Raw genomic sequence first — 1,153,433 nt, forward strand, 5'->3', positions numbered from 1 at the left:
GAAGGTCATTGCTTTCCTTGGACAATTGGCATTCAAAATTTCATTCACTTTGAAACATGTTTGCAAATGTGAATGTATTTCCAAAAGCACTCAGAAGATGTGTTCTGTGGGCTAAGTTGACAGAAGTAATTTATCTTCCAAGTGATGACCTGTGTTGCTATCATCCTTTCAACAGAACAAGGATAGCATCTGTCTATTCTCAAATTCTACCATCCAGCCTTCATATTCAGCAGATCACTCTCTTTAATTCCCCAAAATTCTATGGTAAGGCCATCACAAGACACTTCTCTTTCTATCTGGCTGTTGTTAAGAGACTCTGGTGTACTGAACCATCCTGAACAACTGATAGAGATACATTACTTGCCATTTCACCATCAGCTTCCCAACAATTCAGAGTCCAATGATATAGGTACTTGCTTCCAGTTGTATATTAGTTTATTGCATGATGTGTTTTCCTCTAGTTTGCGGAAAACAAACAAGATTGGTAGTATTTTGTAGAATGGATCACTTAGTGTGCCAAAACGATACTGAGTTCCTTTTATCCATCCCACCATCTCCCTGATCTCATTCAAGCATCAATGTAAATGTGAGGAAGAGCCTCCTATTATCTAACCAGGCACATACAGTAAAAGCTTCCAAGGAAAGTGGTTTCAACAATTTCAGGTAAACAGCCACTCTAGCCTTCTACTGGACATTTCATTTCTTATCTCTCTCCTCTTGTGAAGATTTCAGATTTAATTCATCTCCTATTTATAGTTCCTTAGACATACTTTCGTTATTTAAGGTTTTTTTTAATCATATGCCTTCAGATTCTGATGAAGAGTCCTGGATGTAAAATATTAGTGGTTTATTTCTTCATAATTCAAAATTTAAATCAAATTTATTATCAAAATATGTGTGTGTCACCATATGCAACCCTGGAAAAACCACAACTGTGCAAATACAAAAGAGAAAATATATATTAATAATAAATAATTAAACAATAAATATTGAGAACATGAGGTGAAGAGTCCTTGAAAGGTTGTGGGAACAGATCAGTGGTGGCACAAGTGAGGTTGAATGAAATTATTCCCTCTGGTTCAAGACTCTGATGGTTAAGGGGTAATAACTGTTCCTAAACCTGCTGGTGTGAGTCCTGAGGCTCCTCTACCTTCTTGCTGATGGCAGAAATGAGAAGAGAGCATGGCTTGGATGGTGGGGGGGGGGTGGGGGTCGTTGATGATGGATGCTCCTTTCCTGCAACAACGCTCCATAGATTTGTGCTCAGTAGTGGGGAGGCCTTTACCCATGATGGACAAGGCAGCATTCACTACTTTTTGTAAGCTTCTCTGTGCATGGTCATTGGCGTTTCCATACCAAACCATAATGCAACCAGTCTATATACTTTCCGCCGCACATCTATAGAAGCTTGTCAAAGTATTAGATGACATTTCGAATCTTCGCAAGCTTCTGAGAAAGTAGAGGTGCTGCCGTGCTTTCTTTGTAATGGCACTTAGTTGCTGGACCCAGGTCAGAACCTCTAGAATGATAACACTGAGGAATTTAAGGTTGCTGACACTCTCCACCTCTGATCCCCCCGATGATGACTGGTTCATAGACCTCCTGCTTCCTCCTACTTAAGTCAATAATTAGCTCTTTGTTCTTGCTGACATTGAATGAGAGGCTGATGTTGTGGAACCACTCAGCCAGATTATCAATCTCTCTCCTATATGATGCTTCATCACCACCTTTGATATGGTGGTGTATGATACAACAATATGGTGTCATCAGCAAACCTAAATATGATATCGGAGCTATGTTTAGCCTCACAGTGATAAGGATAAAATGATTAGAGCTGGGGGATAAGCACACAGCCTTTTGGTACACCTGTGCTGATGGAGATCGTGGAGGAACTGTTTCCAATCCAACCTGACTGGGGTCTACAAGTGAGGGAATTGAGGATCCAGTGCACAAGGAGGTATTGAGCCCTAGGTCTTGAAGATAATTGATTAATTTTGAGGGGATGATAGTGTTGAATGTCGAGCAACCTGATACCTGATATATGCACCTTCACTGTCCAGATTTTCCAGAGTTATGTGAAGAGCCAATAAATGGCATCTGCTGTTGATCTGTTATGACAGTAGGAAAACTGAAGTGGATCTGAGTCTCTTCTCAGGCAGGAGTTGATATGTTTCATCACCAATCTCTCAAGCACTTCATCACAGTAGTTTGTGATGAAGCATACAGGAGGGAGATTGAAAATTTAGCTGAGAAGTGTAATAACAACAACCTCTCACTCAATGTCAGCAAGACTAAGGAACTGATTATAGACCAGGAGAGAGAAACCAGAGGTCCATCAGCCAGTAATCATTGAAAGATCAGAGGTGGAAAGGGTCAGCAGCTTTAAACTCCTGGGTCTAACTATCTCAGAGGATGGTGTCCTGGACCCACCACATAAGTATTATTGCAAAGAAAGCACAACAGTGCCTTTAATTCCTCAGGATTCTGCAGACTTTTGGTATGTCAAACTTCTATAGACGTGTGGTGGAAAGTGTGCTGATGGACTGGTATGAGGGGAAAATCCACAAAAGGTAGTGGATTCAGCTCAAATGCTCCCAACCTCTGAGCACATCTACATAAAACGTTGCCGTAGAAAAGCAGCATCCATCATCAAAGATCCTCACCACTCAGGTAATGCTCTTATCTCAGGTAGAAGGTACAGGTGTACAGGCAGCAACAAAGCTAAGACCCTCCCCACCCCCACCCACCGTGATCTGCAGTACAACACAAACTCATTGTTCTCCCAACAATTTGACATGCCACAAGCTCTCTCTTTCTCTCCCTAATAAAGGGAAAAAGAGGTGTCCCTTTCACAGTGAGAGGAGACACATAACAAAACAACTCGCTGATTTACAGTGTTAAAAATCTGTTGCACTGTGTTTTTTCCCCGAGTTCTGTGACCAGAGAATTGGCAACAATCTCTCACCCACCAACGAGAGGGGGAGAGACTCTCCGAGTACGGAGCCTCCAGCAGCTGATTCGCTGTTCCCAGTGTTCCAGTCTCTCCCGCGACACTTCAATTGACAGCACTGGCTTAATATCAGCCTGTCCAATAGGGCTGGGAAACTTCGGAACCCCACAGGTGCACTCATCTTCTAGGCCACGTCCTTGGGCTATGGAAAAGAGGCCGTTTATGAGAGCCACCACTGCAAAGAACCTAAGCCTGAATGTAACTCCAGGTCATGGTCTTCATCAGACCCCCACCCACAAACAAATGGAAATGGAGAGATATCAAAGATAGAAATAAAGCTGTTTTCATAGACAAACTTGAAGGAATTGCACTTAGTGCCGTCATGACTCCACCTCTGCCTACGTCTCTATGTTGCTGGATTTTACTTTGTAGAAGGTAATAAAATATATGCTCTGCCAAACTGTGGAGCATCCTCCAGTGATTCAAGTTGGTCTGGAATTACCACGTAGCACACGAGATGGCTTTCAGGAGAAAGAAACAGATGATTAGACCACACTGCCTGCCAGTGACAGCGATGCTTCTTTCCTGATAGGTTGAAACTCTTCAACGCATGCTTTGATGCACTGAATGATGTGGCAGGGAGAGCTCCACTCTGGATTTGCTGTCTGGGTTCACTGCTGTAGCCTTCAACTCTCCTGAAGCGGCCCACGTGGCAGTGGGGCTATTTACCCAGAGCTGGGGTCTGGGTCACAAGCACCAGGTGTGTCCATGCACTGGTGGCCCTGTGTGCTATCTGTGCAGGGGCCAGACCTCCTCCCCGCCCTCTGTGGTTCAGCCTGAGTTCGAAAGGAGTTCAGTTTCTGTGTGTCACCAGCAAGGAGGGTCTACATGAGGCTATGTACTGGCAGGGAGAGATTTACACATTCAGCTCTCCTCTTCAAAAAGCTGTTAACCAGCAATGGAAACTGAAACTGAGAGCGACCAGCACCACCCACCACACTACCACACTAGACACATCACAACAAACATTTTGACACTATGTGGACTTGTACATCCACAGAATATTTTTATAGTCCATTAAGATAATTTTATCTGCTATTTGTGATAAGTATACTGTATTTTGCACCTTGGTTCCAGAGGAGTGTTGCTTCAGTCATCTGTATACTGCCATACAGTCGAATGACAATAAGCTTGAACTTGAACTTGAGATGCTGGCTGACCTGCTAAGTTTCACCAACATTTACTGTATTCAACATGCTTCCAGAATCTTCAGTTTTGTTTTTGATTTTCAGATGCAATGGAGCTTTACGGAAGCCAACGTAACAACACTATAATGTATCGTCCTTGCTCTTGATGAGACTTTGCAGAGGGGCATTACAGTGACCCAGAACACTGTTTTGAGACTACTGAAATATAGTCATATAATTTCTAGTCCCCTCACTCGGAAACAAATCATATCCCATAAGGAACATAATGGAGTTGTAGGTAAAGCTCCAAACACAAATCTTCAAATCTATATTTTTCCTCATATTCCTTGGCATCTATTTTGCACAGATGCTTGTATTCATCCAGCTATGTAGGACCACCGTCTTAAAGATTAATCCGGGGGGGACGTCACGTGATGATGTAGGATCGAGACGTGGAAATCCAGCTCTCCCATAAAAAAACAGTAAAATAATGTTTAAGTGAAGAAAAGTTAGTAAATACTTTTTAAAAATTACTTATAAACTACTCAGGATTGTCTTAAGATATGCCTCCTAAACAGAAGCAGAAGAAAACTACTACTTTGAAGACAACACAAGTTGGAAAAGAATCCAGGCCGGCCGCCATGAAAGAGCCTCGGGCTCAAGTGCATTTTACCTCTGGCGATACAGAACAGGAAACTGCGGCAGCATCAACCGTTTCTGAAAAAAAAGAGCAACAAGAATTGCGCATGCGTGAAGGAAGGGGCATGCGGAAACACGAGCAACCCAAACTACAAATCCCAGCTATGATCGGAACTGAAAGTGAAAGTGAATATGAGGTGGAATCAGATTCTCTGGATAAATCAGACGAAGATGAAGAGACAAACAAAGAAGAGCAACAGGAAGAGGGTGGAGGTGATATTGGAGATATAAAAAAAATCTTTGGTGCAAATAATGCATAAATTAAAAGCAGTAAAAGTAATTAAAAATGATATCAACAATATGAAGATTATGTTTGATAAAATGATGAAAAGACAGGACAAAATGGACAAGAAAATTAAAAACTTGGAAGAAACAACCGGAGACACCATTGATAAAGTGAATAAAATGGAAGATAATATTTCTGCTGGACATCAGAAAGAAAACGATTGTTGGAAAATGTGGATGTACTTGAAAATTTTAACAGATGAAATAATATTAAGATTGTTGGACTTAAAGAAGGTATAGAGGGAGAGGATCCAATTTTTTTTTTCAGAAATGGATTCTGGAAATTTTGGAAATGGAAGAAGGAACCCAGTTAATTGAAATTGAAAGGGCTCACAGAGCCTTAAGACCAAGATCTCAAGTTGATCAAAACCCACGATCAATCTTGATAAAATGCTTAAGATATCAAGATAAAGAAAAGATCCTGAAGGCGACTGCCCAACGTGCCAGAAAGAGAAATGGGCCATTGATGATAGAAGGGAAAATAGTTCTTTTCTATCCTGATATAAGTTATGACCTTTTGAAGAGAAAGAAGGAATTTAACCCAGCGAAAAAAGTTTTATGGGAAAAAAGTTATAAATTTATACTGCACCACCCGGCAACCCTGATAATTTTTTTGGATGACGGAAAAAGAAGATTTTTTACTGATTATCAGGATGCGGAAGTATTTGCACAAGAACTCCCAAATATTCGCTAACCACAGCCAAAGATTTAAAAGTGAAATGGATTAAAGATGAAGACAGGGACAGTGAATGGAGTTGATGGATGTTTAAGGACAGAAGAAAATTTAAATATATTCTTAATTATATGATACAGGGGGAGAAAGGTAAAAATTTGAGAAATATTAATCAAGAGTAGTGATATTATTTTTTCCTTTCTTATATATACTTTTTTATGTTACGGGGGAGCTGGGGGAACTTCGGATCGATTGCTATGGGACTCACATGTGTAATCATGGTGATTGCCATGACCCGTACAACAGAGGGGGGGTAATGTTGTGTTTTTTTTAATTCACAACATTAGTAGGGGGGTATTTTGTTATTTTTTTCTTTATAATCTATTTTTCTTTTATCTTTCTTTCTTTGCCTGGACAATCGGGGGGTGGGGGGAGACACATAGCAACATGGAGAATTTTAAAAAGATTCCCCAAGGTGCTACAAAAGTTGAAAGGTTAGGCATTACTATAGATTGGAGTAACCCTGTTTAAAAATAATGACTAATTTACTGAATTTTTAAAGTTTTAATGTTAATGGGCTTAATGGACCGGTGAAAAGAAAAAGAATTTTAACATACATTAAGAAAATGAAAATAGATATAGCTTTTTTACAAGAAACACACTTAACAGGGATAGAACATCAGAAATTTAAGAGAGATTGGGTCGGAAATGTTATTGCAGCTTCATTTAATTCAAAGGCGAGGGGAGTTGCAATTTTGGTTAATAAAACTTTACCAATTAAAATACAAAATGTATTAATTGATTCTGCGGGGTGATATGTAATTATACATTGTCAAATTTTTTCAGAACTATGGACTCTTATGAATATTTATGCACCAAATGAAAATGATGTAAAATTTATACAAGAAGCCTTTTTGAATTTGGCTGACGCACATGACAAAATATTAATAGGTGGAGATTTTAATTTTTGTCTAGACCCAGTTTTAGATAGATCAACAAAGGTTGTTACAAAATCAAAAGTAGCAAAATTAACTTTATCATTGATGAAAGATTTAAATTTGATTGATATATGGAGAAGAATTAATCCAAAAGAAAGAGATTATTCATTTTATTCAAATAGACATAAAACTTATTCAAGGGTAGATTTTTTCCTATTATCAACGAATATTCAAGACAGATTGAAAAATATGGAATATAAAGCAAGAATATTGTCAGATCATTCCCCCTTGACAATGACAATGATAATGATGGATAAAGAGGAATCAATTTACAGATGGAGATTTAATTCAATATTATTAAAACATCAAGATTTTTGTGATTTCATGAAAAAGCAGATTCAGTTTTTTTTAGATATAAATTTACATTCAGTTGACGATAAATTTATAGTATGGGAAACAATGAAGGCATATTTGAGAGGCCAGATAATAAGTTACACTTTTAAAATTAAGAAGGAATATATGGTAGAAATAATTGGAAAAAGAGATTACAAAATTAGAAAAAGAATCTCAAAGATATATGACAGAAGAAAAACGAAGACAACTTGTTAACAAGAATTTACAATATAATACACTTCAGACATATCGAACAGAAAAAGCAATTATGAGAACTAAACAGAGATATTACAAACTAGGTGAAAGATCACACAAGATTCTTGCTTGGCAGTTAAAAACAGACCAGATTTCCAAAACGATAAATGCAATTAGAACAAGTGTAAATAAAATTACTTATAAACCTTTAGAAATTAATGAAACTTTTAAGATTTTTTATTCTGAACTGTATCAATCAGAATCACAAAATGATAATGTCGAGATAGAAAGGTTTTTATCACAAATAACTCTTCCAAAATTGAATTCAGAAGAACAGAAGGGATTAGATATGCCTTGTACATTAAAAGAGGTCGAAGAAGCTCTAGGATCACTTCACAGTAATAAATCCCCAGGAGAAGATGGTTTTCTGCCCAAATTTTATAAAAAGTTTAAAGATTTACGAATTCCTCCTTTTATGGAGTTAATATACCAAGCAGAAAGAACGCATAAACTTCCGGACTCTTTTTTGACAGCTATTTTAATAGTATTGCCAAAAAAAGATAGAGATCTTTTAAAACCAACATCATATAGACCTATTTCTTTGTTGAATACTGACTATAAATAATAGCAAAAATTTTATCTAATAGATTATCTAAATACTTACCAAAATTAATACATATGGATCAAGCAGGATTTATCAAAAATAGACAATCGGCAGATAATATAACTCGGTTACTTAGCATAATTCATTTGGCACAAAAGTGGGAGGAAATGAGTGTGGCAGTTGCCTTAGATGCAGAAAAAGCATTTGATAGATTGGAATGGGATTTTTTATTTAAGGTATTGGAAAAATATGGATTAGGAGTATCTTTTATAAAATGGATTAAAACCTTAAATACTAATCCCAAAGCTAAAGTAGTGACAAATGGTCAAATTTCAACATCATTTCGACAAGGTTGTCCATTATCACCTGCTTTATTTGTGTTGGCGATAGAACCATTAGCTGAATTAATTAGAATGGACCCAGATATTATGGGTTTCAGAGTTAACCAGGAAGAATATAAGATTAATTTATTTGCTGATGATGTTCTGCTTTATTTAACAAACCCATTGTATTCGCTGCGTAAATTATCTTCTGGATTAGAAGAATATGGGAAAATATCAGGCTACAAAATAAATTGGGATAAAAGTGAAATTCTAGCCCTTACTAAAGGAGATTATAGTCAATTTTGACTAATAACTCAATTTAGATGGCCGATAAATGGTATAAAATATTTAGGTATAAGAGTTGATAATGATATAAAGAATTTATATAAATTAAATTATTTACCATTATTGAAAAAAATTCAAGATGATCTTGATAAATGGATGATGTTACCAATAACATTAGTAGGCAGAGTAAATGCTGTAAAAATGAATATATTCCCTAGATTACAATATTTATTCCAAACACTTCCAATACAATTACCGCAGAAGTTTTTTCAAGAGTTAAATAAATGTGTAAGGAAGTTCCTTTGGAAAGGTAAGATGTCAAGAATATCGTTGGAAAAATTGACATGGAAATTTGACCTAGGAGGGTTACAACTTCCAAACTTTAAGAATTATTATAAAGCAAATCAACTTAGATTTATTGCATCTTTTTTTGATGAAGATAAACTGGCATAGATTAGAATAGAATTAAATAAAATAGGAGAAAATATACCAGAAAATTTTATATATAAGTGGGAATCTAAATGGATACGGGAAAAGAAAGAATCTCCTATATTAAAACATTTGATTGATTTATGGGATAAGATAAATATTGATGATGAGATAAAGAAATCTTTATTAGCAAAGAGACCTTTAATTCAAAATAAACTTATTCCTTTTACAATGGATAACCAACTTTTATACAATTGGTTTCAAAAAGGGATTAGATATATAGGAGATTGTTTTGAAGGAGGTATATTAATGTCATTTGATCAATTAAAGAATAAATACAAAATATCAAACAACACTCTTTTTTGTTATTTCCAATTAAGGGCTTATTTAAGATATAAATTGGGTCAAACAATGTTATTGCCGAAACCTAATGAAATAGAAACTTTAATTCAAAAAGGAAAAATTAAAAAATTTATTTCTTGTATGTATAGTTTGATTCAAAAACAGGCAATTAAACAAGGAATTCATAAGTCAAGACAAAAATGGGAAACTGATTTGAATATTAAAATTGAAGAAACAAGTTGGTCAAGACTATGTCTTGACAGTATGACAAATACAACAAATGTCCGGTTAAGATTAGTGCAATATAATTTTTTACATCAATTATATATTACACCACAAAAAATAAATTAATTAAACCCAAATTTATCTGATCAATGTTTCCAATGTAATCAAGAAATTGGTACTTTTTTACACTCTACTTGGTCTTGTTTTAAAATTCAACCGTTTTGGACAAATTTAAGAATTTTCTTGGAACAAATTATTGGAACACAACTTCCACATAATCCAACATTATTTTTACTAGGCGATATTGAAGGGATAAAACCGAAATCCAAACTGAATAAATATCAGAAAGAATTCATAAAAATTGCATTGGCAGTAGCCAAAAAGGCTATTGCAGTTACTTGGAAATCGGATTCATACTTAAGTATAGATCGTTGGAAGAATGAAAGTTTTAGCTGCATTCCACTTGAAAAAAATACTTATAATTTAAGAGATAAATATGAAATATTTCTGAAAATTTGGCGCCCTTATTTACAAAAGATAGGATTAAATATATAGGTGCTCCGAAGATAAAATTATTGGTTATCTGGGGAAAGAAATAAATATATATACTAAAGCTATTATGAACTCCATGGAGCATGTGGGGATCTTCCGATATCCAGGCATTCTTTCTTTCTTTCTTTTTTCTTCTCTCTTTTTTTTCTCTTTCTATAGGGATATGTTAGGGGGGAGGTGTTAAGGGGGGGGAAGGGTTGATAATTTTTTAAAATAATTTTTTTTCTTTCTGTAACCTATTTGAAAATTCAATTAAAAATTTTATAAAACAAAAAAAAAATTAATCCTTGTTCAAGAAAGTTCATGGTTTTGAACCTCCCTGATGAAGAGCAGATGATGTAGATATCACCATTGGTCAAGGCTAGCACTGTGACGTTCTCTGGATAGTTGGATAGAGCAGGTAGAACAAGACCATCTCATGTGAAGGCAACTACTTATGTTATGCCATCAGCCCCCTCCTTTGAGAATCTCAAGAACCCGAGTCAAGAGGGGGGTCAGCTGACCCAAAAGAGGAAGGGACGTGCTGAATAGACCCAGGGAAATGGGAGAGAGAGAGAGACCACGTTCTCCCAAGAAGCAGAATAAAGGTGACCTTGACTATTGTCTCATGGAGACCACATGAAAAGCCCTCGGGCAAAGTGGGCTGGTTGAGAGAGAGATCGCATCACCTGCAACCTGATTGACACCTGCGATCCCGTGAAGAAGTATAAAGGAGGGTCTGAGGGGGGGAACCCTCAGACGCACCCAGGAGACGAAGGAAGCACAATATCGATTCCCGTGGGAGCGGGAAGCCATTCTGAAGGAAGCCACTTGCGTTAGATTCCAACTTTTGAATCTGTGGCTAGAACCAACGAAAGACTGCTTTTAGCTAACAACGGGGAAGTCTGCTCCCCTGATTCCAAGGATTTGCTCTGCCAAGACGACGGGCAAGTGTTTATCTTTTCCAAATCATCTCTTTCTCTCTACAACGTGAAAACCCCAGCGGTTTCCAAAAGGGAAAAGCCTGCAAACTTCTGAGTGACTCTTTATATTTCAATTGGACTCTGTATTAACCCCTAGACAACTGTAGAGCTTATTTCTGATTGATTATGGTTACACCGGTGTTTTAGATTGAGTTTGACAATGTATATGATCTGAATGTTTTGTATTAACCATACGTTTGTGCCTTTTTCGAATAAAACGTTTGAAAATAGTAGCATCCGACTCAGCTGATCCATCTATCTTTGCTGGTAAGTTACCTGGTTACGGGGTTACGTAACAAGTGGGGTTCTCGTCCCGGGATTTGAAACCAAACAGGAGGGTCAGTGAATCGGGCTGTAAGTCCAAACTTAAATCTGGTTACGCAGGTAGCCAGACGGAAAACCAGCAAAGATGGATGTGGGTGAATTTATGAGAAACCCGACGGTAGAGGTGCTAGGGAAGGCTACAAAATCAGACTTGGTAAATTTGGCGCAGGCGTTAGACCTCACAGCGGTGAAGCCAGCAATGAAAAAGCAGGAAGTGCGAAGGGTCATACAACAGCATTACGTTGGGAAGAAAGTGTTTGCAGCTGAGGATTTGGAAAATATCCCCGAAAAGAGATTAGCGAGTGGGACAGATCAGGCAGAGTTGGAGAAAGCAAGGCTGGACCATGAGCTTAAAGTAAAGCAGCTTGAAGTAGAAGCAGCTGAAAAGGATGCAGAGAGAGCTGCGAGGGAAAAGGATGCAGAGAGAGAGCATGTGTTCAAACTAAAGGAATTAGAGATAGAACGGGATCATGAGCTCCAGCTAAAGCAGCTAGAAGCAGAAGAGAAAGAGAAACAAAGGAGCCATGAATTGGAGCTGAACAGGCGAAAGCAGGAGTGAAGAGCTCAAGGGGAAGAGAGAGAGGAAGGGTTTGATGTTAGTCGGGCGTTGAGGTTGGTCCCCCCGTTCGAGGAGACGGATGTTGATAGTTATTTCTTGATTTTTGAGAAGGTGGCAAGGAATCAAAAGTGGCCCAGAGAGCAGTGGGTGGCGTTGTTACAAAGTGTGTTACGAGGGAAAGCACAGCGGGTATATGCCGCGTTGCCCCCAGAAAGGGACGGGAATTATGATCAAGTAAAGGAGGCTATTCTCCGAGGTTACGAGTTAGTACCTGAGGCGTATAGACAGAGGTTCCGAAATTTAAGGAAAAGGTGGAATCAAACATATACCGAGCTAGCCCATGAGAAGGGTGCTCTTGGACTGTTGGTGCACCACTGACAAGGTGGCCGAGAACTATGGGCGTCTCAGGGAGTTAATTTTGATTGAGGAATTTAAAGGTTGCGTTCCGGAAGAGATCCGAATGTATTTAAATGAGAGGACGAATCAGTCCATCTCAGAGATGGCTAGGGTCGCAGATGAATATGCCCTAACCCACAAGACAAAGTTTTCCTCGCCAAAAAGTTACCCGAGAGACCGTCGGAATGGTAGGGAAAGCCCGCCGGCTGAGGCGGAGATCCCGCCAGGAGCTAGCAGCAAAAGTGAGGATAACAGACAGGAAACCTGGAGACCCTCTGGTTTAACCTGCTTTAATTGTGGGAAGGTGGGTCATATCGCATCAAACTGCTTTGCTCCGAGAAAGGAGCCAGAGAGGGAGAGAGCAGTGATCCCTATCGGGCGTGCAGTGGTAATCAGGAAATGGACAAGAGGGCCCCAGGTAGATGGAGTACCGGAGGGGCAGGAGACATTTAGTTCCGAAGGAACCGTGTCTTTGAGGGAAGGGGACCCCCCCATCCCCGTACGAATTTGGAGAGACACGGGGGCGGAACTATCGTTAATTAGCCGTAATGTGTTAAAATTCGGCCCTCGCACAGGCGAGGTAGCCCTGAGAGGTATCGGGAACCGGACCAAGGTCGTGCCTTTGCATAGGGTCTTTCTCGATTGCGAGTTGGTGTCGGAACCTGTGGAACTAGGAGTCCTGCTGGAGTTACCGGGGGAGGGCGTGGACCTCCTTTTGGGTAATGACCTCGCGGGTGGGAAGATGGGAACCACCCTGATAGTTGAGGCCCCACCCATGGAGTCCCCGAGCTATCGCGCATGCGCGGTCACTCGCGGCCTGTCGAGAAAAGCAGCTGAGAACCAGAGCAGTTTAAATCGCGCCAGTAGTGACTTGGCCAAGACGTTTTTACCGACCCTATACCACGAGGGTTCAGAGGGTGGTAAAACAGAAGGTAGTAAAGTAAAAGGGGGTAAGGGCGAGGAGATAGCCCCCCCCCCCCCTTAGTGAAGAGAAAGGTCCTAGAGGTAGGAAATAAAGATGAGAAATGGATGAAGCTGTTAAAACGTCCAGAGTTGGACGTGATTGATCTGTCTGGTTTGGCAGAATTGTTTGGAGAAGTTGAGAGTTCTAAAGGTGTTCTCGATAGTCCCGAGAGTGAAATGAGGGCAGTCTTAGAGGAGAAGGGTATCCTTGCTGTGGAGAAGTCAGCTGAAATGGCCGAGGAGGTTGTTTCAGCTCGCAGGGTTGCGCCTTCCCCAACGGGGGGCTGCCTAGAGAGTAACTGGAAGGATCGGGGGACGTTAGAATTTGAAAAAGGTACGGGTGTTGAAAGCCTGGAAGAGGCCAATGTCCCGATTGAGTGTGTCCAAGATGGGGATGCACGTGGTGCTGAACCTAGTCACGGAGCTCAAGGAAAAGGGGAATGTGTAGTTCCCAAATTGAATGAAGAAAATTTAAAGGCTGGACTGATATCAGAAGCAGCAACCAGGCTACAGAGACAATGGCTTGGTACCACAAAGCCTGTAAGTCAATTACAGGTTGAGTTGGAAGGTAAAGGGGCCCCACATGCTATTGTTATTCCAGAGTGTGGTGTGAAAAGGCAGAGTTTGAAATGCTGTCTGAACAAAGCGGGATCGCTTGCGGATCTTAAATTGGAAACTAATAGCATGATGGGTCCTGAAGAGAAAAATGACAAATTGCCTAAAATTAAGGAATTGGGTGGAAATCCGGAAGGTGGTCTAAGTTTGGAACACGCTGATAAAATAACTTCTATGAAAGGAGCGGGCGAAAGCCTATTTCGCCAGGGTGCCCAAGATCACCACGAGGGAATTAACCGGAAAAGAGGCGAGGGTTAATGGGGACGCGATTTTTAAATAGCAGAAGCCGGTTTTAAGGGATTTTGACAAAGTATGTGAATAATAAAGACAACACCCATGGAAGCTTGACTGTTAAGTTTGAAAGTAACATAAAAATTAGTATTTTGCATGAACCTTTGTAGATGTATGTAAGCTAAGATCACACCTCCTTAGTTATGTTGCTGAAGAAAGCAAATAAATAAGGTGGTTATTGAGCTGAAGTTTGATGCTACCAGGCGTTAGTATGGCACGTGAGGTTGAGGTATTAAAGAAAAGGGGCACTGTACTTGTTACCTGTTTAGATCCTGACTTGAATGTATGACAATAGTACTCTGTGAAGAGAAAAGCTTGTGTAGTATGTAGATTCAAAAACAAAACCCGGTACCAACCTGTTTTTAACCGTTGGTTAAAAACCCGTTATGGGGGGAGATGTTATGCCATCGGCCCCCTCCTTTGTGAGAATCTCAAGAACCCGAGTCAAGAGGGGGGTCAGCTGACCCAAAAGAGGAAGGGACGTGCTGAATAGACCCAGGGAAATGGGAGAGAGAGAGAAGCAGAATAAAGGTGACCTTGACTATTGTCTCATGGAGACCACGTGAAAAGCCCTCGGGCAAAGTGGGCTGGTTGAGAGAGAGATCGCATCACCTGCAACCTGATTGACACCTGCGATCCCGTGAAGAAGTATAAAGGAGGGTCTGAGGGGGGGAACCCTCAGACGCAGCCAGGAGACGAAGGAAGCACGATATCGATTCCCGTGGGAGCGGGAAGCCATTCTGAAGGAAGCCACTTGCGTTAGATTCCAACTTTTGAATCTGTGGCTAGAACCAACGAAAGACTGCTTTTAGCTAACAACGGGGAAGTCTGCTCCCCTGATTCCAAGGATTTGCTCTGCCAAGACGACGGGCAAGTGTTTATCTTTTCCAAATCATCTCTTTCTCTCTACAACATGAAAACCCCAGCGGTTCCCAAAAGGGAAAAGCCTGCAAACTTCTGAGTGACTCTTTATATTTCAATTGGACTCTGTATTAACCCCTAGACAACTGTAGAGCTTATTTCTGATTGATTATTATTACACCGGTGTTTTAGATTGAGTTTGACGATGTATATGATCTGAATGTTTTGTATTAACCATACGTTTGTGCCTTTTTCGAATAAAACGTTTGAAAATAGTAGCATCCGACTCAGCTGATCCATCTATCTTTGCTGGTAAGTTACCTGGTTACGGGGTTACGTAACACTTATCACATCCACCCAAAAATGGTATGCCAGTGGGTCTAGAAGGATTGCAACTTATCACCTTCAGAAAGTGATCTTAATTATAAAGCTGAATAAAACACAGTCACTAAAGGAAACCAGCAACAAGTACAATAACAGCCCTCATAACTATTATCAAAGCAGCAAAGAAAACTGCAGCAATGCATATTTCTTTAGTTAATAACATTCTCTTCTTCTTTAGGAGTACAGTCAATGAACTACCTATTATAATGGGATGTTCAAATTTCAACGCATTTAATGAGAAACAAAAACATTGTCATGCAGCACTCCTTTTGAAGGTAAAAGTTCCAAGACACTTCACAGAGGCACTGTAATAAAATATGACACTGAGCCATTGAAGGAGATTACCTCAGATGATACAAAATGTAGTCAAAGAGTTAAGTTTCAAGAGGGTAACTGTAGAGAGTTGGAGTGACTTAGTAGAATAGTGTTAACAGCACTGACGTCAGTGCTGGACTGATTAAAGGTGGGGATAGTCAGGACACCAGAGTTACAGGAACATCAGTACATGACAGAGTTGTGCAAATGGAGGAGATTACAGAGATGGGGTGTAGAAGACAATGAACAACACAAGACTGAGACATTGTTTAACTGGATTCCAGAGCAGGTCAGTGAACTAAGAGCTTGTGGTGTTAGCGGGGATGCAATTGGCTGTAGATTAAACATAACAGAAGGGTTCATGTTGCCCTTCAGTTTCTGGAGGGTGGAAGCTGTGAGAATGGCTAGCACTGTGTTGGAATATCCTAGTCTGGAGGTTATAAAGGTGGGGGTTTTGGCAGCAGCTGAACTGAAATAGGCATATGAAATGTAGCCAGGAAATCAGTCACAGAGTTTCAAGTTGTATTGATGGTAACACGTAGAAAATAAGTTTTTCATCAGTATTTTCAATGTCTGTGTCAGCAGAATGCTTATCTATTTATCCCAGGTGATACAAGGTTACCCAGAGAATCTAATAATAATCTAAGTTTCATTTCAGCATTCTGCATGATCTTAGTTACAGAGAATCATTTAGTCTAGAGGAGAGATGAGTGACCAGGCAAGATGGCAAAAGCCCTCTTTTTATGAGGCCCTAAAGGTTTGTTATACATTACCATACATTAGGCCCCACAATAACATGAATTTAGGCACCTTGATACTTCGATGATACACAATGAGGTTTGAAATATCGCACAGTATTGGTAGCTCGGGTTGGATATTCGGAATGAGGTTTCCAGTAAGGCTGGAAGTGGTTGTTCACTGTCTTTAGCATTCCTCTGCCAGAAACAATTATAAAACAATTAGAACACACAGAGAAGTTAACACTAATAATTCTTTCTTTTTGTATCCAAAATAAATTGATTTCCATTACTTCTTATTTCTAATTTGATAGTTAATTTGTTCGTGAATTTTCAGAGAAGAATTCAAATTTTCTGATTGAGAGAAACTGAAGAAACTAGGTAGGAATTAGCTCAGTCACTCAATAACTTGGATTTTTATGTAAAAATTAACAGAGAAGCCAATTCCCAGAACTTCAGTTCAACACAGATTTGGTGCAATTGATATTGCACATAAATATACAAAATATATTAAGGGGAATAGGCAGTTCAACTTCATTAGTTTTCTCTTCCATGGACCAGCAATTAATTTACTGCCCTTTGATGTCGTTAGTGATGTAGGTCACTCCAATGCTGTTTCATAAGAAGTCTCTAAAGTATCAAGATCTTTAATTAGAAGGATGACACAACAGTATTGTTGGGATGGCATGTGAAACACCTTGCTATATCAGTTTCTGCATGATGTTCTCTAATTATCTGTTACAAGTTCTTGAGCTACAGCCCTTTAACCTTGCATATGTGATCTCTGCAGTCAGCTTTTGAAGAAACTTTGCAACATACAAATAGCACTGTTGCTTCGCCAGTGATGCAAGGGATTCGGAAGAGTGCCCCCAGGGAGTTACTTAGACGCTGACAAGGAACAGTACTTGCAAGAAGTGCACTTTTTAACAGAGATCCATTCCAGAACTACAACTAAAGGTCCCTGTTTGACACTTCCTAGAGAGATCTCTGCAGGAATAATATCATTTAAGGGGTAGCATAGCAGTAAACACCACATGATTTATAGCTCGGGGCATCAGATTTCAAAGTTCAGTCCCAGCATCTCTGTAAGGAGTCTCTGTACATACTTCCAGCAGAATGCATGGGTTTTCTTTGGGTCCTCCCACAGTCCAAAGACAGAAACATAGAGATATAGAAAACCTACAGCACAATACAGGCCCTTCGGACCACAAAGCTGCGCCAAACATGACCTTACCTTAGAAAATACCTAGGGTTACCCATAGTCCTCTATTTTTCTAAGCTCCGTGTACCTATCCTGGAGTTTCTTAAAAGACCCTATTGTATTTGCCTCCACACCGTCGCAGGCAGCCCACTCACCACTCTGTACATAAAAAACTTACCGCTGACACCTCCTCTGTACCTACTTCCAAACACCTTAAAACTGTGCCCTCTCGTGCTAGCCATTTCTGCCCTGGGAAAAAGCCTCTGACTATCCACACGATCAATGCCTTTCATCATCTTATACACCTAGGTCAGGTCTCCTCTCATCCTCTATTGCTCCAAGGAGAAAAGGCCAAGTTCACACAACCTATTCTCATAAAACATGCTCCCCAATCCAGGCAACATCCTTGTAAATCTCCTCTGCACCTTTTCTATGGTTTTCACATCCTTCCTGTGGTGAGACCACCAGAACTGAGCACAGTACTCCAAGTGGGCTCTGAACAGGGTCTTATATTCTACTGCAGTTGTACAAGGCCTTGGTGAGAACACACCTAGAATATTGTGTGCAGTTTTGGTCCCCTAATCTGAGGAAAGACATTCTTGCCATAGAGGGAGTACAGAGAAGGTTCACCAGATTGATTTCTGGGATGGCAGGACTTTCATATGAAGAAAGACTGGATCGACTAGGCTTATACTCACTGGAATTTAGAAGATTGAGGGGGGATCTTATTGAAATGTATAAAATTCTAAAGGGATTGGACAGGCTAGATGCAGGAAGATTGTTTCCAATGTTGGGGAAGTCCAGAACGAGGGGTCACAGTTTAAGGATAATGGGGAAGCCTTTTAGGACCGAGATGAGGAAAAACTTCTTCACACAGAGAGTGGTGAATCTGTGGAATTCTCTGCCACAGGAAACAGTTGAAGCCGGTTCATTGACTATATTTAAGAGGAAGTTAGATATGGCCCTTGTGGCTAAAGGGATCAGGGGGTATGGAGACAAAGCAGGTACAGGGTTCTGAGTTGGATGATCAGCCATGATTCACGAAGAGTAGGGGTCCCAGAACAAATCCCTCAGGCATACCACTGGTGACCAAACTCCATGCAGAATATGACCTGTCTACAATCACCCTTTGCCTTCTGTGGGCAAGCCAGTTCTGGATCCATAAAGCAATGTCCCCTTGGATCCCATGCCTCCTTACTTTCTCAATAAGCCTTGAATGGGCTTATTGCTGAAATCTATATACACTACATCTACTGCTCTACCATCATCAATGTGTTCAGTCACATCCTCACAAAATTCAATCAGGCTAATAAGGCACAACCTGCCTTTCACAAAGCCATGCTGACTATTCCTAATCATATTATGCATCTCCAAATGTTCATAATTCCTGCCTCTCTGAATCTCCTCCATCAACTTACCAACCACTGAGGTAAGACTCACTGGTCTGTAATTTCCTGGGCTATCTCTACTCCCTTTCTTGAGTAAGGGAACAATATCCGCAACCCTCCAATCCTCTGGAACCTCTCCTGTTCCCATTGATGATGCAAAGTTCATCGCCAAAGGCTCAGCAATCTCCTCCCTCGCCTCCCACAGTAGCCTGGGGTACATCTCATCCAGTCCCAGTGACTTACCTAACTTGATGCTTTCCAAAAGCTCCAGCGCATCCTCTTCCTTAATATCTACATGCTCAAGTTTTTCAGTCGGCTGTAAGTCATCTCTACAATCACCAAGATCCTTTTCCGTAGTGAATACTGAAGCAAAGTATTCATTAAGTACCTCTGCTATCTCCTCCAGTTCCATACAAACTTTTCCACTGTCACACTTGATTGGTCCTATTCTCTCACGTCTTATCCTTTTGCTTTTCTTATACTTGTAGAATGCCTTCGGGGGTTTTCCTGAATCCTGTCCACCAAGGCCATCTCATGGCTCCTTCTGGCTCTCCTAATTTCATTCTTAAGCTCCTTCCTGCTAGCCATATAATGTTCTAGATCTCTATCATTACCTAGTTTTTTGAATCTTTTGTAAGCTCTTCTTTTCTTCTTCACTAGATTTATAACAGCCTTTGGACACTACAGTTCCTGCACCTTACCATCCTTTCCCTGTCTCATTGGAACGTACCTATGCAGAACTCCATGCAAATATCCCCTGAACATTTGCCACATTTCTTCCGTACGTTTCCCTGAGAACATCTGTTTCCAATTAATGCTTCCAAGTTCTTGTCTGATAGCCTCAAATTTCCCCTTAGTCCAATTAAACACTTTCCTAATTGTCTGCTCCTATCCCTCTCTGAAGCTATGGTAAAGGAGATAGAATTGTGATTGCTATCTCCAAAATGCTCTCCCACTGAGAGATCTTACACCTGACCAAGTTTATTTCCCAATACCAGATCAAATACAGCCTCTCCTCTTGGAGGCTTATCTCCATATTGTGTCAAGAAACCTTCCTGAACACACCTAACAAACTCCACCCCATCTAAACCCCTTGCTTTAGGGAGATACCAATCGATATCTGGGAAATTAAAATCTCCCACCACAACAACCCTGTTATTATTATACCTTTCCAGAATCTGTCTTCCTATCTGCACCTCAATGTCCCTGTTATTATTGGGTGGTGTATAAAAAACACCCAGTAGAGTTATTGACCTCTTCCTGTTTCTAACTTCCACCCGCAGAGAATCTTTAGGCAATCCCTTCTATGACATCCTTCTTTTCTGCAGCCATGACTCTATCTCTGATCAGCAGTGCCACACCCCACCTCTTTTGCCTCCCTCCCTGTCCTTTCTGAAACATCTAAAGCCTGGGACTCGAAGTAACCACTTCTGCCCCTGAGCCATCCAAGTCTCTGTAATGGCCACAACATCATATCTCCAAGTACTAATCCATGCTCTAAGCTCATCTGCTTTGAAATAGTACTCCTTGCATTAAAATAGACACATTTCAAACCATCGGTCTGAATGCGTCCCTTCTCTATCACTTGCCTATCCTCCCTTTTGCCTCCAGGCTCTCTCTATTTGTGAGCTAACTGCTTTTTCAGTTCGTCTCTTCTGTTCGGTTCCCAACCTCCAGCAATTCTAGTTTAAATTCTCCCCAGTAGCCTTTGCAAATCTCCCCACCAGGATATTGGTCCCCTTGGGATTCAAATGCAACCCGTTCTTTTTGTACAGGTCACACCTGCCCCATAAGAGGTCCCAATGATCCAGAAATCTGGATCCCTGCCCCCTGCTCCAATCCCTCAGCCACGGATTTAACCTCCACCTCATTCTATTCCTATTCTCACTGTCACGTGGCACAGGCAGTAATCCCAAGATTACTACCTTTGTGGTCCTGCTTCTCAACTTCCTTCCTAAATAACTGTAGTCTGTTTTCAGGACCTCCTCCCTTATCCTACCTATGTCGCTGGTACCAATATATACCATGACCTCTGGTTGTTCTCCTTCCCACTTCAGAATATTGTGGATAAGATCAAAAACATCCGGGACCCTGGCACCTGGAAGGCAAACTACCATCCGAGTTTCTTTCCTGTCTCCACAGAATCACCTGTCTGACCCCCTAACTATAGAGTCCCTTATCACTACTGCCATCCTCTTCCTTTCTCTACCCTTCTGAGCCACAAGACCAGACTCTGTGCCAGAGACGCGGCCACTGTTGCTTCCCCAGGTAGGCCGCTCCCCCCCCCAATAGTACTCAAGTAGGAGTATTTATTGTGAAGGGGACAGCCACAGGGGTACTCTCTAGTATCTGACTCTTGCCCTTCCATCTCCTGACTCTTACTCACTTATCTGTCTCCCCAGGCCCTGGAGTGACTACCTGCCTATAGCTCCTCCCTATCACCTCCTCACTCTCCCTGACCAGACGAAGGTCATCGAACTGCATCTCCAGTTACCTAACACGGTCCCTAAGGCGCTGCAGCTCGACACACCTGGCGCAGATGTGCTGATCCGGGAGGCTGTACTGGGTAAGTTATTTCACAAACAAGAGAAAATCTGCATATGCTGGAAATCCAAGCAACACACAGAAAATGCTGGCGGAACTCAGCGGGCCAGGCAGCATCTATAGGGAGAAGCGTTGTCGACATTTCAGTCCGAGACCCTTCGTCAGGACTAACCGAAAGGAAAGATAGTAAGAGATTTGAAAGTCTTGGGGGGAGGGGGAAATACGAAATGATAGGAGAAGACCGGAGGGGGTGGGATGAAGCTAAGAGCTGGAAGGGTGATTGCCAAAAGTGATACAGAGCTGGAGAAGGGAAAGGATCATGGGACGGGAGGCCTCGGGAGAAAGAAAGGAGGGGGGGGGAACACCAGAGGGAGATGGAGAACAGGCAAACAACTAAATATGTCAGGGATGGGGTAAGAAGGGGAGGAGGGGCATAACAGAAGTTAGAGAAGTCAATGTTCATGCCATCAGGTTGGAGGCTACCCAGCCGGTATATAAGGTGTTGTTCCTCCAACCTGAGTTTGGATTCATTTTGACAATCCAGACAATATGTCTGGATAGACATATCAGAATGGGAATGGGACGTGGAATTAAAATGTGTGGCCACTGGGAGATCCTGCTTTTTCTGGAGGACCGAGCATGGGTGTTCAGCAAAACAGTCTCTCAGTCTGCGTCGGGTCTCACAAATATATAAAAGGCCACACCGGGAGCACCGGATGCAGTATAGCACACCAGCCGACTCATAGGTGAAGTGTCGCCTCACCTGGAAGGACTGTCTGGGGCCCTGAATGGTGGTGCGGGAGGAAGTGTAAGGGCAGGTGTAGCACTTGTTCCTTTTACAAGGATAAGTGCCAGGAGGGAGATCGGTGGGAAGGAATGGGGGTGATGAGTGGACAAGGGAGTCGCGTAGGGAGCGATCCCTACGAAAAGCAGAAAGAGGGGGGAAGGGAAAAATGTGCTTGGTAGTGGGATCCCGTTGGAGGTGGTGGAAGTTACGGAGAAACGGAGAAACCACCATTTGCCTTGAAGTCCGGCACTGATGGCTCTACACCTCCAACCGGACTTTCTACCTTATACTTCCATCTCCCCTCCCTACACCTTCTTAGTCTGACTTGTCATCTTTTTTCTACAATCCTGATTGGTCTCAGCCCAAAACTTTGACTGTTTACTCTTTTCCATAGATGCTACCTGGCCTGCTGAGTTCCTCCAGCACTTTGTGTTTCTTGGCTAGGATAATTGGTCATTGTAAATTGACTTGTGATTAGGTCAGGGTTAACTGGGGGGAGTTGTCCCGGGTTGCTAGTGGTGAGGCTCAAAGGACCAGAAAGGCCTTTTCCAAGCTGTATCTCTAAATGAATTAATAAATTCTATGACTTGCAGTGAAGACACACATGTGTGACTATATTGGGATCACAGCACATCACATACCTCAGCAAGGACAAATAATGCAGTTCAATGAGTTTGCTTTGCCAAGTAAGGTGGAAATAAATCCAAAGGGTTTCTACAGTTATATATTAATAGCAAAAGGATAGTGAGGGATAAAATTGGTCCCTTAGAGAATCAGAGTGGACAGCTATGTGTGGAGCCAAAAGAGATGGGAGAGATTTTGGACAATTTCTTTTCTTCAGTATTCACTAAGGAGAAGGATATTAAATTGTGTAAGGTAAGGGAAACAAGTGGGTAGTTATAGAAACTATGATGATTAAAGAAGAAGTAGTACTGGCACTTTTAAAGAATATAAAAGTGGATAAGTCTCCAGGTCCTGACAGGATTTCCCTAGGACCTTGAGGGAAGTTAGTGTAGAAATAGCAGGGGCTCTGACAGAAATATTTCAAATGTCATTAGAAATGGGGATGGTGCTGGAGGATTGGCGTATTGCTCATGTGGTTCCATTGTTTAAAAAGGGGTTTAAGAGTAAACCTAGCAATTGTCAGCCTGTAAGTTTGATGTCAGTGGTGGGTAAATTAATGAAAAGTATTCTTAGAGATGGTATATATAATTACCTGGATAGACAGGGTCTGATTAGGAACAGTCAACATGGATTTGTGCGTGGAACGTCATGTTTGACAAATCTTATTGAATTTTTTGAAGAGGTTAATAGGAAAGTTGACGAGGGTAAAGCAGTGGATGTTGATAATATGGACTCCAGTAAGGCCATTGACAAGGTTCCACACGGAAGGTTAGTTAGGAAGGTTCAATCGTTAGGTATTAATATTGAAGTAGTAAAATGGATTCAACAGTGGCTGGATGGGAGATGCCAGAGAGTAGTGGGTAACTGTTTGTCAGGTTGCAGGCCGGTGACTAGTCATGTGCCTCAGGGATCTGTACTAGGTCCAATGTTGTTTGTCATATACATTAATGATCTGGATGATGGGGTGGTAAATTGGATTAGTAAGTATGCCGATGATACTAAGATAGGTGGTGTTGTGGATAATGAAGTAGGTTTTCAAAGCTTGCAGGGAGATTTAGGACAGTTAGAAGAGTGGGCTGAATGATGGCAGATGGAGTTTAATGCTGATAAGTGTGAGGTGCTACATTTTGGTAGGACTAAACAAAATAGGACATACACAGTAAATGGTAGGGCATTGAGGAATAGAGAGGGTACAGAGGAGATTTACCAGAATGTTTCCTGGATTTTCAGCACCTAAGTTACAGAGAAAGGTTGAACAAGTTAGGTCTTTATTCTTTGGAGCGTAGAAGATTGAGGGGGACTTGATAGAAGTATTTAAAATTATGAGGGGGATAGACAGAATTGATGTGGATAGTCTTTTTCCATTGAGAGTAGGGGGAGATTCAAACAAGAGGAGATGAGTTGAGAGTTTGGGGGTAACACGAGGGGGAGCTTCTGTACTCAGAGAGTGGTAGCTGTGTGGAACATGTGTTATGGGCTGAGTGCGGGTATGTGGGACTCGGTGGGAGTAAGCATTCAGCATGGACTAGAAGGGCCGAGCTGGCCTGTTTCCGTGCTGTAATTGTTATATGGTTATCTTGTAATTGTTGACTCTTTAAGTAGCACAGTCCTGGGGAAATGAGGATAGTAAACCCCGAATTGCTTAGATATTGGATCCATATTACATGAAGAACCTGCAAAATAAAATAATTTACAGCATGTTTTAAACAGTTTAGGGCCACTTCTGATGGAAAACCTGCCCATTGTCCTTTTAGGCTAATATTTCTGGTTAGTTAACCCTGGCATGCATGTCATTTTGTATGTCATCAACATACACAGGAGTTTCTCTAAAATCATTGTTTTCAAACTTGAGAGGGTGAGACATATGATGGAGACATAATCTGAGTGTTGCAGCACTTCGGACATCTGTTTAAATTCATTGATTCACTTTTTAGGATGTAGGCGTTACTGGAAAGGCCAGCATTTATTGTACATCCCACATTCCAGGGCCCAATTGGCCATTATTTTGCATAAATAAAAGATAAACTAACATTGCTATGGGCTTGGTATCGCAGAGAAGCCAGATCAGGTAAGGATACCAGATTTCGTCCTCCGACGGACATTACTAAACCACTTTCTTTTTTTTGGTTTTGTCAAATGTAACTGCTTTGAAGTGGTACTGCCCTGTGAATAGCACAACACATCGATGCATCAGGAAATGGTGAAATCCTTTTTCCAGACATTTTCCCCTGCTTATGAGAATGCTGCCGACTGGCACATTCTCGGCTGCAGGAGTATGTGCTGAGGGACACCCTGAAACTTGGTGCAGCCACCTCAAGGGCCCGGTGGGGAAGGACCACAGTCTAGAGTTCTTCTCCCGCAGGAGTTGAGGGGTAAGGGGAGCGGGGTGTATACCCCTCAACAAGTGTATGTAAATATGAAATAACAGAGTGCCACCTGGGTGGCAAAAGTGTGGAAATGTAAAGACCGTAATGGAAACATTTGTAAAGGACTGAGAGTCATTGAATGGTTTATTGTACATCATTTTATTTTTGAATAAAGTATATTTTGTTTTAAAAAAATTATATCAATATTCACTCCCACCATAGTCTAGCTATGACTTTAAGCATCTCTGTTGAAAATGTCTCCATCATCTCTCCCGTGTCAGAAAGATGAAAACCAAAGTTTGTACGCTTTCTGTAAAACTGAGGGTTTGCCACCCCTCATGATGTCAACAGCTTCACTCCTCCACAATAATGAAATGTTGCTAAAGCACAGCCATTCAAAAACCAGTGAACTAACAAATGAGGAGCAAATTAACCACCACTGCGTCAATGCATTGATGAAGCATGGACCATCAATAAATTAGTAAATTAGCAGGAAGTGTCTGCCAAAAGTAAAGTGAATTATTAAATTGAATGGTACAGTAGTCACATCATCAATGTCAACAAATTAATGAAGTAGTTGGCACCAATGAATTAATAAATTAATTGTCCAGCGAGTGTATCAACAAGTCAATGAAGCAACAAATCAATACATTAATAAAATAACAGGCACCAGTGAATTAATAATCTCTTTACATTGCCCGCAGTGACTTTCGCTGACTTCACTGCCATTTATTTTTATGCAAGTTTCAATATTTGCAATAAACTTCCCAGCCATAGTGGCAAGCTAAAAAAAAAAGCTAAAAGCTGCTAATATTTCATAGAACAAATAACATTTTAATTTTCTTAGAATTAGGCCATTCAGCCCATCGAGACTGCTCCACCATTCTCATGTTGCCTGGATTGGGGAGGTATGAGAATAGGTTGAGTGAACTCGGCCTTTACTCCTTGGAGCAACAGAGGATGAGAGGTGACCTGATAGAGGTGTTCAAGATAATGAGAGGCATTGATCATGTGGATAGTCCGAGGCTTTTTCCCAGGGCTGAAATGACTAGCATAAAAGGGCATAGTTTTAAGGTGCTTGGAAGTAGGTACAGAGGAGATGTCAGGGGTAAGTTTTTTTACACAGAGAGTGGTAAGTGCGTGGATTGGGCTGCCGCCGCCAGTGGTGGAGGCAGAAATGATAGGGTCTTCTAAGAGACTCCTGGATGGATACATGGAGCTAAGAAAAGTAGAGGGCTATGGGTAAGCTTAGGTAATTCTAAGGTAAGTACATGTTCTGCACAGCTTTGTGAGCTGAAGAGCCTGTATAGTGCTGCAGGTTTTCTATGTTTCTATTCCATCAAGATTAATTTATTATTCCCCTCTACCTCAAGCTCCTGTCTTCTCACTTTAACTTTGGACGCTCAGATTAATCAACCACGTCATTTACTGGGGCGGCTTTTTTTGAAAAGAAACGGTAGAAAGATAAATGGGTGATAGGATATGCTCAAATATTTGGGATAAAATATCATAGTGTGTCTCAGTGTCAAAATTGAAATTATGGATCACTTAGCTAAGAGAGGGAAATTATTTATATTCACATAAAACCTTTAATTTCTTCAACAGCACTTCACAACCAACAGATCACTATAGGACTGAAGCTTCTGTTGAGGTATAAAGAAAGGAGCAAGGTTTATGATAAAAGGAGGGGAAATTCATCTGCACTTGCAATAACGTGGCAGGCCAGAACATTAAAGGAGGAGCACTTTACTCACTTTGTATGGAAAGGTTGAAATTAAAATGAAACTGGATGAAAAGCATGAACAAAAGAAATTCAGCAGATGCTGGAGATCCAGACTCAGCAGGTCAGGCAGCATCTGTGGAAAGGAATAAAGAGCCAACATTTAGGGCTGACATCCTTTGGACCCGACGTTTCAGGCAGAGTTCTGAAAAAGTCGACTTTTTAATTCTTTTCCATAGATGCTGTCTAACCTGTAGTGTTCTTCCAGCATTTTGTGGATGAAAGGCAAGTTGACAATCATGATCTCATCCTATACAGGTCATGTGACCACAGGCTGGAAAAGCTTTACTTCCCTTGAGTTATGGATATTAAACCAAATCATCATGGAAACCATGAACTGCCATAAGGTCTTAATTGCCCTGGAATTATGAAGGGGTCCTTGTTTGTCAATACAGTCAACAGAGTTCGCACTCATTGAATTATTAAGGTGCAATCTGGAGTGGATGAAGAATGCCTGCACCCACATATAAGGAAATAGCATCCATTAACAACCTGGCTCTTTAGATATTAAATTTTGTCAATCCAGCACTCGGGCTATTTACAATCTCCCCAGTACTGCCAAAAGTATTCTAAATGAAAACATGAAATGTATTAAGAGAAGTCCTTTGACTAGTAGTATGCCTGAGGAATCACCTCTATCAATGATCGGAATAATCATATGGTAAACTGGGTCAGCATATTTGTGGATGACACCAAGATTGAGGGCATAATGGACAGCAAAGAAGGCTGCCCAAGCATGCAGCCGAATCTGGACTGGTTGGAACAATGGCAGAAGGAATTTAATGCAGACAAGTGTATTGCATTTTGGAAGGACGAAGCAGGGTAGGACCTACACAGTCAACGGTCAGGTACTGTGGAGTGCAGTAGAACAGAGTGATCTGGGAATATAGATCCACAATTCCTTGGAAATGGTACCATAGGTAGAAAGAGTCATAAAGAGAGCTTTTGGTACATTGGCCTTCATACAACAAAGTATCGAGTACAGGAGTTGGGATGCTATGTTGAAATTGTATAAGATATTGGTGAGACCTGATTTGGAGTATTATGAGCAGTTCTGGTCACCTACCTGCAGGAAAGATATCAATGAGATTGAATGGGTGCAAAGAATATTTACAAAGATGTTGTCAGGACTTCAGGACTTGAGGACCTGAATTATAGGGATAGGTTGAATAAGCTAGGATTTTATTCTCTGGAGTGTAGAAGAATCGAGGGATTTTATAGAGGGGTGTGTATATATATAAGAATATAAATGAAGTAAATGCAAGCAGGCTTTTTCCGCTGAGGATGTGTGAGACCAGAACTATAGATCATGGGAAGGGTGAGAGTGAGCAACAAGCTGCCTGTGGAAGTGTTGGATGCGGGTTTGATGTCAACATTTAAGAGAAATTTGGGTCAGTACATGGATGGGGGCATATGGAGAGTTATAGTGCAGGTTAAATGAATCTGGATAGAATATCAGGTCAGCATGGACTAGCTGAGCAGAAGGACCTGTTTCTGTGACTCGGTAAGATGCACCTTTCCTCATAGCTGTCCCTGGTTTAAAAGCAGTGCATGTTCGAAGTCAAAATGCTCACATTTGTAAAGCTCATTCTTAGATCCCTGCCCAAAGGAAATAGCCCTTAGTGTATCATAATACAACCAGTGCCCCAATAGTTATAGCAATATGTACTTGCTATTTATTCCTAGAGAAGGCAGAGGAACCTTCTGATTGTGGGAAATGCAAGAGAACATGTAAGAAAGAAATCAGGAGGGCTAAAGAAGGCCTGAGGTTTTTTTTTGCAAAGGGCACTTACAGCAGGAAGATGTCAGGAGGATGTTCTTTAGGGAGTGGGTGACCTCTTTGATTATCTGCACTACTGGACGTCCTGCTGTTCAATGGAACCCCACTTCCAGAAGTGAAAACAAAAGGCGCTTTCACTAACAGTCTTATTCCTCACTTACCAGATAATCATTCTGTGCGAAGAAGTGAACATTAGACGTCGCATCAATTATGTCTCAGCAGACACAGGATGCAAAGATTCCAGAGCCATATTCCCAACAGTGAGATTGTCTTTGGCTTTGGGAGCATGCAGAAATTTGTATGGTTTACTAATTGAGGTATGGTCTTCACTTCCATTGATTCATGCTGAACAAGGCACTTACTTCTTATTCCTGCATTGCAGATGTCTAGACGACTAAAATTAAAAGTTATTTCTTGGTGAATCATTTCTTCAGAACCTTGTGCATACTCCTCTGCTATTTCTGCAGTATTCTGCCACCCACTTCCAATCAGTATAGTTTGCACCCACCCTTACTGACACCAGCTAGAAGAGTGGGCTGGTGTGACCCACTAAAGGCCACATCCTAAGAATAGATCTGTGAGGAAAGGTGTGTATCTTATTTCCTTCAGAAATCTTCCTCCTGTTTTCCCACTCATGTGTAGTGTACATAGAACCACTACACATTTTCAGCAAAATTTCTTCTACTGTTTCTAGCAATTTACTGCAAGTTTGATTCAGAATTTGCTGAAACCATTGGGAGACTTGGCTTAAAGAACCTTGGTCTTTAAGAGACAATGAGATCCTTGTTAAGAAAAAAAAGTAAGTGCATAGCAGGTATAGTCAGGTAGGAAGAAACGAGATACTCATGAGGTATAAGAAATGCACAAGAACATGTAAGAAAGAAATCAGAAAGGCTAAAGAAGGCATGAGGTTACTCTAGCAGACAAGGTGAAGGAGAATCCCAAGGGATTCTACAAATATGTTAAGAGCAAAAGGATTACAAGGGACAATATTGGTCCTCTAGAACATCAGAAAAGTAATCTATTCATGGAACATTTGAGGGGCCCTATCAGAGATACTTAAATCATCCTTAGCAACAAGTGAAGTACCAGAGGACTGATGAATAGCTAATGCAGTTCTGCTCTTTAAGAAAGGCTCTAAAGTTAAACTAGGAAATTAATAGGCCGGTGAGCCTGACATCGGTAGTGGGAACGTTGCTGGGAGGTATTCTAAGGGACCGGATATATGAGTATTTAGATAGACATGGACTGATTAGGGATAGTCAACATGGCTTTGTGCATGGTAAGTCATGTCTAGTCAATCACTTAGAGTTTTCTGAGGGTTACCAGAAAAGTTGATGAAGACAAGACAGTGGATGTTGTCTACATGGATTTTAGCAAGGCATTGGACAAGCTCCCAAATGGGAGGTTGATCATGAAGTTTCAGTCACTTGGCATCCAAGATGAAGTAGTAAATTGGATTAGACATTGGCTTTGTGGGAGAAGCCAGAGAGTGGTAGTAGATGGTTGCCTCTTTGACTGGAGGCCTGTGACTAGGAACTGGTGTTGTCTGTTGTTGGTTGTCATCTATATCAATAATCTGGATCATACTGTGGTTAACTGGATCAGCAAATTTGTGGACAACACCCAGACTGGGTGTGTAGTGGCCAGCGAGGAAGACTACCAGAGCTTGGAGCAAGATCTAGAGCAGCTAGAAAAATGGGCTAAAAAATGGCAGATGGAATTTAATACAGACAAGTGCGAGGTGTTGCACCTCAGTAGAACCATACAGGGCAGGTCTTACACGGTGAACGGTGGGGTACAGAGGAGTGCAGCAGAACAAAGAGATCTTGGAATACATACCATAATTCATTGGCACAGGTAGAAAGGGTAGTAACGAAAGCTTTTAGCACATTGACCTTCATAAATCAAAGTGTTCAGTACAGGAAATGGGATGTTATTTTGAAGTTGTGTAAGATGTTGGTGAGGCCTAATTTGGAAAATTGTGTGCAGCTTTGGTCACCTAACTGCAGGAAAGATGTAAACAAGGTTGAAACAGTACAGAGAGAATTGATTCCTTGGAATATAAAAGATTGTGAGGAGATTTGACAGAAGTCGACAAAATTGTGAGGTGTATAGATAGGGTAAATGCAAGCAGGCTTTTTCCATGGAGGTTGGGTGAGACTACAACTAGACGTCATGGCTTAGGGGTGAAAGGTGAAAAGTTTAAAGGAAGCATGAGGGGAAACCTCTTCATACAGAAGGCCATTGGAGTGTGGAATGAGCTGTCAGCACAAGTGGCGCACACAAGCTCGATTTCAATGTTCAAGAGAAGTTTGGATAGGTACTTGGGTGGTAGGGATATGGAGTGCTGTTGACTGGGTACAGCTAATGGGAGTAAGCTGTTTAAATGGTTTGGCATAGGATAGACAGGCTGAAGGCCCTTATCGGTGCTGTAATTTTCAATGACTCTGTGACTTTGATCCCAGCTGAGTGAGTCCACCCAACATTCATTTTGCAGAGTTGTTGAACAATCGGCCCCTAAAAGAAAGGCTTCCCCCACCCCCTCAACAACAGAAAACTTGGGCCTTCAGTATTATTAAAACTGTTTTCTATTGCCAAGACAACAGAACCAGTTACAATTCAAAAGAGCAAGCCTGAATATTGCACCAGAAATGAATTCTGGCCATCACACAGCTGCTGGTGTGTTAGAAAAGCTATGACTCAGTAAATGGGCTTCCCCATACCAGTCATTCTATATTAACAACTGGCATTATCAGATATTATCAGAATAAGGTTTATTATAAAATGTGAAAAGTGTTGTTTTGTGGCAGCAGTACAGTGGAAAGACATAAAATTACTATACATTACAAATAAATAAATAGCGCTAAAAGAAGGAATAATGAGGGAACCATCATGGATTCACAGATTTTTCAAAAATCCAATGACAGAGGGGAAGAAACTCTTTTTGAATCACTGAGTGTGGGTTCAGGATCCTGTATATCCTCCCTGAATGTTGGATGTAACAAAAAATGGGCATGTCCCAGATGTTGAGGGTCTTCAATGATGAATGCCACCTTCTTAATGCACCAGCTCTTGAAGATTTTCTTTATTGATAGGTGCATTTTTTCTCTTTTCAATATCAGATTTTCAGGCACTTGGTAATTTTTCCAGTGCATAGTTATTCTGTGAACACCTGCCTACTGATGATTGACAGAACTGATCACCTTGCACAAAAAAGAGTGGCAAAGGTCTGTGACAATTCCATTGACAACACAGCAACATTATTAAGGTTCAGTGCAGAGTTAATACATGCCACTCTGTCACTGACAACAAGCTAAATTATGGATGGCATTCAGCTGGAGGCAAACCTCTCCCTTCAGTCCCATTGTATCATTCCTGCCTTTGTCACAAGGTCTGCAGTCATCCTTTTTCTTAACACTGCCAGATCTTTGGTAACTATTGGCAATAGCACTACAACCATAGCTTTTTGTGCAAATACTGAGTACACAGTTATTACTATTCAGATGCCTGACAATGTCAGAAGTCTGAGATAGGGAAATGCATGTTGGATCAAAGTTTTCAAAGATAGCAGGAGAAAAAGAAACAGCGCACTTCTCAAAGAAATTATCCTTTTTTATTTTAAGTTCTTCACAGTTGGATGATTCTTGTTTGAAAAAGTGCTCTTTCTGTGTTTTGTATTCTGTTTGCTGCAAGCATCAGAGATTTTACCTCACAGACATTAGTACCTGGCAACAGAAAGGAGGGGCAGCTGTAACATGACTTCTCAGCTCTTGCATTCAATTTCCTGACTGATGAAGGCAAGTGTGCCAAGGGACTGCTTCACCAGTCTTCCACCTGCAATGCAACTTCCAAGGAACTATGGATCAGCACCCCTTGGTCTCCCTGTTTTATAACAATTATTAAGTCCCTACCATTTATGGTGTGAAACTCATTTCCTTTTCACTGCAATTTTATTCCTCACTTTAAACTTATAACGTGCCTGGGAGGGGGGTCATTTACTCTTCCTGCTGATAATAATGGCACACATTCAGACTGGTTTAAATCTGCTTGACGCTGGCTTCCTTACTAACCAAACTGAGTGCTAATCATTTATAATGCAAAAAAAAAGTTAGGCTCACAATCTAAAATGTAATCGCTTTTTTGCAATTATGTTTATATCTGTTCCTTTTCATTCGAATGATCCTTTTCATAGATTTTAATATGTAGAAAGTGCCAACTCTTGCCATTAAGTCACTTCCATTGCCCTTTCCTGACCAAATGAAAATAGTTAATATTGCATTCTATTACTTTTTGTCACAGGGTTAAATAACAAAAAGAGGTTAGGAACAAAAAGAAAGTCATAAAGGAAATGAGTAAGTGGAAATAATTAAGCGAATCAGTAATCAGTAGAGTCCCAGCCATCCTAATGAAGGGGCATCAACCCAAAGTGCTAATTCTGCTTCTCTTAACAGATGCCTGCCTGACCTACTGAGTGTCTACAGCATTTCTTGCTTAACTTCCCTGGCAAGATCATATCTAACATATTAATGTTCATACCCTTCTTAAATAACATAGAAGAGAACATGGTTGATACAATAAAATACTAAGACATATACATTAATGGACCCGATGTTCAGAAATGCATTCAGTTGTAAAAATCAGGTCATTGAATCTATTGTCATGTTCATGAGTATGACGAGGTACAGGTACAATTAAAGAAAAAATCGCTTGCAGAAGCATCATAGGTGCAGAGAACACAGAATATAAATTATATTTACATTATACAAGATAGTGGCAAGAGTGACAACTATGAAACTCCGGGGAAAACAAGACCACAGTGCAAGAAAAACAAGGTCTCAAGTAGGAACAAGCTCATGGTAGTGTTCCATCATTAATAGGTTAGGGTTCTGCAAGTTGTTGCAGGAACTTGATGGTAGTAGGAAAGTAGCTATTTTTGAACATGGTGGTGTATGACTTAAGGCTTCCATACCTCCTGCCTGATGGTAGCAAATAAAGTGGTTGTGAAGCTGATGGTGTGGATGCTTGATGGCAGATCTGTACAAACCATCTGAATTACATCTGGAAACTGAAATGTCAGCTTGGGTTAGTAGCACAAACCACCACACTACCATGCCGCTATCAAGGATGCTACGACTCATGTACTCAGTATTATTTATTTAATTTATTTTTTGGTATTTGCACACTTTTCCTTCTTTGCACATTAATTGTTTGTCAGTCTTTGTGTGTAGTTTTTCACTGATTCGATTGCATTTCTGTTCTACTGTGAATGCCTACAAGAAAATGAATGTCTAGGTAGTATATGGTGGCAATGCGTACTTCAATAATAAATGTACTTTGAACTTTAAAGCACGTTCCACAATACACCCAATAATCTTCCAGCTGCTGGGAAATGTATGCTGATTGAACAAATGCTTCATCAATGAATGGGGTATGGGAGAATGCTCATTGGAGATTAGTTGGATCTGGACAGACTACTGAACAGTAGTACCCATAGATAGAAGATTATAACCAACTTCCATAATTACTGCCAGGTCCTCAATTGCAAGTGGTTGCAAGAAAGATTGTTGAAAGGACATGAATGCAGTCTATGAACGCCTTCGGTCTGAGGAAGTTTGCAAATCTTGCAAGTCCCCATACTTATTCATCTTGTTCCTGTGAGATGGAGAAAAATATGATCCTTGAGCATGATGCTTGAATTAGTTCCCTAAAGAAGTAAATTGTGAGACTATGTGCCAAATTTCTAAATGGGTTCAATTACACAAAAGTATACATGGTCCACTTGAGCCAATTTGTTATTCAATAACAGTGCTTCCTTTGCAATTGTGCAAACAAATTTCTTGTCTTTGTTTCTTGATGTGTGGTAAAGCTACAAGACCACAGTTCCTGACACTCCAAAACTATCAATGGCGATGGAGCTACTCTTTGAATTGCCACAATGCAAGTGTTGATGATGGTCCTACAGTGATGCAAGGTGAGAACTCCAAGTATGACCCAGTGCCTATATTGGAATGACAGCCTATATTCAAGGGAAATGACTTGCAGAGCTTTTGACATTGTATTCATAATAGTATAGCTCACAAACGAGGGAAGTAGTATTAATGTAGCATTAAGATCATCCAGATGGCTATGGAACAAGAGGTGCGACACGTTGACCAATGCTGCTGGAACACAAGCCAGGGCCAAGTCGCCTGAGCAAGAGTGTCTGATGTTGAAAGACTTGAAGCACCTGATGACCCCAGGTCACATCACTGATGATGGGTCCCAGACTTACTAGGAGGTATTGTATCTCAGTAGCATGCCAATGCATTTTGAGGAAATCTACTCGGATAGCCACAATTATTTGCTCGTGGATTGCTGAGCCTTGTTGCATGTGACATGTGGAAACTGTGGATTCCATACTTGCACTTCGTAAATGGCGGATATGATTTAAAAGTCAGAGCCACTGAGTGAGCCCAACATTTTAACAGCATTTTGAGCGCTATTTTGATACCACCAACTAGTTCAATTGCTGTAACATTTTTATAATATGTTTTCATTCATTTTAATATTTTTAATTCAACCACTGGATAAAATCACAAAATAATTAAATTAAAATTAATTCAATTAAAATCTCAAAACAATAATTTAAAAAGAACATGATATTCCTCATAGCAAAATGATAAACATGAAGCAATTTCTGGGTTAGTCCCTGAACATATTTGCAATCTATTTCAGTGTACCACAAGGGAGAAGGGTGTTCACTGGTACCATACCCAAAAATATCAAGTCAGCCCTCTGTTAATTAGAAGACCATAAGACATTGGAACAGAATTATGCCATTTGGTCCATCGAGTCTGCTCCACCATTTCCTCATGTCTGATCCAGTTTTACCTCTCAGTACCATTATCCTGTTCTTTACCCCACCCCACCCCTGCCCCGTATCCTTTCCTGCCATGACCAATCTGCCTTAAATATACATGAAAACCTGGCCTCCACAGCTACCTGTGGCAACAAATTCCACAGATTCACCACTCTCTTTGAACCCTCTTCAGTTTCAGCACATCCTCTCTCAAATGAGGGGGCCCAAAACTGCACACAATACTCCAAGTGAGGCCTCACCAGTGCTTTATAAAGTCTCGACATTATCCCCTTCTAAATAATTATGAAGGAAATTAGGTTTTGGCTCATGATTCTTCATTGTCACGGGCCTGGATTTTGTTGGGTGTAATGTTTGAGCATCTCTTGAAAAGGAAACCATCCTGTAACTTCTGGGCTGCACTTCACTCTTCAACGTACCTCAGGAGAAAAACATCTCATCTTGAGAGATTCTGCAGCATGTTTCCACTTACACGTGAATATCTGCCTTCAAATCACTTCTTAGATCCTGTGCCAGATCAGAGCTGCTATAGGATTAATCAGATAATTTTTTAAAGGGGAATTGTACAATGATAACACAAAAGTAAGAATACAAGTGCATCTTTGATACCTTCATTCTACCTCTACCCAGTCTACCTCTCAAAATTATAACTGATATTTTAAATCAATACTATTTTTGTATGCTTATCTCATATTCTTTAATATACAAAGATCCATTGATTGTTTTCTTTTGAATATAAACAATAATTCAGACTGCATACTCATCTTGAGAAGAGCATTCCAAATATTCACTTTTCTCTGGAGATGAGATTTCTTATTCCTGAATGACCAACCCTTATTTTGAATCTTGACCCAAGTTCCAAATGGTGGTGGCATCCGTTGGTCTCGAGAGACCATGGATCTGCGCCTGGAGTTTTCCAGGGCGCAGGCCTGGGCAGGGTTGTATGGGAGACCAGCAGTTGCCCAAGCTGCAGGCCTTCCCTTCTCCATGCCACCGATGTTGTCCAAGAGGAGGGCACTAGGACCCATGCAGCTTGGCACCAGTGACATCGCAGAGCAATGTGTTGTTAAGTGCCTTGCTCAAGGACACAAACACGCTGCCTCAGCTGAGGCTCGAACCAGTGACCTTCAGGTTACTAGTCTGATGCCTTGCCCACTAGGCCAAGCGCCAAGTTCCAGATATCATCAGTAATTCAACTACTGCTTGTAATGAAAAATAAAGTAAGATACATATTGTGGGTGTGCCAGAGGAGGTAAATTTGGGGGAACTAGAGACCAATTTAGGCAAGCAAAAGCACAACCACCATTCACTCCAAATACTGAACTTAAGTAATGACCAACCCAATAATACCAGCACCAAAGTTGTAACACATTTTCCTAATGCCATTCCTTTTGGAACGGGAACAAATTTAAGCAACATTCAATATTGCCCTGCCAACATAAATTAGAACATCTACAACCAAATTTATTTACATCAACAAGAATTTATACAAGGAGAAAACCACAATAATTCAACAATGAAGTGCAGAGAAAAACAGCTTCCCACTAGATGTTCTTATTTTTCTTTTGATTTTTTTTTATTATTTAGAGATACAGTATGGTAATAGGAAAATCTAACCTAACTTTTTTTCAAAATACACTTAACATACGAGATGAGCTGTCCTGTGTCCAGAACACAGATCAGGGATTTACAGTCTGAGGTCCACAGACCCCTTGCTCAATGGTATTGGACCAAGGCGTAGAAAAGGTTGGGAACCCCCGACGTAGATATAATCACAAGGAAGGTGGGCCTCCATCTTTATCTTTTTAGAAAGGCAATGCAAGTTTTTTTTTGCATTAAACATTGGTACTACACAAAGCATTCTTATCACATCTGGAAAAAGGAAACTCCAATTTCTAGGTAATACACTCCAAAACTAGTTTGAAACTGTTATGAATGTTTTGCCTTTCCTGAAATGTTATATTTAAAGCTTTAGTTATCTAAGCTTTAAATAATTTATAGATACTCTATTCAGTCATGAATTAAGGTATTATACTTCAAGCAGTAAACAAAGTCAGAACAAGAGCATGGCTCTTCATCTTCAGGAACTGCCTTTACACAACACCAATAAAATATATCCCATTGAAAGTTGTCCTAATCCAGAGTAGAGTAATATTGTGCCTCTTTTCTCCCAATGTGTATTGCACCTCCCCACATATTTGCAAGATTTTCCTTTGCCTTGACTTTTAAACCAGCGTAAAAATTCCCCCAAATGACATGAATAATAATGCAATGCCCAAAATTCATCACCAGCATCATTTCAACCTCACTGATCTCACCTCACCGTTTACTTTGGCAGCGAGCAGGTTAACCTTGTTTCAACACCAATCCTGAGAAACTGAAGATTGCTTCCTCTAATATGAAGGACTTTCTGGTGCAATTAGCTGACTATCTAGAGATCTTCATTTTGTTTTCTGATGCACTGCAGCTTAGCATTCAGAACCCAGACACAGAATTGATTCTGGATTGCATCCAGACCAATTTTCTAGTCAGTAGCAATCATAGTTGGCTCGCAGGCTTCACTGAAGCCATCAAAAAGCAACAATCCAGCTGTAGTTTCATGAAATCCTAACACTACATAATTCTACTCACAATCTATAAAATGTATTAAAATGCTCAGAAATGTACTGTGTTTCTTCATTCAGTTCAGAATCAGTCCAATTTCTAGAGTGATTTAGTTGAAATATTTCATGTTGCTGTTTATATCTACAATTCTATTTCCCTTGTTTGTGCAACTTGAAGAAATCACCCTGTGCACGTATCGTCAGTCATCAAGACATTTAAATTGACCCAAAATGTTATGATCTTTTATTGTTTCTACCCACATTAAAACCAGGTGTTAGGATAGGTTAAACTGAGAGAGCATGGCTCTTCACTTTCAGGAACTGCCTTTACACAACACCAATGAATGATGTCCCATTCAAAGTTGTCCTAATCCAGAACAGAGTAATAATGTGCCTCTTCTCTCAGTACCTTTTGTCCTAATGTGTAATTCACCTCCCAACCTATTGGCATGATTGTTCTTTCCCTTGACTCTTTTTCACCAGTGTAAAAATGCCCCCAAGTGATTCATGATTCATTCATGCAATGCCCAAAATTCATCACCAGCATCATTTTCAGCCTCACCGGTCTGAAACATTAGTCCTCTTATTTTTAAAGAAAATCAGATTTTATGAGACTTACTTCCCTGGAAACAATCATGTTTAAAGACTGAAATTTTTAAACTAGATTCATTATATATACTATTCTCTGTGATTTCCTGTAATGTTAGAGAAAGCCTCATCTGTGTGCTGGGAATGTTTTGCCAAGGTTAAGTTCTATCTGTTGCTGATCCTTACCATGTTTCACAGTTTGCCACTGACTGTTGTTTCAGGAAGGTCACCAAAGCACCATACTACAAGAAAGAAGACTTAATTTACTTTCATTTCAGCCCACAGGAGAAGACACCCTGAACACAGATCTGTTTTTCAGTTTTCTCCAAAGACCACACTTATATCAATCCTTGTAGAAACTTACTAGGGAGCCTCCGGAATTGCTTTAGTCTTGAAAGGTGGCCTCTGGGACCTTTTAGATGGAGAATATTTTTCATGATGCATTTCTCTTCAACAGTCTGATCGAATGGCCTGAAGTCCTACCATCCCAGTAACCACCCAACTCTTCCACCTTCAATTGCAGTATCCATTCATTAAGTAGCTGCACCTGCCCATCAATGTAGATTGTTGGTGGTGTTATGATAGATCATTTAACTGTCCAATTGAAAACAGCTCGGCAAAGGTAAATGTTGGCAGCTGCAAGAACCTGTAATAGATCAGGACTCCACACTGAAATTAATGGGGAATTCCAGCAGTGCTGCTCTGTAACCCTGGTGTCTGACTTGATTTACATGACATTGTTTTTATTACTGGTTTCCAACAATTACAGCTTCTATCTGATTTGCAAGCTAGTTAGCTGATATCTATATACAGTTTACTTAAAACTAGATAGGCCGGCACTACAAAGTTGGACCAAATTAGATTAGAGATTTTAATTAACGAGGCTCCCTAACAGGAAGTCAATTTAGGTCAACAAGCACATAGATGACTCGGAACTCACTGCAATTAAGAATATTGAAAACAAATATTTGAATGCAGTCAAATTTATGGAGGTGGAAGAAATAAATTTATAACTTTCACCGCCATCTTCATAGTTCCCTATGCCTTTCCATTTCTTTCTAACTCTGAATTCTCCAATATCTCTGCATTCCTTCAATATTGTCCACTTGCAATGCCATTTTCCCTTCTTTTCGTGTTCTGACCTATTTAACTCTTGATTTTAGCATCTGCTGTCCCAAGATCTTAAGGCACAAACTAACGGAGATGGGAGTAGACTCTCACATGGTGGATTGGATAGTGGACTACTTGACAGATAGACCTCAGTATGTGCGGTTGGGAGACTGTAGGTCTGACACGGTGGTCAGCAGCACAGGAGCGCCGCAGGGAACCGTACTCTCTCCGGTCCTGTTCACCCTGTACACATCAGACTTCCAATATAACTCGGAGTCCTGCCATGTGCAGAAGTTCGCTGATGACACGGCCATAGTGGGGTGTGTCAGGAATGGACAGGAGGAGGAGTATAGGAAACTGATACAGGACTTTGTGATATGGTGCAACTCAAACTACCTGCGTCTCAATATCACCAAGACCAAGGAGATGGTGGTGGACTTTAGGAGATCTAGGCCTCATAAGGAGCCAGTGATCATTAATGGAGAATGTGTGGAGCAGGTTAAGACCTACAAGTATCTGGGAGTACAGTTAGACGAGAAGCTAGACTGGACTGCCAACACAGATGCCTTGTGCAGGAAGGCACAGAGTCGACTGTACTTCCTTAGAAGGTTGGCGTCATTCAATGTCTGTAGTGAGATGCTGAAGATGTTCTATAGGTCAGTTGTGGAGAGCGCCCTCTTCTTTGTGGTGGCGTGTTGGGGAGGAAGCATTAAGAAGAGGGACGCCTCACGTCTTAATAAGCTGGTAAGGAAGGCGGGCTCTGTCGTGGGCAAAGTACTGGAGAGTTTAACATCGGTAGCTGAGCGAAGGGCGCTGAGTAGGCTACGGTCAATTATGGAAAACTCTGAACATCCTCTACATAGCACCATCCAGAGACAGAGAAGCAGTTTCAGCGACAGGTTACTATCGATGCAATGCTCCTCAGACAGGATGAAGAGGTCAATACTCCCCAATGCCATTAGGCTTTACAATTCAACCGCCAGGACTTAAGAACTTTTTAAAAGCTATTATTAATGCTTTTTGAGATAGTGATTTAGATGCATATCATATTTTTTACTGAGTTAAGTATTGTATGTAATTAGTTTTGCTACAACAAGTGTGTGGGACATTGGAAAAAAGTTGAATTTCCCCATGGGGATGAATAAAGTATCTATCTATCTATCTATCTATCTATCTTATTTCGCCTTTCAGTCTTACTCCTTTAAATGTTTCAGTTCCAAGATATTAAATTCAGGACCTCCTGAATCCTCTTTAAATATGCTTACAATATAACTACAATCTTGACTTTGCTTTTGGTCACCTACCTTCTGGGACACAGAATCAAAGTTTGGTTAATAATGCTCCCGTGAAGGACCTTCAAACATAAGATGCTGTACAAATGCTAGGTAACATAAGCAAAGAGCATGCTGCACTAGTTCAAGATGTGAAATCTTTCACACAACAAAAATGAAGTCCTTCTTTCTCTTGTAATGACTAGCTCTTGCTCCTGAACTACGCTTTGATAAAAGTGCAAGTTTGATATCTTAAGTCTAGATACCAAGTTCCATTGACTGCAGCAACTCCACTCAACAAAAGCAGCTTGTTCAGGAGTAAGAAGTTTGTAGATAATAAAAGAAAAGTATATGCAGTAAACAATGTGGACAATAGCAACAGACTTCAGGAAGACATTAACTAACTATTAACATCAGCAGCCAGATGACAATTGAGCATAATGCAAAGTGGCTTCGAGACACATTTTGGAAAGAAAACTGAAAAGGTAACTAAAGAATAAAATATTAAAAACAAGGGGAAGGAACAGATTGTTCATTTGCATAAATCATTAAAGGTGACATGACAAGTTGGGAAGATTGGTTAAAGCAATATAGGATGCTTTATTTTCCTACTTAAAAGTAGGTTAAGGACTTGTTCTCAAAGTATGGGCTAAATTATGCTCAATTTGGTCTGTGACTTGGACCCATCAGCAGGGCCCATTACCTCAGATCCCCATCGTTCCCCCCCATGTTCGCGCAGCACGGTGTGGATGTGAACATCAACTTACCCCAGGCCTCCCAGGTGAGGCCATGTATGGCAATGAAGCACATTGAGACCTCAGATAACACATCATGCATGTCCATTCCCCAGAACGCTCTCTCAGCCATTGATTAATCCAGTTCATATATAAAAAGCAATTAGATGAGAAATAATTTAAAAAACTGTGATAATGAATAATGATACCACAAATGTAGTAAAATGCAAGTAAATAAAGATATTAAAGCAAAATAAAGTAAATAAGCACAAAAAGCAAACAGGTTTTTCTCTGCCTAATCTGTCGGTCATAAAAACCAGCAGGTTATCATATTGAATGACAGTTGTGAGCCGACACTAGGTCTGATCTGTTCAGAATAACAGAGGTTGATTGCCTTGCAGGATATTGTCAGCCTGTCCATCCAGGCCTTATAAGAACAGTTTGGTCTTATTGTGACTAGTAGTTGGTGTTGGGTCTGCTACTTTTCACACTCTAGGTAAATGATCTGGAGGATGGAATCGATTGCTTTGTGGCCAAATGTCCAGATGATACAAAGGTAGGTGGGAGGCAGGGTGTGTTGGGGAAGGAAGTGGTAAGATGGAATACAGTGTAGGGAAGTGAATGATCGTGCACTTTGGTAGAAAAAATAAAGGTGTAGAGTTTTTCTAAATGGGGAGCAAATTAATAAATTGGCGGCGGTGCAAAAGGACTTGGGAGTCCTAGTACAGAATTTCCTGAAGGTCAAATGGTGGGTTGAGTTGGTGGAATGGAGGCAAATGCAAAGTTAGCATTCATTTCACAAGGACTAGAGTATCAAAGCAAGGATGTAATGCTCAGGCTTTATAGACCACATTTGGAGTAATACAAGCAGTTTTTGGCCCAGATCTAAGAAAGGATGTGCTGGCATTGAAGATAGTCCAAAGGAAGGTTACAAGAATGATCACGAGAATGAAGGGGTAATGTATGAGGAGCTTCTCAAGTCTGTAACTACGGAAGTTTACAAGAATAAGAGGGGATTTCATGAAACCTACTGAATATTGAAAGGTCTGGATTGAGTGTACATGGAGAGGCCATTTCTAATAGTGGGAGAGTCTAGGACAAGATGGCACAGCCACAAAATAAAAGAATGGTGTTGAGAAGGAATTTCTTTCGAAAGAAGGTGCTGAATCTGAGCAATTAATTGCTGCAGTTGGCTGTGGAGGCTAAATCATTGGGTATATTTAATACACAGTTTGATAGGTTCTTGATTGGTAAGGGCATCAAGGGTTATAGTGAGAAGACAAGAGGTTGAGGTGGAAAATAAAATATCCATGATTTAATGGCAGAGCAGAATTGATGAGCTAAATGGCCTAATTCTGTCTTAAAGGTGAGATCCATAGATCCAGAATTAGCTTGAAAGGATTGTGAACAACACAACAGATCTCACCCAGAACAACATTAACCAGGACTCATCTTAATTAAAGCGTTCAAGTTGTGATACCTTACTTTTGCAATGGCATCAGCGCCGGACGCCGGAGTGAAGGTTCCCAAGTTCGCATCCAAGTCGGGCCACCCCCCCAAGCATGCTTTCCATCCGTACCAGGTTGAGCGTCGAGCTAGCCACTCGGCCTTGGAAAAAAAGGGTCAAGTCACGAACATTCATATCGTAACCCGGTTAATCCAAAAGGAGACCAATCCTGACACCACGCGGCAGACAAGAATGGCTGACTGTCTGGTGCGACACGCTAAAAAAACAAAACTTTCACAAGGACTATGTTGGAGAGAGTGCAGAAAACCTACCAGAAAGGACAAGAGATAATACATCAGTGATTATGATTTAGAATTCATTGCCTGGAGAAATGTTAGACAAGGATCCTAGAGTACCATTCAGATGGGAATTGCATGAATACTTGATGCATAACTATCAGTGGATGGATCAGAAGAGCAGAATTACATGGATGGTAGGACTATAAAGATAGCCGGATGACCTTCTCTGCCACAACATTCTGCGATTCAATGATCATTCCATGTTTCTGACCTCTTTAAGTTTCAATTAGAGAATTACTCAAGCTTATCAAACATAAAATGTCCTCTGAGATTGAAGGTTTTGCCTGGCACCTATGTCCCTTAACACTGATGATCTCTGAATAATGCATTAATCCTCCAAAGTCACAGACCGGCGTATTGAGGTCCCTACAAGTAACCTGAGAGTAACTTGCATATAGTAATGGGCAAGGCAATGAAGCTAAATGTTTGTCTGATTTGAAGCTGGGTCACTAGCTTGAAAACAGTCAGACAGTTTCTACATAGACAGTGTTAAGAATGAAGGCCTGTGCTTTGAGGATAAGATTCACCTCACAATATAATTTACCTCCAACTTCCACCATCAATAAAGAGACATTTATCAGTAATTTCTTTACTTAATTCCCTGCTCTATTAGCATAACTTTTAAGGAGATAGGAGAAAGGAGTAGAATAAATACAGGGATACACAAGGAAGAAGTGTGATTAAACTCATAATATCAAGGTAAAGTTGAATGCCCAAGCCAAAAGTATCTGTATCACCTACTAATTTTTTTAATAATCCATTTGAGGAGAGTCATTGTATGAGGTTTCCTAAAGAGGTTTTTAAATTATCTTTGCCATCAATCATTGGAATTGATTTTAAATATAGAGCTCATTTTAAATAATTGACAGTGATAACCATAAAAGCAGCAAAGTTCAAGTGATTTCCATCCTCATTGCTTACCAAAGTGTCTTTCCTGAATATCCTGCAAATAACACTATAGTGAGTGGGTGATAACTGACACAATGAGAGTGCTTCCCACATCAGATGATGCTTGTTTGGAGGCTCCTTTAACACCAGATACCAGATACACAGGTAGGCGTCCTGCGGGGGCATGCCTTATTCTGATTGTTGAAATGGCACCTGCTTGTCCCATTGGATAACTGCCTGGTGTCTGGTTTCAAATATCCTGTGAAACACTCTGGTTCCGTCAGCTGCGTAAGTCTAGAGAAGACAATCTCCGGCCCCACCAAACGTGGGAGATTGAAGCGCAAGCCCCCCCCTCAAGAAACCCCTGTTTGTGTGGATACTGCGTGATTCATTACCCTGTTACAAATAAGTACCACAAAACAACGGACTAGACAACAACAGTTAGTAAAGAAAAAGCAAAAAAAGAAAAAGGCCCATTGTAATGGAAGTCTAATGTGCACAAGTTGGAGCTCACACTTCCCCCTTCGCCAATCCTCTTCGATCTCCCCGGGCTTCGTTGAATCACGACACCATTCCAGGTCATCTCCTATGATTTCTTCTCTCCAACGCTTTCTCTCTTCTCCCCCTAACAATAGCCCCAAGCCCAACTTTCGTGTCCCTCACCAGAGAAACCTTTGCTTACGCCGGCCATCCTAATTGAATGACACACAATTCTCCTCTCTCTTACCTTCAACATTAACCCAAACAAGCAGCTTACACAGAACAGCATAACAGAGGGAAAAAATGAACCATATGAACCAGGACATCACAGCTGGGTATATAAAATAGCATGTGGAAGGGGATTGCTCTCTTCTTCCTTTGTTCAAGGCAAGGATGCACATAATGATTGTGAAGGTATGCTTTGCATACACTTTTAACTAAGAATGTCTGTTGAACATACGCATGCTTATTGAGTATTTGGCTTTGTAGTATCTGTAACTTTGAGAACATGAATGTTTAGTCAGTTTTTTACTACTTGTAAATAAATGATTAATATACCTATTTGAAGTCAGTGTATTTCCTGTCTCACTAGCTAGACCCATGAAGCTGATTCAACTTTACAATAGGATCCTTCATTCCTCATATTTTTCATGCCCGGCTGACTAGCTTCAGCAATGAAGTGAACCCACTATATCACTCTATCCCCTAGCACTCCAGCTTGTGCATTCAATAAGCAAAGCAACAACAGAACGGTAGAAAATAATGAGGGCTTGTTAAGAGAGTTACTGTCAGTTCGAGGTGAATTACTGGGTGAAGTGCCTGATGGTTGTGTGTTGGGATCATCATTGGTTCTAAATTAAAGACTGACCTAGATTTGTAAATGTGTCAGATCTACTATGAAGTCACAATGATACAATAATTATGGAATTAGTTAGACTAAATATAGATGCGAATAGGAGAAAATAAGTTTTAATGCAGGAAATTATGGAATATTACACATGATACGGGGACGCAAACAATAAGCACTGAATATATAACAATAAATTAGTTAAATATGTAATACAGATTTACTGCTTACCTTTGTTTAAAGGAACAGACCTAACAGTGATATTGACAATGAAATCAACAAAGATAATCAAGTATTTCACTTGCATGCGAACAGTGGACAATAATTTTGAAGAAATAATGAATAAAAATTTCAAGAATGTTGTCGGATTTTGCTTTCAGTTCGAGGTCAACGCTGGACAAACTTTCAGCCCTGGGTTCAGCTCTTTGGTCTTGCATTCTGTTCTGGTTAGAATGCACCTTATTTGGAAAAGAGCAGAGACAGTGTGGCACTAGAGCAGAAATGAGTTACAGCTATTTTTTTCCCTAAGTCTGAAGAGCTGAGTTCTGAATTATAGGGTAAGTTATTTTTTGGAGATTGGAGTTTTTATATTAGCCTGAGGGTAAAACCAATCTCTAAATGGCTGTTCTGCTAAAGAAGCACAGCTGTTTGAACCTCAGAAACTAGCACACAATATTGATCCTAATTGCTGCTGACCATAATATGAACTTGCCAGAAACCTGCACGCTCAGCAACCAGATGCCAATTAGGTGCAAGTTTAATGGAACGGCATCTCTAAGCTCTTCAGTATCACCTACACTTAAAGAAAAATTATAGAAAGTTTGATACATAGCAACATTTTGCTGGATGATTCATTAACCGAGGGGACAGGGTAATACATTCTTAAAATAGGACAGGTGACATTAGGTCAGTGTATGTCAAGAGTGGAGGGATATTCTGCACTGCCATTGGGGAAGGTGAATGCCTCTCCCCGCAACCCCGTAAAGGATGCTGCTTTGTCTAGCCCACCGTCCTTCTTCCTTATCCAGACGGAAAATCATAAAGCAAGATCTCTTGACCAAACATTCTCTTTCTTCCTGATTCCAACACTTACAAGTTTAGGTGACCTCTTGGCATATTTCCTCATCATAGTGAAGTTAGGGAGAAGTATTCCAACAAGACTCCCGATGTATTCTTGACACAGTAACAATCAAATGGCTGTTGACACCAAAATGCCATGCAAATTATTTAGGAAGCAGAATCATTAGTTCATTGGGCTTCAGATGTTTCCAGCATTAGTTTTAACTCTGTAACCAAGAGGGTGCATTGCTTTATATGCAGGCTTAAGAAAAACGTATTTGCTTAATACCAATCTGGACCTCCATGGAGACATATAGGTGCCTAAAATATTCAGCAAGATAGTTTGTATTGACTTTTGAGTTTGCAAAGGAGATTTTTAAGAGGTGATCTTATGGGAGAGAGCTTTAATTTAGTTAAAGAGTCCAGAATAATCCTTAGATCATTCCCCGATCTCCCTGACCCAGTAGTTTCATCTTGTTTTACATATAAATCATTGTTCAGCCTAAACAGGAGATTTTTTGAGGAATGCAGTCCCCAAAATGCTGTTTCAGAACTTTGTACAATTTTATTTGGAAACAGCAAAGTGATAGCAAAGCGGTGCATTTAATCAGAAGTGTTTTCAGATCAGATTAAAAGCCTAAGCAGTTAAATTTTTAGCTGTATTTAGCTGTACATACTAGCTAAATACATGACGATTGTATGTCATGTGTGTACATAATAAAAAACTTCAGTTCCCAGTGTGCAATGTGTGTGGTCCACTGGAGGTGATGAGGGTGAACTGGGAGCGTACGCTTAAGTGTGGAGCTAGAAGTTATCATGATTAAAGTCTCCAGTTAATAAATGTACTAGCATTTGAAAACCCACACAAAGTTGTCTTTATCAAGAATTAATATATCTTAACATAAAGAGTGGTGGTGGAGGAGTAGACAGGAGTGAGACCTGTCTGGTGTCCTGGCTTAGACACTTCACAGATGCATTAAAACATTTGATGTTTATGGAGAATAAAAAATGAACTTTCATTTTTGCAATGCCTTTTCAAATCTCATCAAATTCCCCAAAATTTTGCAAACAAATTCTCTCAGAGATAGTTCCTGGTGTGATAGAGGGAAGCGCGGAACCTGAGGGTACAGAAACTCCTATTGATCTAGGTGGTAACGATCTCATAATCAGCACTTACTTCATGTTTGTTGAAGGATGAGCGTTAGCCATACATAGGGTGCAAACACCCTTCCTCTTTTAGTGGACAGTCAGGACCTCAGTTTAACACCTGATAGACTCGTAGACAGTCAGAAAGTACAGACAGTAAAAAGCCCTTGGTCCCATCTAGCCCATGCTGAAACATTTAAGCTGCCTACTCCCATTGACCTGCACCCAGACCGTAGTCCTCCACATCCCCGCCGTCCATGTAGCTATCCAAACTTCTCTTCAACAATGCAAGTGAGTTCACATGCATCACTTGCACTGGCACCTTGTTCCACGACCCTCTGAATGAAGATCTTTTTCCTCATGTTCCCCTTAATCTTTTCATCTTTAACCCTTAAACCATGACCTCTTGTTATAGACTCACCAAACCTCAGTGGAAAAAGCCTACATACCCTGTCTATTCTCTTCATAATTTTGTATACCTCCATCAAATCTCCCTTCAATCTCCTATGTTCCAAGGAATGAAGTCTTAAATTCTTCAGTCTTACCTTATAACTCAAGTCCTCCAGTCCTGGCAACATCCTTGTAAGTTTTCTCTGCACTCTTTCAAACCTATTTCCATTTTTCCTATTAGTCAGTGACCAAAACAGCACACAATACTCAAGTCTCACCAATGTCTTGTACTTCTTTAACATAACATTCCATCTCCTATACTCAATACATTGATCTATGAAGGTCAATGTGCCAAAAGTTCTCTTTACAACCCTATCTACCTGTACTGCCACTTCAAAGAATTATGGATCTGTATTCCAAGATCCCATTGTTCTACCGCACTCCCCGGTGCCCCACTGTTCACTGTGTAAGACCCTCCCTGGTTGGTCCTACCGAAGTGCAATACCTCACACCTGTATTCAATTCCATCTGCCATTTTTCAGCCCATTTTTCCAGCTGTTCCTGATCCCACACAAGCTCTGGTAATCTTCCTCGCTGTCCACTATGCCTCTCATCTTAGTGTCATCTGCAGATTTGCTGATCCTGTTAACCAAATCATCAGCCAGATCATTGATATTGATATAGATGACAAACAACAACAGACCCAGCGCTCCACTAGTCTGAGACATCCAGTCAGAAAGGCAACCATATACTACCGCTCTCTGGATTCCTCCACAATGCTAAAGTATAATCAAATTTACTGCCTCTTCTTGAATGCCGAACGACTGAACAGCTTTCACCAACCTCCCATGCACGACCTTGTCAAATAGCTTACAAAAGAAGATGTAGACAACATCTATTGCCTTGCCTTCATCAACTTTCCTAGTAACTTCCTTGAAAAACTTTATAAGCTTGGTTAGACATGACCTACCCACACACAAAGTCATGCTGTATCCCTAATCAGTCACTGTCTATCCAAATACTCATACATCTGGTCCCTTAGAATATCTTCAAACAATCTTCCCACTACTGATGTCAGGCTCACTGCTGTATAATTTCCTGCTTTCTTTTTAGAGCCTTTCTTAAGGAGCGGAACAAAATTAGCTATCCTCCAATCCTCCAGTACTTTACCTGTTGCTAAGTATGATATAAATATCTCTGCTAGAGCCCCTACAGTTTCTGCACTTGCCTCCCACAGGGTCCAAGACAGCATCTTAACAGGCCCTGGGGATCTATCTACCTTAATATGCCTCAAGATAGCAAACACCTTCTGCTCTGTAATCTGTAAAACATCCACTGCTGCTTTGCCTCACATCGATAGACTCTGTGTCTATCTCCAGAATAAATACAAGTGCAAGAAATCTATTTAACATCACCCCATTCTCTTTTGGCTCCATGCATAGATTACCATCCGGACCTTCCAGAGGACAATTTTTGTCACTCGCTATCCTTTTGCTCTTAACATATCTGTAGAGTCCCGTAAGATTCTTCTTCACCTGTTTGCTATGGGCAACTTCATGCCTTCTTTTAGCCCTCCTGATTTCTCCCTGGTGTTCTCTTGCATTTCTTATACTCCATAAGTACGTCATTTGTTCCTACTCACCTACAACTGCTATGCACCTCTTTTTTCTTAACTAACCCTCTATTTGTCTTGAAAACCAAGGTTCCCTAAATGTGTTATTCTGACAGGCACATATATGTTTTCTACTCTCAAAATTTCACCGTTGTAGGCCTCCAAATTATCAAGTACATCTTTGGAATGAATTAGCCTGTTGCCGTCCACAGTTGCCAGATCCTTTCTGATAGCACCAAAATTGGCCTTTCTCCAATTTAGAGTCTCAGCCCGTGGACCTGAACTATCTTCTTCCATGATCACAATGAAACTAATGGCATTATGATCACTAGATGCAACGTAATCCCCTACACAAACTCCTGTCACCTACATTGATCTGTGAGCTGTCCTAAAATGTTCACTCTTATACTGCAACCTGAACTCACTACCTACTGACTCAGAGCCATACTCCTGTTGATTCTGCGGTTTGATGTTTAATGTTATGTGTGTTACTTGTTGGCTTTTTTGTGTTTGCATGATTTGTTCATGCAAGGAAAACATGGGGGTTTTCTTTAAGTGGGTTCAATGGAGTTTCTTTGTGTAATGCCCTGGTTCACATCTTTACTGTTATGCTGGAGGTATTTCATCTAGGAGCTCTGTAAGAAATGCTGTTCTGCTTACAGCCTGTTTGGATTGTTAAGCAATTGCTGAAGATAAGCAATGATGTGGAACATGTGCCATAAAATTAGAAACATAGAATCATAGAAAACCTACAGCACAATACAGGGCCGTCGGCCTACAAAGCTGTGCCGAACATCTCCCTACCTTAGAACTACCTAGGCTTTACCCACAGCCCTCTATTTTTCAAAGCTCCATGTAACCATCCAGGAGTCTCTTAAAATACTCTATCATTTCCGCCTCCACTGCCGCTGCCGGCTGCCCATTACACGCACTCACCACTCTGTGTAAAAAATTTACTCCTGACATCTCCTCTGTACCTACTTCCACGCACCTTCAAACTGTGCCCTCTCATGTTAGCCATTTCAGCCTTGGGGAAAAGCCTCTGACTATCCATAGGATCAATGCCTCTCATTATCTTGTACACCTCTGTCAGGTTACCTCTCATCCTCCATCACTCCAAGGGGAAAAGGCCGAGTTCACTCAACCTATTCTCATAAGGCATGCTCCCCAATCCAGGAAATATCCTTGTAAATCTCCTCTACACCCTTTCTATGGTTTCCACATCCTTCCTATAGTGAAGCAACCAGAATTGAGCACAGTACTCCAAGTGGGGTCTGACCAGGGTCCTATATAGCTGTAACATTACCTCTCGGCTCTTAAACACAATCCCATGATTGATGAAGGCCAATGCACTGTATGCCTTCTTAACCACAGAGTCAACCTGCACAGCAGCTTTGAGTATCCTATGGACTCAGACCCCAAGATCCCACTGATCCTCCACTCTGCGAAGAGTCTTACCATTAATACTATATTCTGCCATCATATTTGACCTACCAAACTTAACCACCTCACACTTATTTGGGTTGAACTCCATCTGCCAGTTCTCAGCCCAGTTTTGCATCCTATTAATGTCCCGCTGTAACCTCTGACAGCCCTCCACACTATCCACAACACCCCCAACCTTTGTGTCATCAGCAAATTTACTAACCCATCCTTCCACTTCCTCATCCAGATCATTTATAAAAATCACAAAGAGTAGGGGTCCCAGAACAGATCCCTGAGGCGCACAACTGATCAACGGCCTCCATGCAGAATATGACCTGTCTACAACCACTCTTTGCCTATTCTGGATCCACAAAGCAATGTCCACAACCTCGATTAGGATTGTCCTGATTAGACTGGGATTAAATCAGGCAGTGCAGCTTGCAGGGCAAAGGAGCCTATTCTGCACTTTATCACTGAATAAATAAATGTGGTTAAGGTGGAGTGAGTAAACAGACCAAGGGTTTCCAGAGGGAAAAATGGAGGTGAAAACCAGGTCATCTTTACGCAAGAGAACAGCTTCAACAGAAATTAAAGATAGAATTGCTGTGAATGTACCAAAAGCAACATTTGTGGCAAAAAGGCAGAAGGCTTTTGAGAGAGCTTCACGATGAGGCATGAAATCTGTGCAACTCTTTGTCTTAAAGTAAATAATACTAAAGAAAAATTCTAAATTGTTATTTAAAATAAAATATTTAGTAAACCTAACAAGGTTTAACATTCACAGTAGTTTGCTGATTGGTGTCCTAGATGCAAATCTATAAAGAAGATCTCACCACTTTTGCTCCATCTGATGGCCGGTTTTTCACGGCCAGTAGCAGAACTCTGGATTGTCATATCCTTATTCAGCTCCATACACTGATGTTGCTGTGGAGTTGGCGTGAACTTCAGCTTCTCAAGGACTTGGACACTTAGCGGGAGGTTTTCTTGGTGAGGGACAATCAGTTTGGGCTTGGGCTTTTGTTTGAGAGGAGATGAAGAGGGAAGACGCTGGGGAGAACCTGTTGTAGCATACGATCGGTGGGAGACCCGATGGATTGAGATGGATTGTGAGCAACATTCAGAAGGTGGTGCGTGCCTTCACATTGACTGAGAGCCCAGTGCCTGAGTGACAAAGAAGTTCAAGATGAGCCCCAACTTGTGCATTTTTGACTGTTTAATTAAAATGAGCCTTTTTCTTTTTGTTATTTTTTACTAACCCTTCAGTTAAGATTCATAAATATAATTCCTTTAATTGTATGCAGTGTACTGTCTGTAATTTCGTGGCATTAATTTGTAACAGAGTAGCAAATGACACAACATTCACACAAACCGAGGTTTGGCGTGGGATCAAGCGTGCCGCAATCTTTAAAGTTTGGCAGGGCTGGATATTGTCTTTCCTAGACTTACGCAACCAAGGAAACTGGGGTATTTCATTTGTTTTGTGATTGCCTGCATGAAGAGGTATCTCAAGGTTGTATAATGTTGTCAGGGCACTGGAGCAGGGACCCAATCACAGTCCAAGTACTGTGTGCACTGTGATATTTACAGAGTAGCAAATCCAGAGGGATGATAAAGTTGGCATCAATGTTCAAGTTGATATCAAAAATTCCAGAGAAATCTGAAAACCAGAATCAGGAAACAGACAGAGTCAATATTCAGACGGGCAGAGTACAGATACAAATGCTGGAAAGGCTCAGGAAAACTCACTGGCACAATCTGGCAACAAACAAGTGAAAACACAGGACTGAAATACACTGAGCAACAAACAGAGAGGCAGATGATAGGTGGAGAACAATGAGACACAAGCGGCAGCAAAATAGGTAATGATGAGAAACAGGTGAGAGGCGGAGTACTCAGTGATACAGGGGCCGGAGTAGAGCAGGAGCAGGGACAGGAGCACATGGGGCATGAAAACAAACAAGAGCACATGGCAACACAAAACCACAGACTGACGGCTAGGGGAAAAACACACAAAAAGACAAGAGTTCAACTGGAGGTACTGACAAATGTATGCACACTTCAATAATAAATGTACTTTGAAATTTGAACTGTTATTTGCATGTATGTTTGTTTTGTAGGAACCGAAGTTATTATGTAAGTACTCTAATTAGTTGCTTCGGTTCCCCTGATAGGATCCGCCAAACTTTAACAGCAAGAATATCAAGAGCCGCTGGCATTTGGTTAAGCTGCCATCTGCACACAGTCTAATTTTGAAATACAGTATATTGCTCTTTTTAAAACAATGGTGCATCTCTATCTTGAAACTTCCTAGCCGATCACTCAGTGGGGACAGTTTCACCTGTTGTTGTTGTTGTTGTTGTTCACCAACATCTACTCAAAGATAAATAGGGTCGACCAGTATATGGAATGAGCTGCCAGAGGAAATGGTTGAAATCGGTATGTAAACAACATTTAAAGGAAAAATGGGCAGGTAGATGTATAGGAAATGTTTGGAGGGATATGGGCCAAACACAGCCATATAGATCTAGCTCAGATGGGAGTCTTCATTGGGATGGACAAGTTGGATCAAAGTCCCGTTCCTGTGCTGTATGGCTCCATGACTCTATAAGTCTACAACAGCATTTGGTGACGTGCAGGACAAACAGTGTACAATCACAATTCCTTTGTTAATGTTGGGGAGTCTAATGCCACATTGTTTTAATACATGATGATATTTAAATGTATTTAACTGTATCATCCAGTTCAGAGTGGATGGGTTTGGACGACGTTATTGTTGCTGTTTTTTTCTGTTGGGAGGGGGTGGGAGATTTTGGGGTCTGTGAGTTTTGTTTCATTTCTTCCTCATGCCAGGGGGTGGGGGGTGGAGTTGACAGCTTTTTTTTTTCATCAATATCCATGGTCTTTCTGTATTTCATGGGTACCTGGAGATGACAAATACCAGAGTTGTATTGTACACGCATACTTTCACAATAAAATGAACCTTTGAACCTTTAAAATGCTCACGCACTGCTACTGTGAAGTCAGATAAAATAATGAATATGATTGGAATCTCAAAACTCTGCATCTTTTATCAATTTGTGTTAGATGAACATGAAATAAAATATTACAGACCAAATCAGAAGGCAGCTAGTATAAGACTGCATTATAATAGAGTTGAGAAAATCATTAAAGGATGATAAGTGTTCAACTTCATCAGCACCCTTAATTTAGAAGTTGACATTTTCCAGCTCAAGGGACCATTCAAAATGTTTTACCATCACAAGAATAAAAAGAGCTATGTAGCCTTTTCACATCTTCCAGCACTAGACCCATAGCCTTCTGGTTACAGCTCTTCACATATCCCAATCCTGTTTAAATGTGATAAAGATTCTACCTCTAAGATACATTTAGGCAATGAGTTTAAGGCCCTTACCTACCTCTGGGGAAAAAAAATGTTTTCCTTTAATCCCTCTAATCCTTCTTTCTATTTTTAACTCTATGCTGTCTGTTTTTTTCTGTCCGATGCAAGGATAATTTGAGTTTTCCTTACTTCCTCAGTCTAGGCCCCTTCTAATTTTATAATTCATTTTAAAGTCAGCTTTCAACTCTTTCTGTTCCAAAGAAAACAACATGGGCAACAATCTCATAGGTTTCCTCTCTATCCTTTATATTTGATTGCATCTTTTTGCAACACAATCTCCTAAACTGTGGTCAAACTGAGCGTACAGCCCAACTTCCTTTGTCAACATCTTTGAAAAAGATTCCAAGGTCACTTTGAATCTCTGCACCAATCTACCCTTCGTTATTTATTGTATATTCATTTCTTTTTAACCTTTCCCTAATGCTTTATTTCAGATTGAAGGCCATTTACAATATTCCTGTACAACTCACTTTCCATACATTCCTGATGTTTATAGCTTTTTTGATTTTTCTCAACAGCCAGCTTTCGTGATATCTGTCAATGTCTTTGTCATGGTCTTTGTATTTCTATCTAATTTAGATATATATAGCCGAAAGCAACTAACTAAAATTTAAACTATGTTGAACCCTTGTAATTGCAAAATTGCCTCCTGCCACTGAGCAAATCTTGGATATGTTTGCCATTGTATCTCCACTATAACATCAGCTTTGTTCCTTTTTTATGAAGACAACTATAAACTATTCATTCAGATCTTTCTGCATATTTTCTGTTTCCATGAACTTCTTCGTCCCTAAGAGGACTTACACTTGGTTATCCTTTTACATTTCATGTAATAAAAATATTTTCGGGTTTTCTTTAATTCTTTTGCCAGTATTCTTTCATTTCCTATGTTTACTTTAATTCTATTTTCATTCTTTTGGCTTCTCACTGTATTATGCATGTGTCTCTCACATTACTTTCCTTTTTTGGTTTATCCTACCTTCTTTGTCACAAAGGCAGTTTAAGAATTAGCAATCCAACACTTTCTCTACCCTGAACTCCTTAAGTCTTCTTCTTGCTCCGATTTACTTACAAATCATTGTGTCAAATCCAGTATTTATTTGTTTAGTAAAACCATTTAAATAATATTTTTATTAATAGGATATGGGTGAAATTTTACTCTTCCCTAGCAGAGTGGTAATAGCCCAATCATCGTTCAACTTTTGACTTTAGAGTCATATTGTCATAGACCTTAGGCCCATCTAGTACCGGTGCTGAACTACTTACTTGCCTAGTCCCATCGACCTGAAGCAGGACCAGAGCCCTCCATACACCCATCCCATCCTTGTACCCATCCAAACTTTTCTTAAATGTTGAAATCAAACACGCATCCAGCGCTTCTGCTGGCAGCTTCTTGCACATTCTCACTGCCCTCTGAGTGAAGATATTCTCACTGTCCTCATGCTCCCCTTAAACATTTCACCCTTCAACATTAACCCTTGACCTCTAGTCCCAGTCTCACCCAAGGTCAGTAGGAAAAGCCTTTTTGTATTTATCCTATCTATACCCTTCATAATTTGGTATACCTTTATCAAATCTCCCCTCATTCTTCCATACTCCAGGGAAAAATTCCAAACCTATTCAACATTTCCCTAAACCTCAAATCTTCAACTCCTGGCAACATTCTTGTAAATATTCTCTGTATTCTTTCAATTTAATTGACTTCTTTCCTGTAGGTAGGTATCCAAAACTGCACACAATGCTACAAATTAGGCCTCACCAATGTCTTGCAAAACTTCAACATAACATCCCAAATATTGTACTCAATACTTTGATTTATGAAGGCCAATGTGTCAAATGCTTTCCTTGGGGCCTTATCTACCTGTGATGCTACTTTCAAGGAATTATGGATCTGCATTCCCTGATCCTTGATCCCTTTGTTCTACTGGTCTCCTAAGTGCCCTACCACTTACTGTGTAAGTCCTACCCTGGTTTGTCCTCCCAACGTTTAGCACCTTATACTTGTCTGCATTAAGTTCCAGCTGTCATCTTCCAGTTCATGTTCCTTTTGTCCAGATCCCACTGTGAGCTTTGATCATCTTCCTCGCTGTCCATACAATCACAGTCTTGGCGTCATCCACAAATTAGCTGATCCAGTTTACCACATTATTATCTGAATCACTGATGTCACGCAACAACAGACCCAGTACTGATCCCTGCAGCACTCCACTAGTCACCAGCTTCCAGTCAGAGAAACAGCCATTTGCTACCTTTCTCTGGCTTCTCCCGTAAAGCCAGTGTCTATTCCAGTTTACTGCTGCAACTTGCATGCCAAGTGACTGAACCTTCTTGACCAACATCCCACGTAGGACCTTTTCAAAGGTATTGCTAAAGTCCATGTTGTCTGCCTTGTCTTCATCAACTTTCCTGGTAATTTCCTTGAAAAGCACTGTAAGATGTCGAACACGTACAAAGTCATGTTGACTATCCCTTATCAGTCCCTGTCTAATCAAATACTGTATCTGGTCCTTTACAATACCTTCCAATAAATTACGCACTACCTGATGTTAGGCTCACCAGCCTATAATTTCCTTGCTTGTTCTTAGACTATTTCTTAAACAACAGAACAACATTAGCTTTCCTCCAATCCTCCAGCACGTCACCCATAGCTGTTCTAAATGTCTTTGCTAGAGCTCCTTCCAATTTATGCTCTACCCTCTCAATGGGTCCAAGGGAATACCTTGGCAAGCCCTGGGGAAATATCCATCCTAATTGGCCTCAAGACAGCAAACACATTTCCCTCTGTAATCTGTATACAGTCCATACTGCTGCTTTGCCTTGCTTCTATTGACTCTGTGGCCATCTCTCGAGTAAATACAGATGCAAAGACTCCATTTAATATCTCCCATCACTTTCAGCTCCAAGCATAGATGACTACTCTGATCTTCTAGAGGAGAATTTTTGCCCCTTGCTATCCTTTTGCTCTTATTATATATGTAGAAGCCTTTGGGATTCTCCTTCATCCTGTCTGCTGCTGCACACTCATGCCTTCTTTCAGCCCTCTTGAATACATTCTAAGTTTCTCTTGCATTTCTTATACTCCTCACATATCTCACTTGCTCCTTCCTGCCTACACCTGCTATGCACCTCCCTCTTTTCCTTAACCAGGGCCTCAATATCGCTCGAAAACCAAGATTCCCTAAATCTTTCATCCTTCCCTATTATTCTTATCCTTACTTCTCCAAACTCTCAAGAAAAATTTATCCTGGGATGAGTTGATTTTCTGTTCCTTACTTTGGATGAGTCAGATCCCCATTCCCAATCCCCAAAATATTTGCTTGGTCCACCTTTTACATTCTTTTAGTTATTTTGTTCCTGGGATATACTGTCTGCCGAGTCCACTTCACTGTTTGTGTTTTTAAACAGCTGGGATTAAAATACATAATGAAACATTAGAGTATAGTTTCAAATGTTAATTTGCCTCAAAATCTAAAGCAACAATTTACTGTCTGTAAATGAATCATTGCCTGTACAATTGTTCCTACTCAATGAACATTTCCATTAGCAGGATGCTTATTAATTGCCATGTACTGTATACTGTTGTTAATTTATTTTCTGCAGTGATAGATAGGTGGATTTATGACATTGTTAAAAGAGTTTTTTTCTCAGATCATTGGTATTGTCTTTCAACTCAGTCTATTTTTCAATGAGGATCTACCTACAATGGAGCTACCATTCTCTCAAAGGAACATTTGCCTCTGTCACCAAAACAAAACAATTAAAACTGGAGTCTCTGCAGATGCTGGTAATCCAGATCATCACACAAAATACTGAAGAAACTGAACAGGCCAGGCAGCATTTATGGAGAGGATTAAGCAGTCAAAGTTTCGAGCAGAGACCCTTCATCAGTTCTGGAAAGGAAGGGGGAAGAAGCCAGAATAAGAAGGTGGGGGAGGGGTTAATTACAAATTGGTGGGTGATAATTGAAACCAATGGAGGGGGAAGGCGAGTGGGTGGGTGGGAGGTGAGAAGGTGAAAAAGGTGAACAAGGAACTCTACGGGTGCTGGAGATCCAGGACAATACACAAATTGCTGGTCAGGCACACAATGATTCTTTTTTAGTCTGCAGATATCTGTCTCTTTTACAGAAATGCAGTCGGTTAGCTGCAGCATTTCAGTTCAGTTTCCCTGGTGTGATTGTGGATTGTTCCATAAACCTCATGCCTGAATATTTAATTTTTTAAAAGTTCCCATTTCAACCAATGACATGCTATGTTCACCATCCTTGTTCGTCCTATTTCTGGTGATTGTAGTTTACAGTATTTTAAAGGGTTTTAAATAAAAGTGTACCTGTGGGCATCTGTGTTTAGATACGCTGTGATCCTGCTGGGTTCATGTGGTGTGGTTCCTTTGTAATGATGACACTTACTGGATTGCACAGTCTGAGGAAGAAGTTGAAGACACAACATGTGCATAGATAAATGAAGTGTTCTGCTTTGTAATAAGTGACTATCCTTGATGTATTTATTTTAATATTATGCCTTAATGTACTTCTGAACGTATTGCACGAATAGCACCATGCTCAGGATCCACCTAGTGCTTAAAAGATGGAGATTTCACCATGGAGAGTTCTCCTGCTTTTCAAACTGGATATTCTGCATTGACATGGAAAGGAAAATTATTCTTCAGTTAGACTTTTCACTGGAAGAGAGCATCTCTGCTGCTCAGCACCTTTCCAATTCACCTTCTAGCTAAATTTCATGGAGAAATTGTTTGGATTCTCCAACAGATCTTCCACACATCTGGGCAGCAATCTTCCTATGAGCACTGGAGAATTGCACAAAGTTAAATAAAGTATTTCAGCAAATAACTCAAGTGGTTTGCATGAAATTAAAATACTGTCATAATATATAAATGTCCATCATGATGCTCAAGAGTATCATGATTGAATATATCTTGTTTTAATCTCAGTTTATCCATTTACATCCTTTATATTCGAGTTTACCCCTACTTTCAATGTTTTTCTTTCCCCTGATACTTTCTAAATTGCATTCATCTGTAGTTTATTCCTAGTCTCCTGAAGGAAGTGCACCTGAAGTATTAACTCCTCCTTACTGCCCCCAGATACTGGCTGACCTGAGGGTTTCTAACACTTTTGGAGTTTGTGACAAGATATTCTATACTTTTTTTTCTTTCAGGATAATAATTCCTATGTATTTCATCTACCTAGTACCCTTTCTCTTTGTTTGTGTTTCCTCTGACCCTTCTCCCATTTTCAGTTATAAAAACATGTTTATCTCCAAATTCTTCTTTTCTGATGAAGACACCCAAACTGAAATGTTAAAAATCCTTCTTAAAGCACTGGGAAACACACTAGAACTGTGGACTAGAGCTCAGCTGAGCCTTTCCTCCATGAAATCTACACTTCTAGCTGCCTCGGTAACCCAACCTACATCAAAGACCTCACCCACCCCAGGCACTCTCTATTCTGCCCCTTCCTATTACATAAAAGGTAGAAAATCCTCAAAACATTTCCCTCCAAGCTTAAGGACAGGTTGTATGCGCTACTTGTAAACTGTTCCCTAATACATTAAAATGGACTCTTGACCTCCACCTTGTCATGGCTTCCACCTTGTTGTTTATCTTACACTGCACTTTTGCTGTCACTATTAAACTTCTGTTGTTGTTTTCCCTTGCGCTACCTGAATGCACTGTTGTAACAAAATGATCTGTATGAATGGCATCCAAAACAATTTTTTCACTGTACCTCAGTACATGTGACAATAACAACCCAATGTACTAATTTACTAATTCTATTTCTCTTTCCATTGATGCTGACAGACATCCGGTACTGTATAGTATCAGCGTTTTCTGTTTATTAATGAACATTGTCTGTCCTTTTACAACTTTGACACTGGGTGGACACAAATGAAGGGGAAAATTTTGAATCTGTGCAAAACAATAACATCTCTCCCAATTTCATTGTATTGGTTTTGAAGAGGTGAACAGCTAGAGTCAAACACGGGCATGAAAAACATTTATATGTTAAGGTTCAGTGATGTAATCAGATGTAATTAAATAATTTTATGTTGAGATGCGCAGGTGGTAAAAGTGAACAGCAGGAACAATTAAGCCTGAGGAGATCTTGGTTATTGATTATTCTCAAACAATAAGTTTAATCCCCTATCCTGTCTTACTAATTCTCGTAATGCGCAACTACCTATGTCACTAGCAGCATTCATTTCATTTAGGATGCTGGAGAAACTCAGCAGGTCGGGCAGCATCCATGGAAATGAATAAACAGTTGGCTTTTCGGGCTGAGGTCCTGCAGACTTTCTTGTATTTACCGTCCATTTTATGCCCTCTTTTCAATCCCACTTCTATTGCTCTGTTCTGTGTGCCATATTGACTCCCACTCTTGCCCCTAACTTCTTTGCTCCTTTTCCCATTTAATTTCTGGTTTCGCCGAGTCTAAAGTAAATGCTTAAATTAAGCCTGGAGATGATGTAAGGTAGGCTCCTCCCTCTGATCCACGTAACACTCTGATTAAAATCATGGCTGAAGTTACTGGCAGGAACATAATATATTGGTGACTCCTGATGTACCACCAATGGCAATGGAACACATCACCCACTTGTGTAGCAACTGTAGACAGGGCATGTAGAATTTTGTCCAATTATGTGCAGTCATCGAAGACACAACATTGAACAATATTGAATATTGGTTGTTAGAACAGGACAACATTGGAAAGTCAATAATCTTGACTTTCAGCAATCCTTTAGATAACAAGTTTGAATAAAACTGTAACTGATTTTTAAAAATATTTTAATTAGACCATACTTTACAGCAAATCTACTTGATGAGATGACATTAAGGTTATTTTGATTAACGCAATAGTACATCTGCCAGCATTGTTGAGTTACCATGGCAACAATGTTAACCCTACAATGAAATGTATGACATTCTAATGAGTAATTAATTGAGATATGTGTGTGATTATAAAGACATAGTGCAACATACCCCAAAAGGCTTACTAATGAGAAGTTTTTGAGCAAACCTTCTGTTGTCTCATTCAACAAAATAGGCTTCAAACCATTTTTTCTAATGCGGAATATGTTGAGAAAAATCAATGAAATGCTTTCTTTCTGATTTAATGGTGCAATCCAAAGTCCAAGTTTTAATATCTTCATCATTATATGCAAGATCCAAGGACCCAAAATGCAAGTTTTGTCAGGCATGTGTTTCCAGTGAGGAACTTTAACTCTAGCTATCCTGAATCAATATCAATGACATCATCGCCTTACCACCAACCAGGTGTGATTTGAAATTCCCATGTGTAGGAGGGCTTATACTAGAAGCAGAGAGTCACATAGCAGCCTGCTAATGCACTATTATTCAACCTGAAACACTAGGTGACTTAACATACAGTTGGGGTTTCAAATGTAACGTGCTGTAATGTTTCATGCTAATATAATGTTTTCTCTGTAGCGCAGTGTTTTGGGTTCTGACTAGAAATGACGAATACTTTGGAATGTACACTGGCCAGTGAGGGGACGTGTTTATCTTGTGTGCTCGTGTGAAGGTTTCGTGGTCTTTTGTTGGGCGAAAGATGGAGAGAGAAGATGCCAGAACAGAAAGGTCATAGTCTTCAGGACAGAGTGGGCTTGGAATGGGGTCATGAGCGGACACCCAAGGGGAAAATTGATGGAGAATGAACAGACGGGAAAACAGTGAGCTCCATTGTCATGCATTAGACTGTTTCAAGAGAATGGACTCCTTTTCTTTTTTGTTTCTTTACTAACCTATAGTCAAATTAGGAATTATAAAGCTCAATCATTTAATTGCATATTGCATACTGTTTGTTATTTCCCGGTACTGATTTGTAACAGGGGACACATTGTGCAACATCCACCCAAACAAGTTTGGGTGGGCCAGAGGCTGTCTTCCCCTAAATTAGGCCACTAGCTGAACCTGAGGGTTACACAGATATACTCAATCATCCTTCCAAAATAAACAAGCTCATTTGTCACAATCAGTCAGGTTGTCAGGTGGGATTTTCACTGATCCTGTAGGATCTTAAACACCACCACTCGCTTCTCAAACCCAGTGAAACTGCTAAAACAGTGTAGAAGTTTTAACCCAAAACATCAACCATTCCTTTTCTCTTCAGCTGATGTTTGACCCATTGAGTTCCTCCAGCAGTTTGCTTTTCCTCTCCAGATTCTGGCATCTGCAGACTCCTGTGAATCTGCAAAAAGGTCCATATTTGGCTCATTTTTCCATTAAAGTTTCTGTTGAAAATACCAATTGAATCTTTTCCTTTTATCTTTTCCTGTGCTCCGTTCAAGATCATTGCAAGAGCTGAAAATTTTTCAGAGAGCAACCAGAAAGCTTGACTTCACCTAACTCTGAACAGTTAATTTTAACCGTTCCACTTCAGAATGTGAGAGAAGAAATAAGGCCCTCAAATGTCCGTCTTTTACTAGAGGGTTGTGGGTATTGTGTCTAATGTGATTGCAGCAGATGTCTTATGGGATGATTTCATACTTGGTGAGGTAGGGAAGGGGAAATTTTGTCATGTTTCACTCTCACTCTCACTCCTGGTCTGGCATTAAAGCTTTAATTCTGTGTTGTCCTGCATTTCCAACCCTAGGCAGACCCTAGGACAGTATTGTTCTGCACAAGGAACATTGAATATGGAGAGACGCTGAAATCTCATAGGGATTGCAAAGTGATTCATGACATCAACTGTCTAATCAAATTTCACGACTGGTGTCATTTTATCTGGGAATGTTCCCAAATATGATTTATGCCACATTAAATCGATTGCCAATTGTAAAGTGCTGAGACAATAGTGTTATGCGATCCAATTTTTAGAATGTTAAAACAACTCCAAAATATAATGCAATAATTGAGGATATATTTGGATTTTATATCCTACTCTTAAATTGCACTATTCTCCCTTAAGGAATTAAAGTACCCACACTCATCCTTTGAATGTCTGCAAAACAGCAACTACCTCATGTCTAGTGGAATATTTATGGGAGATTCCCAGTGAGCTGATGGCACACAATAATAAAAAAATGTGCTGATTAGATCTCGCCTCATTTTATTGAGATGTTCCACCAAATGTTCTGGAGTGCCATTATATCCAACATTTTTTTTCTATTAGCAGTATAGAGCAATGCTCTGCTAATTACATTGCAAGCTGCACCTAAATGATAGAAGAGTTAGTGGTCCACCTAGTAGATGGTTAAATTGACTTTATACCAGGCATTCAGCATCTGCTGTGAAATTCTAATGACATGATATTGCATTAATGTTATTTATCCTTGTCACGCCAGACATGTTAAAGGCTGCTTCTGCTGAACTTGACAGGGTTATGCTGTCTAATATACTGAAGTAGAAATCAAACCTCATTACAACTGTCCTTGCTTAAGTATAAAGGCCATCTCGGTGTCTAACGTCTGAAACAAAAATTTCCATCGCTCTAAAGGATCTTTGAGAATGACTGCCAGGTTCAGGCTATTTCCCAGAATTTGGAGTCTGAACACAGACAAGAGAAAATCTGCAGATGCTGGAAATCCGAGCAACACACACAAAGTGCTGGAGGAACTCAACAGGCCTGGCAGCATCTATGGAAAAGAGTACAGTCAACGTTTTGAGACGAGACCCTTGGGAGACTGAAGCAGGCTTTGGATTCCTTACATATGTTAATAACGGGCCTAATAAAGTCTGCAGCAGAAACAGATGAAGGTAATTGTTAATTGGTATATTGTCGCCACATCCACTACACTGTGGTATAATGAAAAACTTAGCTTTGCATGTCATCCTTACAGATCACTTTATAACATCAAGACATTGAGGTAGTACAAATGAAATACAATAGCAGCATATGGAGTTTCAAGTACAGACAAAGGTGGACAAAAAAGTGCAAGCCCATGACAAGGTAAATTGTGAGGTCAAGAGTCCATCTAATTGGACAAGATATCCACTTAACAGTTCTTTTTTAATAGAGGGATAGTATTTCTCCTTGAGCCTCATGGTATGTAATTTTGACTTTTGTATCTTCTGCCCAGTGGAAGAAGGGAGAAGATGAGGGAGTGCCTGGAAATAACCAATAGGTGCTGAATCAGCCATTTAAATTTTAGACATTTGTATCTACTGCTTGATGGTACAGAGGAGAAGGTAAGCGAAATCACAAGCAAGCTCTGAATCTGTCATCTAAATTCTAGCACACTACTTAACTTGGTCAGAGTGCAAAAGGCAGATGAGTTTTATTTTACGGAGCTCTTCCAGTCACCAGGAAAAAAATTACTTTAGTGATGCACAATATAGAGTGTCCAGTTATATGAAGCAAGTTATGCATCTCCTTTTATTGTGGGAGATAGAAAGAAATAAAGCCACTTCTCTGCAGATCCTGTATGGAACCTAACAAGTTGCAAAAATATCAAGTGTGGCATAGTGTTCCACATTACTACCCAGGACCGCCAGAGTAGTAATCTGTAGATTGCAGTCTGTGCCATGCGCCAAGTGAGGGAGAAGATAAGAGCATGAGGCAAATAGACGCGGGGCTCAGAAACTGGTAGATGGGGCAGGGGTTCGGATTTCTGGATCATTGGGATCTCTTCTGGGGAAGGTATGACCTGTACAAAAGAGGCGGGTTACACGTGAACCTGAGAGAGACCAGTGTCCCTGTAGGCAAGCTTGCTGGAGCTGCTTGGGAAGGATTGAATTAATTTGGCCGGGGGATGGAAACTGGACCGACAGGGTTGAGGATGGGGCAGTTTGTTTGCAAACAGAGGCAGTGTGTAGTGAGACTGCTGGCAAAGACAGGCCGATGATAGGTCAAAATTATAGTCAATAGGATGAATTGCAATGTAAAACGGGGCAAAATCAAAAATGGAGATGAATACAGGACTGGAGACATCGCATCTGAATGCACGCAGTACACGAAATAAGATAGATGTACTTGTAGCACAGTTAGAGATTGGTACGTATGGTGTTGTTGGCATCACTGAATCATGGCTGAAAGAAGATTATAGCTGGGAGTTTAACATCCAATGATACACATTGTATCAAAAAGACAGGGATGGGGTGACTCTTGGTAAAAAATTAAATGAAATCCATAGAAAAAGATGACATAGGATCAGAAGTTGCAGAATCTCTGTGGGTAGAGCTAAGAAACTGCAAGGGTTATAACCTGATGGGAGTTCTATACAGGCCTCTGAACAGTAGCAAAGATGTGTTCTACAAATTACAATGGGAGATAGAAAATGCATGTCAAAAGAGCAATGTTATGATAGTCATGGGGGATTTCAATATGCAGGTAGACTGGGAACATTAGGCTGGTGCTGGATCCCAAGAGAGGGAGTTCATAAAATGACTACAAGATGGTTTTTAGAGTAGTTCATGGTTGAGCCCACTAGGGGAGCAGCTATTCTGGATTGGTTGTTGTGTAGTGATTATAATATGACAGCATTCACCCTGCAATTTGAGAGGGAGAAGCTGAAGTCAGATGTATCAGTATTACAGTGGTGTAAGGGGAATTACAGAGGCATGAGAAAGGAGCTCACCAATGTTAATGAAGAGCACACTAGCAGGGATGATAGCAGAGCGGCAATGACTAGAGTTTCTGGGAGCACTTTGAAAGGTGCAGGATAGATACATCCAAAGAAGAAGTATTCTTAAGGCAGGATGACACAACCGTGGCTGACAAGGGATAACAAAGCCAACATAAAAGCAATAGAGAAGGGATATAATAGAGCAAAATTTTATGAGAAATTAGAGGATTGGGAAGCCTTTTGAAAACTACAGAAGGCAATTTAAAAAGTCAGAAAGAAGAAAACAGTAACATGCAAAGGTAAGCTAGCCAATAATATTTAAGAGGACACCAGAAGTTTCTTCAGATATATAAAGAATAAAAGGCATGAATAGATATCAGACAGCTGTAAAATGATGCTAGAGAGGTAGTATGGGGGCAAGGAAACGGCAGATGAACTGAATAAGTATTTTGCATCAGTCTTCACTGTGGAAGACACAAACAGTATGCCTGCAGTTCGAGAGTGTCAGGGGGCAGAAGTGAGTGAAGTTGCCATTACTAAGGAGAAAGTGCTTGGGTAGATAATCCCCTGTACTAGATGGTCTATAACACAGGGTAATAAAAGTTTGTGGAGGCATTAGTAATAATTTTTCAAATGTCAATAGATTCTGGCATGGTTCTGGAGGACTGGAAAATTGCAAATATCACTCCATTCTTCAAGAATGAGAAAGACAGAAGAAAGGAAATTGTAGGCCAGTTAGTCTGACCACAGTGGTTGGGAAGATGTTGGAGTCAAATGTTAAAGATTTGGTTTCGAGGTACTTGGAGGCACATGATAATATGGGCTGAAATCAGCATGGTTTCCTTAAGGGAAAATTTTGTCTGGCAAATCTGCTGGAATTCTATAAAGAAATAACAAGGAAATGGGGGAGGTTGTGTTCTTGGATTTTCAGCAGGCATTTGACATGGTGCCATACATGAGGCATGGTATTACAGGAAATATACTAGCATGGATAGAGCAGTGCATTTATATTCGAGTGAAATGAAATGAAAGCTAACATTGCATTTGCCTTCCTCACCACCGACTCAACCTGAAAGTGAACCTTCAGGGAATCCTGCACGAGGAATCAGCACGAGGGCTGATTGGCAGGAGGCAAACAGTGGGAATAAAGGGAACATTTTCTGGTTGGCTGCCAGTGTCTAGTGGTGTTCCACAGGGGTCAGTGCTGCAACTGCATCTTTTTATGTTTTCAGACAATGATTTGGATGATAGAATTTGTGGCTTTATGGTCAAGTTTGAGGACAATCCAAAAATAGATGGAGGGGCAGGTGCAATTGAGGAAGCAGAGAGGCTACAGAAGGACTAATACCAATTTGGAGAATGGCCAAACAACTGGCATATGGTTTAGAGTGTTGGGAAATGTACAGACATCCAAATAAAAGTGTAGACTATTTTCTAAAAGGAGAGAACATTTAAAAATCTGAGGTGCAAAGGGACTTTGGAGTCCTCGTGCAGGATTCCCTGAATGTTGATTTTCAGGTTGAGTCAGTGGTGAGGAAGGCAAATGCAATGTTAGCTTTCATTTCAAGAGAACTAGAATATAAAAGGAAAGATGAAGTGTTGGGGCTTTATAAGGCACTGCGAGACCTCACTAAGAGTATTGTGATCAGTTTTGGGCCCTTTATCTAAGAAAGGATGTGCTGACTATGGAGAAGGTTCAAAGGAGGTTCACAAAAATGATTCTAGGATTGAAAGGCTTATCATATGAGTAGCGTTTGTTGGTTCTGGGCCTGTATTTAGTGTAATTCAGAAGAATGAAAGGGGAATCTCTGTGAAACCTGTCAAATGTTGAAAGACCTCGATGGAGTGAGGTAGAGTGGATGTTTCCTATGGTAGAGGAGTCTAGGACCAGAGGGCATAGCCTCAGAATAGGGGAATGCCCATTTAGAACGTAGATGAGGAGGAATTTCTTTTGCCAGAGAGTGATGAATCTGGAATTCCTTGTCAAATGTGGCTCTGGAGGGCAAGTCATTGGGCATACTGAAGGCAGAGGTTGATAGATTATTGATTAGTCAGGGCATGAAGGGTGACGAGGAGAAGGCTGAGAGGAAAATGGATCAGCCATTATGAAATGGCAGAACAGACTTGATGGGCCAAATGGCTTAATTCTGTTCCTATGTGTTATGGTCTTATATTAAAGAAGAACATTTAAGGTTTTAAATTCAAGAAGATACTACTACATACAATGAAATGTTAATTTAAATACATTTTAAAATCATTGCTTTCTCTTGTTTAAAGCAATGATCAACATACCAGAATTATTTAAAGCTATAAGAAGGGGAAAGAGGTCAAGTGGACACAAACAGTTAAATGGGGTTGAGCCATCCAGAACAAGGTTTCATAAGTGGAAAATTAAATGAAGGCTTTTGAAAAGAAAAACCATCAGGAAGACATTGCCTTTGAGTCAGTGGTTGATAGGGACACTGAAAGATCTCAAGGTTTCTTTGGAGAGGTAGACTGAAAACAGGTTCAAGGGAAGAAGATGACTAAAGTTGACGGGAACTATTTTCCACTCAATAAGTGATGTATCTAGTAGGACTGAGTGGACTAGTTAATTTGCATAATCACCATATGTTTCTATGTTCAAGCTTGAGGTAAAGCTAGATATGTTTTTGGTAAGCGATGGAAGCAGTTTCTGAACGGAGAAGAACAACAGAGGTAGAAATATTAGTTAACAACTTCCTAATATCCATCAATCAATACTGCAAACTTTAACTATCCTTTTCCAATAAGCACAGCAGGCAGATCTCCACTAAAGTGTTATAGCATTAAAAGTATAACTTAATGAACCATTCTAATGTCATTTAAAAAATAAACTTGACATGATGACTAGAATTAATTTAGTTTACATGAAGTACTCACTTTGATCATCAACTTGACTACAAGCAGTCCTCCATCCATCTTTGGTTATCTCGATCATTAAACAACTAACATTAAGATCTACAATATAAATTCATCTAAAATCTGAGTTAAACCTGAGATCAAAGTAACCTCAAATGATTCATTGGCTCATTTTACACTTGATCAAGAATAATTGCAATCATTATTTGACAAAAACAATGTTCAGGGAGAACAAGAAAAGGCCCAAACTTTAGATTACACAAGATCTGAAGTGCTTAAATAATTCTTCTGAAAAATGCAGAAAGCCCTAATCTGTAGTTTTATAAATGTTGAATGACTGCTCCAAAACAATCCAAACATCAGGCAGTGAGGCTAGAGGGATCACTATTCCAGAAGTCTAGATAGAAGTTCCAGCACAATGAGTTCAAATCACATAAAGGAAATTAAATTTTTGAGAAGTATAAATCTAGTTAAAGCAAAGTGACAAGTTACTAAATTATCTAAGACCCTTGTAAAATGTTAATATTCCATGTGTGTGCTATTCAATCGAGTCCACAGATTCCTAACTGGTCTCTAAAAAGACCTGGTTAGCCACTTAATTCAGGGACAATTGAGAATAAGAAATAGCAATTAACACTAGCAATGTTAACACATTCATATTCTGAGAATGAGTAAATAAAACGATACAGAGAGTAACATAACTTATTTAGACAAAATGAGGATGATTGATTAATTCCACTGTCAATTGATCCTTATAACTATATTGCTGTAAGTGTTTAAAGCTGAATGTACATGGATAATTGAACTATCTTCCATGCACTACAAAATTATCCCCATCCTTTTCAAGGTTGTTGTAGTTCCTGGCATAATTTCTCTAAATAAGTTGTTTTCTGAGTAAACTAAATTAATTTGCTGTGGAATTGACTGCTTCAAAGTTCAAGGTTCAAAGTAAATTTATTATCAAAATGCATATATGTCACTTTATACTACTCAGAGATTTGTTTTCTTCAGGGCATTTACAGTGGATACAAAGAAACACAATAGAATCAGTGAAAAGCCACACACAATATAAAAAGGACAAGCAAGCAATGAGCAAAAAACAACAGAATGTGTAAATACGAAAGAAAAGGATATACTGATAAATAAATGAGCAATAAATACTGAGAACATGAGTCACAGAATCCTTAAGAGTGAGTCCACAGAATGTGGAATCAGTTCAGTGTTGAGGAGTGTGGAATAATCCCCACAAGTTCATGAGCCTTATCGTTAGGGACTCATATACTTACGTGCAATATGCTATCTGTTTTACCCCGCCCCCCCCCCCCCATGCCACATGTCAGCTGTGACACAACAACGTCAACACTCTTTAAAATAATGATTATTGGCGGAGCAGACTTGATGGGCCAAATTGCCTAATTCTACTCCTATTTCTTATGGTCTTGTGGGCTTATAGTTATAACATATCTACACACATACTTTTTTTAATAAACTTCATTCACAGAAAATATACAGCACGTCAGTGGTAGTTTAGAGATAGAACATAGAACATTACAGCACAGTGCAGGTCCTTTGCCCACTCTGTTGTGCCAAACTTTTAACCTACTCTAAGATGAATCTAACCCTTCCTGCCTATGTAGACCTCCATTTTTCTATTATTACAGATATTACAGGGGAGGACATGAAAGATGGAGATCGGAGAACAATTTTCAGACATTACAGATTGTAATATTTAGGACTTAATTTAACTATTGACCTTGACATATCCTTTTTCTCTTTATTGTTTTACATTGTATGACAAACAGACAACATAATTTGGTTTTACTAGCAGCATTCTCACACCAGAAATTTACTTCAATAGACATCAGTGATTCAAGGAGCAGGTAGAAAGAAATTCAACCCTCCCATCCTCCCAATGGTGTTTCAAAGCTGGTGACCAAAACAGCTTATAGTCTCTGATTGTACACATTTAAAAGGACTTCTAACAAAAGTGAACAATAAAAGATGTATGGATGGATTGATTTTACGACCAACAGACTCACTTTTAATGACTCTTTAAACTCAGGCTGTCAGTAGGTCATTTTGTCTTTCTTTACACGTTGGTGGATTGTCAATATTTGTTTGTTTAAAGATAGTTTTTCACAAAATCTATTTTATTTTTACCTGCAGGAAAGTGAAATTTCAAGGTAGTATGTGGTTATGTATACAATACATACTTCAATAAGGTTACTTTGAATTTTGAACTTTGACTCTGTGAACATCTGGTGAGTAGCCAACATTGTTAAAGTGAAGTCCCAAGATGAATATGCATCTATATACTTTTATGTATACATGGGACTGCTACATTGTCTCCAAGGCCAGAATTTAACTCCTGTGCCTAGTTATCCATAATACCATAAGGCATACTGCACGAGCAGAATTTCACGAACAGTCATTCAGCCATCACATCTGCTCCATCATGGCTGATTTATTATTTCTCTCTACCCCATTCTCCTGCTTCTCACTGGAACCTTTAATGTTCCTTCTGATTAGGAACCTATCAACCTCCACTTTAAATACATCCAATGACTTGCCTTCTACAGCAGTGAGGGGAAATAAATTGTACAGATTCACCACCCTTTGCCTAAAAATTCTTTCTCATCTCTGTTCTAATGGGATGTCCATCTATTCAGAGGCTGTACACTCTGGTCCTAGACACCCCCACTAGAGAAGACATTCTGTCCAAGTACACTCTATCTAGTCATTTCAATACTTGATAAGTTTCAATAAGATCACCTGCCTATGGTGTTTCTTCTTGAAGATGTGGCAGAAGTTCTTTAAAAATGGTAGTATTGAATATTACAGCAGATACTTTCTTTGAAAAGTCAGTGACAAGGTTATTATAATAAAACATGTTAAAATGTTCTAGAATTTAATTTCAGTTTATAAAATGTATCATTTGTATTGCTGTCATACAAATGTGATGGGTAAAACTCAAGTCAGAAATAATGCCAACTCATACAGACATTTTATTGTAAATTGGCTAACAGCTTTCAACCTTTAAGGTAAATTTCTATTGAGAACTGACCTTACCAGTTGACAATGATGTCAACACACCATCAAAACATTTCTTCTGAAAAGAACTGCAGATACAGTGTAGGAAACAGCAAAATATGTTAAGCATCCATCATAGCTTCCATCCAGTATAAGTGATTGAAGAGGTCACCACAGGAAAGCAAAATGAAAAACATCATCAGGACATGTTGGGTTATGAAAGTGATTTAAGAGAATGTTTTGTTTAGAAGACTGTTAGATATAAATCTATTTGGCAAGGCACATTGAAAATGACACTGACGGGATACTGTTGGAAGCCACTGTAGATTTAAAGTCATGATGTTCTCATGCTGATTGTGGAAAGAAATATGCAGTTTTCTGGCACCTCTATCTCTTGTACATTCCAGCCCCAACTCATTTTCACTACAGGCATAACCTAACTCTTTCGAGCTTTACCACCACCCTAAATTTCATCTCTTCCCCATTCCATGGATGTATTTTCAAAACCTCTCATTTTGATTCAGCTCCTGATCATCATTCTCACTTTTCTCTATAGGAAAAGGATTCTGTTCCTTCTATTATTTTTAATCTTCTCCTTTTCCCTTTGAAAACAGGGCAGGAGATCGGTTATATCAAAGGACTTACCGGTATTTAAATGGAAGATGTTGTTTTGCTGTCTAACCCTATCACTGTCTAATTAATGTTCTGTTTTATTTTTGCAGATGCAGTTATGAGCTCACGGCTGATTTCACCTGGGCTGAGCAAAAATAAGTGCCAAAAAAAATTCAGAGCCATTCATCTATCAGCAAATCTTGCTGCAAGTGTCTGTCCCAAATACTCCAATAATATGGTAGAAGGTCGGAGGAAAGGTTCAACAAGGGCTGCAAAATACCAAGGGAGAAGGAAATGAGAAGCATTGGCAAGAGATCTAAATCCCAGGATGTTAACCTCACAAGGAAAACTGCCCAAGACAATACAATGTTCCAATCCCGATTACTGCCGTCAGTATTCAGAGCTGCAGATGCAGAGATAACCATTGCATGCCGAGCAAAGGCTACTGGAACATATATTGCTCTGTAGGAGATCAATGGGTAGCACTCTGCAAACCCTGTGCGGTTAATGTTTCTCTTCTTCAAAACCAAATTCTGTGAAACTTGGGAACTGGATGTGCTCATTACAGTCATCTTATGCTGCATACTGGTACTGTGCCAGCTAATAGACAGGAAAGAAATTGCTTTAATGAATGCTGAAACTTACTTTTTTTTAAAAAAAGTGCATTTTGCAAAAATAACAGTAACAGTATTTGAACAGCAATATATCAGAAGCTGCAGGCAATACTGAAAACACTCAGTTCAGCTATTATCAAGACAATATTGATCTCCAGATTACATTAGAGTAAATCTGGGCAATGTGCAGAAGGAAAAAAATCATATTTGTTTCAAGTGAAAGGCAAATTTGTTGTGTCTGAGACTCAAACACAGAGGAAAAAAATAAGATGTTCAATGTGAATTTAGTCTGAAACAGATAGGGCTATGTTTTAGATATTATGAGGAGATTGCAGATGCTGATATGTTGTCAATTTGCTGTTCTCATGCAAACATAGCATGATTCTACCTGGTAAACTTTAGGCAAAACATTAAAGCATCCAATTTTTCATTAGTTAGGGGTAAACAAGTTAAAGAGATTCAACGTCTATCAGTGTGCAATGCTAGCTTCATGCCAACATGGCCAGATCTCAAAGATGCAGTTGACATTACACATTCAACTCACTTGCAGAATTCAGTTTTTAACAAGACTACATCACCCACTTGACCTCTACTATCCCACCAACCTATGGTATTAAACAAAAACTCATAAATTACTCACAGGTCAGTTGGTGATTGTATTATGGAGCACTGGCTAGAGAAAGCTTTAGACTTATTGTAGTCTAGGACTGTCAGTTTTCAATAATCTACATGAATTGATGTTGTAGTGGGACCGTACTTCCTTTTGCACTTTCAAAATAATGCTCCCAGACATGGTGTTTACATGAACGCAGGAAAAGCCATGTGGCAAAATATGTAGAATGAGGGCAGGCCTTGCTGGAAAATCTGCCAGAAGAATATGGGGAAAAGTAGAGGATGTGAATTGTGTAAGCTTCGACAGGAGGTTCTATACAGAGAGAATATTTATGGAACATTTCTCTGACTTCAACATATATACACACACGCCCACGCATCAACAAATCACCATCACATAAACCCTTGCCTCCCATGAGCCCATTCTAAGATACCTTTGCAATGTTGATCTCTTGGTTTCAATGTGGTTAATGGAAGACCACCAATGCGCAGTAGATGAGCCTGCAGGTGGCCTCAGAGTATTACCGTGAACAGAGCTAACTGAGAATTCTGGCTCTGGTCACTTTAAACCGCCATGAAATACACAACTCCAAGCTGATTGCTGATTGGCAGCAGTAAGGACAATTGTCCAAGTCAGTCACAAATGATGATATCCTTTGAGTCAACAACCTTGAACACTGACATCCAAAACCACAGTGGCAGTAATCTGAGCCTGCATGATCATAGAAGACATTGGTCCAAGGCTTGCAATGCAGAAACTTGATATTCTACTCAGCTGATAGATACTCTATGTCTTCTGATAGGGCTGCAGTGTAAGTTAAGACGTCAGCCATCAGACTGCGCATTATACCTAACTCTGCAAATGTTGAAATAGAATTGGCAATCACTTTTTTCTTGAAAAGGATGGGTTTCAAGTTCTGTGCAAATTAGCATGTGAGGTTGGAGCTGGACCCTTGCGTGTTTATTGACATGGCATGCATAGTTTTGGGCAAGCATACCTAATTGCCAGGCATTTAATTGAGCATATATTTTAGATTTCATAACTGATGACTAAATATGGACAGAAAATGCCTCTTAAGTTGTAAACAAACGAGGAAGAGAACAAAAATGTCATTCTGGATACTTCTGTCTTATCGATTCTCGTTGCAGAATCACTGAGCCTCTGCTAAGACTGAAATTGACTATCAGATTGAATAGCACAATGGTTACGTGGCAAATCAAAACAGAAGGTGCTGGTAATGCTCGGCAACTCAGGCAGCATCTGCACAAAGTAATTGTTTCATGGCATATTATTACCAGAGCAACACACACACACTCAATGCTGGAGGAGCTCAGCAGGTCAGTCTGAATCCATAGAAATGAATAAACAGTTGGCATTTCAGGCTGAGACCCTCCTTCAGGATTGAGAAGGAAGGGGGAGGGTGACAGAGTAAAAAGGAGGGGTAAGGGGAAAGAGATTACGTGGGAGGTGGTAGGTAAAGCCAGGTGGGTAGGAAAGGTAAAGGGCTGGAGAAAAAGGAATCTGATAGGAGAGGACAGTGGACCATAGAAGAAAGGGAAGGAGCAGGGAACCAAGCAGGAAGTGATAGGCAGCTGAGAAGAGGTAAAAGATCAGAGTAGGTAAGAGGGGAGGGTAGATTTTTACCGAAAGGAGAATTCGATATTCGTACCATCAAGTTAGATGCTACCCAAACGGAACACAAGGTGTTGTTCCTCCACTCTGAGGGTGGCCTTGGCACAGACGGAGACTATGGACCGATATGTCAGCTGGAGATGGCCAATCTTTCAGACCTTACTGGATGCAAGGAAGGTGAAGAACTGGCCAGAGACTTAATTTTCCTGCTTTTGGTGGGACACATTAAACAAATGCCTGTATAATTTATAGATGTGCAAAGGCTAATAATGATTATTAGAGTGAGGCCTTGGTCCCTGGTGCCCTTGCCCTTCATAGGAACAGTAGGCATGATTTAAGAGCTGCATGCTTGCACCAAATGCAGCTTTTAATCAGAAGGAATAGATTTGAATAGGCCTTCAGCTTCAGTGCTTTCAACATTGTCGCTGTTCTTTGTGCCTGCGCGCACATGAATGTTAGGTCCAGATCATGCAAGATAAAGATTGCTGGTGGCTGAACGTTTGACATACAGTGCATTAAGTAGTGCTGTGAAGCTGGCGGTACTCTTGTTGAGGGATATCAGTTGACTAAACCTGATTTACTTTGATGATTTTTCCAGTCACTTGGTGCATGCAATTGAAGTCACTGTACTTCGTTTGCCATTGAAGGCATTCTGTCTCTTGAGCTAAATATCTTCCTCTATAATGTCTCTTTGGAGATCATCCCTGCCTTCTGCAGACAGGAATTCTGGTTTCCACTGGTAAGTCTGAAAATCTGAATGGCCACTTTGGCCAACGTTCAGTCATGGCTTCCAGAAAGATCTCAGAAACCTTACAAAAATCATGACCTCTGGAATTTCTACTTAAATTTCCAGCTCACATCTATGAGATGCATGTGAATATTAATCAGAAGCGGAGAGTTTGGACTGGTGTCATTCACTCCTAAAATTGACCTGTTATGATAGGCTAAGGCAATAATCAGCATGATCAACAGTGGGCATTTGCTGAAATCGTAATAATGAATACTATTTCTGTATGCAGCCTGCATCCTAACAAATGCTCATAGGTTAACCACACATTATGCTCCCAGTGCCCTCTTTCAAGCACTATACAATTTATCCCCCATAAAGTGCCAGAGCCCTGAACTAGCAAATCACTCAGAGTCCACAAATTGAAACAAGACAAAGAGACAATTGAACCACAGCTGTTGCTGTAAGAAATAGAGAAATTCCCATTAAATCTGAAAGCAATTTTCCACTGTAGCATCTCTGTGCTAATGCAAAGTATACTGAGCATCTGTTTACTTAGCAATATAAAAATTTAACCTGCATGTATTATTAGCAAAATTCTTGTTAGACATGTTAGCTAATTCCCATGGTTTTGAATATGTTAATATTATTTGAATGACATGAGCTGAAGCAAAAATTTAATTTCATTACCCACTAAACTGCTAATGAGTGTTTCAGGTTTTTAACAAGTTAGCTTATTTCAGCAACCATTTCAGCCTTTCACGACTGGGACAGCTGTCAATATTTTTTTAAAACTGCTTATCCAGAAATGGTTATTTCTTCCTTTGTTTATTTTTTATCCTCCTTCTCTGCCTCCTGACTAGGATAAGCTGCGGAAGGTTTCCGCTGATAGCATTCCGACATTGTGTGGTTACAAGAGCTAACAGCTTGATTGCATTGGCAGCAATGTTGTAAGCTGTCTTGGCCCACATTCTACCATCTCCAAATCCTTCCTCCTTTGAAACCTATCTCACTGAAATGATCTTGATAGCCCCTCACTCAGCTGGCACAGCTTTCATATGAAGCATCCCCCAACTGCTTCCTGAATTAAAGAAAAATGTTGAATAAACTCTTAACCAAAAAAATCTGTAAAAACTTGATTCTGCATACCCTATGTTAATGACTATGAGCAGTTGTCAAAGGAGATGAGGCTGAGTGCAGGTTAATCATGAATGTATTGAATGGCAGGGCAGATTCAAAGTACTGAATAACCAACTGCTACGTTAATGTTTATGCATTCTTATATTCCACAGCTTCTAAATGTGTGCTGCTGTCTTCATATGAAAAGTGGCAGAGAATAACTATATCGCAACTTAGCCTGGCGCCAATGGATCAGTTGTGTTTTTTGCAGTACTATCCTGATTGAATTAAAGAAATTCATATGGACAATTGAGACTGAGACCTATGTAGTTCATCAAATTGGTGTGCTGTAGCTGTCATCCAGTGACCGTCCATCATTAATTCCACTATTCTATTAGCATATTGTAAGTGATTTCAAATATTGGAGAGTCCTTGTATGAAAGAACTTCCATGGTTTCTCTTGATCCTGCAATTGACTTCTGCTTCAGTTCTCCATTCCATTATGAACAGCTATGCTGCTGTTCATCTACCAGCCATACTGTTATGGAGTCATACAACCCAAAGGTAAATCTTTTAGCCTCCTCTTCCATCAAAGGGTGTTAGCCAGTAAGCTAGTCCCATCTCTCCATATTTGGCCCAATGTCCTCTAAACCTCTCCTATCCATGCACTTTTACAGATTTTTTTTTAACATTTGCTAATGAGGCCCCACAGCCAACCAGCTGAGCCCCATCTGGCAACTCATTCCAAATACAAAGCCTCCTTTGTGCAAACAATCTGCCCCGATATCCCTTTTAAATTGCTTGCCTCTGTTCCTGAACAATTGAACAAATGCCCTCTTGCTTTTAGCACTTCCTTTCAGTGCCGTCACCCTGTCTACGCCCACCATAATCTTAGGTACTCCTATCAGGTCAGCCCTCAACCTCCTACATTCCAGAATAAAGCCCTAGTCATGTAACCTGTCTTTGTAACTCAGGTTCTCAAGTGGAGGCAACATCACTTAATAATGTCGTTCCTACAACAAGGTGACAAAAACTGTACACAACACTCCAAGAACAGCCTCACCGACATTTTATATAACTGCAACATTACTTCCCAGCTCTTATAATTAATACCATAACTGATGAATGCCAGTGTGCCAAATGCCTTCTTCACCGCTCAGTTACCACTTTCAGCAAACTATCCGCTTGCACCCTTGTTGCCCTCTGTTTCGTAACTCTGCTTAGGACTCTATCATTCACTGTAAAAGTCCTACTTAATGTAATCTCAAAAATGCAATACAACACATTTATATGGATTGAGAGGCATTTTCCAATACTTAGCCCACATGCCCAGTTGATCAAGATCTGCCTGTAATATTTCATAACCTCCTACACTTTCTAAAACGCCGCCTATTTTAGTATCACCTGCAAACTTGCTAATCGTGCCTTGTACGTTCAAATGTATTTACTTATTTATGTCACAATACATCTGAAATAAGCTATATTGTTGTCAGCCCCAAAGTAGACTTGATCCTGTCATTTATTTACCAGATACTTTTGCCATTCAGAATCAGAATCAGGCTTAATATCACTGGCATATGGCATAAAATGTGTTGTTTTACTGCAGCAGTTCAGAGCAATACATATAAAAGCTATAACTTACAATAAGGAATAATTTTTAAAGAAAGTTCAAAAAAGAGAACAAAATAGACTATTCAGAAATCTGATGGTGGAGAGAGAGACGCTGTACTGTCTTCAGGCTCCTGTGCCTCCTCCCTGATGGTACAAATAAGAAGAGGGTATTTCCCAGATAGTGAGGGCTTTCAATGATGGATGCCAGCTTCTCGAGGTGCTACCTTTCAAAGATGTCCTCGATGCATGTGCCCATGTTGAAACTGTCTGGGTACAAATCTCTGCAGCTTTATTCAATCGTGTGCTGCAGCCCCTCGATATCAGCTCTCCAACATACTGCTGTAGAAATTCACAAGAGACTTTGGTGACATACCAAATCTCCTCAAACTCCTAATGAAGAACAGCTGCTGACATGCTTTCCTCATGATTCCATCAATATGTTGGGCCCTGGATAGATCCTCTGTGTATTAAACTCTTTCCATACATATTCTCAGCTGCTGACCTCTCTGCCCTCCACTAAAAAACTTCCTTTTTCACTGTCCTTTTGCATTACATCTACTAATTTCATACCTACTTCTTGCCAGTTGTCCTCAAGGATTTCTGTGAAAGTTACTGTAAGTTTAAATTACTATTGACATGTTGATGCAATTTTCCAAGAAGGTATTTGATTTCAACAATCCTAAATAATATTTTCGATTCATACATGAATCAACAAAGCAGATGTGATCAAAATATCATGGAAAACAAAATCTTAACTTTGAAAATTAGACTTATTTCTCTTAAGTCAAAAGCTTCAGGAAAATTTATTATTGCCAACTCAAAATAACTGGCACCTCGTTTGATTTTTTTTTCTTCTTTTGAGTTTAATAAAGAGGGCAGCCGAAGCTCAAAAGTCTTTTCTCAAGTGTATAACCTTCAAACCATCTGTTTACAGGTAAGTCTGGAGCCTCTGTCTTTTTGTGCTCTATGCTCCTCATGCTTCAATGATTCCTGCTAATTTCTGTCCATCATTGGAAGCTGGTTGTTAACAGAAGTTCTTTCAAGGGAAGGCAAGACTGTTGTGAAAATTTAAGAGGTGGATTTCCCCAAGGTTCAACAGAATTAAATTTGGAAGAAAGGAGTCAAAGTTGATATCTGCAGTTTTAAAGAAGAGTTAGCCCTCATATTCAAATCCAGAACTTAATTTAATGGGCTCAGCTGAGATAAATTGGACTTGATGGAGGCATATTTTTAATCATGCAAAAAAATCTCAAAATCATGTCAATGCAATTTTAATTAAAGTCATAAGAAACTATGCTGATTCAAATTTCTGAGAGGTTACTCAGAAAAAAATGTATTTACATAATTTATTCCAATCTTTAGATAGACCACACAATGAAAACCTTAAGGAAATTACCATGAACCATTGCCCTAGTGCACTTACTAATGCACTCTGAGCTTAGTGATTTTTAAATATGTTTAAAATTATTTATTCGACTCCAAAGTTTCTCAATGTTATACTTTATCCTCGGTTTATCTATCTTCTTGCAAAAAATATGAACATTTTATTTTCTAATGATTACATAGTGTCTGTTTATCTAGCATACAAGACTCACCCTGTGTCAGTGGACTTAAGGCAATACAGGGGGAATGCTATAGTAGTTAAAGTGACATATTTCAAACCCATTTGCCTGTTAGGCATAATTGATTCTGTCATCTTTCTTGGCATAGAGAATTGTCCTGAAATTTTATTATATGAAATAGTAGCACAATAGGTATGTAATGGATAAATGATCTAGAGGCTTTTATTAATGATGTGCTGATAGACGTTCTGGTGTTCCCATAGCAACTAGAACACTGATATTCAATTCACTAAATAGTTCTAGAAGAGAATGTTAGCATCACTAAAGAGCACCATGAAGCTGGTGAATTTCCATAAAGTCATACAGCACAAGAACAGCCCCTGTCCACCATGTGCTTGCAAGCTATCCAGCACTCACTTACTAACCCATTTACCAGCACACAATCGATCCATCATCTTCAATGACCCAAGTAGATATTTTATAAATGTTGTGAGAGTGTCTGTTTCTCCCAAGTCCTCAGCAGTACACTTCAGATAAAACAACCCATTGGATGAAAATAAAGTTCTTCAGATCTCCTCTAAACACTACCTTTAACCTACATCATCTGGATCTATATATCTCCATTATGGGGATAAGCTTCTCACCATCCATCCATGTTTAAGTTTGTGTACCTCTGTCAGGTTTCGCATTTAGCTTCCTCCCCTGCAAGTCCAACTTAAAGTTCAAGTTTCATTTTCATTCAACCGTACTCATGTATATGGCTAAATGAAACATCATTCCTCCAGGACCAAGGTTCAAAACATACTATCCAGTCTCTCCTCATAACAAATGTTCCATCCCAGGTTACATCCAAGTAAACTTTCTCTGCACCTTAGTGCAATCCCGCTCTTCCTATGGTGTGGTAACCAGAAATGCATATAATATTCCAGCTGTGACCTGACCAAAGTCATATAAGTTTCTATGATCCCCTCCATGCGCTTAAATTCTATACTCCAGTTGATGAAGGCAAGCATCCTGCGTGTCTTCTTCACCACCTCTATACCAATACTACCACCATTGTGACCAATAGATTTGTAGACAAAGGTCTGTCTGATTCTCAGTACTCTCTTGATTCCACCACTCATGCTGTACATCCCACCCTTAAGAGCCTTCTCAAAGTGCACCACCTCAGACTTACCATGGTTGGATTCTGACTGCCAGTTATCTCCCTAAAATGCCAACTGATTAAAGTCATCTTGTAACCTAGGACAAACTTCATTAATACCACTAATATTTGTGTCATCACACATCCTAGTCATATCTGATTCATTAGTGTGTATGACAAACATGAAAAGATTCTAGCATGAATCACCACTGGTCACAGGCTTCCAATCACAAAATCAATCCTCCACCCATGACCCTCTGTCTCATATTCCCAGCCAATTTGCCTTGGATCTCATGAATTGTAATGTTCACTGATGCTCTTCAGGAGTGGAAAACTGCTATCCAAACTTACAATGTGTTTGACTCTTAATTATTCACTGAACTAGGTAAACTATTTTACCAAGCCTCTCTTAATCATTCAAGAAGACCCATTGCTATTGTTTTCTCAAGGGTATTTAGGAATAAACATTTGCCAGTGAAGCCCATCCCTCATGAATGAATAATAAAATTCCCCAACTAAAATAAAAACCTAAACCACATCTGAAGGATCACCAATGATTTGTCCTTGTTGCAGGAACCGAAAAGGATACCTTACATCTAATTTTAATACTGACCCTGTGTGATACTTTGGGACACCCATGTGTATGGCATAAATGCAAATTTTTTCTGAGTATCTTCACCAAATCCATGTAATTTTCAAATCACTTTAATTCAAGTTGTTATTAACATTGCTTTTGAGATTGTTTGCATGATAAGAAAGATGGTATTGCAAATCTAAAGATCTTCTGATTTTATGATCCCATCCAAACACTGAAAGACTGAAATTATTCTATGAATTAGAGCTAAGAAGGGATCAAGTTAAATTAATGAATAATAATTTGATACATTACAGACAATTAACATATTTTGTTTGTCCTCTAAACAAAGCATGTAAATGCACTTTAGTGCACATGCTAAATAAGGAGAGTTGGAAAATTGCTCCTATCAAATATTCAGCCTGACATTATATTACCGTGGCCTACGCTGATGTTCTACAAAATGAGGCTAGAGATCCAGCATTAAGAACTTGGTGGATCTTATTTTGCTTTGTTGGCTTGTTGGATGAAGAAGAGAGGAAAAGAGGCAAAACCTAAATTACATCTGGCGGATCACCATGATCTGCAGGAACCAGAAAGGATACATTTTGCAGAAAGTTTGAACTAAAGTGGAGTATATTTGCTTGAATTTAATTGGATGATTTGTGATATAACTGAGCTGCTAAAATGATGCAGAATGTTAAATTCAAAGAAACATTGATTTTGCAGTTTAATAAATAATCCTGTCATCCAAGTAAATCTCTATTGGTGAATCAAGGCATAGAAGACCAGATATGAAAACTGAGCTCAAAAGATCAGGAGTAAAATTAGATCATGCATTTTCAGATGAAAGATTATGAAAATCTAGAACCATTATTCCAAATGGATATAATCTTCGAACAACTGGAGTTTTCAAGACTGAGATCAATGATTTTTTGTTAAATAAATGCTCCAAGAGTTAAGGGCAATAAATGAAATTGAGGTATGAATCAATATTAAACACAAGAGATCGTGCAGCTGCTGGAAGTCCGGAGTAACATACACAAAATGCTAGAGGAACTCAGCAAGTCAGACAGCATCTATGGAAATGATTAAGGAGTCAACGTTTCAAGCTGAGACCCATCATTATGACTGAAAGAAAGGGGAATGAAGCCAGAATAAGAAGGTGGAGAGAGAGGCGGAATACAAACTAGAAGGTGATAGGTGAAGCCATGTTAGGGAAAAGGTGGGTGGGTAGGGGAGGGGGGGATGAAGTGAGATGATGGGAGGTTATAGATGGAAAAGGTGGACTGAAGATCCTAGAAATCCAGAGCAACACACAAAATGTTGGAGAACTCAGCAGGTTAAGTACACAATAATTTTTATGTGGGTAGAGTGAGGGAGTAAAATGATAATCTGGAAGGTATTACGTGGAAAAGATAAAGGGCTGAAGATATAGGAATCTGTTAGGATGGCAGAGGGGACCATGAGAGAAAAAGAAGGAGGAGAGATACCAGCGGGAAGTGATAGGCAAGTAAAAAGAAGAGAAGAGGTGAGAGGGGAGGCAGAATGGGGAATGGAAAAAGAGGGAGGGGAAGAGAGGTTAAATTACTGGAAATTAAAGAGATCAGTGTTCATGCCATTAGGTCGGAGGCTATCCAGACCAAATATGAGGTGTTTCTCCTCCAACCTGAGAAAGTCCTCATCTTGGCAGTAGAGGAGGCTCTGGAACAACATGTCAGAATGGAAATGGGGTTAGACATCAAATGGTTGGCCACTGAGAGATCCTGTTTGTCATGGACAGAGCCTGACAAAGCTGTCCCTCTGTCTACAGTACATCAGGTCTCAGCAACATAGAGGAGGACGCACTGAGGGCACTAGGTACAGTAGGTGACCACAATAGATTCACAAATGAAGAGTTGCCTCACCTGGAAGGACTGTTTTGGGCCTGAATATTGGTGAGGATGGAAGTGAATGGTCAGGTGTAGCATTTCTTCCACTTGCAGGGGTAAGTGCCAGGAGGGAATTAGTGGGGAAGATGAATGGACAAGAGAATCATGGAGGGAACCATCCCTGAGGAAAGTGGAGAGTGAGCAGCAGATAAAAGTGTGTTTGATGGTAGGATCCTTTTGAAAATGGTGGAGGAAGGGAAACCGCATTCTTCAAAGAAGGAAAACACCTCCGATGTTCTGGAAAGGAAAGCCTCATCCTGGGAACAGGTGCAGAAGACACAGAGGTTCTGAGAAAAAGGAAAAAGTTTAGTCGAGATAGTTCTGAAAGTCAGTAGGTTTATAAAGTATATCAATATTCATTCTTTCTCCAGAGATAAAAACTGTGAGATCAAGAAAGGGAAGAGACGTGTCATAAATGTACTAGGTGAACTTAAGGGCAGGGTGGAAGTTGGAAGATTCGGTATGTCATCCAAAACTTTGACAAAATGTTATAGCTGTCCAGTGGAAAGGATATTGACTGGTTGCATTACAGCCGGGTATGTCAACACCAATACCCTAGAATGGAAAAGCCTACAAAAATTAGTGGATGCAGCCCAGTCCATCAGGGGTTGAGCCCTCCTCACCATTGATCATATCTACATAGAGCTCTATCACAGGAAAGAAGCATCCATCATCAAGGATGCCCGCCATCCAGACCATGCTCTCTTCTCAGTGCTGCCATTCATAAAGGAGGTGCAGGAGCCTCAGGACCCACACCCACAGGTTAAGGAGCAGTTATTACCCGTCAACTATCAGGCTCCTGAACCAGAGGGGAAAATTTCACTCAAACTTAACTCACCCCATCACTGAACTGTTCCCACAACCTATGTACTCACTTTCAGGGACTCTCCATTTGATGTACTTTTTATTTATTTCCTATTTATTTATTATTATTATTATTATTATTATTATTATTATTATTCCTCTTTTTTCTTTCTTCTTGTGTTTGCACATTGTCTGTCCTTCCTGTTGGGTGCAGGTCTTCCATAAATTCTATTATGTTTCTTGTATTTAATGTGTATGCCTTCAAAAATTAATCTCATGGTTGTATATAGTGATGTATTATGTACATTAATAATAAATTACTTTGAACTTAGAACTTTCAACTTTGAAGTTAATGAAATTGATGAGTTCAGCGTAAAGCAGCACCAATGCGGATGTCAGGAAGGGGAAAAGGATGTTAAAAGGATGTTGGGGAAAAGCACCAAAGCGGATGTTAGGAAAAGGGGAAGTACAACGAGATCTAGATGTTCTTGTACATCAGTCAATGAAAGCAAGCATGCAGGTACAGCAGGCAGTGAAGTAAGCTAATGGCATGCTGGCCTTTATAACAAGAGGAATTGAGTATAGGAGTAAAGAGGTCCTTCTGCAGCTGTACAGGGCCCTGGTGAGACCACACCTGGAATATTGTGTGCAGTTTTGGTCTCCAAATTTGAGGAAGGACATTCTTGCTATTGAGGGAGTGCAGCGTAGGTTCACAAGGTTAATCCCCGGAATGGCGGGACTGTCATATGTTGAAAGATTGGAGTAATTTGGCTTGTATACACTGGAATTTAGAAGGATGAGAGGGGATCTGATTGTAACATATAAGATTATTAAGTTATTGGACACACTGGAGGCAGGAAGCATGTTCCCGCTGATGGGTGAGCCCAGAACTAGAGGCCACAGTTTAAGAATAAGGGGTAGGCTATTTAGAACAGAGATGAGGAAAAACTTTTTCACCCAGAGAGTGGTGGATATATGGAATGCTCTGCCCCAGAAGGCAGTGGAGGCCAAGTCTCTGGATGCATTCAAGAGAGAGTTAGATAGAGCTCATAGATAACGGGGTCAAGGGATATGGGGAGAGGGCAGGAACAGGGTAATGATTGTGTATGATCAGCCATGATCACAGTGAATGGTGGTGCTGGCTAGAAGGGCCGAATGGCCTACTCCTGCACCTTCTGTCTATTGTCTATTGTCAATGCTGTGCAGAAAGAGTTGGGGTGCATTTTCAGTGAAGGCTTGGAACATGGAGTCATAGGGTCATTGAACACTACAGCACAGAGACATGCCCTATGGCCCATCTAGTCCATGCCATAACACTCTGTAGCACTCCCATCCATGTACCTAACCAAATTTCTCTTGAGCTTTGAAATTGAATTTGCATCCAATACTTCCGCTGGCAGCTCATACCAGTCTCACCACTCTCTGAATGAAGAAGATCCCGCTCATGTTAAAACATTTCACCCTTCACCTTTAACCCTTGCCCTGTAGTTCTAGTCTCACCCAACTTCAGTGGAAAAAGCCTGCTTACTTTTACCCTATCTGCACCTCTCATAATTTTGTATTCTTCTGTCAAATATCCCCCCATTCTCCTACACTCCAGGAATTAAAGTCCAAACATATTCAATCTTTCTCTATAACTCATATCCTCAAGTCACAGCAACATCCTCATAACATGGACGTTTCCACATAGCCTACAAAAAGGCAGGCATTGCTGGGATCCATGGGTGTGGCCGTGGCTACCCCCTGAGTTTGGAGCAGCCAGAAGAGAAAAGTTTGATCGTCAGGACCAAATTCACCTGACAGAGGAGTGTAGTGGTGGACGTGAACTGGTTAGGTTTGTTACAAATTAATCTTAATAGCAGTACAACTTAACTTTTGTGTATAATCGTGGAGTTTTGAAGGTTCAGAGGACCTGCAAGAGTTAAAAACTACTGAGTATTTTGCCAGAACTGCTGTTCTGCAAATTGGACTGCTCTTGGATTGTTTGCTTGACTTTTGGCAGGTGTTGGCTGACATACAATCAAAAGTCACCTGTTTTATCTTTTCTAAAATCTAATCACTACTGTTAGCACATGGGAAAAATTGAGTCTTAAAGGCAATTGTAGCTTTATCTCTCACATCTCACAGATGTAGTCATGCTTACTAATTCTTATCCTTTGTAGAAATATAAGCAAAGAACATTCTATTTTAATAGTTTTCAAATTTAGCTGTGCTAGATTAAAGTTTAATATTATGATTGCTAGTGTGTCATTTTATTGTGTTTGTTTTATTTGTTCTTTGATATAATGAGAAAATGAGTATGTTGTATTTAGTATTTATTTATAGCTAAAACTCTGCTGCCTTCAAGCCCATAGGAGGCATCATTTTTAATACTGTAAATTAAAACTTCAGCAAGACTTTTTTTCCTTAGGCATTTCCTCAATATAAAGGATAACTTTGTCCTCACTCAAATTCAGTGAATTCTGAGATGACTTATGAGGAAACTGTGAGAAAGCAGACCTGATGGACAGAAGAGACAGTGGCTGCCTGGTGGAGCAGATAGATAGCTTGTGAGGTGATACACTCCCTCCATCATTTATGTAGTGTGTCTGTTGCTCCTCATGTATAATTTGAGGTTTCAATACCAAGTGCTCCTTCTCTTCGTGGACATGGTAAACTGTTACTCAAGTGGTATTAGTATTAAAAGGGAACATAGCCCCCTGGTTAAATTACTAGATTTGTAATCCAGAAATCTGGATGAAGAAACCAAAAGACACAGCTATAGATCCTATTATGAAGCTGTAGAATTTAAACTCAGTTAATTATATAATTGATGCAGAACAGAAAGCATTATCCTTGGTAAACTGTTGTAAAAATCTGGTTCTTTATTACCTTGTCTGATCCATATTTTCTAGACCACAGCAATATGGTTGATTTACAACTAGCCTGGTAGGCCATTTATTAAGTCATAGTGGCATTCAGCATGTAAACAGGACATTTGCTCCACCATGTTCACATCAATCAATGGATACATATCCATGTTAATTCTATTTTCCAGTACTTTGTCCATAGTCTCCAATGCCCAGGTGATTTAGTTCTCTTAAAAATTGTCAGCAATTCTGCTTTCAAAGGTTTCAAAGGTGCATTTAGTGTCAGAGAAATGTATACATCCTGAAATTCTTTTTCTTTGCAACCATCCAGAAAAACAGAGGAGTGCCCAAAGAATGAATGACAGTTAAATGTTAGAACCTCAAAGCCCCCCCACCAAGCTCTCCCCTCCCATGTGAAAGCAGCAGCTTAGCAATGATCTCCCCTCCCTCACCAGCAAAAAAGAGCATCAGCACCCCCCCCCCCCACTGAGCACTCAAGCGTCAATAGCAAAGCATCAATAAAGACACAGACTTGCAGTACTCCAAAGACTATTTGTTCACCTGGTAATTCGACATACCACAGTGTGTGTGTCTCTCTCTCTCTCTCTCTCTCTCTCTCTCTCTCTCTCTCTCTCTCTCTCTCTCCCTCTCCCTCTCCCTCTCCCTCTCCCTCTCCCTCTCTCTCTCTCTCTCTCTCTCTCTCTCTCTCTCTCTCTCTCTCTCTCTCTCTCTCTCTCTCTCTCCCTCCCTCTCTCCCTCTCTCCCTCTCTCCCTCTCTCCCTAACAAGGGAAAAAGAGGTGGCCCCATTTCACAGCATAACAAACAACTTGCTGATTTATGATGTATAAAGCTAGTTGCATCACTTTTTTCCAAGCTGTGTGCCCGAAGAACTCAGCCCTCTGGGGACACAGGCAGCAGCCAGCTTGCTGTTTTCGATCTTCCGACTCCCACAACACACCAATTTCCTGTGGAGGCACCAACCTCAAGTCTTCCCGCCTCCACAGCCATGAAATCCTGGAACCCCGAAGGCGTGCCAGACTTCTAGGCCACGTCCTTGGTACGTCAAATAGCAGCCAATTGTGAGACCCTGAACGCGGGTCCATTCTCGCAAAGAACCAAAGTCAGCGTGTAACTCCAGGTCAGGGTCTTCAAAAGAATCCTGAAAGGGAAAAATAGAGATATTAAAGATAGAAATGGAACTGTTTCCAAAGATGCTGGCAAAGGAGTTGTTGTTAGGCGCCATCATTTCCTAAGCTTTCACCATTCTTTCCAGCATTGCATTCTAGGTACTCATCACTCTCTAGGTAAAAAAAAATGCCCTCTCAAATACTCTCCTACTCCTTATCGTAAATCTATGTCTTCTAGTTATATTCACCTCTGACAAGGGGAAAGGAATCCTGCACTCTACCATATCTATACTCACCATGAATTTAGGTAGCTCATTCATGTCCATTCTTGACTTCCTCAGCTCCAAGGGAAACAGGAATACACTCTCCAATATATCCACAGCTTGGTGAGTCTCATTGCCTTCTCTCCAGCATTGACACATCCTTGGATGCAAACTGCTATGATGAAAAAGAACTGAAGGGCTTCAAGATGGCAGCTCACCACCACCTTCTTAAGGAGATCTAAGGATGGATAATAAATGCAGAATTTGTCAGAAATGCTCAGCTCCAGATAAATAAATACATGAAACAAAGTCTCACTACACTTAACTTTTTTAAAAACTAGCACTTACTAACACTGAATTAGTTTCAAGCTATTGAATGAGTAGTTGAACAAAGAGGTTATCAATCCATTGTATTTGCTTCAATGATATAACCTTTAACTTCAAAAAGTACTTACAATACCTCAGCGTCACTGATTAGTAATATGTGATGTGTCTAACTGAAGGAAATGTACATCATTTATGTCCTCTGAACAATATCTGAATGACTGAGCAATACCTGACTGACACTATCCATATGAACAAACCAGGTCATTTATCTCTTTTTTTGGCCACACACTCCTTTTGGCAAGGTTGGTAAGCTTCACAGGGATCTTTCAGGGATGGTTCACCAGATGGCTTTTTTCAGCATGTACAACAAAATCTGTGTTGTGAAACCATTTGGGGAGGATAATAGGCCTCTTCAAAGGCTGTGATGTTGGCAACATGCAGGACACCCACTGACGCTTCAAGCTCCTGAGCAATGTTCAATGCTGTCGAACAAAATAATGAGACAAAGCTCAGTCAAATTTTCAATAGCCTGTCAACACCACCAAGTGACAATGCTAGATAAATAGTCAGTTTTAATGGATATTACATATCTTACAATTTTTAGAGTAGAAACAAGTTCTGAAGGCACAAGGCCATAAAAACAGAAAATATGAACTGGAGAAAGCCATAGATTCCATGTCCTGCTCTTCAGATAACTCTTCCATGGACAACCCCAAGCCAGGCTGCAAAAGGAGGAGGGTTGAGCATGCAGCTAGCAAACCCATTGCATAAAACTCCATTGAAACTCAACAGAAGCTCAGAAGACCTTATCCACAAGAGGGGAAGGATCTTCAATGGGCTACACCTTGAAAGACTGAAAGACTGGCTCAGTACGGAGGACTGGAGAGCTGCCATGGGTGCACTTTGCTTCTGTAAGGGTGATGGACTTAAGAAGCTCTTCAAATAAGAACAAGGCTCCCAAAGTCAAACAGTATGGAAACAGGTCCTTCAGCTACTGAGTTGATGCAGCCACCTAGCACCCTTTTTTTTGTTAATCCCATTTTACTCTGCTCATATTCCCATCAGCACATCACCAATTATATCATTTACCTACATACTTAGAGCAATTTACAGTAGACGTCTACCAACCCACAGGTCTATGGGATTTGGAAGGAAAGCAGAGCACCTTTTGGAAGGCCAGATGGTCACAGAGAGAATGGTAGTGTATGAGGTCAAGACTGAACATGGGCTGTTCGAGCTGTGAAGTGGGAATTCCCTCAGCCATACCACTCTGCCATCTTGACCTAATACCTCAAGTACACTTTCCAGGGCAATATCTCCATATCCCTGCATTCTTTGATTTTCTTGGTGTTCAAAAGTCTACCTATCTTTGCACTGAATATCCAAATATAGTCAACCATTGTACATCAATATCCACACAAGATACAGTAACTACAAGTATTCATGACTCTGTGTTTTACGCTTGCCAAGCCAAAATGTTCAATTTCTTATCCCATGATTTTGTCTAAATCTAAATTCTCCAACTTAAAATAAACATCAATATCTCTTTGTCTAGCTTTTACTCTCTCAGACATTGTTCAGCCACTCAAATCTTTGCAAATGAAGCCACTTACTTCTGAGAAAAAGGCATGATAGTTGATATATTAATTGACTACTGTTGGCTGCTCCTAATATTGGTTGTAGCAGGAAAATCTGGGGGATCTTGAATTTTTGCAAGAGCAAAAATTATGACTAGCATAGATCTGTGAAACCAGGTGCTTGACAGTGGGTGCCAATGTGGTAGGTCAAAGGGTTTTATTTTCTGTTCTGTGAGCTTCCATAACTCTAAGTTCTTCCATTGATTAGATGGGAACATTTCAGGTGAATAATCAGCAGATCCCTGTTGTTGTGGAATGACTTCATGTTCACTAGTAGGTATTCACAAATTCAGAGTCAGATACCTCAGGACACTGACAACTGCAAAACAAAATAATCTACCTTGGCTATTTGCAAAACACTAAGCAGGGCACATGACCTGTCAAGATCAATTGTTGCTTCAAGAGAAGTGGGACCAGAGGAATGAGGTTAATTTCAAGGCTAACAATTCTGCATTCAGCATTTAATGGCACAGACATTCAGTTGCACAGCTGCAGATGAAAATTCCCAAGATGTGGAGTGATCTCCAATGCTCTAATGACTATTTCAGTTCACACTACAAACTCAACACAGACACATACCAGTCATTTCCCAGTACAAGTCATATTTGTGCATTTCACAATAACTCAATCACAACATTTTTGTAATTTCAGAAATATAGTTTATTCAGATAGATATACAGGTTTATACTAAAAAATTCAATACTTTTATGACACAGTATGATTTGCTTTATATTTATTATGCCACCAAATCAAAAATGCAGTCTTACCAAAGGCCAATGTCACTCACATTCCCTTTTCAAACAAAACACCCATAAAATGTTTGAGAAGTTGTTACATAGGACTTAGTCCCTTTGTGTCCATTGGTGCCAGGATCTGAGATTGTGATTTCTTCCCACAGAACCACTGTAATGACTGTACTGAGTCTCAGAGAGTCTCTCAGCACCTCCTCTTTTTGGATTATACCAGATGGCACTACTTACTTAAATGCATCTCATTTTACAGGAAGGTCAACAGGTTTCAAATCAAAGTGGGTCTCTCCTGAGTTGATAATCTTCCAGAAGTCAGAGAGTTCTTGGCTGTGCAATCACTTGGGATGAACTTTGATAAGAACCATTGCATTTATTTACAGGCATTCTTGGCAAACATTCAGTCCACAAAGAAAAGGACAATTGTCTCATCAATATGGTAGACATCTCAAAGACAGTATGTATTGGGAATTTTACTTTGATAATCAGGAAGGATCTGGCAAGGGGAGTACCCTCACTACCAGCCAAGCAAGGTCTCATTGCTTGTCAGTTAACATTGGTAATGAGGCTACTAGAGAACCCAACCCTTACCCTCAATTCTATCGTTCACTCGAAGAGACTATAAGACATTCCATGCTGAACACTGCTGATGGACTTGTCATCAAAGGTTTCCTCTGCAGAAACTTTTCTACAAAGGGCTGGTAGTGCAGCAAGGTCTAACAGAATGGAGCCTTGCACACCAACAAGATTAGGCCCATCTTCAGAATACACGGGTCAGGTAAAACCTCAGCATCAGATTTAATATCACTGGCATATGTCATGAAATTTGTTAACTTAATGGCAACAGTACAATCCACGACAAATATATTAAAAAATATGAATTACAGTAATTAAATATATTTGTGTATTAAATAATTAAATTAAAGATAGTAGTGCAAAAACAGCAATAATAAAAGTAAGGTAGTGTTCATGGGTTCAATGGCTGTTTAGAAATTGAATGGCAGAGGGGAAGAAGCTGGTCCTTAATTGCAGAATGTGTGCCTTCAGGCTTCTGTACCTCCTTCTTTATGGTAATAATGAGAAGAGGGCATGTCCTGGGTGATGGACACTTGTGCAGACTTTAGGTCTACGATACCCATCAGGGCAAGGACTACATGGGGAATTTTCCCCTCTTTTGTGGAAACTTCTGTATCATAGCCTGTTGGATGCACTCAATATGGGTTCCAAGATCAAAGTGAAGATGATTTGAGTGACTATCCTGGTGCAGGACCAGGTATGAGCCACACATACACCACATACAGTACATCAATACTGAGATCACCCTAAAATACATGACCAGATCCTTGCCCATCATCCAGAGGGCACGCTGCTCCTATATTCCCAGATTTTATTTCCGCTTACTGCTTCATTCAAGCCAATTGTTGCCACATGTTCCAGCTCTTTGGAACCCAAATTCCAGCCCCTTCTCAGGGTCAGACATAATGGTAAAGAGAATAGATTGATTGGGTTAGTTGCCAATGATTGTGCTCTCATTTTTCTGCAGTTAATTCTGGTGCCTGCTATCAAAGTATGATACAACTTATGCAACTGCCTGTTTTTGGAACATTATTGTTGCAGCCAGCTTCCAGCAAGAGCACATTTAACGTATGGTCAACCAACTCTAACTAAATATTGACTACGATTTCTAGCCCTTGAGCCAGGAACTCAGTAAAGAACATTTAAAACAGACTATGAAAGGAAATACTGCAGAAGCTATTCATCCAAGCACGCAAGAGCACAGGAAAATAACAGCAAACCAGTAGGCCCCTCAAGACTCAAATGTATGATCATGACTGAGGCTGACTAACAACCCAACCAATTCCTTGTTCTTTGAAATATGTACTAATTTTCATTTTAAAAGTATTTAATGATCTGGCCTTCACAATCCTCTGGAGAGGAGAATTCCACAAAATCACAACCATCTGACAGAAGGAAGTTCTATGCATCTGTTTTAAATGGTCAGCCCTTAAGTTTCCTCGTTTGTGACTGTTCTACTGGTATAAGGATCTTAGTATTTTACTGATGAAGCCCCCTTAGGACCTGATATGTTTGAATAAAGTCACCCCTCATGCTTCTAAATACAACCCACATTATGTAGCCTTTCTTGATAGGACGACCCTATCAATCCAGGAATAAGCCATGATGAACACAAGCAGACAGGAATAGAATCTATTGTGGCCTCTCTGAACCTCTGAGTTGTAGTTAGCACTAAGGTGTATAGGTCAACACTTGGTAGACGTTCCTGGGAGCAGGAATAAATCATAGAATCTATATTTTCTGTAAATCTGGATTTGTCCCAACAGCCTTTGAAAGTGGTAAACAGCGGATCCATCAGTGGAACAGAATCCACTCAGCAATCTGTCAGAATATTGATAAACTCAGAGTTTCAACAAGACGGGTAACTAGGCCGACAGGAAGGTTAGAGATAAATGAGTATTTGAAAGGGATTTTAGACTGGTCAAATCTATTGGAACTTTTTAAGCATATAGATGAGGGCTTGTGGAGAGGGAATTGGACTTTCAAAAGCTTTTGAAAAGAAGTTATACACTCAAGATATTTAAACAAAGTGGGATTCAGGGATATGTACAGGCATAAATGAGCATCGGTTAACTGATATAAAATAATGAGTAGAATTAATATGTCATTTTTACTTTGGGGTGCTGAAGCCCTAGTAATTTCTGTACCAATGATCTGAACGAGCAGATAAAGCAATATGTCTACATTTGCAGGAGATACAAAGATGGGTGGCAGAGTGAGCTGTGACAGGGACGTAAGAAAGGTGCAAACCAAGAGAGGTTTGGTGAATGGCAAAGGTCGTAACAAGTGGAATAAAGTGTGGAAAATTATGAAGCATTCACTTTGATAGAAAAAGCAGAAAATCGAAGTATTGTAGCGACCCACTTCCCAGCACACTCGAACCGGCTCACAAAGTGGCGTGCGCCGGCATTGAGGCCGGTCCCAAAGAGGGCACCAAGCCTGCTTCACCAGCAAGGGGAAAAGCCCGCGCACGGGACGGGACTGTGAATACATGCCCCCTACAGCATTCCCGCCCGGGGAGGGCGGGATCAGGAAGGCTTTAAAGCGAGGCCACGAAGTTTGAATAAACCTCTTTCGCAACTGCAGCTCACTGACTACGTGTCGTTATTTCAGTGCTGCGTGTAGCGCACCCCTACAATTGGTGACCCCAATGGCCCAAACGATAGTTGGACCGAAGATGAATGACGCTGCATCTGTTCATGCGGTTTCGTTGAAACTGCCAAGCTTCTGGACGCTGCGACCTCACCGATGGTTCCAGCAAGCAGAAGCCCAATTCCACATTCGACAGATAACCTCGGATGCCACACGTTACTACTACGTGGTGAGCTCCCTCGACCAGGAGACAGCCGCCCAGGTTGAGGAGTTCATACAGTCGCCCCCGGAGGACTGCAAATACACGGAATTCAAAGCCCTGCTCATAAGGGCTTTGGCACTCCCAAGGCGCGAGCGAGCTGCCCGCTTACTGAACCTGGATGGTTTGGGTGACAGGACACTGTCGGCTTTGATGAATGAGATGCTGTCCCTGGCCGAAGGACACAAGCCCTGCCTCATGTTTGAGCAGGCGTTCCTGGAGCAGCTGCCCGAGGACATACGCCTGCTGCTGTCCGACGCGGATTTCAGTGACCCCCGGAAGGTGGCAGCCCGGGCGGACTTGCTGTGTAATGCCAAGAATGAGAGTGGGGCGTCCGTCGCACAGATCACCAGGCCACGCTCCCTGCAGCAGACCAGACCAGGCCCGGCTGCAGAGCCCACTAACCCCAGAGGCAGGGGTGAGGAGACCAACGAACAATGGTGCTTCTACCACCAGCGGTGGGGCACAGAAGCCTGCCGCTGTAGCCCGCCCTGCAAGTTCCCGGGAAACGCCAGGGCCAGCCGCCGCTGATGGCTACAGTGGCTGGCCATCAGGATAGCCTCCTGTATGTCTGGGACAAGCAGTCGGGACGCTGCTTTTTGGTCAACACCGGAGCTGAGATCAGCATCTTACCTCCGACGAGTTACGACACGCGCAGCAGAGAACCGGGTCCCACCCTGAGGGCCGCGAACGGCAGCACAGTAAGGACCTACGGCACCCGTACGGTTCGGCTCCAGCCGGTTCACATGGGACTTCACACAGGCCGCCGTAGCCCAGCCGCTTCTGGGTGCGGATTTTTTGCGAGCTCACAACCTACTGGTCAACCTGAAAGGAAGAGACTGGTCTACGCCGAGACCTTTCAGACGTTCTCCCTGGGAGAAGCCCAGTTGCCAGCCCCTCACCTCGGCTCCATCACGCTGTCCGACAACGACTTCACCAGAGTCCTGGCGGATTTTCCATCGGTTCTGGCGCCGCAGTTCACGGCAGCCATGCCCAGACACAGCGTACAGCACCACATCCTGACACAAGGACCACCCCTCCACGCCCGTGCTCGAAGGGTTCCCTCGGACAAGCTCCGACTGGCGAAGGAGGAGTTCAAGAGGATGGAGGAATTGGGGGTCATACAGCAGTCCGACAGCCCATGGGCCTCCCCCTGCACATGGTGCCCAAAGCAACAGGGGGCTGGAGACCATGCGGCGACTACCGCAGGCTGAACGAGGCTACAACACCGGACCGCTACCCTGTGCTGCACATTCAGGACATTGCAGCAAACCTGCACGGCGCACGGATCTTCTCCAAGGTAGACCTCATCAGGGGATGCCATCAAATCCCGATGCATCTGGACGACATCCCCAAAACGGCACTCATCACAACGTTCAGCCTTTTCGAGTTCCTCCGCATGCCGTTCAGCCGCAAGAATGCCACACAGACATTTCAGCGGTTAATGGACGCGGTGGGACGCGACCTGGACTTCGCTTTCATCTATTTGGATGACATCCTCATAGCCAGCAGTAGTCGTCAGGAGCATCTGTCCCACCTCCGTCAACTCCGACTGAGTGAATACGGTCTAACAATCAACCCGGCCAAATGCCAGTTTGGGCTCGACACCATCGACTTCCTGGGCCACTGGGTTACTAAAGACGGGGCATCCCCTCTGCCCGCCAAGGTAGACGCAGTCCGCCATTTCCCACGACCCAACACAATCAAAGGCCTTCAGGAATTCGTGGGTATGGTAAATTTCTACCACCGCTTCCTCCCTTCAGCAGCCTGAATCATGCTGCCTGTTCGCCCTGATGTCGGGTCCGGGCAAGGACATTACCTGGGACGAGGAGTCTGCCGCCACTTTCATTAAAACCAAAGAAGCCTTGGCAAACGCCGTGATGCTAGTACACCCCAGAACAGACATCCCTACCGCCCTCACAGTGGACACATCTAACTCGGCAGTCGGTGGAGTGCTGGAACAACTCATCGAGAGTCGCTAGCAACCCCTGGCGTTTTTCAGCAAACACCTATGACCACCTGAGCTCAAATACGGTCCTTTCAACCGGGAACTGTTGGCGCTATACCTGGCAATCTGGCATTTCAGGTACTTCTTAGAAGGTAGGCCCTTCACCGCGTTCAGGGACCACAAACCGCTTACCTTTGCGTTCACGAATGTATCCGACCCCTGGTCATCCCGCCAGCAGCGACATCTGTCCTACATCTCCGAATACACGACAGATGTCCGGCATGTCTCGGGAAAGGACAATGTCGTGGCGGACGCCCTCTCCCGCCCTAACATCCAAGCCCTGTCCCAGGGGGGTAGACTATGAAGCGCTGCTGGAGGCGCAGCAGGCAGACGAGGAGATCCCTAGTTACAGAACCGCAGTCTCTGGTTTGCAGCTCCAGGACCTCCCCGTAGGCCCAGGTGAGAGGACCCTACTCTGTGACGTCACCACTGGCCAATCCCGCCCCGTCGTTCCGGCAGCCTGGCGGCGACGTGTTTTCAACTCCATTCATAACTTAGCGCATCCCTCCATCAGGACAACCATCCGGATGGTGGCCAATAGGTTCGTTAGGCACGGACTCTGCAAGCAGGTCAGTGAATGGACCAGAACGTGCATGCACTGCCAAACAGCCAAGGTGCAGTGGCACACCAAAGCTCTGCCACAGCAGATCCACCCTACCACCGGCGTTTCGACCACATTCATGTGGATATCGTGGGCCCCCTGCCAGTGTCGCGAGGAGCGCGGCACCTCCTGACTATCGTGGACCGGTTCACAAGATGGCCAGAGGCGTTCCTGCTCACTGACACCACCTCCGAATCTTGCGCCCGAGCACTGATTGCAACCTGGGTATCTCGCTTTGGTGTACCGGCCCACATTACCTCCAACAGAGGCGCCCAGTTCACCTCCAGCCTGTGGTCAGCTATGGCCAGCCTTTTGGGGACACAGCTGCACCACACAACTGCCTACCACCCACAATTGAACAGACTAGTGGAGCGTTTCCACCATCACCTGAAGTCGGCTCTCATGGCCCGCCTCAAAGGGCCTAACTGGGTGGACGAGCTTCCCTGGGTCCTGCTCGGAATCCGCACGGCGCCCAAAGAGGATCTGCACGCCTCGTCTGCCGACTTGGTGTACAGCGCACCCCTGGTCATCCCAGGAGAGTTCATACCAGCCCCAAGGGGGCAAGAGGAAGAACCGGCAGCAGTCCTGGGCAGACTACACGAGAGGCTCTGTAACCTGGCCCCCATACCCACTTCGCAGCACGGACAGAACCCGACCTGCGTACCCAAAGACCTGCAAAACTGTAAGTTCGTTTTTGTACGACGGGGAGGACATCAGGCACCGCTACAGCAGCCCTACGAGGGGCCGTTTACGGTGATCAGAAACAACAGGTCCACATTCGTGCTGGACATTGGGGGGAAAGAGGAGGTTTTCATAGTGGACCTGAACCGACTCAAACCGGCCCATGTGGGCTTGGCGCAGCCGGTCGAGATTCAGGCACCGCGGCACAGAGGCAGACCTCCCAAACAGAGTCCGACCCAGAATGAAGACATTGGGGGGTGTATCGCCGGTTCTGGGAGGGGGTTATGTGGCGACCCACTTCCCAGCGCACTCAAACCGGCTCACAAATAGGCGCGCGCCGGCATTGAGGCCGGTCCCAAAGAGGGCGCCAAGCCTGCTTCACCAGCAAGGGGAAAAGCCCGCGCACAGGACGGGACTGTGAATACGCGCCCCCTACAGTATTCCTGCCCAGGGAGGGCGGGAACAGGAAGGCTTTAAAGCGAGGCCGCGAAGTTTGAATAAACCTCTTTCGCAACTGCAGCTCACTGACTACGTGTCGTTATTTCAGCGCTGCGTGTAGCACACCGCTACAGTATCTTTTTTTTAATGGTGAGTGTTTGAAAGGCGTTGGTGCTGGCAATTATTAAGGGAAATACAGTGTAGTTCATCACTGAAAAGAGCTTAGAATACAAAGTTAATGGCAGCTAACTGTGATTATATAGTGCTATGAAGCTTTTAAGTCTACTCCGGGGATTCAAAACTAAGGACTCAATTTGGTTTGGAATGCTGTTATTCACTTCCATTGCCTGCACGATTTGTGTTTTTTTTCTCTTTTTCTGCACATTGGGTGTTGGTCTTTTTTTAAAGTGTGTTATTTTGGGTTTCTTGCTGTTTGCCTGTAAGCAGACAAATCTCAAGGTTGTATAATTTATACATTCCTTGATAATAAATGTATGCATATCTCGAATCTTTGGTTTTCTTTGAATCTATACTGTTTTCACTCCAGTATTATTGTGGGCAGCTCTAGTCTTACAGCCTAAAAAATATACACTTGTGATAGAGGAAGTACAACAAGGCTTTGCTAGATTGATTCCTGGGAGGGAAGGGTTACCCTCTTGATGCACCATCAATAACTCACTCTGAGACGTAAAGGCGAGATATCGGCTTTTATTGACTGGAAGAAGGAACAAGCAGTGAGTGACCACTATACTACATCCTGGAGACAGAGAGGCTGGGCTCAGGCCTCAATCGCCTTTATACCGGGGTCTGTGGGAGGAGCCACAGGAGCAGTCATCAGGAGGCGTGTCCAGACAGGTATATGTAGTTCACCACATTCACCCCCCCCCCCTTTGTTTTAAAAAGAGTCCCCATGTGGCGAAGTTTCTTACAAGTATATTTACAGGTTAAGTCTATCAGGTGGACGAATCTGTCGCTGTGATCTACGTAGCACCGGCTGTGATTGCACAGGTGCCGGAGGTGGTGATTGCACAGGTGCCGGTGGTGGTGATTGCACAGATGCCGGTGGTGGTGATTGCACAGGTGCCGGTGGTGATTGCACAGGTGCCGGTGGTGGTGATTGCACAGGTGCCGGTGGTGGTGATTGCACAGGAGACGGAGGTGGTGATTGCACAGGTGCTGGTGGTGGTAATTGCACAGATGCCGGTGGTGATTGCACAGGTGCCGGTGGTGGTGATTGCACAGGTGCCGGAGGTGGTGATTGCACAGGTGCCGGTGGTGGTGATTGCACAGGAGACGGAGGTGGTGATTGCACAGGTGCCGGTGGTGGTGATTGCACAGGTGCCGGTGGTGGTGATTGCACAGGTGCCGGTGGTGATTGCACAGGTGCCGGAGGTGGTGATTGCACAGGTGCTGGTGGTGGTAATTGCACAGATGCCGGTGGTGATTGCACAGATGCCGGTGGTGATTGCACAGGTGCCGGTGGTGGTGATTGCACAGGTGCCGGTGGTGGTGATTGCACAGGAGACGGAGGTGGTGATTGCACAGGTGCTGGTGGTGGTAATTGCACAGATGCCGGTGGTGATTGCACAGGTGCCGGTGGTGGTGATTGCACAGGTGCCGGAGGTGGTGATTGCACAGGTGCCGGTGGTGGTGATTGCACAGGAGACGGAGGTGGTGATTGCACAGGTGCCGGTGGTGGTGATTGCACAGGTGCCGGTGGTGGTGATTGCACAGGAGACGGAGGTGGTGATTGCACAGGTGCCGGTGGTGATTGCACAGGTGCCGGAGGTGGTGATTGCACAGATGCCGGTGGTAATTGCACAGATGCCGGTGGTGGTGATTGCACAGGAGACGGAGGTGGTGATTGCACAGGTGCCGGTGGTGATTGCACAGATGCCGGTGGTGGTGATTACACAGGAGCCGGTGGTGCTTGCACCGGAGACGGTGGTTGTGCTGGTTCCGGCCTAACTGGAGGTGTCAGCCCACTAGGCGTCAGTGATCCCTCACGCGTGTGCAAGGCGCCTGGAATATACGCGTACGAGACTCCTGGTATATGAGTGTCGTGAGGGGTCAGTGTAGGGCTTGGTGTGCACGGTGTCACCTCGGGTATAGGGTTCTTAGTTACCGTGGAGTGTTCGGGGTAGTGGTCTGCTGCTCCTGCGGGCGCCAGGTCGCGGACGGAGACCGTGTCCTCCCGCCCATCAGGAAAGACCACGTAGGCATACTGGGGGTTCGCATGTAGAAGGTGAACCCTCTCAACCAGCGGGGAGTATTTTTCCGGATTTTTCCTCACATGTTTCCGGAGCAGCACTGGCCCTGGGGACGTCAGCCAAACTGGTAGGGTGGTCCCAGTGACAGACTTCCTGGGAAAAGAGAATAGGCGTTCGTGAGGGGTGGCATTGGTGGACGTACATAACAGGGAGCGGAAAGAGTGGAGTGCCTCAGGGAGGACCTCCTGCCATCGAGAAACCGGCCACCCTTCTGACTTAAGGGCTAAAAGTGTGGCCTTCCACACTGTGGCATTCTCCCTCTCCACCTGTCCATTCCCCCGGGGATTGTAAATCGTGGTCTGACTAGTAGCAATGCCCCTAGCTAGCAGGTACCGGCGCAGCTCGTTACTCATAAAGGAGGACCCTCTATCACTGTGGATATAGCAGGGATATCCGAACAGAGTGAAGAGCTGGCGCAGGGCTTTTATGACGGACGTGGTAGTGGTGTCGGGGCAGGGAATGGCAAAGGGGAACTGCGAGTATTTGTCGATAATATTGAGACAATAGACATTGTGGTCGGTGGAGGGAAGGGGGCCCTTAAAGTCAACACTCAGTCACTCAAAAGGGTGGGTGGCCTTGACAAGTTGCGTCGTTTCAGGACATAGAAGTGCAGTTTGCACTCAGTGCAGATTTGGCAGTCACTGGTCATCATCCTAATGTCCTCCAGGGAGTACGGCAGGTTCCGGGCTTTCACGAAATGGTAAAATCAGGTGACCCCCGGATGGCAAAGATGTGCATGAAGGGCGTATAGCTGGTCAAGCTCTGCGCTAGCACACGTTCCCCGGGATAGGGCATCAGGGGGCTCATTGAGTCTGCCAGGCCGGTACAGGATGTCAAAGTTGTAGGTGGAGAGTTCTATTCTCCACCGCAAAATTTTATCATTTTTGATTTTGCCCCGTTGTTGGTTGCTGAACATGAACGCAACCGAGCGCTGGTCGGTCAGCAAGCTGAACCTTTTGCCGGCTAGATAGTGCCTCCAGTGCCTAATAGCTTCCACTATGGCCTGGGCTTCTTTCTCCACCGCGGAGTGCCGAATTTCAGAGCCTTGAAGGGTATGAGAAAAGAATGCTACTGGCCTGCCTTCCTGATTGAGGGTAGCGGCAAGCGCGAAATCGGAGGCGTCACTCTCTACTTGGAAGGGAATGGTCTCGTCCACCACATGCATCGTTGCTTTGGCAATGTCCCCTTTAATGCAGCTGAAGGCCGCGCAGGCCTCAGCAGAGAGGGGAAAAGTGGTAGACTTGACCAGGGGGCGGGCCTTGTCTGCGTAATGGGGGACCCACACTGACACTCGCACACTGACCGAATTCCTGTCACAAAGGCGTCTCGTACCAGGAGCTCCGCATGCTGTTCCGCCGTGAGCATTTTGCAGTCACAAGCTCGGACGAGCGTCTGTAGAGCTCGGAGAAATTGGGCGCACGATTCTGCAGGCCGCTGTCGTCGGGTAGCTAAACGATGTCTTGCGTAGACGGTGTTCACCAGCCGCAGGTACTGTCTTTTGGGGGCATCCAGTGCCCCTTCGTAGGTCGGCAGGTCTCTGATAAATGAATAAACTTTCGGGGTGACTCCCGAGAGGAGAATTCGGTGCATAACAACGGGTTCAGTTGCACTAACCTCCTTCAAGTATGATTGGAAGCATGCAAGCCAGAGTTCAAAGGCAAGAGCTGCTTCAGGGTCTTGGGGGTCCAAATCCAATCTTTCCGGACGTAAAACGGTTTCCATGTTTTAAAACTTCCAGTCAATAAAATTGATGCACCATCAATAACTCACTCTGAGACGTAAAGGCGAGATATCGGCTTTTATTGTCTGGAAGAAGGAACAAGCAGTGAGTGACCACCATACTACATCCTGGAGACTGAGAGGCCGGGCTCAGACCTCCATCACCTTTATACCGGGGTCTGTGGGAGGAGCCACAGGAGCAGTCATCAGGGGGCGTGTCCAGACAGGTATATGTAGTTCACCACGCCTCTGATGAAAGATTCAACAGTTTGGGCCTCCACTCTCTTGTACTTAGATGAATGAAATGAGGAGTGTTGCAAAATTCTACCAGGTCTGAACAGAATAGATGTGCTGATGTTTTCCTCTGCTCTTGTCCTCTGGAATCAGGGGATGTATAATTAAGTGTAATCAGGACGGAAGTGAGAGTTTTTGTCTCTATCCATGAAGACAATTGATGATCAATCATTAAGCATATTCAGCACAGAAATTGGATATTTAGAGAATAGGAATGGCACAGGAAAGTGGAGTTGGCAGAAATAATATCCTGGATTTTTTTACAAATGGTGAAAGAGGTATTATGTACCAACTGCAACTCATGTTTTTATTGCTTAATTTTTGAAAGCTTAGTTTTTATCTCTGAAAATGGATGACTTCCCAATTGGTGTTGGAGGCATGGTGAAAGGGAAAGAAAATGGAATTACAAAAGAACAAAACCATTCAGCACCTGATGATTTAACTCATGTGGATGGTATTATGGACTGGAAATCTCTGTGGCTGATATTCAGTGCGTAAGTGCTAAAGGGGCTTGTAGAACATTCATTTTAAATGGGTTAATGTCTCCATTAAAATAGTGGTGGCATAGATTTGAAATGAACACATTAGCCACATACAAAAATATTACTCACAGTCAGTTCTAATAGCTATTGACTGAGCTCTTGAAGATATGGGTAAATCTCATGAAAAAGTTCACCAACTACAGTATGTTTTTGCATTTTACAAGGTTTAGATAATTTTTCCCACATTTTTCATCTACTCTTATGACTGAAGAGGTCTTTCAGTTCATAGCTTTTGTGATAGCGGTCAGAGCAGCCCCCTTAATCCATTCCCCATCGTTTTCTTGTAATTTATTCTCTCTTATGCACCCAGCAATTCAATACACCTCCTGTGAGATGTGGGATTACAGGGCACCTAACAGTTACCTTGATGAAGGAAGTGCACCCAACTTCAGCTCCTGACTAACGAAGTAAAGGAACTGGAGCTGGAGCTGGAGCTGGATGTACTCAGGATCAACCATGAGAGAGAATGTAAACCTCACAGATGAGACATTTACTGAGGGTGGTCACACCCATTTCAGGCTTCATATGGTAGATGGGTGACCACCAGGAGAAGTAAGGGGAGTAAGTAGTCAGTGCAAGGTTTCCTTTCGGAAACAATCCCCTTTGGATATTGCCGGGGGCACGGGAGTTGACCTATTAAGACACAGTGGCAGCAGCCAGGCTCAGCAGGAAATGGTAAAGTCAGGCAGACTGATAGAGATAGGAGACTCGACAGTTATGGGGATAGACAGCAGATTCTATTGCGGGAAACAGAAGCCAAGATGATGCGTTGCTTCCTAGGACATCCCAGAGCGGCTGCTGAAGATTCTCAAGAGGGAGGCTGAGCAGCCAGAGGCTGTGGGGCACATTGGCAGCAATGCTGGACTTGTAAATAGAAAGGGGAAAGAGATCCGGTGCAGTGATTATCAGGAGTTAGGGAAGCGGCAGAAGAGCAGGACCTCCAAGGTAGTGGTCTCTGGATTACTCTCAGTGTCATGTGCTAGTCAAGGCAGGAATAGGATGAATGTGTGGCTGAGGAAGTGGTGCAGGGAGCAGGGTTTCAAATTTCCGGATCATTGGGATCTCTTCTTGAGAAGGTATGACCTGGATAAAAAGGATGGGTTACCCCTGAATTCAAGGGGGAGCAATATCCTTGTTTGCAGGTTTACTAGAGTTGTTGGGGAATGTTTAAGCTAAATGGCACGGGGATCAGAAATGAAGTAAGAGAGATGAGGATAGGTAATTGGTGTACAAGTAGATCTGCCAATATCTTTGTGGGCAGGCGGTGAGATTGTGAGGAAGAACAGGCAGATGATAGGGTAAAATTGCAGTCAGTGGAATGAATTGGTGCAACATGGGGCAAAATCAAAGGGTAATGAATACAGGACTAAAGGTGTTATACTTGAATGCATGCAGTATATGGAATGAAGTAGATGATCTTGCAGCACATTTAGAGATGAGCAAGTACGACATTGTAGGCATCACTGAGTCATTGCTGAAGATCATAGTTGAGAACTTAACATCCAAGGATAGACCTTGTATTGAAAGTTCAGGCAGGTAGGCAGAGGCGGATGGGGTGGCTCTGTTGGTAAAAAAATAAAATCAAATCCTTAGCAAGAGGTGACATAGGATCAGAGGATGTAGAATCCTTGTGCGTAGAATTTTAAAACTGCAAGGTTAAAAAAAACCCTGATGGGAATTACATAAATGCTCCCGAACAGTAGCAAGGATGTGGGATATAAATGTCAATGGGAAATAGAAAAGACATGTAAAAATGACAATGTTATGATACTCATGGAGGATTCCGATGTTCAGGTAAATTGGGAAAATCAGGTTGGCGCTGGATCCCAAGAAAGGGAATTTGGAGAATGCCTGAAAGATGGCTTTTTAGTGCATCTTGTGGTTTACACCACCAGGGGAAGGGCACTTATGGATTGGGTGTTGTGTAATGAACCAAATTTGATTAGGGAACTTAAGGTAAAGTAATCCTTAGGAAGCTGGAGACTTCAGCAGATCGGGCAGCATCAATGGAGGGGAATACCGTAGATTCCAGACTACAGAGCGCACCTGATTAAAAGCCGCTGGCTCTAATTTTAGAAAGAAAATCTATTTTTTACTTGTACAGGCCGCACCGGATTTTAGGCCGTACCGGATTTTCGGCCGCAGGTGTCCCACGTTGTAATATGAGATATTTACACAGAAAGATATTACACGTGAGGATTTTTTAACTTTTAATTAAATCCATATGGTAACATAAACAAATACATATTGCAAATGCTTTTTTTCGAACCGTGCCTGTAACGCGGCTACTTTTAAATATACATTGCGTATACTTTTTTACTGAACAACATTCCAATATCTCCTAACGACTGGTAAAAAATATATATACTGCAGCCTACCAGGAAAAGTTATTGATCGCCTTTAACTTAAAAGCAGCGTTCGCTCAGATCCAATGCCGCTCGTGTAATGCCGCTCGCCCCCCTCCTTCCCGTTTATCACAAACTGGCATTTTTCCCACAAGACGCGGCGAAACCGGGTGTGACGTCATAGCATCCCGCGATGTAGTACAGAAAACAAATATAGTTAAAACACTTCTAACTTTAACTAGAAAATGAATTACTAAGCGAAAATATTATAAACTAAATAACTGCCATAAAGGCAGCACAATGCTTTTCTTCGAGTGTTTTCCATGTTGATGAGGGTGAGTACAAATGACTGATTTACAATAATTTAATTGTGAAAGTGCGCTTGATTTATCGTACAATTTCATTGGAGCTCTGTGAACTACTCATCAATTTTATTGGTCTACTGTTACGAGGCAAAATGTTTTTGGCGGCATGAAAGAAATCATGCATTAGCCGCACCGTAGTAAAGGCCGCAGAGTTCAAAGCTGTTCAAAATGTGGGAAAAAGTAGCGGCTTATAATCCGACATCTACGGTAAATAGTCAACATTTCAGGGCATAACTCTTCATTGGATCCTTTATTAACTGTTTATTCCCCTCCACATAGATTCTGCCTGACCTGCTAGGTTCCTTTAGAAGAATGCTGCCAGGACTCAAGGGCCTGAGTTACAGGCAAAAGGTTATGCAGACCTAGATTTCATCCATAGGCATGTAGGAAACTTAGCTTGGCTAAGGTCATCTTATCTCTGTAAGGTAACCTTACAGAGTTGTATAAAATCATGTGGGCCGTAGATAGAATGAATACACAATCATTTCCCTGGGAAAGGGGACCAAAACCAAGAACGCATAGATTTGTGAGAGGGGAAATGTTTATAAGGGACCTGAGGTGCAACTTCTTCAACTAGAGAGTGGTGTAGGTATGGGATAAGCTGCCTGAGAAAGTAGTTGAGGCAGGTACAATAACAACAACTAAAAGATATTTGGATAGGTACATGGATAGAGAAAGCTTGTCTCTTTAAGGTATGAGCCAAATGCAGGCAAATGGGATCAACTTAGATTGACACCTTGGTCAGTATGAATTAGTTGGGCCAAAGCGTATGTTTCCATGTTGTATTATTCTATGACTCTAAATCTTTGATAGATAGATAGATAGATAGATACTTTATTCATCTTATTGCTCTCTCATCTTAAACCTATTCCCTTTCCCTGGGGAAAAAAAAAGCCTGGAATTAATGCTGGTTATATGTGTTAATACTAAAGGCTGATAGACTATTGATACTTTGGTAGGAATAGGTGTTTATTTTAAAAGGCAGCGATTTGAGGACAGGCCAGTTTCAGTTTGAGTTGTCCCAGTAACTTGCTTTTCTTCTTTTCCTCCTTCTTAGGCAATGACTTCAGACTGATTTCAAATTAAAGTTTATTTATCATATGTATACGGAAATACAGAGTGGAATGTGTCATCTGCATTAACAGCCAATACACATAAGATTGTGCTGGGGCTAGCCCGCAAATATCACCACACATTTCAGTACAAATGTAGCATGTCCAAAATGCTCAACAGAACCACACAGAACACAACAAGCAACAAAGTAATAACAGCAAACTGTTCCTTGTCCTCCACTGAAGCACACAGACAGTCCTCCAACTCCAGTACAAACCTCCGAGCCTCCAGTCTCCGGGCTTTGGACATCGGGCTTTGACTTCAGGACATCTGATTGACATTTGGGCTTCACTCTTTAGTATCAACCTCTGGAGCGGCCGATAATGGGACCCCGAAATCAAGGCACAAACTTCAGGCATGCAGACTCACTGGCCCTCATTCCTTTTCGTACCTTGCACAGACATCCGATCCCAGGACCCACGGATGTCCTCCATCATAAAATAAGTTAATGATAGTTGGGATACACAACTTGCTGTGCAAGAACAACCACCTGAGTTTCAATGAGGACAAGATAAAAGAGATGACTGTGGACTTCAGGAAGTCACAGGGGGACCACTCTCCATTGCATTTCAATGGCTCTTCCATGGAGAAAGTGAAGAGCGCGAAGTTCTTTGCTGTGCTCTCACCTGGGTCCACAGTAGTTCCCATTAGTCAAGACCCAGGAGCAATACTGCCTTGCAACAAGACTTGAACTGCCAGACTGGGTAGGGTATTCATTATGGTTGGGCAGTAGCTGCTCAGTAAATTTGATAGAGGTCTCAGCATCAAGACAGGAGGATGCAAGGTACTCAGACAGAAAGTAAGCTATTCTTTCTCAAGCTTGCAATAGTGCAGAAGGACACACAGTTGGGCCAGACTAGGAGTGGGGTGAAGGATTAAGCTGTCAGGGAAAAGCGAGGCCTAGATCACTCCTGCAGACTGAATGCAGATACTCCACAAAGAAGTCACCCAATCTGTGTTCAGTTCTTTCAATGAAAAGCAGACCACATTGAGGACATTAAATGTGCTACATTTCACTGCAAGAAGTACATGGGAATTTCTCGGAAGCTGTGTATTGGAGCCTGTTATTGTTCAACTGCTCACACCCTGATACATCAGAAAGGTACCTGGTGAAAAGATTAAGCAGGAGGATTCCTGCACTGGAAAGTGCTTAATACTAATATAGAAACTACACAGACCCAAGTTAGGCTTTTCAGAAGGTGAGATTTTGTATGATACATATTATGAAAAATTTTGGCCAAGGTCCATAATGTACAGCTGGTGACTGTTGGACATGATATTTGCGCAAGAAGACAAATTTACTGAGCAACTACAAAGAAAACATAGATGACAAGGTCCAGAAAACCACCTCCTGCCCAACCATAGTGTGGTGAACTACATATACCTGTCTGGACACCCCCCCCCCCCCCCCCCCCGCTGACTGCTCCTGTGGCTCCTCCCACAGACCCCTGTATAAAGGCGATTGGAGGCACTGCTCCTCCCTCAGTCTCCGAGATGTTGTGTGGTGGTCGCTTGCTGCTGACGGTGCTTTCTTCCAGCCAATAAAAGCCTACCTTAACTCATGTCTCCGAGAGTTATTGATGGTGCATCACATAGTAAACATCCTAACTGGATGCATTTCTCTGTACCTCGGTACATGGGACAATCATATTCCAATTCCATTTCCAATGAGGAGCAAGACATTGCTTCCAATGACCAGTTGAGCCCACTTCTGATCCCATGCTAACAATATTAAAGGAATGGACAGCAATATTATTACTACTAGGAAAACAAAAATGTGACTCCTCTTAACACAGGAGGAGGAATCTTACCATCCAGAGAAGAAATGCCCAATTATGCTGCTTCACTCACTGATCTTCCCTCCCATGGTTTACCATCGTTACACCTCCTGATTCTCTTATTACACTCACCCCAAACCTGACCCTCAACAGCCCGATAGCCCAACTTTTCAATCAATCCCCAACTGAGGTTCTGGTTCCCTGACATCCCGATCTCCTGAACAGCTCCTTTGATTCTGAACACTCTGGAAGCTTCAATTTCCCCATTTCAAACTCCGAGCCTGGCCTTAATTCCCATTCACCGCTGACTAATGCCCCAACTGCCCAATCCAAATCCCAAATGGATAATTGACCAGAAACCCAGCAATAATCATTGAGTGAAGCTCTAACTTATCCATCCTTCTCTTTCCCACTATCCCTCAAATTTGGGCTGAATCTGGCATAATTTTGCATGGTTCCTACAAGGAATTATATCAGGTCTGTTCCCTAAATCCCTTTGAATTTTGCTGTGGTGCCTCACTAAGCAAAGTAGATGGAGCAAGTAATATTGTTAAACTCTTGCACACAACAGCTTCTCGATTTGCCTTTCCCAGCACCAATGAATCTTCAGATCGATTTTTTCAGAAGTATTGATCCTTAAGCAAATTTAGCAACAAAATTAATATTTTTATGAACAATTTCCAAGTTGAAGCAAGTTTGTAAGAATTTGCCTCTGGTGAGTAGTTTGAAATATATAATTTGGACTGTACAGTTTCAGAAATATAAATGAATAATTCTTCTTACTCCGAGTTTAACATGTACGTTTTACAAATATGTCTATTTCTAGTATTGCTGTGATATACCTACATTGCTCTGAGAAGACTGATGTTATGATATTTCTGTATGCAACAATATTTGAAAGCCAGTCTCTCACAATAACAATCATTTAGGATGTTTAAAGTACAAGTATGTCACTTCTTCAAAAAATATTTCCCTTCCACTATAGGCTGTCAAGTTTTTAAACTTGGCTTGAAGGCACTGTAGGGTAGGCCACCTGTTTTATGTTGAGGTTTTAATCAGAGGTCACAGATGCTCTTTGGAAAGCATTTCACACTTGGAGTGTAAACAAATTTCGCAAAACACTAGCTTTGAACTTAAAATGCAGTGGTTATGCTTTATAAGTTAATGTTGGAGAATTCACCAATAGTTTCTGATTAACAATTGCCAAATATGAAAAGAGCTGCCTCTGACAGAATCTGAAACTTGGAAAATCTCTTAATCATGTCTCCTTTTTGAAAATGAAAAGATATTTTCTCAAAGCAAGTCTGTGGAGAGTCATTTAGCTGTTCCCACATCCAGACACCTTCAGATGTCTGAACACAGGATCAAACCCTCAAAACAGATTAAAAACATCAGTATGAACAGAGAGAAACTTCCTATTAAAAATCTAGACTGTGCTATTAAGTCATAACCAGCCTGTATTACAAAAATGTGAACATTAATAGCATACATCTTTAGAGCTACCTGCAGCAAATGTAACAGGATCAACGTCTGGATCTCCCAGGTTGGTCATCAGAGATATAACAACACAAGTTATGATTGGTACGTTGCTAAATATGGCATGTGAGTGTTTTACTACAGAATATGTAGATACCACTACAGATATTGAGAGTAATGAACTGCCTTTCAGTAAAGTGACCATTTCACATGTAATTTTGACTCATACATATTTGACAACTTTCATTTGGATGTGCACCTTTAGAACAGTGAAATTTCAAAGAGACTTCACAAGAATGATATTGAAATGCAAGTCAAGTAACTGGACAATGAGAGGAATCTACTGCCATCCAGTGAGATCCTTGAGCTGCCAATCACCAGCTTATAGAGGACACTCTTTCTTCTCAAAGTACACTGCAGATGCTCTGGTCAGATCAAGACGTACAAGCAAGCTGGATGAACTCAGCAGGTCGGGCAGCATCCGTTGAAAGGAGCAGTCAACGTTTTGGGTCGAGACCCTTCGTCAGGACTAAAGGGGGGTGGCAGGGGCCCTATAAAGAAGGTGGGGGAGGGTGGAAGACCAATCAGAGGAAAGATCACTCTTTCTTCTTGCTGGGCACAGCCTTCTGCTGGAAGTCCAGCTCCTGGACTTGTAGAAAGGTCTAGTGACATAGTTGAGGTCCACCACACCAGAACAGCTTGCACAACCATATACCACTTTTTCCCAGGTTGGTCGGCTGTCATTTAGACAATCCCTTTGGCATTCAAAAACATTCAAAGGCGCTAGTTACAAATAAAATTACTAAGAATGTTTTAAAAAATAACAAAATACTGAAAAAAACACTCACCAGGCTTAAAAATAATTACATAAATTAAAATAGCTGAATTAAATCAAGTAAAGTATCATGCTTGAACAGCTGTTTCTCTCCATTAATTTCACTTGAGCTGTTGTACTTAAGCCAAGTTAGACCTCATGTGGTTTCCCCAGATGATATACTAAATAGCCGAGGATTGCAAAGTGTTCCAGTTAAGGTGTCTTGGAGAAATATTTTAGATCATAGACCAGTACAGTACAAGAAGTGGCCCTATAGCCCACAGTGATTGTGCCAAACTAATCTGTCTGCACATGATCTACGCTCAGTGGCAACTTCATTAGGAGCCTCCTGTTCCTAACGTAGTGGTTACTGAGTGTCTGCCTGTGGTCTTCAGCTGTGGCAGCCCATCCACATCAAGGTTCAACATGTTCTACGTTCAGAGATGCTCTTCAGCACTGTTGTAACACATGGTTATTTGGATTACTGCCGCCTTCCTTTCAGCCTGAATCAGTCTGGACATTCTCCTCTGACCTCTCTCGTGTGGCACAGTAGCATAGTGGTTACCACAATGCTTTACAGTACCAGTGACCCGGGTTCAATACCCGCCACTGCCTGTAAGGAGTTTGTATGTTCTCCTCGTGACTGCGGGATTTCCCTAAGGGTGTTCCAGTTTCCTCCCACATTCCAAAGTGGTAAGTTAATTGGTTATTGTAAATTGTCCTGTGATTAGGGATCGGGGAATCGCAGGGCAGCGTGACTCAAAAGGCCAGAAGAACCTACTCCCTGCTGTATAACAGTAAATAAATAAACAGAACTGCCATTCATTGTATTTTTTTTATTTTTCATGCTATTCTCTGTAAACTCTGGAGACTGATGTTCTTGAAACTCACAGGAGATCAGCAGCTTCTGAGATACTCAATCCATCCCAACAATCATTCCATGGCCAAAATCACTGAGATCTCATTTCTTCCCAGTTCTGATGTTGGAACTGAACCTCCTGAAGCACCATGCGCATCTGCATGCTTTCATGCGCTGAGTTGCTGCCACATGATTGGATAATTATACAATAGACAATAGGTGCAGGAGTAGGCCATTTGGCCCTTCGAGACAGCACTGCCATTCACTGTGATCATGACTGATCATCCACAATCAGTACCCCGTTCCTGCCTTCTCCCCATATCCCTTGACTCAGTTATCTTTAAGAGCTCTATCTAACCCTCTATTGAAAGCATCCAGAGAATTGGCCTCCACTGCCTTCTCAGGCAGAGCAGTCCATAGATCCACAACTCTCTGGGTGAATAAGTTTTCCCTCAACTCCATTCTAAATGGCCTACCCCTTATTCTTAAAATGTGGCCTCTGGTTCTGGACTCCCCCAACATCGGGAACATGTTTCCTGCCTCTAGCGTGTCCAATCCCTTAATAATCTTATACGTTTCAATCAGATCCCGTCTTATCCTTCTAAATTCTGGTGTATACAAGCCCAGTCGCTCCAATCTTTCAATATATGACAGTTCTGCCATCCCGGGAACTAACCTCGTGAACCTACACTGCACTCCCTCAATAGCAAGAATGTCCTTCCTCAAATTTGGAGACCAAAACTGCACACAATACTCCAGGTGTGGTCTCACCAGGGCCCTGTACAACTGCAGAAAGACCTCTTGGCTCCTATATTCAACTCCCTTTGTTATGAAGGCCAACATGCCATTAGCTTTCTTCACTGTCTGCTGTACCTGCATGCTTACTTTCAGTGAGTGATGAACAAGGACACCTAGATCTCGTTGTACATCCCCTTTTCCTAACTTGACACTATTCAGATAGTAACCTGCCTTCCTGTTCTTGCCACCAAAGTGGATAACCTCACATTTATCCACATTAAACTGCATCTGCCATGCATCTGCCCACTCACCCAACCTGTCCAAGTCACCCTGCATTCTCATAACATCTTCCTCACATTTCGTACTGCCACCCAGCTTTGTGTCTTCTGCAAATTTGCTAATATTACTTTAATCCCTTCATCTAAATCATTAATGAATATTGTAAATAGCTGCAGTCCCTGCACCAAGCCTTGTGGTACCCCACTAGTCACTGCCTGCCATTCTGAAAGGGACCCATTAATCCCTACTCTTTGTTTCTTGTCTGCCAACCAATTTTCTATCCTTGTCAGTACCCTACCCCCAATACTATGTGCTCTAATTTTGCCCACTAATCTCCTATGTGGGACCTTATCAAAGGCTTTCTGAAAGTTCAGGTACACTACATCCACTGGCTCTCCCTTGTCCATTTTCCTAGTTATATCCTCAAAAAATTCCAGAAGATTAATCAATCATGATTTCCCCTTCATAAATCAATGCTGAATCCTATTACTGCTATCCAAATGTGCCGCTATTTCATCTTTTATAATTGACTCCAGCATCTTCCCCACCACTGATGTCAGGCTAACTGGTCCATAATTCCCTGTTTTCTCTCTCCCTCCTTTCTTCAAAAGTGGAATAACATTAGCTACCCTCCAATCCACAGGAACTGATCCTGAATCTATAGAACATTGGAAAATGATTATCAATGCATCCACAATTTCCAGCGCCACATCCTTAAGTATCCTGGGATGCAGACCATCATGCCCTGGGGATTTATCAGCCTTCAGTCCCATCAGTCTACCCAACACCATTTTCTGCCTTATGTGAATTTCCTTCAGTTCCTCCATTACCCTAGGTCCTCAGGCCTCTATTACATCTGGGAGATTGTGTCTTCCCTAGTGAAGACAGAATCAAAGTACCTGTTCAATTCATCTGCCATTTCCTTGTTCCCCATAATAAATTCACTCATTTCTGTCTTCAAGAGCCCAACTTTGGTCTTAACTAATTTTTTCTTCTTCACATACCTAAAGGAGCTTTTACTATCCTCCTTTATGTTCTTGGCTAGCTTACATTCATACCTCATCTTTTCTCCCCGTATTGCCTTTTTAGTTATCTTCTGTTTCTCTTTAAAAATTGCCCAGTCCTCTGGCTTCCCGCTCATCTTTGCTATGTTATAATTCTTCTGTTTTATTTTTATACTATCCTTGCCTTCCCTTGTCCGCCACAGTTGCCCCTTACTCTCCTTAGAATCTTCCTTCCTCTTTGGAATGAACTGATCCTGCACCTTCAGTATTATTCCCAGAAATACTTGTCATTGTTGTTCCACTGTCATCCCTGCTAGGGTATCTTTCCAGTCAACTTTGGCCATCTTCTCCCTCATGGCTACATAGTCCCCTTTGTTCAACTGTAATATTGACACTTCCGATTTTCCCTTCTCCCTCTCAAATTGTAGATTAAAACTCATCATATTATGGTCACTACCTCCTAATGGCTCCTTTACCTCGAGTTCCCTTATCAAATCTGGTTCATTACACAGCAATAAATCCAGAATTGCCTTCTCCCTAGTAGGCTCCAGTACAATCTGCTCTAAGAATCCATCTTGGAAGCACTCCACAAACTCCCTTTCTTGGGGTCCAGTACCAACCTGATTTTCCCAGTCTACCTGCATGTTGAAATCCCCCATAACAACCGTAGCATTATCTTTGCGACATGTCAATTTTAACTGTTGACTCAACTTGCACCCTATATCCAGGCTACTGTTTGGGAGCCTGTAGGTAACTCCCATTAGGGACTTTTTGCCCTTACAATTTCTCAGTTTTATCCATACTGGCTCTACATCTCCTGATTCTATGTCACCCTTGCAGGGGACTGAATTTCATTTCCAACCAACAGAGTCACCCCACCCCCTCTGCCCACCTGTCTGTCCTTTCGATAGGACATATACCCTTGAATATTCATTTCCCAGCCCTGGTCCTCTTGCAGCCATGTCTCTGTTATTCCTACAACATCATACTTGCCAATTTCCAACTGAGCCTCAAGCTCATCCACTTTATTTCTTATACTTTGTGCACTCATATATAATATTTTTAATCCATTACTCCCCTCGACTTTCATATCAATTCCTGTTGCACTTGGCCATACTCTCCAATCCCTTCCTGAGCTTTCTGCCCCATTAATTCTGTTGTCTTTCTTAACTTTTCTTATTCTCTCTTTCCCTTTAACTCCACCCTTATATTTCCAGTTCGTCTCCTCCCCTAGATATTTGCATTAAAGAGCAGGTGTACAGGTAGCCATTGAGTGTCTAGCCCTCCATACCTGCATATTCCTGCGACTGCCTAAATGAATCTTATATTGTGTCTACATCCTACACCACCCCCTGCCAGCTCATTCCAGGCATTTCCCACACTATGTGAAACCTAACCATACACCTCTTTTAAACTTCCACACTTTTATCGAATAGTAAAGATATGAGAGATACAAGGGAGGTAGATGCTTAGATCGGGACCAAAAAAAGAATGCTGGAGTAAGTCAGTGGGCCAAGGACATCTGTGGAGGCAAAGATCTAGATGACACTAACTCCTCTTTACATTCTCGGTCCTAATGCAGTACCTCAGCCCGAAACTTTGACTCGTCCTTTGCTTCCACAGTGGCTGTCTGACCTACTGATTTTCTCTAGCAGTTTGCATTTTAAAGCTATAAGGTCTTAAAATAATCTTAAATTTCATCATTGTTTCCAGATTCAGATTCAAGATCATTTAGTGATAACTTACACATCGAAACATACAGTGAAATGCATTACTTGCCCTAATACAAACACAACCTAAGGATGTGTTGGGGTCAACCCACAAGTGCAGGAACAGAGCATACCCACGTTGTTCAGGAGAATAACACAAACAACAATACAACAACAGCAAAACAATCCCTTTTCTCTCCCCCCCACCCACTCACACACACGCAGACAGGCTTCCAACCTCGGGACAGACCACCCTCAGAGCCCTTGACCCCAGACTCTTGGACATTGGGCCCAAACTCATAATTGCAAGCTTGCAGATATAAGGTCTCAGCTTCCGGACTCTCTGACTTCAGGTATTGACCCCAGGAATTGCCCATAATGGACTTTGAACTCCAGACCACAAACTCTGGATTCTTCCTTCTGACATCTCCTGACTCTTTATTCCCACAGAAATATCTCCAATACAGCATCCTCCAATTCTCTATCCTTGATCTCTACTCTTCCATCCAAACATAAGCCTTGGCTTATTGGTGCCCTAAGCTAACTCAACACTATTACTCCTTTTTCAACCCCTAACACTGAATTTGGACTTTATTTAATATTTCCTTGCCCTTCCTTGACCATTTAACAATTTCTCTGGAAATTGACTCTCCTTTAGTGTATTTGTGTGCTTGTTCCACTGCGGCTTCTTTGACCCCATGTCCATGTCTTCTATTTCTCTGTTTTCCACATCAAAGTCATATATTCACTGTTATTTTTTGTCGTACAGGCTTCACTTGTTCCTCTTTCTCAAGTTCACTTGTTCATTTCTCTTTCTTGTGAGATCATCAGACTGCACCATGACTTGTCACCACGAATGCCAATAGTAATTGGCTTCATTGCCTGATGTTTATTGAATAGCGCAGTGATGCTCTTACCATTCTGATGCTATCTGTCTGAAAGTTTCAATACAAATGTAATCGCAAGAACTCTCTATAAAATGCTTGACAGGGGGAACCAAGGAAGAAGGCATTACTACTGAACCTTTATTCACATTGGTTGAATTTTAAATGTGGCCCTGAGACGTCATTACCTCTGTTTCAATTTGAGTTTCCTGAACCCCAGGAATCCACGCTAGGCCAACTGTATTCAGATGTCATTTGAAATCTATTGAAATGCACCTCATTAGTTTGTGATAATGATCATTGCATGAGATAATTAACAAGCCATATCTGGTGAGCTGGCTACATGCAGTCAGCCAAATGTGCCTTGTTAACCCTGATAAAGGGCAAGTTTTTGGCAGCTATTCACATTCCAATCAAGCCTCAGGCCTCACCTTTAGTGGGGAAGAAGCATTAAAATCCTCCCAATTACTTAAAATTTCAGGGACATACAAGAAAACAGCGACAATTTTCATACAAAAGGTATTGAAATTTGGTATTCTCCCCACAATGGTAATGGTTATGGAAGTAATTAAGCTGATGTAGCTGATATCAGCAGATTCTTTTGACAGGATTTAACTGAATGTTTCAGCAGACTTTGTGGGCCTGAATGGCCCAGTCCTGTATCCAATGATTCTTCCTAAAATCAGGCTTGACAGAAGGGATATCCAACTGTCATTCACACGTTAGATTAATTAGTTAAATCTGTGATAACTGCTTTCCTGTGGTACAACTACAGCAAAAAATTTTTTTTGGAAAATGGGTACTGACTGCAAAAGGATTAACTCAAGTCTCTTGCAGAAGATAGTGTCAGTGATCTCCCTGATAGAGTGATACGGAGAAATTGTGAGACTATTTATATTTCTGCAGGGGACTTCAAACCGAAGGGATTTCTGGTGCTGCCATCTGCCCGTAGCTTGCCTGCAGCATGCAGCCATTGACAGTGACTTCCTCTTCAATACAGTGCAACACCCTGAGGCACTCTTCCTCTTTTAAGAGCACAAGGGAAAAGTGATCGTGAAACATGCTTTGTGGATAGGACTTTCTGTTGCTGGGGCATTGTACACACACACCTCCCTGGCCAGTGAGTTTCATACTTTAGGGTCTTCTACTATTTCCCCTACTTCAATATACTCAAATGAGCCATTTACATTACTGCATCTAGGGCTCGAGCAAAAATTGCCTGTCAGCAGAACAACTGACAGTTTCAACTCTAGTTCAGTCTCTAGTAAACCTGATGGCCATTTGAGGAGATCCTTTAATGGAACAGGTGAGAAACTAGGTAGATTTTACTGCTAAATGCAAGGTTTCCCCAGTATAAGTAATTAAATACGTTTACCGCTGAAAACGGCCAACTTGACTGGGATGGTGTTAAATAAAAATTGCAGGAGGATTTATGTTACCAATTCCCTCGTCTGTACCCTTCTGGTCTTCCCACAATACACATGTTATTATCCTATCTAACTTGCCAGGCATTGCATGTCATGCCATAAATGAGTGCTCTTGATTCACATTGCAGTCTGGTGGCACATGCTCACCCAGAGTGCAAAGGGAACACAACAGAAGGTACAAGTCTAGTATTTTATGCTCCTGAATGTTTCCAGAACTGTAAAGTGTACATTAGACATAGAACAGTACAGCGCTGTAAAGGCTCTTCAGCTTGTGATGTTGTGCTAACCCTTTAACCAACTCCAAGATCACTCTCATGCTTCCCTCCTGCAGAGCCCTCCATTTCTCTTTCATTCATATGCCTAAGAGTCTCTTAAATATCTCTAATGTATTTGGCTCTACCGCCACCCCTGGCAGAATGTCCCATGCACCCACCACATCTCCCTTATACATTCCTCCAATCACCCTAAAATTAGGCCCTCTCGTATTAGCCATTTCCACCCTGGGAGAAATGTACTGGCTGTCCACTTTATCAATGCCTCTTATCATCTTATACACTCTATTAAAAGCGAAAAAATTTGGATAGCTTCGGAGAATTCAAATAAATAAGAAAGTTGCTCTGTCAGTACATGCAAAGTTGCTGTAGTTGCATACAAGGACTTCTGGTTATCTTTAGTGTGATCATAATAATTAATGCATCATTACACAATGTTTTAAGATATTAAATTCATGTTCAAAGTTTTCTAAATAGGTTTGAAATGTCTAGATAACTTTCTCTTAGTCCAGATCTGTTGTATAACATTATGTTTCCTCTTTGATCTGTAACATTAGAATGTGGCCCAGTGATAAACTTCACAGCAGGAAATAGGAACCTGGGAGAAGGCTGTTCAGCTCCTCATGTTTCATTCATTATTCAAGTCTTGCTTCAAAGCCAAGTCAAATCATTTTGTTCTGACAGCAGTGGATATCCCAACACAGGTAAACACAGAACGTTTTAAAAAGGAGTTGAAGGCAAATATTGTTAATGACAAATGCAAAAATATAAAATAGAAAAGGCTGGAAATTATCATCAGGCGAGCATTCATTAACTAGATAGATAGATAGATAGATAGATAGATACTTTATTCATCCCCATGGGGAAATTCAACATTTTTTCCAATGTCCCATACACTTGTTGTAGCAAAAACTCATTACATACAATACTTAACTCAGTAATAATATGATATGCATCTAAATCACTAACTCAAAAAGCATTAATAATAGCTTTAAAAAAGTTCTTAAGTCCTGGCAGTTGAATTGTAAAGCCTAATGGCATTGGGGAGTATTAACCTCTTCATCCTGTCTGAGGAGCATTGCTGTTTATAAATGATAGCTATTAATCATTTTTGAAAAGGCTACTCTAACTCATATGTTTTGGTCATGTGTAAGCTTAAATAATTTTTGGAGGGATGTGTTTGGAATATTATCTAAAGTTTTAGATGTAGATGTTCATCCCAATTCACTTACAGCAATTTTTGGGATTATTCCAGAGGAAGCAAGCAAAGTGTCTGCTTCCTCTCAACGTGTGATAGGCCTTTTCAGCTTTACTGGCTAGGAGAGCTATCTTGCTACACTGGAAAGACTCTAACCCACCTACTGTTTTTTATTGGCTCTCCTCCATTATGTCATGTCTAAGCTTGGAGAAAATTAGAAGCCAGACATTTAATACATCTTTTAACTTTGAACAAGTCTGGTGACCCTTTATTCAATATTTTCACGTGATTTAATTTTATTTTTTATTTACTTATTTTTCTTTATTCTCTTTAGGGAAAAGCCTTATCCGTGAAGGTTCAGAGATAACTGGAAGGATTTTTTTTCTCTCTTTCTCTTTTTTCTAATTTTATCCTCAAATGGACTGCCCAATCATTCTTTTCCTTTTTTTTTGTTTTAGTTTAGTTAGTGGGGTTATTTTTCCTTTTATCAAATAAAATTTCCAATCTTTTTTTTATGATTGTTATGAGGAGTTGTAGTTTTTTCGACTATATTGTATATATAACAGCGTAACCTTTTACCTATCTGATTTTGACAATATATACTTTCTGGGGTTTTTTTATTGCTATTTATATGTCTTTTGTATATTTTTGTTTGCTAAACTTCTCCTCTGATTTGTGTATTCTTTATTGGAAAATCAATAAAAAGATTGAAAAATGGAAATTATCATCAGTGCATGCAGTATCTGTCTTGGAGACTTGCGTGACTCAGTGACTTGGAGAGCTATGTTGGCTGGAGTCGAGGTTTTATACTTTGGCTCTTGGTAGGATCACCCATGCCAAACAAGTCAAAGGGCAGAGGCCAAACTAAGAGTGGTTCACTGGTCCTCCAGGTGCAGGGGTTCAGCTCAGGATTAACAACCCTGACTGCTCAAACAAAATTGGTATGGAAGCAACAGTAAAGAATCCTCCTACGTCCGAGGAAATCCAGCTATTGACACAACGAAGAAAGCCCTGAACACCACCAAAAATGGAGGACCTGCATTGCTGCCCTAAATGCCAGCAGCGTAATGGGCAGTAAGTACGAAGCATTTGTAGAGAGAGAAAAGGTTAAATGTTGAAAGTAAATTTATTATCGAAGTACATACACTCAGTGACCATTTTATTAGGTACCTCCTTTCCCTTCCCTATCAGTTTGAACCAGTCTGGCCTCTGACCTCTCTCATAGACGAGGTGTTTTCATCTAGAGAACTGCTGTTCACTGGATTTTTTTAAATTCTGTTTGTTGTTTGAACCATTCTCTGTAAAATCTAGAAACTGTCATGCGTGAAACTGTTCTGAGATGCTCAAACAACCTTGTCTGGCACCAACAAACATTCCACAGTCAAAGTCACTTAGATCACATTTCTTCCCCGTTCCGATGTTTGGTCTGAACAGCAACTGAATCGCTAGACCATGTCTGCGTGCTTTTATGCCTTGAGTTGCGGCCACATGATTGGCTGATTAGATATTTGTATTAATAGGTATACCTAATAAAGGAGCAAGAGAGTTTATATGTGACCATATACTACCCTGAGATTCATTTTCTTGCAGCCATTTACAGGAATATAAAGAAATATAACAGAATTTAAGAAAAAAGGACCGACAACCAACATGCAAACCAGGACAAATTGTGCAAATAATTTTAAAAGAAGTAAAAAAAAATATTTGGGGGCCCTTGAACATGAGTCTATAGGTTGTGGAGGCAATTCAGCATTGAGGTGAATGAAGTTAGCCAGCATGCTTGGTCAACAGCCTGGTAGCTGATGTGTAATAACAGTTCATGAAACTAGTGGTGTGGGACCTAAGGTCCTGTATATCCTGCTCAATGATTGTAGCTAGATGAGAGCATGGTTTGGATGATGGGGTCTTTGATTATGAAGGCTGCATACTTGTGCAGAGTTCCTTGCAAATGTGCTCAATGATGACGAGGGATTTGCCTGTGATGGACTGGGCTGTATCAATCATTTTTGCAGGCTTTCCTGTTCCTGGGCAAAGTTGTTTCAAAACCAGGATGCAACTAGTCATGATACTCTCTGCCGTGCAGCTATAGAAGTTTGTCATGTTCGACAACGTGCCAAATTCACACAAACCTCTAAGAAAGCAGAGGTGCTGCCGCGCCTTCATTGTGCTGACATTTATGTGCTGGTCCCAGGTCATATTCTTTGATAGGGTACGGTCATGGCAGGGAATTTAAAGTTACTGATCTTCTCCACTTCCGATCCCCTGATGATGACTGGCTCATGGACCTACGGCTTCTTCTTCCTTCAGTCAATAATCAGCAATTTGGTTTTCCTGATTTCAAGTGAGAGATTGTTGCTTTGGCACCATTCAACTAGATTTCCAAACCATGTTTAGCTTGAAATATTAACAGGATTAATGATTCAAACTGAAGGCCCTTTATCAGAGAGAAAAGTTAGTTTCAAGTTGCAGAGAGGATGCAGATGCTTATCTCTGATATTCCAGTGTTTTTAGAGTTGTATGGGGAGAGAGAGGGGAAGGGGAGGAGGGGGCCGGGGGAGGAAAGGGAGGGGAGGGTGAGGGAGGACAGAGGAGGGAGGAGAGGGAGCAGGAGAGATGGAGAGAGAGAGAATGAACACGTGAGTATCAAGAGAGAGTAAGTAAAAGTGACTTTCTTCCTTTCACTAAGTCCTGTTTTTCTTCCCCAGTGCCAAATTTTCTCCCAGTGGTATGTTTCTAGTGGAATGTTGTACCCAAATTGGCATCACAAGTTTGTAACCATGTGACTGAAAAAGTCAAAAAGACAAACAGCACTGAAACCACTCACCAAGTCTGTTCTGATCATTAAACTCCCATATAAATCCCATGTGCCCATTAGCTCGCTAACATTCCCCTAACTCACCAGCCCTCTAGCACAAATTACAATGGCCAGTTAGTCCACAAACTACATGCTTTGGGATTCGGGAGGGAACATAAAGAGGAAACCAGACTGATCGTCTGATTATGCAACCTTCACCCAAAAGCACCAGCGATCAGACTTGAGCTAGGGCTGCTGGGTCACTGTGGCCCATTACACACCCAGAAGGGCTTGGTTCAGTTTCTCTCCTCGCATATTGCATACTGACAACTGTCAATCAATTTTAGAGTTTGCTTTTACACTTCAGTCATGCAGTGCTTAAAAAAAAACCATAGGTTAGGCAGTTTTAGACATGGTAAGGAAGACCTTGAGTAGAAATAAAGAGATCAAAGTTCAAAGTAAATTTTATTATCAAAGTAAATAAATGTGACCATAGACAGTAAAATGAATCTCAGGGTTGATAATAAATTTTACTTTGAACTTTGTATGTCTATTCAATGTCTTCTTTATGCTATCCGTTCTCAGCTCTATTTATATACTAGTTCTAATTGGCAATATGAGCTTCACCACTTTTCCCAAATTCCAAAAGTGCATAGATTGGACACCGCTAAGTACCATGCAACGTTAGTTATAAAAATCATCTTTGAATAAATGTTGTTGCTATATAATGCTGCCATTGGTTTAGTAAATCGTTTGTGTTTCAGCATCATGATTTGTCAAGGTGCCTTTGTTACCACAAGCTAAACAGTGGCTTCCATAGAGTTTCAAAATCATCGCAAATATCAGATTAAAAACCATTGACAGGAGTTGGCCTCTTGTATTTTCATGACTTAACTCTATAGATTTTCATTTAGTGTCACATTGAAAGGGATATTGTGATCAGCAGTATAAATTTCCACTTAGCTCTGGCTCTGACTTTGGTTATGTGATTAGGTCAGAACGTAAACCTGATCTAAGTCATGACCTCAAAACTAACTTTCTTGCTCCCAGTTGATGTGGAAAATGTCAATGCTGGTATTTGAGGATAAGACCAGACAGGAATAGTAGTGTGTGTAGAATATGTGAATGGTGGGGGTAGTGAGGAAAGGAGCAGGGGTAGTCGGTAAATGTAGTTATGTTAGCACACAAAAAATCCTAAGTTTAGGTAGAGTTAATTTCAGTGATTTTTTGTGCACACCTTTGAATTTACGTTATATTTTCAAGCTTCCTAAGCATTAGCTTGGTTAAATCAAAGAGTCAAAGAGTCAACAATATGGAAACAGGCCCTTTGGCCCAACTGAACCATGCCAGCCAGGTTGCCTCTTTTAATAGCGTTTGGCTCATATGCCAGATGCAACACATTTTCAGCTCCATTTTGAAAGGAACATTGCCAATCCACTATTCAAAGAAACGTGGAGTAGATGTCTAGCAAATAAAACAAAGAAAATGGAGCTAAACAAGTTACAGCTCCCTGTGGGTTTAGATATTCCTCAGTAAGTATGATCCCATAATCTCTCAGAGCCTTCAATGATATGACGCAGTGAGACATTTAGATGCAACAGCAGAGATTACCACTCGATGTGCGGTCTCCTGATCTTGGACTCAGTGCCACACATAGTTTAATGACTTCATCAAGATCAGTAAAGGTGAGTGTAGTGATAGATACACTGATATTACTCTAAAGTGTCAAAAGGAAATTCCAACACCACTCTATAAACCATGGCAATTTACAGGCAAGCCTGTCCCAATTTTTTATGCACTTCTTCACATCCTCATCTATCGAACAGAAGACTTCCTTTCAATGTCATTCCTCACCCGCATAATCATCACCTATAAAGCTGTTCAAAATCTTCCAGTGCTCTAAACTATATACTCAGTGGCTGCTTTACCGTATACATCTGTACATGTGCTCATTAATGCAAATATTTAATTGGACAATCATGTGGCAGCACCTCAATGCATAAAAGCATACAGACATGGTCAAGAGGTTCAGTTATTGCTCATCATCAACATGGAGAAGAAATGTTATCTAAGTGACCTTGACCATAGAATGTTTGTTGGTGCCATACAGGGTGGCTGACTTCCTGGGATATTCACACACATCAGTCTCCAGAGTTTACAGAGAATGGTGTGAAAAACAAAAACAAACATTGTGTATTATGTTTTGAAACTCCAGAACCTAACCAAAAGAAAAAACAAGGGAGTCAGGGATGCATGCCTACTTAGTTTCTCTTAGTGAGATGCTAACATATGATGTAGTGGTGTAATGACATATGCCATTCACATACTTCTTACATATAACCAATAATGCATTATGTAAACAAAGAATGCTTGGTCAAACAATATATTTGCAATATTACTGAAATATTAAGTACATAACACTCCTTCCTGCTTAGCTATAATCTTCAAACAAGTTGCAGTGTCTCAGCCAATCACAACCCCACAATGCTGGCCCTCCTGTTTTTTACCACACTCAAGACCAATGTGGCTTGTTGATTGTTATATTTCACTGTTAGTTATTATATAAGTTATTAGCTGTATATCTGCAGGCTCATTTTGTATAATGTCTGAAACAGCTGAGCCAGTGTCCAATTCAAATATTATTAATGTATGCCATACGGCTGGTCTCTTGTTAATTTTCACATTGTAAATCTCAAGGCTACTCAGTCCTGTGTCATTCTCATCATTACAATATTTTTTCACCAACAGCAGACAGATTAGTGCCTTTTTCAAAACTGCACCTTGACTTTTTACTTTTTTCACTTCCCTTGGCAATCCATTTATTTTAGTCTGCCCATCATGCTGTATGTATGTGTCCTACTTTGTTGCATTTCCTGCAAGTTTTGCCTTCAAACCTGCATTGGTCTGGTGTATGTGAACCCCTGCCACAATGGTAACACACCTTGTTCAGTCAGGCAGGTTTCTGTTTAGATGGTATAGTTTGTTCATGTTCACTTTCATTCCTGACTGCAACTCAGTTGCGTTTCTGTCTGCTGTTGACATTGATACCACGATTTCACCTGCTCTCCTAAATGTGAGTTGTACTTCAGTTAGGAGCTGTTTTTGAATGCTTTCTTGTAAGATTCCACAAATCAAATGATCTCACAGTTCATCATTAAGTCCATCACTGAACTGACAATGCTTGGAAAACTTCTTCAACTCAATCACGTTATCTGAAATGAACTCCCCTTCTTTTTGATTCAGCTAATGAAACCTAGTGTTCTGCAATCTATAATGGTTTCAGTTCTAAATGTTTCTACATTACTCTCAGATATCAGCAAAGCTCATTTCGGCTGGTTTGGTAGGAGCAGTTGAACTTATCAGGAAACTGTATGTCTTTCCACCTATTACGCTCATTAACACCAACACTCACTTTTCAATAGCTATTTCATTTGCTTCAGAATACTGCTCAATTTGTTCAATATATATTATCATGTTATCTGTTGTACAATCGAACGTGATTATCTGTCCGATTAGCCAGCCGTTTGCTTTGGTTTAAAATTTAATATTATTATCACTTGGTATTCACTGTAAATGAACCTATGAATTTCGTCTGTCTCCTGCTCGTGATCAGCTCTCCCTCTTCTGAAGAAAAGCACATTTTTAACTCAAAAGTCTCACTGCACTTGAACAGATTAAGTAAATATATGTCACCATATACAACCCTGAGATTCAATTTCTTGCAGACATTTCAATAATTCTATAATAGAATCCTTGTAAGACTGCACCAACTTTGGTGTTCAATCAGTGTACAGTGTGTGTGCTTTCTTCATAATTGCAGGTCTAGGACAGGTCCTCCAAAATAATGACACAATGAAATTTAAAGTTGCTGACACTCTCCATCTCTGATCCTAGGAGGTTGTTGTTATAGCACCACTCAGCCAGATTTTCAATCTCTCTCCTATATGCTAATCATGAAATATGGTCCTATATGAGGTGTTCATCTCGGGTTTGCGCTAAAACTTCCTTGCCACCACTTATGTTTTGTAACTCCATAAATGAATCAAAAGAAAAATATGGGAGCCAAGGATGCATGTCTACTTTGTTTCTCTTTCGTGAGGCACACAGATGTGACATGGTGATGTAATAATGTATGCCATTCACCTACTTCTTACATTATGCATCTTATAAACAATATTTAATCAAACAATATACTGACAAAATTACTCAAATACTACTGAAATATTAAATATACAACACAGTGAGCAGCAGATCTATGGGCAAAAATGCTTTGCTAATGACAGAGATCAGGGAAGAATGGCCAGACAGATTCAAACTGACAGGAAGGTGGCAGTGACTCTAAAAAGGTTGAGTTATAACAGTAGTGTGCAGAACAACATCTCTGAATGCTACAACATTGTGGGCCAAAGGGCCTGTACTGTGCTGTACTATTCTATCTTCTATGTTCAAAGCATTGAATATTGAAGTGGATGGGCTATGGTAACAAAGGACCAGATACGTACACTCAGTGGAATTGGAGGTACCTATTAAACTGGCCACTGAATGTAAATCTCTTATTTCCTTCCTCAAGGAACAGGGACTACAGATCACAAGAAAAGGAGCCAAAAAGTTTCTCAGCAATAGGTAATACTTTACAGAGCTGCAGAGGAAAGACCCTGTGGATAATCTGGATAATCAGAATATCTAATGTATGGTTAAAGGAGACACGGAGGTAAGAGGTTCTGATCTACCAAGTTACAGACTTCAATACCATCCCACCACATTGCATTTAGCACTCTTTCATCTTGATATGAAGTTAGCAGTGAGTGAACTATGATCATGACTTGCTATTGTAGTTCTAAATGATGTGTTTAATCTCACACAAGGCCTTCATTTCTCCTGCAGGTTGTACTGAAGGACACCTCCCAGAAGGGGCTTCTCTTTCTGAAGAGACACCATTGGTGGCCACATCAGTTAGAATGTTAATTAGAAGATATATTTATTAGCCCTAACAGTGAGGGTTCCAATACAATATGCACAGTTGCAGGTTGGTAGGTATGATGTTGTAGGCATCATAATATAGAACTTCATAGCTGAGAGCTTAATGTCCAAGGATATACATTGTATCAAAAGGACAGGCAGGAAGGCAGAGGGGGCAGCATCGCCCTGATGGTAAAAAATGAAATCAAGTCATTAGAAGGAAGGTATTGAATTATTATGGATAGAGCTAAGGAACTGCGAGGGAAAAAATACCCTGATGAGAGTTGTAAACGGACTCCCAAACAAAAGTAACAACGTGGTCTACAAGTTAGAATGGAAGGCTGCTTAACAAGCTGCAAACCCATGGTATTACAGGAAAGATTCTAGCATGGATAAAGCAGTGGCTGACTGGCAGGAGGCAAAGAGTGGGAATAAAGGGAGCCTTTTCTGGTTGGCTGCCGGTGACTAGCGATGTTCAACAGGGGTCTGTGTCGGAACCAATTCTTTTTATGATACATGTCAATGATTTAGATGAAGGAATTGATGGCTTTGTTGCAATGTTTGCAGAGGGTATGAAGGTAGGTGGAGGAGCGGGTAGTTTTGAAGATGTAGAGAGGCTATAGAAGGACTTAGATTTGGAGAATGTGCAATGAAATGGCAGATGGAAGTGTATGGTCATGCACTTTGGTAGAAGAAATGAAAGGGTTGACTGTTTTCTACATGGAGAGAAAATACAAAAATTTGGGTCACAAAGGGACAAGGGAGTCGTGCAGAATTCCATAAAGTTTAATTGGCAGGTTGAGTCTGTGGTGAGGAAGACAAATGCAATGTTTCCATTCATTTCAAGAGGATTAGAATATAAAAGCAAAGATGTAGTGCTACGACTTTACACTGGTGAGGCCTCACTTGGAGTATTGTGAGTAACTTTGGGCCCTTTATCTTAGAAAGAATGTGCTGAAACTGGAGAGGGTTCAAAGGAGGTCCACAAAAATGATTCCAGGATTGAATAGCTTGTCATATGAAGAGCATTTGATGGCTCTGGGCCTGTATTCTATAGAATTCTGAAGAATGGGGGGGTCCTCATTGAAACCTATTGAGTGGTGAAAGGCCTTGATAGAGTGGATGTGGAGAGGATGTCTCCTGAGGTGGGAGAATCTAAGACCAGAGGACACAGCCTCAGAATAGAAGGGCATCCTTCTTGAACAGAGATGAGAAGGAATTTCTTTAATCAGAGTGGTGAATCTGTGAAATTCTTTGCCAAAGCAACTGTAGAGGCCAAGTCATTTTGTATATTTAAGGCAGCGGCTGATAGATTCTTGATTGGTCAGGGCTTGAAGAGATACAGGGAGAAGGCAGAAGATTGGGGCTGAGAGGAAAATTGGATCAGTCATGATGAAATGGTGGAGAAGACTCGATGGGCCAAATGGCCGAATTCTACTCGTATATCTTATGGTCTTATGGTTTAAGTTTAACCCCTGCCCATGCAAACTAATACTGACTGTTTCAACGTTTATGCTACTTTCTCATCTGCATCATTTTGGCATCTTGCCATTGCTCATCCCTTACAGAAGGACACTAGTGTTGTGAGTGGTTACATTTAAAATTAGGTTGTATATCTCAAAGACAAGGTTTATCACAGAGATAGTCAAGTATGGCATAATAAGGAAACATGGCTCACATGATTCTGCATAGGAACATACAAAACAGGAGCAGGAACATAGGACTCCTTAAGATGATTTCACAATTTAGAAGATCGTGGCTGATCTGATCTTAGCCTCATTTACTCATAACCAATGATAACATCCTTCAAGAGGACCACAACCTTGTCATGGTTTGGAGGCTTGCTTGCTTCAATGCCCCAACGACCTATGTTGGCCAGAGTCAGGGTTTTATGCCTTGGCTCTTGGTAGGGTCACCCATACTTGTTACGTACCTGTGACACGTGACAGTGGTACCCTTGTCACGTGACTGGGGTTGAAGTTATCCTGGACTTGAGGTAATGGTCTTGTGATGGTGGAGTGACGTCATTTTCCCGCCAGTAGAGGTCATGTGACAGGTTTTTTTTACAGGGTATAAAAGGAAGACCCCACCCTGTCAGGTGGGGCAGTTCGTGGCTGGATTTGCCAAGCTGACTTCATGCCACTGCGTGATTTAATGTGATGACGCAGTTTAGTTGAAAAATGAAGTTTTATCTAATGCCTAAAGTTTAAAAGGTCATTGCCAGCAGTTTCTTTACAATACTGCTAGTGGAGAGTGAATATCGGAGTTCGGAAGTTAAAGATCGAGGAGAATCGATTTTCGACGGTGGATTGGGTTCGACCTTGTGTGATCCTCATTCGGAAGGATTTCGTTGACTGTTCTCGTGTTAATCTCTGCTGGGATAGCAGGAGATTGAGGACAGAGTGTGGAAGAAGAGGTCAGTGCCTTTAAACCGTTACGTTTCATAAAATTCGTCGTGGGAAGAGTTCGACGCCGGGGATCGAAGGAAAACTACGTGGAAGAGAATTTGAATCGCCTTAAAAAGTCTCTCCTTTTAAATGGACTGTGAGCATTTCGAACTTTCGGCATACCGCTTTAAACAACTGTTTTTGCAATATCGCTTTAAGAACTGTTTTTGCTGCATCGCTTTAAGAACTGTGAAGCTGCCGCACAGCAGCTGTTTTCTGGTTACGTTAGTGTTTGTTTACTTTTGGGGGGTTTGTTTTCAGTGTTTAATAAACGTGTTATTTGTTATAAAAACCCTTGCCTAACTCACATATATTTATTGTTGCCTGAATACATAACATAAATATGGGGGCTGCGTCTGGATTGGATCGTTTGAGTTTAAATGCTTGTTAACTTTTGAGTCAGTGTTTTGGAAATGGGGATTACTCGATTCTTTTGTTTGATTGGCTTGTGAGTGGTATTCGGCAACGATGAATATTGATGAGTTTCTGGCTTCGCCCGACGCGGATTTGTTAACGAAGGCGAAAAAGACTGAGGTGTCTGAGATAGCTAGTAGATTGCAACTTAAAGGTATTTTGACGACTACATCAAAAGCTGTTATACAGAGAAAAATCGTGTCACACTATGTGGATTCAGGTGTTTTTGATGATTCGGTTTTAGAATCGTTTCCAATAGGTAATCTGGAGATGCAGTTGCAAATCGAACAAATGATGTTAGAGCAGTGTAAATTAGAGGCTGAACAAAAACAGAGAGAGTTTGAATATGCAATGGAGAAATTAAGGTCTGGGAATCAGTCTTCTGGTTCTAGAAAGCTGTTTGTTGCTAGTCAAGAAATTAAATTGGTCCCTCCATTTAGTGAAACAGAAGTGGAAAGATATTTTCAACATTTTGAAACTATTGCTCGGATGTCAGAGTGGCCGAGAGATAAATGGTCAGTGTTGTTACAGAGTGTAATTAAAGGTAAAGCACAACAAGTTTACACAGCTTTAACTGCTGCGCAAGCACTTGATTATGATATTGTGAAAACGAATATTCTCAAAGCGTACGAATTAGTCCCAGAAGCATATAGAGAAAGATTCAGGAGTTTGAAAAAGTCTGTGGAAAAGACTTATGTTGAATTTGCCTATGATAAAGCTATGTGTTTTGAGAGCTGGGTTTCTTCTAAAAATGTAAATGGGGACTATGATACATTGAAAGAGCTGATTTTGATGGAGGAATTTAAAAGAAGCATTCCTGTTGAAGTAAGGACCTACTTAAATGAGAGGGATACTGATAAATTGCAGGACTGTGCTAGATTAGCTGTTGAGTATGTTTTAATCCATAAGAATAAATTTCCTCAGGGCAGAATTTTTAAGAGGAAAAATAACATGGAGACTCAAGGTAAATCAGAAATTAAATCAGAGGTTAATGAGAAAGGTAAGGAGAAAGGAAAACCTGTGAAGGAAAGACAGTTTGGTCTTATTTGTGACTATTGTAAGAAATTTGGCCATGTAATAGCTAACTGTTTCAAATTGAAAAAGAAAGAGAAGGAAGCAGTTCCAGATGCTTGGGTGCAACATGCTGAAGCACCTGTAAAGTTACAGGGTTTGGTAAACACAAAGCCTCATTTGTTAGAGTCTGACCAAGTTAGAAAGGGATATGATCATTTTATAACTGAAGGGTTTGTATCCTTGAAAGAAGGATCTACTCTGGTGCCAATAAAAATCCTTAGGGATACTGGAGCTTCTCAATCACTGATGGTAGACAGTGTGTTGAAGTTTAATGAAGAGAGTGATACTGGTGAGGTAAATTACGTAAGAGGTGTTGGGAGTGATTTTATGCCTGTACATTTACATAAAGTAAATTTAAAGTCAGGGTTAGTTACAGGATTTGTTAAAGTAGGATTACAGCATAGCTTACCTGTGAAGGGTATTTCTTTATTGTTAGGTAATGACTTGGCAGGTGGACAAGTTTTTCCTGAAGTGCATTTGACAATGGAGTCAGAGGAGCCAGAGATGAATTCTAACACAGATTTTTCCTGTGTTGTGACTAGAGCTATGGCTAAAAAAATTGATGTGCAGAATGAGGTTGTTACTCATGACTGTTCAACTCAGGATTCGAGTTTTGAGGATGTGTCAGAGACTTTCTTACCTTCGTTGTTTGAACAAGATGCTGGGAGTATGTCTGACTATGAAGATTTATCTCTGTCTCGGAAGGAGATGATAGCAGAGCAGAATAGAGATCCTGAGATTATAAAATTAAGGGAACAAGCTTTACTCGGTAGTGAAATTGAGAAGGTGTCAGTAGGATATTACTTGGAAAAAGGAGTGTTGATGAGGAAGTGGAGGTCGCCTACAATTCCTGCAAGTGAGGAATGGAATGTTGTTTACCAGGTAGTTGTTCCTAAAGTTTATCGAAATGAGATTTCGACTTTAGCTCATAGTGTGCCTTTAGGTGGACATCAAGGGGTAAGGAAAACTGTGGACAAGATTTTAAAACATTTTTACTGGCCTGGTCTAAGAAAAGATGTGGCGATGTTTTGTAAGACGTGCCATACTTGTCAAATTGTGGGTAAACCAAATCAGGTTACACCAGTAGCTCCATTACAACCTATTCCAGCATTTGGTGAACCATTTTCTAAAGTTATTGTAGATTGTGTTGGTCCATTACCAAAGACAAAAACTGGTTATCAGTATTTGTTGACTATCATGTGTACTTCGTCTAGGTTTCCAGAGGCAGTACCACTTAGGAATATAAAAGCTAAAACTGTGACAAAAGCTCTTATAAAATTCTTTACTTATTTTGGATTACCTAAGGAAATACAAACTGATCAAGGCAGTAATTTTATGGCTGGATTGTTTCAACAGATAGTTTATAAATTGGGAGCTAAGCAAATCACTTCGTCTGCATACCATCCAGAGTCGCAAGGTGTCTTGGAGAGGTTTCATTCTACCCTCAAGAATATGATTAGGACATATTGTGTGGAAAATGAAAGTGACTGGAATGAGGGTATAAACTTACTTTTATTTGCAGTAAGGGAATCGGTACAGGAATTTTTAGGTTTCAGTCCATTTGAACTTGTGTTTGGGCATAGAGTTAGAGGACCTTTAGCTTTATTGAAAGAACAGTGGATTAGTAAGGAAGTGCACACTAATTTGTTGGACTATGTTTTGAAATTTAAGGACAGGTTACATAAAGCTTGTAGCTTAGCCAAGGAAAATTTAAAGTTGGCTCAGGAGAAAATGAAAACTTGGTATGATAAAGAAGCTAGGATGAGGATGTTTAAGCCTGGAGATAAGGTGTTGGTTCTTTTTCCAGTGCAGACAAATCCTTTACAAGCTAGATTTCATGGTCCTTATGAAATTGTGTCTAAAATCAATTATGTGGATTACGTAATAAAAACTCCAGATCGTAGAAGGTCAACACAACTTTGCCATATAAATATGATTAAACCATATTTTGAGAAACAATCTGATACTGTGACTGTTGTGGTTAGTGAGAATGAGTTTGATTTAACTGGGAACATCATAGATGATTCATCTGACTTCCATTCCAAATCCAACATTGTTTCTGTTAGGTTACCAAATTCAACCATTCTGGACAATATTGATGAGAAATTAGCACATTTACAGCTAGAGCAGAAACAACAGATGAAGGAATTAATTTTTAAATATAAGGATTTGTTTCCAGATGTTCCGAGAAGAACTACTATAGCTTCACATGATGTAGATGTTGGAGATGCCAAACCTATCAAACAACATCCATATAGGATGAACATGGAAAAATGTGAACTTGCTGAGAAAGAAATTGAATACATGTTAGAGAATGATATTATTAGACATTCTAACTCGAATTGGAGTTCGCCATGTGTTATGGTGCCAAAACCAGATGGTAGTATTAGGTTTTGTACGGACTATAGGAAGGTGAATGCTGTAACGAAAACAGATGCATATCCAATTCCTAGAGTAGATGATTGTGTAGATAAAGTTGGAAAAGCAAAGTTCCTTACAAAGATTGATTTATTGAAAGGGTGATGGTGTGTTCCATTAACGGACAGAGGTAGAGAGATTTATGCATTTGTAACTCCATCTGGGTTATATGAGTATAATGTTCTTCCATTTGGGATGAAGAATGCCCCAGGTACTTTCCAGAGGATGATTAACTCTGTGATTCAGGGATTGAAAGATACTGATGCTTATATTGATGATTTAGTGACAGGAAATGATACTTGGGAAGCACATTATTGCAGTGGAGAAATTGTTTGAAAGGCTTTCAAAAGCTAACTTAACTATTAATTTAGCTAAGCGTGAATTTGGACATGCTACTGTGACTTACCTTGGTTATGTTGTGGGTCAAGGTAAGGTAGCTCCTGTTCAGGCAAAAGTTCGGGCAATTTTAGAGATTCCCACTCCAATGGGGAAAAAAAACTCTTAGAAGATTCTTGGGAATGGTAGGATATTATCGAAAATTTTGTAAGAATTTTGCTAATGTTGCCCTTCCATTAACTAACCTTTTGCAGAAGAATGTGAAGTTTGTGTGGACAGTGCTTTGTCAAGAAGCATTTGAAAAATTGAAAACAATGATATGTCAACAACCTGTGCTTAAAGCACCTGACTTTGAAAAACCTTTTTCATTAGCGGTAGATGCTAGTGATGAGGCTGCGGGAGCAGTTTAATGCAAAGGAATGAGGGTGATGAGGTTGATCATCCAATAGCTTACTTTTCTAAGAAATTTAAGAAGCATCAAAGAAACTATTCGATAATAGAGAAAGAATTGTTATCTCTTGTTTTAGCTTTAGAATATTTTGAGGTATATGTTGGTACAACTCAGAAACCACTTATTGTTTACACTGATCATAATCCGTTAGTTTTTCTGAGTAAGATGAAAAACAAAAACAGAAGATTATTAAATTGGAGTTTGATGTTACAAGAGTACAATATTGTGATAACTCATGTTAAAGGTAAAGATAATGTGGTTGCTGATTGTCTATCTCGATGTTGAATGTGTACAATGTAATTTTTTTTAATGGAGTGGTTATTTTTCTGATTGTAACACTCCTACTGTATTGTATGTTGTAAGATGTTATATGATGGTATTGTATATGGGGTATGTTATATAATTTATATGTTTGTTTTTCTTGTAAGTAATTGTTAAAATTTTTGTTCTTGTCAGACCAAAAATGTTTTTTTTGGAGGGAGGTGTTACGTACCCGTGACACGTGACAGTGGTACCCTTGTCACGTGACTGGGGTTGAAGTTATATTGGACTTGAGGTAATGGTCTTGTGATGGTGGAGTGACGTCATTTTCCCTCCAGTAGAGGTCATGTGACAGGTTTTTTTTACAGGGTATAAAAGGAAGACCCCACCCTGTCAGGTGGGACAGTTCGTGGCTGGATTTGCCAAGCTGACTTCATGCCACTGCGTGATTTAATGTGATGACGCAGTTTAGTTGAAAAATGAAGTTTTATCTAATGCCTAAAGTTTAAAAGGTCATTGCCAGCAGTTTCTTTACAATACTGCTAGTGGAGAGTGAATATCGGAGTTCGGAAGTTAAAGATCGAGGAGAATCGATTTTCGACGGTGGATTGGGTTCGACCTTGTGTGATCCTCATTCGGAAGGATTTCGTTGACTGTTCTCATGTTAATCTCTGCTGGGATAGCAGGAGATTGAGGACAGAGTGTGGAAGAAGAGGTCAGTGCCTTTAAACCGTTACGTTTCATAAAATTCGTCGTGGGAAGAGTTCGACGCCGGGGATCGAAGGAAAACTACGTGGAAGAGAATTTGAATCGCCTTAAAAAGTCTCTCCTTTTAAATGGACTGTGAGCATTTCGAACTTTCGGCATACCGCTTTAAACAACTGTTTTTGCAATATCGCTTTAAGAACTGTTTTTGCTGCAACGCTTTAAGAACTGTGAAGCTGCCGCACAGCAGCTGTTTTCTGGTTACGTTAGTGTTTGTTTACTTTTGGGGGGTTTGTTCAGTGTTTAATAAACGTGTTATTTGTTATAAAAACCCTTGCCTAACTCACATATATTTATTGTTGCCTGAATACGTAACATACTAAACAGGTCGAAGGGTAGAGGCCAGACTAAGCATGGTCCATTGTTCCTCCAAGTTTGGGAATCCAGCTCAGAGCTAACAGCACTGACTGGTAAAACAAAATTGTTATGGAAACAGCAATGAAGAATCCTTCTACACTTGAGCTTGATGGTCTTCTGTAGTCTCCACACAGGACTTGCATGACTGACAGCAGTGAAAATCGAAAAGAAGAAAACCAAGACATGATGAAGGAAGCCATGAACACCACCAGAAATGGAGGGCTTTCATTGCTGCCCTAAATTCCAGTGATGTAACAAGCAGTAAACAAATATGATAACATAACAATCTTCTCTCAGTTATGGCTTTAGATACTTTTAATGGATTCAACTTCCACAGCTCTCAACAATACAGTATTCCAAAGATTGGCATTCATTAGAGAAAATAAATTCCTCTTCATTTCCATCTTGAATATAAAACCTCTTGTACTATAACCATAACTTCTAGTAAGTACAAGGCTCCTCGAAGATAATTCTCACCAAGTATCATGCTGTGTCAATAAAATCACCCCTTTCTTTCTGAACTGAGTAGAGGCTCAACTTGCTCAACCTATCTTCACAGAACTATTCCTTCCAGTGACCATTATCACCCAGAGTAGAATTTCCCACCTTAAATAAGGAGATGCAGTGCAGAGAAATAAAGGGCTGGTTTCAGTAATATCCTGAAACTATAATGATGTTCAGACGAACTGACCCAGGTGCAGTGTAAACTCAGGGCTTGATAGTAGAAATTAATGATGAAGAGTTATTCAGAGAATGACACAGGGAATAATAAAACTAAGAGTGTATTTACTTGGGGCTTGAGCACGCAGAACTTGAACCCAGGTCACAGTGATGAGCGCTCAAATAACCTCAAATAGAACATAAAACATAGGTAACCCCTGTGGGTCGAAATCAAAACCTAATCAGTTTAAGAACGAGAAGCGTAAGGAAAAAGTATTTGCATAATAAGCATCATGTAAAACAGTGACAACTTGTGTTTAAAATAAAAAGTAAATAAAAATAGTCACTCAATAACTCAAACAAACTCAAATAAATGGTGTTCAGGTGCACCAGGACCTGCTTATACCTGGTGCCCCTCGCTGGTCCGAAGGGTTCATGACAAAAAAGGTGCAGCAACTTTTCCCTATTTTTGTTCTCCATCCCTTTTGCAACAAAGGCCAAACCAAACTTTCCATTTGCCTACCCGTGCTATTTTGTAAGGTTCACCAATGAGGACTAGAAATCCTCTGTATAGCATTCTGTTAGCGCCTTCTTTTCTTTGTCCCACCCACTTGCCATATCTTTGCCCACCTCCATTTGTATCATTATATGCACGACAAAATGCATAGCCCTTTTCTCTTCGTCATCAATATAAATTGTAAGTAGCTATGGCTCCAGGCTAGTAACAGCTTGTCAAGTTGAAAATGGCTCATTTATCCAGACAGTCTGTTTTCAATTAGTTAATCCTATAGCTTGCTAATATATTACTCCAAATGCCATTTCCTTTTCCAGTAACTTTTTATGTACCACCTTATCAAATTTTGTGAAAAAATTTTTGTGAAAAGAAAATCCAGCATTAACTGTTCCCCTTTATCCATTCTGCTTATTTCACTCATAGAAATTGATTCAAAAATAGTTTTCATTTCTTAAAACCATTGTTTTCACTTTAAAGTATGGCACTTTTCTAATTGTCTTGCTCCTCTCTTGATAATGATAGATAAACGGCAAGTTAGTTTAACATCGACCTCAATACTTCCTTGAAATAAGGTTTGGAATTTTTGGCTTACCAATCCACTGAGACACTTAGAAAATCCAGGCAACTTTGAAAGATTATGATGAAAATATCCATCTGTAAATATGTTAGATCCAACATTGGGAACTAACATTGTAATTAGGAAGCAGTGAATCTCTCGATGACGACATGAAGTGTAGGACTGCACTTAAGAGAGAAGTTAGAAGGGAAAAAGAAAATATGAAAAGGATCTGGCAAGCTAGGTGAGGCAAGATACTAAGGAATTCTACAGTTCTGAAGATCCTGTCACTATACATTCTGTGGCCAATTTATTAGGTCCATCTGTACACCTGCTTGTTAATGCAAATACAGTATCTAATCAGCCAATTATGTGGCAGCATCTCAAAGTGATAAAGCATGCAGACATTGATAGAGGTTCACTCAAATATCAGAATGGGGAAGAAATACAGTCTAAGTGACTTTAACTGTGAAATGATTGTTGGTGCCAGATGGGGTGGTTTGGGTATCTAAGGAACGCTAGATCACCTGGGATTTTCACTCACACAGTCTTTAGAGCTTACATAGAATGGAAAGAAAAGCAATGAACATCCCATGGGCCAAAGTTCTGTGGGTAAAAATGTCTTGTTAGTTAATAAGAGAAGTCAGAGGAGAATGGCTAGACCAGTTCAATTTACAGGAAGGTGACAGCAACTCCAATAACTACACATTGTGACAATGATGTGCAGAGGAGCATATCTGAACATCCAACATATCGAACTTTGAAATGGAGGTGCAACCGCAGCAGAAGATCATGAATATACACTCAGTAGCCACTATATTAGTTAGAGCAAGTACCTAATAAAGTGGCCTTTGAATGTACAGTTATATCCACTATCACTACAGCCATTAATTTTGCGACCCTAAAGTGCGTTCCATCTGGTTCAGGCACTGTATCGCTGGGACTGTTGATTTCAGGCATTGGTGAAGGGAAGAGGTAGATATTCTCTATCTACAATGGCATTGAGTTTTTCTGGGCAAGTCATTCAGAGATTATCGAAGTAGATAGCCACAGAGACCTGTGTGCTCCCTCACAGAAAATTTCAAAAAGAATTATCGACATTATGTCCAATGTGAACAATCTCAATGAATGCTTCTTCATGTGCTGTGGTAATCTCGGGTTTCTCTCACCAGTGAATGTTATCCCCATCACTCAGGTACCAACTATCTCCATGGATTAGATCTCATCGTAACCTCACCCTCAAGCCTAGCACTGCTACAAGTATCATATCTGACAATTTGGATATACTGACCACCATTCAACCTTATGCTCACTGCCCCAAGTTAGTCTGCACCATTGCTTTGGGCTCTTTTTTGGACCAACATTTATTTCAATGCAGTGTAATGCAGAACACACACCACAGCATTCTGGATATGATAGCAGGTGCTTAGTAAAAGACAACTGAATTGAATTGAATTGAATTAACATTATTACTTACATCCTTCATATACATGAGGTGTAAAAATCTTTACATTACGTCTCCATCTAAATGTGCAATATGCAATTTATAGTAATTCATAATAAATAGTATGTACAACAGGACAGTCAATATAATGTAGAAATACAGTTCTGTCAGCATGAATTAAACAGTCTGATGGTCTGGTGGAAGAAGCTGTCCCGGAGCCTGTTGGTCCTGGCTTTTATGCTGTGGTACCGTATCCCAGATAGCAGGAGCTGGAACAGTTTGTGGTTGGGGTGACTCGGGTCTCCAAAGACTCTTTGGGCCCTTTTTACACACCTGTCTTTGTAAATATCCTGAATCGTGGGAAATTCACATCTACAGATGTGTTGGGTTGCCGGCACCACTCTCTGCAGAGTCCTGCAATTGAGGGAAGTACAGTTCCTATACCAGGCAGTGATGCAGTCAGTCAGGGTGCTCTCAGTTGTGCCCCTGTACAAAGTTCTTAGGATATGAGGGGCCACATCAAACTTTTTCGACCATCTGAAGTGAAAGAGGTGCTGTTGGGCCTTTTTCACCACACGGCCAGCACGTGCAGACCACTTGAGATACTCGGTGATGTTTATGCCGAGGAACTTAAATCTGTTCACCCTCTCAAACCCAGATCCTATGATGTCAATAGAGGTTAGCCTGTCTCCATTTGTCCTGTTAGTGGCTGTTGGTCAATTGAGCTTATAATTTGTTTATCAGATACTTTGGCCACTCAGAACCTGAATCAGAATCAGGTTTAATATCACTGGCATGTGACATGAATTATATTGTTCTGCAGCAGCAGTACATTGCAATACCTAATACAAGTTCAAAGTTCAAATTAAGTTTATTACCAAAATCCATATATGTCACCATATATAACCGTGCGATTCATTTTCTTTTGGGAATACTCAATAAATCCATAATAGAACAATAATCATAATAGAATCAATGAAAGACAGTGCCAACTGGGCAATCAACGAGACTGCAAAAGACAACAAACTGTGTAAATGCAAAAAGAAAGAAATAATAATAATAAATAAGCAATGAATGACTATTATTAATAATTAATTTAGTATTAATAATAGCTATAAATGACAATTGATATGGATATATATATAATTAAATAAGTTATAATGGGGAGAAGGCAGGGGAGTGGGGATGACTGGAAGAATTGGATCAGCCAATGATTTAATGGTGGAGCAGACTCGATGGGCTGAATGGCCTTCTTCTGCTCCTATATCTTATGGTCTTATGGTCTTAAGTAGTGCAAAAAGGGAACAAAAAGAAGAAAAAAAGAGTGAAGTAGCATATATGGGTTCACTGTCCATTCAGTAAGCTGATTGCAGTGGGGAAAAGGATGTTACTAGACATTTATTGCCTGTCTTCAGGCTGCTGCACCTCCTCCTTGATGGTAACAATGAGAAGAGAGCAAGTCCTGGGTGATGGCGGTCCTTAGTAATGGAAGCTACCTCTTTGAGGCATCACCTTTGGAAAATGTTCTCTATGCTTTGGCTGGTGGCTGAGTTTGCAATTTTCTGCAGCTTTTTCTGATCCTGGAAAGCGCCCCTTCCATACCAGTTAGAATTTTCTCTGTGGTACATCTGTAGAAATTTGCAAGAGTAATTGGTGACCTATCAAGTGTCCTCAAACTCCTGATGAAATATAATTGCTGTTGTATCTTCTTTGTAATTGCATCAATATATTGGACCCTGGAGAGATCTTCAGAAATTCAGACACCAAGTAACTTGAAATTGCTCACACTTTCTACTGCTGATCCCTCAATGAGGACTGGTGTATGTTCCCTCAAGTTCCCCTTCCTGAAGTCCACGATCAATTTTTTGGTCTTACTGGCATTGTGTGCAAGGTTGTTGTTGCAATACCTCTCAACCAGCGGATATATCTCACTCCTGTAAGCCTCCTCGTCACCATCTGATATTCTGCCAACAGTAGTTGTGTCAGCAGCAAATTTATAGATGTCACTTGAGCTGTGCATAGCCACACTGTCTTGGGTGTAGAGAAAGCAGAGCAGAGGTCTAAGAATACATCCCTAAGGAGAGCCAGTGTTGATTGTCAGTGAGGAGATCGTATTTCCAACCTCCACTTACAGTGCACTCTCATATTTTATTGGTTAGGTTCCTTACAGCAGCAAGCAGGCAGCATTATGTGGGCATCCCTGGACTCTAAGCAGTCAGCCATTTGGGTGCAAAGAAATCCGGGTGGAGGGACTGCCATAGGAAGAAAACATCAAGATAGTATTGGGAATATTCTGCATGTCTGTGTGAAGATCTCTTTGCGGTTGCAGAACAACTGCACACTTGAGCTTTCTACAGTCCTTTCCAGGTACAAAGCACATCAGGATATAAATGCAGACATTGAGACTTCACATGAAGTCACAGCCAGAATTTAGAAAAATTTGAAAACTTAAATCTAATAACGTGAAGTCATCATGTAAAGAGATTGTTATTGAACAAGCAGCCAGATTTTGAAACAAATGATGCAGGTTCATGAGTTCAAATCCCCTCCAGTGCTATAATATGCTTACTTCGGTTTCCCCACAAGCCACAATAAGTGCAAGTCCCGATCCTCGGTTAATATCATTTTTAGTAATCCACTTACACATTCTATGTTATTCTGCCTCTCCTGAGGGAGCTACTTCCATACAGCATGACCATTCAGACTAAATAGAGACATTTTAGGTAGGCTCAGTGGGGGTTGGTGTTATGGGGAGGAGTTGAATGTTCCCAGTCCTCAATCACTTTAATTTCCTGTTCTGCTTACTCCCAAACCCATGTGCATCCAAGAGTTAAAATTCAATAGATGTGTCTAACTGCAGATTGAGATGAACATCCCCTGCCAACAAAATTAGTTTTGGTCCCCTTACTTGGTACTCACCTATTAATTGCACAACAATGTATGAGAGGCTGAATATTTATCTTGCTTTTCACTTAGTCTTCTGCTCAATAAATGCTGACATGCATTGCTCATTAATTAATTCTTTTTTCTCATTCAACTATTCTGCATGAGAGGAGACGGTTCGAGAATTTGTGCAGTGGATCGTTTCCTGATATTACAATAGCAACTAACCTTCTAAAGGACTTCATGGGCAATAAAGAGCTCTTTAATGTCCTGAGGTCTTAAAATGTGATATAATGCATGCACTTTTACTTTTCCAGACTTATGATATGCACCACCTTACTACTCAGAATGGAGTATTTTTAAGCCAACATGTCATATTTCAAAAAATAACTGCAATTAGTTTGGTGCTGCATAAAAAAATGCATTGTAAAGACATTTTGCTTGTTTCAGTCATTCTGTAAATCATGATTAAAAACAACCGATGTGCAAATTCGCTCTATTAAAGATTACTCAGCTTGGGTATTAACTATCCAGTCTACAAATAAACCAAGACTTGATTGGGCTCAGTAGACGTGCTTACTGTGTCATTCTGAGTTAGATATTTGTAAGGTCAATGTTAATTGTTAAGGTAATTGATCTCAACTAAGGTAATAATACTACACTGTCCCTCTCTCAGAGTAAGGAAAGGGAATCACTGGGTTACGCTTTTAGCATTTAATGTCAGCCAGTGGCAGCTCCTCATGAACAATTTCATATAACAGGGAGGACTTGTGAAGAATCTCAATCACAAGGTTCAAAGTGTCAGGAAAACTCCTGGATTTATAGCTGGACAAATTGCTGGTGCTTGAGTGCTTGCATTCAGCTTTTTAAAGAGAATGGGCTGCAGAGGCAGTGAACCCATTCTCTGATTTTTTTAAATATGCTAGCTTTTGTGAGGGCACTAGAAGTCTGGAATGCTGCCAATGTAACTCCCTTCGAAAAAAAGAATTAAAGTGGGAGAAACAGACCAGTTAGCTGAGCATCTATTATTAGCAAAATGCTAGAGTCAATAATCAAAGAGGAAAAACTCAAGATTTTTGATTAAACCTATTTATGAAAGGCAAATCATGTTTGACAAATTTGCTTGAATTATTTGAGGACGTGACAGGGAGAGTTGATAAAGAAAAACCTGTAGATGTAGTTATATCATCATTGTATTGCGTGGCATGGAAACAGCCGTTCAGCCCAGCTTGTCCACACCAACCAGTTGGCACCCTTCTGTATTAATCCCATCTCCCAGCACTTCTTCATAGCTCTTTCTGTCAAAGCAATTCAAGTCCATTACTTTACTTTACTTTATTGTCACCAAACAATTGATACTAGAGCGTCCAATCATCACAGCGATATTTGATTCTGCGCTTCGCGCTCCCTGAAGTACAAATCAAAATAAATACAATAAAAATTTAAATATATATCATAGTTAGAAAATAGAAAAGGGAAAGTAAGGTAGTGTAAGTCAGGTCCAGATATTTGGAAGGTACAGCTCAGATCCGGGTCAAGATCTGTTCAGCAGTCTTATCACAGTTGGAAAGAAGCTGTTCCCAAATCTGGCCGTACGAATCTTCATGCTCCTGAACCTTCTCCCGGAGGGAAGAGGGACAAAAAGTGTGTTGGCTGGGTGGGTCGTGTCCTTGATTATCCTGGCAGCACTGCTCCGACAGCATACAGTGTGAAGTGAAGATTGGTTTGTGTGATGTGTTGGGCTATGTTCACGATCTTCTGCAGCTTCTTCCAGTCTTGGACAGGACAACTTCCATACCAGGTTGTGGTGCACCCCAGAAGAATGCTTTCTACAATGCACCTATAAAAATTAGTGAGGGTTTTAGGGGACAGGCCTCAAGATCTATATCCCACTTACATGGTAAAAGTTTCCTGCAGTCTAGTAAGTTTATATACATTGTAAGTTTATATATGTCAAACATGCCCCTCTTAACATCCTCTGCTCCAAGGAGAACAAACCTAGCTTTTCCAATCTCTCCTTATACCTGAACTGTTCCATTCCTGGCAAGAGCCTGGTGAAGCTCCTCTGTTCCTTCTCCAGCATTATTGCATTCTTCTTATATTTTGGTTACCAGAACTGCACGTAGTACTCCAGTTTGGATTTGCCTAAGATTTTATGAAATTGAAACCTAATTTCTCAGCTTCTTTATTCAATGCCCTGACTCATGAAAGCTTATTTCCCATATGCTTTCCTAACCATATCATCCACCTGTACTACCTCTTTCAAGGAACTATGAACTTGTAATCCGAGGTCCCTCTGTTCCTTAAAGACTCCCTAAGCACCTTGCCTTCATGGTATGCATCCTATCTTCACTGGTACCCCAAGAATTCCTCACTTCATATTTGTCTCAGTTAAGCTCCACCTGCCACTTTTAGCCTGTTTCACCAACACATCGCTATCTCTCTGCAGGATAAGACTATTCTGGCAATCTTAATGCCTTCCACAAAAGTACAGATCATGCCTCCCACGTCCACATCAGAGTTATTCAACTATATGATAAACAAGATGGGTCCCAGCCCCAATTCTTTTTGGAGACAAATAGTGATAGGCATCCCCTCATATAAAAAAAAACAACTCTCTACTACCACCATCTGCCTCCTCTTGCCAAGCCAAGTTTGGATCAAGTTTGCCAACTTGCTCTGGATCCCATGAGCCCTAACCTTTCAAACCAGTCACCCATGCGTGACCTTGTCAAAGATTCTACTAAACTCCATGTAAATCATATCTACTGCCCAGCTCTCATTGATACACTTCATTAACATTTCAAAGGATTCAATCAAAGAGGGGTACTTATATTTCCAGAAGGCATTAGATAAGCTGCTACAGAAGAAGCTGATGTGTAAATTATGATCTCAAGGTATTGGCAAAAGAGTGCTAGAATAGACTGATAACTGGCTGTCTAATAAAAAACAAAAAAAATAGATAGGCCCTTTCAGGCAATAACTGAACCAGGGGTCAGTGTTTGACTCTTGATTCTTTAAAATTTACTTCAAAGACAGTGAGGAGAGGAAAAAAATGCAAGGTTTGCAAGCATGGCAGAGAGATGAAAGTATGTTGAAGCGCATGTTTTGTTGAGGATATTGTGTTTGTTCAATGGAATATTGATAGATTGAACAAAAAAAGTTTGAAACTGAAGTTTAATGTGGGGAAGTGTGAGATTATGCACATTGTAAGAGGAATCAAAAACCAGATTATTATCTAACTTAAAAGAGACTGCAAATGACTGAAATTCAGAGTGCGTTCTAGTGCATGAATCAAGGTTAGCTAGCAGATCCAACAAAAGAAATAGCCTTCATTGCGAATCATTTAAGAAAAATGAAGTTTTGTTACAGTTGTGTGACTTCCGGCAAGATGGCGACTGTTTAGCTGTTCCGAACTTTTGCTCCGTCATTTTCCCTACCTTTGCACTATAGGTCTCCTTCTTAAACCTTAGTTAGGTATTTTATTAGGTTTCTCTTACTTGCCTGCGAACACATCTATCTTATAATGTCTAACAAAAGTACTAAATCCAGGAAAAAAGAAATCTCTACGTCTTTGCCGGCTGACATTCTCACTGCTTTGGAACAGCATCGACAAGATATTTTAAAGGAATTTAGAACTTCTTTCAACCAGCTGGATGTCAAATTGGATCGGATCAACGCGAGAGTGGATGAACATGCCGAACATTTATCTTGCATCGACTCAACTTCTGAAGATCTAAAACGCCTGGAGCAGCAGATTTGTAAGCTTTTTTCCAAAATGGTGGATCTTGAAAACCGTAGCAGACATTGCAATCTATGAATTCTTGGTTTGCCAGAGGCCACCGAACAGGGCTCTCCTGTGAAATTTTTTTCCGATTTTCTCTGTGAGATTTTTGGGAAAGAATTTCTTCCGACTCCACCTGAGCTTGAAAGAGCACACAGGATCTACGTTCCCCGTGCAACTCTGGGTTCCTGCCCATGGCTGGTAATTTTGTGCTTTCATCAATACCAGGTGAAAAACCGTTTGATTATGGAGGTACGCTGCAGAGGTACTTCTGCGTTTCAAAATACAGTCATTCGTTTTGTGGAGGATTTTGCCCCCCAGGTTCTGAAGATGCGCGCTGAGTTTAAAGGTGTAATGAAAGTGCTTTTTGATCGTGGTTTTAGACCCTCTCTTCGCAATCCAGCTGACCTGCGAATTACGCTTACTACTGGAGAATATAAGTGGTTTAAATCAGTGAAGGATGCTGAGGCATTTGTTGGAAGTCTTCCGGCTATCCCGTCTCCTCAGGAACCCGGTCTGACCTTCTAAAATGGTGGATAAGTACCTCTCGTAGTAAAGCTATTTTTTTTCCTGACTCAGTCTGTACTTGAATAATTCAGACATTACCTATTGAGACTCTAAGGGCTGTAGACAATCTCTCCCTGGACTTGGTGCGTTTTTTCTAAATAGATAATCCGAGTTTAATGTTTCCCTGCGGACATTTAGTTTGTACTTGTGTAATCTATTGTATTTTTGTATAACTTTATCTATAGAGATCTACAATTGACTTTAACTTGTTTTGGAGGTTGGGAGTTTCTATTGAAGGCCTCCCTGTTGGTTGATTCATAGTTTAAGTTTTGCTTTTTTTTTCTGTAAATGATTGATAAGTACTCTTTTCGAATCTATAATTTTCCTCTTTTCTCCCTCCCCTTTTTTTTTCTTTTAACCTTCTATAATTTTTCGCGGGTAAGTTAGTTTTGGTTTTCTTTTGATTTTCTTTGTATAAGTCTCACACTTCTGCTGAAGCTGTTCCTATTTGTTATGTTTTCTAGTGCATAAACTAGTTACCATTTGCTATAGTATTTATACGGAACTGTTGTTAACGACACAGAACTGGAAGTCATACTTGGGTTAATTTTTTTGGTAGAGCTAGCTGCTTTTTTTGGTAGCCGTCTAGTTTTGGGTTGGGAGAATGGGGTGGGTTCTCCAGTTCCAACACCACTCACTGTTTCCTTTGCTTTCCTCTGTTACTCAGGACATGTTTCTGTTTTGATTCTATGAATCTATGTTTACATTTTTGCTCCCAGACTGTTATTGTACTGCTTGACTTTTTATATGCCTGCTGCCTTCTACGCACTAACAATTGATAATGGTTAATACACTTAAATTTGTGAGCTGGAATGTAAAGGGATTGAATCACCCTGTTAAAAGAAGGAAGGTCTTCTCACATATTAAACAACTCAAAGCGGGCATTGCTTTCCTTCAAGAAACTCATATTCGTTGTTCTGATAACTCTCGGCTTTTGTCAAAGTGGGCAGGTCAGCATTTTCATTCATCCTTTGCTGCCAAAGCTAGGGGGGGGTCTCCATCCTTATTAACTCAAATATTCCTTTTGAACTCCATAATAAGATATCTGATACAAATGGCCATTTTGTTATTGTTTCTGGTAAATTATATAATACTAAAGTTGTACTAGCAAACCTGTATGCCCCCAATTTTGATTATGTTAATTTTTTTGAATGTTTTTTCTCCTCACTACCAGATTTAAACTCATACTCTCTTATACTGGGTGGTGATTTCAATTGTTGGTTAGAACCTAGTTTGGATCGATCGTCCTCTGTTACTAGACCACCTACTAAATCTGCCTCAGCTATTCAATCGTTTCTCTCTAATTATAGTATCTCTGATATATGGCATTTCCTTCATCCTACTGAGAGAGATTATTCTTTTTTTTCACATGTTCACCATACCTTTACTAGAATTGACTACTTCTTACTCGACAATCAACTCATTCCATTTGTCTATTCTTGTGATTATCAGAGTATACTAATTTCTGACCATGCCCCAATTACTCTGTCCTTAAATTTTCCTGGCCTTCCTCAGAGGAATAAACACTGGCGGTTTGACTCGACTTTACTATCGGATGATGATTTTCTAAAATTTATCAAGGATCAGATAACCTTTTATTTTAACACCAATACATCACCTGAAGTGTCATCCCAGATTGTCTGGGATGCCATGAAAGCATATCTGAGGGGTCAAATAATCTCCTATACAGCAAATCTTAATAGAAAGTCCTGAGCAGATCGATTAGACCTCATTAATCAGATTAAAGAATTGGATCAACTGTATGCTCAAACTAAGAATCCTGAATTATACAAGAAACGTGTAGAACTTCAAACTAAATTTAATCTTCTGTCCACTCAACCTGTCGAACGCCAACTTCTTGAAAGTAAGAGTCATTTTTATATTCATGGTGACAAATCTGGTAAATTTCTAGCCAATCAGCTGAGGCGTTCCAAAGCCAAACAACATATTACAAAGATCCGGAAGGAGAATGGAGACCTTACATTGGATCACTTAGAAATCAATGACGCATTTAAAAATTTCTATTCTCGACTTTATTCCTCTGAATCTTTGAATGACAATATCTCTATCGATCATTTTTTAAATAATCTGAATATTCCTTCGCTTTCATCTGATTTTAAAGCCAAACTTAATGCGCCTGTATCATCAGAAGAAATATCTTCTGCAATTTCTGCATTGTCCTCAGGGAAATCTCCTAGACCTGATGGGTTCCCCGTAGAATTTTATAAATCATTCTCTTCACTTCTCTCTCCTCAGTTACTTTCAGTATTATCTGACTTGTTTAACTACGGCAAATTGCCACCCTCTTTTAATGAGGCTTCTATTATTCTTTTATTAAAAAAGGGTAAAGACCCAACAGAGTGTTCCTCGTATAGGCTGATTTCATTGCTTAATGTTGATGTTAAAATCTTGGCCAAAGTTTTGGCTTATAGATTAGAAACTGTTATTCCTTCTATTATTTCTGATGATCAAACTGGTTTTATTAAAAACCGTCTTCCTTTTTTTAACATTCAGTGTTTATTTAACATTTTATATTCACCTCCAACTGGGATTCCTGAATGTGTTATTTCCCTTGATACGGAGAAAGCATTTGATCGTATAGAGTGGAACTACCTTTTTGCAGTTTTAGAAAAATTTGACTTTGGTCAAAGTTTTATCTCTTGTATCAAATTGCTGTATTTGTGTCCTACTGCCTCTGTTTTAACTAATTCTCAGAAATCCCAGTTATTTAACCTCAAACATGGCACCCGTCAGGGATGCCCTTTAAGTCCCTTTCTCTTTGATTTGGCTATAGAACCTTTGGCGATAGCTTTTCGAAATTGTCCTGAACTGACCGGGATTTGGAGAGGGGGTGTTGAGCATAAAGTTTCTCTTTATGCTGATGACTTATTACTTTTTCTTTCAAATCCATCTACATCCTTACCTCCAATGTTTTCACTTCTTGACCAGTTTAGCCAGTTCTCTGGATATAAACTTAATTTACATAAGAGCGAACTTTTCCCAATTAATAAAGAAGCACAAGAATTAACATTTCGTGATCTCCCTTTTAAAGTAGTCCACAATCAATTTACTTATCTTGGGATTACAATCACAAGGAAGTTTAAAGATCTCTTTCGTGAAAATTTTGCCAATCTTTCATATACTATAAAACAGAGTCTGCTACAATGGTCACCTCTATCTATGTCTTTGGTAGGTCGTATTAATGTTGTTAAAATGTATGTTCTCCCTAAACTTTTATATTTATTTCAATCAATCCCAATTTTTATTCCTAAATCTTTTTTTGATTCCTTAGACTCTATTATTTTGTCATATCTGTGGAAGAATAAGCGCTCTAGAATTAACAAAGTTTATCTCCAAAAATCTAAAAAAGAGAGTGGCATGGCTTTACCTAACTTTCGTTTATATTATTGGGCAGCCAATATACGTTGTGCTACCTTTTGGTCTTTTTCCCATGGCCAACCCAAGTGCCCTAATTGAGTGGCAATGGAGTTGAGCTCCACTAAAGAACTATCTATCTCTGCACTTCTCGGCTCTGTACTCCCTAGTAGTTTGTCCAGATTAATAGTTAATCCTCTTGTCAGACACACTTTGCATTTATGGGCTCAGTTTAGGAAATTTTATGGTTTCCATGGTTTTTCCTTTTCTAACCCTATCTTACATAATCACCTTTTTTTACCTACTACGTATGACTCAGCCTTCTATGATTGGTATAGGAAGGGCATTAGACATTTTGAAGATCTTTTTATTGATAATCGCTTCGCCTCTTTTCAACAGCTCTCTGCTAAGTTCAATCTGCCTAATGCTCATTTTTTTAGATATCTCCAAATTAGACTTCCTAACTTCCCTGAAATGCCTGAGAAAAATGTTATGGACTTATTTCTTTCTATTAATCCACTAGGTAAAGATTTAATATCATTTATTCGTGATAAATTAGCAGCCCTACGACGTGCCCCTGTGGATAAAATTAAAATGGCATGGGAGCATGATTTAAATACCTCTTTATCCGATGAGACTTGGGACTCAATTCTCAAATCGGTTAATTCAACCTCTCTTTGTGCTCGCCATTGCCTTTTACAGTTTAAGATTGTTCATAGAGCCCATATGTCTAAATCTAAATTATCTCGATTTTACCCTAACATCAGTACGCTTTGTGATAAATGCAAAAGGGGTGAGGCCTCTCTCATTCATATGTACTAGTTTTGTCCTAGCTTGGAGAAATTTTGGAAAGATGTCTTCATAACGTTATCGTATATTCTGAATCACCACCTAGAACCTAACCCTTTAATTGCTTTGTTCGGTTTCTGGGGTGAGACAGATTTACGTCTGAGTTCGACTAAGTGTCGAATATTATCTTTTGCCTCTCTCCTGGCTAGACATTTAATCCTCCTTAGATGGAGAGATGTTGCCCCGCCCACACATGCTCAATGGCTTAATGATATTATGGCCTGCTTAGACCTTGAAAAAATTCACTATTCAGTCCTTAATTTGGATTTAAAGTTCCATAAGGTCTGGGGACCTTTTATTGAGTACTTTCATAACCTTCCTCTTAACTAGGGTTTTTTTTCGGTCCCTTGCTTTCAGCTCCTTTTTTTTTGTAGTAGGCATTAATATCTTCTGTTGCTAAGTGTATTTACAGTTTTGGGGGTTTGATTGTCCTGATTTATATTCTCTATATTGTGTTGTGGTTGGTCTGGAGCTTTTTTTTGTTGCGGGGCTTGGGGAGGATACTAATATTACATGTCTTCAATTTGGGTGCTTTCTCAATTATCTTTCTTTGTATCATATTATTATTGTATGTTTATTTTTGCACTGTATCAATGTTCTTCATTTTGATCCGGGGTTTTTTTTATCTGTAGCTATGTAGAAAATGTATAAAAAAACTAATTTAAAAAAAAACAGTTGTGTACAGGGTGTTAGGTATGACACACCTGAAAGTTTAGTACTATGGTCAATCCAAAAGAGATTCAGCAGTCTAATTCCTGGAATGATCTATTGAGAGATGCTACATAGTTTAGGTCTTTATTCCTTGGAGTTTAGAAGAATAAGATTGACCTCTTTCAAACATAGATGGTCATAAGGTGGACTTAGCAGGGCAGACATTGAGATACTTTCAGCAGTGGAAGAATCACAAACAAGGAGACAAATCTAGAACATAAGGGCCCAGTCTTTTACAATGAGAAATGCATAGAACTTTCTTCTCCTAGAGAGCAATGATTCTCTAGAATTCTCTGCACAGAGGGTGCTGGCAACCAAAGTATTAGGTATTTAAAATGAAACAGATAAATATTTGAAAGATCTATGAAAATCTGATACAGTAAAGGAATTGAGTCTAGCATAGGTCATATTGAGTGGTGTGTCAGGCTTGAGGACTGCTGGTGGAATATTCCTGCTCCTTTTTACTTGTGTTGTCCTGATCGTGTTTTTGTCTGAGAATGTTGAAGGACAACTCTAACAGCTGATCAGCCCACTACTCTTACTACTACCAAGGTAAAACAGTTTTCTATCACACAGATGGAGTTTGGCCACATCAAATGCAATGAAGTACAAGACAATGACTTTAACAGTTGACAGTTGAGATACATTTTTGCAGCATATTGACGTATTTGTTGACTTTGCATTTTGTATGTTTTGTATGTAAGAAAAATTCACCCAGGCTTGCGCCCTGGAAACTTTCCAAGGTGCAAATCCATGGTCTATCGAGACTAACGGAGGCCTACACACACACACGCGCGCGCGCACACACACACACACACACACACACACACACACACACACTATTTTGTACGTAAGTTTTGTGAGAATTAAGAAAGTCACAGGACAGAAGTGAATGAGAAGTGGTTCGCTGTAGTATTGGGAGGAATACATAATCTGCTGGATAATCTGTCTCCTGCGTGTGGATACATTATAATGTGGCAGAATTCAACAATGTAAATCAACAAGTTTTTTTTTGTCTTGTTAATCTCCTCTCTCTCTATGTGACACTTCTCTGCCCCTTTATTAGGGATAGGGGGAGCCTGTGGTATGTCGAATTGACAGGTGAACAATCAGTCTTTGCTGCACTGCAGATCGTGGTTTTTATTGGGGGCTTTGCTATTGCTTGCTTGGTGGGTGGAGGGTGCTGAAGTAAGTGGGGGAAAGTGAGAGTCGATGTTTGGCTGCTGCTTCTGCATGAGAGAGGAGGGGAGCAGGGAATGCTTTTATGTCACCATTCTTTGGGGTACCCTTCTGTTTTTGTCGACGTCGGCGAAGAACATGAATTGTATATTGTATACTTTCTCTGAAATTAAATTGAACTACTGAAATAGTGGGTTAGGTGTACAGTGGATTATGTATCATGTGGGTTAAATCCTCAGTGAGGTCAGACAAGGAATGGGAATACCTTGAGTTGAGTGCACCAGGAATTCAGTACACTGTGATCTGGGTGATCAAGTAGTGGTTCAGGTACACAGTAAGTTGAGCTTACAATAGTCAGGTTTACTAATCAACGGCAACATTTCAATCAGATAGGTGCTTCTCTGGAATTTTCTGTTCTGTGTTGAGAAACTCATTTGACATTGCTTTCTGGAGCATTGTGTTCTGATGACTTCATTTTATTTCCTAAATCGCCCTTGAGTCTTCCAGCTACTTTTAATGATCACCGGTATCACAGAAAAGCGGAAAACACATGCAGCAGAATTCAGTTCTTCACTTCAGCTGGCAATTTGTCTTAGATTTATTTTTTTCCTATCTTGTGGAGAATTAGAGGAAAATCAATTAATAAAGAATTCCGAAGCTTCATGGGAGCAAGAAACAACATAGACAATGCACCACTGTTTAATAATTTAGTTTAATAAAAAAACTTTCCAGGTATTTAAAAGGAGGCTGTTTCAGAAATATAACAGCTGCAGTGCAGTTATTTCACACAATGTTCAGTTGAAATATTCCTCTTATCTTTCCATTACTTCCTAATAGTTCCACTGATTTCAAAGCTGCATTCTGTGAATATGCACATTTATCTCCTCTTCCCTTTCATTTACTTCTCTTGCAATTTTAGTTCAGGCATTCAGACCTCTTTAATACTGCTGTTAGCCACAATTGAAGGAGGTGGTGTAGTTGCATTAGCAACCTAGCCTTTAATTATCCTGTAATTTAACTTAAAATATTTTGTAGTAAGAATGTTTAGAACAACACATATTGCTGGACTATACTTTTATCTCCTGTATGTTATCTCTCTTCAGTGAATTTGGTGAGTTCAGGGAGGTTTGGAGTGGAGTGTGCCAACTGCAGGCAGAGAAGCCAGGGAACAGGGGTCGAGCCCATGATTGACTCCATTACTCACCGATCTCGCCAATTAAAGTAGACAGCAAGATGGAAATCCTCAAGGACAAGAACGGAAGGCGAGAGGGTGTTCAGCCCTGCCTGCCTATGTTCGATGGGTCTCTCTTTCTCCCACTCGCACACTGTTGCTGGGGGAAAGTGCCAGGGCCTGACTGGTCTCCCTCTCACTTGCTGTTCCTAGAGGAAGGTGCCAGAGTCTCGGCAAGTCATCCCTGATGCAGCTTGTGGATTGGACTCTGAAGTTTACGTTGTGATGTCTTTCCAGTGTCTGGTTGCATTGTTTATTCTTGCTGTTTTGTGGGGTTTTAATCAGCGTGGACTGGCTCTGCGGCCTGCAGTCAATGAACAACACTGCGCTAATTTGAACTGAACTGAACTAAACCTTATAAACATTCCCAGACTGTTTCAATAGTTCAGTGGTTTATAATCTGTGCTTTTTGCTTGTTTTACTTTTGCCGTTTGCATGACTTGTTCTTTTTTTTCCACGTTGGGTGTTTGAAGTTTTCTTTGAATGAGATCCATGGTGCTTCTTTGTTTCATGGCTGTCTGCAGGCAGATGAATCTCAGGGTTGTATACTGCATACATGTGAGGCCTCCGTCAGTCAGGGTCGACCATAGAACTTGTGTCCCAGCTGTCCAGATACGCAAGCCTGTGCAGTACAATATGGTGAACAAGCTGTTACCCATGTCTCCCTCACCATGTATTTGATGAACCCAAAGGAACGACAGAGACCGATACAGTTTGGTACCAGCAGCATTGCAGGAGTTGCCAGTCAGCATTGAACGTAATGTAGGACTGCCTAGGGACTCCAGCTCCGGACTGTTCCCTGGGGGTTTACTCTCGAAGCTTTCCCCGTGAGTGGGTATAGTCATGAGGGAGTGAAGGTTTCAGATCAGAGTTATCCTTCTACTAGATGAGCTCACAACCACGGCTGATGAGCCCCATCTACCCGAAGTGACTGGTTTTAAGGTCCAGTAGCCCACTTTTATCCCTTCTCCTGTCAGTAGAAATGGTTCCACCAGGCTTGTTAGCTAAGCCACACGTGAAGGCCAGGAGCTGGACTTCGTTATCAGAGGCTATTTGAGGCACACGCCATTGGGAGCCTTTAATAGGTAGTGGGAGTTTATCCCCATTACCACCCCAGCTGCAACAACCTTAGGGAACCACGACATACATACTTTGATGATAAAGTACTTTGAATCTTTGATTCTGTTGTGGAACAGATGCTCCAATTGAACCAAAGCAGATGCAATGAATAACAGCCACACAACAAAAGGTTAACTTTGCTTCACCTTGTAGCTGTCTTTGGTAATCAACAATGTGAGTGGTTGGAGTGCATATACTATTAAGGCAAAAATTTCCATCTTTCTATAGGATCTGTTGTCCTTTAAGGGAAAAGGAGATGCTTCTTGAACTGCTCCTGTGCATGCCGTTAAACAACTGTTGTGATTATGCACTCAGTGACCACTTTATAGTTAGAGCAGCACACCTGCTTGTTAATGCAAGTATCTAATCAGCCTCAGTGTATAAAAACATAGAGATGTAGTTAAGAGGTTCAGTTGCTGTTCAGACCAGACATTAGCTAGGGGAAAGAACTGTGATCTCAGTGACATTGCCTGTGGAATGATTGGAGTGGTTTGAGTACCTCAGAGTCTACTGATCTCCTGGCTTTTTCACACACAACTGCCTCTAGAGTTTACAGAGAACGGTGCGAAAACTGAAAACATCCAGTGAGTGGCCGTTCTGCGGGCAAAAGCCCCCTGTTAATGACAGAGGCCAGAGGAGAATGGCCAGGCTGTTTCAAGCTGACAGGAAGACGACAGTGACTCAAAAAAAATCCTGAATTACAACAGTGGTGAGCATCTCTGAATTCACAACACGTCAAGCCTTGAAGAGGATGGGCTACAGTAGCAGAAAACCATGAACGTAGAGAAATACACTCAGTGTCCTCTTTGTTAGATATTTCCTGTGCTTTATAAAGTGGACACTGAGTATACTTTTGTGTTACAGTTTGCTACCACCAAATAACTTACTAGACTGTTCTAGAGATCAATTAATCGCACGGCAGGTACACAGAGCTACAGAAAGGCCAGAATGGATTAGAAAACTCTCTTCAGAACCCTTAAGCACTATTTCTACAGTCAAAGATGCGTTCAATAATTAATCAGATACAACTGCAGATCTGTTTACATTTAGCATTGCTCCAGGAAGGCTAATCGTATTTTGAAGGATGCCTGCCTCCCTGGCCATCTCCTTTCCTCTCTTCTACCTTAGAAGATACAGGAGACTGAATCCACAGATAAACAGACACAATAGCAGATTCTTCCCCATTCCTATTCCGAACTCCTGTTCTAATCCCTCTTTAACATCCCTTCCCAGCGATGCCACCACATTCTTGGACTCATAATTCCACCTCCCTTTGTTGTCCTGTCCCTGTCACATTTTCATTCCTCTTGGCACTACTATCTTCGCATCAGTATTTTATTTGATGCTTATCGTTTTATTTATTGGTGTATTTATTTAGTGCCATAAATACTGTAGACACATGAGCAAGTATTTCATTGTATCCTGGTGAAAATAGACTAAACTGAATTTCAATTTGAATCTGAATCTTATTCCAGGATTTCGCAGACATGAGAAAATTCTTGGCTGCAGAGGACTGTCTTGACGACCAGAAGCAGCGCAGAGATATTGCTTTGTGCACCCTGTACTGATAAGTATTCAGTATGTACTGATATTTGTGCTGCTCCTTTACCAGCCAGCGGCAACAATCCAAAGCAACAAGAAAGGACAGAGTTTATCCTGCTCATGTTGTGAGGCACATTTCGATGACCTGAGGTCGCTTGGTATTTTCAAGAACCTTGACAGCCTGACACTGCACAACCCGTCCACATCAGCATTGTGTTCAGTTCTGGTTGCCTCGTTATGGAAAGGACGTGGAAGCTTTAGAGATGGTGCAGAGATTTACCAGGCTGCTGCCTGGATTAGAGGACATGTGTTAGGAAGACAGGATGAGTGAGCTAGAGCCTCTCTCTTTCGATGCAAGACAACTTGATAGAGGTGTACAAGATGTTAAAAGGCATGGATATAGTTGATAGACAGCATCTTTTTCTCAGAACAGCAAAGGTTAAAAAGAGAAGGTGTAGTCTTAAGGTGTTTGGAGGAAAACATAGGTGGCAGGTCAGAGGTAGAACTTTGTTGTTATAGTTTGATACCACTGAATAATTTACTAGGACCAATTAACCACACTGCAAGTACACAGATCCACAGAAAGGCCAGAATAGATAAGAAAACTCTCTTCAGAACCCTTAAGCACTATTTCTACCTGTCAATAATTTGTTCAATATTTAATCAGACACAACTGCAGAACTGTCTACATTTGCATACAATAAATGTTTCAGAAAGGCTAATAGTATTAGAGGTGGTAGTTAAGGTATATACACTTGGGACACTCCTAGACACAAGGATAAAGAAAAATGGAGGGTTATGTGGGAGGGAAGGATTGATCTTGGAGTACTTTATGAAGTTGGTAGAACATGATGGGCCAAAGGACCTGTACAATGCTGTACTGTTCGACGTTCTCTTCAGTTCCCCTTCCTTTTGATCTTCAGTACAATTTTTTTAACCCATATTCTGGGGATTTTTTAAATTACCTATTTCTTTTCATCCACAGCTAGAGTCTCTTCCCAGTTAGTTTACCCTCAATAGCAAATGACCTATGTTTCTGGCTTTCGCAGGGTCAAACTGATTACTGTGCAATGTCTACAAAACTAGACAGCTCCTTTAATAAATGTTGGCTGCAGGAAACCTATTCATGTGTTGCCTAGATAGCATCACTTTGTGCTTGGCTGAATGAGTACAAGAAGAATAGACAAAAAACAGTACTCTGCTCAGCCTGGGGAATCTTCTGACTTAACACTACTTGATTCTATGATGACTTTTTTTTTCCCAGTGAAATTTTCTTAGGGCATCATCATAAAACTCTGCCTGATAAAAGTTATAGTTGGACTGTATTGCTTACGCTTGTATAGCCTCGCATGGTAAGTAATAGTGGAACTTGAAAATTGTCTGAATGGTGCACATAAGCAGTAGGCAATAGATTGAGAGAAAATGCATTCTTCCTAGCATCGGTTCCCTTTGCAATTAGGGTAAAAGCTGCCATAATAGTGACCTAGAGATCTACAGAAAACAAGTTTTCATACAATGGTGGCGGTAACAGAAAAAGCATAATTTTGTCAGAAAACTCAGAGCCTGTGGCGATCCACTTTCTGCGCAGGCGAACTGGCTCACAAATAGCCAGCGCGCGGGGGGAGACTTTGGTAATGCACCGCTGATGTCATTTCCGCCCGGAGAGGGCGGGCGCTAGGGATTAAATGCCAGCACCGCGAAGTTTGAATAAACCAGTTTCCAAACGACTTACCAACTGCGTGTCGTTATTTCAGCGCTGTGTGTAGCACATCGCTACAAGCCAATAAAAGATACTGCAAGCAAAATTAAACTGGAATTTTCTCCTATATTGTGCAAATGTCCAAAATTTATAAGGAACTAAGTTGCATTTATAAAGTTTCCACCATATCCTCTTGACATCTCATACCACCACACTTATGATAAGTATTTGCAATAGTTTGGTAGAACAATCCTACCTCTAGTTTGTGCACCAAAAGCTTCCACTGAGATATGCAGTGTAGGATCAGGAGAGGAGAGCTCTCTCTTGCTCCGCAAGCTCACACAGAGTAATTGACAAAGGGGAGTTCCTGAAGGTGATAGCAGGGATAATGATGCCAAATCAGCCAATTAAATATTATCCGTTTGATGAGCTTTACTCCCAGCTTGCAAAGTGAGGTTCCGAAAAATGGGCTTTTAGAATAAGTTATCTGGCCAATAGATCACAGAAAACTAAATGAATTATAATAATCTAATTTTATCTGCTATTCTGTATCATATTTCTGATGTAATTCTTCTTCAAAAAGTTCCAAGTAAATAACTAACAAAGTACATATATGTTACCATATACTGCTTTGAGATTCATTTTCTTGCAGGCACTTACAGGGGGGGGAAAGTACAACAGAATTTTACATAGCCAACTATACATAAACTGACAAACACCAGTGTGCAAAAGAAGACAAACTGTGCAAATAAAAATAATAGGAACATGAGTTGTAAAGAGTACTTGAAAGTGATTCTTTAGATGATAAAATCATTTCTGAGTAGCAGTGATATTTTTACCCATGCGGAAGACTAATGGTTGTGAAGTAATAACTGTTCCTAGAGCTGGTGGTGAGGGTCCTAGCTTTCCTATGTCAGCATCCCATGTAAGGACACTGAAGGGTGGAGAGGTCTTCACTTGTGATGGAGTAGACTGTATCTACTGCTTTGTTCCTGGACCAACCAAAACAACTGAGCATGCAGCTACAATGATTTACAACTGCTAGTCACAGATTAAGGCCCAGGAACTAAAAAGAGTCCCTTTCCATATCGTGGCTTTGAAATGAAAAGGATGGTCAGCATCTGCAAAAGTACCAAGCTACGTTGGGGTCATAAAGAGAGCTTTTGGTTCATTGGCCTTTATAAATCAGAGTATTGAGTATAAGATTCGGAATGTACGAATTATGAATTTGGAGTACTGTGTGCGGTTTTGGTCACCAAATTACAGGAAGGGTAAGGTTGAAAGAGTGCAGAGAAGGTTTACAAGGATGTTGCCGGGACTTGAGAAACTGAATTACAGAGGAAGGTTGGATAGGTTAGGACTTTATTCCCTGGAGCGTATAAGAATGAGGGGAGATTTGATAGAGGTGTATAAAATTATGATGGGTATAGATAGAGTGAATGCAAGCAGGCTTTTTCCACTGAGGCTAGAGGAGAAAAAAACCAGAGGACATGGGTTAAGGGCGAAAAGGGAAAAGTTTAAAGGGAACATCGGGGGGGGGCTTCTTCACACAGAGAGTGGTTGGAGTGTGGAATGAGCTGCCAGATGAAGTGTTAAATGCAGGCTCACTTTTAACATTTAAGAAAAGCTTGGACAGGTACATGGATGAGAGGCATATGGAGGGATATGGGCCAGGTGCAGGTGTCGTGGTTTATCATGCCCCACAAACGACCAAGAGACGCAGAAGATTCTTCAAGAAGTGTTAAACTTTAATTTGCAAATCAAAGCTGAGACAGTCAGTGAGCTAGTCGCTGAATGCCCGCTGATCCTTGTACATAGCATTTTTTATAGCAATCTTCTAGCCTAGTTGTATTAGCATACCCAATCAGTCTACAGTTGCATATCACCAATACATTAGCTCTTCACTTGCCACTATCGTTTCTACCCATTAACTTAATCATGTTCTAATCTACTTTTTAGATCACGTGTTACCTCATCCCTGGCCACAGTTATCTCTTAGCTAGCCTCTCATTAACATACTATCGCATGTTTCATCCTTCTGTCTGCCACCATTATCTTCTTATTTGGCTACATTCCAAAGTCACTATATTTGGCTACATTCTGAATTCACTAATAACTCAATAGTACACAGGTTACATTCTAGCTAATAAGTACACAAGTTGCATTCTGGCTAATAAGCCAATAGTTACATAGTAAATACTGTAGAAAATACAATGTCTGCGTAGTAAATGCTTAGTAAGCAGTGTTTCATAGCAAATGATACATTTTTGTTTTCCAATACAGGTCAGTGGGACTAGGCAGAAAAATGGTTTGGCACAGCCAAGAAGGGCCAAAAGGCCTGTTTCTGTGCTGTAATGTTCTATGGTTCTATTAAAAGACAGCTAATTAAGCTGCTGAACATCCTTGAAGGTACAAAGCTTGTATTAAAATGTGGAATGTTCCTACAGTGTAGAATTGCTTCTTGACCACAGAGGTCATTTTTGATACTTGGAGCTCCAATTAGGAGGAAGGTTTTTTAAATCTGAAATTGCAAAGGCAGAGAAGTCACACAAACTCAGAATTATTAAGCCTCTACTCATTGCTACTTTACATATGAGTAGCTAGTGGTTCTGTTGTGCTTTGTTGTTTCAATAACCTGAATAACCTAGGCAGTAATCATGGTCTTTCCTCTAATCTGGGATTATCCTCACTAAGAATCCTTTTGGAAGACTGGGAAGGCATCCACATTTTCTAGAAAAGAAGGGAGCATTCTAAATTTTTCATCAGAAGGCCCATGTTGACGGAAAAAAAATGCCAGGTTTAGATAAATTAAACCCAAGAAGGCCGTAAATGACCACTCCTAATCCAGCAGAACTCTTAATTGAATGCTGACCCCAGTGGTGAGACACGGGTAACAAAGAAAAGAGTAATATTTCCCTGACATTGATACACTGGAACATTTGTCAGTAAGATATCAACAAACAATTGCATCTGTACTTTCTGGCCTATCAATGATTAACATGTCCTAACTGAAGTGTGCAACGGTGCTTATCAAATGATATGGGCAACTGAACTCTACTTTTCTGAAATCTAGCTGAGCTGTTTCGTTGTTATGACAGCTGAGAGCAATCTATCAAATCAGAAAATCATGAAGAATGCATTATGGTAACCGAACAACACATCTCCATAATAATCAGCTATCTGAGTTCTTTATTCATTCAGACCAACCCATTCAGCCCGTGATTGCTGCTGCTAAAATCCATTTTGAGTATTCATGTGTGATGAAAAGAAAAGGTGCCTGCAATAGCCAATCAGCAAATTCAGACAGTAAAGGTAGAACTGTGACTTATTCCAGACGTGTCAATGCCACTAATTCCACTATTACACATTTTATTGTACCTGTTGGAAACCGTTTCGTTGATTGATCACCGAGTCAGTGAATTGCACATTCTGTACTGATTACGTTGGTTTTACTGGGGCCAGCACAAGCAGAACCCTGTGAGAAATGAGTCTACTTATCCCAGTCAGCATAGAGGGATATTTACTAAAATGCAGAATTGGATATTGGATGGGAGGAGAGCGAGCTTAGTCACGTCACCTGAGAGTGACTGACAACAGAATCCCCAAAACACCCAAGTGGATAGCTCTGGAAAATGGACGGTATCGTTTGCCATGCATGTTTAGTCCTCAGTGTTAATCCAGGGGAGGATATTGTTTTTAATTTACCAACATTATTGTAAGATTCAGTGAGTGCAATCTGTTGCTATAATGTTCAGTACATTTTGAGAAAGTGCGATATCAATCAAAAGACTTTTTCCAATTATCCAACTGGTGATTATTGCCAGAAACGACTGGTTAGAAATACTCTACTGTTTTAGGAAGCGTGCTGAAACCTTGTCCGAGGACTTGAATGACTAATGGGGAGAAAAGGACAGATATCCTCCATGAACAGAAACAATGGCAATAGAAGGAGATCAAATTCCAGTCACAACTGCAGTCAGTGCAGCTTTAAGGATATTACTGCATTGCAATGCAAGAACTTGTTTAGTTAATTCTTGAACATGGCCATACCTCAAAATCTGTAAAGACTTCATCAGATCTCATCTCTGAACATCTGTGCCAACAGCACCATACACAAATTCACAGCTTATCTAGCAATAAAGACAATTTCCGTTCTACCCATGATGTCTCCCATTTGCCTGCATTAGGTCATCCCTCAACTCTATTCCTATCCAAGCACTTGTCCAAATGTCATTTAAATATGGTAATTATGAATGTCCTCTAACATTTCCTCTTGCAATCTATTCAATAAATCACTACCCTCTGTGTGAAAAATATTCCCCTCACATTTTGTTTGAGTTACTCTCTTCTCACATTAACCCTATGTGCTCTAGTTTTAGATTCCCTTACCATTGGAGCCAAAAAAGAGACTCTAACTGTCCACCATATCCATGCCCTAATAAACTTGTAAGCCCCCATAGGGTCCCCCGTCATTAATCAGATCACCTACATTCTGAAGTAAGTTATTTATAAAGCAAACAACAGAAGTCCCAACTCTGATCAGTGTGTTACACCACTAATTGCAGACTTTCAGTCAGAAAAACAGCTTTCCACCACTCTCCTCTGGTCCTATCACCAAGCCTATTTATTTGCACAAGATTACATCCAGGCTGAGAGCTGCCAGCCACTCAACTATGGAAGGCATATCACAAAGTTATTTTCAATGTAGTTATTAACATAACGAATCTTTATCGGGAACAGCAAACCCCAAGGGGACAAGGCATCGGGGTTCTAGAGGTAAGAGTGTGTTCATGATTAGTGTCACCACAGCAGAGACCACAGCTAATGGCAGTGGAGGAATCATGTATTTCCGCTCAAAGTTCAAAGTAAAATTTATTATCAGAGTACATACATGTCACCACATACAACCCCAATATTTTTTTTCTGTAGGCATACTTTGCAAATCTACAGACTAGTAACTGTAAACAGAAACTGTAAACTGTAAACATCAGGAACTATAAACTGTACATAAACTGTACAAATGCAGATAATAAGCAAATAGCAATAAATAATGAGTATGAAATAACAAGATAAAAGAGCCCTTAAATGAGTGTAGTTTTCCCTTTTTGTTCAGAAGCCTGATGGCTGAGGGGTAATAACTGTTCTTGAACCTGGTGGTGCGTGTCCTGAGGCACTTGTGCCTTCTACCTGATGGCAACATGGCCTGGGTGGTGACGATCTTTGATGGGATGGATGCTGATTTTCTACAGCACCGTTTCATGTAGATATGCTCAGTGGGTTGGAGGGTACTGGGCTGAATCCATTATATTTGTAGGATTTTCTGCTCAAAGGCATTTGTGTTTCTATATCAGGCCAGTCGGTACACTTTCCACCATACATCTATAAGTTTTCCAAGGTTTTTGATGACACAGTAGAGTAGAGGCACTGTATGCTTTCTGTACAATTATATTTATATTTATATGATGGGTCCAGGACATGTCCTCTGATATAGGGACACCCAGGATTTTAAAGTTACCGACTCTCTCCACCTCTGATCCTCCGATGTGGCTCATGGACCACTGCTTTCCCTCTCCTGAAGTCTACAATCAATTATTTGGCCTCATTGACATTGTGTAAGAGTTTGTTGTTATTTCCACGCTCAGCCAAGCTTTCTATCTCCCTTCTGTATCCTGTTTCATCTCCTCCTTTGATACAGCCCACAACAGTGGTGTGATCAGCAAACTTGTGTATGGTGCTGGAGCCACGCAGTCATAGATGTAAAGCGAGTCGAGCAGGGGGCTAAGGAAATATCCTAGTGGTGCTTCTGCTCTGATGGAGATTGTGCAGGAGATATTTCTGCCAATCAAAACTGATTGGAATCTGCAAGTGAGGAAATCAAGGATCCATTTGCACAGATGGGTATTGAAGCCCAGGTATTGGAGTTTACTGATTAGTATCATACACTATACATGGTCATCACTGGCAATGCCAGCATTTATTACCTATCCTTAATTGCCTTTGAATTGTAGAGATACCAAAGAAGCAATCACATTAAAGAAGTCCATGTCCCTTATGCTCATATCTAATCTGCCATTTCATATCTCATTTCCAACAGACTCCTAATCAGAAGCTTCAGATTGCATAAGTATCCTTGTGCTTTTGTTTTTTTTCCCCCTTTTAATCAATAATTTTGGCCTGTTCCAGGAAATTAATTATGCTGGTTACCATCTGTCTGGACACAATAGAAAATCTCATTTCAAGATGCCAATGCTCTCTGCAATCCATCACTTGTACACTTGCACAGTTTCCGTATGTTTAGGTATGATGAGGAAAAGTTTACTTAAAGTAACCCATCCACCAACATTAAAAGTCAATTCATGCTTTAGTTGTCTACAATAGCTGCACCATGACAACACCTCCCAAATCCTCAACCACTGAGAATAAGAGTAACTAAAACATGTAAATACCACCATTTGCAGGTTCCTGTCCAGGTCATATGCTAACTTGCATTGGCAAAATGTCAATATTCATTCACTGTTGTTCAGTCTAATTTCTAGAAATTCCTACCTTTCAATATTCTAGGAGTATCCTCCCCAGAAGGACTGAAGTGTTTCCTCTTCAAATGAATATATTCTACAAGAAATAAAAGAAATATGAGATTTTTTGCACATCATTAAGGACTTTCCCCAACCATTTTTATACTGCTTTTCCTTTGAAGTATTTTTCCCCTGCTGTGAAGCCTGATTCATTGTTACGTGTTTCACTCTGTCCTAGCAAAAGGCATTGTGACTAAGACCCTGAAGGAGGAATATCCCTCCCCCATCAAGCAGGCCAACAAAAAACAGAAAGAGCCTGAAATGGTCCCCCAAAGCAGAACAAATTATTGTCTCTGGGAATAGGAGTCTGACTCCGAACAGTGAACACTGCTGATAATAATCACGGACAGTTAAAGCCCTGCTCCTTCTACTAATGAATCAACCTATATCCGGAGAATTGATGACACCCGTAAGACTGAGATAACTTGTTTTTTATTCTTTCTTACTTCTCTTCTAACATTTGTATATCTGTGCACTTGTAATGTTACTGTAACACTGTAATTTCCTTCGGGATCCGTATGGGCTGGCCGGATTCCAGGTTCATATGGAACTCTGGCCAGCCCACCTACTTGCCATTCTTTAAGTCCTTTAAGTCCTAGGAATCAAATGAGATTTTCACTTCACGGGATTGTTTTGAGGTAAAGCAGTCAATGATTATGGTGATTTAGAGTTCAGTGGAGTTGAGATGAAGATCAGCCACGATATAAATTGAATGATGAGGTGGCAAGGGGTGTCAACTTCTATTCCTGTTTTTATTTTGGTATTCCTTGTGTCATTGAATGTCATTCTCCAGCATTTTTCATGTGTGTTTTTTGGATTTCCAACATCTGCAGAATGTCGTGTATGAAATATATGACAGTGTTATGATGATATGCGTTGATACTTCATCGTGAATAATTATATTAACATGGTGAATAGTTCTGAGTTAAACAGATGCACGAGGTCAAGAGGAAGAGAGGGCCAATGGATATAAACTGTACTTTGAAAATCTGTTGATGGAAGTAATAGTAAGTGCCTGAAATAACACCTTAGATGAAATGAAGGAAGAAATATTTACTTATACCTTGCTGCTCACAAGCTCACCAAACATTTTTGACAGCATTTCAGATGCAGAACATAGTGGCCACTCAGAGAATTCGAAAGGTCACCTTGTAAGGTCCACGTTAAACACTCGACATCCTGAACCACCAACCAGAGCATTCATGACTTTTCAAAGATATAACCCTTGACTGCACCACGGAATACCTTTAAGCCATGGTGCAAAACAAAAAGATTCTTGCAATGAGAGCTCAGAAACCAATAGGGCTGTCTCTTTAAGACATTGCAGATTTTAAGTAGAGTATCAGCATATAGTTCCTCTTGCTTCAACAGACAAGCAACAAACATATTTTTCACTTATTCTTAGTTCACTTCCTTTATGCAAATACGGCTAACCCTGCAACTAAACAGAAGATCTGTGTGGTATAAACCCAGTGTCCCTCTGATAAATAGATCCTTCACGCATCACCACTTCTGGTCAAGATTGCGTCCATTCAGAAAATCTTGCATCTCGTGCATAAATCGCAGACGTCCACACAAAAGATGTAAGCACAGATGGCATTTGCACCTCAGTGAACAGACTGCTTCTTTGAGATGAGAGAGCTATTGATGAATACAAAACCACATTTTAATCTTTCTCAGCAAAGGCTTCAAACAAGGAATTTCTGTTCCTTTCTAAACGGGTTCATTAAGATTTCGGCAAACCCATCCTCACTACGAGAGGAATGCATTCCTTAGACATGTAACAAATGTGCATGTAGGTAAACAATATGCACAATATATATTCTATACAAATAATTCATAGATGCTGCATGGAAATTGGTAGACAAAGCAGCCATGTGATCCAGTGGCAATTCAGGAAGAAATTAAACAGCTGTTCTTGGTTCTCAGTGTTACAGGGAATGCTCTGTATCTGCTGCAGCTTCCCTCACTCTGACTGAACAGTCTGAAGGGCTAAGGGAACAAAGGCAAACTGGCCTTTTCTAGAAGGGGAAGATTTGGAATATTACCCATGACAACGTTACAGGATTTGTAATTAACATTTAATATTGTTTTGTGTGATTCGGCTATTAAAAAGGATGTAGATCCAGCTTGCCTATTACTATTACGCAGTTAACTCTTAGCTTATCGCAGAGGGTAGAGTCACTTGTCTAGCATTCTGAAGGGGAGCCATATTCAGGAGGAAGAAGGATAGAGAACCAGCATTAATATTCGTAGCTCTATGTCTAGTCTGCTTTCCCTTCATTCTTGATCAGCTGGGAATGGGGTTTCAAGGGCAAGGGTCAGGGGCTGGTGAAGAAAAAATTAAGAATAAGCAATTATCAGTTTTGACTTTCCAACTGCACTGAATGATGAGTCTGTGAATTGAATAGCTGATGTTACATTTGTACTTCAGTCTATAAATTGACTGAGGTAACATAACTTGGGTAATTTTGATCTCAGAGAAGTTTCCACTTTTGAAGCAAATTGCATAGATGGCTCCTTCAGAAGAATTAATGCAGGTTTTAAAGGGTTCAAAGGGTGCATTTAATGTCAGAGAAATGTATGCAATATACATACTGAAATGCTTTTTCTTCACAAGTAAGGAGTGGACACTAACTTCAGTAATCGTAGAAATTCTGAATCATGATATAACGCACAGAGTCCATAATAATACATGGCATCTTTGTGGGATGGAGCATTGCATAGATATATGGCAGCTATTCAGTGGATGAAGATCCTCCATACCTTACATAGCTCATCCACAGTCAGCTGTCCACTTCAACAAATGGAGAGAATTAACATTAGGTGACACTTACCCAGAAAATCATGAAATCCTGACCTAGACACAGCACACTTCATTCATAATCATTGAAATTACATAATCAGACTTTTCAATACATCCATTACCATGATTGATGAGATATTTGGCTGGAAAGTTGCATGGGATGAGTATTGTGATCATTCAAGTCGAGTCTGATATTCTCTAAAAGGGTTGTCCAACAATGGGTCTTCTGGTGGCTACAGAGGCTGATCCGAGATCCACATATTTCTGCAGGGCTTCCAGACTTCACAATCCTGCCCCTTTCACTACTTGCTGATCACCACGGGACCTAATCCGGGATATTCGTGTGGATTCCCTGATGGAGATTGCCTGTGTGTGACTTTGTTTAATGTTGGGTAGGCTGGCTATGTAATGGGCAGCTATTACATAGTCCTTAACAGATTGGGGTCAGCATGGAGTGGCATGGAGTGTAAGACAACTGTGGACCCTTCCCTGCTGCAGCCTTCCTCTACCTTCACTATCATTGTGATGTGTCATCATCTTCCACCATCTCCCTGGCTGAGGTCTTGGTTGGATCTTTCTTTGTCTGGAACCTCTCCCTTGGCCTTACCGCCATGGGTGACCCTATCCAGAGCTAAGCAACACTTGGCTAAGCTCCAGGCAGCTTTGCTCTCAGCACCTCAGGAACTCATAAACCTCTCCACCATGACAAGATGACGATGCTCGGGGAAGATTGTTATGGAATGAAAACATGCTGCCGAACATAGTCTCCACATTTTTGTATATGGGAATGCTTCTGTCAGGCAGAAATATTTTTATTGATTCCTTTCTCTATTCCTGTTTATTTAACTTATTAATTCTGAACTGCATCATTTTGATTTATTAGTCAACAGTAGCTGCACTAATTCAGTGTTCTGAAAGCTGGCATCACAGCACTTGTATACCAGTCAGCTGTTTCTGACCTGTAACATGATACCTATCACCTTAAACCCTTCATAGAACACAAAAAAAATCCCTTTAATTACTGTAATAAAAGCGTTATCACATTCTGAATGTCTTATCAGTTCACAATCAATTAAATTGTTAAACTCTTGGCATATCCCTTTATCTTCAAGGAAGATGCTTGCTGTTAAATCAGAATTCCATTTGTTAATGATGTACTCATTAATCATTCACATACATTAAAAGACAGCGTTAAGACAGGAAATTTCCAAAGGGGTATCTTTTCAATGTCATCTCTTGGAAGACTTCAACTCTGATGTGAACATCTTCCTCTATACAATGGCAGTGGGTTTGCTTTTTACCTTCCACACCTCATTCCCCCAACTCTAGGCTCTCTGTTGGTAAGAATGAGTCCTTTAAGGCATACAGTGAATCCTCTCCTTTCTGCAAGAACACACACACCTGCATTAGAATAGCAAGTAGACAATCAAGCAAGAATAGTAATGAGTTCCATGTAAAGAGCTCAAATGCTTGAAGGAGGTAAAAGATGTGCTCAAACTGCTTTGAAGATTGGTGCGGATTGCACATTCAACCCCAATCAATACAAATCTTTCTTCGTATTTCAATATCGTAGAATTCACAGGGTTTTTCTACTGGAACCTGCAGTGAACTGTAAAACCGAGAGGCAAGGTGACCTCAGAGGGGAAAACGGTTAATGGAATATGCAGAATCTACAAAATATGCTGATTCTATTAAATATGCAAAGTCTATTAAATGCACAATAAAATAATAAATAGATTCCACAAATAAAGTAAAAAATCACTGTGCTCATGAGCTTAAAGACAGTAACAAAGCATACTATTAAAAATCAGCTCACTAAATGGACATTGCCTGGTGAGTCATTGGTGAGTAAATACAACTAAACTCCATCTTCAACTGTTTAAATGTTGATTCTCTCCATGAGGTACCGGCATTTTAAAGCTCTTGAAAGATAAGAGCAATTAGTGTGGCATTTTTCTAATTACCATATTTATTCTGCATGTACGAAGTTATTTTCAATTTACTTTTTAAGAACTGTGATCAGTGATAGAGCACAGAACAGAGAAATGTACGGTACAAGAATTGGCCCTTCAGCCCAAAATATGTGTCCCAACCATGATGCCAAATCAAACTAATCCCAACTCCTTGCTCATGAGCCACATCCCTTCATTCCGTCTGCCTAAATGCTTCTTAGACATCGTTATCATATCTACTTCCATCACTTCCCTTGGCAGCATGTTCCAGGCATCCTCCATACTCTTGTGTAAAACACTTGCTTCACACAACTTCTTTGAACCTTTCCCTTACTTTATAGCTACAGTACGTAACCTTTATTTGCATTTCTACCTGGGAAAAAGATTCTATCTATCTTCTCTGTGGCTCTGATAACTATTTAAACTTCTATCTGGTCTCTCATCAGCCACCAAAGCTCCAGAGAAAAAATCCAAGTTTGTCCAACCCGCCCTTATAGTTAATACTCTCCGTCCTGGTCCATCTCTTCTGCACCCTCCACAAAGCTTCCACATCCTTCCTGTAATGCAGCAACCAGAAATGCACACGATATTCCAATGTGGTCTAAACAAAATTTAATACAGCTGCATCACAGCATCCCAACTTGAAAACTCAATGAAGGCAAGCATGCCATATGCCTTCTTTACCACCCTGTCAACCTGTGTTTCATTTCTATTTTATCTACACAACTCAGGCTGTGGCAGCAATAAGGACTGATACAGCAGCCTGAGACTGGGGATAGCATTGCTTCCAAAACAGGGATTGACTACCTAGCTAGCAAGAGGTAGTAATAATGCATGAAGTTGTGAGGAATAACTAAAAGGGAAATTTGAGTATCTAGTGCTACTTCTTGTATAAAGCCTGACATGACAGTCTCATGAAAGCCACCCATTGTGATAGTGGAGCTTGGTGGTTCCAGGAAGTAAAAGCCAACTAAGGGATATTGAACCCACATTCTTTGTACCTTATACAAAGTTATGGACAGTGCGCTATGGGCATAATTATTCAGCATTGCAAAATTGATCAGAATTCAGGCCATTGACAGAATTCCAGCTGGGACTTGGGGTTATACTGTATTTGCTCGTGTGCTGGATTGGTGAGCAGTCTGGAGGAGTAGAAAGGGAATTGATGCCAAAGTTTTCAAATATGATGTGTGGAGGCTGTGATTTCAAAGCCTGGGATTGCCAATATAAAATTACCTGCCAGATGCCAACAGTTATATTTGGAAAGCACACTATCAGAATGAAAAATAAATCTTTAAACATTTTATTTCCTTCCAGCTGGCTCAGGGAGATGTCTCTTCGATATGAGCCCAGAAGGCTGTTACTTAAAGGTTTGCTTTGGACAGGTGAGTTTATTTCTTACGCAGCCGTTTGTGTGAAATGGTCAGGGGACCGAGCAATGTTGGAGCTGTCAGTCTTCAGAAGAGATATCAAATCTGCCAAATCCCTGTGAACACTAAAGACCTGTGAGCACAAATATCAGAGCAAACACTGAAAATAAGTCATTTCCTTTTTCATCAGTGAGCATATCCATGGTTTGTAGCTAAAGCAAATCAACTAAAACAAAATATGAACATAACATGGAGGAGAGAAGCATATCTGTAGAGTTTTGGTGCATTTCTAGTGAGGGTTTAACATCCACATAAATAGTATGCTCTCAGCAATTCTGTTTGCCAATCAGTGCACAAATTATGTTGAGGTTATAATGGTGTATTGCAGCAGGAATTAGTACTTTGCATCTATGACCCATTGTGTAGGTGTGGTACCTGTACTAAGTGCTTCTAGTAGAGTTAGTGTTCAGATTTAATGGCCTCCTTTCATTTTGTAAAAAGTCTCTGAAGAATTTTGATGGAATTTTAAACTTCACTCTTTGATGATGTTGCCACATGTGGAAAAAATCACCATCAATCCAAACAGTGGTCCAAGTGTAGACAATATTCCATGTCTGGAAAATGATACTTGAAGCTCAATATGGATGAGGTACGTTTAGCCACTTCAATATAATTATTGTCAAGATTATTGCAAAACAAAATCAAACCCAGCTTGTAACTCTCAAAGATCAGCACCCATTTTTGGTTTAGCCACAAAGTCCTGTTGAAGCAAAGAATCCTCACGGTGAACATTGAGCAAATGACTAAAATATCAAATTCCAGAATGTTTTAATTAAAGCTTAGAAATCATCCTGATCCATTAGAGCAAAGCTAGAACTCTCCAAAGCAACTATCTCTGCAGATGTGTTTTATGAACAACCACATTAGATCCTTGTGCAACAAAGATGGTATCACAAATTGCTGATGTTTGAACATTAAGTTTCCATCAATGTACCAAAGTGTTCAAAGAAAGTAAAGAAGGATAATTCAAAGTAATTATGAAGTTCCCTCAGCCATCCTTGCCAAATAACTACTCAAAGTTGCTTTTGAAGTAGATCACCAGCGAACACCATTCACAACATGTCTCCACCCAGAAGTGCTTCACAACATTCAACTTTTACAAGATCATTTGTAAAATTATGTAAAGTTATTAATTTCTGGCAGGTACACTTTGCTTAGACTACTGGTGTCATCTCTTCCCTTTTTATACAAAGTTTTCAAAGAAAAGCATGGCACAGTAGCATTGTGATTTATCACAACGCTTTGCAGGACTGGCAAGCCAGGTTCAATTCCCACTGCTGCCTGTAAGGAGTTTGTACGTTCTGCCTGTGACCACATGGGTTTCCTCCGGGTGCTCTGGTTTCCTCCCACAGTCCAAAGACCTACCAGTTGGTAGGTTAATTGATCATTGTTAATTATCCCGTGATTAGGATAAAATTAAATCGGGGGATTGCTGGGTAGTGTGGCTCAAAGGGCTGGAAAAGCCTATTCCTTGCTGTATCTCAATAAATAAGTAAATCTCAATCACATTCTCTAAATGTGTGGTTTCAGGATGAATGATCAATTTCAATATTCACTACATCCTGGCCATAAATGAAAATTCAAACCTATCACAGACAAAATCAATTGGAAGAAACACCTTATCAATTGTGCGTACCTTTTTTTGTTAACATTTATAATTAGATTCAGCTGACTATCTGTTATACAGCACTGTTGCTCAAAATCCACATTGAGAAGCAATACATTGTAAATCTCATTACATCAAGATGCATCACATTGCCTTTTCTGCATACAATATTTACGAAGTAATGTTTTCTTGCTTCACGACTCCTTGTGATTCTCCCCTAGAACCATTCTGTATCTTTTATGTTACATGGATTCATCGTGTCAAATAATTGTGAGAGAAACATACTCGCATATAGAGGAAGTTCCATTAAACCAGACCCATCCCATTTCTGTGATTGCCATCTCTAAAACTGCTTTAACTTCAAATGCACTTACAGAAACTTCTGGCCAACAGAATATGTCTAAATGGAATTAGTGTATGATTACTGTACATAGGTGATTATTTTCAACATGGAGTCAATGGGCCAAAGGATTTGTTTCTATTTGGTCTGACTCTGTGACATAAAGGTTTTACTTCATCGTTATTATGTACCACTCAATGTATCACTGAACAATGTACAACATAATCAAATGTATTTTATTGTCCATTTTTTCTAACCACCTTTTATTCCCTGAAATCTTGCAACCATCTCCTGTGTTTTTTTTAACTGAAAATTTATGGCATAGAGCTGATCATGAAGAACACACATATACTTCCTTTATTACTAAGCAGAAGGGGCATAATAAGTGGTTCAATATAAGCTGTTCATTTAACAGAGTACCAAAATCCATTTCAGATGTAAAAATTTACCATGTAAGCAATTTTCTATATTGTCTATCACCAGCAAAGGATAATGCTCTCTTTTCATACCTTTATTCACATATTCACAATGACCCTTTCTCCTTTGATACTGTAACAATGGAACTGATCCAGTTTATGTTATTATCAGAGCCAGATTATCTTGTCTAAACAGAGCATATAGTGTTTTCTTTAGTTTATCCCTTAGAATCTTCACAGGCACCTGAAAAGGGGCATTTTGCATTGAGTCAAGTCTTCGGCTAAACCTGTTTCATTACATCATCCAAATCTACTAATAAACAGTGGTAACCTCTGCATTAAGCAGTTCTTCATTACCAATCAATAGTTATTTATTGCATGCATTGTGACTGCGGATCTTCAATAAAATATTATATAATAATTATTATATAATAAACCATGATAAGCTTGCCTTTTGCCCAGTATAAGTCTTACAGTTTTGCTTATAGATCAATTTATATTCCTTGTACTGAACTAAACATGTAGCTTCCTTCTAATAGAAAAGCAGGTGTAAACTGTAAAGGCACATTTACGTGACACAACTTCTGTAAATTTAAAAACTTTGGTTGCTGATGTGATAAATGAGACAGTATTACCTTACATTGGGTTCTCATGTCTATTACAAATTTCTATAATTGCTTGACTCTAATATAAATGGTGTTCCTCATTATTCAAACCAAAAGCACTCCCCTTATGGACAACTAAAAGTGCTGCTCCTGTTTTCTCCATTTGCTCAGTTTGTCTGTTTATGTGCAAGTGAATCAATTCCAAAGCATTACTTTGCAAAATGATTTCACTTTTGCACACTTGATACAATTCTTTTTATATCAGAACCGGAACAAAATGCTTTCTTGTGGATCTTGTGTTTCTTTTCATCGTTCCAAAATTCTGTGTCCTTTCTTTCATCTTAGCTTTATTTATCTCAGCCCTAGAGATCTCTATGGGCTTGCATACTGTACTCATAGTCTGTGTTGTTGACTTATTGATGACTTGATGTTTATCCTCCATTCTTTTTGCTACATGACAAATCTCATTTGTTTCCTCTAAGGTCAGTTAGTTTCCCAAAGCAATCTTTCAAACATACTCAAGCCTCCAGTTCAAAACACACATCTGTCCCTTTGTAGTCTTTCTCATTTGAAACACACAACCTTTGACCAGTATTTGAAATGTTATTTTATATTCATCATATGACTCAGCTGCCTCCTGCCTTCTGTTAAATTAATACCTCATGAGTGGAAAAGACAATTTTTTTATTCATTGGCAATGCTGAGAAAATTTCTTGAGTATGGTAACAACTTGCACTTATCCTCTTCTTCAGCTCAGCCTAAGTGGAGTAAAGTTTACTTGCCACAAAGGTGGTTAGAATTTTGCTACCTGAAGGTAATCAGCTTCCAGCTTTGTTTGCACAGTATAGCAGCAGTATGCTGAAACTTTCCGCAACAATATTTCGGGTATCTCTTTCTTTATATTTAACCATGGCCTACTCTCCCCATAGCTGAATGGGCTCTTCAAACCATCTATTCCATATCTTGCACTTTTGTTCTCCTATCCTTTCCTCACACCCAGAGCAAAGATTGAGTTCTCCTTGACCTCACCTTCCACCTCACTAAACTCCAAATTCAATAAGTCGTCCACTGGAATTTCTGCCAACTTCAACGAGATGTCACCACCACTCACTTTTCGGCATTCCAAAGGGACTGCATTATTCCCTGTCTCCATAATTCATTTTTCCATCTTTACCATAACCTTCTGATGACTGCTTCCTTTTCCATTATCCAGGGATCCAAAAGATGAAGTAGAAAGAGCATATAGTTCTTTCAAATTAGTGTATCACATCCATTCTAACACTATGGTATGCTCTAAATTGGAGAAACCAGATGAAGGTTGGGTGACAGTTCTGCAGACCATCCCAGTTTAAACCTGAAAGGACAACCTTACATTTGAATTGCCTATCACCCAGTCCTCCGTTCCACTCCCTGGGATCTGATACTGTGTCTTTGGCCTCCTACTTTGTTCCAATGAAGTATTCTCCAAAAAAAGTCTCGTGTTCTGACTAGTCAAATTTCAGCCCTCTGGAGGGCTGCAGTCGGCCTAGTTCAGGTAACCAGCCTTTCTAGTTTGTATTAGATCTGAAGTTATCAACTTACAATGTTAACTGCTTTTCTCTCGCCATAGATGCTGTGGTTGTTGGATACTTCCAGCAACTATAGTATTCTGTATTTTCACACCCAGCAATTTTATTTTTGTTTTCATCCTCCATTGTCCTTCTACAAATGTTCCCCCGTACAAATGTTTGCCTTAATGTAATAGATTCTTTGGGACATACAACTTCCAACGTAAATCTGTTTTTCTCTCTAACAAATTACACATTACTCTCAGGGGAATACATTGCACCAAATTTCCCACAGTGCATTTTGTCCAACTTTTTCAATTCATGAAAATGCATTTAACTAATGCAGCCTGACATAAATGAATGAATTGCTCTTTTAAAAAAAAATCTCCTCCAACTGATCATGTGCAATTTGTAAATCTTCCCCATCCTCTTTCCCTTTGTTTTTGTCACACACTACCTCTTCCCTATTACTTAAAACATGCCTGTTTTATAATTTATCAATCTTGCATCCACTGAAACATTCACTCTTTATCTCTCTTCACAGATGCTACCTAGTCTGGTGAGTATTTCCAGTGTTTTTTTTTACTGTTTTTATTTTGAATTTGAGTGTCTACTCTCTGCTGTGTGGCTGAGGCTGGAGTGTTGGGTAGTGGATGTTAGTGAGAACTGACTTCACGTGAGTGCCTATAAGAGCTTCCATGAACGAGATAAATGCTTTGCTCAACAGAAAGTACTACCCTTTATTAAATATAAGGATGTTCATCAATCACAGGATCATAGCAGAAGTATAGGCCATTTAGCACATTACATATTTTTCACTATGCCATGATAAGATGGCTAAGCAGTAATTTATCTCTATCCAACAATTCCCTGATAACCTGGCCTACAAAAGAATCTTTGCAGTCTGCAGAAAGAGGCACTTTTCCTATTCAAGACTGGGAAAAACTGAATAATTCCTCTGCAAGTTAAGCCTCAAGTGGAGAAGTATCTGTTTAATCAGCTAGAATTACCAAGAATATCCCTTTCCTTAGTTTAGACCAGGGGTCCCCAACTTGGGGTTAAGGAATCCTTGCTTAATGGTATTGGTCCACGGCACAAAAGAAGTTTGGAAGTCCCTGGTTCAGATTAATTGGAATAAACTTGATGCTCTACTTCTTCAATGGTGCTCAGAAATTTGTGACACATTGCTGAGATAGATAGATAGATAGATAGATACTTTATTCATCCCCATGGGGAAATTCAACATTTTTTCCAATGTCCCATACACTTGTTGTAGCAAAAACTCATTACATACAATACTTAACTCAGTAATAATATGATATGCATCTAAATTACTAACTCAAAAAGCATTAATAATAGCTTTAAAAAAAGTTCTTAAGTCCTGGCAGTTGAATTGTAAAGCCTAATGGCATTGGGGAGTATTGACCTCTTCATCCTGTCTGAGGAGCATTGCATCGACAGTAACCTGTCGCTGAAACTGCTTCTCTGTCTCTGGATGGTGCTATGTAGAGGATGTTCAGGGTTTTCCATAATTGACCGTAGCCTACTCAGCGCCCTTCGCTCAGCTACCGATGTTAAACTCTCCAGCACTTTGCCCACGACAGAGCCCGCCTTCCTTATCAGCTTATTAAGACGTGAGGCGTCCTTCTTCTTAATGCTTCCTCCCCAACACGCCACCACAAAGAAGAGGGCGCTCTCAACAACTGACCTATAGAACATCTTCAGCATCTCACTGCAGACATTGAATGACGCCAACCTTCTAAGGAAGTACAGTCGACTCTGTGCCTTCCTGCACAAGGCATCTGTGTTGGCAGTCCAGTCTAGCTTCTCGTCCAACTGTACTCCCAGATACTTGTAGGTCTTAACCTGCTCCACACATTCTCCATTAATGATCACTGGCTCCATATGAGGCCTAGATCTCCCTCCTAGATCAACCCTTCTGATCACATTCCCATAAATACTTCTGTTTCACTTTATGAACAGAAGTTGTACTTACATGTCTTCACTCGGTGTATTTTTTTATATCTTATTTTAATTGGGAGAATTTGTTTGATCCCAGAAATTGGATACAGTTATGCTAGCTTTTTCACATTCAACACATTAAAGAAACTGAATTCAAACCAGAGGGATAGTATCAGTTGATAACTTCTGGGTGAAATCATGACAGTCATGAATCAGGACAAGTGGATCCCAGTCATGGTCCATGTCAGCATGTTTGATTTTGATTTTCAATGGTCATGTACACATCTAATATTGCCTGTATTTGAATAATGCAAATATCTGTCCATACAGATATAAACTAGAGTTTAAAATTTACCAGAATATTATCTAAAAAAGTTTCATTATTATCAGGAACACTATATGATGTTCTTTGCTTTCCTCACTGGATCATCAGAGATAGTATTGAAGATTCCTGGCCAAACCTTTCAACTTTTGCTGCTCACCTCTGCATCAGGGAAGTCATTGCAGAATCTCTCCTCTCAGTGGAATCAATTCACCGACATTATTCATTATTCTGAGGACAGCTTGCAGTTTGACCACCTGGATTTGCCAAAATAAACTCAATTTTTATTTCAACAAATAATTGCAACTCAAATTTGGGCTGAAGAGCCCATATTCTGCTGTCATGCTCTATCTTCTACAGTTATTTTCTTGGGTTGACCCTGAAATAATGAGTATTAATCATGGAATAATTCCTTGGTAGCGATTGCCAAGTTTTCTGGAAACGTATCTGAAAGTAGAGCAGTGGATGTAGTGTACATGGATTTCATTAAGGCAGTTGATAAGCTTCCCCATGAAAGGCTTATTCAGAAAGTAAGAAGCGATAGGATCCAAGGAGGCCTTGCTTTGTGGATCCAGATTTGGCTTGCTCGCAAGAAACAATGGTGGTTGTAAATGGTTCATATTCTGCATAGAGGTCGGTGACCAGTGGTGTTCCACAGGAATCTGTTCTGGGACCCCTCCTCGTTTGTGATTTTTATAAACGATCAGAATGAGTGTGGGTTAGCAACTTTGCTGATGACACAAAGGTTGGGGGTGTTCTGGGTAGTCTGCGGGGTTGCCAGAGGTTAGAGCGGGTCATTGATAGGATGCAGAACTGGGCTGAGGAGTGGCAGATGGAGTTCAACACAGATAAGTGTGAAGTTGTTCATTTTGCTAGGTCAAATTCGAAGACAGAACATAGCATAATGGTGAGACAATTGCAGTGTGGAGGATCAATGAAATCTTGGAGTCCTTATCCATAGGATACTCAAAGCTGCTGCGCAGGTGGACAATGTCGTGAAGAAGGCATATCATGTGTTGGCATTCATCAACCATTGGGTCGAGTTCAAAAACCATGAGGTAATGTTACAGCTATATAAGACCTTGGTCAGACCCCACTTGGAGTATTGTGTTCAGTTCTGGTAACCTCACTACAGGAAGGATGTCAATACTCTCGAGGAGTGCAGAAGAGACTTACAAAGATGCTGTTTGGATTGGAGAGCTATGCCTTATGAGAACAGGTTGAGTGAACTTGGTCATTTCTCCTTGGAGTGACGGAGGATGAAAGGTGACCTCATATAGATGTGTAAGATGATGAGAGGCATTGATCATTTGGATAGCTAGAGACTTTTTCTCGGGGCTGAGATAGCTAACGAGGGGGGATAATTTTAAGGTGCTGGAAGAAGCCGCAGTGGTGATGTCAGAGGTAAGTTTTTCACACAGAGAGTGGTGGGTGTGTGGAATGCACTGCCAGTGACAGTGATGGAGTGATATAGTATAGGGTCTTTTAAGAGACTCTTAGATATAGTGCATGGAGCATAGAAAAATAGAGGTCTATGCGGTAGAGTAATTCTAGGCAGTTTCTAGAGTAGGTTACATGGTCAGCACAACATTGTGGTTCATAGGGCCTGTAATGTGCTTTAGATTTCTGATTTCAATTTGGCTGTCTACACTGCCGGACATTTTCAGAGTCTGGCACTGCATGGCAGGAGTAACATACAAAAATACTACAGGAACTTGGCAATAAGGCAGCATCTATAGAGAGAAATAAATAGTTGAGGTGGCAGGCTGAGACCCTTCAGGTCAGAGTCATGATGAAGGATTTCTAACATCTGCAGAATCTCTTGTGCGCATAATTTATAAATCTATCCTGGAGGATAAAGGGTTAATCGACAGTTCCATGTCTCACAACAGCTCTTCTCACCACAGAAGCCGAGCTCCAATACAATAAGAGCCACATGAGTAGTGGAATTGTAAAGGAGTGCACCATAGTTTCTTTACTTACATTAGCTTGTGGTTCCTGCACCAAGGGACAGCAGGGCCTCAGCAACCTCAGGCAACAGCTGGTGCTGGATGACTGGCTGCATGAGCACCTGGAAGGAAAACAAAAGTACGCAGCAGGTCAGGCAGCATTTGCGATGAGAGAAGCACAGCCGACAACCTTTCCTCAGAACCTTCGATCATCATGAAGACTTTCTCCACTTCTCGATTTAGTCTCAGATACACAGCATCTGCAGCAATTTGCTTTTGTGTGCAGATTCCAAGACCGAGAGCCCATGGCAGAACCCAAAGACCAGAAGAAGGGAGAGAAACAGGAGAACTTCAACGAATTGTAGAGTGGTGTTCTAGCTGAACACCAACATCCCCAGTTAGGGGATGATAGTGTCAATTTGGGCTATAAGGGACTCCCTCACAGGCAGATGATGCTTATTAGCCTGCAATATCATGGTCTCCGATGCAAATCAAACCACACATGTATCACACTCAAATTGTTAAAACCACAATGAGGTGAGAACAACCTGACAATGGTGAAAATACCCTCACATTCAACTTTATATATCAATATTGATGAATACTATCCACCAATTAATGAAATCCTACTCAAATTACTTACACGGATTGCTGTGTTTCTTTATTTGCTAATGAGTTGTGCTTTGTTTAAGCAGACGTGACCTCTGCCAAAAATAATATTTATTAAGAGCAACTCTACTCTGATGATCCAAACATAGGTTGGGATCCTGAATCATTTAGGTTACAACTCAGTATTAATTATGTCCAGTCAACAATGTAGTTACCTGTAAGTCAGTAGAAAGCAATGCAAATCATGATATATTGGTGAGATTTTCATGCTGTGGGCAGGGAGATTAATTTAGGGGCTCAATTTTCAAGCCAGTGAAGTCTAACCCCATTCAGAAAAGGGAACTCCTTCCTGAGATGTTGTTAAAGTTGTTTTAAGTCATTTCAATGTACACGGGGGGTAAAACTATAAAGTATCAGCAGTGAAGGAATTACATTTCCCTCAGTTCTCACCAACTGGATGTGATCAATATAAGTTCTTGCACAAAGCAATCACTTTTCAGTAATGTTCTCCCATCTATTACAAACTTCTAATCCTCTATGTTAAGGGTGATCCTAGAGAAAGGGCAACGTTGAGATGTTTCATCCCATCTTGAAATTTGCCCGTATTTCTTGCTCTCTCACAAATTCCCTACAATAGGAGCGAACTGAAATGTGTTGAATATTTGCCTGGAAGGATTCCATCTGAAAATCCTTTCAGGATCCAAGACAGTTCTGATGTGTTGCATCTGAGTTTCAGGAACATTTGCTACCCCAAAATGGACCTGAAAGGGGGGAAGAACGGGAGAGCTCAGGTGGAGCTGAAGGACTGAAGGCCAAGTGGACCGTGTAGAGTGAAGCATGAGCAGGAATGGATAGGATGAAAGAGCCGTTATATATGTAATGCATAACTGTAATCAGCCTTGGGATTTGGAAGTGGACTACAAAATGTAAATGGGCACAAGGGGATGAAGCACATCAAGTTGGATGAAGTGCCAATGTGCCAAGAAGAGAGTGAAGTGAGAGTGAGCAACCTAAAGACGAAGAGGTAGTGGGTGGCAGGAGGAAGCACAGAAGTCGCAGGATAATCCAGAGTGCAAACCCAGCAGGGTGAAACATAAACGGACCTGAAAGAACGAGGGCAGGATAGCACCAAATCAGACATGAAAGTGAGAAGGCAGGCCAAGGGGAGAGTTACTGGACTTTAAAGAAGTATGAAGGGATTGATGGCCTTGCAGACCGTGTAGAGTGAAGGAAGACCAGGGATGAGCAGAACAAAGGGGCAACTAACACAGGAACTGAAATCGGACTGGGCAACGTGAAGTGGTGTATGGTGACCAGACAACGCACCAGGCTGGGTAAAGTATCAAGGGTCTGAGAAGGCAGAACGCAACGTGTGGGAACCATGTGTTGGCACCAGAGGTGGTGGCCAGCAGGGAGAAGTGGAGAGGCACCAGGGTGATCCAGAGTGTGTCTGGCAAACTGTGCGTGGACCCAGCAGTGTGGAATTCAAACGGAGCTGAAAGGAAAAGAACCGATCTGAGCTCAAACTGATGTGAAAGGGAGAGGGTGTGATGGACTTCAAGCTAAAGGGGAACTTGAAAGGGAGAGAGCAGGAACGTGCTCAAGCAGGCTCTGAAGGAAGGTGCTAGGGCGGAGATCAAGAGGATATGAAAGACAGAGGGCATAGTGGAGTTCAAGCAAAGCTGAAAGGGTGAGAGCAGCATGGAATTCAAGCAGACCGAGTAGGGTGAACCAGGATCAAGAGTGAACAGTGCAAAGGGGGCAACCAGCCAAGGAATACTCAATGATAATGAGCTGCAAGGACTGAGATGGTGTGAACTTCCTCTTTCTAGCTGATATTTCCATACCGGAAGAAAGGCTCTGATACTCTCCCCATAATTCTATGCATTTCATCAGCCTCTGAACATTCAGAGAAAAACAATTAAAATTTTCACCAAGCTCTCCTTGTATCCATCAAGTCCTGATGTGGGTTTCGACCCAAAATGTTGACAATTTCTTCCTCCCCACTAGCAGAATTCCTAAAGAAGGTTATTATTATCTTTGTTGCTAATACACTTTAATCTAGGCACCCTTTTCTGCACCTTCTCCAAAGCCTCCAAATCTTTCCTATAATGCAGTGACCAGAACAGCACACAATACTCCAAGTGTGGCTAAACAAAGATTTTGTTGGAGTGTTTCACATTTGGACCACTCTTTACATGAACAGTGGGGAATGAGGAATTGCTCTGTTAGCCAGCATAGACTTAATGGGCAAAACAGTCCACTTTTTACATCATAAAAAATATGGAGCAGTCTCCCAGTGGTACCACAAATACGAGGACATCTGCAGATGCTGGCAATCCAAAGCAACACACACAAAATGCTGGAGGAACTCTGTGGGGTGGTGGGGTGGTAGGTGAAGACAAGAAGAATCCGATCCCTGGTGTGGCAGCGGAGGGATGGGGTGAGAGCAGATGTGCGCGACACGTCACCTGCTGGTCTGTTGGGGTCACCTACTGTGCCTGGCGCTCTTGGTGTGGCCTCCTCTATATCGACGAGACCACTTCACCGAGCACCTTCACCTTAACTCCATCTGCCACAAAACGTGCATCTCTCAGTGGCACCCGTTTCAATTCTACTTCCCACTCCCATTCCAACATGACAATCCATGGCCTCCTCTACTGACATGATGAGGCCACACTCAAGTTGGAGGAGCAACAGCTTATTTTCTGTCTGGGTAGCCTCCAACCTGATGGCATTAATATAAGTTTCTTGAACTTTCGGTAAGTGACCCTCCTCTCTTTCACCATTCCCCATTCCTGTTTCCCTCTCTCACCTTATCTCTATACCTGCCCATCACTTCCCTCTGGTGTTCCTCCTGCTTCTCTTTCTTCCATAGTCTTCTGTCCTCTCCTATCAGATTGCCCCTTCTCCAGCCCATATTCTTTTCACCAATCAACTTCCAGCACTTTATTTACCCCTCCCCCTATTTCAACCACCACTTTGTACTTCTTCCTCCCCTCCCTCCACCTCCTTATTCTAACTTCTCCTTTTCCTTTGTAGTCCTGAGGAAGAGTCCCGGCCTTGAATGTCAACAGTTTACTCTTTTCCATTGATACTGCCTGGCCTACCGAGATCCTCTTGCATTTTGTGTGTGTTGCTCGTAGTACCAGGTGGCTTAAACCTAATTTATTGTTATGTCCTTTGACACATATTTTCATATCATTAGAACATTCTTCCATCTAGCTTCCCTTTTAATTCCATTCAAAGATTGTAAAACCCTTAATTAAATTTCTCTGTATTTCAGGTTGCTGGTCAATATGCGTCCTTTCAAAATTATTGATATTTTCTATAAGTCGCACACTGTAGGCCAATACCTGATATTACTAAGCAGCAGGAAATTTAAAAAAACACGTTCGATTGATTTAGTTATAAGAGAACTTGAGAAAAATCAGCTACCAACAGTAAAGGAAATTTTCTTACGTAACACCAGGAACAAAGGATTTTTGACATGAGAAGAGAATCCAAAGGACAGGGGTTTATTTACCTTTGTGGAGACTTACTGAGGTGTTGAAAATCAGAACATTTTTGACAGGATGTAAAAGGAGAAATTAATTCCACTGACAAGCAGAAGACAAATATTAAGATTAATTGGCAAAAAAGAAATGAGTAGATATTTAGTTTCATCTATTGAGCTATTATGATCAGCAAAACACTCCTTGGTGCTGGAAGAGAACTAAGTAATAATGTTAAAAGTGGTGTAGTTATTAATTTACAGAGAAAATGGCCACCTTATCAATGCTGTCTGAACAAGCAGCGACAAGTCAAGTAGTATTTTCAAAATGTTGCCAGCTTGTATGATGAATCCACAGCAGATTTTGTTATCATATTAATAGACTTGTTTGCCCCATTATGCATCTTAAATAGATTCAGTTGAAATTATACTTAATAATTTGGCACTCACCCTGTGTTGCTCTTTTTTCATGGGAGAAACCTACAATTTCCAGCAGTAGATATGTGTGGCCAATGATCACAAAGAAGCCAGAATGGAAATTCCAGTAGAGATTTTATTGTGATATTCTGATGTTAATTGTCCCATTGCAAGAAATTTATCTGCCTGGGATAATGTATCCTCACTGGCACAACAGTTTCGGTTTTTTAGTCTTGCCTGAGTTATGCAGATGTTTATTTTTCAATTAACATAATTTACCAATGTTAATTTGTATAATTCACAAATACATTAGGACTATTAGAAAATAATTACAATTTTCTAATTTGACAAAGGAAAGATTGATTTTCTCAGAGAGTTTCTATTTTAATTAAACCAATTTGCATAAATTATGTTTCATTCCTATCATCTCAAAGTGTTATGTCCACGATACCATAACAATGCACCCCCAGATTTCAAATTAAAGTATAGTTTAGGGTATCTGTAAATATATTGTTCTATTACCCTCTTGTGTAGAAGATTTTTAAAAATATATAAATGCACCTCCTACAGAGACTGTGAAAGAAGCAGTCAAATTTGTGCGTCACACCCAGGGATCTCAAATCGTGCACTGGAGGTTCTTTCACATGAGGAACTCCTGAAGTAAGCCAAACCCTATCCTTTTTAAGTATGACTGAAGATCTGTAGATTAGAATATAGACAGTGACTTTGTTCAATAGATCCACCAAAATTTAAGACTTCTGTTTGAAAGGGAAGGTTCAATTAATTTTCCTAGTAAAGGCAATACACAACTTTTATGCAAAATCCTATTAATCCTATTTGATAACTGGGATACTTACCCTGGAGGTTGCATATCAATAGCAGGCCAAGCTCCATAACTCAAAGGGAGCATACCTATTTATATATTAGAAATAATTAGGAATGCTGTAGTGTTCACTCTCTTTGATTTGTACCGATGGAATCTGCATTTGGAATTTCAGAAAATTCCGTAAAAGCTGGTTTTAACAATTTAATTATACTGTTCATTTTTACATTAAATTATTACATGTATAATCTTTAATGACTCGGGGAAAAAAGCACTGAAAAATTCTAAAAGTTTGCATAATTTTGGCACAGTTAATGTATTATGTAAATCTAGTACTAATTATCAGACTTTAACATCATTACTCTTAATTACAGTATGGTGCAAAAGTCTTAGGCACATATATATAGTTCAGAAGCCTAAGATGTTTGCACTGTACTACATATTATGTCTTTCCAGTTACCAAGTAACACTTAATACTAATACAGTGCTAAGTACTCTTATTTCTGTTTACCAACCACCTTCCTGTTTTAACCAATACACAGTACTGTGAAAAAGGCTTAGACACCCTGGCTATATACTGTCTATGTGCCTTAGACTTTTTCACAGTACTGTACCTGTGATTAATAAATAAATCTGATCATTAATTTTAGCCTTTACTGTCATGGCGTAGCAGGTACATACATCTGTTCATTAGTTTTTTCTCTCAGAGTCACAGTGTAGCAGGAACTAAAATTTGCTACCTTTCCAAGTCAGCAGAATAATACAGGTATGAGACGAACTGGTCTGACTTCCCAGGAGTACTCCTACGTTGAAAGGATCATTGTTATTACGTTCACATCATGCCCATGGGAAAGATTCCAGCTGATTGTTCAACTTGAGCAACTTTTTCTTTGTAGTGCTGGATGAGAGCCTGAAATGTAATAAAAGGACCCTGGGGCATACAGAAAAGATTTATAAGGTCAGCTGGATCCTCTTTAGGACGATGACATAAAGGGTGACATGAGAGAATTGTGGATTTGTGAAAGATTACTATGATATCTATTAGATGGAATACTAGATTTTCCAATTCTGCAACTGAGTACATCTGACTTCTTGGAGTAATAAATGAGCAGGGAATGAAATAGATCATTAAAAGATAAATATTTAAATACGTTAAAGTCCCCTGAACCAAGTTTAATGTATTTCAGAATATGCAAATAAGCATACATAGGAATTGTGATAGTGTTAGAGAAACACTTTATAACCGGTGGCAAAAGGATATCAAAATAAGCATAGGTCAGAGTTTGAATTATTCAGATTTTGAAGTGACTGTATGACATCCAAGTAAAAAAGCAATGTTCTGTAATAATGGGAACATTTTTTGATAAAGTATGTAAAGTATGTAATCCAGCATGAATTTATGAGGTACCAATGACAAAAGCCTTTTCTTTGCAGAAGAATGATCAGTGTGTAAGCTACTGTAAATCACATCCATACTTATATATACAGTCAGACGCCATTTTATTAGGTTTCTCCTGTACCTAACGTGACCACTGAGTGCATGTTCATGGTCTTCTGCTGTAGCCCATTCATTTCATCGTTCAATGTGTTGTGCATTCAGAGGTGCTCTTTTGCACACCACATGGTTATTTGAGTTACTGTTGCCTTCCTCTCAACTAAAACCAGTCTGGTCTGGCTATTCTCCTCTGACCTCTCTCATTAACAGGGTGTTTTCACTCACAGAATTGCTGCTCACTGGACATTTTTTTTTTGTTTTCACACGACTCTCTGAAAACCCTAGAGACGATTGTCTGCGAAAACCCCAGGAGATTAACACTTTCTGGGATACCCAAACCTCTAGCACTAACACGCATTCCGCAATCAAGGTCAATTAGATACATTTCTTCCCCGTTCTGATGATTGGTCCAGACAACACCTGAACCTCTTGACCATGTCTATATGGTTTTATGCATTGAATTGCAGCCACATGATTGGCTGATCAGATTTTTGCATTAATGAGCAGGTGCAAGGGCGTACCTAATAAAGCGGCCACTGAGTGTATATGAGTATAAAGCAGATGTTCAATGATTAAAGAGAGCAAAACTGATTTACCTAAAGACAGCATTGTGTTGTTGTATGAATTGTAAATTGTTCATAATGTTTAGAAAGGCAAAGAAACTGATCTATTCTTATTGGAGGCAACATACACTGGATTTCCTCAAGGCTTAGTTATTGCTTCTGGCTTTAGGGTTGATGCTCACCCTTCACTTGAGATGGTTTGTTGGTGAATAATGACAGCATAGCAAATAATGTACCAGGTGCAGCGAACTTTGAGGGCTGTAGTCCATGACATGGCATATCTCTGCATTCAAGTGAAACTATATTGTCAAGATCACAAATGATTATTTGCATTAGACTTGTGGGTTTCAGTGACTTGCTGTGTATATACCATACATAGACTGAGCTGTTCAGAATCCAAGTAGATGTGGGTTCTATTTCTAACTACTCCTTTCCAATAAAATGCTACAGCCAAAATATTATTTTTATTGTTTATGTGGTATATTTACCCAGGCTAAAATAATGGACGATGTACTACAATGTGGAATGAAGCTTTTCAGCCCACTGAGCCCATGCTAGAAGTAACAGTCAGCGCCAACTGCTGTACGATTGTGGAGGTATGTTATTCCGTTGATGGAGTATCTGCACTGTTCTCCTTGGTCTATTGTGCAACTTAGTTTTTTAGAATCAAAATCAGGTTTAATATCTCTGGCATATATCATGAAATTTGTTAATTTGGAGGCAGCAGTACAAAGCAATGCATGTTAATATAGAAAAAAAAGTAAATCAATTACAATAAGTATAAACAGTATATGTATATTAAATAGTTAAATTAATGATAGTTTAAAAAGTGAAATAATAAAAACATTGAAGCAGTGTTCATGGGTTCAATGTCCATTCAGGAATTGGATGGCGGAAGGCTTCTTTCCTGAATCGCTGAATGTGTGCCTTCAGGCTGCTGTACCTCCTACCTGATGGTAACAGTGTGAAAAGCTGAAGTCCTGGATGATGGGGGTCCTTAATAATGGATGCAGCCTTTCTGAGGCACCGCTCCTTGAAGACGTCTTGGATGCTACAGAGAGTAGTACCCATCATGGAGCTGACTAGTTTTACAACTTCCTGTAGCTTCTTTCGATCCTGTGCAGTAGCCCCACACCCATACCTGACAGTAATGTAGCCTGTCAGAATGCTCTCCACAGTACATCAGTAGAAGTTTTCGAGTGAGTTAGGTGAAAAACCCAAATCCTCTCAAACTCCTAATGAAATATAGCATTTCCCTCTGCAGTCACCAGCCAAGGTACTAGATCAAATCTCATCCCTGGTCAGTGCTACAAATGCAGCTGTATTTTTGAGGCTGTGCCCAGCTCTTGCTGTCAACAATTGCATTTAATGCCATTGAAAGGAAATGAAATTCCAGACAAAAAAATTCTGTGAATTATATCAGTATTTAACTGCAAAAAATTTAGTTAATATCTAGGTTAAATTCATGGAAAATAAGTGAGGAAATATTAATTTCTAAGACCATGAAGACTGTCCAGAAAAACATTTCTGTTCTACAAAATGTGAATATTAGGTCATGTAATTAATCATCCCAACTTTAAAGCAGATAATGTCAAGACAAAAATATCGGATAATAATCTGATTCAGGAAAGAGGTGCTGGTGAATCATTTTCAGTTTCGTGCAGGGCCTTTAAAGGAAATAAGTATTCTGGAATGGGATTAATGGACAAAAAGGCATAACCACATTAAACTAATACCACTATGTGGGAAGAGAAGTAGGATAGCATTCCGAGGATCACCACATAAATTTTTCAAAATTGAGGGAAAACATATTAATATCTGGAAATATGATTCATAAATATAATTATTTATATTAAACATTCAATTTAAATTATCTTTTAAAGGGAACTTTTACTCATGGTAAATACCTCTTTATATGTGTAAAAGATATTCGTAAAAAATTTTATTACTTTCTTGAGGTTACTCAGTTTCTCAGCACTAACTCGCTGAAAATAGTTAGATAACAAGCCATCATCAGCTGCCGACAACATTCTTGACCACGGGTAAGTGTTATTGCAGTGGGATCAATAAAGAGGTCTGGGAAATATGCCAGCCCCAATAGCTGACAGCTAAAACCAACAGCTTGTTAGAATTGAACTCTTCACGCCTGTCCTTTCCCAGCTGAGGAAAGCTGACATGACTTCTTTTTGGATTTACCCAACTATGGGCTTCAGAGAGAAGGTGCTGCAAATACTCTTACAATGCAAGAGAATTTTTTCCCAACAATGACGCAGCTCCTAAACAGTAACTGCTCTACACTTGAATTTAAAGCTAGTTGAACTATTCAGGAAAAACAACTGAGTAATTTTAGGTTGACCGATCATTAGAGTGGACATTTGGAGGACTGTATCTTTCAACTGAGCATGGATAAAAGGAAAAGCTAATTGAACCGACCACTCTTACTAACTCTTACATTGTTATTTTTGAAAGGAATATCCAAAGGGGCCAGCAGAACATTGTAAGTGAGGCTACAAGTTGGCAGACAAATAGATATCAGCAAAAGTAACTTTGATCGGGCTCAGTGGAATCCCACTTGATTTGTTCTGCTTGCTTCCTGACCATCTACTGAAGAGCTCAGAGCAATACACATAAAATACTTCTCAAAGTTCAATCTTACGTCCCTATTGCAAGAGGTGGAGATGGTTAAAGCCAGCCAACAGGGCTCAAGCTGTACAGCCCAATTCTCCGTACAGTGGATTACAGAAACAATGATGAACTCCAACCATACCATTGATTTTGTGAGAAGAGGCTACTCCTGGTCCATCCTCAAGAAACTGGCTCAGAACAGAGGATGATGGCGACAGGTAGTCATCAGTGGCCTATGCCCCACTGGGAGTTAAGGGCCCAAGATGAAGAAGAACACACACAAAATGGCTGGAAGAGCTGGGCAAGTCAGGCAGCTTCTATAGAGGGCAATAAACAGTCAACATTTCAGGCCAAGTCCCTTCATCAGGACTTAGCCCAAAACATAGATGGTTTATTCCCCTCTGTAGATGCTGCTTGACCTACTGAGTTCCCCAGGCATTTTGTGTGTGCTGCTCAAGATTTCCAGCATCTGCAAAATCTCTTGTGCTAGAAAATGCATTTGTAACTTTGTTAGAATGAGCAAAATATTTTGAGGTAGCAGAAGAAAAGGGTTCCTAAAAGATAGAGGGAAATTATATTTGAAACATAAATCAATCATAGGAACACAAAATGTTACAGTATAAAGAGAGATCAATTGGACCATCAGGTCTGTGCTGGCTCTGTAATCCAATCCATGGTCCTCTCAGAATCGATGTGGAAATTCATTGCCTTCAGATGCTTATCCATCTCCCCTTCTAACATTAGAATGAAACCTGCCACTACCCCTTCTAATACATTGTGGATGCTAACCAATTACGTTGCAAAAAATTTAATCCTCAAATCAGTTTTACTTCTTTCTTTGACACTGCATTCTTTATCTCTCTGGCAATGGGAACAATTTTCTTTCCAGTAACTTTGCTCATACCCTATATGATTTTAAGTACCACAATCAGATCTCCTTTGTTCCGAGAAGAACAAAACAGTTTCACCACGTGTCTCAAGTCCCTCACCCTCTCTGAAACCTTTGATCTTCCTAAATTGCAACACAATCCTCCAATGGTACTCAACCAAGTTTTTTATAAAGATATATCAAAATTTATTTGTTCTTGTACTTCCGTGATAAAGTCAGGGATCCCATTTGTACTTTAACTACTTTCTCAGACTGACTCATCCCTTTCAAAGAACAATGCCCAGATCTTTGTGTTCTTGTAGCTTTTTTAGAATTTTACTCTCTAATTTATATTCCCTTGAGCTTAGAAAGGTAGTAAGTATATATGATGCCACAATCAGTAGCACTTCAGTATATCAGTCAGAACAGAAATAGCTTGGGTTCATAGAGCTAAAGTATCATTAAAACTTTCGTCACATGTCAGAGGGCATAAAATGCTCAGAAGTTCAACGTAGAGTATGTGTTCAGAGAAATAGTATTATATCAACATGGTACTGGAAAAATATACCTTTAGTAGGTTATCCTAAGTTGGTCTTGCTTGATTCAGAAGATATTAAATCAAGCTTTGTCAAAAACATCCAACATGCAAGTATTCTTTTTTTAATTTAATTCTACATTAACTCAGATAGTGTTTACTTGATCAATAAAGATGCCAGCTGATTTTGGTATAACCAGATCAATCAATGTGATGCTGTTAAGAATATTCAGAAGAAATATTTGGTATCTTTGGAATCATTTTTCATTTTTAGGGATCACTTCCTATCTTCTAAAATGGAATCAAATGATTCACTCTTGCTTTGCAAACAGAAACTCATACTTTAGAATCTGTTTATGAAATGTCTCTTAAAAATAAAGATTGATTTTACCTCATTTCACAAATGGCTGAACTTTCTGCATGAGTGCCAGATGTTGCAGGAATTGTGCAGTGTGCTAATTAGAGACACAGAGTCATACATCGTAGAAACAAGCCCTTCAGTCCAACCCATCCTTGTCAACCAGGATGCCAATCTCCCCTAATCCCATTGTCCTGCATTCAACTCCCAGCCCTCTATTCATTTCCTGTGCAAGTATCTTCCCTTATGCTTTTTCAAGTGCTGCGATTATACCTGCCTTTACCACCTCCTCTGTCAATTACTTTTCTTTGGAGTGTTGAAGGCTGAGGGGAGACCTTATAGAGATTTATAAAATAATGAGAAGCACAGATAAAGAAGATAGTCAGAGTCTTTGAGCTGGGGTTGGAAATGTACTGGAGGACTTAGCTTTAAGATGAGAGAGGGAAATTTAAAAAAAAGAAATGTGCAGATTAAGTTTCTTTAGTACAGGGAACGATAAGTGCCTGGAACATGTCTGTGAGTACAAGCAGACATAATAGTGGCATTTAAGAGGCACTTAGAGGGGCACACGAACATGAGTGTCATGACAGCATTGCGGTTAGCATAATATTTTACAGCACCAGCTATTAAAAGATCAGGGTTTAATTCTCACTGCTGTCCACAAGCAGTTTGTACTTTCTGCCTGCAACCATTTAGGTTTCCTCTGGATGTTCTGGTTGTGGGCTTACTTGCTTGCTAAGTCATAGGCAAGCTACGTTGATGCCATAACCATGGTGACATTTGCAGACTGTCCCAAGCACATCCTCAGGCAGTGGCGGTCTTTGATGCAAACAATGTGCTTTCACTGTATGTTTCGATGTTTCAATACACATGTGACAATTAAAGCTAATTTAATTTTAGGAGATGAAGGGACAATGCCAATACTCCAAATGGGCTATGAAATGAGTTTTCTTTTACCAAACCCCTAGGCTTTAACAAGGCTAGCACACTGACATATTACAAGGAATAGAAGGGAAATTTGTCCCATTTGAACATGCTGACTGAATTAAATTCTATGAGATGCAACCATCATTCTGCTGAACAGCCCTACGAACATGGCAACAGACACCTCACCCAACTTTTCCACCCAACTGTTACAGCCAATCTCTGCATATCTCTATCTATGGTATGAAGATATGAATAGCTGCCATGGGGAATTTGACACAAAAATGAGACTGTTTTGAAGTTAAATGTAACAGGGCACCTTCCATCAGTTGAATATACAGTTTTGGGAATTCCAGTACATGACACTGTTTTTCAGATATAATAATGTAACAGGAAATAATTCTTGTTAAATGTATACCCTGTATAATCTCAGTATAAAAATGTACAACCTGTTTGATCAGCAGGTAGTTTAGTTTTGTGTTGAAGTAGTTCCATCTTTCTTTGTAGTGCAGTAATCCCAGTGTCTGGGGAACATCTTGAAGGCTTTATCTGCAATTTTCTTTCATGTTTTATTGATATTTTACTTTCCAACTTGTGATTAATTCCTCATACGGCTCCAATGTACTTCTTCAAACTGCCGCAGTGGTTGTTAAATTCTTCTCTGAACTCCACTGAACACAATCAAAAGCTTCGATTTACAGATTTCTTCCTCTTTCTGAAAGCCAAGAACTAACTTTGAACTTACTATGGGTATAAGCTTGCGTGATATAACCCATTACGCTGCTCTCGACTGATGCAAGGACAAAGTGGTTCTTCAACAATTCCTTACTTATCAAAATATTTTTAGAGCTAATACCTCTGACTTTAATTGTGCCTTTCAGCTTATCTCATCACTTTGTTTCTCAAGAAGTCAGTCTGGGTTGGCTGCAGCTTTGTTGATGTTAAAGAATGTTTAGCACTTCAAAAATAGGACCATAGATTCAAATCCATTATGTATAAAGTGTTGAAGTGTGATAGTCAGGAAAAGTGGAATGAAATATTCAATTCTGATTGTTTGTAGCCTACAATCTTTATGGACAGATACACATTTTCTATATCCTACAACCAACCTTTCTCTCTACCCCCTGATAAGAAAGCCTCTCACACATACTGTGTTCCCATATACGTGCGTATAAGGGCATCCTGAGTTGCACCCACCTCCTATATACAATGAACACTAATCAATTTAAATCTCAGGCAAACTATTGACCTGCAAAGAGATGATCCAGAAATTCATTCTCTGATGATCAGGCCTAAGTAATCAGTGCATTCATTCTGTTTCCAATACATGCTTACAATTAGCAGAATGGCAAGAAGATGGCGAATGAAATACAATGTTGGAAAATGCAAGGTCATGCACTTTGGTAGTAGAAATAAATGTGCGCACTATTTTCTAAACAGGGAGAAAATCCAAAAATCTGAGATGCAGAGGAACTCGGGAGTCCTTGTGCAGAACACTCTGAAGGTTAACTTGCAGGTTGAGTCAATGGTGAGGAAGGCAAATGCCAAGTTAGCATTCATTTCAAGAGGTCTAGAATACAAGAACAAGGATGTGATGCTGAGGCTTTATAAGGCACTGGTGAGGCCTCACCTTAAGTATTGTGAACAGTTTTGGGCTCTTTATCTTAGAAAAGATGTGCTGCTATTGGAGAGGATCCAGAGGAGGTTCACAAGGATGATTCCAGGAATGAAAAGGTTTTCATACAAGGAACGTTTGATGGCTCTGGGTCTGTACTCGCTGGAATTCAGAAGGATGGGCGGGGGGATCTCATTAAAACCTTTTGAATGTTGAAGGTCCTAGTCAGAGTAGATGTGGAAAGGACGTTTTCTGTGGTGGGAGAGTCTAGGATAAGAGGGGACAGTCTCAGGATAGAAGGGCACCCTTTCATAACAGTTGCAGAGAAATTTATTTAGCCAAAGGGTGGTAAATTTATGAAATTTAGTGGCACATGCAGTTGTGAAGGCCAGGTCATTGGGTGTATTTAAGGCAAAGATTGATAGGTTCTTGATTAGATATGGCATTAAAGGTTACAGGAAGAAGGCCAGGAACTGGGGTTGAGGAGGAGATAGTAAAAAAAGATCAGTCATAATTGAATGGCAGAGCATACTGGATGGGCCAGATGGCCTAATTCTGCTCCTATGTCTTATGGTCTATGGTCTTAAAATGGGACCAAATGTTAGAAGCAGAATTCAACACTTAGGCACAACCAAGTCATGCGTATTGTGTTCCAAATGAAAGGATCAATTTCATCACAGTGTGTGAGATTTTTGTTCCAGCATTGCCATGCAAAATGTCTCAGAAATATTCAACATCAGGAGAACTGTTAATACACTGCAATAACAGAACAGATGATTCAAGATGCTGGCCAATGGGTCCATGGGCAACAGAAAGCAATCTGGAGTGTTTGCGTCACCATGGTGGTACTTCTGATCTGCAACAGCTAGTTAAAGAAAAAAAATAAAAGGTAGAAGCTGGAATAAGCCACCTGGCCTCTCAAACTTGCCATCTGCTTATTATGAATATAGCTGATCTTCCACAGGTTTCATTTCCTCTTCTGTGCTGATTCCTTTTAGCCCTAGCTCCAAAGGAATTGCAGAGTTTAAGTACAGGAACTCAGCGGGTCAAACAGCACCGACGGAGGGAAGTAGGCACTTGACATTTCTGATCAAGACCCTTCATCTGGACTGACCCCTCATCTCCACTTGGAACAGCTCTCTGTTTCACTCCAGGTATACTGCCTGACTCACTAAGTTCCTCCAGCTCTTTTTATGTTGCTGTAGATTCCACCATCAGCAGTTTCTTGTGTCTCCAAAGCTTAGGGCTATGTCAGCTGAAGGAACAGCATTAAGGGAGATGGAGGTTACAGAGAGCAGGAGGATGGAGACACTAAATCAGACACTTGATCAAAATGATTCAAAATTGTTTAATGTCATTTTCAGCGCAGAGGGGTAAAGGTGAACAAAATAATTGTTACTCTGGGTACAAAAAAAAGCACAATAAGATCAAGAGCACAATAATAAAATGCACAATAAATATAAATACAGAAGGTAGCTTATATACATAGATAGATTATATGTCTGTAGCAGCAAAACTTATCCAAATTGACCCAGAATCACTACAAAACAACTGCCACCAGGCTGCACCCCAGACAGAGCTGATATACTTGCCCATGACTCCAGTGATTGCTCGAAAGAGTTGAGTTCCCTATTTTGATCCTTTATTAGAAATTAGTAAACATACAATGAAGCATTATTGAGCATTATCTCTGTGGTCAGCAAACATATGGCCTCCTCGGTCCCAAGCAAGCAACTGCCATGAAGTAAGCATGAATGTTTAACCTACCCCCTTTGCTTTTACCACAACCCCACTGGTGAGCCGGATTACCATAATACATATGTAGCACTGAATAGACGGCTCCGACAACGTACATGGAGTGACACGAGACCCATGAGTGCCTTTACTTAAGGGACTAACAGGAAATGGTGAAGTAGTGGTGGGAGGGTGTTGTGGAGGAGAGGGATGAAGTGTTTTGAGAGGCTGGTGATGAAACTATCAACTCCTGCCTAAAAAGCAACTTGGATCCACTCCTATTTGCCAACCAGAGCAACAGGTCCAGAGCAGATGACATCTCAGTGACTCGTCACTCAACCTTGGAACATCTGGACAGCAAAGTTGCATACATCGCTAAGCTCTTTATCGACTGTAGCTCGGCATTCATCAGAATCATCTGCTCAAAACTAATCAATAAGCTTCAAGACCTTGACATCAATATCTCCTTATGTAACTGGATTCTCGATTTCCTCATTTGAAGATGGGACAAGGTTGAAATCTGTTCAGTTTAGTTATAAACAATTGTTCAAATAATTTTTAAGAAGAGTTAAAATAATTTATTTAATATGTTGAGAAAAGAAAAGGGCTATTACTTGAAAAACATGCAAATATGTTCAGTTGAAAATTCTGGCAATCTGTGCAAGGTATTCTCTTATACTATTGAGCGCTGAATCTGCCATCAACTTGTAAGGGCTTGCATTCAATCTCCAGCATGCGATAGATTGCTCATGCCTGCCAGAATGCCAGGGGAGGGGCAGTACACCTGTACTCATTCACCATAAAGTGAGCAATGTACGAATATTACAGCGTTTATGTTTCAATTGTCTCCCCTTTTCAGGTAGGGAAGGAAATGCAGAAAATCCTTGGAATTTTAAGCGAATTGGCACATTCATGTTCTCAAAAAAAAACATTTTTTTTTGCTGAAGTTTTGTATAATTCACTTAATTATCAGTTTGTTTGAAACCATGGGAAAAAAGACTGTTTTCACCCATGAGGCTTGTAACATTGAAGAATTAAAGCTGCGTGGAGACAGTGCCATTAGCACGCAATGTAACTGTATGGATGCATAGTATCCCTGATAACAGAAGATGATGGTTTATTGGTGTACAGTATGTTTATATTTTGTGTTACATTTTTGATCACATAAAATTAAAGTGATATATTCCCATGGAATAACAGAAATGATAGCTAAACGAAAGGCTTGAATGTTAAATGAGTAACAGTATAAGTAGGAAAAGATTTGAACTTGATTTAACTCACATCTCTCATTATCTATTGTTATACAGTTAACAGGATGTACTGTAACTTAAGTTGATTTACCATAAAGTGACCGATGCATGAAGATTACAGTATTTATGCTTATATTGTCTCCCCTTTTCAGGGGTGCTATATAGACACCAGTCAGTTTGGATTGGCAACAACATCTCCACGATCTCCATCAGCACAGGTATACCACAGGGCTGTGTGCTTAGATCCCTGCTCTACTCACTTTACACCCTATGACTGTGTGGCTAAGCACAACTCCAATGCCATATTCAAGTTTGCTGACAAAACCACAGTCGTAGGCTGTGACGAATCAGCATAAAGAAGGGAGATTGAATATCTGGCTGAGTGGTGCCGTAACAACAATTTCTCATTCAATGTCAGCAAGAACAAGGAGCTGGTTATTGAATTCAGGAGAAGGAGACGAGAGGTCCATAAGCCAATCCTTATCAGAGGATCAGAGTTGGTGAGGGTCGGCAACTTTAAATTCCTCACTGTTATTATTTTGGAGGACCTGTCCTGGGCCAATATGTATGTGCAGATACAAAGAAAGCAATGCCTCTACTTCCTTACGAGTTTGAGAACATCTGGAATGACATCTGACCCTTTGACAAACATCTATAGATATGCAGTGGAGAGTATATTGACTGGCTGCATCACAGCCTGGTATGGAAGCACCAATGCCCTTGAATGGACAATCCTACAAGTAGTGGATATGACCCAGTCCTTCAAGGGTAAAGCCCTCCCCACCATTGAGCACATCTATACAAAGTGTTGTCACAGGAAAGCAGCATCCATCATCACCAGGACGTGCTCTCTTCTCCTGCTACCATCAGGAGGAAAGTATAGTAACCTAAGGGGAATAACTTCATTTGCCCCATCATCGAAATGTTCCCACGACCAATGCACTCATTTTCAAGGACTCTTCATCTCATGTTTTTGATACTTGTTGCTTATTTATTTATTAGTATTATTTCTTTCATCTTGCGTTTGCAGCTTGTTGTCTTTTGCACATTGTTGAATGCTTATGTCGATGCCTTTCATAGATTCTGTTATAGTTGTTGATCTATTGTGGACTTATTGAGTATGCTCATAAGGAAATTAATCTCAGGGTTGTATATGGTGACATATACTAATATACCTTGAACGTTGAACTTTGGTAGACGGAAGGTGGAGGTAGTACGTGGGGCTGAGTGTCCAATGCGGCAGCAATGGAGTTTTTGATACGTGCCATTGCCAGGTGTTCAAGGCACGCCATGATAACTGGCGGAAGTCATTTAGTTCTGATCATGCAGAGTCCTTTGGTACAGGGATGATGGTGGGTTATTTGAAGCATGTGGGGACAGCAGCCTGGATGAGTGAAGCTTTGAAGAGGTCCGTGAAGATGTCAGTGAGCTGGTGTGTACAAATTCCTGAATACTCAGCTTGAGATGTTGCCTGGTCTGGCTGCCTTATGGAGGTTGACGCTGTGCTGAGACCATCTCGTGTCTGCTGCTGTTACACTGACTGCTCACTTGGGAGAGGGGTAGCTTTCATGGCCAGCATTGTGTTGCATGCCTCGAAATGTGCACTGAAGTTGCTTAGAACATCAGGAAGAGAGGCATCATTGGTATAGTTGACACTGTTTCTCTTTGCATAGTTAATAATGCCCTTGATGCACAACCAAATACACATAGGCTGTCTTTGTCCTTTTCAAAGGTTTCAAAGGTTTCTCATATCAGAGAAATGTATACAATATGCATCCTGAAATTCTTTTTCTTCGCAACTATTCACAAAAACAGAGGAGTGCCCCAAAGAATGATTGACAGTTAAATGTTAGAACCTTAATGCCCCCCAACTCCCCCCATGCGTAAGCAAAGCAATGATTCCCCTTCCCCCACCAGCAAAAAAAAGCATCGACACCTACCATTGAGTACTCAAGCTTGCAGTAAAGCATCAATAAAGACACAGACTTGTAGTACCCCAAAGACTACTCGCTCACCCAGTATTCAACATACCACAGGCTCTCTCTCTCTCTCTCCCTTATAAGGGGAAAAGTGGTATTCCCATTTCACAGCGAGAGGGGAGACATAACAAACAACTCACTGATTTATGGTGTTTAAAGTCCATCGTGTCGTTTTTTCCGAGCTCTGTGCCCAAAGAACTCGGGTCTCTGGGCACACAGCCAGAGATCTTCCATCTCCCACAACACACCAATTTTCTGTAGAGGCACCAACCTCGAGTCCACCCACCTCCAGAGTCATAAAACCCCGAAAGTCCGAAGGTGAGCTAATCTTCTGGGCCGCATCCTCGGTTTATTGAGTAACAGCCGGTCGTGAGACCCCGAGAGCAGGTCCCATTCCCCCAAAGAACCAAAGTCAGTGTGTAGCTCCAGGACAGGGTCTTCAAAAGAACCCTGAAAGGGAAAAATAGAGACATTAAAGATAGAAATAGAGCTGCTTCCGAAGCAAAGGAGTTGCCTTTAGGCAACATTGTCTCTCTAAGCTCCACCCACTTTTGATGCCTGAGATGATGTTTCTGCTGGTTACTGCAATGTCACAGGTTTTTAGTAAGGAATGCCCCTCTGCATTCAGCCAGGGTTTCTGTTTGGGCGATGAGATGACAGTTCTTGAGGTGCCCATGTCGTCTACACACTTAGTGATGAAGCCGGTGACAGATGAGACATATTCCTCTAGGTCTGTGTCCTCTCTGTTTGTGGTGGCCTCCTTGAACGTCTGCCAGTTGTTCCATTCAAAGCAGTCTGGAAGCATGGAGATTGCCTCTTTGGGCCTTACCGGGATTCTCACCTTGACTAGTTTCTCCATTTTCAACAGCAGTCAGTACGGAGATGTGGTTAGGGATGCCAAGATGAGAACGTGGCATGGATTTGTAAGTATCACATCTGTTTGTATAAACATTATCCAATCTGTTTGTTCCCCTAAAAGCCATGGTGATGTGTTGGTGGAATTTGGGTATAATATACCGCCGCTTATCATGATTGAAGTCTTCTGTAATTACGAAAAGACCATCAAGTAAATTGGGCATTTACAATTTTACTTGAATGCACATTACTTCAAAGAGGAAAGTAACATGAGTGCAAATTACATAATTACACTGAGATAGCTAGCTGGATCAAAATAAATGATGTTGGCCATTGTTTCTGTTGCATGATTTCATGCCTGAGCTAAAGCAAGTCATGTTGGGTTGATCAGCAGGTATCAAAATCACGCTGACCAGAATCCAGATGGCTAGAACTGCAGATCCTTGGCTACTTATTTGTCAGTAGAGGTCAACTAACAGACAAAAATACTGTGAGCCCAGCAGTACAGCAGCTTGGATAATGGAAGTTCGCCTTTCCAGAATTGATGAATGGCAACCAAAGATTTTTAGATTCAGATGAAAAATTATGATATAAAAATATGAAATTTATGTGAGAAAATATAACTACATAAATGCAAAATGGGAAAGGAACAGCATTTTTTCAGTTTTTTTCCTATTTTTTTACAGAAAGTCATAGTCTCCTTAAAACAACCTCTCCATAACAGCGATTATTGCGATTTCATAATGTGCCGATGTCTATTGAATTAGAATCATATTAATGCCTCTATATTTTAAAGTAGAAAGGTCAATGGCCAATTTCCACAATTTTAGTGTTACGTACCCCGTAACTGGGTCACTTACCAGCAAAGATAGAGAGGTCCGTTGAAGTCTGATGGTACTATTTTTAAAAGTTTTTATTTATAAAGGGGCACAAAAGTAAGGTTAATACAAACATTCAGATAATATACGTCGTCAATACTCAATCTAAAGCGCGGGTATAGTAATAATCATCAATAAGAAGTAGCTCTATCGTTTTGCCTAGGGGTAAAAATATTGTCCGATGGAAATATAAAAGTCTCTCAAGTTCATGCAGGCTTTACCCTTTTGGGACCGCTGGGTTTTTCCTTGTTGGAGAGAGAGAGAGAGAGAGAGAGAGAGAGGTTTTGTGAGAAAAGAAACTTGCCCAGTCTTTTAGGACGCAAAACCGTTGAATCGGGAACGTTGGTTCCCCGTTGTTAGTTCGAAGTCCTTTTCAGTGTTATCAGTCACCCGCTCCCCAGGCCAGGGGAACAGCACACACGTGGCTTCCGAATAGCTTCCCGTTATCACGGAAGCGATGAGTGATGGTGTCTCCTTCTGGTGCGTCGCTAGGGGACTGCCCCCTGCAGCCCTCTTTTATCTTGACTTGCAGGGTTGTAGATGTCAATCAGGGTGGGGTGATGCAATCTCCAGCCCACATTGCCCGAGGGTGTGCACGTAGCCCAGTCCCCAATCCACAAAGGTGTCTCCAAGAAACAATGGCCAATGTCGCGTTATTTTGCATCTCCGGGGGGAACGAGGCATCCAGCACATCGCTCTCCCATTTCCTGGGTCTACTGACCCCCCCCCTCCACTAGGGCTCTTGTGATTCTCACAAAGGAGGGGGCTGCGGTCATAACATTAGTATCAGAGAAATGTTAAGTATGTTGGAAGTGGTTACTGTGGAATTTGATAACATGTGGTGATAACTGCATACCTATTGCATTGTGTGTGTTTATAATGTGAGAATGTCAAAAATCAGCAATTTATAGTACACAATTATCCCCTTGGGACTCCTATACGTAACAGTGGCATGAAAGTTCTGTAGGTTCTGGTGAGCACAAGAGCACCTGGATTCTCAGATCTTCAAATCTCCCCCGTCATTCACGACTGATGTGCCCCTGGCCTCACATCTTCTTCAGTGCCAGTTCCACAGAGCCCTGAATTCCCTCAGCTTTCCCAATTTTATCCACCTCCTCTTTAAATGCTCCTAATAACCTTGCCTCCACAACCATCTGAGTAAGAGAGGTCCAGAGGCTCACCACACTCTGTAAGAAGAAGTTCCTGTGCATCTCAATTTTAATTGATCACCTTCTTTTGGAGAATTAAAAAGACAACTGGACGCTCAGGATCATCAATGTGATTTGAACACTGTGTAAGTAAGCCAGTCATCCAATCTACCGTTTATATTTTTAAGTATTGTTAATTATTTGGATCTACTTCAAATGTTTTTAAATGTTTCTAATTATCAGGTCCATTTGCAAAGAAGAAGAGCTGGGAGCAGCTTGCAATGTCTGGAGGCTTGGTCACTACCAGAGACCTGACCTGCCTATGGTTTGGCCACATCATTGAGTCCTCATGCTCACTGGAGACACACAGCCGCAGGAGGAGTTTGCATTTCTGGGGCTAATGCAGGGAAATGGAGGGGTACAATAGCCAGAGGCAGCAGGTCAGATCACATGCAATATAAAGCATAAAGATCAAATCAATCGGAAATTTCACATTTTGAACTATGTGGCTATTCAGGTAAAAAATAACACTGTCTTGAAATATGAAGTAAGCTTAATCTGTAGCCATGATGAATAATTTATTGGTGACATTGCTATGAACTCACATGTGGTTTAGTCAGAGGAATATTTATTGTTCGGTTACATTGCATGCTTTTCCAGGCAAGCAGTGCAGAATTGATGCTACACTGGCGATCCTCTGCTTTTCTAGGAAGAAGGGTCTTTGCTGATGAGGTGGAATCCAAAACAAGGGATCTACGCCCAATAATGGTGGCAGAATTCACATGGACTCTGGAGTACACCTGTATACCTGTTTGTTAATGCAAATATCTAATCAGCCAATGACGTGGAAGCAACACAATATATAAAAGCATGCAGACATGGTCAAGAGGTCCAGCTGTTGTTCATGCCAAACATCAGAATGAGGAAGAAAGTGACTTTGACTGTGAGATGATTGTTAGTGCCAGAACAGGTGGTTTGAGTATCTCAGAGACTCCTGATCTCCTGGGATTTTCATGTGCAACAGTCTCTCAAGCAATGGTTCCCAACCTGGGATACGCAGCCCCCTCAGTTAATGGTAGAGGTCCATGGCATGAACACCTGCTCTTGAGTATACAGAGAACAATGCATAAAGCATAAAACATCCAGTGAGCAGCAGTACAGTGTGAATAAACACCTCGTTAATGAGAGAGGTCAGAGGAGAATGGCCAGACTGGTTCAAGCTGACAGGAAGGTGACAGTGACTCAAATAACCACACATTACAACAGTGGTGTGCAGGAGCATCTCTGAATGCCCAACATGTCGAACCTTGAAGTGGATGGGCTACAGCAGCAGAGGACCACGAACATACACTCAGTGTTCACTTACTGTATCTCTGAAAGCTATCCTTCTGCTAATTTTTAAATTCTATTTCATACTTCTTGTTTTCTTACAACATGGAAGGAGACCAATCAGCCCTACGCCGGCTCCCCAATCAATGTCACCAATGCTATTCCCCCATTGTCATGGATTGTTTTGTGTTTGATAATTAAAGATAGCTTTCAAACTTCAATTCACAGGTAAGTTCAGCAGGACAACGTGACCATCTCCTGATTTCAGCAAGGCTACTTAGAGATGTTCTACTAGAAGAACATGTGAGGAATATATACTGGATCAGCCTTAAAGAGAGCAGACCAGATGGATGCATATCATTATGAAGAAAATGCCTTACCATATGCATTCCAACACCACCAGAAAATTAAACAAATACAAAAAATTCTGAAAATACTGAGCAGGTCAAACCGCATCTGTACAAAGAGAAGCAGAGTTGTCATTTCTGGTTGGAGTCCTTCCATCAGAATTTAAAAGGAGACGAACAAAACTTTTAAAGCTGTGGGGTGGATAAGGGAGGGACACCATTAATACGGTAAAACTAGGTTAGTCGCGAAGTTAAGCTTATTTACAATAGGTTTGTTACCTGGTATTGTAATATTCAGACATAAACTCACCATAGCAGTGTCAGTGTCTCCCTCTAGAATTAAAGACTTCTTAATTATATTGTAAGGAGTTATGTTCATGATTAGCACAGCCCATTCATCAGCGAATAGCAACAATAATCTAGAAGCAAAGGCATTGACCTGAAATGGCAATGTAATTTTTGTCATCACTGATGCTGTCTGAGATTTTCAGCAACTACTTTTACTTAACGTAGAAATTTATTTCATGGTCATTTTAAGAACAATTAAAAGATTGAATTAATGGATAAATCAGGAGTCAAATACAATGCTATTCACTTATCTACACTAAATTATTGTTTCTGGGACAAAATGAGAATGGTAGTTCAACTGGGTCAAAGGAAGGGACCAAAATCTTGCAGAATTTTTGCTTTTCTGGATGAGGGTAAGGGGTCTAATTAAAATGCATTGTAGCATATCTAGGAGCATCCCCTACACCATTCCAGGAATTCCATGCAACCTCCTATCCTGAATGCCCCAAAGTATGACTTAGCATGACTTATGAAGACAGCTAGGGAATAGTTACCTCAGAATGAGGCCCAGTGATGACAGGGTTTATCATGCTTTAAATTCTAATCAAACTGGGACATTCACATCACAATATCTTCTAGACTTATGAAAGCAAAAATCTCTTGGCACCTCCACAAATGGAAAGCACCCGTACTAAACCCTAAGATGGCCCTGACCCAGCAGGCTGCACTTTGTCACCTTTTTACACCTGCCTTAGAAAATTGAGAGAAGGCTAATTGCTATGGTACTGACCCAGTAATCGCAGAAAATGCTTGTTTGAAATCCAACCACATCAACCTAGGGAAATTAAGTTCAATCAATCTTATAATTTATGGACTGAGATCAGAATTTATAACCATGAAAAGTTTGTAATTAAAACCCAGCTGATTCATCAATGCCCTTCAGGGACTGAAGCTTGAAATTTTTCTGTATTTGCCTTCAACACTCTTTCGGTCCCAGACAGTAAAAGATATCAAAATTCCAGAAAAGAAATGTGAAATACAAGTAATACAGCCCCTTTTTTTGATAATAGAATGATGCTACTACATGAATGAATGCAGGGCCTTGTATCAAGTATGGTCACCAGGCATTCTCCACAAAGATACTGAGCAATTAATTCTCCATTGATCTCTTGACAACTACGCTAACACCGATTATTGGAGTTTTACCGTGGTTCTATTTGACAAGAGTCTCTCTGAAATATTAACATGCATTGGATCCTTTTCCTGAGCTACTGTCTGGATGAATGGAAGTACCTATTGCTCCAGACTCCAGCATCCACAGTCTCCAGCATTTCTATCCGATGAATAGCTAAAGTATAATTACTCTAATTGTAATTGCCTCCTGGAAAAGTCTACAAGAACTCTGCTGATTTTATCTGTGTGCTTTGTGGCAGCAACTCAAAGCTTTTACCTTCCAGCAAATACAAACAATCTGATAATAATGTGTGTCAAACCTTTTGGTGAGAAACTCTCGTTTGGTGAGTATGTTCAAGTGCTAACTTTGAGTGGCACCCCTTATACTCCACCATATCGTAAGCAATGAAGCAAAAAGTGTAAACAATCTTCCAATATTTGCAAGTGCTTAGGGCTGACAACTGAAGATGGTGTTCTCCCTGTCCGTCCTCTAAATGATCTTAAATAAGCCAACTGGAGGAAAAGTTTGAACTTTTTGCACATCGCCACTTTTGATTATGGAAGATGAATGTTGTAAGCATTGGAGTCATTTGCAGCTCCTTTGTCTCTAAATGGTAAAAGAAATGGGAAGAACTTCCACTTAAACAGCATTGCTCATATCTCGGGAGCTAACAGTCTAAATGTAATTATTATAACGCGAGGTGAGAAATACTGCAGCCAATTTTAACACAGCTAAACCATGAGGTAATGTCTGGAATCAACTGTTGATGAGCAAATGATATCTAGTGTGCTGACTGCCTGTAGGTTTCCTTTGTTCTTTTTAGTTCTAGGAAAGAATGTGCAGACCAGATCAATTCCAGAACCCAATCAACATCTTCAAAGCAAGTGTTCGAGGGTTCAGTTAAAATGGCAGAGGAATTCAGGGTCTTTTCTTTTCTTTGGTAGTCCTGACGAAGGGTCTCAACCTGAAACGCCGACTGTACTTCTTCCTGTAGATGCTGCCTGACCTGCTGCGTTCCACCAGCATTTTGTGTGTGTTGCTTTTCTTTTCTTCTTAAGCCCGTCGCCCTTACTGGGGCATAGCCAGCAACATATCCTTCTTCTTTGAGGGATAGAGTATTTGGAGATTCTGTTGACACTTCTGTAGCTCTGTGTTTTTTACGGGATGGGGGTGCTAGGTTGCCTGACCTTCTTCCTTTCACAGCCAGGCTTGGGTCTGTGCAATGGCAGAGACAGGATCTGGGACTTTTTAACAGTGACAGAAAATTAGATTGTAAACAGGATTAACAACATTGGACTTGAGATGGGTAAGGAAGTAGAGGGAGGGTGTGAAGAATGGAGAAAGATACTGAATTGACAATTATAAATATAAAATCAATGAACACTTTATGCTAAAATAAAGACAATATCAAAACCAAAGACTTTAAGAGGAAGAAAAGAGACTGGGGGTGAGGGGGGTGGTGAATGGAAAAGAGGTGGTCAGGGATGTTTAAGGAGTTGCAGAAGAAAGGAGCTCAGTAAGCAACCCAGGAACCATTAATGAATCAACTGGTTCAAGTGGATTCTCTGAAGCATTCTAGATCATCCACTCAAGCTCTCTTCTTCTCTTTCTTCCTTGCTTCTTAAAAACAACTTTGTCTCAATCCTCAGGGGATAATTCTAAATATGCTATATAGTAGTTGGCTTTCCATTCAACTCACTGTGCAAAACAAATTTCAGGGTCTAGTAGCCAGTTCCATTACATGTGTTTAGCAATACTGACTAGGATGAATTTCTAGGTCTTTTTTGAGCAAGCTTTCCGGTCAACTGCTGTGTTACCACTCCTGGCGGTATAGTATCAAGTTTTCATAGATAATAATTATTGGGATATTTACCCCATTAAAGGTAACTTCCTGTTGTTCTCAGGGTAGGAAGAAATATTCATCATGACATCACAGTGATGACCAAAAAATGTTGACTTTTTGCTGCTTCTTTTATTTTTATCTCCTTTAACAAATGGATTGAGATGGAAAAAACACAATAGAGTTCCTCTTCATCTGATTTGATTTGTATGCTTATGAGATCTTCTTGCACAAATTGTCCTTAATGTACCTTGAAGGATCAATATTCAGGTTGTGCATACACTTGTCAGCATTTTCATGAAACCAATGATCTGTGCACTGTCAACTTTTCTGAGTTCTTCACTCTGTGTCTCAAATTACTTTAGTCAAAATGTTCTTTATCATTCATTCTGTATTATCAACTCCAGAAATAACTTGAGCTCAGCATTTTGTTTTATCTGCATTGAAAGATAAATTACCCAGCATCTTTATTGCAACTTTGAAGCAAAAGGGACCAACTCCTGTTCCTAGATGTTTGCTCATATGTTAAATGAAACAATATATGAGCAGCATTTCAGCACTGAAAAATGACAGTCCCATCAGGCTTCGCACCCCAACTTGATTCCCAGGATGTGGATGTTGTAATAGTAATCTAAAAATAGCTCTTCAAAACTGAAAATGCAGATAAATTGTTTGCAATAATATTTCCTCTTCCATATCAATGATCCCGGTTAAGTACATCTCCTCCTATAGTAAATGTCTCCCTTACGTAATAATAATAATAATAATAGTGCTGAATTAAAAGAGGAAATTGAAAGACTATGGAACACGAACACGAAATCAATTGTCCCAATATTAATATCTTCAACTGGTATCCAAAGTCACTGCACAGTAGCATTAAACAATTAGGCCTACACAGCAATATTTATGTAAATTTCCAGAAAGCCACAATACTAAATACCAGTAGAATAGTCCAGAAGTTCCTAGCCATTGAGAAACGAGTGTGCTTGGCTATGCCCGTACCTCAAGTTTTACCAGCTAGAGCTGAGAAAAAAATAAAAATGGTAATAATAGGAAGTAAATCTGCCAAACAGAGCTCAATAGTAAAAATATAACAACGGTAATCAACACTATTGCTAAATGCATATTAACATATTCTTTTGGCATAATATCTTGGTCTGAAACTTATCTGGCAAATTAACAAAGAAAAAAAAGTACTGAAATGACAAATTTTAGAAAACTTCGTGTACACTTGAACGGACTTAGATTAATACTACCTGGGACAGAAGGAGGAAGAGGAATAAGACATAAATAATTTACACAATAGCCAGATAAAACTTGTAAGGATATATTTTCATCAATGAAAACAGGTCACGGCATTTCACGTGAGCAAATGCAATTCTGATAAGAAGTACATACCACTTAGCTTAAATGAAAGCATGACCCAGAAAAATGAAGAAATTATCACTATAGAAGAAAAAGTTAACCAATGGAAGAGCATGACTCTCCATGGAAGCCATCCCCATGATCTGGACAGACTAGGAAATGTTGTTGGAGAACTCTTCCCAGAAACAGACGAGTTCCTTGTGGCAACACAGGATCAGGTAGTTATCAAAAATGCATAATAAAAGACCAACAAATTGAAGACAATAAATGCACAATATACCAAGATAAACCAGAAGCAATCCGACTTATTACAAGAAGTGCAGCACTTTAACTCAATCTGATTACTTACACAGAAATAATCAAGAGCCAAAAACGCACCAAGATCTTGCTTTAAAATACAAGCTCATGAAAGAAACCATACCTTACTATAAATACAAACCCCATTTCCAGAAAAGTTGGGATATTTTGCAATATATCAACAAATGCAATAAAAAAAATCTGTGATATGTTAATTCACGTGAACCCTTATTTAACTGACAAAAGTACGAAGAAAAGATTTTCAATAGTTTTACTGACCAACTTAATTGTATTTTGTAAATATACACAGATTTAGAATTTGATGGCTGCAACACACTCAACAAAAGTTGGGACAGAGGCATGTTTACCATTGTGTTACATCACCTTTCCTTTTAATAACACTTTTTAATTGTTTTGGAGCTGAGGATACTAATTGTAGTAGATTTGCAATTGGAAATTTTGTCCATTCTTGCTTGATATAAGACTTCAGCTGCTCAACAGTCCGTGGTCTCCATTGTCTGATTCTCCTCTTCATGATGCGCCATACATTTTCAATTGGAGATAGATCTGGACTGGCAGCAGGTCAGTCAAGCACATGCACTCTGTGTCTACAAAGCCATGCTGTTGTAGCCCGTGCAGAATGTAGTCTGGCATTGTCCTGCTGAAATAAGCATGGACGTCCCGGGAAGAGACGTCGCCTTGATGGCAACATATGTCTCTCTAAAATCCTAATATACGCCTCAGAGTCAATGGTACCTTCACATACATGCAACTCACCCATGCCGTGGGCACTGATGCACCCCCATACCATCACAGATGCTGGCTTTTGCACCTTTCGCTGATAACAATCAGGATGGTCGTTTTCATCTTTGGCACGGAGGACTCGACGCCTGTTTTTTCCGAAAACTAGCTGAAATGTGGACTCATCTGACCACAGCACATGGTTCCACAGTCTTTCGGTCCATCTGAGATGAGCTCGGGCTCAGAGAACTCACCGGCGTTTCTGCATAGAGTTGATGTATGTCTTCCTCCTTGTGTAATACAGTTTCAAGTTGCATTTCTGGATGCAGCAACGGACTGTGTTAAGTGACAATGGTTTTCTAAAGTACTGCTGAGCCCAGGTGGCTATAATTGTCATAGTAGCATGACGGTTTCTTAGGCAGTGCTGCCTGAGGGCTCAAAGATCATGCGTATTCAACAGTGGTTTCCGACCTTGCCCTTTACGCACTGAGATGTCTCTGAATTCTCTGAATCTTTTCACAATATTATGTACTGTAGATGTTGAAAGACCTAAATTCTCTGCAATCTTGCATTGTGAAATGTTCCTTTTGAACTGACTAACAATTCTCTCACGAATTTTAGCACAAAGGGGTGAGCCATGACCCATCCTTGCTTGCAAAGACTGAGCCTTTGATGGACGCTACTTTTATACCCAGTCATGATACCTCACCTGCTACCAATTAGCCTGCTTAATGTGGAGTCTTCCAAACCGGTGCTACTTGAATACTCTGTGCACTTTTCAATCTTATTTTAACTCTGTCCCAACTTTTGTTGAGTGTGTTGCAGCCATCAAATTCTAAATTTGTGTATATTTACAAAATACAATTAAGTTGGTCAGTAAAACTATTGAAAATCTTTCCTTTGTACTTTTGTCAGTTAAATAAAGGTTCACGTGAATTAACATATCACAGATTTTTGTTTTTATTGCATTTTGGAAAATATCCCAACTTTTCTGGAAATGGGGTTTGTACAAGCCTGATCCAGTTTTAGAATTAAACTCCTACAAATTATATTACGGCATATCCATTATTACGGATAGGACAATCCATAATAACTATTTGGATATAATATTACAGGATAAACAAGCAAGAACAGCTTACTTTATAGACATAGCCATTCCAAACACACATAACATACAGAAATCAATAAGCAAAAAACATCAGAAATATGCTGAATTAAAGAAAGGAAATGGAACATGAACAGGGTATATATTGTCCTGTTAGTAATACCTACAACTGGTATCATCTCAAAGTCACAACAAAATAGCATTAAACAATTAGGCTAGATAGAAGTATTTATGTGAATCTCCAGAAAGACACGATACTAAACACCACTAGAATAGTCCGAAAGTTCCTAGCCATCGAGAAATGAGCATGCTTGGCTATGCCTGTACTTCAGCTTTTATCAATCTGAGCTGAGAAAATCTAAAGTAATAATAACTGATTTATAGAGCACTTCATATATAAATGATGTACTTTGAAATGCTTTACAATGGGATAAGTACAAACATGAAAATAAAAGACATAATTATGTTAGTTAAAAGCGAAGTTAAATCAATGTCTTCTTCTCCCTTGCTTGCTTGTTTTGCCTTTGATTTCTCCCCCCTCCCTTGTATTTCATCCACCACTGGTACTTATTCTTGCCCTGTACTTTTTCACTCTCCACCATGGCTCTCCTAACTTCCTAGTATTCCCATTCTATATCCCTATCCCCCACCATCATTCCCCATTTCCCAGCATTTCTGCACGTCTATTATTTTTCAACCCAGTATTTCTCCTTCATGAAATTTTCACCTGCTCCTTTACTTCTCCCCACCTTTCCACAGCCCTTTCCCTTGTTGTTATGTACACATGGAGCAAGAACTACAATGAAGTAGTATGATGAAATATTTTTACTGAGTCACGTTAGTAATGGAACACTTTGGGCAATGTGCACTTGCCACATTCTCACAATCAATCTGGTATGGTACACGTGTATTTTCTTTCTGCACGATATTCTCCCACTCAATACTTCTGAGCTCATTTAATATTGCTTCCTTCTAAGTAAGGACACACTACAGCTGCAAGTCAGTCAGGGACATCGACTGTATTGGGTGTTCCAAGTGCGGCCTCCCCTACATTGGTGAAACCCAACGTGGATTGGGAGACAACTTTGTCAAGAACCTCCAATCCATCTGCAAAGTGGGTGAGGCAGAATTACTCAGTAGCCATATATTTTGATTCCAATCCCTATTCCCATTCCAACATGTCTGTCCATGGCTTCTTCTAATTCCACAATGAGATCAAACTCAAGTTGGAGGAGCAACATCTCATATTCTGTTTGGTGGCCTCCAAGCTGAAAGCATGAATATTGAGTTCTCCAACTTTCAGTAATTAATCCCTCTCCCCCTTCTCTCCTTTTCCATTCCCTATTCCATCTTCCCTCTTAGCCCTTCTCTTCTACTCACCTGCCTATCACTTCCCTCAGATGCCCCTATTCCTTCTCTTTCTCCCACGGTCCATTCTCTTCTCCTTCTTCGGCCCTTTACCTTGTTCAACTCCCAGTGACTTACTTTGTCCCCATTCCCCCTTCCAATTCCATCTTGTAGTCTTTCCCTTTCCCCCTACCTTCTTATTCTTTCCCCTTGCTTTCCAGTCCCATTGAAGGATCCCAGCCCAAAACATTGACCAGTTTTTTTTCCATGGATTCTGCCTGAACTGCTGAGCCTCTGCTTCCTTCAGATCAACTGATGTTCAAAAATAACAGCTTGCTGCACAAGCTTTTCAGAGGCATATTTTACTGCATTTAATCTTTCAGTCTGTATAGAAATGCATTTTAATATTTGGTACCCTAAAACAAAATAGATTGCAAAAACATAAGCAATGTTTACTACCCCAATGTTTAGAGTTTCTTAAGTATTCAAGTATACAAACTCCTCTCAGGCATCCGGCCAAGTACAGTTATCAATTATGACTAATATTTCGATGACAAACTCTGCCCTCTTCTTCAGGGATGATGCCTGAACATGTCTAGTCCAGTGGTATCCGTCTAAATACCACTGGGCTAGACATACCCAGGCATCATTCCTGCAAAAGGTGGCAGAGTTTGTCATTGAAACATCAGTTATAGTTGATAACTGTACCCAGCTGGAAACCCGAGAAGAGTTTATTCCTCATACACGCCAGGAAATCACTGGATCCTTTTTCACTATTCAAATTAATATTCATGTGGGGATCATTAAGCTCATCAATAACTTTTGCACAAGTTGGATGTATTTCCATTTCTGTGAAAGGCTTTCTAATGAAGTGCCATTGATATAGTTAGTGAAATGTCTCTCTTCGTCACTCCCATGAGATGAGCTCTAGCGTAATCAAATTGCACATAATTGAGTTTCTTTTTGCACATAAACCAGTGTGTGGTAATTCAGATCAAGATGAACCTGTCAAACAAGGGCAAATAGCATTGTGTAAATGGAGATGCACAGCAGGTCCACATAGATTAGCATTTCTAGTTTCTGTTTCTTCTTCATATAATTACATGGGATTTACTACCTTCTGTGTATAGAATTAACATGTCTTCAAATAAGAAAAAATACAAGCACTGGTAGCTATAGAGTTCAATTTTATTAATGGTGCTTTCCTCTTACACTTATTTTTAGGATGCCTTTCCTCAGCTCCTGGTGGAGAGACTTTCATATGAACGAATGCCTACACCTATTTCCCCAAAATCTACAAAATGCAAGTATTTTATCTTTAACACCACTCAGTATATACAGACCATTCTATTCCTGCATCATCTCCCGTCATTCCAGATCCCAGGCTTCATCCTCCACCAATACTTCTATTTCCATCCCATACCACCAATACCTCTCCCATCTCCCTGACACAAAGATTGGTGGCATTGTGAATGAAGCCCAAGTCAGCCAAAGGATGCAGTTGCAGAGGTGGGCAGAGAGATGACTGATGGAGTTTAGTATGGGCAAATGTGAGGTAGTGCATTTTGGGAGAGAAAATGTAAAGGGAAAGCACACAGTTAATGGCAGGCCCCTTAACAGAGCTGATGTACACAGAGATCTTGCGGTCCAAGTCCTTAGCTTCCTGAAAGTGGCCACAAAAGTCGATAGAGTAATTTTAAGAAGTGTAATATATGCTTGCGTTGATTAGTTGAGGCATTGAGTTCAAGAGTCAGGAAGTTATGTTGCATCTTTATAACATTCTGGTTAAGCTATTTCTGGAGTTCTGGTCATCACATTATCAGAAGGATGTGGAGACTGTAGAGAGAAGAGGTTTATGGGATGTGGGCATCGCCAACTACACCAGCATTTATTGTCCATCCCTAATTGCCCTTCTGAAGGTGAGCTATAAGAAAAGGTTGATTCTGTAGAGCTGCAAAGGCTGAGGAGAGGTTGGTAGGAGAGGTTTATAAAATTATGAGAGGCATAGATAAGACTAGACAGCCAATATATTTTTAGAAATATCTAATTCTGGAGGGCATGTGTTTGAGGTGAGAGGCAGATGGAGATTCAAAGGAGATGTGTGGCTTGTTTGTTATACAGAGTGATGGGTGCCTGGAATGCACAGCCAGGAGTGGTGGTGAAGGCAAATACCATAGAGGCATTTAAGAGGCTCTTTATTAGGCACGTGAATATGCATAAAATGGAAAGATATGATCTCTGCGCAGACTTTAGAAACTAGGTGTCATTTATTTAATTAGTTTGGCATAACATCATGCGCCAATTGTCCTGTTCCTGCGCTGTACGTTTCTATGCTGGTTGAACATGTTCAATGTTCCAGCAACTATCTTCATTCTTTTGCTATAGAAGTAGTTGAAAGCAGCCTTGCTGTTTCATCATAGATATTAACCCTCACTTCTAAAGTGTTGCCACTGTAAGGTATCACATCACTGCAAGAACTAGTTTCATATTTTAATGCAGGGAAAGTCAAATATAAGTTTGACTATTTGCTCTTGGTGCTGAAATGAATTACTGTACTTTAACATGTTGCTGAACAGTAGGAAACAGTAAGAGAGACAGATTCTGTTGTGTCCTCCACCCTTGTTCCAAGCAGACATACATTTACACTCAGATATGGTAGCTGCTCAAGTAGCAATTCTGGCTGATAGTGATGTGGGACTCAGCAACTGCAATGCAGGTCAAGAGGAACTGATTCAATTATTTTGGTGGAAATGGTTGATGCCTGGTACAAGTGATGTAAATGTTATTTGCTGGTTATATTACCAGAACTCGATATTGTTCAAGGTTTTCTCAATGAGTGTTTAATTTTTAAAGGAACTAAATGGAACTGTTGGATCCCGAATCTTTTATAATTCAAAGGTTCTTCAGAAGTCAAGAATGAATCATAAAACTTGCTGCTTGCAGCCATTTTATTAACGTTAAACAGAGCAAAGCAGAAGACCTGTCGAGAGAACAAAGAACAAGAGAAGGACGGACTAAAATGTAGTCCTGGTTTTCTCATGCCAGACTAGAGATAACAGAAATTCCAGTGATGACAGTTAAACAATAAAATAGCCGGATTCAAGTTATGTGATGCCTGCTACTGAAAATAAGAAGTTTGAAGAATACAGAGGTATCATAATTACTGAAAAATTAACTGAACTAGTTCATGAACTTTGTTCATATAAGCAAGCATAAAAAAGTTAAACTACAAGAAAAATACAAGAAAAAAATATAATTCTACATCCCAATCCAACAGAACCAAGCATTTGCTATCACTGGCAAACAATACCAGTTCTGAACAAATCTAACAAGAGGGGATTAAATGGCAAAGTATAAAAAGCAAGAGCAATAATTGTCTTTAGATTAGCTTAGCTTTATTTGTCCCACGCTCATGAAAACATACAGTAGGAAACAGTAAGAGAGACAGATTCTATTGTGTCCTCCACCCTTGTTCCAAGCAGACATACATTTACACTCAGATATGGTAGCTGCTCAAGTAGCAATTCTGGTTGATAGTGATGTGGGACTCAGCAACTGCAATGCGGGTCAAGAGGAACTGATTCAATTATTTTGGTGGAAATGGTTGATGCCTGGTACAAGTGATGTAAACATCATTTGCATCAACAACCAACACAGTCTGAATATGCATGGGGACAGCATGAAAGTGTCACCATGCTTCCAGTGCTAACGTAGCATGACCACAAATTACTGCCCCTAACCCATAGACTTTGGGAGGAAACTGAAGCACCTGGAGATAACCCACATAGTCACAGGGAGAGTGTATAAGCTCATTACAGATTGTGGCAGGAATTGAACCTTGTTCACTGATTGCAGGCGCTGCAAAATCTTACACTAACCACTACACTGAAGTGATAATACTTTTATCACTGTCCAAAATAGAAGAAAGCCCATTGATGAAGTAGATGCAGGTGGTTGATCACAGGCCCTGAGGAATTCCTGCACTGATGCTGGAGCTACAATAATTGGTTTTCAATGCTGCATCTATTTTCCTTCTGTGCTGCTTATGATTCCAGCTACATTATTGTACTTTGTTATTACCCTTCTTTTGTAACTCAAAATTATCATCTGTTTAGTCCTTCCAATGTTTCAGATATTGCTCAGCTTTGAGCCATTAAGAAATCACTAATACATCGATATGGTACCATATATAAAATGTTTTGAAGCATTTCTTTCCCTAAATTAAGTCAGGAATGTAGTGATAACAGCTGTTTAAATAATATTCATTTAGATGCTTCTTGTAAGATTGTTTCTGACGAAAATAAAATTTCCACTGCTGAGTGATGAGGGGAAGCTGTGGTTTTCTTAACAGACCATGCACTATGTTTCTGAGCTGTTACCATTTTGTCACCAGCTACTTTCTAACTGTGCACTCTAATTCTGTTCTGTTACATCACTTACAAATTAGCTCTCAGTGTCGTGAAATCCTCTCAGAATCTCTCCCAAGACTCTGACCCCGATTTTAAATTGTTGCACTCCTCACATCAACTGCTGAGAAAACTTGTGTTGCAGTTGTTGGCTTGACTTTGCCATGTCCTTTTTATTCCATTGTGTTTTGTAGGCTTTGCCCTTGAACCAGTCTGTTTATAGCCTCACTTCTCCAGTTTACATTCATTATTAAGTAATCTGTAATCTACTTAAAACCTTTACACTTTGGAAGTCAAAAGACTGGACAGCTCAAATGTTGCTCAGAAGCAGACAAGAATACCAAAGTATTGAATGTAATCAAACTAATAGGATTTAGACAGTAATTGTCACTGATTCTGTTTTTATTTTCCCATTTAATCTCTTCTTATTAGTTTTATTTCTTTGTCGTTGCAGTTCCTTCCAGTTGTGTTTGCATTCCTATCATTTTTCAGTCCTAAATATAAATCTTTATCTGCAGGTTACTTGAGATGTTCCTGGAAAAGGTTCAAGTCCCAGAGCATCACATCATTTACAGGCTTGGTAATTCAAATTGGCCATGTGAGCAAACCACTGACTGTGCCAAAGGTCAACAAGTAGCAAGATATCTTTGTCAAGGAAAGTTAGGCAAGTTCTTTTTACATGGGTCACAGATAACATTAACCACGTGGAGTCAACACTTTGTCCCATGTCTTGTTAAGATAAAGATTTGAATTTATATAGTACCTTTTCATGATGTTAGGATATACCAAAGCACTTCAGAGCATGTTAAGCACGTTGTAACATACCCACTTTGCAGAAAACGTAACCGATTAACTGTCCACAATGTCCCAAAGACTGGAATATGATAATAGACTAGCAATCAGTTTTGGATGCATACATTAAAGCTGACAGCAGCTTTATTTATAAGTGTTTAGTATCTGAACATTATGTAATTACAGATCAGGAAGAATTTCAAAGAACAAATGATATGATGAGTAACAGAAGGCTGATAAAGGGGATCTGGACAATGTTGTCTGCATGGTTTATCAAAAGGTATTGATAAAGTCACAAATTGAAGACTATTGGCAAAACTGAGTTTCATAGAATTAACAGCAAAAAATTGACTTAAAGGTAGAAAGCAGAATGCTTTTGATTTTCAAGAAATCAGCCAATTGATGTTCAAAGTAGAAGTTGGGAAATGGGAAGACAAGAGAGAGAAGGACACTAGTGGGAAGTCTATATCATAGCGTGCGGGATCTGCCAAGATCCATTGAGCTCGATGTAGACATTGCCCCACAAATGCTGTCAAAATAAGAGTTTTTGAAAGGCAATAAATGTTTAAGAAGATGACAGGTATCTCAACTGTGCCATGCTCTCTTGGAAAATAGTTAAAGGATACAGCCTGTTCCATTTCTGTTCATTTTTTTTGTGTGGGAAAGTGGGGGAGATTTGGGGGTTGATAATTGTGCTGCCATTCTTTTTCTTTCTTGGTTTCATGGCTATCCGGGGATGAAGAATTTCAGAGATGTTTACCTTGATAATAAATGAACCTTTGAACCTTTGATCCTTGGAGCACAAATGCATTATGTCACCTGCTCTTGTCATGATGCCTTCATCCTTCAGGCTTATGCTATTTGCACAAGCTCTCTATTGTATCTGCTGATTAATCAAATATAGAATACTGGCTGAAAGTCCTCATGATTGTCCTGCTGGTTTCTCCTTACTGGATGTAACTTTGCCGACTGATTAATGTAATATGCAGAACTCTGGAGCAGTCAAGTGTAGGAAATTGCAAAGTGGAAACATGATTATTCAAAACAACAGGTCCTTCCACACTTAATCTGTATCAATCCCAAAACAAACAAAATCGACATGAAAAATTGCTGCAGCTCCTCCAGAGGAAAGAGATTGTTTAGAATACACTGGATTTCCCATAATGTTATTGCAAATTCCCTGTGTAGCAAAGTATGACAATGCCTCTTAGCAATTTACTGGACCAGAAAACTCTACTGGCTAGCTGGAGTTTCTATATTGTTAGCTAAAAGTAGGGTCCGTGGACACTCACACCTGTAAAATGAAGAATAGAAATTGAGAAAGTGGTATAGGTCAGATGTTTATAATTACTATTTCTCACTCAAATACTGAAGTCACTATTGAATCTAGAGACCTTAACATGGATGCAATTTACACCTGGCCCCTCAATCTTACACCAACTAGGGCTGGTGCATTTGTTGAGCCCACAATTATTTGAATGAAGTATCACCCTTCATTTGAATTATGCTTTTTTTTTTGTTTATTTCACTATATACTTTTGTTTTAATTACTTAACCACAGTTTGACCTGCCTTTAAATTAAAGGTATTTTTAAAAACTTTTTTAAAACTATATTTTCAGCTCTTTCCGAAGTCCTTTGTTCATCAGGCAGAATGTATCTATCATGACTCTGAAATGTCTCTAATAATCATGATAATCATGTACATGATGTGAAGTTCTGATAGTTCAACCCATCAGAATGCTACTGAGACAAATTGTCATCCCTTGTGTATCAGAGTGAACAAGACATTGACGCTACAGTCACCGAAGGCTATGATAATCCGAGAATAACGCAGAGGGCAGCTATGAGGCTTCCAGCATACTGTCTCAATGTACACTACTTCATAACTCTCCACAAATCATATCCCTTCCTTAAGATTAAGGAGCCAGAGCATAGTTAAGGCAGATCTGAATAGAATAAGACAGTGGGCTACACTGACCTCAACAGTGAGAAATCCAGCCTAATAAATTAGCTGAAATTATTGACCACCCAACTTTGTGGCACAGATGTAGCAAATTCTTATTTGTTAGTGATAAAGACTCTAGAGGCTCTATAATTTGGGTTATAGATATACAGCTCAAAATTAACAATGCTACAGAATATGAGAATCGTTATATAAGAAATGAAGATTTCTGCACAATGTAAAGGCTTCAGCATCCTGATTAAGGCCCATAGCATCAGGATAGGCATAGATATCCAAAATTAATTTTACCAAGCATGATTTGAGGGAAAGTGATTTTAAGTGTAAGGGGGCTAAATGCAGTGGGACATTTGATTTTAAAAAGTAAAGACTCCTTTTTGATGTTGGATGTGTGAGAAAGGGAACACTGAGTCAGGTTTGAATAAGAAGAAAATGCAAATCAGAGCAAAGAAACTATTGGTGAGATATTTACAGAAGATTATAAAACATAAGGTGATAGGCCAACAGTTGATAGGCCATCATTTGAGATGATGTCAAATACACAAAAGGTTTCAGGTAAGAGTTCAATCAGGGAACTGGAGAACATGAGGACATAAACTGGAATTTGTGTTGATGCCAGATGAAAATAGCTGCTTGTTTTACTCCATATTTACTTCTTTTCCATTGAAGTCACAGCATGGATCAGAGGGGCAGCAGATTGGAGTGACACCAGAGTGATGGAAAAATGTGGCTTTGATGGACTGGTTTTGAATTTAAAGTTCAGTTATAGCTGAAAGAGCACTTACGTCTTTACAGATTTCCAGTGTATGGCAAGGTGACCTTAGGTACAGAAACAAGGCACAAAAGTTGCAATTATGTAGACCAATAGTCCCTTGAAAACCTTCCATTGAAAATCAGCAGCACCAAGTTTCTCTACTATTCAAGAGAAATATACAGTCAATTTGCATATTTAACGAATAAGCAAATTGCAATCAAAAAGTTACATATTCACAGATACCTTTTCCGTTTCAAAAAACAAAGGAAAGAATAGGTACAGACTTTTTAAGAAATCATACTAATACCTAATGTAAAATCAACAATGACATGACCTCAGCTGTTAATGCACCTTGTCATAAACTTAGAAACTATCGGTTGTTACAATAGATGAAGACTCCAATATCCACCTAGTTTGTGCCGAACCAATTCAGCTGCTTACTCCCATCAATCTGCACGGTGAGCAGAGAGCTCCATACCCCTTCCATCAATATACCTATCCAAACTTTTCTTAAACATTGAAATCAAGCTCGCATCCACCACTTGCACTGGTAGCTCCTTCCACACTTTCACCACCCTCTGGGTGAAGAGGTTTCCCCACATGTTCGCCTTATGCTTTTCACCTTTCACCCTTAACCTGCCCTTTCACCTTCACACTCACCTCCATTCAGGGCCCCAAACACTCTCTGCAGGTTAGTCAACACTTCAGCTGCAAATCATCTGGGGTCATCTATATTGTCTGGTGCTCCCAGTGCGGCCTCCTCTACATTGGAGACATCCATCATAAATTGAGGGACCATTTTGTCAAGCATCTCTGCACCATCCGCCACAAGTAGGATTTCCTTGTGGCCAAACATTTTATTTCCTATTCCCATTCCCGCTCCATCATGTCGATCCATGGAGTCTCCACTTGTGCCCAGATGAGGCCACCCTCAGAGTGGAGGAGCATCACCTTATATTCCATTTGGATACCCCCAAACCTGATGGAATGAATATCAATTTCTCTTTCCAATGAATAAATGTTACCCCTCCCCCCCCTCTACTCCCCTCTTTGACCTTTCACTTCTACTCACCTGCCATTTACTTCCCTTTCTCCCATTGTCCACTTTTGTCACATATCAGATTATTTATTCTCCAGTCCTTGGTCTTTCTCAACCACCTGGCTTCACCTATCACTTTCCATCTAGCCTCTTTCTCCTCCCCCACCTTTTTATTCCGATATCTTCCTCCTTCCTTCTCAGACCTGATGAAGGGACTCGACCCGAAATGTGAACTGTTTACTCTTTACCATAGATGCTGCCTGATCTGCTGAGTTTCTCCAGCATCTTGTGTGTTGCTTCTATCCCACCTAGTCCTTTCACAATACGGGAGTCCCAGACAATACACAGAAAGTTGCAATCACCTGCTGTGACAACTTTATGTTTCTTGAAGCAGTCTGTGATCTCTCTACAAATTTGTTCCTCTAGATCCTGAAGACTGATGGGTGGTCTGCAATATAGCCCCATTAATGAGGTGATGCCTTTCTCATTCCTCAGTTACACCGATAAAGCCTCACTAGATCATTTCTCCAGTTTGAGCACTGCTGTGACATTTTCACTGACTAGTAATACCCTCCCTCCTCCTTTAATCCCTCCCATCCTGTCACGTCTAAAGCAAAGGATCTCCAGAATATTGAGCTGCAACCAAGTACTAACAAAGCTACCGTCATTATTCCATGTGTTGATCCATGCCCTGAGCTCATCTGCCCTTCCTACAGTACTTCTTGCATTGAAATATATACAGTTCAGGACATTAGTTACACCATGCTCAAGGTTCAAACTAAATTTTATTATCAAAGTGCATATATGTCACCATATTCAACGCATTTTTCTGTGGGCCCTGAGCTCATCTGCCTTTCCTACAATAGATACATCTTGCATTGAAATATACACAGCTCAGGGCATTAGTTGCACTGTGCTTAATCTTTTGATCAACACACACAAAATGCTGGTGGAACGCAACAGGCCAGGCAGCATCTATAGGAGGAAGTACAGTCGACATTTCGGGCCTACTCCTGACGAAGGGACTCGACCTGAAACATCGACTGTACTTCTCCCTATAGATGCTGCCTGGCTGGCTGCATTCCACCAGCATTTTGTGTGTGTTGCTTGAATTTCCAGCATCTGCAGATTTCCTCATGTTTAATCTTTTGATCCCAACTTTGTCTGAGGTCTTAACAACATCTTTCTCCACAACCTTTCCACTGTCTGTTCTGGCACTTTAGTTCCCACCCCCTGCATCTCTCGTTTAAATATGTTAAATTATTTAGTATTCAAGAGGATAAAAATAATTACCGGTACAAACATTTGTAAATACGTTTAAAGCGAATTGATGTTATTTGAGACCAGAAGATGTAAATAACACTATTTCACCTCATGTAGCTATTCAGTTCTATTGAATAGATTTTCTGCTCTTGTAGTAGGTCAGACCCAGTATGATTTTAAGAAGCAGATGTTTTACTGTAATTGCAGCAGAATTACAGGAAGTTTGCCCTCTGGAGTTTACCTACTGAGGAACTTAACCTTGATACGCTGAAGAACTGCCAGCAAATTTTGGTGATTATTCTCATAAAGTCCCAAGCCAGCATTGCCTTCCACCTTGAACAAGATATACACTCAGTGGCCATTGTATAAGGTGCGCTTGCTCATCAAGGCAAATATCTAATTAGCCAATCATGAGGCAACAACTCAATGCATAAAAGCATGCAGACATGGTCAAGAGGTTCAGTTGCTGTTCATACAAATGATCAAACTGGGGATAAAATCTGGGTCAAGTCTATTACCCTCGCTGTGTGTATGGACACAACCATGCAGCGAGCTAAACAACTTCTCAAAAGTCACCCAAGATGGAAGTTTTCTTTCAGTGATTAAGATGAGTTTATTTTTCTTTAAGAAACTGCGGAGAGTTAAGAAAAAAATGTATTAAATACAATACAGAATCATCACACAAACAAATATACAAATACTGTTGATTATTCTCACAGGTTTTAATTAAGGTAGGACACATACACAACATTCCATAACTATACAGTGTGATTAAGAGTAAACATGTACTGCAAAGATAAGCATAGTACTTTCTTCAAGAAATATCTACTAAATGTTTACCAAAAACTTACGACTCACAGATCTTGCTGTTTCAAGGGCAAATAAAGAATGAATGGAAATTGTGTGCTTCAAGTGAGAATAAAATCTAACTCATGTAGGAAATGTATGAAAAAACAGCTTACATATAGGAAGTGATGCTCATATAAAATGAACAATAAGTACTTCTAGAGGCCAGAACACCATGAGACTTTGACTGTGGAATGACTTGGTGCCAGACAGGATGGTTTGAGTATCTCAGAAACTGTTGATCTCCTGGGATTTTCATGCACAACAGGATTTATGGCAAATGGTGCAAAAAACAAAAACAAAAATCCAGTGAATGGCTGTTCAGTTGGCGAAAATTCCTCGCTAATGAGAGAGGTCGGAGGAGAATGGCCAAACTGGTTCATGCTGACAGGATGGTGACAGTAAATCCAATAGCCATGTGTTACAACGGTGGTGTGCAGAAGAGCATCTCTAAATGCACAGCGCATCAAACATTGAAATGGAGTAGTTGCAGCAGCAGAAGACTCTCAGCAGCCACTTTATTAGGGACAGGAGATATCTAATAAAGTGGTCATTGAGTGTAAGTTCAAATAAATTCAGTGTGTCCTGTGGTTAACTGAGCACTTAATTTTGTCAGCCATCCTGGTGTAATCTATTCTTTTGCTTAGGTGGGACCAGTTAGTAGATATCTTAAAGGAAGCTTTTTACAAGGTATTCAAGATACATTCCTCAAATGAGAGTAGCAGTTAAAGATCAATTGATGAAAGAATTACATGCTCATGCCAACACATTTTCAAAGGAAAACTTTGTTCCATGGTAAATAGTTCAATGAGCTCCTGGAGAAGCCTTACACTTCTCTAGAAACCCTTCAAAATGATCAATGAACCAGTAAGACTGTCAAATATTCACTTTGTGTATTAATATATACTTTCTGTTGTGCTATTTACTGGACAGATTGCCTTCAAAACCATAGATATCTGGCTTTATTTTTCCATATCATCTGTGTTTTTTACAACCATTCTAAATTATTCAAAACCAGTATAAGGCATGCTGTCAGATGTGTACTTCCAAGTTAAAAATCTAAAACTAATGTCATGTGGTTAATACATGGAGATTCATTTTCACTCTCAGTGCTCCAATACAATGAATAATCTATATGGATTTTTTTTCCCTCTGGTAGTAGTGACTCCTTTTGTTCTGTTTCATTCTGTTAAGTCCAATTATTTCTTTACGCAATTATCCTCTTTCATCATTCTCCAAACTTCTAACATGATTTAAGCTATAATATTAAATTGCAATCATAACGCAGTTATCTTCTTTTCAACTGAGAAATACATGAGGAGGAATCTAAATAGGATAAAAAAAACAGTTTTCCTATCTGATGTTGGAATACTTTTGTAGTCTGAATGATTGTATTTTAAACAGTCACCTCAAATTTTGAAATAATTATTTTGAATGAGGTAAATTTTTGCCCTGAATGCATTCCAGTTGAGAACATCTTTCAAGAATTCAGATGCTTAACTCCCTCAAGTACCACCTATTATTAAAATCCAAAAAACTAGCTTCATGCCTCCCCCGAGAAAAGGAAATATCTTCTCAATAAGTAAGCTACAAAATGCAGCTAAGCAATAGCAAAAAAGTCATGTGGCACATTACAACGTTTTATAGAGCAATTAACCATAACTTCCTCCTCCGCTACATAAACAATAAACAAACACTTCACTTGTGATACTAAATCAAAACTGGCAACTCATTATTTTAAGATAAGCACTCCATTTGTATTGTAATGCAGTGATAGAAGTGAGAGAGGATTGTACCTTGGCATGGACGTAGAGCTGACAATCATTTCCCACTTGTCTCCTGCAGGGTAACTAATCCACCAGATTTTAAGTTATCCAATTCCAGGCCATGGCAATAAGACCAATGTAGTGTGGAGGGTTGGCAGTTTGGGGATTAGTAGTGGGGGGGGCAGAGTACATTTCCATCCATAGACAACTCTGTATACTGAGAATAGGCTGAAAACAGTAGTCACCATTCAGATACATTGCTCAGATTTTATCAAGACACCAATCCAATTGGCACAAGACCTTCAACCTGCATTTGAGCATCAATACTGGCACCTTAATGTAGAAGTGATGCTCATACACTTCCAATGGCTGGCACATCAAATTGGAGAGACCCATCAAGGAGCATATTTATTTACTGCTTGATCTGCAAGATGTTTTACTTAACTAAATTGCTAAAATACATCTGACTAAAGCCTTTCTATACTTATTAAAGCTTTTCGGGCATGCCCAGCTGTTGTTTAACATGAACATATATTTCCTTCAAGTTTTGCTACAGCTGTTTTTCAGCCAACAGCTGGATTTGCATTTATATTTATCACATATTCCAGAGTGAATTTGGGACAAAGTCTGGAAATATTCTCTTTAAGCCTACTGGCTCAAAAGTATTTCAACTCCTTGAATCTCCATTCATCATCAATCAATCCATTTCCCCTATATTCTTTACCAAACTTGGCCCAAATGATAACTACATTAATGGCAACAGGGTCACTCCTTCTATCTCAAATACCTATTTCCTTTGTTGGGTAGAACAGGCAAGCACACAACCTTCTTCATGTAGGTTCACTAGAATTCCAGATAAATGGAGCAAGAGTCTTGTACTCAGACTATTTTACATAGAGGCTAACATACCATATGCCTTCCTGCTTGCTTTCAATTGGGCCTTAAGTAAGATTTAAGATTCAAGTTCAATTATCACATGTACATCAAAATATACAGTGAAATGCATCATTTGTGTTAACAACCAACATAGTGCAGAACAACATAGAACACAACAAGCAACAAAACAACAGAAAAAACAAGCCCCGTTCCTCCCTCCCACCCATGCATGTGCATAGTCCTTTAACCTCAGGACAGACCTCGAGCCACCAGCAGATTCAGACTTGCAGACTGGGCTTTTGCTGGGCTTTGACTTCCCCAGCAAACTAGCAAAGCTTTGCAAAGTCAGAGTTCTGATTCTAGACTTCCGATTCAAGCCTCAGTCCACAGTCCTTGGCATTAATCTGAGGTCAGCACGACAACCAAGCGCGAGGCCTTGAACTCTGCACTTGCTGATGATGGGGCCCTGAACACCAGGCCTCGAACTCCAGTCTTGCTGGTTCATGAATCCAGTTGTAATTATTCTAGGACATTTTGAAGTCTCATTTCAGATCTGGTGAGAAATCAGGCAATGGCCTTCAGTAGAGCACAGATGGAGGCCACAGAGGGATATCAAGTTTTTTAACACAGAGACTGAAGACTACAAAGAACACCCTGCCAGAGGTGATCATAAAAGCAGCTACTTTGAGGGCATTTAAGATACCCTTAGATAGGCACATGGATGATGTAAAAAAAATGGTGAGTTATGTAAGAGGGAAGGGTTAGATTGATGTTAGAGTAAGTTAAAAGATCTGCACAACATCATAGGTCAAAGGGCCTGCACTTTGCTCTAATGTCCTATGTTTGATGCTCTACATTCTAAATCACTTCTGCGAAAATGAAAAGATGCATTCAAAGTTACAGTGCAGGATTCATCAAACAATGGCACTGCTTCTATCTGCCCTGCCTCTATGGAGACACAATGTCTATAACCAGACCTCCCTGCCCACTGGTACTAGGCACAAGCTTAGATCACCTCATGGACAGAACAGGGACTCCACACCAGATGCTGCTATAGAAAAGCAGAGCTTTCATAACACAGCAACAGCAGTACTGCAAATGGTTTTAATACTTAAGGAATGTTAAGCCTCTCTTAAATGGTGCAGGAAGTATTCATTATATTGACTCCTGGGATGAAGGTGTTGCTTCTTGAGGAAGGATGGAGCAGAACGAGCTCATGCACTCTCAAGTTTAGAAGCACGAGAGGTGATCCCATTGAAACGTGTAAAGTTCTGAGAGGCCTTGACAAAGGATATGCCGTGAGCTTTTACCCCTGTTGGGACACTGGAACAGGCCACCTGTTTATACTAAGCAATCAGTCACTTAAAACTAAAGAGAGGAGGATTTTTTCTCTCTCTGAGAATCGTGAATCTTTTAAAAGTCATAAAGTCATTATGTACAATCAAGCTGAGGCAAATTTTCGAACTTTGGGGAGCTCAATGGCGGTGAGGAGTAGTCAGGAAAATGAAGCTGAGGCCTAAGATCAGGCCTGTAAATAAAATATAATGCTGAGATATATCAAGCTCTACATTTTGAAAGGAAGAATTAGAAGAGACAATATAAACTAGAGATTACAATTCTAAAATATACATAACAGAAAGGTATAGGCATATAATTCATTGAAAGTGGCTGGACAGTTTGAAAAAGTAGATGAAGTAGCATATGGGATATTTCTAAATAGAGGCACAGAGTGAAAGAACAAGGAAGTCATGACAAATATATTTCTGTCAGGTCATTTTAGGGACCACTTGGGCTACACTTGCCCCTGTTGCTGATGTTTAGTGTCTTCTGCTCTTTCGGCTGTGGCTCCTGGACTGGGAGTGAATCACTTATTCATCTTCTGTCGTGGAAAGAACTCTTATTGTCTGCATGCTCTGTAATATCAACAGCTTTCCCAACAAAGCATTTCTGACCAATTTTAAATCATTTTTTAAAAAGAAAATGTTTTGATAAAATGTAAATAGAGTAAATTAAATTTAAGATGTTGGAAATAAAAAGAAATGTCTGAAAGTATGACAAGAATTCTTTAAGAAATTGTTATTATGAGTTAACGGTGGTGTAGGTTTCCAAAGACGTACACTTTGCTGCAATGTGAGTTTACACCAGTTCATTTTGGTAATGTAGCCTAGTGGCAGAGCGCTTGTTTCAGGTGCTTGTTTCTCATTTGCAATTCACTGGTTTATTCCTTTGGTGTAAATCTGGCCAAGAGGGTATGACTATCTTATGATATTTGGACACAGGAGTAATGTTTCCAGCAATGGACAAAAGACCAAAACAAATGAGGTTATTGTTACAAGACTATAACATAGTCAATAAGTCATCTTTTAGGGAGGTCCCAACACTTTTACCTGGAGGACAACAGGAATGGGGAACTCACATGCACTGGGAGCAGCTGGGGCAAGTGTTACTATTATACCTGATGGGATGCAGGGAAGGGATAAGAGGGAGAATGAGATAGAAGACTATATCCAGAGTCAAGAATCAAGGATCAATTATCAACTTTACTCAACATATACATTTATGTATATTAGGAATTTGCTGTGGTGCATTGGTCAGTGTGCAACGTGCATCAAGAAAAAAATTCAACAACAAACAAGCAATTATTTCATAGTTGAGGAAAAATGAGCAGGAATGGGAGGAGTTTCAAGAGGAGAATAAATTCCAGTAGTATCTATTTGGCTTGTTTCTTCTCTTTTACATACTTACCCAGTTATTTGTTGTTTAATATTATCTTTATAATGCAAACTGGCAGTGCTATAATGTATTTCCATTGATATGTTTTTCAAACTCATCTCCTGAGCCAAGATCTCACAAGCAGCAACCATAGTAAGATACAGGTTTCCATTGCTTACTGCATTCCGAGTTAGAGCTTTAGCTGTGCTTTAAACAATAACTCAGATGTTGGATTCTCCATAACTTTACACATCACTACGTGAATCTGTGGAACCACTGATGCTGTAAGGAAAATAAGCACAGGATAAGTGACTGGCAGGGTGAAGCAAGGCTGGTCCTCAAATGAGCAGTCCTACTGTCATCGTACACCACAAGATTGAAGACTGAACAGTACGTGGGCCACAACAAAATCCCAAGATTGAATTACTCCCTTAAAAAATTCACTGCAAGCTGCTTGTTATTCATTATAATAGATGTAGTGAATAATTTAAACCATGTGTGTTTGCAATTTTTCCTGCAGTTGTGTAGCAACCAAATTCTATGGAGTATAGAAAATATAATTTACATATGAAGCAAGAACTTGGCAATGCTGAATCAGATACCGAACTCAAGGATATGTTACTGGATAGCTATCGGTAGGATTGATAGTATTCCCCAACAATGAATAGATCTTTTAATATGTGTTTATTTATGACTCTGATATCTGACAGTGATTGCAGGGCAATATTTTCAACAAGATAGAATTTTATCAGATCTCTTAAATTAAGTAATTTCTTTTATCCAACACTAATGAATCATCTATCAAAGTCTTTCACCTGGCAATTTTCTCCATTCCAAATCCTTTTGTTCGTGTTTGTAATGAAAGCTGTCGATATAAGTTTGTCACATTGTGTTTATACTTTTCTCCCAGTGGTGGAAATGCAGCAGCAACTGCAGCAGCACTAACAATATTTACAACCGAAATCCAGCAAAATGCAACTCATCAGAAATAGACACAGAAGTTTGTAATGGAACTGAAAGAATATATATGAGAGGAAATAACATTATTCATGAAGGGAATGAATGCACCCAAGTGTTAGATCCAAACACGTCCCACTCTTAACTCAGCTTACCTGAGCATTGCATTAGATCTGGACTCCCTGAGTGGAATATGTTAACAACCCTCTTTATTTCGCTTAATCACATTTTAAATCAAGCTTTATTAAGTTACTTGATTTTGTAAATACATCCGTGTATCCATGTATTAGAGCCAAGACAAGATTTCTACATTCAATTGTTTTTTTTTCACTTGCATCTGCATGAATTCAAACGGTCATAGTTGTTCTCTAAAATTGAGATTGCATCAAACAGAAAAGTTTGAAGCAAATGTGAGCACTTAGTGGAAAGTAAATGCATCTGTATAGTTAAAATCTATCTGTCATCAAGAGGACAGAAAGCGAGCAGGTCGTGGGTTATGTGTCTCCATGGGAACCAAAATTAACTGGTTAGCAGCATTCAAATAAATGTGATAAGGAACAAAGGATAAGTGGATCAAGGCAGGAAAAGAGAACCTGTCAAATGTAATGTTAACTACCATGGATAACCTGTAATAATAGGGCAGAAATGAGTTTGTTCTCAGTTGTAATATCTTCTTCCAATAACAGACCCAAGCTGCTAAAATTATGTAAGTGCTAAGAGGGCATAATCTAAACAAGCAGAGGCTTGGTGCATACAGAGCATCTCAATATGAAGTTGGATGCAAGTCTTGTGCATATTTGTGTGTGTTTTTCTGTAAACATACATATGCTTTCATCAATACTCAAGCAATTGTTTTTGTCAAAATGTTTTTTTTGGGACAACGGGTTATTGCACCTTTGAGCATGTGCAAGAAGGGTGAGAGAGAGTGTGCTCCTATATTGGCACACTAAAAAACAAATACAAACTTCCAATAGAGCTCACTCATATACTGATCATAAGCAGCTGGCCATTGTCGATTTTCCTTTATCCAGGCCAAGGCTAACATGTTTTAAATAATGTGTGAACTTAATTCAATAACAACAGTCCTTGGGATTCAGCTGTCCATCCATATACACTACCTGAAGGTGAGCCAGAGGTACTACAGCAAAATAAATGTAGGAATCACTAGATTCCTTACAGTTTCTTATTTTGTTTCAACACAGCTTGAATTTTTGTTCAGATCGTAGCCTGCTCAATGGAAATACTTCAGGGCCAAGCTGCAATTTTAGAAGATTTTCTCTCCAGTATGAATACAAACATTCAACATGTAGAAATCACTTTGCTTTTGGCAAGGATTTGCATTAAAAAAAGACATAATGGTCATGGGTAATTCATGTTGCCTGTCAAAATGATTCGTACTTTTACCTGATTAAATTGGCACCTCTTTCATTTTTGAGAAGCCAAACCAATGGCAAGAGAAAAATCAATGCATTAAATATTCCATTCTACTCGGGATAATTCCATTTTGAACACCAGTTACTTTTCTTATCTCATGCTTTCTTTCATTCAAAAAGCAAAGAAAGGAAGCATTATCCTGAAGACTCAATTACTGTGGGTTTAACCACTTATTGCTATTCAAATGATGGAATTAGCTTCCACTGACGCATATGACCAACCTGTCTCTGGTGTCTTTTAATCATGATGGTACTCTTCCTTTCTGCCCTATGTAAATAGGTTTCGATTTGAGATTGTGCTGGGCTAAAAGATATGGAAGATATTTCTAAAGCAGTTTCTAGGAAATGTAAACAGTTTGGGCTATCATCTTCTGTCATTCTCAGCGTTCTGCACTGCAGGCAACTGTTAAAAGCTCTGATAAATCTTGACCTTGCTTTAAATATTGTACTTGGATGATTCCCAAACTCTATTTCAACTCCTGAAGACATTCACAGCTCTGATTCTGTTCTGGATGAACAGAATCAGCTTAGTTGATGGTGCTGCCAAGGTACATATTGCTTCTGTTCTGGTGAGAAGGCCATCTGCACTGGTTCTTGTAAGGCAGCATTAAAGATTATGACATTTATTTGGTTTGATTAATTCCAGTGTGATCAGACTGAGGAAGAACTATTTTGTTTCTAAGTACTTCTTTGTTAACAGTTTTGTTCTTTTTGATATTGGTTGCTACTATATTTTACTGCCCTTGGCTTTGAGCATAATTCCTTCACATTGCATCATATGCAACTCATAATCAAAAGTAAAGAAACTGTATCATCAAGGTCTTGTAGCTTTGCTGCCAGAAGACAGCAACAACCAAAGAATAAATGCTGGAGATAACACAGTGATCTGATTGTGCCTCAAACACGGCAGAACAATTGATGAATGCATTCCTCCTATGGTACATCCACTTGTTTATAAAAGTTATTATGCAGTAGGGGTTTGAACTAATTTCCATCTGATTCCCACAGGCTTTGCAAATGCAAAAGACTCCAATTCTTATTTAAATGTACTGTTGCATAACATAAATATTTTAAATTATGATCGTCAATGTCACACCCTCACTGTGAAGTGCAGGAAGCGGGAAGGTGTTTCCCAATTAAATCATATCTTGCAGTCTTTGGCAATTTGATGGATGTCAAAGAGAAGAAAAGAGCTAATGGTGGTTATGAGGCATTCACATTAAGCCTCCCACAGATTTAAGCTGACTCAGTGAACAATGACTAAAATTTAGTACTGCCTTTGTATCTTATTCGACTGGCACAGATAATATTGAAACACAATTGCCATCCCACCCACATTTAGGGGTTTACCTTTACCTTTAATGCAGTAATCTAAACCAACCCCGGACTATAAATTATGGAATACTAGAAGCGTTCAGTAGCAGAAATTCCATTTAAGCAACTTCATAAATGCTGACTCAGAGTAATGACCACCTACTTCCAACCACACATCTTTTCATTGCAGAGAAGTGCAAGTTTTTTCCAAAAACTGTCCCAGCAGGGCAAACAAATGAATAATTCTGATATTTTAGATAGTTAGACATATATGGAAACTATAGAACAAACTCAGGTCCATTGTTTGTTTATTTTTATTTTAAGTATTTTCTTTTAAATTAACTCCCCTTCAACAGTCTAACTTTGATATAATGCCCAAATTCCCAGTGTTCAGAAATAAGCCAGGCAGTGAGTTCAGCAGGTCCCTTTAAACCCTCCCAAACCCAACTTACTCCTCACACAAGGCCTTCTGTTTAATTATGTTATTGAAAGGGGGGGGTATCATACAGTCAGGATGATAGGATCTCTATCATAAAAATAATTAAGAAGGATTAAAGCTAGGAACAAAGTATGAGAGAGCATGGGGGAGGAAAATGTTAACATTAAGCAAAAAGCATATTTGTATATTATTGGAATTATTATTAAAGACAGTGGGAGTGGACTGTCAATTGAGAGGAAATCAAAAATGTTGCTGAATTTTATTGGGTTTGTACACAAAAGAAAGACTTTGGAGAGTGGTATATGCTGAAATGGTTGATAGAGAGAATTCAGTAAAAATTATTAAATTAAAAACAATATTTAAATAAATTAGTTATGATAAAAGGAAATAATGCACCAATGATTGCTAAGAAATATTTTGGGGCACTAAGGAAGATGAGTGAGGAAATTGTTAAGACTTATACATATAATTATGGTCCTGATTTCAATATGGTCAGGTTGTCTAAGGGAGCAAATGACTCCAGGCATTCAAGAAGGTATTTCAGGTTGATGAGGCTGTAAAAATAAAAAAAGAAATTCTAATCGAATTCCAGGTTTTATCTCAATTGGTAATGAAGGTTAAAACCATGAAGTGATGATGAGCCTCTATGAATCTTTAATGAGACCTGATGTGATTGCTGCGAACAGCACTGGGTTCCACAAAATAGGAAAGACATCGGAATTTAATAAAGCACAAATTCACAAGCATGATATTATACTGTACTCATACAGAAAATATCTTGATAAGTCATGTTGTTTGCTATATTACTAAAAGTTCAGACACTAATAATCGTAACATTTTTGGTAATTAGAAGATGGAAAGAATAGAAATATGCAGATAGAAATAGACTAGTTTCAACTGCTGAGAGGCTCATATGAGGAGGTTTTGATACAAAATTAAATTCAAGAAATTTAAGCAGAAGAAACTGAAGGGGATAATTTCAGTGAAGCTGTGAAATTCATTTCCATGGAGGAGGCAAAAGCTAAAACAGCATTTAAAAGTGGAGCAACACACACAAAACGCTGACGGAACGCAGCAGGCCAGGCAGCATCTATAGGAAGAAGTACCGTCGACGTTTCGGGCCGACACCCTTCATCAGGACTAACTGAAAGAAAAGATAATGAGAGATTTGAAAGTGGGAGGGGGAGGGGGAGATCTGAAATAATAGGAGAAGACCAGAGGGGGAGGGATGAAGCTGAGAGCTGGAAAGGTGATAGGCAAAAGGGATACAGAGCTGGAGAAGGGAAAGGATCATGGGACAGGGGGCCTAGGGAGAAAGAAAGGGGAAGGGGAGCACCAGAGGGAGATGGAAAGCAGGCAAGGAGTGATTGTGAGAGGGACAGAGAAAAAAAAGAGAGAGAAATAAAGAGAAAAAAAGGGGGAAGATAAATAAATCAATCAATCAATCAATCTAACTATCGATAAATAAATGGGCAAACAAACGAACAGCCAGAGAAACAAACAAATAAATAAGGGATGGGGTAAGAAGGGGAGGAGGGGCATTAACGGAATATAACACCTTATATTCTGTCTGGGTAGCCTCCAACCTGATGACATGAACATTGATTTCTCTGACTTCCGTTAATGCCCCTCCTCCCCTTCTTGCCCCATCCCTTATTTGTTTATTTATTTATTTACTTACTTATTATTTTTTCCCTTTTTTTCTCTTTTTTCGCTCTCTCTTTTTCTCTCTCTGCCCCTCTCACAATCACTCCTTGCCTGTTCTCCATCTCGCTCTGGTTCTCCCCTCCCCCTTTCTTTCTCCCTAGGCCTCCCGTCCCATGATCCTCTCCCTTCTCCAGCTCGGTATCCCTTTTGCCTATCACCTTTCCAGCTCATAGCTTCATCCCTCCCCCTCCTGTCTTCTCCTATCATTTTGGATCAACTCCCCCCTTGCACTTCCAAATCTCTTACTATCTCTTCTTTCAATTAGTCCTGATGAAGGGTCTCGGCCCGAAACGTCGACAGTGCTTCTCCCTATAGATGCTGCCTGGCCTGCTGTGTTCCACCAGCATTTTGTGTGTGTTGCTTGAATTTCCAGCATCTGCAGATTTCCTCGTGTTTGCATCTAAAAGTGGATTTATGTGATGGATGGAAGAATGGAGATACAGAGAATAAGATGGGTATGTGTGATGAGAATGAGAGAAAAATACAAAGGATCTGGAGGAGCTCAGAAAGTATTGCAATGATGGTGTGGCTGGTACTGCAGAGTGAGGCCTGGAGCTGAGGGAGAGTAGGTGAGCGGGTTAGCAAGTGGCTGCACGTAGCAGTGAGGGTCGCACATAGAATAGAGAGGGAGAAGCAGTCCATCACACATAAATACCTGAGGTCCTAGCTGAGGCCAAACTGGAAATGGAGCTGGAAGACACGTAGCACAAGAACGAGTGCCCAGGAAGGATCGTGAGTGTGGGTAAGCTCATGGCCGACATCCATTTTAGTGCAATGTGATCAAGGAGGTCATAGTGTTGCTAAACTGTAGTGATTTGCATTTTTCAAGTTGCTTCAAGAACCGAATGGCTGAAGGACTAAATGACTATCACCCAGCAATGCTTACACTCACAGAGTTTTAAGAGGCTGGTGTTGAAGCGTATCAGATCCTGCCTGAATGGCGACTTGGATCCATTCCGAAGCAACAGGGTCTACAGCAGATGCTATCTCGTTAGCTCCCCACACAACCCTGCAACATCTGGACAGGAAAGATACATGCATCAGGATGCTCTTCATTGGCCACACCAGGAGCACCGGATACCGTAGGTGACTCCAACAGTCTTGCAGGTAAAGTGTCAGCTCACCTTGAGGGACTGCTTAGGACCCTGAATGGTGCCTGTGAGTCTGTTGGGGTCATCTACTGTATCCAGTGTGGCCTCCTGCGTATGACTGACACCCAGCGTAGATTGGGAGACCGCTTCACCGAGCACCTATTCTCTATCTGCCATTAAAAGCGGGATCTCCCAGTGGCCACCTATTTTAGTTCCACTTCCCATTTCCATTCTGACAAGTCAGTCTATGGCCTTCTCTACTGTCACGATGAGGCCACACTCAGTTTGGAACAGCAACACTTTGTATTCCATGTGGGTAGCCTCCAACCTAATGGCACGAACATCGACTTCTCGAACTTCCAGTAATGCCCCCCTACTTCACCATTCCCCATTCCCTTTTAACACTGACTCCTCATCTTTTTTTCTCCAGTCCTGACAAAGGGTCTGGGCCCGAAACGTCAACACTACTTTTTTCCACAGATGCTACCTGGCCTGCATGTCTTGCTCGGATTTCCAGCATCTGCAAATTTTCTCTTGTTTGTGATTTGATTACTGCACTGCGAAGTCGTTTCCAGGGATTCCTACCCTGAAGAAGTTTAAATCTTCCCTTCGACGGGAGTTCACTGAAACTCTCTCTCTCACCGCTCTCCTGCTCTGATCCCTGCTGTTCTCCAACTCTTTGACCATGTGCTTACCCAGACCCGCTTCTACAGCCTTGTATCGCCTGGCGTTTCTCTCTCAGCTCCCCCACCTTTCAAATCTACTCCTCAGCATTTTACTCCAGTCCTTCCGAGGGGTTTCAGCCCGAAACATCGACTGTTCTTTTTCCATGGATGCCTCTCGGCCTGCTAAGTTCCTCCAGCATTTTGCATGGCTTATCTCGCTCTGATCAGCTGATTCACCAGAACCTCGAATTCATTCGATAACATGGACAAATTTGAACTTGACGTTTGCGCTGTGCTTAACTGCCAAACTGCGGAGCTGGAGTTTAGATTCAAGATTCAAGATTCAAAAATTTTATTGTCATTCTAACCGTACATCAGCTCTGCAGGGCAGAATGAGACAGCGTTTCCCAGGGGCAGTGCAATCATAACATAACAAATGCAACACTAAATAATAAACACAACAATAAACAGTAAAACACAAGAGCCACATGTCAGTTAAAATCAAGTTATAAGTGTCCAGTGCAAGTTAAAAGTGTCCAAAGCAGAGTCAGGTAGAGCAGCTATTTAGCAGTCTGACTGCCTGTGGGAGGAAGCTGTTTAGTAGCCTTGTGGTTTTAGTTTTGATGCTCCTGTAACGTTTACCTGATGGCAGAAGAACAAACAGTTTATGGAGAGGGTGTGAGGGGTCTTTAATGATGTACCTTCTGGAGGCATCGACTCTGAAAGGTCTTGGTCAGAAGGTAGGGAGACCCCAATAACCTTCTCTGCTCCCCCAACCACCCTCTGCAAGGCTTTTTTGTCGGCAGCACTGCAGCTGGAATACCAGGTTGTGATGCAAAAGGTCAGCATACTCTCAACCATGCCTCTTGATGCACCATCAATAACTCACTCTGAGACGTAGGAAGCGAGGTATCGGCTTTTATTGACTGGAAGAATGAACAACACTACATCCTGGGGAATGAGGCTGGGCAACAGGCCTCAATCGCCTTTATACAGGGGTCTGTGGGAGGAGCCACAGAAGCAGTCAGCAGGGGTCTGTGGGAGGAGCCACAGGAGCAGTCAGCAGGGGGTCTGTGGGAGGAGCCACAGGAGCAGTCAGCAGGGGTCTGTGGGGAGAGCCACAGGAGCAGTCAGCAGGGGTCTGTGGGAGGAGCCACAGGAGCAGTCAGCGGGGGGTATGTGGGAGGAGCCACAGGAGCAGTCAGCAGGGGTCTGTGGGAGGAGTCACAGGAGCAGTCAGCAGGGGTCAGTGGGAGGAGTCACAGGAGCAGTCAGCAGGGGTCTGTGGGAGGAGTCACAGGAGCAGTCAGCGGGGGTCTGCGGGAGGAGCCACAGGAGCAGTCAGCAGGGGGTCTGTGGGAGGAGCCACAGGAGCAGTCCAGACAGGTATATCTAGTTCACCACACCTCTGTAGAATGTAGTTCAGATGGTAGTGGGGAGTGATGCTTGTTTAAGTTTCCTCAGAAAGTGCAATCTCTGCTGGGCCCGTTTCACAATCCCAGTGGTGCTCCTGGACCAGGTGAGATTGTCTGAGATCTGCACCCCAAGGAACTTGATGTTTTCCACTCTCTCCACTGTGGAGCCGCTGATGTTGAGGGGTGTGTGCTCAGGCTGAGACCGTCTGAAATCGATGATCATATCCTTGGTTTTGGTGACATTAAGCATCAAGTTGTCAATGCACCAGCTCTCAAGGTGTTTAACCTCCTCCCTGTATATTGTTTCATCATGTTTGCTGATGAGCCCCACCACTGTGGTATCATCAGCAAATTTAATGATCAGGTTCTCCTTGAATCTGGCTGCACAGTCATGTGTTAGCAGTGTAAACAGCAATGAGCTAAGCACATAGCCTTGTGGGGATCCAGCGCTCAGTGTGATGGAGTCAGAGATGTTCCTGCCAACACGGACTGACTGTGGTCTCTCTGTCAAGAAATCCAGAATCCAGTGACACATGGCAGTGTTAAGGCCCAGCAGCGACAGTTTCTCCACTAGACTCTGCGGGATGTTGGTATTGAACGCTGAACAGAAATCAATGTACAGGATTCTGGCATTAGTGTCTTTATTGTCCAAGTGAGAGAGAACTCTGTGCAGTGTGGTGGAGATTGCGTCCTCCATAGAGCGGTTGGGACGATAAGCAAACTGTAGAGGATCCAGCGATGAGGGGAGGCTGGCTGTGATATGAGGCTTGACAAGCCGTTCAAAACATTTCATCACTATGGGCATCAGAGCAACGGGACGGTAATCATTCAGACGGGCTACAACTGATTTCTTTGCTACAGGGATGGTTGTGGAGGTTTTGAAGCATCTGGGGACAATGGCTTGTCTAAGGGAGATGTTGAAAATGTCTGTCAGGACATCTGCTAACACATCAGCACATTCCTTGAGCACACATCCAGGGATGCTGTCGGAACCTCCCGCTTTTCGTGGGTTGACCCTGGCAAGGGTCCTCCGTGTTTGCTCTGAATCAATGATTGGAGCTGGCTGGTCAGATGTTAAGAAGGGACTGGCTCTCCCCCTTGCTGTAGTGTTTGATGCCTCGAAGCGTGCAAAGAAATTGTTGAGCCTGTCTGGAAGAGAGGTATCGATCGCTGTCATCTGTTTTCTGCCTGATCTTGTAGTCTGTCAGAGCTTGAATTCCCTGCCACATCTGTCTGGGTCACCTGTGTCACAGAAGTGTCCATGTATTTTGCCCGCATAGGCCCTTTTCACTTTCCTGATCCCTAGTGAAAGCATGCAGCCTTGAGGTGCATCTGTCTTAAAGGCCAGCAAGAGGGAGTAAATTTCAAATAATTTTATTCATAATGAAAGGACAAAATGCATGGTGTATTCATCTTATAAGCCTGGATGTTCATTGTCCTGTATATGGAATCCCAATCAGAGAATATTTTGAAGCTATTATGAATTACCGGTTTGATACTATGAATACTGCATCCAACTGCTGAGTATGTTTGTTGACTGGCATCATTGTGGCATATATTGCTTCTGCAAATAATTAGTGTTAACTTTGCAGTTTAAATGTAATATTTGTCAATAGCATTGTCCTGTTTGAACAGATTCTGATGCACTGTTAGTTGCCTCAACACCAGAACATTGAGCTTCAGATAATCACAATATACTTTTACTGCCAATTGCTAGTCCAAAAAAAAACAAATCATTTTTCAAAAGCTGGCCCATCACTATTAAAGAATCATACTCTGTAAAACATTGCTCTCTATACAGCAAGAACAATTGTTTATTAATAAAAAAATGTGGAATTTTAATGGAAACACAAAATGCTGGCAGAACTCAGCAGGCCAGACAGCATCTATGGGAGGAGGTAGTTGGCCTGCTGAGTTCTGCCAGCATTTTATGTTTTTATTTATTTCCAGCATCTGCAGATTCACTCGTGTTGCCTTGGAATTTTAATGGAAAAGTTTAGACAAAATAGCATTTATTATAGCTTCTTATCTCCATTTTCAAATTATATCAGACTCCTGGCACTACAGGAAAAATGTTCATTCCACTGTCTAATATTTTCAAGCCATAAAAGTTTTGTTTTATTTTGTTGCAACATTTTTAAGGTCACATTTTTCACACATCTCTGATTTCCCTTTGAATAAGTGTGCTTCTGCATTACCAGTCTATGCGTCTGCTCTTAAACCCTTGCGTGTGCTGTGAAATAAAGTAAATTAATGGCTCATACAATGGGTTGCCTCACCTTGTTTGCCGGTAGATTGATGAAGGAATAAAGTCAAAGTCAAGTGTATTGTCATGCACAAGCGCAGATGCAATGAAAAATTTACTTGGTAGCAACATCACTGGCACATAGCATCAGATAAGCAACATTCACAAGAATGCTATAAATTAAATATAAATTATACACACTTTTACAAGGAAGAACACAAATAGAACAAAAGAAAAACAAATTCCATTTTAGTACCAAGTGATTAAAGTGATCATATTATTATAAACTGCAGTGAATATTGTTGCACCAGATGGTTCAAGAACCTAATTGTTGAAAAGAAATTGATGTTCTTGAACCTGGTGGTATTGGACTTCAGGCTACTGTACCTCTGGCTTGATGGTAGCTGTAAGGAGATGGCATGCTCCAGATGCAAAAGACATGAGTATCCACTTCAGATCTGTTCCACCCTGGGTATTGTTATTGCTTGTGTAGCTACAAGCAACGTCATCAAAAACCTGAGCAAACTTCTATAGATGTGTGGTGGAAAGTGTGCTGAGCGGCTGCAATACAGCCTGGTATGGGAACACCCCTGCCTTTGAGCAGAAAATCCTACAGAAATTAGTAGATCACAGGTAAAACTCTCCCAACTATTGAGCACACTTACATGAAACATTGCCATAGAAAAGAGGCAAACATCATCAAATATCCTCACCAGCCAGGTCATGCTCTGTTCTCAATTCCACCATCAGGTAGAAGGTACATGTGCCTCAGGACTCGCACTACCAGGTTCAAGGACAGCCATTACCCCTCAAACATCAGGCTCTTGAACAAAAGGAGATAATCACACTTATTTAAGGACTTGTATTTTGTTATTTCATGCTTGTTATTTGTTGCTGTTTTATTTATGTCTAAACTTGCACAGTTGATGTCGATTATTTACGGTTACTGTTCTATAGATTTGCTAATTATGCCCGCAGAAAAAAGAATCACAGGGTTGTATGTGGTGACACGTATATACTCTGATAATAAATTTTACTTTGAGGTTTGAACCTTTGAACTTTGTACAAGGCAATGTAAGTAAAATCAGACAAACTTAAATTATCCTTAAAGGAGATGCTGTCAATGAGCTTGGGAACCTAAATATGATTCCTCTTTGTACTGGAGTGGTTACAATTACCATACCAAGAAACCACCACAATTACACCGTAACTCTACATACAATTCATTGCAACATTATTAATGGTATGAAAATGCAGTGGATTCCAGTTAATTGGGATACATCGGGACTGGTACATTTTGGCCCAATTAAGCAACTGCCCCAATTGGCTGATATTTCATGGAAACTGTCAAAAACATATAAAAAGGATAATCTACTGTTTAACTGAGTAACAAGTTATGTACTTAAGTGAAATACAGGAACAAATTACCGTAGATTCCGGATTTTAAGCCGCTACTTTTTTCCCACATTTTGAACAGCTTTGAACTTTGCGGCCTATAATCCAGAGCGGCTAATACAAGGTTTTTTTTCATGCCGCCTCGTAAACATTTTGCCTCATAACAGTAGACCAATAAAATTGATGAGTAGTTCACAGAGGTCCAATGAAATTGTACGATAAATCAAGCGCACTTTCACAATTAAATTATTGTAAATCAGTCATTTGTACTCACCCTCATCAACATGGAAAACACTCGAAGCATTGTGCTGCCTTATGGCAGTTACTTAGTTTATAATATTTTCGCTTAGTAATTCATTTTCTAGTTAAAGTTAGAAGAGTTTTAACTATATTTGTTTTCTGTACTACATCGCGGGATGCTATGACGTCACACCCGGTTTCGCGGTGTCTTGTGGGAAAATGCCGGTTTGCGATGAAACGGGACGGAGGGAGGGAGCGCATTACGCGAGCGGCTTTGGATCTGAGCGAACGCTGCTTTTAAGTTAAAGGTGATCAATAACTTTTCCTGGTAGGCTGCAATATATATATTTTTTACCAGTCGTTAGGAGATATTGGAATGTTGTTCAGTAAAGAAGTATACGCAACGTATATTTAAAAGTAGCCGCGTACGGGCACGGTTCGAAAAAAAGCATTTGCAATATGTATTTGTTTTTGTTACCATATGGATTTAATTAAAAGTTAAAAAAATCCTCACGTGTAATATCTTTCTGTGTAAATATCTCATATTACAACGTGGGACACCTGCGGCCGAAAATCCGGTGCGGCCTAAAATCCGGTGCGGCCTTTACAATTAAAAAATTGATTTTATTTCTAAAATTAGAGCCAGCGGCTTTTAATCAGGTGCGCTCTGTAGTCCGGAATCTACGGTAGAACACCACTATATTACTACACTACTTTACAAATGTTCCAAATAGTTATCGATGGAGGAATTCATTCAGTGCCTGCTGCTATGGTCTTTTCATTGTCTGTAAATGAACAAAATTTTTTTGGCTAATGTCAAATCTTTTCAGGGCATATTGGCAAGGATCAGAATTTTTGTTTAAGTCAAAATAAAAAAGCAAAATTATCAAAAATCACTGCCTTTTGAATCAGCGTCAGTCATCCCAGATGGATAACATAGCACAGGCACACACAACTGATGCTATTTAAAAACAGTTCTCTCTAAGCACAGTGTGGTGTCTAGCAGGCACACAACTCACACTAGCTAAAAACTGTTCAGCAACTGTTTCCAGTCCCAATTAAGTGGCATGATGTCCCAAATAAAGGGAATCTCAGCCACTTTCTCAAATTGTTCTTGCTCTTTAAGAGTTGTCCCCAAACAAGCGCCTGCTCCAATTAACCAAAGGCCAAATTAAATGGAATGCACTTAAATGTGTTCATTTTGAAACTAATACCTTAAAACATAGATAGGATGGAAATCTGAACTAAAATCACAAACTGCACCGTACTTGTCAGGTTTGGTAGCAACGATAGGCAGAGATACCAATATAACATTTTAAGTTAATGATCTTTCACTGGGGCGAGAAAAGGTTAGAAACCAAACATTATTCACATGAAAAATTTTTTAAACGACAGTGTGATTCTCCCACTGCTCTACTCACTTTACACTTATGACTGTGAGGCTAAGCACAGCTCCAATGCCATATTTAGGTTTGCTGATAGCATCACTGTTGTTGGACGAATCACAGGTCATGACAAATCAGCATATAGGAGAGGGATTGAAATTTTGGCTGAGTGGTGCCACAACAACAACCTCTTACTCAATGTCGGCAAGACCAAGGAGATGATTATTGAATTCAGAAGGAGGAAACTGGAGGTCAATGAGACAGTTCTCATTGGGGATTCAGAGGTGGAGAGGGTCAGCAACTTTAAATTCTTCAGTGTTATCATTTCAGAGGATCTGTCCTGGATCCAACTCATGTGCAATTACAAAGAAAGCACGGCAGAGCCTCTGCTTCCTTAGAAGTTTGCAAATATTCGGCATGGCATCTAAAACTTCGGCAGACTTCTGTAGACATGCGGTGGAGAGTGTAGTGACTGGTTGCATCAAGGTCTGGTAAGGAATCACCAAAGCTTTTGAATGAAAAATCCAGTTCAGGAACAGTTATTACCCCTCAAATATCAGACGTTTGAACCAAACTTCATTCAACTTCACTCACCCCATCATTGAACCATTCCCACAACCTATGAACTCACTTTCAAGGACTCTTCATCTCTCAATATTTATTGCTTTTTTTTCTCTTTTGGCTGTCCTTTTGGGCGTGGTCTTTCATTGATTCTGTTATGACCGTTGAATTTACTGTGTATGCCCGCAGGAAAACAAATCTCAGGGCTGTATATGTAATTTGATAATAAGTTTATTTTGACTACGCAGGGGAGTTAGAGGGGTTGAGAGAATCAAAGGAAATGTCTGTGACAGGGTGGAGTCAAGAGAGATTGACTAGCACAGAGCTACAGTAGGATGGGGAAGGTTGGTTATCCACACTAGATTCATCCAGGGGATTGTAACTAAAAGATGAAAAAGATCAGTATAAGAGATGAAAAACACAGAGGTCAGAGAGAAAAATGAAGAATTAAAGTGGGAAATGCTGGAAACTGAAGGTCATCTTTGGAGACTTAACAAAGGTGTTCTCTAAAGTGGAGACACAGTCAATACAAATACTAAAATCAGAAGCAGAAAACGAAATGCTTCAGGATCTGGGGATTCATGCTGGGTGTTAACCTACAAGTTTGACCATCCCTTTGCCTACACTAATGCTGACTGGCCTGCTGAGTTCCTCCAGCAGCTTGTTTTTCGTACTGTGAAGTGATCATCGGAAATGGGCTTGTTTTTTCCAATTCACAGGTGAGTACATAGTGAGTACTGAATGGAGGACACTAAAAATGGAACAAGGCTGGAAGGAGTATTTGGGTCCACAGATGGTGGAGAAAGAAAATGGTTAAAAGGCAGGAACTGCATATCCATATCCTTTTTAAACCACAGGAAGGGGGAGTGGCGGGTAATGGAGGGACCAGAGTGAACCACTGAATCACAGAAATAATGGCCCTTTCAGAATTGTGAAAGAAAAGAAGGGCTGATGTGACAAATTGAACGCGAGGATTAGAGCGGTGAAAGATTAGCCAAGGAGAACCAAATCCTTGATTGAGGTGGAAAAGAACAGAAATGGGAGTAACAAATCAATGCCACTAATAGTAGATGGGATGGCAAGGTTAAGAAAAGATACAGTACATCATTGAAGCTGCTTCAATAATGAGGCATTCCACAACAGCACTGAGAAATCCACCATATTTATAACAGTGATTTCTTATCACATTATGGTCTACAATGAGTTGGAGAAACCAAATTCAGAATGGCCAAACTCTACGTAGAACATCTCTGTTCAGTCCACTTGCCTGTCATTTTACTTGTCCATCTGATTGTCACTGGAACCTTTTTGCCATTGGGACCTTACGCTGTTTCAACAAAGCCCAACGTTAGCCTGAGGAACAACATCTCATCTTCTGACAAGACATATAGTACTCAGGTCTCCAGACTAATTGACAACTGCAAATAATTAGCCTTTTAAGCCTTCATCAGTTCTGGCAAATTCTGATGAAAGGTCATCAAACTATAATGTGAACTGTCTTTTCCTCTTTTCACAGATTTATCAAGCATTGCCAACCTTCTCCATTTGTCAATTCCAAAGTTTTACAGTGTTTTCTAACTCAAGCCCTCCATTTCCTTTTTACACCTTCATCAAGATGAGCTGTGATTATCCTCCTTCTCTCAGCAAGCACTGTCAATCTGACTCTCCACTTCTCACTGTTTTCTCACCCTTCCAATTTCTCTCCAAATTAAAAATGGTTTGATTTCTAATTTTACCAAGTTTTGATGAAGGATCTTCAACCTCAAATGTTAACTCAGCTCTTCTTTCCGTAGGTGCTACCTGACCTGCTAAGTATTTCTGGCATTTTCTATTTTTTATTACTGTTGATTTTGAAAAAAAAAACCTTTGCAGAAGTTTTTTATTCTCTCTCTCTGCCAAACACCAGCATTATTCTCAGAAGAATATGGTTTGATTTGTTTTATAGAATTTAATTGATTAAAATCAAATGGAAAAAATGTCATGAGGTTAAAATAATAGTTCTGAATAATTACTGTCTTTAAAGTGATTGGATCGGATTATCAAACTGAATAAGTATCAAACTAAGGTAATTAAAAAGCATTGACATGCCTTTTGGTTAATTAAACTGGTTTTAGAAAAGAACTATTTTAAGGAAATGTGCAAATTTTAACCAAATTTTTGTTTTAAGGTAATTCAGGTGATCAATTAGAAGGTGCATAATTTAACAAATGTTAATTTAATTCTTCAAATGAATTGTTCTGTATTTAATTAAATCATGAATAGAAAATATATTGTATGCTTCATCCTAAACTGTTAATATTCATAAAATCATGTCTTTGAAACTGAATTAGAAGTATCTGGACTGAGTAAGTTTAGATGATTTGGCCTTTGAAATGCTAAGCTATATCCATTACAATAATTAAAATATGCAGAGAATATTGATGAATCACTGATTCACCTACTCACATTCCGACAGGTCTGTAATCATAATAAAATAATTAGTGACAGCTAAGCCATGTTCAGGGTTCCCTTTTCAATCTTATGTTTCTGCTTCTTGTCTTTATTTTCGGCATAGTTAAGGTAGCTTTCTGTGAAGCACCAAATCAGAAATGAACAGTGGTGACACACTAAGTCGTTGTTTAAACCTGCCTAGCGAAGCAGGATATGTCCACTGTAACGGACAAATCTGATAGCAATGCGTGGAATAAATAACGGTAAGATTTAGCATTGAAATTAGCAACACACTCCTCCTTTCTAGGATGCAACCTCATACACATTATCAATGCTGTCAGTGCTTAATCAGTCAATTGACGTGATTTATAAATGTTGAAAGATGTATAACTGGATGACGATTGCTGAAAAGAGATCTTATTTGTATTGTACCTAACACATTTAGAGTTAGTTTCAAGTCAATGCAATCCAGAGTCTGGCTGAGTGATTCAATGTCCAGATGCAAAAAATGGACATCTCTTGCTCAGTTGATTGGGGTTTAATCAGTTAGTAGCTAAACATTGCAACCATGCTGCAAACCCCAACTTCTTCTTCTAAGCATGCATGGTGTCGATCCAGTCTGGTATACGTGTGTGTGTGTGTGTGTGTGTGGTCTTGACTTGCTTTTTTGCATAAAATAATTGCTGGACGCCAAGCTAATTACTCTATTCCATGGCTTGCTGAGTTTGTTTCTTATTTCAACGGAACCACCATAATCTTTCAATCCCACCAAATTTTTCTTATGTAATTCTTATTAATAACCTAATGTGTGGAAAAGAAATTGATCCAATTATGGCTGCCACGCATTAATATTCTGAATTTTCATAATTCAGTAATTCAATGTATTCCAGATCATATTAGAAAGGTATTTAGTTTTCAGAAATGCAATTACAAAGTAAGTAAATTACAGAAAGTGAATTCTAGCAGAGTTTAGATTCGACAATATGTGCATCAAATGGTGAAGAGTTTCTCTGTTGAGGACTCATCACTCTCGCAGTTTAATGGAAAGATTTGTTTCATTGTAACCGCATTTCCAGTTCAGATTTTGTAATGGCTTCCATTTAAATTTCACTTACGACATCAAAATCATTCAAAACGTTCACCGAGTTATTGCAAAGGTAAATGTCACAGATCTTGGAAAACTGAAATAGAAACTGTAAATGCTGTATGTGTTCCCAACATCCAGAAAGAAAGAAACAAGTTTTAACATGCAGAGAAAGGGGGAAATGAAGGAGAATATAAAAGGATGAATTGGTAAATTGGTTTATTATTATCAAGTCTACCAAGGTACAGTGAAAAATTGAATTGCATACCATCCATACAGGTCAATACATTACAACAGTGCCATAACGTAGTTCAAGGAAAAAATAACAGTAGAGTGCAGAATATAGTGTTACAATTACAGAGAACATACAGTGCAGGTAGGCAATAAGATACAAGGTCAGAACAAGGTAAATTATGAGGTCAAGCGCCCATCTTATCGTACTACGAAACTGTTCAATAATCTCATAACAGCTGGATAGAAGCTGTCCTTGAGCCTGATGGTGTGTAATTTCAGACTTCTGTATCTTCTGCTTTTTGGGAGAGGAAGACGGGAGATTGTCTGGGATTGTTGAAGTCTTTGATTATGTTGGTGCGTTATCACAGCAATTAGGTGCAAACAGAGTCCATAAAGAGGAGGCTGGTTTCCATGATGTGCTGAGCTGTGTCCACAACTTACTACAGTTTCCTGCAGTCACGAGCACAGCAGTTGTCTTACCAAGCCATGATACATCTGAATAGAATGCGTTCGATGGTGCTCCAACAAATATTGCCGAGTCTCACAGCAGACTTGCCAAATTTCTTCCACCTCCTGAGAAAGTAGAGGCACTGCTGAGCTCTCTCAACTGTGGCAAATACAGATTGGACCAGGACGGGCTTCTGGTGAAGTTCATTCAAAGGAACATGACTCAGTTGTCTCAACCTCAGCACATTTGATGTAAATAGGAGAGTTAAATCATTAACCAGCTCTTTTGCTTTGCTGATATTGAGGGAAAGATTGTTGCCCCGACACCAAGGCCTCTATTCCCTTTCTGTATTCTGATATCATTATTTGAGATACAACCCACTATAATAGTGATGCTGTCTGGAGCTATGCTCCTGGTAGGGTCACCCATGGCAGTAAGGTCGAGGGTGAGGTCCCTGACAAAGAACAATCCAACCAAGACCTCAACGGTGGAACAGGTGGACAAAGTTACTTGGAACTCAACGGCTGTGAAGGCTGCAACAAATCCATCAGCTCCAAGCGTTGTGGTTTCCATGCCATTGGAATCAATTGGTTGATTTGTGAAGTATCGTGTGCTTCTTGGAGTGCAACATCAAGTACACATTAAACAAATACATGCACAGGCGTCTTTGCTCTGTGGAAACGGAACAAAGACCATCATCCTCGACTTCGAGGGATAGCCACGACGATGACAACTATAATAGTATCATCTGCTAACTGGTAGACTGAGATGAAGCAGAAACAGAGGCCATAATTGTAAGTGTATAGGGAGTAGAGCAGGGGACTGGGTATGCACCAGTATTGAGTATAATCATGGCAGAGTTACTCCTGCCTGACCTCACTGCTTGTGGTCTGTTGGCTAGGAGGTCAGCGATCCCGTTGCAAAGGGAGGCATTGAGTCCAAGATCTGTAACAAAGTTGAATGCAGGGAAAATTAAGCAACAAGCAGCATAACGTCATCAGGTGAAAGAAGGTAGCAATGGGGTTAGTGAAGAAACAAAAGCCAGATTGAAAAGTGTAAATTAAAATAGCTAAATCAATGGGTAGATTTGCCACCCTGATGCCAGAGCTTAAGCCAAAGCTTTCCCTGATACCTCTGTGATGCTGCCCCAGTGTGATGCCCACTGACCAAATGCTATTTTAGGGTCATGCTGACCATTACCCTCATGCACACTATTCCTATTTTATTCTCCAAACATTCACATCAATTCTCCCGAGATTCTGCCACTCACCTTGAAACTAGGGGCAATTTACAACTGCCTACCAATTGGCATGACTATGATATGTGGGAAACTCCTGCAGTCATGAGGAGAATATGCAAGGTCCGCACAGAAACAGCAGAGGTCACAATTAAATCCGGGTTGCTGTGCCTAATTAACTCTGTCACTCTGCTCAGTGAGAGACAAACAGAACTGGACGACTCAGGCTTGAAGTGTTGTTTGGTTCCTGGCGTCACTGGTGCCGCAATGGCATGCTGAAAATGTCTACCATTGCACAAGGGACCTTAACATTTGTTTAACGATGTTGTCAAGCATAACCCACGTCATGCAATGATGACGTCACTGTGCCTGACCACATTCTGATGATGCAATACTTAGGACAAGCAACACTATTAGAAATGCAGCTTTTGATAATCGAATCTTTATTCGATACTTCAGACAGATGAGAGAAATTCTAAAGAACTCTCTCATTCATTACCTCCCACCATCAGCTCATTATGATTGGTAAACGTGCTGCCTACAAGGACGTTGCAACAACTGCCAAGACTTTTACCACAACAACACCTTACCTCACAAACTCTGCTATCTAAAGGAATAGGGAAAGCAGGTGACACAAAGGTGCAACCATTCTGAAATTCTCCTTTCAGTCACGCGCCATGCTTCTGTATCATCTCACAAAGAGAGAATCTGCAGATGCTGGAAGTCCAAGCAACACACACAAAATGCTGGAGGCCAGGCAGCATCAAAGGGATAAAGTATAGTTGACATTTCAGGCCTGCCGAAGGGTCTCTGCCCGAATCGTCGACTGTACTATTTTGGCATAGACGCTGCCCTGTCTGCTGAGTTCCTGCAGCAGTTAGTGTGTGCTGCTGTATCATCTCTTCATTATTGCTAAGTCAGAATAATGACATAGTGGGAATACATTTACCACTCAGGATTTCAAAGTTGGCAATCTTGGGGAAATTGATGGGAACTTGGGGAGAATAACACTTGAAAGATTTCAGATCATTCAGGCTCATGAAGGCAAGGCAACTCACAAGTATTTGTTTGCCAAATACTATGTTTCCATATCCCACAATGAGCAAAACTTAACATACTTTGACAGAGCAAGAATAAAGAACTTAAAGAGGTAAAACCAGTTGAAGAAGTCAAGTCACTTTTTATTGTCATTTCGACCATAACTGCTGGTACAGTACACAGTAAAAACAAGACAATGTTTTTCAGGACCATGGTGCTACATGAAACAGTACAAAAACTACACTGAACTACGTAAAAGCAACACAGAAAAACACTACACTAGACTACAGACCTACCCAGGACTGCATAAAGTGCACAAAACAGTGCAGGCAATACAATAAATAATAAACAAGACAATAGGCACAGTGAATGGCAGTAGGTTGGTGTCAGTCCAGGCTCTGGGTATCGATGAGTCTAACGAAAACAGCAGAAGAATTCTTATGAAGAAAGGAAGCAAAAGCATCTACAAATAGAGGACGTGTAATCTGAAGAAGTCGCTAAACAGATCTGAAAGGGATTAAAGAATTAATTCCATATATAGTTATTTAGCCTTTAGTACATTCACAGAACAACCTAAGTCGTGTGTACATGAACAAGGTGTGGAAATAATCAGGCTTTCTCCCTCTTCCTTCAGTTGCTGCAAATCGTGATGAGATTTTTTTTTTAAAATGTCATATTGAGCTGACTATTTCTATCTGAAACTGGGAGAAATGATACTGTATCAACATAAATAGAAAATGGTTTGGGATTATGTTCAAAAATAGCAGACTGAAAATCTTTGATAGTATGTCGGCATGTTGCCTGAAGAATTTCAAATCCTTAGAACAGCCTTTAAAATCCTGAGAAAGGCGGCTTTGCATCTTTCTGCTGAAAAACAGAAAATAGAGAAACAAAAAAGAGAGGAGATTTAAATTAACAAAGTCTATACTTTTTATTGTTTTTCATTACATTGTTCATTAAAATAAATACAGTGAATTCCAGTTAATTGGGCCATCAGTTCACTGGTGTAGCCACTTATTTGGGACAACTCTTAAAGAACAAAAATTAATTGAAAAAATAGCCAAGAGTCTCTTTGTTTATTAAGGACACTATGCTGCTTTATTGGAACAGGAGATCGTTGCTGAAGTTTGTAACTAGCGTCAGTGGTGTGGAAGTGTGTGGCACTACACCACAGTTTTTAAATAGCGTCAGTTATATGTGTTTGTGTTCAAAAAACAGTGAGTTTTGTCATTAATAGTTGGCAAGAAATAACCAACTGAGATCTGCTTTGCACACTGCGGTTTCAAGCATTCAGGCCTGGAGATGCCTGAAGCAGCCAGAATGAAAGTGAAATGAGTTTGCTACTTCAACAAGTTAGAAACTACAATGAAATTCAATGTATCAGCAATAATCTTGAATATTACAATCAAAATGAAGATTTGGAGGATGCAATTGTCAAAAACATGTTACGAAGGCAGTCCATTATCAGCACTAGGGTGTCATTTATGGTCAATCAAAAGAACACAGCAGTATACACTGGATGAATTCCTCTGTTGATAACTATTAAGAACTACAGTTTTATAGTACTATAGTAGTATTGTTAATATTCTAATTTGTTCTGTATTTCATTTAAATACATCATTTGTTATTCAGATAAATGGTACTTTACCTCTTTTATACATTTTTATCTATTTCCATGAAACATTTGGCTACTAATTAGGCCAAAATATACTGGTCCCAATGTGTCCCAATTTTCCAGAATCCACAGTATCGTAACTATAGTGAAGCAAATTTCTAGGTTATTCAATAGAAAATGTGCTGTAATATGTTATGCCATCCTGTAACAGATTTGCATTAATTCTATTGATATGTACATCACTGATATGGCCAGCATTAGTTACCAGCTCAAAGTGATCACAGAAACCAGTGGTAGAGCTTGGCCAGACATGATAAGTGCCATTACTTTCATTCAATTTAAGAGTTGCTAAGGTATATTGGACAGACAAGTAAGTATCAACCATATTGGCACAGGACTGTGGTTACATATAATCAGATAAAATAAGCATGGTAGATCCTTATTCTCTAAAGGACATTATTGAATTTTTTGGATCTCTAACACAACATTTACTGAAGGACTCTAATCAAAAACTAACAATTGATTTTTAGATTATGCTTAAACCAGATGTCAACTTGTGTTTAAACTGCAATTATGGAACTTAAACTCACATTTTGTGGATTATTAGTGTAAGGCTCCAAAACACTAACTTAGCCATTTAACCAAAATAGCATTGAAGCCAAATTAGTCAGTAAAATAGAAGGGAAGTCTGCTATAAAATGTACATATGTATCAAAAGCATAATGGCTTAAAATCTCTTCTGTTGATCTGAGAGTACATGCAAGGAGCCTTCACAACTCCTTCACCATGTATCATTCTTGTGGTGCCTTTATCTTTTGTTTGCCATCACAGAGCGAAAGCTGACTGATCCAGGAATGGGCTAGCCTCTATCAACCTGTCTCTACTACCAATTCATGCACAAAATCCACACCCTGACAATGAGGCATTCAGTCACATGAAATATAACTGACAACACCATCAGTAAACTCAATCTACCTCTGTGACACCAAGACTATTGTGTATTTGATATTTCAATAATATTTGAGTAATCTTATATATATATATATATAGGTTGATTAAACATTTTGTTCGTTTAAATAATTAATGATTAAATTATTTAATAAATAATAAATAATTAAATAATCAATGAGTGAATTAATTAATTAAAATTGCACACTTGGAGTACCGTGTGCAGTTTTGGGCTCCTTATTTAAGAAAGGATGTGCTGACATTGGAGAGGGTTCAGAGAAGATTCACTAGAATGATTCTGGGAATAAGAGGGTTAACATATGAGGAACGTTTGACCACTCTTGGACTGTACTCCTTGGAGTTTAGAAAAATGAGGGGGGAACCTCATAGAAACATTTTGAATGTTGAAAGACATGGACAGAGTGAATGTGGCAAAGTTGTTTCCCATGGTGGGGGAGTCTACTACAAGAGGGCATGACTTGAGGATTGAAGGGCACCCATTCAGAACAGAAATGCGAAAAAAAAATTTTAGCCAGAGGGTAGTGAATCTGTGGAATTTATTGCCACGGGCGGCAGTGGAGGTCAAGTCATTGGGTGTATTTAAGGCAGAGATTGATAGGTATCTGAGTAGCCAGGGCATCAAAGGTTATGGCAAGAAGGCGGGGGAGTGGGACTAAATGGGAGAATGGATCAGTTCATGATAAAAAGACGGAGCAGACTCAATGGACCAAACGGCCAACTTCTGCTCCTTTGTCTTATGGTCTTAATTACAGGTTACATGTAAAATGCATTAATTGTACACATCATCACTCTACTGCATGATACGTGCATCTTGTCTAAAGTAAACTCGAACGACATCCATATGACTTCAGACTCCCGTGAGTTTCTTTGAACTAGTTTAATGTTTTGAAGTTACAAAACTTAACATTGGCAACAAGGTATTTTTAATGTGAGCCCAACATGGCCACTGATCTGTCAGAGTGCAGCAAGATGTTCGAAATTAAGAAACACTGTGAGCAACGGTGAAGCAGAACAGCACGTGGAGAGATGGTTGTGTTTAAAACAAAAGCAGCCTAGCACGTGCAGGCACGTTCTTCAGAACGGAAGACTTGTAAAAGGCTATAAATAGAAGAATTAATGGGTTCATAAAGAGTGAGTACTGGGTGATAATAATCATTAGAAAAAAATCAGAAATGGTTGGCTACATCATAAAGATTGATGAGTTTGATCACACAACAGGTAATTGAGTAATTGGATCAGGTAGTTGGGGGCTAAACAAAAATCAGCAGAATAAACTAGAAGGGCTGAAGGGCCTGTTTCTGAGTTGTAGTGCTCTACAACTCTTTGACTCTGTGCCAAAATCATGAAATTGAGGAAGGATAAGGTATTCTCCCTGCACCACTCTTTACACACTGTGATTCCGACACATACTTTCCAGTGTGACCTAATGTAGCCCATTTAATCTCTACAATTACAAGTGATGGTTATTTAGGTTCTGTATAATCCTTGAGGCAGTTCCCAAATATATTCATATTTGAAAAAAATATATTTTTTTCCAAAATTGGCACAATAGATTGAGCAAAATAGAAGCAAATGACTCATTTGTTTATTGTTAGGAGGTAGGAAGGACTAGCAGCTTTTACGTTAACCATTATTGTTTTCATCCTCACATTTATTAATATTGTATTCACTGGAGAACACTTGGCATTGCAGAGTCTGCTAGTTGCTATTTACCTCTGGTTAGAAGGTGGCCTCAGTTTAACACTTGTCTGGTTTCGTTAAATTGCTTGTGTATTCCACTGAGTTGTCTCACAGCCACAAATGTTATACAGGGATTAGTCAGAACTGGTAGAACCTCTGTGTCTTCAACGCTTAGCCTATTATAGACTTCTAGCTACACATTATTTATAATATGGTGACACTACACATCTAATAATAAAAAAGCAACAACATGATCTTTGAGTCCTTGAGTCTGCTAAACACAAACAAGTAACAGCGGGGTTGCTTGTTTAGAACAACCATTTTTGCCGACTTTCTACAGTTTAACTAGTTACTGCATGGGCTTCAGCTGTGAAGTGCGGTACAGGCATTTTACTTATTATATATTTTAAAAAACAAACAAGGTTTGCAGAGACCTGAACTTAATGCAAATTAAAGGTACCCTGGTACCAGCCTGTGCAGAACCTCAGCCATGGAGAAGCAATATCCTCTATGTAAAAACAATGAAATGTGATGCTCATTTGCAAAACCATTCTGTTGACAAATATTTTCTTCTGCAGAGGTTTATTGCCAAAGAAAGTAGGGTTTGTGGAATGTTGATTCCACAACATTCCACAGGGAATGTGGAAAGTAGGGATTGTTGAAGGCGGAGGTCTAGCTGTGTAAGAAAAGGCTCTGAGATCCACCAAAAAAAATAAGTTAGACAAGAATTGGATGGCATGGACTGATTTTCAACTGCTGCAGCAAATCAGCTATAAGTAACGAAGTTTGAATACAAGAAGGATGTAAAATGTTAAGAGCATTACTATTCACATCATGCTGGAGAAGGAGCATGTTACAGTGGAAGGGAAAAACTGCATACTTATATTAAATGAAAAAAGCTAATTAAATGTAGTTGGTGTTATTCTGTTTAGAGTTACTCTGTTTCTCTATTTTCTAAACATCCTTCTCAGTGAGAATCAAAACAGATCCACTGTGTGTGTTTTTTTTTTAACAGAGGAGCTCTTTTCTTTCCAACCATCAGCAGAATTATTCCAGTTCTTTGGAACTTCAGTTCCTGAAGTTAGAACACAATTGATAGTCATACACAAAACACGGAGGCTGTGTAGGAGAAGTTGCTGAATTAATTGAAGTATGATGTGGTTATCTTATGAAGAAAAATTATGCAGATTACACCTACACTCTCTGGAGTTTAAAAGAAAATGAAATGATTTTTATTTTATTTTGGGAGGTGATTTGCAAAGCATTCTTGCAGAACTCGTACATACTCTTTATAAAAACCTCTAGCAGACTCTATAAGTTTCCGAACATGTATACTTTATTGCAAACTTCTAGAAACCAATTTTGTGTGCTTTCATCTCACTCAGATGATGCCATTACACCAGACTCATTAATGACATATTCACAAACAAATATACCTTACTGCTTTCCTTCTATAAAGAGGTGATTTCCATATTTACAGCAATATAGGTTCAGTATATTAACTTGTTTTTAGTAACGCTTGGACTTTTTTATCTACATGTTGGCCTGTATCATTGTCAGTGCTTCTCGATCTGAAGAACATGTAACACCCAACCCAATTCATTGTTGACCTACATCACTTCTTCAGTGATTCTACTTGGTCCTACTTCCACTTCTGGAATAAATCTCTCATCATACTTCAGCACGATACTCTGATATATTCTGCTGTAATCATTCAGTCAGCAAAGAATTTTCTGACTTTTCCTCCACTGAACAAGAGATTATCAACGGTGCAGGTTTTGCTTTCTGACTCATTTCTCACTTCTATGCTCTGTACTCATTCATCAGACTCAAGACTCTTCCTTTCTCATGTGGTTTTAACTGTTTTTCATTCTCTCTTCCTGATGATTTGTTGGGATTGATCTAATGATTTTGCTTTCACTTCGGTTTCTGTCTCTCCTCTCTTTCCTCCAAGCTGTACTGAAGTTAACTTGAGCCTGTTCGATCAACAGCTCTGCTGACCCTACTATCAAGTTCAAGAACAGCTGCTTCCTTTTAACTATCCAGCACAACCCTATTCCCTACTGTTTATCAATGCTGTAATCACGTTGATGACAATGCAGGAAAATAGACTTCGCTTTGTATTTATGCTAATTGGATCCTTTGTTATAAAAGTTGAGGTAAATGTATGTCTTTCTTGTGAAAGCTGCTTATATGATGCCATGTGTCTGTGATGCAGCAGCAAGTTTTTCATTGCACAAGTGCACACACGACAATAAACTTGATTTTGACTTTGAAATAAATCATTTGTAGAATGTGGTGTTGTGTGGTTTGTGAATAAGAGATCAGCTAAATGACGGCTCATGATTTGACTTAACTTTGGAAAACTTGTTCCTTCAAGGAGCAAGAAACAAAATAATACTCAACTGGAAAAAACTCATCAGGTCTGGCAGTGTCTGTGGAGGTAAAGGGATGGTTAATGTTTTAGGTTGAGACCCCGCATCAAGATTTCTACTACTCTATTGTTCTATCCATCCTGTTGCTTCAAAACTTCCGCATCCAATCATACGCAGCTTTTGATGGCTCATAGAGGCAGGGTGAGTCACTCCCCTGACATTTTGTCTCCCTAATGGAACAGACCTGCAGTGAATGACTGCCATTGTGTGAATAACACCATTATACTTGCATCGTGTTGATCTTGTTTCAGAAACAGAGCTTTTAGTGGTGCCTGCTTAATGTGATGGACAAATTTCTTACTATCATTTAAATAGGGATTGCAGTTTCATAAGATCAAAGTTCAAAATAAATTGTATTATCAAAGTACATGTATGTTACCATATACTGTACAACCCTAGGATTCATATTCTTGTGGGTATATTCAGTAGATCTACAGAGTAGTAACTATAACAGGATTAATGAAATATCAGTCAAAATGCAGAAAGAAACTATGAAAATGCAAATATAAATAAATAGCAATAAATAACAAGAACATAAGATAATGAAATAAAGAGTCCTTGAAAGTGAGATCATTGGTTGTGGGAGCATTTCAATGACGGGGTAAGTGAAGTTGAATGAAGTTATCCCCTTTTGTTTATGAGCCTGCTGGTTGAGGGGTAGTAACTGTTCTTGAACCTGACGGTGCAAGTCCTGAGGCTCTTGTTCCTTCTGTCAGGGTGGGGATCCCTGAAGATGGATGCTACTTTCTTACCACAACATTTCACGTAAATTTGCTCAATGGTCGGGAGGGCTTTACCCGTGATGGGCCGGCTGAATCCATTGTTTTCTGTACAAGTTTCCATTCAAAGGCATTGGTGTTTCCATACCAGGCTGTGTTGCAGCCATGTGGTGAACTACATATACCTGTCTGGACACGCCCCCCCGCTGACTGCTCCTGTGGCTCCTCCCACAGACCCCGGTATAAAGGCGATTGGAGGCACTGCTCCTCCCTCAGTCTCCAGGATGTTGTAGGGTGGTCTCTTGCTGCTGACTGCTCTCTTCCAGCAAATAAAAGCCTATATCTCGCCTCCCGTCTCCGAGAGTTATTGATGGTGCATCAAGCCAGTCAATATATTCTCCACTGTACACCTATAGAAGTTTGTCCAAGTTTTAGATGTCATGCTGATTATCCACAAACTTCTAAGAAAGTAGAGGCGTTTCCATGCTTTCTTCATAGTCGTACTTACATACTGAGCCCAGGACATGACCTCCCAAATAGTAGGACCAGGTATTTAAAGCTGCCCTCCCTCTCCACCTCTGGTCCTCTATGAGGACTCACTCATGGACCTCTGGTTTCCCTCTCCTTGGCCTTGCTGACGTTGAGTGAGAGGTTGTTGTTATGACACCACTCAGCCAGATTTTCAATCGTTCTCCCGTATGCTGATTCATCACCACCTTTGATACGACCCACGACTTAGCCACAGAGTCATAAGTGTAAAGTGAGTAGAGCAGGGGGCTAGGCACATAGCCCTGTGATGCACCTGCTAAGATAAGCCAAATCTTAACACATTGGATTAAACCGATTTTTCATTAAAGCTGCAAACAAATCTATCCTCCTGCAAAGTTATCCGGATATTGACATTCTTCAAATTTGCAATGCTTGGTAAGTTCTTTCATGCAACCATACAGTAACCGATTGTGCGTCCAATTCTTTGACAACTTGTTCTAACAGACTAATTTCCTATTTCTTCAAATGGCACATATTAAAATAATCTTCCAATTTCTGCACTTAGATGCTCTGAACCCTTCAAAGTACAGTAAAGCTCCAGTGCAACAAATGCAACTGAACGTGTCCTTGTCACAATTTCTCCTGTGTGCTGTGTGTGACAGTTTTGTACCTTGGCTCTGGAGAAACACTGTTTCATTTAGCTGTATACATGTGTAACCCTCAGTTTCGGCCAGCAGCTTTAGTCTAGGGGAAGACAGTCTCCAACTGCCTGATGTGTTTCCCTGTTACAAATCAGTACCACGAACTATCAGATGCAATTAAATGATTGAGCTTTATAATTTTTAATTTGACTATAGGGTTAGCAAAGAAAACAAAAGGAAAAGGGCCCATTTTAATGAAACAGTCTACTGTGCACGTTGGAGCTCACGGTTTTCCCATCCGTTCATTCTCCATCGATTTCCCCTGGGTGTCGTTGACTCCCGACCCATTCCAAGTCCACTCTGTCCTGCAGTCTATGACCTCTCCGTTTCGGCATCTTCTCTCTCCATCTTCCACCGAACAAAAGACCGTGAATACCTCGCTCTCTGGCGCACAAGAAAGAAAAACATTGCCCTCATTGAAAGGCACACATTCCAAAGCCCCCGTTATCTCTGGTCATAACCCAAACACTGCAGCTACAGAGAAACCATTACATTAGCAGTGAAACCTTTTCCAGGACATTACCAAATTTAGTCATGCCCTCATGACTTTGAGATAATTTGCCAACCCTTCCTGCAAAACACCAAGTCCAACCCAGGTGTAAAAGGCAGTGAGATGGACCCCCCAAGCAGTAGGGGCCACACTCTGTTCCCCCGGTGCTACATAGGCCAGCATATCTGGTGCTCTCCTGATTCTCTGAGACTTCTTCACCCCCTCATCTACCTCTTTATGTTCCGACACTACTGGGGATACTTTTGGTTGACCTGGCGAGGCCTTCCCCGACCTATCACTTGTGCCCTCCTGAAACTCAGACTCCTCAGTCCCTTGGCCAAGCCCCACTTCATCCCTTGCAGGGTCCCGCTGAACCCCCAGCTGTCCACAGATAACCCCCGCCCCGATTTCACCTGACTCCACAGGAGAAGGGCTGGGAATCTCTTCTTCAATCAGTGGGGAGTTAGCAAAAGGCAGCATATGCCACACCCCCATTTCCTCATCCTCCAAGTCAGTATCCCATTCAGGGCCGGGGGCTGGTCTAATCTCTCCTGCTGTTGGTCCTCCAGTCGCTCCGTGTCACTTCAGAGTCCTCTTACTAGGTGTAGGCTCCAGGCCGGGCTCTGGGTCAACCTACACCTCTTGTCCCAGAGGCAGAGGGTGGTTCCGATGGAGAATCTTGACAGGCCCATTCCAATCCTCTGGTTTCACCTGGAAAACTGGTACATTTGGCATCTAACTCTCCACTACACAGGGTGTAGCCGCCCAGCTGTCAGCTAGCTTATGCTTCCCAGGTAGCCCCAAATTCCTTATGAGGACTCAGTCTCCCGGCATGAGTTGGGAGCATCTCACCTTTTGATCATATCTCCTCTTATTTCCTTGATTTTGCTTGGTAGCCAAGACCTCAGCTAATTCATAAGCCTTTTTCAGCTCCCTTTTCATATCAGACTATACTTCAGATAAGTCTTCGGTGGTAGGTCGATGGGCAACCTCGCCTCATGCCCAAATATCAGATAATATGGTGGGTGCCTGGTAGCTTCATTTTGTGTACAGTTGTAACTGTGAACCAGATGTCCAATATGTTGACTTCACCTGCTCTTCTTGCTGATCTCCAAGGTTTCAAGCATGTCTAGCAAGGTCCAATTAAACCTCTCGGGCTGAGGATCACCCTGTGAGTGACAAAGAGTAGTCCTCGACTTCTCGACTCTGAGCATGCTCAGTAACTCATGGATGAGCCTGCTCTGAAAATCCTGTCCCTGATCACTATGTATCCACCTGTGTAAATGAAATACTTCTCCCATAACATTTTGGCCACAGTGGATGCCCTCTAGTCCTTGGTAGGGAACACTTACGCGTATCTAGAGCAGTGATCCGTGATGACTAAGATGTTCGCCATGTTGCTGACAGCTGGTTCTATTGGCAGGAAATCCATACACACCAGGTCCGGAGGGCCTGCACTCTGCAAGTGGGACAAGGGAGCTGCCCGCGTAGGCAGTGTCATCCTCCGTATGCATCAAATGCACGACTTGCAGTATTCTTCAACCTCCGGTTTCATTTGGGACCAGTAAAACCGATCTCTCAGCAATCCATAGGGCTTTTCAACCCCCAAATTTCCAGAATCATCATGAAGTGACTTCAACACAGTCCTCCGATACTTCTCAGGCAGAACCAGCTGGGAACGCTGAGGTCGGTCCGAAGGGTGACATGACCCAGTATAGGATCTGCTTCCTCAACTCCAGTCTGGGCCACTCCCTCAGTAAGGGAGGCACTACAGCACGTTTCACATTCTCCACTTGAGCCAGGTCTCCCCTTTAGACCACTGACCAAATGGTACTGATCCCCGGGCCATCTCACTGAGCAGCAGCCACTTCCCCAGGATTCAATTCCACTAATTGGTTTTTCTTCAGAGCGGTCAGGTTACAGTAAACTTGTGGAATAGTGTCATCAGAAGCTCCCAATTGATCTACCACTCGATCCCGCCCTTGTTTTCCATCTGCCTTCACCGCAATAGCAAACTGGGACATAGCTTTCACCCCTGGGGCAGGAATGCTCTCCACTCTTCATCCCAGTTTAGCCCTTTGTGCGCACGTTGGGACAAAGCATCAGCATCAATGTCCCTACTTCTCGGCCAGTACTTCAGGCTGAAATCGTAGGCAGACAACGCCGTCAATCACCGATGGCCTGTGGCATCCAATTTCACCAAGGTCAGGATATAAGTTAGGGGATTGGATTCCGTCCTCACCTTAAACTTGGCACCATAAAGGCAGTCGCTCAGCTTATCGACCACAGCCCATTTCAACGCCAGAAAATTCAACTTGTGCATGGGATAGCTTTTCTCAGAGGGTGACAAACTCCGACTGACAAACACAACGGGTCTCAACCCAGTGCCCTGATCCTGATACAGGACACCCCTAAGCCCTCTCTGCTGGCATCTGTATGCAGTACATACAGCAATCATGGGTCTACAAAAGCCAGCACAGGCACCTGGGTCGGCAGCTGCTTCAGCTACTGAAAGGCCTCTTCACATTTCACATCCCACCTTGGTCCAAAAGGCTCCAAAGAGCTAAGGTACTCTTTACCTTCCTCTCCTTTTGTCCTCCTCCATTTCTTTCCCAAGAGAGGGTAACCGCGCACAAGTGGATTTAAAGGGTGACTCACTTTCACGTAGCCCTTCATGGACCTCTGATAGTAACCACAAAACCCAAGGAACAAGTGCAAAGTGCTCACAGTCTGGGCCTCTATCTTAGCCAGATCTGTGGCTACTCCATCCCATGAGACTATGTGCCCAACATAGCTGACAGGCGTCTTGCAGAACTAAACTGGCACTTGTCCAGAGAAATTTTTAACCCTTCAGCTTTCAAGTGGCCCAGCACCTTCAGTAGCCTCTCTTCATGCTCTTCCAAGCTGGACCCAAACAGTACGAGGTCATCCAGATACACCAATACCTCAAGCAAGTTCATATCCCCCACCATATTCCAGCATGACACACTGGAAGGTTGCAGAGGCTTCCAATCGGCCTTGGGGTATCCTTTCGAACTGGAAGAATCCCAGTGGACATATAAATGCCATACTCTCTTTGTCAGCCTCTCTCATGGGGATCTGGTAATATCCACTCCTCAAGCCCAGCACACTGAACCACTTTGCACTGCTCAGACAGGCCAGTGTGTCTTTGTTTCTTGGGACAGTATGCCTGTTCAGAGTCCTATAGTCCACACACATCCAACCTTCACATTCTTCTTTCTAGCCACTACTATTGGGGACACATAGGGGCTTTGGCACTCTGTGATAACCCCAGCTTCCTTCAACTTACACAAATGCTGCTGAACATCTTCCACCTCTACAGGGGCCAGTCGCCACGACCTCTTTCTGAACGGGGTGTCCTCAGCAACCCGGATAGTGTGATGAGTGCTCTTGGAAAAACCCACATCAAACTCGACAGTGGAAAAAACACATTCCAGCTTCAAGATCTTCTCTACCAACCTCCTCTTCCAAGCTGCTGGCACTGGGGAGTCCCCAAAGTTGAATGACTCAGTGGCCAACTTTTCCCCTTTTTCTAATAGCTTCTCCTCAGCTTGTCTCACAGGGACACTAGACATTACCATCACCAGGAAAAGATACACCCAGGGCATCTCCCGCTTGAAGGTGACCTCCCTCTTCATAGTGCTCCTGACAATCACTGCCATCCTGTTCGCTTGTACAACCGAGGGCTTCTGCAGTTCAGGCCTCACCAGTACCCCAGCAGGTAATCTCAATTCCTTCTCATGGTCTTCCAGAGCATCCAACGAGAGGGCCTCACCCTCGGGCAAGCCAGGAAATTTGGGGTTTCCCCTCCTTCACACTCCCACCTGAAGTGTCCCTCTTCACCACAGTTATAGCAAACAATAGCGGTCGCTCCCATTCTCACATGACACCGGCTGTTAGCAGCCCTCTGCATAGCCCGTCCCCTTAGAGAATCCACCTCCCTATCAACTCCATCGTATCGGGGGATCACACCCACTGCCATTTTATCAAACCTCCGTCCCGCAATTGTAACTTTTCCAACAGCTTTAACAGTACTTAACAGGCAAATCAACAATTCATCTGGAGTATGAATATCTACCCCATTCAACATGCACACATTACTTGCCAGTAACCCGGCAGATGCACACCACCACTCCACCCCAACAGCATCCATACCAGCACAGACTTAAACACACAACCCACTGGTTCAATGCTCAGGGCGATCACACAGCATCCAACGAAATCAATCCCGGAACAATACCCCCACAATTGTGACCCTCAGGTTCAGCCGGCAGCGTTAGTCTAGGGGAAGACAGTCTCTGGCTCCACCAAACTTGTGAAACCTTGTTTGTTTGTGTGGATGCTACGTGATGTGTTTCCTTGTTAGACGAAATCAGTACCACGAACTATCAGATGCAATTAAATGACTGAGCTTTATAATTCGTAATTTGACTATAGGGTTAGCAAAGAAAACAAAAAGAAAAAGGGCCCCTTTTAATGAAACAGTCTACTGTGCACGTTGGAGCTCACGGTTTTACTGTCCGTTCGTTCTCCATCGATTTCCCCGGGTGTCGTCAGCTCCCGGCCCCATTCCAAGTCCACTGTGTCCTGTAGTCTATGACCTCTCCATTCCAGCATCTTCTCTCTCCATCTTCCACTGAATGAAAGGACCGTGAATACCTTGCTCCCGGGCACACAAGAAAGAAAAACATTCCCCTCATTGGATGGCGCACATTCCAAAGCCCCTGTTATACATAGTCATAACCCAAACACTGCTCCTACAGTGAAACCTTTCACAGGGTGTTACACATGTGTATAGTTTAATGACAATTAATCTTGACATTGTAGCGGTGTGCTACACGCAACGCTAAAATAACGACACGGAGTCGGTAAACTGCAGTTAAAGAAGATTTTATTCGAACTTCGCGGCCTCACTTTAAAGCCTCCCTGATCCCGCCCTCCCCGGACGCGGATGCTGTAGGGGGCACGTATTCACAGTCCCGCGCAGGCTTTTCCCCTTGTTGGTGAAGCAGACCTGGTGCCCTTTTGGGACTGGCCTTTATGCCGGCGCGCTGGCTATTTGTGAGCCGGTTCGAGTGCGCTAGGAAGTGAGTCACCACATAACCCCCTCCCCCCCAGAACCGGCGATACACCCTCCAATGTCCACAGTCTGGGCCGGACCCTGTTTGGGAGGTCGGCCCCTGCGCCGCGGTGCCGGGAACTCGACCGGTTGCACCACGTCCACATGGGCCGGTTTGAGTCGGTCCACCGTGAAAACCTCCTCTCTCCCCCCAACGTCCAGCACGAACATGGACCCGTTGTTCCTGATCACCATAAACGGCCTCTCGTAGGGCCGTTGCAGCGGTGGCCAATGCCCGCCCTTCCATACAAACACAAACTTACAGTTCTGCAGGTCTTTGGGTACACAGGTCGGGTTCTGCCCATGCTGCGAAGTGGGTATGGGGGCCAGGTTGCCGAGCCTCTTGCGTAGTCTGCCCAGGACTGCTGCGGGTTCTTCGTCGTGCCCCCTTGGGGCTGGTATGAACTCCCCGGGGACGACCAGGGGTGCGCCGTACACCAACTCGGCCGATGAGGTATGCAGATCGTCTTTGGGCGCCGTGCGGATGCCGAGTAGGACCCAGGGAAGCTCGTCCACCCAGTTAGCTCCTCGCAGGCGGGCCATGAGTGCCGACTTTAGGTGACGGTGGAAACACTCCACTAGTTCGTTCGACTCTGGGTGGTAGGCAGTGGTGTGGTGTAGCTGTGTCTCCAACAGGCTGGCCATAGCTGACCACAGGCTGGAGGTGAACTGGGCGCCTCTGTCGGAGGTAATGTGGGCCGGTACACCAAAGCGGGACACCCAGGTGGTGATCAGTGCCCGGGCGCAAAATTCGGAGGTGGTGTCAGTGAGCGGGATCGCCTCTGGCCATCTGGTGAACCAGTCCACGATAGTGAGGAGGTGCCGCGCTCCGCGTGACACTGGCAGGGGGCCCACGATATCCACATGAATGTGGTTGAAACGCCAGTGGGTGGGGTGGAACTGCTGCGGCAGAGCTTTGGTGTGCCGCTGCACCTTGGCCGTCTGGCAGTGCATGCACGTTTTGGCCCATTCACTGACCTGCTTGCGGAGTCTGTGCCAAACGAACCTGTTGGCTACCATCCGGACGGTTGTCCTGATGGAGGGGTGCGCTAAGTTATGAATGGAGTCGAAAACGCGTCGCCGCCAGTTTGCCGGGACAACGGGACGGGGTTGGCTGGTGGTGACGTCATAGAGTAGGGTCCTCTCACCTGGGCCTACGGGGAGGTCCTGGAGCTGCAAACCAGAGACTGCGGTTCTGTAACTAGGGATCTCCTCATCTGCCTGCTGCGCCTCTGCCAGCGCCTCAAAGTCTACCCCTTGGGAAAGGGCATGAATGTTAGGGCGAGAGAGCGCGTCCGCCACGACATTGTCCTTACCCGAGACGTACCGGACGTCCATCGTGTATTCAGAGATGTAGGACAGATGGCGCTGCTGGCGGGACAACCAGGGATCGGACACCTTCGTGAACGTAAAGGTAAGCGGCTTGTGGTCCGTGAACGCGGTGAAGGGCCTACCTTCTAAGAAGTACCTGAAATGCCGGATTGCCAGGTATAGCGTCAACAGTTCCCAGTCGAAAGCACTGTATTTAAGCTCGGGTGGTCGCAGGTGTTTGCTGAAAAACACCAGGGGTTGCCAGCGACCCACGATGAGTTGCTCCAGTACCCCACTGACTGCCGTGTTGGATGCGTCCACTGTGAGGACAGTAGGGACGTCCATTCAGGGGTGCACTAGCATCGCAGCGTTTGCCAAGGCTTCTTTCATTTTAAGGAAAGCGGCGGCGGACTCCTCGTCCCAGGTAATGTCCTTGCCCGGACCTGACATCAGGGCGAACAGGGGGCGCATGATTCGGGCAGCTGAAGGGAGGAAGCGGTGGTAGAAATTTACCATACCCACAAATTCCTGAAGGCCTTTCATTGTGGTGAGTCGGGGAAAATGGCGGACTGCGTCTACCTTAGCGGGCAGAGGGGTTACCCCGTCTTTAGTAATCCTGTGGCCCAGGACGTCAATGGTGTCGAGCCCGAACTGGCATTTGGCCGGGTTGATTGTTAGACCGTATTCACTCATTCGGGCGTAGAGTTGACGGAGGTGGGACAGATGCTCCTGACGACTGCTGCTTGCTATGAGGATGTCGTCCAAATAGATGAAAGCGAAGTCCAGGTCGCGTCCCACCGCGTCTATAAACCGCTGGAACGTCTGTGCGGCATTCTTCAGGCCAAACGGCATGCGGAGGAACTCGAAAAGGCCGAACGGGGTGATGAGTGCCGTTTTGGGGACGTCGTCTGGATGCATCGGGATTTGATGGTATCCCTGGACGAGGTCTACCTTGGAGAAGATCCGTGCGCCTTCCAGGTTTGCTGCAAAATCCTGAATGTGCGGCACAGGGTAGCGGTCCGGTGTGGTAGCCTCGTTCAGCCTGCGGTAGTCGCCGCATGGTCTCCAGCCCCCGGCTGCTTTGGGCACCATGTCCAGGGGGGAGGCCCATGGGCTGTCGGACCTCCGTATGATCCCCAATTCCTCCATCCTCTTGAACTCCTCCTTCGCCAGTCGGAGCTTGTCCGGGGGAAGTCTTCGAGCACGGGCGTGGAGGGGTGGTCCCTGGGTCGCGATGTGGTGCTGTACGCTGTGTCGGAGCATGGCTGCTGTGAACTGCGGTGCCAGAACCGATGGGAAATCCGCCAGGACCCTGGTGAAGTCGTTGTCGGACAGCGTGATGGAGTCGAAGTGAGGGGCTGGCAACTGGGCTGCACCCAGGGAGAACGTCTGAAAGGTCTCGGTGTGGACCAGTCTCTTCCTGGGCAGGTCGACCAGTAGGCTGTGAGCCCGCAAAAAATCCGCACCCAGAAGCGGTTGGGCTACGGCGGCCAGTGTGAAGTCCCACATGAACCAGCTGGAGCCGAACTGTAGCTGCACCGTACGGGTGCCGTAGGTCCTTACTGTGCTGCCGTTCACGGCCCTCAGGGTGGGACCCGGTGCCCTGTTGCGGGTGTCGTAACTCGTCGGAGGTGTCGACCAAAAAACGGCGACCCGACCACTTGTTCTACACATACAGGAGGCTATCCCGATGGCCAGCCGCCGTAGCCATCAGTGGCGGCTGGCCCTGGTGTTTCCCAGGAACTTGCAGGGCAGGCTACAGCGGCGGGCTTCTGCGCCCCACCGCTGGTGGTAGAAGCACCATTGTTCGTTGGGCTCCCCACCCCTGCCTCTGGGGTTAGCGGGCTCTGTGGCCGAGCCGGGTCTGGTTTGCTGCTGGGAGCGTGGCCTGGTGATCTGTGCGACGGACGCCCCACTCTCCTTCTTGGCGTTCCACAGCAAGTCCACCCAGGCTGCCACCTTCCGGGGGTCGCTGAAATCCGCGTCGGACAGCAGCAGGCGTATGTCCTCAGGCAGCTGCTCCAGGAATGCCTGCTCAAACATGAGGCAGGGCTTGTGTCCACTGGCCAGAGACAACATTTCATTCATTAAAGCCGATGGAGGTCTGTCCCCCAAACCATCCAGGTGCAGTAAACGGGCAGCCCGCTCACGCCGTGAGAGTCCGAAACTCCTTATGAGTAGGGCTTTGAAGTCCGTGTATTTGCTGTCCTCCGGGGGCGACTGTATGAACTCCTCAACCTGGGCGGCTGTCTCCTGGTCGAGGGAGCTCACCACGTAGTAGTAACGTGTGTCCTCTGAGGTTATCTGCTGAATGTGGAATTGGGCTTCTGCTTGCTGGAACCATAGGTGAGGTCGCAGCGTCCAGAAGCTTGGCAGTTTTAACGAAACTGCATGAACAGATGCGGCGTCGTTCATCTCCGGTCCAAATATCGTTTGGACCGTCGGGGTCACCAATTGTAGCGGTGTGCTACACGCAGCGCTAAAATAACGACACGTAGTCGGTAAACTGCAGTTAAAGAAGATTTAATTTGAACTTCGCGGCCTCGCTTTAAAGCCTCCCTGATCCCGCCCTCCCCGGGCACGGATGCTGTAAGGGGCACATACTCACAAACCCCCGCAGGCTTTTCCCTTTGTTGGTGAAGCAGACCTGGCCTTTGTGCTGGCGCGCTGGCTATTTGTGAGCCGGTTCGAGTGCGCTAGGAAGTGGGTCGCCACAACATTAACTTAAAATGAGAGCGACAGTCTGAAATGTCAACTATTTATTTCCCTCCATAGATGCTGTCTGACTTACTGAGTTCCTCCAGCATCTTGTGAGAGTTGCTCAAGACTTTCAGCCTTTGCAGAATATCTTGTGTCACAGTAGAACTACAATAACCTACAATACAATTGTTCAGAAATCACACTGATTCTGCACTGCGTTCCTTTAACGTACCAGGACGCTGATTTTTTTCCGTTCCCTGTGACCAACTGCTGCCAGTACTCAAATGTTTTCTCAAGCATACCAGGCCCTGGATTCCATGCTCCCTGTAATGTACTGAGGCCCCAATTTGCACTGTCCCATTAAACTCATTAGTGTCCTAATTCACTTGGTCCTATTAAACACAGCAGGGAGCAAGTTCCCAAGCTCCCTCAAAGCTTACCTCTTTCTGTTTACTGAGCTCCCTTTAAACTTACCAGATTCACAAGAACATTTAATATAGTACACTACTATGTAACATCGAAAAAAGCATTAAAATTATGACAGAGTATTAATTGGAATAATATTCCATAGTCGGTAAAATCTGCCTGTCTGGCATCATCAACACCCCAAGTGTGCTGGATTGAGAGAATTTGCTGTAACAAATCACCAGTGTGGTTCAGAAATAATTGATCTTTGTATTGTCTCCTAGTCATATTCAGCTCCTGAATATTTTCAATGTGATCTTCATTTCTATAATATTAATAATGATAAAAAAATCAATTCACTCCAACTGAGAAGGGAAGAGTTGATTTGCTCAGCCTTTCACTCTAAACACGAGCTTAATATTTTATCTTTTCTTTTCCCGTTCCCTGCCCAAACAATGAAATTATAGCACTCAAGACTCTTCTTCACATATTCAATTGTTCAGAGTTTTTAATTCTTGTGTTATTGGATTTCCTTGTCACCAGTTATAATGTGCCAGGGAAATGAAGCAGTCTTGTGGGTTGAGTGAGTACTACATAAAGTAACTTGTAAGAGTCACCGGGAGCTGCAGAACATGGAGTCAGCTTCATTGTGTACTTGCCATAATTAAAATTCACATGTAAGATAAGGTTATTACATCACAGATGCATTTATTTTGCATTTATGCTTCTTTTGGGGGTGAGAGAAGTCATCGACAAGGTTAGCATTTATTGTTCATCCTTACTTTCCATATGAGGTTAGTGGAGAGAGAACTTTTCACATCACTGTTGACCTTCTAATGAAGATATTCCAACAGAAGAATGCTGGTAAGGAGTTCCAGATTTTTGATCAAGTGACAATGATACATTTCCAAGTCAGGTTGTTAAAGATCTGGAAGGGAGCCAGCTATTGTTGGAAGTCTCACACAAACTGGTATTGGGGTGAGGGCTGGGGTTCACTGCTGCACAGGATCTAAATAAGCTGGAGAGAGTTGGAAACTTCGTCAGCTCCATCGTGGGCACTAGCCTCCAGAGTATTCAGGAAATCGTCAAGGAGCAATGCCTCAAAAAGGCAACATCCATCTTTAAGGACCCCCATCACCCAGGACATGCCTTGTTCTCATTGCTACCATCAGGAAGGAGGTACAGGAACTTGAAGGCACACACTCAGTGATTCAGGAACAGCTTCTTCCCCTCTGCCACCTGATTTCTGAATATACGTTGAACCCATGAGTACCACCTCACTACTTTTTTTAAATTTCTGTTTTTGCACCACTTATTTAATTTCACTATTTAATATTGATACACTTACTGTAATTCACATTTTTTCCTATTATCATGTATTGCATTGGACTGCTGCCATAAACACAACACACTTCACGACAAATGCTGGTGATATTAAACCTGATTCTGATTCTATATCCTTCTTGTGCAAGTGATCATAATCTGGTAGGTGCTGTCAAAATACTGTTGTCTGCTTAGAACTGCAGTGCATTTTACACCTGGTACATACTGACTGCTGTCACTATGTACTGGCGGTGAGAGGAATGAATGATTAAGGTGTGGATGAGGATCCAGTTAAATAGATCAAGCTTCCTGTGAGTTTCTAGAGCTGAGTGAGTGGATAATATTCCATGACTTTCCTAATTTGTAGATGGTTGAAAGGCTTGGACATGTCAGGCTATGAATCGCCCACTATAGGATATGTAATACCTGGTCTGCACGTAGCCATTGTATGTATCTGGCTAATCCAGTTACAATAATTCTGGTCAGTGTTGACCCCCCCCCCCCCCCCCCCCGCCAGCTTCGAGGTGTCAGTGAGGTATTATTATTCCATGGCAGTGCTACTTACTGATTTTAAAGGGTAGCTGGTCAAGTTTTCTCTTGTTAGACATGCTATTTTTGTGGCCCAAATTTTACCTTCCACTTAGCAATCTCAGTGTTGCCTAATCTTTGCTATGCTTCATTTACCCAGAAGTTATCAATGAAATTGTTATTTGTGCTATCATCATCAAGTTTCCACATTTCTGACCATATCAAGGAAGGATAAGGCAAGATGAAGATGGTTAATTCCAAAACTTTGTCCTCAGGAACTGCTGACTTGGTGCCTGGGACTGAAATAGTTAGTCTCCACCAACTAAACCATCTTCCACTGTATGAGAAATAACTCCAGTCATTGGGGTGCTTTCAATTTGATACACAATAACTTTGGTTTTACCAGGGCTACTTGATGCTGCAAATATTCCCATTATGTATTGTACAGGCATTCTCATATCAGCTCCGGAATTCAGTCTTGGTTAGTGCTTGTACCAAGATAGTGATGAGATCCAGAGATGGGTAATCATGCTGAAACCTAACCTGGACACCGGTCAGTCGGTTATTAGAGATTGCACTGATAACTGCTTCTATTACTTTGTTGATGATAAACAGTAAACTGCTTGTATTGCAATCATCTGGATTTGATCTTTATGTGAACAAGATGCAGGTGGGCAATTTTGCACAATATGTTCATGCCAATGATGTACATAGTTCAATGGAATAACTTTGGCCAGAAACAAGTGCTGGAGTTCAGTCTGTCAGTACAATTGTTTTCTGTATCCAGTACCCTCTTGACATCAAGTTGGATGAATTGGATTGATTCCAAACCAGCTTTTGGATTGATGGGAATCTTATGTGAAAAAAAAACTTTTATTTCTTACTTTCCCAGTTCTGATGAAAGGTTTTTGATCTGAAACGTTATATCTTTTTCTCTTACTACACATCATATCTGACAGGCTGAGTGTTTCCAAGGTTTCTCTTAGAGCAACATTGTACTTCTGTCATGAACCAATAAGGGTGATGAAACTTGCAGTTTTGTATTGAGTGTGCTGGGTTTAAGGTCTTGCCTTAGCTAATGGTTAAGTTCCTCAGCCTTGAAATTCCACTGGGATCTATTTTACTGCGGTAAACGGAAAGGAGTTTTCGCAGCCCCAAATTCGGAATGGAGGCTCTCATCTCAGATCAAGAGGACTGAATTATTTTAATGAATTGGGTTGTAGATCTTGCCAGCAAGAAGGCATTTGCCTCCACCAGAATGCGGATGAAATGGAAGAGATGTAGCTTACCCTATCACTGACTAAAGCCCTGAAGAAATTAGAAGTAGAAGTCTTCATGCAGGGTCTTGAGCTGAGGGAACATTTCCGCTTGCTACTGGAATGAGACCCTTTCTCTGGGGAGCCATTTCTCTCTCGGAGAGCGTGTTCTTGGTTGTTCATATGTACAACTATTTGGGTGAGGCAAAATAGCACCCAAGAGCCCCCTAGTGGCTGAAAGCACAATGCCATTGATGACGATATGCTTCTGGAGGAAATAGAGAAAGAATCCATGATAGAAAGAGGAAATACTGAGCAAACGTATAACAGTGCCAAGCAAATGTTTCCTAGTACTATACGATTATTTCTAACCCAGAAGTTAGATGGTCACCCTTGCTCACAAAAGTCTGACAAGTTCCACATTGTCCGTGTTAATTATTTTATATATATGTCTGAAATAGCAAATAGTAAAAAAATACTGGTGACATCTTCTAAGCCCTGCCTGGTATCTTGAATTATGCTTAAGAGAACTACCTGTAAAGCATTTGACAGCTCAGTGTTTCTGGATTAAAATGTTTGCAGGATTCAAATTCGACTGGATGATGGCTCCCTGGTTAGCAATCCAGAAAACTGTAATATTTCTACACTTGCTTTCACATTCGGTTTCAGAAGTGTACGATTCTAGCCCTCACCACTTAACTTCAAAATATACTCCAGAGAATTGGTTGTTTTCTGAAATTTAGATGCAAGCAGTAAACTTCTGTGTTACCACAACAAAATACTATCTTATGGCCTATGTTATGATTAAGACCAATCCTTCAGACTCTTTCCTTATTCTCATCCTCCTCTATCATTACTACAGCTCTGTAATAGAATAAAACATGTTTATCCTGCCTGATTCCTCCAAGCAATAGAAAGGGAACAATGGCACATTAAGGTAATATAAGAAAATCAAAGAATACACTCGCAGATGCTGCAAATCTGAAATAAAAACAGAAAGTACTGGAAACACTTGGCAGGTCAGGCAACATCTGTGGAAGAAGAAACCGAGTTATTGTTTCAAATGAGAGATGCTTCCACAGATTACAATATAAGAATGAAACAGAAAACACTGGAATTACCATGCAGTTGAAGCTGTTACCATTGGGAATTAAACAGAGATTATGCAACAGACCATGACAGAATACCAGAAACCTGCTTGTTGTTTCATGTTTTTTTCTTTCCCTTTACAGTTTACAGCTCATTGTAAAACAAAGCTCACGTGATTTTCTTTTTCTCATTGTTAGTGCTCCAGTGGAGGTAGAGTACCCACAGGCCACAGCTCAACCAGAAATTGGTTCTATCGACGTCAGTGCAAATTTGCCCACGTTCTATGAATTTTATCTGCCATGCCATTCATTCAATTGATTTCTATGGAATGTAAGTTTGTAGGTTTAGTTGTAAAGATTTCTAATTGTTTTTTTTAGTAGAGTATTTTTTTGAAAAGGCTTCTTTGTCAATAATAAACATTTTGAATAAAGTAATGCATCTTAATGGACCACTTATCAAATGTCAGCACCACTCTTCCTCTAAGCTGCATGGGTGCACAGCCACACAGAGGCTGAAATGCTCCCGTGCACATTGCCTTTAGTGCCGCGCTGCTGGCATTTTCTTTTATACAACGTTAATATAATTTTGAAGTTATGCTGATAGAATTTTTAATCTATGTTGTGTGGCGGCAATTTCTCAATGAGAAATAAAGCATCTGTCTAAGCAACATTACGTTGCACACAGAGAAGGCCTGGAATTAGACAATGTGCGGAAAAATGTATCAATTATGCAGGATATAGAAACACTGCAATGAACAGTGAATACAATGTTCAGCAGGTAGTCAGTTAAAAATGGAAAGCTAGAAGAATTAAATAATATCACAGAATGTGATGTTGTCTCATTTAGACCACTGAACAAAGTCTTCTTCTTCTTCTTCGGTTGTCCATTGGAATCCGATGACGATGTCCACTCCTTTAATGGTGAGATCTTTGATGACTATACAGTCCTATCCTGGACCCACAAGCTCTATTGCAGGTGGGATATGTATATGTGGTAGTGGTGGTAGTGGTGGCAACCATGGCTGCGTTTCTCCTGGCTCTCTTCTGCTGTCTTCTGGTTGTTCTTTCCATCTCCAGAATACGAATCCCATCCCTGTTGCCAAGTGTTACGGTCAGCAGCAACATCCTCCAGGTCCTCAGGTCTGATCTTGCATTTCCTTAAAGCATTCTTCATCTGATCCTTATAGCGCTTCTTCGACCCTCGAGCTGAGCGTCGGCCATGATGTAGCTGGCCGTATAACACTCTGCGAGGTAGCTGACATGGCTGTCAAGACATTTTGCCGTTACTGCTTTAATGAGGAATTACAAAGTTTTGATCCAGTATTACAAAGAGCAAGTTAATGAACGTAATGATCCAATCAGTAACTACAGCCTGAAGATTGTGACAAATCCACAGCATCGAGTAGCATTAACTGTTGTTAACGATGTTTTAGACGATCAGACATCTCTTTATAAATTCCTGCAGAAAAATGGTTTGAATACAATTGAAATACTGCAGTATGCAAAAGCAAAAATTAACAAGTTGTGGTCACAATATCTTGGCGATACCATTTATTGGAGTGACAAAATGAAATTTCGGCTTACAACCATAGATTCTGATGGCAATACTGCACCTATTATTTAATTCATTCAACGTGGGTATACTTATAAACACAAGACATCCACCATTGATCCTGCCCTCACTCACATCTCCTCCATCTCCTGGACATCCACACTCAACCTTCTTCTCCCGCCTTGACAGTGATAGAGTTCCTCTTGTCCTTACTTACCACCCCATGAGCCTCCACATTCAACCCATCATCATCTGGGACTTCCACCATCTCCAAAGGGATCCTACCACCAAACACATCTTTATCTCCCCCCTGACACAATCCCAGCTTTCAGCAGGAATCACTCCCTCTGTGATTCCCCTGACCATTCTTCGCTCCCCACTAATTTCCCTCCCAACACTTAATCCCACACACAGCCATAGTGCTACATCTGCCCATTCACCTCCTCTGCTCCTCCACTCAAGGTTCCAAACTGTCCTGGTGAGGCAATACTCCAGCTGCGAATCTGCTGGGTAATCTACTGTATCCAGTGCTCCCAATGTGGCCTCCTCTACATTGGTGAGACCCATCGTAAATTGGGGGACTGCCTTGCCAAGCATCTCTGTTCCATCCACCAGAAGTGGAACTTCCCAATGGCCCAATATTTTAATTCCTGGTCCCGTTTCCATTCCAACATGTCGGTCCATGGCCTCTTCTACTGCTACGACAAGGCCGCACTCAAGGTGGAGGAGCAACACTTTATATTCCATCTGGTTAGCCTCCAACCTGATGGCATGAATATCGAATTTCTCTTATTGGTTAAAAAAATTATTTCCTCCTCCCCTTTTCTTCAATTCTCCATTCAAGCCTCTGACCACTTGTCACCTGCCTATTACCTCCCCCTGGTACCCCTCCTCCTTCCCTTTCTCCTATTATCCACTCTCCTCTCCTATCAGACTCTTTCATCTCCAGCACTAGACCATTCCCACCCACCTGGCTTCACTTATCACCTTCTAGCTACCTTCCTTTTCCTCCCCCAACTTCCCAGCTTTTTATTCTCCCCTTTCTTTCCAGTACTGAAGAAGAGACTTGGCCTGAAACGTTGACTGTTTGCTCATTTCCATTGATGCTGCCTGACTTGCTAAGTTCCTCCAGAATTTTGTATATATAATCACTTGAATTCTGGTTTAAGATGGCATACTGCAAGTGAGCAACAGCTTGCTGGCATTTTTCAAAGCAAGAAATATGAATAAATTATTAATAACATTTTTATGTGGAACATTGTGGTAAACCATTACTGCACACAATGAGAGAGCAAGGAAATGGGAGGTTGATCTGAGGGTCAAAATGCAAGGGTGCAAGATGGAGTCAGAGCATGTTTGCTTTAATGTTTGCACAATTTGTTGCTTTATCTCTCTTTGCGCATTGGGTGTTGGTCTTTTTTCTAATTGGGTTCTCTTGGGTATTTTGTTTTGTGGCTGCCTGTAAGCAGACAAATCTCAAGGTTGTATAATTTATACATAGTTTGATAAAAAATGTACTTTGAACTTTGATAATAGATTTCCTGACAATGAGTTTAAAAAATGACAAGCTTTTGACCCTGTCGTTATTGCAAATACAACTAATTTTGAATTTGATAAAGAAAATGGCACAGCTGACAAATAAATTCTCTACTACTATTACGAACTATGATGAAAGCATTGCCTCAAAAATAGCACAGCGATACTGTGATTCCAAATTTGTCATTGGTGAGAAAGTTAAGACTGCTTCAATTAAGATTTTCACTGACACGTTGAATTACGTGCTTAGAAACAAAGAATTTGAAGAAATGTCATTTCTTGTTGGCATCGTTGGAACATTTCAAGCTGCTAATGCTGACTGAGAACATGGATTCAGTCTTATGAATTCAATCAAATTCAAATCCAGAAACAGACTAGAAGTGGAACATTTGGATGATCAAATGAGGATTAAGATGTATCTTTCATCTGGATGCAAAATTATTCTGGACAGTGTCTACAGAGAATGGATTTGTAATAAAGAGAGATGAGAAAAGGTTTACAAAACGTGGAAGATTTTGTTTGTTATACTCTATTTCATTATACCTTTCAATTAATAATCAAAATCAAAAACATGTGATTTTTTAAAATCACATGTTCTAAATATTCATAGCATGCATATTACAAAAATAAAATATTTAAAGTGCTGTACAGTTTTCAGGCCATGCAAATATTCCCTGCTCAATATTCCACGAAGCTGTAAAAAAATTTAGAGAATGTTGCCCACTGACATGAAATTTGAGACCACACATTTTTTGCAGTATATTTTTAATTGGATTTTAGCACTCTTAATTGCATTAAAAACAACATTAAATTTACATATTTTATGACTGAAGTATGTGGGGAAAGTTTATATGTAATATCAGAACTGACGAGTTTGGGATTTTTTTTCAAATAGTAATCTTGGAAGCAAAGTAAAAACATAATTAGATTGCGACAGCTCATTATTTTTCTTTGAAAAATTCTCCCCTTTTAGTATTGTGAAAAGTAGTTGAAGAATTGGACTCCAAGACAATGAATCCTCATTGATTTTGATGCTGTTTATGAAGACTGTTTCCTTCCAACAGAGAGGTAGTTGAAATTACAAGAGAATGGATGAAGTCAGCCTTGGTTCAATTGACCTGGTTTGGTTATCTTTTGCTTCTACTGCACCACTTTTGGAGACATCACCACTATTCTCATGCAAAGTAAATGCAAAGCATTCTTCCAAAGATAAAGTAGGAAGCAACTCTGAACAAACTGAACATTATTTCACATCACCTGCCAGTGATAATAAGCCTGATTCTGATTCTGATTATTTTCAAATTACTGCCCCACTGAAGGCACAAAAGCTCTATCTCTTTAAAGTTCATCTATCATCAGTCACAGTACAAAAAATTATTATTGTGTCACTTTTTATTTTACATCATATATGAAGATTTATGATCAGAGAGGACATATTGAGTCATAGAGTCATAGAATAGTACGGTACAGAAACAGGCCCTTCAGCCCTTCTAGTCCATGCCGAACCATTTAAACTGCCTAATCCCATCGACCTGCACTGCCGGGACCATAGCCCTACCATCCATGTACCTCTCCAAACTTCTATTAATCATTGAAATTGAACTCACATGCACCACTTGTGCTGGCAGCTCATTCCATACTCTCATGACCCTCTGAGTGGAGAACTTTCCCTTCATGTTCCCTTTAAACTTTTCACCTTTTCCCCTTAACCCATGACCTCTGGTTGTCGTCCCACCCAACTCAGTGGAAAAATTTGAGGGTTAAATCATCCTATAGCCTTCTAGTAGCTACCTCTATAACAGGTAGCACTGAGAACCAATTCTTGACAGAAGCTGTACCCCTTTCTCCATCCTCTTGTCAATCCATCAGGGTTATCCACTGTGACGCTCCTGTTTTTGTTGACCTCTAAAACCCAGCTTAATTTTTCTGCCTTCCTATTGGTAGATCCACAACAACATTCTAGACAAGGCCAACAACCTAAGTCAATACAGCTGGATCTGTAGGAAAGCTGGGAGGCACTTTCGTACTTTGGGAAGTCTTCCTAGTGCAGAGAGTGTTTGTCATATACAGCAGTGAAATGAAATTTCTTGTTTGCGTGAAGCTCACAAAGTAAACCATATACATGTTCATAATGAATACAACAATGAGAACAAAACAGCAGGATGGTGCAAACCGGAAATAGAGCCAGTTGATACTTTTTTTAAAATGAAACAATAGTTGCAAAGATCAGGAGATTGAAGATTGAAGAAACTCTGCTGCCCTTCTTTGAATAGTGCCATGGGATCTTTTAAATCCATCTTTTATGTTTAAAGCCTCAGCTAACCTCCCCTAGAATGCACTTTCTAATTAATGAAGTAGTGACCTTAATAAAGTCCACAAATCCAAGAGGGAGACTTCAACCCAAAGCATAAGGAGTAATAGCAATTGAGCCAAGATGAAAGTAAAAGAATCAAGAGTTATCATTGCTTTGTGCACACTTATGCTTATTAACAGGCAGTACCTATGTTATAAATCGATTCAGACTCCAGTCATTTAGCAGCTTCCACTCCACAATGCCAGCTCCCTGACAGTACCTTATGATGCTATAAAAAGTTTAAATCTTCTGTTCTGTAGATCGTGCCGTAACTTAAGAAGAGAACAATGTTCCTCAACTGTCATCTAAACTATTCTTGATGCCCAAAGGTGAGATGCTGCTGAGAACCTATATAAAGGAGCTCGCATTGGCTCAGTGGCAGTGTGGGGAGAAAAGCAATGTGACTTCAGTTGCATGGATTTCAATAAGCATATTGAATGTGCTAATCCTTTCAATAATAGGTACGTGACATTGTGACAACCAAATGCTGCAACATTATGAGTAATTGTGTGTCAGTTTTTTTCCACTTACTTCTTATCCTTTGTTGTGGCTGTTACTTGTGGTTTAGCTTGAATAGGTAACCAACATTTTCCATATTGCTAATTAAAGGCAAACACCAGGGTCCCATATCAACTCATGTAAGGCATTGTTTGTAAGAAAAAAAACTGAAAGTAAAAGATTAGATGAGCACAAGAAGCACAAGTTTGTTGGCAACAGCCAAAATAACTTGCATTTACATTCCATCATTAAAATATCCAAGCACTTCAGAGAAGATTTATCAGACAAAATTTTGACTCAAGCCACACAAAATAACATCAAAGCATGTGATCTGAAATGTTATCAGGCTGCTAGCTCTTAAGGAGCCATTTAAAATCAGAGAGGTTTAGCAATGAATAAACTGGAGGATGATACACTGATTGGAGTGTGTGAGCCCTCACTGGGATTTGAACAAAGGGATGAAAAATTAAAATTCTCAAAATTGAGAAGTTGTTCAAAATTCAAGGAAAATCACAAGTTGGCATAAGATCTCATGACTTTCAGAAGAACATATTATCTGCACTTAAAGTGGTTCTGACCCAGCAAATGTGGTATGCATCAATGTCAATTTTAAAAATATATTCGTATTTGACAGTGATACAGCAAAGTAATAAGAATACAATATCATATAGTTCAATGTTGTTGTAAAGACAAATATTTAATGTATCAAAGTTATCAAGTTATTTTATACATTAAAATAACCTTGAAAATTTCCACTCAGTTTCACAACAGTAAATTCACTTTTCTGAGTCACTTGGTTGCTAGTTCAAGTCCCACTCCAGTGTGTGAGCATAAAATCTAGGTAGATATTTTGTGTAATGATCCACTGTCAGGGGAGATGTTCTTCAGATGAGATATTAAACTAAGGTGTCAACTCCCTGTTCAGGTCGTCATAAAAGATGGTATGATGTTATTCAAAGAAAAACTACATAGTTCTTCTGCAGTCAGTACTTATCTATAAAAAGCATCACCAACAGCGATTATCTGATCATTCATCCTATTTTAATTGTGGAATCTTACTCTACATAAATCAGTGTTGTATTTGTTTATAATAGCTATGAATCAAGAGTAATTTATTTGCGGTAAGTGTTTTGAGAGATCCAGAGGATAGAAGAAAGTATTACCTAGAAAAAGATTTCTGCAGTGCCACATTTGGTGCATTACACAATTCAATGTCAATTATATAAAAAATAAATTTAATGGAACATCTGGCACGAAGCAAATTTTTAATTTGGAAATACATTTCTAACTAAATATATATTGCCTGCAATCGGTGACTATAATGTAGATCAATTCTTAGAACTTTGTTCTAATGCCTTTGCAAAAATACAAAAGACATTCACAACAATGATAATGATAAAAAGTCCTTGTGTAACATTGTTGCATTTGAAGTAATAGCTGGAACAAAGTACAGCTTGAGCTTTCAGAAAATAGTCATAGAAGATGTATCTGTGAAGGCCAGTGCCTCACTTTCACTGCTCTGGTCAAACACCAAAGACATTGAAAAGGCAACTGTATTTGTGGCAAAGTTTTGAATTCCACATGTAAGGGAAAATATTACAGCATGGTGAGTCAAAAGTTGTGATGACTCAGAAGCAGCGTTGTGAAAAAATGCCAAAGTGAAAGGAATGTAAAATGTTTTTCACTGTGACAGTATCAGTACAAATGTAGTTGAAGTCATATTATTAGGCAACCAGGTTAACTGAGTTGATCTAAGTTGAACAACATGCATTTCCATGTTACTCAGTGAGTCCTAATTTTAATCTCCATAATGCTTACTGACAACTAATATTTCAACCATGAAACTGAATGTAGAGTGAATCCCTATAAAGTGAATACTATAATCACTATGAATACAGACATTGCTTTTATCTCATACCCATAACACTCTCCATTAATTAGGTAGACATATCACTAGGGAAATATTGCATAAATATATGTGCATTCTTTGATCAGTCTGCTTTAACATTGCAAATCGTATTGAATGAGTTGTAAGGTCAAAAACAAGGAAAAGAATCTGAAAAGAAGTAAAATAGAAATACTGAATAGGTATTGATATGAGCTGAGAAATTATAAATGCCACGAGGGCAAGGAAACTAAGTGGCAGAAGAGAAAATGAGGCTTTTTGAGACAGACTGCAGACAGTGGAGAGAAATAAACCCTGCGGAAACTCATAGTTCCCAGAAAAAAAAGGTACTAAGAAAGAACTGTACAGAAGTGAAAAATGATACCAGTGGAGATAAGAAACTTCGGGACAATGTCACTGTAAAGGAGACAGGCTGAAAAATATCAGATAATAAAAAAAGAGGAAATCTGAAAAACAATGAGGAAGCAAGGCTATTGGAGCAATGATGGGGAAAGGGTCTCCTTATCCAGGAATTTATTCATATCTGTCAATTACCAGGGTGCCCTGTGATGAGGGATTGTTCTGCAATGGCAGAGGGAGCTATAGTGCCATCTACTTTGGCTAAGAATGAAAACACTATGGGCATGAAATATTTCCTTCCTGATCATCTTACTTGCATTTCATTTTTGGAAGTTTGTGGTAACAACATCGATGGAAATGTAATTGACATCAGAATGAAGCCAAGTAGAATCAGTTAAAATACAGATCTCTTAAAAAAATAAGTTAACCTACAATAGGCATCTTCTTGAGCAAGGAATAAAAACGGGTCTGTTCCTAGAGTATTATAAGCCATGCAACTGGCCAATAATCTTAGATAATGCTGCAGACAGGTCTTCTCTTCACAGGCAGTTCCTTGGGATCGAGTACAATTTGTTTCCAGTTCGGGGTTTTGGATTGTGAGTTTTCCAGTGAGGTCAAAGTGGGAACTGCAAGGATTTCCACAAATGTATCGCTGTTTCTGAAAGGGAAGCCGTGATGCAGCAGAACATGTACGAGATGGGACACACGGCACGCGGGACACCCCCTGAAACTCTGAGCGTCTTGTACACGAGTTTGACCTGCTGCTAACAGGAATGGTATCTGAAGGTCGAGAAACTTCATCTGTGAAGTAACCGATGGGGCAGAGGACTGGGAGTCTATCAAACTGATATCCACCAGATGATTCAGTTTGCATTACTCGAACGGCGTTTAGTTGCTGTTCGCTATCAAAATTCCAACCAATCTAATGGAAGCCTCTTTCTAGAATGCCTTGTTACTAATTCCTGACGACAAAAAAAAATAAAATTTACTTATGCTTACACAGTCCGACAAAATGCCGCCTTTCTTTTTTATTCCATATATAAGCCATGCAAGATACAAGATATACAGAGGTGCGATTGGTACAAGCTGATCGAAGAATCACCTCATAGCAGAAGTGATGAACACTCCCCCCTCCCACCCCCAGTGTATGGGTTTGATCCTGTTGCTGTTCAAGCCACCGAATCCCTATTTGAAAATGGGGTTTCGGTGTGTTCCACGTTTCTGTTGGCACTCAATTTCCTTATTTGATTATTTTTTCCACATTTCATCACCTTAAATGGGTGTGCACAACACGGGGTCGAGTAAAAGAATATAGTATCCACGTGTTAGATTACTTAATATTCCAGTCAAATTGCAGCGACATAATAATAAATAACGAATCAAATAAGTGCCAATCGATGGATTAAAAAGCCACTTCATTCGATGTTCATAGTCTATGTATTAAGTTTGTTATGCTCCCACCTGCATCCAGTGTTAAATTAAGCCCTTCCACTGAGGTAACTTCACAAAATAGAACTGGATTAAGATAAAGAAAGTGTTAATCGTGAGCCCGCTCAGCGCGGAGTTGTTTAGGACAGAAGCTTTACAAATTGCAGTGCTAAAACATAGACATGGACCGCATTCAACCTCCGCCCCAGTGCAAGCCATCCGCTCTGCGGCGATAACCAGCGGTAAACGCTGCATTAGTTACACCGCTGGGAGAAAAGTACTTCGAATACAACGCAGTAACACTGGCAGTTTGCATTTTGCGCCTGAATTGGATTGCGACCTTTTGTTAATAACACTTGTGTCGCGATGCATATAACGGTTCTCGTTCGGTCCGCCTTGTGCTCAAAAGTGGGTGAATGTGTTGTTTTGCATAACGCAGACTACCCGGTTCTAACCATTCAGAGCAGGGACCGAGAGCCCCTGGAAGTTGCAGCGTGTAAGGTTGATTGGTCTGATGGGCGGATGTTTCCTGGGGCTGCTTACAGAATGTGATGAGGGTGAAGACGCAGTGTGGAGAAGTGACTGACGCACTGGAGACAGGTACCCGAGAACAAGCAGTAGCTCTCGCATTATTCTCCACCAGCGACTCTCACTCTGGAGCTGGGCTTTGGGTTAACCAGCCGCAATATTGCTCACCTCCAGAAACACGGATCACCCATAAACGCGCGCGCACACACAAACACACACGCACACAAACACACACGCACACAGAGAGAGAGAGAGAGAGAGCGAGTCAGCCACACTGAGAGCGGAATGCAGCAAATATCGCAGTGGCTGCCGAGAAGAAATACTGGCTCGCCTTTATAAATTGCCGGGACTGCAAGATTCTTCGCTTCTAATGTGTGTTTGGGATGATGGGCTCCTTTCCTCTTTCTCTTGGTTGCCTTTTTGTCTTCTGCGCTCAACTGGGGATTTCATCCCAAGGTAAGTCTGCCACTGTTTTAAATAAGATTTCGACGTTCCCGTGATTGAAATTACAACGAGAGAGATTAGAATGGAGAGTGGCGTGGGGGGGGGGGGGGGGGGAAGAACTATTAGCTGATTAATTATTTGTATTTACGGGTCGAGGCTTGAAGCGTGGAATTCGTCAGAAAACGCCCTGAGGAGTTGGGAGCGGGAGAGTACGATAACGTTTTGTGCTGTTACTTGAGGATAGAGTCGGTTGGGTAGTTATTTGGATAGAGCGAAGAGTCTGTTAGGTAGAGACTTGCCGATAGATACACGGACTATCTCGCACATCCACTGTCTGCAGCGGCAGCTTGAGGTTAAACGACAATTAACGTTATGCAAAACAATCAAGGCACGTTTGGGTGTTTCATATGCCTTTTACTTATTCAAAGCATTTCGTTCGACTGTAAATTCAGCGGAAATGATGAATTGAAGGCAGATAGGAGAGGGATTAAACGTAAACCAGGAAAAGGGAAGAAGTGGAACCGAGAGGATGGGGGGGGGGGGGGTAGAGTTGAGATGCTGGAATGGGGGAGCGAGTTGGAGAGATAAAGGAAGATAATAAATGAGACAGTGAATGAAAGGTTAAATAGAAAGTAAACAAAAATCGAGGGACTTAAATGATGAACCGCTGGAGAAAAGATATTGAGGACGAATAAATAATCTCCCGTCACTTACTTCAAGTTCCCGCGTAAGAAGGTGGCATTATTTCAGGATGCCGAATCTCATTGATATGCAATAGAATGTATTATTATTAATAATCTTTATTATTAATAATGTATGAATGGTGGAAACCGATGGAGAATGCGGACTGATTTAATAACTGAAGCAACACAGGGTCTTAAAAAACAACAGCGGGTCCAGCTGTTGCGCGCCAGAGCGCTGCGTGTGGAGAGAATAGAATCAGGGAGCTTTCTGTGTTGATAATGTTTCCAGTAAATGTTTGAGGCGGAGAGTCGCGCTTCAGCCCGTGTTAGGGTAAAAAAAAAAATATGTAAACGCTTGTTGATTTCAGCGCAATTCACTGAGTTCCCCGGAAGTGTAACAGCTAGAGAAGGCGACAATGTGGAAATGGCTTGTGCGTTCAGAGGCAGCGGCTCACCGTCCTATTATCTGGAGATCCAGTGGTGGTTCATTCGAGTTCCCTTGGAGCCGGAATACAGCCCAGAAAACAGCCAAATCCAGGTACGGATTAATCGACAGCTCAAAGGGACCGCTGTACTATCGATTATGTAGGGAGGTGCTATCGATTCCATCCGTCGCACCCACGCATCCTTGTACACATACATACCCATAAGCACAGGCACATACAGGCAGTCTATTGCACCATCCCTCAAACTAGTGTACACCCGCTTCCTCTCAAACTAGCACACACCTTCACGCATTCAATCATTTCCATGACACATTCTCACTCTCTCATCGGCAAGCATTTCATTAGACACATCACAGACCCCTGCATTCTCACTCTCTCATCGGCAAGCATTTCATTAGACACATCACAGACCCCTGCATTTTGACTTACCTCCCCCACCCACACCAACACACGACGACACACAAGCATTATCTCTCTCGTACATTACACATCCACATCACACACAATTCACTCAATGCCCTGCCTCATCCACATACACAAACCAGCCCCTTAATTACAATTAGGTGGCCTCACAAAGACATCCATGTACTCCATTATAATCAGCTCACCTGTTAGACACCATCATTGGGTCATTACACATCATTATGTGCCCTCACTCCCACATCCTCTTGCACATTTCAGGATAAGCCCATGACATACAGCCTCAATACATTTTCACTCAGTCTTTCATAACCCCCATATACACACTTCCTCACAGGCCTCCACATACTCTATTATATATCCAACATACTCTGTTTGAATATCCCCTCACACCCCCATGCTCTTGTACATGGGCATTCCAGCATTCCTGTGTATTCTGCTGTACACACTCTCCCTTACACATACTAACACCCCTTCACACTTGATCCATATCCTCTCACGCTATTACACAGGTCCACAAACATTGTCACAGTCTCACACATACCACAATATATCCCAGATACATGCTCACATACCCCTCTAGTACACTCTCACACACCTCACCTATTTGTGCTGCCACGTACCTACGGAAACTACCATAAGCAATCACACCCAGAAATCAACTCTTTACATGCTCTCACTCACACACACCCTCATACACACTGACACTTCCATTCTCTGATAAACACACTCTCTCGTGTATTCTCAGTGTTCCATGTCTCAGCTCTGCACAATTCCAATTCCAATTTCTCTGCACACTCACACCCCTTCATGCATTCCCATCCAACACCAGTTCCCTCGCACTCCCCCTCACAGCCTCAGGAATGCTCCCCGTCATTCATTTTCTTACATCTGCACACACCTTGACACATGTTCACACATAAACCTTATAAGACGTAAGGTAAAGATTTTTACTCATGTCAAGGATGTAAGAAATAAAGTCAATCCAATTCAATATTCTCAGTCTTTTTACACAATTCTTTGCACCCATTCACACACATTCATGAAGCTTCCCTCTTTTGCACACTTTCCCACATCCTTACGTGCCCTTATTCTGCTTTATAAAATTGTGTATACCTCACTCATGCCCTGTACAGCCCCTCACCCTCATGTTCACTCTCTACTTTGTCCTCCCTACTCTCATCATCATAAAACACCCTCGTTCTCTGCCCACACTCTCATACACATCCTCACGTCCCCTCCTTCACCTTCTCATTCTTTCATACACTGTGACACTCACATACTCTCTCACAGAAAGCCTCGCACATCCTCACATAACTACATAGTCTCTTACATCCTCAAACCCTCACACACTCACTCACACTCCTACACACCTTCTCTCACACATTACCCCTTACAACCCTTAATACATCCTCGCACATTCTCTCATACATCCTCATATTCATGAACTTCCTCATGATTTCATATGTCACGCACAGAAACTTCCTCACACTCACACACCCTCTCTTTTCACACTCACACCCTCTCTTTTCACACTCACACATCTTCTCTCCATCTCACTCACACACCCTCTCTCCTTCACACTCACCTTCTCTCCCTCACACTCACACACCCTCTCTTTTCACAATCACACACCCTATCTCCCTCACACTCACACACCCTCTCTCCCTCACACTCACACACCCTCTCTTTTCACACTCACACACCCTCTCTCCCTCACACTCACACACCCTCTCTCCCTCACACTCACACACCCTCTCTCCTTCACACTCACACACCTCTTTTCAGTCACACACCCTCTCTCCCTCACACTCACACACCCTCTCTCCTTCACACTCACACACCTTCTCTTTTCAGTCACACACCCTCTCTCCTTCACACTCACACACCCTCTCTCCCTCACACACCCTCTCTTTTCACACTCACACACCCTCTCTCCCTCACACACCCTCTCTTTTCACACTCACACACCCTCTCTCCTTCACACTCACACACCCTCTCTCCCTCACACACCCTCTCTTTTCACACTCACACACCCTCTCTCCTTCACACTCACACACACTATCTCCCTTACAGTCACACACCCTCTCTCCTTCACACTCACACACACTATCTCCCTTACAGTCACACACCCTCTCTCCCTCACACTCACACACCCTCTCTTTTCACACTCACACACCCTCCCTCCTTCACACTCACAAACCCTATCTCCCTCACACTCACACACCCTCTCTCCCTCACACTCACACACCCTCTATTTTCACACTCGCACACCCTCTCTTCACACTCACACACCCTCTCCTTCACATTCACACACCTTTTCACACTCACACACCCTCTATTTTCACACTCACACACCCTCCCTCCTTCACACTCACAAACCCTATCCTTCACATTCACACACCTCTTTTCACACACACACCCTCTCTTTGCACACTCACACATCTTCTCTCCATCTCACTCACACGCCCTCTCTCCCTCACATTAACTTTCTCTCACTCACACTCCCTCACTCTATTACACTCACACACTCTCTCACTCACACACTCCCTCACATTCATTCTCTCACAATACCTCACTCCCTCACACTCACACAGTACCTCTCCTCACGCACACATGCACTATTCTTCACATTCAGTTTCTCTTACTCACACTTGCTCTCTCCCTCACACTCACAAATCCACAGTCCTTCACATTTACACACCCTCTCCCTTACACACACTCATTCTCTCCCTCACACACTCCCTCTCACTCATACACCCACTCTCTCTCTCACTCACACATCCCTCCCTCTTCACACTCACACTCTCCCTCACACTCACACGCCATCACATACATCCTCATTCTTCCTCATACTCTCTCACTTTCTCACACACATAAAGCCTCAGTCACTCACTCCTTCACACATCCTCACACTCTCTCATGCATCCTCAGACTCACACACCTCCACACTACTTCACATTTTAATACTTCATTATCAGAAAGGTGCTCATGTAATAAACATATGCAGATGCTGATATTCCCTCATATCTTCCTTTCTTCCTCCTTGACACGCTCCATCACTCTCTTCCTCATTTACCCTGTCACTCACACATTCCTTTATACATCCTCAGACTCACCTCATAGGATCCCTCATGCCTCCTCATACTCTTTTCATAACCCTCACACACCATTGCATTCCATCATCTATCTCCTTACACTGCGTTTCACCAATTGCATTGTTCCTTCACAGAATTTTCCTGCTTCTATTATTTTACCATTTTTCGCCCAATACTTCGATGAATTGACCGATTTATTTAATGCTGCGCAATGATTCCGTGGAGTTAGCTGGATTTGGAGAGCATTTATGTACTCAGCGCCGTCTCCTCTCCGTCATCCTTCGATGCAAATCAAACGCTCTGCAGTAAGGCGAGCGCTTGGAGGAAGGCACAGGCAGAATGAAAACATGCTTGGGTATAGATCAGAACTTGTAGCCTACACTCCGTGGTTGGTTGATGTTTTTCGATTAGACTCTTTAAATGATGAATGTAACAAAAACCCTGAGATGTAATGAGAGTAACACTGTAATTTACACGGTTTATGCGCGCTGCGCTGTTTACTTTGAGAATCTAATGGTTAATAACTGGGGATTGCTTTCATTCACTGGGTACAAACTGGACCCCATGTTTGTATTTTGGCACCTCGTTTCCAACTTGGAGATCTTGTCCGTTTCACCAACCTGTTCGAGATGGTAAATGGTGACTTTAATTAAAGGGGCATGCGATAGGCAAGAGATGGGATCCATACCAGGGGATTAGGATCAATATCCGCGAAATTATGAAATGCGGGTAGCAATGGCACATGTAAGGGGAAGAGGCGAATCCATCCCATGATTTGTATGAGGTGCAGACGATTTAAGGGGTGCTTGCAACATACGGCGCAAACTCCGACACAGGCTGGGAATACTGACACCGCTCGCATCTCATTATTTCAAAAGTGAAGGAAGCGCAGTACTTGGTCAGGGCTGGACGTTTATTACTCCATGAGTAATGGAGAAACAGCTCTAAATATTTATACACAGAAACTTCCCAAGCAGTTCGCAGGAATACGTCAGCCATCATATATGGATGTACTCCCCCCTGGGTACTTTATGGTACTTTAATTATGCCCAATATAATGTCGGAATAGTAAACAAGAGTTAGAATAATAAAAATAAACATAGTGGTTCAGTCACAGCCACGGAGATTTTCTACTGTGTGTATCGGGCGTCGAATCTCAAGTGAAAATCTCTAGTTTGTCGCTATCCTCGACATTGATAGTTTGATCTGGGTGATGCCTTTATCTCATGATGTGTTCCAACCGTTTTCTCTTTCACGCAGTTGGACACTTTGCCGCAAAGCGAAATGATCAACGACGAGACGAAAATAAGTGTGAGTAAAGGCCTCGATAAAGGGAGAGGCGGGGCAGTCGCGCTCTGTTAAAGCAGAGGTGTAAGGGTGTGGCTGGGGATTTAGTGAATTTCCTGCGTCCGTTCCGCTTCCGTCACAATCAATTTCTGAGGTACATTCAACTGTAGGGGACAATTTGGGAATGAACTGTGCTTCATTTTCTCGGAGGTGTTTAGAAAAGCAGGAGGCAGAGTGCAAAACAACGCCTTCTAGGGGAAACATGGGTAGATACAGGGTACTTGCAGAACTGATCACACTGCTTTTTTGTGAGCGTTTCAACACGACTCGACAAAACTAAGTGAAGCTGGCATTTTTATGAAAACAAAGAAATTTAGTAAGAGGCATAAATTTAAGCTCGAGTCGTTCTTTTAATGTACTGTATTTGGAACAATGGTTAATGTTTCTAATTGACAGTCTCATTCACTGATGGAAAATTCATTAACGCATTGTACAATGAAACATACTACATAGAGATTTACTATAAATTCCCATTCCAACCATTTTCTTAATTATTATTTAGTCGGCGGCATTGTGTCCTTGAATCCAATCTGAATCTCAAGATAGCCAGTGGCCAGAGTACCCCAAACGGGAGTTATTAACAAGTTCGAAAAGATTCCACACTACCCCCTTCCTTTCATGTTTTGTGCCTTTACTCAGTTTGATCTAACACATGTCATCTGACATCAGGACTAATGCGCGACCGTTCCCACTGTTCAATGCGAGTGCTGCCATCTTGTTTGTAGTTCCCCCAGCAGAGGCCTCATTGGCTCTACTCTTCCCAGCATTGACTCACGCACCTCCAACACCTTAAACTCTTCCCGATGAAGCCGTAGATGAATTCGTGCCTTCAACACTTCGGAAGGGGTGATGCGGCCTGACAGTTGGAAAAGCCTTGATCATTTGTTCGCGGTGTGCTTCCACAGAGCTCGACATGCTGGGGGGTGGGGGTGGAATAGTTTCTGCAGGGAGCGCCAGCACTTTGAAGAAATCCGCCTATGCCAATGCTCTTGTGGGTCTTTGATGATGTTACTTTGGTGTCGCGGGGATACTGAAGATGGATGGTAGTGCGATGAAAACACTGGTCTGGTGATAATGGTCCATTTATCTGGTATTTATCTCATCCCTCCTCCTCCTCCTACCCCCACTTTTGTAGACAGTGAAAGTGATGGGCAGTGACATCTCCCATAAACTTCAGATCTCCAAAGTGCGGAAGGATGACGAAGGGCTCTACGAGTGCCGGGTGACCGACGCCAACAATGGAGAGCTACACGAGTACAAGGCTCGGGGCCGACTCTACGTGAACACGAGCTATGCCCGGGCCCTACAGGCTCTCGAACCTCCGCCGTTGTCCCTGCACGACGGCAAAGGTTTGCGTAGTCCCCCGGCTGCGGCAGGCCTTCCCAGCGAGCGTCCGGGCCGCCGTTCCCAGAGCAGCAGAGACACGAATGAAGGGCAGGCGGGCGCAACGTCAAGGCCGGCAGCCACAAACCTCAGGCAGAGCGCCACATCCACATCAGGTAGGCAAGGCACGGCCTTCGACAGCAGCAGGCAGGGCTCGCTTTCTCGACCGGCTTCTGTCCTCGCTGATGTAAAAAACATGAAATTTTATTGCTTACTTGCCCGCCTATCAGCGAGTTGATGGTTACATCACGTATTCATTATTAACTGCAGAAGCATCGTCACTCCATATAGGGGGCCCTTTATAAGAGTTACAGGCCATTCCAAAGTGCATCCTGGCCAATCATTGCTTTAGATATCAGTCATTGGCAATGCATCAGTTAAATCTGTGCTTAGCAATAACCAGAAGAGGCCCTATGTTGTGAATGGCCTGTTATTTCAATTGTTGTTATTGTTAACGCAGTTCAAGGGAAAGATGTTGGTCAGTCTGTATTTGATTCCTGGAGGGTATGTAAGCCGAAAATGGTGCCGTGCGATGGTTACTGTGCCCACACAGTGACATTGCAGCGGCCAGAATCTAGGAAAGTATGCAGGAAATATTCTTTGAAATGGTTTTTGGTATAAGGGATCTAGTTGCAAAGCTAGACCAGAAAGATCGGGTTGTGCTCATTAGAACAATAGATAAGAAGCGGTTTATAACATCATAATAGACGGAGGAGGTTTCTTCCATTAGTGGATGGTTCAAGGACTGGGAGTAAATGATTTTATATCATGAAGGGGAAATAGACGGATTTGTTTTACGGTGGATCGCTATGATCTGGAATTCACTGTCTGAAGGTATGATGGAAGTGGAGCTTTCAAATGGGGAAGGGGTTGGGGAGAGCAGGAGGAAGAGACCCATTGGATTGCCCTACAATGGGGCGACTTGGAAGTGATGAGCTAAAAGGCCCCCTTCTATGTCACGTTTATTAATAAGAAATATATGCAATGTGCATACGATTCTTTTAAGTATGCTTTTGCAAAAAACATTCTGCTCAAAGTGAACGGCAATGCCAGCACCGGCCACAGGAGCCAACTGTGGCCAAGCGTGCGCAGGGTTCTAAGGAAAATCTGTGGGTTCCATTGAGATTTTGTACGCAATGAGGTCTATTTGTAAGTGCATGCCGTTATTTGGGATTATTTAAAGTATATTGTAAACAGAATAGAGGACCACATGATGCCAGCCCTGTCGGCTCGTGGACTGGGTCACGTGAGCTGCAGTGCTGGGAGGATCTTTGCCTTAACGGGTCACTGAGAGACGAAGTAGGTAAACGTATTGAAGATACCGATCACATCTAGTACTTCGGCATTATTATGTATTTGAACTATCTCCTTTTAATGTGAAGGTTCGATATTCAACTTCTTCCGTCTATGTGTATTATATATTTGGGCGACTTGTGTAAACGTAATACTGATCAGCCGGAATGTTTCTATTCCTCTGTAGTATCGTTATAGCATATCTGTAGCACTGGGTTTTTTTTTTGTATATTGTTACATGCGCTTGGCTAATGTACAAGGAATAGCTTCACAAAGCAGAAAAGAACTGATAAATCGGATTGAGACCCCTAAGGCAAAGTGTTAGCACAGGCTGATTTTTAAATTGCAGCCTTCTGCAATGAGTCCGGGTATTGTTAATGCACAAAGTACACTGTGTTCATTCTGTTTTCTTCTTTCATTAATTAGAGGTTGCTTCTGAGAATCATGCGCCCTTAAGACCATTTGCTGCCCCTTTCCTTTAATCAGGTTCGGGCGAAATGTCATGTTGTTATTTGGAAAACATGGCCAGCCGAGCGATGGGCATTGACAGAAAATGCCAGCGTTAATTTGAAATACATGTGTTGAATGTATAAGCGTTTCTAAGAAATATCGGAAACAAAATCTTCCAGGATGAGCGAATATTTTAACTTCTTCCGCAGGGACGACGATCGTAGCTGCAAGCGATGGACTAGGTGTCCTGCTTCTATTTTGTGGCTTTGTGAAGGATGCTTTGCTATAGTCTTAGTGCTGACTTTTCCACTATCACTTTCTCTTAAAGCAAAGAGCGAATGGATGGTAAAAATCCACGGACTGGACTGCACAATCGACTTTAAACCCTTCTGCACCTAATGCACTGTCATTCTCTAGAAACGAGAGCCCCCTAGAGAAGAGCAAAGCAGAGAAATAAAGCACCACACGACGGCATTGCTCAGGAGATTTACAGCAAATGGATTTGATAGCGATAATGAACAACGCATGGGGCAATCCGTGTGCAAGATTTCAAGTGTAGGGGCGTCCCCTGACGCAATTACGCACTGGGAGAACTCCGGTACAATTAAATCTATCAACTAACGAATCGCCACGGTGCGAGGCAACTCAACGTACGTTCAAGGTTTTAACTGCACCCTCCATCTTATTCGACCTTCGATGATTTAAGAAGTCTTTAATCCATCCTAAGTTTTCACTGTAAATGTGTGCAGGATTCTCATCGCAATAGAGACACCTTCTGGACAGTGCGACCACGCTCAGCATCTGGATATCGCATTCCCTTCCTGTACTAGTTTGATATAACTATCCATTGGAATCTCCTGTATGTGCAGAAGCGACCTAACGCAGATAATTTGCTGCTTCTCAGTGTGCTGTCATTACTATCCTTCCCCACAGAGGGCCCGAAGCTCTCCTTGTCATTCCGATGCAGTTGTAACGCCAGTAGTACTTTATTTTTACAACTGGTTAAATCTAATTTTAATAATGCGACACTGTGTGATCCGTTATTTTTTCACTTCTATTAACATAATCAATCAGAGCTCTGGACAATCTCCCGTTACCGAAATGCAAGTTGTGTATCTAAAACAATTTTCGTACGGTCTGTGAGTGAACGACACACAAACAGAAGCTTATGGTATATTGTGAGTGTTTTATTTTTTAAAAAATGAAAATGAGAAAATAATTGAGAATTATAAATCGCGTTGACGTTGACTGGGTTATGTTTAATTTCTCTGTAATAAAATGTCATCTTTGTGTAACCCGCCCTCGCCTAATCCCAACACGGTGAAAATTAGACTGCAGAGATGCCAACCGAATATATTATGTAGAGACTAAATCACTTGAAATTAAACAAAAAATCAAGGACGATGTTCTATTATTTTTCATTTCATTTGTCTTTGTTTCCATTCGCAAAGAGAAACTCCTGGTGGGTTTAAACATCAAAATTAAACGTGCAAGTTTTAAGTCCCGTCCCCAGTCGCCTGTGTTAATATGATCACCTCACCGTTTTTTTTACGTTGTGGAAGAGGTTATGATGAAGTTGGCGACGGATCATAGGTGTCTCAAAGTAATTTGTTTCTCAACCGTGTACCGTTTAGGGAATATCTTCAATGCAGCTAGGAATTCTCAAAACGGGAGCCGAGCGACATACAAAAGGTGAGGATTGAATGAGTGAGTCACAGCAACGTGTATACGGTTTCTGGCCTAAAGGGTGTCTGTCTGCATTGTGGGCGGTTGCTGAGGGAATGCTGCACTGTCAGGGGTAGTATCACCATTCGGAAGAGACTTAAATCAAGGCCTCTTTCGCAGGCGGAGTTAAAAGATACAAATGAACAATTTCAGAAGAGTTAACGGAATGCTCCTAGATGAATATAACTAAAACAGATTTTCCGATTATTAATACTTTATCTGCCGGGATTTCACTGTGCATAAATTGGGCCCCTTCTTTAAGGAACAACATTGACGGTCCACCCTAAAATTTTAACTGCCTACAAAGTAGGTGAGGATTGAAGGTCCCTTTATATATGGAAGCATTATTCTTAAGACAGCCCAAAACAACACAAATGGATGTTACTAAATTGGGATGGTTCTTTGAAGAATTATCCGATGGCCCCTCTATCTTTCAAGATAAAATATGTGGTCACCCAATTTGAAATCAAATCAGCACTATCTTTATGAAAGTGAAAATGGCAGATTGTTTTCTTCATGTGATAATTAACCTGATGCTAGCAAACAGATACTCACTGTATCTTGTATGGTACAGTTATCTGAAGCTCTCAGAAAACTTCATGAAGACAGCACTCCATTAATTGGTTTGATCTCTGACTTTTGGGTATGAATAATCAATTTAAGCAGATGAGTGATTTTTCAGAAGTGCTGAAAAATCAAGATGGTCTACAGTCAGCCGTTTTCCAGAACCTTTGAGTAATGTCTGCAGCTGGAATTGGTTCAACATTTCCAAAAGTACAAGAAAAAGATAAAGCAGCAGGGTAACAAGGTAATGCACTAAATGAAATGCATCTGCTTGAAAATATACAAGATCTGAATGCAATGCTGATAGCAGAGCTGATATTTCCAATCGCCCAGCTCATTGCACAATTGAAGTTTGTTTCTGTCCTCATTTATTCTGTATTCCTCTAATGCCGATGGAATGGAGTTGTGTTAAGCTTAAGAGGGATAAACTTCTCACCACTCACCCAAGAATTCTCATGAGCCTGTCACATCAAACAAAAGAGCCAGAGCTTTATCCATTTTGCAATTGGTCCCACCATTTGTATGGTTTCAGGGGAAAAAAAACATTCTTAATATGTTTTAGATATTTTAAGCAGAAGTCATTCAAGCCATTTGGACAAGCTCTCAGTCAATATTTTGAATTATGATGTCACCTGTGGTTCATCTGGTAATAATAATACTGATACAGTTGTTAACTTCCACTATTAAAACTTCTGGGCAGAGCTTTGGTCTGATGCTCTGGGGACTGTTTGAAGTCCTCTCCTTGGATATTGAGGTTTAATCTACCCTTGCAAATGGATGCAAAAGAACCTTTGAGTATTTTGAAAGGTATGTTGAGTTTTCCCTCATGTTCCACTCAAAATGATTGATTAAAATGTAGATTTGGCTGTTGTTAAAGTTTCTGCAAGCATCCTGTGAAGAAATGTGCAGTTGTGTGTTTTATACTGATGACAACACTCCAAAACCACTTCTTTGTTTGCATTTGAAATGCAAATGTGAATGCTGAATATCTCAAATTAAAACTGAAAATAGAACATGTTATGTTTTTATTTAATTGATCTGGGAAAATCTGAAAGGGATGTGGAAGTCACTCCCTGACAATGTTTTTTCATATGCTTCAATATACTTTTACACTGCAAGTTTAATCTTATGAAACATTGCTTGACAACATTCCAGACCTTGGTTGAAATGAAATGAAATGAACTGGTTGAAAAGCTAAATGTGAAACCTAGAATATGAAGTATGATGATCCATTAACCCTGAAGAAATCATAAACTTTATCACATGTTCTCTTATCCCACAGCTTTATCACGCTTTTTCTTCTAAGCAGGTATCCAGTTCCCTTTTGAAAGATGCTATTGATATGAATGTCACCAATATTACAGCAGTGCACTTAATGCACATTTTCTAAACATTAGCAATTTTGAAATAAAAAATGCAGCTGGGATTCAGTGGTAGTTATTAGCATATCTAAGACTAACAGGTGTTTCTAAAATGGTATTTGAAGAAAATCATTTAATACAAAGAAAACGATGTATTTCCCATTTTAATACACTCGACGTAATTCACTTCAAAATCTTAGAATGGCCCTTTGTTTCTTAAAATTTATTATATGGTTTGCGATTCACTTCAGAAACTTTTAAGATTATAGTTGATCGATATTCCTCTTTCCGACAAATCAGGTTCGCCTTTCCATTAGATCGGTGTTGATATGTACCATATACTTGACATAACTATGAGATTGCAAGTAATAAAAAACTACCATTTTCAGTCTTTTTAAATTTTCTGTTGATCGGGCTCTCACTTCAAAAGTTCAAATAGTATTTACTGGATTCCACCACTAGAGGGAATATTGTCCCTGTCTCCGTATAATCCTTACCAAATATCTGTACGTAAGAGATTTAAGCATTTCAACAGGATGATCGCTTAATCGACAGAAATTAATGCGTGCATCGACTATTTGGTCCCAGTCTGCCACTTAATAAGACCATTGCCGACCTTTTACTACAGCAGCACTTCCCTGCACTAACATCATTCAAAGTTCAAAGTAAATTTATTAGCGAAGTACTAAATGTCACCATATTCCACCTTGAGATTCATTTTCATAAAGGCATTCACAGTAAAACTGAGAAATACAGTATAATGAATGGAAAACTACAAAGGCTGACACCAACACACACAACGTACTGGAGGAACTCAGTAGTCCAGGCAGCATTTATGGAAAAGGGTACAGTCGACGTTTCGGGCCGAAACCCTTCTCCAGTCCTGCTGAATGGTCTCGGCCCAGAACGTCGACTGTACTCTTTTCCATAGATGCTGATTGACCTGCTGAGTTGCTCCAGCATTTTGTGTGCTTAGTACACTTGGATTTACAGCATCTGCATATTTTCTCTTGCTTGAAGACTGACAAGCAATGTTCAGAAGAAGACAAGCTTTGCAAGTCAAAAAAAAGAGTTGTTGAGACTTTGAAAATGAGTCCATAGTTTATGGAATCAGTTCGGAGTTGGGGTGAGTGAAGTTATTCGTTGATTCCCTTTATATCCGAGAACCGACTTATTGCAGTGTTGAATATACTGAGAGATTGAGCCTTAACATTTCACTTGGGTACAAAACTCTAATGTTTATCACCCACTGGGTGAGGAAATTGAACGGCCAACCAATTACACTGAAATGCTGAAAACTCCGGATGAACGGCCTGGCCTGAAACGCCGACTCTGTTCCTTTCCATTAATGCTGCCTGACCTGCTGAGTTCCACTAGCATCTGAAAATGTCTTGTGCATTTGAGATAGTAACCCTGGTTCTTGCCGTTGCACCCAATAAAACAACCACCCATTTCAAAATGGTTAACTGAGCTCACTGTTCATTCTTCTAAACTCCAGAAGTGTAGGAGAGATCTCAATCTTTCCACCCAGCACAAATCACCAATCTGCTGAACCTTTATTGCAAGTATATTCTTCATTAGATGGAATGGCCTAACCTACACGTAGATCACGAGTCTTCATCGTTTTCCTGTATAATTGCGGCAAAACGTTTTAACTGCATGCTAACTTACAGTGATTCACTTGCAAGGCCACACAGGTCCCTTCATCAAAACTTTTAATCTCTTACCATTTAAGACTGAATTGGCTTTTCAAATTTTCCTACCGAAGTGTTCTTTGTGCTTTTGTTTTCTCGTCCAGCCATGTAGCTCTCTACTAAAATGTCTCCGTAAATACGAAATTCTTTCCATTCCTCGTTCTCGCTGGAACTATTATTCGCACTCTTCCTCGGGAAGTTTATTATCTCTTCCTGAAGATTATAGTTCAGTTTCTCTCCCATTTCCTCAGTTTTCTCCTGCCGCTATAATTTCACCTGTCTTTGTCCACAAGGAATCCACGTTAACTTTCCCAAACCTTTTACTTTTTGCCTATCTACAGAAGGTTTTACGGTCTTTTTGTGTCTCCTGTCCCCATTTTTTAACCCTTCGGTAAACATCATGCTGGCGAACACACTGCGCCATCTTACACTCTTCGTGTGTGGTGGGAAGACGTGACGCAATACTTAAGTTGCAATTTAAAAGTGCTGTTGGAAACATCGGCAAATTTGTGCTTATCTGCCCGTTGAAGACTTTAGCATTTCTGATTATTTCAGTTCTGCTGCCCCAATAGCCCTTTATAGGTTTACGTACAATGTTACAGCTGCTCTCCTCCCCCTTCTTCCTTATTTCTGACCGTTTAACTAGTCTTCCTTCAGAAGTGACGACGGCTATCTGTTAACTCTGTCCTTAGGGTCAATGCCCAAACCTGAATGCAATCCTTCAAATCCGACCAAGCAGCTGAAAATAACATCCTCCCATTTATTCTCAAAAATAAAAGTTCATCATATTGTCGATTAAAACTTACTGGAACTACGGTGTTCCATTAAAAAATCTCACAGGCACAGTATCATGTATGTTTTTTTTAGATGGATTCTAAAATGAATGTTGTGCGTTTAAGTAAACACGCGGACACCTCATACTCAGGAAGACTGCTTATTTGGAATTTATCATGAATTAATAATCATGCGAGTATCCACTGGGTGAAAGGCATCGGCGGCAGGATGGAGAGACCTCGTGTTATCGGTACAACTCAACGAGTCCTGATTTCATGAATTACTACATTGTTGCGTTCGCTGACAATAACCCCGCACTGAACACTATAAACAAATGTATGTAGGTGATTGTACATACAAAAGGTGAGCTTAAGGTGTTTTAAAACAAATCAGCATAAGTAAAGCATCACCCCATTAGAGATCATGGTTGTATTACGTTCAGTGTAAAACTGGACGTACTATCGGTTGCAATTGGAAACAGAATATCGACATTGAAGAAGAAAAGGATCGAGGTTACGGGATGTCTATGCTAGTCTTACAATATACACCCAGTGGCCACTTTATTAGGTACACCTATACACCTGCTCGTTAATGCAAATATCTGATCGGCCAATCATATGGCAGCAACTCAACGCATAAGAGCATGCAGACGTGTTAGAGGTTCAGACCAAACATCAGAACGGGATGGAAATGTGATCTAAGTGAGTGAGTGTGGAATGTTTATTGGTGCCGGACGGGGTGGTTGGTCCCTCCATTGCCCAGAGTTTACAAAGAATGGTGCGAAAAACAACGGAAAAGGGCATCCTCTGAGCTACAGAGAGGGCAGAGGACAATGGCGGGACTGGTTCAGGAAGACGACTGTAACTCAGATAACCACGAGTTACAACCGCTGTGCGCAGAAGAGCATCCGTGAACGCACGGCACTTCGAATGCCGAAGTGAATGGACTGCAGCGGCAAAATACCCCAACAAACACGCAGTGGCCACTGCATGAGGGCAAGTAGCTAATAAAAAGTATGTCCCATCTATTCCAATGGTGAAAGGAAAGACGCAGTTAATACTTCGCTATTTATTCCTGTGATGTGAACATAAAATTGGCACATATGCCTTTGAACGAGTCCGCTAATATCTGTTATATATTCAGATCATTAAGACAGTTTCAGAGATCATCTCGAATAACTCGTAAAATATCGTCAGTCCTTTCGCATTTACTACCAAATTCTCCATATTACTTTCCGATTTTGCACGTGCTTGGTGACATATTGAGTCTATAGTGTCAATGGATGGCTTTCACAAAATTATGACCCTACGAGGACTATGAATTTCTATCAATGGCACTTGCCGTATGTAAGGGAGTGAACATGTCATTTAAATGGCGCCTATTAAATCGTGTCAAACTCAGCAAGTCGTTTCCATTAACTTACTGAAACATGTATTCGGAACTGAATAACGTGCACAAAAGAGTCGTGTATATGTATGCCTGGGGGAGGGGGAGGCCTGATTTTCAAATTGCTAATGGTTGGCGACACGTGGCAAATTTTGCCCGCAGATTTTAATTAGTGTGTATCAGTGATCACTGAGCCTCTCTCTCTATCTCTCCGCTCTTTGCCAGCAAAATCCCAGGCAAAAAAAAAACAAGAGATATCCCAAACACGAGGAGATCTGCAGATGCTGGAAATTCAAGCAACACACACACACAAAATGCTGGTGGAACACAGCAGGCCAGGCAGCATCGATAGGGAGAAGCGCTGTCGACGTTTCGGGCCGAGACCCTTCGTCAGGACTGACTGAAAGAAAAGATTGTAAGATATTTGAAAGTAGGATACTATCTTTTCTTTCAGTTAGTCCCGACGAAGGGTCTCGGCCCGAAATGTTGATAGTGCTTCTTCCTATAGATGCTGCCTGGCCTGCTGCGTTCCTCCAGCATTTTGTGTGTGTAGCAAGAGATATCTATCTGTCCGGCAGCGCTCACCCAAAATGTGATTATCTGATTGACGAATCATGTCCAGACGGTTCATGTTCGAGACCCAGAGCTATGTATGATCTTAGTTGACATTTTGTGATTTTTTAAAAAAGTATTTTCCCGTAAGAATTCAATGGGAGATTCGGACGTCTATTCCAAACGGCAGGCATACGCAGTGTCTCGCACACGCACACCTAACACGACGCTATAAGGACCCACGATTGTCTGGCTTTTTGCTTTTCCAACGTGGCTTCTCAGAGCAGGGTTACCAGGAGATATTGTGTTGTCTATTACTTTATTTATAGGTTACCCATCCCTATTTTGAATTCCAGCCAATGCCTTTTAATTGGAAACCTGTAACAAGTAGTGAGGTAAAACTGGGTTATTTTAACCCTCCCCACCTACCATATATGGTACAGTACTCTTGGACTTACTTCCCCATTCAGAAAGTTGGTGGGATCTTGCTGGTATTTACAACTACTCCATCCTCCCAAATCTCATAGGGTCTTATCTCAAGTATGCAGAGCAGACGCTGATTGTGACTTTGTCAGTTTTTTTTTGCACTAAGCAGAAGAGAATGAAGACCATCGGAGAGCCAAAGAGGCAGGTACTTCACAATCAGAATCAAGTTAATATCATTGGCATATGTTGTAAAATGCATTAACTTTGTGACAGCAGTTCAATACATGATAAATATAGAAAAAAAGTGAATTACAGTAATTATATATATATATGGATCTTAAATAGTTAAGTTAAAATAAGTAGTGCAAAAATAGAAATACGAAAAATAGTGAGGTAGTGTTCACTGTTTTAATGTCCATTCAGAAGTCGGATGACAGGGGTGTTGGTGTAGCTGTTCCTGAATCACTCGGCGAGTGTGTGCCTTCATGCTCCTGTACCACCTCCTTGATGGTAGCAAAGAGAAGAGGGCACGTCCTGGGTGATGGAGGTCCTTAATGATGGGCACTGCCTTCGTGAGACACCGCTCCTTGAAGATGTCTTAGATCTTGCAGAAGCTAGTATCCATGATGGAGCTGGCTAATTCTACAACTTTCTGCAACTTACTTCGATCCAGTGCAATAGCCCTCCCCCCATACCAGATGGTGATGCAGCCTGACAGAATGCTCTCCGTAATCCATCTGTAGAAGTTTTTGAGTGTTATTGGTGACAAATCAAATCTCCTTAAACTCCTAATGAAGTACAGCAACCGTCTTGCCTTCTTTATAGCTGAATCAATATGTTGTGACCACATTAGGTTCTCAGAGATATTGACAACCAGAAACTTGAAAATACTCATTCTCTCCATTTCCAATCTCTCTATCAGAATTGGTTAGTGTTCCATTCAGAAACAAGAGAAAATCTGCAGATGTTGGAAATCCAAGCAACACACATCAAAATGCTGAAGGAACTTAGCAGGCCAGGCATCGTCTATGGAAAAGAGAAACAGTCTAAGTTTCAGTTTGAGATGCTCCATTAGGACTAGAGAAAAAAGAGGACGACTTCTCTGAATTCTCAATTTTTTTCTCCAGTCCTGATTAAGGGTCCTGGCCCAAAACATCGACTGTGTACTCTTATCCATAGATGCTGTTTGGCCTGTTGAGTTCTTCCAGCATTTTGTGTGTGTTCCTTGGGTAGTGTTCCCCCGTTTTACCCTTCCTGAATTTCACAATTGACTCTTTGGTCTTACTGACATTGGCTGCAAGGTTGTTGTTATGACATCAGTCAACTAGCTGTGTATCTTGCTCCTGTACACCCTCTCGGCACTGTCTGAGGTTCTGCCAACAATAGTTGTATCATCAGCAAATTTATAGGTGGCATTTGAGCAATGCCTAGCTATGCAGTCATGTATGTAGATAGAGCAGAGCAGTGGGCTAAGCACACATCCCTGTGATGTACTTGTGTTGATCGTCAGTGAGGTGGAGATGTTATTTTCAATCTGCACTGATTGTAGTCTTCCAATTAGGAAGTCAAGGATCCCATTGCAGAAGGAGGTACAGAAGCCCAGGCTCTGTAGCTTTTCTTTTTTTTTATATTTTTTATTAATTTTTTAAGAAAATTGTATACAATGATAGAATAATAGAGTAATGAAAATTAATATTAGCCCTCCCCCTCCCCTTAACCCTTCCTCCCTTACATCCCTGTCTAAAAAAAAAGAAAAAAGAAAAAAAAAGAAAGAAAGAAAGAAGGAAGAAAGAAGGATTGCCTGGATATCGGAGGATCTCCACATGCTCCATGGAGTTCAACATAACTTTAGTATATATCTTTATTTTTTCCCCAAATAACTAATAATTTTATCTTCAAAGGACCTATATATTTAATCCTATCTTTTGTAGATAGGGGTACCAAATTTTGAAAAAATATATCATATTCATTTCTTAAATTATAAGTAATTTTTTCAAGTGGAATGCAGCTATATATTTCATTATTCCAATGGTCCATAGTTAAGTATGAATCTGATTTCCAAGTAACTGCAATAGCTTTTTTGGCTACTGCCAATGCAATTTTTATAAATTTTTTTCAGATATTTATTCAATTTAGGTTTCGGTATTATCCCTTCAATATCGCCTAATAAGAGTAATGTTGGGTTATGTGGAAGTTGTATTCCAATAATTTGTTCCAGTAAAAGTCTTAGATTTATCCAAAAAGGTTGAATTTTAAAACAAGACCAAGTAGAGTGTAAAAAAGTACCAATTTCTTGATTACGTCAAAAACATTGGTCAAATAAATTTGGGTTTAATCTATTTATTTTTTGTGGTGTAATATATAATTGATGTAAAAATTGTATTGTACTAATCTAAGTCGGACATTTATTGTATTTGTCATACTGTCAAGGCATAGTCTTGACCAACTTGTTTCATCAATTTTAATATTCAAATCAGTTTCCCATTTTTGTCTTGACTTATGAATTCCTTATTTAATTGTCTGTTTTTGAATCAAATTATATATACAAGAAGTAAATTTTTTAATTTTTCCTTTTTGAATTAAAATTTCTATTTCATTAGGCTTCGGCATTAACATTGTTTGACCCAGTTTATCTCTTAAATAAGCCCTTAATTGAAAGTAACAGAAAAGAGTGTTGTTTGATATTTTATATTTATTCTTTAGTTGATCAAACGACATCAATATACCTCCTTCAAAACAGTCACCTATATATCTAATCCCTTTTTGAAACCAGATATATAAAAGTTGGTTATCCATTGTAAAAGGAATGAGTCTATTTTGAATTAGGGTTCTCTTTGCTAATAAAGATTTCTTTATCTCATCATCAACATTTATCTTATTCCATAAATTAATCAAATGTTTTAATATAAGAGATTCTTTCTTTTCCCATATCCATTTGGATTCCCATTTATATATTAAATCTTCTGGTATAGTTTCTCCCATCTTATCTAACTCTATTCTAATCCATGCGGGTTTATCTTCACCAAAAAAAGATGCAATAAATCTAAGTTGATTTGCTTTATAATAATTCTTAAAATTTGAGAGTTGTAACCCTCCTAGGTCAAATTTACATGTCAATTTTTCCAACGATATTCTTGACATCTTACCTTTCCAAAGAAACTTCCTCACACATTTATTCAACTCTTGAAAAAACTTCTGCGGCAGTTGTATTGGTAATGTTTGGAATAAATATTGTAATCTAGGAAATATATTCATTTTTACAGCATTAACTCTACCTACTAATGTTATTGGTAACATCATCCATTTATCAAGATCCTCTTGAATTTTTTTCAATAATGGCAAATAATTTAATTTATATAAATTCTTTATATCGTTATCGACTCTTATACCTAAATATTTCATACCATTTATTGGCCATCTAAATTGAGTTACTAATCGACATTGACTATACTCTCCTTTAGTAAGGGGTAAAATTTCACTTTTATCCCAGTTTACTTTATACCCTGATATTTTCCCATATTCTTCCAATCTAAAAGATAGTTTATGCAACGAATGCAATGGGTTCGTTAGATAAATCAGAACATCATCAGCAAATAAATTAATCTCATATTCCTCCTGGTTAACTCTGAAGCCCATAATATCTGAATCGGTTCTAATTAATTCAGCTAATGGTTCTATCGCCAATACAAATAAGGCAGGTGATAATGGACAGCCTTGTCTAGTTGACCTTGTTAACTGGAATGATGTTGAAATTTGACCATTTGTCACTACTTTAGCTTTAGGACTAGTATTTAAGGTTTTAATCCAGTTTATAAAAGATTTCCCTAACCCATATTTTTCCAATACCTTAAATAAAAAGTCCCATTCCAATCTATCAAATGCTTTTTCTGCATCCAAAGCAACTGCCACACTCATTTCCTCCTTCTTTTGTGCCAAATGAATTATGCTAAGTAACCGAGTTACATTATCTGCCAATTGTCTATTTTTAATAAAGCTTGTTTGATCCATATGTATTAATTTTGGTAAATATTTAGATAATCTATTAGATAAAATTTTTGCTATTATTTTATAATCCGTATTCAACAAAGAGATAGGCCTATATGATGTTGGTTTTAAAGGATCTCTATCTTTTTTTGGCAATACTATTAAGATTGCTGTCGAAAAAGATTGTGGAAGTTTATGTGTTCTTTCTGCTTGATATATTAACTCCATAAAGGGAGGGATTAATAAATCTTTAAATTTTTTATAAAATTCAGGCGGAAGACCATCTTCTCCTGGAGATTTATTACTCTGGAGTGATCCTAGAGCTTCTTCAACCTCTTTTAATGTAAAGGACATATCTAATCCTTTCTGTTCTTCTGAATTCAATTCTGCAAGAGTTATTTGTGATTAAAAAAAATTCTATCTCAGCAACCTCATTTTGTGATTCCGATTGATATAATTCAGAATAAAAAATTTTAAAGGTTTCATTAATTTCTAAAGGTTTATAAGTAATTTTATATGCATTTGTTCTAATTGTATTTATTGTTTTGGAAGCCTGTTCTGTTTTCAACTGCCAAGCAAGAATCTTGTGTGATCTTTCACCTAATTCATAATATCTCTGTTTAGTTCTCATAATTGCTTTTTCTGTTTGGTATGTCTGGAGCGTATTATATTGTAACTTCTTATTGACAAGTTGTCTTCGTTTTTCTTCTGTCATATATCTTTGAGATTCTTTTTCTAATTTTGTACTCTCTTTTTCTAATTGATCTATTTCTACCATATATTCCTTCTTAATTTTAGAAGTATAACTTATTATCTGGCCCCTCAAATATGCTTTCATCGCTTCCCATAATATAAATTTATCTTCAATTGAATGTAAGTTTGTACCCAAAAAAAAATTGGATCTGTTTTTCCATAAAATCACAAAAATCTTGATGTATTAATAAAATTGAATTAAATCTCCATCTGTAAATCAATTCCTCCTTATCCATCATTATCATTGTCATTATCAAGAGGGAATGATCTGACAGTATTCTTGCTTTATATTCCACACTTTTCACTCTATCCTGAATATTCATTGATAATAGGAAAAAATCAATCCTTGAATAAGTTTTATGTCTATTTGAATAAAATGAATAATCTCTTTCTCTTGAATTAATTCTTCTCCATATATCAAATTTAATTCTTTCATCAATGATAAAGTTAGTTTTATTACTTTTGGTTTTGTAACAACCTTAGGTGACCTATCTAGAACTGGGTCTAGACAAAAGTTAAAGTCTCCACCTATTAATATTTTATCATGTGCGTTGGCCAAATTCAAAAAAGCTTCTTGTATGAATTTTACATCATTTTCATTTGGTGCATAAATATTCATAAGAGTCCATAATTCCAAAAAGATTTGACAATGTATAATCACATATCTCCCTGCAGAATCAATTAGTATATTTTGTATTTTAATTGGTAAGGTTTTATTAACCAAAATTGCAACTCTCCTCGCCTTTGAATTAAATGAAGCTGCAATAACACTTCCTACCCAATTAATTTCTGATGTTCTATCTCTGTTAAATGTGTTTCCTGCAAAAAAGCTATATCTACTTTCATTTTCTTAATATATGTTAAAACTCTTTTTCTTTTCTCCGGTCCATTAAGCCCATTAACATTAAAACTTAAAAAATTGAGTAAATTATTCATTTCATAATACCTTGGGGAATCTCTTTAAAATTCTCCATGCTGCTATGTGTCTCCCCCCCAATCATCCAGGCAAAAAAAGAAAAATAGAAGAACGATAGCTAGTAAAGAAAAAGATAACAAAATACCCCCTACCTATGTTGTGAATGAATAGAAACACAACATTACCCCCCTCCATTTTATGGGTCATGGCAATTGCCATGATTACTCACGTGAATCCCGCAGCAATCGATCAGAAGCTCCTCCAGCTCCCCCGTAACAAAAAAAAGATAGATATAAGTGAAGGAAAAAAATTAATGTCTCTACCCCCAATTAATATTCCTCAATTTTTTTTATCTTTCTCCCCTTCTATCATATACTTAAAGTATATTTGTGTATTCTTCTACTCTTAAATATACATCAAATCCGATCCCTATCTCAGTCTTCATCTTTAATCCATTTCACTTCCATAATTCTTTACTGCGTCTCACGAATATTAGGAAGTTCTTGTACAAACTCCACCGCTTGCCGATGCTCAGTAAAAAATCTCCTTTCTTCGTCATCCAAAAAGATTATCAGTGTTGCTGGGTAGCTCAGTATAAATTTATAACCCTTTTCCCATAAGATTTTTTTCACTGGGTTAAATTCCTTCCTCCTCTTCAAAAGGTCATAACTTATATCAGGATAGAAAAGAACTCTTTCCCCTTCTATCATCAATGGCCCATTTCTCTTTCTGGCACCTTGAGCAGCTGCCTTCAAGATCTTTTCTTTATCTTGATATCTTAAGCATTTTATCAAGATTGATCATAGATTTTGATCTTGTTGGGGCTTTGGTCTTAAAGCTCTTTGAGCCCTTTCGATTTCAATTAACTAACTTCCCTCTTCCATTTCCAAGATTTCCGGGATCCATTTTTGAAAGAATTTTATTGGATCTTCTCCTTCTATACCTTCTTTAAGACCTATAATCTTAATATTGTTTCATCTGCTAAAATTTTCAAGCACATCTACTTTTTCCAACAACCGTTTTCTTTCTGATGTCCAGGCAAGGATATTATCTTCCATCTTGTCCACTCTTTCAGTGGTGTCTCCCGTTTTTTCTTCCAACTTTTTAACTTTCTTATCCGTTTTCTTTTGTTTTTCCACCACCTTATCAAGCGTAATCTTCATATTTTTAATATCTGTTTTTATTACTTTTAATGCTTTTAATTCATGCATTATTTGTATCAGGGCTTTTCTTATGTCTCCAGAAAGTTTTCCCACTTTAATTTCTTCCTGTTCTTCTTCTCCTTCATCAATTTCCTCATCTGTGTTTTCCAGTTTGATTCTACTTCCAGTTCACTTTCACTTTCAGTCGCAGCTGGAACTTGTAGTTTTGTTTGCACCTGTTTGCACATAACTGTTTCTTCATGCATGTGCAGTTCCTGCTGTTTCTTCGTAGAGACTGTTGATGCTGCCACAGTTTCCTGTTCTACATCGCTGGAGGCGACATGTACTTCGCCAGGAAGAGATCCAACTTGAGTACGAGATTTCATCATAATAGTCGGGCCTCTTTCATTGCCGACTTGCGCTGTCTTCAAAGCAGTAGTTCTCTTCTGTTTCTGTTTAGGAGACAGATCTAAAGATAGTCCTGAGTTGATTATAAGTAGTTTTTAGAAAATATTTATTAACTCTTCTTCACTTAAACTTTATTTTACTAGTTTTTACGGGAGAGCTGGATTTCCATGCCTCGTTCCTACGTCATCACGTGACGTCCCCCCAGGTTCTGTAGCTTTTCAATCAGAACTGTAGGGATGATGGTGTTAAACACTGAGCTATAGTCAATAAACAACATCCTAATATATCACAACATCATTCATGCTTCTTCTCCTCCAAATGTTACAAGGAGAGTTTGGGCCTCGTCTGCTGCTGATATCAACCCTGAGCCGTCATCCATTCTCATGGTGCAGAGCAGCCCATTTCCAAATTGAGCCTTATGTTCATTCACGGGGCCATTAGGTTAATACAAACATTCAAATACAGTAAATCACATGTATAGTTTTGTACATATTTAGGAGGATGGCTGTCAGACACCAGAGCCCAAACTGCCATTCTTTTACATCTTGGAAGGTGTGCATTTCAATTTCATTTATCCATCTTGGTTTCCTAATCCAAAAGAGAGAGAAACAAGAACTTCACATGCATATGCTCATACCCCTCTTATACTTACATGCATCCAGTGGCACAGTCGCTGTGGCAGGGTTCAGTAATTCAAATACTGGACTGGTCACCTAGAGACAAATGAAGTTTGCACTTCCCCACTGCAGCAGCTGTGATATTTAAATTCAATTAATGAAATAAATAACTAAAAAGCTCTTTTCAATAAAGTTGATAATGAAGCTGCCGGACTGTCATAAAGCCCATCCGGTTCACTAATGCTCTTTAGAGAAGCAAATTCACTCAGAAATAATACAATAAAACTCTCCATTCAAAGGCAATTAGAAATGCAAAATATAAGCTGGCTTTGACAATAGCAACCAAAACTTATGTAATTATAAAAACAATCAATAACATAAATACTGCACACATGTATGCACCACACATGTCACATGATGCGTGTGAACAGATGAAGTGCTCAACATCTCAAGAATTATGCAAAAAAATCCATGTACTGCTCTAATCCCTCCCCATGACCATTTGTTCCACACCCTCATGGCAAAGGAGCAGAATTTGGCCATTTGGTCCATTGAGTCTGCACTACCATTCAGTCATAGCAGATTTATAATCCCTCTCGACCCCATTGTCCTGGCTTCTCCCGGGAGCAGTTACAGACCCCGCCCCCCCCCCCACAGTAAATATGCTCTCAACTACTCATTGGATGCACATTTGCTCTGAGGAGCTATCAGTTTTGCCATCAGATATTTCAACTAATATCTGAACTAGTGTTTTGAAGCTAATTCTTTCATGAGTGACTCAATATGATGGTCATGAATAAGTTTGTAGCTCTTCCTTGTCTCTCTCTCTCTCTCATGTGTTCAAATGTGCTTTAACTAAAATAAACTTGTCCTTGTGGACATAGAATGACACACAAAATAATTTAATGTCACCTGTTCATTTATTTTCAAAGAGATATGAAACAGATTTGTGCCTTTCAAAAATGAATAGGATGATATTGAGAATAATTGTAACAGTAGGAACAAAAGCATAGAGGAATACTACATTCCACACAATGTTTTTGAATGGATGCAAGCAGATTAAAATCTAGCATCTATTAGTTTTATAAATTAAACCATGAATTTGAAGCATCTGTAAAGAGACAATTCTTTTCAACTTTTCTAACCTCAAAAAAATGTTAATCATAAACTTAAAAACTTCTATAGCAACACATAAAATGCTGGAGGAACTCAGCAGGTCAGGCAGCATCAATGGAAATGAATAAACAGTTGACATTTTGGGCTGAGACCGGTCTTGAGGACTGAAAATGAAGGGGGAATTTGCCAGAATAAAGAGATGGGGGGGTGGGGAAGGTGGAGAGCTAGAAGCTGATACGTGAAGCCAGTGGGTAGTGAAGCTAAGGGCTCAAGAGATAGGAATTTGATAGGAGAGGAGAGTGGACCATAGGAGAAAGGGAAGGAGGAGAGGAACCGAGGGAGCCGATAGGCAAGTGAGTAGGGGTAAGAGGTCAGAGTGGGGAATAGAAGAAGTGGGGGGGGGGTTAGTAAACATTTTTTTTACCAGAAGGAGAAATCAATATTGATGCCAGCAGACTGGAGTCTAACCAGACAAAATACAAGGTGCTACTCTTCCATCCCGAGTGAAGCCTCATCTTGGCACAAGAGGAGGCCATGGAACTACATGTCAGAATGGGAATGGGAATGAGATTTGAAATGTTTGGCCAGCGGGAAGTTCTGCTTTCAGTGGATGGAGCGGAAGTGCTCGACAACTTACAGCATGTCTTACTGATGTAGTGAAGGCAGATTGGCAGGTGAAGTGTTCCCTCACCTGGAAAGACTGTTTGCGGCCCTAAATAAAGGTAAGGGAGAAGGTGAGTGGGCAGGTGCAGCATTTCTGTCGCTTGCCGGAAGGGTAGTTACTGGAGAGGGATGAGTGTACAAGGGAATCATGGGGGCAATGACCCCTGCAAAGAGGGGGGTGTGGGGGAGAGAAAGATATTTTGGTGGTTGGATCTCTTTGAAGATGGCGGTTGTGGGGGATGATGTGTTGGATGTAGAGGCTTATGAGCTGGTAGGTAAGGATAAGAGGAATTCTATCACTGTTAAGACAGTGAGAAGGTAGGGTGAGCATGGATGTTTGGAAAATGAAGAAGATGTGGATAAGGGCAGCATCAAGAGTGGAGGAAGGGAAACCCTGTTCCTTGAAAAGGAAGACATTTCTGATGTCCTGGAAAGGAAACCCACATCCTGGGAACATGCGGCTGAGATGAAGGAACTGAGAAAATGTGATAGCAATTTTTACAGGAGATGTTGGGAAGAGGTATAGAAAACATAACTGCCGGAATCAGTGGGTTTATAAAATATGTCTGTTAACATTTTGTCTCCATAGATGGAGACAGAGTGATTGAGAGAGTGGACGGTGGTGTCAGAGATGGTCCAAGTGAACTTAAGGGCAGGGTGGAAGTTAGAGGCAAACTTGATGAAATTGTTGAGCTTACCATGGGTGCATGAAGCAGCACCAATGCAGTTATCAATGTAGCTGAAGTAGAGTTAGGGAGCATTACCATGGAAGACTTGGAACATATACTCTTCGATGGAGTCAACAAAGAGGTAGGCCTAGCTGGAGCCCATGCAGATGCCAATGGCTACCACTTGAATCTGGCGAAAGTGGGAGGAGTGGAACGAAAAATTGTTGAGGGTGAGAACCAATTCTGCCAGACAGAGGAAGGTGGTTTTGTAACAGAATTGGTTAGTTATTTTATTGAGAAAGAAGCAGGGAGCTTTAAGGCCTTCTTGATGGGAATAGAACTTTAAAGGGACTGGAACTGCATAGTGAAAATGAGGTGCTCATTGCCAGGGAATTGAACGTTACTGAGGAGATTGAGAGCATGAGAAGTCTCGTGGATGTAGTTGGGAAGGGACTGAACTGAGGAGGATTGAATGGAGCTAACGTATGAGAACACAAGTTCGGTGGGGCAGGAGCAGTCAGAGACAATATGCCTACACACTTCTATTCACTTCTATTCTTTTCACTTATTCTACTCCCTTCTAAACACTTCTATTTCTTTTTCTGAAGAAGGCCTTCATCTTGACCTGCTCAAGATGTCATGCACCACTGTGAATTTAAAATAAGTTGAAAGCAGAGAGAGGTAAATGTTATCCATTAAAATAATTTACAGGCCAAGCATTTTCTTGAATTGACTGCTGTAATTTTACAGAAATGGTTTTCAGTTTCCAAGGTATGCTTTTTAATGCAAATTATTTCAAATATGCCAAAGGCCTTGTGTCTTACTCATTACCATTCCTGATGTTGCAATAAGCCAATTACAGAGTAGCCTAATCACTTTAATGGCATCCGTTAAAGTAAATACACCAGTGATCTTTTGTTGCATTAGTACCAGTTGTTTGGAGCTTCAGAATATATCTCTCCCACATGTTGATTTTACCTTATACCAGTAGGCACGTTTGAATGAAGTGAAGTGAATTGTTGAGTACCAGGTATGATGGATGAGGCTAATGTAAAATGCTGAAAAATGGTGACAAAAAGAAGACAGCATGTATTGAGTAAATATAAACTCCTGAAAACAGATGATGGTTGCTTGGTTCAAGAGTGAGGGGTTCATGAGCGAGATATGAACGTATTGTCTGTGACTGAGATGAATGAACTGTTCGGAGTAATCGGTCAACATTTTAGACCTGTCAGGAAGGAATGGCTTCATTAAAGACCTATCTTCCTTTTTGAGGTTACTGTGTTCATTTTTATTCATAATTCTTCAGGTAATGGGGTAGCCAACACCTGTGTGCAGGGACACTAGACAACAATCAAGATCACTAAAATGAAGCATATAACTAACTCATATTTCTTGACAGTGGGCCATTCACTCACTGCCCAATTTCCCCTAATCTTGCCTACATCTTCAAGACTAAACCTAAGTAGTGCAAGTCACATGTGTGGATGGCTGCAGCACTGACAACGTTCAGGAGTGGACTCATTAGGGACAAAGCAATCCAATTAGCCTTATCAATAAACCTCACTTCATTCCACCCAATTCAAACACACCATCACTACAGTGTGAATTGGTATAAAATGTAGTGCCACCTTGCAGCCAGTCCACTTTCAAGACCACAATGACAGCAGGTAAAGGGGTACATTCAATTCCAATTCCCCCGACAAGTCACACACTATCTGGCTTGGTAATATATCGTTGTTTGTACTTTATTCTTAGTTTGAAATTTGTGTATTTTCAGTCTTCCAGAGCAGGAGGCATGTCTTTATCATATAGCCTGGAGAAACTCTGAACAACTATAGATGGGAATAAATTGCCAGATCACATGAATGAAAATAAAATAGACAAAAGATCCTGATAGCAGCATATTATATCAATCTGTGTGATTTGGCTTTATGGAGCATTACTGGCTAAGATATGAGAAGTCCCTGATCTCTGAGTTGCCCAGACCAAATGTAGCAAGAGGATATATAACAATCTTTTCTTGATGCAATATTATCAAATAAATCCCACCCTATGAACATCTGAGGGGGTGAAAGGGTTAACTGTATCAGCCACTTAAATACTGTGGCTATCAAAGTCCGTGATTAAGTATTCTGTGACAAGCGCCTTTTAACTTCCCAAAGCCTTTCCATCAAATACGAGATACAAGATACAATGGAATACTCTTCAATTCCAACCAGATGAATGTAGCTTTAACAATGCTCAGGAAGTTTGACACTATAAAAGGACAAAGCAGTCCATTTGATGTTATCAATGACTGTGCTACTGAAGACATTTATTTAGTACAACACCCGCAGAGCAGTACCTGCAAACATGCAATACTTGGCACAGTTCAGGGATAAAATAACTGTTTGAAAACAATCAGATGGGATGTTGAATAGGTTCAGTGGACAGGGTGGGTTTCATAACCTTTACTTGTTCCATCATTTCTTTGATCCACCATTGTATCATGTACATTCTATGTGTATTTCTGCAATTTGATCAAAGGTAAGATAAAACTGTTGAAGGAGTTCCATACTTTGCTTTCCTGCACATGCTGGCTACAAACAATGAGGATTAAAGAAGAACGTATTTGACTGTCTAATCCAAAAGGTTAACTGCCAGTGGCCTTTCAATAGATGTTGCAGAGAGAGTGAGAGAGAGAGATAAAACACATCAAATGCTAGTGCTGAGAGATTATACCAGAAAGCTCTACTGTTTTGTTAATTTAGAGCCTGTGAGATCCCCAAGGGAATCATCTTGTGCATCATCTTTACTAACATAATGGTGTATTTTGGTGTAATTGCTCTGCTGTAGTATAGCAACACTGTAATCTCTGGGTATAGAATGTGTAACAACCTGAGAAAGGTTTCCCTGCTAACGTAATGGTTTCTCTGTAGCGCAGTGTTTGGGTTATGGTTAGAGATAACGGGGGCTTTGAAATGTGCGTTGGACAATGGGGGGAGATGTTTTTCTTTCCTGTGTGCTCCAGCAAAGGTTTCATGGTCTTTTGTTTGACAGAAGATGGAGAGAGACGATGCCAGAACAGGGAAGACTGCAGGACGGAGTGGACTTGGAACGGGGTCGGGAGTAGACGCCTGCGGGAAAATCACTGGAGAACGAACAGACGGGAAAACAATGAGCTCCAGTGTTGTGCATTAGACTGTTTCATGAGAAATTTCTTTTTTGTTTTCTTTACTAACCCTATCGTTAAATTAAGAATTATAAAGTTCAATCATTTAATTGCATATTGTGTACTGTTTGTTATTTTGTGGTACTGATTTGCAACAGGGGAACACATCCAGCAGCATCCACCCAACAAGATTTCCCAAGTTTGGCCGGGCCGGGGGCTGTCTTCCCCTGGATTAAGCTGCTAGCCGAACCTAGGGTTACAAATGTTTCATAGGAAGACATTTTCATAACATCTGGCCTGCTGATATTTCCTGTGTCTTAGTAAAACTGATTACAGATATAAAATTTCAGATGAACATTTAGGTACAAGAAATTAAAATGATGAAATGCAGTGTTATTTGATGGAATGTTCAGAGGACAATTCGAAAAATGTGGTCATAGATTAACAACTCTCTCACTGGGTGAACTCTCTTTTGTGGCAGGTATTAATGAGCAAAATCAAGTAATACATGCTGTTTGACTATATTCATACCATTTGCATGTCAGTCGTACAGGTCTTACTGCAGCACGGTTCTGTGTGAATGGGGCACAACATACACATGTCACACCTACACTCATTCAACATTGCTGCATTATTATTCTTGGCTCTCTGTGGAATGCAATGGGTGAAGGCTAACCACGACCCCGAGGAAATTTCTAAGGGCCTGGAGTGATCCGCAGCTTCACAGTTCCTAGCCGCTTCATTCAAGTTTCACAAACTTCAAGCATTCCTGTTAATTGAGCCATCTGTTTAATGGGTCAGCTGCTTAGTTGGGACAACTCTTAAAGGACAAAAACTAACTGAGGAAATAGCCAGGATTCCCTTTGTTTATTTGGGACAGGAGACCGTCGCCGAACAGTTTCTAACTAACATCAGTCACATGCACTTGCGCAACTGTTAGACACTACATCATGCTTTGAGTATACCATTTTTAAATACAGGTGGCCTCCCTCCCCTTTACAAAGGTAGAGCGTTCCTATGAAACCTTTCTTAAGCCGAAATGGCGTAAAGCAAAGAACCATTAATTTATATGGGGAAAATTTTCGTAAAAGCAAAAATCCTCTTTGTAATGCGAAAGCAGGTTACTAATGTAGGTCTTTTTTAAAAGTGAAGTGGCGTAAAGTGAACATTCATTAAGCGGGGGACACCTGTAGTATTAATTGTGTGTGTGCCTTGGTTTAAAAAGCAGTGATTTTTGTCATTGATAACTAATAAGAAATAAGCAGTAAAACAATTCAGAACTGTTTTGCTCCCTGCATTTTCAGGCTTTGTGATGCCAGAAACAGCTGGGAGTGAAAATGAGACCACTTTGCTGCTTCAACAAGTTAGGAACTATGAAGAATTTGAAGGTATTTACAACTGTCTTGAATGTTATAATGAAAATGAAGAGTTGGAGAATACAATCATGGAAAGCATTGTCTGAAGGCTGTCCATTATCTACAGAAACTGTCTGCTCTGATTTAGTTCATTTACAGTCAATCAAAAGAACATGGCAGACTGCACTGAAATGAATTCCCTACTGATAACTATTAGGAGCTAATACACAAATTTATAGTACAGTAGTAGTATTGGAGTGTTCACATTTGTTCTGTATTTCATTTAAATACATAATTTGTTATTTATACTTTTTTTTTATACCTTTTTAACGATTTCCATGAAACTTCAGCTAATTGGTGCAGCCACTTATTGGGGCCAAAACGTACTGGTCCTGTTGTGTCTGGAATCTCCTGTATTGATTTCAACATTTTCAGCAAAAGAAAATTTTAGTGTACTGGAGTTTATTATACAAGTCAAAATTAGCTCAAATTTAGCATGCCTTTTCTAGTTTGACACCAGATCTGACAAAGTTTTATGGGATTTAAAGAGCAGGGTTAGAGATAACTGGACAATCTGTGACAGAGTAGTGGTAAAAGATGGATAAACTGAAGATACTGGAAATGTGAAACAAAACAAAGCAGAATGTGCTGGAATACACAACAATTCAGTCAGCATCAATAGAAATAGAGAAAGAATTAATGTTTCGGATGTGACCCTTTATCAAGGGAATGAAAGAAAAAAGATGATGGGTTAGTCTTGGTTTCATAGAAGAGATTGTTTTCTTGTATCCTAAATCCTGAAGTATAAGTATTAATAAAGTGGCCTCCCAAACTGGAAAGATACTAGCTTCAATCACAAGCAAAAGAAAATTGCAAATGTAGGAAATGCAAGCAACACACACAAACTCAGCAGGCCAGGCAGCATCTATGGATAAGAGTACAGTCAATGTTTCGGGCAAAGAAGCATATCGGGACTGGAGAAGAAAACGATGAGGAGTCTGAGTTAGAAGGTGGGGGAAGGGGAGGAAGAAACACAAGGTGATAGGTAAAACCAGGAAGGGGCAGAGAGGTGAAGTAAGGAGCTGGGAAGTTGATTGGTGAGAGAAATACAGGGCTGAGAATGGGGAATCAGATAGGCAAGGACAGAAGGCCATGGAAGAAAGAAGAGGGGAGGTGATGGAGATAAAGTGAGAGGGAAAAGGGCTGGGGAATGGTGAGTGGGGGGGGGGGGGGGGGGGCAGGCGCTACCAGAAGTTTAAGAAATTGATGTTCATGTCATTAGGTTGGAGCCTACCCAGACAGAATGTAAGGTGTTGCTCCTTCAACCTGAGTGTGGCCTCATCATGATAGTAGGTGAGGCTATAGACTGACATGTCAGAATGAGAATGGGAAGTGGAATTAAAGGGTGACCAGTGGGAGATCCCACTTTTTCTGGCAGACAGAGCATAGGTACTCGGTGAAGCGGTCTCCTATTCTACATCGAGTCTCACCAATATACAGGAGGCCACACCAGGAGCACAGGACACAGGATATGACCCTAACAGACTCACAGGTGAAGTGTCACCTCACCTGGAAGGACTGTTTAGGGCCCTGAATGGTTGTGAGGGAGGAGGTGTAGGGGCAGGTGAAGCACTTGTTCCACTTGCAAGGATAAGTGCCAGGAGGGAGATCAGTGGGGAGGGACGAATGGGCAAGGGAGTCACATAGGGAACAAGCCCTGGGGAATGCAGAAATTGGGGGGCAGGGGAAGAAGGAAAATATTTGCTTGGTGATGGGATCCCGTTGGTCATGGCAGAAGTTGCAGAGAATTAAGTGCTGGTCACAAAGGCTGGTGGAGTGGTAGGACAAGAGGAATCATATCCCTGGTGGGGTGGAGGGAGGATGGGGTGAGAGCAGATGTGGTTGAGGTCAGCATAGGTAGAGGAGGAAGGGAAGCCCCTTTCTTTGAAGGAGGACATCTCTTTCATTCTGGAATGAAAAGCCTCATCCTGAGAGCAGACATGGCGGAGACAGAAGAATTCAGAGAAGGGGATGACATTTTTACAAGTAACAGGGTTGGACATTCCTACTCTTGACTCTTGTCTGAGGTAGATTGAGATAGCTACTGACCTTAGATTGCACCTTACCGATACTCCAGCCATTTGAAGACATTCTTTGTTAAGAGTTAGTTGCCCAAAGAAAGTCAAGGTAGATCATCTTGAAAGCTTTTCAATAGACAATAGGTGCAGGAGTAGGCCATTTGGCCCTTCGAGCCAGCACCGCCATTCAATGTGATCATGGCTGATCATCCACAATCAGTACCCCACTATCTATAAGAGCTGTATCTAACTCTCTCTTGAAAGCATCCAGAGAATTGACCTCCACTGCCTTCTAGGGCAGAGCATTCCACATATCCACCACTTTCTGGGTGAAAAGGTTTTTCTGCATCTCTGTTCTAAATGGCCTACCCCTTATTCTTAAACTGTGGCCTCTGGTTCTGGACTCCCCCAACATCGGGAACATGTTTCCTGCCTCTAGCATGTCCAATCCCTTAATAATCTTATATGTTTCAATCAGATCCCCACTCATCCTTCTAAATTCCAGTGTGTACAAGCCCAGTCGCTCCAATCTTTCAATATATGACAGTTCCGCCATCCCGGGAACTAACCTCGTGAACCTACACTGCACTCCCTCAATAGCAAGAATGTCCTTCCTCAAATTTGGAGACCAAAACTGCACACAATACTCCAGGTGTGGTCTCACCAGGACCCTGTACAACTGCAGAAGGACCTCTTTGGTCCATACTCAACTCCCCTTGTTATGAAGGCCAACATGCCATTAGCTTTCTTCACTGCCTGCTGTACCTGCATGCCTACTTTCAGTGACTGATGTACAAGAACACCTAGATCTCGTTGTACTTCCCCTTTTCCTAACTTGACACCATTCAGATAGTAATCTGCCTTCCTGTTCTTGCCACCAAAGTGGATAACCTCATATTTATCCGCATTAAACTGCATCTTCCATGCATCTGCCCACTCACCCAACCTGTCCAAGTCACCCTGCATTCTCCTGACATCCTTCTCATATTTCACACTGCCACCCAGCTTTGTGTCATCTACAAATTTGCTAATGTTACTTTTAATCTCTTCATCTAAATCATTAATGTATATTACAAATAGCTGCGATCCCAGCACTGAGCCTTGCGGTACCCCACCGGCAAGGGAGGCATAACAAATGCAAAATGAATATGGAAGAGGAAGAAAAAGATGTTCGTTCATGAGAACATTTTCAGGAAGAGGAGGAAACTACTCTTCAACAACAGCATATTTTTCTTAAGAGGTCACGAATATGTGATTGGAAATTTGTTGCCCGTGATTTAATACGAATAAGATTTGAAACAAGGATGACTGATTATTACTGAGCAAGTCCCTGTACAAACATGTACTTAAGAGTTGAATGATTGATATTATTGTTAAAGGAATTCCAATAAATTGAAATAGCCTGTAAATAAGAACATGTGCTTAAAGAAAACAGTGCCCAGGAGATGACTCCAATCGTTCTTCATCGTGTTTGCCCTTTAGATAATTGGATAAAAGGAATGCTTCACTCACCATTAGAATATATTTGTTAAAAGGCCTTCATTCTGTAATGTTTTGCAAATGGTTTGATTAATTACATGCATTTTACCATGGAGTTATAATTCCTAACTAAATTTACCCCTCACTTGCTACTAATCAGTAATACCATGGTCCTGATTTTACACTGAAAATTGCAGACATTATTTGAGCTTTTCAACACTGTCATCTTGTGGCTACTGTAAGTAACCACACCCAGGTAATCTGTAAAGTGATGGATGTCAGAAGGATTCTTACAGCCAATTTTATATTTGCTTCCCTTGCTTGGTTGGTTCTGTCAATTCTTCAGGGAGAAGTCAGGATATGTTTCAAATATGAACTGGCTTGCAACTGAAGGAACATTGCTGGCTTGCACTGTGCTCTCCAGATTCTGGTTGTTAAGTAAACACAGCAATCTGCCTCTCAGGAAGAAAGTTGGATCACACATGGCCCTTGGATCACATGCTGAGGTGACCCTGGAATAGTTTAATACCACAGGTAATTCAGTTTTATAGGTGCCTTTGCTTTCTTATTTAGAGGCTTATTTGAATGTTTGAATCTAAATGTTGTGATTGGTTATTAACCTTTTTTACTGAATAATACCAAGAATTACTAATGTCAGCCTCTTAAAATGTACACGATGATAAAGTTATAGAAATGTTCTTGCTGGAATTTTCCCATAATGACCTTGCCTGCAATCTCACCAAACTTGACCCACCATCAAAACTCACCCAATCAAAGAATTTATCATGATTCTGATTGTCAATTACAACCATTGTAATCACATTTTTAGAAGTAACAGGAAATAAAACATTAATCTAAAATGGCAACAATTATTTCTCTCACTTTCTCTCTCTACAGTCTATCACCTGATCCATCATGCTTTTCCTGCACTTGGGTGTTTTTCTTTAGATACAAAATTAGTTCTTTAAAAATTCTATTGTGATACCTATCATATTTTTTTAAAGCTTAGGTTTTCTTCAAATGCATTTTCACAGTATATAGGTAGATCACATTAAAAACTGAAAAGTTTTCTCAATTGCAGGGTCTTAAGCATGCTGTGCTTGATGTGCATGAATGATAGTTAAATGAGTTGATATTTAAATTTATATCCTGGTGGGCTTTGGCACATTCCTCAGTATACCTTAAGTGTTTAAGATAATTTACGCTCATTTTAAGCTTGAGGATGTTTTAATGAGGTGAGGGATACTCAGGCATAAATTTTCATCTACTTTGAAGTCATTATCCACAAATTCTGTGCCCTAGTCATCATCTCCATTTCTTTTGACCAAACATGTCTGAAAGTGATGTTATTCTCAATCCAAGTTGAGTTTCAGATGAAATTCTTAATCAAGATTACGTTTCTTCTATCTCCTTATGATTGTTTGATCGCACTCCAGCTTCAGCTCATTTGCTGCCAAGACCTTCAAATGTGCCTTTAGATTTAGACTACACTATTCTAAAGCAATCCTGGACAGGTTATAAGTTTCAGGACATCCATAAATGAGTTATTTGTGTCCTAAATGCTCCACGTGACTTTTACCTATAACCTCTGTGTTAGGTTAAGAAATACTTTTTTTTTCCAAATTATTTTGTAGCATAGAATTTGTCTAGCTCTGCAGAATCTTCCATCCCTGTTAACATTTGTGTCTTTGGTTTTTGAGGGTGCTAAGCTCTGAAGTTCCCTTCTAAAACTCTCAGATTCACTTTATTCCTTTCCAGTCTCTCCTTGAAATTGACCTCAGTTTTTCATCAACTGCCTCAATGCAAAAGACTATAAGACCGTAAGATATAGGAGAGAAGTAGGCCATTCGGCCCATCAAGTCTGCTCCACCATTTCATCATGGCTGCTTTAATTTTCCTCTCAGTCCCAATCTACTGCCTTACCCACCCCACTGTTTCCCTTCATGTCCAGAACAACCTCTGCCTTAAATATACATAATGACTTGGCCTCTACAGCTGCCTGTGGCAATGAATTCCACAGATACACCACTCTCTGGCTAAAGAAATTCCTCCTCATCTCCCTTCCAAAAGGATTCCCCTCTATTCTTAGGCTATGTCCTCTGGTCTTAGATTCTCCCACCACAGGAAACATCCTCTCCACATCCACTCTATCAAGGACTTTCACCATTTGATAGGTTTCAATGAGGTTATCGCTCATTCTTTTGCATTCTAGTGAATACAGGCCCAGAGCCATCAAACTCTCTTCATATGAAACATTTTCATGAACCTCCTTTGAACCCTCTCCAGTTTCAGCACATCCTCTCAAGATAAAGGCCCCAAAACTGCTCACAATACTCCAAGTGAGGCCTCACTAGTGCTTTTATAAAGTCTCAACATTACATACTTGTTTTTATATTCTGGTCCTCTTGAAATGAATGTTAACATTATATTTGCTTTCCTCATCACAGACTCAACCTGCAAATTAACCTTTAGTGAAATTCTGCACAAGGATTCCCAAGTCCCTTGGCACATCCATTTTTTGTATTTTGTCTCCATTTAGAAAATAGTCAGCCTTTCGTTTCTTCTACCAAAGTGCGTGACCATACACTTTCCGACACTGTATGCCATCTGCCACTCTTTTACCCATTCTCCTAAACTGTCTAAGTCCTTCTGTAGCCTCACTACTTCCTCAAAACTACCTGCTCCTCCACCATTCTTCATAACGTCTGCAAACTTTGAAATAATGCAATCAGTTCCATCATCCAATTTAGACCCCTGTGGAACATCACTAGTCACCAGCAGCCAACCAAAAAAGGTTCCCTTTATTCCCACTCTTTGCCTTCTGCCATTCGGTGACTGTTTTATCTATGCTAGAATCTTCCCTGTAATATCTTGTTCTGTGTTAACACTGTAATTAATGCTTTAATTATGAAGTCACTGATAACGATTTGCATCATTTGAGGAACTTAATAATCACGTTTAACAGGGCATCCACAATCGCCACAAGGCATATTATTGTGTTGAACATTGGACTCCATCTGCTGAGGAACCTCCCAACATATTAATCCTGATGCTCTGTGATACTAATATCAAGATTCAAGATCAATTTATCACACAGTGAAATGCGTTGTTGGTGTTAACAACCAGCACACCCAGACGTGTGCAAGTGCCGCCACATGTTCCTGCACTAACATAGTATGCCTGGCAGAACAACACAGAGCACAACGAGCACAAACAAGAGCTGGAAAAGCAAAGCCCACGTTCCTCCCTCCCACCCACGCACACACACAGCCCTTTAACTCAGAGACAAGCCTTCAGCCCCTGCCTCTGGCAGACACTGGCTCGGGCCTGCAGTTGTGAGCCTTCAATTTCCCCAGTAGACGCGCAGAGATTCAGAGTCTCGGCTCTGAGCAGTGGGCCTTGAATTCCAGACTTCTGATTTGTCCTTCCTTCAGACAAAAATGATAAATCTTATAATAGTAAGTACGACCATGGAGCAGTTATCCAAGATGACTTAGTTATTAGTTCATCTTGACAATTCATTTTAATGATTGCCTGTTTTAATTAATGCCTTTCAAAACTGCAGCTCACCAGATCTTATGCAGATGAGCCACTACTTTCTGTTGTATTTACATTTACATGAACTGCATATACCGAGCAAGCCATTGGAAAAGTAACAGAATCATTTAAGACTTTACAAATCTACTTTAAATTCCCTGCGGTTTTGATCCATTAACAATTCAGGAAGAGTAGCCTGTTTTACTGGGTACATGTTTTTTAATCCTATCTGGTGTTGTGCTTGCTGAGATGTTAGATAGTAGAGATTTTACATCACCATATAGACAACACGGTCAAGTATATGTTTTCTACGTGTCTTCATCAGCAGATGGTAATGCCTCTTTGATACTATTCAGTTTGAGTATCAAGAGATTTCTGTTTTAGAGCCTAAATCCTGAAATAACCAGCAGGAACCTGGAGGCACTTAATTCTGATTCACATTAATAATGAAGGCAAGGTGCCAGGGTGAGTGATCATTTAGTCTGTCAGATTACAATGTTCTATTCTAACTGTTAATTCAACAGCAAAAGCATCTTGGATACTCAGCAATGTGTAAAGCCTATCAGAGCCTTCAGGGATGCACACTATGAGGGGTTTTGGGGCAGTCCGTATGCCACGTTCTTGCCCAGATCTGGAGCACACAGTCCATGCAGTTCCTGACCTTGTCCTGCACATAAGCCACTCACTCATATGATGGAATTGCCATCCCACAAGGCACAGAGGAAAGAAGCTGATCTCTGCTCTTTCCCTGCAGAGAAACTTTTACCTTCGAATCCAATTTGTTCCTCTGGATTGAGGTAAGCATGACTGTTACTACTGCTTACAACCTGAAAAAAATATAATCAATAGCTTCAGATTCAGCTGTAACATCCAGGAGTGCAGATTAAGCAGACGCAGGGGAATCTAGAGCAATACACAGATGCAGGGAGAGCTCAGCAGGTCAGCAGCAGCTGTGAAGGGATATGGACTAGAAGAAGGGTCTCAACCCAAATCTCACCTGTTCATTACACTTCCTCGATGCTGTCTGACCTGCTGAGTTCCCCTGCTATTTGTATGTTGGTGCAGTTTATGGGTAAACTTTTATTTATTAGCACAAGAGATTCTGCAGAATTTTGGAGGACTAGAGCAACAAACACAAAATGCTGGAGGAACTCAGCAGGTCAGGCAGCATCTGGGGACATCAATAAATAATTGACATGTTGGGCCGAGACCCTTTTTCAGGACTGGAAAGGAAGGAAGATGCCAGAATAAAAAGGTGGGAAGAAGGGAAGGAGGACTAGCTAGAAGATAATAGGTGAAGCCAGGTGGGTGGGAAAGGTAACGAGCTGGAGAAGAAGGAATCTGACTGGAGAGGAGAGAGGACCAGGAGAGAAAGGGAAGAAAGAATGGCATCAGGGGGAGATGACAGGCAGATGAGGAGAAGAGGTAACAGGCCACAGTAGGGAATAGAAAAAGAGGGAAGGGGAAGAAAAAAGAAATACTGGAAGAAAGAATCAATGTTCATGCCATCAGGTTGGAGGCTATACAGACAGAATATAAGGTGTTGCTCCTCCAAACTGAGAATGGCCTCATCATGGCAAAAGAGACCATGGGCCGACATGCTGGAATAGGGATAGGAATTTTAAAAATTGGCCACCAGGGAATTTTGCTTTTGGCAGATGGATCAGATGTAGTCAACAAAGCGGTCCCCCAGTTTATGTCAGATCTCACCAGTGTAGAGGAGGCCACATCAGGAACACCGGATACAATAGACAACTCCAAGAGATTCGCAGGTGAAGCGTTGCCTCAGCTGGAAAGACTGTTTGAGGCCATAAATAAAGATAAGGAAGGAGATGAGTGGGCAGATGTAGCATTTAGACCATAAAAGATAAAGGCAGAATTAGGCCATTTGGTTTGATGAGTCTGTTCCACCATGTTGTCATGACTGATCCAATTTCTGTCACTTACAGGGATCGGTGCCAAGAGGGAGATTAGTGGTGAGGGACGCATGGACAAAGGGATCACAGAGAGAGAAATCCCTGCAGAAAGTGGAGAGTGGGGGAGGAGGCAAAGATATGTTTGGTGTTAAGATCCCGTTGAATATGATGGAAATTGCCAAGAATGGTGTGTTGGATGCAGAGGCTCATAGGGTGGCAGGTAACTCTATTCCTGTTAAGGCAGCGGGAAGATGGGGTAAGTGCAAATGTCCAGGATGTGGTGAGGGCAGTATCAATGGTGGAGGAAGGGAAACCCCCATTCTTTGAGAAGGAAGATGTGTCTGATGTTCTGGAAAGGAAAGTTTGGTCCTGGGAACAGATGTGGTGGAGACAAATGAACTGAGAAAAGGGAATAGCATTTTTTACAGGAAATCGGGTGGGAAGAGGCATTCTCAAGATAGACATGGGAACTGGTAGACTTATAAAAGAGATTTGTAGACCGCTTGTCTACAGAGGTGGAGACAGAGAGATTGAGAGAATAGAGTGAGGTGTTAGAAATGGACAAAGTGAATTTAAGGGCAAGATGGAAGTTGGAGACAATGTTCATGAAATTGATGAGCTCAGGATGGGTGCATGAAGCAGCACCAATGCAGCTGTCAATGTAACAGAGTAACAGTTGGGGAGCATTACCAGAAAAGGCTTGGAACATGGACTGTTCCATGTAGCCAAGAAATGGCAGGGATAGTAGGTGCCTATGAGTTTGGAGAACATGAAGGAATCAAAGGAGAAATTGTTGAGGGTGAGAACCAGTTCTGCCAGGTGGAGGAGTCTGGTGGTGGAGGTGAACTGGTTGGGTCTTTTGTTAAGAAGCAGAGAGCTTTAATGCCTTCTTATTGGGGGATAGAAGTGTATAGGGACTGGACATCCATGATGAAAATAAAGTGCTCAGCGCCAGAGAATTGAAAGCTTTCGAGAAGATCGAGTCTTTTATTTACTGTCGCTATAAACTTTCTATTTCCTCAATTTTTGCATCTTGCATAACCATCCCTGTAATGCCTAAGCACTGTATTGTGTCCTTCAACATTTCTACCTTACTATCTCTCTCTACTCCTATAGTGCTCATAAAAATGTAAGTCCTTGTCGCAAGTTTTGATAAACTAAGTACCTCTATAAAATAACAAATTTTTCCAACACTCCTGTGAAATACTTTGAGATTTTTCTGTGTGTTAAATGTGCTATGTACATGAAAATTGTGGCTGTTATAGTAAATGAGCAATAAATTTGCATCAACCTGTAACCATGAAATGAGTGGATCTTCAATGCATTACAAACATATTGCTAATTATTAATCCAATGACACCACCATAATAAGCAATTTATATTATATTAAACTACACATATGGAATTTTAATTTTATAACTGTAAGACATGTGCTATTAATAGTTATAATGGCTGTCCTAACATATTTTATTCTGGATTATAGGAATAGAAGGTTGATTAAAAATTAGCCACAGTCTAATGCATTAACACATTCACTTGATCATTCAAATAACACTAATAGCTATTTGATTTGTCTGTGGATTTTAGCATTGCTGATGATAGGAGCAGAATTAAGATGTTTGTAGTTATATTTACACTTCAATGCCCAATTCATCTGTAGTCTGAAACCTCTGATTTTCAGCAACACGGGTTTATTTCTAGGTGACTGAGATATTCATTTCCTTAGTTCTGGTCTTCATTTGTCATTTTTTCAATGAGTCATGTCAGATATGATTGGTGGTTTGGATTTGATATTTCTTAGAAGCTGTGAGCAGCAGACTATCAGGACTGGGATGGTAGGCCACTTCCACAATCAGTCAGATTGGATGGTTTCACAGAGAGCTATTGGCTAACTACAGTACCCATGTCAGAATCTTTGCACTGTAACACAGGATCAGAGACAAGCCGGCAGTCAGTTGTTCTAATATCTAATCTTGCTTTCCACTGATTCCACCAGTAAAGTACAAACACTTACAGTCACAAGCAGTTAATAATTTTATATCAAGATGTTTGACCCAAGTTGTTTGAATTCATTCATGAAAATATTAAGAGCAGTTAAATGGTTTGTCTGTTTCTTTTATTTTAATTTCTTTTAATGCTTCAGCTAATTTCTGGTGTAAGGTTTTCTTTAAGTGAAGGTATTCAGTTTTAATCTCATAAATAATTTAAACCCTTTTAATATTATTTACATTGATTTGTAATGTTCTTAAACGTTTAAGGTTAATCAGAAATAATTACAAATAGTGCAAGTGCCGGCGACTGTGGCAATGGACTTGAGGAGGTGGATGCTGTCAAAAGATCATCAAGGTACTGGGAAGGAGGGTCTTATGATCCATTGCCTCAGGTGTAGTTGTTGCTCAAGGCCCACTGTATTCCAGGCATCCAGGACCATACAAGAAAAGGCATAAGGAAAGAATATTTTGGAAGGATAGGTCAAGCACGGGCCAGTTCGATTTCAGACAGCAACAAGCTGCATCTGTACACCAGTAAGGAATGACTTGCAATATACCTTTCTAGAATCTCAGCTCACCCAAAGGTGCTTTTACATCCATTCGTATACTTTTGAAATATTATCACTGTCACAGAGTAGGGCATGCGGAGTACTCCCCCATAAATGTCAATGAACCAACTATTGAATACCGAGTTGTTATTTTTGAATATCAGCCAAGTCACTGGGAGAAAATATCTCTATATCTCGGAAATGGTGTCTTTTATATCCATCTAATAGAGTAAATGGCGCCTTGTTTAATATGTCATCTGAGTGAAAGTATCTCCATCATTGTAGAGTACTCCCCACAGAGCCTTGAAAAATAGCCTGTATTTTTTGGTCTCTTTAAAACCTGGGAGTGGGAATTGAACCAACAAATTTGACTCCGTGCCAAGAGTGCTGCCAACTGTGTTGTTTCTGAGACAGAAAGTAATTGTAATGGAAGCACCAAATATGAACTAAATGCAATAAAATGTGATACTCTGCCGAGAGAGAAAATGTCACAACAGGTAACTCGAGAGGTAGATTTTAAAGGTCTCCTTAAAGGGGGAGAGAGAGGCTGAAAGGCAAAAAGGTTTAAAGTAAGATTGACAGAACATGAGATATTAGCAGCCAAATACACTGCCACTCATGTTGACGCAAATGAACAGGGATGATGTGAGAGCCAGACTTAGAGAAGAAGATTGGTTCTGAAGGTCTAGGAGATAATTTGAAGGATGAAGGGGTGGGGACACAAGTCTGTAAGACCGTAAGATATAGAAGCAGAAGAAGGCCATTTGGCCCATTGAGACTGCTCCACCATTCAATCATGGGCTGATCCAATTATTCCAGTCTTCCCCACTCCCCTGCCTTCTCCCCATGCCCTTTCATGAACTGGCTAATCAAGAACCTATCTATCTCTGCCTTAAATGCACCCAATGACTTGGCCTCCACAGCTGCTCGTGGCAACAAATTCCACAGATTTACCACCCTCTGATTAAAGTAAGTTCCCTGCATCTCTGTTCTAAATGGACGTCCTTCAATCCTGAAGTCATTCCCTCGTGTCCTGGACACCCCTACCATGGGAAATAACTTTGCCATATCTAATCTGTTCAGGCCTGTAGAGAAATTTGAAGAAAAAGATGAGAATTTTAAATTGCTGGTGTTGTTGAGCCAGGAGGCCATGCAGGTGTGCAGGCCTAGGGGCTGTGGATGAGAAGGACTTAGAAAACGGTAAACCGAATTGATCCATACAAACCAGAGAGGTGCTTCAGATGAACAAAGCAAACTAATCTCAGCTGGATTGATGAGATCTAGTCTCCAGTTCTCATCACTAACCAGTACAAGTGATCGCCATTATCATTGGCGAGATGTAACTTTGATCTTGTCAAACAGTCATAGAGAGATATAACATGGGAGCAGGTCCTTTGGCTCAGCACTCACCTCAATCATCAAGCAGCTATTTTTACATTAATCTTACCATAGCCCATTTATCCTGACCACATTTCATTTAACTCCCCCCAGATTCTACCACTAATTGACAAGCCAGGAACAATTCACATTGGCCAAGTGGCCTTCAAATCCACACAATGTTTTGATACGGGAGTGGGCAGAGCACCCAAAGAATACTCAAGCGGTTTCAGGGAGAACTTGGAACGTTTACACACAGAACAGTGGGGATGAGGGTTGACCTGCGAGTCAGAAGCTCTATAATACACTGCTGTGTCATCAACGAAAGCAAGCCTGCTCTGCATCTTAATTTTCTTTTGGAAGAGTGAAATATAGATGCACAAAAGAATAATAAATTATAAGGTAGCGGATCCCAAAAGAATGGAATAAACAGTCTCGGTATTAGAACTTGTTTGGCCTTCGGCTGTAGGTCCCTGTTAAAACTGCCTGTTCAGCAGCACCACCATCTGTGAAGTATTTACCGAGAGGCTTGGAAACTTGTCAATCTCAGGGACAGGGGAATAATTAAAATCTTTCCCCAGAATAATATTAGTATCAGTGCAGAATCCTACAATAAACAAGCTAGGTTGTAACATGCATAAATATTTGGATCCACAACACTTTCTGCAGCTGAGTAAACTTTAATTAAGACATGACAATGATATCCTGATTGAAGAAAGAATACATTTAACAATGGAAAAGAAGATGCAAAAGTATTTTTTCCTTTGGAGGCCCAAACCTCTAACAATAATCTCAGTTTTAATAACCATCACTTCAATAGCTTAAATATGCTGTACTCCACGGACCCAACTCAGTTAATCTGATGCATCACAGATCATGCAAGGCTCCTCAAAGTTTGGTTCACATCTCCTGGAAATACTCATTTCTGACAAAGAAGAGCTTGAAGGTATGCAAATCCCTAGAATGTGTCATATCACTGAATTGCTGGGAAGTGGTCACCTCTAATGAGGTAGCATCAGTGTTACAATCTGATCTTTTGAGTTTTCTCTCTCTGTGCCACTTGATCTACTGAGTATTTCCAGCATTCTTCATTTGGTTTCAGTTTCTGCAATAGTTCTGACCTGCAGTTCACATCTTTAATGCACGTTCTTTCATTCTCTGACTTCCATCTGTGATCTATTAACCAGTTGGCTGTGTGAACAATGGATAAGCACGTCACCCATGGTCTCAACACATCAAAGAATTTTTTATTGTCCTATGTATCCCACTGCATCCTCTCCACAATTTAAGACTATGCTGTTTTCTCATTTTCCAAGTGCCATTGAAAACTCCACTCTCTGATATTCTAACTCTGCTTTTCCTTCCACAGATGCTTCCTGACCCGATGAATATTTCTATAACTTTCTGTTTTTATTTTAGATTTCTGTTTTTTTCCATTTCAATTCACCAGGGAAAGTACCTACTAACTGCACTCATTTGAAGACCTGTGAAGAGGTTATACAAATTACATTTGCTTTTGGCTAAAGGACATCATTAGGCACATGTTAAAAGCATTATTTTGTATTTTACCAAGAAGCTGACTACTATACATCAGTCAACAACTGGTGTTATGTAGAATTTTAAAGTAATTTTCATTTATTTAATATGGGGTTAGCCACAGCTGATGGACAAGGCAATCTAATTAAAATGCTTGTTTTTATGCCATAAACTACTTACACAGTGATGAATAAAGCTGCTCTAAAATGTTATTTGGTAATGCATTCAAGATTTATTTTTGAAGCAAAAAGAATTTAAAATATGCCTTGATCTAGTTTAGGGCAGGATTTACAGTTGGTGGTTTGCTAATAAGTTTAATTGATAGTCCATAAAACTTTACCCTGAACTGGTGCAGATTGGGTGACAAATGCAACAAGTTCATTAAGTACATCAAAGGTGGAAAGTTTACATGTTTTGTATAAAGTGACCTCTTGACTGTTCAGAAAGGAGTTCAAGTACAATAAGTAAATGCAGGAATATTCTATCGGGCCCCAAAATCACGTATGATCATGGCTGATGTGATTTTCATTGCAACTCCACTTCGCTGCCAATTCCTTATTGCTCTTTATTTCCCTATAGTTTCAAAATCTTTCCATCTCAACCTTGAATTCATTAATTGTTCAGACTCCACAACTCTCTGAGGGAACCCACTTATTCTGAAACCATGCCCCATTGGGGCAAACATCTTCTCAGGTTCTTCCAGCGTAACACATTCTTAGAATCTTTAACAGTTCATTAAGTTCACCCAATCTTCTAAACTCCAATGCCTAGTGGCTCAAGCTGTTCAACCTTTCCTTATAAGGCATCAACATACTTCCTCATCTCTCAACTGCCTCAACAGATCTATTTGTTAAACTCCTGGGTTATGACCAGTTTTTCTAGAGAAGGCTTGGAGGAGTGTGAGTGTGTAAGTAAGGAGTGTGTTTATTGATTGCACTCCAGCACATTATCACCTCCCTCTCTTGCAGCGCCAATGTTTGGCAGCTGAGACAGGTAGTCTGCAGCAACATTTTCCTTCCCTGCTTTAAGATGGACACAGAATTTAAAGAGTTGGAGCTCCAGGTACCACCGTGTCATTCTGGCATTACGGTTCTTCATTGTTTGAATCCATGTCAATGCTGTGTGGTCTGTGTAAAGGTCAAAATTCCTGCCAGAGGCAGTCAAGGACCCACTTAATGGCTAGACACTTCATTTTGCTGGTGGAATGTTTGGTTTCCTGGGGGCGGGGGGTAGTTTTCAGCTCAAGTAGAGAATAGATTGCTCTTCTCCAGGTTCTCCTTGGGCTAGCACTGCTCCAATGCCTACTCCTGCGGTACCACCTGGACAAGGAACCATTTGTCAACCTATGGGTTCTGAAGCTCAGGTGAAGAACACATTTAGGGCTTGAAAAGCATTTTCACACTCACTTCTCCACTTGACTGGGTTACTTTCAAGTTTCGCAGTAAGATGAATCAAAGGTGCAGGTGATTTGGGGAATGAACTTGCGATACCACCCCGCCAGACCCAGGAAGGACTTCACTCCCTGCTTAGTGTTTGGTTGAGGACTGTTTCCACTTTATCCACTTGTGCTCAAACCTCTCCATGTCCTAGCTGATGGCCAAGGTATCTGGATGCCCCTTTTGCCCACTCACATTTTTGTAGATTGAGGTTGAGACCGGCAGCATGAATATTCCTGAGGACCCTGAGCAGATTCCAGATGCCCTGACCACATCTGGCTGTAGACAACCCCATCATCTGCATTCCTTGCAGCCTTGTAACACCTGGTCCATCTGCTGCTGGAAGGTCGTTGGGAAACCATGAAGACCAAAGGGCATCACGGTAATTTGAAACAGACCCAGGGGTGTGTGAAAGGTAGTGAGGGGTTTTGATTGGTCATCCAGTGGAACCTGCCTTTACGAAGGTCCAGTTTAGTAATGTAGTTTGCCCATTGAATCCTTTCACAGCAGCGACCTCAATGCTGGGCATAGGATAAGCATCAAAAAAGGAAGTGTCATTCAGCTTCTGGAAATCAATGCTTACCCTCAGAGCTGTCCTTGGAGACAATAATGATAGGACTGTTCCACTCACCATTTGAAGACTGAATGTCTCTCAGCTTCAGTATGTTCCGAATCTCATCCGTTGGACAATCACATCGGTGCTCTGTGGCAGTGTTGGTATATTGAACACTGGTCAGGTCTGTTCCTGATGGAATGTTTTATGACCTTTGTCAGTCCTGGTCTCTGATGGAACCTGCTCGTTTCTCCCACACTCCAATTCTGCAGAATTACTCTGAGAGTCCCTTGGAGTGTTAGAGTCTCTGTTCTTTCAGAATGATGGCCGTGATGGTGCCCGTTGTGAGCACTGAGGTACTGCAGGCCAAGTCAGGCCACAGCAAATCCATCTGCTGGCTCGTTCTCTGGTGTCTGGAGGCAGAACCTGCAGCAGCTACTCCAGAACAATGGCCTCACCAATCTCCTCCTTGGACTTCTGTTTCTGGTTGATCCCTTGGGCAATGGTACATTTCAGTTGGTGACTACATTTCAGTGGTAGAGCGCTGGAGCAGAAACATTGGTGATATGTTTCTGCCAAGATAACAAATTTCGCCAGCAGCACCTTCTTCAGGTCAAGGTAATTGTTGGACCTCTCTTCATCCATTACAAGGTAGGCTTCGAGAGCTTTACCCATCAGTAGTGGTACTAGCTGGCAGGCCCACTCCTCCTCTGGCCATTGCCATATCCAGGCCATCCTCTCGAACCTGAGGAGATAGTTCACAATACCATCATCTTGTTGATAAGAAGGCATCTTGGGACCCTTCCTGAGGCTTTGGAGTTCCTTTCTTAAAGCAACATCTCCCCTCTGCTGGGCAGAGGAAAAGTCTCTGAACAAATTTTCTGAGGGGGTTCGGAGGTGGTGGCACTTGAAGGCCCTTCTGTTTCAGGCCTGAAGTTTGAGCCCTGCAATGAAGTTCTTCCTTCTCTGAGTTCTCCACCATTTCCACCCAGACATCTGCTTCATTTTCACCTCAGGGGATTTTCTGACTTGGGACCACAATCCAACCCACTCTTCTCCCTGTTGAACACAGCCCTTTGCAACTGGCCATGCCACTGCTGCCACCATATGTTAGATACGAGGGTTATGATCAAAGAAAAAAAATGGCTGGAGTCGCTTAGCACTATAGTGCAAGAGTGTTTCTTAGGTGTGTCAAAAATCAAACTTTAAAAAAATTAGCGAAAATAGTGAAGAGAAAATTGCTAATACATCTGTCAGAAAATACTCCATACACTTTTGTCCAGGCAATCCCAATATCTCTCTCCTACTGAGAGCAATGAGCCCTGCTTATTAGGCACCAGGACATGCCACCTTTAATTATCCACAAAGTTAACTTAAGACTACACATGAATTAGAACATGATGCACTCCATAACGTAGTTACAATCATATTCTGAGATGGATGCCAGAGAAGGCACCATAAAGCCAACCCAAGTGCATCAGCTATGAGAATACACCAGGGAAAGCATTGAAGAGCACAGACTCAACACAACAGCAGAATGGAAAAGGGTGCGCGCGCATGTGTGTGTGTGTGCGCATGGGCGTGTGTTCTCCGACACAATACTCCCCCGTCAATCACTCTGTTCAGTGCTCCAGGTGCCTCTCACCAGCACCCTGTCCCTTTGTACAATGCTCTACTGCTTTTAAACTGCACCTCCTTTGAAATAAAGCTCAGCATTGCATCTCCCATCACAATGGCATTACTGATCTAAATTCCCACTTCCTCTGCTTCATGTATGAAGCTATCCTCAGCATCGCTCTCCTATAATCAATATTCTGCCTTTTCATTTTTCTCACGTTGATCCTTCAGTGAAAGCCAGAAGTATCTAACTGAAAGCAAATGTAAATATGCATAGATTCCACAGCAAACACCGACTAATGTAAAAATGAGAGTTTACATTTATATATTCCCAAAGTATTTAAAGCAAAGAAATTAGAATATGTCCTTTAAACTACACTTTCTTTGTCTATTTCTTCTTAGGATGTGAAGGCCCACCCCATCCTGCTCGAGGAACATTTACAGTGAATCACTCACAATGGAGCACAAAACACCAGTAATCCAGTCCAGATAAACTTAAGGAGAAACAACAAGACTGCAGATGCAGGAATTTGAAGCATTACGCCAAGTGCTGGAGGAACTCACTGGTCAGGAAGCATCTGTAAAGAGAAATGGGCAGTCATTTTCTTCAGTTCAAGACATTTCATCTGGACTGGTGACTGATCCAGATGAAGGGTCTCAACCTGAAATGCCAGCTGTCCATTTACCTCCATAGATGCTACCTGATCTGTTGAGTTCCTGCAGTGCTTTGTGTATTGCAGATAAGTTTATTTACATAGAAAACCTACAGCACAATACAGGCCCTTCGGCCCACAATGCTGTGCCGAACATGTACTTACTTTAGAAATGATCTTGGGTTACCCATAAGCCCTCTATTTTTCTAAGCTCCATGTACCTATCCAGGAGTCTCTTAAAAGACCCTATTGTCCGGTAAGATGGCGATTGCTTAGCTGCTCCGAACTTTTGTTCCGTTACTGTCGCTACCTTTGCACTAAATGTCTCCATTTTATAAAGCTTAGTTAGGAATTATTTCGGTATCTCTTACTTGCCTGTGAATATATCTAACCTACAATGTCTAGCAAGAGTTCTAAATCCGGGAGAAAAGAAACTATGACCTCGTCGGACGTGACGATGGAGGCGCTTGAAAATCTCCGAGATGAAATCTTAAAGGAAATTAAAACCGCTTTCAAACAGTTAGAAGAGAAACTGGATCGGATCAACGATAAAGTGGACAAACATGCTGAACACTTATCTTGCATCGATTCGACTTCTGAAGCTTTAGAAAGTCGGGTTCGATACTTGGAGACTCTCTGTTCCAGCTTAGAGGAAAAATCTAATAAACTTCTTTCCAAAATGGTGGATCTTGAAAATCGCAGCAGACGCTGCAACATCAGAATTCTGGGATTACCAGAGGCAACTGAGAAGGGGTCAACCGTGAAGTTTTTCACCGAGTTTCTCTGTGAGATATTCGGGAAGGATCTGCTTCCGAAGCCGCCCGAGCTCGAACGGGCACACAGAGTTTACGTTCCCCCTGGAATTCTGGGCTCCCGCCCGCAACCAGTAATCTTGTGTTTCCATCAATACCAGGTAAAACACAGTCTGATTGTGGAGGCACGTCGCAGAGGCTCTTTTTCTTTCCAGGATACAACCATTCGCTTTGTGGAAGATTTTGCACCCCAGACCTTAAAGATGCGCACTGAGTATAAAGGCGTAATGAAAGTGCTTTTTGATCGTGGTTTCAAACCTTCCTTTCGTAATCTTGCTGACCTAAGAATCAAGTTTAATACCGGGGAATTCAAGTGGTTCAAATCAGCGAGGGAAGCTGAAGCGTTTGTGGCAAGTCTTCCGGCTATCCAGTCATCTTCGGAATCTGATCGGACCTCCTAAAATGGTGGATAAGTACTCCTCGTAGTAAAATTACTTTCTCTGGACTCGGAATTCACTTGAATCACTCAGACATTATTCACTGAAACTCTAAAGGCTGTTGACAATCTCTCCCGGGTTTTGGTGTGTGTGTAATCTATTTTTACCTCTGTATAACTTTACCTACAGAGTTCTACAACTAATTCTAACTTGTTTTGGAGGTTTGAAGTCTTTAGTGAAGGCCTCCCTGTTTGTTGGTTCACAGTTCAACTGCTGATTTATTTTTCCTCTGTTTTAAATATTTATTTATTTTATCTTTTTCTTTTCTTCACCCCCTTTTTTTTCCATTCTCTGAATTTTTTTTTCTCCCTTCTCGGTAAACGGTTGATAAATACTTGTCTTGAATTTATAATTTTCCCCTTCCTCTTTTTTTCTTTTTCCTTCTTACCTTTTTTTTTCCCCCTTCTCTTACTTTATTCTTCTATAATATTTCGCGGGTAGGTTAGTTTTGGTTTTCTTCCGATTTTCTCTGTATTAAGTTGTATATCTCGGCAGAAGGTGTTCTAATCTGTAGTTACGTTTTCTAGTGCATAAACTAGTTACTGTTTGTTATAGCATTTATACGGAACTGCTGTCAATGACACAGATCTGGAAGTTGTATTTGGGTTAATTTTTTTGGTAGAGCTAGCTACTTGTTTTGGTAGCCATCTAGTTCTGGGTTGTGTGGGTGGGGTGGGTTTTCCAGTTCCAACATTTCTTTATTGTTTAGGACATGTTTATATTTTGACCTTACGAATCTATGTTTACATCTCTGCTCCCAGATTGCTATTGTACCGCTTGATTTTTTATATGCCTGCTGCCTTTTATGCATTAGTAATTGATAATGGCTAGTGCACTTAAATTTGTGAGCTGGAATGTAAAGGGACTGAACCACCCTGTTAAAAGGAGGAAGGTATTCTCACATATTAAACAACTCAAAGCTGACATTGCTTTCCTCCAAGAAACTCATATTCGTTGTTTTGATAACTCCCGGCTTCTGTCCAAGTGGGCGGGTCAGCATTTTCATTCATCCTTTGCCGCTAAAGCTAGGGGAGTCTCCATTCTTATTAACTCAAATATTCCTTTTGAACTCCATAATAAAATATCGGACACAAATGGCCGTTTTATTATTGTTTCTGGTAAACTATATAACACTAAAGTTGCACTAGCAAACCTCTATGCCCCCAACTTTGATGATGTTAACTTTTTTGAACGGTTTTTTTCCTCACTACCAGACTTAAACTCATACTCTCTTATATTGGGTGGTGACTTTAACTGTTGGTTGGATCCTAAACTGGACCGATCGTCCTCTGTTACCAGATCACCTACCAAATCTGCCTTAGCTATTCAGTCGTTTCTCTCTAATTTTGGTATCTCTGATATATGGCGTTTCCTCCATCCTACGGAGAGAGATTATTCCTTTTTCTCACATGTTCACCATACCTTCACTAGAATTGACTATTTCCTACTCGATAACCAACTTATCCCATTTGCCCACACTTGTGACTATCAGAGTATACTGATTTCTGACCATGCCCCAATTACCCTCTCTCTGAACTTTCCCGGTCTCCCTCAGAGGAACAAACACTGGCGGTTCGATTCAACTTTATTATTGGATGATGATTTCGTAAAATTTATTAAAGACCAGATAACCTTCTATTTTAACACTAATACATCACCTGAAGTGCCATCCCAGATTGTCTGGGATGCCATGAAAGCATATTTGAGGGGTCAAATAATCTCTTACACAGCAAATCTCAATAGAAGATCCCGTGCAGATCGAGCAGACCTCATTAACCAGATCAAAGATGTGGATCAATTTTATGCCCAAACTAAGAACCCTGAATTATACAAGAAGCGCGTTGAACTCCAAACTAAATTTAACCTTCTGTCCACTCAACCTGTCGAACACCAACTTCTCGAAAGCAAGAGCCGCTTTTACATTCATGCTGAGGCGTTCTAAAGCCAAACAACATATTACAAAGATCCGGAAGGAGAACGGAGACTTTACATTACTTTAAATTAATGACGCATTTAAAAAATTTTATTCTCGGCTTTATTCCTCTGAATCCCTGAATGACAATATCTCTGTGGATCAATTTTTACAGAATCTGAATATCCCCTCACTTTCATCTGATTTCAAAGCCAAACTTAATGCACCTATATCACTAGAAGAAATATCTTCTGCAATTTCTGCACTGTCCTCAGGGAAATCTCCTGGACCTGATGGGTTCCCTGTGGAATTTTATAAATCATTCTCCTCACTTCTTTCTCCTCAGTTACTTTCAGTATTATCTGACTCGTTTAACTACGGCAAATTGCCACCCTCTTTCAATGAGGCATCTATTATTCTTCTTTTAAAAAAGGGCAAAGACCCAACAGAGTGTTCCTCGTACAGGCCGATCTCTCTGCTCAATGTTGATGTAAAGATCTTAGCTAAAGTGTTGGCTCATAGATTAGAAACCGTTATTCCCTCCATTATCTCTGATGACCAAACAGGCTTTATTAAAAACCGTCTCCTTTTTTTAACATTCGGCGTCTATTTAATATTTTATACTCAGTTCCAACTGGGACTCCTGAATGTGTTATCTCCCTTGATGCGGAGAAAGCATTTGATCGTATAGAGTGGAACTACCTTTTTGCAGTCTTAGAAAAATTTGACCTCGGCCAAAGTTTCATCTCTTGGATCCAATTGCTGTACCTGTGTCCTACTGCTTCTGTTCTAACTAACTTTCAGAAGTCCCAAGTATTCAATCTCAAACATGGCACCCGTCAGGGATGCCCCTTAAGTCCCTTTCTCTTTGATTTGGCTATAGAACCTCTGGCGATAGCATTTCGAAAATGTCCTGAACTGACCGGGATTTGGAGAGGGGGTGTTGAGCATAAAGTCTCTCTCTATGCTGATGACTTACTACTCTTTCTCTCATATCCGTCTACATCCTTACCTCTAATGTTTTCACTTCTTGACCAGTTTAGCCAGATCTCTGGCTATAAACTCAAATTACATAAGAGTGAACTTTTCCCAATTAATAAAGAAGCACAAGAACTAATATTTCGTGATCTCCCTTTTAAAGTAGTCCATAATCAATTTACTTATCTTGGAATTACAGTCACAAGGAAGTTTAAAGATCTCTTTCGTGAAAACTTTGTAAATCTTTCATATGCTACAAAACAGAATCTGGTACAATGGTCACCTCTATCTATGTCCTTGGTAGGTCGTATCAATGTTGTCAAAATGTATGTTCTCCCCAAATTTTTATACTTATTTCAATCTATCCCAATTTTTATTCCTAAATCTTTTTTTGATTCCTTAGACTCTATTATTTTGTCATATCTGTGGCAGAATAAGCGCTCTAGAATTAATAAAATCCACCTCCAAAAATTTAAAAAAGAGGGTGGCATGGCTTTACCTAACTTTCGCTTATATTACTGGGCAGCTAATATACGTTGTGCTGCCTTCTGGTCTTTCTTCCACGGTCAACCTGAGTGCCCTAACTGGGTGGCAATGGAGTTGAGCTCCACTAAAGAATTATCTATATCTGCACTTCTTGGCTCTGCACTCCCTAGCAGTCTGCCCAGATCAATAGCTAATCCTCTGGTTAGACACACTTTGCGTATATGGGCTCAGTTCAGGAAATGCTATGGTTTCCAGGGGTTTTCCATTTCTAGCCCTGTCGCACATAATCACCTTTTTTTACCTACCACGTTCGATTCAGCATTCCATGTTTGGTACAGGAAGGGCATTAGACATTTTGAAGATCTCTTCATTGATAACCGCTTCACTTCTTTTCAACAGCTCTCTGTTAAGTTCAACCTGCCTAACGCTCACTTTTTCAGATATCTCCAAATCCGACACTTTACTGCTCCTTTAATTCCTAACTTTCCTGAAATGCCTGCGAAAAATGCTATGGACCTATTTCTCTCCATTAATCCACTAGGTAAAGGTTTAATTTCAATTATCCAAGATAAACTAGCAGCCTTACGACGGGCCCCTGTGGATAAAATTAAAATGGCCTGGGAGCAGGATTTAAATATCTCCTTATCCGAGGAGAGCTGGGACTCAGTTCTCAAATCGGTTAACTCAAGCTCCCTTTGTGCTCGCCATTGTCTCTTACAGTTTAAGATTGTTCATAGAGCCCATATGTCTAAATCTAAACTATCTTGATTCTACCCTGGCATTAGTCCGCTCTGTGATAAATGCAAGAGGGGCGTGGCCTCTCTCATCCATATGTACTGGTTCTGTCCTAGCTTGGAGAAATTCTGGAAAGATGTCTTCACTACGCTATCGGGTATTCTGAATCAGCACCTAGAACCTAACCCCTTAATTGCTCTGTTCGGTTTTTGGGGCGAGACAGATTTATGTCTGGGTCCGACCAAATGCCGAATACTATCCTTTGCCTCTCTCCTGGCGAGACGCTTGATCCTCCTTAGATGGAGAGATGTTGCCCCGCCCACTCATGCGCAATGGCTTAACGACATTATGGCCTGCTTGGACCTCGAAAAAATTCATTATTCAGTTCTCAATTCGGATCTAAAGTTCCATAAGGTCTGGGGACCTTTTATCGAGTACTTTCATAACCTTCCTCTTGACTAGGGTTTTTTTTTCTTTTCGGTCCCTTGCTTTCAGCTCCCTTTTTTTTTCTGGTAGTAGGCATTATTATCCTCTGTTGCTAAGTGTATTCACAGTCTGGGAGTTTGACTGTCCGGACTTATACTCTCTATATTGTGTGGTGGTTGGTCTGGAATTGTTTTTTTTCTTGTGTTGTGGGGTTTGGGGAGGACACTAAGCTCACTTGTCTTTCATTTAGGTGCTTTTTTGTTAAATTCTCTTCATTTGTAGCATATTGTTATTGTATGCTTAACCTTGCTCTGTATTAATGCTCCTCTTTGGGATTTGGGGTTTTTAATTTTGTAAAATGTTTTGAAAAACTAATAAAAAAAATTTTTTTTAAAAAGACCCTATTGTTTCCACCTTCACCACCGTGGCCGGCAGCCCATTCCACGCAATCAGCAGTCTCTGTGTAAAAAACTTACCCCTAACATCCCCTCTGTACCTACTTCCAAGCACTTTAAAACTGTGTCCTCTCATGTTAGCCATTCCAACCCTGGGAAAAAGCCTCTGACTATCCACACGATCAATGCCTCTCATCATCTTATACACCTCTACATCACTCCAAGGACAAAAGGCCAAGTTCACTCAACCTATTCTCATAAGGCGTGCTCGCCAATCCAGGCAACATCCTTGTAAATCTTAAAAATTAATGAGCTGCTTGTGGGAGAGCTTATTCTATGGAACAGGAAATTTACTTACTGTATTTGGAAGACTTGGAGTGAGTTTGGCTCTTCTTGCTGAATCAAAGGATAAGGGAGAGACAGACTGCTGGTTTGTTCCAGTTCTCATGGTTGATGTATATCATGTTATGCAATAGGCAGCACCCTTCTGCATATACAATGTTAAGAAGGCTGCTTACTCAAGGAGAGCTGAGTTCATATCTTCCTCTTTGTGCACGAGGTATCCAGTATTGTAGACACATGGATTTGCCCAAGGGGCTAGTTGGCTGAAGGTGCAAGAAATAACGAACAGTGCAACTCCAGCCACACAAAAACACAGAACAGTTTAGAAACTCCTACATGTTCAAATAGCTTTTTAAATACAGGTGTATAATATATATGTATGTCCAGCAGGCTAGTAACATACATTCAGCAATGATTGGTGATGCACTTGATGATCACACAAGTATTGTAGAAAAGGCGGATGAGCATAGGGTATGAGTCAACACCTATGAATTATGATGTTGTAGCCATTAGTGAGACTTTGTTGCAAGAGGGGCAGGACTGGCAGCTCAATGTTCCAGAGTTCCATTGTTTTAGACGTGACAGAGCGGGAGGGATTAAAGGAGAAGCGGTGACATTACTGGTCAGGGAAAATCTGATGGGGGAATATCTTAAATTCTTTGCAACCCTATTTGCTCAGATGATGGACACAGAGCCTATAGACGTGAGGCAAAGTGGCATCAACTTCATGGACCCTATACAGATTAGAGGAGGTATTTGCTACCCTGAGGCAAATCAGCATGGATAAATCCCAAACCAAAAGCCGTGGATGAACCAGGAGGTACATTGTTTGCTGAGGGCTAGATCTGTGACATTTAAGTCCGGTAATCCACGTCTGTACAAAAAGAACAGGTATGACTTGTGGAGGCCAATTTCAAGGGTGAACAGACAATTCTGAGCAAGGTTGAAGGCAATATCAGATGCACGACAACTCTGGCAGGGTTTGCAAGACATTACTTCCAACAAAGCAAAAACCTATGGCATGAACAACAGCAATGCTTCACTACCAGATGTTCTCAATTCCCGCTCTGAAAGGGAGATTGTAGCTACAGCTGTGAAGATCCCTGATGCACCTGGTGACCCAGTGATCTCTATCTTGAAGGCCGATGTTAGACTGTCTATAAGGAGGATGAACCCTTGCAAGGCTGCAGGCCAAAATGGAGTACCTGCTAAGGCTCTGAAAACTAGTGCCAACAAACTGGACGAGAGTATTAAGTGACAATTTTTAACCTCTCACTGATATAGTCGGAAGTTCCCACCTGCTTCAAAATGGCAACAATTACACCAGTGCCTAAGAAGAATGATATGAGCTACCTTATTGACTATCACACAGTACTTACATCTACAGTGATGAAATGCTTTGAGAGGTTGTTCTTGGTGAGAATGGTCCTGCCTCAGCAAGGACTTGGACCCACTGCAATTTGCCTATTGCCACAATAGGTCTACGGCAGATACAGTCTCAATAGTTCTTCACATGGTCTTAGATCACCTGGCCCTATGTCAGGATGCTATTTGTTGACTATAGCTCAGTGTTTAACACTATTGTTCCCACAATCCTGATTGATAAATTACAGAACCTGGGCCTCTGTACCTCCCTCTGCAAATGGATCCTTGACTTCCTAACCAGAAGACAACAATCTGTGCAGATTGGTGATAACATCTCCTCCTCGCTGATTATCAACACTGGCACATCTCAGGGATGTGTGCTTAGTGACTGCTCTACTGCCCCCATACCCATGAATAGGTGGCTGTGTATAGCTCAAATAACATCTATAAATTTGCTGATGATACAACCATTGTTGGAAGAATATCAGATGGAGATGAAGTACTGAGTACGAGAGATGGGATGTTATGTTGAAGTTATGTAAGACATTGGTGAGGCCTAATTTGGAGTACTGTGTGCAGTTTTGGTCACTACCTACAAGAAAGATGTCAACAAGGTTGAAAGAGTACAAAGAAAGTGTACAAGGATGTTGCTGGGCCTGGAGGACATGAGTTATAAGAAAATATTGAATAAGTCAGGACTGCATTCGTTATAATGTAAAAGATTGAGAGGAGATTTAATAGAGGTATTGAAAATTATGAGAGGAATAGGTAGGGAAAATGCAAGCAGGCTTTTTCCACTGAGGTTATATAAGACAACAACCTGAGGTAATGGGTTAAGGGTGAAAGGTGAGAAGTTTAAGGGGAACACGAGGGGAAACTTCTTCACTCAGAGGGTTGTGAGAGTGTGGAATGAGCTGCCAGCACAAGTGGTGCACGTGAGCTCAATTTCAACATTTAAAAGAAGTTTGGATAGGTGTATAGATGGTAGAGGTATGGAGGGCTGTGGTCCCAATGCAGGTTGATGGAAGTTTAAATGCGTTTTGGCATGGACTAGATGGGCCAAAGGGCCTGTTTCTATGCTGTACTTCTGCATGACTCTGTCAGTGGCTATTTGCTGACTCTGCTCTCCAGGTGGGCTACATAAAACAAGTGCCATTTTCTAACGGCCGTGAAACTATGCAAAGCCGTCATCCAAACTTCTGATACATTCACCTATAAGGAAAGCACTCTCACATCAAACCTAACAATCTAGTGTCTGGGACATGGACATGAAGCACTCAGAGACCACAAGAGACCAACGGTGCACAAACTGCCATGTCTAACCCCAACATTTATAGGTTAGCAACACTGTCACAATGTGCAGCTACTCTTTTTATCGTACAGTATGTGTCATTAGTTTTATCATGTGTAACAATGGTGTGCAGTAGCCTGTGCACAGCTCACAAAGAATAATTTGTATGGTAGTTTTTTTTAAAAGCACATTATATTTAATAATGGTGTATCTCTTCACACTGGAGTTATTTACATAATATGGGAACTGCTGTCTGACTATTTGATCGACTGAATGTCACCGAAAGCCTGAAAACTGAATTGTCTCCTTTAATAAGCTTCCACAACTTATCTTCAAGCTTCTTTTGTCATCGTCCCTCTGTGGATCACTTACAGTGCCTATGAAAAGTATTCATCTCCCCCCCCCCCCCACTTGAAAGTTCATGTATTATTGTTTTACAACATTGAATCAGAATGGATTTAATTTGGCTTTTTTTTGACACTGATCAACAGAAAAAGATTCCTTTGAGTGAAACTGAAAGCAGACTTCTGCAAAGTGATCTAAATTAATTACAAATATAAAACACAAACTAATTGATTGTATAAGTATTCACCCTCTTTAATATGACACACCAATCATCACTGGTGCTGCTGAATGGTTTTAGAAATCACATAATTAGCTAAATGGAGACTTGTATTTGGAGACCTGTGTGTAGTCAAGGTGTTCCAATTGATTGTAGTAAAAATACACCTGTATCTGGAAGGCCTAACTGCTGGTGAGTCCGTATCCTGGCAAAAACTACACCATGAAGACAAAAGAACACTCCAAGTGTCGTGGTTTTTCGTGCCTTACAAATGACCAGGAGATGCAGAAGATTCTTCAAGAAGGGTTAAACTTTAATTTGCATATCAAAGCTGAGACAGTCATTGAACTAGTCGCTGATTGCCCACCGATCCTCGGACACAGCAGCTTTTAAAGCAATCTCCTGGACCAGTTGCTATAGTTGCGTATCACACGTACTATCTTGTCCCTATTGTTTCTACCTATTGACTTATTCATGTTCTAGTCTACATCTCTTAGCTACCTCTCATTAACACACCATTGTCTCCTACATTCTTAAGATTTCACATAGTTTTGGTTACACAGCAAATAATACAAGTTTTATACTCCATAATATTTTATACTCCAATATATCCCCCCTTTGAGACCCAGAGGGTCTCACACAGAGAAAGAAGACTAAGAGTCTGCGCACAAAAGCCCCAATAAACTCAAGCACTTATTCCCAAATCTCGGGTTACACTATAATTTTCTGCGTCAAGACCTCAAAGTATTCTCTCCCTGTTACCCTGGGCCGCTGAGCCAAAAACCTGTCCCTTTGTACCTGAGACAGGGAAAAAGACTCATCAGCCCTTACAATCTACTCCCACACTGTCGTTTTGCTCCTGTTCATCCTGCAGGTGTTGTAGGCTGTAACGATACATTTTCGGTGTTTCTTTCTCCACTAAGCTTGCTTCAGTAATTGCCACGAGCATTGGAAATTGTTTGGTTGCAGCACGTACTACAAGAGATTTGAGACAAGGAAGAAAACAGCACAGCACAAGCGCACAGCTCAACAATATAATACTGACAGTTATTGCTATTTTAGTCAGCCATGCTCCCCATCCTCCGAGTCTACTTTCTAACCAGTCAAATAACTGATGTCCGAACCCTGCATTCTGTTTGACCTCCGTCCGCAGATTCTTTAACTTATTCATTGCTCTGGTGAAAGACCCTTCTGGGCTATTCGGTATGAAAGTGCAGCATTGTTCTCCAAACATTACACACACACACCCTTTTTCTGCCAAAAGCCAATCCAGTACCTGTCTGTTTTGCCACGCCACCCTGCTAGTTGCATCCAGCTGTTGCCTTAAGGCCTCCAGTGCATCCTCGGTGTAGTTGATGAACCTCTGTTGATTGTAGTATATATAGTTTATCCATTCAACATTTTTGCTTACCCCTATCACAGGTATGATAGCTTCCCAGCCTGCAGCAATCTCATTTCGTGCCTTGAATTCGTTAGGTATACCTCTTGGCTGCCCTATACTGTCAATCCGGATCGTCAGATCCGGGTCATATTTTCTCTTCCGCCATAGCAGAGTCTGCTGCTCAGGGAAGTTAGCATTGGACTGTACTTCAGGGGACATTATAACTTCCAGAAGCAGCATGACACGCGTACATGTTCCTGCCCACCCGAGGGGGAGCATAGATCTCAGACCTCCTTCCTGCCCACACAGCCACCAAGTGTCTGCTAATGGGATAGTCTGAGACTCCATTGCACCCTCAGGAGGAGGGGAACCTGTCAAGTGTCTTTTACCTGGGGTTACATCCCACGTCTGAGTGCAGTTGCCTCGGAAATGGCCAACCGGGTGAGTGCCCACCCGCATGAAACATTCATAATTCAGATGGTCCTGCATTATAAGCTGTTGCAGTGTAGGTGTCTGGCTTCTTTTATTTATAGCCCAGGGTCTGCTGTAATTACAGTGATAGGCAAGCTTGTTTTGGTCAAACTGCGAGGACGCCTGATATAGCATACACCAATATGGGCACATTGGTGCATTGTTCGTACAGTTGTGATAACAGGAATCTGTTTTAACGCAAACCCTCATGAAACAAGCCCTACCCGGACCTGGACACTGTCGTTCGCATTGTTCCCTGTGCTCTCTCTGCCACCGCGTGCAAGTGGAGGAGTTATAAGGCATGGGAACTACATGCTGAGTGGGGCTTTCCCTTGAGCACGGGTAACAATTCTGTCTCTTCATCATTCCTGCCGTGTAAGTTGCCCATTGATACCACTGATTAGTACATGTCTGTAACCATGGCGAGGAGGTAAGTGTTGTGCTCCTCTTACTTCTTTTCTGCAGGTTACCAGTCCCATTCCATATCTGCCCCACTAATGGTACCCAAGTCTGCACTACTAGAGTATGTGGGTGCTTTGTCCCCGGGGGCACAACTGGTCATTCCCAGCTCATCCCCATTATCTGGAGAAGCCCTATTATCCACCACCACATCCTGAGGGTCTTGAGGCCCATCCTCAGAATCAAAAATTTCCCTTACCAATTGATCAAACTCCTGTGGTGCAGTGACAGCTTCTTGTTCCCCCTGTCTGTCTCCTGCTAATTGCTCTTCCGCATCACTTACCTCGGACACTTCACCTGATCGCCCTTGCAGGACTGCCCTCGTGCAATGGTTCAGGTGGTACCAGGTGGAGCGTCCTTCTACCTGAACTGCGGTGGGTGATGCCTTAGTCACCATAAAGGGTCCCTCCCTTCTTGGCTCATTCCATTTAACTTGTAAAGCTGCCCCTTGCTTTCCAATTATCACAGCCTCCCCTTCCAGGTGCTGCTGGGTACATGCCTCCAGGTGCCATCTCTCCTCTAACTCCCTGTTCTGAGTCTCGTCAAAAATCACTGTACAATGTAGCTCAGATTTGGGCATTACAGCCCTAGGTAATATAGCCTGCACGCCCTTTTTCCATTTTTCCCAGGTTTCCTGAATCTGGTCTGCGATGTCTCCTATCCAAAAGACATTAGCCTTCTTGTCTTCTTGCACTATCAATTGAGCCCCTGCTCTTTTCACACTCAGCCCATTTCTGGTGCATTCTAATTTTAATTCCAGTTTCAACAAGGCATCTCTGCCTAACAAATTAATCGAAGTTCCTCTAAATACTAGCACCGGCAAAACAATTTCTTTATTTCCCATTCTCAACCGCACTGGAGCCGTGCACTGTGTCAACTGTGTTTTCCCCGAGAACCCTACCATCTTAATAAACTTTCCTGACATGGAAAGGTGAAGGGCATTCTGTGGTTGTACACAAGTGTACGTGGCTCCAGTATCTATCATCATTGGTGTCAGTTGCCCTTCTAACATAACCTGAACAATGGGTTCCTCATCTGCCTCCCTTGTTATCATTGGGTAATGTCCCTTCCCACTCGCGTTCTCGGGGCACCCCTAATACCTTGCATAGGGGTTCACAGGTCCGCTTGGGCCTGTGGGGGCTGGTCCTTGGCTAAACTTTAGTTCCCTTCTTATCGGTTCCTGCTGGTGTGTGACAGGCCATAGTATAAACGGACAATCTCTTCTCATGTGACCTGGCTGATTACGTTCCCAGCACAATCTCTCTACCTCTCTTTCCCACTGTCTTCTCACTGGTCTCCTTTGCCCATAGCTCCTCTGTCCCCCTCCTTGGGACTTCCAGTCCTGTCTGGGCTGTTTGAATTTAGTTTGTTCCTGATAGAACATTTGTGGGGATGCTCCCTCAAAGTTACGGTAATTATTGGCATGGGGTTTTCCAGCCCTTGTCTTACAGTATGATCGGCCCCTCCATATAGCAGTGCTTAGTCCAGTTCGATGGCTGTACTCGAAACCGGTGGTTGTTGGCAGCATCTTTTTATTTTTCTCTTTTTCCTTCTTTTTGAGTTCTTTGAGCTGCATTTGTATTAACTTTCTTTGCACCTCTTCCTGCTGCTCAGCCAACCTTTGTTTGTCTTTCCGGTATTTCTCAACGGCATGGACTACATGGTCTCTAAATTCTTGTGGGATCTTTGACGTTAGCCCAACCACCTCCTCCAGTTTGGATTTTACTTGTGGCGGCATTGCATCCAAAATGCTATGTCGGAATAGTGAGGTCATAAATAAGCTATTCTCCACCTCTTGCTCAGTTTCCAGTCTCCACCTTTTCAACTGGTTTTCAACGTAGGCTGCTGGGTTTTCAGTGTCTCCCAGTGGATCCCCCTTTAAGGCTTTGGGGTCCACTTTGGGTGGATAAAGCTTCCTGAGGGCCTGCCATACCCTCTGCCTCACTCTGTCAAACCCATCTCCATCAGTACTTGGGTCGTTCGAGTTTACTTTGCCAGCCATTTCCATTAGTTCGTTAAATTTGGAGGTTCCCATCAACCTTATCAACAGTGCCTTCAAATCTCCCATAGCCAATAATCGTCCCGCTGTTTCTTCCTCAAAGGCTCTAATCCATTTCTCTGCTCCTTCATGTAGATTGGGCAGAGTGTTTTTCAGCCCTTCTAGGTCCTGGGATCCCCAAGGGATATACTGCACTTGTCCTGATCCTTTAACTAACAACGGCATCATTCTTCCTCCTCCTTCCCACCTGCCCTGGCTTTCCTCCTCACCTGACTCCCCATCTGTCTCTGGGTATATCTTTACTGCCTCCCACACAAATGTCTCCGGGGTTCTGCTCTTCCCTCGGTCTCCCTGTGGAGTCCTTCCTTTCTGTCTTGATTCAATACCTGGTTGGCCCCTTGAATATTTTTCGCATCTATCCTGGCAATCCCCTTTTTGTACCTTACCTGACTCTCTCTCTACTTCCGCAAGCCGCTCCCCTACTGCCTCCTTCTGTCCTTCTAGGCTTCTGCCCCCTACCTCTTCCCCATAAATTCTCGCATCCTCTCTCTCTCCACTTAACTCTTGCTCCTCCAATGAGTCACCTTCTCTAGTCTGTTTATTTCTTTGGTACAATCGATACTCCTCATATTCCTTTTCCTCTCTCAAGTATTTCATCCGTTCAATCTGTTCTTGCATTTCTCTCTGTACCTGTTCTATCTTTATCCTTTCTGCCTGTATCTCCTTCCATATCGCCGCTTTTTCCTTCTCATATTGTTTTTTCTCCTCCTCATTATCCCAAACCTGTACTTCTCCCTGCATGTTCACTGTTCCCGTCAGCAGGGGACACTGCTTAGGGGTTCCTTCCTCATTATAGGGAGGGAGTTTTTCTGTTTCTTTCGCATCCGGGTACGGAGCTGAAGCCAGCTTCTCACTGTACCTCCCTCTCTCTCTAACAGGCTGTTTCTCCAGCACCTTAGTGTCTTCCTCACTTGTAATCAATATTCTACCTGTCCTCCTCAGCCTTTCTCCCTCTGTTCTGAAGAGTTTTAGCACTTCCATTTCTCATTCTCTTTTTTGCTCTCTTAGATTTATCTTTTGATTTGTACTTTTTAATTAGTCCCTCCATTTCTTCGCACAAACTTACATCAAATGTTCCTTCTATTGGCCACTTTGGGACCAGGTTTTTGGTTCTTTTTTCCCATTTTTCTGAAGTTTTTGTGATCTCATTTTGAAAAAATGGGAATTTTTTGCTCAGAATCTCTACTGCTGTTCCTTTACCTGTCATGTTATTCTCTCTTGTTAAGGTATTTCAGAGATTCACAGTTTGTTTACTGGATAATATTATTTACTCTAATTCTACACCTATTCTAACACCTCGCCTGAGCAGACCCTTCTCTCTTAAGGCGGTAACCACGAGGACTTTCTACTCTAATTCTATTCTACTTTCCCTGCCCGTTCAGCCCTTCGTTTCATACGAAGCGGTACTCACAGGGATTTACCAACACCACGTGGACTTTTTCTTAATGTATTAACTTATTTGTACTTACCCTCACTGCAGTGTTCTTGAGCAATCCTCTGAGCCTCCTCCATTAACCCCCAATTCTGCCAGATTCTTTGGACCGGAGAGACCCTTTGGCAGCGGTTCCACACTTCTGAGACTCCAAGACCTCCTCAAAGCCAACAGAATTCTTAGTCCATATTGTCGCAAAAAGCGCTTTCCTTTTGTTTGGGTGCACCCTTAATTCTGTTAGCCTTGTGGGGGTCCCTAGAGGACCAGGAAGCGTTCCCAATCTGCCGTTTCCCTTCCGCGGGTCTCTATCCGATCCTGTTCGTGACGCCAATTATGTCGTGGTTTTTCGTGCCTTACAAATGACCAGGAGACGCAGAAGATTCTTCAAGAAGGGTTAAACTTTAATTTGCAAATCAAAGCTGAGACAGTCATTGAACTAGTCGCTGATTGCCCACCGATCCTCGGACACAGCAGCTTTTAAAGCAATCTCCTGGACCAGTTGCTATAGTTGCATATCACACGTACTATCTTGTCCCTATTGTTTCTACCTATTGACTTATTCATGTTCTAGTCTACATCTCTTAGCTACCTCTCATTAACACACCATTGTCTCCTACATTCTTAAGATTTCACATAGTTTTGGTTACACAGCAAATAATACAAGTTTTATACTCCATAATATTTTATACTCCAATACAAGCAACTCTGCATGGAAAAGCACAACTCAGGATGGACACAAGAAAATTTCCAAGTCACTGACATCTCTTGGAGTACAGTTAAGTCAAATATCAAGAAATGGAAAGAATATGGCACAGCTGTAAATCTACCTAGAGCAGGCTGTCCTCAAAATCTGAGTGACCATGTAAGAAGGTGACTCATGAGGGAGGCCACCAAGAGACCTATGACAACTCTGATGGAGTTACAAGCTTCTGTAACTGAGATGGAAGAGACTGTGCATACAACAACTGTTGCCCGGATGCTTTACCGGTCACACCTTTATGGGAGAGTGGCAAAGAGAAAGCCACTGTTGAAAAAAAACTCACATGAAATCTCAGCTGTAGTTTGCCAGAAGGCATGTGGGAGACTCTGAATTCAGCTGGAAGAAGGTTCTATAGATGGATGAAACCAAAATTCAGCTTTTTGGCCATCAGACTAAATTTTATGTTTGGCATGAGCCAAACACTGCACATCATCAAAAACACACCATCCCTGCCGTGAAGCATGGTGGTGACTGTATCATGTTGTGGCGATGCTTCGCTGCAACAGGTCCTGGAAGGATTGTGAAGGTCGCGGGTAAATTGAATGCAGCAAAATACAGCGAACTCCTGGAGGAAAACCTGACGCAGTCTGCAAGAGAATTGCGGCTTGGGAGAAAATTTGTTTTCCAGCAAGAGAATGACCCCTAGAATAAAGCCAAAGCTACTCAGGAATGGCTTAAAAACAACAAAGTTCATATCCTGAAGTGGCCAAGTCAGACTCCAGACATCAATCTGATTGAGAATTTGTGGCTGGACTTGAAAAGTGTTCATTCACGATCCCCATACAATCTGACAGAGCTTGAGCAGTTTTGTAAAGAAGAATAGAGAAAAATTAATGTGAAAAGTTGGTAGAGACCTAACCACCCAGACTCAAGGCTGCCAAAGAATCATCTACTAAATACTAACTTGAAGGGGGTGAGTAATTGTGCAATCAATTATTTTGTTTTGTTTTTATTTGTAATTAATTTAGATCACTTTGCAGAGATCTGTTTTCACTTTGACATAAAAGACTTTTTCCTGTTGATCAGTGTCAAAAAAAAAGCCAAATTAAATCCACTGTGATTCAATGTTGTAAAACAATAAAACATGAAAACTTCCAATGGGGTAAATAATTTTTATAGGCACTGTCTGTTCTTCAAAGTATTGATGCATTTCTTGCCACTTTTCCCACATTTGTCTTTATGCTTATTTTCCAATCCTTCAATCTCTCTCATGGAATCAATCCTTCTTCCACTTACACACATATACGTTTGGATACACTCGCTCATCCATAGTTTTCCATGTATATGCACACTGCACACCTGTGTATATTTCAAAGTTCAAAATAAATTTATTATCAAAGTACATAAGTGTCACCATATACTACCCTGAGATTTGTTTTCTTGCTGGCATTCACAGTAGATGCAAAGAAACACGATAGAATCTGTGGAAAAAGTGCAAACAAAGATGGACGAACAACCAATGTGCAAAAGGTTACAAATTGTGCAAATACAAAATAATAAGTAATAAATAATGTTGAGTACAGGAGAAAGTAAGTTGTGGAATCTGTTCAGTGTTGGGGTGCATGAAGTTATCCACTCTGGTTCAGGAACCTGATGGATGAGGGCTAATAATTGTTCCTGAACCAGGTGGTGTGGAATCTAAGGCTCCTGCTCCTCCCTCCTGATGGCAGCAGTGAGAAAGGAGTCTGGCCTGGAGGGTATGGTCCCTGATGATGTTTGTACATGTGCTCAGTGAAAAGGAGGAGCTGAAACACAAGTCTCCTTTAAGGTGGATGAAACAGGAAATGATTGAACGACACAGAAATTCTCTTTGAAAAATTATTTAAACTCAAAAAGAAACTGTCAACATTAAGAACAAAGACATTATTTTATGAGGTCTCTATGTACCTTCAACTCCCAATTGAAATAAATGTATTGAAGTCACAAATCTAAATCAAATAAAATATCAAGGTCATTTTCAATCATTCCTGTTGATAGAAAGTAATGAGAAAGAAAATCAGCTTCCTCCTGAATTAAAGCAAAACAAAGAATCTTACCCTATTCAGAGGGAACATGGAACGGAATGATTGAAAGGGTTGTTCAGGAGGAAATCGGTAGAGGGACATTGTATACTTAATCAAAAGCAACATGTAACTTGCATTTAAAAAGCAACTTTAACATTTTTAGGATGCCACAAAGCAGGTTACAACCAGTGGACTACTTTTGAAGTGCAGTTTGCTGCAGAAATTAAGGAAGTACAAGCCAACATGTGCACAGAATGATCCCACCAAACAAAATAAATGGTCAGATGCTGTGTCTTGTTGGTGTTAATGGAAAGACAGACAATGACAAGAACTTCAGGAGGGATGTTAATCAACTTTTCTAATATCTTCCCACTGAGAGCTGACAGTTTGTCTCCCCAGCTGAAAGACATTACCTCTGATACAATTCTGCGTTGATGTATATGGATTACATGCTCATGCACAAGATTCTTACTGAGAATAAGAATTAAAAAATACCAGGGATACAAGACTATGAGTGGGGCCACCCAGGCCTTCATCTCTGTCCCAATACGATCATGGCTGATCTGCCTCAGGCATCAAACTCCGCAGAGCTCCCATTTTAACAAAATTATCCATCGACCTGAGAGGCCCATAAACAAGACAAGGATACAGACTACATGCAAGTAAATAGAATCAGTTTAAATTGGCATTGTGGTTAGCAGAGTTATCTTGGTCTGAAGAACTTGTTCCTGTGCAGTATTGTTTTCTGGTCCATGATCCACCTCTTTCAAAATTGCTCCAATGATCCATTCTTCACAGTCTGCCAGGGTGAGAACCCCAGAGAACCATCACAACATGCCCAAAGTGCTGGAGAAACTCGGCAGGCCAGACAGCATCTATGGAGGGGAATAAACAGTGGATGTTTCAACTGGAGGCAATTCGTCAGAAATTGATGAAGGCTCCACTCCGGATGATGGGTCTTGGTCTGAAACATCAAATGTTTATTCCTCTCCATAGATGCTGCCCGATCTGCTGAGTTCCACCGTCATTGCACGTGTGTTGTTCTGGATGTTCAGCGGCTGCAGAATCTCTTGTGTCCAGAGACTCATCGCCCTCTGCAAGTAGTAATTCTAATGTCTCAGATGTCCGCTCGTATTCTAACATCTTCCCCTCATTCTAACCTCTCCCTCAAGTGGGAATGCCTCAGCAGCTAACTGCCAATGCCCACTTGTGATCCTGTGTGTTTCCATATGTTCCTAAGAGGCGTAAGACAGCTTAGGTACTCCGTGTCATAGCGTTCTGAAAATCAACAAACATTTAAATGTAAAACCAGATCAAGTCTAGTGCCTGCACACAAACTGTAGTTGTTTAGAATGTAGGTCTTGACAACTAATTATAAGCCAAGAGTGATGTATCAGTGCACAATTCATTATATTTGTTATCAAGGGAAAAAAAAGCATGAATTAAGCTATTGAAACACGTTTTCCTTACTCACCTCCAAAGGCAGTGGCTTTCACAAATCACAGCTCAATTTATAAAAACAATTTTCCAGTAGTAGTGAGTCAGGAGAACCTATGAGCTTGGGATTTACTGATGTGTAAAGCCAGGGGTTTCTGTGCTTCATGTATAATACCAGAGCACAGGAAGGCATTAGGCTCTCATTCCAGGGGTCTGGTGTGATTCTCCATCGACCACTAGATGGAGCAGTAATGGCAACAACAGAGCATTCATATCGCAAAGCCCTATGATCAGAATTAGAATCAAAGTCAGGTTATTATCACTGTTCTATGTGATTTAATTTATTTTTGTGGCACAAGTACTCCACAAAGACATAAGATTACTATAAATTACAAAATAAATAAATAGTGAAAAGAAAATGAAATAATCAGGCAGTATTCATGGGGTTCATAGAATGCAGAACTCAGGTGACAAAGGGAAAAGGCTGTTCCTGAATCATGGAACGTGGTTCTTCAGGCTCCCAAACCTTTTCCCTGATGGCAGTAATCAGAAGACAGCTTGTCCCAGATGGTGAGAATCCAATGAATGTGAATTTGGTATCACATTGGTGTGGCATGGCTGTCACACAGAGCTGCAAAGCCATTTCAGTCTATTCTCCCAGTTAAAAGAGCTAAGTGCAGGAATGATGCAGGAACCAGGTTAAATACAGGGGAAAGAGAAAAGGACACAATAGAGGAGCTCAATATCAATTAGCCTGATGATGTTCCAGCATTGTTGCAGAAAACAACATTTTGAATAATGACAAGACTGTTAACCGAGAAACATTTATGTTGTCAGAGGACAGAGAAAGTTCATGTGCTTAGTGCCTCCTCTGACAACGAGCACAGACAGTTATTGCTTGGGTTTACAGGAAAATTCTGATTAAGGACAAAATATTAGAAATCTGTAACCAAGAGTATCCCCTATATGCTTAATTGAAAAAGAAAATAATGGCTTCAGCAAAAACAATAATTATGGATATAACAAATTTATTTTCTAGGTTGCATGGTATTTAGTTACTTAACTGAACAAAAATCTTTAAGCACATTAAAGGCAGAAGGTTATCAGGGAAATAAAGAATTAGGGACATTTTATTGTGAAGAGCTAAAGGATGTCCAATATGAAATGAATACTGATCATCTGTATTCACTAAGACTAAGGATATTGTTGGAAAATTCAGGGAAGGGGGTGCAAGAAAGTAACATTGAAAAAGAGGTGGTATTAGATGCCTTAGAGTTGATGATTTCCCGGGAGGAGAAGGGAGGGAGGAGGGAGGGGAGGGAGGGGGAAATAATGGATTTTCAGAATTATCAGTGAGAAACTTCTCCACTTAGCAGAATGATCAAAAATTAGAAGGCTTGGGGTAAAGGGAAAGAGGTTTAAGGAGGATCTGGAGAATGGTGTGGGGGTTATGTTTGCAAGTGTAGTCAGTGTGTTGGGAATCTGCTAACTACTGGATTCAATTGGAATGCACATTACAGCATTCAAGAAACCCCGCAGAACAGGAGGATTGAATATTTATATTTGTTACTTGCACATTAGAAACAAATTTTACTGCACATTTGCTAGATGCCATTTTGGTGCTTTCTGAAACTAATCAGTAAAACCACAGAGTGAACAGAGCACTGGGGGCAGATGATGTAAGCTCGTGGTCTCTGTCCACAGTAAGTTTGTGAAAGGCTTTCTCCACATGAATTGTGTTAATTATTTTCTTTGTAAATATCATAGAAAGTTTTGAGAGGGACTGGTGCTGAGGTAGCTCAGTACCTGCAGTTTTTGACCCATCTACAACCTGCAGTTAGCAGGTTTTGGCCAAGAAGTAATTCTTTTCATGCAGCAGTTCTGCCTGACAATGGCAGAGTAACATGACAGGGTGCTCAGGAACAGCAGTGACCTGCTGTTGACCCACCTACAGCTATACAAGATGGAGGGTTCGTCAGGGATGAGGCAACACCCTGTGTCCAATAGAATTGGATATATCCATGCAGAGATGGTTCAGGATGTCACATTGGCTGGTGGCAAGCCAGAGCAACATTTTAAGTAAGATTTGTTGGCCGTTGCCTGTGACTATCAAAGTGACTTCAGCTTCTTCAGCATTGATTGTGGATTCTGCTAGAGACATCTCCACAGTTCCACTGCACAAAAAAATACGGGGCAGCTTACAGATACTTCATTTGCAAGAACTGCCTCAGACATCAACCTTCCCCACACATGACACTGTACCTGAATGAGACAGTGTTTAAATTTGCGGTGCTTCTTGAATTTCCATGGGTGCACCCCAAGGATTTTGTAAATATGAAGATGCTCCCATTTTAATAGTCTGCAATTCTCCAGCTGTGGACCAAATATCCAGCTGTTGTTACGATTTCTTCAGCCTACACCTCTACACACGCTGATCTAGCCAATCCTCTTGACAGACTTGTGAAAGTCTACTTGTTGAAAATTATGCTCAGAAAGAATACTAACCAAGAACCAAAGCCATTGAGCCACTCAGAATCCTGTAGAACTTGCCACTGAGGCATTGCAAATGTATTTTGGGTTATAGACAATAGACAATAGACAGTAGGTGCAGGAGTAGGCCATTCGGCCCTTCTAGCCAGCACCGGCATTCACTGTGATCATGGCTGATCATACACAATCAGTACCCCATTCCTGCCTTCTCCCCATATCCCTTGACCCTGCTATCTATAAGAGCTCTATCTAACTCTCTCTTGAATGTATCCAGAGACTTGGCCTCCACTGCCTTCTGGGGCAGAGCATTCCATATATCCACCACTCTCTGGGTGAAAACGTTTTTCCTCATCTCTGTTCTAAATGGCCTACCCCTTATTCTTAAACTGTGGCCTCTAGTTCTGGACTCACCCATCAGCGGGAACATGCTTCCTGCCTCCAGTGTGTCCAATCCCCTAATAATCTTATATGTTTCAATCAACTGTTCTGATGTTGATTGAAATGTTCCTCAACTGTTCTGGAGGAGTGCATCAAAATGCATCTGGCAGGGTATCAGGCAGGTTAGGTGGTTATTATGTTGTACATTCTACAGCACAGCACATCGTTGAGGATTAATACAAACAAAGAGCAAGAGAAAGATGCTGTGGGTTAAAGGACCGACACATATTGTGTCACTTTTCTGATCAATGTGAGGCTCCTCATTTCATCCCACTAACATACGCCAACCCTGCAACACGTGGTTTGTCCACTTGCTGTTGCTCAGAGCAATCCCCCGTTCCACACAAGTTAAAATGACATTTATCATTCAAAAGTATTACTGTACTACTGCTGCAAAGACAACTAATTTCATGACATATACCAGGGATATCAAAACCTGATTCTGATTCAAGGTTAATACAGGTTTCAGACAACAAACAGAGTGCTAAGCATGAGAGCTTTCACATTACAATGTCAGAATATTTCTGTCTTATTGAAAATAAATGGTTAAATTTTGTATATGGATTGTTCTATAGTCACCACACAGTACTGAGTGGCTGATCATAATGTTCACTCAAATATTTAAGAGTGCTTCTCTGATGCAAACTAGCAAAATTATAACGACATTATAGATTGTTTAACTGGCCACTGTCGCTGTTCATTCCTTAATGGTTGGATTCCACATTCCATGTTTTGCTTTCATATATGTTTGGAAACCCCATTGCTTTATGCCTTCAGCAGCTTTGGACTTCAGTTTAATGATTTTCTCCTGTAATATCTTCCTTTTTCTTTCCTCCTTTAAGATAATTCTTAAAGCCAGCCACTTAGAAAATGATTTTAGTTACATCGGTCTCCGTCGGTGGTTTGGTAGTAAATTTTGTTTTAAGATATTTCTTAGGATATTGCACTACGTTAAGTGGTCACCATATAAATGTGCTTAAGAGATACACACCCTTTCCTTCAAATAATTACTGACCTGTTCCTAAATATTGATATAGTCTATGCTTCAGACATTAATTCTATTTGATGCTTTCTATTTTATCACAATGGTTCTTGTGATAAATATTTCATTTTGCCTTTGACCTAAATGTAAACTTGTAATTGTGTTTCCTCATTGTGCATATTTAAAGGGACTGATTTAGTTTCATTTCCTTTTAGATTTGCTTCCATTATTTTTGTGATTTTTTTGTGTATTACTGTTATTATGTTTCATTAATTCACAGGAAATAGGTGTTTCTAGCAAGGCCAATTAATTTGCCCGTCCTAAGTTGTACTTACAAAGATGGTGAACTACAGTAATTCGTGACATGAAAATGTTTGAACATAAAATTCTCGGGACTTGACTGGTGATCTGGAAGACCAGTGATGCATGCCCAACTTTGGATTATCTACAAATTCAAGGGGAACTCAGAGGTGGTGATGTTCCCATGCACCTGCAACCCTTTAGGTGGTAACAGTAACAATGTTTGCAAGGTGCTGCTGATAAACCTTTTGTTTTATATGCTGTTGCATTGCAAGCTGTAGATAACGAAACCCACAGCCTTGTGCACTAACGCTGTAGAGTAGGTTGCTTGGGGCATTGTATAGGATGTAAATCTTGCAGATATGTATTAGATTTTTGAATGTTACAACCTCAGCTATCTAGGTGAAAGATGTTCTAACACTTGCTCCCCTTGTGCATTAAAATAGTCAGGTAGTGTGTTACCTAATATATAATAAACACAAAGTACATGTTTGTACATGTTGACCTAATATATAATACCCTGCTCGATCAGTCACATCATTTGTGTGGTTCTTTCAATAATTTCTGGTCGAGGCATATTGCCTAAATGTTGATAGTGGCAAATTAAGTGCCATTGAATGCTAAGGGGAATTGATTAGACTCTATCTTAATGGAAGTACTTTTTTTCCTGTTGTTTGTGTTTTGAGTTTTGTTGGTGCGATTATCAGCCCAGGTATGGGCATTCTGTCAGTCTTAGTGAATGAGAGTATAAATTCTTTCATTATGTGAGGAACCATAAACAAAACTGAGTATTAGTAAATAGCCCCATTGCTGACCTTGAGATTGGAGGGAAGATTGTTGATATAAGGAAGATGCAGTTATAAGAAAGCCCTCTTACACTAAGATGAAAGGCATCCAAAGACCACAATCTCATTCTTTTAATCCTTCCATGACTTCAACCAGCGATGGTCAAAGCAGATTTCAGTTTGGTAACAAAGGCTATGATGAGATTTACAAAATGTGAATTAAGCAGTGGGGAGCTGGTTATTGGTGATTAAATGGTGTTTGACAATCCTATCAACACCTTCTTCCATTAATTATCAGAAGGGAAAGTAGAGCACAATGAGCTATGCTGAATGTTTCTTGACTGGACATATCTTGGGAAATTATCATTGATTAGATGCTTGCATTGTGGTCAGACAGGAGCAGTATGGCTGGAAGATTAGTTAGTATTGAAGCACAGATCTTAAACACTACAAGCAGGATCTTGTGATGACCTGCACATTTGCTGTGCCCCCTAATTTAGCCAATACCTGATACCTACTGGAGTAACTCGAACTGAGTGATAGCTGCACTATGATCAGGACATGACCAAGCAGGCTGCATCACCATCTGGTATTGAAGGAGGGGGTGGGTGCAGCTACAGCACAGGATCAAAATAAGCTGCAAGAGTTGCAAACCCAGTCAGCTCCATCATGGGCACAAGCCTCTGTAGTAACCAGAACATCTTCAAGGAGCAATGCCTTGAAGAAGCGGCATCCATCATTAAGGACCCCCGTTATCCAGGACATGCCTTGTTCTCATTGCTACCATCAGGAAGGAGGTAAAGAAGCTTGTAGGCACACACTGAGTGAATCAGGAGCAGACACTTCCCCTCTGCCATCCAATTTCCAAATAGGCATAAACACATAAACACTAACTCACTGCTTTTTTTTGTACTACTCATTTAATTTAACTATATATAAATATAACATATTTCAATGTACTGTGGCCACAAAAATAACAAATTTCATGGCATATGCTAATGGTATTAAACCTGATTCTAATTCTGATCCATTTTGCAGTTTACAACTTTAAACACAGTTATATTTTATTTTCTGCTGATTGTTACTAAATCTATAGACATCTTCAATGAAGACTTACATCAGCCAGGAAATTCCATATAGTAGCAGAGGTAGACCATTCAGCCCCTTGTTTCTATTCTACAATTTAATAAGATCCTGGCTCATCTTTTAACTCAGTGTCACTTCCTTACTCTACCCCACATGCACATTTCCATAGATATCTAAAAATTGGTCATCCTCTGCCTTGAATATAGTTGGGGAAAGAGCCTTCAATAATTCACCACTGTTAGGTGAAGAACTTTAATCCAAGTCTGCAGGGGATTTACATGGATTTTTGTAATCTTTTCCATTTTACATATCCATTAAAGCATGCCTGTTCATTCATAATCTCACTACCCTGTCCCTCTTGACTGACAAGTCCTGCGATATCTACTCAAAGGGGAGTGATACCATTTGCAACAATATGTCCAGGTCTGCATCACTGTGACTAAACCTAGGATTCCAGCTCATCAATTCTGAGCCAAGATACACCACAGAAGATGAAGTTTCTATCCACTCCATATTCTGCAGATGCAAAACATCAATTATACTATGCTTGTATTAATTAATTTATTTGTTTAAATGCATCGTTACATCTTTGCTCCTATTTTACTGGAGTAACTTCTGACCTAAGATCACACTTTATGGGCAGAGGAACATAGCTTACAACTAGAGAATTGCTCGTTATCTACTTTCAACTACCAAGGTTTTAAAGTTGAAATTAATTTTAGAATTCAGTTAAGGTTGACTTAATCAATTGGAAGACTGTAGAAATTTAAAGTTAACCCCTTTTTCCTGCCCTCTTTGTTACAAGAGAGTTGTGTACTTCTGCATGAATGAAAGCACTTCATGAAAGTTGATACCTTCATGCACTGTTTGCCACTTTTATTATGGCTTTACAGGTCATGTATTTGATGTTTGCAACTGCAGACCTTCCACTAGAATGATCTTCCAGCATTTAGTATTTCAATTTTAGTAAAAGCTTAATTCCTTATAAGGATGAAATAAATTACTTATTGTATATAGCTTGACTATTCCATGTAAACAGGGACATATATTTTTTAAGTATCAACTTGTGTTGGACAAGGATAAATAATATTTGAATTGGTCATGGATAAAGAATATTTGAATTATTTATTTTAATTCATTTTTTGCTTTCAGTTTTTCCATAAATGTTTCATCCACCAGCTGCATATAAACTTGATTTTGGCAGTGTAATGTGTGGTCTGTTTATTGAAGAGAGCAGTATGCCTATCTGCTTAATGTAACTCTTGTTCCATGCTCCTGATTATACTCTTCAGCACCGTATAAACCACAATTCATAACCATGATTTTCTTTGTATTGTAAACCTCCACTGTGCAGGTTTACAATATAAGAGAATCCTGGAATCATATGACAGAAAAGGGAGTCATTTGGTGCACTGTGTCTCGAGCAACACTTTAAAAGCGTTAGTTAATTAATCCCCTTCCCCTGCCTGGTTTGACACATTTCTTCTTTTCAAGTTTATATCCAATGTTCTGTTAAGGTTACTGCAGATTGCTTCCCTCACTTTTTCAGACAGTATATACAAGATCATAGCAATTCACCACTAATAAGAAGTCTCCTTATATGTAACATGGACTTTGTACCCATTATCTCTAGTCTGAGCTGTAGTTTAAAATCCTCCTGCCAGTGGAACTAGTTTCTCTAAGCTACCTTATATATGCAATTTGAACTGTTTGTGTAAATCTTCCCTCAAAATGCTCAGCTCTGTGGGGGATAATGCCAGCTTCTCCAGTCTTTCTACATAGCAGTTAGCATAATGTTATTACAGTGCCTGTGGCCCAGGTTCAATTCCTGCCGCTGTTTTAAGGAGTTTGTACGATCTCCCTGTAACTGCGTATCTCCTGGGACCTCCTGGTATCTCGTGGTTTCCACCCACATTCCAAAGACGTACAGGTTAGTAGGTCAATTGGTCACATGGGTGTCATAAGGCAGCGCAGGTTTGTTGCACCAGTTGGGCCTGTTACCATGCTGTATCTCTAAATAAATAAATGAAATAAAGTGGACTTTCATTTTTGGTACTATTTCAAATAAATATCCCCTGGAGCCTATCTGGAGTACTACAAGTGGTCCAGCAGGTAATGCTGCCACCTCAAAGTTGCAGTAACCCCGGCTGGACGCTGACCTCAAGTCGACGCCGTGGGGAGCGTGTGCATATTCTCTGCATGACCTCGGTGTTCTCTGACTCGTCACTCGGTGGGCACAGGACCGTACTTCACAACCAGAAATGCCTCCTTATTGATTTTAAACTACCAAATCTTTAAGAGTAAGTTAGGTAATGGCTGCTGTGAATCACCCCTGGCATGGTCGTATGTTAGGAAATTGACGGAAATGTGTAAAGGGATTAGATACAGAACATTAAGTGGGTGATTCAGATTGATGGGATTGCCCTGACATGCAACATAGATTCAGTAGGCCAAGTGGCTTCCTTCTATCTTACAAGGAAATAAAATACAGTAATGATTTATCTTGGTATCATTCCTAATGTTATGCCTCCTTCAAGATCAACCATATTAGCTTATGGGGAAGAAAGCACACCAGCTTCTCTACATCATCAGAAGGTTAAGGAAATTTGGCATGTATCTGCTGACTCTCACCAATGTTTGTAGATGCACCTTATCCAGAGGCATCACAGCTTGTATGGCAACTATTCTGCACCAAGGCTTAAGAAATTTCAGAGACTTTTAGACATGGCTCTGTACATCACAAAAACCTGTCTCCTGCCACCAGACTGTGGCCTTCCAAACAGCGCCGACTCAGTTACCAACTGTCGCTTTCCCGTGGCCTCTGTGGAGAGTAACCGCTGACCTCCTCCACATTTGTCTCGATGCTTCAATTGTCCTTGGCACTTCAAAATGGAGTCAATCTCTGGTCTTCTGCTTGAGGCAGCTCATGCTGACGGTCCCCCCCGGGGACAGCAGAGTGGTAGATCATCCAATCGAACTTCGTACCACACATCAGAGGCTCCGACAGTTTCCGAAATGCAATCCAGACAAAAAGAATCAGAATTAATATCATCAGCATATGTTGTGAAATTTATTAACTGAATGGCAGCAGTACAATGCAATACACGATAATATAGAAAGGAAATTAGTAAATCAATTACAGTATATACATGTGTATTGAATAGATTACAGTAGTGCAAAAACAGAAATAATAAAAATGAGGTTCGTGGATTCAATGTCCATTTAGAAATCAATGCAGAGGAGAAAAAGCTGTTCCTGTATCCCTGAGTGTGTGTCTTAAAGCTCCTGTACCTCCTTCCTGATGGTAACAATGAGAAGAGGTCATGTCCTGGGTGACGGGGTTCCTTTATAATGGACGCCTCCTTTCTGAGGTACCGCTCCATGAAGATGTCTTGGATACCATGGAGGCTAGTACCTAGGATGGAGCTGACTAATTTTACAACTTTCTGTAGCTTCTTTTGATCCTGTGCAGTGGTTCCCCACCTCCCCATACCAGACAGTGATGCAGCCTGTCAGCATGCTCTCTGCAGTACAGCTGCAGAAGTTTTTGAGTGTCTTAGGTGGCAAACCCAACCTCCTCAAACTCTTAATGAAATATAGCCACTGTCTTGCCTTCTATATAACTGCATCGATATATTGGGTGCACGTTAGATCCTCAGAGATCTTGACACACAGGAACCTGAAATTGCTCACTCTCTCCACTTCAGATCCCTCTATGAGGATTGGTTTGTGTTCCCTCGTCCTACCCTTTCTGAAGTCCACAATCAGCTCTTTCGTCATACTAACTTTAAGCGCAAGGAACAAGCAGATGGCGTAGAAAAAGTGAACTAATTTAAGAGATTGCCTACCTGGAAGATGTTGCCCAAGAAATCATTGTTCACCGGCGCCAAATTGACCCTCAGACTCAGACTCACTCCACACTTCTTGAAAAAGCAAACAGCATAATCAAAGACTCCTCCCACCCCAGACATTCTCTCTTCTTCCCTTCCATCGGGCTGAAGATACAAATTCTTGAAAACACGCATCACCAGGCACAGGGACAGCTTCCATCTTGCCGTTATAACACTATTGAATGGATGGCTTGTACGTTAAGAATGACCTCTTGACCTTATATTTACCTTGTCATGGCCCTTGTACCATTTTCTACAAGCACTGCACCTTCTCTGTAACTGTAAAGCTATATTCTGCATTGCTTTTCCTTTGTAGTACCTCAATGTACTTGTTTTAAAATCATCTGTATAGATGGCTTGTGAATCTAAATTTTTCCATTTTATCTTGCTGCAAGTGACAATAATAAACCAATTCCAATTAGTTACATAAATCCCAAGATCTGTAATGCTTATAATTAAGGCATGTAGATCCTCTTCCAGTTCTCGTTACTGAAATGAAGTGCTTGACATGCTTCTGCACTTAAATCTGATCTGGATTAACGATGGCATTTTAACAATCTGAAGACTCCTGCCTTTTCTGATTACTGTTTATTAAACTTTTTAACGTTGCATCACTTGCAGACATAAATAATAATCCCATTCCCAAGTCCAGGTCAAAAGTCTGCAGATATGAATATTAGCCTGACCTATCATAATGCTCAACCTGACTGCAGAGGTTTAATGCAGGTAACCTGATGAAAATATGCAGAACAAAATTTAGGTACACTTCTGTATCTCCACTGTGAAATTAATGGAATTATTTTAAAAATAGCCACCAACTTACAAGGAGCAAAGCTGTGAAAATTTCCAGGCATGATATAGAAATTGCTGTTACACAATTATTTACAGTTCCATCCAAATCAACATTAGCATATCTGAAGAAATCCAAAATCAGAAAAGAAAATAAAGTAAGAAAAAGCAAAAAGTGCCCTCACCTGGTGAAACAATCATCAGCTTCAATAAATATATTAATGGGGGAGTTTCAACATGTGTACCCTCTGAATTCAACACATGCACTCCATAAGATGTACATTAGCAACTCTCCAGTAAGCTCTACCTCCTACGCTCATGAAAAAGGCAAAAGGAGTATTGTTGTAGAAATAATATAATCACTGGGTTTTGCTGAAATGGCAAATTGTTTGGTGAAAATCCTGAGACTCCCTCATATCCAAGTGGCAATGTTGCCATTTAAGGAAGTTAAAGAGTTCCCATCACTTCTTAAGGAAAACGTAAGTTACTATTGTAAACACAAGAGATCCTGCAGCAACACACACAAAACGCAGGAGGAACTCAGCAGATCATGCAGTGTCTATGGAAATCAATGTACTGTCAATTTTTCAGGTCAAGACTTTTCATCTGAACTGGAAAGGAAAGGGGAAGATGCAAGAATAAGGAGGAGGGGGAGGGGAAGGAAGAGCAACTAGAAGGTGAGAGGTGAAGCTACATGGGTGGGGGAGGGGAGATGAAGTTGGGAGGTGGTAAGTGGAAAAGGCAACGTGCTTGAGAAGAAGAAATAGGAGAGGAGACTATATCATGGGAGAAAGAGAACGAGGAGGGACACCAGGAAGAGGTGATAGGCAGGTCAGTAGAAGAGGTAAGAGGCTAGAGTTGCAAAAATGAAGAAGAGGGAAAGGAGAGGGGAGAAAAAATTACCAAAAGGAGAAATCAATGTTCATGCCATCAGGTCGGAGGCTAACTAGACGGAATATGAGGTGTTGCTCCTCCAACCTGAGAGTGACCTCATTGTGGCAAAAGAGGAGACCACAGACTGACATGTTGGAATGGGATAGGGATAGGAACTGACATGGTTAGCCATGGAAATTCTGCTTTTTGCAGATGGAGCGGAGGGTGTATCCAGAAATACCGGCCACGTGACAGACGCACTGCCACCTGGCTGGTCGGTGGACACACCACATGCCAATCAACATTTGGTCCCTCCCAACTAATCAATGCACACCTACATTACTGGTCACCTTAATTGGATTATCGCACACAGCCCCATGCTATAAAAGGTGAAACGTGCCTGGCTTGCTCTCTCTTACAGAGCACCTCATTGAAGGTAAGTGCATTGATTTATGTTTGGGAAGGTTTATTGTTGGTCCTGGTAAGGGAGCCGTGGCTATCCAAGGTCAAGGGGGACAGCTGTCATAGTGTTTTTCCCTTGTTCTTTGTCTGTGTAACCATACCCTGTCCCTATACCTCTTTCTGTGTATTGTACAGCTGACCCGACCTTCCCCACACGTGTTAACCCTAAACATTTTTTGTTAGAATATTGTAGTTGCTTGTGTTGACCCGACTTCCCCTTGTAAATAAATTCCTTATTATTAAAACTGTGTGTGTCCAGGCCTCTACTGTTAAGACTCAAAGAACCAGTTATTTTCCATCACGACAGAGGGGCTCGACAAAGTGGTATCCCAATCTATGTCAGGTCTCTCATAGGTGACTGCATTGGGAGCGCCAGATAAGCTCAACAGATATGCAGATGAAGTGTTACCTCACCTGGAAAGACTGTTTAGGGTCTTGAATGGAGGTGACAGAGGAGGTGAATGGGCAGGTGTAGCACTTCTTTCACTTGCAGGGCTAAGTGCCAGGAGGGAGATCAGTGGGGAGTGACGAATACACAAGGGGACTATGGAGGAAGCAATCCCTGCGTTAAGTGGTGAGGGGGGGAGGGAATAAAGATGTGCTTTGTGGTGAGACCACATTGAAGATGGTGGAAGTTACAGACAATGACATATTGGATGTGAAGGCTCATGAGGTGACAGTTGAGGACAAAAGAAACTCTTCCTGTTAAAGAAATGCAAAGATGAGGTGAGTGCTGACATCTGGGAAATGTAGGAAATGCGGATGGTGGGAGGAAGAGAAACCCTGTTCTTTGATGGAGTATATCTCCGATATTCTGGAGAGGAAAGCCTCAACTTCTGCAACTCCTCTACATTGGTGAGACCTGATGTATTTTGGGGGACCACATGTTCAAGCACCTCGGCTCCACCTGCAAAACATGAAGCTTCCTGGTAGTCAAACACTTTCATTCCTATCCCCCTTCTGACATGTCAGTCCATGGCCTCCTCTCCTGTCATGATGAAGCCACTCTCAGGTTGGAGGAGCACCACTTCAAATTCCATTGAAGTAGCCTCCAACCTGCTGGCGTAAGCATTGATTTCTCCAACCTCTGCTCCCTTCTCCTTCCCTCTTCTTCATTTTCCCATTCTAACCTCATCTCTTCTCCTCACCTACCTATTACCTCCCCCTCCACCTTCTCTTTCTTCCATGATCCACTCTCCTCTCCTATCAGATTCCTTCTTCTCCACCCCTTTGCCTTTTTCACTTTACTCCTCACAGTTTCTTACTTTATCCCCCCTCCCCTACCCATCTGGCTTCTCCTATCACCTTATAGATTCTCCTCCTCCTCCTCCTACCCATCTCTTATTCTGGAATTTTTCTCCCTCCCTTTCCAATTCTGTTGAAGTTGTTTCAACCCAAAACGTCAACTATTTATTCACTTCCATAGATACGGCCTGACCTGCCGAGTCCCTCCAGTGTATTGAATCACTGTTGCAGCTAATTTAATTTAATCATTCAAAAACAAAAAAGACATCTTGTATTCTTAAGTTCTGGTTTTTACAAAGTTAAGTCTTTTACTAAAATAAATTAACTACAGCATTATACATTTTGTTATCTGAAGACTGAAATGTTCTAGATTATTGAATGTGCATTGGATGCTGCTGATGTTATTTAATTACAGGGTAAGTAATTGGAATTTTCACTGTAAATTAACATCACCAGAATTACATCAATTTCTTTATTTCATTTTCTCTTTTTAACCAAAGTCATTAGGTCCAGCAAACGTGCTCAGGACAAAGGCATTCATTTTCAAAATATAGAACGGTAGAGCACAGCACAGACTCTTCTTTACAGGCAAAAACGCCTGAAAGGATACAGATTGTTTCAGCAAGTACCTGATAACTGAGTTCCATCCTGCCAACGATTGATTTTAGCCTCTGTTGGTGTTTGCAGCAGGTGGGGACTGGATGATAGTGTTTTAATATCTTTTACACACTTTAAAGTCAGCCTGGAGAAATGACATTAAGGTTTTGTTTATTTCCTAATTCTGCACCCCAACATTAAAGTCTTGATTTTTGAAACAAGAACAGGGCTGTGAAATCATATTTGTTGTATTAGCAGACAATTAGATTTGGTTTATGAGGGAAGCGTGGAACATTGGGGCAGGGTTTAGTTTATTGGGAGATAAAGACAGTGGCACTAGTTTTGATTTATGGGTGAGAGAAGATGTGGGATTAATTTTGATTGATGAGGTGAAAGGGATGGCAGGATTGGTTTCAATTTAGGGGGAGAGGAGCAGTGGGTTTGAGTTGGGTTTATGAGGCGAGAACATAGCAGTCAGATTAGTTCCAGGTTAGGTGGAGAAAATGGTGAATAGTAGTTTTATTTTAAGGAGAAAAGACAGGACTGATAGTGAGCTGTAGAGGAAAGTGGAGCATTGGCGTTAATTGTTGAACATTAAGTGACTAAGGGAGAGATCAGGTGTATGACGTAAACTATCTAGCTATTTCTGGTCTCTAATTGTTTGGTAGTAGCAAATATGAAGTGAGAAAGAGTGGCATTCCCCACACCTGAATATCTTTAGGTTTCCTACACATGAAGAAATATAATTATAACTATGTGACATTTCTGTAATCTGGCTTAGCAATAAAGAGTCAATATTAGATTTTCAGCTCTGTATTAACAATTTTGAGAGCATTTCATCATCTGCAAATGAATTCAATCCTCTGATTTATGGAAGACATCTATTTTTCCATAATCTGCATTTATTGCCATGTCTCCCATAGTAGCATGAATGATCCTTTCTGCATAGCATTAGCCCCAGACTCGCATGCAAATCCCACAGCACAATGTCTGTCAGTGTAAGTGTAAAATACTGAAAGAAAAGTTATTATATAGGCAGTTAAATGAAAATATAATTTAAATTCACATGAACATTTAAGGCAAAAGTATAGTCACCCCATTAATTATATGATACAAGAAGAATTATCATATAAAGCCCAGGGAACTGATAAAGAGATGAATTTATTTTTCCCCTCAATAATTGTCTACATTGTTACGAATATCATAGTGTGTTCAGTCAGTGAGAATGTGCTCTACTGACCTCCAATTTATAGCAGCAATTCTCTTTTTCTGCATCTTCTTTGAATCAAATCAAGTTAAATAAGCAGATGAGGAAATCTGAATAAATAAACATGAAAGTGAGCTTATAATATAAAGGTGTTTGTGGAGGTGCCAAGAAGCCTCAACTATTTTCCATTCAATATTGATGGAAACACCTTGCTTTGAACTTGAGAACAAAAGAACTTTTTGATCTGGGCTGCGTGGAAATCACCCTCTGAGGTGTTAAAAGAATATTTTTAAAATTCCTTATTTGCAGAAGAGGGTGTGGGAGTTTTGAAGCTTGAACATAGACATTGGAGGTGACTAAACAGATTATCTCTGACAAAACTGAATGAAAAATTAACTGCAGGAAACACTTTTACATTTAATAGGAAACTTTACAATTACGTGCCATATTTCATTAGTTCATAATTACAAAACTCTTTACACCCAATTAAATCTTTTGGAACCAGTGGCAAATTACTGCCAATGTGTAAAGAAATACAGCACCCAGGTTGTAATCAGTGAATTGAAAAAAACAGGCGGGGATTGAATAAAGGATAAGCATTAGCATGAAGAACAGATAAATCATCTCTCCCAGTCCCTAATAGTTCTCAAAATCATGTTTTTTTTTATCTCCACCTGAGAGTTCAAATGGAACTTTGTTTTAGCATTCCATCTGAAAAAACTCCACATCTTACAATGTTGTCTTCCCTCAGGACCTGCCAGTTTTGATTATGTCTTCAAGTCTTCGGAGTGGGATTTGAACACCAATTTTCTGACTCGCCTCTAAGGCTGATACAACCACACAGCCAACCTTAATCTATAAGTAAAACTGGAAAGTAGCCAAATGGCAATGTGACAATATCCCGTTCTGATCCTGTTGGAGCTCACCATGGTTAATTGGACTAATAGAACATAGAACAGTATAACACCAGAACAGGCCTTTCAGTCTATATCACTGTGCCAGACTACCGGTAATTAAACGGATAATTAAAACAGTGAAGATCCAAACTACTCCTGTCTGTCCCCACAAATCCATATCCCTCCATTCTCTGCATATTCATGTGCCTGTCTAAGAGGCTCTTAGCCACCTTTATTTATATTTCCCTCCACTGTTAGCCTTAGCAAAAAAGAACACATCCTAGGCAACCACCACACTGTGTCTAAAACTTGTTCAGTGCATCTCCTTTGTACTTAACATCTCGCACCTTACATGCATACCATCGAATTTTGGTATAAGATACCAACTGTCTCTCTATCAATGGCCCCTATAAACTTTTAACAGGTCTCCCTTCAGCCTTCACCATTCCAGAGAAAGATATTCTTCCTCTCTAGAAATAAGGAATTAGAAATCTGGATGCACAGAACAATTTTTAGAACAAACTTTCTGCAACCCACATATTTCGAAGTAGAATGACATTGCAACTGTTTTCACATTGAATCACTCTTCAATAAATTTAGTGGAGTTCACACTCACAGATACCCATGTATTAGTGCCACAGTTCCCATGTCAGCTGTGCACATGATGATGCTGTTTACTCTGCAACTTGGAGTACACTAATCCAAGCAGCATCCTTCATTAGAACTCTTGGAACGTCTGTGTTTCTGCTGTGAGGCCGCCCCCTGCATCAACACTATTTAAAGGGGCCTCCAAGACCGTTATGTACTTTACCCAATTAACATTTTCCTTTTAACAGAACACTTTCTCCTCACTCTCCCAAGCACATAGCTCAGCCCCTCATCACCCCTCTCAGTTCCTAGGGAATCTTCCTGACTCTGGTTTAGTCTCTTAGACACTGATCTTGAACTTCCCTAATCCTGTCCTGGTCTCTAACCAGGTCCCACCAAGCTTCAATCACTGACGACTCGGACCCAGTCCTGCAAAGTTCCCAAACACATGCACCCTTCTCCTCAGATCTCCACCCACTTTCCCTCTCTGCCCCAGAGCTGTAATCTCTGGCCATTTTCAATGCTGAGATAATCCCACCAGTGCAAGAATCTGAAATGAAGGGACACAGTTACAAGATTAGGTGGGGCAACAGTTTAAATTTGAAGTGTACAGGAAATTCTTGCAGAGAGCAGCAAATCTCAAATTTTATACTGCAAATGGTTTTGGAGGCTAGATCAGTAGAAATATTAAAAGGGGAAGCAGACAAGGTTTTGAAAGATCAGGGAGTTGAAACTAAGGAGGAAATGAAGTCTGGGATGATCAGCTGAGAACATATTGAATAATAGGGTAAGCTTGAGGAGTCAAGTAGCCTATTCATTTTCTTATGTTTACCCCACCTAACCTCTACTAGTACTTCAATTATCTGACTCATCTGATTCTAACACCCCCAAACACCCACACCAACCTCAACTCCGTTCTGGATCTCCTGTATCCTGCTGCAATGCATGAAGGAAGTTATAACAAGCAAACAGAAACTGGGCCTCTGGCAATACTGAACTCTTCTCCAATAGGCTCAGAAGGAAAGTAGTCATTGTCCAGCTAAGTAATCTTCGTGGCACTTTTAAAGATGTAGTTTTTAAGTACGGAGTGCTGAAGTCAGATTCTGTGGCCGTGAAGCAAAAGAAGTTAAACTCAATGGAGCATGCAGTAAGGGAACTTAGGACTATGAAAAAGATATATTTGTGCAGAATAACAGATGGAGTGACAGTACAAGGATAAAAAAATACACAGGAGAAAACTGAAGGTGAAACAAGTACTGCAAATCAATCTTAACATGATAGTAAAAACGTCAAAAGAATTGTTGAGAGAAGGATCAGACTCTTAAAGTCTTCTAAGCCAATTATTTCAGCTTGAACCAAGCAAAATTCACAGAATATGAGCCCAAGCTGGAGCAGCAGGTGAACAAGTAAATTTGGGAAACCTGGAATGAAACTGACAGAAGGAAGTGGAACTTCTCACCAGATGACCTCGGGCTCAAATAATAATATCAAGGACAAGAAGTCAAGCAGATGTTTGCCCTGTCACTGTGCAGATTCGTAGGTTGAGTATAATCAAAAAAAAGAATACAATAGGATGGAACTGAATAGGGTAAAATATATTAGAATATATATTTTAGATAATATTAGATATACAAATAGATAATATTAATGAATGGTGTAATGCAAGATCTGTGACTTCAAGAACCTTGGGCAAAAGTACTGAAAGCACTCTTGGGAGACAGATTGATTACATTGTACCCTCAGTTCTAATTAAGCTGCCAAACATAGGCTTCTGTACCTCCCTCTGCAACTGCATCCTTGACATGATCAGGAGACAACAATCAGTGCAGATTGGAAATAATATCTCCATCTTGCTGACAAATACTGGCACACTTCCAAGTTTGTGCACTTAGCCCACTGCTCTACTCCCTCAACACCCTCCACTGTGCAGCTAGGAGTAGCTCGGACGCCATCTATAAATTTGCTGATCACACAACTATTGTTGGCAGGATTTCTGATGGTGATGAGGTGGCATAAAGGAATGAGATAGATCAGCTTGGTTGAGTTGTGTTGCAACAACTACCTTGCACTCAGTGTCAGTAAGACCAAGGATTTGATTGTGAATTTCAAGAAGGGGACATCGAGGGAGCACACAACAGTTCTCATTGAGGGATCTACAGTGGAAAGGGTGTGCAATTTTAAGTTCCTGGGGTCTCTGAAGGTCTATCCTATGTCCAACATGTTGATGTAATGATAAAGAAGGCATGACAGCATATATATTTGTATTTAATATATATTCAATTTGTACTTCAGGGAGCGCAAAGCGCAGAAACAAATACCACTGTGATGATTGTACGCTCTCGTATCAATTGTTTGGTGACAATAAAGTATTTGCATTTGTATTTCATTAGGAGTTTGAGGACACTTGGTATGTCACCAAAGACACTTGCAAATTTCTACAGATGGAGCATCCTCACTGATTGCATCGCTATCTTGTACGGGAGGGGGACACCGCACAGGATTGGAAAAAGCTGCAGAAAGCTGAGTACTCAGCCACTTCCATCGTGGACACTCACTGTCATCCTGTTCACCTGTACAAACGAGGGCTTCTGCAGTTTGGGCCTCATAGTACCCCAGCAGGTAGGCCTAACTCCTGTTCGTGGTCTTCTGGAGCATCCACCAAGAGGGCCCTTGACCCCAGGCATTCCAGGAAATTTGGGGTTTCCCATTACTCTGGCTACTTTCCCAGGCCATAGCATGACTTGTTTTGACTGGGTGAACCACAGTCCCTTGTCTAAGCTCATCTCCAACCCAGTGTGGCCAGGCACTTCCTCAAAGGCTACTAGGAACAAAGGATGAATGGACAATGTTCTCAGAAAGTTCCCTCCCATCTTCTTGCAGGTTCCCACAATAGGAGTGTTCATCCACACAAGTGAAGCTTCATCCTTCTCGACCAGGTCTGGACAAACGGGCACTAATGTATCAAGGACCTCAGCTACTCCCACATCTGTCTCCAAAAACTCCAGCTTCAATGATAAGTAACCATTGTACGGGTAGTCACCCCTACTAAGACCCCAGATCTTACCACACTGAGTGGCGTCAATGGTAAATGTGTCAAATACTGGTGGTAAATCGAGTGGTACAGGAGAGTAACCTGAGAACCAGTGTCAAGCACCACTCTAGCATAAATACCCTCAATCCATAGTGATACACTGGAATTTGGCCCCACTAAGCCTTCAGGAAAAGGGTATTTTGCTTTAGGGTGTTCCTTGATATATTGCTGGGAACATGTTCCCCCCACAAGATACCAGGCCACTCCCTCACTGGGTCATCCACTTAGGTACCTGGAGGCTCACTCTAAGGGTTTTTCCATCCTTCATGCTCCCACCTGACGTGTCCTTCTTCACCACAGTAATATCAGACAATACCAGTTGCTCCCCTTCTCGCAGGACCCCATTCACTTGCACCCCTCTTCTTAGGCTGCCCCTCGGGGGGGGGGGGGTGTCTGACTCTCTCTCGGCTTTGTGCAGCGTGGCCACTCCTGACAATAACAACCCAAACACTGCCCCAAGCTCCTTTACCACTCCCCACAATGGGTTATCAGTGGTCACCTCAGCCAGGGGGACCACTACCAAGGGCTATGCCCTGCTGACAGAGGTTTCCTGCACCTCTATCACATTCTTCTCCTCTCTTACTTCCCTGATCAGCTTAATAAACAGGGGAGGGGGACTTGTCTCATGAGACAATCGAAGACCCCAAAAAATCAGGTCCAGTACCTGGGCACCTTTTCCCACTTGGTCCATTTTTAACCGATTCACCTCAGCTGTTTGAATGGCTTCCCTACGCCGCAAGAAACTCAGTTGGCTCTCTAGCTGGAAAATGTAGGTGGAAAGTCTCTTCCCCTTCTCCTGAAATATGTTCTGAAACCCCACCATAAGCTCCATTCCCATCATGCCAAACAAATTTTCTAGCGTTTGCATGTAGCCTGCAGAGGTAGCAAAGGGATTCTGTATCTTTATGGATCTCACTACGTCAGCAGCCAGCCCCGTCAAACTTCCAACTAATTGTTGCCTTTTTTCATCATCAGAGCACTGCCACAAATCCAGCAACTGAGAGGTCTGCTCTGCCCAAGTCTTCTACTCCTCTTCCCCTTTAAGGGTGGGCTTCATTCCTGAGAACAGGCTGAGCTGACAATAGCTGGGACTTTGAACCTGGGCATTTTGCCATGTATTTACCAGGGAGGCAAGGACCACTGCCAACTCAGAATGCTCACCCCTTGCTCAAAGTCTCATTAAACCTTCTACATCAGACCACTCCCCTTGCTCTGCAGAAACAAAACCAACTTGTCTTTAAAGTCTCCGTCCCCCAGTAATGGGAAACTCTGCTTCCAATTCCAGAAAGTATGTACAGCCCATTCCCCCTCTCCCAGAGCCCCAATAGTACCAGGCAGTTCCACTGCCATTACATCAGTGCTAGTGTGAACCAGAACAAAGTCTTCACCCACCATTTTATCAAACCTCGGCTCCACAATCGTAAATGCCCCGATAGCTTTAACAGTACTTAAAGTTTGAATTAACAATTCACCAGGAATACGAATGTCTACTCCACTCAATACACATGCATTCATTACCAGTAACCCTGTGGATTCGCAAAGCCACTCAACCCCTGCAGCAGCCATAACCACGTGTTGTGATCACTTTAACAGACAATGGTTTAGCACAGATGGTTTAACACACAACCCACTGGATCAATGCTCAGGGCGATCACACAGCATCCAATGAAATCGATCCCAGATGACACCCCCACAATGAAGCACGCTGGTTTCTTTGGCTGCGCAAGTCGAGGGAAGACAACTTCAGGCCATGCCAAACTCGTGAGATTGAGGCACGCACGGTCCCACCCCAAACCCTGGTTTGTGTGGAGGCTGTGTCACTTGCTACCCTGTTACAAATTAATGCACAAAATAACAGACAGTACACTGCATGCAGTCAAGGAATTATATTTATGAATTTTAACTAAAGGGTCAGTAAAGAATAACAAAAATTGTCAAATGTGTACATGTTGGAGCTTATCTTGAACTTCTCTGTCACTCACGCACTGAGCCCTCGGTTAACGTGAAAGCACACACCACCTTCTGAACGTCACTGAGAATCCATCTCAAACAAACAGATCTCCCACCAGATTGTATGCTATGACCGGTTCTCCCCAGTATCTCCTCTTGAACAAAAACCCCAAGCCCAACCTTAGTGTCCCTCACCAGAGAAACCTCCCCTTAATCTGACCATCTTAATTGGTTCTCATCTCTTATCTTCAACAAAGACCCAAATAACACAATCAAGCACGAAAGCAGAACTGACTGCTCTTGCAGAACTGCCAAATGAAATCCATACAGCATAACAGTAAAAATATGAGCCAGGGCATTATGTATATACTATATATGTAGAACATGAATAATTGGGTAGCACCTCATGGCTTTTTAAAGGATTACCTGATTTAATGAATTTGCAATTAAGGTTTCATGATGAGCAGCAGGGAACATTTATAAAAGCTAAATGAGGTAATTATCCTAGACAATTATTATTAGCTGCTTAATTCAAGTATAGCTGTACAGGATTAGGTGTAAGGCATACTCTGCAAGAACAGATTTGATATATGTGATGGTAAGTTAAAGAACATTGAATCATTTGAATTTTTAACTAAATGGTTGGTAATATTTAGCTCTTAATGCAAAGCTCACAAGTTTGAATTTTTCTATTATTGTTCAGCTTCTTGTTTGTTCCCATCAGTAATATTTGTTCCAAGAGGTTAAGATAGTTCTGGATGGTAATGAATTAATTTGGATACTGTGCCAATTAGAAAGGCTAAAAGTTGAATAACTTGAATAGTGTGTGAATCCTAACTGGTTGGACAAAATCTGCTAAAGGGGAAGAGAATGGTGAGTTAGAAACAGTTTTTTTCCATTCTTATTAAGTTGGTACAATTTCTAATACAACTAATTTCTGTAGCTGACTTAGAATAGTTAGAATTTGGATGAGGAATGGGTGAGGGAGGTAGATAATTTCCTCCCATTGATAGAGCACTCTGGGGGAAATTACATTTGAGTAAACCTCACCTGTCCTTATTAGGGCAAAGTAATTTAGTCTCATAGACTTGGGTGGGGATGTTCACCTGTGAATCTTGTTTCTAAATGTTATTCAAAATGTTAAGTTATGGCTGCTACTGATACTGAGATTGGACTTGGTTTTACTACCTAATCCCCTTCTAAATCACATGTCTTCCTGATTTAGAAAGTTGTGGTCCCGCCAGGATGATTGAGACAAAATCTTGAGACTTCCTACCTTCACTACACTGACTAGGGTAACTTGCCCACTGTTACTTGAGCATTAAGAATGGGTGATCAATATTGGTCAGTAACACCATAAAAAGTGTTTAAAAATTGACAGTGGTTTTAATTACTAGGAATTTTAAGTTCTGACCAAAATGATGTCATCAAATTATATTGTATATTCCCAGCAAGAGGAAGTTCCTTGGACAAACCACATGGAGGTTGCAAAAATAACTGATTAGCTAATAAATGCGAGAATGTTGCCTATGTTGAGTTTTGGTTAGGCATTTCACAAGGGCCTTCATGGCTGGTCATTCAGAAGATTGCAATGCATGGGATCTGTGGCGGCTTTGTGATCTGCTTTTGGAACTGGCATGCCTATAGAAGACAGGGTCGTGTTCCATGGGCCTTATTCTGGCTGGAGCTCAGCAGGAATCTGTACTGGGATCCCTGGTGTTTGTGATGTATACAAATAACCTGGATGACTGGGTTAGTAAGTTCACAGACGACACAAAGACTGATGGCATTGTGGATAGTGTGGACAATTGCTGATGTCATTCAGTAGCAGATATGGGTGTAGAAATGGCAGAGGACATTTACTTCACGCAAGAGTGAGGTATAGCACTTGGGAGCTCAAATGTAAAGGGATAGTACAATACTAATGGCAGGGCTTTTAATAGCATTGATATGCAGAGGGAACTTGAGGTTCTAGTCCATAGTTGAAAGTGGTTTCACAAGTTGATAGTGGTAAAAGCATACAGGTTATTGGCTGAGGCATGAAGTTCAAGAGTCAGGAGTTTATCTTGCAGGTTTATGAAACTCTAGTTGGTCTGCATTTGGAGTGTTGTGTTCAATTCTGGTTGCCCCATTACAGGAAGGGTGTGCAGGCTTTAGACAGCATGCACAAAAGGTTCACCAGGATGCTGCCTGAATTACAGGGCATGTGTTATTAGGAGAAGCTAGATAACCTGGGGTTGTTTTCTCTGGAGCTCTGAAGTCTGAGGAGTGACCGATAGTGATTTATAAAGGTCTGAGAAGCATACAGTAGACATCCAACACCTTTTTTCAGGGTTGAAATCTCTACTTCCAAAGGGCATGCATTTAAGCTGAGAGGCTGGAAGTTCAAAGATGATGTATAGGCCAAGTATTTTTACACAATGGTGAGTGACTGAAGTTCTCTGCAAAATAGTGGAGGCAAATGCAATGGATGTGTTTAAGGTATTTTCAATAATCACATGTAAAAAATAGAAGGATATTGGTATTATTTATCCAGAAGGAATGAATGAATTAAACATTTAATTACTAGCTTTAATTGAGATAACGTTGTGGGTTGAAGGGCCTGTTCCTATTTTGTACTGTTCAGTGTCACCTTTCCTGGGATACTGTCGCCTTTTGTAGGTGTCAAGCACTTTTGGGGCGAACCCACTGGGTCAGAGAGAGAACCCAGTGATCTTTGCAGCGATCCCAAAACCAGGATGAAACCTGAAACTGAGACAGCAACACTGACTAGCTGCTCCACCATCTTGTCCTGCAGCGACTGAGATGTAGCAGTTATTGGCAGAAGTCAGCATGGTTTCTGTAAAGGGCAATCTTGCCTGGCAAATCTTTTGGAGTTCTTCAAGGAAGCAATAAGCAGGGTGGACAAAGGAGAGGACATGGATGTCATTTATTTGGATTTTCAGAAGGCATTAGATAAGGTGCCACACATGAGGCTGCTTAACAAGATAAAATCCCATGGTATTAAAGGAAAGAAACTGGCATGGATAGTGGAATGGCTGACAGGCAGGAGGCAGTGAATGAATAAAAAGTGTCTAGCTGCCAGCCACTAGTGGCATTCCTCAGGGGTCAGTATTGGGACTGCTGCTTTTCACATTGTTTGTCAGTCATTTAGATAATGGAATTGATGGCTTTGTGGCAAAGTTTGCAGATGATAGACAGGTGGAGGGTTGGTAGTGCTGAGGAAGCAATGTAATTGCAGCAGGACTTGGACAAATTGGAAGAATGGGCAAAAAAGTGGCAGTGTTGGGAAATGTATGATGCATTTTCGTAAAAGGAACAATAGTGCAGGCTATTATCTAAAAAGGGAGAATGTTCAATCATCAGAGGTGCAGAGGGACTTGGGAGTCCTTGTGCAAGATGCCCAGAAGGTTAATTTACAGGTTGACTCTCAGGTTAAAAAAGGCAAATGCAATGTTGGCATTTATTTCAAGGGGAATAGAATGTAAAAGGAAGGAGATAATGCTGAGGCAGTAGAAGACACCAGTCAGGCTGCACTTGGAGTAATGTCAACAGTTTTGGATCCCTTATCTCAAAGCATGTGTCTCCATTGGAGAGAGTCCAGAGGAGGTTCACGGGGATGATTTTGGGAACAAAGGGGTTAACCTGTGAGGAACATTTGGCAGCTTTGGGCCTGTACTCACTAGAATTTAGAAGAATGTAGAGGGATCTCACTGAACTCTACCAAATGTTGAAAGGGTGGATAGGGTGGATGTGGAGAGGATGTTTCCTATCGTGGAGGTATCCAGAACTAGAGGGCACAGCCTCAAAATTGAGCAGCGACCCTTTAAAATAGAGGTGAGGAGGATTTTTTTTTTAGCCAGAGTAGTGAATCTGTGGAATCCTCTGCCCAGACTGTGGTGGAGGCCAGGACCGTGGGTATACTTAAGGTGGAAGTTGATCATTTCCTGATCGGTCAGGGCATCAAAGGATACGGTGAGAAGGCAGGTGTATGGGTTGAGTGGGATCTGGGTTCAGCCATGAAGAAATGGTGGAGCAGACTCGATGGGCTAAATGGCCTAATTCTGCTCCATGTCTGATGGTCTAAGGTGAGGAGTTGAGATTGATTCTGCGCTGTTTCAGCAAAGGCTCAGTGGATATTATGTGAAATGATTGTGATGGATTAAGTTGATACCATGCATTAGTGAATGCAATAAACCTGCTTATGTTCTGTTGGGAAAAGTCTGGATGTTACAATGACTTTAACCATTTGCTACTAAAATGTCTTTTTCTGAGGTATAATTTGTTTATTGTTATAGGTATAAATAACAAAAAATAGCTTTCAGAAGCAAAGCAGTTTATTACACAAGTCAACATAAACTTGAGTTCATTGTAAATCTAATTACATTATAAACAATCTATTGATTAACGAAATTGGCAATTCTACCTGAAGCGGTGAAGATTACAGAGGGATAAATAGAATTGGCATTTCTGACTGGGGAGTGATCAACCAAGAGTCCTGTCAGAGATTGCCAATATACTTCAGCATGACCATTAATTTTGCAGGAAAAGAATGATGATCTTTGTTCCTCTATTGAATAACTAGATTTTTGCATAGTGGGAGATAGTGACCTCTACTGACATTACTCTTGACTGCAAGTCGATCCTCAACATTCCATGCCCTTGTATTTGAGAGGACTGACTCTCCTGTAATCTCCTTTGAGATTTGGCAACTTGATCTAATGTTTACTATTTAAAGGTCTCCTGGGCTAGTATTACTACTGAAACAGACCGTCTGGGGTTGAATTTAAACTGAAAGCCTCACACTTCACAATTGGCTTCCTGACAGTTTCATTATCTAAATTAAATGCAATAACAACAAATGGTTTAAACGGTACAATTAATATAAAAAAATTATTCTGAAGTTGCATTATCACTTATGGCACAGTATTGTAGTGTTCTATTAATCTAAATTTGAATCCTAATCAACGGGAAATTGAATTTTCTTCAAGTTAAACATCTAGACAATGGAGCTCTCTCTGTAGTAATAAGAAAACAACTAACAACATCTGATTCCACAATGTCCTCTTTGCATGCCAGTCCAGTGACTCCTGTCCCACAACATAACTGAGTCTTGCCCAGCTCTCTGAAGTGGCCTGGTCTACTGTTTATTGAATCAAACCTGACTGAAGAGTTGACCTGTTTTCCAAGGCACGCAACTGATCTTACTGAAAGCGCACTTCAGACCTTTATTTGACTGGCAGCAAGGAAGTAAAAATTTGTTGTTATGCAGGTTGATACATTCAGCCAATGGAAACTGCTATATTTCTTATTCAAATATGGAGATACAAACATTATGTCAACTTTGTGGAGTAAGCTTCCCACTGGGTATTTTAGTGCTCCATTCCAAATGTTTACAGTGCATTTCCAATCAATTAGTGTGCAAGTAACAATTCATTGATATGTAGCTTGAAATTAGTTGAACTTCTAAATAATGATGGCAGAAGAAGGAAAAAAATCATCTTTAAGTGGTAGATGGTTACAGAGTAGCCAAGATACTTTTGTATTCAAACCATTGAACCTCTTTCTCTAGTTTATCGTTAAACAGCTATCTGTAGTACTGTGACCTGCAAATGCAGGCAATGTTGGAAGTCTTTGCAGACAGCGACCATAGTAAAAAAATCTAGGCCTTGGACAAGAGATCCACAGGTTCTACGACATCAACAAACTGAACAACTTTTACACTAGCAAATCACAAGAATTTAAACCAAATCACTTTGGTATATCTGACATGTTGTAAGATGCATTTGTAGAACCTATCATCAAGGCAGTTGATAATTTTTGACTGCCTCTCACAAGCTGCTAATTTTTTTCCCAAGATATGGAAACTTGGGCTTTGATATGAGCATTCCTGGCTCAAATAATTTAATTACATCTGCAGATCAAAATTTATATTCTTAATAGATAATGCTAGTTGATGTTAACTTAGCGTGCTAAGTGAAAAACCATGAGGGCTCTTAAGGAATGAGTCTTGTAATGTCCAAATTACCTGCTGGTTGGTATCAACATAACCTGATGATGCATATGACATGATATATTCATACTGGCTCCAGCTATCTACTAAACTGAAACTACATAGACATTTATCAGAGATTGAGGTTTGAAGAAGTGCAGTGACCCTGCAGAATGCTAAAGGACAATTGAAATGACTTGGGTCGAACACATATGTTATTAGCAGCATCTTGGCAATTTTTGTGCAAAAGCAGCAATAAATCCAATCTGAACTATCCTCTTTTTCTCAGGAAAATCCAGGCTATAGACAGAAATCCAACTGTGATGGCAAGAAAAATATATTTCATACTAAGACCTAGAGCACACTATCAGAAGATAATAGTTGATGTATAAAGTTTCTCTTTAAGTGGATTTAGACCTTGTATTTGGAGAATTTGCGAGGATATGGACAAATCAGATGTGAAAGATTGAGTAAACTACAGATCTTGAGCATGAAGGACTGAATTGCCTCTGAACTGCAAATTTCTGATTTTGCAAGTAACTCACTTGAGATGGTTGTAAATTTGATATCAAAATAATTGCATATATCTTTGTCAATTCTGCCTCCAGTATTCACAATATTTTAAAAGCTACATGCCTTGATGTGAACAGTTTTGGTCACTGTCTTGCAAGGAAGAGACATGAGTTGCAGATGGGATAGGGATTACTAATTGTGGTATTTTAATGAACTAGTGACTATTTTTCACTAAGCACAGCACTTTTAGGACTTTACGTCCTGGGCGAGATCACTTTGGATGCATCTGCTACCAATTTTGCCCCCAGTTATTTCCACCTGTTAAGTACAGAGGGACTGATACCCTGTTTGAGTTTTCTCACAGTGATACGATGTTGAAGAGTCTTTGACTGCCTTAATATATTGCTTCTAAAAACATTTGAACTGTCCCTGTAGAATTAATTTGACCATTGAAATCTTAAACAGAGTAGGAATTAATGCCATTATAATATGTCAGCCTTTCTACATTAACTGGGTAGTCACCACAATTCAAATGAATGAGGTGGTTCTAATGCTGGACCCTCTGATCAGAAGATCAATGTTCTGATACTGCACTTGGTGGTGAGTCCAGCAACAAGTCAGAAAACAGATGCACTATTGTTTCAGTGGGCAGAATCAGAAGGCAAATAGCTGATGGTGCTCAATGAACAAGCCTGCTAGTGTGACCCAACACAACTTTGAATGTATGTTTTAACTAAATGAGGCCAAAGATGTCTACACTATTTTTTCTGCTCTATTTAGCCATAACTCAGTAGTTCACTTTTATTTTTGTTGGTTTATATAAGCAATGCAGTGACCTCCCCCCCTCCCCCCCCCCCCCAAACAAATCTAGATTTGAGCTTTTATTTTGAAGCAATTGTAAATAAACTGTGAATAAATTGTAGCAATTTAGTTAGGAGAACTGCAGTACTAAAATTTATAATTTTTGCAAAAGCTCTTCCATTATGCAGTATCTAGTCACATCCTATTAAGGAATTTATCATCCATGTAACTAAGATAATATTTCTCCTTTCAATCAGCTATTGTACATTGACTGAAGTTGTGATGTCTATGCATACCAGGCCATAGCAACCTGGCCATGTATTTCTTGCTTTTTCCTCAACCCCATCATTTAACATGCTTCATTGTTTTAGATGTTAGGATCACTAAATTGTTCACTTCTGTTCATCCTGTTTCTTTATTTTGAGCATCGTTATCAAGACATACTACTTCTGGGAAGCCCACCTTTGCTTTCAATTTTGTCTTCCCATTGGTGTATTCCTTTTTGACAACTAGGTGTTCTGGTCCCTGTGCTTTCAATGATCCATTCCACTTGGGTGTCTATCATTCCCAGCAATTAACCAAACATTGGTAAATTTGGTGTGGTAACAGCAAATTAAAAATTCAGTGAAAGTGTGTTGAACAAAGTAATTTTTAAAAATTGAGCATTTCAGTTTCAAATATGTTGGAAAAGAGCAGTGTGTGTGGTTAATCTCACAAACAGGCTCAAAGTGAAGCATTTTGCAACTCTTTTCACCAGATTCTGCTTGACTCACTGAGTTCTTCCACCTTTTAGATTTTGTGTTCCAATGCACAGCAACTTGAATGATTTATACCTGAAGAAAGAAAATGTTAAAGCTTGCTTCAAGGGTATCGCTATTGATATCCTCCCGAAATATCAACATTTCCTAGTCACTGTTTACCAGAACTGAAATTTGTTATTGTACTTAGGGTTTTGACACCAAAAAACATTTCATAAGTCTTTTCAAAACTTTTCCCTGAAGGATCAGATCAGGAGTATAATTAACTCAATTTCTGGGTAATCTGCCAGAATTGTTTTCACTCTGGCTTTGAGAGTTAACCATATAACAATTACAGCACGGAAACAGGCCATCTCGGCCCTTCTAGTCCGTGCCAAACGCTTACTCTCACCTAATCCCACCGACCTGCACTCAGCCCATAACCCTCCATTCCTTTCCTGTCCATATACCTATCCAATTTTACTTTAAATTACAATATCGAACCTGCCTCTACCACTTCTATTGGAAGCTTGTTCCATACAGCTACCACTCTGAGTAAAGAAGTTCCCCCTCATGTTACCCTTAAACGTTTGCCCCCAACTCTCAACTCATGTCCTTTTGTTTGAATCTCCCCTACTCTCAATGGAAAAAGCCTATCCATGTCAACTCTATCTATCCCCCTCATAATTTTAAATACCTCTATCAAGTCCCCCCTCAACCTTCTACGCTCCAAAGAATAAAGACCTAACTTGTTCAACCTTTCTCTGTAACATTTTAAAATTTTCCTTCTCCACACTGAGATCACACACTAAATATTCCCAGGAGTCAGTGGGCATGTTGTATTTCTTCATGGGGCTTTGAGCCTATCTTGGAATCATTTCCTCTATCTGCCTGTTGATGTTTCTCTTGGAATAGAGTCACTATTTTGAGAGTCTAGCATCAGATATGCTGACAAAATAGTCTGTGAGCAGTGCAGCTGACCTGAAGTAAGCAGTGCCTTTGAACTCTGGATGTTTGATCCGTGTGTGGTCTTGGTTAACTGAGTGCAGCGCCAATGACACCTGAGCTCAAATCTACCTGGACAAAGGCGAGCAGCACAACTAATCAAGCTGGAAGAACATGCTTCAGTAAGAGATCAGCATCATCTTCAGAATAGACAATCAGCTGAAATGTGGTCACCAATTCCAATTCTTCAATTTTTTGACCATCTAATACAATCCAGGGTAACATTTTGTGCTGGTTACTTATCCTTCTAACAATTTTGATCTAATGTATTTTTTTTTTACTGAGACCCATTGGACAACAACTTAAACCAGACACATGACATTTTCTAATTGATGCTTTGTTTCAGCAAATGCAGTTAAGACTCAGAATAAAATGTTTCTTAAGATTGAGGTGCCACACTCCTGCCCCAATTCAATTGTGGGGTAGAAGAGTATTGGCAAAGCTAACTATTTACCCTGATTGCTCTCAAAATGGCAGGGAAGAGTGCAGAGTGGAGATGATGAGCAGTCACTTCTAAACAGTTACAATCTGTGTTTAAAGTTAATCAACAATAATTGTTGGCTATGGAGCTCTTGGATCCTAAAGTAGTGAAAAGGGCTCCCAGTACTTAAGCTGGTAAAGAGTGAGTGTGTGTCCACATGTAAGTGATGGTATGCTATTTTTTTTAAATGTGTATAATCAAGAGATTTTGAATTCATTCCCCAGAGCTTCATATCTGGATGGCTGGCAATGGTTATGCCAAAAAATAGGATAAGAGACAAAATCAGAGGGAAGTGCCAAGCAAAACATAGCTGGTGGAAATAAATGGGAAGGACTCCAGCCATGGAAAGAAATGAACAAGAATATTGTAAACATTTGAGGGTAAATTGAAAACCAAATTCAATTGGAACTCAGAAATGTATCTAGTGTACTATCTCTTAAAGGATGTCAACAGTATTGCCTCTAAGCCTATTTTTGCAGTGGGGTCTATACAAAACTTTAGACTTAAAAGAACAATAGACAATAGGTGCAGAAGTAGACCATTCGGCCCTTTGAGCCTGCACCGCCATTTTGTGATCATGGCTGATCAATTACTATCAATACCCGGTTCCTGCCTTGTTCCCATATCCCTTGATTCCCCTATCCATAAGATACTTATCTAGCTCCTTCTTGAAAGCATCCAGAGAATTGGTCTCCACTACCTTCCGAGGCAGTGCATTCCAGACCCCCACAACTCTCTGGGAGAAGAAGTTTTTCCTTAACTCTGTCCTAAATGACCTACCCCTTATTCTCAAACCATGCCCTCTGGTACTGGACTCTCCCAGCATCTGGAACATATTTCCTGCCTCTATCTTGTCCAATCCCTTAATAATCTTATGTTTCAATTAGATCCCCTCTCAATCTCCTTAATTCCAGCGTGTACAAGCCCAGTCTCTCTAACCTCTCTGCGTAAGACAGTCCAGACATCCCAGGAATTAACCTCGTGAATCTACGCTGCACTTCCTCTACAGCCAGGATGTCTTTCCTTAACCCTGGAGACCAAAACTGTACACAATACTCCAGGTGTGGTCTCACCAGGGCTCTGTACAAATGCAAGAGGATTTCCTTGCTCTTGTACTCAATTCTCTTTGTAATAAAGGCCAACATTCCATTAGCCTTCTTCACTGCCTGCTGCACTTGCTCATTCACCTTCAGTGACTGATGAACAAGGACTCCGAGATCTCTTTGTATTTCTCCCTTACCCAACTCTACACCGTTCAGATAATAATCTGCCTTCCTGTTCTTACTCCCAAAGTGGATAACCTCACACTTATTCACATTAAACGCCATCTGCCAAGTATCTGCCCACTCACCCAGCCTATCCAAGTCACCCTGAATTCTCCTAACATCCTCATCACATGTCACACTGCCACCCAGCTTAGTATCATCAGCAAATTTGCTGATGTTATTTTATATACCTTCATCCAAATTGTTAACGTAAATGGTAAACAGCTGTGGTCCCAATACCGAGCCCTGTGGCACCCCACTAGTCACCACCTGCCATTCCGAGAAACACCCATTCACCGCTACCCTTTGCTTTCTATCTGCCAACCAGTTTTCTATCCATGTCAATGCCTTCCCCCTGATGCCCTGAGCTTTGATTTTACCCACCAATCTTCTATGTGGGACCTTATCAAATGCCTTCTGAAAATCGAGGTACGCTACATCCACCGGATCTCCCCCATCTAACTTCCTGGTTACATCCTCGAAAAACTCCAATAGATTAGTCAAGCATGATTTACCCTTGGTAAATCCATGCTGGCTCGGCCCAATCCTATCACTGCTATCTAGATATGCCACTATTTCATCCTTAATAATGGACTCTAGCATCTTTCCCACCACTGATGTCAGGCTGACAGGTCGATAGTTCTCTGTTTTCTCCCTCCCTCCTTTCTTAAAAAGTGGGATAACAGTAGCCATTCTCCAATCCTCAGGGACTGATCCTGAATCTAAGGAACATTGGAAAATGATTACCAATGCATCCACAATTTCCAGGGCCACCTCCTTTAGTACCCTAGGGTGCAGACCATCTGGACCTGGGGATTTGTCAGCCTTCAGTCCCATCAGTCTTCTCATCACCGTTTCCTTCCGAATGTCAATCTGTTTCATTTCGTCTGTTACCCTATGTCCTTGGCCCATCCATACATCTGGGAGATCGCTTGTGTCTTCCTTAGTGAAAACAGATCTAAAGTACTCATTAAATTCTTCTGCCATTTCTCTGTTTCCCATAACAATTTCACCCAATTCATTCTTCAAGGGCCCAACGTACAGAGTATTCACGGTAGATGTGCTGCTCCACTCCCACGTGTACTTTGGGCTCAGGGGTCTGACTAGGTATCCAGAATCAGTGTTATTATCACTCGTATGTCCTGAGATTTGTTACTTTGTGACAGTGATACTGAGCAAGTCACAAAAAAAACTTAAGTTACAATAAAAATAGAATAAGTAAATAGCGCAAAATGAATAATGAAGTCGTGTTCATGGGCTATTCAGAAATCTGATGGCAGAAGGGAAGTTGTTATTCCTAAAATGTCAAGTGTGTGTCATCAGGCTCATGTACCACCTTTTTGATGGTAGTAATGAAAAGAAGACATTTCCAGGATGGGGTTCCACAGTAGCAAAGCAGTTAGCATGACACGATTTGAGCTCAGTGTGTTGGAGTTCAGTTCCAGCGTCCTCTGAGAAGTTTGTATGTTCTTCCTGTGTGCACATAGGTTTCCTCCAGATTCCTCCCACAGTTTGGTGAATTGGTTACTGTAAATTATCCTGTGATTAGGCTCGGGTTAAAAAGGTGGGTTGCTGGGTGGCACATCTGTCTTGTGCTGTCTCTCCAAATAAATGAAATAAGTTAATAAAATATAGAGTGTCCTTAAGGATGTCAATTATTGAGACATGGTCTTTTGAAGATGAACTTGCTAGTAGGGGAGCCCTGTGCCCTTAATGAATCTGGCTCAGTCTACAATCCTCTGAAACCTCTTTCCAGCTCGTGCATTGGAGCCTCCATACCAGATGGTGATGCAACCAGTCAATGTTCTCCACAGTATATCTGCAGAAATGTTCTCGAGTCTTTGACATACAAAATGTCCTCAAACTCTTAATGAAAGATGGCCACTGGCAAGCCGCCTTCCCAGGATAGATCCTCCTGGATGTTGATGCAGAGGAATTGGGCAGCACAGTGACATGGTGGTTAGCACGGTGCTTTACAGTACAGGAGACCCAGGTTCAATTCCTGCCACTGCCCATAAGGAGTTTGTATGACTGCATTTGTTGCCTCCAGATGCTCCGGTTTTCTCCCACAGTCTGGTTGGTCATTGTAAGTTGGAGTAGGACTGAATGACACTTGACGACTAGGTGTCCAGGTCGGCTGGAGTAGGACTGAGACAGAACTACCAAGTCTGTGCACCATGATGACTTAAATCATGAAGCAAACACTGCTGACTCGACCTGCTGTCCGATCTGAGGTGGAAGGTGAAGCCTTGGGCTGGAGTACTGTGTGGTGGTGACGATTGTGTCTTTGTGTAGCAGAATACTCAGCAGTCCTTTATTTCACTCTGGTACTGCAATCTTGCTCTGAGGTCTTCGGTTCTATTTTCCAGAGACTTGAGGTGAAAGCTGGAGAGGTGAGTTAGTTATGATTTGTATGGCTGTGGTAGTGATTCTGAGTGGTGCAGGAGTTGAGGAGCAGCAGAGATTACGGGGGGGGGGGTGAAGGGAGATGAGAAACAGTCTCTCAGAACCCTCATTGAAGATTAAAGAGAGGATGAAGGCTTCCTCGGGATGGGCAAACCTCAAAGATGTTACAGTGGACCAGCAAAACGGAGACAGGAGATTCAGCAACTGCTGGAAATCTTGAGCAACACCCACACAACGTGCCAAAAACAGTCCTTCGTGGTGAGGCAGTATTTCACCTGCCAGTCTGTTGGGGTCATTTATTGCATCCAGGACTCCTGGAATGGCCTCCCCTGTGACGATGGAAGCTGACACACATTGGTGGATTGTTTCATCGATCACCTTCACTCTGCTGCAATAGCCAGGATTTCCCAGTGGCTTCCCATTCACATTCCTACATGCATGTCCACAGACTCCTCCACTACGTCACTGATGCCAAGCACAGGTTGGAGAAGTAATACCTCATACTCCATCTGAGTAGTTTACAATCTGAAGGCATGAACATTAATTTCTTTGACTTCTGGTAACTGCTCCCTTCTTTTCTCCCTCTCCCCTTTTCTGTTTTCTCTCATTCTGGTGGCCCTCTTGTTCCTTCCCTTCACATCCCCACCCTTATTCCAAGGATGACTGTCTTCTGATTGGTTTCAACCTCCTCCAGCCTTTTCCCTCTTCCACCTATCATTCCAGCTTCTCAATCATACACCCTCTCTTCTCTCCTTCCCCCCCCCCCCCTTCAACTGGATAGCTTTCTCTTGCCAGCTTGTACTCTTCTTCCCCTCCCACCACAACCTTATTTTTGCTTCTGCCCCTTTCTTTCCAGTCCTGATGAAGGGGCTTGGCCAGAAACATCGACTGTTGATTATCCTCGTTTGATGCAGCCTGACCTGTTGAGTACCTCCGGCATTTTATGAACATTGAACATCTGGAATTAATAATCCAGTGTTGGGATTGGGTAAGGTTTTGATTCTTGATAACCACACCATGTATCTACTTTGTTGTAGAAAAACAATATCCAGGAAACTTGTCCTTTCTAGTGGAAATAAATCTACTGCTAAGATATTAATTTAGTGGTTTGACTGCCAGCTTCAAGCCTTAGAGTTAATTTGGACAGTCCAGCACTGATCCTTGCCAACACACAAATTAGAAACCTGGAAAACCTACAGTACAATACAGGCCCTTCGGACCACAATGTTGTGCTGAACATGTCCTTCCTTTAGGGTTACCCATAGCCCTCTATTTTTCGAAGCTCTATGTACCAATCCAGGAGTCTTTTAAAAGACCCTATCGTATCTGCCTCCACCACCGTTGCCAGCAGCCCATTCCACTCTCACTCACCACTCTCTATGCAAAAAGGAAACAACAACTTACCCCTGACATCTCTTCTGCACCTACTTCCAAGCACCTTAAAACTGTGTCCTCTCAAGTTAGCCATTTAAGCCCTGGGGAAAAAGCCTCTGACTATCCACATGATCAATACCTCTCATCTTATACACATCTGTCAGGTTACCTTTCATCCTCCGTTGCTCCAAGGAGAAAAGGCCGAGTTCACTCAACCTATTCTCATAAGGCATGCTCGCCAATCCAGGCAACATCCTTGTAAATCTCCTCTGCACCCTTTCTATGGCTTCTACATCCTTCCTGTAATGAGGTGATCAGAACTGAGCACAGTACTCCAAGTGAGGTCTGACCAGGGTCCTATATAGCTGCAACGTTACCTCTCAGCTCCTAAACTCAATCCCATGGTTGATGAAGGCCAATGCACTGTTTACATTAACCACAGAGTCAATCTGCATAGCAGCTTTGAGTGTCCTATAGACTCGGACCCCAAGATCCCTCTGATCCTCCACACTGCCACAAGTCTTACCATTAATACTATATTCTGTTATCATACTTGACCTACCAAAATGAGCCACCTCACACTTATCTGGGTAGAACTCCATCTGCCACTTCTCAACCCAGTTTTGCATCCTATTAATGTCCTGTTGTAACCTCTGACAGCCCTCCACACTATCCACAACATCCTGAACCTTTGTGTCATCATCAAATTTACTAACCCATCCCTCCACTTACTCATCCAGGTCATTTATAAAAATCATGAAGAGAAAGGGTTCCAGAACAGATCCCTGAGGCACACCACTGGTCACTGACCTCCATGCACAATATGACCCGTCTACAACCACTCTTTGCCTTCTGTGAGCAAGCCAATTCTTGATCCACAAAGCAAGGTCTCCTTGGATCCCATGCCTCTGTATTTTCTCAATAGGCTTTGCATGGGGTACCTTGTCAAATGCCATGCTGAAATCTATATACACTACAGCTACTGCTCAACCTTCATCAATGTGTTTAGTCACATCCTTGAAAAATCAATCAGGATTGTAAGGCATGATCTGCCTTTCACAAAGCCATGCTGACTATTCCTAATCATATTATGCCTCTCCAAAATGTTCATAAATACTGCCTCTCAGGATCTTTTCCATTAATTTACCAACCACTGATGTAAGACTCACTGGTCTATAATTTCCTGGGCAATCTCTACTCCCTTTCGTGAATTATGGAACAAAATCCACAACCTCCCAATCCTCCAGGACTTCTCCCATCCCCACTGATGTTGCAAAGATCATTGCCAGAGGCTCAGCAATCTCCTCCCTCACCTCCCACACTAGCCTGGAGTACATCTCGTCCAGTCCTGGTGACTTATCCAACTGGATGCTTTCCAAAAGCTCCAACACATCCTCTTTCTTAATATCTATATGCTCAAGCTCTTCAGTCCACTGTAAGTCATCCCTTCAATTGCCAAGATCCTTTTCCGTAGTGAATACTGAAGCAAAGTATTCATTAAGTACCTCTCCTATCTCCTCTGGTTCCATACACACTTTTCCACTGTCACACTTGATTGGTCCTATTCTCTCATGTCTTTTCCTCTTGCTCTTCACAAGGTTGTAGAAAGCCTTGGGGTTTTCTTTAATCTTGTCTGCCAAGGCCTTCTCATGGCTCCTTCTGGCTCTCCTAATTTCATTCTTAAGCTCCTTCCTGCTAGCCTTATAATCTTCTAGATCTCTATCAATATCTAGTTTTTTTTTTTAACCTTTCGTAAGCTCTTCTTGACTAAATTTACAACAGCCTTTGTACATCCTTTCTGTCTCATTGGAGCATACCTACGCAGAACTTGACACAAATATCCCCTCAACATTTGCTACATTTCTGCCGTACATTTCCCTGAGAACATCTGTTCCCAATTTATGCTTCCAAGTTCCTGCCTGATAGTCTCATATTTCCAATTAAAGGCTTTCCTAGCTTATCTGTTCCTATCCCTCTCCAATGCTATGGTAAAGAAGATAAATTGTGATCATGCACAGCTAAAGCAAATGAGTGAGTTAGAACTGGAGACTACAAGGGTCAGCTAAATGTAGAAGTTTCCAAATTGAGGTGTTCCACCCTATCATATTTTGTTTATAATTCATCAGTCTTGCATTTGGGCAGCTTTTCACCACACTTATTTGGTCAATCTCTTGAGGAAACACATTTATTTTCCCAAACTCTGAGGTAGAACACTAGGTGAAAGGAAAAATGGTTAAATTTCTGAAAGAGAAGACGATAAATTCATTATGTATGTGATTAGCTATCTTATTTCAATGGAAGACCCTTCCATGGGACACTTTCACAAAATGTGACAGGGAAGTAACTTCCATAACTTGAAAAAGTGAGTAGCTCCTGCAGCTGATACCAGAGGAAGCATTAAATCAAGTTGCATTCTGATCAAGAAGTTCAGTACATTGCAGGAGAAATAAGTGATAAGTAGTAACTTGAAGGAGATTTAAGTTTGGTTATAGTGGTTTTCTTTCACATTTATCCTACTGCAGCTGTGGTGCAAATTTAAAATGTGCTCTCTTCCAGGCAGTAATGTTGTTTAAAATAAGACATGCTGATAATATCTGTAGAAAGAGTAATGGTAAAATGGTCAGAAATGGGAAATGTTGGGGTCAGGGGAAGGTTTTAAGTTGCAGAGAAGTTAGGGGAAGATGGACGGAAAAATGAATGATTTCTCCTTTAAAGTATTGACCAAAACTAGCTCCACAAGAGAGACACAGCAATTAAGGTATTGACCTGCTGAGTTCCTCCAACATTTTGTATGTGTTACTCTGGATTTTCAGCATCTGCAGAATCTCTTGTGTCCCACAGGTACATTCCCTTTGTTCTTTATTTCCCACTGATGCACCATCAATAACTCTCCAAGACGTGAGACGAGATATTGGCTTTTATTGACTGGAAGAAAGAACAAGCAGTAATTGACCACCATACTACATCCTGGAGACTGAGGGCAGGGCTCAGGCCTCAATCGCCCTTGTACCGGGGTCTGTGGGAGGAGCCACAGGAGCAGTCAGCAGGGGGGCATGTCCAGACAGGTATATGTAGTTCACCACACCCCACTCTGCAACTATTAGTAATATCTGCAAACACTAGCACATTTCACACACCTGCCACCTAATTACCCCTTCTGTACTGCTCAGTAAGGCAATGGGACAGATGTTGGTAGTATTTCTTACCTTGGGGTTTAATAACTTTCAGGATCAACTTTCACCTTGATCATGTGATCAGACATGCTATTTTCTGCCAGATTCCATCCTTTCATAGCAGCTGTACACCACACCTTACTTGGAACTAAGGGGAGTAACGTGAACTTCTGGAACCCAAGTGTTGACCCTGAAATGGCCAACTTTCGAAGGTTTTCCAGGACAGTGTCTCCAAGTTGAGCCATGTAGATCACTGGGAAATTTAAAGCAGGCTATACAAAGCCGTCATTGTGAAATGATGTAGATGCAATAAATAAAAACTAGCCAATTCCCTTTGGGGAAAGTAGCTGGCTATGTTAACAAAAATAGGACTGAGGGTCAAATAAATGTGAAGTTGTGATGGACTTGTTTGTGTATTAATGGGATGAATCTGCTTGTCAGATAGACAACGGTCAGATGGAAGGAGTAATTGGCTCCTATATGTGCTGAGAGAATTCAGTAAATCTGCGTTCAAAATTGAGTTGATCAAAGCAAAGGAGGGGAGCAATATTCTAGGGGAAAGGGAAAGATTAAACGAAAGAAATTCTACTTCCACCAGGTGGAGCAAGCGATATAATCGCTGGTCGCTTTCTTTTGCCTTGCATTTCTGCTCAGTTACTGAGCTTCGGTAGTTTGAAGAATGCAAGAACAGTCATGCTCCCTTTCCTTCGTCCAACCTCGACAGTTTCCTATATTGGGATCTATTGGCACTCCATTGTTAACGGTCGCCCACACTTACTCGAAGTGTGCTTATTGAAAGAATGTATTTGCAGCGTTAAAAATCTGATTTCCTAGTGCTCGTAACGTAGTGGAAACTAATAAATTCAAAACGCATATGAAACTTTAAAGATTTAACTTGAATAGCAATCACATTGGAACTAATTTATTAGTCCAATTGCACCTGTTGATTTGCAGACACCAACCCTCACAATGATACGGTGCTGAATCGAAACCTTGAATGGGGCTTTTTGGCAGAATTAAATATTTATTTTTAAAAACCCGATTGGCGAAGCAGCAGCGACGAAAAACGTAGCAACAGTAAGTGGGGATCGAGACACACATGCTTGTTTATTGCATCGCTCCCGAGCACGGTTGGTGACCTCTCCTCGGCTGTGGCCTCCTGAGCTCGCCGAGTTTAACAGCTGGGGGGCGCTGAGTGGCCGGTGCTTATCGCTCGGCCTGGAGGTGCGGAAGCCGCTCGCTGTCTGCTCTCCTGCGGAGAAGGGCTGATGGATGGATTGATGGAAGGAAGGAGGGGGAGCTCTTCACCCTTCTCTCTCCAGACTTTGGATTAGCTGAGTTACGAGCGGCAGGAGCCGGTGCCCGTACTGCAAAAAGCCCTTGCTGGGCTAGCTGGCTGGCTCGGAAACAGATTCATTTCTCTATCCCTTTCTCTCTGTCTCTGTTTATGGACAGGCCATGGCCACCTTGCTCTGCAGAGTCCAGTTCCTCGATGACACCGATCCGTTCAACAGCACCAACTTTCCAGAGCCCACCCGCCCCCCGCTCTACACTTTCCGGCAGGACATTTCTCTTATCAATCAGATCGCGGGAGTGCACCGACTGTTGCAGGCTCCGCACAAGGTGAGACATCGGAGGGGGCAGGCTCCCGGTGGGGGGAAAGCTGGCGGCGGCGGCGGCCCTTGTCTGGTGGTCGGGGGTGACTCGGCTGTGCTGGTGGAGTGTGGTATCGATTAGCAGTGTAGCTGATAACTTGGTGGGCTGGATCACTGCACAGTCGGTTGCCCGGCACTGAGAAAACTAATGTGGGGACCTTATCGGAATGTGCATTATGTTTTGTATTTATGAATGCACTGTACACCGTTTACTCTTTGAACTTCACGCGAGCAATTGCATTGCATTCTCTTGTACACAATAAACTATTGTAGGGAGGTTGTCCATGGGAGCGGAGCTGATGCGTGTGTGTGGTGTGTGAATTAAATTCTGTGATGGGATGTCAATGATTGTCTTCCCTCCCCCCACTCCCCTAACCACTGGTGCTATTGACTCGGGCTTTGCGGGAGACCTTCAGTGAACGGCCGGTAGTGCTGATGGCTCCCCGTCGAAGTCCGGGGAGGTGGTTTTAGACTGCGGGGTTGATGCAGAGCTCCGAGCGGGGACCACCGCAGTGCGGATTGGGTCTGCGGTGCTGAGCTCGACTGACCCGCCGACTCAAAGCGACACTGAGCTCCTCGGGGCTGGTTGGCGGCAGTGGGCACCAAGGTGCCTCTGAGGTCGGTTCATTTCCCATCAGAAAGACTCGTTCCCTTCCCATCCAGCTCTCCAGTTCTTTGGCAATGCCAGCGACAGGTTCCAATTGCCTTCTGTATTCCTGAGTACCTAATCTCCCTCCTCTGACCCTTGCTTTAACACCCGCCGCATCCGGATCACCTCTTGTAACGTCAAGCTAATAAAACCTGCACCTATTCTGGGTGAATGCCGCTCCTGATCTTTCACTCGCGAAGGCGGCGGAGGGTGGGGGGCGTCTTGTAACGAGTTTGGAGGGCTGCCCCTTCCCCGATTCCTGAACCCTTGACACAGGGGAGTGTTCAGTTTCCCTTTGCAGTTAAGCACTTTGCCAGTCCTTTTCACTCTGCCTAATGTTTGATCGGAAGGATGTGCATGCACTATTAAGTACTTGAGTAACTGTGGCTCAGCGGCTGCTCCAAGCACCACCTGTACAAATCCAGTCTCTCGTGTCGGCACCTGTCCCTGAGACCGGAGCCTCGTTCTCAATCCAGAATTTAAAGCTTATTTTCTGTCGGAAACACGAAAGAGGGCTGGATTTATTAAATTGCACACGGCATTTATTTTGCAGACCGGCCAAAAACTGCTAGTTAACGCTGGCGCTGTCATTTGTGTGAGCGCAAACGCATTTGTCGTTGCTTTTTGGATCGGCTTGTGCATAATCATGTTTGGCACTGATATGTCGCCAAGTAGAGCAGTGACTCGCCCCGGTCAAGAAAGCTTAGGATTCTTGGTGTGAGGTGGCAGATTTTCAGATACAGGGCTCTTCAGCAGGCTTCCCAGGCAGGAGAGACATTTCAAAGTAAATTTATTATCAAAGTGCATGTGTCACCATATGTCCGAGGTCCATTTTCTTGCGGGCATTCACAATAAGTACAGGAAACGCAACATAATGAAATCCTGCAGCCAGCAGGATGGACAACCAACCAATGAGCAGAAGATTCAAACTGCAAATTCAAAAACAAAAAAAGAGAATAAATATCCAGAACAAGTGATGAAGAGTCCTTGAAAGTGAGGCTACAAGTTGTGGGAGCAGTTCTGTGTTGTGGTGACTGAAGTTGCCCCCTCTGGTTCAAGAGCCTGATAGTTGTGGGGTAATAACTATTCATGAACTTGATGGTGTGGGTCCTGAGGCTGCCGTATCTCCTTCCTGGTGGCAAAGTGAGAAGAGAGCATGGCCTGGATGGTGGCAGTCCTTGATGATGGGTGCTGCTTTTAGTGTGAGGTCGCTCCATATGAATATGTCTCAGTGATAAAGTGGGAATCAATCAGCTTTGTCTTACTAGCCTGTGAAACCAATGTTTTTTGAATATTGAAATATTCAAATATTAGGAAGTTGGACGAGAATTTTATTAAAAGTGGGGAAGTCAGCTGGTGGGTCACTTAAATGCTTGCAGTTTAGCCAATTACTAGTTCATAGTGGGATTACTTTTCAGAGTTTCCAGCCTTTTGGTAGGATTTGGGTGACAGAATGGTTTCGAGCTGTGTGCACAATTAGCTTGTGTTAGGAATAGTGGTGTTAAAACAGGCACTTGAGTTTCCACCAGGTGCTGCATGCTCCAAATGAAGAAAATAATGCCTGTTGTCAGTGCTGATTCACGGCTAAAGCAAGTGGAATAAATATTTTTAAAAGGCTTTTGCTTTTTGTCACGCTGAATGAATTGTGAAGTTCAGGTTTTCCACTTTGTATGCTGATGGCAGTCTTGTATTAAACTCTTTTCACCTGATATTGATGAACATTTATAGCAAACTGTTTTCCAGATTCAAAATGGAAATAGATTATATATACTTTACCATGGTAATAAGCATACTCTTAGTCTTGTTGTACAGGGCTAGACAGGTGCCCTTTTAACATTGGATGCAGTCCAATCTGTTCACTTGTATGAGGAGCTATCTTTATCCTTGTACGTCATTCAGATTATGAAGGTTCAGCCCTAGGTTAACAGCAATGTGTAATAGTAGGTATCATTCAATTATCATAATGACGTTCTGCTCCCTTCCTTTGTTCCTCTTATTCATTGATCCACCACAAAACAAACCTGAAATAACAGCAGAGAATGTTGGAAATAATTTGCAATTAAGACAGATGAAACAGCATGTAAGAAGGAAATTGAAACTCTGGCTGAGTGGTGACATAACGTCTTGCTCGGTGTCAGCAAGACTAAGGAGTCAATTATTGACTTCTGGATGAGGAGACCAGACGTCCATGAGCCAGTCCTCATTGGGGGATCAGAGATGGAGACCGTCAGCAGCATTAAATTCCTTGGTATTATTTTGGAGGACCTATTCTGGGCCCAACACGCAAGGACAATTACAAAGAAAGCACCACCTCTCTTAGGAGTTTGCGACAATTCAGCATGACATCTAAAACTGTGACCAACTTCTATAGATGTGTAGTGGAGGCTATCTTGAGTGGCTGCATCACAAACTGGTATGGAAACATCAATGCCTTGAACAGAAAATCCTATAAAGAATAGTGAATAAAACCCTGTCCACTATTGAGCACATCTACATGAAGTGCTGTCATATAAAAGCAAGATCCATCATCAGAGACCCCCACCATCCAGGCCATGCACTCTTCTTGCTCCTGCTATCAGGAAAAAGGTACAGGAGCCTCAGGACTCACACCATCAGCTTCAAGAACAGTTACTACCCCTCAACCATAGGGCTCTTGATCAAAAGAGGGTAACTTAACGGCTTCACTTGGCCCATCACTGAAATGTTCTCACACCCAATGGACTCACTTTCAAACACTCTTCATCTCATGTTCTCTATTTGTTGCTTTATTTATTATGATTTCTTTTCATATTTGCACAGTTTGTTGTCTTCAGCACTCTAAACAACCAACTTGGGCAGACTTTCATTTATTTTTTTATTGGTTATTATTCTGTAGATTTATTGCGTATGCCCACAAAAAATGAATCCCAGTGTTGTATATAGTGACATGTATGTACTTTGATAAATTTATTTTGAATTTACTTCGCTCTCTGGTGAGAAACAGTTAATATTTTGGGTCAATAGCCTATCATCAGAAATGTTGTTATTCCTCCTTGTATCTCCATTATTTTGACCTATACTACTTTTCCACTACCTTGAAGAATCTTGCAGCGTTTTTTAATAATATTATTTAAATGTAATTAACATTCATGAGAGATCTAATTACAAGCTCCTAACCATATGAAAGGTATTACACAATGTGCATTGAAGTTTTGTGACATCATTGTTGCTTGGCTTTGGAAAGAATGAGTGTTGTGACATTTAAGAGTTGGGCCAAGATCCTTGATCTTGCTGTCCAACACCATCTTGGGAGCATCATGACTGCTTAGTGCTAGACATCACAATTGGCGACTGTCTGTACCACCAGGGTCAGACAATAAATGCAGTTTTGGCAGCAAAATTAAAGTATTTTCGGCTGTTTCCTTTTAGTTAAAGCAAATATTGACCTATGTCAACATTAATATTTTAACCTTCCTCCCAGTAATTTCTGAATGACCACAACTGAAAGCTTTAAAGTCTTTAATGTCTGCTTTGAAATATTTATATGATAGTTACATGAATCCTGCACCTTTTCCCTTTCTCTGCGCCTAGCACAGCCACTCCTATTCCCAGTCTCAATAGCTCCCACAATTGTTGCTAATATTCCTTACTATTGGTAAAACTGACATTAATGTTGTAATGCACTGATCTTCACCTTTTTGACTGTAGATTTTTAAGTAATTATACTTGTATATTTTTATTTGAGTCAGCTCAAATGATTGTTAGTTTGTTATAAGATGAGAAAAGTGTATTGTAGCAAAGCATTTGATGCTAGACTCTTTGGGTCCAAAGGATAAGTTTGATTTTCGATGACTGGAGTTTGAATGTTCTCCCTGTGACGGTGTGGGTTTCCACCTAGGTGGTCTGATTTCCTTCCATATCTGAAAGATGAGTTTGTGGATTAATTGGCCACTGTAAATTAGCCCTTGGTGCGGTTAAGTTCCTAAAGTATCAAAAGGATATGTGAATGGCAGCAAATTGGAGAGGTACTGGAAAATGAGGAGAGGGGATCTAAGATTGATCTGCTAGGGGCTGGCCTGGCCCTAATTAGTCAATATGTTTTGCATAAATAAGCAGGTTCTGTGGAGGTAGGACTATCCCAAATAGATTTGCCAAAAATCCTTAAAATGAAAGACTTGATATCTTTTTAAGGTTTACAGACCTCTGATTTCCTGAATCTGTAATCTGTCTAGAATATCCAGCCCACATATTCCTTTATGGTCCTAACCCTAGTGAATAAAAGCAAAGAAAACAGGCAGTCCACATCTTAATTTTTTTCCTACAAGAGTCATTGGATAAAAAATTTAGTAAAGAAGTTCCACCTGCCACCTCCCCTTAATCCTAACTCTGTTCTAAGGAAATTAGCGTCCAACTCCCTTCACTCCTTCTCCCCCCCCAAAACAAAACAATAAATGCTCCAGAAATGTAGCACAAGGCAGCGATCAAGTCAGATGTTTTTCTTCTGTTAAGCATTTGAGTCACTGTGAGCTCTGTTTTTATTTGAGTTGCTTTTAATGTCATTGCTGACTTTTGAATTTGGTTTATAGATGCCATAGAGCCAGATGTAATTGTGAAATAATAATAAAAAGTTTGCAATCTTGTGGTCCAAAACTGGTGGTGGAATAGTTGGAATTTTAGGCTTTGGTATTGCTGATGTGAGTCTCGTGACCTACTAACTAGAAACTGTGATTTTTGCCAAGTGACAGAATATGATGACACAACATTTATCCTGCTCTACCTATAGGCTGAGTTCACTCTCATTGAAAAGCTTTCAATAGTAAAGGCTGTCTGTTAACTCACCTTCAGCTTATCAGTCTGGCAAGCAATGCTTAACCATCTGGTCTAAGTGAGATAATTGATAACTGTAGAGTCTTTATTAGTCAAAGGCAGAGATGTATCTTGTTGAAGAGGGTTAAGGGAATGGGGAAGAAAAGACTTGGGCAAATTAGTTTTTTGGTGACTAAAACTTTACTTCAGAAAGCTGAAGAAAGAAAGGTCATGAAGACTGAAAGGCAGAATGACTGTATGCCTAGATTTCTGAAATCTGGATGCCTTTACAGAATGAAGGAGATTTGAGGGAAATTGGTGCTGTCTTTATCTTGAGGATCTAAATGAGGACATTGTTTTAAAGTCGACGTGCATTTTAAATTTGAGACATGGGAAAATTGAGAAATGTGGATAATGAGCAAGAGCATGATAGATTTTGAGTTTTGCATCATATTCAAAAATCTGCGACTCTGACTGTTGGTATCATTCAGTGCATTGATAGAGTGCCTCCTGTGTATTGACATGGGCATCTGTTAAGAATCTGGTTTTCAATTCAATGCATTGCTGTTTGCTGTATGACATATTTGTAGGCTTTAAGAGCTATTCATTTAATGAAGTATTACTCAAAAATAACTTCATCCAGATCTCTATCTATTTAGTTTGACTTAGATTTCTGTGTCAAAATACTACATTGCAGATGTTTCAGTGATTGTAATCAGGCTCTTCAAAAAAAATCTTGCATTTCCATTTTTGACTTTGTTACTGTTGGGTCACATGATTTTCATCATCTCTCCTTTCATTAATGAGAGTTAATGGTGGAGCAGACTGAAGAGGCTTTGCTGTCTGTTCTTGGTGACTTGTGTTGCATGGTTCAGTGCTCAGAGACAGACTGGGTATCAATGCAGGTTGTGCAACATGGAAGGAACTTCATTGAATTCAAATACATCCTAGTCACCATGTCCACACAAGACATGAGAATGGCTGTCTTGTACGGGCATGGTGACAGGTGGATTTTGATGCACTGAAGCTCCTAATATGTTGGGACAAATGTAATTGGTACAAACATTTTGAGCTTAACACCATCGTTTGTCCAAGCAATATGTGGAAACTGCCTATGTTGTCTCTTACTGATGGGTTGGAGATGAGTATTGTATTGGTAGTTGAACATGGATGAGGATAATGGATGCAGGATGAAAAGCAGGGAGTGGGGTTTCTTGGCTTTAGCTGAAATCTATAGGGAACGACAAATGAATTTTGAAGTATTTAATGTCACTTGTGATGATGCAATTGTATGAAATGTACTTAGCAACATGCCCTCCTTTAAAAACATTTACAAAAACTATGAATTACAATAGTTCTAGAAGGAGGAAAGCCATCTTGCATTATGGAAGGAATTGGGTTTGGGGAAAGGTGGTGGAATCTTGTAAGTGGAGTCTTTGTAATAGGATTCCTTCTGTAGTGAGGAGGAGGTTCTTTTCAAACTTTTCCTTTGTTCTGTGAAGCAGCTTAAGATACTTGAGTCAAAGAAGTTGCTTGAAAAGGGAGCAAGAAAGACAGTTGTTTGGATAAGAAGATCTGAAAGAGAATGACTTGAGAGATTAATGGTACATGTTTTCGTACACTTTTGTTGCATTTTTACAATTTGTTGGTAATTAAAGCATTGCACTTTATATTCTGTCCTTGCACTGCAGAACATACCTTCAATAGCACAACTGCGATTGATAAGTCAAGATCTGGAATCTAATACCTGCTATGATTGAATTTGATTACATTTTTAATGGGCTTTCCTTTTCAAATGACCCTGCTCCATTTTTTTTCTTCATTTATGTACTTCCTCCACTAAAGCTTATGTAGTCTTTCTTACCAAGAGCCGCAATGTTGGGTGGTAACGGTTTAACGGTTCATTTAGGGGCTGCGGTAAGAGGATATATTTTATTTTAATTCTGTGACAGCCTTGCACCCATTTTAGTAAGCTTTAATAAGATGTCACTAAAGGGGCAGTAATTTCTGGAGATTTTTAAAGAGACATTTACCAGTGAGGTTCTCATGGAGCCTGTAGATAATCAGATTGTGACTGATTCCTGGCAATAACTTGCACCAATAATGGGACTTCTGTCGATTCTTGTAATAGTGTTTTTGAATGTCTTTGTGCAATCCTTTTTACTCTTCCAGTCTCTCCGGCCTTGCACATACCCTATGATTTTTCTGACACTTTTTCTCTATTTTCTCCTTGTTTTGTTTTTTTCTGTCTTGTGTTCAGTCATTGTGTCTGCACTTTGTCCATAGAAGCACTTCTGGTTCAGTCTGGCTTCTTCCTTGAGGACTGCTGAAGATTTGGCTTGGCATCGCTCCAATCCATAACTGAAATCCTTGTTGACATGGTTCAGTGTCATTGTCACTTGGAAGGTCTAAGATTTCCCTGCAGATATTCTGCTGTTCTTCCTGCTGTCATGCCAATCTCTGTCAGAAGCTGTTGCAGTATGTTGAAGTCTGGTAGAAACCTAGTAAAAGTTTGGACAGCAGTTCTGTGGCATTCATGGGATTTCTAGCCTTGTCAATAGATTTATCTTTCTGAAGTGGTAGGTTACTTTCTCTCCATCCTCTAACTTAAATTAATTACTTGGTGAAGTTCTGGCACTGCAAGTAGCTTAGTCTGCAAAATTGCTAAAAATTGCTGACCTTCTTTAAATAGGTCTGTCTTACATGGGACCCAATCCAACTTTGGTAATGTCATAGGCTGCTGCTTTTTCAGGATGCAAACCCTTTTAATGAGGTTGTTGGGCTTTGTTTGCTATCATTAGAACCTTGCTTCTTTTGGTTCCTGCATAGAGTAACAAGTTTCTCTGCTTTTCGGCCTTTTGTATTAGAAGCTTAATCACTTTATTTTTGACTCTGTGATTTTTTTTTGGCTCAACTCCTTTCTGAATCATCGGTATATAGTACTAGTTTAGGTTTGCAGTAAACTAGTTTGAAGTCTACCTTAAAGCTTAGGTGGGCATTTAATTATTTGAACATTTTTTTACTGAAATATGCATGTGTTGAGACAGTATTCGGAAATGCTCACATTAATTGCACAGTAAATGCCGCTTCCATCTGCGCAAAGTCATCAAGGCAGCGAAACGACGATACAGGGACAAGATCCAGACACAACTCTCCACAAACAACACATGCAGCTTATGACGAGGCCTGCGCACCGTCGCAGACTTCAAAACCTAGAGCAACGGTGCTACCAACGTCGCTGCTTCTCTCCCATATCTTTTTTACGCTTGTTTCGATATTGCTAACTCTGAGTCCCCAAGGAGAGCTGCCAAAATGACCTGCACCTTGGTAACCTCTGATGCTGAAGTACACAGGTGTTTCCAACAAGGCTACAGGACCGGGCAGCATCCCAGGGTGGGTACTCAGGATGTGTGCAACTGGCAGGTGTGTTTATGGGCATTTTTAATCGCTCCCTCTCCCGGTGTAGAGTGCCCTCCTGTTTCAAAATGTCCATCATTGTCCCTGTACCTAAAAAGACCAAGGTAACATGTCTGAACAACTGGTGTCCTGTTGCACTCACTTCAGTACTAAGCAAATGCTTTGAGAGGTTGGTCGGGGATTACATGGCAGGTGGTAAGAGTGGTTTCCCTCACCTCTACCCCTTTGACCCTCAACACAGGTGCCCCTCAGGGCTGTGTACAGAGCCCCCTCCTTCACTCACTGTATACCCTTAACTGTGTTGCGACCCACAGCTCCAATCTGCTAATTAAATTTGCTGACGATACTACATTGATTGGTCTAGTCTCAAATAAATGCGAGGCAGCCTACAGAGAAGAAATCATCAACCTGTCAGTGGTGTCAAGAAAACAACCTCTCCCTCAATGTTGCAAAAACAAGCAGCTGGTTGTGGACTACAGGAGGAATGGAGACAGGCTAACCCCTATTGACATCAGTCGATCTGGGGATGAAAGGGTGAACAGTTTTAAGTTCCTTGGCATAAACATCACCGAGGATCTCACATGATCTGTACATTACGGCTGTGTGGTGGAAAAAGGAACAATAGCACCTCTTTCACCCCAGACAGTTGAAGAAGTTTGGTATGGGCCCCCAAATCCTAAGGACTTTATACAGGGGCACAATTGAGAGCATCCTGACTGGCTGCATCATCGCTATTTATGGGAACTGTACTTCTCTCAATTGCAGAATTCCACAGAGAGCGGTGCAGACAAACCAGCACATCTGTAGATGTGAACTTCCCACTATTCAGGACATTTACAGAGACGGATGTGTAAAAAGAGGCTGAAGGATCATTAGGGACCCAAGTCACCCCAACCACAATCTGTTCCAGCTACTACCATCTGGTAAATGGAACCACAGCAAAAAAGCCAGGACCAACAGGCTCCATGACAGCTTCTTCCACCAGGCCATCAGACTGATTAATTCACACTTGTACAATTGCCTCTCTATGTTATATTGACTGACCTGTTGTTCATACTGTTTATTGCAAATGGTTATAAATTGCACACTTAGAGATGTAACGTAAAGATTTTTACTTGTGCAATATGTAAGTAATAAAGTCAATTCGATAATTATATTCTTACAATTTACTTTAATATTTAAGGAACATTTTAATCAAATTGGCCATATTTTATTGGCTGTGATAGTTAAAAGCATGACTTTTGTTCAGCATGAGAAACGACATCTTAAATCTGTCTGGGAGATTTTTGAATCGAGTCATTATCTCGTGATGGTCAATATGCCTTTACGTACATGATTTCGTAGGTTTTCACAAATAAGATGTCAATTAAACTAAACACAAAAAATGCGGTAGCAACTTCATGTAATAAGTCATCCTATCAAACCATCCTCTTTAAGGGATCCCAAACTTAATGTCGGTGGCTGCGAATTATGTACGTTTCCACCAATTACCTTCAAATTCCACTCCCAGTAGGAGTTGCCAACATTTGGTGTTGCTTTTGCCACGCCAACTGGCATAATTGATTTTTATTCCATCTTGTAATCTAAAACACTGCAGCAATAGACACTTTCAGGAGTTGAAATGGATTCTGATCCCCAAAACATCAGCGGCAGGCTGCGTTTTCTGGCACTTTTTTAGTGTTGAACTTGCTGGAATAATGTGGGCTTGGTATCAGAACTCCAGATCTGTTACTGCTGTTTGTCCACGCACCCCTTTTAAGTGACTTTTTTCATTCTGGTCAAAATTTGGTTGGAATTTACTGTTCTGTTTAAACCCCACAAATATCCACACCAACATCCTGCAACTCTTCAGGAAAGTTTTAAAATTACTCTTGAGTTAGGTTTTGTCAGTGGAACTACATAATCACCAGTGGTTCAGACTGACTTTTTTTTTAAAGTTCCCTGTTTTGAATTTGATTTCTGCAGTCTTTGAAGACCCTGCATCAATGCATCTAATTATATGTATAACGTAGTGTTGAAATCTTGCCTAATTAGCATAATTTCTATATGCTGTCATAGCTTTGTATTGAATATGTTCCCTTTTGAAGAATACTCCCTTCCATTCCATACTTCTGTTTTATCATAACTACCAAAGTTTCTGACATGACTGGTTTGGGTTTGTTCCAAATTCTGTCCCAGAGTTTAATAATTATATGGCTTGTATTTGATGGTCAGCTTTGACTGCTCTTCTGTACTTGATTAAGATTTTTTATATGTCAATTTGAAGTGTCTAATTGTGCAGTTTCATCTGCCACTGGCAGCATCTGATCATTCAAATGTCTTTTGGCAGCATCGCTTTTTCATTCCATTCTTGTCATCGGCATATTATTCCATGAGCACACATTTAGTGTGTGGGAAGGCAAGTAACTTGGGGAAAATAGCTGGTTTATCCCAGTAGGTTCTTGTGCATCATTGAGTATGTAAGCAGTACATGATCCAATGTGTCTTTCAGTGAAACTATTATTTGCATTTACTACACATTTTTGGCAAGTTTGATCCCAGTGGATTAATGAACTTTCTTTTTAAATCTTGGATCTTGTCACACTTTTTCCCATTTGATCCACACCCTTTTATAGCTTCAAGAATTTTTGGAATCAGATAATCTGAGAATATTGCTATTATTGCTAATATAAGCTGTGGCTCAAATTTTCGGTCATTGCACCCCAAGTATATGACCCTTTTCCTTTCAAAATTATTTGTGTTCCAAAACTCTGTATCTCTAAGCCCTGGATCTTTACTGGTCAATTGCTCTTTTTCTATTACACTTTGTTCTAGTCATTCAGCTGTCCACTTTCCTTTTATAAAGTTTGGTGTACTTTTTCTTCACAATTACAATGGATTATGGTTAATTCGGACCAGTGTATTTTGTCCCAATTATGTGGTTGTCTCAAATAGCTGAATTTTCATGGAGCTATTTAAAAGGTATTTTTTAAAAAAAAGACAAACTACCCTTTAACAATAGAGTTACAGTTTGTGTATTTAAATAAAGCTGACAACAAATTAGAACACTAGCAATACTTTGTACATAACCAACTATGTATGAGTGCTTTTCATCTGCTGTGCCCTTTTGATAGACTAACTGAACAAGATCAGCACAGACCGTGCAAATAATTGTTGGCCTTCATACGATGTTTTGGATGATTCCATCTTCCAAATCTTCATTTTATTTGTAACATTCACGATAATTGATACCTTCAGATTCTTCATGGTTCCTAATGTAGTGAAATCATTTCAGAATCAGGTTTGTGTCGTGAAATTTGTCATTTCCTCTCCCTGCCATTTCTGGCATCTCCAAGCCTGAATGCTTCAAACAGTAGCGAGCAAAACTTTTCTGAATTGTCTGCTTATTTCTCGCCAACTATCAGTGACGAAAGTCACTGCTCTTTGAACTCGAGCACGTGTTAACTGACGCTAGTTTAAAAACTGATTGCTCTAAGCACGGTGTAGTGTCTAATAGCCACACAGGTGTACATGACTGACACTAGTTCGAAATTTCGGCAGCAGGCTCCTGCCCCTATTAAGTGGCAGATTGTCCCAGATAAGCAAAAGGAGTCAGTTATTTTCTAGGTTTTTGATCTTTAAGAGTTGTCCCAAATAAATGGCTGCCCTGATTAACTGGAATCCTTTGTAAATGGTTTGTAATTTTAATGAGTTCGGATGACAAATGTAGGCAGCTGTTGATCCCAGGGGATTATGGGTTTGCGCCTCTGGTGGACTGTGTCCTCTCCAGGGCTTAGCCTGGGTGGGAAGATTTGAAGAACCGGCTGTTGCCCATGCAGCGGGTTCCCGCTCTCCACGTCACTGATGTAGTCCGGGGAAGGCCAAGCACCGATACAGCTTGACGCCAGTGTTGTCACAGAGGTTGCCAGAGTGAAGTTGTAAACAAAATCAAACTGCCTGAGGGGCCCCGGCTCCGGATTTCTTCCTCGGCGTTTACTCCAGAAGCCTTTCCCATGGGTGGGTTTGGCCGCAAGGCAGTGGAGTTTCAAAATCACTTTTCCTTCTCCAAGGCTGACGAGCCCAACCTGCCCGAATGGCAATTAGAGGTGCAGTGGAATGGAAAAGCAAAATAATTCGAAGTCCAAGTAAATTCATTATCAAAGTACAGATGTCACCATATACTCTCTTGAGATTAATTTTTTCCAGGCATTTACAGGAAAAAATAATAGAATTTATGAAAAGCTATGCATAGTGACTGACTAACAACCAATGTTCAAAAAAAGATACCATGCAAATAATAAACATGTAAATAAATAATACTGCGAACATGAGTTATAGTCCTTAAAAGTGAATCTATACGTGTTAGAGTCAGTTCACTGTTGAGGTGAGTGAAGTTATCCAGGCTGGGCCAAGAGCCTGATGGTTGTAGGATAATAACTGTTGCTGTACCTGGTGGTGTGGGACCCAAGGCTCCTGTACTTCCTTCATTAAATTGTAACACTGGAAAACAAACTCGAGAGGAAGGAAAAGATGAAAACCCAGTTCCAGTTAACTAATTTGTGATTGCAGTTTTAGCCCTAACCTGTTCTGTTTATGCATTGGCACAAAATCCAAGGGCCATATACACATCATATAAAATGGAATTAGTCTCTGTGTGTGGTGAATCGAGATTCAGTGAAGATGAAAGAGCTGGTAATGATTGGAGATTTAGTGGTGGATTCATGCAGTAAGTTATAGAACTTGATAGCTCTATACTGAATAAGCCTGTCTGTCAAAAGCATCCATTTGTGTGACCTCTTGGATTCATGCAAGAGATGTGTGTATGGTTAACAAACTAGCATTCTAGTTGGGAAGTATGAATTCAAGCAACGTTGAATGCATTTGTAACATTTGTATTTACTCTGCTAAGGCCTGCCCTTCATTTCAACACGTCTGGGTAAGAGAATTCAAATATTTTTAAATTGTGAAATGCGATAACAGTAGCAGGATGTTTCTAATAATGGTGGTTAGGAATTGACTCTAGCAGCCTTAGATTTTATATATATAAAAAAGAAATACTCAGATTTGGAGTTGTAATCAAAAGAAGTCTTGGATTCTAAGCTGTGGAATTTGCTCCCAGTGTGAATCGTTAAGCAATGTTTCCTGCCGTTATTTGATTTTTAACAACACCCCCCCCCCCCCAATCCAAATCAAGCCTCAGCCAAGACAATGGGGTCAACAGTACGGTGGCTCGAGCTCAGATGTTGGGTATCTAGAGAAACAGTAGCAGGACTAAAATATGGCAGATACTGGAAACTTGAAATAAAAGCAGAACATTTGGGAAGTGGTCTAGTGGAGAAAGAAAACTAAATTTATCTGCATTTTTCTGACAATAGATGAATGTAACTTGTGCTAAGTACAAGATCCGGCCCACAAATGGAACTTGGTCTGACCTCTCCCAGATTAAGTTTTGTAGTTTCAACATTTTTAATACAAGATTTTAGCTTTTTTTTCTATATTTAGCACATCTAGTCGTACAGTGGAGTATGTATTCTACTGGTACTATCAGTATCGTTTTGTTTAAAAAACTGGTTTTTGCTACACACTTCATGTATCCGTTTATATCTTGTGTATTCTGAATCTAGTGTGGTAATGTGGAGTCAGTGACCAAAATGAGGGAAGAATGAGGTGTTGCATGTTAAATACAGTTAAACTGTTTGCATATCTTTGCTAATGCTCAGTTGCCAGCCCTCTTAAAAATTTATTCCTGTAGGATACTGGCATTTTTGTTTGTCAGCTACCATTTAGCACTGCCTCAAGTCATTAAGATCTCCAGTTCACAAGTACTAAATCCTCAAATGAGACCTTGCAATTTAATAACTAGTCAGTCTTGACTAAGATTAAGCAATGGAAAAAGAAACATGCAAGTGTTGAGGATTCCTAATATCTGTACAAGCCCAGTCTTACATGATTCCAGTTTTAAGAAAGGTGTGGATGTAATGAGTCTGAAAAGTAGGAATATGCCTCCTAGAATTAAGTATGAAAGCAACTGAAGAAAGCAAAGTGTTGCAAAGGAAGCTGTGAATGCAAATTAAAGGACTTCTAGTTTCCAAAGGTATTACTTTCAATAGCTGCAATATTTCTTAAATTGGACATGGCTGCCTAAGCTAGCAGCAGCGCAGATGCAGTGAGTAGAATTGTTCCCTCCCAGCTCAGTTGGCCTGTGCTCATCCCTGACCTTTTGTTTGCAAGTAGTATGAATATTCTTCCTCTTAATGTATGAGTTTCTCCTTGGTGCCCTGGTTTCCTGCATCACCCCAACAACATGAGGGACAGTAGATAAATTGGTCATAGTGAATTGCTACTTGTTGTACATGAGTGATAGGATCTGGTAGGAGTTGTGAGTGTGGGGAAAATAAATTGGAATTGGTATAAATGCGGGTTTGTGGTTGATGTGAGCCAAAGGGCTTGTTTGTGTGCTGTATTCCACTATAGTGCATATTGGACTCAGCTTTGGCTTTGGTACTATACAAGCATACTCTCCAGGAGGGTATTAGAACTGAGAGTGACAGCTGCTTGGTAAAGATTAGACTTCTAAGAGGATAAATTTGAGATTTGATAGAAGTCATTACAAGCTAAATGTGATGTGAAAGTTCCCACTGGTGGGAGAATCCAAAACTGCTGACCAGAAATGCAAGGCAGGAAGTTGACTGGGTTGTTCAAGTGTCTCACAATCATCGAGTTCAAGTCGTATTGTCATTCAACCATACACATGTATACAGCTAGGCGAAGCGACATTCCTCTGCGACCAAGGGTGAAGAACACTGCGTTTCTGTGTTTGTGTGTGTGTACGTGTACATCACATCCTGCACATAAAATGTTAATGCCATATTAATACAGTAGGTAATAAAAAATATTCTGTAAATGTGCAAGTTAACAATATCATATACATGTGTCACCCCTCCTACAAAGGTAGAGTGTTCCTATGAAACCTTTCTTGAGCCGAAATGGTGTAAAGCGCAAAGCCATTAATTTATATGGGAAAAATGTTCATAAAAGCAAAAATCCTCTTTGTAATGTGAAAATAGGTTACTAATATAGGTCTTTTGTAAAAGCGAAGTGGCGTAAACCGGGGGACACCTGTGCTGTATATGACATAGTTAAATATACAACAGTATGAAGCTGCTGGCTCCATCATAAGTAAGGTGTACTGGGTGGTAGCATGGTGTTCAGAAGTCTCTGGGAGAGGAAGCTGTTAGCCAGCCCAACAGTATTTGTGCTGTACTGCAGTGCCTTCTATCTGGCTAGGTCAGAGAGATTGTGGGATGGATGAGTGGGGTCCTTGACACTGCTGAGGAATCTTCACATGTAGTGCTTCTGGTATATGTTCAGAATTGGGGGGGGTGGGAGGTGGGAGGGAGACACTGAAGACTCTCAGCAGTTCTCTCAATTCATTGCAGGGTCTTGTCAGATGCCTTGAAATTCCCATACCGGGCATTGTTAAGGCTGGTCAGGATGTACAATGGTGCTCTGCTAGAATGGGGAATATATGACAAAATAATACAAATATCTGGGACATATGACATAGGGAAGTTTTGACAGCCACACAAAATTGAAACGTTAAAATTAATGGAAGAGGAGACTGGAAGCTGGTTGGTCAGAAAGGTCTGTTTGCTGTTTATTGGAAGATCGATTTCTGGATTTGCACTATATGAGAGAAAGCTGAATTGAATTATAGGAATTTATGCAATTTCCTAAAACATTTTCTTGCAATTCACAAAATAAATGTCCACACATTTACCACTTGAACCTACTGTATGGTGTCATATATCATTAGGAATCTGTTCACAAACTAAAGAAAGTTGATGTCCTTGCAACACACACAAAATGCTGGAGAAACTCAGCAGGCCAGGCAACATCTATGGAAAAGAGTACAGTACAGGGCCGAGACCCTGTTAGATCCGGTGCACAGTTTGTTTTTATATTACGAAGTCTCAGAGGATTAGAATTTTGACAGTCTTGATATTTGTTTCAGCAACTTATAAAGTTTCTGCTGAACATTCTCAGTACTGTCCCTGGTGATGTGCAAATCAGAATTTAAAAACTTATTTGCGTGTGTTTGATCAACTGGATCAGAACATGCTATGTTTCAACCAAGATTTTGGACAATTCCCTTGCATCTAATGTGTGCATATGACATTTTTAAAAACATGGGTGCTTTGTAAAGGTACCATGAATGAAGATACTTTTTTAAAGTAAAAATTGCATGCTTCCAAATGAAGGGAACTTCCAATATTGCATTTCCTAACTGGTCCAAGAATAATTTATTATGATATGTAGCCTCTTCACTTAGTTCCTTTTTAAGTGTAATATCAACAGATAAATGTCTGGGAATACCACTTATTGCTGTATATCATCTTCCTAGAATTAGTTTTAAGTGGTTTTGAACTCTAGATTATTTAAATTCCCGGTGGCAGAGGTAGTGATGGAATAGAGGGGGAAAGAGTTTTTTTTTTAATTTTGTGACAGTTGCTGCTGTGGTCATTTTTTAAAAGTGGAAGTATGAAGTTCTGTACATCAGCAATTTCTCACTTAAGGTTTGCTGTAATATAGACTAATGTTGCACTGAGTAACCTGGTATGGGAGAATGTCACTTGATCTAATCTACTGCAAGAATCTCTCATATATCCTCTCCTTTTCGAGTCTTGAGCTTGCAGAATGTCCCCTCTTTCCTCACTCTTGAATCAGTGGGTGACTGCACCCAGCAGGTTTTTTTTTGTCTGTCCTCATCTTGCATTGTACCTGATCAGTTATCAGCTGCACATGTCTCAGAATGGGTCTGTGGTATTATCTTGTTTTGATATTATCTTGTTATTATATATTATTTTTGATATTATCTTGTTGAGCACTTTGCGCTACGTCTTCTTTCTCCGAATCCAAATATTGAGAATTGTTTAATGAGTTACTACCCTTTGGTCCACGGTGCTGTATCCTCCTTGCATCCTTTTTTGATATTCACACTGCCTATTCTCCAAGCTTATTTTGCTAACTGCCCGGATTTACTCTAGTCTTGAGTTGTTGCTAACAGCGTTATGGTTCCTCGTGCTTGTCACTGACCTAGCCCCATAGCCATTTAAAAATACCGGTAATATATATTCTTGTTTGTTGGCTTGTACTCGGTTATGATTATAATTGATAAAAGCTGGCCTTGAAGAATTGTTGTCTCGTGAACAATTGGTAAATGTGTCTTAGCTAAAAGTACACCCTGCCACAATCATTCAGTGCAGCATTATGGCTTGGATGAAGAAAGTTAAATTCTTGCTCTCACTGGGAAAGCAAAAATCAAATCAACACCAGCAGTTCAAGGTGAATTGCTGATTGGGATCAGTCACAGTGATTTCAAATGTACAATAGTCTTTCTTTCTCCCCCCACCCCCAACACATGCATTTCTTTTTTGATTTGCAAGTCCAACATAAGAGTTTAGTTGTGAAAAACAAATTCCTAAAGTTTCCTCTTGAGGGGTTCTCCAGAATTAATTTTTCAATGTGTAAGAGAAATGTGGAGGTGGGAGGAATTTAATTTGGGGAGGTTCCACATACATATGCTGACCTAAACTCTCTAGAAGGTTGACTTCTCTCTTCTGATTGGGTTGTGCTCAGTATTGGCCAGGCCATGGTTTTAGACGGTCAAGTCTAATCGGAGCCAGGGATCTTTTAGTTTTCAAGCCAAAACCAGATTAGAGCCAAAAAAAATGGTGAGTCACAATGTAAACTGAGAACTGTGGGATCAGATTTGGTGTGTTCAAGGCAGACGGACATGCACTCTTATGAACTAAAAACAAGAAACCAGCTAGAGTTATTGTCTGCTAGATCTGCTAATTTCCTTGATTTTTAACATTAGGAGTCCTCTCCAAGAGGGAACTGGTCTTGTTTTAATCTTTACCCCAAATGGAATAGAAATTATCACTGGTTGAGCCAGCTGAAGTTTTTAAAAACTGGACATTCAGTGAGTAACAATGTGCAGATACTGTTATTTTGTATTGCTGTGGGATTACCTAATTTAATTCTGTACACTTCAAAATTAGAATAAGCCATGTTCAGGATACAGTATCATGCATGATTTTTCCATTTTACGCTCTGGAGATGGAATTAAGCTTGTTAAATTATTGTCATGTTTGTATGTTATACTTTTCTCACTGCAGCACAGTAACTATAAAGTATTAAAAATGGGAATAACTAGTGCAAAAGGCCATTTGATCAGGACTTGTTGCCATAAGCTTTCCCATTATTCACTTAAACAATTGACATGGCACCTATTAAGGCAAGGCTTGTATCCATTATTGTTCAGTAAATATGCACAACACCTATGCACTTTAACAGCCAAAATATTCCTTCATAGTTCTCAATGTTAATTTGCAGTTGATAGTTTGAACAGGAGTTGTGCACAGTTGGAACTTTGATTTTTAATTTTCATTTCATCTCCCCCCCCCCCCACCTTGTATTTTAGCTTCTGATTTATAATAGCACACGTACTCCCAACAATCTTCCACTCACATTCCCAACAATGATAACATATCATACAGTATTTGCTAATAATAGGACTGTAAATCTCACTGACCTGAAAATACTGATCTCTTCCTTGAGAATAAAACTCTTAGCATAATTTCAGGGCTGTTAATGTGAAGGGCCAACTCTTAAGCTACATTCTTTGTTGAAATTGGTTTCCTCCTCCTCCAGCCTCCTGATGCAACTCCTCATTTTGGTCCATTTCAATCAAGGTGGACAGTTGCTTTTTGCTTCATAGTCTCTGACTGTTTGGGGTTGCACACTGCTGTACTGGGGAAGCAGTTGTACTAGGAAAGAAATTTCCTTTTTAAATCCCCTCCCACCCCTCCCCAAACTAAGCAGAGTGGCCACGAGGATTTGTTTGAATTGCAGGTGGTATGACCTCCACCATGGACTAATCCTGGCTTCGGCAAAAAAAAAGGGGCAGTGGGCATGGAGCTGACAACCCTATCCTTTAAAATAAACAAATAGAGTCATAGAAGCTCCAACGACCTTGTGCCTGGGAGAGGAAGGATGTTAGGATGATGGGCTACACCATATATGTCAAACTCAAGGCCCGCGGGCCAAATCCGGCCCGCGGTGGAATTATCTTTGGCCCACGAGATAATATCTAATTACTATTAAAGCTGGCCCCAGTAATCGAAGCGCCTATGGCGTATGATATGGCTAATGCTGAGTTTATTCAGGTACCAGGTTTTCAGGGTTTTTAGTGTTTATTCTGCAGTCTTGCTCGGCAGTCTTCTTCATAAGAAACGGAATTTGTAAAGTGAAACACTTTGTAGTTATAGCAGAGACTGAGACACATGAGAGCAGGCTGAAAAAACGGAGGCAACGAAAGCTGCGTTCGCACGCGTCCGACTGATCCGGCCCGCATGAAGCTGCATTTTGCTCAATCCGGCCCGTGACCTAAAATGAGTTTGACACCCCTGGGCTACACCTAGGGACACCTGGAAAGACTGGCCCCGGACAGAAGGGTTATGGGCTGAAGAAGGTGATTCATAGATTGAACTTGGAGAGATATTCCTGGCAACCTGGATGTAGCCATTGAATGTCTCTCAGTCCATTTGTATAAAGTATACCTTTCGCAGAGACTTGTCATTCTTTGCCCACTATCTCCCCCCCCCCCCACCAAACTGACCAGACAGTACACACACTGACTCCCTACTCAACCCCCATTCTAACCCTGTATCCCTGGGGCTTCCATTTCATTCTTTTGCCACAGAAAGCAGAAGCTGTTAATGTGTTGCTTATGTTATCGCATAACCTTTTGAGAGGTGTCTGCAGAAACTGTCAGAGCATAAACGCTGACAACTGCAAGAATTCCACACTGAAGCAATCTGTTTTGGACACTGTCAATCCATTGTTCAATGTTACTAATCAAAGTTGGGTACTACTTATGGGTGCTTGTGACTGTTGCCTTTCTTTGATACATTACCGCAATGATTAATGCTCAGAAGTCCTTTAGTGGCTTATAGGAGTGTGCTTTAGGTTTTCTTGAAACTCTGAAATATGTTGCAGAAGTAAGCATTTGACTTTTAGCAACAGCTGGCTCTTGGGTTAAATATTTCCTTTTATTGGGCAGGAAACAACAGACTTTCTGCTTAAATCTTATTTCAAATGGGGAGATATTTTACGTTGTAAGTTATAAAATCTTTCTCAGGGGTGTTGTCTGACGTTTATGACCTGTTGCGGATGAGGACTGGATTCTTGAACAGGTGTACCCCACATGGCGGTGTGCTGGACAATGATGTTGCATTTACCATTCCAGCTTTGATCCAAAAATACATGGCAAATCCCTGTACATGAGACTAGGCTATTGACATACCGTTCAGTCCTTGCAGGTGAACAGCTGTTTGTGGGTATAGGCTTTATCATTGCTGTAGCAAGAATTGGAGAGGAGCAGATTGAATGCTATATAGGATTAAGGTTTATACATGTGCATGATGTTCTGGTTGCAGTTTGTGGAAAGTAATTCATTATGCTTTGTTAAATCCTGTACACTTTTTTAAAGAAAACACTAACCAATGCTGGTCATGGCAGCCATTTTTGAGAGCAGGTAAATCTCATTTGCTTTCAGTACAACCTGTGTGGATTTTTCAATCCCTCTGAAAAGTTCAAGGACTACTGGGATTGATATTGAATCCTGTCCTGTCCATTTAAACGTTTTATATCAAAAATAAACTGAAGCATATGCATCCAAACCAAAGGAGCAGAAATTCTGTCCACTCATTTGTTTGGGTCTTTTGTTATGCAACATAAACTTCCAAAAACCTCTAGTTGAAGGCATGGAAAAGGGCTTCTAAAATTTGTTTAACTATTCAAAGTAAAGGTTATGGAAAATCAGTACTATGCGGAGATTAAAGTGTACTGTACAAGTTATTTCTGTGTTACCTCTGATATCTGGGCACATCATAGAACAGAAACCAGGGATCTGCTACAGGTGAGCATTAGACAGTCCACAATAAATATCCTAAGCAATTCCTTTCGGTCTGCCTGTATTTAAACCATGTGTTGGAGGAGTATGGCCTGAGGGGAGAAATAGCTGAGGTTAAGTAGTATTTCCATCTTTTGCAGCTAATCTCATAATCCTGCTCAGTGTTCACCTCATGGTGCGAAGGCCATTTGAGTGCTGATGCACTCATTGACCTGAAATGCTAAGTGTTTTCTTGCAGGTGCTGCCGGATTTGAGTAATGCCATCTTCTGTCCTCACTTTGGATTTTCAGGATCAGCAATTTTTTTTCTTTTGTTTTTAACTTTGCTTTATGGCTGTGGACTTCAACATATGAAATGGGCAATGCAACCTTTTACCATCACAAAAGCAAAAGATGCTGCAGATGCTAGAATTCTTCAGCAGCAAACACATTGCAGGAGGAATTCAGCAAGTCAGGCAATATCAGTGGAGGGGAATAAACGGTTGATATTTTGTGCTGAGATTCTTCAACATGGCAGCACCGTATCATATGTAGTAGTTGGTGCAAGGCTGTTATAGGACCAGCAACACAGTTCAGTTCTGCTGCTGTCTGTAAGGAGTTTGTACATTCCCGCCGTAATCAAAATCAGGTTTATTATCACCAGTATGTAACGTGAAATTAGTTAACTTAGCAGTACAATGCAGTACATAACCTAGCAGAGAGAGGGAAAAAATAATAATAATAAATAAAATAAAACATAAATAAACAAGTAAATCAATTACATATATTGAATGAATAGATTTTTTAAAATATGCAAAACAAAACACTTGTATTTTTTTTAAAGTGAGTTAGTGTCCAAAAGACTTCGATGTCCATTTAGGAATCGGATGGTGGAGGGGAAGACACCGTTCCTGAATCACTGAGTGTGTGCCTTCAGGCTTTTGTGCCTCCTACCTGATGGTAACAGTGAGAAAAGGGCATGCCCTGGGTACTGGAGATCATTAATAATGGACACTGCCTTTCTGAGACACTCTGCTCCCTGAAGATGTCCTGGGTACTTTGTAGGCTAGTGCCCAAGATGGAGCCGACTAGATTTACAACCTTCTGCAGCAGCTTTTAGTCCTGTGCAGTAGCCCCTCCATACCGGAGAGTGATGCAGCCTGTCAGAATGCTCTTCACGGTACAGCTATAGAAGTTTTTGAGTATATTTGTTGACATGCCAAATCTCTTCAAACTCCCAATAAAGTACAGCTGCTGTCTTGCCTTCTTTATAACTACATCGATGTGTTGGGACCAGTTTAGATCCTCGGAGATCTTGACACCCAAGAACTTGGAGCTGCTCACTCTCACCACATGAGTTTTCTCCAGGTACTCCTGATTTCCTCTCGAATTCTAAAGACCTATTGGTTAGCAGGCTAATTCATCATGTGGTTGTAATTGGGCAGCACAGATTCTTTAGGTTGGAAGGGTCTATTGCTGTGCTGTATCTCTAAACCACAACTGGAAAGGAAGGGGGAAGAAGCCAGAATAAAAAAGGGGAGGGGAAGGAGTATAAGCTGGCAGGTGGTAGGTGAACTCGGATGAGGGGGGAAGGTGAGTGAAAGAGGGGGTATGAAGTAAAAAGCTGGCAGATGATAGGTGGAAGAGGTTAACGGGCTGAAAACAAAGGTATCTGATATGAGAGCACAGTGAACCAGGGAAGAAGGGGAAGTGGGAGGTGCACCAGAAGGTGGTAGGTAGTTGAGGAGAGGAGAGTGTGTGAGAGGGTAATCAGAGTGGAGGATGGGAGGGGGAAAGAGAGAAGGGTGGAGAAAGAACTTACTGGAATTTTAAAAAATTGGTGTTCGTGCCATGGGATTGGGGCTACCAAGACAGAATGGGGCTTTGCCAACCAGAGAAGGGGCTTCATTGTTACAGAGGAAGCCAAGGACTGAAAAGTCAAAATGGGAAGTTGAAGTGAAATGGGTGGGTACCAAGAAATCTTGCCTTCTGTGGTGGATGGAACAACCATGTTTGACAAAATGGTCCCCTGATCTATGTTGTCACTGCAATGCAGGAGGCCACACCAGATACAGTAGATGGCCTTGTCAGATTTGCTGGTGAAGTGGCAGGATCCTATTGTAGACGGCAGAAATTATTCAGAATGATGTGTTGGATGTGGAAGCTCATAGGGTGGTAGTAAAGCCGAGGGGAACCCTTGCACGAGGATGGGCTGAGAGCAGATGTATGGGGAAGATGCAGGTATGGACTGCAGCAATGGTGGTGGAAGGGGAACATGGTACTTTGCAACGGTTTCCGTATCAGTGTATGCACAAGGAGTTTTGGAGCTGTATTAAGTACCCTATATAAAGCAGAAACTACAATTCTAGATATAATTTTGAAATTGCTGTATAGATCATGGATTAAGGTGAAATTCAGTGTAATGGGATACAGTTGCAATTTGAGTCACTTTTTTGATTATATTATGGTTATTGGATTTATTGACTATGCATGCAAGACAAACGAATTTCAGGTTTGTATCTGGTGACAGAAGTGTACTTTGATAATAAACTTACTTTGAACTTTGAGGGGATTCCATCCAGCAAAGCAAACTTTCCTATGTAAGCTGTTGCTTGATTCCTTGGGGAAGTAAGCAGCAATTGTACAGCATCACTTTTCTAAGCCTGGTCTTTAAATCTTAATAGCTGGAAATGAATTGAGATAATCCAGTATTATGTGGCACCAAGTTAACTCTATGAAACATTTATTTATGCATTTTACTGCTTAACTGTATCTGCCATCAAAATGCATTCTAGTTTATTTGTGAGAGAACGTTCCAAAAAAAAAATCTGACCCAACCCCCAAAGGGCTATGCTGATGTTGCTATCCAGTTTTTGTGCCATAGGCATCACTGATTAGTTGACTTCAGTTCTTGTGTCTGTAGTCCAGGAGGAATTCAAGGTAAATAAATTCACGTACAAGGTAATTATTGGGGATAGGACAATTCCATTCAGTTGCTTTTGTCTGGTCTATTGAGAATGATGTACTTGGTCCTTCTTTGTCTTGGCTTTTGCTTAACAAAGCAGATAAATGAAGTTTGAATGAAATTAGATTACAAGCATCAGCAGTTTTTGTTTCTTGTGTACACCCTCCCCATTAACCCATTACTCTGAGCCAGGGGCTCCCAATGCAAGGTCCACGGACCCCTTGTTCAATGCTGTTGGTGCACGGCACAAAGATTGGGAGCCCCTACTCTTTGCTGCTCCCTGCAATGGCACAGTTCGAATTTTAAAGTTCTGCTGCCCTTTCTCGACTTTGAATCGAGAGTTAGTTTCTGTTTCTCATTTGGCTTAAGATGCTGCAGTTAAATTGGTTCTTGATCTCCCCTACTCATGTGATATCTGGTTTCAGCGACTGTTTTAGCATTTTAACACTGGCATCATTCCAAATGAATTAATGCTGTCTGTTTTTCAGGATAGTTATCTTTCTTGAGGTGTTACAATTGAAACCAGAGTTCTGGAGTACTATAATAGAATTGGCATTCCTTTGTAATCTATCCTTATGCCTTCACTATTGATTTGGGAGATATTAACCTGGCCAGTCTGGGGGGAAAAAAAATCACTAAACAGTTAGATCAGAGGTAACAACACACTGGGCTATTACTACACCACCATCAAGAATTTTTACTGTGCTATTCCACGCCCTCACTTCAGGAAGTCTGATCACCTGGCTGTACTTCTACTCCCTGAGTATAGGCAGAGATTGAAGGCTGCAGCACCAGCAGTGAGGACCAAGAAGGTATGGACAAAGGATGGACAGGAGCGCCGATAGAATTGCTTTGAATCAGTGGACTGCACTGTATTTAGGAATTCATCTTCGAAGCTGGATGAGTATGCTGCAGTTGTTAGCAACTTCATTAAAACCTGTGTGGATGAGTGTGTGCCTACAAAGACTTGCTGTACGCTCTCAAACCAAAAGCTGTGGATGAACCAGGAGGTATGTCGTCTGCTGAAGGCTAGATCTGTGGCATTCAAGTCTGGCAACCCAGGCCTGTATCAGAAAACCAGGTATGATTTGCAGAGGGCTATTTCAAGGGCGAAGAGACAATTTTGAATAAGGTTGGAGGCAACATCAGATGCACAACTCTGGCAGGGTTTGCAAGACATTACTTCCTACAAAGCAAAACCCAATAGCATGAACGGCAGTGATACTACACTACCAGGTGAGCTCAACACCTTCTATGCCCACTTTGAAAGGGAGAATAGGACTACAGCTGTGAAGATCCCTGCTGCACCTGATAATCCTGTGATCTCTGTCTCAGAGACCAATGTTAGGCTGTCTTTAAAGAGAGTGAACCCTCACAAGGCAGAATGTCTTGATGCAGTACCTGGTAAGGCTCTGAAAACCTGTGCCAACCAACTGGCAGAAGTATTCAAGGATATTTTCAACCTCTCACTGCTACAGGCAGGTTCCCACTTGCTTCAAAAGACATCAATTATATCAGTGCCTAAGAAGAATAATGTGAGCTGCCATAATGACTATAGCTCAGTAGCACTCGCATTGACAGTGATGAAATGCTTTGAGAGGTTGGACATGATTAGAATGAACTCCTACCTCAGCAGCTGGACCCATTGCAATTTGCCTGTTGCCACAATAGGTCAATGGCAAATGCAATCTCAATGGCTCTTCACACAGTCTTAGACCACCTGGACAACACAAACACTTGCGTCAGGATGCTGTTCCTAGAATATAGCTCATCATTTAATACCATCATTCTTCCAATCCTGATTTGAGAAGTTGCAGAACCTGGGCCTCTGTACCTCCCTCCGCAATTGGATCCTGGACTTACTAACTGGAAGACTGCAATCTGTGTTGATTGATGATAACATCTCCTTGCAGACGATCAACACTGGTGCGCCTCAGGGATGTGTGCTAAGCCGACTACACTGCTCTCTATGTAGCCATGACTAGTCATTGTGAGGCTAGTCATTGCTCAAATACCAACTATAAATTTGCTGACGATATAACCATTGGTGGTGACGAGAGGGTGGTACAGGAGTGAGATATGCCAACTAGTGAAGTGGTGTTGCAGCAACAACCTGGCACTCAACGTCAGTAAGACGAAAGAGCTGATTGTGGACTTCAGGAAGGGTAAGATGAAGAAACACATACCAATCCTCATAGAGGGACAAGAAGTGGAGAGAGTGAGCAGTTTCTAGTTCTTGGGTGTCAAGATCTCTGAGGATCTAACCTGGTCCCAACATATCAATGCAGTTTAAAAAGAAGGCAATACAGCAGCTATACTTCATTAGGAGTTTGAGGAGATTTGGTATGTCAACAATTACACTCAAAAACTTATATAGCTGTACTATGGAGAGCGTTCTGACAGGCTACATCACTGTCTGGTATGGGGACGCTACTGCACAGGACCAAAAAGAAATGCAGAGGATTGTAAATTTAGTCGCCTACATCTTGGATACTAGACTACAAAGCACCCAAGACATCTTCAAGGAGCGGTGTTTCAGAAAGGCAGCGTCCATTATTAAGGACCTCCAGCACCCAGGGCATGCCCTTTTCTCACTGTTGCCATCAGGTAGGAGGTACAGAAGCCTGAATGCACACACTCAGTGATTCAGAAACAGCTTCTTCCACTCTGCTATCTGATTCCTAAATGGACATTGAACCCTTGGATACTACCTCACTTTTTAAAATATATAGTATTTCTGTATTTTGCACAATTTTTAATCTAGTCAATATATGTATACTGTCACTGATTAGTTTTTATTATTATTTTATGTTGTTTTTTTTCTTCTATATTATGCATTGCATTGTACTGCTGCTGCTAAGTTAACAAATTTCACGTCACATGCCGGTGGTGATAATTTTGATTCTGATTCCTGAGAAGGGAGTCCTATTCCATTATGACTTCAAAAGCATTTGTACAAAATAATTTATAGTTGGTTTTTGAGATCCCACTCGAATTCTCTGCCTCTGCATTTGCTAACTTCCTATCATTTTTAAAAAATGCCTGTTTATTTGATCTGTAATGGAAGTCTTTGCATTTCCTCCACCATTGATGTCTGCCACCATTTCTCACCATCCAGTTTGTCAATGTCTCATTGCTCTTATCTACTTCCTCAATCACACAACTTGTTTTCAATAAGCTTCAATATTTGGCTATCTACTAAGACGGAATTGGTAATATAAATAATAATTTATTACTAGTGATCTTCCCCCCCCCCCCCCCCACCTCTAAACTCCAATGTGTGAGGTTATTTTCTTTAAGGCTTTTTGGCAGCTGAAGTCCATTGTTAAATTGCACCAATATGAAACTATACATTTACCTAGCGTACATGCTGTCTATTTATTTAGTCATGCATTTATCTAGTGGCAACTAAGAAAAAGTCATTAAGAAGGTAAAGATAAAATATGAAAGTAAGCAAGCCAGTAATATTATAGAGAATACCAAAAGTTTCTTCAGTTAGGTAAAGTGTAAGCAAGGTGAGAGTGGATATCAGATCACTGGAAAACTATTGTGGAGAGGTAGTAATGGCAAACAAACTGAATAAGTATTTTTCATCACTCACAGTATGGAGGAAGTACAACGTGTCAAGGGATCCTGAAGTGTGTGAAGTTACCATAACTAGAGAGAAGGTTCCTGGGGAAAATGAAAGGTCTGAAGGTGGATAAGTTACCTGGGCCAGATGGTGTATGCACCGGAGTTCTGAAAGAGAAGGCTGAAGGGATCGTGGAGGCATTAGTAATGATCTTTCAAGAATCACTAGATTCTAGAATGGCTCCGGAAGACTGGAACATTGCAAATGTCTCTCAAAGAAGGGAGAGGGGCAGAAGAAAGGAAATTATAGGCCAGTTAGTCTGACCTCAGTAGTTGGGAAGCTGTTGGAGTTGATCATTAAGGATGAGGTCTCAGGGTACTTGGCGGCACAGGATAAAATAGGCCGTAGTCAGCATGGTTTCCTCAAGGGAAAATCTTGCCGGATAAATCTGTTGGAATTCTTTGAAGAACTAACATGCAGGATAGACAAAAGAGAATCAGTTGATGTGTACTTAGATTTTAAAAAGGTGTTTGATAAGGCACCACACATGAGACTGCTTAAAAAGCTATGAACGCATGGTATAACAGAAAAGATTCTAGCATGGATAAAGCAGTGGCTGATTGGCAGGTGGCAAAAAGAGGGAATAAAGGGTGCTTTTTCTGCTTGGCAGCCTGTGATTAGTGGTGTTCCACAGGGAACATTGTTGGGACAGCTTTTTATGTTGTATATCAATAATTTGGATGTTGGAATTGATGGCTCTTTGGCCAAGTTTGCAGATGATAAGAAAGTTGGAGGTGCAGGTAGTTTTGAGGAAGTAGAGAGGCTACAGAAGGACTTAAACAGCTTTGGAGAATGGGCAAAGAAATGGGAGATGGAATATGGTGTTGGGAAGTGTATGGTCATGCACTTGGATAGAAGAAATTGAAGGGTTGACTTTTCTAAGTAGAGAGAAAATACAAAAGAAACGGAGGCACAAAGGGTCAATCCTTGTAAAGGATTCTCTAGAACTTGCAGGTTGAGTCTGTGAGGAAGGAAAATGGGATGTTAGCATTAATTTCAAGAGGACTGGAATATTAAAAGCAAGGATGTAACATTGAGACTTTACGAAGCTCTGGTGATGCCTCACTTGGGGTATTGAATACAGTTTGGACCCCTTATCTTAGAAAGAATGTGCTGAAACTGGGGAGGGTCAAAGGAGTTTCACAGAAATGATCCCAGGAATGAATGGCTTGTCATATGATGAGCTCTGGGCCTGGGTTCACTAGAATGTAGAAGAATGAGGGGTGACCTCATTGAAACATTTTGAATGGTGTAAGGCCTTGATAGAGTGGATGTGGTGAGTATGTTTCCTATTGTATGACAGTCTAAGACCAGGCAGGTGTCCTTTTAGAATGGAGATGAGGAGGAATTTCTTCAGCTAGAGTGTGGTGAATCTCGAATTCTTTGCCACAGGCAGCTGTGGAGGCCCAGTCTTTATGTATATTTAAGGCAGAGGTTGATAGATTCTCTATTGGTCACAGCATGAAGGGATGTGGGGTGGTGGATGTCTGGAGATTGAGGGTGAGAGGAAAATAGGGTCAGCCATGATAAAATGGCAGAGCAGTCTTGATGGGTCAAATGGCCTATATTTTGTAATCTTATGCTGAACCCAATGTGGGCAAGGGTTTTGGGGAATTTGAAGTATTTGGATATGGTTTTTTTAAAAAACCCCGCAAATTTGGATGGTGGTGTTGGGAAAGATAGTTCGTTAGCTGGTTAAGCAAAAAAATCCAGAGGTGTCTACATCCGAGTTGGGTGTACCAGAGAAACTTCATCCTTATAATTATGGAAGCCCAAGTAATATTCAGTAAACAAATGTTAAGACATTTAAACTCTTGAGGATTTTCAGAGGTGCCAATACTGCCTAATCTTTTGTAACCTTAAGTGGATTCATTTCTATTTGCTAACTAGTCACAATATCAAGCTGAATTAACCTCCAGATGAGAGAAAAGAGTTTGACTTTTCTAATTATTGTGATCTAGGTTTGCGACTCTTGAGTGCCTCCAATCTGTCCAGACACAGCATCCAAATAAGTCTGATAAAAGTCTGATATAGTAGTGATGTGGAAGAAATGCTAATTGAAGTTTGACTCTCCTGAAGAAGGATGGGAGTGCTGAATTTTCCATACCAACCGAATATGAGAACAATAATTGGGTAAGGTGGGGAAGCATGCAATTGGACACCAACCTCTTTCCACTAAGAGGTTCTGAACAATATCAGGAGATGCATTGGAGTAGGATTTCTGGTTTTGTTTTGGCTGGAAATGCTGTGTCGTATAAAGGAACCGGGAGCAGGAACAGATGGTGCAAATTTCAGTGAGAATCTTTACCTTCAAGTGGAATTTAGTTTCAGATGGGCACTTTCAACATTTGATTCCAACTCTTGAAGCCACTGAAATTTTCAAGCTACCCAAGTGTATCAATCATATTATAAACTTTAAAAAAAAAACACTCCTTGGGAATGTCAGAGATCAGTCTGGAGTTGATTTGTGCTTTCTAAGTATAGCTAGCGGAAAAATAACTTTGCAAAATCAACTAATTGAATTGAAATCACTACTAGTTTTGGCCATTTGAGATTATTTACAAGATTATTCAATCCAAAATATAACATCAAGCTTGAGAAGCATTCTTTTATATTTTTTAAAAATTGCCTTCTTGTTTTTATAGGACTGCAACCTTCTATTTAAATTCTGAATGTGTCTGATGTACGTTCTGGAGTTCAAGCATTGCTTATGTAATAAAGTTAGTGATTTATGCATAAATCTGGACTAAGAGTGTTTGATTTAATAATATTTTGTTTGCTCTCATTGGGCAGATGAGGTAGATAGGAGAAAGAAAAATACAAAACATGAAGTTTCATAAAACTGGCTAAAAGAAGAGGTTTTATTTCTAATATTTCCACTATTTAATAAAGAATGAAACTGTTGGAAAATGTTCATGTTCTTCAATGGGTACTGTAAGTTTGGAAATATAATGAAATATGCAGATTTTTCTGCCTCAGGCTTCACGTGTGGCTGCCACGCAATACAGACGACCCTAGAAGATGAATGTTGCCATCTGGCCTGAAACACCAACTCTTTATTCCTTTTTATAGATGATGCCTGACTTGCTGAGCTCCTCTGGCATTTTGTTCCTTTACCATCCTGTTTTTAATAACGTGAAAGTAATTTTGAACTCATTTGTTCTTGTTCAAATGAAATTGCAGATGTTATTACAGTGTAAAGTTAGGTGAAAGTAACCCGAATATGGACACAGATATTTTATCACAGGGCTTTGCATATTTTTGTCGGCTTTCAATGAGTGATACTTCATTTAGTTATTAACATCATTGGATATGTTACAAATTGAATAACACTTGTTTCTGAAGAGATAATTGATTGATCATAAAATGAGGCACAGAATATACTTTGTGAGCAGCTTGCAATAAATTATCTTTATTTGAATAGATAATTGAAAAAGTAATTTAACAATGTCAGATTTGACATTTTAGGTGTTTATACAGGATGTTTGGTAGCTGCCATTTGACTGTAAAGGAAGCGTGTGTATTTTTTTGGTTTTGCAGGAAAATCCTGTAAAAGATGCATCTTCATCTAGAATATAGAGTTTAGCATTTCTACTTGCAAATGTTGTTTGGACTCTGAATGATCCGTGTCAAAACTGCTCTATTAGTGGAACAGGTCAAAAGCTTTAAGTTCCTCGGGGTGAATATCACAAATGACCTGACTTGGTCTAACCAAGCAGAGTCCACTGCCAAGAAGCCCCACCAGCGCCTTTACTTCCTGAGAAATCTGAAGAAATTTGGCCTGTCCCCTAAAACCCTCACTAATTTTTATAGGTGCACCGTAGAAAGCATTCTTCTAGGGTGCATCACAACCTGGTATGGAAGTTGTCCTGTCCAAGACCAGAAGAAGCTGCAGAAGATCATGAACCTAGCCCAGCACATCACACAAACCAATCTTCCATCCTTGGACTCACTTTACACCACACGCTGTCAGGATAATCAAGGACACGACCCACCCAGCCAACACACTTTTTGTCCCACTTCCCTCTGGGAGAAGGTTCAGGAGCATGAAGATATGTACGGCCAGATTTGGGAACAGCTTCTTTCCAACTGCGATAAGACTGCTGAACAGATCCTGACCCGGATCTGGGCCGTACCTTCCGAATATCCGGACCTGACTTGCACTACCGTACTTTCCCTTTTCTATTTTCTAATTATGATTTATAATTTAATTTTTTATTATATTTGATTTGTACTTCAGGGAGCGCGAAGCGCAGAAACAAATATCGCTGTGATGATTGTACGCTCTAGTATCAATTGTTTGGTGACAATAAAGTATTTGTATTTGTATTCCACATTGCTAGACATATACCCACAGACAGATTCCATGGGCCTAGGGGACGCTCCTCAATCCAGCCTTGAGACTTGCTTTCTCTTGCCATCCGCCTCGTATAGATGCGATGAGTATCTTGTGATAAATTGCAGTTTGTTGCACCTTCCTCTCATTTTTGCTTTCCATGTTAGGAGAGTGTTCCAAACCTCTGGAGTTAATGACCAGACCCATGTGGCTACAGTCCATAAACCCTGTTATTTACAGAAATAGTTTTAAGAGCCTCAGCAGGAACCTTCTTTTAGACATTGTACAGTGTTTATTATTTTTCCTTCACATTGCTTATTTCTATCCCAGCACTAATTCCGAAGGACTCTGTCTTTCAATCTCCACAACCTAAACAGCATTGCTTTCCTACTTCTTGAAATTGCCGTGTGTCCTCTGCGGAAGTTGTGTTCAGAGTACTGTTGCTCTGCTCACATCTCTGGACTACTGGGGCTTCCATAGTTTTACACGCACCACTATATGCCCAAAATGACTGCAATGAAATTTTGCTGAAACCGCTGTACAAGGTGCTATTGCATTTGTAACTGCCACCCTTGACTTTTTAATCTTGATTTATTTCTTATTCAACTACAGTTACATTTTTCTTCTCTCATTCTTGTCCCTTAATTCAGCCATTGTTTTGAAATCCTTAATGGTGAGATATATGGACTGTTTTGTGAGCATTCTTTAGAAACTTTGAGCATGTGACTTGCATTTCCAAGTTCACCTCCTGCCCTCTTGAACTTCAAATTTCTTAATTTAGTATTCCATTGTAAACGCAGACACGACTCTGCTTTGTGGTGTCGAGCTTTGGTGCTCCAGGCTAAAACTAAGCTTCCTTTCTCCTGTTATTATAGTATCACAGTTGCTTAATTTAACCAAGGATTTTGTTTCACTGTTGCAGTTTGACCAACATCTGAGGGAATTCATCCTTTAGTAATGTTGTTTGGTCAATTTTCTTTTATTCTTGACTGTGTTCAAGAGAATGTGATGTAATGTTTACTGTTCTATGTAATCAAAGTGAAACGATGACATAATTTACTTCTGAAGCAATTAAGTGAATTCTTGATTTCAGACTAATTGGTTGTCTTCCTCATTTGAAAGAAATTGATCTGAAATAGTTACAGAACCTCTTTCCTTTTTTTCTTCTCCCCACATTCTACTGTAAATCCTTGACAACTGCACTTTGCCTGAAGGTTAACATTAGTTTTTATATTTTAAAAAAAAGTATGAGCAAATAAATCAGTTGTGTACAGAGTATTACTGTTGGATTAGAAAATATGGGATTAAGGAATGTTCTGTCAAGCTAAAGATTGCCTTTGTTTGTCACATGTACATTGAAACATTAAAACAGAGTGAAATGTAAAATGTAGGTTTTCACAGATAAAACAAAGTGAGGCATTTTATGTTTAATGAAACCCATAACAGATTTTATTGAACTCCAAAACCTAAACAAAAATGAGCGGTAAAAGTGTTTACGTAGCAATGTCATCACATCAGAGCAGCCTCTTGAAGCAAAATTGCAAATCAAAGTCAGTGTTGTGAATTATGTGTGTTTCTCCAATTACGTTACCCTACACTGTTGCTTTCCTGTCAGCTTGAATCAGTCTGGCCATTTTCCTCTGACCTTTTAGCAAGGCTTTTTTGCCCACAGAACTGAAACTTAATGGTTTTCTTTTTTAAGAACTATTCTCAGTAAACTCTAGAGACTGATCTGGGTGAAAATCCCAGGAGATCAGCAGTTTCTGAGATACTCAAACCACCCCATCTGGCACCAACAATCATTCCACAGTCAGTCACTTAGATCACATTTCTTCTCCAGTCTGAGCAAATGAACCTCGACATGTCTGCATGCTTTTGTGCGTTGAGTTGCTGCTAAGTAATTGGCTGGCTAGATATTTGCATTAACGAGCAAGTATACAGCTATCTCATAAACTGGTCACCTAGTGTAGAGTGGATATTGGCAAGTCCCTTTTCAAGCTGCTGGGAGGATGTTTGGGCTAATTCCCACACACTGTTCTAATAATTGATAAATTAACTTTTTTTTAATTTATTGCAGCTTGATGACTGTGCTCTGCAGTTATCTCACAATGGTACCTACCTGGATCTGGAGTCTAACTTGGCAGAACAGAAAGATGAATTGGAAGGATTCCTGGAGGATCCTGGGTAAGGAAATAGATTTTCCTTTTGTCTGATAATAAGGCCATTTGAAAGATGCTGAGAGTTTTAATGAGACTTTAAAACTTGAATGCAATGTGATGTACTCTATTAACACTTCACTTACCTATTTATGTAGCGATCTTGAACACTGTGAGAAGGCTAATTTAAATATGGAAATTTAACTGCCTGTAAGCTTTCTTTAAACTAAAAGAATTTGGGCCTATTTGTCAAAAACAGTAACAGTAAAGATGACAGAGATGTATTCAGTGAATTTCTGCAGTCAAAATATGTGGGTTTGTCGTTCTAATTACACAAATTATTCATGATTGCAAACTGCCCTGTTTTTAATTAATTTCATTTGAGTTCTACCAAGATTTTTTTTTAGGTGCGCTTTCCTTTGTTGAGTGAACTTGGCATGCAGTTGTTTTTACTTGATTGCATAAGCAATTTGTTTCTTGTAAGAGCGAGGCTGCCTTTTATACAAGAGTAATTTTTTAGTGTTTCATTGTAATGGTGGCATACTCTATTGTTTGTGCTTAGGTTCTTGAATAAATGTTTGTGCATGAACACTTTCCAAAAATTGATGATTTGATTCTTGACCATAATGTAGATCCCATCCTCTAAATACTTCCAAACATAACTTAATCAAAATTTAAAAAAAGCTTCCAGTATCTCACCTTCTAATCGATGTATGCCTTGCCCAAGTATCTAATCTGCTCAAAATGGTTCTGTTCTTCCTGCCCTTGCTCTCCTACTCTTTTTTTTACCATCTTGTCTTAACTGAGTATTGCTTCCACTTCAGCTTAAGCATGTGTTTTTAGTTTATGAAAGCAATTGATCTGCTTCATGTTTACAAAGTGTACCTGGGTGTCTTCCCTTTTGGGCATCTGTTCAAAATCTATTTTTTTCATTGCTATTTATGTTGATGGTTAAAAGACCTTGAATATAAAATTATATTTGTCACTGCATCATGCCAAGTCAAAATATGTGAATAAACTCTTGTGTGTCTGAAAAATAATTTATTGCCTTCATTCAATCTTTTCAGCCCAGAAATGAATAAGATTTAATTTAATACAGTACTGCAGAATCTGAGTGTGGAAACCTCTCGTGTTAATGTTTCCACTGTAAGATGTGTATGTCTTAAACCTGCTAATGATTGAATGATAGAAAACTTGTGATACAATTAAGTCCATTCAGTCTATCCTGCGTCTCTCAAGAAAGGCTGTATAAGTCAGTAGCTTTTCAAGTTTTGCTTAATATTGGGATCTTTGGGGAATTGTCAAATTATTAGAGGTAGACCAGAATAAAGTTAAATCAAGCTCTATTGTTTCTCTGCTCAGAGATTCCCAGGTGGCAGATGCACAGTTGTGGAGTGATAAACATCTTAAACGTTTTTCCATCTTTGATACCACACTGAGTGTTCCTGTCAGGCTGACTTTAATTGTGGATTTTCACGTTCTCACAAGTTGTATCGTTAGTTAATAGGATTATATGAGGAAGTAGTCATCTTCTGCCTAGTTATTTCCTTAAATAATGGAGACGGACTTGGTATCAGCATCTTTTTTTGACTCTATTGACTTCATAATGCTGCTAATTGCTACACTTAGCCCTAGTGATAGGATGAAAATTATCTCTCGGGAGGCAAGCCAGACGTGATCAGTGCTGTCAGATGCTTTGGAATTGTCAACTTTCATGGAATAAGCCAACTTTGCACCCCTCTGGCTGGGGAATAAGTGGGAAAAGCCTAAAAAGAGATTGGGAATTGTGCAGCATATAATTGTAGCTAGCTCTTTGAGTCCTATGTTTTATGGGCTTAACCTAACAACCTAAGAAAAAATATCTTGGACATGATTATGTACAGTAATTTTATGCCCTAAAATTATTGGCCCTTCCAAGGGCTTCCTGAGTTCCACTTGCCATCTGTTATTCTGCTCAGGTTTTCCCCCCCACTCTTTATGCTTGAAGCTGTGCCAGGAGCTTTGCCAAGTTAAGTGACCAGGGGGAGGATTTGCAATAAAGCCCATTGAGTCCTCCGTTCACGATACTTCCTGTCAAGGTCACTGGGCAGTGAGATTTATTTATCATTTGTACCTATTCACTATTCCACATATGATCTGGTGCAGAGACAAATTTGGCTTAATGGTGTTAGCTCCTCCTGAGAGAATGGTGAAATTGGCCATGAGGATTTGAGGTAGTTACAAATGACTATTGATTTTTTTGTTCCTCAAGAATGTTGGATTACCCTCTTTTGTTCCAGTCTCCTAATGTTTTAAAGATGGTCTGCCATCTGGATCCACAGGAACGGGATGGAGTCTAAAATTAGCTGCAGGTATTGAATTTATAAGGTTCCCAAATTTATGAGGCAGTGAATCTTTTTCCAATTAACTTTTTAAGACCACGAGAGCAAGAGATCCATGGTATACAGTAAAATTTGGTGTAGATTATTTAAGGGCACTAGGCATGAAGTAGCTCGGTGTTGTGTTACTCCAGAAGCCTGTTGGCAGTGTGCCCACTCCCTGCACCACCTCCTGTGGGAATATGTAAAATGGAAACATGTAACTTTGAAATTGTTGGTTAAATGCTTTTTCAATCAACTTTTTTTAAAAATCTAGGAAGTTGTAATTCAGGTGTGAGTTTGTACCGACTTCCTTGTTGTAATATTTTATAGTTGATGAGGGAGCCCAGTGACATTGCAAATTACAGAAATCTCAGCTTTCACCCTTTTAATGAAAACTATTGCTTTGACCCATATACCTTTTATTTTAATAACTCCTCTACCTCTATTCAGTATTACCTTTGTACAGGGTGCACTACAAAGACCAAGTTAACAAGAAGGCAAGGTACTTGCATCTGAGTTTTGGGAATCTGGGAAGTGGATTAGTTACAGTCCTATTGGTGATCCAGCTTTTCTACCCTGCTGTACGGGCTGAAGCTTGCTCTCTGCCAAGTCCAGTTAATAGTTGTCTAGGAATGGAAATGCTTTGGGGTTTTCCACAAAACCGAACCCTTTCCAATGACCACATTTCATCCAGTTGTATATGTTTCACAGAAGAAATTTGCATACAACATCTAGGCGTAGAAGTAAGCTCTGTGGCTCTTTTAGCCACTGGCATAGACCTAATGGTCTGAAAAGCCCTTGCTGTTCACAAGGATGCATGACTTGAGTATGTTCCAGAGTTGAAGCTCCAAAACTTCAACTACAGATAACTGACCTATTTAAATTTTAAAAATGTATTTGAAGTCGTGTTGAAATATTGCACTTTTACAGTTTGGGCGATTTTTTTTTTTGTTGAAGGACGTTGGACATGCAGTGCTCTGTGGGTTCTGGTTTTCATTCTGTTTTGTGAAGGCACTAACTGCTGAGTATGTTAATATGATGCGGAATACACTTCAGATCAGATAATGGTAACAGCACCTTGCATCTGCAGTGCCAACCTATGGAAAGTTGTTTTGAAAATGCAACATCATCACAAGGTTTTAATTCTTTCATTATTTGTGTTCAACATATCTGATCTTGTGTGTGTGTGTGTGTTTTAAACATCCTGTTGCATTTCAGATTAATTGAATTTAAATTTTTTTTAAAAAAAGCAACTTTCTGCTTTTGTTTTTGTCTATAAGTTTGACCTGGAATGATTGTTGAGATAATAAGAAGAGTATCCAAATGGCTGCCTATTCATAAATAGTGTTGAAAGCAGTAATTAACAACTGACTGCACAATTAACTTTTGTTCCCTTCCAACTGAGAGGTATTGGAGGAGATGACTTTTTACTAGAAGGATGGATTGAGATTTAAAGATCATAGCCGAGATAAAGTCCTTTTGATTAGGTGGGCAGTTACCACGTAAAATCTTTGCCTTCTATTCAAGTGCATTTTTTTTGTACATGTCCATCATCACTAAATACACTCAGTGGCCGTTTTATTGTGTGCACCTGTACACCTTGCTAAAGCAAATATCTAATCAGCCAATCGTGTTGCACCAACTCAATGCATATAAAACATCAGATCATGGTCAAGAGGTTCAGTTGTTCAGGCCAAACATCAGAATGGAGAAGAAATGTTATCTAAATGACTTTGACTGTGGAAGGATAATTGTTGAGTATCTCAGCAAAGCCGCTTGATCTCTTGGGATTTTCATGCACAAGAGTCTCTATAGTTTAGAGAATGCTTCAGAAAAGCAGAGAGCAGCAGTTTCGTGGATGGAAACACCTTGTTAATGAGCGAGGTCATTGTTTCAAAGGTACATTTAATGTCAGAGAAATGTATACAATATACATCCTGAAATGCTTTTTCTTCACAAACATCCATGAAAATAGAGGAGTGCCCCCAAAGAATGAAGGACAGCTAAGTTAGAACCCTCAAGTCCCCTTTCTGCGCGTAAGCGGCAGCAAACAATCCCCCCTCGCCCCCCATCCACCAGCAAATGAAAAGCATCGGAACCCAGCACTGAGCACTCGAGTGTGAGCAAGGCAACAGCAAAGACACGGACTTGCAGTACTCCAAGGACTACATTGTTCACCCGGCATTTGATGTACCACAGGCTCTCTCTCTAATAAAGGAGAAAGAGGTGCCTCTGTTTCACAGCAAGGGTGGAGACATAACAAAGAGCTTGCTGGTTAAAAGTCCATTGCGTCACCTTTTCTGAGTTCTGCGCCTAAAGATCTCGGGTCTTAGGCCGAGCCCTTGGCTTGTTGAACGACGGCCAGTTGTGAAACCCCAAGAGCGGGTCCCATTCCTGCAAAGAACTGTAGTCAGCATGTAACTCCAGTTCAGGATCTTCAGAAGAACCCTGAAAGGGAAAAATCGAGATATTAAAAATAGAGCTGTTTCCAAAGATGCAAGCAAAGGAATTGCTGTTAGGTGACATTAACGCTCTTAAGCTCCTCCTCCGAACCAGCTGGTCCTAGTGTCTACTAGAAAAGTAGTCTTCTGATCATATGTGCCCATTCTGTTCTCCAGTGTGACATAAGGGCTTAGTGTGACATAGCGCATATTCAGATGGGAATTCTATCTATTCTCTTCATGCCATTTGAACATCTTTGAGAGCAGTGGGGGTAGGGGAAGAACTGACTAATATTTAAGACAATTAAAAGTCAACTCTTCTTTTACCAAATTATTCATATGGAAATGTTTAACCTGTAAATGATTGTCTCAACTCCAGCTGTCTGCCAGACCTCTCACTGATAGTCTCTATTTAGTAGTTTCTATTAAACAAAGGCGAAACACAGCACTTGTTGGCTGAAAACCCTTTTCTAAAGTAGAAGAGTAGGAAAGTGTGTAAGATTAATTGTGTGCCCCTTTTATATATAGCACAGGAAAACTCCCATTGTGGTCTCTCCCATGCAGAGAAAATATTAAAACAAAATGTGTTGGAGCTGTGATAGGAGCGAAAGTTAAGGTGACTGATTAATTGTCTGAGCTAACTGATGAAAGAATTCGCTGAAATCTGTGCAATGTGGGTACTGGGGATGAGTAACACTTTTTGATGTGAAATCATTTATGTTGATATTTCGCTGTAGATGTTTGATTGCTGGTGGATAGTTAGCTGTGGTAAAGATTGGATCTTAAATGATTGCTTCAAGCTGGCACTTTTGTGCTTTGAAGCCGTTAAGGTGGGAGTTGATATTTGACAGGCTTTATTTGGGCAGAGGTGAGTAAAAATGTAAAGAGTGGGAGTAGATGCTGTGGATCTTGATCTCTTCAAGAATCATGACATATGTGGAGCACTTAGAAATATGTCCCTAGATTGCTTTATCTTTAATTAACACTTTATCGTTGATGAGACCAATAGTAGTATTACTGGTGGTGCTGATGTTGTAACTCTGAATTCTGTCATGGAATAAAGCTATTCTTGAAGCTATCCCTAAAGTTTCTCTCCGCTTGTATCTTGAGACAACACCTGCACACTCGCTATCAGCACAAGGCTGTGTGCGTGGCCCTCTACTCACTTTATACTTATGACTGAGGCTAAGTACAGCGCCAATGCCATATTCAGGTTTGCTGATGACACCACTGGTGTTGGCTGAATCAAAGGTGATGATGATTCGTTATGCAGGATGGGGATGAAAATTTGGTTGAACGTTGCCACCACAACCTCTCTCTCTCTCTGTGTCAGCGAAACAAAAGTGCTGATCATTAACTGCTGGAAGAGGAAAAATGGAGGTCTGAGAGTCAGTCCTCACCAGCGGATTGGAGGAGGAGAGGGTCAATTAATTTAAATTTTTTTGTGCTGTTATTTCAGAAGATCTGCCCTGAGACCAGCCAGTAACTACCATTAAAGAAGGCATGGCAGAACCTCTACTTAAAATTTTCACAGATTCAGCATGTCATTTTAAACTTCTATAGATGCTCAGTGGAGAATACCCTGACTGGTTGCATTATGGCCTGGTATGGAAACAGCACAGTCCATCGGAGGTCAAGCCTTTCCCAGTATTGAACACATTTGCACCAGCTACCACAAGAAAGCAGCATCCATCATCAAGGACCCCCACTGTCGAGGCCATTCTCTCTTCTCATTGCTGCCATTGAGAAGGAGAGACAGGAGCTTTGGTTCCCACACCACCAGGTTCAGGAAGTTATTACCCTTTAACCATCAGGCTCCTGAACCAGAGTGAATAATTTAATTCAACTCTATACTGAACTGATTCCACAAGCTCTGGGACTCACAGTCAAGGACTCCACAACTCGTGTTCTCAGTATTGATGTATTATTATTTGTTTTTGTTTCCTTTTACACGTTGGTTGTTGGTCAGTCTTTGTGTGTAGTTTTCTTTTCCCATTGATTCTATTGTATTTGTGTTCTAAGGTGAATGCCCCAAAGAAAACGAATCTCAGGGTAGCAGAATAAAGTGACATATATGTATCTTGATAATAAATTTATTTTGAACTTTGAGACGTGGGTGGCTATCCTCCAGTTTTGAGTACACTGAAACTCTTAACAGTGGTAGGGACAAAAATTAATAAGAGAATAACTGAAGCAGACTAATTCCCATTTGTTAACCTACACCGTCCAGTCACTCCTGATCAATAGACCAGCACGTGAATTCTTGACACTGAGTGACACAGCGGAAATGTGGTTGCCCTTCTGTCTCCTTTACAGCCATCTGCCAGGATTTCAAAATACTTCTAAACTCTGCAAGATGCTCATTTCAAGCAGGTACATCAATTAGTTATGCGTACTTCACTTTAGGAAGCTGTATGTTTTAAATGTATTGGAGTCCATAATGTGCTCGTGCAGACTCGCCAACTCTTTCTGTGCTACATTGATGTCTGCATCAGTGCTGCTTTATGCACCCCTCGCCCACCACCCCTTAAGCCTCAACATCCAACAAGCTTTTTTCCGCAATCTCTGCCACCTTCAACGGAATCCCACAGGGAGACACATTCTGCTTTCCACAGGAATCACTCCCTCAGAGATTCCCTTGTCTACTCATCTCTCCTCACTAATCTCCCTTCTGGCATGTAATCCCTGCAAGAGGCAGATATACTATAACTGTCCATCCACCTCTATCCAGGGCCTTAAACAGTCCTTCCAGCAGAAGCAAAACTTCACAAGTGAATCTGTTGCGGTTATCTACTGTATCTGGTGTTTCTGATGCAGTTTGCTCTGTGTTGGTGAGACCTGGCGTAAATTGCTGGACTGTTTTGTCGACCGTCTCCGCTCCATTTGCAAAAATCATAATCTCCTAGTGGCCAACATTTTAATTCCTGTCCCCATTCCCATTACGATATGTCAGTCCATGGCCGCCTCTTCTGCCACAATGAGGACACTCTCAGCTTGGAGGAACACCACCTTGTGTTCCATCCAAACAGACAGACAGACATACTTCATTGATCCCGAGGGAAATTGGGTTTCGTTACAGCCGCACCAACCAAGAATAGTGAAGAAATACAGCAATATAAAACCATAAATAATTAAATAATAATAAGTTAATCATGCCAAGTGGAAATAAGTCCAGGACCAGCCTATTGGCTCAGGGTGTCTGACACTGCGAGGGAGGAGTTGTAAAGTTCGATGGCCACAGGTAGGAATGACTTCCTATGACGCTCAGTGTTACATCTCAGTGGAATGAGTCTCTGACTGAATGTACTCCTGTGCCTAACCAGTACATTATGGAGTGGATGGGAGTCATTGTCCAAGATGGCATGGAACTTGGACAGCATCCTCTTTTCAGACACCACTGTCAGAGAGTCTGTCAGAGATGGCCTTCAACCTGATGGCAGGAACATCGATTTTTGCTTCCTGTAACTTTTTTTCCCCTCCCACTTCCATCTTCTATTCCCTATTCTGGCCTTCCACCTCTTCTCTTCACACGCCTATCACCTCCCCAGAGCCCCTCCTCCCTCTCTCTCCTATGGTCCATTCTCTTCTCCTTACTTATTCTCCAGCTATTTGTTTTCCACCTATCACCTTCCAGTTTATTACTTAAACCCCACCTACTTGGCTTCACCTATCACCTTCTAGCTCGTCCTCCTTCCCCTCCAGCACCTTTTTATTCTGGCATCTTTCCCCTTTGAAGTCCTGAGGAATGATCTTGGTTTGAGATGTTAACTCTTTATTCATTCCGTAGATGCTGTCTGGCCTCCAGTGTTCCTCCAGTGTTTTACTTGTGTTCCTTCTGAAATTTTTTAAACACTTTATTTCACTGAGCTGCTGTCCTGAAAAAACAAGGATTCATCCAGTGTATGTTTTAGCTTAATTCCTAACACACAGCTCTTTAGCCTTCATGCGTATCTTTCACAGTCATTTGTGTGTGGTACCATTCCACTGTCTGTCCTTGTGTGGAATGTGGATTGGAAGTGATAGGTAACAGAGAAGTGTTAGGAAATTGTTGATTTTGCATATTCAATTTGCATATTGATTGTATCTTGCTGCCAGCAATCTGATTAAATCTTCTGTTTTTGAGTATTTGGGTATTTTAAAGTGATTTTTTGCAAATTAAGTGAAAATTAGTCAAAAAGGACAAACTAGCAGAGAGCCATCTAATGATTATTTAAAAATATTCATGACAATTTCTTTTATTCAGTGTTTATGTCAGAACCTGATGCTTGAAACTGTGCATATTAACTATGATAGTTCACTATCCATTGTAAATTATTATCTCCCATCAATAGTGTTAGTTCTGTTACATGTGGCAGGAAGGGAACAGTGTCAACTTCAAGGTTCAAGAGTAGTACTGGTGATCTTTAAATGATTTATTAAGTAATGTTTTAAAGCTCTTGGTCATTTAGAACATCCAAGTGTGCATTGACTTTATTTTCTTATGGCAAGAGCTTGAAAATGTTGGTCTGGAGGCAATGAAGCATAGAGAAAAGGGGGCAGTGGTAGAGAACATGAGATCTAAGAACTATGTAACATCGTTGTTTCAAGATCTCCAATCATTTGAAAGGGGAGACAATCCATTGACTGTACAGACAAAGGGCGGATGAACACCCACAAGTAAAATGCATCTTCTGGCCAGTCGCATATCCAGTTTTTGCCGAAGCTGGAATAGGATCTTCAATTCATATATCCAGGTCCCTAATAAGCTTTTGGTTCTGTTATTCTGTGGTTTGCATTGCATTTGGAAGATGAGTTCCTTTCTAGTTCATGAGAAATAGGATCTATTTTCTTAAGGACTGGTTGGGTTACTTTTTCTTTTGCTCTCTGGAATTGGTGTTAAAGGGTATGAATGCTCAAGTTTATTTTTGTTTTCATGCCAGACATAAGCTGCTGTCTGTCAGTGCCTCTAAGAGCTGATTAGTTAAGCATTTTCAGTAATCTCCTATTAACGTGTGGGATACATACATTGGCTGCACTGGAATTCATCCCTGCGTTGTTGAAGAGGGAGGGCAAGGGTCATTGCCATGGTGAAGACCACCAGATGGAACTGCTGGCAAACAAGGAAATGCCTGTGTTCCTTGTTTGCTTTTTAACCCTGTGCAACATCCTAATCTTGTGGTGCTACCGGGCACTTATGAAATGAAAGCATCATTTATTCCGCAATGCTTGTGATTTATTAACTTTGGGAAGAGCAGCAAAATGGGAGAATTAAACTTTTTTTTTGGCGTGCTAGTGACTGTAAGTACAGAGAGATTTGGAGGTGTAAATGGATAAAAAGCCAAATCTTTATGCACTGATGGGAATTCAGAGAACGCTGGCCCTTTGTATTCTAGCTGCCTTTTGGGGACTATGTGGAATAATGGAGTTTCACTACAATTGTTAGACTTGGACTTGCACTGCGTTGTTGGTCTCTATACCAAAGTTGGAACATAATTATCTTTAAAATCCATTTTTTTTAACCATTTCCTTGTGGTAAAACTTCAAATCAAAGCATGCTGGGTGTTCCATTAATCAACAATTTCGTCATGAATGCTGTGCTTTGTGGTCCAGTTTTTACCTATTTGATTTGTGGGATGAGGGTAGAATGACTTGATGGACTGTAGACTTTGTAATTGAAGAATGAGGTGACCTGCAAATTGACAAATTTTCTGCAGTTTTTCATAACCTGCAATTGTATTAAGGAAGATTCCCTCTGTTCTGCGTAACTAGAGTTTGTTGAATTTACCATATTACTACAATCCTTGTGGCTCACACACGAAGTAATCTTGCTGAATCTGCTGTATAAACCACCGGGAAATGAACATCTCGTGGCTGTTTTGCCAGGTATCAGCATCTCCACATCAACACTCCCTCTGAGGCAAAACAGAACAGGTGTCATTTAGCAATCGAAGATCAGATTTCTATTGGGGTAGACTGGAGGTGTTACAGAACTACTCAAACAGTACTGAGTGTAGAAAAAACCTTTCCTGTTAAAGGTTATACATCATTGCTGGAAGCCATTTAACACCTGACTTCATATATATTACTAACACTACTTCATTAACTGACAACTGACTTCAGCAAAGGTCAAAAATGTATTGGTTCCTGAATGATCCCAATAGTTTATTTAACAGTGGCGTTGATTTGATAATTACAAGGATATTGTTTGAGTCCATTTGAAAATCTTCATTTGTTGTAATCAGGAAAGTTTTTTATCCCCCAGGCTTTTCATGGGGTCCTTAAGAAATGCTGTAGTCTGTTTCTCAGCATGTGGTTGCTACTTGAAGTAGAAACAAAGAAAAATCTATCTTTGAGAGTAGTAGTATCAAAGATGAAGCTGTGGAGAACCCCAAGAAGTTGGGTACTTTTGTGTTAGTGAAATGTGGTGATGCATTATTTCCAAGAAATAATAAACGTGAGGAAGTATTCAGATGCTGGAAATTCAAAGCAACATACACAGAATGTTAGAGGAACTCACCAGGTCAGGCAGCATCCATGGAAGTGAATAGACAGTCAACATTTCAGCCCTTCATCAGGACTGGCATACTGCCAGGGAACATTTCCATGAAATGTTGATTTTTATTTTGATATTGTGGAAATAATGTGAAACCACAGTGAATCAGGGTGTTCAGATGAACGTTTGAGAAAACAAATGCAATACAGAAAGAATATATTGAAACAAATGCTTGTTCAGACCCAAGTCTGTGTTCTTTGCAGATTTTGGACATAATGTTGTAGGGAGGATATTAAGGCAATGACTTGTACATTGCAAATGCTCTTGAATGTAAATAGGAAGTAATGAAAAGAGCCCCAGTTGAAACATGGGTGATAATGTGATAATTGAATAAAACAGGCAAAATTGTAGTGATGGGATTAAGATGAACAATGTTTGATTAATTGAAGATCAAGAACAAGAGAAACAAGTTCAAATAGAGGAACATATCAGATCTAAAGGGTTCTAACATACTGCGAAGTTTGGACAGTAACTTTGATTTCAGTTTATGTTGAGCATTGATGGGAAACCAGTTTATACAAAGACTGCTACTTTGTGTTAATATGTCCTGCTATTATATTTCTTTAGCTGTAGAAAATATTGTTTTCATCTCTCTAGTTTGGGTTAGTTGTAGTGAATAGTGTTCTTGAATATCTTGCTGGATTGCTAGAATACAAAACCTTCCTTGTGTTATAGAAGTGCATTCAGTGCTGTGCCACAAGAAATAATCTTTAATTCTAATTAGCCTATGTACTTGTCAGGATTTTAAAAACTAACCTTAACAGCTGGCCCTCCACAGGCAAATGTTTGTGCCTGTATTTGTGGTCCAATTTATAACTGTAAAAGGATGTGGTAACAATAGAAAGAATGCAGAGATTTGACAGGTTGTTAGCGAGAATGAAGGGATGTAGCTGTAAGACTGGATACTGTGGATTTATTCTTGATAAAATGCAGGAGGCGTGGGGGGTTAATTTATCAAAGTTTATAACATTGAGGGATATGGTTAAAATGGTCTGAAACTTGCACCCAGAGCAGGGTAGTCCAGAACTAGAAGGAACAGATTTAAAATAGGAGAGGAGGTATTTGTAGATTGTTTTTCCATATAGAGGCTGGTGCCAGAAGAGCTGACGGAGGCAGACACAATTAGAATCAGAATCAGATTTAATATCACTGGCATAAGTTGTGAAATTCGTTGGTATGTAGCAGTAGTACATAATAAAAGCTGTAAATTACAGTATGAGATATATATATTTAGAAAATTAAATTAGTACTGCAAAAAAAAAGGGGGGAAGTAGTGAGTTAGTGTTCATGGGTTCAACGTTCATTCAGAAATCTGATTTCAGAGGGAAGAAGCTATTCCTAAATAGTGTGTGTGTGTGTGTGTGTGTGTGTGTGTGTGTGTGTGTGTGTGTGTGTGTGTGTGTGTGTGTGTGTGTGTGTGTGTGTGTGTGTGTGTGTGTGTGTGTGTGTGTGTGTGTGTGTGTGTGTGTGTGTGTGTGTGTGTGTGTGTGTGTGTGTGTGTGTGTGTGTGTGTGTGTGTGTGTCTCTCTCTCTCTCTCTGACTCTGACTGTCTTCAGGCTCCTGTACCATCTCCCTGTTAGAAGAGGTCATGTCCTGGGTGACGGGGGTCCTCGATGATGGATTATTTTTTTGTTGCGACATTGCTTTTTGAAGATGCCCTGGACAGGATGCTGGGAAGGCGAGTGCCCATGATGGAGCTGACTGAGTTCACAACTTTCTGCAGCTTATTTTCATCCTATGTCATGTTTTCCCTCTGCCGCCTCCCCCATACCAGACGGTGGTGCAGCCAGTTAGAATGCTCGCCATGGTACATCTGCAGAAAGTTGCGAATGTCTTTGGTATAATAAACTTCTCTTGAAATATAGCCTCTACCGTGCCGTCCTTGTAACTGCATCAATGTGTTGGGCCCAGGATGAATCCTCAGAGATGTTGACACCTAAGAACTTGAAATTGCTCAGCTTTTACACTTCTGATGCTCAATGATGACTGGTGTGTGTTCCCTTATCTTGCCCTCTCTGAAGTCCACAATCAATTCTTTGGTCTTACTGACGTTCAGTGCAAGGTTGTTGCTGCAACACCACTCGACCAGCTGATCTATCTTGCTCCTGTACACCTTCTGGTTACCGACTGAAATTCTACCAATGGTAGTTATGCCGTCAGCAATTTTATAAGTGGTATTTGAGCTGTACTTAGCCACACAGTCATGGGTGTAGAGATGATATTGTTTAAAAGATATTAGGACAAGCAGATGGCTAGGAAAAGAGGGGAAAGGCGCAGGCCAGATGCAAGCAAATGGGATGAGAGTACAGTCGGCCCTCCTTATCCACGAGGGATTGGTTCCGGGACCCCTCGCAGGTACCAAAAAACACGGATGCTCAAGTCCCTTATTTAACCTGTCTCAGTGCGGTGGTCTTTAGGACCCAGCGGAGCTCTGAATCTGCAGTGTTTCTGTTCACGAAAATAATCAGGATTGAAAATAAAGTGGAAATAATAAAGCGATCGGAAAGAGGTGAAACGCCATCTGTCATTGGAAAAGTGTTAGGCTGCAGTGGGTCAATGATCGGAATAATTTTAAAGGATAAAGTGAGAAAGGCCCTGCCCCAATGTAAGCTACAATTATTACTAAGCAACGCAGTAATTTAATTACTGAAATACATACATTTCTTAAGTGTTTTATATGCATAGAAAGATAAAATATATACTATGTACTAAGACAAACGTTTGACTAACTGACGCTAAATAATGCCAGATGTACCTCTTCGGACTTACTTAGTAAGAGTACTTCCGTTTTTTTAATCCCGATCCACGATAACCTACGCACATCCTCCCGTGTACTTTAAATCATCTCTAGATTACTTATAATACCTAATACAATGTAAATGCTATGTAAATAGTTGTTATACTGCAATGTTTAGGGAATAATGACAAGAAAAAAAGTCTATACATGCTCGAACAAGTGCTAGAAGAGCACTTCTGGGTTTTCTCGATTGGCAGTTGGTTGGAATTCGTGCAAGCGGAACTCGCGGATGAGGAGGGTGGACTGTAAGTGAACATCCTAGCCTGCCTGGAGGAGGTGGGCTTCCAGTTCTAAAATACTACTTTACACTGTGACCCCTTTTAATGTAAATGTTTAGTGTAAGCTAGTGCCCAATGCGCCAATAATAAGAACAGAGAATAAGTGGGTACTCTCTCCCTTGTTCACCGTTTTCCTCAAGGCTTAAGCTGTGGTGGGGTGCAAATAACCAGTGAACAATATACAGTGCTTAACTGTTCTTAAAACAGATTTGCATGGCTATGCCATGTTGCCATTCGAGGACTGGTGCTAGTAAGTCATTTCTTTACTGTCTGCCATCCCTCTCTTTTGTGTGCAAGAGAGATATTGGCAAGGAGTAACAAAATCTTGGCCTGAGGTTGTACAACTGCAGAGACATTAGTAGTTAATCTACACTAGTGGTCGCCAACCTGTCGATCTTTGTGTCTTTCCCAGTAGATCCCGAAAAAAAAAGAAGAAGAAGAAGAAAAATAAATACACAAATACTGTTGAGAGATTGTTTCCGGGTTGTGGGGTTTTAGTTCCATTCTTTCTGCCCAGTGCGCATGCGTGTAGCTCCCCCACCACGCACTACAGTGTACTTCAGTGGTCCCCAACCACCGGGCCGTGAGGAAACGATATGAGTCAGCTGCACGTTTCCTCATTCTCTGTCACACCCACTGTTGAACTTGAATACACGCGAGGTCATCAGTCGCCTAAAAGCAGTGCCTAGCACCAGAGATCACTGGTTGGCCTCGGGTAACCGACCACCTCAGGCAGCCGGCAAGAAGTGCCATTGCTACTGGCCTGGAGTGCGGACAGATGGGCACCGCCTCTGAACCTGTTTAGCACACCGAATGTTTGTGGGGAACCTGGTGCTAAAATATTCGCTGACGACCTAATTTGGGCTCAGGGTTTCGTAAGTATCAGAGCAGTTACCTCGCTTATCTTTCAGTTATCTACTGAAACAAACTTTTGTCAGCCGACAGATGCTACAAGGAGGAGCAGGTGCGTGCCCTGTCAGACTCCTGGCTCAGTTGATCACTCTCTCTGGACTGTAACCACCACGGCCCCAGCACGGGGACCTCAGGCCCTGACCTTGGCCTCTCTCCCCACCCACGACCAACCGCACCTGGCCAAGGCGTCTGGTGGCGGGCGGGCGGGAGGCTGGAGTTTGGGCCCGGAGGTTGTCTAATGAGGCAATGAAGCCCTCAGAACTGCTTCGGCACCCTGAGTCCAAGCACCCTGCACTTAAAGACAAACCCGTTGAGTTTTTTCAGCAGAAAAAACATGAGCAAGTGGGACAGCAGCTAAATGCCAAGAGCTGCAAAAACTAAATTGCGGAATAGACTGGACATAAGGAACCTGCTTCGAGTATCACTGTATTCCCATCGTGTTTAACACCCCCCCCCCCACCCCAAGTGTCGGCCGGTCCGGAAGAATATAGTCAATATTAAACTGGTCCGCAGGTACCCCTGGTGTTCATACATTATTTCTACTTCTGGGTTGCAGGGTTTTATTTCCGGTCTTTTCTGCCCTAGTGCACATGCGTGTAACTAGTCGTTCTGGGGTCAATCTTGCCTTTCACTGAGGCCGAGGTAGGGGATCTTGGACTTAAAGAGTTTAGTGACCACTAATCTACACACTTCAGGTGACTGAGCTGTACTTGAGATGATAGAGCAGAACTAATGGGTAAACTATACTAGCTGACAAAGGCGGTGGGGGGGGGGGGGGTGTTAAAATGTCCTGAAGACTGATGGTCCTATAGTGTGGAATTGGGAAGAATAGTACAGAAACTAATTTGTGTAGCCCTCCAAGAGGTGGATTTTAGGGTAAATGTGTCCGTGGCGCATGGATACAAGAAAAAGGTAGTGCCATGTCTTTTAAGTTGAGGGATTGGGTATAAATGTAGTTTAATTCCACAATTACCAGTGTTTCCCTATCTCTTGAAGATGTGGAGAAAAGGATATGATTGAGTGCAAATCTGAACATGACAAGTAGTTTTATTTGCTATTAAAGTACGTATTTGACACCTTTTTGCTTGTACTCTATCCTTTCTCAACTCCTTTGTTCCTTGAAACCATCCATGTAAAAGTTGCACTTGGATGCCATTTTCCTTTTACATTTTTGTGTAAAGTTGTTGCCATAGCAAAAGCTTTAGTTAATAGCAAAGTTGTGTAAACATTCTTAGCTCCCTTTTGCAATGATAGATGATATGTAATACTGCCTAGTGTACAAGGAATACTGTGCAAATCTGGGATCCAAGTGTAATTATAGGCTTGGTAGTAAAAACAGAAGCACATTGTTCCTTCACAGGTGAAATTGAGAAGTATAGATAGCTGGAAATGATTGTAGACCAGGGAGGTGATTGAGAGGTTTTGAGATAAACTACTGGAGTGGAACCAATTTACCTCTGAACTCTTGAGATCGGATTACACCCATCGATCTTTAGGCTCCGCACTTGATCCAGTCACTGCTAGCCAGTTACTTGCAGCTGCAGTATATACCACTCCATGGCCCTCCAGCCTGCTAAATTTTGCAGGACTGACCCCAAGGCCTAGTTGGTGTTGATCAGATGTGGGCAGGTGTTTGTATAACTGACTCTGTGCTTGCATACACTGATGATACACTGATGACAGCGACTTATTTCAAAGGAGATTTGACATGGAAACCATTGGTAGCATTTCTCACTTGTGCAGTTTCTTGGATGGGGGTTGGCCTTTTAACCACGTCCCAAAAAAGAACTGAGAAGCATCACCTTGTTTTCCATTTTAATCATGTTTGAGGAAGGAGTGTAAATAAGTTTAATCAAGAAATTTAATATATCTTCTGGACTATTTTATTTTTCATCTGTTTGCTCAAAGCATCAGCCTGAAAAGGTAATGTTACTTCAGGCAAACAATTACATGAACAATGTTAAGTAATTTCACCTACCATAACCCTCAGCTCACAAGTCTCAACCGGAGAGAGGTCAGAGTTTCACCCGGCTCAACCAGTTGTGCCAAAATCTTGGCTGACATGTATCTTTTGAAGGCTTGGAAGATTCTTTTTGTCAATAGTAGAGCAGGTATGACTATTTCTCCATAGATCACAAGATGGTCAGGTCAGTAATCAGTGGATCACTCAGCCAATTTAGTGAAGCAGGACATGGAGTCAATTCATCTGTCATTATGACCACTGTTTTAAGATATGAACATTCAAGCCACTGTGTTTAATGTGTTTGCACTCTAGCAGGTAAATGAACTTAATTCCATCCTTGAGTTCTTGTGCACAGATGAGCCAAATTATTATTCAGGGAGATGTGTGTACCTGCCGCTCTCTGTTTCTGTCTCTCTGTCCCCTCCTCTCCTTCTCTCTGCCCCTGTCTGTCTGTTGCCCTCCACCCTCCAGTCTCTGTCTCTTTGCCCTCCCAAAAACAGTGAGTTAGGGTTCATGGACCATTTGGAAATCTGATGGCAAAGGGGCAGAAGCTGTTCCTCAAACATTGAGTATGTGCCTTCAGGCTGCTCCTTGGTGGTAATAATGAGAAGAGGGCATGCCCTGGATGGACAGGGTCCTAAATGATGGTGCCTGAATGGTGAGGATCCTTGGTGATAGATGCCTTTTAAAGATGTCCTCTGGTGTAGAGGCTGGTGACTTTGAAGCTAGCTAAATCTACACCCCTCTGCAGCTTTTACTGCTATCATCACACGTTTTTTGTTTGTTCTGGGCCTAAATAGCAGGTTATTTATGACTATATTTTTACCATTGCCTGTAATTTACTTTTCCAGCTATTTTCATCCTAATTATTTTTTTATTTGCAGGAGGGGAAAGAAACACAGCATGATCCTGCGTACACAGCTCTCGGTTAGAGTCCATGCCTGTATTGGTAAGTCAGTCCTTTTGTTTTGGTAATGTGAGTGGATTTCTGTCGAGAACGTTATCACTTCAGTCAGTCTCCATTCACTGGTCAGTGGAATGCATCATGTGGAGTTGATTTTGGTCTAATATTGGTGAACTTTTACTGGTACGTATAGCCATCATTCTGATTGTGTATTTAAGAGGAAATTCACTATTTGTGTGGGTGTTCTAGTCAAAGGACAGATACAGTGCATGAATAACTATTTGGGGGTAAATTTTCTACTTGTTATTAACTGAATGCTTGCCTCACATGGCACAAAGTCTTCTGATCTATAACATTGAGAATAAGCAATATTGTCAAGGTTAGTCTGTTATTAGTGCTGAGGGCATTGAGCGAATGCAGTAATATGCCCAGATCTGGTGACACGTTAAAATGCTGTTATCAGTACTGTCAATCTCATCACTGTATCCTTCTGTTTTGAGGTTGGTCACTTTCTCTGCTCATTTGAGTTGACTGCTCCACCAGCCATGTAGAACCAACTGTAGGACTTTTGGCAATGTTTTTGATGTACTATTGACTTCAAGAACTTTGTTTTGAAATGTTTGCATGAAATAGTGTAAATGGGAATATGTTAATGCAGCTGCAGTTCTGCTTTACCTTCTAGACTTTGGAGCAGGTACCTTTAATATTAGTTTTGATATCAGATGTAATTAATGGATAGAAAAATAATGTTAAAGGAAATGCCAAGTGAGAAAAGATTGTAAGACCATAATCTCTCCAGAAGAAAGTTGAATGAGAACCTCCTTGATTGTATATATGGAAATATATGATAAAATTTAGGGGAATTCGACATGCTGTAAGATCTGTAGAAACAAACATTGGATCAAGTTTAGAGTAAAGATTGGTGCTAGTTCAATTAAGTGATTTCTGCTGTAGTTTCATGAGAGATTGAGTGTTGGATGACTTATCAATTTTGGGGGAGGGGTGTTGTTTCTTATAGTAAGTAGATGATGTCTGTATTTGATGCTGGAAAGTGTAACTGACAGTTCGTCTTGGAATGGGGGAAAATTGTAAGTGGAAGGAAAGAAAACTTCAAGATGTAGCATGGTGTATTTTATAGGACTATGATAGCAATTGTGAGAGTATAAAATGTTCATTTACCGTCCCCACAGCTCGTATTTGGTGCTGACTCTACAAGGGAGTAATTGGCCTTGCTGCTTAGCCTTGATCCTGGGTTATTTTTTGCTTCAATGAAGATAACCAGCTACGCGTGGCTCCAGGCTATTTCTGAGCTTTCATTTTTATATTGCAGATACGTGACTTGATTATTTCATTTTATATTTTTCTCTCTACAGTACACTGCCTAGAAATTTAAATTTTTTAAGTTAAACGTTTTAACAGTTTGACTTTTTGAGAAATAATTCCCGGTGCATATTTGCAGAGCGCCAGCTCGGTATTTACTTGAGTGCATAAACCTGCAAATCTTTGTAGCTTATTAATGCATTGAGACTATATTTAAAACACAGGTGTAATTTAAGTAATGTACATTTTGGGAATTTGCAGAAATGAACTTGAAATACTGTGCCTTTGAGAGAAAGGTGCCTCATTCTGTAAAGCAGAAATTTTGTTTGAATTTCATGCACTCATTGGGAATTTCTCTATTTTGTGCCTTGCCAAAGGGAAACCTCCTGATGCAACTCATTATCATGTTGGAAAATTTCAGAGGAGTTATACCTATAAATTTTTGTTCAAGGTCTCTGTTTTGGCTTAAAAATGTTTAACAATTGGGTGAACTGAAGACAAATTTGAATTGCAAAGTTATAAATAATGCGTTCTTTTACAGACTTGCTGATGGAACAGAATTTTGCATCAGTGAGCTTGATTAACATCTATCCAGGTTTTTAAGTTTCAATTCCCTGATTTATTTTTTTTTATTACTTTTCCATTTATAATATATGCATTCAACTTTGTAATGCAAGAAACCTTGAGTTGTGAGAAACTGCAACTGACTGGGGTGTGGAGTTTGGGACCAGGTAACTAATAACTCCAGTTCCTTGATTTGGACAAATTAGAGGTGACATCTAACAGGCATCAGTGCAAAGAGCCGCCAAATCCTGATGTACAATGTTGATAGATTGTTTTGGGGATGGTTAACTGCTTCAGGTCTTTTTAACAAAATAAGTGATAGTGGTTGAAGAAGTTGCATTCTCATTTGAAAGTCATAGATATTGTTTGAGCAAATGCCTTTTATGAATTACCCTTTCTAGCCTACTTATAGTGATAAGCAAAGCATTAGATGAATTTTGTATAACAAAATATCCTAATATTTGACAAATAAACACTTTTCTTAGGCTTCCAGTCCAGCACAGGTATTAATTTTAACTGATGATGACAAACTGTACCACTTTCATCATGAAGATGGCAGAGTTTGTCATTGAAACATTAGTTAAAATTGATACCTGTGTCTGGCTTGGAAGCCCAAGAAGAACTTATTCATCATATACACCAGATCTTTTTCCATCCTAATATTTGATTAGGAAGTCAGAAATAATATTGTGCTAAATTTGCACGTTTCCCTTTTTCTCCTCAATTCTTTAGATTATTATTTGTTTAATTCCAGAGTCAAAAAGTTAAAAGAATAACCTGCTCTCTAGTGTCATCTTCTAATGCTCAACACAAGTGCTGTTATAAACAGCTGCCCTTTCACTCTCAATGCAATCAGGTTTAATAACAGTTTATGAAAGGGAATTACAGGTTTCCACCAGAACAGGCACCAGCATGTCACTGTACCTAAACACAGGAATTATAAAGATTGCCTTACAGTTGGTGTCACTTTTTCTTGTACTCCCAGGCTGTAATTTCTAATTCTGCCAATCAGACTTTTCATATTGTAATATCAGCAGAGCTGTGTGCAGTTGCCCTGAGCAATTTGCACCTATTAGAAAATACTAATCTGATGGAATAAGGAGTTGTTTAGGCAGATGAGCATTTCGCTGTTCTTCCTCTAAATGAAGGAAATAATAATGTAAAACAAAATTGTCATTGTTTTTTATGATAGAAGTGAAAGAACTATTGAAGGATTATTATGGATTTTAATATGACTGAATTCTCCATCTAACAGCCGGCTGTTACATGGCCTGTCACAGAGGCATTAGAAATAGGTGAAACTCGTCAATATTTAGTAGCTAAGGATAAGCATTCAACGGACAAAACCTTGTGTTGATGTCTGGGCATTGAAGAAGTAGTAAAGGTTAATCCTGAATATTTTCTCAAGTCTGATCAGGATTGTGGTTTAGGAGGTCTAGAGAAGATTGTTCTTCAGAAATATCTTCACTGGATTTATCCAGTGCAGTGGGTTGGTAAGACGACTGGAGAACAGTGAAATTATAATAGAAAATTTAGACTTCGCTGGAAGGATAAGTTTCATATCTCTGTAGAGAAAGTGAGAGGGAGATGCAGTCACTCAGAAAAGGTAAGTAAATGATATTCAAGAGATAAATATTCCCTCCAAGTTGCAGGTGTCATAAAATATATTCGGCTTGAGTTGAGTTACAGATGGTAAGTGGTTCTCACTATAACTGACTTTTGTGTTCCTTGGTTTGGTGTGTCCATTAGAGTTCTAGCCAGCAGAATGTCTTGGATGCCAGGTGAAATGATACCGAAATTCCTGCCAAATTTCCAGATGAGCGTCTCATTGTGAAAAATCTTTTTATTCATTGTGAAAATTCAAGCAATATTTTTATAGTCAAATAATATTTAAATTATCAGCATTAGACAGGACATACCCAAGAGAGTCTCAAACCGAGTAACTAATTTAATGAATTTAATTAGAAATCAAGCAACACTAGATGCTGAAGGAACTCAGCATGTCAAGCATCATTCTTGGAGCGAACTGGACAGCCAATATTTCAGGTTGTGAACCTTCATTTGGACTTTAATTTTGTGTGTTGTTCTAGATTGCAGCATCTGCTTTCTTGTGCATCTCCCCCCAACATGAAGTTAAGATCTTGTAGTGTGTGACTTTAAAGGATTGCTGTTCATTTGGAATGCAAGTGGTGTGGAAACATTTGCATTCCAACATATCAATTAGCAGAATGAAATGATGTTGGAAATCTGAGTTTGTTTTGAAATGCAGTTCTAAGCCCAAGATAATTATTTGGAACCTTGTGTAATTGTGATTCCTTCTGTCAGACATTGCCCTTCCAAATATCTATATGAGTCCACAGTACTGCTCACAGGGTGCTTACCTGCAAATTTTAATAAAATATAAAATGCAAGCAACTAGCTATGAGTTATTTAAGGTAATCTTTTAATGTGTAAGACTATTTTGAGTTTTTCAAAATGCTTGATTTTATGAAATCTGATCTTTTATCGTAACTATTTAACAAAAATAGTTTAAACCAAATTATCTTTTCACTTTTTGGCTGTATGATTGGCATGCAGCTAGTCTTTCATTAAACCTAAGGCAAGGAAAATGGAATCACATCTCAGCTAACACTGTGACTTGCTCAATTCTTGAGTTATAAGCTGTCAGTAAGTACTGGCAAAAATTGAATATAGTCATCACAAAGTCATCACAGTGGCAGGTCTGTGGAACGATGGGAAGGGCTGTCACCACTAGAGCCCTTTCCAGTTCAAGAGTCACAAAATCTCCTGTGATAAGAATTTGGGATGACCTTTTTAAACCAGGAGTTTAAAATTAGGATCTTGGTCCCACATTAAACTCTAGCTCTATTAAGAAGAACCTGAATGCACTGTATTTCTCAGTTGTTGATGGTGTTGGACTGAAGGGTTTAAATCGAGTCACGAGCAATACTTTACACATTGTGCATCAGAAATAATGAATTTTGAATGGAAAATCGCTTTAGTGTTCAAGTGGGAGCATGTGGATGTGGTTAGCGTTCTAGTTCAACAACATCTGACTTAAAATTTTTTTGCAAGTACCTGGAGGATTTGAGGATGACGGCTGCTGCTTTTAAGCCTATGCTGGTAAAATGCGAGGGGGCACCATGGAGTATTGTTCAGCTTCTGATGTCTGGCAAAAATGATTGGTTAGAAAGACATTGTATGATCAAAACCCTTCCTGTTTTCACTTCACACAACATCAATATCAACTCTCTTAAATGCAATCCATTGTTCTTCAATGGCCTTTGCCTGTAGGGCTCCTTTGAAGAGCCAGATGCAAACCTACACCTCCTGGAAGAATTAGGTATTAGAGATCAGAAAGGTGACTGTTTAACATGCAGTAAATGACTTAACAGAAATGGCAGAGGTTGGGCCATTGGGGAGGGATAATGGCAACCAGCATTGCCCTATTTGAGATTTTTGAAATTGCTCTGATTGCTTGAAATAGCCCACTGTGAAGCATTGCTGCAGGAAGCTGGTGAGAGATGATGTGCCTCACTTGTGTTGTAGCAGCTGCTTATGTCCAAGGAATTGTAAATCCTTTTGTTCTTTTTACAAAACAAAGCTTATAAAAACAGATGTGGCAGATTTGATTTATTGATCATGAAGTGGTCAAGCTGCCCATAGGAAGAGAAGGCCGATAACACTGTGTGTCTGTCTGTCTCTGTGTCTCCCTCAAGGTTTTTCAGCACCAAATTGGATTTTCTTTCCCTCTTGGGACCAGTAGCAATGTACTGTAAGTGTGGTTCTCCGCACTGCATGTGTTTATTTGTCCTTGGCTTTTTTGAGTAATTTTAATCTGTTTGTGACTAGTGCTGGTGGGAGTTCACTGTCTATCATTTGTTTTTTCAATCTTTTGTTTATGGTTTTGTGTAGACATAGACAGATTAGCATTAGCTACAATCAAAGTAATTAATCATAATGGATGAAAAATTGGGAGATGTGGAGGGAGGTGGGAACTGGCATTCTGTTAAATTCACAACATGTCTTGGGGATTTGGGTAACCTTCCCCTACTGATCAGTGTGCCATAGCAAAAGTCTACGGATTAGAGTATTTTGGCAAAGAAAGCAACATGGAACATGTATATTTTTGGGGGTAATGAATGTGATACAGAAATTGGAAAATGCACAAAGAGGACTGTAGAGCTAGTTTGTGATAGGAAGGTTGATATATTAGTGTTTATTTTAAAATTTGCATGAAGTCCTGTGGAATCTAAAGTAAAATTCAATGTATTTGAAGAATTATTTTCATTTGAGGAGAGAGGGTTTATTGAAGAAGATAATAAACCATAAATTTCTTGTGTAAAAACCATCAGGCTCTGGCATTATAACTCTAAGTTAAACACCTTGCCAAGCTTTTCTGCTCAGTTGTACAATCTACTCAGAGAAACAGACACAGATTGACCAGCACACAGATTATGTCCGTTCCAACCAGGGACTCAACTCATTGGGGAGTAAAGAACACCTAGCCTATTCGTGAAATGGGCTGCAGAACAGGAGGAAGTAATGGAGGGGATTGTCTACCGAGTCTCTGTGGGTGGAAGTTAGAAACAGGAAGGGGTCAATAACTCTACTGAGTGTTTATTTTATGACCACCCAGTAGTAACAGAGACATTGAGGAGCAGATAGGGAGACAGATTCTGGAAAGGTATAATACTAACAGGCCTGTCGTAGTGGGAGATTTTAATTTCCCAAATATTGATTGGCATCTCCCTAGAGCGGAGGGTTTAGATGGGGTGAAGTTTGTTAGGTGTGTTCAGGAAGGTTACTTGACACAATATGTAGATAAGCCTACAAGAGGGGAGGCTGTACTATGGAAAAGGATCTTCGCGATTGTAGAGATGACTGGCAGTGGATTGAAAAGCTTGAGCATATAGGCATTAAGAAAGAGGATGTGCTGGAGATCTTGGAAAGCATCAAGTTGGATAAGTCTCTGGGACCAGACGAGATGTACCCCAGTCTACTGTGGAAGGTGAGGGAGGAGAATGCTGAGCCTCTGGCAATGATCTTTACACCATCAATGGACACGGGAGATGATCCAGAGGATTGGAGGGTTGCAGTTGTTTTTTCCTTATTCAAGAAAGGGAGTAGAAATAGCCCAGGAAATTATAGACCAGTGAGTCTTATTTCAATGGTTGGTAAATTGATGGAAAAGATCTTGAGAGGCAGGATATAGGAACATTTGGAGAGGCATAATATGATTAGGAATAGTCAGCATGGCTTTTACAAAAGCAGGTTGTGTCTTACGAGCCTGATTAAATTTTTTAAGGATGTGACTAAACATATTGATGAATGTAGAGCAGTAGATGCAGTGTATATGGATTTCAGCAAGGCATTTGATAAGGTACCTCATGCAAGGCTTATTGAGAAAGTAAGGAGGCATGGGATCTGAGGGGACCTTGCTTTGTGGATCCAGAACTGGCTTGCCCACAGAAGGCAAAGAGTGGTTGTAGACGGGTCATATTCTGCATGGAGATCGGTGACCAGTGGTGTACCTCAGGAATCTGTTCTGGGACCGCTTCCCTTCGTGATTTTTATAAATGACGTGGATGAGGAAGTGGAGGGATGGGTTAATAAATTTGCTTATGACACAAAGGTTGGGGGTGTTGTGGATAGTGTGGAGGGCTGTCAGAGGTTACAGCAGGACATTGTTAGGATGCAAAGCTGGGCTGAGAAGTGGCAGATGGAGTTCAACCCCGATAAGGGGAAGTGGTTCATTTTTGGGAGGTCAAATATGATGGCAGGATATAATATTAATGGTAAGACTCTTGGCAGTGTGGAGGATCAGAGGGATTTTGGGGTCTGAGTCCATTGGACACTCAAAACTGTTATGCAGGTTGACTATGTGGTTAGGAAGGCATACAGTGCATTGGCTGTCATCAGCTGTGAGACTGAGTTTAGGAGCCGAGAGGTAATATTACAGCTATCTAGGACCCTGGTCAGACCCCACGGAGTACTGTGCTCAGTTTTAGTCACTTCACTACAGGAAGGATGTGGAAACTATAGAAAGGCTGCAGAGGAGATTTACAAGGATGTTGCCTGGATTGGCGAGCATGCCTTATGAGAATAGGTTGAGTGAACTTTGCCTTTTCTCCTTGGAGTGACAGAGGTTGAGAGGTGACCTGACAGAGGTGTATAAGATGAGAGGCATTGATTGTGTGGATAGTCAGAGGCTTTTTCCCAGGACTGAAATGGCTAACTTGAGAGGGCACAGTTTTAAGGTGCTTGGAAGTAGGTACAGAGGAGATATCAGGGGTAAATATATTTTTATGCAGAGAGTGGTGAGTACATGGAATGGGCTGCCAGTGACAGTGGTGGAGGCGGATACTATAGGGTCTTTTAAGTGACTCTTGGGATAGGTACATGGAGCTTAGAAAAATAGAGGGCCATGGGTAACCCTAGGTAATTTCTAAAGCAAGTACATGTTCGGAACAGCATTGTGGGCCGAAGGGCCTGTATTGTATTGTGCTGTAGGTTTTCTATGTTCTATTTTCTATTCATGTCCTTGTGACGTCTCAGCTGGTGCCCTGATTAAACTAGGATATAAAGACCTGCTGTTGAAGAATGATCTTGCATGGCAGTAGTGGTTTTGATTGTTTAATTCAGTAATTCAGCCAGGGGCTCTGCACCATTCAAGATTAGAGGAATGACTGGCATAATATTTCCTTTTCAGCCTGGTATCTGGGTCGCTGTATCCAATTTTTGTTGTAAGCTTTGAGGAATTATTGTGGTGATGATATTTTTCAAATATTATATATTCACCTGATAAACAAGTTTGCAGAAAAAATAAATTTATCTGCATTTGCATCAGGAAATTTATTGAAAGATGAAAAATTGTTGTATGCATTTAATTATTGTGGGCCTGATTCAAGGATTGGATTATCTTTTGAAGGGTTCTGAAGTTTTTTTTAAAAAGAAGCATGTGTTGGTCCATGCTGAACTTACAACCCCAAACCCTTGCTTCAAGTGTAGTCTCATCACTAGATTTCCATCATTGACTGGCTCCAAGCTTTGAATTCTTGCCTTAATGTTTACTTTAAATGGACAGCAATTGCTACTTTTGAAAGCATGACCTTTACAATTGATGTAGTTTGCAATAAACAAAGTTTGTGATCAACAATGAATACCCCCAAAGAATATCCAGATAGTGTTTATATCATTTCCAATTTATTTGGTTTAAAATATTGAAGTGTCATAATTCAAAATTGTTTGAATAAGTAACCAAACCAATGATCAAGAAAATTTATTCACTGTAAGCCTATTTATAAATTTATTCACTATAAATCTCCCCTGCAACGAATGTGAATCTTGGATTTCATTCATTCTGTTTATGCATTTGCACACACGCACGTCAAAATGCATTGGCTTGATGCGTAAGCTCTCAGGAACAAACACAGTGGTAATAAAAATATGTATATCTAGACTAAAAATATCATAGTTGACTATGATTTTCAATGGTGTTTAAAGCTAGGTCTATGTGTAAATTTGATTTTGCTGTTGAAGGAAGTAATTTTGCTTGGCTGCCTACCTCCTGGAGCACATCGTTACTTACAGCATGTTTCTGGCTGCAGACTTTGACTCTCAGATTCTCCCAATGTAAAATAAATTCACAAATGGCAGAGGTATGGAATAAAATATTGCAAGCACTCATCAAGCCGCACCCTGTCTATGAAAAGAAATTGCATTAGCATTTCAGATCAAAGAGCAGTTAGTGTAACACTACTACAGCTCCAGCTGTAAGACAGGGGTTCGATTCCAGCCACTGTCTGTCAGGAGTTTGTATGTTCTGTGGCTGAGTGGATCTCCTCCAGGTGCTCTGGTTTCCTCCCACATTCCAAAGATGTATGTGTTGGGTTAGTGAGTTGTCCGCATGCTATTTTGGTGCTGGAAGCATAGTGGCACTTGCAGGCTGCCCAGAACAATTCTTGGCGATTTGATGTAATACAAAGGATGAATTTCACTGTATGTTTCAATGTACTCATGACAAATAAAGCTAATCTATAACTTTATTTTCTTAACACTTTGAAGTATAGTCTGAGGTAGTGTTTGGGCTTTTCAGGTCAGTTTAAGAACCAGATGGCACCAGGAAAAATGATGTCATTGAACTTTGAAGTGTGGAGCGTGGGACTACCGTATCTCCTGCCTGATTGCCGAAATGAGAACAAGATATGGACTGAATCATGGATGATAGATACCACCTTCGTGAGACATCAGTTCTTTTGTCCTCTGGTGGGAAGAGCTATAGCTGTGGTTGAACGAATGGAGTCCACCACTCTCCACAGCTTGTTTTCCTACACATTGGGGTTTGGATGCTAGGCCACAATATAACCAGTCTATGTCTGTCGAAGTTTGTTAGTGTTTGACTTGCCGAATCTCCTTACACTTTAAGAAAGTAGAGTTACTGGCATTATTTTAAGATTTTTAAAAATTTATTGCATCAGCAATCATTGATTAATATCTTGTGTTTTTAATTTGCAAAGTGATGTGTTTAGGTAGCTGGCTACCAAAACACACATACACTGAATGTAACAATATTTTTGATCTTTTAAGATAGTTTTGTTAAATTTAGTTACCTTTACTTTCAAATTTTGTTTCTAAAATGCTGATGTTATTAGTTGCCCTAATAATATCTAGAAATTCATTGGTGCTGCTTATGGAGTTGGGATAGCATTGTTTTAAATAGGCTACAAATTTGGTTATAAGCTCCCTGAGTCGAAATTCAGTAGTTCTAAAGCATTGATCTGATAGTAGTAAAGGACTTGTGCTACATCTTAAAAGACATGCTTTTTGTTTCTGGCTCAAGTTGAAGTGTAAGTAACAAAGTATTTTTTCTGGGTAAACTTCCTGTTCCCCTGGATTTCCTCCTGCTTAGTTCATCCCAAAGAGAGGGTTATAACTCATTGTAATGTAAGATAATGGAGCACCTCTAATCAGATGAGAATTCTCAGTAAGATGACAACCAGCTGTCATCAAACTTTGACTGGGGATATATTTGCCTGTACTCTTGATGAGACTCCTAAACCTTATACATATCGTGTGGCAGGCTGATCTCGAGGCTGAAATTGGAGCAAAGCAGCAAGTGAATCAATTCACTTCTGTCTCTCAAAAGCTTGATTAAAGAGTTTCAAGGCAGATCCATACTTTAGAAATTTACCAATGTTGTTAAATTTTCAGAGCTGGAAACCTGGGCCTGTTGTGAAAGACAGCTACTGTAGGGAGAAGGCTTGAAACTGCAGGATTCGGCTTAACAAAGAAAATAGCAAGTTTTATTATGGTTTCAAGTATGGTGCGGTATGGCTTTACCTTCCCCCAGGGAATTAACTGTAGTGTTGAGTATTTCCATATGAACCCTCTTGTTTTAATAATGTGCTGGCAGCCCAGTTTTTGAAGTTGAAGCTCATATGGTTTCAAAGAATAACAGATAGGAATGGCTTGGAGGAAAGATGCTGGTTTATGTTTCCGCAAACTGCATTGGTTATATTTGCTCCAATTACTTGAGAGAGTCTGATTTTTAAGTTGTATTATTGCAATCAATAAACCTATAATACTGAGACCAAACTACCTGCCATATCAACAGACGATTGCTAAACACCATGTATATTCTGAAGAATTATTTATTCATTGAGCTTACAACCCATTAAAACTGATGTGATGCCATTTGAAAATCTTAGGAATTGCTTTCTTCCGTTTTGAAGTGATCTTTTGCACTTTTGACCTTTTCATCACTCTTTCCTCTTTGTGTGTTGGCTACTTCAGAACTTGTGCATCCTAGTTCGCTTTTCAGGAGACTCTAATGCAGCTAGTCTTATCAGATATTTGATGAAAAGCAACTCGTATCACGTCTAAATGTAAGAAAATGTTCTTCTTCCTTCCCCCCGTAGGCTTGTCTTGCTTCCACTTCAATGTATTTGTTTTTCATTTTACCTAATTTTTGCAAAAGCAACTTCGATATTCTTTCCAATATTTTCCAAAGGGAAAAATGTCCCTGAATTCCTTGTGGAATTCTTGGTGCTGAACTTATTTCTGACAAACAGAAAAAGAAAGCTAGAATTTCAGGTCATTTATATTTTATTAACATTAGAGCCTAGCATGTTCGTGAACATTGAAAACAAGAATATGTGGATGTTAGAATCTGGAGCAATAATAGAATGTTGGAAGAACTCAGTCGGTCAAGCTGCATCTGTAGAGACAGGAGGTGTGAACTTATGTTTTGGATTGAGATCCTGCATCAGAATGGAGGATAGAGGAAAGATTTGAAGGATAAGGGGTTGAAATAGAGAATGGTCATGGGTGGAACCAGTAGGTATGGGATGTGAACCTGGATGAGTATGCTACAGTTGTTAGTGACTTAATTAAAACCTGTGTGGATGAGTGTGTGCCTACAAAGACTTGATGACTATTCCCAAACCAAAAGCCGTGGATGAACCAGGAGGTATGTCGTCTGCTGAAGGCTAGATCTGTGACATTCAAGACTGGCAACCCAGGTGTATACCAGAAAACTAGGTATGACTTGTGGAGGGCTATTTCAAGTGTGAAGAGACAATTTCGAATGAGTTTGGAGGTGACATCAGATGTACGATAACTCTGGCAGGGTTTGCAAGACATTAGTTCCTACAAAACGAAACCCAGTAACATGAATGGCAGTGATGCTTCACTACCAGATGAATTCAATGCCTCCTCTGCCTGCTTTGAAAGGGAGAATAGAATCTCAGATGGAGACAAGAAGGCGTATAGGAGCGAGATATACCAACTAGTGGAGTGGTGGCGCAGCAACGACCTGGCATTCAACGTCGGTAAGATAAAAGGACTGGTTGTGGACTTAAGGAAGGGTAAGACAAAGGAACAGATACCAATCCTCAGAGGGATCAGAAGTGGAGAGAGTGAGCAGTTTCAAGTTCCTGGGTGTTAAGATCTCTGAGGACCAAACATGGTCCCACCCTGTCAATGCAGCTATAATGGGAGGAGGTAATAATGACGTTTCGGGCCAAAACCCTTCATCAGGAGTGAAGTAACATGGGATGGTCGAGGGGGGGATAAGAAGTGGGGGGAGGGATGAAGTTGAGAGCTGGGAAGCGATAGGCTGAAGGGAAATGGGCTGGGGGAAGGTGGAGAATTATGGGAAATAAAAGAGAAAGAAAGGTAGGGCTGGGGGTGATTATAGTGAGGGGGAAGAACCAGACTAAAATTATAGATAGGGATGGGGTAATGGGGGGGCAGGGGTATCAATGGAGGTCTGTGAGTTGAATGTTCATGCCCGCAGGTAGGAGGCTACCTAGGCAGGAGATAAGGTATTCCTCCATCAGCCTGCGTGTGGCCTCATCTTGATGGTAGACGAGGTCATGGACAGACATATCGGAGTGGGAGTGGTCTGTGGAATTGAAGTGTGTGGCCACTGGGAGATCCTGCCACTGTGATACCCCTGTCCCCCCTCCCCTTACCAAATCCCTATCTATAATTTTAGTCTGGTTCTCTTTCTCTTTTTCCTCCCTCACTGTAATCTCCCCCCAGCCCTACCTTTCTTTCTCTTTTATTTCCCATAATTCTCCACCTTCCCCCTAGTCCATTTCCCTTCAGCCTATCACTTCCCAGCTCTCTACTTCATCCCTCCCCCCACTTCTTATCCCCCCTCGACCATCCCATGTTACTTCACTCCTGATGAAGGGTTTTGGCCCGAAACGTCGTCACTACCTCCTCCCATAGATGCTGTCTGGCCTGCTGAGTTCTGCCAGTATTTTGTGTTTTTATTTATTTCCAGCATCTGCAGATTCACTCGTGTATACTTAATTAGGAGTTTGAAAAGATTTGGTATGTCAACAAATACTTAAAAACTTCTATAGATGTACCATGGAGATCATTCTGGCAGACTGTGTCACTGTCTGGTATGGAGGGGCTACTGCACAGGACTGAAAGAAGCTGCAGAAGGTTGTAAATCTAGTCGGCTCCATCTTGTGTACGAGCCTACAAAGTACTCAGGACATCTTCAAGGAACGGTGTGTCAGAAAGGCAGCGTCCATTATTAAGGACCCCCAGTAACCAGGGCAAGCCCTTTTCTCACTGTTACCATCAGGTAGGAGGTACAGAAGCCTGAAGGCACACACTCAGTGATTCAGGAACAGCTCCTCCCCCTCCGCCATCCAGTTCTCAAATGGATTTTGAACCCTTGGACGCTACTTCACTGTTTAAAATGTATACATTATTTCTGTTTTTGCATGATTTTTAATCTATTCAATATACAGATATTGTAATTAATTTATTTATTTTTTCTATATTATGTATTGCATTGAACTACTGCTGCTGCTAAGTTAACAAATTTCCTGCCACGTGCCAGTGATAACATATCTGATTCTGAGGTGAACAAAGGTATAAAGAAACCGGGTGGAAAAGTAAGGCTGCATGGGAGGAAACATCACTGAAATTGGAAGATCCAGCGTCATACAAGTTATCCAAGCAGAATACAAGATGTTGTTCTTCCTATTTGCATTTGGTCTCTAGCAATGAAGAATCTTGAGAATTTGTGTTGGAGCAGAGAGGTGTGTTCAGTGGAATTGAATAATGGCAGTTACTGATGCAGTGTAAGTGATCTGCAAAATGATTGCCTAATCTATGCTTGCTATCATTGTAGAGGGGGCCATATCTCGAGCAGGTGAATATCTGCCTCACCTCGAAGACCTGTTTAGGTCCCTGGATGGTGGTGAGAGAGGAGGTGAAGGATAGCTTCCTATAGTTGCAAGGGATGGGAAGGAATCAGGAAGTCACAAACTGAAGCGTCTCTGTGTTAAGTAGAATGGCGGGGTGTAAGGAGGGGACGATATGACTGGTAAAGTAGATGCAGAGGAGGACATTTTTAAAATTAAATAGAATAATTAATTTGTTTGGAAAGATGATTGTGTTCTCCCTTCAGTACTTTGTTTTGATCTGTCAGATAAAAACTTCCAGAATTATCAATTGATGGCAAATTTATAAACTGTCCATCAAAAATAAAAAGGTTTGTATTCATATCACCCTTTTCATGATCCCAACTTCCATCTTAAAGTGGTTGTCATCTCCAAGAAATGTTGCAATATTGGGTCCTGGCTCCTCTACAATCCAATATGAATATGCAGTAAATGGAGAAAATGCAATCAAACTCTTTTCATATGGGATCTGTCAAGGTAATCAGGAAATGATTTTGTGGAATGTTAAAACAATAAAATGATTCTTGTACTATAAAGAATATCAATCATTATAATTGCCTGCTTTATTTGTGCCATGAAAATTTTATTTCTTCAATGATACTTTTGAGAATGGAATTTACAGCATTTTAAATCTAATTTCAATGCTAAGATCTTGTAACGATCGATAAATAGTGACTCAGCCTCCAGATAGTCTAGACAAAGGAGTGTTGTCACTGATCTTCAATGTGCATGTTATTCTTTTCTCAGAAATAGATGGATTCTGCACTTGGAACAATCTTTGTTACTAAATGATCACCCTTCTATGGCTGCAGGTACTCTCAGTGGAAGGAACTTACCATAAAAATGTTTTAACTGAGCTTCTGGTGCTCTAATAGCTGCAGCTTTATGATATTTTCCAGATTATGAATAACAGGAGCTTCACATTTTATTTCCTCCTTTTCATCTCTATCTTTTTTCCCTCTTCTCCCACCAACCCCCACAATTTTCCCCCAATGGAGTACTAGCATGTACTCGACGATTTTGATTCTCTGTGGAAGATATAGCAACTTTCAGAATGCTGCTAAATCAGATAAGTTATTTATCCTAACTTTTCAAGACTGAGTTTCAATGTATGTCAGTATTGGATTCCATGGCGAACCTCCAAGTTTTTGCTGTATTAGCAATTGGTTTGTAATCAATACCAAGGTAGTAATGTTGTTTGGAATATTGATCTCTGATGCTGTTATCAAAATGACTTGTACAACATTGCAAATGCCCTTGCAATGAATATCACGGGAGAACATTGGATCATAAAGTTGTTAACAATACTAAAATACTAATCCAGCCTAATTAACACCTACTTGGCATTTGGTACCACTGGAGTCGGTATGTTCCACTTCTGCAATGGTCTGTGCTCCTATCATTGATGATATGATAGCCAGATTTTTGTTTTTTTACATGAACTTATGGCCGCAGACTAAATTACGTTTCTGCTTTTTCAATACCTTATTATTTAGTGTTTTGATTGTAAGATGTGGCTCATTCTGCTTGGCAACTTCATGCATATCCCATTGGTCCAGTTTCGCTACACGGTCTTTTCCATCTGGAATTATTTAAAAGATTTTTGCACTGATATGGTAAGTCAAATAAAGGTTCCGCGATGAGGGAAAATTAGTACCTGCTGCAAATTGCCCTATCTCAGGTCGTCTTCTATTGCAGGTTCGTGTGGGGAATTTCAACCACGTGGGGTGTCCTGATTTAATTTTTGGAGCTGGTGGGGCTAAAAAGGTCTTTTGAACGGAGCCATTTTTGGGTTGGGACCTTCCAGAGCAGCTTGCTTGGTTGATTCTCTCCTCTAGCACTGGGTACTAATCGACCAAACACGCTGCAGTTGTTTCATACTGGTATGCTCAGCTGACTTGAGTGTGAATTCATTTCAGAGATCGGAGTGCTTTCTTTAACATATTTTCCTTTTTATCAGGTGCTATGATTTTGATATGAACTTGCACATGATACCTAGCTTTCTGCACAAAAGTGTTTTAGTTACAAAGATTACATTTGGTTTGTGCCTAGGCATGTTGCATTGTTGGTGAAATTCAAAATGCTGTCCTTCTGGAAAAAAAAATTTTTTTGCAAAAACTCATTTGGTTAGGTTGGATTATATAGAGAGCGAATTGGAGCAGCAGACGTGTTTGTATCGTAAACGTAAGAGATCCTACAGATGCTGAAAATCCAGAGCGATACACACAAAATGCTGGAGAAACTCAGCAGATTAGGCAGCGTACATGGAAATGAACAAGCTGTTAACGTATCAGGCGGAAATTCATTATCAGAATTGGAAAGGAAGAGGGAATTATGCCAGAGTAAGAAGGTGAGTGGACGGAAGGAGGACAAGCTGGAAGGTGATGGTAAAGCCAGTTGGGTGGGGGAGGGAAGAAGATGTAAGAAGTAAACTTCCTTAGGTAGGCATACCTCGAAGAGACCTCACAGTGGAGCAGCAAATCATAAATACACCTATCTTCCACCTATCACCTCCCCAGCATCTTTCTTCATACCACCTCCCTCACTCATCTGGCTTCACCAGTCGCCTTCCAACTTGTCCTCCTTCCTCTTCCCCCCCTCCACCTTTCATTTCTTACTCTGGCATTTTTCTCCTTCCTTTCCTGTCCTGATGAAGGTTCTTGGCCTGAAATGTCAACTGTTTATTCACTTATGCCTGAACTGCTAAATTCCCCCAGCTTTTTGCATTAACAAATTCAAACTTAAATTAATCTTTGATATCTGGTGCTTGCCTGCAGTATTGTCTTTTATGAGGTGTATGATAATTAAATGGAAGAGTTCACTTTGGCTTGTCCCTATCAAGAAAAGTGCTAGCCATTGCTTTGAACTTCTGTTCAGCAGCTTTGCCAAAATTTGAAAATCTTTGGCCAATAAGTCCAGGATGCAAATTTTCTGTCTTCTGACGTCATTGCTGCAATTCAACTTCTTATCTTTGGCCTTGAATAAATCAGCTATTGTTCTACCTTTCAAGAAAGGGAAGCCCATATGATTTGTTGTAATATAGGGAATTTTTTTAGTTTTGCTTTTATTAGTTTGGATGTGATAATTTTGGAAGGGGTCTATCTGAGCACAAGAGTTTTAACTAGTTTCAATGCCAAGTGTGTGTGTTTCACAGATAATATTTTAAAGTTGATTTTGTTTTGGTTGTTCTTCAGGCGAGATAAAGTAGTAATGTACTTGTACATTGGAGTGTGAGAAGGATGCTCAACCACCTGTTTGTTTGCAGATTTGTCATATATGACATTTAAATGATAGAGTACTATAACCATAGAAACAGGCCCATTGACTGATTTAGTCCATTGTGACCTGTTTTTCTACTTGGTTCTATTGACCCACACTCTGACCATAGTCATCCATGCTCCTCTCATCAATGTACCTATCCAAGCTTCTCTTAAATGTGGCGGTTGAACCTGCATCCACCACTTCCACTAGCAGCTTGGCCCACCTTCTGAGTGAAGAAGCTCCCCCTCAGGAAAAAGCTGGAATTCTTTTGATTTGCTAACCTGTGAATTAATGATAAGTTCTACATTTGATTAGAGAACAGCCTTGTGGGGGAAGGAAAAAAAATTGCAATGTCTTTTGCAATCTTTGGCTCTTTTAAGTGCTTGCAATCAGCATTTGGTTTTGAGAAAATTATAACAGGGAGGTGGCTGTCAGTCTGCATTTAGTTCTGTTTAACTGACCTGAGATGAACTATTGGCCAGTATAATTCCCTTCCCTCTTGATTTCTTTTTTTCTTGCTTTAGCTCTTGTGTTTTGAAACAATATATGTTGATTTACAAGTTATCGCATCAATTGAAACGTGTACAATACCTCATAAATTTCCTCCTCAGTAAGCTGTTAAACTGCTGGTGGCAAACATGGGCTGGTGAATTATTTCTGCTCATTGTAGTGGAATATAGCTGGTGTTGTCCAGTACTTGATATTTAATTAAATGAAGCATGATAAAGGCAAAACATTTGCAACATCAATGATTCACATCAGGCCTAGAGTGAGCAGGTGAATAACATATCTGTTATTGCCAATAACATCATCTTCCAATTGCCTACTAATTACAGTGAAAGTTGGGGAAATGGTCTTAATTATTTGAGGTCAGAGCAGATACAATGGTATGCTCAAATTTGTAACATGAATAGGCACAACAGAATGAAGTTAGGTCCCTCTGAATATTGGATTAAATTTAATAGGATTTGGAGTTGTTGATAAAGAGAATTTTGTTTGTTCCTAAACTAAATTTACAACCTGAATACAAGACTGCTTCAGATTCTAGCATCTGCAACAAAGAGTCTGCTGGAGGAATTTGGTGGGTTGAACAGGTCCTGCTTGGCTTCCTGAGTTCCTCCATCAGGTTTTGTTACTGTAAATTTAATTTTTTTTACCAGATGAATCAAACTACATGAAAATAATATAATGGAAACTAGGGTGAATATGATGGGGTTAAGTGGGAGAAGTGGTTCAATTTTAATTGATGATCTAGATCACTTTTAACATCGTAAACCAGCGAGTTGTTTTTGTCTCCCTTCTCCCTGTGAAACGGATACACCTCTTTCTCCCTTATTAGGAAGAGAGAGAGCCTGTGGTGTATTGAGTACCGGGTGAACGAGTAGTCTTTGGGGTCCTGCGAGTCTGTGTTTTTGCTGATGCTTTGTTGCATGCTTGGTGGTGGGTGCCGTTGCATTTTTTTTTGCTGGTGGGAGGAGGGATTGTTGCTTTGCTGATGCTTGCATGTAGGAGGGGGGAGCGGGAAGGGCTTCAGTGTTCTGACATTTAACTATCATTCATTCTTTAGGGGCACTCCTCTGTTTTCATGGATGGTTGGTTGTGAAGAAAAAGCATTTCAGGATGTATATTGTATACATTTCTCTGACATTAAACGTATCTTTGAAACCTTTGAATTCCTGCATGTTCCAACCTACCATGCACGTGCCTGCATGGACTAATTATAGGATGGGTGATACTGTGTGAAGCAAAGTCGTACAGCTTTTTAAAACCAAGAAACAAAATGCCATGAAGATGAAGACAAAGATTAGTATCGGCAAGTAAACTTGTCTCCACCCCATCCCATCACTTCCAACATCCACCCATGCCAAGAGAAACACCCATGTGGCTGAAAGTGTATCTTGTGGTGCAATCATCTTGATTCGGCTACAGGGGGTCACAACTTCCTGGGTTGTGTGCTGAGAACTGTAAGAACTTGCAGCATATAAATAGCAGGGGATATGTTGCAACTAACAATGTCACTTTCAGTATATGGTGGAATTTGAGAATGTTTCAGGGTGAAACTTTCACTTCAAGTCCTTGCTCTTTGTGTCACTTAGTTAACCCACAGAATGGTTTTTGTGTAAAGTAGTGTGGGGAGCTGTTTGAGTTGCAAAAATGGGGTGGGGGTGGTTAATTGTGAAAGAAATAATATTAATATCCCACAGCTTTTTATCCAAGCAACTCCATGGTGCTGGATAGAAATATCGTGGAGGGGTTTCTAAATGTCATCAAAGGTGCTTCTAAATAACTGCTTAAGGACCAATGCTTCACGGTAAAAGCAAAAACTCCAAAAAAAAATCATGCTAGATGGTTGAAATTAGGCTTAAACCTATGCTGAAGAGCATTGTACTCATCCTCTGTGTCATTGTAAAGTCGGTGTGACTTCTGACTTAGAATTTTTGTTTGCCCCAATTCTGTTTTAATGGCATAAATAACATAATTTTTGTTCCACCAAATGGCATAAGCAATCACGCAGCATTCAAAATTCATCTTCAGTGAGATTTTCAGCCTCATTGATCTGAAAAATGACAGCTCATACTTGCACTCAGAGCAGCTAAGTTTTTCACATTTTCCCTGAAAACTGCTACTTAAAGGATAGCCTGAATTATGCCCTTATTCATGTGCCCTCCTATAATCCTGAATGCCATGTGTGCCAGAATATTTTTCCATGGAAGTCTGGATCACATTCTCCCTTAAGACGATTATGTGTCTGATTCCATTGTTTTCCACACTTTGTGATGTTCTCATTGCTGTATTAGAGAGGTATTCCAGGTGACCCTCACACAGAAAGGATGGAAACATTTGGTGACTTCCTGCTAGAAACATACGACTGCAGTCGAAGATCTCTGGGTTCAAAGGGTACATCTTGATCGGGACCAGTTCTTCACCATCTTATCCAGGTTCCTCAGATCTTTGGAGAGTGCTCTCAATCCCCTGACATTGTTTGCTCTATCCAGTTATTCAGAGAAACACTCCCTTTGAGGCAAAGGTGGGAAAGCTAGAATACTGGGAGTAATGTTTAATTACATATAATAACAGTTCTGGCTATCATCTGGAATTTTCAATTCTTAAATGAAATTGTAAAAGGAATTAGACACTTAGTACAAGCAGTCTGTTCTGATGTTTATTAATATTTCAGAGTTTATCTGAAAGCCAACTCTGTTTTCATCTTGCATTCCCCAAGTCAATTTTGAAATGATCTTAAGTGAATATGAGGACTGCCAAGTGTTTGCTTTTTTCACAAATTTAAGGGTCCAATATTACATTAACCTATTGAAGTTTGAGCTGAGTTATTGCAGTGGTTTCAAGTCTCGTTGAAAACTTCCTATTAAGGTAACTAACCTCTTTGTTTTAAGGCTGGGTGTTTTGAGAACCCTGATGACTTGGCAGGTCACTAGCTGAAGGGGAGAGGGGAAAACACAGGAGGTTATGTAATCTGATTTTTAATGTAGAATTTGCAAGTATTGGCCAGTTTAGGAGTGGAGGTGCTGAGTTGTATGGGCTGTGAATCAGCCCAATTCCAGTTTGAGGATGTTATTTTTTTTACACATACTCTTATATTTGAGATTAAACTGATGGGAGCTCAATTAGATTTATGTGATGTCATAGTGCTCAGAAACTCCAATTTGATAGTTTCTAGAGTTCCCGAGCACTGGGACAACACACAAGTCCAATCTAGAATGCATAGCATGCGTGTGTACATGTTGACCATTTAGTGGTATTGATTTCTTTTCGGAGTGGGGCGAGTATGTGGAAGACTGAAGGCTATGTACCACTGTTGCTCATTCATCCCCTTTGCATCCCCACCTGGTGAAATCTTCCACCAGGCTTGTTGCAAAATAGCAGCCTGAATGGGAGCGACTGACACTTTGCACGGTAACCCAACAAAGATGACTGCTGGTTTTGAGAGGACTTGACTGCGTTTTGTCCTGAACTTCATGATCAGTAATTGGTCTCTTTAATGTTGTAGGCTCTCACTCTTTGGAACATATTCAGTGCAGATACTAAATAAAAGGGGCAAAAAACATTGTGGGAAGAAATGATGAGGCGTCAGTGCATCACCTAACCCCATTTATGGTCATTTTGTTTAGCTGTTGCTCAGCAGCATGGTCTACTACTTTATTTTATTTGAGACAATTTCAATTTATCCAGTGAGAAAACAATTTATAGTGTTATTATTTTCTATATGAGTGTTATTTTTTATTAACATGATTTTTTTTTAAAAAAAAGTAGAATCAAGTTGATAGCTTGATGATGTGATTGTGCAAAAGTCTAGCTGGTGCTGAGGTTGCCGCTGAGCTCAGTAACATTGTTCATGGTGGAGTGCAAGAGTTCGGCATATTCAGAGACATTGTTTAAAGCTGGTTGTCAGGAGATAACGTTGAAAGTGTCTACAAGTTATCAAGGAAAACTGCTCCATGAAGTCTGAAGAATGTCAGGACAATGCACAGTAGACTTTGATGTGTTGGGAATGAAGGAACACTTTTTCAGACATCATCCAAAACCCACCCAAAGAGTTGATCCCGTTATAACTTTAGTTCAAGTTTAAACCACACATGTATGTGTATATAAAGTGATAAATGGTATTTTTTAAAAAAATAAACACTCTAGATGACTGTCTGGAGTCACTGAGATCAACTCAAGCTGGCTACTAGGTTTGAGGTTTGACTCACTTACAGACCTGTCATGAAAAGAAAGCTGGATTTATAATGGGTCGTCAAATGAATGGTAAGATTAGTCAATGTTAGTTTGACTGCATATCAGCCTTGTGGTTCATTACAGTGACAGTAAGTGATGCAGAAACAAGACAAGGCAATTCTAACCCAGAACAAAGAGGAATGAATGTGGATTTCAGTCCTTGAGTCCGTTGTTCCATCCAGTTAGCTAACATCAATCTCCAGCTTGATTCGATTCATACCTTTGCTTCTAATTCCTCAATACTGTTACATCAAAATCTGAATGATCCTGATAGGGGTGAATGATGGCAAGCTTTGAGTCAGTGAGTGAGTGTGTGTGTTTCTAAGTCTTACTGCCATTCCACTTGACTAGAACCTTTTAAGTTCTAACAAATACCTGGCTGGAAATGATATGAGTGGAAAAGATTCTACAAATGGTTTAAAATTAATTTTCAAAGCATTATATTTACATTGGGCAAATTAATCAAACTATAATGGAGGTTAACCACACCTTGGCTGCTGCTTTTAAAATGTTGATCAACAAAAAGAACTCTTTGGTGACTGTATGAAAATTGAGGAAATATACTGAATGCCTCATAATTGATATTTCTGAGATTAACCAGATGAATTATGTGCAAATGGATCAGCTTTCCAATTTGAAGTAGCAACAGTAGAAGGTGACAGGGAATGTGATGTTGACCTTTAAAATGCAAGCCCAGAAATAAGTACTAAGCTATTTATTTAGCGTGAAGTGCAAGAGACCTATTTGTCAAACTTGATAGGATATTTTTGCTGTGGTGAAGCTTTGACTTGTACATTTATATCACAAAAAGGTTTTTTATAAATAGATTAATGGGTGACTTTTTTTGAAAACTAGCTTGACCACATGGTCTAAATAATTGAGCACGCACTTTTTTAAGGCTATGGTATCCTTCAAGTTCTGGGTTTGTTGTAGGCTGCTGTTATATCTCATTAAGTCAGGTTGTCAGTGGAAGCCATTTGGAATGTGACATTTGCTGGGTTGCCCAGTGCCTTATCTTGTTGGAAGGCAAACTAACTGAGTGAGGGTTCTTTGACAAAAAGGTGCAATCAGAAAGATAGGGATTTCAAGTCACAAAGCTCAAATTTACTTAAAAGACTGTTTTATTAATTTCTATCTGTGCAATTAGCTCGAGCACCTAGTGGCTTTGAACTTTCAAGGGTTTCTCAATATTCTCTACACAAACCTTCTCAACATTCTTCCAACTGTTAGAACCACCATCGGCTAAGCCCAGGAATAATGACGTTATGGCTCTGAGTATCTTCTTTCTGTAAAATGGCAGTGTGACCTGCAGTATGAATTTGAAAGTTAAATTTGATTAACATAAAGCAAATCCATTATGGGGTTTATTTTGTTAAAAGAGCAGCAGTGTGCTGCAGAAGTTTCTGTTGCTGTCTCTCAGCTACAGAAACCTGACCAGGTGCTGACTGTAACAATTTTCCACATGCCCCCTATTGTCCAGGTAAGTTTCTGTAGGGTGCTTGGTCAGTACAAGTCCCCCCCCCCCCCTCAAAGTGCTTTATCAATATGGGAGCATATGAGAAAGAATAAGTTGGAAGTAAGAGGGGAATGATATTGCTGTGCTGGGATTAAGGATGGTCCTGTGAGACAGAATGGCCTTGTGTCTTTTTAGGAAGTTACTGGAGGAAAATACTGACTTACAAATAGATTTCACCTTCAGTTAATGAAACCGGCGTACTTGTCCAGTTTTCTTAGTCAAGGTTTGGTTCATAGAGGCATCTGTTAGAAAAATGCATTTTTGTTATTTGTCATTGGTAACTGTTGGATTTTCACCAAATGTGATCGGAAAAAAATTAATCAGAATGTGACTCGTGAAGGCTGAAGTACTATTCTACAAGTCTACAACAGCCAAGTTATGATTTTTGTAGCTGGTGCACAATTTTTATTTAAGATTGTGTTGGAATCACTTTAATCTCCATGATTTCCCTTTTTGTTCCTATTAACCTTTATAGCTTTTAAAAATGCATGATCCTATACAGCTTAATGTTTAAATCACTGCTATGTATTTTAATGAGAACTTTTGAATTGTATTCATTAGATAAAAAGGATTTTGTATGTTTGATAGATTCACACGCTTTGAAATTACATTGTTTTTCAGGGATGGAGGGTTTTGTGAGTTGGACTTGTGACACTCCCAAGAGTTGTCAACCAATCAGTTTAAAGATCAGTTGCAGAATAGCTCATTCCTATTGAATGTGCAGCCCTATTGTTTGTGCCACTGATGGGCTCCATAGCAACAACAGTAATCACTAGAGGTTAGCATGTTGTTCTTCACATATGCTAATACCAGAATTCCAGCACAGAGCAAACATACTTCTCTGAAATGTCTCAAAAATTGCCTCTTCCCAGCTCCCTCCACTCCCTCCCCACCACACTCTTCAAGTCAACTGAACAAATTGAATTGTGGGACAACCTAGTAGTACTGATCTCAACTTGTTCATGGAGTGAGTTCAATTTTGTCCTTCAGCTCAGAATGAATAGGCACATCTCGAAACTGGTCTGTTTTAGTGAAGGTGACTTAAGAACGAAGCTTTTTTGTTGTGGGTCAGGACTCTGAACACCATGACAACGTGCGGGTCACTGTTCCTTCAAGTTGTATATTAATGACCTCAGTATATAGGATGTGATTTCAAAGTTTGTAAACATTGTGGTACAGCAGTCAATATTTCTGCCTTGCAAGGAGCTGTGTATGACCTCTGTGCTCAGTTAACATATTCTTCCCATTACTGTGAGTGTTTCTACCCTGTGCTTTAGGGTCCTGCTACAACCTACAGATTTGTTGGTGGGTGTAATGTTGATTTGTAAATTACCCCTTAGTCTCTGTTAGAGGGAGAAGAATAAAAGGGGAATTGAAAAACATGTGAATAAGATTCAGGTTTATGGGGAAAGGGGGTGGGGGGTAGAAGGCAATGAAAAAGAGGGAATTTTTCTGTTGGGAGCTGATGTGGACCAGATGAGGAAATGGCTGCCTGTGTATTATAAATGGTAAATAACTTGTGTTGGATTGAGACTGGGTATTTTGAAGGACAGATGATTAAGGCAGAGACAGTGTACATTAGAGAGAATTATGAAGTAATCCATCTTGGTGGGAGGGTTGAGGAAAGGTATTGTAATTCACTGATACACTTTTAATAGGTGTACAGGAAATGAACTGGGCTTGCATATACACATGAAGATGGCTGGAAGTTGAGAGAGCCAAGGAATGCAACTAATTTGGTACCCCTTTTATGGAGCAGGCATGATTGCCTTCTGTAATGATCTTTTCCGATCGTCATCCCAAGAGATGTCAAACACTGACTGCTCACCTGAGCAGTAATGCAGAGTCTTGCCACTTGTACCATTTATGGTTATTCTGGGTTGTGCCTTAATTGGGATTTGCCACCGGCCATTCAGCTACAAAGGTGCTGTTAACATGTACAGGGCAACTACTTCTAGTAATCCAGTGATCTCTTAGCATCTTGCTAAAACCAGTTACTTCCAGCTATTAATCTGGGGTACACAACGTTACACCCATTTAACTGGTTTTAGCATCTCAGAAATGACTGATTATAATTGCTTGATGACTCCACTTTCTAAACACCTCCTGTAGTTCTTAGCTGTTTCCACTGTTAATTGAGGCCTCTGTCAGCTGTTGGCTAAATATAGATGATCTGTCTGTCTCCATTTAAATAAATCACTTGAGTTTTTTAAATTTTAATTTAGCATCATGAATTCCTTATTACTAAACTAACATTAGGGATCATAAATATTTATCATCCCCAATGTCTACAGTTTCATATGTTCCCAGTAATTTGATGTGACATTTAAATATGCATGCATCAGCAGTAAAACAGAAGGTCTGGTTTACAGTCCTATTCCATGTGAGTACAGTCCAGTATTTGGTGGGTGCAAGGGGTGAGTGTTGTGGCAGATGTAATAGAACAGGAGCTCCCAACTTTCTTTATGTCATGGACCAATCCCATGAAGGAAGGGAATCCCTACAGTAGACCTACCTGAGGCTCTTTAAGTAAATTAAAATATGTGGAGAGATATGGACAATGTGCAGCCAGAAGAGATGAAGTTCAAAATTGATTTTATTTTCAGAGTACATACATGTCACCACATACAACCCTGAGATTCTCTTTCCTGTGGACATGCTCAGCAAATCTACGGAATATTAACCGTAAACAGGATCAATGAAAGACCAAGAGCATAGAAGACAACAAACTGTTGAAATGAAACTATAAATAAAGTAGCAATATACAGCAAGAACATGAAATAAAATAAAGTCCTCAAATGAGATTATTGCAGAACATTTTAATGGATGAGTGTAATTATTCTCTTTTGTTCAAGAACCTGATGGTTGAGGGGGTAGTAACTGTTCTTGAACCTGGTGGTGAGTTCTGAGGTACTTGTACCTTCTCCCTGATGGCAGCAGTGAGAAAAGAGCATGACCAGGGTAGTGAGGGTCTTTGATAGATGCAACTTTCCTACGACACTGTTTCATGTAGATGTGCTGAATGGTTGGGAGGGCTTTGCCTGTTACTCACTGGGCCGGATCCACTACCTTTTATAGGATTTTCTGTTCAAAAGGCATTGGTGTTCCCATACCAGGCTGTAACTCAGTCAGTTGATACACTTTCCACTACACATCTTCTGAAGTTTGTCAAGGCTTTTGATGTCATGCTGAATCTTCATAACCTTCCAAGGAAGTAGAGATGCTGTTGTGCTTTCTTTACAATTATGTTTATATGATAGATTAGTTTAATTAGACATCTTATAGTTTACTTCAGCAGGACATTTTGGGCCGAAGGGTCTGTTCTGTTCTAAAACTGGGGGTCATTCCTGCTGTTGTTGTCAGTACTTGACTGGTATCAATTGAATGTACTGTCTGTTGGATCTTGATAATTTTGCTATGAGTAAGTTAGCTGCTGTGATTCCAACATGATTAGTAAAGACACTTTAAATGTCCTTCAGTGGCTGTGCATTGCCTTATTCTACAAGGGCCATTAAAATACGTTCATTTTCTGTGCATCATCTTACTAGCGTGATGATGACATTTCGTTAGTGTTTGTTGTGAATGACTGCACCGTTAAGCCTTACATTCACAGTGAGCCAAACCAATTTTAAACCATTGAAGGGAGTGGGGGAACAGGAAATTTTGTTTTTAAATAGGAAAAAAAAACTCCAATGAGCAACATCAAGTGAATTCTACACATTCTACAAAATCCAAGTTATGGATTTGTCAATATATCATGTTTCCTTTTAAATTCCCATTAATTTATTTGTTTTATAAACAGCTAAACCTGGTTTTCAACTCTGCCTGGGAATGAGGATCAATCTTGGAATAATGCCCAAGATGAATGACCCCCTTCCCCTGAACAAAGACCTGTTGTGCAGCAGTACTGATCAATAGCTGACAGGAACCCTCCATCCATCCACGTTTTGTTTTTGCCTGTCCTCTCCCAGCTGGTATGGAGCCCACTTTATTCTGTGTACAGTTCTCTTCTGACCCTGGATCTGACCAGTGAAACCTGTAGGAAACTGGGCTGCTTTTCTTTCATAGAAATAAGGGCAGAGGTGTGAGGGAAGATGTGCTGTTCTTCCACTAGTCCCATGTGTGGAATGATATTTGTGCTTTGCATATATTGTGCTCTTCTATTGTGAGGGAAGAACTCCTTGAAGCTCCTATAAAAATGAAATTTTAATTTGGCTTTCCACTTGAAATGATCAATTTGCCTTCATTTTCTTCTGCTTATTTGCCTTGTTACCCAGTGCATTTGTCACTGAGCAAGGTCAAATCCCTTGAACTGGTATAATTTAAAGTATGAAAAAAATACCTTGCAGCTTTATTCCAAAATTGGCTCTAATTGGTTAATTATGTGACTCTGGCTGGTTAATGTATACTTACCTTGTCTGAAAAAAATGGTATGAATGAATTCAGTGAATGACCCCTAATAAACTCCACAAAGCATGTTGGGAGAACAGAATTGGAGCAATTAGTGGCAGCTTTTTGGAGCTGTTTTGGTGTGGGGGAGGAGACAGCAGATGGCATTAACTGGAGAGGGAGTCTCATTAAGTACATTGGCATTAGTAAACATACAAGAGGATTAGCTTAATTGTTTGGAACTGCAGCAGCTTGTATGAACAGTATAAACCAGACCAATATTTAGAATTTATTTTTAAACTCCTCAATTGTTGATCTTAAAGAGGATTAATTAAAATAACTTTTTGGCTTGGTTTTGCAGAAATGTAATGGCTTGGCCGTTACTGGGATTAACTGTCCCTCCTGTAAGGAGGCTATGCAAAGCCCATGGATAATGTAGGAATCTGTGAAGATTAATTCAGTTCCACTGAATTCCTCCGGTGTGATAGAATGTGAAAGCGTGTGTTGATCCCGATACTCCATTGTTACCCACCCGTGGTTCTCTTGGAGTTTCGGTGGGTGTTGGAAACTGGCAATGGTAATTGTTACCATGTTGATAGCACTCAAAACCCACTAGTTAAAACATGCTCTAAAATCTAGATTTATTTATTTGTGGAGAACACACACAGCACGTGAACCTTCTATTGCTGACAATCCTAACAGAAGAGTAAGCTGCTGAAGGAACTCAGCAGGTCAGGCAGCATCAGAGGAGAGAAATGAAACAGTTAATGTTTTGAGTTGAGACCCTTCATCTGGGCTGATGGAATTGAGAGGAAACGGCCAGTATAAAGAGCTGAAAAGGAATATTGCAGCAATAGGTGGATCCAGGTCAACCACTGTACAGGGGTGGGGGGAATTGAAATTTCCTGGCAAGGGAGAACACCTTGGATGTTCCGGAGTGGAAGGCTTCATTTTGATAAAGGATGTGTTGGAGACACAAACTGGGAGAAATGGATGGCGTCCTTACAAGAGATAGGATTGCGGTGGTGTAATCTAGATTCGTAATGGTCACACTGAGTAGTAGTTCCAAGAGGGTGGGCTGGAGCGATGTGGATGAGCTGGCTTGGTGGTTTTGAACATTGTTATGACAACATTCCATTACCAGGATTGTGAAGCTTGGCTCTTAAATGGGCAGTGGGCGCGGGATAGGAATTTGGAAAGGGTTTAGGTAGAGTACCTTGGACACAGTTTTTTTTTAGTGCAGCCGTTGGTGGACAAAAGAGGGAAGAAGTTTGGCCTGGGACTCAGCAGAGAAGCCCGGCATCTGTGAAAGAGAGTACGGGAGGTTGCACTGATAAATTAGGCAGAGTGCAAAGATTAGTCAAGTCTCTGGCTGTGAATGAGACGGAGGAAGTTATTTTGTTCTGGTAAGGAGTTGGGAATGAGTTTGGGACAGTGGAGGAGCTTGAGAAGCCATAACAAATAGATAGATGGAAGAGGGATCCCAAGGTTGAAGTTGGAAGTACAGTTCAGGAGATGAGATTAGTGGGAGTATTCCATGAAGAATTGGATCTCATACTCCAAGGTCTTAAAGAAGAGGTGACAAGCAAATGGATCAGAACTTTTGTTAAGTCTGTCACTGCTATATACAGTATTGAATAAAAGGATGTGTAATCAGAATCAGGTTTATTATCACCGGCATGTGACGTGAAATTTGTTCATTTAGCAGCAGCAGTTTAATACAATACATAATCTAGCAGAGAGAGAGGAAAAGTTGATGAATAAAATAAAACATACTAATAAACAAGTAAATCAATTACGTATATTGAATAGATTTTCTAAAATGTGCAAAAACATAAATACTGTATTTTTTTTGAAGTGAGGTAGTGTGCAAAGCTTCAATGTCCACTTAGGAATCGGATGGCAGAGGAGAAGCTGTTTCTGAATCACTGAATGTGTGCCTTCAGGCTTCTGTACCTCCTACCCGAGGGTAACAGTGAGAAAAAGGCACGCCCTGGGTGCTGGAGGACCTTAATAATGGACGCTGCCTTTATGAGACACCGCTCCCTAAAGATGTCCTGGGTACTTAGGCTAGTGCCCAAGATGGAGCTGACTAGATTTGCAATCTTCTGCAGCTTCTTTCAGTCCTGTGCAGTAGCCCCTCCATACCAGACAGTGATGCAGCCTGTCAGAATGTTCTCCACGGTGCAACTATAGAAGTTCTTGAGTGTATTTGTTGACACGCCAAATCTCTTTAAACTCCCAATAAAGTATAGCTGCTGTCTTGCATTATTTATAATTACATTAATACGCTGGGACCAGGTTAGATCTCCAGAGATCTTGATACCAAGGAACTTGAAGCTGCTCACTCTCTCCATTTAATGAAGCATATATTATATACTGAAAGCCCCGGAAGTATATAATATATGGTTCATTAACATACACTTAATGCATGGGCAGATTGCTAGTAATATTTTAATTTTTGTGCACAACATGCCACATTCTTGAAAAATTATTCCAAAAGTTTTTCTGGAATTTTGTGACAATTTTTTAAACATATGGACCACAATTAGAAATGTGTGTTTTAAGAGATGGTTTTTGGACTCGTGCAGTGAGGTCTCTGGTCCTGAACCAAGCCACTAATGGCAAGTTGTGGAATAATTCCACTGCTCCTTCCCTTTCTCTTCTATTCAGTTTTTCTGGAGTAGTTTGTATATCTCCTGTCAGTGGCACAAATCCCAAACTTGTCTTGTGGGATATGCTGCTCTTTTGCCACGCTGCAACATCTCGTAGCTCACATCAGTCACTTTGCCTGTACTTGGTCATGGAAGATAGATCTCTGGTCATTTTACTACATTGATGAAATAGAATTGTAAAGCAAATGTGCATAACAAGAAGCAAGCAGATCTGTTCTTTTGACATTAGGTAATCACAGTGAAGGACCTCCTGCAATAACACGCACAAACTCACTCCATTGGTCTTCAGTCTTCCTGTCAGAGAACAAAGAGAAATGTCTTTTAAATTCACCTAAAAGTTCCAAATGGTCTGGTGCAAATGTTCTGAGGTAGCAAACTATCAGCTGCAGAACTATTTCTGTCAAGTCTAACATTCCAACAAGAAGTGAGTGGGAGTTGCTCAGCAACTTGAAAAATGACCATTAATAAATAATCCTGAACATACTTGTACTTTGTGCTGATATACGTACTGAAATTAAAGTGAGATGATGGCTGTAGAATGGCTGTTTGTACATCACAAAATCTTCAGATCTGAGCTGGTCGAGAGAGGGGTTGTGGGAGGCTGTGGAAAGGAGATAGTAGGGTGCAAAGTATAAGCTTGAAGAAGTAAAACCATTAAGGGTCAAACCTGACACATTATCTAATGGTGTGGTCAATTATCCAGTTGTGTACAAACCCCATGGTTTTGTCTGCCTTCCTTTTCTTTTTGTCTGGCTCAAACCTAACAGCTTTTATATAACCCTGGCAGTAGTCAGATAGAACTGGGTCTCAAATTCCCAGTAAGGGATACATCTATTTGGAAGAGCAGTTGTGATTAAGATAAAAGTAAAGCTCCTGACTGAAAATGTTCAGTTGCTTTAGGGTTGAAATTGGTGTTGGTACTATAATAAGATTAAATATTGTGGGATTCTTCAATATTTTTCAGTTTGACTGAACTCCACTTTTTAAGCCGGGTCTCTTTTAAAAGTTGCCTATTTGAACTATGAAAATGTAAACATATAAAAATAACACGTTACATTAAGGGAAGTACAAATAGTTGCAAACAAAAATATTTTGAAGACCTCACCAGTAATGAGGAATCCTTTCAGCGCTGATCATGATAAAGAACTTGGATTTTGGATAAGGATTGATAGGAAATACTCTGGTACTGAAGAACCAAGCATCCCATCGTTCTGCAATGCAATAAAATTGGATACAGTATTGGGAGATAGAGGAGGGGTTGGCACAGTATTTGGTGGAATGGACTTTATGACAGGCAAATGAACAATTAGATATCAATTCAGTGCTATGGTTTGAAAGCAAATGTTATGTTATGTTTTGTAACTTCAGAAATTGGAAGAAAAACACATGAGCCGGGGGAGATGAGCATGAGGTTAGTTTCTTCTTTAGTGAGTCATTCACACAGTGTGGTGGAGTAATAACGTATACCATTCACGTACTTCTATTTTAGCTATAAACTCCAATCTAGTATAGAATGCATCTTAACTATATACCAGAATATTATATAATACAATTGCTATCCAGACAGCCACAGCATAGTAAACTTTAAATTTTCCCATCAGGCCTAAAGATTTAATGACCGTGGAGGTTGGCAAAACACTATTGGCTTTGGGGCCTGTATTGTGCTGTACTCTGTTATGGAACTGCAGATGCTAGAATCTGGGGGGAAAATACAGAAATACTGGAAGAATTTGAGTCAAGCAACATTTGTGAAAGGGAAATCAGTCAGTATTTTGGGTCAGTGTCTCTTCCTCAGAACGAGCTAAAGCAAGGCACATTTCTAAAAATCTTTATGTTGATTGATTAAGATAAATTGGGTCATGATGAGCATGAATACTGAGACATTTAGTAAAATGACACAGTAAAATACATTTGAAAGTTCCAGAAGGGATCTAAACATAATTGGTGTACTTTTCCATGCTTAAGTGTCTGAGTTCTTCCAGCGTTTCTGGTTTTCATTCATGCTATGAAGATATTGTTGATATGGATGTGGATAGTGATGCTCATTCCCAGGATCATGCGCCAAAAGGCATCACATAGTGCCCCATAACTGCATCATGAATCATACAACTGTTTTTAAAAATGACATTTGAGCTGCATTTGGCTTTAGAGTGTCGAGAGAGGAGAGCAATGGGCTAGACCTCTCCTTGAGGTGTATTTGTGTTGATTACCAGTGAGGAGGAGATGTTATTATACATCTGTACTGGCTGTGATCTCCCAATCAGGAAGTCGAGGATCTATCTGGTTGTAGAGAGAGGTACAAAATCACAAATTTTTAAGCTTTGTTATTATTACTGAGGGATTGCTGATATTGATCACCAAGCTGTAATCGATAGATGGTAGCTTAATGAATGTCTTCAGTTGTCTAGCTGCTTTCCGCTGGAATCTTTTTTGTTATTTGCACCTAAGAATTGGGAGAAACTGTTATTCTTAAAGCATAACTGCATTAAAAACAAGATGGGAGAGCAGTCATAAAATTTTCCTTATTTACAGTACATATTTGTCAGTGCATCTGTCCCATCCAGAAGTTTCTGAAAGTGGAGGCTCCATTCAGACTGAGATTGGAAATCAGTCAAACTGAATATCTGAAATAAAGTCATTTCTCCTCCCCCCTCCCAAACCACCATTTGGAAGTTTTTAAACCAAGTCTTTTTTTCATGATTCTGATATTTTATAAGTGGCTTGTCTATGTTGTTTATTCCCTGTCAGCCTTATAGTTGGAGGAAAATACCTTGAGTCACATTTTACCAGTGGAATACCTCCACATTACTGATGGGTCAGGAATTCCATAATTTTGACATCGAGGCAGAAGGTTCATCTGAATGATGTTGGTATCTTCATGACGGACCTCTGTGCACTTGCTATCCCTTGGTAGGAAAATTCATATGTTTGTAGCAGAGTAGCAAGGAAGTATTGGCAAGTGCCGGCCATTTATACTATTGATGTGTAGTTTTCTATTTGAAGCATTAACAATACAAAATTCTTTCGGGTATTACAGAGTCAGCGCATGTAAGGTATTTCCCCAGCTGTGTTGGCTAGAACTAGGGGGTTGCACGAAAAAAAAATTAAATGGTTGACCAACCAGGACAGGAAAAAGTAATAAATCTTTGGAATTCTCTGTCCCAGAGAACTGCAGAAACTAAGCTACTGAGTATATTCAAGATAGAGCAAAATAATTCTCAGATTATACTTTTAAAGTCAATAGATCATGGGATTAGTGTAGGGGCATGGCAGTGAGGTAAAAGATCTTTAAGTGGTTGGGTGGTTTCTGCTAATTTTCTGTACTGTTTCAAGTTGTACCTAATGGACCAACTCTATCATAGAACTGAGCAAGCAGTATGTATCTTTTATTGGACAATCTCTCAATAAGTAAACTGGATAATTGAAGGTAGAGTATATTGTATGTTCTATAAAGAATTCAACAAACCAGTGTCCAAAGTTCCTTGGCAGTTCTCAGCCTGACTTTGCAGACCTCTGCTGACTTTGTATGTACAAAGTAGTCCGGTTGAGCAGAGCAGTGCATTCTTGACTGTTGTTACACTATTTTCCTTCGAATGCACCTAGCAACCATCAGATTATCTAATCAGAATGTAGTAACTGTTATTTGGGTGGCACAGTGTCATAGTGGTTAGCACAAAGCCTTACCGTACAGGTTACCCAGGTTCAGTTCCTGCCGCCGTCTTAAGGAGTTTGTATGTTCTCCCCGTGACCGCGTGGATTACCTCCAGGTGCTTCGGTTTCTTCCCACAGTCCAAAGATGTATTGGTTGGTAGATTAATTGGTTATTGTAAATTGACCCGTAATTAGGTTCAAATTAAATCGGGGTTGCTGGGCGATGTGGCTCAAGAGACCAGAGGGGTCTATTTTGCACTGTATCCTCAATAAATCTACGTAAGTGTAGTCTACAAGATCCTGCAACAACAATTAGACAATGACTTAAACATAAGATTCAGCATATGCTGGAAATCCGGAGTAACACAAACAAAATACAGAAGAACTGAGCAGGTTGGGCAACGCTAATGGAGAGGAATAAACAGTTGACATTTCAGGCCAAGACCCTTCATCAGGACTGACTAAATAATGATTTGAAATGTTTGTGGGTTAAATGTTCAGAATGCACGTTTCCCTACTGTATTTTTTTGAGGTAGTGTTAGGGGATCTTTTGTCCGGTTGAGAAAGCAGATTGGGCCTCTGTTTAACATCATAACTGCAGGACCCCATCCATGCAGAACTGCCTTTTCATCACTTTTGAATGCCAGCCTAGATTTTGTGTGTAAGTGTCTCTGGTAGAACTTGAAAGCATTCTTTTCGTGCTTTTTGTTTCCAAGGTGACTGTGCATCAGAAATTGTTAAATGGAACAAGGAAAGAAGATTCATTCACAGAAATGTAGGAGAAACTTCATTTATGTAATACAGAAGTCTATAAAGGGAGTTTTGGACATTTCATCTAGGTACTATCATAATTATGTGAAACCTTTCCTGTATCTTTACTGTGGTTATGATTTACATTGATTTATTTGTACTGGTCCAATTAAAAATCAATTTAAATTGACCTTGATTGAGTTTTGAAATTTAATGATATGGACTAAAGAAGAAAGTGTTTAAGTTGTTGAAGTTTTAATTTAATTTCACAATTTGCAGAGGGAATGCTTTTATCTCTGTCTAGCATGTAATAAATCAGTATCTGCTTGTGCGGGGCATAACAAAAATGTGCATTGTTTTTGAATTGTTGTATAATTTTGCATTCTATCTTGACTCTGTGAACTTAATATGGGTGTTCCTGTTGGGTTTGAATACAGTTGCTATATAACCATAATGAGTGACCATAATTGCAGTGTAAGCTGGATACTTAATTAGAAAAAGATGGAAGAATTTGTTCTGTCCTTCATAATTTAACACATAAAAGAGCCCTTTAAGTTTAAATTTAGCATTCAGTCTGTTCAATTGGTATTGAGGGAAGGGTTTTTATTTTCATCGAGTGTGATGAAAGGGATCGGGTTTTTAATCTAACAATTCTGTCTGCCGTACTAGAACTGTGGAGAATGGTATACCTTTGCCCAAACAGCAAAGCCACTTGTGATACAGACAATGTCACCTGATCGGATTCATTTTATCCAACTGATATATTTAGTCCATGGGTTCTGCCTCACTTGAAAGTTTTCAGATTTACGCAACCTGATTTGATGTTTTTGTTACCAAAGTTTGGTGCTGTTGCTCAAATCTTCCTGGCTTGATGTTTGGAGCTGCCCTTCTGTAAGACATATTATGGTCAAGATGAACCTCATGAGGTTCACATAAAGCAAGTATTTGACTAGCAATAAAGAATAAAGATTATGCTTCAAATCTACACAATTTGTTTTATTCTTATAAATTAGGATAATCACTGACATGGAATTCAAGATGGGAGGGGGAATCCACTATGAGAATGAAGTTGCCATGCTTGCCCTGCTGGCTTCTCCTTCTCTAGCCCACCCATCCTCCCTAGGAAGAGCTGCTATGGTACAGCAGTGTTTCATCTTTCTGCCAAAACTCCGCTCAGTTGAAGTTCAAAATTGCGGTTGGCCGAGTGCATTGAAAGGTCATTATTCATGTCTGCTGCCACCTGGGCACATGTGGACTTCATTAACATAATGAATAATAACTGTGCATTCGCAAACCCTTATACCAGTCGAACACGAGCAGACCTTTGTGCACTTTCCCACATTACAACGGTGACTACACTTCGACAATAGCCCATTGCCTGTGGAGTCCTTTGGGATATCCGGAGCTAGTGATGGGTGCTAAATAAATCTTTCTTCCTTTCCCCTTTCTTTAAAGGACTGTAGTTTGAGAAAAGGATTAAGAATGAGTTGATTGTGGAATTGGTTATTTTAGCTGGTGCTGGGTTTTCTCTTTGCTCATGGATCCATCATGGCTGCCATGACCAATGCATTAATTTGCTATTGTTTCAAGCACACCACTAAATGGAGTAGCCAGCTTTAACCCCTCAGCTGACAGCTTTGGCTGCAGTTTGTGCGTTTTGAGTTTCTTTCATGAGAGGAGCCTTCTATTCCTCTGTACTTGATCAAGTAGAAAATGACTTCATTTTCTCCAGATCTGATGTCTCAGCAGAATGCACCGCCTTCCAGAATCTACCTTGTCAACAGAAGGGCCTTTCAGCCAGTTGGTCACTCCAGTGAATAGGTTAACAGACGCGGTGGGTGGTAACAATGTCCCATTTTCATTTTCAAAGGAGAGTGTTGAACTAATTCATAAAGATTGCCAGATATGATGTTTTAATGGAATTAAATCAGTATTTTATAGTCACATGATTCTGCCTGTATTCCAAATGCAGTCTTTCTTGCTTGTGAACGTTTGCTCCCTGTTTCAGGCAAGGTAAGTAAAACAGAGGAGATGCCACTTTAGCACTTGCAGGCTTCATTGTAAAGAATGGATCTAGTGTTATTTTAAGGTTGGGAAAATATTCTGGTTTCCCCCCCCCCCCCCCCCAGACTTGAATTAAAATTTATACATAAACAGGACATGCCTACTGATATCAATGCTTTCTCTAAACGCTGCCTTCTCAATTTTTTAACTGGAGGACCATGCAAATCCCGAGGATTTTGTTTCAGGATAAAAGCTGTGACGCTGGCAACCAAATGTAGGTTGAATCATTAACTGTGATTCGCAGGTGGCAGTTCAGCCCAGAGTTTATACTGCCAGCAGAAATTTATGTCAATGCCCATTCTGCACTTTTTCTGCCTCATGCCACCAATTTTTCCTGGTCTTTCTCCAGTTGTTCTGATAATGTACCTGTACTAGGGATAATTAACCCACCAGCAGTCACAGGGAATGTACAGTTTGCTAAGTGAGGATCAAAACTGGGTCACTGAAACGGAGATGGCAGTGCCACCTACTCTGCCTATGGCCTGCCTGCTTTAAGCCGCATGGATTCCAGCATAACTGGAGCACTTGAATTTCACTTGTCTACATTTTAAACAACGTGCTCCCTTCCTATCGAAGCCATGTTATTTGAATGCTTCGGTGTTGGCACTCCTAACTTCTGGATCATCCAGATTTGTTTGTTGCTGATGACCAATGACATTAATTTGGACACTGCTGGCCATCTCAAGCCCCTCCATTATGGTCCTATTATAGTTCTGGACATTTACATAAATCTCAAATGAGGTTTTATTTGCACATAGGTGTGGTTGATGTTCTTGTTGCTATTTGCTCAATTTGTTATTTTGCACGTATAGGGTTTAATGTTCTTGTTGCTGTTTGCGTGATTTGTTATTTTTGCATGTGGGTGTTGATGTTCTTTCTGGTTCCACTATTTTTTTTTTGCTCAGGGTGGGAGGTTGATGGTTTTTCTTTGAATTGGTTTTTGTTTTGTGGCTGTCTGTGAAGAAGATGAATCTTAGAGTTGTATACTGCATTCATACTTTGATAATAAATGTACTTTGAATCCCTTGAAATCATTTACTCTGCCAGTAGTTGTGAACAAGAATAGCGACTCTCCTTTTATCTGCTGAAAAGTGAAAATTAAGGGTTTTCTTGTGCATAATAGAACTTGCACAAACTGTTACATTCATCACTTCTTTCTAATCAACCTTCCAAGACTGTCTCACATTCTCCAAGCTTTAAAGGTACAGGTCAGAGGTACAGCAGGAAGAAACCCAAGCGTTTTTAAAAAAAAACACCTTAGAAAAGCACTTGCTGAAGGTGAATATTTATCAAGAATTTGCAGGTATGTGACCAGTCAGAGATAAAGTGCCATCATTGAAATCTTGAATCTATCCATCTGGAGTTAGTTTGGTAATGAATTGGGTGAACAAGTACATGTACTCAGAGCCATGGGTACGTATTTCATCCCTTCCCTTCTGTCAGTCTCCGCTTACATATAAAATTTAGCCTGAAAGTGAACAATGGGATCAGATCCATTGATGTATTGTATTTTCTGATAAGACTTTTAATTATTGATACGATTTTTACTGTTTGCTTGTTGTAATGGATTTGGGGGAATATTGTGAAGAAGAGAGAAAAGAGACTCTGTTAAAAGAATGTTTAAAATAAAATAATATGGGCTGCCGTAGCTGTTCAGGTGATCATGTTAAAGAGAACACATTCTGACAATCACTTGAAGTGCTTGAGACCATTTTCATTCATGCAAAATAGTTGAAAAAGCACCTTCTCTCTCTGTGACTTGCTTTTTGAGAGCATGTGACATTGTTGTCATTGTCTCTACTGAATATTGCATATTCAATGTGGACAAGTTCTTACAGTAATGTACAAAGCTTCAATAACATAGGATAGCTATTAAACCAAGTAGTTACTGACTCACATGAAGTATGACAGATGACCACAAACTATTGTACAATAGGGAAGTGGAGAAGGTGGGAGTATTCAGTGGAAAAAAATTGGACCTTGGCAGTTCAGAGCATGACCACACTTGGTAGAGGGCAGAAGTTTTGGCTAGGTTGTGGTTTTTACTAGTCTGCTTTTAATCTTGCTCAGGTTTAAAAAAAAATCTTCAGCTTTCTGTACCCAACACCTTAACTAATTTTTAATATAAATAGTAACAGCTGTGGAATATATTAAATTGACCCAGCAAAATGTGTTGATAAGTTTTTTTGGGCTAAATGTTGATTTAGAATTGGATGCAACTTGATGTAGTGTAGGGAAGGAGTTGGTTTACAGTACTGATTATTAACATAAAATTAGTCAAATGTTTCATAACTTCTCAGGAAGATCTTTCTCCTTGCGGATTAAATGTGAATTGCTGGCTTTCAGGTTCTAATTTAAAATGTCACTCTGTATTTGAGTTTATATTTAATTTCTTCTTCCTTTGTTCCGATTGTAGAGGTGTAACTGCACACCTTGGTATTAACTCTCAGTAAAATGCACAGGGCCTAAGGCACAAACATACCAGAGCATGAACAATTAAACAATATATATTTTGTTTCCTGTCAATGATATTTGATCCCTCCTACAGGAAGTGTTAATATTGCAGATGAATGCCTGTACCTACTGATTACCTATTTCCTCCTCTTCGCTAATCGTTTGGAAGGTCTGAGTTCACAGTTTGAAAGCCTGTGATTCAGAAGGCTTACTATATTTTTGCATTCCACGTTGGTCAAGGTGATTTTCATGAAGGGGTTGAAAGAGTCTTTTCGCAGTATATTATTAAAACAATGAAAGTAAAAACCGGTTCATTTTCCATGTATTAAATCATGGTAATATACCGTAAAGCCTGTTTTGCTTTTAAACAGGGTTGGAGGATGCTGTTTGATTACTTTGTTAGAACTCAATGAGTCTGATTTTCCTTCGACAGCATATTTCTTGCCTGTTTTTAAGGGCCAATTGATATTAGACTTTTGTATGACCTTGCATGGAATCAAGATGTTCAAAGGCAAAATGGTGATCTATTTTCTGTATTTAAATGATACATTGAACACATTTCAGCCATATAGGTATGTATATTCGGGCTGTGCATGTTCAAATTTAAGTTCACAGTAAGTTAGCATTGAAATAAAATTGTCCAGTATAGTGCCTGATGACACTAATGCTTTATTTTTTCACTTGAGTGTGGTAAAAGGAAATTTACCGTGAATAATGCAAAGAGGTATTGAGGGATATTGTAGGGTTTTGAGTAAAATTGAGGTGAGACGGCTAACTTGGGAACTTGATTGTTGAATGTTCAATGTCTAATGTTTGTATGATTTAAATTCTAGTGCACTTGAGGCCAGATCATGGTTATGTTTTGTAAGGATGGAGGACATTATGGATAGAGAGAAAAGATGCCATTGAGGGAACGGAAAACAAAGTTGACACTTATAATATGAAGCTGTTGCTTAATCAGGGTCCAGTTTGGATCAGTGCACATCAGCTACAATGGGTTTGAATCAAGACAAGCCCGAGGCAGCCTACCAAGGATATTTATGTCCTGACGAAGGGTCTCAGCCCGAAACGGCGACAGCGCTTCTCCCTATAGATGCTGCCTGGCCTGCTGCATTCCACCAGCATTTTGTGTGTGTTGCAAGGATATTTAAATACAGGTACCAGAAATCGGTATGTACTAAAATGTCATCTAGACCAGCATTATGGTTATTTCAATACTGTCATACAAAATATATACATGTTTAAAGGTACCTGTTCATGAAGTATGCTGATCTTAAATTTGTATTGATTTAAAATTTTAAAACTGAATCTTGAGTAAGGTTCAATGTACAAAAGAAAAATCAAATCAAAACTAGTGGCCATCATCTGGAATGCATTACCAAAAGTAGTAATGGGAGGAAATTAGAATTCAAAGCTAGGTAAATATCAGAGATGAAAGGATTTGAAAGACTAACCAGGGATTGCTTTTGTACAGAGCCAGAGAAGACTTGATGGCCTCATTGCCTGATGTAATGTAGCACTGCTGTGGCCATTGCAGATTTGTGGGTATTTTGAGCATGATGGCGATGGTTTAAATTCTATACTTATTATATTTACAATCTTCTGCAAAGTATGTCATCAGACTAGATGAAGTCAAGAAGAATGTAGTTGAAAAACAAAAATCTCAATTTTTTTCCTGTCCTTTGAGGCAGGTCTCTTGTTTTCCACAGCCTTTTTGACTGACAACTCTTTGATTGTATTTAAATGTAAAGTAAGGATTGAAGTTCTAAAGCTGGTGTAAAAGGAATTGTCATCAGAGTCACGGCAGGCTGTGGGAAAAAGGATCAGCTTTGTATCACTATGCAGCTGAAAGTGGGAGTCACATCAAAATCTAACCTAGCAGGACCAAAGATACCCAGCTCAGAGAAGCAAGGTTACATCGAATGCTGAACTTTGACATGCTGGGTTTTACATTTCCCCAGGCACAAAATTTTAAAAAAACAAGTTTTTTTCACCTGGAGTAGTGAACCTTGTGGGTTTTTGTTTCTTTCAGCTGTGTCCCCCTTTTCTATTGTGTCCTGAAGACGTCATATCTTGCTTCATACCAATAAATCCTGCCACTGTGATTTGAGATTTTTCACTCTTTTGAAGACTTGTCACATCTAGTTGAAAATGTCATGATATAAAACATCACTTTGAAAATGTTGTTCACTATCCTTCTGTGTTGGATCTGCTGAACTGAGAAGTATGAGTCAAGATGTGAAAGATCCACACTTCCATCAGATCACTTGCGGCAGTGCACAAGATATTTTTCATCTCTTTAGACACAAACAATTTGGAAGGGTCGTCATCCTTTGTATGCTCTATAAATCCTGAAGGCAATGAACACCATGTTTAAATTAATTTAATTCCTAGCATTTTGTATGGCATAGTAAGACAGCAAAATAAAAACATGAATCCATGTTGGAAATCTGAAATAAAAATAAATAATATTCAATGAGTTGGACAGCATCTGAGAAGGAGGAAATATTAACACTTAAGTTTAATGACCCCTCTTCAGAACTGGATACTCCAGCAATGAGTTTTAAGATCCAGACAAAGGAACAAGATGGAGAGAAAGAGTAAAAGGATTACTCTGGATGGGATGGATTGCAAATGGGTTAAAGGTCAATAAGTATTGTAAAACTAAAATAAGAGTGTAAAATGGGTCAAGTAAAGAAACAAAAGGTGGGGCAAGAGGAGATGTCAATAGGAGCAGCAGAAATTGTTGGATTTTGCAAATCAGGAAGGTAATAATGTGACAAGGTATTTTCCCAGTTAATATTGAGCTTTATTGAAACAGATGTCGGAATTTGAAAGATGCAGTGGTTAAAGTGAGATGGAGAATTGAAATGTCCCCTTCAAATAAAATTTTGTACACATGCCATAAGTGTTGCTGTTCAAATTATTTGCTGATGGAACACATTGTGATATGAGTACTAGTGATTGTAAATACAATTTTCCTCCTGTAATCCATAGCTTCTGAGAAACTTAAAAATCCTTTAGTTTTTCTGTAGTTTTTCCTGATATGCCATCTTTAAGATGTGAACCATAATTCTAAATCCCTCTGTTCCTCGGTAATACTAAACTTTTATTTTAAGCCATTACCTTACAATTTTACTATTCTTTTGTAATATCAATTATGCTTCAAAAGATTTACCGGTAACTGCATTGCAGAATCATGCAAACTTCACTATATTCTTGAAGCCTATGTGGTACTTTGCAAAGTGATCTTACTAGGCAATATAGGCTCCTGCTACAAATATTTTTTATCTACCTCAGGAGTTCTGGGTGAATTCATACTCTTGATCATCATATTTTTATATTAATGACTTTATTCTTACATATACACATATCAAAGCTGGACAATAACTATCTTGAACATATTTTACTATACAGCTAGAAATCTGTGCACACAACACTGCCCTCTTCCATCTCTTATCCCAGTGCTACAATAAAATTATTAGTTGCTTGGGTCTGGCAAGTTTATGCTGCTTTTGGAATCCCTTCTTTTATATTTCCTCTTGAACATCTTTGACATGCCCTCTCACCCAAGTGGGATAACAGTTGAAATATCACTGTCTGGTATGGTGGGGGGAGGTGGTGTTGGGCAGGATACTGTACCAGATTGAAATAAATTGCAGAAACTTGTAAAATTAATTAGGTCCATCATGGGTACTAGCCTCCGTAGTACCCCAGACACCTTCAAGGAGTGGTGCCTTAGGAAAGGGGCTTCCATCATTAAAGATCCCCACCACCCAGGACATGCCCCTTCCTCATTGTTGCCATCAGGAAGGAGGTACAGAAGCCTGAAGGCACACACTTAGCGATTCAGGAACAGCTTCTTCCCCTCTGCCATCCAATTTCTAAATGAAATTTGAACCCATGAATACTACTTCATACTTCTTTTTGCACTAGTTATTTTAACTATTTAATAAACTCTATATATATATATATATATAAAACATACACATACACTTTAATTCAGGTTTTCCTCTATTTATCTTGTTTTGCATTGTACTGTATTGTATTGTATTACTCTGTGGCCTCCTCCTTGCAGTGGTGTCGGGGAGAAGGTCTAATGATGACAGAGAGCAGTCTACTATTGTGTCACCTTCACCGGGTACCATAATTAGTGATTACTACAGCATTAACAAATGTGTTTAAGTAAATGTAACAGCAGATGGTTGCTTAGTAATTTGAATTGCTCGATTCTGCCATCTCCGATTTTTTTTTAGAAAAGTCAGCACCATAAGGAAAGTAGTCATAGACTGAAAATAGGCAAAATATTGGTCAATCTATTGCACTTAATTTGGGTCCAGGGATTCCCAACCTAGAGACCCCCCCCCCCCAATCCAGGTTAATGGTAGAGGTGCATGACATAAACAAATATTGGGAACCCCTGATTTAGGCCCAAATTCAGAGTTTAAAGCTTGCATGCCATTTTATGAGAGGTGCATGTGAATTAAAGAAGTGGCTTTCAATCAGGATGACTTTTATTTTCATAATTTTAAAATATCTTAATTAAAAGGACATGGCAGCCACAAGAAATTCATTTTCTCACTCAAGAGGTTTTGAATACAGCTCCTATACATGAATTAGGGTTAAAACACAATTGTTGCACATTGATGGGTTTTTGTCAGTTGTAAAAGGTTACCAACCTGAAATATTAACTATTTCTTTCTTAACAGGTGCTGTTTAATCTGCTGATTATTTCCAGCATTTTCTGTTTCAAATTTCCAGCAATTGCAGTATTTGGTTTCACATTATTATGGGTGGTTAATGCATGTGGTCACAGGAATAGGAGCAAGCCATTGATTCTTTGAGCCTTTCTATCATTGAATTAGATCACAGCCAGCTTACTTCAGTGTTGCTAATTAAACACTTAGACATTCTGTTTGGGTTGCAAGTATCCTTGTATTAGTTCTTCTGAAAAATTCTGGAGCATTTGAGCAGAAAATAGAATTGGGGGAGGAAGGGTGACTCCATTTTCTTGACAACTTTTTTAAAAATAGGAAATATTCTTGCCATTTTCTTTTCCAACTAGCCTACCTGGTCATCCTCCCACTGACTGAAACAATTTTCTTTGTTCTTAATATCATTGGGCAATTCTGCTCTACCTCTCTTAGGTAGTCTTTCTTGACCTTGTGTAAATCTTAGGTTATCCAAAATTCTGTCCATTTCCTGACTAGGCTAATCCCATTTATCCATTGCTCCATTGTTCACTGACAGACATAGGCTCCTGGCTTAGTAAGAGTTTGTTTTGTTTACCCAAATTCTTTGTCTCTTTTTTTCTCTCTGTGGCCCTGCCCCTACAATCTTGCATGCTACCATTTTGGTATTTGGCACATCCTTGATTTTATTTTCATCATTTCACCATTGGTGGCCTTGCCTTTCCAAACAGCTAGCACCTGTGTTTGGATTCCTTGCCTAAGTAAGTCTTCCTCTGGTCATTAAAATCTACCAGGCCTTAGTTGTGCGGCATGAAGTTGGCTTCGTGGAACAGTGTATGTTCCAAGCCTAAACTACATCTTCCTACGCTACATTAATGACTGCATTGGTGTTGCTTCCTGCATCCATGCTGAGCTCGTTGACTTTGACCAACTTTGCTTCCAACATCCACCCTCAAATTGACTTGATCCATTTCTGACACCTCACTCTCCTTTCTCTATCTCTCTGCCTCTATCATTGGAGTCAGTCTATCTACTGATACCTTTCATAAACCCATTGATTCTCACATCTACCTGATCTACTCTATACCGCTTTCCACCCTGTCAATTGTAGATATGCCATTCCCTTTTCTCAGTTCCTCTGTCTCAGCCGCATCTGCTCTCAGGACGGGGCTATTCATTCCAGAACTACTGAGATGTTCTCCTTCAAAGAAAAGGGCTTCCCTTCCTCCATCAATGCTGCCTTCACCCACATCACTTCCATTTTGCGCAAATCTACCCTCACGTGATTGTTCTGTTGCCACACCGGGATAGGGTTCACCTTGGCCTCACCTTCCATCCCATTAGCCTCCATGTCCAGCACATAATTCTCTGTAATTTCAACGGGATCCCACCACCAGGCACATCTTTCCCTCCCACCCTCTTCCCACTGTCTGCTTTCTGCAGGGATAGCTCCCTACAGACTACTTACTGGTATTTGCCCTTGCAAGTGCCACACCTGCAACTACTCCTTGTCCCTTATTACCAGTCAGAACCCCAAACAGTCCTTCCAGGTGAAGTGATGAGTCTGTTGGGGTCATGTACAGTATCTGGTGCTTCCGGTGTGTCCTCCTGTATACCACTGTAGATTGGAGTCCATTTCACCAAGCACCTAGGCTCCATTCGCCAGAAAAAGCAGGATCTCCTGGTGGCCGCCCAGTTCAATTCTGCTTCTTATTCTCATTCTGACATGTCAGTCCATGGCCTCCTGTGCTGGCGCAATGAGACCACACTCGGGTTGGAGGAGCAATACCTTGTCTGGGTAAACACCAACTTGATGGCGTGAACATTGATTTCTCAAATTTCCCGTAATTCCACCCCCCCTTCCCTATTCCTGTTTCCTTCTCTCACCTTCTCTCCCTACCTGACCATCACCTTCCTCTGGTGCTCCTCTTCCTTCCCTTTCTTCCATGGCCTTCTGTCCTCTCCTATCCGATTTCCCCTTCTCCAGCCCTTTATCCCTTTCCCCAATTGACTTCCCAGCTCTTTATTTCACCCCTTTCCCTCTCCTGGTTTTGCCTATCATCTGCCATCTTGTACTACTTCTTCCCCTCCAACCAACTTCTTACTGACTTCTCACCTGTCATTCCAGTCCTGAGGAAGGGTCTCAGCCTGAAATGTTGACTGTTTACTCTTTTCCATAGATGCTGCCTGGCCTGCTGAGTTTGTCTGCATTTTTCTGTGTGTGTATTGCCTAATATTTTATAGTCCTGCAAAGCTAGCTGATACTTTCAAAACAAAAGTTCTGACAAACTGCACATTTCTTTATAGGAAAAAGATGTTTTTCTTTGGTTACTGGGGCTGTGGTTAAATTGCTGCAGCTTCTAACATGCCTATTCCCAATTTAGTTTTAGCAATCTTATCATCCAGCTCAGTTATACCAGGCATGACTCCAAAGAGCTGTTATCTTTCAGAAGTGTTGACTTGACAGGAACATATGTGCTTGCATTTTATTCTTAGATTGACACTGTCAGTTGCATTGGCGATGCTTGAAAAGTCAGTATACCTCAGCACTCTCTGGAAAGTGGCTGACTTGTTCCATCAGGCACAGCTAAATAGGGAGACAGTTGTCATCTCTAAGTGGAAGCTATAGGGTCAACAGATTTCAAATTCTTTGGGAGCTTTTGACCTGGGACAGAGATCTGAAGTACATCTATGGGAAGCTCATATTTTTCTGGCTGTAAAAGGCAATTGTTGTTTTGGAGTGATTTTGGAACCTTCTAATTGCCCTCTCCCCTCCCCCACATTCAGAGTTCAAATATTATCTTTTCCATGCTGAAAGTACTTCTTCCTATAGATGCTGCCTGGCCTGCTGCGTTCCACCAGCATTTTTTGTGTGTGTTGCTTGAAAGTCCTCTAGCTTTGTTTTTAGTTTCACAGCGACAAGCTGCATTCTAGTCTTAATCAAAGTTGCCATTGATGATACAGGGTTTGTTGTCCACCATGGGAGATCCACATGTCTGCGCTTTTGACGTAAATTGGTGGATAAAAATCGAGAGGATCTCCAAACAAATTTCCTCACACCAGCCCCTATCGGCCACCTCCCCGCTTTGTTATTGCATTGATTTCATTCCAGTGTAATAGTGACACTAGTCAGACTGGCTATCATAAACTGATTTTCGTGGAGCAATGGACCTAAAATTACAGTGCTCAAAATCTGGAGTGCCATGTAATAAAAGTGGATTTTTAAAACTTCCAGCCATTCTTTCATTGCAAATTGGAACAACTCATCAAGAATCAGCCCAACAAATCTACAAAAGGCAACTAATTTAATTCCCGTTTCCTGCTTGTTTACAATTCCTGTTACTATTATTTCAAGGATTGACCCAATTCAGACCCTGGTTTAACGAAGTTTGTGACTTAGAATCTCACAATCTAATTACCCTTTAAAGAGAACAATTTGAAAAAAAAATTGAGAAAGGAAAACATAGCAACTCTTCTTTGGACTGTAGCAAGTTTAAAGGCCAGTGCTCCCTTGACATGGATAACTTTGTATAGGTACTATGAACTTACATCCCAGGAATGCATGTGACCATGAGATGCACTTCAAAGAACAATGATGGTGAAGCAGCCCTACTTTACAAAGAAAACACTTGATTATTTATAACACTGGTCTATCACCAGAACAAACTATTTCTTTGTAATGGAAAATTGCTGACCCAGTCTGCATTCATAGGTTTGTTGGTTAATGCAGTTAAAACTGAAACAGTCTGTTCGGTTCAAAATCCAAACAGCAAAATCAGGGACTTCATTGACCTGGCCATAGAGTTGTGCCTGCAAGTGGGTGCTGGAATTGGCACTGATGGATGTTTGACAGCTTATACCATCAGCTCTTTTGCATTCGTGTCCACGTATGGTCTTGCAAAGTCCAGAAGCTGCTTAGTCACTGTTTGAATTATTGTAACAAGTTTTGAACCAGTCCTTACAATATCAACTTTGTGAAGTCACTTGGAAGAGCCATTCCTTTTTTATGTGGGAATGGAAAATAAAATCTTGTCAGTCAGCCGAAGAACTATTGAAGCACCTACTTTGCAAACACTGCAGTACCAATGTTTTTGGTAGGCAGTTTGGTTCTTGAGAGATCTGAGAAGCCTACGTATTTCACAAAAATAATTCCTATTTTTCATCCTGTCAAAATGTGGCTTTTATAACTTTAGGATCATGTTTCTTTGTCATAAAGCATTTCAATAGATTGGGTCAGGAACAGAGGGAAGGTATTCTAGTTAGTAGAAAAATGAAGTACAGTATGAAAGATGGCTACAGTAATTCAGTCTTGGAATAGATTTAGTTGCTATAAATTATTTTGTTCTGAGGATTATACTGTATGTATATTTACAGTATGCAAACTTTTGAACATCTTGCAGATGAATGTTAAGCTAGTGGTCATGAAAAGTAGACATCAAAATCTGCTGACTAGTATAACTCCTCCCTGCTTTATCCAGCATCAGATGTACAGCAGAGAATTTTCTTTTGGTCCACTGTGTTACTCCGACCATATGCCGACGCATTTGCCTGCATTAATTTCATATCGCTGTATGCCTTCCTCATTCAGGTACCTGTCCAAATGCCAATTAATGGTTGTAACTGTTCTGGGCCTTCACCTCTGGCAGCTCATTCCAGATTCTGATTACTGTGTGGAGAAATTTAACACACCTATCAGAATCAGAATCCCCTTCAAACTTCCTCCCTCTCCCCTTTTACCCTGTGCATTCTAATTTTAGGCACCCCTACTGCTTGAAACAGACTCTGGCCATCTACCTTCCCTCTGCCTCGCATAATTTTTTCCTCTCAACCTACCTTATTTCAGGATAAACAGTTTATTCAGTCTGTCCTGATGACTCTAGCCCTCTAATCCACACAACATCTTTGAGAATCTTTCCTGCACCCAATCAATTAATCTATGCATATAAGCTATCTTATGTGATAGTACTTATTGTGTTTACTGTTATTATTATTATTGTTGCATTCCTCATCCTACTGATTTTTTTGTGCATGCTCCAATGGGTCCAGAGTATCAATCATTTTGTTCTTCTTTACACTTGTATACTGAAAATGACATTCAGCAATTTGAATCTTAGTTGCATTAGTCCTTTTAGTGTGATGACCAGAACTGCAACCAACACTCCGAGCACAGCTAACCAACATTCTGTACAACTGTAACATGGCATTCTATATCTTGTGCTTCCTCAGACAATGAAGACAAGCATGTCATAAGTGCCTTCTTTGTCAGTCTGTCTACTGGTTTTGGCATAATAAACGAACAATGTGTTTGTACCCATAGGTCTTTCTGTTCAACAACACTTTCCAGAGCCCTACTGCGTTGCTGGTTTAACTTCCCAGAATGCATCACTCCACACTTGGCTGAGATGAGTCCCATCTGCCATTTCCTTACCCACTTTCCCAAATGATCTGCTGTATATCCTGTTGTAATCTCAGACAAGCTTCTTTACTGCTCACTATACACCAATTTAGGTGCCATATATAAGCTTGCTCACGTAATTTCTACATTTTCATCCAAGCCATTAATATACTGTATATATGCTGAGTATCTTATGACCCAGCACCAATGCCTATGGCATACCACTGTTCATAGGCATCCAGTCGGTGGGGGGGGGGGAGAAAACCCTCCAGTACCACCCTCAGCTGCCTCCCACCAACCAATTCTGTATCTAGTTTGCTAAACTCACCCTAGACCACATGTGTTTTAACAGTCCAAACCAGCCTACCATGAGAGACCTTCCAAGTCCTTGCTTAGCTCCACATAGGCAACATCTACCACCCTGCCTCATCAATCCTCTTGGTCACCTTTTTTAACAAGAAACAATCAAATTTGTGGTGCATGATTTCCCATGCACAAACCAATGTTGACTCTACCCAATTATTCCTTGCATTTCCAAATTCAAATAAATTCTGTTCCTCAAAATCCCTTACGGAAACATTCCTACCGTTGAGTTAAGATTGACCAGCCTGCAGTTCACTGTTTTACCCTGCTTCATGACATCAGACATCTTTCAGTCTTCTATTACCTCACTTGCTCCAATGGAGATACAAAACCCTCTACCAAGGTTCCTGCAATTTCTTTGATTCATTTCTGTAACATAGTAGAACACACACAGTTAAGCCCTGGGGATCCATCCACATTTGTTTCAAGTGCTCCAACACCACCTCCTTTGTAATGTCGTTCTGCTTTAGGATATTACTTTTCCCTCCCATCAACTCATTAACTTCCCTGTCCTTCGCCATGCAGATGTGATTTTTTTTTCTGCAACTTGTGTCACTGTATGTAACCATACAAACACTGTACACTTGAGTACAGTGCAATGACTTATTGGTTACACCCAGTGCCCATTGTGTTTTTATTCCCTTAATATTTAACCAGGAAACTTGATTTGCGTTGCTAAGTGGTTGCATTCCTGGGGAGCTTTGATGGATATGGAGGGTGATTTATTGACTGGCAGTGTAGTTGCCTAGCACTAAAGGCAACTCATTGTTCTGAGATACCTTTTGTGACCTTGAATGAGGGTCTTCTGATGGTTTAAATACACACTGCACATACTATATGGAAACTTAAAATTGATTAGTTTTTTTAAAAAGCTGCAAATTTCTAAGAATAAGGAAGACGATGACACGGGTAGTCGGGGCAGGAAAACATCAGTTTTGATGGTTATCTTCAGAATTCTGTACTGTAGTGGGAGCTGGGGGAAAAACCCTGTCAGAGATGTTGGGACCTGTAGCAGAGTGTATTTTTGGTATGTTGTGCCTGTGTTTTGTAAGGGCAGACTGCTGTTCAACTGGGAAGCATTATGAAACTGTTATCCTGCAATGGACATGGGTAGTTTGAAAGTTTATACCAGGAACTGAAGTGGGTACAGTGATAAGGTTGCTGGATTAGTAATCAAGAGTTCTGGGCCGTGGATTTGGAGGCATCATTTCAAACACCACCGTGGCAAATGAGGAACTTTAAATTTGTGTAACAAAATAAACTTGTAATGAAAACAAAACTGGTTTTCATTAAAATCCACCTGGTTCACCAGGTGTTCTTCTGGGAGGGCTATGTGTTGCTCTTAGATGGTCTGGTTTATAGATGACTCCAGTTCTACATCTCTGCTTGACACTGAACTCCCTCCGCAGTCTGGGGGGCAATTGGGGTTGGAGCAAAAAGCACTTAATCTACTCAACAATGTCCATATCTATGAATTACTTTAAAAACTGAGAAACAGATGGCTATGCTTCAACTTCTGATAGCGTAGATTTTAATAATATATATCATTAGCGGCATGTTTTGCCTTGAAGAAGTTTCAGTGTGGTGGAGGCAAATATGATAGAGGCATTTGGATAGACACATGAATATCACATTACTTCCACTCAGGAAATGGAGGGGTATGGACATCGTGAAAGCAGAAGCGATTAATTTAGTTCGGATTTAATTACTAAGGCACAACATCATGGACCGAAGGGCCTGTTTCTGTGCTGTACTGTTCTGTCCTTAAAGTACTGGTACCTGTTTGGGTTCTCAACTGGTACGGCTGCCCTTCATGAATTGAAGTTCATTGTCAGTAGCAGTTTGGGGGAGAAAAATCCTGCGATCATTTATGGTTAAGGATTTAGTACCTGATTTCATTTTGGCTGCATGTTCTACAATGAAGGTGCTTGCAAATACCATACTCCCTTCACTTTGGAAACCTGTGCTGGACCCAACCCCACTTGCAATTGAGTGTCACAACACAGCTTGTGCGCGACTCTGGATAGCAGAAACAGGAGCTGTAATCTTGATTTCTTGACCATGAGCCACCAATTCCCAGTCATACATGTGTATTTTAACTTCCACGTTCAGGCCTGCCAGTTTTTATTCCTTTTTTTTTGGTCATTCTTAAGAAGAAAAAGCTTGACTATTAGGGAACCAATACTAGAGGGTTGTTTCCCACAGTGTAAGTTTGTGAAAGCTCTATTACATGTTACCAGCACCACGACAGCTGTATTCAGACAACTCCACTGCTTGCACATTGACTAATTAAAGCAGGCGAGAGAGAATTGACTTGGGCTTTGATAATATTGAGAAGCTTTGAATTGAATTTACTGGCAGTTGACAGTTATTTGTATATAAAATGCAGCAATTTTCAAGAGTCATTGCTTTTGAGCAAAAAGAGGCATCCCCCATCTCTACCCATTAGCACTCTGTATATAAATGATATTTGCCCATTCATGCATCTTTTTGGGGGGGGGATAGGTTAGATGATATTAACTCACTTTTTCGTCCCACCTTCAATATTGTAGGAATGTAGAACAGCGAGATTCTAGGAATGCGAGTTGGATTTGAGGATACAAAGGTAAACATGGCGTACCTGTGACCTAATCCTTTAATGCTTCCCAAGTAGTTAATAAATCTGTTAATCAGTATAAATGTCAAAATCTGTTAATGCGGTGGTCAGCAATTGTGAGGAATGAACATTTGAAATCATACAAGTGAAAGGCAGAAAGAGAACACATTCAGATCTCGGTGGAGCCAGTAGCGTTTGAGAATATGTCATCAGTTCGAAAACAAATCAGAAATCGTTGTAAATGGACAATGTAACTTGAGTTTTTGTGAGAGAGTATGGTCCATAATCAAATCAAGGTGATGAGGTGCCTTTTGAAGTGAACACTATGATGATGATTTGGATGATTTGCCAAAGACCCAAAACAGTTGCTTGAGATATACAGTCGCCCCTCCTTATCCGCGAGGGTTTGGTTCCAGGCCCCCCCCCCCCCCCGTGGATACCAAAAATCAAGGATGCTCAAGTCCTTTATATAAAATAGCATAGTATTTGCATATAACCTATGCACATCCTCCTGTATACATTAAATAATCTCTAGATTACTTATAATATCTAATACAATGTAAATGCTATGTAAATATTTATACTGTAATGTTTAGGGAATATTGACAAGAACAAAAACTGTACACGTTCCTCTCGCTCGCAATACAAGCAGATGAGATGAGAGGTGAACAATGATCAAACAACGAGTAAAACTTTTAATCATCTCTAGCTTACAGAATTTAAAACACCTAATACAATGGAAATGCTGCGTAGATAATTGTTACACTGTCTTGCTTAGGGAATATTGAAAAGAAAAAAACTACTGTACATGTTCCTCTTGCTCACAACACAAGCAGTGAATGAACAAGGTGAACAATGATCAAACAATGAGTAAAACTTGTAATACCTGCATAGTAGTTGCTACATTGTCTTGTTTAGGGAATACAAGGATGCTTTGGAGGAGACTCAATAATACTAAAGTCAGGAACGAACAAGATGCAAGATGAATAATGCTCGAACAACAAGGACTGGAAGAGCATTTCCAGGTTTTCTCGATTTGCGGTTGTTTGAATTTGCGCATGCGGAACTCGCGGATAAGAGGGCCGACTGTATTAAATAATATAAGGTGGAAGTAAAGAACTGAATGTAATTGTTTTGAATGAGCAGCCTGCTTACAACTTGCAGTGATACACTGTAACAGACGATTTGTAGAATCCCACTGTCTCAGTCTTACTGTCACAATAAGCTCTACCATCTCTAAAGTTCTTGGTTTTTATTTCAAAGTCAAGATTAGTTTATTGAGCACATGCAACATTGCCAAATCCCAAATATCTGAGGAAGTATTTTAGCTTATTTTAGATTCTCACTAAAGCTGATTAATTTGAGGCAATATACCTTCGATACGTGATTAGGACTATATCCGCAGTACGTCATTCTATGCTGTCCGTCATTTTCTGTCACCCACCCTGAATTTCCCAGAAAACCTGGAACTTTGCTGTGAAAAGGAGGCGATTTGACCCCTTTCAGTCTGAATTGGTTCTGTGTAAGGAATCTATCGAATCCCAATCTCCACCCCCCCCCCCCCCCCTTCATTTCACTAAATCTCTTCTGCGTGCTCACTGAAGCTTTTTGCAACTTAAGTCTGGCGCTCAGAACAGGGCACAATACTTGCATTGTGACTAATTTAGTGTTTTAATATAGATTTGTCAATTTCTTTGCTCTTGCATTCTGTTCTTTTTGTAAAACCCGGGATCTTACTTTGTTTTTAACAGTGTCTCGCCTTGGTGCTTTTAATGACTTTTGTTTGTGTATTTCCCCTGGATCTGTGTTCTTGTACCCAGCCAAATCAAAATGAATGTTCAACAATGCAAATAATCCACCTGCCCCTTTGAGCTCTGTTTGCCACATCTGTGACCAAGTGTGTGAGTCTCTCATGTGGCCCCCCTGCCATCTCAGGAGCCCACTGAATTGGAGTCATCCTCGAGGGATTGCCTAAGAGAAGATAAAGCCACAGTAGTGTAGCAGTTAGCACAGTGCTATTACTACTCAGGGTGTTGGAGTTTGGAGTCATTACCAGCATACTCCATAAGGAGTTTGTATGTCCTCCCCATGGAATGTGTGGGTTTTCTTTGGGTGCTCCTGTTTCTTTCCACAGTCCAAAGACGTACTGGTCAGTTGGTTAATGTCATTGTAAATTGTCCAGTAAAGACTAGGGTTAAATCGGGGGTGGCATGGCTCAAAGGACCAGAAGAGCCTATTATGCACTAAATCTCTAGATAAAATTAAATCAGTAAAACAAGTGAGGAGGTGAAAAAATAGCTAAAGGATTTGTAATTGAGGTCCACTTTGGGAACCTCCACAACTGAATGGGCTACTCCCTCTTTCTATTGATACAAAGAAGAGTCATGTTGCCAGGTTCGGTGGAAATGTACATCCATTTTAAAAGTGTTACCAAACAGGGAAAAATCAGGGGCATGAAATGAGCAAAATTCTCTTTAATTTTCCTTTGGACTCCGATGATGTAGTTAAGAACAACTTTAGGTGGCTCAAGGCTTCTTGAGTCACAAGATTCAAAGTTAGGCCTGATAAAATTGACAATGCTGCTTCAAATCTTGGCAGCCTTCTGTGGGAAAGTCTGTACAAGTGGTAATGTGATAGCAACCAACTCACTGACTCCAGATAATTGTCGGTGTAAGCTTTCTGAAGGTGGCAAGTATGACAGAGTGAAATCTCCACTGAGCTTGCAACATAAACTGCATACACAGAGGATGTCAGCTGTGGACCAACTGAGCTATCCAGCACTAGTGGCTATTCTAAGCTACACAACTGACTGTACACTTTTAAATGTGCATCAGCCTCTATTTACACCACACCCTGACCTTGCAATGATTAAGAATGTGTGAGTGAAATATAATAGTTGCCAAAAATCCAACAGTTTTTCCTTATTGTTGACTGTTGAGGAATCCAAGTGAGCTGTAGGTGATTGGTTTTTTGAACTTCTAGAAACCCAGATGAATTAGCTGGTGTTGCATAGTTGTGGTGCAGTGGGGAACTTCAGAAAAAGCAACATGATAGTGCCCTAATAATCAATTTTTAGTGATGTCGAGTTATAAATAGGTTAGGGCACCAATAATAAATCTCTGCTTTGAAATTGTGCTGGGTTGTTTTTGTTTTAATTTAAAAATGGCATCTACTGAGTGGAGATGGGGCACCTGGTTAAACACATCAGTGGTTGGTGTCTCCAGTGGCACATCATTCTCAATAGTGTAGCAGGTTCTTCTTTTTCATGTGCCTTGCGCGTTACCCACTTGGGCGATCATGGCTCTCCACATCGAATGATCCCTCGCAGCGTCAATGATATCTCGCACGTTCAGGTTTGTTAGTTTTTTTCACAGAGTCCATATATTTTCTTCTTTGCCTTCCTCTTCCATGTTTTCCAGGCATACGTCCTTGTAATGTAAGGCATTCTATTTCTCCCTTTCTGATGACGTGGCCCAGTAAATTAAGTTTCCTCTCATTTAATGTACTTATTAAAGATCTTTTTGTATGGGCACAAAAAGCAGGTTACTTGCCTGTATTTTTGTACGTGAACACCTCAAGCCATACCCAAGTCCAGATTCTTATGACTCGGAGAGAAATTCCACCCTTGAGCCCTTGTATTGGAAAAGAAGCACACAAGCTACTGAACTTGATAATGAGATATGTGGAGAAAGGGGTAAGATAATTTTCTGATACTGAAAATTTCCCAGTGAGGTGGGAGATGCCGGTGTGTTTTACACTGACATTCCTGTGGAGCCAGGAGTGTTTTATTTGCAGCCCACATTTCTTCACCCACCTTCCATTCTTAATTGCCATTCACAACATGACCCAGTCTTTCAAATCTGCCTTGGTTCTCCCAAGCCTCAATCACAACTCTTCCCTTTGGTCTGATGATGGGTTTGTCCTTCCACTTGAAAACATGAGAAGTATCTTCGATGCTTCTGAAGTCCTGTCACCAAGTCCCATAGGGCATCTGTGTCATTATTGGTTGGTATTTGTGTGCATCACCAATATTATGTTCTAAGGATGTTTATTTACGACTGTTTCTCATTTGGTCAGAAGGTTCTGGACTTGGGTCTCACTCGATGGGCAAAAACATTGGCCAGTAATCCCAAGCAGTATTGAACTGTTCGAGATGTTAATGCTAATCTCCTTGCCATGGAATAATTTGTAAAATTTGAAAACCCTGCCATGATTTGGACAAATCAGGAGGCATTATTATTAGACATCATGACCTATATGCATCTTTTACCAACATCACTAAACATCAGATCATTATCACATTGCTGCTGTTTGTGGAAGATTGCTATATTTAGATTCGTTGTCATATTACAGTAGTGAGTATATTTTCAAAACTACTTAAGTGGCTACAGGGTGCCTTGGAAGTTTCCTAAAAGGGATACAAAAGGCATTACATAAAATCAACTCTCTCATTGTTAATTATCTGTTGGATAGATGGCAAAATCTGTTCAATTGTGGTCAGGGTCCATGGCAGAATTTCTTGAAGTTGACTGTCCTGGACACTCTGTATGGGAGCATATTGTTGCGAATGATGCTCTGCCCGTGGCTTAATTCTGTTTGCAAATTTAGTTCTCTACAAAATGCTATGGAGAATGTGCAGATAGTCAAATGAAGGAATATGGGAGGACTCTTGTGTGATTCAAACCCAGAACAACAGACTACTGGAATATTTAATGAACCAACTTTGATGTACTACTTTGCAATCTAATTTTTTAAAGATGTGCTTAGTTCTTTTCTTTTGAAACATTTATCAAATGATAGAGATTCCACCTGATTGCAATCAGTATAGAACATAAATGTGTTGATGCATTGCTACAATTAACCTGCATAGCTTGATCTCGAATGTTACAGTGCTGCTGCATTTTGAGGTTGAGAGCAAGGCACTAGTGTTGAAAGGGAGGGGGAGGGGAAACTTGATTTAAAGTGAATGAATGGTCACCAAATACTGGTTGACTTGAGATAATGACAATTAGGTATTTTAAAGATGAGAATTGGTCAGACCATTAGTTACGCTTTGATTTGAGATGCAGTGGCTAAAAGTTTTGAATGGTGCTTACATGAACAGCACTGCAATTTTTTGGTAAAGATTACTTCCAATTACCGTATTGAAGAAGAATCTGCTGAATCTTTGTGGGCTGCGCATAAGCTCAGTCTGGCAAAGAGGTGAGTGAGTATTCAGGACATTATTCACTTAGACTGCATCAACCTACCTTGTAGTGTCAGGACTGAGAACAGAATGGGATTTTACACAATGTTTCACATCTTTGAATTCCGCGTTTAATATTCACTACATTTTTTTTGTGTGGTGCATATGGAATCTTCACTGGAATCAGCTTCAAAAGAATGTCAGACAAGCTCATTATCATTAGCCACGGATATCTTGCAAGCTTTTAGGACAAGTTTTATTTGTAGTATTTGAAATTTATAAAAATAGAAGTCTGTTAAGTATGAATTTTAAGCATTGCTTGAGCATCAGGCTAGATATTCATATTCTTTGTAGCACTTGGATAGATTTCTGAAACTTCTATTTGTAATTAGCCAGTTGACCACACTTGTTAATCATGGCGCATTATATCCAAGTTTGTAAAAAGGGGTTGCCTCACCTTGATAAACAGCTTGAGCTGGTTTTACTCGGCTATTTAATATTTAAATTGGTCAACATGAGGACAGACTAAACTTGCCAATTGTACTAAATCCTCAGCCGCAATTTGAAGAGCTACTGTTTATGGAAAAAAAACATTTGCTGTACTTATTGAGGAAAGGTTAGAAATGGGCCCCTTATTTTCATTACAATGGCATCACGGTGCATTGGTGTGATGCAGTCATTGCATTCCATTTGTTCATGTGAAAAATGTTAGCTGATGCCTTTATCCTTCAGTGCAGAAAGAGTTTGTCATTTTTTTAGTCCAGTGTGTGGTTTTCACAAGTTTTGTTCCCTTTTCAGGAAATGATAGCAAAAGTAAAACATTTGTGTTCTGCGTGTATTATTTCTTGGTATGTGTGTATCTATCTTCCCTCAAAATGCTGCTTCCTCATGTTCAAGATACTGCTTTTAGTCTGCAAAAGCGAGAGCTTTTTTTTTATCTCCTGAATGTCACAGTGGGAGAACATACCCTGTCGCCTATGTTTAGGCCACGGTTGATGAGGACTCTTATGAAGTTTTCACACAGTATTGTCTGAACTCCATATAATGCAAAATGTAAATTCTTCACTATTTATTCTAAGTTTCTGAATTCCTGGAAGTCCTTAGGAAAGTTACTGTTTTATTTTCTCTCTCTCTCATTTCACCTCTGTCATCCTTGGTGATTCTGGCATGAAATAACTGAATAAAGCAGTTCTCTAAACTTCTGTTTGATCTCTGGTAACTATTACTCATGGATTTTTTTTTCCTCCATGCTCTGACGGATGAAAGTTATTCCAAATTAATTATTGACAGGCTTTTGGTTTTAATTGTCTGCAGATTTTATAATGACAGCTACATATTTTTCAGGTTTTTTTCCAGAGTATCAAGGCAAGCTGGTTGGTCTGGGCTCCTGATCAAATACAATGTCAAATTTTGTATGGCAGTCTTTCTAAAAGGAAAGAGCTGCTTAATGGAGTTCATGATCTAATTCAGAGGCTTGTCGGCACTATGCTGTGGTTTTCCTCTCTTCCTGAAGCCAGGACTGTGGGTTGAGATATAGTGACACAAGCCCTCACACTTTGGTTGAATGTTAATGTATAGTGATGAAAGTTGAGTTGCAATTCAGTAATGTGGAGGGGGGCAGAAAGTGGTGGTTCTAGTCTGCTTGCTGGTTGTGGGAATGGATTGATCTGAGCTTGATGTCATCCTTGCAGACCAATGCATGCACTTGCCATCTTCTCTGCTGAAGATGGGGGAGGGCATGTGGTGAGTGTTAGCAGAACCTAGTTAGAAATCCCAGAGCTGGTGTAAATTTTAAAGGTCCTCTGATGTTCTTTGATTGTTCCTGGAAGTTCTCCTTTTTTTTTGATTCCTCTGAAGTATGAAGAACTGGTTTGGCTGTCAGTAATGTGGTGGAATCTTGAAGTATATTTCATGAAGAGATTAAGGAGAATTGGTATGTCAGAGACGCTCGTAAGTTTGTACTAATGTATCGTGGAGAGCATTCTAACTGGTTGCATTGCTGTCTAGTATGTAGGGGGATGACACTGGCTTGAAAATAGCTACAGAAAAATGTAATCTCGGCCAGTTCTGTCATTGGCACTAGCCTCCCCAGCATCCAGGACATCTTCAAAAGACAATGCCTCAAAAGGTGGCGTCCATTACCAAGAACATGCTCTCTACTTACTGCTGCCATCAAGGGGGAAGGTGCAAGAGTCTGAAGGCACATGTTCAACATTTCAGGAACAGCATCTTGCCCTCCACCATCAGATTTCTGAATGGACAATAAACCATGAATACGACTTCATTTTTCCTCCCTCTCTTCTTGCACTACTAGTTTATTTTTTTATATTTACTTTTGTAATTTATAGTTTTAATTGTATATTGCAATATACTGCTGCCACAAAACAACGTATTTTATGACGTGTGCTGGTGATATTAAACCTGATTCTGATTTTGAAGTTCTAAACTTTGCCAAATCACTTGCAACTTGTAAGTTTAGGACTTTTGGTACGTTGCAAATCAAGTTCCATATAGCTGTGTAGGTAGGAGGGAAAACTGTGGCACTGAAAGTGTCTAACTGGCATGTGTCTTCTTCCAGTAAACAATTACAAAGGGACTAGATCTCCCATATGATATCTCATTGCTCAGAAAACTTGAGCCCTCATTCTGATACATTTTTAATGTGATGAATGTTTCTAGCTTTGCTGTTTTTATTTGGCAATGCCTTCAATTGTTAGCTGAAAATATGTTTCAAATTTCCTCCAATCTTTTTACCAGTTATAGTCAAAGAAATTACATCACAGAAACAGGCCATTTGGCCCATCAAGTCCATGCTGAGCTATTTAAATTGCCTATTTCCATTGGCCTGCACCTGGATCATAGCCCTCCATAATCCTACCATCCATGTGCCTTTCCAAACATCTCTTAAACATTGAAATCGAGCTCACATGCCCCACTTACACTGGAAATTAATTCCGCTGTCTCACAACCCAATGAGTAAAGAAGTTTCCCTTCATGTTCCCCTTAAGCATTTTACCTTTTGCCTTTAACCCATGACCTCTGGTTGTAGTGCCACCTAATCTCAGTCGGAAAAGCCTGCTTGCATTTACCCTATCTGTACCCTTCATAATTTTGTATACCTTAATCAAATCTCCCCATTATTCTACATTCCAAGGTATAAAGTCTTAACCTATTCAATCTTATAGCTCGGGTCCTCTAGTCCTGGCAATGTTCTCGTAAATTTTCTCTGCATCCTTTCAACCTTATTCACATCTTTCCTGTAGGCAGATGACCAATCTGCACACAATACTCAAATTAGGCCTCACCGATGTCCTAGACATCTTCAACCTAACATCGCATCCTCCTGTACTCAGTACTTTGATTTATGAAGGCCAGTGTGCCAAAAGGTTTCTTTAAGACCCTATCTACCTGTGCCACCACTTACAATGAATTATGGACTTGTATTTCCAGATCCCCTTGTTTTCCTGCACTCCTCAGTGCTGTACCTTCACTCTGTAAAACCTACCCTGGTTGGTCACTCTCGTCTGCATTAAATTCCATCTGCTCTTCCAAATCCTGCTGTAAGCTCTGATTGTCTTCCTTGCTGTCCACTGCACCCCAATCTTGGTGCCATCTGTTAACTTGCTGATCCAGTTAACCATATTGTCATCCAGATCATTAATATAGATGACAAACAGCAATGGAACCAGCACCGATCCATGTGACACTGCACTTTTAACAGGTCTCCAGTAGGAGAGGAACCCTCTAATACCAATTTCAGGATTCTCTCACAAAGCAATACTCTAATCCAATTTACTACCTCATCTTGAATACTGAGCCAATGAAGCTTGTTCACCAACCTCCTATGCAGGACCCTGTCCAATTCCTTAAGACAATAAGACATGGGAGCAGAATTGAGCCATTCAGCCCATCGAGTTTGCCCTGCTGCTCCCTAATGGCTGATACGGATCTCACTCAACCCCATGCACCTGCCTTCCAATAACTTCCCCACTACTGATATCAGGTTCACCAGCTGAAAGTTTCCCGGTTTGTTTTTAAAGCGTTTCATAAACAACAGAATAACATTAGCTATCCTCCAATCCTCCAGTACCTCATTCTGTCCTGTAGTCATTGATCGTACTGCTGAGAAACGTAATTTTTTTGACTTGGCCTTTGTTGGATATTCAGTTTTTGTTCATGACTTTTCAGGTAGTACTTCTGACTGCTCTGCAGAGTCCGTTGCTGGAACTGTTCAAGGTCACAGGAGGAAATAACATTAGACTTCACGGCCGTGCCCTCAGTGTTTGAGTAGCTTGCTGATGCTATTAAGCCCTCAACAAGAGTAGCAGGAATTCAAGAACAGGACTAATGGTGTAGGCATATTTGTGATAAAAAATCAGTAGTTTTGCAGGAATGGGAAGACACAATTAGCAAGGAAAGGGCAGGATTCTTTTTTGGAATATAGGGGGTTCTCCGAAGATTATTCCGTTAAAGGTATGCTTGATAGTTTAACATTTTTCACAATATTCTCCTATTTGTGACTTTTGATATCCATTACCGACTCTTCCAAAGTTGAATAGTCATTCTAAAAAGAATAAAGGCTTTCCGGATTCCTTGAGAAGAGAGCCTTCAGGATTCCTCAGGCAAATGAAAACTGAAGGAATCCCTTTTCTGAAGGTCAGTTTCTATAGCGACTTATGTCATTTGAAATCAATCCACTGTCAATCCAATCTGCACAGTCTTTAATTCTCACTTTTATCTAACTTTAAGTGCTGTGTTCAAGTTGAACTCCGTGTTCTGTTATTACCTGAGGCAGTGGGGTCCCACGAGGGTGTTGGCCAAATGCCGCAGGCAGCCTGATCAAGCTGCTCCACTGTATATCGGAAAAGACGTGCACTGGAGTGTGTTACAAGGCAGCAACATATGGTGAGGGTTGAAATTCTGTCAAATAGCAAGAACAAAATTCAATGCTGCTACTTCAAAGACATGTAATATCCTACACACAGCATTTCTGAAGTGTAGACTTTGCTAAAAGTTAAGAAACCAAGGGAAGATGTGTGATGTTGTGCAGTGCCTATTTAAAGTTGTCTTTACTCTTGTGTAATTTTAATTTTATACTATAGTTGCATAATATAGGCTTTCCCTGAAAAGAAGCAGATCAGGACAAAATGATAGTGTGATAGTGCCAACTCTGGCAAATGCACATCCTCAGACTAATAGATTCACATTGGTAGTTTTCATTTGTATATATTGCATCATGTAGGATTGATTAGTTAAAGTTTGGTTTTGAATAAAGGCTTGCTCTTGTATTGTACAATTCATAGTGAAGATGGCCTATAAATTGCATAAATGTTACATGTCAACCGACCCATACATAACACGAAGCATCCTTTGTATGGAATTAGAAAATAACATATTTTAATCATAATTAGATCATGATTGTTAAAACAGCTGTAAGCTGTTCTCAATTGAATCTTTGGATTGGCAATAAACCTGTTTTACAGTGGATCATGTATCCCATAATTAACCAATTTTACTCCACACTTTACATTTGTTTTTGGAGTCTGCTGATGTGTCAGTGTGCTTATTTTGACTTTGGATAGTTCTGGTGTACTGCATCACCTTTGCTAATAAGTTTTAATTTAATATTTCAGGTGAACGGAGTAGTCCCCTCCCCGACATGTTTTTCTGAATAATATTTAGGATATGGCAACTTTCGGTCATTTTTGACTTGGATCATTGTTGTTCCACAGTAGTAGGCACCTCATCTTCCTTCTACTTTTACTGTGCATGTCCTCTTGAGGTATCTGGTTTTGCTGACAGCAGACAATGAAGGTTCACTGTTTCACACTGGTAAACTTGTACTACCCTACTTGTATTCTATTGGGAGCCACCTCTGGCAACAATTGATTTGCACTACTGTATTTTTAATACATTGTTCCTTTACCTCGTTCTTATGGGATAAACTGACTAGCTTTCACTCTTTAAAAACCTTCTTTGATCCTTTAAAACCCAGGGGGCCTGTGTGGGGACTACAGACATTTCTACACAGGTGGGTAGTTGGTGAAATAGTGCCCTGTTTTGCAGGGCTTTCGTGAGCATCGTCTCAAGATTCTCAATACCATCCTAAATGCTGCTCCTCAATTTCAAGAACTCATGGGTCTGAGATGAGCAGGAATCAGCAGGGATGTTTTGCTCTTCAAAGAAGCTTGGAGCACAATCTTGAAACCTTTTCTCTTTTGGTTACCTCTTCCCATGGCAGGAGTTGGAATATAGTGCAGGCATGTGAGTGACGTAGCCTGCCCAATATTGTTGGATGAGCGTTACCTGGGTTTAATGTTGAAGATGGGAGTGACATTGACCTTAGTTCGCTTACCCTACCAGTGAATTTGGAGGCATTTGTAGAGAAGGTGTGCATGGTATATTTCTGATGCCTTGAGTTTCCTTCTGTGGGTCATCCAGATCTTGGGACAGGTTTCCTCCGCTATCCGAAAGTAGAGCGTTCCTCTGAAACCGTTTGGAAGCTGAAATGGCGTGAAATGAAGAAGCAATTACCATTAATTTATATGGGAAAAATTTTTGAGCGTTCCCATACCAAAATAACCTACCAAATCAAACCAAATAACACATAAAAGCTTAAATAAGACAAATATATAGTAAAAGCAGGAATAATATGATAACTATACAGTTTATATAAAGTAGAAATATTGTATGTATGGTGTAGTTTCACTTATCAAAATCAGGAAGACAGCGAGCCAAAATTGATTTGGGAGGAAAAAATCAGCGCATACACGCATGTGCACGTACACGCATACGCACGTACACTCATGCGCACACAATTGCCCACACAAGGCTTCACTGTCATGGTAGTCTTCCTTGGAATAAACACACATATAAAGCGGGCATCTTTTTTCGTAAAAGCGAAAATCCTCTTTGGTTAGTGAAATCAGGTACTAATGTAGGTCTTTCATAACAGCAGGCTGTTGTAAAGTGAATGTTCGAAAAACGGGGTCACCTTTATTGTAAAAGGAGCGCAGGGATCACTGCTGCTCAAGTATAACAAGTTCTGTACCAGGACTAAGGCCTTCATTTCAAGCACTTTCTCAAATAACCAAAGGCAGTGGTAACATGTTTAAAATGTTGAATTTTATCTCCAATATCTGCTTTGCTGAGAGGTGGCTCCCAAGCTATGGGAAGTGATCCAAGTTTTCGGGGTGTCACTGTGAACCTTATTGTAGGAGGTAATGTAGTGTAAGAGAGTAGGCTAACAAAAACTTCTGGTTTACTGCTGGTGTTGAGCCAGATTTGGTCAATGCATGATGGACATTGGCATGTCATGATGATCTTCTACTAATTGAAAACAGTTAAAACTTTTTGGACTTCTATTGCAAATATAGAATTTCAATCACATGAAGCCTGAAGCATTGCATTTTCATCAGTGGCCCTATTTACTATCAATTTGCAGACAATCTGTTGTTGAATAATCTGTCATCCAATTTTTCTGACATCTTTGGTGGCTAAGCCTTTGCCCATATTACTATACCATGAAACCCCAGCTGGTATAGTAATATGGGCAAAGTCTTAGCCACCAAAGATGTTGACCTAGGCTGTAGGATTTAACAGAACTAGTTTACAAACTATTCTATTTGCAAGAATCTAGTATTTGTCTGAAATTAGATATCAGGAAATCCAAGATGGCGGTGCAACGCAGCTTGCAGCGGCCACTCCGGAGCTGATTATCTGTTATTTGTGAAGCGGGGTGCTGTGCGCAATCATAATCGATTGAAAACGGACATGGGAGCACGGAGGAACATCGGGAAATCTCCAGGAAGACCTTCTTCGTTGCTGCTGCTGCTGCTGTGAGGTCCAGGACTCTGCTGGGAACAACAGGCCCCCAGTCCTCGGGGTTGCGTTGCTGATGGCTGTTGGCGGGGCCAGCTTAATACGCTCGGCAGAGGATGGTGCTTGGAGAAGCTGTGCCGGAGGGGATGGTCGTCGGCTCGGTGGTTCAACGGACTCGGAGTCCGCTGCGGTCAGGTTTTTCGGTGCTTTCGGTGTGTGCTGCGTCTGCAAGGCTGGGTTCGACAGAGCTTTTGTTGTGTGCTGCATCTGCGAGGCTGAGTCGGGCGGTGCCGTGGAAGTCCATAGTGGGGGTATTCCCTTCCGCCGGTGTGGGATGGCGAGTCTGTCGGGACACTGGGGACTTGTGGAAACTGTGTGGTGATTTCTTTTGAACTTACAGATCTTTAACATCTTTGGACTATTTTTACTGTGCCCATAGTCTGTTTTTTTAAATCAATTATGGCTATTGTTTGCACTGTTGTAACTATATGTTGTAACTATGTGGTTTTGTGCAGGTCTTGTAGCTTTAGTTTTTGGTCTTGTTTGTCTGGTGGATTTGGAGCTCCTTTCCAGGGAACGCGCTAAGACGGTAGCGTGATATTAATACGCAGCAGCCTCTCCAGACTCTGGATTGGGGATTGCCAAACGTTATGTGGATTTTCTAGTGTAGTCTGTTTTGTCATATGCTTTTGTGATATCATTCTGGAGGAACATTGTCTCATTTTTTTAACTGCATTGCATTTGTGGTTTCTAAATGACAATAACCTGAATCTGAATCTGAAATGGCCTGCTTTTAAATGCTGAGGCCATTTGTGTTGTTGTGTTACTTTAAAATCAGGTAACTAAATTAACTTGACATTTGGGGTTTATGATTGGAAAAATGGCTACTTAAATTATTTTTCAGAAACTACTTTAGAATATTTGCCGTATCTGTTAAAAAAAAAGATGAACAATGCAAATACTTTGTTGCATGCAATCTAGAATACTTTAATTGAACAAATTGTGCATCTTCCACAGCAGATTCCACAATAAACATGAAGAATCATGCTACCATAAACTGATCACAGTTGCTGGGATATTCCAGCAGTTAGTTTTAAGTACATATAAGTTTTTGTGCTCTTCATAGATTGCAGAAGTGAGTGGCCTCCATATCTTGCAATTTCTTTTGCATTCAATATAGCTTATTTTTGTGAAGATCATTTTAAGATTCCCATAGATTGTGTTCCTCAGTTTACTTATTTTCCAAAGTTCTGGATGAATTGTAGATGTTTTTGATGAAAATGACCTTGGAGACAATCGAGATATTCCTGTCCTGCTTATTCATTAAAACGACTTTTTAAATTTTGTGCTTGAGGAGAGCTCTCTCAACTTTGCAAATTATTCAGAAGGTACTAAACAAACATCTGTTTGTTCCCACCCCCCACATCCCCATCCCTCTACAACGAAGAAAAAGTTGTATTGAAATATTCACTTCAGCCCCCTTAAGTTAATGTTTATGGGACCTCCTTTGACCTTTATTTAGCCTATTTTGTTAACATATGGTTGTCTAATGTATTTCCCTAGCTTTCCATCAAATTTATCCTCGCTGTTTCTCTCAGCTAGCCCTTGTGATTATGTGTCTCTTATGCTAACCATACTAAATTAAGATTTTTCCTTGGATCCTACATTGTGCCAGATTGTGCTTATTGGTAACTGATGGTTGATAACTGCTGATCAGTTGCAAATGAATGTCAGAATGTTCCAGCTTCCCTTCTCTGTGTATGGCAACACACAAGTGCTGAGATGTATCTAACTTCCATCTGTGATCGGCAGTTTGCCACCAAACAATGGATCTGGGTCACTTTGACCAAAGAGACTGAAACTGATTTGTATATGGCTCCTCAGCTTTGAATGGTGCCTTTAATTTGAATGGGCCTGCTGGTTTATTTTTTTAAAAAAAGTAGTTGTTTCTTCTAATGATTTTAATTGCAAGTTAGTATTAAATTTTAGCTTTTATTTTTAATGTTGTTTTACAATATTTTATTGTCTCCCTATGTCTGATCCTTGGTATTTAGAGGCATGTGCTGTTAGATGGTCATTGCTGTGTTCTGGAGTAGGGATGAGAGTCCTGTTGACCATTGCTTGCAGCAACCTGGGACTTCCTCTGCCTATTGGAATGGTCATTGATTACATATTTGTGATGTTGGAACCTCTGGCCAAGTAAGAACATGACCACAGAGTGAGCGGAGGGGTTGTATTGCTCCTACAGGAAGATGGACTTTTGACTTAACAATCTGGCCTGCTCCTTTACTGTCTGCCTGCACTACACTGCATTTCCATTAACTGCAGAGTTATTCTGCATTTTGTTATTGTTCTCCCAGGTGCTATCTTAGTGCACTATTGTAATAAAATTATTTAGGTAAATAGCATACAGTACAAACTGAAGTGTTTTCACTGTACCTCAGTGTATACTAGGCCAATTTATCTTGCATACCCATCATTCCTGTCTTGCCAGCCACCTTCATTAGGGATGCTACAGCCAAAATGTCTTTGGGACGTTGAGCAAAACTAGGGCACTCAGGAGAAATCCACACAGTCAAGAAAGAGTAGATACGCTTCACATAAGCAGTATTTGCGTCAGGAGTGAACCACTGATTTGTTGTCACGGGTGAGCCTCTGATGAGTGCCAAACAGCTGTTTTTTCTCTCTGGTAAGTAAACTCTCTTGGCCTGAAAGTCAACCTCAGAAGTCAATGTGCCCTTCTGAGTGCTTCTGTCCCTTGCTCTGGACACATATTGCAATGCAGTGTCTGTGTGGCGCAACAAACGTGTAATGACCATCCGACATAGGTTTAATTTCTGTTGGTTTTCCAGTACCATTCCTCTAACTTGGTGCATTTTGTATATTTGTGTTGTGACTTGAAACGAGTGTGTCAGCAGTTTATTTATTTTGTTTATTGAGATACGTCTTTCTGTCCTTTTGAGCCACTCTGCCCAGCAACCCCTCAATTTAATCCTGTCCTAATCACAGGACAATTCACAATGACCCATTAACCTACCATCTGATCGTCTTTGAACTGCGGGAGGGAACTCCCGGAGTACCTGGAGGAACTCATGTGGTTACAGCGAGAGTATAGAAACTCGTGCAGGCAGTGGCGGGACTTGAACCTGGGTCACCTGTACTGCAAAGTGTTGCGTTAACCACTACACTACCGTGCTGCCCTGAGTTCTGTGTGTCACCAGCCAGTTTAATTTTGTGTTTGCAGGTTCTAAGCCTTGGGCTTTGCAATCATTCTGTTTTAACCAGGCTTTGACCTGAAGCTTGTCACCTTTCGTTATATTGATAGAGTATCTTGTATATTGAACATTGAATGTAATTATCTATCAATTGTTTAATGCCTAAATAAGACTTTTGACAGTACAGGCCTCATTTTCATTTTCAACATATATAATCACAGCATGCCTGACTTAAATACTTAAAGTAATGGCACTCACTGTGAAATGCCAGGCGTATATTGTCATCACTGTTAATCTTCTCCCTATCACTGTAACAATTTGTGACCTCTATGGCAGTAGCAGAACAAAGCAAAACTCTTATTACTTTTTGCTTTCTTTCCCTGTACAAACTTGAAAAGAGATGTGTACCAGTCTTTTTAAGGAAGCTGGACAAATTGCAGTCTTGCAATATTCAATGCACAGTATGTATAGACATTTATATATGGTGTTGAGCATTTGTTATTGGTGCTTTATTGTGAATCAATCCATCTATCAAACGTAAAGCAGAGCTGTTCACATCATCTCCATGATATTGCCATGAAGAAATACCATTAGAATGTTTTTGCCTTTACTGCGAAGACATGTGAAGTAAATGAGGTGCCTCCCAAGTGGCTGGTACTACAGTATTGAAGCTAGATGATGAACTGGTGATGGTATCGCTGGCGAAATGTGAAAATGTTTACCACTTGGGCAGCTGCCTCGTAGAGTAACTTGTTCGTAAGTCCTTTGTTCCACTTGTGCAGTTCACTGATGCACAGAATCAGTCAAGAACTCTTCCTGACCTGTCTGCAGGGCCTCAATGTCTCTCTTGCCTCTCTGTAACCAACAAATGCTTCCGGCTCCCGGGGTGGCCCAAGGCAGTTGTGATTGTATAATTATGAATATTTCATGATACAGTAATTAAAAGTCTTGAGATAAAATTAAGAGAATGGGAGTTAAATTCCCTCCATGGTCCTTCAAAACAAAACACTGACAATCAATTGTCATTAGAGTGAATCAGCTGAGGAAAGAACCCCATTGCTTTATTCCAACATGCAAAAGCGCTGTGATGTGATCTATCAAGCGACTCAAAGCAGCAATACAAGACAATCATCGTTGCCTTTCTCATCAGGATGCGCAATTTAATGGGCTTGCCAACAATACCATCACCTATCAGTTGAATTACTGTATTTTGTATTTGCTGATTCAAAATAATGCTTGCTAAATTTTTATCCCATTTTGGTTTCTTTGCTGTTGACTGTTATTTAAGTGTTTGAAGACTCTGATCGCTGAACTAAAGCTATACAGCAACCTTAAATGCACACCAGAGAACTAGAGTATCTGATATGCATTTTGGCAATGTTTTGTTGGTGTGATTGTACTGGTTTTAGCTTTGGCTTCCCATAGTCCAAAGGCCTACCATTTGGTAGGTTGGTTGGTCATTGTAAATTGTCCCGTGATTAGGCTAGGTAGGGTTAAATCAGAGTTGCTGGGCGGCCTGGCTCGAAGGGCAGGAAAGGCCTATTCAGCACGGTATCTAAATAAATACATAATGACTTTGAAGAGAGGTCATTTGTCGTTTTGCGTCCTTGTCAGTCCCAGGGAAGCAATTCCATTTGCCCCATTACCCCCCCCCCCCCAGCCCCTTATCTTCCTGTAGCTCTATAAATTCTTCCCTGCATATGTTTCAAAAGTTCAAAAAATATTCCAAGTAAATTTATTACATTATGTCACGATAGTTTTTCTTTTGATTCTTTTATACTAACCCACACTAGGGATAATTTACAGTGCCTGGCATGTCTTTGATCTGTGGGAGGAAACTAGGCACCGGGAGGAGACCCACGTGATCAGACAACATCTAAAATCAGGACAAACCCAGGTCACTGGACTTTGAGCCAAATGCACCAACTGCTGTACCCGCACTTTTATATGAGGAGGTATTTATTCTGTGAACTGGCTGCTTAGCTTCCAACGTACAGCCGAGTAAGCTCAAGAAATGATAGTTCAATGGACCTATAGCTAGTATTTCAGTATTTAAAGTACTATACTGAATTTTGTTTAAGATTACTGGGATCTAAAGATATGAAGTTGATTCTACTGGGATAACCTGTGAGCCATTGGTCAACAGTATGGCTGGGTCTAATATTAGAAACTGCACTCAGAATGAGTAAACGTATCACGTATCTTGCTCCTCTGGACTATCAGAGAATACTCATTTAATTTTGTTTCAGTTTGGTCTACTGGGAGTAACTCTGGCATGAGATAAACTTCATGTTTATAAAGTTTGTCTGCTTTACAAAATTGGCATGTGTAACATTGGGGCGTGAAGGTTTCCCTCCATTAATTGCAAGGCATTCTTTAGAGCTGCCGGTGGTGAAAACACGACTTTAAATTTCTAGGACCTGGCTATCAATGGGCAGCAGCACATGGAATTAAAATCATCTTTGAAAGACAGGTGCTCACAGAATAATTCCACCGTGTCTCCTGATACTGCCAGCTTATTTGTTCTATTTCCTGTTTGTAGTTTTTATAGTTCCAATGCATTTTGCACACAGTCTTAACAGTTAACTTCCAAAAATATATAAAAACATCGTAGCTGAAATGAGAATGAAATGTCACGTTCCTGAGGTTGCTAAAGCAATTTGACAAATGCCAAATTAATTATCGTTAATTGTTTTTTAATCCAGTAGTTCTGCACTTCTGTTATAATGGGGTTATTTGTACACTTCAAAATAATTGCTGCTGTGTTCTAGAGGGAATCTGGCTTTAAAGCCAGGCTTGTCACAGTGCTGCAATTCGAATCCAGCCTTGACTAAGAATTCCAGATCGTATCAGTCAAACAGTTATAATTCTCCCATTAACTACAAGTTTTTTTTTATTGGAAGTTTTTGGGCAGTCACGTGATTTCAGTTCTGTTTCTGCTTTTTAAAATTGTTGAATAAAATTCCAGGGCTAACCTGTGTAGGTTGAGCAGAGGAAGTCCAGACACCATTAGACTTGCCTTGCTGACACTTGGATTGCAAACTCCTCTCTGGCTTGCTCTGATTGAGCAGAAAAGAACCTCCAGCCTCTTTATTGTGGGTTGTAAAGCAAGATCGTCTGAGCAAGTATGAAGAAAATAAATATTCATAAAGACTTGGATGTGTAAAGAGCAGTACAAGAAACGGACAGTTATCAGATTGATTTTGAATTGAATTGACTTTATTACTTACATCCTTCATATACATGAGTGAATTTCTTTACGTTATGTCTCCATCTAAATGCATAATGTGCAAATTATAGTAATTTATAATAGTATGTACAACAGGACAGTCAATATAACATAGAAATGCAGTTGCGTCAGCATGAGTTAATCAGTCTGATGGCCTGGTGGAAGAAGCTGTACTGGAGCTGTTGGTTCTGGCTTTTCCGCTGCGGTACCGTTTCCCAGATGGTAGCAGCTGGAACAGATTGTGGTTGGGGTGACTCGGGGCCCTTTTTACACACCTGTCTTTGTAAATGTCATGAATAGTGGGAAGTTCACATCTACAGATGTGCTGAACTGTCCGTACCACTCTCTGCAGAGTCCTGCGATTGAGGGAAGTACAGTTCCCATAACAGGCAGTGATGCAGCCAATCAGGATGCTCTCAACCGTGCCCCTATTGAAAGTTCTTAGTAATTGGGGGACCATACCAAACTTCTTCCACCGTCTGAGGTGAAAGATGCACTGTTTTCTTCACCACGTAGCCGGTATGTACAGACCATGTGAGATCCTCGGTGATGTTTATGCCAAGGAATTTAAATGTGTTCACCCTCTCAACTCCAGATCCATTGATGTCAATAGGGTCTAGCCTGTCTGCATTCCTCCTTCAGTCCACAGCCAGCTGCTTTGTTTTTGTGACATTGAGGGAGAGGTTGTTTTCTTGACACCACTTTGAGCGATCATTAAGTTTTCAAGGACAATATTGGGAGTTGTGCAGATTAAGAAGATCTGTTGTGATCTAGAGGGCACCCTTTAAATCTGGAGTGTGTGCAGATGCACTAGTGGCTCTGAAGAGACTTTCATCCACATACTTATTTCTTCTGTTTAATGTAGACCTTATCAGGGGATGGTGACGCTGTTCCTGGTGAGACCATGAGTGAAGCTGATTCAAGTTTTCTTATTTTCCCAGTAAAGGGAAAAACCATAGAGCAAATTAAATATTCTTCCAAATTATATTCCCCTCATGCAAGCTGAGGCTAGAATATTCCCTAACTGTAGGGTGGAAGCAGCGCTGTGAAATCCTCTTGAAGTATGTTCCATCTTGCCTGTGCACTGCTGAGATTTTCTAACCTGAACCCCATTGATGCAAGTATGCTTTGTGTGGTCTCAAGTTCTATGTTCTGATTTATGAAAGGAGGAAGTAGGAATGTTGACTCTTTCCATCAAGGTGAATACCAGTTGGTTGCACCATCTTGGACCCAAGTGAGAAAGCCAGTGCCAGGACTCATAACGTTTGGGGAGAGAAATCACGGAGCTCCAAGGGCAAAAGAATCACGCGTCCTTAAACTCCCACTGACCTATCCAAGGTTAGTTAAAAATCTACTGATGATAAGGGTGAAGATTATGGACTTTTGATCTACAGCTCTCTTCAATCTCCTTCCATTTTTTAAAAAAGTGAAATTCTGTCAGATGACAAGTGTTTGCCAACCATCCCACCAGAGAATCCTCTGGACTGACTCAGGAGTCGAACTCTGATATTTAGCCTCCGTCACCTGACTGGAGATAAATCTACTGAACCCACTGAGAAGGGGATATCTTTTTAAAAATGCCAGTTTTAAGCCTGTAACATTAAAAGCAGGAAAGACACTTGATAAAGTCTCATAACCCTGGAATATCATAGGACTATTCACAAATAAATTAGTATTTCTGAAGTTTAATGGTTATTAGTTTAAAATGATCTGATAACAAATCTGCAATAAAGTAGGATGATAGTTTACCAAAAATAAAGTATCTGTGAAAGCTTTTGATTCTTTTTGCAAAAATAATTTAAGTGGGTTGATGTGTTGGCTGTAAAGACCCTAAAGTTAGGCAATCTCCCTGCATATAAAGTATTACTTTGGCCATGAAGAACATTGGAACCAGTGGAAAAGCAAGTTATAAATAAAAGTCCTAATTTTTAACATTTTAATTACCTTTATGACGAGGCAAATTACACTTGAAGGAACAGTGTTAATTTTGAAATGCTTTTTGCTACTATATTTGTTTTAGAGTTTTATAATCAAAATCCACAGTCAGTTTTATTTAAAAAGTGAAACTACTTAACTATCCTGAAATGTTGGGCAAGGTTATTCATTCTATAGTTACATTTTGTTGAGATTTCATGAATATCTACCAAGAAAAGAATTGTAAACAAAAGCTTCATTTCATTTTAACATGTACATTTGTTCTGTTGAATATGGGTTTGTATGGATTTTATATAGAATAGTTATAATAAACTCTGTGCTCCTTTATGGGATAATTTGACCAGTTTGGAAGGAAGGATATGAATTAGTGGCATCAGAAGAGGACATTTCAGAAAAAAGTGCCATTCTATTCAACCACAAATTGAAGACAAGACCCATTTCAAATCATTAGTAGGAAAACTGCTGGAATGCTCCTTTTCCTTTTAAATGATCAGAACGTGAAACAATACACACAAGGCATCTTTAAAAATTCCCGGGCATGGTAGCAGGGAATACACCAGCTTCATGGATATATATGTCTGAATAGAGTTGCAGTTTCTAAACACTGCAGCCAACATATGTATGAAATGAGTAATAAAGAACCAAAGCAGTGGTGCTGCTGATGGGCAGAGTTCAAGTAGATGTAATGGATGAGTACTTGTGCGGCGAATAATGATGGGTACTGAACTCTTGAGCTGAATGTTTTTATTGTCTGTGCTGCATACTTTTTGAGCATTGTGCTCAATTGTGAGAGTAATCTCTCTGCTGAATTATTTTAAATATTGGTTTAATTTGGTTGTAAAGACTGTTTTCAATTAGTTTGTAGTCTTGTATAGGCAGCTGATCTGCCGATAACTACAAAGGGTACTTGATCCTTTGAAAGGATTGTTCCTTGTCCCTTGCTGCAGTGACCAGGGGCAATCTTCACATCTTGAATTTTAAATCTGCTCTTATTTTGACCTTTCCAGAAAGAGAAAAACAAATGGTGGGAAACTTTAAGTATAGGTTTTGAACCTTGAGTTGCGGAGGTATGAGAATATTTTTGTTCACTTAAAATAAAATGGTACCAAGTATCAGTGAATGCAAGAATGAACCTTTGAAGCATCAGTGGAACTTGCTGCCATCTAGTAAGCCATTTGACAAAGCTCCTGCTATTTCCATGCATGTTTGGCTCTAACTAACATCATTCTTCATTTCCAACTACAACCAGCCCAAACTCAGTTTCTTCCTTTCCATATTTGCACTATCTTCTGCCATGATACCATTAACTTCGAGAGGATTAATGCTGTAGGTCAATAGCTTGTCCTAGTTTAAGGCTGATTTATACTTGACATGAGTTACTTTTTTGGGGAGGTTCACATCACCCTACAGCATAGGGTACGCGGTACCTATGGCGTAGATGTGACGCACAAGTATAAATCAGCCTTTAGTCTTGCCACAATGGTGGAACATGTGCCTCCCATTTATATGGCTATGGATTCAAATCCCTTTTGGAGGACTTGTGTACATGATATAGTCTTCATCTAAATTCACTCTGAACTATATCTAGCATGCTTTGAAAGGCTAAGACATTTTCTATCTTCTGGATGAATGGAGGAACTGCTTTAGGGGGCAGGAGTGAGGGTAGAGGTGAGAAAGGAAGCTGGTATTTCCTTGCTTATCTGCAAATTGCAACTGCTCAGAATCAGGTTTATCATCACTAACATATATCATGAAGCGTGTTTTGTGGCAGCGCTGTTGTCTACACATGCACATTGCGCTCTCTCACACTGCAACATGAATGCACCAGTTAAAGCTATCTCCCACATATGTTGTTTTATTGAATTGAAATGTAGTTGTTTAATCCAACCTGTGATAGATGTCATTCTGATGTTGCTTCATTGACCCATATGTTTTGGTCTTGTCCTTGTTTACAAAACTATTGGAAAGAGATTTTTAATATTATTTCAAGAGTTTTAAATATTAATTTCCAACCACATCCTTTTACCGCAATTTTTGGTCTACCAATGATAGATAATAAGTGTTTATCCGCTTCATCCCAATGAATGATTGCATTTGTTACATTAATGGCTAGAAGATCTATTTTACTGAATTGGAAAGAAATTAACCCTCCAACTATATTTCAGTGGTTTTCTCAAACTATTTCCTGTTTGAGTTTAGAAAAAATTAGAAGTGTGGTTTTTGATTCTTCAGTTAAATTTGAGGAAACTTGGAGACCATTTATTCGTCATTTTCATATGAATTAAATGGTCTGATCCTAAACCTTATTGTTACTATCCTGAATTGTGTGGATGGAGGTTCGGAGTCATCGGCACTACTGTATGTATTTAACATTATGCAATTGCCCATGTTGGTTAGTTTTTTTTTATTAGTTTTTTTAAAAATTCTTTTAGTTTTTTTTGGGGGGGGGTTTCTCCTTTTCCTCTTTTTCTTAATTCCTTTACATTAATACTATGAGTTTGGGAGACTTTATATATTGATTAATACATATCTGATTGTTAATTAATCTATTAATTGTGTACTCTCAAATGTTTTGTACTGATATTTTACTTATGTTTTTCTTAAAATTAATAAAAAGATTTGAAAAGAAAGAAATGTAGTTGTGTACAGTCACAACAAATTGGCAATGAGTACCAACCTGAACTATCAAAAAATATCATTAACTGCACCAACGGTTGCAGGATGAAGCAGCAAGAGTTAAACAGCATGAGAACACCAAAGGACCCATCAGTAACAGTGAAAGATGCACTGAATTTAAAGTGAAAATAATATGGCGATAGCTTTAGTTGGAAAAGTTGATGAATTTGATAGTGCTAATGAAGCCCAGGAGTCATGTATTGAGAGGGTTGAACTATACTGCAACGTGAACAATCTGGGGAAAACACCCTTCCCCCACTTACTGGGTGCAAGGACACACCGTCTCTTACCAACTAAACCCTGCAAAGCCAGCAAGATGGTTGATGAAATTGTTACAATTTTACAAGATCACATGACCCCCAAACTGCTGTTAATAGCTGAGAGATTTAGATTTTACAAAGGAGCCAGTCAAAGGACATGTTTCTGAATACATTGCAGGACTGTGCAAACTTTCTCAGTACTATAACTTTAGAGATGGATTTTCTGCTGCGGTAAGGGACAAGTTTGTATGTGGCATGCATAATTAAAGCACTCAAAAGAGGCTACTGTCGGAAAGAGACCTGACCTCCGAATGGGGATTGACCATTGCAATATCATTAAAGGCTGCAGCAAAGGATGCAGCAGAACTATAGAAAAAGAGGTTAGAATGTGAAATACACAAAATGTCCCTGAATGGTGCAAAAAGCCAAAAGATGTCATCGATGTGGCAAATCCTTCCATGATGCAAATGACTGTTGGTTCAAAGAAAATGTCTGCAGAAGGTGTCACAGAAAAGGTCACATAGACAGAGTGTGTAAAGCAGACAAACAGCACAACCGAGTGAGGAGTCTTAAACACAAAACTGAGCAAATACATAAAGTTACCAAATGTAAAACAGAATCAGACAACATAGAGTCTGACAAAGGCAAACTTGTCATGCCTGCATAGTATAACTGAAGCAGATTGCAATATAATATGGATCACAATAGATGTGTCTGGTGTAAAACTGAAAATGGATCTGGATGCAGGGTCAGGTTTGTCCATGATTTCTTTCAGAGGTTGATGACAACAGATTGTTTTCTAAGATGCCATTAGAGAAGATCTCAGTGATGCTGCAGAGTTACACAGGTGAAAAAGTGTCTCCCAAAGGCAAACAAAGTAAATGTTGACGTATGGAGGCCAAACACAAGAGCTTTATGTATTGAAAAGTGGAGGACCAGCTTTTTTCAGTCATGAATAGTTGAGAAGAATCTAACTAGACTGGCACTCAATCAAAGTTCAAATCCAAAGAAAAATGGCATCAGCGATGTCAAGTCAGCTGCTCACTACCCAGCAACGAATGGTTCGCTGAAAGGTTTATCCAAACCTTCAAGAAGTCCATTAAAATGATCAACAGGGAGGATATTTCTCTACAGCAAAAAACTTCCTTTTAGTGTACCGGAACTCTGTTCATGTGATAACAAATCAAACACCTGCAATGCTGTTCATGAAGAGGAATTTGAGATTTTGCATAGACCTCCTAAAACCAGATCTATGGATCTGAAGTTCAGCCGTTTGCCAAGTGAAGCAGCAAGGAGCTTTGAAATTGGATAGGGTGTCTTAGCACATTATTACTGAGAAGGCGAGCGGACACCCTGCAGGCTAGCTACAAGAACTGGACCACTGATGTACACAGTGTATGTTGGAGATCAGTCATGGAGGCATCATGTGGACCAGACACTGGATGGTCAACTGAAGAACTTACCTGCATTGACTGCATCCAAAAAGACGGACACATCACAGTCAACAGATTTACTTCTGAGTGATGATCATGTCACTGACAGCAGTGCAAAACCAGAAGCTGAGAACGTTGTCTTAAACAAGACACCTACCAAACTGGATGCCACTCCACAGGTCCAGAGGTGCTACGAGAATGTTATCATTGGCAAGACACTTGCCAAACCTGATGCTACTCATGAGGTCCAGAGGCACTATCTTGAAAGAAGCAGAGTGTCACCCAAAAGACTGAACCTTTAGAACTCTGAAGGTATTGTGGACTGTTATTGTGAAAGCGTATTTATTTGGAATATGGGTTTATGAAAGGGACACTGAATGCTTTGTACATGTACAGTTTTATGCTGCATTAATTTAATCTAAAGGGGGAGGAAGTGTAATGTATGGATCTATTTATTTTAGAGCAACGACCCCTTCTCCCCCACCCACTTAACACTAAGTATTAACCTGTTCCCTCTCCCTCTCCCCGACCCCACCACCACCATGCACAGACACAACTGTTATAATGGTAAGGGTGATGGTTGGGTGGGAGCACCTGTTAGCAAGTCGGCAGCTGAGGGATTACAGGCACATCTTAAGAAATGAATTATTTAATGTTAGCATTTGGTCCCTTGTGCCTCAAAACCGATTACAATGATCACATAATCACCTTGTCTCTTGCTAACCCACCATTCTCATAGACTTAGCTTGAAGTGTGCTATAGCTGTTGAAAAGCAATGTGACGCATCTGTATTTGGCATAGCTTGAGAAATCTGGACTGAAGAAATTGCAAGGCCTGCACATTGTTGCCATTTACTGCTGTAGTCGTATTAGCTAATACGATTCCCATACTCTAATCACACAGTGATGCAATTGATACCAGTTAGGGTATGGCATTCAAAGGGGTTAAGTTCAGAATCTGTTCTTTTGAAAGGTCTTGACTCCATTTCTCTCGCCTAAGGCTCAACTGAGATATTGTTGCCCCATGTTATGTACTTTCAGGCCGACTCAGATTTTTCCTGAGTTGAGGCAAAACTCAGTGCTTGAGGTCAGACTTAAACAACAGGTGATTGACTGTGGTGGGTAATCCATAAAGAAAATGGAAGCAGACCAAACAAAAAAGAAATACAGACATCCCACCTCTCCTGCATATTGATAGCGGCTCCCTGACACCTGCAAATTATATGCAATATCCCGGAAATTGATTTTTTCTGAGAGGAAGAGGAAGAGCGAGAGGGAGCATCCTGACTGGTCTCTCTTCGTGTTAAGTAGACTTATCAGTTTTCTCTGTGAGTGGGCTTTACAGACAACCTCAAAAATAATGACAGTGTTGCTCGCTGCACTGTTTGCAACATTCATTCATTAGCATAGCTAACGTTATTTAAACTAGCTGGCTAGCTGCTAAGGAGCTACTCTATTGATACCCTACGTGATGAGGCCAGACTCCCTGTAGACTTGCTTAAAGTTGTAATAGAATTTAAAAAAAGACCTCATGATATAATACAAGTACATATTTTAATGTCACATTTTCTGCATATACCCAACTTGGTTTACAGATCAGACAAAATCACTAAACAAAGTATTACATACACACTTGGAGGTCGACCAGGGACGGGGGGCACGGGATATGGGGTTGCTGGGGGCGGGGGTGCTACCTCCCTGAAATGAGTTTCTGCAGGGTGGGATGTCCGGTATAGTGTGGAGTATCTGAAATATGGTTTTATGCCAACACCAAGCAACCAACCACAGCTACTGTATCTGACATATGAAAGTTTTTTTTCAAATGAGGCAATGAAACCCTCCAGACTCCTTGAACATTTGAGGAGAATAAATCCTGATAAAGCAAGAATTTGTCTTACTTTCAGTCACTTTGTAAAATGTTTTCAGAAACGAAAACACTTCAAAACATGTTTGCCAGCACTTCACAATGAAACAGTGATGGTTTGTTTGCTTTCTATAACATCTCATTGCTATTTACTAAATTTGGAAAGCCCCATGCAATTAGAGAAGAACTTGTTCTGCCAGCAGTAAGAAAGGCTCTGAGTGCAGTTTTGCATAAGTCACCAGACCATATAATTAAAGTGATTCTTCTAAGAGTCAACTCTATTCAAAGATGAATAAATGAAATGTATGAGAATGTGGAAGACACATTGTGCAACATACTTAGGATAACAAAATTTGCTCTGCATTTGGGTGAGTTATCTTTGTCAGGCAATGAATCTTTGCTTCTCAGTTACGTTTGCGTCATAAAAGATGAAAGCATGGTTCCAATATTGTTATTTGCAAGGGGCCTAGAGACAGATATGAAGGGGGAGTCAATATTTTGGGTTATTGAGTAATTTTTCAATGAAAAGGACATTCTGCTCACCAGCTTGTGCAACAGATAGGGCGCCATTATTGACAGGATGCAATTGTGGGGTTGTTACTTATTGAAAAGCTGTACCTAACGTATTTATCATTCACTGTCTAATTCACAGACAGCATCTTGTTGCAAAAAAAAAGTGATCAGCTGCACAAATCGTTACTGACATCTCAGCGATAAATGCTCTCCGTTCTTGACTATTTTGAGAGCTTTGTATTGAGAGTGATGAACAACTTGAGCGCTTGCTGTTGGCTCTCAAAATGAAACTGCCTGAAATGTATTTATACGTTTTTTTAAACTGATAAAATTTGCAGACTCAAATACTTCATTCAGTAATCAACTCAAGAATATTAGGCAGGGCATTGATTATTTGTCAGAATTATTCACAGATTTTAATGAAATTGATCTTCAATTGCAAGAAAATAATGACTCTTATCAAAGTCAAATCAGTCGTCTCCACATTTCTGTCCAAATTAACCCTGAATAAGTGCAACATTGACCATGGTGAGCTTTTTCAATTTCTGACCCTCCGAGTTGGAAGAGGAAGAAAGAATACCAGATGATCTTCAAGTATACTGTGCCCACCTGGATGAGCTGCATAAAGAATTCAGAGGGACTTCAGGATCTATTCTTGATCCAAGTTCCAGATTGGGTAATAAATTCATTCCTGAACACTCGTAATGAGGAATTAACAGCAAGGATAATGGAAGAACTGATCTTGCTACAAAATTACTTTGTGCTGAAGCCGAAGTTCAAAAAATCATATGACGACTTTTGGTTGCAGAAAGAAATCTCTGACTGCTATCCTGCACTGTGGTGGTGGGGGGGGGGGGTGGGGGGGTGAGGTCAAGAAGTTCTTTATTGCCTTTCCAACATCATTTTACTGTAGCATGGTTTCAGTGCATACGCTCAACTTCTTTCAAAGCAATGAAACAGATGGCAGATTACTGAATGCGAAGATCTGAGACTTCTGAGTGACACTCAGCCTGTTGTTCAGGAGCTGGTATCATTGAACCATCTCGTTGAAAGGTGGAAAAAACTATAGTGAACTACTAATGTATGCTCTAAATTTATAATGGAAATTGTTTTCAGAAACCTAGAAAACCTACAGCGCAATACAGAAATTACCTAGGGTTACCCATAGCCCTAGTTTTTAGTGTAATTATTTGTAGCTTTAAATAGATTTAATAATTTTTGCAATTATTTTTCACTGCTTTGAATCTGCAGTTCTTAATTTCTTTCGCTGTGCATTATTAATCAAACTTCTTTATAGTATTTATGTAAAGTCTAAAAGAGAGACGGGTGTACAGAGAATGTTCTGGGAGCCAAGAGGCCAGTGACCCAAAAATGTTTGGGAATCACTGGATTAGAGGGACTTGGATTAAATGCAGACAAACTGGACAAGTTTTGTGGGCACCATGGTCAACATGGATGCATTGGGTTGTAGGGCCTACTTCTGTGCCGGATTACTCTATGACTCCGTGTGCTGGTGCCGTGCATCTTGACTAAGTGACTGCACTATCGGAGTTTTTAATGAAGATGGCCCCTCAGTGAGGTAGCAGAATGTGGACATTTTCAGCAAAGGAATGGAATACATTCTGTTCCATGACGTTTGTTCATCTCTCGCTGAACTGAAGCTGTGGCCTACAACTAATGGGCACCTGGACATGTTTCAGTGTTGATTGGCTTTGTGGCTGTGGGCTCACTTTCATGAACTTCAGTTCTGAATGTTATTTGCTTACTTTTATTGTTTGCCTGGTATTTTTTTTCTGTACATTTGGTTTTTGATTCTTTTTTTAAAGTAAGCTGAATTGGGTTTGTTTGTTTTGTGGCTGCCTGTTAGGAGATGAATCTCAAGGTTGCATCTAGTACACATACTTCGATAATGAATGTACTTTGAACTTTAAGCGTTAGAAATCTTTTGTTCTGTGCCATAGTTGTGACACCTGGAGCTACTTGAATCATGTGCCTGATTTTGGAACCCTGGACCTGTGTTCTAGTTCCTGTCATTTAATTGTTTACTCATTTAGTAGTCTTTTACAATAACTTAGCAGTTGTTTCCACAGCAGATAAGCAACTGGTGTCAACAGTGCTGTCTCAGTAACATTGGAGGCATTGTGTCCACTGCAAGCCTCACACCTGATGCACCACAGCAACTGGACGGCTGAATTTATAGCTGACTTTGAGTGTATTGTTGGATAGTTGAATGACTTGTACTTCATTAAAATATTGATTGATTCTTGTGTTGTCCAGGTTGTAAACTTAATGATGCAAGGTGGGCTCAATGAGGAAGGAAAAGCATTGTTTCACTGTAATCATTCACATTTTGAAGCATTCTGACTGATTTCAAGGGGCTCTTGTACATTAGAACAAAAATTCTTATCCAGGCAACAATGTGCATCGCTGGTTGCAATGTCTTGCCTCTCATTGGACCATGTAAATATGTGATAAATTGATTTGGGCAGGAAAGTGTTGAAAAGTGGGGAGATAAATCTGTGCCTACCATTGTGCTTTTCCGGCATGCATGGTCAAACTTCCTGCCAGTGCCATAGTTAATCTGTGAGGTCAAATCTCAACTCTCTAAAAACATCATGCATAAATCCTGTGATGTAATTGTTTTATTATAATTCAAATCTCCCCGTGAATTAAATGAAGTGCCTACATGCTGCAATCAGTCATGTTCAGTAATGTACAAGGCCAATGCTTTATCTCTGTCTCATGTGGAATTTCCCCATCTTGACAGCACAATATATAGCTTCTGTTCCCGCTTTGCAATTTACAGATGTCCTCACATGTCAGATCAACTTCCGGCTCTTCCCCATCCCAAACTATTTCCGGTGTTTTAACCCCTCCCGCTCCCCTCATTCTTCCTTGCAGTCACATTGATCTCTCCCTCCCATGTCCTGCCTCCTGGTACATTGTTCTTCCTTCAGGGCTGAGATGAGGAATTCTCCAAGATGTGCACTCTTTGTGCAATAGCTCAGAGAGGAAAATATAACCATATAAATGCTGATTACCCGGAACTGCCGCAGGTGAATAATTGCACTACACTAGCATCAAAACTGGCATTTGAAATATTAACACTATTCTTTTCCAAATGATGAAAAATCAAATTATTATTTTGGCCATTGTTCTTTTTCCCTTTTTCTCTCCTGTAATCAAATCCCCTGCAGCTGTGCCAGCTTTGGAAAACAATCAATTGATGACATTTCTAGATTTGCCATCAATTGGCATCAATGTTAAGTGGCCTGGAATATTAGAGATATTTGGTGTCTCAATGACCTTTGCATTAAACCGGCATTTCAGACACGTGCGATTTAATATAACAGCATAAGCAGGAATGAGCTTGTTGTTATGGAGGCTCAGACATGTCTTCCAGTCTGGATACACTTAAGGGCAGAAGCTGCTCTCCATATTTTAATGCCAGGATTCGATTATCTGGCTGCAAAAGTGTTCTGGTTCTAATTCCAAACATATACGCACTGCAGACACTAGCAGGATTTTAACTAGTTCTGGGGACTTTGAACTTCCTGTGGTTATGCTGGCATACAGTCTAGGTTTTAGCCACATTTTGGTCTGTGAGAATCTTATTTCAGATTTAATAAGCAAAGGTCAAGATTATAGGGAATTTAACTGAAAATTGGGAGTAAAGTTAATTTGATGAAATTTACATTCTGGTCCTTCCATTTAAATCCGGGAGTACTGCCCTGCTGCATGTTCTGATGTAAATGATCTTATTGCTTCATAGTTTTCTGAACTAATTACATGCAGAAATTGAATTAAATCCTGACCTCTATATCCTGGTAATAATGGCACTGACCAGCACCAGTTGTGGCATTTTAATATGTTTAATCTGTTCCTAATGTGGAAACTTGTTTGTCCTCATCCTATTACTGCCTGACTTGTATAAAGAAAATCTCTTCCATTAGCATGGGGGATAATTTATTGATCATCCCCCGTGTTGTTTCTATCTTGTCTAATATTTTAGACCATAGATATATCAGCAGAATTAGGCCATCCATCCCACTGGTCTGCTCTGACCCCAAAACAACATACTTAATAATGGACTGCAGCATCTTCCCAACCACTGAAGTCAGGCTAACTACCATATAATTTCCTTTCTTCTGCCTCTCTCCCTTCTTTAAAAGTGAAGTGATGTTTGCAATTTCCCAGTCCTCCAGAACCATTCCAGAAGTTAGTGATTACTACTGGTCATTACTACTGAGCTACCTCTTTCAGAATGGGGTATAGGCCATTTAGTATCTACATTCAGGCCTTTCAGCTTCCCAAACTGCTGCTCCTTAGTGATAGCAACTACACTAATAGCCCCTTGACACTATTGAATTTCTGATATAATGCCAGCGTCTTCCACAGTGAAGACATAGGCAAAACATTAAGTTTGTCCACTATATCTTTGTCCCACTTTACTGTCTCTTCAGTGTCATTTTACAGTGTATGTATATTGAATATATTAAAAACATGCAAAAATCAGAATCTAATGGCAGAGGGGAAGAAGCTGTTCCTGAATCGCTGAGTGTGTGCCTTCAGGCTTCTGTACCTCCTACCTGATGGCAACAGTGAGAAAAGGGCATGCCCTGGGTGCTGGAGGTCCTTAATAATGGACACTGCTTTTCTGAGACACTGCTCCATGAAGATGTCCTGTGTACTTTGTAGGCTAGTACCCAAGATGAAGCCGACTAAATTTACAATCCTCTGCAGTAGCGTCCCCATTCCAAACAGTGATGCAGCCTGTGATGCAACAGTGATGCTCTCCACAGTACAGCTATAGAAGTTTTTGAGTGTAATCGTTTACATGCCAAATCTCTTCAAATGCCTAATCAAGTATAGTCATTGTCTTGCCGCCTTTATAACTGCATTGATGTGTTGGTATCAGGTTAGGTCCTCAGAGATCTTGATAGCCAGGAACTTGAAACTGCTTACTCCCTGCATTTCTGAGCTCTCTGATAATTGGTATGTGTTTCTTCGTCTCACCCCTCTGGAAGCACACAGTCAGCTCTTAAATCTTACTGACGTTGAGTGCCAGGTTGTTGCTGCGACACCACTCCACTAGTTGGCATATCTCACTCCTGTACGCCCTCTCATAACTACCTGAGACTCTACCAACAATGGTTGTATCATCAGCAAATTTACAGATGGTATTTGAGCTATGCCCAGCCACACAGTCATGTGTATATAGAGAGTAGAGCAGTGGGCTAAGGACACACCCCTGAGGTGCACCAGTGTTGATTGTTAGTGAGGAGGAGATATTATCACCAATCCACACAGATTGTGGTCTTGCAGTTAGGAAGTCAAGGATCCAAGTGCAGAGGGGAGGTACAGAGGCCCAGGTTCTGAACTTAATCAGGATTGTGGGAATGATGGTTTTAAATGCTGAGTTATAGTCGATGAACAACATCCTGACGTAGGTGTTTGTGTTGTCCAGGTGATCTAAGGCCGTGTGAAGAGCCATTGAGATTGCATCTGTCATTGACCTATTGTGGCACCAGGCAAATTGCAATGGGTCCAGGTCCTTGCTGAGGCAGGAGTTCAGTCTAGTCATGACCAACCTCTCAAAGCATTTCATCACTGTCGATGTGAGTGCTACCGGGCGATAGTCATTAAAGTAGCTCACATTATTCTTCTTAGGCACTGGCATAATTTTTGCCTTTTTGAAGCAAGTGGGAACTTCTGCCCATAGCAGTGAAAGATTGAAAATGTCCTTGAATACTCCCACCAGTTGGTTGGCACAAGTCTTCAGAGCCTTACCAGGTACTCCGTCGGGACCTTCTACTCATCCCATTGACTGCAATTTTGCCCTCTCATCTGCCTGTCCTTCCTCGCGGTCTCACTACAAACTACATCTACTTGCCCATCAACTACCCCATCTTCATCCCAATCACTCCAGTTCCCATCCCGCTTCCAAATTAGTGTAAATCCTCCCCAACAGCTCTAGCAAACTAGCTCAAGTGGGTATTGGCCCCCTCAGGTTCAGGTGTAGCCCGTCCTTTTATACAGGTCCTAACTTCCCCAGAAGAGATCCTAATGATCCAGAAATCTGAACCCCGACCTGTCCAGCAGATCCTTGCCCACTTGTTCATCAGTACTATCATTTTATTTCTGCCCTGACTAGCATGTGGTACTGGGAGTAACTCAGATTTCTACCTTAGAGGTTCTGCTTTTCAGTGTCATCCCTAACTCTCTATACTTATTGTGCAGGACCTCTTTCCTCTTTTCCACCTATTTCATAGGTGCCAACGTGAACCACGACCTCTGGCTGCTCATCCTCACTCTGAAAAATATTCTGCAGCTGCTCTGAGACGTCCTTGACCCTGCCACCTGGGATGCAACATGTTGTCCTGACGTTTTTTTTTTCATTGCCACAGAATCTCCTGTTGCCCCCCCCCCCCCCCCCCCAACTCGTGAGTCTCCTATCACTATCGCGCTAACTTTACCATTTCCTGCTGAGCCTCACAGTTGGCCACATTAACTGACCTGGCTGCTGTTACGGTGCTCTGACAGGACATCCTCCCCCCCGTCACCCCGGCAGTTTCCAAATGGGTTTACTTATTGCTGAGGGAATGGCCAGAGGGGAACGGACTGACTGCTTACTCCCTTTATTTCTCCTGGTCATCACCCATTGACTATCTGAAGCCTGCATTCGGAGTGTGATTGTTATGCTTTTTAACTTCAAAACATTAAACTAATTCAAAGGAAGACACAGGAGTCTGAAATGTGAGTCTAATTTCATGTTTACTTTAAGCGATGTGTGCATGTATCATGTGGTAGCGTGATGTGTGCAATTCACGCATTTATCTATATGACCCGTAATGAATTATTTGAATGAACAAGAATGCTTAATAACTACACAATTACTCAAATATTATTGAATTACTAAATACACCACAGTGATCAACCTCAGTAAAAGTTTCATCTGAGGTTTTCAGTCTCTAGGATGGCCCTAAGAATGTCCAGCTCCAGTTCCTTGACCTTGTCGGTCAGGAGCTGAAGATGGGTACATTTCCCACAGATGTTGTCATGGAGGGAGACCACTGGGTACCCTACAATCCAACATTTTAGAGGAGGAGTACTCCACTGCCGTAACTACAATCCTGCCTACCCTTGTTATCCCTTCAGCTCTACGTTCTTAAACTTAAGTTCTACAGTCAACTAAATGACTCTAAGTGACTCGGCATCCTTAGCCTCCGCCGGCTTTCACCAAACCCTGACCCACTGTAAAACTGGCCCACTTACACAATGGCCACTCCTCTTACAGCTCCTTTTTGTTTACTCAAATAAGACTCACTCCCAATGAGACTTGCAGTTTTTTTCAAATAGCTTCTGGCATGAAAGATGTTGCTCTCTCACTCGCTACTTCAGACAATGAATCATCCTGACAAGATTTGCTGCTTTCAAATGACTCCCACCCTGCAAGGTGTTGCTCTCTCACTTGCTATTTCAAACAATTAGATCTATTTCTTTCCTTTACTCCTGTTAGCTTTATCTCCTTGGCAAAATACCAACACTGGCTGGGCATCAGTCTAGAGCTATTGCCATGTGACCTTTTAATTTAAGCTTCCAGACAAATGGCTTTTATTTTCAACTCCTTTTTATCTCCAGCTAATGTACAAAACCGTCGAAAGAAAATATGATAAGTAAACTTGTTACTTATTTTAAAATGCTCTTCAGAGTGTCCAAAAGAGATTCCTGGAAAATGGAGAGTGTGGATAACGAGATTGGAAGTATTGGCTGCTATGTCTCATCAAGGTCTTCATTTAGCAATTAACTTTAAGCAGCGGTTGTAAGATTATTCAAACCATCCTGAGCATGCACATCTTTCAGGCATCATTTTCCAGTGACAGTTTAGCATGATGTACACGGGAACTCAGGCATATGGTCAAGTTAAGAACATTTATTGGAAATTGATCCCTAACCTTTTTTTTGTTGAAATGTTTGAGAGATGTGCATCAACAAAGTCCTCTGAATGTTTCTTTTTCAGTTTATTGTTAATATTTGTTCCATTGTTCATCCAAGTTCAATGTGGAGCCTGCCTGAACTTGTCACAGCCCGGCAGACAGTCAGAAGGCGGATAATATGGACGCAGTGCGCAGCTGTTGTCTGCTACTGGTGTTAAACTGGGAAAATAGCAGAAAGGGGGAAGTTGTAACATGTAACCATTTCCCCCCATAGCTTGTTAGGTTAGTTTGGTAGACTTTGTGTTGTGATCATGTGGAACTTTGTGGCAGCCACAGAAGAAGCTCGTAAATCACCACTGTAGAGTGACAGTGATAGCAACTTCTGGAGTACGTTCACTGCATTTTAGTAACAACCCTGAACTTGCTCTGGGTGTTTCTCTTCTCTTCCCCGCTGGGTGTGCTGTCCAGCAGCCTTCTACAAAATAATCTTCATAAATCAGTGACCTGTCAAGATTTTGAGGTATTTCCCATTTTCCCTCACTGAAGTCACCTAAAAATGCTTTGCATTGTTGCTGGAAGTAAATGTCACTTTCAGTGACATAAATCAGTATTAACTGTTTGACAGCATCTCTGGCCCTAAAAGAATTATTTTCCATCTGAGGATTGAAATTCCTTTGGAGTTTTCTTTTGTTTGAATAGTTTACTCTTGTGCTTCTATCTTGCATAGTCCATATTTTTGTTCTCATGTACAGTTTTGTTCATGATGTTACTGGTGTTGAGAAACAACGTGGAGTATAAAATGTCCAGGATAACCCGGTTTTATCTTTACTCTTCAATTTTTACTGTTACTCTTTAAAGCACTGCCTGATTTAGTGCTTTAAAATTGTCACTGCTCTGGAAACCATTTAGTTTCTATCAGACTTGGCGGAAAGCTGTGGATACCCAGGCTTGCACATGTGCACTTCCTTTTTTTAAAAGAAAAAGTTTAAGCCTTTGGCTCCAGATTTTCCTTAAATCTTTCTCTTGATTGGAACAGATGATCCAGGCTTGCTCGCTCTTTGCCCTGAGAGTCTGTCTGCATTAATACACAGCTGGTGGAAGTGGATCTCCGTGCTATCACACAATAGCACAATGTGAGAAGAGTGATTCTCCTCAGAATGTGCAAGTGTCTTTGAAATGCTTCCAGACAAAAAGGGGAATGCTTCTTCTTTACACACACAAAAAGCACTCTGATCCCATCTAAAGTCCTGCTGAGGCTGTGAGTAAATTTCATCCATTCACACTTGTTGCTTTGGGCACAGCAGTCTTGGCATGGCTCGTCAAAAGTTCCTGATGTGACTTGTCAAATATTTCTGGTTTCTTTGCATTGTATTTGGAATGCTGTTTCTGATCAGGACAAGCCTTTCTTTAAAGCAAGAGTTTGTAAACCCCCCCGTTTATAGGGAAGTATCCAACATCTAGTAGATTAGCTGTATTCTTCAAGAATTTGCCTTTTTTAAAATGAGAGAGTTCAACATATTACCTGAATGTTGGAATTGAATTATGTATGCTATGTTCTTAAGCCATTTCATTAATTCATAAAAATCTTAAATAAAACAAGCGCATTGGCACAAAATTGCTGGAGTGGAGCAGATTTTGCTTGCTAATGCCAAAATAGTTTTTGTCAGCCTTCTGAAATTACTTGGCATTATGCTGGGAATCACCTCTTGGAACTTGCACGAGTGTAGAATTGGCACTAGAACCGAGACCCCATTAAGTTCACGGGGGATTCTCAGGTTTCAGATTGGGAGGCAAAGAACCAGGCAAGTTACTATAATACAAGCTGTATTGAAAAGTTTAAGTGTTAATTAAATTTTAGTTCAATTTTATGTTAAGATCCCTCAATGTATTTATAGCTGGCAATGCTAGAGTGGACTTTGCCATCTGTTGAAACCTTGGTTTCTTTTATTTCCTATCACACAGGAGGCAATTTGCACCATGCCAATATTAATTTTCAGAGCATATCCATCAATATCATTTTCCCACATTGTTCTCTCTTATCTGCCCATCAACTCCCTACTGATTCCTCTGTCATCTATTAGGAACATTTTGCTGTGGCCGTTTAAGCTACCAGCTGAACGTTTGGATGTGGGCGGGGGGAGGAATCAGAGCATCTGGAGGAATCCTGCACCATCACAGAAGGAAGTGCAAACTCCACACAGTCAGGACCCTGGTCATTGGAGCAATGCAGCAGCAGAATTTTGCCATGGTTCTGTTCTGGGGTGTTTCAAACTAGGCTCTCATTGTTGCTGTGCTGGAGACCCTGTCATCATCGTCTTCGTGCTGCTGGAAGCTTGGCTGGTTAAGGGCAGCAGCACCACCACTAAATACACCTCACCTGGCGTTGGTTTATGCACATACAATCTTTTTTTAATCTGTATTACTGTTTCTTGTATATTGTGTTCATAGGATTGCTTTTATTATTTATTGAGTTTGTGTATTGTGTTTTTATGCTTATTTTAATGCTGTAATAGATGCGGAGTAACAATCATTTCATTCTCCTTTACAATTGCGTGCTGAAGAATGACAATAAACAATCTTGAACCTGCATCCAGGAAATCTGAGCCAGCAGGTTAGAATCAGGATTCAGTTTATAATCACCGTCTTAAATACAGTAATGTGGAATTTGCTGTTTGTGGCAGCAGTACAGTGCTAAGACATAAAACTACTATAAATTGCAAAATAGATTGTGCAAAGAAAAGGTAGAGTTCATGAACCATTTGGAAATCTGATGATGGATAGAAGTTGTTCTTGTATCCTTTATATCTAATAATGGTACATATTTTATACGTTGTAGCAGTGTTGGAGAACTTACTGTTATAATGTGAGTAAAGTCCCCAGAGAGAGACTGAAGCTGGTGGATACAAAGTGTTTTATTCAACAAAAAGAGAGACTCTTGGACAAAGAGATCTGTTTGTCCCAATATTACATGACATTTTATATGCTAAAGATCAAAGGCTGGACAATTCCATAGTTAAAATAAATACACAATGCTTCCTTTGATTTGCATCTAATTTTAATACATCTTCCTTAGCACCTGCTCTCCAGACACCCAAAATGAACGTTAATCAGCATGGTCTGCTTTTCAATTAACTGCTGTCCATAGCTCCAGGAAATTATTATCCAGAACTGCATTTTAAATTTAACCTGCAATCCACATTCAGGTCTAAACATTGGTTGCTGAAGATAATATTTTACTATATAACCTTTATCTTATAATACAAGTATCCCCTAAAACCACCTATCTGAATTTTATCTTTTGAAGCCTTGAGTTTCTCTTAAAGTCTTTCAGTGGATCAGACAGATTCGGTGCAGACAGAAGCAGTTAATATCTCAGTGGAAAAGCCTTTCTTCATAAAGATTCTCCATTTCTTCCTCCACAAATGCTGTCTGACATGCTGAATATTTCTATCATTTTATTTAAAATTTCCATCGCTTTTGCATTTTAGTTTTGAGATATAGCATTGGTTACATTATCGTACAACACATTTTAAGTGATGTTCTGACATTATTGACAGTCTGGCCACTAATGCCATCTGTGATTTTCCAGTTAATAGACAGTGAAATGGCTATTAATTTTTAAAGTGCCTTAAATATTCTGGAAATCATCATCACTATTGTAGCTGATCATTCGAGAAATGAATGAGTAGCTAGTGATGGAGGCAAAACCAAGGGGACCAATCCATTTGAAGAATTTTGTTGCTCTTGGTAATAACTCCTCAGATCTCTTTTACTAACTAAAAGGTCAGATAAATCTCAGTGAAATGTTGAATTCTAATGACGATCAGTGTTCCATGCTGCAGCATCTGAATTGGGGCTTCATTGGGGAATGTTCAGACTCCAGGGTGCAATTGTTCCTGCTTGGGCAAAGCTGGCATGCCAGTAGGTTTTCCCATGAGTTGGTTATTCACTCATTAGCTGGTGTCGTCTATCTCTTAGTGGAAGTAGATCAGCAATTAGTTTTTGTTGGAAAATTGAGAGAAAGGAAGCTAGAATTTTATGGAAAGCTAAACATTAGAAATAAGATGCAAAAGCTTGTGTGTTTTCAAATTTTAAACCTTGTGGATGAAGTCGTATTTCTCAGTACAGCCCGAGCCCAGTATTTATGACTGGCAGCCCCAGGGAAGGATGATTCTTATGGTTCAGCCATGGTTTTCACTTGCAGACTCTTGTTGCACTTGGATATCTGTCGAAGCCTGAAAATCAGCATCGAATACTGTATTTAGTTGGCAACCAGTACACAAAAGCCAAAGCCACATTTTGGAAGGCAGTAACTTTGAAAGAATTAGCTATGAATCAGAAATGAAAGGTGCAGAACTGTGGCCAGACAGCCTCAGATTTTTTTTCCTCTCTGAAGCTACATGTACCAATTGCAAGATTTATGCTGTTTTTGTCTAGCTAGAGAGCAAGCTGTTACAAGGACCATCACCATTTAAGATCAGATGGTGATAATTTAAAAAAGAAACACTTGTACTATGAAAAGTTGAAATTTGTAACATTTATAGCAGAAGAATTTTAAATAAAATTCTATTCAACTTTCGTTTTATTAAAGTATTTCGGAAGAAACACCCAGGAAAGTGGAGGAATCTAGCTAGTCAAATGCACAGTAGTAGGGTAGAGTTCCTTTGATTGTCCTGAAGTATCAGTCGCATGGTATTGTGTATAAATGCAAGGAGCAAATATTTATTAGTTGTATGGTAAAAGGAAAATGTTGGAAACATTGGTAGCTTTAATAGCTTAACCTTTAAGAGAAAATAATCTTTTCGGCATTAAATCTACTTTAATATATTGATACACAATTTTAATTCTGCTTTTGTGTGTAAATAGAACCTGGAATGCTGAGTGTTCATGACATTTTAATCTTCAATGGGCAAACCATTTGGGACAGAGTAGAAGGAATTTTATTATTCCACACCTATTTAGAGCCTGAATGAGCCTACTACTTCCTTCCTGTTAGCCCATTGCTGCCCTAAAAGCCAGCGGTGTAATGAATGTCCTCCATCTCTGCTTCCTTCATCGTGTCTGTAGCTTCCTCTTGGTTTTCACCACCGTTAGCCATGCAAGCCCTGGGTGGAGACTCAAGAATACCATTGCATTAAGATGTGAAAGAAATCTTCATTGCTATTTCCGTAACAATTTTGTTTTACCAGTCAGGGTTGTTAGCACTATGCTGAACCCCTGAACCTGGTGGATCAGCGAACAGTATTAGTCTGGCCTCTACCTTTTGACCTGTTTTGCATGGGTGACCCGACTGAGAGCCAAAGCATAAAGCCCTGACTCCAGCCAACATAGCTCTCCGGGTCATTGAGACACGCCAGCCTCCAAAACCTACGACAAGGTTGTGGTGTTGAATGAGGCCAAGGCGGCATTTATTGCTCTTGAATGGTTTGTCACTGTCTTGATCTGCTTCAGGTTTAAAGGGACCGCCACAAAATTGGGTAAAGTGTTCTAGGACTTTGATTTGGTAACAAATCTCTTGGGAGTTGAGTATCATTCAGGAGGAGTCAAGTTCTTTGTAACTTCAATATAATTCTAAATAACTTGGATGTCATTTTAAATTTGGTCATTGTGTTTTGAGTAATTGAATTGCCAGTATGCAAATTTGCATTAAATGGAGTAGCACTGTAATATCATTTTCCTCAGCAATGACAATAAAGCCTCTAATGAGCTAACTAAATGTTATAAATAGAATTGGTGTTTAATTTTTAGCAGCAAAGAGTAGATAAAAAGAAATATGCAATTTATTACATCTAAATGTATATTCTGTAATGTATGGGATGCTTTTGGATTAAATCAAGCTGATTATTTAATGAGGGGAAATTATGCAAATAGCATAATATGCAGCTCCCTATTGGAAAGTTTAGAAAGATTAGCTGGAACTTTTAAGAGTTTTGAAACACTTGTTCTTACTAGGGATATGCTGTGCGAACATGGATTGACTTATGTTAAAGGTAAAAGCGCAAAGAGTGAGTTGTGCACTGATGATACGAATGTAGGTACAGCTGTGGAACCATCCCAAAAGCAAGCCAATTGTTTCTTAAAACAAAATCAGTCGTTTGCAACATTTAGAAAAAGAAATTATTACAATGGAAAATGCTATATATAATCACATTCATTAAAATCATTAATACAAATTTCCAAAGCGATAACTATAATTAAAAGCCAATTAATGCCTTGTCTGTGATCCTGTCCAGCATTGACATGATATTTACATAAAATCTGCATGCTAGAGGGAGAATTGCAATTAGCTTGTGAAAGCCAAATTGTATTTAGTTAATTAATTAGCTGAATTATTAATGATGATGCCCATCTCCTGCAAATACAAGTTCCTCTCCTGCAATACAGCTTCCTCAACATGAAGCTTCACTCCTTCAGTCTGGTAAAAGAGTTAAGTCTCTCAGGTGTTGCAATCGCCACTCTAGCTGGAAGGTAATGATGACAGGGATTGATTCACTGGTGATTCATTGTCTGGAATTCACTGGAGTGCGTAGCCACTTGTATTTGCTCATTCCTTGTCTGCTTGAAACAGATCCCCCAGCAGTAATCAAGCCACCTGTGGCATGGTCAGAGTGGACCTTTGTTTAGGGCAGTACATGATGCAGCTGTTAGTACAACCAGGGTTCAGTTCCCAATATTATCTGTAAGGAGTTTGTACATTCTCCCCACGACCATGTAGGTGTCTTCTGGGTGCTCCAGTTTCCTCCTACATTCCAAAGATGTACAGGTTAGTAGGTTAATTGATAGTATGGGATTAATTGAGTGGTGTGAGCTTATTGGATTGGAGGGGCCTGTTACTATGATATACCTCTAAATAAATAAATGGCATCAGGGCATGAGAGATCTGTCCAAAGGATTGCTTTAGCAACTGGGTTAAGTCATGTCCCCATAATAGCAGTATCATAATGTGACATACTTCCAGTCTTCCATGAAATGCCTTGTATGTAGACCTCCAGAATGAAGACTTGTTAAAATTCTGTTCTGTTCTGAAATTTCCTCAACAACATTTATACTTAATTTACAAGAGGGGAGGAACTCCTCTATAAATTATTTCCCCTCTGGTCTGAATAAAAAGACCAAAGTGATTCAAATCATTGAAGCTCCTCGTTAAGGATTGGCTAAATGAACCTGAACTGAAACCATTAGCTGATGGTAGCATCAGCAATGCATTTATAACTCATTTCCGTGATATTAGGCTATTGTTTACTGTGCATGATCTGAATAGCTTGCTTGAGGTCAGTTGAGTCTTAACTGTGTTGTTGTAGATCTAGATTCACAAGCGATGCATCCAGGCTGAGGTCAGCAAATTTTCTTCTCAAATTAGTATTGATTATCCAGCTTGGATTTTACAGCAATGTGGTGGTTTTATGGTCGCTACAAACTGACACATCTTTAATTCCAGATTTATTTACTTCGCTGGTTTCCCTGGGTGCGGTTTGACCTGCTGTCTCTGGATTAAGAGCCCATTAGCAATTATCCTTATGTTATTTTCCCTTGCAGCATATCTAAAGCATAAACTGTGGTGATATTAAGCTTGAATATCGTTGGTGCAATAAGTCCAGTTTTAGTGTGGGAAAGTATTTCTGTTGGTGAAGAACTCAGTGCATCTCATGAATGCCCAAGTGGGACAAAAAAAAACTGATTCCGTCCTAGCATCAGGGCTGATTGGGGCGTTTCTGCTGAATAGAAGAGGCACTGAAGAATTCCCACAGGGTAGTGCAGCAGCATTGTGAAAGAATAATTTCACAAATTAGCCCTGCACTGCACCTATATCTCATTACAGGAAGCTGGATATCCAAGGATAATGACCCCATCAGACAAAACTCTTTAAAGCAATTGTTTTCCTCGCACAAAAGCTCTCTTATAATACTTTAAATGTGAAGTCTGATTTGTAGCATCAAGTGCTTGGAATTCATTCAGGGATGCTTTTACTGTGCGTTTAAACTGATCACTTGAAACTAAGGGAGGGTGGGGAAAGTGTAGGCTTGAGGTAAAAAAGAACATTGTGGGTTTAAAAGAAAACTGCTATATAGAATTTCTGGCTCAAAATGAATTTAAACAGATTTCTTGCAAGAATACAATTTGATTTTTCTTTTCTCTCCACTGTCAGCTTTTAATTTGTCAGAGGCAATGCTGAGAATATGATCAGTCATGTGCCTGGTTTGTCAGGGAATGTCGGTGCTTTGCTTTAGCTGCTGGTGGTCTAAGTTTGAATCAGTTGTCCCATACAACGTGGCGATATCAACTGGTGTCCTTCAGATTTCAGTTCTTGCTCAGACTTTGACGTATATCTCCTCTCTCCATCCCACCCACTAATGCTATACACCTTTTGCTTCCTATCAAATGTCAAAATACTAATTAACAAACCTGCACCAGAATCACTCAGTTCTTCACCTATTCACATCAACTCAAAATTTCAGTTTAACTGAGAATCCCAGTCCTCTCCCTCCCTCCCTTCCCAAATTCCCACTCTCTCCTTCCCTAACATTCTGCACTCCACTGTTCCCTACCTCCACTTTTCACCTCCTGCCCTCCCCCTATAAAATTTTCCATCTTAGTTTCCTTAGAGAAGCGGCAAACACGTGCTCTTTTTCTGGTATCAAGCTGTGTTCAGATCTGGTGATTTATGCATTCAGCAGTAAACAATGCAAAGCTTAGTACTGCAGGTTAGTGTAGTGTAACAACATAAAATAGATTTATTCCAATTTTTAAAGCAGTGCATAAAATTGGAGAAAATGGAAGAATTTTATAAATATTGAAGTAAAGAGTAGGGCTTGTTGAGGACCAGGTAAAGTAACTTGTGTGTGAAGAGGGAGGGTGTGGGTAAATTTCTTAATAATAACTCTTCAGATTTTGCAAATTGGGGGTAATTTTGATACACAGGTTATAAGGAATACCGGGTTACATAAGAATTGATCTATTAAGCAGTTTCAAATCTATGAAAGAGTTAAATTGTCAGTCGCTAATTAAATAATTCCTAGCTGATGACTGAATTTAAATTTTTCATCAAATATTAAGGAAATTGTATTTCAGATATAACCTGCATGGATTAACAAGGTTTTTTGAATAGTTTCCATATGGTAGGTTTATCAAGACAATAAATACCCTTTGGATCCAAGGGATGTTAACAAATTGGATCAGTAAAAGGAATCAAAGAATTGATAGATGATTTTATAACTGGTTTTTAGAGGTTGGTACATGGCTATTTTTTGTATATTAATGGTTTAAATATAAAACTGAGGTTTGATAAACAACTGAAGGTTGTATAAAAATGGGCTACGTGGTTGATAGCAAGGAGAAATATAGAAGTCCCAACTAGGGAGTGTGATAACTAGTGTCCTATTAGGAAATGAGACCGGTGACAGAACTTTGCATCTAGTAATAATAAGACCATTAGTCTCGAGGTGATTATGGAAAAGGATAGCCATGGTCCTTGGGTTAAGATTCTAAGTTGGAGAAAGAACTATTTTGATGGTTTCAAAAATGATTGGCAAGTTTGAATTGGAACAGATTGTTTTCTGGCAAAGGTGTACTTGGTAATCAGGAGGCCTTCAAAAGTAAAATTTTGAGAGTGCAGAGTTTGTATGTTCCTGTCAAAGTGTAAGGCAAGGGTAACAGGTTTTGGCTACTTTGGTTTTTGAGAGATAGTGAAACCCTGGTTAAAACAAATGAAGATGCCTAGCAGATACAGGCAGGCGGGAACAAATGAGGTACTTGAATATAAGAAATGCAAGAGAAGACAAGATGGAAATCAGGAGTGCTGTAGGAAGAGGTTGCTCCAGCAGACAAGTGAAGGAGAATCCTAAGGCCTTCTACAGATATATTAAGAGCAAGAGGATAGCAAGGGACAAAATTGGTCCACTGGAATTTCAGAGCGGTCATCTATGTGCCAAAAAAGATGAGGGAGATTTTAAGGAACACACACAAAATGCTGGTGGAGCGCAGCAGGCCAGGCAGAATCTGTAGGAAGAAGTACTGTCGACGTTTCGGGTCGAGACCCTTCGTCAGGACTAACTGAAAGAAAAGATAGTAAGAGATTTGAAAGGGGGAGGGGGAAATCTGAGATGATTGGAGAAGACAAGAGGGGAAGGGGTGAAGCTAAGAGCTGGAAAGGTGATTGGCAAAAGGGATACAGAGCTGGAGAAGGGAAAGGATCATGGGATGGGAGGCCTAGGGAGGGAGCACCAGACGGAGATGGAGAGCAGGCAAAGGAGTGATTGTGAGAGGAACAGAGAGGAAAAAAAAGAGGATAAATAAATAAATGAATGAGTAAATAAATAAGGGATGGAGTAAGAAGGGGAGGAGGGGCATTAATGGAATATAACACCTTGTATTCCGTCTGGGTAGCCTCCAACCTGATAACGAACATTGATTTCTCTAACTTCCATTAATGTTCCTCTTCCCCTTCTTACCCCATCCCTTATTTATTATTTTATCTTTTCTCTGTTCTTAAATTTTAACAAGATTTAAAATTTAATCTTAAATTTTAAGATTTAATTTAAGTCGAATTTTAAATCAGTTTTTTTGCATTTGTATTATTTACGTAGGAGACAGACATATTCTGCAGATGCGAGGCAATGCGGCAGTTAGATCATGAACCCTATACAGATTGCGGAGGAGGAGATGTTTGCTGTCTTGAGGCAAATTAGGGTGGATAAATCCCCAGGACCTGATGGTGTGTTCCCATGGACCATGTGGGAGGCTAGTGCAGAAATTGAAGGGGCCCTAGTTGTTATACAATAGCAGCAGAGGGAATGGAAATTTGAAGTGGTAGATGAGATGTCAGTCAAATGCCCTGCCTTGTGCTGGATGATGTGAAGCTTGTTGCCCTCAGATCCCATTGAATCTGTCTCTTACCTTAAAAATAGCCAATAATTTTAGACTCCCATATCCTTGGTGGGGGGGGGGGGGCGCGGGTGGAACTGTGATTTAAAACTTCATCTCTGCCTCTCTTAATTTGATTAACAACTTCTCTAAAGACACCCACTCTGCTTCCTTCATTCCAGGGAAAATCAGTTCTAGTCTATCCAATCTCTCCTTGTAAACTTGAGCCCATCATTGTTCATTGTCAGTTCCATTATGTTCCTGAATGCCTTGCCAATAGAGAGGGTTTGGAGTTTAAGTGATGAATGATTATTGCACTAATCAATCCAATAAAGAATTTAGGAGGAATTTATTTGCCTGGAGAGTTGCTCATTTGTGTCACCACTGAGTAGAGAAGTGACAACATGTAATATTATCTTCAAAAGGGAAATCAAGATCAATGCACAAGAGGCTGAAAATCCAGTATCCTGGATTTCGTGAGAGAGTTAATTATGAGAGAGCAAAACCTAAAAACAGATCATGGACTGTGGACTCCACAGTGTGCTGAATCTAATCTATTTTCTTCATCACTGCTGCCATCAGAATTATTTTATACCCAATTATACCATGTCTGATGTGCTGTAATGATGCCAAATTTTAATGAAGCATAAACATTGTCATGACACATGTAGCAGTTTCTGTGGAGTCAATTCTAAGTGGAAATAATTCATGGGTTTTGAAGTGCTTTGATGTTAGGAGAAAAAACTGCAATGTAAATCATTTTGTCTTCATCTTGACATTTTCATATTTCATGCTATTCTCCCTCTATCCTGGTTTCTAGGAGGCCTTGAAAGACTTTATTGAGTTGCTTTGAGTATTCTCTGCAAAACTTAATTAACCCAATCAGATGTGTTATGGACACTCTTGGTTGTCTACTGAATTAAAAGAACACATAACTGGAATGAAATCTTGTGCATAGAATTGGAACAATATATTTATAGTATTTTTGTACTCATCAAAAACTCCATTATGCATCCAAGTGTTTTTTTGTTTCTAAGCAACTGAATATTGACTGGACAAGAATTTCAGAACTCAATCTGAATATTTTCTGCTACGATTGGTGCCAACAGATTTCAAGTCTTTTGTTACTTTCATAGGTGTTATTGAGATGTACAGCACAGAAACAGATCCTTCAGCCCAACATATTGATGCTGAACTTTCTACTTAACTGAACCAATCGTGTTTACCTACATTTGGTCCATAGTATGCCATGCTTTGATTCAAGTGCTTGTTTAGATACTTCATGGAGTACCTGGCTCCAGCAGCTTCTCAGTGTGTTCCACATTATAGCTCCTGCCCTGCTCCAGTTAAAATATACAGACTGGATTCTTGAATCAAATGCCTACCTCCCCCCCACACGGAATAAAGGGCCAATGTGAATCTGTTGTTCTACTTCCCCTGAAAAGACATTTGTAGTAGGTGTGAGTTTGTCATTTATTAGTAGGTGTAGGTGATGGATTTGGCCCAGTAGTCGCTTATGGCTCATTACAATCACTTGCTGTGGACCAAGGCATGACTGCCAGTTCATATAATAATTGTAATAGTGTCATGGTATATATAGATGTAGATCAGACTTGGTGGAGCAATGTTTTCCCTCTGTTTTTAGGCTGCAATAGATAGTCACAGAAGAACAACTTCTTCTGGTAGGCAATTAAGAAGAAGGAAATATAATCCCAAGTAACAAATTAAAGCACATTTTTTCATACTGGCTGCGACAGAAATTTAGAATTATTTTCCTCTGAAGGGGTGTGGATACTAAAACATTTACGACTGTAGATGTAAGTTAGATACACTTGTGAATATGAAGCAGATAGGGCTAGCAAATGAAGAGGGTGCAGAAGACACATAAACCAGCTGGTGAGGATACTGAGCTGAATAACCTTTCATTCCTACATTTCTCAACATTTTGATTTTTATCATGATAAAAACACTTTTTTAACAGGGATAATATCTACCTGGTTTGTCATCCAAAGGATAAAATGAGTAATCAAGTTGCTTGCTTGTCACAACACACACAAAATGCTGGAGGGACTCAGCAGGCCAGGCAGCAGTTATGGTAAAGAGGATAATTGATGTTTCAGGCTGAGATCCTTCATCAGGACTGCTGAGTCCTGATGACTGATTGGGTCTTAGCCCGAAACATCAAATGTACTCTTTTCCATAGATGCTGCCTGACCTGCTGTCTTCCTGCAGCATTTTGTGTGTGTGGTGCTTGGATTTCCAGCATCTGCAGATCTCCTCTTTATTGCTTGGTTGTCATTTTGCGCTTAGTCTAATCTAGCTTGGAGTATGTAACAGTGCTCTAGCGCCTTTGCGTTTAACGTGATGAAGAGCAGATTAACCTGTAAAGATAAAAGGTATAGGGCTTGTTTAGTCACATAAAACATATTGGCTGAATACATTTACTGCCAAGGTATTTGTTGGCTGCATTCATTGCCATGGTATCCTTTTGGCTGTGGTAAGCCCTGGGATATTCATTGGCAGCGTTCAGAGCTAGACAACCCTTCTGGCTTTATCTAATGACTGGCTGGGAAATTTTCCAGTCTGATATTCAAATTCCAATCCACTGCACTACTGAAACTTCAGCGTCAAAGTTATCAGCTCCACATACTGTCACAAAATGCCTGCTGTCATGAGTATGTATTGAAGTTAATTCTTACTATAGTCTTGTCTCCAATCACTTGGAATTTATGATATGATGCCAAAGTTTTTTTTCCAGTTGAGTTATTAACTCTCAATTATATGCAATGCAAATAATTATAGTTCAAGAACTATTTCAATTCATAACTTTATGTTGATTATTATATACTTGAGTTATACTTCATTGACCAACACTTAAGTATTTCATTAGTAATTTTTAATGAGCTAATTGTAGAAGTCCGTTTCTAGAGAATTTAAGTTCAAAATGGAGATTGCAAAAAGAGTTTGGTACTCTTATTAAATAGAGCAAAGATCAGATGGTGATAGGAAAAGTTGAAGAAGAGTTTCATCTCACAAACAAGAGAAAATCTGCAGATGCTAGAAATCCAAGCAACACACAAAATGCCAGAGGATCTCAGTAGGCCATGCAGCATCTATGGGGAAAAAAGTACGGTCAACGTTTCGGGCTGACTCCCTTGTCCATTCGTCCCTCCCCACTGATCTCCCTCCTGGCACTCAGCCTTGCAAGCAGAACAAGTGCTACACTTGCCCCTACACCTACTCCCTCGCTACCATTTCAGGGCCCCAAGCAGTCCTTCCAGGTGAGGCAACACTTCCCCTGTGAGTCTGTTGTGGTCATATCCTGTGTTTAGGGCTGGCCGTTTGGCCTTTTGTATATCGGTGAGACCCGACATAGATTCGGAGACCGCTTCAGCAAGCATCTATGCACCATCTGCCAGAACAAGTGGGATCTCCCAGTGGCCACCCATTTTAATTCCATTTCCCTTTTCCATTCCGGTATGTCCATCCATGGACTACTCCACTGTCAGAATAAGGCCACACTTAGGTTGGAGGAAAAACACCTTGTATCCATTTGGGTAGCCTCCGATCTGATGGCATGACATCGATTTCTCCAACTTCCAGTAATGCCTCCCCCCACCACCACTTCACCATTTCCCGACCCCTTGCCTCTCTCTCCTTGCCACTCATCACCTCTCTCTAGTGCTCCTCGGCCCCCTCCCCCTTGTTTTCCTTCCATGGCCTTCTGTCTCTTTCGCCAATCAACTTTCTAGCTCCCTACTTCATCCCTTCCCGTCCAAGTTTCACCTATTGCCTGGCATTTCTCTCTTCCCTCCCCCCACCTTTCAAACCTACTGCTCAGCTTTGTTTCTCCAATCCCGCTGAAGGGTTTCGGCCTGAAATGACGACTGTACTTTTTTCCATAGATGCTGCCTGGCCTGCTGAGTTCCTCCAGCATTTTGGGTTGAAGAGTTCCATCTTCAACTTTTCCTATCAATGAAGGTTATAATGCATAAAGGAAAATACTGTTAAAAATTTGCAAATTCGTAAACATGCTCTGATAAACACTTAAATTTGATTTCAAATTTAAGATGATGAGAAGTCATAGCATTGACTAAGATCAGTAGATTAAATGTCACACCGCCAATTGTGTTTTAATCAAGACTGATCATAGAAAGCTTTTCAATTCAGTACTAAGGTTTGTAGAAAAGTAAAAGACATGGGTGTCTCACCATTACACATTCTTCTTGCTGTTTTTAAAAAAAGTGTAACTGATACTTAACTGAACAGCTTCTCCAATTATGATAATCTAATTTTATATGTAAATGGACATATTTTTGTATACAGGTTTCCCCTGCTATCGAAGGTGGAGCATTCCTATGAAACGGTTCGTAAGCTCAATGTTGTAAAAGTGAAGAAGCAATTACCGTTTATTTATATGGGAAAAATTTGTGAGCATTCCCAAACCCAAAAAATAACCTCCCAAATCATGCCAAATAATACATAAAACCTAAAATAACGGTAACATATAGTAAAAGCAGGAACGATATGATAAATACACAGCCTATATAAAGTAGAAATTCTTTTCTGCAATCATTGCAGCACTGTCTAACGTAGCGAAAATCTCATGCAAGCACTCTCAGAAGCACTCTCTCCAGTAATCTTAAAGCTATGGAGTTGCCAAATCAAACCAAATAACAAGTCATACCAAATAACACAAAAATACACAGCCTATATAAAGTAGAAATAATATTACAGTATAGTTTCACTTACCGGAATCAGGAAGACAGCGAGCACACTGATGATGGTGTGTTAGGCTGAGTCGTCGGAGGTTGGGGTGCTTGGCAAATTTTTCCAATAAATTGCAGTTTCATCACAGTTAAACACTTGCTTAGATGAATAAACACCTTCTGTAATTATTTTCTTCAGTTCTATTGGAAACTTTTTGGCAGCTTCAGTATCAGCTGAAGCACTCTCTCTAGTAAACTTTAAGCTATGAAACTGCCCTCTCCTCAGAAACCGATTACTTTTAAATTCCACTTTTGCAACACTTTCACCATTGTCCAGTGCTTTCTGTTTCAGCTTATTAAAAAGACTGACTAATTTCTCCATAAGTATAAGATAACTTAACAGAACACCATGCTTTGTACACCCATCAATCCACTCAAGTAATAGACTTTCCATTTTATCCATTATTGGATGCCAGCTAAGAGAGACCACTTTGCCATGAGGAGAACCTACAGTAACATCGGCAGCTTTCAAGATTCTTTCTCTCTGCGTATAAATAGTGCGAATGGTTCAACGCACAGACAATGTCCTTAGTTTGTTCACCACGATTGAAAAACTTAATTATGTCTAATTTTACACTAAGTGTAACACCCTTACGAGCTCTTTTAGGCTTTTCTGATACCTTAGAACTCATCTTGCTAACAGACGCACAAAATAAATTGAGATAAAGCACAAACACGAGGAAATCTGCAGATGCTGGAAGTACTAGCAACACGCACAAAATGCTGGTGGAACGCAGCAGGTCAGGCAGCATCTATAGGAAGAAGCACTGTCGACGTTTCGGGCTGAGACCCTCCGTCAGCATAGATGCTCACAGGCACATGTTTAAGCAATGGTAGTTAGAATGCAGTTCCGGGGGAGGAGTTTGGCTGCTCGGTGTGCGCTGCCCTTTTTCGTAACAGTGAAAACACCTTCTGTTAGCAAAAACAGGTAACTAATGTACGTCTTTCGTAACGGCGAGGTGTTGTAAAGTGAACATTCAAAAAACGGGGGTCACCTGTAATAGTATTTAGCAACTTAACAATTTTTAAAGCATACTTTGAATACAAAGCATAATGTGTTTTGGTTTTCCAGCTAAATATGCTGGCTAACATACCATTGTTAGTAGTTTAAAATGCAATGATCTGGTGGCAGTGCAAGGTGTAAGGCTCACTGAACAATTCACTCAAAATAAAGTCTATTTAAAGAGTAGAATCTCACTGTCGTTTAAGATAAATCACAGTCAAGAGATAGTTGAATTCATTTGGCACTCCTACATTCAGTTGATTCTATAAGACAGTGCATTGGTATTTAGAACGTGAGTTACTAAAACAGTAGCAATGAACTACTGTAGAACTTACTGAGTGATGTGGTAGATTGGGGATGTTTATCACCTATTCCCACTCTTATTTTAATAACAGGTGTTTTATATCTGTCTGCATTCCGTTTATGAATTATAATTCAAAGGGTTAATATTGACTAATTAACTTGCCGTTCTAATTGGCGACGACCTTAACGCACAGGGGCCAATCCTATGTGAACGCTCAGATAGCTGATTTTCTATTTTGGTTTTCCTTGGATCTGAGATTGGCAGGATGATATTGATTCTTGCACCCGGTTACTTCACAGATCAAAATGGGGGTTACCAACAAGATTAAAGATAAATTTCAGTGGTAGTGATATTAAAAGATTTTCATGAGCTAATGAGTATATTGTGGCAACATTTAATAATTTTTAGAGATTTATTACATTGCTGAGTTTACGAGCTGGATTTAGATTTTTTCCCCCCATGTACTAGTGTGAACTCTTAACTTACCAGTTTAGCACTATAGCTGTTAGAAGCAACTGGAAAAGGTATGTCGTTAAGGGGACCACCTGGGTGGCTAAATAATAGCTTCCGGCAACTACACATATTTAATAAAAAAGTTATCCTTGGACACATGCAATGATTACAAAAAACAGTAGATTCTAAAAGTCAACACAGTGGTTTAATAGTAGTGCAGGTGCAAAAAAATGCCTAATTATTGGGCTTTGTGTACAAAATGATTATATTGCTAAGGTCAAAATCATAGGCTTGGACTAATGATTTGCAGACCACCCAAAGGTGGAGGTAATATTAACAAAATCTGCAATGAAAAGCTGCTGTCATTAATGGAGACTTTAAATTGTGAACCCAAACTGCTCACTAGTGTCCTTCAGGGAAGGAAATTTGGGCCTACAACAATGTGGCTTTGGTTGCTTTGAGGCTAGGAAGTTGAGAGGCAATTGAGGATGCCAAATCTGATATGTACCATGACTGATCATAACCACCAAACCAACTGAATAAATACAAATCTTTTTTCCATAAAACTGAGAGTACTAGGGCAAAGTTCAGCATGGGTTCCTTTGGAGGAAGCAAATCACTATTTGTTCTGTAGTACTTTGTCTCCTTGTCTTTTGAGCCAATTGTGACATACATTTCCACTGGCTCCAACTGTAATTAAGCTAGAATTTTATTGTGCTGTACAATTATCAAAATGCCAATTTATTGTGCTGTGCAATTATCAAAATGCCAATTATGAACGAATTACCAGTTGTATCAACGCTTTTCAAATATGTGAATGTGGAGAGCATGCAGGAAGTTGGCAAAATTGCCATCAGATCTAAGTTGTCTAGTGTTATATTTACTTTCATAACTCTGTTAGCTGGGAGAGATTAGTTGGTTTTAAGACTGAATTGGTTCCAATTCTCTAATGTTGAGCAGGAAAATGAACTTTGGGAACTTCTATCTGGCCAGCTTCGATAAATCTCATCTTGTGGCTTATTGGACCATGTTTGCCACAGCTCTTCTGATATTTTAGATTGTATCTGATTTACAAAGGTTTCCTTGTTCTAAACTGGCTACCCTTCATGGCTTCACAATATTGCCCCTCTACGTATGAATGCCTTAGTCCTGAATCTCCCACAAAGATCAGGAATGGTTAAAGTTTTGTTTTGAAGGCAAGGACATTTGGTACATCTGGAATTTATTAAATTGTAATTAGTTGGATTTTTTTCTCCTTTATTTGTGATTACTATTGCTGCCACTAGAAATCCAAATATCTACTTAAGTTGATATTTTTTTTTAACATATTTTGTATCACATACGTTTTTCTTTCAGGATGTAGTCTTAAAACCTATAGGTTTTTATAATACCTAAATTTGCTTGAGGACATCTAATAGAATATACTTGCTATTAACATGTCAAAGTAATTTTGGAAGTGTTGATTGCTGGCCGTACACTGTATTGATAAGAAATCATGAAAACCATCAAACGCTTTGAGTGTTAAACTGGTGTTCAATGTCATTAATAATTTGTCTCTTAATAAAATTGCCATGGCAACCTGCAGTGGTTTCTAAAATTGGAACGCTAATGGAGTAGAGGTTGTCCAGCGAGAATCTGCTGCTACTATATCCTACCTGACATTGAGTTTCACTGCTTTCAGTAGAATTAAATATCAGCTAAAGATTCTCAGGAGATACTACTTTAAAGCAATCCAGTACAACACTACTCAAATTGTATTTCCTGATGTTGTTCAATATGTTAAAGGCAGGAAGCATTGCAGTTCATTGCAAGTGGGAAGACTTGGGAGTATGTGAGGGAGAATGAGGATTTGAATAGGCATAACGGCTTAGAGCACAGAAACAGGCCAGTCAGCCCAACTCATCCTTTCGAACAAAGTCAGAATCAGAATCAAAATCAGGTTTACTATCACTGGCAAATGTCATGAACTTTGTTTGGTGGAGCAATGCAGTGCAATTCATTTTAAAATCACTGAACTACTATTGTCTCTGTGTCGCTCTGTCTGTTGTGCCCATGATGGGCCTGGCTGAGTTCTGCAGCTTTTTCCCATCCTGTGCAGTGGCAGCTCCATACAGGACAGTGATGCAACCAGTGAAAATGTTCTCCCTAGTATATCTATATATCTATAGAAGTTTGCTAGAGTCTTTAGTGGCATACCAAATTGCCTCAAACTTTGAATGAAATGTAGCTCCGGTGTGCTGTCTTTGTAATTCCATCAATATATTGGAGCCAGGATAGCTCTTCAGAGCTGTTGACACCCAGGAACTTGAAACTGCTCACCCTTTCCACTGCTGATCGCTCTATGAAGACTTGTGTATTCTCTTGACTTCCCCACAATTCTGAAGTCCACAATCAACTCTTTGGTCTTACTGACATTGATTGCAAGGTTGTTGCTGCAACACAACTCAACCAGCTGATCTATCTCACTCCTGCACGCCTCCTTGTCACCATCTGAAATTCTGCCAACAATAGACGTGTCATTGGCAATTTTATGGATGGAATTTCAGCTCTGCTTAGCTACACAGCTGTGGGTGTAGAGAGAGTGGAGCAGTGGGCTAAGCACGCGATCTTGAGGTTGCTTGTCAGTGAAGAGATGTTATTTCCAATCCACACCTGACTGTAATTTGCCTCTGATCCATATTTTTCTGAATCTTTCCTAACCATGGATTTCTCTCTTAATTGTTATAATTGTACTTGCCTCAATGACAAAAAATGAATAAACATTCAAAGTTTGAAGTAAACTTATTATCAATCTACATATATGTCATGATTCACTATCCTGAAATTGATTTTCTTGCAGGCATTCACAGTAAATACAAAGAAACTCAATAGAATCAGTGAAAAACTGCACAGGAAATGGACAATCAATTCTCAGAGTCAGAATCAAGTTTATTATCACTGCCATGTGATGTGAAATTTGTTAACTTAGCAGCAGCGGTTCAATGCAATATATAATCTAGTGTAGAAAATAATAAATATAATAATAAACAAACAATAAAAATAAACAAGTAAATCAATTACATATTTTTTTAAAAAAAGCAATAACACTGTATTTTTTAAAAAGAAGTGAGGTAGTGTCCAAGGGTTCAATGTCCATTTAGGAATCGGATGGCAGAGAGGAAGACGCTGTTCCTGAATCGCTGAGTGTGTGGCTTCAGGCTTTTGTACCTCCTACCTGATGGTAACAGTGAGAAAAGGGCATGCCCTGGGTGCTGGAGGTCATTAATAATGGACACTGCCTTTCTGAGACACTGCTCCATGAAGATGTCCTGGGTACTTTGTAGGCTAGTGCCCAAGATGACTAGATTTACAACGTTCTGCAGCAGCTTTCAGTCCTGTGCAGTAGCCCCTCCATATCAGACAGTGATGCAGCCTGTCAGAATGCTCTTCATGGTACAGCTATAGAAGTTTTTGAGTGTAATTGTTGACATGCCAAATCTCTTCAAACTCCTAATAAAGTATAGCTGCTGCCTTGCCTCTTTTATAACTACACCGATATGTTGGGACCAGGTTAGATCCTCAGAGATCTTGGCACCCAGGAACTACTGCTCACTCTCTCCACTTCTAATCCCTCTGAGGATTGGTACGTGTTCCTTCGTCTTACCCTTCCTGAAATCCACCAGCAGCTCTTTTGTCTTACTGACGTTGAGTGCCAGGTTGTTGCTACAGCACCACTCCACTAGTTGGCATATCTCACTCCTGTATGCCCTCTTGCCGCCACCTGCGATTCTACCAACAATGGGTGTATCGTTAGCAAATTTGTAGATGGTATTTGAGCTATGCCTAGCCACACATTCATGTGTATATAGAGAGCAGAGCAGTGGTCTAAGCACACACTTCTGAAGTGAGCCAGTGTTGATCATCAGCGAGGAGGATATGTTATCACCAGTCCGCACAGATTGTGGCCTTCCAGTTAGGAAGTCGAGGATCCAATTGCAGAGAGAGGTACAGAGGCTGAGGTTCTGCAACTTCTTAGTCAGGATTGTGGGAATGATATTAAATGCTGAGCTATAGTTGATGAATAGTATCTTGACGTAGGTGTTTGTGTTGTCCAGGTGGTCTAAAGTCATGTGGAGAGCCATTGAGACTGTGTCTGCCAATGACCTGTTGTGGCGATAGACAAATTGCTATTGGTCCAGGTCCTTGCTGAGGCAGGAGTTCAGTCTAGTCATGACCAACCTCTCAAAGCATTTCATGTTGATGTGAGTGCTACCGGGCAATAGTCATTAAGGCAGCCCACATTATTCAATTGTGCAAAGACAACAAATAGTGCAAAAGCAAAAAGAAAAGAAAAACAAAGTAATAACAATAAATAAGCAATAAGTATTGAGAACATGAGTTGAAGTGTCCGGGAAAGTGAGTCCAGATGTTACGGGAACAGTTCAGTATTGGGGTGAGTGAAGTTAGCATGTCTGGTTCAAGAGCCTGATGGTTGAGGGGTATTACCTGTTCCTGAATCTGATGGTGTGGGTCCTGAAGCTCCTGCATCTCCTCCTTGATGGCAGCAGTGAGAAGAGAGCATGACCTAGATGTCCTTGATGAATGCCGCTTTCCTGCAGAGCACTCCTTGTAGATGTGCTCTCAGTATTGGATACTGAGATTTAATTTGAGCCTTCCATTTAACTTGGATAATCATGTTCAGCCAAAATATTGATTTGAGACTGGTGGATGTTTGAGCTGCTTAATTATTACCCAAATGTTTTATTTCACCTTTCTCTGTTGGTCTTAAGCCCCTTGTTCCCTATCGGAAGGCTGGGTAGAACTTGCGTAGCACTTGACTGGGAACATTTGTGATGAAGATGGCCATTACAAGATTAAGATTTTTTTTAAAAAAAGACTGTAGTTCTAAAGATTATGTTGGTGCATAAGAAAATCATTGCACAAGCAGGAAGTTAGTTACTGAAGTCTATTGGCTGTGAGGATGAGAAGTCAAGTCTCATCTCAGGCATGGAATGTTGCCTCTGGAGTCGTTTGGTGTCCCTCAACAAATAGTGGACACTGCTGCCTTTTGAGAATCTTGCAGAAAATAGCCTCGATGATTTCATTAATCTTGCAGCGTCCTACTACATTCTTCAGGTGTTGAATCATTTCTCAGGCATGAGTTTAATCAAGCAATTTAATCAAACTTTGAAGTCATCTGCCTTGTCAGAAGCAAGGGATAATTTAGGCTTGTAATGCTCCAGTGATTTACTAATTCAGCCACAAAATGTTCTCACATCTTAAGTTTGTCCAAGTGCAGTTGGATTAAAGACGGATCACAGTATTTGCTTTTGGAAGGATACAAGATGGCTTTGTGTTTTCCATCATATTATTTTTTTTTCAGCACCATGGTTTTAATTTTGCTTTCTGCTAATACCCAGGTTAAATATATTGTTGAAAGGTGATGGGTGGAATAAGTAAGATTGCAAAATGCATGAAAAAAATGTGTATGTATTGGGAAGCATTTTAACTATTTGATACTCCTTTAATTAACTTTTGAATATAATGCAAAGGTGAACAGTGGGAGCTGTAAGCTTTGCAGTAATGGAGTGGATGGCTGAAGATTCGGTCCATATGTAGAACGTGAACTCGAGGCAATGATATACATACTTGCATGCGTGATTCATTCTGGTCACATCATAACTGTAATCTGTACCTCAAGCAGTAAAAAATTAGGAATCGTCAGTCTATGTAATGCATGAACACATTTCTCTTGATCTCCTAATCTCTATGAACAATGCCAGGCCGGGTCTTCTGACAAAAGTGTTTGAGTGGTCAGTCTCAAACATGAAGTCTTCCTGTGAGTGTGTTTGTTTCTGAAACAAATCATTGATAGCACATTGGTTGTTACAGAACAACAAATATGTCAATGGAACCTGAGCACATCCCTGGAGATCCATTAGTAATTTGTGAGAATTCATTATCGGTCAAAGGTGGTCCATGGCCTGGGACTGCTGCATGTTATAGTGCAGTTAATTATTTCCTAGATTATGCATCACTTAAACTCTGCAGTGATTTGGCATTTACAAAACCCATTCAGCCAGGGAATAGGATATCATCTTGTGGGTTGGTTGCTTAGTTACACTTGTCATGACTTATCCAATAACAAAGTTAATTCTGATTTATTAGAGATGATTATGGAATTTGCAAATACAATTTAGAAATCAGTTCCTAATTGCCTTTAGGATTTACTTTGTCACAAAGAAATGCATTTTGAACCACTTTAAAGTATGCAAAAACCTCTTAAACAGTATCATAATGCAGTTTAGCAAACTGAGTATGATCCAACTGAACAAGATAATGAGGCTATGTACTGTTAATGCACCACCCACCAGGCACATAGCTCTTGGTGCAGATGTTGACTTGGCTTCAGCCTTTTTAAAGTACAGGGGACTCCAGTTAATCGGGGCACATTGGACCAGTTCATTTTGGCCCAATTAAGCGGATGCTAAAATTAGGCAAGGTTTCATGGAAATAGTTTTTTAAAAAATGTATTGAAGGACAAATAAGCTATGTATTTAAATGAAATACAGAACAAATTGAAACACCACCAATAGTACTACATTACTATAAAACTGTATAGCTCCTAAGAGTTATCGACAGAGGAATTTATCCAGTATGTGTAATGAACAAAATCAGCACAGACACTCAGTGGAGATAATGGACTGCATTTACATAATGTTATTGTCCAAGTCTGTATTTTCATTGTAACATTGAAAATGATTGCTGATGCCTTGAAATACCTTATAGTTCCTAACTTGAAGTAGTGAAATCATTTAGTTTTCACCCCCATCTTTTTCTGGCATCACTCAGCTAGATGCTTGAAACAGCAGTGAACAAAACAGATTGGAATTGTCTCGCTGCTTATTTCTTGCCAATAATCAGTGACAAAGGTCACTGGTTTTTGAATACAAATTCACATAACTGATGCTTTTTAAAAGCTGTTTGCTCTAAGCACGGTGTAGCATCTAACAGCCACACAAGTGCGAGCAACTAACAGCAACAGTCTCCTGTTCCAATTAAGCGGCATAATGTCCCAAGTAAACAAAGGGAATCCTGGAATTTTCTGGATTAGTTTTTGTTCTTTAAGCATTGTCCCAAATAAGTGACTGCCCCAATTAACCAGAGTCCACTGTATTTGAGTATTAATTTGTGTGAGGTCTTCACTTAGTAAAAGAATCAATGTCTGTTCCTAAGTGTACCAATAATCAAGTGGTAATAGTCTTAAGTGCATAATGGATATGTCAAAGTTATGGTAAATTTTGGTATTAAGTACATATATGCAGCAAAGTCAATAGCTAAAAGATGGATGCCATAAAGATTAGTGAATTACATATGATTTCTATCTTTCATACAATGATCTGCTAGAAGCAGTTTATAACTTTGTATAGGAATTTAATCATGTTTGGAAGCACCCAAGAGTGTGTATTAGTGTTGGAATGCATCGTCACTGTTGCATATGCTGTGAATATGAATCGGTCAATTTGGTGATGCTTTGTAGCTTTATATTTGGAAGTTTTCACCAGAACAAAGCAGACATCTGGCCGTGCTGGACCTGAGCACTGGGTAGATTCAGTGCTCTCCAAGGATTTCCTCATAGCTGCCATTAACAATATGGACCAGCTTTATGGAGGACTAAATTGCTCCAGTGAGCATACTTACAAGGAGCACTGCTGTAAAAAAAAAAAAGCAAGCAGCATCCATCAGCCAGGACCCCCACCATCCAGACCATGCTCTCTTCTCACGTCTACCATCAGGCAAATAATACAAGAGACATGGGTCCCATATCATCAAGTTCAAGAACAGTTATTACCCTACAACTATCAGGCTTGTGAACCAGCATGGATAACTTCTCTCACCTCAACTCTAAACTAATTCCACAAGCTACAGACTCACTTTCAAGGTCTCCACACCTCATTTTCTTAGTATTAATTTTTTTTTGCACAGTTTGTCATCTTTTGCACATTGGTTGTTTGTCAGTCTTTGTTGATGTATAGTTTTCATTTTATTTTCCTGTAATTGTCGGCAAGAAAAGGAATCCCAAGACAGTAAACACACGTACATACTTTGACAATAAATTTAGTTTGACTTTGATGTATCTACAAATGTGACCATCCATGTTCCTTATACAAACTGAGAGTTTTATTACTACTCTCATTCAATCTGAAAAGTTGTTGTCTGACTCTCTGGCAACTTGGATTTGTGGCCTTAAACACATTCTCTGGTTTGTCTTGTTCTGATTACTTTTCGCTCGGTGTCATATCACAATTTTTTTTTTCAGTTCAAGTAATTGTGTACAAAGAGCTGGTGTTTCTGCAATGTGTTCAGTGACTTGCCCGTCTAGACTTTGTCAGTACGATAGATTCTGGTTGATTGCTCTAGCCATACATTTGGGTCACTTCTTAAAGAACAGAAACTAATTGAGGAAGTAGCCAAGATTTCTTTCATTTATTTGGGACACTAAAACTCTCGTGCTCTGTTTGTCTGTTTGTGACCTCCAGTTAGCGCAAGCGGTGCAGTACAGTGGCACTGTTTTTGGCTAAATAGACTTAAAATGTGCTAACGTACAGAATGCAGGCAAAGTTCAGGGTTATATATTCGTATAAAATTGCTCACTCACCAAAATCAACAGCCCTGCTTTCACCCGAGAGCCGATGTCAGCCATGATGGAAGCCGCGACGTGTCACCACAACACATGACCACAGCCAGCCTCAGGAGTGACACCAACCGGGGAAAAAGGGCAAGGCAGCTCTGTTTCGAGCAGTCACATTCTGCTCATCACCGTCAGCACGTGCAGGATTGGGACAGATCTAACTGCCACCCATCAATAAGAGATCATTAAATCTTATTGTAATGACGTACTTCGAAACACCCATCCAACCCTTTGCTGCAGTCAAAGGACAGCAGTGACTATATCACGTCCATTTAGGAGAGCGGCAACCACATCATCAAGAAAAATTAGCATCCTGGAGGCCTTGGTGTTACTGCTTCGTATATTCTATCCAGCATTAGGGTAAAAAAAAGGTCAGCTTAATTATGCTGTGTGGAAAGAGAAGGGGGACATTATGGTCAAGAGATGACGCCAAATGTCATCAGGAAGCAGCAAGGAGAGGGAGAGAACAAGAATTGGATGAGGCCAGGTCAGCATGACTCCAGATTCAAAGAGTCATGACAAAAGAAGATGAGAGAAGAAGAGACGGGGGATGAAAGGGCTGCACTTCTCCAGAATGACAAAAACAGTTACAGGAGGAGGAGAGAGGAAGAGACAAAGGAGCTGACAAATGCATGTCTCCAAGATCAGTGACAAAGAATAAACAGCAGAAGAGATGAACAGACGGCGGATGAAAAGGCTGCACGTCTCCAGAATGACAACAAGAGACACAAGGGTGGCTGATCAACTAGAAATGTTGCCATCAAAAATGTCCTTCGTTAAATGAGGAGGAGCTATATTTGCCTTGCTACGCATCGTTCTTCTTTAAGAAACTGAGGTTTTCTTCTTCAATTTCCAAAGCACAGTGATTACCAATAGCATTCAGGAAGATTTAATGTTCACATCTGGTCACATCAGACTGCACTACCCTTCTCTCAAAGTGTGCCCCAACGGGTCACCCCGTTGTCTAGTGTCATTTAATTGGAACAAGAGACTGTTGCTGAACAGGTTCTAACTAGCATTAGTCATGTGTACTTGTGTGGCTGTTAGACACTATGCCATGCTTGGAATGAACAATTTTTAAATACCGTCAGTTGCATATACTTATGTTATTTATTCATTTGGGCAGACTGATGGCAAATTAAAAAGCAGTGATTTTTTTTGACACTAGTATTAGAATTCATTCTGTATTTCATTTACATACATAATTTGTTACTCCGTAAAATGTACTTTGTCTTTTTTAAACTATTTTCATGTAACTTTGACTATTTGGGACAGCTGTTTAACTGGGTCAAAATATACTGGCCTTGATGTATCCAAATTAACAGAATTTTACTGAATTCCCTTGCACTGGCCACTTGTTATAGCACTGAACCACCAGTTTTGAAAGGCTGGTACTATAGTATTATGACTGGTTACATCCTGAGCATTTTTCTTGAGTGTTTGTTCAATATGGTAGCACCTCAGTCTGTCCTATCACCAATGCTCCTGTTTCTTTGTTAGAAAATAGTTTAACACTTAGCACTATACACAAATTTTGGGGTGCCATACTTCCAGCAAATCATATGACCGTACCAGATAGAAATAATGAAATAATACATTCGGGCAATACAGTAAATTTTACTGCCTGGAAACTCCAACAACCTGCATTCAATCTTGATGTTCAAGGCAGTATAGGAAATATGTTTTCTCCAGTCATCTGGTTTCCTCTCACATTTCAAAGATGTGGATAATCACAATGTAGGTTAATCAGTCATTAAAATTTGCCCATACTGATTAGGCTAGTGGCAGAATTTGTATGTACTTGCTGGTAGTGTAGGAAGAATAAAATGAGATTGATAGGGTAAATGGTTTCTTGATTGGACGTTGTGGATGGTGGAGCCTGTTCCCGTGCTTTATGACTGTGTACTGTATGAATTCTGTAATGCACTGATTATCTAAATCTGTTAGCTCCTTACATGAATGATCAACATTATTTCCTTGGTTATTTCCTGCTGGATGTCATGATAACATAAACTGCAAATAAATGTGTGGGGTAAATTCTTCGTTTATTATTGCTGAACTGATGAAGTGATAATCTATTCCAGAAGTTGTTCAGTCTTTCATCTCCATAAATCATACTGTCATGCTAACCTTTTGATATGTCAGTTTAAATTATTGGTTTGAAATATGACTTTACTGGGCCAAGTTTTAATCTATGCCTAGTTGGATGAAATGCCAAGGAAAAATCGTTCATTGTTTAACCTATAAGCATTATGTTTGTTTCTCTCTGGCACACAGTCAGGTGTAGGAATATTTAGTGCTGAATGAAAAGACAAGGCAGACTATTGTTACTGTGTGTCAGTGTTAGCTGAGCACTGAAGGCACTTCTTGGTAAACATGTTATGTTGCTGGGTTTTTTTCACCCATTTTCTTTGAAGCATGCCGGTGTTGGCAGAGATGAGTATGTAATCACCAAGCATTCTCAACACCGCATCAAATTTGCCAGACCCTGTACCTGATGGTCACATTGGTTAATCAGGTGATTAGGGGTGCTTTTAAAGGAAGAGTTAAAGGAAGAGTTAGTGTTCTGCAATTGAAGGTGATGGAGGTAGCATAACTTTGTCTAGTTTCTCCTGTGAACCATTTCTTGAACATTTTGGTTACAAACCAAACAAGAACTGAAAGGTTAATTAATACCCATGGAGATTAGTGAAGTTTTAAGGATAAGTGATCATACAGTACTTTAAGTTACAATTGAATCTGATTTGATTACAATCCAAAACCAGTGGCTTAAATTTAGACAGAATATGAGGTGCTAGATGCCCATGACAGTTTTGGGAAACTACATTAAGAAGAAAGAGCAGTAAGCAAGTAATAGGTTACATTTAAATAATTAACACATTTCACAACAAATGGGTAACAGCTGGCCATTCGAAAATGTGATATTCAAAATAATAGCACATTTAAAATGTGACTAGAATGGAAAATAAAGTTGAATTTCTAGGATTGGCAAAATCCCATAATTCATGGAAGTTGGTTAAGACATTAAGGACAGCAATGTACACAGAGATATTTTAAAAAATATGCTGTATTTTCTGTGGACAGGTAAAAATAAAAGGATAGGCAAACATTCAGGCCATTCCTTTGCAAACAAATCCAAAGTCTCTGTTTAAATTTTCATCAGTTTCCTCATACCTCATTGAGTGCAATTTCTGCTGCCTCTTTCTGCAGAGGAAGAAACAACATAATTCCTAGAAATAGTGAAGAGCAGCAAATTGGGAAGAGAGCTGAAGGAAATTAAAAACTATGGAGAAAATATTAGGACTAACAGTTGATGTATTCTAAGAACATGAAAACAAACTGTTGGAAGGACTCAGCAAGTCGGGCATCACCCAAGAGTGCAAATGGATAGTGGTGTTTTGAGTTGAGACCCTGATTGAGGGTTTAGTGGATAGTGAGGAGATCATCAAGATTATAGCGGGTTCTGCACCAGCTGGAAAAATGAGCTGAAAATGGCTGATGGAATTTAATGCAGACAAGTGAACTGTTGCAATTTGGGAAGGTAAACCAAGGTAGGACTTGCATAGTGAGTGGCAGGGCACTGAGGAATGAGGGGGAACAGAGGGATCTGGGAATACAGATCCATAATTCCTTGAAAGTGGTATCAGAGGTAGATAGGGTCATAAAGAAAACTTCTGGCATATTGGCCAGAAGCTATTCTATAAAACTTGGTGAGGCCTAATCTTGTCACCTACCTCAGGGAAGATGTAAATAAGATTGAAAGAGCACAGAGAAAATTTACAAGGATGTGGCCGTGATGTGAGGATTTGAGTAATGGGGAAAGGTTGAATAGTTGGGACATTATTCCCAAGAACATAGAAGACTGAGGGGAAATTTGTTAGAGGTATACAAAATTATGAGGGGTATGGATGGGGTAAATGCAAGCAGGCTTTTTCCATTGAGGTTGGGTGAGTTACAACTGGTCGTCATGGGTTAAGGGTGAAAGGTGGAATGTTTAAGGGAACATGAGGGAAGTTTTACTCAGAGTGCTGAGAGTGTGGAATGAGCTGACAGAAATTTGGATAGATACATGGATGACAGTGGTTCAGGTGCAGGTCAGTAGGAGTGGGCAGATTAATGGTTTAGCACAGACTGGATGGGCTGAAGGTACTGTGTTCTATGACTCTATCCAAGAGAATGTGAAGGCTGAGTTAATAACTGAGTGAGACAAATCAATCAAATTTGAATATTAAATGAACTGAGAAAAATGGTGATATGAAAATGTTAAGATAAAAGATCAGTCATTTTCTTTTTAAATAGCAGAGCACCTATGAGAGGCCAAGTGGTTCATTACCTATATATATATATTCTCTTGCCATTCTCATAGATTTAAATAACCAAATTCAGTGTAGACAAGTTCAAACATATTACTTAGTGCAAAACACACTAGGAAGCTAAGAGATCACCCAAAATTATTTGGCTTAACATGAAGCACCCAGCTCTGTCATGATTATAATGGTATACCATCAAGAAATTTCCAAGGACTGTGTAAGCACTTATGTAAAATAGCTCATTTTTTTAAACCTTTGATATCTTGGCTTGTGTATGATGCTCAAAATTGTTAAATTGTGGAACTATCAAGAAGGTATTAACATGAATATATTTTGGATTTTTAACAGTGAGATAAAATCTAAAATATGGGGTTTCTTTTCATGGTGCTCAGGATTTGCATCAATCTTCCCTAAGTCTGATAAATCCATGGCTTTATATTGGGCCAGGTGCTCCTGCGTATCTGTTTACATTGCACAAAGATGGTATGAAAACAAGGATCTCAGAGCATTTGTGCTTCTATTCATCTGACATGCTAGTGATGGTACTGAGCAGAATTTGTGAAATCCTGCATCCATTTCCCTTCTTCCTCTATTTAACCATGATAGTGAAAATAACCGTTGTGTGCAACTGTTAAAATTTTGAAGTCTGCCTTGAAAGTATTATCCTCTCCTAATATTAAGAACCAAGTCTAAAGATTTTGGAGGTAAGCCAGATGGCAGTTCTCCATGTTAATAATTTTGTCTGAGAGCATTTGGCTTGCTGAGAATAACTTTTTCAAAGGCAAGTTGAAACATATTGAAACTAAACTGCCCTCCTGGATTATGGCAGGTTACTGAGTCAAAGAGCCTTTGGAGTAAAACCGGGCAGTACCCAATAGTGAGAAGTGAGGCAAAACTCAGACCCAGTCAGGTACATGCATTTGATACCCTTGTACTCCAATAAGGCCTCACAAGGGCTAAAGTCTTCAAGAAGGTTTTCAAGACTTTTTTCAGTTTGTAGAGTGAAACGCTGAAGCAATGTTTATGGCTGTCTTGAGTTTTTTAATTGACGTTGTTCCACTGACTTTTCTTTCCCAAGTAACAATGTATTAAGTGATTCATACGATGCATGAATTATATTGTATTACTGCATTTGGAAGTGATCATTTGGCTAAGTTATTCAATGACAGTAATTATTTTTCACTAACAGTACATCTAATCATATGTACTCATCATTTCTTGTTCAGTACTTCAGCCAAGTCTTTTAAATTTTACCACATCTTCATCACAGTGCAATTTTTTTTTGACACAGTAACTGGGCTGCTTCCTAAACCATGTCATTCAGTGCATTCAGTACACTAACTGGAATGCATTTTCCCTGACCTTATGACCTCAGATTTTCTTCAAAGTTCCATGGTCTTTGATCTTCATCAATGTTCTGGCTGTAGGAAAATATCAATTAATGTAGTACTCACTTTCATAGTCGTGTGGAGTAAAATTGGTACTTGAGTCTGTCCCACCATCTGATACATACAATTAGTGAGAAAGCAGCTACAATGCATTGCACAAATGTTCAGTACTACCACCTGGGAGTAAGTCTTTAAGCCATTCTGCTACATTGGAATGCTGCTTTACTGATTTTCTCTCTTGTAATGGCCATCACAAAATTCAGATTTGTGTTGAAACATTCTTATGTTATTCATCTGCCATGTCAAATCAGGTTTCTGTAATCATGAAAGCATTCCACCATAAATATGACTGCCCCCTTCTACTCCTCGCCTGCTCTCCTCCCCAGGCTACCCAAGAACCAAACTGTATCCCAGCATTTGGCCTGAAAAACATGATGTACTTTCTCACCATCAGCATTCAAGCACTGACCTACCGACGGACAACATGATCTGTACTCTTGAGCATTTGTGAAGAGGTGCATTTACGCCAATGGCACAACCCACCTAGAGGACCATAATCCAGCACACCAGTAATCGAGAAGAGGCCAAATAGTTTGTTGGTTTCAGTTTGAGTGAATTTGGTTTGTTAATTCTCCAACTCTCAAATGCAGTTGGAATGAGCTTCAGGAAGATCACAGTGACCAAGAGCCAGAAATTCAAGATATTTGTGCCAATACCGAAATTGTCCAACTGCCATTTTTGAATTCTTGCAGAATATTTGCACTCATGATAAGTGGGTGGAAAAGGCTGCTCATGTAAATTTACTGAGTGGTCACATTTTCATCAGTAACACTTGTGGCATTTCTAAATTCATTTCTGTTACTCGTGCAAACTAATCTTTAGAAGTTAGTTGTGCTGGGTTAGTATTGGTGGAATCATTGAGTTGCTGACTTCCTTGTCATTGTTAGGAGTGTTATTCCTTTTGCTCTGCAGTGCCCAGACATGTTTCTGTTATGCCCAGGGACATGTTTGTGAGATAAAAATAAGAACCGACTTTGTTGCTTCCTTTTCTTTATAAAGCAATATTTTTTTCTATGTTTACCTTCTGTGATCTGCTTGATGTTTTTATGGGTAGGTCAAATGCTTGCTTATCCAGCTTTTTCTCTGGCAGAAAATTTGCTTAAATAGAATCCACTTGGCAGTTTATCTATTCAACTTTTAGCAAACATTTCAGAATTTCAAACACTGCTGTTAATACTGCAATTGTCTTCAAACTACAAAATGCCTGTATTCTTAATGGTGACTGTTCCCATTGTATACTTAGCACAGTACCCGTTGCATACTTAACTGAAAATTAGAATGCATTGCATAAAAGAAGCATTTATCCTCACTGAATTTTTGTGATGTTTATAATTCAGTGTTTTTAAAAGTTATTGCAAAGTCTTGGGTGGTTTTTCTGGTGTTGCAAGACAATTCATTGTTTGTTTGACTCCATGACGCCACCCCCCCCCCCCCCCGAGATGTTGTGCTGGAGAGATTACTTCTTCGTATGAACATGATGATTTTAGAGCCGTTTGTTATCTAACTTTATACCCTATCTTGTGTTACCTACTGACTTAAGAGACAGGACCATTTCTACATAATTGCACAAAATAAATGCAAAAGTTCATAGACAGCTTGATGCTGTTTTAGAATATTTCCCCCCATATGCCAGCAGGCCCTTTTATATCCTAGTGCATGTTAATATGAAACACTCTTGTCATGGTGCCATAGCATAGGTGTTTCGTGATGCTAATGGTTAGTGTTATCAGTGGTAAAATTCAAGGCTACATATATTCTCAAAAGAAATACTCAGGACTTTATGTAGTCTTTAGTACTTAATCCTTTAATTTGCCCTGTAAAGGTATACTTCTGAATTACCAATGAAACAACGCATGTTGTTTTTGCATCCCTCAGAATATAGGGTTAATACTTGTGATCAATGCAAGCAATATTCAGCTAGAGCAGAAGAGTTCATAATTTGTCTTGGACAGTCACTGAGCGCATATCATTTAAGCCCTGTACCATTTTGGAGCAAACCATACATAAGAGCAACCCTATAACCATAATTATAATTAAAGTTAAATATATATAAATATAAGTTTGTAACTAAATGTTTTCTGAAACACAAAGATGAATTGACATTTGAAATTCAGTCATTGGCATTGGAGTTATTTTTCCTGTACATTGAACACAGTGACATGTGAGGGACAGGAATGGCCGTTCAACTTTTCTGATTTTTTAAAATTATATAGACATGATGGGGGTTGTTCAAAATGAGATGGACGGGTTACTCTACATATAAGAGAAAATATCACAGCAGTACTCAAGGGAGGACACACTGGAGGGCTCATTAACAGGGACTGTTTGAGTGGAGCTCAGAAATAAGAAAGGTGAAATTACACTGATGGGTTTTGTGTTGCAGACCAATAACCCCCACCCCCAAACTCCCTGTAGCCACTGAGTTGCAGAAGAACAGATATGTAGACAGATGCTGGAAAGGAGCAGAAGCAACTGAAGTTTTGTAGTGGGTGGGATGGGACTTGAACTTCCCCAATATTGACTGAAACTTCCCTGAGTTTAGGTGGGGTGGGGATTTTTTTTTCAGTGCATCCAAAAAAGGTTCTTGAAGCAGCATACAGAGAGTCCAGCTGAAGGAAAAAATACTGAGTTAGTGAAATGAGCAGGACTGGGTGACAAATATGCCAGTGGGTGGAAAAAGATAAGGAACAGCGATTACAGTTCAATTGAGATAGTTATGGATGTAGATAAAATTGGGTTTTGGGGGAAGGTACTAAATTGAGGAATGGCAAATTGCAATGGGATAAGACAGGAGCTAAAGGACATTGACTGGGAGTAGCTGCTGTCAGACAAGTCCATGTCTGACGTGTGGGAATGTTTAAAAAAAGGCCAGCTGATCAGAGTTCAGGATCAGCATCTTCCAGTAAAGATGTGGACAAGGATGGCAAGGTAAGGGAACCTTCAATGACCTGTGAGGTCCTAAATTTAGTCAGGAAAGTGAAAGGAAGTGTGCGTAAGTTTTAGGATGCTGAAATCAGACTGGGTCCTTGCCTTTGTGCTCAGATCAAGTGACTGAGCTACTACATGAGTATATATCAAGGAGAGGACTTTGGAGGATAGTGAAGTAAGAGTGTGGCATGCCGACGTGCTGGAATGTTTTTAAGATTGAGGTGGAGGAAGTGCTGGGTTTTCTGAAATACATTAACGTGAATAGGTCCCCTGGACCTGATGGCATATATACCAAAATATTGAAAGTGAGGAAATTACTTTGGCTTTGACATAGATCCTTGTGTGCTCACTAGAAACGGGTGAGGTCCTAGCAAGCTGGAGAGCACCAAGTGTTATGCTGTTGTTCACAAAGGGAAATGGGGATAATCCTGGTAATTATAGGGCGATGAGTCTTATAAGGGATATGCTGTATGTGCATTTGTGAGGACATGACCTGCTTAGAGAGAGACTGTATGGCTTTGTGCATGGCAGGTCATGCCTTAAAAACCTGACTGAGTTTTTATTTAGGAGGTGATAAATGCGCTTGATGAGGGTAAGACAGTGGACGTTATCTACACAGACTTTAATAAGATATTTGATAAGGTTCCCCATAGTAGATTGATTCATACTAGATATGTATTTGATTGGATCCAAAGTTAATTTGCAAGCTTGGATTCACAACTGGCTTGCCTGTGGAAGATGGAGAATAGGCCATTATTTTGGTTGGAGATCTGTGACCCGTGCTGATCTGCAAGGATCGATGCTGGGTCCTCTGCTGTTTGTTATATATCGCCAATGATTTGGATGAAAATGTAGATAAGTGGACTTGAAAATGTCTGGGTGATCTCAAGATTTGTAGAGTTGTGATCAATGTGGAGGACTAGCAAAGGATGCAGCAGGATATAGGTTAGTTATGGATATGGGCAGAGAAGTGGCAGATGGAGTTCAATCAGAGAAAGTGTGATGTATGGCTGAGGCACCATCAATAACTCTTGGAGACGGGAGGCGAACGATAGGCTTTTATTAGCAGCAAAACGGAGCACAGCATCTCGGAGACTGAGGGGGTGCAGTGCCTCCAATTGCCTTTATACAGGGGTCTGTGGGAGGAGCCACAGGAGCAGTCAGCAGAGGGGCGTGTCCAGACAGGTATACATAGTTTACCACAATGGCACTTTGGGAGGTTAAATGAAAGGGGAAAGTATGCAGTTAATTTTGGGCCCCTTAGTAGCATGGAATTACAGAGAGATCTTGGGATTCACTAAAAGTAGCTATGCCATTAGATAAGGTAGTAAACAAAGTAGGGCAAGAGAGTGCCTGGGCATAATACTTCCACAGTTGACGTCTTCTGGATAGACCACGAAACCATATATTTCACTTTTATGTCTTTTACATTTATTTTTATCTTGAATGTGATTCTGGAATAGTTGAGGACTGTGATTTGCAATTTGGAGATCATTTGGGTGTATCAGTGTTCTGCAGCCTCTGAGAGGATTCTGGGAGATGAGCAGTGTGTGCGATCCTTGTGGCAAGAAGGTTGCAGGATGAGGCGCGAGGCAAGGTCAACATTTCACTGAATAAAGCTTCCATTGTTGGTCGATTAAAGCGACAAGGGAGATTTAAAACATTGAGGTGAATGCAGAAGGTGAGCGCTGACTGCCTGCCAACTGATCGCTGGTGGGATCGCACCTTCTGCCAGAGAGGGGAGACTGCCTTTTGATTGCTTTTGATTCACTCTGCTATCAGAATGGGGAGAGGCTACCACTGTGTCTGGAGAATGTTTTCTGCGTTTTGGTTATGAACTTGTACAATGGAGTCATACTCAGTCTTATAGTTTTTAATTTTCTGTGTTTTCTTGTGAGTGGAGGAGGGGAATTCGGGGGTTGATGATCGCGCTGCCATTCTTTTGTTTCTTGATTTTGTGGCTAACTGGAGAAGAATTTCAGAGTTGTATACTGTGATAATAAATGATCAAAGTAAAGGGCCTCACAACAAGAGAAAATCTGAGTAATATACACAAAATGCTGGAGGAACTTAGCAGGCCAGGTTGTACGTAGAATATCGCGTGCAGTATCTGGCTGCCCCATTATAGGAATGATGTGGAGAGAATGCAAAAGAAGTCTGAAGGGATGCTTCCTGAATTAGAGGGTATGAGCAATAAGGAAAGATTGGACCAACCTGGGTGGCTCTCCCTCGAACATTGGAGGCCGAACGGAGACCAGATGGAGGATTTAAACATTATGAGGAACATGTGTAGGGTAGGCAGTCAGAGTGTTTTCCCCAGGGTTGAAATTTCAGGTACCAGAGGACATGCTTTTAAGGTTGGGAGAGAAGTTTAAAGGCAATATGAAGAGCAAGTTTTATTTTTTACACAGAGAATGGTAGATGCCTGCAATAGGTTACTGGTGGCAGTAGTGGAAGCAGATAGTTTGGTGGAATTTGAGGTTTGGGTAAACACACGAATGTGAAGGGAATGTCTTGATGATGGTCTAAAATGGGGACTATTTATTCTCCTCCGTAGATGCTACTTGACTTACTGAGTTCCTCCAACATTTTGTGTATGTGGTTCATAATTCCCAGCATCTGCAGCATCTCTTGTGTGAACATGAAGGGAATGGAAGGTTGCGGATGATACACAGGAGAAGTAGGCATTTCATATAAACTAACTTCGAGAGCCCCATATCATGTGCCAAAAGCCCTCTACATTGCTGTACTGATCTATGTCCTGTTGGATTATTTTCTGCAAAGGATTTTGCTTGGTTGAACTTAGTTGGCAATGAGCTAAAGACAACATCACCAAGTACTTTAAAATATGCAAGCTTTTTTATGATCCAAAGATGACAACTATTTCACTGTTCAATCCTTTTTCTAAAGCAGGCCAGGCACATGTCTTTGCAGTGGGCAGAAAAGATTCTGTTTCCATTCCCGATCTTTGAAATTGACTACTACCAAAAAATGTGCTGTGTAGGGCATCTAGACTGAGTCTCCGTATTATATTATTGAAGTGTGAATGTCTGATGATCTGAATTTCCAGTTAGTGGGAGAGTAAGTTGTAGAAGGAAGAGTGACTAAAATGGAACAAGTATTTCCATTCTCCCTTACAAAGCTGTGCATGAAGTGGTTATGTCAAGATCTCCTGAGGGTTCCCATAATGAGATGGAAATTCTTTGCACAACATGCTTGGGGAAGCACCATTACTGAAATTACTCAAGATGGGAAATATGTAGATATTTTGATAATAAGGGAATCGACTAATTTGGCATTGATGCAAGAAAGTGGTGCTGTAGTTATTGTGCACCAAACTGAATGATTTATAATTTCACACATGTATCATGAGATTCTCTCTGCTAAATAACTGCTCCCAGGTTGCCTTTCACCTGCAATTCATAAGTATCAAAGATGCTTATAAGGATTATCAGACAAATATCAGAATGTAGACATGGAAACTGAACACAAAACAAATCCATTCCTTTCATTTTTCTTCCCCAAATGAGAATGGAAGCAGGTCTAGACCATTTAGCCCCTTGTAGCTGCCTCCCATTCAATCAGATATTTAACTTCAGCAACACCTTCCCATGAAAAATCAGTATCTCTTGATTCACTAATGTCTACAAATTTCCCAGAATGGGTAATCCCAGGTGCCACTAAACCTTGTGCAGAAGTTCTCCACTCTTAAGGTGAAATTTCATTTGCCTTGTGAAATACTGTAAGAGTTTTATGTCACTACTTTTGGAAAAAAAGGAAGAATACAAGTTAAGTCCGTTGAATTATCTCATCACGTGGGGAAAACGAGCCTTCTGTGAATCAATCTCGTGAACTTGAATTGTATTCCCATAGTTCCCAAGTTGGGAAACATGACGTGCACCCAGTAATCAAGGTGTAGTTTCACCAGGCCCACATGTTTCCAATAAGGTATCTTTATCCTTGTATCAAAATCCTCTTGCAATTAAAGATAGCGTATCTTCCGAATTATTGCAGTTCTTGCAGATTAGCTGTCAGTACATGATCACCCAAGAGATTCCAGTACCTTCTGAGTAAAGTTCATGTTCATCTTTACATGTATACCCAGAATATAGATGTCAGGAAAATGAGCACTTCCCACAGCTGTCTATTACAATACAAAGTTGACAAATTTTAGTTGGCATTAATAATCGGTCACCATTTTGAAGCAAAACCATTTTTACTTGACATCACATTTACCATATTTTAGTCCATTTGACACATTACTTGAGCTTCAGGGGATTGCTGACCTCACAACACAAACTGCCCACCACTAAGTAATTTATGAAGAAACTTGGAATTTATTACAAGAGGGCTCCTTATCCAAAGCTGTGATTAATTATGAAAGGATGTGGCCACAGCACTGTTCCCTTTGCCACCACACTAGCTACAGCGTCAGCAACTGTTTACTGTTTTGTTCCTTAATTAGACATTTTTTAATCTCTGTAATTACTCTGTTTTCTCCCAGGGCCATCACCATTGCCACCCCAGCAGTTCAACTCAGTGGCTTTTATATTCTCCTTTCTTTAACCTTCTCCCATCAGTTCATGCCAGAACTTGTCATGAACCTGCACAGCTCATGCTGATTTAACAAACTGGAACTATCCACCAGGCTTTGCGGAAGGTTTTAGATGTGGACTTGTTTCCAGCTGTGGACCTTTTTGACACGTGTTTTATTCTGGCACTGAACCATAGTCAAATCTGGTATGTTTCACATACTGACAATAAAGCGATTCTGATTCCGATTTTGCTCCCATTTTCCCACTGCTTTTGCTTGACCTATTCTGCTTTTAATTTCCAAGATTTTAGCGTCTGCTGAATTTCATTATGTCATGCTAATTCTGAAGCATAAAATATTAATGTGTCTGTCTGACTTTGTCTCAGTATTTTGTTCTGGTTGCCTTCTGGATGTTTCTGCATCTTGGATTCATCAAGGGAAAGGACTTTCTTATCTCTTAAAATTGAGCATCAAACATCAGACTTAACAGGGGTCAATGAGACTGTGCTGACTTTCCTGTCTGATTCCAAGCACTGTCTGTTCACCTGACTTTTAGTCTCCCCTTCCTGTAAACTACTTTGCGAATTGGGACCAATTTAAATCATTCAGCAAATGTTGTTATGATTCAGCTTGTTTATCTGAAGTTAGTTGCTCCGGATTTCAGTACCTCCGGTGTCTCTTGTCTAACGTCTGGGTCAGAGTAATTTTCTTTGATGTTTTCTGTTACTGTTCCAGCATCATTACTGACCGTTAGTGGAACAGCTTGGCATTTTTTCCAAAAAGATAAATTGCTGGGCTATTGCTCATCCCAAGCAAAGCTGATGAGATATAGTTTCCACAGTTTTGGTTTGGAAACCCTTGCATGAACTATTATTAGGTTATTCCGCAGGGAAGATCAATGGCAGTTCCGCGTAATGTGGCAAATCGTTTGTGGGATCTGCAGACTGTGCTGGAGGTAGGGCAGCTTGACAGGGTGGATGGGTTGGTTGAATGGACCTGTTGTACAGCTTTTTGTTACGGGTCCTCACTTCACACCAATTATGGAGATCGGAGGGGATCAGAGCCATTCTGGATGCTCGTTTTCTATTTTCAGCAGTCAAGGCATATTGCGACCAGTTTTGGGCTGCCATCGGAGAGGGTCCAGAGGAGATTTGCAAAAATATTCCCAGGAATTAAAGGGTTATTGTATCAGGAGCGTTTGATGACTGGGCCTGTACGGACAGGAGTTTAAAAGAATGAGGAAGGATCTCAATGAAACCTACAGAAAATTAGAAGACCTCAATCGAGTGGATGTGGTGAGGATGTTTCCAGTAACGGAATTGTCTAGGACCAGAGGGCATAGCCTCAGAATAAAAGATGTCCCTTTAGAAGAAAGATGAGAAATTTCTTTAGCCAGAGGGCGGTGAATTTGTGGAATACATTGCCACAGATGGCCGTGGAGGCTAGGTCAATTGTATATTTAATGTTGTGAAATTAACTGTAATAAAATAATAATTTGCACATGACTGATCTAAATTGCTGTGGCTATTATTCCTAATGAGTCTACCTATTTAATACGCGACTTGATTTAAATATAGTGAAGTATTTTCTGTCCTAAAAATCAACCAATGGCATCTTATTATGGAGTGTGATCTTTAAGGAATTGCCACAATATCTGACCTGTAACAGGACCAAGAGTGAAGGACAGTCAAGATTATTTGTGGATCCAAAAAATGTTAAAAATGAATTGTTTTACTTCCTATTAATTGGAATACAAAAAATGTTTAAAGCATTGTATGATCTTGTTGTTTTTCTGTTATAGTTTTTCATCAGATGCAGTACTGTTGCAGTAAGCACAATGTAGCTAATAAATGCAATAGTGCAGTTTAGACAGTAGGAAGAAAAATTTACACTTTGTTCTTTAGGTCAGTTTTTGAATTCCATAATAAGTACAATATTTTGGGGCCAATATAGTGTTGTACTGGGGGAATTTGGGAAGATGCATGATCTCAGCGCAAGCCAGAAGCTCTGAGAATTCCGGTTATGGATGGAGAAAGAAGATTCTTGGAACAGTGCCAAATTTACTCCTGTGCTGATAAATCGAATTTTAAAAAAAATCTCATTTGAATTTGCATGATTGGTTCCAACTGATTATCCTGCCTGGCATAAGTTATTAAAATGTAACACATGTGCTTAATCAAAGATGTACACTGACATGTATGTGGAGGAACCTTAAAAAAAATCATTAGGCAAGTTAAGTTGTATACACTGAAACAGTGGCTGCTGGACCTTGATCAGGCTGAGTGTACTGAGATTAATTTGAAGTAAGTAGTTATATACTGTATTTGTTTTCAATCTCCGTATAAATGGGAAGATTTTAGAAATTCTTTTGTGCACCCTTTCTTACTCCAAATATTCACTCATTAAAATGACCTTGTTTGAGACTTCCAAACAAATTCCAGATTTCAACAATAGCTTTAAAAGAGTTGACGTATTAGATATTGGATGAGTTGATTGCAATTTTTAGATTCCTCTCCAGAGGGGAAAAGACAGACATTAAGAGAAAGGTTAAGGTTGATAGTTATGGCAAAAATATTTTGAACTTGGGGAGTGAGAGTGAATGACTGATATGCAATGAACCTTTAAATCATTGATAGTGGGTCTGATTCTAGAAATTGTCTTCAATGCTAGCTTTTCTTCCTTTTTGAATCCATGAAAAGAAATTCAGTATAAAACAATGAAAACAAAATACTCAACATGGTTTGCTATTTTAAGGATTGAGTGTGTTGCATGCAAGGTAACACTGGCAGAGAGAAGTAACTGTCCTGTCTAATTTTCCCAATAATGTCTGACTTTTAGCCAAGATGGGAACTTGCAGCATTTATTGCCAGCTGGCTGGAGTGTCATGGCAATGAGCAGCCTTTGTCAAATCAGATCTGTATATATTTTTAAAAACTTGCTTCCTGGAACACTTACCCCAGTAACAGAACACTGATTAAGAGAAAATGTGCCGTGAGCTGGCACCGAAAGTTTAAACCTTATAAGTACAGAACTGAACACTATCTGTTACTCTAATCCAGAGCAAAGTCTGCTGCAAATCTGACTGACTGTAGAGAAAATGTGAACAAAAGCTTTACTCCTTTTAAGCATCAAGCCCTCTGACCTAAGCTAGCTGTGAATTGCATGGAACAGGGCTGCCTATTCTAGGTATTGTGCCTTTCCAGTATTCCTATTCTCTTGAAGGATTTCAAAGCAAATTGTCTGTGTGCAATTCATGCAAAAGTTAACTGGGAAAATAAGGTATTTGGAGTAAAAGGAACAAAATTATTTTCATATTTTGAACTTCATATATCAAAGTTCAACATTTATTCGTGATTGTATACTTTATACAATCTTGAGATTTGCCTCAAAACAAAGAAACCCAGCAGAACCCAGAAGACCATCAAACACCCAATGTGTAAATGAGGGGGAAAAAAAACAAATCATACACACAGTTAAGCAAATAGTATTCAGAACTGAAGTTTACAAAAGTGAGTCCGTCCACAGACACAAGACCAGGCATCACTGTAGCCAATTCAAGAGCAGGACACACAGTTTAACACAGAGCTGAATAAACGTTGTGGAGCAGTGAGCTGAACTGGCAAGTACCTTGCCTCTGACTCCTACCCCCTGACCTTTTCAATCTGGCCCAGCACTGAAATCGTCCAATCCTTGCTCACAGACCTAGGCCCAGGCTCCGCCTTGATTCTTCCTTGCCCCGGTGTTGCCACGTTGAACACCCTCAATTCCACTGCCTAGATTCAGCTCACCACGCTGTAACCATACTGCACCTTTGAGTCTTCAGTTCACAACATGAAAATACCCGGTACAACACGCTGGAGGAACTCAGCAGGTCAGGTGGCATCCGTGGAAATGCGCAGTCAGCATTTCGGGCCAAGACCTTTAGTCTGTCCTGACGAAGGGTCTCAGCCCGAAACATTGACTGCTCGTTTCCACAGATGCTGCCTGACCTGCTGCATTCCTCCAGCCTGTTGTACGTGTTGCTTTGACCCCAGCATCTGCAGACTACTTTGTGTTAATGAAAATAACAGATTATCGGGTTCAAAAGCTCATTTCCGAATGGTCATTTACCAGAAAAAAGTATTATTAATAAGATATTTAAAGGATTTTTGTCTCCAATTAGACGCTGAGCTTCACAATTGGGAAAGCTATTCACCCTATTGAACCTGTGTTAACTTTTCAGTGTAACCTTACCCATTCCATTCCCTCAGTTATTTCCCAGTAACACATCTCGCGTAAACCCATCAACTTCTCTCTTTCCTTCATAGACCCTCCCTGCCAACCTTACTGTAATTCCTATGATCAGGCTAATTTACAGTAGGTAATTTGTAGTGGCCAATTAACCTATCAATCAACACTTTTCACATGTGAGAGGTAACTAGAACACCGAGGAAATATGTGAAGACCAGGGCAAAACTTGGAAGCCCTAACAGGTAACACCCAAGGTTAGATTTGAATCCCTGTCCAGATAGCTATTTTGCTACCAAAGCACTCAAATTAATGACAGTAATCACTCAGTTTAAATTGAAAACGAGAATCTAGGCCAGTAATGCTTTCCCCAATTAAATGCATGCCAAGAACACTTGAGGAAGAGGCGTCAGAGCAATTATCATTTTCATTGTGAGATCATTACACATACAAACAGACCTTTGTGTTTCAAGTCTGACTAGCAAATAAATTCAACCAGAAACTTGTGCTACAGCATTCCAATTGTGTTATTTGGTAGAGGGGCACATAGACACAGACATGAATACAAATACACCCAGATACACTCAGTTGTATCAATGGAAGGTCATTGGAGAACATGGTTGATTTTAATTTTCTTTACCACAGGAGAAGACGTCTATTGTGATGTCCCCACCATGATTCCATTTGAGTTCAACTTACTTGGCAAAGTCCAGAAATCCAAACTGATTAACACTACAATGCATAATTGTAAAAACAAATCCAGTTATCAAAAGAATTAGAGCTCCTTCTTCCTTTCTATTTATTTTTAAACATATTGTATTTGAACTTAAATTGTATGCAGGAAATAATGGTCTAATTATTTAATGAAATGTCTCTGCATTAGTCAATGAATGGGAAGAAATGTGAGATAGCCATCTCAGAAAATAATCAGTTAAAAGAACAGAAGAAACTACTGCAGCCCCCAATTTCCTAATGTTTTTGTCAATACTGTTTTGAGGGAGTCCTGAAATTAGAGCTACCCAACTTGGAAATAGGCCCTTTGGCTCAGATCGTCCATGCTGACCAAATCCCATTTGCCTGCACCAAACATTCTGCCAGAGGAACTCAGTGAGTATAACAGCATTGGAGGATGGGGGAGGAAAAGTGGAAGGAATTGTTAATGACAAAATTGTTGACAATTCTTTTTCCTCACAGATGCTGCTCAACCTACAAGTTCCTCCAGTAGATTGTTGGTCAGGATTCAACAATTGCAGTCTCATGTGTGTCCATTTCCCTTTGTTTAGCCCATATCTCTCTAAACCAGGGGTTGTCATAATAAAAGGTCAAACATTCCTGTTCTAAACCTTTCTTATCCATATATATCTGTCTAAAATATTCCAAAAATCCATTTAAATATCGTAATTGTGCATGCATCTACCACTTCCTCTGGCAACTGTGTGGAAAAGGTTCTTCCTCAAATTCTGTTTAAATCTTCCCCTCTCACCTTAAATCTGTTCCCTCTGGTTTGTGCTTCCATACCCTGGGGAAAACACTATAACCACTGAACTATGCCTCTCATGATTTTGTATGTAAGGTCAGCATTCGCTTTCCGACACTTGGTGGGAGGGGGTAATGGGTCCCAGCTTATTCAGTCTGTCCTTCTAACTCAAGCCATCTGGTCACCGTAACAATGTTGTGAATCATTCCTGCGCCCTTACCAGCTCGAGGATATCCTTCCTATAGTGAGGCAGTTGGAACTGTGCACAGTACTCCAAGTATGGCCTTGCCATTGACCTAATTGAGGATGAATTTGGCTTCTACAATACAATGTTTTCTCTCCTGCCTTGAGCAGTGACACCATGGTTATTTCTGTTTGAAATGTGTAAATGCAATACCATCTGTAAAACTGTCAGGATATTGATTGAGGACACTGTCCTTAAATAGTAATTGTGGGCTAATAGTTCAGCTGGATTATGTCCAAAAATACTGTAGACAACAGAAAATATTATAGATACTCTACAAGTCAGTAATCAACTGTGAAGAGAAAAATAATGCTTCAGATCAGGTAGTTGATCTTTTATCAGCAGTGGGGTAAGTTAGAAACAAGTGCATCGCAAGAAGCGAGAAGTGGAGAGAACAATAGAAAAGGTCTGGAGAGAATGAAGGCGGAAGAAACCATGGTGCTAGTAAAAGGATTTGGCGAAGTCTAATGAGTAACAAAAGGCATTATCTGTGAAAGGAGCAAAAGATGAAAATCTGAAATCATTAGTGAAAAGTAAAAACTCAAATGCAGTGCAAAGCTGGAAAGTAAGGATGTGATGTGCTAAAATATATGAATTTGTATTCCTTTAGTTTACATTCAGAAGTCACTGTTAGGGTAGAACAGGGTTAAAATCATCTGTTCCAAAAATTACCAGTGTCACATTGAATCACATTCAAGGGCATTCTGAGCAAATTCAAGCTAACAGAGTTCATTCTGATAGACTTAACAGGAGCATGAGCTGCTGCACACCAGTATACAGAGTTATATTTAATATTTGAAAAGGTTGGGCAAAATTTAAGAGAAGGCAGTTTAATGCTGTTAATAAGGAATTACATCCATAGTTTAAAAAAAAAAGGTCTTGGCGCAGCCTGTTGGGAGTAGAGTAAGAATTCATTTGGGTGAAGCCATGTAGCAATGAGCAAAAATATTAATGAGAGCTATTCATAGACCTTTAGAAGGCAGAGTAATTATTGGAGATGCCTAACTGGGAGTGCGGTAAATGTGAGGATTGTAGACAGGAATAATCAGATTGGTACCAGCAGCATGAAGGATGAATCTCAATAAGTACAGAACAGATTTCTAGGTTAATATGTTGAGAAATGACTGGGAAAGATGTTATTTTAAGGCAGTAATAAGGGATTTACATTAATAAACTTGTAAAAATGGCCCAATAAAATAGTGACCATAATGATAAAATTTTACCTGAATCTTCAAACTAATATCGATCAGACTAATGTCAAGGCTCATACAAAATAATATAATTGCCATGAATCAACATGATTTCCCTTTCAGAAATTCATGTTTGATCGATCTGTTGGAATTCTTTGACAGAATATCTAAGAGACCAGATAACAGAAATGAATAGACATGTTATACTCTTATTTTCTGAAGGCATTTAATAGGCTCTTCACAGGGAATAAAATTGGAATACATGGAAATGGATTTGGAGTTTAAGTGCATGGTTGATGACATGACACCATTCAACCAGCTGATCTGCCTCACTCATGTACTAAGAGAATGTAAGTAGCAACAGGAATGAATGCAATAAGACTTGAAAGAGAATGGTGGAGGGGGACATGATAGATCAAAATGAAAGTTGAGTTTATTGTTATATTCACAGGTACATGTATGCCCAGGTGTTATGAAAGACTTAAAGCAGTATCATAACATCATATAATTGGCATTCACAAGAAAAACATAAATTATACACAATTTTTATAAGAAAGAGCACAAGTACAACAAAAATATCTATTTAGTGCAAATTGGTTACAAGTGTTGCTAAACTCTAGTGATTCTGGTTTTGCCAGTTGATTCAAGAACCAAATGGTTGAAGGGAAGTTGTTCTTGAACCTGGTGGCTTGGCACTTGAGCCGTCTGTAGCTCCTATCCAATGGCAACTGTAAAAAGATGGTGAAATATTCGATGAGGATTGTTGCCTTCCTGAGGCAGTGCATCCCGCAGATACCACAGATGGTGGGAAGGAATGTGCCAAAGGTATTAGCCAAAGTTCACTGCTCTCTGCAATTGTTTGAATTCCTTTGTATCATGGCCTGGTACTGCTACTTGGGTGCAATCAGTCAACATTCGTACAACAGTACATCAGTCGGATTGTGTTTGAGTGTTCAGTGACAATCTGAATCTCCTAAGAAAGTAAATATGCCATCATGCTTTCCTTATTACATCTATGTACTGGACCTAGGACAGGTCAACTGATGTGTTAACCCCCAAGAATATAAACATACTGACTCGCTCCCTCACCAATCCTTCAAAGTCCCCTCTCCAGTCCCTGAAGTCAACAATCAACTCTTTAGTTTTGCTGAAGCTGACTGACAGGTTTTTGCTGTGGTACCACTGAAACAGGTGTTTTAACTTGCTCATGAATCACTCAACAGTAGTGTCATCAGCAAATTTGAAGGTGGCATTAGAGTTGAGTTTAGTTACATGGTCACCTTTTTATAGAGAGTGGAGCAAGGAGCTAAGCACACAACATTAAGGTACTCAGCTTGGTACACAGTCCAGACCAGATGCCTTTCATGGATTCGCCCTCTGCCACAGACAGAAATTATAGATGCATCTGGAGTTGTGGGGGCTCATGTAGCTGTGCCATAACTCTATTAAAAATGCATAAAAAGCATTGAGCTCATCTAGGAGTGAAGGGTCATTTTCACTTACACTACCTGATCTCGCCTTGTAGGAAGTTGTATTGTACAAGCCCTGCCTCAGGTATTGAGCATCCATCTGTGATTCCAGTTTGGTCTGAAATTACCTCCTTGTGCTAACAATTGCCTCTTAACGATTCTTCTTTGTGGGATCCCACCTTGAATATTGTGTGCAGTTTTCTTGTCTAAAGAAGAACACATTGCTTACAAAGGAGTGCATTGAAGGTTCGTCAGACCTGTTTCAGAGAAGCTAGGTTTGTCTTATTAGGAGCAATTGCGTAAGCTGAGCCCTCTACCTGCTATGCTTGAAGAGTGACAACACAAAATACTTGGATATCTTTTGCAGGGTAGAGATTTTGAGAGATTTTTCTATTGTCTATGGAGTATAGAATAGTAAGTGTGCATGGCTGTTAATAAGAATAACCTCTAATTGTCCAGGAGCTATGCTTGTCTGGCTCTACCAATGTCCTAAGGGTGCCAGGTTATTATAGATGATTTTGATGTATTGCTGAAGATTGGATGAGACCTACTCATGCAGACCCAATGTGTAACTGGGTCATTCAATCCAGGATGCAATGTTTAAATTTATGTTTGGTCTGAGCTAGCTGATCTTTGGCTATGCAGGGGCTAGAACATTGCGTTTCTGGTGAGGAATACTGCCATTGCATCCCATTCAATTATTATTTAGTCGTGGATGCAAACAAATGGTAGGTGGAACAGAGGTTTGCATTGGTTGCACATTTTTACTGATTAAATGTCATTGTGCTCTTGAGTGTTAATAAGCAATGACAACAACTTGGAGAAATTCAGGAAAAGAATGGAGTTCATGAAGTGGGAACTCCAAAAGGTGTGTCCACTGACCTATTTGACTTGAAAAATGTAGTAAATTTTTGGGTTCAAAGAAAGTGAAATTGTGTAATCCTAATAGAATTAAAGCCATTTAATATATAAAATAAATTGTTTTAAAGTGTAAACGTTCTTCCATGAATAAATCTAGCAATCTATAATAAGCAAGAGCTCACAATTTGTAATGAGATGAGTGATTGTATTGGTTATGGGTGAAATATTGCCTTGAATACTCTGCACTAACTCGTGGTTGATTATATGGGACTCATTTCGTATTCCATGGAGGGCTGGGATTCATATATCCCTTTTGAGTTGTAGCTTTGTCTGGATGATGTGCTTGCAGGTAACAAGGTGTTGTGGATCCTGTTGCTATTTATCAAATGGCAGTTCTTGGGTTCAGTAGCCATGGCCCATACTGGCACAGAGTGAGCAGGGTTATTCCTTTGGATCTTGATCTCCAGAGTTATGATGGCAAAGGGTGAAAGGGAAAGTGATTCAGAGCTTCTCTGCAAACGCATGCAGGTTCACGTTTGCTGTCACAGTAAGCCGTGATTTGCACTGAGGTAACATGACAAGCAATACTTTCTAGATGCTCCAGATCCTCAGCAATGTTAGACTGCTAAGATGCATTCCTTTGTTCCATTTCTTTTGCTTTTTAGTCTTGTACTTCATCCAAACAAATCATCTTGTGTTTTTGTGTTGGAAGTAGAGCTTATTTACTTACTTGGATACTGAATGCAGTTCCTTTGAAGTGGAGTGCAATCCTTTTGAACACTTTGCAACACAGATGTGGCTTCAACTGTACTGGCTGCAGATTTGAGGAGCATTTACTTTTTTAAAACAGCATATCACATTTTATGTTGGGCTCAGCATTCTGGTTTCCACAGACAAACTGCTGGCTAGGAAAAATTCCATTGTGCAGAGCGTTGCCAATGCTCAACACATACCTGGCTCCAAGTCTACTTAGAGAAATGCTTAATATTCATTAAATCTAAGGTTTTGAGTGGTGGGGTGAAGGGAAGGCGGCTTAGGAGGTGGATGGGAGTGTGTGTATGTGTGTGTTCATCATCCTTGGACAAATATGATCTTAAATATTTTTGGCAGTGAAGTTAAAATAACAGTGGCCTTGCCAATGGTTTTGTATTACAGTACCTAGGTGGGTTTTTAAGTTAAAAGTGCTATCCTTCTCTTTGCCTTTTAATTTTGGCCGCATTTAGTGTGCCAGTTTACCCCTTGATGACCATACTGCCATTAGGTGATGATCTGTGAGTAAGGTCTAAGTTTCAGCCATAGATTCTGAGTGAGTCTGATCACCCTACTGCTTACTATTGAGTGGTCAACCATTACAATTATACTGCATGTGAATTATTTGTAAATAGATAGTAACTGTCACCTAGCTATCTGTGAACCCTGTTCAATAAGTTGTTACTGTGTTTGTACCTCAATGTTCATAATGACTTGGAGTCTGAGAGCTGCAAGTAAAGGTCTCTGACAAAGTAAATGAATAATTGAAATACTTTGTGATTCAGCTTAGCGTGAAATATGTCTCTTGGAAGGTTTTACAGTGCAAAATTTTAACTAAAGTATTCATAATTGATACTTTGTGGGCTATAGGTCATACTGAATAAGGAAGGAGGTAAATGCTTTAAGAATTTCTTTATAAACTGGTTTTGGTAAAGTCCATGCTCCGTTAATGAGGTGTATTCCAGAATCAGCAGTGAAACAATATAACTTTGTATTGTTTTCAATCAGCTTGGCTAATGTTTATGTTGGAGTTGATATTTGATATTGCCCAAATGAAATTTTGGAAATATTGGCTTGTCTCCTACCACTTTTCTACTTCTGTGCCCAATGCAGTTGCCACCCACGCTGTTTAATTGCTCAGAAATGTCTACAGCAGATGAAGAATGTAATGTAATTGCAACATTGATCTGAGCAGGCTATCACTAATTAAATAAAGGAATCCAGGTTTTCCAATGCAGTAGTTTTAAGTACCGTAGATGCTTTACAGTCCCACTTCATGACTGGCCAGTTTCAGGAGTTGAATAGACAAGTGATGCTTAATTGGTCTGAAGTTACTAGGTAAGAAGAGCTGAGCAAATTGTAAAGCAGGCTGATTCCTTAGATCTAGCATTTTAAAGATAGCTATGAAGAACAGTGAAATTTCTTCCCTTTTGAAATCCTATAGGCTCATAGTTACAGATTTTGATGCCAATTTTAATGGCTGGGCATGGTGTGTGTTTCCTTTGGAAGAAGCCTCTTGGGTTTCTAGCTTGGGCCGCAGCCATCAGTGGATCTCCTGGCTTGCTGGTTGTGCTGCTGCCCCCTCCAACCCCTCTTATTCCCCCATTTCAAAGGGTTAGAAAAACTGGTGCAGGGAGAAGGGTTATGTGGTGGTTTAGTTAAGCCAGTATCAATGTTTTTGCTTACATTAAGTGTGAGTTTGTAAGCACAAGAGATTTAGTTTTGCTAGTAAGCTCTGGGGAAACATTAATATTACATTTTAAAATTCTCTGTTATTGAATATTTGAATATCAAATATATTTGCAGATATTGAGTGATTATAACAGATTTGACAGCTGGTGATCAGGAACCACTGGCTGTTAGAGTTGTTCTGAGTTGCACTCTCAGTGCAGGCAGAGAGACCTTTCTGCCTGATGTTGAACTGAGCCGTAGCCAAGTGCTTGACGTTTGGTCCAGATAAGTGTATACCAGAGCCAGGCAGTCAGTGAATGTTGGAGAAAATAAAAGATTTGCCCAATGTGTAGACATCCTGAGTATTAAATTATTACAGAGCTTTAAATTTTGCTATTACACATGTTGTGTCATTGGTGATTAAGATTTGGGATAATAGGTGCAGTGATACATTTTGTGAGTGCAGTGCTTTAGCTCAAGGATTTTGCCTTTGCAATCTATACAAATATTACATACGAATTCAGAGTTATACAGAACGGAGTGGCCAACGGCCCATCTCATCCAAGCCTATGTTTGACACATGTCCCTCTGAAGCTTTCCTGTTCATGTACCTGTCCTATTGTCTTTTATATGCTGTAAATGTGTCTGCCTCTTTCTTGTAGCTTCCATACACCTGGCACTCTCTGTGTGGGAAAACTTTTGAATCTTCCCCTTCTCACCTTAAACCTATCTCCTTTGAAAGACTCACTATTTACCCTCTCTATACCCCTCATAATTTTCTAAACCTCGATGGTCATCACCCATGGAAAACAGACCCAGCCTCTAGAAAAGGACAAGAGAAAATTCTCAGAATTGCTGTTCACTTTCTGAGTACTGATCAGCAGGAGACAAATTGCAGTAAGTGATTTGTGCTTCTGTTTGAAATTGATTGCGAGAAGATTACAAGATGTCACAACGCTGAGCAGGCTTCTGGTGTCTTAGGCATCATGCATACTCTTCCTTCAGAGACTGTTAAAACCCTTTTTTTTCTCAGCACAGAACTTCTGGTAGCAGTGTTATAAAGTGTAAGCAGAGAAGGAAAAGTGTACAAGTTTTGGAGAACCAAATAGAGATTAATTTGCAACCTTTCCTGGTGTAAAATGACTTGTATATCAATAAAATAGTTTTAGTGATGTTAGTCATAAAATATGTACATGAAATCAGATTGAAGTAGCAGACGGGGATGATTTTTAACTGGTTTGATGTGAAAAGCTTGGCACATATTGAGGGAAAATGTTGGCAAGTTTGTGGAATAGTTACAAACAAGAAAAAAATCTGCAGATGCTGGAAATCCAAGCAACACACACAAAATGCTAGAGGAAATCAGCAGGCTAGTCAGCATTTAAGGAAAAGACTCAGCCCAAAACGTCAAATGTACTCTTTTCCGTAGATGCTGCCTGGCGTGCTGAGTTCCTCCAGCATTTTGTGTTGTGGAATAGTTGAGTGTGAGCTCATTTTTAAGTGAATAGAAATGTAAGTTTTTTTTGTTCTCAGTTGAATAGATGTTAAATGTATGGATTATCAGAGTCCCAAAAGTTCAGAAAAATAATTATCTGATAAATTGAACTACTGATTCATAAAGACCAATTTTAAAAATTAGGTCATGAAGTACAAAAGTGAAGTTATGAAATAATTGCTCATAATTTAAGTGGGGTGTGCATTTTTCAGAAGCCTCTTGTAGAAAGTCCGTTCTTGTCACACAGCACCCAGCATCAATCCACTTGGATGAAACTTAAGGAGAGATGCTAGAATTATTTGGAGAGTCTTCAAATACTTTATTTCACTGAAGCCAAGAATGCTTAAGACCCTTTATTTTCAAATCTAGATAAATATTTGAAGCCTGGGAAGATATAAAATGGTGTCAGCACACACTGAGGGGGGATTGTTTCAGGTGATGAACAAAAGGACACACAGCTTCCATCTACTGCAAATGTCTATTCCCATGACATTTAACTAAAAGAATAATAGAGAAGGCAAGGAAAAATGGACCAAGAACTGTAATCTCAATTTTTCTACACTGATGGTTAAGTAATGGTACTGCTGGCATTCAAGTGCTGATATTTTACAAAAATACTTCTAATGTATGCAGATCCTGTTTTGATAACACCTGGATCTTTATACTTGTTGTAAACTCCTTTTCTCAAAGGATTTGTATCTACTGAGAAATCCTGACAGTTGATTAGCTCTGGCTGCAAATGCCTGCAGTCTGCAGTAAATCAACGTGAGAACTCTACATAAAACAGCAGAAGTGACCGTCAAACATTGTTAGTATTCAAGGCTGGGATGCTGCTATGTAATCTAGCTTGAATTATGTGGATTGGCTAAGTACTTTTGAGGGAAAAAAAGAGCCCTAAATCAGGATTTGTTAGATTTTTCCAACAAGTGGATATAAGAATGTTGTAAATGTAGTCATGTGATAACAGAGGTACAAGGGCCAAAGAAAGGTGGAAATGAAAAAGGTAACTTTTGTGATTCTATATTCACTTGATAATTTTGGAATATAGAATAATACTAGTCTCTTGGACAATGTTTAAAAGGGGGAGTTTCAAGTTGCCATTTTTTCTCAACTGATTACTTGGGTGGTATGTAGTAATTAACTCTCTATCTCAAAGTTTTAATAGTTCGTTATCTCACCATTTTTTGATTAAAACAGTAAAAATGCCTGATTATACCATCCCAGTAAACCATTATTGGAGAACAGACGCGTATGAGGGTGTGGAGAGGAGCTGGAGAAGAGAGAGGTTTACTAGTGGAATGGTGGCATTTGTATCTGCCCACAAAACTAAGCATGGCTTCAGAATGCATTGATCTTCAGGGTGTGTATTTGCAATCTGTTCCCATTGGTGGTGCTACAAGAGTTTGTTTAATTTGATTATTTTGGGTGCAGGGGCACTAAGTGGTTCATCTTTGAGAAGATTTAAAATACTAATTTGTACAGGGATTACTATACACAAACAGAATTGGCAACCAGTTTTGTCTGTTGTATTTTTAGCTCTCCAAAATTGCATTTGTCAAGTGGTGGAACAGAGACTGATCAAAAGTTTTTTTTGTTTGATAGTTCCAAATTGAGCTTCAGAAATAAAACTCCACCTGGTTATTGCTTTTAAGCACATAAAGGGATTTAAATAAAGTTCAAATTTATTATCATCCGACTGTACATATAAACAAACAATTGAAATTTCCAGACCATGGTGCATACAGAAAACTTGTATCACACACAACACATAAAACAAAATATTACCACAAAGAGTTAATAAAATGTAATTCAAAGTACGTATAGTGTGTAGAGCAGGTAAGCAGCTGGCTGCCCCAGCAATAAGACCTCAGTGGTGGCAGGGTATTCATTAGTCTCTCAGACTATGGGAAGGAGCTGTTTTCCAGTATGATAGCTCTAGTCCTGATGCTCAGTTACCTCTTTCCTGATGGTGGTGGGCCAAAAAGATTGTGGGATGAGTGGTAGGGATCCGCAACAATGTTTTGGACCCTTTGTGGACAACATTCTTGGTAAATGTCGCAAATAATGGCGGGGAGACCCCAGTCATCCCCTCCAGTTTTACTACCCTCTTTAGAGTCTTGCAGTCTGATGCCTTGTAGCTTCTGTACCATTTGATGATGCAGCCAGACAGGGCACTCTCAATGATCCTCTTGTAGAAAGTTGTTATAATAGGGACAGGGAGCCTTTCCTGTCAGTCTGATCGAAGTATAGGTGCTGTTTTGCTTTCTTTACTGATGAGGTATTGTGAGTCCAGGTTAGATTTTGTGCATGCCAAGGAACTTTGTGCTCTTCATTCCCAGCATGACAGAGCAATTGATGTGCAACAGAGGGTGGTTAAATTGTGCCTTCCTGAGGTCTGCAATCACTCTTTTGTCATCTTGTCCACATTGAGACTCGGGTTGTTGGTCTTACACCATGTGACCTCCTGTCTGTAAGCCAACAAATCGTTGCTGATGAGGCCAATCACTGCTATAAAATCAGTGAACTTGATGCTGGGGTTTGATGTGGATCTGCAGTGTAGTCATGAGATGGCACAGGGTGAACAGCTGTGGGCTGGCACACAGTCCTGGGGGTTTGTGGGGGACAATAGTGCTCTGCATGATGGAGCTTAAGATGTTGTTGCCAACTAGGGATGACTAAGATCTTTTCATCAAGAACTCGAAGATCCAGTTACAGAGAGGGGTGTTGTGTCCCATTATGGGCAGTTTGCCCACCAGCCACTGAGGGACAATGTGTTGGCAAAGTGGCCAAATGAAGTTAATGAACAACAACTTGGTGTACAAAGTGTCATTTTCTAAGTGGGTCAGGAAGAAACGAGGGCCCTCACCCTTGCATCTGTCTCTCCCTCTTGCCCCCCTTTGCCGTCACATCTGTCACTCTGGCCCCCTCTGCTTCCCTTGCCCTCACATCTGTCTTTCCCTCTCCCTCCTTTGCCCTCGCATCTCCCTTTCTCCCTCTCCTTCCTCTCACCCACCCTCCTATCTCTCTCCCTTTCTTCCTGCTACTATCTTTGTCGATATGGCCATGCTGAGAATGACGGGGGAAAAAAATTTAGTTGCCATCTTTGTTTCCTGTTTTACAAAGAAAGACCCAGTCAACACAGGAAAATGAAAGTGCTGGCTTACTTCCACAGCTGTTCTACAGCATGTTTACCTTGTAATTTCTCTAATGACCAACTCACCTTTCCCATAATTCAGTCCTCCCTCCCTAGGTCTCCTAATGCTCCCTTTCCTTGCCTTCAACTCTGTCTCAGTGGATTTTTCACCCTCTTCTGTCCCTCTGTCCCGAGAATTGCAGAAGATTTGCTGCTGATTTGGGGGGGGGGGGGGGAGGAAGAAAGATTTTTTGATTATACACGTATATTGTAGGCTATTGTCAGCTGGTTCTAATGTATTCAAAAATTTGTCGAGCTATTGGAAAAGTTCTGAACAGAAGTCAAGTAATTTAAACTTGCACGTCTGCTAAAGGCTTTATGCACAAAGGCGTACAGGGAATCAGCTGTAATTGACCCATTAATCTTGGCCTGCAAAGGAAGTATCAGTATTACAGTGCTGAGGTCCTCTTTTGGTGCTTTTCTCTGTGGTCCTTTTGATTAGCATTGCTGCACGTTCCTTTCCACTTACTTTGGATTTTGCTGAGCAAAGAACATGTCTGGTTGTGTAAAGCAGGTTTCAGAGATTATCTTTGAAAAAGACTAATCAAAATTCAGTAATGTCCATCATTAGTTCCTTTAATTGATCTTGTGATTTGCACTTAAAAGCAAATCATGAAATTTGGGTATTCTTGCTAAAGAAGTAATTGTAGTTTAATCCTGTTAAAACCCAAGAAGTGCATTTCACCCACATTACCTCTGTAAGATGAACAATCCTGTTGGCAGTTGTATACTGATCCATTTGCGGGATAGAAGAAAGGGAAGAATAACCAATACCTGGGTTACCTGGTTATGCCTTCCTTACCTCCTGCACCCCCTCCCCCACCTTACTGAGTTTAGAAAGGATTCATCATGACCAGCAACAGTACTGGAGTCACAGATCAAGAAATCTGTTGATGACCTTTGTCAATTCACAGCAACCACCATCTTTATCATAAAAAACGTTTTTAGACACTGATTTGTAATCTACATAAATGGTATCTTGAAAGTATGTTTAAATGTTGCCCATATCCCTATTTTTTGTATGCTGTTATTCTGTAATAAATTGTGAAATATGTAAGTTTTCCAAGTCACAATCTTCTTATTCAGATTATCTTATGCAAGAAATATAACAGTAGGATACATCATGACAGAAGTTGCCTTTGTCACTTTCCCAGCAGATGGACTTCAACTCTTCAAGGAACTGCAAATATTACTTCTTGTGTATTATTTATATCAAAACAGTCATTAATAATTTGTTTTCCAAGTTTGTGAATCACAAGCTTGGGAAAATCTGATCTATTAGAATGAAAACAAACTAAGAGGAGGTAGTAGTAACTTTTCCCAGCGTAAGAACTTGTGGATGTATCTGTTGCCAAGAACCTTGGTTTTGATTTGTCTTTACCTAAGTATGATAATAGTTGACTGGATTATATTCTGTAATCATACCTCAAATTCAAACCTCAATAGCAACCAAAAGAATACTGGGAAAACTTAGCAGGTCAAATAGTGTCTGTAACAAGAGAAATAAAGTTAATATCACAGGTCATACGTCTCAGCAGAACTGGTTTAGTGACAAAACGTGTTATTTTTAAACTGTAGAGAAAATGCAATAAGAATAGATATTATTTGTATATTTATCTCAGAAAAGATCAAATGTCAAAATTTTATAATCAGAGTACATACAGGTCACCACCTACAACCCTGAGCTTATTTTAACTGTAAACAGGATCAGTGAACAACAAACTGCAAATGCAGAAATAAGTAAATAGCAATAAATAATGAGAGCAGGAAATAACAAACTAAAGAGTCCTTGAAGTAAGATCATTGGTTGTGGGAACACCAGAAATATAATGCACATAGTCATCCTCTTTTCAAGAGCCTGGTGGTTGAAGAGTAGTAACTGTTCTTGAACCTGGTGGTGAGAATCCTGAGGCACTTGTACCTTTACCTGATGGCAGCAGCAGGAAAAGGGCATGGCCTGGCTGGTGAGGAGCTTTGGATGCTGCTTTTCTGCAGCAATGTTTTATGTAGATGTGCTCAATGGTTGGAAGGGCTTTACCCATGATGAACTGGGCCAACTCCACTACCTTTTGTATAATTTTCTGCTCAAAGGCATTGGTGTTCCCATACCAGGCCATAATGCAGCCAGTTAATACACTTTCCACCACATATCTATAGATGTTTGTCAAGGTTTTTGACGTTCTGAATCTCCATAGACCCTGAAAGAAGTAGAGGGGTTGTCGTACTTGCTTTGCAATTACATTTATATGATTGATCCAGGACAGGTCCACTGAGATGGTGGCACCCAGGAATTTAAAGTTACTGACCCTTTTCACCTCTGATCCTCTGATGAGTACACCTCATGGACCTCTGGTTTCCCTCTCCTGAAGTCTACAATCAGTTCCTTGGTCTTGCTGACAATGAGTGAGAGGCTGTTGTTATGACACCACTCGGTCATATCTTCAATCTCCCTCTTCTCAGCTGATTCATCACCACTCTTGACATGGTCCACAACAGTGGTGTCATCAGTGAATTGGAATATGTGTTGGAGCTCTGCTTAGCCTCACAATCATAGGTGTAAAGCAAATAGAACAGGGGTCGAATGCACACGTCCGTGTGGTGCATTTGTGCAGATGGAGATTGTGAAGGAAATGTTTTGCCAATCTGAACTGACTGGGCTTTGCAAGTAAGGAAATTGAGGATCCAATTGCAAAAGTGGGTATTGAGACCCAGACTTAGAGTTTACTGACTAGTTTTGAGGGGATGATTGTATTAAATGCTGAGCTGCAATCAATAAAGAGCATACAGATGTATGCATCTTTCTGTCCAGATGTTACGGGGTTGTGTGACGAGCCAATGAGATGGCATCTGCTGTGAGCCTTTTGCTTTGGTGGTCAAATTGGAATGGATCCAAGTCACCACTCAGACAGATTCTGATATGTTTCAACACTAACCTCTGAAACCACTTCTTCACTGTGGATGTAAGTGCATCTGGGTGAGGGTCATTGAGGCTCTTCCAGGGCACCAGTGTGATTGAGGCCTGCTTGAAGCGGGTGTGTATCACACATTACCAAAGCGAAAGGTTAAAGATATCAGTGAACACACCAGCCAGTTGATCACCAAAGGTCTTTAGCACATGGCCAGATCCCCTGTCCAGACCGGATGCTTTCCTTGGGTCCACCCTCCTGAAGGCAGCCTGCACGTCGGCTTCAGATACTGAGATAAAGGATCATTGGGAGATGTGGGGGTTCACAATAAATCGTTAATATTCTGATGATCAAAACAAGCATAGAAGGCATTGAGCTTGTCTGGAAGCAAATCTCTGATGTCACCCAAGTCACTAGGTTTAATTTCGTGGGAGGTTTTAGCATTCAGACCCTCCCATGAGCATCCCTCATTGATTCCACACAAGTCTGGAATCACCTGTGAGATGGCTTTCTGGAGATCATACTTGCACCTTTTGTAGCATTCTTGATCTCCAGATTTCAGTGCATCTGATTTGACCTGCAACAAATTCTGGATTTCATGGTTCATCCAGAGTTTCTGATTGGAGTAAACACTGAATGATTTTGTGGGGGCACACTCATATACCAATGTTTTAATAAACCCGTTACAACCCTGGTGTAGTCATTCAGATGAAAACAAGGTTGTTGTGGTATTTTTGGAAAATTATCTGGTTGTTGCGATTACTGTGGAACGTGATGGGAGAAAGTGAAGGCTTGTGAAATTTGGGTCAGAGTTGTTGCAAAGAACTGTAAACAGGAGTGGTATTCCTGAAGAGAAAGAGAAGGTCAACTCAAGAATTTTCAATTTGCAAACGTGGCAGTTGCTTAACTTTTGATGGTCGTGAATCAAGGCAGTTCTTTATCTAACCACATGGACTTTCCAGTGGAATGGAGTTAGTGGTATTTTTTCCTCTAATATCTGATGTTCTAATCAAAATCTAACTGATCTGAAATCAAATAAATAGTGAATAAAATAGATTCTCTGGCACTCCTGCCCTGACTTACCACTGCAATACATTTGCATAATTCCTTTTGGCAATCAGTAATCAGCCTGAGAGACTCACCCTAGGAATACATTACCTGCCACTTTCTTTCCCCCTGCATACAGGTATACGAGATATTCTGAGTTATGGTCACTAAGCACAAACTTTACAGATTTTTGTTTTTGCATAATAACTAGTAAGCAGGAGCATGCCAACAGAGCTAAAGTTAGCAAATCTCAAGAGTTCAAATTTGATTAAAATTGTTTGCGAATATTGACTCCCACTTCCTAACAAGTTGTGCATTGTACTGTCATCTATCATAAATAACACCTTGGTTATATTCTGAATACTACTTCTGATTCATTTCCTTGTAGGAATTTTGTCACTTCCTTCAGACTTGCCAAGTTGCACTGGGCACTTGATGTTGCCTAGTTCTGCACACAACTAAGTAGAGTTGTTTAACATTGGTTTAGCAAAACTGATAGAAACCTAAATGTACTAGACTAAATCATGACTGGTGACCCCTGGCGGAGTATTTCAAACTAATATCAGTGCAATGGTAGAGATGAGAAAAAATAACTTGGATGTTTAAGTAATTTTTATGAATTTTCTGTAGAGAGAGATGATAATGCGTGTTTGGCTAGGAGGATCTGAGAATCTGTAACTCTTTCATGGGAGGGATGAGCAAGGGGTAGAGGAATGGGGTGCATGATATTTTTGTACTTTAGCCTTGGAACTGTGAGCAGTCTTGGTAATAGTTTACTTTCAAGACATGAGACCTTGGTTTTCGAATGGGCATCCACCATAGCTGTTCGTTTCTGTCACTTGGACCTGAGGAAGTGAAAGTGAGAACTTTGCATATGAAGGGAAGCAGCAAGGCAGGATTGAAAAATAGTTGCTCTAAGAAGCAGATTAAGGTAAGAATGTGGTTGAGTGGATCATTAGCTGCTGAAACTTTAAAGCAAATAAGGTCAGTGAGTTACAATTTTAAAAATTCGGAAGTACATGGAGGAAGGATTAGCCAACAATAAAATAAATACATTTAGAATAAGGAAGATGATGCAGAAAAAGTGGAATGCAAGAATGGGATTGGGTTGTGAATTGTGAAATGGGAGTAGTCAATATTAACAGTGTTTTGTAGCTGGTTGCCCAAACAATGGCAGCAAGTTCATTGTGATCAGGTACAGTAGTGTGGAAACCTCTTTGTGGCTTGGCCTTAGTTTAACTTCTCTGGGATCAATATCAAATGAAAGATTAAAAAAAATGTGAATGCCTTGTTTGTTATTGTTGTGTGCATACTGATTGTTGAGTTTATGTTAGACAGCATTATCTTCAATATATTTCAGTAGTTGAAGCTATGCACTGCTTAATAGGTTTCTTTATTAAGCTTCTCCCACACTAATTCTTTGCTAAATCTGTGGGTAATTATTAAAACAAGCAATTCATTTTTTTGATTGCAGAATTGGTCATGCGTAGGTGTGGGTTTAACACCCAATAGTGAAGACTGTGTGTTGTAACATTATTTCAAATAATGGAAGAGCAAATGATTTGCTACTGTGAAACCACTCCTGCGATTGAGTGATAGCTATAACATTTGTATAAACAGTGGTCTTTAAGGTGTGTCTGTATTCCCAATACACCACCTATTAATCCTCCTTGCTTTGCATTTACAGAATCTATCATTGGCACTCCATCCAATCAATTTTGGAAGGAAACCTGTGTAATCATACCCTTGACGTGCAAAGAAATATGGCGCAGGATAGTAATGTTTTCTGTCTCTAGTATTTGGCCTGTTTCCTGTTGCATTGGTTCATGTATGCTGCTGCTATTTTCCTTTGGAATATTGGTCATAAAATTTAATGCCTGCATTGCTGTCCCTGATGAAGTGGTAGTACAGCTTCCTTTTAAACTATAAGTTAGCTTGGGCTTGAGTGCTTCTGCAGCCGAGCACAGCAGTGAATCATTGGTGTAATGTCATGCGTACAATTTATTCTAAATAACATAACCTAAAGTCGTAAAAATAGAAATAGGCTTTGAGCTTGTTTCTTATCTGTCTCTGACAGTCCACTCATGATAACTTCAAGGACATTCAGTTCTGTGATTTGAAACTCAGCACAGACTTGACTATTTTAAAAACTCTTTGTTCACCCACTGCTCCTTGGAATCATATAAACAGCATCATTTTTATTATATGACATTTGACACTGCCAGTAATTTCAGGAGAGCAAAGCTTGTGTGGGTTTAAGCTTTAAACTCAACATTCCTGACAAAATATAATTACTAGTGGTAAGTTATTGATTAAACATACAAATCTATATTCCTCTGGAATTTTTTTCATTGTGGAATTCGCGGGCAGCTGATGCTGAGTGTTGGAGGAACCAAGGTTATTGAACTCGTGTAACATTGCAGACATACTTTGCATTTGTGGATGTCCGTATCCATTATACTTATGCGACTGAGCACAATAGTTATACCAATTCTAAAAGCAAACATGCACCATATATAAAGTATTGCCAGCACTCCTAATTCTTTGTAGTGCTTGCATTAATGTGCCAACAAGTGTGATTATGAATCATTGTGTAATCATTATTTTTAAAATAAAATCAGTTTTATCTGTAAAAGGTAGTGTTTCCCAACACTTTTGAATGAAAGGTCCTCTGATTCATTCTTAGCAAAATATGTCCACCCGTGCCCCTGGTAGAAGCCGATGGCATCACAGAGCCGTTTTTTAAAAGAATTCGAAGCTGAATCAGCTCTAGGCAAGAACAGCAAATTTGCTGTATACTTCTATTTCACTTTCTAAAAAATTACGAACTCTGTAAATTGCTTCATTTCATGAATACCTAACAGAATTCCCACCCCAACACATCCCTTTATCTCATCATCACCCCACCCATGCAGAGAGGCCTGTAGGTGAAAAGGGTATCATTATTGAGGTGATGGTAATTCTTGAGAAATATTGGTTGTCTTGCTGGAATGAAATGGCTTGCATTGTTTTAGTCTTTCAATTTTAACCTTTGTATGAAGTTAAATTCAGTCATAAAGTTTGTATTTTGCAAGAAAATTAGACTTTATAAATGCTATACAATTTTATAATTTTTGGTCAGTATGTGCCATGTCTTATGTTGCTGATCATGGTCTTTCAATGATCGCGATTATTCTTGGCAAATTTTTCTACAATAGTGGTTTGCCATTGCTGCCTTCTAGGCAGTGTCTTTACAAGGCAGGTGACCCCAGCCATCATCAATACTCTTTAGAGATTATCTGCCTGACTTCAGTGCTTGTATAACCTGGACTTGTGATATGCACCAGCTGCTCATACGACCATCCACCACCTGCACCCATGGCTTCACGTGACCCTGCTCAGGTGAGGGTGGAGCTAAGCAGGTGCTACACCTTGCCCAAGGGTGAACTGCAGGCCAGTAGAGGGAAGGAGCGCCTTACACCTCCTTTGGTAGAGACGTATCGCCAATTCGCCACCCCAGATGTTACCATACACAAGGTTAATATGCTGTCTGCTGTTACATAATGTTATTTCATTTTATTCTTGTATTCTTTTAAAATAAATTAATTAATGCTGCAGTTGAATAATAAAAAAAGGTTCAGAGGTTTTGTTTAATTGTCAGGCCGTGCATGTACGATACAACTCTGATGTTTGTCTACTCTAGTTACCCATTAAATACAGAAAGACCATGGATAATGATAAAAGAAAAGACATCAACTCTGCCCCAACCAGCATGAAAAAGAAAAGAAACAAAACTCACTGACCCTCAAAACCCCATTGTCCACAGAAAAAACATCCACAATAAAAATGAATGACCCCCCCCCACCTATAACTACCTGCAACCCCTTCACTCATAGAAAAGAACAGTGACAGTAGCACCAAAACCACAACCACCACCCTTACACACAAAAAAATTAACAGGTCATCCACCGGCCAATCGTCCATAGGAAAGAAAACACCGAAAACTGAAGGAATCCGATATAAAGTACAGTCCTATAATCACATAAACATCCGAATATGGGAAACACCTTTCATCTGCATTTGAGGAGCACAGCCACACATACTCAGTCCGTTCATAAAGAGTGACGGTAAAGAGTAATAGAGAAAGGAATGCTCTAAAGAAACATTGATTATTTGCCTGGTAGACTTTTTCAATGCAATTTCTAAGGGTAAGTACCTTGCCTGGATATTTAAATAATCAGTTACAACATCACAAATATTTTTAGAAGTAAATATAAACCATCAGATGTTTGTTGCAAAAACCAAACTGATCATATGAGTGGCAGTTTAATTTTATTTTGTTCCATCTAAACAATCAACAACCGTTTGATTACTGAAAAGAAGCTGAATTCCTGTAATTTAGAGTCTGAAAGGCTGCGAAGATGTAAAATGTTTTTTTTCCCTGTACTGAATGGCTCATTGCTGAGGGAGAGGATGTTTATCTTCTTGAAAGTAAGCGGGGGTTCCCAAACTGGGATCCGCGGAAGCCTTAGTGGTATTGATCCTCAGCATAAAGGGTGGGGAACCCCTGATGTAGATGGCAATGCCTCCTCTGTGGCACTGAATGTTCATGTGGAAGGCTGCTACTTTCATTAAGTGAGAGAGCCAACAGATCTATGATGACAAAAATGAAATAGAAATCCACACTGGCCAATGCAGAAGGCTTAAGGTTACTCTTCAGGTTGTAGCTGTTCTGAGTACAAGCGAGATATTTTGGACCTCAGTTGAAGGATTGGGGCGAGAGGTTTCATTGGGAGTTCATGTTAGACTTTGGCAGTTTGAAATTTGGGGGCAGGAAATGGGGGCGATGGTCATCAGAGTGCTGAAAGGGGGTGTCTGTACCTGAGGACTGGAAACATTCTTTTGACAAACAAAATTAAAGTGGACCTCCAGGCAACAGACCCAAAATGATGGAGGAACTCAGCAGGCCAGGCAGCATCTATGGGAAAATGTACAGTTGACATTTTGGGCTGAGACCTATCTTCCTGCTGCCTTAACAGAGAGAGTTCCTTTTGTCCTTACATACTACCCCATGAGTCTCCACATGCAACACGCCTTTCTCTACAACTTCCACCATCTTCAACGGGACCCGATACCAAACACACATTTACTAACCCCTCCCGCCCCCACCCCCCCACCTCCATCTTCTGTAGTGATTTCTCCCTCCATGATTTCCTTGTCCATTTGCTCCTCTCCACTATTCTCCTTATTGGCTTTTATCCCTGCATGTGGCAGATGTCCTTCTCCTGCCCATTCACCTCCTCTCTCACCTCTATTCAGGACCCTAAACAGTCATCCAGGTGAGGCAGAATCTGTTGGGGCTATCTTCTGTATCCAGTGCTTCGAGTGTGGCCTCCTCTGAATTGGTTGGACTCGATACTGATTGGGTGACCTCTTTGTTATGCAACTCAGCTCTATCCACAAAATGCAAAGCTTCCCAGTGGCCAACCATTTTTATTTCCGCCCGTTACTATTCTGAAATGTCGGTCCATGGGCTTCTGCGTGATGAGGCCATGCTCCGGTTGGAGGAGCAACACCTCGTATTCAGCCTAGGTAGCCTCCGCCTGTTTCCTCCTGCCTCTTCTCCTGTAATCCACTCTCCTCTCCTATCAGATGAATTCTTCTCCAGCTGCTCACCTTTGCCACATGTCACCTCCCAGCTTCTTATTTCATATCTCTTTCCCACCCACCTTACTTTACCTATCACCTTCTCGGTTGTCCTGCTTTCCTCCCCCCCCCCCCCCCCCCCAAAACACCTTATTCTTGCTCCTTCCCCTTTCATTTCTGGCCTTTTTGAAGCGTATCTGCCAGAAACATTGACTGTTTATTCATTTTCATAGATGCTGTCTGACCTGCTGAGTTCCTCCAGCATTTTGTGTATTTCACTTTGGATTTCCAGCATCTGCAGGATCTCTTGTGTTTATCCTGTCCAGTAACCCGGGTTGAACTAACCAGCAGAATTTTCATTTCTGAGCCTTGCAGGACAGGTTCCAAACCCATATTCATTCCATCACATTCGTCATCTAGATAAATCTGTGTAACTTTTGTCTCTACAATTGCTGAATCTTCTATCACTGCCTTTTTATAAGCTACAGATTTTAACTGTTTAGCCAGCCTTGCATTCTTCAATCTCTGGTCTTTAGTGTACTGAAATTGTTCTCATTTCCACCTCTGCTCTGCAAACAGTTTATTCTGGTTTTTGCTTGCAGTTTATGCCAAGTTTACCCAATACCATCAGTTTAAAATTCTCTCATTGCAATCCTCTTTGTTCCTTTCACTTTATTTTTGCCCATTATGTGAAAGTGTCTAACTGTTTAAGATTTGCATTCCCTACTTTCTTCCTAAGCTCCTCTACCTATCTATTAGTGCCTTTGTGCTTATTGCTATCTGTAGGTTGATCTTTCCAAGGATTTTTCCAATATTTGCCAAATTATGCATTTAAGATGACTAGAACATTGTTAGATAAAAGTCTTTTTCTTGATTTTGATTGTTTTTAATGTGATGATAAAGAGAAGATTATACCCGATTGGTCTTGACGTGTTGGCACAAATGAAAACCATTGAAGTTTCTGGATTAGGCACCAATCATCAATTGATCTACACTGGGAGGTATCGTTTGTAGGCTTTGACTCAGGATAGAATTCTCTACACTCTGATACAGGAATCGCTCAATGACATTAATGAATAACTGCCAAGAAGTTGAAGTGTCTCACCATAAATCTGTTCCTTTACTTTTCTTTTAATGTGGAGTACTTCTGAGAAATTATTGGTATTTATAACTAAGCTAGATCAGAATGAAACATAAGAAAGAAAGGGATAGTGATGGTCCTTGTGTATGTCAAAGTGCCTAATTTGCTGAAGGATGAAGGATGCATCCATTGTAGTGTTTTTCTACTCTTCAAAGTCAGTGTATCATGTTAATATAGGCTGGACTGCTGTTAAGTGTTGTGTTAATGTTTAACTGGCCTCAGTCACAGCATGGGGTAGGTCAAGTAATAGTAAATAGTTCTGGTATTTTATATGATTCAGTACTTAAGGTTGGTTTTGTTGACCACATTCTTTTTAAAGTGGACAAAAATAACTCTGAGGTGGCAGAGGTATCGTGAGAGCAGTAGAAATACGGGCAGGAATAGGCTATCCTAACTTTTGAAATGTCTAAGCTTGAGATTCTGTAGATGCTGGAAATTTGATCTCTGTTATTGTTTCATCACTAATTATGACTGAAGTCAGTTTGATTGACACTTTGCCTCTACTTTCCTGCTTGTCACCTTTCATTTCTTGTCTTTTTTTTCTAAAGAGAAAACTGCTTTAAATGGGGCCAACACAGCAACCACCATTCGGAAGTAGAAATTTCTTTAACAAAAAAAAACAATTATTCTTCTCATTGCTGTCTCAAATAGACATCCATTTGGTGTATTCTCCCGTTTCAGAATGAATTACCTGGGGAAATGTCATCATTAACACATACCTGTACACTGTTATGGCTCCTCGGGAACTTGTGCTCAGCCAAGGTTATCACTCATTTTTCTAAACTTGGATAAGTATAGGGCCAGTCTTCATCATGCAAGCAACACATAGAAAATGCTGGGGGAGCTCAGCAAGCCAAGCAGCATCTGTGAAAAAGAGTAAACGGTCATGGGCTGAGACCCTTCATCAGGACTTGTTAGACAAACCCTTTATCTCAAAAATCAATCTAGCAGAACTTCTCTGCACTCTCTCCAAGATGAGGGCTTGGTACTCTGTACCCTTTCAGGAGTAACAGGTGAAATTTCTTGTTGACTTGGTTGTGGTTAGTAGCAGCACTGTTGGGCTTTGAAGAAAGACGACAGATTTAATTTCCTAAATCAGCTAGCACATAATGCTCACAATGGCTAATTGTTGCCCTGAGTGGATGACCTTGGCATCTGTTGGAACTGTCAGAGGAAGAGAGGGAGAAGATAATGAGGAATAAAACTGCAGAGGGCACATTGTCATTATATGCGTTCAAAATCATGAGGTGATCACTGCCTTCAGTGTTTTAATTTTGTTTCATATTTAAGTTGTGGCATTTAAAGGTTCAATAGAGAGACAACTAATGATTTTGTACTTTTTATGAATGTTAATGCTTTGTCTTTGGTTAAATATATTAATATTTATCTAGGTACACCTTGTACTCTTTGCTGTTCAAAGCAATCACATTTGTCATCTGGGTTAATTTTATTATTGATGTGAAGCCAAAGTGTATTTTCCTCGGGCGTAAGCATTATTTATGGATTTGTTTTCTTTCCAAGTAAGTGGATCAACAAAGAAGCAGGTCTTTTGAAGTGAGTATTAAGATTTATTATCAGTTCTTTATTTTCATCTCTATCAGAAAGATTTAATTTCTACCCATACCACCCCTTCCCCTTGAGAGTCAAAGCCATTCCTTTCAATGGACAACTCTCCCACTTCCCCACACCCAGAGATCCCAGGTGGGTGTGGATCTGTTCACAAGTGGAATGGTGTGTTTTGGACTATTTTTTCTCACCTGGAAAATCTAGCCTATTCATTTGTCGCTGTTGTTTAAATCATGAAATGCTTATCCTACATCCATGTGGGAGTAGCTTCACCAAGTGGACAGCCACAGTTTAATTAGGATGTATAATAAATACTAGCCTTGCCAAAGATTCTGAAAAACATAAACAAAAAAAAATGAAATTTCTGCCACGAATGGTTTGCCATCTACTCTTTCAACACGTTGTCACTCATCATTAGCTACAAGGCAGGAATGTACGATTTTCACTTGTCTAAATGAATATAGTTGCACCAGAGTTGAAGAGGCTTGGCACGATGAAGACAAATCATTTTGCACGATTGGCAACCCAACAGAGCAGGTTTCTTTCCCACTGGCCTTCAGAGCTTGTGTTCTGCACTGAATGTAGGGGGCACTCTAGCAGCTCCGCAGGCCTCCTTTGATAGGACCTCCCAACCAGCTTTTGTACTCATGAGGCACAGAGCTCATCATTCCCTTCAGCTGCACCATATCCTAACTTGAAGATATGATATTATTCCTTTGAACGGGGTCCGACTCTTGAAAAGCTCTGTCTAATCATAAGATGCTAAATTGGTTTATTGTTCTCACATATACAGAGATACAGTGAAAAACTTTGTTTTGCATGCCATCTGTACAGATTATTTCATCACATCAATGCATAGAACTGTACGAGGGAAAGGCAGTAACAGAAATCAGAGATTGTGTTACTGTCACAGAGAAAGTTCAGTGCAGCACAGGGTCAGCTTCATAAATAGAACGGACTGTTTCAAAAAGGAGGAGCACTGTTACCTTTTCAACAATAGATGCTAGCCTTGCAGGGGCTGTAACAACATCCATCCCCTCCTCCCAAATGTTCTGACGCTGAGATCAGCACAATGCACAGGAAATTCTTCTGATGTTCAGTTTATGTTTATGACTGGTCGGCTGTAGAACAAAGCAAGGTAATGTGGAATCATTCACTCCAGCTACATGGGAATTAATGATAGTGATGAGTCACCTGTCAGTGATATCACCTGAGGGATTAGAAAGGAGAAATTAATATGGGGAGGGAGCTCCAGAGTGAATTACTTTTGTGCCCCACCATAGACTAACTCATGCATTCTAGGTGATATAGAGGTGCCTTGGATGAGGTATGCTTATTAACTATTGAGCAATCTTCCTATTTACTTCAAGATAAATATAATGCCCCCCCACCCCCACCCCCATTTAGATTAGATGAGAATGACTTTTAGTCTGACTCTAAGTCCTGCTGAAGGGTCTCGGCCCGAAATGTCAACTGCACTATTTTCCATAGGTGCTCACTGGTCTGCTGAGTTCCTCCAGCATTTTGTGTGTGTTGCCTGGATTTTCAGCATCTGCACATTTGCTCTTGCCTACCAACTAATCTGTTGAATTTCAAGGCAAAGTGATTTGTCATGTTAATTCTAGAGATGAGAGAGCTTAAACAAATTTGAGGCTAGTGGGAGATTCTCAAATGATAGGATGAACTTCAGGCTGGGGCACCAACCGTGATCATATTAAACAGCAGGACAAACTGAGGGAGCGTTTGGCCTTCTACTGCTGCTTTCTTCTATTCTTGCGTGTGGTGAGAAATGAATCAAGGCCTGGATGGTACCAATAGGACAAGCAGGCATTTATACTGTTGCCTGGTCCAAAGTGATACCATGAAATCTGTAGCACTTTGTCACCACATCCAGTGTACATGCTTGGACGGTGATTAACCAAGCATGCTCTGTTCGTTCTATTACATCTTGGACTAGAGAAATCAGTGTATCAGACTTTTTCTTTCTCTCTTTCTTAGTTGCTCTGTAACTTCACAGTGGCATTTGCATCTTCAAATGTCTATCCAGCAGGTTGGAATTTCCATTGTTTTATCTTTTCTCATTTCTCCTATAAGGCTGTGTTGAAGGTTTAGCCCCTTTGAACAAATCCTTGTTCACTTTACGAAACAATTCTTTGAAAATCCTGAAGTTGCAGACGCTGATGAACTGAAATAAAAACTTGGCTTTGGAAATAGGCAGCATACGTGGAGAAAAACAGCTTTGCCATGTCCCTATAATTGTTTTCAAAATGTTCCTCTGTGGTAAAGGCACTGCTTTATTGCAATTTTTACTGCATCACTTGGTCTTAAGTTAATGATTATTGTAAGCACGTCTAAAATGAAGGGAAATAATGTAAGAGAAATACAGGAGTCATGAGATGAGGGAGTGCAGTGGAATGAATATTATTGTACAGTGCCTTCACTACCAAAAGTCATTTACAAGTAATAAAATTCTTTTTGAGTGTCGTTGCAGTGTGTGTGTGGGGGGGGGGGGGGCGCTAATTTGTGTACAACAAGATCCCAAATGCAATAATGTGACATGGATTGTTGAGTGGGTGTTTATTGATCAAGGTTAGAATTTTGGCCAGGGCAATTCTGTTTTGCAAAAACAGTGTCATGGGATTTCCTGATTTTGTGAGAGCAGGCTGTGCCTGAGTTTATATGACCACACTTGCACATTGCTCAGTACCCTTCCCCTTGAGAAGGGGTATTGGTCCATCGTTCTTTAAATCCTTTTAATTAAGTATACTGGAATGAAATGGAGGTGGCGTTGATTGGTGGGGGGGGGGGGTGATGAGATGATCAGTATTAACACTAATTACCTGGTTAACTGCTCATTCAGTCATACTTCTCAACTGGTTTTACAAGCTAAGTATGATTGGACATGGACAAGGGATGCTGATCTTGCTAGAGGTTTATATTTGAATAAAAAAGAAGTCTATTGTATCGGAGTTAAGTCAGATGCGTCAAAGATTAATTTCCTGCATGATAACTTTATATTCAGATTCACTTATTTTTCACACGTACGTATATGCATGTATTTCATACGCATGTCATTTACATTAACAACCAACACACCCTAAGGATGTGTTGAGGGGTGCAGCCCACAACTGTTGCTACATATTCTATGCCAACATTGCATGCCCGCAATGCTTGGCAGAGCAACAAAGAATGAAACAAAATGAAACACAACAACCAACAAAAGTTGGAGCATGGATCAGTACAGGGAACTATGATATTATGGCCATAACACATACTTGGTTCAGAGATAGAATGGGATGCTTAATGTTCCAAGATTTAATGGTTTAGAAAAGATAGAAGTCAAAGTTGGTTAAATGGTTGGGATGAAGTGTAGTGCTATTAATGAAGGACAGTTTTACAGCTACACTCAGAGGGGTCATGATGCAGGGCTCTTCCACTGAAATGTTTAAGCACTCTGAAGGGATTATACTACAGATTCTCCAATAGCTACCAGGCCGGTGAGGAATTGATATAAAAAAGGTGTAAAAACAACAGGACTGGTGCACTGGGTGACTTCAACTTCCTTAATATAGACTGGGACCTCCTTAGTGCAAGAGGTTTAGACCAGGCAGAATTGCTTGAGTGCACAGAGGACAATTTGTCAATCAACATGTTAGATAGTTCAACAAGACTGAGACACTGTTACAGTTTCTATTTCCTTCACTCTCCCAAGAGTAGATTGACTTGGTTGCATGTGTGGCTGTTTGCTCCAAGTCTTTTGCTTTGCCCTGTTACATAGCAGTGCCACAAATGCCACCTGTTTCATGAATGACAGGTCTGTCCATAGCAGTGCCACAAATGCCATATCTTTAGACTGGGAAGTAAACGGCAGTATGGTTAATTTGCTGAACAAATTTAATATTGAATTAGAGCTCATGCATGTCGTGATATTCTGGTCAGTCTTGTACCCAGCAGTAACAGGGTGGTTTCATTCATGTCAAGTGAGGTACAGAGTTTCATAACCCTCCTCTTTAAACCTCAAACTGTTTCTTTCCCCCCTTCCCCTCCATCATGAGCAGCTACACCTAAATTCTGAGTTCTTATCCCATCAAGTGTTTTGTGTGAGCTTCAGGAATGTGTACAGCACTCTGGGTAATTGTGTTTCATTGCGGTAATTTGATATGTTTACTGTGTCATGAACGTCTTGTATTGACGATAATAGAAATCACATTCAACAAATATTTTGAGTAGCTTAATAAGAACACTGATTTTAGGCATAGGATAACATTGCTTAGGTAGTAGCTTGTCCTTTTAATTCTTTTATCTTTGTTTATATTCTGATGAACATCACTTCTGAAAAGTCTTGAAAACGTGTTGCGGTAAATTCAAATTTTCTCATGGAAAGTTTCCTTGAGTATTAATTTCAAGGTTAAATACTTTAATAAAACTCTCAGAACTTTTGAAAGGTTGGCTTAGTTAAGGCAACCAAATCTGAGGTATTACAATTTATTTTGAGCTTTGAACTGGCTTCCTTTGGATGATGAATTCCTCCAGTGTTTTTAGCTTTCTGAGCACCAAGGATTATCAGGTGTCAGTTACAATCGCTCATCATTGACAGGAGTAATGGGTTTCCTGGCGTTGGATCAGAAAGGCTGTCCACTTAATAGTGACATGTTTTAACAGTTGCCTCAGTTTTTAAAGTTGTCTCGGTTTGCGGTTTAAATATCGCCAAACTTGAGAATCTGACTTTTAGCGTGGTGCACAAATAGGCAATCAAGTAAAGGTGAAAACTCAATCTTTTTCTAGCCACTTTTCTCCCCATTGCAATTCTCATCGCACATTGCTGGGATGCATCTATTTTATGTCAACAGGCATGCGTTGTGTTCACAAGCGTTATTTTCTCTATGCTTAGAATTCCTTATACATAACAGCTGTTAACGTTGATCATTCTCATGAAGGTAGTCAAATTGAAGTGTTGATACTAAGTAACATGTATTAGATTAAGTACTAAAATTTGGATTTGGTAAAGAGGAAGAAATGATCGTCTTGTGTCATCTGTAATTTTTCTTTTTAAGTAGTTTTAAACAACACTAGAACAGCACAGTGGTGCCATCGTACAACACTGAGTGCACTCCCAATCTCTGGTGGTGTCTGTGCAGAGCTTGCGTGTTCTCTGTCTTAATGCAATGATTTTCTCCCACATTCTTAAGATGTGTTATTTGGTAGATTGATTGCTCACTGTAAATTACTCCCAAGTAATACAATCTGAGAAGAGTTGATGCAAAAGGTGGAGGAATAAAGTGGGTTAGTATTAAAGTATTAGTGTAAATAGCTGTTGATGGTCAGTGTGAAACAGTGGTCTATAAAGCTTGTTTCTATGTATCTCTCCTTGTTCATGAGCCATATCCATCCAGTTTTTCCCCCAATGTTTGTGGAAGGCACAGCAAGTGTTACTTCTAAGAAAGTGAAAATTAGTCAGAATCTACTGTCAAGTTTAAGTATTTAGTCAGTGTTCCAAATATAAGCAGCCACCGGCTACAGATTGGATTCCCACAACAGGGGAGAATTAAGGTTTTCAACTCTCATGGTGCTGAAGCTACTTCCAGCTTGTGTGCTGACTGAGATCAGTCGAAGTGCTGTGCAGAAGGAAGCTACTCGGGTTGCATCTTTAACTGACTCCAGTTTCATTGTTTTGAAGGCCACGGATGTTTTCCCTCAAGTGCTCTTTATATATTTTTTTCAATCAGTAATATCTATTCCTTATGATGATGAAGCTTTAGATAATATATGTTATCAAATAGTCTGCATACTTGTGGTGACTCTCAAAGCAGAGAGACACAAGAAAATGTGGTTTGTTTTGCAATAGTGAAATTTTTTCACCTTTGATATACTGTGATGGTATTGACTCTGCAGTCAGCATCTGACAAGATGAGAGTTGATCCTGGTAACTTTGTAGGTATTTTTCAGTGAAGAAATCTTAAGAAATGTGACCACTATGATTCCTAATTGCTGACTGCTTCTTCTGAAAACACGACTGACCATTGACCTCAGTAAGCAGGGTGATTACAAAACTGATCTTCATAGTGAAAGTATATAAAAGCAGCCAGTGTTTACACTGCATCTTGTACCAAGATGAAGTTCTTTCCCAGATGATCAATTGCTTGAATGCAGCAATAGGATTACCTTTTCTGTATCTTTCATTGTCTCAGCAATTTGTGCTGTTTATATTGCAGCTTTGATTACTTTGCATTCTAATATAGTCTAATTCTCCTAAGTTATGTAATTGGTACTATGAATTCACTCAATATTCATACTTCTGCATTCTTGAAAAAAAATTATTGACTAAATACAATGGGTTGAGTTACAAGTCTGAAACTGAGTAAAAACATTTTGTTTTAAGAAACTTGTGAATTCCTCATCACCCCAGGTATATTGATGTTTGAGCACATTCTGTTCCTCATATAATTATTAGCAAAGAGAACTATTTTTCTTCCTTTTCAAGAAGTGTGACTCAGTACCAAATAGGTAAACAGAGGCAGATGTTGCTCATCTCAGGATTACTCTTTTACCTACCTTCCCTACTCCACCCACAATGATTCTGGCTGACATGATGATAGGAGAATCAAAACTGGACTTTCTAGCTGAAATATCACTAAATTGCAATTTTATCTCTGCACCTTGAAGATTCTCAACTTTAAAACCTTGTCTTCGTATGCTGTTATTTCATATGAAGAGTTCTCATCTTCCATGGATTTGTTACCGTTGTCTATGGGTGCTCCTGTCAATAGCCTATATATATTATAATTTGAGCTGACAGGATAAGCATAACAGTAGCTGTACTGTACGTCTCCCTATCTGACTATGCTGGTAGAACTGACAAAGTAATTTCAAAGTCCATATCAGGTTCAGCAGTACCTGTGTGGAGTAACCAGCTTAACTGAATTTAAGCAAATGGATTTATTTCAGATTCAGATTCATTTATCACATGTATATCGAAACATAGGGCGAAATGTGTCATTTGCACTAATAACCAACATACCCAAGGATGTACTGGGGTCAGCGCCCAAGTGCCTCTTGCATATTTCAGGTGAAATTCAGGCTCTTTGATAGAAATGCCTTTCTTCATGCATTTGGGATGGTCCCTCGATGTAGACAGATGGGATCCACGGCAAATTGGAGGCAAAATTGACTTGGTCATAGATGGCAGAAGCGGTAGAGGAGCACTTTTTTTTCTGACTGGGTATCTTTGGCCATCTGTATCAGTGCTGGCACCCCATTGTTGTTAGTATATATTATGGATGAAAATGTAGAATGGCTGATTAGTAAGTCTGCAGATGACATGAAAATTTTTTTGGAGTTGTGGATAGTGAGGATAAAGCAGGATATAGATCATTTTGAAATTTCGGCATAGAAATGACTAGTGGAATTTAATTTGGATAAGTACAAGACATTGGATTTTGGGAAGTCAAGGGCAAGAGGAAAGTGCACAGTAAAAGACAGGACCCTGAAGAGTAATGATGTATGGACAGATCTTGGGATGCAAGTCTATGGCTATCTGAAAGTTGCAACATGTGGATAGGGTAGGGTGGGTCACTGAGTATTAAAGTTAGTAAGTCATGTGGCATCTGTATAAAAATGTGATTCAACCACATCTGAGATATTATATGCATTTCTGGTTGGATGTGGAAAGCACAGGAGACTATCACTGGTATGTTGCCTGGGTTGAAGAGCATTTGTTATAAGGAAAGATGGGACAAACTTGGATTGTTTTCTCTGGAATGCAGGAGGCTGAGGGATGACCTGCTAGACATGTATAAAATTATGAGAGATGGGTAGATGGTCTTTTCACAGGGTGGAAATGTCAAATACAAGAGGGCATAGGTTTATAGGAATATTTAAAGGAGATTAACACAGTGAGTTTTTCTTTAAACACACAGGCATGTGCCTGAAACATGTTGCCAGGTGAGGTAGTAGAAGTAGATAGCAATATTTAAGAGGTAATTAGATAGACACATACCAAGGCAGGAAATAGAGGGATATAGACTACATGTACGCAGTTAGGATTAGTTTAATTTGACATCATGGTCAGGAAAGACATCAAGGGGATGAAGGGCCTATTCCTGTGCTTGATTTGCTCTGTTTCTATGTTTTTTGCAATTTTAGTAATCTGTTGAATTCAGTACTCACAGTAAGCAGCTGTGCTTATATTGGAAGGAAGCCCTTGTGAGATTGAACACCTGTAGTTTGTAGAGTGCTAGAGGGGCTTATACATCAGCTTGTGCTTATCCTAAAATTTGAGTCATGCCTTATTTTGCCTTGCAAAGTTTTGCAAGCTGGTTGAGAGGGATATCCCCGAAAGTGTTACATCGATTTTCCAAACTGTTAACTATGTCAGTGTGTTTTTTTTCCAAGTGAGATATTGTTAGGCTGAAAAGATTTTGCAATCTCTTAGTCCTAATTCAAAAGTCCACAAGCCATGTCCTCCATTATAATGTATTTTTGCTAAGAGCACCTATCATGGAGAGTTTGTTTTATTCTGCCCAGAAGCTCGGATGTATAAGCACTTGAGATTGCATGAGTCCATCGACAAAATTTGGAGCTGCTCTGAGAAGGTCAATTGAATTCTCACCTATGTCTGTTTTAGTATTTCTGTTCAAGTTATCTATCTTTGTTTAAATTAGTTCAAATCCGGTCAATTGATTTATTCTGGGTGCACTTGATTTTTGAGCAGCTGTCAGTCAAAGTGAGCGATTGGCCTGCTTGTTCAACTGCGGCAATCTAAATTTAACACAATTTCAGTTAAAATTACCTTGAATTCCTGCATCTTGAAGCTGTGTCCCAACCACCTTACAAAGTAATGCTGCAGTTCTCAAATCTCCAGGTGAAGTTTATATTGAGTTTGTGCTAAACAGTGAAAGTCTGGGCATTGTTTCAAGTGCAATTTTAAGTATTTATGTTTTGGAATATTTCACCCAGTTCTGTCTTGCCAGACAATATTTTTGCATAACCAGTTGGAGACTGAATAAGTATTCTGAATTAGCTTTTTATTCCCGATGCAGTTTGCTGTCTATGGTTGCCTTTTTAATTCAGTTCTGGAATAAGTCTTGTAATTACTTTTGACCCATGGGCACGAATTGAAGTTGTTGAAATCTGCCCCTTTTTCACACATCAGCTAGTTCCAAAGCTATCTTGCTTCTGTGGTTCCCATGAGGGCTCTGTGGTTCAGTAATCTTGCTTTGAGGTGTAACTGATCTTGTGAAAGTCACAACAGTGTTGCTGCACTCCAGAACACTGACACATTGAGTCGATGGAAAAACATCGTTCATGTGTGATGTGGGCATCAGTAATTGTCTCTCCCAGATGCAAACAGGGAAGTGATCAGAAAACCTCTTCCCTTAAGCTTGCTGCCAGTGTCCCCTGTCAATGAGTCTGAGGAAAAGTTGTGCAGTCACAATTGTCTTTGACACTGGGATAATACACTCTCCAAAAAGAAAAAAATAAATGAAGGATAAAACAACATGGCTTAGAGGTTGTCAATGTCACTGGGAATTATTATGATCGTGTGGGTATGAAGATGATTCCCAACAAAATCCTATAAATGAATCTCAGATTAATCCAGACAAAAAGTGAAAAATACTTCCAATTTTCCTTTAGTTGTGAGTTGTAAAATTTGTTTTATTTATTTACCTAAGCAGCAGTCAGTCAATTCATCAGTCAGTGTTATCAGATAGGAATCTGGCTTTCTAATAAAGAAGCAGTATGTTACATCAGTAATACACAGAGTGGATTTTTTCATCTTTTAAGGGTATGATATTTTAAGGTATTTGAGGTGAGCTGTTGTGATTCAAGTTTAGGGCATCAATTTTCTCACTTCCCTTGAATGTTTTGTTAGCTTTCCCTGAATCTGCATCGTTCCAGTCCATTACCAATTAAATATTATCTGTTACGAATGTGCCACAACTCTGAGGGGCCGAAGGGTACAAAATAGCCCCCTCCTTTTCGAGAATCGCAAGATCGCTATTAATTCGGGTCTGGGACCCAGGAAATGAGAGAGAGACATCCAGAATACACAGGTTTTGGAATGTGTGTCCTGGCTCCAGAAAGGCGGAACCAATGATAACGGCCATTGTCTCTTGGAGACAGAATCGTGTATTGAGTACTGTACTATTCATTGAAGCCCTCAGGGAATGACCAGAGTGGGCTGGTTGAGGGATTGCATCATCCCAACCTGATTGACATCTGAGACCCCGTGAGTAAGGATAAAAGAGGGTCTGGGGAACAACCCCTTCAGACGCACCAGGAGAAACGTATGAGACCGGTGGGGGCTTGTGTGTGTCCATCCTTGCCTGGATGACAAGTCTTCCACGGAACGGCCTCGCTAAAGGACGAATACGAATCAAGATCGGATAAAGGAAAGCTGGCAAGTTCTAAAAAAAACTGTCTCTCTCTCCGACCAAAAAGCTGCAGCCTGAATGAACTGAGTGACTTTTATATTTCCATCGGACAATACATTATCCCCTAGACAACGATAGAGCTTATTTCTTATTGATTATTATTATACCCGCACTTGTAGAGTTAGTATTGACAATGTATATTATCTGTATGTTTGCATTGATATTATTTTTGTGTATTTTTACCAATAAATACTGTTAAAAATAGTACCATCAGACTTCAATGGACCTCTCTATCTTTGCTGGTAAGTGACCCAGTTACGGGGTTCGTAACATATCAATGAGTATTCCTCACGGGGCAATTAAGTTAGATTAACTACTTTAATAGGATAGGAAATGAAAATACCAGTATTGCATCATGTCTTGCCTGTTGAGCTAACAGTGCTTCATATTCTCATTTTTATTTTAGATGTACGACATCTGAACTGTTTTACAGAAAGGTGTGGAGAAGTAGTAAGGTGTAAAAAAAAAAGAATTTTTTTTCTGTTCCTTCAGGATTTCTGGCCATGCATGCCAAACATATGGTGCCTGGATTTCTAACTAGTCAAAGCCTGCTATTTGCAAATTTTTGTTGTCGTATCAAATTCTTAGAGTAGGGTTAAGTTTTTGATTCTTTTTGTCCATCAATTTCTGTTTTAAATATTTAAGCCAGCGCTTTAAGAAGCACAATGGCAGTCAGAAATTCTACTTAATACTGTTATAAAGTGAATTTGCAAATGTTAAGTAGATGTGGAAATATTTCATAATTTATCAAATCACAGCCAGATTTTCCATGATATGTAGATTTCTTTGTACACGCAACTTCTCCTTGCTACAGACGATTACTTACAGAGTATTGGAATCTTTTGAAACATTGAAATATTTCTAGCAAAGTCTGCAGTTTGCAAATTTCAGATTGGGAAATGTGTGTTCTGTGAAGTATGTTTCAGAAAGCTCGGGTGACAATGGAATTCTTGGACTTAAGGATGTGGAGTTTTTGAGCTAATAATCTTTGTTGCTTTGAGATTTGTTCTTCAGTGCTTTACGGGTGGCAGTCCATAGACATGAATCTTCTAATTAGTGTTGAGATATTCTATCTGTTGCTTTAGTAATTGTAGAGCTGCTGACTATTCACAGCAGTTGACAGATTTGTGGTTAACAGACATTTAGCCATGATATTGGCTCTGAGCCAAATCATTGCACAAGAATATAATCATGAAGTTGTCTGGGAATTTTGTAAACATTTTGGTTCCACACTTGCACTTCCCAGAATTTTGTTGTGCATAATGTTATTTAAAATATGTTGTTGGTCATATATAATTGAAGATTCATCACAGAATGGGCCAAGTGTTTGAGTTACAAGTGGTTGCTCATCGTTGCTTCTCACGTTTTGGGCATATTTGTTCCCTATCATTACAGGACTGAAGAAGTAGAAGCAAGATTAGAACAAATGGCTTCTGTAGACTGTTTCAATGAGTAAGATCACAATGGATCTTGCATCTCCACGTTTTAGCTTGATCCCCATCTTCCGATTTCCAGTTTGAGCAAAAGTCAGAACTTCAGTGCCCAAGGATAACAGGTTTTCTGATGAAGAAAGTTCCAAAAACTTGCAGATGTCTGCCAAAATAAGTTTTGCCTGTATTCTAAATATCTGATCAGAGACAATGCACCAGGTCCAGACCACACAGCTGAAGGAATGATCTAATGGCATCTATCATGTCAATCTTTGAATGTCTGAATAAGGTAATTCTTCTCAACTCCAGTAAGGACCAGTCACTATATTGTCATACATTCTCAATTTCTGATGTAAAATATGCAGCTATAGTACAGAAAAACATTGTTCAACTAATTCTATTCTCTGTGCTTCAGAAACCTTAACTTGCATGTTTGTAGATCAATCCCACATTTATCAAGAAGGGTTATATAAGGGTTCACACCATGTTGCCTTCAGTTCTGTGAAACGCCATTTGAGTACTGACTGCTGCCACCTCATACACTAACTTCAGGCACCATCTTCCCTCATTTGTTGGTATTATCTGCATTTACCTCAGTAGACATAATCCATAAAATCAGAATGAAAACAAATCATCCCCAATCACAACACAACTCTGAAAGGATGAATCTGTTCTATAATTATTTAAAGTCAACTTCATCTAATGCATAGGAGGAGGCATTGCAATTTTAAGGTGAAAATATGTTCTTGGGTAATGAGCAAGTCACTGGCCCTTTTCATACGAGGCATTTTTCCTTAACCAGTGTACACTCAGTGACCACTTTATTAAGTAAACCTATACACCTCATTAATGCAAATATCTAATCAGCCAATCATGTGGCAACAACTCAAAGCATAAAAGCATGCAGACATGGTCGAGAGGTTTGGTTGTTTTTCCAACCAAGCAATGGAATGGGGAAGAAATGTGTTCTATGTAACTTTGACCATGGAATGATGTTGATACCAGTTGGTAGTTTGAGTATCTCAGAAATTACTGATCTGAGATTTTCACACACAATGATCTCTGGAGTTTACAGAGAATGGTGCAGAAAACAAAAACCGTCAAGTAAGCGGGAGTTCTGTAGGTGAAAATGCCTTGTTAATAAGAGATTTCAAAGGAGAATAGCCCGACCGGTTCAAGCTGACAGGAAGATGGCAGCAACTCAAATAAGCACGCGTGACAACAGTTGTGCGCAGAAGAGCATCTCTGAGCACCCCGGTTGAACCTTGAAGTGGATGTGCTACAGAATGGGTTTGTGAAAAATGCCCTCCCCTGCTCCCAGAAATTCAAATGTTACAGCTCAGATATTCTGGAGAATGCAAAATACCTGGTGGTTTGTCCACACCTGATCTGCCTTGAGTGTAATGGCCACTGATACACCTTCAACTGATAGACAAACCCTTGGCAGGAGTTAAAATTTAAAAAGAAAAGAGATGTGTTGGAAAAGAGAAAACCCTAAAGAGTTTCTAACATTTTTTTATGAAAATGTTACAGGATTATGAGCATCATTTCTGTTACATCAACAAAACTCGTGTCATATGGGCTGCTTCCATCCTTCGTGCCAAAGTTACTGAACTGTTCCAGGTGATCTGGCTGCCCGCCTTCCTGGCAATATGGTATTAGAATAGAGGTCCCATGGATTTCAGACCTAATCCTCTGATCTAAGTCATACCTTTTCTTTACATTTAATGCATTTTTAGACTGCTGATGTGCAATTCATAGATTATTCAACCACATAACTAGGAGATGAAGTGTTATTTCAACTTGAATGGTGTGCGAGTTGAACTTTTCCAGCTGCTAGCCTATCAATAGATACTTTGCAGTAAATAAATAATCAGTGTGACAAGTTATGGCATTGCTTGCTCCTCTTAAAGGATGAAGGTAGATGTTTTGAATTTTGGTGAACAGAATATCCAGGGCAGTCAATGTGTTAGACTTGCTCATACAATTCCCTCATGTGATCACTGCATACCATGCTGCATGTTAAATAAAATTCACAGCTCATGTTTAAAATATCCTAGAATTTGATGACCCCTTTGTCACATATATAATGAAAATATTGTCAGAGCAAAAGTTGTCAATTGCCACCGGTGGTTGAGGATGAAGACCATTTCAACAAGATGTTGCTCACTCTGTTCGTGAAATGTGGAATGTGTCCATGACGGGGGATCTGTCAGGCTGGGCCCTTGTATTTTTTTAAAATTAATCAAGCACTGCATCAACTGACAAGTACTTGCACAATATCTGCAGGGAATTTCCGGAGGTGCAGTGATATATATTCTCAAGAGATCATTTGTGTGTGTGTCTGTAAGTGTGCAGCCATGGTTTAAAGACCGTTATTGTGAAAACCATTCTCTGACGAAAGCAGTTAACATTTAGAAGCTGGAGATTCTTTCATCTTCTTGTTTCAACTTATTTGTGGTTGCATTGTTGGATACTCAGATCATAGAATCTTGGTGTACGAAAGGAAACCACTGGGGTCATTGAGGATGCACTATCATCGAGTTCCAATCTAGTTGCTTTTCCCCGAAAGTCCTGTCTCACAATTTTGTTCTTACTGTGTGGTGCATTTTACTTAAGGTATTGCTGAGATTGCTTCTGTATCCCTTTCAGGAAATGAATTTCACATTATCATAACTTGATGCAGTTAAAGAAAATCCACATTTTCAAATTGAATCTCTTTGTAAAATCACATCTTATTGACTTCTTTGCAAACAGTTTTTCAAGATCTATTAAATCAAAATGCCTTGATTTTAATCCATTTGTAATATCTTCATTCTGAAGTGAACAATCCCTTTTTTTGTTTAATCAACCAATTTTTACTTCAGTTAGTGGTTTCAATATAGAAAACATAGAAAACCTGCAGCACGATACAGGCCCTTCGGCCCACAATGCTGTGCTGAACATGTACTTGCTTTAGAAATTATCTCAGGTTACCCATGGCCCTCAATTTTTCTAAGCTCCATGTACCTATCCAGGAGTCTCTTAAAAGACTCTATTGTTTCTGCCTTCACCACCGTCGCCGGCAGCCATTCCACACACTCACCACTCTGTGTAAAAAAAAACGCAACAACTTATCAGTGGCATCTCCTTTATACCTACTTCCAGGTACCTTAAAACTGTGCCCTCTCATGCTAGCCATTTCAGCCCTGGGGAAAAAGCCTCTGACTATCCACACAATCAAAGCCTCTCATCATCTTATACACCTCTATCAGGTCACCTCTCATCCTCTGCCACTCCAAGGAGAAAAGGCCAAGTTCACTCAACCTATTCTCATAAAGCTTGCTCCCAAATCCAGGCAACATCCTTGTAAATCTCCTCTGCATCCTTTCTATTGTTTCCACATCCTTCCTGTTGTGAGGTGACCAGAACTGAGCACAGTACTCCAAGTGTGGTCTGACCAGGGTCCTAGATAGCTGTAACATTACCTTCCGGCTCTTGAACTCAGTCCCATGGTTGATGATGGCCAATGAACTGTATGCCTTTTTAAACACAGAGTCAAACTGCACAACAGCTTTGAGTGTCCTATGGACTCGAACCCCAAGATCCCACTGATCCTCCCCACTGCCAAGAGTCTTACCATTAATACTATATTCTGCCATCATATTTGACCTACCAAAATGAACCACCTCACACTTATCTGGGTTTAACTCCATCTAGCACTTCTCAGCCCAGTTTTGTATCCTATCAATATCCCGCTGTAACCTCTGACAGCCATCGACAATACCCCCAACCTTGGTGTCATCAGAAAATTTACTAAGCCATCCCTCCACTTCCTCATCCAGGTCATTTATAGACATCACAATGAGAACGTGTCCCAGATCAGATCTCTGAGGCACACCACTGGTGACCGACCTCCATGCAGAATATGACCCGTCTCTGACCACTCTTCGCCTTCTGTGGGCAAGCCAGTTCTGGATCCGCAAAGCAATGTCCCCTTGGATCCCATGCCTCCTTACTTTCTCAATAAGCCTTGCATGGGGTACCCTATCAAATACCTTGTTGAAATCCATATTTTATCTACTGCTCTACTTTCACCAACATGTTTCTTCACATCCTCAAAAAATTCAGTCAGGCTCGTAAGGAACGGCCTTACGATATGTAACTTTGTAGGCTTTCATTTGTGATTTGAATACAGGTAGAGGTGGTTAGTATTTGGCTTTGCCAGCAACAGCTGTGGCGATTTTTTTTTTTCTCTCTGCCCAATATATCTTGCATAATTGAACCAGGTTTGGTTAAAATGGTAACAAATAAGCATGTTTGGATGAGAAATTATGAAATACCTAACTACCAATGAATTAAAAATATAGTTACTGATTTTCACAAATTTTTGTTACGGATGACACAATGTTAAGATCTTTGCATTCTGCTAGTGAGGATGTCTGGAACTGCAGAATTTACTGTGCCAATTGCCATTTCTGAATGTAGTTCGAATGTAGTAGGGGAAGAGCTAAAGAATACAGTAGATTATGATTAATTGGACCATTGGTTAATTGGGGCAGCCACTTATTTGGGACAGCTCTTAAAGAACAAAAAGTGCACGAGAAAATAGCTGAAATTCCTTTGTTTATTTGCATCACTGTTGCTTAATGGGACAGGAGACTGACAGTTTCTAACTAGCATCAGTTGTTTGATCTTGTGTGGTTGATAGACACTACACCATGCTTAAAGTGAACTGATTTTAAATAGCATCACTTGCATGTGCTTGTGTTGTTATCCATTTGGGCTGACAGACAGCTGACAGAAGCAGCGATTTTTGATAATTTTGTTTTTTATTTTGTCTTTGAAAATTTTCAGACTTTTGCCAAGATGCCATGAAAAGATCTGAAAAGATTACACTATGTGTCTGTGTTGATTTTGTTCATTTACAATCAAACAAATACATCAGTGCACATTGGATGAATTCCTTCATCAGTAAATACAGGTTTCCCCTGCTATCCGAAAGTAGAGCATTCCTATGAAACCTTTTGAAAGCTGAAATGGCGTAAAGCGAAGAAGCAATTACCATTAATTTATATGGAAAAAATTTTTGAGTGTTCCCAGACCCAAAAAATAACCTACCAAATAACACACAAAACCTAACATAACACTAACATATAGTAAAAGTAGGAATGATATGATAAATACACAGACTATAGAAAGTAGAAATAATGTATGGACAGTGTATTTACACTTATCAGAATCGATTTGTAGGAAAAAATCAGCACGTACACACATGCGCACACAGCTGCCCAAGCAAAGCTTCACGGTCATGGTAGTCTTCCTCAGTGTAAACACAAGTTTAAAGCGGATGCCTTTTTTGGTAAAAGCGAAAATCCTTTTCAGATTTCTTTTGGTTAGCAAAAACAGGTACTAATATAAGTCTTTTGTAAAAGCGAAGTAGCGTAAAGCGAACTTTCGTAAAGTGGGAGACACCTGTATTGCAAACAAATACAGTTTTATGGTACTATAGTAGTATTGGTGGTGTTAATTGGTCCGGATATTTCAGTTAAATGCATTATTTGTTATATAATTAAATGGCAATTTGTCTTTTATATACCTTTTAAACTATTTCCATTAAACTTCAGCTATTTGGGACAGCCACTCAGTTGGGCCAAAATGTACAGGTCGATGTATGCTGATTAACTGGAACCACTGTAGAACAGTGCAGAACGAGAACAGGCCAGTCAGTCCACAGTGTTGTGCTGAACCAGCTGAAAAGTAAACCAACCCCCCCCCCAAAAAAAAACTAATCCCTCTTACATACCTACACCCTACTGAAAGTTGGAGGAAATTCAGATGCAATGAACTAAGATGTATCTGTAGGTGTCAGTTATGTTTTCTCATTTCCTATCACTCTTTTTCCAATAACACTCTTGTACACTAAATTTTGCTGTATTATATGCCCCCTCTTTTTCTTTTATGTTGTCCTTGACTTCCCTTGTCAGCCATGATTGCCTCATCGTCCCTTTGGAATGCTTCACTTTTGGAACGTGTCTTTCCTGTGACCCCAGAAATACTGGCCATTGCTGTTTTTCTGTCATTCCTGCCAGTGTCCCCTTCCAATCAACTTTTGCCAGATCCTCTCTCATGCCTCTGTAATTCCCTTTACTCCACTATAATACTGATGCATTCAATTTTAGCTTCTCCCTCTCAAATTGCAGAGCGAATTTTAATCATATGATCATTGTCTCCTAATGGTTCCTGTACCTTAAGCTCTTTAATCAAATCTGGTTCATTCCACCACCCAATCCAGAATTGCTGTTCGCGTAGTGGACTCAACCACAAATTGCTCTAAAAAGCCATCTCATAGGCATTCTACAAATTCCCTCTCGGAATCCAGCACCAACATGATTTTCCCAATCTACCTGTATACTGTATTGAAATCCCCCGTGATTATCACAATGTTGTCCTTTTTACAGTACTGTTGACAATCTATAGTTATTTATTGATGAATATTCATTTTGAGAGCCACGATCTTGCTCCATCACCCTTGATCTTTTAGCAGAATAGGAATACTTGTTAGCCAACTCTCAAAGCACAACCCAGAGCAGTTTTGCCAAGCTGCCAACAGGCATTTAATTTGGAACTGTTATTTTCTACTTGGCAGACTGTATCATTTGCGTCAGCAAGTGAAACAAAATCTCCTTGCCAGACACTTGTTTGCAGACTGAAGACCACTTGTCCAGATTTATTTAGAGGCATGAAAGGCAGAATCCTGGTCTAGGTGTAATCCGCTGCAATATTGAAACTTGTACAAACTAAAATTGATAAATTAAACTCTAAACTGTTCATTGTGATAGCTCTATCAATGGACAATTGAAGGGAGACAATACATTGCACAGAAATGTTGGAGACAAATGAAGCAAAATGTTTGAATAATAAAGGCTCAAATAATACAAAATTTGATTACCGTATTTACTGGAGAGAGGAATGAGTAAATACTAGTCCTGTGAATGATTACATGACAAGAAACAAGACTCTGTTAATAGCATGTTTAGACTGCTAATGGTTTATTTTAAATGTCACTTATGCGATGCATATAAGATACAGATATTTTGAGAAGCTCCCACTCAGAAGTAGAATCTACCAAAAATACAGTATGTAGTTCCCTCTGGGTTAACTTTTCCCAGCCATAATACTAGAGCCATGCTAACAGTATAAATTGGTGGTTGTATGCATTCCCTCCTTTGAGTAGGATTGTTGAGAAGTGGCTTTGCTGAGCCCAAACCCGCATCGGTGTCCCCGGTACGGAAACAGATAGCCCCTTAACCACTTGATAAACAGGAGAAATTCTGCAGATGCTGGAGTTGCAAGGCAACACATGCAAAATGCTGCAGGAAGTCTGTAGGTCAGGCAGCGTCTATGGAAATGAATAAACCCTTGCCTTTTCACGCTGAGACCCTCCTCCAGCATTTTGTGTTTAACCACTTGAGTTCAGATTAATAAGTAATCACACACATTTAACCAGGATTTAAATGTGGTTTAACCAGGATTTAGCTGTACACGTTGTGTGTACAATAGTGAGTGGTAAATAAGTGAACAGTTGTAAGTTTGAATGAATGACATGCATCCAGTAAGATATTCTCTCTATTTTGTGCTTATAGAGGCTGGGTAACAGATGTAGTTTCTTTTGCTCTTCCAATATAACAGAACATAGTGAGGCATTTAAAGTCATCCCTGGACAATGAGCTGGTTCAGTTTGTCCTTAAGATGTTCTTAAGTTGCTCTTTGTCTGCAAGTCAAAAAATTACTCTATGTAGTAACCATCCCTCCACAGTATAGTAATGGTTAGTATCCAAAGTACGTAAACTGAAAAGAGCAATTACTAAAATTGGAGAGAGAGGATACAGTTCCTATGTATGTAGGAATGAATGCATATAAATCATTGGACTCTGCAGAATCAGGTTTTATTACTGACATGGCATGAAATTTGTTACTGTATTTTGCAGCAGAAGTACAATACAAGACATAAAAATTACTATACAGTGCAGTAAATCATGCAAAAAATAATATACTATTCATGGACCATTTAGGAAGCTGTTCCTAAAACTTTGAGTGTGGGTCTTCAAGCTCCTGTGCCACCTTCCTGACAGTAGTAACAAGAAGAGGGCATGTACCAGATAGTAAGGATTTTTAATGATGGATGTCATCTTATAACCATATAACAATCACAGCACGGAAACAGGCCATTCCGGCCCTCCTAGTCCGTGCCGAACTCTTAATCTCACCTAGTCCCACCTACCCGCACTCAGCCCATAACCCTCCACTCCTTTCCTGTCCATATACCTATCCAATTTTACCTTAAATGACACAACTGAACTGGCCTCTACTACTTCTACAGGAAGCTCATTCCACACAGCTATCACTCTCTGAGTAAAGAAATACCCCCTTGTGTTTCCCTTAAACTTTTGCCCCCTATCTCTCAAATCATGTCCTCTCGTTTGAATCTCCCCTACTCTCAATGGAAACAGCCTATTCACGTCAACTCTATCTATCCCTCTCAACATTTTAAATTCCTCGATCAAATCCCCCCTCAACCTTCTACGCTCCAATGAATAGAGACCTAACTTGTTCAACCTTTCTCTATAACTTAAGTGCTGAAACCCAGGTAACATCCTAGTAAATCGTCTCTGCACTCTCTCTAATTTATTGATATCTTTCCTATAATTCGGTGACCAGAACTGTACACAATATTCCAAATTTGGCCTTACCAATGCCTTGTACAATTTTAACATTACATCCCAACTTCTGTACTCAATGCTCTGATTTATAAAGGCCAGCGTTCCAAAAGCCTTCTTCACCACCCTATCTACATGAGACTCCACCTTCAGGGAACTATGCACTGTTATTCCTAGATTTCTCTGTTCCACTGCATCCCTCAATGCCCTACCATTTACCCTGTATGTTCTATTTGGATTATTCCTGCCAAAATGTAGAACCTCACACTTCTCAGCAATCTTCTGTCTCAAGATTTCTAAATATAGGAGTATTATGGCATTTGAGTCATATGTAGAGGTATCTATATGTTTGCCATCCATATCCCAGGAATGACATGTACATTTCTGTTACCCATGCAATGGGGAGCGAAGTTTGTACTCAGATGTGTTTATTAACCCATGAAGTAAGAGTGGGTCATTTAATGCAATTTGCTCTTGCTGGGAGATGCTGGGCCATTATATTTGCTACAGTGGTGTGTGTGGGGTGGACTGTTCAATCGTGCTTGTTTTTGTTTTACTTATGAAGGGGCTCAGTAAGATATTCTATTTATTTCACCTTGTACAAGTGTATTGGGAAGGGTATGGTTCATTGAGATATTTCCTTTCTCCGATACCTGTTGGAACAATGAGACCTTTTCCTAATTTACCCATTAGCCCAGCATACCTTAAAACCCTAACATTTCCTTTTCAAAGCTTTAGGGCTTTCCAAGTTCATTTTGTAACTGTCAATCCAATGTTTCTCATTGTTTGCCCTCTGAATAAACTTCCAATACAAGTGCCCCAGGTGATAAAAGGATACTCTTAACATAAATGAGTACCATGACTATTTTGTTAATTGAATACAAGCTGTATGGACTGAAAGAGGAGAATTTTCTATAAGGGGGAACATTCTCATCATTCATGAAGCCGTATGGGCAAATCTATAAATTTCTTTTAAGTGAACCCAATTCTTTATTTAAAAACTCTGATTGCATGATGTGTTCAAACGGCTTGCAGCCCAAATTACCATGTCATGCATCACATCACGTCTCATTTCTACACTGAAAATAACCTTTCTCCTCTCCCAATTGTTTAATCAGGTGCAGGTAACATTAAGATTGCAGTAATTCAAATTCCAGCAGAAAAAGTTATAGAAACCTACCTTTAAACAATGGTCTACAAAACCCTGACTTTGGCAATTTTTAATAGCTGTTGGAGGAGAGTGTATTAAAATAGATGCCAAAGGAAAATGAAATATTTCATTTTGACGCCAGCAATTTAGTGTTCAAATTGTGTAGAGAATCAACTTCTCTGTTCTTCAATTAAAGCATTATATGGTAGTCAGTATATTGGCAGTTTCCCAGTTGCAGGGGGTGCCTGTGAGAAGATGGGGAAAGACGAGCAGAGGCAAGCCCTGAACATTCAGCCGAGACAAAATGTGTAACCTACGTTTATGGCTGGAAATGCACACTCTTCCCCCATAGCATGAAGGATTGAGAAAATCCAATCATTCCCTACCCCCTCAGAGCAGCTAAATTCATATTCTTATGCATGCTTCTGTACCCTTTGTAGCTTCTTATACTTTGAGTAATATTTTACTTTGGGTCTGAGTTTGGAAGAAGATGAGTGAAATCTTCAAGGTAACTTTCATGTTGTTGCCCTGTAGCTCAAGACTTGGTGGGCTTTCAGCCCATCAGGGTTCAGTTAAAAAGTACAATCCTATAGGGAATAACAGATTATGCTTTGGCCTCTGTATGGACTATGTAAGAATTTTGGTAGTTTAATCTTGAAGCTAATTTTCTGTTAATACGATGTGTGGTTTCTAACTTTATCTAGATTTTTAAAAATTGCAGGAAGATGCCTTGAATTTTTCAGAAATGTTTACAGTCTCGAGACTTTACTGATTGAACACTTAATAGTCAGTGAAGCCTTTTTTTGAGTCTAGGCCCTGTTTTAATAAGTTACATTGCCCCAGGGTTCTCTGAAAACTCATGGCCTTGAGTTTTAAGTCATTAATTTGCTAGCTAATGTGCTATGACCTTAGGCATTTATCCAGATAGGGGAATTTCTGTAAAGATTCCCAACAGAATCCCGGGGATGGTTTCCAAGATTTTTCTAAGCACATTTCATCAATCGTAAAGCGCAAGATGAGGAAAAACATTACTCCATCTCAGCACATTTTGCCTTGTGAATGAAAACTTGGAACCACTCAGCCAGAATAAATGTTTGAAAATAATTTGTAGTACCTGTTTCCATAATATAATTAACTCCCTTGTGAGGTATTTTAATAATTCAAAGTAAATTTGTTGTAGTAGTTGACCATATTTGCTGCAAGCTTTATTTTAAAACTAGTTTGTTGTATTAGGATCCAGCTGATCATGGTACAGGCAAGATTCCACTGCATGAAATTACAACAAATCATTATCTTGTTTAGAAGTAATTCAGCAATTGCTTCTAATTAAAGGTAGATTTAAAAAAACTTTCTTAACTTCACATTTTTCATAAGTGATTTTCAAAACCATATGTGCTTACTAAGATGACAATAATGCATAAAGTGAATATTTTCTGTAGTTGAACTTTGTAAAGTCCAATAGAATTAGCCGGTATGTAATTTGAATAATCAATTTGAAATCCTTGTCATTGGAAGCAACACATTGGTGAAAAAATCCCTAGCCTGAAAATTTTTTTTTAAAATCAAAGGCATTATTTCCTGTTTCAAGCAAATTTAATTGTCGATTCAGGAGCAAGGCAGTCAACTACATGTTAAATGAATGGGACCATCTCAATAATCCTGATTAAGATGGATTTGTAATACTGATTTCATTGTAGAATTCTGTATACAAGTGTGAATACCCATTATCTGATGTGCTTTGGACCAGAAGTGTTTCAGATTTTGGATATCTTTGCACTTTGGAATATATATTCTGATAATTAGAGATTGACATAATTTCTGACTCTGAATTCAAATTATGTGACCAGTGAGCAGTCTTACACTTGTTCATCACACATAAGTACTGATGTTAGATTTTCATCTTGGCAAACTCATCAATTAAATTCTCTGCTGTTGAATGTGGCTTACATGATCATAATGCAGCATTGTCAACAGTTGAGCCAAGTCTGTTCTTAGACATATGATCCACCTGCTCCAACCCCAACAGAAAATTCTCTTACAGCATTGTGTTGGTGAGAAATGCCATTGACAGGGGCAGGTACAGTACTTGCCTTATCAGCTTGAACCAGGAGGTGGCCTTTGATGCAATATCACTCACGTGATGGAATATTTGCCAAAGCAAGCTTCTGGGAGTTTATCAGCAACTGGATACAGCTGCTCTCCACCAATACCAATTGAGGAAACAGAAATCTTCCCCATCAAATCTTGATTGAGGCAAGTTGCCCACTCTTTTCTGTCTTATTTGTGAAACTTTTGCCACGTCCAGCAGAAGGAACACAGACAATAAAAAGAAAGTGTGCAAGGAGCCGGCTGTATTCGAACCTGGGACCACTCACCATGAAGTCCAGTGCCAGTGCAATTACACCACCAGCCAGCAATCTGTTCTAAATGGATGTGCCTGTATTCTGAGGCTGTGCCTTGTGTTTGTAGACTCCACCACAAAAGGAAACATTCTCTTCACATTCATTCTATCTCTACTTTTTAATAATCAAGGTTTCAATCAGATCCCCCTTCATACTTCTAAACTCCAGCGACCCAGAACCATCAAATTCTCCTCATAGGTTGACCCTTTAGTTCCTGGGATCATTCGCATAAACCTCCTCTGGACCCCCTCCAATGCCAGCACATCTTTTCTTAAATAAGTGACCCAAAACTGCTCACGATACTCCCAAGGGTGGGCTGACAAGTGCCTTTTAAAGCTTCAGCTTTACATCCTTGCCTTTATATTCTAGACCTCTCAAGATGAATGTTAACATTGCATTTGCCTTCCGTACCACTGACTCACATTGTAAAGGGCAGTGGAAGATTATCCTTTTCAAGCCCTTTTAGTGATTTCATTGATTTTTCACAGGATATAGAATATAGAAATGAGCCATTTACCCTGACCAGTCCAACACTGTTTATGCCCTACTTCTGGTGATGTGCAATCTTCCTAATCCAACTTTCAGCTTGCCTTTTTTTCCCTTCCAGACGCAGCACTATAACAGCTTCCTCTGTATAGTTTATTTCAATGGTTCTAGTTTTGGCAAACCCCATATTTTCATGATGAGAACAGGGAAAAGAAATTTGGCTATTCTTCTGTACTGGGGACAGTTGCCCTATCAAATGCTATATTCTGGATGTGCATAAATCCAGATGGCATCACCTGATTCCATTACACTGAACTCTGCAGAAGATTGCTAGCTCCATACAGCTGTCCCTTCACTAAACATGGGTTCAAGGCGTTTCTTCTGAATTCCTGAAATTAATATCAATTGTGAATCTAAATGTGCAGTTTTTATTGTTTTCCTTGAAACAATAAACACTTTGGGTCAACAGTATTCTGAATTGGCATAAAATGAGACATTTCTCTGTCTGTAACCTTGCTGTACCAGTTTGCCATATGTGATCAGAATATTGTTAACCACCACACATTTAGAACCATGGATATTCTATTTGGCAGACATTTCAGATTTTTGTTTATTTGCATATAATTTTTTCAGTTCCTTCAGTCTCCTCATGCCTGAAGGCTTAGCTCTTTTGCCGTGTAGTTTCACAGTATTGTTATTTCATTTAATGAAGGATTTGCCAACAGCACAACATTCTTCAGTTGTCTGTCCAAATGGAAATTATTACATTGCCTCCAGTTTCAATCCTGCTACCATGCTGGCGAACTATTTTGAGTCAGCCTACAAACAATCTGTGGAGCTGCCCATTTCAGTTTCACTTGCTTCATGCTGTGTTCTAACTCTAATTCAGTCATCTGAAATTGTACTTGTTAATGTGAGCTAGCGTCTTTTCCTTTTTCTGAAACCTTTGTCTACCTAAAGGTCATTTTAGCTATTTCCACAGCGATGGTCCATGTCATATAAAGTCCAAGCTTACTGTCATGCAGCCATATACATGTACACCACCAAACGAAGCAACGGTCCTCAGGACCAAGGTGCACAACACAATACATGTATTTCAAGTCAAGTCAAGTCAACTTTTATTGTCATTTCGACCATAACTGCTGGTACAGTGCATAGTAAAAATGGAACAACATTTTTCAGGACCATGGTGTTACATGACACAGTACAAAAAACTAGACTGAACTACATAATAAAAAAAAACAACACAGAGAAAGCTACACTAGACTACAGACCTACACTGGACTGCATAAAGTGCACAAAAACAGTGCAGGCATTACAATAAATAATAAACAGGGCAGTAGGGCAAGGTGTCAGTCCAGGCTTCAGGTGTTGAGGAGTCTGATAGCTTGGGTGAAGAAACTGTTACATAGACTGGCCGTGAGAGCCCGAATGCTTCGGAGCCTTTTCCCAGACGGCAGGAGGGAGAAGAGATTGTATGAGGCGTGCATGGGATCCTTCATAATGCTGTTTCCTTTGTGGATGCAGCGTGTAGTGTAAATGTCCTTGATGACAGGAAGAGAGGCCCTGATGATCTTCTCAACTGACCTCACTATCCACTGCAGGGCCTTGCGATCCGAGATGGTGCAATTTCGGAACCAGGCAGTGATGCAATATATAAACTATATTGCCACAAACAAGTTAACACATAATAAAAATTATTCTAGAAGACTGACATTTAATATGTGCATTTAGGACTTAAATTAAAAGTAAAAAGTATAAGGCTACTGATGCTTCATAGAGATGAGACCTGGTGGTAGCAGGGAGTTCAGTAGTCTGATCAGAAATAAAACAAATAATCTTCATGAATAGAATATCCATAGTTCTAAAGGACTGGATATCAGGTGGTGCATAAGTTTGTGAAATATGACTTCAGTTCTGTCAGTGGTTTGGGGTGGGATTTGGTGGCAGAGGTGGACTTACAAAAGGGAGCCCAATAAATAAAAGTTAATAAACACTTAGTGTTACAGTACAGTCTTACTAAAGGCTAATTTAAGCCAATGAAATCTTAGACCAATTTCCCTAACAGCAAGAGTGATGTTATTTGACATTCACCTATTGCAGAAGCGGTGGTTTGTGTGTGTGTGTGTACTGTCATTGAGTTAGACAGTATGGCAAGCAGACCTTGCTTCAAACTTGACCTTGCAAACAAAAGAGTTGTGACTCATATCAATAAGTGTAAATTGTACTTCCAAACTGCTTCCAAAAAGAATAGTTTTTTATATCTGCATTTTGGAAAAAGTTAATTTTCAACTGTAAAGTGGTAGGTGCTTGAATTTCCCGACCTTGGTGTCTATTATAGTATTTCCACAACAAGATCTAAAATCTCAATAAAATTCTAAGTCTTTATCCTCCAGAGCAGATTATTTTATTGTTGATTTATAGTTCTAGAAATAGGAATGACAGCATTTTAGAATGCGGCTACATTTAGCAAAACGCAACTCATTGATCAATTTTATTTCGTTTTGGGGATTGCTTTGGATTTATTGCCGTCTCTAATTTCTCTTGAGGAGATGGTGATGCACTACCACCTTGAATTGTTGTACTTTTGTGCAGGAACATGTGCTGTCTTATTGCTTGGGGATCTCCAGGATATAGACCCGGAGAAAATGCTTCCAAGTCAGAATGGCTATGTAACTTGAAGGGAAACCTGCAGGGGCGTCGTGTTACCAAGCACGTGCTAACTACCTTATGCTTGCTGGTAGAGACCAAGGGGCCAAGAAACACTTAGAGTAGCCTAATAAGCAACTAATGAACTTTGATATTCCTTTGTCACACCTTTTACTGTGGATAAGCCAAGGCTCAAAGATGTGATAGATCTCTGGCAAGTGTTGCAGAAATTGCGTTCTGTTGATCCGTTTAAGACGAAGCTCAGGAGATGTGCGGTGTTGGTAAAAATAAAGTAAAAATATCCCAAAAAGCCCTACTTTATAAAGGAGTTTGTGAAGCAGGAAATTTTAGCCAGGGGAATGTCGAGTGTGTTCCCCACTATTGTAATTGTCAGGTATATTTCTCCCTCCATTTCCTATTATAATATCCCAGCTTTTAAGTCTGGGCTGAAGAAGGATAAATGGAGCACAACATTGTGGGCCGAAGGGCCTGTATTGTGCTGTAGGCTTTCTATGTTTCTAATTAGATAATGTTATCAAAATTACTACATTTCTCTCCTTCATATGGTACTTGTAAAAAAAAAGGTATTGTGTATGGATTTGCCTGAAACTTTTATCTGGTGAATAAAACCAGTGACAATACAGAATTGATAACAACAAACAATATTTGTCTTGACTCATGATGAAGTATAGGTATGATTAAATTTTGACCACGTTGCTCAGTTAGGTGTTTCATAATTGCTTTGGATTGAGAAATGCTTTGGCAATATTACCACCCAATGAAATCTAAGCATAATTTAGGAGAAATGTTTGAGACATATTTTCTTTATTCTTAACATCAATTTTCTGTTCACCTCCAAGTTGCAGTCGTTAGGCCGAACCTCAATGCCAAATTCCAGGAAAAAAGCCCAATTGATTGACATACACAATTCAAAAAGAAACCTGAAGGAAAGTTAGCAGCCATGAATAAGGTGAAGAGAAATTGCCTCACTGCCAGCAAATGTGGTGTTTCGATTCCTCAATGGCAATTGCATTGCAGCAAAACATAGTTTTTACTTCTGCCTCTCTAACAGAAAGTACGTTCAAGAATTTAATTTTCCATGACTGAGTAGTCATGAAATTCTAGGACATCTGGCAGAATTGGATAGTCTTGAATCAGAATGTATTAAATCTGTGTTCAAAGCATGTGTGATGACTGTTGGCTATGTTGTTTTGTAAAAGATCAGTATTTGACCCCTCACCCTGCATCAAAGCTTCAACCTTTTGCTTCAGAGGTGTAACTTATTGTGTCATTTCACCCTCACTGCTGTTGGGAAGGTGAATATCTTGACCACAATAGCATTTTAGCAAAATACTTTTCAGGGTGCAGTGTTGCAAGAGTGCTTATTCAAACAAAATTATTATTTTTTGTTTAATGCTGTATCCTTGGATAGGGAAGGAGCAGCGAGATGTGTTTTCAGAATTATGTCAGCTTCCTAGCAGCAACAAGGAACTTCAGCACTCTTTAAAGAAGTTGGTTCTTGATGGTCAGACAGTTAAATGGTTAACCTGATTAAATTTTAATTTGAATAATTGCCTCTTAGATGATGCTTCTTAGCAAAATTTACGATTGCTTTTTTAATTTTGTCCATTTGCTTAACTGCAGTAATTTAAAGCACAAATGTGGTTTGTTGCATTTCTGACAGAAACTCTATCTGCAGTGCTCTCAAATATATTTTTATCAGTGTTAATAGATTATGATGGCTGCTTTCAACCAGTCTGCTTGTTTGAAACCTCTAATCCTGTGTGCATAGTACTTCTCATCCGGATTATTTCCAGCAAGCTTGGAATAAAGCTCCTTCAAAAGATGGTTTTAACAACGTAAGGGGCTGCCTCACCCTGCTCCACAAATAACAAAGCCATCTCGACACAGGTATAAATTTAAGGCAAAAGAATATGTCATGGGCTGAAATTTGAATATAGAATTTTATATCATTTAATTATATTGAGGATCCTTAAGTGATAAAAGGAAGGTTTTGACAAGTTTCCATTTATTTTGTTGGATATCTTAAATTAGAGATGGATCTCTTTCTTCACAAGTTTCAGTTTAAAGACATGGTATATTGTGAAAATTTGTGCAGTTCAAGTGCCATGCAATGCCCATTTCCCACCTTTTTGTCTACCTGAAAATTTGTGGGTCTGTTAGTGCACCAAGGTGTCCACAGACCAATGCTATACGTCACTGGTGATGCTGCATCTGGAGTACTGTGTGCAGTTCTGGTCTCCTTGAAGAAGGATATACTGACTTTGGAGGTGATGCAGAGGAGGTTCACCAGGTTAATTCCAGAGATGAGGGGGTTAGACTATGAGGAGACATTGAGTCGCCTGTTACTTGCTGGAATTAAGAACGATGAGAGGAGATCTTATAGAAACATATGATTATGAAAGGGATAGATGAGATAGAGACAGGAAAGTTGCTTCTACTGGTATGTGAGACTAGAACTAGGGGGAACATAGCCTCAAGATTCAGGGGAGTAAATTTAGGATGGAGATGAGGAGAAACTGCTTTTCCCAAGGAATCTAGAATTCTTTGCCCAATGAGCCAGTGGAGGCTACCTCAGTAAATATATTTAAGACAAGGTTGGATAGATTTTTGCATAGGAGGGGAATTGAGGGTTATGGGGAAAAGCTAGGTAAGTGGAGATGAGTCCACGGTTAGATCAGCCACAATCTTGTTGAATGGCGGAGCAGGCTTGATGGGCCAGATGGCCTACTCCTGCTCCTGCTTCTTATGTGCTGAGGGACATACTGGAGCTTAGTGCAGTGACTACAAGGACTCAGTGAAGAAGGACCTCTGTGTAGAGTTATGCCACTGGAAAGAGAGGCTGGGTTAGGTGATGAGGCCACTCAGTTACTATAGTAGTGTACCATCCCAGGAGACCACAGGACTGTTTACTCTTGCATTATTTATCTTATGAGTTAAGTTACGTAACTTCCTTGATATTCAGCTGCATTTAGGAGATCACATTTAACCAGAAATTGAACTGAGCCAGTTACACAAGTTAGAATGCTGTTGTCCAGAAATATTTTCCATTCTGTTTATTTTTAAGTAAGTCTAGCAAGGTTCCTTCTGTTCTGAGAACAAAAGTCCCTGCAGGGTTTTAAGAGCAACACAGTTGAAACTGGCTGATAGATTTTTTCATTAAGTTATCTCAATGCTATGTGTTTAAGCAATAACTCAGTGCTTTGCTTTTTTGAAGTAGCAGTCTTATTTTCTCATTCTTGCAACACTTATTATAGCAAGCAAATCCATCTGTGCCAATGTATCATTTAATGAATGCTTCCATGAATCAAGACCTGACTTGAAATATAAGTATTATAATAAAATAAAGCAACATAATTTTCAGTCTTGCACTCTTCCTGTCTTCTGATAAGACCACCTACTTTATGAATAAACTCTTCTCAGGCTTCCAGCCAGGTACAGGTATTGATTTTAACCAATGTTGCGATGACAACTTGCCATCTTCATCAGGGATGATGTCTGGGTATGCCTAGTAGAGTGGTATCTATACCCCGGTCATCTGTTCCTCCATATATAAATACCACCGGACTCGACATGCCTAGGTATCATCCCTGATGAAGATGGCAGAGTTTCTCATTGAGATATCACATAAAATTGATATCTGTACCCCACTGGAAGAGAGAAGAGTTTATTCATCATATACAACAGGTAAAAAGGAAAGCACTAGATTTTCCATCTGCTTTATGTTCAAGTAAAACCCCTATACTTGAACTATACAACATTTAAATGGTTCTTTTGGAAAGATTTTGTTTTCACAGTGAAGGTGAATGTTCCTCCTGTTACTCCTTTGACGCCATTTTGCCTATAATCCAGTTTTCTATAAAGGATGGTACAATATTTGAAATGAAAATTCAATATTTTCGTGTGTGTCAGTGAGTAGTGGCATATACTCCATTAGTTTAGAGTCTCATGATAAAACATTTATTTGTCTTTTTTTTTTACAGTAAATAGCAAAGATGGCTTTTGGGCTGAACCACAAGCCTGATAACCCCTCCATGTGTTCAGCTTTGTCTGACTTTATTCAAAGCCAGAGGACAAGCATGGTGTAACCCTATTTATGTTTGGGCAATTGCATTGGAAACATAATTAACTGTAGATAAAATTACTTTTGATTTGTTTAAAGAGAAATAAGTGGAGGTGGAATTCCATTTATTAATTTGGAGTTTTGAGACACAGTAGATCTGCTAACACATATTCATGTTCTGTAACACAAAACTTTATGATGCTAGTTATTGACCTGACATTCTTGTGCGAAGACTAAATTTTCTACCAGATGTTTGTGGTCTTGTTTCATTTTGACTGTTGTTCCTTATTTGATTGCAATTGCTTTAAAGGTTTCCATCTGCATCAGGTGCAGTTAATGTGGAAAGTGCTGCAAAAAGATCTAATTGCAAAAAGGAAGCATTAATGTTACCTCGAGGCTTTATTTTACTTGCCAACTGGCAACAACTGAGAAAAATATATTAACCATTTGAATAACAACCTGCATATTGCTGGTTCTTGTCTTATCATTAATGGAGAAGGTTTCTGAGGTTCTATTCCTGAAGGCAACACGCCACTTTCAGCTAATAGGCAGCACATCATTCCTGCAAATGTGACATAATTAGAAGTTACACAGGGGAATTTAATGTAATGATGCAATGTAGTCCTGCACACCAGATCCATGTGTTTCATTCAAGGAAGCTAATAATTTGATGCATCTGACTCCTTTAAAAAAAAATGACCCTGGGCATAGAAATTGGGACATGTGAAGGAGAGGTTTGATCAAGTATAATTTAAAACACCATCCAAGCTTGATTAGACAATGACTCCTAGCCAGTAGCCTTAAACTCTATTACTTTTTAAACTTATGTCATAAGTATACATTATTTGTTAATTTATTTGTAGTAATATTACTTTGGTATGTCTCACCATCTCTTCACTCAACCCTGGAATATCTGGCCAGCAAAGATGCATACATTAGGGTGATCTTTATTGACCACGGATGAGCATTTAATGCCATCGTCCCCTCAAAACTAATCAATCAGCTCCAAAATCTTGACCTCAATACCTCCTTGGGCAATTGGATCTTTGATCTCCTCACTTACAGACCCCAGTAAAATTGGATTGGCAACAATATCTCCTCCATAATTGCCATTAGCATAGGGGCACCACACGGCTGTAAGCCTAAAACCCCTGCTCTGTATTTCTGACTGTCTGGCTACAGTGCATCACATATTCTCTTAGATTTGATGATGTTGAATACAATATGGATTCTACACCATATTCAACACCATATTCAAGTTTGTTAACAAAACCAATGCCTTAGGCTGTATCAAAGGTGGCGATGAATCAGCATTTACAATAGAGATAGAAAATCTGGCTGAGTGGTGCTATAACAACAACCTCTTACTCAATGTTAGCAAGACCAAAGAGCAGATTATTGACTTCAGGCGAAGAAAGCCAGAGGTCCATAAGCTAGTTCTCATCAGAGGCGAAGAGGGTCAGTAAATTTATGTTCCTAGGTGTTATTATTTTGTAGGCCCAGTCCTGGGCCCAGCAAGCAAGTGCAATTACAAAGAAAGCACAGCAGTGACTGTACTCCCTTAGGAGTGCGGAGATTTGGAATGACATCTAAAACTTGGACAAACCTCTATAGGTGTGTAGTGGAGATGATATTGAGTGGCTGCATCACATCCTGGAATGGAAACACCAACACCCTTGATGTAAAATGCTGCAAAAAGTCGTGGATGTGGCCCAGTCCACCGTGGGTAAAGCCCTCCCAACCACTGAGCACATCTACATGAAATGCTGTTGCAGGAAAACAGCATCCTTCATCAGGGACCCCCACCACTCAGGACATGCTCTCTTCTCATTGCTTCTATCAGGAATAAATTACAGGTACCTCAGTACTTGCACAACCAGGTTCAGGAACAGTTACTACCCATCGACCATCATGCACACGAATCAAAGGGGATAAGTTCACTAAACTTCACTCATGCTATCATTGAAATTTCCCATAACCAATGGGCTCGTTCTTAATGGCTCTTTCTCTGACATTTATTGTTAATTTTTTTTTATTTCTTTTTGTTGTCTGCAGTCTGAACACCTAAGTTGAGTAGTCTTTCAGTGACTCTGTTATGGTTATTATTCTCCAGATTTATTGAGTATGCCTAAAGAAAATGAATCTCTAGGATGGATATGGTGACACATATGTACTTTGATAATAACTTTGAACTTTGCTATGTGTGAGTTATATGTACAGTGTTGTGCACCTTGGTCAGGAGGAATGTTGTTAGGTTTTAAGTGATGAACCTACTGTCTGGGACCTAGAGCTACTTGGCTTCTACAAAGTGAAAGTGGAATCACAAATAGATAGGGTCACAAAAAAAAAGCTTCTGGCGCATTGGCCTTCAGAAATGAAAATACTGAAGACAGAAGGTGAAATGTTATTTTGAAGTTGTATAAGGTGTTGGTGAGGCCTAATTTAGAATATTGTATTTAGTTCTGGTCACCCATCCACAGTAACGTTAGCAGTAAGATTGAAAGATTACAGATAAAATTTACGAGGCTGTTGCCAGGACTTGAGAACCTGAGTTATAGGGAAGAGTTTAATAGGTTTGTACTTTATTCCCCAGACTATAGGAGAAAGATGGGATATTTGATGGAGGTATACAAAATTATGAGGGGTACAGATGGGTAAAATGCAAGCAGGCTTTTTTCAGTGAGGTTGAGTGAGACTACAACTAGAGTTCATGGGTTAAGAATGACAATAGACAATAGGTGCAGAAGTAGGCCATTCGGCCCTTCGAGTCTGCACCACCATTCTGAGATCATGGCTGATCATCTACTATCAATACCCGGTTCCTGCCTTGTCCCCCTATCCCTTGATTCCCCTATCCATAAGATACCATATCTTATATATGTACATATCTGTACTGTATCTTATGTATCTTACTATACTGTACATATCTTATGTATCTTATGGATGAATGGTGAGCAGTTTAAGGGGAACATGAGGGGGAATTCCTTCACTCAGTGTGGTAAGTGTGTGGAGCGAGCTCCAGTGGAAGTGGTGAATTCGGGTTTGATTTCAAGATTTAAGAGAAATTTGGATAGGTACTTGGATGTGAAGTCTATGGTCTGGGTAGGTCAATGACAGATTAATAATTTGGCATGGACTAGATGTGCCAAAGGGCTTTTTCCCTGTGTTGTAATGTTCTATAACTTTATGGCACTTTTTAAATGTGCTGAGCTCAAATTTCATATATTTTAAATTATGCACCTACTGAATTTCAACCCTCGTGTGCTTCCTCCTATCCCCAGCCTAGACGTATGTAAGTTAAAATTCACTTCAAGGTGTGTGAATAAAAAAGAGACAGACAGGGATGTGATTACTCTGGCTGTGAGGTGTTCAGTGTCATGAGGTGCGCTATGGAAGTTACAGATAGGTTAAGGTCAGTTTACAGTACTTCATAATCCTGCTTTCAAAAAGATGTAAACTGTAACCGTTTCCAAAATCTGCATATATTTCCAAGACCATTACAGTGAAATGAATGGATTGTGTTAATTCAGTACCCCATGAAAGGACATTGCATTGGGACAGATTTGATATTTCTAATTCTAGATGTCTGCTATTTTTAGTGGATAATACAGTGAATTCAAAGTTCTTCATGTAATTGTAGAGCAATGCTACATTTACAATCCTGGTTATAAACAGATCTTGAGGTCTGTGGTTCTAAATGTTTCCCAGAATGTCACATTTTTGTAAATTTTGAAGTTTCTTCTTTTGATTGTTGAAAACCTAAGATTAAGACCTCACTTTCCTGACCATTCAACGTTTATGTAGACTATGTCGATTGAAATCTATTGTCAGCATCATTGTAGACTCTCACTGTTAAAGCTTTTCATTGTTGGTGTCACTGCTGAATACTTGCATGCATTAAAACAGGCTGGTTACACTTCAAAAATAGATAATTTGTTTAAAGTCTTTAAAAGTTCCACAAGAAATGCTGGTGTTGCTTGTATATTAACGCATACACTAGGCATTTTTTATGAAGGTGCTGAAGTTGCATCTGATTTAGAGCAACTAAGTGCTCCTCAAATATGATTCTTTGGAACGGTCTTGTTTCTGTTTACTTTCTGTGATCTGTGTATTCATCATTCCTAATTATCCTTTAAGATGATGTTTGCTTATTCTGCCATATTTCTTTTAATTCTTTATGAGAAGAGTGCATTGCAAACTTCAGTACACTGTGGGTTTGTAATTCATGCCAGATTCATTGCAACCTGTCATTTTAGTTGGCCCTGATTTTACTGCCTCTCAGGGTTCAGTGGAGTTCAGTGGAGTAGCGTGCAAAAGAATTACCAGAAGATCGTAATGCCACGATGAGGCCACGCTCAGGTTGGAGGAGCAACACCTTGTATTCTGTCCGGGTAGCCTCCAACCTGATGACATGAACATTGATTTCTCAAACTTCCAGTAATGCCTGCCCCCCCCCCCCTCACTGTTCCCTATTCCCATTTCCCTCCCTCAACTTATCCCCTTACCTGCCCATCACTTCCCTCTGGTGCTCCTCCCCCTTCCCTTTCTTTCATGGCCTTCTGTCCTCTTTATCAGATTCCCCCTTTTCCAGCCCTTTATCTCTTTCACCAATGGCCTTTCTGACTCTTTGCCTCACCCTCTCCCAGTTTCTCCTATCACCTACTACCTTGTACTTCTTCCTCCTTCCCACATTCTTGCTCTGACTTCTCATCTCTTTTTTCCAGTCCTGTTGAAGGGTCTTGTCCGGAAACGTCAATTGTTTACTCTTTTCCATTGATCGTTACCTATTTTGTTTGTATGGAAAGGTCTCAATAAGCTGGAATGTTTTTAGAGAGTCAGACATCAAGTTCTGTGGTCCCCCTTGTGCATGTGCAGCTTGTAGTTTCTCAGTGCTATAATGGGCTGTAGATGACTGGTTGCTAGCTGTAGTATGATCTTTTGGTAAAATCCAGTCATAACTTTTCTGCTTGAAAGGAGGTCCGTCTTTGGTGGTCCAGTGGCAGAATATACATTCATCATTATGTCATAGATCAGCTGATATTTTTTAATTTTGGAGGGTTTGGGGCTTGTGACAGTTTCCCTCCGGTGTAAATATAAGTATCTGTTCACATTTTTTTCAGCTTAACAGTGAAACTAACTCTAGAAAAGATTTTCAACAATGAGGTCATCTGCCTCATCTTATGAAGTAAATAATGGGGTGCCAGACAGGACTGGGTTCAATTGAAAGTTACAACTGCTTGCTTCAATTAGCATCAGTGGCTTTTATGACTTGGAGTCTCGCGACGCTAATACGATTACTACAAGATTGCAAATACCTTTAGGCAGTGCATTTAATGTTACAGAATCTAAGGTAACTTGAGACGAGGTTTTTACAGTGAGTACATCACATTAACTGCCTGAAATCAGATTTAATTCAACAGTAAATTACATAATTTTACATGGAGGCTAAAACAAGTGATTTAGGATCCTTTATTTAAAGAAAATATGACCAACTCATTTTCACTGAGGGGTAACAAAAGTCTGTCAGACTAAATTGGGGGATTCTTTCCCAAATTATCTCTAAATAGAAGCAGTTGATTTTGTGGAGACATATTATGACATTAATGGAGGAAATCGCATTTCTTTTTGGAAATTTGGCTTTCTTCCCTTGAACAGAACTATGTTTGGAAAGAATTGCTATGTGGTTAGTTATTTGAAGCATTTCCATTTATTTAGTTAAAAATGAAAACAGATCCTGTTGCAAACTCAGCTAATCAGTTAGCCTCTAAGGAGAGAGGGTGCTAACCTTTCAGGTCAGTGATCTTTCACTAAAAGTGGGATGTTTCTCTCTCTGCAAAGGCTGTCTCACCCACTGACAAATTCCACCATTTTCAAATTTCTAGCATCTTCAGTATTTAACTTTTGCCACAGCAACTTCATAATATGAAGTGGCCGAGGCCTTGTAAAAAGGCATAGAGTGACTCCTGTTGTGCGTAGGTGCATCTTAGCTTGTGTTCTCTTGGATTTTTATGTGCATTTTCCAATTAAACATTTAAGGCTTTCAACGTCAGATGAAGTATTTTTGGCTTCTCTTTGTTGAGGCTAATTATAGTATTGTGTTTATGGACTAAGATCAGTGGAAGGAAAAAATGCCTCACATGTGTGATAGATTTATAAAACAAATGACAGCTGACAAATTCCAAAGATAAGGGATATTAGCTTTCAGTTAGTATGTAGCCATCTAGCCAGGCACAGACTAAGACAAATATTTTTGTGTAAGAGGACGGCAGTATTCTGTGCCAAGCTTTGTGTTGATGCCTCAGTGAGGTATGCAGTCTTTGAGGACCATGCATCTGGGAAAATGTCCATCAGTTAAACTCAACTGTTCTGCCCTTCGGTTTGTCACCGCAACTCACTTTCTTAGCCTATGTTATTAATCTTCTTGTTTACTTTCCAGTAATAAAAGAAATTGCTTCTCTTTCCTGTTTTGCAGAAAAACTCTACAATTCGTGTGGCCGGGAACTCAGAAGAGCCCTTTTTTCTCTCAAGCAGATATTCCAGGTTAGTGCTGATTGACACCTCACTAAGACGCATATAGTACAGTTTTATACTAATTGATGTCGTGCTCAAAGGCAGAGTGGACGGGCTAGTTCTGACAAATCCCGCCGAGGCAGATAATCCAGTTTGGTACTGATCAGTAACTCGGAGCTGACGTTGATGTGCAGTCATGTCTTGTAATGCCTGAGAAGTTCAGAAATGTTGTCAATTTGATGATGACATTTAGTGTTTTATGTGAACTATTACAGGCAGCTCAAAAGAGCATGGGGGTGAATAAACAACTGCAGGCCAAATAAGGAGAACTGCCTTCATAGGTGGGTTTTTCCCTCAAGAATGAACTAACTTGGTATCTTGGCCACTGTTCTGTGGAATATGGAATCATACGGTTCACTATAATGTAAAATTATCATGTTTTGATGATGAATGCATATATTCAGACATGTAAGCAATGGATTAAAGCCACAAATGAACAAATCCAACCCCTGGCATCTATGAGATGGTTATCATCTGACCAGAAGACCACAAGTATGTTGTGCGCTAAAAGACACGTGTCAAAAGAATACCAACTAATACATCATTATGTCTTGCCTCTTGCTTTATATCGGAATAACACCTGATGTGACGAAATCAATGTTGGAGGTCTCAAGGGGTCCCCACTGGACCTTAAAAAGACAGTTTTTAGTGGCTAAGAAGCCACCAAACATTGAGAGCTATAATTGCTTACAGCTTCTAGAATCCTCCACTGTTGGCACCTGTGAACAGGTTTTTTCCTTATTTTTTTACCAAAATAAAAATATCAGAATTCATCTGATTAAAATGACCGAGATGCAAGAGCTAATGAGCATCTACTTAAATATCCCATGGATGAAAAGATCTATGCCTCAATGGATAAGAAACTTGAATGCTGAGTTCCAGTGGTAAAATCTTGACCAAAAAACAGATAGGTGAAAAAAAAATGCAGATACAGACATGTGCTCACATTCACAGATTTTTCGTATCACCCAAACCATGTGTGGACATCACCAGGATCCTAGAATGGCAGTAAACCTCTCAAGGATAAAAAGGACTGGCAGAGGCCCCTGTAAGGAGCATTTTAAAGAGCTCATCAATTGTGACTGCTTCCTTCCTGTGAGCACACTTGAGCCTATCCCATGGCAAGCAGTTGCATTCAGCCTTAACATTTCCTTGGATTAATAAAGATAAAAAGTTCACCAGCCAACTGAAAAATATGAAGGGCTCAGAGGCAGATTGTTTCCCTACTATAAATTTAGAAACTTAGTGGAGGGGAATTTCAGAAATTTGTCTCCTGCACGGGACAAAAGGAAAGAGGACAATATGCCAGGCGACTTTAAAAATGCTATATTTTTAAAATAATTTTCTAGGATTCAAGTTAAGAGATCGTAATGTAAGAAATACAGAAGGATCTCCCTGCTGCCTGCAATAGGAAAGTCATCACATTGGTTGTCCTCAACTGCTTCCTCCCAGTGTCTGAAGGACTCTTTCCCCAAATCATGACATGATCCCATCCATCCCGAGGCACAATGATTATGACGTTCATGTTGGTCACTGTATAAAGTTGTTGACTCAATTGAGAGGAACTCTGGACCGCCCACCCTCTATTTAGCTGCTTCCAAAAGTTCAAATCGTTTTACTCTAATGTGACGGTACACAACTCATATTCTTGAGGAACAGATTTAGTACAGACCCGTTCTCAGTGCAGAGTTATGTCAAGCAAGCTGCATTATCATCCTAATATTTTCCTCAGTCATTCTTACCATAGTCACACACCTCCCTTTCAACAAGTTTTCTGCTGGAGTGGAGCTAATTTAAATCGGAAACATTTAAACTTGCATAACCCGTTGCTAGTGTGGAGATCACCTGAATGTTAGCCATTGAGATCATGATTGTGCAAGTTTAGAAACTTGTGGGTTCATCTATTGAAGTGTTAAAGAAAATGGTCCTGGAAAAAAAAGTTTATTCTCTGAGAATGAACTTCCGTAACAAAATCCTGAAATGCATGTTTGTTTTCCTCTCCCTCGTGTCATTGAAAGCAGATATCATTGTTGAAATTCATAACTTCATTCAGTATGTCAGCTCAGCCCTTGGTTGTTTGAGGAAAAATATTTTAATGTCATTACCTCAAATGCAGCATAAAACTCATGGTCTGTATGCTGCAAGAAGAGATTGTCTAGTGGGCAGAAAAATGAATTTATGTCCCCAAAGCCAGCTGAATAAAATGTAATGTCCCTGCCAGTTCATGGGAAATCCTAGCCACCAACTGTTCAAAATGGAAATGGGGATTTTGGAATGGCATTGAGAACCTCTAGTTTCTTTACCAGAACAAATGGGGGAAGAGAACAGTATGTCCCAAACAGCTAGTCTGCTTTCCTCATTGCAGTCCCCTGACCTCACCTGCAAGTCCTGCAATGGTCTCACCAGTCTCATCTGTCCACACTACACTGGAGAAGAAGCGGACTGACTAAGAAAGGAAAGTAATCTAGGTTAGTCATCAACAACACACACAAAATGCTGGTGGAACACAGCAGGCCAGGCTGCATCTATAGGGAGAAGCGCTGTCGACGTTTCGGGCCGAGACCCTTCGTCAGGACTAAACTACTTTCAAATCTCTTACTATCTTTCCTTTTGGTTAGTCCTGACAAAGGGTCTCGGCCCGAAACGTCGACAGCGCTTCCCTCTATAGATGCTGCCTGGCCTGCTGTGTTCCACCAGCATTTTGTGTGTGTTGTTGTTTGAATTTCCAGCATCTGCAGATTTCCTTGTGTTTGCCCCTTAGGTTAGTCATCATTTGTGTTTTGCAATAGTGTGTTGTGTATCTGAGATATCCTGTCCTTACTGACCTGTTTAGGATGAGCTGATCTCAATCTGGGCAGTAATCTGACTCTATTGTAATCTCTAGATTAACGAAAGCTAAAAAGTCAAGTTTACTGTTCCTTATTGACATGAGATTCTGCATGTGCTAGAAATTTACTGCAGCACACACAAACTGCTGGAGTAACTCAGCAGGTCAGGCAGCATCTATGGAGGGAAATAACAGTTGGTATTTCAGGCTGAGAGCCTTCATCTGGACTGGAAAGAATGGGAGGTGATCCAGTGCAAGAAGCTGGTGGGGGGAGGAGGACTACAAGCTGGCAGGTAAAGGGTGAGATCAGGTGAGGGGAAGTTGGGCGGATAGGGGAGGGGAGATGATATGAGAAGTTGGTAGGTGACAGATGAAAGAAGTAAAGATCAGAAGAAGGTATCGGAGAGGAGAGGACAGTGGACCGTGGAATAAATGGAGATAAATAGGGACTGGAGGGAGATTGAGGGTTGTTAAGGAATAGAGAAGGTGTGAGAGGGCCACCAGTATGGGGGAATACATAGAGGGAGAGGGGAGTTGTTACGAGAAGCTGGAGAAGTCGATGTGCAGGCCCTTCAGGTTGGAGATTACCCACACAGACCAGGCATGTGGGAAATCGAATTGAAATGAGTGGCCACTCAGAGATCCTGGCTGTTGCAGCAGACAACGCAAAGATGCTTGACGATGCCGTCACTCAGTCTGCATTGGGTCTTACTAATGTCGAGGAGGCCAAACTCAGAGCGTCTAATACAGTAAATGATTCTCAGATAGTGTCACCTCTCCTGGAAGAACCATTTAAAGCCTTGAAAGCTGGTGAGGGTGGAGATGTAGGGTCTGGTGTACTTGTCACAGTGATGGGGATGAAATGCCAAGAGGGAGACTTGTGGGGAGAGAAGTGGATAAGGGAAGCATGAAGAGTGATCTGTGGGAAGTTGGTGGAGTAGTGGTCACGAGGGGAAGATGTGCCTGGTTATAGTATCCTGTAGATGATGGTGGAAGTTGTGCTGAATGATGTGCTGGATATTGAGTCTCATGAGGTGGCAGGTGAGGACAAGGGGAGGTAGGAGGGCATGTGGGAATGGGTCAGTGTGAAGATGCAGGCGAGGGTAGCATTGATAATCGTGAAGAGGAAACCATTTTTTTCTGAATAAAGAGACCATCTCAGATGTCCTTGAATGAAAAGCCTCATTCTGATAACAGATTCAGCAGAGGTAGAAGAAGTGAGAGAAGGAATAGCATTTTTGCAAGTGACAGGGTGGGAAGAGATATAGTCAAGACAACTGTCAGTGGGTTTGTGAAATATATCCATAGATAATTTGCTTTTGGAGATGGAGTCAGATCAAGAAAGAGGTATCTGAGATGGACCAAGTAAATTTGAGGGCTGGCTGAAAATTGGGTGCAGAATCGACGAAATTGATGAGCTCAACATTGGTGAAGGAAACAGCATCAATGCAGTTGTCGATGTAGCAGCGAAAGAGTTAGGTAGCATTACCGGAGAGGCTTGAAACAGAGACTGTTCCAAACAGCCGATTGAAAGGTAGGTACAGCTGGGGCCCATGCAAGCGACCATGACCATAAATCTGGTTTGCAGAAAGTCAGAGAAGCCACTCAAAAATGTGCACAAACTTATGGTGGATGAGAGTAGGTTTGGGTTAAATTGAAAAACAAAGGACTTAGCAGGTTAGACAGCAACTGAGGAGAGACAATAATGTCTCAGATTGATGACTTTTCATCACTGCTGCTATAATTAAGTCATCAGCCTGAAATGTTTACTTTTACTACCATAGAACCCCGAGTATTTCCAGCATTTGTGACCTTCAGTCTAAGTTGTGCTGTTTTCTGTGTTGAATATTGTATTGCTGCTCAATATTTATGGTTTCAGGTGGCTCCTTAGAAGAAACACTGAAAAATTATTGGTGACTAGTTCTGTTCCCCAGAGAAGATTGGTACTTTCAGAACAGGAGGGAATTTATTTGGAGGAAGACCTACATTGCACCTGCAATGTAGATAAGATATCAAAATGTGACTAACAGAAAAATTTGTTTCTAATTTATTTCTGGGACCAGTAATGACAGCCGCATGGCTGTGAAAGAAAAGTTGGTTCTTAAAATGAAGGTAGTTAATATCCAGGAAGTATCAGTGTCATGTAATTAGTGGTTGAGTGAGACTTGTGATTAACTAGTAAAGGAGCCTGTACAGACAAATGAGAGATGATCTTGAAAGAAAAGCTATTATACTAGAGGATCAGTGTTTGATTTCTGCTCCAAACCAGGGGAGTTTACCTGCTAATTTAGAATGTGTTGACTTTTCCCCAGTAAATACTGTATTTAATGGATGCTGGCAATCGTGTGGTATGCTATGCAGTGAGATACTTTTCAAAGCCTTTTTTATGAGTTTTATTATCAGGAAGGGAGTTCGTGATCTATGATGTACAGCTTGGCATCTCTCACAGACATAAGATTATGATACTTAGAGATTAGAAAGTCCAGTCAGCCTATCACACTTTATTCTCTTCTTTCTTACCCCATCAACTATAGTAATTGGAATATAATGCTATGTTTGTTGAAGAACCTCATCTGCAATAGGCCATTTATGGCCTATTTTATCATTCAGTATGGCTTTTACTTTCCCTCAGCATTGCACTTTGTGGTGTACTCACACCTTGATTCCCTTAATTTAAAAAAAATGTTAATTGCTAGCATCAGTTCATTTGTTTTTGCATTACAGAATTGTTAAAGTATCTTGAATAACCTTTTACTGCCTGTGCTGCAAACCTGCTGACACGTATTTGTGTCAGTGGAATATTCCTGGCATAAATATTTAATAGTGTCTTCATTCAGGTATTGCCTATAGGAGCTTTAAATTATACAAATTTTCCTTGGCCCTTTGAATGGGCTTCACTCACTTAATAGTGATAAATTATTTGAGCAGCTATCCTCTATTCTTATTCATGTAATTTCCTAGTGTATTTTTCCTTTGCATCCAACAATAACAAAAGAAACCAAGATGAAGATTACAGGAACCTGAATTTTCTTTGTAGAATTTAAATTATAATGCAGGTTTTCAGATAATGAAGGCAATTGTAGTTGTAAGTAGTACAATGAACTGTTAACCCAGCAGAGCTCAGAATAAAGAACAAGCAGGAATTATTGCCTGATATCTCAAAATTCTGGCATTCAGCTGCTGTTGAGTTATTTATATGGAAGGGATACTTTCTGTAATATCTTATTTGATGACAGTTTGTTACATTAAAGCTGTTCCAAGTCTGGTTTTCAAAATGAGTCATGTTCTAGGTTGAATGCCCTCAGACTAATTCTACTTGTCTTACCCATTTAGACGTAATGAGTAGTCGGGCACAACTCCTTGTATACATCCCATCAATTTTGCACAGACCCACATACTGCAGAGTGCTTTGTTAGTCTGTAAAAGCTGTTCCATTTTCAAATTCAGTAGTCCCCACAGCCACCTTGTCACTCATTTCCTCATTTCTCTGTGATTATCATAATGACGGTGGACATGAAACTGAGATAAAAGTCTTTGTTGGTGTTCCCAGAAACAGCAGAAGGAAGAAGGATCTTGGATTGGGTTGCAGGTCTAGTGCAAAGATAATAAGAATAATGTTCTTAAGCTGGACTAGGACCTGGAACAAAGAATGTGCAGGAGACCGGTTATGCACTTGGACTAAATATGATGCCTTTTGTAGGAGGATATGTGGAGAGTTTTGACAATATTAAATGAATATTTCTTTATTTGAAGAACAATATTAATAAAAGTTGAATTTGAAGTAGAAGAAAAATCAAGTTAAAGAGGCCCAAAAGAGGAAAGAGAAAAATATTGCTGCAATCGAATGAAACATAATATTTGGAAAAGAAATGATGGTCAGGATTGATTTTGTTTGTAAATCAGTCTCTGAAGAATAGAGAAGACAAGGCATTGATTGTCAATGAAAGGATACTATCCAGCATATGTGATGGTGACATGACCTGAGACAGGACTAGAAAATTAATATTTTGGTTTATGTATTTTAAGTAGTGATATGAAATGAAAAAAAAGCTTATAGTTTGGAGGGAATATGGATAGTAGTGCATGTGGAGTCCATGTTTGAGAGAAGTGATGTTAGGTTAAAACAGCAATTTCTGTCAAACAATGGAGTGCAAAGATGGCCTGATGAGGTTACTGCTAGAGACAATTAATGTCCCCGAGGGAAGGGATTGATGCATTTGTGACAGTCACAGGTCTAGAGTGGATTTACAGCTGTAACAAACAGGGCAAAGAAACATAAACAAATATTCCCAAGACTGACTGAGTAGAAGTAATTAATTGGCTCAAAGGAGATTTTGTTTGAAAGGATCAAGGCTGTTTGCTTCATCTCCATCAACAAGGAATGAAAGAACACTAGGTAGACAATGCATGCATATGGCATGAAGTCACTGTAGAAAATAGGATGATTGAGGTCTAAACATGAAAAAAAAGTATGGGAGTGCATTATTTTAATCATATTTCACATTTGCAATGGATGTGAAAGTACAGGCCTGATTTTATGAAGGATAAATTTAGCTTTGGCAGGATGACTTGATGTAGCTTGCATTTTGATATGGAATAGACGTAAATTTTAAAGTTAAGAATCATATCATTGGATCTTTTGACAATGTAGGATTGAGGTGCTCTAGTAAACTTGAAGGCAACTGAAAATGGGATGGGAGTGGAGGCGGGGAGGGAGAGTTCTTCTGGCCGGAGCTTTTCCAGAACAAAGGCAGCTGGTTTGCGGATGTTGGAGAACAATCATTTCATGATGGGACAGCTGCTTCATCAATGGATGGTGGATGGTCACTGAAGATTGCACAATATTTGAAACTTCTTGGAAATCGAATCTCATAAATTGATGAAATTGAATCTACAGAAGAACAGTTTGAAATATAAGTTCTAAGCTCAGAACATTTTGATCCATTCAAGTCCACAAAAGAATAATAGTGAACAGAAAGCCTGCAAATTTCCAATGTCCCAAAGTACATTTGTACATGTTGATCTCTAACAGGAAAAACTATTCCAGGTGTAATATATATATACCTCAGCCCAAGATTTTCATTCAAAGGTTTAAGGTGTGCTTGATAGACCTCAGTAGATTTTTTTTTAAGTTAAAAGTTTAAAGTAAATTTTGTTATTGAAGTACATACACTGTATGTCACCTTATACACCCATGAGATTTATTTTCTTGAGGGTATTCACAGTAAATACAAAGAAACCATAAATCAAATAAAAACATCATATAATGAAATGGACAACCAATATGAAAAATAAAATAATTTATCTAGAAAAATGAACAAACAAATATTGAGAACATAAGATGTATAGTCCTTGAAAGTGAATCTGTTAGCTGTGGGAACTTTTCAATGATGGGGTGAGTGAAGTTGTTCCATCTGGTTCAAGAGCCTCATGGTTGAGGGTTAATAACTGTTCCTGAACATGGTGATGCAAGTCAAGATACTTCTGTAGCTCCTTCCTGATGGCAGCACTGAGAAGCGAACTTGCCCTGGATGGTGGGGGTCCTTGATGATGGATGCTGCTTTCCTGCTGTAGCTTCTTAAAAAAAAAAGGGGGTTTATTAGCTTATCAAACTTTTTGTTTAAAACCAAAACAGTTAAGTTGCTTAAGGCAAGCCTTAACTGGATTAATCTGATGTTAAAATGAATGGTACCTATGTGTACATGAGTGTTTCTTCCATAATCAATAACATTACTGTTGATGTCAAAGACCAGCATTGAATAACATGCTTAGTGGCAGCCAAGCTTTACAACCTCCATGTTCCTGTATCCCAGTCCAACAATGCTTATTTAAAGGAAAAAAATTTAAAGGATGTGGGATTCACAGGCTGAGCCAGCATTTAGTTACCCTTCCCCAGATGCCCTTGGAAAAAGTGGTAATGAGCATACCCTTTCAAATGCTCTCATACTTTGGGTGTCAGTATACCCATTCTGCTGTTAAGGTAAAACTTCCCGGATTTTGATCCAGCAACAGTGGAGGATCAGCAATATATTCCTACATCAGGGTAGTGTGTGGCTTGGAGGGTAACTACCAAGTGGTGGTGTTCTGATGCTTTTGCTGTCCTTGCACTCTAGCTTAGGGGTTCTGTGGTGAACTAGATATACCTGTCTGACTGCTCCTGTGGCTCCTCCCAAGACCCTGCTGACTGCCCCTGTGGCTCCTCCCACAGACCCCTGTATAAAGGCGACTGTGGCCTGCTGCTCTCCCTCATTTTCCCAGGATGTAGTTGTCCTTCAGTCAATAAAAGCCGATATCTCACTTCCTAAGTCTCGGCGTGAGTTATTGATGGTGCATCAGGTTCCCAACCTGCCATCCACACAACTATTATTAATGATATCGGTCCAGTGTATTAATAAAAATGTTGGGAGTCTAGCTGGTAGAGGTGTGGTTTTGGAAGGTGTTGTCTAAGGAGACTTGGTGAGACTGCATGTGTAATGTACTGTATAATCTAGAGGTCAGACATCTTGAAATGTACCAGCATCGTAGTGCATAGCCAGCATCACACCGACTTTCATGCAGATGTTCCATACACTTGCAGAAAATTGAGGATATCATCAAGAGATGGTGTCTCCAGCACCTTTATTTATGACTCTTGCCATCTGAGATGTACCCTCTTCTTGGTACTACCATCACGGAAGAGGTAAAGGAGCCTGAAGACTTGGACTGAACATTTTAGAACCAGCTTCTTCCTTTCTCCATGAGATTATGGATGGTCCATGATCCTTTGAGCATTAGCTTGTTATTCCTCTATGCATTATTTTATTTAGTTTTGTAATTTTTAGTAAAGTTAATGTTTTGCATGTACTGCTGCTGCAAAACAACAAAATTCACAGCGTATCTAAATACTGTGTGATGCCATCTTCAGTCTAGTTATGTAATTACTATAATATCCAGAAAGGAAAACTGGCCTAATTTAACCACACACAATAACAGGATTTGAGTTATTTATTGTTCAGTCAAATTAACTGGTCAAGAGTTGGCTGGATTTACTTCATACAACTATGCATTGAGTTTGCAACTGTTGAACAATTCATTCCCCTTGAATTTTTTGTTTCAAGCCCGACCCACAGAATGGCATGTTATAAGTTCCCTGGAAGCGCAGGGCACCCTTGTCCAGACAAGTTGGGCCAAGAGCTGAATGAAAGATAAGCCAATGCTGTGATAAAGATAAAATGTATTTTCCTTTTGTTGGATGGAATTGAAATTAGTAACAGAGATTATCAATGATTTGTATGATGTAAACATGTTTCATGTGATGTTGCCAACAAATATTCTGAGAGTTTCTCACAAAGCTATGAAACAGGAGCAATATATTATTAGTAAAACTAAATCATTCAGGTCAGATTTGAGTAATATTAACATGCAATTTTTATGTAGCACCATTGCCAAACATACTTCAGAGGTGTTGGGAAAGCAAACACAGAGTTGAGAGGTTTTGGGATGAAGATGGACTGAGTTACATGAAGGATCTTCGAGGAAGATTCTGCAGAAATGCTGGAGGAACTCAGCAGTTCAGGGTGCATCCATGGAGGAGAATTAATAGTTAGCATTTCAGGCTGGGACCCTTTATCACAACTAGAATTCCTCACCCCGTCCTTTCCCTGCTGATCTAAGAATGTAAGTGGAGAAGAGCTGTGAATACAGTAGAAATTTATATGTTCATTGTTTTGGTGGTCGATGGAGGTGGAGGGGAATAATAATGTACATCTATTCATGACAATTTCACTGAAATACAAACATGGATTTTTGTAGCTTTTGGCAACTTGAAGTTTGCTACAGTATGTATATTGCTAGAGTGCAGCTTCACACAAGCAGGCAGACAGACAGCAGACAGACACAGTCATGCAGGCAGATGCAGACGGGCACAGACATGCAGACACAGACTAGACAGAACTTGGTATTAGGCATTTCATGGGCAACAGAATTTTGGATACTGGTAAATTTGCACTCATTGTATTTGAGGAAGGTCAGTTAGACAGGGATGTGGTGCAATAGTAAACTTGAGGACAAAGGCAAGGGTGAAATTTTCAGCGACACGTGAGGTAATAGAATAGGGAGAGTATGTTGGAATTGGGTAAGTAAATGGGTGATTGATGGCCAGTGCAGGCTTGATGGGCCAGTGGTACCATGTGTCGAATTGCAAATCATCTGTTACTCAAAATAAATTATTTATGTGTCATGATAGGTTCCCTCATTTTGCATTGAACTTTTCTGTGCTTTTGGTAATGAAATGGGTAGCATAGTGACACAGCAGTCATTGTTGCTGCTTCATTCACAGCTCCCAGAACCCAGACTCTGTTGTGGTTATTCTATCAGCTGCTTCATTTCCCTGTCACGTCCCAAAGAAATTCTGGTTGGATAATTGACCATTGTAAAGTACCCCTTGCCGCAAGTGGCAAAAGAAGCAAAGGGGAGTGGAAAGGCATATGAGTGACAATATATGTGTTTCTGAAGAAGGGGAATGGAATTAAAGGGATTCCTCTGCTCACACCGAGTATGGTCCTGATGAGCTTATTGGCCTTCTGCTTTGTTGTAATGAGCAAACATTAAATAATTGAAGTTAGCTTGCTGTGGTCTCAGTTCCATGTGGCAGATGGGCTTAAATAGCAGATGTTACTGCCCTCTGAAAACTTGTTTTGTAACTGCAGGAGACCAGGTCCAGTTTTTACCCTCAACTGCATTTAATCCTTTAAACCAAAGGTCTATGAGCCAGTCCTTATTGGAGGACCAGAGGTGGAAATGGTCAGCAACTTGATATTTCAGATGACCTGTCCTGGACCCGGAATGTAATTGTGAAGAAAGAACAACAGCATCTCTACTTTGGAGTCTCCAGAGATTTGGCGTGACATCAAAAGCTCTTGAGAAATGTCCATAGATGTGTGTATTGACTGACTGCATCACAGCTTGGTATGGAAACGCAGATGCCTTTGAATGGAAAATCTGACAAAAGGTGGTAAATTCAAGCCAGTACATCGTGGGTAAAGCCCTCCCAACCATTGAGCACATCTCCATGAAATGCTATCATAGGCAAGCAGCATCCATCGTCAGAGATCCCCACCACCCAGACCATGTACTTTTCTTGCTGCCACCATCAGGTAGAAGGTTCAAGTGCCGCAGGACTCATACCACCAGGCTTAAGAACAGGTACTACCCCTCATCTATCAGGCTGTTGAACAAAAGGGGATAATTACAATCACTTGCCCATCCATTGAGAAGTGCCCACAACCAATAATCTGATTTTAAGGACTCTTTATCTTGTTATTTCATGTTCTCATTACTTATTGCTATTAAATTGTACTTGCATTTGCTCAGTTTGGTTGTCTTCTGCATTCTACTTGATCTTTCATTGATTCATATTTACTATTCTGAGTATGCCTGCAGAAAAGTGAATTTCAGGGATGTATGTGGTGACATATATGTACTCTTGATAATTAATATATTTTGAACCTATTTGGATTATGTAGCCATGTCAAGAATATTATTGGGACCTGTAGCATCCATGAAAATATACTCCGTTCCACTTCATTCCATCAGTCGAGTGAGTGCTGGGATCCATCCATCCATCAAATCAGTATTTATTTATGGAATAAAACCTGGAAATGATTGGCAATGTTAATGGGCAAATGCTCAGAGCCTCTATTGCTAATAAGCCAATGTAAAACCATATTATTTTTCTCACCAGGGATTAATCAATAATTCTAGGCTTGGTTTAAAAAAGATCTTAAGGGAGTTTGATTAATCCAAACAAGTCCGGCAGATGTTTAAAAGCTTAAAATCAGATTTAAAGAGCTGATTTTTTTCAATGCTCAAAGGGACCAATACAGTCAAAGGTCAAAGGAGACAATAAACTATCTGCCTTTCCACAACTTGAGATGACACAGGTTTGGAGAAGTTTGATGTCATTACCTGTTTTAACTATCTGGCGACGGCATTTCCAGCTGGGTTTTTAAGTTATCCCCAAGTGAAAATTGACATTGACATCTATCAGTTTTATTTACCTGCAGTATTCTCCCCTTTATTATTCAAAAAGAATCCAACCACCAGCACAGGGACATTCAATAAGCATCAAATTGATTGTACTAATGACTTTTCTTAACCTATATAACTGTCTCTCTAAATAAGGTTCTAAATTCTTCTAAGTTTCAGATAAATTTTGCAAAAGTTTTTTTGAAATATTAAAGAAAAACTCAGTAAAGAAACTGAGAGGATGCAAAATTATTTTAATACACTTTTTCATGGAAACGGTTAACTTTAGTCAGTTTGTCTTTTGCACATTGGTTGTTTGCCACTCTTTGTTTATGTATGGCTTTTAATAAATTCTGATGAATTTGTTTCTTTTCCTATAAATGCTTGCAAGAAAATGAATTTTAATGTGGTACATGGTAATGTATGCTTTGATAGTAAATATGACTTTGAGATTTCAAAAGGTTGAATGGGATGATTCAGCTTAGGAATTGGGCAGCAGGATTTTGGACGTGTCTAACTTTTTTGTCAATTGGAAGGTGAGATGTTGAGCAGGAAAGCATAGGGATGATCAAGTCTGGGTAAAATTGCAGGTGAGCAGAATTTGGGTTGGGGGGATGGAAATAGCTTGCAGATTTTGGTGATGGAGTGGATGATTGGTGAAAGGGACACCTTTGGTTCAGGTGGGATGGTGAGGTTATGAGCAGTTTGGATCAATCTCAGCCATCAGTGGTTGGGGAATAAATTTTGTGATAGAAATCGAAGATAATTTTGTGCCTCTTAAAAATGTAGCTAGAGCACATTTATTTTTCTACTTATATTTATTTAGTTCTGGTAGTTGTACAAGCTGTGTCAGAATCAGTGACAGTGAGGTGTTTGAGGGAGTGAGCAATTCAAGCAGGTTTATTAATGCCGTTTTGTTCATAACTAATGACAGGCAATAACTGATGCCTTCGCCAGCAAAGACCAGCTTAAGATTTGATATTTGATGTTGAACTAAAATGTGTCCCTATTCCAGATGGAGAATAGCTTTTGGTGGTAGTGCAGTTTTCTTTTTGACTACCTGGAATCTTTGAAACTACAAGCAATTATTTTCATAGTTTAGGTGAGGCCAGTGCTACATAATTTTTTTTAACGTAACTACTGGGAGCAAATAAAATATGAGTGAATTCCTGGAGATCCCCAGAACAGAAAGATTAATGTTTCGGCATGTTGGGAGTTCTGTCAGTTTTTTCTCCCCCTAGATGCATCCAAAAAGAAATGAAAATCAGTGCATCTCACTTATTTGTCATGTGGTTTATGATACAGTGGTTGAGTAGATAGTTTATAATCCCTCGAAGATGTATTTCCTTCTGAAAGTTTATTCTAAACCAAATTGAAGAAGGCAGTAAACATGAGATTACAGTATGCATATGCTGGAAATCTAGACCAAAATACTAGAGGCACTCAGCAGGACAGGCATGAATTATGGAGGAAATTATGTAGTCAATGTTCAGGGCAGAAACTCTTCATCAGGACTCTTTCCTATTGAAGAAAGTTGTGTGCATTTGTCCATGAACATTGATGATGATAATTTTCCAGTGCAACTGCATTCTCCCTTAGTTAATCAATTCTTTGAATCGGAGAACTTGCATTTGAACTAAAATGTTAAATGGACTATAGTATTTAGGATTAAAGACAGAAATGGTATTTATTTATGTCAAGCTATTAATTACTTAACACAAAGATGTACAAGTATTATCAGGAAGGTGGTTCTTAGCTGGATCCCATTAACCTTTAAGGGATATTGCATAAGGACTCCTAAGTCCCTTTGCACCTCTGATTTTTAAATATTATGCCCATTTGGAAAATGGTCTATGCTTTTGTTCCTTCTTCCAAAGTGCACCATCATATGCTTCCCGACTCCGTATTCCATCTGCCTCTTTGCCAATTCTTCCTATCTGTCTGCCTTTCTACAGCCTCCCTGTTTCCTCAACACTACCTGCCCTCCTACTTATCTTCAAGTAAACAGCAAATTAATTTGGAAGTCTTATGACGTGTACACATTTTGTGATTTTGAAGGGCAATGCCTTGATCTGAGAGGGAAAAGAAGCATGCATTGAGTTTGTCTCTGGCCTGCTTGTCCAGCTGCCTCAAGGTACATGGCTGAGCCTACATCAGTTGCCCATCTATATGGTTTATCTAACATGAGCAATACAAGAGTCTTTTCTTTATTACTTTATTGTCCCCAAACTATTGATACTAGAGCGTACAATCATCACAGCGATATTTGATTCTGTGTCGTGCTCCTCGGAGTACAAATCAATAGTAAATATAATAAAAGTTTAAATTATAAATCATAAATTAAAATAAATAAAAAATAGAAAAGGGAAAGTAAGGTTAGGTAGTGCAAAAAAAAACGAGAGACAGGTCCGGATATTTGGAAGGTACGGCCCAGGTCCGGGTCAGGATCCATTTAGCAGTCTTACCACAGTTGGAAAGAAGCTGTTCCCAAATCCGGCTGAATCTTGCTAATGAAGTAAAAAAAAAAAATCCAAAAAAAATTAAAATTAGCTTCCTAAGTTGGTGCAATTTGTCATTGATATCTTACTATTTCTAATGTCCAGGAATGAATTAGATATTCATACACTTGTTAACATGAGCCTATGCGCAGTTTAAAACTGGGTCAATACTTTCCTAGAATATAATGTTATGATAATTTCAAAATCAAAATTACAAGGATGTATTTTGTAACAGTTTTATTGCTCAATTATTCAGGAATATTATGGCACAGGTGATCAAATGGAGTTTGAGCTGAGTTGTTAAGCAGAACTGAGTGTTACCACACTTGGAAAAACTCAAGTGAATAAAAGCTTATTAAGGTGTATCAGTTCAGTCTGAGAATAGGATTGAATGTTGAAAACCTGCATTGCTTACATTCTGGACCCTTTTGAGTTGGTTGCTAGTTGATATTTTAGTAATCCTTTGGCATAAAATTGCCACTCTAATCAATTCCGGGCAAGCTAAAAAAAAATTTTGCAGTGAGGTACGAGTTAAGAACATCCATATTTAGAGTGGTGTTTTTTTATTCTCCACCACCTGGAATGTGATGGATGGTTTATGTGATGTAAATGTAGTAAGTGTGTAATATTCCAGCTGATATTCCATGCCATAGTACTGAAAAGACCAGAAAGATATCTCCAAGAGAAGAAAATGCAGGGCATCAGATTAAAAAAGAAAGGAATAGGAAAGTTTCCCAAATATGAGAAGAATAATATGGAATGTGAATGGTTATTTCTAGAATTGGAATGCTATTTTCACCTGGCAGCAGGACACAATTGCCTTGGATGCTCCTTTAATGGGAAAGTGTTGGAATTGGAGTTAATTCATCATCAAGGAACCCCACCATGCTCTCTTCTCATTGCTGACACCAAGAGCCTTGGGTCCTGTATCAGCAGGATCAGGAGCAGTTACTACCCCTCAGCCATCAGGCTCTTGGATCAGAGTGGATAACGTCAGCCCCCCCCCCCAACACTGAACTGATTCCACAACCTATGGACTCACTTTCAAGAACGCTACTACTCGCATACCCAATATTTCTTATCCATTTAATAATTATAAGTTATTATTATTCCCTCTTTTTTGTATTTGCACAATTTATTGCCTTTTGTGCATGGGTTGTTTATCTGTCTTTGCTGTGTGCATTTTTTAAAATCATTGATTGTGTTTCTTTGTATTTACTGTGAATGCCTGCAAGAAAACACCTCGGGGTAGTATATAATGAAATGTATGTACTTTCATCAGAAGTTTACTTTGAAATTTAATCGGGAAATAATCAGCACTAATTACTACTCATTACAAATTCAATCATTTACACCTGAATTTAGGTACACATGCCTCTTATGCCCAAAATAGCTGTTTTCTTTTTAATCTCTAAATTTGATTCTTTGCTTTTGGTATTTTCTTGAAAGTGCATACATATTAGATTGGATGTAGACCAGTGAAATTTCACATTATAAGTTACTTGTTTCAGTGAGGTAGAAAACTTTTCCCCTAGTTGCTATGGCAAAATATATTTGATGCTTCTACAGTCCCATGTTTGGATGCTTAGAGTCAATATAGATGAGGGAAAAATTTTTCACACTGAGCTTCCTTGGGCTGACATTCTTGTACACAGATCTTCACCTTCTTCCCCCAACATAGACAGTGTGACAGAAAAAGTAATGAGTTCTTATCATCTAATTTAAAAGCTGAGTGAGTTTAAAATACGACTGAGAAACTATGTCTAAAACAAGTGTCTAAGGAATATATATTGTGGCAATATAGGGAGAAATTCTCTTTGGTTCTGCTAGAGAAAGTAGTTTCATTATTTAGCAGAAGGAAAAAAATACAATTATTTCTGATTGTGTTTACGCAAATAATATGTTTATCATTTTTAATCTTGTTGTTTCCTAATTCCATTAGGACGACAAAGATTTGGTTCATGAGTTTGTCGTTGCTGAGGGTCTGACATGTTTGATAAAAGTTGGAGCAGAAGCAGATCAGAACTACCAGAATTACATACTGAGAGGTAAGCATAGCAATGCAATGTATTCCCACTGTCTCTCTAAAGGAAATACACAGTTTATTTCTAAGTATATCCTATGTTGGAAATATTGCAGCTTCACTGAGTGGTAAGTTATCACTCTGGCCCGATAGTTTTGGCAAGAGACCTTTGTCATTGGGTTTCACACACCGTGAAAGAGCTATACTCGTGAGCTCTGCTACTGTAATCTCTCTTTACCTCTTAGAATGTCTTGCAGGAAAAACATTTCAGCATCTGCTGATATCATTTTAAATATTTTAACCACATCTTCATCTTTGTTTATAAGGGAAAAAATGTCAAATTTGGTAAAAAGGTTCCATAACATGATTTCAATATCAACCTTTGAAGCTATTGTAGTAGTTTGATCATCCACACTATAATATTGAGATCCAATTAATGGCACAGTTAGGAAATGTGAAGCAATCCCCTACATTAAGTTGCCTTCTACCTGTCTTATTATTAATTCCCAGGGGCTGTTGCCTCTTCCATTGAAGTTTCAACAGTACAAATAATAATCATTTGGTTCCACTGTGAGGTTTATAAAACAGAGTCATAACATACTCAGACACTGCAGGTGGTGTCAACTGAAGTTATCTTACATAGGTCTCATCTTTTTTGATCATTCCCCTCTTTGCTTTCTCTCTATCACACTATCTCGCATGCGCACACAAAATAGAAGTAATCAAGTAATGAGTTCTTGTTGACTTTGATTTTTAAAAAAATGACTGATTTTTAAACGCAGAAAAGATACCTTTCCAAATAAACAAGTTATTTAGTTCAAATGAAAATGTTGGAGATACACAGCAAGTTAGGCAGCATTTCTAGAAAGTGAAATATTAACATTTCAGATGAAAGAACCTTTATCATAGAGCCATAGGGCACTACAGCACAGAAACAGGCTTTCAGCCCTGGGAGAGAGCACATTAGTTTTAATTTGCATTAAAAACATATATCATTGGATTTATAACAATGTTTTGTTCAGCATTTCAGTACTCAGGATGGCAATGAGTTTGTCTGGAGAGGATATCTCTGGTTCTGATGTTACTGTGAACTGTGTGTGCTTGAACTACTTCTGAGCATCATCAGAAATACAACTGTGTAGCTATTTATACGCTCGAGATCGGTTCTTTTTTTTTTTGGACGGGATAATAGTTTGGGACTCCTCATGAAAGGTCTCGGACCGAAATGTTGATTGTTTATTTCCCTCCATAGGTGCTGAGTTCCTCCATTTTTTTGTTTCCCTTTGTTGTCTTGTATAGGTTTGAGCAGATCAGCAGAATAACATCTGCTTTCTGAGTTCTAGATTTTCTTGTATAAACATCTCCATGGAGTAGAAATTTTGGTCAACTCAGCATAAAAAAAAGCAAGCTTGTGTTTTAGTGAAATCTTCTCCTTAATTTAAGTTCCATCCATCTTTGGTGTCTTTTAGAAAATGAGCCAGGTTGTTTACAGCCCTGGCTTCATGTTGGGAGCTCAAATTTTGAGCACCAAGACAATCTTGTCTTCACTTTTGTGCGACATCATATGACACTCCTCCTGCTTCAGTGTATCTGATAAAGTAACCATTCTTGTGCCTTTGTTACCTTTAGGGTTGACATTCCACTCCTGCTGACATTCCTAGTTCTATTCCATTTAAGCTTGAAGTCATCCAAATGTGGTCAGCTTCTGTTCTAGCTATCATCATCCATTTCACATCTCAGTCTGATATTTCGTGGCTCCCTGTGCCTAAATTTTAAAATTACTAACTTACCACTATTCTCCCATTAATGGTGCAAGCTGTTCCTTGTTAGTTGATTCTTCCCTCCAAACAAATGCTTACAATTTGGAGACAAGTTTTGGAAGCATTCAGTACATTTTTATCCAACTGTTGAATGATCTCAGAGAAGCTTATAACTGTGTCATTGTTGCATACTTATATTTTCTTATCCACCTGTTACAGCTAAGAGATGCATGCAATCTTTCAATATTGTTAATGAAAGAATATTTAATATCACAATTCTCCCTGAGAATTCCAATCAACAAAAAGTTATTTTAAATAGATGTTTTAGTCACACCTTAATTGGAGTTGACATTTTATCTCAAATCATATGCCATCTACCCCACAGCATTCATCATTATGCCACCTAGGCATTCAATTAATTTGTAATTCTAGCTAGTTTTCATCATAGCAGAAATGTTCTAAGACTTCCTGCTGCTGTGAGGAGTTTGCACATTCTCCCTGTGACCGTGTGGGTTTCCTCGCACAGCCCAGAGACTATCGGTTGGTGGGTTAATTGGTCATTGGAAATTCGCTCATGATTTAGGTTAGGGTTAGAACAGGGGTTGCGGGGCAGTGAGTCCGCAAGGGCCTACTCTATGTTTTATCTCAATAAATTTTAAAAAACACTTCAAAGAAGTGTCCTTAAATTCCAGACATAGTGGAGAGATAGTAACTTTACAACTACGACTTCCTTGGAGATCAGCTGCTGTTTTATCAGAGTCTATTGATTTCACATCACTTAATATTCAGGTTTTATATTTCATGCACCTCTGATTATGTTTAGCTATGGTTTTATGGCATCAGCAACAGGAATGTCAGAAATGGCGAGGATGCTGTGTTTGCCAGAGTACTGCTTTGGATCAGACATCCTTATCAAACATCTGATTATACGATGGCATGTCGAACGTTAAACGTGCTGGTGCTGTGGAAAAGTGTGACAGCTTGCTGCTATGTGGGTTCTAGGTCATGGTTTATGTATCACTGATTACAGTTATGTAGGCCAGCATCTGGTATGATCGGGAAGAAAAAAAACCTAATCCGTTCATCTCGAAATGCCAAAAGAATTTATGTAAAGTTGCAGGTGAAATAGCAAGCAGTAATCAGTCTCCATGGCAACTTGCAGTGTGTCCTGTAAACTGGGTCAGGCTTTGAGTGCATAGGGAGGAAGATCTTCATTAGGTCAGATGTCCATTATTATTAACTTATGATTAAAGATGTTGTTTATAATTCTTTGAGTACAATTTCTGAAGAGAATTAGAATTGGCAAAAATGGGAGTCTCAAACGTACAGTTCATCAGAATGGCAGAAGGAAGGAAGTGAGACTGCTTTGGAAAGTAAGGCTTTAGAAAACTGTTAATGGAGTGATTTGCCATGGGGTTATTCAAGGTTTCTTGTTTTTAAAGTTAAATATAATAAAATAACAGTCAGTTTTATTGTATGTAATTCAACATACATAAAGTGCTGGAGGAACTCAACAGATGAGGCCGTATCTATGGAAATGAGTAAACTATCTGTGCTTTGGGCTGAGACCCTTCAGGACTCTTAACGACAAGTCATTATTGTATGTAATGATTTGTATTGTGACAATTATTAAATTAAGCTGAGTTGGTGAGTATTTGATTATTACAAAATCTGCCATCAAAATTTACTTGTGAAATAAGTTCATTACTCCTACAACAGTCTTGCATGGTTGCAGAACCTATCACTTGATAATCTTTCTTTCTACAAGTACCATTCCCTCTGGCTAACAATCATAGAAAAAGAAAGATCCTGATAAACGTTGCCTCTCATTTTAGTACCAGTGTCTGAATAGTTTTCCACTTTTTGAACTACTTAATAAGATATTATAAGCAATGGCAAAATGGAGGTCTCCTAATCGTAGTTTAATATGTATAATCTTTGGTTTTTTTGTTTATTTTAAAAAATATTCCCCAAAAAGATTAAGTCATTGGGGAATTTGGAATGTGTTCTTCAGTCAGCTTGCAGCACTGAGAATACACTTCAAAATAGAACAGCCAGATCAGTGAAACTCGAACAGGCAAACGGAGCAGCAAGAAATATCAACAGGTGGTCAGGCAGACAGAACCATTGAGCTATCTCTGGCCCACAGGTCATAATTTGAACAGCTAGATTAATATAACTGCAGTTATTTATAGTTTGATCACTAATCAAGCAAGCCTTTATTTATTCATTTCCATTCTGTCTCCATCTCAAAGCAACATAGGAATCCCTTTTAGGTCCTACCTTGTCCGTATGTCACGGCTGTGTGCTGTCTCCTGTGTGTGACTTGTGTCCCGGAGATGACGAAGCATGGAGAGAATAGTGACTCTTTATTCAAGGCCACATTGTGATGAACTAGCAGTAATGCATCAGTGGCTATCTGCTGTGGCGCTGGGCACTTTGCTTGGAGTCAGCATGTGGTAGCTGATTAGAGACTCTTTACCTATCACATCTGTGTGAGAGGCACTACTACTACTCCTACTCCCCCTCCCCCTCCCTCCCTCCTCCAGCGTCGGGCACAATGACGGACTCTCCACTCCTCCCTCTCCCTCATCAGTGTGTTCAGTTCATCTACATTAGCCGCGCTGCTTTCTTCTGGGAGAGTGTTGACCATAGTCTTGGGAGGGCGCCCAGGGTTCATCCTCCCGTGCTTGGGCTCCCATGTGATGACTAGGCTGGCAGGTAGCTCAGGGTGGCGTAGACAATGCCCTGCTAGTTGCAGTCTTCTCACCTCGATTTTAGTAGCAAGCATCGGTAGGTTGTCAAACAGCTTGATGTTCGTCATGTGCTGTTGCCAACTCACGTCAAGAGCCATCCGGAGCATTCGTGTATAGCAACCATCTAATGACTTTCTCATGGTTTTGCTGAGTGTCCACATCTCGCATCCGTACGTGAGAATGGACTCTATGACTGCTATGAAGATCCTCTTTTTGAGCGTTCTGGTCAGGTTCGATCTCCAGGTTTCCTTCATGTCATTCATAGCTCTCCACACCAGCGCCTTGTGAGAGGCAGCTCTGAGCATAAACCCTTTTCCCTGCATGTTCTCTACAATTCCTGACATCTCACTGTCGTTATCTTCGTGGGGCTACTTTTAAAAATAATGCAATTGAGAGGTTGGCCATGGAGCTGGCACTCACCTGTTGAACAGTGGCAGCTGGTTTTGGACCCAATCTTAAAGAAAATTTCAGCAGTGATGGGGCACATCTGATAAAGTCAGCCTCTAGCAAAACATGTTCGGTCTTGAATCAAAAAGCCATGTCTGTGTAGCAATGTTTAATAGTTATAAGTACATGGAAACTAAAGTGGATATTTAGCTGAGGCAACACACACAAAATACTGGAAGAACTCAGCAGGCCAGACTGCATCTATGAAAAAGAGTGAACCGTTGACATTCAGGCCGAGACCCTTCATCGGCACTGGAAAGGAAGGGGGAAGGAGTCAGGCTCAGAAGGTGGGGGGAGTGGAGGATAAAGTACAAGGTGGCAGGTGAAACGGGGAGGGGGTGAGGTAAAGAGCTGGAAAGTTGGTGAAAGAGATAAAAGGCTGGAGAAGGGGAAATCTGATCAGAGAGGACAGAAGGCATGGAGGAAGGGAAGCGGAGGAGCTCCAGAAGGAGGTGATGGGCAGGAAAGAAGAGAAAATGAGAAAAGGAAAGAGGAATGGTGAAGGGGAGGGTGCAATTACTGGAAGTTTGACAAATTTATGTCCTGATGAAGGATGTCAGCCTGAAATGTTGGCTGTTTACTCTTTTCCATAGATGCCGCCTGCCTTGCTAAGAACATTTTGTGTGTTGCTTTGGATTTCCAGCATCTGCAGATTTTCTTGCATTTGTGGCATACATACCTGTTTTTTGTCCCATTGATAGGATGTTTTCAATTTATGTATATGGTTTATATACTATTACAGAATGTTAGGCAAGGGACAACAATATCTCCAAAGAATTGTCGACCAATGCAGATAACAATTTCTGATGCAGCATTTCTTTTAGAAGATTTCTGGCAAAATGAGTTACTGGCATTCCAGTTGCTGGGTACTGCCGTATCAGCAGGTTTTAATATTTGCTCATGTACGTCTTGGACATCACCTGTGTGTGTTCCATTACTAGAATTATATTTACTCTTCCCATCCTTGTACCTCTCCCATCACGGACCCAATTTTATTTTCTTAAACTCCCAACATCCCTACTCCCACAAAAAGGGTAATGATCTTCAGCACCCATATCAAGTTTACAGTCTAAATCTAGCCCCATTAGATTCACTGAACCTGGTCCCTGTATTCTTGAACAATGGCAGTGGGCTTTGGACCCAAACATTTTCCCCCCACCTGGTATGCAGCACACAAAGAGATGATGTCTATAGCACTTAAATAGTTAATTGCACAAAATATTTGCTTTTCCTGCTCTTCCAACTCTCAGTCCTTGAAACCACCTACCAAAGTTACAGACTCTAGTGAGGCATTGTGCCATAACGTGTTAATGGACATGAAAGTCAATAGATGCCTTGGCTGTTACTGAAACTTGGAGTGACAAGTCCCTGACCAATGTAATCATTGCCACAAGCAAGAGTAAACCTTCAGTACACCCATGTGAGCTACCCAGCAATTTCTATACCTTGCTGCTTAGGGAGTAAGGGCTTAGAAACCATTACCGGTATATTCTTTTATACAGCCAATTACATCCTTTGCAGAAAAAAATCCATTTAGTAAGATAATCTAGCAGTGCTGAATTTATCATTAATAAATGGTAAATAAAATCATGAATACTGCTATAGAGTCCTTTGGATTCAATTTACTAGGCGAGAAGCATTTACATTCGGTTTTTAGAATTATTTTGTGATATCGCTTCATGCTTGTTAGTTTTTACAATACTGTTTATGGTTTTAAAAAAGAATTAGTTATTCTGATGTTTCACTGAGAAAATACATCATTAGCTTTGAATTGGGCCTGAGGAAAGTGAGGTCCACATTAATCACCGGTCTGGGCAAAGGTAACTCCTGTCAGCTGGGTTCCAGTAGGGATAACTATAGTCCTGGAAGAAGGCAGAAAAACAGTGGATTTTGGAGATCTAAAATGGAAAAATAAGGCTTTGAATGCTCAGTAGACCAGGCAACATCTGAGGGAAGAGAAACACTTAATGGTTTGTGTCAAAAACTATTCATTAGAACTTTTAATTTCAAAATTAACCCCATTTCAAATAAAAAGTGTACACAGGACAAAACAGTGCAAAACAACTTGTACATTTGTAGTCAACATATTGAGATATAAACTACTTGTAAAGAGAAAAACAGCAAAGTCACAGTGCCACTTTGTGGCCCCTGAGGTGATTCACCCTTTATATTGTTCAGGGTGCTTCAGTAGCAAACTCTACCCCTCCATGTGCGGTAATGAAAGGACCCAAGATATGATCCTCCACAGCATCTTAGCATTTTATAACTGCGTCTGGGAAAGGAAAGGGAAGTATTTGCCTGGTCTCCTGGTCTTAATCACCCCCAGTCAGTGACTCTGGCCGGTAAATGTAATTACTTGGGAAAGATTGTGCAGGCAAGGTGAAGCGAATCGCAAAACACTAGCGGTTAAATTTTGTGATATTCATCGTTTGCTCTTTGTAGCCTGGTGCTCAACAAGAATGGGTATCTTTTGGGGAAGATTAGAGGATTGAATAGATAAGTTCTTTATGACATTTTGGGCTTCCAACAGGAAGAGAGGGATTACTATAAGAAACAGTTCAAGCAGTTGTACTTTAAGACAGGCATTTTAAGGGGGTTCTGGGCCTTTTAAAAGGCACAAAGAAACAAATGGATTCAGAAGGTCTTCAGAATAATACAGTGGACGAGAAGATGTGCAGGCCTTTGGAACCACCAGTTAAACTTGTGCTTAGAGCACCAGACATTTCCCTAAAGCTTCAGGCTGTGGTAGACTTTTATTTTGCTGCTGCTTTGTATTAATTGAAGGCGATCTATGGTTAATAATTTTGTAGAACTATCACTTTAGATCTAGAAATAACTGGAAAGGTTATGGTTCGGAGCATATCTCATGAGAGCCCAGAGGTATTTGCCTTGTAAAGATGTGAATTTTAGGAAATTAAAACAACCTTGTGTAACACTGGTTTATTTGCCTTTGGATTCTAAGTGTCGCTCATCTCCAGTAGACAGTGTCTGCTAGCTGTGGTTATTTTCTCAAAGGAGTGAAATTGAGCTACATATACCAGACTAGCCATAACAAATAGACTGCTGCCTTTCCTGAGCAAGGCATCACCCGAGTGTAAGGGTGGCAAGTTGTTAACATTTGGGTTAATAAGATCTAGTTTCTTAATCAGATGTTTCGAGTACCTTTTAAACAAATACTGATCAGTGAAGTTGGTCAGGTCTTGTGCTCTAAGAGAGTGACTGAATGCTAATGTTGCCTGTCGGCCAGAGTTTGTCTCATTATTGTAGTGCTTTAATTCTTGTGAATGTTTATTTTGTTGCAGCACTAGGTTAATGTATATTTAAGAAACTTATAAGTTATTAAGGCAAAGTTTAGTGGGCTTATTTGTTTAACTGGTTTGGCTGGGTTAGGGATTTATTTAACAGAGCTTGCATTAAGGAAATCAAAGCCATGACCTATAATATTTCCTTTTGATCAAAGGTTCTCACAAATTTTATCCTGCAACACTTTTTCCCATTTTGTGCATGAATTTTCAGATTTGACCCAGAACTGTTTAAATGATTGTTTACAACAACAAACTTCAGCCTGCTTTGTCTCATTATCCATTTGAAATGCAAGGAAAGGAAGCCTCCAGAAACAACTGGGTGATGTGTGTGTGTGTGTGTGTGTGTGTGTGTGTGTGTGTGTGTGTGTGTGTGTGTGTGTGTGTGTGTGTGTGTGTGTGTGTGTGTGTGTGTGTGTGTGTGTGTGTGTGTGTGTGTGTGTGTGTGTGTGTGTTGCTTTGGATGGGAGTGGTGGATATTGACATTTTAACTATGTTGTATAAGTGGGCATCCCCCCATCCCCCATGCTTCCAAATCCCTCAGATGTTGCATCCATGTTTTTTGACATGTTCAGCCCCCAGCACTCCTTGCCCAAAAGGGGTAAGGGAAAATCAGTATTCACTTCTGCCCTGAGGTCAGTATGATTACTGCATCAATCGATGAGTTTATTGCTCATAGTCAACAAGCACTAGTGTGTCAGTCTCACAAGTACTAGATCAATTACCAGTAAGTTGATAAGTAGAATAGATGAGCTAATTGTAGGATTAGAAACATAAAAAACCTACAGCACAATACAGGCCCTATGGTCCACAAAGTTGTGCCAAACATGTCCCTACCTTGGAAAATACTAGGCTTCCCCATAGCCCTCTTATTTTTCTAAGCTCCATGTACCTATCTAAAAGACCCTATCGTATTTGCCTCCACCACCATTGCCGATTAGGAAAAATTGAATTGACTTTATTACTTAATGTATTTCATATACATGAGGAATAAAAATCTTTACATTGCATCTGTCTAATTGTGCAATGTGCAATTTATAGTTATTTATGATAAATAGTATGTACAACAGGGCAGTCAATATAACATAGAAATACAATTGTGTCAGCATGAATTAATCAGTCTGATGGCCTGGTGGAAGCAGTTGTCCTAGAGCCTGTTGGTCCTGGCTTTTATCCTGTGGTACCGTTTCCCAGATGGTAACAGCTGGAACAAGGATTGCAGTGAAATAGAAACCAGGGCATAAGAAAGTAAATATAACTGCTATCAATAATGTCATAACTGATTTTGTGCCTTGTCCAATCTCCTGATTGATAGCTTTTTCTCATAATCTCCTTTACATCCAAAACTTCTATTCAGCTGTCTCTTGACTCCACATGGTGACTGAAGCATCCCCTGTGGCAGAGATTTTGAAATTAAGTTGTCCTAAGTACACAGCTCTTTCATCCCAAGGAAAAGTCTCCAACTCTGGACTTCCCACTAAGTGGAAACAGGTTGTCAACATCTACTCTGCTGGAGTCATTAATCGGTACAGAAGAAATTTGGGACGTTTGAGGTGTGATATTGTGATCTGTAGGTTGACAAGTGGAATGACTGAGCTAATAAAATGGAGGACCATAAAATACAGGAAAATGTAAAGAAGCTGACAGGTTAGGGTGATAAAAGGCCAGCAGCATTGAACAAAGATAAGCCACTGAATAAAGTGATAGCTTGAAGTGCTTATTTTGGTAGTAGGCAATCAGTGGGCACATAGTCCTTGGAAGGTAAGTAACTAAGTGGAATAGGGTGAAATATGATCTGCAAATATTAATCCAAAAATTACTGCAGCATAGCAATCTGACAAGGCTAAGAAAGTGCTGTGCTTCACTGCAAAATGCAAATGCAGGTTTTATTGCTGACTTTGGTTGTGATGGCCCTGGAAGCTATGTGAACTTCTGGACTCTATGTTACATAGGGTACTGAAGCATTGAGGGTGTGCAGAAAAATTTTCCCAAAACTGGGAAAATCAAGCCATCAAGAAAGGTTTAAGAAAACTTAAAGATATTTTCCGGAAAAGGAATTGCTAAATGATTAGAAATAAAAAGAAGTTCATTTTATATTATTGTGAAATGTTGAACAGAATATGGAGAAACATTTGTCACTTGAGAGTGATTCTTGGAAGAGGAGTAGATATGATTGTCAGCTGGACATGAGTTTGGAGCGTCTCTTTACTAAAAGCTCTCGAGAAGTTGTAATTTGCTCCCACACCAATTGACTTAAGATTATAGCATTCATGCTTTCAGAGGAAGGTTGCTATTTGGATGACCAAGAGGTAAGTGTTGGCCAATGGAAAATGAGAGAAGAACCAATTGAAATGGGAGGATCTTTAACACAAATGCCTTGTTAATGTGCAGGTACATCCTACCCAGTTTGATGTCCCAAAGCCAGCTCATTTTCGCACCAACAGCCCAGTAAAGATGAATAAATATGGATATAAACAGTGGTCAGATTATGTAGTAGTTCTTTCCTGGGCCCATAACAGAGATCTGAAGGTTGGTCCTTTTATCTTCCAGTGATACCAGCTAACACAACACATATTGGGGATAAAAAATTTCTGGTCACTGTTAAACGTGTAACTTTCAGATTGAGCAGATACTTAAGGTTTGTTGGTAAGGTCCGGATGTGCTTTTGAAAGCTGCAGAATGGAGTGTGAGGAAACGGAGAGAGAATATGTTACATTCTAGACACTTAGAACTTTGCATGGATTTGGAAGGCTGAGCAAGAAGATAAAGCAAAAGAAGTAAAATGGTTCAGTGGAAAAAAATCTTCAGTTATAATAATAATCGGAATGATAGTGAAGTTATCTTGAATACAGTTCAGCTGAAATGTTGTTTTAGTCAGTTAGCATGAAAAAGTGGTGTGCCTGCATGTTAACCTGCTTGGGGAAACTAAATCTTGGCATCAATATAATGGTTGCACGATGAAAGTATTACTGCAGCTCGTTTGTGGAATGGAGAGTATAATTTTCATCCGATATTCCTCAAAGATTTATTTACATTTGTTGGAGATGCCATTGACTCTGGATAAACATGTACATGATTCCTTTGAATAAAGAATTCAGAAGTATCAAGGGATTTCTTATTCACTCACATCATTTTGTATTCCTGATCCAAATACAAATGATTCCTGAACTATTTGACTTTTTCATCTGTCACATTTTTGTTGTACATCTAAGTGTTTACTATCACGCATTTCGGTGACATAGTTCATAGTAAATAAGTATTTAGGCATTGAACTTTCCTGGGTCGGTGACTGATTTGATGATTGAAACTAAGTATTTTTTTGGACTCTGCTTTGGGTGATTGAGAAAAGATGCAGCGTACTAGAGGGCTGTCAGTTAGAGTTGATTTAGCTTCTCATGAGATAAATCATTTCTACGGGAAAGTAAAATTACAGCTGGTAGAAGGAGAGTTTCTGCCAATAGAGTCTCCAGATGTATATTAAGTCTGTTTAGCATCTTTAGATCCAGCCAAAGATTGATTGTCAACTCATTGAAGTGGGTTTAAATTGCTGCTTGTACCAAGTAGAATAAATGCTTATTGTTTCAATTCTATGAAATCTTATTTTGCCTGGACATGGGCAAATGTTTGGCTGATCGTAGTTAAAAGGAAAATCAATTTTCAGAGCTGTTATTTTTGTTGCCTGTTTTGTGATTATCATTTCATCTGTCAGTTTTATGTTGGAGCAATCCATTTGCCTGTTGTAGTTTTTCTTGCATAGTTAAAGAAATTAGACATATATGTTTCGCAGTTTAGAAGAATGAGGAATAATCTTACTGAAAAATGTACGATCCTTGAGGGACATAAGGATAGATGTCAAAATTTTTCAGCAAGTTGGATGCACTCAAACAAGGGGACATAGTGACAAGATTAGGGAGTGGTCATTTAAAATTAAGGTTGTAGAAATTTTGTTGCAGACCAGCTGAATCTCTGGAATCCTCTTTCATGAAGGGTTGTGTATGTTCAATTATTGGTGATATTTAAAAAGGAAGTTGTGTTTTTTTAAAGACACAGTAATTGAGAATACAGCATATGTTCTGAGAAGGGTAGTATGAACTTGTACTCATAGAGTCATACAGCACAAAAAATAGGCCTTGTCCATGCTATGTTCATGCCAGTCATTCATCTATGCTAATCCTATTAACTAGCCTTTCCATGTCCTGACATCGCAAGTGCTCATCCAGATTCATTTAAAATCTGACAGTACCTGCCTTCTGTACCGTGTCAGCTTGTGTATTCCTGATTCCAACAAACCCCTGGGTGAAAATATAATTCTTCAGCTAGAAGCCCTAACAGTTGTTAGAAGTCTTTGTCCTCTAGTTTGTAATACCTCTGTTATGGGTGGGGGGGGGGGGGGAGAGAGTGGGGACATTTCGCACTATTTACCCTGTCGATGCCCTTCATTTTGTGTACCTTTAATCATGTCTCCTCTCAGCTTCCTCCGTTCCAAAGACTGACAAACAACTAACGTGCATAAGACCTGCCCATGAAATGTCACTGTATCACCTTCTCCATCTTGAAATGTTCATACTTCAAAAGGTCTTAGTGTATTCTTATTACCAACAGTAGAGGGTGCTTACATTAATTATTCTTCATCTATTTCTCTGATATTCTAAGGAGCTGCATTTCATTGGTGCTGCAGAAATTTCTTCAGAGTATCTTCTCTGTAACCATTGTATACAGTACTCTTTCCCTTCTATCATCTACCTTGCCATTTTTTTTTGAAGGAATAATGTTGCTTAATTGCTGAATACATTCTTCAGTTACTGAATGCAATATAAATAACAGTCTTTGGTAGAATTAATAGTTCTTCCAATGGATTTATATGAAATGTTTGCTTTGTCCATTTACCTCCCTCTCCCCGTCCCCCTCACTCCTTCCCCTGTATAGATGCTACCTGACCTAAGTATTTTCAGCACATTGGATTTTATTAAGTCTTTCAAAGGTTCTGAATTATGTGATAAATCAGTAACCCTGATCAAACATAGCTCACTGCAGCGTTCTGTCTTATGCCCATCCCTTCCCAATTCTGATGAGGGGTCTAAGCCTCAAACATCGACCCCATGCCATGGATGCTATCTGGCTTACTGCATTTCCGCCAGGATTTTCTGTGTGTTGCTCAAGATTTCTAGCATTTAAAAAATCCCTTGTGTTATCACTGAAATATTGAAGCCTTTCTCTTTTAAACATGATGAAGTCTGCAGATGCTAGAAATCCAAAGCAACGCGCAAAAAATGATGGAGGAACTCAGCAGGTCAGGCAGCATCTATAAACAGTCCATGTTTCAGGCCGAGGCCCTTCTTCAGGACTGAGAAAGAAGGGAGATGATGCCAGAAAAAAAAGGTGAACGGAGGGGAAGGAGACTAACTGGAAGGTGATAGGTGAAGCCAGGTGAGTGGGAAAGGTCAAGGGCCAGAGAAGAAAGAATCTGATAGGAGTAGAGTGTGGACCTGAGGAGAAAGAAAATGAGGAGGGGTTCTGGGGGGAAATAATAGATAGGTGAGAAGAGGTAAAAGGTAGAATGGGGAATAGGGAAAGGGAGGATTTTTTTTTTAGAATACGTACACAATGCTGGAAGAACTCAGCAGGTCAGGCAGCATCCGTGAGAAAAGAGTAGCCAACGTTTCGGGCCGAGACCCTTCATCAGGAATGGGGGGGAAGAGAGGGCCAAAGCCCAGTAATAGAGATAGGGGAGGGGGTAGGGCCTAGAGGCGCCAGGTGGAAAACCAATCAGAGGAAAGATAAAGGGGGGAGGGGATAAGCATGAAAGAACTGTAGAGATGAAGAAGCAGAAAGTTGAAAGGGGAGAGAGGCAGAGAGGGACCTGGGGGAGAGGGAGGGAATGACCGGAAATTGGAGAATTCAATGTTGATACCACCAGGCTGGAGGCTACCCAGACGGTAGATGAGGTGTTGTTCCTCCAACCTGAGTTTGGCCTCATCATGGCAGTAGAGGAGGCCATGTATGGACATATCTAGATGGGAATGAGAGGCAGAGTTGAAGTGGGTGGCAACCGGGAGGTCCTGTCTATTGTGACGGACGGAGGAGCGTAGGTGCTCGATGAAGCGGTCCCCCAATCTGCGTCGGGTCTCGCCGATGTAGAGGAGGCCACACCGGGAGCACTGGATGCAATAGACGACTCCAGCAGACTCTCAGGTGAAGTGTTGCCTCACCTGGAAGGACTGTCTGGGGCCCGGAATGGTGGTAAGGGGGGAGGTGTGGGGACAGGTGTAGCATTTGCGCTTACAGGGATAAGTGCCAGGTGAGAGTTCTGTGGGGAGGGATGTGTGGACCAGGTAGTCGTGGAGGGAACGATCCCTGCAAAAAGCTGAGAGGGGTAGGGAGGGAAAGATGTGCTTGGTGGTGGGGTCCTGTTGAAGGTGGCAGAAGTTGCGGAGGATAATATGCTGGATCCGGAGTCTGGTGGGGTGGTAGGTGAGGACAAGAGGAACCCTGTCCCTATTGTGGTGGCAGGAGGATGGGTTAAGGGCTGAAGTGCGGGAAGTGGAGGAGATGCGAGTGAGGATATCTTTGATGACGCCAGAAGGGAAACCACGATCCTGAAAGAAAGAGGACATTTGAGAAGTCCTGGTACGGAAAGCCTCATCCTGGGTTTTTTTTTAACTGGAAGGTGAATTCATGCCATCAGGTCAGAAGTTACCCAGACAGAATATAAAGTGATGCTCCTCCACCCTGAAGGTGGCCTGGCATTTGCACAAGAGGACCAACATGTCAGAATGGGAAATGGAATTAAAATGTTTGGCCACCAGGCCGTTCTGGAGCAGATGCACTGGACAAAGCAGCCCTCCAATTAACAACGTGTCTCATCAATGTAGGGGAGGCTGCAGTAGGGGCACTGGACCTAGTTGATGACCCCAGCAGTTTTGCAGGTGAAGTGTTGCCCCACATGGAAAGACTGTTAGGGGGACTGATTGGAGGTGTGTTGGCAGGTGTAGCATTTGGGCAATTGCCACTGAGTAATCTTCTTTGATGTGTAGCATTCTTTCTGCATCACTCATCAGCTTATTCCTGGAAGGCGAGTTTTTGGAAATAACTTGCTGTGGCATTTCATCACTGAGGTTTTACCTTTTTGATAGTAATAAGGCTTAAATGTTCATTGCAGCTTTTGTGCTGGATTTGGTAAACAATGCTGAGTGGGATCCCTCTGAACCATTGTTCCCTGAAATTCAGCGTGGAACTGGAGGTCCTCCCATCTACCAACCTTGTGCTCTATTGCAGCATTTTTAGTCATTTAGGATTGACAAAGGATGGGGATTGGAGAAATTTTTGGAGTGATGATGAGAGCTAATGGAGAAGATTTACTAACTCGGGGACTCAGAGTACGCAGTGCTGCTGCATTTTCCAATATATTGTCAACAACTGCAATTCTGCATTTCAAACTTTCACCTTGAGGAGTTGCAAATCATTTTAATATGGTTGAATGTTAGGGACTTCATAACAACTGTGCAGGGTCAATTCCTTTCATTGGGAATATAACTCTAGGAACATCTTGCTAATTTATGAACTGACTTCTTTCACTGCATGCACCTGCAATAACCTCAGCCAGGCAAACATTCCACATTAATAAAGCAAAGCTGAACGTGCTATTCTAACTGTTACTGTCCTATGGAAGACTGTCTTCAGGTTGCCCTGACAGGGTGGGGGGGGGGGGGGGAGGAGGATAATGACAGAACTACACACTCAGAATCTTCTGACATCAAGAGGAATGAAGCCCTTTGTTGGAATAGCACCAAAGAACCAAGCATTTACCTGTTGACTTTTCTCTTATGAATACCATTTGTCCTGCTGTGCACTTCAAATAATTTTAAAGCCTAAGCTCGTGAAGCTGGAAGTTACTGTCAAGGATTAATATCGGGTGAATGCTAATTCTGGTCTTATTGCATTTTTGTGAGTGCTTTGTTAACAGGCCTGCATTCCAGCCCCTCTTTCTTTTTTTAAATTCCCCACCGCTGGAAGTTTTAGTCGTGTCCATCAGAATTCTCAGAAGTCCTTGTTGCCTAATGATCTAAAAAATAAGTCATAACATGTAATGATATCTCTATCAGGAAGTCTCAATCTGTTTGGAACTTTAAATTTGTTCAGCTACAGTTTGATAGTATCTAACCTCTGAGACCAGGTGTACTACTTTAACATCTGTAACTACAGGTATCTGATTGGGCGCAGCCTGCTGTCATATACTCAACAGATCAGCCTGGTTGATGCATATAACTCGACCCGAGAAGGAATATTTATCAGAAAAGGATATCTGTCAAATGTATGACAGATCTTTAAAAATTTTGTAGGTGAGATATACATACATGAATATATAAATGCAATTTGATCAGTTATAAATTCACAGGATCTTAGTATTTTCCCCTGTAGAACACGTCACTATTAGCTGTACTAAATAACTCTGAAGTCTCAACTTTAGGTACCAATAATTTATTTGGCTCACTCATCCAAATAGATTTCATATCATCCTGTCTTACATCATGTTCTGCGTTTGTTGTTTCAACAAAGTTATCACCTAAACTGTGAATGGATCATTTTACATATTATAAATGCCAAATACTTAGATAAAACTTAACACAGGATTACAGTATATGTTCTTATTAATCTCAATAGTGATTACAATTATACAAAGTTCTTGGTATATTACTCAGTACCACAGACAATAGTGTCCAACATCACGCCTCTGCTTTCAAATTGTCTTGCTTCTTGACCGTCACTTTTGGCCATTCCTCATAACAGCTGCCCATTGTGCAGGTACAATATCGTTCTGTTTCTCTGCATCTTCAGGGCTTTCAGTAGTGCCCTGAAAGTTTTCACTTTTTGTTTCACCCTGACTCTGCTGTACTGAGCTGACATTAGCAAGTCCATACCAGCTATAGTATCTGTCCTCAGTCCTTCAGATGTTTTGAACCACTCTGATACAGTCCTTTCAAGGTATCCAATTTGGGAATTCTGTGAGGGCAAATAGCTTGTAGGCATTGAGCTCTTTTCCAAAGCCTGTGTGGATTTTCTGTTGTTTCTCCCAGCCTCTGATGACGTTGCTTCACCACAGCCACTCTTATGGAATTTATCACTTCTCATTTTGGATATGGCTCCCTTGGCTTGAAATCCTGTGAACTATCTCACTTCAACAATTTTGTATAATTGTAATTACTGTTGGTGTTAAGTTTTTTAGAATACATAATATGATACATTCTCAGTTAATATTTTAAGAGTACAGACTTTTTCTCTGCACTGTTTGCCTTCAAAGTTTATAAATAGTCCCATTGTTCAGTGACATCTCCAACTTTGACTACTTATTTTGGGCCATCTTTCACTAGCTCCACGCTCCAAACTTCTTTCCTTCTGCTACACCTCACCCCGATTACCATGTAAACACAGTTTGTAACTTTACTTTCAACATCTGCTTCTCTTTCTTGCATTGGCTTCTACAGGTGCCTCTGTAATGAACACTTTCATTACAAGCACTGGTGGCCTGGAGGCAGTCTGTCCTGGTGTTGGAGGCCTGGTCTCTGTCGATGTGAGGGGGAGGGTGGGAAAATGGCTTGTTTTGCTGTTGTTTTGTTTTGTTGTTCTGCTGAACATTGTGGGCATGCTGTGTTGGTGCTGGAATGTGTTGTGACTTATGGGTTGGTCCCAGCATATCTTTGCGTGTGTGGACTATTCATTCAGACAACACATGTTTCTATGCGTACGTGATAAATAATTCTAAATCTGAACAATTTCAGTCTTGCATTTGTTTGCTATGGTGATGCAAGAGATGCAGAGAAGTAAACATGTCCAGCCTATGCTATCAAACTCCTAAACAACCAGCACTGCAAATCGATGTTACTTGAATAATACCATGAAACAGGACATAACCCTTTTCTCATAGCTGCCATCAGGGAGGAGATGAATGAACCTGAAGACCCATTTAACATGTTAGGAACAACTTTTTCCCCTCTACCATCAGATTTCTGAATGGTCCATAAATATTACATTGATATTCTTCTTTTGCACTTTTATACTTTATTGTAACTTATAATAATTTGTTATGCCTACACTGTAGTACTGCCCCAAAGCAACACATTTCATGACTAATGTAAGTGACAGTAAACCTGATTCTAATTCTGACTGCATTTAATCTCATGGAAAGTATATTCTTACATTCATTTAATCTGTCTTCCGCTCTGGTCCTTCTGAAATAACCCCCTCCATCCTGAAACGTGACTTCTCCACTATAGTGTGTGGAGTTCCAAACCGTGTTTTCGTTGTCCTGCATGTCTGCTCTCATCTGCCACTAACATCCCCACCAACCCAACGCTGGTATAGAATAAAGCTAGAGTTGACTTGGTACTCACCTTCCATCCCTCCAGAATTTGCTTTCAAAATATTATATTTAACTGTTTCTAGCAGTTCCAATATGATCACATCATCAATTACATCCTCCCCTTGGATCACCTGGACATAGTAACTACCTATACCAGGATGCTGTTTATTGACTATAGCTTAACATTTAACACAGCCATTCCTATAGTTCTGATCAAAAAGATCCAAAACCTGGGCCTCTGTACCTCGCTCTGCAACTGCATTCTCAACACCTTAACTGATAGACCACAATCTGTGCAGATCAGAAACAGCGTCTCCACCTCACTGACAATCAACACTGGCACACCTCAGGTATATATGCTTAGCCCACTGCTCTACTCTCTACAACCATGACTTTGTGACTAGGTGTAGCTCAAATGCCATCTATAAATTTGCTGGTGATACAACCCTCCTTCAGATGGTGACGAGGGCGTACAGGAGTGAGATGTATCAGCTGGTTGAGTGGTGTCATACCAACAACCTTGGACCCAGTGTCAGTAAGACCAAAGAACTGATTGTGGATTTTAGAAATGGTGAGATGAGGGAATACACACCAATCTCATAGAGGGATCAGAAGTAGAGAAAGTGAGTTATTTCAAGTTCCTGGGTGTCGATATATCTGAGGATCAAACCAGGATCCAACATATCGATGCAGTTATATTTCATTAGGAGCTTGAGAAGATTTGGTATCTCAACAAAAACACTCAAAAATTCTACATATATACCGTGAGAGCATTCTAACTGGCTGCATCACCATCTGGTATCAGGGGGTGGAGGAGCTACTGTATAGGATTGAAGTAAGCTGCAGAGAGTTGTAAACTTACACAGCTCCATCATGAGCACTAGCCTCCATAGTATCCAGGACATCGTCGAGGATCAATGCCTCAAGAAGGTGGTGTCCATCATTAAGGACCCCAAACTCCCAGGTCATGTCTTGTTCTCATTGCTACCATCAGGAAGGAGGTAGGGAAGTGTGAAGGAAGGACCGCACTCAATGATTCAGGAGCAGCTTCTTCACTTCTGCCATCCAATTCCTGAATGGACATTGAACCCATGAACACTACCTCATTACTTTTTAAAAAATTTCTGTTTTTGCTATACCTATTTAATTTAATCTTTTTATGTGTGTGTGCGCGCGCAGACGCGTACACACTGTAATTCAGCCTTCTCTCTATTATGCATTGCATTGTACTGCTGACGCAAGGTCAACCAATTTCATGACATCTGCAGGTGATTCGGATTCCTCATATTTGAGAAGCAGAAATAAAATTCTGTCACCAACATTTTGTCTGTAACATAATTCGGATTACTTTTTCTTGAACACAAGTTAAAGAAAATATTCTTAACAGCACTGTGTTCAAGAAAATATACCAGTTTATTAAACTTTGAACAATGTTTAATTTCCAGTTTCACTGTATCTTCTGAAGAGCTGCTTGATTAATGTTGCAAGTTGTATGCTGTTATTGGGACAGAATTGCCCTTCCAATTGCCCAAGTGACAGAATTGTCACTTTCTTTTGCCATTCAAGGCTTTGCCATTCCAGACAATCAGTTGGGCAACAGTGTTGGATGAAAGTGCTTTACCTCTGCATAGTATGGGTGATTTGTATGGGGAGTATGGATCACAAAATCAAGGCAAGGCAGTAAGAAGTTGTCTCAACTTACCCAGTACTGATGATAACGAGGTTGTTTGATGTGAGGCAGTGGACAGTTAAGCAACTTGTGATCAAATGCACTCATGCATGACCTGGTCAATAATTTTAATCCTCTTGCACAGCTTGGGCAGATTACTGGTACTTTTGATAAAATAGTCAATAAAACCATTTAGGTATTCCAGTGTGCACAAATATGCCTTTCAAAATCACTGAAAGGATCTGTATTTCTTTTCATTGACTGGTTCTTTTGAAGACTGACCTGGCTGATATCTGTGCTGTGCTCCCGTTACAAATTGCAGGCTGATTGCTTGACTGAGAGCTGAGAATGCCATTCTGGTGGATTAAAGTACTGAGATACTAGAATGTTATTCAGCACAAAGCTTAGGTGTTTAGTTATGGCCAAGGTTCCCTTTTAACATCTGTCTGATTGTAACTGGACTAGCACCTCAGGTATGAACAAGTTCTCTAAGGATAAACAAGGAAAGGTTGGAAAGTATGATCCTCTGGTATTCCTGGTTTTATTTTATGGTTTGTAAACTATTTGTTCTCACCATTGAGATGGGATTAGGTGTGAAAGTGATCTGTGAATTCACGACACAAAGGGGAGGATGTATTATGCCTGTATAATGCCTTTAATCAACAATTTTTTCACAAATTCCAGAAAATGTCACATTTTTAAGGGGGAAGTATGGTGCGGCCTTACTGTTCCTCCTGTAAAGTTTGTAGGTTTCATACAAAAACACAATGCTGAAATAATTATTTTGCTACTTTTCTCTCATGGAGTGCAAATCAATCTGGATGCCATTTACCACTGATAATGAAGTTTTGGTAACTGCATTGAAGTTGCTGAGGTCTAAGGTGCTTAAACTTGGCAGGGAATCATTTTTTAACTTTTCCTTTTTACAAAGGAATTGTTACTACGCCTGGGTTGCCACTGTTTTGTCAAATTATATTTAGTTCGTATTGAGTAGCGTTTGTACTTGTGCCCTGTGGGGCTCTAACTTGAAATGCTAATAATTCTTCCCCTGCTCCCTGCCCCATCCCAAACCCCCAATGCTGCTTGACCTGCACAGTGAGGAATTCCTTCTGCCCTTGTGAAGATTTTTTACATTTACTCTTGTGCCTTTTGCCACCTGTCATGAACCACTGGAAACAAGGTGCTTCGTCTCTCCTGCTCTGGTTTGGTAATGTGTTACAGTGCTTTGTTATTTGCAGTTTATTAAGTTTTTCATTGAACTTTCCCTTTTCAGACAGCACCCTGGTGAGTCTTTTTCACACACTCTCACAATCTACGATGTATCGACGTAGTAGTGAGTTGAATTGTTTAAATGTTGTATGTAGGGAGTTCAGTTCAGCATTCAACACCACTGTCCCACAGACTTCGGTGAACAAACTCCTCCTCTTCAGTCTGAATACACCACTGCGCAACTTGGATTTCAGATTGAACGGACTTCGGATAGTTAAGATGTACAACAGCTCTTCCCTCTCCTGCTGTACACTCTGCCCACACACAACTGCACGGCCAAACAGCCGGGTCATCACGTTGTCAAGTTTGGCGATGACACAACAGAGCTGGGGCTCATCACCAACAATGATGAGATGGCCCAGTGAGAGGAGGTGGAAGAGCGTGAGGTCTGGTGACAGACAAATAACTTCTTCCTCCATGTCAACAAGACAAAGGAGATGGTTATCGGCAAAAGAAGAAATTGCAGCACTGGAACCCTTCTTTACAGCGAAGCCACAGCAGTGGATACTGAAGAGTTTCAAACTCCCTGGGAGTGCACTTTCCACCATTAATGCTCAGCGGTTGCAGTGTATGCCATCTGCAATATATGTGCAGAGTAGTCTGGCAGCTCCTCACAAGCCGACAACCTCTACCTCCAGGATGGACTGTGGTATCTTTTACATGAGAGTACCTTCCATGTTACACACATTCCTAACTTGGCCATCTTGCTAGCTCTAAGTCCTTGTACACTCTATCCAAATCTGTTGTCAAAGAGAGTACCAGAACATGGCTGCTAAAGGAAATAAATGTTGGCCTTAGGATCGTGCAAAACCTATCTTGGCCATGATTTTTCTACTTTTTCATTTTTAACATATTCTCAAATCTCCCCCCCCCCCCCCCCGAAAGATAATACTAAAACAGCTTTTACCTATTGTGAACAATTCTTTCCCGACTCTGAGTTTGCAACCACTTCTGGGTTAAGCTCCAACTGAAGAGACCTGGCATTTTTAACAGTATTTGGAAAGTGTTGATGTCAGAATATTCCTACTCTTTGGCGCTAAATTTGCTTTTTGAAAAGGATATACAAGATTGCAAGATGTAAGGATACTGGGTGTGGCCTGGTGTCCAAATCAGGATCATTCTGTCAACAAGCACACAAAAACCGATTCATTTTTAGGATATTGATCTGCTACTTGCCATTAAAGATTGAAAATGTGTTTGGCCTTTAGACACAGAAGTTTTTCAGATGCTGGAAGTCCATAGCAACACACATGGAATGCTGGAGGAATTCAGCAGGTCATGCAGCATACATGGAAATAAATCAACAGTCGACATTTTGGGCTGAGACTTTCCTTCTGGACGGGAAAGGAATGGCGAGCATGCCAGAATAAAAATGAGGGGAGAGGGGAAGGTTATAAGTGATGCAAAAGGTCAAAGTTAAAGGGCTGAAGAGGAAGGAATCTGATTGGAAAGGAGACTAGGCCATGGGAGAAAGGGAAGAAGGAAGGCCTGTATGGGGAGAGCAGGTGAGAAGAGGTAAGAGGCAAGAGTGGGGATTAGAAGAAGAGGGGGAAAGACATTCTGGAAGAGGAAATCTATGTTCATTCTATCTTGTTGGAGGCTATCCAGATCAAATATGAGGTATTGCTTCTGCACCCTGAGAGTGGCTCAAGAGGAGACCACAGGCCAATATGTCAGGACAGCAATGGGATAAAGTGGTTGGCCACCGGGAGATTCCACTTTTGGAGGATGGAGTGGAGGTGCACAATGAAGTGATCCCCCAATTTACAGTAGGTCTCACCAGTATTGGGAGCACCAGATTTGATGGATGACCCTGAAAGCTTCACAGATGAAGTGCTTCCACACTTGGAAGGACAGTTTGGGGCCCTGAATGGAGGAGTGGGGGGAGGTGAGTGAGCAGGTGGCGCACTTTGGCCACTCGCAGGGGTAAGTGCCAGGAGGGAGGCTAGTACAGAGAGACAAATGGGCAAAGGGAATCACGGAGGGATTTTTTGTGGAAAGCGGAGTGGGAGGGAAGTAAAGATGTTTGGTGGTGGGGTCCCTTTGGAGGTGACGAAAGATGCGGAGAGTGATGTGTTGGATGCAAAGGCTCATGGGGTGATAGGTTAGGACAAGAAGAACTCTATCCCTATTAAGGTGATGGGAATATGGGGTGAGTGCAGAAGTTGGGGAGATGGAGGCAATTCAGGTGAAGGCAGCATCAGTGTGGAGAAAGGGAAGCACTGTCCCTTGCAGAATGACATCGCTGATGTCCTGGAAAGAAAAGCCTCATCCTGGGAACAAATTCAGCAGAGATGAAGGAAATGAGAAAAGGGAATAGCATCTTTACAGGAGTAATGCTGTTGTGATGGGCTATATTCATGGGTACAGTATTCATGTGTGGTTGAATGACAGTTAAACTTGAACTTTGAGACAGGTGTGAAAAGGTATAGTTAAGGTATCTGTGGGAATCGGCAGGTCTTTAGAAGCAGGTTAATAATACATTGAAGAAAATACATGCTGCACTGAATTTGAACACTGTGTGCCGCCCAAATGTTACTTGCACTGATGTCCATTGTTATACTACAAGTATTTTTTTTAAGATTCTAAAGTGGGTAGTTGGAGAATTATCAAGTTTCCTTGCCTGCAATTGTAAATTATTTTTTTGAGTTTTTCCATTACCTATTTCTGCTCTGAACGTTTTCCGTTGATGGATTAATAATTGCTGCAAATTTGTGATTGTTCGGAATTCCTGGCTGTATATTAATGCGAGGGGCTCAGTTACCTGTTAACCATTTTGCCCATGAGTCAGGCTTTTTAACTTATCTCTCCAAGATTAAGTAAACAGCACTTCATTTGCTTAAGTGGGCATGCATGGCTTTGTTTTTCCATATCTCAAACACTTCTGATATTTGTTCAGTATTGATAATTCTGTACGTGGGGTGGTGGGCTGTGAAGTGGGGGTGGGATGGACTGATTTTCCAGACTTGTTTTTTTTGTGTGTGAGTGAGAAGCGTTATCTGTGTGTTCTATGCAATTGCCAGAAGCTGGCAGAAATTACTGTACATTCCGTATCAAAGGCAGATTCTGAAATTTTCTGTCTCTTTGAGATGAAGTTGCCTGCTCACAATTGTTTGCCATTAAATTCTTTCACTTAACTCAGCAGTTCACACTAAATATTAATATTAAAGTAATTCCCAGTTACTATCCCAACTCAACACAGCATATCCAAGTTCTAATAGACTAGTGCTAAAGTGGGGTGATGAGTCATTCAACTCTATTGTAATAGGCATGCATGGGCAAGGAAAATTAGCTTTTTGCATCAGCACAGTACATTACAAACATGACGATTGTAAATTAACATAAATTGCATACATGTGTGTGCACAAAATCTAAACTAATCATAGGAAGTTCAAGTTCTACAAATAAAATGGAAATATACTTTGAGGTAGTGTTGAAGTTTTTCAGGTCAGCATGGTACTGTTGTGGGTAGATGCCAATTAAAGAGCATCCCATACAGGACAGGGAAGCTTCATAAACTAAGAAAATATCTCTGTGGAGTTCACATATTGGAGTGTTGCTGTTCAACTACTCTGATTCAGGGGCATTATACACTGGTCCATTGCAAAAGAAAAGCACTTTTATCATCATTGTTACATTGCATTTTTCCTCGCTGCTCCTCCTCAACTTCCACATGTGCGAAACATATTTTGGACATGCGTTTCTTCTACTTCATTTTTCTCTGAAGCCAAGTTCAAATAAATAATAGGCATGAGTGGGTTTCATTTAAATCATTAAGTTGTCTCATTCAATAGTGATGAGTACATAGGGCGGCACAGTGGCCTAGTGGTTAGCACAATGCTTTACAATACAGGAGACGCAGGTTCAATTCCTGCTGCTGCCTGTGAGGAGTTTGTATGTTCTCCCCGTGACCACATGGGTTTCCCCCCGGATGGTCCGGTTTCCTCCCAGGGTTGAAGGAGCTATCGGTTGGTAGTCTAGTTGGTCATTGTAACGGCTTTGACAGCCATGATTAAATCAAGGGTTTGTTGGGCAGTGTGTCTCGAAAGACTAGAAGGGATTACTCCACACTGTATCTCAATAAATAAATAAGATGCCAATTATAGTCAATTTCACTTTATCGACCAGATTGGTACAGCCTTTCTCCTGTGATGAGGTGAAAATAATGAATTATCTCATCCTACTTGTGAGATCCCTTTAGGCAGTGGCTTAGTTAATGTTTTATAATTTCTAGGCATGACTTTCCTGCATTTGTTCCATACCTTGTCCAGTTAAGGCAAGTATCACAAACACCTTAATTATCTTTTTGACATATTCTTGCTAACTTTATGGAACTGTAGACAAACATTCTAAAGTCTCTTTGTTATTCTTCATTTTTTTTCTCAGTGCTGTGTAATTTCTGTATTGTTTGCTCTCGCCAAGTGCTTTGTTTCACAGTTCTCAGCATCCAGCTGTCTAGCAGGTATCCCCCGAAACACTCTTCTGTTTCATAATCAATTAGTTGGATATATCTTGTGAAATTTTGGAAAAGACAAGAAGAGTTATGTCCACCGTCCAGAGACAAAATCAAAAAGTAAATTGTTAGCTCACTGTAATGATTTACAGGAACTTGTGCTTAAATGGCTAATAGATTCCTTGCTGTGGCGTGGTGACTGTGATTTAAAAGTACTTGATTACAGAGCATTTTGGGGTATTTAAAGATGATTATGAATAATTCTTTACATAGCTTTACACAGCATAAATCAGATTATTTGCTTAATTATTTTTATGAGAAATACTGAACACTGGATCAGAGACAAAACACAAAACAAAGAAAAAAAATCACAATCAAGAGAAAATCTGCAGATGCTGGAAGTCTGAGCAATACACAAAATGCTGGAGGAACTCAGCAGGCCAGGCAGCATCAATGGAAAAAAGTACAGTCAACGCATCGGCCTTATACTCTTCAGCAGGACTGGAGGAAAAAAGTTGAGGAACAGATTTGAAAGGTGGGGGGAGGGGAGATAGAAACACTAGGCGATAGGTGAAACTTAGAGGGGGAGGGATGAAGCAAAGAGCTAGAAAGTTGATTAGTGAAAGAGACAGAAGGCCATGGAAGAAAGAAAAAAGGATGGGTGGGGGAGGAGCACCAGAGGGAGGCAATGGATGGACAAAGAGATAATGTGAGAGAGGGAAAAGGGATGGGAAATGGTGAAAGGGGAGGTGGAGGCATTACTGGAAGTTTGAGAAATCTAAGTTGGAGGCTACCCAAATGGAATATAAGGTGTTGTTCATCCTATTTAAGTGTGGCCTTATCACGACAATGAAGGAGGCCATGGATGCACATATGAGAATGGGAAGTGGAATTAAAATGGGTGGCCACTGGAAGATCCCGCTTCTTCTGACGGACGGAGAGTAGGTGCTCAGCGAAGTGGTATCCTATTCTATGTCGAGTCTCACTGATGTACAGGAGGCCCGACATCTCCTCCTTCATTACCATTCAGGGCCCCAAACTGTCCTTCCAGGTGAGTCGACACTTCACCTGCGAGTCTGTTCGGTGCTCCCGGTGTAGCCTCCTATATATCGGTATGCATGTTATAGAACACAATTTGTCTTCAGACACCATTGAGTAATAAACCAACCTGCTAAAAATAATGTGCTTGTAATTTATAACAGATTATCCCTTTTGAAGAATAGCCACTGGCTTCGAAAGTTGAATTTTTTTAAATAAAAGTTTTTACAAGCAAGAAACACGAGCATAAAATATCTAATAAGAATTAATATACACAAAGTATGTCTGATAATTTTGACTTATTTTTAAAGCCTAAAAGACATTTGACATTCTACTTCAGCTAGTTTTAATTTACATGTGCTGATCAAAAGCAGTGTTCTGACAGTGCTATGTTAAAGTATGAACATGTGTTGAGGCAGTAGTAGAGTTATCTGAGGTGAGCCCCGACTCTACTTCAAAGTTCTTAACAGTGCTGCTTAAGAACAAGTGAAAAGTGAAGAAAAATAATTCTTACTTTCTTTTACTTTACTTGGCCTTTACTATCCCTTAATGTCCTTCAGTCTGGTGATGATCAGTGGGCAAGGACATCTGGAGATAAATAGGTAGATTCCAAATTTTGTTTTTGTTGTAAATTGAAGAAATAACATTGAATGTTAAAACTTTCTTAGTAATGTAGAAAGTATTGAAGACTGGGAGTGATTCCAGGACAACTATCTGATTTGGACAACCTAAAGTTATGGGAGAGTTTTTCAAATGGTTTATGAGACCACCTAATTTCTCCCATTGCAACTTTGATCTCAAACAGAGTGGCATTTAATCCTTTCTGAATCTCTTTTGTTAGTTAATGCATTGATTTTCATTAATGCATTCAAATATTGCCGAATGCGACGGAGATCATCAACCTGATGATTAACTTGGTTTCCTTTTCCACAAACATTGCCTCGTTTGCTGAGTATTTTCCAAATGTTCTATCTTTTATTTTAAACTTTGCTTATTGGTTATTGTAGGTTATAGTTTTATGTTCAACATTTAATTGTTAATTATTATCATGTTTAAAGGGAGTTTCATTGGACTGTTTTGCTGATCTCTTATTGAGCCAATGGTAGATTGGAATAAATGGGAGTAGATCTGGATGACTAGAGAGGAAGGTGTAAAGTCATGAGAATGTAGGCAGAAGCCCAGTCAATTTTTACCATTAGACTTTGGGCAACAGTTCATCATTGTGTCTTTAGTACAAGTGCTAACTATTCAAGGGATTGGAGGTTGGCTTGGGATAGATGTTTGCTAAGGCAAGTTCCTGGTCAGTATTGTCTTGGCAGCTGTCTTTGGAGACCGCGTTGAGCCAAGGCCTTGTGATTTGTAGGGAGGAATCTTCAGGAGGGTTAAATCCTATCACTCACTGTACTGAAGTTTCTGTGGATTGGGTGATCTTTAATGTCTATCATGGTAAGGTCTACTTCACGTGCTCTACACATCTGCTGAACGTATCTGTGCACAATGCTCTGCAATGTCCGGGAGGCTCCAAATGACAATAATGGTGCCCAGGTGCTCATTGTGCTCATTGGCACCTTTACACAGTTTGTCTATGCTTTAAAATTGTTGATATGTGCATTCAAGCTATGATAGTGGATGGCAATTGGGAGGGTGTTGCCTAAAATATATCTTGTGGTTAAGCTGCAGACTTCAAGAAGGATGGAACATCTCAAGTTCTTAATCACTTTTCAAAATTGTGCACAAGCTTCCCCCCCCCCCCCAGCTTACTTCTAAAGCTGCAAATGTTCATTCAACAGTTTAAAATGTCTTTTTTAAAATTAATATTTGCAAGAAAGAGTATACAACACTTGCAAGTTCTCAGGCTCAGAATTAATATTTGACCTAAAAGGGTGTTCGTAGAAGAGAATTACAAGTTTCTTCCACACTGTTTGGAACAGTTCATAACTTCACTCTGGAAAGGTGTCTCTCAAATTGTTGGACAATGCCCATTAATCTTAAACTCAAGGCCTGCAAGATTGGGGCAGCACAGTAACGCAGTGGCTAATGTCATGCTCCCACTTTCCAAAGATGTATTGGTTTATCTACCCCCCCCCCACCACCACATTACCTACTCTAGCTTTCTCCCCCCTTCTCTTTTAGTCCTGATGAAAAGTCTCAGCCTAAAACATCGACTCTTTATTCCATTCAGTAGGTGCTGCTTGATCTGCTGAGTTCCTCAACTATGTTTTGTATGTTGATTTGGATTTCCAGAGTCTGCAGAATTTCTTATGTCTAAGGCGCATGGATTAGTAGGTTAATTGGTCGCATGGGTGTAATTGATCCGTGTGGGCTTGTTAGGCTGAAAAGGCCTGTTACCTCTAAATGAAAATTAAATTAGTGGTCTAGTAATTCTGTTGTGCTGCATGTTTATATCAAAATGTACATCAAATCATTGAAACACAGTGAAATAGGCCATTTGAGTCAATGACCATTACCGTTTGAAGATGTGCTGGAGCAGCAATCATCATCTATGTTTCAGATGCTAATATAGCATGCCCACTTCTTACTTCAGCCTTATGTCTTTCAAATGTAGAAAGAAGCCATAGGACGGAGAAACCCACAAGGTCACAGGGTGAACGTATAGGCATTACAATGGCGTTGTTTGAACCGTGATTGCAGGCGCTGTAAAGTCTGAAACAAACTGCTATAGTACTATACCTAGTCACTGAAATTCAGTTGTTTAATATACATTACACAGCTTAATGTCAGTGATTAAAATTTAATTAAATAAATTAATGTGGCGGCAGGGCAGCATCATGGTTCACACAATGCTTTACAATTCCAGCGACCCAGGTACAATTCCTGCTGCTGCGTGTAAGGAGTTTGTACATTCTCCCCATGACTGCATGGGTTTCCTCCGGGTGCTCCAGTTTCTTCCCACACAGACTGGTTGGCAAGGTATTTGGTCGTTGTAAATTATCCCATAACTAGGCTAGGGTTAAATCTGGGGATTGCTGAGCAGAGAGACTCTAAGGGCTGGAAAGGCCTATTCCACACTGTACCACAATAAATAAATAAATAAATCATGAGGAATGCCATGTGGATTACAAGGTTCATGGTTGACATTTGGGATCCCTGTGCACTTGAATGACAAATATACCACTAAAATAATTTCCCACTCGGGATCAATAAAGTTATTATTATTATTATTACTATTATTATATCCAGCCATCCATGTAGATTCAGAGATATTTCATGATGTGCTTCTCATGGCTAGATATCACATTGATGGTTAATGCATAGACTAAAAAGGTTTATTGGTTGGGCACGAAATGTACTTTGGTTGCACTAGTAAGATTATTTTGCATAGTGCCTGAGGATATGGGAACAAAACTGGCAAAAGATACAAATATGTACTTGAGGTTTGATGAATTTAAGAAACTTTGGAATTGGAGGAATTTGTATCTCTGAGTTATTGTGTTAAATAAATTACTTTGCTTGAAGTGGTTTGTCTTGAAGCCTTTTAGAAGGCTGAAATCTGCCAATGATTGTTTCCCTGGTTTCCTTCAATAATGGAATACATACTGTACTTTAACCCATTTGTTATCTTCAGCTCATAGCTGTCATGGGTTCTGACAAGACAACAGCTGAAAGATGACAATTGTTTGCCAGGCATACAGATGTACTAATCACTGTAGATTTAATATTTAGATTAAAGATACAAGGCCCGTTCATACTGGGAGGATTTGTATAAACAAAGAAATGAAGCCTTAATATGACCAACCACCGAGGCACATTCTGTATATATTCATCATTATTTTATGAGCTGTCAACGTTTCTTAGTGGGGCCTGGTAGTTCTCACACAGTTTCTATAGCGATGCTATTGAGAGCAGGGCCTGAAAAGTATAAACGTACACCAAAGTCTTAACCTATGATGCACATTTCTTATCTAATTTGAGCAAGAAAAGATGTGGAATAGAAGGGACAGAACTGTGAAGATGTATAACTAAATCTTGTTTCCTTCAGAGCAACTCTGAATTTGCCTGGAGAATGAGCATCTATTGTCAATACTGCACAAGTGTGGAGGATAGTTTGAAAGGCAGTATACCAGTAAATAACAACTGCTTTTTATCATCAAGCTTTGTATAATTATCAAATTATTTCTTTGTTACAGCCACGAGTGCCATAGGTGGTCAATGAAAAGTGTACCATGTGGAAATGTGAATTTAACTGATAGATACTTGTGCATGAATGGTGTTGAATAGAAAGATATTTAAGAAGAGGGGAACTTTAATGACAGAAAATGTGTGAACTTGTGCCGAAGGGGAACATAATGATGAAGTAGATGCTAAGTATATGACAAGGTGATAAACTGAAAATGGGGAAGGGAATGTTTGAAATTAATGCCACACTGAAATGATTAGAATCAAACATTTACCCATAAAGGATTGACATAAACACCCATTGAATTTGGCAGAAACTACTTGAACTAATAAAACGCTATTTAATTAAACACCTTTATTTATTTTAATCACTCCAATGTGACTATAATTTGCACATGGTTCGGTGAACAGGAGTGAATTTAAAGATGCCTCTCGTTGGGCCTAAAACCAATTTCTAATGTGTATTAGAAAATTATATCAACCGTTTGAATTATTTTATGTGGTTTTATTTCAGACTTTTTTTCCCAGTGTTCTGTAGCACACGACAAAATTAAATTATCAAGCCTTCATTCCCAAGTGCTCATACTCTGAAGTTTATGGTCAACTGAAGATTTCTGTTAAGGATCATTGGATATGCCTAAACCGATCGCCACATTTTCTCCTGTAGCAATTTGGATCTTGGCTATAGGAAATAAAATTTCCTTGTCTAAAACTAGTCCTTGAAACAGAAAAGGTCATTGTTTTTTCCAGTTTTCCTCACTTATTCCATTGAAGTTTCTGATATGCTTCCTAAACACTGTGTTCCTCAAGGTTAATAAGGAAATTATAAGATCAAAGTTGATTCTTAACCTTATTACAGCAAACAACTTTCTAATTCTAACTTTATAAAGCTGTTTCCAGGAAATTGTTTTTGCAGATCTTTCTCCACAACTTGTCGTGGCTCTGTCTATTTTTATGATTATCACAAAACAAATTAGCGTGCCTTGATCGCAATTTAAAGATACACCTACACGAAGGCTGTTTTTTAACAGAACTAGATCTCTCTTTGCCTGACTGCAGTGAATGCAAGGAGAGAATGAAGGGGCAACACTGTATTTTTATGCCTTTTTGTCAGAAGTTCCTTACCAACAATCACTGTTCTTCACCTAAGGGAGATAAACTTTGCCACTTTCATGACTGCACTAGTTACCTTTTACTCTCTTCACTCTATCTCTTCCCACATGCCAACAACCTTTTACTATACTTCTTCCAAAAAAGGGAACTTTAAAAAAAATCAGGGTGAAGGTAATGTATTTCTTCCGGGTAAAAACAACCTATTAGCCCATCTTTGTCAATTGCTTTTCACACTTTACCTTGCCTTCACCTCCAACCAGTACCCATAGTTACAAGGTAATCAAGATGTATTGTTGGAAAGAAGTAGAAATAATGTTGTGAGGAATTTCCCCTCCCCCATGATAAAGTGCATCATCTGGATGCTAGATCTGCAGCTCACTTTGGAGGCTGCTTGATTTCACACAACTCTTAAAGCTAGGTTCAGAAACTCAACTGCACCAACAAGCACTTGGTGGCCTTCAGTTTAGTTCAATTCTTAGAATAAACTATAATTCCGCTGCTGCCTAATGAACCGAGGCTATTGACTTCATCTTTTGCAGCAAAGCCCATGGGCCGTAGTTGAAATATTTATGGTCTGTATAAGAGTGGTTAGAACCATAGATCAATCAAACAAGGACAAAGGACTTCTGTATGTTAAACTGATATGTTTGTGAGGCCTGTGCAATCTTAATACTTCTTAACGCTATTTGTTAATTATTATTGGAAGATATATCATAATACTGGTCTAAATTGCATGGGATTACTGACTTTATGAGAATCAATAGTGCTTGTTTTGTTTAAATAGTTGATTTTAAAAGAGCTGTTTCTCCCCAGTATGATTTCCCTAGAGTTTTAAATAAGTGTGATGCATTTTGTTTCTGCAGCCCTTGGCCAGATTATGCTCTATGTGGATGGAATGAATGGGGTGATAGGCCACAACGAGAGTATCCAATGGCTGTACACACTCATTGGCTCAAAGGTAAGAAATGAAACCGAGAAATATAAATATCAGAAATCTACCAACATTACTGTGCACTTGCGCCCAAACTACCACTCTGAACGTAGCATCTTTTGCAGGATACCTGGATATCAGCTTGCCACAGTGTATTAGTTCCACCTGTGGTAAGGGAACATGTTATTTGCTGAAGAAGATTTTTATGTAGTGTCAGCAATCTTAACTGGTTCTTCTGGATGGAAAGCATTGAATTATAAAACTGCAGGGATAATCATGCACATCCAGCTGCGGTATAAGCAATACCTAAGAATAGCCATCTTAACCTTCCCTCTCTGAGGAACTGCTTTGGTGTGGATGTTGCCTTACAGCTTCCATTTGATGCAGCCAGATTTGACTGAAGATTGTATAATCAAAGGCTCTTGTGTATTAGGGCCTGGGGTCAAATCTAGCAAGACAGTGGCTTTTAAATAGAATAAGATTTATTGTGGGATAAAAAGCTTTGGCCAGACCACAATCGTAGGATCAACAAGCAGGCACATAAACCAGAAAAAAATAGATAACATTAATGCAAGTTTCAACTGTTGAACGCCTCCAGACCTGTGACAGTGTGTGAAAGATTTTCTTCCCTTAAACCCAGAAATCATCTGTGAGAACTTACTCTTCACAAGATGTTGCTTCTTGTTTCCTCCTTTGATATTTAGACATTGAGCATGGATATTTCTCTGTGATGGTGCTAATTCTGGTAATTTTCTAAAGAAGCTCTCCCACATAAATAAATACCGGAATACTGTGGTTAAAAATGGGATCAAACGACCATATCTATTGTGGTTAAAGATCCAGAAGTCTTCAGCCAATATGATACTTTCTCAGAACAGTGAACAGTTGGGTCTTTTATAGTTGAAACTGAGGTGATTTCAGAAAGTGTTTAAGACCATGCTGATGTTTACTGAACTTAAATTCCAGGAGATGTGGGTGTGTGAGTTGGTACCTTGTGTTTATACTGGAAAATCCAGTTCCCTTTCCCCAACTCCAAACAAGAACTAAATCAACCAATCTGCCATTAGGATAAGTGAAAGCTGTCTTAACTAAGTAAATGGTGGTCTGCAGAAATCTGTGCAAGGTAAGTACCAGTATAAAATCACAAGTTAGATTACTTGTATTGAACAGCATTAAAAGTCAACTTGCATCTCTCATTCAGTGGTAGTATTACAATGACAGGATACCTGGATATCAGCTGCCAGATTGCACAGCAGACAACTTGGAGTATTTGTTTAGTACATGTTTACCGCCAGGAACAGATCAACAAAAATACTAAATTGACAGTGTAAATGTTGAGTGTGTGTTCAAGGTACACAACAAGTTTGACAAAATTAAGACAGCAGTATTCAGTTATAAGCTTGGCACCCAGGGAAGGATATGCCTTGAAGGAAGTGCTGATAGAGCAGGATGAATGTGTAGCTTAAATCTGACCTATATGGACAGATTGTATCAACTTGGTCTGCATTTCCTAGTGTTTAGAAGATTAAGAGGTGACAGAAACATTAGGTAATACAAAAATAAGCCCTTTGGACTATTACATCTATACAGGTGTCCCCCGCTTTACGAATGTTCGTTTTATGCAACTTCGGCTTTACAAAAGAATGACATTAGTAACCTGTTTTCACATTACACAGAGGATTTTCTCTTTTACCAAAAAATTTCCCATATAAATTAATGGTTCTTTGCTTTACACCATTTCGGCTTAAGAAAGGTTTCACAGGAACGCTCTACCTTTGTAAAGGGGGCGACGACGACACCTGTACTGCCTGTTAAGTACACATCTATATCAATTCTATCTTTGAGCACTTCAAGAGCCTTCTCCATTTTGATCTTAGAGGCAGTAAAATGTTTTTTTTTTAAAAAAAAGGTTGGTTGGATTCATGAGAGAGGCTGCAATTTAGTCACACAGTAGAAAGAACCAGATATGAGGTTTCAGCAGCAGCATCATTATGTGCCTTGTCATATGGGCGATCATGGTCTTTGACCATGTGTGTTCTTGGAAAACTTTTGTACAGAAGTGGTTTGCCATTGCCGCCTTCTGGGCAGTGTCTTTACAAGATGGATTACTCCAGCTGGTATCAATTCTCTTCAGTGATTGTCTGCCTGGCATCAGTGGTCAAGTAAACAGGACTGGTGTTATGCACCAGCTGCTCATACAACTATCCACCACCTGCTCCCATGGCTTTACATGACCTTGATTGTGTGGCTAATCAGGTATTACACTTTGCCCAAGGATAACCTACAGGCTAGCAGATGGGAAGGAACGCCTTACACCTCCTTTGTTAGAGACATATCTCACTCTGCCACCCAGTACAAGGTTTAGGAAGCTGAACTCAATGAGGGTCCTTCAGAAATATAAAGGAAAAGGGAAAAATAAACAGGGATTTGGGAGGGCTAAATAGGATGAAAGGAAAACCAAAAGGATAACTAGAGAGAAGATAGGACTACTTCAGGACTAAGGAGGCAAGATACGGACAATATACTAAATAAGTACTATTGGTATTCACCAAGGAGAAGGGCACTGATGACAGCAAGGTCAGGCAGTGGTTAGTTGATACTTTAAGGTACATTGATAATCAAGCTGAAGGAGGTCTTGGATAAGTCCCCAGAGCCTGATAGGATCGATCTCAGGTTATTGAGTGAGATGAGAGGAGATTTCTGGAGCCTTGAAACAGATTTAATTTTTTTAATCACATATAATTTTACAATTAATGTTTCAGCAATGGAGAAATTGTCAACTATCATTGGGCCTCATCTACACCCAAATATGCCATTTTTAATGTGAAACAAATAGGTACAGCAACTTGGGCTGTTCAACTCAGGTTCAGATTTATTCATCACATGTACAAGGAGAATGTTCAGCAGAACAACACAGAACACAAAAAGCAACACAACAATAGCAAAATAAAAACACGAGAAATTCAGCAGATGCTGAAAATCCAGAGTGCTGCACGCACGCACGCAATGCTGGAGGAACTCAGCAAGTCAAGCAGCATCCATGAAAAACACTCTTATGTTTTGGCCCAAAACCCTTCTTCAGGACTGGAAAGGAAAGGGGAAGAATAAGAAGGTGGGGGGGGGGGGGGGGGGGGAGGAGGAGGAGTACAAACTGGAAGGTGAAAGGTGAAGCCAGCTGAGTGGAAGATATCATTAGTTCTGTGTTTGGTTCACAAGATCTTCAGTTTTCTTCTACCCCTCCTCCATCTGTGACCAGTAAAAGAAAGGAAAGCAATACCTTGCATCTCTTCTCTCACCATCATTCAGGGCCCCAAACAGGCAACATTCACCTGTTCAACCTAGTTTACCAAAAATGTAAATAGCCTGATTGGTAAGTTTGCAGAGAGCACAAGGAATGGCACAATTTAATCTGGATGTATAATGTGTTACTTTTTGGGAGGTCAAATATAAGATGAAAGTATGGGGTAATGGTGCGTGGCCTAGTGGGCAAGGCATCTGACTAGTAACCTAAAGGTCACTGGTTCGAGCCTCAGCTGAGGCAGCGTGTATGTGTCCTTGAGCAAGGCACTTAACAACACATTGCTGTGTGACGACACCGGTGCCAAGCTGCATGGGTCCTAGTGCCCTTCCCTTGGACAACATCGGTGGCGTGGAGAGGGGAAGGCCTGCAGCTTGGGCAACTGCCGGTCTCCCATACAACCCTGCCCAGGCCTGCGCCCTGGAAACTGCAGGCGCAGATCCATGGTCTCTCGAGACCGACGGATGCCACCAATGGGGTAACGGGCAGGAACTTTGGGAACAGTAACATACAGAGAGATCTTTTGGGGTGCAAATCCATAGCACCACTAAAGTTGCAACACAAGTGTAGAGGGTGTTTAAATAAAGGTGTTTGGTATGTTTGTCTTCAGTTGTTCAGACAATGAGTTTTAAATTCAGGAAGTAATTTTGCAGCTGGACAATACTTCAGTTAGATCATATTTGGAATATTGGGTATAGCTTCAGTTACCACTGTTACGAAAACCCCGTAACCAGGTAACTTACCAGCAAAGATAGATGGATCAGCTGAGTCGGATGCTACTATTTTCAAACGTTTTATTCAACAAGGGCACAAACGTATGGTTAATACAAAACATTCAGATCATATACATCGTCAAAACTCAATCTAAAACACCGGTGTAATAATAATCATTCAAAACACAAGCTCGATCGTCGTCTAGGGGTAATGTAGATTTTATATCGTTCGCTGGATATCTAAAAGTCTTTTAGATCACGGCAGTTTCACTTAGTTGCCGGCGGAAGTGTCGCGTTGGTGCACTTTTGTTAGAAAGACAGAGAACATGAAGCATTTACCCGACAGGTTTTCCAACCTGTAGGAGGTAGTCGGAAGTCTCGTTGGGGGAATGGACTCTCATCTGTGGCTTCCCCTGTAGCTAGGCCGTCTTCCGAGGTGAAGTCGCCAATCACAGGCAAGGGAAGGACGCACACGAACCCCACCACCGGCTGTAGCTATTAAAACGCTGTCGCAGGATTTCTAGCGTTTCTCCTTCGTGTGTTTCCTTGGTGCATCTGGGTGCGTCTGAGGGTCCTCCCCTCAGACACTCCTTTATACTTCTTCACGGGATCGCAGGTGTCAATCAAGTTGCAGGTATTGCGATCTCTCTCTCAACCAGCCCACTTTGCCCGAGGGCTTTTCACGTGGTCTCCATGAGACAATAGTCAAAGTCACCTTTATTCTGCTTCTTGGGAGAACGTGGTCTTCCGCACGTCTCTCTCTCTTGGGTCAGTTGACCCCCCTTAACTAGAGTTCTTGCGATTTTCACAAAGGAGGGGGCCAACGGCATAACACCACATTGCCAGAAAATGTGGAGAGCTTGGTGAGGGTGCAAAAGAAGTTCACCAGGATGTTATCTAGATCCAAGGGTACTTGACAAACTTGCATTTTTTTTTCTCTGGAGTTTCAAATGCTGAAGGGATATTTAATAGATAGATGTATATAAGTTCATGAGGGGCGCAGATAGGGTAGATAGATCATCCTTGTTCTCAGAGAGCAATTATCAATTATGAGGGACCATAGCTTTAAGTTGAAAGTGAGAAAGTTGAAAGGATGTTTGAGGCAAGTTTTTATCCACGGCGAATGGTGGTTGCTCTGAATATTTTAGCAGAAATTGTGCAAGCAGATATGATAGCAAAGTTTAAGAGATACTCAGACAGAGGATTGACTGATATGGACCACTTAAGGCAGATGTACAGTGTAGATTGGCATTGTTGTCAACATAGACATTGTAGACTGAAAGGCACGTTCATGTGCTGCTCTGCTCTATATTCTCAGGCTGTCTACTTTGAGAGTATTCTAGTTGTGTGTATTTTAGGACTGAGAGCTTGATCTGTTAGAATGGATCAGTAATTATTATCATTGAATGGCAAACACACTCATGGAGCTCAATGGGCTACCCTTATTCAGTATGAATTTCATACACTATGAAGATCTGTGAAAGAATTTACAGCTTGGTGTTTATTAACAAGTATATATATTTAATATAATAGACATTAAATTCCCGACAAAGCTTTGAAATTAAAAGCTTGTCCAGGCTTAAAAAGGCATTTAACAAACAGGATAAATTTAGAAAATATTGAAAGATAGTTTAAGCAAAATAACTGCAATGATACAGACAGGAGATAATCTAGAAAGAAGCTTATACGATCCCTGGTATTTTCTGATATTACAAAACATGTCCTTACATCACCAAATTAAATTGGAAAGGGACATTTATGGTAAGGGGAAAAGAAAAGGCTGTTCACATTTAGGAGGTCGGGCAACAGATTAATGAAGCATTCATTTGTGCTGTGTACAAATAAGCCTCTATTTTATGATATTTTTTCAGCATTGGTAAAATTAAAAAAAAATACTTTTTGCTGATGTCATTGCCTAAGGTGATCACTTTTCCCATGATCTGAATCGTTTTGGTGGTAGAACTAATCAAAAAGGGATGTAGAACCTTAAAGGCACAAGCTTGACTGCTGGAAAGTGTAGAGTAATTAAAGGACAAGTAAAACATTGGAGTCTCTCTTACAGACACAACATCAGTTCATCTCCAGTTCTTGCATTCTTAATCCCTGCTTCCCTCAGTAAATTAAATGTCTGAAATGTTTCATTTCAGACATTTACTTTGCTGATGTGCTGTATCTGATAAGCAGTTGGCAGAACTGAGCTCTCACTAACACACCAATTTTAATCAATAATGATATGGTTAGTGAATTTTCTGAAATAATAGCTTCAAGTTGACTTGCATAGATAGATAGAATGAATGTGACTGGATATCAATCTAACATTGCTTTGAACCAAATTCTGCTCTGGCCAGCTGTATTGCATGTCGCCCAGAAAGGAAAATAATGGCATTGCTTGCTCTGCCAATTAAACTTCACTTTAACAGGTCATGGCATCTACTTGACAGCGCAAGTGCCTTATTAATGAGGAGATTTGTGTTCCAGCAGTGTCCCTCAGCTTTATTAGTACTGAATGGGGATATTTGAAACAGGATTCTCATTCCAAGGGTTAGTAAATAATTTCTTTCTGCCTAGTTCTTTACTTTTTAACTAGAATCTTTCTTTCCCTTCCTGGATTTTGTTCTGAATCTACTCTTCCAAATGGCAGTAGCAATGGAGTATTCAGTTTCTTGGGGCTATTCCACTATTCTGCTTCGTGTTTTCATACAGAGGGTCACCTTGGCAATCAGAATCAGTTATGAAGGCCCTCACGCACACAGAAGTCCCGAACCTCTTGAAAAATTTGTGTCATCATTCTGACTAGTGCTTGGAAGATAGATACCTAATATTGAATTGAATTGACTTTATTATTTACATCCTTCACATACATGAGTAAAAATCTTAACAGTAATTTGTGAAAAATAGTAAGTACAACAGGACAGTCAATACAGTTGTGCCAGCATGAATTAATCAGTCTGATGGCCTAGTGGAAGAAGCTGTCCTGGATCCTGTTGGTCCTAGCTTTTATGCTGCGGTACCGTTTCCCAGATGGTAGCAGCTGGAATGACTGGGTTCCCTTGGGCCCTTCTTACAGACCTGTCTCTGTAAATGTCCTGAATAGTGGGAAGATCATATCTGCAGATGTGCTGAGCTGTTTGCTCCACTCTCTGCAGAGTCCTACGATTGAGGGAGGTACAGTTCCCATACCAGGCAGTGATGCAGCCATTCAGGATGCTCTCAATTGTGGAAAGTCCTTAGGATTTGGGGACCCATACCAAATTTCTTCAACTGTCTGAGGTGAAAGAGGTGCTGTTGTGCTTTTTTTCACCACACAACTGGTATGTACAGACCACGTGAGATCCTCGGTGATGTGTAAGCCAAGGAACTTAGTCTGTCCGCATTCCTCCTGTAGTCAACAACCAGAGAATAGAACCAATCAAGTGTGAATGGAACTGGAGTAGATAGCAGAGGTACTTAATGAGTACTCTGCTTCAGTATTCACTATAGAAAAGGATCTTCGCAATTGTAGTGATGACTTGCAGCAGACTGAAAAGCTTGAGCACGTAGATATCAAGGAAGAGGATGTGCTGGAGCTTTTGGAAAGCAAGTTGGATCAGTCACCGGGACCAGAAGGGATGTATCCCAGGCTACTGTGGGAAGCGAGGGAGGAGATTGCTGAGCTTCTGGCAAAGATCTTTGCATCATCAGTGAGGACAGGAGAGGTTCCAGAGGATTGGAGGGTTGCGGATGTTGTTCCCTCATTCAAGAAAGGGAGTAGAGATAGTCCAGGAAATTATAGGCCAGTGAGTCTTAAATCAGTGGTCGGTAAGTTGATGGAGAAGATCCTGAGAGGCAGGACTAATGAACATTTGGAGAGGCATAATATTATTAGGAATAGTCAGCATGGCTTTGTCAAAGGCAGGTCATGCCTTACAAGACTGATTGAATTTTTTGAGGGTGTGACTAAACAGATTGATGAAGATAGAGCTGTAGATGTAGTGTATATAGATTTCAGCAAGGCATTTGATAAGGTACCCCATGCAAGGCTTATTGAAAAAGTAAGGAGGCATGGGATCCAAGGAGACATTGCTTTATGGATCCAGAACTGGCTTGCCCACAGAAGGCAAAGATTGGTTGTAGACAGATCATATTCTGCGTGGAGGTGGCCAATGGTGTGCCTCAGGGATCTGTGAGACCCCTTCTCTCTTTTTTAAATAAATGACCAGGATGAGGAAGTGGACAGATGGGTTAGTAAATTTGCTGATGACATAAAGTTTGGGAGAGTTGTGGATAGTGTGGAGAGCAATCAGAGGTTACAGTGGGACATTGATAAGGTACAAAACTGGGCTGAGAAGTGGCTAATGGAGTTCAACTCCGATAAGTGTGAGGTGGTTCATTTTGGTAGATCAAATATGATGGGGTAATATAGTATTAATGGTAAGACTCTTGGCAGTGTGGAGGATCAGAGGGATCTTGGGGTCCGAGTCCGTAGGGCACTCAAAGCTGCTACACAGGTTAACTCTGTGGTTCAGAAAGCATAGGGTGCATTGGCCTTCATCAACCATGGGATTGAGTTTAAGAGCCAAGAGGTAATGTTGCAGCTATATAGGACCCTAGTCAGACCCCACTTGGGGTCAGTTCTGCTCGTCTCACTACAGGAAGGATGTGGAAGCCATAGAAAGGGTGCAGAGGAGATTTACAAGGATGTTGCCTGGATTGGGGAGCATGCCTTATAAGAGTAGGTTGAGTTACCGTCCAATATCAAATCATTTAATTATCTGGAACACCTTAGTCAAGTCATTTTGTTCCATATATTATGATATAGTATATTTCTTTCAATGTACAATGCCCAGATCTGAACGCAGCACCAAATGAGTTCTAATCAAAGAGTTATGGAAATGATGATCATAGTTTTCATTTCTTCCAGGAATTTTATCTTTTATCGGGGCAGAATTTGTCTGCTCGAGCTTTCAACTCAACTCTAGGCCAAGTAACAAAGGGAAGCCATAAATGATCTGATTCAAGTTGAGTGGCTTGGGAGAGAAGGATATGGTTGGTAACTAGATATCAAAGTTTATTCAAGACTTAATTTATGTTATATAGATGTACATAAAACAGTATTATATGTGCACATTCGACCATCCTAGTTAATACATTCTGGGCAAGTGTTTGGCAGGATATGGTATATATTTTACTTGTGTTACTTATAGCCTTATTTCTCTGCTGGAATGCTGTAGTTTTATGTAAAGTAAAATCCCTTGAGGTGGTGAAAATGTCAAATTGTTAGCAATCTGAATGATAAATCATTTCCCCAAATAGTGGAGTGCTGTAACTCCATGGTGTTATACTAATGGTACATAGGATGTGCAGTTACCCTTACTGTTTCCTAACAGTGGGGGAATTTCACTGCTCACTATACATCATTGCATTCTGTTTTATGTACATTTATATAACATAAATTAATCCCGGAACAAACTGTTTTGGTAGAAAGAGCTGAGCAGTAAATTTCTTCACTTGGTTCAATCGAAAAAAGAGTGATTAATTTAGTCAGGTTATTTACACTTTCCTTTAAAGAAAGATTAAAAAATAACATGTAAATCAGTTGCATGCCCTTTGTTTGAGTGGAAAGTTAATAATGGAAAACTATTATACTCTTAGTTCAAGCTTACCTATTGTAAGTAATGCTGTAACACAGTCTATTCTGCACACTTTGTAAATATGCCAAGCTCCTGCCTCCAGATCCACTGACTTCTGTTCAATAACAGCTACAGTTTCACTCTTGGCAAAGGTGCAACAGTACAAACTAAACTTTTCTTAAATTCAGAAATATCTCTGATTCTCTTTGCCCAGTTTTCTGAAATTGCAATAATGCTACAGATTTGTGAAACTAGAGCTTGGTAAATTAGTGTTTCATTGTTCTTCTGTGACTTTCCTGTTTAGTGTAGACATGGACTTTGTTTTTCCATTTCATCTGCAGTCATATATTGCACAAGTTGGAACCAGTTTACACAGATACTATGCATGAAGTCCAACTAGGTTGAAACACCAAAATGTGAACTGAAGTAATTTCAATCTGTGCAGATGAGAAATAACATTTTACCTTGCTGACAATCAACACTGGCACACCTCAGGGATGTGTGCTTGGCCCACTGCTCTACTCTCTAAGCCCATGACTGTGTGGCTCAGCACAGCTCAAATGCCATCTATAAATTTACTGATGACACAACTACTGTTGGTAGAACTTCAGATGATGATGAGGGGTGCAGCTGGATCAGATAGTTGAGTGGTGTTACAGCACCAACCTTGCACTCAACATCGGTAAGACCAAAGAACTGATTGTGGACTTAAGAAAGGGTAGAGCGAGGGGACACACACCAGTCCTCATAGTAGGATCAGAAGTGGAAAGAGTGAGCAATTTCAAGTTCCTGAGTGTCAGTACCTCTGAGGATCTATTCTGAGCCCAACATATTGATGCAGCTATAAAGAGGGCATGACATTTGCTCCATTTCTCTGAGTTTGAGGAGATTTTGTATGATACCAAATAGATGTACCATGGAGAGCATTCTAACTGGCTGCATCACCACCTGGTATTGTGGGAGCAGGGGAGCTACTGCACAGGATTGAAGTAAGCTGCAGAAAGCTGTAAACTTAGTCAGCCCCATCATGGGCATTACTCTCCATAGCATTCAGGACATCTTCAGAGAGTGAAGCCTCGAAAAGGCAGCATCCATCATTAAAGATCCCTATCACCCTGTTCTCATTGGTACCACCAAGGAGGTGGTACAGGAGCCTGAAGGCGTGCACATAGTGATTCAGGAACAGTTACTTCCCTCTGTCATCTGATTTCTGAATGGACTTTGAGCACATGAACACTACCTCACTATTTAAAAAAAGGGCACTAATTTAATATATATTAAACTATGTTCCTTAATTATATATAATTTTTCCCAGCCATGATGTTGTGCATCTTCGTGGGGAATATGCAGTTGGTGGTGCTCCAGTGTTTTCCTGCTTTTGCATTCCTTAGTGATCAAGGCATAATTTTGGTAGGTGCTATTAGAGTCCCAGCGAATAAATTCAGTACCTTCTGTAGCTACTCTTCGACTGTGGTGGAATGAATAAGCATTTGCCAAAATGGGAGACAGGATGACCCCTTTTGTCAATATTCTGCATTTAAAACCCCAAGAAAGATGGATAAATCCCCAGGGCCTGGCCTAGCGTATTCTCAGTGCTTGCGGGAAGTGAGAAGAAATTGTAGAGGCCCTTGCAATAATTTCATCTCTGGGCACAGGTGAAGTTCTGGAGAACTCGAAAGAGGCTAATGTGGTATCATTGTTCAAAAAGGATAGCAAAAATAAGCCAGAGGTCTACAGGCCAGTGAGTCTTGTATTGCTGTAGGGCATCTGAGGGGCAGGATCAGCCACCATTTGGAGAGTTGGGTTCTCATCCAGGGTCGTCATGAGAAATCATGCCAGACAAGTCTCCTGGAGGTCTTTGAGAAGATAGCTAAGAGGATAGATGAGGATAGGGCAGTGGATGTTATCCATTTTGCCTTTAGCAAGACCTTTGACAAGACCCTTCATGGCAATCTACTCTGAAAGGTTTGAGTGCATGAGATCCAGGAGAGATAGCAGATTGGATTGATAATTAGCTCAGTGGTAGAAAGAGGAGAGAGTTGATTGAGGATTGTTTCTCAGACTGGAGACTTGTGACTATTGGTGTGCTGGGATCTTGTTTGTAATTTACTTTTTTTTAAAAACAACAATTTGACTGTATAAGGCGTGGTTAGTAAATTTGCTGATGATGCTAAAATAGATGGTGTTGTAGATAGTGCAGAAGTTTATGAAAAATAGTAGGGGGATTCTGATCAACTGGGCATGTGGGCAGAGGATTGGCAAATGGTTACCAGTTTTTGAATATGATGTATGGAAAATCAAACGAGGGTAGGACTTGTACTGTCAATAATGGGACCCTGGGGAGAACTATGGAACAGACCAATCTAAGGATGCAAGTGCATTGTTTGCTGAAAGTAATGTCACAGGTAGATAGAGTGGTGAGAAAGATGCTTGTCACATTTCAGGGTAATGAGTAAAGGAGTCAGGATGTTATGTTGCACTTGTATAAGACATGGTTGAAGCTGCACTTGGAGAATTGTGTACAGATTTAGTCACCCCCATTAGAGGAAAGACATTATTAAACTAGAAACCTTACAGAAAAGATTTGTCAGTTTGTTCCCTGAATTACAAGAAGAGGTTGCATAAACTTGGACATTATTCCCTGGAACACAGAAGATTGAGGGGTGATCTGATAGAGGTTTATAAGATTATTAGGAGCATAGACTATGTAGTCTTTATCCCAGGTAGGGGGTGATGCTAAAAACAAGATGGCATAGGTTTACGATCAGAAGCAAGAGATTTAAAAAGGACATTGGGGGCAACTTCATGAAAAGGGTGGTGCGTATTTGGAATGACAACAATGGTTAAGACTGTCACATTATTAACATTTAAATGATATTTTGATAAATATTTGAACAAGGGAGGTGTATTGGGCAACTGTAGGCGTATTGGACTAGCTCGCTATGCAACAGTCATTTGATTTTGATTTATTATTGTCACATGGACCGAGATACAGTGAAAAGTTTACCATGCATACTGTTAATACAGACCAAATCATTGCATAGTGCATTGAGGTAGAATAAGGTAAAACAGTAATAATGCAGAATAAAGTGTACAACCTACTGGAAAAAGTGCAGTATAGGATAATGATAAAGTGCAAGATTATATTGAGGTGGCTGGTGATGCATTGTTGGACAGTCAGCATGAACCTTTTGGGCTGAAGGGCCTGTGTTCTGTACTATATGATTCTAATTTGATCTTGTTTTTACACATGCCAGCCTTTGTTTTGAGCTGACTGCCTGCAGTTAGTCAGTCATCGTGCAGCAAATTACCTGAGAAACTTAAAATGCTTTTCAGCAACCGCTCAGCGGCCAGAGCTTAGACAGCCCTCCTCCTGCACTCAGTAAACCGGAGACCTTTGTGGAGGAGGAGTCATTCTTAAGTTAGTCTGCACAGCTTCAGTGACAAGTATCTGTCAGTATGCCTTTTACATCGCTGCTGTTTGTTTTCTAATGGGATTAGTAACTGCGATTAAAATACACAGAGTCAATATAAGTTTGGCCAAAAACTATAAAGTAGAAAGACCAAGGTCCCTGTATTTCCATGTCTATAATCTTTTGCTAACTGTAAAACTTTCTCCTCTGAGACCTCAACCTGTGTTTGGTTCCCAAAAGGCAGCACTTTTAGGGGAAAGTAATCCATTTTCAAAGTACTGTTGACTAATCTCCAAAGACTGAGTGGAATGTCAGGATGAGGTTGATACAACAAGGTTGATTAAAGATTTATATCGCACATATTGTTTTAATTTCAATTTCTTAGCCCCTGTCTGAGTCTAGCACTACAGGGATAAGTATGGAGCCTGCCCTTCTGACCTCTTGTACTCGCAGGCTCCAGGTTCACATCTTGCTGGAAGCTGTTGCACAACATCATTGAAGTGAAAGCTGGAGATCAAGCAAAAAGCTGAAATCTGTTAATGGTGTTGAATCCGTGGAGGTGCATCTTATAATTAAACCAAAGAATGGCAACTAATCAGTTTAATCCACATCATTTAATGTCCCTGAAAGTCAGAGGAAAATATGGGAATAGGTTTATGCAATGTACTTTTCTTTTTATCCAACATTTAATGCATTGTAAACACCATATCAAATGTATGTTTAAGATTGATTTGAATTTTTAAAATGCCCATTAAATAATTTTGTATAATGACATAAATAGCAAAGACTTAGTATTTTGGAGCTTCTTTCTGCCCTAAGCTACATGGCCACCGAGAAATCTTCATGTGTAGAGTGGCTCTATATACTGCATTTATACAGTTTAAAATCAGCTCAGAGTTTGATTTGAATGGGGAAAATTATCAGGTTACTTTGGTACTCTGTAGTCTTTTGTAAAAAGGTTGCATAACCACAGAGAGGATTGCAGAATCTAGGTTTAAGAAGTTCAAATGCATCTTCTGTACGCCATGATGACGACTTGTGCGTTTAAAATCTAACACTGCAATTGACAAGCAGAAAACATTTGGGAAAACAGTCATAAAAACAGTAATTGAAAGTGGTTGGAAATGAATTAAAATGCTTTAACATGGGGGAGGAGTCACGGTCTGGTACTTTTAGAATTTGCTTAAGAAATCTTGCAAGATTTAGGTAATCTCCGCCTGTGTAATGAAATAAGAATATTTGGAGAAACTGGTGCTTAAATTCCCAAATAATATTACAATTAGAGGACTCAGTTTGAGCTAATTTTTAATAAACATTTGAATGAGAAATTCTTGACACCTGTATTCTCAGGATCTGTTGAGGTATTATATGATGGGGACAAAGGTACTGAGACGCATTTGATTTGCATGTGCAGGAGGCCCAAGGCAGTAGAAGTATTAAAATAACCTTAAATCTCCAGGAGCTGTAAAAGACTTTAACTCTGCATTCCCCATCATTGTGTAGCATGACATTCTTGGAGAGGGTGATACTGAGCAGATTTTGGTTGAGGTGTGCAGGGTTGTGCAATGTAATAAAGTGATGGATGGCAAGATGGTGGCTTCATGGAAAAGTCAATGGAGAAGGCTGGGAAGGTAGCCAGAAAGTGGATGATATAGGAAGGACGAGTACATAACTGGAAGAGAGAATGTGAGGAAATCTGTTGTGAGCATTAAAAAACAATAATGGGGAAGTCGGAGGCTCTGTGTCTGCTGGAGCTCCATGACAGTCTGTTCTGGGGTTGAAGCACTGTTTTTGTGTGTTTGCGTCAGTGTGTTGGAGGGTGGAAATTGGCTGGTTTTGCTGCTGTTGTTGTTTGCGTTGTTCTGCTAAGCGTTGTGGACATGCTGCATTGATGCTAGAACGTGTGGCGACAATTCTGGCTGTCCCCAGCACATGGTAAGGGTGTGTTGGTTGTTAATGCAAATGATACACTCCACTGTGTGTTTTGATATATACGTGATAAATAAGTGAATCTGAATCTGATTTTATTTGGCCTCAAGAGCATCAAAGTTGAGTTGATCACTACAGATGAGAAGGTTAAAGAAAAGGGTGATCATCAGTATCTGGTGATTCCCAGTCAGTGGCTTTAATGACAATGGACCCTCCCCCCAAAAGCAGATGTCTACTCTCAGCTTAGGACTTTTTCCAGTATCGATGACCACAGTTTTTATGAATTTCACCTGGACTTTCAAAATTTTGAGCAAAGGACATCAATAGTAAGTTATATATCCCAAGACCTCTGTGCGTGTGCATGAAGGACTGATACTAATTTCCAGAAACTTTCTACAAACACATAGCGAATCTGCCCATTTAAATTATTGTGGTAGAAAATAAAGTTCACTCAACATATTTTAATGTTATTTTGCACAAGAAAATGTCTAGCCCAAAGTCATGCCTGGTAACATTTGCTAAAAGTTTTATTTCTTTTTATTACATTGCCTTGGGGTTTATAAACAAGCTCCACAGAAATCTCAAATATAGTGTAGATAATCTATATTTTACTTTCTTGACAATAGTTTTTTGGCGCCTCTCTCAGATTAACATGTTACTGGCAACACTGATGTGTATAGGGAAAGAATTTTATAAAAGTACTTTTAATACTTTGGTATTTCAATTGGTCTTTAAAGCCCATCCTTTCCACCACCACATTTTGTAAACACTGGGCTCCTTTGGTTTCTTATCAGAATCAGGTTTATTATCACTGACATTTGTTATTAAATTTTGTTGATTTGTGGCAGCTATGCAGTGCAATATATGCAAATTATTCTAATTTAAAAGGAGAAACATAAAAAATAAGTCATGTAAAATGAGAGCAAAAGAGTGAGGTAGTGTCCGTGAACTGTTCAGAAATCTAACAGCAGAGGAGTAGACACTGCCCCTAAAATGAATCTGTGTCTTCAGGCTCTTGTATCTCCTCCATGATGTCATTTATTTCTCAGTTTGAGTGACAATATATAATATCTCTCTGGTTTCCTAATTCCTGCCTAATAGTCAGCTTGGAAACATTGGAATCACTTGCTCTTGACCTTGACTACCTTATGTTGGTGATCATATTCACAGAGCTTAGTATTCCTTTATCCCTTCAAGGAAGGATGCTCCTACTACCTAGATCATATTTATGGATCATCCCTTAATTTAGTGGATTGTTGGGTCATTCCAGGATCAGTTTTAAGCTAGATACAAACCCATACCAGATAAGTGTTGCAGATCTCCATCAATGCAGAATGTCACCAAATTCAATGTCAACAGTTTGATTGATTACATCACAGGAATTACAAAGATCAGCATTTTAAATTTCAGAATGGTTTCATTACTTGAATTATGGCCCCTCAATTGAAAGTGTTGGGATTTGTGCCCCGTCTCCTAATCAATGGGTGTCCAACGACTTGATCCCAGCTACTTTGGCCACTCTATGCATTCAAAAGTAGAGGGATTACAGCTCAGAAGCACAACCTTCAAAGCTTCCCTCCACCCCCAAGTCCGCACCAGCCGTCAAGCATCCATTCACACTAATCCTACATTAATCTCATTTTTATATCCTCCCTCCGTTCTTAGCAATACCTCCAGAATCTAACAATTACTTCAGGACAATTTATGTGATCAACTAACCTATCAGTCTGCCTGTCTTTGATGTGGGAGAGTACACAAGCTCCATGCAGACAGTACCCAAGGTCAGGATAGAACTCTACACAGACAGCACACAAAGGTCAGCATTATTAAAGGTGATGATCTCATCAATTAGCATATATGCTTTTGTTTTCCCATGTCCCAACCAGCAATACAAAGCTTGAAAGTTTGCCTTGGCAAGACTTCAACCTGCCCATAGGCTGTCCTTGAGTAAAGGGCAGACTAAAATATGTTGCATGTCTGCCGCTCAACTCCTGGATTTTGTTCCATTGTTCTCGTTAGCTATGTCAGCTCATGACATATTTATACCAGGGCTGATTGGGGTCATCTTGGTGATTCATTTCTAGTCTGCTCCCACAGAACTTGTTCACTCACTATAATGCCCACATTGACCCCTCTGTAGAGGTTTGAGAATTGTATCCATTCTCACCTCCTCACAGCTGGTTGTTATAATGAAAACATTAAAGAGAGCATTGTTCTGCAGCAGCTAGGCCATTGGCGGGGATAGCTGGTTCCTCAGCTGTCTACTGCCCTTTATATGTCTGATGATCAAGGGCACCAGTGTTGTTCTACAGCTGCTATTCAGCACTGAGTTGATGTTGTTTGTGTGGGCAGAACATTCCCATGCCAGGGAGACATGCCCAGCACCGGAGGAATATGGAGAGGATTGAACTGTGGGTGGACGAGCTCCAGCACTCAAATTTTGAAACTTTCAGATGATTATTCAAATCCTGTCTTTTCATCTAATCTTCCCCAAGATTTTTATTAAGATTATTGAAGTCCTGTTTCTATTTTATAGAGAAATGGATGCCATTCTTGTTGTTTAGCTTTCGATTCACACCATGATTTTGCAGATGGATGAGGTTTAAAAAGTGACATGTTTAAATTTTAAATATATAAAATTCTGCAGATGCTGGAAATTTAGAGTAACCACACAAAATACTGGAGGAACTCACTAGGTCAGGCAGCATCTACAGAGAGGAATAAACAGTCGACATTTTGAGCCGAAACACTCCTTCAATACTCTTGAAGGGTCTGAGCCCAACATATCGTCTGTAAATTCCTCCCCATTTTGAAGTTTAACCAGATGCAGTTAAAACCCTGGGGTCCACTGTTTCAGAGATCCTGATAATATTGACACCTGACTCAAGTATTACTCCAGAATATGAACTAGGTGGATGTAAGCAGGGTGTGTAGCCAGAGCTCACGGTTGGGATCAGGAACACCAGTAGGTCTCTGGCTAGAGCTGCAGTCCAGAGTGTGGCTTTACAGGGCAATTGATTTTACAAGTGTAACATTGAAAAAAGGTGAAATGAAATACTTGTGTGGTTGCATACAGTAGTCCAGCACAATTTAAGTTCTAAGCATGTCGGATTATCAGGGTTTTACTGTAATGAGCTTCACTAGTACAATTGTTCAGTAGTGCTTGATCTGGACAAGTTCCTCTGCTTAAACTGTTCTTAACATTAATAAGCTATTATGTGTTCAGATGTAAATGTTGTAGATAGGTCCCCTTATACCACCTTGCTGTAGACAAAGATGCTGCATAGATTTTTTTTCCACCTTCTGGGTTCAACACAAAAATAGCTACCTTCCCCAAGAGGAATGTCCTATTGAGAGTAGATTTTAATGAATATGCACTCCACAGCTGGGAGGTACACAGATGTCTGAAAATGTCAGTGCAGAGGATAGCAAGTCCTGCTCCATTACTCATCCATAAAGTAGAGAGAAGGGGGATCCTGCAGGGCCCATGACCTTTAAACATGAATTGGCAGCCTAGTGACACAGGAACTGGAAATCAGAGCAAATAGTATTGATTTGTAAAAGCTGCCCTCTAGTCTTTTAACTTAGATGTTCCTTTTACTGCTAGAGTCAATCATCTGGAACAGTAATTCCATTTCTGACAAGCCCGCAACCCCCCCCCCCCCAATCCTTACCCACCCAAATAGCAGATTTTTGTACATAAATAGGATTTATATACAGTGGCAGCCCTAAGGAGAAAATATCTAAGATGCTATGGTCATCTAGTTCACACTCTTCCTTGTAGCAACCAGTGCTGTGAGTACTTTTATTCATTTAACAATCATTTTGACCTCTGCAATCGATCTGATTGCCTCAGACTTCAATAAGGAAATGACACCTGATTGTTCAGCCAGTAAACATTAATATTTCAGGTTTATTACTGCCTTCAAATGTTCAGAACCAGCTAATAGAAAAAAAACTGTGACACTGCACATTGCCCCTGTCAAATAATAGATGGAAAGTAGCACACAGGAGTTGCGATAGCACAGAAAGGAATTTAATGCCAAGTTGTTAAACAAAATTGGCTTGTGAAAGAATAATTTAAAATCCATTCTTAACAGCAACTTCCTCTTCCACTTGCCTGTTTCTAGTTATCTCTGCCCTCTACTGATTTTTAATTCGGCAGATAACACCATCATTTATTGCCCATGCTAACTGGCGCAAGGACAGGTTCCATCTTGTTATTGTAAAACTTTCGAATGGTCCCCTCGTGTGATAAGATGGGTTCTTAACCTCACTATCATCTTGGGACACATCGTGCAGCAGCCACTCAAATGAGATTTCTTAAGTTTTGCCGAGCCAGGGGCTGTCATCCCCTAGATTAAGCCACTAGCCGAACAGAAGGTTACAATAGGGAGTTTTATTATTTAAAATAGCAAAAACTGAAACACAGCAAAATCATTTGAAAACAGTGATCTGTGACTCGGGGGAAACTTGTCTTCCCGTGAGCCTGCCGCCCTTTCCCACCTTGGTGGTGGAAGTCAGATGTGTCAGGAAGGCTTTGAAAAAGTTTTGGCAGGTTGCTGCAATGCATTTTTAGCTAGTGAATGCTAGAGCCTCAGTTCATTGCAGGTGAAGGGGGGGGGGGGGGTAACCTGTAAAACTGGAGGCACTGGTGCCTGTCAAGTGGTCTGACTTGTGTGGTGTTAAACCTCACTGTGATAATTGGAGTAAATGTTATTATCCTCTCCACCTGAATCTTTAAGATGGTGATTCCAATGTTCTTTCAGTTCATCTCCCCTCTCAGCACCGAGATCCGTAGCACTCTTCAGCACTCTCCACATAGCTGTATTTTTCCCACGTTCCAAAACCACTCCTCACATTAACCTTGTACTTCCCCTTCCTTATCTTCCTCTGTACATTTTCCACTATCGCATCTGCTGATGTTGCTCTGTTACTCTGTTAAAGTTGAACTAATCAGATATGAAAGATGCTGTGGTGATACCCTGTGTCACGTTGGTTCTGGCCTGTTGCTATGGCACTGTCTCCAAGCTCAGGCCTGTAAGGTGACAAAGGGCAGTGGCTCTGCGTGCCTTAGTATGCAGCTCAGAGTGTTCCAAGTCCTGTGTCGTCATTACATTGGAATTCCATCTGACTGAAATAAAGTGCACCTGGAGGCTTTATTCTGCTACTGATTATGGATAAAATGTCATGCCTGGTCTTTAATCAGATATTTACGGAGAATTCCTTCCTTTGAACTTGTGGTTTAAGGGCTGTATGTTTTGACTAGTCTGCTGCTCATAACGCTGTTAGCTTGCTCGGTCAGTTATGCACTAGATGGGGTCCAGTATGTAAATCCTGGTGAGCTTTCTTCTGTTAATGGTCTAAAATGGAGACCTGTATGCCATACCAAAGAGTCTGGGGAAGCAAAGCAAAAGTACACATTGAAAGTGTTTATCCATCTAATCAGCAAAGAAGTTTCAGCAATTAAATGGACAACTGCTAAGAAGGACTAAAATAATGCACCTTCTTAGATTGCTGTGCTTGAACTGCATGTAACTGGAAGGAGAAATTTTAATGCTACTCACAAAAAGCCAATGATGAACTTGTACTCTGCAATGAAAAATACATTAAAAATGTGCAAATGCTGGAAATCCGAAATAAGAACAGAAAATGATAGGAAAGCACAGATCAGATAGCATGTGATGTAAGATAAGTAAATATTTCATTTTTACAAGCTTTCTACGAAAGTTTCCCCAGCATTTCTTGTTTCTGTTTATCCTGCACTGCATGCACTCGATTAGAAATTAGTTTGTTGTTGCTATGTCAATAACTGCCTTCAAAATTAAATTAGATAAGTACATAAAGGATCAGGAAAAAATTTGCAGAGTTATGAGAAAAGAGTTGATAAATTCTTTTTATTAAAAGAAAAGATTGGAGTAAATTTTATTACTCCCAATTGATCACACAAAGAGCTAGCAACAACTCAATAGGTTAAATAGGCTTCTGATTAGGTAGTGATAAATGATTACTTATGTACAAGGGCAGACTTCTGCAAAATATGCTAAAATGGAATGTGTGCTTCACTAAGCTTAGAGGACTCCCTGCTACTGATGCTGAACACATCAAAAGAATTTTTATTTCAGGGAAATGTAGCATGAACAGACGATTTTAATTTCTGCAATACCCTGTATATAAATATTTCTGCAGATGATACCTTAAATGACCCGGACTGTAACTTCCTAATTATAAACCCCATGCCCTTCATTTTCTATGGAGTTTTTAAATAGATTGTAAAATTTTGAATAGTGTCTGCATTCTTGATAGGTCTTTAAATTCCTGTACATTCTGTACAGAGGTTGCTGGATTCTTGGATTCTAAGGCTAATGAGGTTTGGACAAGGTGGTTTATACTGGGAAGTGACTGTGAGTTGGAAGATCAATCCTGAGCTATTTTGGGTCTCATGAATATCTTTGATTGTCATCTTACTGTCTTAGTGCTGCATTTATTTGAGGCAGTTGTTAAGATTTATTTGAGCTTATAAATTGCAATGAAACAAATAGAGTACTGTAAAATCCAGATTGCTATAGTATATTGAATGCGTGTGCAAATGAAAGGAGCTTCAAGTCAAATGACTTCAATCCGTTTCCAAGGGAATAGGACCCTAATCAAGCAGCAGCGTGACATATTCAGCAAGTGAATGGGGTTCCCAATATATTCAAGTAGTTGAGCAAATTTGCAAACGTTTGGGTTCAACACTTAGAATTATTGAGCGGAATTAGGCCAGTCAGCCCAACTATGCTATCTAATATTTTGTGAGAGTCATCTTCAACACTCCTTCCAATAATTCTGGCAGTTTAGCTCCCTTATCTTTTCCTTGTGATATGTTTATCTTGCTTCTGCTTTAATGCATCAAAGCCATTTCCCCTCAAGTATTCAGAGCTCAACTCTTTATACAGTAGTTCACTTTGGTTCAGTTAGCTCTCAAAGAGATCAGCAAGAGTCATCCCAACAGGAATGTCTGTTTTCCTCTCCCACTCACCTTCACCTCACCACTACACATTAACCAGCAGTTTGTCTGGAACTAACTATCAGAATGAATTGATACAGTTTGCCAGTGCAGTCTCTGTCATCCTGTCGAGAGCAGATTGTGGAGGGGGCAGTGCAATCTGCTACAGATCAAAAACAACTGGTTCAACAATATTTTGCAGGATTTTTTTTCCATGTGCTTGTTTTTTTTTGATGGATGTGCATTTCAGGAATGTGGCCCAGTATGGAGAATATGCCTGCAGGTGCCATCTGGCATGTGGACCTGTTGCCATTCTCGGAGAGATTGCTGTTCATGCTTAGGCTACTTCTCCACAGCTCTACCAAGCACCATCAGTAGACGACTTTTCCACGTCTTCAGACATGTATCAAGAAGGCTGAACTGTATTGTAAAGCGAACAACATGGAGGAGCAAAAGAAAGCCCCTTCTCTTCTTAGCTTAATGGGTTCAAGAACGTATAGTCTCTTACGCAACTTAGTAATCCCTGCAATGTCAGCAAGAAAGACATTTGATGAAATTGTTAAAATTTTACAAAATCAGTTGTGCTCTAAATCATTGATAATAGCTGAGAGATATAGATTTTACAAAAGGAACCAGTCAAAAGATGAAAACCTTTCTGAATACAGTGCAGAACTCTGCAAACTTTCCCAGTAGTGTGAATATAGAGGTGGTCTTCTGATGCATTAAAGAACAGGCTTGTATATGGCATGCATCGTCAAAGCACTCAAAAGACGCTACTGTCTGAAAGAGACCTGACCTTAGAATGGGCATTGAACATTGTAATATTGTTAGAGACTGTAGCAAAGGACACAGCAGAACCACAGAAAATGAGATTAGAATGTGAAATGCACAAAATCACAAAATGTCCCTGAATGGTGCAAAAAGCCATAGATGTCATCAATATGGCAAATCCTCCTATGATGCAAATAACTGTTGGTTCAAAGAAAATCTCTGCAGAAAGTGTCACAGTCAAGGTTACAGAGAGAGAATGGGCAAGGCACACAAAAAGCACATCTGAGTGAAAAGTCCTAAAGACAAAAACTAAACAAATGCATGAAGTTACCAAATGTAAAACAGAATCAGACAACGCAGAGTCTGACAAAGGTGAGCTGTCATGCCTAGAACAGCGTAATATAACTGAGGCGGATACAAAATCATTGGGATGTTTCCGGTGTAAAGCTGAAAATAGTGCTGGATACATCATTCATTATTCCAGAGGATAACTACAACAGACTGTTTTCTAAGGTGCCATTAGAGAAGACCTCATTGATGCTGAAGACTTACACAAGTGAGAAAGTGTCTCCCAAAGGCAAACTGAAAGTAAATGTGACATGGAGGCCAAGCACAACAGTTAGAGCTTTACACCTTGAAAAGTAGAGGGCCAGGACTTTTCAGACGTGGATGGTTGAGAAAAATCCAGCTAGACTGGCATTCAATCAAAGCTCTCAGTGTGACATTAACAGGCAACAGCAGCTCAAATGGCAGCAATAACCAGAGACTGGGGCAGCTGCTTAATGCTAATGAGATGTATGTGAAGAGTATGGATAAACAAATTGAATACCTGACCAAAAACTGTTCGGGATGTCATAAAGTTAAAAATGCACCCCCATAGGCAGCATACACCCGTGGGAGTGACCGTCATCACCATGGCAAAGAGTACATATTGACTTTGCTGGGCCATTCATGGACTCCATGTTTCTGATTGCTGTGGATGCTCATTCGAAGTGGCTTGCGGTTATACCAATAAAGTCAACCACCTCAGCAAAGATTGTCTCTGCCCTGAGGACGATCTTCACCAGAAATGGCTAACCCAAACAAATTGTGAGTGACAACAGGCGACAATACACATCAGAAGAAATCCGACTGTTGATGAAGAAAACTGGCATCAGACATCTCTAGTCAACTCCACACCACCCAGCAATGAATGAAGGCTTATCCAAACCTTCAAGAAATCCATTAAATGATAGACAAAGGAGGACATTTCTCTACAGCACAAGGTGGACAACTTCCTTGTTGTGTATTGGACCTCTGTTCATGTGACGACAAATCAGACACCTGCAATGCTGTTCATGAACAGGAATCCGAGATCTCACATTGACCTTCTGAAGCTAGATCTATGCAGGGAAGTGTGGAACTAATAGTTCAGCCGGTTGCCAAGTGAAGCAGCAGGAGCTTTGAGTTGAACAGGAAGTCATAGCGCATGTTTACCAAGAAGTGGACACCTGGTAAGAATTGGACCATATACACAGTGGGTGTTGAAGATCAAACATGGAGATGTCATGTAGACCAGATACTGAAAAACACACCTGAGTCAATTGCATCCAACAGGACGGACACATGAAGCTCACCAGACTAGCCTCTCAGTGATGATCATGTTACTGACAGCAATGTGACAGTGGAAACTGAGACCAAGATACCTACCAAACCCGATGCTACTCTACAGGTCCAGAGGCACAACAAGAGCATTATCATTGATAAGACATCTGCCAAACCTAATGCACTCTACAGGTCCAGAGAAGCTATCCTGAACGAAATAGAGCGCCACCCTAAAGACTGAACCTTTAGAACTGTGAAGTTAGTTATGGAGTGATACTGAGAAAGCATGTTTATTTGGAATATGGATTTTTGAAAGGGAAATTGAATGTTTTGTACATAAACAGTTTTATGGTGCATTAATCTAAAGGGGGAGAAAGTGCAATGTATGGATCCATTTCTTTTAGAGTAATGACCCCGCCCCCCCAGCACTACATATTAATCTGTTGTCCACGCATGTGCTGCTGTTTCTCTCTCTCGTTGCAATGTGAGTGCACCAGTTAAAGCCATCTCCCACATGTGTGTTTTTATTTAATTGACATGTAGTTGTTCACAGACACAACAAGTATTTGGAACAAGCTGCCTGAGGAGGTGGTTGAATCAGATACAATAGCATCCTTGGATAGGTGCACGCAGGGGTGGGGTCAGATGGCTGTGGGCCAATCACAGGAAATTGGAGCTAGGTAGGTGGGCACCATTACTGGCATGGACTTGTCGAGCCTGGTATCATGTATTGTTGCTATGTTCCTCTCTGACTCTATAATAATGCTCAACTGAGTGTATTTTCTGTGTTACTTGTGCAAAAACTCAATTTAGAACTTGTTCTTAAACACTTCTTCCATCCTACCAAATTTTTAGCATACTGTGGATCAGTTGGTCAAATTCTCATCTTTGCTAAAAGCTGATGAATTTAGTGACTTAACTACAAAATCAAGACTGTCAGTCTAGACACAATAAGGAGGGAGTAATGAAGCTTTCATTTCAGACATTAAACAGCAGCCTCTGGTTCTTCCTCTGGCCTGGAAAGATACTGAAACTTGCAATTTTGAATGAGAAAGTTCCCAAAGTATCTCAAAAACTTAAAACACAGAAAGAGCTCAGTTTCTGTCTTTGCTAACACCACTAAAATTGTAGTTATCTTCACGGGCTTGTGCAAGCTCGTGTGTCTATTGGTGTATGCCTGCATCTCACAAGTATTAATTCATAGTACCCAACAGACTTTCTGATATTGTGAGCTTGTCAAATGCCCTCAAGAAAAGCAGGTGATTTTTCTTGTTACAGATGCATGTTCATTCCAGTGCTTGATTTTTATAGGCAAGCAGTTTTTTCCCTTGTTACTGCTAAGATTCCAGTGAGGATATTTGTTGTTAATCATCTTGCCACACTTCATTACTGCTGTTGCTGAGCAAGTAATGTTTTTCTTGATCATAATTTCAAATGTGGCAACCTAACCAGAGGACATCTATATGCAGATTATCAAGCAGGGTTCAGTCTCCTGAATATCTTTGATTACCATTTCACCATTGTTATGGTGCAGTTATTTAAGGTAGGTCTTAAGATATGTATAAGCTCTTAACTTTTAATACAAGAATCAGGTGATTGTAAATCCAGGTTAGTATGTATCATTCCAACATAGAGGTGCACATCATGTTTGTTTCAACCATATTGAGTGTTGCATCTCTGTCATTGTTACTGAACCTGTTGAGTTGGAGCAGTGGCATTTGGACCTTTACACTTCTGGAACCAAGACCATGAAGGCTCATCTGTCTGCTTGTTGCAAGTTCAATCCATTTCCAAGAAAGTGTGACTCTAATCTGTCACCGGAATATACAACAAGTGAATAGTGTTCCCAATGTTTCAGGCGTTCATGGTTGCGAGTGATTAAGTGAAGACAGTTGGGCAAATGCTTAGAAGTTTTGGTTGAAAACGTAGAATTTATTGCACAGAAGTGGGCTATTTGGCCCAACTGATGTATACTATCCAATACTGCATATGACTCGTCTTCGATGTACCTTTAAATAATTCTGCTAGATTGACTCTGTTGTCTCTATTCCCTTGTTCATCTGGTTTCTGCTCAAATGCATCAGTGCTGTTCCTGCTTAGATATTCAAAAAGCTTAGCTCCATATAGTTTGGTTTGATCCAGTTTGCTCCCACCTCATCAATGCGCATTAACCGGCTAGTAATTTTGACATTAACTTTGTGATTTGGGAAAAAATGTGATGTGCTGCTTACAGTCAAGTTATTTAATTATGATATATCAGTTCATTGCCACTACCATGATACTGTCCTTGACAGCACAACATGCAGAAAGCTTTACCTCTTTGACATTATCTAAAACAGCTTATGTAAATCTGGAAAATATTCCGCTTTTCCAGATCTCAGTGCTTTGCAACTGCCTTACAAAGATTATGGATCAATTTCCACCATTGGGACCGCTACCTATCTGGCCAAGCAATTAAGTTTATCCCTTGGGCGTACACTGATGTTAGGATAGGGGATTTGACAAAGGGTTCACTATTTGTTTTTAGCTTAATCTATTCCAATTCTTTGGTCTTCATGTTGAAGTTAACTCCTGACAAGTGAGGGACTGAGAAGTTTGTTCTCATAACACAAGGGTTTAAAAATAAAGTGTTATACAATTGACAGTACATTTAACCCAATGCACAGCATGATTTCCAGGCCTCCTAGGTTCCAGAGAGACTCCTGACTTTGATATTTTAATTTGTCATAGAGATATAATCCCATTGTGAAGCTCAATCCTGTTAAAGAAAGCAATATGCACTTCTGGCTCTTCATTTTGATTTTTCAGTCCTCCTGATCTAAAAATCAACTCTTGATATTTGCAGAACATTCAGTTTTTGACAGTGCCATAGTACCTAGAACCATGCTGTTTTAAAGGACTGGTCGGATTCAAACTGCCTGCTTTGCCAGGATGCTCCACAACGTTCTGCATCCTCTCTGCTCACACTTGGCACAGAGACTTCGCTGCATCCTCAGTAATGTTTCTGCACTCCAGACCTACCATCAATGAATAGTTGTCTGCACCTAACTCTCCTCTTGCAAGCTGACCTGGAAATGTGGTATACTCATCAAGAGGCATTCTAGACAGGCACAGGAAATGAGTGGAAAAGAGCCAGGAAGGACTCGTTACCCAAGAGCTCATCCACCCAGAAATATCACAGGGAGCCACCCTTAAATGTAAACCTCGTGGAAGAACTTTACATCCGTCACAATAGTCATCCCTGAGACCGTGAGCTCCATACACCTCAAGCAAAAGCTCAGATATGCCCGAGACTAAGTTCACAAAAGAAGTCAGTGACCCTCTCTCTGAACTGCCAAGCTTCAGCAGCGTTCCAGGCGTCTAGCGTTGATTTATGCCAGACCTCACAGTTTGCTGTTCCATTAGGGAGTTTATATAAGCTCTGCACTCAAGGAATCAAAACTTCATAAACTTTTTCTTCATCCCATATGATCAAGCAACTTAGGGTTGAGGATTTGCCAGCACTGCAGGCTTGCCCAGAGTACAGTCTCTCACAGACAACACACACTCAGGCTCTGGTGCAATACACCAGAGTCTCCAAGGTACTTTTACGCAGGTTATGTCTCTATGTCATGTTGTCTTGTCCACCAGTGTCTCTACATTCATTCCATTGAATCTTGGAGTACACACTCCCCTCCCAGCTCCACTGCAGGCATTCTTAACATTCTCATCTGTACAGGTATTATGGTGCCCCTTTTAAAAGTTTGCCAGATTGCAGCTGTTTGCTAATTGTCAGCAGCCCTGCGATATTGAAGCACTTTACACTATACAAAATTTAAACTGAAATTATACTATAGCACTGGGTAACACCATTTAGTAAAGACTGTCTTTGAAGATCACAATACTATTAACACAGTTTCCAAACTACTTGAATGCATAGCAGAGTGCTAGTTTATGGTTTGGGATGTGGCCTTCATTAATGCATGACTTCATCTCATCAGACTAGTCAACATGTAAAAGGATCAGATGTTACTGAGTAGTGTTCAATTTTGGTAGGAAGGATAAGAGAGGCATATAAATTAGGGGTGCTGATGCAAAAGGGACAAATAAATCCATGTGGTTACATTGAGGTCATAGGGCAAATTGAGAAAATTGATGAGCTGCTGAAGATGATTTATAAGGGGAAAAGTAGTAGATGTTGATTATATGGACTTAAGTAAAGCATTTGATAAGGTCCCTCATAAGGCTGGTCTGGATGGTTAAGGCATTTTGAATCCATGGTCAATTGGTAAACTGGATCCAAAATTTGCTTTCCCATAGAGGACAGAGAACTGGAATTCCCTCACCAGTTCTCTTCGTGGACCAGTGCTAGATCCCCAGTCGTTTGTAATATGTTAGTCATCTGGATGAAAATGTAAATAGTCTTATTATTTAGTTTGCAGATGTAACAAAGATTGGTGGAATTGTCGGTAGTAAGGAAAGTGTTTAAAGGATTCAGCAGGGTATAGATCAATTGGAAATTTGGACAGAGAAATGGCAGATAGTGTTTTATACAGATAAGTGTGAAGAAATATATTTTGGAAGGTCAAAAATAAGAGGAAAGTAAATGGCAGAACTCTTAGGAACTTTAATATACAGAAGAATCTTGGGGCACCAATTCATAGCTCCCTGAAAATTGCAATGCAAGTGGTTAGTGTGGTAAATCACTTTCTTGTCTTCATTTGATTATAAAAGTTGAGAAATCACACTACAGCTGTATAAAACTTTGTTTATTTCTGGTTGCCACACTACAGGAAGGATGTGGAGAGTTTGGAAAGGCATCAGAAAAGGTTCACTGGGATATTGAATTGATTAAGGAATGCCTTAACTGAGGAAAGGTTGACCAAACTTGGATTGTTTTCTCTCAAGTATCAGAGGAGGAGGGGTGACCTGATAGAAACATTGAAAAATTATGGGATGGAGGAAGTAGTTGTCTTCCTTCTGAATGGAAATGTTAAATTCAAGAGGCATACAGTGGCATGCAAATGTTTGGGCACCCCTGGTCAAAATTTCTGTTACTGTGAATAGTTAAGTGAGTAGAAGATGAACTGATCTCCAAAAGCCATTCTTTTCAACATTTTAAGCAAGATTAGTGTATTATTTTTGTTTTGTACAATTTGAGTGGGGGGAAAGAAAGGAAAGGAGCACCATGCAAAAGTTTGGGCAACCCAAGAGATTTGAGCTCTCAAATAACTTTTACCAAGGTCTCAGACCTTAATTAGCTTGTTAGGGCTATGGTTTGTTCATGGTCATTGTTAGGAAAGGCCAGGTGATGCAAATTTCAAAGCTTATAAATACCCTGACTCCTTAAACCTTGTCCCAACAATCAGCAGCCATGGGTTCCTCTAAGCAACTGCCTAGCAATCTGAAAATTAAAATAAATGGTGCCCACAAAGCAGGAGAAGGCTATAAGAAGATAGCAAAGCGTTTTCAGGTAGCCGTTTCCGCAGTTTGTAATTATGAAATGGCAGTTAACAGGAACGGTGGAGGTCAAGTTGAGGTCTGGAAGACCAAGAAAACTTCCCAAGAGAACGGCTCGTAGGATTGCTAGAAAGGCAAATCAAAACCCCCATTTGACTGCAAAAGACCTTCAAGAAGATTTAGCAGACTCTGGAGTGGTGGTGCACTGTTCTACTGTACAGCGACACTTGCACAAATATGACCTTCATGGAAGAGTCATCAGAAGAAAACCTTTCCTGCATCCTTACCACAAAATTCAGCGTCAGAAGTTTACAAAGGAACATCTGAACAAGCCAGATGCACTTTGGAAGCAAGTCCTGTGGACGGATGAAGTTAAAATAGAACATTTTGGTCGCAATGAGCAAAGGTATGTTTAGAGAAAAAAGGGTGCAGAATTTCATGAAAAGAACACCTCTCCAACTGTTAAGCACGGGGATGGATCGATGATGCTTTGGGCTTGTGTTGCAGCCAGTGGCACGGGGAACATTTCACTGGTAGAGGGAAGAATGAATTCAATTAAATACCAGCAAATTCTGGAAGCAAACATCACATCGTCTGTTTAAAAAAAAAGCTGAAGATGAAAAGAGGATGGCTTCTACAACAGGATAATGATTCTAAACACACCTCAAAATCCACAATGGACTACCTCAAGAGGCGCAAGCTGAAGGTTTTGCCATGGCCCTCTCAGTCCCCCGACCTAAACATCATCGAAAATCTGTGGATAGACCTCAAAAGGGCAGTGTATGCAAGAGAGCCCAAGACTCTCACAGAACTAGAAGCCTTTTGCAAGGAAGAATGGGTGAAAATCCCCCAAACAAGAATTAAAAGACTCTTAGCTGGATACAGAAAGTGTTTACAAGCTGTGATACTTGCCAAAAGGGGTGTTACTAAGTACTGACCATGCAGGGTGCCCAAACCTTGGCTTCAGGCCCTTTTCCTTTTTTGTTATTTTGAAACTGTAAAAGATGGAAATAAAAAAAGTAATCTTGCCTAAAATATTAAAGAAATGTGTCATCTTTAACTTTTGGAAATCAGGTCCTCTTCTACTCACTTAGCTATTCACAGTAACAGAAATTTTGACCAGGGCTGCCCAAGCACTGTAGGTTTAAACTGAGAGAAGAGCTGCTTAGGAGAGATTTGGGAGGCCCAATGCATCTGTAGATGTGAACTTCCCACTGTTCAGGACATTTACAAAGGCATGTGTGTAAAAAGGTTCAGAAGAATCATTGGGGACCCGAGTCATCCCAACCACAAACTGTTCCAGCTGCTACCATCCGGGAAACGGTACTGCAGCATAAAAACTAGTACAATAGGCTCCAGGACAGCTTCTTCCACCAGGCCATCAGACTGATTGATTCATGCTGACACAACTGTCTTTGTTATATTGACTGTGTTATATATTTCTATGTTATATTGATTGTCTTGTTGTACGTACTATTTATTATAAATTGCACTTTGCACATTTAGACAGAAATGTAACGTAAAGATCTCATGTATATGAAGGTTGTAAGTAACAAAGTCAATTCAATTTTCCATTGAGGGTGTTGTTCTATAGAATGAAGTGCCAGAGGAAGTAGTAGAGGCAGATGCAGATACAATGTTTAAAAGACATTTGGATAGGTACTTCGCTAAGAATAGCGTAGAGGGTTCCAGGTCTAATGCAGATGGATGGAATTAGCGTAGATGGGCATAACATTTGGCTGAAGGCCCTTATTCTCTGCTGCAAAGCTCTCTTACAATGACTCTATATCTTTATTTCCAAAAACGCACAAGATACTAGGCACTGGAATAGATGTAAAGACTTTAGAGAGATAAGCCAAGCAGAGAGACCTAGGTATTTCTGTGCACAAATGGAAAAAAAGAAATTGGCAAACATGCTACAAATGGTGAAGAAATCAAAAGGCACATTTGGTCTTTATTGCAAGCGGTATGGAGCTTAGAAATTTGGAATTATTTTTATAATTGTGCAGGATATTGATGAGAGCAGATGTGGAGAACTATGCAGTTTTGGTCACCTCCTTTAAGAAAGAATGTGCAGACATTAAAGACGGTCCAAATGGTATTCACTAGGCTAATTTCTGAGATTAAAGGTTTGTCCACTCATATCTGGCAGCCAGATAAATTAAATATGTGTCCTTTGAAATTTAAAAGTATGTGGGGTGATCTAATTCGAATACAAAGTACCCTAAGAGGGTAAGGAGATGGTTGATGTTAAGATATTTCCAAAGGCTAGTGAATCTCAAACGAGGAGACACAGTTACAAGCCTAGGGGTGATAATTTAAAACTGATGTGCTGAAGAACTTCTTTTCACAGAGGGCAATGAATATCTGGAATTCTTTAGCTTTGAGGTTTGTGAAAGCTAGTTCATTACAGCCATTTTAAAAAGATATGAATAGTTCTTCAAAAGTCAAGAAACTGAGGGCTGCAGAGAATTGGTATAGAAGAGGAAGTGAGACCTGGGGCAGAACTGCGATGAATGGTGGGGTAAGCTTGAGATGCCTGGTGACCAACTCCAACTCCGTTTTTTTTTGCGTTATGATGTTCTATAGAGAGAGTAGAAGAGATTATTAGAACATTTCTGGGTATTCACAACTTGTGTGGATAGGTTGGAGAATCTAAGGTTGCCTGCTTGCTTCAATAAAAGTTGATAGAGCATCCAGTAATGATATTTTTTAAAAAGCTTATGAACCTGGAAAGAGTATAGACTGTTTCCACAAAGACATGAAATGAGCATGATTGATACTATATATGCGCAGAAGTGACATGAAGAAAGTTTTGGCCAAGCAGGTAGTAACTACCTGGCATACAGTTCGAGGAGGAGCTGTGGAGGAAGATTTAAATTGGCATAAAACAGGGAGCTGAAGAAATGCTTGAAAGACAAAAAAGGAAGAGCAATGGAGATAGGTTGAGAAAATAAGGTGAGTTGAATATTCTCTTACAGAGAAGAATCAGGGCCTTCACCTACTGATTCCCATTATGTGCTAATTTTTAATCATATCGGGATGTCCGTGGGAGTGATGTGGTGGACCTATTTGGATGAATGTGGGCCTTTGAGAATATACCATACATACTCAAACCAAAAGCCGTGGATGAACCTGGATTCCTGGTCTGCTGAGGGCTAGACTTGTGGTTCAGAACTATACAAGAAGTCCAGTTACAAGCTGTGGAAGGCTATTTTAAAAGTGAAAAAAACAATTCCAGTTGAAGTTAGAGACTGAGTCGGATGCACGTCAGCTCTGGCAGGGTTTGCAAACCATTATGTCCAACAGGGCAAAACCTAATATCATTAATGGCTGTGTAACTTCACTCCCAGGAGAGCTCATCGTCTTTTATGCATGCTTTGAAAGGGAGATTAAAACTACACCTGTGCAAATCCCCGCAGCATATGGTGATCCTGTACTCTTTGTCCTGGAGGCCCATGTCAGGACATCTTTTAAGAGGGTGAACCCTTGCAAGGCATCAGCTCCTGATGGTGTACCTAGTAGGGCACTGAAAATGTGTGCCAAGCAACAGGTGGGCATGTTGAAGAAGATGCTCAGTCTCTCACTGCTGCAGTCAGAGGTTCCCAGCTGCTTCTAAAAGCCAACAATCATGCTAGTGCCCAAGGTGAGCTGCCTCAAGGACTGTCATCCAGTTGCACTTGTATCTACTATGATGTAAGTGCTTTGAGAAGTTGGTCATAGCCAGAATAAACTTCTGGCTAAGCAAGTACCTTCAGCTGCTGCAATTTGCATTTCACCACAATGGATCGTCAGAGGATGCAGGCTCACTGGCTCTCTAATCGGCCTTGGATCACCTGGATAATACCTACTTCAGCTGCTGTTTATTTATAACAGCTCAGAGTTCAACACAATCATACCCTCAGTTCTAATCAATGAACTCTGGCACCTGGGCCTCTGTACCTCCCTCTGCAGCTGGATCCCTGACTTCCTTACCAAAAGGCCACAGTCAATGTGGCTAGGAAATAACATCGTCTCCTCATTGACAATAAACACTGGTGCACCTCAAGAACGTGGGCTTATCCTACTGCTTTACTCCCTCTGCACTGACGACAGTGTGGTTAGGCACAGCTCAGACAGTGTCTATGAATTTGCTGATGACACAGCTATTGTTGATGGAATTTCAGATAGTGACGAGGAGGTGTGTAGAGTGAGATAGATCAGCAGGTTAAGTAGTGTTGCAATGATCTTTCACTCAATGTTATTAAGATCAAGAAATTGTGGACCTCAGTAAGGGGAAGTCAGGGAAAACACACCAGTCCTCATTGAGGGATCAGCAGCGAAAAGGGTGAGCAGTTTCCAGTTCCTGGGTATTAACATCTCTGAGGATCTATCCTGGGCCCAACATATTAATAGAATTACAAAGAAGGCGTGACTGGTGTGAGTTTGAGGAGATTTGCTATGCCACCAAAGATTCACAAATGTCTACAGATGTACTGTAAAGAACATTCAAGCTGGTTACATCAATGTCTGATATGGGTTACGCTCAGAAAAACCAGCAGGAAGTTACGAACTCAGCCACGTTCATCATGGGCACTAATCTCCCCAGTGTCAGGACACCTTCAAAAGGCGATGCCTCAAAAAGGCGGCATCCGTCATTAAGCACCTCATAGGACATGCCATCTACCATCAAGGAGGGGACAGAGGAGCCTGAAGTCACATAGTCTATTTTCCTAAACAGCTTCCCCCCCCCTCCACAATCAGACTTATGAATAAACAATGCACTCATGTATGTGACCTCACTATTTTTTTCTATCTTTTTACACTACCTTCAAAATTATTTTTGGATATTTCTTACTGAAATTCATTGGTTTTTTTTTTTACTATTATGTATTGTAGTGTTCTGCAGCCACAAAACAACAGAATTCATGACCTATGCCAGTGATATTAAACCTAATTCTGGCTTCGGTGCTATGCAGAATAACGAAGTGATATGCTGTCCCCAACAATTACTTGAAAGTGTATGGCACAATTATTTAATTGGATGCCTTTAGATCAAGGAGGAAAACTAAAAGTTGGGTGATACCCTCCCCTCTCCCCTAATTTCCTTAACGCAGCTCCCAGAAGCACTGGGCATATCAGGTAACATCTGCCACAAGACCAGAAGAGGTAGCATTTCATGTATGAGCAAGAATAGACTTCTGTGTCTTGAGAGAAATGGTTCGGGGAGGCTTGGAAATTGGACCTGTCTCGCTATCTTGATGATTCTTGCTTTTGTATTCCGTGAACTCACTCCAACAATACATGCAATTCTATTGCTGTTTCATTCATTGACAGTACTTAGCAGTGTTCCACAGTTACGGTAAAGGCTTAGAATAAGATTGCTTCCGTGCAAAGCATTTTCCCCTTCAGAATGCTCTTTGAGCTTTATTTAGTAACCAGCTGCTGCTATGTGGCATACTAGAAATGTACATGGGTGTAGACACCAAGGCAGAAATCCAGTTATGAATGATATTCTTGGATTAAAAAAAATTAACTAAGGAAATCATTCATCGGAAATTGTTTCCAGAAACACTTTGTAGTGGTTCCTGTGGTGCCTTGGGGATGGAGTATTGAGTCATGTTATACAGCGTTTTTAATGAGCTTCTAAACAGTAGTCTAGCTTGGTATGTTGTCCATAATGCCATCTTAATTTTCCACCAAGAAGCACATGTTTGGCATTCAGTTTATTAAATGGAGAAGTACTTATGTTCCAGCTAGTTCACACACTGAATGCTAGTAAGTGACCATCTGATTTCACATTCCTGAGGAATATGTATTTGTTACACACTAGTGATCTCAAGTACGCAAATCTTCATCTTAATTGTCTGAGTTTAGTGCAGAGAGTTTAGTTCTGAACGCTAATATATGCCAAGAAAATTCTTCCCTGAAGGTATAAGGAAAGGCTGGATAAATTTGGGTTGTTTTCCCTTGAGTGTTAGAGACTGAGGGGAGATCTGAAAGAGGGTTTTAAAATGATGAGAGTCATAGGTGAACAGACAGTCACAATCTTTTCCCCAGCGTGGGAACATCAAATAGCAGAAGACATGCTTTTAAGGTTGGAGCGGAGATGTTTAAAGACAACGTGAGAGACAAGATTTTTTCTACCATTCAGCATATGCCAAATGGTAGGTGCCTGGAATAGATTATCAGTTGTGGTGGAATCAGGTAGTTTGGTGGAGTTTAAGAAGTTTATAGATAGACACATGAGTATGAATGGAATGCAGAAGTATGGATGATACAGCAAAACAGGACATTTAGTATAAGTTGACATCATGTTTGGTACAAGATCATAGGCCAGTTTGCCTGTCCAGTGCTGTAGTGTTCTATGTTCTATATAACAATGAACTGACCAGCATTTGTTTTGGATATAGAATACAGAACAATGATTCTTCTAGAGATAAATGTAGTATTACCATAATTCATAGAGACCTAGAGCATGGAAACAGGTCCTTCATCCCACCGAGTCTGCACTAAGCATCAAACACAAATGATCATACTTTCTTACCCTGGTTCTTTAAAATGTCTTGATAATAGTTAATGCTGAAGCTGCTTCTCACCTGATCTGTCTCAGCTCATCTCTGCAGTCTTTTGTCTTACATCTCCCTAAAGTCTGTTTTGATAATTCTAAACCCTACTCTCTTTCACACCTCCACCCTGATTCTAAGGGCCCTGACACAAAAAGTTGATTGATTTTTTTTCTTTCCATGGGTACTGTCTGACGAGCCGAGTTCTTTCACTATTTGCTTTTGTTTCAGATTCCACCATTGTTGTTTTATCGGTTTATCCATGCTTATACTTAAACTGCATTAATTCTATTTTTGTTTTGTTTTTCCCAAATTTTAATCAACTCCCCTATGCACTAAGGATAATTTATAGTGGCCAATTAAACTATCAATTCATACATCTTTGGGACTTGGGAGGAAATTAGAGCAGCTGGAGGATCACAGAGAACATGCAAACTTCACATAGATGGCAACCAAGTTCAAAGATGAACTTGTGTCTTTGGCACCATCTACCAGAAGCCTTTCTCGATATGCCACCCAAGGGTGAACTTCCAATCAAAAATTCAACTTTTTAGAAAGAAGTTAGACTGTTGCACTTTCTTCTTCTGGATCAAGAGTACATCTTAGATTTATTGCAGAAATAATTGGAAGTGTCATTGTGGTTTGAAATGTTACCTTTGTTTCTTACATTGCAGCTAATGATACAACTAATGAGTCATGGGAGGTAGAAAATAATCTTAGTCATGAAACTACCGGTAGTCTTTTTGTTTTGAGAATTAAAATGGAGAATTATTGCAATGAAGGAAAGGTTGAATAAGAAGGAGAAATGAAACGGAAATAAATACAAGATATATGCATAATGAGTACTTGGCAATGTCTCGTTATAGAAGGAGGTATTTCAGAAATAGTGTCAAATGTATATGGAGAAAGAGGTGGCACTTCAAAGATCAGATGAAATTAAACGACTGAAGTAACCAGGTCCAGCTGGCGTTCATTAGCGATTTCAGGATGAACTATAGTGAAAATCACATGGCTTCAGCTGCAGTGCGTCCAATCCTTTGATAAGGAAATAATGCCAGATAAGAGGAAAATTACAAATGTTGAAATTCTTTTAGTGAATAAGAGCATAGCTAAGCATGATGATCCCAAACACATCTGCCCAGTATCTGTAGCTTGTTTTCTGCAACTGTTAAAGGAAAATCATATTGGAATAATTTAATGTTCATTGCAGGAGAGTTAGGATTGATGATGAGCACAACTGATGTGCATCAGAGCATTTAATAAAATGCCATGTAATAGATTATTAGCAAAAAAAAGAGGTTGGAGGAAAGGTGGAAAAATCCAACCAAATTTGGTTAAGAGTTAAGGTTTTAAACCTGCCTCCACTATCATCCACTTGACTCTACCCTGTCCTTCCTTTACTTGGCATCATCTGCCTGAAATCTTACTACTGCTCTTTGGCCCACCGATTATCTAATGGCTCCTATCTCACCACTCCCCCTCCACTCTCAGTGCTGATGCAATGTTTCGACCTGAACAATTCTCTCCTTGTATATGCTTGACCAACTGATTCCTTGAATAGAGCATTTGTTGCTCCATATTCCAGTATGGTTTATTTTCCTTGAGCTTTGAAGTTCAATAATTTGGAGTAAAAGTTTGGCTGTTTGCTGGAAAAATCCTACATGAATTCAGCTTAAATGGTCTCAATCTGCCGCTCATAATTTTGCTATAGTCATCGAACACCAACATGAATGGATGTCTATGGATAAAAACAGAGAGTGGTCTAATATTTCTGTTCTTGACTAGAGAGGGTTTGACATTGAATGTCTGCAGTGAAAGCAGTTTAAGTTTCCATTACTGATATACCTCACCAGTGAGTTAAGTCAAAACATAATACTGTACTGGACTGGAATGGGTCAAATGGAATGGAATCTCAGTTTATATATGCATCCTGAGATAAATTGATATTCTTTGTCTTAGAAGTGGTTTCTAAGCATGACTGACACCTCAATCATCAACCCAGTGCACACCCACTTTAATGCCAGAATTGGATTTAAAGGATCTCTTGTAAAACATATTTATCTTTTTTTAAAAAAAAAGTTTCTGCTGAAATTATGATTAATTCGATTTGGAAAATCTTTCATATTGTGCTGTAATAACCAGCTTCCTCTTGGTGGTCCCATGCTGTTCTGGTTTTATCGTTTTCCCACAGGGTCCTAAATGTCATTCATGCAGCAGAGCTCTTTCTTTTTAAAAAAAAGTGTGGAAAGCTGTAACAACTCGTGCAGAACAGACAATACACATGTCTCGCAGCTTAGCTCGACACTGTGTGTCCACGTAACCTTCTACTGCTTCCTTCCTTGGGTCCCTTAGCTCCTCACTTCCAGACACCGTAACAGTGGGAATGGGTTGGTGTGAAGTGTCTCTGCCTTGTGATTCAGCTGGGACATGGAGTTAATAACACTTCCCACACTAACCAATAAATCTACACACTTTACTGCTCTCCTCTGTAGAGAGGAATAAATGTTGTGGGTGACCTGATGTTTCAAGAGCAAAAAAAAATGGAAAATGTGTCATGAGAGAGTATTGTACGTTAATCACTGATAATCCATGCAATTTAATGCAGTTTCAAAATAGTGGTATAATAATTGCTCACCTCAAGTAAAATGCAGGTTAAAAAAGTGAAGAATTTGAATAAGATCCTCCACCAGTCAAATCCAGAAGGTGACATTTTTTCAAAGCCCCACTTAATATGAGACTCACACACTATTTTGACACTGACTGCCCATCCCCCAAGTACCACCAACCCCCACTTAATCTTTTAATATTTCATATCGGACGCTGATGGAGTGGGCATCTAATGGGAGAGTAAATGAGGCTTCAAAGAAATGAAATTTATGCTTCCTGTAGAATAAGTTTTGGCTGCCATAGTTCTGTGGTACAAAAGTCCCGCTGTTGCCTGGTGATTTCTGGAGCCTAAGACACTCCAACATCGCCATTGAACTTTCTCACAGTGTAATTAAAACAAAAATTAACTTTTAATTTTTAGTTGCTTGATAACCTTCCTGAAATGATCTTCCTCCCAGGCTATATATCACTAAACTATATGCATGTGCCTCCTGAGCTGATGAAAACAGGAGTCTTTTTGAAGTTAATTTTAAACAGTTTGGTGGGGAGATGGAAGTGAGGAACTCTTTACTTTACATTGGTGATTTAAGCTAATGTTCCAACATGTGCAGCTTCAAGAGTTCCAAGAAAAAATACCTTTCTTCAAAGGGAAAAGAAATTAGCATTAGCACTCTTTTTTTTTGGTAAGAGGTTGCATTGCCATTTGACAGAACCAGCCAAAATACAAGGCAGGAATGTTGCTGAGATTGCCAATGTTCTGTGGATGGCACAGTGAAGAGCAGCCCAATGTTGGCATGATTTTGACACTGGGTAGTAGCCAAATACAATGAAAGTTCTATTCTCTCCTGAACATTGGCCAGGGTTTTAGACGAGCGTGGGCAGGTGTGTTGTGCTGACGGTCAAAAAACTTGGAGAAATGGATATTCTTCAATATATCCTGCAACGTATGGGTGCAGGGCTCATTTAAACTTTTAGCTTGGTTCCTTCTTTTGTTTTTTTCCTGACTCTGTTAAAACCCAAGGTTGGCAGGTTCAAGAGGTGCTTGACCATTGTTCCAGACTTTGAGCATTTTAATTACTGGTACCATCCCAAGCAGCCCAATTTTGACAGTGAAACTTTTAGACAGAAACAATAACAGGTGACATGGAAACTTTAAGGACCATTTGATGACTTGCCTCTTATCTTGGTGAGTACAAAGCGACAAGAAAATACTGATGCACATTTTGTAGAATCTCTGCTTTCAGATGAGGTTCAACAAAAAATTATTTCTGTTCCAAGCAGCTTCGCAGCTCCACTTGCAAGCATCAATAAACTTGTAACTGAATTGCGCAGAAAGTAGAGCTTGGCTGAAAGTGGGCATTCCATATGGAATAAAACCAATTTTGTGGTGTTTACTTGTCACTGGACTAAAACTGCTCAGCATCAGTTCCAGAGCTTTTACGCCTTATTTTGTATTCACAAAGCAGCTTGCGATATTAATCTGACATTAATAAAATCTCTGGTTTCACATTCCACATTATCATATGCATTAAATATTTCCCATTCTTAAATTCAAACCAGACAAAACCTGTGCATGCTGGGGTAACTGTCCCAAATGTTTGCAAATCCTTTGGGCCAATTCAACTTGACTCGTCTTGTTCCAAATTAACCCTAAGGGAACAAGACAGAAGAACAGTCCCCTTGTTTTGCTGGTTATGGTCAGCCCTGGTTAACTTTTTAGAATAAAAGGGACTAGCTAGACATATTTTCTGCATTTGTTACACGGCCCAAGGCTCATTAGACAGAGTATGTTCAATGCTATCCTGTGGGCTGTCTTTAAGAGAAGGTTATGTTAATTGTAGGAAGCAAATCCACGATTAGCCCTTGCTGCAATGTTCTAACTGATTGCTCAGTGAGATTTATTTTGATGGTTGTATTTCTGGGTGACCTGCATGTCTCGATGACAGTATATCCGTGTAATACATCTGATGCTGTAGACTGCCAAGGGCTATCTCTTGTGTTGACCCAGGTGTTTTCAAGCAGTGAGGTGGGGGATTGATTGGAGGTGGGGAGAATTCACGCATAGCAGATTAGAAAATTCAGAATGAAAGCATGTCTTGTTCATATATCATTGCTAGCGGCATGACACAGTGCTGGAGGGCTGCAGCCTTTTGGCCTTAATATATGTTACACAAAACATGTGTGATCGTTATCCGAGACGTGAAAGATTTTGCTCAGCTACTTGAACCTTGACATGCACAATTCATATCTTGACTTTTTTTTTAAAATCTTCACTCTGTTGCTTTGTGCTTAACTAATCCCAGAACTTTCATATTTACTGGCATTTATCAGTCCATGGGAGTACTGAATCAATGTGGTATCTATTGTGGAGCAACACTTAATTTCTTCTTGCACTTTAAGAACTATTAAATTGAGTGTTTTCCCCTGTGCTGGTGGCAGAGACTCTACCAGCTGATGCAGAGGATTTATATTGTAAGAGTGATGTGTGGACTCCGTGATAGCAACGGCCAAAATCTGAAGGAGTTGGTGGCATCAGCCATATTCAGTTCTGTCTTCATCTAATCTATTTAAAAAAAGGAGAATTATGAAAACAAGCTGGTAACCCACAATCCCGTGATAAACAGATTCAATTTTTGTTGGCTATCCTGCTAACACAGTACAGATCATTTAATAATAAACATAAGAAATTCTATGGATGCTGGAAAGCCACAGTAACACACACAAAATGCTGGAGGAGCTCAGCCTGTCAGGCAGCATCAATGGAAGGGAATAAAGTGTTGACATTTTGGTCTTCATCAGGACTGGAAAGAAAGGAGGAAGAAGCCAGAGTAAGAAGGTGGGTGGAGGGATAGGAGTACAAGTTTGGAAGGTGATAGGTGAAGCCAGGTGAGGGGGAAGATAGGTGTTTGGAGGAGGAGTTTGAAGTGAGAAGCTAGGAGGTGATAGGTGTAAAAGTGCTGAAGAACGAGGCACCTGATAGGAGAGGAGAATGGACCACGGTAAAAAGGAAGGGAAGAGGGGCTGAGAAAGTGGTGATAGGTGAAAAGTGATGGGGTAAAATGGGATTCAAAATAGGGATTGGAAAAAAAAGAGATGGGGAGGTGGGAGAAATAAATAGAAGTTAGAGACTTTGATGTTCATGCCATCAGGAAGGAGCTGCCCAGAGAGAATATGAGATATTGCTCCTCAAACCTCAGAGTGACCTCATTGTGGCAGTAGAGAGGTTGTGGATGGATATATTGGAATGGGAATGGGGATTGGAATTGAAATGGTGCTTGTGCAGACAGAGTGAAGGTGCTGTTTATAAAGTTTGGGAAATCTTTATAGATTTACCAAACATTATCGATACTCCGATCAAGCCATTCCCGAGGCTAAAGATGGATAAAAATCACCACGGGATTTCTCCTTGCTCACTGGTAATTATGTTTGCTCTTTTCAGAGGCATCATTTTCAAGAACAAAGCTCCCAAAATGACCCCTGTGAATTCAGGTTCTAAATTGAATTAGCCAGCCACAGGAACGCCTGGATATTATCCCCAATAAAAACAAGAATTGGCATAAACTCGCTGACCACTTTATTAAGTACACTTGCTCATTAATGCAAATATCCAATCATCTGTTCATGTGGCAGCAACCCAATGTATAAAAGCATGCAGACGTGTTCAAGGAGTTCAGCTGCTGATCAGACCAAACATCAGAATGGGGGAAAAATGTGATCTAAGTGACTTTGACCATGGAATAATAGGTGCCAGATGAGGTGATTTGAGTATCTCAGAAACTGCCGATCATCTGGGATTTTCATGCACAGCAATCTCTAGAATTTATAGAGAATGCTGTGATAAACAAAACATCCAACTAGTGGCAATTCTGTAGGCAAAAAAAAAAGCCTTTTTAATGTGAGAGTTCAGAGGAGAATGGACAGACTAGTTCAAGGAGGGCAACAGTAATTCAGATAACCATGTGTTACAAGTGCATCCCTGAATGCACTACATGTCGATTGCTGAAGTGACTGGGTAGAACAGTAATTTACACTCTGTGGCCACTTTATTTGGTGCAAGAGATGCCTGTTAAAGTGGCAATTGAGTGTATATTAAACACTTGTGGCATGACTTGAAAGACTTTACCCCTTTGTAAAAGAGGGCGAAGCAAGATTGAATGTTTGCTTCAGATTATCTTGCAACTATTCAGTCCAACTAGTTTAGTTTTAATTTACAAAGCACGCAGTTTTATTTAATAAACTTACAAATTGATGCACAAAGCGTGAAACTTCTTTATGGAAATTTTGTTTCAAATTGACCTATGTGTTTGTGAGCTATGCTTAGGTATATTATATGGGTTTAGTGCTGTCTGTCCAGGGGAGAAGTCTGTTGGTGTACTCCATGTAGTAGTTCCTTGGGGCCTCAGTCAAATCCCCCCCACCCTTTCCAATATTGTTCTGACAATTCTTGCTGTAAACTTACTGTAAGCTTGAGATCAGTTCAAACTTACATATAACAAACTGAATGAAACCAACATTTCTTTTAAAAATGCCACTTCATTCATACTGGAAGCAGTAATTATCGTCAATGTATAAAGCTAGACTATTTTCATTATTAACCCTAGAATCTAAATAGCAAAGCCTTGACTTTTGTAAGCAAAGGTAAAGAAATATGGAAACAGAACAAGTAAGAAACTGAACTATTGAACTCTGTTACATATATTTATATTTTAGTTACATGCATCATTTCAGTTGAGACCAACAAAATTCTGACTTCACAATGAGCAGAATCAGCTTGAAAATATTAAAGCTCCCTTTGAAACCTATACTTGCACATTATAAACTTGACCTGGCACACATTTCTTTCTTTCACACTTTATAAAGTAATTCTGGCTCAGATTCAGCCCATTCCAAACATTATGCATTCAGGTTGGCTCATACTCAGTCCACTGTGGATCCATGTGAGGAGGGGGAGACCAGAAAAGTTAGATCCAAGATGGGGCAAGGCAGGCCAATCATTGTGGATTCATTGATGTGGAAAGGAGAGCACAGCCACTGTGGTGTCAGGGTGGAGTGTGAGAGAGGGGCAGCCCTATCTGTGGGGGACAGGAGATGGGGGAAAAATTACTGCAGCCAAACAGTTGATGTACTTTAATTAAGCAAATTATTTAATAGGGGGACAGTAATCTGTGAGGAGGATATAGCAGTTTGTTGAGAGCTATTGAGGGATGAAATGAATGGGCTAACGATGTATGGAGGACAACATGGCAAGATAGGAAATAGTTCACTTTGGAAGGAAAAATTATAAGAAAAAATAGATTATTACTTAAATGGAGAAAATTTGAAAAATGAATTTGGGTTCTTCATCTATGAAACACAGAAACCTAGCATGCTATTCAACTGTTTCTTTTTTTCAAAAGACTGGAGTATAAAAGTAGGGAGGGAGAGCCTAATTGTTGTTGAACCCTGGTGTCCATTGAGCCACAGGGCGAGTGGTGGAGGGAGGAAATGGCACTTACTAGCAGGGAGGTTATGCGAGAAACTCAAATACCCCTTGAAACAAACATCGTACTGTTCTTAATAACGAGGGTGCTGATAGGGTGCTAACTATTGCTCTGTATCAGTTTCTTTTTGATTTTCCTCTGTTTATAAGCCCATGAATGCTCATTTTTAGTTTTATTTATTGAACTACGCTACCTCAGATATAATGACCTGAGAGCAAAGGGACATGCCTACCTTTTCACTCCCTGATGCTGTGCTGAAAGATGCACTTTGAAGTAAGAGCTCACTGAGCTTTAGCCCAGTCTTTTCTCAAAATAATACTCCTGCATTATTTATTTTATGCTTCAAATTTTATTGTCTTGCTCTTTGGTTTCTTAGTTCCAGGGAGCACAGGCCACAATCAGTTATAATGTCCTTCCTCTCTGCAACATCAAACTTAGTAAAGCAGCTCATTTTGTTGACCTACTCCTTTTCACTCCTTCACACTCTTAATGACCAGCATGTGCACACACATTTGTAATTAAAATAACGTGTGAGGAAAAGGATATTAAGACAGGAGGTGAACAACATGGGAAGGATCAAAGAATTCCACACTCACTCTACAAGTCTATATTACTCGGACACAATTCTGTATAGGTGATTGCCATCTGCTGTTGCAAGGGACTCATCACAGTCAATGAGCTGAAGATCTCGTACTGTTAAAATAATGCAAGTCACTGATTTCAGAGCCTGTATTTTCAGTAACTCGGGCACATTTTGCATTATGTGTGGCATAAAGAAACGCATTCTTATATCCTTTTGTGGCTTCATTTACCCTGTTGAACACAAATACAGTGCAGTTAGATTTACTAGGCCTGTGTCAACTAGGCCCATTTAACATTCAGTTGACGATGTCTCCAAGGAAACTTGATGGTAAGAATGTGTGTAACTCCAGTTACTTCACTAGTTTTGATTACTTGGGGTAATACAGACACAGTTGCACCTCATAGCTTTGTTTCCCCTCTCGATGAGATCAGTGGGATAAAAGAATGTTTGTCTTTCCTACAAGTGCCATTCTTTTTTTAAAATCTCCTGTCAGCAAGTAACTCCTGATGAATGGGGAGCACATTTTCCAAGCCCGTTAACGTGTGCACTGGGCTTGTCATTGTTGAACAATTCTCCAGTTGAGGTATGCAGTTTGCATTCTTGCATGCACCATTATTTATACTTTGAGTAAATATAGTGCTTCCCTGTCCTTTATCAGTATGGGCAGTGAATAGTGGTAAAGATGTGGAGCTTGATGAAAATGGAATGGAGGTCAACAAAGAAACCTTTTTTGAGCTGAAAGTTGTACTGGGGCCTTGCGTGTTTATCAACAAGATCCAACTTTGCCTCTAGCTAGTGACAATTTTTTTTAAAAAACTCTTACAGCAGAGATTGTGACAATCCTTGACAAAATACCTTGGCAGTGGGAGCTGAGGAACTTGACCCTCCTAATGTCATGTGATTTTTATTAGATACACTGCCATAATTTGTGTTGAACTGCGCTGAGAGCCTTTGATACAAAATCAAAACCAATTCAATGATGACTTTCTTTGTAGTTGTTCTGTTGGAAATTAGGGAAAAGTTATTATTTCCTTTTGTTAAAAAGAGAAAGAAATTGTACCTGGATATTAAGCAATTCACAATTGAAAGTCTGCCTAATATTCTAAAGAGGCATGCTGCTTATGAAAACACCGAGCAAATGGTGTGATGTGGTTTTGTGTTCCAAAAGCAAAATGCAGCTGTTGTTGAATACTCGTGTCAAACTGACACCACCATTCCTGAGGAGACTAATAATGTGTATAAATAATCTCAGGTGATGTTTGGGCCTAGAAGTCTTAATTCAGTGTGAATTTGGAGTTGATAGGGAGCACCAGTACAGCTGATAATCCACCACTATCACTTATTTGGTGGTACTGCATTAACGGGTTCTCCAGGGAAATGAATGCTATCTCCTATTGATATCTTCATCACATTTGCAATTCTCTTTTTAAAAAAAAAACGTTACACATTGAAATAAACTTCGCAGTGAGTTAGATAAGTTTAAAGAGAGTAGGGGAAGAAGGACTCTTGACAATTGACAGATTGTGGGACTCAGAGCCCTATAGAGTTGAAAGGGGAACATTCAATTATGAGTCCCAGTGAGTCTGAAAGGGAGAGCAGGAGCCAGGGACAGGAAAGGGAGTGCAGCAACTGGAGTACCCCTGAGATACAAGGGAGCATGGCCAACATTTCTAGTGAACCAGATGAATATCAAATAATTGGATAGCAAATTATTGGAGTTTTAGGTAGATTGTTATTGTCCTTAAGATAGCAGAATTGATTTCAAATTTACCTGATCAGAGAACCTGGAAGTGAAGCACATTCATTATAAGGCCTCTCCTCTGAACTTCGTTCCTATTCATCTCACTCCAGTAAGGCCAGCACAACATCAGTGTTGGCCCTTCTGCCCTGTTGGTAACAAAAGAGTCTCAAATGCTTTAATATCCATGGGAGAGAACACTGCTAATGAAGGGGGAAAGGGAAGGGATGTTGTGATCTTAATTTTTTAATGTGAAATTGTATTTAACTTTTAGAATAAGATCATCCTTTGTTTCTGCCTGGCCCTTGTCACAATCAAGTTTATTATCACTGAAATATGTTATGAAATTTATTGTTTTGTGGCAGCAGCACAGTGCAAGACATAAAAATTACTATGTTATAAAATAGTGCAAAAGACAAATAACAAGGTGGTGTTCAAGGGTTTATCAACAGTTCAGAAATTTGTTAGTGGAAGGGAGGAAACTGCTTTTAAAATGTTGAGTTTGGGTCTTCAGGCTCCTTTACCTCCTCCCCTTTGGCAGTAATAAGAAGAGGGTATGTTCTGGATGGTGCGAGTCCTTAATGATGTTCTACCTCCTCCCCTTTGGTAGTAATGAGGATGTTGCCACTTGAGGCAATATCTTCATCTTGAAGATATTCCCAATGGCAGGGAGGGTTGTGCCCATGATGGAGCTAGCTGAGTCTACAGCACTCTACAATCTTGTACATCAGAGTGTCTATGCCAGGTGATGCAGCCAGTCAGAATGCTCTTCGCTGAATATCGGTAGAAATTTGCAAAAGTATTTCAGGACATACCAAATCCCCTCAAACTCCTAATGAAGTAGAGACCCTGAATTCATGTAGAGTTTGGGCTGCCTGTATAATATCACTTGATTGATGCTGCCAATTTATCTTGGGAAGCCAGCCTATCCTTAATGAGGGTGATTTCCCAAGATGGTTCTTGTATACACTGTTAATATTTCTCCTGTCAAGTTGCATTACGGTAATGTGCTGTTTGTTTGTTGTGCAGTTCCGCCTGGTGGTGAAGACAGCCCTGAAGTTGCTGCTGGTTTTTGTGGAGTACACAGAGTCGAATGCACCACTGTTCATCCAAGCAGTCCTCACAGTTGACCAGAAAAGAGGTGAGTCTTATTGTGCTTAAAGCTTCCCTCCATGCTCCAAAGCCATAGGAAACATTCAGGGGCGTGTTCCATTCTTTGCCATACATGTTCAGTAAGTTGCCTTTAGAGCCTGTGCAACAGCCAAAATGGAGAAGTCTTTTTTACTCAGCAAGCTGCATCCATTTAAGCATTGCACTACAGGAAATGGTTCACAAAGTCCCTTTAGAAATTCTACAAATAACAGAATTCATTACTATCAAAATTAGATCAGCAATGATGAAATGGTAGAGCAGGCTTGATGGGCCAAATGGCCTAATTCTGCTCCTATATCTTATGAGCTAAGCAATCATATCAGCAGTATTAATGTTAGTCATGGAGCTAAACAGCAAGGATACAGGCCATTCAGCCCAATTCATTTCCTACCGAGCTAGTCCCACTTCCCCATGTTTACCCCGTATCTATCTTTACCTATCCGATCTATATAATTCTCTAAAGGCTTTTTAAATATCATTACTGTACCTAGAAACATAGAAATCTACAGCACAATACAGGCCCTTTGGCCCACAATGCTGTGCTGAACATGTACTTACTTTAGAAATTACTTAAGGTTACCCATAGCCCTCTATTTTTCTAAGCTTCATGTACCTATCCAGGAGTCTCTTAAAAGACCCTATCGTATCCGCCTCCACCACAGTCACCGGCAGCCTGTTCCATGCACTCACCCTTGACATCCCCTCTGTACCTACTTCCATGCACCTTAAAACTGCCCTCTCGTGTTGGCCATATCAACCCTGGGGAAAAAAGCCTCTCACTCTCCACACGATCAACACCTCCCATTATCTTATACACTTGCATCTACTACAGGCATTCCATATACTCAGTGCCTTCTGTGTATAAAACGTGGTCTCTCAAGTCCCTTTTTAAACTTTCCCCTCTCACTTTCAATCTTCTCCCTGTAGTTTTGAATGCCCCTTACGATTCTATGTCTTGGTAAGATCACCCATCAGCATCTTAACACCAGGGAAGCAAGTCCCAGCCCATCCAGTCTCTCCCTATAACCCAGACTCTCCAGTCCCAGTAATACCCTCAAACTGTTCTGGTGCCATCCCCTTTCTAGCAAGGTGACCAGAACTATGTGCAGTGCTTCAAATGTGTCCATTGTCTTGAACAGCTATGAAATGATTTGTGTGCACAATACTCTGATCAATGAAGGCAAGCATGTCAAGCAGTTTCTTCACTATCTTGTCTACTTGGATCACCACTTTCAAGGACTATATACTGTACCCGCATCCTAATCTCTAACCTAGATTTTTGGAATAATGGAACAACTATCTTCACTCTCGCAACACTACGGTAGAGCTATATGTAGCTGCCTTTATCAAAAAGTCGATGGATTCTTATTTCTAACAGCTGCATTACATGCAGGATAGCAGCAGCATATACATGGAATGACCACTTTTAGGCACACCTATACACCTTGTAAATGCAAATATCTAATCTACCAATCATATGGCAGCAACTCAATGCATGCAACCATCCAGACATAGTCGAGAGGTTCACTTGTCGTTCAGACCAAACGTTTGAATGAGGAAGAATTGTGATCAAAGTGACTGATTATGGAAAGATGATTGGTGCTGGGCAGAGTGGTTTGAATATCTCTGTAACTGCTAATCTCCGTACGTAACGATCAGTTTTAAAAACAGAAAGCAACCAGTGAGCTGCAGTTCTGTGAGCAAAATTGCCTGTCCAGGAGAATGGACAGACTAGATCAAGCTGACAGAAAGGCAGCAAGAACTCAAATAACCATGCATTACAACAATAATGTTCAGAAAAGCATCTCTGAATGCACAACATGTTCATGTTGAACCTTGAAGTGGACAGGTTGCACCCGTAGAAGGCCACACTGGGTTCTACCACTGTACCTAATGAAGTGGCTACTAAGTGTAAACAAAGATGGCAGCAAAGGCTGACAAATTAATTTACAGGTCAGATTATCCCTTTCAAATGGTGTTGTCTTTTTAAACAAGTTACTAAATCCCCTTCTGGAAATGGATGGGGATTGTGTACCAGTGGTGAAGAGAATGATTTTTTAAATTGGTGAATGGATACCGGTCAAGTGGGCTGCTTTGTTCTGGATGATCTTGAGCTTCAGCTGTAAAATTCTCACCTTTAGTTTTCACATATATTTTATCCTTTGCACACCATATATGTTGTAATTTTATGCATTACATGTCCCAAGTTATTTGAAAGCATCCAATTCTGACCTGTTGAGCACTGCCAGTTTTAATTCCTTCAATAGTCATGGCTTTGTCTCTCATCTGGAAATCCACCCCCCCCCCCCGAACCTGTCTCTGTAAACAATCACAAATATCACTAGTCTATTTGTTTCCCATTCTAATGTGGGCATGCCAATTTTGTCTGTTAATTCTCCTGTGGAGCATAATGGAATATTTTCCTCTGCTAAAGGGACCATCTGCCTAATTTTTTTTGTTAAAATAGAGTCTTATTTAAGCCCTGCAGCTCTTTAACCATAGGTAACAGCAGCAGATCAATTGGTAGCAAGGATGCCTCTGAATCTGATCCTTCTAGGTTCAAATCCCATCCCAGAGCCTTCTGCTTAAAGGTTCAGACTCTGTTGAGAGAGTCCATACTGTTGAAATGAAGTCTTCGATGAAGAATCTATTTCCTCTGCCAAGTGGAAATAAAAATAGTGCTACTTTGAAAGAGAGTATGAGATTTGTACCTGTAATCCTTAAAAATATTGATTATTTTGACAGTACCATTACTGTTGACAATCCCAGGGGAGGTGAGACCTGTACAGACAGGGTGGTTTGCACCTGATCAGAAGGGGGACTAATATGCTTGCAGGAAGGTTTGTTAATATTGCACGGTGGTGTTTTATCTGGAGTTCAAATGGATCGGAACCATCCAGAACAGTTAGTGGAGAGGTTATGGAGGCAGAGATAGTAAGACCTCAGACAAAGTTAGAAATCAATTGGTTGAGAATGGTGCAACTAGTGTCCTGGGCTGTATATAATATCAATGGAAGAAGTATTGTTGGAAAGGCTGAAGAGTGCTGAAGACGAGGTAGCTGGTTTACAAACAGAGGCAACGTGTAGTGAGGAGAGGCTGTTGATAGGGCAAAATTGCAGACAACAGGATGAGTTGCAATATTAAAGGTGTGCAAAATCAAAAAGGGTGACTACTGGAATTAAGGAGTTATATTTGAATGCACAGTATACAGAATAAGGTAGATGAACTTTCAGCACAATTGCAGATTGTGCAGGTTTGTTATTGTAGGCATCACTGAATCCTGGCTGAAAAGATTATCGCTGACAGCTTAATGTCCAACACAGTGTATTGAAAAGATGGGCAGGAGGGCGGTGGGGGGGGGGGGGGTAGTCTTTTTCACTGTTGGTAAAAAATGAGATTGGGAAAATCAGGTTGGTTCTGGATTCCAAGAGGGGGAATTTCCAGAATGCCTATGAGATGGAATTTTAGAGCAGCTCATGGTTGAGCTCACTAGAGGATCAGCTATTCTGGACTGGGTGATGTGTCATGAACCAGAAATGATTAGAGAACTTAATGAAAAAGAACCTTGAGGGGAACTTGATCACATGAAAATTTGAGAAGGACAAGCAAAAGTCGGGTGTTTCAGTATTACAGTGAAGTAAAGGGAGTTACAGAGGCAGCAGAGAGGAGTTGGCCAGAGTTGATTGGAAAAGAGCACAGACAAGGATGACAGCAAAGCAGCAATGGCTGGAATTTGTGGAAGCAATTTGGAAGGCACAGGATATATGCATCTCCAAGTGGAAGAACTATTCTAAAGGCAAGATGACACAATTGGTACTAACAAGAACGGTCAAAGCCAACATAAAAGCCTATGAGAAGGCATATAATAGATCAAAAATTAGTGGGAAGTTAGAGGATTGGGAAACTTCTAAAAACCAGCTAAAAAAGTCATTAAGGATGTAAAGATGAATACAAAAGTAGGTAAGTAAGAAGCTTCTTCACATACATAAAGTGTAAAAGAGATTCTGGATTGGTTCTAGAAGACTGGAAAATTGCAAATGCCACTTCACTCTTCAAGAAGGGAGAGAAGCAGAAGAAAAGAAACTTCTGACCTCGGTGGTTGGGAAGAAGTTGCAGTTGAATATTAAGGAATAGGTTTCAGGGTACTTGGAGGCACATGATAAATTAGGCTGTATTCAGCATAGTTTCCTCAAGGGAAGATCTTGGCTGACAAATCTGTTGGTATTCTTTGAAGAAATAACAAGCAGGATAGACAAAGGAGAATCAGCTGATGTGCATTTGGATTTTCAGAAGGCTTTTGACAAGATGCTAAACATTAGGCTGCTTAACAAGCTATGGTATTACAGGAAAGATTCAAGCATGGATAAAGCAGTGGCTGAGTGGCAGGAGCAAAGAGTGGGAATAAAGGGAGCCCTTTCTGGTTGGCTGTTGGCAAGTAGTGGTATTCCACAGGGGTCTGTGTTGAGACCGATTCTTTTTGCGTTATATGTCAGTGATTTGGATGATGGAATTGATGGTTATATTGCGAAGTTTGCAAATGATATCAAGATAGGTGGAGGGGCAGGTAGATTTGAGGAAGCAGAGTGGCTACATAAGCACTTAGACATATTAGGAGAATGGGCAAAGAAGTGGCAGATGAAATACAGTGTCTGGAAATGTATGATCATGCACTTTTGTAGAAGGAATGAAAGGCTAGACTGTTTTCTAAAAGGAGAGATAATACAAAAAAAAACTGAGGCACATAGGGACTTGGAAGTCATTGTGAAGGATTCCCTTAAGGTTAAATTGCAGTTTGGTTCTTTGGTGAGCAAGACAAATGCTATGTTAGCATTCATTTCAAGGGGATTAGATTTTAAGAGTAAGGATGTAATACTGCGACTTCATAAGGGACTGGTGAGGCCTCATTTGGAGTATTGTGAGCAATTTTAGGCCCCTTATAGAAAGGATGTGCTGAAATTGGAGAGGGTTCAAAGGAGGATGATGAAAATTATTTGAGGATTGAATGGTTTGTCATTTGAAGGGCTGTATTCACTAGAATTCAGAAGAATGAGGGGTGGCCTCATCGAAACTAATTGAATGGTAAAAGGCCTTGATAGAGTAGATATGGAGACGATGTTTCCTGTAGCGGGAGAGTCTTAAGATCAGAGGACACAGCCTCAGAACGGAGATGAGAAGGAATTTCTTTAGCCAGAGAGTGGTGAATCTTTGGAGCTTGTTGCCTCAGGCAGCTGTGGAGGCCAAGTCATTAAAGGCAGAGGTTGACACATTCTTGATTGGTCAGGGCATGAAGGGATATGGGGAGAAGTCAAGAGATTGGGGCTGAGAGGCAAATTGGATCAGCCATGATGAAATGGCGGAGCAGACTCGATGAGCCAGATAGCTTAATTCTGCTCCTATATCTTATGGTCTTATTACTGGCTTTCCATTCAGTATCATTTTGCCATGTGTCGCTGTTGTTTCCAGACTGGATGCTCTGCTTTGTGCATTCATTAATGAGTACAACTCAATGCGCTTGATTGCATTAAATTGTTTTGGGTCAGGTTGAAAATTACAGGCATTATGCAGGAACGGAGTTTCTTTGCTTTCAGATCCCAAATTTATCTAAAGAATTGGATATTCTGGATGGCTCTTAGATGTCTGAAGTTTATTGTTGCACACAGTAGTATGCAAAGAAAACTCTTGTTCACGTGCACTGTAGAAACTGCATTGTGGCAGGCAGAAAGGCTCTTGGATACTCAAAACTGCTCAATGCACCACTGGCACCAGCTAACACTCCTACATCAAGGGCATAATACAGAAAGGTGCTGAAAATGGGCCAGAACTTTGTGAAGGATCCCATCCATAGTGCTTATGGACTTTTTGACCCAGTTTTTGAAACAGTTATTTCACCAAGCAGCAAAACTGATGAACACCTCCACCCTGTAACCCCCCCCCACCTCCACTACTTTATCATTTCCTGGCAGTTACCTTGTGTACGGACACTTCTGTGCCTTGCATCATTTTATAGACATAAAATCAATCCATGTATATAAGCTATCTTGTGTACATTCATAAGATAGTTTATATATGTAGACTTAAAAGTTTCAAGGTAAATTTATTATCAAAGTACATATATTACCATATACAACCCTGAGATTCATGTTGCTATGGGCATACTCAGTAACTAGAAGAAACACAATAGAATCACTGAAAGACTGCACCAACTGAACTGACAGCCTATGTGCAAAAGACAACAATCAATGCAAATAAAAAAGAAAATAGTTCAAAGTAAATTTATTGTCAAAGTACATTATGTCACGAAATACAACCCTGAGGCTCTTTTTCTTGTGGGCATTCTCAAAGAATCTTCAGAATAATAACCATAACAGAATTAATGAAATACTGCACCAACTCGTGTTCAATCCATGCACAAAAGACAACAATCTGTAAGTGGGGGAAAAAGTATAAATAAATAAGCCATAAACACTGAGAACAGGAGGTGAGGAGTCCTTGAAAGGAAGCCCATAGGTTGTGGGAACAGTTCAGTGATGTAGCAAATGAAGTTGAGTAAGTTATCCCCACTGGTTCAAGAGCCTGATGGTTGAGGGGTAATAACTGTTCCTGAACCTGGTGGTGTGAGTCCTGATGGCAGCAGTGAAAGGAAAGCAATGCCTGTGTGGTGGGGTCTTTGATTGATGTTGCTTTCCTGTAATAGTGCTCTGTATTGATGTGTTCAATGGTGGGGAGGGTTCTGCCTGGGATGGTATGGGCTGTATCCACTACTTTTTGTAGTATTTTGCATTCAATAAATTTTAATTTATATTTATTGTGTGCTTTCCTCTTATTATTGTGTTCTTTATCTTACTGTGTTTTTTTTTGTGTGCTGTATTGGTTCCAAAGTAACAATTATTTTGTTCCTTCATACTCTTGTACTGGAAGTTATATTGAGCAGTCTTGAATCGTGAAGCTCACAGAGTAAACTGTATGCATGGTAATTTAAAAATGGTAATACTGGAGTAACTGACAAAGGTAGAAACAATCCAAAGTAGTGGCAGCATCTGCATGAATTAAGGTTGGCGGTCTGGATTACAGGCTGCTGTACGTTTTCCCAGAAGGCTGAAGAAGAAAAATGGAATGGCCATGGTGACAGGTATCCTTGGCAACATCAGTAGCATGGCCTGCTCAGAACCTCTTTGCTCACCCATCATTATTTCAACTACTTCAATCCTTCCCTGTGGTTGTTCACAACTGTCAATTCTGCCACATTTTAAATAGCTCTCCAATGGTATGTATAACACAAGCCGTATCCTCAGAAAATTCTCGTTCAGCCCTCTGTGTATCACAAACTACCATACACGATGGCAGTTTCAAGCTTTTGTCTGTGAAACTGCATCATTTACACAAAACAACTTATCAATACAGTCATCTTCCAAAATCACTCTGATTTACTCTCTTCAATTTAAATGTTTTCTCAAACCTTCACTTTGACAAAGTTTGTGGTAAAATCATCAATTCAGCACCTTTGGCTTGTGATCTATTTTGTTTTAATGGCTCTGTAAAGTGCTTTAAAGTTTAAAGTGCATCTTTAAATAACATACTAGAGAATTCATCTCTTCTGTATGAGGAAACTAAAATAGTTTAATATCTTTTCTGGTTTGTTTCTTGGCTGTATGATGGAGTATTATCATTACAATGGGAAAACAGCAGTGGCTACTGCATGTTCCAAAGCTGATACAGGATCTTTGTTGAATACCATAGGGAGGCTGCACTACAGGACTAATTCTGAACACTTCACCACAGAACAGCGCTCCTCATCTATGTCCAATCCTTAGCTTTGTGTCAGGGAGCCTTTTGCTCACAGTTTAATATACGTATATTTTTTGCAGACTAATTTCAAGAAGAAAGCAGATACAATGTATGGTTTCCAACTCATTCTGTAACTCCTGCTTTGGACCTGAAGAATCTGTTCCACATCCCTGTTCAATACATCCCCTGCTTGTGATCTGTAATTGAGTGCTTGAATATCTTTTTAATGTGGAGACACAAGAAATTTGGAAATATTCCCAACACCTTCTGTAATTAACTTCAATTGCTATTCATTTCAAAGGAATGTGAAATGAGAATTCTAGATTGGAAACTTTTGATGTCTTTGATACTGAGATGTAAATTGGTCTTTCTAAATGTTTTCACTGTTTCTCCTCAAGCTTTAACAAGGATTTGTGGTTACTGCAAATTGGTAAGAGGTCACTGATGACCTAACTCTTAATTCTGCAGAATATTGTATGGAGCTCAATCCAAAGACATGGCTTTTCTCTGCAATAATTAAGTTTTGCCTTCTGGCATTTCCAGTATTGATTTTTTCCCTTTTTTCCAAAATATATACAAACCAACAAAGCCAATGAATATGATGATCTAAATTGTACAGGATCTTTTTGAACATCTTTTCAATTGATGCTTTTTTAATTGTGTATTTCATTGTTGGAGCTATACACCAATTCGTCAAGTTGAGTGTGTTCCTTCATGCTACTAGCTTATGTTTTATAAGTAGTGGGACATCAGGAGGGGTGTCAATTGCCACAGGATCCCTAGCCTTAGACTTGCTTAGATTGTGCATATAGCTATTCCTTTTGAGTTTTAAATCAATGGTACTCCAAAGGAAGTTGATAATGGGGGATGTTTGTAATGGTAATAGTTCTGAAAGTCAAGGTTATGTCAATATAAACATAAAGTTTGACACAGTCATTCTCTGGAAATAATATGGCACAAATGTTACCTGCCATTTATCAGTCCATGGTTGAACACTATCTTATTGGTGAGTAGGTGCCACTTTGGAGAACATCTCCCATCACTTTGTCAATGACTGAGACTAGACTGCTCATCCATGAATGCTTTCCAGATCTTGCTGCATGCAAGCATGGCTTCCATCATTGAGTAAGGTATTGGAAATGGGATTGGACTTTATGCAATTATCAATATGCATTCTCATTTCCTATCTTGGGAAGGAAAGAAGATGGTTGATAAAAATGGCTGCATCTTCAATATTGACGTGCAGTGGTTTCCTGGGGGGTGAGATGATTGATGTCCAGTAACATGACTAATATTCATGACACACATGACTGAAATTATTGACATTCTCCTTAATGCCATTGACTTCATTTTTATCAAAGCTCGTTGCTACTGCACTTGGTGAAATACTGCTGATATATTGAAGGATTTTGCTCTCTTGAATCAGGAATTCAGCTCTTTTCTCAATTTTAGATGAAATCTTTGGTGAAACCCAAACTAAGTAGTGTTGGATTGGTTATTGCTAAGTTTCACACAATAGTACTATTGATAACACCTTCCATCACTTTACAGATGATTGTGGCTGAACTTGTTGTGTAGGAATTAGCCCAACTGGATTTGTACTGCTTTATGTGTGCAAGGTATTCCTGGGCAGTTTTCCACATCATCAGAAAAATGCCAGTGTTGTAATTGTACAGGAATTGCTCGACTAGATATGTGCCATGTTCTCAGGAACAGGTCTTCGGTATTGTGTCTGGGATATTGTCTGATCTCAAAGCCATTGCAGTATCCAATGCTCACAGTGGTTTCCAGATATAAAACAGAATGAAAGGAACAGCTCTGGCATCTCAGGAGGAAGCCACTTGGCACTAAAAGCTGAATATGATGGCAAATGTTTCAACTTGGATTTTGCAGTCATGGAAGATACAGATGTTCTTAAAACTGCGTCCTGCTGTTAGCTGTTTTATTGTCTTGTGTTAAATTCTGATGTCAGACATTAATTAGTGTTCTAACTTTTTTTTAGGTGCGAGGCCATGGTCAAATGTCATGGAAATACTAGATGAGAAGGATGGCATTGACACAGAACTTCTCGTTTACACAATGACTTTAATAAATAAGGTCAGTGTGACATCCAGTTAAACTTGTGCCTGTCAGACTGTGTGAAGTTTCTGCCAACTGTTACCACTTGGTGCTTGGTTGAGTAGTTTCTAAGTGGATGCTTTCTCAGTATTGGTATCATTTAGATGGCCATTTAATTGTCAGCATGTAGGGCATATCTAACAAAACAGTCTTTGGCCTGTTGTGAGTTAGACAGATATTGGATCTGCCATTATTCATAGAGTTTGTCATCACAATAGATATTGGTTAGTTCTGATGTTATTGAATCAGCAATTTGCCTCTGAGATCCATAACTGCATTTTATAAGGATTAATGTAATTAAAGAGTTGCAGTTTAACATATTAATGTAATTGCAGTACACATTTCTCTATTTACAATAATGAGTTTAACATCATGAATTGTGACAGCCATTTACTCTTTCAATTTCCTGCTACCATTTTAATGAAGGTTTATTGTTAAAAACTGCTGTTTACTTCGCTTCATGGAAACATGGCTCACTTCTGCCACTTCAGATGCAGCGCTGCAGCCCAATGGCTTCACCGTTCACCGCAAAGATAGGTCAGTTGAGTCTTTTAAAGGTAAATAAGGTGGAGTATGCTTCATTAATAATTCATTCTGGTACACCGACGTAATAGTTCTGTCCTAGTCCTGTTCACCCAGCCTGGAACATCTTACGGTCATGTCATCGATTCTATCTGCCAAGGGAGTTTTTCACCATAATCCTGGTAGCAGTGTACTTTCCATCTGTGGTCAAAGCAAGATTGCTTCAAAGCATCTTGAAGCAAGATGGCAGCGCAGCGCAGTTTGCAGCGGCCTCTCCGGAGTTGATATCTGTTATTTGTTAAGCAGGGTGCCATGCACAATCCTAATCTGATGAAAAATGGACGTGGGAGCAGGGAGGAACATCTGGAAATCTCCAGGAAGGCCCTCTTTGTTGCTGCTGCTTTTGTGAGGTCCGGGTCTCTGCTGAGAAGAACAGGCCCCCAGTCTTCGGGGTCACGTTGGCGGGGGTGTCGTAGTGCGCTCAGCAGAGGTTGGTGCTCAGAGAGGCTGTGCCGGAGGGGGTGGTCAGAGGCTCGGAGGTTCGACGGACTCGGAGTCCGCTGCGGTCGGGGCGCTTTCACTGTGTGCTACCTCTGCAGGGCTGGGTCTGACAGAGCTTTCATTGTGTGCTGCGTCTGCGAGGCTGAGTCTGTAGTGAGATGCTGAAGATGTTCTATAGGTCAGTTGTGGAGAGCGCCCTCTTCTTTGTGGTGGCGTGTTGGGGAGGAAGCATTAAGAAGAGGGACGCCTCACGTCTTAATAAGCTGGTAAGGAAGGCGGGCTCTGTCGTGGGCAAAGTACTGGAGAGTTTAACGTCGGTAGCTGAGCGAAGGGCGCTGAGTAGGCTACGGTCAATTATGGATAACTCTGAACATCCTCTACGTAGCACCATCCAGAGACAGAGAAGCAGTTTCAGCGACAGGTTACTATCGATGCAATGCTCCTCAGACAGGATGAAGAGGTCAATACTCCCCAATGCCATTAGGCTTTACAATTCTACCGCCAGGACTTAAGAACTTTTTAAAAGCTATTATTAATGCTTTTTGAGATAGTGATTTAGATGCATATCATATTTTTTTACTGAGTTAAGTATTGTATGTAATTAGTTTTGCTACAACAAGTGTATGGGACATTGGAAAAAAGTTGAATTTCCCCATGGGGATGAATAAAGTATCTATCTATCTATCTACCCTGAGGTCTTGTGGAAACTGTGTGGTGGTTCCTTTCGAACTTGTAGTCTTTTAGCATTTTTGGACTATTTTTACTGTGCCCATGGTCTGTTTTTTAAAATCAATTATGGTATTGTCTGCACTGTTGTAACTATATGTTAACTATACCTATATGTAACTATGTGGTTTTGTGTAGGTCTTGTAGCTTTAGTTTTTGGTTTGTTGGGTGGTAGAGTTGGTCTCCTGACTTGGTGTGTCTGGGTAGTCTTGTTTTGTCTGGTGGGTTTGGAGTTCCTTTCCGGAGAACGTGCAAAGATGGTAGTGTGATATTAATATGCAGCAGCCTCTCCGGACACTGGATTTGGGAATTACTAAACGTTATGTAGATTTTCTGGTGCAGTCTGTTTTGTTGTGTGCTTTTGTGATAACATTCTGGAGGAATGTTGTCTCATTTTTTAACCGCATTGCATTTGTGGTTTCTAAATGACAATAAACTAAAACTGAACTGAAGTCATGCAGGACTGAAGGGACTGAGCACCATGAAAAATAGCACACCACGATGCATTCCCTATCATTGCAGGAGATTTAAACCAGGCCAGCTTGAAGTTTCTGAACAACTACCACCAACATATCATTTGTAGAACAAGAGGAGCCGGCACACTACAAGACAAAACCTAATATAATGAATGGCTGTGATGGTTCACTTACAAATGAGCTCAATGCCTTTTATGCATGCTTTGAAAGGGAGAATAAAACAAAACCTACGTGAATCCATGCAGTATCTAGTGACCCTGTGGCTTCTGTCTCAAAGCCTGATGTCAGAACATCTTTCATGAGGAAGAACCCTTGCAAGACCTCGGGCCCTAATAACGTACCTAGTAGGACACAGAAAACCTGTGCAAAGCAACAGGCAGGAGTGCCTTCAATCTCTCACTGCTGCAGTCTAAGGTTCCCACCTGTTTCGCAAGGATGACAATAACACCAGTGCCCATGAAAATCAGGGTGAACTGCTTCATTGACTATCACCCAGTTGCACTTACATCTACTGTGATGATGTGCTTTGAGAGGTGAGTTATTGTCACAATCAACTCCTGCCTAAACAGGGACCTGGACCCACTGCAATTTGCCTATTGCTACAATAGGTCTACAGCGGATGCACTCTTACCAGCTCTCTACTCATCCTTGGATCACATGGACAGTAGCAGGAGTTTATTGATTACAGCTAAGTGTTCGACACCATCACACACTGAGTACTAATCATCAAGCTCCAAAACCTAGCCCTCTACCTCCCTCTGAAATTGCATCCTTGACTTCCTCATCAGAAGGCCATGGTCATTGCAAAAATAACTTCTTGCTGGCCATCAGTACTGGTGCATCTCAAGGGTGCGTGCTTAGCCTGCTGCTCTACTCTCTCTGCCTCCATGACTGTGTGGCTAAGCACAGCTCATACATCATCTATAACTTTGCCAGTGACACAACTATTGTTTGCAGAATGTCAGATGGTGAAAAAGAGGCTTATTGGAATGAAAGAGATCAGCCGTTTGACTGGTGTCTCATAATAACAACCTTGCACTCAATATCAGTAAGACGAAGGAATTGATTATTGACTTCCGGAAGGGTAGGTCGAGGGAGCACACTCCAGTCCTGTTCATGAGATCAGCAGTTTCAAGTTCCTGGATGTCAACATCTCTGAAAACATTCTGAACCCAACATAGTAATGCAATTACAAAGAAGGCACAACAGCAGCTATATTTCATTAAGAGTTTGAGGAGACTAGGTATGTGACCAAAGACTTTAGCAAGTTTCTACAACTGTATGGTGGAGAGCATTCTAGCTGGTTGCATCACCATCTGGCATGGAAGGGCCATTTCACAGGATTAGATAAAGCTGCAGAATGTTGCAACGAATCCAGCTGCATTATGGGCACTAGCCTCCCCTGTATCGAAGATATCTTCAGATGGTGATGCCTCAAAAAGGTAGCATCTGTCATGAAGGACTCCCATCACCCAGTAAATGCCCTCTTCTCATAGCTACAATCAAGGGATAGGTATAGGAGCCTGAAGATACATACTCAATGTTTTAGGAGAAGCTTCTTCCCCTCTGCTATCAACTTTCTGAATGGATGATGAATTCATGTACACTACCTCACAATTTTCTTCTTTTTTTCTTAACTTACTCACTTTTTTCTCTTGCTTATTTAATTTAATTATACATACAGTATGTATATGCATATTTATATTTCTCATTGTAGTTTAGTTTTCTGTATTATTTTGTATTGCAATATACTCCTGCCACAAAACAACAAATTTCACAACACATGCCAGTAATATTAAAACTGATTCTGAAAAATTGTACCCAGAAAATGGAACACAAAATTCAAAAAGGCGATTGATCATTGATGGGTGCGCCATCCAGTGGCAAGATGGTAACTTGAACAATTCTTCACAGAGCTTTGGGATGGAAGGAGGGGTATGTGGTGAGCGGGAGGTAGCAACAGTGTATGAGTTGGTAGTCAAAGAACTTCAACAGAGGCACAAGAATAATCATCTGCCAGTGGGCAACTGGGTTAAAAGGTTCAGAGATGCTAGAATGAATTATGAACAAAATATCACAAGCCGTCTGATAGCCAAGTGAAAATAACTGATAGCCTCTTGGTCCTAATATCTTTATCATTGTGCTTTAGTGAGTATTAATATTGTGCAATACTTCACCAAATGGATAATGACATCTTAGAATGGTAACAAAATAAATTATTTTGGGTTGAATCAGTGCCCATTGGATCAAATAGTTTGCTTTTATTAAACTCCACGGTATTATTTTTAACTTTATACTTCCATTTGCATTTCATACTTTAATATTTTTCTCATCACATATTAGGAAGCAAGACTCAGAAAAATCCCATCGGTCCCATTCCCATATTGTTTTCCAGTGGGCGAATCTCTTTGCTACCATCCTGATTTCCCTCCACCCAATTTTCGTCACAGGGAAATGGTGCAAACACTGTAGAGACTGCACACTATTTCAGGATTGAACCCAGTTTCTGGCAGTTCTTGCTAAAATGTAACCAGTTGCTCAGGAGAACTCGCGCCCTTCTTTACAGCACGTCATTGCAATGGAAAGTGTGAGCAGTTTCAAACTCGTTAAGTGCCTATCTTGCACGAGCTCTCATGGCCACAGAACATGTCCGACATAATCAGGAAAGATCACTAACACTTCTGTGCTATAGTCATATCCTTGTACAGATGCACAGTAGAGAACATCTGAACAATCCAGCACCACAGCAGAGAAGGCTCTCCAACGGGTAGTCAAAACTGCCTGATACATCACCAGCACCAGCCTACCAGCCGTTAAAAACATACATATAGAAAGGTGCTGGAAAAGGGCTTATAACATCGTGAAACACCCCACCTTCCTCATGGATTGTTCATCACGCTTCCATCAGGGAGGGGGCTATGTAGCATTCACGTCAGGAGCGTCACACTCAAAAACAGTTACTTTCCCCAATTGGTAATGCTGATCAATACCTCAACCCACCAACTCACCCCTCCCCTGCCTCCATCACCATTACTTTGTCGTTTCCTGTCAGAGTCACCTTTTGTACAGATACTCCTGTGCCTAGCATCACTTCATGGACATACAATCACATATAATACATATAATTTGTGTATAAGATATCTTAAGTATTTTTATCTATTGTGTTTTTTATTATTGTGTCCTTCATCTTATTATTTTTTTATATCACATTGGATCCAGAGTAACAATTATTTTGTTCTCCTCTACACTTGTGTACTGGAAATGACATTAAACAATCTTGAATCTTGAGTGGCCATTAAAAATAACCATAATTCCTGTTGAAAGCATTGAAGGTCTTTTAATTAGCAGCAAGAAACATTATTGGATCCTTCTAGTCTCCACACCTGCGTCCGCAGCACTTGAGCATCTGGCTGTAAGCATATCATTACAGTGCAAGATTGCATTGGGTCTCATTACTTGTCTGGTTAACACTGACCTATCAACCTATTCTGTGTTGCAGAGCTCCCTGTCACCAAAAGTATGATTGGTGTGGAGCCTGTCTGCTTTACCCCATGTCTAACTCATTAAGGTATTCTGTTGTAATACTAAACTGGCAAGCTTAAATCCTTTCTGTTTGCAAGTCTTTATTATATATAATTAAAAGTGCAGTCTATGTTTTATTCATACTGAAATACACTGTACGTCTGAGTGATCGAAATGTCAACAGTGAATTATTCTCCTTTATCAAGGCGTCCTGTCTGGATCATTTGCCATTCATACTTCACTCTTGAAACAATTAATCATATCAAGGGGAGGCTGAGCGGGTGGGGGTGGAGGAAGTGGTGGTGATGGCTCACATGTGGAGGAGTTTGATGGGTAGATATATCGAGTCATACTAGTATTCTGATGTATAAAAGCAGAACAGGTGAAGTGCTGATGGTTTGGCATTTTGATGAATAAACATGTTTAATGAGTCGTAGAGCAATACAGCACGGAAACAGGTCTTTAACCTAACTGGTCCATGCCAACCTCTAGTCCCAGTTGCTCAAATTCGGCCATTACCTTTCAAGCCCCTCCCCTCAACATACCTATCCAAATGCTTCTTAAATGTTGCAGTTGTATCTGCCTCAACCACTTCTTCTGGCAGCTCGTTCCAAGTATTCGCTGCCCTTTGTGAGAAAAAAAAAGGTTACCTATCAGATCTCTTTTTTTAATCTCTCCCCTTTTGTGTCTGTGGCCTCTAGTTTTGGGCACCCTAACCCTGAGGAAAATAGTGACCACTTATCTATACCCCTCATGATTTTATAAACTTGTATGAGATCACCCCTCATTCTCCTATGCTAAAGGGAATTAAGACCAAGTAAGGCCAATGTCTCCACATAACTCAGACCCTCTAGTCTAGGCCGCAGCCTTGTAAATCTCTACTGCACCCTCTCCAGCTGGACAATGTCTTTTTAGTATCAGGTTGATCAAAACTGTACAAAATACTCCAAATGTGATCACATCAACAACTGCAAAATAAAGTCCCTGCTTCTAACTCCTATCCCTCATCATATCTTAGGAAAATTTCCAAAAGATTTGTCAGATATCAGAATCAGGTTTATTATCAATGGCATGTGACATGAAATTTGTTAACTTAGCTGCAGCAGTTCAATGCAATGCATAATCTAGCAGAGAAGAAAAAAATAAACAAGTAAATCAATTACTGTACATATATTGAATAAATTTTAAAAACGTGCAAAAACAGAAATACTGTATTTTTTTTTAAAGTGAGGTAGTGTCAAAAGATTCAATTTTCATTTAGGAATTGGATGGCAGAGGGGAAGAAGCTGTTCCTGAATCGCTGAGTGTGTGCTGTCAGGCTTCTCTATCTCCTACCTGATGATTAACAATGAGAAAAGGGCATGTCCCGGGTGCTGGAGGTCCTTAATAATATACATTGCCTTTCTGAGACACTGTTCCCTAAAGATAACCTGGGTACTTTGTAGGCTAGAACCCAAGATGGAGCTGACTAGATTTACAACCTTCTGCAGCTTCTTTCAGTCCTGTGCAGACCAGACAGTGATGCAGCCTGTCAGAATGCTCTCCATGGTACAACTATGGAAGTTTTTGAGTGTATTTGTTGACATGCCAAATCTCTTCAAACTCCTAATAAAGTATAGCCACTGTCTTGTGACATCCCACACAATGTCTATTCCTGCTCAGTCCTTGACTATACAGGTGATGATAGATCTTGTTCCTCAGAATTCCTTTCTGTAACTTCCCTGCAAATGAAACCCAGCTCACTGGCCAATAGTTCCCTGCAGTGTCCTACCTACCCTTCTTGAACAATGGAACATTAGTCACATTCGAGTCTTTTGGAACTTCACCAGTGGCTAACAACAAAGCAAATACCTATTTCTGTAAGGGCCTCCCAAATTTCTTCCTTGGCCTCCCATTAATTCTAGGAGTTCACTTGGTCAGGCCTGTGGATTTGCTTGTCTTAATGGGCTTCAAGGCTACAAATACTTACTTACTCATAATATTCATATGATCCAAGACTCTCTACTTGTATTTGCCTGAGTTGAACACAGTGGAAAAATGGGTATTAAAAATTTTCACCATCACCTGTGGCTCCAACCATACCATACTCTGATGCTCTTTGAGGGGACCCAGTTTATTCCGAGTCACTCTAATACTGTTAATATAACTGAAGAACCTCTTTCTTTCACCCTTCTGATTTCTCTTTTAAGCCTGATCTTAAATTTTTTATATTTGTCAAGTTTTTGTCACTTGTACCCAGCTGCCTAAATGTGATACGTGTCCGTTTTCCTTATCAGAGTCTCGATATTTCTCATCAGCCAGGGTTCACTGAACTTGTTATGTCTATCTTTCACTCTAGCAGGAACATGCTGCCCCAGGATTCATGATATGACCCTTTTAAAAGCCTTCCAACTGCCAACTGTTCCTTTGCCTTGAATTAGTCCCCTTGTTGACCCCAGCTAGATCCTGCTTAATGACTGCGCACCACTTCAGGGCTTCAATCTGTGGACTGTTCTAACTACTTCAAAACTAGTAGAATTGCAGTAATTGGACCCAAAATGCTCCCTAACTTCCACTTCAGTTACTTGGCCTGCTTTGCTCCCTAAGAAGAGATCTGGTTTTGCTCCTTCCTGAATTGCTTGAGGGAAGAGTCTATGATACACCACACAAATTCCACCTCAACCAGGCTGTTTGAACTCTGGGTGGCCCTGTCAATACCAGGAAAAGGTGGAATCTCACAATTGTTGCAGATGTGTATGTATGTATGCATATATAATTTTAAATCTGGTTCATTCCTTGAATTGAATTTTCTTTATTTTAAGTGTGCACACAAACACGTTGAGAATGTGGGGAATGATGTCTTGTCAAATATCTGACAAGAAATAGTTAACTGCGGTGTATGTACATTGACCTTTGGATTTGAATTTCCAAATTATTGTGTTTAAAATATGCATTAAATTAAACTGTTCAATCTTTTTCATTGCAATGCCCACAGAAGTGACAACCTTTCATTGTCTAAATTTGGTTGAAGCAGTGACTTCTGGCAAAGAAAGATGTTGGCAGTTTAGTTCTTTTTACAAGCAATTTTGCAGATGCAATTTTTTTTAGTGTTTCTTTTAAATAACAGATTCTCTCCCTCCTAATGGAATGATTGTGTTCATGTGCTTTGTTGGAATTCCCAGACATTGGCAGGATTGCCTGATCAAGATTCCTTCTATGATGTAGTGGACTGTCTGGAAGAACAAGGAATGGAAGCTATTTCACAGAGACACTTGAACAAAAAAGGAACTGACTTGGACTTAGTGGAACAATTCAATATTTATGAGGTAATATTTCACACTCACATTAATGTGAACACGTTGACATTGCTTTTAAATTTTTAAAAAAGCTGATGAAGAGGAAAAGCTTTGTGCCTGTGTGTCATTATGAAAGGAAGCCTGAGGTATGGCCCATGCCAGTCTATTATTCATGGCCAAACCAGAAGAAACCTGCAGATGCTAAAACAAAGCACTTGCTTCAGAACAAAATTGGTGAGTTGTAGAATGATTGAGCTGCAGTCTCCATTAAGCAATTTAGTTGATTAGTCATTCTTATTTAAATGGAACAATTTACAGACCTTCCAGTTAAGTGCCGATATGTTGGTAAATTTCATTGTCCCAACTGGGAAATGCAGCACTGGATAGGGATATTGTGCTTTACACAAGGCCTAAATGCAGGCAGATCAGAGGCATGAAAAGAAACGATGCAAAAGATGTGGGGAAAATAATGTTATACATTGGAATAACCCACATTGGCATCCACTCACCTGAGGAATCTTTCCTGAAGCATGAGCTTAAGAATATCAAAATAAAAAGCAAAGCACCATAGTTGAAGGCAAGAAGCCTGTAATAGTTATAGCCTGGAGGTGCCACTCAACAGCAATCAAGTAAAAGAATATTGGGTGGTTTCCTCACTTCCTTGGAAACTTGATAGCTCAGAACCTTCATCTCTGTCACTTGGTGCTCTAATGTAATGTTGCATGATGTTACAGCAAGATTTTTGCAACTATGAAAGTGCACTTGACACGTGGCTGGTAGATATACACCCTGTGGCCACTTTGTTAGGTACAGGAGTGGAACCCAATGTGGTCTTCTGCTGCTGTAGCCCTTCCATTTCACAGTTCACCATGCTGTGCATTTTGAGATGCTCTTCTGCACACCCCTGTTGTAACACATGGTTATTTGAGTTACTGTCACCTACTAGTCAGCTTGAACAAGTCTGGCCATTCTCCTGTGAACTTTTTCATTAATGAGGTGTTTTTGCCCACAGACTGCTGTTTAGTGAATGTTTTCTTTTGTTTTTATTTTGCATCATTCTCTAAACTCTAGAGACTGTTGTGTGTCCCAGAAGATCTGCAGTTTGAGATGCTCAAACCACTACATCTGGTACCAAATATCAATCACTTAGATCGCAGTTAGATCACTTAAAGTCACTTAGATCACATATCTTCCTAGTTTGGACGTTTGGTCTGAATGACGGAACCTCTTGACCATACCTACATGCTTTTATGCATTAGGCTGCTGCCAGATGATTGGCTGATTAGATATTGGCATCAGTGATCCAGTTTATCTAATAAAGTAGCCATTGAAGTACAAGTTATCATAAAGGCCTTAATCTTTCTATCAACAAGGAAGGTGACAGGTGATGTTTGCAGCTAACCTTACGGAGGAGTTATCAAGCAAACGTATCTTCTTGTCACAAAGTAAACCAGGATAGGAAAACAAAAAGAATATAATTTCAATTGCAAGTACAGTAGTTTAATTGACATTCTTTTTAAAGAAAGAAAAATTGGGTCGTGGTGGAAAGGGTTTTCATTCATTTTTTGCTTTACCTCGGCCAAACACTTGTTATGCATTTGAATTATTTTCCCATTTTAAACATGACAGTTATTGTTTAATCGCTATGCTTTTGTGTTTAATAGTAAAACAATGTTCCAGAACCAGATGCATTTCCAAAGTTCAAAAAGATTTGAACAATCCCACTTACCTATGTCTCCTCCTGATTCATTCCAGAGTAAATAAGCCCAGCCTATCCCATCTCTCCCCATTACTAGAATCCCAGTGGCAGCAAAATGCAAACTGTATTTGTTTGGTGATTGTAATATCAATCACCCAAAAAATGATATACAGTGCCTATAAAAAATACCGTACTCATTCCCCCCCCCCCCCAGAAGTTTCCATGTTTGATTATTTTACAACATTGAATCACAGTGGATTTGATTTGACTTTTTTTCACACTGATCACAGAAAAATACATTTTCGTGTCAAAGGCTGATCCATTTCATCATGGCTGGTCTATTTTTCCTCTCAGCCCCAATCTTCGGTCACGGCTGACAGGATGGCACAATGGCAGGTCTGGAGGGGGATCAACTCATTCACAACCAGTCCCATACCAACATTAATTCTTGTTGCTCTCTGAAGTGCCCTAGTAAGTTAAGGTGATGTAGCAAAGTGGGAGTAGTTTGGCCACACCTTGTTCAAAGGCTGGGAAGGCAACTTTCAGATGCTACTACCAGTAGCTTCTGGAATTTGGGGTGGGAAGTAATTATCAGTTTTAAAAAATAATTACAAAAATAACAGAACTTTTACAAGCGCATAAAATGAATGCAAATACAGTATTTGCAATCTAACGTAACCATTTTTCTGAATGGATGTATTGCAGATGAGCCTGAAACATGAAGATGGAGATGATGATGTTAGTATGAATGGTCGGAAAGATAGGCGAAGATCAAGCCTTGGTTCGAATGAACGGCGTGGCTTAGAACGACGGAGAAGTCGGAGGCATTCTATCCAGAATATCAAAAGTTCGTTGTCTGCCCCTGCCAGCCCAAGCAGTCCATTGCCTGGACATTTAAGTCCACACTTCATGTCACCCAGTGGTCAGAGACTTGAAGAACTCAATGAAAAGTAAGTTTTCTTCAAAAACTAAAGTGCTGAAACTGCATTGAGGTGTGCCCTTGTGACTCTGGGTTTAATTGTGAAGCGGTCTTTGCATTATGCTCTCCTGCAACATTAATTCTCATTTATATTATTCAGCAATGGGTTATTTACTGCATTACAGTTAATTTAGGGTAAATGGGTTTATTTTTAATAAGTTTTGAGGAAAGCATTCAGCAGCTACTAAGTGATATTGTAGAAGATCACAGACCTGCTCTGTTGCCGAATTTGCACGAATTCTCTCCGGTTTAATTACTCTCTTCTGTTGCATGGTGCTGAGGAATCTGCTTCACTAGAAAAAGCACAATTTAAAATATAACCCATCCAAAAAGCCTGGGAATATAACCGATTATGAAATGTGATATGATGTGCAAGGTGCTGAAATAGACTAATGGATTTGCTTGCATTAATCTGGAGTGAATGCAAATAGTTTGCTTTGGGCAATTGGAAAATGATCATTCATGGAAGAAATTGTTGAAGCTGTGAATGAAGTCTTGAACAATGTCATCTCTTTGATTTGACTTCTGGAAAGGAAAACGTAGAAGTTATGTCTAGGGCAGGGGTTCCCAATCTGGGGGACACAGATCCTTTGGTTAATGGCAGGATCATGGCATTAAAAAGGTTGGGAACCACTGATCTAGGGTAATTTTTCAGATTTCCACTAACCATAATGGTGATGAAGATCACCATTGCTAAAACAATGGGTTAAATTGCAACATGTTTGAATAGCCACAAGCATCTTCTGGCAGTGTGAAGTTTTTCTTTTTAGGCTGATATGATAATGGCTAATGAGATCATGTGGCTGTCAAAATGAAGCCTCTCATTTCATTCAGATAGCATTTTAAAAGTGGCTAGATCATGACCATGCTAAGTATACTTGGATTACATCTGCATCCATTTCTCCTTGGACCTGAATGGAAAGTCACATCCGCTATGTTTCAAAATCTTTTAACACCCTAAAGTTCTGCAGTTACAATTCAGAAGGAATTTAGTTGTATTCTGTAGGAAGTACTTGCCTAAATTCTGACAACCCAAATGCAAAATCCCAACCCTTGGTATCATGTTAATGTCTGATTTCGTCTCTCTTACTCTTGTTTTTAATGTTATTGCCACTGTGTGCAGCAGCGATGTAGTTCAGCACAACATGACCAGTCAACCCAATGAAGCCAGCCCCTCTGATGATGTATTTGAAGGCATTCACACACCGTTTAATGAGTGAGTACAGGAGCTGCATTCGATTGCATGGTTGCAGCTGGGTCACTCTTCTGCTCATTGTGCTTCACCTGCTTTGGGAATGGCAGGCTGACGTGGAGAGTTTTCATTTCTGGGCATGCTGTGAGCAAAATACCTTTGTACATTTTCTCCATTTTTGTCTAAATTTTTGTGGATTATAATGAAGGCAGGTCTCCCGGAAGCACACATGTGTTGTGATTTTTCTGCAGCTTACTGTTTCCATAACATCTCAGGTGCTTTTATTAATAGTGCATCTCTGTGCAACCTGTGGTGGACGCTGCAAATGGCTCATTTTCAAACAGGTCCAATTAACTAGCTCACTGATCAAAGATATAATTTTACTGGGACTTCCAATGTTTGTTCTCTTTCCTATAGCACTTCATTTGGCCTTTGCCTATCTACTCTCATTTGTATTGTTGCTTGCTCCATATAGCTTCCGCCTTATTTACTCTTTATCAATTCCCTCCACTTTATAACCTTTCCTTCTGTCTACTCCTTTTGTGAAATGATGTGTAAATGTGCTCACTGATGCATTCAAGTAGCAACAGCCATATAATTTGGACATTCCTCCAAATGCTTTAAAGCTACGTGAATGGCAGGAAGCATCTTCTGTTCAAATGCATTTTCTTTTGCCTGCCCGCAGTACAGAAGATAGCTTCTAATTCCCTGTCCTTCTCTCTTTCCGCTTTATGCTGCTGTGTGTGGGGTCTTGACATGTTACTGCTGTGATATGAATTAAAAAGTAAACAAGAGAATAAAAACATTTGTGAAGAGTGGCAGCTAGGCAGCATAATTCAATAAAACAGGTATCTGAATCCTTTTGCCATATAGAAAGATTTGGACTATTGCTTTTTCAACAGCTGTTTAAGGATGCAATTAATATCATTTGCTTGTGGAAGTTTTGCTGATCTTGAACCACTCCTGAACTCTGGTGAACAATTGGTCTTTGCAGAAAGAATAAATGTTATTGGCCACGGGATGAAAGTTGGGGGCTGGTTGTCCAGCTACTGTTTCAAGCACAGTTTGCAGCTGAGGAACTGGTTAAGTGGTACTGCCTGGCTTTATCGAGGTGAAGGTTGCTTTTAAAGGCCTATACTTTACCTGACCAAGTCATATTTGATCCCATTACTGAATGATGGAAATGGATGAGAGACGAATAATGCATTTCGCATTGAATAAATGGTTGGATTGTGCAAAGTTAGATTTTGATTTGTAACTTCCAGCTTTGCAGGATGGTAAATGGATCCTGTAAGAAACAATAATGTTCTAAATATGCATTTATTTGAAGAAGTGAAGAAGCAGCTGGCACTAAAATCTTCAGTGTTATGGATTACATTGTGGGGGAAGTCTCCATGATTCAATTAGGTGAAGTGTCTGAAAAGAATAGAAGCCCCCTTTTAAAAGTTGTTTGCTTGGTGTAGAAACGTAAAATAAATCGTCGCAAGCAGAAAGTTTTAAATCTTGAAAGTGGATCAAACAGTTTGCTTAGTTGAAATGGTCTCTTTCCAGTGAAATGCTTCTGATCCAAATATTAACATCCTCAGTTCATTGATTTCTTGTATTGGTGGTTATTAGCCCAGTGCTTCTTTGCGATAGTATTTACTTGGCACATTACAAGACCACTGAGAAGAGTTTAACACTTTATCACACTAATAACAGTTTGCTTTGGTGTTTATTTTGCTAATTTTTTAAAAAAAACAAAGGATTGAGGTTAAATTCCACCTGCAGAATTGTCCATTTGTGGACATTGCATTAGATGGTAAATTCAACCTGAAACAATAGTGCAACCAACAGAGCTGCTGCTTCCCCACATCAGAGACCTTGGCTTAGTCCTGAGCTTCAGTTGGCGTCTGTGTGAAGACGGCACATTTGCCCTAGATGGCTGCACTTTCTTCCCACATGCCAAGGTGTCAGTGTTGGTAAGTTGATTGGCCACTGTAAATTGTCCCCAGTATATTGGTGAGTAGTAAAATCTGAAGAGAGATGTTGATGAAAACCTGATGAGAGTACTATATAATGGGATAAATGTAGGATTAGCTTAATTGGGTGGTTTAATGGTCAGTATGTACTCAGGTTGAAAGGCCTATTTTAGTGCTGTATGACTCTGATCCTTTGATGCAGTTCAATTATTCAAACTGTTAATTCCCATCCTCATGATCACCCCAGATATCTGCCAGCAGACTGGAAACAGCTGGTACTGGAGTCTGCTGGAGGAACTCTCCGTATTGAGCGCCCATGGGGAGGAAAGAAATTGTTTCTTTTCAACTCAAAACCTTGCAGGTTATTTGTTGTTCCACCAGTAGGTGTTTAGCAGTGCAGTTTTTGCGAAGCTTTAATCCTCTGGTCAACCTGCTTCAAAGTGACAGATTCAAATTAAACAGGAAGGATTGATTCTGATTTTAATATTGCAAGTTAAAAATCGTGATGCTTGATGAAGTTGCATTGTTTTTGGGAGTGTCTGATTTATATTCAGTGTTTTTCCAGCAGTTACGTCATGAGCAGCTTTCTGGGAAGCTACAAGCAATCACTAACTTGCTACAAAATTTTGCATTATCTGCTGAAATTTGGTTGGCAGTACAGGGTAGGACGGAGAATGCTGAAGAGAATAAAAATTAAATATTGTAACCTGATGAAATCTTTCCACTGATCTTTGACAGTTTAATCTTTCCATTAACCTGACCAGTTTACTCCAAATTAGGATATGTACTATGACAAGTTATTTAATGCCCCACCATATGGAAAACTATAAGGATGTGAGAGAAAACATCAAACATAGCTTATATTTTCTCTGGGAAGGTTTACATTAAAAGAAATATAAGAAACGGTTACCTTCAGCTCCCCATCTCACGTGTCTATCTTCTGAAACCTATTGAAAAAAAATGGGTTGAGTCCCTTTGTTGCAATCAGGAATTGTTTATTCTAGTTTCCCGATGCTTCCCTTGAAGGGCGTAGAGTTCTTGCACAGAGCAGTCATAGAAAGTAAGAGAGGATTATTAGCCTTATTAGTGGGTCTAATGAGGGGTTATCAAACTGAAGCTTGCCTTGAGAGTTTGCAGTGATATTTTTTGTCGTTCTCTTGTTCCATTGGATTAAAGGACACAAGTGACTTGGAAAGGCAGAAATAACCAAGCAGCCTGCATGGTTGAACCCATTCTTGATTTGGAGTGCACAATGGATCCCTCAAACCTCTTGGTTAAAGTTCTTTATGGCTAAACAACCAGTAGTCACTTCCTGCTGGGACTTGTAAAAATTGACTTCCATCCTGGAATTTCAGCTGTTCTATTTCCAACTTGACTCCAGATATGGGATGGCTTATTTAGGAAATCACAATTTCAGCTACTTTGATCATGAAGCCAAGGCCAAGTGAATCCCACAGCAGCCATAAAGCATTGACACAAATTTTATTTGTTTCACCTCATAACAGTAGGTTGCAAAGATACGTTGTAGAGCTTGGCCTCAATGTAATGTATACTTGCAAACTCCATTATAAATGTGTGAGACTCCAAAAAAAAAACCTCTGCCACAACTTAGAGCGACCAAGCATGCTGTGCACTTTCTATCTTAGCAGCAATTGTGGATGGAAAAGAGCACTAACATTTTCCAATGACCTGCAATCATGATGCCTACTGGAGTGTGTGAGATAGATTGTTTTAAATGCTCGGCACTGTCAGAGCTGAGCTTGTATTAAAACTCGAAAATTGGATATCTTGACTTTTCTGTCTTTCCTATTATCTAGGCTATAGTTGTGATTGTAAATTTAGGTTTCATTTCCTTTTAGCCAGTCATTGGAATCCAACACCTCTCATTTCCTTTCTGCTGTCAGCCCAATATTGGATGATGATTTGGGGACAGGGTTAGAGGATCAGCTGGAACTAAAATTGTAGAATCATATATGATGCTGCTGAGAAAGGATCAATGAGACATTTTCCCCAACTATTCTCAACTGTGTATTGTACATTATTAGTCAGAAGCACGTGAATGGAGAACGTGATTTGTGAAGTCACCGAGCTGCAATAACATGGGTAGACTTGTAGGTCAGTATTTGAACTTCAGTGAGTTAAAGATGTAACATTGTTGTGTTTTCAGGAACCTAGCAGGCAATTCTTCATTAGCACTTGCTTCATGAAGAGGATTTTTAATGTATCTGAAACTTAACTAATATGTTGAGCTTTTTTCATTATTTAAGGAGAATAAGTATTTGATATTAATTGAACAATATAAGACATAATCAAGATAAAATCAATAATATGTTAACAAAATATATTGTACTAATTATTGAAATAGTGCTGTATAACTGAACTCAGAATTAACAGGTTAGTTTTTAATTAAAGCACCAAAACTCAATTCTGATGTTTGATGCCAATCATTGATCAATGAAGAACAGAGTCAGGCTTTAATTTCATTAATTTTCCCAACAACTTTCAATTCTTTAGCCCAGACCACCTCATTTTGACCATGGATGTCTAGTCCATATAGACTTCTATCCCCTATCAAGAAGGCCTTAAAGCTCTCGATTCTTTATCTCAACAAAAGATCCAAACAGTTTCTCTCCACCACCACCCTGCTCCATCTGCCAGAAATGGCTCTCAACATCAACGATCTCTCTTCCAGCTCCTCCCATTTTGTCCAAACTCGAGGGGAAGCCGTGGTACACCCACATGGGTTGCAGCTATGCCTGCCTTTTTGTTGGCTACGTGGAACAATCCATGTTCCAAGCCTTTCCTGATAATGCTCCCCAACATTTTCTGCACTACATTGATGATTGCATTGGCCTTGCTTCATGCACCCATGTTGAGCTCGTGAATTTCATCAACTTTGCCCCTGACTTCCACCCCATCCTTAAATTCACTTGGTCCATTCCTGACACCTTGCTCCCCTTTCTCAATCTCTCTGTCTTCGCCTTTGGAGATAAACTGTCTACTGACATCTTTGATAGGTCCAGCGATTCCCACAGTTATCTTGATTATACGTTTTACCACCCTGTCTCTTGTCAAAATGCTATTTCCTTTTCTAAGTTTCTTCATCACCACAACACCTGTTCTGAGGATGAGCCTTTTTTTCCCAAGACATCAGAGATATTCTCCTTCAAAGAATGGGTTTCCCTTCCTCCACCATTGACGCTGCCCTCACCTACATCTCTTCCATTTCCCAGACATCCACACTTGACCTATCTTCCCATCGGTTAATGGGGAAAGAGCTTATCTTGTCCTCACCTAGCACCCCATGAGCCTCCACATTCAACATATTTTCTGGAACTTCTGCCATCTCAACAGAATCCTACCATCAAACACATCTTTACTTCCACTCACTTTTTGCTTTCCGCTCATCCCCACTTCCCACTAATCTCCCTCCTGACACATATCCCTGCAAGCAAGAGAAAGGTGCACATTCACCTCCTTCCCCACCTTCATTCAGGGCCCCAAACAGTCCTTCCAGATGAGACACATTTCACCTGTGAGTCAGTTGTGGTCACCTAATACATCCAGTGCACTGGATGTGGCCTCCTCTCCATTGGTGAGATTAGACGTAAATTAGGCAGTTGTTTTGTCAAGCACTTCCACTCCATCTGCTAAAAGCAGAATTTCCCGGTAGCCAATCATTTTAATTCCTATCCCCAAAACCTGTTCTGAAATGTTAGTCCTCTTCTGCCACGATGAGGCCACTCTCAGGGTGGAGGAGCAACACCTCGTATTCCATCTAGGTAGCCTCCAACCTAATGGCATTAACATCAAATAATCCTTCCTGTACTTTTTTCCTTTTTCTTTCTTCCCCCACCCCCCTCTTCTTTTCCCCACTCTGGCCTGTTAACGCTTTTCTTCACCTGCCTATCATTCCCCCCTGGTGCCCTTCCTCTTTCTCTTTCTCCTATGGTCCTCTCTCCTCTCCTATCAGATTTCTTATTATCCAGCCCTTTCCCTCCTGGCTTCACCTGACACCTTCTAGTTTGATCTCCTTCCTCTCCCCTCAACATTTTATTCTGGCGTCTTCCCCCTTCCTTTCCAATCCTGATGAAGTTTGAAAACTCTTGACTGTTTATCCATTTTCATAAATGCTGCCTGACCTGTTGAGTTCCTCCAGTATTTTTGTGTGTTACTCTGGATTTCCTGCATCTGCAGAATCTCTTCTGTTTATATTCAATTATTCAGCTTAAGAAAAGCTGATAGAATTTCAAGTGAATCAATTTTAACGTCTGATACAGCTAAAATTAAGAATACACTAAAAAAAATGGTGTCATATTACCCAAAGGGTAATGTATTTGATTCACATATATATATAGCAACTTCCCAAATTATTTGGAAACTCTATATAATATGCATAATTAGAGTTCATCGTCTGAGTTTTCCTTGTGTTCTTGGGGCTTAATTATTACTGAACTTTAAAACAATATCCATGAAATGTGAGGGGAAATGGCCATTATAAAGAGAAAGATGTGCTTTTATCCCTGTTTACACATATAACTGTTAAGTGCATGAAGATAGCACAGTAGTTAAATTACCAGACCAGAAAAAGCTACTGGATTGTCATAAGATCCCATCTTATTCACTAATGTCATCGGGGAGAAAACCAAGCTGACCTAATTGTGACTCCAGACATATCAGTGTGTTAAATTTTTTCTTGAGTACTCTCTGAGCAAGCTACTTATTCAAAGGCATGGCCAAGAAGTGCCAGTCTCTCTGACAATGCCCAAGGGTAAATAATATTTTAAAAATCCTTAATGACAGAAATTAACGCAGCCCAAACAAAATTTTGACATGTAAATCATGAATTATCAAAGGAATCTAGTAGAAATTTCTGATCACATTGGGAGGAATGGTTAGGGCTATAGAACTAATAACACAAGAGCCCAAACTTTTCCTGCATAAGAATGGTCATCTCCACTCACATTCCCAGACCCTCACTCACTGAAATCCCCTGGCAATAAAGTCCTGCTTCCAGCTTTTATGCCTTAGTAAGTTATAAAGACCGAAGTTTATCTCGCTGTTGTGTGAATTCACAAGCATTTAGCAGCAATGAAAAATATTTTAAAATATAGAACCAGACCTAATCTAGTACAGAAATCATCATTAAAAAATATTCTCCATGACTTTGCATTTTCTTTGGAGTAACCGTAAGCTAACGGGCAACTAGCACAACTGTATTTTAAAATGACAGCTTTTCGTCTTGCTGGGCTCTGTAACATTTCCTGCCATCTCAGCATATAGACTTGGAGAGAGTGGGAGCGTAGGAAGGAGCAGTGACAGGAGAAGTGGCATAGATCAGGCTTCAACTGGCCATTTTTCTTTCTATATTATTAATCAATTAACACAGAATGTTATTCTCCTAAAACTATGGTAGAATTATTCTTCATGGTTCTATGTATACTTTGGTCTACACTTTGCAACACCCCACACAGAACTACTGGCATTTACTAATACAAAATGCAGTAAGCTGGAGACTCCTGAGTCAATGTAAGAATCCCATATCCAGTGGTTGCATTCCAGTCCCATTTTTCATCTGATGAATTCAGTATTGCACCCAACAGTGGAACAGGAGCTTAAAGAAATTTCCTCACACTTCCATTAGAGGATCTCGGCACTGCATTAAGTCTGTACTAGATTAGGTCTGATACTAAATTTTAAAATACTTTGCTGCTAAATGCTTGTGAATTATATGTATATTGGTATTTAATGCATGGCAACGAAAGATGTCCAAGTGCTTCTCAATCCGATGTGTAGTATTTTACGCAAACACGAGGAAATCTGCAGATGCCGGAAATTCAAGCAATACCCACAAAATGCTGGTGGAACACAGCAGGCCAGGCAGCATCTATAAGGAGAAGCACTGTCGACGTTTCGGGCCGAGACCCTTCATCAGGACTAATGGAAAAAAGAAATAGTAAGAGATTTGAAAGTGGGAGGGGGAGGAGGAGACCTGAAATGATAGGAGAAGACAGAAGGGGGAGGGATGAAGCTAAGAGCTGGGAAGTTGATTGGCAAAAGCGATACAAGGCTGGAGAAGGGGGAGTATCATAGGACGGAAGGCCTTGGAAGAAAGAAAGGAGGAGGGGAGCACCAGAGGAAGATGGAGAACAGGCACGGAGTTATTGTGAGAGAGAGGGAGGGAGGGGGAGTAAATAAATAAATAAGGATGGGGTAAGAAGGGGAGGAGGGGCATTAACAGAAGTTAGAGAAATCAGTGTTCATGCCATCAGGTTGGAGGCTACCCAGATGGAATATAAGGTGTTGTTCCTCCAACCTGAGTGTGGCTTCATCTCGACAGTAGAGGCCATGGATACACATATCGGAATGGTAATGGGATGTGGAATTAAAATGTGTGGCCACTGGGAGATCCTGTTTCCTCTGGTGGACAGAGCATGGGTGTTCAGCGAAATGGTCTCCTAGTCTGCGTCAGGTCTCACCAATATATAGAAGGCCACACCGGGAGCACAGGATGCAGTATACCACACCGGCTGACTCACAGGTGAAGTGTCACCTCACCTGGAAGGACTGTCTGGGGCCCTGAATGGTGGTGAGGGAGGAAGTGTAAGGGCAGGTGTAGCACTTGTTACGCTTACAAGGATAAGTGCCAGGAGGGAGATCGGTGGGAAGGGATGGGGGGGGGGGACGACGAATGGACAAGGGAGTCGCGTAGGGAGCGATCCCTGCGGAAAGCAGAAAGTGGGTGGGAGGGAAAGATGTACTTGGTGGTGGGATCCCGTTGGAGGTGGCAGAAGTTATGGAGAATTATATGTTGGACACGGATGCTGGTGGGGTGGTAGGTGACGATAAGAGGAACACTATCCCTAGTGAGGTGGCGGGAGGATGGGGTGAGAGCAGATGTGCGTGAAATGGGAGAGATGCGTTTGAGGGCAGAGTTGATGGTGGAGGAAGGGAAGCTCCTTCCTTTAAAAAAGGAAGACATCTCCTTCGTCCTGGAATAAAAAGCTTCGTTCTGAGATACAGACTGGGAGACCCTTTCGCTGAACACCTGTGAGTTGGCTGGTGTGATATACTGTGTCCGGTGCTCCCGGTGTGGCCTTTTATATATTGGTGAGACCCGATGCAGACTAGGAGACTGTTTTGCTGAAAAACTACGCTCTGTCCGCCAGAGGAAGCAGGATCTCCCAGTGGCCACACACTTTAATTCCCCGTACCATTACCATCCCGATATGTCAATCCATGGCCTCCTCTACTGTCGAGATGAAGCCACACTCAGGTTGGAGGTACACCACCTTATATTCAGTCTGGGTAGCCGCTGTTACAAACCCCGTAACTGGGTCACTTACCAGCAAAGATAGAGAGGTCCGTTGAAGTCTGATGGTACTATTGTTAACAGTAGTTATTGGTAAACATAAACAAAAATAATATCAATGCAAACATACAGATAATATACGTTGTCAATACTAACTCTAAAAGTGCGGGTATAATAATAATCAATAAGAAATAGCTCTATCGTTGTCTAGGGGATAATGTATTGTCCAATGGAAATATAAAAGTCATTCAGTTCATGGGCTGCAGCCTTTGGTTGGAGTCAAGAGAGGGATTTTTGAAACTTGCCAGCTTTTCCTTTTTATGATGTTGATCCTTCGAAATTTCATTGGTGTCCTTTCCTTTAGCTAAGTCGTTCTTCCGTGGTACGGCCGCCAATCCCAGGCAAGGGAAAGGACGCACGCGGGCCCCACCGGTTGTTGCTCTTAAACGCTGTCACGGGATTTCTAGCGTTGCTCCTGGTGCGTCTAAAGGGGTTGTTCCCCAGACCCTCTTTTATTCTTACTCACGGGGTCTCAGATGTCAGTCAGGTTGGGATGATGCAATCCCTCAACCAGCCCACTCTGGTCATTCCCTGAGGGCTTCAATGAACAATTCCGTCTCCAAGAGACAATGGCCGGTATCCGTGGCTTTGTCTCTTTGAGGGCAGGACACACATTCCAAACCCTTGTGGATTCTCTCTCATTTCCTGGGTCCCAGACCCGAATTAATAGCGATCTTGTGATTCTCAAAAAGGAGGGGGCTACTTTGTACCCTTCGGCCCCTCAGAGTTGTGGCACATTCGTAACACCGCCAACCTGATGGCATGAACATCGATTTCTCTAACTTCCGTTAATGCCCCTCCTCCCCTTCGTACCCCATCCCTATATATTTATTTTTTATATATATATATTTTTTCCTCTCTCTTTCCCTCTCACAATAACTGCATGCCTGTTCTCCATCTTCCTCTGGTGCTTCCCTCCCCCTTTCTTTCTTTCAAGGTCTTCCGTCCTATGATACTCCCCCTTCTCCAGCCTTGTATCGCTTTTGCCAATCAACTTCCCAGCTCTTAGCCTCATCCCTCCCCCTACTGTCTTCTCCTATCATTTCGGGTCTCCTCCTCCCCCTCCCACTTTCAAATCTCTGACTATCTCTTTTTTTCCATTAGTCCTGACGAAGGGTCTTGGCCCGAAACATCGACAGTGCTTCTCCCTATAGATGCTGCCTGGCCTGCTGCGTTCCACCAGCATTTTGTGTGTGTTGTGTAATATTTTAGAAGTCTTAATATCCCTAAAGTTTAAATTGCAAGACGAAAGGAATTGGGAACTGAGAAATGAATGAAGGCATGTTAACTTTGTAGTGGAGTTTGGAAACTACAGGGAATCCTATTTGTGTATATGTTAGGACAAATAGTATTTCAATCCATTTCTGGTTGAAATAAATATGCTTTAAAATAAGAAGCAGGATGTTTGATGGATGTGCACATGAATTATTTTTAACTTAAATTTCTCTGCTCAAATATTATTGGAGTTCAATTTTCCAGCACTTCCAAGTACACTTCTGTGGCCTAATGGATAAATTAACTACATTTTGGTTTGCGTAGGTTTCTGGCACAGAACTGGTCAAAGCAAGATTTAGATTTTCCATTTTGATCACAATGTGTTCCAGAGACAAGTTCAGACTGCTGACTCCATTGTTCTTCTTTGTCCTCTGTAAAACTCACTCCTTTGGTTATGCAGGGAATATGATTGAAAATACTTCAGAGAATGGAAAATAGAATAGAAACTTAACTGGAAAGTCCTTCACAGTTACTTCAAAGAGTTTTCCTAATCTGTTCCTTCACATTTTCTGAACTGCATTGCTGGAAATAATTGTCTCTATTGTTGACTTGTGTGGACTTCTCAGTTAAAAAAAAATTATTTGCTCAAATTTGAACTGATAACAGTCTTAGTTTGTTCCACTTAAAATGTAAATAAAACCTTGCATAAACTTTAAATACTTTTTTTCAAAATTGTCTGTCCCTCCCCTCCCCACCTCCACCGCCTTTTTGATTCCCCAGCCTCTCCTCCTAGATTACTCTGAATGTGAATTAAAGGCTTATTTTGTGAACCACATTTAATTCAAAGGCTTCCAGATTTATGAAATCGTTAAAAGGATCAATTTCAACTACATCAGCTCCACCTCCATTCCAGATCATCTCATTATACAGGGCCTTTTATTCAATTCAGAGATTCCTACTGTTAGGTCCCCTTTGTTCAATTCAGAGATCTTCACTCTTCAGGCCCTTTGGTTCTGATGCAGAGACTCTTATTAATCAGATCACATGACTCCACTTTTCAATTAGTGAGGTCACTTTATTTCAATACAGAAATTTCCATTATTCATATTTCTTGGCTCAGTTTCCTTTCTGTAATGCATGTACTACTGAGAAATAAGTCGCTATCTTTATCTTTAATCAGCATCTTTATTTTTGGGATTAAGGATGTCAGGCTGCCCATTCATACATGACCATCTATGTCGATTTCTGTATAATGTTTCCTGTTCTATAAGCAGAAGTCATAAATCTCATGGAGTCACAGAGAGATACACTTTGGAAACAGGCCATTCGGCCCACCGAGTCAACATTGACCATTGAATGTCCCATTTCAGATACAGATTTAGATTTATTTATTACATGTACTTTGAATACCAGCAAGCAAGTGAATCTCAGGGTGGTATATGATGACGTATGCACACTTTGATAATAAATTTACTTTGAGTTTTGAAGCGTACAGTGAAATGCATCGTTGGCCTTAACAACCAACCCATCTGACGATACACTGTTCCCACACGTCCTGGTGCCAACACCTCATACCCACAGTGTTCAGCAGAACAACACAGGCACCAAAAAATAACAGTAAAGCAAGCCCACTTCCTACCCTCTCACCAGTCCACTCAGAAATTCAGGCTGCCTTAGTTCCAAACTCTCAGACTTGCAGCATTGGGCCTCCACCCTCCAGTCCCTTTAGGGTTAGTCCATTTACTCTAACCCTTTTTAAAACATCTTCTCATATTCTCTTTAGCTGGTCCTGGATTCTACCATCCAGTGACACAATGGTCACAGTCGGGGCAAATTGTGGTGGCCAATTAATCTACTAACTCATACATCTTTGGTATTTTAAGAGGAAACTAGAGCAGCTGAAGGAAGCCTACATGTGCAAATACCAAACCGACAGCATCCAAGGTTAGAATGAGCCCAAGCCTCTGGTGCCACAAGACAGTGCTCTGCCGGATGCTCCATTGTGTTGGTCTAAAGTGCTACTGTAAATAATGCTGTCAAATTTACTTTGGTTCAAAGGCATCATTTAAAGAATTGTTCTCTTCTCTTTCCAGAAACCAAAATGTAGAGTTTATAAACATTTGAAAAAGAGCCATTATCAATAGATTTGTTAGAATCTTATTGAAACAAAGAGCTTGTTCAAACCTCATCATAATGTTTGGTTTACTTTTCAAAATCTGATTTAGCAGTGATTATACAGTTATCCCCTTTTCCCCTCCCTCAAATTTATCCCCTTGTCTGCCCATCGCCTTCCTAAGATACTCCTCCCCCTTCTCTCTCTTCCATGGCCTTCTGTCTCTTTTACCAACCAACTTCCCAGCTCTTTACTTCATCCCTCCCCCTCCATGTTACACCTATCACCTGTGTTTATCTGTCCACTCCCCCACCTTTCAAATTTACTCATCGACTTTTTTCTCCAGTCCTGCCAAAAGGTTTCGGCCCGAATAATCAACTGTACTCTTTTCCTAGATGCTGTCTGGCCTGCAGAGCTCCTCCAGCATTTTGTGTGTGTGTGTTACTCGGATTTCCAGCATCTGCAGATTTTCTCGTTTGTGACAAAATTCACTCAGTGGTTTTGTTCAAATGGCACCATGGGCTGATCATGAGAGACAAAGCAGGGAAGGTCAGTGTGGGAGCACTCTTAGGTCATAGGTCATAGGCACGTTCCCATTCATTTTGGAAGTTACCATCGCTAATGTTTAATTCCAAACTTAGGTGCAGTTTTTAAGATGATCATCTGTAGAATATCACACCTGGAAACTACAACAGCCAAATATATCCGGAAGCTGTCTGGTAACTTAATGTTTTTGATTACATAGCTAAGACACAATGCTCTAACTGAATTACAAAATTCTAGAGTTCTGCCTCTGAATGTAAACATGGTAAATCTGTCATTACAGCTGCTAAACATAGCATCATTGAAAATGTCTTTCTGCATCTGCTTTGCTGAATTTTATTTTGCTTCAGCTATCACTCTAAATTTCTGGGAGTCCATTTCTGAACCTTCCTATTGCTTCTGCTTTCCAGCTCCCCAAGTGAGAGAGTCAACATTTCTTTGCCCTTCCTGTCTTTTCTAAATTTGTTGACAGATGGAAGTCCTTCACATTCTGTTTTAACGTTGTCCATATTACAAATATTTGTCATCTTAAGAATCTCTGATTGCAACAGACCAATGACCTTAAAAAATTTTGCATGCCATCATTCCAGTCTGCTTTGTACAAGCTATCCAAGTTTTAGCTTGGTTCAACCCGTATCCAAGAGGATTATATTTGTCTACTCAATAACAATGGGATTGTTGCTTACTTATGGAAACTTTATAAAATTACCATCTTTTAAATTTGTTAGTTTACTCCACGATTACCAATATGACTTTCAGGATAGAGCAGGTCATGCAATTTCTTTGCCCTGGGACAGCTTGTTGAATTGCAGGTTTTTGACAAAGTTAGAACATTCTCAACTTCACAAAAGTTCTTTATGTAACATTAAATCTATGCCCTTCAGCCACACATTATCAAACTAACCTCATTTTAGGTCTCTACTTCCATTAACATCTCCAGTGATATATTCCACTGAATGTTTAAGAGGCAGTTAGACAAAAAAAAACTTAGCAGGGAATGAACAGATATAGACCACATGCAGGCAGATGTGCATTTTAAATTGTCATCACAATTGGCACAGACATTGTGGGCAAAGGGCCTGTTCCTTGGCTGTGCTGTTCTATGTTCTAACATCAGAGCAGAAAGTTGACCTCAGTGGCATAAACAAAAGAAATGATGCCACCTCCAATGGGGACAAATTTCTACCCCTTGTTTAAAAATCAATTCATCAAGCAAGTCAGCCTAAGGAAGAAGCAGGATAGAACCTGTGTATGATTAAATTCTATGGGGGCAGCCAAGAAGCTTTCAAAATCAATTTAAATAAAACTGCAAAATATATCAACTGTCGTGTTTTAAAGTAAACATGGTTAATGTACATTAAGATTTTTTTTGCATAAAATCCCATGGGAGAGCCATAAAGTATTATATCGGAATAACTTTTTCAAAGCTCGGTGAAAGATGTGTGCTCTAATGAAGGGATTAGCAGAAGAAGATACTAATGTTAAGCTTGCATATTGAACTAAGTAAGTTATTAGTAAGTTTGGCAAACAGCGCAGAGCAGCAGTCAGCAATGCAAATGGAATGTTGAAGCATATAACCAAAACAGGAGAGTACAAGTCTGAGGTTGCTGTTTTAATACTTGTATCTTCTGATTAGATGCCCACTTGATTACAAAATTGCATGTTGTCAGACACAAAGGAGACATTCAATTCTTGGTAGTAGTGCTGTGAAGAATCTCAAGGCTGATCTCCAGAGCTAAAGATATGCCAGAAGTCCGGGAAAAGTGATAACAAATCAGTGTGCAGGTTTGAGCAGGAAGTGTAAAAAAACTATTACAGGGTCAAAGAATTGTACATGCAGTTGGAACTTCTGGCCATGCTGACCTTTAGCCCATCTAAATACACTTGCCTGCATTAGATCCCTATTCTTTTATTCCTTATTATACAAAAGTCTAACTAAATGTCTCTTAAACATAGAAATTATATTTGATTCTACCACCTTCTCCGGCCATACGCTAGAGAAATCAATTACTTACTGTCCAAAAAAATTACTTCTCAGATCCCCTTTAATACTGCTACCTCTCACCTTAAACCTATGCTTTCATGCTTTTGCTACCCCAGCTGTCACTTAGTCCTCAACAGCAGGGCAAGTGTACATCAGTTTAAACTGGAAAGAGTAAATGTTGGAAGGTTTAACAGCATAAAGGACTAAAACAATAATGTGTGAATACCATGAAATGGGTTGATTGCTATGCTAGCTGGATGAGCTAATAAGAGTGGAATTGGTATTTCTCATCCATCTTGATCTTTTTTAATATGGTTTGGACAGTATCAGTGATATATTTCAACGGGGGGGGGGGGGGGGGGGAGAATAAACATCTTTCTTACATTATGCCCGCTTTCTTTCTCTTCACTGTTCCTTCTCCTCCTTCATGTTTCCCTCTTCTTCCTTCACCCACTACTCTTCTCTCCCTCACCCAATTCCCTCTCATTTCCTTCACCTTCCTAGGCAGCTTGCTATGCCTTGCCTGCCACCTCCCCTCTCTTGCCTGTGCATTCACTGCTTTTCCCAGTTGTTTTGCTTTCCCTCCCTTTTGCTGCACTTTCCTTGCTCTCCCCAACCTGCTGTCCCTCCCCCTTTCCCGTTTCCTTTTCTGTCATAACTAATATTGCTATTTTAAGCTTTCCTGCAAAGTTATTGAGCATTAAGCATTGTCTTTGCCCGTGTCTCCCTCTATTCTTAGTTATGTCTATAGACTCTCAGTCTTTTCAGAGTTCTGATGCAATGGCTCCTTATTTCTATCCAATACTTTCCTCTTGTGGTACTTCGAGCTTTGAAAATATGTTATCACTGGATTTTTGTCTTGAATTAATTCTCTCCATTCCATTGTTTTAAGCCATGGCATTCTTCATTCTGCAGGACTTAATCCTTCATTTTTGATTTTTCTCCCACAGAAACAAATGTTGCTGTGTTATAAATATATTACTTTATTGTTAGTGGCACCATGAATATAATGGTAACTGTTTCTCACATTTTCCATGAATCCACCACCCACGTCCTTGCACCATGCTTTCTCCTGAGATGCTTGGCCCACCTGGCCTTCAACCCTCCTTTCATCTGCTCAGAAAACCCTCCCCCCATTTGAACTTACAAGTATTGCCTCATCCTGCATCCTTCCTCTTGTACCAAATTTCTCTGAATGTTTTGTTACATCCCAAACTCATATCCATCACATCCAGAACACCTGCGTTAAGGATTCCACCCGTCATAATACCAAAGTAGCTTTAATCTGATTCTCTCATGGTACTCTGTATGATTGATGCTAAATTTATCTGCTTCTTAGAGTCATAGAGTGCCATGAGACTGAAACAGGCCCTTTGATCCAACTAGTTCATGCTGAACTGGTCTTCAATCAAATCAAATCAAGTTTAATTATCATTCAACCATATATAAATACAGCCAGACGAAACAGCATTCCTCTGGGGCCAAAGTTGAAAACATACACAGCACATTCAGAATAGTGAGCCAAAGGTAACATAGTCACTCAAATAAAAACATTTAGTCCAAGACCCTGAGCGACGTGTCCCGCAAATTGATGGTACAGTCTCTCAGCAGTATGGAGATGAATGCAATCCAGCTTGTCATTCCACCGAACAAACATCGGAGGCCAGCACCAATGGGAGAAGCTAGCCCCCAACCAAGCACAGACGCCACACTGCACTGCCTCTGGCTTCTCCTTACCTGGACTGCAGTAGCAGGCAAGCTCGCAGCTTGAGGCCTGGTCTTCGCTACATCCAAGGCCACGCAGCTCCCATGTCATCCATCTCACCACCAAACAAAGGAAACAGGCCTGTGTTATCTTACATTATCAATTTCCAACAGAGTCCTGTGTTTGCAAGAGTAATGTCTGAGACAATTACCCACAGTTCTGCCTAGTGCCATCTACATGCACCCTGATATTAACCCTCCAGATCTTTCTAATACATGTATTTATCCAAACTCCTGTTAAATGTTACAACAGTACCCACACCTCCCACTTATGCCTTCTTCTCAGTCTTTTCAACCATTCCTTGATGAATTTTGCCATATCATTCTCCATCTACTTATATCCTGTGAGGTGGTACTGCATTCACCTGATTCATTTCTTCCCTGCTCATCTATTTTTAGGGTCTCACTGGAAATAATTTTTCATTAACCCGTGGGAACCCCAAGGTTCTGTCCTTGGCATTTTCTTATTTCTCATCCAAGTGTTGCCATTTGGCAAAGTAATGTCTCAGCACGGCATCCATTTCCACGTGCACATTAACAACACCATTTTGCCTCTCTGCTGTGCACCAACCACTCTAATGCATGCAGTTGTGAAACTGCTTGCCTAATATCAAATGTCTTCATACTTGCCTAGTCAAATACTTTGTTATAAAACACTCATCCTATCCTTCAAATCCATCCATGATTTCCCATCTGCATAATCCTTTCTAGTCCTGTAAAACAAAACAGCAGCAAGTGCAATCCTCTAAGTCAAGACTCTTGTTCTGCTACACGACCAATGTTTGAGCTTGCTCATGTTCTCGGTTCTATGCTTCTAGCATAAAACAATAGAGAGAAGAGGAACAGTCTTCCTGAAGTGCTTTTTTCAAAATCAATTCCATTGACAGTGCTTTTAATTATCTTTTTGCAGTTCAGGATCAGTTAAGTTTTATTATCTGTGCCTTGTATCATTTTATGAGAGAAAATTATTATGGTTGACATACTGGGGCTTTATAATGTGTGGGTGCACAGATACTGGTCAATTAAATTTAGTGAGGTGACTGATTACTTTTGTATTTTTCTATGATTAATTCAAGTAACTAAACGAATAGGAAAATGGGAAATACTGAACAGAAATCTAAAAATGAAAATACATTTCAGACTGTGCCACAGCTTCCTTACTAGTAATTATGACGTGGAGGAGGTCAGTGTCACTCATGGGAATTGAAAATGAACTTTACTTGAAATGCATCTTGGAGCTAAAGTCATCTTAAAAAGTACAACATTTGCTGCTTGTTCGTCCTAGTCTGTTGGGAGCCTATACTGTTGGGACAGTTCTCAGTGAGAACCATACCTTCAGGTGTTTGGGGATAATTGATCTTTTAGTGACAGAAGACTTGAGGGCCTAACCATCATACATCTCTACCAGTCAGAGGTACATCATCTCCTATCCAGTCCTCTTTTGATGGCGCTAAATGATTTCCTTTCCACAGACAACACCTTCCAGATTCTAGTTACTAGGTATGTTTAAATCTGCACATCATTTTTTTTGGTACTTTGCCCCAAATTTTAAACTCTGCCCTAGGCCCTCAAAATATTTGCTAGTGGAAATAGAACCCAAAAATGCTGGAAGCAATCAGGAGGAGGTCAAGCAGCATTGATAGAAAAAGAAACAGTTAGTATTTCAGGTCAAAAGACCATTTCTTAGAACTGGAAGAGAAAGGTCATTTTAAGCTGTTTTCCCAGTTCTGACAAAGGCACTTCAACCTGAAATTTTAACTCTGTTCTCATTTCCCAAAAGGTACCTGATGTGCTAAGTACTTTCAGCAAATTATGTTTCTGTTTCAGATCTCCAGTAACCTCTTTGTTTTTAGTTTTCATCTTCTAAAGAAAAACAGCTTCCCTCTATTTACCCTGTCTGGTCAACCTATACTCCAAGGAGAATTCCAACTCCCCCTGCCTGATGTACAAGCTGAAGTCTCACAGTCCTGTGCATTTGTTCCAGCAATTCTCTTTTGCAACTTTTTTTGGATCTTCTGATCTTTCTCAAAATTTGGTATCGAGACTTGGACATTATACACCATTTGCTGCAAAACTAATGTTTGCCGTGTGTTTTATGTAACTTACCACATGCTTCATCAATGACTGCCTCATCCTGTTCTTCTACATTCAAAGATCTGTACACATGTACAATCAGATCCTTTTGTTCTTATAGTCCATTGGAACTCGACCATCTAGAAGCAGAGTCATGTACCAAGGAAGCAAACCCATCAAGCATAATTTGCATTAATTCTAATCCCCACATTGCCATCAGCTGTCTCTAGATTCTGAACTCCACCCCAAACACACACTCACAATCTGTGCACGCACACTACAATATCAATTAAACTGCCAACCCACATCCCTGTGGGACACAAGAGGAGGCACGACTACCCAAAGGAAGCACAGGGAGAATGTGTAAGACAGCACCCATGGTGAGGATTGAACCCAGGTCAGTGGAGATCTGAGAGGCAGTAACTCTACTAGCTGTATTATTGTGCTTCATACTAAAATAATATATTGCCCAATGTCCTCTGCAGAAATCCATCCTTTGGACTTGTTTAAATTTAGCCTAGAATTCCTTGGCTGAAAATTTTAAGATATCAGTCTGTCCAGGAGTAGACAACAGTTAAAATAAATTTATAAAAGAAAAAGTTTACCATTATTCAATGTTTGCCCCAAGCTCTGCAATTCCACTTCTGGAAATCTAGTGTTTCCCAGCAATTCAGACTTTCAGGATGATGAGCTAAAGCTGGCCTGCATTGATCCATTGGCTAAGTAGCTTGCTTAATGCCCTTTCTTTAAGCCTTCATACATTTTTTTGCTTGATTTATAACATTTATAACAAGTACAGCATGGAAACAGGCCATCTTGGCCCTTCTAGTCCGTGCCGAATGCTTAATCTCACCTAGTCCCACCAACCTGCACTCAGCCCACAACCCCTATATTCCTTTCCTGTCCATATTCCTATCCAATTATACTTTAAATGACAATATCGAACCTGCCTCTACCACTTCTGCTGGAAGCTCGTTCCACACAGCTACCACTCTCTGAGTAAAGACGTTCCCCCTCGTGTTACCCCTAAACTTTTGCCCCTTAACTTTCAACTCATGTCCTCTTGTTTGAATCTCCCCTACTCTCAATGGAAAAAGCCTATCCACGTCAACTCTATCTATCCCCGTCATAATTTTAAATACGTCTATCAAGTCCCCCCTCAACCTTCTATTCAACCAAAGAATAAAGACCTAACTTGTTCAACCTTTCTCTGTAACTTAGGTGCCGAAACCCAGGTAATATTCTAGTAAATCTCCTCTGTACTCTCTCTATTTTGTTGACATCTTTCTTATAATTTGGTGACCAGAACTGTATACAATACTCCAAATTTGGCATTAACAATGCCTTGTACAATTTTAACATTACATCCCAACTCCAATACTCAATGCTCTGATTTATAAAGGCCAACATACCAAAAGCTTTCTTCACCACCCCATCCACATGAGATTCCACCTTCAGGGAAGTATGCACCATTATTCCTAGATCACTCTGTTCTACTGCATTCATCAATGCCCTACCATTTATGTTTTGGAGTTTGCTGATTACTGTTGAAAGAATAACAGAATGATTAAAAGAGAAGGATGGATGAACATATCAGAGAAAATGGAACATGTTGTATTAGTTCATAAGTTGCCATAGAAGCCTTATATGTGTGCGTAGTTATTGCTTCACAATGCTTGTCACAACAGGTTTCTTCTTCGACAAACCTTGAATCGGGAAAATAATAATTAAATTTGTTCAATTATATGATTACAGTCAATCATTCATAGTTGTACAGTAAACCGCAGGGCATCAAATACTTCACTTGGATGAAAGATAACATAAAATATATCTTTTGATGGTATGACTATAGCAGGTTCCTCACAGGGGCTTTTTCAATAATGCTGTTTGGTGCCAATAACGAACAGCAGTGGGAGAAGATTGCACACAGACCTAATAATGGAACCAAGTTGACTGTCCAGAGCAGCATGCCCCCCCCCCACACACATACGCACACACCCTTCCCCCCCCCCCCCCCAAAAAGCTCAGGCAACATCTGTGGAAATGAATAAACAGTCGACATTTCAGGCCAAGACCCTTCATCAGGACTGGAAAGAAGAGGGAGGATGCCAGAATAAGAAGGTGGGGGGAGGGGAAGGAGGACAAGCTTAGAAAGTGATAGGTGAAGCCAGCTAGGTGGTGGAGGAGAACGAAGAAGAGGGATGGGGGAGGGAGAATATCTCTCTTCTACATTTCCCTACACTGGCCTCTTACCTTTTCCCATCTGTCTGCCACCTCCCCTTGGTGTCAGTCCTCCTCCCTTTCTCCCATGACTCGCTCTTCTCCTCCTGTCAAATTCCTCCTTCTCCAGCACTATGCCTTTTTCACTTATCACCTCCCAGCTTCTTACTTCCCTCCTCTCTCACCCAACTGAGTTCGCCCATCACTTTCTAGTTTGTCCTCCTCCCCCTTTGCCCACCTTCTTAGTCTGGGATCTTTCCCCCTTCCTCTCCACTCCTGATAAAGGGTCTCAGCCTGAAATGTTGGCTATTTATTCATTTCCGTAGGTGGGTGCCTGACTTGCTGAGTTCCTCCAGCATTTTCTCTTCCAATCTCTTTGACCTCAGACCATCAAGCAGGATGTACCATAACTTTATCGAACGTAGAAATCTATAGCACATTATTGGCTCTTCAGCCCACAATGTTGTGTTGACCATGTAACCGTCTCTAGAAACTGCCTTAAATTACGTTACTACATAGCCTGCAGTTTTTCTAAGCTCTGTGTACTGATCTAAGAATCTCTTAATAGACCCTATTGTATCTGCCTCCACCACCGTCACCGGCAGGGTATTCCATTAACCCACCACTCTCTGTGTGGAAAAACTTACCCCTGGCATCCCCTCTGTACCTAACCGCAAGCACCTTAAAACTATGTCCCCTTGTGTTAGCTATTTCATCCCTGGGAAAAAGCCTCTGACTATCCACACGATTGGTTCCTCTCATCATCTTATACACCTACATCAGGTCACTTCTCATCTTCTGTCGCTCCAAGGGGAAAACGCCTAGTTCACTCAACCTATTCTCAGAAGGCACACTCTCCAATTCAGGCAACATCCTTTTAAATCTCCTCTGCACTCTTTCTATACTGTTGACACCCTTGTACTGAGGTGACCAGAACAGAACACAGTACTCCAAGTGGGATCTGACCAAACTCTTGTATAGTCATAACATTACCTTGGAGCTCTTGATCTCAATCCCATGGTTGAAGAATGCCAACACACAGTACGCCTTCATAACACTGTCAACTTGCGCAGCAGCTTAGAGTGTCCTGTGGACACAGACCCCAAGATCTCTCTGATTCTCCACACTGCCAGGAGTCTCACCTTTAATACTATATTCTGCCTTCAAATTTGACCTACCAAAATGAACCACCTCACACTTCTCTGGGTTGAATTCCATTCCTATCTGTGTCCTGCTCTAACGCTTTAGAATGAAGACTATTAGGTTGGGAAGCAACTACTTCTTCCAGCCCGTAAGATTGCTGAACTTCCTGTCACCACTCAGGCCTCATCATGCCAGTAGCGTTTTACTGTTTTAACCTGTGTTGTAATTGCATGTTATTATTTATTGTTTTACTAGTAATATTACTTTGTGTTATGTGAGTGAGTTATTTGTACTGTGTTGTGCACTTTGGTCCAGAGGAACGTTAACACACACAAAATGCTGCCTGGCCTGCTGTGTTCCACCAGCATTTTGTGTGTGTTGTTGTTTGAATTTCCAGCGTCTGCAGATTTCCTCGTGTTTGCCAGAGGAACGTCGTTTCGTTTGGCAGTATACGTGTCTAGGGTTAAACTACAATAAACTGAACTTGAACTTTGTGTGTGTTACTCAGGATTTCCAGCATCTGCAGGAACTCTTGTGTTTATGTTAAGTTGAATATCCATCTGCTTTTCAACTTGCCAGCATTTTAGGTGCGGCCCAGTACGTATATAGAAGTAAGTCATATAATAAAAATCTTTTTGCAGCTGCAACATTTTTTATGAAGGGCTGTGCAAAAGTATGAGTATAACTAGATATCTGAGTCTAGAAAATTCAACCATCTCACTGGGCATGCATGTACTGTGCATTCATATTTCCTCAAGTAACCCCAGTACAGAATTTGCACCTGTGCAAGTTGTCCTCTCATCCGAGCAAGCCGAACAAACATTTGTGCAGTTTATTTTAGCACTCTGTTCTTTAACCTGAATCTGTTTTCAGTGTAATGGTAGAAACCTACATAGCCGGTTATATTTTGAACTGGATTTTTTTTAAAAATCGGTAAAATATCAACAGGTCCAGGCTACTACCAAGCTGCAAGGCACTGTAGACCACCAGCTCTCTTACACCCACACCCCCCCCCCCCCCCCACTGCCACTCACACTCACTCACTCTCTCTCTCTCACACACACACACCGGTTTTTATTTTACAAATAGCATCCACGTATGTAAATTCATAAACACTAGAGGTCTATGATGATAAAGCATTGGACTCAGCCAGATCAGCACATTTTGATTAGCTCCTTCTTTTCTTTTCTCTGTTGTGTCATTTTAATAATTAAGAAATACCCCTGGATATTGTGATCTTTGCTAGTCACCAAAAACAGTGGATTCATCAGGTTCCATTAGCAAGCATATAATTGGACTTAAATACTATCAGAGTCAAGTATTCTTCATACCCACTGGCTAGTTACAAATGAGAAAATGTCAATGGTTAGAAATATGCAAGTTCATGACATAACTTTGAATAATATGACAAACATTTGATAATTCTGTAGATGTTGACCATCCAGAGCAATACACACACACACACTCAGCAGGTCAGGGGACATCTATAGAGAGGAATAATCAGTTGATGTTTCTGACCAAGATCCTTCATCTGGACTTGAAAGTAAAGGGGAAGAAGATGGGGGGAGGGAGGGAGAAGGGGAAGGAGTACAAACTGATAGGTGAAGGCCAGGTGAGGTGGAAGGTAGGTGGGTGGTGGAGGGGGTTGAAGTGAGACGCTGGGGGTTGATGGCTAGACAGTGTAAAGGGAAGAAGAAGAATCTGATAGCAGAGGAGTGTAGACCATGGGAGAAAGGGAAGCAGGAGGAGTAGCAAAGGGAAGTGATGGGCAGGTGAGGAGAGGAGAAGTGGCGAGAGGGAAGCTAGAATTGGGAATGGCAAAAAGAGAAGGGAGGGGGTAAAAAATTACCGGAAGTTAGAGAAATCAATATTCATGCTGTCGGGTTGAAGAAGCATTTGAATTTTTCTTGGGTGAGTTTGTTTAAAACTTATTGAATAAGTCCTTCTTGTTTCTATGGCTCATTAAGATAATTTAAAAATTATGAGCACTAAATTTTCACCTGTCAATTATCATTATTGCTAGTCTTCCACATCAGTGCATAAACCTGGTATGTTTTCAAAGATAACCAAACTAGATCATGAGTCATTCGACACATCTGCCTAAACCAAGTATCATCTTGCTGCTTTTCTCACATCTTGTTTAAAAGGCAGTTACTTAGTTTTCCAAACCAATATCTACTCGATCGTCTCCTTCACTTCAAATTTTAGAGAAACATAGACAACCCACATCACAATACAGGCCCTTCAGCCCACAAAGCTGTGCCGAACATGTTTTTACCTTAGAAATTACCTAGGGTTACCCACAGCTCTCTATTTTTCAGAGCTACGTTTACCTGTCCAGGAGTCTCTTAAAAGACCCTATCATATCCACCTCCACCACCACAGCCCATTCCATGCACTCACCACTCTCCGCATAAAAAAAAACTTACCCCTGACATCTCCTCTGTACCTACTTCGAAGCACCTTAAAACTGTGCCCTCTCATGCTAGTCATTTCAGCCCTGGGAAAAAGCTTCTGACTATCCGCACGATCAATGCCTCTCGTCATCTTATATACCTCACTTTTCATGCTCCGTCGCTCCAAGAAAAAAAGGCTGAGTTCACTCAATTTATTCACATAAGGCATGCTCCCCAACCCAGGCAAGATCCTTGTAAATCTCCTCTGCACCCTTTCTATGGTTTCCACATCCTTCCTGTAGAACTGAGTACAGTACTGCAAGTGGGGTCTGACCAGGGTCCTATATAGCTGCAACATTACCTCTTGGCTCCTAAATTCAATCCCATGATAGATGAAGTTCAATGCACCGTGTGCTATCTTAACCACAGAGTCAACCTACGCAGCAGCTTTGAGTGTCCTATGGACTTGGACCCCAAGATCCCTCTGATCCTCCACACTGCCAAGAGTGTTACCTTTAATACTATATTCTGCCATCATATTTCACCTACCAAAATGAGCCACCTCACACTTATCTGGGTTGAACTCCATCTGCCACTTCTCAGCCCAGTTTTGCATCCTATCAATGTCCCGCTGTAACCTCTGACAGCCCTACACACTATCCACAACACCCCCCAACCTTTGTGTCATCAGCAAATTTACTAACCCATTCCTCCACTTCTTCATCCAGGTCTTTTATAAAAATCACAAACAGAACCCTGAGGCACACCACTGGTGACTGACCTCCATGCAGAAACAACCACTCTTTGCCTTCTGTGAGCAAGCCAGTTCTGGATCACAAAGCAATGTCCCCTTGGATCCCATGCCTCCTTACTTTCTCAATGAGCCTGGCATGGGGTACCTTGTCAAATGCCTTGCTGAAATCCATATACACTACATCCACTATTCTACCTTCAACAATCCTCAAACAATTCAATCAGGCTCGTAAGGCATGACCTGCCTTTCATAAAGCCATGGTAAACATATTATGCCTCTCCAAATGTTCATAAATCCTGCCTCTCAGGATCTTCTGAAGATGCAAGACCCCACTGAAGATGCAAAGACCATTGCCAAAGGCTCAGCAATCTCCTCCCTCACCTCCTACAGTAGCCTGGGGTACATCTTGTCCAGTCCTGGTGACTTATCCAACTTGATGCTTTCCAAAACCTTCAACACATCCTCTTTCTTAATACCTGCATGCTCAGCTTTTCAGTCTGTTGTAAGTCATCCCTATAATTGCCAAGATCCTTTTCCCTAGTGAATACTGAGGCAATGTAATCATTACGTACCTCTGCTATATCCTCCGGTTCTATACACACTTTTCCACTGTCACACTTGATTGGTCCTATTCTCTCATGTCTTTTCCTCTTGCTCTTGACATACTTGTAGAATGCCTTGGGTTTTTCTTTAATCCTGCTTGCCAAGGCCTTCTCATGGCCCCTTATGGCTCTTCTATTATAATCTTCTAGATCTCCATCATTACCTAGTTTTTTGAACCTTTTGTAAGCTCTTATTTGCTTCTTGACTAGATTTTCAGCAGCCTTTGTACACCATGGTTCCTGTACCCTACCATCCTTTCCCTGTCTCACTGGAACACACCTATGCAGAACTCCACACAAATATCCCTTGAACTTTTGCCACATGTCTTCCAAAAGTTTCGATGAGAACATCTGTTCCCAATTTATGCTTCCAAATTCCTGCCTGATAGCCTGATATTTCCCCTTGCTCCAATTAAACACTTTCCTACCTTGTCTGTTCCTATCCCTCTCCAATGCTATGGTAAAGGAGATAGAATTGTGATCACTATCTCCAGAATGTGAGAGATCTGACACCTGACCAAGTTTGTTTCTCAATACCAGATCAAGTACAGCCTCTCCTCTTGCAGGCTTATCTACATATTGTGTCAGGAAATTTTCACGAACACAGCTAACAAACTCCACCTCATCTAAACCCCTCACTCTAGGGACATGCCAATTGATATTTGGGAAATTAGAATCTCCCACCACGACAACCCTGTTATTATTACACCTGTCCAGAATCTGTCTCCCTGTCTGCTCCTCGACGTCCCTGTTACTATTGGGTGGTCTATAAAAAAAACACCCAGTAGTATTATTGACCCCTTCCTGTTCCTAACTTCCACCCACAGAGACTCCGTAGACAATCCCTCCATGTTTTCCTCATTTTCTGCTGCTGTGATGCTATCTTTGATCAACGGTGCCACGCCCCCACCTCTTTTGCCTCCCTCCCTGTCCTTTCTGAAACATCTAATGCTTGGCACTCGAAGTAACCATTTCTCCCCTGAGCCATCCAAGTCTCTGTAATGTCCATAACTCCATAGCACCAAGTACTGATCCACACTCTAAGCTCATCAGCTTTTTTCATAGTACTCCTTGAATTAAAATAGACACGTCTCAAACTATCGGTCTGAGCGCATCCCTTCTCTGTCACCTGCCTATCCTCCCTCTCGAACTGTCTCCAAGCTTTCTCTATTTGTGAACCAACCGCCTCTTCCTCCGTCTCATCAGTTCAGTTCCCAACCCCAGCAATCCTAGTTTAAACTCTCCCCAATAGCCTTCATAAACCTCCCGGCCAGGATATTGGTCCCCCTGGGATTCAAGTGCAACCCGTCCTTTTTGTACAGGTCACTCCTGCACCAAAACAGGTCCCAATGATCCAGAAATCTGAATCCTTGCCCCCTGCTCCAATCCCTCAGCCACGCATTTATCCTCCACCTCACTCTATTCCTATACTCACTGTCAAGTGACCCAGACATTAATCCCAAGATGACTACCTTTGTGGTCCTGCTTCTCAACTTCCTTCCTAACTCCCTGTAGTCTGCTTTCAGGACCTTCTCCCTTTTCCTGCCTATGTCGTTGGTACTGATATGTACCACGACCTCTGGCTGTTCTCCTTCCCACTTCAGGATATCGTGGACGCGATCAGAAACAAAACGAACCCTGGCACAGATATATGACAGATCCTCCAATGTAGGAATAAATGGAAGACTCAGAGGAAGAAATAGAAGACTAGTTGGTAGAACGTTCCTGTGGCTTGAGTCATGGTATATTAGAGTCACTGCATTACATTTTCATGTGTAGTCTTTGCTATTTGGCCATTGGGGTGGGCGCAGGTTAAAAAGACACCACTCAGATATACAATACTTGGATGGGGTAGGCAAGTGCTTTTAGCTGGAATAACCCAGGAGAAACATGCTCTGAAGGAGAGTTCAAGTGAAAAGATTTTTACAGCTAGGATACATTTTTCCATAATCTGTTGTTTGAATCTTTCAATGATCCCTAGATAAAGTAGCAAAGTTATATTTATTACGGAGATCAGCAAGAAATTTTAAATTATTATGTTTCTACCAGCATAACAAAAGTAAATAATCTCATGATATAATAACCATTTTTTATTACAAATAATTGGCAGTCATCACACACAATCAGATCTTTTAGGAAGTATTAGAACCTGTGAATGTAAAAGCTTGCCTTATCGTGAAAAAGTTGATGGTTTGATCAAACATACCCAGATGAAATTAACGAAGTTCAAAGTAAAAATTATTAGAGTACATTCATGTCACCACATACAACCCTAAGATTATTTTTCTGCGGGCATACTTAGCAAATCTATAGACTAGTAACTGAACTGAAAACATCACAAACTGTAAACTGCAAATGCAAGCAAGGTAAACGGCAAAATTGCAATGTGATCACAATTTCAGGGTTTCAAATCTGATTTTTCTCTCTTGGAATTGTCTTGTTCCATGTCATATTATTTACTATACTAGGTATCAAAATGACTGAAGAAAGATTAGATTTGCTGTATGTTACTTCTAAGTATGCTAATGTCTGTCAAATTTCCCTGTTACTGGACATTCTTCATTAGAATCTCTGTCAGGCTTGTCATTAGTCTTTTGCATTATTTACTGTTCTCCACTAAACCTGGCTATTTCACCTGAGTTGCCTGAGTTCCATTTATAATCGTTGCAGTGTGGGTCACGATACAGCATCTGCTGGAATGTCGAGGCAAGGGCTTGATGGATGTTTGGGTCAAGATCCTGCAGTGGAATACCGACGCAGGGTCATGATTTAAAACTTGTTGAATGGGTGTATGTTATGTGGGTGTGAGCATGTGGCTTTCATTCTGTCTCGTTAATCTTTGCTTATTCATTCTCACCTGTTCCTTTACATCATCTTCCTTCATCTCATTGCACAACCAGAGACGAGGAATGCGAGGAGGAATATGCTGAAGAAGAGCAGCCAGTTACTGAACCTAACACTGAGGATGAGGGGGAAGAAGACCCCCCTTGTCAGGGTCAGGCAAGGTATTAGGATTACATTTGACAATCCATATTAGATTTAACCTGTGGAATGTAGTATATGTTTTGTAATAAATAATTATAACCACCTGGAGTAGAAATGGATTCACTTTACAACTCCTTGAACACCATTTGGATGATATTTCTGACTACGATAGCCTTCTGTAATAACAAAGTATACAGATTTGAAGCTTTCTCATGGTAAAAGAATATTAACTCTGGTATGAAGTAAACTAATATTGACAGTGTTTCAAATTACAAATCAAATAAGATTAATTATGAAGTAATGAAGATCATACTTTTAAAAAGTATTGCAGCTTCATAGGATTGCTTAATGTTTAGAGTTGAATATAATTCAATTTTTAAATAATCTTTTATTTGGTCCTGCTCCAATCTTCCCATGTTCCCTGCCCTTTCATCCCTTTCTCCCACCAGTGGGTTGAAACCAGACACAGCAATCGAACAAGCAGAAAATAGCCCCCAGAGTACAAAATATGTAGCAAGCTTCATTCCTGTGCCTGAAGAGAGAGGATCTGCCAGCCAGTTCCAGACTTCTGAAACACAGAGCCCTTCAGCTATCTCTCCTCCTCAGTCACCTAGTTCTTCTGGTGGTTCTCAGTATTCTTTGCAGCTATCATCATTGACATCTTCATCGTCATCCATTGCCATTCCTCATTCACCAGTGGGTTTGCCAAACAGCCCGCAAGGTTCATCAGCAAACATTAACCTAGCTCTCTCTCCCACGGTTGAGAAGTTGCCATATCTTCCTCAGTCACCTTTCCATCTATTCTCATATGATCTGAGTGAAATTCCTTCAAGAGCCAAAGAAAAGGAAGCAGAAATGAAGCAAAACAGGTAGCTTGGTGTTTATGTGTAAATCTTCCAGTTTATTGTTAACATTTTTAACTTAAATGTGTGATTTAGGTGTGTTGTTGGGTAATTAACACCTTAAGATAGTTTGTGTCCTTCTAACACAGTTGTGGTCTTGCTTATGTTTGCCGGACTTCAAGTATTGCTGGGTTTTTTCTTCTTTTATTTTAGCAGCTCACTATGAATGTAGAACTTGCTCACAGCTTCTGAAGTTATAGTCTTTTTCCAGAATACTAGAAATTGTTAAGATGAACCTGGCCTTCAAGATTGTCAAAAGGTTTTGCTTTGACAGTCCAAGCCTGCCCATCCCTAGTGGAATAAATGGCTTCCGATACAAGTATGGGGCCTTTACCTGGACTCAAATGGAGTTCAAAAGGAAAAGTGAAGTGACTAATTTGATGAACCTTATTTCTCAGAAATTGCAAAGCAGACTTTGTTACTTGCAGTTTTCATTGTAGCTATCATCACTCGCTGTTGATTATTTATGTCATCAGCTAATGAAGGAAAAATTTGCATTATGCGCTTTATTATAATGAAAGGTCGTGGGGTGTCATCAGAGGCTTTGTGACACCGAAGTACCTGGTGATATTGGGGCAGGTAGAAGGTTTAAATATTTAAGGAATGTGTTCCAGAACATGTCACCTGTGCATGTGAAGCATGTTAAAAATGTCAGTGATAGAGTAAATAAATTTGGGAATGCTCAAAAGGCTAGAAATAGAGGACTAGAGATATGTGGGAGAATTGTAGGAGATGAAAGAAATAGAGCTGTACGAGGATGGGGACAGAAATAATGGAAAGATTTAAAAGCAAATAGGTTTCTAATGCCAAGGCATTAAAAAACCATTGTCAGTTAAACAGTCTAGAGAGGGAAGGTGAATGGATCTGCCTGGAGAGTACTGTGTGCTGTTCTGGTCACCTACCTACAGGAAAGATATGGATAAGATTGAAGGAGTGCTGACAAAAATTTACCAGGATGTTGTCAGGACCTAAGGGTCTGAGTTAAAGAGAAATGTCGAATGGATTAGGACTGTATTCCCTGGAGTGTAGAAGAATGAGGGGAGATTTGATAGTTATACAGAATTATGAGGGATATAGATAGGGTAACTGCAGCAGGATTTTTCCACTGGCATTGGGTGAAACAAAAACTAGAGGTCATAGGTTAAGGGTGAAAGGTGTAATATTTAAGGGGAAGCTGAGGGGAACATTTTCATTGAGAGGGTGTGTGTGTGGAACGAGCCGCCAGAGGAAATGGTGGATGCGGGTTCATTTTCAACATTTGGACAAGTAAATACACAGGAGGGGTATGGAGAGCTGTGGTTCAGGGTGTGGGTCAATGATTCTAGGCAGAATAGCATTTTGGCACAGCCTAGATGGGCCACAGAGCCTGTTTCTGTGCTCAGGACTCATTGAGAGTATGGCAGTCAGGACACTGTCAGCACTTGGATAAACTGATTAACATAGAACAGAAGGAGGCAGGCCATCCAGGAGTGCATTAGTGTTGGCAAGTCTAGTGGTACTGCAGACATGGATAAAGGTCTCGGCAGCAGATAAGCTGAGAGAGGTCGGAAACAGGCGAGGCACTGGACATCAAAAGGCACTTTTGGTTTAGTTGCCTATATATGCTTCAAAGTTCATCACAAGTTCAGATGTAATACCAGTGTTGTGAAAAGCTTGTTTCAGTTTGGCCTCTTGCCAGATAGAGAGAATGGAGTCACTGACTGAGGGATAGTGACCAAAATATTCCAGCTATCTTGCCACCTGTTAGCTCCAAGGTTTTCTGATACCTGGGAAACTAGGCAGAAATGCTAAAAATTAAAACTCCGCTTACATCTGAGGCGAGCAGCCTCACAAAAATATTTCAGTGATGGCCTCTCTTCTGAAAACCCAGGATTCCTTCCTCTTCATTCCACCTTGCCCCTTATCTATCAGCATTATGACTCCTAGTTTTGATTTATTAATATTGCTCCTCCTCCTTTACTGTCCATCCTTGAGGTTAAAAGTTCTCCCTCTAATTCTGTTTTTCAGATATTGTCCTGGATGTTTAACATTTTTGTCTCCACAAAGTATTTCTAGCATTTTATTTCAAATTCATGGAGCTTTCTTTTTGATTTTGTATATCTAAACATCAGTGTTAGCAATATTAAAAACCAAAGTTCTTACAAATAACTTGGACTAACACAGCTCATCACCACCTTTGTGCGATAATTGAAATGTTATATTCTGTCACTACACAGACAAGGCCCGTTACTTGTTCTTTTTTCTTTGCCTGTTTTTGCAAGTTTGCAAATTCAAAACCAGTCTTAGACAAAAAGTAGATCATCACAATTTCAGTGTGAACATTGTGCATTAAACTTTTCACTTGTGAAATTACCAGAGAGAGTATAACATTTCAGCTTCTGTAATACAGTTGGTGAGTCTGAGTAAATACTTGCTGCAATCTCTGGTTTTGTATTTGATTTGAAGAGAGGAATGAAAACAAGACAAGTAGCCATGGCTGCATATTTGGTCACATCTCTATCCAAGTAGAGCTGTCTCTATGACTGTAAAAATCTGCCACATTTTTTTTCTGTTTGAGTAAATATTTAAGGTACCTATGATGTAACATTTTCCAGATGCATATTAACATTGTGCAGCCATGCCATAGTGTTTAAATCCTGGGGTTTATTGCATTTGTATACATGTCCTGTGTCTTGACATGCTCATCAATGCAGCCTGTATCAAATGGAAACTCAGGTTTAAAGGAAGCTTGTTGAGCCAAGCAGTGTTAAAATTGCACTGTGTAACTGTCATTTGATGTGCTCAGTATGGGTCTGATTTTTATTATAAACCTGTTAAATGCAGTTTATCTGTGCCACTTTTAATCCCAGAGAAGTTCAAATACCCTCACGGTTATTTGTGAAGCCAGTGAATAGTCTGTGATCTTATTGAATCACCTTTAGTTAAAATAATGTAGCTCATTTTTGTCCAGTCTGTACAAATCTTCAGCCAATCTGATATGCATCATGTTGAATTAGAAACAACCACTAACTATTTATTGAAAGCAGTAAAATGGTTAATATGTCAGGCAATAAAGTAAGCCATCTCAACAATAATATTATCAATACAAATGAGAAGCAGCCTTTGAGAATTCCAAACATTTTACTTAAGATGGCTGATAACAATTTGGGTCAGACAATACGAAGTTAAAATTGGTAAATCCTTCTGACTATGTGATTTATGTTAAAACTGAACTCTTAAAAACTCAGTGTTATTATCATGCTGAAGGCTTGGAATTTTCTTGTTGCTATTATATTAGTAGTAATATAGAAAATTATCACAATTGTCAGAGAACAGGTAATCATACACTTTAGATCCAAAAATGTCTGTAACAGACATCTGGCTTGCAACATGTTCATTTTATCCAATTGTCTTTGATATGCATTGTATATTAATGGGAGGCTGGAGTTCTCTTTTGTAGGGCTGCTTTCACAGTGAGTTTTGAAAATAAGCTGTGCTGAAGCAAGTCAAAAAATGATGACCCAAAGATCACAAAGACAGTTGTGTTTAAAAACTTTACTCTTCTATATCTACTGAAGAAGTTGTATCATAAATTTATGATGTCACTATCAATAGAAAAAATGTTCAGAGTTCAGTCCAAAATTTTCTACATTAGATAATTAGCATAGAGAACAGAAAGAGAATATCTAGCTTCTTAGGCCTATCTTAATTTCCTTTCCTCCTTTTCCCACAGTTTAAAAAATTTATCATTTCTACTTAATGTCCACTAAAGTTGTGTTACATTAACTGTTAACTTGATAAAATATTCCACAAGCTGAAATTTGAAAAGAATATTTTGGTGAATTTATGCATCTTGTCTATGTCTATCCATCCAACCCTTTATACTGTGTGCTTTATTCCACCAATTTATACTCAAATCAGATATCTTTGACTGATTTTCCATATTTCTGAACATTTTCAGTCTGACTTTTTAAATGAAAATTTTTATGCAACACTCAAGCCTAAATATTACTAAGGAAATTAAAAACAAATTATTTCATGACTAATCTATCCCCTAATATAATCTTCATTTCCTTGTTGAAATTCTCTTGGTTTTATTCACTGTCATTTTTTCTGTATTTCTATTTGCAGTCAGTCGGAATCTTCCTACATGAACTCTTTTGAACCTTATACACCCAGGTCTTCTAATAGGTGGGTTATTAAAGTAAACTCTTTCAATGATGATTACAGTATGCTGCACTCAGTTGGAAGCTAAGTGGCTTTGTACTTTTGTAGTTTAACTGATCAACCAGCTTTACATTGTAGATGTATACATCCATTATTACTGCATTATTTCTGTTTAAAATTAAACTTTGCTTAGCAGTGTATTTGGGAAGAGTGAAGAAATAATGAGAATGATAGGGAATGGGTAAATAGGTCCTAAATTTATTTTAATAATGCCTTGCTGCCATAGCTCTAGCTAGAGCTATTGGAGCACAGAGCCTGATTTTTGTCAAAGTTGATCAGAATTTGAGTGATGGAAGACAATTAATTGGATGAGTAATTATTTTAATTGGGTGTGATCACCTATCAACAATTTGGTGCCTGTGCAGCAGTTGAGTTACCCAGCTGCCTTTTATCACAGCTTCGATTTCCACCTGGCTCAATCCCATCAGGCAATAAGTTAATCAGAAACAGAAATACAACAGTAATTGATAAAATACATTCCAAGTTTGACTTCTGCCACTGAATGATACTAAGTTTGTGGTTTTTGACTTGAAAATAGTTGTAATCTGTCAAAATCCAGTGTCTTCAACAGAGGGGAGAAAACTTGTCCATGCAAAACTCAGAAGGAAATCCCCTGTTAATGTCTGAACCAGTGCAAACTTTGAAAAATTCAATTGAATCTTGTCTTAAGTAGGTGGAGAAAGATTACTAACAAGTAATTGAATGTATTAGTTTTCCAAAACCATAGTGACCATGTTGTCTGCATGGATTTTAGTAAGGTGCTCGACGAGGTCCATCATAGGAGGCTCATCCAGAAGATTAAAATGTGTGGGATCCATGGTGAATTGGCCATTTGGATTCGGAACTGGCTTTCCTATGGAAGACAGAGGGTGGTGGTTGAAGGGACCTATTCTAGCTGGAGATCTGTGATTAGTGATATTCCGCAGGGATCTGTATTGGGACCTCTTGGCTTGTGATGTGTGTAAGTGACCTGAATGAAAATGTATTGTTGATGAGTTATTTAGTAAGTTTGCTGATGATACGAAGACGTGTGGTGTTGTGGGTAATGTAGAAGACAGGCAAAGTATACAGTGGATTTGGATCAGTTGCCAATATGAGCAGAGAAGTGGCAGATGGTGTTAAATCTAGCCAAATGTGAACTGTTGCACCTTGGTAGGTCAAATGTAAATAGAGTACACTGTTATGTGCAAGACTCTTACCTGTATTGAGGAGCAGAGGGATCTTGGGGTACAAGTTCTGAGCTCCCTGAAAATTTCTACTCAGTTTGATAGAATGGTTAAGAAGGCATATGACATGGTTGCCTTTATTAGCCAAGGCACTGAGTTCAAAGGTCAGGGAGTTACATCACAACGTTATAAAATTTGTGTTAGGCCACATCTAATGTATTGCATACAGTTCTGCTTGCCCCATTATAGGAAGGATGTGGAGGCTTTGCAGAGGGTGCAGCTGAGGTTTATCGGGACGCTGCCTGGATTAGAGAGCATATACTATACAAGAGATCTGACAGACTGTTCTTTTTCCACTGGAGCAGTGGAGGCTGAAGGGAGACCTGACAGAGTTATTGCCAGTTATTGTTGAACTCTACATAGGACTGCCTTAGGGACTCTAGCTTTGGATTTTTCCCTCAGGGTTACCCCCGAAGCCTTTCCCATGAGTAAGTATAGCTGCAAAGCAGAGGGTGTTATTAGTTCAGAGTTTTCCTTCTCCTACATGAGCTGCCAACTGCAGCTGACAAATCCCATCTGCCCAAAGTGACTTGTTGTAAGACGCCAGTAACCCAGCGTTGCCCCTTCTCCTGTCAGTAGAAACAATTCGCTGGGCTTAACTGCTAAGCCACATGTAAAGGCTAGGAGTTGGACTTAGTTGTCAGAGGCTACTTGAGGCGCACGCCATTAAGACCATTTAATAGGTAGTGGGAGCTTGTCCCCATTACCACCACTGGTCATAACAACCTTCAAGAACCAGTGCAGATAATGGACTTCATGCAATGCGTTTGTAGTTTACATTCTCCAAATCTTCATTCATTGTGGACGTTTACACTATACGCAGCATCCGCAAGGCAAGAAGCATTGTGAAGGACCCCCCGCACCGCTCATACAAACTCCTCTCCCTCCTGCCATCTGGGAAAAGGCACCAGAGTATTCGGGCTCTCACGACCAGACTATGTGATAGTTTCTTCCCCCAAGCTATCAGACACCTCAATACCCAGAGACTAAACTGACACCAACTTACTGCTCTCTACTGTGCCTATTGTCTTGTTTATTATTATTGTAATGCCTGCACTGTTTTGTGAACTTTATGTAGTCCTGGGTAGGTCTGTAGTCTAGTGTAGTTTTTTTCTGTGTTGTTTTTACGTAGTTCAGTGTAGTTTTTGTACTGTTTAACGGAGAACCATGGTCCTGAAAAAAGTTGCCTCGATTTTACTGTGTACCTACTGTACCAGCAGTTATGGTCGAAATAACAATAAAAAGTGACTTGACTTAATATTCAATATGATTGTTGACACCTTCAAACTCTTCATAGTTCTTAACCTGTTGAAGTAGTGAATTTGTTTCTCTCCTGGCCATTCCTGGCACCTTTAAGCCTGAATGCTTGAAATTGGGGTAAGCAAAACAGTTCTGGATTGTCCTACTGTTTATTTCTCACCAAAATGTACCACTGCTGTTTGAGTGTTATGCCCCCATTCCATGCTGGGAAATATTTTCAAGGTTGAACTTTAAATTTTATCACCAGAATTAAATAATCATGCATATATGGTACAGAATCTTTACTAAACCAAGTCTTTGAAGTAGGAAATGTGCTGAGTTTGGTATTCAAATAAGACACAAACAAGCAATTCAAAACCTATTCAGCAATTTTAATCCCTAGAGATAATGTAAAATAAAGCATTAAAGTTAGCCTGGTATAAAATGGTCTCAGTTTTTTTAATATTAAAAAGCACACAATGTTAGAACATATCTGTGGAATACATTTTGTCAATATTTCTGCTGACAAGCAAAAGGAGCTAAAAGCCTTACAGTCTTGAGTCTGTTATTAGAATAAAACTATTTTTAATACATATAGAAGACTGAATTTAAAATATGTAATATTTGCAGTTGGAATTATCAATAATAAAATGCAACATCTTTACAGTTATTCCAACTCTCTCTGATTTCCATTTTGGTGAATGACATTTTAAATTTAGTACCTAACATGACAAATCCAAGAACAATTTTCATTTATTTTATGGCTTTTAATATAAAAAACATCCTACAGTGTTTTGTAGGACTGTTATCAAAAAAAACTTGAATGCAGAGTTGCATGGGATATTAGGAGGCAAATTAACAAGGTAGGTCAGTGTATTAAGTGCATAAGTGTAAAGAAGCTTTATGAAAATGGAAAGGGAGAGATATTTAGAAGTATTCGGGGCAGCAGTTCCAGAGAGTGGATCCCTGCCAGCTATAGATGGAGCTGCTAGTGAGGGTGACAAGAATTGCAGGACCACAGAGATCTTCGGGAATGGTAGTTTAAGAGTAAGCTATAGTGGCGGGGAATAAGGCCCAAGAGAAGCACTCAAACATTTTAGACCGCTATACCTGCTTCAACTGAAAAGTTTGATGATGCATGTTTTTAGTGACAGATTTGGAATGCTGCTTAGAAAATTTCATGCAGATTAGGTTACAGGTATTAAAACAATGCAAAATGATGTTCATTTGTCAAAGTTTGAAAAAAATACTTTCTTTTGCACGACTTATTTCTTTGAATGTAGAGTCGTACCATTCATTTTAAAGTGGTGGCATTGTGTTAAAATGATTGTCATTCTCATGTGGGTTGGCTTTAGAGTAGCAGAGAAACTGAGATTGTTATCCATAAAGAAGAGAAGTCAAAGAGAGATTTAATAGAGGTGTTCAACATTATCAAGTGTTTCCTGTGACAGGAGAATTGGTAACCAAAGAACATAGATTTTATTTGCTTGACAAAAGTACTGGGAGAGATTGGACTTTATTTGTATCCAGTAAATTTTTAATAAGTGCAAAGCACTTTCTAAGAGATAGTGGAAGCAGCTTTGGTGACAGATTTTGAAAGAGATCAGGATTTATTCCTGCTTAGAAACTACTTGTAGAGCTATGTGGGAGAGAACAGAGTGAGATTAATTGAACTGTTGTTTGAAAATCAGCACATATGTGTTAAGTGATCTCCTTCAGTGCAGAGATAGTAGAACTTAACTCAAATCTTTCTCCTTTCAACCATTGTAACTAGGTAGCATCTGTCACGGATGTTCAGCTCTCTACCTTTATCCTCTCCCCGCAGTTTGTTAACCAGATAGATATTCTACCGAAGGGAAAATGCTGTTCCTCACTTCAGTGCCAGTGATATTACTAAGTGCTGCTACATGAACATTGCAGGCAAAATGCCATGATAGACTCACATTTCAGACTCCCGTGACTTCCTTTGAATTAGTTTAATGCTTTGAAGTTACAAAACATAACAGTTTTGCCATAACCGGAACGACTCCTGGATTTGTTCACTTTTGTGGTGAACTGAAATATTCTTTCAAATAAAATTGTGTGCATATTTCAGGAAAACTTAGAATGCATGAAAACATTTATAAAAAACTTTATAAAAAGTGGGAACTTTATGAGGTCCACAGAGCAGAATTGTTAGAATTGTTCCCTTGTAATATCAACGTAAAGGCCAGGTTGTTTGTTTCAATGCCACATTCCTTGTTGATGCACGTTCCTGGTATTCAGCACAACAGGTGTGATTTGTACCACCAGTTCTTAAAGAGACAATTCTCAATATTAGCTACACGCTTCAGGGAAAACCTCTGTTCTCACTCTGCCTACACCTACAGATTGAATGAAAATTAACTGATTTAATGACCTCCCTAATCCCACAGTGAGTATCAAAATGCAAGATGAAGCAGAAATCAATAGCACCAGCTTGAAATTAAACTGAGAATGGTTGTGACTTTGACCTTCAGGAACAATTATGGCTCATATAGGATAGCCTTTGATTTTGCAGGAGGTCAGGCATAACTGAGGACAACAAAATGCTTTTGACTCTTTAATTAGCAGAGTTTCCAGGGAAACAAGGTTTAGAAAACTTGGTGGTTCTTTGAGTAAATAAGAAATTGTATTTTTAGGGTAGATGTTTCTCTTCAGATGAACTTTGGTTGTTTCACACAGTTTTGATGTTCTTTATGGGAGCTTTAAGCTGTCAAAATGTCAGGAGAACAAAAAACTCACCAAGAAATACTACTGACAAATAGTAAATCAGCCAGAATATGCATGCAGAACTTTGGACTAATCTAATTTTTAGCAGACCAGCATTGATTTTCATCAAGTTGCATCTCCGCATTTCCAACACGTGTTAAATGATGCAGTGTTTGCTCGGGATCGCTTTGGTGACATACTGCAGGAAGCTTTACACAACGTTTGAGTGTTGGACTGAGCAAGCCTGTGTTCCATTTTGGTTCCGATTTAGACTCATCTATATTTTCTGCCACAGGATAGAAATCAGGTAGCATCATTATTCATTCCCAATGCTCTCATCCACACCACTGTATTATAAAATATATGAGGACTAACTCTAATGAAGCAGTCAGCCTTACACTTACTGAAAACGGATAGCTCAGATTCGGCTCTTACGTTGCAACTCTTTCATCCTTAAGACTGTCAAGAGCACTCTTGATATTATGCCTGTTGGAATTATCTAAATAAAGGAAATCTAAGTACCTTTAATTGTCTCTTGTGCCATTCAATATCAGTTTGAAATGCTTTAGTAAACAATGTGTTGTACCTCTGGGTATATTTCCGAAATGTTTTGATGACAAAACTGTCGGACAATGCATTAGCTTCAGATTTCACTATATATGAAACAGGCCAAAGCCTACTGCTAGAGGCAAGACACTGGTGCCTCAGCTGACCTGGAAATACAATGAGTAATATCCATATTCTAAATGAGAAAAAAACACTGATGCATTCAATGCTGTTGCAAAACTTTTGACAGCTTGCAAAGCCGCAGAATGGCTTTATCCAACTATAAAAGATTTTAAATGTTTTGGAATGTCCTTGACGTTTGAAATAGTAACATTCAAAATCTAAATCTCTCAAATACTTTATTGCTTAAATAATGGAAGGTTATAAAACCAGTTCAGTTGGGAGATAATTAATGGGCAAACTCAAGTCCTTTCTTTTGCTACTCATTATTTCTAGTTATTCTGGTAATTGTAGACGGTGTCTAGAGAGGTTTGTAACAGGAAACACATTTGCATTCTGCAACTTGACAGGGAAGCCCAAAGGAGAAAAAATACATAAACGTGGGCCCCAAATGTTTAAGAGCCATTCCCTTGCCCTTCCTTAGCAGTAAATTAATCATGAAGGAAAAACGGTAATACACTGTCTGACTTGCGAGAAGAACAATGAACAGCTGAGAACTACATAGTAGTGGAGTGAGTCCATGTGCCTCAGAAGAGTCTCTGAAAGGAGTTTTCAAATCAAGTGATGGGTGACAGCAAAGCACCATCATTTTGAGTGTCAACTACACTGAAGCAGTGGTCACTATATTGTTAGCTCTGATTGGACAGGTGTGTGTACTGACATGTACATTAGAATCACATTGGTTGCATATTCAAAACTTAAATTCACGAACTTAATGATTCAGTTATTGGATTGAAGACTTCAGATGTTTGTAATAAATTTCTGTTCTGTAGTCAATTTGTGAATATATTTCTCTAATGGAGTTTAAGAAACTTCATGGATTGATACACCTTCAAAACGACTCTTTCAATACATAGAACATTATAGCACAGTACAGGCCTTTTTTCCCCACAGTATCGTTCTGACCTTTTAACCTACTCTGATCAATCTAACCCTTCCCTCCTGCATTGCCCTCCATTTTTCTATCATCCATGTGCCTATCTAAGAGTAAACTAAAGGAATATAATTGTTATACAACACCCAAGGATGTTGGAATTGTTATTTGTAATAAATTTATCACAAGATTTTCCAAGTTTCTTTAGAAATGTTCATAAATTACGAGTATATGTTCTAATTGCTAGTCTCCCATTCTGCACTCTGTATAAACTAAAGCACATTTAGCACTATTAACCAGATTATATCACACACAAGGCTCACTTATCCCAACACCACAACTCACTGCCTTGCATTTAGTTCTAATTCAGTAAATCTTAAATTTAAAAATTCTTATCCTTCATGCTCCTCCTGGCCTTGTCCTGTAATCACTTCTGTAATATCCATGAACCCTGCTGTCTTGCAATATTTCTGTGTACTTTTAGGTTTTTTTTTTCTTTTACACTTCCCCACTTCACTTCATAACATTATTACCTAGATAAGCTCTGGATGCCCCTCCTTAATATTTCTCATGTTTCCCCCCTTCTTTAATCAAGCTTTAACTTACTTTTCTTAATAACATCGTCTGTGGGCTCAGGGTCAAATTTTGTTAAACTCAGCTGCAAAGAATCCTGTATAGTTTTGAGACGACAATAACATGTAAATCAATGTAAATTATTGATGTAATGGAAAAAGTGTAAATCCATTGAAATTTGAGTAATTTTGGTATAAAGTAGTAATCTAATGCATGGACCATCTAAAATTCTACCATCCTATAGAGTCATAGAGAAGCACAGCACAAGCAGGCCCCTCAGCCCATCTAGTCCATACCAAAACTATTTAAACTGCCTACTCCCAATGACTTGTCTGGGACCATAGCCCTCCATATCCCCACTATCCATGTACCTATCCAAACTTCAATTAAACATTGAAATTGAGCTCATCCGGACCACTTGAGCTGGCAGCTTATTCCACACTCTTGCGTCCTTCTGAGTGAAGAAGTTTCCCCTTATGTTCCCCTTAAACTTTTCATCTTTCACCCTTAAGCCATGACCCCTGTTCATAGTCCCACCCACCCTCAGTGGAAAAAGCCTGCTTGCATTTACCCTATCCATACCCCTCATAATTTTGTATACCTCTATCAAATCTCCTCTGTCTTCTGTGTTCCAAGGAATGAAGTCTTATTCAATTTTTTCTTATAACTCAGTTCCTCCAGACCCGGCAATATCCTTGTAAATTTTCTCTGCACTCTCAACCTTGTTTGCATCTTTACTGTAGATAGGTGACCAAAACTACATACAATACTCCAAATTATACAACTTCAACATAATATCACATCTTCTGTACTCAATACATTCATTTATACCAAAAGCATTCTTTATGACCCATCTACCTGTGATACCACTTTCAACGAATTATGTGCCTGTGTAATTTACATTATCTCCCCCACCCCCCGTCTAGTGTTCCAATGCTCAGTGGAAACCTATTTACTGATGCTTTACTTTTGAAGGTTTCATGATTGTTTTCTTCTCTTTCTGTGGCCTTGCCCTACCTACATCTGTAATCTCCTCTAGCTCTCCAGTCATTCAAAAAATGTGAAATTCTAGCCTCCTGACCCTTCCTGTATTAAGTGACTCCATTATTGATGCTTGTACCTGCAGCTGTCTAGAACCAAAGCTTTCCTCCTTATCCAGCTGTATGACCAAGAGCCTTAACACCTGTTCCAATCATTTGTAAAGTGACGTGTTGGCAGATTGTGTTTGGTAGAATTCCTAAGAAGCATCAAGGAAATTGTGCTACATTAGAACTTTTATATGAAAAGTTTATTTTGGATAGTGACAATGGTAAAAAATATTAATTAGTTCAAAGAACTTGGGTGTCCATCATTTGCCAGTAAAATAATCATAGGTTAAGTCATACTCTCATTATTCCAAGCTTGCTGTAATCTTTAGATTAAACAAGGGTGTTTGGCTGTCACTCAAGATGCTGAATAATATTTTCCCTTGGTTTGCATGGCGTAAACTTAGACATGTGCAAGGAATTAGCATTAATCTAAATGGTGGAATCATGCTGTTTCTCACACAAGAGGCTGTCTCCACAAGTTAGGTGCAGATGATCTTGTCAGCCAGAGCATAAAACTAATAAATTAAAATGGATGTTGTATTGAGTACCAAATCTTCCAGTCCAGTTTGCCAGCTCCTTTTCTCAGCAGGGAAGTACTCCAGGGAAAAACAATAACATTAAGTCTTTTTAAAGGAAAAATGCCCATCATTATTTAAGCTATATATTTTATTCATGACTGAGTAGCTTCATTTGAGAGATTAGTGCATTGAAGCAGAAAACCCTGAATATTTTTTTGGATTACTCAAATATATCCTCACTTTATGTTTCTGCATTGAATCACATGTCATTATCAAAACTTCCAGTTTAAAGCATTCATAATTTTCTTTCTTACACCCTCTTCCACATTTGCCAATGAAGCTGACTGGCCAATCTCTTCATACTTAACTCTCAAAATGCCAATAATGATTTCTTATTATTGTTGAACATTCCTTAAAACAGCCCCAGTTTTTTTTCGCTTTTCACTCGTGAAAGCATTGTTACTTTGTCTTTTCAGGAACTGAATTTAAACCATGGTTTCCTATTCTGAGTTGTCTGAGAGTCTGTTGTGAAAAGTTTAATCTCTTTCTCAATGTACACATACAAATGTAATGCCTTCGCCTGTGGAGTTGCTTGTGCTAATCATTTCACTTAAGGTAAATACCAATAGACTAGCACTGTAATGAAATTGTCACCATCACATAATTTCTCTGCCATAGAGTTCTTGTGCATCTCCAGAGGGACGCATATCACAGTTTAGTAATGCCTAGTCTGCAAGCAAAGGCACGCTGTTTCCAAATCTGTAAATTCTGTTAACTTTTACTTGTGATTCCCTTAGTAATACTGAGAAACAAAATCACGTAATACCAGGTTTTTGTACACTGTGTGATCTAAATTCAACTAATAACAGAGAAAAAATGGAAAATAGGGCTCTCATGTGAGCCGCTCAAAGCCCTCCAGTCTCTGACATGGTGGCAGCTGAAGGGTTATGGATATATGCACTGAACTCCAATGGCATGCAAAATGTACTAATGTGTTTTCAGTTCCTGTGTGGGTGGTTTGTGTTGTCTGGAGGCAACTCGAGCAGGAACAGGCTCTCAGAGTGCCTGTTTATCCTGTGTGCCTGAAATAGCAACTGCTGGAACCTGACTTGGAGGGTTCCTCAAGATTGATATCCACAGTGCTTTGTTTCTACCTTCACTGCCACCCACCAATACTTGACTATCTACTTCCTCTTCTGCCAGGCTACCAAGTCAAGATCCTGACTCCTGATCTATCTTCCTCCAATCATTAGTTACCTTCCCAACCACCATCTATCCTTTACATTCTCCGAGCTACTATGTTTGCTATCCATTGCCTCAACCCCAGTCTTTGCTTCTGATAACTGACCTTGCCCATCTTCAATCCTTAATAGCTCACTCTCATCTTGACAGGTCTATCAGCCCTGACGCCATCCTTACAATCTTTCTCCTGTCTAGCAATCTCCTAAATATGACCCTGATTTACAATTGGCCTCCCTTGTCTACTGTATAATCTCACTTTTAATATAGAGTGTTTCTATTTTTGCACATTCTTTTAAATCTATTCAATATACATAATTGATTTACTTATTTATTATTATGTTTTATTTTTTCCTCTTTTTGTTAGATTATGAATAGCATTGAACTGCTGCTGCTAAGTTAACAAATTTCACGTCACATGCCTGTGATAATAAACCTGATTCTGAATCTGAAAGAAACTTTCGTGTATAAATGCTGTTCAGTAAAGGTCCAGCACTGCATTTTTTCAGTGACAAACCTATAGTCAAAATGTTCCTGGGGCTGCTGCCAATAATTTAACTAATTTGCTTATAGATGTGCTATATATAAGTAGTAATATTTGTGTGTTTGGTTGTCTATGTGTCTTACTCTTCATTTGCATTCGTTCTATGTTGCCACGGTCCTCCTATTGACTTACTTCACTAGTAGCTTTCACAAGCGACTGCTACCTGTTATTCAGATGAAATAAGAACCTGTTATCATAGTTCTTACAATGTTTGGTTTCACTGGCACACCATATAACTAAATAAAGGACACATCTATGAAGTTCATGAGATATTTGGGCCAGTCAACTCATTGAGAGCTGAATAGGTCTACTGCCCTCTAGTGATTTCACAGCTTTCAACGTGACATTATGTAGAGCATTAATCTTTGTGGTTTATAAATGCTGCTTTCGAAGTACAAAAGCTTTTGTGATCGTATTGTCCTTATTCTTGCCATTCCCACATTGCAGGAAAATACTTTGGCTATTACAACTCTTCTCAGGAATTTTGTATGACTGTACACTTTACTGTCATTCCATCAAAGCTAGATTTATTTTTCTGAGACACAGTCATCATTTTAGACAGTGATTCTGACCTCAGTTGCATAATGCTTTGTATTTTGGCCTCAACAATTTATTAAGCATTGGTAGTGAGGAAAAGATTAATAATACACATTGGTGTGTCCAGTTGTGACAGGATCAGGAGATGTTTATCACAATTTTTATTTTGAAGCATACTACCTCTTCCACCGTTGCAGCTTTCTGCTGAAATCATATATGACACCTTCCTGCATGTTCCTCCCATCCCACACACCCTACCTTTTAAACAACTGGATTGCTTTGTTACTTGAACAGTTATGTATGTTTCTTGTATATTTCGCTCAGGTCAGGATCATGGAATTTAGAAAATAAAAACCAAAAAAAATGTTTGGAAAGACATATCAATCTTAGGAGGAATAAATTCAATGCAGCACTCCTTGCTATTGGGGTCCAATGTTAGTGGAATTTGGGATCCTTAATTAGCAATTAATAGGAACCCGACAGTGAAGCACCATGCAAATTGTTTTGGTGGGAAACAGAACTGTTGTTCTAATGAGATTAAGGCATTTGTCTCATTTCACCATACCACATTGTTGTGTTCTTATATTGTTCTATGTTATATTTAACTCCACAACACCTTCAATATTTTATATCTTATTTTCCTACCCCTAACATCTTGTGATCATTTTAACCAATGATTAGCTATTAACCCTCAATTAAAGCAATAAAACTTACTTGTAATGAGATGTGGGTGCCGTTGACAAAGGCAACATTTAAAGTCAATCCCTAAAGGTTTTAAGAAGGTGGAGTGAAACAACCTTCTTGACTCATTGCAGTGCATGTGATGAAGGACCTCCCAAAGTGCTATTTGGTAACATTTTCTGAGAGTTTGACCATCTAACAATATCCATTTCCAAGTCAGCATGGTCCGGGATTTGGCTGTGTGAATTTCCTATGAGCTTGCTGCCTTTTGTCATTCTGTTTTATAAGTCATGAAGTTGGGTGTTTCTGCAGTGCATCATTTTGCTGACCCAAAAAGTGCTACAAGAGGTGAGAAAGTGTTTATTGATGGAGTAAAAGTCAAGCAGGTTGGACGGTGTCAAGCTTTAGAAGAATTGTAAGAGATGTACTTAACAAGGAAAGTGAAGTCTTGTTGTTGATGGAACACTTGCATCACATGTTGTGGAATAGCTGTTCTTTTAGCCATAGTTTTTGTGACTGGTCCAATTACACTTCAGTGGTGACACCTCAGAATAATTATGAATGGAAAATTACTAACTTTGTGTTGAATATTAATTACTCAGACAGAAGGTTCACTTTTGATGGAGATGCTCATTGTCCAACACTTGATGAACAAGGGAGTTCCTTACCACTGAAAACCCAAGTTTGAATGTTGTTGAGCTCTTCTGTATGCAAGCACAGACTCCCACCACGAAGGAGTTATGAATGGAACTTACTTCTATGAAAACATATGCAAACATTTCTAGTTTAGAATTCTATCATGAAGGCAGTTATTGAAGAAGCAGCTGAAATTAGTTGGACTAAGGATACAGTCTATTGAACTGCAGTTATGGAAATGCTAAAATACATTTTATTGAAATATACAGTATTTCTAGTGCCAAAAAAATCAGATTCTTCCATTGGTTGTCATACAAAATAAGCTTTATAACCACTTTAGGAATCTGCTTGTTCACATCTCTTCAGTTGGAGAACGAGCCCTTGAGAATAACATATTTGAGAATGGTCCAAAGTTCTGAATTGAAAACGATATATGTTATGTCGTTTTCAATTCAGAAAATGGCCGCCAGGAATATCCTTTCTGTGGATGGAACACCTCGGTTCCATCCACAAAAAGCAGAATTTCCAGGTGGCTAACCATTTCAATTCGTATCCCCATCCCCATTCACATTCCAACATGTCGGTTCGTGTCCTCACCTTCTGCAATGATGAGGACACTCTCAGGTTAAAGGAGCAACAATTCTAGGAGGCTAACTATTCTGTCTAGTTAGCCTCCAACCTGATGCATAAATATCGATTTTCTCCCACTGTAAGTATTTTTTCCTTCTCTCTCCTTCATTTCCCCAATCTGACCTACTTCTTCACCTTACCTGTCCATTTCCTCCCCCTCATGCTCCTCCTCCTTCCCTTTCTCCCACGATCCACTCTCCTATCCCATCAGATTCTTTCTTCAGCCCTTTGCCTTTTCCACCTATCACCTCCCCTAGCTTCTTAATTCATCTTTCATCAACCTGGCTTCACCTCTCATCATCAAGCTCACCTCCCATCTTCTTATTCCGGCATCTTCCCCCTTCCTTTCCAATCCTGATGAAGGGTTTCTGCTCAAAACAATGACTCCTTGTTTATTTCCATAGATGCTGCCTTACACGCTGAGCTCCCCCAGCATTTTGTGTGTGGACCTCCAGCATCTGTAGGATCTCATACGTTTATATTAAATGACAGTCCTGTGGCTTTTATCGAGTGCTGGAAGCTGAGAAATCTAGTCTCAGTCAGCTCTTTTATATTGTGTTTGATCAATAGCTACTCTTACTTTGATGATCATTGTACTATTCCCCAGACCTTCAAATAAAAAGTGACTCCTGTGCACTATGGTTTATATAAACATTCCAATACATCTTGTATTCCTGTGTTTCTACATTTTGTTTCATCAAATACTTTTAATAATATAAATTTAATATTAGCACAGGTTGGACAGCTGTTGTATTCGTTTACCATGAGGATTTCATCTAAATGAAAAAAAAAGTGCTGGAATGGAACTTAACTAAATAGCCAGCAAGAAGATTATTACTTTAGTCTTTAAAAAAGAATCACTTATGAAATGCATCTGACCTCAGCACGTCGTACTGGAGATCAGATGAATTTAGGTTGTTAACATCTCTCACTTCTACTTCAGTGTAGGTTTAAGTAATCTTTTTCTACCCAAGGTCCATCGAAAGGAATGTAAGGAGCATAACAAACATTCCGTTACATATGGGAAAGATGAGAGAATTGTTCATTTTATGATCAGATTATGCCTGTCTTTAGTTTAGTTAAGTGCTTGATGTAAAACATGCCTAAACATTGGTGTTAGGTATACTGAAATTTTAAGGAAACTTCAATTTGACATGTTAATTTTTCATATGGGAAAATCTGAAGGTCTAAAGAGTACGTTAAACTGCCATTGAAGAGAGTTGAGCTGTACAGAGATTTCCAATATTCAAAGTTCAAAGCAAATTTGTTATCAAAGTACATTTACATCACCATATACTTCTCTGAGATTCATTTTCGTGCAGGTATCTACAGTAATAAAAAGAAATAAAATAGAATCAATCAAGAACTACACACAAGGACTATCAAACAACCAATCCGCAAAAGAAGACAAATTGGGCAAATCAGTTAAATAAATAAATTAATCTCTCAGAGAGCATGAGTTCTGGAAAATGAGTCTGTCTTTCCATCAAAGTGAGCCCACGTATTGTGGAATCAGTTCAGTGCTGATGTGAGTGAAGTTATTCACTCTGGTTCAAGAGTAATAACTGCTCCCAAGCCTGGTGGTGGGGGACCTAAGGGTTCTGTATCTCATTCCCAGCAGCCTGAAGAGGGTATGCCTTGGGTGATAAGGGTCCCTGATGATGGATGTTGCTTTCCTGCAACAACGCTCTGTGTAGATGTGCTCAATGGTGGGGAGCGATCTACCTGTGATTGACTGGGCCATATCCCCTACTTTTTGTAGGTGTTTTCATACTAGGCCATAGTGCAACCATACTCTCCCCTTGGCATCTATATATAGAAGTTTGTCAGAGTTTTTGATGACATGCCTGATCTGCATAAACTTCTAAGAAAGTAGAAGTGCTGCCGTACCTTCTTTGTAATGGCATTTATGTGCTGCCCCCAGGACAGATGCTCTGAAGTGATAATACCAAGAAATCTCAATTTACTGAGCCCCTCCACCTTTCGATCCCCTAATGAGGACTGGCTCATGGACATCCAGTATCTTCCTCCTGTAGTCTTTGGTTTTGTTGGCGTTGAGTGAGAGGTTGTTGTTGTGGTACCATTCAACCAGATTTTCAGTCTCTCTCCTACATGCTGATTCATCACCACCTTTGATTTGGCCAACTTCAGTGGTGTCATCAGCAAATTTAAATATGGAATTGAAGCTGTACTTAGCCTCACAGTCATATGCTTGTAGTACACTTGTGCTGATGGTGATTGTGGAGGAGATGGTGTTGCCAATCTGAACTAACTGGAGTCTGCAAGTGTGGTAAATGAGAATCCAGTGGTGCAGGTAGGTTTTGAGGACTAAGTCTTGGAGGTTCCATGGCCTTGCTAGAAAATCTGACACAGACTGTGCTGTACATCATCTGTGGAGAAATTGTGTCATTTTCTTTCAGAGTTTTGGATTCACAACACCCATCAATGTGAAACTGCCAGATCTAATACATATGATCCAGCATAGGATGCCAAGCTCCCTAAGAATATCATGCCCTCATGGCCTTTAGAGTTTGGCATTTCCAGTTCTGAACCTGCCTGAGCTTATTGGAATTTCACATTTTACCTTGAAATGTTTTCTGGATAACGATATCATATCGTGGTACTTATTTTTCTACATTTGATTTTGTTTAACGCATTGGGAATATGTAAAAAGAATTGTTGGAACTCGTATTGTCCAAAGCAGTGCTCTCAGTGATCCTAATTGATAGGTTGTGATATTTGCATGTCGAGTTTTTGTCTGTTTTTCCGTGTACCTGCTCATACAAACTGTAAAGAATAATACCAGTTATTATATAGATCAGCAGTATGTTGATCCATCACCTTAAAGTGAAAGAAAATGTATAGTAGAAATATAACTGTTATAATATCTGTGGCAATCATACCATCAACTAAAGGTAATGTAGAATAGCAAGCACTCTCTGCTTCACATGTAGCATGTGGCACATCTAGACACACATTTAATATAACGAATATATATAAAATGACATATCAAGTATATTTGATATGTTAAATATAATGTACTGACATTGACCACAGAGTCTGTTATGTCCACACAGGTGATGGAAAATGGTTTGCCAATACTGTTGTAAAACTGTTTTGCTTCAAAGCTCATTCCTGGTTTCCAACAGTAAACTTATTGAGTAATGATGTCAGTGCATTGGACTCTCTTCAGAACTGAAACTTGGGAGACAATGTGCTGCGGTCACCATTTAGTTTGCTTAGCATCACCAACAGAGGATGAACTGAAAGGTAACTGATACATGCAGTGCGCAGCCACTTTGTCTGAGGACAATTGTTGAAGCGGAAGTACATTGGTGGCCGCTTCATACCCTGCCCTCTGCATAACTCATTATTGTTTTGCCTGATTTAGCAGTTACTGGCTGCTTTTAATTGTATGTGCACTAAATGAGGGAGTTCTGCCAAATGCTTGCTGGCTAACCGTTCTTTCTCTTTTTCACTCATTTTGTTTTTTTTTTCTGTTTTGTCCTTTCTCTTCTGCTTACTTTCTTTTCCTCGATCCCTTCCCTCTTCTCTCATTTCCCCTCCTTGCCTCTCTCCCTTCACCCTGCATCTCCTTCTCTGCCTCTTTCTGCAGATACAGCAGCTATGGTAGCAGTGCCTACTCAGGATGTCGATTGTACTCTGGGCTAAATATACCCACTACCACCAGCTTTCACTACAAGACCTCAATCTCGCCTGCTCCTGAGGCTAAATCTGAAAGGTTTGTGTGATTATTCCCACCCCTCACTGGTCTTTGAAATTCCATTATAAACAGATCTTCTGAAAATACACAGCTGGTCTGTACCTATTAAAGTTGCTTTTTCTGTTTTAATTTGTCAGTTCTGTAGAATGTCTGAGCATGAGCCGTTAACCTGTTTTTTCTCCTTATGGGTACTGACGCATGTGTGTATTTTTTAGCACAATCTCTTTTTGTTTCAGTTTTGCAGAATTCACTGTTTCCTTTTTATTTCAAGCATATATTCTTTGAACTATTTTGAGAATTCCATCGGGTCATGTTTGCTTTGGAAGCACTATTAACATGTAACACAATGGGATGAGTTAGTTAAAACAATATTTGACCCTGAGATATTCACAGACAAATGCTTAGTGGTGACATGTCTTCAATTTGCTCCTGTCTATTTGAATGTAATTAAGGTTATCCCATAAATTCCACACTTAACATAATCATACTCCAACTGATTTCCGTATTTCCTCAGAATATGCCTTAAATTGAAGCATAAATCACCATCAAAATAGACACTCTGCAACTAAAATGTTCAGATATCACAGTAAATAAGTGCAGTGCAATGCACAGCAATCAGTGTTGCTGCCTTATAGGTCCAAAGGTCCAGGCTCAATCCTGCCATTGAGTGTGGTCTATGTGGAGTTTCTTCCAGGTCCACCAGTTCTCTCCCATATGGGAGAGACATGCAGGCTGGTAGGTTAATTACACAAACTGCCTCTCTAGTGTAAATGGATGGCACAAGGGGAGAGTTGATGAGAACTTGAGAAAGAAAAAGGGATTCATGTAGATGAGTGCCTGGTGGTCAGTAGGGTTGCCACAGCCAAGAAGCTTGTATGACTGTGACAAGTTTGGAGCATTACACTATGATGAAACAGACCAAAACTGCATAATCTTTCAGGGAGTGGCTGTGAACTTGCACATTTTATAGCTGGTGAGCTTTGTGGAGTGCCCACTTTTATCAAGGAGTATGATTTTTAGAGAAGTGTTTGACTGTGATGTGCTCGATTTTGACATTTTGAGAGCCCATTAAGTTTTTAGAATGTTTAACCATTCCTAATTTAATCATATATTCCTAAATATACAATTTATTCATGTATATTTATTTTACTCATGTTGGAACTGCTTTTCCTGATCAACTAATACCAAGAAATATCACCCAAATGCAGCTGTTACATGCATAATTAATAACAGTCACATGGTTCAAAGTGTTTGTGCAACTTTGGAAGGGGGGATCTGCCACCCATTAGGAAATTAAACTGGGTGTTTAGGGATATCATTCCTCCAAATCAATTTTCATTTGCCCGTATTATTTCTTGCATGTAGTCAGGTCATTTTCTGCAGCTTACTTGATGGGAGACTTTGAATTTGGTGCTCCTTCTTGAATTCTGTAGATACAGAGGAAATATTGATAGATCACTGGGTTAGTATACCTGTGGATAACAGCAGATTGACTCCATCTTCAAGATTCTAATTTCCCATATGCATCAGCTTCTTAAAATATAAATGGAGAATATGGCATATTTAGGAGTACTTGCATAGGGTATAGGAAGTTGAGTCTGGGACCTATTATCACAAAGCAGCTAAGTATTTCCTCATATTGGTAAAATATATTTTTGAGTTTACCTGTAGTCATGACATTGAGACTCTTGAAGAAATGAGTATCCTTTTTGGCACAGGTTTTGTTTGATGGCTCTGTGTTCTTCTAATGTTCTATTACATGTCAGGGTATGTTAGTACTAGGATTACTTGGCGATCTCATGATGATGAATTGCTTTAAATTCCAGCAAATTTCCACCCTTCATCCTGCATTCCATTCCTCAAGGAAAAGGAAAAGATATGGATGCTTGTGATCAAGACTTTGATGCATTGTAAAACCATCATAGGGGAATTCCAGATTACAGTTGATTGAAAAGTTGGATATTTATTGGTGCTGTCACAGTCATAAAATCAAAATAAGTCCACTCCCATATAACCTTCTCTCCCACAATACAAATTAAGTTGCATATTCTTTTGAATTCAGTTGCTACTGAAGATGTTACTGGCTTTGTTCCCAGTATAATTTTTAGTCTGTAAAAGACCAAAGGATCTTTTATTATAACTGTGTAGATTGGATACAGATTTCAAAAAGTGATGGTGCCATGGCCGTAAACTATCCTAGACTGGGCTCAAATTGAATACAGTGACATCCACAGATGCTTATAACTTTGAGGAGACTTTACTATCCAAGTTATATGTTGTTATTTTGACCACAACTTCTATCCACATTATGTAGCACACTTTCTACAAAAAAAAATCAATATTTTTACCTCCGTGTTGATGTGGCTTTCACCTGCAGATTCATGTAAACTTGGAACATACTGAAGAACTTAGGACATGGAACAGTACAGTACAAAAAGATGCTCAAGAAGTTGTGTCAAACTAATTAAACTAGTATTTGAATGCCTAACTAAACTAATGATTTCTACTTGCACAAAGTCCATATCCCTCCATTCTCTGCACATTTGCCCCCATCATCACCTCTGGCAGCGCATTCCAGGCACCCTGACCACTCTACATATAAGGAACAATTTGCCCTGCACACCCCCTTTGAACACAACCCCTCTCAATTTAAACAGTTGCCTTCTGGTATTGGACGTTTCAGTCCTGTGAAAAAGATACTGGCTGTCTGTCTGTGCCTCTAGCAGGTCTCCCGCCCTCCTCTTCTGCCACTCTAGAGAAGACAATCCAACCTCTTCTTATGGCACGTGACGTTGGTTTCCCTTAATACATGCTGGCCGGTGGCACATTTCTAACCTTTCATCTTCCTCCCTTGTATGAAATGCAGCATTTCTTGTTATGAGTAATTTTAAATAGCTTGTAGATTTATAGTGCAGCTCCACTGAAGAGGCTGAAAAATTACAAACCAAACCATCTGGCCAGTTGTATGCAAAATTACCTCAGTAAATTTGAGGTGGAACGTTGTAACTTTGATGCACTGAACAAAATAACATGTTTGAGTAGAGGTTTTGGTACCATACACATTCCCCTTATATTAAAAACAGATGAAACTGTCAATTTGTTGTTGGAGCTAAAATTCTCCATAGGTTTACTCATTTAAAAATAGATCTCAATGCGTCGATATTCAAAGATATCTCTGATTCTGGAGCAGAAGTGTGTAACCTTGACTTTTAGTTCGAAGTCGCCAATCCTCCATTTTACTTATCTATTTATTTAATGTTTATAATAATATTTCGTCACTTTGCGTGGATGTGATAAGATTTGCGTCACTTAATTTTAGCAATTTTGCTCCAGAAATCATGCCAGCCAAGAGATATGACCATTGCCGTAAGAACAAGCATTCTTCTCAATGGAAGGCAGAATACGTTCCCGGGAAGACTTTACTTGATGTTTTGGTGGAGATGGAGGGTCGGGAGTTGGTGGAGGGGAAGGGATGGATAGGGGAGATGATGAGAAAGTGCTATGTATTTTTATCACTCTTGTTCCAAACTGAAATGACAGAACGCACAATAAAGTTCACAAATCAAGTAAAATAGGAGCAGGAGTATGCCAAAAAGCCCCTCAAGTCTTCCCTGCCATTCACCGTCATTGTGGATGATGTGGCACAGGCCTCAACTCCTATTCTGTGCCAATTCACAAAGCTCTTCATTTCCCAACTCCTTGCAGGTGGCGCCAGAATTGAACTTCAGTTGTAATAGCATCACACTAACTGGTATGCTTCTGCGGTGCCTCATTTTTTTTTTAAACTGCAAATTCCATCTAACTAGCTCAAGTTCTGCTCTCCTGTCATTGCTGAAATGACAGTTAGTTTTCTTCCACCAATTCAAATTAACTCCAAGGTGTCTCCTTCATTCCTTAAAAGTTCTTTGCATCTTCCTCCTTTAATCCCTTGTTATCTGAGTATAGTGACCAAGTCTGTATTGGTGGCTTCTTTTCTCAACTCCACACCATATCTTTGGAAGACCCTCAAGAGCTTGTTTATGTCCACTCCTTTCCTCAGCACCATACGGATCTCAGCTGAATATATGGCATTGCCACCTTCTGTACTCACAGTTCTACGATTTCACTAGCTACTGCTCACAGCCTTTGTGTTATTGGCATGTTTATATGATATTTATTCTCAAGGCACAAACATTCTCCAATGGAACACTGGTAAACCAAACTTACAGTTCTCATTGTTCATACCAAACCCTATAATCTATTTTTTTCTGATTATAAACCATTCCTCAATCATTGCTTTGAGCTGAAAAATATTTTGCACGACCTTGGATATATTTGGTCCTGAGCTGATCTTCCAACCACATTTCCCTCTACTATGTAAAGATCATCTCAGTGACTTTGTCCACCACAGCAATTGGTCTAAGCCCTATCCACTCAGAAGAAGCTCACCCTTTTCTTTTATGACATGTAAGCTTCACTGGTCTAATAATGATTAAAGTTGTTCCCTTTGTCACTTGCCATCTGATGACCTGCCTTTGATTTTGTCAAACTGCAGATCCTGCAAAGCCTTTATACCCTCATAGAACTATCACCTCAAGCAAGAATCTCATTCTGGTCTTTCACAATATTGTTCCTCCCAACTGTTTTTTTCCCAGCTTCTCTGTCACTACGCCACTCCTGATTCCTGTACCACAAGCTTCTTAAATCTTTCCTTCCTCCCCTATGTTAGCGGCAGTTGTGTTTTCAGTTTGGAATTCCCTCTGGAATTTTCTTTAGTTCACTTCCTTGACAAAAGTGTTGATAATTCTTCTTTATATTTTCTCCTTAGAATTGCAGGGTTGCATGCAGCACTCTTAGGCATTTTGCTGTGAGACTAATATTCTGTTGTAGCACTGGACTAAATACTCAACATACAGTATTTCTTAAGGGATGTGCAATTATTTTGAGTGAGTTTCACAGATTAGAATAAGAATCAGGTTTAATATCACTAACATATGTTGTGAAATGTTTATTTTGCAGTAGCAGCAGTCACAGTACATTGCAATACATAATAAAATCTATAAATTACACTAAATATATATAAAAAATAAATTAAACAAGTCCTGTAAAAAGAGAGGAAAAAACACTGAGGTAATGTTCATTGGTTCATTGTCCATTCAAATATCTGATAGTGGAAGAGAAGAAGCTGTTTTTGAAACATTGACTTTGTGTCTTCAGTCTCCTGTACCTCCCTGATAGTAGCAATGAGAAAAGGGCATGTCATGGGTGATGGAGGTCCTTAATGATGGATGCCGCCTTTTTGAGGCATCGCCTTTTAAAAGTGCCCTGCATGTTGGGGAGGAAGTAGCAATGATGGAGTTGGTAGAGTTTACAACTTTCTGCAGTGTTTTCCAATCCTGTGCAGTGGCCCCCTCCAAAGCAGACAATGATGTGACAAGTTAAAATGCTCTCCATGTTACATCTGTAGAAATTTGTGAGTGACTTTGATGACTTGCCAATTCTTCTCAAAACTCCTAATGAAATATAGCCATTGTTGTGCTTTCTTTGTAATCGCATCTATATGTTAGGCCCAGGATAGATCCTCAGATGTTGAAACCCAGGAACTTGAGACTGCTCATCATTTCCACTTCTGATCCCTCCATGAGGACCAGTATGTGCTCTCCTGACTTCCCCTTCTTGAAATCCACAATCAATCCATTGGTCTTACTGATGTTTAGTGTAAGGTGGTTGATGTAATATCACTCAACAAGCTGATCTCTCTCGTTCCTGAAAACTATCTCATTTCCATCTGAAATTCTGCCATTAATAGTTGTATTATCAACAAATTTATATATGGCATTTGAACTGTGCCTAGCCACACTATTGTGAAAACCGGCTAAGCACACATCCTTGAGATGCACTAGCGTTGATTGTCAGTGATGAAGAGATATTATTTACAATCTGTAAAGACGGTAGTCTCCCAGTGAGGAAATCAAGGATCCAGTTGCAGAGGGAAGTACAGAATCCCAGGTTTTAGAGTTTGTTGGTCAGAATTAAGGGTATGATTGTGTTGAATGCTGAGCTGTAATTACTAAGCAGCAGCCTGACATAGATATAACTATTGTCCAGCTGAACCAAGGCTGAGTGAAGAGCCAATGAGATTGCAGACCTATTCTGGTAATAGGCAGGAGATGCAGCAAAACCCATGGACATGAATATTTTAACTGTGAACTTCCAATCTCCCATTTCCAAAAAGGTAGTTTACCTCTGATAAAGCGTTCACTTTACTAATGAAAGAGCTGGATCTTGGTGAGCTGAACAGAGCAGAACCTGGAGTCAACCCCCATCACAGATCAGACTAAATGGAAGCAACAGTATTCCTTTCATCAGGTGTGTCGTCCTTATGATGTAACTTTCCCTACTGTCTTGTGCTTCAACTGTTCCTTGCAGGCTAATGACTAAAAAGGTAACACAGAAATGGTCATTCAGTGTAAGCCAATCTGTTGGTGGTTTAAAAATAAGCAACCCTTTGTACATGAAATAGTCAAACTTATTACAACAAATTTGGTAATAATTATAGAGCAGACATTCATGGAGATAAGGATAGAAAGGCAGCCAGTAAGATGTTTCCCTTCGACGAAGGCTAGAACTTCATAATTGACGATCTCATAGTCAATGGTAAAGTGGTTGAGACTTCTTGTACATGGCTTCCTATGTTTGGTTGGTCAACAGGCCAGTACTGGGAGGTCTTCTGTCCTCATCATACCGACAACATCAGGAATCGTTGGCAGCAGAGAGAGAGAAACGACGCCAAGAGAGAGAAGAGCGATTACAGCGGATAGAACGGGAAGAGAGAAACCGGTTCAAGTAAGAATCCCATCATAGGAACCAATAAAAAGATATGAGTAAGAGAAACAAAGGAGCGTGAACATTGCTTCAATTTTCAAAGACTATGAAGTTTCAATATTAGCAAATTTATGGTTGATTTGCATTAAATTGACGTCATGGCACCATTCTTCTATATTTGAAATCCGATCTGTATTCAAGGCTTTTGTTGGCCTTTCTCCAGGTGGTGAGTTTCCAGTCCCAGCTAGGTTTTGAACAGATATAAAGTGACTAACTTATGGGAAGATTGGCTGGAAATCTATGTTAAGAATGCACTTAATGCAGACAAAAGCAAAGTGGGAATCCAATGATCTGGGAAAGCTATAAAAGGCAACAAAGGACACAAGGAATATATTAAGAGCTACAAAAAGGGAGAATGAAAAATAGCCTGCATGGGATATCAAGTCTAATGATAAAAGTTTTTTGTAAATATATAAAGAATGAAGATGGCTAAGAAAAATCTTTCATTCAAAGCTAGATATAGCTTTCAACAACAGCAGGCTTGTTAAATGAGTATCTTGCATATGTATTCTTCAGAGAGAATAAGAATAAAAATGAGTACAATGCCAGCTGTAAGATCTGGGTTCTGTCTGTATGGAGTCTATACATTCACCCCATAAGTTTCTTCCATGAGCTCTAGTTTCCTTCCACATGCCAAAGGCGTGCGAGTTAGTGTTAGTAAGTTGTGAACATGCCATATTGGCACCGGTAGCATGTTCTCAACATGCACTACACGTTTCACTGTATCATTCAATGTATATGTGACAAATTATCCTTAATCTTTAAAAATAATAACAAGACTGGCTGATCTGATGTGCCAGATAGATTCCATGCAAAAATATTGGAAGTAGTTGGTGAAGAAACTGGATATTTTAGTGATCATTGTCAAATTGGAAATTTGGTATGTGTCTCCATTATTTAAGGGTAGGAAGTAAAGAAAATCAGAAGTAATGAGAGTGGTGTAACTGAATCATGAAGATTACAATGGTAACGGACCAAAAAGGTGGAGGGGGGAAGAATCATTTCCTGTACAGGTGGGAGACACTGAACAAGATCAGAGAAAAGGAATTCTCATGACTGAGAATGATTAGTCCTACATCTTTTTTATGTATTGGGCCCACTAGTTTGCTGCTAAAAATGACCCTATCCCAATTCCTTAATTTACATCTCAGGGGTAGGTACCACACCATTTATAGCACTGCCTTGTCACCTAGTATGGAAGATTGATATTTGTGAAATAAAATGCGACAGGGCATTGAAGTAGCTGCATACTTAAGAGAAATAATTCCCTCTTCCAGAAGGAGCTCATGGTACCTTTTTGTCTGTTCCAAAACTGGTTGATTCATATTGGAAGTACCATTCAGAGTCTGTCTTCCAGTTTTAATGCAGGATTATCAAGATTTTGAGCATCAATGAGGCTACCTGTTTAACAAATCAAATAAGGGCCAAAACTATGAATTAGCTGTTCCAAGTCATTAATCTGATATGAGCATTCCATTAGTATAATGCCTGGTTTTTCAGTTATTTCAGCGTTTATTATGATTCCAGTTGTCTGTCCATATTTGTCCATGACCAAGGATACTTCCGTTCATCTCTTAACATCTTCCACGTACTTTTCATTTTTCAACTACTCCTTAAAGGAAGTTTATTTGACATTTCCAGGCTTCTCTCTGTTCCTATTCTTCACCAAGGAAGTTTCAGACCACTCTTGCACACCTTGCAATCTGCTGACAACCGTTCTCTCTGATTAAGTCATCCAAAATTCTGTTCTTCCAATCCGACCAGAGTCATACTGTGCCCTATGCAAGTGACTTTCTCCAGCTATGTATATCTGTGCACATGCAATGCACACACATTCCTCTGGTATTAGAATCTATGTTGTGATTCCGATCAACGGGTGACATTTCCACTATGCCTATGGAATTATTTTTCAATGCCTTGTCTTGTAATAAGAGCTTAAATGGAGCCAGGCTAAATGTTTTTTTTTTCTGTTTAACTTTCTCCTCCTGACTTGTTAGTCAATGTGAAATATTTCAGTTGAGTACAATATACTATACATGCAAACTACAAATTTTAACTCATTTCACATGCTGTAAATATACCATTTTGGAAATATTTGTTGTATTGGATGACATTAATGGCCTCTAATTCCATCGCCATTTGCGTAGATTGGCGTAGGTGAATATAATTTTCCAGGGCTATGCAGAACTTAATGGGAACTTGCCTTTCACCAACCATAATAGAAGTGGATTTAAAATGTTTCTTTGGCCACTAGTATTAAGCAAGTGCATAAAATGACAACTGCTCCTTTAGTCTCCCTGTCTGATTTTTGCTTCCTTTTATCGAGGACAAATTTCTACCTCAGTATCTGCTGATTTCATGTCTCTATCTTCTGATATCTTTTCCTTCTCCTTGTCCGTTCTATCTTTTAGTCGGGAGTATATAGAAAAACGAGAAGAGCAAAGACTGGCAAGAGAAGAAAGGTTTGCTTATTCTGCTAGATGTGCACACATTTAAATTAAGTAATGTAATTTATTGAATTTAATCCATAGATTTTATGATTAACAATTTCTAACTGTGAAACTTTTATAGGCAAAGTTTCATTTTAAACTGGGCCACTTTGTTTACCCTCAGATAGACTGCAAAATTAAAGATAATCAATCTTGGAGTATACAAATATGTACCATTTCTGTTTGGATCCTGTAAAGAACTTCATGATGAGCTTCTCCGAAGTAATGGGCTAAATTCTAGTACAGTGGTGTCGGAACTCTGGTCAGATAATATTCAAGGAAATTTCCACTAGTCTTTTTTTTTTAGATCACCTGGAGCTGTACCTGTTCCTCTCTGCTGTAAATGGTGCATTAAAACTAAAAGAGTACCAGAGACTTAATAACCAAAACTGCAGTTTGTCCTCTTTCTCAAACCATATATTGACTGCAGCAATCCTCAAGCCCAAATGCCCCTAAGCCCACTCCCCATCTCCTCACATCCATCTGTCCAATTTAACAGTGGCTGCCTTAATCTCTGTATAGTTGATGCAGTGTGGGTACTTTTGTGGCCAGTATATCAAAAGATCTTGTCCCTTCAGGTATGAAATGTCAGAACAGGAACAAAACAGAGGTAGATTTAGATGCTTGGGAGAAACACCTCCAATGGTTCTAACCTCTAGTCCCATTTCCACTGATTGAGACTTTCCTTCATCATTATTTCCTTTTGCATTATCCTGCATAAAAGAAGGCCAAATATCCAAATAAGTTAATTCAACTGCTGGATGTGTTGAGGTAAACAGATTTGCTTAGGCTGAGTAAGAATGTTCCCCATTATTTGCAACTGCTCGTGGCATGGGTCTTATTTTTGAAAGCTGTTGCTGCTTTGAAGTTGACTGAGGCATAACTAATTGAACCATAACAAGCAAACTATGAATCAGCTTCTGGAGCCAGTTTCCAGTCTATAAAATATACACTAGCTGCATATATGTAATTAACACCAGTAAATTCAAAACGGGAATATTGTCCAGGACATCTTCAAGGTTGCATCCATCATTAAGGATGCCCATCACCCAGGACATGCCCTGTTTTCGTTGCTACCATCAGGAAAGAGGTACAGGAGCCTGAAGCCTCACACTCTGGAGCAAATCAGGAGCAGCTTCTTCCCCTCGGCCATCTGATTTCTGAATGGACATTGAACCCATGAACACTACCTCACTACTTTTAAATTTTTAGTTTTGCACTACGTATTGAACAATTTAATGTAAATATATTTACTCTAATTCGGTTTTTTCATTGTGTATTACATTGTACTGCTGCTCCAAAGACAAGATTCACGACATATGGTGGTGATATTAAATCAGATTCTGATCTCCCAAATTGATGCATCCACTACCTTACTTTCTCACACTATTCTTTTCACCCCTTTAAATGTTACTTTAAGATCTTATGAAGAGAATCTTGAAATAATTAAATGCTTTGGGGAAAAAAGATTTGAAGATAGACTGAGAATTAGATGGCTTTGCATTGGTTGTGACACTCTGAAACAGACTAAAGCTGCTTCTCTTTGCCACCAAATTATCAACTTGCAAAATAAGAATTGTACGATGTAACATATGTTAATAAGCTAACTCAAGGTTTTGGCATGAGTAGGCAACATTTCTTCTTTTCCAAACAGTTTTGGTGAAGTTATCTGACGAGGAATTTTACCTCCCGCAACTATCCAAACATAATAATTTTGCATCTGCCAAAGAGGCAACTCAATTTTGCCCTATTCTGTCTCCACTGAATTTAAATTTGTTTTCAGAATGAAATGTTTCCGAGGTGTGCATTTGCATCCATTAATATCTATTTGTTGGTAACTTTTTACAACGTTGGCTCACAAAGAGAAGCTAGATTAAATGAAATTTGAAAATGTTGGCTCGAAGTGGCGAGCACTATTTTTTTTTCCCCTGCCAGAGATTTTTAAGTATAAAGAGTATGATTGGTAGCAAGGAGCAATAAACAGTTTAGAAACACTGTCTATGAAAATGCAAAACAGATGTACTCTCTCTTCCCTAAGCAGCTTTTGATGACTAAACCCAACATGACGTAAAGTTCCATACTGTCGGAATAGATGCAGGTTCAGTCAAGAGGAGCAACAGTTAGAAGGTGGTGAAAGCTCTTGTGTCACTTTGCATCAAGAATCTGCAAGGAATGGAAAAGACCCCATTGATAAATGTCTTATGGAAGCCATTGATGTGTTTTAAACTTTCTTGCAGTCCGTCTGCAGGTAAACTTGAGTGGCAGCCGGTTTGCGTTTCACTTAATTTCTAGCTGTTCACTTTGGCAGTGCTGCTGGCTTCAGATTGAAGTATGAAAAAGTCTGCAGTATAATGCATGTGATATATGACATGCTGAAACTTTTGTGGACTTCTTTTTAGATACAAGTACCTGGAAAAATTAGCAGCTGAGGAATATGAGAAGGAGGCCAGGAATCGGGTGCCTCGGGCACGCAGTGACCTTTCCATTAGCCTGAGTTCATCTGCAGCCCCATCGTCTCCCATCCCAATTTGTGGGACTCCCCCTCCAGAGCCTTGGCAAGAGCACAAGTGTCCGTCCAGGCGGAGTGAGTCGTCTCAGCCTATTGAAGGTGAGTATTAGGAAGAAAGTAGAAGCATTGCTTTCTGTGTGTGTATGCAAATGTGTTTACTGGAATTTGGGGCCACCATGATAAAGGTGAATGTATGTGTGGAAGTCAGTTAAGAGCTTTAAAAAGCTGGAAATCACTACAGCAAGCAGAGGTGCGTAGTACAATAACAGTACATTTATTGATAGAGCTCTGGCTTTAATTTCCAGTTTATAGCATTTTAGGTATTGCCAAGTAAATTTTAACAGGTTCATTCACTATAGATTGTAAAGTAGTAGATCACTGCAGTAAGCATGCAAATATAAATTTGAGAAAACGTATAAATTATTTCCTGAGCTGTAGAGATTTTTGCAGTGGCTCTATCATAGTTCATGCAACAGATAAGATTTTGCCCATTAATTGTAACAAAGAGAAATTTTTTTCTCACTGAATTCTATACAAGGATCACATTTGCCTCTTAAAGTGGATAAATGGGGGCACAGTAACACAGTGGGTGTTGCTGAGGGTCCTGGGCTCAGTTCCAGATTTGGATAACGTCTGCATAAATTTGCACATTTTCTGTATGACTGTTTGAGTTTTCTCTGGGTGCTCTACTTTGCTCTCGCATCCCAGAGCTATACAAGAGGGGATTGGTTGCAGGAGTAGAGGGAAGTAAGGAGATGGGAATGGGCTGAATGGCCTTGTATCTTCCAGACATTTACTGGAATTTAAAACGGGTAGTGTGTGTGTATGTATGAATGAAAGAGGGAGGATATCCTCAATTACCTACTCGACCTTTCCCAAATGAGGTGATTTTTAATGGGTTATAGTTCCACGTAAACACGAGCTCTCAGTGGAGATTGTGAAGAGCCTCACGGTTCAAGTTGACTTTATTCCTCATCATTGTACAGTGCAGCGACTGCAATCCGTTGTGACTCTGATAAAAATTAAAGTTGTTAGTAGGAGACCAGTTGCCTTGTAATGGTTTGTCTTCCTTCTGTCTACATCAGAGCAGTGTGATCAATTGTAAGTTAGTCTGGAATTTCTTGGATGACTCTTTATGATTAAACGTATGTGTCCAGTTATCTACTGGGGGATATTATTTAAAAGTATGTTAAAGCGAATACATTTTGTTTACTTCCTTTTGCCCTCTGGGGGTGATGACATCAGAAGCTAGCTGGATTGCTGCCCAGCGTTTGGTGGAAGGGAGAATCTGATTGAGATGTGGAATCACAACTCCCTGCCCATCCAGATGTGTTACACTACATTCAGAAAGGGTAAACTGAATTCAAACCTATGGCTCTGTGATAGTATTCTTACCGCTGAGCCAGAAAATCACAGGTTCAAGTCTCAATGTAGGTTACTCCGGGGATTTGAACATTATACTTACTGAGGGAATCCTGCAAAATCACTGTGCCTCTGCAACTAAAAAGGGCAGTAAAAAAGGGTGAGAGGATGGATGTAAAGCAATCTGTGACACTAATCAAACAAAATCTTGGGGGTTTCTGTCAGGTTTTTTCCCACTTTTTATCCATTTTTACTGAAGTAGGCTCTTTATATTTTCTGGAAGCTTAAAGTGAACAAGTAACCGAGGTTTGCTTGCTACTAATTTACATATAGTACAACAATGATTATATTTTGGAAGTACTTCAGCAGTTGACATGTGCCTGGGGCATTTTGATTTATTTGAAGGCATCATGTGAATGTAAATTCTTCCTTCTTTTATGTAACTCCTTTATCCTTAAGTATTTTTTTTATGATTTGGAGTCAATGGAACAGAATCTATACTATGGGTTTTTAGTCAAGCGAAATCTAAATTATAAAAACATAACAGGCTTGAAATACAGTGCCTAGCAACCGAAATATACCAAAAAGAGCAAAATTTTCAAAACTATTTGCAAGTAATATGCTGCAAAGGCACACACAGCAAGTTGTTGCTGCAGAGCGGTAATGGATAATTTAGCTGCAAGAATATGGGGGACTTTTCTCCAACCATTGCTGCAGGTCTTCAAAAGCCACAGTGACTGAAAACAAAACACAATCAACAAATAAGGCTGGCAATTTTGTTTTTGCCAAAAATATTTCACCATTAATATCAGCTGACAGAAAATAAATATTAATGCAATGTAACATATTGAAGAGTTAAATAGCTTGCAGACTGAAGTACTGTTTCATCCATCAATAACTCAGTGGAATGCCAGATGGTTATAGCTGTTGGAAGCTGCACGAGTTCTTGAGATGAGAATGCTGGACTCCTCTTCAGAGGCTTCATCAATGTCTTTGTACTTTGTCAAAAATAGGGCTGTTTTCCCTATAGCAACATTATTTAGTTCCTTCGCTGATAATGCACTTGCCCCTGCTGACATGCAGTGACCCCATAGGTAACAATTAACCTCCTTTTACTCAGCTAGCTTTCATTAGCCGTTAAACATCAACACATCTTATGTGAGCAATGAGGCTGATAGGAGTAGTTCTCCCCGAGAGAGGTAGATTTTATATCAACCAAACAAAGTGCTATCCTAGGACATCAGAGAGATTGGATGCATGCAATAAATGTGATGTTTTGTATACCATAAGCTCAATATATTTTTAGACCCAGTTCTCGAGTGTAGGTGAGTGGCGAAGAAGATTCACACATTGAAGCCCTTTCACATTAAGTTATGGGTAGTTCTGTGCGGGGATCTATATGATTCTGAAGTGGGCCAAGATTGTTATGTTCACTTGTTCTTCCCAACAAAAGAATGAGGCTTGCATCCCATCTATTTGGATGGGATTCATACTGGGGTCTGATTGATTAGTCTTTGATCCAGAGGAACAGAACAGCTCTCTTCACATCCAAATTCAATCAAGTGTTTTCTCTAAAATATATTAAATTAGGGTATGGAGGGAAAAATGTCACTTTTGTTGCTTGTTTTGGTTAAGATTCATTTGTAATAGGTTCTTCACTCTATCTAGCAGTTACTAATTATCTGTAATAGATGCTTCAGATTTTCCAGATGGTAACTGCTTCAAATCTTAATGAGATCGTAACTGCTTCAAATCTTTCTACCTTATCAAATGGATATTCCCAAAAATTTTCAACAATTGGGTTAAATGCTCTTAGAATCATTGAGGCTTGCGGTGAGGAAACTTATTTTTAAAACTAGATGTACTCGCCAGTTTATTAGCAAGCTATGCTTTTACTGTTGGACTTGGATCAGAATCCAGTTCAGACAACCCCACGTGAAAGGGTTTGGACTGCCTCATCTTGGCTTCCACAGTTATTAACTATTCATCAAAACAAATATGACCAAACTGGGACTAGATTGATAACCTCACTGAAATAAGTGCAGAGAACAATAAAGCCTTGCCTTGAAGGAACCTTTCTGAAGGAGGCAGGTAACATTATACTTTCTGTAGCACAGAAGTTCGTGGTCAGTGCTTTTCAATAAAATGTGAACGTATTAGATAGGGTGCTAAAGAGGCTCATCAGGAAGGTGCCTCAGTTAAAGAGTATTAGCTTCCAGAAGAGGTTGGACAGACTTTGAATGTTTTTTTTTCCTGGAGTGTCAGAAGTTGATGGTCGACCTGATGTAATTCTGAGTGGTATAGGTAGAATGGATGGTCAGTTTCTTTTTCTCCAGTGGGGGGGGGGGGTAATGTCAGGCTCTAATGGACATAATTATAAGGTGAGGTATGGGATGGAAATTGCAAGGAGATATGCAAGGCAAGTATTTTTACTTAGAGGTGCCTAGAATGTACTGCCAGAGAAGTGATGGAAACAGATACTATGGCAACTTTTAAGAGGGATTTTAACAGGCACATTAACAATAGGGAACGGAGGGATATAGTCTATGCGCAGGCAGATGAATTCTTTTTTATTTTGGATTGGTGTCATGGTCAGCAATGTTCCTGCACTGCACTGTTCTATGTTTTATATGTGATCTAAAGATGCAGGGTAAACCCAGACAGCGTACCAGCTCAGGTGCTGAGGGACTGTGCAGCCAAGCTAACAGAGGTATTAACAGGCATCTTTAATACCTCTCTAAACAGTCCACTGTCCCTGCAGGTTTCAAGGCGGCCATCATCGTTCCAGTTCCCAAAAGAGAAATGGCAAATGGCCTAAATGATTACCACCCAGTGGCACTGACTTCAACATTCATGAAGTGTTTTGAGCTCATAAAATTCCAGCTTGGAGCTATATTGGCCTCTTCCTGTTCACCTACTGCTCAAACTGGTCCACTGATCGATGACATAGCCTCGGCCCTCCACTCCGTCCTGTCCCACCTAGAAAACAATGCCTCGTAGACCAGGATGTTCTTCATCAAGTTCACCTTTTAACACGGTCATCCCTCAAAAGCTGGTGGGTGAACTGCCCTTGTTGGGACCCAATATCCTGCTCTGTAAGTGGATCCTGGACTTCTTGAGAGAAAGACCCCAGTATGTCCAAGTTGGCAGCAATATCTCAAGCTCTGTCACGCTGAGCACTGATGCCCCTCCCGTGGTGTGTGCTCAGTCTGCTGACTCATGACTGCACTGCCAGATTTAGTTCAAACTGCACCGTCAGGTCAGTGGCTGGCCTCATCAGCAACAACGGTGAGTCAGCATACAGAGGAGCAGGAAGAGAGGCTTGTCAGATGGTGCAAGAACCACCAACTGAGTCTCAATGTGGAAAATACAAATCAGATAATTGTGGATTTCAGGAAGGTACTGTCACCCACTCTCCATTGCAAATCAATGGCTCTGCCACGGAGGGAGTGGCGAGCATGAAGTTCCTTGGTGTGCACAGGATCTAACCTGGATCCATAACACCAGTCACTAGTCAAGAAGCCCCAAAGCGTCTACACTTTCTGAGGAAATCAAAGTGTCCGAGACTTCTCACCCCTATTCTTAACAACTTTCTACAGGAACACCATCGAGTGTTCTGTCATTTTGTGGTAAAGATAATGCAAGACATCAGACCAGAAGTCCCTACAGAAGACAGTAACATTTGCTGAGAGGATCATTGGAGTCTCCCTCCCTCTATTTGTGAAATTTAACAGGAGCGTTTTGGGAGAAGGGCCAGAAGTATTCTTGGAGATCCCTACCACCCATCCTACAATCTCTTTAACCCACTACCATCAAGAAGGAGGTACAGAAGCATCAGGATTAGAGCTGCCAGACCAGATGACAACTTCTTCCCTCAGACAGTAGGATAACTGAATACCCTGCCTACATCGAGATCTCATTGCTAGGACAGCGAGCTGTTTACTCTACTGTTTACGGTTTGCCTGTGCTATACACTACATGCACTTTGAATTATTTTTTATTTACTATTTGTGGTAATATTTTGTTTTTTGTCCTGTGTGTAATTATGTTTTGTGAGTGCACTGTGGTCCAGAGGAACATTGTTTAATTTGGTTGTGTATTTGTATAGTCAGATGTCAATAAAGTTGAACTTGAATGTGGTGTGGTTTGGTGTTGAACACAGGTAATTCCATAACTCCAGATTACAACTTATTATTATTCCTAATGGCAACCACTATATGGTTTATCCGTCCACGTAAATACCATCACTCGGTGTCAAACATGTCCTTGTTACAAGTGTCTGACAGAGCAAATGCGATGATGATTAGGGTGGGGAAACATCACTCGGGGGCTGCTGCTGATTGCCGTCCAGTGACCTTGTGTGTGGATGAAGATGAGGTTGTTTTCTGATGTCATGTCCTTACAGTTTAACAGCCAATTTTTGTGGTCTAAGCAAATGGCAGATACCCTTAGACCATACCTTTGCGTGAGTTTCTGGCTCACAGAAAGATTAAATAAGAGAAAGTTGCAAGGAAATTACGGATGTGTTTTCTACAAATGGCCTGTGTGCCTCACTTTGTTTTACCAGGGCTGGCTGCTCAGTGCCTTGGCCTTGTTACAGAGATTCACTTTGCTCCAGCGCAGGTGCAGGATAGTTAACAACTTTCTATCAATACCAAATAGTTCCTACAGCTTTCAGCCTATCCTGTATCTCCAGCCCCCCATAAACCAAAAGAAAACTTTGTGTGATTATGCTGTAACTATATTAGAATAAAAAATGACAAACAATGTTAAATCATTACTCCTATATGTTTAAGTGCTACATAGTTTATGTAGATGTTGATCTGCAAAATAGCCAAAAGAGGGGCTGATGCGTGAACGTGGAACGGAGTCAGCGTTCCTGACTGCAGTTTCTACTCCATGATCTAATATTTAGGATGTATATATAAAATCAGATTGCGTTAATGAACTCCAGATACCAGTCACAGAACTGATAGGTGCACTCAGTAGTTGCTGTTCACATGCATCCCCACTCCACAGTCAGTTGCGGAGTTGTGATAACTGATTACAATAGCTGGGGCTCAACAGTTACCAGGTGGGTAATTGAAATAAGTTTGATGGCATGTTAAGTATTGTTGTGGTGAAGATTGATGGTGCAGTAGCGTATTTTAGCATGGCTTTTCCCCAGGTTAAAAGTGTGCCAGGGAATTGAGCTTTGCATGCGTTTTACATGTAGCATTTTGGAATGGTGCGCATTTTTTTTCCCTGAAAGCATAAGCAGTACATGAGGCAGACTTCACGTCTGCACCACCTCAAAGAGGGAATCTGTTTTCACTTATGTCTGAAATTAATGCAAGCAATTTAATACGTGTATGGGTCAGCTTAAAAAATAGATCAAGCTGAACACCGGCCATCAGACATAATTACCTGATGATGAGATGAATAAATTCTGCCGCTGGGCATTTGTGCCAGAAATTCCAGTATTTTGGAAATGCACAAAAGGATAGGAATAGTTGGAGTCTGCTGGGGGCAGGTGTCCTGGTGGCACATTTCTTGTATTCCAATTGCAGTCTGTACCAAACAACACAAGTCTGTATTCACTTCCCTTGTGGTTTTCAGAAGTCCATTTCCTTGTATGGTAAGGTTAACTTTTTGCTGTGCAAACCCTCCTCTCCGTACTAACTCATTTGCTTAATCATATCAGATAGCTTAAGAATCTTAAGAAATTTTACTTTCTTCCTCCCACCTAACCCTTTTTTATTACAGCTGAAGATGGCAAAATGTTAAGAAAATGGTTATTCTCCGCCCCTTTTATATTCTGCTTCCTTGTCTTGATATTGAATTTAATATAATCAGCCTGACTGGGAGGCATGGGAGGGATCAAGATACGTTCTTACTTTACCTTGTCACAGAAGTCGCAGGTCACCTGTAGCAGATGAGTAATAGCTGGCTCTCTACTTGCTTTCGTAGCTGCACTAAAGCCCATAAAAAGCCAATGGACACCTGTCAGCATGATCACAGTTAACTTGCCATTGGTAGTTTTAACCATTACAGGAACATGTTGCAGTTAATTGTCTTTTGTCCTCCAATCTTGTTAAAAATGAGATTTTACTGGGAGGAAAACATGCACGTGCTACGTATAGCTGCAGATCATTATCATCTTTCTGTAAAGGTTAAATTTGTCAAATTTAATTTAAGTTTATCAACAGAACAGCTAAAATGTCAGATTTGAAATATGTTATCAAGAGGTATGTTATCATTCTGTCATTAGCTTCACACTGAACAGTAGAGCACAGAAACACAAATGTCTGTGTCAAACACAATGCTAAATGAAACTAATTTCTTCTGTCAGTGCATGATCCATATCTCTCCACTCCCTACATATTCATGTGTGTATCTAACAATCTCTTTAATACCACTGTCATATCTGCTTCCATTACTCTCCCATGCAGCCAGTTCCAGGCTCCTGTCCATCATTTTTAGATTTGCCCCTCTCAGTGAAAATGAATGTCCTCCAGGACTTCATATCTTTTACTCTTGACAACAAAAGTTCTAGCTCTACCTGATCTATACCTTTTATAATCTTATATACTTCTATCAGATTTCCCCTCAGCTTCCAATGCTCCAGAGTAAACAGCCAAGTTTGTCCAAGCTCTCCTTGATTCACACGCACTCAAATCCAAACTACAATCTTCGGCACCCTTTCCAAAGTCTTCACATCCTCACTCTAATGGAGTGACTGGAACTGTACACAGTCCTCTAAATATCAAAGTTTTATATCTCGGCAGCAGGATTTCCTGACTCTTATTGTCAATGCTCCATCCAATGAAGGCAAGCATGCCATTATGCCTCCTTTACCACCTTATCTATTTGCACGGCCACTTTCAGTGAGCTATGGATTTAACCAGTCAAAATAAGTCAGAGCAGTTAAGAGTCCTGTATAGTTCCCTTTATATTAGGCCTCCCATAGCTTAATAACTCATTCATGGATTAAATTTTATCTTTTATTTCTCTTTCTATATCTGTAACTGATCTATCTTCTGCTGTATCCTTTGATAGTCCTCTGCATTATCACAAATCTACAAATCTTTCTATTGTCTGGAGAAGCACTAATGCATCTATTTACATTTTTATAAGTTATTTTTATACATCACAAACTACAGAGCTCCCAGCACTAATCCCTGCAGAACACCACTGGTCGTGCAGTTAGCCTGCCATCACTGAACTGTGACAAATGCCTTACTAAAATATTTCTAGACGACATCCAGTCCCCCTACCCCGGGAGTAAACAACATCCACTGGCCTACCCATATCAATCACCCTTGCCATCTCTGCAAAAACATTTCAATTGTTTGTAAGACATGACTTGCCCTACACGCAGCCATGCTGACTGTCCTCAATTAGGCCATGTTTTTCTATATGTCTTTAAATTCTAACTATAAGAATCCTCTCCATTAGCTTTTCTACTACTGGTATGAGACTCACTAGCCTATAATTTCCCAGATTATGCCTATTTTCCACTTTGAGCAAAAGAAGAACATTGGCTATTCTCCAGTCCTCCAGGCTTCCCTGAGAAGACATTGATTCCCCCTGGTTCAGGTGCAGCCAGTCCCTTCAATGTAGGTTTTACCTGACCTGAAAAAAGTCCATGTATTCAAGTATAATTTCTTACCTCAAAAGTATGTGGCACAGGTGGTACTCCTGAAATTACTTCCTCGGAATTCCGGCTTTATAACTTGTCACCTAATTCCCTAAAATCATTCATGCGGGATCCTATTGCTCTTCCGGCCTCTCTCACTAGTACTAATATGGACTTTGGCTTCTGGCTGCTCACCTTTCTATCTCAAAATGTCCTATAACCACTCAGAAACATACCTGACCCTGGCTCCAGGGGTTAGCACGCCATCCTGAATCTTCACAAGGTCACAGTAATGCCTAACTCTGCCCCTAATAATCAAGTCTCTTGTCACCGACACTCTATCTGACTTCACTCCTCCCTTCTGAACTTTGAAGCCTGCCTCGGTGCTGCTGGTCTGGCATCTGTTACAATCCCCTGAAAGGCCATCTTCCAACAGTAGTGTAGCACAATTGCTTTACAGGGCCAGCTGTTAGACAGGGGTTCAATTCCCATGACTGCGTATAGATTTGCTCTGGTTTCCCCCCCACATTCCTCAGATATACAAGGTAAGTTGAGAGCATCACAAGCAAGAGCAAATCTGCAGACGCTGGAAATCCAAGCGACACAGAGGCCAGGCCAGGCCAGGAAGCACCTACGGAAAGAATGTCTTCGGTGTTCTGAGCCTGATGAGTCCTGAAGTAGGGTCTCAGTCAGAATCATTGATTAGACTCTTTTCCACAGATGCTGCCTGACCTGCTGAGTTCCTTCAGTGTTTTGTGTGTGTTGCTTGAAGTTGTGGGCATGCTGTGTTGGCACTAGAAGTGCTGCAACACTTGCGGGCTGCCCCCAGCAAATCTTAGACTGTGTTGGTTTTCAACATAGAAGCCATGGATTTCACTCTAAGTTTCAACGTATATGTGCCAAATAAAGTTCATCTTTATATCTTTAAAGAGGTATATCTGAAAGGGAGGACCACCCTCAAACACTGTACTGTCTGCCTACTCCTTTTACTTTTCCTGGTGGTCACCTAACTACCTACAGCCTGTACCTTCGACGCCTGAGAGCACAGAGCATAAAACTTCTATGCTGTCAGGATCCCAGATGATTTTCAGTCTGCTCACCTTCTGCTCCCGTCAGCCAAGAGCTGCAGTTGGGTGCAAATTCCACAGGGGCAGTTGTCATGTCTTTCTGATCTCCCACGTCCTACAGGAGGAACGTGCCACTGCCCTAACTGACATTTTCACTGCACAAACTGTAATAATCAAGTTAAAGTTAGGTTCATGAGAATTATCCCGGGAGTGAAAGGGTAAAATGGCTCTGGGCTTCTACTCACTGGAGTTTAGATGAATGAGAGAGGAGCTCACTGGTGTTTATCAAATATTGAAAGGCTTAGTTAGGGTGGACCTGGAGCCCGGGGTACCAGGGACCACAGCCTCACAGTAGAAGGATGTCCCTTTGGAGCACAACTTCTTAAGCCAGAGGGTGATGAAGCACTGGAGTTAATTGCTGTGGAGGCCATCAATGGGTATATTTAAAGAGAAGGTTGATTAGTAAGGAGGTTTGAAGGTCTAGTTATTATCAAACTATACATGTCTGAAATTTTTCTTCTCCAGATAGCCACACAACCAAGAAATAAAAGAACATCAGCATGATCGTCAAATTCCCCCTCCCCTGCACAAAAAAAACAAACAAAAACAGGCACATCGACCCCAAATCCCCCTCCTTCGCACACAAAAAAAAAATGAGAAAGGTTGAGCGAGAAACAAAATACAAAAGCACCATAAGACTGACAGGAAGTCCACAGTCCATGTCCACATCCAAAACACAGAAAACCTGGGCAACATTCTTCCTCTACGTAGCAGAGCAATCTCACCAGCAATAAAAGGCAGTTTCCCCTCTCCAAGACAGAGTGATCTCACCAGTGATAAAGAGGCAGTCTTTCCTTTCCAACAACAGAACAATCTTCCCAGTGATTAAAAATGCAGGCAGCGGACATTTCAATCTCCCTTGTCACTTTAATCAGTAAACAGTGGAAGCTTCAATCAGCCAAATGGAGTCTGACATCAGCTCACAGCCTTCTTGCCACGAGGTTCCCACATGCTGTTTCTGCCTCCTGGAAACCCTTTGGAGGCTGCAGAGTGCTGAAACACCCTAATGATCTCCAAACTGCAAATCACTGGCTCCAACGGTTCCAGAATCACATTAGTCAATTATTACAGGGAGAAGGCTGGAGAATGGGGTTGAGAGGGATAATAAATCAGCCATGATAGTGGATCAGAGTCAATGGGCCAAATGGCCTAATTCTGCTCCTATGTCTTATGGTCTTATAGTGTTGGTGTGTGGCCAAGTGGTTAAGGCTTTGGGCTGGCGATCGGAAGGTCGTTAGCTCGAGCCTCAGCTGAGGTAGCGTGTGTGTCCTTGAGCAAGGAACTTAACCACACACTGCTCCTGCACGTTTATAGTCCAGTGGCGGCAGTTGGTGCAGTATGGACAAGACAAGAGTCTAACCTACCTTAGCTGTATGCTTACCTGTAATTCTGTTGTAACCCAAAATTTTATTTTCTATTACTACTTTTACAGATAAAGTTTTAGCATCTTTTTTCACATCAAGTTTTTTGACAACCAAAATAAATTTAAGCTTACTTTAGAACGCAGAATTTTGGCTGCATTGCAAGGATTTGGGCAAGATCCTTCACTCACTTCTAGGTAGGAACCCATCATAGTAAATCCATACACTATCTATAATGTGATGGCTCACTTTAACTGGTTGTACATACAGAGAAGTAGACGATATAAACCCACCCCTCTGCATAATATCCTTCAGATTAAAATCAGAGCGAAGTTCAGGAGCCTCCATTACATATTTGTGAAAAGATACAGGGCAAAAAGCCTAGGGCTAACAAACTAGGCTTTGTTAGCACAGCTGATCCCACACTCTGACCATTATATTTCTGGAGCTTCCAGTTAAAAGGAACTTCTTCTAGAAATAGAAGTCTGGTCCTTTGACTTGAGAATGTACATTTACTATATGAGCAATCATGGCAACTGAACCTTGGACTGTTGTGTATGTGTGTGCAGTTTTCTTGAATTCTTGAAACTTTGTAGAAAATTTATCAGATGAAACAAAACAAAATTACTTCTCCCTCCATTAGCTATGGTAACAAATTGTTTCTCTTGATGAGGATCTTCCTTAGTATTTTGAGGATGTGACTAAACACATTGATAAAGGTAGAGCCGTAGATATAGTGTATATGGATTTTAGCAAGGCATTTGATAAGGTATTCTATGCAAGACTTATTGAGAAAGTAAGGAGGCATGGGATCCAAGGGGACATTGCTTTGTGGATCCAGAACTGGCTTGCCTACAGAAGGCCAAGAGTGGTTGTAGACAGGTCATTCTCTGCATGGAGGCAGGTGACCAGTGGTGTGCCTCAGGGATCTGTTCTGAGATCTGTTCTCTTCGTGATTTTTATAAATGACCTGAGGAAGTGGAGGGATGGGTTAGTAAATTTGCTGATGACACAAAGGTTAGAGGTGTTGTGGATAGTGTGGAGGGCTGTCAGAGATTACAGTGGGACATTGATAGAATGCAGAACTGGGCTGAGAAGTAGCTGATGGAGTTCAACCCAGATAAGTATGAAGTGGTTCATTTTGGTAGGTCAAACATGATGACAGAATATAGTATTAATGGTAAGACTCTTGGCAGTGTGGAGGATCAGAGGGATCTTTGGGTCCTAGTCCATAGGGCACTCAAAGCTGCTGTGCAGGTTTGACTCTGTGGTTAAGAAGGCATACGGTGCATTGGCCTTCATCAATCATGAGATTGAGTTTAAGAGCCAAGAGGTAATGTTGGACACTGGTCAGACCCCACTTGGAGTACTGTGCTCAATTCTGGTCACCTCATTACAGGAAGGATGCGGAAACCATAGAAAGAGTGCAGAGGAGATTTACAAGGGTGTTGCCTGGATTGGGGAGCATGTTTTATGAGAACAGGTCAAGTGAACTTGGGCTTTTCTCCTTGGAGCAATGGAGGATGAGAGGTGACCTGGTAGATAATCAGAAGCATTGATCGTGTAGGTAGTCAGAGGCTTTTTCCCAGGGCTGAAATGGTTGCCACAAGAGGGCATAGTTTTAAGGTGCTTGGAAGTCGGTACAGAGGAGATGTCAGGGATGAGTTTTTTTACACAGAGTAGTGAGTGCATGGATTGGGCTGCTAGCGGCAGTGGTGGAGGCAGAAACGATAGAGTCTTTTAAGAGACTCCTGGATAGGTACATGCATCTTAGAAAAGTAGAGGGCTATGGGTAAGCCTAGGTAGTTCTAAGGTAAGGACATGTTCGGCACAGCTTTGTGGGCCGAAGGGCCTGTATTGTGCTGTAGATTTTCTATGTTTCTAACTATGCCAACATGTTTTACAATTTGTATCCATTACATTCAATATGCATCTGGTGTTCCAAGAGCTCCAAGTGCGAAAGATCAGATGTAACAAGCATCTGATTGTATGCTGTACTTGAGAAGAGGATGAATTCTGCACTGTGAATCCATCCATCATAAACTTGCAACCTCAGCTATTCATACGGAACTAAAGGTCAAAGCAAAAAACAAATTCCAGTGGAACTCAACAGGTCAAGCAGCCTCTGAGGGGGAAAGGAGTTGTTGACGTTTTGGGTTGAGACCTTGCATTAGGTCCAATACAAAACAGTATGGATTAAATGACATCCAGTGCAGTTATTTATAATAGTCATCCTGTTCATCTGGTGCTACTTGATAGTTAACTCTTCAGCTTGCTGCTCAACATACATCAGCACCTGCAGTCTCGGTAAAAATCAACGATTTTAGGTACCTATTGACTGGAGGTTATGTAACACCAAATGAGATCTATAACTAACCTCCAACCTTGACGCAAGACTCTAAAAAGGGGTAAAATCCAACTCAGCCACAGAAAAGTCATGTAATCAACATCCAGATCTGTGAACACCGATGACAGAAATGAGAATTATTATTCATGAGTGGAATAGGTAGCAAATCCACTTAAAGTTGTGGATCTATCTTGTATTTTCATATAAAATGCTATAGAAATTTCCTTGTTGAATTAAGTTGAGCTCTTCCCAAACCTAAAATTATACTTTGCCAGTTCTGCTGTTAATTTTAAAACAGCTTTAAGGCTTTCAGAGAAATCCAAGAGCATATTTTTAATGATAATGCAGATTACAGTATGCATGCTGAAACTGTACAAAGCTAACAGTGTGAAGTGCTGTAACTTTAACAGTATCTAAGTTTGCTTCCTCCTCTGTTCCTGTTAGTCTCTGCGAGTGAGCCAGAGCAGGAGCCCGAGCCTGAGTTAAAGCCTGAAGCAGAAGCTAAAGGAGAAGCCAAGGTGGCCCGTGACGGAAACCCAGCTGAACTGAGACCAGGGCTGGACAGAGAGCAGAGACCGGATCGAGAGCCAGAAGAAAACGTAACACTGAGTGAAAAGGAGAGACAGAATGAAGAGCTGAATGAGAAAGATAACTGTTCGGCATCCAGCATCTCCTCAGCCAGCAGCACTTTAGAAAGAGAAGAGAGGGAAGACAAAGTAGCCAGTGACAATGAAACTGGTAACAATCATAATTTCATTGACTATGTCAAAACACTGTACCGAGTTAAGAATTAGTAATTGCAGGCTGCAGTGCTCAACCAAGATAAATGCTTTGCTGTACTGTAGCGCGTAGAGTATATAGACAACATGAGCTTAATTATGTATTTGCTTTCATTGGTTCCGTTTAATTAGTATGAGTAACTGGCAAGATTTTGGTGAGTATTATCTGAAGGAACTGTTTCAAAATACGTAGATTTTCTTTGCTTTGTTACCGGTAATCTGATTTTTTTTTTACTGTTTATGTTCATTAAGTTTGATGTTAATTAATGTTCATTATGACAAGTGAACAGGATAAGTACCACAAATAACAGCTCTTGATTTTTTAAAAAATCCACAATACTTTGCACCCGTGGCATGGCAACCAAATCCATGTAAGCACTAAGAAAATAACAAAGGAAAGTGCACAGACCTGAAATCACTTATGGTGGAAGACCAAGTTAAAAAAGTTGTTTAAGAACATGTGCATGATGTTTGAGTTCCTGGGCTTTCTCATTTCAAAATCTGGGAGTTACACTATACTATAAAATGAGTTAGCAGTAACTGGAATATAGTTTACATTTATGCACCACATTCAAAGCTTTACAGGATGCAGACAAAATTATTTTCAGGAGGCTTGACTTACAATGGAAGATGGGAGGGATCAGGACTGTTCTTGAGAGAATAGGTTAGGCTGAGTTGTGATGGTATGAGGTAAAAATGGAGAAACTATTGCCAGTGGCTAAGGTGGAAGGATCCTGATGTAACATGCTCCTAGAAAGGTGACTGGCATTCAATTACAAGTTGCAAAACAGAATACAGATACTTGAAGTGGAAATCTTTGCAATGTTATTGAGAGAGGGCAGTGAGGGTGAGAAGAAATGAACTGAAAGCTGTCAGAAGTTTAGAGGCCTGAATGACCTCATGGAATGGCTACATTAGAATGTCTTGCCCTGTGGGAAAGGAGAGCAATATAGCAAGGTGTGTAGTAACATGCTTTGCATTGCACTCCACTTCCGTTTTGTAGGTTCTTAATTGTATTAAATTTTGGAGATTAAATATAAATGGACCTGCAGTTACCATGCAGGTCTTGAGTTATTGGGTGGAGGATGAATTTCTAAGGAAGTGAATATTCCTGTACAACTCAGTTTCATAGCAACTTAAATTAGACCCACTGTTTCCACCAGCACGAAGTCGTATTGACTTTGACGGAGATAGACACTGAAATCCAAGTTAAAAATCTAATGTCATTCAGACAGCAGGTTGTGCATCAGTGAGGAGGAATTTTATTTTGCAGAGGATAATCCTGATCTGTCTCCTGGATCATATTTTGGAATGAAGGATCTAAATAGCTGAGCTACTGTACTTACATGACTGTTATTATAGTGCCACAGAGGATCAAATTGTTTATGTAAAATATGTTCAGATGTTACTTAGGTAAATTAATTGCACTCTCTGAAATTGATAAGGATAAATATTCCAATAATTTCTTCAGTTAAGCTATGCCTTATCTCGCTTTTTTGCAGCAAACTAATATTCTTCTTAATATCTTCACTTCATTAATAGTCAGCAGTGGAGTCTGTGGCACTGACTCAGACTTATATGATAGTCAACAGTACCAATCTCCCATTGCTAAATTGTAACCCCTGGTGTCTGCTCTTTTTTTTGGACAACAGGTAAATGGATGCAGAGCATTAAGGATGTCAGTGTAAATGATCAGTGCAGCAACATTCTCAATAACAAACGGTTCATGCTGGACATGTTGTATGCACAGAACAAAAGTGGAGTTGATGATGCTGAAGAAACACAGCCTGAGACGCAAGAGGAGGAGAAACAAGAGTCCCTTGCAAGTCTGGCCAGTCGGATCTCCAATCTGCAGGCCAACAAGCAAGCTACTGAGGGCAACGTGAAGAAAATGGAGGTTGACCATTTGGAGAACCAAGGCAGTGTGAAAGCTTTCACTGAAAAGTTTAACAGTGGGGAGCTGAGCAAAGGACCTGCCCCATCTGACTGTGAAACAACCACTAAGACTGTGGATAAAGTGACTGCACAACCCAAAAAGGAATCTGATTACATCTGGGATCAATTATTGGCCAATCCTCGGGAATTAAAAATCAAAGATATAGACTTCACAGATTTGGAAGAGGAAGATGATGTGGATGTGTTGGACATGGAAAACTTGCTTAGTTCTAGTGACTCAATACTTCCTCCACCACCACCCCCACCTTCTTTCGTGGGCTTGCCTCCCCCTCCACCACCCCCTTTACTGCATTGTCCACCTCCTCTTCCAGTACATGGTATGTTGGTACCCCCACCTCTACCTACAGGCCTCCATCAACAGTCTGGGTCACTGCACCCATCCAGGGGTGAGCCAACTTTCATTAAGAAAAAGAAAACCATTAGGTTGTTCTGGAATGAAGTCCGACCAATTGACTGGCAGTTAAAAAATCGGAAGCGATGCAAGGAACCGCTTTGGACCCAATTGGAACCTGTGAAAGTGGATGTATCCAAGTTGGAGCATCTTTTTGAATCTAAATCCAAAGAGCTGCCAGTCACCAAGGTAACAGACCCTCTTAAGACTCAGAAGACGATAATTCAGGGGGCATAAAAAAGAAATAGCATTAACTGATTTGAAGAATAGACTTATATTTCAATTGAGTTTATACATGTTATATTTCATTTTTCAGCACAGAAATGAGAGGGTGTAATGTAACGCAATGGTAGTTAAAGGTCGAATCACCATCAGGAGAAAATCTGCAGATGCTGGAAATCCGAGCAACACACAAAATGCTGGAGAAACTCAGCAGGCCAGGCAGCATCCATAGAAAAAAACACAATCGACGTTTCATCTCAAAATGTCAATTGTGCTTTCCTCCCATAGATGCTGCCTGGCCTGCTGAATTCCTTTAGCATTTTGTGTGTGATGCTCATAGTTAACGGTCTATGTGAGTTAGCTTGAAAGGAATCTTGGGAGTACAAGGTGACGTAATAGGCTAAATGCAACAGGAATTTTTAATAAGGCTTTAAAGTGTAAACAAGGAACTGATTTGGGATTCATTTCTAGAGGGATATGTTACAAAGCCAGAAGTTTAAGTAAAATTGCAGATTACTTATGGTACCACGTCTATAAATTTTCTAATATCCTTCCCAGAGGCTTCCCTCTTAACATTGTCTTGTTCTACACTTCCCTACCCATAGTAAAAGTTCTTTAGAATATATTCAATTAATTTATTTCAAAAGCCCAAAAGATCAATAAAACCACATCCTAGCTCTCCATACTCCAGCAAACTCTTCTCATAATCCAAGCTTCAAAGTCCTGTTATTTTACTGATTTTGCACCGCACTTCTCCCGAACCCAAATACTTACAGTCCAGTGCATTTCCAACTTTGTTAGATTTATAAAATCATCCACAAATGCACTGACCTGAGAGTTTCAGGACATCTTCCAACACCCTGGTTCAACTACAGGATATGTTCTCCTGATTTCTATCTAGTCAGCGCTGGGTTGTGAAATTATCCAGATGCTTTTTAACTAAACCCTAAAAGGCATTGGACAACAGAACTTCATCCCATATCTGGGCTGGTTTTAAATTTAGAGTCCAGCTGTGTAAGGAAGCTTTTCCAGCCTGCTGCATCAGTCAGTCGCCAGAGAAGTATACAATCACATTCTGAGAGTATAAGGATGTCACTCTTTGCACTAATGTGTAATTGCTACTTTATAAAGTGCACTATAAAATTGTTGGTATGTACGTATTTGTGTGGCATCACATTCCCTGGACAAGGAAAGAATGCTGCTGTTATTCATTTGTGCTTGCCAAAATAATTTCATACGGGGACATGTTATTCTAATATTTATAGATTGCTGGGCATGTCTCAGCTGAAGTGTTGTGTCCAACTTTGGGCATCTTATGTTGGAAAGGATGTCTAAGGACTGGAAATTAAGCGATTTACTTCAATGATAAACACAAGAGGTTCTTCGGATGTTGGAAGTGCAGAATAAAACACACACAGACACAGACACACAGACAAACACAGCTGAAGGAACTCAACAGGTCAGGCAGCATCTATGGAGAGGAATAAAAAGCCAGTGTTTCAGTCCACGACTCTTTCTCAGGACACCTGGTGAGTCGTGATGAAGGGTCTTGAACCGATATGTTGACTCTTCTTTCCATTGCTGCTGTCTGACCTGTTGTGTTCCTCCAGCATATTGTGTACGTTACTTAAATAATACCAGGAATGTGGTGTTTCAGTGATGAGGAGAGATGAGAAAAGTGAGATTAGTTAGCCTACAACCATTAAGATTGAAAAGATACTGCAAAGGAGAATGTTAGATAACCAGAGGATCCATTTTAAGGTTAATGAGAAAAGAATCCTAGAGGTAAAAACAAGATAAAATTTAGACAGTCAATCAAAGTAATCTGAAACATGTGGGGGAAGGGTGGAGATGGCTTCTGGAGTCATTTTCAAAATGAAAATTTAAAATCTGACTGTAGAGCAGAGTCCTGGGGTTTATTGGATAACTCTTTAAAGGGGTCAGGGCAGGTATAATGGGCTGAAGAACCACCTGCATTGTATACTTGAATAACTTGTAAAACAGCAGTTGCCTCGCAGCACCTGTTCTCGGGCAAGTTATTTTAATGCAATGTACAGGCACCAGACTGGAGTTGCATTGCCAAGGATTTATTGTTTAGAAGTCTGTTTTAAAAATAGAGTGCTGCATTGCTCTTTTGGAGCTCTGTGTCTGAAACATGGGCACACCCCTCTTCCAGCGCAGCAGATCTTTAAGGAAGGTTTGGATTTCTATAGTATCTTTCATGAACCTTTCCGAAGCACTATCCACTAGCTGCAGAAAGTCTTTGAAAGGCAGTCATTGTTATATTGTCAAAGATACTGTGGGCAAGTTGCTGACAGCAGGATCCCGTAAGTCACAGCATGGGAAAAGCCATCCCTTTTACAGGAAATGGCAAATGCATATTGACTAGAATAAGATGACAGTTCCCCTGTGAAATATTGCGATGTGTTTGTTTATGATCACTTGAAAGAACAAACAAGATATTAGTTTAATGTCTCCTGTTTCAGTAAATCTACTTGTAAACCCAGGTTATATCTGTTGAAGATACAGGAGACTACAGATGCTGGAAATCTGGAGCAATACACCGAGGAGCTGAAGGAACTCAGTGGATCAGGCAGCGTTTATGGAGGGAAGTGGATACTCATCATTCCAAGACACAGAATCTCAACTCAGAACATCAACTGTACATTTCCTTCCATAGATACTGCCTGGTTCAGAGTTCCTCCAGTTCCTCAGTATCTGTTGAATTTATTTTTAAACTAGATGCAAAAGTACTGCTCCAATGTGCAATTTCCACATCAGTGGTGCATCATTTCAGTGGTCATTTCTTCCAAAACACCATGTAGAGTCCTGACCAAGTTACCCTGAGATGATTCTTACTTTGCAATCCAGAACAACTAGGTTTAAAGCCACTGTTTGGCTGGTAATTCCTTTAAAACATCCCATGTGTGCCTTCTGGGTCCCCACTTTCCAGCTTCCTCCCATTCCCCCTTGATTCTTTACTCCTTCTACGACATAAGCCTTGCCTCTTGCTTCTTTTGCTCCTGGCACTTTCACTCGGCCAAGCCCATTCACTTGTCATTACCTCAGTTACCCATTTTCCTCCAAAAAGCTTGCACCTCAGCCATGTAGCACTGAAACTTCCATTCCACTCACCCAGTTAGAGTTGCCATCTTTATGTTAGGTAACTCCCAACTTCCTACTTACTGACAAACTCCCAAGCTCCAATTCTTAGCCTATTCCCATTGGTAACCTTCTTCCCCATTGCCTTTCCTTCCCTAACCCCCCACCACCCAGCCAAATGCCTCTGTACAGAGATGGGAAACCCATTTTGTGGTCATAGAAGCTTTGGATCTTCATGCTCAGAAATGTCCAGTAGAAAACCTGCAATAGCAACCATCCAAATCACTCAAAATGGATGTACTAGGTTTTGCAGACAATCATCAGCTTTTGAGATGCGTTTCTGAGAGTGATTCTCAGACTCTGAACTGTTAAACAGCTTGTCCCATATGGTCAACAGATCCATAAGACTATAAAATATATAAAGGAGCAGAATTATACCATTCAGCCCATCGAGTCTGCTTTGCCATTCAATCATGGCTGATTTTTTTTCCCTCAGTTCCATTCCCCTCATTCCCCTGTCTTTTCTCCATAACCCTTAACCCCTTTATTAATCAAGAATCTGCTTGAAATACACCCAGTGATCTGGCCTTCAAAGCCATATGTGGCCAAAAAATGTTACAGATTTTCCTGCCTGAAGGAATTCCTCTTCATCTCCTTTCTAAACTGATGTTTCTTTACTCTAAGGTTGTACCCTCAAATCTGAGACTCTCCTCCTAATGGAATCATCTTCTTTACCTCCACTCCAGTCAGACCTTTCGGTATTCAACCAGCAAATGATCTGGGAGCTTGCTGGCCCACAAGATCAAATGTTTTATCTCCTTAACAAAAGAAAATTAAACAGAAAAATCTGAAATGAAATGTGAATTAGCTCGTGAATTCTAGATCAAAGAAGGTATAGAGAAAGACTTTCAAAGGGGGACAGAGAGTGATGCGAATAAACCAACAGGAAAAATGTCATGAATGATCTCGTGCTTTCTCATTCTGCAAAGGAGATTGATCAGCATACATTAGCAGTTTTCAGATAATTTAACATAGTGGTCGTCATTAAATCTCACTGGGTCAAAATCCTGGAGCTCTGTCTCTATCTGCATAGTGGTATACCAACACCTCAAGGAGTGCAGTGGTTCACGAAGGTAGTTCACCATCATCTCAAGGGCAACAAAGGATGGGAAATTAAATGGTGGCTTACATCCCCCTGAATGAATAAGTGCAGCTTTCAAATGATGAGTGCACAATTAGTATGCAAATCCATGAAATTAAAACTCATAATAAGGAATTGTTCTTTTTATAAAGCTATCAGTGGAGCAGGATAAATTGGCCAGCAATTTGTTTATTGACAATTGACAGATATCTCCTCCATCAAAAGTTGCTGACCATTTTATTTCTTAATAACTGTTAGTGACTTTCATGTACAGTTACATTTTTTTAGCAAGATTTGAACCGTTATATTATGAACAAAAGGTCAATAAGGTCATTCTGTGAGATTTCCTGCCTGGGGATTTATAATGAACTGCCATTTCAACAAGGGCAGTTAACTGTGTTAATGTTTTTCAATTTTTATTATTAAATCCATAGCAATGTCTTCACTCTTTAATATCATTCTTTTTTTGCATAAATCGATAAAATGAATGTTTGCCCAACAGTTGGACTGCATAGGCCTGGAAATGAAAATAAATCACATGTGCAACTATTACTGGATCAAATTACATCAGTTGGGAATTCAACCACGCATTTGCAGTCATGACTCATTTCTGTAACCATAATGTGATTTCCATATCAGAGACACTACGATGATGCAATGCCCAGTGCAAAAGCTCTTTTATCGAGCACTACTGGGACAATGTAGTTTTAAAACCACACTATCCAAGTTGCAAATGCTGCACAGCTGATGCCAGTAATTCACTGCTTCAAGGCTTGTGCCCCAGCCGTAGGCCTGATGAGAACTGAGGTCAACTTCTTGAGCCTGCCTGGAAGAGGAGGCTTGACTGCGCCATTTGATTGTGCCCAGTCATTTGCAATCAAGACCTTGAACCCCAGATCCAGATTGCTGCTGAATATTGAGAGGGATGATGACTCAAATTGTTTTGTCCCACAGCTCCTATGCTATGATAGTGCATATCTTAGATTTACTTTATTTATTCCAGTAACAATACTGGGATATAACAGTTTTGTTAATAATTGAGGAATAATATTTTAATGATAAAATTGATCTAAGTTTTTCCATTCTAAAGTATTATTTTGTCACAAACAAAATGAAGTAAGAAGTACAAATCCAAAATATTGGTCACAAATTCATATTTTGACACTTGGTTGCAATTTCTATTCTGATGAGGAATGGCTGCTGTATTTCTGGAGATTAGATATTGAAGGATTGTGTTGATGAATTTATTCTTTCTTCCTATTCTGCATTTATTTGTACTTAATGTGACGGCAGGCTTGGGGTGGGGTGGGGGGGGGGGGGTAGACTCCTCTTTCAGTAATGTTTGAAAGTATGTCATCATATGTTTTCAGAAGCATCCTGACTGTGGACAGTGCATTTAATTCACATTTGGTTCACCTTTCCATTGTACTGATGTTCGTCCATTTCTGTTTTCTCACTGACAAGATCATGCTCTTTAGTTTGAAATGAAAGCAGATATGCTGGAAATAATCTGCAGGTCAGGCAACAACTATGGAGAGTGAGAGATGCAGTATTATCATAGGCACAGATTCTGCAGTTGCTGGGAATCAATATTAACATTTCAGGTTGATGAGCTTTTGTCACATTTTTCTTTTGCTTTATTCTTTAATCAGTTTTGGTCTGATCAAAATTAATGCTATTTTACAAAATCTGTTACGGAACTGGATTTTTTTTAGTTGCAGTGAGCACAACATTTTGTTTAACTTTTCTAATTCAAATTTCAGTACATTGCCTTTTAATTTGGAAAATTTACCAGATTAGGCCATCATCTTTGTAAAGCTGCATGATGCAGTTGCTTAAATTTATACCTTGATCTCCTCACTAGCCAAACATCAGGAAATGATTAACCTTTCCTGTGCTCAACCTGAATGCTTCAATCATAATTCTGTAGCTCTTGCCAGTGATGCCACGTCCTATGAATAAACTTCAATAACAAACAGATTTTAAAATAAGCTTGAAAAATACTTGATTACAAAGGGAAGCAGCCTTTTTTGGGGGGAAGAGAAGAGCAGTATGGAAAGGCATAGAAGCAATTGTAACTATTAACCAATAACAAGCTTGAAGATATAATTTTCAAAGTTTTGTCAAGTTTCCTTTGCACAGATGGAAACAATTTTATGCCAGTAACAGCCTTTTAACAATGAGTTGTACAAATTATAGTTATAAAAATGTCCATTACTGATAACTTTACTGCATCAGTCAGTTAAAATAAAACAAAAATGAACTCTATTAATGAAAAAGACTTATAATGATTTCTTAACATGGGGTTGTTTTTTGTTCATAATTCATCTGGTACAATTTTGAATGGTCCAACATCTGCATTTTAATTATAGGCATCAGAGATTCCTGTGCTCTGAGAGAAAGAATTTGCTACTCTGAACAGGCGCATCCATAATCATTGCCAGTAACAAAAATGAAGGATCATCATTAAGTTTTACCTTCAGCATATCTAAGTTGTAGGGGGAGAAATGATAAACTGGTTCTGTATGCAGCAAAGAATTGCTGTTAGTAAACTTAAACCATTGTTAGCACATCTGAGTGACTGAAATGCTGGCAGCATTTTCAAAGGTTGTTTCAATAAACCTAACACAGATGGCAAAAATCCTGTGGCTTATTGTGTCTAGGTAGGGATTGAATGAACAGAAGTGACTTTAAAATAACAATTGTTTCTTCTTTTGTGATTACTGGGGATCTGCCTTCAAAATAAAAAGTTGCAATTCAGAACAAAGTTAACAAACCTCAAATCAAATACTTAATGCAAATTCAAATTCATCACTACTTATATTTCTATTTTGTCATAGTTTAATACTGCATGCAAACATGTCCATCGGCCCATCCATCTGCCCACAATTTTGCGTTGGATGTTAACCCAGTCTTCTGATATGACCAAGATCCAATTTATAAAATTTTGATGTTAAAACTTGTCTTTATGCTTGCCTCTTCCTTTTGCTAAGATTTAGCCTTTAAAACTTCCAGAATCTCTAATCTCCCACTTTGTATCTTATACAAAGCAACCTATTGACCAACTTCAGCTCATTCAGAATGCCGCTGCTAGACTTCTAATAAAAACCAGGTTGAGGGAACTATATCACTCCCATCCTAGCTATTGTGCATTGGCTTCTTTATCTTTTCAAATTCCTTTCAAACTTCCCTTGTTTTTAATGCTCTCAATGATCTGGGACTGGAGTACAACACAGAATCATTTTTGTTTTATCCTGCTCGAACTCTCAGGTCTTTGTCCTCCAGTCTCTTAAATTTAAGCAAGTTCCCTCAAAAAATAATTGGCACATCAGGTTTTTTTGAGCTAAGCTCCTAAACTGTGGAATTCAATACTGTATCTTAAAAAAAAAGCTATAAGAGATGCAGACTCAGTTGACACTTTTAAATGCTACCTCAAAACCTATTTATTTAACCTTGCTTTTAATGAACGTCTTTTTGTCTTTTATTTTCATATATTTTTTAAAATTTTAAAATTTTATTTTCATGTTTGCACTTTATCCCATTGTAAAACACTTTGAATTACATCATTTGTGTGAAAAGTGCTCTATATATAAGATTATTAAATCTTGTTTGAATGCCTTCTGGGATTGATGGTTGTACTACTAATTATTTCCCTTTTCATTAACTAATTTAATTTGTTCTTTTAAACACCTGTCTCTTAGCCCCACTTTTGTCCTCATGTTGCTCAGTGCTAAATTTTCCTTAATATCACTTCTGTGAAATATCTTCCATCAAATTGTATGTTAAAGGTACAACATCAGTGAGTACAGAGAGAGCTTGCAATCCCTGGTAAATGTTAAGATCGGTCTTTAGTTGACGGCATCTGTGTTGAAATGTAAAGCTTGCTGTCTGATACGCTGTTGCTTAATTTTATTCAATAGGGTTTTATACACTAAAAAGTAATAATATTTTTTAAAAGAAACTTCAATTTTGAAATATATCCCTGGCACACTTTGAATTCTTGTAACAGAATTGCAGCAAAAAATTTTGGAGGAATATTATTGTGGATGTCTATTGTGAAAACACTAGAACAGGATTAAGTCACTAACCTAATCTTAAATATAATTCCATGCCAGCTTTACCACTTACAGTACTGTTATTTGGTACCTTTGCTCCATTTCAAGGATGATGTTAGGTCAGATGATGGAGTAGCTGGTGAAAAGGTAGATGCAACATGCAGAGGAACTATGAGGAAGAATAGGTAGTGGGCAGAGAATAAATGCAGTCAGATGAGTTGAAATGTGTTTAATGTGAGAAATATTAAGAACAAAAGTGATGACCTTAGAGCATGGATCAGTACTTGGAATTGCAATGTTGTGGCCATTAGAAACCTGATGTTGCAAGAGCAGGATTAATTGCTTGATTTTCTGGGTTTCTTGATGTTTTTAAAGGGATAGAGGTAAGATGGATGCGGGTGGGGGGGGGGCATGGAAAGTAACATCACTGATTAGGCACAGCAGCAAAAAGGAAGAACCATCATGGAGAAATCACCTAATGAGTCTGTGTGGGTGAGAAACAGCAACAGGAAAGAACAGTCTCTCTATTAGGAGTATTCTTGAGCACCAGGACACTGATGAGCAGTTAAGTAGGCAAATTTTGGAAAGGTGCCAAAATAACAGGGTTGTTGTAGCGGGAACTTCAACTTCCCTAATATTGATTGCCATCCCATTAGTGCAAAAGGTTTGGATGGGGTAGAATTTGTTAGATGTGTCCAGGAAGGATTTCTGACTCAAATATAGAAAGGCTGACTTGAGGAGAGGCAATACTGGATCTGATGCTAGGCAATAAACCAGGTCAGGTATCAGATTTTTAAGTGGGAGACCATTTCGGAGACAGTGACCAGAACTCCCTAACCTTAACTATAGCCTTGAAGAAGGATAGGAGTAGATGGTATGGGAAGGTATTTAAGACTATAAGACAGAGGAGCAGAATTAGGCCATTGGCCCATCGAGTCTGGCCGCCATTCAATTATGGCTGATCCTTTTCTCCCCTCCTTAATCCCAGTCCCTGGCCTTCTCCGTGTAACCTTTAATGAAGAACCTATCAAGCTCTGCCTTAAATACACCCAACAACCTGGTTTCCACAGCTGCCTGTGACAGCAAATTCCTCAAATTCATCACCCTCTGGCTGAAGAAATTTCTCCACATCTGTTTTAAATGGGTGCCCCTCTATCCAGAGGTTGTGCCCTCTTATCCTGTTCTCCCCAGCATGGGAAACATCCTTTCCACATCTACTCTGTCTAGGCCTTTCAACATTCAAAAGGTTTCAGTGAGATCCTCCATCATCCTTCTGAATTCCAGCGAGTACAGACTCAGAGTCATCAAGCGTTCCTCGTATGGTAACTCTTTCATTCCCGGAATCATCCTTGAAACCACCTCTGGACCCTCTCCAATGTCAGCACATCTTTACTTAGATGAGGAGCCCAAAACTGATCACGATCCTCAAAGTGAGACCTCACCAGTGCTTTATAAAGCTTCAGCATCCCATTCCTGCTCTTGTATTCTAAACCTCTTGAAATGATTGCTAATGTTGCCTTCCTCCCCACTGACTCAACCTGCATTTTAGCCTTCAGGTGTTCTCCACAAGGACTCCCAAGTCCCTTTGCATCTCAGATTTTTGGATTTTCTCCCTGCTTAGAAAATAGTCTGCACATTTATTTCTACCCCCTAAGTGCCTGACCATGCATTTTTCAACATCGTATTTCTTTTGCCACTTTCTAGCCCACTCTCCTAATCTGTCTGTCCTTCTGCAGCCTACCTAATTGGGGAAGGGGGAATTGTGATGCTTCTAGGCAGGAACTGGAGTACTTAAATTGGGAACAGAGGTACTCAGGGAAATACACAACAGAAGTGTGGAGATTCCAGGGGGGTTCTGGATAGGTTTGTCCCAATAAGTCAAGGAAAAGTTGGTAGGATGAAGGAACCGTGGTTGACAAAAAATGTGCAACATTTAGTAAAGTGGAAGAAAGAAGTTTATTAAGGTTTAGAAAGCAAGAATCAGACATGTCTCTGGAGAGTTATAAGGTAGCCAGAAAGGAGCTGAAGAATGGACAGAGGAGAGCTAGAAGGGGGGATGAGAAGGCCTTGGTGAGTAGGATTAGGGATTAGCAGAGTGAGGATAGGACCAATCAGGGATAGTAGAGGAATGTCATTAATGAATACTTTTGCTTCAGTATTCAACAGTGATAGGGAATTTGATGTACATTATGTGAGGACAGCATAAAGCAGGCTGATATGTTAGGGTATGTTGATGTGAAGGTAGAACTTTTGAAAAATGTTAGGATAGATAAGTCCTCAGGGCCAGACAGAGTATACCCCAAGTTACTATGGGAAGCACGGGGAGAGATTGCTGTGCCTTTGCAATGATTGTTGCATTCTCACTGGCCAAAGGAGTAATACCAAATGTTTGGATGGTGATAAATGTTATTCTTTTGTTCAAAAAAGGGAGTAGGGATAATCTGGGGAATATGGAATTATGGAGAGGGTTTGGAGAAGCATAGTCTGATTAACGATAGGAAGTATAGCTTTGAGAAGGACAAGTCATGCCTCATGATCCTGATTAAATTCTTTGAGGAAGTTACAGTGTACATTGATGAAGGTAGAGCAGTAGATGTGATGCATATGGATTTTAGTAAGGTATTTGATGATAAGGTTTCCCATGGTAGGCTCATTCAGGTTAGGAGCCACGGGATCTAGGGAAATTTGACTGTGTGAATACAGAACTGGCTTGCCCATAGAAAGTAGAAGCTGGTCGTAGATGGACTGTATTCTGCCTGATGGTCGGTGACCAGTGGTGTTCTCCATGGATCTGTTCTGAAACCTCTGCTCTTCATGATTTTTATAAATGACTTAGATGTGGAGATGGAATGATGGGTTAGGAAATATGCAGATAACATGAAGGTTGGTGGAGTAGGGGATAGTGTAGAGGGTGCTGAAGGTTCCAGTGGGGTACTGACAGATTGCAGAGCTGGGCTGAGAAGTGGCAGATGGAGTTCAACATGGAAAAGCATGCAGTGATTAATTTTGCAAGGTCAAATTTGAAGACAGAATATGGGTTTAATGGCAGGATATTTAGTGGTGTGGAGGGAGAGAGGGATGTTGGGGTCTGTGCCCGTAGATCCTTCAGAATTGCTGCACAAGTTGATAGGGTAGTTAAGGCGTATGTTGTATTGGCCTTCATTGGTCAAGGGAATCAGTGCAAGATCTGTGAGGTATTGTTGCAGCTCTATTAAACCCTAATTAAATCACTCATGGAATATTGTGCTCAGTTCTGCTTGCTTCATTGTAGGAAGGATGTGGAAGCTTTAGAGATGGTGCAGAGGAGATTTATCAGGATACTGCCTAAACTTAGGGCTATGTCTAATGAAGATAGCTTGATCGAGCTAAGGCTTTGGATTGAGAAAGGATGAAAGGAGGCTGAATTTGGATGTACAAAATGATAAGAGGCATAGATAGAGTGGATAGTCAGCGAGTTTTCTTCACCGGGTGGGAATGACTAATACAAAGGGACATAATTTTTAGGTGATTGGAGGAAAGTATAAGGGAGTATGTCAGAAGTAAGTTCTTTACACTGGATGTGGTGTATGCTCTGCCAGGGGTGGTAGATACTTAAGAGACTTTTAAAAAAAAAAATTCTTAGATAAGCACATGGATGATAGAAAAAAGGTTTATGTAAGAGGGAAAGTTTAGATTCATTTTATTATTGGTTAGAAGGTCAGGACAACGTCACGGGCCAAAGGCCTGTACTGTGCTGTTATGTTCTATAGCAGAAATGTTGTCATGGGTGACTTCAACTTTCCTAATATTGAATGACACCCACTTAGTGTAAAAGGTTTAGATGGGGCAGAATTTGTTAGGAGAGTCCAGGAAGGACTGTTGACACCATGTGTAGGTAGGCCAAATGGAGGAGAGGCCTCCATTTGAATCAGGTACTAGGCAATGAACTTGGTTGGGTGACAGATTTCTCAGTGGGCAAGCAATTTGGAGATAGTTACCACAGCTTTCTGACTCTTGGCAAAGTCATGGACAAAGATAGAAGCAGGCAACATGGAGAAGTATTTAATTGGGGGAGGGCTAATTATGATGGCCTTTGGGAGGACTTTGGGAGTGCAAAATTAGGAATAGATGTTCTCAGAAATGTTAGCATTTGCAAGTGGTTACGGATAGGTTTGTCCCACGAATGGTAGGGTGAAGAGACCATGGTTAACAAGAGAGCTGGAGCATTCAGTAATGAGGAAGAAGGAGGCACACTTAAGGTCCAGGTAGACGAAATCAGACTTGACTGTTGAGAGTACGCAGTAGCCAAGAAGGAACTGAAGAGTGGACTTAAGAGAGCTAGAAGCAGGCATAAGAAGGCCTTAGTGAATAGGACAAACCCTAAGAGGTTCTCTGTGAAGAACAGGAGGTTGACTGGAGTGAAGGTAACACACAAAATGCTGGAGGAACTCAGCAGGTCAGGCAGCATTGATAGAAATGAATAATCGGGCGATGTCTCGAGCTGAACCATTTATCAGGACAGGACAGGAGAGGAAGGAGGAAGTCTTCAAAATAAGAAGGTGGGGAAGGGGAAGGAAGGTGATAGGTGAAGCTAGGTGGGGGTGAATTAAGAAGCTGGTAGGTGATAATTGGAAAGGGCAAAGGGCTTGAAAAAGGAATCTGAGGAAAGGAGTGTGGATCATGAGAAAAAAGGGAAGAGGAGGGGTACCGGGCGAGGTGATAGGTGAGTGAGGATAAGAGATCAGAGTTTAGAAATGAAGAAGAGTGAAGTGTGACAAGACAAAATTACCACAAGCTGGAGTAATCAACATTCATGCCATCAGGTTGGAGACTGCCTAGATGGAATATGAGGTATTGCTTCTCCAACCTGAGCGTGCGTCATCATGGTTTTATGAAGGCCATGGCGTGCCTCACTTGGCTGATTGATTTTGTTCGAGGTGGTGGTAGGACAAATTAACCAAGGTAGTGTGGTGGCTCTGGTGTATATGGATTACAGTAAGTTGCTTGACAACATTTCACACGGTAGCCTCATCCAGAAAGTCCATAGGATCCATGGGAACTTGGCTACATGGATTCGGAATTGGTTTGCCCGTGGAAGGCAGGATGGTAGTGGATGAAGTGTAATCTACTTGGAAATGGATGACAGTGGCATTCCACAGCGATATGCTGGGTCCCCACTGTTCATGATTTTTCTAAATGACTTGGAAGAGAAAGTGGAAAGATGTAAGTTTGTAGATGACATGAAGGCTGATGACTTTGTGGATAGTGTAAAAGGGCAAAGGGCTTGAAAAAGGAATCTGATAGGAAAGGAGTGTGGATCATGAGAGAAAGGGCAAGAGGAGGGGTACCGGGGGAGGTGATAGGTGGGTGAGGATAAGAGGTAAGAGATCAGAGTGTAAAAATGAATAAGAGGAAAGTGTGATAGCACAAAACTACCACAAGCTGGAGTACCTTTGCTGTATGTAGGTTACAGTGGGATTTAGATAGGATGCAGAGCTGAGAGGAGAAGTGGCGGATGGAGTTCAATCCAGAAAAGTGTTAAATAATACACATTGGAAGATCAAATTTGTAAATAGATTACAAGGTTAATGGCAGGATTCTTAACCAGTAGGGACAATCAGAAGGATCTTGGAGGCCAGGCCCACAGATCCCTCTAATTTGCTGTGCAAATTGATAGAATTATTCAGAAGACATATGGTGTGTCCTCCTTTGCTAGTGGGAGGATTGAGTTCAAGAGCTGCAAGGTAATGTTGCAGCTTTATATTAAAAATGGTTAGAACATACTTAAGAGTGTTTGTTCAGTTCTGGTCACCTCATTATCAGAAGGATGTGGAAGATTTAGAGAGGATTTGGAGGCAGTTTATTAAGGTGCTGTCTGAATTTGAGAGCATGTTATATGAGGAAAGGTTGCGTATGCTAGCGCTTTTATCTTTGGAACAAAGGAGGATGAGCAATGGCTTAATAGAGATGTAGAAGATTATGAGCGATATAGAGTAGATAACCAGTGTCCATCTCCCAGGGCGGCAATTTGACATCATTTTGAGCTGAGTGAAGGAAAGAGGCTTTGCACTGAAGTTGTAGGTAACTGCTGGGAGTGGTAGTAGTTGCTAATAAAAATAGGGACATTTAAAGACTTTAGGGATGGGTACATGGATGTAAGAAAAATGGAGTGTTATGGTTTATGAAGCAGAGAAAGCTTAGATTGTTAATGGAGTAGCTATACATAGATCAGCACAACATCATGTTTTCAATTCATCAGTTGTTTCTTTTCAACCAAGCCAATTTCTTCCATCCGATATTGTTACAATCTTCAAGCTATTTAGCAGTGCTGGGTTTGGCTTTGTTAAAGATACTGCATATTGGTTCACAGAATCCAAACCAATGTATCATTAATAATCAGTATCAAAACCTATTCAGTCAGAGTAAGCTGATGATTTGTATAATTGAATAATATTGAATTGAATATTTCTATTCTGATCATAGTTGCAGTTTGCCTCTGCCCATCTAACTGTTGGGTTTGCAGCATCTGTATTATCTTGTCAATGACAATGCTCAGCGACTCAAATCTCCTTTCAGTTCACTTGTGCTGCTTCCAGTTTAGTTTATTACATTCTGTGCTCGCAATAGCTTCTTTCCAACTGTGATAAGACTGCTGAACAGATCTTGACCTGGATCTGGACCGTACCTTACAAATATCTGGACCTGACTTGCACTACCTTACTTTCCCTTTTCTATTTTCAAATTATGATTTATAATTTAAATTTTTATTATATTTACTTTGATTTGTACTTCAGGGAGTGCGAAGCGCAGAAACAAATATCACTGATGATTGAACGCTCTAGTATCAATTGTTTGGTGACAATAAAGTATTTGTATATTGTATCAACCACATTGGGTAAAACTGTATATAAACTGGGTAACCACTGTGAGCTCAAGTCATGCATCACTTTAATTCTCCACCTCATTCTCACTCAAACCTTGGTCTTTGGTCTCCTTTCACCATTCTAACAAAGCTTAACATAATCTCAGGAAACAAAATTTGCCATTCTCAGCCTCCTCTAGATACTTGAATATACGTCTTGTATGCTTAAGGTGAATGCTATTTCATAATCTTTCTCATGGCCCTTGCACCTCTTTGCACTTTGTCTGTAACTGTAGCCATTTATTTTACATTGTATTATTTTTTCTTTTGTACTACTTCGACATACTTGTGTTTAGAATGATCTGTCTGGAAGGCATGCAAACAAAGCTCTTCACCCAGTCTCAATCCATGTGACAATAATAAACCAATTATCAATACTCAACGAAACTCAGCCCTTTTCTGAGATGAATCTCTCATTTTACAAGAGGACAGAAATACAATGCATTTAATTATTTTTGCTGCATCCTTCTACACCTATTCCACCTGCACCTTCTGCTGTTCTCCAGCCTATCTTTCAGCTGACTGATTCAATCTCATCATGTTATTCAATCTCACCATGTTTCAGTTCTAGCTTGATGAATGGCTTGAAACATCAATGTTATTCCTTTGTTCGTTCTTCTCACTTCATAAGTGCTACCTGAACTATTGAGAGTTTCCAACAGTTTCTGTTTAAAGTTCCCAGTGTTTTAGTTCTGAAATGTTGTCAGTTCTTAATGCATGCCTTTTATGTGCACTGTTTCGTTTAAGTGATCTCTGCTAGCATTTGAGCATACAGGGTTCTTCCTACTTTGTATCTGTATTATACATATTTCACCATTGTTTTTCTTTTGTCTTCAAATGCATTACTGAGTTGTATTTCATAAGCTACCTCAGTACCCAATCTATGCATTTTCACGTATTATACCAAACTCTCTGTATTTCTATGATAATGTTGCTTTGAACTTGCTTGTATCACAAGATGGTGGGCATATCCTGGTAGGAATTCTGTTTGTGTTATGTCTAAACAATGAATCTGTCCTGGCCATTGTAAATGTTAAACATTTAGACAGTCCTGGCAGCAGTGTTTGCATTGGATAAGTGTTTAAATCAATCCCAGCTTGAATTATACATGATTGAAGACGGACAATGGGAGACCACATTGAAGTTACGGTCAGTAAAATGCTGGCTCAAGCTATGAGGGTACCCTTTTATTTGAACTTGGGTAGTACCCTGACTATATCGTAATGGTGTAATTTTTAAACGGGATGTGGGAGGCAGCAGCTAGATGAAGTATGAGATAACTAGGCACTAAAATAGTGTCCCTATTTCCAAAAGTGTACAATAAAAACCACCTTCTCTAAGTAGATCCAGACATGGGCTTTAGGAGCACATTTACCATAATGTGAGAAGCATTTAGCGTAAGTACAAATACATTTGTGCCCAAGCAGGATATATACTATTAAAATATAGCTCAAGGGCTCCCGACCAAGGCACTTCGAATGCTGGAGTCACTTGGTGCAAGCTGAAGGCAGTAACTGGATAGTGCTCCTTGCTGTGCAGATTAATGGAGAGTGGCATTGAGTTTATTTTTGCTCACAGGCTTGCCTGATCAGGTGCAGGTATCTGACAGATAAAAGAAGGCACTTATCGGTAGGCAATTATTTTATAGATGTCAATGAATAGAAATTTTTACAGATAGTAGGTAGTGTGGAGATTTGGTGTCCACAGAGATTTAGATTAAGTGTGTGGGGAAAAAAGGTTTTGAAGGAGGGGGAATGCACTCAGTGGCCATTTTATTATGTACAGGAGCTACCTAATAAAGTAAATACTGAGTGTATGTTCATGGTCTTCTGCTGCTGTAACCCATCCACTTCAAAGTTTGATGTGTTGTGCATTCACAGATGCTCTTCTGCACACCACTGTTGTAATGCGTGGTTATTTGAGTTAACTGTAGCCTTCCTGTCAGTCTGAATCAGTCTGGCCATTCTCTTCTGATCTCTCTCATTGGCAAGGCATTTTTACCCACAGAACTGCCACTCGTTGAAAGTTTTTAGTTTTTCGCACCATTCTCCACAAAATACTTCAGATCTCAGATCTGCCGCCCTAGTTCTATTTCAGTATAGTATATGACAAGATTTCAGTCTGGTTGGTCTTCTGTGTAATATTGCCTTTGAAATATAATAAAAATGTTTTCTTTTCATTAAGGTCTTGATATCCAAGTAGCTTGAGCACTTTTCTTTTAAGAGACAACAGTATTTGGTATAGTCTTAAATAGATACCAGAAGCTATTTTATAGAGAAGAAAATGAAATTGTTGTGAAGTCGTGGAGCTGTATTGGAAGCATTTTTATTGGCTGGTTGTACCTTGACATTGATAAAGGTTAGGTTATGGAGCATTGTGCTTACTTCCCACTTCGAATAGATCTTAAAGCATGTAGAGCTGAAAAGTTGAGGGTGAGAAACACAAAATCTCCTTTGAGAAAAGTATCAACAAACAATTCAAGACTTTTGAAGATGGTTCCCTGTAATTTCTCAAAGATGACTGCAGGAAGTTGAATACAAGGTCAAATTGTCACCTTAGTGTAATCTGATGTTTATGTTGTTGAGATGTTAATGTACACACTCAACTATTCTTTTAATCAATTTCATGAAAAACTTGGCTGACTTTATGTATAAAGCATACAGTTTGATTTTAGCACTCAAGAAATGAACCCTTTAATATAAAGTGCCATCAAAATCAGAAAACTTAATTCTGTTAATTTTATTTATGTCAGTGTGAAAGCAGGTTATAAGCAAAATTATATAGCTTGTAGTTATTCCAGGATCATACCCATTGGTGCCCTGAGCACAGATTATATTACCTGGAGTTTGCAGTGGAAGTGAATTTCTCTTGGGTGAGATGATGCATATTATCATTCTTGAAGACTCATTTTGAGCACATATAAAATCAGACATCTGGCCCTCTCTTTAGCCCCACTCGGTTCCTACCTATGAATGTGGTTTTTAATGATTTATTTCTTTTAAAAATGCCCGTGTGGGAATATGGTCTTGGGAAATAGCACATTTCAATTCATTCAGCTTTCTGTGTGCACAAAATCCCAATTGAAGAGAAGCTCCCAAGAATAGCAGACATTTCCTTTAATTTGAATTCTTTTCATTGGCTTGGAAGGAGGAGAATGAGGATATCTTACCCTAGGTTAGAGTATCGATGGGATGTAGCATGTTCGGATGTATAGTTTATTGTTCTGAAAGCTTCATTATTTTGCCACATAGATTATGTTCTGTGTGAGTATAATGCAGTATCTGTGTTCTTATGTCAGAAAACTGCTGCAGATGGGAAGAGACAAGAAATCATTGTGTTAGATTCAAAGCGAAGCAATGCTATTAACATTGGACTGACTGTATTACCTCCTCCAAGAACAATCAAGACTGCAATCCTTAACTTTGATGAATATGCATTGAACAAAGAAGGAATAGAGGTAAGAATTCCTGTTTGACTTGCATTTCCATGCAGTAAATTAAGATAATGATAGGGTCAATCTGGCGATATACATTAGTTTTCTTAAATAGTAGAGTTAAAACTTTTAAACTAAATAGTATAATACCATGGTACAATAATGCACTTTAAACAACTTTTTGTAATATTTATTACATTGCAATATATGCTGGTATTTATATACTGTATTTATGCACATTTCATTCCATATCCATACTTTAATCCCTAACTTTATTTTTTATATAGTTCTTTATAATTGTTGAATGTTGTTCTTTGTCGCATGTCACACCTCGACCAACACAGCACAGCAAATTCCTAATACATCTAAATGTACATGTTGAATAAAGTTGCTCCTTGATCCTTGATAAGGCTGAATAACAAATTAAAGCTAGATTTCTGGTGCATTCTTGACATCCCAGTCTTGTTGAATGCTGCAGCAGAAGGTCCAGGGAATCCAGGGGGAATCCAGGCCTGGAATACTTCAGTTTGACTGTAACTCAAACATGGAAGAAAATGTATTCTGGGCCCATTATTTAATGCAAGTACAGGTGGAAATATCTGTTTGTTTCACTATGTAACGCTATAGTGTAGAATTGTCTTCACCAGAAGCACTGCAATAGTTCACAAAGGTAACTCACCTTCACCTTCTCAAGTCAATTAGAAATGAGCAATAGATGTTGACGTTGTAGTAATACTTACATCTTAAGAGATGACCACGGCTGCTACTTGTTCAAATTTGTGATGAATGGCAAAGATAGGAAGTACAACACTATGGTTTTTTCATTACTAAGTATCAACATTATATCCAATATTCTATTGTTTTTATTGAAATATGCAAGCTGAGATTGCCACAGTGAGTGTTAAAGAATTATCGGTAGGGATATGAATGCTGAAGGATGGGGTTTATTCTTTTTAATGTAGTCAGGAGTCTTGGTGGTTTTTTGCTCTCTTTTGCCATTAAAGACTTTGCTACAATTCTAAGTGTGAATCACAGTATAAGCAAATACGGTTGGCCCTCCGTATCCACGGGGGATTGGTTCCGGGCCCCTCCGTAGATACCAAAAAACGCAGGTGCGCAGGTCGGTGGACTTTAGGACCCAGCAGAGCACCGAAGCTTATTTAACCTGTCTCAGTGCTGTGGACTTTAGGACCCGGCGGAGCTAGCGACCCACCGTCCGCAGTGTATCTGTTCCAGAAAACGATCACGATCAAAAATAAAATGGAAATAATAAAGCGTTTTGAAAGAGGTAAAACGCCTTCGGTCATTGGAAAAGCATTAGGCTACAGTCAGTCAACGATCAGAACAATTTTAAAGGATAAAGTGAGAATAGAATAATGAAGCATGTGAAGGCCCTGCCCCAAGTAAAGCTACAATTATTACTAAGCAGCACAGTGGTTTAATTATTGAAATACATACGCTTCTTAAGTGTTTTATATGCATAACAAGGTAAAATATATACTAAGACAAACATTTGACTAACTGATGCTAAATAATATCGGGTGAACCTGTTCCGACTTAGAGAACTTCCAGTTTTTTTTTCGATTCTCAATCTGCGGTAACCTATGCACATCCTCCCATATACTTTAAATCAGTGGTCCCCAACCATAATCAGCATAGCTGACTCATATCGTTTCATACCGCCAAGTCATATCGTTTCCTCACGGCCCGGTAGCACGTGCTTTGCGACCCGGTGTTTGGGGACCACTGATTTAAATCATCTCTAGATTAATTATAATACCTAATACAATGTAAATGTTATGTCAATAGTTGTTATACTATATTGTTTAGGAAATAATGACAAGAAAAAAAAAGTCTGTACATGCTCAAACAGCAAGTGCTGGAGAGAGAACTTCCGGGGTTTCCCGATCCACGGTTGGTTGAATTTGCGCATGCAGAACCCACGGATAAGGAGGGCCGACTGTAAATGGCCTTTCTCGTCCAACCTTAATTCATCAGTTTAACTTCTTCCAGTTACAGCTCCATATGTGTGGTGAGAGGAATCATCAAGTTAATTGGCTTAAGGCATTAACTTTCCTAGAGCATCACCTTATCTCAAGCAGCATTTGCTGCCAGTAGAAACTGAATCTTTGTGTAACAGCTGTGTTTGCTTGGAAGTATTTCAGAGGAGTTGTTTCTAGATGCTTATATTATTATGAAAAAGGTCCAGACAGATATGAAATAAGTGTAGCCATAATTGTGACTCACATGGACTAATAACATTAAAATCTGTAGCATTTTCTGTAACAAGAGTAAGAAAGCAATGAGGGATTTGTTCGTATCTCTGTCCTAATCTAGTTGGTTGCAACATGCCTGATCTTAGAGCCGTGTGACATGGAAGCAGATCCTTCAGACAATTGAATTTGTACTGACCATCAAGCAAACATTTACACTAATAGTATTTGCATTTTCTCCACAGTCCCATTAACGCACCTCAGATTTTATTACCCACTCACATCCTAGGGGTAATTTGTAGTGGCATTTTTAACCTAACAATCTGCACTTGCCACAGACAGCACGGAGCCCAGGATTGAATCAGATCACTGGCACTATGAGGTGTTCTGCTGTTCTAATTGGTTGAACTTTGCAAACTTCACTCAGAAAATATTTTTTTAATTTAAAGATTAACTGTGATTTAAAAAAAATCTGCAAACATGATCAATCAAAGGGCTAAATTTTTCTGTGCACCAGGCTATATTGTAAAACAGCTTCTAAAGAGAGGGTTTGTTATTTTGTTAATCTGTTACACAGAGCACAGTTTCCCCATTATTCATTTGACCCTTTTCTCCTTCCTTCTCCAGATTGAATGTGTAAATTAATAGCAGTTTTATCACTCTGTCAGATGTAATCTGCTTCACTCCACTTATATGCTTCATTGTTACTTTCCAAACTATTTTTGTAAAGAGTTTTCTAGAAAGGGCAAAGCATGAACTGGTTATAACACAATAGTTAATATAACATTATGCTGTCACCACAGCAGATCATGTTTTTGAGATATCAGTTTATTGCAATTACCTCTAACTTCACCGTTTTGGTATACCATCCAAGAAAAGCTGAATTAAGAAATGTGGAATATTTTCAGGAATGTATTCAACAGTTGGGGGCAGAACCGAAAGAAGATCAAATCAGATATTGGAAATTAGAAGCAGATGCTAGATCACTGGAAACATAGGCCTTGTGAGTCAGCTTCTGTGGATCGAGATACAGAGTTCAGATGTAAGATGCATCATCCTCAAACTCTTAATGAGCATATCAGGGCTGCAGGAAAATTAATGAGGAGTTTCAATGTTAACTCTTTCATTTCTAAACCTGCTCAAAAGAAGTTTAGGAAGGATTTTTGATTTTAATCATATTTTGTAGAGGAGTACGAGAAAGATCAAATTACTTTCACCTCTGCTTTGGTGATTAGTGGAACGTGTGAAATAGGCTTGATTGCAAGTTAAAGTGTGTGGACATGGGAAAAGGATTAAAAGTAGTGGAATTAATTTGTAATATAAATAAAATTCCAAACACTAATCATACCTTCTTTAACTCTCCTTCCCCTTCTCTCCACCCCCCCTCCCCCACTTTCCATATAACCATATAACAATTACAGCACAGAAACAGGCCATCTCGGCCCTTCTAGTCCATGCTGAACGCTTACTGTCACCTAGTCCCACTGACCTGCACTCAGTCCATAACCCTCCATTCCTTTCCTGTCCATATACTTATCCATATTCCTCAGGAATCTCTCCCTCCACGATTCTCCTCTTGTCCATTTGTCCCTGTTCTCTCACTTCCATTCAGGGCTCCATGCAGTCCTTCCAGCTGAGGCAACACTTCACCTGCAAACCTGCTAGGGTTGTCTGTGTGTGGTGCTCCTGATGCAGCCTCCTCTACATTGGTGAGGCCCGTCATAAATTGGGGGACCGCGTTGTCGAGCACCATCTGCACGAGCTGGGCTTCCCAGTGGCCAAACATTTTAATTCCGATTCACATTCCAACATGTTGCTCCATTGCATCGTCTTGTGCCAGGATGAGGCCACCCTCAGAGTGGAGGAGCAACCGCTTTATATTCCATCTGCATAGCCTCCAACCTGATGGTATGAATTTGGATTTCTCTTTCTGGTTAATAAATTCCACCACTCCCCACTTTGACCTTTTACCTCTTCTCACCTGTCTAATACTTCCCCTGGGTCACCTCCTCCTCCCCTGTCTCCTTTGGCTCACTCTCCTCTCCAGCCCTTGACCTTCCCCACCCACCTGGCTTCATCTATCACCTACCAGCAAGCCTCCTTCCCCTGTCTCCACCTTTTTATTCTAGCCTTTTCCCCCTTTCTTTCTCAGTCCCGAGGAAGGGTATCACCCTGAAATATCAACTGTTCATTTCCATAGATGCTACCTGACCTGCTGAGTTCCTCCGCCATTATGTGTGTGTGTGTGTGTGTTTGTGTTGCTTTGGAAGTCCAGCACCTGCAAACTTTCTCATGTTTACAAATAACTTTTTAATCCTTTCAGATGTTATTTGCTGTTGTTAGTTTAGTCTTTTATTCTGCATTCAGCAGCCTTGAAATTTGGACTTCCCATATAAATTGTTGCATAAATTGTTACCTTTCATTATCGCAAGTAGAAATTCACTCCCTCTTCCCACCCACTCTCTACTCAAACCTTGCAAGGAAATGAAAACAAGTGCACTAGAAACAATGCTCCCAATTTTAATGGACTTTACTCCTCAGTAATACTGATACACAAAACTTCTGTTTATCTTTCACAACTTCTGGATGCTTCAAAGCACTGTACAATTGAAGTCATGGCTTTATGTTGGAAATGCAGCTTGTAAGATCTTTTCATGTTGTAGCTTATAAGAGCTTTTTTATTTTGGACAATAGGCAGTAAGAATCTGCTACCTCGCCAAAGAAAAAATACTGTGGAATTATTCCCTCAAGATTGAAGATGGCTTTCTTTTCATGAGGCCCTTGTAGGACGTAGACTCTGCCACAGAGGGGGAGGAGGTGTTTGACATTGTCGATGGGTTGCTTAGAAGACAGTGTGTGTCTTCCAATGTTTACACTGGACTTCTGTGTATGCTGAAGTTATCAGTTCTGTTTCCCATTGATCCATGGGATTGTTTATATGTACTCAAGTGGCAGTATCAACATTTCAAGTAACTAATGACACCTCTCTTAGTACTGAAAAAGAGAGTTACTTTGAATTTGGATTCAATTGTCAGATCTGGACCCACAACCTTCTTTCAGACTGGGGGAAATATTCTATCACTGGATCATAACTGACAAAGGAAATGTCAAAGGGTTGAGATGTTTTCTCTGATCTCCTTGAAACCTTCCTCCATTTGTAGCACAGGTTAAATTTTGAATGTTCTTTAGTTGTGTCTCTGATAACCTGTCAAGCTACTATTTTTCCAAAAATTGCATCTACAGTGGGAATAGTATTCATTGTGGTTTACAAAATGAGCTATTCAGATGTAAAGATTCTGACACCATATTTTCTGTTTTTAAGAACAATCGTAAAGGTTCAAAGAAGGGCAAAGTTTAGATATTCAAAGCATTTGTTACCAAGTAGTCTTGTTATGAAATTTTCCTTATGAAATCTCAGATTTAGCATGTTCAATGAAAAAAATTAGTAATCATTAATTATCAAGACATTGGCATATCTTAATATTGATACACTCAGCAGCACAGAAAAACAGTGATCAACCCTACATGAGGAGGCTTGAGAGACTAAATATTTAATTGCTCAAAACCTATATTGTTAGTGAAGTACATCAGACAGGAAATTCTCTTTGAAATGATAACACATAAGGATCATGAAGAAAATACCCCTTTTGCAAATTTTGCCAACTAAAGGACTGCCTTAAATCTGATTTTGTTTCAGAAAATCTTGACCATGATTCCCACTGAAGAGGAAAAGCAGAAGATCCAAGAAGCCCAATTGTTGAATCCTGACATTCCTTTAGGTTCTGCAGAGCAGTTTCTTCTAACCTTGTCTTCCATTAGCGAACTCTCAGCTAGACTCCAGCTCTGGGCCTTCAAGCTGGACCATGAAACAGTGGAGAAGGTAACTCTGACAGAAATAAATTGGTGTGTGTGGTGTATCTGTTAACAGTATGCAAAACAAGAGTCCAGTGGGCTCTTTTCTGCTTATGAGGAATAATGATATATTGCTATCAGTAACAAATCTTTATGAAAATGATGTTGAGATAAAAATACCAGGGATGATTAGGATTTTAATTTGCATGCTGTATTCATTTATATGCTTACTATTGGTGAAGGGAACGTTTATTTTGAAGGCATTGTTTCCTTTACTAGTTTATATTTAATCAGAGCAGACTTGATGGACAGAATGGCATAATTCAGATCCTGTGTCATATGGTGTTAATATTGCAACTCAAGAATTTGAAAATTGAGGTATATGAAGATACAAATGTAATTTGCAGAAAGTTGTACAGTTAGCATTTAGATATGAATCATGAGTGTCACAATGTGAAGTTACTAATTTGCATGGGTAAAGCTGTCTATCTTGCAAATGGGTTATCAATCTAGTTACTTTATCTTGGATGTGCAGCAAATCTGCACGGGAAAATTTATGAAATCCAAGGCAGAGGATTTCCATATCAAATTTCATTTCCCATGCCATCTTTTTCGATAAGTACTTTAAAAAAAAATCTTGCTGTACACAGCTCCACTGACTTCAGGTTGTACAGTAAATGTTACATTAGCTGTTGTGCAATGCATATCCTACTTATAACCTTGAAGGTGTGACATGTTCTTGTTCTGGATACAGGAAGTTGCAGAGCCTCTTCAGGATTTGAAAGAAGGAATGGACCAGTTAGAGAATAACAAAACTTTAAGATATATCCTGGCTACGTTACTGGCAATAGGGAACTTCTTAAATTCATCAAGTGTGAGTTGATGTGTCGACTTTATTTCTCACTGTTTGTATGAAGTACACCTGCTTTGGGCAATCTGCAAGTACTCTTTTCAGATGTGTCTTAAATTAATGCAAGATAATTTAGTCACATGGCACATGAAGGGCATATTCCTTACTTAAGCTACAACACTGCATTCTCTCTCTTTAAACTTGACTCTTCTGATCTAAAAGATACCAGCCTGGACTTTACTATGAGTGATAAACTTTCAGCCATGCATTGAACCTGCACTTTCCCATAGGCTTTCCACAGAGTTTCCAATGTGTGTTATCAAACAATGCACACCCCTGAAAGAGATCTGTGATGTGGGGCATTTGCAGACATGGAAAGGATATTTATATGGTTGTATATATGAGTAAAAATGAATCTTTAATAATGATTGTATCATGAGGTATGATCTTTGATACATTGTTGTAGCAGCCACTGTGTTAATTGCTTTCTGTAAAGAATGTTCTTTTGGTTACTCCACTTCTGTTATTAACCTCAGTCAGTGGAACATCAAAAAGCCCACAAATACTACATGTGTCTAGTCAGACTGCAAAAAATGATGTTGATAGGCAGTAGATGTTTTCACTGAGAAGTGTCAGTTAGACTAGTGAAGATGATGTCAAATCAGATATAACAGGTGCAATAAAAAGCAAAAACGGATTAGAAACATAGAAAACCCATAGACCCTTCAGCCCACAATGCTGTGCTGAACATGTACTTACTTTAGAAATTGCCTAGGGTTACCCATAGCCCTCTATTTTTCTAAGCTCCATATACCTGTCCAGGAGTCTCTTAAAAGACCCTATCATAACTGCCTCTACTACCATTGCCGGCAGCCCATTCCATGCACTCACCACTCTCTGTAAAAAAAAAACTTACCCCGGGCATCTCCTCTGTACCTAATGTCCAGCACCTTAAACCTGGGCCCTCTCGGGATCGGACTATGAAAAAGAAAAAAAAGATGAAGTTTTGTAAAACCTTTTATGTGCTCCGTGATGATTAAGATCTGAAAGATTTCAACACTTATCATATCTTTATTTGTGGAAAGGTTACTTGGTAATTTGTAAAACATCATAAGAGAGACAATTTTCTCTGCATGCTGTATCTCTAAATAAAAATTAAACATCCAGTATAGATTTATCAAAGTGAAGCCAGTGAAATAAGGTCACAATATTTAAGCAAAAGTAAGATATTGGAACTATTTTCTCTGCACTGCAAAATACATTTTTTCAAAGATTTTGTTAAAAATATCAATCATTTTGAATGCATGCACTATTTCCTGAAGTCAGTGATATATGATAACATTATTTTTTCTCTATAAATGAGAATTTATACCAGATTAAAGTTAACACTATATTATTGCCAAAAACACAATATATATGCTAAATCCTTAAGGAGAAGTTGACTTTTATCCTTGCCTGGTCTGACCTGTACAGAACAACAGATTTGTATGTGGAGGCTGAGGGGAGATCTGATAGAGCTTTACAAGATTATGAGAGGCATGTATAGAGTGGACAGAGAGTATTTGTTTCCCAGGGTTAGAATGTCTAATACCAGGGGCATGCATTGAAGATGAGAGGGATTCAGCTTAAAGGGGAGGCGAGGGGCAGGTTTTTTTTTACTCAAAGAGCCGTTGAAGCCTGGAATGGGCTGCCTGGTATGGTGGAGAAGGCGAATAAATTACAGGTTTTTAAGAGACACTTGGACAGGTGACTGGATGTAAGGAAGATGGACATGGTGTAGGTAGGAGGGATGAGTATTTGGATGTTTTAAATTTGCTTTTTAGCTGATTTGGCATGACATTGAGGGCCAAATGGCCTGTTCCTGTGCTGTACCGTTATACAGTTGACTCTTCATTGCCTTTCTGAAAAACTCAACAGGCAAATCAGCCTAGCAGCAATTAAGCAAAGGCAAAATGTAAATGGCCAGATAGCTAATGCCCACATCCGATTGGAAAATTTTAACATTTTAAATATTCTAATAATAAACAAATCCAGAATAAAGAACAGGGAAGGTCATTTTATCTTGCATGCTTATAACAACTCCTTATAAAGTTCTCTCCAACTAGTCACACTCTGTGGTTCTTTGCTTATAGCCTTGTAAATTTTGCCTTTTTAAGTATATATTCAATGTTCTTTTAAAAGTTACAGTTGAATCTGTTCCACTATTGGGAAGCACAATCTAGATTATAAATCACTCAATGTAAAAGAAAGTCTCATCTTGTGTCAATTATTCTACATCTGTTTCCTAGTTACCAACTTTCCTGCCAGTGGAAACAATTTCTCCTTTCTTACTCTGTCAAGCAGACCATAATTTTGGTTACATCTACCAACTCTCTTTTTTAACCTTCACATACCAAAGGAGTGTAATCCCAGTATCTTTTATTGCCACCAAACCAAACTCCCACATTCCTGCATCAGCCTCATAAATCTCTTCTGTAACCTTTTCAAAGGATTAAATTTGGTGCATAACTGTTTGGTAGGAAGGGCCAAATTGACCTTTCCTGAGGATCACTATCATGAGCAGAGAAGTTTTAAACATCCTAAAAGATTTTGTCACTGTGGCTGCACTGAGAAGTATAATAGCAGAATACCAAGAACGTTGAGAAATCTACATATCAAATGCGTGCAATGGTGTTCAACGTTCAGTAATGACTCAGAGACCGAGAGAGGGAATCGGATTTTAGAATATTTCATTTTGAATTAATTGTCTAGTGTTGTGTAGGAACATTTTAGTTCTGTGTTTGTAGAGTTTTAATTATTTACAATTTAATATTTACTTTAAAAAAGACATCAATTGAATTATTTAATTTTTATTAGTTTTTGATCAATTTTGAATGTTTGCATATTTCAGCAGTATTCACAAATGTTCGAATAGTTCCTGACCTAACTGCATGTCAAGACTTGGCAGGGTCTTGCTGTTTAGGATCCAGCTTCAGACTGGCTGGCGTGTTGAAATTAATCTGTTCTGAAGGCCACTGTCAACCATTATGGGGCATTACCCATTCAGAAAGTGATGTAAATACAAGTGACGAGGCGCATCCGGAAGATTAAAATACCTGGGATCCATGGTAAAGTAACAGATGCTGGTTGTTGAAGGGACCTGTTCTAGCTGGAGGTCTGTGATTATTGGTCTTCTGCATGGATCCGTATTGGGACTTATGCTGTTTGTTATGTTTATAAAAACCTGGATGAAAATATAGATGTATGTGTTTGTTAGTCTGCAAATGATAGAAAGATTGGTAGTGTTGTTGAGAGCATATAAGACAGGCAAAGAATACAGGGGGATATAGATCAGTTGCAGATGTGGGTGGAGAAATTGCAGATAGTGTCAAATATGAAATGTTGCATCTTATAGGTCAGATGTAAAGAGACACTACACTGTCAAGTGCAAGACCTTTAACAATGTTGATGAGCAGAGGGATCATAAGGTCCAAGTTCATAATTCACTGAAAGTGGCCACACAGATAGATAGGATGGTTAAGAAAGCTTATGGCATGCTTGCCTTTATTAGTCGAGGCATTGAGTTCAAAAGTCAGAAAATTATGTAGCTTTATAAAACTGTAGTTAGGCAGCATTTGCAGTGTTGCAGACAGTTCTGGTCACCCCATTATAGGAAGGATGTCAAGACTTTGGAGAGAGCGCAGAAGAGGTTTTCAAGGTTGTTGCCTGGATTAGATGGACGTGTGCTATCATGAGAGGTTGGACAAACCTGGGTGGTTTTCCCTGGAGCGGCAGGAACTGAAGGGGAGATCTGAAAGAGGTTTTTAAGATTATCAGAGGCATTGGGTTGAAATGTCTAATACCAGAGGGTATGCATTTAAAGTGACAGTGGGTGATTTCAAAGCAGATGTGAGGTGCAAGTTTTACACACAACATGGTGAGTGCCTAGAATGCGCTGTCTGCGGTGCTGGTAGAAGCAGATACATTAGCGACTTCTAAGAGGTGTTAACATAGGCACATGAATGTGAGGAAAACAAAAGGAGACAGAAGAGATTAGCATAGTTTGGAAATTTAATTGGTTCAGCACAACATTGTGGGCCAAAGGGCTTTTTCCTGTGCTGTACTGTTCAGTGTTTTACATTCTAGGTAAATGCTTAAATGAGAGTAATGGATGTGGGTGACTCATTGCCAGCCAAAGTGTATTTGGATCATACATTATGAATTAGGGACTTTAAGCTTTGGCAAAGATACAATGATGAAAATTGAAACAAGTACACTAACTGCAGCATTGTCTATCACTTATAGTGGACTAGCATCAGTTATTTTGTATTCTGGGCCACTGTTTATGAAGTTAAGGATACCTTAACAGCTTGACAGTAATCCAGGAAATCAAGATTTTAAATAGATACTTAAATTTTTACAGAATGCAATATAATAACTGGAATAAATAGGGAAAAAAACTAAAATACATTTTTATGGAAGAATAAAGGAATAAATAAGTTATATTTTAAAATAAATTGTTTTTATAAAAAAAAACTCTGTTGTTCCTCATCCAACAAAGTTCCAAGATATTGAGCTGTTCTTTGCAGTGAGGAAATTAAGCATTTGGCCTATTTTGTAACTTCTGTGAATCACTAATTGCTGAGGATTTTGCTGGAGAATTTTGAAAAACAGAATTCCCTGTGGTGGAGGAGGAGGGAATTGATGTCAGCAGCTTCTGGATTTTTCTATTTAACTCCAAGTATGTATGCAAGAAGTTTCCGTTGACTTTGCATTGTTCTGATAGTAAATGCTTCAAAACCATCAGCACAAAACCCTTTTTTTAAAAAAACTTCCAGGGTAAAAAAATTATTTTCAGGGAATCTAAAAAACAACAGAAAATGCTGGAAACACTCAGCAAGTCGAGCAGCTTCTGTGAAAAGAGACACAGAGCTAACTTCATCACTAAATCTGCACCCAAACCTTTGCCTATAGTGTGTAACAGTGATTAAATCCTGCAACAGCTAAACTTCACTTTAAAAAAAAAATCGATATATAGAATTGGAGTAACAACCAGAGAAACATTTGGCAGCACTTACTAGGGATTATTGACTTATCATGGAGATTTGAAGTAATCAGTTTCTAAAAGGGCAATTACAGGTACCTTTTTAAGCTAAAAATGTAAAGGAACAAAACAGCAATGTTACATAGACAATGAAAAGTTCTAGAAAATCTTTAACCACTAGATATGATGTCATTGAAAAGCAGTGTTCAAATCAGTCAACATCTATGGAGGGAGAAATAGTTAACTTTTCAGATCTATTTAAGATTCAACTATTTTTAACCAGTTATGGAGCCAAAGAAATGGACAGACAAGGAAAGCTTTAAAATAGCTATGAATAACAATAATAGTGGGCCATGTTGGAAAGTATTAAACTATGGGGTTGAGGGTGAGGACAAATTAGGAAAGCATCAGGCAGGAGCTGGGGAAAGTTAATTGGGAAGAGTTGTTTCCAGACATGTCCACATCTGATATATAGAAGTTATTTAAAGACCCACTGCACAGAGTTAAGTATAGTAAAAGGGAAGGACAAAAATGGAAAGGCATGGGAGCCTTAGCTGATGAGAGAGAGTTCATTTAGTCAAGAGGAAGAAAGAAGTGTAAAGGAAGCTGGAATCTAATGGCGTGTTTGAAGACTATATAGGAACAAGGAGAGTCAAGAAGAGATGTAGGAGAGTTAGAAGGAGTCATGAAAAGTCCTTGGTGAGTAGTGTTAAAGAAAATCCCAAGACAACCTATGCATATATCAGAAACAAGAGTAGCTAAGAAGACAGAAGAGCCTCTCAAGGACAAAGGGAGGAATTTGTGCTTAGAGGCAGAGCATGGGGGGAAGATCTGAAATGAGTATTTAGTACTGGTATTTACCAGGGCGAATGATGCAAAGAATTTTGAGATCAAAGAGGAGCAGGCTAAGATGCTGGAACATCTAGAGATTAGGAAAGAGGTAGCGAGCGGTCTCTTGGAAAAACGTTAAGGTAACCTCTCTCCATGCCAATTGCCCAGAGGCAATTACCATACATCCACACAGATGAAGTGTTTTGAGAGGCTGGTGTTGAAACAAATCAGCTCCTGTCTGAGTGGATCCATTCCAATTGTCTACCGGAGCAATATGTCCACAGCAGAAGGCATCTCATTGGCTCTTCACGCAACCCTGGAACATCTGGACAGCAAAGATGCATACATCAAGGTGCTCTTTATCAATACCCCCTTGTGCAATTGGATCTTGGACTTCCTCACCTGTGGGCCCCAGTCAGTTCGGATTAGCAAAAATATCTCAAAAATCTCCATCAGTACAGGTGGACCACAGGAAGGTGTGCTTGACCTCTTGCTCTATTCGCTTTACACCTATGGCTGTGCAGCTAAGTACAGCTCCAACACCATATACAAGTTTGCTGATCACACCACTATTGTGAGCCATATCAAAGGTGGTGATGAATCAGCATACAGGAGGGAGACTGAAATTTTGGCTGAGTGGTGTTATAATAACAATCTCACTCAATGTCAGCAAGACCAAGAAACAGACTATAGATTTCAGGAGAGGGGAAATCAGAGGTCCAAGAGCCAGTCCTTTTCGGGGGATCAGAGGTAGAGAGGGTCAGTAACTTTAAATTCCTGGGTGTCAGTATCTCAGAGGACCTGTCCTGGATACATCATATAAATGTAATTGCAAAGAAAGCACAACAGTGCCTCTACTTCCTCAGGAGTCTACGGTGATTTGGCATGGCATCTAAAACCTTGACAAACTTCTGGAGATGTGTAATGGAAGTGTATAGACTGGCTGCATTACGGCCTAGTATGGGAGCACCAAAGCCTTTGAACGGAAAATCCTGCAAAAGGTAGTCAATTTGGCCCAGTGCATCACGAGTAAAGCCCTTCCACCATTGAGCACATCTACATGAAACATTCTCGTGGAGAAGCAGCATCCACCATCAGAGAACCTCACCACACAGGCCATGTTCTTTTCCTGACGAAGGGACTCGGCCTGAAATGTTGACTGCTCGTTTTCACAGATGCTGCCTGACCTGCTGAGTTCCTCCAGCATGTTGTGCATATTGCCATGTTCTTTTCTCATTGCTGCCATCATGTAGAAGTGCAAGTGACTCAGGACTTGCATCACCAAATATACAGAGAAGAAGAAGAAGAAAGCCCTTAACTCTGAGTGGAGTCATCGGGATGCCATTGTGATGGCGTTTTTGTTAGCAGGCTTGTTTTCACAAGGCCAAGTTGCTAGCTCGACACTCAGTGGAAAGCGTGCAAGGGAGCCTTTGCTCTGAAGTCTGGCACTGATGCCACTATGCCACCGGCGGGCCAATATATACATAGAGGACAAAATATAAATCAGTTACAGATGTGGGTGAAGAAGTGGCAAATGGAGTTTAATCCACACAAAGGTGAGGTATTGTACTTTGGAAGATCAAACAAAAAGGGAGAGTACACAGTTAATGGCAGGCTCCTTAAAATCATTGATGAATAGAGGAATATTGGGATCCAAATACATATGGCTTCCTAAAAGTGGCTGCACAGCTCAGGTTGATAGGGTTTTAAATGGTATAGGGCATGCTTACTTCCAATTGTTGAAGCATTGACTTCAAGAGCCATTAAGTTGTATTACAGTTTCATAAAATTCTGGTTAGGCCACATTTAGAGCGTTCCGTTCTAGTTTCCTCACCGTAGAAATGATGTTGAGGTTTTGGAGAAGGTACAGAGGAGGTTTACGAGGATGCTGCCTGATTTGGAGGGGAATTTGGAAAAACTCTTCTCATTAGAGCAATGGAGGCTAAGGGGAGATTTGACTGAAAAAAAATATGAAATGATGGAATGCAGTGGGTAGTGGAATGCAACTCTAGGGATGGTGGTAGGGGCATGTGCCTCTTAGATATATGAATTTGCAGAGAATATATATTTGGGTGTGGGAAAGAGGAATTAGATTAATTGGCAGTTATAAGTTTGCACAACATTGTGGGCTGAAGCAGTTTTCTGTGCTGTACTGTTCTACGAAAGAGTTCAGGAAGGATTAAATGAGATGAAGAAGTGTGATGCAAGTGAAACAGAGAGGTCATGGTGCAATGTAAAACAAAAGAGGAGATGCAAATGTTTATAGGTGAATAAGTGAACTGGAGAAAATCATGGGAAGTTGAGCAAAATAAAGGACTTTATTAGCCCAGGGCAGTGTCAGAGAAAGGTAGCGGACCCTATGGGTGCAAGCAACTTAATCAGCTGTCCCAACACATGCTTCAGTGAATACCTTAATGGAAAAAATGGATAAGGACAAGGAAACACAAGAGTGGAATGCTGAGTAAAGGGTGTTAAAGCAGAGGTATTACATTCCCGGAGAAAATAAACTGCAAATGAGGCAAATGTAAGCTAAAAAAAAAAGCTTCTCATGCAAAGATAATGTAAATCAGAAGGAGTGACAGACCTATAAAAGCAATAAAGTAACACGTACAAGAGTAGTACTGTATATAAAAACAGTTAAAATTAAGTTATTGCAACACACACAAATGCTGGTGGAACGCAGCAGGCCAGGCAGCAACTACAGGAAGAAGTACAGTCGACGTTTCGGGCCAAGACCCTTCGTCAGGACCAAACTTGTATTTCCAGCAGATTTCCTCATGTTCAATTTAAGTTATTTTCCATTTTCTTTACCAACTTCTTGAAAGAACGAAGTAAACAGGAATCTGGGATACGTGGTGGAAGCAGCTTTGTTAATATGTCCTTTATATCCACTTTCACTATAGTGGAAGGTAAACCACCACTAACTGAATTCAAGTCGAGCAGAAGTTTATGAAGTTTGAATTATTATTTTCTTCATTTTGTTGCTCTTAATGTTACCAATAACCAAAGGCCAAAAGCAAAAAAAAGCAAAAGCAAAAAGTCAACAAATTTAAAAAAAAACAAACAAAAAAAAATTGTGATCAAGTTAAATACATACTGATTGAGTTATTATCAACACAGTTGGATTAGTTTCTGAGTGGCTGAGCAGCTTAATAATGTAAAGCTGCAGGTCAGAAAGCTGGCAAAATGTCAGCTTGTCTGTTAATTCTACTTAAAAATCAGTTGTATTAAGATTTACAAAACAAAACATGGGTCTGTCCAAAAGTCATGATTATAGATCTTACACAATGCAGAAGGCAGCAAGTGGAACTGACTTCAATTTTGTAGTTTTATTATTTTGCATGTAACTAACCCAATAGGCAGGAAGTATAACTTAATGCAACAGCAGCTAGTAATTACTCCTTTCTTATTTTATGATGGCTTAACATTGGCTCAGGATCTAAGAGGAGATCATGTGGAGATATTAGGAACTTGTTGTTCAGACTTGGCTTCCTCGATTGCAAATATTTTGCTGAGGTATCAGCATTGCTTAAATGAGAGATTTTCCACAGAAATGAACATTTATTTGCCCAAACTTTATTTTGCAAACCGCAATCCCTTGGAACCCTCCCTCACCCACTTCATTTTCTTTGCCTTCTCTGAAAGCATGGGTAATGGATACAGATTTATAGTTGTTGAAAGAACACTACCTAAATATAGTAAGAGTTGACTGATTATTCAAGTTAAGGATCATTGCAACTTGAATGCAATTCTATGGTCTCCTCAACCTCCGCCAACTTTACTTCTATTTGAAATCTCTCGATGGTGAGCCAGAACAGGAAACAATGAGGATATATTGTCTCTGCTTCATGATTCAGAGCATGGTGTTATGTGGCAAATCATTGTGCATATATCTATTTTGCATGAGTTTTATTTTAAAACACTTGACTGGAATGTGATGAGTAAGATTAATGTTGATTCCAAATCAAGTCTTCATCTGCTTGAATAGGACTAGGCTCTCTCTCCACTTAGAATAGTGCTTTTTGAATGTTCAAGTTGTCTCAGCCACAGTTATCAGTTGGTTTTAGAAGGAAAAGAAAGCTTGCTTAAATGTCTGAATGTATTTTCCCAGATTAAACATTTTTTCATCCCTTTTTTATTGTAGGCCAAAGGCTTTGAGCTGGGGTACTTGGAGAAAGTTCCAGAGGTGAAAGACACGGTGCATAAGCAGTCTCTTCTGCATCACATTGCAACCATTGTGGTGGAAAAGTTTCCAGATAGTTCAGACCTGTACTCTGAGATTGGGGCCATCACAAGGTCAGCCAAGGTATGTCAGCGAAAAAAAATTCTCTCCGTCTATTATCCAGATGGTGCAGCTGTATTTTCCAGCCAGAGTAGAAGGTAACAAAATATTGTTCAGCTGTTTACTCAAGAAATTTTCGAATTAAGGAGTTTGGGATATTTTGGAATCCTGTACATTATAGCAGTGTCTCAGGAATCAGCCAGCTTTGCCCAGTTTTTCACTTTGTAATCTTGTTGGAAAGTTCAGATGTAATTTATTTTAGAATGGGGGGAAATACGAAGACATTATGCATCAATCATAAGTGGAGGAGGCTATAAAATAGTTAGTGGAATTCAGGCTGGAGATTTTGAGGTTATGCAATGTTATCATAAACACTCTCATGTTTCCATCCTCCCACTGCGGCAGAGTATACTAAACCTGCAAATTATCATCATGAGGAATCAGAGCAGCGAGAGCTAATATGGGCTGTCGACCCTGCTCTGCCTTTGAATATGTATAACATCAAAGCTGAGTGTATTGTCATAGACACAGTTGCAGTGAAAAACTTACTTGCAGCAGCATCACAGTCATATTGCATTAGAGACACAAAGTTCAAAGCAAATTTATTATCAAAGTACATTTACATCAGCATATACAACCACTCTGAGATTCATTTTCTTGCGCGCACTCCCAGTAACTCCAATAAACATAATAGTATCGATGGACAACCAGGGTGCAAAAGGCAACAAACTGTGCAAATACAAAAAGAAGAAATAATAATAAATATGTGATAAATATCAAAAGCATGAGATGAAGAATCATTGAAAGTAAGTCCTTGGGTGGTGGGAGCAGTTCAGTATTGAGGCAAATGAAGTTGAGTGAAGTTGCACCCTCTGGTTCAAGAGCCTGCTGGTTTAGCGGTAATAACTGTTCCTGAACCTGGTGGTGTGGGTTCTGAGGTTCCTGTACCACCTTCCTGATGGCAATGGTGAGAAGAAAGTATAACCTGGTTGGTGGGGATCCCTGATGATGGATGCTGCTTTCCTGTGACAGTGCTCTGTGTCCATGTGCTCCGTGGTGGGGAGAGCTTTTCCATGATTGACTGGGCCATATCCACTTCTTTTTGTAGGGTTTCCCATTCAATGGCATTGGTGTTTCTATACTAGGCAGCCAGTCAATATACTCTCCACCACACGTCTATAGGAGTTGTTCAAAGTTATAGATGTTGTGCTTTCTTCATAATTGCACTTATGTGCTGGGCCCAGGACAGGTCCTCTGCAATGATAACACTGAGTAATTTAAAGTTGCTGACCCTCTCCATCTCTAATCCCCCAATGAGGGCTAGCACATGGATGTCTGGTTTCCTCCTCCTGAACTCAATAATCAGTAAGACATTGAGTAAGAGGTTGTTGTTGTGGCACCGCTCAAACAGATTTTCAGTCTCCCTCTTGATTTCTATGCTGATTCTTCACCACCTTTGATTTGGTCTACAACAGTGGTGTCAACAGCCAACTTAAGTATGGCATTGGAGCTGTGCTTAGCCACACAGCTATAAGTGTAAAGTGAGTCGAGCAGGGAGCTAAGCACAAACTTTGTGGTGCATCTGTGTTGATGGAGAGTGGAGATTGTGGAAGAGAAGTTGTGCCCATTCCAAACTGACTTGGGTCTGCAAAGGAGGAAATCAAGGATCCAATTGCACAAAGTGATATTGAGGCCAAGGTCTTGAAGTTTATTGATTAGTTTTGAGCGGATTATAGTATTGAATGCTAACATTCACAATATTCAGAAGATAAACATAAATTACACAAAATTATACAATAATGAAAATAATCAAACACAGATAATCCAAATTCCATTGTAGTGCAAAGTGGTCAAGGACCTTCTATTTATGGAGGGAATTCACTGCTGTCGTGATGGTGGCACTGTACATCTCTCGCCCACTGCTGATGCTGGGGAATCGCTTCATGAGTTCTACAGTGCCATCAGTGACGTATAAACCACACACCCCAGTGCTTTTTTTTTTATTGCTGCTGGTAACTTCAACCATGCTAACTTGAAAGCAGTCCTGCCTAAGTTCTGTCAGCATGTTGATTTTGCTACTAGAGGCGAGCACACATTAGGACCTGGTTGGCACATGCTGAAAGCATTTAGGGAGCACTGCTTTCAATAACCTACCTCAACCACTACCGTCCAATGGCACTGACTTCAACAATAACGAAGTGCTTTGAGCGACTGATTCTGGATCACATCAAATCCAATCTTCCAGTTATATTGGACCTCTTCTAGTTCGCTTATTGCTCAAATTGGTCCACTGATGATGCCACCAAGTCCATCCTGTCCCACCTGGAAAATGGTGCCAGGGTGCGGCTAATTAACTCAAGCTCAGCATTCAGTACAAACATACCTCAGCAGCTGGTGGTAAACAGCCCTTGTTGGGTCACAGCACCTCTCTCTGTAAATGGATCTCGGACTTGTTGACAGAAAGGCCGCACTCAATCTGTGATGGCAGAAACATCTTTAGCTCCATCACACTGAGCACCGACACTCCCCTGGACTGCGTGCTTAGCCCACTGCTGTTCACACTGCTGACGCATGACTGCATTCATAGATCCAGTTCAAACTGATTCATCAACAGTCGTTGGCCTCAACAGCAACAACAGCAAGGCAGTATGCAGACAGGACGTAGAGCGGCTAGTAGAATGGTGTGAGCACAACAACTTGTGGTTCCATGTGGGTAAGACCAAAGAGATGATTGTGGACTTTAGGAGGATGCAAGCTGACCACTCCTCACAACACAAACATGGCTGCTCACTGGAGAGAGTTAGGAACACTGATTTTCTGGGAGTGCACATAATGGGCAATCTCACTTGGTCCGTCAACATCACATCTTTGGTCAAAAAAGTACAGCAGCGTGTCCACATCCTGAGGAGATTGGGGCGCGTTAGGCTTCTTGCCCCCCCGCTCAGGATCACCATTGAGAGTGTCACCAGCTGCCTCACTGTCTGGTATGGGAATTGCAAGGCATCTGGACATGCCCCTTCAAACAAAAGGTACTGTAGCATTAGTGCAAGAATTGTTAGGATGGGATACAGCTTCTTTTGATGATAAACACATGTACAGTTGAATAACAATAAACAAACTTGAATATTATGGTTAATCTTCTATTGAATCAAGTTCTCAGTTTTATCTGTCAGTCTTAGACCTGGTATCATTGTCTTTTCACTGCTGTGTACAGTACCACTCTCCCTGAGCCGTAATGGGATTGTGATTTATCTGAGCAGATATTTAGCCCCATTGCTACGCTGGTCCAGTGTGATGATCCTGCCTGCTCCACCAGTAGTTCTCCTGGTCCAGATAGAATTGAAACTACCAAGCATACTGTGCTAAATATCTTCCATTAGAAATCAGTCTTATCTGTAAACAATCAAGATCATTGAAAGTAAAATAAGCATGATCCTGTCCTCTAGCAAAATGTCTCCATAACATCTGGCCTTATTTGTCTCTGAGATAATCTAACATGTTATTGCTGAATGAATTCTTTTCTGCTGCTACTGTCCTTTAAACTTTTGCTTCTTGGCCATTGTTTGACTTCCAGAATTTAAATAAACATAAGTTATACTTGATAAAATGGCTGTGCAGGGAAGATTCATTTTTTAAAAATCTGTTATTCTCAGGTTGACTTCAACCAGCTTCAGGAAAATCTTTGTCAATTAGAGCGGAGATGCAAAGCCTCATGGGATCACCTAAAGGCAATTGCAAAACATGAAATGAAGCCCTCCCTTAAGCAGAAAATGTCCGAATCCCTGAAGGATTGTGCTGAGAGGATCATCATTTTAAAAATTGTTCACAGAAGAATAATAAACAGGTACAAGATGTAGTTTCTGTACTATAAATGATGTAAGTTAAAGATGTTTCCAGGATAATTCCGTTTCAGTTTTTTTAGTTAGTCAAAAGCCATATAAGTGACCAAGTTCTCTGCTGCAATTATGTCTCAAATTGAAGGAAAAAAATATATAGAAACTGAAGCTTAGTGAGTCAAATGTTAGCAATGAAATGCAGTTGAGTGAGATTATTAAAATATGATTGTTGGCTGTGAGGGAAAATTTGTCCTCATGAATTTAAAACTTTTAAAAAAGTGGATATATTAATATTTTAAGAAGTTCTGAATTTTTTTTGAAGTAAAAAATAATAGCAATGAGTTCAATAAGTTCTGCAGGACTTATTGTACTTGTGTATAAGGAACACAGTCTCGGAACATCTTAATAATGGAAACTGAGCATTGAGAAAAAGATGAAAAATGGAGATGCTGTAAATCAGAGTAAGGTTTGATGGGAACAAAGATATTATAGTTGCACTCCAATATAGTAGGAAAATGAGTTGTGGATAAGAGGAAGCATGCCAAAAAATGATGAAGCATTGTAATTCCAAGCTAATATCTCTCCTATCCTCAATGTATGCTAAGTTCCTGACCTAAAGACCAATTATCTAAGATTTCATATGCCATGGGGTGTTGAAGAAAATTCAGTAATTAACTAAATTTATAGCATTTGACTGAAAATTAGGTTCAGGATATGGTTTGGAACAGGTTATTCACCTCCTAATTTGATAAGTATATCATTACTGTGCCACCATATCGTTTAAAACTAATGTACTCGAAGTGGAGGTCTAGTCAGTCATCCATAATATCTGACATTTCAGGTGCACATATTATACAGTTTTCCATTCGTTGTGTCATGTAGTTGTGGGCATTACCTGTCCTGATTTGTAACTTGCTCTGGGAATCTAAGGTTGTAAAGTGTTCTTCCGGTTTTGCCGCCTCAAAGGAGGTGAAAATCTCTCCTGTGCACCAAGTATACTAATTTATAAACATGTCCCTTATAAATGTTTTCCACTGCATCTTGTATGTCATTCAAAAGTAACTTGAGCTGATTAAACATTTTTTTTTTGCTGTTGTAGTGTTGGAAACATGTAGACATTTACCATACAGCAAGTTCCACAAACAGCGTTGTAATTGTCATCTGTTTTAGTTATTGTTTGAAGGTTGAGGGATTAGCAGTTGCACTCCCCTTGCTTTACCACTACTTTCTTGATAACAAGCTCAAAAGGGATAAACATCTCAAACAGAAGACAAGACTCCAAGCAGTACACTTCATTATTAAAATCATAATATTATGAATTATTTAATATCTGTGGGTTAAGACTTAATCTCACACCTTTTTGTACTTGGAAATAAGAGCACTATCCTAAGCTGAATTTCATGAAATGGTTAATCTTTGCAGTATATCTGGCACTTGGGGAATTTGCCTCCCGTAATAGACTGAGTAGCATTTCTCCAGTAAATTTACTGGAGCATGCACTGTAAAATAACTAGTCCAATAAAATAAAAAGAACAGGCAGACAAATACAAAATCATTTTAGAAAGTTCTTTCTAATGATATGTCATAGTTTATTTTTGTTAGTTACTTTCATTACCTCAGAACTTATTTGAAAAGTATGGATGTGAGAGGCGAATTAACTTATCTGCCAGATGCATTATTCCCCAGTGTGCTGGGAGGTTGCAAAGTGCCGAATCTGTGATGCTTATTCAGAAAAGATGTTTTTCTCGTAACAATGTCTGGAGAGAGATGAGGGACATAAATGGGTCAGTAACAGCAGCCCTTTTCAGGGTGTTTGGCCACATGTTCAAATAAGAGATTTGGAAGAAGTAGGAATTCTTTGTTAAAGTGCATTTTTGTCAGCCGTTCTTTGAAAGGACATGAGGTTTGATTTTAATTTATCTAAATCGGCATTTTTAAGGCTGTAATGACATTGCAGTGGGTTCACCAGCTTTTCTGCCAAAATACTGATGCTTTACATGGGTCAGTAACTGAACAGTTAAACTCTCATTAGCTAGTCACACAAGCTGTTTTTAAATAATGCAAATTCAATCCTATGACAAATATTTCATGCATTGGTTGTGCCACAGCCTGTGTGCATTTCTTTCCAGGTATATTTCAGGGAAAATGTGGTCACACTGGTGACGATGTGCAGGAGATTTACAAGGCTGTTGCCACCAATGGAAAATTGTAGTCATGAGTTAGGATTTGATAACATAGGGCTATTATTTTCAGAACCTAAGTGAAATATATGAAATTATGAAGGGTATAGATAAACAGGAAGGATCCATTTGCCTGAGCAGACAAATCAAAAACTGAGGGGGTTTATAATAATTGATGGAAAGACTAGAGAGAAATTAAAGAAATAAAATCACCTTGGAATATTGTGAGTAGGTTTGAGTCCCTTGTCTAAGAAAAGATGTGCTGACATGGGGAGGGTCCAGAGGAAGTTCATGAGAATGATTCCAGGAATGGGAAGACTAATGCGTGAAAAACATTTTATGGTTCTGGGCCTGTACTTGCTGGAGTTTAGAATAATGAGGGAGGGATCTCATTGAAACCTATTCAAATTTTGAAAAGCCTAAATGGAGTGGATTTGGAGAGGTTGTTTCCTATAGTGGGGGATTCTAAGACCAGAGGGCACAACCTCAGAATAGAGGGATGTCCATTTAGAACAGGGATGAGGTGAACTTCCATTAGCCAGAGGGGTGAATCTGTGGAATTCATTGCCACAGATGGTTGTGGAAGCGAAGATATTGGGCATATTTAAAGTGGAGGTTGATAAGTTCTTGATTAGTGGGGACATCAAAGGTTACAGGGAGAATAGCCAACGATAGGATTGAGAGAGATAATAAATCCGCCATGAGGGAATGGCGGAGCAGACTCAGTGGGCCGTATGACCTAATACTGCTCCTATATTTTATGGTCTTCTGATTAGAGGTGAGGAACTCACTGCCTGAAAGATGGTAGAATCAGAATCCCTTATTGCATCTAAATTGCTTGAATGTATTCTTGAAAAGAAGTGACGTACAGGGCTACTAACCTAGTACTGGAAAATAGGATTAAGTAGCTTTTCATCTGGCACACGTAGAATAGGCTGAATGGCATCCTGTTTGTAAATGTATCACACTTCTAAGATGGCACAGTGCACCTGCCAATCCATTAGTAGTAGTAGGCAGCCATCGATCCCGGGGGATCACGGGTTTGCGCCTCTGGTGGACTGTGTCCTCTCCAGGGTGCAAGCCTGGGCGGGAAGATTTGAAGAACCGGCTGCTGCCCATGCAATGGGTTCCCTCTCTCCACGTCACTGATGTAGTCCAAAGGGAGGGCAAGTGTCGATACAGCTTGGCATCAGTGTCGTCGCAGAGGTTGCCAGAGGGAAATTGTAACCAACATCAAACCACCTTGGGGATCCTGACTCTGGGTGGCTTTCCCATGGATGGGTATGGCTGCAAGGCAGCGGAGGTTTAAAATCAGAGTTCTCCTTCTCCGCCACTCCATTAGGTTGAAAGGAATTTCATCTGGAATCAAAATTGCTCTGTCCTCTCTACCCGAAGATTGAGTGGGCCAGCATAATGCTAAAGTTTATCTGCTCAAATCAGAGCAACCCTAGAAGTTGGGAGCTTATGCTGTGGTTGCAGAAGATGCTGGTAAGGCTGCACATGGAGCATTATGTTCAGTTGTGGTCACCATGCTTTAGGAATGATGTTACTAAACTAGAAAGAGTGCAGAAAAGATTTACAAGGATGTAAAAAAAAAAAAGTCCTTGCCTGGCAAACTCAGTCCCAGGTCTCAAGGGACTGAGTCTGCCAGGCAAGGACTTTCTTCTTTTGAGTGTAGGAGACTGAGGTGATCTTATTAAGCTGTATAAAATCATGAGGGTCATGGTTAGGATGAATGCACTTGTCTGTTTTCTATGGTTCAGATTCAAGAAGTAAAAGGTTTAAGCAAAAGGATTTAATAGGAACCTGAAGTGTAATTTTTTTTTATATACAGAGGGTAATAGAGGTATGGCACAAACTGCTAGAGGAAGTTGTTGAGGTAGGTATAATAACTTTTAAAACTCATGGATAGGGAATGTTTAGAAGATTATGGGCCAAGCATGGAAAAATGGCATTAACTTCAATGGGCATCTTTGCTGGCATGGACCAATTGGTTCAAAGGGCCTGTTTCTATGCTGCATTACATCATGACTCCAAGAGAGCAAAGATGTGTGAAGTAGTAAAAGTGTTTTTTCACCAAATTAAATAAAAGAATCCATTAGTTGTCCAGATGGTTGGCAAACATTTTCTGTCCAATGTTTTGGAAAGTCCTTTGATTCCTGTCTAAGAGAAAAAGAGAGTCAGATGGGGGGAAGCAGAGTCAGGCTTTTTGCGAAAGTTTTGAGTGCAATCATGAACTTAAGCAGAGAGGTACAAACAAGTTGGCAGCTTTGGAAATTTTGAAATATGTTCGCACCTCACATTTTTTTAAAATCCATTAAACCTTTGGAGGATTAAGATACTCTATTTTGTCTAAACATAGAAAGATAAAATATTTGTTATTTGAATCTAACTTTCATTTTCCTGTGAAATTAAGTAGTTTAATAGTCTTCACTAGTCTACACCTCGCAACAGAATGTTCTGAAGAGATTGAAAGAATTATGTCAAATCACCTGGTCACACTGTCACAGTTAGGCATGAGGAGTCACAGAACACTCCAGTACCGAATCAGGTCCTTTGGCCAATACAGAATTATTAATCTGCCTAGTTCCATTGACCTGCACCTGGACTGTAGCCATCCTTTCTCCTCCCATCCATGTACCTAACAAGAATTTCTCAATTTAATTTCTCTTCAATTCAATTGAAGTTGAATCTGAACCCACCACACTGAGTGTAAAACATCACATTGAGAAGGGAAGATGTTCAAAGTGATGGTTGGTTCTAGACTATAGAAAGGGGAAATCAGGAGAAGGCACACCAGTCCTAGCTCTAACACATTGATGTGATCATGAAGAAGGTACACCAGCAGCTATACATCATAATGTGTTTGAGGAGATTTGGTGTGTTACTGAAGATTCTTGCAAGTTTCTACAGATGTACAGTGTCGTGGAGGTGTAGCATTTAATATAGAAGTATTACAGTGCCAATGACCCGGGTTCAATTCTGCTGCTCTCTGCAAAGAGATTGCTCATTTTCCCAGTGGGTTTGCTCCAGACGTATGGGTTAATTGGTCAGATAGGTGTAATTAGGTGGTGCGGGCTTCTTTGGCCAGAAGGGCTGGTTACTGTGCTGTATTTCTAAACAAAATAAATGAATTAAATAAATAAAGTTGTCATTGTTATAATTTGGTCATTATGTTTATGGAAGCTTGCTGCATAAATTAGCTGCTGTGTTTCCTGCACTACAATATTAGCAACAGTATTAGTATAAAACATTTGAAGATATTCTGAGGAACTGAAAGATCTATAAAGGTGCATGACTTTTTCATTGAATAAAAAAATCAGTGGATCTTCTCTGAGATTCACCACTTCACAGAGAAAGCTGTGTTGTTCTGCACTCTAGAAAATTAAGTTTTACTCTTTTGCAGTTGTGCTTTCCTATGGCCTGTCTTTAGGGGATATTATGATTATTTTCAATGTCTAAAATTTCCCCAGGTGCCTGTAAATGGTTTCCCCAGTAACAGTTGGAATGGTGGAATCATCTAATAGTTTTATCTTGAATAATCCAGCAGGATGCAGAAGTTGTAGAATCTCCTGATGTGTGCCAAAAAAGCACTGTGCAAACTTGGACCAAAACATTCATCGTAGGTGCAGTTGAGCATTTATTTTTCCAAAATCATCCCCTAAGTTTTGTTTGTATGTGTTTGAAGTTACCATCTGTTCTTTGAATGAGTACTATAGTGACTTTGTGAAAGCAATTGGGTCTGTACCTGTTTCATCTGTTGTTCATTTCAACAAAAGTCCCCGCAGTTGTGATTTTTGCTTTATTTTCCAAAAAGGTAAGAGCAGTATAAATGCCAATTAAATGCACACATGGGCCACTGTAGCCACTGTATCAAGTTCTGGATCAGAACTTCATACAGTAGTCCATGCATGTATTTCTAAATGAGCTCTGGATCAGTGGGCCAAAGAATCAGAGCTAAAATCTGTCCATCTGTCAGATAAGCACGAATAGCTGTGTTATATCTGAAACCTATTCTGCCAGATCCCTGACAGAAGTGAAGTCATCTCATCTTCCCAGATCATCTGAGTGTAACTCATGTCTACAACTTTATATGTGTTGGGGAAGCTGTTTGCAGAAATGAATCTGTAAGGAATGCTGCTGTAAACAACATCCCATTCAATGTTTGCAACACTATCACTACTCATCATGTAAAATGTGCACAAAATTGTCACGCATGCACAATTTGTTCCAGTGGTCACATATTCACAAGCGCCAAGTGGAAGGAATGAACAGGTTATATCATACAGGTTTTGACCTTTGTCTTTGTCTTCTAGATTCCATGCATTTCTGCTGTTCATGGGACATCCCCCACATGCAATCCGAGATGTGAACATTCACAAGTTCTGTAAGACTATCAGTGAATTTGCTCTTGAATATCGAACCACCAGGGAGCGAGTATTGCAGCAAAAACAGAAACGAGCCAATCATAGAGAAAGAAACAAGACTAGAGGCAAAATGATTACAGATGTAAGTAAAAATTTTTTTTTTTATTGCCAGTAGATAGGATGGATGAATATCCACTTTGCCAGAGCTTTAGGTTCTCAACACTAGGTTTTGTGCATCTGCTGATGTCCATGAATGGGTTGTTCTGCTTTTTCACATGAAAATTTTTTTAAAAATACTTTTGTGAGGATGTTCTGCCACTCTCAGGTTGTGTTCAAGGACAATCTCGTAGAGGAACATTTTCTGTCATCATCTCCTTGTCCCTCAGCATATCTCATGGTGAGTGAGATGTCACATGGACGGCCAGATGCAGACCCACTTTCAATCTGGATGAGGAAAATCCAATCAACACACACAAAATGCTGGAGGAAATCAGCAGGTCAGGGGAAGTTTAAGGAGATCATGAGGGGAACGTTAGGAAAAAGCAATTCTGGATGACATCCAGGATGGAAGCACAGTTAGAATGTTAAGTGGGGACATTGGGTACCAACCTGAAATTGAAATAGATAAATGTTAATATGTACAGTATATTTTAGAATATTTGTTGTAGGGCGAGGCTTTTTATATTTGCTACATAAATATAGGGATGGGCTAGCTATGGGGTTCATTTTGACCCATGCCTGTAAATGTGTGGTGGCACCGAAGTAAATGTATTCAATTTCTAGTCATGCTTTTCACAGTCAAATCCCAACGTCCTTTAAGTTGCTCTCTTCTGGAATATTTTAGTAGCTAGAATATTGTATTTAGAAGACTGAGGGAAAATTTGATAGAGGTATACAAAATTATGAGGTGTAAGATAGGGTAAATGCAAGCAGGCTTTTTCCACTGAGGTTGGGTTGGGAGTACAAATAGAGGTCATGGGTCAAGGGTGAAAAGTGAAAAGTTTAAGAAAAACATGAGGGGAAACTTCTTCACTCAGACAGTCATAACAGTGTGGAATGAACTGCCCGTGCAAGTGGTGCATGTAAGCTCGGTTTCAACATTTAAGAGAAGTTTGGATAGGTACATGGATGGTAGGCACATGGAGGGCAATGATCCTGGTGCAGGTTGATGGGAGTAGGCAGTTTAAATAGTTTGGCATCAACTACATAGGCTGGAGGGCCTGCTTCTGAGCTGTACTTTTCTAAGACTCTGACTTGACTATATTTTTAACCATGCAGAGCATTTTAATCACAGTTGCGCCAATGATTGATGAAGTGTTAAGATGACCTATTTTGGCTCAGCATTGGCCTTTGAAAAGATCCCAAATCTAATTTGTTTTGCTTACTGTCACTGCGCGCTCCAATAGTATCCATTCTCCTAGGTACAATGTGAGAGATAGTAAGTACATAAATCACTCAAAAAGAACAGTTAATCCTGTTGGGAACAGCCAGTGGTGTTGTATTATCCAAATCCATTTGGTAGAATATTAAATTTTCACTTAAAGGTTTGAAGTCAACATTTAATAGAATTGAACCTAAAATTGTTGCAGAACTCAAGGATTGTTGATACTTGAGATGAAGGTGCTTTGCCCAACTTGTCACTCTGTGCACTGAGTCCTGAAACCCAGATGTTCCCTTAAGCAATGAATCACTACTGTAGAATTAAACTACCTGCCATTCTTCTAGCAATAAACATCTAGGATTAACTGAGTCACAGAAGTGGTATTTCAGTTTCTCTGGAGGTGTACTGTTCAGACTGCAATTTTTAATTATTTTGGATAATTAGCTGTTGTCTTTCATTGCAAGGATGTATAATGCTACACGTGGGGAAAAATGCGATAGTTGAACCATAGCAAATAATCTATCCAGCCATTAGCTCTTCATGGGTAACTGGCTACCAAACACTTATGCCACTAATCATTTGAGCAATCTCTTTAGGATTTAATGTATATTAATGGGAACTGTCAAGTTGGGCACATTGTTCGTCTGCAGAACAATGCATATATCTTTCCAGCTCTAGGATGAGGCTGTTGCCTCGATACCATTATAAATTCCCACCAGCTTACCAAAAACAGCCAGCGAACAATGAGCACAACTGTATGTAATGTATTTTGAGAGTGTTGTGACCACCTCCATCACTATTTGGGTCCGACGTTGGAATCTAATCTAATTTGTAGGTGGATTTATTTATAAATAAGCTTTAATTAAGAATATTCCCAAGATGGCTACAATGTTCATAAACTAGTTTGATTGACTGACTTACTGGCTGAGAGCAGGGGCGGATGGTGGAGGAGCTGTGTGGCCTCGGACGTATCGAGGACTAGGTCTCAAGCGACTGTATCGCCTGTTCACAGCTGTGGGGAGACAGGCGTCAGAGCTGGTGTGTTCCACTGGGGGAAGCGTGGCTTTGTTGTGGTCGCCCACGGATCTCTGCAGTATTCAGTTAGACTCAGGGCCGCAATCTGCAGTGTCGCCTGTTTACAGCTGCCAGGAGAGAAACATCGAAGCTTGTGCGCTCCACCAGGGACGGCATGGCGAAGCATCCGTGCAGGAATTGGTGCTGCCCCACACCCCCAGTGTTCGCTCGGCAGAACAAAGGACTCCGGGTCTGGATTATATACATGTATATTTTGTGTGATTGTATCACTGATTTCCTATATGTGCTTGCTGTCTTGTATGTGAGAGGACTAGGCTTTAAGCCACGGTGTCACCTTTTTACAACAGTCGGGGGAGAGGCGTCAGAATCAATGTGCTCCACTGGGTGACGTAGCGCAGCATTCCCGCTGGAGTTGTTCCTGTGCCTGCTACTGTTCGCTCAGCAGAAGACAAACTCTTGTAATCTGCAGATTTCGGTGGTGTTGGATGGCTTGTTTGGACTCTTTTATTGAGTGGCTGTATCTTTCTATCATATACATACTATGTGTGCTTTGTGCTCTGTGTGACTGTTGGCACTGTGTTTTGCACCTTGACCCCGGAGTAACGCTGTCTCGTTTGGCTGTATTCATGTATGGTTGAATGACAATTAAACTTAAATTGAATTGAAACTTGCCTTAACTGAGGAGGTGATCACATTTCAAAGTATTTCATTAATTGCAAAGTACTTTTCGACGTTATGAGGTTGTGAGAGGCACATTTGCTGCAGAGCTAACATATTGTTGATTGTAGTGATAGAGTTAGTCCCATCACACATGCATCAGTCCAACTTGCATTACATGTAACTAAAAGATTATTCATCAGGATCTTAGAAAAATTCCAAAGTTCGGGGATTGGTAGTTGCTTGACTTACAGGAGTGCAAAGATTTAAGCTTGTCAACTCCCTTGACAAATTTCTCGGGGGACTGGTAATGCAAAACATTTATATTTTTTAGTCCTCGTTGAAGTTCTTTGCTAAGAAGGCCACATGTGTTGCTTTCACCCCAAGAACTTTGAATTAGCAATCTTAATTTAACCTACTGCTGAAACCATCATTCCAGTTTGATCACACACTCCCCTTTTCAACATTAATTTTAAGGCAGCTGTCTGCTACTCTATGTTCAGTATTCTAATCAGTTTGTAGTTTTTTAGGCAATAAAGCAAACTGCCTGGATATAGCCAGAGCCAGAGAACATTACAAGATCATGCATGCAACAGTTACCAGAACAGATTAGGTACTGTACTATCCAGCATGTGTGGTTTTAAAAATTTCCTTTACCTATACAGCACTAGGCAGGGGTGTGATGAAATACTGACCGCCTGCTCACATGAGTGCAGCTCCAGCATCATGTAAGATACATTTGGGATCGACATTAAATAATGTTACTCACAGATGACAAGCAGAAGAACCATCTCATTGACCTGAATTATTGAATTCCATTTTTGATGTATTAAAATTAGTGAAATGGTCAATGTTAATAAATCAAAAACCCAATCGACTTGCGCAGGATAAGATTAGTCATACTACCTGGTCAGTACCAATTAGTATCACCTACCACTATTCATTATGTCTCTATAATGAATATTAAGCAGTCTGTACAGCTTTACAGCAGATTTTGTGCATTGTTATTAATTTATTTTATTTCTTCAATTTTCAAATGCCTTGTGTTACTCTTCTAATTCTCTATTTACCTTTCTGTAAATCATGCATCTCCTCCTTCATTTTCTTCTCCTTCCATTTCCTTTCAGACTGATGAAGATGATGATGGTGAGGTATGGCTGGTGTCTCGGGTTGTGGAGACCTTTATCTTATGGAATCGTTGTCACTAAATTCATTTTGATGCTTACTGTGCTACTAACATTGTAATGGCCAGTGTGAGCAAATGATAGCCAGACCCTCATGTTTAATTGCGCCCTTTCAAACAACATTAACTTGCTGGCCTTGTTCCTGAGTGTTTTGACAGCATAATTTCATGCGTACTAATATCTGGAGAATTTGTGCTACTCTAATTTGTTAGTTAAGGATTGTGACAGTTTTTGATTCTTTCCAGATGCAGATGTCACAGAGTTCCCTCAAATTCTTTTAATACTGACTGCAGACATCAAACTTTACTTGTCATTATTTGATCAGATAATGTGCATACCGACATCTGTATTTGGAATATATTTTCATTGTGGTTACATGATTAATATTGCTTATAATTTTTGTTTAGTTGCAGATTGTTCATTTGAAATTGGCCCTTTAATCAGCTTTGTTTATCCATAAAAATCTCCAGCTAATTCTCTCTGAATGCCATACATGCCTCGTAAACTTGTGCTCACTACGCTGGTTGTTAATGCAGCAAGGCAGATCATAATACTGAACAGACAGAGGAAAAATAATGTACATTTCAGAAATTTGATGTAAAATCAGAGGATGATAGAAATTCACGGCAGTTTTATTCATAAGCAGACTGCCATTTCCTCAGAATATATTATTGTTAATAGATTGCATTTTGGTTGCTTGGAAGTCTGATGGTTATGATGGTGATGCCTTAAATCTAAATGTTTTATTTTTTTCAGACAATAAATGAAGCTTTCATTTAGTTTACAACTTTTAAAATTGGAAAAAAAAATCCTGCCTTTTACCAATGAATCTGTGAACAATAAGAAATTACTGGATATTACTTTAATGTTTTGCCTGATAATGTTTGTTGAAGCATTACTGATGACCCCAGCATATAGATGGATATTCTAATACTATGCAATGGTCATGCCATGTACAGTATATTGGAAGTATAAAGGGTTACCCTGCAAAAGGAAGTTCATTTATTTTTCGCTGGGGAATAAGTTACTAGTCCTACTAAATTATTTTGCCATGCCTAGGAGTTTGCCTTGTGTTGAAAATAAGTTTGCTTGTCAAGTATATTGTCAAGTGTATAATATTTAAATGAAGTTTCATAATTTTGGTGACAGTGGACCTGATTTTCCCATAATCAGCTGCTTACTGGGATGTCCCTTGCTGCCAACATTATGTCATTCACCCTTTGTGATGCTTTCCTCTGCTATTGTACAACCTAGTGAAACATCAAGTTTGGGTTCTGTGCTTTAAATATTTTAAAGAGATATCAGTCTATTTAAAATAGAAGACTTGCCTGAATCTTCAAGTAATAGTTACAGAAGTACATTTAAAGGCACATTTCTATAGTCAGAAAGAGGGAGAAAAATCAAATAGAAATGGCCCTCTATAATGTTCATGCATGTGGCTATAAATAAACAGTTAAATACGATGATTTGTCAGCCTAATACACTGAACGCAGAATTGTTAAGGTGCTGAGATGGCAGCCCTGGGTAGAACACAAAATACACTGATCATTTCTAAAATATTGCACAAAATCTAACTAGTTCAATCACACCCTGGTATGGAATCACCAACGACAAACAAAAGAATTTCTGCAGGTGCTGGAAATCTGAGCAACACACACAAAATGCTGGAGCAACTCAGCAGGCCGGGCAGCATCTATGGAAAAAAAAAGTACAATTAATGTTTCAGGCTGAAACCCTTCAGCAGGACTAGAGGAAAAAAAGCTGAGGAGTAGATTTGAAAGGTGGGTGGAGGGAAAAGTGAAATACCAAGTGAGAAGTGAAACTTGGAGGGGGAGGGATGAAGCAAAGAACTAGGAGGTTGATTGGTGAAAGAGACAGAAGGCCAAGGAAGAAACAAGAAAGGGTGGGGGGCAGGAGCATCAGAGGGAGGTGATGGTGGGCAAGAAGATAACATAGGAGAGGGACAAGGGGATGGGAAATGCTGAAGTGGGGGGGGGGAGAAGGTGGGAGGCATTACTAGAAATTTGAGTAATCAATGTTCATGCCATCAGGTTGGAGGCTACCCAAATGGAAAATAAGGTGTTGTTCCTCCAGCCTAAGTGTGGCCTTATTCTGGCAGTGGAGGGAGGCCACGGATGGACATAGCGGAATGGGAACAGGAAGTGGAATTAAAATGGGTGGCCACTGGGAGATCCTACTTATTCTGGCAGGCAGAGCGTAGATGAACAGTGAAACAGTCTCCCATTCGACGTCAGGTCTCACCAATATACAAGAGGCCACACTGGGAACACCGAACTCAGTATATGACCCCAACAGACTCATAGGTGAAGTGTCACCTCACCTGAAAGGACTGTTTGGGGCCCTGAATGGTAGTGAGGGAGGAGCTGTAGGGACGGGTGAAGCACTTGTTCAGCTTGCAAGGATAAGTGTAAGGAGGGAGGTCAGTGGGGAGGGGCAAATGGATAAGGGAGTCACAGAGGGAGCGATCCCAGTAGAAAGTGTTTGGTGGTGGGATCCATTTGGAGGTGGCAGAAGTTCTGGAGAATTATGTGCTGGATGCAGAGGCTGTTGGGATGGTAGGTGAAGACAAGAGGATACCTATCCCTGGTAGCATGGTGGGAGGATGGGGTAAGAGTGGATGTGCATGAAATGGAAGAGATGTGGTTGAGGGCAGCATTGATGGTGGATAAAGGGAAGCCCCTTTCTTTGACAAAGGAGGACATCTCCTTTGTTCTAGAATGAGAGCAGATGCGGCAGAGATGGAGGAATTGAGAGTAGGGGATGGCATTTTTACAAGTAGCAGGGTGGGACAAGGTATAGTCCAGGTAGCTGTGAGAGTCTGTTGGTTTATAATAGACATCGGTGGATGAGCTGTCAATGGGAATAGAAACAGTGAGATTGAGAAAAGGAAGGGGAGTGTCGGAAATAGACCAGGTGAATTTAAGGGCTGGGTGGAAATCGGAGGCAAAGTGGATGAAATCAATGAGTTCAGCTGGGGTGCACCAATGCACACATCATTGTAGCTTAGGAGAAGTGCGGAACGCTCACCAGTATAGGCTTATAATATAGACTGTTCCATTTAGTCAGTAAACAGGCAGGCATAGCTGGGACCCGTACCACTGCCCATGGCTACCCCTTTTGTTTGAAGGAAATGGGAGGACCCGAATGAGAAATTATTTAGAGTGAGCACAAGTTCCACTAGGGGGATGAGAGTGGTGGTGGAGGGGAACTGGCTGGGTCTGGTGTCCAGATAGAAATGGGGAGCTTTGAGGCCTTTCTGGTGGTGCATAGGGACTGGACATCCATAGTAAAAATAAGATGATGGGGCTAGGGAACCTGAAATCCTTGAAAAGATCAAGAGTGTGTGAAGTGTCATGGATGTAGGTGGAAGGGACTGAACCGGGGGGATAAAACAGAGTCGAGTCTGCACATATGAGTTCAGTGGGGCAGGAACAAGCTGAGACAACGAGTCTACCTGGACAAGCAGGTTTATGGATTTTGGGTAAGAGGTAGAAACGGGAGGTGTGGGGTGCGGGAACTATGAGGTTGGTGACAGTGGATGGGAGATCCCCAGAGTCAATAAGGTTGGTGATGGTGTGGGAACCTGGTGTTTCTTAGTGATGTCCTGTTTGAGGCGTAAGTGTCTGAGAGTTGGCGCTGGACCTCAGCAAGGTAGGAGTCAGTTTGCCAGACTACTGCAGCACTTCCCTTATCTGAGGGTTTGATGGTGAGGTTAGGATTAGTGCAAAGGGAGTGGAGAGCCGAGCTTTGGGAAGGAGTGAGGTTGGAATAGGAGAGAGGAGTGTTAAAGTTTAGACGGTTAATGTCCCGTGGGCAGTGGGATCACCAATGACCAGGAATGAAAAAGGCTACACAAAGTAATGGATGTAGCCCAGTCCATCACAGACAAAGTCCATCCATCATTGAGTACATTTACACGGGGCACTAGCACAAGAAAGTAGGAGCCATCATTAAAACCCCAGCTATCCAGGTCATGCCCTCTTCTCACTGCTACCATTGAGCAGGAGATAGAGAAGCCTTAGGTCGCACATCACCAGGTTTGGGAACAGTTACTACCCTACGGCCATCCGGCCCCTGAACTGGTGTGGATAACTTTATTCACCAATACTCTGAACTGATTATATGGCCTACAGACTCACTTTCAAGGTCTCTTTACAACCCTTGTTTTCAGTATTACTTTTATTTCCACAGTTTGCCCTCTTTTGCACGTTAGTTGTTTGTCGGTCTTTGTTTATGTGAAGTAACACACACAAAATACTGGAGGAGCTCAGCAGGCCAGGCAGCATCTCTGGAAAAGAGTAAACAGTCAGTATTTTGGACCAAAACCCTTTGTCAGGACTGCAGATGAAGTTCTAGCAAGATTCCAGTATTTGCAGATTTTCTTGTATTTATTTGTTTATATGTAGTAAATTTACTTGGAGGCTTTGAAATGCAATTTGATAGTATGGCAAGCGAGTAGTAAAGATAGAGTTGGCACCAAAAAATTGGTTTCATGTGTGCCAGGTGGCAGGGAAGGTTAAGTGAAATCGGCTTAAAGAATTTGTGAAGGTTGGAGCCATGGAGGTCCCACTGAATATGACAAATTACCTCTGGCTGTAGGCCTCATTGATAGATTGGTGTAGTGGTGGGACAGGGTACTCAGTTTTTTGAAGAGTCTCTTTTTGAAGATTGGGTTGTGCATAATTGCCAATCACAACTCATGTAAAAGGCATCCAAGCATATGCCTATTGGATGTGAGCTGGTTCGTCTTTACTTAATTGCCCTTTGTGCACAGAAGGCCCAGAAGTAACTTAATGTCGTCATCAGCATGTTTCCTGACTAAAATCTATTGGATAGCATGTGTAAAGTTCACTATGTGATACAAGTTCTATGCCAATGTTAGATTAAGCAACTAGCTTGCATACCAAACTTCCTGTCAAGTTGCCTTTAAATACTCTATTAATAATTCTCAGGACAATCTATTTTATACAAAACCTAAAAGACAATTTGAAATTTTTGGAGAATTTATTGTTGACTACATGCAGTGGATTCCAATTAATTGGCCCATCAGTTAGTCTGGACCATTGCTTATTTGGGACAAATTTTAAAAGAACAAAAATGAATCAACAAAATGGTTGGGATTTGCTTTGTTTATTTGGAATAATATGCCGCTTAATTGAGGCAGGAAACTTTTGCTGAACTTCTTCGACCTAGTGTCAGTCACATGCACATCATGTAGCTGTTAGACACGGTGCTTAGAGCGGACAGTTACGTGTGTTTGTGTTCAAGAAGCAGTGATTTTAGTCACCCTTACTTGGTGAGAAATAAGCACCAGAAAATTCAGAACTGACTTGCGCACTGTGGTACCAAACATTCCTACTTGAAAATGCCAGAAACGGCTGGGAGTGAAAATGAAACAATATTTCAGTACTTCAACACATTCGGAGGTACGAAGAATTCGAAGGGGTTGACAGTAATCTTGAATGTTACCTTCAGTCTCCACCTGTGGCGCCAAGTAGCTGTTTGCATGCGACAGTGGCTACACCTCAATACAATGTTTCGATAGGTGAGGGTGGCCAGTGGGTGTCATACCCCAGTGAGACGGGGCATTCCCGTCCTAGCATGTGAAATCGGCTCTGGTGGACTGGGCAGGTGAGATCTAAGTCCATAAGATGGTTCTGCAACATAACATGGACAGTGAAGGGCACGCATGACAAGGCACAGATGAAGTCATGGCCATCAAGGAAGTCCCCAGTTCTGACATCTACGCATCCCACTGGATGTTCAAGATCGAGAGAGTGGAAATGCCCCAAAGCAACAGTTTTTCCACTTTTAAAAACTCTCCCACACAGATTTCCTGTCATCCTCACATACTAATAGTATTGGTAGTGTTCTAATTTGTTCTGTATTCATTTAAATACATTATTTATTACTCAGTTAAGTGGTAGTTTGTCTCACTTTTTATTTCTTTTTAACTATTTCCATGCAACTTGCAACTAATTGTGACAGCCATTAATTGGGCCAAAATGTAGTGTCCAGTATGTCCAATTAACTGGAATCCACTGTATTATTGTTTTTAAATTATGTTGAACTGCATATAATCCTGTTTTCATTGCATGTTTACTTCCACAAATGGTTTGACAGACTCATACTATGCAACACACTAACATATAACCTTTCTGTGTTGAAGTAATGACAACATCTACCTGATTTGTTGTGTAGACAGGAAAGTTCTCCAGCAATACTGCAACCATCTCGACTGAGACCCAGCCACAGGGACTAGAGTATGAAGAAGAGGTAGCAGAACATGAAAGTATGAAAGCAGTGCTTAAAACCTCTGTACCAAGTGGAGAAGTTACTGCTGGAGTTCTGGGCATGCGAACCCGAACAAGAGCAAGCCGAGGTAAGGGTCCCCATTAAACTTGACCCCTTATGGAAGACACATAGGCTTGTTGACTTCTTGCTTAACTGATGCCTACTCTTCTTGCTGAGTTCTTTATCTTATTAAAAGTTTGAGTACTACCTAAGAAACGAAAAAGGAAAAGATTAAGTGATGGAGAATCCAAGAAACCTCTTATATAAACGTGTAAAATGCTTATGTCACATTAAGCCAAGGCTTAAGTTGATCTAACCACAAATGTGTTCGTACCTCAACCTCCACATTTCATAGTTTAATAAACAGTACACCTGCAGAAAATCTTTCACACAGGTTATTCAACAACCTTGATTACCCAGCATAGAGGAAGAATGCCTGGATAAGACTGGGGTCTCTCTCAGCCAGAAGCTCTCAACGTTCAGCCGTTTGGTGGAGGTGGAGAGACCACCTGCTGATATAAAAGCTTCAGAATTCTCCCTTCAATTGGAGACGATTGCAAGACAGAAGGCTTCAAACTGGTTAATCAAGAGTCACTCCACCTACCCAGCAGCCTTTAACTACAATCCAGCCATGTTTTGTCCTACAACCTGTTAGAATTGTTAATGAGTAGCTGAGATGATGCTACCCAGTATCAAGCCCCTGGTATTGCGCAAAATGTAAATCCATTACTGACTCTGTTTTCTCTTCCAGGTCACGTTGGCTCATGGACTCCAGGAAATGACGACTCCCCAAATGCCACAGATGATGCTGCTGATGAAATCATGGATCGGATTGTAAAGTCTGCGACTCAAGTGCCAAACCAGCGAGCTGTGCCTAGAGAACGGAAGCGGTCCCGTGCAAACAGGAAATCTTGTGAGTAACCATTGCTATAATATTGAACAGACAGCAGATGAACAGGCCCTTCAGCCTACGATATCTATGCTAACCGCGAAGCCAAGTAAAATGAATCCCGTCTGTGTACACATGTTCTTTATCTCTCCATTCTCGGACTGTTCGTGTGACTGTCTAAATGGCTCTGAAGCATCACTAACATTTCAAAGCAGCACATTTCAGGCACCTATCACTTTGAGTAATTAAAAACTTGCCGCTTAAATCTCCTTTAAACTTCCCCCCTCTCCTCTTAAACTTGTGGTCTCTAGTATGCCCTCTGCTTATGCAAAAATGACAATGACCGTCTAAGATATCTGTACCTCCATAATTTTATATACTTCCATCAGGTCACATTCAGCCTCCAATGCTTCAGAGAAAATAATCGAAGTTCGTTCAATTGCTCTTTATAGCTACTATCTGCAGTCCATGCAACATCCTGAAGAATGTCTTTTGCACCCTCTCCAAAGTGTCCATATCCTTCCTGTAACAGAGCAAACAGAACTGCCTGCTATTTTTCAAATCTGGCCTAACTGAAGTTCTCTGCAGCTACAAATGATCTTGCAACTTTAGTACTGAAAGCCCAAACTGATAAAGGCAAATATATTGTACACTTTATCTGCTTGTAAGTAGATAAGGATACCACCTTATCTACTTGTGCTTCCACTTTCACAGAACTATGGACTTGCACCCCAAGATCCCTCCATATATTGGTACCTCCCAATTCTTTTGGCTTACTGCATATTTCCCTCTTATATTTGACCTCACAAAATGCAACAGCTCACACCTGTCAAAATTAAACTTCATCTGCCTTTTCTATGATCTGCCCTGTCTTCTCACGGCCTTCCTCATAATCCACATCTCTGACAATGTATGTGTCATTACTGTAGGAGGCCTATCAGGAAATCTAAGGATGAGTCCCATTCAAAGCTTTATTCTCACCTGGCGTTGTGCTATAATGTTCTGGCACAGCCCATGCCTTTTAGGCACTGCCATTATTTCTTCTCACCACCACTAGCAACCCCCGCCACCCCAAGGCCCTGTGACAGATCAGCATCTTTCCAAGTGTCAGAAATACTTGGGGGAAACACTGGAATAAAGAATTGGTTTTTTTAAAAAAAAAAATTATTGAGTTTTCGATGATTACAGAAGAAAAAAAAGTTATCAACCCTTCCCCCCTCCCCTTAACCCCTCCCCCCAACATATCCCTATAGAAAGAAAGAAAAAGAAAGAGAAGAAAGAAAGAAAAAAGGGAAAAAAGAATTGTTTTTAAATTATGTTCAGCAGCCCTACTTAAAAGAAACAGAGCCGTCTTAGTTGTGCCCTCAATCGTTGAAGTAAAACCAGGGCCAAAGTTGGATTACCTTGCCCCTTGACTTAACTATCTTGTAGGAGGCCTCTGGATGAGCTGGGAAGAGTGAGAAGTCCCTCCCCACAGAACAATGTGTAAGATGGAAACTGAAGTTTTTATTCAGCATCAAGGATGTTGAGTTCTGACTCATTTTATTGCAATTATGAGTAACTCAATAAAACACAAAGGTCTAGAAACTGTGCATCTCAGAAAGCACAATGCTGACAATATGCTAATGAATGCTGTGTGCAAAGGCCTCCAGCAGCAAAAGCTATTGCACTACAAGAGCAAGGTACCTTACAGCAAGCTACATAAGATAATTTTTGATTAAATTCCAACAAGCGGCAAACCAGTTGTACACTAATCATGAAAAAAAAAATCAGGCTAAAGCGTTTACATGGAACTGAATACCATGCCTTTATGAATCAGCATCCTATGGTGTGATGTATGTTCTTTATCTGTGCTGAGTCTGATCTTGCTTTTTCACAGCTTTACAGTTAGTCCAGATCTCCTGCTCTTTCTACCACCTTTGCCCAGTTTCCCTTTTAACCATATTTATCTCATATCTTTGCAGTGTTGAACTACTTTCATTATGCATGCAAGATTTGCTTTGAAGATCACGATAACTAGTCTCATTTAAAACATAAGTGCTCATCATCTTACCATTGGTTTTGTTGCCAATTACCTTAATTTATTTTCTATCTACTGTGCCTTGTGTGTCTGTGAATGAGCTCTCCATATACAATCTATCAAGGCCATTCCTACATTGACTGCTGTTGAATCGCTCCTTAAACTTCTATGTTTTTGGTACTTCCCCAATATTTCCAATCTATCCATATAAATAGCATTCCTGTATCCCTGACACCTTTCCAGTTGACCTTTTCCGTACTTTTTCTTAGGTTTTGGCAGCTTCAAAGTGTGACACCTGAATAAACCATGACTTTCTAAGAGTTTAACGTAAGCTTCCTTCATTTTTGATTGGCCATTTTCAAGGTTCAAAACTTCAGAGCAAGATTATTTTCAAAGTACAAACAGTATATGTCACCATTTACCAAGGAAAGATCTCCCCCAGTAGAGCGGACAACAACCACTATGCAAACGACAACATACTGTGCAAATACAAAACAAGAAAAAAAAAACAAAATAATAACAATAAATATTAAGAAAACAAGTTGCAGAGTGCTTGAAAGTGAATCCATAGGTTTTGGGAATAGTTCAATGATGAGGTGAGTGACGTTGAGTAAGGTATTCCCCTCTGGTTCAAGAGCCTGATGGCTGTGCGTTAATAACTGTTCCTGAACCTGGAAGTGTTGGTCCTTAGGCTCCTGGACCACCCTCCTGATGGCAACAGTGAGAAGAGAACATGGCCTGGGTGGTGGGGGGCCTTAATGACAGATGCTGCTATCTGTGATACTGCTCCGTGTAGATGTACTCGATGGTGAAAAGAGCTTTCTAGTATGGACAGGGCATATCCACTACTTTCTGTAGGCTTTTCTGTTCAAGTGCATTGGTGTTTCCCTACCAGACTGTGATACAACCAGTCAATATATTCTCCTCCATTTATCTATAGAAATTAAAGACTTAAATGACATGCTGAATATTTGCAAACTTTTCAGAAAGTAGAGGTGCCGCCATGCTATCTTCGTGCTGGACAAAAGACTGATCCTCTAAAATGACACCACCAAGGAATTTAAAGTTGCTGACCTTCTCCAACTGTGATTCCCAGATGAGAGCTGGCTCATTTACTTCCACTTTCCTTCTCTTGTAGTCAATAATCAGGTCTTTGGTCTCGTTGACATTGAGTGAGAGGTTGCTGTTATGGCACCACTCTGCCAGTTTTTCATTCTCCCTCGTATGTGCTGTTACGTCACCGCATTTGATTCGGCCAATGACAATGGTGTTTCCAGCAAGCTTAAATATGGCATTGGAGCTGTACTGAGCCTCACAGTTAAAAGTATAAAGTGGGTAGAGTAGTGATCTAAGTACACAACCTTGTGGTGCACTTGTGCTGATGGAGATGGGTAAGGAGATGCTGTAGCCAATCTGAACTAACTTTCCAGTAGCACAAGGAGGTATTGAGGTCTCGGTCTTAAAGCTTGTTGGTTAGCTTTGAGGGGATGATAGTATTTAATGCCAAGCTGTAGTCGATGAACATCAACCTGATGTACGCATCTTTGCTGTCCAGATGTTCTAGTATTGAGCACAGAGCCAATGAAATGACATCTGCTGTTGACCTGTTGCGACAGTTGGTAAACTGGAGTGGATAATTATTGCTTCACAAGCAGGAGTTGATGTGCTTCATCACAAACCCCTCAAAGCATGTCATCACAGTTGATGCAAGTGCTACTGGACAATAGTTATTGAGGCAGGTTACCACATTCTTCTTGGGCACCTGTATAATTGAAGCCTGCTCAAAGCAGGTGGGTAGCTCAGACTGCCAAAGGGGAGAGGTCAGTGATATCAGTGGATGCTCCAGCCGGTTGATCAGTGCAGGTATTTAGTACTCAGATAGGTACCCTGTCTGAGCCAGGTGCTTTCTATGGTTCACCTTCCTGAAGAATCTTCTCACCTCGGCCTCAGGATCAGTGGGGGCTTTGAAAGTGTACAACTTTACTCAACTTTGCTAAATGTTATCTGTCATTTTCAATCATATGTCCATCTTTTTATGAAGTCCTGCTACTTAGTGTTCTCCCCGTGACACCTAGTCAGGTTTAGTAGAAAGGCAGGGTCACCACTGCCCCCTAGAGGATGATGTCAAGTCTACTTCCCACCAGTTGTTAAAACAGCATTCTAAGCATTCGTCCTCTGCATTTAAGTTTTAAGATCAATGCTATGATTTTGTTTTTCATCAGATACCACAGGCAAATCAATATCATGTCAACTACTTTACTGCCGTCTGTCCATTTCAGTACTTCAACAAAGCACTCTAATCGAGCCCGTCTTGGCTTTAATAAATTTAGACTTGCTGCTTAAAATTTGTTTCTGTTTAATAGAAAAGTGCCAATTAATTTTGTTTCAGTTAATCATCTCTAATTGTTTCCTTCTCAAGCTGATTTCCCTGGAGACATTTGGTTTATTACCATCACACATCTTGGAAAGAAGGATTAATATCACAGTCCTTTGGCATCTGGCCAGTTGAAAGTTTATGGTCCACAACTCCATTATTTCCACTCTTTCTGCAGACATCAAGACTATATTGTGCCTTGATTGGCAGTATTTTAGGTCCCTCAATACCCAATCATACCCTGTCTGCAAAAAAAAATGTCCTTTTTGATCCCTATTCATGCTCACAGAAAGCTTGATTAATTTGTTTTTGTATTCTCTTTTCTATTGAGCTTCTTTTCTCCTCTATTTTCCTTCTCTGTTCTGCTCTGCACTTTTTTTTTCCAAATTTAGTTCTCAGTTTAGGATCGAAGCCACCATTTCCTGTTTCATTTTTGTCTCCACGTCTTCACTCATTTTGGAAACTCTCATTTTGAGTCTCTCTTTGTCTCTTCCCTTGAATGTGTCCAGTTTATATCTGAACAATCTTATCTCTGACGATTTCTGATTTACTGTTTTAACTCGAAATCTTTGATTCTTATCTTCCAAGACATGGTCCCTTTTTCAATTTACTGAAAATATTTTTCTTGTTGATTTTTTTCCTTGTCCTGTTCTATAGCCACTTTAATGATATGATAATAATTGTTTGACAGATGTTTCTCTAGTAAAATAAACTAATTTTGCCCTCTTTATTCCCTAGATACACATCCAGTAAGGTTTGCTTTATGATTTTAATGGGAAACACACAGATAAATAAAGGTTTTTATTCAATAATGCCTCAATCATTTTCATAAACATATTAAATGTTGTTGATCTACTAGTTTCCATTTCATCCATTGTTTTGTTAGCTTGAATCAAGAAGTATTTACCAGATGGGTTTCCTTCGGTCCAACTTTAATGCCTGCTGTACCATGTGCCACTTGGGCATACCAACTAACATTCAAATCTAATGATGGTATTGAATCCATTCAGTGGTTATGTACATGTGCATACCGTATCTAACAGTGAGTGTTGTCTATTTGGGCTGAGCCATTAGATGGCAGTCTTTCCTGCAGCGGTAAGAAAACCATACATCGTATGGTTAAATTGGTGATAAACCTTTAGTCACTGCTCAGGCTACGAACCTATGATGACCCAGCAAGAATCAAGAGCAATTTTTAAGCCTGGATTAACTTGGACACAAAACTTGGAAAACCGAATATTTGTCCCTTGTAAGTTATGTCGGTCATTAACCAATTTTAGATGTGACTCTTATTTGTTATCTTGCAGTTCATGTTTAAGAATAATATTTGTGTTGTTTTAATAGTGCAGGAAAGAAAAGTTTCTCTCAATATATTGAAGGCTTATTTGAGAGTTTTTAAACAAGGTAAAATGCATAGTATAGTTGTAAATATATTTAATATATTAAAAATTGGGGTTATACTCAGAACACTGAAGTTTAAGAAGAGAATTAATAGCATTCAATGTAGGAATGGTTTTGATAGATTACATTCAATGCTTGTTATGTCCGCTGGCATTTAGAGCAGCAATGAAGTTCCTCCATCTGGGTTCAGGGCTTCCTTCATTGTATCAGTAGTTTCTCTGTTTTCACTACTGTCAGTTTCGCAAGCCTTGAGTGAAAAATCAGGAATACTGTTGCACTCAAATGTACAAGGATTCTTCATTGCTGTTTCTGTAACAATTGTATTTGACCTATTTGAGTTGTTAGCCCTGAGCTGAACCCCTGAACATGGAAGACTGGTGGACCACTCTTAATCTGTTCTCTACCCTTTTGTTTGGCATGGTAACCCTACAAGGGTCCAAAGCATAAAGCCCTGACTCCAACCAACATAGTCCTGTGGGTCACTGAGGCAGGCAAGCCTCCAAAATCCTCTTGGAGGTTGGTAGATTATATATGGAGAAATAATTTACAGATACAGAAGGTACATTCAATATAAAAAGCAAATGTAAAAGTAAATGAAGCTGCCTGGAATTTAGAAGAGAGTATCTCAATGGTCTGAAGAGTCTTGGATGGCATCTAGCAATAAAAAAATACTGTCAGTTGTTTCAGAGGTGCAGAGCACTTTTTAAAAATATATACAGTATATGGAACTCCTTTTCACAAATCTGCGGTGAATTATTCATTTTGGGATTAATGGAATTTTGATCGCCAAATGAGAAGTTCAATTGGTGACTAGCTATGGTACTTAGACGCTGGAGTATATCAAGCAGTAGTAAATCAAGTCAACTAGACTTGCTGTATTGTCTAGAAGAGAGTAAACGTGATGGGTGGAAGCTTTCTGCCTTCCTACATCTGCTTTGAATCATAATATTTTGTTAAGTGATCCTACCTTCTAATTTAACTTGTTTCACTACGTCTCCATTGGTTAAACTTACTCTGGTTTAGTAGTTTTTCCCTGCCTATTCATTCGGGTTACAACTCTCTAGTTCAGAAAGTCATAATAAGAAAACTTGGATGATCACATCTTTTATATTGCTTTAGAGTGTCCCAGTAGTTTATAGCTAATTAAGTAGTTTTGAATTGCAGTCAGTGATGTAAATGCAGAAAATGTAGCATAACCACAAGCAGCAGTTGAAACACTGGTCAGATCATATCCTTTACAGAAACACTGAATGAGGCATTAATATTGGCCAGAATACCAGAGGTGACATCCTTGTTTGTCCTTCAATATGATTTCTTTACATTCACTTTCAATATTTAGGGAGGATATCCAGAAGGCTCTTCAGCAAGGCACCATGGGTAGAGAAAATAAACAACAAAGGTTGTCATTATTTTGCTGGGGGTGTATTACAGACTTCCAAACCATCAACAGGAGACAGAGGAAACTGTAGGGACAAGGTCAAAAGTAGACATTATTACCTTGTATGAAATATGACAGCAGACTGCAAGAAACTTCCTCATAGCAGAGGGAGATGAGGCTAAAAGACATATATTAAGGGAAAAGAGAAAGAGATTTAGAGAGGGATATAGGAAGACCCCTTTCACTCAGAGTGTTAAGTATCTGGAATGCAGAATGGCTGAAAGGCAGCCATGAAACAAAGAAAACCAAAAGAACCCATTTTAAAAACAAAAACCGTCGAACTCCCAATATATAGAGAAAGAATCAAATCATGCAAACAGTAAACACAAGCAAATAGTGTCTGAACTGAAGTCTGCAAAGAGTCCATTCATAGACCCTTAGTTCAGGGCAGAGCAGCGAGTTGAACCAACTCATCCCTTGCCTCGGGCCCTGACACCCTGACCTTTTCAGTCTGCCCCATTGCCAAAAATCAGGTTCAGTTGCTTCAACCCCGCTGCCTCAATTCGGCCTGTACCCGATCTTTCTCGATTCGGCCTGGCACTTAAATCATCATCCAAGCATCAGGTTCTGTCGTTTCAATACACTCTGGGGCCTGGACTCCACTGCTTTGATTTGGCCTGCAACTCAAGTCCACTTGACATAGTAATACTGACTTTCTGACAATATCTTTGTTGTAGCACTGAAGAAATAAATGTAGTTTTAGCCAGTCTGCTCAAATGGAAATTATGCAGAAAATGAAAACATACCTAGTTATCCCTTTTCCAGTGAATGCAGTCTGGCCAATTTCTGTCTCAGCAGCCTACTCAATCCTCAGGTTATTGAAAGGAGCCTTCAATAGTTTTAATATGTGGCATTGACTCACTCATGACTTGTTCCACTCACACATTCCATGAAACGGAAGACCGATTAGTCATCAGTCCAGCTTTGTTGTTCGTCTATCTACAAATTGTGGCTGAATGTCACAGAGAGCATATAGACAGTCCTGTTTAACATACATAATTTACTTTTCTTCAGATTGATTTACTTTGTTTTCCTGACCGTTTTTTATCCTTTCCCTTGTGTGCTTCCTCATTGCTTGCATTGCTTTGCAAATATCACGAGGATTTGTAAAGATGGATTCTTAAACAATAATTTCTGAAACCGCATTTCCTTGAATAACGGCGTGATCTTAATGTATCTGTATTTCTCTCTTATAGTAAGAAGAACATTAAAGAATGGCTTGACACCAGAAGAGGCCAAAGCACTTGGTTTGGTCAGCACTTCTGAGATGCAAGTGTGAAGAGCACGGAGCATGAAATAAAACAGATAGCATCACTTGCTCTTGACCAAGGCACAGCTAAAACCATTCAACTGGCAACCATTTGCTGCTCGTGGTATCCAGTCATCACCCAGCTCCATTCATCATATGATGCATATGAGAAATGAGCTAGAAAGAGATGGCACATTTGGCACTAAAGTTCTGACAGCTTTTTTTTAAAAAAACAGGATTGTTTGGAAGTATTTATTCCTAGGTAAAAGTATTGCTTTTTAAAAAATCTAACTGAAGTGATTAGAAACCTTTAATGGGTAAGCTGTTGTATGTGTTTTGTTTACATTGGCTTTACTTGTGACCTATTTGTGTAGCAGTAATGCACCATTTAAGTGCAAGAACCAGGCCTTAAGGAGACAGTGTGCTGATGTTGGCTGGCCGCAAACCTAACCTACATCCAAAAAAAGGATTTAATACAACTTGACAAGGAACCATTCAATTCTAAATAGTATTATTTTTGTAGGCCTCTTTGGTCTTATTATTATCGTCTTGGGAGTATCATTGCCATTGTTTTATATTCTATGTTTCTAGGAATGCCTTCTAAAGTTTTATGGAATGCTGGGTAAGCAAGAAGATTTAAGGTGCCCATACAGTCAATAGGCATCACTATATTCAGCAGTTGATTTAATTATTCAAGATTGAAAGGGATGATATTTGTAAAGGATAAATTCCCCTTTTTAAATAATAAATGTCGTAGCTGTTTTTAACAAGTAAAACTTGTTTGACCGTTTTCAGTAAGAGTAGGTAATTGGGGTAAATTGATTATGAGCATCCTAATGGCACAGAATGCATTGGTACCTCAAGAAATAAAGGTTCATGGTGCACATGGACTTTGTTAATTAGCTGCTGATTAGAGCTCAGAACAAATTAAATTTAATCATTCACAAATGTAGAAAGTTCCAAGAGCATTTGGCAACTAAATGTTTAAGATACAGCTACATATAAAGCTGTTTTCCCAATATGCTGTGGGCAGCCATGGCTCACGCTTCCTTGATTCCAGAATGGCATGGCAATTGTTGGTCTGGATACCCCATTTTGGCTTGAACGTTGAAATAAAGGGAGCAGTTGTGGCAAAAAGGGATACAATATTTCAAAAAGTGAATGATAGCATAAATTCTGCAAAGGTACTATTCTTGTATAAAAACCTGCAAAGTTTTGACTGTCTCAGTAACAGCATACACATGTATTGCACCTGGGAATGAAATCACTTGATAGAAAAACAAGCCATTAAGTTGAATCCTGATAATGCGCAAACAGTCCCCAATTCCTTCGCATAACATGCATTATTTTTGCTCCCTTCAATTAGGTTAATACAGAAAATAGATTCTTGAACTTGATTATTTGGCTTGAGTTGTTGGATTGGTGTTGACCAGTGAGGAATGGAAGATATAAGTCTGCTTATTTGCTTAGTTTGCTTCAAGTTGGTTAAATTACTTACTAACTATACAGGTAAAGGAACCCTCAATACTGGTTTGCTGGCATAGGACAAGTCCCTAAACATATTAATAAGCATCAGAGATGCTCACTTGAATAAAATATCTCGTGTAATTTTTTAATATGTTATGAAGATTCATGACCATGTCAACCTAGGATATTTTCAGTTAAGTATTGAGAATGTTTTGAGTTGTAACTGAATATTATTTGAAGCTTTCAGGGGGCTAGATTTGTAATCAGTTAGTTCAGAATTTTAGCCAACTGTGTTCTTGATGCACTTGGGCCCAAACTTGATTCGAAGAGAGATTTTCTTGTCCTTGAAGCTAGAGCTTAAAGAGTAGCAATCAGAAGGAAATATTTATTCAAAGGTTGACAAAAAGTTTAGAGAAAGTGGTAGAGTTTATTAATGTATAGAAAGTATAATAAATACCATTGAGGGGTAGTGGTGTCACATAAAAGTCAATAAAACATTGAATGGATGCAAGCAAATTTGAATAGATTTTGCAGCAATTTGAGGCTCCAAAATAACAGGTCAAGTACAGAGTTACTTTCTCAAGTCAATAATCTTTCCATCAGTATTGGATAATATTGTAGTTTGTTTTAATGTAGCCTTGTCCCCTACCCAATGTTTTGAAAATGTCATAGTGTTGAGTGTAGAAACAATGAATAAATTCAAGGGTAAAAGTGGCTGGGCCAAGAGTTTTATTTTTTATATACGTGCCATGAGCTGGTTCTGGCTATGACATTGTTCTACCAAATCAATAAAGTTTCTTTTTTAAAGTTTTGTCAATTATAGAAATATTTAAATCTGCACATTGCATTCCTCATCTTGGTGCTGTGAAGGTGCCAGTTTAAAACCTAAATTCCCTTCTGCTCAGGAGGAAAGACCATTTCTCACTCTGGCTTAATGTTAACGAAATCTATTGTGTAATTCAGATAAATTAATTATTAATTTCTTTTACAAGAATTATGGCTTTGTGCTATGTGAGTATATGTTTTGTTTGATGGAGCAGTGGGATATGTTGGTGCTAATGTCGCAGGACTTTTTATGAGGTAGGAGGCAGGGAGGGAGAAAGTATAAGATCTGATGGATTTTACCTCAAAACATCATGGATTGCAAGCAGCAAACTGTCAAAGATTGAATTTCTAAATTAAATGAAGGAAGGTGATAGCTAGTTTCTACTTAATGTACTTATCTTCAAATTTTAGAAATCAGTCTGTAATTCTTTGAATTAAATTACTAGTTGTTTCTACGCCTTACCTTCCTGAGCAACTTAATGATGAGACATAGCAGCATATGTTCTCTCCAATATCACTTAAGTTCAGCATGGTTTTGATGAAAGGGACCTCACCATGACTGGATGCTGTTGCTTTTTGTGGCATTAGTATAGTTGAAGCTCAGTCAGCTGTACTAACTCCAAAGATGGTACAAACCCCTGAACACTGAAGCTCTTAAAATTAGGAAGTAGCTGTTCCTGGTAAATGGTGAAACTCTAGAAAGAGAAGGCTAAACCAATCAAATTGAGATTAATTTGTTTGTCTGTATATGTTAGATAAAAAATAGAGGATTAGATAGATAGATAGATAGATACTTTATTCATCCCCATGGGGAAATTCAACTTTTTTTCCAATGTCCCATACACTTGTTGTAGCAAAACTACTTACATACAATACTTAACTCAGTAAAAAAAAAATATGATATGCATCTAAATCACTATCTCAAAAAGCATTAATAATAGCTTTTAAAAAGTTCTTAAGTCCTGGCGGTAGAATTGTAAAGCCTAATGGCATTGGGGAGTATTGACCTCTTCATCCTGTCTGAGGAGCATTGCATCGATAGTAACCTGTCGCTGAAACTGCTTCTCTGTCTCTGGATGGTGCTACTTAGAGGATGTTCAGAGTTATCCATAATTGACTGTAGCCTACTCAGCGCCCTTCGCTCAGCTACCGATGTTAAACTCTCCAGTACTTTGCCCACGACAGAGCCCGCCTTCCTTACCAGCTTATTAAGAAGTGAGGCGTCCCTCTTCTTAATGCTTCCTCCCCAACACGCCACCACAAAGAAGAGGGCGCTCTCCACAACTGACCTATAGAACATCTTCAGCATCTCACTACAGACATTGAATGACGCCAACCTTCTTAGGAAGTACAGTCGACTCTGTGCCTTCCTGCACAAGGCACACTTGAACAGGTAGTCTAAAATACATTTATCATCTTTAATTTTAATTGATAAATGTGACAGAACAGCAACAAGTTAATAAGAAGTTAATTTATGTAGAGTATTCTGGAACTAACTTTGTAAATGAAGCATGGGGCTAGTTGTGTCTTGATCTGTAGAAAATATGCCAGTTTAATCTTCTTGTTATGTGTCATCCAAAGAATTACCAGTTGCTTTTACCATAATACCAAAATTGAACCTATTTCTCCAGATACTCCCTCCAGCAGTCCCATGCCTCATTTAAACCAGGCAGAAGTCAAAATTGGATTATTTTTATTCATTTGAACTTGTTTAGTTTTGAATCGGAGTAGGAAGGAGCGTAGCTAGCCAGGCCGGTATTTATTGCCTATCCCTTAGGTGAAGATAAGCCATTACTTAGTAATACTACAGTCTTTTTGGTGAAATAATTTCAAACAGGTCAAGTGAAGCTCTAGGATTCACACCCATGATATGAATGGGCTATGAAGTTCCCAGTCAGGATGTTGTTTGACTTGGAGGGAAACCTAGAGGTGTGGTATTCCCATGTGCCTACAACCCTGATCTTGCTTGAGGATAGAGATTAGGTGTATGAGATAAGCTGTTGAATTGCCCTTAGTCGAGTAACTCCAATGCATTTTGTAGGTGGGACTGAATTCATTCAGGTAAATGGAGCTGGTGTGTGTTTTATATGTGGTGCAAAGCAATTGTAGTGCCTGGACATATAGTAGCCTCTGGAGAATGCCCAATCTTTGACTTGTACTTGTAAATCAGGAGTTTAGAAGAGTGGAATTGATCAATATTTATGTAGTACACCAGAAGATGCCTACATATAGATAATACTGGAACATAGAAGATTAGCTTATTTGTCACACATAGATCAAAATATGTCATTTGTGTCAGCGACCAACAGAGTCCAAGAATGTGCTGAGAGAGCCTGCATGTGTTGTGATCCTTCTGGCACCAACATAGCATGTCCACAGCTTACTAACCCTAACCCATGTGACTTTGGAATGTGGGAGGAAACCAGAGCACCCCGAGGAAAGCCACACAGTCACAGGGAGAACATACAAGCTCCTCACAGACAGTGTCAGAAATCAAACCCCAACCACTGTAACTATATAGCGTTATGCTAACCGCAGTGCAACCATTCTGCCCCTCATTAAAAAGGTAAATAACTGCACAATTAATAATACAGTGAAAATCTATTGGAAATGAATTCTCATTCAATGATAACTGAGATTATAATCTGCAGCTATGTGGTAGATTTGTATAGCTACTATTTTAGACAGTTACTGAAAATATTCACAGCAATGTTACAATAGGTGCTATAATGCATGAAGTGAAATGGCAGAGTACCTATCAGTCATAATAACAACAGCAGACATTTGGCCTTGAAGATACAAAACAACACCTGAGAACAAATTTAGAAAAAGCCCGAAACAGAGATTCGGCCCAGCTAACAACTCCCAGCCTACTTGACTAGAACTCTTATCTTCCGTTTTATATAATAATTTTCTTCAACATCAGTGCATCACAGCTGCAGTGTATACCATCTATAAAATGCATCTACAGTTCCTTGGCTATACTATTCCCGCCACACAAAGTCTACCACCATAAAAAAACGAGGGTTGAAGGCATTTTCAATAACACTATCTGTAGATTTCCCACCAAGCTCAGTTTTACTCGGTATGTGACAAGGATGAAGAACCGAGAAATCCAAAAGGAATGGATATTTAAACATTTCAAGAGGTTATTTGTTTAACCATAGGCAACTCAGTTGCTCTGACTCTGCGGAAACTCAGCAGGTGAGAAAAATCCATAGCTTAATTGCATCACAGAAATTTACTGACAAAAAAAAAGCAGCATTTAGGTCTTGCTTTCCACCAATCACTCTGCTCTCGCTTCTGCCCTCTCCCTCTTACAACACTAAGAAACACCTACCAGCCATCAGAATGGAAAACTGCAGTTGATCCATCTTCAGTCCCATTATACAGCTGGCCTGCTGCCAACCAGACTGGTTACAAGCAGTAACCAGAGAGAGAAAAGTTGCTCAATATCCAGGAAAATTTTTCTTCCAAGATTCCTAACTTGAATAAAGTAAACTCTCACCCTGCCCCCCCCCCACAAATACTGAGCCCATAGAATTAGAATAGCTAGACTGCAGAAAAATTCTAGTCTGCTCAAGCAGAATACTCTTAATACCATCAACAGTTAGATCAAAATAATGTTTTGCATTTCTATTACAAAAACTTTCATAAAATAAGACAACTAACACCCTTTAAATGTTACATTTTTTTCTGAACAGTCCTATGAAACTTTGAACGATGTGCTTTTCATCTTGGTATTACTAATCTTTTTGCATTTTGTCATGTGCTAAAATAATTAACTTACTGATTTTTTTAAAAAGCCATCACAAGTATTTGATATTTTAACATTACTAAATTGGTATTGCCTGGTTAAAATGCAGAAGACAATGAAAATTATTGCAACACTGCCAATGGTTTCTCATTTCTCTTCAGGCTTTCCAATTTATTTTATGGTGGTTATGGTGTTGGTAAAACTTGTTTTTCAAATACTCACCAAAGTCAATTTGTACTTTCCAGATGTCAGTATTAAGATTGACTTCCTCAGTGCTGTATGTCTTTAATAAGAACACAGAGCTACTACCTGATAATACCTCAAATATGGTTAGGCACAGAAAGATTTCCCTTTAATATATTAGCCTAGTCTTGGCCTTCAACTTAGCAACTGTCTCCTTAACTTGGAATGCAAAAGGTGACTGCATTATATTGGCAACACAAGCATTGGATTCTTCTAAGGTTACGTAGTCTGTAATGAAGCTTCCTGGTGTGTGTGGAAAAAGCTGAATTTATTTGCTTTTTATCCCCAAAAAAGCGAGCATGTATTTTGAGAAAGAAACTCTCAAGATGTAATCCTTTTCAACCCGAGGCTAGGCTTCCTCACAAACTCTGCACTTTTACTGATATAGCGATGCATATGATCAGGCTATATATAGTTTACCAGTCCTTCCCAAGGTCTGCTGGAACAAAGTCCATAATCTTGTGGTATCCTGGTCTGAACGTACTCAAACTTTTAAACACTGAAGCAACACCACAAATAGTCATCTCCACTTGTGGTTAAAGGAGAAAGAAATAAACGTACACAATTTTTGCTTAATTTGAAAATATCTTCAGAAATATTAACACCATTTTATATTAATATGGGGGGGAAATTGTAAAGAAAATAGGAGTTTTTAAAAAAGTCTTGTAAAGTAGAAAGGGCAAGTTTCTAAGAACAATAAAAATAAAGAAGGATAATGCTGTACAGTTGTGTAAATGTCACTCTTCATGATGTTTCTGTGTAGTATAGTGTAAGATAAATCAGACACACTGGTTGCAGTGTTATTCTGTGAATTGTAATTTAAAAAAAAGCCATGCATGGTCATCTATTCACTTCATGAATTGCTCATAATAGGTACGGGAGTTTGTTACATGTTACATCTGTGTGTGAAATTGCATATGTCTTGTGTTTTTACTTTAAGAACTTGAAACTACTGTTGTAGAACTTCACTCCACAGATAACATACTGTATATTCAGCTTTAGGAAGCCTCGATGCCACATTACCAGTGGGTGAGAGCATCAGTCCACCTGATCTTAACCCTCTATCTGTGCGGCTTTCAACTAGTACTGCGATGTCCTCTGGTGCCATTCAAAATAATGTTATGAAACTGGCAACAAAAACCCATATTTTAACTCTCTCCATAACTCTGGCAATTCAAAAGTTTGCAGCAACAGTACCGTGTACAAACATATTGCAATAAAGCTTTATTAAGCCTATTTTTTCCTGTTTGTCATGATTTATTAAGCTTAGCAAATGGAAGGCACAAATTTGCACATGATTTTCTCCAGTTAGTAACTTCTCCTAGAAGATTTAAAAAATATTTTTTCTCACCATAACTTATAATGTTCTTAATCTAACTTCTGACCAGTCCCAACTCTGAGGTGAGATTGTGGAATTGGTCAAATGAAAATGCCATTATTATATGGTATCCTCCAACCTGTTGGCATGAATATCAATTTCTCTTTCTGAGGAACAGATATTCCCCCCACCTTCTATTCCCCATTCTGACCTTTTACTTTTTCTCACCTACCTATTACTTCCCTCTGAATCCCCTCCTCCTTCCCTTTCTCCTGTTGTCAACTCTCCTCTCAGATTCTTTCTTTTCCAGTCTTGTCCTTTCCCACCCTTGTCCTTTCCCAACCATTTGGCTTCACTGATCACCTTCCTGCCAGTTTCTTTCCCCTCCCTCCACCTTTTAGTTCAGGCATCTCTCCTCTTCCCTCTCAGTCCTGAAGAAGGGGTCTCGGCCTGAAATGTCGACTGTTCACTCTTTTCCACAGATGCTGCCTGACCTGCTGAGTTCCTTCAGCATCTTGTGTGTGTCACTCTGAATTTCCAGCGTCTGCAGATTTTCTTGTGTTTATGTTAATGTGCCATGGCCCCTGAAGTGATGCCAATGCTGACTCACTAACCTTGCTGTGTTTTCCTGTCAAAGTTCTGGTTTGTGGGGTGGTATTGGTAGTGGTATCTTTTGCATGTCAACTGTTCAATGTTGCCTCAAAGACAGTGCAAGCCTACACAGGCTTCAGGATGGGGACTCGGTTTATAGCAGTACAATACAATGAAGGTAAGAGTTTGGCTACAAGGAGATGGACAATTAAATAATTTGATCATTTATTGAAGTTATTGTTTTAATTTGCACTTGACATGTCAAAGACATTGGGAATGACAGCTTTACAGCTATTGGACTCCATTCTGTAATTGACGCAGGTAGTCTGCTACCTACCCTTGCAATGCGCTCTATCCTGGCTGCACACTGGGAGCTTTAAGCAGAGTCCTGTGTTAAGAACTCTGGAAGGAGCAGATGCCAGGGCAGGGAAGCAGTGACATAAGGGGATCTGGAAGAACTGCAGATCCCCATAGGAACAAAAGTTTTTACACTTGTTGAAGCAGGGATATTATTGTTCAACTCGTTTCCTAGGCCCAGAAGCTATTTATTGTCCTTTCCACGAAGATATCAGAATGCTCACAATGCCTAGGTGAGCCCAGTGCAAAACACCTCAGGGTGGCCCTGAGCTTCCAGTGGTTTATCACATTAAGAACAGAAACAGGAGTAGCCACTGGCCCTTGACCCTTCATAGCTACATTCTGTGACAATTCTCTATGTACCTGATTTAATGACCACCCCTTGTAACAGGTCCCCTAGTTTGAGATTCTTCCATTAGTAGAATTACCCTGTTCTAAAACACAAGAAGTGGATGTGACAATAGCATCATTGCTCATTGTCATTGGGTATATTTCATTCAGAGATTGATAAATTCTTGATTAGTCAGAGCATGAGCGGATATGGGGAGAAGGCAGGAAATTGGGGCTGAGAGGGAAAATGATGAAATAGCAGAGCAGACTCGATGGGCCAAACAGTCTTAAATTTGCTTCTATATGTTATGGTCTTCTTTGGCTACTTGTTTCAACAAAACTCGATCTACACCTAAGAAACACATTCCATCTTCCATTCAGGCCTCTTACAGCATTTGGACCTTCCTGCAAACACTATCTGAATGGCTGGGTATTTTCAGGAATCTTTTCAGATTTGTGGCAACCACGGTATTCATTTTCTCTAAGCCCAGGCTTACTGCTTATCTCGCTCCCACCCCACCCCTTCTCTCACTTCCATTCATGTCTCCACTAGGCAGATCTGTTGTGAATACAGAACCTACACCATCACCCCTGTGGTCATTCCCCTTAATAACAAGTATACTGTTTTGGGTACTGTTGTAGGAGATGACATTCCAAGGGAATACCTCAGAGACCAGGATACTGGCAATGAGCATGGATCCATGGTGCAGAAGGGAAAGATGGAGAAGAAGACCCAATAGTCAGGGGAACAGGTAGGAGATTCTGTGGACATGAACAGGACACCCAAATGGTACGTTACCTCCCAGGTGCCAGGGTCAGGGACATCTTAGATCGCATCCACAGCATTTTGGAGGAGGAGTGAGAGCAGCCAGATGTCTTGGTACATATTGGTACCAATGGCATAAGAAGGAAAAGCAAAGAGGTCCTGAAGAGAGAATTTAGAGAGCAAGGCAGACAGCTGAGAGGCAGGACCTCTAGGGTAGTGATTTCTGCCTGTGCCACATGCCAGTGAGGGTAGAAACAGGATGATTAGGCAGTTTAATGTGCTGCTGAGAAGCTGGCAGAGGGGGCAGGGCTTCAGATTCTTGGATCATTAGGATCTCTTCTGGGGAAGGTATGACCTGTTCAAAAGTGCTGGGTTGCACCTGAACCTGAGGGAGACCAGTATTCTCACAGGCAGGGTTGTTAGAGTTGTTGAGGAAGGTTTAAACAAAGTTGGCAGGGGTTGGGAACTGCAGTGAAGGGACTCAGGATAGGACAGATGGTGGACAAGCAAAGATAGCGTGCAGTCAGACTGTCAGCAAGTACAGGCAGATGATGGGGCAAAACTGCAGCAGTGTGAGTATCAGTGCATTAGGACTGCAAATCAAAAAGGGTGGCAAATACAGCACTTAGAGTGTTACATCTCAATGCACAGAGTATCAGAAATAAGGTGGATGATCTGGTTGAAGTATTACAGATTGTCAAGTATGATGTTGTGGCCATCACTGAATTGTGGCTGAAGGATGGTTGTAGTTGGAAGCTGAATTTCCAAGGTTACACGTATCAGGGATAGGATGATAGGCAGAGGGGGTGGTGTGGCTGTGCTGTACATAAGGTGACTGACAGGAATTAATGAAGTAGCGGTGGAGATGGTGGGGAGAGGGTTGATTAGTCTTACTGCTTGGGGTGAGTAACGGTTTTTGAGTCTGCTGATCCTGAGTTGATAATACGTAGCCTCTGGGAGAAACAGTCCTTGTGCAGGGTGGGTGGGATCCTTCATATTGTTACTGGCCCTTTTCCAGCATCTTTCTCTATACCCATCCTTGATAGTGGGTAGGCTGGTGCCGGTGATGTGTTGGGCAGTTCTGACCACCCGTTGTGGAGCCTTTCTGTTCGCCGCAGTGCCAAGCAGTGATGATGCTTGTCAGGATGTTCTCTACTGGGCTTCTGTAGAATGATGTGAGTATGGATGTGCAAAGTCCAACTCTCTCAGCCTCCTCAGAAAGTTGAGGCATTGGTGAATGGCATCAAATCAATAGAAAGATGTGACATAGGATTGGAAGATGTTGAATCGTTGAGGGTTGAGTTAAGAAACTGTAAGAGTAAAAGGACCCTAAAGGTACATAAGCCAATGTTATAAGTCACTTAGATCTGCACCTAGGGTTCTGAAAGAGGTAGCAGTCGAGATTGTGGATGCATTCGTAATGATCTTTCAAAATGCATTGGACTTTGGTGCCTGAGGACAGGAAAATATAACCCCACTTTTCAGGAAAGAAGGAAGGCAGCAGAAAGGAAATTGTGGACCAGTTATCCTGACCTCAGTGGTTGGGAAGATGTTGGAGTCAATTGTTAAGGATGAGGTTATGGAGTACTTGGTGACACAGAACAAGATAGGACAAAGTCAGCATGGTTTCCTTAAGTTCCTGAGAATTCTATATCTGAATGCACGAAGTGTCAGAAATAAGGCGGATGAGCTTGAAGCCCAGGTGCGAATGGGTAACTATGATGTTGTTGGGATAACGGAGACATGGCTGCAGGGGGATCAGACCTGGGAAATGAATGTACAAGGGTATACGTGCTATCGTAGGGACAGAACTGTGGGCAGAAGGGGTGGGGTGGCCCTGTTGGTGAGGAATGAGATTCAGTCCTTTGCAAGGGGGGACATAGGATCAGGAGAAGTGGAGTCTGTGTGGATAGAATTGAGGAACAGTAAGGGCAAAAGGACCCTAATGGGTGTTGTTTATAGGCCACCAAACAGTAGCATGGATATTGGGTGCAAGTTGAATAGGGAGATAACATTGGCATGTGGCAAAGGTAATGTTGCAATAGTTATGGGGGATTTCAACATGCAGGTGAACTGGGAGAATCAGGTTGGTGCTGGACCCCAGGATAGGGAGTTTGTACAGTGCCTACGGGATGCATTCTTGGAACAGCTTGTACGAGAGCTGACCAGGGACATGGCTATTCTGGATTTAGTGTTATGTAATGAACAGGATTTGATAAGCGATCTTGAAGTAAAGGAGCCATTAGGAGGTAGTGATCATAATATGATAAGTTTTTATCTGCAATTTGAGAAGGATAAGGGCAGCTCGGAGGTGTCAGTGTTGCAGTTGAACAAAGGAGACTATGGAGCCATGAGGGAGGAGCTGGCCAAAGTTAATTGGACTGATATCCTAGCAGGAAAGACAGTGGAACAGCAATGGCAGGTATTCTTGGGAATAATGCACAAGGTGCAAAATCAGTTCATCCCCCGGAGAAGGAAGGATTCAAAGGGGGGAAAGGGGCCACAGTGGTTGACAAAGGAAGTCGGAGATTGCATAGCATTTAAAAAAAAAGGAAGTATGACAGAGCTAAGGTGAGTGGGAGGACAGATGATTGGGAAATTTTTAAGGAACAACAGAACTTAACTAAAAAGGCAATATGGGGAGAAAAAATGAGGTACGAACGCAAGCTAGCCAGGAATATAAAGGAGGATAGCAAAAGCTTTTTTAGGTATGTGAAGAGAAAGAAGATAGTTAAGAACAATGTTGGGCCCTTGAAGAATGAATTGGGTGAAATTGTTATGGGAAACAGAGAAATGGCAGAAGAATTTTAATAAGTACTTTAGATCTGTCTTCACTAAGGAAGACACAAGCAATCTCCCAGATGTATGGATGGGCCAAGGACATAGGGTAACAGAGGAAATGAAACAGATTGACATTAGGAAGGAAACAGTGATGAGTAGACTGATGGGACTGAAGGCTGACAAATCCCCAGGTCCAGGTGGTCTGCATCCTAGGGTATTAAAGGAGGTGGCCCTGGAAATTGCGGATGCATTGGTAATCATTTTCCAATGTTCCTTAGATTCAGGATCAGTTCCTGAGGATTGGAGAATGGCTAATGTTATCCCACTTTTTAAGAAAGGAGGGAGGGAGAAAACAGAGAACTATTGACCTGTAAGCCTAACATCAGTAGTGGGGAAGATGCTAGAGTCCATTATTAAAGATGAAATAGTGGCATATCTAGATAGCAGTGATAGGATTGGGCCGAGCCAGCATGGATTTACCAAGGGTAAATCATGCTTGACTAATCTATTGGAGTTTTTCGAGGATATAACCAGGAAGTTAGACAAGGGAGATCCAGTGGATGTAGTGTACCTCGATTTTCAGAAGGCATTTGATAAAGTCCCACCTAGGAGATTGGTAGGTAAAATCAAAGCTCATGGCATTGGGGGGAAGACATTGACATGGATAGAAAACTGGTTGGCAGATAGAAAGCAAAGGGTAGCGGTGAATGGGTGTTTCTCAGAATGGCAGGTGGTGACGAGTGGGGTGCCACAGGGCTCGGTATTGGGACCACAGCTGTTTACAATTTACGTCAATGATTTAGATGAAGGCATTGAGAATAACATCAGCAAGTTTGCTGATGATACTAAGCTGGGTGGCAGTGTAACATGTGATGAGGAGGTTAGGAGAATTCAGGATGACTTGGATAGGCTGGGTGAGTGGGCAGATACTTGGCAGATGACGTTTAATGTGAATAAGTGTGAGGTTATCCACTTTGGGAGTAAGAAAAGGAAGGCAGATTATTATCTGAACGGTGTAAAGTTAGGTAAGGGAGAAATACAAAGAGATCTAGGAGTCCTTGTTCATCAGTCACTGAGGGTTGGATGAGCAAGTGCAGCAGGCAGTGAAGAAGGCTAATGGAATGTTGGCCTTTATTACAAAGGGAATTGAGTACAAGAGCAAGGAAATCCTCTTGCATTTGTACAGGGCCCTGGTGAGACCACACCTGGAGTATTGTGTACAGTTTTGGTCTCCAGGGTTAAGGAAGGACATCCTGGCTGTAGAGGAAGTGCAACGTAGATTCACGAGGTTAATTCCTGGGATGTCAGGACTGTCTTACGCAGAGAGGTTAGAGAGACTGGGCTTGTACACGCTGGAATTAAGGAGATTGAGAGGGGATCTGATTGCAACATATAAGATTATTAAGGGATTGGACAAGATAGAGGCAGGAAATATGTTCCAGATGCTGGGAGAGTCCAGTACCAGAGGGCATGGTTTGAGAATAAGGGGTAGGTCATTTAGGACAGAGTTAAGGAAAAACTTCTTCTCCCAGAGAGTTGTGGGGGTCTGGAATGCACTGGCTCGGACTGCAGTGGAGGCCAATTCTCTGGATGCTTTCAAGAAGGAGCTAGATAGGTATCTTATGGATAGGGGAATCAAGGGATATGGGGACAAAGCAGGAACCGGGTATTGATAGTAGATGATCAGCCATGATCTCAGAATGGTGGTGCAGGCTCAAAGGGCCAAATGGTCTACTTCTGCACCTATTGTCTATTCATCGTGCCTGATGAACTTGTTGGAATTCTTTGAGGAGATGACACATAGGATAGATAAAAGGATGTTGTCTATTTGGACTTTCAGAAAGCCTTTGACAAGGTGCTGCACATGAGGATGCTTACCAAGTTAAGAGACCATGGTATTACAGGAAAGTTACTGGCATGGTTAGGGCACTAGCTGATCAATAAGAGGCAGTGAATGATAATAAAAGGATCCTTTTCTGGTTGGCTGCTAGTAGTGTTCCAAAGGGGTCGGTGCTGGGACCACTTCTTTTTTAAGCTGTATAACAATGATTTAGATGATTGAATAGATGGCCAAAGTTTGCAGTTGATACGAAGATTGGTAGTCAGGTAGAGTTGAGGACACAGGAAGGCTGAGGAACAAATTAGATTAGGAGAATGTGCAAGCAAGTAGCAAATGAAATACAATGTTGGAAAATGTATGGTCATGTACTTGGTAGAAGAAATAAATGTGCAGAATATTTTCTAAATGGAAAGAAAATCCAAAAATCTGAGATGCAAAGGGACTTGGGGTCCTCATGCAGAACACCCTAAAGGTTAACTTGCAGGGTGAGTCAGAGGTGTGGAAGGCAAATGCAATATTAGCATTCATTTCAAGAGGTCTAGAATATAAAAACAGGGATGTGATGCTGAGGCTTTATAAGGCACTGGTGAGGCGTCGCCTTGATTACTGTGAACAGTTTTGGGCTCCTCATATAAGAAAAGATGTGCTGGCATTGGAGAGGGTTTGAGAAGAGATTCAATTGTACCAGCAGTTTATGGTTGAAATGACAATAAAAAGCGACTGGACAAGGATGATTCTGGGAATGAAAGGATTATCACATGAGTAACGTTTGATGGTTCTGGTTCTGTACTCGCTGCAATTTAGAAGAACGGGGGACCTCATTGAAACCTTTCAAATGTTGAATGGCTTAGAGTAGATGTTGAAAGGATGTTTCCTATGTTGGGGGAGGCTAGGACAGCCTCAGGATAGAGGGGCATCCATTTAAAGCAGAGATGTGGAGAAATTTCTTTAGCCAGAGGGTGGTGAATTTTTTACCACAGGCAGCTGTGAAGGCCAGGTAGTTTGGTGTATTTAAAGCAGAGCTTGATAAGTTCTCGATTTGACACTGTTATCGGGAGAATGCTGGAGAGTGGGGCTGAGAAGGGGAAAAAAGGATCAGCCATGATCGAATGGTGGAGCAGACTTGATCGGCCAAATGGCCTAATTATACTCCTGTGTCTTATGGTCTTATATTTGCAGCATCATTCTCTCTTGATCTTGACCATTCCCCTTTTCTGAAATTTGAAACATACCCAAAACTTTCCTAATCTGTTAGAAGGTCTTCCAGTGAAGGATCCTTCATTTGTTCCTAAAATGCTAGCTGACCTGCTACATATTTACAGTTCTTTTTCACTTCAGGACTCTTTTGAAGCCTGGTTTTGGCAGAGCAGGTAGGTGAACACAATTCCTGACAAAGCAACAGGAGGGGGCAAAACAGCAAATCCCTGTGAGCTCAGAGAGACAGTCTAATGTAGCCCAAAGAAATCACTTTTTTTTACTCTTCCAGCAGTGCAAATCAACAAGCTATCAAAAAGTAGCACCTTCATTTGTGCAGATGTTGAAAGTGTCTGTGCCAGTTCTAATATCTGCTTATTAGCTTTAAGTGAGTCACTTTCTGGAACTGCTCAATTTCTTTCAGGTCCTAGCTTCTCATCAGTTAGAATAAATTCTTGGTTTATCCATCCTTGGGTCGAAACTAGATGATCTCATGTTTGGCTCATTTAAGTTCCTTCTGTTTTAGCTTTATCGCTTACTTAAACTGGCTACAGACATTTGCAATTTCCCGCTTCCATCTGAATAAATACTATCTTTTATTTATTTAGATTCATCCGTCAACTCAATATCTACCCTACTACATTTATTGTTAATATACTAATCCAGCGGTTCCCAGCCTGGAGTCCACAGACCCCTCAGTTAATGGTCAGGGTTCATGGCATAAAAAAGGTTGGGACCCCCTGCACTAATACTTCAGAGTGCCACTTGGGAACACCAGTTGTTTCAGCCTGCCAATCTCAGTATTTTCCCTTTTAACCTCATTCTAATTCCAATTAGCTTCAGAAAGTGCATGGAAATAAAAGCTATGAAATCAATTTTTACCTTCTCAATGACTTTAAAACCTGTGGTGAACTACATAGACCTGTCTGGACACGCCCCCCCTGCTGACTGCTCCTGTGGCTCCTCCTACTGACCGTGGCTCCTCCCACGGACCCCGGTATAAAGGCGATTGGGGACTCCGCCCCGGCCTCAGTCTCCAGGATGCAGTGTGGTGGTCAATTGCTGCTTGTTCTTTTTTCCAGGCAATAAAAGCCTATATCTCGCCTCACGTCTCCGAGAGTTATTGATGGTGCATCAAAACCTAGCACATTATACAACTCGTGTTGGATCAGTGCCTTTTTCTTGAGTGTTTAACTTCTCCTTCTTGACAGATTCTTGTACCCTTAGGCCCATCTTGGCCTGATGATCATAAGGCAGACAGAACATGGTACAAATGAATGACATTCTCGTGCATAATCTCATCGAAATGTATACAATTCAGAAAGACCTTAACTCTAACTGCAGTTATAGAACATAGAATAGTACAGCACATTACAGGCCCTTCAGCCCACAATGTTGTGCTGACCCCCAAACCCTGCCTCACATATAACCCCCCACCTTAAATTCCTCCATATACTTGCCTAGTAGTCTCTTAAACTTCACTAGTGTGTCTGCCTCCACCACTGACTCAGGCAGTGCATTCCATGCACCAACCACTCTCTGAGTGAAAAACCTTCCTCTAATAAACCCCTTGAACTTCCCTCCCCTTACCTTAAAGCCATGTCCTCTTGTACTGAGCAGTGGTGCCCTGTGGAAGAGGCGTTGGCTGTCCACTCTGTCTATTCCTCTTAATATCTTGTACACCTAGCAAGAGAATGTGTAGTTTTATAAAGGGCCATTTGACAGAGATGAGGAGAAGTATTAGGAGGGCAATGAATCGAGATTGTTTAATGTCATTTCCTGTACACAAGTATAAAGGAGAATGGAATAATTGTTACTCTGGATCCATTGCAGCTGAAAACATAAGATAAAGAACACAGTAATAATTAAAAAAAACTAAAATATAAATACAGATGATAGTGTATATGTGTATGTATACATATGCATTATATATATATATAGAATAAGAGAGAGGTGTATAGCAGGTAAAGGCAACTAGGAACAAATGCAGTACTTGAAGAGTATAGAGAATGCAAGAAATACTGAAGAAGGAAATCAGGAAGGCAAAAAGAAGACATGAGGTTGCTTTGGCAGGTAATGTGAAGGTAAACTTGAAGGGTTTCTACAAATATATCCAGAGTAAAAGGATAGTAAGGGACAAAATTGGTCCCCTAGAAGATCCGAGTGGTCGTCTATGTGTGGAGCCTCAGGAGATGGATGAGATCTTAAACAGTTTTTTTTTGCATCAGTATTTACTCAGGAAACTGGCATAGTGTGTATGAAAAAAAGGGAATCAAGCAGTAGTCTCATGGAAAATATAGAGATTAAAGAGGAGGAGATGCTTGCTGCCTTACAGCGAATAAAGGTAGATAAATCCCTCAGGCCTGACATGATATTTCCTTGGACCTTGAGAGAGACTAGTGTAGAAATTGCAGGGGCCCTTGCAGAAATATTTTAAACGGGTGTGGTGCCGGAGGATTGGAGGGTAGCTCATGTTGTTCCATTGTTTAAAAAAGGCTCCAAAAGTAAACCAAGTAATTACAGGCCGGTGAGCCTGACATCAGTAGTAGGTAAATTATTGGAAGGTGCTCTGAGAGATCGGATATACAGGTATTTGGACAGCCAAGGGCTGATTAAGGATAGTCAGCGTGGCTTTGTGTGTGGTGGATTGTGTTTAACATATCTTGTAGAGTTTTTCGAGGAGTTTACCAAGAAAGTAGATGAAGGAAAGGCTGTGGATGTTGTCTACATGGACTTTAGTAAGGCCTTTGACAAGGTCCCACATGGGAGGTTAGTTCAGAAGGTTCAGGCACTAGGTAGCCATGGAGAGGTTGTAAACTGGATTCGAAATTGGCTGTGTGGGAGAACACAGAGTGGTAGTGGACGATTGCTTCTCAGACTGGAGGGCTGTGACTAGTGGTGTGCCTCAGGGATCTGTGATAGGACCATTGTTTGTCAATATCAATGATTTAGATGATAATATGGTAAATTGGATCAGCAAGTTTGCTGATGACACTAAGATTGGAGGTGTTGTGGACAGTGAGGAAGCTTGCAGAGGGATCTGGACCAACTGGGAAAATGGCCAGAAAATGGCAGATGGAATTTAATGCAGACAAGTGTGAGGTGTTGCATTTTGGAAGGACAAATCAAGGTAGAACATACACAGTAAATAGTAGGGCACTGAGGAGTGCAGAGGAACAAAGGGATCTGGGAGTTCAGATACATAATTCCCTGAAAGTGGCGTCATAGGCAGACAGGGTTGTAAAGAAGGCTTTTGGCATCCTGGCATTCATAAATCAAAATACTGAGTATAGGAGTTGGGATGTTATGGTGAGGTTGTATAAGACATTGGTGAAGCCAAATCTGGAATATTGTGTGCAGTTCTGGTCACCTATCTATACGAAGGATATCAGTAAGATGGAAAAAGTGCAGAGAAGATTTACTAGGATGTTGCTGGGTTTTCAGGAGTTGAGTAACAGGGAAAGATTGAACAGGTTAGGACTTTATTCTTTGGAGTGTAGAAGAATGAGGGGAGAATTGATAGAGGTTTACAAAATTAAGAGGGGTATAGACAGAGTAAATGCGAGTAGGTTCTTCCCACTTAGATTAGGAGAGATAAATATGAGAGGACATGGCTTTAGGGTGAAAGGGGAAAGATTTAGGGGCAACATTAGGGGGAACTTCTTCACTCAGAGAGTGGTGGGAGTGTGGAACGAGCTGCCATCTGACGTAAATGCGGGCTCACTCTTAAGTTTTAAGAATAAATTGGATAGGTACATGGATGGAAGAGGTCTGGAGGGTTATGGACTGGGTGCAGGTCAATGGGACTAGCAGAGTAAAGTTTCGGCACAGACTGGTGGGGCCATGTAGTGTTCTATGGTTCTATATATATATAGATATATATAGGTGTGTGTGTCAGAGGTTATAGCAGGATATTGATAGGATGCAAAACTGGGCTGAGAAGTGGCAGATGGAGTTCAACCCAGATAATTTTGAGGTGGTTCATTTTGGTAGGTCAAATATGATGGCAAAATGTAGTATTAATGGTAAGACTCTTGGCAGTGTGGAGGATCAGAGGATCTTGGAGTCTGAGTCTACAGGACACTCAAAACTGCAATGCAGGTTGACTCTGTGATTAAGAAGGCTTATGATATATTGGCATTCATCAAATGTGGGATTGAGTTTAGGAGCTGAGAGGTAACTTTGCAGCTATATAGGACAGTGGCCAGAACCCACTTGGAGTAGTGTGCTCAGTTCTAGCCACCTCACTACAGGAAGGATGTGGAAACCATAGAAAGGGTGCAGAGGAGATTTACAAGGATGTTGCCTGGATTGGGGAGCATGCCTTATGACAATAGGTTGAGTGAACTCAGCCTTTTCTCCTTGGAGCAGTGGAGAATGAGAGGTGATCTGATAGAGGTGTATAAGATGATGAGGGGCATTGATTGTGTGGATAGTCAGAGACTTTTTCCCAGGACTAAAATGGCTAACACGAGAAGGCACAGTTTTAAGGTGCTTGGAAGTATGTACAGAGGAGATGTCAGGGGTAAGGTTTTTTTACACAGAGAGTGGTGAGTGTGTGGAATGGGCTGTCAGCAATGGTGGTGGAGGCGGATACGATAGGGTCTTTTAAGAGACTCCTGGAGAGGTACATAGAGCTTAGAAAAATAGAGGGCTACGGGTAAACCTAGGTAATTTCTAAAGTAATTACATGTTCAGCACAGCATTGTGGGGTGAAGGGTCTGTATTGTGCTGTAGGTTTTCTATGTTTCTGTGATACTAGACTGACAAAATGTGACTGACAGGAATTAATAAAGTAATGGTGGAAATGGTGGGGAAAGGTATTGATTAGCCTTACTGCTTGGGGTGAGTAACTGTTTTTGAGTCTGGTGGTCCTGGGTGGATGATACGTAGCCTCCTCCCTGATGGGACTGGGAGAAACAGTCCTTGTGCAGGGTGGGTGGGATCCTTCATATTGTTACTGGCCCTTTTCCAGCATCTTTCTCTATACCCGTCCTTGATAGTGGGTAGGCTGGTGCCGGTGATGTGTTGGGCAGTTCTGACCACCCGTTGTGGAGCCTTTCTGTTCGCTGCAGTGCCAAGCAGTGATGATGCTTGTCAGGATGTTCTCTACTGGGCTTCTGTAGAATGATGTGAGTATGGATGTGCAAAGTCCAACTCTCGCAGACTCCCCAGGAAGTAGAGGCATTGGTGAGCTTTCTTGACTGTGTAAGATGTGTTCTGAGACCACAAGAAGTTGTGTATGATGTGTACTCCCCAGAGTTTGAAACTGCTTGCAGTTTCCATTGCTATGCCACTGATGAAGACGAAGATCTGAGTTCTCCTGAAGTCGATAACCATCAACTCTGTCTTGTTAACTTTAAGGAGGAGGTTAGTCACCAGGCCTTGATCTCTTCCACCTCATCTCTGTAAGTCGTCTAATCATTGTGGGTGATGAGTCCCACTACTGTCATATCATCAGTGAATTTGATGCTTGTGAATATGGCCGTGCAATCATATGTGCGCAGAATGTGTAGCAATGGGCTCAGCACCCAGCCCTGGGTGGGCACCTGTGTTGAGAATGATGGGGAGAGAGGAGCGGCTGTGCATCCTATCTGAGGTCTGTTCATTAGAAAGTCCAACACCCAGTTGCACAATGGTGTATTTAAACCATGGGGTAGGAGTTTGTTCACCAAGGTCTGAGGGATAATTGTATTGAATGCTGAAATGAAATCCAGAATCAGCATTCTGACATACAGTAATTGTCCTTGTTTTCGCAGGCCAGGTGCACGACAGATGCTATGGTATCTATTGTAGAGCAGTTCACTCAGTAAGCATATTGATGAGAGTTCAATATGGCAGGAATGGAGATTTTGATATGTGCCATTATCAGCTGCTCAAAGCACGTCATGATGATTGGTGTCGGTGCCACCAGACGGTAGTCGCTTAGCTCTGCAGGTGTAGAGTTCTTTGGTACAGGGAAGATTGCGGCTGATTTGGAGTATGTGGGGCAGTGACCTGGATGAGTGAAGTGTTGAGGATGTCAGTGAGCTGGTGTGTACACTCCCTGAGTCCTCGGACTGGGATGTTGTCTGACCTGACTGCCTTACGAGGGTTGACTCTCTGCAGTCCTCCTCATGCCTGCGGCTGTTACAGACAGTGGCTGCTCACTTGGGAGGAGGGTAGCTTTCATGGCTGGCATTGTGTTGCTTGCCTCAAAGCGTACATAAAGGTTGTTTCGAATATCAGGGAGGGAGGTGCCGCTGGTACGGTTGACACTATTTTTCCTTGTGTAGTCTTTTGCTACACATTCAAACATCATGCCTGAATCTTTCCATGCAGCTGCGTTATTTGATTTACTTGTTTTGTGCCTCACACAAAACAAGCACATTTCCATCTTTCGATAAGAGTTCTCATAGATACGGGAGCAATTATCAGCACTCTGGATTACATTAGCCTAACATAGCATGTCTGTCTGTTCTTTATTATCCACTGTGCCAACAAATTATGACCAATATCTTGAGATTGCACAGAACAAATGAGTCTTCAATTTGTAACAAAAGGAAAAGGAGGCAGAAACAAAACCTACATTTTAGAAAGCTTCTGTGCCCTGCCTTAATAATAGAGAAAGTACAGTCTTGACACTGATGATGTCATGCATTCCGTCGCATACATCCCAAAACACACGCAAAAAAATCCACATAGCTAAATGTTCGTAAATGAGTCCAAGAATTCTGAGCACCTACATCTTACCGCTAGCTGGTGAGATCGGGGTACAAACAGTAATGTCAGGTGCATATCTACATCATGTTAAGGACATGTTTAAGGTTTTAAAATCCATAGAAGCAGAAAAATTCACAGGCCTGATGAGATGTATTCTTGGATACAACGAGAAGCAAGGGAGGTGATTTGCTGGGGCCTTTGCAGAGATTTCTGTGTCATTGCTAGCTACAGGTTAAGCACTGGAAGACCGCATAATAACTACTGCTGTGCCCTTATTTAAGAAGACAGCAGGAATAAGCCATGGAATTCCAGGCCGGAGAGCCCTCTGTGAGTGTCAGGAAGTTATTGGAAGGGATTCAGAGAGATAAGATTTATTTGCATTTGGAACATCAAGAACTGATTAGGAAAAGTCAGCATGGTTTAGTCATGGGAAATTATGCCTCACAAATGTAATTGCTTGTTTTTGAAGAAGTTACTAAGAGGATTGATGAGGACAAGGTAATAGATGTTGCTATATGGTATTTGACAAGGCCCCACATGATAGGTTGGTGCAGAAAGTTAGAACATGTGGGATACAAGGCAAGTTGGTCAACTGGATGCAAAATTGGCTTGGCGGGTGTTAGTGGAGGGATATCATACTGGAGGTCCGTGACCAGTGCTGTACCATAGTCATCACTGTCAAACATTAATAATTTGGAATGAGAATATAGGTGTCATGATCAGCAAGTTTGCAAATGACATCCAAATTAATAATATTGTAGACAGTGAAGAAGGCTGAATAAAGTTGCAATACAATCTAGATCAACTGGGAAAGTGGATAATGGAATGACAAATAAAGTTTAACCAGGACAAGCACAAAGTTAGATGAGGGCAGAACACACAGTGAATAACGGAACTATGAGGAGTATTATTCAATAGAAAGACCTTTAGTTACAAATGCAAATTTCCCTGAAAATGGGAATGTAGATAAACAGGGTGATAAGGAAGATTTTATAGCATGCTTGCCTCCACAGTTGTATAAAACAGGCATTCAACTACACATGGAGTATTATAAGATCATAAGACAGGAGCAGAATTAGGCCATTTGGCCCATTGAGTCTGCTCCACCATTCAATCATGGCTGATCTTTTTTTCCCCTCCTCGCCCCACTCCCCAGCTTTCTTTCTGTAACCAATCAAGAACCTATCAATTGCTACCTTAAATACGCCCAATGTCCTGGCCTCCACAGCTGCCTGTGGTAACAAATTCCACAAATTCACCACCCTCTGGCTAAAGAAATTTCTCTGCAACTCTATTTTAAATGGATGTCCCTCTATCCTGAGGCTGTGCCCTCTTGTCCTAGACTTCCCCCAACATGGGAAGCAACCTTTCCACATCTACTCTGTCTAGGCTGTTAAACATTCGAAAGGTTTCAGTGAGATCCCCCTCATCTTTCTAAATTCCAGTGAGTGCGTGCTCAGAGCCATCAAATGTTGCTCACGTGATAATCATTTAATTCCTGGAATCATCCTTGTAAATCTCCTCTGAACTCTCTCCAGTGCCAGCTCCTCTTTTCTTAGATAAGTAGCCCAAAACATTATCAGTACTCAAGGTGAGGCCTCACCAGTGCCTTAAAAAGTTTCAGCATTGCATCCCTCCTCCTATATTGTAGACCTCTTGAAATGAATGCTAACATTGCATTTGCCTTCCTCACCATCAACCCAACCTGCAAGTTAACCTTTAGGGTGTTCTACACAATGACTCCCAAGTCCCGTTGCATCTCAGATTTTTGAATTTTCTACCCATTTTGAAAATAATCTGCACATTTATTTCTTTTATCAAAGTGCATGACTGTGCATTTTCCAACATTGCATTTAGTTTGCCCATTCTCATAATCTCAACCGTTCTGCAGCCCACCTGTTTCCCCAACACTACCTGGCCCTCCAACAATCTTCGTATCAGCTGCAAACTTAGCCATCTGTTCCATCATCTAAGTCACAGCATAAAAAGAAGCTGTCCCAACACCAACCCCCTGCGAACACCACTAGTCACTGGCATCCAACCAGAAAAGGATCCTTTTAATTCCACTTGCTGCCTCCTACCAATATCTTCAATTCATCATCAGATAGAAAGAACAAGACTGAGTAAGCAGTTGCACATGAAGCTGGGAGGTACCACAATAACAACTGCTATAGAAAGCAGAGAGTTGGTATAAATGGGTGTTTCTCCGGTTGGCAGTCAGTGGTGAGTGGGGTGCCACAGGGGTCGGTCCTGGGCCCGCAGCTGTTTACCATTTACGTTGATGGTTTGGAAGAGGGGACTGAGTGTAGCCTAGCAAAATTTGCAGATGACACTAAACTGATTGGAAAAGCAAATTGTACAGAGAATGCGGAGAGTCTACAGAGGGATATAGATAGGTTAAGTGAGTTAGACAAGGTCTGGCAGATGGAATACAACGTTGGTAAATGCGAGATTGTCCACTTTGGAAGGAATAATAGAAGAGAAGATTATTATCAGTGATAGATTGCAGCATGCTGTTGTGCAGAGGGACTTGGGAGTGCTTGTGCATGAATTGCAAAAAGTTGGCTTGCAGGTACAACAGGTTTTAAGAAGGCGAACGGAATGTTTGTCTTCATTGCTAGAGGGACTGAATTCAAAAGCAAGGAGGTCATGCTGCAACTATACAGGGTACTGGTGAGGCCACACCTGGAGTACTGTGTGCAGTTCTGGTCTCCATACTTGAGGAAGGATATACTGGCTTTGGAGGCAGTGCAGAGGAGGTTCACCAGGTTGATTCCAGGGATGAAGGGGTTAACCTATGAGGAGAGATTGAGTCACCTGCGACTATACTCTCTGGAATTCAGAAGAATGAGAGAGGATCTTATAGAAACATACAACATTACAACATTTTGAAAGGTATAGATAAGATGGAAGTAGGAAAGTTGTTTCCATTGGTAGGCGAGACTAGAACTAGGGTATATTGCCTCAAGATTCAGGGGAGAAGATTTAGGACGGAGATGAGGAGAAGCTGTTTTTCCAGAGAGTGGTGAATCTGTGGAATTCTCTGCCCAGGGAAGCAGTTGGGGCTTCTTCACTAAATATATTTAAGATACAGTTAGATAGATTTTTACATAGTAAGGGAATCAAGGGATATGGGGAAAAGGCAGGTAGATGGAGCTGAGTTTACGGACAGATCAGCCATGATCTTACTGAATGGCGGGGCAGGCTCGATGGGCCGGATGGCCTACTCCTGCTGCTATTTCTTATTTCTTATGTTATATTCTCTCTCAATGTCAGAAAGACCAAGGAGCTGGTTATTGACTTCAGGAGCAGGAAATAGAAGATCCGTGAGCCAGTCCTCATGGGGGGATCAGAGGTGCAGAGGGTTAGCAACTTTAGATTCCCTGGTGCTATCACTTCAGAGGATTCATGGCAGGTGATACATGGTATGCACCACTGGGTTGATGTTTACCTTGAGATCCCCTCATATGCGAACGGCTCCAGACTTCACCTTTTTTGATCTCTGGAACAATGAACGTGGCCTAATCACTCTACTCAACCTTGGAGAGGATTCCAGACACCTCCAAGTTCTGCATTTCAGCATCCACTTTAGGACGTAGTGCATAAGCCGCTGGACACGCTTTATGAAATCTTGGTGTTGCTGCTTCATCCTGTTCAATTCTGTCCTCATTAGTATTAAGCAGCTGTACCAGTCACTAGTTAGTGCTATCATTTGGGCTGCCATTGCCTGTTGATGTTGCACTGAGAGCTTCGATTGAGTGCCAGCTGAGTTGGATTTTTCTCAACCATTCACGTCCGATAAGTGCTACCTCTCCACTTTTCGACATATAAAGCTCCGACTGTTCAGCTTCCATACGTCAAATTTACTTTCAATTTGCCTTTGGGAGACACTTTTTTGCCTGTGTAAGTCTTCAGCATCAATGAGGTCTTCTCTGACGGTATCTTGGAAAACAGTCTGTTGTAGTCAACCTCTGGAATAACGGACAAAGCTGACCCTTTATCCAGCTCCATTTTCACCTTTACACCAGATGATTTACTGTGATCTGTGATCTACTGTGAGCCAGACGATTTTGTGGTCTGCTTCAGTAATACTATGTAGTTCTAGGTATGACAGCTCACCTTTGTCAGACTCTGGGTTTTCTGATTCTGTTTTGCATTCAGTAACTTTACGCATTTGAGTTTTGTGTTTGGGACTTTTCACTCAGTCATGTTTTTTATCTGCCTTGCACACTCACTCTATGTGACCTTGTCTGTGATGATTCAAAGAAAATGTCTGCAGAAAGTGTCTGTGGACTTTCTGAATCAACAGTCATTTGTACCATGGGAGGATTTGCCACATCAATAATATTTTTGGCTTTTTACGCCATTCAGGGAGATGTTGTGCATTTCACATTTTAACCTCCTTTTCTGTGGCTCTGCTGCAGTCTCAAATGATATTGCAATGGACAATAGGTTAGGTCTTTTTCAGATAGTAGCCTCTTTTGAGTTCTTTGACTATGCATGCCACCTACAAACCTGTTCTTTAATGCGTCAGAAAGTCCATCTCTAAAGTCACAGTACTGGCAAAGTTTGCACAGTTCTGTAATGTGTTCAGAAATGCTTCGATTGGTTCCTTTTATAAATTTAAATCTCTCAGCTATTGCTAGCACCAACAGGCTCCGGGACAGCTTCTTCCACCAGGCCATCAGACGGTTGAACTCACACTGATTTGAGTGTACTCTATATTACATTGACTGTTCTATTTATTATAAATTACTATGATTGCACATTTAGATGGAGACATAACCTAAAGATTTTTACTCCTCGTGTATGTGAAGGATATAAGAAATAAAGTCAATTCAATTCAATTTAGGGCTCAAGTGATGTTGAAAAATTGTAACAATTTCATCAAACGTCTTGCTTCCTGTTTTTCAGGGTTTGCTAGGTTGTGTAAGAAACTGTATGTTCTTGGGCCCATTAAGCTAAGAAGCATAGGGGCTTTATTTTGCTTCTCCATGTTGTTTGCATTTCAATACAGTTCAACCAGCTTAATATACAACTCCCAGCCTTCATTAGAGCTATCAGATTCATCAACTTTCCCAACTGCAGCCATCGCCACGCTATTTTCACTTTAAATTCAGTACGACTGTCACTGTTACTCTGCACTGTACTCGTGTTTGTTAGCGTCTGTGCAGGCCTTCTTGTGTTGTTTAACTCTTGCTGTTTCATCCTGTAATGGTCAGTGCAGTTCGTGATATTCTCCGACATTCAGGTTCGTACTGTCACCAATTTGTTGTGTCTGTGTACAATTACATATCAATTAAATAAAAGCACTTACATGGGAGATGGCTTTAACAGGTGTATTCACCTGACAACGAGAGAAAGAAATGCACACGTCGACAACAGCGCACGTACATACATTGTGCTGGGGGGTTGCGGTCATTGCTCTAAAAGAAATAGATTCATGCATTGCAAAGCCCTCGCCACCAGTGAGCACATCTACACAGAGCACTGATGCAGGAAAGCAGCATCCATCTTCAAGGTACTCCACCGTCCAGGCCATGTCCCACCCTCGCTGCTGCCATCAGGAAGAAGGTACAGGAGCCTCAAGACCCACACCACCAGTTTCAGGAACAGTTATTACCCCTCAGCCATCAAGCTCTTGAACTAGAGGGGATAACTTCACTCACCACATCACTCAACTGCTCCTGCAACCTATCGGCTTACTTTGATGGACTCTTCGGCTCATGTTCTCAACTTTTATTGCTTACTTATTTATTGTTTTGGTTTGCTTTTCTTTTACATTTTCAGTTTGTTGCTTTTCCAACATTGGTTTTTCGCTCTCCTGCTAGTTACGGTCTTTCATTGATTCTATTATGCTTTTTGGAATCACTGTGCATGCCCAAAATAAAATGACACCCAGGGTTGAAATATATGCACTTTGATAATACATTTACTTTGAACTTCTGAAATTTATTCACAAGATTCAAAAATATGTTACCTGACTGGAGGACTGGATTTATCAAGAGAATTTAGATGGGCTTAGTATGTTTTCCCTGGAGAAAGAGAGCTGAGAGATGACATGTGAAAGTATATAAAATTATGGGAAGCATAGGTAGAATAGACAGCCAGTGTTTCTTGCCCATGGTGAGAATATCTAAAACGAGAGCGTATAGGTTTAAGGTGAGAGGAGGAGTTTAAAAGGGGTAAGTTTGTCATACATAAAACAATATCATGGTTGTGCTGCTAGAGGAGGTGGTGAAGGCAAGAGCAAAAAGAACAGTTCAGAGGCATCTTGACCATGATGAGTGAGGGCTGTATCATTAATGCAGGCAATTGGGGTAAGCATGGGTAGGCATGATGGCTGGTATAGGCACAGTGGACCAATGGTTCCCTCTCTCTACGCTTACAAATACTAATGTACGTGTGTTGCTTTTTTAAAAATGAAGTGCTGTCTGAATGATACATCTTGGGAACCTGGGGCCGTGATCATTCCCAGGACTGAAATAGAATTGTCTTCTTTAAAGTGGCTGCTTACAGCATCTTTCAGAGTACCCCTAATGTTAAAACCCATCCCTAATTCAACATGAGCACCTTTAGTTCTTGACTTTAACTGATCCCGAATCATCTGTTGAAAAGCAGGGAAGGAAAACCACTGTGCTACACCTAGCGACACAGGCAGCAACACTCTACACATGATCCTGTTTTACTTATTGATCTGGGCAGGGAACACAAACTGCCTATTTGCAATCGATCCCACTTGGACTGGGCCAGGTGACAAGCTCTAATACTAAATCCTCGTGTCACACTGAAGGAAGCTGTAATCAAGTTAACTGGTTATTCCCAATGAGATGCAGGAACCATAGTTACCTTGCATGATGGACATAGGCTTCAATATACCACTGAAACTTCCTGGAAATCCAATGAAATCATTATATTGAGGCAAAACACTGAGGCCAAAATAAAACATTCATTTTGATTAGGTGCTCTGAACTAAAAAAACAATGAATTTTGCATGATTCACCTAATCCTCTATTGGAGAAGCCCTGCAGAAATTCCAGATGTTAAGTCATAACAGTTCATCATGGAAAGGGTGGCCTTTAAGATGCATGCCTTGTTGAACTAACCATGTTTTTTGAATTATTGTGAATCATTCTATCAAACTATGCCAATAGATATGTGCTAATAACTATTTTTGCCTAAAGTTGGCTCCCTGATAAGAATTCCTAGGCCTGAAGCTAATACCCTTTTGTGAAAGAAACATTTATCAGAATGAATGATTACAAAGCTAGATTAGGCCTCATACTATTGAAATGGGTCCAGCTAACTGCTTCATCAAACACAAAGCTTGATACGAAGTAATTGAAATACACACTGGAAAATATTAGAAGTTGCCGCAAACATTTTAAAACCTCATTAAAGCTGCTGCATGCCAGGAATCTTTTATTCTGTTTTGGAAAGCAATGTAATGGCAAAACCTTTCTAGTTGGTACGCTTCACTTCTAGGGTTTGACATATAATAATTTCACTTTGGCTCAAAGTTTTTCCAGGCTTTCACAATTCTATTTGCTTTCACTGAAAAATCTGCATATTAGGATTAGGTTAAGGCAAGTCTCCATATCATTATTCTTACTTAAAGAATTTCCTTAAGGTAAATTGCTACCAAATGATTTGATCTAGTTTGGATTCTGCTTGTGGTCCTTTCTGGGTAAAGTTTTCCTCATCAGGAACTTCAGTACAACACTCACCTTAGCACATCTTTTCTCTTTACACTGTGAGACATGCAGATGTTGAGATACAAATCCAATATGGCATATTTCCTCCCACGTCTTAGAGCTTTTGGGTAAAACCTTGTTGAATAGTCACAAAAATATCTAAAGCACATTGGCATTCTCAAATAATGATGAGTTGGGTGCAGGAAGGAGATGGAGAGCTTTTGTATCATGACAACAAAGAGATGGTCATTGGCTTCAGGAAGGGTGGGAGGGTGGGTTGATGTACATGTTCCTATCTACTTCAATAGTGCTAAAGTGACTGGTATGAGAGTTCTAAGTTGCTAGGAGTGAACAACTAAATGCGTGGCCAAGACATCTCACTAGCATTGGGATTGGTTAAGAGCCGAGAGGTAATGTTGCAGCTATATTGAACCCTGGTCAGACCCCACTTGGAGTACTGTGCTCAGTTCTGGTCACCTCACTACAGGAAGGATGTGGAAACTATAGAAAGAGTGCAGAGGAGATTTACAAGGATGTTGCCTGGATTGGGGAGCATGCTTTAAGGGAATAGGTTGAGTGAACTCGGCCTTTTTTCCTCAGAGCAATGGAGGATCAGAGGTGATCTGATAGAGGTGTATAAGATGATGAGAGAGATTGATCATGTGGATAGTCGGAGGCTTTTTCTCAGGGCTGAAATGGCTAACATGAGAGGGCACAGTTTTAAGGTGCTTGGAAGCAGGTACAGAAGGGATGCCAAGGGTAAGTTTTTTACACAGAGAGTGGTGAGTGCATGGAATTGGCTGCCAACAATGGTGGTGGAAGCGGATATGACAGAGCCTTGTAAGAGACTCCTGGATAGGTACATGGAGCTTAGAAAAAAAGAGGGCTATGGGTAACCTTAGGTAATTTCTAAGGTAAGTACATGTATGACATAGCATCGTGGGCCGAAGGGCCTGAATTGTACTGTAGGTTTTCTATGTTTCTATATTCTACTTCCCCAAGAGGCTAAAGAAATTTGGCCTGTGCAATTTGACCCTCACTAATTTGTATCAATGTACCACAAAGTGCATCCTCTCTGGACGTATCACAGCCTGGTATGGTAAATGCTCTGCTTATCACTGCAAGGAACTGCAGAAAGTTGTGGACACAGCTCAGCACATCAGGGAAAGCAACCTCCCATCTGTGGACTCTGTCTGTACCTCAGTAAAGCAGCCAGCATAATCAAACACCCCACCCATCCCAGACCGTCTCTCCTCTTCCTCCTTCCATTGGGCAGAAGCTACAAAAATCTGAAAGCACCTACTGTTGGGTTCAAGGACGATTTCTACCTCAATGTTAAAAAAACTATTGATTGGCTTTCTAGAACCATAAATCAGTATGCAAGACCAGCTTTTCACTGTACCTCAATCATTGTGATAATAATAAACCAATTCTAATTATTCTGTGATTACCGAAGGGTCTGCACTCTGATATCAATATCATCTGCCAACCACAATTCTCAGGATATTTGAACCCTCGTCACCAGTGCACCCTTTCTTATATTTTGGATATCAACATTCAATGCTGCCATATTGGTCATTCTTCATTTCACAGTGATACAGGGTTACTAACAACACAGGATTCTGAAAACAGATAATCACATGTGCGTTATCTTCATACAGAAGTGCGGCACATTCCCCTTTCCCGTTTGTCCTCCAATGGTTGCCTTCAACCCTGATGTTTTGTGACTGCCCACCTTCCTGTGATCAGTGTGGCAACGGGAGCTTTTCAAAGAGCTTCCTCTGAGAAACCTACTGTCCCATTTCAGCATTTTGGCCAAGTCTGCAATTACACTCATGTGTCCCAATTCAGTGTTAGTATATACAACACAGGTTTGGCCCAGTAACATACTTCTCTTTGGTATCTTTACTTTCAATGAACAAACACCAAAGTTTAATGAATAAATGAAGTACTTTTACTCCTTAGCTGAAGAAGTGCCTCAAAAAGCTACTCGTGATTGAATGAAACCGAGGCTTGTGTGTGACTTACTTTCAGGATTCCAAGTACAACATATGGTTTTCTCAGTATGAATTTCATCCAGGAAAACTGTCTATGCAAGTCAGGAGTGCTGTCAAATTTCAAGATCATTTATGATTTCCATTCAAATCAAGTTCTAATTGGGTGGGAATTATCTTAACAAGGATTTGCAGACATAATTAAATCCATATTTTAACTGTATGGGCCCAGAACCTATCGGGAAATGTCAGCAGTTCCGTGTTAAACTGTCAGTGTCTCTCAATGCGAGTGACACCAAGTTCATGGACAGAGAAGTCCCAAACCAGCTGGTTGCTCTATCCCAGAAATTCTCCAGCTACACTCCAAGTTTGGCCTTGTGGCCCCATGATGGAGCACAAACTTGCCACACATGTGAACCCTCTTGCTGAAGCTGCACCTTGTTCGATTTGGCATTGGGACGGCATGTCCGTGCAGTACAAATGGACAATAGCAGCTCTCAGTGACACTAAGAAAATAACTTACTTTTTTCCCAAGATTTTAGATTGTTTAATGTTGTTTTCAGTACACAACAGTAAAAGAGTTGCAGCAGAGATAAACGCAAAAATAAAAATACAACAAATATAAATATATAAGATTGTTTTTATATATAGATTGATTGTATGTTCAATCAATCTATATATATAAAGGGATACTAGATACAAGAGTGTCTGTTCATGAAGTGACTCTGTCAGGTACTGGTGCTGGGGTTGTTTGGTGGAGTGGGTTAGTGGGCAGAAGTGTTGATCGGACTTACTGCTTAGGGAAAGTAATAGTTCTTAACTCTATTAGCCTTAGTGTGGATGCTATGTCACTTTTTCCCTGATTGGAGTGGAACAAACATTATCATTGCTTAAATGTTTTAAATGCTTAAACCTTAAGAATTTTATTTCTAAAATTTATTTTTATGTTTCAAAATTTTGAAGCTTTCATTGATTTTTTGATATTCAGATGTTATTTCTAGATATCAAGAATATTTACAGTTATTCGAAGTCTTGACAGGTTTGGGTAAACCTGGGTGAATTGTTTCGCTGTGAATTTTTTATTTGGCAACTTGCTGGGTGGAGTTTCTATTGACCCACCTTGGTGAGAGCATTACTCACAAGACCCTGCCACCATATTTGGTCTCATTCTTTTGAATCTGATTACGCTGGACAAAAGGACAACATATCTGGTTTACTAAAGTCAATTCCATGCAGCATGAAGGTCATTGGTGCAGACAGACCACTCACCGGTGGCAACAACGTTTGTCTCATAGTTTCCAGATACGTACTAAATATAGTGTTTGATATCAATTGATATTTTGCAGCCTGCCTTCTGAATTAAGCCGATATTCTTGTTCTTTTTTTCTTTCCTTTACTAATTTTTATCCATGTTATGATGTTTTTCCCAATACCATGAATCTTAACATTTTTCAAAAAGATTAGTGAATGCTTTCTGAAAATCTAAATATAGGTCACCCTGAGATTTCCTGTCAGCAAAACTGCTGGCATCATCTTAAAACTAATCAAAAAATCTTTCCAAAATGCTGAATTTGCCATTGAAGAATAGTTTTGATTCAGCCCAGTCACAATGGCCTAGATTTTGTGATCAGTAGAGATACCACATGAGGCCCACAAAATAGTACAAGACTAGAATAGGGCCCATTTGCAGACAGGGTGTTTAAATTCCCTGAAATATATTGAGAAAGTCTTAAAAATCTTTCATAAAATCCAAGTTAACAGTCCATTTTATAAAGAGTTGAAAAGGTCTTGGGAAAAGTTTTTAGAAGTTGTGAAAATAGCAAGCCATTTAAACTCTGATGCATTACGCTGTAGAGAATGCTGTTCTTGGTCATATTTTGCCATTAAAATCCCCTTCTTCTCACAAGAAAGCTTAGCTTGTGTTTCTTCAAGATCTCTTCATTAACTTTACAGCTGACAGTAAATGCGTCCAAGTGCGCACTGCCTTATTCATTTCCAAGGTATTTTCAATCTCAGGAAAAGCCCTATCATATCATATTACTTATATCAATATGCAGGGTTTCTGCATGAGTTAAAAACTCTAAAGTTGCTAGCAATATCATAAAATATTGACAGAGAATCTTGCTTGCTGCCTTTGCTACCACTACTAACTGAGACAGTAGTAGATTTTTAAAGACATTATCATATCACTTCAGTGATTTCATTTTTTCAATTTGGTCATAGAACGTAATTCTTATGGGCTCCAAGGTAGTGTAGCAGCTAGCGCAATGATAATGCAGCTTGGGGTGTCAGAGTTCAATTCCAACCTCCTCTGTAAGGAGTTTGTATATCCTTCCTGTGAAGGTGTGGGTTCCCTCTGGGTGCTTTGTTTTCCTCCCACAGTCCAAAGACAAGCCAGTTATAGGTTACTTGGTCATTATAAATTGTCCTGTGACTAGGCTAAGGTTAAATAGGTGGATTGCTAGGCGGCCAGAAGTGCATGCTTTGCGCTGTATCTCTTTAAAAAAACTGTAGTTTCTTTTTCCTGTGGTTATTTCCCCAACAGCAAGGTTGCAATTGCTAAATTCTTTTCTACAAATGAGATTTTTGGAAGATCAAAACCACCAAATTGGTAACATCTCCAGTCAGCTCAGCTGCATCGCTTGGCTATAAGAATAAAGTCCAGGGAATTTATTGACGCGTGCCAATCATGATTTCTCCACTACTTATTCTATATTAATGCTATTTTCTTTAACTTTCAAACTCTCAAAAGATCTTTGGTTCCTTAAGTTTTTTTGGTGCCTTACAATGTGAAGTAAAACAAAACGTAAGTTAAACAATCACTGTTCTGATCTTTCTCCAAGCATTTCTTATGAGGATAGCTTGCACGAGCTGCCGCTTTTCTCTTTGGACTGAAGGAGGATGAGAGGTAATTTCATAGAGGTGTGCAAGATGATAAAAGGCATTGATTGAGCGGAAATGGCTATTTCGAGGGGGCACAACTTGGAGGAAAGCAGGATGTCAGAGGTAGTTTTTTACACAGAGTGTGGTAGGTGCATGCAACACATTGTCAGGTGGGTGGGGAAGGGGGATACATGAGGGACATTTAAGAGACTCTTAGATAGGCACACAAATGAAAGAAAATGGAGGGCTATGTAGGAGGGAAGATTTAGATCGATTTTGGAGTCGGTTAGAGTGTCGGCAGAACATTGTGGTCACAGAGCCTATACTGTGCTACACTGTTGTATGTTTATGTTCCTTTTAAGAAACCCATATTTACTTTTTAAAAAGTGGGATCTCCCAGTGGCCGCCCATTTTAATTCCACTTCCCATTCCCATTCCAATATTCCTCTACTGTCGCAATGAGGCCACGCACAGGCTGGAGGAACAACACCTTATATTCCATCTGGGTAGCCTCCATTCTGGTATGAACATCAATCTCTCGAACTTCCAGTAATGGCTCCTCCCCCTTCACCTTTCCACATCCCCTTTTCCCTTTCTTACCTTATTTCCTTGCCTCCCCATTGCCTTCCTCCCCCTTTTCTTTTTTCCATGGCCTTCTGTCCTCCCTTATCAGATTCCCCTTCTCCAGCCCCATATTTCTTTCACCAATCAACTTCCCAGCTCTTTACTTCACCCCTCCCCCACCCAGTTTCACCTGTAACCTCGTGATTCTCCCTCCCCTCCCCCCACCTTTTAACTCTACCCCTCATCTTTTTATCTCTAGTCCTGCTGAAGGGTCTCAGCCCGAAATGTCAACTGTACCCTTTTCCATAGGTGCTGCCTGACCTGCTGGGTTCCTCCAGCATTTTGTGTGTGTTGCTCGGATTCCCAGCGTCTGCAGATTTTTCTCTTGTTCATGTTTCATATCTACTTCAGCTATTTTTAAATAAATGGGCATTTTTTCATGGGTTGTGGCAATACCAGAATTTATTGTCCATTTGAGGTTGAGCAGAGGAGTCAGCCAAGAGAAAACCATATGGAGCTACAAATAAGCCAGACCAGGCAAGGATGACAGATGGGTGGAACAGCTCGTGCAGTGGCAGGAGAAATAACTGCTGCTTCCTCATAACTCCAGAAATCAAGTTCAACTTTGACCTTTGGTGCCGATTGTATGGTGTTGCATGGTCTCCCCCTGTTTAAACCAATGCTTAGGTCTCATCCCACATTCCCAGAACATCTAGTCTGATAAGATGGTTAGTTATGCAGGGTCAAAGAATGGAGGGAGCTGATGAGCATGCAACAGAGAACAGCCTCCAGAGACTAATGGGAGAATGCAATTAATGGAGCAACCTGAAGCTAGCATAGATTGGATGGACTGAATAGCCTCCTTCTATGTCAAAAGGAAATAGGAGAAATATATGCAAAAGTAATTCTGGAAGGGCTGCACATTGTTGATGGTGGTACCTTTACCAAACATATTTGTCAGCTCATTCCAATACCAGTGATAATAAACGGACTTGTGATATATCTCGGCAGGATTCTGTGCGTCTTGGGGAAGGGAGGGGGGAAGGAGTCTTCTTGATAGTGGAAAGTCTGCTCGTCCTGAAGAAAAATGTCACATCAAACCTCTTCTAATCCAATGCAGTCCAAAGTAATTAAAGTCCATCCAAACCAATTCACATCAATCCAATATAGTTTTATTCTGTCTCCTCAGTGGAAATTAAATGGAATCACATCACAACCTTGTCAAATTAAATTAAATCAGATCCACAAAACCAAATCCAATCCAACACTAGTAGAATGGAATTAGATGAAATGACATCCAGCAGTTTGATCCAAATGCAATCCAAGCCAAAGCACACGTTCAGTCTGTAACCAGATGCATTATATTATACACAATCTTATCCAGTCCAGTAAATCAAGTCAAATTAAAACAAGTCTACTGGTTTAAATTGTATAGATCAATTCAAATCAAATAAATTCAATCAAATATATCAAACCATAGAACAGAGATGAAATAAAATAATCTTAAACACAGTTCCTGCATAAATCAAATCTGATATAATTCAGCTTTCTCTTCAAGTCATAGCAAATTAGATAAAATCCACAAAGAATTTTAAAAGGTCTAATCCAAACAGAAGACTTGTCCAATTCAGTCACAATACTCAGACTCGCAAGTCAAATGAATGAAATCAAATGAGATACAATCCAGCAATTCACTTCAAAATAAGTGAACTTAAAATGATCCAATGAATACAGGCAAAAAGCACCCAAATCAAACCATATCCAGTGAAGTCCAATAGAAATCTGACAATGCGACTCAAGTCAAATACAACCCAAACCAATACAGTCAAATCAAATACACCATTCCCGATTTAATCCAACCTAGTGTGTTCAATTCTGATCACATTTCAGAATCAGGTTTAATATCACCGGAATCTGTCATGAAATTTGTTAACTTTGCAGCAGCAGAACAATGCAGTACATGATAAATATAGAAACAAAACCAAATTACAGTAAGTAGAAATGCGTATTAAATAATTACATTGAAATAAGTGGTGCAAAAACAGAAATTTAAAAAAAAGTAGTGAGGTAGTGTTCATGGGTTAAATTTCCATTCAGAAATTGGCTGGCAGGGAGGAAGAAGTTGTTCCTCAATTGCTGAGTGTGTGCCTTCAGGTTTCTTTTTACCTCATTCCAGGTGGTGAAAAATAAGAAGAGAGCACGTCCTGGGTGGTGGGAGTCCTAATGCTGGATGCTGCCTTCCTGAGGCACCGCTCCCTGAAGATGTCTTGGATTGGTTGAGAATTCAAAGTTCAAAGTAAATTTGTTATCAAAGTATATATATGTCACCATATACAACCCTGAGCTACATTTTCTTGTGGGCATACTCAATAAATCGATACAATAATAACCATAATGCAATAATTGAAAGAACCCCCAACTTCAGTGTTCAATCATAGTGCAGCAGACAACAAAATGTGCAAATACAAAAAGAAAGAAAGACTAATGATAAATAAATAAGCAATAAATATCAAGAACATGAGATGAAGTATCCTTGAAAGAGAGTCCATTGATTGTGGGAACATTTCAATGAAGGGACAAGTGAAGTTATCCCCTTTACAGGCACCCTGAACCAATAGGCTGGTCCTGGACTTATTTCCACTTGGCATGATTAACTTATTATTATTTAATTATTTATGGTTTTATATTGCTATATTTCTTCACTATTCTTGGTTGGTGTGACTGTAATGAAACCCAATTTCCCTCAGGATCAATAAAGTATGTCTGCCTGTCTGTCTGTAATTCAAGCACCTGATGGTTGAGGGGTGGGCAGTAACATCCCCTGAACATGGTGGTGTGAGTCCTGAGCCTCCTGTACCACCTTCCTGATGGCAGTAGCGAGAAGAGAGCACGTCCTGGGTGGCAGTAGTCCCTGATGATGGATACTGCGTTCCTGTTACAGCATTTCATGTAGATGTGCTCATCGGTTGGGAGGACTTTACCACAATGGACTGGGCCATAACTACTACTTTTTGGAGATATTTTCTGTTTAAGAGCATTGGTGTTTCCATACTAGGCTCTGGTGTAGCCTGCCCATATACTCTCCACTATACATCCATAGAAGTTTGTTAAAGCTTTAGATGTCATGCTGAACTCCTAAGGAAATAGAGGCACTGCCATGCTGGACCCAGGACAGGTCCTCGAAAATAACAAAACCGAGGAATTTAAGGTTGCTGATCCTCTTCACCTTTCATAAGAATTGACTCCTAGACCACCGGTTTCTTTCTCCTGAAGTTAACTAGCTCCTTGACCTTGCTGAGTTTGAGTAAGAGGTTAATGTTATGGTGTGGCGACCCACTTCCTAGCGCACTCGAACCGGCTCACAAATAGCCAGCGCGCCAGCACAAAGGCCAGTCCCAAAAGGACGCCAGGTCTGCTTCTAAAAACAAGGGGAAAAGCCTGCAGGGGATTGTGAGTGCGTGCCCCCTACAGCATCCGCGCCCGGGGAGGGTGGGATCAGGGAGGCTTTAAAGCAAGGCTGTGAAGTTCGAATAAAATCTTCTTTAACTGCAGTTTACCGACTCCGTGTCGTTATTTCAGCGCTGCGTGTAGCACACCGCTACAATTGGTGACCCCGACAGTCCAAACGATATTTGGACCGGAGATGAACGACGCCGCATCTGTTCATGCGGTTTCGTTGAAACTGCCAAGCTTCTGGACGCTGCGACCTCACCTATGGTTCCAGCAAGCAGAAGCCCAATTCCACGTTCGGCAGATAACCTCAGAGGACACACGTTACTATTACGTGGTGAGCTCCCTCGACCAGGAGACAGCCGCCCAGGTTGAGGAGTTCATACAGTCGCCCCCAGAGGACGGCAAATACACGGAATTCAAAGTCCTGCTCATAAGGACTTTCGGACTCTCACGGCGCGAGCGAGCTGCCCGTTTACTGCACCTGGATGGTTTGGGGGACAGGCCACCGTCGGCTTTAATGAATGAGATGTTGTCTCTGGCCGACGGACACACGCCCTGCCTCATGTTTGAGCAGGCATTCCTGGAGCAGCTGCCCGAGGACATACGCCTGCTGCTGTCCGACACGGATTTGAGCAACCCCTGGAAGGTGGCAGCCCAGGCGGACTTGCTGTGGAACGCCAAGAAGGTGAGTGGGGCGTCTGTCGCACAGATCACCAGGCCACGCTCCCAGCAGCAGACCAGACCAGGCCCGGCCACAGAGCCTGCTAACCCCAGAGGCAGGGGTGAGGAGACCAACGAACAATGGTGCTTCTACCACCAGCAGTGGGGCGCAGAAGCCCGCCGCTGTCGCCCGCTCTGCAAGTTCCTGGGAAATGCCAGGGCCAGCCGCCGCTGATGGCTACGGTGGCTGGCCATCGGGATAGCCTCCTGTATGTCTGGGACAAGCAGTCGGCACGCCGTTTTTTGGTCGACACCGGTGCCGAGATCAGCGTCTTACCTCCGACGAGTTACAACATCCGCAACAGGGCACTGGGTCCCACCCTGAGGGCCGCGAATGGCAGCACAGTAAGGACCTACGGCACCCGTACGGTGCAGCTACAGTTCGGCTCCAGCTGGTTCATGTGGGACTTCACACTGGCCGCCGTAGCCCAGCCGCTTCTGGGTGCGGATGTTTTGCGGACTCACAGCCTACTGGTCGACCTGCCGAGGCAGAGGCTGGTCCACGCCGAGACCTTTCAGACGTTCTCCCTGGGTGCAGCCCAGTTGCCAGCCCCTCACCTCGACTCCATCATGCTGTTCGACAATGACTTCACCAGGGTCCTGGCGGATTTCCCATCGGTTCTGGCACCGCAGTTCACGGCAGCCATGCCCCGACACGGCGTACAGCACCACATCCTGACCCAGGGACCACCCCTCCATGCCTGTGCTCGAAGGCTTCCCCCGGACAAGCTCCGACTGGCAAAGGAGGAGTTCAAGAGGATGGAGGAATTGGGGATCATATGGCGGTCCGACAGCCCATGGGCCTCCCCCTGCACATGGTGCCCAAAGCGACAGGGGGCTGGAGACCATGCGGCGACTACCGCAGGCTGAACGAGGCTACAACACCGGATCGCTACCCTGTGCCGCACATTCAGGATTTTGCAGCAAACCTGCACGGCGCACGGATCTTCTCCAAGGTAGACCTCGTCCGAGGATACCATCAAATCCCGATGCATCCAGACGACATCCCCAAAACGGCACTCATCACTCCGTTCGGCCTTTTCGAGTTCCTCCGCATGCCGTTCGGCCTGAAGAATGCCGCACAGACGTTCCAGCGGTTAATGGACACGGTGGGACGCGACCTGGACTTCGCTTTCATCTATTTGAACGACATCCTCATAGCAAGCAGCAGTCGTCAGGAGCATCTGTCCCACCTCCGTCAACTCTATGCCCGACTGAGTGAATACAGTCTAACAATCAACCCGGCCAAATGCCAGTTTGGGCTCAACACCATCGACTTCCTGGGCCACAGGATTACTAAAGACGGGGCAACCCCTCTGCCCGCTAAGGTAGATGCAATCTGCCATTTCTCCCGACCCACCATAATCAAAGGCCTTCAGGAATTCGTGGGTATGGTAAATTTCTACCACCGCTTCCTCCCTTCAGCAGTCTGAATCATACGCCCCCTGTTTGCCCTGATGTCAGATCCGGGCAAGGACGTTACCTGGGATGAGGAGTCCGCCGCCGCCTTCATTAAAATGAAAGAAGCCTTAGCAAACGCCGCGATGCTAGTGCACCCCAGAACGGACGTCCCTATCACCCTCACAGTGGACGCATCTAACACAGCAGTCGGTGGGGTACTGGAGCAACTCATCGCGGGTCGCTGGCAACCCCTGGCATTTTTCGGCAAACACCTGTGACCACCCGAGCTCAAATACAGTGCTTTCGACCGGGAACTGTTGGCGCTATATCTGGCCCCCATACCCACTTCGCAGCATGGGCAGAACCCGACCTGCGTACCCAAAGACCTGCAGAACTGTAAGTTTGTGTTTGTACGAAGGGGCGGGCATCGGCCACCGCTGCAACGGCCCTACGAGGGGCCGTTTACGGTGCTCAGGAACAATGGGTCCACGTTCGTGCTGGATGTTGGGGGGAAAGAGGGGGTTTTCATGGTGGACCGACTAAAACCGGCCCATGTGGACTTGGCGCAACCGGTCGAGTTTCCGGCACCACGGCGCAGAGGCCGACCTCCCAAACAGGGTCCGGCCCAGACTGTGGACATTGGGGGGGTGTATCGCCGGTTCTGGGGGGGGGGGGGTTATGTGGCAACCCACTTCCTAGCGCACTCGAACCGGCTCACAAATAGCCAGCGCACCGGCACAAAGGCCAGTCCCAAAAGGGCGCCAAGTCTGCTTCACCAACAAAGGGAAAAGCCTGCGGGGGATTGTGAGTACGTGCCCCTACAGCCTCTGCGCCCGGTGAGGGCGGGATCAGGGAGGCTTTAAAGCAAGGCTGTGAAGTTCGAATAAAATCTTCTTTAACTGCAGTTTACCGACTCTGTGTCGTTATTTTAGCGCTGCGTGTAGCACACCGCTACAATGGCACCATTCCGCCAGATTTTCTATCTCCCTCATATCTGCTGATTTATCGTCACCTTTGATTTAGCCTATGATAAAGGTGTCATCAGCAAACTTGAATATGACATTAGAGCTGTGCTTAGCCCCTCAGTCATAAGTGTAAAGTGAGAAGAGCGGGGGGCTAAGAACACAGCCTTGTGGTGCACTTGTGCTAATGGAGAATGTGGAGAAGATGTTATTGCCAATGTGAACTGACTGGGATCTGCAAGTCAACAATTCAGATTTCTGAATGGTCAATGAACCCATGAAGACCCCTTCAGCATTCTTTCCTCTCTTTTTACACTATTTATTTAGTTTAATTTTCTATTTTATAATATTTATTGTAATTTATATTTAATATATATTGCAATGTACTCCTGCTGCAAAACGTCAAATTTTATGACATATGCTAATAATATTAAACCTGATTCTGATTCTGAGATGCAAAAGTCCCAGAGATGAAAAGAGATTTCTTTTAAGTCTCCTTGACATAAAGGTTGAAAATGAGATTTGGAATGCACACACAATGCTGGATGAGCTCAGCAGGCCAGGCAGCATCTATGGAAATGAGTACTGTTGACGTTTTGGGCAGAGACCCTTCAGCAAGACTAGAAAGAAACGGTGAGGAGTCAGAGTAGAAGGGTGGGGGGAGTAAAGGGAGGGTCTCAGCCCGAAACGTCAACTATATTCTTTTCCATAAATGCTGCCATCCAAGTGGTGCCTTTTAACTCTACGCTGAGTGGGAGATTCCTTGGCCTGAGTATTTGTGGTATTGAAGAGAACAGCCGTTCAAGAAAAGAGAACCTGCTCCAGGAGAATGAATGTATCATCAAAATCAATGACTGTGATTTAACAGACAAGACCTTTGTTCAAGCACAAGAGGTTTTCCAAAACGCATTGCGATTTCCTGCTGTTGAACTCCAGACAGTTCCAAGTTATTACAAGGAACTCTATGAAAAATTTGCAATTGGGTCTAATCTGAGCCACGGTTGTGACGATGGTTCAAGAATCAAAGTTCCTGCTTCAGTGCGTTCCAAGCCAGGTGGCAAACCTGCAGATGCCGTTTATCCCAATAATGCTGAGAATAGCTTGCCACCGATTTCAAAGAAGCTCAGTAGTCCAAAACAGTTAAGGAGCAATGACCCCTTAATGCATACCAGGAAAGCATGTCCACCAGAGACTTTGCTAGAGGAAGAGACACTGACAGAGGGGGCAGAGTCCCCTGAAGAGGATGGACATTCTCACGCGGACACACAGACCCCTCTCGTGTCCCCAACACTAGATCCACCCAAAACATCCTCACCAGCGGTGCCTGCTGGGTCACCAGGGGTAGTGCGTAGATCGCAGCGCCCTCGCGAACCTCCTGACACACTGAATCTTTGATTGGATAGTTTCTTCTGTTGTTAGATTGAATGTTGAACTTGCCATGTTTTTTAGGTGTTTTTGTATTGGTAACCTGTTGCTAATGATACAACTGTTTTTATTTCCCAGTTCTTCTATATTTGGGGAATGTTGGATTTTAAAGGGGGAGAAGTGTTGTAATGTGAGTATTATTAAAAGTAAGTTAATACTACCGGGGTTGGCGGGGTCTTTACTTCCGCTCTTTTTACTCCCAGTATGCATTGTATATAGTTCCTCCACCCATGCCGCACGAGGTACCTGGAAGCCTCTGTATTGTAAATATCATTTGCCGTCCCAGATAAAGATGCTCTTTTGGCCATCAAGTTGTCAAGTGGTCTTTTTGTAAAGTAGAAATTACCACAGAAAGGACAGGCAGGAAGGCATAGTCAGTGTGGCTCTATTGGTAAGAGATGGTAATGCATCTTTAGAAAGAGGTGACAGAGGGTCAGAAAATGTTGAATCTTTGTGGGTGGAGTTAAGAAACTGCAAGACTGAAAAAAAATAATTATGGGATTTGTATATAGGCCTCCAAATAGTAGCCAAGATGTGGGGTTGAGATTCCATAGGGAGCTGGAAAAGGCATGTAATAAGGGTAATGCCACAATTGTAATGGGGAACTTCAATATACAAGGGGATTGGGAAGATTGTAAGAGAAGGAATTTGTTGAATGCCTATTAGATAGCTTTTTAGAGCAGCTTGTGCTTGAGCCTTCCAGGGGAAAGGCTGTCTTAGACAAGTGTTGTTTTATAACCCAGAACTTATTAGGGAACTTAATGTAAAGGAACCCGTAAAGGGCAGTGCATATAATATGATTAAATTCATAGTGCAATTTGAGATGGAAAAGTGTAAGTCACATGTATCAGTATCACAATGGAATAAAGGGAATTACAGAGGCATTTGAGAGGAGCTGGCCCTGGTGGATTGGAGGAGAATGCTAGCGGGAATGGGAGCAGGAAATAAATGGCTTAAGTTTCTGGGAGTAGTTCACAAGGCACAGGATAGATATGTCCCACAAGAAAAGAATTTCTCAGATAGCAGGGATAGGCAAATGTGGCTGACAAGGGAAGTTAAGGACAGCATAAAAGCCAAGGAAGGGGCATGTAAGGAAGCAAAAGTGAGTGGGAAGCTTTTAAAATCCAACAAAAGGCAACTAAAAAAGCTATACATAGTGAAAAGATGAAATCTGAGGGCAAGCTAGCCAATAATATAACGCATGATACCAGAAGTTTTTTTCAGTTATATAAAGAATTAAAAGGAGGTGAGAGTTGATATTGGACAACTGGAAAATGATGCTGGTGAGGTAGTAATGGGGGACAAAGAAATGGCAGATGAACTTAATGGGTATTTATATCAGTCTTCACTGTGGAAGACATTAGCAGCGTGCCAGAGATCCGTGAGTGTCAGGGAGCAGGAGTGAGTGCCATTGGTATTACAAAAGAAAAAGTGGTAGGTAAACTCGAAGGTCTTAAGGTGGATAGGTCACCTGGACGAGCTGGACTGCGTCTCAGAGTCCTGAGAGAGGTTGCTGAAGAGATAACGGATGCATTGGTCATGATTTTTCAAGAATCACTTGATTCTAGCATGGTCCTGGAGGACTGGAAGGTTGCAAATGTCACTCCACTCCCTATGAAGGCAGGAACATGAAAGAAAAGAAATTATAGGCCAGTTAGCCTAACCTCACTGATTGAGAAAGTGTTGGAGTACATTATTAAGGATGTTGTTCTTGGAGACTACTGATAAAATAAGTCAAAGTCAGCATAGTTTCTGTAAAGGGAAATCTTGCCTGACAAATCTGTTAGAGTTCTTTGAGGAAGTAACAAGCATGGTAGACAAAGGAAAGGCAGTGGATGTCATTTATATGGATTTTCAGAAAGCATTTGATGAAGTGCCACACACGAGGCTGCTTAACAAGTAAAGATTCCTTGGTGTTACAGGAAAGATACTGGCATGGATAAAGGATGGCTGACAGGCAGGAGCTCCCAGTGGGAATAAAGGGTCCTATTCTGGTTGACTGCCAGTGACTAGTCGTGTTCCTCATGGGTTAGTATTGGAACCTACTTTTCACATTGTTTTGTTTAATGGAATTGATGGCTTTATGGCAAAGTTTGCAGATGATACGAAGATAGGTGGAGGGGTAGGTTGTGCTGCGGAAGTAATGCAATTGCAGCAGGACTTAGACAAATTGGAAGAATGAGCAAAAAAGTAACGGATGGAACACAGTGTTGGGAAATGTATGATAATGCATGTTGATGAAAGGAACAACAGTGTAGACTATTATTTAAAAAGGAGAAAGTTCAAACATCAGAGGTGCAGAGGGACTTGGGAGTCCTCATGCAAGACTCCCAGAAGGTTAATTTACAGATTGAGTCTGTGGTAAAGAGGGCAAATGAAATGTTGGCATTTATTTCAAGAGGAATAGGATCTAAAAACAAGGAGATAATGTTGAGGCTTTATAAGACACTAGTCAGGCTGCATTTGGAGTATTGTCAACAATTTTGGGCCCCATATCTCAGAAAGGATGTGTTGTCATTGGAGAGAGTCCAGAGGATGTTCAGGAGGATGATTCCAGGAATGAAGGATTTAACATGTAAGGGGCATTTGGCAGCTTTAGACCTGTACTCACTGGAATTTAGAAGAATGCAGGTGCGATCTGGGATCTCATTGAAGCCTGCTGAATGTTGAAAGGACTAGATAGAGTTGATATGGTGAGGATATCCAGAACTAGAGGGCACAGCCTCAAAATTGAGTGATGACCTTTTACAACAGAGGTAAAGAGCAATGAGCTTAGCCAGAGAGTGGAGAATCTGTGGAATGCTCTGCACAGACTACAGTGGAGGTATATTTAAGGCAGAAGTTGATAGTTTTCAGACAGGTCTTCAAAATACATGGCGAGAAGGCAGGTACATGGGGTTGACTGCATCTTCTTAAACAGCATCTTCTAATCCCACCTCCTCTATCAACAGAAAGAACAAGGGTGGCAAAACCATGGTAACACCACCACTTGGAAGTTACCCTCGAAGGCACATGCCATCCTGACTTGAAAATATAATTGCCATCCATTCCTGAGTCAAAATCCTGGAACTCCCTCCCTAACAGCATTATGGGTATTCCACATCTTAGGGACCACAGCTTGTCAAGGGAAATAAGGGATGGGCAATTAAATGCTGGCACAGACTACAAAGCCCACGGCCCTTCAACAAATAATAAAAAAACAGTGGCTTGTCAGTAAAGTGAACACAGAGGGTAACACTGACACGGAGACAGAAATAGAGAGAACCACAGACGTACATGGGTGATGTAATAGATAAAACCACAGAGGTGGTTCCAGACACACAGAGAAAGACCACAAATGGAGAATATAAGTGGAAGAGAAATGGAGAGAGGAAGCCAAACGTAAAGGAGAGTGGACCACAGAATACAAAAAGGGACAGAGCTGTCGCCTTTTAGAAAATAATCTTCATCTAAGATCCCACCCGCTGGTTCAAGTGATCTTTAACTGATTCCTTGGCAATTTCGGCTCTTTAGTAGTATGGCTCTTGAATTCTGAATATTTAAAGATAAAGGTATCTGATCCTGATCTCATTGATGTTTATAGGAGTATACTGTATGACTGGTGGTGGCGTAGTGGCATCAGCGCCGGACTTTGGAACGAAGGCTCCTGAGTTCGAATCCAGCCAAGTCCAAACAACCTGGAGAGGGATGGGCTCCGCCAGGTTTCAGATGCCCAAGACACGCTGTATGAGCAATCACCAAAAAGATTGGTGCAAAAAGCTTGTCACGACGGGGCCCCGACGACTCCGCCAGGAGTTAAGGGCAGGCACACACACACACACACACACACACACACACACACACACACACACACACACACACACACACACACACACACACCACACACACACACACACACACACACACACACACACACACACACACACACACACACACACACACACACACACACACACACTAGACTGAGCGGTGAGGTGGAGATGCACTCCTAGCAAAGGAGGTGTAAGGTACTCCTTGCTTCCGCTAGCAAACAGATCACCCTTGGGCAAGGTGTTCAACAGCTTAGCCCCCCAATCAGGTTCATATGAAGTCATGGGAACATGGGATCATTGTATGATCAGCTGGTGCATATCACAAGCCCTGGTTATGCGACCACTGATGCCAGGCAGACAATGATAGCTAGGGTCAGCCATCTTGTAAAGACACTGCCCAGAAGAAGGCACTGGCAAACCACTTCAGTAAAAATTTGCCAGGAACAGTCATGGTCATGGAAAGACATACAACATGACACATAGCAACAATGATGATGGCAGTAGATAAAATGTATGATTATGTCTAACTTCAAATACTACAAAACAATTTAGGACAACAACGTTAGAAAGGTTCTACATAATTGAAAATCTCCCTTTTCTCCCCCCACATACAAACAGGAATTATACGTACAGAGAGGGACAAGTGAAGCTGATGTTGTAGATGTGTCCCTTAATTATCAGTAGCATGAAAATAGTGTTCTACGCTGATTGACCTGGCTTTAGTATATTGACAATGAAATCAAATTAAGTTCCATCGGCTCTGTCCATTTAATCAAAATATTTTTTTTGCCAAATACTGGGCCTGGCACAGTAATTAATTTTTGAGTGAATGAAGTCCTATTCCTCCAAGAACAAATTTGTAAGTTAACAAATTTCACGTCACATTCCGGTGATAATAAGCCTAATTCTGATTCTGACTTCCTCTTCAGTGAAAGCAGAAAACGGTAGAAATACTCAGCACATCACATTCATTTGTGGAAAGAGAAATGGAGCTAATGTGTCAGGTAAAAGACACTTTCTCGGATCTTCAGTGGAATTCAGTTCAGATATAGGGTGTTAGTCCTGAAATACTAACCCTGTTTCTCTTCCCATCACTGCTACCTGATCTGTTGAGAGTTTCCAGTACTTTCTATTTCTAGCATCTGCAGAATTTTATATATTCACTAAATTTCTTTTTCTACTTCATTCTATCATTCCCAATTATTCAGCTTTTGTATTTATAATCTGGCACTTTCCAATTTACAATCCCTGCTTCAGTCCCTGACAATTCATAATCTGACTGACCAAAGAGAAACACAATTGCCTGTTTCTTTCACAAAGTCCTAGATGCCCTGCAGAGGCACTTCAGGTTTTTACCTCCAAATCACAGTTGTGAGTTTTGATAGATTAATGAACAAGGAACAAACTGACAAATCGAAATGGCTGTTCTCCTGACTTACACTAAATTGTTATATAGGCCATTGTTTTAACACCCATTGTTACACAGTGATAAGGCAGCAAACGTGATTGCCGGAGGCAAACACAAACACCAGCTGACGAGCAAGTGAGAATAGAGACAACTTTACAAGGATACCATGAGAGCAGAAATTAAGATGTAGTTTCCTTAACTTTACCAGGGAATGATGTAAAGTACACAATAGAATAGATGGAAAAGACCTGCAGTGAGTCATGCATGAAGAAATTATTTTGAAAATGTCAGAAATTGGCTATCTTTATTCCCTGCTACTCAAAATAGTCAAAACTACTGAACAGAGATTTGTACTGAACCTTCCAATTACCAAAATAGACGTGCTTCAGTCACTTACTAATGCTTCCTTTTTAAAACAAAGATGGATTTTCATCTTTAGATCTAGCTTTGGAAGACAGCCATCATATCAACATGGCCACTATGTGAGAGGAGATGAAAGAAGATTTGGACATGAATTAATCACTAAAGGGCTTTATTATGGATAAGGACAGCCAGCAACCATTAGGTTCCCTTTGTATTTTCTTATATCTCACCAGTTTCGAACTCAGAAAGGGAAAACAAAAAGATTCAACTAGCTACCAAAGAGCTCATATACTTCATGAGTAATGAGAATAGTGAAGAATTACAGCAATTAAATGTGACAAAGTCATTGAGTAACTACATGATCATTTGATATTTTTGTTTTTAAGGCAACAAAGGGATATGGAGCTAGTACAAGAGAAGTGTTGTTGAAGTAAAAAATGAACCATGAATGATGCTGTAGTCATGAGGGCGTAACTCCCTGTTCATGCCTGTTTCTTATCCTTTTGTGATGGAATTGCTGGGTTAAGTCTGCAGCTAGTCTGAGGTGAAAACTCACAAAGGGAAAAAAAACAGGACATGCAAGATTGGGCGTGAATAAAAATTTGAACCTAACAGTTGTCAGAATGCTGAAAAATATAAAATGACAAACTGACTAATGCAAGGCACAGAAGCTCATCAATTTCATGCACCAAAAAAGATGGAAACACTTTTTTAGACAAGTAACATTATTGAATCAGAATGAGTGTGAAGATGCTTAGAAGCAGGCAATATATGAAAATAAGGCAGCTTTCTCAATAGTAGTAGGGCCAAACACTTGTATAATATTAGCAAATATATCTGTATCCTGTCATGCTCCATTTAACAAAATAATGGAAGTGTTACAAAATCATTTCAACCCAGCATCAGAAATTGTGAGAAGTCTGAAATATAATAAGCAAAGTTCAAGTGTTCAGGAGAGACAATTAATGACCATGTGGTTGTTTTGAAAATTCTTCATGACATTGCAACTTCACTCCATAATGGACTGTCTGCTGAAGTTAAGTTTATATATAGACCAATAAATGTAAATAGAATAGAATAGAATAGGACTTTACTGTCATTACTCAAGACAATGAGATTACAATGCTACTCCAGTCTGTGCAAAACAGATATTTGCAATACATGCGGTACCGCTTAATTAAAAAGAGAACCCTTATTTACATGCAACAAGTGACTTTGATAGTCCATAACACTCAAAGGTCATTGGCAAACCGGGGTTTAGCGATATTCAGCTGCATAATAGCCCTCAGGAAGAAGTCATTTTTCTGTCTTGGCTAAGATGTTTGTGTATCTCCTACCAGATGTCCGGAGATTGTACAGGCTGGGATGGAATGGATATTTAATGATGATACGAGCATGCCATAGGCATCAAGAGTTAGAGATTGCTGCCAGGTCCAGAAGTTGTGTTCTACTGACACGCTGAGCCATCCTAATCCCCTGTTGGAGTGTTTTATGACAGGCTTGCTCCAGCTAGAGTACGGCATTGTCATTCTGTATATCAGGATTCTCTCTATCACTCTTCGGTAAAGTTGGCCAGAAATTATTGGGGTAAATTAGCTCTCTCTAGGAACCTCAGGTGGTATAGTCACTATTGTGCCTTCCCTACTCCCAAGGTTGTGCTACGGACCAACAGAGCTGCTCTGTAATGTTCATCTCCAAAATCTCGAAACTGGACGCCCTTTCCACCCCTTCGCTATTTATGAATAGTGGGGCTTGTTCGGAATCCCTTGCCTTTCTGAAGCCAGTTATCATTTCTTTTGTCTTCTTGATGTTGAGTGATAGGTTGTGGCTCCTGCACCAACTGGACAGTTTCAACACCTCCTGTCTACATGCAGGTCTGTTACTGTTTGTGATTAGGCCAATCACAGTTGTGTCGTCTGCATATTTGTTGATAGAGTTTGTACCTTAAGCAGGAGTGTAGTCATAGGTGAAGAGAGAGTAGAGAAGTGGGCTCAGTACACAGCCCTGCAGGGTGTTCAGGTTTAGGGAGCTTAATGCATACTTGCCTGGTTTCACCATCTGCATATGATTAGAGGGGAAGTCCAAGGTCCAATTACAGGTTGATGTGTCGAGACCTAGAGTGTGGAGCTTGACAGTCAGCATATTCGGTTGTATGGTGTTAACGGCCGATCCGCACTCAGTGAAATCATCCTGACATAGGTGCCCTTGTGCTCTAGGTGTACCATGACAGTATAAAGGATGATAGAAATGGAGAATTCAGTTGATCTATTCGCCTAGAAGGCAAACTGGTGCTGGTCCAAAGTAGCCGGGATTACCTCCTTGCTGTGAGATATGACCTATCTTTCTAAGCACTTGGCAGCTATGGGAGTGAGTCTGGTCTGTAGTTATTACCACTGACGTCGTGGAGGATTGGTATGATGGTTGCTGCTTTGAAGCGTGCTGGAACCATAGCCTGGGGCAGCGAGAGGTTGTAAACACCCATCAGAAGTTCAACCAGCTGAGGACTCACCTGGGTACACTGTCTGGTCCTGCTGCTCTGCTCCGCATGCATGCATTATGAAGTACACACCTCACCTCATGTACAGTCAGTGTGGGAGCAATTCCTCCATCTGATGTTAAGGCCCTCATCACTGGTTCTTTAGTGTCCTTATCAAAGTGAGCAAAGAAGTCGTTCAGCTAGTTTGGCGTCACCATGAGCAGAGCAGGAGAACTTTCCTTTGAAATCTGAGATAGATTTGATGTCTTCCCCAACACCTTGGGGATCAGCAGCGTTACAGAAATATGTCTCCATCTGTACTTTATGTCTATACTTGGCAGTCTAGATCCTCTCTGAAGATTCAATCTGGCCCCATTGTGTGATTTGGCATCACCAGATCCAAAAGCAGTGTCACGAGCTTTGAGCTGGTTTCATGCCTCGTTATTCATCCATGGATTCTGGTTTGGGAATACCTGAACGTTCCTGGTGGTGATGACACTGTTTATGCAGAATTTGATGTAGTGCATATCTGTGGTTGTGCATTCCTCTCAGTTACATTCAGAAATATAAGCTAGGATCAGGACCAGGTCATTTGATCTTGCTCCATCATTTAATAAGATCATGGCTGATCTGACAGCAACCTCAGCTCCATATCCAATCAACCCCATGATAACCATTCACTTTCTCTCTTTCAAGAAACACTCGATACCTGCCTTAAAAATATTCACACTTCCTCTAAAGGTGGTGGAAGCAGATAATCAAGCTACTCAACACTCAAGATTTAACATCCAGTTGGAGATGTAAGGTAGCAATACAAATGCATCATGTATGTAGTGATGACAGGAACTATGATGAAGAGCTCCTAGATTGTCCAAATTGCAGGAGTGCAAGTGAAGAGCGGGTTTCCCGGGAATATGTGCTATTGTTGCTATAGGAAATCACTCACTCCTCATACGATTTCAGGAACTAGCGGTGCTTTGTATTGGATGTGAAAACAAACAAGGCCAAAGACCAGCAGTACAGCCGATATACTGAGAATTAGGGTTTAGACGACTTTGTGACAACAATGAGGTATCCTTTATACAAGCACATACAGCAATTTCAAACTTATGATAACAGTTAACAACTGAAGTAGTGAATATTGACAGAGCCTCATACTAATGCATCACAGGAAGGAACACAAAATAACCAATAGTTTCGGAAGCTGCCTTTAGATAGAAGCACTTTAATACTCTTTAATATTAGGATAAATAGAACATATAGTCCCCTAATGCCAACAGATTGACTGAGCTTTGATTAGAAAAGTATACTCAGTGCAAATATACCACAATAATGTTTTTTTTAATACTTCATTTTTAAAATTTTCAAAAAAAACCCCAACAAAATCAACAGGAACATACCAGCTCAGACATGTGTAAAAATGAAATAAGCAAAAAAAAAGAGACGTAACATAGAGGGATGCCTATTGTACAAAGTGCTCAAAAATACTAAACATTAATCTCAAATGAGGGCCGTGAGAAATCAGCTGGGGGGATATTGTTCATCTGCCCCCGGCCTCGTCCAGGTAGGCAAGAAATGGATCCCAGATAGCTGAAAATTTTTTAATTGAATTGATTCTCAAGAACCTAAGTTTCTCCATCTGTATGACTGAGGTCATGTCAGCCATCCATCTCCGAAAGGAAGGGGGAGAGGGTGATTTCTATTCCCTCAGAATAAGTCTTTTGGCGACAATCATCCCCAGCATCAGAGACTTTGTATGGCTGCAGGGAAGTGTAGAGTGGATTGCGAACAGCCAAAGATGGTGAGACCAGCTTCCAAGGGGAAGGATCTTCTATAGGTCTTTGAATACCAGTCAAATATTTTGGACCAAAATCCCGTCAGTAATGGGCAAAACCAAAAGGTGTGTGACAACGTGGCCTCCATCCCTTGGCATCTATCACACATTGGCGAGGCGGAAGGGTAAATCCTGTGCAGTCTAAGTTTAGAGTAGTGGAGACGGTGGACAACTTTAAACTGGATCAGTTTGTGCCTGCTGTTAACAGAGCAAGCCTGTATCATAGACAAACTCTTGTCCCAGGCAGCTTCAGATAATTCAATGCCTAACTCCTCTCTTCAGGCGTCTCTAATCTTCACAGTAGACGCTATAGTGCAATCATCGTACAAACTTAGAAATGAGATGCATGGAGTCAGAAGGGTTCTTTAAAATATCAAAAAATATATGCTTCCCTGGAAGGATTTCAAAAATACAAATTAGATTGAATATAGTGTCTAATTTGTAAGTAACGAAAAAAGTGAGAATGAGGCAGCAAACCGTCCCTCTATGTACAGGTCTTCAATAGAAACTAGATCCTTTCCCCTCCAAGCATGGTAGGTTTTATCTGACCATGAGGGTAAAAAGGAGTGATTGAAACAGATTGGTGTTTGTACAGAAGTCTCTGGTAAATTCAGAACACTCCTAATCTGATTTAGAATTCTGACAGAATTCTTCAAAGCAAAACTTAAACTTCTTGAAGTCCAAGGTTTTTCTAACTTAGAGAACAGCGTGGCTAGCAGGGAGGAATTGACAACAGAGTTAGCCTCCATACATAGCCACAAGGGAGCCTCAGGGGCTAGGTTATCCAGAGCCCCCTGTTGCCAAAACATTAGAGCCCTAACATTGACAGCCCAATAACAGTGTCTGAATACAGGTAATCCCAGCCCGCCTTCAGACTTGGGCTTTTGCCAATGAATTTTCGAAATCCTGTGATTCTTATAATTCCAGATATAAGACAAAATTATGGAGTCCAACTCTTTAAAGAAGGCCCATGAAAGAAAAATGGGGAGATTTTGACAAAGATAGAGAAACCTAGGAAGAGAACCCATTTTAATTGAATTTATACAAACAAGCATGGACAGAAGTAGGGTTTTCCAACTTCCTAATTTCTGTTCAAGCTTTGAAATAAACTCTGCAAAGTTTAATTTAAATATTAATTTAGGACCTTTGGGGATTGCCAAGCCAAAATAAGTAAAGTGATCTTTAACTACTTTGAATGGGACACTTTCCAAAAAACCCCGCATGTAGACATTAGAGAGGAGCATGAAGTCACTTTTTGTCCAATTGATTGAGTATCCCGATAGTCTGCCAAAAGGAGTGATTAAACCTAGAAGAAGGGGGACTGAATTTTCCGAGTTTTGTAAGTAGAGTGTCACATCGTCAGCATATAAACTAATAAGTGTTTCAATACCTCCCACTTTCAAACCCAGAATATCTGGGTGACTTCTTATATTTAGGGCAAGGGGCTCTACCGCGACAGCAAAAAGGGCCGGCCAGAGAGGGCAACCCTGCTGAACTGAACGGTGTAGGGGTAACATAGTTGAATTGTCACCATTGGTTATGATAGAACACATTGGGCTGGCGTATATCAGTTTTACCCAGGATATAAATGACTCACCGAACACAAACCTGTACAGTGACTCCAACGTGTAAGGCCACTCAATCTGGTCAAAAGCCCTCTGTGCATCAAGGGATAAAATTGCTGCCCCAGTAGCTTTCCCATGATCAGCATACATAGTATTAAGGAGGCATCTGACATTGGAAAAAGAGAATCTACCCGGGATAAATCCTGTCTGATCAGGATGAATGATAGATTACAAATGATTATTTAGCCGGTTAGCCAGCATTTTAGTAATTACCTTTCTATCGAAATTCTGGAGTGCAATATGCCTATAGCTGGCCGGGTCTGTTTCCTCTTTATCTTTCTTTAAAAAGAGGGAAATGTTAGCCTTGTACGATGTCTTAGGGAAGGCTTTATCTCTCTTAGAGCAAGATATCATTCTAAGGAGAAGTGGTGCAAGGATATCACAAAATTTCTTATAAAATTCACAGCCAAATCCATTCAGCCCAGCTGCCTTACCGGACAGAAATGACATAATAGCAGATGTTATTTCTTCCAATGTGAAGTCAGAATCTAGATCCTCCCTAGCAGCATCACTAAGTTTCGGCATTACAAGAGAATCAAAGAAGTAATAATGTTGAAGCAAGTTTCTGCAGCAATGTGCTGAGATGTTCGAATAATCAGTGACAATCTAAGTTGCAAAGCTCGTGTGTGTAAGATCAAATGAAAATTCAGGCCTGTACCCTTTGTATCACAACTCAAGGTAGAAAGAACAAAAAGAAACTTGAACATTGACAAACATGGCATCATGTTATTAGTCAACACTCATTAGAGAGGAACCCAAGGGTAATGTTCAGCTCTGTGGAGTTAATAAAGAAGCAATACCACTAACTACACCCCATGATATGTTATTTTCAGCAAAAGTCTTCATTAAGTTGAACCTGTGCCACACTTAGCCTTGCTTAAAATTGAAGAAGAGAGTAAATGCTACTTGACACCACACACAAGAGGTCGTAAATGTTTACTCAGCTATTCCGTAGGGGAAAACAATAACTTGAATAACTCAGGCAACAACAGATAAAACAGTACCATGAAAGAAACAAATTTTCAGGTACTTTGTGCACAGAATATTGCTTCCGCACAATATAAAACTCAGAGTCATGTGTTTCGGGGCAATCGGATGAATGAAATGTATTAAGTGAGGTGCAATCAGTAAAATAGAAAGTTGAGGCTCTTATTGGAGACATAAAATCAAAACTGTTACTGGATTTGTCATTATTGGAAATGATTGAATACTAGTCCAGATTTATATCAGATTTTACTGGTGTTGATATCACTTCACCAGCTGTTACCAGAATGAAAACCCATCGTAGTGGGATAAAGACCAGCTGAATGTGCACAATCCATGAAAAAAATACCCTCACCAAAAACAATTATTGTCAAATGGCCATGGGAATCTTTTTCAGTGATGAAGGAGGTGTATGAAATAGTTTTGTTTATTGGCCAGGACCTTGAATACAAGATTAGGGAAATCCATGCAGGAACAATGGGGAGGCTGTAGAGAAAGTTGAGAGGAGAGTGGCAAGGGTGTCATCAGGGCCAGAGAATTATAGCTGCAAGGAGGGGCTCCCTTTGCAGGGATTATTTCTGCAACAAAAGGAATGGGAGTTGTACACTCAGTGGCCACTTTATTAGGACACCTGTACACTTGCTTGTTAATGCAAATATCTAATCAGTCGATCATGTGGCAGCAACTCAGTGCATTAAAAAGCATGGAGAAATGGTCGGAGGTTCAGTAGTTGATCAGATCAAACATCAGAATAAGGAAGAAATGTGATCTATATGAGTCTGACTATTGGATGATTGTTGGTGCCAGACAGGGTGGTTTGAGTATCTCAGAAACTGCTGGTCTCCTAGGACTTCCATGCACAATAATCTGAAGAGTTTTGATAGCATCCAGTGAGTGGCAGTTCTGTGCAAGAAAATGCCTTGTTAATGAGAGAGGTCCGAGGAGAGTGGTTGAACTGGTTCAAGCTGACAGGAAGGCAACGGTAACTCAAATAACTATGCATTACAACAGTGATGCACAGAAGAGCACTACTGAACGCACAACATGCCAAACTTTGAAGTGGAATGGCTACAGCAGCTGAAAACCATGAACATACATTCACTGGCTACTTCATTAGGCACAGGTGGTATCTACAGAATGTATCTACTTCTCTGAACAGAGAGATCAATAACTTATGGGTATGTATTAATTTAACTGATCGAAGGACAGTGAGCGACAGGCATCTGGAGCTCATTCCGAAGGGATGGCGGACACAGAAGTCCTCAACACTTCAATGAACACTGTTGGGATTATGAACCAAGAATGGGAAGAGTTCACAGCAAATTGAATGGCCTCTGATTCAATAGATTTCTATTTTCTGAAGTAGGTACTCAAAGGTTTAATCTGGGTTTCCTTGTACTTGCATACGCGGGTGATTGATAAGTTCATGGTCTAAGGTAGAAGGAGTCAATTTTAGAAAACCTAGCACATTTATTTTTCGACATAGTCCCTTCCTACATTTACACACTTAGTCCAGTGGTTGTGGAGCATATGGATCTTGGACCCCCAGAAAGTGTTCACAGCAGGGGTGATTGATAAGTGCGTGGCCTAAGGTAGAAGGAGATGAGTTATACAACTCTTGTTACATGCATATGCAGGTCAACTCTTTGAGTAATTATGCAGAAAGTTTGAAGTTAATATCCAATCTCCCTTTATGTTAGGCCACAAATTTATTATTCACCCTGATGAGTTAACTGATGAGTTATTAACTTCAAACTTTCTGCATAATCACTCAAAGTGTTGACCTACATGTGCATGTAACAAGAGCTGTATAACTCATCTCCTCCTACCTTAGGCCACGCACTTATCAATCACCCCTGCTGTGGACACTTTCTGGAGGTCCAAGATCCATATGCTCCACGACAACTGGACTAAGTGTGTAAATGTAGGAGGGGACTATGTCGAAAAATAAATGTGCTAGGTTTTCTAAACTTGACTCCTTCTACCTTAGGTCACGAACTTATCAATCACCCCTCGTATGTTAATATCGAACACTAACAGTTTACAACACTAATATTGAAAGTAAACTGTTACAAGCCTTCAGGTCTGCAAACATTAAGTGGGGCAGAACTGTAAATACCAACAAAAAGGACCAGCTTGAGCAATTGCCCGAAAGCAGGTTTGTTGGTGCCCTCGAACGCAGATGTGCTGAAACTGGAGAGGGTTCAATGAGGTTCATGAAAGTGATTCCAGGATTAAACAGCTTGTCACATGAAGAGTGTTTGATGGCTCTGGGCCTGTACTCACTGGGATTCAGAAGGAGGGGGGTGACCTAATTGAAACCTATCGAGTGGTGAAAGGCCTTGATAGAGTGGATGTGGAGAGGATGTTTCCTATGGTGGGAGAGTCTAAGACCAGAGGACACAGCCTCAGAATAGAGGACTGTCCTTTTAGAATGGAGATGAGGAGGAATTTCTCTAGCCAGAGAGTAGTGAATCTGTGGAATTCGCTGCCACAAGCAGATGTGGAGGCCAAGTCTATGTATATTTAAGGCAAAACTTGATAGATTCTTGACTGGTCAGGGCATGAAGGGATATGGGGGGTGGGGGGGGGAAGCAGGAGATTGGAGCCAGGAGGAAAATTGGATCAGCCACGATGAAATAGCAGAGCAGACTCAATGGGCCAAATGGCCTAATTCTGCTCCCATGTCTTAGAAACATAGGAAACTTACAGCACAATACAAGCCCTTCAGCCCACAATGTTGTGCTGAACATGGACTTTTTTAAGAAATTACCTAGGGTTACCTATAGCCCTCTATTTTTCTAAGCTCCATGTGCCTATCCAAGATTGTCTTAAAAGAGCCTCCCTCAGCATCGCCAGCAGCCCATTCCACGCACTCACCACTAACATCCCCTCTGTACCTACTTCCAAGCACCTTAAAACTGTGCCTTCTCATGTTAGCCATTTCAGCCCTGGGAAAAAAGCCTCTGACTATCCACACAATCAATGCCTCTCGTCATCTTACACACCTCCATCAGGTCACCTCTCATCCTCTGTTGCTCCAAGGAGAAAAAGCCAAGCTCACTCAACCTATTCTCATAAGGCATATGCCCTAATCCAGGCAACATCCTTGTAAATCTCCTCTGCACCCTTTCTATAGTTTCCATATCCCTTCTGTAGTGAGGTGACCAGAAGTGAGCACAGTACTCCAAGTGGGATCTGACCAGGGTCCTATATAGCTGTAACATTACCTCTTGGCTCTTGAACTCAATCCCATGGTTGATGAAGGCCAATGCACTGTATGCCTTCTTAATCACAGAGTCAACCTGTGCAGCAGCTTTGAGTGTCCTATGGACTTGGACCCCAAGATCCCTCTGATCCTCCACACTGTCAGAGTCCTACCATTAACAGTATATTGCCCCATCATATTTGACCTAGCAAAATAAACCACCTCACACTTATTTGGGTTGAACTCCACCTGCCATTTTTTAGTCCAGTTTTGCATCCTATCGATGTCCCGCTGACAGCCCTCCACACTATCCACAACACCCCCAACCTTTGTGTCATCAACAAATTTACTAACCCATCTCTCCACTTCCTCATCCAGGTCATTTATAAAAATCATGAAGAGTAGGGTTCCCAGAACAGATGCATGAGGCGCAGCTCTAGTCACCGACCTCTATGCAGAATTTGACCCGTCTACAATCACTCTTTGCCTTCTGTGGGCAAGCCAATTCTAGATCCACAAAGCAAGGTCCCCTTGGATCCCATGCCTCCTTACTTTCTCAATAAGCCTTGCATGGGGTACCTTATCAAATGCCTTGCTGAAATCTACTGCTCCACCTTCATCAATGTGTTTAGACACATCCTCAAAAAATTCAATCAAGCTCATAAGGCACGACCTGACTTTGACAAAGCCATGCTGACTATTCTTAATCATATTATACCTCTCCAAATGTTCATAAATCCTGCCTCTCAGCATCTTCTCCATCAACTTACCAACCACTGAAGTAAGACTCACTGGTCTATAATTTCTTGGGCTATCTCTACATCCATTTTTGAATAAAGGAACAACATCTGCAACCCTCCAGTCCTCCAGAACCTCTCACATCCTTATTGATGATGCAAAGATCATTGCTAGAGGCTCAGCAATATTCTTCCTCACCTCCCACAGTAGCCTGGGATATATATAATCTGGTTCGGAGACTTATTCAACTTGATGCCTTGCAAAAGCTCCAGCCCATCCTCTTATTTTCATGTCTGTATGCTCAAGCTTTTCAGTCCGCTGTAAATCATCCCTACAATTGCCAAGGTCCTTTTCTGTAGTGAATAATGAAGCAAAGTATTCATTAAGTATCTCCGCTACCTCCTCTGCTTCCATACACACTTCTCCACTGTCGCACTTGATTGGTCCTATTCTCTCACGTCTTATCCTCTTGCTCTTCATATATTTGTAGAAAACCTTGGGGTTTTCCTTAATCCTGTTCACCAAGGCCTTCTCATGGCCCCTTCTGTCTCTTCTAATTTCATTCTTAAGCTCCTTCCTGCTAGCCTTATAATTTTCTAGACCTCTATCATTACCTAGTTTTTAGAACCTTTCATAAGCTTTTCTTTTCTTCTTGACTAGATTGTCAACAGCCTTTGTACACCATTGTTCTTGTACCCTGTCTCATTGGAACGTACCTATGCATAACACCACAAAAATTTCCCCCGAACATTTGCCACATTTCTGCCGTACATTTCCCTGAGAATATCTGCTCCCAATTTATGCTTCCAAGTTCCTGCCTGAAAGCCTCATATTCCCCCTTACTCTAATTAAACACTTTCCTAACTTGTCTGTTCCTATCCCTCTCTAATGCTATGGTAAAGGAGATAGAATTGTGATAACTGTCTCCAAAATGCTCACCCACTGAGAGACCTGACACCTGACCAACTTCATTTCCGAATACCAGATCAAGTACAAGATCCTCTTGTAGGCTTATCTACATACTGTGTTAGGAAACTTTCCTGAATACACCTAACAAACTCCACCCCATCTAAACCCTTTGCTCTATGGAAATGCCAATCAATATTGGAGAAATTAAAATCACCCATCACGACAACCCTGTTATTATTGCACCATTACAAAATCTGTCTCCCTATCAGCTCCTCGATGTCCCTGTTACTACTGGGTGGTCTATAAAAAAACACCCAGCAGAGTTATTGACCCCTTCCTGTTCCTAACCCACAGAGACTCCGTAGACAATCCTTCCATGACTTCCTCCTTTTCTGCAGCCGTGACACTATCTCTGATCAGCAGTGCCACATCCCCACCTCTTTTATCTTATGGTCTTGAGCAGCATGTACCTTTGACCTACTGCTTTAATAGTGCAGCGTTAGCCTCTTGAGCAGTTTGTCTTTTTTAATATTCCAAACTTTCACATCTGGAGGAGCCCAGTCACCAGTTGGAAAGTGGCAAAGTCCATGATGCCTGATGACAAATGGCCAACAAACTGACATAATACCACCCAAACTTCCTTCTTCAATATAGGCACTCACATAGTATTGAAAACAGGGTAACCTTGGCCTTGATATTTCTGATGTAATCAGTGTCCAGCTCCACCTTAGGGTTCAGCCCAGCAGAAGTCTCTAAGTTCCTCCATAAGAATGTAAGAAGTAGAAGCCAAAGGTTCCATTCAATCTCTCAACACTGTGCTACCATGATTAATCTGTTCAAATTGCACCATTCTCAACTTTGCCAAATTGTTTACTACAGTTTTGAGTATATCATAGAATTACAATATGACTCTTAAAAATTCCTAAGTTGTCTACTGGCATGCTAAACATGATACATGACCTTAACTAATACAGTCAGTCTTGAGCCTTTTGAGAGACCTCACAACTCGCAGTCTTGAAAACCAATGGAAAACGAGCTTTATACGAAACACCTTCCTCCTTTCTCAAAAACAGAACTTGTATTTTATATTCACCACAATTTAGACTGCACGTTTCACCACCATTTCCTGAAGCGGGCAAATGAACAGCTGCAGGTTCTGTGATTCCACTCCCACCCCGTTCATTTCCTGCTCTTTGCCTACAACTGCCATTGCTTTCATCCAATTTGCAACCGGACTCTACTTTTTTCTTCTATTTGTCCTTCGGTAATAAATTAACGGTATTTCCTCTGTTACCTTCAAGTGACCTTTAAGCTGCCTGATATTACTGGAAGAGGGCATGCCACAGATGCGTCAATACAAGCCACACTAGCCGATAACATTTGGTCTGCATTATTTGTAATCTTATGACAGTAAATATAATTGGCAGTACCGGACAAGATTTATTAGGAAAGGAACAACCTGAATAGCATTGGTATTTATAACAGAAAGTAAACCTTTATTTGCTGACATCATGAATATACCCCCTGAGATATTAACTTTTAAAATTGCCCATGACAGAAGGTGTTATAGTTCAAATGCACTTGAATATTTTCAATCTATATCCCTGACAAATGTTGGACCTTTGTGGATATTGACTCAAAATGCAGTTTTTGGCAAACCTCTCAGGGAACTTAGTTTTATCTAAGTTCAAATTAAGCTATTTCAGATCTGAATTAATTAGAAATTCTTATTGATCAGTCAAACGAGAGGAAAAGTGGCCTAAACTTCATTATGGACAATAATTGTAAATAGACAAGCAACACACACAAAATGCTGGAGGAATTCAGCTGGCCAGGCAGCATCTATGGAAAAATGTACAGTCAACGTTTTGGGCCGAGACCCTTCGTCAGTCCTGTCTGGCCTGCTGAGTTAAAGATAGAAAACCTACAGCACAATACAGGCCCTTCGGCCCACAAAGTTGTGCGGAACATGTCCCTACCTTAGAAATTACTAGGGTTACCCATAGCCCTCTATTCTTTTAAGCTCCATGTACCAATCCAAAAGTCTCTTAAAAGACCCTATTGTACCCGCCTCCACCACCGTTGCCGGCAGCCCATTCCTACACCATTTTGAATGTATGATGCTTGGATATCCAGCATCTGCAGATCTTCTCTTAATTGTAAATAGACTATTTGAATGCTTTACCCTTAACTCTTTGAGACTCCCATCTAAAGAATTTTGCATCCAGTGATATGTAGCACATGTGGATCAGGAAAAATAACTCATTTTTCCCATCCCAGACCTGGGGCAGAACCACTATAGTAAACTGACAGAAATGAATTAACTCCCTCAACCTAGGGGGAAAAAATACTGGAATCTGCTTGGTTTTGAAACGAATATAGACATTTACTATAAGATGGCAGAGATGGTCTGATAGTAATAAAATCAATGTCTTATAATTACATCTTAAATTAAATTCAAAATATTTTTGTCTGCTGCACTTCTAATTTTTTACCTTTCCAGAAAAATAACCAAGTACCCATTGCAGATCAAGAAATACACCTTTAAATTTGAATTATAATATTCACACCACTTTCAATACAATAATAACCCAGCATAATATCAAAATAAAATCAAAGCCAAGGAACCACACATTTCATAATAATTCATGCAGGTTGGGGGGAGTTGATGTCTTTTAATTTATCAACACCCATGGTCTTTCTGTATTTAATGGCTATCTGGAGTAGACAAATATTGGAGATATGTTTGACAATAAAAATGAACCTTTGAACCTTACTAGAGAGATGCAGACCTCCTGGGCTTTGTGCGCCATTTCAGCAAGGACGACAACGTCTTATAAATCTTTGGGATTCACGGCCCTTTCCCTGCTAGGAGGTTCTGTCCACCTTCAATGGGATAAGGTCATAAGTAAAAGGAGCAGGTGTTGCCTATTTGGTCCATTGAGCCAACTCCACCATTGGTATCATGGCTAATCCGGCTGTGGACTCAGCTCCTTCTACCCGCCTTTTCCCCCACAACTCTTAATTACCCTGCAGTGCAAGAATCTATCTAACTGTGTCTTAAATATATTTAAAGGGTTAGCCTCTACTGCTTCCCCAGGAAAAGTATTCCACGGATTTACGACTCTCTGTGAAAAGCAGTTTCTCCTCATCTCCATCCTGAATCCATTCCCTGAATCTTGAAGTTATGTACCCTAGTTTTAGTCTCACTTACCAGTGGAAATGACTTCCTTGCCTCTGTCTTATCTATCCCTTTTATAATGTTATATGTTTCTGAAAGATCCGCTCTCAGTCTTCTGAATTCCTGAGAATTTCGGGTGACTTTGGACGAGGGAGAGCCAGTGGATGTAGTGTACCTGGACTTCCAGAAAGCTTTTGATAAAGTCTCACATAGGAGATCAGTGGGCAAAATTAGGGCACATGGTATTGGGGGCAGAGTACTGACATCGATTGAAAATTGGCTGGCTGACAGGAAACAAAGAGTAGCGATTAACGGGTCCCTTTCGGAATGGCAGGCTGTGAGCAGTGGGGTACCGCAAGGTTCGTGCTGGGACCGCAGCTGCTTACAATATACATTAATGATTTAGATGAAGGGATTAAAAGTAATATTAGCAAATTTGCTGATGACACAAAGCTGGGTGGCAGTGTGAAATGTCAGGAGGATGTTACGAGAATGCAGGGTGACTTGGACAGGTTGGGTGAGTGGGCAAATGTATGGCAGATGCAGTTTAATGTGGTGGCAAGAACAGGAAGGCAGATTACTATCTAAATGGAGTCAAGTTAGGAAAAGGGGAAGTACAACAAGATCTAGGTGTTCTTGTACATCAATCAATGAAAGCAAGCATGCAGGTACAGCAGGCAGTGAAGAAAGCTAATGGCATGCTGGCTTTTATAACAAGAGGAATTGAGTATAGGAGTAAAGAGGTCCTTCTGCAGCTGTACAGGGCCCTGGTGAGACCCCACCTGGAGTATTGTGTGCAGTTTTGATCTCCAAATTTGAGGAAGGACATTCTTGCTATTGAGGGAGTGCAGCGTAGGTTCACAAGGTTAATTCCCGGAATTGTGGGACTGTCATATGTTGAAAGATTGGAGCGACTGGGCTTGTATACACCGGAATTTAGAAGGATGAGAGGGGATCTGATTGAAACATATAAGATTATTAAGGGATTGGACACACTGGAGGCAGGAAGCATGTTCCCGCTGATGGGTGAGTCCAGAACTAGAGGCCATATTTTAAGAATAAGGGGTAGGCCATTTAGAACAGAGATGTGGAAAAACTTTTTCACCCAGAGAGTGGTGGATATGTGGAATGCTCTGCCCCAGAAGGCAGTGGAGGCCAAGTCTCTGAATGCATTTAAGAGAGAGTTAGATAGAGCTCTTATAGATAGCGGGGTCAAGGGATATGGAGAGAGGGCAGGAATGGGGTACTGATTGTGTATGATCAGCCATGATCACAGTGAATGGCGGTGCTGGCTAGAAGGGCCAAATGGCCTACTCCTGCACCTACTGTCTATTGTCTATTGACTCAATCTCCCCTCATCGGCTTAACCTCTCTGGAATCAGCCTGTCACACTGCCTCCAAAGCTAGTGTATTTTTCCTCAATGAAGGAGACACCGGCAGCATGCTGTACTCCAGGTGCACAGTTGCTGCATAACCTCCCTGCTCTTAAATTCGATAACAGAGAAAACAAGAACAATGGTCATGGTAAGTAATAGGCATGATGAGATCAAGAAGGAAGGCAAGAGAATGAAATCTGGGATGTGATCAATGTATCTGCAAAGAAGAAATGGTGATGTATTCAAGCAGCATGGAAACAAGCCCTTTGGTCCAACTTATGTGAGCTTGAATGATGTAATGGTTCCTTTTTTGGTGGACTGTAGACAGCAGTGGCAAGGCTTGGAATTATTGTTCAATACAAAACACCCTTTAATTCTGAGAAACCCCGAGGTCTTGGCACAAAGTGTCAACTGTTTACTCATTTCCATAAATGCTGAGTTCCTCCAGCATTTGGTGTGCGGGGCTTGGGTTTCCAGCATCTGCAGATTTTCTCCTCTTCATTTCTGAGACTTGTTAGTTCATCTCACAGGGCAATAAGATTCAGCGACATTGCTGGAGGACTGGAGAGATATATAAGCCTGGATAGTATGTATTCAGAATGTATGCAGACAAAAAGGGAATGCAATTTTATTAGTGGGGGTGGGGGGGGGGGGCGGAAGCATTGTTGTAGTTTATCAAAACAGTAAAATATCCAGATCTGTTTTCATGGTCTTTCTCCCAATAGAAGAGTGTTCAGCTGAAGCCAGGTAGTTTCCAATTGCACTAAAGCAGCCATTTTCTGCAAAGCAAAGTCCACATACCAACTTTGACTGCCCATCTATCCAGCTCCAATTAGAGTGCAGCAAGAAACTCAAACAGCAATCAAATCAAAAGCCGCAAACTCTGGAGATCCTAAACAAAATCAAGATTCAAGATTGTTTCATGTCATTTCCCATACACAATGGTAAAGGAGAACAAGGTAGTTGTTAATGTGGGACGAATGCAGCACACAAAAATAAACAGAATAAGTTAAAGAACACAATAATTAAAACACAGCCGATATAAATACACATGATAGTTTATATACATAGATCGATTGTATGCCAATAAAGTGATACTTGGCACAGGAGTGTCTGCACTTCAGGTGATTCTGATAGGAAATTATAAAGTAATGGTGACAGGGGTGTGGAGCAATAGTTGGTGGGTGGAGGTGTTGATCAGCCTTACTGCTTGGGGAAAATAACTGCTTTGAGTCTGATGGTCTTACATCGCCTCCTTCCCCACCCCACCCCCTGATGGAAGTGGGACAAACGGTCCTTGAGCAGGGTGAGTAGAATCCTTAATGATATTGCTGGCCTTTTCCTGGTGCCCTTCGATATCCAGCGGATTCTGTTTAATTGGGACATCCTGGGACTAGTTAAGTACCTACTCCAATTAACCAAAGTTTCATGGAAATAGTTTAAAAGGTATAAAAATGATATACCGAGTAAAAAGTTATGTGTTTAAATGAAATACAGGACAAATTCAAACACTACCAATAGTACTACTGTAGTATAAATATGTGCATTACTTCCTAATGGTTATCAATGGAGTGTACGATGCCGTGGAAACTAATCGTTAACTTCAGAACAGGAAGTCAGGAGACCACATGCCAGTTTTATTTGGTGGGTCAGAAGAGGAGAGAGCAGCAGCTTCAATTCCCTGCTGTTAACATTTCAGATGGCTTTCTCTGGGCCCAGTACACCAAGGGGAAGAATGTACCCCTAATATAAAAGACATTAGGCGATTTGGCATATCATCAAATACTTCACCAATTTCCCATGGACGCAATTTTGAAAATATCATGGTTGGTTGCATCACAGCCTGTACGACAATTCCAATGCACATCAACGCAAAACACTTCAGAGAGTTGTGGGCACAGCCCAGTGAATCATAGGCACAGCCCTCTTCACCACTGAAAGCAGTGACCGAAAGGAGCATCTATCATCAATCTGGATCATGTAATCATCTAAACCACTAGCATATCGCAGAAGGAACAGAAGCCTGATGTCCCACACTACCACGTTCAGAAACAGCTACATTCCTATAGCTATCAGGTTCTTGGAACTGACCTGCAGAATCCTACTCCTACCTCAGCAATAGAACACAGCAGGCCACCTCTTGCACTAACATGGGCTTATCTCTGTTTTATTTTTGCATTAATATCTTGATATGCACAATCTTCTTCATTGTCTTGTACTCTTTATGTATAATTAATGTTCTGTGTGTTTTTCTCTTAATCTACATGAACTGCTACAAATCCCTTTATTCAAAATGTTACTCCTTTATTCAAAAGTGGAGAAAGGCTAAACACAGGGAGCCACAGGCCAGTTAGTTTAACAGCTACTTGTTGGCTGGATTCATTAATCAAAGGGGATACATCCAATTACTCAGAAATGATGAAGATTATTAAATGTCATCAACATGGTTTTATTAAAAGTAACTTATGTCTGAAGAACTTAACTCAAGTCTTTGAGGATGCAACAAGTGGAGTTGATAGAAGGGAATCTACAGATGCATTTAAATTGCCAAATGTTATTTGACAAAATGCCACATGAAAGGCTGGTGCATAAATTCAAAGCCCTCGGTACTGGAAGAAATGTGTTAGAAAGGATTGAGACCAGAATCAGGTTTATTATCACTGATGCTTATCACTTATGAATTATTTTGTTTTGTGGCAGCTTTACCATGCAAAGGCATAAAAAATTACTATAAGCCGCAAAAAAACTAAAGAGCAATAATGAGATTGTGTTCATGGACCATTCAGAAATCTGACAGCAGAGGGGAAGAAGCTGTTCTTAATGCATACTCGCTGTCTCAAAAAAAGAAGAGTTGCTTTTTCAGACTGGAAGGTGGTCGTTAATGGAGTACCACAGGGGTCAGTTCTTGGCCCACAGCTGTTCACTATTTATATTAATGACCTGTAAGAAACTGTGTGAGAGGTTTGTGCAAATGCCGATGATTGAAGCATAGGTGGAAGGGCATGCTGTGAAAAGGATACTGTGGTTCTACAGTGGCATATAGACAGAATGACTGAGTGAACAGAGGACTGACAAATGGGGTTTAATGTGGGAGAGTGCAAGGTCATACACTTTGGTAGGAGGAAATGAAATGGCAGATTATAATCTAAATGGACTGTAAGAGAGTGAAGTTCTGAGGAATTCAGCTCATGAATCACAAAAAGCTAGAAGACAGGTCCAACAACCAGTAAAGCAGGTGTACCGCATCTTGGGCTTTATTGAAAAGAGCCTGGAGTTCAAAAATAGGGAGGTTTTATTACAACTGTACAGGATATTGGTGAGGCCTTACCTGGAATACTGAGTATAGTTGGTGCCTTTACCTTAAAAAATAGGAACAACTGAGCCAGTACATAAGAGATTTACCAAGCAAATTCTTGGAGTGATAGGGTTGTCCTAACCAGAGAGACTAAACAGCTTGGGACTGTGTTCTTTAATCTTTAGCAGAATAAGGTGTGGCTTTATTCAAGCACTGACGATCCTAACGGGTCGTGAGAGGGTAGATGTTGGAATGCTTTCACTAGTGGAAGTATCTGGAACAAGCAGATACAACTGCAAGGCAAGAGCCTGGTCATTTAAAACTCAGGTACATAGGAATTTCTTCTTGCAGAAATTGATGAATCTCTGAAATTCTCTGTCCTAACAGTTGGGTGAAGCATGATCATTGGAGATGGATAAAAGTTAAACTTGAACTAAGTGTTTGATAGATCGAGGAATAGACAGGTCTGGAGAAATGAGATGAAAGAGGAGCTGAGTCATACATCAGCCATGATTATTCTAAATGGAGGGGGAAGTTTGAAGAGCTTAATGGGGTTTACTCCTGCTTTCCTATGTTCTTGTGTTATTACGTCTCTGTTTCTGGGATCATATTACAAACTAAGTTGCTATATTTGCAAGACCACATTGTAATCATATTTAATCAAGAAGTGCCTATAAATTCAAGTAATTAAATTCTCTCCCATAATCATTAAACTTACAAGAAAAATAATTATATTTAAAACACAATTTCTATTTGTTACTGGAATATAACCTAGAAATAATGTTGATGAGAGTTCCTCCATTGGAAACGTTGGCCAATCTTGTTCATCATTATTTGCTTTATCATTCAAAGTTTCCACCTGTGTGAGGAATTACCCTCCGTCTGCAGGTCTCTGCTCAACAACAAAACTTCCTTGCTGAATTAGCACTTTTGATTTAAGTACTGCAGTGTATCTATCTGTACACTAGAGGGCACTTGTGAGTTATTCCTGAGGAAAGCTGTGCTGATAACCCAGAGAACGTGTATTGTGTCATAACTATAGTTATTAGTTCTGTGTGTTGCAGTGGTAAAATTTAGGATACACAAGTATGTGAAACATATCTACGTTGCTTCAGATCTTAATTGCTCATTGGCCAGTTCTTGCCACACCACAAATCATCTTGACTTGGAAATGTATCCAGTGCACAGTGTAAATGTCAGAGTTCTTTCCCCAACAATACTGTAAGATTACCTCCACTAGAAATACTGTAGTGGCTGAGGGGAGTTGCTCAACATCACCTTCTCACAGATAATTGTGGGTGGACTTTAAATATTGACATTACTGATGACAGATTTCCCATAAAATTACAAAAACCAACTAAACCACTTAAAGAAGGAACATGAACTCATCCCATTTTATCTGACTTTAAATGTAACAATAAGATAAAAACAATTACGTTTACCACATGTTGAACACCTATTACTCACTTCCAGCTCTGGCTGAGCTGTAATTTTCTGCAATAAAGACAAATATCAGATTGCTCATACATTTTTGTAACTATTTGCTGTAATCCCCCAGCTTTCTAATCAAAAACAGTTTTGCTTGATGCTCCAGGTTTGATAATCTGATAAATTTTCTTTGTTTGAGAATGAAAAGTTATTGACAAAATGATTGATAACTGCAATACTGGTTCTTAGTCTTATTATTTGCTCATTGTTAGCCCAAAATAACTCTCCTCCTTATTATCTCCCCTTCCAACAGTTCGTTAATGACTCAAGTATATAGCTTAAATTCTCTAGAACTGAACAGACGATCAATTATAACTAAGTTATCAGTTAGTAATCTTGATTGCATCTTATATAAATGATTTACCAGTAAAGATGACTGCATATATCCTCAATTTTGGTCGGAGGAGATTGCAGATAATGAACAACACAGTGTCAGATTGAACTGAACTGAACTGAATACGCCTGGACTCTTTCATTTTTGTGTTTTATATTCTGTGTTTTCCCTTTGTTTTTCCCCCCCCTGTTCTCATTATTAGATTTTGTTTCTAAGTCTGGGTGGTGGGATTTGATATTTTCCTTTGCACATTTTTCTTTGGATCCAGGGTTTTCCTTGTTGCGTGGCTGACTGTGGGAAGACTAACTCCAAGGTTGTGTTTACTGCATTCATACTTTGGTAATAAATGTACTTTGAAGTGTCAGATCTGCCAGACGATCACTGCATCCTCAAAGACAGAGCTCTAAAGGAAATTTTAAAAAAGCAACATTAATAAGAAATGTGAAAGCTGGACATAGCTGCAAAAAAGCAGAAAAACATCCAAACTTCACATAGCCATTCATAACTTCAGGCATCACTGTCAGTGAGAAGGAATGACCACAGAAAGGTCAGAGTACGGATCTATATTGTTAGCACATACCAGAGTCATCTGGACTCATGCAGCCATAATGCAGTTGGACATTGCATCACACGACCAAAGCACAGTGAATGAGATCCATCCCATGAAAGTTCAACCTCATACTCTGTGAGATTGTATTGATGGAAGTAGTGAAAGAATCCTGAAAAAGTAACAAATTTAACTGAAAACAAGAATAGTGAGACTAGGCATGCAGACGATAAATAACCATATAACAATTACAGCACGGAAACAGACCATCTCGGCCCTTCTAGTCCATGCTGAACGCTTACTGTCACCTAGTCCCACTGACCCACACTCAGCCCATAACCCTCCATTCCTGTCCTGTCCATATACCTATCCAATTTTACTTTAAATGACAATACCGAACCTGCCTCTACCACTTCTACTGGAAGCTCGTTCCACACAGCTACCACTCTCTGAGTAAAGAAGTTCCCCCTCGTGTTACCCCTAAACTTTGCCCCTTAACTCTCAACTCATGTCCTCTTGTTTGAATCTCCCCTACTCTCAATGGAAAAAGCCTATCCTTGTCAACTCTATCTATCCCCCTCATAATTTTAAATACCTCTATCAAGTCCCCCCTCAACCTTCTATGCTCCAAAGAATAAAGACCTAACTTGTTCAACCTTCCTCTGTAACTTAGGTGCTGAAACACAGGTAACATTCTAGTAAATCTCCTCTGTACTCTCTCTATTTTGTTGACATTTCCCTATAATTCAGTGACCCGAACTGTAAACAATACTCCAAATTTGGCCTCACCAATGCCTTGTACAAATTGGCATGATTTGGGGAGATTAATAAAATCAATGACAATGGATACACACCATATGCTTCGAGGAGCTCGTGTACCTGTCTCTGAAAATACCGAATGATCATGCAACTTTAGAAATAGTGCTGGACTTACAGCTTTGGACAGAGGCCAATCAGAAATAGGGCTCGATAGGAGAGGTGATTCACACAGATTGGTAAGGAACAGTGCTTGGCAGAAGTTACGGCATTTTGAATAAGAGGTTGGGAGCAGGAGGAGAGGTGTTTCATACAGGTCAGTAAGTGGATGTTAAGAAACAGTCCTTTGTGAGAGTTATGGCATTTTGAACAGCGGCCAATAAGAGTGGAGAGATAACCCACACTGGTCGCGCGAGTTCGCGCTAAAAGCAGTTCTTCACCTGTGTTTCAGTGTTTGAAATGCGGCCAATTAGACATCAGGATTGAAATAAAAATAAGGCAGGAGCAAAAGCAGCGTAGCCATTGTTGGAGTGGACAGTGTTAAGGTGGGGATTTGAGGCTTTAGCTCTTCAAGGCCTCAGCGAAGAGAGGCTTGAGTGAGAGAAGCATGGACAGATTTTTGCTAAAGCTTATTTCTTGTTTCCTTCTTTATATTTTGCACAGTTGAAGCAGTAGGGATACCAGGCAGGGCAGTTGAATGTACCAGGCAGGGCAGTAGGGATACCAGGCAGGGCAGTTGAATGTACCAGGCAGGGCAGTAGGGATACCAGGCAGGGCAGTAGGGATAACAGGCAGGGCAGTTGAATGTACCAGGCAGGGCAGTAGGGATACCAGGCAGGGCAGTTGAATGTACCAGGCAGGGCAGTAGGAATACCAGGCAGGGCAGTTGAATGTACCAGGCAGGGCAGTAGGGATACCAGGCAGGGCAGTAGGGATACCAGGCAGGGCAGTTGAATGTACCAGGCAGGGCAGTAGGGATACCAGGCAGGGCAGTAGGGATACCAGGCAGGGCAGTTGAATGCTCTGCTTGTGGGATGTGGGAAGGCAGGGAGGCCTCCAGAGCCCCTGACCATTTCATCTGTGAGAAGTACATCCGGCTGCAGCTTCAAACAGTCCATGTTCAGGAGTTGGAGCTGGAACAGGATGAATTCTGGATCATTTGGGAGGCTGAGGACATATAGAGAGGTAGTTACACCCGTGGTACAGGATACAGGAAACTGGGTGACAGTCTGGAGGGGAAAAGAGGTTACGCAGCCAGTGCAGAGTACCCCGTGTCCATCCCCCTCAACAACAGATATTCTACTTTGGATAGCAGAGGTAGGTGATAGTGGTCAGGTTTTTGGCACTGAGACTGGCTCTGCGGCTCGAAGGGAAAGGGGGTGGGGGAGGATAGGTTAGCTGTGGTGAAAGTGGATTCGTTAGTTAGGGGAACGGAAAGATGGTTCTGTGGATGAGAACGAGATTCCTGGATGCTGTATTGCCTCCTGGGTGCCAGGGTCTGATTTTGATTTCAAAATTTAAGAGAAGTTTGGATAGATACACGGATGTATCTATGGATACATGGTATGGTCCTGGAGCAGTTCAATGGGAGTATACAGTTTAAATGGCGTGGAATTAACTAGATGGGCAGAAGGGCCTGATTCGGTGCTGTAGTTTTCTATGACTCTCTGGTTACAATAAAATGTGTTTACTGTGTACGAGAAATGTCATATTTTTATGGAGACTGCAGGACCATAGATCAAATGCTCCACTTACCTTAATAGCCGTCCAGTCACCTGTTGAATATTCTTCCGCATCAGTGACGCTTCACTCTGTAACGTCCTTTATCATTTACTCTACGATTTATTCAAACTGATCTTTAACCGATCGACCACAGGCCTAATTTGATGTGCTTGTAACTGGGAGAAAAGAGTGGAGGTAGAGGAAGGAGCTCGGGGAGTACAGGGTGTAGACGAGCAATTGATTCCATTTTGCAGTGCCGTAGAAGAGAGATCACGTTATCCTGGGCGTACGCAACACAGATGCAGAAGGACAAGGCAGCGCACATTCCCGATCTTCCAAATGTGTTGCAGAGCGGAAAACATATCCAGCACAAATGTAGAATGTAGAGACCATCATGCTTAGGGTATTATGCAATTGAATTTCAAGGAAGTACATTGATAAATACAAGTTTCAGAAAACCTTGCAGAACCTGAAGCACCAAGTCATTTATTTTAGAGGCTAAGTTTTAACTATCATTATAAAAGTAATATTTCATCACTAACTTTCTGAATTATTGAAAGCTGTGTGCAGAAATGACAGAATCCAACATTCTAGTCTCTTCATTTGCATAGTGGAAGAGCCACTGTTTTATGTTTACACTGTAATTATTTGATAGCCACATTTTGATACAATCTTTTCTCATGGCTTACTTTGACATAGAATTCATTGGCAGTGTTGAATTAAATGTCATTTAAAAAATCATGTTTCCCTACTTAAAGCATTATGTTGGCATCAACGTTCTCATTGTATCTACTGAGTTATTTCCTAGTCTGATAAATGTTTCTATCTATTTTGTAAGAGTTGCAAAATAGCAGATGTGGATACAATTGTGATGAGTCCCTCATTCAGTTGTTATTCTGGCAAATTCACTTGTTGATATCTTGACTGCCAGTAAATGTGTCTGGCAATCTTTGATTTTGAGGGGGAACAAACATGTTAAAAATACTAACCGGAGGAGGAGCTGCAACTGATGACTAAATACCTACCTCCAAATGTACAAAAAGCAATTCCGGTTTGATGCTTCCTTCAGCCCTAGAAACTTCTGCAAGGCCACAATTGAAGATTTTGCAGTAGCAGAACACAAAAGGATGCAGACTACATAATTAAAAACCTGCAATCGCTACTAAACTTTAGTTACATGCATTTTCCCAGATGAGAGTTAAAACAAAGCATTAAAACAAAAATCAATGAAATAATAAAGGAAGTTAAAGATTGTTTGGCTGACTTTGAAAATGACAGTGTTAACCCTCTCCTACACTGCACGTCCTAGAAAGATTAAGGCCTGTGTTAATGCACCAAGAACTATCACAAATACTACAGGTTCCAAAACACTTCGTTATGCTTAAAGTTATAACTGAATTTAAAAAAACTAGCCAAGTTCTGTTAGATCAGTTATTTTTAAAAAAACTTAGCATGCATAATAGTGGTGTGGTTGCATAAGTACCACTTTCAATAGTAAGAGATTTTAATACACAGTGAACACCAACTTAAGAAATTTATACATGGTTCATTCCTTACAGTTTGGGTTCTTTGTCAGCCATGATGAAATTCAGAGCCCCCTTTCTTCTTTCAGAAGGTTGTGAGTTCAGGCTCCACTCTATAGAGAAGGTCAAAAATCATATATCAAAGGACCACTCCATGATTGAATGTGTCTTCATTGAATGAAGGATTAAGATGAAACTTTGCTTAGTTTTTCAGAAAGATATAAAGATCCCACATTACCATCTGAAGATTAGGAGGAGTTCCTTGTTACAGTGAGCAGCTGTTATCCCTCAAACAACATTACTCAAGCAGATAATCTAGTCTTGAAACTTTGCTCTCAATGGGAGTATTCTATTAATATTTTTGATGTTATCTTTGCTATATTACAATAGACACCACATAATTATGATAATATAAACTGATATCTTGAGGTTATGAATGGTGGCCCGTAAAAATAAAAAAATGTTTAATATAATAACAAATACTGTCTTCCTTTTTTTTATACTGGTATGTATAATGCCTGCTCAATTTGTTTGAAGGAACAAATGGTGAGATATACAACTCAGTAGGCACTTCATTTAGCTACCTCCTGTACTTAATGAAGTGGCTATTGACTGAACGTTTATTATCCTCTGTTGCTATAGCCTGTCCGTTTCAAGGTTTGACGTGTTGTCCATTCAGAGATGCTCCCACACATCTCTGTTTTAACATGTGGTTAATTGAGTCACTGTCACCTTCCTGTCAGCTTGAACCAGTCTGGCTATTCTCCTCTGACCTCTCTCAGCAACAAAGTGTTTTCACCCACAGGACCAGTCACTCACAGGATGTTTTATTTTGCACCATTCTCTGTAAACTACAGAGACTGTGGTGCCTGAAAATCCCAGGAGATCAGCAGTTTCTGAGATACCCAAACCACCCGGTCTGGCACCGACAATCATTGCACCATCACTTCGATCACATTTCTTCCACCTTGTGTTGTTTATTCTGAACAACAAATAAACCTCATGTCTGCATGCTTTTATGCTGCTGCCACATGATTGGCTTATCAGATATTCATATTAACAAGCAAGTGTACCTGACAAAATGGCCACTGAGTGTAGTTATGGCTCAACTGCAAAATTTTGTTTCAGAAGTCCAATATAAATAAACTTGGTTAATAGCAAGCACAAAAGTATAAATTTTGATGGATCAAGCCATTTATTCACTATCAGCTCAAACATACACAAATCTGGTACCAAGGCAATTTACCTCTCATTTGCACTCATTGAGTTTAATGTTTTGAAATAGTCAACATTTTGGTAATACTATAAAAATGTCAAATCATATTGGCATTACATAAGCACATGTATCAGTATTGACATCAGTTGAAGGTTTTATCACATTCCTGATTGAAAAGGATAATTTGATTGTGATATGTAAATAATACACAACACAACATGAACCTTGATGTGCACATGTGGGAATCATAGCCACAGTTCTATGGAAATGATGAAGCAATTGTTAGATAGTTACTCACAATAGAGGAAAGAAAATAGAATGGAGAATGATCAAGAGTTGAATCGTCATCTGAAATCCCTGCTCACTTCCTTCCCAGTCACCTGCAGGACAAACTAGCCAGAAAAACAGAAAACAAAGTACCAAAAATCTGCAAAAGCAGGATGTGTAAAATGACAAGTACTGGAAATGGTTAATAGGTCAGGAGGCATTGGGGGAGAGGGGCAGACCAGAAGAGTGTCAATCCACAGATGTTGCCCAACCTGCTGAACATTTCGTTTGAACACAAGAAACAGAAGCAAGAGTAAGCTAATCTCTCCAACCTCCCCATTCCACCTTTCTAGATCATAATTAATCATGTGCCTACATGCAATTGTCCTGCAGTAAACCCATATAGTAAACCCATATTCTTCAAAATGGAAGCATCTATCAATGTCTGCTTTGAATACACTCAATGTTTGTCCATCCACAATTATCCAGGCTTCTGTACCTCCTACCCGATGGTATCAGTGAGAAAAGGGTATGTCCTGGGTGCTAGGGTCCTTAATAATGGATGCTGACTTTCTGAGTCACCGCTCCTTGAAGAAGTCCTGGGTACTTTGCAGGTTCGTACCCAAGATGGAGCTGACCAAATTTATAGCCCTCTACAGCTTCTTTCAGTCCTGTGCAGTACCCCCACCCCCATACCAGACAGTGATGCAGTCTGTCAGAATGCTCTCCATGGTACATCTATAGAAGTTTTTGAGTATTTTTTGACATATCAAGTCTCTTCAAGCTCCTAATGAAGTATAGTTGCTGTCTTGCCTTCTATATAGCTGCATCGATATGTTGGGGCCAGGTTAGGTCCTCAGAGATCTTGACATCCAGGAACTTGAAACTGCTCACTCTCTGCATTTCACCTCTATGAGGATTGGTATGTGTTCCTTCATCTTACCTTTCCTGAAGTCCACAATCAGCTCTTTTGTCTTACTGACGTTGAGTGCAAGTTTGTTGTTGCAAGTTTCCTTTTATTTCTTTTTAAAATAATAAATTACAGCATTTTCCCTGCAAGCAATGTCAGGCTAAATTCCCTATGTTCGCTCCTTCTTATCCCTTCCTAATTAGCTGAAATATCTGCTATGTTCCAGCCTGTGGAAACTATCCAGGAACCTAAGGAAGTTCAAAAAAAGATTAATACCAAAGCCTTTCATATCTCAATTGTAACCATTTTCAAAGCCTTGGGATGCAAGTTAACAGTTGATAGAGTCAGAATCAGTCAGCAAGGAAACAGGTCCTTGGCTACACCAAATCTGCATTGACTAGTAAAAACTCATTTACACTAATCTCATATTTTTGTTCTCCCCATATACCCATCAACTCCCTGACTCAACCCTAATACTCACCAGGGAAAATTCACCACATTCAAATCTTCTGAAAACTTGCATATCTTTGCAATGTAGGAGGAAAATGAAGCACCCAAACGAAACTCACACGGTCACAAAGAGAATGTGCAAATTGCACAGTGGCAGAGGTCAGGATTGAACCCACGTTACTGGAGCCAAGAGACAGAAGCCGTCCTAGCAATGTCACTCTGCATCTCAGGTCTCAAGGGCGTAGCAGCCAATTTCCCTCACACTGTTGGTTTTAATACCAAATCCTAGTATTCTTCTGTTTCTCTTTCACAGCAATCAATGATATTCCACTGGAACACACACACACAAAATGCTGGAGGAACTCAGCAGGCCAGGCAGCATCTTTGGAAAAGAGTCACAGTTGACATTTTGGCTGAAACCCTTTATCAGGGCTCTTCTGCCTTGAAAACAACCACAATTACTGAATTACTACAATTATTTACTCCAATTAATTTATTGTGTCCTGATGAAGGAGTTCGGCTCAAAATGTTGGCTATTTACTTGCTCCATAACTTGATGTCTAATTTGCTGAGTTCCTCCAGCATTTTGTGTGTGTTGCTCAAGTTTTTCAGCATCTGCAAAATTTCTCAATTTATAATTATTTGATTTCCTTGAATTTTTTTTTCCCATGGTCTAACTCAGATTGTTCTTTAATTGCAAAATAAGGATTATCATTAATTAACTTTAAATTCAGAAGGTTTGGTTTGAAGAAAGGCAGATAACAAACATGTAGATTAAGTTCATGAACACAGTGACATGTGATAAATCACCCACTCTGAACAGTGGCTCAACAGCAGTATTTTTTTTTGCAGATTGATGTAGCCTGCACCTTGAGTTTCTTTTCATTCATCATTAACATTTACATGAAAATGACTTACTCACTTACAAGCAACATTCTATTTTTGGTCTCATCATAAAAGGGAAATTACAAGAAAGGGGATAACACCTATAAACTGGTAAACAACAGCTATTTTTATAAGCAGGATGTCGCTTTGTGCTAGTTCAAAGAATTATTCCTTTTCAATATTAAGAAATTCCTTCGAGTTTCTGATATCACCCACTCTGTTTACAATGTTTGGTTCTAAGTGAAACTACAAATGAAACTTTTAATGTAAAAGTTGACCACTAAAATATCAGACAAATCTGAACTTTTCCAAAACTTGATCAGAATCCGAAGGGGTGAAATGGGTCAAACAAAAAGTACGCAAGTCTAAAATAGAAACTGGGAAAGTTATAAATGAAAACTTCAAAAGTAAAGTGTGAAACTCAAAAATATTATGAGAAGCACAATCTAAAAACTATTATATGCCTTCAAGTTGAACCTGCTTTTGATTGAAGGCAAGAATCCAACCAATATTTTTAAATAATGAAAAACATTGAAAGTGGTTTTAAGAAGTTTTTTTTTAAAAGGCAATTGTAGAATTCTTGCAATTCTTTCTTTGCATTGTATGTGTAATTGTGGATTTAAACCAGGCCCAGACTCACTTCAATGAACAGGATCCTGATTGTGACTACTTTGAGTTGGTTGACTTTAGCAACTGCTGGAAACTTAAGACCTGCAGCCCATCAGCCCACTGAGTTCAAGCCAAAACATTATACTAATCTCACATTAATCAGTTGTTATTCTCACCAGATTTTTACCAGCTACCCCCAGATTCTACCGCACACTTACATGGTAATTTACCTACCAACCTTCATGTCTTTGGAAATCCCCACAATGTCAGAGAGAAAATGCAAAATCAACTCAGACACCAAGCAAAAACAGGATTGAACCCAGTTCTCCAGCACAGTGAGACAGCAGCTCTATTAGCTGGAACAGTCTGCTATCTTCTGCTGCACCATTATTCTGCCCTGCCATTCCTATTGCATTCCCAATTTATTTTAAACCATCCCAGTGTCTTTTGTACTTTACTACAGTTAGTCTTCCCAGTTGTTTCCAGATTTTCTGTTACACTGCCATTGTCCTCTATCTATTCCCCACCCTCAAACACCCACACCTCCCTTTATCTTTTAGCTCAGAAGTTTCATTGCACGTGTCCACTGTCTTTCCCTTTAAAATCCAGGAATAGCAAAAGAAATTTTCAAGAAGAAAACACGGTTATCCAGTGTCATTAGTTCAACAAAATGCCTTAACCCTCTTCAAAAGGGGACGATTCTTTATGTGCACAAGGACAATTACAGTGGACACACTTTGTCCAAACCTTTCACTGAGTTTTAAGCAGCATTTTAAAAACCAAGAAAGAGCAGAGAAAGGAGGGGTGAATAGGCTGGGGCTGAGGATGCAAAGAAATAGAGAGAGGAAGTTACAAAGTATAGGGTGAGATAACTAAAGGCATTGAAGCAAATAATAGAGACATAGAGTAATAGAAAGTACAGCACAGAAACAGGCCCTTCAGCCCTTCTAGTCCATGCCAAAACCATTTGAACTGCCTACTCCCATCGACCTGCACCTGGACCATAGTGCTCCATACTGCTGCCAACCATATACCTACCCAAACTTCTCTTAAACGTTGAAATCAGACTTGCATTTACTACTTGCAGCTCATTCCATACTCTCACGACCCACTGAGTGAAGAAGTTCCCCCCCCCATATTCCCCTTAAACTTTTCACCATTCACCCTTAACCCATGATCTCTAGTTGTAGTCCCACCCAAACTCAATGGAAAAAGTCTGCTTGCATTTACCCTATCTATATCCTTTATAATTTTGTATATCTCTATCAAATCTCCTCTCAATTTTCTACATTCCAAGGAATAAAGTTCTAACCTATTCAATCTTTCCTTATAACTCAGGACCTCCGGTTGCGGCAATATTATTGAGAATTTTCTCTGTGCTCTTTCAAACTTATTTATATCTTTCTTGTAGATGGATGATGAAAACTTCACACAATACTCCAACTTAGGGCTCACCAATGTCTTATACAACTTGAACATAACTTCCAATGTCTTGTACTCATGAAGGCCAATCTGTCAATGAAGGCCAGTTTGTCAAAAGCTTACTTTATCACCCTTTCTGCCTGTGATACCAGATACAATGAATTATGGTCAGCATGGTTTCTGTAAAGGAAAATATTGCCTGACAAATCTGTTAGAGATCATTGAGGAAGTAACAAGCAGGGTGGACAAAGGAGAGGCAGTGGATGTCATTTACTTGGATTTTCAGAAGACATTTGATAAGCTGCCACACATGAGACGTTGCAGGAAAGGTACTGATATGGATACAGGAATGGTTAACAGGCCGGAGGCAGCGAGTGCGAATAAAAGGGGCTTTTTTCTGGTTGGTTGCCAGAGACTAGAGGTGTTCCTCAGGGGTCAGTATTGGGACCACTACTTCTCACTTTGTTTGTCAGTGATTTGGATAATGGAATCAATGACTTTGTGGCAAAGTTTGCAGGTGATACAGATAGATGGATGGGTAGATAGTGCTGAGGAAGCAATGTGATTGCAACAGGACTTTGACAAATTGGAAGAATGGGCAAAAAGTGGCAGATGGAATACAGTGTTAGGAAATGTACAATAATGCATGTTGATAAAAGGAACAATAGTGCAGACAATTATCTAAATGGGGAGAAGGTTCAAACATCAGAGGGACTTAGGAGTCCTTGTGCAAGAACCTCAGAAGGTTAAATTACAGGGTGAGTTTGTGGTAAGGAAAGCAAATGCAATGTTAGCATTTATTTCAATGGGAAAGGAATATAAAAGGAAGGAAATAATGCTGAGCCATTATAAGAACTAGAGGGCACAGCCTCAAAACTGAGGGGTGGCCTTTTCAAACAGGGATAAGGAGGAATTTTTTTAGCTCAGAGACCAGTGAATCTGCAAAATGCTCTGCCACAGACTATGGTGCAGGCCAAGTCCTTGGGTATATTTGAGGCAGAAATTGATTGTTCTTGATCCGTCAGGGCATCAAAGGAAATGGCGAGACAGCAGGTGTATGGGATCGAGTGGGATCTGGGATCAGCTATGGTGGAATGGTGAATCTGACTTGGTGGGCTGTATGGCTTAATTCTGCTCGTATGTCTTATGGTTATTAACCTGTATGCTCAGATCCCTTCATTGCTACCAGACTCCTCAGTGCTCTACTATTCACTGTATAAGACCTACCATGTTTGGTCCTACTGAAGTGCAACACCTTGCACTTGTCTGCATTAACTTCCATCTGCCACTTTTCAGCCCATTTTTCCAGCTGGTCCAGATCATGCTGCAAACTCTGATAGCTTTCCTCACTGTCCACTATACCTCCAATCTTGGTGTCGTCTGCAAATTTGCTGACGTATTTAACTACAGTATCATCCAGAACATTGATATAGATGACAAACAACAATGGACCTAGCACGGATCCCTGTGGCACTCCACTAGCCACATGCCTCCAGTCAGAGAGGCAACCATCTGCTCCCATACTTGGGCTTCTCCCACAAACCCATTATCTAATGGAATTTACTAATACACTTTGAATGCCAAGCAACTGTACCTTCTTGAACAACCTCCCTTGTGAGGCTTTGTCAAGTACCTGTGTGGACAACATCCACTGCCTTGCTTTCATCAACTTTCCTGGTAACTTCCTCAAAAAATGCTATAAGTTTGGTTAGGCATGACTTATCACGCAAAAAGTCATGCTGAATATCCTTAATCAGTCCTTGGAATAACTTGCCACTGCTGATGTCAGGCGCACAGGTGTATTACATCCTGGTTTATTTTTAGAGACTTCCTTAAACAGCAGAACAACATTGGCTATCCTCGAATCTACTTTTATCTCATCTGTCGCTAAGGATGATTTAAATATCTCTGCCAGGGCCCCTGCAATTTCTGCACTTGCCTCCCACAGAGTATGAGGGAACACCTTATCAGGCCCTGGGGATTTATCCACCCTAATTTGCCTCAGGACAGCAAACACTTCCTCATCTGTAATCTGTATATTCTTCATGACCTCACCACTGCTTTGCTGCACTCCTATTGACTCTGTGTCCATCTCCCGAGTAAATACAGAAGTAAAAAAATAATTTGAGATCTCCCCATCTCTTTTGACTCCACCCATAGACTACAATTCTGATCTTCTAGGGGACCATTTAGGTCCCTCACAAACCTTTTGCTCTTTGCATATCTATAGAATCCCTTAGGATTCTCCTTCACCTTGTCTTCTAGGGCAACCTCATGCCTTCTTTTAGCCCTCCTGCTTTTTTTAAAAGTGTCCTCTTTTATTTCTTATGCTCTTGAAGTACTGTACCCCGTATTTTTCCTACTTGCCTATGCCTGCTATACACCTTTTGTTTCTTAACAGTATGGGAGTCCCAGTCAACATGTAGAAAGTTACTACAACAACCTTATGTTTCTTGCAACAGTCTGCGATCTCTCCAAATCTGTTCCTCTAAATCCCGCAGGCTGTTGGGTGGTTTATAATACAGTCCTATTAAAGTGGTCATACCATTCTTATTCCTCAGTTCTACCCATACAGCCTCACTAGCTGAGCTCTCCAGTTTGTCCTGACTGAGCGCTGCCGTGACACTTATTCTGATTAGTAATGCCACCTACCCCCCTTGAATTCATCCTGCTCTGTCATGTCTAAAACAAAGGAACCCTGGAATATTGAGTTGCCAGTCCTGCCCCTCCTGCAATCAAGTCTCACTAATGGCTATTTCCATCTGTTGACCTGTGCCCTGAGCTTACTGTATATGTCTTTCTGACAAAACTTCTGGCATTGAAATATAAGCAGCTCAGGACATTAGTCACACCGTGCTCAACCCATTGAGTTCTGACTTTCTCTGAGGTCTTACCAGCATCTGTCTCCACAACTTCTCCTCTATCTGTTCTGGCATTCTGGTTCCCATTCCCCTGCAACTCCAGTTTATCCCCCCCCCCCCCCCACCCCATGCAAAACAAGCAAACCTTCCAGCTAGGATATATGTCCTCCTCCAGTTTAGGTGCAAACTGTCTCTTCTGTACAGGTCCCACCTTCTCTGGAAGAGAGCTGAATGATCCAAAAATCTTATGGCCTCCCTCCTACACCAACTCCTTAGTCACGTGTTAAACTGTACAATCTTCTTATTTCTGTCCTAACTAGCACGTGGCACGGGTAGCAGTCCTGAGATCACAAACCTAGAGGTCCTGCCTTTTAACTCCCTGAACTCACTTCGCAGAACCTTGTTACTTTTCCTACCTATGTCATTGGTATCTACATGGACCATGACCTCTGGCTGCTCACCCTCCCTCTTAAGAATGCTGACGACTCAATCCAAGATATCCCAGACCCTGGCACCGGGGAGACAATATATCATCTCATTTTCATCCACAGAACCTCCTTTCTGTTCCCCTAACTAACAAATCTCTTATCACCGCAGCTTGCCTCTTCTTCGCCCCCACTTTCCTCTGAGCCACAGAGCCAGACTCAGTGCCAGAGACTCACCACTGTGACTTTCCTTTGCTGGTTCATGCCCCCTAATAGTATCCAAGGTGCTATCTGTGTTACTGAGGGGATGGCCACAGGCCGTTTAACCCCTTTCCCCTTCAGCCATTCTCCTTTGTCCTGCTCCTTGGGTGTAACTACCTCGTCAAATGTCCTATCTGCCACTCCCTCAGCCTTCCGAACGATCTTGGAGTTCATCCGGTTCCAGCTCCAACACCTGAACACGGAGCGTTAGAAGCTGCAGCTGGATGTGCTTCTTGCAGGTGAAGGTGTCAGGAACACAGGAGGTCTCCCTACCTCACACATCCTGCAACAGGAGTATTCCACTCTCCTGCCTGGCATCCCTACCATTCTAGCAGGGCAAATATAAAGGAGGAAAACAATAAATAAACTGGGGGAAGAATACACCTACAATAAATCTAGAGATGTTTGAAAGGCCTCATCTGCAGATGTCTGAAGAATATTGAAGAAGTAAATTGATAGTTGTGAGCGATTAAATTTGTGGCTGTGACCAGAAACTTGTCCTCCTGAAGCTTAGTGGGAGGAAATTTCCACCTCTCCAGAGCCAAATATCAGCAAAGCAGCCTGACAACCCAGTAGTGCTGCCACAATGAAGTGGACATGCACGTCACAAAACCCAGTACAGTTTCAGATACATCTGTGTAGAGAGAAAAAGAGGTTGTATAGAGTTAATAGACGCTGCAGTTCGAGTGCAGAAGGAAGCCGCCATGAATGATTCTGTAGCTAGGGCTGGGTAGTTAGGAATGGAAGGGGGTGAGTGCCCCCAATCAGCCTATAATGCAGAATGGTGTGGTCAACCATATTAGTTTGGGGTATGTTGTTGTAGATTAGGCCATAAACACTGGTGTCCATAATGTTGATTAAAGGTACAATTGGAATCCAGCTTCGCTGGTGTAAGTTCACAAGTTTCGACAATTGTGTCTATGAATGCACCATTTGAGAAGAAGTCTGGAGTTCTAACAAGAAATTATAGACAACAAAAAAAATCAAAAAGATCAAGCCATTCTGAATCAAAGTGAAATGATATCCAGTCTGAGCTACCTGTTGTAATAAACTATATGCATGGCTCCCTTGTATTCCTAATTCTGAATCCATGTCCACATTGGCAACATTGATTTATTAGATACATTTTCTTTTATACTAGATTAATATTAATTACTATTAATGTGGAATTGAAATGGGAATGCACTACCTCTGCTGGGAGATCTGATTATACTGTAATTTCCAAGTACCGTTGTTATTTACACTTTGACTCTCTCCAGGGGTAAGTTTTTAAGGTCCTTTTCAGGCAACACTGGGGAAAAATCTTTCCTTCCCTACCAAACCAATCACACTGAAGCAGTGTGTGCAGATTTTCTCAGGCACATTTACTTTCCCTAAAGAGAGCAACATGCAAATAGGAATCACAAATTGACTGAGCAAATCTACAAGAACTAATTATGCCCTCATTTGTATTGCTTTCTGTTTCTCAATAGGTTGTAAAGATTTATAACTGGCCAGTTATGTTTGCAGTCAAAGTTAAAAGTAAATTTATTAACAAAGTACATATTTGTCATCAAATACAACCCTGAGATTCATTTTTTTGGTGGGCGTACTTAGTAGGTTCATGATAGAATAATAACCATAATAGAATTAATGTAAGACCCCAAAAAACTGGGTGCTCAACCAGTGTGCAAAAGACAACTGTGCAAATGCAAAATGAAAGAAGTAATGAAAATAAATAGATAAGCAGTACATATCGAGAGCATGAGATGAGTAGTCCTTGAAAGTGAATCCATAGGTTGTGGGGACATTTCAGTGATAGTGCTAGGGAAGTTATCCCCTTTGGTTCAAGAGCCTGATGGTTGAAGGGTAATAACTGTTCCTGAACCTGGTGGTGTGAGTCCTGAGGTTCCTGTACCTTCTTCCCAGTGGCAGCAGTGAGGAGAGAGCATGATCTGGGTGGTAGGGGTCCCCGAAGATGGATGCTACTTTCCTGCAGGAACGTGCTATGTAGATGTGCTCACTGGGGGAAGGGCTTTACCAGTGATGGACTGGGTCATATCCACTAATCTACTAACCTACTTCTAAATCAGGAGGAAAATCAGAGATTTCTAACTCTTCCAAAGATTACATTGTCTTCTGGTATAGTGTCTTGAGACTGCAATGAATCAGGAGATGAAGTTTATTAAAATAGATAGGGCAGGCCTTTATTAGAAGCTTACTTTCTATGTACAACTGATTGCTTTCCTCTACAAGACACAAATGCACAGATTACCCTTAATATGTTTTATTTAAACACAGTCTATTCAATGAAAATTTCCTTAAAATCCAAAACAAAATTATAGGAGTAAGATTCACATAATGCTGGAGGAACTCAGGAAGTCAAGCAGTATCTATGGAGAGGACTAAACAAGCAACTTTTCAGGCTGAGACCCTTCATCAGGGCAAAACTGGTTTTATAATGGCATAAAGAACAAGTAAAGCAAGTGACAATGAAAATTTTTAAGGCTCCGGTCCATCAACTGGAATTTTGTGATCTGGACGCTATAGTTACAAAGTATGCAAAAACTACGGAGGTTAACTAGAATTATTCCAAGGATGAGATACTTTAGATTGATTGGAGAAACAGTGGTTATTCTGCACGTAACAGGGAAGATCAAGAGGGTATGAAATCAGCCTTAATTAAAATCTATAAAGAGCAAACAGAGAGAAAGTGTTCCCATTGCTGAAAGAACCAAGTACAAGATAACATGGAATTAAGGTGCTTGATAGTGAAACTAAATGCACCTGGATTGCTCTGGTGGGGTAAAATGGTATAGAAAAAGTGGAATAAAATTCAATCATGACATTCAAATTGGTAATCGATACAGTTGAAAAAATTTGCAGGCTGGTAGGAGAAAAGAGGTTGGCTGAGTTGCTCCAGCATAAAGCTAACACATGGCACTCCAGGCCAAATTGTCTCCTGCCATGTCAGAACCCTCCTGGTGGTTCAGTCTGTGGCAAAATGCAGACAATTTCTCACAAGCTACTCACTAACCTTGACACTGCAACATCCAGTTATTAACTAAATGCAGAAAGATTTTTGAAGGTATATTCAGCTTTGTTGGCAAAATGTTCATCTCTGAGGCAGAGGCAGTGGGTTCGCTATCTTTTGCTTGAGGGACCATGTCAGTTGTAAATTGACTACGTAACCATTTGAGACATTTCAAAACCAAAATTCAGTCTGGGGTGCTTCAGAACCTTTCAAAATATGAAACGTACCAAATGAATGCAAACCCAAACATACTGCAGATGCTGGAAATCAGAAGTAAATATAATCTGTGGAGAGAGAACAGTTTCAGTACAGCAATAAAAAACTGGTTATCGGTCGTAAACGTTTATTTCCACAGATACCGCCTGACATGCTTGAGAATAATAATTTAAATTATTAAATGAATGCATTTACTTTTCCCTGCATAAGCTCTGACACATACTTCAAGTATTATTGGGCTTTGACCCTTCACTAAATGAAGAGCTTAAAGGCAGTGGGTCCCCAAGCATTGGCTTCCACCTGGAGGCTTAGTTCCCAACTGATCAGCAGGTCCCTAGGCAATTTAAATCCTTTCCAATCACAGGTAGAAGCACTGTGACAACCAGGTAAGCCAGACTTACTGACAGAAATACTGTTCAAGTCACAAAAGCACAAGAATGTCAGAATTATTAAGTATTAAAATATTCAATATATAAATTAAAGCAGTGAAAAACAAATATAGTTAATTTAATTCAGATTAAAAATGTGAAAACAAAATTACCTTGCCCTTCGTTACTTTTCTCTATTCAACTCAATTGGATTACCGGACCTGTGCCAGGCCTAACAGGTTGGTTTAGCAGAAAGATGTACAGAATAAATGGGGAATCTGTGGAATTTGGCACTCTTCATCTCGATCCCACAAGTAGGCCAATCAGAAATTATAGATTAGGAAATAGAAACCAGTGTAATTAGAAATTAGAAAGCTACGTAAAATGAGACTTGACCTGAGAACCCTGAATTTCAGAGTTACAGCGGTAAATGCCAGCACTTTCACATCCATACATGGAATGCAATTCATTAGCCATATCAAATTTGCTTGGAATTCTTTGGCATCTTCAGTTGTAGCCTTTATAAAAAAACATATAAACTTCTTTGCTGCTGATAAAATCCAGTGTAAGCTCAAGGACCTCACCTTGATGGCCAAGGAAGCACAGCAGTGCATCTACTTCCTCAGGAGGCTAAAGAAATTCAGCATGACCCCCTTCGACCCTCACTGACTTTTTATACATGCACCGTGCAAAGGATCCTACCTGGATGCATCATAGCTTGGTATGACAACTTATCAGCCGAGACAGCAAGGAACTGTAGGCAGCTGTGGACACAGCTCAGTCTGTCATGACAACCAGATACCCTTCCACGGACTTTCTTTAAACGCTTCTTGCTCCCTCGGTAAAGCAGCCAACATATTCAAGGACCCTGGACGTTTTTTCTCTTCTCCCTGCCATCCCCCCCCTCCCAATAAGGTAGAAGATACAAAAACCCGAAAGTGTGAACCACCAGACTTAAGGACAGCTTCTGTCCCACCGCTATTGAATGGACCTCTTGTATATTAAGATGTACTCCTGAGCTCAGGATCTACCTTATCCTGGTGTTACAACTTAATGTCTCCCGGCCCTGCATGTGCTCGGCAACGATAACATTACATTCTGCATTCTGTTTTTCCCTTGTATACCTCAATGCATTTATGTGATGAAATGATACGTGTGGATGACAGGCAAAACAAAAAGCTTTTCATCGTGCTTCAGTACATAGGACAACAATAAACCAATTTACCAACTTACTTTCTGTACAGGTATATTACAGCCCAAGGACTCCAGGTGGTATTCAATAATTTCAAATAACCAGCATTTCTTTTGAAGGTGAAGACCAAGCACAAGATAATCCACTTGTAAAATTAACTAGGATTCTCCTGGATCTGCAACTCTAATTTGCTGTTTTTCACACGTCAAGTCCAGCATGACATTTACTTTTTCCCCTTTATTTTGTGCTTTTTGCCCTTTTTCAACAATCACTTTCCAGTTTTCTAGGCAGATCAAATATAAATAATATTCATTTCCCTCCCAGACAACAGCACTGCTTTTACCTCACTAATAGGACTGCAGGTCTAGCTGCTACGGCAGAGATTTGGGCACAAAATTCAGATCAAGGATCAGAAACCCACACAAGAAGTGCCAGTTTTTCCTCCACTTTGGTCAGAAAAGTAATTTTGGATATCATGCTGTCAGCAATGTTTCCTATTCTCTCTCACCTTACGCCTATTCATAGAGTAAATAAACATTTTAAACCACCTTCTCCAGTTCCTGTGAAAGGTCATGGACTAGAAATTTTAAAATTTCTCTCTTCATAAACAACGCCCAACCTTTCTCCATCACGGCTCTGGATGAAATTGTACATGTGTGGTGCCGATATCTACCCCTTTGAGATGTTTCTCAACATTCAGCAGTACCTCTCTCACCTCACTCAGAGGGATTCAGGTCTAGATTTGGCGACAAAATCTAGATCAGGGGTCAGAAAACCAAAAGAAGAGCTAGTTTTTCCCGCAATTTGGTCAGGAATGTAATTAACTTAATAATCTCTATACACATACGTAATAATTTAAAAACAGAACGGCGACACATATATTACTTCAAAATGCAAACAATGCTTAATTGTATTCAGAAATTAAAAAAAAACATTTTTCTTTCACCTTTCTGTGTCTCTGGAATCCCAGAACTACATCTCAGTCCTATAAACCACCTTAAAGTGACAGAGCACCTCAGCTCTTCAAAATTGTTACAGAACCTAAAGCTATGCACCACCTCAAATTCCAAGTAACTTGCTTGCATTAATGCCATACATCAGACTCATTAGTGCCCATCAAGCAACCTCAGAACAATAATCAGGGGCAGTAGCTGTGCACAAGTCCTTAAAAAAATACACATGATTCAAGACCCACAGACTACAAACCCTAGATCAAGGTTAGCTCTCCAATGTCGCACTTTAAGGTGTTGTCTTTCAGTTCAGACTTTAAACCAAAGCTTTGTCTGCCTTTTCCAAATATAATAAACTATACCAAGGCATTACTCTGAAGAAAAGCAACAGATGTTGTCCATAGTAATCTGACAACTATTTTTCTTCAACCAATGGCAGTTAGACATTGCAATCACGGCTGTGAATCTCAGCCAATGAACCCACTATTTTGTGGTTGGTACTTTTCAAAACTAACCAAATTTGATATTTTTACGTCTATAAAACCAATGATGGAAATCCAATAGTTGTTGTCAGAAGTTCTCAGCAATAATGGAAGCTGGGTTTCAATGTTAAACTCCAAATGGGGTTCAACAAGGAGAGAATACGGGATAATTGCCCACTACTTACCAAGAGACCTCAGACAGACCTTCTGCGCCTTGCCTGAGGAGGAACAAGGACCACGTTTCCATAAATATTAAAATGGAAGAGAAGATCTGTAAAATACCTAATTAACAACATGTTAAATTTTAACACTTCCCAAGACTTGTCTTAACAAAATATCTAACATTCCTTTTAAATTAAATGTGGTTCCTGCATGTTTTTAAACACTTAAAATTACAAACTCTGATGCATAACGATCCAATTCCAGGGGTGTTTCTTAAAAGAACTGGCAACCCTTCTTCAGATTTTGTAGGTGTGGCTTGACTTAGTAGCCCCATGTGATGTCACTTTCATAGCCGCTATGGTGAAAGGCACACACACACACACTCAAGATCTGCCTTTAAACCAAGTTTTTGCAGGAAAAATTATTGAAGGTAACTGTACACTTTTACGTAAAGATTTATGGCAAGGTGACATCAAAAATCCAGGCCATTACCTGATCACGTTTCCCATCAGTTATGTTTCTTTGCTATCTTATTTCCAACACTATAAAGTTGACTACTCCAAAAGCACTTCATTGGCTCTGGTTGATTTCCAAAAGCTCAAGTCACGAAATGCGTCATGAAATTATAACTTCTGTTTGTTTGTTCCAATTTACAGATTTAAAGCTATTTTCAGAATCAGTTTGATCTTAGCCAGCACAATAGTAGAGCCCCTTACTATACTGTTGCCATGGTGTAGGCAGAGGAAAGAACCTGAATCTATTCCCAACTCATGAGTTGTTAGGATGGGATTATTAGAGAATAATGTTAAATGAAATAAGAAAAAAGATAAGGAGAGATGTAAAACTAATGCCCTAGTTACAATCACCAAATTCACACTGGCTTACAAAGTCAGCTGCTCCCATTTCTTCTAAGAGCTCAGAATCAGATCAGTTTCTGAATGCCACAGAATTAAAAGATGGTCTTATAACTGATAGTTTCACTTAGAGCAACTTCAGTTACATACAACAGGAAACTAGGTGCACAAGGTAACTGAAATATAATAGCTACATTGATCTTTTTAGTTCAATGGAAAAAGAGTCCGTTGGTAAGGAAGGCAGTTTGATTGGTGATTTTTCTACTTCTACTGAGTTGTTTTTGTCTTCTGATGCAGCCTGGCAATGTAGAAATGTGGTTAAGATTGCGTTCTGAGACCCAGAGAAAGGAATAAAAAGTGCTAAAATGTAAGTCATCTCGAACGGTTTCTGTTAATGCCAATGGTCTGTACTGAATTGTGACATGTCAGATCCCCTATAAACTAGCTCCTTATGAAATACATTAAATGCATGCTTAAAGCCATAGATTTTATATAATAGATCTATGACTGTTTAACATACAATTCACTTCTGATTAATTCTAAATAATTTAATGAACTTCTATGTAAAGGAACATAAAAATAGAAGCAGGAATAAACCATTGAAACCATTGAGTCTCCACATCATTCATTGAAATTGGGGTTGACCTAACTTGGCATTGTTTAACTGCATTCCTACCATATGCTTCAATACCCTTAATATCCAGAAGCCTGTTCATTTCTCTTTGAAATAAACTCTGTATCCACACCTCCACAGCCCTTGTGGGGGGGGGGGGATGAAACACTCCATATATGAAGAATTTTCCTACATCCCAGCTTATAATATCTACCTTTTATTCTGGGACAGAGAACTCTTATTCTAGACTCTTTACTCACGAGAAAAATCCAGCATGCATCTAATTGGACAGGTTTGTATGAACTTTGCAAGTTTCAAGGAGATAAGTTTAATCTCAGATGGCAATAAGGAGGCATACATGAGTGGGACAGATTGGTGGTTTGAGTGATGTTGCAACAAAAACCTTGCATTCAACATCAGCAAGGACTGGGAATAGATTGTGGACTTCAGGAAGGAAAAAAATCAGGAAAACTCATAACAGTGGAAAGGGTAAGTACCTTCAAGACCCTGGGTGTCAATATCTCGGGGTATCTATACTGGGCCCAACACATTGATGTAGTCCTGAGGAAGGCATGGCAGGTGCTCTGCTAAACTTCATTAGAAGTATGAGGAGATTGTCAAGAAAGACTTTTATGAACTTCTATAGAAGTATGGTGGAGATTGGTTGCATCATAGTCAGGTATGGATGCTCCAATGCACAGGAGCACATGAGGGTGCAGAGGGGTGTAGATTCAGCCATCTTCATTGTGGGCAAAACCTTCTTCACCATCAAGGAGATCTTCAAGAGGTGGTAACTCAGGAAGGTGGCTTTCATCATTAAGAACCCTCACCATCTGGTTCATGTCCTTTTCTCATTACTACCATCAGGGAGGAGATACAGGAGCCTGATGACACACACATAATGTTTCAGGAACAGCTTGTTCCCTTCTGTCATCAGATTTCATTAACCCATGAACACTGCCTCATTATTCTTTATTATAGCACTATTTATTGATTTTGTAATTTATACTAATTTTATGTTTTTGCATCGCACTGCTGCTGCAAAAGTCAAATTACTGTATGTAAGACAGCAATAATAGACCCGATTCTCTCATAGATCTCTCATTCTCCTGAACTCTAGTCTGCTCAGTCTCCTAATATGGAAAATCTGACACCCCTGGAACTATTTTACTGGATTTTCACTGCACACCCTCATAAAGTTTCTGGAAAATACATCATGAGCCAGAGACAAAGAAAAGGTTAAGAATGAATATTCATAATTAAAGACAAGGAGGAGCAAGCAAAAATACCAAAATGTTTTCATACTTTCTGAATCAACATCAGGTTTTAGCTCTCCTAACTGTCTCTAGGTACTTCCCTTTTTCTCCAGAACTGAGATCTTTTCATAACACACCCACTCAGCTTTACAACCCTCTTCATATTTTTCTCCTGGCTTCCTTTCCAACTCCACTAATCAAGAACTAAATATCACTAATACAAGACACTGGAGAGATTACCCATTCTCATCCCCATCCTTTCTTTTCCTACTCATGTAGAGGATGGGGATACTGCTCCTTACCAGTAGCAGTTCCACATATCTTGCTTTGCTCGGTGTATCACCCACTAACAAGTTCTTCTTCACCCATCTAGAATGCTAGAGACATCGTTCTACTGTCTAAGCTTACAGATAAATACTTACAGATAAATACTTGGTCAAAAGGCCATAGAATTGTGCAGTGATACAAATCGAATTGGAAACAAAACATGGCAAAATATAGGAATGAAAATAATTGGGAGCTTAAGCAAAAGCAAAGATTTCCTGATATCAACAAGATGTCATTTGGGTACAAGAAATTATTCTCTAGAATTATCACCACTTACTTGAAGTTTCATAAATTTCACATTACTACAATTTTAAGTGGAACACACTTTCAGTACATAAGAATGGCATGAAAATGTTGACTGAACCATTTAGCCAAATTCATAAATAAAATTATGACTGTAATTGTAGTTCATTACACCTGCTTATCTGACTGTTTGAAATCTATGATCATGGTCTTGAACGTGCTGAATGACTGCAGCCACCTGAAGTAAGGACATGAAAAATACACATGCCTCCTTATGTGAAATTCATTCTATTCTAAATTTCTCTCTGGGTAACCCTTTATTCTAAGTTTGTGACCCCATATGTAGACACTTCATCCATGGAAATAGCTTATTATCATCTACCTTATGAAGAAAGTCATCAGGTTTCTAGGTTAAATTTCTTTTTCAAATTTATAACTTCTAGCCTCTGTCTAGTAAATTTAAGATTGTATTTGATGCTGTACAACTGCAGCCTCTGGCATCTCTACCTTGTAGATGGACCTAAATATTAACAATTACTGGTTCTTTTGCCTTGACTGTCTAGAAAGCAGGAACCATCGTCAAAGACCCCCACCTTCCAGACCATGCTTTCTTCTCACTGCTGCCTTCAGGAAGGAGGTACAGGAACCTTAGGACCCCCACCAACAGGCTGAAGAATAGTTATTACAGTTCAACAATCAGGTTCCCGAATCAGCATGGATATCTTCACTAACCTGAACAATGAACTGATTAAACAACCTTTAAACTCTCTTTCAAGAACTCTACAACTCATTTACCTATAATTATTATTATTATCTGTATTTATTTGTATTTGCAGTTTGTCTTCTTTTGCACAATGGTTGCTTGCTAATTTTGGTGTGTAAGTTTTCATTGATTCTATTGTATTTCTTTGTTCTACAGTGAATGCATGCAAGAAAATGAATCTCAGGATTGTACATGATGACATATACATACTTTGATAATAAATTTACTTTGAACTTTGGTATTGTCATGTCTTCATTCTGGTCCTATGACCAAGGCCTTCTGACTGCTCCAACTTCGGACTAGGTCGATAAGTTTGAGTATTTTTGTTATTTTACTACCAATATCAAGATCAAATATCAAAATCTTTTTGTGAACTTTAACCTTCACCAAATCATCTACTTAAATAAGATAAATGTATTCTAGCTATATTTCCAACAGAAGGAACCTAAATGTGAATTGTCTTAAACTGTATTTCAAATTGGAGCTGATGGCAACATAAGAACATTATAGCAATTCAAAGATTGAATAAGTTCCTTTTCAAACAAATCTTGTGGCCAAAAAAACCCCAGAAACACATTAGAAACACGTTAGAAACACTTAGCATGCCTGGCACTATTTGTGGAAAGAGACTGTCTACAGTTCAGGTTGATGATTCTTTATCAGAACTAGGGCTGATAAGTGCCAGACTGATTTTGCATACATGATGTATTCAGCAAACTCTATTTATTTTCTCTGGGAGAAATTAGCCTGCTTTTATCGGTAGAAGGTGCTTTAATTATTTCTCCACACTTTAAAATTTCAGTGAAACGAATGTACTCTTCAATAAACTGTATATTGTAAGTTACATGTGCTTCTACACTTCCAGCTCACTTGTCAACAGCAAATGCTACCAACCAATATTCAATGCTAAAAAACACAAAATACTGGAGCAGCTCAGCAGGTCGGACTATGTTACGGAAAGTAACAAACAGGTGACATTCCGGGATGAAATCCTTCAATACTAAAAGTGGTTCATTTATCAAGAATTCCCCTGGTGATCATGAATCCATATCAGGCTAAAGGGGGTTAGTGTGCAATTCAAGATGAAAAAAACCTTGGTATCGTTCTTCCAAGACTGGCAAGCACTTAGCACTTATGGAGCCTGATTTTGCTTTGAGCTCTGTAGTTCATCCAATACCTGACTTTAGACTTTCCATAAGCTGCTGTAGGCCAATCATCCAAACAATATGATACTCACTGCTTCTATGACTTCTCTGAATGGAAGAAGCAACTCTGTATAAACTTAAACAAGGAGGACAGACATATCAGTAATGCACATAGATTGAAGAATAAAAATGAAAACTTGATTGCTAGATTTAATGTTAACACCTACAAGGAAATCAAGGTAAGTAAGGAGAGTTTAGATTCAGAGTTATAAAATCAATAAGGCATTTTCATCCTTGTTTGATATAAAATAATGTACAATAGCAGCTGAACTTTCTCGTCTGCTGGTAAAATCAATGAAACTAAGTTTTAGAGGCAGAGTGATGGGTAACAGGGATGGTGATCACAGAAAATAATTGAGGAACAAATTAGGCAAATTAATTGAGGAGACACAAGAGATTGCAAGTGCTGGAAACTGGAGCACAAACAATCTGCTAAAGGAACTGGAGAGATGGAATAGCATTGGCAGATAATGGGGAGATATTGTTGATGTTTCAGGGTGTAACTCTGTGAAGATCCCTTCTGCACCTGATGATCCTGTGATCTCCATCTCACAGACCGATGTTAGGCTGTCTTTAAAGAAAATGAACCCTTGAAAGGTGGAAGGTCCCAATGAAGTACCTGGTAAGGCTCTGAAAACCTGTGCCAACTAACTAGCGGGAGTATTCAAAGAGATTTTCAATCCCTCATTGCTAAGGGTGCAAGTTCCTACTTGCTTCAAAAAGGCAACAATTATACCAGTACCTAAGAAGAATAATGTGGGCTGCCTTAGAGACTATCACCCGTAGTACTCACATCAACAATGATGAAATGCTTTGAGAGGTTCTTCATGACTAGACTGAACTCCTGCCTCAGCAAGGACCTGGACCCATTGCAATTTGCCTATCACCACAATAGGTCAGCGGCAGATGCAATCTCAAAGGCTCTCCACACGGCTTTAGACCACCTGGACAACACAGACACCTACGTCAAGATGCTGTTCATCGACTATAGCTCAGCATTTAATACCATCATTTCCACAATCCTAATTGAAAAGTTGCTGTGGTGAACTAGATATACCTGTCTGACTGCTCCTGTGGCTCCTCCCAAGACCCTGCTGACTGCCCCTGTGGCTCCTCCCACAGACCCCTGTATAAAGGCGACTGTGGCCTGCTGCTCTCCCTCATTTTCCCCAGGATGTAGTGTTGTTCTTCAGTCAATAAAAGCCGATATCTCACTTCCTAAGTCTCGGCGTGAGTTATTGATGGTGCATCAGTTGCAGAACCTGGGCCTCTGTACCTCCCTCTGCAATTGGATCCTCGACTCCCTAATTGGAAGATTGCAATCTGTGCGGATTGGTGATAACATCTCTTCCTCGCTGACGATCAACACTGGCATAGCTCAGGGGTGTGTGCTTAGCCCACTGCTCTACTCTCTATATACACATGACTGCGTGGCTAGGCATAGTTCAAATACCATTTATAAATTTGCTGATGGTACAATAATTGTTGGTAGAATCTCAGGTGGGGATGAGAGGGTATAGAGAAGTAAGACGAAAACATCAGTAAGATGAAAGAGCTGATAGTGGAGTTCAAGAAGGGTAAGACGAAGGATCACGTACCAATCCTCATAGAGGGATCAGAAGTGGAGACTGAGCAGCTTCAAGTTCCTGTGTGTCAAGATCTCTGAGAATCTAATCTGGTCCCAACATATCGATGCAGTTATAAAGAAGCCAAGACAGTGGCTTATACTTTATTAGAAAGAGATTTGGCATGTCTACAAATACACTCAAGAACTTCTATACTGTAGTTGTACGGTGGAGAGCATACTGACAGGCTGCTTGACTGTCTGGTATGGGGGGGGGGGGGGCTACTGCACAGGACTGAAAGAAGCTGCAGAAGGTTGTAAATCTACTCAGCTCCATCTTGGGTACTAGCCTACAAAGTACCCAGGTCACCTTTAGGAAGCAACGTCTCAGAAAGGCAATGTCCATTATTAAGGACCTCCAGCACCCAGGGCATGCCCTTTTCTCACTGTTACCATCAGTTGGGAGGTACAGAAGCCTGAAGGCACACACTCAGTGATTCAGGAACAGCTTCTTCCCCTCTGCCATCCTATTCCTAAATGGACATTGAATCTTTGGACACTACCTCACTTTAAAAAAAAATCAGTATTTCTGTTTTTGCACGATTTTTAAAATCTATTCAATATACGTAATTGATTTACTTGTTTATTTATTATTATTTTTTCTCAGCTGGATTATGTATTGCATTGAACTGTTGCTGCGAAGTGAACAGATTTCACGTCACGTGCCGATGATAATTAACCGGATTCTGATTCTGATCAATCTTTCTAACTGAAGGAGATGGGCAGAAGATGATAAAGGGTGACAAATTAGAAACATTAGCTCTTTTTCTGGCTGCAGCTGTTCTACCTGCGGAAATATTTTCCAGCATTTTTTGTTCTTGACTCAAAAAAAACGGGGGTAGATTATCTAGTTCGGTTTGACAGTCGACAGGGTGATGCTGGGGCAGGTGAGGTCGTGGCGATTAAAGGGTTAAACTATTTAATGGCAACCTCTGCTGGGAAGGTCATACAGAATACCTACCATATCGGAAGCGGGCAGGCAGTAAAGGTTTGGGAAGCTTTGGTTTAGAACTGACTTGGGAACTTGTCAGTTCCAAACCAAACTTGTGCGCTCTTTGTGCTAACATCCCACGGCCCAGTGGATGGCTCTGTCAGTTCGCTGGTGGCATCAGCTGTGGGACTGGGAGATGTGGGGGTGCGCACAGTGAAGGGCAGCTGCCGGGAAAAGGTGCTGTGTTTTCTGGAGGTGACTGAGCGAGGCGGCGGTGGCGGCAGGGGCAAAGGCGGAGGCGGGGGCGGGGGAAGGAGAGCGGCGCCCCGGCGCGTCAGCGCGGCCCCGGGACACAGGCATCGAGCGGAAAAAAAAACTACTCGCTGCAGATCCAACAGCAAAACAAGAAGAGCTCTGAAGGCCAAGCAAAAAAAATCCCCTTTTGTCTCTAGACTGACGCACTTTTACCACCGAAAGAAATGGAGAGACACAAAGGTGAGGAATATGTTTGTTATTTTGGCATGTTTAATGGATTGAAGGTAGCGACGTCAAACGCAGGAAAAAATGTAAATGTCTCCAGTTTGTGAAATGTGCCCTGGAATAAATCCCCGCGCCAGTTCCTGGTATACCCCTCTCCCCAATGTTTGTTATTTGGTTTGTAAAACTACTGCAGGTGTCATGGAAGGGGTTGTTTTTTTTGCAATGGGGATATTTTCTGGTTCCGTTCACCTTACCATTTTGAAGTCATTTTTGCCGTATTTACTATTTCACAATATTAACAAAGTCAGACTCGACATGAAATGACATAATGGATTATTTTGTTAATAAAGGAATTGGGAATGACTGTCCCTCTCAATCTCAGTTTGATTTCCTGAGGGATTGATGATTGAACAAAATCTTTCGAAGCGGGTGGCTTTATGTGAACGCGTGTATTACAGCAATGGTCAGGAGGTATTTTAAAGGTGGTTCTTTCACCTTGAGTGCTAGCTCTGCGCTAGGCTCGGTTTATTAATTCTCATGCATTCGATCAAGTGCAATGAAGGATGACAATAAATACTTCCTCGGCGGCCACATCATTTAGAAAGTTTACACTTGCCCACACGCTTGTGAAACAAGTTGTCAATGGCCAGGGATTTGGTCCCGCGTGGACCGATTCGAGCATTACTCGGATCATTATTAGCTGTAGGCTTTATGCTACATGCGCTTGCGAACTGTATAGTTTATTTTTAGTTTGCTGTGAGCTTTTAGAGCAATTTTTGTGCTTTTAACCCCTTTCCAATTGTCTGATATTAATTTCATACCCTCCTTTTGGCTTGAGTAGATTTTAAACAGCACTGCGATCTCTCTGGGGAGGTGCAGGGTCAGAAATGTTGCCAAAAGGGATATATTTTTTAAAAAAACAGCCAAGTTGGGGGTGGGGTGGTGCAGTGACAGGAAGCCTGGCCCTGTGTTCGAAGTAACATCGTCCAGATTCGAAGGGGCAACTTATGAACATAGTGACCCAGACCTGGTGTCTGCAGCAAACCCTACTTCCTAGCAAACTCTGCAACAAGATAAAATTATCTTCGAGATAATAAACAGGAAACTTTCAGCAACCCACTCTTTCCCTACTCTCTAGTAAACATCAGTAGTAACAAGTGACTCTCAAGTAGAGTTGTTAGGCAGCCAACAGCAGCCCAGATGGGGGCATGATAGACTTGCTGCTGATACAATTCTATTTTTTGCTGTTTTCCCCCCCCCCTTTTTTTTTTGCTTAGCCATCAAGCTCTTGACCCATAGGGGTTAACTTCACACAACTTCACCTGCCCTATTACCGAAATATCCCCCCCCCCCAAACTCATGGACTCACTTTCAAGAACTCTTCATTTCATGTTCTCAATAGTTATTGCTTATTATTGTTATTATTTTCTCTTTCATATTTGCACATTTGTAATTTGTCCATCCAGTTGGGTGCGGACTTTCATATAATCTATTGTGTTTCTTGAATATACTGTGTTTGCATGCAGGAAAATGAATCCCATGGTTGTATATGTTTCCAGATATGTACTTTGATAATATAATTACTTAGAACTTTGAACTTCTATCTATTGTTCTAATTCAATAGAACTCTTTCCAGCCTGACATCGTTGATTTGATTGTGCTTTAATACCCTCTTCACAATCCAAAATAGCACGAACCATTAATGCTAAAAACACTTGCTTCCTACACATTCTTTGTATTTGCACACTCATGCAAAGTGCTTCTTAATCTGCGAGAGCCCACTTGCGCAACACACATTTTGTTTTGCATTGCATACTTTATAACAACACAGAACACATTAAAAATCTATCTGCCGGCTGCCTTCTCAACGTTTGCAAATTCACATGGTACTAGAGTAATTGTGCAACTGCAGAGATACATGAAGTGGTTGCTGCGTGGTATGCCAACAGACATTTCTCATGTGTCCACAGTTTGGAAATTCATTGGGGCTGACTAATACTGAAAGTAGCCTCTCTTTCACTCAACAAGGAAGACACAAAACCAGAGTCAAACCCAGGATTCACAGGAAAAGACCTGTGGTGAAAGGGGTTGAAGAGTGTCAAATATCTGGAGGATCAGGGCATTAGGCTAGGGCAAATGAGTTCAAAGTAAATTTATAATCAAAGTACAAACCTGAGATTCATTTTCTTGCAGCCAATCATAGTAGATACAAGAAGCACAATAGAATCAATGAAAGATCACACCTAATGTGATGGAAAAACAATCAATGTACAAGAGACAGAATAATAGAAATACTACTACTAATCATAATAATAAATAAACAAACAATAAATATGAAAGAGTAATAGGTGAAGTGATATGAAAAAGAGTCTGTAGGTTGTGGGAACAGTTCCATGGTGGGGTGACTGAAACTGTCCCCTCTGGTTCAAGTGCCTGATAGTTGAGGGGTAATAACTGTTCCTGAACTTGGTGGTGGAGGTCCTGAGGCTCCTGTACCTTCCTTCCTGATGACAGCAGCAAGGAGACAGCATGACCTGGATGGTGGGGGTTCTTGATGGATATTGCTTTCCACTGATGGTGGGGAAGGCTTTGTGGACTGTACCATATCCACTACTTTTTGTAGGCATTTTTATTCAAGGGCTTCGGTGTTTCCATACCTGGCCGTGATGCAACCCGTCAGTGTACTCCCCACCACACATCTTTAGAAGTTTATCAAAGTTTTAGATGACATTTCAAATCTTTACAAACTTCTAAGAAAGTAGAGGTGCTGCTGTACTTTCTTCATAATGGCTCATATGTGCTAGGCCCAGGACAGATCCTCTGAAATGATAACACCAAGGAATTTAAAGCTGCTGAACTACTCCACCTCTCATCCCCCCCAATAAGGACTGGTCCATGGACCTCTGGTTTCCTCCTCCTAAATCAATAATCATCTCCTTGGTCTTCCAACATTGAGTGAGAGGTTGTTGTTGTGGCACCACTCAGCCAGATTTTCAATCTCTCTCAGAATCTGACTTATCACCACCTTTGATTTGGCCAATGACAGTGGTATCATCAGCTCACTTAAATATGGCATTGGAGCTGTGCTCAGCTTCACAGTCATAAGTGTAAAGCGAGTAGAGCAGGAGGTTAAGCACACAGCCATGTGCTACACTGTGCTGATGGAGACTGTAGAAGTGATGTTGTTGCCAGTCTGAATTGACCAATGATCCAAGTGATTAAATGGAGAATCTAGTTGTACCAAGAAGTATTGAGGCTAGGGTGTTGAAGCTTATTATTTAGTTTTGAGAGGACAATAGTATCTATAATGCTGAGCTGTAGTTGATAAAGAGAATCCTGATGTATACATCACTGTTCAGACATTCCAGCGTTGAGTGAAGAGCAAATGAAATGGTATCTGCTGTTGACCTGTTGTGCGGGTAGGAAAACTGAAGCAGATCCAAATTGCTCCTCAGGCAGGAATAAAGGTGTTTCATCGCCAATCTCTCAAAACACTTCATCACAGTGGATAATAGTCATTGAGGCAGGTTACCATATTCTTCCAAATTACTTCCACATTTATGACAGTCAAAGCAAACATGAAAGACACTGAGTTCATCTGGGAGCAGAGTTTTGTTATCACCTATGTCGCTTGGTTCCACTTTGTAGGAGGTGATAGCATTCAAGCTCAGTCCCAGCTGTTGACCATCCTTCAGTGATTAAGATAGGAGGGCACCTCAGGCAAGTGAATGCCAGCAATAGGAGGGACAGAATGAGATACTTTGGTTGGATAATTACTGGTTAGCAGGAATAGTTATGAGTGTGCTCAGGCGATCAGGGACACAGGAGGCCACAGAGCATATTAGGTTTACAGAAATCGTTCTCAGCAACCCTAGGAAAGAGTTTGGATTTCCATATCCATCGTGCAGTTGACTCAAGATAGTTTTAGGCCATGGATAAATGGCCTCACAGCTGCACTGGTATTCTATTTTGGCCACTCTGAGAATGACAAAACTCCCAAACTGGCAAAGATTTTATATTAGAACTTTCATACTTGTATTGCCAAAGATCAATAAGTTTAGTGATTGGATGCTCACATAGTTTTGGTTTTACGGGAATGCACTTCTTATTTCTATTATAATTCTTTAACCATCACACTTTTTTTAATTGAAGATCAATTTTCTTTGCAGATAAATTAGAAAGGTTGACCATAGTGCAACAGACGTCCTGAGCTGTTAATTTTTCAATACAAGGAGTATTGTAGGAAAGGAAGGTGAGCTCAGGGCATGGATCAATGCAGGAAATAGTGATATTGCAGCTATTAGTGAAACTTGGCTGCAGGACTGGCAGCTCGATATTCCAGGTTTCTGCAGTTTTACATGTAACAGCACGGGAGAGATTGAAGGGGGAGGGTGAGTCACGGCAGTGCTCAGTCAGGACAGACTGGAGAACTTGTCTAGTACTGTTTATGGATGGAACTGAGGAATTAGAAAGATATGACCACATTAATGGGCCTATATTATAGAAACACAAAGGTCCAGGGGATTTAAAGGAACAAATTTGTAGAGAGTTCGCAGACTGTTGCAAGAAACATAATGTTGATATAGTAGATGATTTTAACTTTCCACATGTTGACTGGGACTCCCATACTGTAAAACGACCAGATGGGATAGAGTTTGTCATAAGTGTTCAGGATAGTTTCCTTAATCAGTACATAAAAATCCCAACAAGAGAGTGCATGGTATTTGACCTCCTTTTAGGGAGTGAGACAGATCAGGTGACAGAAGTTTGTGTAGGGGAACACTTTGCATCTAAGTGATCATGATACCATTTTCAAAGTAAATAGTTTTAAAGTAAATATGGAAAAGGATAGGTCTGGTCAGCAGGTTGGTATTCTAAATTGGAGAAAGGCCAATCTTGATGGTATCAGAAAGAATCTGGCAAGTGTGGATTGGAACTGGCAGCTTTCTGGCAAAGGTGTACGAGGGAAATGGGAGGCCTTTCAAAAGTGAAATTTTGAGAGTACAAAGCCTGTATGTGGCTGGTTAAGGAACATAGGTTTTCAAGAGATATTGAGGTCCTGGTTATGAAAACAAGGAGGTGCATAGCAGGTATGGACAGGTAGGGACAAATGAGGGACTTGAGTATAAGAAAAGCAAGAGAACACTTGAGAAAGAAATCAGGAAGGCTAACAGAAGGCATGATGTGCCCTAGCAGACAAGGCAAAGGAGAATCTGAAGGGATTGTACAGATAAGTTAAGAGCAAGGGACAAATTTGGTCCTCTGGAAGATCAAAATGGTAATCTATGTGTGGAGCCAGAAGAGACGGGGGAGATCTTAAATGGACTTTTTGTATCTGTATTTACTTGGGAGATGGATGTAGAGTGTATAGAAGTGAGGCAAAGTGGTATCAACTTCATGGATCCTGTACAGTTAACAGAGGAGGAGGTGTTTTTTGCCCTGAGGCAAATTGGGGTGGATAAATCCCCAGGGCCAACAAGGTGTTCCTTCGGACCCTGTGGGAGGCAAGTGCAGAAATTAAAGGGGCCCTAGCAGAGATATTTAAATCATCCTTAGCGACAGATGAGGTACCAGAGCATTGGCGGATAGCCGAAGTTGTTCCGCTGTTTAAGAAAGGCTCTAAAAATATACCAAGAACTTATAGGCTGGTGAGCCTGATATCAGCAGTGGGAAAGTTTTTAGAAGGTATTCTAAGGGACCGATATATAAGTATTTGGATAGACAGGGACTGGTTAGGCATGCCTTTGGGTGTGGTAGATCGTGCCTACCTAATCTCAGAGAATCTTTCAAGGAATTTAACTGAAAAGATGACGGACTTTAGCAAAGCATTTAACAAGGACCTGCATGGGAGGTTGGTGTAGAAGGCTCTGTTGCTGAGCAGTTAAGATGATGTAGTAAATTGGATTAGACATTAGCTTTGTGGGAGAAGCAACAGGGTGGTAGTGGATGGTTGCCTGTGACTAGGGGAGCACCACAGGGCTCAGTGGTGGGTCCATTGTTGTTTGTCATCTATATCAATGACCTGTATGATAAAGTGATTATCTAGATCAGCAAATTTGTGGGTGACACTAAGATTGTGGATGTAATGGACAGTGAAGAAGACTACCAGAGCTTGCAGTGGGATCTGGACAGGCTGGAAAAATGGGCTGAAAAATAGCAGATGGAATTTAATGCGGTCAAGTGCGAAGTGTTGCCCATCAGTAGGATCGACCAAGGTAGATCTTACATAGTGAATGGTAGGGCACTAAGGAGTACAGTTGAACAAAGAGATCTCTGTATACTGGTCCATAATTCATTAAAAGTGGTGTCACAGGTAGATAGGGTTGTTAGAAAAGCTTTTATCACGTTGGCCTTCATAAATCAATGTATTGAGTACAGGAGATGGGATGTTATTTTGAAGTTTTATGAGATGTTGATGAGGCCTTATTTGGATTATTGTGTGTAGTTTTGGTCACCTTCCTACAGGAAAGATATAAATAAGTTTGAAAGAGTACGGAGAAAATTTACAAGGATGTTGCCAGGACTGGAGGACCTGAGTTATAAGAAAAGATTGTGAATACAATCGGGTCGTATAAGAGGCTGCTGGGTAGGTACATGGAGCGTAGAAAAATAGAGGACTATGGGTAAACCTAGGTAATTTCTAAAGTAAGTACATGTTCAGCACAGCATAGTGGGACAAAGGGCCTGTATTGTGCTGTAGGTTTTCTATGTTTCTATGTTAAAATTGAAAAGGTTAGGACTTTATTTCCTGGAATGTAGAAGATTCAGGGGAGATTTGATAGAGGTGTATAGAATTATTGGGGTATAGATAGGATAAGTGCAAGCAAGTTTTTCCCCATTGAGGTTGGGTGTGTCTACAACTAGAGGTAATGGGTTAGGGGTGAAAGGTGAACAAGTTAAAGGAGAGCATGAGGGGAAACTTGTTCACTCAGAGGCTGGTGAGTTTGTGGAATGAGCTGCTAGTACAGGTGGTGCGTGCAAGCTTGATTTCCAAGTTTAAGAGAAATTTGGAGGGTAGGGGTATGGGGTGATAAGGTCTGGGTGCAGGTCGATGAGAGTAGGCACTTAAAATGCTTCGACACTGATTAGATGCACTGAAGGGCCTGTTACTGAGCTGTATTTTTCTATGACTCTAATTATGAAAAAAACATTGAGTCAGGTTGTGTAGCTGGAAAAGTGGGTTGATTTAGGAAAAAGGAGAGATTTTTTTGTGACTATGATTGCTTTCCTTTTGAACTTCTGTCACCGGCATTACCCATTGATCACAAAGCATCGAAAGAGGAAGTTGCTCTGGGAGGTGGATTGCATAAACGCTTTGATAATTCTAGTACACTCAGATGCTGCATTTCCTGTTTATTCTGAAGATGTAGCATGTACGTATATATGACACCTGAAATTTTTGGAAATATAATTTTCCAGTTAAAGATTTGAAATTAATCTGTTTGTTAGCAAAATGCTGATCTTCCATGAACTGGTGCAATCCAACAGACATGGGAACAGAATTAGGCTTTGCCCATTGAGCTTCCTTCACCATTTGATCAGAGCTGATTTATTTCCCCTCTAATTCCCATTTTTCTGTCTTTTCCCCATGATACCCTTACTAATCAAGAATGTATCAAAATATGTCCAATAACTTGGCTGCCACAGCTGTCAGTGGCAATGAATTCCACAGATTCCCTCTTGCTAAAATAATTCCTTCTCCCCTCTCTTTTGAAGGGACATCATTCTATTCTGATGCTGTACCCTCTGATCCTAGACTCACTCACTATTGGAAACATCCTCTCCAGCTCCACTTTATCTTGTCTTTTCAATATTCAGCAAGTATCAATTTACACCCCTTTTATTCTACTAAGCTACAGTGAGTACAGGCCAAGAGCCATCAAAAGCCCTTTATATATTAGCCCTTTTTATTCCGGGATCATTCTCATAAACCTCTTCTGGATCTTCTCCAGTGCCAGCATATCCTTTCTTATATATGGAGCCCAAAACTGCTCACAATACTCCATATGTGGTCTGACCAATGCCTTAAGACGCCTCAGCATTACATCACTGCTTTTTATATCCTAGTCCTCTTGAATTAAATGCTAATATTGCATTTGTCTTCCTTACTTACTACCTGCAAGTTAATCTTTAGTGATCCCTGCACTAGGACTCCCAAGACCCTTTGCACCTCTGAGTTTCTGAATTTGCTCCCTGATTTGAAAATAGTCTAGGCCTTTATTCCTTCTACCAAAATGAATGGCCATACTCCTACCTACACCATATTATACATTTGCCAATTCTTTTCCCCGTTCTCCTAATCTGTCAAAGTCCTTCTGCAGACTCCCTGCTTCCTCAGCACTACCTTCCCCGCCACCTCTCTTTGTATCATTTGCAAACCTAGGCACAAAGGCGTCAATTCTGTGATCCAAACCATTGACATTTAATGTGAAAAGTAGCGGACCCAACACAAACCTCTGTGGAATACCACCAGTCACTGCAGGAAACCAGTAAAGGCTGCCTTTATTCCTACTCCTTCTCTCCTGCCAGTCAGCCAATCTTCTGTCCATGCTAGTACTTTCCCTGTAATACCATTTTCTCTTGTTTAGCAGCATCATGTGCAGCACCTTGTCAAAGACCTTCTGAAAATCCGAGTAAACAACATCCACATTTACGATGCACTCTCTAACATCTTGATAAACACCGTAGTCAGGCTAACTGGCCTATAATTGCCTGAGTAAACACAAAGTACACTGCAGATGCTGTGGTCAAATAAACACAGACAAACAAGCTGGATTAACTCAGCAGGTCGGGCAGCATCCGTTGAAAGGAGCAGTCAACGTTTCGGGGCAAGACCCTTAGTCAGGACTTAATCATCTTGTTTGTAATTGCCTGAGTGTTGCTTCTAATCCTTCTTAAAGATTGGAGTAATTTGTGATTTTTCCAGTCTTGTGGAAACATTTCAGAATCTAGTGATTCTAGAAAGATCACTACTAATGCCTACACAATCTCTTCAGCTATTTCTTTCAGTCTGGTAGCATAATGAATAAAATGTATACTTGTTACCTGTTTAATAAAAAATAATTGGTGGGGTGGTGTATCCCCAAGTAGTTATCAGTTGCAATTTTATTAACAGCTAAATATTAGTTCACCAGAAACAATCATTTTTGTTAATGATTGAAATGCCTGTGATTTGGAAATGAATGAAAATGGACTTAGAAGTAAGCTGTGCTGAATCAACTGTTTCAGTGTTGTACACAGTCAGTTGATTAAAATATTAAATAGTTCATAGTTTGCTGAATTAATAATGGCAAACTTTTAAATTGTTAATCATGAAACAAACAAAAGTACACATGGTTAAATATAGAAATTCAGTAGTTCCTGATTTCTTCTCTACAGACTTCAATGCTTGCAGTCCTTTCCAGCATAGATTAAGAAAAATCTGGGTTCTGACATTAATATTTACAAACACAGCAAAGTCTGCAGATGCTGGAAAGCCAAAGCAACACACGCAAAGTTCTGAAGGAACTCGATAGGTCAGGCAGCATCTATGGAAATGAATAAACAGTTGATGTTTTGGTCCCTGCAGCTTAATATTTACAAACTGTTCAGGTCTTAAAATACCTGCCAAGAATGTATTGCTCAAAATACAAATGAGTTCTTAATTGCTTATCCCAAAAACAGAATGGAATGGTCACTATTCCACAGTGTATTTCAAAATTATGCATGGATGTGTTTTACTTGTTAAGTAACTCTACTATATTTCAGTTCAATATTGTATTGATAAATATCATGGATCTATCTCCAAGTTGATGTCCATCAGAAACTGATGGATGGATAATCCGTTGGACTTTATCCATCGGACGGATGGATAAAGGAGATCTCCGTGCCACAGAATTCACAGGATCTCGTGGATAATTTTCTTTCTTACTGCCTGCCAAGACACGGTCAGCACAGAGTGCTATTTCTTTGTTGATGATTGCAAAAATCAAGGCAAATGTTGGTTGATATGAAAAAGACCTTTTTAAAGCTCTGCTGTGATAGAAAGGAGTGCCTTTGAAGGCATCTAGGGAGAAATCATACAGTTAGATCTGAGAGTGGTGCCAGGTGTGTAGCTGAGGTCTGGTTTGGGCAAGTAGAATTTTGAATCTGTTTGAAAATTCACAGTAAATTTGTTTGCATTAACCTCTGTGATCTTTTCACTGGTTTGGCCATCTGTGCTGGAATCTGGGTGATAATTGAAATTCAGAGCTCTCATCCCTGTCTTTGAATCCATGCCTGACTACAAGTCTAAAATAGAAACTTGTTGAAGTACTGTGTAACTCTGGTTAGGAACAGATGCTGTATTGCATGAAATTCGGAAAACCACATTAAAAATAATTGAGCCATGGAAAAATTCAAATTAGAAAGTATGAATGAAAGTTTAAAATTCTGTAATGCCTTTCACAAAGGTGATAATGGCCATCAATAATTGTGATTTTTCAAGATTAGGACAGTATTTAAGCAGGTAATTACCAAAAGGCAGAGTTTTCATTGACTCAATCTATAGAGTGCATAGAAACCACCCAGGGAAATACATCCAAGTCCCCATTATGATCCTGATGAGATTGCTGCTGAGAGCACAAAGTGCATCTAACCAAAGAAACAAATGCATTTGCTTTGTTGGGGTCATGATACTTTGATGCTTAATTTTCTTCTTTTGAACAAAATTTGTTTCTGCTGTGCCTCCCAGTTCATAAGCAGACTATTTAAAGTTCCATGATGCATTAAGTTTGCTTTTGAATAAATTTTCATATTACAGGATTTTTGATGTTGTAGTACTAATACACATCATAATTACGATTTAATGATTTAGATGCTGTTTATATCTGTATGAAACATTATTTCTGATTGCCAAAATGTATTTGATTGCAGACTTTTCAGTACTTAAGCACTAGAAGCTAAAAAAAAGCACGTAACACTTTTAGTAAGATAGTAAATCTTTTGTAATTTCCTCAATGTAGTGTAATATTCCTGATAATCAAATCTGCATTGTTTAACATAAGGGTCAACACTGATAAATCTCCTGAATCCATTACAGTTTGATTATCTTAGTCTCAGCAATATTCACACTTAAAGCACAAATCCAATACAATTTTAAGACCAAGTTTTCTAAACCCAATCCTGGAGCCCATTATCACCTCTTCCCCACCGCCTGTTTTGATGGTTATCTCTTTGAACATTATGTTAATTGATTTTTCTGCACTGATTAATGACTACAGGAAATCAGTTCAAGACTACTGTTTCTTTAACAATACTTAACAGAGCTTCTGACTTTAAGAGTAGGTGAAATGGAAGATAAGATTGTAAGGTTAATCTTGAGCACTGGAGCATGTGTTTACATCTTTTAAGCAAGATAGATTTTGTCAACTTTTCAAGAATTAAATGGCAGGCAAAAAAAAATTAAAGTTACCTGTGCACTTCCTAGCACAGAATTTCACTTTGGATCAGTTTTAAGAAAATATTAGTGTCATTATTGGCAGCCTGAAAAGGGACATTATAATGCCACAGATATCTTTAAACAGCTCCTTAGAAGAAGTAGAGAGGCAGGGGGGTTTGGGTAAGGAATTGGAGCTTGGGGTCCTTACACAACTGAAGGTACAGCCACTAATGCATCAGTTAAATTTAGCTATGAAGAAGTTGCAAGAATTAAAATGCAGACACTTTGGAAAATTATTGGGCTAGAGGAGATAGAGTTAAGACCACAAACAGCATTAAAAAAATAATTTTGGAACAAAGTTTAATCATGGCCAAGTATATCTTAGCAATAACACACACAAAATGCTGATGGAACACAACAGGCCAGGCAGCATCTTTAGGAGAAGCACTGTCGATGTTTCGGGCCCAAACGTCGACAGTGCTTCTCCTAAAGATGCTGCCTGGCCTGCTATGTTCCACCAGCATTTTGTGTGTGTTGTTGTTTGAATTTCCAGCATCTGCAGATTTCCTCGTGTTTGCTGTTTATATTTTAGCAAAGATACCAAGCTGCTGTCTGCTGGTAGGAAGAATGATATTACGTTTACTTAGGATCCTCCATCAATTATGATTATGATGATCAATTATCAATTATGATCAACTAAGATTATCAACTCCCTATTTTGGTTTCATAGGTTGATAAGAGGCCACAATTTTTGGCTGGCTTTAGCTGGTACTCTTTTGTCATTAGTTCTGAAAATTGGAGTCTTTCCTAAGATAGGCCTGAGGCAAGCACAGAAGATGGGAAAAGTACTCAAGTTGCCTCACTTCTATTAAATGTAGGGAATGAGCAGCTTCAATAAAGAAAGTAGTTCAGCGCTGAGATGTCTTCTGAAAGAGTGGGAGACCCTGGGAGTCAGGCAGTTGCACTCTGCCCTGTGAACACCCCTTTGGAACACAAGCCATGTCCCAAGATACTCTATGACAATCAAGAAGAACTTTTGTACAAAAACAGCTTATTACCATTGACTGCAAATACAAGCACACAATGAATAAGATTTGAACTGGCCCCCAGACAGCTCTTGTGAGTTAAATTTGCACTCAGTTCACAATAACCCAGTTCTTCCATCTGCAGGCTAGATTCTTGTGGACAAAACCTTACAGGCTCTTGTCAAAATGTGTGTACTTACATGCCAGCTTTAGAGATATAGTTGTATAAGACAAAAACAGGCCCTTCATCCCACCACATACATGTATATCGAGTACCAATCTATACTCATCCCATTTACCAGAAGTTGATTGATGGCTTGCTGTGCCTTGGTGATTTGAATACTCATCTGTATTCTTAAATTTTGAGGAAGTGTCTTCCTCCATCAGTTACTCAGACAGTCAGTTCCAGGTTCCAACAACCAAATGGGTGAAAAAGTTTTGACTCCACTTGCCCCTTCTCATAAATTTATGCTCTTCAGCTGTAGTAATGGGAGAAGAATCAGTATTTTGAGAGCAGATAGCAGGAGGTTTTAAGTCAGGGATTCTACATTCAGTACAGGTCTGTATCTTTCTGTGACAAGCAGCACAACTTTGCTTTGGAAAGAGGTTCTGCTTTGGAACCACAGGAGGACACAAGAATAAGGACATATGGGGCAGAACTCCCAAAGAAGAGAAAATCCCTTTAGGTGAAAACATCTGCTGGTACTTTAATGCAAAGGGAGTTCTTCCTAGGACAGATCCTCTGAAATGATAACACTCAGGAATTTTAAGTATTTTCTAATGTTGTTAAGGATGGTGCCTTGTGACTAACAACTGAATAAGCTGCAGTAGCATTTATTGGAAATTCCAGTCTATGAGGAGCCTTAAGATTACAAAACTTGTTGTGAACTCCCTGTACTAGATGCATATTTGCCTGCATGTTCTGAAAAGGGATTTTTGTTGGATATTAAAAATCCAGGGGCATTGCACAAGAATGTTGTTAATCTACATAACTTTACCAAATGTTTTTATTACAGAGAGAATAGAACAAATGTACCAGTTAACCACAACGTATCCTTAAATTATTTAGCCTTTGAAAATCCAAAAGAATCTACATATTATCTTGGTTCAAGAGCCCAGAGCCTGACATGTTTACTGTTTGCCCTTTAACTACTTTACCTATTCTAACATTTTCAGGGGTTTGTGTCCAGCAGATCCTGAAGGGAAGGTGCCAGATTGATGGGAAGGTGCCAGTTTCTTTTTGGCTTAGAAGACGTTGTTTCAGTGCTAAGAAGTGTATATAAATGGAAGAACATAATGGCTTTAAAGCTAATGCCAAATAAAATTTCCTGCTGCATGTGTGCCTAATAAGCAGTTAATCACTTTCAGAAGTGTGTTTCTGTCAGTGTTTCTCAGGCCAGTTTCCTGGTGTACAATAGCTTCCTTTCTATTAAATGATATTTGGCAATGAACCAAGACGAACTCGTCCACAATTACCTGCTTCAGTTTGAGTGCCGAATAAGAAGTGGAAAATATATTCAACCCTAGCTGTGAGAGGAATGCAAGCAACTGAAGAGAAATGGGAGAAACATGAAAGCCTTGGTTAGATAATTGTCCATACAAATCCTGACGTGATGGGCAAAGGTCAGGAGAATCATTGCATGGATTGTTTGAGAATAAGTTTGGGAGTGGGGGAGCCGGTAATAGCCATTTTTAGATCATATACTTCCAGTCCAGAAGTTTGACCATAACTCTCCAATGGGTGTCACACTAGTGATTCTGAAACTTCAGGAATCAAACTTGCATCAAATCAGACTATTCTTCTGACAGCGCTCCTTTATAAGTGTAGATGAGTAATTTACACCACATTGTTGTGATACTGACTCAAGTATTATAAAATTATTCTGACAGAACTACAGCAGACAGGCATCCCTTTATCGTAAACATCCAGAAACCCACCACCCCATATTTGCCTGCCATCATTGACTGTGGGTACCCACCCATGTGGCTCGGCTCCCCTCACAGCAATCCAAGGACACTTTACTGACTCTCCACCTCTCACCAGACTGATGACCTAACAATCAAACCCTGACCTGACCTGAACCCAGGGCTGAAGTTTTCAGAAGCAGGTCAGGCATCATCAATGGAGGGAAATGAACAGTCCAAGTTGCAAGCCGAGACACCTCATCAGCACTGGAAAGGAAGAGGGCAGAAGACCTGCTAAGTTCCTCCAGCACTTTGTGTTTTGCTCAAGATTTCCAACATCTGCATAATCTCTTGTGTCCCAGTTTTCAGATCACCGAATGAATTATCTGATCAGCATCCCAGCCATGAGGCTCCAGTCACAATTCCCCTATAGTGCATCTTTTACACTGCTGCAGAAGCCTCTATACAAGCCAGGCATCAAACGGGTCAATGGTAAATTCCAGTAATACAAGCCATGCACAGTATACAAGCCACTGTCACAATACAGCATTTTGTCTTTAATAATCATGATTAAGAAAGCCTTCACAAGAATATCACTTTTTTATGCTTAGTTTCTTCAGCCCACCAACAACAACTTGCCAGAGAACTCTATCTGCGGCAATTCTTTCAAGTAATCCCCAGGTGTAGTTCACCTTTGAATATTCTTCCTCTCCCAGGGATGAGGTCTTTGGAGCTTCTGCTGATGTTTTTGTAGCTCCGTTGATTTTTATGAGATAAGGTTCCTAGCCCCATGCCCAACCCTCCTCCTCTTGCAGCTGTGCTTGGGATCATCCATGACATGCTTGGGATTGTCCATGGCAAAGCAGGAAGAGAGCATGGCCTGGGTGGTGGGGATTCCAGATGATGGACGCAACAATACTCTTTGTAGATGTGCTCAGTGGTGGGGAGGGCTTTGCCCATGATGGGCTGGGGCATATCTACTACTTTTTGAAGAAGTCTTTTTGTAGGATTTTCTGTTTTAGGCCATTGGTGTTTCCATACCAGGCTGGGATCCAGCCAGTCAATATACTCTCCACCACACATCTTTGGACTTAGTCAAAATTTTAGATGTCATGCTGAATCTTCATAAATTCCTAAGGAAGTAGAGGCACTGCCATGCTTCCTTTGTAATTTCTTTAAAGGTGGACAACTTTGTAGAGTGGTGTGGGCTGGATCACCTGCAGCTCAACATCACTAAGACAAAGGAGTTGGTGGTGGACTTCAGGAAGGTGAAAACACCCTGCATTCCCATCTCCATCAAGGGAACGGTTGTGGAAGTCGTCCAGGACTACAAATACCTAGAAATTGACCTGGATCATGAACTGGACTGAAAATACAGAAGCTCTGCACAAGAAGGGACAGAGCTGACTGTACGAGGGAACTCTTTCTACCTTACGCCTCAAACTTATCAATCACCCCTGATGAGTTATTAACTTCAAACTTCCTGCATAATCACTCGAAGAGTTGACCTACATGTGCATGTAACAAGAGCTGTATAACTCATCTCCTTCTACCTTAGGCCACGAACTTATCAATCACCCATGCTGTGGAGACTTACTGGAGGTCCAAGATCTGTATGCTCCACAACTGCTGGACTAAGTGTGTAAATGTAGGAGGGGACTATGTTGAAAAATAAATGTGCTAGGTTTTCTGAAATTGACTCCTTCTACCTTAGGCCACAAACTTTATCGATCACACCTCATTCTTCCTGAAGGAGGCTCCAGTCATTCAGTGTCTGAGTACTATGCTGCAGATGTTCTACGACTTTATGCTCATCTCTATGCTGCAGATGTTCTACGACTTTATGCTCATCTCTATGCTGCAGATGTTCTACGACTTTATGCTCATCTCTATGCTGCAGATGTTCTACAACTGAGAGCAGCTGATGCCAAGACGATCGATAAGCTCATCAGGAAGGCTGCTTCTGTTCTGGGGGTGGAAGCCAGTGGTTGTGTCTGAAAGGAGGACGCTGCAGAAGCATTCTGGGCAATCCCTCTCACATACTGGACCAACAGAGGAGCACCTTTAATAACGCACTGATTCCACCGAGGTGCAGCTTTCTCCCTGTGGCTGTAAAACCCTGCAACAACTCCTCTTAAGTATATGGTTTCATTACACATCTGTATTTTGCACTGTTTTTAACACACATTTTGTATTTTTTCATACCTCGATGCTTACATTTTGTATTTTAAAGTATATATTTCTGGCTGAACAACCTTGCAACAATAACTCCCTCCAGGATAAATAAAGTTTTATCTAATCATAATTGCACCTACGGGATAGTTCTTCTGAAATAATAAAATGAAGGAATATAAAGTTGCTGACCCTCTCCACCACTGATTCCCCTGATGAGGACTGGCTCAGGGGCCTCCATTTTCCTCCTTGGTCTTGCTGACACTGAGTAAGAGATTGTTGCTGCAGACCACTTGGCCAGATTTTCAGTCTCCCTCTGATAGGCTGATTCATCACCTCCTTCGATTTGGCCAATATCAGTGATGTCAACAGGAAACTTAATTATTGGCATTGGAGCTGTGCTTAGCCACACCATCATAAAGTGTAAAGCAAGACGAGCAGTGAACTAGGCACACAGCCTTGTGGTGCACCCGTGCTGATGGAGATTGTGGAGGAGATGCTGTTGCCAATCCAAACTGACTGGGGTCTGCAAGTGAGGAAATCGAGGATCCAATTGCACAAGGAAGTATTGAGATCAGAGTCTTGCAGTTTATTGATTGGCACACAAGGATTTGAGAAAACCTGCAAAGTCTAATCATTTTACCTTCTTTAGCCACCCACTGAGTGGCCTTGCAATTCCGGAGCAGGGTGGGAAAAGAAGCAGGAATGATAGCCTCAACAGGTATTTATTCTTCCTCGCTCTGGCTTCAGTTTTTTGGAACACTGAGATTAAAGTTTGTAAGGATCTTCAACTCAATCATTGGAAATGGTGGTGAGCAACAAGCTGTATTAAAGATTTTTTTTTACTAGTTTTTATGTCTACAGGTATGGTAGAACAGCTATACAGAAAACACCAAGCAGTACACTCAGCCTTGCACCATTAGATTTCACTGTAACATGCACCAGAACAGAAACAACCACCCAGAAGGACGCAGAGAGTCAGTCAGAGTTCAGGATACAGACCACAGATGACAAACACCTTGCAGGAGCACGTGGAAGAGACACATGAGTATCATCCAATAATCCATCACCAATTGATAAGGGCAGGTTTCTTTCGTCTGGTTCCCAAGTTTAGAAGTAAGAGCCTGAGGAAGAGGAAGACTCAAATGTTCCAAGACATGGATCTTTTCTAGAGTTTTCATGACATGGCAGATGGCGTTGAGAATTGGCAATCAAAATTTGTAAGATTCTAGTGCATTACATCGAACTATGCAGTCGACCTTGGGGCAACTTCAATACCAGATAGCCAGTGCATCAGAAACCTCCAGTGGGCTGCTGCCTGTGAGGAGTTTGTACGTTCTCTCTGTGACCGCGTGTGGTTCCTCTGGCTGCTCCAGCTTCTTCTCCCCCCCCCCCCCCCCATCCCAAAGATGTATGGATTAGTGTTGGTACGTTGTAGTCATGCCTTGTTGGCGTCGAAAGCATAGCGACTCTTTCGGGCTGCCCAGCACAATCCTCGAAACAAATGACACATTTCACGGTATGATTCAATGTAATGTACATGTGACAATTAGAGCTAATCATTATTTATGGCAGTCGCCCTACCTCCATTGGCTTTTGTAAATAGCAATAGTAATTTTCACAAGATCTGAGAGCCCTTAGAAAATAAGAAATGGCAGTGGCCTGTTTAACCCCTGCCAGCCCACTTAGCCACTTATAAAGATAGTGGCCAATTTTCTATCTTGGCACCATTTTCCTGCAGTATAAACAAATCCTCTTAATGCCTAGAAAAATACCCACCTCCTACTTATTATCCATATTACTCTGTTCCCATTTATATTCATACGTCTATCTAAAAGCCTCTTAGAGGTCTACTAAGCTGCTTGATTCAACTACTACCCCATATAACCCATTCCAGGCACCTACCACTCTCTGAATAATAAAAACTTGCTCTTCATGTCTCCTTTAATCTTTCTTCCCCCCCCACCACCTTAGAAGTATGTTCTTCGCTGTTTGACATGTCTACTCTGTGAAAAGTTTTTGACTGTCTACCCTATTTATGCCTCTTTTAATTAAAAACCACTATAAAGACGCCTCACGTCTTAATAAGCTGATAAGGAAGGCGGGCTCTGTCGTGGGCAAAGTACTGGAGAGTTTAACATTGGTAGCTGAGCGAAGGGCGCTGAGTAGGCTACGGTCAATTATGGAAAACCCTGAACATCCTCTACATAGCACCATCCAGAGACAGAGAAGCAGTTTCAGCGACAGGTTACTGTCGATGCAATGCTCCTCGGACAGGATGAAGAGGTCAATACTCCCCAATGCCATTAGGCTTTACAATTCAACTGCCAGGACTTAAGAACTTTTTTTTAAAGCTATTATTAATGCTTTTGAGTTAGTGATTTAGATGCATATCATATTATTACTGAGTTAAGTATTGTATGTAATGAGTTTTTGCTACAACAAGTGTATGGGACATTGGAAAAAATGTTGAATTTCCCCATGGGGATGAATAAAGTATCTATCTATCTATCTATCTATCTATCTATCTATCTATCTAAAGCCTCCCCTTAGCAAACGACACTCTCAGGAGAACAATCCCTAATTTTTCCAAAGTTTTCTTATAGCTTATCCTCTCTAATCGAGACAGCATTCCCTGGTAAACCTCTTCTATCTGTCCTAACATCTTTCCTATAATGGGGCAACAGGAATATTTCAAGTGTAGTCTGACTAAAGATTTACGTACACAGACACATCATGGCTTCCTTACTCTTATACTCAACACCCCTACCAGTGAAGGCAAGCATTCTATGTGCCTTCTTTACCAGCTTATCCATTTGTGTAGCCACTTTTAGTGATGATAGACCTGGATGTCCAAAATGCTATTAATAGGCCTACTATTAACTGTATACTTTCTCCTTCCATTTGAACTCCCAAAGTGCAACACCTCACATTTACTGGATTAAATTCCATTTGCCACTTCTCTGCCCATATCCATCTACTTTTCACTATATTTTTTGACAGTCTTGGTGTCATCCTGCTAAATGACCGATCTACATTTTTATCCAAATCATTGATACACAGTATTTCAATAGCAACATAGGTCCCACCATTGATCCTTGCAAAATATCTCTGGTTAAGGATCTTTAGGCAGAATAACAACCTTCTACTCAAACTCTTTGGTTTCTATGGGCAACCTAGTTCTTAATTCAAATTTGCAATGTACCCTGGACCCCATGCATCGTAATCTTCTCAATCAAACTACTGTGAGGGACCTTGTCAAATGCTTCACTGAAGTCCATGTGAATAACATCCACTGCCTTACCCTCAACAAGCTCCTTTGTCACTTTGCCAAGAAAATCAATCAAGTTTATAAAGCATAACATACCTTCACAAAGCCATAAAAACAGTTGCTAAGCAGGCAACGTCTTTCCAAATGCTCATAGATTCTATCTCTTTGTATCATCTCCAATATTTTCCTGACCACTGGCATGAGGCTTTCTGGCATATAATTACCCACATTGTCCCTTTTTCCCATCTTGAACAAAGGCACAACATTTGCTACTCTCCCGTCCCTTGGGAACTCACCTGTTCCTGGTAAGAACGAGAACCTTGTCAAAGCCCCAGCAATCCTATCACTTGTATTGTTCAGTATTTTCGAGTGTGTGCCACCAGGCCCTGGGGACTTACCCACTTTTATACTTTTCAGAAGACCCAGCACTTCCTCCTCCTTGATCTCAAAATATCCCAGCACATTAGCATTTTTCACTGTGTTTTCACTACCCTCTAAATCCTTCTCCTTGGTAAATACTGACACAAAGTACCCATTTAGCACGTCAGCCACTTGCTCTGACTCCAAGCGCAAACTCCCTCCTTTATCCTTGAGTGGGAAAACCCTTTCCATACTTGTCCTCTTTTTTTCATTACAAGATTGAGATTTTCCATGACTCTGGTCATCAACGAGATTTCTATCCTTCTTAATCACTTGGCTGAGCACTATTCTGCTGTCATTATATTCCACAAGAGCACAGTCTGACTATAGCTTCCTAAACCTTGTTATGTTTTCTTTCTCTTCCTGACAAAATTTAGGATCTCTCGGGTCATCCAAGGTTCCCTTACCTTTACTGTCTTTGTCCATACTCCTTACCGGAATATGCTGATACTGAACTCTGAGCAGCTGGTCTTTAAGCAACTCCCACTTATAAGATGGGGCTTGTCTGACAGTTGCTGCTCCCAATCAAAGCCTCACATCTGCTGCCTTATCTTGACATAAGTTGCCCTCTCCAATTTGGTACCTTGCCTCAAGATCCAATTTTATCCTTACTTTTAAAACATCATGAGTTGTGGCCACTATTCCCAAAACTTTCACCCGCACATATGTCACCTGGAATGGTTCATTTCCCAAAAGTAGGTTTAGTATCTCTCTCTCATTTAGTTGGACCCTCCACTTATTTCAAGATCCCCTCTTGGATGCACTGAAGAAATCCTATTTCATTGAGGCCTCTTACATTAAGGAACTCTCAATCAAAACTGGGTAAATTACGGATCCCCACTTTGACAGACCAATTATTTCTGTACCTTTCCATAATCTGTGAACATATCTGTTCCTCCACCTTTTGATGACTATTGGGAGGCCCATCAGTATATAATTCCATCAGTGTAATTGCCCCTGTCCTATCTCTGAGCTCCACCCATATGTGCTTCGGTGGATGAACTCAACAGTATGTCTTCTTTGAATACTGCTGTGACATTTTTCCTTATCAGTCGTGCAGCCCTTCTGCCTCTTTTACTTGCAACACACACACAAAATGCTGGTGGAACACAGCAGGCCAGGCAGCATCTATAGGGAGAAGCACTGTCGACGTTTCGGGCCGAGACCCTTCATCAGGACTAACTGACAGGAAAGATAGTAAGAGATTTGAAAGTAGGAGGGCGAGGGGAAAATGCGAAACGATAGGAGAAGACCGGAGGGGGTGGGGTGAAGCTGAGAGCCAGACAGGTGATTGGCAAAAGGGATACAGAGCTAGAAAAGGGAAAGGATCATGGGACGGGAGGCCTAGGGAGAAAGAAAAGGGGAAGGGAGCACCAGAGGGAGATGGAGAATAGGCAGAGTGATAGGCAGAAAGAGAGAAAAAAAAGGAGTGGGGAATAAAGCTAAATATATCAGGGATGGGGTAAGAAGGGGAGGTGGGGCATTAACGGAAGTTAGAGAAGTCAGTGTTCATGCCATCAGGTTGGAGGCTACCCAGCTGGTATATAAGGTGTTGTTCCTCCCACCTGAGTGTGGCTTCATCTTGACAGTAGAGAAGGCCATGGATAGACATATCAGAATGGGAATGGGACGTGGAATTAAAATGTGTGGCCACTGGGAGATCCTACTTTCTCTGGTGGACAGAGCGTAGGTGTTCAAACAACAGATTTTCGGTTTTGTGCAAAGAGGGTAACTTTATATTTTTCCATGTTGTATCGCATCAGTCACTCAGCTCTTTGCAGCCACTTACTCAATTCTAAACCCACCTGGTTCTGTATCATCAGAAAACTTGGAAATATAGCATAGCATTTGGTCCTTTGCTCAGTTGCTATTAACGCTGAACAGATGGAGGCTTAGGAACCCAACTCTACTTATCTCAATCTGCCAAGTTGAAGCAGATCCTTTTATTCCCACTCAGCTTTGTTCACCAATCAATTCCCAAATCACATCCGCATTTAACTCCCAACTCTGTGTACCCAACCTGTTTTAGGACCGTATGAAAGTCACCTGGAAATCCAGTTATAACGTTCATCAATTTCCCTCTTCCCTATTCTACTAATCACAGCACTCAGACTCCAGTAGATTACTTTAGCATGCATTTACTTTTATAACTCCACATAGACTTTACTCAATCATATTATTTCCTTTCAGGTTGTCCTTCCACTTTTAAACTCTGGATCCCTTATTGCATTTCAGGACTTACCCTAATACAACAGCACCAGCCTACCTGCCATCAAGGGTGTACATACAGAAAAGGGCCTGTAACATCATGAAGGATCCCACCCACCCTGCTCAGGGAATGTTTGTCTCATTCCCATCAGGGAGGAAGCTATGGATCATCCATGCCAGGACCACCAAACTTAAAAGCAGTTATTTTCCCCAGGCAGTAAGGCTAATCAACACCTCCACCCACTAACTACACCACTACTTATTATTTACTGTGAGCCTAATATCACTTTGTGGATATGCAGTCAATCTATGTATGTAAGCTATCTTATGTATTTATATTTATTGTGTTTTTTATTATTATTTTTGTTCTTTATCTTTGTATTTTTTCATACTGCATTGGATTCAGGGTACCAATTATTGAATCAGCAATCTTGAATCTACACTGTTGTGCTAAGAGATTAATAGTTCCCAATTTCTTCTTTCCTTTATTTCAGAGATAGTGAGGTCACATTCAGTTTCCTTGAATCCACAGGAACAATTCAAGAAACTGTAGAATTTAGAAAGGAAATAGTTAATGCATTCACTATCTCTGTCACCAGTGCTTTCAAAACTCCGATAGTCAAGTCTAACCATTGGGATTTAATTAGTCTTTATTTACCAACCTTTTTTTAGTTTATATTTATTTCTGTCAGATCCACATTCTCATTATTTCCTTGTTTCTTTTTGGTTCTTTTGACTTTTTTTTGTGTCTTCAGTGATGAATTCAAATGCAACATTGTTGACTAATTCCTCCACCATTTCTTTATTTACCATATTTTCTTCTCTTTCAGAACAATGCATCTGACTCACTTTTGAGTCTCCACTCAAATTTTAGAAATTTCAGAATTCAGAATTGAGGCAAAGGTAATGTCTTGTAATGCACACTGTAATGTTGCATCTGCTGGCAGTGTAATCCCACCATTTTAACCTTTTCTTAACACCTACACATGAAAGTAACAATTCTTCCATCCATAATCTTACCTCTTCCCCCCATCTCCAATGTAAATAGGATAAACAAATAGAGAAGAGAGTAGGAGATAGACTGGCTCCAGTTCTATGGGGTAATTTAAAGGAAGTGGGAATTACTGTCTTCACCTTGTCTGCATTATTTGTGACTCTAATGCTATATTAACATGCTCAACTTTTAACTGCCTAGCAAGATGCCCAGCATTAAATCACTAGGTGTAAATCCACTATTTTGTCTCGGCCACTAGGGAAGAATAATTTCTGCCTTTGTGATTTTATTGAGTTTGCTGACCGTGAAGTTGGAAACTCACGTGAAGACCTTAAGCTCTGTCTGACACAGATCGCTATGGGTGGCTTCACTCTTTAAAAGTTTACTTCCCTGCTTATTCTTCATGGCAAGTTGAGCTGTCAATAAGCACTATTGAGTAGTGGGTTTCCTCCTGTCCACCCCACCCCACCAAGGAGGAGATACTTTCAGCCTTTAAGGGAGTTGAAACACAGTTCTATTATTTTTAGTGATACACATTTAAATACAGACAAAATTGTAAAGACACATTTCTATCTAAGTTTATAAATTTCCAAAATGCAAGTACAATTCCTGTTAGCTGAAGTGACATACAATAGAGTGACCACCGCCTCCACCACCATTGCTGACAGCCCATTCCACGCACTCACCACCCTGAGTAAAAAAAACTTACCCCTGACATCTCCTCTGTACCTACTCTCCAGCACCTTAAACCTGTGTCCTCTTGTAGCAACCATTTCAGCCCTGGGAAAAAGCCTCTAACTATCCTCACGATCAGTGCCTCTCATCATCTTACACACCTCTGTCAGGTCACCTCTCATCCTCCGTCGCTCCAAGGAGAAAAGGCCGAGTTCATTCAAACTATTCTCATAAGGCATGCTCCCCAATCCAGGCAACATCCTTGTAAATCTCCTCTGCACCCTTTCTATGGCTTCCACATCCTTCTTGTAGTGAGGCGACCAGAACTGAGCACAGTACTCCAAGTGGGGTCTGACCAGGATCCTATATAGCTGCAACATTACCTCTTGGCTCCTAAGTTCATTTCTACATTTGTTGAAGGCCAAAACACCGCACACCTTCTTAACCACAGAGTCAACCTGCGCAGCAGCTTTGAGCGTCCTATGGACTCAGACCTTACGATCCCTCTGATCCCCCACACTGCCAAGGGACTTACCAGTAATACTATATTCTGCCATCATATTTGACTTACCAAAATGAACCACTTCACACTTATCTGTGTTGAACGCCATCTGCCACTTCTCAGCCCAGTTTTGCATCCTATCAATGTCCCACTGTAACCTCTGACAGCCCTCCGCACTATCCACAACACCTCCAACCTTTGTGTCATCAGCAAACTTACTAACCCATCCTTCCACATCCTCATCCAGGTCATTTATATAAAATCATGAAGAATAAGGGTCCCAGAACAGATCTCCATGGATCTCCATCTCCATGGACCGACCTCCATGCAGAATATGACCCATCTACAACCACTGTTTGCCTTCTGTGGGCAAGCCAGTTCTGGATCCACAAAACAATATCTCCTTGGATCCCATCCCTCCTTACTTTCTCAATAAGCCTTGCATGGGGTACCTCATCAAATGCCTCGCTGAAATCCATATACACTACATCTACTGCTCTTCCTTCATCAATGTGTTTAGTCACATCCTCAAAAAATTCAATCATGCTCCTGAGGCATGACCTACCCTTGATAAAGCCATGCTGACTATTCCTAATCATATTATACCTTTCCAAATGTTCATAAATCCTGCCTCTCAGGGTCTTCTCAATCAACTTACCAACCACTGAGGTATGACTCACTGGTCTGTAATTTCCTGGGCTATCTCTACTCCGTGTCTTGAATAAAGGAACAACATCCACAATCCTCCAATCCTCTGGAACCTCTCCCGTCCCCATTGATGATGCAAAGATCATCACCAGAGGCTCAGCAATCTCCTCCCTTGCCTCCCACAGTAGCCTGGGGTACATCTCAACCAGTCCCGGTGACTTAACGAACTTGATGCTTACCAAATGCTCCAGCACATCCTCTTTCTTAATATCTACATGCTCAAGCTTTTCAGTCTGCTGCAAGTCATCACTACAATCACCAAGATCCTTTTTCATAGTGAATACTGAAGTAAAGTATTCATTAAGTACCTCTGCTATTTCCTCTGGTTCCATACACACTTTCCCACTGTCACACTTTATAGGTCCTATTCTTTCTCATCTTATCCTTTTGCTCTTCACGTACTAGTAGAATGCCTCGGGGTTTTCCTAAATCCTACCCGCCTAGGCCTTCTCATGGCCCCTTCTGGCTTTCCTAATTTCCTTCTTAAGCTCTTTCCTATTAGCCTTATAATTTTCTAGATCTCTAACATTACCTAGCTCTCTGAACCTTTTGTAAGCTTTTCTTTTCTTCTTGACTAGATTTATTACAGCCTTTGTACACCACGATTCCTGTACCCTACTATAACTTACTGTCTCATTGGAACGTGCCTATAAAGAACTCCACACAAATATCCCCTGAACATTTGGCACATTTCTTCTGTACTTTTCCCTGAGATCATCTGTTTCCAATTTAAGCCTCCAATTTCCTGCTTGATAGCCTCATAATTCCCCTTACTCCAATTAAGTGCTTTTCTAACTTGTCTGTTTCTATCTCTCTTCAGTATTATTGTAAAGGAGACAGAATTATGATCACTATCTCCAAAATGCTGTCCCACTGAGAGATCTGACACCTGACCAGGTCCATTTCCCAGTACCAAATCAAGTACAGCCTCTCCTCTTGTAGGCTTATCTACATATTGTGTCAAGAAACCTTCCTGAACACACCTAACAAACTCCACCCCATCTAAACCCCTTGCTCTAGGGAGATGCCAAATGATATTTGGGAAATTAAAATCTCCCATCATGACAACTCTGTTATTATTACACCTTTCCAGGATCTATTTCCCTATCTGCTCCTCGATATCCCTGTTACTATTGGGTGGCCTATAAAAACCACCCAGTAAAGTTATTGACCCCTTCCTGTTCCTAACCTCCACCCACAGAGACTCCATAGACAGTCCCTCCATGGCGTCCACCTTTTCTGCACCCGTGACACTATCTCTGATCAACAGTGCTACACCACCACCTCTTTTGCCTCCCTCCCTGTCCTTTCTGAAACATCTAAAGCCCGGCACTTGAAGTAATCATTCCTGTCCCTGAGCCATCCAAGTCTCTGTAATGACCACCTCATCATATCTCCAAGTACTGATCCACGCTCTAAACTCATCCACTTTGTTCACAACACTCCTTGCGTTAAAATAGACACATCTGAAACCATCGATCTGAACGTGTCCCTTCTCTATCACCTGCCTATCCTCCCTCGCACACTGTCTCCAAGCTTTCTCTATTTGTGAGCTAACTTCCCCTTCCCCAGTCTCTTCAGTTTGGTCCCCACCCCCCAACAATTCTAGTTTAAACTCTCCCCGGTAGCCTTAGCAAAACTTCCCGCCGGGATATTGGTCCCCCTGGGATTCAAATGCAACCCATCCTTTTTGTACAGGTCACACCTGCCCCAAAAGAGGTCCCAATGATCCAGAAATCTGAATCCCTGCCCCCTGCTCCAATCCCTCAGCCACGCATTTATCATCCACCTCATCATATTCCTACTCTCACTGTCGCATAGCACAGGCAGTAAGCCGGAGTATCTTACTCAAATACAATGCTTTGATCTCTGGAAGTTTCAGCTGCTATGGTGGTATAAAGCTGAGCTTGACAAAAAAAAAATGCCCCCTAGCCTTGGACAGTAAATATCACACCTTGCTAGCGATACCTGAGTATGCAATATATCGAGTCTTCTAGGACCTATGCTCAGCTCATAGACATACCTCAAGAGCTACATGAAGCAAAAAGCACCAGGTAAGCACCGAACAGATGAGGAAGGGAAGCATAATGTGAATAGGTAATAGATTTAAAGATAGATAGCAATTTTTAGACAAAATGTTAGCAGTTTATGTTACATGGGGAAAAGGCAAAGTGAGAAGGTGGTGTCATTCTGGCAGATACATTAATTAAAAATGAACTGCAAGTTATTAACAAGGATTAAAAACACGGGAAGATTAACAGGATTACATAGGGGAAGTCAGAGATATGCATCATGTTCTGCTGAATGAATTTAGGAATCCTGACTGCAATTGCCTTCTGTAATTTTTTAAAGCTTTTCAGCCATGGAATTTCTGTAGTGATACCAGAAACCTAACTAGGCTGTGACAGCAGAATAGTACCCCATTCCTTCTCAGAAGATTGCATTTGAAGTTAATGTATATATAGTAGCAGCAGAACAAGAGTATGATGAAATCTGACACCTATGACAGATCTGCATCTGAAGCATTAAGTAATTACATGCAGCACAGCGATCCAGCTCGGAGAACTACTGCCACACAGTGACAGGAAGAAAGCTTCAATTCAGACCTTGGGAACAGTCTGCATGGTGCTTACATGCTCATCCTGTGACCGTGTCACTTTCCACTGAGTGCTCCAGCTTCACCCCACATCCCAAAGACATGCAGTTTAGAAGTTTAGAAACAGAAAACCTACAGCACAACACAGGCCCTTCGGCTCACAAAGCTGTATCGAACGTGTCCTTACCTTAGAACTACCCAGGCTTACCCATAGCCCTCTATTTTTCTAAGCTCCATGGACCCATCCAGGAGTCTCTTAAAAGACTCTATCGTTTCTGCCTCCACTGCCGCTCACCACTCTCTGCGTAAAAAAAAAAACTTACCCCTGATATCTCCTCTGCACCTACTTCCAAGCACCTTAAAACTATGCCCCCTCACGCTAGCCATTTCAGCCCTGGGAAAAAGCCTCTGACTATCCACACGATCAAAGCCTCTCATTAGCGTGTTTGATTAGCCATTTAAAATTGTCCTTAGAGTATACACTCAGTGGTAGTGTCTGGGGGTAGGAGGTTGTTGGGAGGGGTCAGGAGAACAAAAAGTGGGCTCAAAGCAAGATTAATGTGAAGGGACAGTTGATAGTAGGCATTGACACAGTGGACTGATGTGCCTGTTTCCGCACTATATTTCTCTGATTTTACATTGGCCTGCACCATACCTGTCCAGTTGAGAATCAGACACCATGAGGGACAATATACTTATTTGTCTTATTAATAAAATCTTTTTTTGATTATACTTACAAGTCATGTCCTTCATTTCATATAGCACCACAGTTTTATGTAGGAAGGTAATTCATATTTAGTACTGAAGTGTGCAAAAGTGCTCCTGAATTTACATTTACATTGTCAGGTTTCAGCTTGAAGTTAGGCTTCCTTCCGAATTTGCCTCCTATAGGATGTAACTTCTGTCTTGTAATTTGATTAAACACGGTAATTTTGTACATTTAAATCCGATCACCACTCAAACTGGAAAAGGAGTACAAACCAAGTTTATGCTGCCTGTTCTTACAACTGAATCCTTCAAAGACATAAAATGTATGTAATTGGTTAATTGCAAAGCATGTGAGGTTTTTTTGGTTACTCCTTTCATGCTTCTGCACCTGCCCATTATTTTGCTTCTGGTGGCTTTAAAGTTCAAAGGCCCGAGCTAAAGTTTCTCTGAGCCACAGTAATTATTTCTTTATCACTGCAGTGGCTGTTGGCCTCACAAGCAGCCTGGCACAGGTGCTCCAATAGTGGTAGTTTTGGGAATAGGAAGCATCTCAGAGCAAGAGAAGCTGCAGCAAGAGGTGGGGAGGCAATGAATACAAGACAGCCCTTACAGGAATGTCCTGCAGAGAATAAAACAATTACTTTGCTGTTGCTATACCAACAGCTGATGCTTGTTCTTATTTAAATAATGACTGATGTGTCTAGTATGTTAGAAAGAGATAATAGAAATGATCTGTTCATTAAATACTTTTAGAAGCTCCATGGATTTTGCATTTAAACCAATAAATAACTAGGACCATGTGATTGAATTTCTAAGCCTGCATGCCCTCTTTTGAGATGTGGAAGCAGGAGAAAATTAGTTTTGCATATGGTCCAGGCTTCTTTCCTGGGTAAGGTGCAAATGATTGCTTGCACATTGGCATATATGGGCCTGTTGACTATTAAAAAAGGGATTGTAGTTATGAAGTATTCAACTAGCTGTTAATCACAAGGAGTGATTCATGAAAGTCTATGACAGAAACACTCATGAACATTTCACTCGGCACTTGCTTTTTTCAGAGCCATGCAGCATAAATGTACTGCAGTTCCCTTCATTTGTCTGAAAGTGCAGAGTGATGTGCTCTGGAATGAACATAAACTCTGTATCTACAAAACCAAGTAAAAACAGGATTATATTCACATCCTTTAGTACTTTGCCAAACTTTACTCAGACAAATTGCAGGAACCTCCCTTCAGTACACCAGTGAGCAGAGTGTACCGTTAGTGTGCAAGCAGTTTTGGTAATGTTTATACTGGGTGTGGACACATTTTGAGGTTCTAAAAGCATATCATTGCTTCAAGTGACGTCAGAAGTGAATAGGGCTAAAACTGGCTTTTTTAACCACCAGTCTACTTTATGGATGCAGTAATTTTTAGTGTCTAGATAAACCATGGAAAAATGTTGTTCTTTCACCCACTTTGATTATCTGTAATCACCTAATTTTAATGTAATATACCATATAATCAGAAACAGAAATATGTAAGAGCAGTAATGATTGAGACCATTCAGGTTAGTAATATCAAAATATAATATATTATTTTTTTATTCATGAAATGCTTCATTGTAAAATCCATCAGTTTGGTTTTCAATTTGGGTAAAAAAGACAAACTGCAATTTAGCAGAGTAACAAATTGTGTATTTAAATGAAATGCAGAACAAATAGGGACACTACCAATGCTACTACAGTACTATAAAACTGTGTCTTAGTTCCTAATAGTTATCAAAGGCAGAAGTCATCCAGTGTGCGGGGTGTCTGATGAAGGGGCTGGCTGTGTTCATTCTGATGCAACTCACTCAACCGTTCTCAGCTGTGGCTCCAAGTAGCTGCTTTCTTGCGACAACAGCCACACTCCAGGTACCCAACTTTGACACACAGGCAAAGACAGGTGAGGTAGTCGGCAGGCTTCATACCCTGGTGAAGTAGGGACCAGGATGTCCTAGCATGTGAAGTCAGCTCCGGTGGGTGAGATCCGCAGGGAGATCCAACGGCCAAGAAGGCAGTTCTGCAACGCTTCATGGAGAGCGAAGGGCACAATAAGATGCCGAGAAGTCATGGCTCACCACTGCAAAAAAGGAAGACCCCAGTTTGTGATGACTACTTGTACCGCTGAACCTGGACTTTTGAGGTCGAGGGAGTGGAACTGTCCCATGCAATGGCTTTTCAACTTTAAAAACTCTCCTGCACACATTTCACTGCCATCAGTGGAAAGAATGGACACCCAATATGCTGCTGTGCTCTTTTGATTGACTGTAAATGAATAAAATTAGCGCAGACACCTAGTGCATATAATGGACTGTCTTCATAAAACTGCATCCTCCAAATCTTTGTTTTCATTGTAACATTAAAGATGATTATCAATATCTTCAAATTTTTTGTAGATGCTGGTATATTGAAGTAATTAAATTGTTTCATTTTCACTCCCTGCCGTTTGTGGCATTTCAAAGTCTGAATACTTGAAATTGCAGTGAGCAAAAGAGTTCTAAATTGTCTTGTTGCTTTTTGGGGGGAAAAAAACACACAGATAGCTGACACTATTTAAAAACTGTTTGCTGTAAGCATGGTGTAGTGTGTGATGACCATACAAGCTCACACGACTGATGCTAATTAGATACTGATCGGCAATGGTTTCCTGTCCCAATAAAGCGGTATAGTGTCCCAAATGAAACAAAGGGAATCCAGCTATTTTCTCGACTAGTTTTTGTTCTTTAAGTGTTGTCCCAAATAAGCGGCCGCCCCAGTCAACCGCTGGATCATTTAATCAAAATCCACTGTATATTTACACCATTTTGGAGTGTCAGCCATTTTGACACCTTGAATATGATCTCATTCAGGCATTGCACTGCAGTTCTGCAAATTGTCGTCCACCTTTGATTGTACAGTATGGGAAACAGCACAGTATTTTCTATGTGCATTTCAAGAAGCTGCTGACAGTGAGCCAAGCAACAGTGAAGACTGGGCTTCCGAAGCAGCAAGTGGCTGGGAAGGGGAGGGGAAAGCTGCAACAGGGGGAAGGGAACAAACACGGATTCAGATCTATTTGTCACATGTACATTGAAATGAGTAATTTGCATTAACAACCAACACTGGTGGTGGTGGGGGGGGGGGGGGAGGCAGCCCATAAGAGGTATAGACAGGGTAAATGCAAGCAGCCTTATTTTCCACTGAGGTTAGGTGAGACTAGAACCGTAGGTCACGGGTTAAGAGCAAACGATGAAATGTTTTAAGAGGAACATGAGGAAGAACTTCTTCACTCAAAGGTTGGTGAGAGTGTAGAACAAGTTGCCAGCAGAAGTGGCAGGTGCATGTTTAATTGATGATTAGTTTAGATAAGTTCATGAATGGGAGGGGTATGGAATAATATGCCCCTGGTGCAGATTGATGGGATTAGGTAAAATAATAGTTTAGCACAGACTAGGCAGGCTGAAGGGCCTGTTTCTGTGCTGTAGTTTGTTAAGACTCTGTGACTAAGTGTCATCACACATTCGGCACCAACAAAGAACACATCAGCAACAGGAACTACAACAGCAAAACAATCCTTTTACCTCCCTAACACGCACACGCCCACATAGTCCTCTAACCCCATGACAGGCCATCTCCGGGTCTCCGGCCTCCAACGGACTTGGACTCGCAGACATTGGGCCTTCAACTTCCCCAACACAGGAGTGCTCTTCTCGAGAATTAACACTGCAAGGAGCATGGAACAATGCTGGGGGGGGGGCGGTGAGTGACATATTCTGCATACAGCCCATAAACAGTCATAAACCTGTATGGAGCCATTAATTTGTGAATATCATTAGTTCATTGCAATAAATATTTTGTGCCATCCATCAGGAAAATTAACCGTTGGCGAGTTCTCTTGTGAACGCCTCTAAGCTGGAAGGGTCGTCCTCCTCATTTGTATTATAGCAAAAGGAGGCTCTAAGTCTCACTGGGGAGCATGTCATTTATGCCCTCTTCATCAACCCATCCAATTATAAAGCCTCTGATCAATTTACCTGGAGTGCTTATACTGTGCACTTCAAAAGCACCATTCAAGCAGGTTAATTGTTCCTGAAAACACGAAATGCTGGCAGAACTCAGCAGGCCAGACAGCATCTATGGGAGGAGGTAATAACGATGTTTTGGGCCGAAACCCTTCATCAGGATGAAGGATGAAACCCTCCTGATGAAGGGTTTCGGCCCAGAATGTCGTTATTACCTCCTCCCATAGATGCTGTCTGGCCTGCTGAGTTCTGCCAGCATTTTGTGTTTTTTATTTATTTCCAGCATCTACAGATTCACTCATGTTAATTGTTCCTGCATGGTTTTTGGTCATTCCCAAATCATTCCGTTTTTCTGCAGTCACAGCACAGGCAGGAAGAGCAACAACAAAAAGAAAAGGGAGAAGTGGAAGGATAAATGCCTAAAGTCAATGTCCCGACTCTATTAAGCATCACCTCAGAAGGGAATAGGTTGCAGACGTTGTGATTTTGTGCTGGTTGCAGCAGACGACAACAAGTCAAGTCACTTTTATTGTCATTTCGACCATAACTGCTGGTACAGTCCATAGTAAAAATGAGACGTTTTTTACGTAGTTCAGTCTAGTTTTTGTACTGTGTCATGTAACACCATGGTCCTGAAAAACGTTGTCTCATTTTTACTATATACTGTACCAGCAGTTATGGTTGAAATGACAATAAAAAGTGACTTGACTTGAACAAAACCATGCAGTAGTGCATTGTGACCCCAAAAAAGATGGAACTAGCACAATATTACCTTGATAAGATGAAGCCATTCTCCACTGGAGACCCACTAGGACAGTGAAGCAATGTGTCTGGGGCTATTGCTTGAACAAAGCATTGTGCTTGCTTCTTTAATGAAACAAGCTGTTCTTTCTGGTGAGGCCATTACCAAACATTTTGTCAAGAGAAAGACCTGGTGGAGTTGGTCTTTGCTCTATAGAGTTTGTGTTCCGGTCTACTCCGGCATTACAGCTGCCAAGGAGAAACAGTTTGTCTCTCTTTGGGAGATGAATTAGGAGATTTTCCAAGTTCAGAGGGAAAGCCCTTTCAGGTCTTGTCTCTGATTTCAAGAATTGGGGTGTATGCACTGTTGACTGTAGCATGTTAGTTCCTGTTCTACAGAGGATCAAAGATGTTCCCATTGTGCAAGCCACTGAGATTTTGTGCACCATCGCATCCTTGACAATTAATTTCACCCTTTTGACTTATCCCTCCAGATGAAAGTGGACCCATCATTTTATTCTTTAAACTAGCCATCTCCTAGCCAACATGTTAAAGCATCTGAGTGCCTGAGCTGTAAGACCAGAGCAGCATTCAGCCGTGCGATTGTACAACCCTCATGTAGCTGACAGTCCAGACGTGCATCACGACGTTGTGGAGTTCCAGCCGCCCGTGTGTGCTTCCTTCTACAGTGCATCAGCTTCACAGAGAAAAGACCTGTTCAATTGGTTGCAATAGGTACATTTAATTCAGAGAAATGTATACAATATACATCCTGAAATACTTTTTCTTTGCAAACATCCACAAAAACAGAGGAGTGCCCCAAAGAATGAATGACAGTTAAATGTTAGAACCCTAAAGTCCCCCCCCAGCTCCCCCCTCCCACACATAAGCAGCAGCAAAGCAATGACCCTCCCCCCAACAGCAAAAAAAGCAACGGCACCCGCCACCAAGCACTCAAGCGTGCAGCAAAACTTCAATAAAGGCACAACCTTGCAGTACCCCAAAGGCTACTCGTTCACCCGGTAATTCGAGATACCACAGGCTCTCTCTCTCCCTAATGAGAAGTCTCCGTTTCACAGTGAAGGGGGAGACATAACAAACAACTCGCTGATTTATGATGTTAAAAGTCTGTTGCGTCGCTTTTTCCGAGCTCTGCGCCCAGAGAGTCGGCCCTAGAATGGCTCAGGTCTCTGGACGCGATATGCTGCAAAGGAATTGATTTGCACACATCAGCAGCTAAGCCGCTGCTCCCTATGTTCCGTGTTCTCCCGTGACACCTCAGTCAGAGGCACCTGCATAGAATCAGCCTGTCTCCGGGGCCATGAAAATCTGACACCCTGAAGGCGTGCTCGTCTTCCAGGCCACGTCCTTCGGATATCAAAAAAGCAGCCATTCGTGAGGCCCTGAGAGCGGGTCCCATCCCCGCAAAGAAGCAAAGTCAGACTATGACTCCAGTTCAGGGTCTTCAAAAGAACCTTGAAAAGGGAAAAAAGATATCAAAGATAGAAATAGTTCAAGTGGCAAGGGGGCCCAAGTTAACTTAATACCAAGAACTGGTGCAAAGAAATTGATTTGCGCGTACACACACACACACACACACACACACACACACACACACACACACACACACACACACACACACACACACACACACACACACACACACACACACACACACACACACACACACACACACCAATATGTGCACACTCTTGCACATGCACTGTAGACTCAGACGCAGGAACCCTTGCCCCCTACTTCTCTCCTGCCTTCTTCAGTTCTGGTTGCCTCCACTATAGGAAGGATGTTGAAGCTTTAGAGAGGATGCAGAGGAAATTTACCAGGATGCTACCTAATGAAGAAAGATTGAGCAGGCTAGCACTTTTCTCTCTGGAGTGAAGGAGGATGAGAGGTGACTTGACAGAGGTATATGAGAGGTACAGATCGAGTGAAAAGCCAGGGACTTTTTCCCACTGTGGCACTAACCAACATGAGAAGACATCATTTAAGCTGTAAAGTTTTGAGAGCTGTCAGAGCTATGCTGTCTTCTCACCATTATCATTGGGCAGCAAGTACAGGAGCCTTAGGTCCCATGCCATCAGGGTCAGGAACAGTTACTACTCTACAATCATCAGGCTCCTGAACAAGTGTGGATAACTTAACTCACCTCAACTCCGAACTGACTCAACAACCTATAGATTCAGTCTCCAGAACTCTACTGTTCATTATTTCCAGAGTTTGTCTTTTGCACATTGGATGCTTGTCTATGTTATTTATAGATTTTCATAAATTCTACTGTGTTTCTTATTTTCCTGTAAATACCTGAAAGCAAACAAATCTGAAGATAGTATATGCTGACATACATTCAGTGGTCACTTCATTAGATGCAGGAGGTACTAACAGTGGCGTGCTCTTTTGCACACCGCTGTTGTAACGCATAGTTATTTGCGTTACTGTCACCTTGAACCAGTCTGGCCATTCTACTCTGCCTCTCTCATCAGCAAGGCAACTGCCGCCCACTGAATGTTTTTTGCTTCTCACGCCATTCTCTGTAAACTCTAGAGACTTGTGCATGAAACTCCCAGGAGATCAGCAGTTTCTAAGATACATCTGGTACCAACAATCATTCCACAGTCACTTCGATCACATTTTCCCCACTCTGATGTTTGCTCTGAACAGCTAAATCTCTTCACCATGTCTGCATACTTTTATGCATTGAGTTGCTGCCGCCTGATTGGCTGATCAGATATTTGTGTTAATGTACAGGTGTGCCTAATGAGATGGCCACTGAGTGTGTATTTTGATAATAAATTTACTTTGAACTTTGAGGTAGGCGATTTGCACGGAGAGTGTTAAGTGCCTGGAACACACTACTGGGGGTGGTGGTAAAGGCAGATACAGTGGAGGCATTTAAGAGACTCTCAGATAGGTACATGGATAGAAGAAAAATGGAGGACTATCTGCTCAGTAGGAAGGACAGGTTAGATTGCTCAAGGCATAAGTTTATATAGGTTAGCAATTGATCATGGGCCGAAGGGCCTATACTGTGTTGTACTATTCTATGTTCTGTATCCCCTTTGCTTATCTGTACTGCTGGCAACATTTTCATTACCAGCTTCTGAGCCCAGCCACATTTCTGGTACTTAGATCTCACATTTGTCCCAAACACCCAGCTCCAAGGCTGCACGCTGGGCCAGGAAGTGTGTGGTTGAAATTGTGGCTCAGAGACCACTCTAATTAGATGTGTGGGTACAACCTAGGGGGTGGGGTGTTGGGTGTGGAAGGGATGCGATTCAGGATTTTGGAGCATGGCAAGATGTGCAGCAAAAACTGGGGGGTCTCGGACCAGCAGTGTGCAGGAGGTTCAAGGGCCAGAAATGTGATTGGGCGCATGGTTGGAATTGGAGATCAGGGATCATTTTGGTTTGATATGCAGGTGGAATTAATGGTCCAAGACTTGGAACACAGTTAGGTGTGTGGGGGGATCTCAGGGTCAGGGCTCGATGTGTTGATGAAACCAAGATTCAGGGGTGGTTAGAGGTGTGTCCAGATTCAACTGAGATGTTTTTTTGGTGTGCGGTGGGTGGATATGATAAAGCATTTTTGATGGTCAACAGTGATTTGCATACTTACAGAAGAGAAGCTGCAGTGATTCATGAAGAGCTGAGTTTTAAAGGGGAAGACTACACACCATGAGTGCAGTCTGTCATAGCCTAAACTTTGGGGAAGTTGGCAATGTTGGCAAGTCCAAGTGGTTATGAAACCACATCCTGCTCAACTAAAGAAAAAACAGAGTAAGTCACTTCTCCCTGACTAGAGAGTTGGTGACCTTCCTCACCCTATGGTGAGCAGCAAACTTTGATAAATGCAGAGATCAGTCACAGCTATTTGGAATGGCCCTGAGGCTAGGAAGCTGAGTGCAGCTTTGATTTTTGACCTTCATAGGCAGGGTGTGGATTTAGGCTTGATTACCAAACGTCACATAACATTGCAGAAATGTTCTTAATAAATACGAGTTTGGAAAGTCCTTTACTTCATTGTCACCAAACAATTGATACTAGAGTGTACAATCATCACAGCGATATTTGATTCTGCAAGTACACAGCCTTGTGGGGCACCGGTGCTCAGAGTGATTGTAGAGGAGAGCTTGTTAACTTGGATTGCCTTAACTTGTTTTTGGAACCTGTGCCACCTGCCCACAGCTTCCATTTAAATACCATTTTCCATGGGAGTATCAAGGTAGCACCCTTTATAAGTGGTTTATATGTGCCAATTAAGCAGCAGATGATATGAGGAGTGCTGTTGGCATATAGGAATATTTTTTTCAGACTGTGAAAACAGCCTCCAAAGAGCTATATTGGTGCCAGCAGGTGTTTGAAATTTTAGTATGAGTGGCCTCCTAAAATGACATTGCAATTGAGCAAAGAGAGTCGTGGTGATCTTGCTTAGCTTGTGATTGTCAAATGATAGATTTTGCTTGCACCAGCAACATCAGTTTTATACTGGAAGCGTGACGTGCTTAACAACAGGATTGCACCATTAAATAGACGTCTCATACTGAAAACATTTCAATTGGAATGGCCTAGGCAAATTTCTGGAGTAGCACGATGCAATCATTTTTGACTCTGTATTAATTCCACTTTCAATCAGATAGTCCTGTGTAGAACAATCTGATTGAATGCAGTCAATTTTTTATATAATAGTAAAGCCAAAAGTGACCATTATGTTCAACGTGAATTGTCCAAAACCTCAAACACTTCCACATTATTAATTTTTCCACCAACAAATGTGACTTTCTGCAGGAAGCATATCTATATCATGAATTTGCCTTTACTGTTGACATGCATTACCTGCCTGGCCAGACTATTATATCAGGCAATTAGTTTTTCTATGGAATAATTAACTCTAAACTATTCAACCTGGATCCTGTGATTCTCATTACAAAGTGTTTTATAATGTCAGTTTTAAGGTTCAATGTATTCTAATGTTCAGTTTCAGCCATTAGCAACTCAACCTCCCATTCATCGATATAAATGAGCAATTGGTTAGAGATTCACTAAAGTATGCACGAGTTAGATGTCTAGATTGTTTATCAAAGTAATTAACACACTAGTACAATAAAAACTAAAATTGCTAACAATGATCAGCAATCATGCAGCAAAGCGTTGAGAGGAAGAAAGTAAGTTAGTTAGTCTCTCTGGTCAATGAGTTTCATTAGAATCCAAGAAAGAGTGAACAAGCTTTATTAAGTATGCAAAAACTTGGTTAAGCACAGAAATTGCATCTGTGGAGAAGTAAACAAAATTAATGTTTCGTAAGTAGAAGTTGGAAATTAAACAGACGAGGAGTGAGCAAAAGGAATGTCAGAGGTAAGGTGGAGTCCAAGAGAGACTGACAGATGTAAGCAATGGAGGTACTAGCTGAGAAAGGATAGTGAAGGCTTGTTAATTAAAGCTGATCTATGTGGAGGAGGTGTAAGAAGATGAAACAGTACAGAGAATTAAAGTGAAAAGCAAACAGCATTTGTTCTGCAATGTAGTACGTTGAATTGGAAGTATAAATGAATTGCTGCTTCACATAGAAGGAGGTTTTAGGTTCCTAGATGATGGTGAGGAAGGAGGTAAAAAGTTTGGTGTTGTGTTTCCTGTGGTTGCACGGGAAAGTGCAGTGAGAAAATTAGTGGCTGTGGGTGGAGATGGAAGACCACAATTGAAAGCCAGATTGTATTTTCAGTTGTTTGTTGAAGCTGGAGTAGAGAGCCAGTGAATATAGGGGCATATGGAAAGAGGTATGGTATTGTTCAACTGCTGAGCTGTCTTGTTTCCAAGATGCAGGTATCTCTGGAGTGTGGAACTCTGGTATTCCATCTTAATTCTAGCTGTGGCACCTCTGTACCTTCCTCCTTTGCTCTTCCATCGCAATAAAGCTTACAGACTACACTTCCCTTATGTGAGAATTTAATTCACATCAAGTCTATCTGTGTACTAAAAACCTCTCATGTAAAACTCAGCACCAATCCTTGAAGCTTCAGCCCTCTATATTAGGCATTCAATCCTCCGAAGAAACTTAGTTATGGGTCTCCATTTCTTCCTTGAATAGGTGCTTATCTAATCACCATTTGTCATGATCCCCCGTGGCTGATGCAAATTGTACTTACTTTAAAAACTTCTTCTTTGTCTCCATTCACTTCCTCCAAATAAAATAAAATTTCTATGGGAACCTAAGTGGCTATACTTGCTGTACCTCCTTGCTGTACTGTTCAATTCAATATCTACAATAAGTTCAACGATTCCAGCACATACCATGAGACCACTTCCTCCCATTTTGTTCCCTTTTAAGTACTTTATTACAATCTCCTATGCCTCTACTGCCTCTACTTTGACAATGCGATCTTATAAAGCATAGAACATAAAGCATTACCAGCATAGTACAGTCCACTCAGCCTGCTAACCTTTTAACCTACTCAAATCAACCTAAACCTTCCCTTCTACATAGCCCTCCATATTTCTGTCGACCATGAGCAAATATTACGTCCCACTTTTACAGAAGTCCTTAGTTGATTTTGTTCATAAGTTGGAGAATACACAAAACAATTATACAGTCTGGAAACCAGACCTCCACATTTTGTATTGTAATTGCATCAAAAATACATAGGACTGATGAGAAGGAAAAGTTACCAAAAGCAAAGACAGTGAGGACTGTTCTGCATTACTCGTGTATTCCTATCTATGAGTACTTAAAAGTGAGGCATTCACCAGCTGGGGATGGCTTATACTGTAATAATGAACATCAATGCAAGGTTGAAGGTAGCATCTCATCTTTCTAAATCATATGAGGGTAGGATGTTGATGTGAAGTATAATATACCCCATAATAAATTTGCTATTAAGAAATACTCATGCGCCCCACATCACATTCATGTACTTCCAGCATGTTCCTTAGTCAACAAAAGCTCTTGGGTTTTAATATTTAATAAATATTTTTATCCTCTTTTTCAGTCTCCCTTTCAGTCATGCCAACCACTGAGATGTCAATAAGTTTCTAATCCCTTGCATACCTCTGAGTTTAATTCTTCTTATGTAATACCTCTAGATCAGGGGTTCCCAACCTGGGGTCCAGGGACTCCTTGGTCAATGGTAAGGCTCTACTGCGTAAAAAAGGTTGGGATTCCCCCTGCTTTAGATTCAGGATGACCTTTTGGATTCTCAGATGTGGGAACCTGAATATATCCTCCTGATGCAATGTGACGTGATTATCTTGCGTTAAACTTGACTGGAAAACCAACACCAACTACAAGAAGGGGATAAGCAGGCTCTATTTTCTAAGGAAGCGGAGATCCTACAATGCACGCAGCAGGATGTTGGAGATCTTTTACTGTTCTATTGTAGCAAGTGTAGTCTTCTTTGCTGCTTTATGTTGGGGGAGCAGCATCGGTGCTGGTGATGCAAAAAGACTAAATAACCTCATCAAGAAGGTTGGATCCTTCACTGGCTACAACCTGGACTCTTCTGAGTTAGTAGTGGAGAGGAGGTCATTAAACAAAGTGTTATCCATTATGGAGAATCTGGCACATCCACTCCATGACCTACTGAATAAGCAGTGGAGCAGCTTTTACAACAGACTCACTCAGCTCCGCTGTCACCAGGATCGTTACAGAAAATCTACCAAATGCAATAAGCACATACAACAGTTCATCTCTGTGCTACAGGAGAGCTCACATCAAAGTACAATAGTCTGTGTTTTGTTATTTTGTACATTATTATTGCAAATTATTGCACATTGGTAAATTATTATTGTGTATATTATTATTCTGTACTTTATTATTTGTTAAGTCTGCATACTGCTAAGTGTGTTTTTAAATGTTGCTGCAGGAACAAAAGAATTTCCCACTTGGGCTCAATAAATTATTTATTATTATTACTTATAGAAATGGTGCAGAAGGGGTTACAAGGATGTCACCTGGACTGCAAGGCTTGTGTTATAAGGGGAATCTGATAGGCTGGGACTGCTTTCAGTGAAATGTAGAAGATTGAAGTGTGACCATAGAGAGGGGATAGGTGAGATGGATGGCCACAGTCTTTTACCCCAATGCAGGGGAATACAAAACTAGAAGGCAGAAGTTTAAGATAAGAAGCAAAAGTATAAAGGAGCCCCGAGGATAAATATTTTTTAAGAGATTAGTGGATGTATGGAGATGATACAGGCAGATCTGGTGATAATGTTTGAAGACATTTGGACAGGGAAATGGATAGAAAAAGCATAGGGGGATGTGGGCTAATACAAGCAAATGGGATAAGTTCAGGAAAGCATTTTGGTCATCCTGTTGTACATTAAGTGCTTGTTTCTATGCTGTATAAACCTATATATCTATTTCTGAAGATTCTTTATCAGGTTTGTCAACATGTTGTATTAGAAAGAAAACTGTCTTCGTCTTTGCCAGTAGTTATTCTTTATTTTTGAAGTAAACTTTTGGCACTCAGTTTTGGTAGCACATTTGTACAAAAAACAGCTCTTCTGTGGGTCCTGTGGCCTGTTCTGTGGTGTTACTGTCAGCAAACCATCAAGAAAACCTACTGTGGTCATAGTGAAGTAAACAGCAATCTCTTGGAGCTGGAATAAGGCTGTTGCAGTTGTGTGCATTATCTTTTAAGAACTGCCTGTTGAGCTCCAGCCATCTGCAGCATGAAATTTGACAGCAACACCTGGCTGTCCTGAAGAAAATGTGCTGGTGCATAAAGGAGTCGTGATGCTGTCCTTCGGCAGACAACATTGAATATAATCATCTTATACTGTAAGAACTTTTAATTCAGCATTTGAGAAGCTATGTATCAGATTTAATGCAGAGTAATCAAAACTATCAAACTTCTACCCTCCAGTCCATTCTGGACAAAAACTCTGAAAGGCAGTAAGCAACATTTATTACTGACCTTGGAAAAACTGAAGCTATAGAAAACTCATATTAATTTACTTATCAGGTAATGCTGACAAATGTTAACACATATTTAGCCACTCAAGTTATTAAATAGATCAACAATTAACTTTTAGGTGGTTAATGATCTGAAAGTAAATGTGCTCTTGTATGAGTCATTGTGATACAAACACTTAATTGTAAATTATTTGGAATTGCTTTATAATAGAATACAGAAAATTATTTATTTTCTATTTACAGTAAACGAAAAAAATAAATCTGCAGATGTTAAGTGTTTCCAGCAATTTCGGGCTTATTTCCTATTTACAGGACTATTGGCAAGCAGTACCCTGGTTAGAAAGGCACAGTTTGTGCATCTTGCTAAATAATATGTCCCCAGGGGAGAACCTTAGATTAAATAGGGGAGAGCCCTGGATATTTAGAAATGAGATATCTGTGCATTTCGTTGACAGTGCAATAAAAAGTTGTGATCACTTTTCCCATGCCATCAATTGTTTAAGTAAGGAGAATGCTTATAAAAACTGGATATTCAGCCTGACAGATCCATGCTCTACACTGGACTTATCCCAATTTCATCTAATGCTTTTGTTCCTTTATTCCTCCTGAATGTAACTTCGTCATTAACATTTCCCTGCTTTAGCCTTAACCACTGTTTATTTATGATGGTAAGATACAGTTTCTCAAAAAATTCACTACTGGATTAATTAGTAATAATCTTGAATTAATGGGGCTCGTTGCTAGTTTTTATACTCTACAATATTCTGTGTCCTGCCTTTCCTCTGCCTGCATAGCCCAATAAAAATACAAAATCACAGCACACCAACCAAAGTGAATCTGCTGAAAAGAAAATGTAATTAATCAGATACAAATGTTTCAATTCATCTGTGGAAGAAGACACTGTTATTAACATTTGAGGTTGAAGAATCTTTATCTGAATATAGTTTATAAATTTAGGTAGCCAAGTCCTCTCCCTCTTGCTGGATGCAATTCACAGATATTGCTCAGGCTGACTTGACCTAAACTCATTCAGCTTACTTACAAGAGGTGCCCTGTTCGTAGCTTCAAGATCTTTGGGCTGAGAGAACCCTCATTCAAAGTTCAAAGAGAAGTTATTCTCAAAGTATGTATACGTCACGATATATTACCCTGAGATTCACTTTCTTGCAGGCATACCCAGAAGAACAAAGAAACGCAATAAAATCAATGAAAAGCTACACCCAAAGACTGATAAACAACTAATGTGCAAAAGAAGACAATCTGTGCAAAATCCAAATAAATAACTAAATAAATATTACTGAAAATCCATAGACTGTGGAATCACCTCAGAGTTGAGGGAAGTGAAGATATTTACATTGGCTCAGCAGTCTCATGGCTGAAGGGTAATAACTGTTCCTGAACCAGGTGGTGTGTGACCTAAGGCTCCTGTATCTCCTTCCTGATGGCAGCAATCAGAAGAGAGTGTGGCCTGGATGGTATGGGTCTTTCATGATCAATGCTGCTTTCTTGTGGCAGAGTGCAGTATAAATGTTCTCAATAGTGGGGAGGGCTTCTCCTGTTATGAAGTGGGTTATATCCACCACTTTTTGTCAACTTTTCCATTCTTGGGCATCGATGTTTTCATACTAGGCCATGGGGCAACCAGTCAGGTTACTCCCCGCTGTGCATCTATAGGCACTCGTTAAAGTTTTTGGTGACATGCCGAATCTGCACAAATTTCCAATACAGTAGAGGCGCTGTTAGATATATTCTGAAACCTCAGGGACCTTATGGGCTGCTTCTTCCATAATTTTCCAAACAGAGAGGTTCAGTGAAAGAGTTGAGGCCTCCTTGTTGCAACTGTTTGGCTCCATACTGAGTGGACATCCAGGAGAATGAGGCAGAAGTTATGGCAATTGTCACTCTTGCTTCATTTACATATTATTACCTCTAGGCACAAGCATTCCACCTCCATAATTACGCAGTCAGTCTAATGAGGTGATACATTAACGTCAAGAGCTGTTGTTCCATTTTGTTTCTGCTTTGTGGCTGGTTAACACATCAATAGTGGGCAGATTGCAGTAGAAAATTGTCCATGAGATTTCCTAGAACTTAAATGACAAAGTTACGTCAACCTACCATGATTCTGGTGGTAAATGCTTTGGCCTTTGTAAAGAATTAAATATAATATGTTCAATGATGGTTACTAATTTACATTGGTCAGTTTTTAAAATACCCAAATAATTGACGTGGCTGTAATCTTTACTAACTCATTAGATTGCTTCATAATTGGCCCTGCATAGCTTCTGTACTGTGAGATGATCACGTGGCAGTTGGTAATCATAGTGTGCAGACAGTCTACTTGCTGTAGACTGCATGAAGTGACAGAAAATAGAGGATCTAATTGTCGCCGTAGCTTCATAGGAACATATATTTGAAAAAAAAATTGCAAAGTTTCAGTTGGATTTAACAGCAAACATCTAAATCAGAGATGTATAGCTGCAAATGAGACTCAGCTTCAAAACAAAGATGAGCTCTTTTAATTGTTTCCGCTTTAACCTCCATCTGACGAGGTACTGAGCAGGTTGGTGATTTATGTTGTTTCGGCAGTGTCTGTGTGGTCACATGTTGATTGATACATTTTGATTTTTTAGGTACAATAGCTCCTGTATAAGAGCTCTGTACATAATTCAGATTCAGGTTTATCTTACATTTGCATGATTCTCCAGAAATAACAGAACGCATTGTGTGTTGTTACAGCAGCATGAATGTTTTCACTGAATAAATCTGCTCCAGTTTGTCTTTATGTCCTCATATTTACATAATTTAATTGTGGTATTCATTTTATTTCATTTTCTGTCAGTTGTGTTTGTGTGATTGGTTTTGTGGTACCAGCTTTATGACAGATAGCTAACTACCTTTATTTACACAGATGGGATTTTAAATCATATTTGACCTTATATTGAAAAATTTCTGTGATGACTACAGTAGTTGTGCCAGAGATTAGTACTGTGTTTTATTGTTTCTCTGTATTATGTCATATCTCAGTAATGATTCTCCCTGATTTTTCTTGCACCACTGCTGTCTCACTCTTTTATTTCAAATGTTCTTAAATGCATGTTCTTTTTATAATTTCAAAAACAATACATAGTATGTGTTTTCATAAATGTGTCGTAATAGCCGGAGCAAGAAAACTGGGGCTGCATTATAACTAGATTTACTATATTAATTTGGCCATACTTACGTTGGTATGAAGATGTCGTTCTTGTAAAGGCATAGACTGTTGATGCTTCAGTTTCAGCATTCTCATGATTAATATCAAGTCTTTCAATGGCTTTCGCCTTCTCTATTATAATAATTTTATCTAGCTCCTCAGTCTTTAAAACTTGCTCTTTTGAACATCTGATTTCTTTTCACAACTTTCTTGAAAATAATACCTTTAGCTGTCTGTACCCTGAACACAGACTTCACTGTGTAAATTTGTCTGACCTCAAAGTCCTACATAGATGCTTCACTAAAATTGTGTTCTTGATCTATTAATTGATATGCTTTCTATAATGTATATTGTTTTGCTTTATAACATATGCCAATCCATAAATGAGAGTTGTGTTTTTGTTTTAGTTGGGTAAGCAGCTAAGAAACTGGCATTTGGCAACCTTTTTGCTCTTTAAGTATGATATATTTGTGTCATGCCTGCAGTTATTGTTTGTATTTAATCTTATTGTTTCAGCATTAAATGGATTCTCCTGTCTGTTATCCATTTATGGATAATTTGCAGTATACTCCCTCACGTCTCAAAAGAAATTGGACTCATGATGAGTAGGCAATAAATGCTTCCTGGTTGTATTCAGCAATGAGTAGGAAGTATGTGGATGCCCTGGACTTTATTTGTCATATAACCGCAATTTTAAAAAGAGCAAACAGATCATTGGCTTGTTGACAAATAATGGATATTGCTGGTCCACAATGAGAGTCACATTAATCAATTCTGGAAAGCTTCCTATTCATCTTTGCATTCAACCAAGAGAACTTTATCTTTAATTCAAAGGGACCAAATAAGTAACATCACTGTCAAAACTTCACATTAGCTTCTGTAAACCAATCACCATATTTCTGAGGTGTTTTGATCCAAAAAGGTGTTACTTAACTGTGTGCTATTTATAACTCACCTTTCATGAGGGAAAGTATTTGTTGCTATTTGGTTAGTACAGTAATGTTTTCTGTTTCTGGAATGCTAAGTTGTCTATAAAACCAGTATCGAAACTGCTACTTTGATTTGCTGATTAAAAAGTAGTTGTTTTGGTCCTGGAAGGCAGTAGAGTCCTACGCACATTTGGCGGAAAATTAAAACTCATGTATGTGTGCATTTCATTGATGCCACACACGATTATGTCAAGAAAGGACATGTTTCAAAGACATTCACCATAAGCAAAGTCCTTAATTTATTTTGAAAGGGAGAAGATAATAGTTCTAGTGAAAAATGATAATTCACTCTTTACCTCTTGGAGTGGTTAATAATTAGGGCACTCCAGGGCATGAATTATAAATCTTGCACAAATTGTGGCGGCTTCTTGCAAATTACTAATATTTGCTAATCGAATTATCAGCAGCTGTGTTACTTAAGGGGAGTGGGGTGGGTCAGACAACATTAAAAATATATAAGAACCTTTACTGTGGTCACAGACCCACTGAAACTACCCTAAATGGATTGCAATGCAATTAGCCATCTTATACATGAATGTTCCCCTCCACACTGTTCAATTTGTTCAATTTCGTTGCCTTTTTTAGGATAGTAAGAACATATGGGGTTTCAATGGTATTATTCTTTGTAACTATGGTCATGAATTTAGTTTCTTGGAGTAAAGTCCATCCGGTTGTTTTTTCCGGTGAAGTTTTCAGTACAGGTTTCAGGTTATTTGTGCAGGTGCTTGGCTGTACAAACCTTAAGGCAGCCAGACATTTATTTCTTTGATTACATTTCCCATAAAAAGTTGATTTCTACCATTTCTTGTTAATTATGTCCACAGGGAGAGAAAAAAAGACTTTGCTAATACAACTGCTTCCTTTGGCCCATTGGCTGCCCTAAAACTTAATTTGCAATTGAATTAAATCTGATGGGATAAATTTAATATTATCAATTTCACTTGCAAGAAAAGAATTCAAACCAAAATTCCTATTCTTGACGGTGCAGTTATTTCAGTGGCCCCCCCCAACGAAAATTTACAAAAGAAAATATTCTTCATCTGATGTCTGGTATGAATAACAGCATCTTTTATTGGAGAATACAAATTATATTTCTGGTTGCACAAGTATATCCCACAAAGCAAAAAGTTTCTTGATACTTTTGCTTTTTATAATTAAGATCACACAGTAAAGTTGCCTTTGCATGAAGCAAAATCTATTCTGGCATCCCTGCTTTGCTGAGTTGGACTTCTGTAACTGGCTGCTAATGCAACTGCTCTTTGCACAGATTGGCTGTTGGAAATGTTTATTTTTGTGTTACCATGATTATATTCAATTTAAATACAACTCGTGTATCTTTCTTACTATGTGTACACCTATATACAAGTAGTATGTTATTCTTTTCCTTAAATGTCTGCATCTTTCCATGACAATCTGCATTTGAATCTATTTACCTCATTATTTTCTGCAATGTGCATTTTATTTCCCTTCAGTCAAGTATTGAATATAGTTAAGTTCATACAGAAAACACTCTTCTATATTCATTTTTCATTTAGATTTTGTTATAAATGTGATAGCCAAATAAATAGATGTAAAACCAAACATTGAAGAGAAACTGCTGATATCATAGCAGGAAAGGTTGCTAAATAATAATAGAACCTAACTGATGAAATTACATTGACATTACTATGCTCATCTGCTTTCAATTTACTGATAAAGAAATACAGTAGCTAAGCATATTTTCCATGACCATACCTTAACAACCAAAAATAAATTCATTTATTTGCATACTGTGGCTCAAAATTAGGCTATTTGGCCCATCAGGTCCATGCCAGCTCCACCCCGCCATTGTCTGTAAGGAGTTTTACATGATCATGTAAGTGATCATATGATTTTCCTCCCATGCCAGCAGAGTGGCAAGGGTTGAAAGGCCAGACAGGCCTACCTGCACTCTATCTCAATAAATTTTAAAAAATACCACTCTCCTTATTTCCCTGTCACCATGCAACTTACTCTTTTATCTTACATGCCCATCAACTCCCCTCTGAAGCCTTACCCCTTTCTACACCAAACTTCATTTTACCGCAGCCAATTAGACCGATAACATGTTCTAGGGGTGTTGAAAACCTGACAGAAACCCATGGGAGAACATGTAAACTTGTCAGAGACTTCACTTTGACTGTAATTGTAAAGATATTCTCAAATCCAGTGAACATGTTGTCAATCTTTAGTTCCTGAAGAGTTTGATGAATTGTTCTACAATACATCACTACCTGTCAAATTAACTTCTTGCTTGCTAAGCAATGCAAAAACCTGGATAGACAGATTGCATGATGAAAGATAACAAAATTGACTTCCTGGTTAAGGGTTATTTGTTATAAGTACAATTTATTAAAATTATATTTTAAAGTGCTTAGTGTAGTTTGTAACTACAATAGTGGAGTTTGTAACAACTGTAATTATGGCAACAATATCCTGAATCGCAATTATTCAAACAGCTCAAATAAATTGATTGTTTCAATATGATAGTTATACTTGTCAACTAATGTACTTTCTCGGCATTTTACAAATTAAAAGTACACTCTTCCTCAGATAAAACAGACTGTGAATCATTTCAGTTGCACGCTTAGTAGTGTAACATGCACATCAGGAGATGAAGACTGAGTGTTATTAATTTTGAAATGGAAGCTCATCTCCATTCTTGTGATTAAAGCAAATCAGGAAATACTCGTTAATAAGACAGGAAACAGTCTGTTGATATCTCCAATATCTCAATATTGGACATCAGTTTAGTTTATACTATACTTACCTGAAGTGGTAGCAATTGAGCTCTGCTGTATAGGGCAATGTTTGAATTATCTGTATGAAGTTATTTTTAATATTCTTTATCCTTATTTGTTCATGATCATTATGTGTTTGAAACAATCTAGCTATATATTTCTCAATATAACGTGCTTTCTCTCACACCTTCCCCCACCCATTTCTAGATACTCTTTTCATATTCTCTATATCTCTATTCAGATTTAGTAATTTTGTCATCCCTACTCAATACAAGGAGTTTCACAAGCCCAAGCTAATTCTCCTTTCTAATTGTTCTCTCCTTAACTTTTTGATAGAGTTTTAATAGTGTGAGTAACTATTGAGGCACATACACAAAATAAATAAGTTCATCTCTTTAACTTTAAAACCTTCCAGTATTTCAAACATAGTTACTTAGTACACTGTATGTACCTATTAGTTGCAAGTATTCCCAGAACACACATCATGGATTATTTAGAAGTGGATTGTAAGATTTTTTGCTGGGTATATTTAAAAAGAAAATGCTTTTGTAATACTAATACTTGAGAATATCAGAAATATGATATCAAGTTCTTGAAGAGCTTAATCTGAGAAAATAAGGTGCTGATATGTTCCTCTTTAAAGGTTGCATGTACAATATATATCTTAAGGTGTTTGTGTAGGTTAGCAATAGAGATAGGTTAAATAGTGTGCATGTAAGAAAAATAAGTTCTCCAATAATTTTTTTTGTACCTGCATAAAATTTGAAAGCTGCCAAGCACATCCTGACAGATTATGTAAAAGACACACAGTTCTACTACGAGAAACCATCCACAGTCAATATCTGAAACTGAACATATTTGTTTTAAACTATATATTCTCAAATTTTACATATCATTGATGTAATTTAAGTGTCAATATTCAATGTTTCTTTTGGATATGTTATTAGTATAATTGAAAATTCATAGTTTTCTTGGTGGTTGCTCTTAACATTTCAATCTTTTACTTTATTGCAATTTTAAACTCTTGTTTAGTTTGTTTCACATGTGCCTGATTTTGTTTCAGAAATAACATGAAATATCGTTTAAGAACTAAGTAAACTGGAAGCGTGAAATGAGTCAGTTCTGTATAATGTGTTCTAATGCCAGCCAAGTAGCAAGTTAAGTTGATAGGTAAAAAGGAAGGAATTTCTTTGTGTGATGTCTAGGCATTCATTACATGCAGACCTGCCCTAAATTGGTCATCAGAATATCCTCACTCACCCAAGAAATGAAAAACTGTTCTAGTAACCGTTCCCATTAATAGATTTCTACTGAAAACTCCCTTGAACTAAAAACGTACTTTGTAAACCATAAGGTTGAATAGGACAGTCAAATCAAATGTGGTCCGTTTAAACCCTGTTAAACTTTTGTGAAATTTTGCCAGATGTTCGATTATTTGTTATTTGCATTCTGTTCAGTAAATCTGACATGAGGGTTAACCCCAAGTTTAAAAATATTTCCATCCTCAAAGTCATTTGTGTTAATCATTACATAAATTAGTAGGATTCAGTTAGGATGATGACAGCTCGCATGATGTTGAAAGTACATACAGTGACAGATCAATAAAAATGGTGGTGTGCCACAGTACCTACAGGTGACAGATTATATATTGCCGCGTAACAATAATATTTCTCATTTATTGAGAGCACATTTTGCTGTAAGACTATCAATGTTCATTCCTCAGTTTTTTGCAAAACAGTTGTTCAATATCATTTTGCCACTAATTTTGCTAAGAATTTTTTACTGCATCTGAAGATTAACTCAGCATCAATTCACATACATCTTATTTGTTAAATGCAATGATATTTGTTAACAGAAAAAAAAAGAAGCTTGTAAAAAGAAGGGAAAGTTTGTCCATTAGATTCGAAAGCCTAATTTTCTGGGAAGCTTTCACATAAATAATGGTATAACTCTTACTTTTTCTCCATATACAAGATGCAGTTGGTCTAACCATTTTTCAGGCTTCCACAGTCTGTTTCAGTTGAAACAATTGTAAACACAAGTTTCATATCAAAGAGAAAATTCATTTCTTTTGTGGTCACTCTTTCTGTTTCTGAATACATGTGAGTTATTGTCTCATATCTTCGTTATAGATTTAGTAATTACTAATGATTCTAGAAGGGATTATGAGAAATAACCTAATCTGGGAAAAACTTGAACAAGCAAATTCACTACCAAAGGAAGTCACTGTGATAACCAGCATAAATTCCTTTAAGGAAAAGTAAGGTGGAGGTTAGAAGGACAAAGGATAGAAATAAAATGTTGATAGGGTATGATATAAAGGTTGAGGGGATGATTATTGGAGCATTAATAGTTTATGGACCTGCTGGTTTAAGTGGCTGATTCTGTGATATAAACAGATGTAATACCATGTAATATTGCTGTTGTGAGACCGTATTGTCCTTCACACCATTGCACTTTATCTGATTTTTAATCATTTATACAAAATAGGTGTTGTTTCTTGTGCTCATTACAAATGCAGTAACCACGAGGTTATTTTGTATTACTGGACAACTAATCTGGAGAGAATGAGTTCATATCTACCTAGGCAAATGGAGTATGTGTTAGTTTTTTTTTTAGGAAAAATGAACTATTGCAAATAAAAGTGAACGTTACCTGGTTTGGTTTTTAAAGTGATTCTAACTTCACTCCCAGCAGAGTCAACAGCCCCATTAAATAGCCTAGTGTGAATTATATTGAGTTGATGTCCACATCCTGGAAAAGAATAAAACAAAAATCTGTAACACCAATATTTTTCATTATATACTAAAACAACTCAGTTGGTTGTTTTGTTGTTGACATGTGATTGATGTTTAAGTGTTGATAAATGCTAGTGCTTTTGGTCAGTAGTGGTGTTCATAATGTTAAGAGTAACTAGTCAGATTGAAATGCTATCTTTCATTAGTGCGCTGGATATGTATGTTTGAAAACATTGCCATTCTGTCTCCATTAACTGCTAGGTGAATATTCATATGGGGATGCTGCTATTCATAGTGAAGAGAACTATTTTGTGGTCATTCTTCTGTTTTTGAAAAATACAAGGTTCAAAGGTTCATTTATTATCAAAGTATACAACTCTGAAATTCCGAGTAGCCACGAAACCAAGAAGGGAAAGAAGGGCCCCAAATGCCTCCTCCCGCACAAAAACTGAGCAAAATAGATCAGGCATGTTGACCCCCAAATCCCCTTTCCTGCACAAAAAACTGAACTAATGGATCAGGCCTCCAAAACAAGATACTTTCTTTACTTTCTTGTATCATGGTTATTGCCTCAGATCTTTAATGCAGATTGGTAGTTACTAATGAATTCAGAAGTAATTCTATTTTTCAGGGTGAACAGACAGTGTAGACATGGTAATGATTTCAGGATTGAATTGTGGTTAATAACAGAAGAATATGATCTAACTTAAGTAGCAGTACTTGCAGCTTTCAAAGAAATGTTGTGGTAGAAGTGTTCAAATATGTTTTGGAACATTTTGTAATTATGTATTTTAATAGACTTGATGGAAAATCAAACTAGGAGGAATGTAAAACAACGTCTGACTCATTGTCAGACATTTTCCTCTAAGGCAAAAGACTAAAAATCTGCTGCAGTTTATTCTGTATGTCACTGATATAATTGTGCAGTGCTTTAATGTAATGATTACTGCTAACTTTCAAATTGCCTATGTAGAGCTGAATTATATACTTTTGATGCAGTAATTCTATTTGTGCATAAAGTATTTGCATCAGTTGTAGTTCTAGAGCTGCCTACTGTGGCTGAAGTTCAAAGCCAATAACCCTCTTAACTATTATCTGCTAACATTCATCTAGAAGTCACATCAGGAAAATGCTCCACTTTGATTCCATCTTTAACAGGCTGTCTTCACTGATTCCTGTTTGGACTCTGGATCACTGTGAATATGACAACTTTGAATTATAATAACCCTCAGCTGCAATGTCTTCCTTCCTCGTTCTCGAATTATTCTGCCAGTAAGGATCTCAGATCCCTCATTCCCTACCAGAGGAATCGATTCTACGTATTTTTCTTTGGCTAATAAATGTTGAAGTTATACTAAGGTTAGGTGAAGGGTAGAATGAATGATAAAAGACGGAAGGCTGGGTCCCAGGATTAGGGCCCACATTTGCTGCCAAGTTCAGACAAGGATTGGTGGAATGTGTGGTTGGGTGGCGGTGGGGTGTGTATCAGTACAGGTTAAGCACCATTTACTCGAAAATGCTTGGGGCAGAAAGTGCTTCAGATTTTGGATTTTGGAATATTTGTATCTCTACATAATGAGATACCTTGGGATTGGGACCCAAGTCTGAACATGAAATCCATTTATGTTAGAAATACAGCTGGTGTGAAGCTCACAGAGCAAACAGTATGCAGTCCGAGCTCAGTCTGACATTATGGGTCCTCCACAGACTGTCAGAGTTGAAGAACCATGCCACCCCCACAACCACGTCTATCACTGGGTTCCAGTGCCGCAATTGGCTTCGTATCCACCATCGACTTCAAACAGCTGCCCATTCTACAGCAACTATGATGGGGGAGGGGTTGTTCATATTATATTTTTAAATAATTTTGCAGCACTAAATCTACACCAATGGGGCACCCGACAAACCCCAGGTTGTCCCTGTGGTGCCCCAACCTAGGACGTCCTCCACCTGGTCCAAACATGCTCTCTCACCAGCATCTGAGGCGGCGTTGTCCCTGCACCAAGATCCATCGATGTGGCCACGACCTGGAGGAGTGGATTGACAAAAAACCATTTAGAAGTATGAAGCAAGAAGCACCTGCCATGCAAAACAACAATAATTTTGTGCATGAACCAATAATATGTACATTGAACCATTGGAAAGGTAAGGTATCAGTATCTCAGCAACTCAGCTGGACTGTCAGTGGCTGCTTGGTATCACCGTCATTCCCAACTCTGAATTTATGTGCTACCGGTAAGCACTTGCTAATCACACATACTGTGAGTACTGATGCAGCCATTTTGGTGTTAGATTTTCATCAGCAACGATCTTGGCAAATTTATCAATAAATGTCTCTGCTCCTGCGTGATCAGCAGATGCTTTAAAGCCACGAACCTTAAAAAATTTAATGCCGTGCCTTTTCTTAAATTTCTGCAACCAGCTGAATATTCACAATTACCTAAAATTTTCAGTTCATCACGATCTGTGTTTGTTTCGTGATCAACATACCACTAAGTGGTATGTTCACTGTAATTCTGATGAATCCACTGTTTCGTGATTGAGATCTTCATTTTCCGATTTAGAGAGTGTTTTTCTATTTTTCGTTAACCTTTGTTCATTACATATGTGAGGTCACTTCTCAGAACTGTCTGTGGTGTGCAGAGCCCTGTGTATAGCCTAGGAACTTTCCTGGCAACTTATGGAATTTTCCATTTGTGACGTCACATCAGCCGTCAAAAAGAATGTTGGATTTCGGAAGTTTTTGGATTTTGGATAAGATTAGAGGATTATGTTGCGGGAGAGTGTGACTTTCTGTGTGGCTCACAAAGGAACTACAAAATACTCCTGTTTACAAATACAACAGCTGAAATCTCCAGCCGCCTAGACTTCAGTAAGTAAAATGGTTTCAAAAGAACTGCAAACTTTGGAAACTGCAGGCTCTGAACTCCACACCACCCAGGGAGAGAGTGCAACAGCTCAAAGCTCAGGAAATATTTCCATTGTCTCAGAAAATTAGCTCCAGGTTAAACTGAAACACAGGGCCTTAAGGACCCCCCCCCCCCGCCCTCCTATTACCCTACTAGCTAATGTACCCTCTTTGGAAAATAAAATTGAACAACTCTGAGCAAGACCACAGAACCAGAGGGACATCAGGGACTGTTGTGCTCGCTGCACCAGAGAGAAATATCTTATCCCAGAATTCCAGACAGTGCACTCCAGCCCAAGGGCTTCACAGTCCACTGCATGGACCAGTTGGTGGCATCAGTAAAGATGGAGGTGGCAGCTTTTGCTTCTTGATTAATTCACACCTAGCAATCTGCTAAATGTCCTGCTCTGCCAGTCTGGAACATGTGGCAGTCAAGTGTCATCCATTCTATCTGCTGAGGGAGTTCTCTGCCATTATCTTAGTAGCAGTGTACATTCCATCCCAGCAACACCAAGATGGCACTGGAGGATGTAAAGCATCATATGATTAACAGTTCACATCCTGATATCTTCCAGATTCTCGCAATGAACATCAACTAGTCTTTGACACACTACCACCACACTGTCACCTGCAGAACTCTAGGAGCCAACAGACTTGATCACTGTTAAACCACCATCAAGACCGTTTACCATACCATCCCATGGCTGTCTTCAGAAATTGTGATCACCTGGCTGTACTTCTATTTGCAGCATATAAGCAGAGATGGAAATCCACTGCACCAGTGGTGAAGGTCATGAAGGTATGGTCAAGGGGATCAGAGGAGCATCTACAGGACTGCTTTCAATTGGTGGACTGGACCATTTTCAGTGATTCATCTTCAGATCTGAGTGAATATGCTACAGCCATCACCAGCTTCTTCAAAAGCTCTGTAGAAGTGTGTGCCTTTTGAGAACATACGAAGTCTTCCCAAATCAGAAGCACTGGATGAACCGGAACATTCGTAGTCTGCTGGGGGCTCAATATATGACATTCAAACTGGTGATTCCAGAACCCTACACAAAGGCCAAGTATGGCCTACAGAAGTCCAGATAAGTCTACAGAAAGCCAGGCTTGGCCTACAGAAATCCAGGTGTGGCCTACAAAAGGCCAAGTACAGCTGACAGAAATCCAGGTACGGCCTACAGAAATCCAGGTAGGGCCTATAGAAGGCCAGGTACAGTTTACAGAAGGGCAAGTACGGTTTACAGAAGGCCATCTTGACAGGAATGCACTATTTATTCCTTTTTGTAATTTATAATAATTTTATGTCTCTGCACTGTACTGTTGCTGCAAAACAAATTTCACATCACAGAAAATAGTGATAATAAACATGATTCAGATTCTCTGGTTTGCTTCCCTAATGTTTGGTATCTCACCCTCCTGCTAATCTAGTTGAAAACCACCATAGTAGCACTGGAAAATCTGCCTGCAAGGGTATTGTTCCCTCTCCAGTTCGGGTGTAATCCTTCCCTCTTGGTCAGTTCACCTCTGCCCCAGAAGAGAAGTGAATGGTCTAAATGTTCTAAATCCCTGCCACCCCCCCTCACACCAAGCTTTCAGCTGTGCAACAAGTTACCATATCCTTCTCTTAACCTCCCTAACACATGGCATTGGAAGTATCAAGAGATTACTACTCTTCAGGTTTTAAAATACTTTCCTAGCTCCATAGGCTTATATCAGAGGACCTCATCTCTTCCCCTCCTCAAGTTATTGGAGGTGATCACCCTGCCCTTTGAGAATGTTCTGTCGCTGCTCTGCGACATCTTGGACTGTTCCATTGTCCCTTTTCTGGTAATAGTGATCTAAAGGCTCTTCTCAACGACGAAGGAAGAGAGCCTTTAGATCAGGAGACTGGGAGGAATTGAAATATAGCCAGAGGGAGCTAAAGGAGAAGATCAAGGTGGCCAAAGAGAGCTAGAGAATAAGCTTGGGCAGGGTAGAGGCATAAAGAACATCACTGGCTTCATTTAGCCTCAGGATGCAGCCGTGAATGGGCAAATGAGTTGAACAAATTAGCCAATATGCCCCTCTGACAATTGTCCCTCTGTTCACAGCCCCCTCATCACAACAGTCCTGGTGACGAGGCACCCAATGCTCCCTCAGCACCAACGCCTCTCCTCCTCCCTCCTTCCCCCTCCAGTTCAACATGTGAATGGACAGCACAGGCTACCAGTATCTACATCCCCTCCTTGCCCTGCACCTACCATCCACACCTCCACATACCAACTACTATCATCCCAATCTTCACATTCCCCGGCCCCCACCTTCCACCAACTCCCCAATCATCATGGACTCATCTTCACTACTGCGCAGGTGAGAAGGGCTCTGGGGAAACTCAGATTTGGCAAAGCATTGGGACCGGATGGTGTGAACCCCAGGGTCCTGAAGGAGTGTGCTGAGCAGCTGTGTGGAGTTCCCCAGCGCATTTTCAATCTGAGTCTCAGCCTGGGAAGGGTCCCGACTGTGTGGAAAACATTATGTGTGGTCCTGGTAACCAAGAACTGCCAGCCGAAAGTCTTGAATGACTACTGTCCAGTGGCCCTGACCTCACACATCATGAAGATCCTAGAGAGGCTGGTCCTGGCTCATTTCTGACCCCTGGTCAGATTAGTCATCAACCCCCTGCAGTTTGATTACCAGGAGCACATTGGAGTCAATGTTGCTGTTATCTACCTGATGAACAGAGTCTACTCCCATTTGGATAACCAGGACAACACTGTGAGGATCATGTTTTTTGATTTCTCAAGTGCCTTCAGTACCACACATCCCTCACTGGAGGGGGAAAAGCTCCGTTCAATACAGATTGGCACTTCCATTCTATCCTGGATAATGGACTATCTGACTGGCAGACCACAGTCTGTATGGCTTCAGAGCTATGTGTCAGACATTGCTATAAGCAGCACTGGGGTCCCGCAGGGGACTCTTGGCTTCCTTCCTGTTTACCCTGTGTACCACAGACTTTAGATGTAACACCGAGTCAAGTCATCTGCAGAAATTCTCTGATGACTCAGCACAGTTGGGGGTACAAAGAGAGGAAAGGAGGATGAATAAAAGATCCTGGTGGAGAACTTTGTAAAATGGTGCAAGCTGCATCATTAGTAAGACAAAGGAGATGGTGATGGACTTCAGGAAGACCAAGCCTGCACTGCTCCCTGTTACTATTGATGGTGAGAACCTACAAGTACCTGGGGGTGCTCCTGAATGACAGACTTGAGTGAAGCACCTACACAGAGACTGTACAAGAAGGGCCAGAGTCACCTCTACTTCCTAAGAGGACTGTGGTCCTTTGGTGTATGCAGGCCTCTCCTTCACATTTTCTACCATTCTGTTGTTGCCAGTGCAATCTTCTATGCAGTGGTGTGCTGGGGCAGTAGCATCCACACAGGTGATGCCAACAGGCTCAATAAAAATAGAAATTTTTATATAAATACTGGCTCTGTTATAGGAGTCAAACTGGACACACTGGTAGCTGTGGTAGAATAAAGGACCCTATGGAAAATCCTGACACTTCTGAACAATATTTCTCACCCTCTGCATGCCACCTTGGCTGGACAGAGGAGCACTTTTAGTAATATACTAAGACAGCTGTGCTGCTCCAAAGAGCACTATTTGAGGTCATTCTTACCCCTCACTATTGAACTCTATTAATTATCATTAAGAAGAGGGACGCCTCATGTCTTAATAAGCTGGTAAGGAAGGCGGGCTCTGTCGTGGGCAAAGTACTGGAGAGTTTAACATCGGTAGCTGAGCGAAGGGCACTGAGTAGGCTACGGTCAATTATGGATAACTCTGAACATCCTCTACATAGCACCATCCAGAGACAGAGAAGCAGTTTCAGCGACAGGTTACTATCGATGCAATGCTCCTCAGACAGGATGAAGAGGTCAATACTCCCCAATGCCATTAGGCTTTACAATTCTACCGCCAGGACTTAAGAACTTTTTAAAAGCTATTATTAATGCTTTTTGAGATAGTGATTTAGATGCATATCATATTCTTTACTGAGTTAAGTATTGTATGTAATTAGTTTTGCTACAACAAGTGTATGGGACATTGGAAAAAAGTTGAATTTCCCCATGGGGATGAATAAAGTATCTATCTATCTATCTATCTATCTATCTATCTATCTATCTATCTATCTATCTATCTATCTATCTATCTATAATGATTCAACCTACAGCTGGGGAAGTGATGGCCCCTTCCTGTCAGACTGCTTGAGGTAACTTAGATTTTAATCTTTCTACTTCTCTTCTAATATTTATCTACCTGTGCACTTGTAATGCTACTGTGACACTGTAATTTTCTTTGAGATCAATAAAGCATCTATCTGTGTATCTACAGAATTTCCTCTCTACTCCCCTACCTATTGAGTTCCCTATTATTATTGTTCTTTCTGCCTTCACTTTTCCCTGTTGAGCTCAGTGCCAATCCTGATGTCACTGACCAAGCTACTGCTGCCTTCTGCTGAACAGCATCCAAAACAGTATACTTGTTTTCAAGAGGAGAGGCACACAAGAATCTTGCACAATCTCCTTACACCCCTTTTCCTTTCCTGGTAGTTACCCAACTAGTTCCTTCCTGTACCTTAAATGTATGACCAAAAAAATCGCTACATTTTTGTACTAAAATGCAAAGATAAATTTTACTCATTGAAATAAATATTCTGAATATAATGCATGTTGCCTTATGAGGAAATGAGGAGATTTTGCATAAAGCATCACCTGACGGAGCGTTTACTTGATCAACCTTTAAAGTATGTGAAGATCTACAAAAAGTATGGTTTGTTTGGATTGAACTATAATACAAAAAAAGAGAGGATGATATGAACCAGCCCCTGAAAAGATACAACACGAGAAACTAAGACAAAATTTGTAGACAATCCAAATTTAAAACAGAATATAGATGCATCAGTTTATTTAAAAGTTGCTTTTGAATTGCTGGAGTTCCATTTGAAAAGCAATCTTCTGCTTTGCTGATTTCACTCTTATTGCCTGATAGAAATGGGTCAAGTAGCCCAACGCACATTGGTAGTGTGTATTCTCTCCATTTGCTACTTTAAACTGTGGCAGAAGTTTCCTGTGTCATATCAAGTTCTGTGACCAGCAATACCTTGTAGATATCCAAACGTTTCATATGTTTCCTGTAGTATTAAATGCAGCATACACCTCTGGACACTTTAAAAACATATTTGCCTATTTGCATGAACATACTGTATGCTGACAGAATCATTAATCAGTAAGTGACTCATCATATCATTATATATGTCATTTACATAACATGACACAGCTGCTAGAACAAGCAATTTTTGATTGAGCAAGCTCTGAATTTCTGTTTTAATATTTAGAGAAACATTCAATCAGCATGATTCTGTAGAAATAATGACAGTTCCAAACCTCATCACCAAACTAATCACACTGTCCCCCACAACACCACTAACCTCACCAAGTCTGATATATCACATCCACTGCCACTCATCTCTGTAATTTCTGCCATCTACAAAAGGATCTTATCACTGAATGCATCTCCCACCCTAACCCAAACTTTCTGTAGGAATCACCTGTATTGGGCTCCCTTGTCCATTGTTCCCTCTCCACTGATCTCCCTCTTGGCACATCCCTGCAAGTTGATGGATGCTACATCTGCCCTTACACCTCCTCCCTCACCACCCTTCACGGCCCCACACAGTCCTTGTAGATGAGGCAACACGTCATTTGCAAGTCTCTTGGGGTTATCCACCATACTGGTGCTCCCAGTGCGGTGTGAAACCCAATAAGAGAGTGGGGGACCACTCTGTTGCGCAACTGCACTCCATCCACCACAAAAGATGTGATTTCTTGATGGCCACCATTTTCAATTTGACTTCCCATTCACATTCTAACATGTTGGTTTAAAGCCTCCTCTAATGCCACAATGAGGTTACACTTAGTTTAGAAGAGCAATACCTCTCCAACCTGAGGTATTTAAATTGACTCCATGCTGATGTTAATGCCATGTACACAACATATGCCAGTCTTAATTTTCAATGCACAGGACATTTGAACTATAACACAATTGTCCTGGCACTGATCATAGCTTTTTAGACAATGGACGTCAGTACTCTGTGTTTTAATTTCTGCATCAATAGGTTTCAATTGCTACATTTAATGTCAGAGAATTTATACAATATACATCCTGAAATTCTTTTTCTTCTCAAACATCCTCATGGATTATCCTGGTCTCTGGTAAAAAGTCTCTGACTGTCCACTCAGTCTATGCCTCTTATCATGTTGTACACCTCTATCAAGTTACCTCTCATCCTCCTTCATGGAGAAAGGGCATAGCTCCCTCAACCTACTTTCATGAGACAAACTTTCTGTGCCCTTTCTAAAGCTTCCAAATCCTTCCTATAACGAGGCAAGCAGAACTGAACTCAATATTCCAACTGTGGGCTAACGAGGGTGTTATAGAGTTGAGACATTACCTCACAGCTCTTAAATTTGATCCCCTGACTAATGAAGGTCAACATATCACATGCTTTCTTAACTTTTGATTTCATTTTCCCATGGATCCAATTGAATATTAGTACCAAATCCAATAGATGTTTGGTGCACTAAATCTGTTAAAAATCCAGTTTCTCATCACCAATAATTTGTATCTGAGATCAATTTTAATTTTTTGACACTCCTGTGAAACAATTAGGGTTACTTTTATTCTATTGAAAATTCCACATAACTGCAGCTGTCACTGCAAAAACTATTTATGAAGCACATCTGACTATTTTACGTGGTTAGAGCATCAGAATCACGACTCAATTGTTGATTGCCAGTTCCAAATGGGCACCAAAATTAAGGCTGATTTTTTTTAAAAAAGGGTTATTTTCACAGGTGGCCAAACAGTTGCATTGTGAGTTACTATCCAATCTCAAAAGTGCAATGCATGGTGTGATTATACATCTTTCTCCGGAATGTCACTAGAACACATTGTGGGCAGTGCTTCAGCAGTTAACTAATCCACAATTTCAGCCCCTGTCCTGTCTGGAACTTTAAATGCATCATAGCATGAAACTTGCTAAACAGGTCCATGCTGGCGTTTATACTCCACATAATACATGGTAAAAAGATAAATAAATTAGCCTTGCATTACAGCTGATGGCCAACTCTTTTGTAATCAACTTCCAGTAACAGTAATTATGATGAAATAGTTGGAGTACACTGTTAATCATACTAAATGTATTCCCAGCATCTATGCTTATTAGAACTTGACTCTTAAAACACATACATTTTATTACTATGTGAAAGGAATATTTACATAGGTAATTATGTATATGCACACCCACGATTACTGGCACAATTAAAATATAGACCAGAAAATGCAGTTAGTAGAACATAGTATTTTTTTAACAATGGAGTTTTAAGTAATTTCTTTATCATTGATGATACATCAGCATTGCCAGGGACCATAGTTTTGTCATTGTCTTTGAAGATGCAGAGGAGCTGCTTGTGTTGAAAGAACTCCTACATTACTGATGGATTGCTGGTCTAACATTGCAAATATGGAACTACAGAGGAACGATGATAACTTTTCAGGCCAAGATGTTATATTTTGCTTAGTAGCCACCATGAAATACCTGCCCTACTATATCATTAAACGTAGTAGAGACCAAGGTTGTTCGGAAAGCTGATGGGAAGTTTGGCAGGGCAGTAACTTGGAAAGATGATGCGCACAGCAGCCAATGGACACTGGTGGTGCTGAATGGGGTTCTTATTCAAGAATGCTCTGCTTTTAATCAAGCCTATTAAGTGCCATTTAAGACATAAGATATAGGAGCAGAATTAGACACATTCAGCCAATCAAGTATGTTCTGCCATTTCATCATGGCTGTTTTATTTTCTCTCTCAACCCCCGTTTTTCTGCTTTCTCCCCATGTTGTGGAAAAAAAATCTCAGGAGAAGGAGACAGCATAGACCAGGCCAACTCTGAGAGAATTGTTTCAGACTAAAGGGTTTTATTACATGATATCATGGAGAGCCCAGACACCTAAAGCGGAGTTCTGAGACTCTTCTCAACAATAGAATACACTCTTATTTATACCCCAGGTGTACGTGACAAGAAGCACTTAAATCTGAAAAAGGAGGGAACTTCAACTACAACTCGTTAGAAAAGCGAAGTTGCACCTATAGGTCCTTGAGTGGTTATACATTTTCTTAAGTGTTAGTTCTCAGGACAGTATATCAGGCTTTCCCAAGCGCAGACATGTGATGATTCTTAGAACAAGGAAGCACAGATATCGTTATTTTCCCATCCCATCTACAAAGCACATTTCAGTCACACAGTGCACATTAGTCACAGATCAGTGATTAGAGACTTTGAATTCACATACTAGAAGAAGATCATTAACCCCGTAACGTTCGTCAGAATGTCTTACTATTTTTCTTCCTCACACCATAACCTTCAACATCCTTACTGATTAAGAATCTTATCAACCTGTGCTTTAAAAATACCTAATGACTTGGCCCGCACAGTTGTCATTGGTAGTAAATTCCACAGATTCACCATGCTCTAGCTGAAGAAATTCCTCCTCAACTCTGTTCTAGAGGGACTTCTGTCTGTTCTGAGGCTGTGTCCACTATGGAAACATCCTCTCCACATCCACTTTATCTAATCCTTTCAATATTTAACAGGTAAGGATCCCCCCCCCCCCCCCCCCCACCGCCGCCTTATTCTCCGAAACTCCAGCAAGTACAGGCCCAGAATATTCAAACACTCCTCATATGTTAACCCTTTCATTCCCAGGATCTTTCTTGTGAGCCTCCTCTGAACCTTCTCAATGCCAGCATAAGCTTCCTTAGATAAGGGGTCCACAACCGTTAACAATACTCCAAATGTGGTCTGATCAATCCCTTATAAAGCCTCAGCATTATACCATTGCTTTTATATTCTAATCTTCTGGAAATTAATGCTATTATTGCATTTGCTTTCCTTACCACCATCTTAACCTGCAAGATAGCCCTTAGGGAACCATGCACAAGGACTCTGAAGTCCCTTTGCACCTCTGATTTCAGAATTTTCTCCCCATTTAGAAAATAGTCAATACCTTTATTCCTTCTACCAAAGTGCATAACCATATACTTCCTTACACAATATTCCACTGCCACTTCTTTCCCATTCTCCTAATTCTTCTGGAGACTCCCTGGTGTCCAACAGGACTCAACACTACCTGCCCCTCTACTTACCACAAAGTCATCAATTCCGCCATCCAGATCATTGACATACAATGTGAAAAGAAGCAGACCCAACACTGACCTCATAGAACATCATAGTCACCAGCAGACAATCAGACAAAACCCCTTTATTCCCACTCTTTGACAACAGTCAGTCAGTCAGTCAATCTTCAATCCATGCTAATATCTTTCCTGTAATACCACAGGTTCTTATCCTTTATAGCAGCCTCATCTGCAGCACTTTGTGAAAGGCCTTCTGACAATCCAAGTAAACAATATCCATTGTTAATCAATTGTCTATTCTGCCTGTAATTTCCTCAAGAATTCCAGCAGGTTTGTCAGCAAGATTTTCCCCTTGAGGAAACCAGGCTATCATTGGCCTATTTTATCATGTGCCGCCTTTTGCTATATTTATCAAAGTAAGTAGAGAACACCTTTCAATATCTTTGGAACTATTCTGAAACAGGCACAGAGAGATGGTTTTCTCCATAATATTCCTGGAGAATCCAAGTTTCTATTTGTAATTTCATTCCCAAGCACTTCCAGCTTCTTACACAGAAGTGAAGAGTCTTGGATACAGGGGACAGTCCTTGTCACTTCAGAGTCAACCTGATGTGGCACATTTAGTCTCTATAAATGAACCATGCAAGTTTCTGAATGTACTGATACTATTGTAGCCACCTCAACCACTTCTCTGGCAGCTCATTCCATGTACTGTCCCCTACGTGAACAAAGTTGCCTCTCAGGCCCCTTTTAAGTCTTTCCCTTCTTGCCTGAAAACTATGCCCCGTGGTTTGGTACTCCCTTACCCTGGGGATAAGACCACTACCATTCATCTTATCCATGTATCTCATCATTTTAAACACTTCTGAAACATCACCCCTCATTTGCTATGTTCCCAAAAAGAAAGATGTAGCCTGGGCAAAGTCTCCCCATAACTCAGTCCTGCTAATCACATTTTTCATATAAAAAGGTGATGAAAACTCCACAGCATACACAAAGTATGGCTTCTCCAATGACTTAAACAACTGCAATATAATGTCCCCACTTCTCTACTCAGTGCCCTAACTGATGAAGGCCGACATGCTAAACATATTGTTTATTTATTTGTTGTTTTATAGCATTGAGTACGAGAGTTGCAAACTCATTTTCGCTGTATTGGTGCATGGCAAATTGTATTATGCAATGACAATAAAGATATTTCATTTCATTTCATTACCTTTTTTAACACCCTGTCTACATATGATGTCACTTTCAATGAATTACACACTTATACTGCCTAGGCCCTCTGTTCTATTACACTCCCTAGTGACCCACTTTTCATAGTACAAGTGCTACTCTAGTTTGACTTCCCAGAATGTATCACCTTACACTAATCTGTGTAGACATCCACTTGCCACTCCTCGGCTCACTTCCCTAACTGATCAAGATCCCCTGTAATCTATAATAACTTCTTTACTAGCAATATAACCTCCTAATTTTGTCATTTGCCAACTTGTTGATCAAGACTTGTGCATTCACATCCAAATCATTTATATAAGTAACAAATAATAATGGTCCCAAAACTGACCACTGCAGCACACCCACCAATAGTCACAGGTCTCCATTTCAAGAAACAGCCTTCAGCCACTACCCTCTGCTATCTACCTCCAAACCTATTTTGAGTCCACCTAACTTGTTCTCTCTGGACTCCATGTCACCTAACCTTCTAGACCACCCAGTCATGTGGGACCTTGTCAGAGGCCTTACTCAAGTCCAAATAGACAACAACCACTGCCCTCCCTCATCTACCTTTTTGGTTATCTCTTCACAGAACTCTAAAAGATTTATCAAACATGACTTCCCACGCACAAAACCACGCTGTCTCCTCTATCCAAATGCCGATAGATCCCATCCCCAGAATTCTCTCCAATTTGTTCCTCAACCTTGATAACAGGATGGCCAGTTTGGACTGTAGTTCCCTGGCTTGATTATGCCATCCTTCTTAAACAACAGAATGCATTAGATAAAAACACAAAATGCTGGCAGAACTCAGCAGGCCAGACAACATCTATGGGAGGAGGTAGTGACGATGTTTCGGGCCGAAACCCTTCATCAGGAGTGAAGTAACATGGGATGGTCGAGGGGGGATAAGAAGTGGGGGGAGGGATGGAGTAGAGAGCTGGGAAATGATAGGCTGAAGAGAAATAGGCTAGGGGGAAGGTGGAGAATTATGGGAAATAAAAGAAAGAAAGGTAGGGCTGGGGGGAGATTATAGTGAGGGGGGGAAAAGAGAAAGAGAACCAGACAAAAATTATAGATAGGGATGGGGTAAGGGGGGCAGGGGTATCAATGGAGGCCTGTGAGTTGAATGTTCATGCCGGCAGGTAGGAGGCTACCTAGGCAGGAGAAAAGGTGTTGCTCCATCAACCTGCATGTGGCCTCATCTTGACGGTAGAGGAGGCCATGGACAGACATATCGGAGTGGGAGTGGTCTGTGGAATTGAAGTGTGTGGCCACAGGGAGATCCCGCCACTGCTGGAGGACTGAGCGCTGGTGTTTGGCGAAACGGTCTCCCAGTCTGTGGCAGGTCTCCCCAATGTATAAATGGCCACATCGGGAGCACCGGATACAGTATATCACCCCAGTTGACTCGCAGGTGAAGTGGTGCCTCACCTGAAAGGACTGTCTGGGGCCTAGGATGGTGGTGAGTGAAGAAGTGTGGGGGCAGGAGTAGCACTTCTTCCGTTCACAGGGATAAGTGCCTGGAGGGAGGTCAGTGGGGAGGGATGGGGGGGGGGGGGATGAATGGACAAGGGAGTCATGAAGGGAGCGATCCCCGCGGAAAGCCGAGAGTGGGGGGGGGGAGATGTGACTGGTGGTGGGATCCCTTAATACCCTAAGGTTGGAAATACCTCCTCTCTGGTAATATGCTTTCATTGCTTGGCCAGAATATGAAACCGCTCTCTGCTGATGAAGAGCTGATGGTTCAGGTGTAGCATCCTTGATGTCACGTGTGTAGCCTACATCCCCAGAAACCTACAAGCTAGCATGCTAACTGATATCACTGTTCTGGGAGCAATATTCTTAGAGAGGAAATATAAGAATGACAGAAACCAAATTAAAGGAACAGAAATGCAGGAAGTGACTATCATCGGCCCAATAGATATTGTCATTATTGGGATCAAATTCATCTAGCTCATTGTGTGTGTTCTTTGGTCAAATGAGTCTTTATAGATACCTAGCTGCGCTTTCTTTCTGGAATCATATGTACATTGCAGAAATGCATCTTTATGCATTTTCATTATATTTACAGGCAAGGTCTGACCTTTATGGAGGTTCTAGTGTTGCATAAGACTGCAGATGTCCTTTGTTTTTTAGACTTTTGCTTGTGACCTCAGAATGACGAACTTCCCTGCCCCAAGGACCATTGCAAATTAGTTTAAAAATACACACACGATGGATTTCCAGCAAATGCAGCCTTTCTCATGTTTAACTTTTATATAATGCTATTTTTTGTGGGGGCTGAATGGAAGCTGCTCACATCCCATTTCTTTTTCACAGAAATCCAAGGCCTTAATTTAATTTATGCAGGAAATCAGAAAATCTTTAACAGAGTGGAAAGGAGTACAAAAAGAAGATAGATAAAATAATATATTAGAACATAGAACATAGAAATCTACAGCTCATTACAGGTCCTCTGGCCCACAATGGTGTGCTAACCATGTAACTTACTCTAGAAACTGCCTAGGATTTCCCTACCACATAGCCCTCTATTTTTCTAAGCTCAATGTACCCATCTAAGAGTCTCTTAAAAGACCCTATTGTATCCACCTCCACCACCGTCGCTGGCAGTGCATTCCACGCACCCACCATTCTCTGTGTGAAAAACTTCTCTGGCATCCCCCCTATATTTACTTCCAAACACCTTAAAACTATGCCCCCTCGTGTTAGTCAGTTCAGACCTGGGGGAAAAAGGCCTCTGTGAGCCCTGGGAAAAAGCCTCTTGTGTCTGTTCTCAATGAGCAAAGACGCAAGCAATCAGATGCATTATTTAAATAAACTCAGAGTATTAGTTGAAATACCAATCATGTTTAAAAAATGTGTAGACTCCAACTTATTACTCATGCAAAAAGAGATTCTGAAAATGAGAAGCATTTCAAAATGTGAAGATATATCACTGGTGCTCCCAGTCAGAGTGAACTTCTGGAACTATCTTGTAATCCTAGTTTCTGAAAGGAATTTCTAAGATTATTTTTTTCAACTCTACAAGTTGATACATATGCTTGAAACAGACAAGTTCAATGGGTCAGTTAATATTTTCCTGCCCTTCTTGTGTGACTTTTGTGGGAATAAAACTGTTCATGTCATTGACCTTCCAAATGAATTTTGTTGATCCATTACCATTTGCAAACTATAAAGAGGCTGTATTTTCATGAAAAGTGTTTGGCAAGCTTACATTGCTTTCAAACCCAAGTTAAGATGGCACAAATGTGTTAAAGGCAGTGGCTTGTCATTTTTACTTGGTAAACTCATCTTTTCCTCTGAAGAAAAGGGCACAAATACATTTTCATGGAAACTGTGTCCCTTAACTGCGCTGAACAAGTACAGCTGCCAAGGATGTGGTTATTATTTTCTTTTTTAAACTCCCAAAGGTACTGTGTTAAACAGATCAAAGGTTTGTCAGTGTCCCTTGGGCAGGACACCATGCAAAAGGTTGCAGCATTATTCACATCAGTCACTACACCATGAGCAGGAAACTAGACATTTAAAATGTCTCTTTTTAACATTTAATCCCAGCATAGTTCTTACACCATGCTTTTGTCCTTGTTTTCTTTATTAATATTTAGAAGAAACAGAAAACATTTGCACCACAGTTATCTTAAACTCACACAGAAGATTTGCCGCCTCTCTGTTTCACCAGACCATCCCCTGTGATCCCCCGAGGGATTGGGGAAATGTTGAAACTGACTAGAACACAGCAGCAGAGTAGGATGACCACCATAAGCAAATTATTGTGGAAAACCCAAATGTGAGGGTGGGGGCACATACACCAAATGCAAGTCCAGAATCTCTTGGAGGAAGTAGGTACCAGTTTCACTGAAGCAGAGAAACGGGAACTCCCACAGTTCTGTTACTTTTAGAACATTTGGCCCACCTTAATCTATCATGATGTCATGAATCCAGTGCAGTTGTAAAGCCCTCAAGATTAGAAATCCTCCTTGATCATTGGAAATCAGGTGATGAGATGTGCTTTGCACATACTATTTTCTCATGTGTATGCAAGGTGATGGTGCTCTCCATTATCATAAGATAGGAGCAGAATTGAGCCCTTTGGCCCATTAAGTCTGCTCCACTATTCAATTATTACTCTTCATATATTTGTTTAATCTTCCATTCTGGCCTCCCACCAAAATCAACTGGAATGCCCTTAGATGAGCCATTAGACATAGGAGTAGGATTAAGCCCATCAATTCTGCTCTGTCATTCCATCATGGCTACCCCATTATCCCTGTAATCCCCATTCTCTCTGTAACCTTTGATGACCTGACTAATCAAGAACTTGCCATTTCTTTGTCCATTCTCCCCATCTGCAGAATCTCTGCTTCCTCGACACGACCTTCAATCTTCTGAGCTGTATTGGAAAAACACTTTGTAAGGAGTACAATTCAACAAGCAAGTATCGTGCATAACTCATAATCATTATTTAGCATTGTCAATAAATGAATAGTTGCAGTAAGTACTCAGATTCATTGTGCAAACTGAGGATAATGTTATGATGGTTGTGGCAACTGCAGCTATATCCATAGCGAGAATGATAGTGAACTGGGAAGTAAGGGATGACTTCAACTCAAGTACTTGATGAGTTCTGTCTGAGAATTTTAATATTAAGGCGAGTGGTGGGCGATGCTGCTCCTGCTCTTCCTCTTCTTCCTCCCCCTCCTCTTCCTGCCTAGGCCAGGTGGTGGTGAGAGCTGGTTCCTCTGTGTAATAAAATTTAGCAGTATGCTATAATAGGAGAGGTCACCAAAAGGATACTCGAACAGAGAAACTGTTGAATAGTTTTCTGGAACCATGAAGACAACATGGATTTCTCCAGCTCCACAATATATTATTTGCTACCTGCCTAGCACATTGGTAACCCACAGCTCCACCTGCATTCTGCATGGAATCTCTGTCAGCACAAAAATATTTTCTATTTAACACGGCAGAGTGTTTGAAAATGCAGCAGGCACCAGAAGACCACCTTTGCAACATAAATGAAGGTTCAGGTTGACCTTAAGTCATCCATTTTGGACACTGCCTGCCACTGTGTCAAGTTTTAAAAATTCACATGTCCCCATTTTATTCACCTCTGGCCTTACTCTCATCTTCATCTGCTCAATATCCCCTTCTAGTCCAGAGAAAATCATGTTAATGTCGGAGAAGCTTGTAGCAAAGGCATTGATAAAGACATAAAGAAATTGTAAAGGATGAATGACCATTGTACATGCCACATCTTCAATTACCAAGAAATATTATAAATCAACAGTGACAAAGTTCATGGTGAACAGAGATTAGAATGAACTTAATTTTACAAAGGGAAATGGGTAGATAGTAGCCTGTCAGGAATGCAAGGGAGTAACTAAAGGAGGACATCAGTGAGAACACAGGCTGGCTTAGGGCTGGGGGTGAATGATGATAAAAAGGTGGCAAAGAATAATTGGGCTCAGGAGTCTCAGAATTACAATGGATTGTTCTATCTTGAAGTCAGGGATATGGGGCTGATGCTCAAAGCAAGAGAATAGCATTTTCAACAACACACTTCTGTGCTGGATCTCTTGATCATGCTACACTGTTTGATAACCAGCAATAGTTAACTCCTCTATGCTATGAGAGTGAAACCTCTTCCAACTTTCTTGGAAGAAACTTACATATTAGTAAGTGCTTTCGATCCATCCAAAATATCCAGTTCTCTTGCATTGCTGGAAAGGCCCAAGTGATCTGGAATGTTGGGGAATTAGCAAAACTAATAAAAAGATGCAATTATCACAGTGGAATGGATTTCAGTAAGGGAGATTAGGTAGTATAAACATGTGAGGATAAAGTATTTTGGATTCTTTCTGACAATAGGGCTTTGTATTTTTTGACTATTCTTTAATACCCTCAAGGTGGTGGAAGTGAGGTAGTTTCCTAAAGGCTGAAGTCTTTGGAATGAATATATTTCCATTGTACTAAACACAAGAGATTCTGTAGATCCTGGTATTCTTGAGCATCACCCACAAAATGCTAGAGGAATTTAGCAAGTCAGGCAGCATCTATGTAGGGAAGTATGATGCTTTGGGCTGAGACCTTGCATCAGGACCTATCTGACGTGCTGAGTTTTTCCAGCATTTTGTGCATGTTGCTCAATATTTCTACACTACAGATGATGCTACATTAGTTGTTTTAAATCTAATGACTTTTGACCATCTGTATTAACAGAAAGAGTGAAAGAAAATAGGTTTTTAAAGATGTGACACAGATCAGATCACCTCTAATGCACCAGCACAGCCTTTGCTCAGTTGAGAAAAAAGGTATCTGAAGATCAAGACCTCAGGACTGGCACAGTACTCTTGGACTGCTAAAATGCAGTGATCCCTGAGATCTGTATAAGCAAATTGCTGAACTTTAAAGCTTTTGAAAAAGTGCCAGCAACAACTTCATGGAAAATCACTACACAGTGTTCACCACAAACCCCTAGAAATTCACTGAAGGATTAGTAGGATAAAATTAGTGTTCTCCCATGGGCCAACATCATCAGTGTTAAGACCTTCAGTCAGATCCTTGGATAGGCCACTTGCCTAACACCATAATTCTGAAAAGGACGTGCGACTTTCAGCTGATATAGGAAGGGATTAGCAGCAAGAAAGAAGAAAAGATTGCAAGAGGTGCTGAAAGGATCTCAAAGAAATACAAAGTTCCACTGGCCTCTTAGAATCTTTGGCTCAGGAGCATTGGGTGTGATATTGAGAACTTTGAGTGCGTGCATTGCCAGCAGACAGAAGTACCATGCAAGTGGCAGGAGGAGTGAAGCACCCCACAAGGTATCCACCTGCTTATCTCATGACCTGACCCATCTGTGGAAAGGTATATGGTTCCACATTGACCACAACAATCACCTCAGAACCCACAAAGAAAGAGAGGCAGCAAATAATGCTTGATCCCAAAAGAATGCCTGCAAATGTGAAGAGTGGCCAAACAAATGCAAGGGCTAAATATGTTATGTATTTGAGTGCGACATAAATCCATATTCATAAATCACTGAAAGTTAGTGCAGAGGTGTATAAAGTCATTAAAACGCCTTATGTAAAACTGGTTTCTTTCTCAAGGGAGTGCTGTACAAAGCTGTGTTGATGATCCCAAAACCGACCTTGTCTATCCAAATGCAGATAGATCCTGTCACTCAGAATCTTATTCAGTAAGTTAGCCACTACTGATGTCAGATGCACCAACGTGTACTTCCCTGGCTTCCCTTTGCTGCCCTTCATAAATAATGGCATCCTTAGCCACCTTCCAGTCTTCCCTCTCAGCCCAAAATGCCAACCTGCATCTTTTGTTTCTACAGATGCTGCTTGATGCAATTTTTGCAGCATTCTACTTTATAAATTTGTTCATAGTTCATCACTTCTACAAAAAAAACTTTAAGAAGTTTATCTTGTCTGTTGTTGTGTGAATGTAGTCACCAGAGGAAAGCACTGGCAGATACAAACCAGCTTCTTTATTCAACAGAACAAGGTACCAGTCATCATCTGGAGACGCTTTTGGTCGAATACTCTGGCAGGCACAACATGGGGCTCAATATTTTATGCACTAAACATCAAAGGACAATTCCATATTTACAATGTATCTACAATGCTTTCTTTAAAACTACACACAAACTATACAACTCCCGATTTGCACCTACACCACATATATTCAAATGAATTTTAATCAGTATTGACTGGTCTGGGATTTATGGCTTTTAGAAACCTATTGTTCAGAGCTGCACTCTAAATTAAATCCACAATTTATACTCAGATCTGAAGACTGATGGCCAAAGTCATTTGCTAAATGTAAGTGTGCTAAAACCAAAAAACAATCTAACGTTATCCATGACCTGTTAATTCTGGTATTGTCAGTCTACCTTTCATAATGCTAGTCGAGTGTTAGATTTCAGGATTCCCTTATTGTTAACTTCCTCTTGCCCTATTCCATCTTGTTCATGTCAGGCATATTTCCTTCAAAAGACATATTTCCCAACTTATTTTTTTAGTGTATTTTGTTATAGACTGCAATGTTTCAGTTTAGCCTTAGTGTTGAGGAAGCTTTAAGGAATGATAATCAGTCAAAAAAATTCACTACAAAAATTTTTAAACAATAAAAGGGAACGAGAATAATGGTTTATTATTTTGAGTTTTTGTCAGTCTTATAATAGAACTTAGAACATGGAAATCTACAGCACACTTCAGGCCCTTCAGTCCGCAATGTTGTGCTTACCAGGTAGCCTACTCTCGAAACTGCTTAGAATTACCCTTCCGCATAGCCTTTTATTTTTCTAAGCTCCATATACCTATCTAAGAGTCTCTTAAAATACCCTATTGTACCCACATCCATCCCCATTGCCAGTAATGCATTCCATACACCCACCACTCTGTGTGAAAAACTTACCCCTGATACCTCCTCTGTATCTACTTCCAAGCACCATAAAACTACATCCCCTTGTGCTGGTCATTTCAGCCCTGGGAGAAAGCCTCTGGCTATCCACACAATCAATGCCCCTCATACATCTCTATCAGGTCACCACTCATCCTCCGCCGCACCGAGGAGAAAAGGTCATTCACTCAACCTATTCTCATAAGGCATGCTCCCCAATCCAGGCAACGCGCTTGTAAATCTCCACTGCACTGTCTCTATAGTATCCACATCCTTCCTGTAGAGAGGTGAGCAGAACTGAACACAGTACTCCAAGTAGGGTCTAACCAAGGTCTTATATAGCTGTAACATTACCTCACAGCTCTTGAATTCAGTCCCATGGTTGATGAATACCAACACAACATACGTCTTATTAACAACACTGTCAGCCTGCACAGCAGCTTTGAGTGTCCTATGGACATGGACCCCAAGATATTTCCGATTTTCCACACTGCCAAGAGTCTTACCATTAATACTATATTCTGTCTTCAAAAATGAACCACTTCACATTTACCTGGGTTGAACTCCATCTGCCACTTCTCAGTCAAGTCAGCATCCTATCAATGTCCTGCTGTAACCTCTGGCAACCCTGCAGACTATCCACAACAACCCCAACATTTGCGTCATCAACAAACTTACTAACCCATCCTTCTACTTCTTCATCCAGGTCATTTATAAAAATCACAAAGAGGAGGGGTCCCAGAACAGATCCCTGCAGAACACCACTGGTCACTGACCTCCATGCAGAATATGAACCATCTACAACCACTCTTTGCCTTCTGTGGGCAAGCCAATTCTGGATCCACAAAGCAAGGTCTGCTTGGATCTCATGCCTCCTTACTTTCTGAATGAGCCTTGCATGGGGAACCTTACCAAATGCTTTACTGAAATCCATATACACTACATCCACTGTTCTACCTTCATCAATGTCTTTTATTACATCCTCAAAGAATTCAATCAGGCTCGTAAGGCACAGCCTGCCCTTGACAAAGCAATGCTGACTATCCCCAATCAGATCATTTCTCTAATGTATAACATCAAGAAAGATAAACCTCATAAGTGTGAAGAATAGCAAAGATTTTCTGCACTGCATTTAAAGTGATTTGTTTATTTCCTGTTGCTGTACTCATTCAAATTTCTAAAGCATCATGTTGTTCTGTGATCTGTAAGAATATTAGAAATAACTTCCCTTTATATAAAATCAAGTAAGGCATGCATCTAGACTTATACAATGATCTTATGTTGGTGAAACAAGGGATCTATCAGAAGAGCTCAGGTTCGATTTCAATATTTAAGAAAATATGTCAAGTTTGTATTATTATTAAAATCAACCTTCTGTGTAAGTTGCAAGATCTCTTTCCCCTCAAAAGAAAGTAACCTTTTGAGTTGATTGTTGTAAATGGGTTTTCATTGAAGAATCAAAGCTTAGAATCTTGGGAAAAGAATGATGGGGATAGAATAGACTTCATCCAGACATTAAACTGATCTGCCTATATTTGAGTGGCTTGTCTTTATTTTGAACATGGGAAAATATTTACCAATATCCAGTTATTCAGTATCCCTATATCTGGCAAAAATTGAGAGGTTCTAACCAACCTTTCTGTAATTACCACGGAGAGTTCCCTCAGCTATATCGCAGTCAGTCCAGATGAGCTATCCACTACGTCCAATTCAGTCAGATTTTGGTAGTATCCTCTTCCTTTGTATTCACTTTGCATTTAATTTATACAGTTTCCTTCTAAGAATTGATCATCTTTTTGGTCTCCTTATTAGCCCACAGCTGTTCTAATTAGCACTTAATATTCATTCATATGCCTTATGGAATTCGCTTTACTGTAGCTATGAGTTTATTCTGTTTCTTTCTTCAACTCTGAACCTTAATTCTTCAGCAGTCCTCTAAGATTTCTATATTGGGTATGGTTCTCAAGGATATTTTACACCTGATCCGTTTTCATCTGTGCTGTGAATTCAGACATGGGCAGCAAAAAGTTTAGGATAGTGCAGTGGGGGCAGTGAAACTTGTGAAGCTGGCCAGGAATACGTTGAACTAGTCAAGTCTAGAGATGATATAAGTGCAAATCAGGGCTTACTCAGCAAGTACATGTTATTAATGATAATAAATCATTTGTGTTTGTGACCCTTTGGCTATCTTAGAGTGAATTATGTTATGAAAGATGCAACAGTGTTGCTTTGCTTTTGAAGTAATGCATTTAATTATAATCATACTATTTGAGGTTATTAGGTGTTCTTAAGGGTTAGGTGAATGTTTATGCATGTACACTCAATGGCCACTTTATTAGGTACTCTGCATATGAATGCAAATAACAAATCAGTCAATCATGTGGCAGAAACTCAGTGCATAGAAGCATGTTGATGTGGTGAAGAGGTTCAGTTGTTGTTCAGACCAAACATCAGAATGAGGCAGAAGTGCGATCTAAGGGACTTGGACCATGGAATGATAGTTGGTGCCAGACGGGGTGGTTTGAGTATCTCAGAAAATGCGTATCTCCACATATTTTCATGCACAACAGTCTCTAGAGTTTACAGAGAATTGAGAAAAAAAAACATCCAGTGTCTGGCACCTCTGTGGGTGAAAGCACCTTGTTAATGAGAGAGGTCAGAGGAGAATGGCCAAACTGATTCAAACTGACAGGAAGGCATCAGTAACTCAAATGACCATGTGTTACAACAGTGGTATACAGAACAGTATATCTCTAAAAGCACAACATGTCAAACCTTGAAGTAGATGGTCTACAGCAGAAGACCATTGACGTGGATTTAAGAATTAAGAACCTATTAATCTCCACTTTAAGTATACCCAGTAACCTGGCCTCCAAAGCTATCTGTAGCAATAAATTCTGCAGATTCACCACCCTCTGGCCTCCTCATCTGTTTTTAAAAGGGAGGTTATGACTTGGTGAGCATTGATAACTGTTTGCCATACCTTTTATTAGTTATCATTCTTTAATGGCACTTGCCCAATGCCCAAAATGCATCCCATCAAAAGCTTTGACTGGAATAGTAGGATATCTAAATATGTTCCTATGAATTACACCAAGCTTTTGGCACTAATCAATATTAACAGCACAAATGCATCATATTTTTGTAGTTCACTGAAATGAAAGACGAGTTTTTCTTTTTGTGAAGCAAATAATAGAGAGAGCGAGAAGGTGGGCAGTTATTTCAACAGTTGTTGACTTGTGGAGCATCTTTTACATGCCACAAGTTGCTGGGTTTCTTAAAAATTGAAAACAGGAGGAACTTCACTTATTTTTCCGCAGATTCTATGCCTCGGCAAAATGTTGACAGGAAATATATATATAGATCTTTCATACAGATATCTATATCATAGAAACAAATTATACAAATACTTCCTGTCTTTGCCACTTGAATTCCTGATGTCATATATTGCCAAAACATTTCAAAATAATTTAATTCCTGCTCGCTTATTCTGTTATAATGGAATGGATCAATTTTATGCAAAATCTTGTTGTTCAAAGCTCAAAATAACAACCCTGGAGATTCATTTTACTGATTACTGATTTTAGATTCCATAAGTTTTGGCAATGACATTTTGAGCAAGGCTTCTTTGGGCAAATCCATTCAGTCCTTTACAGCTGAGCTGAAGCAGGTCACAGGCCAGTGATTAAAATAAAATGCTTCTCTGAATAAATGTTAAAAATATCCTCTATGGGCTAAGGAGAAACAATAAAATAACTTTTACTTGCACATTGGAAAAACATAATGATTAGTAAGTTAATGTTCAAAAGCTAGTCAAATGATAATAACTGGCATTGAAAATCACATGATGATAAAGTATTCTTTCTGGGGCTAACCAAAGGCAAAATAATCATCATTCAAAAATTATTTTGCAGTTAAATGCAAAAATGATTTCCAAAAGTTGTTTGTCTTATGCTCTTATAATCTTGGAGGATCTTACAGAAAAGATCTCTTTCATCATTTTTAATTTTCTTCTTATCTGATACAAGTTCACTCTTTGACCTCTTAAAGTGAATAACTACATAAACTGAAAATATAAACATAAATTAATTCTGAAAATCAGATTTTGCCAGCAGAAGGAAAATGCATGAATTAGGTAGAAACTAGAAATATAATAGAAAACATAAAAGTTACTTTTTCTCCCTGCTTATACTGAAAACAACCAAATCAAAACTGAATCTATTGTTAACCACAGTAAATGCCTCCAATATAGTGACTACTGAGAGTTTGCTAATTTAGTAGTCACAATTGAAAACTAACAATACATGAGATTTAATAATACTCATTTGTGCAATGAATTCTACTTATCTCTGTAATTGGTTGCAATGACCAGATTACTGGAAATAGCATTGTTTTGCAGGACATAGACCTGTCATTTATGTGCTACAAACTGACCCACAGACTTTGATGAATTTCCAAACTCAAATAATTTAGCAATGCAGTAAAATTCTAATGAACTTAGTCATTTTGCAAAAGGTGTTCAAGAACAACTTGTATTGAATCTTCAATGTTGTTGGTGTGACTCCGCAGATTATTGACCCGGAATGTTAATTTTGTTTTTCTTTCCACAGACCTTCTTGATCTGTAACGTATTTCTAACATTTTCTGTAGTTTGATTGCTATGAGATCTTCCAACACATGTTAGTATGTATGTTTCTAAAACCAAGTGTAGCAGCAAGTCTATACAGCTCAACACCAACGGGCTTGGTATTTATAAAGAAAATTAGAATTTTCAGGCAATAGATAAAGTAAAATTAATTCATCTAAGCTGATTTCAGTTGTATTCAATTGGTTAAACATAGAACATAGCAAAAAGAACCAGAGGAGCTCATCATAATAACATCATAAAATTAGATATTGGATTATCAGTCTAATAACTGGCACCACTGTCCTCCAGCATTTTGTGTGTGTTGCTTGGAGTTCCAGCATCTGCAGATCTTCTCGTTTGCACCATTGCATCTGGCAGTTGTAAAGGTCTCAAAGATTTAGTGATTAGAAAGTTGAGAAAGGAGGCCAGGAAACAAGCCATACTGAGTTCACAAGGTTTGTACTTACATTTGCCACTTTCCTACTTATTATTTTCCTGTGAATGCAATAAGTATTCCTCTGAAGATGGCTATATCAAAAGATCTGTCTCTATTCTGTGTTGGATAACTAAATTACTCTGAAAAGAATAAAGGAGCATTTCCATTTTGTAGCTCTGTACCAGTATGGAACAGTACTCTCTTGTTGTTTACTGATGATTTTTGTTTTACATTAATGGCAGAAAAATAGGGCTACTTTTTGTTGAAGGAATAATTGAAATTTATAATATTATCTTGCACTATCCAAGCAGCTATAATCCATTTTGCTTGTATGAATATGCATGAACCAGCATTCATGTTTTCAATGGGTTAAGACAGGCATGCATCAAAGCTCTACCACACGCAATCTGCATTGATCTGAAGGCAATGTAACCACAGCTCATCTTACTGTAGATTAATGCTAACAATAGATGCACTGCAATGAGAAATAACTTTTGGAACTAGACCAGCTAGTTTAGGCATCTTCTTCGTCTTAATCTAGCAGAGTTTAAAATAAGAGAAGATTTGCATTTAATTGTAACAGTTGTTGCATATAGGTAAAGAATGATGTACTCTCTAATAACAGTAAATGTTGAATTGAAACAGAATGCAAGTTCTGCCAAAGTGATTGTTATATGCCTTTCCTAATTTTGTTTCTTTATGTTTCAGAGAGTTCGCATGAAGAAGGAAACTGTCTTGCAGTATTTCGTCAGGATCTATTGTTTACCAAATCACATGATCATCTGGTGGCTTAATATTCAGAACCGGAACCAAAAATAGAGAATAGTTCAAAGCAGTGATATAGAATTACTGCAAATATTTATCCTGTAGTAAAAATGCATGCAGGATGCAAGCAAGTCTACTTCTCTGATGCAAAGTAACTACAGTCTTTGCAGACATACAATGAAATGCATTGCCATTAATAATTTAGTGTTGTCTTTTTTTTTCATTTCAACATATGCACAGATTTCTTGCTAAGAAAAAGATATTAACTTCCACAAAACAGAAAGAAAGCCAATGGCCATGACTGAACTATGCAGGAGTCAATCAGTGCATAAATCTGGAAGAAAAACCTCATTACAGTACTGTGAAATCATTCTTTAAATTATTGCAAATTAATACACAATGTAGAGAGTTTGGTGATCATTGCCTCAAGCAACTTTCCTGTCGACTTTCTTTAAAAAAAACAGAAGTGGTTCTGAGATACTTACGGAAGGAAGTATACCACCAGTTTTCTTTCAGGCCATGCAGATTTTCTGGCTGTTTTGAATAGCTATATTTAGAATGCTTCTTTGTGCTTATACTTTTTGTTCTTTTGAACACTAATACAGTGTTCTTAACATTATCAACTAAAACTGGAAATATGTTTATTCCATTCTAAATCTATTGGGAGTTAGGACTGCTAAGCAATTCCATGATGTCTTGACATGTTTAATAACTGTTAACAAGATACGTGTAGTTTGTATCTCCAATGTATGTTACTGGATTTCTGCAGCACTGTTCAATAAAAATAATCACAACGCAGCATCAAGTCTGATGAACGTGCATTGAGGCCGCTCAAAATTAGAAAGATAGTCAAAGGAAAAAATCTGGCAAGGTCCAGCAACAGAGGACTTCATTTGGAATGAAGCCGTCTCAGTCCTTTAGAATACTTGACTTACACACTAATCAATTTGCATGAAATAAGGGACATGAATGCCATCGGCCAATAAGTTAGCTGGAGAACAGAAAACATTAATCAAGCCTATCAGAAGCACAAGAATGGATTTTGACTCAATAGATTAAAAAATATGGCCATTGTTTATATATAATTGCAGTATAAACTTGGAATTTTAAGTTATTTTGAACTTGAAGGCAATGATATACATCATTCATAAGAGACACAGGTCAAGGCAACTGTTTTCTAGATCAACATAGGGTTCAGACAGATTTTCAAATGTTCCTAAATATTTTCTCATAAAATCTGAACTCAAATAATTAAATATTTAATATGCTATTTCATGGGAAATATAAAAAAATCACAGTTTGTAAACTTATGGTTATGAGATACCAATTCGATCTGCTACATTCATAACATCAGTTTATTCGGCTGATGCCAGCACATAGTGCAGTTATGTAGAAAGCATGGTAGCACCTCTACTTCCTTAGAAGTGTACAGAGATTTCAGCATGGCATCTAAAACTCTGACAAACTTTATAGATATGTGGCATATATTGACTGGTTGCATCACATCCTGGTATGGAAACACCAATGCCCTTGAGCAGAGTATCCTACAAAAAGTAGTGCATACAGCCCAGTCCATCTCTAACCCACTATTGAGCACATTGATATGAGAACACTCAAGGGTCTCCACCATCCAATTCATGTCCCATTCTCACTGCTGTCATCAAAAAGAAGGTTCAGGAGCCTCAGGATCTACACCGTCAGATTCAGTAACAGTTATTACCCCTCAACCATCAGGCTCTTGAACCAAAGGGGATAACTTCACTCACCCCATCATTGAATTGTTCCTACAAACTATGGGCTCACTTTCAAGGGCTCCATTTCATGATCTCAATATTTATTGCTTATTTATTATTTATTTTTCTCCTTTGTATTTGCACAATTTGTTGTCCTTTGCACATTGGTTCTTTGTCCAGTTGGGTGCGGTTTTTCATTGATTCTATTGTGTTTCTTGGATTTGCTGTACATGCCTGCAAGAAAATGATTTTCATGGTTGTAATATACAGTATATTGTGACATATACAGTATGCATTTTGATAATAAATTTATTTGCACTTTGATGCTATTTAGCACAATTTTTGGTCGATGCCAATTATGAGATTCTTACTTCTTTTCATGGAGAAAGAGTTATGGAGTTTGATTAAGAGTCAAAACTATTCAAATGAATGGAAGATTTGCAATAATGCAATCCTATTTAGAAAGGAGTTCCAAGGTTTTGATCAAGTAAGAATTAAGAAATAGCAATATATATCACTGTCAGAATAGTTTGTGACTTAAAGAAAAGTTTAGGGATGGTGCAGCTGAAATCCAGGTGTCATCCTCACTGTTCTAGGCAGTGATGGCTGTGGATTTGGAAAATCCTGCCACAGAACCAGTGGCACAGTGTATCTTATAAATTATTTACTCTCATACTGGTGTTAGAATTGTCAAAACAGCTAATGAGTTATTTAATTGAGATGTTTAAGAAATATGACAATAAAATTATGGAGCATGGTAGCCAACCAGTTAAAATTGAAGATCTGGCAATTCAAATCCCACCATGGCACCAGAGGAATTTAAATACATCTAATTAAACAAAATGAGGGATTTAAATATTAAACTAGTTTCTGTCACGGGAGCTACAAAATTATCAGATGATTTTGTAAAGGACCATCTACTTCAATAACACCTTTCAAAGAAAGAATTCTGCTGGCCTTACCTGGTCATTGTTTCCTAAAGGGTATAACGAGGGATGTGCAATAAATGTCAGCATTGCCAGGGACATTTGAATCCTGTGCACAAATAAACTGAGGGAGTATTTGTGTTGAATTAGACAAATGGAATGTTCATCAGGTGTATCTAAATTAACTGGACTATTACACATTATTTAATTACCTATGATACACTAATGAAGTAGTGCATCATTTTAGTATTGAGAAAAATATTTTAGATTCTCAAATAATTCTTCTGAAGTGCTATCTTGTCAGTCCTCATTATTTGTTTTTAAAACTGTACTTTCTGTTTTAAACTTTTTAAACTGAGAGTTAGTTGATAAACTTCTGTTTATATACAGTGGATTCTGGATAATTGGGCCATCTGGATGTTCAGTGCAGACATTTATTTGGGACAACTCTTAAAGAACAGAAACTAAAGAAAATAGCTACAATGCCCTTGATTTATTTGTGACACTAAGCTACTTAATTGGGGCAGGAGACTGTTTCCGAACTAGTGTCAGTCACATCAAAGGTTAGAAACTACACCATACTTAGAGCAATCAGTTTTTAAATAGCCACAGTTGTGTGTGTTTGTGTTCAAACAGCAGCAAATTTTGTCCCTGATAGTAGGCGAGAAGTAAGCAGTAAGACAATTCAGTACTGTTTTGTTCATCGCTGTTTCAAGCATTCAGGCCAGGTGCTAATTTTGTTAATTTACTATCAATCAAAAGAACACAGCAGATGGATTCCTCCATCAATAATTATTAGGGACTAATGCACAGTTTTATAGTACTGTAGAGGGATTGGTAGTGTTATAATTTGTTTTGTATCTCACAAATGCATAAATTGTTTCTCAGTTAAACTAGTTTTTTTTGCATCTTTTAACTATTTCCATGAAACTCTGGCTAATTGGGGCAGCCAGTTAATTGGGCCAAAATGTACAGGGCCTGATGTGTCCTAATTAATTGGAATCTACTGTATTAAAAATACAGATGGAAACAATTATAGTTTCCATTTCTGATATTAGAAACAAAGGATCTGGTACATATAACTTACTGTAAAAATGCTCAGTAGCAGAATGTGAAATAATGTTTCATTATGAAAGAAAATCAAAGCACTGCTGATAAATTGGACACAGTTATTTTATCTCCTACCATGACAAGCCAATGGCTTCTTCCATTGCTTTCAACTGCTAAAATTCCATGAAATAAGTGAACAGTTTGTATAATGAATAAGTGCCAGCCTGAATAATGAAGTAAAAATCTTGGAATGCTGACACTTAAGGATAAGTTTTCTTCCAGAACTGGCATATTTATGCTTAGCAGCACTGGAAAATGAGGTAGCCCCGGCGTCAGTAATGATATGCCAGGAATAGACTCAAACTTCGTGGATCATTGCTGCAAAGTAGTTCAACTGGATCTGATAGAAACTCCTGAAGGTGAAGACCTGAGGTCAAAGGGAGATTACCATGTGGGGGTGCGCTACTGTTTTTGGTTTCAGGTGAAATCCCATACCTTACAGCTGCCTGTTCGTAATTACTACTTGCTGTCACACGGGGAACTAAAACTTCAATTTCTTTCATAGTTTATACTATTTATAATTATCTAAGTACTGGTTCCATCCTTGAATACATAAATAAAAAAACAAAATCACAAAGTCATCTTCAAACGTGGCTGTTAATGTCTTTTGAGTTGGAGACATTCTCGAATATTGGAATTAGCTATAAAATGTAATTAATCATCACTGATAGAAGATAATTCACTTTTTTGTGATGAATGTTGATCCAGTAATGAAGAGCAATCATCAAATTATTAAACTATTTTTAACTGGAGTGTAAGAAAATGAAGGGTGATCTTAGAGGTGTATTAAAGTTTAAGAGTCATAGATTGAGTGCATGTCTTCTTCCCAGGCTTGGTGAATCAAGAACTAGAGGGCACAGTTTAAAATGAAAGGGGAAAAAGTTACTAGGAACCTGGGGAACAACGTTTTCTATCCAGAGTTGTCAGTATTAGGAACAAGGTTGCAGTGAAAGTGTTTGTGGCAGCTACATTAATAACATTTAAAAGATACTTAGGCAGGTAAGTGTTTAGATAGCGTAGGGGATTATGAGCCAAATGTGGGTTAATGGAACCAGCTCAGACTGGAATCTTGGTTGGTATATTGGTGTTCCACCAATATGCCAAGCTTATGAGCAGCTACACTGGACTGCAGCTGCCAACTGCCCCAGCACTCTCCAGCTTTGCCGGCCTCTCTTCCTCCCAAAAGCAGGCCTCATCCCACAAGAACCCTATGTTAACCTGCACCAACCATCTTTCAATGTGTGCATTCTCCTCTGTGGCACACAATGCTTTGGACCTCATGCATTTTCCAGCACTGGGTCCAAATACAAAAAGTTCACTGGACCACTCACCTCCCTCCATCCTCAATAAACCTCTCTTTGGCAATAATATTCAGTTTGAGTCCTATGACCCTGATTTCAACCTAACCCTCCCAACAAAAAGTTAATGGAGTGTAGAGACAGACTGTGTGTAAATGGACTAAGTCAAATAAATGAAGGTGATTTCTTTTGAGAGGAGGGTTATTTTAAGATTGTGTTTTCTGTTCCAATGGATCAAAGCTTGCATCACGATGCGAAAGTAGAGGAAAACTTATCAGCATAGAAGAAAAACATTGTGAATGGACAAAAGTAAGAAAAGGATCAGAAAACAGCTTGAATTTAAGGGAAAGGGAATTGAGAAACTATTTAGAGAACATCTTCAACAGAAGTGATGAATCTATGAACATCAGAAATAGAAACAACAGACGGCAATTCATCCCACATGCTTGCTGCACAAGGTAGTGCATGACCTTTACCTCAGCACTACTTTCCTATTCTAACCCTATATCCCTTAATTCCCTTATATACACAAGTCTATCAACTGCCTAAGGGACTAAGCCTCCACTTCCCTGTTCGGCATGCTATTCCAAAGGTTCACTGTCCTCTGGGTGTAGAAATGACTTCTCATCTCCATTCTGAATGACCAGCTAATTCTGAGATGATGACCTCGGGTTCCAGACCTCCTAATCATAGGAAATATTACCCCTCCATCAACCCTGTCAAACTCTTTTGTTTCCACTAGATCAGCTCTCATTTCTTCTAATCTTGACAGGCAGGCCCAGTCTGGTTGCTCTCTCCTCAAAGACAAGTCCCAGGAATACACTTGGTAAACCTTGGTTGCACTCCTATTGCAAGTATATCATTCCCTAGTGAGACCAGATGTGTACACAATACTCCAAAAATAGTTTAACCAGGGATTTGCATAATCACTGTAAGAGATCAGTACTCAAATCCTTTTGTAATCTTGGGGAACTTATCATTTGCCTTTCTAATTGTTTTAAGTACCTGCTGTAGCTCTTTTGCCTAGGGACTCTACTATTAGACCATAAGACATCATACAGAATTAAGTTTTTCAGCCCATTAAGTCTGCTCCACAATTTTGCCATGACTATTCCCGGATCCCTTACACTTGCCTTATCACAATATCTTTGATGCCCTGCAAATCAGGAAACTATCAACTTCCGTTTTAAGTGTACGCAAGGACTTGGCCTGTACCCCACCGCAGTCTGTGGCAGAGTTTTCCACAAATTTACTACTCTCTGGCTAAATAATTCCTCCCTCCCTCTGTTCTAAAAGGTCCCCTCTCAATTTTGAGGCTGTGTCCCCTAGTTCTGAATACCCCCACCATAGGAAACATCTCTCCACATCCACCTTATCTAGTCCTTTCAACATTCAGTAGGTTTCAATGCCCCCCCACATTCTTCTAAATTCACTTTCTTATTAGTAAATTCTAAAAACCCATGTTTTTCTTTACTTTTTAAAAATCTTTTTACTTAGCTATAAAAACTTTTGTCTGTTTTTATTTTTCTCATTAGATTACCCTTACACTGTAATTTCCCTTTCTTTATCGATGTCTTAGTCCTAAAAGGTTCCCAATTTGCCGTGCCTACACATGACTCAAAATTATGTAACTGGCTTTTATAGGTTCAAGACGCTGATTTAAGTTTGAATTAAATCAATCTTTGTTTAAACTTCTATCACATTATGCTCACACTTCAAATAAAAAGTCATTTAACTACCAGATAAAGCATTTGCTCTGTCATGGCATGATAGTACTTTTTGGTTCTTCGGCACGCTGCTTTAGAAAGCAATTTCTTGCATAATCTACAGACTCATTCCACAGACCAGTCCAGCTCATTTGGTTTGCCCGGTGTGTATGTAAAGTCCCCCATATTTATTGTAATACTCTTGTTACATAGCATCTATTTCCATTGCTTATACAATGTCTTACATCATCACTACTGTTTGAAAGCCGATTAATGTTTCATAACCAATTTTATTTCTGAGCTTCATCTAAGCTGATTCTTCTTCTGAGGTAACTGTCGAAGTTTCGGGCCGAGACCCTTCGTCAGAACAGTGCTTCTCCTTATAGATGCTGCCTGGCTTGCTGTGTTCCACCAGCATTTTGTGTGTATTGCTTGAACTTCCAGCATCTGCAGATTTCCTCGTGTCTTCTTCTGAGGTACTGTCTTTATCCCATTCTTTATTATCAGGGCTCTCCTTTCTGTTTTTTTTTAAACCAATCTCTTCTGAAGTTTAACTATCCTGAAATAATGTTTTTCAATATCAGCATTTACCTGTAGCCTGTTGCACTTGGCATCATCTACAGCGGCAAACACACATCATCTGTTGAGCTCTGCTCATTTGGGTTATGTAAGTATTAAGTAGGCAAGTGCACTTTCTTTGTTATGAGCATGCATGCAAGGGGGTAACAGTGCATTGCGGGGGTAAAGGGTGGCAGCTCTCTTGTATTGAATGTTGACATTGGAAATAAAGTTGTTTAAATGAAAGAAAAACTTTTCTTTGTTGTTTGATTGTTACCATCATCTTGCCTCTAGGGAACTGGCATGTGAATTACCCTTTTCCCTCACCCTGACAATAAGGTACCCACGCCCTTTCTCTCATGTTTTGGATTTCATTTCTAGGCTACCCTCTAGAAAGAATTTCAGTAAGTGGTCAGAAAGCTGGGAATGTCAACTCGAGTGGCAGTAACTTTTATTCATTTCCATTCCGTTCCAGGACATCTCAATGGACAGTAGACAATAGGTGCAGAATTAGACCATTCAGCCCCTCGAGCCTGCACCACTATTTTGAGATCATGGCTGATCAACTAATATCAATACCTGGTTCCTGCCTTGTCCCCATATCCCTTGATTCCCCTATCCATAAGATACCTATCTAGCTCCTTCTTGAAAGCATTCAGAGAATTGGCCTCCACTACCTTCCGAGGCAGTGCATTCCAGACCCCCACAACTCTCTGGGAGATGAAGTTCTTCCTTAACTCTGTCCTAAATGACCTACCCCTTATTCTCAAACCATGCCCTCTGGTACTGGACTCTCCCAGCATCTGGAACATATTTCCTGCCTCTATCTTGTCCAATCCCTTAATAATCTTATATGTTTCAATCAGATCCCCTCTCAATCTCCTTAATTCCAGCGTGTACAAGCCCAGTCTCTCTAACCTTTCTGCGTAAGACAGTCCAGACATCCCAGGAATTAACCTCGTGAATCTACGCTGCACTCCCTCTACAGCCAGGATGTCCTTCCTTAATCCTGGAGACCAAAATTGTACACAATACTCCAGGTGTGGTCTCACCAGGGCTCTGTACAAATGCAAGAGGATTTCCTTGCTCTTGTACTCAATTCCCTTTGTAATAAAGGCCAACATTCCATTAGCCTTCTTCGCTGCCTGCTGCACTTGCTCATTCACCTTCAGTGACTGATGAACAAGGACTCCTAGATCTCTTTGTATTTCTCCCTTACCTAACTCTACACCGTTCAGATAATAATCTGTCTTCCTGTTCTTACTCCCAAAGTGGATAACCTCACACTTATTCACATTAAACATCATCTGCCAAGTATCTGCCCACTCACCCAGCCTATCCAAGTCACCCTGAATTCTCCTAACATCCTCATCACAAGTCACACTGCCACCCAGCTTAGTATCATCAGCAAATCGAATGTCCTCTTTCTTTAACAATTGTGGTTTCCCATCTGCCATCATCAATGATGCCCTCACCCGCACCTCCTCCATTTCCCGCACTTCGGCCCTCACCCCATCCTCCCGTCACCACAACAGGGACCGTGTCCCCCTTGTCCTTACCTACCACCCCACCAGTCTCCGGATCCAGCATATTATCCTTTGCAACTTCCACCACCTTCAACAGGACCCCACCACTAAGCACATCTTTCCCTCTCTACCCCTCTCCGCTTTCCGCAGGGATCGTTCCCTCTGTGACTCCCTGATCCACACGTCCCTCCCCACAGATTTCTCACCTGGTACTTATCTCTGCTAGCATAATCCCACCATTTAGGGCCCCAAACAGTCCTTCCAGGTGAGGCAACACTTCACTTGTGAGTCTGTTGGGGTCATCTATTGCATCTCGTGCTCCCGGTGCAGCCTCCTCTACATCGGTGAGACCCGACGCAGATTGGGGGACCCCTGCACCGTCCGCCACAACAGACAGGATCTCCTGGTTGCCACCCACTTCAACTCTGCTTCACATTCCCATTCGGATATGTCCATACATGGCCTCCTCTACTGCCATGATGAGGCCAAACTCAAGTTGGAGGAGCAACACCTCATATACCGTCTGGGTAGTCTCCAGCCCCTTGGCATGAACATCGAATTCTCCAACTTCTGGTAATTCCCACCCTCTCCCTTCCCCCATCCCAGTTTCACTCTACCTTCTCCTCCAGCTGCCTATCACCTCCCTCATGGTTCCGTCTCCTTCTACTAACCATAGTGCTTTCCCCTTACATTCCTTCTTCACGTTTCCTGCCTATATCCCCTCCACCACTCTTTGATCTTTCCCCTTACTGGTTTTTCACCTGGCACCTACCATCCTTCTCCTTCCCACCCTCCCCCCACCTTCTTTATAGGGCCCATGTCCCCTCTCTCTTCAGTCCTGATGAAGAGTCTCGCCCCAAAATGTTGACTGCTCATTTCCACGGATACTGCCCGGCCTGCTGAGTTCCTCCAGTGTGTTGTACATGTTGCTTTGACCCCAGCATCTCTAGAGTATTTTGTGTTTTTATTCATTACTGTTTTCTTGATTAAGAACTCTGACCAGTCCACTAAAGAGTTAATAACCACAGGAAGTAGGTCTTCAGCCCACAGTGTTGTGGTGAACTAATTAAATTAGTAATCAAACTATGGTTAAACTAAATCCTTCTGCCTACATAATGTCCATATCCTTCCATTCCCTCCATGTTCATGTGCCTATCTAACAACCTCTTGAAAACCCCTGTTGTATTTGCCTCCACCACCACCCTGGGCAGTGCATTCCAAATATCCACAACTCTTTGTGTAAGAAGCTTGCTCTGTACATCTCCTTTGAAATTATCTCTTCTTACTTTAAATGCATTAGATACTTAGTTCTTAAATAACAACAGAACATGCTGGTCGGGGCTTGAAGAGATACAGGGAAAAGGCAGATTTGGTGTTAAGAGGAAAATTGGATCAGCCATGATGAAATGGCCAAATGGTTCTATACCTTAGGCCTTACGGAAATACTCAGTGGATCAGGCTGCATCTATGGGAAGAGAAATAGAGTCAATGTTTCAGATTGAAGATCTTTCATCAGACAGATAACCGAATTTAAATATTTGTCTTCCTACAGATGAAGTCTGACCTGTTGAGTATTTCCAGTATTTTTTTCTATTTATATTGTATGTTTGTAATGTTTACAGTTGCTTATCTTGATTTTCAGTTGGGAGTTCTGTATGTAGAAATGTACAAGGTAGTGTTTTGTGGCAGAGAAAAACAAAAAAGCATGCAGCATGTTGGACCTGTCCCACATTTACTTATTCCCCATACTCTAGGTATGCGATGCACCTAGATGATGTGCATGTTATGTCTGATTAGCTGGTAGCATGTGGAAGATATGAGACATGGAAGTGAAGGTTGGAGTAGTGGAAGATTATCAAGGGGTGTTAGATGTACATACTTCATCAGGATTCAGATTGATAGAGATAGCTTTTAAGCCAAGATAAATGTTATAGTGAAGTAGGTATAGTGGCAGAACATAGAACATAGAAAACCTACAGCACAATACAGGCCTACAATGCTGTGCCGAACATGTACAGTGCCTACTTTAGAAATTACTACAATTACTCATAGCCCTCTATTTTTCTAAGCTCCATGGACCTACTCAGGAATCTCTTAAAAGACCCTATCGTATCCGCCTTCACTACCGTTGCCGGCAGCCTTTTCCACGCACTCACCACTCTCTACATAAAAAACTTACCCCTGACATCTCCTCTGTACCTACTGCCAAGCACCTTAAAATGGTGCCCTCTCGTGTTAGCCATTTCAGCCCCGGGAAAAAGCCTCTGACTGTCCACACGATCAATGCCTCTCATCATCTTAAACACCTCTATCCGTTCACCTCTCGTCCTCCACTGCTCCAAGGAGAAAAAGCTGAGTTCTCATAAAGTATGCTCCCCAATCCAGGCAACATCCTTGTAAATGTTTGGTGATAGGGAGTAATGGTTAATTTATGGCCAGGGGGATGGTTTGGATTAGCATACCTCTGTAAAAGGGGGTATTGGTGGAGCTGTTTTCACTAATTGGGATTAGGGACAGTGTGTGGGGAAACTCAAGAAAGACCCAGATTGCACTGTGTTAGGTTCCCAATACTGGTCTATGATCTGTTCAGGTAAGATGCTATGAGAAATGCCATTATTAAGGACCTCCAGTACCCAGGGCATGCCCTTTTCTTACTGTTACTATCTGGTAGGAGATACAGAAGCCTGAAGGCACACACTCAGCGATTCAGGAACAGCTTCTTCCCCTCTGCCATCCGATTCCTAAATCGGCATTGAATCTTTGGACACCACCTCACTTTTGTTTAATATACAGTGTTTCTGTTTTTGTACATTTTTAAAATATGTTCAATATACGTAATTGATTTACTTGTTTATTTATTATTATTATTTTTATTTTATTATTCTTTTCTCTGCTAGGTTATGTATTGCATTGAACTGCTGCTGCTAAGTTAACAAGTTTCACGTCACATGCTGGTGATAATAAACCTGATTCTGAAAGTCAGCCTGAAAGGCTGTCGAAGCTGCAGGACAAAGATGCATTAAAGAAAATGACAGAAGTGGCTGCGTGCCATATGTGGGACTGAAGGTTAGGTAGCAGGATCTGGATTTTCTAATATATTAGCACACTGGTTCAGAAGGAAAACAGTGAACGTCTACCTTAGGCCTAAGACCTGATTTTCATTTGTGTTTTGTTTCTTACAGGAGCTAAATCATGTAACATGCATAAATATGGCAATCCATTCCCTGACCAGCATTAACTAAAAATAAAAAAAAATACAGATCCTGAAAAGATGAAATAAAAACTGAAAGTACATATAACTCAGCAGGTCAGCAAAGATAAAGAAAGTTAACTTTCAGGTTGATCAATACTGAAGAAACAAGAAAGTAAGTGTCCTTTCAGGTTCAAGAGGGGGAAAAGAGGAGAAACTAGAACAAAAATATGTGATAGGATGGAAACCAAACTTATCCAGGTGGCATCATGCATTTGAAACTACTGTATCTACAAAATACACCAAATAGGAATCAAAGAAAGTTCTGTTTTCCACTGATGAAAATATCATGATTTTAGTCTACAACTATTTTTGAAGCCCAGGACTATATTTTCCTCTTCACTCATCTGAGTGTAAAAATAGTGATTATAAATTAAAGTTAAAGTAATATTAAGTATAAAATGTCTACTAATGCTCTTTCTTTCATAAAGTTTCCAGTCTCTCCAGGACTTAATTTGTAGTTTTTCAACTTGCATTTGATTCCTTTCTCGCAAACTTTTGAATCCAGAGGTAAATGAACAAATTTTTCAACATGTCTGCTCATCAACACTGCACTCCACAATTCTGCATTCTTAGTCCCCTACTCTACTCCCTGTACATTTATGACTGCATGGACAGATTCTGCTCTAACTCCATCTACTAGTTTGCAGATGACATGACGGCACTGTAGTGGGCTGAAACTCTGACAATAATGAGTCAGAGTACAGAATGGAGATAGAGATCGTGGTGGCATGATAATATCCTATCCCTCAATGTCAGCACAGAGAAAAGTGGTCAATGACTTTAGAAAAGGGATTGTCGCACGCACGCACACACACACACACACGCACACACACACACACACACACACACACACACACACACACACACACACACACACACACACACACACACACACACACACACACACACACACACACACACACACTCTCTCTCTCTCTTAAAGTAATGGTGCTGAGATTAAGAGGGTTGAAAGATTATGGTTATGGTTAAAACATAAGAACACATTACCAAGAAAGCATACCAATGTCTTTAATTCCTCAGGAAGCTAAACAAAGTCAGCAAGTCCATGTTGACCCTCATAATTTTTTTATAGCTGCACCAAAGACAGCATCTTATCTCAATAAGAAAGGCAAGAAAGGGTAAGAAAGGCAACTGCTCTGCCTGTGACCACAAGAAACTGCAGAGTCATGGTCACAGCTCAGAACTTCACAAAGATCAGCCTGCCCTCCATGGGCTCTACTGTACCACCCTGAAGATTCTGTCTTCTTCCTCCTTCTCATCAGGCAACAGATACAAAAGCTTGAAAGCACTTACAACCACACTCAATGACAGCTTCTATCTCACTAGCAGAAAATACTGAACAGTCCCCTTGTTTCATAAGATAGACTCTTAACCTCACAATTTTCCTTGTCAAGGCTTTGCACATTATTCTCTGCCTGCACTTTATTCTGCATTCTGTTTTCACTTTTTCTTGCACTACTTCTAAGTACTCTTATGATGAAATTAGACGTATCAACGGCGAACCGAAGAGTTTCACTGTAGTTTGGTACATGTGACAATAACGAACCAATTTAAATTTAATAAGTGGCTCAGAAAACAATTCAGGATTGTAGATAAGTTGCAGTCAGGTTTTTTTTTTGAACACATCTACATTCTCAAGTGCAGATTTAAAATATCCTTATATTCCTGCTATTAATACCTTTAGAATAAAATGTTTCATCTTCCTTAAATAAAGAGCAAATCCCAAACACTTAACATTGCTGCCTCAAATTGCAGAATGCCACAGATACAGTATAGAATGATCTCCTCTCAGTTCATCAATGGAGTTGCGATCACATACTGGTCCTCCGTAGTTTATGCTTGTCCAACCTATGTACTGTCCATATGTATGAATTTACATTAGGGATGGATTTACCATCTGCTGGGAGGCTGCAGGTATCTTCTGCTGCCTGGGACCGCTGCTCACGGCCACATTTCTGACCTGCAAACTTTTTAAGAAATCCTGAAATAATCCAGGGACAACCTTTAATATCAATACCCAAAGCATTACCTACTTAGATGCACTTGCCTTATTTATAACTTCAATCATATCACCAAATTCTGAAATAAATGCATTAATACTTCTGTTGAAACATAATGCAAGAGTTTAATTTTCAAGAATAGACACTAAATGGACACTGACAAAGTCTTAGCAATTTGCATTATATCTAACTAGTTGATAACCAGTACGTAGTAATAAGTTCTAAATTCATTCCTTCCAGTAACTGAACTGTGTCCAACAGACAGTTTACCTAGAACCACAACGGTCATCTGCATTAATTATTTTCAGTTCTACTTGTGGTTATTCTAAATAAGATACAAAGGAAAGGCTATTCAAATCCTCCATATTATTATAGAGTTTTATTCCTTCAAGACAGAGACCAGTCATTCCTTTAAGATCAGTCAGATGCCCCTAGCCTTGACTGGCAAAGTTTTTCGTTTATGTAGAAAAGACTGAAGGAAGGTACGGTGTGAAGTCATTTAACAGATTGAAGAGATCTTCATGGCCTGATAAGTTACAACAGAAACAGGAGGCAAAACTGATTAAACAGAAATATGACAATTCTCCGCAACCCACAGGTCTCTAAACACAATCTGAACAGCATAACTGCAGCTAATGAAGACCACTCTATTTATTATTTAAACTGGGTGGTAATCCCCTCCATTGTGGGGTTATGGGATAAACTGATGGCATAAACTATGGATTCCCAAGATTGTTGGAAAAGAAAGGTTTCATAGATTTTTTCCTATTCTATACATCAAAAATACTTTAACTTATAATGAAATATTGGCCATCAATTTCTAATCGAAACACCTCACAAAAAAAGTATTAAAGTATTACCTGAGGCTCTTAATGTAAGCTTATTTCCGAATTCTGTTGATTGGTACGAAGTTTCTACGTTGTCATCTGTTGGTAGAACATTAAGTATTTCACCCTCTTTGTCTTCGATCTTTAGACCTAGCAGACCATGACAGATGTATGTTAAAGATGATAAAGCTGTGTTCAATTAATGTTTTCATTACTGTAAAAGAGATTTTGCAGCAATTTCACAATATAATTGCAAACAAGTATTATAATAATTTCTGAACGTTTACCTGAATGATCTGGCCCGTAGATGCAAAATAAAATTAAATATTCTGGAAATCTATTGTACTGATTAATATTTTATCTTTATAGATTAATAGTGGAGTAGGGATTTTTCCTGTGAGTTTGCAGTTTAATTATGACATGCCTCTGAAATTTTCATGTTTGTTTATGAAACAGAACTAAGTCACAAGGTTAATTGAACCTTAAACATCTAATGCAATGAACAGAGCTATAATGCCAAGAATGCTGATAACTGGTTTCAATATAATTGATTAGTTTTATTATATAAGCATTTGCAGAAACAAACGGAGAGGAGCAAAACCACATAAGAACATTAGCAAGAATCTTGAGTTGTCCGAAAAAAAACCAGTTAACCACTCAAGAATAAAAGTTTCACTTCACTGCTCTTTGACTTTACTGCAGGGCAATGAGAAATTATAAATAAAGTCATTATTTGTACAAGTAGAACACAATTATTTCAAAGTTATGTATCAGAACAAACTAACTTTCAGAACGTACCAATGGCTAGCATGGTGGATAAAACCCACCCAGTCTCTTCCATGGGCACTGAGCTCAGTAATTATAGTGACTCATTAACCTGCCTGACATAAATACACAATAACTAAGTTAGTACTTCTATCACTCCTGGAAGACTAAACAATCCCTCTGCTGTTAGAAAAATTGCAGCTTTTGGATAAAGGTCACTACACAGTGCATGTACAAAATTGTCCCAACTGTTCATATCTCAGCAATCTGACACTAGGTTATTTTCATTGATGAAAACAGCTTGAATCAATACTTGGTTGAGGATCATGAATTGATATATCTGCATGCACCCTTTTAACTCTATACTCAGACAATACTTGTTTAAGAAAATAAAACTGGACAGACATGCATGTTTCATTACATGAACTCTGGCTCATTGCCTGCCTATAGTAGAATCCTTTCTTCAAATCTCCAATGTTTTCCATTAAATGCGCTATTTCTGGGGCCTATATGTCTACAATTTCTCTCAAAGCAAAGTTGCACAAATATAAAGAACCTTTCAAAATGTACCTGTTTGATTTATTTGATTTAAAACTTGGAGCAAAATGGCATCTTAATGTCAGGATTCTCTACAGGATTGCTTCTTTCAAAGAGTTTTAAGTGAGGTATAATGTAAATCACTTATTACAGGTGGTGGAAGATCACATTTAAATATCATGGGGAGTTTGTATGTTCTTGCCATGACTGCATGGGTTTCCTGTGGGTGCTCTAGTTTCCTGCCACATTCCAAAGATGTACAGGCCAGGGTTAGTAAGTTACGAACTTGCTAAGTTGGTTTGGAAGCATGGAGACACTTGCAGGCTGCCCCCAGCACATGCCTGGACACATTCCACTGTATGTTTCGATGTACATGTAACAAATAAAGCTCACCTCCAAATGTAGCATCATTTCTTTCACTTACAGTACATGAATTAGTTTGCAGTACAATGCCTTATTTTAAAAGGAACCACGACTGTCATTTGGCTCGCGTAGATCCAGAAAACAGACAAATATGAAAGAGCACTCAATTTGCTTTTATTTGTTATTGCATGGCTGAAGGAGAGAAGTTAGGCAGAAATAATAGAAGAGCTCTGGGAGACTCAGAAAGGATTTGGACTAATTTAGTAGCCAAGTTAAAGAATAAGCAAATTGATTAACTTTTAATGGAACATTGTTACATCTGGTCCTTCATTTATAATCAATGGCATCATCTTGGTTAATAATGCACATTCTATTTTCTGTTTATTCTTTGAACCCATTTCATTCAAAGGATTTATTTGGAAATGAGACATTCAGGACTGTGGTAGCAACGGACGACAGTTAGGTGTCTTTTCTCTCACTAAAACAGTTTAAGCAGTTAACATTCACTACTGATCTGAATGTAAGGCGCTCTATTCAGCACTCAAGTGCTCCTTGAGTTACCTTAAAATAGAAAAAAAATCATGTCTCTGCACGTCTGTAACATCTGTGGTTCGGGGTTAACATTTAAATTTGTTCTGTTTATGCAAATTAAAGCTTTCAAAGGGTTAATGGCACATGCTTGCTGAATTACACACCAGAAACGAGTTGTGAGTCTGCAAATTTTTTTAATGCACGTTGCCACAGAAATACCTTGTGGTTGTTAATAGTAATCATTAAACAAAACTCAAAGCTTATTTATACCTTCCTAGAATGAACAATTATTGTAAATGACATCTTTTGTGAGTACCGATACCAACCCCACCCCCACCCCTATTTACATTTTCAGTATAGATTAGCAGCATAATATTTTATATCTTTCAAAGCTTCTAGTAAATTATTGCTTTGATTTTTTTGAAGGTTCATCCACATCTCCTCCCACCAGGGTATTATCCTTCATCTGAGACAAGATTGGTCTGTTAAGTTTTTCCATATCACAATCCAATAATAAGGCAGCAAGATAAAAATCCTCATCAGAATCTATATTGTCTTTTCCTCCAAGGAGGAGCAGCACAAAACATGAACAAGACTGTCTCAGAATCAGTAAAACTGCATTAGAAAAGACCTGCATACATGTATCACATCTATACCCCTCATTAGTTAGTATACAGTACCTTTGTAAGAACTCCCTTCATTTTTTTTATGCTCCAGGGAATAATCTTCCAACCTATTCAACCTTTTTCGATAACTTAGGTCCTAAAATTCTGGCAAATAAATTTTCTCTGCCCTCTTTCAAAGTAAGTTTTATTATCAAAGTACATCTATGTCACCATATACAACCCTGAGATTAATTTTCCTGTGGGCATACTCAGCAAATCTAAAGAATGGTAACTATAACAGGATCAGTGAAAGATCAACCAGAATGCAAAAGACAACAAACAGAGCAAACACAAATATAAATAAATAGCAAGAATGAGATAAAGAGTCCTTAAAGTAAGAACATTGCTTGTGGGAAACATCTCAATGATGGGGGCAAGTGAGTGTGGTTATCCCCTTTTATTCAAGAGCCTGATGGCTGAGGGGTAGTCAACTGTCCTTGAACCTGGTGGTGCGAGTCCTGAAGCTCTTGTACCTTCTGCCTGATGGCAGTTGCAAGAAGAGAGAATGGCCTGAGTGGTGGGATCTCTGATGATGCTTGCTGCTTTCCCATGACAGCATTTCATGTAAATGTGCCCAATTGGGAGGGCTTTACCATGACATATTGGGCCAAATCTACTACCTTTTGTAGGATCTTCCATTCAAAGGCATTGGTGTTTCTATGCCAGGCCATGATGCAACTAGTCAATACACTCTCCATTACACATCTATAGTAGATTGTCAAAGTTTTAGATGCTATGCTGAATCTCCGCAGAGTCCTAAGGAAGTAGAGGTGCTGCCATGCTTTCTTTGCATTTGCACTTATGTACTGGGTCCAGGACAGATCCTCTGAAATAGTAACACCCAGGAATTTAAAGTTACTAACCCTCACCACCTCTGATCCTCTGATGAGGACAGGCTCATTGACCTTTGGTTTCCCCCTTCTGAAGCTCATCAATGTCTTTCCTGAAGTTATTGTGACCAGAACTGCACATTATACTCCAAATTTGGCCTCACTAGTATCTTGAATGACATCAACATATCACCCCAACTCCCATACTCAATGCTCTGATTTATAAAGGCCAATGTGCTGAAAGCTCTCTTTTTGAATGTACCTACCCAAGATGCCTCTTTAAAAAGAATTACAGATCTGTATTCCCAAGTCATTTTGTTCTACAACACACCTCAGAGCCTTACAACTCACCGTGCAAGTTTTACCTTCACAACTGCTGCATTATGTTTCACCTGCTATTTCTGAACCCGCTTTTCAAGCTGATCGAGATCAGTCAATAATTCAACATCAGACAAAATTCGGTTTATTTTAATTAACAAGTAACTGTAATGTTTGAGAATTATCTTGAGTTGCTCAATACAACTTAGTCAGCAGGGATAATAAGCGAGCCATTATACCAGCCACCTCCTATCCAACTGAAGTGAATGTCAGGAAGTCAGGAGATGCCAAGAATGTCAATCTACACTACCTGATCACCACTATGTCCAAAATGGGCCTTTTCTTCCCCAGTCTTTCTTCCACATCAATTGGTACATTCAGATCGTACTGCCAACTGATACAGAAACCTTGAATGCCAACAGCAATACAGAGGAAAGTGTAAAGACACCGAGGGGTTGATAACATGATCAATGTTGAGCAAAGACAATAAATGGCTCCACAAATGGGATAACATTAATAAATGTAAAATTTTAAAAATATAAGAAATGTAGTGAAAGAAGAGTGTGAAAGAGAAGGGGAAAGGTCTGTTAGGATGGAGGTTATAGGGATAAATCATATAACGACAATTATCAGCAGAAGGGTTGCAAGCGCAAAGCAAAAAAGCACAGTAGTGAGATAAAGGATTTTCTGGGGGGGGGTAAAAGTAGGTACAGCAGATTCAGTATCTGTAACAAAAAAATGCAAGGTATTGACAATACGAGAAATCTGAAAACAGAAAATGTTGGAAATGTTTGATGTCCGAAATTATTGAACACACTGGGCTGAATCATCTACCTTGCTGAAAGCCTTTGTTTCTGGTCAGAAGTTGGCCAGGTCAAAAGAGTGGCACCACTTACTCTTGAAGCTAGTCCGTTGGTTTTCCAGAATGTGAGTGATGCACCATCAATAACTCACTCCGAGACGTAAGAAGCGAGTTATCGGCTTTTATTGGCTGGAAGAATGAACAACACTACATCCTGGAGAATGAGGCCGGGCATCAGGCCTCAATCGCCTTTATACAGGGGTCTGTGGGAGGAGCCACAGGAGCAGTCCAGACAGGTATATGTAGTTCACCACAGTGAGATTTGGGTTTTCAGTTGGCAGATGCTTTCTATCACACACTCTTACACACCCGCCATGCACTTGGAGCTATTTTTAGTGAGAATAGATTAACAGATAGTGGAAGGTTCCGGGATAGGTGAGACCCTGATAAGGATTAGAGTCTCTGAGTCAGTCAAGGAATCCAATGTTGTGGGGAGTTGTGGGGAACAGTGAAGATTTTGTATAGCATGCCCATATAATTGTTTGCCAACAGTAGCTGACAAATTATTCATGAGATCTTTTGCAAACAAGTAAATGGAGACTGAAGCATGTCCTAATTTAATTCTGACAGTTTCTCAGATGTGTATTTTCTTTTGGAATTGGGTAAGGAGGGCACAAAGCCCCTCTCCACCTCAGAAAGGGTTCAAGGGATTTCAGGCCCTTTCCACCTGCCATCACAAAGCAGCATGAAGCAATACTTACCATAGATTTGGCCTGACAGAGTATCAGGAATCACAAGACCACTGAGTAGCACACTAAAAGGGGAGCAGAAGATAACAGTTAAGAAGTGCTTTTGTTCCCCTTCCACTTTTATCAGGATCTTAAAGGCCTATTTGAATGATGTAGTACTGTTCCTGAAGCTTATGTTGCACTTCTTTGGTAAAGCACAGGATATCTTGGACAGGAAAGTCAGATGGAAGAGTGATGAAAAATTAAAGTGAGAGGTAAATGGAAGTTCAAAGTGACAGCTTCAAATGTAATCAACTTGCTGTGTAAAAAGCAATCCACTCTGTATCTGTGTTTGATCGCTCCCATACTGAGGAGATGAAGAAGAATGTGAAACCAGGTGACTTTCAATGATTTCACGGATGCATTTCTCATAATGTGGCTTGAATATATTAATACAAACAAAATGGTAGCAGGTTCTACACTGAAAACCACCACCCCCTGCCTCCTCACAGTACACCACCGTTCCCCCAATCCCCATCACCCCCCTCCATCACCCTCTGACTCCCCACTGAAAACCACCACCTCCTGCCTCCTCACAGTACACCTCCGTTCCCCCAATCCCCATCACCCCCCTCCATCACCCTCTGACTCCCCACTGAAAACCACCACCCTGACTCCACATCCCCCCACCAACCCCCAAATCCCCTCTGAAATCAACCAAACCCCACCTCCCCACTGAAAACCACCACCCTGACTCCACACCCCCCACCATCCCCCGACTCCCCGCTGAAAAGCCATCACTGACTCCCGACTGAAAACCACCACCCCCTGCCTCCTCACAGTACACCACCGTTCCCCCAATCCCCATCACCCCCCTCCATCACCCTCTGACTCCCCACTGAAAACCACCACCCCAACTCCACATCCTCCACCAACCCCCAAATCCCCTCTGAAATCAACCAAACCCCACCTCCCCACTGAAAACCACCACCCCGACTCCACATCCCCCACCAACCCCCAAATCCCCACCGTAAACTACCACCCCTGACTTCCCACCCTAAACCACTACCCCCCCCCCACCGACTTGCCACCCTCCACTGAGGATAAATCATTTTCTTACTTTGTATTTATTTTAATTTCATTGTTAATCCTCTTTATTGTGCTTTGGCATACTACAAAGGTGAGGCGCAATATAAATTTTTTTTCAGTTACATCATAATCACTGCTCAGGGATGGAAAGTTAGAACATAATCATCTAACAGTGGAAAGAGAGGAGCATGGTTCAGCGATATTTCTGGAAGCAGCCGATAGAATCACTGGTACCTGTCAGAGTCCCATAATATTCAGGAAGGCATTGACTAACCTGGCAAGAATAGAAATGGTACATCGAGGGCACCACTGCCCATGCAACCAATAATCTTCCGTCACCATTTTATATCCAATGTTTTTTGGTGACAAGGAAACATAATTTTGCAAAGGGGGATCCATCCAGCATACGCAAGAACTATCTGACTCCATGACCACATTGCCCACACACAGAGCTTGTCAAAGGATATTCGATAAGTTTTTAAAAACAATTCATGCTAAGGATAGAAAGACAAGAGATTCTGCAGATGCTGGAAATCCAGAGCAAGGCACGCAAAATACTGGGGAGCTCAGCAGGTCAGGCAGCAGGTCTGGAGAGGGAATAAGCAGTTGACGTTTCTGGCCAAGACCCTTCATCAGGAGTGGGTAGAAGGGGGCGGTATGAGATAAAGGAGGACAAGTTGGTGAGGGACAGGTGAGGTGAGGGCTGGTGGGAGAGAGGAATAAAGTAAGAAGCGTGGAGGCATATGTGGAGGAGGTAAAATGCTGAAGAGAAGTTCAAAGTAAATTTATTATCAAAGTAAATGTCATATTATACAACCCTGAGACTTGTTTCCTTGCAGGCATACTCAATAAATCAAATAAACATGATAGTCGATGAAAGATCGCATCCAGCCAGTGTGTAAAATACAACAAACTGCAAATACAAAAGAAAAAAATAAAAATAAATAAGCAATAAACTTTGAAAACATGAGATGAAAAGTCCATAGGTTACGGGGACAGTGCAGAGATGCGGCAAGTGAAGTTGAGAGAAGTTATACCCTCTGGTTCAAGCAACACACACAAAATGCTGGAGGAACTCAGCAGGCCAGGCAGCAACTATGGAAAAAAGTACAGTCGACATTTCAGGCCGAAACCCTTCAGCAGGATTGGAGAAACAAAGGCTGAGCAGTAGACTTAAAAGGTGGGGGGAGAGGAGAGAGAAATGCCAGGCAATAGGCGAAACTTGGAGGGGGAAGGATGAAGTAAAGAGCTAGGAAGTTGATTGGTGAAAGGGACAGAAGACCATGGAATAAAGAAGAAAGGGGGGGGCAGGGAAGGAGCACCAGAGGGAGAAGATGAAAGACAAGGAGATAACATAAGAGAGAGAAAGGAGATGGGAAGTGGTGAAGGGGTTGGGTACATGTCCCAAGTACACACTTGAGCTATTTCTTTCAAAAAGGCAATAAGTATAACAATTGTTTAACTGTGGTTTTACAGTAGTCTGTTTGGAATAGTTAGGTCAGTTGGGGTGGCATGGTAACGTTGTGCTTAGCACGACGCTTTACAGTTCCAGCAAGCCGGGTTCAATTCCCACTGCTGCCTGTAGGGAGTTTGTACAGTCTCCCCGTGACCATGTGGGTTTCCTCTGGGTGCTCTGGTTTCCTCCCACACTTCAAAGACGTACCGATGGGTAGGTTGATTGGTTATTGTAAATTGTCCCGTGATTAGGCTAGGTTTAAAATCAGGGGGTTGCTAGGTGTGCACGTTGAAGGGCTGGAAGTGTATGCCATAAATAATTAAATTATAGAAGCAAATCATAGATATTCAATTGAAGCAGACTCTTTTTTATCGATAAGCCTTGAATCTTCATATTCTGTTGCCTAATTAAGAGAGAGACTTGACAATCCTACTTAAAAAAAACCACAAATTACCTTTCATCTATATGAGAAGTTTAAGGCATTGTACTGATCATAGCACTTGCATGAAAGGCATGTTTGTAGTGAAACACCAAACAGTATTCAGAAAGTAGAATGCACTTTCCCTGACATGGTTTTTGGTGTTTCATTCTACTGTGAATGCACCATGTTCTACTAAAGGTAGCATTTTAAATTTCTGATTGTTGTTTAATTTTGCAATTGTTGTTCATCACTACTATCTCTCAGATTTTCTTTTAAGTCCATTAAAAACTTGCCTGAAAACGTAGCTACAGTCCTGATTATAGATGTATATATTCACCACATAACTGAATAATAAAATTAATAAAAGCTTAAAAAAAACTTTAATCTGTTCTCCTCAGTGTTTTATACCAAGTTCTGACAATAGAATTGGCAACAGAACATTTATGAGAAAAGTACATGGCAATGCATGAACTTTTAAAGATACTTTTTATGAGGAATTTTCTAGCTACAGCTTATGCAAAAATATTAGATTTTTATGTCATTGAGAAGGCGTTGGAAATTCTGGGTGTTTTCTGTAATGCTGTGATTTACCCCTTATCAAGCATCAGTGAATTTACATCATGAGAACACTGAAGATCTCTGTTATACTATAAACAAAATGCATTTGCCTTTAGTCTTGATTCTGGCCCAACCTTCAGAATATCCTTCCTGTTAATTTGTCAGACAAGAGTAGCCATGCATATTAAACAAACTATATTTTACCAAGTGAACGCATGTGAAATATAAGATCACATCGTTCCTTTTATTCTATCAGCTGCCAACAGATTCTACAGCTGCTCTGAGTGAACGCATTAAAATCTATAAAAGCCATAGCACGCTGCAATACTTTTCAATGCGGAGACTGGATCACAGCCATATACACTCCTGGTGTGAATATATTTCAAAAGTAAGTTTGTAGCATTTCAGTATATGTAGTTATTTGTTTCGTATAACCATTGCTGTAGTAGAAAGAGCCACACTGCTGAAACTGAAATCATGGAGCTAGGTACAGTGAAACAATAAAATGTGGTTTGCGTTTCACTTAACCTAGAACCATCTTTATTTTAAAGTACAAAATGTTGTTTATGCTGTTTATCCAGGCTCTGATCTGTCACTATCTGGTACAATGCACATGTACAGGACCACAGGGAAAGAGCTTTGATTTTGTCTGCAATTGTGTTCGTATCTAATACGATAAGTGTTTGCCAATTAACGGTTCATGATTATTAGAATAGTTGTTCAATTCTACCAGTACTATTCATGAAAATTGAGAACATGTAACACTTACGCTATGTTTTAGACATTGAACTTTGAGTACAGTCTGAAAAAAAACTAAGTATTTGTTTCTCATCTACAAGAGATAGATCTGACGTCTTTATATACTTGATTCTGGGGCCAATACAGAAATTAAAGTACACTTTCTGACTTCTGTGAAAATAGCGTTGAATATCAGAACAGAAAGGTTCAGTCAATATTTGCTGAGTTTAAGTAATAACATGTGAGTGGCAGTTGTTGGAAGGGGTTGGTTGGGTGGCTGATGTTTACACTAGTTGTGTGACAAACATTTGTAAGTGAATGAGCAAGAAAGAGTATTATCTGTGATTAGACATCACCTTTCAAAACTGCCATGAAGTCAAAGTCAAGTCAATTGATTTTATTTGATCTTAATCAAATCAACCATAAACACAGGTTCTAACACTGAAAATATCTTGGCTTAAATGTGTTTGAATTGCACAGTGATTTGTTTTAATTAAGTATTGACAAGTATTTTCCTAAATGTAATCATTCAGAGTGAAGCAAACTATACGATATAAATTAGGTTCATATACCAATGAAAATGGTCACACCCATTGGTTGCCTTTTCAAATATACATCCAAGAATTCCTTGAAATTACCGATGAATTTGTATCCATTCCTCTGTCTAGCAGATTATGTGAAATTGCAACTCTCAAAATTCTCATCTCCCGACATGTAACTGAAATTTAAAGATTCAATATTTTAAATGGCTGAGAACACGGCTGAAGGTGCTTCTTAATAAATGTGATTTTACATCACGTTCCATGTCTCTCTTCTTATTGTGCTGAATCATGCACCATAGTATGCTGTTCTTTCCTTCACCTCCTCTCCCAGAAGCAAAATCAGTGTGTACTGTGACATAGTTAATGAACAACTGTAATAGTGTTAATCCTCGCCTATTGCTATAAATTCATGTTTTAGTGTGAATACTAGCTCTATTTCCAGCACTTTTGCCCAATCATGGCACACTTTTATCTCCCCCCCACTTTATTTCACTAGTTCCAAAGTTTTTTAAGGATGCATGTAGTAATATTAATTTACTAATTGCTGATTAGATTAAAATACTACCTGTATGAGTAAACTTATTACAAATTGATCTATTACACTATTCTGATGTCAAAGGCCTTAATGAAAATAAGACCAGTAGTTAGCCAGTTGAACAACATGAAGCGTTTATTTTTAAATAAAAGTCTGCTGAAGAGACTTATGTATTTAATTCACATTTGCAATAATGCAAAAATGTATCTTTTTTAGTCTCAGTATTACCAATGGAAAGAAGATGTTGGTGCTAATATTTACTATTTATATTGGAAAAAAGTCTCCAAGGATTCTTTCCTCACTTCCAATATTTGCTTTCACTTTAAATGGCAACTTCCTGCTGATAGGATGATTTACTAATTTATTATTATGCTTTACAATGGTACCATCTCGAGATGGATGTAGGCTACATGAGAAATTTAGTTACTTTCTACAAGGGAGCTTGCCAGCCTTTGTTGGCCTAACCATCAACTGTGTATTCATTTCCATAGATGCTGCATAACCTGCTGAGTTCCTCCAGAACTTTGTGTGTTACCAGAATATACACTATATCTTACATAGATCTTAACAATTATGCCTCAGTCAGGCCAGGACATCTGTACCAATGACAATTCATCAATATGAGCTTGTTTAGTTAAAATGTAGGACACAATTTTTATAGCAATCAGCCAGTTTGGTCGGACATACGCACTTTCATCTGGTTCAAGTGAGGTCTCACACACATGAATCACACTTACAGACTAATAGTAAAGTCCAAGGTAGATTTTACATTTAACCCATGTTCATGTTATTTGCTTTCAGCTTTTCAAAAGCAACTTCAGTCTTAGAAGTAGCATGGCTGGACGAAATACACTTTCAGAATACTATGTTATTAAACTCATAATCTTCAAATTGGCATCATGATTTGTAACGGTGACAATGTGAATATATTCAAGGAGATTTTATTTGCATGCCCATTTAACAGTTGCGTTGAATTTAATCGAACTTGGCAAGGTCGATTATGAAAAACAACATTTCCAAAGTCCATTCCCTATGGTTATAGGAAAGAATGCAGTGAGGCATCCGCTGCCAGTTGAGCTGGCGTTCGTGGAGATAACAAAGTTTATTTTCACTTTTTTTTGGAAAGTATGAACTGAATTGGAAAGGGTGATATTAAACGCCATAAGCTGTTCATGGACGAGCTACTTAAACTACACAACAACTCTTCCTGATTCCAGGGAACATTCAACTCACTGCCTGCACACTCAACGTTTCCCGGGATGTCTGAGTGCACAGCACCGACGTTAACGTGGGTTACTATTGAATAATTAGGTAGCACCTCCTGACTGGCTTCGCTGCTCGCTATTGGAAGCCGAGCCAAATGAACGCGACCGACGCTTCTTTTTCTGTTGACGGGGCGGAGAGTGGCAGCTGCTATTTGCTGTGGCTTTCCCTCCAAAAGAAGTGGCCGTCGTTAAGGTGTGGTTGCCGATCCCTGGAGCTTCTGGGCTCAGTTTGGCTTCACTTCATATTAGTGTGGTTTCTCTATATGCCGCCCAAATCTCTGAGGACCTCAAGATCAAGGGTGCTGGCGTGCGTTGGCCGATTACCCTCCACACATAACGTGAAGGCGTTTTTGTTGGGTTCATGCTCCTCTTGAGCGTTGATGCTCAGGTCCCTGTCTAATCAAGCTCGACGTGCGGTTATATAAAAAACACGCGAATCATACTGAATAACTGCAGGGTTAAATGATTTGGAAAGAAATTCTTAGTCATTTCGTTGCAGTGATGATTCTGCATTACGTGGACATATGAGAGAAAATTTGGCATGCAAAACACATTTGTTTGTCTCTCACTCACTGTCATCTCTGTGTTCTGATGGTTGACAACGTCTCTTATGTCCTTTTTATCTTGCATCCGCCAGTTAGTGAATGACTGGACCGAGGTTTGATAACTGCCTTATACATATTCCGTGCCAAACTTGACGCAACAGTACTATTCACTTTTGGGTATTACTTCTGGAAGTAATATCCCGCTCTAGAGATTAAAGCTCAGAACTCCACACTGAGAGATGCAGAAAAATAGTGAAATCTGTAGATAAACGAAAATAATCTGAACTGAAGCTCCCGCTGCTCCTTAGAATGGAATTAATAAAATATTCCATCAAGGTAGTGCTGAACAGTCGTCTCAGATGTCTCAGGCCAATATTCATTATTCACTTCACATGACCAAACAAAATCGTTGAACATTAGAACACAGTTTATGGAAGCTTGCTCTGTACAGATCCCATAATCTTCCTACAGCATGACTATCCTTTAATGGTAGTTTGTTTATAATTTACTGCAGAAAATCCTGAATGGGATGTGAACCGTTCTATTTATGTGATACTGGATCCATTCCCAAGTGCATATAAAAGTGAGCAAGGCACCTATGCTGCTATTTATATCCCATAGAAGCATTCTGACCTCCAACTTCATCAAGTCAGATGAGATTATTCCTCCTTCCTGTGGGTAGCTATATTTCCATGTCCTCCACAACTGCTTCATATGGCAATAAGTTTCACATTGCAGCAACTCTCAGAGTGAAAGTTGTTCTCTGGAAATCTTTATTGGATCTATTGAACTGGATTATTTGTACGGCTGTTATTGTAATACACACAACACAGCTGCACCTCAAGAATGAGTTCTTAGCCTACTGCTCTATACATGCATGACTGTGTGGCTAGGCACAGTTCAAGCACTATTTGTAAATTTGCTGATGACACCACCATTGTTGGCAGAATCTCAGATGGCAATGAGAAAGGAATATGGCAGATAGAACAGGTGGGCGAATGGTTTTGCTGCAACAACAACTTTGCACTCAATGTCAGCAAGACTGAAGAATTGAATGTGGGCTTCACACCAATTCTCATTGAGGGGGTCAGCAGTGGGAAGGGTGAGTAGCGACATCTCAGAGGATCTATCCTGGGCCCAAAGAAGACATGCCAACAGTTACACATCATTAGGAATTTGAAGAAATTTGTTATATCACCAAAGTCTCTAGCAAATTTCCACAAAAGTACAACTTTGTACATTCATCAACTGATATGGAGGCTCCAATGCACACAATCAAGTGAGCTGCAGAGGGTTACAGACTCAGCTCTATCACAGGCACAAGTCTGCCCGTGATCAAGGACATCTCAAATGGTGGAGCCTAAAGAAAGCAGCATCCATAGTTAAGGATTCTCACCATCCAGGACATACCCTCTTCTCATTATTATCATAAGGGTACAGGAGGCTGAAGATGCACACTGAAAGTTTTAGAAACAGCTTCTTCCCCTCCACTATCACGTGACTGAACAATTAATGAATGCCAGCTCACTTCTCCTCCTTTGCACTGTATTATTTTTATTGTAACATATAGTAATCCTTTTATGTTTTGCACTGTACAGTTGTCACAAATCAACACATTTCATAACATATGTCAATGATAATAAACCTGATTCTGTTTCTGATTCTGATTCTTGTCAATCCCACAACTTGAAGTGCATTTACTTGGCAATTCTCTTCTAAATTTTGAAGAGGTTAAGAGGATCATATCTTTTTTTTTCCTGGAGGAAAGATATCCAACCTGTTCAATCTTTCCTCATAGACATAATTTCTCTGTTCTCTTGTGTTCCCTTTTGCAGTGCCTCTTTTCTACAATTCTGTGCCATATTCACACTTTGAATATAGTGTTATATATTATATATATAGTGAATATAGATATAATAGTTTGAATCTATGGTGAATAGCAGTAGTTCCAGCACTGATCTCAACTGGTGTTCTTTCTATTTTGCCTGTCAGGATTTAGTCACTACATTTAATTTGTTCCCCTTTTTTTCAGTCACAGTGCTGGCTATTCTGTGACATATCCTTTGATCCCATATGTCCTGAACTTAATCAACAATCAAAATATATTCCTTTAAAATGGAAGAGAAAAAATAACCACTAATATAGAAATATTGGTAGATTTTCATAAGACCTTGAATGTTTGGATATCCCAAAGGACTACACTTAATTATGTTTAATTGAAAAATAATTTTCTATTTAATCATTGATTCCATTGTCTCTTCAATTACTGACAATGAGACAATTAGTCCATGGTTCAGGTAATTTAGGGCCATATCGCATCTTAAATATATGAATTACATATGATGTCTTTCACCTCAATAGCCATATGTATGTGTAGGTAGGCAACTGTGTGTCTATTATATCTTCCTTGACTCTCATAACACGTAATAGATTTCCAATTATATATATATGTGTCAAATACAAGATCTTGAACTAGATGCAAGCCTTAGTTGATGAAGCACTGAATATATCTAGGTGTATTTTATGGATTCTGAAATACATACAGTATCAGACAGTGGCCTTCTGAGTATATCCAAATCGAATCTGATAGACCTCTGAGTTTATTCATGTGGTCTTTAGTAGATATTCAAATACACGCCAATGGACCAGATATCCATATAAAAGTTCTAGCAGTTAAACATCTGCATATATGTGATAATTGGTGAAGTACCTTAACTTGTTTTAAAAGTTGTACTGCTAAGTTTTTAAAAGGACAAACACCGTGGCGATTTATGAGAACGGTGACTAACATGACCATAAGTTCAAAGAAAAACGATGAGCAATTTTTCAAGAAATACCCTTAAAGCTGGGACATCTATAACCTTTAAGAATGAGTATTTTGCAGACAGATAGGAAATCCAGTCAGACACCAGCAAATGTAGATCGAGCGCGCAGATAGATTTAGTTCTTATGTGTTCCCGACCTAAAATTACTTGTATACCCGGTTCTGCCATAAGAAATTGTAGTGACAAGACGGTGTACAGTTATCTGCAAGGAGATGAAGCAATACTGCTGCCTGTGGTAAGTAAAAAAGAAGCACTCTACCTCACCCGTTTTAATGGTAATGGGATATTTACAAAGTCAACCACAGCAAACGCTTCTGCACGTAGCTTTAAAATATTTCTGTAGAGGTATATTCTTTTGATTTGCGCAGCAAATCATGCATGACAATTAATAGAAGATGCAAGATGAAAAATCCCAAAGGAAATAATCTCACCTTGTTGTCAGATCGTTTTGAAACGTTGCCTGTTCTATAAATCGTGATTTATCCTACAAACTGAACTGCGAATAATTGTGTAAATGTTGGAAGTAAAACTCATACAAACTTGGGCATACTCTATCCCACATTTACATGAAACCGCACGTGTTAACTTCTCAAACTCGGTAAAATTGTTCCATTGAAATTTACCAACTGGTCAATTTGAGAAATTAACCTTTGGAAGCTTTTCCTGCCTTCCTTTGGTCCAAGGCCAGAAATAACCTTGGTAGTCTGAGGAATGAAATGACAAACCCCAAAACACCAAAACGCAACCGAGATTACGGGACTGGAAAAAAAGAGCTTGTTGCTTAAAATAGGCCACCCGTGTTATTTTATAGAGCAATGCCAGGTGTGTTTATTTGCACGGTTATATCTTTTCCTGTTTTTGTCTGTACTTTTTTGTGATGTCACGTCAGGAATTGTCGATGCAATGGTGGGCGCCCAAATCTTCTCTCTTCTTCTCAATAACAATGGAAAATAAAATATATGAAAGAAAAACAGAAAATGCTGGAAACATTCAGCAAGTCAGGCAGTAACTGTGGAAAGAAAAACAGTTATCTTTTCGGGCAGAAGACCTTTTGTCAAAACCGTTCAGACGAAGGGTCATCTTCCGAAAACTACACTCTGATTTTTTCCCCATCGGCTCTCCCTGACCCGTTGTGTGATTCCAGTATTTTCTTTTTTTTCCCCAGCATCTGCAGTTCTTTTGATTTTCATATCCTGAAAGTAATGTGTGCGTTTTGTGCGTGCGCGAACTATTTATTCTCTTTTGAGTTATCTTTTAGGAAAATAAAAGAAATGTATAGAAAATTCTTTAAAAATTTCCTGCCATTCATAATCGAAAGCTTCTGTCGCCCTTAGCAATGAGACCAACGCATTTTATCAGCCCGTGCAAAAATTGCTCGAACTTTTCATAATACATAGAAGCAGATTTGGAAAGCGAAGAGTGTATAAAATACCAAATGCCTCTTATTTACAGTGATTTTTGTTATTGGAAAGACGTCTAGCAACGTTATAGGTCCAAACCAACATCAGCCCACGATATTTTGCGTTTCTTGTCTCCTGTCATTTTATCTTATCTGTTAGTCAAGCAGATTAGCATTGAATGCTAACATGTTCTGAGTACTCTTTAGCTACACACAATGGAACCATGAGAAAGTGACGGCTCTTTCAGAACTCCCACTCTAACCACTTTTGATAACAAGTTGGTCTCCTTACATAACTTGGACATCTCAGACACTATTAATGTCTTCCCAGATTTTCGCACTTCATATTGTGGCAGTGCTATTGTGTGGATTTTGGAGACAGATGTCACGCTCACCAATCTCAACATGCACTCATGTGAATTAAAGGACAATCCAAATAAATTAAGAAAGATGTGCTGGTTTCCAAATCGATTCCACATTCCCTTTCAATACCCTTCGGTATAAAATGCATAATTTGCATTTTCAGGCTGCATTCTGTTATGCAGGTAGAAGTACAACATTACAATTCTAAAACAAATGATAGAGACATGTGTATTAAACTGACCATTAAGAAACCATTTCCCTTTGTATTCTCACTCTGCAACTATTTATCAGGTTAGAAGATTATCTATTGGTACAAATTTTCCATTTAATAAAATCAGGCGTAGTCCCTGATTTGAAAGCAACATGCGAAGTTTCTCAAGTGTGTACCACCTCAGGACACGTCCTCAAATCTGGAATTCTTGCAAGTGAAAAGAGCATAAAAATGACATTCTACTGGAACCCAGACTATTATAACAGATCCATTGACTGAGAGATCCAGATAATTAAAGCGGAAGATAACACACCAGACGTGGAAATATGGAATTTTTATCTTCCCCATTACTATTCCCCTCCCACCACCCATTACATTCTAAAACAAGAAAATACTGTTCCTTTTCAATGAAACGGGAGAAATGTGGCAAATAAAAACACACCCTACAATCCTAACTAAAACCAGTAGAGTTTGGGACACAAAAAAATGAAAAACCACATAGTTATTCCTTGCTTAGAATTTCCGACATGAAACATTTTCTTCCCTGTAACCATCTGAGAAGCCAACATAAGGACTTCATGTTATTTTCTTTTATTTCACGTCTGTATTCCATCAAGAACGGAGGTCGGTTGTGACTGAACAAGAGTGGTCACTGCGACTACTCCGGGGGTTCTGTTTAGTTTTTGGACGGCAAATATATTTCACCGTTTTGCGGAAGGACACCAGTAAAGAGGTGCCCAGGAGATGGCGGTACAAAATTAGTAATAATGCAATTGAAAACCGATAGGCAAGTGGTTGCGTTGCGTTTTTACGTAAATTCACGTCTAAAACGATGAAGCAGAAGCAATTTATACATTAGCAGTCATATGTCAAAAGTACTCATTAGGCAAATTTGAGCTGATATAAATGTTTTTGCTCAAACAGAATCATGTGTTTTCGTCTTATGATGTGCTTTCCCGCTCTCCTTTTCTTTCTCTGCTGAGACATGTTGCATGTCCAGTTATATTTCGGTCAAGTGGGCATTATTGCAATGACAACAGTCATTACTATGTTGCTTGGCTGCTTGACAATGGGCAGCATTGCAGCAGAGTGCCATCTTCATCCACGAGTACGCTGGTCCAATTTCTCTCCAAATCCCAGCGAGCTGATGCTTATAAAAGTGTCAGTGTTATTTCATGACTGTCTTAGGGGAATTAACCTGGTCTACATCTATGTTGTTCAGTTAATCAAGAACTATAGCAGAAACAGAGTTTAGCTGAAAAATAATTTAGCAACTATCGCGCTGAAATGTGTTTACAGTAATAATTAGTACTGTAGGTAGTTAATGTCCAGTGATAGATTAGATACATGACTACTTTGAGAGAAGATCCAACATTTCAAAAATGTTTAAGACACTGTCAGGTCGTTTTTGGTCCGCTCCCTTCAAATTTATAGAGGGCATAGCGAAAATTTCATTTTGAAACTAATCACATTAGCCAAAAAAAAAGATTCAAATTGTGGGTGACTTCTTCTGAGTCCCAAGGAAGTGTTTTCGCAAATTGATTTTCCATTCTATGTTCAGGTTAATTTTGCCATTTATCACCTGCTCCGATCTAAGGGTCTGAATTTCGTTCGATGCAAATCTGTCAATTCTTCTGGTAAACAAACACGTTGGTAAATGTTTCATACTTTGAATTGTTGTGCTTCGCTGGTTTTTCCCCCCTCCCTCTTCCGAATACCGTGGTTCTGCAAAAACAGAGGTCAGGATGTGATTGACATGCAGCGAGAGACACGCCTCCCAAAAGGGTTTGCATATAAAGGAACCTTACTTTCACGTTTAGTACTCAGTAGATCTGTTACACCGTAACTAGTTAACACACGTTATTCATATAGAAGTTAGACATCACGCGTAAGGTAAGAGAACTGGTACTTTACCCTGTCACTTTATTGGCGACTTCTTTTGAATCATTATAGACTTTCATATTAGACACTGATTAGATGACTCAGACTAAAAACAGCTTGCCACAAATTTTAAGCGATAATTTTAAGTCGTGCCTTTACCAGGATGACAGAGTCTGGCTTTGTGTGTATTGGCTGCATATTTTATTTGCAATTTAACTTTTAATGTGTTGCTTGTGTTCAAAAGTGAAATTAGAAATGCTTTTTGCTTGTGAATACAGAGTGAAATTGCCCCAGAGTCCAAGTGATTTCCGATGCTCTGCATACCGGGGACAAATTTGTTCCATAGCTCGCATCCCTTGCCCCGAGTAGTGTTAGCAACAAGTCGTGAATATTTCGCCCATCGTTTCAGCCGCATGCCTCTTATCTTTATGCACTGTTTCACACACTCACGTTGTATTTAATAGAAATGAATATGGATTCAGAGTGCAACATGGCTCCAGTGACTTCCGGAAACGGCAAACTTCGCCAATGGTTGATCGACCAGATTGACAGCGGTAAATATCCCGGTCTGGTCTGGGAGAACGAAGACAAAACGATTTTTCGGATTCCTTGGAAACATGCCGGCAAACAGGATTATAACCGAGACGAGGACGCGGCGCTTTTCAAGGTAGAAACACTTTCTCTCACCTCACTTGGTATATCGCGTGTTTCTTCGATTGCTGTACTTCTGACAAGTGATTCGCTCTCATGGGGGAAGGTCTTAATTTCCTCTTTTGCTTCATGTACTTTCTGTATCGCCTTGTCTTATTTAATTTCTGTGCTTTTTTTTTCAATGCGGCCGTGACAGCCCACTCACTGCCAGTTCCCAGCAACCGTGAGCCGAGGTGTTTCCACGGTCGCCCCCAGACCCTGTACAGTTCCTTCTATTCCCGATGGTATAAAAAAAACACTCCTGTCATGTGGCATTGCATATATCAAACTCAATAGGACTGGGGATGAGTTTCTCAGGCTCTTAATGTGTGGAAATTCTTGTGTTAGGCAGTAGCATAGAGTACTATAGCCTGGTGCAGTAGGAGGCGATGAAGATGCTGGCCTGTGGGACGGTCTCCCCCAAGCGAGCGCTGCCCGCACTGGTGGGAGTAACATTAGCTGCTTTCTATTACACTATGTCTTGCACCGCACTGCCTGTATTTCAGGAAAACGCTTTTTCTGTGTAGGTGTGCGTGAATAATTGTGGTCTGAGCTTAGTAAAATTGCTGGTCAGCGACGCCGATAGGGTTAGTTCTGTTGTTTCAGGGAAATTGAATCATGTATTGCCAAGAAATTGTTTTAGTTTCTCAAGGCGCTAACCAGTCAATAAAAAAGTATGTCTCTGATGTGACTCACTACATATCCCCATGCGAGATATGAGTTACTGGTACAGGTTATTGCTAGTTTCTTGCAAACGGGGTGACAGGAAAAAAAGTTTAAATTACAAAAATGTACACCAGCTAAAAACATGAGTGCAGAGCATGTGCATTCATACATGCGTGGTGTATATAAATAGAACGCTATTATCTACTGTAAGTAACTCAGATGTATTATTGGAAAAGGTTTCTTTTCAGTAAAATGGTTATGCTTCACTACGATTTTGCTCAAGTATGCTAATAAATTGTCCAATGCTAAATGACAAGTCATAATGAATTCAAATATGTACATCCCCTTAATTGTTCTGGTTGCACTGTTATGTTATTAGGGTGGTGATCTCAGGCTCATTTTCAAAGAACATTAGTAGCTTTTATCCTCTGGAATAAGTAAATCCTTTTTAATCTCACATGAGGACACAAAATTATAATCAATGACTTAACCTGAAAGCAGATAATGATTGGTAGAGTTTAAATTTATCTATTTCCTGGTAGGATGAAGGAGGAAGTAGGACAGTGAAAGGAACAATTTTTGATGAAAATTTACATTATACAGTTTTAAAATACTTCAGATATTCATAGTCATGATAATTTTGGCTACTCTAAGGTAATTTAAGTCTTGAAGGTTCGACTGCATGCAAGATGTATAATGTTTAACTTGTTCATTATTCGAGATGTACATCTCGAATCTCAACATATTGCACAGTAATTATACAGTATGGAGTAAGAATTGTTTTGTTGAAACTATAATAATTTTTCCCCTAGGCTTGGGCACTTTTCAAAGGAAAGTTCCGTGAAGGAATTGATAAACCAGATCCACCAACATGGAAGACTAGACTACGATGTGCTTTAAACAAGAGCAATGACTTTGACGAGTTGGTTGATCGCAGTCAACTTGATATTTCAGATCCATATAAAGTGTACAAAATTATACCAGAGGGGGCCAAAAAAGGTATATAATCAGACTAAGTGACTACTTCATTTGAAACATTTTCCCTTCTTGATTACTCTATAATGGGGGGGGGGGTAAAAAAATTAAACAGGTTTTGAATCATAAATATCTTTTGATATGGAGGCTTCTGTCATCAGGAGGAATTAAATTATTCTTTATATCTGTATACATTCCAAATACTGTACTCACAGTATCATCTTTTCCTTTTACTCTCAGGAGGTTCGAAACAAGTCAGCATGGAAGATCAACAGATACTAGTCAACCATCATTCTTACCCTACATACTCGTCTCTACCACCTCAGGTAAGTGAGACCCTAGAGTTGATGCATTTCAGCTGGCAATGAATAACACAACTCTTTATGCAACTAAGTTGAGAAATAATTTGTAATTTGTCTTTTAGTTGCCAAACTACATTGTACCCCATGAACGTAGCTGGAGAGAATATGAACAGCCACATCCAGAACTCTCCTATCCCTGTTCGCCAGTGCCATTTGCTCCACGAAATCATCATTGGCAAGGACCTGGTTGTGAAAATGGTAAGGCTTCCCACTGGAGTAATAAGATTTGGGTGTAGTGGTTTAGTGTAACATTATTGTAGCGTCTGCAACCTGAATTCAATTCCCACCGCAGTCTGTAGGGAGTTTGCACATTCTCCTTGTGACCACATACATTTCTTACAGCTGCTCCAGTTTCCTCCCATATTCCAAAGATGTATGGGTTAGTAGGTTAATTAGTCTGATGGTTGTAATTGGGCAGAATGAGCTTGTGGGCTGGAAGGACTTGTTACTGTGCTGTATCTCTAAATAAATAAATAACATGAGCCAGTGTAGTGGAAGTCCATGAGGCATTAACTATATTAGCTATTTAAAGGGAAAAAAAAGTGTCTTTCTTTCAGAATAGAGTAACTTGGTTGTTATAATCCTAAATGTAGAAGGTAGTTTAACTTCATCCTGAGAGCTATATCATTCATTCAAAACTACAGAGGAAAATTCATGCTGATGCACTTTGACTTCAAACGTTGCCTCAAAATTATTTTCTGTAAAGTACTACCCCTGCATTCATGCAATATTCCAGTCATAATAATACAAGAAAGTTCAACGGAAAGAGGAACTAAGGCACAGGTTTGGACATGATTAATAAATAGCCTTAATAAGTTATTCACGGATCTCAACATGGCTAAATTGGAATTAAATTACTTAATAGCACTTTGCCACATATATAAAATTATATAATGGTCATTTTCAGAAGGACTCTGTTAAAGTATTTAGTGAATTAAAGTGAAAAAAATTAATAACCAGGTCAATTGAATTGTATTGCTAACAAATCAATGCCATTTCAAAACAGATCTGTTTTAACACACAAAATGCTGGAGGAACTCAGCAGGTCAGGCAGCATCTATGGAGAGGATTAACCAGTCAACATTTTGGACCTTATCAGTGCTTGGTGACACAATCCTGATGAAGGGTCTCAGCCTGAAATGTTGACTGTTTATTCCTCACCGTAGATGCTGCTTGATCTGCTGAGCTCCTTCATCATTTTGTGTGTGTTTCTGGATTTCCAGCATCTGCAGAATTGCTTGTGTTTATGATCTGCAGTCTAAGTTACATGCAGGTGCTAATGTCAATGTATCATAAGTTTTGTGAAATATTTTAGTTAACATGAGTATGACATTTTTGAATGGATTATTAAGGCTGATTATATTATACAGTTAATTTCTCATAATAGTTTTAAACTAGCATGTCATTTCAGTTTTATTCTCTTTACAGGTTATCAGGTAACAGGGTCGTTTTATACTTGTGCTCCTGCTGAATCACAAGCACCTGGTATTCCCATTGAAGCTAGTATGAGATCTGGTGAAGCACTGGCCCTTTCAGGTACGGCTACACCTCTAGCATTTGCAATTCATCAGTACAGATCTATGAACAACACAAAAGTACTTAACCATGCCTTGTAATTTATTTGGCTCTTATTCAATACTTTACTAGTTACTTTCTCATTTCCACTGTCCATAATTCATCTTCTCAAACTCTGCTGCCCAGAGATACCAAATATATTTAGCTTGCATCCCAAGGTACGTTGTTTCACACTGGCTTACAAAGTGGCTGTGACACAGTCTTAAAAATTCAACTTCTATCTTCCACATCTGTTCACAGTCTCCCACTGGCGTACCTGATATTTTCTGTTAAATCTCCAAGGTCATTTGGTCTATAATTAGTGTTTATTCCTTCAAATAGCATGCTACTAATCTTTCAGTTTATTCTTTAATCCACTTCTCTAATTCTTTTTCTCCTCTTTAGAGCATTTATTAGAACCTATTGTGTTTGCATGTATGCTCCTGTTTCAATTTTGTTTGGTAACAATTCTGTAAAGCACAATGGAAAGTTTTTCTGCTTTTTTAAAGTCAGTCACATATTTTGGTGGACCATAACAGAATAAAACATAGGAGCAAAAGCAAGCCATTTGCCCCATCAGGTCTGCTCTGTCAATTGATTATGGCTGATTTATTTCCCCTTTCAAACCCATTCTCCTGCCTTCTCTCTGTAACCTTCATGCTCTTACCTATAATCCTCTACCTGAAATATACTCAATGGCTTTGTCTCCACAGATGTCTGTGGCCATAAATTCCACAGATTCACCCTCTGACTGAAGAAATTCCTCCTCTTCACTGTTCTAAAGGGCCATTCTTTTATTCTGAGGCTGTGCCCTCTGGTCCTAAAATCTTCCACTATTGGCAGCATCCTCTCCATGTCCATTCTATCCAGGCCTTTCCATATTCAAAAGGTTTTAATGGGAATCCTTCATTCTTCTAAACACCAGTGAGTAAAGACCCAGAGCCATAAAATAGTTCTCATATGTTAACCCTTTCATTACCAGGATCATTCTCATAAATCCCCTCCAGACCCTTTCCAATGCCAGTTAATCCTTTATTAGATATTTGGGCCCGGAACAGCTCACAATTCTTCAAATTTGGTCCGGCCATTAGTATCTGTTAGTCTCATGAGACCATGGATCTGTTCCTGGAATGGTTTCTGGGGCGCAGGCCTGGGCAAGGTTGTATGGAAGACCAGCAGTTACCCATGCAGCAAGTCTCCCCTCTCCACGACACCGATGTTGTTCAAGGGAAGGGCGAAGGCCAATACAGTTTGGCACCAGTGTCATCGCAGGAGTTGCCAGAGTGAGGTTGACGGCAATGTCGGACTGCTTTAGGGACTCCAGCTCCGGATTTGTCCTCAGGGTTTACTCCCGAAGCCTTTCCCATGAGTGGGTATGGCCACAAGGCAGCGGAGGTTTGAAATCAGAGTTTTCCCTCTCTTAGATGGACTGCCTTCCCAGGCTGACAAGCTCCATCTACCTGACCAATTGGTCTGACCAATGCCTTATAAAGTCTCTGCTTCTCTAATTGTAATGTCATGCTAGGGAACAAATTTATGGATTAACTCCAAGTTTTAAGATAACGTATTTCTTGATTGTTTAGCAACTACCTTTGTGTTATTAATGTGGGATTGGGTTATTTATTGTGAAATGTGGAATGTGGTGGGTGGCTTTTTCATCAGCAGCAGATATTCCTTTGGTATTCATCATATTCAATTTTAAGTTTGTTAACCCAATATAGTTTGTTTAACCCCATACAACAACAGAGCATTACTGATAATTAATCTGACTGGCTTCCTAGTTGTTTTTCTTGCTGCATTGGTACAATGATTCTCTCTATTGCTTCACAAGTAGTTAATTGCATTTGATTTTGGCCTTTGTTAATATGGATCAGCATAGTCAGACAAATACGAATATAGCCACTGACCTTGTGATCACTGTTAAATCTAGCCATGCGTCCAACCATACAGTGGATGGCAGACTCTTCAGTTGGGTGCAGAAAAAGGGATGAAGGATTTCTAAATTGGACAACTGTGACCCCTGATCCTGCCTGGTATTTCTAAGACTGCATTTCAGCCAACTCCATTCCCCTGACTATCCCTCCCTTCCCCAACCTTGGCCGTATGATTGGCTTGAAGAAAAAAATAGAAGATAAAAGAAGAAGGGAAGAATAATTTAATTCATGAATGAAGACAAGAAATTGAAAATTGAATGAAAGCATCAAGATGTTATTAAAATCAAGTGTTGTGAGTAAACAGCCCACTTAAGAATGAGGGCAAATAAGAAAAAGGGAAGAAAGAAAACTTAAGAGAAAGAGAAAAAAACAATACAAGATGACCATAAGGAAGACAAGTGATGAGAGAACCTGCCAAATGTAACTACAGAACTGGAAGTCCAAATTTGGACTCCTTGAATTGCAAATGTAGCCTTAATCTTCTCATGTTCAAGCGTGGCTATGATGGTATTAACTGTTACCAAGATCTTCTCAATTTCAGACTGTGAGTTCTGCCTTGTGAAGTTAGAAAATCTACTTGCCATCACTTGACCCTACAGAAGCTTCATATTTATCTTAACTGATTGATTCTGTCAGTTTGTGTCGAAAGAATATTTGGACCTGACAATGGAATAGCCCAAACATCTTGCAATTCATGGTTTCTTTATTTACTGAAAATTATGTCAATGACTTTCAGCTTGCTGATATACTGAAATCGACAATTTGATTTGCTTTTACAGACTGTCGGCTACACATTTGTTTGTTTTATCGAGACATCCTGGTGAGAGATGTGACAACTACAAGCCCTGAAGGTTGTAGAATAGCCCATGTCCATGATGATAAGCCATTTGCAGCCAGCAACATAGATCAGGTGCTGTTTCCTTATCCAGACAGTAATGCACAGCGCAAAGGTATTGACAAGCTTCTCAATCACTTGGAGAAGGGAGTCCTACTGTGGATGGCACCTGATGGTCTCTATGCCAAACGATTGTGTCAAAGCAGAATCTACTGGGAAGGACCGTTAGCACCATACAGTGACAGGCCCAACAAGCTGGAGAGAGACCAAATTACCAAACTATTTGACACACAACAATTTCTAATAGGTACTAAATTTTGTTTCTTATCTATAAATATATTTTTTATTATATATCCTAAGCATATGTACTTTTTCTGATAATATACTCTTTTCAATCGTTAATGTGAATATGAATGTGAACAGAAAAAGTTTAGTAAATAGATGCCACAATATGTGATCATCTAATCTTTTTGACTATTTAAGCTCAAATCTGAAAGTTCTGTAAGTGTTCGATTTACAGTTAGAATATTCCGACTAAAGATTACTTATGAGATGAATTATTGACATTATTCTTAATTGTACTCATTTGAAGAAAGTAGATACTTGAACAGCTAGCCATTTCTTTATCATGTTTGAACTAAGTTGTTTAAACTAGATTAATTGTAACAGACTTGTTTTGTTGCCTTCAGAGCTGCAAAGCTGTGCAAATCATGGGCGTACATTCATGCCAAGATACCAAATTGTATTTTGTTTTGGAGAAGAATTTCCTGATCCACAAAGATCTCGAAAACTTATCACAGCACATGTAAGTTGATATTAACTGTACGGTGTGGGGAAATACTCGATCCATTTAGAGGTTTTTTTTATCCTAAGAATGTTTGTACTGAGAAATAGAGCACTTGTAAACAATTTAAATATGCACTCAATTCGCTGTGTGAGTTTATGATTGGTACCTAATTTCAAACTCAGACCTGCAATCATTTTTATTTGTTTGCTTTCATTTTTTTATTTGAAACACAAGTTTGTACAGAAAGAGGCCATTCAGCCCAATGGGGGCTATACTGGCTTCTAGAATAGTCTGTTCAGTCCCATTCTCCTCCATTTTTCCACATAACGTTGCAACATATTCTTACATGCCCACTTACCATGCTAAAGGTTGTTGTCTATCTGGTTACCTTCACCTATCTCTTCCATCTTCCTCACTGAACCTAGCACCTGAAGTGAATTGTAGGTAGAACAATTTACTATTCTAAAGATGTGTCAAATCTTGTCAACTGATAGCTGCTGGAATCTCTGGAAAAATGAATGACACTTGATCAAATAGTAAATTGACAAATTTCTCTTAGAGGTATTTTGTGAGTGGGGGCAAAAGCATCAATAATGCAGTTACTCCTACAATTTGTAAAATATCGGAGGGACCACAAAATATTTACATTTTACTTGTTGTTCTAGTAAAGTATTTTCAGTATTTTCCTGAGTGCATGTCTTCTCATTTCTGATTTCTCACCTATTGCACAAAACTGTCTGGCTACAATTGAATCTAGCTGGTGTTCTTTTATAAAGAGCAGTTCGAGATGGTCGGGCATTAAATCTTTAACAGACTGCATAGATCTCATTACATCAATAGTCTTGGCTAGTTTGTATCCTTAATAAAACATATTCCTCCCCTCTTCATCCCACCTCCATTATTTTGCTCCTCCTCATTATATGCATTTCATGCAGATCACCATGCACTCTTTCAGCTGGCTAATCCAAAGTATGTAAGGTGTTCAGGTGAAGCCACTGCATTCACTTTGCTTGCCACTGTCATTAAGGAAATGCTTGGTCTTGTTGGAGATATCTTTCCCAAACAATGACTGAGATTGAAAAACAGTCATTGGAGAGATCTTAATCTGGCCTGAGCTAGTTATTGGTGATCTTTTGTATCTATTATTATGGTGCCAAATCATAAATTGGCTGCATTTAAGATTAATCAGATACAACACAAATTGTGAGAAGCCTAGAGCATTATTACACTTCATAATATCAACAAAGAGAGTGTAATCATTTTAAATGGCACAAATGTGTTGTCTTCCATTGCTTGAAATTCTCCTGGTTCAACTTTCATCCAGTATCCTCAACCCATCCCATGTATGAGATGTTGTCAATTTGCCTGCTATGTGGTGAGAACTTCCTCTCACTCTGACTTTGGTCGGTATTTCTTAAAGCAGTTCTGGAGCAAAGAAAATTACTGGGACCAGTCCTGCAAAATCGGTTTTCAACTGCTTTAAATGATTGTGGGATTTCTGTTGTCAGTGTATGATTAAAATTTTAGTGAATGCTGTGCAGTTTGAGAAGCAAATGAAACCAGAATGTAAGCAATATAAATGGACTTTTTGTTTGTCTTTAGATCGAGCCAGTGTTTGCCAGGCAGCTTTACTACTTCACTCAGCAGAACAGCGGACATCTGCTTCGAGGGTATGAAATGTCTGATCATGTGAACAGTCCGGAGGATTATCATAGATCTATTCGACATTCAATGCAAGACTGAAAGTTTGAAGAACCATTGGTTTTATTGTTATACTCAGGAAAAGCCCAGGTCCAGCAACTTCTTCAATTTCAATAAAGAGAATTGTCCTTTCTGTTTTCTTTCATCTTGCGAAAGTACAGACACAAGGAGTAACTCAGCCAGCTGCTGAAGAAAGCCTGTCAATATTACATTGTGAGTGATGATATACTGTGACATAGACTCTCAAGGGATGATTGCTGTGGTCATTTTACTGTCTCGGAATGAAACCTGATGATTTGGCTAGTTTTTATATCAGAGCACTTTGTGCAGGGCAATGCTATTCTTGTAGGGAAATGTATTTATTTTGGAGTTGTGATTCTCAGGGAAGTTCATACTTTTGCAATTTTACATCTGAGATGTGAAAGAGACTACTGGGATATAATATCCCAAATTAGCATGCAATGTAAATTTCTCAGAAATGTTTCAATATATGTTTAGTTTTTTAAGCTGTCAAACAGATTTTTTTTCTAATAAAAATAAAGTTTTTAAAAAGTAAATTCTGAGGTGAAAATCTTAACATTTGGTATATTTGTTATTCATTTTAACTCAGATCTCTTAAGCACTATAATGGGCAAGCTTTATAAAAAGGTAAAAGAAATGCATGATCACTCAGAGTTTTGAATTCTGTCCTAATAGTTAATAACAATATTATTGCTGCCAGGACAATAATTTAAATTAACATCAGACCATTATTCCAAGGCTTCCTGTTTTCATGTTAGTCAACTGACCTGCAAGTCCCATGTTTACCAGCTGTCATTTAGTCACAGGGTAATTCCAAGCATGATCTATACAATATGTTTCTTTTTAGTACACATTGTTCTTTTGCTGAAGATCTTATTACAGCATAACTATTGTACAGTTACATATACTGTGCTAAGCATATAAGTATTAAGATTACAGGTATACGGTATAATTGCATATATTTAAGTTGTAGTATCCCAGGACTCTTAGTTTTATCATTATGGACAGTGTAGAACAAGAGATACAATTAAATTGACTGTAGGATCAGTTTTGTGTAGATATGTTCATGCTGCTCTTGAATTTAATGTTTACCAGAGTTTATGTTTAATTGGAATAATGTCACCCAAGAATGATTTGCTCATTCATTCGTTATGTACCGTGTCTTATAACATGGGCAACCATGGTCCTTCCATGGCCATGATGGTTCTTGGTAAATTTTTCTACAGATGTAGTTTGCCATTGCCTTCTCCTGGGTGGTGAAGAGTATTATCAATACTCTTCAGAGATTGTCTGCCTGGTGTCAGTGGCTGCATAACTAGGACTTGTGATATGCGCCTGCTGCTCTTACTTGTTCCCATGGCTTCACATGACCCTGATTGGGGGGGCTAAGCAGGTGCTACACCTTGCCCAAGGGTGACCTGAAGGCCAGTGGAGGGAACACCTCTGTTGGTAGAGACGTATCTCTACTTGGCCACCTAACAAGAATAATTAATAGTTCTAAAAACATTGCTGCCTTTTCTAAATGATCTTAGTGCAACCACTGTATTGTTTCTTTGGTTTGTATTGGGATCAAACTTACTATTGCAGTTGATACACAATCAGATTTAAGAGCTCTAAAGTTAATTGAGAGTGAAAGGTGACCAGAGACAGAATGAAAAACAGATTTAGAATGAGATTAAGCAAAATGATACTTCACTCATTTAATGCTTAATTTTAAATCCCAGTATTAACTAGATACTGGGACTGCAATAGACAAGGTTTGGCTCTCTTTTGTGACTTTATATTAATGCAAGTAAACCAACTTTACTTCATTTGATGTTAGGAAGAGGCTGCTTCACAATGGATAACGATTGTGAATCTACCTTAATTTGAAGCTACTTATCATTTGTGCCTAAATAACAGCATGTGCTATTTGGCCTCATCATTATTTTGAAAGAAAAATTTTGGCCATTGGAGCTAATACTGCACTGTCCATAATTTAACAGTGATTATTAATTTGTAGTTGGGAAGATAAGACAGCCCTTTACAAGAAAAAATAACAAAATCATCTTTGAACTTGTTTATAGTATTTAGCTGAGCCAGGTAGGCATTCAATCAGTTTGATAATCAAGACTAATTTACCAAATGGCTAAACAAAGTACACCATTTTGGATTGACTAGCCCTTTATATATTACCACTCATATTCAGTTCTACTTTGGTAAAACAAGCTAAATCTGAAATTACTAATTAAATACAACTTGATCAGTCACAATACATTCCTACTCCAAGGGCCCCATTGATTAAAGACAATTTTAATTGTCACATGGTACAAGTCTATATGTAAATGGTTATGCAGTAAGATATATGGTAGATGGACTTCTTTGCACGTATGTGCTACTTACTATTTAAATTCAAAGTTAAAGCAAAGGTTTCTGATTTGCAATAAATTAGTCTGACCTAGGAGAAATGTACTGAAACATTTGAGATCTGTTGGCAGGACCATAAGTTCTATCAAAGGTAAGGTTAATTTGCTGAAAGTATACAGATTACTAATGCAGTGATGTTATTGATAATTTAGAAAGACCTTTGGAATCATCACTACTATATGATTGTTTAGGTCTAAGATTTTTGTTTCTTTCCATTAAGTCACTTAAGAACATAAAATGCTTTCCATATGTCGATAAACTGGAATTATATTAAAGTAAGATACTTTACTCTTGTTTAAATTGAAATTTTTGACTCATTTGAAATGTAGAAAATGTAATTTTTCACTTAATATTGCAACTAATTGCAGGGGTTATCAAATTTAATAGTTAACTATAGAAATGCATGTTCTCTGGAGAAGATGAATCATTTGAAAATTCCTGCTAATGTGCACATAAATGTGTATCCAGTTGGTAGTAGAAACACAAAGGCGTTTATTTTCCTCCCACTCCTGTCAGCATGAAGCACTCATTGTTCAGAAAATATGAGTAAAGCTTCTCCCCACTCCACTAACTTCTTCTCAGTATATTGTTGCCTTAATGTTATTTGAAATATGCAGCTTCCTTTTACAGGGATGTATTCAGAAGTGAATGGACAAATCCCCACTTCCATATGAAGCAAAGCTGGAAGGAAATAAAAGTTAGCCCATATTTTAGTGAAACTGTGCACAATGTACATGGTAGATAACCGCATTGCATTGCATTTATGTTCCTTTTTGTGCAGGCATTTTTGGCATTGCTGCAAGTTATATCAGTTTCTATGTAAGAAGCTTTGATTTACAATTAGGACACACTTCATTCCAGCACACCTTTAAAACATCACCTTGCATGGGGACTCCTAGAAACACTGATTCCTGTTATTATCAACCAATAATCACAAGCCAGAATCCTCAGTTAGCCATTGCATTCTTGACCATAACTAAGAGACTATTTGACTAATTTACATTCTGTAATACATAATGAGTTGTTTACCTGTAACACAATAGTCTGATTTTATTTTTTTAGAACAATACATAATGAGAATGTAAAGAATTGTAAATATAAGATTATGTTACATAGAAAAGGAACAGGCCCTTCTGCCCACAATGACATTTAGGACTTTAAACAATTACATTTGATTCTATTTATCAAATTAAGTGAATGTTCAAAGTGTATTTTGTTCAAAAATTTAAAGTTCAAAGTAAATTTATTATCTAAGTACATATATGTCCCTATATACAACCCTGAGATTCACCTTCTTGTGGACATATTCAATAAATCCATAACAGAATCAATGAAAGACCATACCAAAGATTCAACGATTCAATTTAATGTTAGAGAAATGTATACAATGTACATCCTGAAATGCTTTTTCTTCACAAAACATTCATGAAAACAGAGAAATGCCCCAAAGAATGAACAACAGTTAAATGTGAGAACCCCAAAGTCCACCACCAGTCCCCCCTCCTGCACCTAAGTGGCAACGAGCCACAATCCCCCTTCCCTCCCTACCAACTTGGGAATTTGCCAAGGTACAAAGTCAACAAACTGTGGAAATACATTCAGTCAATCAGTCAACCAACCAACCAACCAATAAATAAATAAATAAGCAATAAATATCAAGAACGTGAGATGAAGAGTTCTTGAAAGGTGAGTCCATAGGTTATGGGAACATTTCAATGATGGGGCATGTGAAGTTGAATTAAGTTATCCCTACTGGTTCAAGAGCTTGATGTTCTTTTAGTGATTCATATAATATTTAATTCTAAAGTGAATAGTTTTGATATGATTGAAATGAAAAGATGTACTAATTTCATAATACTATGGTTCTTTTAAAATATAATCCTCCCCTTTAAGGAAAATGAGGTTTAATTAACTGTGTGCTTGCATGTGCTGTGTAATTTTACAAGTGGAATCACTGGGAATTAACAAACTTTGTTATTACACTTTGTTATTCTCTCCAAATTTTTCCTTTTCAAAATGGAAATTTGATCAACTCCCTGATCACACTGAACTGCTGCAATTTACGATAAACTCTAACCACAAATGTTATTACACGGCAGGGTATATTTTAACATATAGGAAAACAGGATAGAGGTTTTCATACCCTTTGATGGCTTGGTTCACAGAGACGATGTTTACATCATTACATGTAGGAGCCAGTGGAGGTGGGGAAACACCATACACATCCTGTACGTACAATGCAGAGAACAGGAAGCTTCCACCATTCACAAAATTAACAGTAGTAACGTCTCTTTTACATCGGTCTTATTCTCCACATCCGACATCAACCCAGTTTTTTTTGTAGCAGTGGTTTTTAATATTTTGTTGAACTAGGGACTTACTTGGTTACTTTTAAGTTTTTTTCTTTCACTTTGCAGAGCTGTAACCACTACGTATTCTCTTAGAACCAAGATAGCAAGGGATTTCATTAGGCCTCAGTACTTCTCTGTGTAATGCTAAAATGTTCAAAGACTTTTATACTTTGCATGAAAAGTGTTTGGTTTGCATACAGGAAGGAAGGTAACAGAATCAGCTATATATTCAAGGCCTCTTTCAAATCATTACACAGCAGTTACTCTATATGTTGAAAAGGTAAAGGTTTGATTTGCTTGCACCACCTAAAATACAAATGAAGAGTCTAACCACAGTCTGAAAGTAGTACAAGGAGGCAGTTTAACAGGCAAAGCTGTGGGAGAGAAATATCTAACAGGACTCAGCATCTTCCTTCCCTTGAGGGAAAGTCAATTGAGATGTTGACTTTAGACCTTTCTTTGAAAGGCTACATTTGTGGACAGGATCAGATAGAACTTTATGGAATGATTAGGTTAACACTCACATGAACAATGATCAAGGTACTGTTGGTATGAGTCAACACTTGACTGGCAGGGAAGCAGGGAGAAAATTGGAAAGGGAGCAGATTTCAAACAAGTGGTCCAATATCATTTTTCACTTTACCAAAGATGGAATACTTCACATTCAGACAATTCTGCATTAAGAAGTCTAATCATTATTAGCTAACTCTTCTTTTGTTTCTTAGAAACAAATGCATTGAAATTGTTATTTAATTTTTAAGTGGGCCTGTAAAGATATTTACTATTTTTTTCTTACTGCACATCATGGAATTCCCTCATGACTTGGGATTAACATTTGCAGCTTAGAGAAATCGGTCTGCAACAATCTACAGGGAAAAGGAGCCTCTATAACCAGATCTTTCTTGCGATCACATTATTGCTGTTAATTGAAAATGGCCTTCTTGGCATTTTAGAACATGAGAGTCAAAACATTTGTTATCCTAAATGATCTTGTAAATTTTCAGTCTGTATGTGCAGTCATTCTCTTGGACAAATGGGAACTTCACACCAATGTTTTCCATTGAAGTCTGGATACTAAGTGGTTTTATGCATGGTAGGCTTTAAGCTTTGCACTAAACTGTTTCATGGGCTGCAGTGAAGATTAAGGGAAGGACACATGTAAATCTTCACAAAATAAACTGATGAGAAGATGTAAAAGACAGTCAAGTACATGAGGTTCCTGGAGAAAAGTATGGGTCAAATTTGGGGTCATTAGCACTTAAATGCCTGTGCCCTGTAAGCAGTATCCCGCCAAGTATCTTGCTGGCTGCCAATTGAAAACTTCTTCCATAAGAGGAAATTATCTGTTTTTATTTTATGATCTGCATACAGAGCATACAGATCATAACTTCAGGCACCAGGCAAAACTGATTTGATGCCAATATTGATTTATCAGGGCTCACTGCTGCAATCTGCAACATCTGTCACCCAAAAGGGCAAACACCTATAAAATTGCAGAAAGGACCCACTTCTATTGCTACAGCTTGATCTCCAATTCCTTCTGATTGTTGATATGATTCTCCCAACATATGGTAACTTAAATTGGAATAGGTGACAAATGATTGCTGAATATTTTATTGACTTCAAATCATCTGTGCAAGCCGGTTATTTCTAGATGTATGCATTTTTGTTCTGGATCGCAGCATGGAGCAGAAGCTACATAAGATAGATTAAGCATTTCCCAGGGTGCTAAGGTAACAATTCTCCAGCATGAACTTCTGCAAATAACAATATCTGAACTATCTGCACTTTGTTAAGTCCTCAGTGAAAGCTGGTAACTGATGCAGACAAACACCCCAACTTTAATGCCCTGTACAATCACAAGAGATTCTGCAGATGCTGGAAATCCAGAGTAACACACTGTACATACTGGAGGAACTCAGCAGGTCAGGCAACACCTATGGACAGGAATAAGGAATCAACGTTTTGGTCTGAGACCCTTCATCAGGACTCGATGACAAACATTGACTGTTTATTTCTTTCCACAGATACTACCTGATCTGCCAAGTTCCTCCAGAATTTTGTGTGTGTTGCTCTTAATGACCTGTGCACAGACTGATTTTGCACTCCATCCATGAGACAATGAACACAGGCTTTCTGACTTTTACAATATTCCGAGTATTTTGCTATGATGCCCATCATCTTGCTTACAGGTTTAACATCTGAAGTCATCATTTGTTAGAGAAGCCAACATTCTTACATCTATCACCTCCCAGTTTCTAACATTGTTGCCACTCCACCTCCCTCATTTGCATATCAGCCCCTCTCCAGGTTCCACCTATCATCTGCCAGCTTTTTCTCCACCCTTTTTCTCCTCTCCCCTCTTCCTTTTCAGTCCAGAGCAGTGTTGGGCCCCTTATCTAAGAAAGGATGTGCTGGCATTGGAGAAGGTCCAGAGGAGGATCACCAGAGTGATCCGGGAATGAAGGAGTTAACATACACTATGAGGAGCATTGAGTACCTCTGTGCCTGTATCTGCTGGAATGTAGAATAATGAGAGCAGGATCTCATTGAAACCTGTCAAACATTGAAAGGCCTACATAGAGTGGATGTGGCAAAGATGTTTCCTATATTGCAGGAGTCTTAGACCAGAGGGCCTAGCCTCAGAAAACAAGGACATTCCTTTAGAACAGGGATGAGAAGGAATTTCTTTAGCTAGAGAATGGTGAATCTGTGGAATTCATTACCACAAAAGGTGATAAAAGCCAAGTCTTTGGGGATATTTAAAGCAGAGTAGATAAGTTTATGAGGTGAAGGCAGAAGAATGGAGTTGAGCGAGATATTAAATCAGCCATGATGGAATGACAGAACGGACTCGATGGACTGGATGGTCTAGTTCTGCTCATATGTTTTATTATCCTATGGTCTATGGTCAGAACGACCTGAAATGTGAATTGTCCATTTCACGCCATACATGCTGCATGACCCATTGAGTTCCTCTAGAACTTTGTGTGTTGCTACAACATCTGTAGTCTCATGTCACAACTATAATCTAAAATCTTTAAAGGAGATAGAGAAAGAGGAAATACTGCCTGATTGAAAAATCACTGATTGCCATGAACAGGCTGAAAGAGACAAATTGCCTACTTCTGCTCCTATTGTCTATCTTTCCAGTTAAAATTGATGTGTTTTACTTACAGGATATCTTCCAAATTAGAACATTTATTTATTTATCCACCTGCCTGTAAGGCCAAACAGAATATTATTAGAGTTAAACTCAGGGCATGTTATCAGATGTGATGCTTGATTAATCTGCACTTGAAGTGTGCAATGCAAACATCATGTGAACAAATATAGATAGCATAAATGTTCATCCTTTACCTCATTCACTTTTTACCTACAAGTGTAATTTGGCCAGACATTGGTGAAATAATGTTATAATGAAAACACACTATTAGTGATTCCCACCGGCTTGACTTGGAGGATAGAGAAGTTCTGTCTGACTTTTCGCTTGATCTGTGCCCTACTAGATCTTTATTCAACTTTCTTTGCTATCAATCACGCCACTAAAACCCATGTCACGCAGGTAGTGCATGGCCATTTCCCTCTGAAAGAGGTATTCCGTTTTGGATACTTTTGGAGACATACCACCTTAGAAGAAAGTGGGAACAGTTAAATATATCACCACAATTGGCTTTGCTCAACAGCAGGGGATGAAATAGACCAGGAGAGATTTAGTGGCAGGTGACTCATAGCAAAGGATTTCTGTGGCTGTGATCAACACTACCAGATCACATTATGCCTACCTGGAGCCAGGGTCAGGGCCATCTCAGAGCAGGTGCAGGAGATTCTGAAAGGGAGGGTGATCCATCCAGAGATTGCAGAGTACCTCTGTACTAATTATATACAGAGAGATACAAGGTCCAACAACATGGATTTGGAGAGTTAGGTAGAAGGTTAAAGAGCACAACTTTCAGGATTGAAATCATTGGATTACTTCTGGGGCCCCTTGCTAGAGAGTTTAGAAGTTCATTTGACCTATCTTCTTATTTGTGACTAAAAAGATGGTGAAGGAGGAAGGGCTTTAGATACTTGCATCATTAGGACCACTTCTAGGTCAGGTGGGCCTATACAAGCAGTACAGGGTGCACCTGAACTGAATGGAAACCCATAACCTTTCCGGTGCTGCCGGAGAGGATTTAATTAATTAATTAATTTTGCAGAAGGACAGGATGCAGAATAGTAGTAGATTAAGTGATGAGTCAAATATACAAACCAGTCCAGTAGGCAGAGCAGATGGGGGTGTGATAAGGCATGAGGGAGGATTGGTAGGCCCAACTGCATATACTTGATTGCAAAGAATCTAACAAATAAAACTAATAAAATTTGAGCACAAATACAAGAAAAGCTGTAGATACTGGAAATGCACAGCAGCACACACAAAATGCTAGAGGAACTCAGCAGGCTAGGCAACATCTATGGAAAAGAGTAGACAGTTGATATTTCGGGAAAAGACACTTCATCAGTCCTGATGAAGGGTCTCGTCCCAAAACATCAACTGTTTACTCTTTTCAATAAATGCTGCCTGGTCTGCTGATTTCCTGCAGCATTTTGTGAGGTTTGGGTCCTGGTCAGCATGTTGGAGCACAATCTTAGAAATGTAGATGAAAGAAGATAGAACTCATAGCTCAGTGTTCCAGGGTATAGAAGGTTCAGGTGTGACAGAGGATGAAGTAAAAAGAGGAAGGAGTAATGCACTCACGAGGAAATCTGCAGATGCTGGAAATTCAAGCAACACACACAAAATGGTGGTGCAACGCAGCAGGCTAGGCAGCATCTATAGGAAGAAGTGCAGTTGATGTTTTGGGCCGAGACCCTTCGTCAGGACTAACTGAAAGACGAGATAGTAAGAGATTTGAAAGTAGGAGGTAGAGGGGGAAATCTGAAACGGTAGGAGAAGACCGGAGGGGGTGGGGTGAAGCTGAGAGCTGGAAAGGTGATTGGCAAAATGGATACAGAGCTGGACAAGGGAAAGGATCATGGGATGGGAGGCCTAAGGAGAAAGAAAGGAGGAGAGGAGCATCAGAGGGAGATGGAGAACAGGCAAGGAGTGATTGGGAGAGGGGCAGAGAGAGAAAAAAAAGGAGGGGGAATAAATAAATAAATAAGGGATGGGGTAAGAAAGGGAGGAGGGGTATTAATGGAAGTTAGAGAAATCAATATTCATGCCATCAGGTTGGAGGCTACCCAGACAGAATATAAGGTGTTGTTCCTCCGACCTGAGTGTGGCTTCATCTTGACAGTTGAGGAGGCCATGGATAGACACATCAGAATGGGAATGGAATGTGGAATTAAAATGTGTGGCCACTGGGAGATCCTGCTTTTTCTGGTGGACAGAGTGTAGGTGTTCAGCAAAATGGTCTCCCAGTCTGCGTCGGATCTCACCAATATATAAAAGGCCACACTGGGAGCACCGGACGCAGTATACCACACCAGCCGACTCACAGGTGAAGTGTTGCTTCACCTGGAAGGACTGTCTGGGGCCCTGAATGGTGGTGAGGGAGGAAGTGTAAGGGCAGGTGTAGCACTTGTTCCGCTTACAGGGATAAGTGCCAGGTGGGAGATCGGTGGGAAGGGATGGTGGGATACAAATGGACAAGGGAGTTGCATAGGGAGTGATCCCTGCGGAAAGCAGAAGGATGGGGGGAGGGAAAGATGTGCTTGGTAGTGGGATCCCGTTGGAAGTGGCGGAAGTTATGGAGAATTATATGTTGGACCTGGAGGCTGGTGACGTGGTAGGTGAGCACAAGGGGAACCTTATCCTGAGTGAGGTGGTGGGTGGATGGGGTGAGAGCAGATGTGCGTGAATTGGAAGAGGTGTGTTTGAGAGCAGAGTTGATGGTTGACGAAGGGAAGCCCCTTTGTTTAAAAAAGGAAGACATCTCCTTCATCCTGGAATGAAAAGCCTCATCCTAAGAGCAGATGCGGTGGAGACGAAGGAATTGCAAGAAGGGGATGGCATTTTTGCAAGAGACAGGGTGGGAAGAGGAATAGTCCAGGTAGCTGTGAGAGTCAGTAGGCTTATAGTAGATATCAGTAGATAAGCCGTCTCCAGAGATGGAGACAGAAAGATCAAGAAAGGGGAGGGAGGTGTCAGAAATGGACCAGGTAAATTTGAGGGCAGGGTGAAAGTTGGAAGCAAAGTCAATGAAGTCAACGAGCTCAGCATGCGTGCAGGAGAAAGCGCCAATGCAGTTGTCGATGTAGCGAAGGAAAAGAGGGGGATGGATACCTGTATAGGCTTGGAACATGGACCGTTCCACAAAGCCAACCAAAAGACAGGTATAGCTGGGACCCAGACGGGTGCCCATGGCTACACCTTTGGTTTGGAGGAAGTGGGAGGAGACAAAGAAGAAATTATTGAGAGTAAGGACTAATTCTGCTAGGACAGAGGAGAGTGGTGGTAGAGGGGAACTGATTAGGTCTGGAATCCAAAAAGTAGCGGAGAGCTTTGAGACCTTCCTGGTGGGGGATGGAGGTATATAGGGACTGAACATCCATGGTGAAAATAAGGCGGTGGGGGCCAGGGAACTTAAAATCATTGAAAAATTTAAAGCGTGAGAAGTGTCACAGACATAGGTGGGAAGGGATTGAACAAGGGGGGATAAAACAGTGTCGAGGTATACAGAAATGAGTTTGGTGGGGCAGGAGCTGAGACAATAGGTCTACCTGGACAGGCAGGTTTGTGGATCTTGGGTAGGAGGTAGAAACGGGAAGTGCGGGGTGTGGGAACTATGAGGTTGGTGGCAGTGGATGGGAGATCCCCAGAGCTGATAACGTTGGTGATGGTATGGGAGACAGTGGCCTGATGCTCCTTAGTGGGGTCATGATCGAGGGGTAAATAAGAGCAGGTATCAGTGAGTAGTCGCTGTGCCTTGGCAAGGTAGAGGTCAGTATGCCAGACTACAATAGGAGTAATGCACTATTAATTAAGGAGATAATCACTGCAGTACTCTGAGATATTACTCTGGAAGGCTCTTCAGATGAGATTGTGTAACTATAAGAAGAAATAAAAAATGAGTAATTACTTTGCTAAAATTATACTAGCAGTCCCCCAACAGTCAGTGGGAATTAAAAATGCAGATATATACGCAAACCTCAGAAAGGAGGAAGAATGATATGGTTACAGTACTGGGGGATTTTAACTTCCCTATATTGAGTGAGATTGTCTTAGTGTCAGGAGATTAGAAGGGGTGTAATTTGTAAAGAGCATTGAGAGAGTCTTTTTATGCTGATACATAGGTAGTCCTACTAGAAATAAAGCTGCACTGAACCTAATCTTGGAAAGTGGCTCTGTACAAGTGTTGAGATTATCAGTGAGGTATGTATAGAGGGTGCAAGGGAACTTAAACAATTAGGAGGCTAAGAGCACCCATGCAATATCACTTGAATGAAAATAAGGGTTGGTAAATTCATTGACAATACAAAGTGACACTGCAAATAGTGAAGAGGATCGCCAAAGGATAGAGATCAATTGCAGACATGGGCAGACAAATGGCAGATGGAGTTTAACCCAGGTGTGAGGGAGATCTAATGTAAAGGACAAGACACTGAAGCATTGACGTACAGAAGGATCAGCTCAGCTTCACAGATTGATAGAGTGGTAAAGAAGGCATATGACATGCTTGCCTTTATTATTCAAGGCATTAAGTTTAAGGGACAGAATGCTATATTATAGCTTTATAAAATTTCTGGTTAGGCTGATTCTAAAGTATTGCATTCATTTCTGGTGGCCCCATTATAGGAAGGAGGCTTTGGACTGCGTGCAGAAAAGGTTTAGTAGGATGCCGCCTGGATTCAAGGGCGAGTGTTAGGAGGAGCAGTTTGAAAATCAGTTTGTTTTCTCTGACATGGCAAAGGCCAAGGGAAGACCAGATAGTTGTTTATAATATTTTGAGAAGTATAAATAAAGAGCCAACATCCTTTTCCCAGAGTCATGGTGTCTAATACATGCATGCATCTCAGGTGAGACGGCATGCATTTAAGGTGAGAGAGGATACGTTCAAAGATGTGCAGGCAAGTGTCTTTTTAACAGGGTTGAGGGTGCCCAGAATGCACTGCCAGGGATGGCAAATATGACAAAGGCACTTAAGAAGCTCTTAGAAAGGATGGATGTGGACATTGTGTAGGCATAACAAATCAGTTTAATTAGGTCAGCACACCATCGTGGGCCAAAGATCTTGTACCTATGCTGTAGCAGTCTATGTTAAAAGGTTGGTGCAATTTGGTTTAAACAATCATCTATTGACACGGCAGGATTCTGCAGAATCCACAAGGGACCACATTATTAACCCCCCCAACCCCTGGCTCTAAGGATGACTATAAAATGCTTGTGCCGATATCAATTTAAGTTTATTGGTATGTGCACAAATATAGTGAGCTACAGGTGTCATGAAAAACTTGCTTGTAGCATCCTCACAGGTACTTGATATAACACATCGAACAAAACTTTCATAAAATATACAAGGCAAAAATAGACACAACAGGAGATAAATCCACAGTAATGTAAGATATGGCATTTCACTCAGATCTGCCATCCTCTGGTATGTAACACTGACTTCTATATTCAGCTTTGAGTCCATTTAGGATATTGAAAATGAGCAAGGTGTCTATAAATAAAACTGCAGATTTATAGTGGTGATGGCCACGATACGTTTTGTCTTCTGCAAAATCAATTGGGGGAGTGGAAAGGGAAACGCATATTAAGGAAAAAGGCAATCCCACTGCAAAGGGGGTAGTTTGGGCTGGCCATTTCCTGAAATAGTGCTGTCTGAAAATTCCATTTGAAAGTTATTTCTATTATTGCCTAGGGAAGTTAATGTTGTAACAAGTGTCACATAAACGTCACTTCAGTTCAGCTGTCTGTTTTGAAACCCAGAGCTTAATGATGATTGAAAGAAGTTTCACAGAAATACAGGATATTGCATAAATTTTTATGATATTCCTTACTTCGCTATACTACAAAAAGTCATCCTAAACTCCTTGATAGACTACAGCAATGTCAAAGGCATGGAGGAAATGAAGGAGGTTAAAGTTAGCTACCTCCATGATCTAATATTTCCCCTCTGTATCATCACCAGCTGTGATTCCTCATTTTCACACAGGCAAGTACTCTAACAATAAAAGCATGACATACTTACACCAAAAAACAGCTTTGTTAAAAGTACCTGAAGGGGTGGTTTGCAAAATTGTTAGAGGAACCATTGGATTCTACTGCCCCAGAACTGAGTAGGAGCTTGCTGCATTGTGTGACTCACTGCACTGCCCACAAGCATCAGCACAAATTTGTACAAACAATACAAAGAATGTCATAGTGCATCAGGGACAAGTACCGCTCCAGGACTGTTCTGGCCACACTGTTGATCCAAGATTGCACAAGAGATTTATAATATCTTCCCATGTGTCATATTTGTGGATATTAAACTCGGAGAAGCATGGTGATGGAGGAAAACGATCAAAATGCTGGACAAAATATGTAATCAGCCATTTACTGCTAAAGAAAGTGCAGGCATATATTCACATAAGAAGAAATTTGTATAGATCTTGATTGGGTTGAAAATGATCTGAGTTCTGACACTCAACATGAACAACTTAGCTTTAGGAAGCAACAGCATATTTCAATGGGAGATGGAAAATGCATGCCAAAAGGGAAATGTTACAATAGTCATGGGGGACTTCAATATGCAGGTAGATTGGGAAAATCAGGTTGGTGCTGGATTCCAGGAGGGAGAATTTCTAGAGTGCCTATGTGTTGGTTTTTTAGAGCAGCACGTGTTTGAGCCCATGGGAGGAGTGGGGGTTGTGCACTTAGCCAGAATTGATTAGAGAGCTTAAGGTAAAAGAACCTGAATGGGAAAGTGATTATAATATGATCAAATTCACCCAGAAATTTGAGAAGGAGAAGCTAATGTCAGATGTATCAGTATTACAGTGAAATAAAGTGAATTACAGAGGCATGAGAGAGGAGTTGGCCAGAATTGATTGGAAAAGAACACCGGCAGGGATAATGGCAGAGCAGCAATGGCTGTAATTTCTAGAAGCAATTCAGAAGGCATAGGATATATACATCCCAAAGAGGAAGAAGCATTCTAAAGGCAACATGATACAACCATGGCTAACAAGAGAAGTCAAAGCCAATATAAAAGCCAAAGAGAAAGCATATAATAGAGCAAAAAATTAATGGAACGTTAGAGGATTGGGAAGCTTTAAAAACCAACAGAAGGCAAATAAAAAAGTCATTAAGAAGGTAACCTAGCCATTAATTTGAAAGACACCATTATTTTCTTCAGATATATAAAGTGTAAAAGAGAGGTGAGAGTGGATATAAGACTGTTAGAAAACAATGCTGGAGAGGCAGTAATGGGGACAATGAAATGGCAGATGAACTGAATAAGTATTTTGCATCTGTTTTCAATGTGGAAGACACTAGCACTATGGTGGAAGTTCCAGGTGTCACGGGGCATGAAGTGTGTGAAGTTACCATTACTATAGAGAAAGCTCTTGGGAAACTGGAAGTTCTGAAGGTAAGTCACCTGGACCAGATGGTGTACACCTCAGAGTTCTGAAAGAGGTGGCTGAAGAGATCAAGCAGGCATTAGTAATGATCTTTCAAGAACCACTAGATTCTGGAATGGTTCCATAAGATCAGAAAATTGCGAATGTCTCTCCTCTCTTCAAGAAGGGAGAGAGGCAGAAGAAAAGATACTATAGGCCAGTTAGTCTGACCTCAATGATTGGGAAGATGTTGGAGTTGATTAATAAGGATGAGGTCTCAGGGTACTTGGAGGGGTCACATGATAAAATAGGCTAGAGTAAGTATGGCTTCCTCAAGAGAAAATCTTGCATGACAAATCTGTTGGAATTCTTTGAAGTAATAAAAAGCAGGATATACAAAGTAGAATCAGTTGATGTTGTGTACTTGGATTTTCAGAAGGCCTTTGACAAGGTGCCATGAGTCAAGCTGGTTAACGAGCTATAAGCCCATGGTATTCTAGGAAAAGTTCTAGCATGGATAAAGCAGTGGCTGATTAGTAGGAGGCAAAGTGTACAAATAAAGGGATCCTTTTCTGACTGTCTGCCGGTGATGAGTTGTATTCCACAGGGGTCTGAGTTGGGACTGATTCTTTTTTATATTTTTTGTCAATGATTTGTATGATGGAATTGATGACTTTGTTAGAAAGTTTGCAGATAATATGAAGATAGGTGGAGGGATAGATAGTTTTGAAGAAATAGAGAGGCCGCAGAAGGACTTAGGCAGATTAGGAGAATGGGTGAAAAAATGGCAGATGGAATACAGTGTTGGGAACTGTATGGTTATACACATTGGTAGAAGAAATGAAAAGGTTGACTATTTTCTAAATGGATAGAAAATACATAAAAACTGAGGTGCAAAGTGACTTGGGAGTCCTTGTGCAGGATTCCTTAAATGTTAATTTGCTGGTTGACTCTGTGGTGATGAAGGCAAATAGAATGTTAGCATTCATTTCAAGAGAACTAAAATATAAAATAAAGAAGGTAATGTTGAGACTTTATGAAGCGCTGGTGAGGCCTCATGGAGGATTGTGAGCAGGTTTGGAGCCCATATCTTAGAAAGGATGTGCAGAAACTGGGGAAGGTTCAAAGGAGATTCACAAACATGATTCGAGGATTGAATGGCTTGTAATATATAACGACGTTTGATCACTCTGAGCCTGTATTCACTAGAATTCAGAAGAATGAGGGTGACCTAATTGAAACCTATGGAATGCTGAAAGGCCTTGATAGAGTGGATGTGAAAAGGATGTTTCCTATGGTGGGAGAGACTAAGACCAGAGGACACAGCCTCAGAATAGAGATGCAAAGGAATTTCCTTATCCAGAGAGTAATGACTCTCTGGAATTCTTTTGCCACAGGCAGCTGTGAAGGTCAAGTCTTTATGTAATTAAGGCAGAAGTTGTTAGATTCTTGACTGGTCAGCGCATGAAGAGATACAGGGAAAAGGCAGGAAATTGTGGCTGAGAGGAAAATTGGATCAGCTATGATGAAATGGTGGAACAGACTTGATGGATCAAATAGTCTAATTCTGCTCCTATATCTAATGGTCTTACGCTTAGTGCATTTTGTGGATAAATCTCACTGCGACAGATGATGCAATTAATGGATGTTAAGGGTGGTGGATTGACTGCCAATACAATGGTTTGCTTTTCCTTGGATGCTCTCTTGCACTATTATGATATCTGCATATTATATTCTGCATGTAGAATTCATATCAGTTGAAGTTCTAGCATTAGCAAAGAAGAAGAATGAATGTGTATTTAGCGTGTTTACGACATTTTGATAAATGAGGTGGAAATGCTATTGTTGCTATGGTCCTATTAAAATACTATTGCTACCAATGAAATAGAGTTGTGCTTGGCAGCTGACCATCCAGCGATTTGCAGCTTCCTATTAAAGTAGCTCTATAATATTATTGCAATATAATCACTAAGGTACATCAGAGCAAGATGAGATTCTGTGAAATTTAATGGAATAAGTTTAGTCATTTATAGCCTGGTTATTGACTGATAGATAATGATAGATAGGCCTCTGGTGGAGTGTTGTCTTCAGTTTTAGGCACCATAATTCAGGTAGGGTTTCAGAGAATTATAGAGTATGCAGAAGAAAATTAATAGACTGGTACAGACAAGACTTATATCTATTATCTGAGGTTGTTTCCTTTTGCAAAAGAAAGTTAAGAGGAGATTTGTTAGAAATGTTCAAAAGTATTAATGATTTACCAATGAAGAACCGCTTTTTTCAGTGCTGGAAGAATGGAGAACAAGAAAAGTAACTGGATTGGTAAATGATAAAAAAGGCAACAGAAATAAAAATATTTTAATGCAGTAAATACACTATTTATGATTTGGGATGTAATGCCTATTGATCTAGTGGGTGTAGATTCTTGTCAGAATACAAGGATATAAGAAATAGGAACAGCAGTATGCTTTATCACGTGATTGTGGTGGATTTAATATTGGGCTCAGCTTCTTTTCCTTGCCTGATACCTGCAGTATAAATCTTACAGAGAAAAACAATCATATATCATGGATTTGAATAGATCTGAAAATTTACCAGAATTCTTTTGATGCTGATAATGGCAGGAAAGTCAAGGCAGACGCATAAATGATGAGGGTTAATTCTGGTGCTGTCTGTGTGGAATTTTCATGTTCTCCCCGAGACTATTTGAGTTTCCTCCAGTGTTTTTGATTCCACCCACATCTCAAAAACGTGCTGGCTGATGGGTTAATTGGCCACTGCAAATTAACCTTATTGGCTGGTAGAATACGGGGAGAGTTAATGACACTGTAGAGAGAGACTAAAAAATGAGATTAAGATAAGAATAGTATAAATGAGCGGTTGATGGTTGGTGTGGTCTTGATGCGCTAAAGGACCCATTGTTATGCTGCTTCTTTCTATGACTCCAAATATTGTTTGACAAGATTCTAATTTTTAGTTGGCATGTGAATATGAATATGGAGGCTTTATTTAAATTCTGAAGACTCACAGCCTTACTTAGAAGAATTTTTCTTCATTTCCATTTTCGAAGGGTTTTGGCCTGAAACGTCAACTGTACTTTTTTTGCACAGATGCTGCCTGGCTTGCTGAGTTTCCCCAACATTTTGTGTGCACTGCTTGGATATCCAGCATCTGCAGATTTTCTCTTGTTTGTGAAACCATTTTCCTGCAACTAATCTTCTTAATTTCATATTCCTGTATGAGGCAAGATATTCCCTCGGGGTTGAGATTGTGAAGTCCCCTTAGGGCTCTGGTATTACCTTTCATCTCTCATTCTTCTAAACTTTATTCAGCATAGGTCCAACCAGCTTAACCCCTTCATACCTGGAATCAATTGACTTTTGAACAGCCTCCAGTGCATGTGCACTCCACATTAAGTAAAGAGAATAAAACCCAATGCAGTATTCCGGCTGTTGTCTCACCTATATACTGTACAGCTGCAGACCAATTTCTCTACTCTTATGGTTAATCCTTTGTTATCCAACATCCAAAAGCCTCATTATTACTTGTGATTCTTGCACATCAAACTTATTTGTTTCAGATCCAAGTTTTCTCAGCTTCAGTGTTCTGCTTTTCTACTTTTCCCCACAAAGCAGATAACCTCTCATCTTCCTACAAAAGTATTCTTAGCCACAGAATTAACTTTATTTTGTTCCTTAGCAAATTTCTTCTTGCACAAGATTATAATTTATTGTGAACCTTTTTAAGAACTGTAAAGCTCACCACTTAGTTCCTTCCCAGTGAAGCCAAACTGCTTGCTTCTTAAGCACTTGTCTAAATGCTGCTGCTGCGTCTGCTTCATGTTAACTTAACCGTTTCTTCAAAGTACTCGAAGTATCAAAGTATATTTATTATCAGAGAATGTATAAATTATACAGCTTGAGATTTGTTTGCCTACAGGCAGCCACAAAGCAAGAAACCAGAAGAACCCAATCAAAAGAAAAAGACCTATGCAGAGAGAGAGGGGAAAAAACACACATCATGCAAACAATGGATGCAAAATGACAGCATTCCGAACCGGACTGAGTCCTTAGATCCGCTGTGCACTTCTCCCCCATTTCACCAAACTCCACTCTTAGCAGCATTTCAAGTTTTCTATTCTGTCTAATTTATACTTCAAGGAACTAGATTCTGCATTTATTACTGTGCTTATTAGAAAGAGCCACCTGTATATGTATGTGTATGTGTGTGTGTGTATCTATATATATATATATATATATATATATATATATATATATATACACACACACATTAGCAAAACTTTCAAAAATCTGTGCATGTTTCTACAGAAAGTAATTATCAAGTAATATCTGTACATATAATTAACTGTGCACTATTATTGGCAGA

General features: G+C 40.3%; 3 protein-coding genes and 1 long non-coding RNA gene across 18 annotated transcripts; all 4 read left to right on the forward strand.

The window, feature by feature from the left end:
• Nucleotides 1-283,088: 283,088 nt before the first annotated feature.
• vstm2a (V-set and transmembrane domain containing 2A) lies at nucleotides 283,089-294,351 on the forward strand. Of its 2 annotated transcripts, none has more exons than XM_073024177.1 (5): nucleotides 283,089-283,841; nucleotides 284,881-285,050; nucleotides 289,737-289,787; nucleotides 290,959-291,322; nucleotides 293,278-294,351. In XM_073024177.1, the coding sequence occupies exons 1-5, from the start codon at nucleotides 283,769-283,771 to the stop codon at nucleotides 293,346-293,348; spliced, it is 729 nt and encodes a 242-aa protein (XP_072880278.1). In that variant the 5' UTR covers nucleotides 283,089-283,768; the 3' UTR covers nucleotides 293,349-294,351. The 2 variants fall into 2 exon arrangements, with proteins under 2 accessions (XP_072880278.1, XP_072880277.1); XM_073024176.1 differs by having other exon boundaries at nucleotides 283,095-283,841; nucleotides 293,159-294,351.
• A 100,639-nt stretch (nucleotides 294,352-394,990) lies between these two features.
• fhod3b (formin homology 2 domain containing 3b) lies at nucleotides 394,991-919,046 on the forward strand. Of its 14 annotated transcripts, XM_073024178.1 has the most exons (31): nucleotides 394,991-395,164; nucleotides 395,543-395,710; nucleotides 430,539-430,645; nucleotides 448,786-448,850; nucleotides 643,959-644,026; nucleotides 661,329-661,434; nucleotides 694,574-694,668; nucleotides 742,368-742,479; nucleotides 752,279-752,373; nucleotides 761,303-761,446; nucleotides 763,821-764,065; nucleotides 765,218-765,310; nucleotides 794,327-794,431; nucleotides 794,861-795,280; nucleotides 799,424-799,483; nucleotides 816,377-816,502; nucleotides 823,175-823,309; nucleotides 825,760-825,810; nucleotides 828,237-828,445; nucleotides 842,606-842,899; nucleotides 844,593-845,476; nucleotides 864,007-864,165; nucleotides 870,052-870,234; nucleotides 870,961-871,080; nucleotides 881,055-881,216; nucleotides 884,846-885,036; nucleotides 891,525-891,717; nucleotides 895,776-895,799; nucleotides 902,055-902,235; nucleotides 902,899-903,060; nucleotides 911,466-919,046. In XM_073024178.1, exons 2-31 carry the CDS (start codon nucleotides 395,546-395,548, stop codon nucleotides 911,546-911,548), a joined length of 5,037 nt encoding a protein of 1,678 aa, XP_072880279.1. In that variant the 5' UTR covers nucleotides 394,991-395,164; nucleotides 395,543-395,545; the 3' UTR covers nucleotides 911,549-919,046. The 14 variants fall into 14 exon arrangements, with proteins under 14 accessions (XP_072880279.1, XP_072880283.1, XP_072880280.1 ...); XM_073024179.1 differs by lacking the exons at nucleotides 394,991-395,164; nucleotides 825,760-825,810 and having other exon boundaries at nucleotides 395,259-395,710; XM_073024180.1 differs by lacking the exons at nucleotides 394,991-395,164; nucleotides 799,424-799,483 and having other exon boundaries at nucleotides 395,259-395,710.
• Nucleotides 919,047-1,009,942: 90,896 nt separating this feature from the next.
• On the forward strand, nucleotides 1,009,943-1,090,107 carry LOC140713731 (uncharacterized). The gene is made up of 2 exons (XR_012095718.1): nucleotides 1,009,943-1,010,364; nucleotides 1,089,851-1,090,107. It is a non-coding gene; the product is annotated as an uncharacterized lncRNA (long non-coding RNA).
• Nucleotides 1,090,108-1,124,142: 34,035 nt separating this feature from the next.
• Nucleotides 1,124,143-1,134,273, forward strand: irf4a (interferon regulatory factor 4a). The gene is made up of 9 exons (XM_073024193.1): nucleotides 1,124,143-1,124,244; nucleotides 1,124,697-1,124,899; nucleotides 1,126,401-1,126,587; nucleotides 1,126,804-1,126,889; nucleotides 1,126,988-1,127,123; nucleotides 1,128,354-1,128,461; nucleotides 1,131,193-1,131,555; nucleotides 1,131,938-1,132,053; nucleotides 1,133,638-1,134,273. Exons 2-9 carry the CDS (start codon nucleotides 1,124,699-1,124,701, stop codon nucleotides 1,133,776-1,133,778), a joined length of 1,338 nt encoding a protein of 445 aa, XP_072880294.1. The 5' UTR covers nucleotides 1,124,143-1,124,244; nucleotides 1,124,697-1,124,698; the 3' UTR covers nucleotides 1,133,779-1,134,273.
• Nucleotides 1,134,274-1,153,433: the final 19,160 nt, after the last annotated feature.

The sequence above is a fragment of the Hemitrygon akajei genome, chromosome 20, assembly GCF_048418815.1.
Source record: "Hemitrygon akajei chromosome 20, sHemAka1.3, whole genome shotgun sequence".
In the NCBI taxonomy this organism is placed as follows: domain Eukaryota; kingdom Metazoa; phylum Chordata; class Chondrichthyes; order Myliobatiformes; family Dasyatidae; genus Hemitrygon; species Hemitrygon akajei.

Coding starts and splice junctions, on each gene's coding strand:
- vstm2a (XM_073024176.1), top strand. CDS start 283,769: ATGATGGGCTCCTTTCCTCTTTCTCTTGGTTGCCTTTTTGTCTTCTGC. Junction 289,788..290,958: donor ACGACGAGACGAAAATAAGT/GTGAGTAAAGGC, acceptor CCACTTTTGTAG/ACAGTGAAAGTGATGGGCAG. Junction 291,323..293,158: donor GAGCGCCACATCCACATCAG/GTAGGCAAGGCA, acceptor CTTCTTCCGCAG/GGACGACGATCGTAGCTGCA.
- fhod3b (XM_073024178.1), top strand. CDS start 395,546: ATGGCCACCTTGCTCTGCAGAGTCCAGTTCCTCGATGACACCGATCCG. Junction 845,477..864,006: donor AAGAGCTGCCAGTCACCAAG/GTAACAGACCCT, acceptor TTCTTATGTCAG/AAAACTGCTGCAGATGGGAA. Junction 885,037..891,524: donor CACAGAAGAATAATAAACAG/GTACAAGATGTA, acceptor TTTGTCTTCTAG/ATTCCATGCATTTCTGCTGT.
- irf4a (XM_073024193.1), top strand. CDS start 1,124,699: ATGAATATGGATTCAGAGTGCAACATGGCTCCAGTGACTTCCGGAAAC. Junction 1,126,588..1,126,803: donor ACCAGAGGGGGCCAAAAAAG/GTATATAATCAG, acceptor TTTTACTCTCAG/GAGGTTCGAAACAAGTCAGC. Junction 1,127,124..1,128,353: donor AGGACCTGGTTGTGAAAATG/GTAAGGCTTCCC, acceptor TTCTCTTTACAG/GTTATCAGGTAACAGGGTCG.